We start from the raw sequence: 1,153,433 nt of genomic DNA, 5'->3' as shown, positions 1-1,153,433 counted from the left end.
ACTGGAAATCCATATGCAGTAAAATGAAATTAAACCTCTATCTCTCACCCTGCACAAAACTCAACTCAAAATGGATCAAGGACATAGGAATTAGATCAGAGATCCTGCACCCAATAGAAGACAAAGGAGGCCTGAATCTTCATCATGTTGGCTTAGGATCAGACTTCCTCAACAAGACTCCCAAAGCACAAGAAATCAAAGCAAGAATTACTAAATGGGATGAATTCAAACTAAAAAGCTGTTTCTCAGCGAAGGACACAATCAATAATGTGAAAAGAGAGCCTACAGAGTGGGAGAAAATCTTTTCCACGTTCACTTCAGATAGAGCATCAATCTCCAAAATTCATAAAATACTTACAAAAATTTACACCAAAAATATGAAGAACCCAATCAATATATGGGCCATGGAACTGGACAGACACTGTACAGAAGATATACAGGCAATTAATAAATATATGATAAAGTGCTCAACATCTCTAGTAGTTAGAGAAATGCAAATTAAAACAACTCTAAGATTTCATCTTACTTTAATTAGAATGACTATTATCAAGAACACAAACAATAATAGATGTTGGAGTGAATGTGGGGAAAAAGGCACACTTGCACATTGCTGGTGAAGTTGCAAATTGGTACAGCCACTTTGGAAAGCAGTGTGGAGATTCCCCAGAAAACCTGGAATTGACCCACCTTTTGACCCAGTTATCCCACTCCTCAGATTATACCCAAAGGACTTAAAATTAGAATACTAGAGTAATGCAGCCACATCAGTGTTTACAGCAGCTCAATTTGCAATAGCTAGATTGTGGAATCAACCTAGATACCCTTCAATAGGTGAATGGATAATGAAACTATGGTATATATACACAACAAAATATTATTCAGTCATAAAGAAGAATAATATTATGGCATTTGCAGATAAATGGATGGAATTGGCGACTATCATGTTAAGTGAAATAAATCAATCCCAAAAAACCAAATGTGGAATGTTTTCCCTGATAAGTGGATGATGATATATAATGGGGTTGGGGGCTTGGGGAGTGGGAGATGAATGGGAGAACTTTAGATTACATAGAGGGAAATGAGAGGGGGTATGAAAACTGGTGGAATGAGACAGACATCATTACCCTATGTACATGTATGATCACACAAATGGTATGAACGTACATCATGTGCACAACCATAGAAATGAAAAGATATACCCCATTTGTGTGCAATGGTCAAAATACAGTCTGTAAAAATAAAAAAAATAATTTAAAAAATTAAAAAAATTCAAAAAAAAAAAAAAACCATGAAAATGCCCTCCTGAGATCAATAAATAAAAGTTCTCATTTAGTACACTTGCCTTTGTGTCTCCACCAGTCTTTGAACTCCTGATTCTAGGCATCAAACTAAAGCAAAATGTGCTTAAACCTGAAACAAAACTACCAATGCTAGCTTATCATCTAAGCACTTATTATCATTCCTGGTCTCTTATTTTGATGCTAAATTTGAATCACACTGGTTCTTGGTACAATTACATGAATTCATTGAGTATACATAGTTTTTTTAACTTCTTTTTTTTTTTGAGGGGGGTACTTGGGGTTGAACCAGGGTGCTCAACCACTAAGCCACATCCCCAGCACTTTTTAAATATTTTATCAGGGACAGGGTCTCACTGAGTTGCTAAGTGCCTTGCTAAGTTGCTGAGACTGGCTTTAAACTTGGGATCCTCCTACCTTGGCCTCCCTAGCCTCTGAGATATAGGCATGTACACTGCACCTGGCTAGTTTTCTAATATTTTACTAAAATAAATTTGTTAATGTTGCTTAAAAAAGTCTGTTATCTTAAAAGCATTTATAGGCAAATGGATGGAGTTGGAGAATATCTTGCTAAGTGCAACAAGCCAATCCCCAAAATACCAAAGGCCAAATGTTTTCTCTGATATGTGGATGCTGATCCATAGTGGGAATGGCACGGAGGGAAGACTGGAAGAACATTGGGTTGGGCAGAGGGGAGTGAGCAGAGGGAAGGGGGCAGAGGAGTGGGAAAGATGGTGGTTTGAGATTGGCATCATTACCCTAGGTTCTTTTATGATGTCATGAAGGTGTGACTCTGCATCATGTACAACCAGAGAAATGATTAGTTGTGCTCTATTTGTGTTCAATGAATGGAAGTGTATTCTGCTGCCATGTGTAACTAATTAAAGGAATAAAAATTTTAAAAATTAAAAATTTCTCTTATCTTGGTTAAATATTTTGAAGCTTACTATGTGGTTCATAGACATTAAGAACTGGTATTTTCCTTGTTGAGTTGATCCTTTTATTATTAAGATGCCTCTCTATATCTACAGCAGTATTTCCTGTCTTAAAGTCTGTTTTGTGTTAGGGGCTATGTTAGTACCATGCTTTTCCGTTTTTCCTTCCATTTCATCTCAAATCATCCAAGCCTTATTAATTAATGGTGTATCCTAAAAGCATCGTAGTGTTGGGTTTTATATTTTATCCAGTCTAATATTCTTTTCATTTGATGAAGTATCTCAGGTGCACAGTATGTAATTGCTAATACACAGATTATATAACTATACTCTTATAGCTTTTTATTTGCTCCATTAATTATTTCCCCTTTTCTCTCTTTTCAGTCTGGTTTTCAACCAATAAAGTATTTTAACTAATCCATTCCATCCTCTATTCACAAATTATTTATAATTCTCTATTATTTTTTCATGTTTACCCCAGAAATTACATCATAGCTGCTTAAGAGGAGACTGAAGCCCCATTCTTTTAGCACTTCCCAGATGATATGGAGATGTTAAACAATTTTTGCTTCATTGAACATTGTCATTTCTCCTCAGTTCATTTTAGATATTCTGTCTCTCAATCACATTCTTTTCTTGGTGAAACTTCATAGTCATATTTTAGATAATACTGTCTTTAGCTTTTTAATTCATAAGAGATCTATCTAAGGACTTTGGAAACTAAGTCTGCTATCTGAGCTCCCTCTGGAGCAGTTTCTAGTGGCTGCTTGTTTAGTTAATTTTCAGAGTTCTAAGAAACTTGGTTTTGACAACATCGTCACATATGCAGTTGCCTTGATAAAGGAACAGATTTACAGAGGTTTTCACTTAGGGTTGCGGAAATTACCCTAGGCCTCATAACATTTATATGTGATCTGGATTACATCACATTTGGGACATTTTGCAAATGTGAAGCAAATTTTTGCATATCTAAAGATGTTTCCAGGAACAAATGTGCCAAGAACTATCATTTTAGTAGTCACTTAGTTTTAGGAAGAAAACTGGAATTGAAGAATGTATCCATCTATCCTTTTTTGAGGAACTTACAGGAACTGTTGTAAATCTCAGGGTCAGTCCTATCATCTATAATCACCAGGTTTGAAGGTCTGTTCCCTCACTTCTAATCCATAGTTGCTTTGTTCATATTAGGAATAAAGATTGGATCACCATTCTACTGATTTAATAAAAAGAAAGAAAAAACCTGAAGATTTTGACCCAAGAGCTATCAGAATAATTTCATGGGCTTTTCTGAAATTAAACTATCTGATAAAATGTCAGACTGAATTTGGCTTGCACTATGCAGAACAAAGGACCATTGTGAGCCCAGGTTAAAGCCCAAATACTCTCTGGGTCAGAAACCAGGACTGGTCATTTCAGACATGACTCAGATATATTCCCTTGCAACAAGCTCACCTAGTGTCAAATTCAAACAGGATTTGACATGCATAAAATCTTCCATCCAGTGTAATTTTGCATCCTTGAGTAAATATGCTTCCAAGTGCCACCTTTATTTAGCATGGTCCTTTGTAAGCATTTCAGTCATATCTTCTGGAGACTACAGATTGAATAATCTAACACTTGTATAACACTTATAATAATGTGGATTCAGTAGAGCACATTTTGCCAAACTTTAAAATAAGAAAAATTTGGGGAGTGAAATTCAGAGGTAGATTTAGCATGCAGGACACCCTGGATTCAATCCCTAGCACCTTCAAAAATAGATAAGGAAAAAAAAAAAAAAGGGAAAAATAAAACCCCTAGCTATCATCAAGTAGACAGACATAAAAAGTTTCATTCTTCAATAAAGTTATTCCATGTAAGTTTCTTCATATCGAAGAAGCCAGGATATTATCTAAAAAATGTGATATGCATCTTTTTAAAGGAAGAAATTTTCACAAGTAGTCTATTGTAATAGATCATAGCTTGAGTGATCAAGGATGTCTTATAGCAAACTTGACATAGATGAACTTATGAAAGGTATCATTTATCTATTTCCTTGTGTCAGTATCCATAAAGATCCAGAAAGAAAGTCTCTATATAGCAAAAGTAAAATGAATAAATAAATAAAACAAAAGAAGCAATAGCAGACTTACTCTATTTCAAACATTTTGCATTTTTTCCTTGAAGGGAAAATAAAATTGATGTATGATTATAAATTAAAAATAAGTTATATATTTGTTTCTTGTGTAGCAATGCATAAAGAGCAGTACAAACAGATCTACTGGCATCTCTAAGCTTACCTGGCATGACCTTCACCCAGGCCATTAAAGAGTTTTGTCACTGCTTTTCTATCACTAATATTCCCAGCTGGTTTGACTCCCTGAAGTTAGAGTCCACATCTGGCATGGTGCTTATTTCGTCCATCAGGATAGGGGGCAAATGAAGCCTGAGTGAACCATACACACCCAGAGGGTCCTGTTCTCAGTTCTGGATTCAGAATAAAGCACCACGTCTGGTTTCCACAGTACATATGCAGAGAGGCAGAGAGACCAGTGACACAGCCTGAAAATGCAGGAAAATAACCCTGTGGACAACTCCTGATGAGAGGCAGGAGAGGGCTAGTAAGAACATTTTTACACTTCTTTCTAGGAGAGTCTTAGGTGTTTCAGACAACCTATTCTGAGTCATTCATTGTGTGGGACCGAGTCAGTCACTGTGACTTTCTGTAAAATAGCATAGTGCCCACTTTAAATCTTCATTCCTAAATGCCGGGATAATATACTCTACCACTTTCCTTCTCAATCACCCCCACAGGCATACACACACACACACACACACACACACACACACACACACACACACACACGTGTACTGTTAATGTGTGAATTTTAATTCCAAATGTGTTTTCTATAGGACCCTGGCTAAAACAGACCTTAAATCCAGTGTGTCACCCACTGGTTTGTGATCCATAGTATTTTCATTTCTTGACCCAATTTTGATTTCAACCCCAACTGTGGAAGATAGTTTCATGCATATTAAAAGACTTCCATTTCAAATGTCTCTCCTTTTCCAATCTCAGGGCAATTTCCCTAAAACTAGGGAATTGGCATAATTTTGCAAAGCCCTGAAGTACAGAGGAGTTAATCCTCCCCCCAGCACCACCCCACCAATGGGCAACTCTGAACAAGTAGAAGCTCCATTGTTTATTGGATATCCTTCAAATACTGGGAAGCATTTTCTATGCTTCTCACAAGTACCAGGAATATTGAGCCCCTGTTGCCCTCAGCAGCTCCTGACCACTATCCCTTGATTTATATTGTCTTCTTCATTTTCTCCCTCACCTGTTTCATAATTTCCTTCACATATTCTCTTCTTTCAAGCTTTACAGTTGGGGATGTCTAAACAAAGACAGTTGCCTCAGAAGTTATCCTGGAAAATACATAGGCTTTTAGAATAGGATTCTAGGACTGATCACTCACTATTCAGATACCAGAACTTGCTGGCATTAAACAGGGTGGTGAAAAACTCTGATGTGTGATGCAACATTTATCATCACTGAGAGTCTGACCAGTCAGGGATTGAAATAAGGCACAATTAGAAGACACATTGATTTAAGGTACTTTAATGATTTGGGACAATGGTAATAAAAATTAACAGGAATCTGACTTTTGTAAAATTTCTTAAAAGACTTGAAGAAGGAGAATGATAGACACAGGTCTCCCAACTAGCCAGGTATGATGTGAAATCTAAAAGATCTTCTTGTCATAATTAGACCCTTCAATATAGTCAGTGTTGTACTAAAAATTAGGTTCAGAGTTTAATTGTTAGCAGAACAACAAAAGAAAGAATGCCCAACCTCAAGTAGCCCAGGGTGAATTCAAGACTCTTATATGGGGTCCTCAGTTTCATGATTAGAGTAGAAAGGTCTGAGTAGATTCCTGGGAACCCTATAGTTTGACAGAAGCACACCAGCCCCCTGACTCAATGGTTACTGTCCTCTCTAGGGCAGTTCTGGCAACCAGAGAGCTGCCTTTCAACTGGATTCCCTGGTGTCCACAGAAATGGGAGAGGTCAGTTGGTGGAATTTAGCCATCTGTGGTGAGGTAGACAACATTTTATTCAATGGAGAGCTAGAGTAGAGCAACAACTAGGCTGATTTTCCATGGCAGAGGTCTGTAGTAATGGTACTAAACCATGGGATACTTGGGCAAGACAGAAAAGCAGCTGATGAGGGCAATGCTGAACTTGTATAAACCAAAACAATGATAGCGGTTGAGAAGGTCAAGGTCAGCAGTCTTCATGGAAAGGTATTATTTCCTTTTCCAGTTTTCAGATATAGGTTCCCTTCATTGAATGGGAGGCTAATTGCTCTTTGAGTAGGGAACCTCACATGCCACTGAAAGTCAAACCATAAACATCTTGCAAATCCTTCTCCAAATGGACCAGCAGCTGTACATCGGATCAGTTATAAGAGGTCCTGGATGTGGGTCTGAGCTGGCACTGTTGCTATGGGACTCAAAATAACCCTCATGGACCTCTGCTTAATTGGGGGTTTACAGAGCACAGGTGATAAGTGCAGTCATGGTGGACTTAATTTCACAGTGGGTGCAAAGGGCCCTCAGGTTCAACCAATGGTTATTTCTCTTACTCTTCGTTACAAAACTAGAATGGAATAAATGTTTCTCATCAGATGTTTTACACCCTTATATTGTTCTTTTAGTGGATGTCCCAGACATGTACATATATTTTTTTATCATTGTCTACCCTGTATTTGTATATTTATCACTTCTGGGACAATGCAAGAAACTTAAAAATTTAACTCAATTTAACTCTTCTAGACTTTATGTTTTGGCCATCACATGATTTCCTTCTACATATGCTACCTAAGACTTGGTTATTGTTGCTATATACGTTAGTATCCATTCACCCTTATCCATTTTTTTACCCTATCTACAATCCAGAATTCCTTCATGTGGTTCAAAGCTTCATTCTGAAGTCATTTTCTTTCAGCCTGGAATTCTTCCTTTATGATTTCGTGCATTTTGTGTGGGGTCTATCTTCTGGTAATAAATTTTCTCATTTTTTCTTTGTCTGAAAAAGTCTGCATTTTGCTTCCACAGTTGAAGAATATTTTTACAGATTATATAGTTTAAGAGTAGAATCCCTTTTTTTCTTATCTCCCAAGGCTTTAAAAAATGGCATTTTATTGTTTTCTGGATCCATAGTTCTTTTGAGAAGTTAGACATCAGTTCTATTGTTTCTTTGATGATAATGAATGTTTCTCTAGCTCTTTAAGATCTTTTCCCTTTAACTTTGATGTTCAGAAATTTAGCTATCATGTGTCTCCATGTGATTTTCTTTGTATTTCTCCTGTTTGGGTTTCACTGATCTTTTGGAGTGGACGGGCTGAAATATTTTATCAGTTTTGGTATGTTCATCATTACCTCTTTAAATATTGCTTCTCCAACTTCCCTCTCTCCTCTCATTACGGGATTTCAATGACAAAGGTTAGCACATGTCTCACATGTCCTTCACACTCTGCTCTGTTATTTCCATTTTACCCCAGCTTAGATGTCTTTCAGTTGACCTGCCACACTAATTCTGTCTTCAACTGAGTCCAGACTCTTTTTATATCCAATATTTTTAAAGATTTTGTTTCTTTGTCTTATGTTCTAAAAATGTTTTTTTAAAAACAAATTTTATGAAGACAGATTCTCTGATGGAATCCAACATGTTTCCTTCCATTGTGATAGCTCTATGTTAACGAATTTGTGATCATTATTTAAAAATCCCCATTCAACTTTAACATCTGAATTAGTTATTGTTGAACTGCTTTTATCTTTTTTGTTTGTTTCCAAACAACTGATCTAAAAAAAAAAAGGAACGAAAAAAGAATCTCAGTTCAGAAACTCTGAGTAAATGACAGGTACATAGAAAATCTATAGAAATCCTTGAAAGTTGACTGCTTCTTTCCTGTTTACTAAGGCTGCCCCTTTTTCTTTGGATTTCATTCCCATACTGTGTTGAATTAGGGAATGCTCTTAGAGGGAAAGTCAAGTAAAGATGAAATATAACTAGTATATCTCTTCTTCTGCAAGAATGTGTTCCTTCAATTTCGTCCTGCTTTGATTCTTCTCCATTGTCTTCAGAGAGTTTTTAGCATGGTTGTCCAGCATAGGTGGGGATGTAATTGGAACTGGTTTCCTTAGCAGCTGCCAGAATTAATAGTATGTCAGATAAAGCTAAGTATAATTACCTAAAATCCTAAAATATATCCTGAAAAAGAGAGAAATCCAAAGCACCATAGCACCCTATAATTCATTACAGATATTAATACCATTATCAAAATTGAAATGTATGTTTGCAAAAAATCAGAGGATTATTTTGGATGACTAGTGATGACTATAAACTTAACTAAGTAATACCCATAATCATTATTGTTTTGATAGATAAAGCTTCTTTCCAGAATAAGTCAGCATAACCTCTATAACTTAGCATACAGCTAATAACTTAGTATCTAGCAAATGCATTCTTTTCAAACCCTGTCATAAGAGGTTACTACTACAGTTTGCTTTTATGTGAGAAAGATAACAACATACACCCATGGTCTCAACACAGGGTTAAGTTAATGCTCTGCTCTTTATCTCAGTCATAACATAGCCCACCAGAATGTTAAGTCATTGTCACATGCATCAGAACCCTATGTATGAATCACGATTGGTAATCCTACAATTGATTGTCATCTTAAGAAGCAGCAACCTACCAAATGGTGGATATGATGTGTGCAGAATCACTCTTGAAGAGGTCTAGGTAGCAAAGTTCAGTTTCATGAACTCATAGAAAACCACACAGCTTACCTACATTATACCAGAAGTCATAGTTCTGGCTTACATAGGATTCTCCACCATGGGATGAATGAGAAGAACAAATCTCAGGCCTGCTGTGTGTGTTGCTCTGTTCAGGTCATTCTCCTACTCTGCCCTGTGTTTCAGGAGTGGCCCTAAAAGATATGACAAAGAAGATCTGCTCTATGGGTTGCTTCCAGAAGTATGCTTATTGGTCCACTTGGGCAAAAAGAGAATAGATGTGAAACAGGAATAAATATGAACTTGTAAAATTTGCAAGCTTTACTGACTGGACTGTGGACTAGGACACAATATAGAAAATTCCAGCACAAGGAGCTTTGGGGTAGATGAACATGTAGGAATTTAATTTATGGGCCATATTTGTGGGTGTTTTTGTATCATATCAACAAACACCAGAGAGGAGCCATTCAGTGGCTGTTTGCTAGTGACTGTACTCTGCCGCTCCAGTGCTTGTACAATAAGCTCACAAAAAGTGTGTTGCATGAAGTCTATGTGTGGTCCCAACAGCAAGGGCTCCTTCTAAGTGAGCTGATCCAATTATGAAACTACTGGACATGCCAATAGCACTACCTAACTCTGGTACCTCTAGATAGCGAGATCCTTGGAGACTTGCTCGTCACTTACTGCCACGTTGAACACATGGGCTCCTTTCACTCTGGAAGGGGCAGTTATGAATCCTTATTAGACTTGACACCTGCTCCAGATATGAGTTTCCCTTCTCTTCTCAAAAGATATCTTATAGCAGCACTGTCACAGTATTTATGGTGTGCCTAACGGCATGGAATAATGCATAACATCACCTCAGACCCGTTGGCTATATTTGAAGTGAAAGAAGAATAGCAATCATTGCATTATCATGTTACTTGCTGATCTTACACTCTACTGCATCACACAGAGTTGGTTAGTTTAACAGAGCATTAGAGTGGTCTATTAAAGGCTCCACTGAGGTTCAAGAAAAGCATCCTGCAGGCTCGATTCCTGTCCTGAGAATGCAGAATATACAATCACCTAAAAGCCAATATATGGCACAAAGTCTGCAAAAGCTCAAATATACAGGTCTGCAGATCAAGTGGAAGAAAAATCGATTTCCCACCCATCACATCTAGTGAGTTATTGCAGAATGTGTGGCTCCTCCTCATCTTTTAGATTAGTGGCTTCAGGTCTCGGGTATATGTAGCAGTGTGTGCTCCCACCAAAGGATACCACACAATTTCCTTCGAACCTGAAGTTGCAAACATTTGAACTTTTTGCACTCGCATTTTTCAATCAAAAACTTCACAAGAGCAAGGATGACTGCTACATAAAGGGAAGTGGGAGTGGAGACAGGATGGTGCATCTCTGGAACTGAAGGGATTCACTGGGGACATTTCTGAGTTATTTGCGTCTGCAACTCCAGCCTACCAAAGGCTCAGATCCCTCAGAAATGAGGGCTGAATCACCTTAGCAGGTGGATATTGTAGCAAAGCTGAAGAACTGGCAAAAGGCGCAGGAATGTAGAATTGGAGGTAGAAGGGACAAAGCTGATTCAACGTGTCCTCAGCACCACTTACAGTAGTAGGTTCTGCGGCAAGTTCCACTAACCCCTCCTGATGATTGTATCTGACCCCACTTTCAATAATTGGTAAGTACCATGGTTTAGATGTGGTGTCCCCAAAAATCTTACATGTGAGACAATGCAAGAAGGTTTGAAGGAGAAATGATTGGATTGTGACAGTCTTAACTCAATTAGTGAGTTAACCCTCTGGTAGGGATTAACTGAACGGTAACTGAAGTGGTAGAGCTTGACTGGAGGAGGTAGGAATCCGGTCGTGGCTTTGGGATATATATATATAAAATATCTGGAGAATGGAGTCTCTCTTTCTCTGCTTCCTGATGATGCAAGCTGCTTCCCTCTGCCACGCTCTTCCACCATAATGTCCTGCCTCACCTGGAGCCCCAAGGAATGGAGCCGGCCTGCTATGGACTAAGACCTCTGAAATCTGTGAGCCTTCCTCAAAGTCACAAAATCCCACTCATTCCAAGTAAAAATAAAATGCAGACCTGAGAGCTCATATTCTCAGAAGCCATCCTCAAGTAGCAGGGGCCACAAACCAGGAGACAATTTTTGCAGTCTTTCCCCATGCATCTTGAAGATTCTGAAAGAATAGAACCCTTATTTTCTATAACAGCAGCCATAATGACACTTCTTTATATGGGTTTTTCTTCCAATTCTGTCTCAATTTCCCCTCCCTTTCACTCTGTCTTCTTGGCATGACTTCTTAAATAAACTGTCTGCAAATATGTCCTTGTCTCAGACTTCTCTTTCCACAGGAAACCAATCTAAGAAAATCTATTATTTGAGAACTGAGCCCACTAAATTCAAAATCAGCGATTTACAATCTTAGGTATGTAGTAAGCATTTTACTCAGTTCCACAGAAACAAGGTTATTTAAATCTCAAGCCTCCATCTACTAGGATTGGGTAAATGGGGGTTGACAGGAAAATTGAATAAGAGTCTTTTCAGAGTACTTTTGGAGTTTCGAGTGTCTAGGAGGCATACACAGAGCTAAGGCATTGAAAAATGTGAATTTTTATATTTCTAGTCCTTGGTCTGCACAGGTTGACAGTGTTTCGCTGTCTGTACCAGTCTTCGTGGCCCCTGAAGGTCGATCAGCTCTCTCTAATGCTTGCCAACACACGTTTAATGGCTTATCTCTAATGCTACTGGGTCACACCAGGGACCAAGGAATCTCCTGAAGTCTTTTTGTGGTCCTGTCTCCCTTATTTTACTGGTGAAGCTTTTCAGGGGCTTTGTGCATGAGACATCAGCATCTTTCTTTGCATTACTTTTCTTTGCTTCACTGGCTAAGGGAACATATTTTTTTGTCTAAGATAGAAGACTTCTTCATACTCTTTCCAAGTTCAGAAGGCTATTTCTTCAGGGTTTATAGGCTTTTAGAAACCAAAGCCAGAAGCACTGTACACATTTTCTACACTCTATCTCTCCTTTGGAGCAATAAATACAAAATAATAACTGGGAGTGGGGAGAAACAGGGAGAATAATATATACAAACATGGGTTAAAATCTAAGGGAACATAGATGAAATATTCATGAGTTCTTTGATGTGTTTTCACTGGAATCCAACCATAGGGAAAACAAAGATGTAATTAGTTGCTGTTTTCAAACTTTTTAGTCATTACTCAAACACAAATTATATTCCAGTGGAAAAAGGCTGTGTGCTTGTGTGTGTGTGTGTGTGTGCGCGCATGCAAGTGTAATGCTATGATGGCCTTAGGAGGAAAGCGAGGCATGGCTTTTTTGCATATAATCTACTCAGGCTCAGTTTACATAATCCCGCAGCAACCTGTTAATTCAGAAAAGTAATCACACAATTCTGTGTTTGGCCCAATATATGATCCATAATACTCAATTTCCTTGATCTTCACTTTTCAAACTTCTTTTAGAGAAGTTTTTTATGGAGACAGATCATCTTTTCATCTTCTATATAGCTTTTATTTTCCTCTCTGCCAAAGTTTCTTTGCACCTGACAAATCAATTTTCATCACAGTATGGAAGAATCCTGGAAGACATCTGGAAAAGAAATTCCAGTGTCTGTGCAGAATTCCAGGATACCCTGTGGTTCTCCTTTCTGGAACTGTAATGTGTAGGGAAGATTTCTCCCTACTTCACATTCATCTGTGTCTTTCAGGAACCCAGCACTTATTCAATTAAGTTGGGGCACAGCATCATCAACATTATCAATAGGAAGTAATTTCTTGATGCTTTCATGGGAAATAAGCAATGCAAATCTTAAAACTTATCTGAAGAGAAAAAAAAAATCCAAGAGGATATTCACAGTCCTGTTAGTCCTATACTTCTAAACTGCAGGCCCAATTATGAGTGCAAAAAAAGATGAAAAGAAACAATACCCAATAAATGTTAACACAAATATTTCATTACCCAGAGATCCTTAACAGTCAGAACTGCAAAAGAATATGAGAAAGACCTAGGAAATTGGTAATAAATCTAAAGTATTTAAAACATTGACTGCATCCTGAGAAACATGGACAAAATGACAGGAAAAACAACAGTGATATGATGTCACAATCAACACCTGTTTCTAACTTGCTCTGTATGAAGTTATTCCCTTTTTCTTTCTGAATGAAGGCAAAGAGTTTGCTGCACAAGAGAGAATGGCCCCAATTTGAATTGCAAATATCTGCTGCAGCCATTTGTTTCCCTCTGATATTTTCTAGGATGGCTTGAAATTTGGACTGTTTCTAGCACTTCCAGTTGAAATACATTGCCCTTAGTCACAAGCACCTTGAAACACAGTGAAGAAGTGCTTCATAATCCCTTCCCTATGGTATGTAGTAACCAATGTTGCAGGGGGAGATAAAAAATTGTGGCTAGATTTCATTACTGAATGATCTTTTGCCACCATCTACCTTTCCTTCCCTTAATATCTGTTCATTTAAATGCAGAATAAATCTAACAAGTTATCCTTCTGCTTTTACCACCAAGTTTGAATCTTTGAAGTGTAACTGAATCTGGTTTCTACTATAAGCCTGGCATTTTCCAGAATGAGTTTTGCGAAAGGTACTGCATTCTTTCTGCAAAATGAAAAAAAAAAAAAAAAAAAAAGAAAAAGGAAGAGGGTTACTTTGATGTAATAATGTATTTACTATATTATCCAACTAAATGTTTGGCCACCAGAAAGAGTAATGCCTTCTTTTGCCTAAAATAATGAAACAGAAATAAAATGAGATGTAATTGAAGTATGATGAAAGGTTAACGAGTACTTGCATCTCCTCATGCTGAGGTTCATCAGTGTTCTGAAGTGTCCCATAAAATCTCAGAATTCCTTTAACTTATTAGAACCTACGTCATATGCTGGGGAAAGTGGCAGTTTAAGTGAAGAACAAGATGCCTTTTAATTACATGCTAATTTAATAAAACTCCCAGGTATACTCTTGGTAAGTACATTGTAATATTATATCCCTCCTGTCAGAAATTGCCTGGTCCCCAGCTTCATCCCATACTCTATGCTAACTGGACAGCATGGGACATATTGAACAAACTGTCAAAGGAAGTGTTTTATATACACATCAGTTGGGGACATCTATTGGCTTCTATAATAATATAATATACAAAGCCAAAAAAATGTGTTTATGGAATTTTCCTTATGTCCACTCTAGTGGTTAAAAGAAGAGTTTTCTCCTTGTTTCTGTTTGGTCCTGGGCGGTAGGCGAAAAAGGGCACTGGAAGTTTTTGGAAAGTGATCTGGATTCTAGAATCACCTCCCAGGAGTCTGTGATGTTCCATTTTTAATAACAATGATATCTTTCACTTACTGATTTCTTTTCATCTGGGGATCTCAAAACACTTCTCAGATGTTTTCTCATATTTTTGCAGCTTCCCTGTCAGGTGCAGGGAACCAGGTAGAATCTGCCATCTGTGCTCTCTTTATAAGACTTGTTAACTGGGGTAGGACATAATAGGCCAGTCCCTGACAGGGATGATGCCTTTTCACCACTATTGAATCAAACTGAGTAGGCAGAATTTTTCTTTCAGTGGTTATATTGGGATAACATTTCAGCAATCTCATCCAAGTCCCTGAAAACAGAATAATAAAGCAACCTTCCAAATTTATGTGGGATTTTATTTGTGTGAGAGTCACAAAGTTCTTGGGTATAGCCAGTGTACTCAAACCTCTTGAGACACGTTGAAGTATTTTTGGAAAAGCGCTTGTCAAGCTTTTAAAAAAATAAAATATAAATAAAAAATCAGTTTTATACCACCATGACCAAAAAAGTAGTTGCTAGTAGGCTTCTAAAAAGTTTGAATCACAAAGTGAAGCAGAAAGAAAATGAAACAAAACTTCCAGGGATAGTGGTAAGATTTTAAAATAATTTGTTACTCTCTTCAACATGAACTATGTTAATTTTATAACCAAACATATCCCATGTCTACACTAGATAGAATAATATGTATTTGACATTTCAAAGTAATAGATACAAAAACATTATTACAGCCAATCTAAAGAAATTATATTCTCCAATCCACTTCTAGGACATCATCATGCAAGAGAAGCCACATCAGAAATTAGAAGCCGTTTCTCACATTGCTTTGCTGCAGAGACTGCTACCTCTGTGTGCAAATTAAGCAAAGCAGATTAATACTCATTATAAAACCGTGTGAAAACCATCAAGAGCTTGGATGTGAAGAGTCATAAAAGTAATATCAAAGACACTAGGGTCACCTAAAGGGCACACAATTCATTCATTCATTCATTAAAAAATGTGGTTCCTACTGTCATGGTTCATTGGTCATTGGCTCTATTATATTGTATCAAGTAAAGTGCTGGTTTGCTTTTCTATTTTGCAGTACACTACTAATAGACTTCCTACTGTTTCCAATAAGAACACACACTCTGTAGGCACCAGCGTGATCAATGAGATAGTATAGCAAATTTATGAGGACTCTGCTCACTGCTGGACCTAAATCTTTCATCATTATCTACTTACTTGTTCCATTACATCTTCATTCTAATTATCTCATTCTAATTCATACTTTCTTCTCTCAGATTAACACTTTTATTTATCTATGCAGGTCAATCCTCAACAACCATTTTTAAGATCCTTAATTCTTTAATATTTAAAATATAGACCCAATCACAGAAAGTAGGAAATTGCAGAATCTTTTAACATGCACAAATAGGAAAATTTTTGTTAGGACTTAGAGACCTTTGGCTATGCACAACATAACTGAAGTAATTGGACTTTCTAATTAGATGAATATCACTGAGTCATTAAACTTGGGGTAAAAGTAGTTGGTTAAAGTTTGAAGTGGTGTTCAGCAGACTTCAGATTACACATTGGCCATGTGGGTTATGTGTGCCCTTCTCAATGGCATTTTGTCCATCCGCCTTGGATACTAAGGCATCAATTTGGATAAATGCTGCCTAAAAATTAGGAGGAGACAGTGAAGCACAGGGACACATTTCCAAGGACTCAGAATCTACCAGAGTCTTAAGTGATCTACAAATATGAGACAAATACAGTTCTCCCACTCCCACTCTTTCCCAGACCATGAAGACTGTCAATAAAGAGGTTAGTTACAATACATGTCAGTGGTCATTATAATGATTGATTGATGGTTCAATGGTTAGATAACAATATTGTGTGTATCTGTCCAAGGACAGAGAGAGAAAAATCTAGGAAACTAAGCAAAGTATACTGTAGACTTTAGAAAATAAAAAAGAATGAAGATACAGTACTTTAAAGGATCTGGGACAAGAGGAGATATGGAAAAATCACTCAGAGTCCAAGAGATTCAATATGATGCATATCTATTTCTCAGAGCTCTGTGAAGGCTGACAAAGACGTAGTCATCATTTAATGTAATTCATAAGTAAAAGGTAAAAAGGACATATCATTAAAGAAAACATGGATGCTAAGTGAAGCAGGTAAATATAACTGACTAAACTGCACAAAAAGAACCCTATTCCTGATATAATCCCTCCCGTGAGATCCTGCATTCTGGAGGGCTTACTGATCAGCCATGTTTATCCTGGTCTCATCTAAATGGGAAAAAAGCAGAGTACCAGAGAACGCAAATGACCATCCAAAGCGCTTCAAATCAAATGCCTAAGCCTGCACTTGACACAGCCAAGGGACTTATGGCCATTATTTTTACTCTGCTCCTGTGGTTTTTCCTGCTCAGGTGCCACAGGGCCCGCCCAGCCTCTCCCTCTTCACTGACCCAGGCAAAGCCAAGGCTCCTCACCTGAGTAGCAAAGACAGCTGCATGGACACTCCGTGTCTGTTGATGACAGCAACTTTCAAACTAAACTTGTTGCTTGTCAGCCACCAAAACAGGTCTGAGTGTGGTGAAATATGATGTCATCTCACCTTCCGAAAAGGGAGCAATCATTAACAGTATTTTGTCACCATCAGTCAAATCCAAATAGACAGTATTGTCTGTGCTTTCCAATGCAGCCGTCTCGGTTGCTGGGAAGCGAATTGTATGATACTTGAGGACAAGTTGTACTTAGGCATCTAAGTCACGTGAGAACATAGACAGTTCTTAAAACTTTAAGAACGTATAAAGCAATCTGAAGTGTGTTCTTTATACTCATAAAATCTCTATGAGTTAAATAGGGCAGGAACAATTGTTATACTTCAAAATCCAAGTTCTCATCATTATACAAACTATGTGTAAACAGATCTCATCTTGCAAAATAGAGGCTCTCTCCCTCAGCCAAACTGTAGGCATCAGGAAAACAACAATTATCCTCTTCTTTTAGTTTTACCTCAATATCATCCCATTAAACAGCTGTCCAAATAATAATTCTGGCTGATTTCTGGAGATATATATATATGTGTGTGTGTGTGTGTGTGTGTGTGTGTGTGTGTGTGTATATATATGTGTGTGTGTATGTATACATATATAGTTGTTTATTATATATGTACATATATATTTAAATCAAGTTACTTTCCGCCTTGTTCTAGATGTCTTTCCCTCAGATCCACTCAGAATCTTAATCTCCCTCCTTCCACACCAGCTTTTTCCCATCTAACAGTGCTGTCATGTCACTTTCTCTGTCTTTTGCAAAATCACAAATATCTAGAGACCAGGGCATGAACTTTTGAGTTCCAAAGTCTAGGCAATAACTGACAGATGGTAGATGCTCAATAAATATGAGTGAATCAAATTCATGCCACTCCATCATTTTTCAAAAATGGAGTCATACCAAGGAAGGAATCATGATGCCTTTGAGGTCAAATATGACTATTGTTTATTATTTAGCAGGATAACAGTGTAATGCTTTGCCAATAGGTAGAATCATTACATTTATTAATTACATAACTACAAGTGTGCTGTGAATTGTCATGAACTTCAATTCTGTATGACATGAGCATCTGTTCAGTTTTTAAAAATGATATTCATATTATGTGCTGAAGAAGAGCAACAAGGCTGTTCTCCCTAAGAAGAAGAGTTGCAAGGCAGTTTTGTAAAATGTCCTTTCTCATTGTCTGCCTGGGGAGAGCACAAGAAAGGGCATGTTGATAAAAGCTACCTTGACGGCTCATCCTTAAAAACACAGTGCATTGATCACTGTATCTGCTTAGTTACTTATGTGCACCCCCCACTCATTGGAATCATTTGAGCAGTAGCCAGTTTAGATAAAACCAGGCAGCCATGAGTGGTAATTAGAGGTTTCTATAAAAGCTTTTTAATTTCTTACTCCACAGTTAATTTACATTGTATGCTATTTGTCACAGAAATTGCGGCTTTTCTGATGCAGGGGCTAGAGAACAAACATTCACGTCATGATATGTGTTATACAATGTACTTTTTCATCTTCACTAAGGTTGCTATAGAAAACAAGAAGCCAGAGACTTTATAGTCACAGTGCATAATTTAGAAGTATGTGCAGCTGCTCTGGGGCTGTGTGGGTTGCCTATGTGTGTTTTAGACAGTTGGCAAGAGGTTCAGTGTTAGAACTCGGTGACTAATTGAAGCAATTCTATACGTTCTGGGTGAACATGAAAAGCTGCAGGAATTTAACTGAGAAAAAGAAAATTCTGCTGCTTTTCCCTTTCTTTCTCCAAACCCTAATGAGAGGATAATTATTTTTTATATTCTTAAGATCCCATTTTTCTTAGGGGACCACCCATGTTCCAACAACCACAGTGGGAAAATAGAACTTACAAACAAAAGAAAAAATTACTTTCAGGTATCTTTGTATATCTTGGGATTTTTTTTTTCTTAATAGTGGATATACGGATTAATGGGTGCTTTTATCATACAAACCTGTGGACTGTGAATTTTAAAGCCCAAAACCTTTTTTTTTCTCAGGGCTTAAGGAAGACGGCTTTCATCCTCCAATTTTCAGATTCTAAAATATCTGTCTTTTTATAAATCCTTCATCGCGTATGTAACAATGGTGTGTCCTAACTCACTTGATCACAAGCTTGCTTGGAGTCCTTTTCATTACAGTCTAATGATGCCAGTGTTTCCTTGATTACGTGCATTGTCTCATAAATCATTATTTTTAAATTAAAATCTAAGCAGCTTCTGAAGATGGGACTCAATTTCATGGTATTCATGAAATTCTTATTCCAATTCCACTGAAACACTGTCTTGCCCATTCATCTTCAAAGCTGCATGCTGGTTTCTGCATGTTTAATATTTGTGTACTTCTTAACATTGCAAATAATCACTTGATTTTCAGATTTTTACTTTTCCAATCTATAATAATCACACAAAACTGATACTTCAGAAATAGACGCATTCTGGACAGTTACAGTTAAATCCAAGATGTGATTAGAACAATACATAAACTATTAAAAGTTGCAATTGTACCCCATACTCCACTACTTTGACTTCAAGCATATTTATTTACCTCAAAGAAGCTTCTAAAAATTTTCAGCAAGTTTGGAGAAAAAAAATTCTCCTTTTCTAACAGATTGACTCGAAAATTGCCCAATTTGTATCTTAACTTCTTAATTTTCCAGAAGATAGCAAACTCGTCATTCAAGTATCATTTTATCTCCTTTCTCCATAGTACTAAAAATTGGGGTTCAGATATTGGAAATCTGTGGGCTATTCCCTCTTGCTATGTAAATAACATGTTTTCATAGACTTAATCAACATTCTTGCATTTTAAGCTAAATCTAAACCCTTCAATAAAATCACAAATGGTTTTTATTAAATTTTTAAACACAAACTTGATACCGTGACTGAGTTTCATAACTTGATACCCTGACTGAGTTCCATAAGTGATGGATCTAGTAAACTTTGCACTGAAGATATTTTTTTTTTTCTAAAAAAGATCCTCTGAGTAAAGATTCTTCAATAGTTGAAGGCAGCAAATGGCAACAAGGCCTGCAGGCCAAATATGGCCCTCCACCTGTTTCTGTAAAGTTTTATTGGATCACAGCCGTACCCATTTGTTTGCATATTATCTATGGGTTCTCTTATCCTATAACGGCAGAGCTGCAGAGCTGTAGCAAAACCATATGGCCATGGGCAACCTAAAATATTTACTCTCTGGCTCATTCCAGGAAACGATTGCCAACTCCTGGCTTAAGTGATTTCATGCAAAGTAGAAGCACCTGCCTCCAAAAGTGCCATTTTCTTTCCAGAATCTATAAATGCTTTTAAAGTCTCCAGCTGAGCTGAGATCTCCTCTTCTCATCATCTCATACTTCTTGGTGCGCAGAAGGGAAGAGCAAGGGATTTCTGTGAGAGAAAAAGTAGCAGTCAGAGGAGAGAAAAACGGTCTTTCTTCTGCTGCCTGAAAGTAGACCTGTTTTTCTTTTTCTTTTGATCACTGTAGCTTAATAATTATGTGCATCTTCAGAGGGACCTTTACACCAACTGCAGGAAATCATTTCCCTCCACAACTACTTTAATTAAATTTTCTGGGAATCCTGATTTCACTAGTACTTATATTGTGTCCCTGACCTCAAATTTTTCAGACTGAGGCACATGGTCTCTGTCCAGCTTCACTTTCCTACTTTCCCCTTTGGACTTGTCAGTGTCTAAGACAGACATGATCTTTGCCCAAATATATTCTTCATTCAAATATATGATTCCAGGTGTACCAAAAGTGTTTTCTTTCTTCTCAAAATATTAGTTTTATGAAACTCCCACTTTTGTAATGCTTTCATTTCCACCCCAGGTCCAAAATTGTGTTCAGAGTGAAATTTTAAAGACTAGTTCACTCTCTTGAATAATGATACAAAATATACTTCATTTACAAATACAGTTATAACATGGTTTCTTACATAAGGATGAATCAACTTCTACACTTAAAAAAAAAGTATTAAAGATCTGGATGTGATGGCTCACACCTGTATTCTCAGTATCTGAGGAGGCTAAGGCAGAAGGATTGCAAGATCAAGGCCAACCTCAGCATCTTAGCAAGACCCTAAGCACTTACTGAGTCTTTGTCTCAAATTTAAAAAAAAAAAAAAAGGTTGCCATTGTGAAAAAATAAAGGGTGGGGGTTTTAGCGTAGTGGTAAAGTGCCCCTGGGTTCAATCCCCAGTACCAAGAAAAATAAATAAACAAACTACAAAAACAAACAAACAGAATAGTAAATGGGCTTGTGATAAAGATATTTTCTCTCTGGATTGTGCATAAACTCACTCAGTCATGTAATTTTTGACCATACCCTTTAAGAGGGTTGTCAATAGGCTTGATGCTGTATCTATGGAGTTGTCATCTATTCATAAATGAAAATTATAGCCATTAATATAGTGGTTTTAAAATGAAAAGAATTCACAGAAGAGGGACATCATATGTCAAAACATCCATAAGTCTCAACATTTGTTCTTTGATTTGTATCAAGAAGATACATTAGACGCTTTTAGAGTATAATTACAATAACATTATATTCTACTCATGGACCCAGCATAAAACATTCAACATGCACTGCAGTAAAAATTAAGAATCTAGAAGCCTCCTTGTTAGAAGCTCCATGAAAATGAGTCCAAAACTAAGGAGATAAAAGAGGTTGCTCCAGAGAGAAAGCTCCATTAATAGTCTACTCCTACTGCTGTGCTTCACCAGTTTATACTCCAGTCAACACCAGTAGCTCCCTACTCACCAAGATTTGGAGCTTCTTTGAATATGTGGTTCATATCTCAATTTTCCTTTGAATGGAAGAAAGACAAAATATTTCTTTTTAAACAATGCTGGGTGCAATGTCTTCCCTCTCTGAAACTCGAAAGCTCACCATTACTTTCACATGAAGATAACATGATAGTACACAATAGCAAACAATAATGACACCATACCATAACATAATGAAGTATGCAATACCATGCAATATTCCAATCTAACATACAGTATTACAGCATGGTACATTACACCATACTAATCACCTGATTACATTTGATGTCATCTAATACTCCATATCCTGATATACCACACAAGGTGTACTATATGTTTTATATGTAATTGCATGTTGCATTTTTGTATGCCACTTTGTTATTGAGTGTTATGGTTTGTTGTGGTATGTTGTGTTATGGCATCACACTGCCCATTACAACATAATATTGTAGTGTGTTGTGACATGTTGTATGTTATTGTGTTCCACCTACATATCCAGTTATGGCATGTTGTATGTCGTGTTATGTTGTCAAATGTTATAGCATGCTATACGTTGTAGGATAATATATCACATAACATGGTTTGTTATATGGCTTAATGTGTTATTTCATGTCATTTAATGGCATGTTATGACATTTTTCATGTTTTCACATATTGTTCTATGTTATGATATGTTATAAGATATGACAATACTCATAATTCTTTTATTTTCTATTATCTTTTAGTAAGTTGTTAAGTGGTATGCAATAATAAGGTATGTGATGAAATGATAGTGTATGTTATGTGGAGTTACAATGAGGATAACATATATGTAATTGCATGTATACAGTCATTTTAATGTTACATATGCTAGTGCATGCCATAACATGTAGTGGGCTATGATATGTTCTAGAATGTTGCCTGTTGTTTTATGTTATAGTGTGTCACATATTTATAGCATTATGTGTGTGATGTTGTTTAGGGTTGGAGATATGTTGCTGTTTGATATGGATATTATGGAATCGCAATGGTATGCCATCATATATTATAGCACATTATAATATTTGATGTAATTATATGTTATCCTGTGCTACAGGTTGATCATGATTTTGTACCCTAAATTATGTCAGGACATTGCAAACTATATTTTGGCCTATCATGGTATGTCATGGCATATTGTGTGTGATATGTTTTATTATGTCTTCTGGTATGATATGGAATATGTTATCATATATTATTGTGTGTTACATTATGTGTGGCAGGTCTGCTTTGTCCTTGTGTGTTATCATATATTCTGGCTTGAAACATAATTACCTGAAAATTATATAATTATGAGGAATGTAACTGCACATTGCACATTACCATGTAAAACAGTGTGGAGTATCATGGTGCATCACTGTATGTCTGTTGTGGTGAGTATAATCATGTGTAATCATTCACTATGGCATATTTCATATTCTGCTAAGTCATCAGATGTTATTTCATGTATAGTATTTTTATGTTAGCATGTCATGAGATGTTCCTTTGTTACCACAAAACATTTATTGCATATTATAGCATATTATGACATGATCTAGTGTGATTTTATTGCATGTAGTGAAATGTAAAGTCATTTTGGGTGTTCATGGTGTATTATGAAATATTGTAATATAATTTTGTTGGTCTTCATTTTATGTTGTGACATGTTATGATAAAGCATGCAATTTTGGGGTCACATCATGGTACATTATGTGATTATGAGATAAACATTGTATGATGTATTATCACATGATATGGCATTACATGTTATGATGTATTGTATTATGCTATGGTAAATCAAAATGCCACATATTGTAACATAAAGTCTGTCATAACATGAATGAATACATACACTGTTTTGTAATGCATATTGTGTTGGGTGCTCTGTTATTGCATATCAGGATGCACTATATTTCATTGTATGTTGAGTGTTACATATATGGCATGTGTGCTGATTATAATTTCTCATATCATTTAATGATTGACTTTGGTAGGTTATTGAATAACTGTTTTATGTTTTATTTTATGACATAGCATGGTGTTAGTCTATGATACTATGCAGAGTCAAATGTTATTTTGTGTTTTAGCATAATCATATGCTATATGTTTGCTAATTTATCTTGAGTTTGTTATGTTATGTAGATTGCCTTTATATTACAGTTTGTTACAGTATGGCGTGTTATGATTTACATCTCAATAGCACACAACAACTTGTTATGACACACAATAAGGAAAATACTAATAACATACGATGACTTACAATAACATGTGTGTGACATGACATGCATCTATGCATGTTAACATATTTTGCTGTGACATATAGAAGCACTACACACCATAACTTTAAACTCAGGATACATATCATGCCACAAAATAATGTTGCCTGGCTTTGTATGTTATTACATTTTATAGAGTGTTACATCTCACAACTATCATAACAAAACACATTATATCATGCCATGACACATCAAAACATAGCATATCATACCTTGTAATAACATATCATATCACACCAAATTACAAATAACATGCCACAGCATAGGCCAATATACCATAACAAAACATTGAATAACATATGCCAGCATGCAGTTACATGTCATAAACATATGTTAGCATGCACAATGTCATGGCATACCATGCCTTAACATGCCATAATATCCAATTCTAGTACATGCTACAGGACAGCAGGTCACAAAATGACATTGTGCTTGGTGACATAACATGATAAATCATACAGCAATACAACCTGACGTGCCATAATATAGTACATCACACAACATAGCACATTATAACATATAAAATAACATTCCATAACACACAAAACACATCATAACAAACAATACCATAACAAATTTTCCATATTATACAATAACATGATATTTTATACCAAAACATTCCATAAATATGATGGAATATATCACATAATAACATGGCACAGCATATCATAATGCACCATAATATAGCCTGCATTAACCTGGCAAAGTGTCAAAATTCCTTATCTTATGAAAACAGGCTATAATATGCCTTATAATGGCATACTGTATGATACAATGACATACCATAACATCCCATACTAGATCATTGGATACCATGACCGATCATAATACAACATATCTGATATATTAATATACTGTGTGCCACATGATAGCACTTCATACTGTGTGACATAGCACACAGCACAACATACCACATGTCATGACATATGATAGCACCCCCCCATCATCACAATATCATGTTGCATGATTACATTTATTGTATGACATAAAAATATCACATGATAAGACCACATACTATCGTGTGTCAAAACCTGGCAAATTTCAACAGAATAACATGCCATAACACTCTATGGCATAGAATAATATGCCATAGCATTATGCTCAAAGACACATGACACATGATACCATACCATGCCATAAAACAACACAAGGTAACATAATGTATGATAATACGTTGTACCATATGATAACATGTAGTAACAGCATAACATGCCTTGCCTCACCACACCATAAAATACGAAATCTGCCATAAATACTGTAACCTAATATACAATGACATGTTTTGCATCTCTGTGACAGAAATACCTGACAAGAGTAATATACCGGAGGAAAGGTTTGTTTTGGCTCACAGTTTCAGACGTTCAGTTCATGGTCAGCTGACTCTGTAGATCTGGGCCCAAGATAAGAGAACATGATGGCAGAAGGGTATGACAGAGGAAAGCAGCTCAGAACATAACAGCAGGAATCGGAGAGATTGCTGAGCTCACCAAGGACAAAGTATATACCTGAAAGGCATGCCCCCAGAGACCTAATTGCATACAGTTACCACCCAATTAATCCATATCAGCATATTTAGTTTAAGGCTCTCATAATCTAATCATTTCATCTCTGAATGTCATTTTGTCTCTCATTCATGAGATTTTAGAGGACACCGTATATTCAAATCATAACACGTATCATTACATAGCATGATATATTGAAACTTTTAAGTAGCATAACTAATCAAAACATACATAAAGTATAACTTACCATAACATACCATAATATATCACAAGATACCACAACAAAATTATTCTCTTAGTATAGTTTGTTAAGGTATGTTTTGGTGTGGCCCAGTTTCTTCTCTCTGAGAGTATTTCATTGTATCCCGTCCTAGACACCAATGTCATGGTCATATTTCCAGAAGACAGAGAAGAGTTCAAGACCAGCAGAAATTGGGAGGACAGGGATAGTGATCCCAGCTCATTCTGATTCAGTCTCAATGCGAGGTAGAAATGGATTTCAGGACTTTGTATAACTTCTATGGTCCTTAAAGTCTTCAGTAACTCAGATACATGGGCAATAAAGACAGTGAATTCCAGAACAAAATGGAATTTAGATAAGCACCTAGAATTCCTGCTACACTGAACAAAAGTGTCAGGTTTCTGAGAGTGAAAATTCATATGCCACAGTCACAGGTCCTGGTAAGGGTTTGAATTCATAGCATATCCTTTGAAGGAGGAAATTAAACTAGAAAAGCTCAGAATGCCTTTTCAGGACTCCCCAGTGAGGACTCAGCAAGGATGAAAAAATCATTGATGTTAAATTCAGTCCTTCTTTTATTCTTCAAATACTTATCAAGTATACTATGGCTTGAATGTGCTTTGTCTCTCAAAGGTAGTGCAGTGTGGTGCTGTCCCCAGCTCATGGAACCTATAAGAGGTGGGGCCTGGCGGGAGATAATTAAGCCATTGGAGCTACACTCTCATGAACGAATGATGTTTCCTGTAGAGGGAGTTCTAGCTCTGCTGGGACTGGATTAGTACTATGCCAACAGGTTTTTATATGCAAACAGGCATCTCCTCTGAATCTCTATTAACGAAATATATATATTTTTTGTACAGTACTCAGTGTAGGAGTATATTTTATAGCAACACAAGGAATTTAAGACAAATTCCTATCTCTATGACCTTTGCCCTGGGCAACCAGTTAAACAATGAACAAGAGAAAGGGGGTCTTTGCTTTCCTCCCAGCAAAAAAAAAAAAAAGACACCTAGAGCAAATAATTAAATATGTATCAATATATATCAGATAATTTTAGATAGAATTTTTCAGAAGATAATAAAACCATGTGCTGGGGGCGGTGAATGGGGAAGGAATTTCAGAAAACACAGGTAGAGTGGCCAGGCCTTTTCTCCTTCTTGAAGGAAGTAATATTTGAGATGAAATCTATCTCCTGAGAAGCCAGAGGGAAGGGGTGCCTAGCCCACAAAGGGGAGTCACGGAAGACATGTGCCTGGAGAGCTACATCTCAGAGAGCAGGGTGGGGTGAGCAATGAGGCAGAGCTCACTGTGCTTCAAAGGTGAGGATTGGGAAATTTCTTCTAAGAGTGACAGGAATCCAGTAAGGGTCACAAAGGGAAATGACACAAAATTTTCACTTACAAAACAGTTCTCGGTTCCTGCACAGAATTCTGAGTTAGGAGTCAAGAAAAAAGTGACCCGTTGAGAGGTCAGGGCTGTAAATCAGGCAAGAACTGATGGCAAGGTGTAGCCATGACAGGGAGGTGAAGAAGTGTAAGCCAATGAAGGGCTTATGTGAGGAGTGGAATTGATGGGGCTCTCTGAGAAAGGGAAGAAGAGAAGGTAGACAGCAGCTAAGCGACCACCTAGATTTTGAAGCGAACACAGGAGTAGAATTAGGATTCATTTGCTAGGTGGGGAAGAGTAGAGAGTAACAGGTTTCAGTGGGAAGATGAGGGAACAAGCCAAATGGGAGACAATTGGGACATATGGTGCTCAGTACTGTAGTCTTCATTTTGATGCCCTTGCCTCTGTTTAAAATCTGAGAGCATCAGAACACAGATAGTATCTCAATCCCTGGATTACACTCTGTTTATGTAAGCTCTATCAAAATATATGAATGCATTCTACTGTCATGTACAACTAATTAGAACATATAAAATTAAAATATACAAAAATAAACTAAATGAGTGCATAGAGATAAAAATGCACCTAAACAAGAGGATGCAAATTTCTAGAGTCCACAGAGAAGATAGAGAAGGAACAGCGGTGGACAGGAGACTGAGAATAAGTGAGCATGATCTCCCACAATCCAAGAGGGGTCCATGAGACAAACAGAGGGACAACAGACAGACGGAGAAAGTGGAGAATGAGAACATATTAAACAATGCTACTGTGATGTAAAAATGAATAACAAGAAATGACCATTGCATTCAAGCAGCTGAGTTGGAGGTTGGAGACAAGGGAGTAAACTAAAGAGAGGTGGAGAAATGCAGAAGATGGAACAGAAAGAGTGGGAATTTGTTAGAAGGTGTCTATTCTTTGCAGGATATTTTCAGACTCTAAAGATGGATTTATGATCTTACTCCACCCAGAGAAGAGACAAGCAAGCAACCATAAATGTTGGGGTAGATTGTTTAAATCTGAAGGGTGTCTGGATGCTGTCTGGAGTCACTAAAGCTCTTTGGCTGGTGAATAGTATGTTAGAAGAGCAGACTTTATAGGATAATGTGAGATGTTTTCTTGGATGGATGCAAGATCTCATTGATATCTCATCTAAAGCCCTTGTCACTGTCATTCATAAGTAATTTATAACCGTGTATAGTCAATGGCAAATAAATGACAAAGTCCTTCATGCTAAATTCAACAGAAACACTATGGAGAGAAAAATTAAATCTTCAATTATAATTTTTTTTTCCAAATGAACAATACAGGAGGCATAAGTGAGGATGGTAAGTTTCGAAATTACCTACCTAATTATTTTCCATATTTCTGGAAACACAATATAGAACCCAACTCCAGAAAATCTCTGCAATCAAACTTTTAGTTTTGCAGAAGCTTTACCTTTATAAAACAAAACCCTCTTTCCTGATGCATAGTGATCCACCTAGACCAGAATCACAGAACCTATGAACTTGAGGGTCAAATTAAGGCAGTTTGACAAGACATTAACTGACAGGTTTAGATACCACAGACAAGTACTGAAAGATAAAAGGAGTTCCGACAATGACTATAATGTGCAATAATGTATTTTACTCTGCTAGATTCTGCAAGGGAGATTCACGCATGAAACCAACAACGGGCACTGCAATTTGAGCAGAGCAGTTAAGCAGATTATCACTAAATCTGAATTTTGGAGAGAAGAATAAATTCATTTACCTAAGAATTACCTGGGTTACCAAAAAATGTAAGAAAAAAATCCTAGAATTTATGAACTTTTTAAAAATGGAAAAATATTTTTTATACAGAAGACACAATTAAAAGATTTTAAAATTCACAAATACTCCTTAGCAATTTATTTTTATTATTTCCTGGAACTTTTATGGAGGGTAAAGCTTCTTTTTGCCTGTTAATGAATTAAAAGTAACACATCTTCCCTTCTCACAAATCATCAGAAAAACCGTTGTACATGTATAATCCCTGATTTGGTATTATGGATTATGAGGCTGATTGGATCCTTGTGGATCACAGAAAAATCTTAGTGGTGAGTCTTTCTTTGCAGTCAATAGAAGGGACAGAGATGTGATTTCCCTGGTGTTCAATGAACACATTTTAAGGACTTTTTTTTTAATACCTTTACTGCTTTTATTGATCTGACTAGTAGAGCTGTTGATGAAGATTATGATGATGGTATTGAACTGTTCTTCTTCTGAAAAAGGAAAAGATTAATTCAAGATTTATTTAGAATAATGTGTTCTTGCAAAAAACTCTTGTCTGTGGCTTGAATTCTTTTGCACTCAACTTTTACTGTATTGCTACATTTTTTTTTTTTCCAGATAATCTTTTGACAGAACTTCTTACAGGGAAATCAACAAATGTATCTGGAGAAATGTTCCTAACATACTCAAATTCATAGTGGTGAATAGCATGGTAACAGGGAACAATATAGATCATTTACTCTGTTCTACTCTGCCCAGACATAAACATTGAATCTTTACAAATACTTTATGAAATGTGTGCTTTTCTTATCCTCAGTTTACAGTTGAGTGCCTTGAGGTTTAAATAGAGTGAACAATCGATCCAAGGACATGCAACTAGCGTGTAGCAGACCCTAATTTGGGGTTACTTTTTAGTACTCTCTAACTGACCAGTATACTGTAGTATATCCAGGTTAGGGTCTTCAGATTCTGGATAAAGAGTATGTGGTTTTAAATTCCACCTTGACTTCTTACTAGTTCAATGACTGTGGGCAAAAGAGCTAATTTTCCCATCATGTTTGTTATTTTATTGATAGAGGTTAATAAAAAGGAAAACTTTCCTATGAGCTCCACAGAACTGTGATGATGACTGAAACAATATACACAAAATGCCTAAAATTATTCACGTAATTTGTAAATATTTAATGCACACTCATTTTATCCACCACAATAATACCAGTAATAATACTGTTGCAAAAATGTGAGAATAAGCCCCAAACATTGAAAAAAATGGATGTTCATTGGCAGATAGCATTACAAAAAGACATTTAAAATTTTGAGATTGTCAATAATATGAATTATAATGCTTTAATTAAACATTTTTAATGAATCTTCTCTCTACTAAATTAATTCTAAAGGAACAGATGGGTTTTCCAAATTCATTGTTTTTCCTTGGGGTTTTTCTAGCTCATCAGTGGTTTCAGCTGAAACATTTTTGAAAGGATCACCCTTGTCAGATGAAAAACACAGGGAATGGCAATGGTTCATTCTCTGAAGACATTTTGAAGTGGACAAACTTGGAATTCCATGTTAGCGAAAAACTTTCTTAGCCCTAATCCAAATTAGTCAGTTTGTTTGACCATGAAACCATATGAAATCCCAACACATTTATTCTTCACTCTATGATCCTTAAAAATTTACACTGTTAGCAAACCTTGAATGGATGAAGACACCTTGAGCTTGCCTTCTCCTTTCTTGCTCCCATCCAAACTTTGAAGGTGTCAGCCACCTGTCAAGTTGATTTTGACTCACAGAACAAATTCACACTGTGAGCCATCCAGCAGTGGCAAGAGATGACAAATTCTCCACATATACCATATCAAGCCACTGCTCACCTGGAAGAGGAGAGGAGGGATAAAGGAGGTGGTCAACTTCACAGGTTGGATTGCCTTGTCAGAAAGTTTTAAAAAAAATTCTTAAAGGGTCACACGAGAAAAAAATAGCGATCATTCTACAAAAGTTCCTAATAGCAATTAATTATCTGCTGTTTAGTGATGAATGGTTGTACTATTAGGTTAATCAATTGCAGTGAATGAATTTTAAAGTTAAAAATCTAGACTTTGCCTTCACAAAGCATGAAATAAAACAAAATATAATTGTCCACATTTTAAAATCTTCACCCAAAGAATGCTTAAAGGAAAACCATTAACATTTAAAAAGGAGCTTTATAGGCACAAGTTGAAACTCTGCTTATTACAGATCCCTCTTAGAGATTCATAATGCACATTAGCAAATAAAGTGTTCCTGATGGGTTTGAAATTAAAAGAATCCATTTAAACTTTTCTAAATACAGTCATTTCAAAATTTAGTTACTATGAAATCTTTTCTTTCTTTCTTTCTTTTTTTTTTTTTTTTCTGTCTCTACCTGCCCTGGATTAATATTCTATGGAACTAAAACTTTGTGAAATATGTTTTGGGAAATGAAATTAATCAAGAAAAACACTGAGGCAAGCTGACAAGCACCCAAATAACAGCTCTGTGGCATGCATTTATTGCCACAAGAAAATGTGAAAAGGCATGGAAAAGGCCATTGAAGTACCTGTACAGTTTTGATAGGACAAAGTGACAGGCTGAGAGAAAAGTTTTTCTTTCCAGATGAGAAGAATAGCACACAACATCAAGAACAAGACATGAGAGAAAGAAGTATGCTATCAAGTTTCCACTTTATTTTGCATGAAGAATATCTGTTCATGGATACTTAATTGTTAGACTAGAGAAATAGTTCAGCAGAGGATTGGATATAAAATGGAATAGGCCTGCAATGCTAACCAAAGGACTTACTTGAAGCTAAATTACAAAATACAATACTGACATCAAAAATATTACTACTCTGTTTATCAAAATGAAATTTGTTCACAAGAGTTTTGAAAACTAAAACATACCATGGCCTAGAATAATTTATGGACTTATCGCTCAAGGATAACTATTATGATGATTTAAAACCCTGTTATTTTTTCTTTCAAAATTATACATTATAAAAAAGTAGGAGAAAATGTAGAGAATTGTAAAATGACTTGTAATCTTCATTCAGATATACATTATTCATTCATTCACATGTTCCACAAAAATTTTGAACACTTTTAAGTACTGGGTACTATTGGGATATTAGTGACTTTGAGAAATTTCCTAGTCTTCATGGAATTTATGTACTGTTGGGAGAGATAACAAAACCATTCATATAAATATATAATGATATAATGTGAGGTAGAAACAGAAACAATAAAAATATACATATTCGTGGGATTCTAGAGATAAACTAGTAGGAGACAAACCAATAATACAATATAGAATAAAACAGTAATAAGAACTACTAGAAGGAATAAAATAGGATAAGGAGAAAAGGGTGATGTTGGATTGAGGGAGCAGAGAAATCCTTTTTAATATGGTTCTCAACAAAGGCCTTTCCGAACAGGTTACTTTAGAGCCGGAATATGAATGAAAGAGGGAAGCAATCCATTCACTCCTCTGTTAGTAAAACGTAAGTTAAACATAAGCCAAAACAAGCAAAAAGATAAAGCAATTACCTGTTTTCTTCCTATGAGTACATAATGAATAGTTTATTTAGGGTATATAGTGAGAAACAGAATCACAAGGCTGCTCATCTTCAAGTTTACAGAAAACTATATTGCACACTATCCCTCAAGGTAATTGTACAAATGTACATCTACCTAGGAGCGTATAAACTTTGTGGAAAGAGAATCTACCACTTTGATTAGAAGATCTGCATTCTGAAGAGGGTGGGGAAATCTGTATTTTCTCCTTCTCTGTTCTCTCACTGGCCAGGAGCCTGGAAGTTTGGTGATTGCACCTGAGACGGCTCACGGTGTTGGCACAGGCATGGGAAGTGGATGGCAAAGTTTCAGGTTTGTGATCAAAGGATAGAAAATGTAAGCACCAGGGAGCTAAAAAGAGTTACCAAGGAGCTTCAGGACCCCAAGCCCACCCACACTCCACAAAGACTCATGGCCCCCACCCCACCCAGACTCAGAGCATGGGTGCGATGCCTCCCCATCTACCAAAACTTTTGGAAACCTGTGCAGTCATCTTGGATTATTCCAGAATACAAGGCCGCCGTCTTTAGATGGGGCAGCTCCCATTGTGAGATACCTGCTGAGACTAAGAGCTCATTGTCAAGTTCCTGTCATGCACTGGACTACTAAAGATTCAGAGGTTTGAATGATCTTTGACAGTTATATTGTAGATTTTTTTCTTTCTAATTTTAATTTTTAATTTTAATTTTTATTCACTTTATTTTCTCTTATTTACCTGTTTCCTCAGTGTCTCTTTCTCCCTTTTCTCATGCTAACAACCAAGTTCTTTTGATTCCTCTTTCACTCTTTCTATGATCTAGTACCTGTATATACTCTTTTCTTATCCTATTAACAGATACATCCTATATCCCTTCCCATTCTCTTTGTCCACCATTAGAAATTTTAGACCTCATTGGAAACATATTGATTATATGGCAGAAAATAATTGGATGCATTTTCTCTGTTGATTAAAGTAACTGTTAACATCTTCATAGGGGCTATTTTGTTTAAGGATGCATATTATTTGTATTGGTTGCTACTAATATTGTTCTCCCTCTAAAAGGTGAAGTATTGGAAACCTGCAAAGACACTATAAACCTATTGGGGGGGGAGGACTGCAATACCTCAGTCTGCACTGCTAGAGTGGAAGATACATGAACAACATGGAAAAACAAGGAAAGAAAGTGTCCCAAACAAATCAGGATGCCCTATTAATAGGTTAAATGACAGCATGGTAGAAGAAATATCACAAAAGGAATTCAGAATGTACATAATTAAAATGACCCCCAAAGTAAAGGATGAGATAAGAGAGCAGATGCAGACAATGAATGATTACTCCAATAAACAGCTAAAAAAGCAAATGCAGGAAGCAAAAGATCATTTCAATAAAGAGATGGAGATCCTGGGGAAAAAAAAACAAATCATGGAAATGGAGGAAACAATAATCCAAATTAAAAACTCAATAGAAAGAATCATCAACAGACAAGATTACTTGGAAGACAGAACATCAGACAATGAAGTCAAAATATTTACTCTTGAAAATAAAGTTGACCAAGATGGTAAGAAATCATCAACAGAACCTCTTAGAATTATGGGATAACATGAAAAGACCAAATTTAAGAATTACTGGGATTTAGAAAGCACAGAAATACAAACAAAAGGAATGAACAATCTATTCAATAAAATAATGTCAGAAAATTTCCCAAACCTGAAGAATGAAATGGAAAACCAAAGAGACTTACAAAACACCAAATGTGCAAAATTACAACAGATCCACACCAAGGCACATTATAATGAAAATACCTAACATGCAAAATAAAGATAGAATTTTAAAGGCCATAAGAGAAAACTATCAGATTATGTATAAGGGGAAACCGACATGGATATCAGCAGATTTCTCAGCCCAGACACTAAAAGCTAGGAGGGTCTGGAACAACATATTTCAAGTTCTGACAGAAAATGGATGCCAACCAAGAATTTTATATACAGCAAAACTAACCTTCATATTTGATAATAAAATAATATCCTACCATGATAGAAGTTAAAAGAATTTACAAATACAAAGCCTGCACTAGAGAACATTGTCAGCAAAATATTCCTTGAGGAGGAGATGAAAAACAACAGTGAAAGTCAGCAAAGGGAGGAACTACCCTACAGGAAAAGCAAATCAAAGGAGAAACCAAGTAAAGTTAAACACCAGAACTAAGCCAAAATGATCAGGAATACAAATAGTACCTCAATAATAACCCTGAAAGTTAATGGCATAAACTCATCAATAAAAAGACACAGACTAGCAGATTTGGATTTTAAAAGAAGACCCACAATATGCTGCCTTCAAGAGATTCATCTCATAGGAAAAGACATACACAGACTAAAGGTGAAAGAATGGGAAAAACATTATATGTGCATGGACTCAGTAAAAAAAGCAGGGGTTTGAATCCTCATGTCAGATAATGTGGACTTCAAGTTAAAGTTACTCAGGAAGGATAAGACGGACATTTCATTCTGCTTAACAACACTAACCACTGTAAATATTTATGCCCCAAACGGTGCATCCATGTACGTCAAGCAAATCCTTCTCAATTACAGGAACAAAATAGACCACAACACAATAATACTTGGAGACTTTAACACACCTCTCTCACCACTGAATAGATGTGCCAAACAAAAACCTGAACAAAGAAATCATAGAACTCAATAATACAATCTATTGATTTAGGCTTTACAGACATATATACAATATTCCATCCATCAATGAGCAAATACACTTTCTTCTCAGCAGCACATGGATCATTCTCTAAAATAGCCATTAGTAAATACAAAAAAATAGAGATACTACTCTGTATTCCATGAGCTCATAATGGAATGAAATTAGAAATCAATGATAAAATAAAAAAACAGACACTATTCCAATACCTGGAGACTAATACACTATTGAATGATGCATGGATATCAGAAGGCATCAGGGAGGGGATAAAAAAAAATCTATGAGGTAAACAAGAATAATTATACAACATATCAAAATCTCTGGGACACTATGAAAGCAGTAATAAGAGGAAAATTCATTGCATGGAGTGCATTCAATCAAAGAATGAAAAGTCAAAAACTAAATGACCTAACATTTCATCTCAAAGCCCTAGAAAAAGAACAGATCAACACCAAATGTAGTACAAGTCAGGAAATAGTTAAAATCAGAGCTGAAATCAATGAAATTGAAACAAAAGAAACAATTCAAAAAATTGACAAAACTAAAAGTTGTTTCTTTGAAAAAGTAAATAAAATTGATAAGCCCTTAACCACACTAATTAAGAGAAGGAGAGAACAAACTCTAATTACAAAATTTCATGATGAAAAGAGAAATATCACAACAGACACGATTGAAATACAAAGCATAATAAGAAGCTATTTTGGAAATCTATACTACAACAAAACAGAAAATCTCAAAGACATCAACAGGTTTCTAGAGACATGATCCTACCAAACTGAACCGATAGGAAATACTCAATTTAAACAGATCAATTTCAAGCAATGAAAAACAAGAAGCCATCAAAAGCCTACCAACCAAGAAAAGCCCAGACTAGATGGATTCTCCTCAGAGTTCTATAAGACTTTCAAAGAAGAACTAACAGCAATACTCCTCAAAGTATTCCATGAAATAGAAAAGGAGGAAACCCTTCCAAACTCATCTATGAAGCCAATATACACTGATACCAAAACAAAACTGAGATACACCAAGGAAAGAAAATGTCAGACCAATATTCCTGATGAACATAGATGCAAAAATCCTTAACAAAACTCCAGCAAACCACATACAAAAACATATTAAAAATATATCGCACCATGATCAAGTGGGGTTCATCCCAGGGATGCAAGGTTGGTACAATATCCAGAAATCAATAAATGTAATTCATCACATCAACACCCTTACAGTTAAGAATCATATGATTATTTCAATAGATGCAGAAAAAACATTTGATAAAATACAGCACCACTTTATGCTCTAAACACTAGAAAAAAATAGGGATAGTAGGAACATACCTCAACATTGTAAAGGCTATCTATGCTAAGTCTGTGGCCAACATCATTCTAAATGTACAAAAACTGAAAGCATTCCCTCTAAAAACTGGGACAAGACAGGGATGCCCTCTTTCACCACTTCAATTCAACATCATCTTTGAAACACTAGCCAGAGCAATTAGACAGACTAAAGAAATTAAAGGGATATGAATAGGAAAAGAAGAACTCAAACTGTCACTATTTGCTGATGATATGATTCAATATTTAGAAGTCTAAAAAACTCCATCAGAAAATTTCTAGAACTAATAAATGAATTCAGCAAAGTAACAGGATATAAAATCAATATGCATAAACCTAATGCATTTCTATTCATAAGTGATGAATCCTCTGAAAGAGAAATTAGGAAAACTACTCCACTAACAATAACCTAAAAAAAGAGAAATACTTGGGAATTGATCTAACAAAGGAGGTGAAAGATCTCTACAATAAAAACTACAAAATAGCAATGAAAGAAATTAAAGAAAACCTTAGAGGATGGAAAGATCTCCCATGTTCTTGGATAGGCAGAATTAATAACGTCAAAATGGCAGTATGACCAGAAGTGCTATACAAATTCAACAAAATTCCAATTAAAATCCCAATGACATACCTCATAGAAATAGAGAAAGCTATCATGAAATTCATTTGGATGAATAAGAGACCCAGAATAGCTAAAGAAATCCTTAGCAGGAAAAGCAAAGCAGGTAGTATCACAATACCAGACCTTCAACTATACTATAGAACAATAGTAACAAAAACAGAATGGTATTGGCACCAAAATAGACAGGTAGACCAATGGTACAGAGTAGAGGACTCAGCCACAAACCCAAATAAATACAATTTTCTCATACTGGACAAAGGTGCTACAAACATACAATGAAGAAAAGATATCCTCTTCAACAAATGGTGCTGGGAAAACTGGAAATCCATATGCAATAAAATGAAATTAAACCCCCATCTCTTATCCTGCACAAAACTCAACTCAAAATGAATCAAGGACCTAGGAATCAGACCAGAGACTCTCCACCAAAAATAGGCCTGAATCTTTATCATGTTGGCTTAGGACCAGACTTCCTTAACAAGACCCCGGAAGCACAAGAAATGAAAGCAAAGAATCAATAAATAGGATGGAATCAAGCTAAAATGCATTTTCTCAGCAAAGGAAACAATCAATAATGTGAAAAGAGAGCCTACAGAGTGGGAAAATATCATTTCCACATGTACTTCAGATAGAGCACTAATCTCCAAAATTTATAAAATTCTTAAAAACTTTACACCAAAAATACGAAGAATCCAATCAATAAATAGGCTAAGGAATTGAGCAGACACTTCACAGAAGTTACACAAGTGATCAACAAATATATAAAATAGTGTTCCACATCTCTAGTAATTAGAGAAATGCAAATAAAAACCACCCCAAGATTTCATCTCACTCCAATTAGAATGGCAATTTTCAAGAATACAAGCAATGATAGGTATTGGCGAGGATGTGGGGGAAAAGGTACACTCAAACATTGCTGATGGAGTTGCAAATTGGTTCAACCCCTGTGGGAAGCAGTATGGAGATTCCTCAGAAAACTTAGAATGAACCCACCTTTGACCCAGCTATTGTACTCCTTAGTTTGTACCCAAAGGACTTAAAATCATCATCCTACAGTAAAGCAGTGACATCAATGTTCGTAGTAGCTCAATTCACAATAGCTGCATTGTTGAACCAACCTAGATGCCCTTTAATAGATGAATGGATAAATAAATTGTGATATATAGACACAATGGAATATTACTCAGCCATAAAGAAGAATAAAATCATAGTATTTGCAGGTAATGGATGGAGTTGGAGAAGATCATGCTAAGTGAAATAATCCAATCCCTCCCCCAAAAAACAAAAACCGAATGATTTCTCTGATAAGTGGATGCTCATACATGAGGGGTGGGGAGTAAGGGAAGGATGGAGGAGCATTGGATTGTGTAGAGGGGAATGAAATGAGGGGAGGGGGAAGAGGGAATGAAAGATAGTGGAAGGGCGGAGACAAACATCATTACCCTGTGTTCATGTATGAGTACACAAATGGTGTGAATCTATAGCAAGTACAACCATAGAAGTGATAAGTTTTACCCCATTTGTGTACAATGAATCAAAATGCATTCGATAAAAATAAAAAGAAATAAATAAATACAAAGAGCTGACAAGGGTTTTGGATGAGAAGAGATCAGAAACACAACCCGTGAAGCCATCTGTAAACCACTGAGCCCTAAAATGATCTAATGTACTCACAGATGAGTTTTTAAAATGAACTCACTCAGCTATATGCTATCTACAAGAAACTCATGCTAAATGTGAAGATAGATTTGGATTAAAGTTAAGAGAAAATTATTTCCTATCCAAGCACTAGTCAAAGGAAGTGGAAATAGCTATATTAACATTAGACAAAACGCACTGCACAGGAACGAAAATTAGAAATGGAGACATTATATAAAGGCAAAAGGGTAGCTCTCGAAAGAAGCCACAACAATCCAAAGTGCATATGAACATAGCAATAATACTTCACAATATGAAGCAAAACCTGAAAGAACTGAATGAAGAAGTACAAAAATCCACAATTACAGCTGCGAATTTTCTTATCAGTCGTACAACTAGTAGACAGGAATTTAAAAATATATAATACACCATCAAAAAATGAATTTTAATTGATATTTACAAAGTTCTTCAAACAGCAAAGTATTCATTATTTTTAAGTCTACATACAACATTCTTTAAGAGTCATATACTGATTTATTAAAAAAATCTTATTAACATAAAAGAATACAAAATAAATTACATGCTTTCTAAGCATAATTGAATTATAAATGAGTACCAGAAAGATAACAGGTAAATCTCCAAATTATTGGAATGTAAATAACATACTTCTAAGTAGTCCATCAGAAATTTTTGAATAGTCCATGAGACTTTCAAAGAGAAATTAGGAAATATTTTCAATATGATGAAAGAAATAATACAGCATAGTAAAAATGTATGGGACAAAGCAATCATTCCTGGGAAATTCATAGGACCAAAAGTTTATTTTAGAAATATTAAAAAAAGTCTCAATTAAAATGGTACAGCCATTTTGGAAAAGAGTTTGTCAGTTTCCTATGTGAAGATAGACAAGTGTTATGCTCCTCAGAGATTATACAGTAGTTATTTATCTCATAGAAATGGATCCTGTCTATCCATCTTGCAAATGTACACATAGGCTATACAATAAATTCATCCATAAATTTGTGACTGTATAATCTAATTATGCCATATCCATATAATGAACTAATAATTAGCCATTTTTAAAAGCAGATTTCTGATACATGAAACAATATGGATAAATCTCAAGAATTATGCAAATTAAAGTCCTGGGAGTAGATATCCTTGTCTATATCCCAGACGCAGGCACAGTGTTCAGTTTTTATATAACCATGAGGAAGCATGCTATCTGATGCCTTTGTATTGAAACTCACTCAGATTGAGAAAGTTTCAAGTACTTCTATTTCAAATATGTTGAGAATGTTTGTCGCGTGTTTTTTTTTTATTGTAAACAAATGGGATAAATGTTGTTTCTCTGTACATGGCATTAAGGCATACCATTTGTGTAATCATAAATTTACATAGGGTAATGTTGTTTGATTCATTCTGTTATTTTTTCTCTTCCCCCCACCCCTCCTACACCTCCCACACCTCATTTCCCTCTATACAGTCCTTCCTTCCTCCATTCTTCCTGGCCTCCCTAACCCTAACTCTAACCCTACCACTAACCCCTCCCACCCCCATTATGTGTCATCATCCACTTATTAGAATATCATTCTTCCTTTGGCTTTTTGAGATTGACTTATCTCACTTAGCATGATATTCTCCAATTTCATCCATTTGCCTGCAAATGCCATAATTTTATCATTCTTTATGGCTGAGTAATATTCCATTGTATAAATATACCACAGTTTCTTTATCCATTCATCAATTGAAGGACAATTGATTGGTTCCACATGCAAATTAAAGTCCTGGGAGTAGATATCCTTGTCTATATCCCAGAATTGTTGGTTCCACAATCTGGCTATGGTGAATTGAGCAGCTATGAACATTGATGTGGCTGTATCTCTGTAGTATGCTGATTTTAAGTCCCTTGGGTATTGGCCAAGGAGTGGGATAGCTGGGTCAAATGGAGGGTCCATTCCAAGTTTTCTAAGGAATCTCCACACTGCTTTCCAGAGTGGCTGCACTAATTTCCAGCCCCACCAGCAATGTATGAGTGTACCTTTCTCCCCACATCCTCCCCAACATCTGTTGTTGCACCTATTCTTGATAATCACCATTCTAATTGGGATGAGATGGAATGTTAGGGTGGTTTTGATTTGCATTTCTCTTATTACTAGAGATGTTGAACATTTTTCCATATGTTTGTTGATTGCTTGTAGATCTTCTGTGAAGTGTCTATTCATTTCCTTAGCCCATTTGTTGATTGGATTATTTGAATTCTTGGTGTAGAGTTTTTTGAGTTCTTTATAGATTCTGGAGATTAGTGCTCTATCTGAAGTATAAGTGGCAAAGATTTTCTCCCACTATGCTATGTAGGCTCTTTCTTTACATTGCTGATAGTTTCCTTTGCTGAGAGAAAGCTTTTTAGTTTGAATCTATCCCAGTTATTGATTCTTGCTTTTATTTCTTGTGCTATGGGAGTCCTGTTGAGGAAGTCTGGTCCTAAGCCGACATGTTGAAGATCTGGACCTACTTTTTCTTCTAAAATCTGCAGGGTCTCTGGTCTGATTCCGAGGTCCTTAATCCATTTTGAGTTTAGTTTTGTGCGTGGTGAGAGATATGGGTTTAGTTTCATTCTGTTGCATATGGGTTTCCAGTTTTCCCAGCACCATTTGTTGAAGAGGCTCTTTTCTCCATTGCATATTTTTGGCCCCTTTGTCTAGTATGAGAAAATTGTATTTATTTGGGTTTGTGTCCGTGTCCTCTATTCTGTACCATTGATCTACATTTCCATTTTGGTACCAATACCATGCCATTTTTGTTACTATTGCTTTGTAGTAGAGTTGAAAATCTGGTATTGCAATACCCCCTGTTTCACTCTTCCTACTAAGGATTGCTTTAGCTATTCTGGGTTTCTTATTCTTCCAGATGAATTTCATAATTGCTTGCTCTATTTCTGTAAGGTACGTCATTGGGATTTTAATTGGAATTGCATTGAATCTGTATAGCACTTTTGGTAGTATGGCCATTTTGACTATATTAATTCTTCCTATCCAAGTACATGGGAGATCTTTCCATCTTCTAAGGTTTTCTTTAATTTCTTTCTTTAGTGTTCTGTAGTTCTCATTGTAGAGGTCTTTCACCTCTTTTGTGAGATTGATTCCCAAGTATTTTATTTTTTTCGAGGCTATTGTGAATGGGGTAGATTTCCTAATTTCTCTTTCTGAAGATTCATCACTTATGTATAAATATGCATTAGATTTATGTGCATTGATCTTGTAACCTGCTACTTTACTGAATTCACTTATGAGTTCTAAAACTTTTCTGGTGGAATTTCCAGGTTTCTCTAAGTATATAATCATATCATCAGGAAATAGGGATAGTTTGAGTTCTTCTTTCCCTATTCATATCCCTTTAATTTCTTTGGTCTGTCTAATTGCTCTGGCTAGAGTTTCAAGGGCGATATTGAATAGAAGTGGTGAAAGAGGGCATCCCTGCCTTGCTCCAGTTTTTAGGGGGAATGCTTTCAGTTTTTCACCATTTAGAATGATATTAGCCATGGGCTTAGCATAGATGGCCTTTACAATGTTAAGGAATGTTCCCACTATCCCTATTTTTTCTAGAGTTTTGAGCATGAAGGGGTGCTGTATTTTATCAAATGCTTTTTTTGCGTCTATTGAAATAATCATGTGATTCTTGACTTTAAGTCTATTGATATGGTGAATGACATTTATTGATTTCCTGATGTTGAACCAACCTTGCATCCCTGCATGAAGCCCACTTGATCATGGTGCACTATCTTTTTAATATGTTTTTGTATGCGATTTGCTAAAATTTTGTTGAGAATTTTTGCGTTGATGTTCATTAAGGATATTGGTCTGAAATTTTCTTTCCTCGATGTGTCTCTGTCTGGTTTAGGTATCAGGGTGATATTGGCTTCATAGAATGAGTGTGGGAGGGTTCCCTCCTCTTCTATTTTATGGAATACTTTGAGAAGTATTGGAATGAGCTCTTCTTTAAAGGTTTTGTAGAACTTGGCTGAGAACCCATCTAGTCCCAGACTTTTCGTCTATGTCTTTTGATTGATGAATTCAGGCCATTAACATTCAGGGTTATTATTGAGATATTGAGATATGATTTGTATTCCCGGTCATTTGGTTCATTTTTTTTAACTTTATTTATTGATTTATTTATTTGACATGACTTGGTTCCTCCTTTATTTGACAATTCGTTTGGGATAATTCCTCACTTTGCTGATTTGCTTCTTTGTTTTTCATCTCTTCCTCATGGAATATTTTGCTGAGAATGTTCTGTAATGCTGGCTTTCTTTTTGTAAATTCTTTTAGCTTTTGTTTATCATGGAAGGATTTTATTTCATTGTCAAATTTGAAGGTAGTTGTGCTGGGTATAAGATTCTTGGTTGACATCCATTTTCTTTCAGGGCTTGAAAAAAGTTGTTTCAGGCCCTTCTAGCTTTTAGGGTCTGGATTGAAAAATCTGCTGATATCCGTATTGGTTTCCCCCTGAATGTAATTTAGTTCTATTCTCTCACAGCCTTTAAAATTCTGTCTTTATTTTGTATATTAGGTATTTTCATTATAATGTGCCTTGGTGTGGGTCAGTTGTAATTTTGTGTATTTGGATTCTATAAACCTCTTGAACTTGATTTTCCATTTCATTCTTCAGATTTGGGAAATTTTCTGATATTATTTCATTGAATAGATTGTTCATTCCTTTGGTTTGTTTCTTAAGCCTTCTTCAATCCCAATAATTCTTAAATTTGGCCTTTTCATGATATCCCATAGTTCTTGTAGATTATGTTCATGATTTCTTACCATCTTCTCTGTTTGTTCAACTTTGTTTTCAAGGTTAAATATTTTGTCTTCAATGTCTGAGGTTCTGTCTTCCAGGTGTTCTATCCTACTGGATATGCTTTCTATGGAGTTCTTAATTTGGTTTATTGTTTCCTTCATGTCAAGGATTTCTGTTTGGTTTTTTTTCAATATCTCTAACTCTTTATTGAAATGATCTTTTGCTTCCTGTATTTGCTCTTTTTACTGTCGATTGGTGCGATCATTCAATGCCTGCATTTGCTCTTTCATCTCATCATTCAGTGCGTGCATTTGCTCTTTCATCTCATCGTTTGCTTCCCTGATCATTTTAATTATGTACATTCTGAATTCCTTTTCTGTCATTTCTTCTGCCATGCTGTCATTGGGTTTTACCGATGTAACATCTAGATTTGTTTGGGGCATTTTCTTCCCTTGTTTTCTCATATTGTTCAGGTATCAGTGGACTACTGAGATATTGCAGATTTCCTCTATTGACTTATAATGTCAGTGAAGATTTCTAGTATATCCCCTCTTAGCCTTCAGTAGGCTGAAGTCTTGAAGGAAGTTGATAGTGTGGTGCTCAACAAGGAAGCTGCCTCTCTAGGGGTGGTGGCCTTCAGGTTGGGTATCTTCCCTGCTCGTGGACAGAGGTGTCTCCACTTGTTGACCAATGGTCATCCAAAGGGGAACTAGGCTGCAGGCTGAGGCAAGGCCTGTTTGGGCCTGTGTCTCTGGTTTTACCGTCCTAGTGGGAAAACCTCACCAGGCAGGGAAGACTCACCCAGTGGGGAGGTCTCGCTCATCAGTTCCCCTCCTAGCATTTCCCCTCAATCTACAACTAATGCCTGGGCTGGGCTGCCTTCCTCTGCAACGTTTCCAGGGGTCCGGCCCTACCTCCTGGGCCTGGGAGCCTCACCCTTCGCAGACCAGTCTCCTTAGGCTGCCTCTCCTCAGAGAATCTGCCCACAGTCCTGGAACCTCGCTCCGCCCCTAAGTGTGTCTCTGTGCGGCTCTTCCACCAAAAGGACTCCTAGGTCCTGGGACCCTGCTCTGCACCTAATTGCCTGGCTATGCGGCCTCTCCTCTGAGCAGCCACCTGGAGCCCTGTACAATCACTCCGAGTCCCTGCGACCCGCCGCACGCCTCCTCCTCCGGACAGCTGCCGGTGTTCCATTGCGGTCACTAGGAGTCCAAGCAACTCACTGCATGCCTCCTCCTCCCACCACCTGCCCATAGCCCTGGGTAGTCACTTCGAGTCCAAGTGACCCGCCCCGTTCCTACTTCTCCTCAGGGCTGCCCCCCAGGGTTCAGGAGCGGTCGCTCTGAGTCCAAACAGCTCTCCGCGCAGCTTCTCCTCTGGGCAGCTGCCTGGAGCCCCAGTGGTTGCTCCGAGTCCAAGTGCTGTGCTGAGCGGCCTCCTCTACGATGCTCCCAGTTGTCTGAGTTCACTGCTCCAGCGAGGGGAGGGGTGTCTCGCCGGGCAGCTCTACTTCACAAAGTTCCCTGCGTTCCGGGACTACCGCCCCATCCGGGATGCCTCCCCAACGGGAGAGACTCACCCAGCTGCTTTGAGTTGGTCCCAAGTCTCTCAATATCTTCTCTTTTGAATCCTGAATCCTGGAGCAACATGAAATGTAGCCACCCTCTAGTCCGCCATCTTGAAAACCCCCCTGTCGCATGTTTTAAAATTCTATTAAATGCATTTTCTTTATCCATTGAGAAAATCATTTTTTATTAATAAAATAGTTTCAACATTAAACTAGGTTCTCACAGGGGATAAAACTCACTTGTCATGAAATGCATTATAAGATCAATTGACTGATTGAATATTTTACAAGATTCAATTTGCCATTATATTGTTAAGTATTTTGGGTTTACACTCATGAGACAATTTCATCTTAATATGTATTTAGGTAGTTCTGTGCTGAATCCTAGTAGCCTAACCAAATGAGAACAAGAGTTTCCTCTTTATTCTCTGAAAACACTTTTTCTGCCTTAAATATTTGGTTGAATTTATCTTGGAGCCATTTCAACCTTGAGTATTTTCATTTTATTTGGGTGAGATGATATTCAAGTATGGACTCATTAATGTTTAACAGCTACAGAGGTACTCTTTTTCAAATGCTCTTCTTTCATCACTTGGTTAGCTTTGCTTTGCAAAATGAAATGGCAGCTTCTTTACAATCGTTCAATGTAGGGAGTGGTTTGTGAGACCTCTTGCAGTTTGGCTTCTGAGTTTCAGACCTGGAGTGCCACAGTTCATCTTCCACACTCTTCAACATTAAGCATCTTCTCTTTGAAAGAATCAAAGCAACAGGCAGGAAAGCCACATCTGTACTTGGCTCTGCTGCAGGTTTGGATCAGCATGAGGGTCCACAGACAGCAAGGAGGGCTGAATGTGCTCTTCTTTTCTTCACCAGACAGCTTCACACTTTGGCAAATGCCCACAGTGGGAAAGTGGTGTGTCTTTCTTACCTAGGAAGGTTTGGTACCTGTTTGAAATCTGATTCCTTCGAATCTCTTACTTTCTAATATGTTAACAAAATCCTAATGCCTGTGTCTCCATGTCTATTAGTATTTTCTAACCAATGAAATAGGACTCCATAGTAAAGTAGCCAATTCTCACATTAGAGTAGAAAATATACAAGATGCACTGGGGAATTATATACTGACAAAAATTAAAGAAGTACTAAAAAAAAGTCTCACGTTGATGGGCATACATCAATGTGATACAGAAACAACTGAAACAGCTCCCGAAGGGCAAAGCTATAGCAATTTGAATAAAATTGCTTAAATAGTATTGGGTTATAATCCAAAGTATGAAATAAATACACAAGTGCATATGGTATAAATACAAAATTTTTAGAAGTATTTATTTTGTGAAAGAGAAAAGCTTCCTATGCAGAATAATTCTAAAAAAAAACCCATGCAGTTCTCATTGGGGTAAGATGGAATCTTAGTGTAGTTTTGATTTGCATTTCTCTTATTACTAAAGATGTTGAACATTTTTTCATATATCTGTTGATTGCTTATACATCTTCTTCTGTGAAGTGTCTGTTCATTTCCTTAGCCCATTTGTTGATTGGGTTATTTGTATTCTTGGTGTAGAGTTTTTTGAGTTCTTTATAGATTCTGGAGATTAGTGCTCTATCTGAAGTATGAGTGGCAAAGATTCTCCCATTCTGTAGGCTCTCTCTTCACATTACTGATAGTTTCCTTTGCTGAGAGAAAGCTTTTTAGTTTGAATCTATCCCAGTTATTGATTCTTGCTTTTATTTCTTGTGCTATGGGAGTCCTGTTAAGGAAGTCTGATCCTAAGTCAACAAGTTGAGGGTTTGGACCTACTTTTTCTTCAATAATCTGCAGGGTCTCTGGTCTGATTTCAAGGTCCTTGATCCATTGTGAGTTGAGTTTTGTGCAGGGTGGGAGATATGGGTTTTGTTTCATTCAGTTGCATACGGATTTCCAGTTTTCCCAGCACCATTTGTTGAAGAGGGTATCTTTTCTCCATTGCATATTTTTGGCACCTTTGTCTAGTATTAGAAAATTGTATTTATTTGGGTTTGTGTCCATGTCCTCTCTTCTGTACCATTGCTCTACCTGTCTATTTTGGTGCCAATACCATGCTGTTTTTGTTACTATTGCTTTGTAGTATAGTTGAAGTTCTGGTATTGCGATACCCCCTGTTTCATTCTGCTGCTAAGGATTGCTTTAGCTATTCTGGGTTTCTTATTCTTCCAGATGAATTTCATAATTGCTTGCTCTATTTCTGTGAGGTACATCATTGGGATTTTAATTGGAATTGCATTCAATCTGTATAGCACTTTTGGTAGTGTGGTCATTTTGACAATATTAATTCTGCCTATCCAAGAACATGGGAGATCTTCCATCTTCTAAGGTCTTCCTTAATTTCTTTCTTCAGTGTTTTGTAGTTTTCATTGTAGAGATCTTTTACCTCTTTTGTGAGATTGATACCCAAGTATTTTATTTTTTTTGAGGCTATTGCAAATGGAGTTGTTTTCCTCATTTCCCTTTCAGCTGTTTCGTCGCTTGCATATAAAAATGCTTTAGATTTATGCGTGTTGATTTTATAGCCTGCTATTTTGCTGAATTCATTGGTGAGGTCTAGAAGTTTTCTGGAGGAGGTTTTTGGATCCTCTAAATATAGAATCATGTCATCCGCAAATAGTGACAGCTTAAGTTCCTCTTTTCCTATTCATATCCCTTTAATTTTTTTTAGTCTGCCTAATTGCTCTGTCTAGAGTTTCGAGGACAATGTTGAATGGAAGTGGTGAAAAGACATCTCTGTCTTGTTCCTGTTTTTAAAGGGAATGGTTTCAGTTTTTCTCCATTAAGAATGATGTTGGCCATGGGCTTAGCATAAATAGCCTTTACAATGTTCAGGTATGTTCCTACTATCCCTATTTTTTCTAGTGTTTTGAGCATGAAGGGGTGTTGTATTTTGTCAAATGCTTTTTCCGCGTCAATTGAAATAACCATATGATTCTTATCCTTAAGTCTATTGATATGATGGATTATGTTTCTTGATTTACAAATGTTGAACCATCCTTGCATTCCAAGAATGAACTCCACTTGATCATGGTGCACAATTTTCTTAATATGTTTTTGGATACGGTTTGCCAAGGCAATTATCAAGAATACAAGCATCAATAGGTGTTGCAGAGGATGTGGGAAAAAAGGTACATTCATACATTGCTGGTGGGACTGCAAATTAGTGCAGCCACTCTGGAAAGCAGTGTGGACGCGAAGAAAGAGCCTACAGAGTGGGAGAATATCTTTGCCAATCATACTTCAGATAGAGCACTAATCTCCAGAATATATAAAGAACTCAAAAAACTCTACTCCAAGAATTCAAATAGTCCAGTCAACAAATGGGCTAAGGAAATGAATAGACACTTCACAGAAGAAGATCTACAAGCAATCAACAAACATATGGAAAAATGTTCAACATCTCTAGTAATAAGAGAAATGCAAATCAAAACCACCCTAAGATTCCATCTCACCCCAATTAGAATGGCGATTATCAAGAATACGAGCAACAACAGGTGTTGGCGAGGATGTGGGGAGAAAGGTACACTCATACACTGCTGGTGGGGCTGCAAATTAGTGCAGCCGCTATGGAAAGCAGTGTGGAGATTCCTTAGAAAACTTGGAATGGAACCACCATTTGACCCAGCTATCCCACTCCTTGGCCTATACCCAAAGGACTTAAAATCTGCATACTACAGAGATACAGCCACATCAATGTTCATAGCTGCTCAATTCACAATAGCCAGACTGTGGAACCAACCTAGATGCCCTTCAATTGATGAGTGGATAAAGAAACTGTGGTATATATATACAATGGAATATTACTCAGCCATAAAGAATGATAAAATTATGACATTTGCAGGGAAATGGATGAAATTGGAGAATATCATGCTAAGTGAGATAGGCCGATCTCAAAAAGCCAAAGGACGAATGATATCGCTGATAAGTGGAGGATGACACATAATGGGGGGGAGGGAAGGGTTAGAGTTAGGGTTAGGGAGGGGGGCAAGTATGGAGGAAGGAAGGACTGTATAGAGGGTAAAGAGGGGTGGGAGGGGTGGGGGGAAGGGAAAAAATAACAGAATGTATCAAACAACATTACTCTATGTAAATTCATGATTACACAAATGGTATGCCTTTACGCCATGTACAGAGAAACATGTATCCCATTTGTTTACAATAAAAAAAAAAAAAAGAAAACTTGGAATGGAACCACCATTTGACCCAGCTATCCCACTCCTCGGCCTATACCCAAAGGACTTAAAATCAGCACACTACAGAGATACAGCCACATCAATGTTCATAGCGGCTCAATTCACAATAGCCAGACTATGGAACCAACCTAGATGCCCTTTAATTGATGAATGGATAAAGAAACTGTGGTATATATATACAATGGAATATTACTCAGCTATAAAGAATAATAAATTATGGCATTTGCAGGCAAATGGATGAAATTGGAGAATATCATGTTAAATGACATAAGCCAATCCCAAAAATCCAAAAAAGGAATGATTTAACTGATAAGTGGATGATGACACTTAATGGAGCGTGGGAGGGGGACAAGAATGGAGGAAGGAGGGACTGTATAGAGGGAAAAGAGAGGTGGAAAGCGTGGGGGGGGGAGGAAAAAATAACAGAATGAATCAAACATCATTACTCTATTTAAATATATGAATATGAAAATGGTATGCTGTTACTCCATCTACAAACTGAAACAACATGTATCCCACTTGTTTACAATAAAAATAAATTTTAAAAAAACATGCAGGTATCCTACCCCCAAAGAAAGATTGATAAATCCCCCCTCCTAAGCAGGGGCTGTCATAGTGACATTCTCTAAAAGACACGACAGTATAGAAAGTAACCTACGGTGGAAAACTTGACAAGGCCTCATCCAGGTGATCGAGATCAGCATTAAAATGGTTTCACTAGAAAACAAATTATAATCCTAATCTAATCCTGAGAAGAGAAGCATCTTACAAATTCTGATGTGGGTACATATTTCAAAATATTAGTACTACTGGAAACCGTCAAGGGAATTGACAACATGGGAGTCTGGGAAGCTGCCTCTGGCAAGAGGCCGCTAAAGAGCCCTGAGGACTAAATTCAATGTGGTATCCTTATTAGAACCCTGCATACAAAAATGGACTTTTAGCTAATAATGAAGGAAATCTGAATAAAGTATACTGTAGGGGCTAATGATGTACAATCACTGCTTCTTCAATTCTAACAAAGGTACTAAAGTGAGTTGTTAATAACAGGAAACTGAGTGCGTAGTTAGATATGGAAACTGTCTGTGTTAGATCCTCAGATTGTCTATAAACACAAAACAGAGATTGACATCATTATCCTAAGTACTTACATGATTGCATGAATGGTAAGACACTACATCATGTAAAACCAGAGAAATGAATAGGTGTCCTCCATTCGTGTACAATGAATAGAAATGCATTCTGCTGTCATGTGTTACAAATTAGAACAAATAAGAAAAGAAAAAAGAAATAATTTTACATTTAGTTTTGCTTCAAATATGGTGGTGGGGGGGGCAAATTGTTAGAGGAGGTTATTAAGGAATCTGTCCTTAGCCATTGTTTGTTTGTTTGTTTTCTTGTTATATCTAAGCTTTATTTTTTTCTCTAAAAAATGAAATAATTTTACACAAACACACACACACAAACATGTAATTTTCAGAAATTAAATATAAGTCCTTCATCTACATAAATCACTGGGAGAAAAAACAAATTCCTAGGTAAAATGATATATTTGGATAACATGTCAGCTTAAAATCCCATTGGTTGATATAATCATAGTCATAAATGATTTGCTGAAGTTAATATTTAATTTCTACAAATTATAACTAATCTTTAATTTCTGAAAATTATGACCTAATGTTTGTTTTTAATATTTAGCCAGTTCTCTTGATATCATTCTCTGAATAATCCATACTTTAATGATCTTTCTATATTCTTTGTACTATATGTATTAGTCAGGGTTCTCTAGAGGAACAGAATCAACAGGAAATATGGCTATATAGAGAGGATTTATTAGATTGGCTGGATAGTCCACAACGGTCATCTGCAGCTGGAGAGCTGGAAGAACGAGCAGCTGTGCAGTCCAAGACACAGAAACCCCAGAAAAAGAAAGATCAACAGTGCTACCCTAGTCCTAGACTTCTGGAAACTACCTGGAGAATTACCAGTAGAGTCCACCTTGGAAGAGTGAAGACACCAGAGTCCAATATCCTCAGATGATTGAAGCGCAGAAATCAGTTCAAGAAGAGCCGAACATGCATCTGCATCTACTTCCTTGTTCTTCAAGCTTTTATTCCATCCTATTGGGCGGTGCTGCCCATGCTTAGGGAAGTGCTCCACTTCAGTTCCTATTCCACATTCCAATCTTTCCTAGACAGGCCCTCATTGACACAACGAGAAGCCACTTAATCATCCGCATCTCTTAATTCAATCAAGTTGACAATTCAAATTAACCATTACACTATATTGAAACCTCATATAATTAACTCAAGCAGGACTTGTAGCTATTCTTAAAAACCTCTTTTTCTATCCACCTTGGGAGTTTTGTTGACCCTTTAACTTATCATTTCAAGATGCTTTGTAAGATAGATAATATATATTCAATATGTACTAAATATTTAAAACATAAATTATTTAAAAATTGTATTATTATTACTTTATAATTTATAGCAATATATGTTCATATATTTGCATTTGTCAATAAAAAGAGGCCCTAATGATTCCAATTCCACTATCGCTAAACCAAAATCCCTTTAAACTTCCTCATTGCAGAAATAGTTTTTCCAAAACTCACTGGTTCACAGAACATTTTGTTTTCCTTTAAAACCATTTTTTTAGGTTTGCTCTTTCACAGAACAACTCTTTATAAGTCACTGATATGAAGTTAATTAAAACCCAAGTACATATATGTCTTCTGTTCAGCTAATAATCACTAATCTCTTTCATCTTTATCTGCATACTCACCAATAACTTGTAAAATTTTGGAAAGAAAAACACAAGGAGTGCACTAAATTATACAACTGAAAATGATATCTTTAAAGTATAATTTCCAAGAAAAGGCTACAGATGCAAGTGAGAACAATCTGTACATAAATCTTCAGATATTATTTGCCATGTATTGATATAATACTTGTAGAAAATGTTACCTTCTTTGGATAGAAGACTTACTGAAAAGCTCTTGCAACTATATATCGATTCCTTAATGCATTTGTTTCCTTTAAATCTACTCACTTGTCTTGATCTGGCCTTTTACAGTAACAATTTAGTCACAGTTGTTCACTGGTTGGCCACTTTGTGGTCCTTTAAAATTTCAAGGACTTCTGGTTACCATCCAAGATTAAATAAAGTAACAACTCATCTTGTAATCTACATAGGCAACTTTTTAAAATTGGAGATTATTATGTTCTGCGGAGCTAGTTATTTTTTTCTAGGGCTGCTAAGTAACACTGATCTATAAAGATACAGATGGTTTCCAACCTAAAATGGTTTGACTTATGATATTTTGAGTACAAGATGGTGTGAAAAGTGACATGCATTCAATAGAAACCATATGCTTAATTTTAACTATTCAGTTACATTAATTGTACGAATGAATGGGTTTCACTGTGTGGCATGGTTTGGATATGTGGTGTCCCCCAAAATCTCATGTGTGACACAATACAAGAATATTCACAGGGAAAATGATTAGACTGTCAAAGTTTAACTTAATCCGAGGATTGATCCATTGATATAAATTAATGGATGATAACTCTAGGCAGGTTGGGTGTGGCTGGAGGAGGTAGGTCCCTGGGGGCATGCCTTTGGAATTTACATTTTGTCCATGGTGAGCAGAAAGAGCACTTTCTGCTACCTGGTTGCCATGTCCAGAGCTGCTTTCCTCAGCCACACCCTTCCACCATGATGTTCTGCTTCACCTCAGACCCAGGGCTATGGAGTCAACAGATCTTGGACTGAACCTCTGAAATCCTAAGCCAAAATGCCTTCTCTAATTGTTCTTTTCAGGTCTTTTGGTCACAGTAATAAAAAGGCTGACTGAAACACTGAAAATTCCATAGGTTCATATATCTTGCTTTGATTGTACCTAACTTCCCTATTGATCTCCCTTGCCCCCCTCCTCCCTCCTCCCACCCATACCATTCTTATTCCCAAGTAGTACATCTTCTATGGAAACGATCCTTTGAATTTTGAGTTTTGATCTTTCTCCTGCCAGATGATATTCCTCCTCCACTAGTAATGATGGGCAGCCACAGTAAGTCAGAGCTCCCAGTCAGCCATGTAATCAGGAGGGTGAACACCTGGTCCACAGAGCACTGTGCTGCTCAACTTTCATGTTCTGTTGCTTAGGTGGATAGAATACATTATTTCCTTAATGATACTTTCATTTGCTACTAACCCATCATAAGTCAAGGACCGACTGCACATTCCTTCTAATATATGTTACACACACATGCACGCACGCACTTGCACATACAAAGGTTAGAGGAAATTTGAGCTGAATAAAAAATAATTTGTACTGCTGTGACTCAGGTTTCAAGTGCCAAAGGAAAGTCTTTCATAAACTGGACTAGACTTTCTTGCAAACTTTTGCATTTATTTTGTGTTTTGAGGAAGCTTGGTTTAAATGTGGAAGTTAAATAGAAGCAGCTTGAGAACCTGCTTTGTCTGGTAGTCTTCTCACCTAAGATTTGTGTCTTGTATTATGATATGAAGGAAGGCCATATTCACACGTACCTGCACTAGGACATGGATAATGATCAGGGAGTAGTCCAGACATGTAGGGAGAATTTTCCCACACGAATGCTAATGGAGATATCTCTGGCTGCTAGCCTAGCAGGTGAATTCTGGGTAGGAGAAAGATGGCTAGTCCTGTCCTTAGTCAGAGAAGAATATTGTACTTTGCTTACCACCTTACTGAAGGAAGAGGCAGAAAGGTAAAATGTGGGTGGGCTTTCTTTGGTTTTACAACTAGAACAAACAGAAAATGTGAATGACAGAGGGAAGTGCTAATTGTTTTAACTGCGTGAGACAAAGAAATGAAGTAGGTTAATCCACTTACGTGACTCATCTCATGTCCTCCACTCACCAATGACCATGTCCCAGTTAGTGTTCTCAATTCCATCTAATTAACAAGGATTTATCCTTCTTAAGGGAAGAGAAAAGAAGGGCTGGGAATTAAAGTACATTACTGAAAATTCTTAACCTGGAGCTCAGTACTATTTTTACACCATTTCCCCTTCCTGTTTGACACGTAAATTATTCCAGTTGAAGTGCAGTGAGCACTGAACATGGATCTATGATTCTCGGGACTCCGTTTTCTCCATCTGCAAAACAAGAAGTCTGAACAGGTTCCTGAAGTGCCTTCTAGTTTCCTGGTTCTCACATTACCTGGATGCAGACACTAGTGAGCCCAGGCATGTCCTCTGTAGGAATAGGCCAGGTGAGTGTTCTCATCTTGCTCAGAAGAGTTGGTGCTGACCCAGCCTGGAGCAGGCTTCAGACTGTGTCTGGGCTAGCAAAGACTCACCTGTGGATTGCCTCCTATCCCCCTTACTAGCCTTAGCAACCAAAGTCAAAGGTGCAGTAACTGCAAGTGGACCCAGCTCAGCAAGTGTACTTGCCTACAGGTTTTCCCTCCTGCTGCACTGCTGCCCTCTATTCTCAGAAGTCCCATCAGTGCTCACACTGGAGCACTGGAGCTCTGCTGCCTACTGACTACAGCCTGGAGGTGGCCAGCCCACACCTGCAATCCCTCATATTTGTGCATCTTGGAAGAAAGCTCTTATGTCATTGTGCATGCAGTCTGGTCAGAGATGTGTTAGGCAGCCAGAAGGAGAAAGAGAGTGCCCCGCCTATGGGATGTGTGGAAGCCTGAATCCTGGCACAGCATACTTGTGCTAGCTTCTCGTCTCTGTGACAAAATACCCGAGATAATCAACATGTAAGATGAAAGATTTATTTTGGCTCACAGGTTTGGAAGTGTCAGTCTATGGTCAGTTGCTCTGTTGCTTCTGGCTCTGTCATAAAGCAGCACATTATAAAGTAAATATTTGGTGGTAGCGTTTTGCCGTCCCCATGGCAGCAAAGAGAGAGCAGAGAGAGAGAGAGAGAGAGAGAGAGAGGGAAGAGAGAGAGAGAAGAGAGAAAAAGAGAGAGAAGAGAGAGAGAGGAGAGAGAGAGAGGGAGAGAGAGAGAGGTGAGAGAGAGAGAGAAAAAGGAAAGACCCCTTCACAGGCACACCCCCAGTGACCTAACTTTTTTCCATAACCTTCCAATAGCACCAGAGGCTGGGGACCAAAACTTTAATACATGGGTCTTTGAAGGACATTCAAGATCCAAACTGTAGTACAAACAAGTAGTAATAACTTCTGTTTTCATTGCAGACATTATGACTACCCTTGAGTAATTTCAAGATTAAAATTCAAGACTTTAAATGTGTATAACAACAGTTGATTATAATATAACAATATCTTCTTTTTAAATCAGAATTATTTTTAACCTGCAAGTGGGGGAAGAATACCTCACACTGAATTTCTTTATTTCTTAACGTTTCTATTTGTTCTAATTTGTTGTACATGACAGTAGAATGCATTTATGCATTTTGATAAATCATACATAAATGGAGTGTAATCGCTTATTTTTCTGATTGTACATATTGTAGGATCACATCAGTCATGCAGTCATATATGTACATGAGGTAATAATGTCTGTTTTACTCTACTATCCTTCCTACCCCTCTACCCTTCCCCTCCCTTCACTCCCCTTTTCCAAATATAAAGTAACTATTATTTCTTATCCCCCCTACCCCACTTATTGTGAATTAGCATCCACATACCAGAGAAAACATTTGGCTTTTGGTTCTTTGAGTTTGGCTTATTTCACTTAGCATGATATTCTCTAACTCCGTCAATTTTTCATCAAATGCCAGAATTTCATTGTTCTTTAAAGCTGAGTAATATTCCATCATATATATTATGTTTTCTTTATCAATTCATCTATTTCTCATATTTGTAAGCTCTCTCTTCACATTATTTATTGCTTCTTTTGCTGAAAAGAAGTTTTTTAGTTTGAGTCCATCCCATTTATTGATTCTTGATTTAGTTTCTTGTTCTTTAGGGGTCATGATAAGAAGTCAGATCCTAGGTGAACTTGGTGAAGCTTTGGGCCTACTTTTTCTTCTGGTAGGCAATAGGTCTCTGTTCTAGTGCCTAAGTCTTTGATCTGCTCTCAGTTGAGTTTCATGCAAGGTGAGAGACAAAGGTTTAATTTCATTTTGTTAATGTGACTTTCCATTTTTCCCACCAGCATTTGTTCAATAGGCTATTTTCTCTCTAATGATGTTTTTGGTGCATTTTTCTAATATAAGATACCTGTATTTACGTGGGTTTTTCTCTGTCTCTTCTATTCTCTGCCATTGGTCTACGTCTGTCTTGATGTCAATACCATGATGTTGTTATTACTATAGTTCTGTAGTATAGTTTGAGGTTTGATATTGTGATGCCCCCTCTTTAACCCTTCTTGCTAAAGATTGCTTTGGCTATTCTGAGACTCTTATTCTTCCAAATGAATTTCATGTTTGCTTTTTCTAGTTCTATGAAGAACATCACTGGGATTTTTAATAGGAATTGCATTAAATTTGTATAACACTTTTGGTACTATGACCATTTTGACAATATTAATTCTGCCTATCCAGGAGCATAGGAGGTCTTTCTATCTTCTAAGGTCTTCTTCAATTTATTTTTAAGTGTTCTGTAGTTTTCATTGTAGAAGTCTTTCACCTCTTTTGTTTGATTGATTCCCAAGTTTTTTTTTTTTTTGAGGTGATTGCAAATGGAGTAGTGTTCTTTATTTCTCTTTCAGTGGATTCATTTCTGATGTATAGAAATGTGTTTGATTTATGGGTATTGATTTTATATCCTGCTACTTTGCTGAATTCACTTATTAGTTCTAGAAGATTTTTGGTGGAATCTTTTGGATCTTCTAAATATAGAATCATGTCATCAGCAAATCTTCATAATTTGAGTTCTTCTTTACCTATTTGTATACCTTTAATTTCTTTCTTCTAATTACTCTGGCTAGAGTTCAATAAAAGTGATGAAAGAGGCCATCCTTATCTTGTTCCAGTTTTTAGAAGGAATGCTTTCAACTTTTCTCCATTTAGAATTATATTTATTTGGAATCAGAATGTATGACTTTTATGATGTTGAGTTATGTTTCTAGTAACCCTAGTTTTTCTATGGTTTTGAACATGAAAGGGTGCCATATTTTGTCAAATGTCTTTTCTGCATCTATTGAGATGATCATTCTTGTTTTTAATCCTATTCATGTGATGAATTATGTTTATTGATTTCCAACTGTTGAACCAAACCTGCATCCCTGGGATAACCCCACTTGATCATGATGCATTATCTTTTTATATTTTTGTGTGTGGTTTGCCAGAATTTTATTGAGAATTTTTGCATTTATGTTCATCAGGGACATTGGTCTTAAGTTTTCTTTCTTTGATGTGTCTTTGTCTGGTTTTGCTATCAGGGTGATATTAGCCTCATGGAATGAGTTTGGAAGGGTTCCTTTTCTGTTTCATGGAATAATTTGAGGAGTATTGGTGTTAATTCTTCTTTGAAGGTCTTGTATGAGAGGAGAATCGATCTGGTCCTGGGCTTTTCTTAATTGGTAAGCTTTTGATGGTGTTTTCTATTTCATTACTTGAAATAGTTCTGTTTAAATCATGTGTCACCTCCTGATTCAGTTTAGGTAGGTCATATGTCTTAGAAGTTTGTCAGTGTCTTCAATATATTATATTTTATTGGAGTATAAATTTTCAAAGTAGTTTCTAAATATCTTCTATATGTCAGTTTTGTCCATTGTGAATCTCTTTTTTCATTATGTATTTTAGTAATTTGGATTTTTTTCTTTTTTTCTGCTAGTGTGGTTAGGGGTTTATCAATTTTATTTTTTTCAAAGAATCAATTTTTATTCGGACAATTTTTTCAATTTTTAATTTTGTTTCAATTTCATTGATTTGCTTTGATTTTAATTATTCCTGTCTTCTGTTTATGTTGAACTGTTCTTTTTCTAGGGCTTTGAGATGTAATGTTAGGTCATTTTTTTGTTGACTTTTTATTTTTTTAATAAATGAGCTCAATGCAATGAACTTTCTTCTTAGTACTGCTTTCATAGTGTCCCAGAGATTTTGGTATGTTGTATTGGTGTTCTCCTTTACCTCCAAGGATTTTTTCATTTCATCCTTGATTTTTTCTACTATCCATTCATCATTCAACACTGTGTTATTAGTTTCAATGTGTTAGAGTAGCTTCTATTTTTTATATTGTCATTGATTTGTAATTTGAGTTCATTATGATCTGATAGAATGGAGGGTATTATCTCCATTTTTTTGTATTTACTAAGAGTTGTTTTGTGGCATTAGATATGATCTATTTTAGAAAAAGATCCATGTGCTGCTGAGAAAAAAAAAATTATTTGCTCATCAATGGATGACACATTCTATATATGTCTATTAAGTCTAAATTGTTGATTGTATTATTTAGTTCTATAGGTTCTTTAGTTTTTGTTTAGAAGATCTGTTCAGTCAGAGAGAGGTTTGTTAAAGTAACCCAGTATTAATGGGTTGTGGTCTATTTGATTCTTGAAATTGGGAAAGGTTTGTTTGATGTATATAGATGCTCCACTGTTTGGGGTATAAATATTTACAACCATCATGTCTTGTTGCTGTGTAATTCCTTTCAGTAGAATGACATGACCTTCTTTGTCCCTTCTGATTAACTTTGGCTTGAAGTTCATTTTATCTGATATTATGATGGAAACCCCTGCTTGTTTATGCAATCCATGTGAGTGATATGTTTTTTTCCATTCTTTTTGTTCAGTCTGTGGATGTCTTTGCCTCTTGGAGACAGCATATTTTTGAGTCTTGTTTTTTAATTCAATCTGCAAGTTTATGTCTCTTGATTGATGAGTTTAGACCATTAACATTTAAGGTTATTATTGAGATATGATTTATATTCCCAATCATTTTTGTTTATTACTAACTTTTAATTTAATTTAGTTTCTCCTTTTACTATTGCTTTAGTGTAGTTCCTTCCTTTTTTTTTTTCCACTTCATTCTCGTGGAATATATTGTTGACAATGTTCTGTAGTGCAGGCTTTCTAGTTGTGAATTCTTTTAACTTTTATTTATCATAGAAGGCTTTTATTTCATCTTCAAATCTGAAACTTAATTTTGCTAGATATAAAATTCTTGGTTGGCATTCATTTTATTCTTATTGTGGATTTTAAATGTTTTTCTTCTTTGCCTGAGGTTCTGTCTTCCAAATGGTCTAGTCTGTTGGTGATGCTTTCCATTGAATTTATAATTTGAATCAGTTAGTCCTTCTTTTTGAGGATTTCTGCTTCTTCTTCTTTTTTTTTTTTTACAATCTCTAACTCTTTATTGAAGTGATCTTTCACTTCCTCTATTTTCTCTTTGATTTCACTCTTTATACCATCCTTTACTTCACAGATCAGATTACCTATGTACATTCCAAATTCTTTCTCAGATATTTCTTCTACTGTGTTGTCCGTGGCTTTTGTTGTTGGGGCACCTTGGTGTGTTTGGAGCACTTTCTTCCCTTGTTTTCCTCAGGTTGCTTGTGTGTACTCAAATCTAGTTGTATGGACCTGAAGCAGTACAGATTCTACCCTGTAGACCTATATTGTCCCACCTTTAAGAGAGAGACCAATATCATGATGAGCCTTTTGCTCAAACTAGAATTCTATAAGCAAAGAAAATTGTTTTTGAAGGTTACCAAGTTGAGTTTTTTTCACATAATATCAAATGTGGCATTTAAAGGTCAGCCATATTATCTTTTCATTTTATTTTTAATTTCGGTACACTAAACATGACAAAATTTACTATCCTAACCATCTTAGGTGTACAATTCAGTAATGTTAATACACATGGGGGTGCCAACAGTCTCCAGTACTCTTCCATCTTGCAAAACTGAACCCCGATGCCCATTAGCAATCACTCCCCTCCTGTCCTCCTTGGGACCCTGGTAACCACCATTCTGCTTCATGTTGCTTTGATTTTACCAATCTTGGCATCTCAAATAAATGAAATAATAAAGTTCTTGTGTTTTGTGACTGGTTTATTTCATATAACATAATGTTCTGAAAGTTAATCTGTGTGGTAGCATGTGTCAGAATTTCCTTCCCATCCCTAAACAGCTGAATAAAATTTCATTGTATGTTTATGCTGTATTTTGTTCATATCTTCATGTGTCCATAGAAGTTTGTGTTGCTTCACATTTTAGCTATAGTAGACCAACCCTTTAATTGCAATTTCACTGTTCTAAGTCTCAATTACTCGCGGTCAATCACAGTCCAAAAACATTTAATGGAAAATTCCAGAAATAAATAATTCATGGGTTTTGTCTAACTTTAATTACAAACATTTTTTGTATTTGTTCTAGTTGATTATTAATTATAGTTGTTAATCTCTTATGCCTTATGTAGAAGTTGAACTTTATTATAGGTATGTATGTGTAGGCAAAGCATGTGTGTGTATATATATATGTGTGTATATATTTATATATATAAAATCTGTGTATATATGTATGTGCATGTGTTCAGTACTACATGGGTTTCAAGCAGCCTAAGGGGCCTTGGAACATACTCCCTGTGGATAAGGAGGGTGGTAGTATATTGCAAATAATGCTGTTATGATGATGAGCACTCAAATATCTTTTTAAAATTGTTTTAAATTTTTTTAGTTATATATCCAAACACAGAATTGCTGGATCATATAGTAATCTTGCATTTAATTTTGTGAAAAATCATCCAATGTCAGTGCTGTGATCAGAAAATAAATTTCCTCTCAGAATTCATATGCTGAAAACCTACCATCAGGAGGTGGGGACTTCAGGTGGTGATAATGGCAGGAGAGCTGAGCTGTGATGATTGTTCTTACTTGCACTTATAAAAGAGGCTCCTGGGATGTTTTTTGCCACTTCTGCCAGTGAGTTTATAGCTCTAGAATAGCTGTCTATGAGAAAACAGGCCTTTATCAGACATCGAGTCTGCTAGTGCTTATAGCTTGGATGATGAGAAATGAAGTTTTATTTGTAAACCACCCAGTCTCTGGTATTTAGTTACAGCAGTCAAAAGAGGTGAATATAGTGTACATATATTGTTATATACAAAATGATGAGCTTTATGGGTTTGGTTCTGCATTACCTAGGGTAAAGGTCCTTTTACATTCTGCAAACTACTCAAGAAATAAGATGAATTAACTATAACAGAACAATTGGGGACAGTTATAGTTCCATGGAGACTATTAATGTTGTATGAGGGCTAACCCAGTGCAGGACAGACCACTGAATTATGGTAATAAGACTGATCATGATTGACATAATTTCCTTCAAGGAACTGAATGTAAAAGAGACTGTACAGGCAGGGGCTTCTTCTGGAACCCAGGAAAGTAGAAATGGAGACAACTTGAATATCCAACGATAGATTTTTGAGAGATTATGAAGCCACAGTTCTTCCAGGGCAGATCCACATTTAAGAGCCAAACAATAATCCCAGGTACCAGGTGGGGACTCTGCTGCTAAATGGTTGAATGAGAAGGGAAACATTACACGAATAATTTATTAAAAGTTCTAATATAGTGTTAGTGTTAGGGTTAGGGTTAGGGTTAGGGTTAGGGTTAGGGAGGGGGGCAAGAATGGAGGAAGGAAGGACTGTATAGAGGGAAAAGAGGGGTGGGGGGAAGGGAAAAATAACAGAATGAATCAAACATTACCCTATGTAAATTTATGATTACACAAATGGTATGCCTTTACTCCATGTACAGGGAAACAACATGTATCCCATTTGTTTACAATAAAAAAACTTCTAATAAAATATCCTTAGTTGTACACCCTAGTTACATATATACATATACACCTACAAATATCTACATATTATATATGAGTACATGTAGTTTTTAGGAAAAAGTCTTTCAAAACACAATCAAGCAGGAAGGTAATGTTCTAACTATGAGCTCTATCTGCATCGAGCAGACTATGTTGAAAATGATCACACAAAAAATCAAAGACCAATGTACCATACACCTAGTTCATTTTAATTTTTTAAAATTTGTTCTAATTAGTTGTATATGACAGAATGTATTTATACATTTTGATAGATCATACATAGAGTGTAATCTCTCATTTTTCTGATTATACATATTGCAGGATTCAGTCCACCATGCAGTCATATATGTACATGAGGTAATAAAGTCTGTTTCACTCTACTATCATTCCTTATAAATTATCTGCTAGATAGAAGTCATCAAAAACAATTTCAACATAGATGACTTTGAACTTTCCTGTCATGATATACAGAAAGAAACAGAGATAGCTTTAGTTCCAAGAAGAATAACTTAAAAGAAACAATTCTCTCAATGATTCTAGAAATCTGATTTGGTCTAATAGTGCTTCTAATATTCAAAAAAAACTGCTAGTGTCTTGATTACATTTCTTACAGAACTATGTCCTCCTCCCAGGATATCAGAATCCAAAGAGCCTATAATTCCAATTGCCATATTATTATATTTTCCTAGTTGCCATAATCTATTCAAATAGATCATGCATACAAGATTGGCTCTAGTCGTACTTGGAAAGATATTCTTCTGGTTCCTCACTGCGTGCAAAGCAACATGGTGGAAGGACAATGCTAAGGAAAACTACTCAGTTCATGGCATTGGGATGCAGACAGAAAGAAGATAGGGACAAAATATGTTCCACAAGGAGACAGATTCAGTGATCTACTTCCTCCATGTGTGTCCCTCTCCCACCTACAGTTTTTACCACCTCCCAAGAATGCTACCGAATCATGAAACCACTGATGAGATCAAATCGTCTGACTTCTCCCAATACCCCACTTTTGTACATTTCTGCATTGAGGACCAGGCCTTCAACACACGAGTCTTTGGGGAACATTCCAGATCCAAACCCAAACACCTATTGGTGCTATTTTCTGTAGGAGCACTATAACACTGCCCTGGGATATTATATAATAAATCTTACTTTACTGTTATTATATCTGTCTTGATTCTGTTCCTATTCCTTCAGGAGTGTTTCTTGCCAAGAGTGATCCTCATGATTTTGTTTATTATATTGTATATCATCATTCAGACTCAGGAGCTATGAGAAAGCAAATGAGATGGCACTTGTTTTACTCATGGCAATATTAGCTAACCTGCCGTTTTCCTGAGCTTTGGTCCTTTGCGTTAAGCATGGGGATTTGGAGCTGAGTTTGGCCAATCCATGACTTCCACATGCAAAAGGAGGAATGATGGTTTTAGAGAGATCATTCAGATAATAAAGTATTAGCTTCAATCTATGCAGTACTTTCCTGATAGCATACCTAAGAAAGTTAGTTTTCTGTTAATAATTTTATCCACAAAGGGATGTCATGCTTTTCCTATCCAAAATTTAATGACTTCTATATCCACCTCAATGATAATAATGTGGGGGTGGGATGCTTGTGCCTTCTAAAAGAAGATTTCACAGATTTTGATGGGCTACGAATGAACAGTTCCACAAGGCTGTAGAGAAAACACCAGAGTCACTGGCACAACCTCTATGATATGTTTCTTTTTAAGTTATTCTTCTTAGCACATATGATATGGCAGAGGCCCAGGTGAAAGAAGAGAAGTCACTTAAGATTCTATTTGCTGATTTTGCCATTGAGTTGACTCTTGATCATTTTGTCTATATTTCTGGACTGATCAGGTTATGAAGACTTTAATATACATTTAGGAAAATTTGACAAATATTTCAGTACTAGGATATATAGTACTAGGTTCCAAGGCAAAATACAGGTCTCTGAGGAAGTTCACAGCTTTTAGCAGAGTACAATCGTGCGTTGGTTTGATAAGAGACAGAGTAGGCCTCAAGGTAAAAGGCAAAATGTTGAATTAGTTTCTAAAAGGGGGAAATGGATGTAAATGAATATCAATCAAGTCTATAAACTTAGAGCAGAAAATATATGAGAGAGCCCAAATTTCAGATTAGACAGGGCACAAGCTGCCTTCGGGGTCCTCTGTCATTATTTATTCTTAAAACTAGGACTAGGGATCAGAAACCCACAGTATACTCTGCCGACTTCACTCTGTTTCCTGTCTCCCATGGAGTCATACAGAAAAGCTTAGGGATACCTGTGATGGTGGGGCTTGAGACCTGTCATTCTCTGAAAATAAACATCTCATGAATTCCCTGAGTAGTGGGATCTATGACCATGAGTTATGACAGCAACCTCAGGCTCCAACAGCATCCACGTTGGACGTAAAAAGCTGGACGTGTGAAGGAAAACTTACCATAGCACGTCCAGAAATCACATGGTATCCTCAGAATATGCAAATACATAGTAATAGATGAGTAAGCATATTAATTCTCTAAACTTGTACATACTAGTAATGAAACCTGATCGCATATGCAACAGGACTCAAGAAGAGGCTCATGTGCTCAAAGATAAAATTCAACCTAGAAAGAAATTCTTAGGGTTTTATTCCCTCCCTCAAAGAAACTCCCCAAATACTGTAACCTCTTCAAAGATTTTGACTCTTACACTTTTATGAAAGAACAAAATAAAACCAATTTTCTTTTTATGCAAAATACCATCCTGGACAAAAACCATGACCCTTTGAGGCGTGTGTTATCAGTACCATTTTTCAAATGGCTAATTTCTAACAATAAAATCTAATTTCCCCTACACAGATGAATGCCATGCTTTCTTACCCACTCAAAGTCAAGAGGTCTCTCTGATTTGCCGAGTGCAAGGCAATTCTTGGATAAGGTGTAAGCCTAGAGTTGCACGTGCTTTCTCTAACATAATTCTGTCATTGTCAAAGTAGTGGTTTTTGAATTATGAACCTGTAACTTTTTTATACAACATGATCTCCTGACTCCCCATAGATGCTAAAATTTATGTAATAGGATGTGTTTATTCAATCTAAGTTCCCATATGAATAGCACAGGGACACTATCTTTAAATTACATCCTGAATTGTTGGCCTTAGTCTTGGTGAAGTTGGCACTGTGGGTTAAATATTTTCAGAACATTTTCCAATAAGTACAGGAAGAGTCTTGGTACTTGGGTTGATCAAATTAAACAGGTGCTTGCAGTGACTTCTGCAATGAGACAGTTGTTAAGCTTAAAGGCTGTAGTGATTCACTTTTATTTAAATTAACCCCTGATGATATTCAACAAAACTCTAGTGAACATAACTAATTAAAATTTTAAAATATGAAGAAAAAGTTATTCTTTAGGACCTTGGAAATTCCAAAGAAGTCCACAAATAATTTGTACATAGCATTGCTCAAATATGGCATGGAGATTGGACTTTGGATATTTGGAAACCATTATAGTACAAACAATGGTAGCCAATGACCTTCATTCAGTGTTGTTCTTTAGTAAGAAACAATGACTAGCTCTCTCCGATATTATTGAAAAGCTCTATAATCTTCACCCTTTGATAATGTGAGTAGCATCAAATAAGTATTCTTGCAAGGCATCTTGCGTTGTCTTACCCAGGTTGATTGAACTTTGCCTTTTATATAAAGATGTCTCCTCTTTAGTTTGTAATGACAGTAGTTAAAGAATACACACACACACACACACACACACACACACACACACACACACAGATGTTAAGAGGTTTCTTTGATTTGCAGATTACAAGACAAATGTATATATGTATATAAATATGTGTGTATGTATATAATATATATATATAAAGAGAGATGAATGGATGGATGAATGGGTGAATGGGTGAATTGAAATCAAATAAATACATTAATAAAACAAACAAATAAATAACCAAGCAAAGAGAAAGCAGATATAATACATAATTGGGTGGAGAGTTTATTTATGATAGAGAGATGAGAAAAAGTGTCTCTGAAGTGGTAGCATGGGTGAATGAGTGAAGTAAGGTCTAACCAAAGGATCTGAGGAGGTGAGTCATATGGATTCCTGGAGGAAGACATTTGTTTTTTTCTTCAGCAGAGAAAGGAGAAAGAATAAAGATGGAGAAGCAGAAACAAGCCCAACAGGATTGAAGAAGAGATCAATATTAGGGGAGAAGAATGAATGAATGGGAGAGAAATAGAATAGGGATCCTAATTCTAGGGAAGCCAGCATGGACGACTTTAATAGGTCATTGTGAAGGTCTTGGTATTTAGACTCAATATCTAATACATTTTTACTTAAAAATCATAATAGGAGAGGGCTGAGGATATAGCTCCGTTGGTAGGGTGTTTGCCTAACATGCACAAGGTCCTGGGTTCAATCCCCAGCACCACCCCCCCAAAAAAAATTAATAGGATATGAGATTAAAATTTAGCCGTTCATGAACATTCATTATTATTTTAACATATTATTTTTCCAGTAGTGGTTGAGTGAACTATTCACTAGTTCTCACTTTATCCTCTTTATTTTCAATAGTCTTGCTTGTTGAGAATAGAGGTATATAACTATGGAATAAAATAAATTAATTGTAATTTTTGCTGGTTTAGTGCCAAGCCCTTATATCCCTCAGCAACTCACTCATTCAATGCATATCTCTAAGCAATTTCCATTTGACCATCTCTGTGTTAGGAACTAAACTGAACTCAGAGCACTGGAACATGACAGTTTCAGACTGCTCTTTCCAGGATAGGCACAGCTGCTGGTGTAAGTAGCCAATCAATAATATGTGCTGAATAAACAAATGAAGAACTGGGGATGCAACCGTGAAAAGCATATAATTGTTGCCTAATTTTATGGAATTTACAGTCAAGTAGAAGAGATATTTTTAAAATAAGCAATTGTAGTATTTAGTCATAAGTGTGATGATTGTAGGGTCATTTCATAGTGACAGTGATTAATCATTGCAGAAATTACTAACAAGATAACTGCTGTCTAATAACACAAAATAAACTGAAGTCAGTAAAACAGTGTTCCCAGAGAAAACTGGAAAGAACCAACCAGAATTTACAGGTATTTATTGCTTCTTTAGAGCATAGTCCAAATGGTGAAATGCACCTAAGAAAATTGAGTTTACAAAGTGTGCCAGATGCTTATTGGATTTCTGTGGAAATATCTCAAAAAAAAAAACTATGACTATGCCAGTTTACTACAAAGCTAATGCTATGAATATATCCACAAGACAAATCTATTGCCTCAGCATCTTCACTCAGAACAAGAGTAAGCACAAAAATTCAAGGGTGATTTCAAAGCAGATGTTGATTTCTCCCATATTCCTCTCATAGATAATTCATTAAAGGTTTGCAAATGTCAATTTGCAAATCAAAGACACATTTGTATCTTCAGGTTCTTACATTTATAAGGAGAGATGCAACCTTGTTTGGGTAGGATATGCCATTTTGATTTATAATTACCTGTCAGCTTTCAGGAAAAATGAATATTCAAAGACATAGAAAGACTCATCCATACAGCCAAACAAAAACACCATTGATTGTTCTGGAAGGTATTGAATAAGTTGTCTATTTACAAACCCTAGCATGAATCAAAAATTACCTAATGCTTTTCTTGTCAAACACTTAGAAAGAAGTAGACTAACCCACAGAATATTGATTATCAGAAGCAATGTTTATAGTTTTTAGAGCAGAAGTATGTTAGAGCATAAAGGGTCAATCTATAAATATTTCAAGCTGTGTGAGCCAAATGTTCTATTTCATAGCTACTCAACTCTACCCTTGTGGTTGATAGTAGCCTGCCCAAACCAATAGGTATATCTTTAAAAACTTTACTTACAGACAGACAGCAGACCCGATTTGTCTATTGGGTCATAAGTTACAGAATCCTCATCTAGAGGATTTTCAGATTAGAGAAATTCTGAGTGTGCTTATTATTTATCTAACACAATCAGATACATTTCAAACTCTTGAATCCTACATTATCCCAGGCAAACAATTCCTATTTATAGAAATCAATTAGATACCCAAATGAAAAACCACACTTGAACTTGCCTGCAGCAGTTGGTTCATTTGGGGAGCTGTTGCATTGATGGTCTGCTTGTGCCAGGGAAGTAGGGTAGGTCGCAGAAAGGAGAAAGAAAATGCCTGGGAAGTGTGATTTGTTGTAGAAAGCTCACAAGAGATCAGCACTTGCTCCAGTAGGAGTTCAGTGGTGACAGGCTGGATAGATAGCATTGGTGCCCCTTGAGTTGCTTTGCCAAGCAGTGCCTTCTGGCCATCTTGTAATTTGTCCAGTGGCAGCCAGTTAGACAAGTGGCACATAATCTTCCCCCAGTGCCCTCAGTTCCAGTCACCTCTGAGAGAGGGGTTTTATATGTTAGACTGTAGAAGAAGTGATAGCATCATCAGCATGCTGAGTTGGGTTAGATGACAAGCATCCCAAGGAGCAACTGTCCTGGTATCCATGCAAGAAAGTGACTTTCTATAGATAATACTAACTTGCCATGGTTCCCAGAACACATAAAAGAAAGCCAGTGTCCTGCAAGATAATTTTTATATGGACTTTTTGACCCAGGCTTACTCTCATTTCCTTAAATTGGCTAGGACTTTGGAAATGGCAAGAGAGCATTTCTTTTCTTTAGAGATGACACGAGACATAATAAGTAATTTTTTTTTTTCAAATGACAAAATTGACATGTAAAAAAAATGTTTATCTAAAAGGGATGCATGAATGAAATGCTTTAAATCTTTTCCAGGGGAAAATTCATAGAAGCAGAAGATAGAATAAAGTAGATATTAAGATGTCTTGACTCTTCCAGGATTTGCTACTAAAAACTCCTGACCTCAACATTTCAATTCCCCTAACTCCTAAAAAAGGGAAAAAGTATGTAAACTTGGTGAACTATGAAATTTTTTCAAACTAGAACATTTTATTTCATTAATGAAGTGGACTTGGATGATAGCATCAATATTAGGAAATCACTGCAGGTGGAGCCAATGGAAACTGGGAAGATGGGAGCTCCAGCAGCAGGCCTGCTGTGAGCACTGAGAGTCTCCGTTGCCAGGGATTTTTTAATTACAATTCCAGCAAGATGGTGGAATGTCATATCGAGTGAGTGTCATACAACTCAGGCCATCTTTTGGAACCCAGATAACCAACAGTCAAATGCACAGGGAAGAAAATGTAAAGGGAGTCCAACTGCCAATAAATCAAAACACTGTGCTTTTGAAGCATTCAAAGGCTGGCAAAGCAGAAGCCAATGTTGTTCCTCTGAGAGCATATGGGGCCTAGCTTCCTGTACCCGTGTGTGTTGGTGTTCTTGCATTTTATTTTTTTAAAATGTCAACCTGCAACTTGTAATATTTGATTATTAATGGGTAAGTTGCTTTATTTAACTGTGAATCTTGTACAACCTCAATCCAAGTGATTCTCAAAGAGTATAATTTCCAACTCCCAGAAGCTCAGTCTGTCAAGTTTCAGCAGAGAGGAAGTATTTATGGAGCACTGTTTGAAGGACCACACTGGAATCTTTCAATCTACCTTTCCATTAAGTCAAATCAGCAGAGAAATACGCATCTACAATGCAAAATATTGTTCAACCCTCCCTCCCACCTGCTCACTACAGAATTAATTTTACTGAATTGCACTTGGCTGTGATACTACAACATAAATTTGGGGCCCTTACATACATACAGAGCCATATGCTCTGCTGTTTCTGGGACAATATGAGATTTTTGCTTATGGTTCCATTACAAAAATTAATAATGCTTTTTTGGGAATTGCTTTTTTAAAAATTATCTCTAAATGAAGGGAATTTAACTAATTTAACCATTTTCTTTCTTTCTTTTATTAATCACAGGAATAAAGGAGGCAGAGGGGTAAAGCCAAACTTTACGGTTCCTTCTTACTTTCCTTAAAATGAATGGAAGAAAGACAAGGATCCTCTACCAACAGATGTTCCCTATTCTAGAAGATACATGTCAAGTATTATCATAGAAGAGGAAAAGCGATCATTTTTTTGCTTCTTTGGTCAGCAAGTGAAACTGATCTTGGCTTGCTCAGGCACAGGAGGCACAGGGCTCTGACAGCAGTGGGATAGTACAGGTAGGTGCCAATTTGTTGCCTCAGGTTGTCCAAGAAAGGTGGTCCTAGGTTTTTCACTTTTGAGGACCAATTTTTACTGCAAGCAGCCAAGCATTTAAGACCTAGAATGTCTACGTAAAAATAACTCATCAATTCTTTCCAGATGCATTACTTTTCTTTAAAGCATAGGTACTTGCACCTGAATTCAAATAGTTATGTGATATTCAAGTTGTATCAGTTGCTGTGCATATAAGGTACACACATTGCAACTAGCTGAGGAGACCCAAGAGGACAGCTTTTGTTTGAGGGGAAGCAGCTACCTCAAGTATTATTGTCTAAGTCTCTTCATTTACTTCCTTATTGTACATTTATTATAGCTTAATATCTATGTTTTATGTCATTTTACATCATTATTGGAACAAGGCAGACTATGAGTAAAAGAATATAAACATATGAATTATATAATGAGATGGCATGATATTTCTTAGGCCTCCTCAAACCATGGAGAGACTTTCCAAGAGAGACTGGTATTTTCTCATTGAGCATTAAATAGTAGCACTGCATACTGTATTAGGAAAGACAACACTCTGTCACCCTGGATAATGGATAAAAATAGTGCCTAGTAAATCAATTTATGTTGAGAATCAAATTTGGATGTGGAAGCTCATGGCCCCGTGTATGGCACTTAGGAAATATTTAACAATGGTCATGTTACTAAATAGGAAGCATGGTGATCATCAAACTGCATCCTACCCTTCCACTTCTTTCCTGCCATGGGCCACTCCTCTACACCATAATGCCTACCGCCTTATACAAGCATATTCGGAAAACAGAATGGATTTGAGAATACTGCATTTCAATGAAGGGGGTCAACCTGGAGGATCCCACTGACACTAGGGTATGTGCAGATATACCACTCAACATCTGCCTGTAGTTCTGCCTTTGTCTCTCAGGCCCAGTGGATTCCTTGCAGCCCTAGGACTCATCTGTATCTGTTGGTGATGATGGTGAGACAGAGGTGAGAATTGTGTCAGCATTTAGAGACAATAAGGTGGAACCAAAGAGAAATTCTAGATCAAGAGATTTATTCAATTGATGGGGGGCAATGAAGCAACATGCCTGACCCAAGTCTAGACTTATAAAGATCCTTAGGTCCTGTCTCCATTTCTTCCCTTACTGCACATCCCACACCCTCTCACTTCCCCAGAACTTTAATTTATGTCAACCAGAAGATTGTAGAAAAGAAAATCACCGCAGAGAAGCAGTGGTGAAAGCCTGTAATTCCAGTAACTAGGGAGGCTGGGACAGGAGGATTGCAAGTTCAAGACCAGCTTCGGCAACTTAGCAAGGCCCTAAGTAATATAGTGAGACCCTGTTTCAAAAAAAAAAAAAAAAAAAAAAAAAAAAAAGAAAAGAAAAAAAAAGAAAAATGAAAATTGCTGAGGATATAGCTCAGTGGTAAAGCTTCCCTGGGTTCAATCTCTACGAACCCCCTCCAAAAAAAAAGAATCAATAACCAGGAGTCCCTTTTCAGTGAAAGGGGATAATTCTGTATCCTTCATTGGTTAAATGAGACAAATTCCAATATAGCATATTTACTTTTCTTTCTGTCGACCCTTGGAGGAAAATTGGAAGAAGATAAACTAAAACTATTAGCAAATCAAATGTTAAGCAACCCAATATTCTGTCTTTAAAAGACTATTTTTCTATTTCAAATAAGAAAATGATTATGAGTGCTGTAAGTGAGAATTGAGTTTTTCTTTGGTATTTCAATTTTCAAATGAGCTATCCTATGTTATTTTTCTAGCTGTACTAATTTCAATCCATCCAGCTCATGCAGAAAGAGGTGTCAAGAGCTCTTCATAGTTTGGGGAAGAATTGATCTCATGAGAAAAGGCTTTTTTGTTTGTTTGGTTTGGTTTGGTTTTCTTTTTTTTCACACTGCTGAATCCCCAGAAGCTTTTGTGGGTAATCAAGTTGAGGAGAGGTATCTTTTATTCCTTTGAAAAATATGTGTTAAGTCTTTTGCCAAGCACCAGATCGGCTACCAAGGACATAAAACTGTTGAAACTTATTTTCCAGGAGCATGCAGCCAGTAGATACACAGACATGTTAACTAATTATTGAAGAAAATGTTGTGCTATGGAAATCCTCCGTGTTTGCCATTAGTCTTCGAAAGCAGTTCTTAAATCACAATAGGGCTTAAAAGATATCCTTAAGGAACTGACGTTTGACAAGCAAATTGATTGGGAAGGAAATTCTTTGAATTAAAAAATAACAGAGGTCTAAAACACTTTGATTTTTAAGTTAGCAGGTAACTGGCAAGATCCAGTATGCCTCACTTTCCATTGAACAACTTACTGAAATAATGAAAATGATTACACTCTGGGCATAAGTACTAAAAACCCTTAGGATTCTATTGGGAGTTTTCATTAAACCAAGTCTAGATGTGGCCCTATGACCACATATACAGAATATTTACTGTATATTCTGGGAGAAAGTTGATTATTCCTTATAGCAGTTCCTGCTCATCTTCCAGTTCCAAGATTGCTATCTGTGAGAGACAGGCAGGGAAATTGGGGATACTAGTGGCTCTGCCGTGGAGCTCTCCAATAATACTGACTCTCATTCTGGTTTCTGCTCAGAGTGCAAGCTCCTAATTAGACAATTAACCAGCCTCTGCTTACTAAGAGTTCACCTTTCCTTATTATGGGTTTGTTAAAATAGTAATCTAACTAACTGACATTTAAACAATGAGAAGTTATTTTTTAATGCAAAGACACTTACTAAACTAGAGAGATAATCAATAATGGCAAAGATAAGGTTGGAGCGCTGATAGATTTCACGAAACACCCCCACCTTGTTATTGCCTCACATTCTCAGAAGTTTCTGGAGCTTCATCTTTGGGTTCAGTTAAGAAAAGGATTCAGGGGGTAGAACTTTCAATGGGAACTGATATGTGGAAGGTTGGGTGTTGACTGCCAAAACTACAACCCATTCCTGGATGTAGGTCAGCTTAACAGCCTCATGCAGTTGTTCAACAGTTATTTCTTGAATGCCCACTTGATGCTGTGTACTTTCCATAAGTGAGAACATTTCAGTAAGTGAGACAGCTAGGGTTGCCTGAACACTGATTGTTTCTGTAGAACCGGGAAACTGTCCATCATCATGGCACCAGAGCACTTGCTTGTCCGTCCAATTGCTTGTCAGTTCTATTGTTCCTGAAAAGTATTAGTGAACTCAACTCTTGTTTAGCCTTCAGGAAATAGAAAAAGTTTAGAACCGGTCATTTCTAGTGTAGCAAGCAGATGAGAGGGAGAAAGCTAAAACAACCAGAAGTTGTAGAATTTAAATTTGGGTCTGGAAACAGTCACTGTACTACTTAATTACAACCTCATTTCATATATACATACACACACACACACACGCACACACACACACACACACACACATATACATATATGTATATATATATATATTTTATATGTCATACATCCAATAAGAGTGAAGATCTTTAGTTTTTGTTCATTGATGATTAGTGCCTGATTTTTTAATTATTTTAAAATTTCATTTTCTTGCTGCAAATGAATATAAACCCCCAGTGGTTATGATACCCAGTTGATACAGACTTCTCCAGATTTAAAGTACAACTTTAAATATAATTAATTCCATATTCTTTAAAAAGAAAAGACAAATGGCAAGATACTCCCAGGCATAAAGAGCACTTTCTGAGAAAAGGTAGAAATCCTGTCACTGTGGCAGTGCAGTAGAGGGTGCTAGCAATGGTGAGTTGTCCAAATGATGTGGTGGTTCTGAAATCTTGACTTTACACAGTACGAAAACTAGAAAAGAGATCCCCCCTGCACACACATAGACACATACCAGCCCTAATTTAGTACTAAGGAAAGTAGAAAATAACTCTCATCTGCAATTTTTCCAGACCAGGATGCAAAAATGAAAACAAAATATCCCCCCATGGAAAACAGAATGGTATCCAAATTTATATCATACATACACTGTGCATTAATTGTGTGATGAGAACTTCTTTTTGCAATAAGCCCAAGTTTATTAAGCTTTTCGACCTCTTGGCAAAAATAATACTCCAGATTCCATGAATTATACAGAAATTACTAAAGCTCAGTGTAAGCAAAACTCCTAACAGGCAGATAATTCCTGCCAAGGATAACCGTAAACCAACCAAACGGCCGCAGCCGCAGACATCCAGAGGGGTTTTCTCCAGGTGCCCATGGCTGCCCATGTGCCTCCTCAGACGCCACCGCTGCAGACGCCCTCCCCCTGGCCCGAGGTCTTCTCTGGGGGGTGGGCTGCAGCTGCCCCTGAGGTCACTGCCGCGTGTTCCTGGGGGTCTTTTTCCCAGACGCTGCTGCTGTCGTTGACGCTGTCAGTGGCCCGGGGGGTCTGCTGCTCTCGACGCTGCCTTGGATGCCAGCTGCCATCTACACTGCTGCTGATACTGCTGACACTGCTGCCACCAAAACCACTGTCACTCCCTGGAGGGCACCTAGAGGTCTGCCCTCTGGGTACTGCTGCAGCTGCGGCCACAGTCGCTGCCGCCAAGACGGCTGTCATGTCCCCCCCCACCTGATGGCGACGCCGCCAACGTCTGCAGCTGTTGCTGACCCCCTGCCGGCTGCCACTGACTTCTGCTACTACCACTTCCACCACTGCCCAGAGGTCCAATGCCAGGGAGACTCCAGGTCTGGCTGCAGGAAACCACATCCATGTTGAGATGCCGGCCAGAGCCTGGGGTTTGTTTCGGGTGCCGGCGGGTTTGATGCCACTGCTGTCTTAGGGCACAGTCGCCAGGGTCTGGGGCCACCGACCAGGACATGGAGGTGCAGTGTAGGGATGCCTATAGGCTTGGCTGCAACTAGGGTCTTCCTCCTAGGAGTGCAGGTTACCACCATCTACTTACTGTCCCTCAGGCTTGCCCATCCCTGGTGGCTCTCTCCAAATTCCAGGAGCATTGAGATCTTGGGATTGCAAGGTGGCTGAACCCAGGACTTCTGAGACCCAGATTGGTAAAATAGTGACTGGGTCTGCCAGGGCCTGTCTGGGCCAGGTAGTGTTGTGGGAAGTCAGACACAGGACTGAGAAGCTTTTGGACTCTGGCAGAGACAGTTGTTCAATTTTCCACTGAGATTTATTTTATTTTATTTTTCTTCTCTGGCATCTCTTTCCACCACATTTGGACCAGGTGTTTTTTGTGCATCAGTTTGTTGAAGATAGTGATATAGGCATTGTGTTTTTCAGTTCTGCTGTATATTCTGTATATTCTTATATTTTAGATTTTTTTCTCTTAATATGTATTTTTTCCCTCACTCGTCTGTCTTCCTAGATTCCCTTTCTACCTTTTCTCCACCTAACAGTCAATCTGTGTTGGCTCCTTTTCAACTCTTCCTGTGGATTTTTGCTGCTGCTGGCTTCTCTCTTTCTCTTTCATGAACACCATGTCCTGCACCGTTTCTGATCTTTTTGTCCACTATTTAGGATAGTAAATCCATTTGGCAAATTTTCTGTTTTTATTGTGGACAGAAATTGAACTCGTCGTTGCTATTTATAGAGAGAGGCCAGTGGGTATCTTGCTGGGAGTTATTAGATTTGAGGCTGTATATTGTTGGCACTGGGTGTTGTTGATATTGGTCTCCCACTTAAAGGCAGGACACTGGACACTGGAAATGTTCAGGGACAATACAGGTCTACAGGGTAGAATCTGTATTGCCTCCAATGCACACAACAAGATGGGAATACACAAAAGTGACACGAAAAAAACAAGGGAACAAAATGCCACATATAAACCAAGATGCCCCAATAAGAGAAGGCACTGAAAGCATGGTAGAAGAAATATCTAAGAAGGAGATTAGAATGCACATGGATAAACTGATCTGAGAAGTAAAGGATGGTATAAGGAGTGGAATCAAAGATAAAATATAGGAAGTAAAAGACCACTTCCATAAAGAGTTAGAGATTGTGGAAAAAAAAAAAAAAAAAAAAACAAGCAGAAAATCTCAAAATGAAGGAATCAATAAACCAAATTATAAATTCAATGGAAAGCATCACCAACAGACTAGACCATTTAGAAGACAGAACCTCATTCAAAGAAGACAAAATATTTAATATTGAAAATGAAGTTGACCATGCAGAGAAGATGGTAAGAATCCATGAACAGAACTTCTGAGGGTTATGGGACAACATGACAAAAACACATTTAAGAGTTATTGGGATAGAAGAAGGAGCAGAGATACAAATCAAAGAAATGCACAATTTATTCAATGACATAATATAAGAAAATTTCCCAAACTTAAGGGGTAAAAAGGAAAATCAAATGCAGGAAGCTTATAGGACCCGAAATGTGCAAAGCAACAGCAAACCCAAACCAAGACACATTATGATGAGAATGACTAAAACACAGAGTCAGGATAAAAATCTTAAAGACCACGAGAGGGAAAAAAAGCAAATTACATATAGGGAAAACCAATATGACTCTCAACTAATTTTTCAACCCAAACCCTCAAAACTAGGTTATGGAACAACATATTTCAAGCTCTGAAAGAAAATGGATGCCAACCAAGAATTTTATAGCTAGCAAAATTAAATTTCAGATTTGAAGATGAAATAAAAACCTTTCATAACAAACAAAAGTTAAAAGAATTCACAACTATAAAGCCTGCACTACAGAAAATTCTCAACAAAATATTCCATGAGGATGAAGTGGAAAAAAAAAAAAGTGAAAACACAAAGGGAGATACTACAATAAAGGAATAGTCAAAAAAGAAATTAAATCATATTAAAAGCAGAAATAAACAAAAATGACTGGGAATACGAGTCATATCTCAGTAATAACCTTAAATATTAATGGCCTAAACACATCAAACAAAAGACAGAGACTTGCAGATTGGATGAAAAAACAAGACCCAAAAATATGCTGTCTCCAAGAGACTCACCTCATAGGAAAAGACATCCACCACAGACTGAAGATGAAAGGATAGGAAAAAAAAAAAAATCACTCACATGGATTGCGTAAAGAAGCGGGGGTTTTCATCATCATATCAGATAAAGTGGACCTCAAGCCAAAGTTAATCAGAAGGGACAAAGAAGTTCATGTCATTCTACTGAAAGGAATTACACAGCAGCAAAGCATAATGATTGTAAATATGCCCCAAACAATGGAACATCTACTTACGTCAAACAAATTCATCTCAGTTTCAAGAATCAAATAGACCATAACACAATAATACCAAGATACTTTAACACTCTTACTGCTGGACAAATTTTCTAAACAAAACTAAATAAAGAACTTATAGAACTATATAATACAATCAGCAATTTAGACTTAATAGGCATATATAGAATATTTTATCCATTGATGAGCAAATAAAATTTTTTTTCTCAGTAGTACAAGGAGCCTTCTCTAAAATAGACCATATCTTAGGTCACAAAGAAGCTCTTAGTAAATACAAAAAATATGGAGATAATATCCTCCATTCTATCAGATCATAATGGACTAAAATTACAAATCAACACTAAAATAAAAAAATAGAACTTACTATAATGCATGGAGACTAAATAATACACTATTGAATGATGAATGGATGATAGAAGAAGTCAAGAATGAAATGAAAAAATACTTAGAGGTAAATGAGAATACCAGTACAACATACCAAAATATCTGGGATACTATGAAATCAGTAATAAGAGAAAAGTTCACTGCACTGAGTTCATTTATTAAAAGAATAAAAGATGAACAAATAAATGACCTAACATTACAGCTCAAAGCCCTAGAAAATGAACAACAAATCAACACCAAACACAGTACAAGGCAGGAAATAATTAAAATCAGAGCTGAAATCAATGGATTGAAATAAAAGAAACAATTCAAAAAATTGACAAAACAAAAAGTTGATCCTGTGAAAAAATCACAGAGAAAAAGAGAAAAACCAGATCAATAAAATAGGTAATGAAAAAGGAAATATTAAAAAGGACACAACTGAAATACAGAAGATATTTAGAAGCTATTATGAAAATTTATATTCCAATAAAATAGAAAATATTGAAGACATTGACAAATTTCTAGAGACATAAGACCTACCTAAACTGAATCAGGAGGTCATACGCAATTTAAACAGAATAATTTCAAGTAATGAAATAGAAAACACCATTAAAAGCCTATCAGTTAAGAAAATTCCAGGACCAGATGGATTCTCCTCTGAGTCCTACAAGAACTTTAAAGGAGAATTAACACCAATACTTCTTGTTATGGTTTTGATGTAAGAAGTCCCCCAAAAGCTCACATGTGAGACAATGCAGGAAGGTTCAGAGGAGAAATGATTGGGTTGTAAGAGTCTCAACCCAATCAGTAAATTAATCCCTGATGGGATTAATTGATGTGGTAGGTGAGGCTGCAGTGAATGGAATTGGGGCATAGCTTTAGGTCTATATTTTGTATCTGGAGAGTGGATAGACCTCTCTCTCTGCCTTCCTAATGTCACGAGCAGCTTCCCTCTGCGACACTCTTCTGCCATGATATTCAGCCTCACCTGGAATCCTGAGAAATGGAGTCGAACTTCTATGACTAATACCTCTGAAACTGAGAGCCCTCAAACAGACCTTTCCTTCTCTATAATTGTGCTGGTCAGATCACTTAGTCATAGCAGCAAAATGACTGACCAGAATACTTGTCAACTTATTCCATGAAATAGAAATAGGAGGGAATCCTTCAAACTCATTCTGATAGCAAAACCAGACAAAGAATACATCATGCAAAGAAAACTCCAATATCCCTGAAGAAAATAGATGCAAAATTCTCAATAAAATTATGGCAACTAGCATACAAAACATATTAAAAAGAGAAAGATAGTGCACCATGATCAAGTGCAAGTTCATCCCAGGGATGCAGGGTTGGTTTCAACAGACAGAAATCAAGAAACAATTCAGTCAAATCAATAGACCTTAAAACCAAGAATCAAGTGATCATCTCAATAGATGCAGAAAAAGCATTTGATAATGCACAGTACTCCTTCACATTCAAATCACTAGAAACACTAGGGATAGTAGGAACATACCTCAACATCATAAAAGCCATATATGCTAATCCCAAGAACAACATGATTCTAAATGGAGAAAAACTGCAATCATTCCCTCTCAAAACTGGGGGGAAAAAGGATACCCTCTTTCATTGCTTTTATTCGACATTGTCCTGTCAACTCTAGCCAGAGAAAATTAGACAGAATAAGGAAATTAAAAGGTATAAAATAGGTAAAGAAGAACTCAAACTATCACTACCTGTTGAGGATATGATTCTATAGTTAGATGATCCAAAAAATGCCACCAAAAATCTAGAATAAATGACTTCAGCAAAGTAGCAGGATAAAAAAATCAATAGCCATAAATCAAATGCATTCCTATACATCAATAATGAAAGGACTGAGATAGCAATAAAGAACACTACACCATTCACAGTCACCTCAAAACAATAGAATACTTGGGAATCAATCTAATATAAGAGGTGAAGGACCTCTACAATGAAAACTACAGAACCCTAAAAAAGAAATTGAAGAAGACCTTAGAAGATGGAAAGCCCTCCCATTGTCCTGGACAGGCAGAATTTATATTGTCAAAATGACCATACTACCAAAAGTGTTACACAAATTTAATGCAATTACTATTAAAATTTCAATGATGTTCTTCATAGAACTAAAAATAAGCAAACATGAAATTCATTTGGAAGAACAAAAGACCCAGAATAATCAAAGCAATCCTTAGCAAGAAAAGTGAAGCAGAAGGCATCACAATACCAGACCTCAAACTATACTACAGAACTATAGTAATAAAAACATCATGGTATTGGCACTAAAACAGACATGGCACCAATGGTGCAGAATAGAAGACATAGAGACAAACCCATATAAATACAGGTATCTCTTATTAGGCAAGGCACCAAAAACATTTATCGGAGAAAAGATAGCCTATTGAACAAATGGTGCTGGGAAAAATAAAAAGCTACATGTAACAAAATGAGAGCAAACCCTTGTCTCTCACTTTGCACAAAACTGAACTCACTGCAGATCAAAGACTTAGACACCAAAATAGAGACCCTACAACTACTAGAAGGAAAGGTAGATCCAAATCTTCACCATGTCAGCCTAGGACCTGACTTCCTTAACAGGACCCCTAATCACAAGAAGTTAAATCAAGAATCAATAAATAGGATGGAACTCAAAATAAAAATCTTCATTGAGCAAAAGAGACAATCAATAATATGAAGAGAGAGCTACAAATTGGGGAGAAAAATCTTTACTACATGCACTTCAGATAAGCATTAATCCTAGCACATATAAAGAACTCAAAATACCTACCACCAAGAAAAGAATAACCCAATCAATAAATGGGCTAAGGAACTGAACAGTCACTTACAGAAGAAGAAATACAATCAATCAATTATATGAAAAAATGTGTCAGTATCTCTAGCAATTAGACAGATGTAAATCAAAACCACCCTAATATTTCATCTCACTCCAATAAGAATGGTAAATTATGAAGAATACAACAATAATAAATCTTGATGAGGATATTGGGGAAAAGGTAAACTCATACATTTCTGGTGGGAATGCAAATGGTGCAATCATTATGGAAAGCAATATGAAGATTCCTCAGAAAACTTGGAATGGAACCACCATTTGAACCCATTATGGCAACTCCTCAGTTTATACCCAAAGGGCTTAAAATCAACATAGTACAGTGACACAACCATATTAATGTTATAGCAGTTCAATTTACAATAGCTAAACTATGGAACCAACCTAGATGCTCTTCAACAGATGAATGGATAAAGAAAGTGTGGTATATATACATGTGATGGAATATTACTCAGCTTTGAAGGAAGAACGGAATTCCTGGCAATATTCTGGTAAATGGATTTAGAGAATTTAGTAGAATATCATACTAAGGGAAATAAGCCAAACCCAAAAACCAAAGGCCTGAATGTTTTCTCTGATATGTGGAAGATAACTCACAATTGAGGTGGGGATAGGGGAAACATCGAGTTACTTTATATTAGGTAGCAGAGCAGTGAAGGGTTGGGAAGGGGTATGGGGGAAGGAATGAGAGGTAGAGGTGAAACAGACTTTATTACCTCAAGTACATGTATAACTACATGACTGGTGTATCTTGCAATATGTATAACAGAAAAATGAGATATTACACTGCATTTATGTGTGATCTATCAAAATGTACAAATGCATTCTACTGCCAGGTACAACTAATTGACAAAATAAAATAAAAATAACATATAATAAAACCAAGAAACACATTGGGAAATTGTCCCCTGTACTAATGGAGAGTCTATTGACACCTATAAAAGAATCTTATAGAAGTTGATATAATGGAACAAACTGAAATAGTCCTCCAAAATAAGGATGTTAACATGAGGTAAAAAGAAGGATCAAAGATAAAATAGGCCATAGGAAAAATAAATAATAGAGATGTTATAATGATAAAATTTCTGTAAATTAAGACTAGACCATTGATATTTATAAACTTAGAAAATGATAAATGCGAATCCAACCACAGCTGAAGTAGAGACTCAATGAAGGATAAATTTGAAGGTATTTTCCTAATATCAGAAGAAAAATATAAAACTAGTGAATCTTAAAAATGCAGTTCTTACATCAGACTCTCAGAATCCCCTGAAGACTTGTGGAAGAGGAATTTTTAAAAATTATTTATTCATTTATTTATTTATTACAGACTGCATTTTGATTCATTGTACACAAATAGGTTACATCATTTGTTTTCTATGGCCGTACATGATGTAGATTCACACCATTCCTGTACTCATACATGTACATAGGGTAATGATGTCTGTCTCATTCCACCATTTTTCATATCCTTCCTCCCTCTCATTTTCTTCCACATAATCAAAAGTTCCTCCATTCTTCTCTCACTCTGCACCCCCCCTACCACCATTATATATCATCATTCACTTATCAGGGAAAACATTCAGTCTTTGGTTTTATGGAATTGGCATATTTCACTTAGCATGATATTCTCCAATTCCATTGATTTATTTGCAAATGCCATAATATTATTCTTCTTTCCTGGCTGATAATTATCCATTACGTATATATCCACAGTTTTCTTTATCCATTAATCTGTTGAAGGGCATTTAGTTTTGTTCCACAATGTAGCTATGGTGAAATGAGCTGCTATAAACATTGTTATGACTGCATTACTGTAATTTGCTGATTTTAAGTATTTGAGTATAAACCAAGGAGTGGGATAACTGGGTCAAAAGGTGGGTCCAATCCAAGTTTTCTGAGGATTCTCCACCAGATTTCCAGAGTGGCTGCACCAATTTGCAACTCCACCAGCACTGTAAAAGTGTGCCTTTTCCCCCACATCCACACCAACATCTATTATTATTTGTGTTCTTGATAATAGTCACTCTAATTAGAGTAAGATGAAATCTTAGAGTTGTTTTAATTTGCATTTCTCTAATCACTAGAGATATTGAACACTTTTTCATATATTTATTAGTTGCCTGTATGTCTTCTTCTGTAAAGTGTCCAGTTCCTTGACCCATTTATTGATTGGGGTCATTGTATTTTTGGAGTAAAGTTTGTAAGTTCTTTATAATTTTGGAGATAAATGCTCTATCTGAAGTGCATATGGAAAAGATCTTCCCCCACTCTGTAAGCTCTCTTTTCATATTGTTGATTGTATCCTTTTCTGAAAAAATTCTTTTTAGTTTAGCTCCATAACATTGATTCTTGCTTTAATTTCTTGTGCTTTGGGAGTCTTGTTAAGAAAGTCTTCTATTTGGTGCAGGGTCTCTGGTCTAATTCCTAAGTCTTTGATCCATTTTGAGTTGAGTTTTGTGCAGGGTGAGAGATAAAGGTTTAATTTCATTTTACTACATATGAATTTCCAGTTTTCCCAACACCATTTGTTGAACAGGCTATCTTTTCTCCATTGTACGTTTTTGGTTCCTTTGTCTAGTATGAGGTGACTGTATTTATGTGGGTTCATCTCTGTCTTCTATTCTGTACCATTGATCTACTTATTTTGATGCCAATACCATGTAGTTTTTGTTACTATTACTCTATAGTATGGTTAAAGGTCTGGTATATGAGGAAATCATCGGGATTTTAATTGGAATTGCATTTAATCTGTATAGTGCCTTTGGTAGAATGGCCTTTTGACAATATTAATTCTACCTATCCAGGAACATGGGAGATCTTTCTGTCTTCTAAGGTTTTCTTAAATTTCTTTCTTTAGTGTTCTGTAGTTTTCATTGGAGAGGTCGTTCACCTCTTCCGTTAGATTAATTCCCAAGGGTTTTTTTTTTTTTTTTTTTTTTTTTTTTTTTTTTTTTTTTTTTTTTTTTGGTGAGTTTACTGTGAATGGAGTGGTTTTCCCAATTTATCTTTCCGAGGAATCATCACTTATAAATGGAAATGTATTAGATTTATGCATATTGATTTTGTATCCTGCTACTTTGCTGAATTCATTTATGAGTTCTAGAAGTTTTCTGGTGGAGTTTTTTGGATCCTCTAAATATAGAATCATGTCATCCACAAAGAGTGACAGCTTGAGTTCTTTTTTTCCTATTCGTATCCCTTTAATTTCTTTGGTCTGTCTAATTGCTCTGGCTAGTGTTTCAAAGATGATGTTGAATCGAAGTGGTAAAAGAGGGCATCCCTGTCTTATTCCAGTTTTTAGAGGGAATGCTTTCAGTTTTTGTCCATTAAGAATGATGTTGGCTATGGGCTTAGCATGGATAGCCTTTACAATGTTGAGGTATGTTCCTACTATCTCTATTTTTTCTAGTGTTTTAAACTTTAAGGGGTGCTGTATTTTATCAAATACTTTCTCAAAATCTATTGAAAGAATCTGGTAATTCTTAACTTTAAGTCTATTGATGTGGTGAATTACATTTATTGATTTCCAGATGTTGATCCAACCTTGCACCCCTAGGATAAACCCCACTTGATCATGGTGCACTATCATTTTAATATGTTTTTGTATTCAATTTGCCAGTATTTTGTTAAGTATTTTTGCATCTATGTTCATCAGGCACATTGATCTAAAGTTTGAGTCTTTTTCTGGTTTTGGTATCAGAGTAATACTAGCTTCATAGAATGAGTTTGGAAGGGTTTCCTCCTTTCCTATTTCCTAGAATAGTTTCAGGAGTACTGGTAGTAATTCTTCTTTAAAGGTCTTGTGGAATTTGGCTGAGAACCTATCTGGTCCTGGGTTTTTCTTGGTTGGTAGGCTTTTGATAACTTCATCTATTTCAGTGCTTGAAATTGATCTGCTTAAATTGGGCACGTCTTCCAGATTCAGTTTGGGAGGATCATATGTCTCTAAATATCTGTCCATGTCTTCGATATTTTCTATTTTGTTGGCATGTAGATATTCAAAGTAGCTTCTAATTATGCTATGTATTTCAATGGTGTCTATCGTGATCTTTCCTTTTTCATCACAAATTCTAGTAATTTGAGTTTTCTCTCTCTCTTTGTTAGTGTGGCTAAGGGTTTATCAATTTTGTTTACGTTTTCAAAGAAGCAACTTTTTGTTTGGTCACTTTTTTGAATTGTCTCTCTGGTTTCAATTTCATTGATTTCAGCTCTGATTTTAATTATTTCGTATCTTCTACTATTTTTGGTGTTGATCTGTTCTTCTTTTCTAGGGCTTTGAGATTTAATGTTAGGTCATTTATTTGTTGTTGTTTTTTTTATTTTTTTAATGTATGAGCTCAGTGCAATGAACTTTCCTCTTAGTACTGCCTGCAGTGTCCCAGAGATTTTGATATCTTGTGTTATTGTTTCCATTTACCTCTAATAATTTCTTTATTTCTTCTCTAATGTCTTCTGTTATCATTGCATCATTCAATAGCATATTATTTAGTCTCCAGGTGTATGAGTACTTTTTGTTTGTTATTTTATTGTGGATTTCTAATTGTTGATTTCTAATTGAAAACTTGTGGAAGATGAAAATTTTTAACCTTAGCCCTGTTTATGGATGCAGAGAATCAGAGATGTGAAAGTGCAACCTATCTTTTCATAAACCCTCCAGGTGATCCTGACACCTGCTAAAATTGAGATAACTAAATTTCATAGCATGAAAGACATGCTATGAGATTTAGAGACACAGAGCTGTCTCTGACAAAAAGTAACATACTTCAAATATCCCTGAACTGATGAATAGGGTAAATTTTAGAAAAACAAATATTGAAAACTAATGATCAGTAAGTCACCAAACTGAAGAAAGAAGAGTGCTTTCAGATTAAGAAAGTGTCATGAACAAGATAAATGAAAATAAGTCCGAATATATATCCAATTATGAAACTGCAGAGTAATAAAGATAAGGAGCTGGACAAGGTGGTGTGCACCTGTTATCCCAGCAGCTCCAGAGGCTGAGAACAGATGATTCCAAGTTCAAAGCCAGCCTCAACAAAAGTTAGATGTTAACTAGTGAGTCCCTGTCTCTAAATAACATACAAAATAGGGCTGAGGATGTGGTTCAGTGGTGGAGTGCCTCAGAATTCAATCCCCAGTATCCAAAAATAAAAAGACAAGGATATTATGTTAACTGCAACCAGAATGGTTGACCATTGAGATGTGGTGTGAGAAGCATGGTGGACTCTCTTTCTCCCCCAGTCAAAAGCAAATTCTAACTGATGAAAAATTTTAAAAATGAGCCATTTGAATTCTTTGGAAATTATCTTAAGGTTATAAACAAAACACACAACCATTTATTCAAAAATATCTCTAAATATAGGTAATCAAGCAAAAGTACATGGCATTTGAACCATGACTCACAACGGCCCTCATCATGGGAGGAGCAGGTGTGATGACAGTCTACTGCTGTCATTTGAAGCCAAACGATGGAACTGCCTCCACGTCCAGCTCTCAGTCCAGGGCGAGAGTTCCATCCCAGGAAAGGCACATCTCCCATCTCCTTCCAGCTCTGACTTATAGAAGCTCTACTCTAAGAAGTAATGGACAAGAAGATTCGTCTCCTTTTCCTCCTCCAGACTCCACCCAATGGAGAAACTATTTCAAGCACAACAAACAACTCTTCCAAGTTTGCTTTCAGGGTAGAAATTCAATGTCAAAAAGGGTAATTGTCCAGTGGCTGCTTCCCTGCCCCATGTCCTACTTGTTTAGCAGGGATGTCACACTACGAAAAGTGGGCTGCTTTCTCCACTCTCAGCCCAGATGCTGTGAGACACGTTCTGTCCTAGGAAGGAGGCAAAGCATCTGAATGAAAAGTTCATAGCTCTGGTGTAGCTTATTTAATTTTGAATATACAGTAGGTAATTTCATGCACAAGGGTATTGTTTGACCACAATAGAGATTACCAAATGAACATTTGAAAGAAAACTTGTAGCTCTCTGACACTAATAACCAAAAGCAAACCTGTGAATGGAAAAAAAAAAAAAAAAAAGTTTTATAGTGAGAGGAAAGAGATTTAGAAAAGAAGGAGCCTTCATAGGGCCAGACATCCATCCTCAAAGATGGTAAATAAGATTCTGACCCTTACATGGGACCTTACTTTAATTGGATAACACTGTGCAACACTTTATTCCTCAAAAAAAAAAAAAAAAAAAAAAAAGGAACAACAATATTGCGATGAGCAGATGCTAACAGCTGGCACGAGATCAACAGAAGGAGACTTTTCCAGGTGCTCAGTGAGACCCTACGGGCCCAAGGATGAACCTTTTGAGAAGTAATATTAGAAGTTACACACTGCTGGGGAAACAGGGTTTCATGAAGCAGTCAAGGCAAGTCATCAGACAAATGAATGTGGAAATGAGAAGATGTTCCAAAGGGAGAAAAGGATGAGATATGCTACAATATATTATACAATGTCCATTTTTAATAAAAAAAATGCATGAGGCATGTGCAAAATCTAAAGGAATAGAAAAGTGTGACTTATACATAAGAATAAAAGCAGGCAGAAAAATCTGCCTGTGAGAGAGGTCAGAAGTAAGACTTAAAGGAAAAGAAAAGAGATCAAGGTATTCATATAACTATATTCAAACAACTAAAGGGAAAGATGATTAAATATACAAAAATAAGCAATGATGACAATGTCTTATAAAACAGAGAAGGCCATAAACAGATAGAAATTATATTTAACAGCCAAGTGTAGTGGAACATACCTATAAACCCCACTACTGGGAAGGCTGAAGCAAGAGAATTGCAAGTTTGAGATCAGCCTGGGCAATTTAGTGAGATTCTGTCTCCAAATAAATTCAGAGGACTGGGAATATGACTTGGTGGGTAGTATGCTTGCCTAGAATGCTCAAGGCCCTGGGTTCAATTCCTGGTGCTAAAAACAAAGAAACAAATGAACAAATAAAAAAGATATATTTAAGAGAACCAAATGGAAATTTTGGAGTGAAAACCTCAACCACCAAAATTCAAAATTCACTGGAGAGTTTAGACCACGTACAGATGCTCCTTGACTTGTGATAGGGTTGAGGACTGATAAACTCGTACTAAACGGAAAAGATTGTAAGTTGAAAATGCACGTGGTACACCTAAACTACCACACCTAGCTTCACACACAGCACACTGTGCAGTCTTGGCTGTTGACTCTCATGACCATATGGCTGCCTGTAGCTGCATCTCACTGACTCTGAACAATATAACAAGAGGGTATTAAGTCACATACTGGAGTTGGGGAAAAGATGAAAATTCAAAATTAAAAGATGCATTTCTCAGTCTTTCATCAAAGAACACTTGATAGAAACAAGGTAAAGAAGGAAAAGTTTACTTTGACTCAAGGTTTCAGAGGTTTCAGTCCATGGTAGGCTGGTTCCATTGCTCTAGATCTGAGATGAGGCAGAGCATCACACTAGGACATGACAGAGGAAAGTCGCATAACTCATGGAAGCCAGGAAGCAGAGAGGAAGAGAGAGAGAAAGGGAAATGTGTCAGGAAGAAGACAAAGCCTTCCAGGGCACGTTCCCAGGGTCCTGATTTTTCCAACTAGGTCCCACCTCTCAGCAGACCATTTACCATCAGTGGATTAATCCACTGATGAGGTCAGAACCCCCCTTATCCAATCACTTCCCCAAATTCCCACCTCTGAACACATGAGATTTTGACCCAAACCATAATAAAAGAATAGTTTCTACAGAATATGTATTGCTTTCACAGCATTATAACATTTTTTAAAAAAAAACCCTAAGCCAAGAACTATATTTGAATTGATAGAAGATAGAATCAGCAAACTTGAAGATAGATATTATGCCAACAAGGAATTGTATATTCAGCAAGCCTATCTGTCAAAACTGAAAGTGAAATAAATTCTCATATAACAAGAAATGTTAGAATTTCTTGCTACCAGAACCATCTCTCTAAAAATACTAAAATAGTTTCTTCAGGCTAAAATCATGAAATCCCAGACCTTATTTCCAGTTCATAGAAACACTAGTAAAAGTAACTATGTAATTGAAAAAGGCCATATGAATGTATACTAATTTCCTTTTTCTCCTCTTGATTGGAAAAGTAATTGTATAACAAAATATGTATACAACTGTAATATTTCTATTGTGTACATGAGACACAGAAATCTATATGTTTTGTCAATAATGGCACAAAGTAGGCAGTTGAAGATAAAACTCTACTGACATATGCAAATGACATCAGTTGTAATTTTGATTCCAAGAAACAAAAGAAAACCAGAAATAAAAACTAAAAAGGCTAACAAACTATAAATATAAACTTGAACTCCTTTCTTTTTCTTAGTTTCTTTAATGAAAATAAATTTTTTAAAAATAATATTTTTATTACAACCTATTTGGGGATTTGTAAATGTATACATATAAATATAAATAAAATATGTACAACAATAATTGGGCCAAAAGGGAGAAGAGGGAGTTAAGTTATATGGGAGTATATTTTCTATACATTACTGTCATTGTTAGTGTTAACATGTAATCGATTCTTATAACACATGCATGACAAGCACTCAATCAATGATGGAGAAAGTAACTTTTAAAAAGTAAAAAAAAATAATAATAATTAAAATGTTATAGTAGAAAACCTTACCTTAATGAAAAGAAGATATAAAAAAGGAAAGCAGGGGGAAATCTATATAATATATATAGAACACAAACAGCAAAAGGGCAGAATTGGAACTCCTCTATGGATAACAAGATTAAATGTGAATGGTTTAAAAAATCTGATCAAAAGATGCACATTGTTAGGCTGGTGACACCTTTAAAAAATAGAATGCAACGATGTACTGTTTTTGATATAGAAATGTATTTTGTATCATTATATTTAAAGATAGAAAAAGTTAAATATAAGAGGATGGAGAAAAATATATCAGGAAAACAACAACTCTAAAAGAGTTGATAGACTATACTCACAAAAGGTAAACTAGATTTTAAAACAAAAGTTTCACTAGAAGGGTAGCTTATAATAAGAATAATGTTGACTGATGCAGAAGATATAAAAATTACAAATGAATATATACCTAATAAAAGGGTCCAAAAATTCATAGAGCAAAAATAATTTTAAAAAGAAAGGAATAATTCAATCATAATTATTTGATACTTTGATACCTCTTTTTCCATAATAGATAGAATAACTAGCCAGAATAACAGATATAGAAGACGTCAACATTATGCTGTGATTTGAGTTCTTGTGTCCCTTCCAAAATTCGGAATTGGAAACCTAATCCCAATGTAATGTGTTGGAAAGTGGAACCTTGGGAAGTAATTGGGACACGAGAGCTGATCCTTAGGAATGGATCAATGAAACAATAAGAATAGGTCCCAGAAGTGGTTCGCTCTCTCTCTGCCCTTCCACTTCCCACTGCATGATGATAAGGTCCTTGACAAATCCTGAAACCTTGACCTTGGGTCTCGCAGCCTCTAAAACTGTGAGTTATTTGGGTGCTTTATAAATTACCCAGCCTCAGGTGTTCGATTATAGCAGCAGAGCATAGATGAAGATAAACACTAAACCAACTGGACTAACAGATACCCATGCAGCACTCCAACTAGCCTAAGTACATACATTCTTCTGGTGCAAAAATAATATTTTTTTTTACAATACAACATTTGCTAGTCTGTAAAACAAGCATCGATAAATTTGTGGATATTAAATAATATAATCTTAAATCACCAAAACATCAAGTGATAAATCATAAAATTAAAATAGAAATGTCTGATTTAAAGGGAAAAAAATACACAAAATACTAAAACTTTTGAGATGGGATTAAGATAGTACCAACAGGGAAAGTTATAGTTTTAAACATCTATACTTAAAAAGAAGAAAGTTATGAAATCAATAATTTACTACCTTAAGACGTTGGGAAAAAAAAAAACTAAAGCCAAAAAAAAGCATAAGAAAATGATTAAAATAAAGCTATAAATAAATAATACAAACAATAGAGGAAATCAACAAAATCAAACATTCTTTTGTTCTTTGACAGTATCACCCAGTTGACAATACTTCAGACTGATCAAGAACAAAAAGTAGTTTCTTCAGATTGTATGGAATATATTTAAGTATTGAACTTAAAAAACGACTGAACATCTAATGGTCATTCAGTTGACACGCCATTGACACTTGGTTGAGAAGTGATGCAAGACTGTCTTTAATAAAAACTTATTTTCAAATCCCCGATTGGAGCAGCATCCCCAGAAAGAGTAATATCCATAAGAGGTTATTCAATATTCACATTTGTACAGCAGGAACAAATGAGGGAACATCACTACCAACCTCATGGAATTAGAAAGGATTCCAAGGAAATATTATATGGATGGTACAAAAAAAATTGAATAACTTGGATCAACTGAGCAAACTCTTAGAAAACTGTAGCCAATCAAAATGATTCAAGAAGACATAGAAAATACCAGAAGAACCATAAAAAAAAATAGAAAAGTAAAGAACAATTAATAATCCCACTAAATCTTTTTAAAGAGAGAAAATGGTCCCAAATTCTTATTAGGAGGCCATATCGTCTTGATTCTAAATTCAGACAAAGATATTACAAGAAGATTCCAGGTCAATACCTCTTATGAATACAGACACGTAGGCATTCAACAAAATAATAGCCAGTTAAATCCAACAACATAAACACAACATGACTAAATGGAATTTACTCTAGATTGTATGGTTGGTTTCATATCCAAAAATCAACTAATATAAAAAACCATGTTAATACTGTAAAGTAAAAAACAAGCCAGGCACGGTGGTACACACATATAATCCCAGCAGCTCAGGAGGACGAGGCAGGAGAATCACGAAAATCACGAGTTCAATGCCAGCCTTAGCAAAAGCAAGGTGCCAAGCAAATAAGTGAGACCCTGTCTCTAAATAAAATACAAAATAGGGCTGGTTAGGTGGTTCACAGGTTGAGTGCCTCTGAGTTCAATCCCTGATATCTCCAAAACAAAACCAAACAAAAAACAACTGCACCATCCTCTCAACTGAAGCAGAAAGAGTGTTTGACAAAAATCCAAGAACATTTCATGATTAAAAACAATAACAACATCAAATACTCAGTAAGATAGAAATAAAAGGGAATTTACTCAATCTCATGGAGAATATCTATGAACATCCACATGTAACATCACATCTAATATCAAAAGACTGCATGCTTTACCCTAAAATCAAGATTAAGAAAATCAACCAAAATGTTTGCAAATAGAAACAAAGACAAGATCGTCTCTAGAAATGTAAGAAAATGAATGTTAAAACTCTTACAACAGTGTCGTAAAGTATGAGAATATAAAATATCTTTAAAAATCATTATTAGCTTTTTAATATTCTCAAATTATTAATTCATCATATTCTTAAAATATGCAAAAACTAAATTGAGAATCTAGAAGATGTTAAAGAAGTTCAAATACATGGAAATTTTGTGTTGGCTGTAACATTCATCTAATGAGACGAAACAAATATTTAATCTAACTCTTCAAATACTATATATATTTATCTAAATCCTGATAGCATTTGTGTGTGTGTGGTGCTGGGGATTGAACCCAGGGCCTTGTGAGTGCGAAGCAAGCGCTCTACCAACTCTATCTGCCCCTGATGGCATTTTTGACAGTGTTATTCTACAACAGTTTACTTTTTAAAAATTGGCCTGTGAACTTCCAAAGACTTTCTAGAAACCAATACTGAGGGCACATTTGCCTTAACAGTCATAAATAATACTGCAAAGTTTCCACATCTTACCCTCTTAGAAAGATGTTAGACACATCTTCTCAGATGTGGTAGAGCCAAACACTTCAGAGTAAAGACAGATTGAAAAAAAACACCTTGAATTCAGGGCCATATTCCTTGAGTGGTAATTACAATGCACTAGCTCTGACTGTCCAGGAAAGAATATACAATGCTTATGCATTAGGATAAAGAGGTGCAGCCTGGGTATGGATGGTTCATTGCTGGTAGCAGGCTTGGTGCTAAAATCTGGTACAGCCCCAACAAGAAGACCCAAGAATGACCATGCCATTATGTTTGGGACACTATGTCACTAAGAACTAATGCATTTATTGAACTTTCATTTAAAGAAAGCTGGTCTTTATGACTGGGATCCTTAGCAGCTGCTGGGGGTCAAATCCATTTTAGCATCCCAGGCCGAGCTCAGTTCATCCATGGACAGGATATGCAAAGGTTGTTTTCATCTCAGTCATGATTCAGGACAGAATGATCCTGGATATATGCATTCCAAATACTCAGACAATATGGCCCCCTTTGAATAAATAAGAGAAAGAGATTATAATCTTGGGATTAATGCTTTTTTGCACCCTAGGTTATTACTATAAAGGTGAAGGACTTTAAAACTTGTACCCTCTCATTACCTGCCTATAAGAAGATGTCTTATGAGTGAATTTCCCACAAAAGATGAGAAACTAATATTAATATGACACATGTTTAATCCATGTGATTTCATTTAATCTTATGCAGTTCTATATTACCAACCTGAGCTTTAACTCTCTCTTCTAGACAAATCAGTCCTTTTGAGTCCTCTCAAATTATTTTACTGCTCACACACACACACACACACACACACACGAGCACACACACACAAACTTCTCATTTTAGAGAAAACTTATTTTCAAATAAATCCAAGTCAATAACTCCATCTTACAATTCAGAAATTCTGAGAATTGTAGTGAGTTCCCTTGCTTTCATGTTTCCTATATCAAATATGCTCCTCAAATACTCCAGAAATTCCCTCTTCATTTCCTAAGTCTCAAAGAAATAGGATGAACATTCACAAATGGTGGAAAAGGAAATTATTTCTCCCAGAGTCTTTGTATCCATAACCACTTTATTGAGTTCAACCTGGAACATCTCTAGGGTGGAGATGAGTTCTCTGCTTGAACACTTTCATTAACCAGGTTCTGATTAGAAATTCCACCCTTGGACTTTTCTCATGGGTAGAAAGTTTTTCTTTGTGATGTGCTGAAATTAACCTCCTGGTTACTTTTCCACATGGTTTTGAATGTACCCTCTGGGGTGATATAGCATAAACCGACATAGCTTCCTGTGTCTGAATTCTTGTAACAGAAGTCATACATCCGAAGACTGAGTATGTGTTTTACATTCTGACACTTTGAACCTCTTCCTGCAGTGTTTCTCCCATAGGTCCTTACATTTGGCCAGACTTCTGCACCTTATCTGTGGCAATAGGTAATATGGTTGTAAGCTATGAAAAAAGGGATGCTTTGGGGAAAGGGTTGTAAACATACCATCAAGTAATAGACATGAGCAATAACCAGTTAAAGCAGGTTTCCACTTCTTTCCTTCCCTGCCTGTTCGTGACCACCGTACCCTGGTACATTCGTGACTCCTTACTCAGAGCCAGGCATCACATGATTTCCTGAAAAAACAGGTGGGCTCAGAGAAGCAGCTTTGTGCCAAAAAAGTTTGTGAGGACTTTTCTCCCAGTCATTTCACACCCCCCTGAGTTATTGTTCTGATTTACTAATCCTTTCTCTGTTTGTCTCTATGCTTCAGTGTAAGTTACTATGAGTCTGGGTTTCTGCAAGGTAGCGATATGTTCTCAATTGCTAGTTATTTTCCAGGAATGTCTTTTCTTGTCATGTATTCAATTAGTCATTTTTAAAAAACACATTTATCGTTATAAAGCAAAGCTAGGATTAATGCTGACCTATTTCCTTTTCCCAGATTAGTGCATTTTTCCTCCTATTTGTGCCTCAGCACACAAATTCTATATTCTGTTATTAAGGAGAAAAGAAAAACATTTACATTACAAAATACTTCCCTGTATTTTGCTAACTGCTGTTTATTTCAAAGATTCTGTGTTCTCTCACTTTTTCATATCTGAAGTGCTCATCACATTAATTATAAGACATTTCTCATACCCTTTGGGATACCTTTGATCTAAACACCATCCTATATTTTTTAAATGTTTCATCTTATAAATTTAGTTGGTATTAGGATTCAGGTTGAGGAATGAAATTTGAAAATTATTGTTGATGGCACAGAAATTAAGTTTCTTCCTAAATTGTTTCAGGGCTTTGAGATGACAGAAAGCTGGGGACATGCTATATTTAGGGTAGACTATCATGTTCTCTGTGGTAGCAACTTGTTTCTTTCCTCTTGCGAAAGATGAAATTGAACATTCTCAAAGATGAGAGAAGGGCCCATGTGTGGTGTGATTCTGTTCTGAAATAAAAACTACTTGAGATATTGTTAAAGGGAACAATATCTTATTCCCTTTAACCTTATGTGCAATGACTGAGAGATAACAGCTGTTTCAGTGAACATCAAATCTTGCCCAGAGGAACACATGCACTGTTCCTCCTGTATATATAGAAACTTCTCTTGGCATTCCTACCCGTGCACATCTGCTGGGGTGTCATGGCTCACAGAGGTAGCAACAGCTCTGAGCACCAAGGGGAAGCAGAATTGGCTTTGGGACTGTTTTGTACAGAAAGTCTTGCTCTGGATTAAAAAAATAAAAATAAAAAAATCTTCACAAGAGACTCCTGGCAAAGAAAACCAGATGTTAATAACAACACTGGTATTTGAGTAACCCTGTACAGCTGTGGTGAGGACATTCACCAAACATGTTTCATTTTCCTTTACCGCACTTATGTGTATAAAGTAGTAGAGGGTTTGGGTCTACTCCTACCCAGGTGTTACCCTTCCCAATAGCTACAATTTGGATTGGGTAAAATATGGAGGTGCAAGGGATATGCTTGCTTTACTGACTCCAGAGAAAAATCTATGACTAAATAGTAGTCAATTGAATTATTTAATTTCCTTGCACAGCACTTGTAAGATATAACCAAGGTCAAGTTGAACAGCTTCCACAATTTCAGGAAAGCTTTGGAGCAGAAACGGGAGAGGCCTTCCAGTGCACTTTGGGAAATGTATCACTGAAGGCACTGCAGTGCTGAACAAGAAGTAGGTTAGTGGGGTGGACATAAAGCCAGGTCGCACGCATGAGAGACAGAGAGGTGGAAGTCATATGTTACAGGAGGCAGATCAGAAATTATTACCACTTTTATATCACTCTCATCCAGAGGTTAAAACTTATCTTCAAAGTCAAGGAACTAATGAGCATGGTTGTGAAACAACAGTACTGGTGTTATTGAGCATTGACTACAAACAGGACTGCACTGAGTTCTCTCTACGTGTTACCACATTTAATCATTAAATGGTCTCTTGAAATACTTGTTGGAATATCTAATATACAAAAGGCAACTTGGGTAGAGAAAGCTGTGTAAAGTTCTTCAAGCCATATGTTGACCATGTCAGAGGAAACTCCTAAGCACAGGCTTCCTGACCTCAGCACCCAGGAAACACTACTACCTCCTACCCAGCAACAACCAAGTAAGGGAGGAAGGAAGCAGTCACTGACATGAGGGGGACACTCTCATTATTGAAAGAAGTGTTTCTGTGACTTTTCTTGATGAATTTATAGTACCACTTAATTTAAAAATAAAGATGTTCTAACATTTCAAAGATTCAATTTTATTCTTTGTAAGATGAAAGAGACTACATTACCTTCAAGGGCCCTAATAATTCACAGATTATGTAGTGATTGACTCAAGTATTTCAAATGTGAAGGTAAGTGAATTTCAAAATGTTTTCCACAGGTAAGTGCATCTAGGAATAGATTTTTATTTTTATTTTTTTTTAACTTTCATATTTTTGTTACTGGGCTTGAACCCAGAGGCAATTAACTCCTGAACCATATCCCCAGCACAATTTATTTTTTAAATTTTAAAACAGTGTCATTCTTTTTGTTAATTATTTAAATTTTTTACAGATTACATTTTGATTCATTGCACAAAAATGGGATACATCATTTTGTTTCTATGGTTGTACACGATGTAGAAACATATCATTCTTATAATCATACATGTATATAGGGTAATGACATCTGTCTCATTCCACCATTTTCATATCCCCCCTCCCTCTCATTTCCTTCTACATAATCTAAAGTTCCTCCATTCTTCTCTCAGTCCCCACCCCTACCCCCTTATATATCATCATCCACTTATCAGGGAAAACATTCAACCTTTGGATTTTTTGTGGTTTATTTCACTCAGCATGATATTCTCCAATTCCATCCATTTATTTGCAAATGCCATAATATTATTTTTCTTTATGGCTGAATAATACTCCATTGTGTATATATACCAGAGTTTCTTTATCCATTCATCTGTTGAAGGGCATCTAGGTTGTTTCCACAATCTAGCTATTGTGAATTGAGCTGCTACAAACATCAATGTGGCTTCCTTCCTGTAGTATGCTAATTTTAAGTCCTTTGGCTATAAACCAAGGAATGGGATAGCTGGGTCAAAAGGTGGATTTCCAAAGCACAGGAAATTAAAGCAAGAATCAATAAATGGGATGGACTCATACTAAAAAGCTTTTTCTCAGCAAAGGATACAATCAATAATGTGAAAAGAGAGCCTACAGAGTGGGAGAAAATTTTTTCCACACACACTTCAGATAGAGCACTTATCTCCAAAATTTATAAAGAACTTACAAAACTTTACACCAAAAATACAAAGAACCCAATCAATAAATGGGCCAAGGAACTGGACAGACACTTTACAGAAGAAGATATATAGGTGATTAATAAATATATGACAAAGAGTTCAACATCTCTAGTAATTAGAGAAACTCAAATTAAAACAACTCTAAGATTTCATCTTACTCCAATTAGAATGGCTAATTATCAAGAACACAAACTATAATAGATGTGGGTGTGGATGTGGGGAAACGACAGTGACTTTCTAAGTTGCTTATGACCTCTCTAAGTTGCTGAGGCTGGTTTTGAACTTGCAATCATTTGCCTCATCCTCCGGAGTGTCTGGAATTACAGGCATACACCACCATGCCAGATGGGGAATAGATTTTTGCATTTTTAAATTTGTTCTTTTTAGACATACATGAGAGTCGAGTATATTTTGACATATTATACATAAATGAAGTATGACTATTCTAGTGGGAACCCCATTCTTGTGGTTGTGTGTGATGTGGAATTTCACAGTGGTGTGTTCATATATGAACATAGGGAAGTTGTGTCTGATTCATTCCACGGTCCTTCCCATTCCTATCTCTCTCCCTTCCCTTCGTTCCTCTTTGTCTACTCCACTGAACTTCTACTCAAATATTTAAATAAGTAAAATTGAAATGTGTATTTGGAACTTTCTAGGACCTCAGAGAAAAAGGAGGGTTGTGGGTGGAACAATTAGATGTAAATACAGATTAATAGCACTCAGTCTTTCAAGGATCTTTACAGAGTCTATGCTTTAGGTCAGGTGCTGTGTGGCCATTAAGATATGAGTCTTCCAAAGCAAATGGGGCAAAGAGATGGCCAGGTGTTGTGGGCAACAGATTGCCTGCCTTCCCTGCAGCTCTGTGTGGGAGATAGAACCTGGGGACTCATGCATACTGGACATGCCATCTACCACTGAGCTATACCCCAGTCATGTGACACGTTTTTCCTTGGGTGTTATTAAGATGATCTAGACTTGGATCAGGAGAGAAAAAACAAATGACTTAATTCTAATTTTCATCTCAGTTTTTGTCAAACCTTAAAACTATTTAAAGACTTTTGAGGAGGTCAAATTTTTGCAAAAGTCTTTACATGTAGGCATGCATACACAAATCTACATATGTGTATATATATCTATCTCCTGATTTGGGTACATACTCAAACAGAGAAACACAATAATAAATAGTTAACTCTTTATTGAGCTATTTTACAAATTGTTTAATATTTGGAGTTTGAGAAACTGTCTCCTTGAAAAATAAAATTTCTATAGCCTAAATTACAAAGTGAATTGAATTTTTAAAGTTATTAAATGTCACAAATTACTGCACATAATTAATGACCACTGACAAGATTTTTTAAAAAAAATCTAATGAGTGATTTTCCCTAGGATCCAAAATTAATTTAAAAAGTGTTGGTACTCAAACTAAATTCATTTACATGTAGAGACTGTTTTTCTCCTTCAGCAGATTTCTCCTTTGCTTTAATCAAATAAACATTTACAAGTAAAGACTCAGAAAGCTTATTTTTCTGGGCTATCAAACATTAACTGTTATACTTTTAAATTGCTGACTCCAAAGACTGAAGCCCAATTTTTGGAAAACCACATATACTGCAGCAGAATCATCCACAAATCATTTTACCTTAAACTCTGTTCATCCAATTATTATCATCAGAATTCAAAGAGTTGTACAGAATAAAATTTGTACAAGAAATGGATATAAAGTATCTATTTTTTTCTTTTAATGGTAAGGATATCCAGCTATAGATATGCAATCTGTGTGTAAGTCTCCATGTATTATGTTCCATTGCTTTTGTTGTGTTATTATTGCTTGCTATATTTGTATTAAAATCTAACTCTTTAATATGCCTATGTTTTTTCTCCACAGTAAGTTCGTAAAATCCTTGGCGAGAAGGGGCTGCCTCTTACACTGTTCCCTTTGTAGCCCCTGAAGTCATGTAGTACATATCCATTATGCAGAGCAGAAATCAGGTATATAATACACTTAGGCTGATTATTTAGTCCATCTGTATATACATCTCCAGTCCCTCATGCTGATTTGTTCCTCTTCTCTAACTCCTGTTCTCCAATTTGACCTCTCCATCATAGTCTCTGTTTTATCAAATTCTCTCCTCATTTTAAATCAAATCAAGTCCTTCTGTTTACTTTCTACTTATATTATCACCTGAAAATGTCCATCAGGTACATTTTTTTTTTACCTAGATTATTTATGCTGGGGCTGTAATGCATTTCACAATACCATACATATCAAAGATGCTTTCTCGTGCAAAATTCTTCCACTTTTATTGCATCTTACTCAATTTTGCAAGTCTATAACTCCTCCCAGTTGTCATTTCCACAGTAAAACCAGGAAGGATGATGGTTGTGGGAAAATTTTACTGACTGCCTTTCTGTCTAATACAGTTTTTAGTTGATCAGTGCAATTCACATAATAACTTTTCAGTCCCTGATAATCATCACCCATTCCAAATACTCGTCTCGGTTTGGAATTTCTCTAGGCTCCTCCTTCTTTAATTTAAATTCAGTTCATTTCTAGACTTGAGCTTTACCTTGTGGACATTTTAATCAGCTACTCCATGTGCCAAGAAAATGTTTTGAAACATAAGCAGGCTGCATCATCCACATTAATAGAAGATGGAATTTGGAGCTGTTTTATCTATACCTAAGTAAAGGCATAGGTTGTAATAGTGGACTGGGACTAATCTGTTACTGCATACTCACCTCTCATAGTGAGAACCAGTGACCGTGTCACTTTCCTATAATGTGCGTAAGGCTAGACTATCTCCAACATTCTTATTTGCATGCACTATTCAAACAGTATCTGCTTTGTCAGCTGCATGATAGTTTTCTCTACTGAAAAACTGTTTATTTCCTAATTATTTAATGGAAGAAAAGGCTACAAAATTCTGACTGGAAGAACCAAAATGAAGAGCCCTGGGACTATTGTTGGTAGTTGTTCATTCTGATTTTTGATAGTTCAATTTCCAAGGAAATATCTCAAGCAAAAGATATACCTCTTCCCCAAGACAGCTGTAAAAGAGGTAGTGAAAGCCGGTGGCCAAGACTGGTTCCTAAGGTCCAGCTGCTAGAGCCCATCCTTGCATTCTCCTCTGAACTTAACAGCATACGCGGTTGAGTAGTAAATCAAGATTGTCTTCAATATAAACTATTTCCAAATCCAAAAGTTGAAACAATGTCTAGAAATTGGAATATCCAGATAAGGTTATCAGAATAGACTATTTAAATCACTTTTATGCAGGACAACTTGGCAGTCATGGTCAGTGTTGTCACTGTGCCGGAGTCCCTTCCTTTCCAGAATCTCCATCCTCCAGGATGTGAATGTGAATTTCTTAAGAAGTGATCCTGAACAGAGAAGACTCAGGAATAATCATATTTGACGGGGACAATCTGTTTTGCTGTTCATACCTCTGAACAAAATAGCCCTAAATTGACTGAACCAGAATTAAGGACTTTACACATTTGCAATGTAAACAGTGATACCTTGTTAGTGATCTATGTGACACATTTAACCACGCTAGTTTTCTGAGCTGAATTTATGAGTTCACGTGGCTGTTTGGGAAGGCTTTTAACAATGGAGGCTGGTTGGGGAAGATTTTTTTTATTTTGAAGCATCATTATTAAAAAGGCTTGAATTTAGACATATCTAGAGAGTGCCACCTAGTGGTAAGCAGCCATAAAGGTAGGTGAAGAAAAATGGGTATTTTACATGTAAATCCTTACTCTTCTGACTGACTGCTATCTTTATACTAACTCCACCTGACAATCCAAATATTTCTTCAATCACACAGAGAGATCATGACATAAAAGAAAGTGGTGCAAATTGACTTAAAGGTTACAGAGAAACCAATTTTTTTTCTGCTTCAATGTCCTTACACAAGGAAAAAATGTGTTACACTGTCTTACACACACACACACACACACACACACACACACACACACACACACACAGATTGTCTTGGTTTTGTTTATAAAAAAAATTCATCAAATATTCTTTAAGATGTAAATACAAAGTTTACCTTGTACCTTCACCTTTGGTATGCAGCCCATTCTCAATCCCACATGGTTATTAATTCTCAGATGTATAGATTCCAAAATTCAGCATAAAAACTGTTTTCTTGATATTGCAGAAAAATGTGGTTATGGAAAAAAAAATACAGTGCTGCAGTAGTTCTCTGTGAATGGCACCTGTCAGTCAAGGCACAGAGTTTACATCTGGCAGCTCTATAACTGCATTGGAATACATCTTGAATCTGGGGATACCTGGTTTGATTCAGGTATTTGTGATCTGAAAGCCATGTACTGTCTTTAATTCTAAAATGATAATCTGAGAAAAAATCAATTAAATACAAATCCGCTTGAATAAAATTGAATATAATGCCTGTATCTATAGATACTTGCTAGTTGTCCATTTGGGTCTATAAATTTAACTCTTAATGTATGACTGCTTGGAACTCTTTGGCAGAAAGGAGATTTAGATACAAGGACTTTTAGTAATTAATATAAATCAATCAATCCCATTCTGGTTTATGAACTATTTTATGGATGCTGATTAAACTGATAATGAATAAGCAATCTGAAATTTAGTCCTAAGACCAAATGAAAATACCTATAGGTGTATAAGGATGAATTGCACCATAAGACTTCCACCTTAGTTCTTTGTCATAGAAATGTGTGCACTCATGTCCTCCCCAGCCATGTAACCTGACTCAGAGTCATTGTACATTAATGTTTCCATGTGTCCTAAAATGTCCAGAGGTACACGCCACATGGAAAAGTCAGAGCAGGTGGCAGTTGGGACACACTTTCCAGTGCCCTTGCTCTTTCTCCTTTCTTCCTGCCCATCTCTTCTATAAAGTCATCCTTCACTTCCTCACCCTCATCAATCTCCCTCCCCTTAAATCTCCTATAAATTTTCACCACACAATTAAATCCTTAATGATAGAATGTAATCCTTGCCCTTTGATGGTTTTACAAATGTTAGAGTTGTTTCTCAACTATATGGTGAGCAACTTAAGAATGGAATTTGTATATGTTAGTTTTGCTAAGTCCCACCTAACTCCCATCAGAGGACATCACACAGCCAGTGTTCCATGAATATTTCAAAATAGAAGAAATATGGCAGGGCTTGTCCTTGTCTTGGCAGATATTTGGGCAAATGACTTAGAAGACCCCAAAGAAATGTCTTCTGAGTTTGCAGAGATCCTTGGGTCAAGAATGACAACTTATAGTCTAGTAGGAAAGACAAATATGCATTCAGTTTAATTACATGTGTTGTTCAATGTCACAGATAAGAAAACACACTGTCACAAATTTAGGTGGAGCAAATAACTGCCTGGAGAAGTCAATAAATACTGAGAGACAACATTTGAACTGGAGAGAAGAGGACTCTGATCAGAAGTGGCCTGTGCAAAGCAGTAGAATAGAGAATGATCAGTAATTATCTCAAGAATTTTGCCCTCAGTGTGGCAGAAAGATATGTGGGTAGCTGAGCTTTGTGATGTGTATTGCCACGAGGCTGTAGAGAGCCTTATTCATGTTGCAAAATGGCTGGGGTTTAATGACACGGAGTTTTGTCTATCTCTGTCTTCTTCTCCTTTTTATTTCTAAAGCTACCACTCTACAATCCCCGTGTCTTGAATGAAATATTAGAATCACTGTCTCCTTTCTCCTTCCCAGAGTCTTTCTACCTGAATCTGACCTCCAAACAGTTGACAAACATCAAGTCACTTTACATGAAACCACTTATGGCTTTCCAGTTTCTACCAAATTAAGACTAATCTCTCTGGAAGTAAGTGTCTTCAGAAATAGGTCTGTGACCTAAACACCCTGCCTCATTTGTTCCTCATGCGATAGCTAAATACAGTTTCTGCTGGCTCCCAAAGATATTCTTGTCTTTAGAAGTTATTGATGCTTCCCAATTATTAATGCTTTGTATATTACTTGAAATACCCTGCTGTGTACCAAATAAACCTCCTTTCATTTCCATCATGAGTGATAAATTCTTCCTGGATCATCCCCCGAAATCCATTAAACCATGTCATTCCTTCCTCTTTTGAATTGCCCATATCTTTGTTTATACCTATGACAACTGACATACATCTTCAATTCTATAACTATATAATGGTTACTTGTGTGTTCTTGTCTCCACATGATCACTTTAACTGTCTCACCTTGTTCTCTCCTTGAGAGAAAAGATGTGGATTATAGTCATCTTTAAAGACCTCAAAGCAGTTGGTATAGGACCTTGCTCATGCCAATTTTTAGTATAGTACAAATCTTGTTTGTTTTTTCTTTGGTCATGATGTGACAGGCTGACACTGACTGTATTGCAGAGCCCATATTTAGAGGAAAAGAGAATTTAGTCTGCATGGAACCACCATATGACCCATTCATCAAACTCCTTGTATTTATCCAAAAGAAATAAAATCAGCATATGGCCATGGCACATGCATACCAATGTTTATAACAGCACAATTCACAATAGCCCATTCATGGAACCAGCCTGAGTGTCCATCAACAGATGAATGGATAAAGAAAATGTGGTATGTATACACTCTGGAGTTTAACTCAATCATAAAGAATGAATTTATGTCATTTGCTGCTAAATGGATGGAGCTAGATAACATCATGCTAAGTGAAAGGAGCCAGATGCAGAAAGTCAAGGACTGAGTGTTTTCTCTCATATGTGGAAACTAGAGAAAAATAAAGAAAGCCAAAAGGAATAAAATGGGGATATCATAAAAATTGAAAGGAGACCAACAGAGTATAAGAAGTAAATCAAGAAAGTGGCAGGAAAGGAGAATAAGGGGCAGTTTTGGGGGGTCTACCAAATTGTACTATGTTCATGTATGAATCCTGTTTTATAAATGATTACAATGTACTAATTAAAACAACAACAATAATAATAATAATTATTATTAATAATAATAACAACAACAACAACAACAATAATAATAGAAGGGGGATCTTTAGAGCAAGTGGATCAGGGGAAGGAAGGAGTGGAGGGAAAGGGTAATGAGATTAATCAAATTATCTTATGTGTATTTAGAAATATGGTTTGATGAATACCACTCACATGTATAATTATAAGGCACCAATAAAAATTAAAATTAAAAAAAAGCAATGTAAAAATGAATTGGGGAGACTAATGGAATTGCTAAGTGTGAGCGCAATATGGAAATAGCAAGATTACACCACCCAAATTTAAATACTATGGTCTGGCACAGACTTTGAACCTTATTTCAGAAGGCCTGTCAGTGAACTTAGAATTATTTCCTGGGCAATCACATATATATAGAAGAATCTATTTACTAGAAAGGAATGAGCGACTCCTAGCAGAGATAGCTGGGTCTAGTGGCATTGCTTACCAAGATCCATAGAAAAGATAAAAGGGCCAACGATGCCCTCTTTAAGAGAAGCACAGTTATTGATTCTGTTTGTAAAGAAGCATGTATTTATTGTAGAAAATTTAAGATAGAAAATTATCAATACAGAATTTTAAAAATATTAATGACCATGTTATGTGAGATTATATTACATGTGATTTGAATCCTGACTTTTCTTTTTCCATCAAGCAATACATTAACAAGATTTCCCCAGGTCATCAGATTTTTAAAAGTAATGACTGCTTCAACCCTATATACATCATAACTTGTTAAACTAATTGAGAGGGACCACATTTAAATACTTCTGTATTTGCAGCAAGGAGTAAACCATCATTTGTGCTTTCTGCACTGGATTAAATTGAAAGTAGTTGGGGGAAAAACCACAGTCCATATCCTCAGCCCCATCACAAATGTGCCTCGAGGTCTTTTAATGTTAATGAGTAATATTTTGCTCTTTCCTTCCCTTGTGTTCTGGAACATCACCAAACAAAACACCTAATGGGAACATGGGTTGATGAGGTGTGTGCACGTCTGCAGGAAGACTACTTTGTTAATTCAATTATCTTCCAGAGCAAGTAGCTGAGGACATTGACTTCCCTGAGAAGAAACAGCACCTGGTTTCTGTATTAGTCACTAGCTGCTTTACTGAGGTGAACCACAGACAGGAAAGCAAACAAGAAATTCCCAGGTAAATCAACAGAAAAGGGTAAGTTTGTTCTTGATGACTTTCACCTCCTTCCTCTGAGCTCTCTTCTCTGTAAGAAAGCTTTCCTAGGAGGAATAGGGTGGGCTGTGGGTCACCCAACCCTGAGGTCTACTCCACAATCAGATTCAAAATCTCTTATCTCCATTTCATTTATAAAATGCATTTGATGTTCACTTTGAAAAATTAAGGTAGATTTTGTAAATTAATAATAACACCATCTCCAGCAATTTACCCTTAAAATTATGGAGAAATAATAGCATACTTGACCAGAAACAGATAAGAGCAGACTAAAATGTCAATCCTGTCTACATGTGGATGCCAAGAAAGCATATTTATAGAGGGACGTTATCCAATAAAAGTCTACAGATAGACACAACTCAAACTTATTCTTACAATGAATTTTATTATTCTCTTAAAGTCTGAAGATATAATCCTGTATATGTCAAATAAAAATATAGAGAGATGTAGATGTATCAATATGGATGTACACATAAACATAAGTTGAGTACTTAGTCACAAACCAAAAAAAAAAAAAAGTACTAAATGCTTTATGTACACAATGTTATTTAATTTAGTAAACCAAAGAAGCTTATCTTACCCTTTATTCTCTCAGCCACTCTAAAACTAAAGACCTTTCTTCACCACAGGTCACTGTTCTGCTGCTACTACTAGTAATAGCACTGATGCTGGTTATTCTCTATCACTGTATGTTATCATCTGTAGCATAATTAGCATACATTTAGTGTGCATTTACTTTGTGTAAGCTAAGCAATTGATATACATACACTGTCTTCTTGGAATTCCATGGTGCCCTTTGACTCAGGTATAGCGATATCTCTTGGTTTTTTAGTGTTGTTTACTTGATTGTTCTTCTTTTCAATGGGAAAATTTCCCTATTTCATACAGTTCTGGTGGGACTGCCAATCAGAAGAACATGCACAGGGAGAAGGAACATCGTTGGAGAAAAATCATCTATCCTACGGTTCTCACTCTTCCCAACAATGCTCAGTTGCTTAGTTCTTCAACACTGTGATGTTCAGTAAAAGGGTTTTTCATTGCATTCTTTAAATAAGACTATTCTTAAATATCAGTTAACCACTTTGATTCATGTTGCCTGCATTTGAATTACTACCCCCCAATTTGCAGATGAGGCTTCTGAGACTCAGAGATAAAATCATAAAAGCAAGATTTGGAGAGGACGACTAGTAAGCAGAATTTAAACACAGCTCAGGATGACCCCCAAGCCTGTGTTCCATTGTGCAACTTTGACTCCTACGTTCCTAAGTGTCACCAGTCTTGTCCCTCAGAGGCTTCTCATGGAATCTAAGATTCCACAAGTTAGGGGAGATTGGAGAATGCTATAAAGATGAGCCCTGCTTTTTCCGGCAGCAGGAGTAACATTCATATTTAATGCTTTCTCAGTTGTTCACAACTGCTGTCACCTACAGTGCTGGAAGAGAAGTCAAGAGGAGTATCCATGGGACCAGATGCAAACTTGAATCCTGGAAAATCTGTGGATGCCAGAATGGAGCCAATGGTGCCAGGACAGCTGTGGGGAAATTAAGGGACTCAAGAAACAGCTATTTACCAACCAGTATGGAGACATTTCTGTTTTCTTTCATTATAAACCATGGGTGTGGTCATTCCAGGACATAAAAACTAAACAGCAGACCTGTATAGAAGGTTATCTTTGAAGGGATTGTTGTGAACAGAATCTGAGTGAATCATGCCAGGCAGGGGAAAAAAGAAAAATAGCAAACTTTGGACCCACATGTAGCTTTCAGTGTCCATAGGTAGAGCTGGAGATTTCCCGACATTACCTTCAAGGACTGGCAGGGCCAGTTGAGAGGCAACCTGGTGGATATCTACCAGTGTTCCAAACAGCATGTTTTCACTTTCCTCTGCATTGGGATTGGAATGGTGAAGATAATTTATAATGGAAAGTGTTCAGAGTGCATGCAATGGAGGAAAAAAAGAAGATCCACAGATTGATAGTGACTAATTAGAAAATGACCACCCCACTGGCTGACATGTCTATGCCCCTGCTTCCTTACAGCCAAGGTCTGTTCAGTCCAAGAGGTAGGAACAAGAGAAGCTTACTGTCCCCAGACCTCATGGGCCTGGAGAGCTTTCCCTGAAACTTCTGACTCTTGGCTGAACTTAGAGTATGAAAGAAACTGTTCAGAATGTGCAGCTCAAGCTTTCCCACCTAAAGGGGATATTTTCCCCAAAGGTTTGCCTTGCAAAGAAACATTTTACTTCCTGTCTGAAATCATATTTCCATAAGAATACACTACCCTTTGTGCTGCTCTGATTCCTGGCAAAAATAAATCTTGTATCTATGTTTCCATCCTCTGCACATCTCCTTAAACAAAACAAGGTACCTTCTGATGTCAATGAGGCATGTGCAGAAGCTCTGGGTGCCTAATGAGGAAGCCTAATTTAAAAGACTTGAAACAGAAGTGGCAAGCTTCAGCCCTCTCTCTTTTCCTCACCCATTTCTCTTTTATAAATAGAAAATAGCTTATTCCTCCATAAGGCTCTGCATGAGCTCCCACTATTCCATGTGAATTCCTTCCACAAAACTGTTAACTTGAGTCAGAAACATAAGCAGATGAATTGGACCTGAGGGGATAGTGTACAAGGCATCGTGCTCCAAGACAACTTCATTACTTTAATTACCTAAGAAATATAAATAGTTGGCAGGGTAAGAATCTCATTCCTCAGCCTCAACAATAATAGTGGCTGGGTGAGATTTTCCAAAACCTGCCACTCATAGATTACCCTACTTTTTTTTTTTTTTTTTCCTGGAAGCAGATCCATTGACCTTTTTGTGTACAGTATGGTGCCTTTGAAAGTGGCTGAAGGGTGACCTTCAGGTGGCCCAGAGAGTTGGGAATTAATATTCACTATTGGCACATTATGTCCATTTTCTATTTGATGAGCAGTTATTATATACCTAAACTGTGTTGGGTGATGTTCTAAAGCCAGAGGGCAAGGTCCTTGCCCTCAGGAAGTTAATAAGCTAACTGGAGTAGAAGGAATAAGGGGAAAATCATGCAAATCAAATACATGGATGCACTAATTCTAGATGTTGAAAAGGAAAATACTAAGATCTGAAGGCAGAGCTATCAAAGAAATAAAAGAAAATATAAAAATGCTCTGGAGTGAGAACCAGTTTGGCACATTCAAGGATGGAAAATAAGGTTGGGCTGAAGAGATGTATCTAAACTCATATGTGACAGCTCAGCTTTGCCAATGTGTAGCTTCCACCTACTACTTGGAAGAGTACATGTGTCCAAAGAAAATGAGTTTGTTATCTGGAAGAGATACCTTTACATTTGTTACATTATTATTAACAATGTTCAAGTATGGAAATGGCGTACCGGTGCGCACACACACACACACACACACACACACACACACACACACATATGAATATTTCAGCCTTGAAAATGAAGAAAACAATCTTGGCATTTGCGGCAACAGGGATGAAACTGGAGAGTATTATGATAGTGTGATCTAAGCCAGACTCAGAAAGATAAAGACCGCATGAGCTTGCTTACAGGCGAAATCTTGAAAAAGTTGACAGAGAGTCCAAAGGTATTTATTTGGGGATTGAAGACCAGAGATATGAGAAACCTTCAGTTTCAAGATCATTATATGTGGCTAATGACACTTCTATTACAGGGTTTGTGGGGTTGTTTTACAGAATGTATGTGCACTGCTTAACAAAGATCAGAATAAATGATATTAGTTGCTTTTGATATTGTTGTCATTAATATTCAAGATTTTCCTTTGTCTTCCACAATGTATAATGCTCCAAAGTGAATCACTGTTCTATCAATGTCCCTGTCCTGAACTCCGTGCCTGAAGCACTCTTCTTCACCACCCTCACCATCCATTCCATCAGCTTGCTCTGAAGTTCCATATCTTAATGACTCTGCAAAGACTCTCTCTTCAAATGCTACTTAATTAGATAATATATTGCTGGTCCCCGATCAAGTCTATATTGTCTTCACCAGTATTCAGATACCTCAAAGTAGACCTCAAGATTCTGTAGCACCTGTGCTCCTGAGGTCTTTTGACATGGGACTATGCCAGCAAAGTAAAGATTAGTACAGGTAGTTAGCAAGATTCTAAAATAGAAAACTCGTTATGAAAATAAGTACCAAACAGTACTTATGGAGAGGCAACTCCAAAACTAGCAAAAGCAGAAAGTTGCTATCACCCTTGTGCCATAGAAGTAGAGGGAGAAAATGGAATTTTCCAGAATTCTTGAGACTGACTACTTTGGTGGGGCAGAAATGGTAGGGGGTGGAGTCAAGTGTCCAGCAAGGGGACATGCTTATCCCAGACACACCCAGAACCTCACAACCTAGCCTCTTCTATGACATTTGTGCAGCACCTACAGGAGACCCTGGGTGAGCAGAAGACTAGGATGCAATTCATCTTTGAACAAGAGTTAGCGATTCCTATTTTCTTGAGCAAAAGGACAATTTTTGATGACTGCATGTTGCCAGTCCCTTGGCCTCACTTTCCAGCCTGAGCTGACTGCAAAAAACCAGCCTGAGTCTTCAGAAGGGCAATCTGCAAACCAAACCTAAAAGAGACAATTAAATTACTAAAGTACAAGAGTCCTGAGCAGTGCTGCCTTGAGTCATGAATAATAGAGTATGATACACAATGAGATGATCACCATAATAGCAGAAATTAAAATGATTTGGGGGCATAATAAGCACCATTCACTCTTACAGTAATAGAAGTTAATGGTATCCATAGTTACCTTAAGGCCCCAGCCCTTCCCTGGTAGATACCCCAATGCAAATGTCCTCCAGCTGTACCAGCAGCAACTACAGAAGCACATGGAGTTTTATGAGGTCCCACCTGTAATGTCCACTTCATGAGACCTGAACATTCGATCACTACACTGTACTGGATGAAGGAGAGAGACGAAGGTTGGAATATTACGGTAGCTGATAGTTTTGTTCATGAACCCATGAGAATAGGTATCCTTGCTATATAAATATGTGCTCTATATTATTCTCCCTTATGAAATATGAGACCCTGAGGGTTCTAATTCACACACCAAAATCATAAATGCAAATTCATATCCCAATTTCAGAAATGTTAATAGAAAAATGTATCTCAGCATAAATAAAACATAAGAATACCTGCGATCACATAAGATTCTAACAAATAACTATTGGACACTTACTTCATTACAGGCACTGTACCAAATACTTTTGGTATTCATTAATTTTTACAATAAGCACAGGTAAGGCAGGGTTGGTATTTAATTTCCATTTTGCAAATGATGAGATGGAAGTTAAGGAACTTGCCCAGGGTTACAAAATGATTGAGTGATGTATAATCAGGAGTCAAATGTCAAATTCATGTTCATACCCATCTGTTTGTACTGTTTCCTTGTGAGATAATTGAGAGCTTCCAAAACTTGTTAAGGTTGGGAAAACTTTAACAATACACACATGCATACATATATAACAATGTTAAGTAGGAGATGAGGCTACTTAGGATTTTTGTTTCATTCTTGTGAATCAATAATTACATCTTTGGTCACACAAACTCTCTCTCTCTCTCTGAAAGGTAGATATATATATATGAAACAGTGATGTGATCTAAGGAAAGCTTGGATACAAGATTATATGTGGGTGTGTAATCATTATGAAGTATCTTTGGTTGGTGGACCCAAACTATTGCATCTCTCATTACTGTATACCCCATGAAACTTTTTCTAGTACTCAGACTTGAACACTCAAGAAATGTTTTCTCAGTGAGCAACCAAATTAACAAATTAAGCTGTTTTGTGTATGCAAGGATCATGGAAACAGTGATGCTGGGTACGGAGGGTCTGGAAGACCATGCCTTATTCTGTCAGAACCTCAGTCACCAGTGTGATACAGGTGTAAGCAGAAGGACATGCCAATTAGAGGGTTAGCACTTTTAAAATGATATTGGTGCATTTTCAAAAAGGGGGTGGTCTCATACATTTTTCACTAGCTAAAATGGTAAATTATTTATTTAGAACTCACAATTAATCCTTATGAGCGGACTAGGATTTTAATTATTCAGTCGTCTCTCTCAGTGGTCTTGTTTGTGCCATCCCTGTGTCTAGCAGAAACTGCTGTCTGAAAAGATGGAGACCATTTTTACCCAAGTGCATCAGCTCAGATTCCTATAATTGCACATCATGGTAAATATTAACTCACTCTAAGTGCTTAGCCTCATTCCCAAAGCACCCTCTGAAGAGAAAACACAGGCCATTTTCTCCTTCCATGCTTAACTTGAAATCTGTTTTCTTTTGTCTGTTCATTGGATGCTTTCTTGTTTTGACTTCTAATTAGCTCTGCACTCCTTGAGTTACAAACTACAGTGCAGCTTTGAGGACTGAGATGTAAACTGACATGTGGAGAGTCTCAGTGGGCTGCACATGGGACAAATAGACACCAGAAGACGTGCTCAGCTATTACTTGCTTTGAGAAACGGCTGCTCCCTACAAGGTCCAATTTTTCTTGGTTCAAACCTGTTGGGATCCTCGAACACCCTTTCAAATTCAGTAAATAATTTGCACATGTCTAAGTCCTACTTTTCTATAAATTCCAGCACTTAAGATTAAAATTGAACCTGTAGAATTCACAAAGTAATAGAGGCAATATCTTAGTCAACAAAAATATTTCTTATTTTACTGGGAAAGAGGCGAGTTATAAGACCCTTCTCTTCCTACTGGCTCAAGGATTCCTGTGATCTGGTATGTGTTCTGCTTCCAAAGTAAACAGATTCTGGTTCAGGCCATGTGCTCTGAGGATATAACACAGATGCTGTTCTTTTCTTTTGTTTTTATATTCTGCATTTTACTTGGCAGACTCATCTGGGATACATAAGGAAGAGCACATATCATAATTTAATCTTCCATGTCTATAATTCCTACCCAAGTGTGGCAATTACATAGATAGAGTCATGGAGGGAAGGAGAGGTATCAATGTAAAATGAGGTCTCCAGATACAGGAGGCATTCTAGATCAAGCAGATAGGAGTCTCTGGCTCTGTCCCTAAACTTGTCTAAACATCTGTGGTTTTGTCGCTTCTTTTCCCTAATTATATGTTTTGCTACCATTCCTTGGTTCCTCACACCCATTCTGACAACAAAACTTCAATTTCAAGTGAAAAGCTGAGAGATCAGCTAAGATGGGAACAAATCAAGTCCCTTATCCTCTAGGAAGTTTAGAATTGGGTTGGGGCTCAACTTCAATGAATATATACTCTAGTAAGCTGAAGTCTTCATTCATAATTCTTCCTTTGTCCTGATCCATGAAATTTACCTGAGAGTCTGATTTTGGGGAACCTTCTTTTCTTATAAAGTATGTATTAAATTTTCCATTTTTCTATAAGTTGCCTCAAATCTATTGTGAGAAAAAGAAAGTTTCTACAATTATGTTCTTTACAGTCATTTCCTTAGTTAAGCTATGGTTTCAAACATTTAGGAAAAATCACATGATAAAAGATAAAGTTGCAGAGAGAGTCATTATGTGTATTAACTTACTGGATAACGTATCAACACATTTAAACAAACATTCAGTATACTTCATGTTTAAAATATTAAAGAACTTGTACCCTTTATGATACAGGAAAGGCTTATCATGACTCTACTACTCATATCAAAATTGAGGAGGAATGGCATTAACTTGCGCAACAGAAAGGAAGGGGAGAGACTCTGTTAGACATACACACAGGTACAAAGCTAGATGCTATATACACTGGATGAGTAAGCCCACCAAAATTCACATAAGGAAACCTAATTTCCAGTTTGATGGTATTTTGAGGTGGGGCTTCTGGCAGATTACTAGGCCATAAGGACAATGCTTTCATAGATGGGATTAGTACCCTAATACGAGGCTCAAAGAAATGCTTCATCCCAGCTGCGATGAGAGAACCCAATAAGAAGACAATTACCTACACAGCAGTATGTGAGGCTCACCAGACACCAAATCTGCCAGTGCCTTTACCCTCAACTTTCAACCTCCAGAGTTGTGAGGAATAAATTTCCGTTGTTTATAAGCCACCCACACCCAGCCTATGGTATTCTGTTACAGCAGACTAAACGTACTGAGATACTAGAACTTTAACTTGGCCTTATACTATTTCCCTTATCTAGCTCTTCCCAAATTGTGATCCGTTAGAGAAAACATTCTATTATTTATTATGTTCCATAGTAGATCTTTCTCTTAGAGAAGTCATACAAGAAGTAATCTTGCTTACTATGATGTAACCTGAGTTCTTCATGAACTATTCTCCTCCTATCCGCTTACCATACACTTCTTCCCCCAAGAACACCCAGTAGCATCTTGCAGAAATATTAGTGTCTTAGGAATACAGTTGGAGAAAGCCACATTGAACAGGATCTGAGCACTATGACCTATAGGGTGGGAGTTGTGGTCCTGAAAGTCTTCTGGAGAACTGACCTGCCTGCTACTCCTGAATTCCAAAGTCTTGTTTCTGTTATATACAAGTTTGGTCAAGTCAATCTGGTATGCTACTTAAACTCTGAAAAAAATCTGTTGTTTCTTCCTCAGTAAAATCAGTACACTAACAATAATTTAAAAAAAAAAAAAAAAAAAAAAAAAAAAAAAAAAAAAAAAACCTTAAAGGGTCTTTTTAAAATGAAATGATATATGTAAAATTCCAAAAGAGAATAATAACTCAGTTGGTAATTGATATTGCCTCAACCATCATTATTTCCCTCTGCTGCTGGATCCTGTCATAATGACATACTTATATAGGTATTGTTGACCTCTTTGGCAATTATTTGAGCCTGTTTTGCCACCTACTACAAATGAAGGTCATTGATCTTTTCACAAAACCTACCATCTTCTTGTCAGCCCTTCACCTAGCACCGACCTTCTCAGCAGTTGATGTGTTGACCTTGCAAATGGTAAGAGGTGGATAATTAGCCATGCTCTTAACTCATCCAGATCATCATACCAGTCACTTTAATGTGGGGTGATAAAACTTGTAATTTTTATGACGCTTACCCTGCAGATCCAAACTATAAAATATGCGTGGAGAGAGAATGAATAGCTGGAGGAAGTGCTACCTGAGGTTTATAATATATGACCCTAACAAATGCAGTTTAATCCCATCACCAGTCTTCAGAATCAAAGAGAACGGGCAACTGCAATCCAAGTTAGCACAGAAAGCATCTCCTGTCCCCTCCTCTCTTCTTCCCCTTGTTTATATTTTAAGAGTTTAATAATCTCACATAAGTAATTGCAAATATCATCTAGGTGTATTGGGTAAAATGAACACATTTAATATCATAATTCCTGAATCCATTACCTCCCATAAATAATGGATACAGTCAATATCAGCCCAAACCAGATTTTAAGAGTTTAGTCTAAAGCAGAGGCCTAAAATAACTAAACCCCTGTACTTGGATTTTCTGATGTTTTCATGCTTAACATCATGGACTTCCTACCCATCCCTTACCAAGTAGAGATTTTTCATTTGTCTACTCACATTAAATTGTCAACAATCACCAGATTAATTTGTACTATTTGCTATCTCCATATCACCTGAAGATTCAAACTTGTCTTATTGATTCTCTATCATGCAAATCTTTTCGATAAGTTAATCTATTCATTCAGATCACATTAGTAGCTATTAGTAAGGAAGACACATTGACAAAGTTAAACTAAATACTTCAGATGAGTTAGGAGAAACAAAACAAGATTGATGTTCTTATCCCAATTCTGCCTTGTTAATGAAAAAAAAAAAATTCCCTTATTGTTTTCCCTGATGACAGCCATGTAGGGACCTAAGAGTTAAATGAGAGATTCAAATGCTGGCAATTTAAAACACAGGATGACTTGGAGTCCAGTAATGGAAGAGTTTCATGTTTATAGATTCCTTTTGAATACACAGAACCAAATAAACACATAAATAAATTTAAGTTGATTTCTTAACTATTAATTGCCTCTGACAGTAAGTTCTCTTTTCTGTGAACTCACACAAACTAGCCAAAACAGTTCCTAGAAACTGAAAGTTACAAGATAAAGAACAACCCAACCAATCTGATTACCCACCTTCTTTGTAAGACTTTCTTTCCACAAGAAGGCTGCTCCACTTGCTCTTGAGTTGGGTTTTAACCTTTGAGTCCTGATTGCATAAGATAATGATTCACAGAAAGCCTACACACTGAGAACACCTGCTATTCCTCCAATTAATTCAATCAGGATCTAGTCTAAATCTGTATTCAAAGTCCGGACCACGAGCTAAGAGCATTGGTATCACCTGAGAGCTTATTAGAGATTCAAAATTTCAAGTTCCACCCAAGGCTACTATAAAAGAACCTGTATTTTTAAAAATGATTTATTTTGATTCATTGTAAAAAATGGGGTAAGACTTATTTCTCTGGTTGCACATGAAGTAGAGTAACACCATTTGTGTAATCATACATGTACATAGGGTAATGATGTTTGTCTCAATCTGTTATTTCTCCTTCTACCCACCACTCCCACCACCCTTTTTCCTCTATACAATTCATCCTTCCTCCATTCTTGCCTCCCTCCCACCCGCCATTGTGTATCATCATCCGCTTATCAGAGAGATCATTTGGCCTTTAGTTTTCTGGGATTGGTTTATCTCATATAGCATGATATTCTCCAACTTCATTCATTTGCCTGCAAATACCATAATTTTATTATTCTTTATGGCTGAGTAATATTCCATGTGTATTCATACCACAGTCTTTATCCATTCATCAATTGAAGGGCATCTAGATTGGTTCCACAGTCTAGCTATTGCGAATTGAGCAGTTATGAACATTGATGTGGCTGCATCGCTGTAGTATGCTGATTTTAAGGCCTTTGAATATAGGTCAAGGAGTGGGATAGCTGAGTCAAATGGTGGTTCCATTCCAAGTTTTCTAAGGAATCTCCACACTGCTTTCCAGAGTGGCTGCACTAATTTGCAACACTGCCAGCAATATATGAGTGTACCTTTTTCCCCACATCCTCGCCAACACCTATTGTTGCTTGTATTCTTGATAATTGCCATTCTAATTGGGGTGAGATGAAATCTTAGGGTAGTTTTGATTTGCATTTCGCTTATTACTAGAGATGTTGAACATTTTTTCATATATCTGTTGATTGCTTGTAGATCTTCTGTGAAGTGTCTGCTCATTTCCTTAGCCCATTTGGTGATTGGGTTATTTGTAGTCTTGGTGTAAAGTTTTTTGAGTTCTTTATAGATTCTGGAGATTAATGCTGTATCTGAAGTATGAGTGGCAAAGATTTTCTCCCACTCTGTAGGCTCTCTCTTTGCATTGCTGATAGTTTTCTTTGCTGAGAAAAAGCTTTTTAGTTTGAATTTATCCCAATTATTGATTCCTGCTTTTATTTCTTATGCTTTGGGTGTCATGTTAAGGATGTCTGATCCTAAGCCGACGTAATGAAGATTTGGACCTACTTTTTCTTCTGTAAGATGCATGGTCTCTGGTCTGATTTCAAGGTTGTCGATCTATTTTGAGTTGATTTTTGTGCAGGGTGAGAGATAGGGATTTAGTTTCGTTCTGCTGCATACGGATTTCCAGTTTTCCCATCACCATTTGTTGAACAGGCTATCCTTTCTCCGTTGTATGTTTTTTGGCACCTTTGTCTAGTATGATAAAACTTTATTTATTTGGGTTTGTCTCTGTGTCCTATATTCTGTACCATTGATCTACCTGTCTATTTTGGTGCCAATACCATGCCATTTTTGTTACTATTGCTCTGTAATATAGTTGAAGTTCTGGTATTGTGATACCCCCTGCTTCACTCTTACTGCTAAGGATTGCTTTAGCTATTCTGGTTCTCTTATTTTTCCAAATGAATTTCATGATTGATTGCTCTATTTCTATGAGGTATGTCATTGGGATTTTAATTGGAATTGCATTGAATTTTTATAGCACTTTTGATATTATGGCCATTTTGACAATATTAATTCTGCCTTTCCAAGAATATGGAGAACATTCTATCTTCTAAGATTTACTTTAATTTCTTTCTTTAGTATTCTATAGTTATCATTGTAGAGGTCTTTCACCCCTTTTGTTAGACTGATTCCCAAGTATTTTTTTTTTTTTTTTGAGGCTATTGCGAATGGGGTAGTTTTCCTAAATTCTCTTTCAGAGGATTCATCACTTATGAATAAAAATGCATTAGATTTTTGCATATTGATTTTATATCCTGCTACTTTACTGAATTCATTTGAGTTCTAGAAGTTTTCTGGTGGAATTTTTCGGTTCCTCTAAATATAGATCATGTCATCGCCAAATAGGGATAGTTTGGATTATTTTCCTATTCATATCCCTTTAATTTATTTGGTCTGTCTAATTGCTCTGGCTAGAGTTTCAAAGACAATGTTGAATAGAAGTGGTGAAAGAGGACATCCCTTCCTTGTTCCAGTTTTTAGGGGGAATGCTTTCAGTTTTTCTCCATTTAGAATGATATTTGCCATGGGCTTAGCATATATAGCTTTTACAATGTTGAGGAATGTTCCTACTATCCCTATTTTTTCTAGTGTTTTGAGCATGAAAGGATGCTGTATTTTATCAAATGCTTTTTCTAAATTTATTGAAATAATCATGTGATTCTTAACTTTAAGTCTGTTGATATGGTGAAGGACATTATTGATTTCTGGATGTTGAACCTACCTTGCGTCCCTGGGATAAAACCCACTTGATTGTGGTGCACTATCTTTTTAATATGTTTTGTATGTGATTTGCTAAAATTTTGTTAAGAATTGTTGTATCGAAATTGAAACAAAGGAAACAATTGAAAAAATTGACAAAATAAAAAGTTGGTTCTTTGAAAAAATAAACGAAATTGATAAACCCTTAGCCACACTAATAAAGAGAAGGAGAGAGAAAATTCAAATTACTAAAATTTGGAATGAAAAAGGAAATATCATGACAGACACTATTAAAATACAAAACATAATTAGAAGCTATTTTAAAAATCTAAGCTCCAACAAAATAGAAAATCTCAAAGACATCAACAGGTTTCTAGAAACATGTGATCCACCCAAACTGAATCAGGAGGACATACACAATTTAAATAGATAAATTTCAAGCAATGAAATAGAAGAAGTCATTAGAAACCTTCCAACAAAGAAAAGTCCAGGACCGGATGGATTCTCAGCCAAGTTCTAAAAAACCTTCAAAGAAGAGCTCATTCTGATACTCCTCAAAATATTCCATGAAATATAAGAGGAGGGAACCCTTCCAAACTCATTCTATGAAGCTAACACCACCCTGATACCAAAACCAGACAGAGACACGTCAAGGAAAGAAAATATCAGACCAATATCCCTAATGAACATAGATGCAGAACCTGTATTTTAATACACTCTCTATGTGGATTGGATGGACATTTAAAAATACATATGATTATGTTCATCTTCAGAAGTTCTTAATTGTTTTGAGATGAGGCTTGGATATTGGTTCTCAAAGTCTAGTCCTTGGATGATCATCACCATTATCACCTGTTGGAATGATGAAATGCAAATTTTATATGTGGTATATGCCAATTAGTTCAATTTATCTATTTTACAGTGTATGTCTCTGTGTGTTTGCAGATAATATATGTATACATATATACATATTTCAAAGCATTATATCATATGCAGTTGTGTTAGCTTTTCAGCACTGTGACAAAATACCTGAGAAAAATCAAATCAAGGGAGGAAAAACGTGTTTGGGCTCAGAGTTTTGAAAGTTAAGTCATGGTCACTTTGGGCTTTGGGGAAGGCAGAACATAATGGCAGGGAATTCATGGCAGAGCAGAGCTGCTTATCTCATGGCACCAGGGAAGCTGAGAGAGATAAAAAAAAAATGACAGGGAAGAGATATACTCTTCAATGACACACCCCCAGTGACCTACTTCCTCCAACAGGGCCCTACCTCCTAAAGTTTCCACCCCTTCTCAATAGCACCATCAGCTGGGAAACAAGCCTTCAGCAAACATTCTATATCCAAATTATAATAACTATTGTAAAATATATATATAACAAGAAAAATAAACAAATTTTTACCCCAGACTTACTGAATCAGAAATCCAGGGGGTGGAACCCAGTCATCATTAATGTGTCATGTAGGGGTTTCTGATGATACCAAAGGTTGAAAATTCTTGCTCAGGGGTATTTGCCAAATCTGTCAATACAGTCACAACCTATTTCCTACGTGTTGTGGATCAGAGATGGGCTTATAACCCAGAACTACATCACTAGAACAATCAGGAAGAGGTAAGACACCAAATGTAGCATGATTTATTGAAACAAACATTTCCCTTATCTATATGTGAATGAAGAAGGATGTATCTCAGGAACCATGTCAACTTTCAGTAAAGGTGAGTGAAGCCAGGCTAAGAAATCAAACTTTATTCCTGGGGGCAGGGGGTGATGAACCTCTGGGTCTTACCTATTTGTAAGGCAAGACTTATCTCCTGACTTCCATTTTCATCAGTTAATGAGCAGCCTTATAAATTTAGCTGGTTCAAGTAGGCTCATCTTTCCTTTGAAAGATAAAATTCTGGAGTTAAGTCATTTCACACATTCAATAGAAATCTTAGAAGAGGACAGTACTTTTGATGAGAAGTTGCACAACCTGTTTTCAAACTTCCAGAGATTAGAAATTCACCAACTTCAATGACAAGCCATTCTAACTTATGATTATTAGAATTTGCCTCCTATATCAAACTGCACCCAGAAAAAGTAGTAATACTTTACAATCACTAAAATGCCTAGTTTCCTCCACTAGATAATAACCGCTTAAACAGTGAATGTACAATTGAGGCCCCCTCAACCTTTTCCTTAAGTAAACATCCAGATTTCCATTGTAAAGTGATTTTGAACACCCTCTCCATTCTGTTTGTCCCTGTATGGATGGTATTTTATCAGTTTCTCTTAATTAGTGCCTTGCAAATGAATGCTGCATTACTGGTGTGATTTGATGCATACAGAGAACACACCAAACATTTTCTTTCTTGGAATATAAGATTGAAGCAGGTATGATAGATGTGCATCCTCCACATTGCCACCAACAAATATTTGTGAAACAGTAATTCTTCATTGGATAGGAGAGAGGTTACCAAAATCCAGTAGGGAAGGTTTTGTTTCTCTTCTCTCCAATTCATACAGTTATCCCACCTCTGACTATTACTGTACAATCAGTGACCATCAAGGAAGTTTCATTCTGTTATATGTAACCTAGACCTGACACTATCACTCTGGTCAAATTATTTCATTGACTATCCACTTCTGGTTATTTGTAAATTCTTAGCCTGGTAAAACAAACTTCCCTTCTCTACTTATTTGTAACTTATCTACTTCTCTAAATTTTATTTTCTGCATTTATAATACATGGATAACTCTACATGTATTATGTGGGATAATATAAATGGAATTAAATGGGATATGTATTAATGGATCAGTTTTAATGCCTAGCATATATTCAGTGCTCAGTAAGTCTTGGTCTAAAAATAATGACAGTGTTTTTATGAGCTGACTTCCATGCACTTTCCCTTCCTTATGATATTTCAGCTCTTGTATCATGAATTCTTATGTCATTCTTAATTAACATTTTTTAGCATATAGATTTGTTCTTTGATGGCTTAGTTTACAGTCAAGAAATGAAGACTTTTCACATGTATCTCCATCCTGTGACATGCCCCTATTACGCACTTGTGCTGTAGCCTCTGTGGACAAAAATATAGTACTTTACAATTAATGTATTTTAATTTTTACCTCATCAAAGTCCAAGATTCCAGCATTTTAAAATATTTTTATTCTAACTCTGTTGTGTGTGTGTGTGTGTGTGTGTGTGTGTGTGTGTGTGTGTGTATGTAATTCTTTAAGCCTGATGGGGTAAGTTTTCTGATTAGTTAAGAAGTCTATACTTCAAGTAAAATAGACACAATTCACAATTAAATCCAATAACATTGGCAAAACAACATACTAGCAAGTTAGAACATATACGTGATATAATAAATATATTACAATGATTGAATATGTATGTACTAAATGTAAATCTAGGTAAAGGAATTCTCAGAGTATGAAAATCTTGAATGGTAACTTGGAAAACCCTGGTTTTGAGTTGGAACATAATCTCAGTGAACAGCAGTGGAGAAGAGATTTTTATATGGAAGTGTATTGTGAATGGTCAGAGGCAGGGATCAGCAAGGTGTATATCATGAGCTTCCTTACTGCCTTCAAAACTTTATTTTCCTAAGCAAAGTAAATATTTCCATTTTGGTTCCCTACCTGTGTCTATTACCAGGGGTTTTGAAAACTTACCTCAAACTCATAGGTGAACCTTCAGCATATGCTAATGATTTGAGAGATCAGGCCTGAAATGACCATGTGACTGGTTCACATTAGGAATTTACATTCTAAAAAAATATTACAACTATGGGAAAATATTTTATCAAAATCTTTAGAGGTGGAGAAAGGAAAGATTTAAAAATTATGATTAAAAAGACACTAACGTGTTTTCCTCTTGATTAATCTTCTCTGTATTGTATGAATACCCACAATATGCAGGGTACCATCTGGTAAATCAAACATAGGAAAGCTGGAGGGCTAATGTTTTATAAATCTCCAGATTCCAATATTCTTTGGTCTCCAAAGTATTATAAAATAGTCACAGAACTAGCAAACTTGCCTTTTCTTTTCCAACTTTCTGACTCATAATAACCAGTTTCTGTTATGAAACCTGAACTGAATCTTCAATTCCCCCAAACATCCAGATTGAAATATTTGTAAGGAGTTACTTTCACATGGTATAAAAATGATAGAAAATCTTTTCACATTCAATGCTTTTCCTCATAAAAATATATTGAGTTAATAATTTGTGAAAATTCTGCTAAGTCCTACTGGGAATTTCCAATTACCAATAGGGTATTAAAGCAAGTACACCATTATCAATAATACATAGCAGTATTAGGTAAAAGATAGGGGATTCAGATTCCAAGCACTGTCGTTAAGGAAATCATTGGGAAAGCAGTGGAATTTGAACTAGATCTAGGCAGAAAAATAGTAGGTATGACTAACAGTGGGGAGGAATTGCCAGTCAGTGTAAACGTTAGAAGTACGTGGACACATTATTAACCACAAATTTTTTTGTGTGAAATTCTAGCAAAACTAATTCACATTAAGTGTTGTAGTACAACCAGTCAAGATGCTAACTAACCAGGTATAGTGGTGCATGTCTGTAATACCAGTGGCTTTGGGGGACTGAGGCAGAAAGATAGCGAGTTTGAGGCCACCCTCCTTGATTTAGCAAGACTCTAAGCAACTTAGGGAGACCCTGTCTTAAAATTTAGAAACTTAAAAGGGCTGGGTATGTGGCTCAATGGTAAAGCACCCCTAGGTTCAATCCCCAGTACAAAAAAAATTGTACTAATTATAGACCTGTTATCTTTTGATTTTTCACTTAAAGGATGTAATAGTTAATCTTATCTGTTAATTTGACTGGGTTACATGGTGCCCAGTTAGCTGGTAAACATTTTTTTCTAGGTGTGTCTGTGAGAATATTTCTAAAAGGGATTAGCTTTTAAATGAATAGACTGAGAAGATTCACTGTCAAGCAACATGTGTGGGGATCGCCTCATCCATTGAGGGCCCAGATAGAACTCCCCACCCTTTGAGCAGGGACATACATTTTCTCAACACCTGAGAGACTGAAGCTTCTCCTGGGTCCCTGGGTCTTTGGATTCCAGGGCTTACAGGCGTGCCCCTCCCTTGGTTCTCAGACCTTCAAGTCAGCCTGGGAGCTGTATCATTAGCATTTCTGGTTTTCAGAACAACAGACTCTGGTTGAATTATACCACTGTCCCTGAATCTCCATATATTATATCTCTTATATATTATAATTATTGAGAGATATTTATAAAGGGGATTATTATTAGATATTTATATATCATATAAAGATATTTATATTTATGTATTGATTTTGTTTCTCTGAAGATCCCTAATACTGAGGATAAGTTTTATTTGGCTGGGCACTTTGTTTTGATTACATTCATTTCTCTTTTTTTTTTTTTTTTTTGTTATTTTGAAAGGTTTTCATTTTTTTTTTTTTCTTCAATTCTAGACTGGTGCTTCTCTTTTTTTTATCCTCAGCTTTACTTAAGTATAATTGTCGAACAAAAAATGGTATGTATTTAAGGTATACAATGTAATTTATGATATATAAACATTGTGAAACGCTTACTCCAATTAGGGTAATTAACATATTCATCCCCTCACATAGTTACCTTTATTAATTATTTACTTTTTATGGTGAGGATACTTATGATCTACTCTCTGCAAATTTCATGTATGCGATATAATTAGCTATAGTTACCGTATTATATGTTAGGTCTCTAAAACTTCCTCTTATAAATGGAAGTTTTTACCTTTTGACTAATATCTCATTTCTCTGTCCTTCAACACCCAGTAAACACCCTTCAACTCTCCAAGTTCAATTATCAAGCTTTCATATGTAATTGAGGTCATGCAGTCTGATCCTTCTGTGCCTAGCTTACTTCACCCTAGCTATAATGTCCTCCAGCTTCAGCCCTGTTTTCACAAATGTAAGGAGGTTTTTACAATTTTAAGATTAAATATATATATATATACATAATAAAAAATATATAATATATTATATATACTATATATATATATATACATATACATATACATATATAGTTATTAATATGTAAGAGCCATTTCATACCTTGATCTTAGGAGGCTGAGGCAGGAGGATCACACATTCCAAGATAGTCTCAGCAATTTAGCACGACCCCATTTCAACCTAAAAATTAAAAAAGTTTGGGAGTGTACTTCACTGGTAGAGAAGAACCACACACAAACACACACACACACTCAAAGTACCTCCTAAAATGCTGGCATTATAGGCATGGAGATCCACAAGTCAAATAATGTGTTGTAAGTTGGTCTTTCTTACTCCTTATTTGTTCTTTGAAATAAATCAATTATCATATATCTTTCTCTAAGTAACTATCATGAATATCTTCCCTTCTTCTTCATTCCTAACATATCAAAATAATTAACATTAATTGTTTAGTACTCATCTACTCATATTGTTTTCTGTGTACATATAAATGCACAGAGGAAACTTTAAAAACTTTTTTATTTTTTCTATTTTTGATAAAATATCATAATATAACATATTCCCTACATTTTCTCCTGATTGACAAAACTTAGACAATTTCATTGGATCAATACATGTCATAACAATTTTTATTACCTGTATACTAACTCATAAAATGAATGACTATATCCCTTTCAACATTGCCCCTACAATTGACATTTATGTTATTCTTAAGTATTAGCTGTCATAGTACAGTAATAAATATCTGCAAGTATAGTCTTAGGTTTTAGTACTTCTATTTCATTATGACAAGTAACTAGTTAGGGGATTTTGAAGTGAAACAAAAACATATTGTGATTTTAAGATTATAGATTGTAATATGGCATGGTGGTAATAGGCATAGTGGTGCACACCTGTGATCCCAGAATCTCCGGAGACTGAGGCAGGAGGATCAGAAGCTCCAGGACAGCCTCAGCAACTTAGTGAGACTCTGTCTGAAAATAAAAGTAAAAATCTAAAATCGACTAGTGTAGCTCAGTGGTAGAGCATCACTAGGATAAATCTCCAGCATTACCATTAAAAAAAAAAAAAAAAAAAAAAAAAAAAAAAAAAAAAAAAAAGGTGGATAGTCAGTCATTGTACTATCCAGGAAGAATAGTGGTTGCAGGAATACACATATTCACACCAGTAATCTTTGAGGTTCTTCTCTTCTACACATTTTTCAAGCACTAAATAAGTTATTTCCATTTGCCAATGGGAAAAAACTGGCAGGTTATTGTTTTAATTTTCAATTATCCATCTGTTAATGAAGTTGAATTTTTATAGACTTATTTGACATTTACATTTAATTTTGTGAATTTTCTACTCAGGTTTATTAGACATTTTTCTTCTGTTGGATAGTTCAGTTTTTTTAAAAAAAAAAAAAACTCTGTAGGACTTTATATATTCAGTAAGTTAACATTTTATTTACTTTGCGTCCATATTTTCTTTTACTTTTTTCTCTCAACCCCTTTTGATAAATTTTAATACATAAAAATTTTAACTACAATATCACCTAATTTTTCAGATTTGGGTTTATTTTGCAATTTTTTGCTTTTTTTTTCCATTTCTCTCTACTAAGTTACTCAAATATTTCCTTCAAAATTTTTAGCATTTTATACCTTATATTTTAATATATAATTAATCTGGTATGTGTTTATGCATAGCCTGTGATATATGAGGTATATTTCACTTTCTTATAATTAAATAACTATTAATCAAGATTCAAGGATGAAAAAGATCAATGGGGGCAAAAAATTGTTTCATAAGGGCTCTATAAAGGTAAGGGCAAGGTTGAGGGAAACCAGTAAATTTTGTGAAGCACATTTCCTTCCTTAGACTTGGAGGGGTAGGGGGTGAAAGAGGAGAGAGAAGTTACGAGAACCTTGTTGGAGATGTAGGAGATGGCTACATAACTGAAATTACTGCTTCCAAAAGCATGAAGAAACCAGCTGGCAGTCTCATAGAGTGTTATAGGGGGCAATAAACAGCCTCACTCTACTCTTACACACTCTAAGTTCATCTCTTTGGTGTTCCTTTTTGACTGAATTCAACAAGAAACCAGATAACAAAGGAGCTTATCATGCAGCCTATAGAACATATCTCACCAAAAGGTGAAGGATGGATAAAGGAACCAATATAGCAGCCATTGGTTACATGTGACTACTGAGTGTTTGAAATGTGTCTACTCTAAATTAAGGTGCTGTGTGTTAAATAGATGTTAGATTCCAAAAAATTAGTAGGACAAGCAAAATGAACATGAAATATCTTACTAACAATTATTTTCTTTGCCATATATACTGGTAATGCATTGGGTTAAATGAAAAGATAATAAAATTAATTTATCTTTTTAGTTTTTATATGTGGCTACTGGTTTGAAATTACAAATGGAAATATAGAAATGAAAAGGAGAGAAAAATGGGAAGTCTTTACTTGTTTAAGTAATTTAAAAATTTTAACTGATACCTAAAATATTTTTAAAAGGGTACATAAATATGGAGTATAATATGATACTTTGATTCATGCTTATATTGCATAATTTTTAAACCAGTTTAAATATATCTGTCTTCTCAAACAGTTATCATATTCTATGGCAAACCATTCAAAACCATTTATTCTAGTGTTTGAAAATATAAATTGCATTTTCATTATGTATAGTCAACTTCTTGTGCAATAGCATAGCTGAACTTCTTATTCCTATAGTTGACTTATTTTTAAATGATCGATTAATCTATTTTCCACTAAATTCGATTGCCATTGTACATGTACATTAAATTCCTCTGTAAAGTGAAATTTTCTTCTAAACTATTTCTTCGGTTTATCTCTTTGCTTAACCCTATCCTAATAACTTACCATTAATAGTATAGGAACTTTTCAGAATATTCTAATGTGATATAGATACAAATGTTTTATTACTATTAGTCACCTTTTTGTCCTTTTTCTTAATAATTCTCATAGTTATTCTGTTTTGTGAAACTGAAAATTGGTCTAGTATTTTCTTCTACCCCTCAAAAAATGTCATTTGGTAATCTGATTCAAAAAATGTTAACATATAAATATTAAATATTTTTAAAAATCTGATATTAAATTACATATGTATATGTGGACAGAAATGCAATTTTATGTCATTAATTCAACTAAGTAGTGAAAAGGACTATTGCTACATTCATCAATAACTTGTTTTATGCTCTTCTATAACATTTTGTGTATTTCCTCATATTAGGTATTATATATTTCTTATTAAATTCATTTCTAGCTATTTTATAGTTTTTTGGGTTATTGTGATAAATTATTCTTTTCTAATTCCATCTTTGACTGGTTTGAATGTAAAAACCTATTGGGATTTATAGATATATTTTATAATAGAACTTTAAACAAATTTATTAATTCCTATCTACTAGGTTCTCATGGCATTTTTTAAATGCAGGCAAATTTTCCCATATCATGATCTATTTAAAATTATATTACTTTAATTAGATAAAAAATCTACCAAATATTCATTGATATTGATGTTATCAATCATGTCACTTATCCAGATTTTAATGAAATTGGTTTCAACACTTCACATTTTAAAATGTTTGAAATTAGTTTGGGGTAAGTAAATAAAATTATGTGTAGGTTGTTACCTATTATTACTATTTTCCTTTCCCTGATTTTGGGAAAAAAAATTGTGCTCCCTTAACTTTTTGATATATTCCTTATTTAAGGTATTATAGGTGCTATTGTTTTATTACATTGAAAATATTATTCATATTTGGATAGATTAATTAACACTGAAGAATTTTTAAATTCTTCAAATAATTTCAAGTTGCTCAAGTTAACCTATTCTGACTTATGATTTATTGACATTTTATTTTGTATTTTCACAACAGTACTGGACATTTTTTCTATAGCTTTGCACAATATTTTTCAGGCTTAAATCAATTTATGCTGATGTATAACTTTTTAAAAAATTACTAATATGTACTACTTGTACTTATTAATGGTGATCATTGTGATCTTCTGTATATGCATACAATTTGTACTGATCAAATCCCAGCCCACACACTCTTCCCAGTCCCTGGCAATCACTATTCTACCTTCAGGTCACTTCAGTGTTAATGTGTGGGAGAGAGCATGTAGTACTTGTCTTTCTATGTCTGGCTTATTTTATTTAGCACAATGTCCTCCAGTTCCATTCACTTTGTTGCCAATGACAGGATTTCATTTATTAAATTTTTATTTATTTATTGACCTTTTTTATTGACTCTTTTTAGTTAAGTATAGCATTAGGATTCATTTTGGCAAAATTAGAAAAGCAGGATTTCATTCTTCTTATGATTGAATAACAGTCTATTATACATATATACATGTGTGTGTGTGTTTTTCTTTAACCATTCATCTGTCCGTGGGTGCCTAGGTTAATTGCATATCTTAGCTATTGTAAAGTGCCCCAAGAAATATGGGCATGCAGGTGTCTTTTAGTGTGCAGATTTCATTTTTCTTGGAAACATATGCCCTAAAGTGGGAAACTGGATCATATGGTAGTTTGATTTGATTTTGGGGGGAAACTTCATACTATTCTCCATTATAGATGCAATAATTTACATTCTCACCAACACTGCAGAAGAGTTCACTTTTCTCCACATAATCACCCACATTTCTTATTTGTTTGTTTGTTTACTTATTTATTTATGATAACAGCCATTCTAACTAGGTAAGGTAATATCTCATTGTAGTTTTGATTTTCATTTCCCTGATGGCTAATGATATTGAGCATTTTTTCTTATATTTGCTAGCCATTTGCATTTCTTCTTTTGACAAGTGTCAGACTATTTGCCTATTATTAATTGGATTACTTGTTTTTCTATTAAGCTTTTATTTTTTTAAATATATTATGGATATTAGCTCTGTCAGATGAATGGTTGGCAAACATTTTCTCCCATTTTTCTGACTGTATCTTCGCTCTGTTGACTGTTTTCTTTGTCATGCAGAAGCTCATTAGTTTTAAGTAATCCCATTTGTCAGTTTTTGCTTTTGTTTCCTGTGCTTTTGGATTTCTATCCAGAAAATTGTAAGTGCCACGGTCTGGAAGCATTTCCCCTATTTTCTTCTAATACTATCAGAGTTTCAGGTCTTGGATTTAGGTTTTTGTTTCATTGAATATTTCTTTACTGGGTGACGTATAGGCATTAAGTTTCAATTTTCTGCATGTGCATACCATTGCACCGTTACTGAAGAGATTATTCTTTCTCCACTTTGTTTTTGGCACCTTTGTCAAAAATCAGTTAGCTGGCTAGTCATGGTAGCACATACCTATTATCTCTGTGACTTGGGAGGCTGAGGCAGGGGGATTGTGAGGTAGAGGCCAGCTTCAACAACTTAGTGAACCCCTGAGCAAATTAGCAAGAATCTGCCTCTAAATAAAAAATAAAAAGGGCTGGGGATGTAGCTCAGTGGATTGATCCCCTGGGATCAATCCCTGATATCAAAAAAAAAAAAAAAAATCAGTTGGCTGTACATGCCTGGATTTGTTTATTTGAATCTCTATTCTGTTCCGCTGGTCTAGGTATCTCTCTGTACTCCGAAGTCTCTATACATTTGTGTTGAAATCAATTATCATGATATGTTCAGCTTTGTTCATCTTGTTCAACATTGCTTTGGCTGTTTAGGATCATTTGTTCTTCAATTTGAAGTTTAGGATTTTTTCCCCCTAGTTCTACAAAGAATATTATTAGTATTTTGATGTGGATTGCACTGCATCATTTAGAGCTCTTTGGATAGAAAATATATTTTAACAATATTAATTCTTCTTATCCATGAATAGGAGTTTTGTCCATATGTTTCAGTTGGAAAAACTACAAGAAACTGATGAATTATTGGACACAAATGACCAACCAAAATTGAACCATTAGGACACAAAGACCCTGAACAGACCACTGAAAAGTAATGAGGTTGAATCAGAAGTATAAAGTCTTCCAAACAAGAAAAACCCAGGCCCAGATGGCTTCATTGCCTGAATATCACAAAATAATAATAATAATAATAGTAATAATAATAATAATAATAATAATAATGCCAGTTCTCAGACTGTTTCATAGAATTGAAAGTTAGGGAACTCTTCCAAACTAACTCTATGAGACCAGCTCTACCTTGTTGCCAAAAGTAAACAGGGAACAACAACAACCAAAATAAAATTAGGAACCAATACCCCTGAACCTAGAAGCAAAAATTCTCAAAATAAAATACTAGCAAATCAAATGAAGGAGCCCATCAGAAAGATCACTCACTATGAGGAAGTTGGTTTCATTCCAAGAGCAAAAGGATGATTCAATAAATGCAAATAAATCAATGTAATACATCCCATTAACAATGAAGAAGAAAAAATAATATGGTCATTTCAATAGAGATAGAAAAAGAATTTGATAAAATCCAGCATCCATTCACAGTAAAAGCATGAACTACTTAGGTATAGAAGAATTATGCCTTAACACAATAAAGTCTATATGTGACAAACCTACATCCACTATTATACTGAATGGGGAGAAGCCCAAATATTTCCTCTGAGGTCAAAACAGGATGTCTACTCCCACCATTCTTATTCAATAAAGTACAACAGGTTATAACCAAAGCAGCTGGAAAAGAAAGAAGAGGCATACAAACAGGGAGAGGAAGACAAATCCCACCCATTTAATATAAACCCTAAGGATTCCACCAAAGGATGATTAGAATGATAAATGAATTCAGTAAAGTAACAGGATACAAAATCAGCATGCGAAAATCGGTAGCTTTTCTACAAGTCAATACAGGATTTTCTGAGAAAGAAAGCATGAAAGCAATCATATTCACAATAGCTGTAATGATAATGAAAATAAAATACCAGGAATAAGCTTCACCAAGGGAGTGAAAGACCTCAATAATGAAAATTACAAAACATAGATGAAAGAATTCAAGAAGACACACTAAAATGAAAGAGCTAATATACTAATTGGAGAAATTTCCAGATTTTTTTTTGTGTGTTGATTACCTAAGAATTACAAATAAACCTCAAATTCAATTCTTAAGTGATTCTTTTTTTTTATTGTAAACAAATGGGATACATGTTGTTTCTCTGTTTGTATATGGCGTAAAGGCATACCATTTGTGTAATCATAAATTTACATAGGGTAATATTTTTTGATTCATTCTGTTATTTTTTCCCTTTCCCCCACCCCTCCCACCCCTTTTCCCTTTGTACAGTCCTTCCTTCCTCCATTCTTGCCCCCCTCCCTAACCCTAACTCTAACCCTAACACTAACCCCTCCCTCCCCCCATTATGTGTCCTCATCCACTTATTAGCGATATCATTCGACCTTTGGTTTTTTGAGATTGACTTATCTCACTTAGCATGATACTCTCCAATTTCATCCATTTGCCTGCAAATGCCATAATTTTAATCAGCAATGCGAAGAAAGAGCCTACAGAGTAGGAGAAAATCTTTGCCAATCATATTTCAGATAGAGCACTAATCTCCAGAATCTATAAAGAACTCAAAAAACTCTACACGAAGAATACAAATAACCCAATCAACAATGGGCTAAGGAAATGAACAGACACTTCACAGAAGAAGATGTACAAGCAATCAACAAACATATGAAAAAATGTTCAACATCTCTAGTAATAAGAGAAATGCAAATCAAAACTACACTAAGATTCCATCTCACCCCAATTAGAATGGCGATTATCAAGAACACAAGCAACAATAGGTGTTGGAGAGGATATGGGGAGAAAGGTACACTCATACATTGCTGGTGGGGCTGCAAATTAGTGCAGCCACTCTGGAAAGCAGTGTGGAGATTCCTTAAGTAATTCTTGAGGAAACTATCATTCCTAAACACTTCTGAGTTTGCAACTTTTAAATTGTAGCTTTTTAACAAACTTCAAATTTTCCTATGATTATTTTTTCTGTTGGAGCTTTATAACTCTCAAAGTAATAGTTATATCATTATAAATCATATATTTCCCACAGTTTGAATATATTCTCAGAATTATACAAAAATAATATTATAACTTTCTATAATTTTTATTTCAATCAGGTTTAAAATTTTGTCTTAATTTTGTATTGTCTTTCTCTATTTCTTTAATTAAACTAACCATTATTTTTAAGAATAGCTTCTAATTGGAATTGGATTTAATCTTACTTTCTTATTTCATTAATTTCTATTTTTTCTCTTTATTAAAATGTTTTGTTCAATTTCAGAGAGCATTATTTGGTTTTGTATTACCACGTTCTAAAAAGGAATAATTCACAAATTTGATTTTCTTTTCAATTTCAAAACAGAGATACAAATATTTCTCTGGATTTGGCTTTAGTTTAAACTCTTACCGTACTACAATTTTTTATTTGGGTTCATATGTAGATGATTTATAATTCTGGATTAAGATATCCTAGTTTGGATTAATAAAATTTTTATAATGAGCTTTAATTCTTATTCTCTTTTATTGGTATTTTGAGGTTGGGTGTTTATTTCATGCTTATGGTCATATAGTCTGACTGAACTATGATCAAAGACTTGGTCTTATAAGCTACTTTAATATTCAGAAGTTTAGATTTTCTTTGTTGCAGATGATATTTATTTTGGATATTTCTGTAAATATATCAACCTAAGCAAAAAATAGGTATATATGTAATCTCTATGAAAATAACTGTATTATTCAAGATTATGTTTGGCTTTTAGGTTTATCAAATTCTACAAAAGAGATATAAATATGCATTTTGCTGCTATATGTTTGGTTCAAGAAAATAATGACTAGTATATTGCTCTAGAGTATTATTTTTGTATAGAAAGATAGTTTTCTTTAAATTAATGCAGTTAATTAACATTTAATGACATCACTATTGATAAAGTTCAATTATTTTGCATTTATATTTTGTACATAAAACAAAATACATATTATAAGTATATGTATATATATTTACATTTCCTTTTATTTTAAGTACATTTTCAATCAAAGCATAACATTCTGAAAGGCCAAAAATCATAAATGCACAGTTTTCCAAAGCATTATGAAATCACCATTTTGCTATAATCACTAATGAGATTAAGAAATACAATGTTTTCATTACATATATATGTTTTCTTTATATATCCTGGAGATAGGGCATCTATCTCCAGGATATAGAAAGAACTCAAAAAACTTAACACCAAAAAAACAAATAACCCAATCAATAAATGGGCTAAGGAACTGAACAGACAATTCACAGGAGAAGTAATACAATCCATCAAAAAATTATGAAAAAAATGTTCAATATCTCTAGCAATTATAGAAATGAAAATCAAAACTATGAGATTCCATCTCATTCCAGTCAGATGGTAATCATCAAGAATATCAGCAACAGTAAATGTTGTGGAGGATGTGGGGAAAAAGGTACATTCGTACAATGCTGGTCAGACTGCAAATTGGTGCAGCCATTCTGGAAAGCTGTATGGAGATTCCTCAGAAAACTTGGAATGGAACCAACTTTTGACCCAGTCATCCCACTCCTAGATTTATACCCAAAGGATTTAAAATCAGCATACTACAGTGATGCAGCCTTATTAATGTTTATATCAGCTCAATTTGTGATAGCTAAACTATGGAACCAATGTAGGTGCCCTTCCACAGATGAATGAATAAAGAAACTGTGGAATATTATATACAATGGAATATTACTCAGCCTTTAAGAAGAATGAAATGATAGCATTTGCAGGTAAATGGATGGAACTGGAGAATATTATGCTAAGCGAAATAAACCAATCTCAAAGAAGCAAAGGTTAAATGCTTTCTCTGATAGGAGGATGTTAATTCACAATACATGGGGGGGGGTGTAGAGGTATTTTGGACTAGACAGAGAAAAATGAAAGGAGGGGAGGGGGCATGTGGATAAGAATGATAGTAGAATGAATCAGACATTGCACATATATGATTACATGACCTGTGTAACTCTATATCATGTACAACCAGAAGAATGAGAAATTGTACTCCATTTGTGTATGATGTGTCAAAATGCATTCTACTGTCATGTATAACTAATTAGAACAAATAAAAATATATATGTATAATTTTTTAAAAAATAAATACAATATTTTCAGTATCAGAATAAACTCCTTTGTGCCCATTCCAACAACTCCTCCAATAAACCTTTGTATATACACCTGGCAGGCAGATTTAAGGCATTCTGGGGGACCTGTCTACGAACTCTGACTTCTTGTGTTTGGCTATTGTGTAACCCAAGATTACTGATGACTTGTAGGACTTGTGAATTTTTCCTACCAAAATAACACAGTAAAGGTGATGTCACCTTTGGATCTGATTTCGTCTTGATAGCTGACTCACTCTAGAGAATCTTACTGTTGTTTTGATGAAGTGACCACGTCGAGGTAATCCACCTGGCAAGGAATCCGGGGCAACTTCTAGAAACTGCAGGAAGACCCTGCGGACTTCCCTACAGGCTGAGAGCAGCTTCCGGTTTGCAGCCAGCAAGAAGCCTGGGTTTTCATTCCTACAACGGGAATGGCAGTAGATTCTGCCAACAACTTGATTGCTTTTGGAAGCAGATTCTCAGACAAGGCTCCAGATGATAATGCAACTGAGCAAATACCTTGATTGCTATTTTGTGAGTCCCTAAGCAGAGGCCCCAGCTAAAGCATATCTGACCTCCTAACCCTTAGAAAATATGAAATAATAAATGTGCAGTTTTAAGCCACTAAATCTGTGATGGCTTGTCATGATGCCTGTATCACTAACTCATCCCTATCCTGAATCCGAACACCATATGTTTGCCTGTTTAGAACTTTATATAAATAGCATCATTAAGTGTATGGTCATTTGCATTTGGCTTCTTTGACTCAACTGCATGTTGCTCCTTCAGCTCTTTGATGCCTTCATATATATAAATTTTAAATTTCATCTGTTTTTGCCCCGTATGTTTTTATGAGTGTCTTGGCCTGTATCTCTGGCTCTCTACTAGGCAACTGAAGCAAATCCAAGTTATTTTAGGAGCTAGAGTGCCAAGTAGAAGCCTGAAAATAGGTGTAGATAAGAAGACCCTATTTAATCATGCATCTTCCTTGGTTCCCTCTATTTTATTTTATTACTTAATTATACCAAATAACAAATTATACCTTCTTTATTTCTGGGTTTTTATTTAAGCTTGAAATTATGCAGACCAGTTTATCTTTAATTCAATTCACAATTTTAATATTTTCCCAAGTTATTTTGGGCAAATGCTACTTATAAAATCCTGGATATAAAAAGTTTTATTTTGCCACTAGCTAATATGGAGTGTTCTCATAGAGCTGTAAATGAGCTCAATATTCATTATGCAAATGATTATAACCAGACAAAATTAAATGGGTTCAGCTTGGTAGCATCATTTCAGGGATCTAATTTGGGGGTTTCAGACCTGTAGGCTGAGAGAGCAATGGAAGCCACATTAAGAGGCTCTTGATAAATAATGAAACACTTCAAATAGAAACTGTGTGGAGAGGGGTGTGACCTGTAGTAGTCCAGAGGAAGGACCTTAGGGAGAGGATAGTGGAAACTGATGTTAACCCCACCATATACTGCTTTATGCCTGAAGGCTGCTTTAGCATTTCATTCCCATCATCTAAGGTCTGTGATCAACTCCCAATCTTCCCTTTTAAAGGATCAATCATCTACTGTTACCAGCTTTTTGACGTTGTTGTTGATAAGCTAGGAGATCTATAATCTCACCTATTCAACATATCAAAAGATGGGCATACCAAATATTATTAAAAAAAAAAAAAAGATGGGCAGAGTCAAAAAAGGAAGTAAATTTTCCTAAGGTGCCGAGCACTAAACTGAACCTGAAAACCGTACCATCTTGACCACCCAAAGGAAAGCAGTAATCTTGGGCAGGTAACTTCAACTCCTGGGTCTCTGTTTCATTCATCATTAAAAAATAATAAGAAGAGGGTAAGAAGGATGGATCAGATGATCTGATAGAAATACCTAGAATCTTAGATACTAAACTGGAAAGGACATTAAAGACAACGTAAGTTATTCATCCCAGCTGCTATATGAACTCTGTCTCCTTGTGTTCATACTTTTGCATAACCCACTCTATTAAGGAGGGATAGGACTTGTGACTTTCTTCTAGGAAAAGAACAGTAAAGGGAATGAGATGTCACTCAGGCTGAACAGATGCCAAGTAAGGAAAAGTAACTTATGAGTTACTTAACACCTAGTTATGGTAAGTCCCAGTAACTTTTAACTCAACTTCTAGTTTTCTTTTACTATGACACTCTAACTTCTAAGTGCATTTATTTAAGCTTCAAATGATATATACATAATTCAACATTCTTGTCTAGACAGCATGAGAATGTCTAAAGGGACTTGGAAGATAATAGGCAGTTCTGTTTTCTAATATAGTTGGCACTCTTGGAGAATAAAATAATTTAATAAAAACATTTTCTGGTCTATGGATGATATGTAGAGAATTCTATCTATTCTCTCTTTTTTAAGAGACATTAAGTCCCACTTCAAATAAAAATGGAGGTATAAGTTGTAACGATATGACCCTAGATAGCATCTAATGGAACGGAATTTTCACAATGAGGAAGGACCCTGGGCCAACTTTAGAAAAAGAAATAAACTTGCAATTTTTATCACTATTTTCCTCATTTAAGAAACAAGTCAAATGATAAGGATAAAATAGACTATTCTGTAGTTAAGAAAATGCTTATATATGTAATATTAAAGGATTGTGATCTGATTAACCCATGAGCATTAGAAATTGTTATTACTGCCTGATATAACAATCCTGCATTTCTCAGGTGGAAATTTTGCCTAAAATTTTGTAGTATCACCATAAAAAATAGGGTAGCCTCTATAATTATCTCAGAACATCTAAATAAGTCCATCTCTTATAAAGAGCTATAATTACTTTGATGAAGTTGTCTAAATACCCAGTCCTCCTGTCTTTGTAGAATTTGAAACAGAAGAGGCAGTTACTTCTCTAAAGCTTTCTGCTAATCTCAAGGAAGTGTTTTCAAATGGGAAGAAAAAGGAAAGGTCATAATAATTTTTCTCACAAGCTTTTATTAAACCACTATTATCAAAATAATTGTAATTTCAAACTAATCAAAGACATATTTAGCAGAATTGGCAAATATTCAAGGCCAGCATTCCATTGGGGGGCTCAATTTTGTATACAGATCACACTTTCTATCACTAGTCTTATTGACCATTCCTCGAAATCCACCCAGAAAAATATTCTACCTTTTCCTGACAAGCATTGAGACTCAGAGATAAAGCCAAATAAAGTCAACTGCTGACTTAAGCCCCTGGCATGTCACTGAGGGAGACCTTTATCTGTCAGGCAAAGCCCAGTTGCTCTTCCCTTAGATCTTGGTCCTTGTATAATTCTAGCAAAGAGTCATATCTTCTCTGCTGTGTCCTCACAGCCCCTTCAGGAGTGCTCATGTGTACTTGAACTTGCATGTCACAGTCAGAAGGCAGCAATGACATTGTAATGAGACATTCTCCACATGCCTTAACGGCTATTTTCAAGCATTTTACACAAGAATCCTCGGCAGTTGTTTTGAAGAGAAAACCAGAGAAAATAAAGTTGCCACCAGCCAGAGCAGGTGCTGATGGGCCACTAGAAAGAATATCTTACTTCCCTGGGATAAGGAATAGAAAATAGTGACAGATGAAGAATGCCCATCTTCAAGAATAAAATTCTGTTTCACAAATACAACACCTAGATTCAGAATTTTAAGACTTATTAGATAAATAGTGAGTTCTATGTCACATGCCTGTAATCCCAGCAATTTGAGAGGCTATGGCAGAAGGACCCCAATTTCCATGCCAGTCTGGGCGAGTTAGCAAGACCCTGTCTCAAGATAAAAAGGGCTGGGGGTGAATGAAGCTCAGTGATAGAGCACCCCGAGCAAAATTCCCAGTCCCACAGAAAATAAATAAATAAATGAAACCTTTGTTGAATAAAGTTTTAAAGGAATTAACTATTGCCCTTTGTTTTGTAGTATAGGAGTCTCAATTCAAAAATAAGAAAGAAAACATTGATTGGTTCAAGGTCACATAGAAAACTTGGAGAAATACTTCCATTAAAAAAAAAAAAAATCCTAGAGCAGAACAGGTAACTCAGCTCCTCTTCTTTCATATTTTGTCATGGACACAGCCTGACCAGCTGATGTAGCAAGATCCCATGCTGGCAGCAATCCCTTCCTGGATCCTCTACTGACCCAGCATCTCATTAACCTATCAACTTGGTTTCTTACCTTCACTGATTAGGTGTTTTGTTTTGTTTTTTCCCCCCTTTTACCCTAAAGATATTTGCACTTCTTATGAAAAGGCTTTTGCTTAAACACCAGCTTGGCATATGTGAAGTGTATATATTTTTGAACCTGAGAGTTAATCATCACCCAATTATCATCTTAGACTTGAGAACTTTGTTTTTCTTGCTTTCTGTGCACCTGATATATCATGAGGATCAAGTTATGTAGGGTAATCAAATTTATTTATCATATATTTATCAGAATAATCAAAAGCAGTACTCAAATGGAATTAAGGAATGGATACAAACAGGTAGACAATACATAGATTCAGAAAACAAACTTGAATCTTTGGACCTCTCCAGGCAACGAGTGGAAGGATGGGGAGAGACTCTGAAGGTCATTCTGCTATATCATCCCTGGCCACTCAATCACTCTATTTATGCTTAAAAATGTGAATGGAACTTGGCATTGACCAAGGCACTCATTCCATTTTGAAATGTTTCTGACTTTGATGGTATTTTTGTTATGTTTTGCTTCATTTATTGTGCGACCTTCACTCAGCTGAAATCTTTCTCCCTGAAACTTATACGTACTGGCCTCAGTCCTCTCACTTGGAGCCCCGAAGAAAGGTAAAAGAACCCTTCCTCAGCACTGCAGGTGTTTAGAGAGAGAGCTCTCCAGCCTTTGCCATTCTACTGTTCTCTCAGAATATACCTCTATGATTGAACTTAAAACCATAAAAGACAGGTAATAAGAGCTCATTAGCAGTTGAGTGAACTAAAATATAAATCAGCTTGTAAGGTAGAGACCAAACTCCATCTGGCTTTCACAGACAAAGCTAAGTAGCCCCATGATTGCCTCAGGCAGTAGAACCCAGACAACTTTCTGTCAGACCCAGGTGGTGTCAGTGAAGGTCCTGTACCTGTAGAATTGTTGGGATTGACATTTTCTTCTAGGAAGATTCCACAGAAGAAAAATTGTTGGAGAGAATCCATAGACTTGGACACATTCTAGCATAAACTCAATGTGATCTGCAGAAACCATTTACCTCTTTTTAATTCATCAGTTCAGCCATAAATAAATAATTTGTAGTGCTGTATAAAATATAAAAGTCCCCTTTGTCTCTAATCTTTAAATGATGCTGTGATTCAGATTAACCTAAAAAAAAATTTCTCCTCACCTCTCAAATGATGCCTGAACATGTGTAAATAAGGCTGTGCATTGATAGTTTTAGTAATAATTATTTTCATCTATTAAATATCTAGCATGTGCTTTGAAGGCATTTGCGTAATTATTTATCACAAGGACCTTGAGAGTTAGTTTTCATTATCACCATTTTACATATCAGAAGCAGCAACTCAAAGGGGTTAAGTAACTTGCCTAATGTGACCCAACTAGTAAGTGATGATCCTGAACTCATCAGTCTGAAACTAAAATAATAAAATTTTATTCATTAAATTATCAGAATAAACAGTAGGTATCTCAATATCTATTCCCACAAAACCAGAAACCAGAGCTAAATCTTATTTTGTTGCTTCTCTATGATGTATTGTAATCCCAAGGTACAGGAGTAAGGGGCAAGGAGATAAGAGAGACATGAGAGGGACAACTAATTGCTCTGTCTCATGGATCATCCTACAAGAAGCCTATAATTATATCTCATTGTATACACCTCATTATTTCCAGCTTATATCCAGCTCTTATGGTACAATATAAAATTGATATTTTGGTCTTTCTTCTTTTTTAAATTCTGGGAATTAAACCTAGGGCTTTTTGCATGCTAAACAAGCACTCCACCACTGAGTCACACTCCCAGCCCCTGAAACTTCCATTTGTAATAAACATAGTGTGAGGTTGAGGCTCAGATTCTGAAAAACAAATTCAGGATCCCAGCAGGTGCAAAAAGATGTGAGGCACATGTGGGATTGTAGATGTGCTCTATTCGAAGGTGGCAGCAGTCCTTAGCAGGTCCCCAGCTTTCAATCCCTTTAGTCCCTGAGTCTTTCCATAGACTTTTTTTTTTTTCTTAACATGTAAGCCAAATAAAGAAAGCACATTGTAAACAGGTTACATAAGTGAGCACATGCTCACAAGCAAATGTTTATGATCTTGGGTAGTGTGCTAAATCAGGGTGTTGATGGTTTGTTTTAATACTAAAAGCATAGGCAACAGGAAGCTGTGGTGAGGGACCCTAACTATAGCCAACTTGGGCCTGCCCTACACACAGCATAGCTTCTTTTTTTTCTTTATCTTTGAAAGGGAAAGTAGATCTAACCTATCATAGAGTCCCATTCAAGGTAGAAAACAGACATAGTATCTTAGGCCAAGAGGGATGTGAAGAAGTTATCATTACATGGCTACAGCTTGTCCCAAGAACTTATCTAATATTCATGATTAATTTTCTATCATCTTTTCTAGATTTCCTGCTGTCTTGGTCAGCACTTCAGCTGACCTGGAAGAGTTACTTAGTGGGGTGACCAGAGCACTTATCCCTCATATATCCATGCCCTTAATTGTGTTACTCTTTTAAAGTCAAGGTTCTGAAGTGTTTATTCACACTTATTGTGGGTAAAGAAGCATGAGGTGCCACAGGGAACCCTATGTTCCTGCCAGTGCTCACTGTGTAAAACCATACTCATCATGTTGCTGGGGGTCTTCTGCTCCCATCAGCATAGTGATTCATTTCTATGTGTATTCCACTGACTTAAGAACACAAAACAACCACAAAGAAGTAAGAGCTTAAAGTTCAAGGTAACTATGAGTGACTCTAACAGAAGCATTTTTCTTCCACTATCTGTGACCACTAACTTGGCAAAGCCTAAAATCAGGGGGAACAGAAAGTATGAATTCTACTACTCAATCACTGAGAGGAAGGTAAGAAGAGCCAGCTCTGTTTCTACTGCTCAGTTCCCACAGACATAAATACTAGCTCCCAAGAATACCGTAGGCCCAGCAAACAGACTGTGCTCTGGTGTTCAGTGCCCCCATCCCTGAGAATATTATGTCCACACTGCCTCCTCAGCTGACCCTTTAACAATGCACTCCTCTATTCTGCATAGATGGCATATTTTATAATACCAATGTATCTGTTACCATGCAACCATTGTTATATGGCTATTTTGCTGTGAAAGAATCTCTTTTAATAAAACAATGGTCTGTGGACTGCCATGACAATGGCCAGGCATTGTGAAAGTCTTTAATCAGTTATGATGGAATCACCAAAGGTAGGGAAGGAAAACAATTTCTGTGGTAGGTGTTGATTTCTGTAAGAAGCAATTTTTGCCCTTTGTGAGAGAAATGGATTCAGTTTAACTGACCTGGTACCATGTAGCTAGTTAATCTTCTGGAGGAATGATGCCATATGGAGGGGTCATCTTTATAACAGGGCTGATTTTCAGTGCAGCCTGTGTTGTGGCTTCAAATGATGAGTTTCTTTAACAGCTGTCCCGGGGCTCTTTGGCTGTCTAATGTGTTTTGAGTTAGCAGTTGATTACCCTAAATTTATCATGTTCTCATTTTCAAATTTCCCAATCAAGAACTTTAAAATGTATATATATATATATATATATATATATATGTGTGTGTGTGTGTGTGTGTGTGTGTGTGTGTATGTGTATATATATATATTTCTTATAATTATCATTTACTCTATACCATTCAAACCGTCAGCCACTGTATACCCATCATCTCAGATTCCACATGTATCTCATTGCTATTGTTGACAATTGAAAGCTTTGGTGCTTACAACCACTCTGGTTTTCACTAGCAATGAGGTCCTTATACTCATTGGATCAAAGAATAATCCAGTTCTGAATTCCCATATCCTATATAGAACTACCCCCCTGATGCCAGCTCTTTCAACATGCCTTGCCTCAAAAAGCAGTCTAAAACAAAAATATATAAGCTGCAGCTGTATTCAGCAGTGGTTCCCAGGGAGCAAGATTGAGGGGAAAAACGTGAGGGAGGAGGTAGACCTCAAAGATATGGTCACAAAGCCCAGTCCATGGCATCCAACTGTCCCTGGCAACACAAAATGCTGCAGGTGGGAGGCAAGTACACACACTGCGTGACACGGTCCTACTTGTCAAGCCTGTGTGATGTCATTCAGTATCCATATAGAATACAGCTCCACAGTCTCTGCTGAAATAAGACTCAGATGAGGCCAAGAAGCTTTGGGATTGAGGTGCAACTCAGTTCTAGAGCACATGCTAGGCTTGAGTGAGGCCCTCAGATCAGTCCTCAGCACTGAAAAAATCAATGTAATTATGAAATGGCAAATAAATAGTGCCCAATGCAATGAATAAGGATTGAGAACAAATAAATGTATTTATGACATTAGGGTCTCCCTGACACCTTGAAATCTTTTGTCTTAGGCACCTTGAAATCTTTTGTCTTAGGTAGTTGCCTAACCTATTTTATTACTCCCTCTAAACAAAGGATTGGATCTGTCCCAAATTTTGTGATGAATGAGAGAGGCCACAAGGGCAGTTCAAAGTTAAAAAGTCCTCAAGAAGTAGGCAAGACTTCTCTAATCTGATTTAGATATATAGGCATCTCTCCTGTTTATTGTTTGGATAAAAGTGCAAACACAGCAGAGAAAAATAACAAATATCTTATTTTGATTGTCCAAGCTCAGAGTAATGAAAAAGGCAAACTAATAGAAATTAGGAAATGTAAATCCAATTTGCAAAATTCTTCCAGGGCTAATAAAACAAGGTATAACATTACTTGCACAAACAAAGACTGCTATTTTATTGTCCTTTTTACTGCATATGATTTTGACCCTGACAACATTCTTTTTATATGCTAGTTATATGAATATTCTATTCAATGTTTAAATTTAAAATGCTGCAGAAACAAAGAGCACAGCTCTCATTGACCAGAAACTGAGTCACTAAAGTACATTATAAAGTTTCCATATACAATGATGTTATAAAGCAAAGAATTTTAAAGTCCACTGAATTACATGATACTGCAGCTCAGACATCCTTCTTTCAGACTTGACTATGCCTTCTATCTGCATCTGGCAACTGATGCATACCCCTGGACAAAGGTACAAAACATAGTACTAAGAAATTCAGATCTGCTGGGAACACCCAAGTACATGATAAACACAGACTGAGGGCCCACTCACAGAGAGAAAGTGTGTGTCTGTGTTGGTGGTGGGGGTGTTCCTAGGTATTAAATCATGCAGCCAGGACTCTAATCCTATCATCTACTACTTTTCTAGAAAGTTTTTCTTTTTATACTTCCATATACAACATGGTTAATGTAGGCACAGTCAGTTTTATATAACATAATTCTGCCCCTTGATTATGGTTGTATGATTCATTGTGGAGCTCTTGACCCAAAATGCATCAATTGACACTTCTTCAAAGTCTTTCTTTCACTTCAACCATTCTTCTGGGTGTAGGTTAATACAGAAAGAATAAGTGGTCTCTAGTGAGAAAAAAATATATAGTAGACGTTCAGAATGAAACAAAAATAAGTAATGGCTGTTTAAGAACTCTGCTTTTCCTACAAAGACCTGAGCCCTAATTCCAAACTGTGCCTTAAGTCCACTTACTATGAATAATAAGTATGTCCATAAATCATTTTTATTGATTAATCTAAGTTTAATGAGACTCTAATCCTTACAAGGAAAACAACAACAACAACAAAAAAAAAAAACAGGCCCTAAGCATCTTTTCACCACTCATGGCTAAAGGTTGTCTACCAGAAAACTCAAGACTTTGATCCTTGATATATTTGAAATGATTATGCACCTTTAATGTGAGTTTGTTTCCATGGTAGTACAGTGAGAGACAAATTTCAATGTAGCTTCTTGATTCCTGTCTTCGATCACTCATACTTTTGTGAAATCTCCTCACCCTAAGTAGGAGTGGGACCTGGGACTCCATCTAAACAATGGAGTGTGTCCAAGGTCACAATGAGTGCACAAGATTCCATTACCCTTCTTGGTAGACTCTCTTCCTCTTGTTTACTGGATTTGAAATACACCGTAGTTAAGAGGTCCTATGGAGAGGACCTGGTGGCAAAGAATTGCAGTTGACATCAAGGAATTGAAAGCAAGAAGCTGGGCATGCATACTTCAGAGACAAAGAAATGAATTCTGCCAACAAGTAGATTAGAATGCAGGTTCTTCCCCAAGTCAGCCTGCAGAGAATGCAGCTTCGATGCACCTCAACTGCATCCTCATGAGACTCTGAGCACAGAACCTGGCCTCGCTTTGCCAGTGCTGAGTCCTAAGCTGCAGAACTGAGTAATGAATGTATGTTATGTGAAGCTCCGATGTGTTTGATGAGATGTTGTCTTAGGGTTCTCCAGAGGAACAGAATCAACAGGAAGTGTGATTATAAAGAGGATTTATTAGATCAGCTTACAAGACCAGAAGCTGGATTGTCCACGATTGCCGTCTACAGGCTAGAGAACTGGAAGAACCAGTAGCTGTGCAGTCCAAGAGGCAGAAGCCCCAGAACAAGAAAGATTAACAGTGCTACCTTAGTCTGAGACCAAGGCTTCTGGAAACTTCCTGGAGAATCACTGGCAGAGTCCACTTCAGAAGAGTGAAGAAGCAAGAGTCTGATATCCTCAGATGATTGAAGCTGTGATCAAGAACCCGTTCAAGAAGAGTTGAGCTTGCATCTGCTTCTGCTTCCTTGTTCTTCCAATTTTTAATCCATCCAAGGTTACCATCCTATTGGACCATGCTACCCATGCTTAGGGAGGGTCTCCATTTCACTGAAAGCTCCAATCATTCCTAGACATGCCCTCATTGGCACACCCAGAAGCCACTTATTCATTGGCATCTCTTCATTCAATCAAGTTGACAATACAAATTATCTATTAAAGATGTTATCAGCAATAGAAAACCAATACACATAAGAATAGTGAAACCATTCAAGCTGTAGCATCAGAATATGACTGAGAGGAGGACTTTACAGAGGCGTTTCATTAAAAAGTGTCTTATCATGTTTCTTTGAGCCACTCTTAATGGATAAGGCCCACATCATGTTTTAAGGTGGAGAATTGGCACTACAATGAAGTGCTTAAGGAGATATCTGTTCATCAAAATCCGGATGCTTTTCTCCTGGAAACTTGCCTGAACAAGTGTGAATTTAAAATTTCTTTAAATTTGAAAAACTTTTCCTTTCTAGAGTGTGGATCAATAAGTAATTTGAAAACTAAATCACTAGGCCTATTTAGATGGTGTATAAATAACAGCAATGACAAAGTGACAACAGAAACAAACTATCCAGCAAAGTGTCCACTTATTCCATTGATTCCTTTGGTCTTACTTTTGATTTATCAGAAGTGGAAGTATTCCAGAACATATACTTCAAACCTTCATAACCTCTTAAACTGAGGACAATGAAAATAGCAACTAACTTTTCCAGGGAACATCTTTGTATCAGAAGATGAAATTGCACAATAGTTACCTTCCTGTGCTTCTTATTAGAAGTGGTAATGGAGTTCCATTGATGGACTCCAATTCCAGCTGAGTCTGTTACTAGCTATGGGAAACTGAGTTAGCCATATAGTTTCTTTAAGTACCTAATACAACTAGTGTGTTGGTAGCAATTCTTAAATGACGACTTTGTGACAAAACTTGAAAGTGAGGATATATATTGCTAGGATCAGGATTTTTGACATCAGACCATCCTATGTTTGATTGAAAGCTCCAGTACTAGTGAGCTGTATCTCCAGAGTGACCACATTAATCCCACAAGGCACATGGCACTCTAATACCTATACCTTTCAAATGATATGAAGATCGACTAACTCAATACACAAAAAGTCTCAGTCCAGGGCCTGATGTCTAGTAAATGTGCAATAAATATAATTTATTACTACCACCCAAACATTCCCAGTAAGTCATATTTGATGTCTGGTTCCTTTCTCCATATACTTTTGTCACCCTTCCCTGTGTCTTGTTCCTACACTAGTTCAGAGATAATATCCAGAAATTCTGGGATTTCAAAGCTGTAAGAAATTCCATAAAAAAAGATATTCAATCAAACATTCTCTGAAAATGTTATTATATTAAAATCTAAAAGAAAAATGTGTTCAAAATTTCTAGGTGTTTGGGAAAATGGATTATAGTATTTTCTTTTGAGACCTTGTCTAGATGATATAAATAGCTGTATTTCAATACATAAAAGTGGACTATTATGTATATGCCACACTTCAAAATACCACATGGAAATTGAAAAGGTGTGAGCTGTTTCTTTCTATCATATTATTTGCTATTAAGAAGATATTTAATTTTTACCACAATGTAATTAATACGTGCATAATAAAATAATAGATGAATAGAATAAAGATTCTATTTGGGATTTAGTCCACTTGTTTGCCTTAAAAGTTCAGAACTCTAGAAAGAAAATCCTCTATAAACATCAATAGGTGTGGATCTCCTACTTGTTTTTTTTTTTTTTTAACAAGTTTGAGTTATATGGAGGATATGAAACAGAAACTGACATGCTATTAATGGAGAAATTTAAAAATTGCAATAGATTTTTAAAGATTGATAATAGGGATAATGGGAATGGGCTTTGTTATACTGAGTGAGAACAGAAAAACATGCCAATATTCCATATAGACAAGCTAGTGAGTTGTGAACACTTGATGAACAAGTATATTACCATCAACCTCCCACTTTTTGTTGACAGGAAAATGTGAATCAAATAGCAAAGGCAAATTTTTAATGCCACATAGGACATCTCTGACTAAACATCCTCATGTTCTTACTCAAGATGTAAGGTCTAATACTTTACTCTTAAAGAAACAATTTTGCATAGAAAATCTCAAAGTGCTTTCTATACTTATGAAATTGTGGCATTTTAAAAGAAAGTAATAAATTATCATCATTACTCAAATGTTAGAGAAGGAAGAAAATGAAGGGAAGAAAGAGGTGTGTGAACAATCCAGCAAGTTGTGAGGTACTTGGTTGGCTTTATCAGATCATGGTAAAAGATTCTTTTGTTTTATTTTTCCTAGCACATTTCCCTGCCTCCATTCTTGAGTACCTCATAAAGTACTTCTGATCAGATGAATTAGCAGTTGAGCCAGTTTGTGGAATCATAGTCCCCAGGAACCATATGGGGTAGTCCTTTGAATTAGAAAAAAACATGCTGAGTTTATCCTTTAGACTGATATATGAAATCCAAGCTAAAGAACATCCCCACAGACTGGAGCTGCCAGTGGTCCTCCATCCCATCTTGTCAGAAGATGTTTCTCTAGAGAAAGGAAAGGTGATCAACCCATGGAGAAGACTTTGAATCAATAATACCTTTTATTAAATCAGTATTTTTTAATACAAAAAAATACATTTATGACCCCTACAAAGGTATATTTAATATGCATTCCAGTAAGATTTCTGTATTATTTCCAACAACAACAACAAAAAAAAGTCATCAGAAATTTGGAGAACATTTCTGAAAAATATCTAAATGTTTCGTGTGCATCTCAACTTTACACTATCAGACCGTTCCTCAGAACATGTTTTCCATTTTTTAATCAAGAGAGTAGAGACTTTTATACAATCATATTTAGAATTTTGGAATAATTATTCACAAGGCTAAGAATAAGAAGGAATTAACTTTGTTAAAATAGTTAATATGTTTCAGAAAATGTACCTCTTCTACTCAGGGGAGAAGTCCCTCAACTAGCAAACTACATCGTAAGGTAAATGACAAAGATTGCCCTAATTCCAGGATTCCTGTGGCTCTGTAATTGAATTGTATGGAGCTACACCAATGGGAGAGAACATAAGAGAAGAAACTTGCAGGAGAGAGACCCATGCATGATACAATAGGAAAGCTGTCATAGCCAGCATTCTATCAGGTCACCAATAGGCGGTGCTGCAGACATATACCAAAAACCAGGTTGGTATGGACATTCTTCCATGGCTACAATTTTGCCAAGTTGCATTTATCTCTCCCACCTCTTGCTCCCTCTAGCTTATAGGTAGTAGCAGCTTCCCTGGAATATCTCACCATCTTCTATTGACTCATATTAATTTGCAAGTATTCCTTAATTAAACTCTCAAATCACCCTTTTACGTGTACAATCTCTTTCCTGCTGGATCCTTGCATGCTTAGAAGAGTGTCCATCACACGGTATATATTCAACAAATGTTACCTACTAGAGAAATTGCAGAGGTAGAAGTGGTGTCTTTTCTGATAAGCACGATAATCACTTTAAGAACAAATAAACATAAACTCCCCTGGAACAAAATTATAATTCAAAGATTTAAGAGGGCTCAACTACTACTTCTTTCTAGAAACTGTGCCCAGGAGACTGCAGGTTGTAAAAAGTAAGACAAGAAATAGCTATTAAGACATGCAGTGAATGAGAACATCTAAGTAAAAAAGAATAAGTACCCCACTACACTTAAAAGTTGTTACATTTTTCTTCAAATAAAATGTGGAGTACACAAGGAACAAATATAGACTGTGTGGCACTGAGAATTGTTTTAAAATTTATGCTAAATTATTTGGAAAACAGGCAGAGTAGAGTAGGGTTAGTTCTTTTAGTTTAATTTTTAAATACCCTAACAAATGTCACCATGTAGACTGCTATACAAATTTCAGCTTTCTTAAGGGAAATACACAAATATCAAGCAGGTTTGAAATCCAGGCTCAGCACCTGGTGAAAATATGCCAACTAACTTGGAGAATTTACCAAGAGAAAAGATAAAGAAAAGAAATCAGTGGTTGCTGAGCTTTTCATCTTTCTTGTTTAAGAAATGGAGAGAAGCTAAGCACAATGAATACTAAAATTGTTATTTGTGGGGGGAAAAGCAAATGGTAATGAAAAAATACTTAAAATATGGATGTCTGCTCTATCGTGTACCCCATGCATTTAAAGGAGTAAACCATGGCATGGGATTGTATAAATATGAGGATTTTTCTTTATTAGGATTTTTTCTATCCTTATAAACAAAGAAGAGTCATGTCCTTTAAAAGTCTTGACATCTATATTAATAAGCTGTACTGAGTGTTATCAGCAACTTACTCTAGAGAGAATTTCTACAAGTAGAAATAAATGCCAGCCCAAATGTTGTTTCTTGTTGTTTTTTCTATAAGTTGCCTAAAGAATTACATATTTACAAGTAAAATTTATTCTATTATTAGTTCTTAGTATTACTGAAAAACAGCAATAATTTTCTATTTAGTAGAAGAAAAGAAACTCAAACTCTCCTATTCCCAGAGAATTGTTTAAGCTGAAAAGGAAAGAGAGGGGTTTGGGAGAGAAGTGTTATGCACTTCTAAGCAGAAATCATCATGAGGAAGAAAACGAAATACATATCATCTCTCAGTCTATTACAATTTTGATGTGTTTTCCCTTTCTCACTTCTTTTTCCAGCTGAATATTGTTCACTAACTCTTCTGAACTGATCAGATGTCCTTGTTATTATTTCTCCTGCTAAAGGGGAGGGATATTTCTAGCCTATTTACCTCTGCTATTTATGTGTTGGGTATAGAAAACACCAGTGGCTATGTTTAATGAAATCAAGTTTAAAGTAAAATAGGGACAAGGTTCCACATGCACAGTCAATGAGGAGAAGCCAAATGGGATAGATTGAAGGTTGCATTTAAACTTACAGAGATTGGTTTTTATTAGGGCAGTTCAATGAACTGGCAAGCCATTTGGAGCTAAAAATTCTGTAAATGAAGATAGCCTTTTCCTCTTTTGCACAGTTGGGGTAAAATAACTATATATTCAATGCTAACTATATAATAAAACCTCATAGAATCTTCTGCTAAGTCCTGTATTTATGTGTTAGATGCTGATGGAAAAAAAAAAGGATCTAGAACTATTCTAAGTTGTCAAGCTACTTTAATAATAGCAGGAGGAAGAAGCTATTAGGAGGCTATTAGTTGTGAAACTATGTTTGTTCAAAGGGTTCTGGCTAACCCTTGTCTATGACAAATCTCTAATCCATTAGATTCAGGTCATTCTTTTTGCATTTGATAGGGAAACTGAGCTCAGGCTCAGGGTAATGACCTAAAGGAAGATATGAACTTCAAGTCTTACTCTGTGAAAGCTGGATAATATTTCCTATGTATACACTTGCAATAAAAAATGACAAGTAACATCATGCTGGCATTAATCAGCAGGCTTCAGTTTGAACAACTTGCAGGAACAGACGGAGATAAAGGTTTGATAATAGATTCGGGTATTTTAAAACAGAGAAACCAGTGATTAGAAATTCTATTTGGTTTTAAGCACATTACTTCCCTGTCTTGTCAGCATATGAAGTAGTATAGTTTCTGTGAGGCATTCCAGCCCTGGTTTAGTTAAATCTAAGACTGAATTTTAATGTCGTTGGGCTATGCAACCTTTACTAGATTTGTGACCATCACATCTCCACATTTTATCCCTCTTACACTTCCAGGTAGAAGGTATTCTATTTTGCTTAAGGTTTGGTGCACTGGGAACCTTCTAGTTTAGCCCTGTTAACTAAACACCAACATAGGAAGTCTAATTTCAAAGGAAATACACCTTCCCTATAAGAGGATTATCTTAATTTAAAGAAAGCTTTTGATTAATTGAAATGAATATCTAAAAACATGAAACCTGGGAAATGAGTTATGAGATAGGTAATGGGTGGAAAAAGGAATGAAGAATAGGCATCTGAAAGAAGAGATATATTCATGCATTTAATATTTACACACATACTAAGCAGTTCATATGTCAGGCACTGCTAGACATTGAAATGGAGAACACACTCAGTGAGATGGACAGAACCTTCAGTGCATGGAGCCTTCCTTCTAGTGAGAAGAAATACACAAATAGAAATAGTAAAAAAGCAATAAGTACTGATAAAAAAATGTAAGATTATGGTGGAAAGTATTCAGGGTAGGGGATGAGTAAGATGTATCAGTTGGAATAGTCAAAATTATTTTCTCTGATGGGAGTCATTTAACTAAGATTTGAATTAAGAGGAGTCAACCTCATAAACTGTCTGGGAAAGAAACTCAAGTGTAAGGTCGTTGATGACTAATTTTCCCCCAACAAAGACACAAATGTTGATGTGGATGTGGCAGGCACAGAGACTTGGAGATCAGTTTGAACAACCTGTCCAGACCTCATAGAGGATTTCAGAGGTTGTGTTAAAAAGGTGTGCACAAAATCTAACCTTTTTAACACACTAGATACTCAGAAGATCTGAAGCAGAACGATCACATTTTCAAGCCATCTTGGGCAATTTAACCAAACCTTGTCTCAAAATGAAATAAAATGGCCTTGGGGTGTGTCTCAGTGATGGCCTAGCATGTGTAGGCTCTGAATTCAATCCCCAGTAACAGAAAGAGAAAAATAAAAGATTATTGAATTTTATTCTGAACTAAATAGGAGTAATTTAAAATCTTTAAGTCTATAGGACTGCCGTAACAGAATACCAAAGACTGGGTTGCTGAAACAAGAGGAATTCATCTTGTTAACAGTTACGGAGGTTGGAGGTCAAGGTCAAGGTGCCAGAAGGGCTGGTTTCTGTGGAGGCCTCTCTCCCAGCCTTGCTGTGTCCTCACGGGGCCTTTTATCTGAGCATGCTCACTCCTGGTATCTCTTCCTCTTCTGATAAGGAACACCACTGGCTGGGGTCCCGTGCTGGTGACATTTAACCAAAACTGTTTCTCTAAAGGCCTATCTTCAGAGGTGGAAATGCTATGATTTAGGTCTTGAAAATATGAATTTGCAAGTCATAACTCAGTCTATCACGCATTGATTATGTGATATGATCTTATATTTGTAAAATACCCCTCCGGCTGCCATGGACACCTTGGATTTGGTTGGAGGGAGAAGGGCCATAGTGAAGTAGGAAGAGTCAGAGTCAATATTCACTTACTGTACTTCATGCTAAAGTCTTTCTAAAATCCCCACTGATGTTAGATGCATGTAAAAGACATAAGAAAGGATAGCTTATTAGGATAGCTTATTAGCTGTCTGTCTTAGATCTAAAGGTCAATCCAAAACAAAGAGCCCTGGAGGTACTCAAACCAAACACACACACACACACACACACACACACACACACACACACAAATTCTGTGGTGGTTTCTTTCTCTTCTCTTTTAAGGATTACAAGTCATGGGTTTTCTTCCTACAATGTCCAAGAAAAGCACTGTTGGATCATCAAGAAGTTTTACAGATCATGGGGTCCTGCCACCCACCTGAGGCAGCACATCGCTGCTGTTTTATTAGCTGGAAGTGATTTGTTGACTGAGCCTTTTCAGAGTCTAGAATACTGAAGCAGGGAATTCCTTTTCCCCACCCTGACTCAATTGGAGCAGAAAGTGAGAGGAAGGTGATATTAAAAATAGCTCTGACTTTGAGCTTGTAATTAATGCCAGTTGAGTACTTTAAAACAGTATCTCCTTAAACACAAAATAATCCTATGAAGAAGACATTATTAACTCAACATCAGAAATGAAGAAAATGAGGCTCATAGGGATGAAAATACTTGCCTGTAGTCACATAACGACTAAGCCTGAAACTTGAAAGACCTCAAAAACCTTGATTATAAGCTCCATGCAATGGAACACATATCTGCACACCACTGGGGAAAACATCTGCAAAGTTCTAGAATTGCAGCAATTAAAGCTGAATTCTCGGGGAGATCCAAGATGGCGGACTAGAGGGAGGCTGCGTTCCTTGTTGCTCCGTAACTCCAGTTTCAAGCAGAGGATATCTGCTTCTTGGTGAGGCAGTTTTTGCTGCTTATCGATCCCTTGCTGTTTACCCCATTTGTCTGCTGTGACCACGGGCAATCTGCCAGCATATTGACACCTTTTTTGAGTTCAGATTGCTCACTTGCAGGCGCCTATCATCCAACATTTGCCTGCCTCTCGCCTGTCCATCACCTGCCTTACACCTATCCATCACCCAACGCACAAGGTTCACCTCCCAATTGTCCGACAACATTCAGCAAACTGATCGCCGACCACCAGTGGAGCACTAGCTGCCTGCTGTTGCCTGGAAGTTCTCTGTCACAGTACCTGCAGGTCTGACTACACATGGCTGCAGCCATTTTGAGACAACAGCCAGGCCCTATAGGACCCCTGGACGGACTGACTGAACCCCGTCTCTGGGATCCCTCAGCCTGACCAATCACTCCCTGCCTCTGGGACCCTCGCATCGACTGTCTGCTCCCTGCCGCCAGGACCCCCAGACCACCTGACTGCGCCCTATCATGGGACCCCAGATGGACTGCACCCGGCCTCCAGGATCCCGCAACCACACCAAACACACCCGAACTCCAGTACCCCTGCCTGACCAACCACACCCCACCTCCAGGGCCTCCAGCTGACCATGTCCACACCCTGAGCTGCAGGTCCCCATTTGCCAACACATTTGGAAGCCAGAGTGGCCATCTTGGATAATCCTGGAAGCCAGAGCTCTGATCTTTAGGTGGGGCAAATCCCATTCTGAGATGCCTACTGGAGACTTGAAGCTCAATGTCAGGTACCTCTCATGCATCAGGCTACTGAATGCTGGGAGGATTCTTTACTATATGACTGTTACACTGTAGGTTTTCTTTTTTCTCCTTATTGAAAAATTTAAAATTTTTATTTCTTTACTTTTCTTGCTCTCTTTTCCTTTTGTTTACCTGTTCCCTCAGAATCTCTTTCTCCCTTTTTTGCATGCTAACATCCAATTTCTTTTGATTACACTCTCACCCTTTCTATTATCTAGAACTTCTGTATATTCTTTTCTTATCCCATTAACAGCCACATTATACATTCCTCTGCATCCTCTTTGTCGTCCATTAGAAACTGCAGACCTTATTGCAAATCTGTTTGTTTTACTGAAGATAATATTTGAACTCATTCTGTTTATTATGACAATTTTGTTATTGTCCTCATAGGGGCTATTTGGTCTAGGATTGCATAGTGTCTGAATTGGGCACTGCTAATATTGATCTCCCCTTAAAGAAAAGGTTTTGGAAACCTATAGGGCCACTATAAGCCTATAGGGGGAAATCTGCAATACCCCAGATCTGCAGCGCTAGAGGGGAAGATACGTGAACAACATGAAAAAACAAGGGAAGAAAATGATCCAAACAAATCTACATTCTATATTAATAGAATCCAATGACAGTATGTTAGAAGAAATGTCAGAAAAGGACTTCAGATTATACATGATTAAGATGATTCGCGAAGCAAAGGATGAGATAAGAGAGCAAATGCGGGCAATGAATGATAATACCAATAAGCTGACAGAACAACTGCAGGAAGTAAAAGATCATTTCAACAAAGAGATAGACATTCTCAAAAAACACCAAACAGAAATCCTTGAAATGAGGGAAACAATAAACCAAATAAAAAACTCAATGGAAAGCATCACCAAAAGACTAGACCACTTGGAAGACAAAACCTCAGACAATGAAGACAAAACATTTAATCTTGAAAATAAAGTTGCCCAAACAGAAAAGATGGTAAGAAATCATGAAGAGAGTCTCCAAGAACTATGGACATCATGAAAAGACCACATTTAAGAATTATTATTTTTTTATTGTAAACAAATGGGATACATGTTGTTTCTCTATTTGTACATGGCGTAAAGGCATACCATTTGTGTAATCATAAATTTACATAGGGTAATGTTGTTTGATTCATTCTGTTTTTTTTCCCCTTACCCCACCCCTCCCACCCCTCTTTTCCCTCTATACAGTCCTTCCTTCCTTCATTCTTGCTGCCCTCCATAACCCTAACTCTAACCCTAACACTAACCCCTCCCTCCCCCCATTATGTGTTGTCAGCATCCACTTATTAGCGATATCATTCGTCCTTTGGTTTTTTGAGATTGGCTTATCTCACTTAGCATGATATTCTCCAATTTCATCCATTTGCCTGCAAATGCCATAATTTTATCATTCTTTATGGCTGAATGAGGAAGGCACAGATATACAAACCAAAGAAATGAACAACCTATTCAATGAAATAATATCAGAAAATTTCCCAAACCTGAAAAATGAAATGGAAAATCAAATACAAGAGGCTTACAGAACACCAAATGCACAAAATTGCAACAGATCCACACCAAGGCACATTATAATGAAAATGCCTAACTTTCAAAATGAAGATAGGATTTTGAAGGCTGCGAGAGAAAAGCATCAGATTACATATAGGGGGAGACCAATATGGATAGCAGCTGACTTCTCAACCCAGACTGTAAAAGCTAGAAGGCCTGGAACAACATATTTCAAGCTCTGAAAGAACATGGATGTCAACCAAGAATCCTATACCCAGCAAAACTAACCTTCAGATTTGAAGATGAAATGAAATCCTTCCATGATAAACAAAAGTTAAAAGAATTTACAAATAGAAAGCCTGCACTACAGAATGTTCTCAACAAAATGTTCCATGAGGAGGAAATGAAAAACAACAATGGAGGTCAGCCAAGGGAGGAACTACCTTAGAGAAAAAACACTCAAAGGAGAAACCAAGCCAACGTAAAAACCATAAATAAGCCCAAATGACTGGGAATACGAATCATATTTTTATAATAACCCTGAACGTTAATGGCCTAAACTCATCAATCAAAAGACATAGATTGGAAGAATGGATTAAAAAGAAAGACCCAACAGTATGCTGCCTGCAAGAGACTCATCTCACAGAAAAAGACATCCACAGACTAAAGGTGAAAGAATGGGAGAAAACCTACCACGCACATGGACTCAGTAAAAAAGCGGGGCTTTCCATCCTTATATCAGATAAAGTGGATTTCAAGCCAAAGTTAGTCAGAAGGGTTAAAGAAGGATATTTCACACTGCTTAAGGAAATTATAAATCAGGAAGACATAACAATAGTAAATATTTATGCCCCAAACAATGGTGCATCCCTGTACATCAAACAAATCCTTCTCAAATTCAGGAATAACATAGACCACAACACAATAATTCTGGGTGACTTTAATGCACTGCTGTCACCACTAGATAGATCTTCCAAACAAAATCCAGCCAAAGAAACCATAGAACTCAATAACACAATCATTAACCTAGACTTAATAGACATATATAGAATATTCCATCCATCAACAAGTGGATTCACTTTCTTCTCAGCAGCACATGGAACCTTTCAAAAATAGACCATATGTTATGCCACAAAGCAGCCCTTAGGAAATGTAAAAAAATAGAGATATTGCCTTGTGTTCTATCAGATCATAATGGACTGAGAGTAGAAATCAATGACAAAATAAAAAAAGGAAATTACTCCAACACCTGGAGACTAAATAACATGCTATTGAATGAAACATGGATAACAGAAAACATCAGGGAGGAGATAAAAAAAATTCCTAGAGGTCAATGAGAATGATGATACAACATATCAAAATCTCTGGGACACTATGAAAACAGTAGTAAGAGGAAAATTCATTGCATGGAGCACATTCCAGAAAAAAAAATGAAAAGTCAACAACTAAATGACCTAACATTACAGCTCAAAGCCCTAGAAACAGAAGAACACAATAACAGCAAAAATAGTAGAAAACAGGAAACAATTAAAATCAGAGTGGAAATCAATGAAATTGAGACAAAAGAAACAATTCAAAAAATTGACAAAACAAAAAGTTGGTTCTTTGGAAAAGTAAACAAAATAGACAAACCCTTAGCCACACTAACAAAGAGAAGAAGAGAGAAAACTCAAATTACTAAAATTCGTGATGAAAAAGGAAATATCACGACAGACACCACTGAGATACAGAACATAATGAGAAGCTACTTTGAAAATCTGTATTCCAACAAAATAGAAACTACCGAAGACATTGACAAATTTCTAGAGACATATGCTCCTCCCAAACTGAACCAGGAGGACATACACAATTTAAACAGATCAATATCAAGCAATGAAATAGAAGAAGCTATTAAAAACCTACCATCCTAGAAAAGCCCAGGACCAGGAGGATTCTCAGCCGATTTCTACAAGACCTTCAAAGAAGAACTCATTACTTCTCCAAGTATTCCAGGAAATAGAAAAGGAGGGTACCCTACCAAACTCATTCTGTGAAGCTAATATCACCCTCATACCCAAACCAGGAAAAGACACATCAAGGAAAGAAAATTTTAGACCAATATCCTTCATGAATATAGATGCAAAGATCCTTAAAAAAATATTGGCAAACCATATCCAAAAACATATTAAGAAAATTGTGTACCATGATCAAGTGGGGTTCATCCCTGGAATGCAAGGATGGTTTAAAATCCATGAATCAATAAACGTAATCCATCATATCAATAGACTTAAGGATAAGAATCATATGGCTATATCAATTGACGCAGAAAAAGCGTTCCACAAAATACAACACCCCTTCATGCTCAAAAGACTAGAAAAAATAGGAATAGTATGAACATTGTAAAGGCTATTTATGCTAAGCCCATGGCCAACATCATTCTTAATGGAGAAGAACTGAAACCATTCCCTTTAAAAACGGAAACAAGACAGGGATGTCCTCTTTCACCACTTCTCTTCAACATTGTCCTTGAAACTCTAGCCAGAGCAATTAGGCAGACTAAAGAAATTAAAGGGATACGAATAGGAAAAGAGTAACTTAAGCTGTCACCATTTGCTGATGACATGATTCTATATTTAGAGGATCCAGAAAACTCCTCCAGAAAACTTCTAGACCTCATCAATGAATTCAGCAAAATAACAGGCAATAAAATCAACACGCATAAATCAAAAGCATTTTTATATGCAAGCAAAGAAACTTCTGAAAGGGAAATAAGGAAAACAACTCCATTTGCAATAGCCTCAAAAAAAAAAAAAAAAAATACTTGGGAATCAATCTAACCAAAGAGGTAAAAGATCTCTACAATGAAAACTACAAAACATTGAAGAAAGAAATTGAGGAAGACCTTAGAAGATGGAAAGATCTCCCATGTTCTTGGATAGGCAGAATTAATATTGTCAAAATGGCCATCCTACCAAAAGTGCTATACAGATTCAATGCAATTCCAATTAAAATCCCAATGATGTACCTTACAGAAATAGAGAAAGCAATCATGAAATTCATCTGGAAGAATAAGAAACCCAGAATAGCTTAAGCAATCCTTAGCAGGAAGAATGAAACAGGGGGTATTGCAATACCAGAACTTCAACTATACTACAAAGTAGTAGTAACAAAAACGGCATGGTATTAGCACCAAAATAGATGGGTAGATCAATGGTACAGAATAGAGGACACAGTCACAAACCCAAATAAATACAATTTTCTCATGCTAGACAAAGATGCCAAAGATATGCAATGGAGAAAAGATAGCCTCTTCAACAAATGGTGCTGGGAAAACTAGAAATCCATATGCAACAGAATGAAACTAAATCCCTATCCCTCACCCTGCGCAAAAATCAACCCACAATGGATCAACGACCTTGAAATCAGACCAGAGACCCTGCATCTTATAGAAGAAAAAGTAGGTCCAAATCTTCAACTTGTTGGCTTGAGATCAGACTTCCTTATCAGGACTCCCATAGCACAAGAAATAAAAGCAGGAATCAATAACTGGGACAGATTCCAACTAAATAGCTTTCTCTCAGCAAAGGAAACTATCAGCAATGTGAAGAGAGAGCCTACAGAGTGGGAGAATATCTTTGCCACTCATACTTCAGATAGAGCACTATTACAGAACATATAAAGAACTCAAAAAACTCTACAGGAAGAATATAAATAATCCAATCAACAAATAGGCTAAGGATATGCTCAGATGCTTCACAGCAGAAGATCTACAAGCAATCAACAAACATATGAAAAAATGTTCAACATCTTTAGTAATAAGAGAAATGCAAATCAAAACTACCATAAGATTCCATCTCACCCCAATTAGAATGGCGATTATCAAGAACACAAGCAACAATAGGTGTTGGAGAGGATGTGGGGAGAAAGGTACACTCATACATTGCTGGTGGGGCTGCAAATTAGTGCAGCCACTCTGGAAAGCAGTGTGGAGTTTCCTTAGAAAATTTGGAATGGACCCACCATTTGACCCAGCTATCCCACTCCTTGGCCTATACCCAAAGGACTTAAAATCAGCATACTACAGAGATACATCCACATCAATGTTCATAGCTGCTCAATTCACCATAGCCAGATTGTGAAACCAACCAAGATGACCCTCAATTGATGAATGGATAAAGAAACTGTGATATATATATATATATATATATATATATATATATGCGCAATGGAATATTACTCAGCTATAAAGAATAATAAAATTATGGCATTTGCAGGCAAATGGATGAAATTGGAGGATATCATGCTAAGTGAGATAAGCCAATCTCAAAAAACCAAAGGATGAATGATCTTGCTGATAAGTGGATGATGACACATAATGGGGTGTGGGAGGGGGTCAAGAATGGAGGAAGGAGGGACTGTATAGAAGGAACAGAGGGGTGGGAAGTGTGGGATGGAAGGAAAAAATAACAGAATGGATCAAACACCATTACCCTATGTAAATGTATGAATATGCAAATGGTATGCCGTTATTCCATGTACAAACAGAAACAACATGTATCCCATTTGTTTACAATAAAAATAAATTTAAAAAAAAAAAGCTGAATTATCAGTAGCTGGTTTTGAGGAGACATTTCTCCTGCCAGGGCCTGACCAAGCAGAGTGATGGGCAGCAGTCTGCCAAGACTATCTCAGGTGCCTAGGATATATGTGACAATAGGGCTAACACTGGCAAGCAAACTGAAGCAAGATTAGGGCCTTGAAAGTCCTGGATGTGGCCACCACATCTGACTCCACTTGGAGGATTTCTCTGAGAGACAAGCTGCTTGTTAAAGATGAGTATCACTTGAGGGTGGAGAATTTTAGTTTGAAACTCAAGCACCATATGCACACAGCAAAGTAAAATTCTGAAATATGGTCTAACACCCCAACATCACAGAGACAGGGAAAGCATGTCAAGATTTATTGAGAGACCATTCAATTGGTGGTACTGGACAAGCTCCATGAGAATGATGTTTGGGGATTAAACTCTATTTGCTGATCCTTTGTATTTTTGATGATCCACTGACTATCAAAGCTGCAGAGCATCATCAAAGATAGCAGAACAAGGAATAATAAAGTGGATGACTATATCAAGCATTGTGTAAGATGGTAACAGGAGAGATTGCAGACCCGTGGACTGTGCGTTCTCATTTGCCTCTATCTTCAAGCAGCATGAGGCAGCCCTCCTCCCTGTTCTCACGCTCCCTCTCAGTCCCACAGGATTATCTCAGTCCTGCGTCCATGTTGTCCTGAAGAAGACCATCCATCCTACTGACTGCCTGCTATTTGGAAAATGAAATATAAATACAGCAGAAAAATAAATGTGTTTTCAACTCTAGAGAGTTGTCTGTTTTCCATGAGATGTTTACTTTCAAAAAACTACTGTCTCGGCTGATGAAAGTCCTGAGAAGTTGTAATGAGCCTGGCATTGAGACTAGCTCTTGCTTCCCCTTTCCCAACAAATGATGTCCTACAAAAGTGATGTGGTGTTGTGTTCAGTATAACTCACAAATTAGCAATAAGAAACTCACTACAAACTGTGGTTGGAAGCACATTCTCTTAGCTTTTTCCACAAATATTGGCCCTGCCTAGATGTGAATCTTCCCAGAATGCACAGTAATTCACAGCAGATCTTACTGAAATGCAAGTTTTATTTAATGTAACTATATGTCGGGACTTTGAACAAATTAATGCTTTAAAAAACTGCATCCAGATTTGCAGGTTGTTAAACAAGTTCTCATCTACTCTGATAAAAGATAGAGCAATCCTACATGCGTGCATATTGCTTCCTCAGCAAAGATAGTCCCCTTTTTATACCTGCTAATTTCTGAGTCTGTGCGCAAAAATAAAGCAATAGAGAATGTAGGCTAAGGAATAAGATAGTATTATTTAAATTTAAGTTTCTGTGGCCTAATGAGGTTTTTATTTTTTTTATTTTTTATTTTTTTGTTTTTTTGATGCTTGTTCATTTGTTTGATCTTGAGTCCTACTAACTGGTAGGAATTGAGTGGAAGACATAGGGAGAGAAATCTAATTGTTTTCCTATTTTACTTGGATTTACCCTTGATCATTCTAATCTACACACACTATGTAAAGTTGAATTAAGTGTATGCCATGCCTCATATCCTGTAATACATGCAAATGTTTCCATGTTAGCACACAATAAAAATGGGGTAAGTGCTGTGCTTATCCTCATTTCCTCTGTTCTTACTGAGCAGTACTAATGGATCCACTATTTGTTTCCTCTGAAGCAGGTGGGTCTCTGAGGTCTTTGCTTCCTGGGGTACTTGTACACTCTTCAGAAACCTCTACTGCTAAGAAGCTCTTACCTACAGTTCTGTCGAATCACAGAACTGACTCCACTGGTGAGCACTTTCAGACTTCCTTTGCATTTTGGTAGTTGGGCTCCCCACTTTCAGCTGGGGAGCCCTGGCTCTTCCACATGGCTCATGCACATGGTTCCCAGTTGTTTAAATGAAAACTTGTACTTTTGGTCTGCCATCTATATGAATGGGATTGCTTCCAACACATGACCCTTTCCTTTTAAAAAAATAATTTCTGCCTATGAGTTGTTGTGAGCACTATAAAGGGACTTGGCACAGATTAAATCCTGGTTTAATGTGAGTGTTATTACTGTAAGCGTTAGTAGTGTAATTTATGCATTCAGCAAATATTTATTGAGCACTTTCTCAATGCACTGTAATTTTCTGCAGATATAATAGTAAAAAAGAAAAACCTGGCTGGGGTTGTGGCTCAGTGATAGAGCGCTTGCCTGGCATGTGTGAGGCACTGGGTTCAATTCTCAGCACCACATATAAATAAATGAATAAAATAAAGATCTATCAACATCTAAAAAAAAATTAAAAAAAAAAAAAAAAAGAAAAACCTACTCACTGCCGAAATATCTGTTAAAGGAGACTAAGGAAAGTTAAATAAACAGGTGAATTAATAAAAATGTTATATACTGCAGTTAGTGATAAGAAAGAAAAAAAAAAAAAAAACCTTAGGGAAATGAGAGAGAATGAAAGAATTGGGTGGTCATCTTAGGTGTACCTTAGGTGGCCATGTAAGACCTCTCTTCTGGGGTAGATTTAGAAAGAGACCCAAAAGATAAGAAGACCTAGGGACAAAATTCTAGGTAGAAACATCACCCATAGAAGACAAAAGAGCATGTCTTAAGGCAGGAGGGAATTTCGTATGTTGAAGAATGAAAGGAAGACCAGAGTTACTGTTAATAAAGAGCTTGAGAAACTCTTGTACAAAATAATGGTGAAAGATAGAGCCTCCAAGTGCACATTCTTGCAAGCTGTGATCTGGTTTGATTTCATTCCAAATCCAGTTATGGTTTTTCTTAGCAAGTTATACAATATACATCAAGAGAAAGTAGGAGTGATCCACTCAAAAAAATTTTTTGCCTTAACACCATAAAGATTCGTGTTGCTGTCTTTTAACATCAGTCCTATGAAGATAAAGGCAGTGACCGTATTGTGTCTCTAGCACTTAGAAACTGATCTGACACAAACGTGTTTAAATAAATGCTGTCTGTCTGTCTGAATGAATGCATGAATGATTGCATCCCGTCAATGGTACATAGTGGCTAAATTCTTGCCCACGGGAATTCAACAATCTTGTGTTTGGATCCTCACTGTCTAAGGGTACTGGTTGTGTGGCCTTGCATACGTACATTAAAGCCCGGAGTAGTCAAGGCTAACAATGAGTGCAGATACTCTCAGGGTTGGCCTTCCGGAGGAAAAGTCGGTCTTCTACAGAGGAAAGCCAGGTGAGAATTGAAAATGGTGCCATGGGACTGGCACTCCTGGCAGCTTCAGACCATCAACCTGAGTTTCCTGAGATGGTGGATCCTAATGGAGCTATGACAGCATACCGAACAGTGGAAGGACTTGAGCTTCCCCTCTAGAATGATGGAGAGGGGCAGGGAAACTGTGACCACAAACCAGCAATTGGCATGGCCTCTTGCTCCTATTTATACCAGAGAGCCCGATGCCACAACCCCCAAGTTGGAAGCACAGGCTGGAGGCCATCGGTGCACTGCAGTGTCACAAGCAGCCTGGGGACATCCCTGCTTCCTATAACCCAAGGCTAAAAAGCCCTACAACCCAGGGTCACAGCTCCTTTCTACCTACCATCTACCCCTCCTGGGTTCCTGTTCACTGCTCAGATCACAATGGTGATGTCTGTGTCTCTCTCTAAGCTCGTCCAACCAACTTGCTTCCAAACCTGGGGCAGGACTGCTTTCAGGACTTTTATTTTCTTTTTGCCCTTCAGTGTGCTAAGCCTCAGGTTCCTTATCTGTAAAATATGTATCACGATAACACCAGCTTTACAAGGTTGTTTGAGTATTCAACCAGAGTATGTAAGCAGAGTTTAGTGCCTTAGCCACAGAACCTGTCTTTGTTTAATATCTTATTATTTTTCATCCTTAATTTTTTCTGCATTAATTTTGATTTTTTAAAATATTTATCTAAGGTATTATCTGGACCACTGCTTGGCTCTTTCTTAAATTTTGCTTCTGAAATGCATACTTCACTTGGATGCATACTTCACTTGGTTCACTCTAGTCTAGTTCTGGCTTACCTGATATATATATATATATATATATATATATATATATTTCTCTTTTTTAATTATTTTTTAATTATTTGTTCTTTCTTGATACATGTGACAGTAGAGTGTATTTTTCTATTTTTAATTTGTTCTAATTTGTTGTACATAACAGGATGCAATTATGCATTTTGATGTATCATACATAAATGGAAGGTAATCTCTCATTTTTCTGATTATACATATTATAGGTCATGCACTTTTGACATATTATACATACAGAGAATAAATATAACTTGTTTCAATTCGGATCCCATTATTGTTGTTGTACATGATGTGGAGTTACATTGGTCATGTATTCAAATATAAGGATAGGAGAGATATGACCAATTCATTCTAGTGTCTTTTCCATTCCTTCCTCCCTTCCCTTCATTTGTCTAGTTCAACAGACTTCTTTTTTTTTTTTTATTGTAAACAAATGGGAAACATGTTGTTTCTCTGTTTGTACATGGCGTAAAGGCATACCATTTGTGTAATCATAAATTTACATAGAGTAATGTTGTTTGATTCATTCTGTTATTTTTCCCTTCCCCCCACCCCTCCCACCCCTCTTTACCCTCTATACAGTACTTCCTTCCTCCATACTTGCCCCCCTCCCTAACCCTAACTATAACCCTAACACTGACCCTTCCCTCCCCCCCATTATGTGTCATCCTCCACTTATTAGCGATACCATTTGTCCTTTGGCTTTTTGAGATTGGCTTATCTCACTTATCATGATATTCTCCAATTTCATCCATTTGCCTGCAAATGCCATAATTTTATCATTCTTTATGGCTGAGTAATATTCCATTGTATATATATGCCACAGTTTCTTTATCCACTCATCAATTGAAGGGCATCTAGGTTGGTTCCACAGTCTGGCTATTGTGAATTGAGCAGCTATGAACATTGATGTGGATGTATCTCTGTAGTATGCTGCTTTTAAGTCCTTTGGTTATAGGCCAAGGAGTGGGATAGATAGGTCAAATGGAGGGTTCATTCCAAGTTTTCTAAGGAATCTCCACATTGCTTTCCAGAGTGGCTGCACTAATTTGCAGCCCCACCAGCAATGTAGGAGTGTACCTTTCTCCCCACATCCATGCCAACACCTGTTGTTGCTCGTATTCTTGATAATCGCCATTCTAATTGGGGTGAGATGGAATCTTACGGTGGTTTTGATTTGCATTTCTCTTATTACTAGAGATGTTGAACATTTTTCCATATGTTTGTTGATTGCTTGTAGATCTTCTTCTGTGAAGTGTCTATTCATTTCCTTAGCCCATTTGTCGACTGGATTATTTGAATTCTTGGAGTAGAGTTTTTTGAATTCTTTATAGATTCTGGAGATTAGTGTTCTATCTGAAGTATGATTGGCAAAGATATTCTCCCACTCTGTAGGCTCTTTCTTCGCATTGCTGATAGTTTCCTTTGCTGAGAGAAAGCTTTTTAGTTTGAATCTATCCCAGTGGTTGATTCTCGCTTTTATTTCTTGTGCTATGGGAGACCTGTTAAGGAAGTCTGGTCCTAAGCCGACATGTTGAAGATCTGGACCTACTTCTTCTTCTATAATCTGCAGGGTCTCTGGTCTGATTCCGAGGTCCTTAATCCATTTTGAGTTTAGTTTCCTGCATGGTGAGAGATATGGGTTTAGTATCATTCTGTTGCATATGGATTTCCAATTGTCCCAGCACCATTTGTTGAAGAGGCTATCTTTTCTCCATTGCATATTTTTGGCCCCTTTGTCTAGTATGAGAAAATTGTATTTATTTGGATTTGTGTCCGTGTCCTCTATTCTGTACCATTGATCTACCTTTCTATTTTGGTACCAATACCATGCCGTCTTTGTTACTCTTGCTTTGTAGTAGAGTTGAAGATCTGGTATCGCAATACCCCGTTTCACTCTTCCTGCTAAGGATTGCTTTAGCTATTCTGGGTTTCTTATTCTTCCAGATGAATTTCATAATTGCTTGCTCTATTTCTGTAAGGTACGTCATTGGGATTTTAATTGGAATTGCATTGAATTTGTATAGCACTTGAGGTAGTATGGCCATTTTGACAATGTTAATTCTTCCTATCCGAGAACATGGAAGATCTTTCCATCTTCTAAGGTTTTTTTTAATTTCTTTCTTTAGTGTTGTATAGTACTCATTGTAGAGGTCTTTCACCTCTTTTGTGAGATTGATTCCCAAGTATTTTATTTTTTTCGAGGCTATTGAGAATGGGGTAGTTTTCCTAATTTCTCTTTCTGAAGATTCATCACTTATGTATAAAAATGCGTTGGATTTATGGGCATTGATCTTGTAACCTGCTACTTTACTGAAATCACTTATGAGTTCTAAGAGTTTTCTGGTGGAATTTCCAGGTTCCTCTAAATATATAATCATGTCATCAGCGAACAGGGATAGTTTGAGTTCTTCTTTTCCAATTCGTATCCCTTTAATTTCTTTGGTTTGTCTAATTGCTCTGGCCAGAGTCTCAAGAACGATGTTCAATAGAAGTGGTGAAAGAGGGCATCCCTGCCTTGTTCCACTTTTTAGGGGGAATGCTTTCAGTTTCTCACCATTTAGAATGATATTAGCCATGGGCTTAGCATAAATGGCCTTTAAAATGTTAAGGAATGTTCCCATTATCCCTATTTTTTCTAGTGTTTTGAGCATGAAGGGGTGCTGTATTTTATCAAATGCTTTTTCTGCATCTATTGAAATAATCATGTGATTCTTGACTTTAAGTCTATTAATATGGCGAATTACGTTTATTGATTTCCTGATGTTGAACCAACCTTGCATCCCTGGGATGAAACCCACTTGATCATGGTGCACTATCTTTTTAATATGTTTTTGTATGCGATTTGCTAAAATTTTGTTGAGAATTTTTGCGTCGATGTTCATTAAGGATATTGGTCTGAAATTTTCTTTCCTTGATGAGTCTCTGTCTGGTTTGGGTATCAGTGTGATATTGGCTTCACAGAATGAGTTTGGGAGGGTTCCCTCCTCTTCTATTTTATGGAATACTTTGAGAAGTATTGGAATGAGCTCTTCCTTAAAGGTTTTGTAGAACTCGGCTGAGAACCCATCTGGTCCCGGACTTTTCTTTGTTGGTAGGCTTTTGATGACTTCTTCTATTTCAGTACTTGAAATTGGTCTATTTAAATTGTGTATGTCCTCCTCATTCAGTTTAGGCAATTCATATGTCTCTAGAAACCTGTTGATGTCTTCGAAATTTTCTATTTTGTTGGAGTATAGATTTTCAAAATAGCTTCTAATTATGTTTTGTATTTCAATCCTGTCTGTTGTGATATTTCCTTGTTCATTCCGAATTTTAGTGATTTGGGTTTTCTCTCATCTTCTCTTTGTTAATGTGGCTAAAGGTTTATCCATTTTGTTTATTTTTTCGAAGAACCAACTATTTATTTTGTCAATTTTTTGTATTGTTTCTTTTGTTTCAATTTCATTGATTTCAGCTCTGAGTTTAACTATTTCCTGTCATTTACTACTTTTGGTGCTGTTCTGTTCTTCTTTTTCTAGGGCTTTGAGCTGTAGTGTTAGGTCGTTTATTTGTTGAGTTTTACTTCTTTTATTAAATGCGCTCCATGAAATAAATTTCCCTCTAAGTACTGCTTTCATAGTGTCCCAGAGATTTTGATATGATGTTTCTTTGTTCTCATTTACCTCTAAGAATTTTTTAATTTCCTTCCTAATATCTTCTGTTATCCATTCATCATATAATAGCATATTGTTTAATCTCCAGATGTTGGAATAGTTTCTGTGTTTTACTCTTTCATTTATTTCTAACTTCAATCCATTATGATCTGATAGAATACATGGTAGTGTCTCTACCTTCTTGTATTTGCTAACATTAGCTTTGTGGCATAATATATGGTCTATTTTAGAGAAGGATCCATGTGCTGCTGAGAAGAAAGTGTATTCGCTCTTGGTTGGATGGTATATTCTATAAATGTCCGTTAAGTCTAAATTATTGATTGTGTTATTGAGATCTATGGTTTCTTTGTTCAATTTTTGTCTGGAAGATCTGTCCAATGGTGAGAGAGGCGTGTTAAAATCACCTAGTATTATTGTGTTGTGGTCTATTTGGTTTCTGAAATTGAGAAGGATTTGTTTGACATACATGGATGAGCCACTGTTTGGGGCATAGATGTTTGTGATTGTTATATCTTGCTGATTTATGCTTCCCTTAAGCAGTATGAAATGACCTTTTTTATCCCTTCTGACTAACTTTGGCTTGAAGTCCACATCATCGGAAATGAGGATGGATACTCCAGCTGTTTTGCTGAGTCCATGTGCATGGTATGTTTTTCCCCATCCTTTCACCTTTAGTCTATGGGTATCTTTTTCTATGAGGTGAGTCTCTTGCAGGCAACATATTGTTGGATCTTTCTTTTTAATCCAATCTGCCAGTCTATGTCTTTTGATTGATGAATTCAGACCATTAACATTCAGGGTTATTATAGAGATATGATTTGATTTCCCGGTCATTTGGCTCATTTTTTAAATTTTATTTATTTATTTGTTTGACACAACTTGTTTCCTCCTTTATTTGACAATTTTTTAGGATAATTCCTCCCTTTGCTGATTTGCTACGTTGTTTTTCATCTCTTCCTCATGGAATATTTTGCTGAGAATGTTCTGTAATGCTGGCTTTCTTTTTGTAAATTCTTTTAGCTTTTGTGTATCATGGAAGGATTTTATTTCATCATCAAATTTGAAGGTAAGTTTTGCTGGGTATAAGATTCTTGGTTGGCATCCATTTTCTTTCAGGGCTTGAAAAATGTTGTTCCAGGCCCTTCTAGCTTTTAGGGTCTGGATTGAAAAATCTGCTGATATCCGTATTGGTTTCCCCCTGAATGTAATTTGGTTCTTTTCTCTCACAGCCTTTAAAATTCTGTCTTTATTTTGTATGTTAGGTATTTTCATTATAATGTGCCTTGGTGTGGGTCTGTTGTAATTTTGTGTATTTGGAGTCCTATAAGCCTCTTGATCTTGATTTTCCATTTCATTCTTCAGATTTGGGAAATTTTCTCATATTATTTCATTGAATAAATTGTTCATTCCTTTGGCTTGTTTCTCTGGGCCTTCCTCAATCCCAATAATTCTTAAATTTGGCCTTTTCATGATATCCCATAGTTCTTGTAGATTCTGTTCATGATTTCTTACCATCTTCTCTGTTTGTTCCACTTTGTTTTCAAGGTTAAATATTTTGTCTTCAATGTCTGAGGTTCTGTCTTCCAGGTGTTCTATCCTATTGGATATGCTTTCTATGGAGTTCTTAATTTGGTTTATTGTTTCCTTCATGTCAAGGATTTCTGTTTGTTTTTTTTTCAATATCTCTAACTCTTTATTGAAATGATCTTTTGCTTCCTGTATTTGCTCTTTTAACTGTCGATTGGTGCGATCAATCAATGCTTGCATTTGCTCTTTCATCTCATCGTTTGCTTCTCTGATCATTTTAATTATGTACATTCTGAATTCCTTTTCTATCATTTCTTCTGCCATGCTGTCTTTGGGTTTTATTGATGTAACATCTAGATTTGCTTGCAGCATTTTCTTTCCTTGTTTTCTCATATTGTTCAGGTATCAGTGGACCGCTGAGATATTGCAGATTTCCTCTATTGACTTACAATGTTCCTGAAGATTTCTATATATATCCCCCCTTAGCCTTCAGTAGGCTGAAATCTTGGAGGAAGTTGATAATGCGGTGCTCCACAAGGAAGCTGCCTCTCTAGGAGTGGTGGCCTTCAGGTGGGGTGTAATCCCTGCTAGTGGGCAGAGGTGCCTCCACTTGTTGACCAATGGTCATCCAAAGGGGACCTAGGCTGCGGGCTGAGGCACGGCCTGTTTGGGCCTGAGTCTCTGGTTTTACCGTCCTTGTGGGGAAACCTCACCCGGCAGGGAAGACTCACCCAGTGGGGAGGTCTCGCTGGTCAGTTCCCTCCTAGAGGTTCCCCTCAATTTACAGCTACCGCCTAGGCTGGGCTGCCTTCCTCTGCAAAGTTCCCAGGGGCCCAGCCCTACCTCCTGGGCCTGGGAGCCTCACCCTTCGCAGATGAATCTCCTTAGGCTGCCCCTCCTCAGAGAATCTGCCCACAGGCCTGGAACCTTCGCTCCGCCCTAAGCCTGTCTCTGTGCGGCTCTTCCACCAAGAAGCCTCCTAGATCCTGGGACCCTGCTCTGCACCTAATCGCCTGGCTATGCGGCCCCTCCTCTGAGCAGCCACCTGGGGCCTCGTACAATCGCTCTGAGTCCCAGAGACCCGCCACACGCCTCTTCCTCCAGACAGCCACCCAGTATTCCGGTGCGGTCACTAGGATTCCAAGAAACTCACTTCGTGCCTCCTCCTCCCACCAACCACCCGTAGCCCGGGGCAATCAATCACTCCGAGTCGAAGTGACCCTCCCCGTTCCTCCTCCTTCTCCAGATAACCCCCCGGGTGTTCAGGAGCGGTAGCTCTGAGTGGCTCTGAATCCACGTGACCCGCTGCACGGGTCCTCTGGGCAATCGCCCGGAGCTCTGGTGCGGCCACTCAAGACCAAGCGTCCCACCACGCTTCTCCTCCAGGCAGCCCCCCTGTGTTCAGGAGCTGTCACTTTAAGTCCAAACAACTCACCACTCGCCTTCTCCTCTGAGCAGCCGCCTGGAGCGCTAGTGCAGTCACTGCGAGTCCAAACGACCCGCCGCGCTCCTCCTCCTCCTCCTCCTCCTCCTTCGGGCAGGCCCCCGTGTTCAGAAGTGGTCTGAGTCCAAACAGCTCGCCACGCAGCCCCTTCTCTGGCAACCGCCTGTAGCTCTGGTGTAGTCACCCTGAATCCAAGCGGCCGCGCTCCTCTTCCTCCTCCTCGTCCTCAGGGCAGGCCCTGGTGTTCAGAAGTGGTCTGAGTCCAAACAGCTCGCCGCGGAGCTTCTCCTCTGGCAACCGCCTGTAGCTCTGGTGCAGTCACTCTGAATTCAAGCGGCCACACTCCTCCTCCTCCTCCTCAGGGCAGGCCCCGGTGTTCTGAGTCCACACAGCTCTCCTCGCCACTCCTCCCCTGGGCAGCCGCTGGAGCCCCAGTGCTTGCTCTGAGTCCCAGCGCTGTGCCGAGCAGCCTCCTTTACGGTGCTCCCAGTTGTCCGAGTTCACTGCTCCAGCAGGGGGATGGGCATCTCGCCAGCAGCTCTACTTCACAAAGTTCCCTGCGTTCCGGGACCACCGTCCCATCCGGGACGCCTTCCCAACGGGTGAGAGTCACTGGGCTGCTTTGAGTTGGTCCCAAGTGTCTCAATATCTCCTCTTTTGAATCCTGAGTCCTGGAGCAACATGAAATGCAGCCACCCTCTAGGCCGCCATCTTGAAACCTCTCAACAGACTTCTAATCTTTGCCTTCCTAGTTGTGGATTAGCATCCACATATCAGAGAGAACATTCTGCCTTTGAGTTTTTGGGACTGACTACTTTCACCTAGCATGATAGTCTCCAGTTCCATCTATTTAACAGCAAATGCCATAATTTCATTCTTCTTGGCTAATATTCCATTGTGTATATACACCACATTTTCTTTATCCATTCATCTGTCAAAGGACACCTTGGTTGGTTCCATAGCTTGGCAATTATGAATTAAGGTGCTATAAACCTTTAAGTGGCTATGTCACTGTAGTATGCTGATGTTTAAGTTCCTTGAGTATAAACTGAGGACTAGGTAACTGGATCAAATGTTGACTCCATTCTGCGTTTTCTAAGGACTCTCCATATTGCTTTCCAGAGTGATTGTACCAATTAGCAATCCTATCAGCATGTAGATCTTTTCCCCCACATCCTCACCAACATTTATTGTTATTTGTAATCTTGATAATTGCCATTCTGACTGGGGTGAGATGACATCTCAATATAGTTTTGATTTGCATCTCTCTAATTGCTAGAGATGTTCACCATTGTTTTACATATTTATGACCATTCATATTTCTTCTACGAGGTGCCTGTTCAGTTCTTTAGACAATTTATTGGTGGTATTGTTGTTGTTCTTGTTGTTGTTAAATTTTTTGGGTTCTTTGTATGTCCTGGAGAGTAATGCTCCATTTGAGGTGCTGGTGGTAAAGATTTTCTCCCATTCTGTAGGCACTCTGTTCACATGCTTGTTTCTTTTGCTGTGAAGGAGATTTTTAGTTTGATACCATCCCATTCTTGATTCTTGATTCTGATTCTTGATTTTACTTCTTGCCCTTTAGGAGTCTTATTGAGGAAATTGGTTCCGAAGACAATGCAGTGGAGGGTTAGGCCTGCTTTTTCTTCCACTAGGCACAGAGTCTCTAGTCTAAGGCCTAGGTCCTTGATCCACTTTGAGTTGAGTTTTGTGCAGGGTGAGAGCCAGAGGTTCAATTTCATTCTACTACATGTGAATTTACACCTCTACAACAAAAAACTACAAAACACTAAAGAAAGAAATTGAAGTTTTTTATTAGCAAGAAAATAATAAATAACATGTAACTTTGGGGTCAGGGAGAGAGATGCAAACTCTGAGTGGGAAATGGAAAGATTCCCCATGTTCTTAGATAGGTAGAATTAACATTGTCAAAATGACCATCCTATCAAAAATACTATATAGATTTAATACAATTCATATCAAAATTCCAATGATGTTCTTGACAGAAATAAAGAAAGCAATCATAAAATTCATTTGGAAAAATAAGAGGCCCAGAATAGCCAAAGCAAACCTCAGTGAGAAAAGTGAAGCAGGAGGCATCACGATGCCAGATTTTAAATTATGTTACAGAACTACAGTAACAAAAATGGCATGGTAAAGTCACAAAAACAGACATGAAGCCCTATGGAACAGAATAGAAGACACAGAGTCATACCCCCACAAATACAGTTATCTCATACTAGACAAAGGTGCCATAAACACACATTGGAAAACAAATAGCCTTTTACTTGACATATATTAAACATTCATTAAATATTACACAAGTTTTTTTTATTGTGACTTTAGTTAATTTTATTATGTTATTAGGTTTTACCTCTCTCCTGACTTATCTCTCCTTCCCCTCTTTCATGCATACCTATCTGTACACACACACACAAATCAATAGGTACTAGTTTGTATTAGTACTGCATATTTATTGATATGTAGTTGTTTTCTGAAAATAAAAAACAATAGAGAGAGAGAGCATTTATCTTTTATTAACTTTTCTTTGTACCAGGGTTTGAATCCAGAACTCTTAATCACTGAACCACATCCCCAATCATCCCCAGCCATATCTTATTTATTTTTTATTTTGAGAAATGGTCTCACTAAGTTGCTGAGGCTCTTACTAAATTGCTAAATTGCTCCTGCCTTGAACTTGGAATCCTCCTGTCTCATCCTCCCAGTTCTCTGGGATTATAGGCATGTGTCAACGTGCCTGGCTTACATAAGCTTTAGTTTTCATTACTCCCTATTGTAATAGACAGCACACCTTGCTTGATAAAGAGTTCAAAGCTGGAACTCCTGTGTGAAGAGGGCTTTATCTGTCTGGAACATGTGCTGCTGTTCTAAGAGGGAGTTCCATCTAATCTGATCAATACATCTAGGATTGTACCTCAGGAAACAGTCACAGACTTAGAGCTCTTCTTTTAATACCGAGCATGAGAAAATAGCCAAGCAGAGGTCTGACCCCAATGGCAGGCCTGAAGTAGGACAGTGATCTGATTAGAAGGGTACACTTCAGGGAAGGAGCTGCTAACCGCCACCTTATGAAATAAAAAAAATGTACACTTTTGCAAATGGCTAGTTACTTATTATCATGCAATTTTATTACTTTTTCCTGTGTTCAAATGTACAATGTAAATTACAGCCTTGTGTCATTCCATCAGTTGGGAAGTGTAGTCTTCGTTCACCTTACAGTTCCTTCCTTCTCTTTCCAATATGTGCCATACCTAATTTTTGGCAAAATGGTAATTGGAAACACAACAAAGGAAACTGGGGAAGAATGCGGAGAAGGGAAAAGAAGACAAAAGGGAGGAAAAAGAGGGGAATGTAGAGGCAGATGTAGGTGCTTATAAATATCAGAGCACTGGAGTGGAAATTCAAAGTTCTAAACATCGGTTGGGTTCTTTACAGGGAACAAAAGCTTGTCCTGAAATGAATCTGAGAGCATTATAGTCGGAAGTATAAGCAAAGTAAAATGTGAAATCCATACTCTAAAGTCAAGTGATCTTGCCTAGGTTTCCAGACTTCTTGCACAAAAAGTTATTCAATGATTTATTGCAGAATTTGAATAGTGGCTGAGATCTGATAAAAAAAAAATGTTTGGGAAGCATTAGGATTAAAGGAAGCAAAAGACATGGGATCACTTTCAGCCAAACGACTTCTAACAAGCAAGAAGCAGGGACTGCCCACATGCTGGTAACACATCCCAATCATCTTGAAGTAGGTGCTATCTTGAGAGTGGACAGAATTTACGAGGTCCCTTGCTGGATGCTTTAAAAATATATCTTTTTATTATCAAGTTCTATAGAATTGGAGAACACCAGAGGGGAGAGCATCTTTCATGAATGATTAAATAATCAAAGGAAATAAAATGAAGAGGAGCTGCAAGCAAACCCAGGAGGGTCATATTATGGGCATAATAAAAGTGACTTGATATAAAATCCCGGGGAGTATTTGCATTTGGGTTTACAGATAAGCAGGAGGAAGAATTAATGCGATTCTTCTGGAAACTGTATTTTTTCTTTCCCTGGACTTTGCATATGGGCAATCTCTCCCAGGACCATTCTCTCTTTGTGTGTATGGAGTCTATTGAGAATGAAACCATCTTTGTTCAGGTTACTTTAAGTCTCTCTAAAATGAATGAGACCTCAGATTTCTCTAGCGAAGGCAATATTTCCACCTTCATTTTAGGGAAAGCTGATTTTGAAAAAAATAGGAGGAGGTTCAAAGTGTATTTTGTAGGCCTTAAGGATTGATTTTCACTTTGTACCCAGAATTTGCATCTATCTCCCTGACCCCAAAGTTACATGTTATTTACTATTTTCTTGCTAAAAAAATAACAGGTATCCTTCATTCTAGCAGACTTCTAATAAAAAGTAATAGTTCACAAATTTAATAAAGCAAGCATTACACACACATTTTAATGGAAAATTAATTGTTAACAGTTTGGATAACCTTAACATACCATTTTAGATTGGATGTTGTAGTAAAAAAAAAAAACAAAAAAAAAACTGCTAAGGCTAAAATAATTTTTCTTTCAAAAAATGTTGATACATACAGTATTTTACAGTAAAGTGTCTTTATGTATTTTTCATTCTGGCCACATTTTATGTTTCAAATGCTTGTGAGTCTTAGAAAAATCTCCAGATCTACAGGCGAATCAACCTTCCCAAATATATAAGCATACCTCACCTCTCAGTTATTGTTTAAAGTACAATAGAAAGAAAGTCGTTACTGGTTCTTATTTAGGCTTCCCATAAAATATATCTAATAAAATAGTCACCAAGTCTCGTGCCCCGCATGCAGTTAGACAGTAAGAGGCTGCTTCCATGTTTTCCATGTAAGTGAGAAAGAACAATCACTATTTTTGTGTTAGATTTTTGTTTTTGTTTGGTTTTGATTGAACTCACCATTTTATAAAGCACTGTACTAAAAGGCAAAAATTGACTTTTTAATAGTTAAAGTAAATAAACAATAAAACCAAAATCAAAGCAAGGATAATATAGACTTTCAAACTAGGAGAATGCTGGATGAAGTCCTGGTACCAGGAGATGTGACTACCCCACCACCTGAAAAGCAACCAATTCCGAGACCCATTGAGAACAGCATTATGACCCTGCTTGCAGAGATAGATGCTTTCCATAGCAGCCTTTTTCACTATCTGCATCCATACACCTTTTCTTGGAGAGCAAAGAAAAATTGTATCCCTTTTAAAGGTATCCAAGTCCCATGGGCATTTGGGCAGCATTGTGATGGAATAATTTCAGAAAGACACAAAAATAAGGAGTTATCCTTTTTTGTCTCCCACTCTTTTTGGAGACCCATACCTGGCAGTGAAACAGAGTAGGTCAAACAGATCCATTCCTGGAACCATCTGCTTAGATCTACAGAGAGGTTCTCTAGATCCAAAGAGAAAGAGAGAGAGATTGTATTTTACCAGGACAGGTTATGGGTAAAGGAGAAAGCAAAATGCCAGAAGTTCAATACTATTTCTTCCCACTTCTCCAAGAGGTGGGGCCTGAGGGTCTCTGCATTGTGGATTCAGTTTTCAGAGAGCAGTGCAGCAGTGGAGGAAGCAATGCTCATCAAAGCCCACTCCTCTGCAGAGCCAAGTGTCAGGGCTTAACAAAGGAGAATGGGAACAGAGAAGCCCGAAGCTCTACAAGAATATCTGGGCTACGGATATAGCTCAGTTGGTAGAGTGCTTGCCTTACAAGCACTAAGGCCCTGGGTTCAATCCCCAGCACCACAAAAAAAAAAAAAAAAAAAAAAAAAAAAATCCTATCTGAGGACACTGGTCTCATTCTTAGGAGATATGCAGGAAAACTCATTCAAGCAAACAGCAACTCATGAATCAGGCATCTCCAAACGAGAAGTGGTCCAGGAGCTATGTTGGGGAGAACCCAAGGGAGAGGCTTTTATAAGATGAACATGGAAGTAAAGCAAAGAGAACATGTGACTATGTGACTAGGTTAAGTCACTTATGTGCCTTATTTGGTCTATCCTTTTGGAAAATCCCTAGTTGCACATTTGTTACCTCTGATCAGTGGAACTTCCATTGTATTATATTTTCTTTAATATAAACACTTAGAAGGAATAGCCCAGGTTAGTTTTCAGGTAAATTTGCAAATCAAGCAAGATTAAGGTAACTTATGAGACTTAACTGGCTTTGTCCCCTCAGGGATTCTTCAGCTCTGGTCTTCATTGTAATTTACTTTAACAAGAACGAGAATTAACAAGAGTAACCTAAAAAAATCCAATGTGGAAAATGAACCAAGCACTACAATTAAAACTTCCTTTCCCCAAACCTAACCCAAGGTCTATCAGTAATACAAATCAAACACTTCAGTCCATCTGCAAGGGTGGAATGTTCAACTTTCCAAAGTTTGAGTCCATGTACATCACTGCATTGCTCAGAAGCCTTTCAGATTGAATCCTCTGCCATTTGACTATTCATTCAAAATACTTGGCCTGACACTCAAATCCCTGACGAAGTTTCCAACCTACCTGTTCACTCTTAGTTTTCTTTCTCTACTACTTTAATATGCATTAGGCTTACTGTTCTTTCTATTATTTCTTTATTCATATTACATCTTGGCCTATAACATCCAATTCTGTCCTTCCCCATCATATGCCCTAATCTGACCCAATTTAAATGCTAACTCCCCCATTAAACGCCTCAAGATTTCCTCCCAACATGAAGCACTTTTTCCTTCCTTGATCTTTCTCTATTCTTTTACATTCTAGAAGAGACTACAAAATGGTGAAAGGGAACCACAGTCTATGGGGCTAGAATGAACTGGGCAGGGGTGGACTCCCCAGGTCCTAAGTGTGTAATCTGGAACATTTTAATCCTATTGTGTACCAATGTCCTCAAATCTGCAATGGAACGAGAGCCTGCAGCACAGTTTCTGTGAGGACTGAGCATAGCGACATGGGACAGGTGCTAACCTAGTGATTCCCCAGCATTCATCTACCTCCCTTCCTTTGTGAAGCCCTTTTCAGAACCAGCCTATAAAGCTTCCCCCCTGTGAATTCATTTCCTCTTTGTGCTAAATCTGCCTCCATCCCTTGCTCCCCCAACTCTCTGTCCAGTGAAGGCAAAAACTTGATTTTGTTGTTGTTGTTGGGTGCACTCAGAGCAAGCACAGTGCCTAGTGCATTTCATGTACTTGAAAATATTTTTAAATAAATAATGGAGAAGGAAGAACTATCCATCCTTAGATATTTGGTGTTCTTTCTATTATATTATGCCTTTAGACTTCTCAGCAGCTCTTTCTAATAGATACAGATATGGATGGATATAGATCTCTCTATACAGATACAGATATATAAAAACATATATGCATTGGGCTTCCTTGGAAAGATGAGGGCAGGGTTGACACCTTTCAGTCATGCAGTCTATTCTGCCTGAGGACCTTCTTGCAATACCAGCATTCTCTGACACGCTCACTTTTTTACTGGTCATACCTCAGTGGGTTTAATTAACTTTTTAAAATAACATTAAAATTTGCCTCCACAGGCCAGACCACTCTGGTGGTCCACTGAAAAATCAATGTCTGTGCCCAGATCTTTTACAAAATATATAGCCCCTAACTTCGTCTTTTAGTGATGCAAATGACTTCCTTTGGGCCTTTAATCATCTCAGACATGGCATCTCTTAATCTAGCCATTGCTGAGTTCGGTAGAGCTCTGCTAACCAAAGAAACTGGCTGTACTAAGAATCTTTTTTTCTCATGGGGAAGAGAAAATATTCTTTATATCAGAAATACAAAATACAGTAGATGCATAGAGATAGCATATCAATTATATAGTGTGTCCTACATACTGAACACTTTGTTCACACAAATTTTAAACTTATTACAAAAATAGGTTACTTTAAGTACACCTATTCTCCCAGACAAGGTGAGAAACCCTCAAAAGTGATTCCTAGCCATTTTCAGGTTCACAACAGGATGCCTCTGATGTGCTAAAATACCTTTCTGTCAGCGACAGTCACTACAAGAAATCTGCCCTGTCTTCCCTTCTTCAAAATTCTAATTGCTTAAATAGCTGCTTGGAGAGGTCTCACAGCTGGTTTTGCTAATCATGAGAAAACCAGTGTCTCTGCCAAGAGTGCTATATTTTTATGTCCCCAGAGTTTTCAATCCTACTGTCTCTAGATCAATACTGGGTTTCATGTAGATGATGAAAAAATTGCCTCGTTATGCACGAGTGTAATCAACCTCATACTCAAGAAAGCTACGGTTCCTAGTTCTGGTATTAACTTTAAATGTGATTGAGCCAGGACCCAGATGGGAAAAGAAATTTTTTCGAGTCACACGGGGAACAATAAGTTAGAATACAGAGAGTACCCCACATGACTGATATTTTGCAAATGATTTCATTCAAGTAGTATTACTGGGTTAAAATCATCTTAAAATGTGTCCTATATTCCTGATGATGTGTCATGTTTGAATCTAGCATCACCACCTCAGTTCTGGAAACTAAACTCTGGGGTGTCACATTGATCTGCTCGAAACACTACCAGTGGTTCTGTAGAAGGATGATGGCCTCTGATTTGAACTCTTTATATCTGTATGCAGAGTTGCATGTGTTTTTCTCATGTCAGTACCCCATTCATATCCAGACACAGCTGCAAGGGGGTCTGGGAAATGTGATTTCAAGTTTCTGCCTTCTTCAAAGAGAAAATAGGTAGAAAGAAGGCTGAGAGAGCAAATACAAAGCATATACCACACTTGGTGAGTAGGTTCAACACATAGGGCATAATGTGGAAATTGTCCATGATAACAATTACCTGAGAGTGTAAAATCCTTCCAAAAAGCAATCTTATATTACCCCTCCCCAAACTCAGTGCAGCCAGTTTTACTGCTGGTATTGGTGCAGATTGTTCTATTTTGCTTTTGCTCTTAGTTTATATTTAGAGACAAGAATTTTCTTATCTTCAGAGTAGAACCATGGTCAGGAAACCGGAATGCTGAAGCACAAAGAGGACAGAGAGCAAAGGAATCCCAAAACCCAACAGGTGAAAGGTCAGGGTAAAAACTCAAGTGTATGATTTTTGGAAAAAAAAAAAAAAAATTTTTTTTCCCCAGCCTGAGTTGTTGCATTTGCATATACTAAATGCTCATATAGTACAACTCTGGTGAGCTCACAAAGTGTGTCTTATGTGTATTTGGCACTGTGCTCAGTGCTGTGACCTTTATCAGTGGGCAGTAAAGATGGATAGCCACTTCAGGGTGCTAGCATGTGACCTGGAGAACAAACATATACTCTGCACATGTGCAAGCTAGAGAGAGCAAAGGAAAAGAGACACTCAGATCAGCACTAAGTGCTTACAGATCAGGGAGGAGGTCCCTTTTGACTAACATCTGAGATAAACAAATGGGATGACATGGGGCTAAGCAGAGAGAGATTTTGCCTCTGTCACTTCTTCTGTAACTATAACAAAGTAGCCTTGACCTTGTTTTAAGAATATGCTTTCTCCCTATCATTGGGTCACAGGTTTATAACCTGCCTAGCAGCAGATATAATTTTTGAGGTATTTGTCAAGGGTATTTTCCTCCTTTCCTAATGTCTGTCACTCCCCCACACCAGAGAGGTCTGGGTTTTTTCTTCTTTAAAGATCGTTACACAAGTAAAATGAAAACTTGAAAGCTGAACATTTTTTCCCATCTTCAGTAAAAGTTTAAATTCAGGAAAGACACCTCCAAAGAATTAGTATTTGCTCTTTCACTTTACAAGAAGGAAAATGGGAATAGTTTCCCTGACTGCATAGGAGTTACAGGTCTCTGACACTTGAAGACTGTAGCAATCCATTCCCCATTTCTAGATGTCACTCAAGTGTATTAGGGAAACATCTAGATGATGAAACTTGGCAATCTTTGGGAGTTCAGCCTTGGCTCCTAATTGCTGACTTTCCCTGCCCTGGTAAAGAATCGCAAGTAGAGCCAACCATCTCCCAGGAAGAGTGAGAACTTGAATTATAGGCAGAGACAGTCTTGACAGCCAGAGGCTAGAACTTGCTGGATTTTTCCAGACGTACATAGAACTCCTATGGATGAGGTAGACTTTACCACTGATGTTCTTCTGCACATCTGAGTTTGCAGACTAAGTCACTTTCACCACATGCATTTCTCTAACCAAAACAAATATCGATTTGCAGTTCTGTGAAAGAGAACACAGTACCTGTGAAGGGAGTTATGTGGAATTAGAGACAAGGAACGTAAAATTCTTCTGCAAGATTTATCTCTAGTTGCTGCAGAGCAGTATACAATGAACCTGGCCACTTCAGGAAGCAGGAGCTTCTCATCCCATTTTATCTCTGACCAGTTGTCAGACATCATTTCATTTCTACCAATGGGTAGACTTTTATCTGTAGCTGTAAAGTTTCCCTGAAGCCATTCGGCTTTAATTAGACCCATAGAATAGAGAGAAAGGTCACAAGAAGATTGGGATCTATATCGTCCAGCCAGCCCAAAGCACACAGGCACAATTTCAAGGAACAATCCCACTTTGAAAGTGTGTACACAGTTTCAAATCATTGTCAGGAGAAGTTTTTAAAAGTCTGTTGGGTTTTTAGCATTATTCTCCAGAGGAAAAACCTGCCAGAATCATTATATTTGCCCTATTTACCATTCTGCTAAAAAGTCACTTTTTTTACCCCATATTACCAGGTGGCATCTTAATTCCTTCTGTACATTAAAAGATCATTAGAAGATTAAACCTTAGTTTGAAAATAACACAAACAATAGTAGTTCTGATGAATAAAATGTGACAGAAAACCTTTTAAAAAGACAAAAACATTAAGATAACTAATCATCCTTTACCACTGTATTAATATTACTTAATAAACTATAAAGAAGTTGAATACAACTTTAAATAAATATAATAAGTGGTTCAATCATTCAAATTTTTCCATTTTAAGGTGAATTTTTAAAAAGAAGAAAATGTTATTGATAATTTACAATTTAGAACCATGTCTCAGGATAAAAATTTTAGACACAGCCTCATAGATTGATCCAAAAATACCACACATCAAATAATTTAAAGAAAAACAAAAGTAAAATGCTCTAGATGACCACGTTATATAACAAAAATGTGAAAATATTGATAATGGCAGTATTCATGGCAACGATGATTCAAAGAATTCAATAATGTTTAATGACATAGATGAAAAAATGTATTTTTATCGTAAACCCACATTGGTAACCAAATCAGTTAATTAGTAGACACCTATTATAAGAGTTAAATATTCAAGTTTGTAAACAAGAGGAACACGTGTTGAAGAACCATTTTTACTGGGAGTTATCTTATATTTGATATGATTTTATATACACAAATAAATATATATGAATTATATATGCTAATTATTTAAATTTAAGAAACCACAAAAACAGATTTATACAGTAAATGCTATGACATTCTTATAGAATATAACATAGCAGAATAATAATAGTGGTGATTATCATTGGTATTCTTTCCTTTTTTTTTAACATTTCCCTTTTGAAAAAACGTTAGGTTAAAAAAATCTGCAAAAGTAGTACAGCATTCCCTGGCACTCTTCATTCAGCTTCCCGGAGGATGATGACACATAATGGGGGGTGGGAGGGGTTAGTGTTAGGGTTTGGGATAAGGAGGGTGGTAAGAATGGAAGAAGGAAGGACTGTATAGAGGGAAAAGAGGGGTGGGAGGGGTGGGGGAAAGGAAAAAAATAACAAAATGAATCAAACAACATTGCCCTATGTAAATTTATGATTACACAAATGGTATGCCTTTACTCCATGTACAAACAGAGAAACAACATGTATCCCATTTGTTTACAATAAAAAAAAAGAAAAAAAACTAACACCATCATATGAAAGTTATAAAAAGCAATAAATTATTATTTCTGAAAAATTGTTAAGTAATCTGGAGATCTTCATTTAAAAACCATTACTTTTTCCATGTGATTTTTCTGGTCTAGGACCTGGGTTCCTACATTGCATTTAGTTGTCAAGTCACCTTAGTCCCCTCCAACCTATTAGAATTGCTCTATTTTGGTGTGTCTTATTAGGACATACATTCATATAGCTTGTCATATAGCCCATTTCAATCTTTGGTGTGTTACTATGACAGAGTACCCAATGGTCAGTAACATAAAAAGAAAAGATGTCTATTTGGCTCACCTTTCTGGTGGCCAAACAGCTTACCCTTGGCATCTGGTGAGCAGAGCACACAGAAGACAGAGGTCATGCCATGTAAAAAGGAGCAAGAGACTAGGGACAAATCCAGTTCGATATTTTATTATCATCCGCTCTCCTGGGAGCTGATTCATTCCTTTGAGATTTAACCCACTTAGAGTCCAGTATTAGGTAATCTCTTGATGAGGAAGTGATGTTCTAATCACCATCTACTAGTCCCTTCCTCTTGAAAGTCACACTGCCTTTCAATAGTAGAATCAAGCTTCCAGCCCACGGACCTTTGGGAGACAATCTGCATACAATCCATAGCACCGACATTAACCTGGATAACTTAGGTAAGGTAGTGTTTCTCCACTGTAAAGCTGCATTTTTTGTCATGTAATTAATAAGCATATTGTGGGGAGACATTTTGAGACAATATGTGTTTGCTGTTTATTATTGTGTTTTCCAGTGGTAATTTAAGTATTCATCATAGTTTATGCCTAAAGTAATTAGCACTGTGATGCATGTCAGATGGTGATTTTTGTTATTCTATTCAATGATATTGCTTTTCTTTTTCATGGATTCTGCTAATGCTATTATGACTATTATTATTTTTGCTTGTTTTCTATTTTTATTACATTTTTGTTGAACATTATATAGCACTTTATCTTACTTGCTTTCTCTTGGGATTCTCTGATTTTCTCCAAAACCCCATGTTAAAATTTCATTTTAATCTTTTCTTCTTTGGGCATCTTGCAATTTATCTTTTATTTGGGAGATAATTTTGTTTACTTTTTCTAGTTCTTTCTTGAGTCCAGTCAAATCTGTTGTTTCATATCTTCCTATTTTATATCTATTTTGAACTTTAGTTTTTGCATTTCTCTTTCAAGGTGGTTTTTCATATCATCAAATGTTTGAGTCTATCTACTTCTGTTTGGAGAGATAGTTTAGTTTTCTTGTGTTTCCTGTTTTGTTTTGCTTGAGGATTTTCTGCAGTGGATGTATTTGGAGTTTTGTTTTCTAAATTTTTACAATGTTTCTGTATGCATTTGTTGATCTTACTTTTGCGAATTTTAGTGGATGGGGGTATTCTATAGAATTCTCACTGCTCTGTCTGCACATGTCGTTTAACAGATTGTGTTTATTTCCTGTAAATCCTTTGATGCTGTAGCCTACAAACCCTTAACGTTCCCAATGTAGCCGAAACTTTCCTTATTTTTCTTCTTCCTTTCCCCTTCTTCATGATAGGAAGGTGATGGTTTCCTCCTTGAACTCCCCTTTTCTCCTTCAGAAACAACGCGTATCCAAACTGCCCCACCAAAGACACATGCTTTCAAGTCTCCTCTTGGTTCAGTGTTTGATGTACCTGGACACTTTTTCAGTGTCTTCATAATAGTGGTGGCGGCTTTGTATTAAGCTGAGCCCTCTACACCCTCTCTCTTCTCCACAATTATTTTCCATCTGTCTTTGCCACAGAGCTTTGCAGAGTCAGGAATGGAGGTGAGGCTCAAGAAATCGCAGCTGGGACCTGGTAATTCTCATCTTCTCATTTAAGTTATTTTGAAATCTGGGCATTTCTTCAGCTTTAAATTGTGCAGAGAGCCTAAAATATATTCTGCTTGTTGCTCTGTGTTATTTTGGGTAGGTATATAAATGCCTTCATTTCATTTACCTGCCCAGTTTTTTCGAGTACTGTTTTTCTGGTCCTTTCTCTTCTTTTTAATCTTCTATCATAATACAGGGTGTATTATGTGACTAAAAGATAAACTTTGATATTTATGATCGATGCATTTATGCCTGAATGATTCTTTTCAAATAAACAAACAAAAACAATGCTATGAAAAAGAATATAGCAGCCACCTGGTCTTCATCTTATGTCCTGTAGTCAGAAAAGAGTAGAATCAGCCTAATTTATGATTTGACATTTTTTTTAACGAGGAAAGAATGTCCTGGCATTAATTCTTATATCTTATGTGTGTATGATGTTTAATTGTGTTCTATGCAACATAAACACAAAATAAGCAGATACTTTGTATTTTCCACATATTTTCACTTGTTTACATCATTTGCATAATATTGCCAAAATATGAAACTCTTTAACGGAATTATTTTCTCACCTCACTTTAATGTGTGGAATCTCTCTTACAGTATTTATAGATCTCTTAAACTTTCCACAAATCTCTGGCAGAAAACAAAGGGAAATTAATGTTTATACTCTTTGCAAGTGATGAGACTTGATTTTTCAGCCTTCCTTCCATTACTTAGTGTCACGCTCACAAACAGTGGCTTTTCTCTGGTTCACTGTCCTTTAACTTTTCTCTCCCATGTTGATCTGACACATCAATTGTCAAAATCACGATGTGGTCAGGAGGTCTCGTAAGCTGCTGCAGTCAATAGGGTGACATTAGCAGGGAGGCACAGGAGAGTGCAAGGAGCAACTTCAGCAGACCAGGCTCAGGAGTCCCAGTGATAACCCAAGAAGGAAGCCATCAGCCACTAACACAGGTCAGAGGGAGAGTGAGGGGCAGGGTGCACCAGACCCTAGAGGGATGGTGGCAACAGGCAGGACTCCCCTAAGGGATCTGGACGCCACCTGGATGTATAGTCCAGCTAAGAGCTTCTTTCATCGTTTCCTATTACAGCAGGCATTTATTTTCAGACATGGGAGGTAACCAGATTTCACCTTTCCTGCTAACTTTAATCAACAGGCTGTGAACTTTGAACACTAGACAAACAATAGATTCCATTTGCTGAGAATATCACCATTTCGTACATTTTTGTTCAAGTGCATTTATTAATAGCTCTCACTTTGAATCACAGAGAGTTCCTGGTTTCAACAAATTAGAATGTGATAATATTCCATGCTTGTAAAATTATATCAAAATTGATTCTACTGCCATGTATAACTAAAATAACTAATCAAAAAAATCAATAGTACTGTCACTTCACCTATGAGAAAGATCTTGAGTCTTCTTAAACTTTCACAAGAATATTTTTATTGATTGGCAATGTCTCCCCATGAAGTAGTTCAAAATCTGAAAGAGAGAGAGAAAGAGAGGTGTATAGTTCATCATGTCCACATTAGTGTATGAGCTGGATGTAAAAACTTGTTTAATTAGAAGGTGAAGTGAAGCAGACAAACAGGCATGTGCAACTTGAAAAAAAATATTCAATATTGGCACACAGTAATAATATTAAAAAGAGTGGTGATGTTATGTTAATGTACTAGGGTACGTGCCTAATTAAAGTTTAATATCATTGTCTCATTTCATTGATTATAAGATGTACATTTTTATATTTAATCATTTCTGACATCATGATATATCTTGCAATTGATATACTTTAATTAACAGTTTATTCCTTCTTAGTGTTACCTGAAATAGTGATGCACTGTAGATGTCTTGATTTATTTTCTTTCTCATTAGTCACCAGCCTAAGGAGGTCTGTCCTTAGGATACCAGAGCTCAAGTGTCAAAGACCTTTGACTGGTCCCTGGAGCAACCTTAAGAAATAACTCTGAAGTGAATTTACATATACCACAGAGATGTCCTGCAGGACTTTTTCTGAGATCAGATCTTTGTTTGGCTTCCATTCTGGGACAGACAGAGTGACAGAGTTCCATATCCTAATCCCCAGAACCTGTGAATAAGTATGTCACATGGAAAAGGGAAGTTAAGAATATAGGTGGGAGGGCTGTTAAATTGTTAGTAACTTTAGATAGCAAGAGCATCCTGAAATGCTCAGATGGGCCCACTTTAATCATAAGTATTCTTATAAGTGGAAGAAGGAGGCAGAAGAGGAAGACAGAGTGATCAGAGGGAAGGACTCCACTCGTAGACGTCGAAGTAGGAGACAGAAACCCAGAAATGCAGGAAGCTTAGAAGCCTGAAAACACAAGAAAAGAGACACTTTTTCCAGAGCATCCATAAAAGAACACAGTCCTACAAACACCTTGATGTAACTGAGTAAAATCTGTATTTGACTTTTTTTTAAAAATTTATTTATTTTTATTTTTACAGAATGCATTTTGATTCATTGTACACAAATGGGGTACAACTTTTCGTTTCTATGATTGTGCATGATGTAGATTCACATCATTTGTGTAATCACACATGTACATAGAGTAGTGATGTCTGTCTCATTCCACCATCTTTCATACCCCTGCCCCCTCCTTCACTCATTTCCCTCTATGTAATCTAAAGTTCCTCCATTCTTCTCTCACCCCTCACTATCCCCTTCCCCATTATGCGTCACCATCCACTTATCAGGGTAAACATTCAGTCTTTGATTTTTGGGATTTTCTTGTTTCACTCAGCATGATATTCTCCAACTCCATCCATTTACCTGCAAATGCCATAATTTTATTACATTTATGGCTGAATAATATTCCTTTGTGTATATGTACCACAGTTTCTTTATCCATTCATCTGTTGAAGAGCACCTAGTTTGGTTCCATAGTTTAGCTATTGTGAGTTGAGCTCCTGTAAACATTGATATGGTTGTGTCACTTTAGTATGCTGATTTTAAGTCCTTTTGGTATAAACCTAGGAGTTTGATGACTGGGTCAAATGGTGGTTCCATTCCAAGTTTTCTGGGGAATCTCCTTACTGCTTTCTAGAGTGGCTTCACTAATTTGCAACTCCACCAGCAATGTACGAGCATGTCTTTTCCCCACATCCGTGATAACACCTATTATTGTTTTTGTTCTTGATAATGGCCATTCTAATTGGAGTGAGAATCTTAGGGTGGTTTTGATTTGATTACCCTGAATTACTAGAGATGTTGAAAACTTTGTCAAATATTTTTGGATTGCCTATATATCTTCTGTGGAGTGTCTGTCCAGTTCCTTAACCCAATTATTGATTGGGTTCTTTGTATTTTTGGTGTAAAGTTTTTTATTGTTATTTGTAAGATTGACTTTTGATCTGTGTTATTTTAACCCCTAAGTTTGTGATATTTTCTCAATCTATAGAAAACTAATACTCTCCATTCCTGAACTGCCTAGCATATTAACTGTTTGAAAAATATATGTGGAATAAAGGACAAGTTCTATGAGGCAGACACATTCCAGAAACTTGAGGATGGAAGGTTAGAACTTGACCAAGATCACACACATGGCAAGGGACAGATTCAAATTAAGGTATTTTCGGTGTCAAAGTTTGAACACTTTACATAAAGCACTCTCGTACATTGCCTCTTATGGACTTTGAAAATTTAACTTCTGGGTGCACTATATATATATAATCTAGGGTAGCACTAAATATATAGGAGATGTTGAATATGTAAGTAGAGAATACACCAAAAAATGATAGTTGAGTACAAATAGAGGAAATGTAAGAATGAATTGGACAGCAAGCATTATCTTGGGTAAAAGGCCTACCGCCCTCATCAGAGATGCCAGGATTTTAATCCAGAGGAAGCAAGTGTTGATTCAACTTATGATGGCTTCTCTGATTTCAAGATGCTTTGTAACAGAAACGATAGCATCAATAATATGTTGACCTGACTCTGCCGGCCTCACTGCCCTACTGTGATTTTATTTAAATGCTGTTGGGAAAGTTAATTTCCCTACATTATTCAAGTTCAACTCCAGTCTCTGGATACAAAGTTATCCTACCTAACCGCTAATAAATTGGCTGAATGTTAAATAGCACTTTAATTTTGTTTCATTAATGTTCATTAAACTACTAAAAAAGGAAGGAAGTTGATTATGTCAAGCTCACAATTTTTAATTAAAATGGAAAGAGGCAGGAGCTCCTAATTTGCAAACACAGAGCTGGAGACAGCAAACAGATAAAGTTTACTGTGCACACCACAGGAAGAAAAAAATTTTAGCAGTTAATTAAAACTTTAGTAGTTTAAAATGTCTCTACTTGGGACATAAATTGCTACTTTGCATTTCACTATAAACTTTCAAACTCTACGGAAAGTATCATCTAAAGAATTGTAAATATTGATGATGCCTTTGTTATTGTATCTTGAATCTTATTCACTGGACTATGAAGACATTTCAGAGTGAAAAGAGGACAGAGTAGGAGTCAGAAAATGTGGTTCTAGTTCTGATTTCATTTTTGTCTGGTTAGTGGTATGATTTGGAATATGTCACTAAATCTTTATGTGTTTCAGTTTCCTCCACAAAAATAAAATGACTTGCTCTAGAAAAAGTTGTACATTTTTATCATTTGATTGCCCTTTATTTTGTCATTGGTAAATTCTGGGGATAGGTGTTTGCAGTTGCATTAGGCCTGGGTCGTCACTCAAACCAATTCAATATTAGGAAGGAATATCAATAGTCAGTCTGCCTCTTGGAGAATCTCATCCATATTCAAGGTGGTCACATGTCAACTTTAAAATTATTTCATTTTGTTATTAGTATGTAAAGAGACAAAGAAAATATAAAAAGTTTCATTCCTGTTTCTTTCAGCCTATGAAAGGGGGACACATGAGCCTCTGCAAAGTAACTACTCTGCAGACTACAACAGCTGAAACTCCCCTTATGTAATAGATGTGTCCATGGCAGACAAGTGGATAATTTGAATCCTATTTCAAACCATTTGGAAAATATATAAATTAAGAAACTCTGTTGGCAAAGAACACATACACAGTTGATTTTACTTTAAAATATTATTTGTTCATTTAGATAACATAGACACATAGAGTTATTCATGACTATTCCAATATTCATTTCTACAATGCCCCTCTTTTATTTAATTGTAATATTTTCCCCTTCATTTCTCTTCTTTACTGGTCATGTTAGTGTTTTTGATGTGCATCTTTCCAATTTCCCTTCTGTGTACTTATTTAGATATATGTGCACCCTTTAAAAATATATAGTGTTGTTTAGCATGTGGTTTTAATTTGCATAAATGGTACTATAAATCTTATTCTTGCTTCATTTTCTTATTTAACAACATGCTTGTGGAATGTAGCCTAATTGAAATATATAAATCTGGCTCTTTGCTTCTGACTCTGCCTCATATTTTATGTTATACACACACCACACACCATATTATATTTAGCCATCCCCCTGAGAATGGATACACAGGTTGCTTCCAACTATTTATTTCAATCACCTAAAGAAAATGTTATCCACACTTTTCTACAAGTTGCTTTATGAAATTATGAAGGATTTCTGTGGCATAAATCTTGGAAAGAGATTTTTGAGTCTTAATGGAATGATATAAATGTATATGCTAGGCACTGTCAGTCTATTTCCCACAATGAATGAACAAGTTATTCACACTCCAGCAATGAGTAAGCATTGATATTCCTGTAAGTACAGTGATATTTGAAAACTGGGTAATTTTGTTGGTTTTTAAAATTCAGGGAATTATCTTTTATTCGGAATTACCTGATCTTATCACAAATTCATGTAGAACATTACTGTATTTCTTCATATTTTGAGACATTTACATTCATTTCTGCTGTACCACCCATTAACATCTCTGTTATATTCACAATGTTAAAGCATGATTGCATTCACAGACTAAACCCATTGGTTATGACATATTATTTTTAACACACTATTAATAGCTTCAGTTAAATTTGCTTAGAATTGTTGCACCTCTATTTTTAAGTAAAATTGGCCTATGATTTCTCTCCTTTTATTTGTTTGGGTATCAAGACTATATTTAAATTTGTAAAAAACAGTTGAATAGCAATAAAAAATTATACAGATCTCTTTAAGAATAAATGAAGGATTTTACTTTCATGTTTATTAAAAATTGCTCATAACATTTTAATTTAAAAATCTATAATACATAATTTTTTTAAAACCAGAAGAAAATGCAAGTATAGTAAAGAATAATAAAAAATGTATATTCAATGTATATTCCATATCTATTGACAACAAAGTTCTATCTGGAACATGTTTTTCAAATCTCCTACGTGTTTTCTTCAAATTTTACTTTCAGAAAAGAAAATTTAAAATTATTAACTTTTTTCTCATATAATTGTGCCAGCTATTATTAATGGACTTAAAATAATTCAGTATACATATGCTAAAAATCATTTTTATCATTCTGATATATTTTCCCTTTCATCTTCTCTTCTATTGAATTTGGCTTGATGTTACAATTACTAATCTGTATTCCTTGAGATTAAGCATTTTTCCAAATAAATAGGAAAAGTGTGTCACTGCAAATTTTATATAAAAAGAACACAAGATAATTTTTTTTATTGTTATGCAATCTGACAGTCTATCATTTGATTGATCGGTGAGTATTGCCTATGTACATTCATTGTCATGATGTGGTTAGATTTATTTCTGAATCTCTATTTGTATTTTCCTCTTGTCATACTTTCCATTTGTATCTTTCTGTCCCTGACTCTTTCCTGTCTTTAAAAAATAAATCTAGATTTTTTTTTGGCTGTATATTTAAAAGTTACTCTTTTTATTCTTCAAGTGGTTCCTCTTATATAAGGATGATAGTAAAAATATTCTGCAATACCTTCCTAAACCTAAGAGTATTTCTGCCTCCAAATGGCAACCGTAAACAAAGAGCCCAATATCCCTAATGTCTTCACACCACAACACCCTGAACGTATACTTTTGAGTTGAATAATGTCCCCCAAAAAGCCTCAGTTCCGCTAATTATTAAGAATGTAACTTTGGAAAAGACATGAAATGCTCCCCAATTGAGTGTGCTCATTTGTAAAATGGAATGCTTTGCTAACACACCTGCATCACAAAGGGTTGGTGGTGAACAGGTCACTAAATGAGGAAGAGTGATTTGTGGGCAGTGATGGACATTAAGCATTAAGGGTTAATGCACAGAGTCTCATGGTAGCTGGTAATAATGGAATTATGGAATAAGGCTGGTGAGTTTCTAAAAGAGAGCAGACACTGATAAAGATCTATTTTAGAATCATACTTATTACTTTAAGCTAAGGGCACTGCTTAAAAAGGGAAAAATTGGTGCAGCCTATTGCCGTTGTATTAACTTTGTGTTTAGGGCAGCACCAATAAAACTTCATTAAGTGCAAATTTTTCCCTGTAGTCAGTACACTAGTTTTTCATTGTATTTTAAACAGGCCATTACAACAAAAAAAATACGTATTATCTGAGACCTCTTACCTTTGCAGACTTACTATGCTTTCATATCAGAAATTTCAACAAGATTGTCCCTGATGTCTGAGGATCTAGAAACATAGGAACAAAAGTATAAGTGCGATTCCCATCCTCTCTCCACCCTCCTGCCCTGTCACTCCCAGTCCTCACTGGATGACCACCTGGACATCCTGGCTTCATCTCCACCCACAGAGGGTCAGCAGTAATGCTCACTAAAGGGGCAGACTGCCCTCAACAGGATGAACTTGGGGAAGTACTCCTCCTAGATCTTGAAACAGTCTCGAAAATGGTTGATCAGGGCAATTTCTGAGTCTTCAATACCTGGGACACAATCTGGAGAGGAATATGAATGAATACACCATTTGTCAGCATATCCCATTAACTCTATGGACTCCTTGTCCCATAGAAGGGGTAGGGCAGAGCCTGGGAAAGACACCTGTGAAGCCAGTTTCCCTTGTCTATAAGAACATTACTCAGACTGGGTCTCTCTATTCTCAGGTTAGTGACTCTGAAGGGCATCTTCTCCAAAACCATATCGCATTCATTCCAAGACTTTGAGGTATGTACTTACAGAGCCTCCTAAGTGTAATGTAACAGAATTGCCTTAGCCTTTTGGTTTAACTGCTTATTTTGGTTTTAGTTATCATGTCTAGAAATTTTGATTCATTGATTTCATAGTAGAGCTGGTAATGTGTATGTTTAAAATTTCCATACGTCCTCCTTTTAAATGTGAGGTCATTAGCTAATAAGTTCTGACTAAAGGACATGATAAAGTCTCTGTTTTTAAATCACATGACTGCTTAAAGGCTAATTCAGATGTCAACAACTTTGAAAATGTTGATAGGTAATCAGAATTTCTGGAAACTTTTAGAGTTCCTATCAGAATATAACATTTGATGTTGTGCAATGTGAAGAAATTTATAGTGTTATATATGTTTTTAAAAAGCTGCTAGGTTAAGCTAGCAGGGAGATATACTAAAAAAGAATACTGAACCAAGGACCAGAAGAGTCAAATTCCTAAATTGCAATCCTAAAACCAACACTCAATTCATTCATTCACTTTCTGACTTAAATTCCCTTTGTGAAATTATGGGTTTCAATTATGTAATAATTAGGTCTTCTTTTTATCCTACAATTCCACTAATATCGAAGTTTATGCAATGAATGGTGGATGAACAATAGAAATGTAGTTTTGAGTATTCTTCCTTAAGATATCCTTCCAATTACAGAGCCTTGGTACAGATTATGGCAAAAAAAAAAAAAAAAAAAAAAAATTAGTCTTCAGTTTAGTTTACCTGATGGGATTGAAAAGGAGGATTATTGCTTAATGGTTGTCAACAAATGAGTCTCCAAAGTGGGATTCTGCCAGGGAAAAAGTTGAATTATATTTTAATTGGCCTGTCAACCAATTCAATTAGATGTGTTTGAAGTCAATAGATACCAAGAGGCACAGATGTAAGAATTTTAGCATGTTCTACCTCTCCAGAGTCATCTAGTTAGAACTTCCTTAGAAGTTTGAAGTTCAGATTTTACTACAGGCAATTGAGGGAATGGTTTGAAGGAGGAATAAGGTAACCCACAAGGAAAGACAGAGCAGTAAAAGGAACACCAGAGAATCGGGAGGCTTAACTTCCATGATAGTTTTCACTACTTGGTGGAAAGAGGAGGTTATTTGCTTTGTCTAGGCTTTTGGGTCCTCATTTGTCAAAAGGGTTAAGGTCATCATAGTATTTGTTAGAGAAATATTGAAGAAGATCTAATGAGAAAAAAATGTAAAGACTTTTGCATTCTTTAAAAGAGTTGTCTATATTTCCATACTAATGATGACATTCTTAAACCCTCAGAGAGCAGAACTTTAACCCATCCTGTGCTGTATGGGCTAAGACAGGCTTGCATATGTACAGAAGGGAGTGAAAAGAGGCAATAAAATGGTACCCCTAATGGCCCATCAGGCTGATGGTATCTGGAGTCACTGGTAAGAGTAGGGGAACCAGATTAGGGAACAGGCTGTTTTATTTTTTCTAATACATTCCTATTTTGTTTTTTACCCCTTTTAATCATTAGATATAATTCTTGCTGTCCTATAATTTCTATTATACAATACTAGATAATATTAAGCCATGTTGCGATATGTGTATATATACATATACAAGTCATTATACCTATACATATATATATATATACATATATATATATAATTGGAATCAATATTAAATCTGGGTCATATCAAAGTGAGATTCTGACACCAAAGATAATTATAGGTATAGAGTAGACGTGTTTGCAAATATAACTTGGTGATGTCAGGGACAGGAGAAAAAAGCACTTCTAATTAAGCATTACTATTTGACAATCATTATCATACTAGACATGTTTTATATGTTATCTCGTTATCTCCTCCCAACAAATATTTATAAATGATGAGGATGTGATATGCCAAGAGCCCCAGAACTACTCTAGCAAATGATGTTATTACTCAGAGGTAAACCTAGGTTCCTCAGAGATTGAGGGCTAGACTTTCTGGGTCCTGCTGTGTTGAGTTCCAAGAAGCATGCCAGTTGTCTTCAGTTGCCTGTATCCACACAACCTCACTCTGCCTTTTCTTCAACTATCTCCAAGAAGAAGGACACGGGTCAAGAGGGAGGGTACTGTCTATGTCAGTTAACTTCCCTCACACACAGTTTGGTCCTTACCCTTTAATTCACCATGATGTTTATCACCACAGACAAGTGATTCACCCCTATTTCTGCTTCTTGTCATACAGAGCAGAAAACTTTTATGACAATTAGGACATTTAGCCACTGAACTCCCATCCCCTGTGAATCACGAATTAATTAGTGCCAGACTGGATACAGATTGTCAAAATACCCTCATGAATTGCATAGATACCAAGGCTAATCAACACCTTATTTTACTTTCAGTCTGTTGAACAATGAGGTTAACTACATTCCATCAAAACTTGCTAGAATGAGAAATGTACTAATTGAATGCAGCTATTGAACCTGCCATCTTGTGCTCCAAAGAATGGTGTTTTTACCTTTTCACTGTTTTCAAAAACATTTATGCTTCAATGAAACTAGCAATAGGGACACTCCCTCTGCTCCTTCCATATCAGACATAATTCATGTGAATGTCTTTTAGTTTTCTGGGTACTTTACTGAAGGACTTCTCTGTTCTTACAATTATTAGCTTATAGACAGAATGCTCTGTTTCTATTATATATCAGGACTATTAGGTGAATAAATTGCTCCTGAAGTTAAAAGAACAGGGAAAAATATACTTTGCTAAGCTATAAAATGACACTTTTAACATAAGTACAACCTCGGAACATGTTATTCTTTCCCTTTCAATAACTAATGCAAATCAAATAATAGATTTATCATGTAAGTACATATAGTTCACCCCCAAAATCAAATTCTTGTGAAGTAAGTGAAAATTCAAGGAAATATCATGAACGATTATGAGATTTTCCACAAAATAAAGTCTACAAGTGAGGGATACGTATTGGAAATGGGCAAATGGAATTTTATTTGGAAGCAATGAAATGGGATTGACTTGAATTAGGAAGGATGGCCATAATGCAGATTTAGACAAAAAAATTCCTCTATCCCACCTGTCAAAACAGAATGGCAATCAGGGACAGCCACTTCACACTTTTTCACATTTGGGGTGACAGCTGATGTCAAGTACAGATGGTGGCGCTTCTTTTCATGTAGAAAGTCAGCAGACATTTGAGCTAGAAGGAAGGCACCTGCCATCTCTTCTGCTAACATCTAATGCTAACTTCTCCATATGTTGCGGAAGAGAATTCACAGACAATCCTCATGTGACCCAATGTCTCTCATGCCAGATGAAGGGAGGGAAGTTAAGCATCTAAAGTTGTCCCACCACAAAGTTGATGGCATCACAAGGAATACCAGAAATGGAGGAAAGAGAGCACAGTGGAATCATTACCAGCCTAAAGAGAGAGGAGTCATCTTGCAAGCGCATAATCGACATTAGTCAAATTCATTTCATGAATAATAGTTCAACTAAAAAAGGGTTCCATAAATAGAGAGCTTTGGGAAACACCCAAAATTTAAATTTAAATTTAAACTTATGGCACACTAAAGTACTAAAAGTTCTGAGAAATCCTTAGTTAAAAAAAAAAATCTATTTTTTAAATCCTGTAGAATAATTTCTTAAAGCAAAGATGTCTTAAGAAATACTGTTCTACAAAACTCAAGTATTATGACTTATTTCTAGATATACATCTCAAGTCACTCATCTCAGGTCACTCATCCAAATTATATAAAAATAACATCTTGATTCAGATAAGCTCCATAAAAATGGGAGATTTTTGATTTACATCAGAGAGACCTAGAGGAGTCTTCAACATTAGTTAGGTTCCTTATAGATGCTTACTGAGTAAGTTATAAGCTTTTTTTATTGGCCTTGTTTCCTAATCTCTTCTCATCCCTTTTTCTTCTCCATCAATGTTTATAGTGTCCTTTGATTATATTGATTTGCCTGATGCTTAGTTCTTCTGACTAAGGTTGATTTGGGTGTCTTGATTGACATAAGTCATCTAACTAAATTCTGGCCCACTGCTTGCCATGACTTTATTCTGAGTTGACCTTACCTGACTCATGTCTTCTTCTGACCTGCGTGATCTCTTTGTACTGTTTCTTGTTTTATAGTTTTCATTTTCGTCCTGAAACCCCAATCACCTGTGAATACATAGGAAACCTTGAGATTCAGCCCCAGAATAAAATTCATCCAGGAAAAACAGGCCATGTGAACATGAAGACACATCTAGAAGTTCAGAGAACCGGTTTTCTGAACAACATGGAATCTGGAAGCACCAAGAAAGTCATATTAGAGAGTGAGTTGACGACTGGAAGTTAGCTGGTGCCAATGTGTAGACTAGGCAAGGTGGAAATAGGAAAAATAAAAATGGGAAATCAGAACATCCAGAGAAACTAACTGATTCCAATTCATACAAGTTTTATCTTTTACCAATAATGCACAGAATTATCCACAGAACAAACACACCTAAAAGACAGACTCTGATAGGGAAATAACTTAGACTTACTATTAGGTTTAAAAGTGTCTTAAATGCTTGCTCCTTTCCAGAACAAGAACAATCTCTTATCCAGCAAGTTTGCTGGCCTTGAGGTATACATGGAACACCTTCACACAATTAATTAGAGGAAACTGACAGTTATGCCTTTATGTTCCTTTAATTTGCCAATTTTTTTTGGCAATAAGAAACCCACGTAACAGAAATCCAAAGAGGCAGAGCAGTTTACTGCTCCCACACCCACAGAGAGCCTCAGTGTGAGACATAGCCAATGACTACCCCAGACAATAGCCAGTGCACAGGAGAACTCTGAGCAGCTGCTAAGGGAGGGATGGGCTGGCAGGATGGATCAGAGCCTTGAAAGCTTTTCTGTCCTTCTATAATTCAGGCAAACTAGATGTTGAAACGTAATTAAGGTTCAGCCTCATTTCTGTTCCCTTACAGAATCAAGCAACAATGAGAGACATAGAAGCAAGAATAGAAAGGATGATTGGTGCCCTGAGGTGGCATGAATATAATGAATTAATTTCCCCACAGCATTCTTATGATGAAATGTGCTGTGCTGAACGTGTTGAGTCTGTGAACAAGTGCCAGTCATTGCATGAACACCCCAGCTCTTTCACTCTGTATTAAATAAAGCAACATCCATGTACTCTCAGACAGGTGTATAGGATGTTTATTTCTTCATCTGCTTCAGTATCAAATGAGCATGAACAACCTAAATGTATACCAATAGGAGATTGGATCAATATACAGTGGTACATATGTGAAATGCTTGACAATATTAAAAAGAGTTGACTAGAGTTAAATGTGAAATGCTGTTATGGGGGGCAGGAAGCATATCAGAGAATCTGCAAGTATTTGTGCTTATTTATTGTGTGCGTGTGTAATAAACACTTATGCATACATAGTGATCTCCTGAGATACAAAAAGAGGAGTAATAATTATAACTTCAGGGAAAACTTTCACTATTATATTTTGCACTATTATTAATTTTTACTGTGTGTTTTTTTTTTTAAATCAAACCCTACTTAAACACAAATCTTATATTTCCTCTCTGAACAAAGAAGAAGAGGTAGAAGGAATCACATATGTTTTTAGAATATCTAATGTATGCTATCTTTACAACTATTCCATTTTATCCACATAATAGAGGTTCTCAGACTGAGGTCTAGGGCTAGAGAGGATTCATAAAAATTGAATGAAAAAATTTGAGTATACCTACTTATATTCATTTTTCTCAAGAGAGAGTTCATAGTTTTCATTACATTCTCAAAAATATTTAAGAACTGAAAGGTGCTGAGAAATACTGTTCTGCTTAGGCAGACTTTATAGAAAGCTTTTACTAAATTTTGTCAATTCTTTAGATTATATATGATATTATTTGATAAAAGAGCCATGTGACATGTTTGCTTGGCAAGGCAATAAATATTCATCTTTTTTAGTGAAGACTGTGCTTTGTAATCTGATCTCATAGTTGTGTGATACGAATTTATACCAGTGATACTTTACTCTCAGCTTTTCAAATGAGAAAACATAGATCTCTATGCTACTTTCCAGCTGGCTAGAGATTCCTTGAGGCACAAAACCAATATTAGACACCTTTTGGCAGCATCCGTTTTATAAGGAATTTTAAAACCTTATTTTGTAATAGAATCAAGTTAGACTGATAATATAATATTTAAACTTTTTTTTGAGATAACACCTGAGATCAGAAACATTTTGTGCTTCAACGAAGAGGTACAATTCTTGGTTATAGCTTCAATACTCCTGGAATTTGCATTTTCTCAATGCAATACTTTGGCAGAAAGATTTGAAAATCCTTCCCTAACATATATTAAGGCTTTACATTTCACAATGCATTTGTACCCTTGCCTTCATTTCTTTCTTCAACACTTGAGGTAGTAGGTGCCAAACATAAATATACTAAATTCTAGTCCTCTTGGGATCAATGTTTTAATACAGATACCTTATTTCCTTAGGATGGCTATAAAAAACATATTAATATAAGCCTTCGGTTAAATAACTTACCAATTGGAATGTTAACTTAAAAACAATCAAGGCAAAGTGGGGTCAATTTTTACCGATTCATATGTAGCTTAATAAGGCATGAGACCGACAATTTCGTGTGTGCGTTAGACTTCATATTTTCTTAACTTGTATATTTTTGGTTGTCTATATGCTTATCCATAAAATAAAAATTACTTGATATTAAAAAAGTGAAGTAGGCTTCTAGGCTGGCAGGTAAAGAAGTTAAAAATCTCTCCTTACAAGTGAAAAGCTGAAGAAAATGAAGCATTGACTCTTCTCAGATGGAGGGTAAAGCATCACCTCGAAACTAGGGAGACAGACAGGCAAACTTTGAGAATCTCAACTTAGCACAGTTGAAACCCACAGCAGAAAGCTCTGTGCTGGTTATGAAAGTCTGAACTACTTGGACATCTCTGAGAGTGAGATAGTCCTTGAGTATCCAGTTATAAATGGGCTACACTTATCCTGAGATTCTTCAGGAGCTAAGTGAGGTCCTCAGTGAACAACAGAGAAAAATCTCATGCATCTGCAAGAGGTAGGGAAAAGTAACCATACTGAAATAGGTCAAAGTTTTCTGTTTCTCCTAATAAGGCCTGCTCCAAAGAGAAACTGTTTTACCAGACACTGAAGAAAGGAAGAACAGGGGAGAATGAAGACGTGAAGGCAAAATATGAACCGTTTTCGTTTTATTCTTAGTTGATCTAACTTATAAAAATTTGTTCAAAAGTATTAACAATGCATTTTATTAAGTATATGCTTCCGAATATTTTATATAAATGAAATGAATGGGAACAAGGTATAGGAAAGAAAAAATGGAAATATTTTGTTATTGCAAAGTACTAACACTACTGGTGAAGTGATATAGTGTTATTCAAAAGTGGAACTGAATTAGTTGTAAATGTATACTGAAAATTCTAGAACAAGTGTTTAAAAAGTAAAAATGAAAAGGAATACACTTGATATGCTAAGAAAGCAGAAGCATATAAAATAATCAATTAAAAATCACAAAAGCAAAAAAAAATGGGAAGACAAATTTAGAAAAAAGAACAAGAACAATAAACAGTAATAAATATGATTAATATTAATCCAACTATATCAACAAACGCTTTAAATATCTGTAGTCTAACTATACAAATTACAAAACAGAGGTTGTCAATGTATCAAAATACAAGACTCAACTGTATGTCATCTACAAGGAACCAAGTTTAAATATAAAGATTTATGTAGATTAAAATAAGGGAATGTAGAAAGTTATACCATGCTAACATGAATCAAAATTATGCAGTAGTATCTACATGAATTTCAAACACAACTAACTCCAGAGCAAGGAAAGTTATCAGAGAAAGATGGCAGTATTACATGAGATAAAAGGGTCAGGCACCCAGGAAGACAAGAAAGCTTATGTGGATGTTCTAACAACAGAGCATCAAAATATGTGAAGCAAAAGAAATATAACTGCAAGAAGAGATAAATGAATCAACAATTCAACACTCTGACATCCCTCTATCAGAAATGGGTGCTTCAGGTAGAACCATAGTAAGGATATATTTGAAATTCAACACTATCTTCTATCAATTATCATATTACTGACATTTGTAGACAGAGACTGCTTCATCCAACCTCAGCAAATTGAACATTTATCTCAAGCTCATACTAAATTCATCAAGATAGAACACATGGTGGGCCATAAAATACACATTATCAAATGTGAAATAATAGAAATTTTCCTACATCTGTTCTTCAACAAGAATGAAATTAAACCTAGAAATAACAGAGAAGAGCTGGAAAATCCCCAATTTCTTAGAAGTTAAATGATAAACTCTTAAATAATACATGTCAAATAAACAAATCTGAAGAAAAATTTAAAAATATTTTTCACAAAACAAAGGCAAAAATACAACTTATCACAATTTTCAGGATGCAGTTAAAGCAAGGCTTAGAGGGAAATTTATACCATTGAATGCATATATTAGAAAAGAAGAGACATCTTAACTCAGTAAGCTAAGATTTAACCTTAAGAATCTATCAAAGAAGAACATATTTAAATTCAAAGTAATCAGAAGAAAAGAAATAATAAAAACCAGAACAGAAATCAGCAGAGAAAATCAACTAAATCATAGCTGGTTCTTTGAAAGGATCAATAAAATTGATACGCTCCTAGTCAAGTCAAGTAAAAAGGGGGAAGCTAAAATTACCAGTACCAGTAATGAAAGAGGTAACATCACTAATGGTCTCATGGATATTAAAATTATAATAAGAAATATTATACACTCTATGCTAACATATTTGATAACCTAAATAAAATGGACTGATTTCTTGAAAGGCATAATCTGTCAAAAGTCGCACATGAAAAGAGAGTTGGGATGAGCTTTTTATCTATTGAATTCAGTCAATAATCAATAATCTTTCCAAAAAGAGAGTACCTGGCCCAGATGAGTTCCCTGATGAATTCTAACAAGGAAATTCTAAAAAGGAAAATATTATACTATACTAAATCTTTACTATTTCTTCCAGAAGGGAGACTCAGAGAGCATATACCTAATTTATTCTATGAGGTTACTATTATCCTAATACTGAAACCAGACAAAGACATAATAATAAGAAACACTACAAGCCAATTTTTCTCACAAACATAGAGGCAAGAATCTTTAACCAAATTTTAGAAAACCAAATACAGTCATCCTTAAAAAAAATTGTGGATCATGGTAAAGTGAGACATGTTCTAGGTATAGAAGACAGGTTGGGCATTCAAAAATGAATCAGCACAATCTATCACATTTACATGCTACATAAGATAAATGCAATAATTCTATCAATACATACAGTAAAAGCATTTGAAAAAATCCAATAGATGTTCATGGAAAAAAAAAAAAAAAATCCCAGCCAGTTAGGAACAGAAAAGAGCTTCTTAAATTTGATAAAGAACATCTACCAAAAAACTAATACTAACAGAATATTTAAAGGCTGAAAAACTAGAAAACTTCCTGCTAAGGTCAATAATAAGGCAAGAATGTCCTCTCTCACGACTGCTTTCACACATCATACTTTAAGTTTTAGATAATGCAATAAGACAAGAAAGGTAAATAAAAGGTGAACATATTGGGCAAGAAAAAATGAAATAGTCTTTATTCATAGATGACATGATTATTTATATAAAAATTCAAAAGAATGCACAGAAATCTTCTGGAGCTAATGAATAGTTATAGCAAGTTTGTAGGATATAAGTTCACATAAAAATAAGGCAATTGTTTTTCTATATACCGGCAATGTAATATTAGAAGTAGCATTTGAAGTTAAAAACTCATTACAATTTATATCAGTACTCTCAAAAATGAAAGACTTAGGTATAAGTTCTTAAACAATATGTGACTTATATGAAAAATCTACAAAACTCTGATGAAAGATACCAATGGAGAATAAATAAATGAAGAGACATTAAATGACCCTTTATAGGATCATGGAATATGTCTATATTAGTTCTTCTGAGTTTGAGCTATAGAGTCAATACAACCCCAATCAAAATTCCAGCAAGTGATTTTGTGGTTACTAGTAAAGTGATGCTAAAGTTTATATGGAGAGGCAACAGACCTAAAATAGCCAACTAAATACTAAAGGAAAAGAACAAAGTCAGGCTGACACTGTCTGACTTCAAGACTTACTATAAAGTTGCAATAACAAAACAGTGTAGTACTGTGAAAAGATAGACAAATAGGTGAATGAAACAGAATAAATAGCCCATCTCTAGGCCAACACATTCAACTGATCTACCACAAAGGGACAATTAAATGGAGCAAAGTTATTTTTTTCAACAAAATATGCTGGAATGCGTAAACACTCACATGCGCAAAATAAATCCTACATCAATAAATATAGACACAGACTTTATACCCTTCACAAAAATTAACTAAAAAAAGTTCATAGACCTAAATGTAAAATGAAAAGCTGTTCAATTTCTGGAAGATAATATGAGAAAACCTAGATGATCTTGGATACTGATACAACATAAAGACCATGGTCCCTGGAAAAATAATTGATAAGCTAGGCTTCATTAAAATTTAAAACTTTGGGTCTGCATGAGACACTGTCAGGAGAATGGGAAAACAAATAACAGACTGGAAGAAAGTCTTTACAAAAAAACATATCTGATACAGGAATGTTATCTAAAACATGCCAAGAATGCTTAAAACTCAAAAGTTAAGACAGCATACAACCCAATTAAATATATGGATTAATGACCTGGATACTTCATTAAAGAAGACAGACAGGTATCAACTATGAAAGACAGGTATCAACTATGAAAGACTATGAAAAGATGTTCAACATTGTTATGTCATTAGGGAATTGAAAATTAAAATAATGAGATACTACTGCTCGCCTATTAGAATGGCCAAAATCTGAAAAGTTGACACCTCCAAATGCTGACAAGGATGTGGAGCAACAGGAAATCTCATTCATTGCAAAATGGCACAACTAGTTTGAAAGATGCTTTGACAGTTTGTTATAAAACTAAGCACACTTTTCTATGACCCATCAATCCTACTCCTTGGTATTTTCATAATGAATTGAAAACTTAGGTATATGCAAAACCTGCACATAAATATTTGTAACAATTTTACTCATAATTACCAAAACTTGGAAGCAACTAAATAATCCTTCTGTTGATGAGTACACAAATAAATTGTGGTATAGTCAGACAATGGAGTATTATTCAGTGTTAAAACTTATGAGCTATCAAATCAAGAAAAGTCATGGCAGAAACTCAAATGTATATTTCTAAGTGAAAGAAGTCAATCTTAAAAAAACTACATATTGTATGACTCTAACTATATGACAAATACACAGTGGAGATGTAAGAATAATAATGGTTGCCAGAGCTTAGTGGGGAAGGGATGAAGAGACAGAGCACTGGGGATTTTTTGGGTAATGCAACTATTATTTATGGTACTATAATAATGAATATGTGTCATAATTTTGTTCAAACTCATTGAATATGCATCTTTAAGAGTGAACTGTAATATAAACCACAGACTTGGGGTGATGCTGATGTTTCCATGTACATTTGTCTATTAAACAGAAGTGCCACTCTTTTATGGGATGCTGATAGTAGGGATGTTGTGCTTGTTGAGGACATGTGTATATAGGAAATCTCCATGCTCAAATCTTGCTGTGAACCTAAAAGTTCTCTTAAAAGAAAGTTGATTGATTTATAGAAAAAGGTAATATGAACATTGTTCTCAACCAAAACTCTAAATAAATTTTACATGGGTATTTCCACTTTTTAATTGACAGGTAGGAACATTAGTCCTTCCCATCAAGGAGTTTCTGGTGGTACAAAAGCATTTGGCTAACTATATAGAACTTGGTGGAAGTACACCTATTGGTACAAAGTTTTTACAGCTTGCTATAAAGAGAGAATCTAGTTAATTATATGCAAATAAGCCTCAGTAACAAACACCTAAATAACTCAGGCTTGTCTTCATTAAGCTCCAAAATATAGCACATTTCTCAGGGAATTAGACAAGGAGTATTAATCAAAGATGCTTGTAAGTCCTAATGAGTTTATTGATTGTTGACCTCCATGCTACCACAAGTGGCAGAAGCCCAAATGACAAGAGTTACTTGAGTAAGGGACCCCTGATATTCAGAATTCAGAATAAAGTGGGCTGTTCATTTTTTAAATATTCTGTCCAAAACTTTTCATTATGAAAATGCTCTTTGTGGAGAGAAAACCTATATTGAATGCTATCTCTCCCTGTCTGCTGTGCACCGAGAATCATGAGCAATTTCTATTTTGCAGCAATCTGTAGAGCATTTGAGACTGCAAGAGCCTGAAGTTACTCTGTGAACTAAGGGCAGAGAAAAAGGGACAGGTGATAAATAAAAAAAAAAGTAAAAGGCTGAAAAGCAAAACTGAATTTTTTCATTCCTAGCAGTTAGCCTCCAAGCTGATTTCTCTCTTTACTCCCATGTTCTCAGATTTCAATAGCTTCTTTTCATTTCCCCCTGGCTAAAGTGGCTGCAGAGTACATTCAGTTGCTAATTGGGCTTAATGTCACCTAAGTGCTTTTGACACCATCAGTAACTCCTGAAACATGGCTGTCTTTCTGTACAGTAGTTGCTTGGTTACTTTTCTCTAACAAAACACTCTGTTCTCTTCTGGCTGATGACTGGGTCAAAAGTTTTAAAGTGTAATTTAGCCCGTTATTTTCCGTTTTAAGCCTCTCAGAGTAGGGCATTTATCTCGTTCCTTGATGCCATTGATTTATTTCAATTAAGATTCCCCATGTTCGAGCATCACAATTAGCTACTGTCACTATTGATTCCCATTCCCGGAGATTTGTACATGGTTTCAAAGGTGACGAGTGACAGTTTACCATTAGTCCATTGAGGCTAAGTGAAAAGCGATGGCACCAAGAATCTTCTAGGAAAGATTGTCCTCATAATTTCCTCATAAGGCACAGTAAATATAGATTTCAGGCTATACATTTACATGGAGTAGATTTTATTCTATGAACTTTACACTTATATATATATCTTTGTATTAACTAATCATTTTCACAGGAGAACATCAACAAAGTGGTACTCTTATAACTCCATTTTCCAGATGAGGAAACCGAAAAATAGGGCTAATTCACCCCATTCATTCAGAGAGTAAGTGGTTCAGCCAGGATTCCAACCAAAGTAAGATGGGTCAGAACCTATGTCCTTCACCAGCACAATCTAAACTTCCTACGATTGATTGTACGAAGTGACAAGGCCCACGTTAATAGAAGCTTCCTGTTCTGATTAAAGAAAAACCTCCCTGGTACGTCTTTTCAATTCCACATTTTTATGGTTATTGACTTAGTCTAACCTTTGAAATTGAGCTAGCTAATCATGATCATTTATCAAGCATGTGGAAAAATCAGAATCAGAATGCAGCTTTCCTTGGTCCTTTATCCAATGTTCTTTCTACCATATCATTCTTGGCTGGGGACAGAGACATTAAATTATTATGAAATGCATCATGTCATTCTCCATGACAGTGAAGTTCTTGTGGCTCAACCTAATGCATGAGCACATCAGTTGATCCTTCCTGCCCTTAAAGCAGTGACATTCTCTGCTGATAACGTGAGCAATAAGCAATGGAAGATGAGCATTCCTTTGACTGAAGAGTTTACAACTTTGGCAAAGCAGCACTGCTCGTCACCAATATTGTCACAGGACACACTGCATGCAGTATGCATGTAGCACGCTGGGACTTTTATCTCTGTGTCTTCCCCTGCATTCCAAACCTGAAGCACACCTCTTGGAGACAGAGACTTCTTGCCTAAAGTCCTGTGTTTTTAAATTATTTCTTTTTTAACCAGTATACCTACTGGGTGACTGATCACCAAGCATGCAATTCACTCATAATTGCCAACACATTGACACAGGTATGCATGTGTACCTGTGCCCCAGTTCTTGGGTACATTGAGGATGCAACTTAATTCAGGAAGCACTCATCTTCTCGAGTCACCAACCCCTACTCTGATTTCCCTTAGTTTCATTTTTACCACCCTTCCATTCAACATTTTCCAGATTTTCTATTCTACCTATACAGTTTTCTGTTACTTCTGTCCTGGGTTCTGGCAGTAGCCTTCTAAAGAGCTTTCTGAATGCACCATCTTTTCAATGCATCCATCACACTGTTGCCATGGAGAGTTTCTTAAGTGTTCTGCTCATATTATTTTTCTATTAAAAAAAAAAAAAACAGTAATAATGCTTCACTACTTACTAATGAAAATGCTCTGCCTGGCATTCAAGGCCATCGATTCTACAGTCACGACACACTTCCCTATATTATTTTCCCTTGTCTCCTACATGGAGCAAACAACTCTTGTATCCCTGATGTACCTGTGCTTCCTCAAGTCCATAATTTTGCTTCGGCTCTTATCTTAACTTCTCAATATTACAGTAACCTTTTGAGGCTTCGCTCAAATGCCACGTGCTATCCGTGAAGCTGAACTTGACCTTGTACTTAGTAATGATGTCCACCTACTCTGAAATCCACACATTCTTCCCCCTTTCTTGAGCATTTCCTATGTGTTTTACAACCTTGACATGTCTGCAAGTGTCTTAAAAGGGGTGACATTAATCTTTGAATCCCTAGATGCATTGAAAAGTTACATGCACTTAGAAACAATAAGTTGTAGTAGAAGGAGTGCATGAATACATCCAGCTCAATGGATTATCAATTTAAGAATTTCTGTGGTGCTGGCCTGGTGGCACATGCCTGTGATCCCAGTGGCTCAGGAAGCTCAGACAGGAGGATTGTGACTTCAAAGTCAGCCTCAGCAAAAGCCATGTGCTTAGCAACTCAGTGAGACCCTGTCTCTAAATAAAATACAAAATAGGGTGGAGGATGTGGCTCAATGGCCAAATGCCCCTAAGTTCAATCCAGTACCCCACCACCCCAACAAGAAGAAAGAAAGAAACAAACAAAGAAAGAAACAAACAAACAAAGAAACAAAGAAAGAAAGAAAAAAAGAAAGAATTTCTGTGCTATGGAAGTTTTTTTCAGAATCTCCCAAGTTCTTTTAATGGCTAATGTAATAGCCATTACATTATGTTCCATATATTGCAATTCAAAGTAGAGATTAGTGTACCTTTTTCTCCTCATCAACACCTATTGTTGCTTGTGTTCTTGATAATCCTCATTCTAATTGGGGTGAGATAAAATCTTAGAGTAGTTTTGATTTGCATTTCTCTTGTTACTGAAGATAGTGAACATTTTTTCATTTATCTGTTGATCACTTATATATCTTGTTCTGTGAAGTGTCTGCTCAGTTCCTTAGCCCATTTATTGATTGGGTTATTTGTATTTCTGGTGTAAATTTTTTTGCATTTTTTATACATTCTGGGGATTAGTGCTTTATCTGAAGTGCATGTGGTAAAGATTTTCTCCCACTCTATAGGCTCTCTCTTCACATTGTTGATAGTTTCCTTTTTTGAGAAAAAGCTTTTTAGTTTAAATCCATTCCATTTATTGATTCCTGCTTTTATTTCTTGTGCTTTGGGAGTGTTGTTAAGGAAGTTTGATTCTAAGCTAACATAATGAGGATTTGAACCTACTTTTTCTTCTACTTGGTGAGGGTCTCTGGTCTAATTCTTAAGTCCTTGATCCATTGTGAGTTGAGTTAAGTTGTACCCCATTTGTGTATTATGAATAAAACAATTAAATTTAAAAAAAAACTTGAGATTAGGCTTAAAAATAGAGATTAGGCTCTAAGCACTGAAGTCCTGCTTCAGGCTTCTGCTCTATAATCATTGGCCATCATATATTTTACATACTATCTGTCATTCTCTGAACATACTCTTTCTGAACTCTTTGCCTACAAGCATTTACCACTTATTCCTAGAATTTTTTTTTTTTCTCTACTGGCCCTCAGAGTAGAGGTAAAAACCAACCTCCAAACTTTGCTCTATGAACTCCATATTCTGAGAAGGACCAGCTTGTGTTTGCATTATTACTTTACTCTCCATGATCACTCTTATTCTATGGAATTATAATTTAATTATTTTATTACCTTTGTTTCCCACTATACTCTGATCATTTTGGAGTAAGAGGTACCTTTGTTTGATATCTCCATCCCTAATTCATTGGTTCAGTATCAAGTGTATCCAAGAAGACCTTTCCTACGTACTAAATAAAATACTCATAAATACCAAAGTGAACACTCAAATTCAAGGTGGAGAATGAATAAAAGACAGACTAGTCTTGTCCTTAGAACAAGCCTCTGAGCCAAGAAAAGGAAGAGCTATGTTCTGAATAAAACACATATTTTTTGCTTGAATTAGATTGAACTGGGTTTTTCATAACCAATGAGACCCAAATATTGTAAGAAAGATTCCACAGAATGTGACTAAGAGGAATTAGGAAACTAAAATTGTTTCATGTTTATAACTAAGCTCAAATCTTTCCCCAAACTGACAATATTATGACACTGTTATCAAAATGTTATCAAAAATGTTCAAAATTGTATACTCAATTTCTGAGAATTATTAACATCTTAGTTTATTAAAGTGTGCAACGCAAGCTGAAACAGCTAACAGCAAGTGTGAGCATCTTTCTCACAAACCACAATACTTTTATGTCTTTCCTGATTCATACTCTAACTTACTAAAGAGAGTTAAAAGTCTAGGCTGTTACTAATGATTTACAAATCACTTAGCAGAAACATTACAAGGTAGATTTTGTAAAAGGTGTTTTGAAAGTACAAGTTCATTGTGTGTGTGTGTGTGTGTGTGTGTGTGTGTGTGTATTTCAGCTCTGCATAATACAATGTTCCAAATAACTCTACAAACCTTTAGGTGGGTCTTGTGTTTGCAATTTGAGTGGTTAATATTCAGAAGGTAAAAGATGCAGGGGTGCTTAAGACTACTTTGTACAAAGACATTTTTAGAGATATACCTGTGTTCTGCAAGTATTTATTTATTTTGTTATTCTAGTTTCACAGTCCATAAACAAAAAATCATTTAAATTCAGGCCAAAGGCTATTGATAAGTGCCAGGCGGAGAGTGTATAGAGACAGCCGAATGCTGGTTCTTCAGAAGAGTGAATAACGAATTGCCTTAATATTCCTTTTGCCAGGTCATCATCCATCACACATAATATATACAGCTAAGGGACCATAGGTTCAAATTTGCAAGTTGTGATCTTTTAATAATAAGGTTCAAGATATGTCTATTACTCTTAAAACAAAAATGCTTAGATGTTCAAAAAAGAAATTCAGAAATTTATACTTCTTTGAACTTGGTTATAATTTTTATGAATTCCATAAATTCTACAGGGATCAGCTAAGGAGTCAAATACTTTGAGGTTAATAATCAGGATTGTCGTATCTGTCTTGGTGAAGTGTACATCACAGTGGCTAGGAGGACAGACTCCAGGGTCAGATTAAGTCTGACTTCTGGTCCTGGTCATTAGATCTAATTATCTGAGAATCTGAAAAAAATTAACTGAATTTCCTATGCTTGGTTTTCTCAGGTTAAAAAAATGAGGATAACAATAGTATCTAGATTCTGGGAAGAGAGCATGAGGATTAAATTAAATTACTTTCATAAAGGATTTAGCATAGTCCCAGCACAAAATAAATTATCAACAGATGCCCAACAACTGTTCTGTTATTTTTCTTTCACTAGGTATGAACATATCCATCAAGCCAGATAATGGTATTCACATTATTTCTAAAATCATCAAAGGAAGGAAAGAACTTCTATCATATCTCTCTTCCATTCTAGTGAGTCAATTTATTCAGCTTCATCTCTAAGTTTGCCTTAGAGTTTTGCACCAGTTATGTGATAAATGAAAGCTTAAAGAATCTCACTCAAAACATCATAGATTTCCTGTGACTATTATCAGTTTGGGGTGACCCAGGAAGTCAGGTCTCACGCCAGATTGAGAGAACCATTGTTTATAGAAAAGCAGCTATCTTATGAAGAAATTCCATTGCTTGGGATGCTGCTATGCAATTATTCAGGTAAAGTATACAGAAAAGCCTAAAGAGGGATTTCTGAACCAATGTTGCAGTATAGTGCTTTCTGCAAGTAGCAAATTACAAGGCTGGCTGTCAGCCTTCCTGTAATAGAGTGATGCAAAAACCTCTGCCTGTTATTGGGGACCAGTAGTTCTGATGCAGATAGGCAGGGGGAAACTGCAAGCAGATGTTGCTGGTGTGGGACTGACTCCATCTGTGTTCATGGAGGTTGTTTCTGTTAGAAGGTTTCAGGGTTTAAGGTGGTAAGGCCTCCTAGTGCTATGACTCTACTATTGTGTGTGTGGGAGGGTAAAATAAATTTCATCTGAAGAAATTCCTTCCATGAGTACAGAAGATTCTCACCTTGGATGACAAAGACTTAGGGGCCTGGATTATTTGAACCTGGTCTCCTTTCTGCTAGAGAACTCTGAGCAGGTCCTGATGTGGGTGAATTCCAGCACTCTGCTGGGAAATAAGATGTTACATTCCCTCATGGAGATGGTGGACAAGCTGAGAAAGAGGGAGTTCTGGACAATGTCAGACTTTTGCAACCATTTGGTAGCATATTGGGTGGAGGATACAGTGTATTGGGGAGTCTGACTAAAGCCTTATTGTCTCAAAGGAGCTCTTCCTACACTTCTGATTTTATCTCTGACAGATGAGGTTAGTACAGAGACATTAGAAATATATAAAAAGGTCATTTTTAGGTGGAAATTAGATTAAACTAAATGGAATATTTAAACCAGCAGTGTATTAAAATACAATTTGTGTGAGTGTGTGTGTGCGTGCGTGTGTGTGTGTGTGTGTGTGTGTGTGTGTGTGTGTTTGTGTATGCTGGGGATTAAGCCCAGCACCAAAATATAGCCATAAATAAAATATTTTTAGAGCCAGTTGTGCAACTCTTTTCTTATTTGTAGTGAGAGATTTGGAAAATGGAAGGAGACACAGTGAAGCACACCTGTAATCCCAGCAACCTGGGAGGCTGAGGCAGGAGCATTACAAGTGTAAGGCCAGCCTCAGCAACTAAGTGAGACCCTGTCTTGATCTAAGAAAACAAATAAAATAAAGGGTTGAGGCTGTAACTCAGTGGTTGGGTGTCCCTGGTTTTAATCCCCAGTACAGAAAAAAAAAAAAAAAAAAAAAGGTAAAATAAAAATGGAAGTTTCACTCCATGGTTTCCCTTAATCCCAAGTGGCCCTGATTATAAGATCAACAGATATTCATTGGAAACTTCGTTCAGTTATGTTTGTATTTCCTGCTAATATTTTCTCAGCAGTTAATAAAATTCTTTCAAAATGCGAGTGCCTCCTCAGTTTTTCTAAAGAGAAATGACTTAGGCTAGCAGACAGATATCTTAATAGTTAGAAGCAGAGCTGCAGACCCAAGGGCAGGCAATGGTTGGGGAGTGTGTGCCAGCCTTGGGGGCAAGCGTGGGCACACTTCTATTAGTGCTTTTTCCTATTCAAGTGTAGGTGACTCTGCCTTTCAGTTTTCATGTGGAAGACTGCCACTGTATAGCAGGCTTTATGCTCTGAGGATTCTGCTCCAATGAGAGCAAATCCAGCCTTTTCATTTGGCAAAGATGTTATGGTCTGTAAGCCCTCTCTGCTTCTGAGTGATCACAGGGTGCTCCAACCAGTATTGCTCCCTGTTCTGTCTTTCTGCCTGCCTTGCAATTAGCTCATATATGAATCTTCTCCTCACCCAACTTGAAAGCAAGCAGGAGAAGCAGCTATTTTCTATTTTTTCTTCTTTTAGCCCATAACAGAACCATGACACCGGGAAAGATCAAATCTGCATAAAAGGACAGATATAATTTTCATCTTGCAAAGAAAATTTGGAATGATCAGTGGCGTCCACTTCTAATTCTATTGCAACAGTCCTTCTTTTAGAGAACTATTAAAAGTCACGTGGTAATTGAAATCTGGAGGACGGGGACTGGGTGTCAGTCAGCAGATGCACTCTGCTTTGGGGAAGCATTTGCCACAGACAGCACCACTGGAAACAAAGCTTACATACTGATCACAGAACAAGCCAAGCAAGGAGGAGCCCTATCTCCATGCACACACCAAGGACTAGCTTTCCACCACGAAGCACAGAGCTCCTGCTGCTGCAGGATAAAGCAGAACAGATACTAATGCTTCTTGTCTGTGTATGAAGACTCTGAACATATTTCCACAGAAGGGAGACAGCTTTCAGCTCAAAGAAATCTAGCTTTATCTTCTCGGCTACAGAGTGTCTTTAAATGAGTGCCCCTGTGGAAGGTAGAGAGGAGGGAGGGTAAGGAAAGGCAGTGAAGGGGACACAGACCAGTGAATAAAATTAGCTTCCTGACTCAGTGCAAAGCATCTGCCTCCTGATGGAGGGCTGGCAATGCAACTCAGTAGTTGAGGGTTTGCCTAGCATTTGAAAGTCCCTGGGTTAAATCATGAGTACCACAAAAAACAACCAACCAACAACAACAAAGGAGGTAAAGGGCAGGTAGACATCTTCCTCCTAGGTTCATTGCCTTACAAAGGAAGACACATGGATATCTTAGTTTAATATATCCTCCAAAAAGAGTGGCCACTAAAACACCCTCAAGACTATATTCAAAGGGATGCAAAGTAAACTCTAATGTTTGTTGAGAGGCTGTGGGAGTGACTCAAGTTGCTTATCTTTCAAATTTGTGCCTCCAACTGAATACCTCTACCAGAATCATCTGAATGGCAGATCAGCTCCACTGAATTGTAGCCTCTGGTTCAAAGCTCATAGCACCCATACCTCCACCCCATCTGGCCTCATGTAGCCCCCTAGCCCCAGGTGGATATTAGACACTTTCATGCTTGAGAGTCATGCCTAGAATCTCCAGGAGGAATCTGTCACTAAAATCCAGTCTAGATCATCCCTCCTCTGCCCTGCATCTTTCCCCAGTTCTTCATCCTCTGACATGTCTCACACAATATCTGTATTTAAGAATGCTTGTTTGGGTATGTGCTTCTCTCCTGATATGTTTGCCACCTGTTATTGCAGTTGTGCTCTCTAGCTCTGAAATTGGCTCACATCTCCCCTTTCATTGTGCAAGACTTCTTCAGGAGCTTTTCACGGGAGCCTCTTAACAGCCTGCCCTGACCACGTACTTCTCTCCCTTAAATCTTCAAAGACTTCTCCAGTATTGGGGAGTAATTCCACTCCACTAGAAAGACATCGTTACTGCTGAGTCACTTAACAATATTAGACAAAAATTTTCACTGTATTTTTTTACCTAGTAAATAAATAGGGATACAGAAAAAAACAGGGGGAAAAAAATAACAGCTAGATATCCATCCTGAGGCTATCCACCTTATAGTAGTAAAAATTTGGAAGTCATATAAATGACTGTTCAATAAATTTAACACTCTACATAAGTAAAGTTATTAACGGTATTTAAATGCCCTTTCCACATAATATGAAGGACAATTTTTAGAACAGTGTTAAATTTGATTATTCCATTTGGGCTCAACATCTTTGGTTCCCCAGGGCTATCTGTGTCATTCAAAAATGAGAGTAAGAGAAACCAAAGTAAAGAAGGAAAGAAAAGGAGAAATCAGAAAGGAAGAGAGGAAGAAAGAAGAAAGAAGGAAAAAAAGAAAATATTAAAATTTCAAGTTTGCTGTAGGAGAAAGAAAAGAGAACAGGAAGTAAAGATAAATAGAATTATGAAAGGACAATAGAGAATAGATGCCAAAGAGTTTCTCAAGCCAGCTGAAACCCAGCCTCTTCCAGCTGCCCTGAGGTGTTCTCATCCAGGAGGAACTCAGTGAAGTCACTGGCTTAGCTCCTGGCCCTGGCAATATCTCTAAAACTGCGTGGATGTTGCCAAAGACAGTGGAGCTTTGGAAAAGAAATTCCCCCCGAAGAAGCAAAAGGATAAATGAAAAAATGCATTCTTTTGGCCCTTTTCTGATGAAAAGCAGCCTTTTCCCTTCCCAGATACACTAGTAGGATCCTGGACCTAGAGGAAGAATTAGACAAATAACAGTAGAAAAATCAACTGACATGAGAATGAATCTTGGGTCATAAGCTGAGGGATGAAGCAAACAGAAAGTTCTTTAATTGTCTATGCTAAAACTGAATTTCAATTTCAAGGCAAGGTATTGGAATAGTCAATCTATTTCAATTTGTCTTCCCTTCGCAGCTTTTTCTCTTTATATTGACGCTCAATATCAAAGCATGGGAACTCATCATGCTGTGAGTTCAGCTCCTCATTGTGGAGACATCCTTTGTGCCCATCCACAAAGCACCATTTGTTAACCAGACCTTTCTACTATCTCTGTGCCAAAAAAATTCCCCTGATGAGAGGAGAGGTGAGTTTACTCAAAGAAATACAGAACTTCTGAATGCTCACTTAAAATTTACAGTTTAATGAGCATCTGTTCCTAGCAGTAAAGTTGTGCAATATCGCTAAACCTTAGGACTGGTGTCAGAGAGCTCCCACAGAAGCCAGAACAGAATAGGGAGGGAGGAGCATTTAAGATGAGTTGGAGTTTAGTGAGATTGTCAAGAGATGGGGCAGGTGAAGGTGGCTAAAATCACATGAAACAAGATTACAGCAATGAGCCATGGAACCTAAGCTGGGAAAGAAGGAAAACGAGTATATAGGCCAGGAGCAAATGGAAAAATGGTAGAAAAAGTAGATTGTAAGTTCAAGGGTAGTTAAGCTGTTGTCATGGATGGAAGAGAGGAAATGAGCATGATATAGAGGAGGTGATGGGGAAAGTGATTTGAAATTGAGATTTTGGAGAAATGGCACAGTCATTGCTGATTATATTGAGTAAGCAGTGGACATAGGCTTGAGGGACAGAGGTACTGTGTAAAAAGCACAGGAGTCCAGGGTTTATAATGAATTATTTCCTTGGCTATTCAAGTCAACAAGAAAGATTCCAAAGTAGGGCTCGAAAGGAAAGGAGACCTCCAAACTCAAATTGGAAACTTGGTTGACAGCAGCAAATGAGAAAGGGGGGCAGAGGGTGGTGTCAGGGCCTTCAGAAGAAAAGGGGGTTTTGAGGGAGGAAGTTTTAGGAACGGCAATCACAATTAAGAAGGGATCTTCTTTCTGAGACTTTGGGTATAAGCAAAATGGAGATTGAAAAGCAAAATAATTCACTCCAAGGAAGCAGTGTGTTCTGTAGCAGGGAGGTAGCCTGTTCATGGCAGGAAGAAGAGACCAAACCTGGTGAAAAAGACAGAAGGTTTTGATGATAACAAAGTCTCAGATCTTAAGGATTTTGTGGGGTTGGAGGATAATGAAAAGTATGAAATTGAATAAAATTGGAGCTATAAACACATATTCATATGGAAGAATATCAGTTTTGGTGTAGAAACTGAGAATGCTAGACTTCTAACAGCTATTGAGACAAACAAAAATATGTAGAATGATGTCATGATTTTACAAACTATATACCAGAGAAGGATAAGTGAGTTATAATAATATCCCCTCCTTGAGATCGCTTTCAGAGGTGAGTCACAGTCCCTATGGCATAGTTGAGTGATTTAACAAGAAGAAGAATTAGGAATACCCCTGGTTTCCTGCTCCAGGTTATGTAATACTTAAGTGGATGTGGGTACTACAGCCTGTGCTTAATCATAAAATCTATTTGTTTTTAATAGAGTATCAACTATTGGTCCTTCAAAAGTAAGCCTGTGGCAACTATATCTACAAAACTGCCTTGGATTTTGTAAACAAAACAAAACAAAAACCCAAAAAAAAAAAAAAAAAAAAAAAAAAAAACAAGACAAAAAAAAAAAAAAAAAAACCCTCTCATGTCTTGATGATTGTGATCAGCATAATTAATATGGAGATTCCTCAGAAAACTTGGAATGGGACCACCATTTGACCTAGCTATCCAGGTCCTCAGTTTATACCCAAAAGACTTAAAATCAGGATTCTACAGTGACACAGCCACATCAATGTTCACAGCAACTTAATTCACAATAGTTAAACTATGGAACTCACCTCGGTGTACCTCAACAGATGAATGGATAAATAAAATGTTATACATATATACACAATGGAATATTAATCAGTCTTAAAGAAGAATGAAATTATGGCATTTGCCAGTAAATGGGTGGAACTGGAGAGTATCATGCTAAGGTAAATAAGCTAGTTCCCCCAAATCAAAGGCTGAATGTTTTCTCTGATATGTGGATGCTAACTCACTATAAGGGGACGGGGAGTTAGGGAAGAATAGAGGTACTTTGGATTAAGTGGAGGGAAGTGAAGGGAGGGGAGGTGGTTTGGGGTTAGAGAGGACTGTAGAATGAGTCAGACGTTATTGCCCTATGCAGATATATAACTCTGTGACCAGTGGGAATATTTATCAGGTGTAAACAGAAGAATGAGAAGTTATACTCTCTTTATGCATGATGTATCAGAATGCATTCTATTATCATGTATAAGTAGTTAGAACAAGTAAAAAAATAAGCATACTTCCTAAAAAAAAAAAAAAAAAAAAAAAAAAAAGAAGTATAAGAATAATTGGGAAAAGAGCAATGAAGTGAAGGGAGAGGTGGGGAGAAAAAAAGAGATCAGCATACTTGAAAATGACTGAGCTTCCCTTTTTCTTCATTTTTTACAAGTCTAGTCCCTTGCTTTTGGGTAATGCAAAGGGAACAAACCAGAAAACAAGAGGCCATTTCAGTAAAATATCTCTGATGCACTTAGTGCCGTCTATGAAATTTGAAGAGGATACTTTACATCTCCTCCCTGTCTCCTACCTAACACATTCATTTTCAAATGCCAATGTTAATACTTTCCCACCTCAACTTGCTAAAATGGTGCATAAGGATTATAACCTTATCAATAAATTCAGAATGAAAAAAAAGTGCACTGCAAGATTTAATTTTCAGATCCCATGAATTTCTATTGATTTGGGAGTACACAGGCACTAGTCGTGAGGAAGCAATCTGAAATTTGTATCAAGGATGCCTATTTCAAATGCCTTTGTTACAAAGCAGTTACACTGCAGAGAAATAGGTAACACTGTGAATGAGGGAACTCATGAGAGTCTGCCTAGAAATTGTATTTTCCTAAATTCAGTTTTAAATGTGAGAATAAAAGATAGTGATAACCTAGTAAAGCTGTGAACTTATATACTTTCAAAAAATCAAAAGTGAAGCTATGAAGAGGTAAAAAGGATCATATTCAAAATGATCTTACAAGAAAACTTACATAAGAGGAAGTTCTTCTTAGAATTTTATCTTAGAATTTACCCTGTAGGCTTCCAATTTTCAATTATTGGAGTTAAAGAAGAAAAACTAAAAGAACTCCTGAAAAAAAATAGTTTTGCCCACAGGTACATCATTGAATATTTCCGTGTGTGTCTGATTTTTTTTTTAAGTTAAACTAGAATTCAAGTAGAAGAGCAAACTTTGATAATCAAAGAAGGAAAGATTATATAAATAATTGCTTCAAACATGGTATTTATTCGCTTTCCTCTATAATATCTAATTCAGCACTATGACTTGTAGATCAAGGGCCAAATGGAATGAAAAGCAGATGCAAATGAGGAGTGATACTATCTTACTCATCAAATAGAGAACTCACAGGCAGTAAAAGATAGTTCATGAAGGTAGAGAAATTACCCTGCACTTGCAAGGAGAAGAAATATAAAATGGTGCATACAGAAACCTACCCATGTCTCCTGAGTTTTCTTGTAGTTCAACATTGTCCATGCTAAACTGGAGAAGGCCATGGTCCAGAGGGAAGTTGCCTTAAATAAGAGATGGGACATGGTCCTGATGTATTTCTGAATGTAAGACTTTGGAGACCCAGACATAGTGCAAACTTCAAAACCACAGGGCATATCACTGTTTCTGTTGAAGAAATAAATTTGCCTTAAATTATTATATATTGCTGGATGCCTAAATTTGAAAAAAAAATGGAAATACTTTCTCATTGATTTATTTTGTTGCTTTCGAAAGGCATTTTTTCCCTTTCAGTTGACAAAATGTCCTTAGAAATCAAATTTTGCAGTAGTCTTTTATAGAAAAGCATAATAATGTCTCTGAGTAGTTTGTTCTTTCAGTTTATAGAATCCTCTGAACAGTAAAATGCAAAAACACACACATGCAAAATTAAATTTGCATTAAGTTCTGAATAATTGTACATTTTTGGTATCATTCCCAAGAATGAGGATTCCCATGTATTAGGATAAATGTTCTGATCTTGATATTCCATAGTGCCCATTTTCTATTAAAATAAGTAATATTGATTAATCACAGTGACATGCAGATTTATCTTCCTGGTGACTAATGTGTTAAGTTTTATGACAGATTTACACTAATTAATGTATTGTCTTTCCCTCTAGTATTTTTTATTTTTTTTAATTGGGGAATATAAAACAAAAATTGAATATACAAATTTCCATCTATCCATCACCCAGCTTCAACAATTCTGAATTCATGAGGAATCATACTGAATCTGTGCCCCATTCACTATTCCTCTTCCATATTATATGATTTACTCTACTCTCCAAATCCCTGTGGAAGGAAAAAATGCAAAACATCATAGAAGATTAGCTGTGATTGGTGATAACCCTTCTCATATAGGAAGATTAGCACTTTTAAAAGTAACTCCCACCAAGAAGGAGAACAAAATGCCAGTTTAAACCCCAGACTGGTGCCTCTCAGGGTTGTAGTTAGAATACTCTTTGGATTTATTATATTTTATATTTCATGTAGAATTAGTCTGCAGAGATCCCTGTTATCACTTCTGAGGCCCCTATATGAGTATTTTACCTTAATGCCCTTTCCAAAGTTCTAGAAAATTTGCCAAGGCCGTCAGGCAGAAAGTCTAAATTTCATACTTCTATTGCCAGTACCACACACCCACTCACCAAACATTTTGGCTCAAAGATGTTCTAGGAATGTAAAGATCCACTGCTATGAATCACCTTATGCCCTATGGCAGACAGTCAGGGGATCATTTCATCTTCACTGTGTTTAAAGTTTGTTCAGGAAACATCAGGGGCTTAATCTGTTTGCTTAATCAACTGCTTTCTTCAATATTTTCTTGATTTTTAATTTTTTTTGGTCCTGGAGATTTTTAATTTTTTTTTTTTTTAATTTTATTTGGTCCTGGAGATTGAACCCAGTGGTGCTTAAGTACTGAGCCAAGTCTCCAACACATTTTATGTTTTATTTTGAGACAGGATCTTGCACAGTTGCTTAGAGTCTCTCTAAGTGGCTGAGTCTGGTTTTGAACTTGTGATCCTCCTGCCTCAGTCTACTAAGTCGCTGAGATTACAGGTGTGAGCTACCACACATGACTTGATTCTTTATTTTCTTTTCAACATTCACTAGAATGCCATCAGTGCTGGAGACAGATGGATATTTGTATACCCAGGCAGGAGTCCTTGGATGCTTTTCAGTAGCCAGTTAAGTAGCCTTTTATATGTTTTCCAAGAAGGTTGACTGAGTCCAGGACCTTTTAGAACTAGGGTCACACATGAGTGCATTCCGAATCATGCTGCTTCTGCCAATGATGTTCCCCTTGACATTGTCCTTGTTTTTTTGTGTGTGAAATGAGGAGTGTCAAGTATAAATGCTTAGTAAATGATAACCTCCAAGTTCAGGTCTGTGTTAGTCAGTTCTTCACCCCTGTGGTCAAAATGCCTGACAAGAACAACTTAAGAAGGAGAAGTTTATTTTTGGCTCACAGTTTCTGAGGTTCTGTCCAAGGTTGGCCAACTCCATTGCTCTGGGCGTAAGGCAGAACATCATGGCAGATGGACACGGTGGAGAACAACTATTCAATTCATGACAACCAGGAAACAGAAAAAGAACTAGAGGGACCAGGCTCAGATATTGTACAAGCACACATGCCAAGTGATCAACCGATCTACTTCAGTTACACCCCAACTGCACAGAGTTACCACCCTGGAGTCCAAACAGTTACCAATAGATTAATCCACTGATGAGATCAGAACTCTAATCAGTACCTACAAGTCCCAACTCTGAACCTTGTCATATTGGGGAACATATTTCCAACATATGAGCTTTTTAAGAAAAAAAAGCAACTAATTTTATTTTTTATTATTTATTGTCAGCGTCATTATGATTTGCAAGTAACATTTATTTTGATTCTTAACCCAATTTCAAATTTATTTCTGAGGAAAATTTTCTTAGATGACATTTTCATTAAATTTTCTTGAAGTCCAGATGTATTACATTTTCTTTATGACATTTACAGATAAATGGATGGAATTGGAGAATATCATGCTAAGTGAAATAATCCAATCCAAAAAAACCCAAAGGCCAAACGTTTTCCCTGATAGGTGGATGATGATATATAATGGGGGAGGTGTGGTGGGGATGAGAGAAGAATGGAGGAACTTTAGATTACATAGAGGGAAATGGGGGGGGGGGGATGAAAAATGGTGGAATGAGACAGACATCATTACCCTGTGTACATATATGATTACATGAAAGGTATGAATCTACATCGTACACAACCATAGAAACGAAATGATGTACCTGATTTGTGTACAATGAATCAAAATGTAGTCTGTAGAAAACAAAAAAGAATAGTTGATTCTGTTTTTATGGAACCAGATGACTAAAGAAAATGTAATACATGAGCTTTTTGTGGGCTAGTTCTAGATACAAACCATAAAATAATAAAAAAAAAAAACTTTCCAAATTAAAACATTTCTACTTCCAAAATCTTTTATATGGAACACTTAGAAGTACACTAACAAGGAGTCAACGTTAATGGGCACACTTATGAACAGAGTTCCCAGAGGTGCCCTATACAATGCCCATCACTTGGTAGTTATTCAATCCTTACCCATTCAGGGAAAATATAAATGAAAAATTTAACCTGTTTGCTTTTTTTAAAATACAGATGGTCCTCAACTTATGATGGTTCAACTTAGGAATATTTGGCTTCACAATGGTGCTGAAAGCAACTGGCATCCAGTGGAAACTATTCTTTGAATTTTGATGCTTTTCTAGACCAGCAATATCCCCATATGACACTGTCTTGCTCTCTCATGATGCTAGAAAATGGCAACATTTCCAGTATTTATTGGATGTTTTACTTCAAGTGTTTATGTACTAGTGTGTCTCCTGCTGTGTAGTTAATGGATGAGTACCAAAGCAACTATTCTGTTTTTCATTTTCAGTACAATATTCAATAAATTACATGAGAAATTCAATATTTTTAATATAAGCTTTATGTTAGATAATTTTGCCTCTCTGTAGTCTAATGTAAGTGTTCTGAGCATGTTTAAAGTATGCTAGGCTAAGTTAAAATGTTTAGTAGGTTAGGGGTATTAAATGGATTACTCACTTGGTCATATTTTCAATTTCTGATGAGTTTATTGGTATGTAACCACATAGTAAATTGAGCAGCATCTGTATACTTTATTGAAAAATGTATAATACAGAGCATATGTGGTCCTGTATTAAAATTGCACAGAGGAAATTTCCTTTATTAACCTCTCCACAATAGTTACCCCACAATCCAGACATTTTAATTTTCAGTTTTCAGGGATTATTGATATTCCTGAACCTTTTATGCCTTTGCGAATTCTATCCTCTTTGAAAAACTCCTGACACGCTCCATTTCTTACCTATTTCTTAATGAACCCAGTTCAACAAACATTAATTGAATGTGCACAGGCATGATGAAGCACAGATGAAAAACGTTTACACCCCTGAAGAGAACTGAAGCTAAGCCAGGGAGACAGACATAAAAACAAAACCTGTAATATGTTTGATGAATAAGATGAACCTTAATCTAAATGTTGTACAATGGTGGAATGAAGGAAAAACTTTCAGCTTGTGAAGTTATTTTTTTTTTTTTTAAGAAAGGACTAAGTATCAGCCAAGCAGATCAATGTTGGAGAAAGGGCATCACAGACATGAGGTACAGCATGTGCAAAGCCATAGAGGCCAGAAATAGCATGGCGCATTCGAGATTACCATTGGTTTACTATGGTGGAAGCACTAAGTGATGTTGTTTGTTTTTAAAGAACATGAACATTGGTACAGGCCAGATCTGGAATTCCTTCTGTATTGTACTGACGACTCTGGAATTCGTCCTGCATATGAGAGATCAATGAAGGTTTTTAAAGTTGGAGTATGACAATGCTAGACTTAGTTTTCAGAAAGATCATTTAGTGACTATATGGATAATGTACTAGATGTGGGTTAGACAGAAGTTTTGAGAAATTCTTTGGAAAACTATATATGAGATAATTAGTTCAAGGTGACTTTGTCCAAAAGCTTTTTCTCTTCTAGTCTGAATTGTGTAAGATAGTCATAAAAGTTCTAAACCCAATCAGGAGTTTTCCCAGGGTGAAATTGGGTGCCAACAATAATTACCATAAAACAACATAAATAAACCAGGCAAACTGGAACATGGATGCTCTTAAATTTAGGTTCTTTCAAGAGCCCCAATAAATCTTTTCACTTAATGTTCATATGCTTGTATTATGGAATTGCTGTTTTTCTTGACTACCTCTCTTACAAACTGAGTCGTCATCAAAGCAGAGATGTCTGTAGCTTCATATCTCTGATCGTACCAGCTAACAGAAGGTTCTTGATAGGCATTTTATGATTGAATATGACTGACAGGGAATGAATAAAAATCAAATACAAATACAAATTTGGAGAAATGGTTTTGGATTGTATGAGACTAAAAGATAATTCATCACGGGGGATATTTACCTTGTTGCCTTGGACTACAAAATCCATTCAATAAATGGTCTTAACTTCTCCCAGACTTCAGTTTTCTATCTTTGAAATGGTAGTAGGTATTGCACACTTTCCATATAATGCAGAACATCAAGTGAGATAATAAGTGGGAAAGGAGTGTGATGAAGATACTTGGGTCCATTCTTATTTTCCATCCATTGTATTTCTGTAACTTTGATTCTTTGTTTTATTCTCCACAGACATTGGTAAAATATGTAGCTCTAAATAAGAAAAATCTGAAAAGTCTTTGGGAATATTTTTGTCCTTCACTCCCCTACCAATTTTGGACTTGGTTAACCTGGCCAGAATGCCATTGATGTTCTCACAACTTTGGAAAATATTAATTCTAAAAATTTCAGTAGCTTAGTTTTCTTTTCATTGACATCTATTCAACCAAAAGTACAAACTAATGGGATTACTACTGTTGTCTCACCAGAATTCTGCATAGTGTTTTGCTTTACAAATAAAGCATTTGACTTGCAAGGATGACTACATATGCTGATCCCTGCTGTGCTTGCAGACTTTGAGAAACAAAGGTCCCTTATCGTGCCAATTAGTTATTACTGCTTTTGGAGAACATTTTTGTAATGTTAATTTTGAACTGGATAATTAGATTTATTAAAACCCTGATGTGGCTTGAATTTGATGGGCTTGATGAGGTTATTTTTTAAATGTTAAAGCTATTTCACACAGGAATAGAAAAAATGTGCATTTGTTTAAAGAAAATCACTAATAGGGAGATGAGAAATACCTTTAAAACTACCCTCATTTGATGTTTTATCATGACCTAGGATCACTTTAGCTGATAGTTTACCCTACCCAATTAAACAACCTTCAATTTTAGATCTGTTACAGATACACTTTGTCACATTGAAATTTTAAGGACTTCATTTGAGCATTTGGTGATTTGGCCAACAGTACATTGCAACAGGTTCTACACATATTTGGGACAGGGAGACTGAGAGTAAACTTTCCCGAGGTGCTTGTGAAAGTAAGACAAAGAAAATAAATTGGCCTTGCTAAAATGGAAAGTTGGTAATTAAAAGAGTTGGCAATTCTTACTGGGTAAGTTTTGATTCATTGTTTATACTGGGCTCCAAGTTTGCTTAAGTAGGAACCCAAGGTGCCAGAGCCATTTCAAACTAATGGCCTCAAGTTTGATTTTTCAAAAACAGATTCTTTGCTTATTTTGTTGATTAAATTTGTTGAGAGGATTATCTATGCCCCCACATCTTATGACCCAACTAATGATTTCACAGAAACTATAAGGGAATAACAACATAACAAAATATGCCTTATATGCTGTTACTTCGTTGTTTACTTCAATAATAATTTTTCCCATTTTCTTAAACTTTGACATTTCTTCACACTTAGGAACTAACCTTCTTCCTATCTTGCTTGGTTAGCTGAAAATGAGACTCCCCAATTCTCTCTTTCCAATGATCATTCCTGTGTGATGAGGATAATTATCAGGCACTCTCTGAAACTAGGGAAGAACTGAGTACAACAGAATTACTGTTTACTAGGACAGAGGCCAGGTTGGAGATCCTGCTCAGTTTTAGAAAATAACAAAATTGTCCTGAGATTATTGCCAAGCAGGTAACTAACTCTAAGCCTCTAAAAACTTTGCTGTCCTGCCAATCTATTATTAAAGACAAAATGTTCTGGCTCAAAGAATTCTCCTAAACCTCAAAGACAAGCCTGATCTTTGCTGACTGATTCTGTGGCATTAGAGAAGAGGATTAGGTCCTCAAACTCTTCCTCCTCTTCAGAGAACTAAAGATGTGTAAAAGCCTCAAATCCTCTGTGACAGTTCACAGCACTGGCCAGGAGAGAAAAAGAAGAAAGAGAGGAACAATTTCAAAAGCACCCTTAAAAAGTAGATGTATGCTGAAGCACTTGGATATTTATCCCCAATTTCTTTCACATTATCTCTGGGCAGAGAGGTGTGGTAGAGGGTGGTAGATACATGAATCGATGCTCTTCCTACTAACTAGCAATGACTGTGCACTTACATTGAAGAATACCTTGCATCACCTGGGAAAAATCACACAAAATCAAAGACTCAGTCTCTGACCTCGTAAAACTTATGATCATATGCACATATACGCAGTTCAGACTTTTTAAACCTCCACTAAACGTGAAAATTAATTTATGGTCAAACTGTCTCATATTTAAATGATTTGTTTTAAATTGATGTGTAAATAGGGAAAATCATAACTTTACCCAATAGAGTTACTAGGAAAGAGAACAAGTTTGGAACCTCTGAAATCTCGATTCTAGTCTTGACTCAGTTGCAAAGTAACTGCATGGACCTTGTGCCAATGGACTTCTTCCTTGCCTTCAAATTGTCATGAATAGGGGATAGATTGCAGTTTTGCTTTCTTTCAATTCTAAATATGTGTGATTCGTGGTGCCAGAGGAAATCAATGAATATCCAGGTTACCATTTTTCATTAAGTTCTTTTAATACCATTGAGAACTACATACTAAAATAGAACTAATTATGGGAGGTAGACTATTCCTTCACAGACGCATTTGTGTTCCACAAAATTCCAGGTTTCTTAAATTTTAATTGGTGTCAATGTTGAAAATTCCTGACCTCAAAATAACTGGACAAATATATCAGAATGTAGTCCTCATTCTGTTTTTTAGAGAAAACAGAAACAAGAAATCCCAAGGGAGAGCTGACCTTCAGTTTCATCTATGTTTATGCAACATTTTAATATTTTAAGTAGATCCAAAATGCAAGCAGAGAGAATATTTTCATCTTCTATTACCATGTGTGAAACCAGACACCTCCTTAAATAGAAAACAGCTTTGGAATCCTGTTTGCCGGCTGTAGACGCTGATTAGCTCTTGGTGGAAGAATTTTTGTTTCAAGTATAAGAAAAAATGCTTATCGTCACTAATGAGAACTCCCATGTGGAAATGATAAAGATTCCTGTTACATTCAGTCCACAGGCTGCCCAGAGCCCAGGCTGTGTCCTCTGAAGTCTGTGTTTGATATTCGGGGCTGAAGCTTGTAGTAATTTAAACAAAATGTTGGGAATGATCTCATCCATGCTAACACAAATGAGTTTAATTGAAACATTTGGTTATAGGGCAAAAGCAAATCAAATATTGTGAGACGTTTCAATTTATAGTCATTGGTTCTCTTGAAAGAAAGGTTTCACATGCAATAATTTCATTCTGTGTTTCATTTGCTTCTCAGAGCTCTTAGAAAAGCCAATTCATGTCAGTTTTCTTTGCCATTGTAAGCAGGTGATTAAATGTTACTGTGGTGTAAAAGGGATGCATCATTTCACCATAGTAAATGATGAACTGAGTTTTGCATGGGGGCTGTGGTCCAATTTTTTTTTACTCTAGAGGTGGTCCACAACCACAAATTGATGTTTCAGTCAATGATGGATCACAAAAACCATGGTCTTATAAGATAAATATGAGGCTGAAAAATCCATATCACCTACTATATTTCCTGTACCTTTTCTATATCATATAACCTAGGTGTCCAACAGGGTATTGTATCTAATTTTTTGTAAGCACTGTCTTAGGATGTTCACACAATGATGAAATCAACTAAGGGTGCGTGTCTCAAAACTTTGCCATCATGAAGTGATTCATGACTGTAATTTTATTTATTTATTTATTTATCTAAAAATGATGGCAAAACTTTTTAATATCCAAGATGCTTCTATGTCTACTGGTGTGATTATGATTACATAGCCAATCAGAGACATCCCAGTTAGAGAATATGACTTAAAAATCAAAGAGATCAATAACCGAAGTTGTACAAGATGACTAAGTTCTAAAGTTCTGTCATACAACAAACTGCCTATAGTTAATACTATTATGCTGTGCATTTAGAAAGTTTGTTGTTCCTGCAACAGCAGTAGCAACAACTAATTACAACAGTAATGAGTATAATAGGCAGTCTAATGGGAGTACTGAAGAAGATAACAATGTGTCAGTGAAGCATATGGACAATAGGCCCCAGGAACGGAACTTGCCTTACTGTCCCCTACCTGCCCTCCTGCCTTGCCCTAAATTAACCCCACCATCAAAACACCTCCCTTGACCTGGCCCTGCCCCCAAAAGGCATACCAAAAGTAGCTAACTCCTCCTATGACCTCACCCTGCTAAAACCCTATAAACACCAGACCTGCATGGTGGCCTGCCACCATGTTCCTCCTGAAGATGTGTCCCACCCATGCTGAATAACTTATTGCTGGTTCATGAGGTCTGTCTCCATTTTCTTTTTTCTTTTTGTATTCTCCTTCATGTGCTTTCAGTCATCATGAAGGAAATAAACAATAGACTAAAAGAAAACCACATGTATACTGACTACAGGTAAGATTTTAAAATTTCAAATATTTTCCTAATCAAAATGGTTGTTCACGTTATTTTAAAATACACACATTGTAAATTATGTTTGCATGCAATTTTAACAATTAAAATGTTTTAATATGTGAAAATATTTTCAATAAAGTCAAGTGTAAAGTATGGTGTTTAATCTGGATATCTTCAATAAGAATATCTTAAATTGCAAAGTCCTTATATATTTCAACCTTCTGCAATTTGATACATTTATGTGTATGTAGGTAGGACGGTAGAGGCGGGACACCTGAGGAATTTTCAGGAAGCAGGTTTATTGATCGCACAGTCTAGAGGGGCTATTGCATAAAAAAATTTCTCCCCTGGACCATGACTTTAGAAATTCTTTGTACTTTATTCCCAGTGGGAAGATGGGTTTGAAGGTCTACATGACAAGTGCTTTTTGTCTTATATTTTTTTAGACTAGACAGAGGTTTTGCAGGGTTTTTTTTTTTTTTCCCTGCAAACCTGGCATTTATAAAAAAAAAGGAAGCTACACACCACAATGCCCTCTGCAGAAGTTTCTGCCAAATGGAGAAAGAGGAAGTAGAAAGTTTTAACCACACTGAGCTCTTTTGCTTTAATCTTTGCTGGCATTTTGTTTATGAGAACAATTATGTTAAGGGTCTTCTGGGTGGGGTTCTTGGACCTGCTTTATTTATGCACTTAAAACAACTGATAGAAAATATTAGTTTTGTTAAGCCTCACAGAATATATTTCTGGCTTAAAAAATTCATAGATAGCCACTATGAGTTAAAGAAAATTCTCACAATAAGCACTAAGTAGACAATAAGTAAATGATAAAAGTTGTTTCTTAGTGTCTTTCAACAGCTAGTGTGTAAAATTAGACTGATAGAAATTAGTATATTACTTTTAAGAATATTAAACATAATTATTAAAATATGTTTCTCTAAAGGTGTTCTGTTGAGATAGAATTTGAACATGGATATTTAGAAATATGTTAATTGTTTTACAAATCTGTTGTTAAAACTGATTTGATACAGATAAAATTCTTCTCCTGTATATTTTTAAAAGTAGAAAACTAACCCAATTAAAAATTTGCAAATCAGATTCAATGAACTTAGGTCAATTTCTTTAAAAAATCAATTTATTAGCTTACACGAATTAATACATAACAGAGAAGGCAGGAATTTACTAAATAAATTCTGGTGGGACTAAATATGGGAACTGTCTCTCTGCTAACATGTGGTTCAAAACCTGCAGCTTTCTTGTTCACAGATATGTCTTTTCAGGACCTTGGACAGGTCTTCAGTCAGTGTTTCTCAATAAATATGTGTTAAATGAATATACACAAGGTTGGCCGAATAAATACAGGACACCCACTTAAAGTTGAATTCCATATAAGCACCAAGGTTTCTCTTCCTTTAGTGTATTTCATGTTCAATATTTGGGAAATACCTAAATATTAAAATATTATTTGCTGTTTTTCTGAAATTGAGGCTTATTTATATCTCATGTGCTAACTCTGATAATGCTGTAACAGAAAGTTTTGACATTGCATAAGGTGTTTAAAATAACCTAGTGTGGTGCTTCTCAAGCTCTGGCCTTGAATTATGGTAATTGGTTAACATGACCAAAGTGTTTTAAAGTAAAATGTTAAGGTTCTAGCTTGTCAGAAATTTTTACTTGGCTTCAGATGGAACCAAGCATGTATAGTATACTGTACATTAGTGATTCTAATGTGTAGCTGAGGATGTGAGAACCTATTTATTTCAACTTTGTATTCTGACAAAGAAGGAAACTCAAAATAGGTGACAGACAGCTCAGAATGCACAGAGCTAGAAACATTTATGTTTCCATTCTTCCTTTTTGGAAATTTACTTACAAAAAGTAAATATATATTTATGCATCAGAGAAAAGGTTTCTAAACTAGCACATAGATCTGTGTGCATCCAAGAGAAAGGACCTGGGTCTTGTTTAAGAGAGTGCACCCGTTTTTGAGAGAAAAAAAAAAAAAACAAGTAAAATAGGGCATGAAATTAAGCAGCCTGTCAAAGGGAGAGACTCCTAATGCCATCAATTGTCCTGTAGTTCTTACAAGATATTCTGGATTTTAAGGGTCCCTTTCAGAAATGTATCCTTGATAGTTCCTCAGTTTTTGAATGCTACATCAGAATGAAATTCGACCTTCAATTTTGAAAGGTGCTTCTCTTTGAAAAATATCCAGAATCGCCTCTTGATATGTTAATGAGAAAGCTCGAATGAGCAGAGATATCACAAGTAGAGGTGCCAGTTAATTTAAAAAGCACACTTAGAAGGAAAAAAATCTCTGTTGTGATTGTACAAAAATTTTCTCTCTTGTTAGAAAGAAAAAAGGAAGGGAGGAAGAGAAAGAAGGAAGAGAATGACTAAGGGAGAGGAGAGGGGGAAAGAACCAACACTCTTCCTATATAGTCAATTCAATTTTTTTTTTTAATTTCAAGGCTTGGATCTAGAAATATGATTCTCACCTTCCCTCTGAAATCATAGGACACTTATAAAAGCATATAAAATTTTATAAGACATCTATAATATTGTTCAATTTAAGTTTTTATAAGTATTTTATATATGGGATGTTGGAATATAATGGGCTAAATTCCTAAATTTGTGGTTACCTACAATTTTGAATAAATACAAATATTTATTTCAGAAAGTTTTTCAAGCTAATTCAATTTGTATGTAAGCTGTAAGTTAGTTCCATTTGCATAACTCCTGAATGCTTACAGTTTTCAACTCAATCTTGCTAGGCCTCCAACCCCTAAATTCCTAAGGATCTGTCACTCTTTTTATTTCTTATTTATTTCCAATCATAAAAAATGGCAATGACTATTATAAAAGGAGAAGAGAAGTTAATTGCCATCTATAAATTAGGTAGACAATTTGGAGGATACTACAATGCTTTGAGAAATTAGACAAAATATCAAGCATATGAAAACATCAAATAAAGGTATAAATAACAATGCTTCATATCCAAATGGGATGAAATTTTAATTTCCTAAACATAAAACTTGGCACACAGTTGAATATTAATAATTAGAGTTGTTACCTTAAGGATAAGTGATAAATCTTTCATATTATGATTTATGTGTATTTTATATATACACCTATGTATAATATATAACACACACACACATATATATATATATTCCCCAAACCACAAGTTGAATGATCAATGAATAACTTAACTGATCCTTAGGCCAAGGACTAGGATTCTTCCAAAATAAACTCACTTCTTTTAGAGTTGGATATGAAATCTCAAAAAAAAAAAAAAAAAAAAAAAGAAAGAAAGAAAGAAAAAGGAAATTGACTTTATTCCTAACATTTAATGTTAAATTTCCCGTGAAGCCAACTTCAATGCGTCTTATGCAAGGTATCTGAACTGAAAACAACCCGTATCATTCTCATTTGTTGGCAATCGTATATGCATGACCTTATATAGTTTGTCTTCTGTCATTTAACCTTAAGTATCTGTATTTCCTTTCTGCAATTGTGCTGTGAAGGGTATAAGTTTTGAGTTGGTCTTCCAAGAGAATTTTCTGTAGCAAAGGTTCTGTTTTAAATCTGCACTGTCCTGTATGGTAGCTGTTGGTAATAGGCGGCTATTGAACATTTGAAACATGATTAGAGCAACTGAACAATTTGATTTTGATTTTCATTTTACTCTAAATAACTTTAAATAAACTCAATGCCTAATAGTTATCATATTGGACAATCCAACCCTAGAACACCTGACATGATCTCCCGAACACATCTGGTATTCATTTTTCCTCAAAGACAAGAAAAGACTCACTCAGTTATTTCCCAAGTTTCAGTGGCTCCTATTTGAAAGTTCGATATCACTTGTTAGTGAATTCCTTCCTGCACTTGAAAGCTTCTTGGCTTCCAATTCACTGAACAATTTAGGAAAACATCTCACTTTTTAAAGGACATTCTACAATATTCAACTCTAATTTTTTCACTAGATAAGATGATCTGGAGGGAATGTTTCATTTCAAACACTCTTTTCACTCTTAATTCTTACTTTTACTTTATTTATTAAACTTGCAAAGACATTTTAATGTCTACCTCACTAGAAATGCCTACTTGGAAATAAAAATATGGAGTACCAACACATGTTGACCACATTTACATGCAGAGCATATATTTTATGAGCATATGACTGAATTCAGAATACCTGGATCTTCTTAGGGATACAAATGACATCTCCACTAATATTTCCACATCAAAGGAGTCTTATCAAAACAAGTTCACAGTGAAATTAGAGGGAGGAGGGAAAGTACCACAAGCAAGAGAGGCTAAATAGCAGTTAATATTTATTATTTTAATTTTCCAAAAGCCAAGTGCATACATGCACGCGCATGAGCACACACACACGCATGCACACACACACACAGAGTTTGGATATATACATGGGAAGGATAACAGTTATACTTATCTAGATAGTAGCACTATCTAAAAAATAAAAAGTAATAAAATAAAATAAAATAATGAATGCACGTACATATTTCAAATGACATTTAGATCATCCATATGTCACTTTTTATTTATGCTCTGATTCTCAACGTGAACATCTTGGACACCTAAAGAAAGTTCACACAGATGTTCATTACACACTTGGAGTCAGCCTTTGGATTTGATTACAATGCTAAAGTAGAAATGTCTGTCACGACTTGTTGCAATGTTATAGATTCACTAGATTAGAACCTGGGGCAAAAGGGTCTAGCAAGTCTGTGAATCTCAAATTTGTTCTGGTCATTTATCTTTAAACACAATCTTCTTTTCCTTGTGCCTTTGATTTCATCAGTTAGATCAATATTGTAAACTGGTCATCTTCTGTCCATTTCACACTCATGACTGTTTCCTTCATGACCAGGGAGGGTGGAAAGAGAACCACAACCCAAGTGAAATGTGGAATAGTGAGCTGAAACATAAAAATTCAAGGACTCAGGCATTCTGTGTACTGGTAACAGCTATGGCATTAACACATTCATTCGTTATTGTATTCACTTAGTGTTTACAGAGGACCTATTACGTACCTGACATATGCTAGGTGTCTGTGTTATGTTAGTTCAGAAAAAATTAGAACATAAATATTTTTATTATGTTTTCTGGTATTCCCAGCCATTACTAAACCAAGTTTTTTTTTTTTTTTTTCTAAAGTGTACTACTTGGTGTCTAGCTAAGAAATTGGGCAGTGATGTCTGGAAATGAGACCCCTGACTTTACATTACTTCTAAACTGCCCAATCTTCTATTCCAGAGTACAAAGTTATATACCTTCACTCTTACACAGGTGTCCAAATCTGTGTGTGTCTTTTGTTCACACATGTAGACAGGACTTTCCACTTTTATTGTCCAGAATATCTGAGTGATTGAAAGTATGGTTTCCACACAGGTAACCAAGTGAGTTTCTCCTCCCTAAGAATATCATTCACAGGTGAGTTTACCCATATTGCAGTGTTAAGAGTTCATGGTCATAAACACATGTCTCAGGGAATTGAGCTAATGGTCTGAGATGTTAGGATGTTAAGCAAAGTAAGGAATGAGGGACTAGTGCAAGAGCAAGAAAGAAAATGTCACACATTCTGGTAATCTGGTATTCCCATTTAGAAAGAACTATGAGCACACATTCATGAGATTTACAAGAAAATGCACCAAAGAAGGTCTTTGGTTCATCCATAGTTAATTTATGCTATTTTTATTTAACACTGAAATAATCAAGGGACCTACGCTCTCTAAAGAACAGGATAAATAAAATCTGGTATGCAAACCAGAGGACTTAGTAACAGAGTTATGCCTCACAAGATGGCTGTTTCATAATGGACTTGACTTTGGGGAGGTACCTGCATAAAGAGGACTTTCAGGACAGTTTGCTCTGTGCTGGGTGGTGTAATTTCCTTAGATGCATGTCCCTTAAGCAAATCTTCAGTACAGATGTACATAATTTTTTCAAAGTTTTCAGAGTTGTTTTGTGGTTCTTTGTTTGTATGCCTGTGCTGAGACCAGGCCATTTCTATGAGGAGAGAAAAACAAGCTGGTTTTACTCAGATTATCCATTAATGTTGGTGAAGTGGAACAATGAAGTAGGAGTTTGCAGTACTAACTTTTAAGTTTAATATGCAAAACTTACAAAATATCTTTCCTATTGCCCTCAGAACAGTAATGATTTCTGATCTGAAATTATATGCAACCAGTTCAGAAAACAGATTTTATTATTACCATCTGTTCATGGGGTGTATTGGAGACTGCTTCTGTGCCCCAAATTGAATGATTTTGAATCATTCCAGACCATGTTACATATTTCCCTTTACTTCGGAGGATAGAGGGTCAAGGCATTTTAATTAATTATATTATTATTAATTTTTAATAGCATAAAGTTAAGTAACATGAAAGGATATCTGGGTACCAATTAAGAACAATTTAATTTCAAAGGAAAATATATTTTCTGCATTTCAATTTGGATAAACATTGGAGGTTACAGAACTTGTTTAGAGAATCCCAAACACACTTAACCACTTTGCCATTTTGGACTTTTCTTCTCAATTAAGTACACTGATACTTTTGGGAGCCCTTTAGTTGGCTCAATAAAAATAAATCTTTGCTTATTTTTGGAAGTGATTTTCATAGTCAAGACTCGCTATGCTGCTCTTTTCACCAAAGGTCATAACTATGAGGCAACTTCTAACAAACTCTCCTTCAAAACTTTTGCCTTAGGAAACCCTGGCACAGTAGGATGATCATATAAAGTTTTGGCTCTGTCACAGACATGAATTCAAACTCTGTTTTAAAATATCTGTCTGATTCTTTATCTTAAGTATATCCCTTAACTTCTATTTTTCTTTATATCAATGAAACATAGTATTTTAACTTTGAAGATTAAGTGTCCGTATGGTTTCTTGAGATCTTGTGTATATGTAATTTTGAGATTAATGTAGATATGTGTGTGTGTATATCTTAAGAAAGTATATGTTTCAAGAAACTTCATTTTTGTTTTGTTATGTTTTGTTTTGCTTTTTGTGATATGGGAGATTGAACCCAGGGATGCTCTACCACTGAACTAAAGCTCTAGCCTTTTCAAAGTTTGTTTAAAATTTTGAGACAGGGCCTCTCTACATTGCTGAGGGTGGACTTGAACTTGTGACCCCCCCAGCTTTTGAGTCATTGAGATTACAGTGTGTACAACTGTACCCGGTTTGTGTATAGGTTTTTTTTTTCTTTTTTTTTTTACTTCTAAGATCAAAGTTTTGAAACTACATCTCATAATGTTTACAGAAAATAAAATGCCAGTTTATTCTTTATTATAGAGTAGTATGACTCAAAATTGTTCCTCTTTATAATCTGGAGAGTATTCATCTTTCAATTAAGAAGAACTGGGAAGACAGGTATAGTGGTAGATTCCTGCAATCCCAGCTACTCAGGAGGCTGATGAAGGCACATCAAAAACTCAAGGACTGCCTCAACAACTTATTGAGGCCTTTCTCAAAATAAAAAAGAAAAGGGTTATGAATGTAGCTCAGTGGTAAAGATACCCTAGGTTCAATCCCCAGTACCAGAGAGATAGAGGGAGAGAGAGAGAAAGGGAAAGAAAAAGAATAATCATTTAGGATTGTTGTGGTTTGGTGAAAACTGTTCTACTCCCATGAAGAGATTACACAGACATCTGAAGATCCTACAGTTTACATTAGTCCATATTGATATTGATAGTATGTCACCCTCTATTTTTATTCCAACTAGAGTTGGAGTTTCCTTTCTACAGTTTTGTGGAACCACTCTTCATTACAAAACAAAGTATGTATCCATTACTGTCGCTGGCTCTTTGCGGTACAAAATCCATGGATATTTGTCACCGCCTGCAGCAACAACTTGCACGGGTCTTATGGGTGGTGGAGTGGAAACTGAGGCACTTCTATCTTTCTCTTTGGTGCACTGCTTTCTTGCTTGTTTATAGAGGATAGAGGAAATGAGGTTTACTTGCTTTGAGAGGAGAGAGAGAGAGACTTTGCTTAAGAGAGACTTTGAAAGAAGGACAGGCTTTGCTTAGAGTTTAGAGGAAGAGACTTGCTACGCCTTAAAGTCCTACATCCTGTGAACTAAGGGTTCGTCTACCTAAGGTGCCCTAGTGTTGTGTCTCAGTTCTCCGTTCTGCCATCTGCCTTCCGCCGCTGCCCCTACTAGCTATTGCCGCGAGTTTTTCCCTCTGGCTGCTGCCGCGCGTCTAGCTGCTTTTTTGCTAATGGCTGCTGTGGCGTGTCTAGCTGCTTCGGTGCATGAGTCTTCTTCTACTGCTTTTCTGCTAATGGCTGCTGTCTCTGTCTCACTCCACCTACACTTATATCACCTCCAGGAGGCGGAGAGCAGGGCCACGCCTCTTACGCAAAGATTTGGCGAGACGCTCGGAGCAGGCAATTAGTGCTCGAGAACACATGCGCCTACATTGTGTGCGTGGACGAGAAAATCACCTGAGTGTGCTTATGTCAATTAACCTCCTCGCTGCCGATGTGATCAGGCGCCATCTCGGCTCCGCCAACATGGCACAGCCCCCAACAATTACTTGCATGAATATGAGACTATAGGCATGATTTTGACCTACTCTTCTTGTGAAGCATTTTGTAGTTCTGTTAGTTCAATGATCCACAGCCAAAATATCTTGGTCTAAAAATGAAATGAAATTAAAATGTCTACTCCCCTATTAAGTTGTGGGGTTATGAGTTTGCAATAGTATGAATCTGGGTATCAAATTGTCCAACTTAGAAAGGATGGGGGAAGGGGCCCAGAGGTGGAGCCATGAGGGTAAGAAAGTGAAGATAACTAATGATGTGGTGCAAGGTAAGGGGCAGACAGCTAGAAATCAAGGGCTGGAAGAAGCAGAGAACTAGAAAACATACTGAGAAAAACACTCAAATATTCATGGCAGATTTCACTTCATTAATGTCTATTATCTTTTACTCAGTCTAAGAAGTTGAAAGAACCTACATTAAACAGACTGCTGGAACTTTGCAAAGGGGCTTTACCTAGTTCTTCATGCTGTTGCTCTAAGCAAACATTAACACAGTTCACTTAATGTGCACGGCCACAGATCCCTCCTCTTTGTCAAGTCAGACCCAATAACGTAAACATAGATGTGTATTTATTCCACTAATGTATGAAGGGAAACTACTGATGCTTTGCTGGCATTATTATACTTGAGCTTGTAAGATCAATGGAAACAAGGAAGACAGGATGTGCTTTGGGATTCTGACAACTGGGTTTTAAACTATATCCCTCTGTTCCATCCATTGCCAGCTAACTAGTTACTATATCCTGGGTACAATACTCAAAACTTCTTTATTGTTCTCCAGTGAAGTGAATATAACAATTCCTGCCTTTAAAAAAATGTATTCATCCATGGAATAACAAATGTGACATTGTATATCTAGAAACTTGTCTGACGCACATTAGTTGTTCAATAATGTATTCTCTAACATTGTCCCTTAAGTAATTTTATTAACTAAAATATTAAGAACTGGGGATGTAGCTCAGTGGTAAAGCATTTTCTTTGTATGCATGAGGCCCTAGGTTCAATCCCTAGAACAAAAAACAGAATGAAACAAAACAAAAAGCTAAACTGAAAATGCCTCATTTGATTTTTAAAGAAATCCATTTGAATAAAAGACATTAATGTATGAAGATATTGAGATAAACTTTATGTGACAAAAGCAATGATAGCTGTATTGTTGTTGATTGTTTTAAGATTCCAGGAAAAAGAAAAAAAATTAAAAACCTTCTTTGAGTCTTAGGCTAAGAACAATACATTTTAGAAATGTTCTATTTGTGTAAGTTTTGGAGAGAAAGAGAACACTATGACAACTAGGAAAATTGCAATAGAAATTAGAAAAAAGAAGAAAGAGAAATGGAAACTCAACAACTTAATTTTCAAAAAGGGGGTGAGAAGAAGAAACACAGAAAAAGAAGAAATGGTGTAGCTTAAAAATCGAGTTTTTATCAAACTTAATAAATGACCTGTGAATTACAATAACAACTATTCATCTAAATTTCTAGGATCTTTTCCAAGCTAGTCTAAAATTAAGAACTTGCAGAATTTTGCTCATTACACTTTCTTTACAAGTCACTGATAATGAAAAAATAACATGTTGTTTTTAATCTCAAAATGAATCTTTTAAAATTTGTTCTCCAAAAATAGGTTCTGTGGTCTCACATTCAACAAGCCACTGACATGATTTGGAGAACCTAAATATGTCCTGGTATTAACCGTTTTGTTACAGGAAAAATATTTAAATTTAGGACATAAAATAATTAGACCTTTTGTGGGGAGAAACGAGGTGTCTTTCAGTGTAAAAAAAAAAAAAAAAAATCTGTGAAATTGCAGAAAAGAACCACCCGGTGTTAGTTCATAAGGGATTTGGGGTCCCTGTGTATTACAGATGAGATCACTGGGGGTCCAAATTGTCCTCCTGTATAAGTGATCAGAAAAGAAGGGAAAAGAAAACAGCAGAGAAAAACAAAGGTCAGTAATCATGGTAAGGAAAACAAATCGGAATCAAAGTTGAGAATAGAAAGAAACTTTGTCAGAACATCAGCACAATCAGCCTTCAGAAAAGTGAGAACTGTATGAAAATGTATGTCTGAGTATGAGAGGTGGGCATTATAGATCAAGTGGAAGCATTAGCTTCTCTTCATGGCCCTGAGCAGAATTAAAAGAAACAGATTTTTCTCCATAAATGTGGGAAATGTTTGACTAATCTCTGCTATTTTGCCCCCATGGTCTTGCCTATTATTAGTTTTCCTGGCAAATCATATTCTTTCATTTGCAGTGGCTATAATCATATGAATTATAGGTTTCATTTAGGCTCATCTCACCTCTCCCAGTAGGAAGTATCTTTCTATCATTTTCAGCAGATAAAAATAACATTTGCCGATATGAATGAGGAATCAAGAGTGTTCAAACACATAGCTGAACTCTATCTTTCGTGGACATCTGAGGACCTGTACTGTGTCCAAAGTTGTGTCTTCATGACAAATTCACCATGCACATTAGATTTCTTGACTGTCCTTCTGGATAATCTGCAGGCTGACAGTTATCACCTGTTGTTATCTGCATTCTGTTTGTTATCAGAAACTACACCTTTGCCTCAAAAGGCTATTACTCTTCATGAGACCTTAGAATGTTGGATCAGTATTTGAATTTGAAAACAGACTATGGGCTTTATAGGAAGTTTCATTTCCAGTTGACATTGGCATTTCCATTTCAATCCTGTATTCTAAATCAAATGTCTACAGGAGAAGATGAAGGAAAGCACTTTTAGAATGTTACCAAAAGTGAACATGGAGACCTCACACCTGTAAAGGTATGGGCCATTATCCTTCAGTTGTTGGGAGGATTCATGGGGTAGGAGAGAAGAAAATGAGCACTGATCTACACATTATGTGAAGAACTTGATCCTACAAATTAGGATGCAGCCCATGCATCTTTGCTTCTAAAACTTCCCCAAATTCCTTCCAAGCTGCCAACTAAGTTATGTGCTTCTATTATTAGTTTTTTCTCAACAATAATAAGAACAGTGGTAATAATTATAATGGCTAAAAAAAGATTTAGTGTTTCAGTATTTTATGATGATTTCTGTAATAAAAACATTTCATCTATCCTCTTATCTATTACTAAGAAAATTTTATGAAAGTGGTGTCATCTTTATCAATTTACAGATGAGGAAACTGAAGTGCTCGAAGGTAATGTCCCCTAGATTATAGTGTAAGGCCCCCAAAAAGGAAACCCCAACTCTGTCCCATGGATGGACGGCAACCCCAATCAACTGCAGGAGGCGTCACTTGATGCAAACCGCAAGAGGTGTTTATTCCAGCGCGCTGGGACCCAACTCGAGGAGTCCAGTCCCTAGCAGAAAATCTTGTAGGTTTATAAAGGCAGAAACCACACATCGGGAGGGGTCGCACATGAAAGGGGGAAAAGGGGGAACAAAGCTGCCAGGAAATTCCAAAGGGGGTCTGGGTTTGCTGACAACATGTTTCACAATGTTTTACAACAGGGCGTAGATTCTGGTCAATAGTTTCTGGTAATCCTACTGTTTGAGCACTATCTGGCTATCTGGCTCAATTTACTCTTTTACTCTCTGTTTGGGGCTGATTCCTGGAACAGCTTTAAGGGCTTTGTTCCCATTACTGGGAGGGAAACCTTAGGGAGTTGAGATAAAACAGACAGCTTAAAAAAATGTCCATTCTTTCAACAGCACTAGGAACTTGCTGAATTTGGGATACAAACTTAAATAATTATAGTCCAGAGCAAGTCTTTTTTTTTTTTCTTAAAAAATATTTGTCTTTTCAGATCACTAGGTTATACATTCTTTAAAGGCAGAACACTCCTGTTTACTTTTGTCTGTATCAGAGTCTACAAAATGACTAGCTCAGCTCATGTACTTAATACATGTCTGTTCAAAGAATAAACAGAGGTATGATTAGAGCAACCTGAACTGCTAATCAGGTTTGTAAAACCAGCATTTTTCACACTGCACATCCCCTGAAATATATTTAAAAATAGACTTTCAAAAGCATAAGTCAGCTGAACATGGTGGTGTTGTGGAGGTACACATCAGTAATCCCAGCTACTCAGGAGTCTGAGGAAAGAAGTTCTGAAGTTTGAGGTTAGCCTGGGAAATAGCAAGATCCTATTTCAAAATAAAACAATAAAAAAAAAGGTAGGGATGTCGCTTAGCGGTACAAGACCTGGGTTCCTTCCCTGTACTGGAAAAAAAAAAAAAAAATGCTACTCAAGTATAAGGTATTTGTAAAAAAAAGAAAAAAAAAATCAAAAAGTTAGAACCTTCAGGTGAAGGATTGCTCCTGAGTTTGGCTATATTTGAATCTTTTCCTTTTAATAATAAATTAGGGGTACTTAAGGAAGTTGAATCCTCATCTGTTCTTTAAAAACAGAAATAATATGCAGATGACTATTCTAATGCCAGAGGGCAAACAAAAAAGAAAATGAAAGATGTAGAGAAAAGTTTTGATGGAAGAGAAAGTATGGTAAAAAAAATAATAATACAAATGAAGTGTTTTTTCTTCTACAATCTTCTGCTTATTTTATTAAACATGTATGTTCTACAATGTGAATTAACCGCAAAGTCTTTACATAGCCCAAGGATTTAAACATTTAATGGTACGGAATTGTTAACATAAGACATAATCTAAAACCAAAGAGCAGGGCTTCCTTAGCTTTGAAGAATTCGGAAGCAGTCAGAGCTGAACCCTATGGGAAAGTAATGAGGATCACATTTTATGCCTGTGTTTTTATAGCTACCCTTCAGGCATGAAAATGTATCCTTTCACCAGAGACGACAATTAATATTTCAAGGCCAAATTAGATCTGTGCCCCTTAGGTGGAACAGAAAACCCCAAGGAAAACCTTGTCAAGAGAAGGGTGTACAAAAAGTCAAGATGCTACCTGAACGTGAACCTTTAAAATTGCAGAACACTTCAGCTGGAAGGGAAACCACTACTGACTTTTCCCTAAAACATGCTAAAGAAATTCCTGCCTGGTCTCTCCTACATGAATATTTAAAATCTAGATATAGTATATTCTTTTGGAGATGGACTAACAAACTACTTGAGAGACTTTGAATATAAAATACTAAACTTAGAAAAACCCAAGTATAATTTAAGCCAAAGTCTTCCCCTATAGCCCAAGTTATTCTTCTCAGATCTCCAACTGAACTACTTCACCAAAAACAATCAGATATCTAAATATTGATTAACAAAAAGAAAATTGATTTCCTTCCACTCTACCCTGTAAATAGTAGATTCCAGAACATAGTTCTAATATTTAAGAACCATTTCAGAAACAGTTTTGTTGGAACATAGTCATTCTCATTCATATATATTGTAGGTGGCTGCTTTTACCCCATAATAAACCAATCTAAGTGGTTACAATGAAGAGGAGAGGGCCCATTCACTATGCCTAAAATATTTACTTCTGGTCCTTTACAGAAAAAAATTGTGGATCTCAGATTATAAAGATTCTGATATCGATGACAATCATCTTCTGTTGTAAATATATGTATCCTAAGTATTTGTAAAACTTATTTTCTAACTATGCCTATCCATCTGAATAGTATAAAATGACTTGACTTTCAAAATAATCAAGCCCATGGCATGAAATAACACTTGGAAAGGAATTTATTCTTATTCTGTTTTTTTTCTTTTCTCTCAATCATAGCCTAGTGAAGAGTCTAAATTTTAACCCATGTTTATTTGACATCAAATGACCAGAGTGTCACTCATAGTAAAACACTCTCAAGGACACCATGTGATTGAGTTCTCAGTATAACCACACACATATTATGTGCTGTGCTGAAGAAATTATTGAGATTTTCTCAAGTGCATGGAGCCTTGTAGACTCACAGAATGATACACAGTTTCTTCCCTCAAAAAAAAAAAAAAAAAAAAAAAAATCTAACATCTAGAACATCACCTAAAGTCAAAAGCAGAATTATGGTGCGTGATTGCTAAGTAAACTCATTTTGTGGTTTCTACACCATTATGGAATTCATTCACACATTCCTGGTTAAAAAGAGAAGAAGTACAGAATTATTAGTGTTTTATAAAGACAAATTGGTTCATTTTAAAAACAATTATTTTCTCCAAATGTGTAAGCTTTCCATTTTTAATAAAATGATATCATAATCATAGCAGATGGCATTTTCGTAGGTGTTGATTTACTTATTAATCTTATTTACTAATGGAATGCGCAAAACCCTACATTAAAATCATAATAATGTGTATGAAATCACTGTATATAAACTATGGTCTGGTTGACAAGATTAAGTAGTAGATTATTGGTTGGAAAAATTCAAAGGGGAGGTTGGCATATTCAAATTACCCAAAATCATGATTGCCAAATGGAAGAATTTAACTTTAATTTATGAGTCAAAGGGGAGCCATTAAAAGTTTTTGAGTTAGACAATGACATAATTAGAGCTGTGCTTTAGGAAGATTAATTTGGCAGTAGAAAGGATTGGCTAAGAAAGGACTGGAAGATCATTTATGGGAAGATAGTTATTGCCCAAATGAGATGTAATGAAATCCTAAAATGGGCGCATCCATGGGAATTGAAAGAAATGAACAGATGGGAGACACTTACGAAGTCAGACTTGGTGGGACACGGTGACCACTGGAAAGAAAAGGTAAGAGTTCAGAAAAAGTCAAAGAAGATTCCATGATTTAGTGCTAGGTAACTGGACATATTTTGGTGTCTTCAACAGAAAAGGGAACAAATTTGAGGGTGCCTTCAACATGCAATATTAATTTTCAACATTTCCATAGGAGTATACATTCAGGCTGTGTTGCACATTTAAGTAAGCAGATACAGAGGGGGTTATTTCTCTTTCACCAATAAAAAACCAAAGTGGAAACCTGGATCAGAAAAGTTTAATACTTAATAAGTCTTAATTAGTAATACTTAAGTACAATAATAGCTATCCAAAATATCACAAGAAACCTGTTTTTTTTTTTTTTTTTTTTTTTTTTGTACAATTGTTAGGATCCATCTTCTACTCACTTGGCTCAGGGAGACAGTCAGCATGTTGCCTTGTGAAATTATCATTCCAACTACCTTAGTTACCAGCACCAAGGACCATGGATCATAAATAATTCTAACAATTCTAAGCTTCAAGAATGTAATGAATTATGAGCTTTTCATCAGAAGACATGAGGATCAATAGAAGCAGAGGGTTTCTAGATAAGCACATTCCATAATTACTGCTTAGGACTGAATAAATCAATTTAATATCACACTTCAGAAAAGTTTTCAAAATGTATTTTCCCCCAGATTTATTAGAGTAATGGTGTGTTGGTTCATGGTTCCATCCCATCTCCTTTTTAATATAACCTTTTAAGGAAATTTAATTTCAACCTCAAAAGGAGTTATATAAAACATCAATTCTCTATAACTGGATTTGACACATTTATGTTTTATTTTTTCCCCCTGGAGGAGATGAATCAATCATTCAGTTACTTCTCAATTTATCATATATTTTCAGTAAGTTGGCAACTTAAATTTTTCAGGGTTCTTTAGCAATTAGATAATAAATAGGTACTTAAATATTCTTTATTTGCAATCTAATAGTCTAGGTAATGAGGCAGAAATAGAGCACATGATGCATGTTAAGCTGGCCACTTCTTCAGATTTAATAAACTTTTTCAGAATAATTAAAAGCACATAATGCTGCTCATCTAAACAGTCTAGAAAACTGTGAATAATTGAACACATCAATGCTTGATGTCACTAACATTAAAAAAATCATTTGGGTTATTATTTCTATTGTAATAAGCAAATCAAAGATGAACATGGGTCATAACAAAAATGCATTTATTTATTTTAGGGTGTGTGTGTGTGTGCGTGTGTGTGTGTGTAGACATTTGTATGATTAAAAATCACTGTTCTTAGCCACATGTGGTGGTGCACACACTTGTAATCATAGCAACTTGGGAGGCTGAGGCAAGAGGATCACAAGATTGAAGCCAGCCTCAGCAACTTAGCAAGGCCCTAAGTATCTTAGCAAGACCCTGTTTCAAAATAAAAATATAAAGGACTGGCAATGTGGTGCAGTAGTAGAGCACCCCTAGGTTTGATCCCCAGTACCAAATAATAAATAAAATAAAATAAAAAGTCACTGTTCTTCTAAAGAAGAATTGTTTGCAGCACAAATAAGAGGAACGTTTAACAAACAACCATTGAAATTTCTGCAAAGATTAAATAACTGATAATGTTTTTGAAAGTGAATAAAGAATCTTCATAAAACTAATGTCTAGCTTTTCAAGGCTCTCTAGTGTTCTTGTCAACTGAGTATTATATTCTTGAATTTTCAAGCATGTATAAGTTTCATTACATATTCTATAAGAAAATAAAATGAGAGTGTCTGAACACACATAAAAAAAATCAGCTTACATATTAAAAAGTTCTCACAAAAGAAAGGATATTCATGTTAAAGCAAATTACTCTCAATGCTCATGGGACTTCTCCTGTCAAATTATAAATTAAAAATCTATTCACCAAAGAAGGTTAAAAACAAAAAACAAAAACTCAGAGTGGAAAGGAAATTAGCAGATCCTGCTGGACATGCAAACTTATTACCCAAAGACTTGAGAAGATGGCAAGCTAAGTCTCCTGCCTTCCTTTCTGGAAGTGCCCCACAGAGGCATGACCACCTAACCCCAGGGCCCTGAGGCCACCATATTATATCTGAATGATGCCCAAAATCAAGATATTTGGAAGTGAATGAAGAAGTTTTCTGAGGGAAGAGGAATCACTAATCATTATATAAATAACCTTTTTAGAATTTACTTTCAATAAGGCAAGGATTTTTAAAAATAAGATGTTGAAAGAAACATTTGGACAGATTATCACACTCCTCTGTATCAGGTAGTTCTTCATCCTTGCTACTTTACGAATCCATTTCTCAGTCTTAATTTCTGAATTAAAAAAAAAATCTATCAAGAAATTTGCAGAAAGGAATGATTTTATTTAATTTAATCATTGAGGTGTTAAAAATATCTTTCCTGCTGTTCTTAATCATTTAATCATAAACCTAATATGAAAGAAGCCTGAAAATGAAATGGGGATTGTTCATCTTTGGTGGAGTATTTCTAATAAGTTAGGGATTTGGTATCAAGAATAAATTTCCATAATCCTTGGCAAAAGCAAAGTTACAGGAAGAGAATTCAATCCAACATGGGACATACTAGCCAACATAATGAGAAACACATCCAACATTGGAAATACTAGCCAATATTCCAGATTTTGGCCTAATGATAAAAGACAAGCTGATCTCCAAAAGCTGTGTAACTTGACTTCAGAAATTTAAAACTCACATCATGTTATTATTAACTCATAGAAGTTCTAGCTCCAAGGTAGTATATTCACATATATCCCATTATTCATTGCCACCCTTTAATGTTGTATGTTGGATGCAATATTGCATTATTTCTAACAAAGATTCCAACTAAAGCAATTTAGGTCAAGCAATAGAAAGATGACTATGAATTATCAATGTCCCAGTAATTTATGTTGCAACTGGAGTTAACCAATACCTACCCTGAAACACTTGCTGAAATTATTTTCTTATCATGAAAATTCTTCTAAGCATGACTTATAACTGGAAGTATGCTTTTAAGGTACCCAGTTGGAAAATTGAGTTTTCCCTTTGTCTGTGCCCTTCCACAATAACATAGTTATTTCAGGGTGACTTTTCTGCCAATGTTACAAGTGCAACTAATCTTACCAAAGGGAAGATTTGTGTTAAACCTTTTCATTAAATCGAGTTTCAGTATTCCTCTTAGCCACAGTAAACAGTCTTCCCAGAGAGAGGGAAGCAGAGAGAAAAAGAAAGAAAACGTTCTTAGTGATGTTCCTGACTCCAAACACACAGATGCCTTCCTGCATGGCTGCTTTTGACTGTGCATTTTTAAGCCCTCTGGAGAAGACAGGATGAGGCAGGCATCTAGCTCAGTACACAACTCAGCCAGCTCAGTGAATGAAGAACTTGAAAACAGCAAACGGGAGAAGATTTATAAACAGTAAACAGAGAAAAAGACCAGCAGGAGAACTGCAAATGCGCGATTTCAGACCCCAGGAAGAATTTACCACTAGTTGATCAGGAGGGGAATCAAACCACTTTGGAACACAGACAGTTATCAAGATGATCCCTGATTTCTGGTTATATGATCTTAAGGAAGCAATTTGGCATTTCAAAGGTCTTTTAATAAATAAATAAAAATAAATAAATAAAACCAGAATGACCATCATTTGAATGCTATATCTACAATAGCCTTGGTTATTTAAAAAAAAAAGAAAGAAGAACATGAAAGGAACACAGAAAACCAGTCATGAAGAAAACAAGATGGAGAAAGATAAAAATAAAAATATAGTGGATCCTGGAAAAAGTGGTACTGGTCAAAAGTGCAAAGGAGATTTGTGATTAGCACACAGGATGCCCTTTCCAGTTGACTTTAGGACACACGCTCAATGAAGAATTCCCACTTGGTCATTATGAAGCTCCAATGAGAGTATCTTGTGTTCAATATGTGATTGAATCTTAGTCTCTAAAAAAAAAAAAAAAAAAAAAAAAAGACAACAAACATAAACCCCCCAAGCGTTAGATGAGTCTAAATTACTCTAATTATTTAATGGAAATAGTGGGAAATAGTGTGAGTTTTAGGATCTTTTCTCACCCATGATATCAAATACATAGTACTTTTCTATGTGGTTTCTACATAGTTTTCTGTGTGTTTCTTCCAATAATTTCTTGAGGAAAGAAAATGTAAGGCAGTAATTTAAACTATTGCCTTGAAAATCAGAAAGGCTTCAATCTGAACCTGGAATCAATTATTTCTAGCTATGTAATCTCAGGGAGATAATTTAGGCTTTTTATGTCTTGGTTTCTCATCTGTAAAATGATGATTTAAAACATCTATCTAAAAGGAATTTGTTGAGTATTAAAAGAGTAATATAAGTAGCTCCTGGAATATACATGTTCAATATTTATCGTTATTATTAAGGTGGTATTAATAATGGGATTGTTATCATTGTTACTGATAATTATTTATTGTTCCCCAAATAAGTTGCTTTGCTGCCTGGGGTGGTTTATTGGACATGTAAGTGGAACACAGATATCCTTCTCTTCAGGCTCAAGCATCATGACTACCTTAATAGTCTCCCTTCCATCTTGCTTAGAAAAGAACATATTCATGTTTGGGGAAAGAATTTTTGTACTATGATTGCTTGTCCTTGTCTGCATCAAAATACTTTTTAATTATTTCTTGCAGTGAAAAAAAAAGAATAAAATGAGGAATACACAGATCAAATTCATGGGGACCAGAATTAGTGAAAAAACAATCTAAATGGCATAGACTACAACATAGGGGTGGTAGCAACTTGACCTTCCTAGGAAGAGAACATTTTGAAGAAGAAAAAACTTTCAAAATATTGTTGTGAGATCTTGATAAGTACTCTTTTTTACAAAGTTAAAGCATTACCAGTATTCCAAAGAATATTTTATCCACAATACAAAAGTGCCATGAAAATAAAAAAATATTTGAGTTTGAGAAGATCTTTGTCCAAATATCAAAGGACAATAAGAATAAACCAATGCCTGTTTTTGCTATTTTATCTAAATTGACATTTTAAATGCCTCTTCATGCCCCGCCCTATTTGTTAATGTTATCCTTGCTCTGGAAGGAGAATTCATGAGTCAAAAAGCTGTACCTGACAGGGAGACAGATATCTCCAGTGGTTACTTGCAGCAGAGCTAGTGCAAAATAAATCTGGAAGCAATCTATTTGTGGAAAAGATGTGGAGAAACATCTAAAGATTTAGTGTTTGCATGTGCAGGTTCAGATCATTTCTGTTTCCCAACTTGTCCCTGATTGGCAGAGTGGCCACCTCTAAACATGTTAATCTCAGCAAAGGACAAGTCAGCATTAAAAAAATCCATCAAGGCAGCAGTTACTTTTAATGCTGCAGAACTGGAGACCTGATGCAGGTTCAAACTGTAAATCCTGTGTTGGGGAAGAGATCCAGTTCAGACAGTCAAGTCCATGCTACAACAGCAAGAGAATCTATGGCCCTTCACAGATTTTGGGACCTTTAATTTCTCACCAACCTCATGTGGAAGATTTGGTAGAGAGCTGGACCACAAAGGAGTTCTTGGTGATATAAAGAAAGAGTAATTGAAATATACTCATTAGGTCATCCATTCAAGTATCTGACGTTTATTAAAGTCCTATGACTTGTGTGGCTCCCATGGAGTTTATAATCTACCAGAAGACAGACATATACACATCTGATTATAATGTAAAAATGATTTTTATAAGTCTGGTTATTAATTGATCCCTAGGGCTATGCTTATGGCTTCTAATAACAAAGAAGATTGCATTCACATTGAGTTTTTTAAAAATAAGATCAAAGTACCCTGGAAAAACCTAACAAAAATGCACAAACCTTTACAGAGAAAATTGTAGACTATTAATGATGGACATAAAAAGCCTCTAATATAATGTATTCAGCAATAGAGTAAAGGTATGGTGTAATCAAGGATACAAATATGAAATAAAGTTCTTAGTGTTTTACTAATTAAAATATTAAATTAAACCAATGAATAATATTAAAATCCCCATAAGGTTTTTCATGGACCATGTTGAGCATATATCTGTCCATCAACTAACTATGAAGCTATCTGTGTATCAGTCTATGCCTCTGTTTATCCAAGACCAAGATTAGTAAAGAAAATTTTGAAGAATAAGGGTGGAAGGAGAAAATTTACCCTACAATATATCCTACTAACACTATTATACAATCAAAACATAACATGACTCAAATAATAGTATGGCATTGGCACAGAGACAAATTGACCAGTAATCAGACTAATAATAGTAAAAAAATACTCATAAATGTATTAAATCTTGCTAATATACCAGAAGCAAAATTATTTAATAATGTTCAATTAATTGGTAATATATATATGGATGTGTATACTAAAATAATTTGAAGTTATAAAAAACATCAGATGAAAAAGCAGATTTTTAAAGTATTTTTCTAAATATTTATAAATAATAAAGTATTTTCTAAAGAAAATGTAGGAACATATTTAATGGTCAGGACATTGAGAAAGAATTAGAAAGGCAGAAAACATATAAGCTATAAGGGCAAAAACTGATGTGTTAGAAATGATTATATAGAGATAAAACTTTTATATAATAATAAATAGATAATATTTATTTTAAAAGTGATATTAAAGGCAATTGTAATAACAGTGTATGAAATTGACTATGTTTTGTTTTAGTATGTATAAATCTATCTCTTTTTCCTCCCTATCCTACAAATTAATGAGAAATAAGTGCAATAAATGAAAAAGTGAATAGACAACTTAAATAAATAAGATAAAACATAAATAGCCAAAGAAGAAAACTGAACACATGATCAATTGAAAAAACTAAGAAATTAAAATATAAACAATACTATATTACATCATACCCAGAAGTCTTTCCTCTTTTTAAGCTTTAGAATGTCATTCATGAAAAAAAAATTATAAAATCAGAATTTTCATAAGCTACTGGGGAAGTGTAAATTGGTATAACTATGATTAAAGAGTATTTTGTAATATCATGTAAAGCAGCAAATATATAACTTCTTTCCACCAAGCAATTCTTTTTTTAATTATGCATTCCTAAAACACTAGGAGGAGTAAGCAAAGAGACATACAGACATATAAAGGAATATTTTTCACATCATGATTTACAAAGGTAAAAAAAACTAGAAATACCCCATTATACATCATAAGTAAATGGTCATTACTTATTGACTTGGATAAATCTCAAAAAGTAATGTTAAATAAAGGAAATTGCAGATTAAAAATGTAGTAGCATTATTTATTCATACAAAATGTATTCATATGGAGAATATTATATTGTAGTATTATATATTGTATGTAATATATATTTATATAAAGTTTGTTTTTAATAGGTATATACTATTACAAAATGTTAAAAATGATTTATGAGAAAGTGAACAAATCCAAAATAGTAATTTCCTTTGGAGTGAAAATGAGAAAGAAATTAGGGAGACATAAAAGACAGAACTAACTATAGCTATAAAAGGAGAACAAAAATAAGAACAGCCAAGTGTAGTGGATCACATCTGTAATCTCAGTAACAGGAGGCTGAAGCAAGAGGATCTTAAATTAAAGGCCCAACCAGGAAACTTGCCAAGACCCTGTCTCAAAATTTTAAAAAATAAAAAGGGTTGGGGATATAGCACAGTGGTAGAGTGTCCATGGATTTAAACCCCAGCACTGAAAAAAAAAAAAAAAAGAAAGAAAGAAATGGAGCCAAATTTAAGATGGCAAAATATAAGATTTACTAAAATTCTATGCTGTTAGTAGTGTTCTCCATATTTTCATTATATTTAAGTAGTTTACTAAAATTATTTAAATGGTTGACTCAAAATTATTAAGACTTTCTATGCCAAAATGTTTGACTTTGAACTACCTAACAGGGAACGCTTGAAAGAATTTAAATCATGAAGTAGCAAAATACAGACCTTGCTTTCTTCATCTTATCAGCAAGGAGGCTTCATTTGCTGCTAGTAAATGATCAGTCCTCACCTATTTCTCAAATTCATATATAAAGCACTCTCCACATCTCCACCTGGATGTTCACTCTGGATGTCTCATATAGGGTTCCTGAAATATGCTTTCCCTGCAATCTTCCCCTTCTGGATAGTAACTCCATCTTTCCAGCTGCTTCATGAACCTTGGTCAGTCATGGCATTTTTACTTACTTGGCACACTCCGTTTTCTCTAAATCTTACTGAGTCTACATCAAAATGCACCCAGGTTCCTATCATTTCTCCTCACCTCTGTTACTGCTATCTTCATCAAGACCACCATCTCTCCTGCCTTGCTTATACAAATGGCCCCTCAGAAGGTCCTTCTATATTTATTCTTGATACTCTACATATGTACACAGAGCCAGAAGGATACTTAGGAGATGAAAAGATAATTTCAACATTTTGCTTGACAATCCCGTGTCTCCTCCTAATGAATGCTATGGGGTGTTATTCAGTTATAGTGACTACAAGGACACTCTCTTCCCACTCATGCACTCACTGTAGGGGGTGGTGACTGCTAAGCACTTACAGCAGGGTTCCTTTTCAGTGCCTTCCCTTGGCCAAAGGAAGTTGCCCCACCCTTGGTTGTCCTAACTTCTGTTACAATTAGATCTCAGTTGAACCACTAACACTCCTGAGCAGGTAGGATTTGGCACCCACCTGAGCAAATCGAAGGAAATTTTAAGTAGTCACAGATTTCTAACTTGCCATTCAGGTATGCTTTTTTCTTTTCTTTTCTTTTTTTTAATAAAAAAGAATCCTCTCTTGCTTCCCCCAGGGTCCTTGGGGAAGGACTGATTTGAAACAGAGCTAGATTATAGCCATAAGGATAAGGACTGAAGCAAAGAATGGCAGAAACTCCAAGTCTGTCAAAATGCAATGAAAGTAGACTCAGTCTTTGAACAAGCACCTCCTTATTAATGTATTATTTATTGGCCACAAGGTCATCAAAGTCTACATTGCCTCCGCAGCACTAATTTATACATTCTTTGTGAGAAAAAGTGCTATCCCAGAGTCTCTTTGATGAGAAAATATTAATATTTTGAATTTTGAATACATTAATGCATGTTCAAGCTGATTTTATATCCATTATCTCAAGCTATCTTCATCTCAAAAAGCAACTGGTGAAATGAATAGGACCAGCATTATTCCTATATGCATAAGGGACATTCAAACTCATCCTTTGTTAAATACCTCAGATCTCACTCAATTTATCAAGGACTTCAAATCTTTCTACTGAATATATCACCCTTATTGCTTCCTACAAGAAGCTTCAATGGATACTTATGAAATCTGAGATCAAAAGATTACAATTAGATCTCAGTTAAACAAGTTTGTGTTAGAAAACATCTGTTAAGAAAATACCAACTGTAAGGGGCTGGAGTTGTGCTCAGTGGTAGAGAACTTGACTGGCTTGTGTGAGGCCCTGGGTTTGATCCTCAACACAGCCTATAAATAAAATAAAAGATCCATTAACAACTGAAATTGTTTTTAATTAAATAAAAAAGAAAACACAAACTGTAAAGACATGAAAGCACACAGGATTTAAAAAAAAACACAATCTCATAGTTGGAAGAAAAATAAATCCTTCTTGAAAGGAGATGATTTAGCTCAAGTAAAATCATAGATTCTTGAACATCGAAATGCATATTTTCTTTGTTTCCTTTTTAAATTACAGGTGACATCAATCAGGAGAAAGATACACTTTTGAATATTGCAAGTCTTCTAAGTTCAATAAAACCCTTCATTGGCTTGATTCAGGGTACCCTCCTCTCAGATGTCTTAAAAATCTTATTTTACTATAATCAAAATTTAATCAATATGCAGTTCTGATTACTTGGACCTATAAACTAGTTATTAACACTCTGTATACAGAATGCCCTAAGTACCAGTTGATTAAGAGGGAAAAAGGCAAACTCACAGTTCTGCAGAGAAGAAATAACAGAGAAATGACTCAGAACTTCATTTCCAATGATTGTATAGATAGAGTTTAAGCCATTTCTCAATTATGTTCACTTATCCTTAAGATATGGAAAGCTATCATTTCTTTGCCACAAATGCATTCCACCACATGACTTTCGGGTTTCAAAATATTCTACATAAGAGCCAGATCAACAGGAAAAGCTATACCCTGATACTTCACCAAGTAGTCCATGCTTATTATCATTGTCCTTATGATTATATGTGATATGTAGGACAAACTCTTCTTAAATTTTTGACAAAGTAAAAAAAAAATTAAATGTAAGAAATATTGCTTGCTTTCTATCCTTGGTAGATACAGATATCCTTTATAAAGATGAATGCTGTACAGAGAAAAAGCCCTGCAGTGGTCAAGAAAAATGACATCAGATGTTCTTGTCCTTTTAAGTATAAACCACCACCTCCTTGTCCATATGCAAATGGTCACTTGATCTCAATCTCTAGTTTAGACCAGCATTTCTTTTTTATTTTCCTTAATTCTTCCACAGACAGGTGTTTTTGTAAAGTCCAATAAATATGGATTACTAGAAAACTGAACTAAAAGACCAAGTATATATAAAATACAAACCTCTTTCTACTATTAAATGCAATGGGCTTAACATTTGTCTGACCAATTCCTATAGAATTTCATTAAAGTTTATTCTCAATTTCAGAATTTACCTCAGTATGGAGTAGTAAGTTTGCAGACTGACATCCTTCTGAGGAACACAGGTGGGTTGCCACTGATATGTTGTTAATAGATCAAAATTAACATGCTAAAGGCTCGGTATATAGCTCAGTGGGTAGAGTGCCTGCCTTGCAAGCACAAGGCCCTAGGTTCAATCCCAGCACCACAAAGAAGAAAAAAATTAACATGCTTACATTAAAGGTCCTTGTTAAGGGTTATTGCTTATAATCTGTGAGGTACTGAGATAAATTATTCATATTAACATTTCTCCTTCACAATATTTCTGTGAATCCTTCATAGCTGTTGGCCCCATTTTACAAATAAAGATACTGAAGTTCTGAAAAGTAATCCAAAAATTTTCAAAAGTTTTTAATGTTAGCTTCTACTTTCTTTTTTAGGTTCCTTGGTAACCAATTTTAACTGTGCATCTTTACTTGGGCATACCAAGTGAATATTAGGTAAATTTCACTGCACCCATAATTGAATATGATCTGTTTTCCATGTATATTTCTCGTTTTGTTTTGGGTAGTTGAACCTGGCATATTAGCTACTGCATGGAACATTGAAGACAAGGAAGGATTCAAGCAGACATGATAAATAGAGGGAGAAGCTCAAATTCTTGCATTCAGGTATTGACAAAGCTGAGACTACTCCAGGACATCTGGAGTACCAGTCAGGAGATTACCGTATTTTATGCAGGCTAGCTCAAATCTGGTTTCTTTGTCTTGCATTTGAAGAACTACAGTAAGGTTAAATTGCAAATCTTCAGACTCTAAGTATATTCTAGAAGCTGGGTTGGAGACCCACAAAGACTAACAGTCTGCATAAAGTCCAAGATTCAAAAGTCATGAAGGCCATTGACTTCCTAGAGTTTGCCTGTGGGGTCTGATTAGTTAAGGGCATGGAGCCCTCAGTTGACTGAAACCTCCTACAAACTGCTGCTCTGTACTCTTCCACTGTGGCATCATCTGCCTCCCTTCTCTCTGACTCTATTCTGATTGATTTTGAAACAAAGAAGGACTTACATCAATTATTTCTTAAACTTCCAAAAATATAGAAACTAATCCAAATGCATTTCACATTTATGTAATTTTGACCAACATGTAACAAATAAGAGTAGTATAATATTTTTCACTTTGTAAAACTATGACAGTTACTCTGGGATACAGGCTCTTGATGAAATTGTTTTAATAAATCTGAGACCATATCATTGGAATAAAGCAAGAATTTTCCAGAACTCCAATTGAAAACTGGTAGATTCTTGAAATTGTCAAACCAAAATCATAGAAAGCAATAATTAAATTACATGAGGATGAATATGCTTATGAGGAAATACCATGATTTTTCATGGCTTTTGGGGAAGAATATTGCTGGTTCCTTACTGTTTTATTTTCTGGATATAAGGAACCTCCTTCTCTTTCCTCTTAAGCTGTCTATAATTGGCAGCAATTGGTAGATTATACTTCAGTACATGGAAATAAAGCACTTAGTTTTTCTTTTTGCTGATGCCTCCAGAATTCATGAATTCTTATTTTGTGTTCAAATTTTCATGAAAATATATTTATGTGCATAATTTCAGTATCACTCTGTCCTCTTTATAAGAAAACATAATTAGAAAAAATGGTTATATAACCAAGAATTTGATTACAATGTCATATTTGAGAATGATAATTCATAGGATCAGATATGACCAGGCAGTTTTATAGAACTAAGGTTGATTTTTGAATCCAGTGCTTACAAAGCACTGCTGAGAAAACCAGCCTCATACTTCACATAGAGAGCTCCCAGTCTAGTGAGTAAGTAAACAAGGTCACTTCCTAGTAGGCTCAGGAAACTTAGGACATCTGGGGATTTCAAGAAGAGGATTTGGGGGCGATTTCATTCAAACATATAAACACTATAGGTGAAGTCTTCCTCCCTAGTTTTTAGAGACTTTTAAAAGTCTACATAGAGAACCCTTAAGAAAAATTACAGCAAAATCAATTTTTAAAAGCTCTACATATTAAATTACCATTCTTCTGGCACTTCTCTAAATATTCAGGTCAAGTCTAATAAGATCACATTTATTTTGTAAATGAAAATAACATTACTTGGTTATTCTTACTCAAAAAGAATTGTAACAGTAGGGAGAAAGAGCCACATTTCAACAGAAAACTGTAGTACAACATTATAGTCAACTAGATTTAGTCCTGTCCATTGTCTCTGACCTATTTTTTTACTCCTTGCTAAACTACATTTTACTTTCACTTTTTAATCTACCATAAACTGGACCACATCCTGCTGTCTTGTATATTTTGTCAGTTCTTACTAAATTCTCAATTCTTCTACTTACCTTCAGTATTAGGCTACGGCATTCCAAATTAACATTTCCATTTTTTTCTCTTGCCATAGTGTCACTGAGAGTTGAAACCTGACTATCCAGGTGTTTATTTGGGACCCAGTGTTGTCTTGTTGCTGACTTTACCTCCAAGAGCTGAAGAAGGCTTTGAGACTGAAGCTGGTGGAATTCTTGTAAACACCTTGGAACTCAACAGCATATTGGGTGGTACAGACTTGGTGCCTGGGACTGTGGAGGCTGCTCTGGATGGAGGCTGCTCTGGATAGAGTGTGGAGGTTGCCTCTTTCATACTTACTCTAGGAACTAATGACTGCTGTGTCATCCACATGTATGACATCAGCAAAGACATCCAAAATTCAAACCAGAAAATCTGTCTGATTGTCACTGCTATTCTCACTCTCCTACTTAAAGATGCTTCAAATCTAATGTCTATAAGTTTTTTTTTTTTTATTTACTTTATTACTATTATTATTGTTGTTATTATTATTTTAGTTTCTGGAGATGGAATCCAGGGTTGTTCTATCTCTACCTCTGAGCTAAATCCCTAGCTTGTTTTATTTTAGTTTTGAAACTAGATCTCTCCAAGTTGCCAAGGCTGACCTCCCACTTGCCATCCTCCTGACTCAGCCTCATGAGTTGCTGGGATTATAGCTGTGGGTCACCCTGCCCAATCCAGAAATTTTCTCAACAGGCTTCCCTCTAGGTTCAGAAATGGGTCTTAGAGTCTGTATTCTAATCAGTAATCTTTGTTTCCCTTTTTTTCATACAAATTTCTCCCATTAAATGTCTGAGATCTTGTACCATCTGGCAAATGTCCTCTACTGGCAAGTGTTAACAGATGGTCCAGTTGTCCCCTACTGAACAAAAGTCAGCCAAATGAGAAGTGGACTTGCATTGTCCAGAGGAAAGGAAAACACCTCTCTAACATGAGGAAAGACAGACCAGCATCCTCCTCAGTCAAACTTGTGAGCTGCTGAGCAGTCTCCTGGCCCTACTCTGTCTTCTGCCTTAATAGCCTATTTTACTTAGAAACTACTAAGTCAGTTAATAAAAAATCCCCCCACCTTGGGTAATCTGCTCATCTCACACTTCTGATGTCTCAGTCCTTGGTTGATCTTTAGCAAGAAACTAGTTAGGTCAGGTTGTCAGAAATCCTCCTGCTCTGAATGTCTCCTCTTAGTAAGTTCCATCCATGAACTCCCTCACTCTCCTCCTTAGCTGTAAATCCCCAGCCAACTTCCTTGCATTCATGGTTGGCCCCAGTCTCTGTCCTCTACTGCAATAACCTCTATTACAACAGTATTGAAAAAAATCTCCCTGCCATTTAAACAAGAATCAGAATAAAATTTTTTGTAACAAAGGCAAGCCCTCCTAAACAAGAAAAGTTGACAAATGGCCTGAGAGGAAGTTAAAAAAAATAATAAAAAAAAGTAGACTGTGTGCTTTAAGTAAACCACAAGAGACAGCTAATATCCCACACAATTGCTTCTGAGTGTTTTAAGAAGCTATATATTGTGCTGGTTAAAGCCTAAGTTTTGAACACAAACTGTCTTTGAGTCCTGGCTCTGTCACTCATTAAATGTAAGAGTCAAATCATCATCTTTAAAGTAGGTGTATTATACTTAACTCACTATGATGTATTTAGTTCATTTACAAAATTCCCTGGCCCAGAGGAAATATTGAAAAGGTGTTTGTTATTTTTATTCTTGTCATACCCCTACACCATTTTTTTTTACTTTAGATATCCAATATGACATTTGACACATTATTTTTTTTTTCTATTTAAAATACTTCTCAACCAATCCCAAGTGAATTGAGTTAACAATTGGGTTAGCTCCATTGAATTGAGTTAGGAAATGAAATGGATTATTTTGTTTTTCTTTAGTTTTTGGAGGAGAACTCTAGCACCCTGTGACTGATATAGTCTAAGAAATTCTCATGGTAACCCAATGGTGTGGTTACTACCATAAACACCCCAAGAAGTAGCTGAAGATAATTCCTCCCACTTATCATCTATTAGTGTTCTTGTTGAATTTCCAAGAATCACCAATAACTCTTTATTCGTCTATTAGAATAATTACTTCAGGGCTTATCTAAGGAACATGCATTTTTGACCAGCTCTTGATTTTAACTAGTAGCAACACAATTTCCCTTTTTTCATAAAGAAAAACTAAGTTTCAGAAGAGATTGTTTAGAACTAGTCATTTTATTAAGGTAATGGTTCTTTAAAATGCTTCGGAGACCATTTTAGCTTTTGGTAACTTTGCTTGATTTTCTGACTAGATAGCCAGTTTGCAAATTTTGAAATGCCTGTTAATTATGGGTGAGAAGAAAATTTGCCACATAATTACCACTGACCAAGAAATTACTTAACTCACACAAATAAGCATCTTTTATTTATTTCCGCTGCCTCCACCTGGTCATTACATAGTCCTGTGAGTATGAACTTCTGAAGGTCAAGAAGAAAATTATCTCTACCCTTAAGTCACCCAGGACATCAACTGAGGTTCTAAAATAGCTTTTGCATACCTCGTGAGGGAAGTAGGGTGGCAGGAGGGTGAAGTTTCTGTGGCTACTGAATTCTGTTGCTTCAGAAGCCCGGGGCATGCCCAAATATGCAGAGAGGTACTTGAACGGCCCATGGTATCTTTTTTGAGCAGGTAATGAAGCTCTAATTTCCAAAGGACCTGCTTATACTTTACTTAAGGGACTTTTGACAAAGGAAAGAAATTTGTTTCCATTTTTTTTAAAGTTCTTGATGTGACCAGCCTTACAAGTTTGTATAGGAGGCACCGCATTTTATGACTCACAATATAGAGGTGCCTATGTGCTCCTCTGTTGAAGCACTGATTAAGTCAGATGTTATTTAAGAATTATCTATATCTTTACTACTTTCCAACATGATATTAATATCTTGGATGGCAGAATCACTTTTCCTTTATCTTTTCATTATTCACACTGTTCAAGACTTGAAGCATTGTGACCAGAGGCATTCAACAAATTGTGTGCGTCCCTGTGTGTGCGCGTGCGCGCGTGTGTGTGTAATTGAGTTGATTATTGTTCATCTTTAAGACCCAGAAATTGTTTACTTAGTGGGAAAGAAGCTTTAATGACAACATCTCTAGATAAAAAAGTAAGCCATTCCACCATCCTAATCACCATGGATCTGAGAATAGAGTTTCACAGAGATGACTTTAACATAATTAAGTACAGGAAATAATTGTTTCCTTAGTCCAAAATGCCAACATTCTGCAAATTATGTCACAAAACTCAACATAGAAACATGCTTTTTTACTGAGAGCAATTTAAAGGAGGAAGAATACCGTTCGGTTTCTATAATGAAAGTGGGTAGAATTTGTCCTTAAAAGTCATGCTGAAATTGTTGTTAAGGTTTGCATGACTGTAATTACCCTGGGGCTGAATGTAGTAAATGCAGTCTATAAAAAAAAAATAGGAAATAAAATTAGCTTCACTCTTTAAATGATTATGCCTTCTGACTATGGGGGAACACATTATTTTTAAAAATTACATTTCTCTTTGGATTGCTGAACAGAATAATTCATTGGAAGGACTTCTGAAAAAAAGAAATATGGAAATATTGTCTATTAAATAAAAGAGAAGTATCAAGAATAGCTGGATGTGATGGCACACACTGTAATTCCAGCAACTTGGATACTGAGGCAGGAGGATTGTAAGTTCAAGGCCCGACACAGTAACTTAGTGAAACCTGTCTCAAAATAAAATTTAAAAAGCACTGTGGATGGAGCTTCATGATAGAGTGCCCCTGTGTTCAATCCCCAGTGCTACACACACACACACACACACACACACACAGAGTATTGAAAATAAATAATTCAGTGAATTTTTAAGTATTAATCAGAGAAGAATTGATACATATTTTCTAATATGTTCTCTGAAATACTTAAGATTTAACCCATACTCAATTTATATTCTTTGACTAAGGTTTCATGCACCATAAATTATGGGGAATAAAGCTTGCTCTTATGCTACGAACACTGTGAAAGGAAACACAGGTTCTTCTGTGCTAGCCACAAAGCTTTCCAGCTCCCAGTCTCCATATTCACTAGGCTGATCATCTCCAAATTGGGCAGGCTACTTGTGAGCATGTGCTATTGCAGAACAAAAATGGACTGTCACAGATAGTTATACAAATAAGAAAGACTCTATCCTGGGAAGTACAGAGGTGGGAAATACAGAAGCCATAATATGAGCAATGGATTAGGCTGAACCAGTTCTATCTAACCCAAAGATCTTGGGAAAATCTGCACCTGTTGATGAAATGGCAGAATTATTGGTGCAAAAATGAAAGAGTGAGAGGAATACACATATGTTGACACCAGAGATTGAACCCAAGAACTCTTAACCATTGAGTAACATCCCAAGCCCTTTTTCTTTATAAGTTGTACTGGGCCTTTCTAAGGTGCTCAGGCTGTTCGAATTTATGACCCTCTGCTTCAGCCTCCCTAGTTACTGGGATTACAGGCATGCACCACCATGCCTGGTTCATGATCTAATTTCTGATGATTTGTCCACATTATCACTGGGTTTATCCACTAGATTTTGAGACTATGCATTTAAAATTAGTTATTGTGTTTCTACCATGAAACAGACATTTTGTTAGGCCTTAAGAATGCAGTTATGAATCAGAGACATACTAAATGCTAGTGGGGCAGAAAATAAGTAAATTAATTAATAACCCAATTGAATTATGACATATAGTAGGTGAAATAAATAAAGCATGTGAGATAATACAATAATAAAGTAGGAGTCAGTCCAGGGGAGGATAGGGATTACTGATGTAGTGACATTTCAGCGGAGATCTGAATTTTAAGAACCAACTTGTCTTGCCCAAAGACTAGAAAGATTTTTCTAGGTTTAGGGAACCATTAATGCAAAGGTCATGGGATAAAAGTAGTTTATTATACTCAGTAACAGAATACTATCAAGTCAGGAAGGAGGGAGGAGTTCAATGACACGGAACTTTGTAAGCCCTGTTAAGAATCTGGGTTTTATTCAAGGGTGCAATAAAATCCATTGTGCTCTCTTTTTCACCTCAAGCTCTTGCACATAAAATCTCCTCTGCTTGATTCATTCTTATTTCTTCTTCCCTTCCCCAATTGTTCATAACTAATATAGAAACCTAGTCTGAATTCATTTTTGCAACTTCAGGACTGGCCTATATCAGGTGTTAGATGACTTTTGAAAAATTACAGAAATGTGGAGACCATCCTTTGGCTCAGTAAAAGTTTTCATATGTTGTGGAATACTATCTCCTCCTTTTCAGTGAAAATAGCAAATAGAAATAAAATCTGATTGAGTATAACTAACCTTCTCAGGTTCAAGAAGTCTTCCTGCCTCCATTGAAGAATGTGTAAAATGTACTATACCTAAGTTTTTACATTCTGCACTATGAATATTAGCATTCACACTTTAGTCTTGATTTATCCCATTCCTCACAAAATTATATATATATATATATAATACATATATAAACATATAAACAATTATACACATAAAATTTTAGGAATAAATATCTATATTCAGTTTGAAATATATATTCAATTTCAAAAGGTTTTATATGATTATATGTATATATATGTATATATTCAGACATGTGTGTGTGATATATATATACATATATACATAATATATATATACATGATATATATATACAATGAATAATATATATATATATATACAATTTCATAATATGGAAAAAATGAACCATTTTTCAAGGATCACCAAGGAGATTGAAAAAACACTGAGAAAAGTACCGACCTAGGGAACACTCAGAATCTTTCTTTTTTCTCAAGACAGCTGTCTTTTAGATTTTAATGGAGTCATTGATATATAGAGTGCAGTCTATTGGCTTCACTATGCCAGAGTTTTTAATGATGTCATAATACTTTCTGGTAATGGTAATGTGTCTGTCTCTGCTGTCATTGTTAAGGATATGCTTAACGCATTCCCCAAAGAGTTTCTCAGTTAAAAGGTGAGTCTTTTCACAGAGCAAGTTTCCAGTAGCAGTTTGGAGAGTGGAAGTATCTTCTCAATGCAAACTACTCCGGTTGTGCAAATGAACAAAAGAATTGGTTGCCATGAGTAACGACTAATTTGGGAAATTTTGACAAGGATATAATTTCAACTGGTGATTCTCAGCACTGAGATAATTTCATGCTTTGTGAGAACCAGTTGGTGAAAAGTTAATTCAAACCTAAACTCTATTTTTGTAGGAATTCACTCAAATTGAACTGACATTGGCTAATGGTTTTTTAACAAACCAATCAAGATTGGAAGCCCTTAGGGAAAAATTTTAAAGTCCCAATCATTTGCTATGTGATATTTAGTCTTTAACAGTTACCAATATATAGAGATAAATATATAATCCAATCATATTTAGGTAGATGTGAAAGAGAGACATTTATGTACTCACTTGATAATAATAATATCATTTAGATGCCTAGGATGCCTTCTGATTGTCTCACAGTTTCACATGCAGAACACTTACTTGACTTAATTTATTGATTTTACTAATGTTTTAACATTTAGATTTGCCATATTGAAGAAATTCTTCTTGAAATTCTTGTTTTGTGATGGATGGATCGCTTTATAGAATTTGACATTAAAAAATAACACTGAATTTCATACAAATTCTCTACTTTAAAAGAATTCTCAGTTCACAATAGCTAAAATATGGAAACAAGCTAGGTGCCCTTCAACAGAAAAATGGACTTAAAAAAGTGGTATATATACCACTTTTATAATGGAATATTACTCAGCCTTAAAGAAGAATGAAATTATGGCATTTGCCAGTGAATGGATGGAACTGGAGAATATCATGCTAAGCAAAATAAGTCAATCCCAAAAAACCAAGAGCTGAATATTTTCTCTGATATGTAGATGCTAATTCACAATGGGGAGGGGGTTAGGAAAGAATTGAGTTACTTTAGATTAGGTAGAGGGGATTGAAAGGAGGAGAGGGATTATGCGGATAGGAAGGATAGTAGAATGAATCAGACATTGTTACACTGTGTACATATGTAACTATAAGACTATGGATTTCGACATCATGTATAATAAAAGAATAAGAAATTATACTACATTATATAAGATGTATCAGAATGTGTTCTCCTGTCACGTGTAACTAATTAAAACAAATAAAAATTAAAAAAAAAAAAAAGAATTCTCAGGGTCTCCCATATGCTAAGCAAATGGTCTCCCACCAAGCCACACCTCAGTCCTAAAAATTGATCTAGTTAATGAATTGCTTCTTTTATTTGTAGTTATTATTTCTCAGTAGTAAACATATATTTTTAAATTCAATGATGATTTTGATGAATATGAAAAAATGTGTAAGCCCACAATGCAATTCATTTTCTCTATTGTACAAAAAAATTAAAAACTGTTCTAACTAACTAAGTGAATATTGGAAGATCAGTCTCTTTGTGAAAAGACAAAAACTGGCAAACTATTTCTACAATGGACCAGGAAGAATTTCCATATCTATGAGTCATACATTCTTCATTACAACTACTCACATTGCTTTTACCATTCAAAAGCAGTCACAGATAATATGCAAAGAAGAGGAACCGTGTCTGTCTTCTAATAAGACTTCATTCTAAAAAGAATGCCATGAGCTGAATTTGGTCCAGGGTTCATAGTTTTCCAACTTCTTAGAGGAAGAAGAGTCAGTTGAGGTTAAACATGTTTTAAGATAATTATTTTATCAGCCTATATTAAAACCATATGTTTTTATTCAAGCTTCAAGTGGACCATAAGTAATTACATAATTATATATGTTGTATGTGTATATGTGTATATATATATGTGTGTGAATATATATACATAATTACATAACTATCTGTGGACCTTTAAGAGCTTGAATTGGCATGTAACTATTTATATAAGATATATATTATATAAATATTTAAATTGTTAGAACTAAATAATTACATATGCATTATATATGTGTGTATATTTGCATAAATACACATATGAAAGCAGGTGTTAAATAAATTAGTACTACTTTATAAGCATTTGTGTTAACTGTCGGTAAAAGCATTGCTTTAAGACTGGTACAGACTTGATAATTTGATAATTTAGATTGTTCTTTATCCATAATGACCAATATTGATAGGCAAGCCCCAAACATTCCTCTTCCTGTCTTTCAACTTTGTTCATTCCTCTCAACCCCACAGCTGGTCAGGTTGCCAGACGCCAACTTTCTCAACCACTGCCATTTTTTCCTGCCTTGTGCCCTGAAGTCAAGTCTCCATTGTTTCCTGCAAACATTCCTCCCAAGCTCCTTTCCACTTCCAGAAGACCTTGGATGAGTGGAAGTGTACACATGGGTTTTGTTCTATTTTTTTAATAGCTTCTGAAACTTCTGGCTGTATTTATCATAAAGTCTAAAGTTAAGGTTGCTTGCCAGTTCTTGGTTTGCTCTTGGCTATACACTTTGGCACAATGTCCTCTTCCTTCCAGTCCATCATGTATTTTTGGCTTAAGGACATTTGCAGGTACAATTCACTTTGCCATTCACTTAGCCTGGAATTCATTGATTAATCATTGTCTCATCAGTTTCCATGAGGGATGGTAACATATATTTTAGCACCTAACCCAGGTTTATCACGTGCAGTCGTTTCTAACATTATGGTTTTCATAAGTATATAGCAGGAAGGAAAGAAGGAAGAAATGAAGGAGCGAACAAATGATTTATAGCCTATAAGCTATTTTTAGATACTTGATGGAAGTACATCATACCCCAGTGATGAACATGTAGCAAAACCATTCATATGACTCTGATTAATGGTTAACTGTTTGTATGTCTGCTTTCTACTCTAACTTCTAAGGGCATTTCCTCTCCCCTTGCCCATGGAGTGTTTCAGTCAGCTTTCATTAAATCCAGTTGATCACTTTTTCTTTTGTCAAATCAGTAGTACTAATTATCAAGTAGGAGCTTTCATTCCCCTTAAAGCGTTCCTAATATGAGACCCCAGGAAGGATTTCAGAATAATGGAGAGTTGGAAACATTCTCAGGTCTTAGATTCAACCTGCTGACAGCTTATGGTTATAAACTATTCAGGGGAGCAAAGCTGTTAGATCAATTTGTCTTGTGGAAGTTCTAAGACAGTTTGCTCAGACACACTTTCTTTCTGATATGTTCAGCAGTCTAGAGTGCTTTTGCTGAGCTGTTGGAAGACTTGACTTTCCAGCTGTTAAAACAGCTGTCATGTTCAACCCTGAGGGATCACAGCAATTGCTAAAGTTTCTTTCTTTTTATTTTTTATTTTTTTTGCCTTCCTTATAGAATTTTCAAAATGTTTGAAACTTTGTTCTGTGAAAGCAATCTTCATCATTCATTATTGCTGCATAGCACCCTATTTGTAATTGAGCTATGTGGGTACTCCACAGGGGTACTGTGGAGTGAATGTAGAACAGTCATAAATGAACTTGAAATAGACTTTGTAGTGAAGAACATTATTTCTAGACTTAGTGGGCTCAAGAGTATCTTTATTCAAAAATTCAACTAAGTGACCCAGAATTTCAGAAGGCCCCTCAGTAAGAAATTTGAAAGTATTAGAAAGATATTAATATGTATCAGAAGCTGAATACATCTCCAAATCTTGATGAAGTCTCAGTATAGATAGTCATATTATAAATTCAATATTCTTGATTAGGAAGCAAAATCCACTCAATAATTTTAATGGCTTTTTATGGTATTGTGATGGAAAAAGGAAATTAATTCAAACGTATATGTGTGTAATATCATGCATTCACAAGACTTTTTGAAAGAAATAGATTATTTCATCAAATACATTATTTTGCATTTAAGAAAACATAAAAAAAATCAAATGTTGCTGGGGATGTGGCTTAATAGCATGTGCAAGGCCCTGAGTTTGATCCCAAGCACCTCCCAATAATAATAGGAAAATGCAAAGTAACTGCCTGATATTACAGAAATAGTTAACAGCAGAGTTTAAAACATCATTTACATATCTTGAATGGTATTTGAAAACACTTTCCATTACATCACACAGATAGCTGTATGTTAAAAAAATAAAACCTCAGTTTTATCTGTCACTCTGCAAAAAATATTCTTAGTTTAATTAAGATATATGATGAATTATTTTCTAGTGAAGCTTTAAAATTTGCAACTCTAAATTTCATGCAAATAAGACTTTTCCCCTCTTGTCTTAAGATACTGAATAAGATTCACCCATCAACTTATACTAATTAGATGCATTTGACAGCCAAAGGAATAGAAGTTTTCAAGAAATAAAACACACACACACACAAGAAAAGGAATTCTACGTATTTCAACAATATCCTTGCATTCTTTTCAGAAGGAAGAATTTTTATGCTAAACTCAAAAGTGAATGAATTGCAAAATCAAAGCCTTGGCACTATCTTCCCACTAATATTTTATCTTCAAATATAGTTTTAGCCATCTTTCTTTTCTACTTTCCCCAATTTAGAGCAGGTTACGTACGGTAAACCCCAGAGTAGCTCCTAAAGTCTCAAATCCCTTTAATCACATGTTAAAAGCTAACATATATTTTCCCCTTTAGATATTTTTTTGCAAGGACATAATGACATCAATGTATGACAATAAGTTTCATCTCCATGTCTGGATAAAAAATTAATATAAAGTGAAGTGATTGACAGAATCCTCAGAGTAGCTACAATTTTTCCATTTTTGCTATTATCAGAAAGAAGCCATAAGATGCTTATTTATCATATAGCACATGTCCAATGAAGCAACTGAAGAGGTTCATTGACCTGAGATGAAACATTTTAAATTTTCTCATGCAATTCTGCAGTTGTGTATTGATGGAAATCCTGAGTCAAAGGAAGTCATCTAAAGACAGGACATTAGCTTATAAGATCTCTTGGAACCAGAATTCAGTACCAAAAAGCATTCAGAATTGCAGAGGGTGCAATTACCAAACCCAGGGCAAGCTCCACCTTAGTGTATGTGAAGGCAAGATTACATCAGTGCATGATCAGAACTGGAATGTGAGAACAGCTGCGTAAAACTAGTGTTAAGAATGGCTATAGAACTAGACTGGGTTGCACAGAGGCAAAGAAACGGGGAGTAATGAGAATGACACACTGTTTAGAGTTACTTTGGGATAAATTTTCATTTCTTCTTAAGAAACCATTGAAGATATATCAGGGTGGGTTTCTGACTTCGTTGAATATGCTCAGAATCGGCCCCATCCCTTAGTCCATCTCTGTCAGCTGCCCACCCCCCGAAAAAAGAGCCTAACTATAGAAGTGGCTACAAGTCAGTCACGGGATGTTTTCTCAAATGTCATAGAAGCTGCTTCATATATTTCGGCAGAGGAAATAGTGTCACACTGTCAGCTTTGTGTCCCTTAACCTTATTCAGTGAACATGTTAATCACTTTGGCATAACAGAGACAAATGAATTTCTCTTAATAAATTGCTAATATCCAAAGCTCACCATCTTGAAGGATGCCATACTTTCAAAATGTCTGAATCACTAAAGCATATTTTAAATGATAAGGAAAGGCTTAAGAAAGATTTAAGAAAACTCAAATGCTTAAATATTGACAGTATCTCAGGATTTACTTGTAAATGACTGCTGTACCATTTTTCTATTCTTTTAATATCGTTGGACAAGGCTGAAAACAACAATGAAGTATGGTTAATACGACACTCAGTGCCCATAGTTTATGTCACTGAGAAAAGCAGGATCATGCCACACTGTAGCGTAAGGTGCATCCAAAGGGAAGAGCAACACACACTGATTACAGGGATGGAGATAATACCATATCTGCTTTCATATCACCTTGAAAAAGTGAGAATGGATGGGAAGAGATGGAGGAAAATAAAGAAATCCATAAATCTGGATAGACACAGGAAGAGGATTCAAATGTAAATTCTAAGGGAGAAAAGACAGATCAGACCTAATTAAGGGATTTAACATTGTGAAAGGCATATACTGCAGTGATGTGTGTTCTCTCTCTCTCTCTCTCTCTCTCTCTCTCTCTCTCTCTCTCTCTCTCTCCACAATTATACAAAAATGTGAAAACATGAAACTAAAATTACTTTCTTTAAGACCCAACATTCAGGAAGATGAACTAGAGTTTCTGGAAGCAATGCGTGTTTCAGATTTGGTATTGGAAGTGACCTTGGAGACACAGTAGATATTCAGCAAGTGTTTCCTGATTTGTAACAATTTTAGAACCTGAGGGGACTTTAGATAGCTATCAATTATTGAGTACATTTGAAGAGCCAGGAATTTTATTTAGATTATCTCATTTTATCCTCACATCAACCCTAAAGTAGGGACTCCTCTTATCATTATTTCAAAGATAGAATAAATGAGGGTTGGGGGGACCAAGAGACTTGCCCAAGGAAAGGTTTTTCACGACTGTTGGAGTAGAACTCATGTTTAGGCTTAGAAGTTTGTACTTTTAGCCTTTGCCTCTGGATGTCATTTTTTTTAATCCCCGTTCTTTTCAGAAGAGAAAACAAACAAACAAACAAACAAAAATACACCTGAGCTTTTGAGATATTGAGTATCCAGACTAAGGTCGTGCAACACATCCTCGAGCCAAGTGGACCAGGAAGTGGTCTGAGAGCTATGTCGAGAGTCTCTCCATATCCACCATCTCACTTCATATGGTTTCATTTACCCACAGTCTTAAAAAAATTGAATGGAAAGTTCCAGAAATAAATGATTCATAAGTTTTAAGTTGCATACCTTTCTGAGTAGCATGAAGAAAACTTCCCTGAGATGGGATCACACTGCTGTCTGGCACGGCTGTGCTCTATATGTGACATGCCTGTGAGTCACTTGACAGCCTTCTCAGTTACTGGATCAGTAGTCGGATCAACCATCCTGGCTCTGGTGCTTATATTCCAGGAACCTTCTTTTAGTAGCCCGTCATGACTTCACACAGCCTGCATCATTCACCTCACTTCACCTCATCACATGGGCCTTGTAGCATTTCACATTGTCACAAGAAGGGTGAATAAATATACTTAGACATTTTGAGAGAGACCACATTCACATGACTTTTATCACAGTATATTGTATAATTTTTTATGTTATTGTTCATTCTTTTTAATCTCTTAATGTGCCCAACTTATCAGTTAAATCTTATTTTGTGAATGCATAGGGAAAAAAACATAGTATATATAAGATTCAATATTATCCACTGTTTCAGGCATCCACTGGGGGTCTTGGGAACATATCCATATGGATAAGGGGGACAGATTACTAATAGTTCTGAGCACTGTCCTTCCTGACATTTTATGTAGCTTTGTCGCTTTTGCTTTGTTTCATTTGTGGTATTGGGGATTGAACCCATGAGCTCTTTACCACTGTGTTACACCCCCAATTATTTTTTTAATTTTCACACAGGGTTTCCTGAAGGTGCTCAGCCTGGCCTCACATTTGCAGTCCTCCTGTCTCTGCCTACTGAGTTGGTGAGATTACAAACCCGTACCACCACACCCAGCTTTTATGTTGTTTCATTTTCTGTAGTTCTTCATTAAGTGTCATGCTGACCTGAAAGTCATGTGATACAAGTTAATGATCTTGGGCTAGACAGTTCATCTTCTGGTTTCCATTCTTCTTTGTGTTTAATATTAAGACATTAGACTCAAGCAAGATGCTATTCATAAAATGTGACAATAATATATTTCTGTGCCCAATGATATTACTGTCAATTTATATAGCAAATGCCTAAATGACTTTGAGCAGGCCTGAGAGTACAGCATGATTTCCAGAACTAAAGTCATGCCCTTAAAAGTCAAAAAACATAGATTCAAAACTCAGTACCATTTTTAAGTTGAAAGACTTTGCAAAAATTAACCTAGTAGCTCTGGATCTCAGATTCCTTACCTGTAAAGTGAAATTAAAAATGGTTCTGTTATGGTTTAGATGTGAGGTGTCCCCTAAAAGCTTGTGAGTGAGAAAAAGCAAGAAAGTTGAGAAGTGAAATGATTGGTTATGTGAATCTTAACATAATCAGTGCATCAGTCCCTTGATAGGGATTATCTGGGTGGTAAATGTAGGAAGGTAGGATGTGACTAGAGGAGGTAGGTCATTGGGGGTATGACTTTGGGCTTTATATCTGTGGTGGTGAGGAGAGTCTCTCTCTCTCTCTCTCTCTCTCTCTCTCTCTCTCTCTCTCTCTCTCTCTCTCTCTCTCTCTATCTCTTTCTGTCTCACTCTTTCTCTCTTCTTCTCTTCTTCTCCTGAAGCAATGCCCTGGGGAGCTTTCTTCCATCATGCCCTTCCACCATGATGTTCTGCCTCACGTCAGGCCCAGAGCAATGGAGTCAGTTGCCTATGGACTGACACCTCTGAAACTATTAGTCCCAAAATAAATGTTTCCTCCTCTAAAATTATTCTTGACATGTCTGTTGATTATGGAAACAAAAAAGCTTGACTAAAACGGGTTCCTACCTTAGAGAGCGGTGAGCATCCAATCTGAAGAACTGGCAGGACCAGCACTTTACAGTTGCCAGATAATGATGAGGATGATAACTACAATAATGGTGGGACAGGAACGTGTTCTATTGCGGTGGCGCCTGGCTCTCCTTGCAGTGCTTGACAGAGTTCCACTGAAGGATGATTGCAAAGACTCATCCTAAAAGGATTGCATGCCAGATGTATGCCTCCCTAGCTTGGATGTTGTTCTGTGGAGTTTTCCTAATAATATATTACTCACTTCAGTCTGGGGATCTTGCTAGAGGTGATGGGAATAATTCTACAAATTTCCAGAAAAACATCATGGAGACAAAACACATGTTGAAACCCTGTGATGTTAACCTCACAACAGCAGAATGTTTTTATTATGTTAAAAATCAAACACTACATTTACTGGCACAGCCAGAACCTGTTGGGGCACAGAAACTTATAGATAACAATGTTTCCCCAAGTTCTAAGCACAAAGCACCTCCCACAGTAGCTAGTAGATATGGACCAGCTTATTTTATCAATGGCAAGCCCTGGTACCCCCCTAAAGGAAAGCCTCTGGAGAAAATAGTTATAGATCTGCCTTTGTCTCCAACAGGCTGGTTAAATTCTAACGATGGTTTTGTTTATGCGTGGTGGTAAGGTAAGAGAATAAGGTTTCACAACATTCCTTCCTTCCTACGAAGAATATGTCACGTTGGTACACAATAACCATTGGGACCGCTGCCCTCCTGTAGCCCTTAACTCAGCAATTTAGATATTAACCAGATGGACCTAGTAGAAATGGTCACGTGAGATTATTTGTCTATCGTTTTAACTGCGAGAATAATAAGAATAGTCTTAGGTCACATAGAGTTTAGATATTAAGAAAATAAACATTGTATTAGCTCATTGATATAGTTAGATATGTTTAAAACAATTGTGATTAGGTTAGGATGCTCTGTAAGGTTACTGTTTTCTCATAATCTTTTGGTTCCTTGTTAAGAACAATTCCTGCCTATGCTTTGGAAACTTCTTTGATTTTATTGATCACAAGCCTGTCATCAAAGCCTGAAAAAAAAATGTATATAAACCCAGCCTTCCCCAGAATAAAGTGGGATTGATTGCACCAGAACTAGAGTCTGTGTCTTTCATTCTCCATCCATCGCCGACGCTGTCTCCCCACGCCCTGTTTACCAGTGTGGAACCCATGGACTCCTGCTAGGGCTGGACCCCGGCATCCTGTTATGCTTATAAACTGGCTTCTGTGCTAGTAAGTACAACACAGACTTGTTCCTCAGGTGGATGTAACCTTTGAAAATTGTGTGCCATGAAGACTGAAACAAACAAAATATCTTATGGAAGATGAATGATTTCTCTGAGTGCAGTTCCACTTAGGACTGATAAGCCAGCATGTGCCTGGAGCCTCCCTCAATGCTCCTCCTTCCTTCTCCATCTTCTCCCTCTCCCTTTCCTCTTCTACCTCTTCCTCTTCTTTTTTTCTCTCTCCTAATGAATCTGAGGTCAATGGATGCTTTTCCTAGCAAGACAACAAGAATGGATTTATCGACATGCAAAATTGAATGTAGGATATTTCAATTTGGTAGAAAATATATGAAAATGTGCAAATCACATAAGTATACATACATTTAGGCACATGAATACATATGTATGTTTTCTAGGTAAGTTTCCAAGATATTAAAATGCTCGTATGATGAATTATTAGTGATTTTTACTTTTTTCTTTAAAACTTTCTTGTAAATAAGTGTGCATTGCTTCTAGTGTGAGGGGAGAGACATTGTTGAAGTCAAGAAAATTGAAGCAAAGGATTATAAGGAAACTCAATCCATCAGAATCTTAATAATGATTATTTCTAGATGGTAGGATTAAAGGCAGTGTTACTTTAACTCTTTATCAACTACTCTTTTCTAAATTTTCTACTTGATCCTGCTCTACTGGTGTAATGTATTTAGGGATTATATAAAACAACTTGTGATTACTAAAAGAATATAGTAGAGAGTTTTCTGCCTACTGGTTAGTTATTTTATTTGTGGACCTAAGCAACTCCTTCTGAGAAACAGTTACAACCTCACACTTCAGAAGTTCATAGGTTGCTTGACATTGAGCAATTCATTTAATTTAAGCATCACTTTCCCCTTCTGAACGACAAAAGACAAGTATTTCCTTTGCAGGGACATCTTAAAGATTAAATGAGAAAATATGCATGAAGTGCCTATCAAAAAGCCTTACCCTCAATCAACTCCAAAACACCAATTCCACATTTTCTTTTATGTCTGCTAACATCTGCAGGATGAAGAAGATAGAAACCTCTTGGACAAAAACCTTGCAGATGAATTCTAGTTTCTTTTGAGTTGCAAGCACCTCTCTGCATTCCCATCTTATTGTAATCTGTTAGGAATTCTGCAAACGATCATAACCATTAGGAAGGTACTACATCGTCAAACGATCACTGCTAATTTAACAAACCTGACAAGAATGTCTTCAGAAAGAAAAATAGCAAGTTGAATTATGTTCCTGAAGCAAAGGATTGTTTACCGGAGGGTTCGTTTGCAAGCTTCAATGCCGAACCATTTGTCCATGCCCAGTGGTCTCAATGCATCGTTGTTCTCATCTAGTCCCGTTGCCCTTCTCAAATGATGTAGCTTTGAACAGAACATCTTGGGATAAAATAATGTTCCTTCAATTCACTCTGCATTTCAATCTCATGCTGCTCACCAGTCCCTGCCATGGCAACTCTACATCTCCATGTTTACTGACAGGTTCAAGGAGCAAGATAACCTTACAGGAAACATTTGAATGTGGCTCCTGAATTTGAGGAAATTCTGGGATTTGGTGATTGCTTATTGCCTTATATTACATGCAAGTGTCTGTCTGATCTGAGAAGATGCAAGATGGATCACAAATTCTTGCTCAGAAGGACAATGTTACTGAATCAGAAACTGCATTAATTATTTTGCTGGGCCACAGGTAAGCAAGCATTTCTCACATGAATATTCATTATGGGCTGTATCAGACATATTGTAAGGATTTGTTGAGTGCTTGTTGGAATAAATGGGTAAATAAACAAACAAATTCGCTTATGTGGATTTTAGTTTCCTGAATAGTGTTTATGCTTTAGTAACCGACCAGCTTTATTGAATGCCTGAACCTAATGTCTTTAAGGCCACAGTTTCCATTATGTACCAGTGAGAACTGCATATTTGGGCACTGCAGAGAAGTGGTAAAAGGAATATAGGTCAGTGAACAAAATTCAAAATTAAATAATCATCTCAGAAAAATCCATATCTACAATTTACTGTTTGTTATAGATTAGGTATTTCAGCACCTAATTTATTATGATGTGAGTCTGTCTCCCAAAACAACTACACTGTATTTAATAATATTCCATTTTGCAGGTGGGGTAATAGTTTTATTACAATTAAACAAACTACCCTGAAATATGAGGCCTTAAAACTCCACTCATTGCATTATTTGTTTTAGACCTTACCGTTTATAAGGGTGACTTTTCTTAGCTCCACAGTGTCTGGTATTGCTTTGGGGAAGGTTTGAGGTCTGGACTAAGTCAGTTTGGAGTTTGGAGAATGGAACCAATAAGGTTTCTTCACACTCCTGTCAGGCCCCAAGGCAAGAAAACTTAACAATCTAGATTGTCAAGTGGCTGGGCTTCTTCACAGCATGCACACCTCAGGGTTGTCCAAAGTCTTACCTGGTGGCTCAGGGGCCCATGTGCAAGTGTTCCTGAAACCCAGGAAGAACCTGTATCATCTTTTATGATCATGGCTACTCTGCTGTACACTACATTTCCCCTAGCTTTTCAAGGACCAATTAACAAATACAATTGTGTATTCAAGGTGCACAACATGATTTGATATACATAAGTCTTGTAATTATTGCCACAATGAAATCAATCAACATCACCCATTTTAAAAAAGGAAGTTTGCCATTTGTAACAATGTAGATGAATCTGGAAAACACAATATGAAATGAAATCCACGATATTCTACTGACTAGACTCACATGATACCCAGGTTGATAGGAAACTACATAGTCCCCACCACTTGATGGGAATGGGGGTCAAACAATTTGAAGGCTATATACTTCTAAATTCCAGATTATGAATTACAGAGCTGAAATTGGGAACAAGTTCTTTTGAGTCCAAAACACAGGTCATCAAACCTCCATTCAATTCAGATAGCAAACTAAGATTTTCATATGAGAATTTCTTTGGGATCTGTAGTCAGCAACTTCAGTTATATTTTAAGAGGTTTCAGTTTCTAAGGTAAATATGTTTCTATAATTTTTATAACTATGTATCTCTTCAATAAATCATTTAAGGAAAAAAGCAATGATGGTGTATTTCAATCCAATCTGTCAGAATCATAATAGATTTCAAGTTAATGAAGTCTGCATTAATCAAGATGACTGCAATAATAGTTGTGTGGTCCCAGTATAAAACACAGGAGGTTTATTTGAACTCCATTTTGCTTCAGAAGAAGAGACTGTAGCTTTTGAATACTTGCTAATTTTCTGTGCATGTGCGTACACAAGCCCTTTATCCCAGTCTTGTCAGGGATACACATGTATCATATTAAAGATCTTCCAGTCCAAATCTCAGAAAACTATTTCTACAAGAACCAAAGAGTAAATATTTTTGGCTTTGTGGATCATTCAGTCTCTGTTACAACTCCACAGCTCTGCTGTGGTAGCTGAAAAATGGCCACAGACAATACATAAATAACTTGGTATGACTGTATTTAATAAAAACCTTCATCACAAAGATTGACAAAACTCCAGGTTTAGCTCTTGGTATATTGTTTTCTGATCCCTGTCCAGACCTTTCACTTTACTGAGGCCAAGAGAAAATAACATATTTTGCTTTTACATGTGAACTTAAAAGCAATGATTGGAACTGTCCAGATCTAGAAAAAAAAATATCCAATATTAAAAACACATATTAAAACATGAGTTTTAAACCATTTTCTGATCCTCAGCAGCAGCAGCAATAGCCATGAATATTTATGGTTTACCTTCCTGAGTCCTAAGTTCTGTACACTATATTTGGCTTGCAAAATGTCCCTTCAGCTGATTTACATTGATTACACTGCACACTATTCAAAACCCCTCTGGTCTCATAAACTTTCAATATGCAAGTCTGAATGTGCTAAAAATTCTTTTATCGACACTTCTAATATTCTTTGCATCTTTTCATCTATACTTCTCTACCAGTAAACCCAGACAACTAATGATAGTGGACTGTCAATGAGGCTATAACTCTTAGCTAATGATAGCTAAAATTTTTTCTACAAGAATCAAAACAGCAGACATCTCTGTACAAGCACCCACCAGGTAGAGATGATTGGACTGTCCAAAGAGCAGCCACCATTTCCCCTGCTGCTTCCTAACACTGCTCCCCTTAGAATCTCTCAGGTGACTGGGGAGTTCCTTTCAGATGAGCCTAACATGATAAGGGATGAAGTGCAGATTCACTGTTTCAAATAACAAGGCAAAACTTCTATTCCATTTAATTTGTGAGGGAAAACGAATATACAAAAGATATGGCGGCTTAGAATACATAGTTCGACTATTTCATCTTAGGGGTATTGTACCTCTCAAAAGCAATTTCAGATCTATAGAGTGAGATTTCATTTGTTCTTAGGACATAAGTGAATAAGTAGCTGAATCATATTATGAAAACTTGGTGTGTAAAGAAGCCCTGCATGTCTTTTTTCAGTTGGTTAACTGCTGATGCATCTGGCCACCTGTTCATGCCCCAAACATTGAACAAAACACATAACTAAATTACAACATTCAAGGTACTAATACCCTTAATTCATTCTTTCTTTTCAGCCTTGTTGTCTAGAACATTCCTTTATCCATTCAATACTTATCATAAAGTTTTCACAGTTTCTGCATGCTTCACACTTCAGTGTATGGTTTCTCTTTCCTAGAGGTCTCTTCCTTCTCTCCAAATATCCCTTAATCTCCTACCTCATCCTGGAGGACCATCCCAAAAGCATATTTCCTCATGGAACTTTCTTGATCATGCCTCCAGGGAATTTCACATGCAACTCAAAAATTATACCATAGTAACCTTTTTTATGAGACTGAGAATACACTCTTTTGTAGTATGATTATTTATACATATCTTCCTTCCTCTTTGAAATCATTTCCTCACTCACTTATCTTATTAAAACACAAACAGATTTTCTCTCCCAATTAATTGTTTAAAGATGAAAGTATAATTGGATGGATGCCTTTCAAATTTTGTCTCAATGATTCAAATTTTCATCGTTAAACTTCATAAAGACATTGAAAACTCTAAATGTAGCCTATATGGCATAGTAACATGCAGGAAAGATAGGTAAAGTTTAATTAATATGTATTTTAAAATAGCTGAACATGCTGCTATCACTTCAGGACATAAGGAGACCACCTGTCTCAGAAAAGAGCTATGTCCTGAAGCACATAACAGAGAGAAAGAGTGTAAACAAATACCAAAGCAATCTAACTTAATACTAGGATGTATTTTATATTCTCTAAAAGCATGCTCAGTCATGCTTAAAGAGTAAAAACAATGGTAGAAATTATACTCTAATGAATTTTATTTCCTTAGTTGGTATATACTATACCATCTAATTTATTCATTTTCCTTTTATACATAGCCCATATTAAGTATTCTAAAATTCCTCAAGAAATTGTTTAATAAATAGTAATAAAGAACATAATTTCTCTCAATTTTACAACACTGTAAAGAGGATGCTTCAAAATTTGCTCTCATGGAACAAAAGCATTTGGTGAACTATTATCTGGAATGACTGAGTTTCAATTTGAGATAGATGACTATGTCACCACATGACATTTCCTTTCTGCCCTTGATTAAGGCTAAGTCCTTGTCCTCTTCAGGTAAGTTGCTATCCCTAAAATGTCAGAAGAAACTTTAATTGTAATACCTACAACCTTTAGGTATTCTTTTTCATTGGTATTAAGAAAGTTTAGAACAAGAGTTTTGTTATTTTTTGTGTGTTCAACAATTTATTCAATAATTAAGAGAAAGTTAATTCAGAATGTCAAAGAATAAACATCACAGATTTTTTAATAGTAATTGGAAAAGTTTTTAATAGTAATTGGAAAAGTTTTTAACAGTAATTTGAAAAGTTCAAAGACAAGTAGTGGAGGATACAAATACAAGGAGCATTAGATACAAAATTTTTCTCAGGAAGTTTCAGTTCTAGGTGTGGTTAGAATGATATGTGGGGTTTTAGCTAGCTGTTAGACATAAAATGGAGAACCTTCTGCTAATAATTAATGCGACTTAAATAATTCTCAGATGGCTTGCCAAAGTCAGAGCCCCTTTTCTGTGTAGAACTGCCTCACTCCTGTTTGTTCCTTGCTTGTTGTTAGCGAAACCCTCAGCAGATCCTTTGTCTCTGCCCCTTCCCCGAGGATGATGGGGTTCCAGGACATCGGTTCCCAAAAGTAAATATTCAGATTGCACAGATATAGTTGAGGTGCTATAATTGGGGAAAAATAAAAATCATGGCCTGGGCCAAATAGATTCTCAGGAATTCAAACTCAAAAAATAAGAGACAACAACAACAAAGAAAACCCAGAAAATTAGACAATTACCAGAAGGAAGGATGAACAAAGAATGCCATGAAACATAGTTTGATCCATGACAGGTTCATGATATGCCCAAGTTAAAAGTAAACCAAAGCTATAAGAAAGAAGAAGCATCAAGGGAAGGAAGGGCCAACAGTAGGAAAAAGGAAAAGTAACAGAAGAGAAGAGAGCTGGACACTGCAGTGGACCTTCATCCTGTTGTTCTGGCTTTTCAATTGTGTCTTATTTGACTCAGAATGTGTCAACTGAGTACATGAGACAAAACGGAATTACTTCCCTTGAAAATCCTCCAGGAGAATGACACTACACATATGGAAATATCATTTTTTTTTTCTTCTAGCTTGGAACTAATTTATGTTTCTTTCATTGAGTACTAGATGAAGTGGCTGCCTTTCTTTTGAAGGAAGTTTTGCATGAAAAATACACTTCTTTAAACATTCATATCCCCGGGACTTTATGTAATGTTTTTGCTAAAAGAGTGAGACCAAGGAAACAGCAAATTCCCACCTTCTAGCTCATGGTTACTCCTGGGCATGGGCTGAATGGAAGACTCACATTTAAATGTTCCACTCCTCTCCTTTATCAAAAAAGTCAATAAATAAAATTTGCAAAAATTAAATGTGCCCATCTCACAGTGTGTCTGGGTTCTTGTACATGTGTGTGCTCTTAAATAATCAAGGATGCTTTAAGTAGAATTAGAAAGCTTTAGTCTCTTGCAAATAGAATGGGAAAAATCATGTGTTCCATCACTTCAACCACTTGCAGAGAAATAGACAATCAGAAAGATCTAAAATTAGCCCTGTTCAAAAATCATCAAGGAGAATTGTAGAGTGTGCGGACTACAAAACTGTTATATTTCAGAGCTGAAAAAAAAAAAAAAAAAAAGAACAACAGTGGGGTAGCTCATAGTTTTATTAAAAAGAGTCACTCTTTCCAATATGGTTTTGCCATATTGACCTGTCTATAGTAAACACACCATATGCTGCTTGCCCTTCACCAACCTCTTGAGGGACCTTGTATTTAACCATTTTTGAAGCCATTAATTTCACACAGGTGTAACCACACAGAATCTCTCCAGCATCAACACTGCTATGCATTCTGTCCTAGTGTACCTCTGGCTTTGCAATGGTAGTGTCATTAGACAGCTGCTGGAAACTTCTCAGAAGTAATGTGTGAACTAGAGTGAGAGGAGGTTACTCTCCTCAAGAATGATCCTTGATCAGTGGGGTAGGGTGGAGGGATGTATCCATGAATACATTCCTCTTTTCTCTGTTCCTCTAGTGGATATTCCTGAGGCACATTCGATATATTCCTCTGACCACTGGTGAACACTGCAAAAACTGACTTCAGAGCACATCTAAACTTAAGTTTTCCCTCTGCCCCTGATTTCCTCTCTCTGGCCTCCTACTCCTATTCCCTGGGATCATTTTCAAAAATAAACTTCTTGCATGCAAATTATTGAGTGCAGTTTTGTTATACAAGGCTCAAATTAGCCAAAAGGTTCTCAAGTTAAGACATACCCCAAATTATGAGAAAGAATTCTGAAAGCAACTAATATTCATTGATTATAGATTACATATCCATGTTCAGCATGCTCACCTCCCTTAATATTAGTCCTAGTCTTTTATGTTAGCTGTTGTGATCCCTTTCACATTAGATATTGGAGTTTCTTAAAGATGGAATTTACAGAGGCCATGTAGCTAATAAGAGATCAAATAAAACTTCAGCTCTTCATTCTCAGCTTCCAACTTCCCTTCTTTCCACCTTGCCACAGAGCTTCCTTATTACATAAAAGAGCTTCTCTACATTTGCCCCTCTGTTGTTCATTTCTTCACAAGGGCTGAATTCTCTTAGCTCAAAAAGTCTCTGGTGCCAAACTTTCATTTTTACACCCTAATTGTTTTAAACATAGCCATATAAACAGATTTTTAGCCATTTCAGGTCTGCTGGGTTTGCATACCCTGTGACATTGTGTTCAACATCTTCTAGATGTAAATGAGCCCTGCACTGTAAACACCAAAGCCACCTCTGCCTTTTGCAACTCTGAGCCAGCCACCCCACTGTGCTGTTGAATAGGAATACCTGCTCCCTTTCAAGTCCTCCGGTCTCCCAGGAGTTCCTTGACCTTCTCCCCTTCCAGGTGGCACTTCTCTCTCCTCCTCTAGAGTGTGAAAAGTCTCTTACTGAGATGCATGCAAACTTGTCTTAGGGTCACCCAAATAAAGCTTGTATATTCTACTGCCACCTGGTGGTCACATTTTTATTTTGCTGTGCCTCAAAATCCTAGAACATCCTGTACTCCGACTCTACCTCAATTACTCTTCTAGTCTGTTTGGCTAATATAATAAAAATTGCACTTGAAGAAAGTGAGAATAAAATTGGGGACTGATAAACACAAGACCTGTTTAGAAAAACAAGGAATAAATCCATCAATGCATGACCACAAAAGATGGTTGAGGATAAAGTTACACCTTGAGGCTAAAAAATTCATCAAAATTAAAGATGACTAGACTATATCAACTGCTTAGAGTATAATGATCACATGACCTTAGTCTTTGGGGCTACATTCAAAGATGTTAACAAGTTGAAATGAGCAGTGGGAACGTCCAGTGGGTGTTCATTTAAATGAGAGCAACGCTTTCTCCATAGCCCTTCCTTTAGTGTTACTGCAGCTGAAAAGCCCATGAGGCAGAGCTGGGTGGATGACTAGAGTAATTTGGAATCAATTTTGAAGTATAAATTTGAAGGAGGGACTTCCCATATTTGAAGTATAGACTCGATTCTGTCTAATGTACTTTGTTAATTTTCATAAAGCTCCTCTGCTACCCAAGATAAGACACATTTCATTCAAGGCCATGAGTTGGACACAGTTAAGCTCTGCACTTAACTAATTTTCAACATTGCTATTACTATCAAGAAAAAATTCCTAAAACATTCTAAAATGTTCTTAAATGTTATAACCTGGCATGTCACAATAATCCTCAAATTATATATTACAAAGTAGAACAATTAATGTGTGGCTTTAGAATAGGGAGGACTAAGAAAAATTGAAATATGTTTTGCATTGTCATAGTGAATGTAGATATGATGGGAAATTAGTGGTTTGGTGCCAGGGACCAAAAATACCCTACAATGAATGAGAGAGGTTTATCCAACAAAGGATTTTCCCATGCCCTGCATGACTTCTGAATACTCTCTGCTTGCAAAGACTTCATACTTCCTCATTTATCCACTTCTAGATTTTATAGTTTTTACCAATATATATCCTTTATGTCACAAAAGCATTATATTCATTCTCGTCTCATATTCAAATAAGTCTAGTTAGCCAATAATTAATCTGACATTAGATTTTTATTCTAACGTATTATTATATAAGTACACTTAATTTTCTGAGTGTCTTGTATAGAAAGACTCATGATCTTTTTACATATAAATGTACTTAACATAAGTAGGTGATATTATTGGTATTAGCATTGTAACCTAATTTCATCACGCCTGAGTTTTTATACAAACACATAATATTTTGTTATTTTTTCTTCTTTCTCCTTCCTTTTATTTTTCCTCCGTATTACTTGAAAATTTTTATATTTATTTTTGTTATGTGTTTATATAGGTTGCATTATTTGTGAGTAACATTTTGTGATATTACATGGATATAAACTTTTGTAACGAAGTGGACTGTTGGGCCCAAAAAGTCTGAAATCACTTTCTAGACTCTATTAGAACAGGGCCTACTTACCCCTTACTGACTGTCTGGCCTCTGAAAATTAGGTTTTGTCCCTTAACCTCAGATTTCTCATGTGTAAAAAGGAATCAAAATATTTGCCTCACCTCAATAGGTTGAGGCCAAAATGGGAAGACACCTGCCATAATGTTCAGCCCAGCTAAATTGTCCTCCCCACCCTTATCTATAGCTTCAAGTTGTGCATTAAGACGGACCGTAAGAACACAAACAAAATTTTTAGATGGACAAAGAATCTAAACAGACATTTTTATCAAAGAAGAAACAGAGATTGGAAATAAGCATACAAGTATATGCTCAGAACTTGTTATTAGGGAAATACAAATTAAACCAATGAGATCAATGACATTTCATATACAGATTTTTTTGTGGTGCTGGGAATTGAACCCAGGACCTTATCTATACTAGTCAAGAGCTGAACCACTGAGCCACATCACCAGCTCATTATAGACTTTTTTAAATGGCTCAAATCAACTTCGAGTGAGAATACAAAGCAACAGGGGCTCTCCTTCATGGCTGGTAAGAACACAAAGTGGCACATCCACTTTGTAAGATAGTTTTTTGGCTTCTTCAAAGCTAAGTATAGTCATTTCTAAGGATTAACCAACTAATTTGAAAATTCATAGCCACACAAAAACCTGCACGTGAATGTTATCATAGTTTAATTCCAATCCATGAAAACTGGAAGCAACTAAGATGTTATTTAATAGGGGAATGGATAAACAAACAATAGGAGTTCCCATCAGCAGAACAGGATTCAGTGATAATAAGAAATCAACTATTGAACCACTGAAGATACGGATGAATCATACATGCCTATCACTAAATGTTAAAAAGCTACTCTGAAAAGCTACCAGATAAATCTATTTAGATGAGGTTCTGAGAAGGGCAAAAATATAGAGCTAGCAGGGGTTGAAAGAGTTTGAGTGTATGAAAGTTCAAAGAGGAGAGATGCAAGGTATTTTTTTAAGTCAGTGAAAAGCATCTGTGAGATATTACAGTGATGGACAACAGACAGTAGGCATTCCGGAAGACTCAGAGAACTGCACAGCAAAATGAATTAATCTTTGGTTTATTTTATTTATTTATTTACTTATTTATTTATTTTGGTACTGGGGATTGAACCCAGGTGTGCTTAGCCACTGAGCTACATCTCCAGCCTTTCCTATTTTGTATTTTGAGACAAAGTCTCACTAAGTTGCTTAGTGCCTGGCTAAGTTGCTTAAGCTGGCTTTGAACTTCTTTGGCTTTCCAAGCCACTGGAATTATAAGCATGTGCCATCACACCTGACTTGAATTAATTTTAACCAATACGAAGTCTTAAAAAGTCATTTAAAAAGATTGGGGAATGCAAGGATGGAATGAAGTCTGTAATCTAAGAATCTAACCATATTAAAAATGCATAAAACCACCTCAGAGATGGGGATGCAGGGGAGGTGCTGACTTAATTATCTATGGAAATGAGTAGTCTGTAAAACTAAAGCCAAAAGAAACTATCCATTAAGAACCTTGGGCTGGGGATATAGCTCAGTTGGTAAAGTGCTTGCCTTACAAGCACATAGGCCCTGTGTTCAATCCCCAGCACAGTGAAAAAAAAAAAAAAAAAAAAGAACCCTAACTCTACCCTAAAATGTCCATAACCATTATGTGTCAACTAAAACTTTTAAAAACCTATACTTGTGCAAGATGTTTGCTATGAGAGTATGGGTTAACAATTTGAAACCACTCGCGTATTCTTCTGGGTTGAACTGTGCCCTCAAACAAAAAGACATCTTGAAATACTATTTGCCAGCATTGGTGGAAATAGAGTCTTTGTGGATATAATCAAGTTAACATAAGGTCATTAGGGTGGTCTCTAATACAGTGGAAGTGAAGACACAGAGATAGAGACAAAGGAAGAGAAGACAGACCGTCCTGTGAAGACAGAGACAGGAGATGAGAGCTCTTCTGTCACAAAGTCAAGAAATACCTGGGTTTACTAGTAGTTGGGAGAAGTAAGAAGGATCCCCTCCTAAGGCTTTGTGACCTTGCAAAACTTGGATTTCAGATTTGAGTTTTCTGGAACTGGGGGACAATACATTTTTGTTCTTTCAAGCAGCCCATTTGTGATACCGGAAAACACACACTTGTATACTGGATTTGAGCCATTAAGTTAGTAGACAGCAGTGGGTGAGCTAGCCTTCTCAACCTAGGATGGAGACAAATACAGGAAAAAGGTTAGAATGAACCTTGTAATGTGGTTGTGGATTAGAGAAAATAGGAACTCATATTTGGCTTAATATTGATACAGATATAAAACCGTACGAAGAGACAGCTCTATACATATGTAGAATATAGGGATCTATTTTTAGACAAGGATTTGTTTAGTAATTAATTATACACGTGTCTTTATTCTGCCCTTAATGACACACCAGTAGCAACAAAAACACCTGTGACTCAGACCTTTGTTTCTAATAAAATGGTGTCTTCGAAGACCCAGTGCTCCTTGGAAAAATGACTGATTCTAGAACTTGTGCAAAATATTTATGAAATTAGCTTGGAGTATTTGTGGTACCAGGAGTTAAGGAAGAATTAAAACAAAGAAAAAAACCAACGATGATGAAGCAAGGTCAAAAAATACAGAGACCAACAGGCCAAGGCTAGAATTATTTGAGCAACAAAATAAAGAATATAACATTTGACTATAATCCAAAGAATAAACTAAATATCTGAGTCATTAAATGTTATTTATTTATTTTCATAAATAAATAATCAATAAACAAGGGAAGCAAATGGGACAGAGGAGCCAACGTCCTGTGCCAAAAGATTCTAAAGAATTTACCTAGATACTCCATTCCTAGGGATAATAGAGCAAACGATTCCTTCTCCTTAGTTATGGAATGTGCATAGTGATATGTTCCTGTACATTCCTTAATGGTGACAATGCATTGTTGGGAATCCGGAAATACATATTCATACATAGGAATCTGGGTATAGAGTATATGAGGAATCTTCATTATAATTTTGATGAAAATATGGAACTATTGCAAAATTAAAATTCACTTTAAAAAGTCACATTTGGGCTTGTGTTCGAACTTTGTTCTTGCCAGTTTTTTCAGGACTTAAGCAAGAATTTCTCACATTTAAAATAGGGATGATCTCTTGTGTAGAAAACAGTTGGGATGATTAAGTGAAGTAGCACATATGAAGGTCTTCTTGTGAGATTCTAACATAATACTCTGGAGGAATTCTAGAAATTATTAAACATGACTTTTTCTTTTGTCTTCATGAATGCATTTTTCAGATCTTCAGAAGTTGTTTCTTATATAAAGGATGTTTTGATTTGGATCTTAAATGTTCCCCAAAGGCCACAAGTTGAAGACTTTGTTCCCAGCCTCTGATGCTATTGGGGGTGCCAGAATCTTTAGGAGTTACAACCTAGTGGAAGAAGTTGGATCATTGGGGGTGTGCCTGTGAAGGGGATATTGAGACCCCTGCCCCTTCCTCCGTCTCTCCCCTCCCCTCCCCTCCCCTCTCCTCTCCTCTCCTCTCCTCTCCTCTCCTCTCCTCTCCTCTCCTCTCCTCTCTTTTCTTCTCTCTTCTTTTCTTTTCTTCTCTCTCTCTGTCTCTCTCTCTCTCTCTCTCTCTCTCTCTCTCTCTCTCTCTCTCTCTCTCTCTCTCTCTCTCCCTCCCTCTCTCCCTCTCTCTCCCTCCCTCTCCTTCCTGCTCACCATCAGGTGAGTAGCTTCATCTGCCGGATACACCCACCACAGGCAGCAAAACAACAAAACCAAGTAACCATGACTGAAATCATGGGCCAAAACAAATATTTACTTAACTTTAAGTTGATTAACGTGGGGATTTTTTCACAATGACAAAAAGCTAACTAACACAAGAGGGTAATATAAAAAAATAATTAAGATTTAAAAGCCAGGTTTCTCAAATTGTGTTTGCACTTGTCATGGATTTGGCCAGATATGAGTTGCCTGTTGTTTAAGGTGGGAGGTACTTTGGAAGTTGAGCTCTTCTTTGACAAAGCTCCAGGTCAAGCAGTCTCCCACACATGTGCTGTTGGCTGCCTCTCCTCAATACATGTGGCTTAAAAGTGAGGATAGTATGAGGCCTACATTTCATAAACTGTAAGTCTCTAGGCTCAATGTGTAAATGTCTCATCCCAGTTCTAGCATGAGGCGGTTCTCCAAGGAACTCTGGCTCCTTCAGTGGAAAATTGCTTTGTAGGGATGCTTGTTGGTACTGATGTGTCATTGCTTCTAGTCCCTCCAGGCTGACAGTGCAAGGAAATCCTTGCGTTCCCTAGATCAGACCCTTACTGAGTGATAGTCAGTTCTCAGATTCCAGTTCTCACTAGTTACAAAAGCTGTCCTACTTCCACTACATTAAATATCCATTGTTGACTCAGGTTGTAATTTGTCTGCTGGATTCAATTCCCAGCTCCTTCACTACCCGTTTCGTTGATCCAAACATCTGGCCCTGGGCTAAATTGTCCAACATCTCATTGTATCTCATTTCTCATCTGTAAAGTGAAGATGATAATAACAACACACACTTGATAGGAATCATTGTAAGGAATAAACCACAGTCTGTGCATGGAAACACATTACATAGGTTTGCACATAATAAGCACTCATTGAAGGTTAAATAAAACTTGATTTTCCTTTGATTCACTTTTCAGTAACTATATGTTGCGCTATTTTGCAAAACATTTAAAGAAATAAGATGGTTAAGTTAAATAAGTATATGTTTTGTCACTAATTATCATGTATTGGGACAATTAACCCTGGGACATGTATTTAGGACACTTCAACAAGTTACCAAGAGATAGCTTTTTTCTGCTCATGCTTGACAACCCAGATGACTCATTGTGTATTCAATGAATATGAAACCTAAAACATCTTAGTTTCCAAGGGCCATAATTTCCAGGGACATTTCTTAATTTAAATAAAGTGCCTTGTGAGTCTCCTTACTATTGAGAAATGATGATTCACCATGAAAATGAATTCTTGTCTATGATGCTCAGTCCTGTCCCACGTATGCTGGTCATTGACATCAAAAGAAAATCAGCCCAAACACAGCTCTCACAGATGGTTTGCTCAGACAGAAAGGATACTTCATGAGCTGAAAAAGAAATTTAGCCAGTAGGGAAAACACACATTAAAATGATCTCTCATAATTCAGATCTTCTGTTTTGTTATTGCTATGAACTTTGTAAGAGCAGCTGAACCACATTCTGCACCCAGTCACTGATATTTTTCCCTAACCATATTGAGAAGTTTCCCCCCTCATGATCTGCTTTTGCATCTTAATGCTTTTGGGAACCAGTGGACTAAAAACAATATTATTTATGTTAATTATACTGTGAACTGCATAAATAAAATGGCTTAAACATGTTTGTGATATTATGCATTTAAATTCTGTCTATATGTTCACCCTTCGGTGACAACAGCATTTGCACAAATGGTGAATGATTGAAAATAAATTCATATTTTGTGACAAGCTCGAAAATATGAAAGCAAATATTAATGGCAAGGCATGAACAAATGGAAAGCACTGAATTTTGCAAAAAGAATTTCAAGAACCACTGCTCCCAAGAACAAGGTTTCAAAGTAAAATAGGTTACCCATCCACATGAATTCCTGTAACTTAGACCTGGGGTAATAAATCTGCTGCTGATAAAATGAAGGGCCACATTGTGGGGGTTTAATAAAGATATTAACAACCATCTCCTCTTAACTCAAACATAGAAAATCAATAACCATGACTAGAGAATCAGTTCACTTTGGATGTATAATTAATAGTGGGCCACGGAGAATGGAGAACTCATCAGCACTGTATTATACATCCACTTGAATAGCTAGCATTCTACAGTTGGCATTTGCTTCCATGTATAATATATGAAAGATCTGAACAAATATAAACCTAATTGTTGAATTAAAGTGACCTCAATTTCATGCTACCATAATCCTTTATGTAAGAAGGACAAATGCTATCCCCCTAAAGATGAGCACAAATTTAAAGCCGGGAAGTTGTTGTTTGCCCATGGTAAGTGATGACAATTCTTCTGTAATCATATAATTTAATCACACAATTGACTTTTTGAGAATAAACTCTTTCAGAGAAATGTATATATATGCCTAAACTGAGTTTCCCAGGTTGAATTCACTCCCCCATGACTGTCCAGTAACATTTTAAATATTGCATGGTGAGACTCTCTGATTTACACAGAACAATTTTGGCATCCTCATTGTGTTAGTTATCTATTGCTGCATAACAATACCACCACATTTTAATAGGTCAATACACACATTCATTACCTCAGTGTCTGTGACTCAGGAATCTGAACATGGTTAAGCTGGATCCTCTGATTAGAATGTTAAAGTCTATAATAAAGGGTGGTGTGTGTGGCTTGCTGTCTTCTAGGAGGCTCAGGCGGGAGAAGGTTCTGCTTTCTGAACTTGCTCACATAACTGGCAGAATTTGATGTCTCGCAGTTTTAGTAACAAGGCTTCAGTTTCTTGCTGACAATTGCTGGGAGCCAACTCTCAGTTCTCAGAGGTCACCCACAGTTCTTTGCAATGTGGTGTGCCCCAACATGGTTCCTTGTTCCCTGAAATAGAGCAAGGGTAAGAGAGGCTACAGCAAGAAAAGCATGCCAACTTATTTAACTTAATCATGTAATCATATATGGTCATGCACACTATGACATTTCACTCAACGATGGACCCCATATATGATGGGGAAGGTCCATTAGGTTACAATGGAGCTGAACATTTCTTACCACCTAGTGATATCATAGCCATCATAACTTCACAGGTTATGAAAGAAGCATGTGTTTCTGGTGATGCTGGCATAAACAAACCTACTGCTCCTCCAGTCATAAAAAAGTAGAACACAATTATGTACAGTACATAATACTTAATAACAGTGATAAATGACCATGGTACTGGTTTATGTATTTATGATGTAATACGTTTGATTATATTTTAGGGTGTACCCCCACCTTATAAAAATTTTTACTGCAAAAGAGTCTGACATGTGATGCCACCAACAGCCTCCTATATGTCGTGTTCACCAAGTCTGCTCATTGCATCAGGAGGCCACGTAATTGACATAGGCTATCAAGTTTTGTGTAAGTATGCTCTTCACCGTTTGCACAGTGAGGAAATGGCCTAAGGACACATTTCGCAGAATGTATCCCCAGCATTAAGGGAGATGAGATTGTATAAGTAGTCATGCACACCCTGTCACTCTTGTCACATCCTCTCAGTTAGAAGAAAGTCGCAGGTGTCACCAACACTCACAGTAGTGGATTACATGGCCATTTGTACACCAGGAAGAAGAGATTATTAGAGCTACTATGACAGACCGTTTGCCATAATCACCATCAAACTATGCAATCATGTTAATAATTCATTGTATTTTGCCCTTTGTAATGCAAAGGTAAAAAAAAATTTTAAAGGACTCATGTTACAGGTAACACTGAATAGGTTCACCAATTTAATGCAAAAATAGAAATTGTTATGTAAATATTTAGTGTCTGATGTTATAATTTAAACTGAAGTGAAGTGTAGAGAAAATGTAAAAGTATATAAATGTATGTTGATAAAAAGAGTACCTAAAATAAACTGAAATTTGTGACTTGTTTCTGCTCTCCTGGAACATCTTGTATAAAGTGTAAGGCTCCATTTCAATTTTGCATGCTTGTGGGCCAAATAACAATGTGTACTTTTAACAAGTGCACAATCATGCACTGAGAAAAGTCCGTAAGGTAAGAGACACCCTCTTCAACAAGTTACCTACATTCCAATGCATGGACATGCATCCAGTGGGTATGGATGTAAGCACAGCTTCTTGTTAATAACTGGCCAAGAACTCAAAAGCAGATTCTGTAATACCTATTAGAGTTTTTACTTCAAGTGTTACCATTAAAGCGAGACCAAATTACGGCAAGGTCTGCTTACAATCTTTCAATGCATTTCATTTCACATAAAATAAAATCCTAAATCCCATGAGGCAGTGTGCTGAGAGGGCACTTCTGTTTTCTTCTCCTTCAACCCATACTCTGGCTGGCTGCATTATTTCTGTGCCTGTGGTGAGGCAGCGTGTCATGGCAGAAGTGTGTGGCAGAACAAAGCTGCTGACCTGATGGCAGCAAGAAAAACAGAGAGTAAGGAAGAGGTTGGGGATGCGGTATAGTCCCCAAGAGCACGCCCTCAAGGATCTGCTCCCTTCAAGTAAGTCCCACCTCCCACAGTTTCCAACACCTCCCAGTAGCCTATTCAGCTAATAAGTCATCAATCAGTTGACCCACTGATCAGAGCCCTCCTCACAGAATCACTTCCTGAAACCCCACCTCTGAACATGGCCACTTTAAGGACCAAGCCTTCAACACATGAGTCTTTGGAGGATGTTCCAGTTCCAAATCATAATAGCAATAACATATGATTTTATTTTCCTAAGAAATTAGAGAAATTTCCTGTTTCCTAAATCTCAGAAACAATCTTCATGGAAATTAGATAAAGAAAGAAAAATCCATTCTTTCATTAAAGGAAAATTAAAAGCTAAAGAAAACAAAATTTTGTATCACAGTCTCAAATTTAATCAGCAATTACATTCAAAATCACGAAGAACAATCACAGTGCCTCCGACACAGATCTGCATGATGTTTACCCACTATTATTTTATTTCAGTCTCAACATGGAGTTAATCTGGAAGTCTGTTGGAATTAATAAATTCTGATCATAGGCAGATCTCGAGTGCTCTCTTTCCCTCTCCGACTTCAGCCAAGAGTTTCCCATTTGCTCAGCTCTACAAGTGAACTCCAGGGGCTCTGCTATCACATGCTGTTTTTTGTCCAGATTTAACCAAATGGGTGTTAAAAGCAAATGAGGACATCACATGGATATCCCCTTTAACTTCTAAAGAAATTTTGTAGAGAATGGTTGGTTAAACTATTTCCATTATCCCCAGGGCAGATGTTGCCGTCAATCAACATCAAAGAAAAAAAAAAAAAATTGCATGTTCTAATTCAAGGAGGCAGTGGTATTTGGCAATCACCCTTTCTCTTGCTTCTTCCACCCGGCAAACTAGAGCGAGACATTCTCCCTGCCTGCCCCCCTGAAGCATCAATGGTGCACTTAACCTAAAGATAGAAGACTCTTAAAACTTCAAGTCGAATTGATAACATTATTTCCTTTACACAAAGCTACTCTGCTAAGTTTTCCCTATTGTGACAAGCCATTTGAGTCCTCAAACCATTACTCGTGTAATTGTTCAGATCTTAGATTATCTGTGCTATTTGAAGTGAATGCCTGCATTTTAACAGGAGGTGTTACAATTATGGCTAAGGTTTATAATCCCTTTTTAAGTAGGTTGAGCTTTGGAGCAATCAAACATTCTCATGAGGAGACATAGGCTTTATTTTCAGGGGCATCAAGAGGGCAAAGATTTCAAGCTGCCTCTAGTTATGTGACAGAAAGCATATGAAGGCCGTTCATTTATCCAGGGTACTCATTCCAGGCAGGGTCGACTAAGCCCCAAGCACCTGTTTTCTTTATTAGCGCATGCACTGCCTGAATTACCCTGATTATTGTTTCAACTCTTTCCTTTACTTTGCCTGTGGGGATACTCTGCCAGCATTCAGGGCTTCAACCAAGAATGACAGGAACCCACAGGAGGTTGCCTTTGGTTCTTGACAGCCAGGGGAAGAACTGGAGCAGAAATATGAGCCAGTCACTCGACTTTCCTACTTGATTTCCATCTCTATCTGTCCTTCTAAAAATACCAGGGCAAATTTCTCATACGTGTATTATAGATCAAGCACATCATTCACTTCAACTGCCCCCTAAGGCTGCTGTATTTTTAATGGCATCCAAACTTCCAAGCAAATGAGGATTTGCTGAATCAAAGATCCCAAGTCTATCAATAATGTGATGTCAGTTACAGGATGGAAGAACTCATTTGAACCTTAAAGAGACATTTATCATGTGATTCTTTTTGCTAGAGTTTCAAAAAAAGTAAATTTGTTTTCTTCCTGAGGAATATGGGGACTGAAAATCCAGCAGTTCAACAGCATCACTTTCATCTACACGGATAAGAGCCCATCCAAACCACTGTTGGATTTGTGTGCAGGATATAAAGATATAAATTATTTTAACTCTGCCCCTCTCTTCATCCCTCCAATCCCGGAGAACATAACTTCCTTTTTTTTTTTTTTTTTTTTTCCCAACTATGGAATGAACTCAGGGGCTCTTTACCACTGTGCTGCATCCCAGTTATTTTATTATTATTTTTTTTTATTTTGACACAGAGACTCACTAAGTTGCTGAGGCTGGCCTCTAACTTATAGTACTCCTGCTTCAACTTCCCAAGTTACTGGGATTACAGATGAGTCCCACCATGACTAGAGGTCAGGAGAATATAACTTAATCAGGAAAGAAACAGGTCATATATAATTACTAAGTAAGGCATTAAGTATGAAACAAAACCTTAAAAGGAGACCATGAAAAGCGACTTATGTGTCCAATGAGGAAAAGAAATTATTTGCTGGGTCAAGAAACAAAATCAAAATCAGGCAAATGTCCAGAGGAATAAGAACACAATTTAAGAGCAGATTGGAAAAGAAATTGAGTAAGTCAGGAGTGAGGTCTTCAAAATTTGGAAATCTTCAAATATTGAGAGTATCCTTGTTTGGTATATTAAATCAAACATATAAGGTGTGTTTAGAGCTTTATGCAAACACTTCGGGGAATTTGACATTCCCAAGGACAGCTGATGTCAACAAAACAAGTGTCTATGCACAGCAGTAAAGTGGATAGCAGACCACCAAGGCTGGGGCAGACTACCTGCCAGGAGACAAACAAGAAAGAACAAAGACAGACCTCCAAGAACTGATGAATCAGTTTTCTAATGTTGAGCAACAAGTTACGCAAATGATATGCTGCTGCTAAAGCCCCATGTGATGTACAGAGAGGTGGAGCCACAGGGCAGTGACTGGGTTTAGATTAGATCAGCAGGTGGGCTCTCACCATGAGATTCATACACATAAAACAGGATGAAGACCAGGGACATCTGTATACAGAAAGCAGAGATCCCTGTTTGGGGCAGATAATTTCATTCCTGTTTGTGGTTAACTGTGTTCCCTCTCGGAGAAACTGTCTACAAAACTTGGAATTCAAAATATTATCTCATCAATAAAAGCAAGCACAAGGAACACATTCACAATCATTCAGCAAACAGAAAAAGTTCCCGAATGGGTCCTTGTAGCATAAGATACCTAGAATTCCTAAATATTTTAAACTACATATTTTTTAAAGGGAGCCTAAAGATGTGTGGGAATCTGGATTCATTCTCATACAGTGCAAGAAAGGGAAAATAAAATGTTGAGTGTCAAACTCAGAAGGGACACTGGGGAAAAGAAAAACAGTTGCTCACAAAGAGAGAGTCATTGAAAATATTGTTCAGAAGATGAAAAAAAAGAGAGAAAGGAGAGAAATCTTTGGCTTGAGGTAAGTGCCAAGCACCAGCATACTCTGTGACTAGAAGAGTATGAGAGAATCAGGTATGAACACTACCCCTCTGAGGCTGCCCTGCCTGTTTACAATATGGCTTTGGAGAAGGTTTTGGAACTCAATTGCTTTCTTCCAAGTTTCCATTTTCCGACTTCATGGCCATTCCAGATAAACATCTGTGCTTCATATCGTGTGTTGGGCACATTGCTACTGAACTGATATCAAATGCTGTTCCTCCATCTGTCGCCTGCTGAGGTAACACTTGATTAAAACTTTTTAAAAAGCAGTTCAGTCAAATCTCAACTTTCACTGTGTTTGATCCTTTAAAGGAGAAAAATCTGGGCAAGAACTCATTTAACATTAATAGCAAATGAATTTGCCTAGATGGGACTTTCTCTGAGTTATTATGATTTAAGTATACAGAGAGGATAGACCATAACTGGTCACACGCTTCCCTTTATATACATGCACAGTAACACCTGAAACCTCAGGCATGAAAATATATTTAATATAAGGCCACAAAAGTATGGATGTGTATAGACTATGAATGTTACAAAGCATGTATCAGTCTTCTTGGCCTCGAAGCTTTCTTTCTAAGAACCATGTGATCAGGCTGGGTCACACCTAAAATGCAGTGTGTTCCAGAACAGAGTCTAATGAGGTTGAACTTACTGTTTATTCCCATCAACACTTTCTTAATGACCAACTCTGTTCCCCAAACAGATTCTAAATCAGAATAAAAAATGACAGTAATTTCTCTCACAAGCACCATGTTTTGAAGATTGTGTCAATCCCTAGGTGGCATTTGTTAAGTAAGCCCGAAGATGACTATTGTGTATTAAAAAGGCATATGTCTCCAATTAGAATGGCTTTCATCAAGAACAAAAAACAATAATAGATGTTGGCCTGGATGTTGGGGAAAAGGCACACTTTTACATTGCTGGTGGAGTTGCAAATTGGCGCAGCCACTCTGGAAAGCAGTGTGGAGAATCCTCAGAAAACTTGAAAGGGAACCCCCTTTTGACCCAGTTATCTCACTCCTCGGTTTATACCCAAAGGACTTAAAATCAGCATACTACAGTAACACAGCCACATCAATATTTATAGTGGCTCAGTTTACAATAGTTAGATTGTGGAACCAACCTAGATGCCCTTCAACAGATGAATGGATAAAGAAACTGTATATAATATATATATATATATATAGGAATATTATTCAGCCATAAAGAAGAATAATATTATGGCATTTGCAAATAAATGGATGGAATTGAAGAATATCATGCTAAGTGAATTAAGCCAATCCCAAAAAACCAAAGGCCAAATGTTTTCCCTGATAAGTGGAGAATGATATATAATGGGGGTGGGGGGGTGGGGAGTGAGAGAAGAATGGGGTAACTTTATGTAGAAGGAAATGGGGGCAGGGATCTGAAAAATGGTGGAATGAGACAGACATTACCCTATGTACATGTATGATTACACAAATGGTATGAATTTATATCATGTACAGCCATGGAAGTGAAATGATGTACCCCATTTGTGTACAATGAATCAAAATGTAGTCTGTAAAAAATTTAAAAATAAGTAAATTATTAAATTTTTAAAAAAAGACATATGTGATTTCCAGTCAACATGGTTCATTCACAAGGACACATCACTGGTTACTGGAGTGAGCTGACTCAAGGAAAAGCAAGGAGAGAAAGAAAGAATTGGTCTTTCAGCAATCTGTACCATGATTTTGAAATACAGGATGAGTACCCTAATCTGAAAATCCAAAATATGAAGTGCCCCCAAATTCAAAACTTTGTGTGGTGACCAGATGGCACAGATAGAAAATTCTAGATCTGATTTTGGGGCATGTTGTGGTCAAACACAGGTGGACAAAAGCATGATATTATATATAGCCTATGAGCTATGTGTATGAAGAGTAAATGAAAGATGGAGATAAATTTCATATTTATTCTTCAGTATTATTGTCAAGACATCTCATATGACTATTCTAATACAGTATTTGAAAATCAAAGAAAAAAAAAAAAAAAACCCTTGAAATCCAAAACATTTCTGGTTCAAAGCATTTAAGATGAGAGATATTCAAGAGTCCATCAACTGTAATTGACGTTGAACCAAAGAGTAGGAGAAACTTATCCTTGTTGAACTGAGGTTTGCATCAGATCCCTAAGTAGTAAAATGTGGAGTGAATTTGTGTTAAACCAAGTATATTCATTTTATTGTCTTTTACTCTGAGATTATATTCTTCCCACTTTTCTTAATGTCTTTTTCTGATAATGTGTCTAGTAAATTTTTTTTTATTTTAGTGATTAATGCTTTTACTTGAGTAAACAAAAACATACAGCCCTAATGGATTTCCAAAATTTCTTTTGAAATTCTAATAGTCTGTGAAATTCAAAAATCTGAGGAAGTAGGCTATATCATTAAGAAATGCATTAATGGGTTGGCGGTATAGCTCCATGGTACAGCACTTGTCTAACATGCACAAGTCCCTGACTTTGATCCCCAACACCACACACACATATACGCAAAGTGCTTTTATATGCAGTATGAAGAGAATGCGTGGGATATTTCCCTAGAAAAAATGCTCTTAACATGTCAAATCATCAAGTTATTTTAGGTGCTTTCTGCTACCAATAGTGAATAGTCCTATCTGGCAGTTTTACTTGAAATCTAAAGCAAGTAAAAAGAAATGAAAAGCAAAGCAAAACAAAGCAAACTTCCCATAAAGATAATAAAGGAAGGCCAAATGAAATAAGTTTTCTGATCTTTTGATTATTCCTCCTCCTAAGTTTTCATTTCAGCATTTGAAAAGTATCCCAAATTCTGTAAGTGTGTGTTTGCTAATTATACAAGTTTACTTTCATTAATCCAACAAATTTCTGTGGAGCACCTGCTATGAAATAGATATTGTATTAAGTCACCAGAAATAAAATGGTCAGCCTAACAGACAAATCTCATGGTATTTGCATTCTCATGGGATATAATTTCTTCTCAAATTGGTTTTTGGCAAAAGAATTGTTGCTTAACAAGATTCTTTGTTTGCAATTAGAGGAGTCCAGTTAAAAAGAGGTTTATTGAAAGGGTTCAAATTCATCTGTATATTTCCACTTCAAGAACAGAATATCAGAAAAATCATCCTTTCGGATTTCTCTGGGACTGTACAGACTGCAGTTTCTGCTCTTCTCTGTTGCACAAGGTGTTTTTACAATCCTTTCTCTGTTGTGAGGTTATTTTTGTTCTACTTTAATAATAATATTTTGTGGCTTCGCTTTTCTTATAGTGTTGCTTCTTGTATATGTTTGTGTGTGTGTGTGTGTTTCCCAAATATAAATATATGCACATATATATTTCCTATATATTTCCATGTATATATGTGTGTGTACATATATATAGATACATATATACATATTTCCTAAAGTTTATATATATGCATTAGTGCATTAATAAGAATCATGTATGTACATATGTGTGTATATATTTTACTTTCACTGCTATTTTATTCTCTATTCTTTATGCTTTCCACAAATTCTCAATATATGTTAATTAATAAGCCTAACAAATGCCAATCTTGAGCTTTCTACCCATATTCCAATGAAAGTAGCCACTGACAAGAGGATCCTGTGTTACAAACACATCTGCTGTATGCAATTGTCTTTCAAAACAAGTTGAAAACCACACATGTGTAGAAAACAAATATATATAGATATAATGACATATTTGTAAACAGATAAAAGCGATGACCTGAAACCATAACTTAAATTACACTTCAGAGGACACCAGCAATGTGAGGTATACTGGTGGCAATCCTTGGCTAGGAAATGTGCTCTGTGGGTGGAACCACCCCCTAATTGCACACAGCAAACCAGGCTTTGGGTAGAATACTGCTTTGACAGACAGGGTCCCACCCCACCCCTCCACAGAGAGAAGAAGCCTGTGTCTCTTTCATCCTGGTTTCAGAGGTATTTTGTAGTTCAAAGAAACAAAATGTAATGAGCATGTGATGTCTCGTTGCAGCTGCAGATGCTGCTCTTGCCATGTTGATCTTCAGAATTCCAACAATTCTCATTTCTCATGGTTAGGTGTGAAGAAGTGTGTGTGGTAATGCAAGTGGCAGGTGAAATGAAGCAAATGAAGGGACAAAGGGACAGTGATTGTTGTCTAGGCATTTGGGATGCAGTACTTTGCATAAGTGGAAATAGTGTTGTGTCCACCTATAGTGAGAGAAATGACCAGTCCTACATACAGAAGTAATTAATACAATATTATAAAGGTGAATAGAAAATGATAAGTGAATTGCCTGGTACATAGATTACACTGTGTTCACAATGTGGAATAATAGCCCCAAAGGAAAAATTGGTTCTTACAGGTGAAAAAAAAAATGTTGAAATCATAATGCGTTGTGGCCCTCCAAAGGGTCAGGTGATATAATCAAATATGCAGTCTATTTATTGTAATAAATAGTGTGTTATGAATGTTGATTGGAAAAAGCATCTAAAAATGTTCCTTACCAGGGCCATTAATGAAAAAAAGATTATTGAAAACTGAATTATGTCCAAGATGGTAATCATTGTGGAGTGATGATCATGTTGGTAGCAATGGCTCAAGTGAAAGCAACCAGTGAACAGCTCAACGAGTTGGCAAGAGTGTGGCAAGCATAGGCTCAAAGTCAATGTCATATGCTAAATATGACTGTATTTGTGGACACATTGGGGCAGTATGTTGGAGACATGGCATGCATAATATGAAACAAATTTAAAAACAGATAATATTTCCTTTAGAAAGTAAAGGCTACATGGACATTTCAGCATAGACCACTACATGACTATCCCCCTCTGTAAGCAACTTCGAAGAAACCAAAGAATTTCTTCACATGGCATTGGAACAAGATCAAAGGAAGATGTTCAGAACGCTTTCCGAGTAGTCTTTCTGGAAAGTTCCCTAGAGTTGGTAAGATATATGGAAGATGAAGAGACAAATGCCCATGGATATTCTGGATGGAGGGGAGAAGGTAGGAGGGAAACCCTGGGTGAGATGGGGAGCTGAATGCAGAATTCCACTTCCTGTGACTGTTCAACTGCATACAAACATCATCAATGTAATGATGGAAAGGATGGAGGCCACGCCAAGGAAAAAACCAGCATGTGGCAGGATGTGTCCCCATCACGCAGCAATCTCATCTGAAACACCTGTGAAAGAGCCGGTCAGAATCTTATGATGTGCAAATTAAAGGCATCAGATATGTTAAGTTCACCAAATTCGGTTTGTTGAAATTTCTAGTTTTGAGTTCTTGTTAATTCCTGTGTCTGCTTCATCTCCAAACCCCCTAGGCATCTAGATCATTGAGTTGACAGAAAAACTTCCATGAACTCTCCATATATAGCCAACACATGAATGGGGACAATAGTGGAAACCAAGGAGAATGTAAAAATGAGTTAATGCATATTAAAGTCCTCATGTGCCTCTATTCAAACAGCTATGACTAATAGACAAGAACAAAGCTCCACCTACACCTCATATTGAACTGCAAGTTGACTGTGAAATAACCAATCTGTTAACTGTAAACATAACATGGCATTTTCCAGAACTAACTTCAACAGTATTTCCCATTACATATGGTGGCAATTTTTCTTACCAAGAATTGGGATCTATCAAGCATACAGCCTCATTGCAGGTAAATAGGGTGGTGGTTCAATTTTCTTCTGTCTCGTTGATGTCTTTTCTGTGGAAGTGGGACACCAAATTACACCACTTCATTGTCCCTGAAAGAGAATGGAAGTTGAGCTTCCTGACAGCATCCAGAGATGCCTGCAAGGTAGGAATCACAGGCCTGACCCACAATGCTATGTCACTTCAGGGTAGAGGCCGAAGCTGAGTTCCCTGGAGGTCTTCAGTTCCATGCTGGTGCTCACAGTACTGGATGAAGAGATGGAACAAGTGAAGTGGCAGCTATACTGCCTCCTCCCATCTCCTTCACTTAGTGATGTCAGATAGAACTGGGGTCTAAAATCCCCACCACGTCCTACTCACAAAGTTATTCAAGGACACAGAGCCAACTAATCCCACTTTATTCTGCCTTGTTCATTTTCATTATGTAGGGAAGATAGGGAGGTTCTGCTTCCCTCTGAGTCCCACAGAGAACAGGAATGAAAATAAGTAAAATATTGAAAAGCCTCAATTAATATATCCTTGTTCAGCCTCGTTGATGGGGGGCAGGTGGAGGATCAGTTCCCTCTGACATCAGGAGGGCAGGAGTGTAGTAGTTTCTAGAGGACACGAGCCCAATATTGCACATTCTTAGTAAGTTCCACTGCCTGGTAGCAGTGGTTGAGGTTTCTGCTAGATGTCACCAACACTATTGGTAAGGGGATTGGATCATCAGAGGGAGAGAGAGAGAGAGAGAGAGAGAGAGAGAGAGAAATGAGAAACTGCACGTGTCCAGAGAAATGAGAAATGATAAATGCATTCCACTTTCCCAAAGCTGTGAATGGAAGATCATTTCCCTGCTCAGTTCCACTAACACCAAGGAGGTGTGTGTGTGGTTTTCCTACTGGTGTTTGGGATACGACAATAGCTCTTATCAAAATGGCATTCTGTTTATAGCCCACCCTTTGATTATTTCTTTGTCTAGGGGATTTTATTAAACCCTTTTGTACTTGTTGGCAGTTCTGGGCTGGAGGCGTCTGAAGTGATTTGTTAGGAAGCTGGGGAAGGCTGAAAAGAAATCCAAAACTCACTATCACATCATTCCTCAAGTCCTCAGTTCTTGGGGTTTTCCATAGTTCCTTACCATATGAGATTACTCCGAATTGCAATTTACTTCCTCACAGCCAGAGAGAGAAGGAGAGAGAAAGGGAGATTTCAGTAGGAAGAACATGGCCTTCACATGAGACATAATCATATAATCACACAGTTGTGTGTATCCCATCCCCTTTGCCATATTTTATTGATTAGAAGCAAGTTATAGGTTCTCCCTGTGCTCAAGGGAAAAGAATCACACAAGGCCAGAAGAACAGCAGGTAAAGTTCATGGGGGCACCTAATGTATGTCTGCCACATACAGACAGATTAAATATTTGTTGAATAAATTGACTTAGAGATTCCCCAAAGAATTCTGACATTAACCAATTCATCTCAAAATAGAAAAGTAAAATGGGATAATTTTCCTACTCATGACACACAAAGTCTGGGGGAAAAGGGAGAAACATTAAATAAAACATATTAGATATTTGATTTTATTTATAAAAATTGTGTTTCCTTATATGTTTATCTGCATCGCTTACAGCATTTAATCTGAAGAGAAACTATAGGAAATGAAAGATTAAAATACCGAGGTAGTATTTAAAGGCTCCTGAAGATCTGCTGAAGTCTCATTATCTCTGGGCACATCTCTCAAGGTTCTTGATTTCTTTTAGATGAGGTAGAAAGACCTCTGACATTTCGAATGCACCATTCTAATCAAATCTCCTTTCTTTGGAATGATTTCAGAGAATATATTATAGGCCTAAGGAAAGTCATGAATGTCTAACATTCTAAGCACAATAGAATAACTTGTTGGTGGAGGGAGGGAGGCAGACAAGAGTCCAGGGCTTTTAGATCAGGTGCCTTTTAAGTTCCTTGTGACAGAGGTGGGGATTAGTTCACATATGCTTGGGAGAAAATGAAAGCATGAATCTACTTAGGCATTTAGCATCAACGTTGAGTGATGCATTTTCATTTTTGCATGTTTGAATGCCAAACTCCAAATTATCTTGAGCAAGAGGGAAACTGTACATATAAAACCACTCATTGGCTAAGAGAAGTGTCTTCAGGATTTCATAGACTCCAAATTGTCATTTCCAGGTAACTTGACAGCAAGCACTCAGTCTGAGGCCTTCAAGCTCATTAATGTATGATTTCAAAAGACATATCTTAACTCCTTTAGACCCCAATTTCACTTGGTGTGAAACGAGAACACAGTCACATGTCCATCATTTCCACAGAGGTCTGGGAACCCGGGAATTTGCATCAAGCTTCTTTAGAGACATCGGGAAACGTGTATAAAAACTTATTCCCCGATTCCTGTCTTTGGAAACTTTAATACAATAGATTTGACTGATCTCTAAAATTGAAATTTTTAAAAACTAAGAAATTTCCCCCAAAAGATTGTAAAATAGGTTTAGAAACTGCTGATCATTAAGTCTACTTTACAAGCAACACTCTACACTTCACCTATAAGCAGAGCTCCTGATCTTACAAGTATTCGGGAGAAATGCTCATCATGAGACCTAAGCCTCATTCCTAAAGGGAATGGCCAGAGGACTTCTGGCTGAGACAGCTGTGTCTCATCTGCTGACCCTGTCACTGACAGTACTCCTCTCTCTTTTCCTATTGAACACACTTTAGTCAGTTGTCACCCTTATGTTTATGGATGAATGTTTCACGTTGTTTTCTCCTTTATCCACTGCTACATGTTCCTTGTGACTTAGACTGAAGATCTTTGTTCCCTTGATAGCCTAGCCTTGGTTTATCTTCAACCCTGCTTTATAGAGCAACAGGGGATAACAAACTCCCATTAGAAAATATGGCATTTTAAGTGGTAGTATAGGTGTTGAACAGTGGTCCAGGTACAGAAGGAATGTGTATATGATGCAAAGATGTAATAACCAATGGAGAAGTAAAGTTAAACTTGAAAGCTACTGAAATAATGGAGATATTTTCTTGTGTGGTGATGATGATCAAGATGATGATGATGATGATCTGAGTTGCTTTTATGAAACTATATCCCCGTTAAGACTGCTCTTTCCCTTCCCTAGAGATGAAAGTACAATCCATTTACACAGTTATTTGAGGCACTACCCAGTTAGCTCAACCATCCATGGTAGGCAGAATAATAGCAGCCCCCCAAAGATATCTGTGTCATAATTCCAGGACCTATAAATATTTTACTTCATATGGCAAAATAGACTTTGATTATGTAATTAAGATAACAAACTTAAGATAGAAATATTTTTTATATTTATATTTTTATTTTATTTTATTTATTGGTTCTTTTTAGTTATCCATGACAGCAGAATCCATTTTGATATAATTATATAAGCATGGAATATATCTTATTTAGTTATACATTCTTATGGATGTACATGGTGGTGGGATTCACTGCTGTTTTCATATATGTACATGAGAAAATCATGTAAGATTCATTCCAGTGTCTTTCCTTTGCTTATCCCCCTCCCTTTCCTTAATTCCCCATTGTCTAATCTGCTGCACTGCTTTTTTTTACTTGAATTTATATTTAATCAATGTGTTAGTACTTTAACACTGCAACTAATCAGATGTCTCCTGCAACAAACACATTTATGAAGATTAATCCCACTTATTCCTACTGCACTTCTATTCTTCCCCTCCTGCTTCCCCTTAGCTTCCACTAAACAGAAAAAACATTTGACCTTTGGGTTTTTGGGACTGGTTCACTTAACATGATAGTCTCTAGATCTACCCATTTGTTGACAAATTTCACAAAGTCCTTCTTTATGATTGACTAATATCTCATTGTGTATATATACCACATTTTCTTTATCCATTCATCTGTTGAAGGACACCTAGGTTGGTTTCATAGCTTAGTTATTGTGAATTGAGCTGCTATAAATGTTGACATGACTATGTCACTGCAGTATCCTGATTTTAAGTCCTTTAGTTATATACCCAGGAGTTGGATAACTGGGTCAAAATGGTGATTCTATTCCAAGTGTTCTGAGGAATCTCCATACTGCTTTCCAGAGTGGTTATTAGCATATTTTAATATGCACAACAATGGGTTTCATTAAAGCACATTTATACCAGCATATGACATACTTTGGTCATATCCATCCCCCATCACCCTCCATTACCCTCTCTTCTCCCCTCCCCTGAAACCCTTTCTCTTCTCTGTCTGCTTCTACTTCCATGTCATCTTTGACTCCCCCTAGATTCCACAGGAAAATAGGGCCAGAGATGGTAGCTTGTAAAACAATGAACCCACTATTGCTAAAGTGGGTACCCACTCCTGCTAACGGCGGAAGATCATAAGTCAAGGAATGCAATTGACCTCTAGAAGCTGCAAAAGAGAAGGAAACAGTTCTCCCTTCAAGTCCCAAGGAGAGACACAGAACTGCCAACAGCGTGATTCAGCCCCATGAGGACGTCCAACATACATAATGTGAGAACAAGAATCTGTGCTGTTTTGAGTCATTACGTTTGTGAATTTATTTCTTCATTTTTGTGGTGATGGGGGTTAAACCCTGGGCCTCATAGGCTAGGCAAGTGCTCTATCACTGCACTATGTTCACAGTCCTCAAATGTTCACATTTTTCCCTAAAACTTTTTTTTCCCAATTGAACTAGATCACATAATATGTCTTCTTTCTTCAAATATTTTTGCTTTCTTGAGTTTTGTGTTTTTATTCACAGTTATACCAATGGTTTCTTGACCATTCTTTCTTTGCATCTGATTCTCTATTTTCTTTAAAATACAGGCAAAATCCTACCTTCCCAAGAAAGCTTCCTCTTGACATGTCAAAAGTTGTGCATATATTATTCAAACTCTTCTAACAATGTGCTCACCATTCATTTGCTTATTATTTATGAGCTTATATGATTAGTATTTTTCAGTGTTTAATTTTTTAAAAGACACATTGTTCAAAGGCAAATATTATTTTATCACAATTTAAAATCCCAGTTAGTCCCAGAAGAGGTAAAGTAGCTCTATCTTTAAATAATACATGCATTACTATAAAGCCCATTCACGTAAGGGGAGAAATCTAATGAAGAACTATTTAAAGATAAAATGCACAATGGAATATTATTCAGCCATAAAGAAGATAATATTATGGCATTTGCAGATAAATAGATGGATTTGGAGAATATCACGCTAAGTGAAATAAGCCAATCCCAAAAAATCCAAAGGCCGAATGTTTTCCCTGATAAGTGGATGATGATATATAATGGGGGTGGGAGGTTTGGGGGTGAGAGAAGAATGAGGAACTTTACATTATGTAGAAGGAAATGAGAGGGAGGGGGTAAGAAAAATCATGGAATGAGACAGATGTCATTACCCTATGTACATGTATGATCACATGAATGGTATAGATCTACATTGTGTACAACCATAGAAATGAAATTTGTATACAATGAATCAAAATGCAGTCTGTAAAAATAAAAAAAAAAATTAATGAAAAGGGGAAAGTATTTTAGGCCAGCAGCTTGACCATAAGGGGGAAATGATGATAAATTATTACCATATGTCATACTCCAATCAGAAAAGGGAAGAATTATGGTTTGAAGACTTGGGGAAGGCAATGGCAGGATTTTGACTGGATTTTGACTGGAAGTCCTGTCTCCTGGAAAAAGAAGGAACCAAGAAAGACCATGGTTCTCAACCAGGGAGGTTTTTCTGCTAATGGGACATTTGACAAGGTCTGGGGACATGGTCACAACTAGGGGAAAGCAGTGCTGGCATCTAGAAGGTGAAACCCTTGGAGGCTGTCTGATATCCTACAGGGCACAGGACAGTGCCCCACTCTAGGATTTATCTTGCCCCGGATTCAATAGTGCTGAGGTTGAGAATGCTGCTTTAGGGAAAATAGGCTTCTAGTCTAAATGGGATATTGATTGGTAAAATACAAGATATTTTTAAATGGGTTTAGGAATGGCAGTTAATTGTGGTTAAAATTAATTTTACCTATCAGTCACAGGGCTGATTAAGCAATTATTTGAACTTCAATAAATTGTAGCAGTGGCCTAGTCTATAAGGATGTCAAGACTGTCAAGTAATTAGCAAGAATTTGTAGGTAGGAAAATTTTGTAAATATTCAAGTCACAGGAGGGATTTCATGGCAGAGCACAACAGAAGGAAGATGGCTTGAAAAAGACTGTAAGGTCACAAGAAAAATGCACTTTGACCATGAAATTGTGAAGTACCTCAATGCGATAGAAAAGAAAACCAGGTGACCACATAAAACAATTTTGGATGAGCTCAAGTGAGTGATGAAATATAGGGAGGATGATCATTCCTATAGGAGAACTATAGCAGCTTTGTAAAATGTGTAAGAGAATGAGAGTTCCATAAAGTCAACTATTTTAATGCAGGTTGTTAGTAAGTATTAATCTGAACTATTCGAGGCATAAGTTTTGAACCTTTCTAGATGAAGAAAATGATATGCAACTAACTGTGGTAACAAGTCACGGAGGTTGTAAAATTTGGGGCTTAGTTTTAGGAGGAATGCATCCTGGCATGCTGAGAGAAATAAGTGAGTTTTATAAGATATGTCCAGGTTCTTGGAAGAATCAGATAAAAAGAGGATAATACAAAGAAATTGGACATGGGCAAATAAATGTCTTTCCTAGCCTCAAAATGAAGAAGGCAGATTTCATAAATTTCTCCCTGGCGAGCTTTATGTAATTTCTAGGAAGGTTTCTAGCATAATGTTATAACAGAGCAATTGGGGGGTATTAGGAGACAGAAATGGGTTTGTTAAAAGATGAGTAATTGAAAATGAGCAAAATCAAACTAATCGCCTTTCATTCTGTTTTTGTAGAGTTGATGGCTAAGTCAGGCAGTGAGGTACATATACTGTAGTTGAATTGCAGGAAAGCATTTGAAAATCCTTTCTCAGTACCTGCACAGAGAGTAGAAAAATAAGTCTGAACACTAATAAAATTTAGTGTATTCATAGCTAATAGAAGGACCATAACCAAAGAGTAACAAACTGATGATTTGATTCCCTGTAGGGCTTGGTCTCCAGTCATCTTGATCAATATTTTTATCAATAATTTTAATGAAAGTATTCCAGAACATACTTATAAAATTTGCAGTGAATAAACATGAGAATGTTGTAAATAAAATGAGAAGGAAAATAAAAAGTCACAGGACTAATTATTTAAGCAATTATTTAAACTTCAATAAATTATAGCACAAGCAAATAGAATAGAAATAGGAACAAACAAAACAAATAATCGAAAATCAAAAAGACCCAAAGTCATCTTATTCTGATGTAGTAAAGTTTCAGGGGTTAACAATAACAAGGTAACCACTTCAATTTTTACCCCTTACTTTCAATATATTTAAAAAGTATAATATTGCTGTTTATGGACACTAAAAAGGAAAATCACTTTTTTTTTTTGCTATTTTGGCTATATATCCTAAAAATTACTCACATAGGACTGACTACACAAATACGGAATGTCTTTTAAAGATAGAACTAGGAAGACATTTTAAAAATTTGGTGTTTATAATAATTATTATAGAAATTAAAGTACTTGGCAATTCTGAGTTCCTGGGTAAGTAGGTAACTTATGCACTAGCATAGAAGTTGCCATTATGGTATTCTAAAGTCAAATTAGATGCAAGTGTTAACTTATTTGTATCAAAGTGTGTCGGACTTTTGAAACTGTGAAATGTCCTATGATGTCATCATAAGGAAAAGAGGAAGAATGGGTTACAGACTACCTGAATGAAAATGATTGACACTTTGTGACTATTCCAGAGAATCTCAAAACAAAGCAACCTCAATCTGAGAATCTGTGATGTCTGAGAAAATAAAGTCCTTCACAGTACTAAGATAAAAGGCACAAGGGTAATTATATCTGCTGATATATTTAAATACTTACTGTCATTGCATGGACATCAGACTTGAAGAATTTCTTTAAACCATTCATTTGTTTCTTTCTGTCTTCAATGAACAAATTTTACTGACTGTCTCTCACAGGTCAAGAGATACAAAGTAAGTGAAATTCTACCCTCACACCCAAGTATTTACAGGTTTTAGGGGACACATAAATTTCTACTAACATTTTGCAATGAAACATAATCTATGCTATGAGAATCAATTCCATTAGCTAGACACCAATCTGACAGAGGGAGGGGATTAAACAGACTAATGAAGGAAAGGGTTTACTAAGTAATAAGGCATACAAATCAAGCAATTTATAATCTCAGTACTTGTTCTGAGGTTTCTAGAAATCTCTGCTTAGAACAAAAAAGATCAGCAATGTCACTTTTCCTGGTATGGAATACTAATTATTAATCAGCAACTTAGTTTCTATTAGGTGAAACCTTCACCAGAAAATCTAGAAATACCTAAGTACTATTCCAGAATACTTCACCACCCCAAATTTTCTTAAGACAGCTGAATAAACAGCAAACAATGCTATTAAGAACCACAAATTTCAACTGTCACTAAAACCTGAGTCTTCTCTTTTGAACAGAAACAGGAGTCTCAGATACCACTGCATGAAAGCTGAACACTTGGATAAATAATCACTGCAGGGACTAGATCCTCTTCACGTGTAGGTCACTTAGAAACAGAACCGAGAAAGCCAGCTGCATCTGTGCCTAATAATCACAATCATGCAAGAACCAGACAAGTTCATAGTAACCACCTCTTGTATGATCTGAGTGTGAATGAGGACAAGTGAGAAACTAGAGGAGATGTTCTTGGAACCTGCTTCCTTAAGGGGAACAGAATCAACAGGACACCCTACTGAAGTTGTCAATGGAAAGTACAAAGTACATTCCACTTACCCTCTGTCCTGCAATGTACTTGCAAACTTCAGTCCACAGACTGGAAATATAAAGACTTGCCCACTTGTTTCTGGTCATTAAGAACAGTACTTTGTCAAACAGCAATTCCTAATATTTTGACATTCATAAGAAAAGACTTTAAAAAAAAATTTTAAGACAAGATAAAGTTGTCAGGTTTTAAAAAATGTTCTCAAGTTATGGCATTGAGAAAACAAATCACGACAGCACCAATAACAATCCCTACCCAGTACCATCATGATATTTCACAAAAGAAGCAAACATTTCAAAACCCCAAAAGGCAGGAATAGGAAATATTAAAGAATAGCTTTTAAAAATAAATAATAATAGCAGTAAGTAGACAATATTCTCACTTTGCTACCAACCAAAGAAAGCAGCACTACAGATTTGCACTGGTCCAAGGATGGGTATCTGATGAAGTCTGCACTATAAACCCCATACTCACTAGTCATCATACCTACAGCAAGCATCCTAAGAACTTTGGAAATTGTCATATCCCAACTTAGGCTTAAGCGATATTGGCACATAATCCTTTTTTTTCTCAGAATAATAAATCTCAATTTTAAAGTAGGAAAAAGAAGTTCTCTATATTATAGAAAGTTATCAGAAGTTATTATTGATTTTACATCACCAATAACTTCTTAGCATCGTTTGAATATGATTTGATCACATCCCCTAAAGAGTCATGTGCCTGAAGCTTGGTCTCCAATGTGTTGAGGTGGTAGAACCTTTAAGAGGTGGGTCTAGTGAGAGATGGATGGGCATAACTATGCTCACGAAGAAATTAATTCTCATTTCTCCAAGTGTGTTAGGTCTCAGAGTTCCCAAGGGAGATAGTTGTTATAAAAAAGAGCCACCATGGCTGTTCCCCAATCTCTTGGCTCCTTGCTCACACACAAAAGAAGCACACATTTCAAAAGCCCAAAAGGCAGGACTAGGAAATATTAAAGAATAGCTTTTAAAAATAAATAATAATAGCAGTAGTAGACAATATTCTCACTTTGCTACAGATCAAAGAAAGCAGCACCACAGACCTGCATTGGCCCAAGGATGGGTATTTAATGAACTCCTTCTGCATGTGGCAGGTCCCCTTTCCACTTCTCACTATACTGTCCATACTATAACACACCCATGGGGACACTAGTCAATAAGTTGATACCATGTTGTTTGAACCTTCTCGCCACTATAATTGTGAGTCATAGAAAATGTTTTATAAATTACCTAGCCTCGAGTATTCTTTTACAGTAACACAAATATATTAAGACATTTCTGAACAACACAGAAAAGGAAAATGTTGCTCTAAGAAATTTTTTAATTTTTTTTTTAATTTTTACAGACTGCATTTTGATTCCCTGTACACAAATGGAGTACAATTTTTTGTTTCTATGGTTTACACCATGTAGATTCACACCTTTCATGTAATCACACATATACACAGGATATAATAGCAAATTGCATACTTAAAATTAAGGTTCACAAGATCTGTTGTTCCCAAAGTATTTTCTGATCACCTTTCTAGTCAGAGTACCATTGGGAATTTATTTTATTACTGTGACTTAGTGGATAATTGAAACAAGGTAGATTATGAACAACCACTTGAATAAAAGTTCTATTGACCCTGTGCAAGTTTAAAGATCTCTATCATAAAAACGTTGCCTATCCCCATCCAAACTTGCCATTGTAAAACTGGCTTTTATGTAGAGTTATGTGGAAAAGTAGGTGAAATTTATAAATATTCCTCTCCTAAACATATGAGTCTCCCTAGAGAAGTGCTTGTCACACATTATTCTCTTCAACTAATTCTAAATATATTTGCTATCTTCAAAAAGCCACTAACTGAATTTTAGCCACTGAGCACAACATGGCCTTAGTAGTCATACACCACTGACTTTAAAAAAAAAAAAAAAAGTCAACCAAACCTCATTTATATTTCAAATTGCTGTCTATCATGTGAAATTAAATAAGGCTTGATTGAGTTATACATTACATTCACATCCTTCATGCTCAGGGTGTTTATTAATTAACCATCTTTCTGTAGGACAGAACTTCTGTATCCTTTGCCACACTTTTCAATATAATGGTGGATTTTACACTCTAAAGGTCTAAATCAAAAGCTCTAAAATTAAGATCTAAATATCTACCTTGTATAACTAGAAATTGCTATTCCAACTTTGCATTTATAGGATACCTTTAATCTTCCACAAAAATCACATTTACTACTTTATTTTAACTTGCTAGAGTCATCAACTAGTATACATTAACCCAATACCTTATACTCCAATCCCTCAAACAACTTGTCCTTACAACTATAAAGAAAATTTCTTAGAACCTCTGACCCACGGATAAATAGGCCATACTTCTCTTCTGAAAGCAAGGATTTAACAAGGTTGTATGGTCTCTGTAACAAATATTGCATATCCTATGTTTCTTGATAGAATTAGCTGATATTCGTGCACAGTTCCATCCACCTTGTCTTAGGGACATTGCTTTGATTTCCTTGAATCTCTTCTATGGTTAACACCATATTTGGCTTAAGAGGATAAATAACAACATCAATTCTGCTAGGAAATATTTATTTAGTTCTACTTTACCAGTACCTAACTTCTGAAAAACAACAAAATAGGGATTCCATTTTTAGTTATGTGCCAAACATGGAGTGACTCTCCCCTTGAAAGGGTTCACAAGACACTTCAGCAAAGGCTTTGGCAATATCTCCTCAGGTGGTCACTGACAAGCCAATGGCTTTCACTGGGCTCCCACTGCATGATCCTCTTCCTTTGTCTGTTCTTGGCATCAAGGAATCCAGCTCTTGGTTGTTTTTTTTTTTTTTTTTTAATGTTATTTTTCAGGCTTGACAATAGGCAATTACCTTCTTCATACCAGACTCTATGAACAGCTAATGAATTGCAGTCTCTGAAGTGAGTTTCAATCCAGCAGCCAGGCCCCTCTGGCAAGTCATGTTCTTGCATCCGTCCATATTCCAAGTCCTAGCACCATTCCTAGGTTATTTTCTGAGACCACAGGTAGAAGCCTTTATCATGTATCTCTGCCAAGACCTCCTTATCAAGGAAGGAAAGGAAAACCTTGACACACTCTCACTCGATATCCTCTTCTTTTTCACTGGTAGATCTTAACCTTAGCTACTCTTTCCCTTTACTTCCCACTTTCTGTTCAGGCTTCCTCAACAGGAAGAAAGCCTCATCTCTGTGCTCCTCTACCTAACTCTTGGCCAGCATACTGTTCCACAGAGAAAAACGGAAGAGACAAATTAATGCTTCCTCTGACTTTAGTCTCCTGCCTTTTTCATTGTCGTAAGTGAGAAAAGGCTTACTTTTACATTTTTTGGCTAGTTGCTTTAATTGCCTGTTCGAAGACCAGGCAGTTCAGCTATCACTCTCACTGCTCATCTGAGTTATCAATACCATTTTGCTGCTAGTATTTCTAGAAGCTTCACTATTCTTTGGTTATCCCCATAACCCTGTCCCACCTCTACAAACAATGACCTCATCAATTTTCTTCTGTTGTTCATTTTTGGGCTTTTCATGTGTTTTGACAGTCTGACAGAGATGCTTCCTAAATATTCTAATATGCAAGCAGTGTTGAACTGCACTGATATAAATCTTATATGACATCAGAAGGAGTCAGCACTTCACACTTGTGTTAGTTTTCTAAGGCTACTATAACAAAATGCCACAAATGTGGTGAAATAAGTAACAAAAATTGATTGTTCTTACAGTCGTGGAGGCAAAAAGTCCAAACTTAAAGGTGTCAATTAGGGCCATGTTCCTTCTGAAAGTACTAGAGAAGGACCTCATCCAGTCCACTCTCCCAGGTTCTGGTAGCCTATTGCATCCTAACCCCCAAATTCACGTGATGTCCTCCATGTGTATATCTGTGTCCAAAGTTCCCCTTCTTATGAGGGTAATAGTCATAATGGTTTAGATGACCTACCTATTCCAGAAAGGTCTCATCTTAAATAATTTATATCAGTCATAATGCTATTTTCAAATAAAGTCATAATCTGAATTACTGGGGATTAGGACTTCCACATAAAAATTTGGAGAAAATACATGTCAACCCATGGAATCATTGTAAAAGAATTTCCTAATAAAGTCCTACACCTTTTATGTTGTTGTTTTTGTTGTTGCTATTTTATCTCTTTCTTCAAAGAAAAATGGTCAAACGATCTTCTCATTCCCATTTTACATTCAATAAATGTAGTCCAGGTGGTTCTCATAGGACTCACTGACTCCAGGCAAAAAATGTGACCCATTCAATTGGCAGAAGTTAATTTAGTTAGTTCAGGATGGGTAAGTAGCCCGATAGAAGTCAATGAGAATAATTCTTCTTGTTTATACTAAGGCTCTTGTGATAAAGGTCCATGAGAATTGTGTAAGCCTAGAGCTTCTAGTCTCCTCCCTCTTTAAATATGAAGAACATGCCTAACTGGGTAAGAACCCTGAGGGAAACAGACCAAAGAACTGGAGAAAATCAATGCCATGATAATATTATTTAAGCTGTAGTGTCGTGAACTCTCCCTTTTGACTTTCCAGTTATGAACACTAATAAAAATCCTCTGGGTTTACACTGAGTTGAATTCCTGACAGTTATGATGTGGATGTTTAGTGTCTCCCCAAAGTTCATGTGTTAGGCAATGCAGGAGTGTCCAGAGGTGAAATGATCATATTATAGCTCTGCAACCTGATCAGTGGATTAATCCATTTGATGAATTAATAATTTGAATGGACTACTGAAGTGGCTCCTGCTAGTGGTCCATAAACCGCACCTTGCGAACTACCACTTGAGAGAGATTGTTTAAATGGAAGTTTCATGGGTGAAACCATTCTAGCAAGCAAAACTGAGAATTATTTTACCCTCCTGTGTTTATCAGTTTCTAAAATTGCAACTGATCCAATGGAAATGTCATTCTGTCTCTAGCGTCTTATAAGTATTTCTGTGTTTCAGTGAAGTCCAAAACAAAACCAGAACCCAGGCTCCAGGGCTTCTTTTAATTTCCATGTAAATAACTAAATCCTTGGGTTGTTTTCTTAATATCAGAAATCATTTACATATCTCTTTTCGAGTAGTACTTCATTGCTACTAGACTGATAAAATGTCCCATGGCAGAACTTAATCTTCAACAAAATCCCTTGAATCAAAGGAATTTATTATTACCTATCATCAATAACTAAATAATCACGTGTTGCCCATTCATGTATAATGGATTGATTTTGACATCGGGCACTCACCTATGACCTCCCTAGTAGGAAATCATTTCCACAGGGATATGAATCTGGAAGGAAATCTTTCTTGAACCTTAATAAGGTCAAGGTGTTCAGTAAGAGAGTGAATGCATTTCTGAATTCAAAATAGACAAGCTGTCAAGAGTGACAGGGAAGAGAATATAAATGCAAAACTCTGGATTCTCATAGCATCCCACTTGTGACCATGGTATAAAAGGTCTAAGGTCAAGGGGTACAATCCACGGTCAAGGGAATCAAGAGATCCAAGCTCTAGTCCTGGCTTTGGCAACACTGGTATGAATATTTGTAAAGTTGCTTAACTTCTCTGAGCTTACCTGAAAAAAACAGTGTCTGAAACTACTTTAACTCTATATTTTATTTCAGCTTCCTGTCTTCTGTCCATGTATAGTTGTGATTCCGTACGGGAAAGGTGACATTCCAGCAGGGAATTCCACTAGATTAAAGGAAAACAGGGTGAGAGAGTTCAGAGAAACCAAAACAGCTTTTGGATCAGACACTGGCTCTGTATCCTGGCTCTGCCACACGGTAGGTGTGGGACTCTGGGTAGACTTAACTAAATCACTCAAATTCCTCATCAGTAAAATTGAAGTAAAAATGCTTACTTTGAGAGTTCTTATAAAGATTAGAGATAATATATGCAAAGCATCATACGTGGATTCTCAATCAAGGGTGGTATAAATTGCTTGATGTTTAAAGTATTTTTAAAAGTAGAAACTTTCTAATGTGGAACAGTTCTAAATAACTAGTAAAACTAAAAAGTCTGAAGCATCAGGCCCAGCCCAACAGAATTCTATCTCAGTACAATTCCTTGGCTCCCAAGGAAATATCAGATATACCCAAGATTTTGACTCACATTGGCCTTCTAGCCTCTGCTTTTCTATTGCCCTGAATTCATGATCCTCTTCAGCTCTGGCTTTTCTTGGCTTTGTTCCCATTTCCCCTGTTATGGCATCTGCCTGTCCTCCTGACTTGACTCTACCCCCTTAGCTTAGTCTCCATCAAGTGAGTATTTTGATGCTCAGTCTGGCTTATAGCATGGTTGCTCTATCCCTGAATTCTGTGTTCTGCCTTAATGCTAGCATTTTTCTACCATCAGGGTTTATATAATCAGTGTTTCCTATAAAAAGTGCACAAAAATGAAATATTGTGTTTGTACTTATTCATTCTTTGGTACCCGTATAAATGTGAAAGAGCGAAAGTCTGTTAAGAGAGCAGCGGCAAATAATACAAATGATCAGAAAGCTCAAAGCAAGACGGAAAGGGAATTTTAAAAGCAAAGTCACTGGTACCAACGTGGGATAGCATTTTGAGCAACTCTCCATTCCTAAACTTAATGTGAGAGACAGACACAGATTCTCAGGGGAAAGAGGAATATCAACTGTACATAAATTGTAAGACACTGACATTCTCCACACCCTGGTAACCAAGTCAAGGATATATTCTGCAAAATAACTCTAAAGCTGCTAATGACTGTGAACATCTGAATAAAGCAGTCCTCTGGAGATCACCAACCTAATGTTGCATTCCCCCGGATCGCTATAACAAATTAGATTTATTCAGCAGGGCAGTCCAATGTCTGAGGCACTCCTAAATTGTCCTAGAGGTAGGAGGATGATCTTAATGATGTATGACAAGACTTGCCTTACAAAATACATTTCAATTACTGGATGTGTTAAACAATGCCACTGTTGCAGCTGTTAGAAGCAAAAATTATAAACAAATAGAACATGTAAAAGTACATTGAAGGCAAAGAGGCTTAACTTTCTCATTCCAATTCTAATTTCACCGTAACCTGTAGAAACCAGCTGGGGAATGGATTCAGGGAAGAGGACAAAATGCTCCCAGGGAAATTGGGATGCAATAAAGCAAAGACAGCCTTCTTGTAAATGAGAGGATATTTCTTTATTAGAGTGTCATAGTGGACCCAAAGAAGATGCTTTATTATGTATGGTATTTCAAAGTTCCTCAAAATCCTTACTCAACTTAAAAATCTTTCTATACAGGCAACTAAAAGATTACTTTCAAGATCCCTCCAGAAAATCCCCAGCCGGTTCCAAAGTCTGGCATTGGAGGCTTTTTATGAACTGGCCCCTCTGGCACTTTCAAAAGCACATGCTTTTTAGTAAGATGTGTGTGTTTCACTTTTCACTACATGACCCAAAAACTGGGTAATTTGGGCAAGTTACATAACTGTGCAAAATCCCAATATTTTTGGACCATAAATTGGAAATAAGGCCTTAATTGGAAATAATGTCTCCTAACATAATGTTTTAAGATTTTCCAAAACCACATTCTTTTTTTTTTTATTGTAAACAAACGGGATACATGTTGTTTCTCTATTTGTACATGGAGTCAAGGCATACCATTTGTGTAATCATAAATTTCCATAGGGTAATGTTGTTTGATTCATTCTGTTATTTTTTCCCTTCCCCCCACCCCTCCCACCCCTCTTTTCCCTCTATTCAGTCCTTCCTTCCTCCATTCTTACCACCCTCCTTATCCCAAACCCTAAACCAAACCCAAACCCTAATGCTAACCCCTCCCACCCCCCATTATATGTCCTCATCTGCTTATCAGCGAGATCATTCGTCCTTTGGTTTTGTGAGATTGGCTTATCTCACTTAGCATGATATTCTCCAATTTCATCCATTTGCCTGCAAATGCCATAATTTTATCATTCTTCATGGTGGAGTAATATTCCATTGTATATATATGCCACAGTTTCTTTATCCATTCATCAACTGAAGGGCATCTAGGTTGGTTCCACAATCTGGCTATGGTGAATTGAGCAGCAATGAACATTGATGTGACTGTATCTCTGTAGTATGCTGATTTTAAGTCCTTTGGGTATAAACCAAGGAGTGGGATAGCTGGGTCAAATGGTGGTTCCATTCCAAGCTTTCTGAGGAATCTCCACACTGCTTTCCAGAGTGGCTACACTAATTTGCAACCCCACCAGCAATGTATGAGTGTACCTTTTCCCCCACATCCTTGCCAACAACTATTGTTGCTTGTGTTCTTGAAAATCGCTATTCTAATTGGGGTGAGATGGAATCTTAGGGTAGTTTTGATTTGCATTTCTCTTATTACTAGAGATGTTGAACATTTTTTCATATATCTGTTGATTGCTTGTACATCTTCCTCTGTGAAGTGTCTGTTCATTTCCTTAGCCCATTTGTTGATTGGATTATTTGTATTCTTGGTGTAGAGTTTTTTAAGTTCTTTATAGATTCTGGAAATTAGCACTGTATCTGAAGTATGAGTGGCAAAGATATTCTCCCACTCTGTAGGCTCTCTCTTCATAAAACCACATTCTTAAACTCACTACCTTTGTACATTATAAGAAGAGCTTGTGTCAGTTAGTAACACCCTCTGTACTAATCACATTATTTTTCAAAGGTACAAAGATTTTACTCTTTGCCTCTTATCAAAAACAGTTTCTTAAGTCATCTCCAACAACATGTACCCACCTATCTTTAAAGGTCTAATTCAGGTCTTCAGCATTCCACATACTCACACCCCCAAATCTGTCATCTACCCCTTTGCCCAACTATCGAATTGAATGGTACTTCTCATTTTGACAACTATATGAAACCTCACATAAATACTCCTATTTTGTCAGTCAGAAACGGGAGTTTGGAATGACAAGACCTTGATTTTAAGCATCTTTGTAATTCACTTCAAGACCAATGCTACAATCTCCACAAAGTAATGTGCAAAGATATTTCCTGATAATATACCCATAATGAATAGCTTTTTATGTTTGGTGCTCTCAGAAATGTAGTGTGGCATGGCCCCCCTCCCATAAGAACACACAAAAATACCACTCAGAAATCAATACAAGTCAGCATAACTCATGGCATCACAATGACCAAGACAGTAAATCTGTTTCCCTTGAATCCAATTCACAAGGCAAGACAAGAACCATGTATATGTGTGTGTATGTGTGTGTGTGTGTGTGTGTGTGTTTGTGTGTGTGTTTGCACACGCGCATGAGCACTTATAAGTAAGGAAACAGGTAACTGGAAACTAAGTTGAAAGTTTCATGATAAACACTTTAAAGCTAAATAATTTAAAAATTACTCTAAATGGAAATTTATTGGCTCCCATACTTTAAAGACCAGGATTGGGGCCAGTTTGATACCATAACCTGTAGAGACATGTTTAAGTAGCCCTAAGATGGCGGCTGGCATTGGGCCAAGAGGTGGCACATAATCAGTGTTAACACGGTGTGATCTCTTATGTTCTTTTGCCTGATTAGTTAATGTCTCCTCTGCGCAAGTGGTCAACAGATGTTCCTCATTCTTTCTTGATTGGTACCGTGGCACATGCTCCAATCGTGCTACTTAATCCTAAGCTGATTGGCTGCTTGAGTGTATATAAGACATTCTCTTTACCTAGAGGAGGATCGCAGGATGGAGGACTAAAGCCACACCTCTAGGTCGCAGGTTACAGATCGCAGGATGGAGGACTGAGGACGCACCTCTAAGAAGAAGCAGCAGAACTCTAAGAAATAGCTCCTCTGAAAGCATAGCCTCTCTGAAAGTGTAGCACCTCTAAAATTAAGCAAAGCCTCTCTTCCTCTAAGCAAAGTCTCCCTTCCTCTAAGCAAAGTCTCTCTTCCTCTAAGCAAAGCCTCTCTTCCTCTAAGCAAAGCCTCTCTTCCTCTTTAAACTAGCGAACAAGCAAGCAAGTAAGAAAACAGCCCACTAAAGAGAAAGATAGTAGAAGTAGTTCATTCCCAGTCCACCTCCGATTCCTTCCCGCGGGATTGTTGCTGTGGGCGGCAACAAATGGTGGCCCGTACGGGGAAAGGGAAATCGGCACAGCGGGTAAACTGAGGAGCCTCGCAGAAATAGGGCGAGGGAAAGTAGGAACCTCGCAGGAGTCTCTGGCCAGAGCCGTTTAAGGGTGAGGGATAGTAGGAAGAAAGGGTCTATCAAAGACCCAAATGACTAAAGGTCAAAAAAGACAAGACAGTGAAGGAAATCACTGCAGGATCATATATTCAAACTCTAGCAGAAATAAGCCCAGGGTTCATAGAGGAAAGGCTGCTCAAGGTGCCACAATGGGAAAGAGAACAAAGTGACTTAGAAAACAACTCAGAACTTAAGAAAACTTAGAAACTTAGAACTTAGAACTTAGAACAACTCAGAACTTAGAAAACAACTCAGAAAACTTAAGAACAAGGGAAAAAGGCAGGGGAGAGCTACATCTAATACAAAGAATCCCAAAATTCATGGAACCTGCCCGTATTTGAGGACCAAACTAGAGATACCATCAACCACTAGAAAAACAAATGAGGCAGTTAAGACTGATTGGAAACAGCTATGCCGAGCAGTGTTATTTGGAGGACAATATCTGAATTGGAGAACTCAGTGGCAGGAAATAGCTGTTGAAACTGCTTGCAGAAACGCAGTAGCAAGGTTTCCTGGTAGAAATGTTGATATGCTAATAGGAGAAGGCCAATACGCTTCAATAGATACACAAAATCAATATGATCCTGGAGTCTATGCACAGATATATACAGCGGCAAAGAGACAATGCCATAACAAAAGACAAGAGATGACTACAGTAAAATCTGTTACACCTTATGCCCCAGGTCTTTGCCCAAAGTGCAGAAAAAGAGAACACTGGGCTAATGAGTGCAGATTAGTTACTGATGTTGAGGGAAAGATGTTACAAAATCATTTAAAACATGGAGCACAGGGCCCATAAATGTACAGAACTTCAGAGGGGAATAATGTCAAATCACGAATTCAGATGGTTCCTCGTCATAATCCTTTCTACCTGTAAAAAACAACCTATTCCTAGGGCCCTGAATGTTTCTTCTAATGGTACTCCTGCAGTAGTTACTCACCAAGATACAATCATTCAGATTACATCTCCAAAATTGGCTCAATTGGTGGAAATGGAAGCAGCTGTGATAGCCCTTGTAGAGTTTAAGGAGCAACAGATCTTTTTGCTGATAGTGATTGCATCGCTTGGGCAATTCCCAGATTGGAGTAGGCTGGACCTGTGGCCCCTCATACTCCAGCATTCAAATTGTTTTTGCAGGTGCAGGGGCTTTTGTGGGAGCGTGGAGAGCCCTTGTTTGTTGGACATATTAGAGCTCACACCAACTTACCTGGTCCTTTACATGAGGGTAATCATGGGGCTGATTTGGCCACTCAGACGGTTTTCATCTTTTCCTCCGTAAAGCAAGCTGCTTGTTTTCATGCTGTGTAACTCACTCTCCAGTCCCTTATGTTGGTATCAGTCCTAAAAGGCTTTTTGCCTAGTCACTTATGACAAATGGATGTTACACATGACCCCAGTTTCGGGAAACTTAGATTTATTCATGTGTCTGTTTGTGTTAGCATTTTACTGCTCATGTAAGATGCACCTATGCCAACAAAGGGATAAGATCCTTGTAAAAAGTGCACTTGCTGCCTTAGAAGCCAGAACTGCTTGGTTGTCTCAAATGGACGGCTGGTAGTCAGAGACGGGAAAGTTTCATGTGGCTGACCTATCAACCTAAGACAGGAGCCACGACAATAATATCAAGCTTCTTGGTTATCTGATGACGGGTAAGAAGGTCAATAGGACATGTGGACGCCTAAGACAGGCACAGTCCATCCAGATGTAGTGATAGCTATCACACATCCATTAAAGTTTTCTTCACCTTTTTAAACTAAAAAGGGGGAGATGTAGAGAGTTTAAGTAGCCCTAAGATGGCGGCAGGCATTGGACCAAGAGCTGGCGCATAATTAGTGTTAACATGGCGTGATCTCTTATGACCTTTTGCCTGATTAGTTAATGTCTACACTGTGCTAGTGGTCAACAGATGTTCCTCATTCTTTCTCTTTTTTTTCCATTTTTTTTTATTAAAAATCATAAATTTACATAGGGCAATGTTGTTTGATTCATTCTCTTATTTTTTCCCTTCCCCCCACCCGTCCCATCCCTCTTTTCCCTCTATACAGTCCTTCCTTCCTCCATTCTTACCACCCTCCTTATCCCTAACCCTAAACCTAACACTAACCCTAACGCTAACCCCTACTACACCCCATTATATGTCCTCATCCGCTTTTCAGCAAGATCATTCGTCCTTTAATTTTTTGAGATTGACTTATCTCACTTAGCATGATATCCTCCAATTTCATCCATTTGCCTGCAAATGCCATAATTTTATCATTCTTCATGGTGGAGTAATATTCCATTGTATATATATGCCACAGTTTCTTTATCCATTCATCAACTGAAGGGCATCCAGGTTGGTTCCACAATCTGGCTATGGTGAATTGAGCACTATGAACACTGATGTGACTGTATCTCTGTAGTATGCTGATTTTAAGTCTTTTGGGTATAGGCCAAGGAGTGGGATAGCTGGGTCAAATGGTGGTTCCATTCCAAGCTTTCTGAGGAATCTCCATACTGCTTTCCAGAGTGGCTGCACTAATTTGCAGCCCCATCAGCAATGTATGAGTGTACCTTTTCCCCCACATCCTCACCAACACCTATTGTTGCTTGTGTTCTTGATAATCGCCATTCTAATTGGGGTGAGATGGAATCTTAGGGTAGTTTTGATTTGCATTTCTCTTATTTCTAGAGATGTTCAACATTTTTTCATATATCTGTTGATTGCTTGTACATCTTCTTCTGTGAAGTGTCTGTTCATTTCCTTAGCCCATTTGTTGATTGGATTATTTGTATTCTTGGTGTAGAGTTTTTTGAATTCTTTATAGATTCTGGAGATTAGCGCTCTATCTGAAGTATGAGTGGCAAAGATATTCTCCCACTCTGTAGGCTCTCTCTTGACATTACTGATAGTTTCCTTTGCTGAGAGAAAGCTTTTTAGTTTGAATCTATTCCAGTTGTTGTTGATTCTTGCTTTTATTTCTTGGGCTATGGGAGTCCTGTTAAGGAAGTCTGATCCTAAGCCAACAAGTTGAAGGTTTGGACCTACTTTTTCTTCTATAAGATGCAGGGTCTCTGGTATGATTCTGAGGTCCTTGATCCATTTAGAGTTGAGTTTTGTGCAGGGTGAGAGATAGGGGTTTAATTTCATTCTTTTGTATATGGTTTTCCAGTTTTCCCAGCACCATTTGTTGAAGAGGCTATCGTTTCTCCATTGCATATTTTTGGCACCTTTGTCTAGTGTAAGAAAACTGTATTTATTTGGGTTTGTGTCCATGTCCTCTATTCTGTACCAATGATCTACCTGTCTATTTTGGTACCAATACTATGCCGTTTTTGTTACTATTGCTTTGTAATAGAGTTGAAGTTCTGGTATTGCGATACCCCCTGCTTCGCTCTTTCTACTGAGGATTGCTTTAGCTATTCTGGGTTTCTTATTCTTCCAGATGAATTTCATAATTGCTTGCTCTATTTCTGTAAGGTACATCATTGGGATTTTAATTGGAATTGCATTGAATCTGTATAGCACTTTTGGTAGTATGGCCATTTTGACTATATTAATTCTTCCTATCCATGAACATGGGAGATCTTTCCATCTTCTAAGGTTTTCTTTAATTTCTTTCTTTAGTGTTCTGTAGTTCTCATTGTAGAGGTCTTTCACCTCATTTGTGAGATTGATTCCCACGTATTTTATTTTTTTCGATGCTATTGTGAATGGGGTAGTTTTCCTAATTTTTCTTTCTGAAGATTCATCACTTATGTATAAAAATGCATTGGATTTATGAGCATTGATCTTGTAACCTGCTACTTTACTGAATTCACTTATGAGTTCTAAGAGCTTTCTGGTGGAATTTCCAGGTTCCTCTCAATATATAAACATGTCATCAGCCAACAGGGATAGTTTGAGTTCTTCTTTTCCAATTCATATCCCTTTAATTTCTTTGGTTTGTCTAATTGCTCTAGCTAGAGTCTCTAGCACGATGTTGAATAGAAGTGGTGAAAGAGGGCATCCCTGCCTTGTTCCAGTTTTTTGGGGGAATGCTTTCAGTTTTTCACCATTTAGAATGATATTGGCCATGGGGTTAGCATAGATGGCCTTTACAATGTTAAGGAATCTTCCCACTACCCCGATTTTTTCTAGTGTTTTGAGCATGAAGGGATGCTGTATTTTATTGAATGCTTTTTCTGCATCTAATGAAATAATCATGTGATTCTTAACTTTTAGTCTGTTGATATGGTGAATGACATTTATTGATTTCCTGATGTTGAACCAACCTTGCATCCCTGGGATAAAACCCACTTGATCGTGGTGCACTATCTTTTTAATATATTTTTGTATGCGATTTGCTAAAATTTTGTTGAGAATTTTTGCGTCGATGTTCATTAAGGATATTGGTCTGAAATTTTCTTTCCTCGACGTGTCTCTGTCTGGTTTAGGTATCAGTGTGATATTGGCTTCATAGAATGAGTTTGGGAGGGTTCCCTCCTCTTCTATTTTATGGAATACTTTGAGAAGTATTGGAATGAGCTCTTCTTTAAAGGTTTTGTAGAACTCAGCTGAGAACCCATCTGGTCCCGGACTTTTCTTTGTTGGTAGGCTTTTGATGACCTCTTCTATTTCATTGCTTGAAATTGATTTATTTAAGTTGTGTATGTCCTCCTCGTTCAGTTTAGGTAATTCATATGTCTCTAGAAACTTGTTGATGTCTTCGAGGTTTTCTGTTTTGTTGGAGTATAGATTTTCAAAATAGCTTCTAATTATGTTTTGTATTTCACGTGTGTCTGTTGTGATATTTCCTTGTTCATTCCGAATTTTAGTAATTTGAGTTTTCTCCCTCTTTCTCTTTGTTAGTGTGGCTAAGGGTTTATCAATTTTGTTTATTTTTTCAAAGAACCAACTATTTATTTTGTTAATTTTTCCGATTGTTTCTTTTGTTTCAATTTCGTTGATTTCGGCTCTGATTTTAACTATTTCCTGTCTTCTACTACTTTTGGTGTTGGTCTGCTGTTCTTTTTCTAGGGCTTTGAGCTGTAGTGTTAAGTCATTTATTTGTTGATTTCTACTTCTTTTGTTGAATGCGCCCCATGAAATAAATCTTCCTCTAAGTACTGCTTTCATAGTGTCCCAGAGATTTTGATATGATGTGTCTTTGTTCTCATTTACTTCTAAGAATTTTTTTATTTCCCTCCTGATGTCTTCTGTTATCCATTCATCGTATAATAGTGTATTATTTAATCTCCAGGTATTGGAGAAGTTTCTGTTTTTTATTCTGTCATTTATTTCTAATTTCAATCCATTATGATCTGATAGGGTTCAAGGTAGTATCTCTATTTTCTTGTATTTGCTAACAGTAGCTTTGTGGCATAAAACATGGTCTATTTTAGAGAAGGATCCATGTGCTGCTGAGAAGAAAGTGTATTCGTTCTTTGTTGGATGGTATATTCTATATAAGTCGGTTATGTCTAAATTGTTGATTGTGTTATTGAGATCTATGGTTTCTTTATTCAATGTTTGTTTGGAAGATCTATCCAGTGGTGAGAGGGGTGTGTTATAATCGCCTAGTATTATTGTGTTGTGGTCTATTTGATTTCTGGAATTGAGAAGGATTTGTTTTACGTACATGATGAGCCAATGTTCAGGGCATAGATATTTATGATTGTTATGTCTTTCTGATTTATGCTTCCCTTAAGCAGTATGTAATGTCCTTCTTTATCCCTTCTGACTAGTTTTGGATTGAAGTCCACATTATCTGAAATGAGGATGGATACTCCAGCTCTTTTGCTGTGTCCGTGTGTATGGTATATTTTGTCCCATCCTTTCACCTTTAGTCTATGGGTATCTCTTTCTATGAGATGAGTCTCTTGCAGGCAGCAAATTGTTGGATTTTTCTTTTTAATCCAATCTGCCAGTCTATGTCTTTTGATTGATGAGTTCAGGTCATTAATATTCAGGGTTATTATTGTGAAATGATTTGTATTCCCAGTCATTTGACTCATTTTTGTTTTTTGCATGATTTGGTTTCTCCTTTATTTGGCTATTCCTTTAGGCTAGTTCCTCTCGTTGCTGATTTGCATCGTTGTTTTTCATCTCTTCCTCTTGGAATATTTTGCTGAGAATGTTCTGTAATGCTGGCTTTCTTTTTGTAAATTCCTTTAGCTTTTGTTTATCATGGAAGGATCTTATCTCATTGTCAAATCTGAAAGTAAGTTTTGCTGGGTATAAGATTCTTGGTTGGCATCCATTTTCTTTCAGGGCTTGGTAAATGTTGTTCCAGGCCCTTCTAGCTTTTAGGGTCTGGATTGAAAAATCTGCTGATATTCTTATTGGTTTCCCCCTGAATGTAATCTGATTCTTTTCTCTCACGGCCTTTAAAATTCTGTCTTTATTTTGTATGTTAGGTATTTTCATAATAATGTGCCTTGGTGTGGGTCTGTTGTAATTTCGTATATTTGGAGTCCTATAAGCCTCTTGTACTTGGTTTTCCATTTCATTCTTCAGATTTGGGAAATTTTCTGATATTATTTCATTGAATAGATTGTTCATTCCTTTGGTTTGTTTCTCTAAGCCTTCCTCAATCCCAATAATTCTTAAATTTGGCCTCTTCATGATATCCCATAATTCTTGTAGATTCTGTTCATGATTTCTTACCATCTTTTCTATTTGGTCAACCTTGTTTTCAAGATTAAATATTTTGTCTTCAATATCTGAGGTTCTGTCTTCCAGGTGTTCTATCCTATTGGTTATGCTTTCTATGGAGTTTTTAACTTGGTTTATTGTTTCCTTCATTTCAAGGATTTCTGTTTGTTTGTTTGGTTTTTTTTTTTCAGTATCTCTAACTATTGAAATGTTCTTTTGCTTCCCGTATTTGCTCTTTTAACTGTTGATTGGTGCGATCATTTAATGCCTGCATTTGCTCTTTCATCTCCTCGTTTGCTTCCCTGATTGTTTTAATTATGTACATTCTGAACTCCCTTTCTGACATTTCTTCTGCTGTGCTGTCATTGGGTTTTATTTTTATAGTATCTAGGTTTGTTTGGGACATTTTCTTCCCTTGTTTTCTCATATTGGTCAGATGTCAGTGGGACTCTGTGATATTGCAGATTTCCTCTATTGGCTTATAGTGTTCCTGAAGATTTCCAGTGTGTCATCTACCAGCCTTCAGTAGCCTGAAGTCTTGAGTAACTTGATAATGCAGTGCTTCCGAAGAACTCTGCCCCTAGCCCGCTACTGGTTCCAGGGAGAGAGACCTGTAGAGGTCTCTGGCTGCCCTACCCTGGTCCCAGAGACAGCTTGCAGGTCAGAGGTCTCCGCTGGCTTGGGGACTTGTGGCTGGCTCTGCGTAGAAAGGCTCTCACTGGGCGGTCTGCTCCGAGAAGCTAGCCTAGAAAGGCGCTTCCCGCCGGAGGGAGCCCGGCTGCTTGGGGAAGTCCCTGTCTGCCCTGTGCTGGTCTCTGAAGCAACCTGCAGGCGGGCCAGAGCTGGCCCAGCACTGATTCTGTGCAGAAAGGCTCTCACTGGGGGGCCTGCTCCACAAAGCTGGAGAATCTGGCCCTGTGGGAGGAGCCCACCACCAGAGTGCTCAGAGCTGCCTGTGGGAGACTCTTTCTGCCCTGTCCTACTCTAATATGCCGCCCGAATCCGGACAGCATATTTAAATCCATATTTAAATATTTAAATCCATAGATATGTAAATCATCTTGCTGTCTCACACATTGTCTTAAACTCCTAAAGGATATATCCACGGAGAAAATGTATAAAGAAATAACAATTCTTTGGAGAACCACAGTTTACTGTCCTGAGTTCTCATTATGTGACTTTTTGTCTTTCATAGATAATTCAGTTGTATGATTGGGAATTCCCAAAGTCCATCTTCCTAAGCTACCACTAGGGACAGGCATGACATAATTAAACAAAGTGTAGGTCTAGTTTCAATCTTCCCCCCAAAAATGTTCATGGGTAATGAAGAGTAAAGATTATTTGCCAATATAATTATTTCCTATAAAATGTAAAAACAGAATCTTGAGACCTACAATCATTATGGACTCTTATTTCCACCCATTTTCTCTAAAGCAGATTTATTCCACTCTGGTTAATTACATGTTGCCTCAAAAAATTTCAGTTTAGGGTTCTGTTTGCTCCTTACTTTATTTTCAATTGCACTTTTGCATTGTGTCTTAATTACTATAATTCAAATGAAATTAGATGTTGTAGGTCTTTTATTTCGTTAGAAAACAAAATAACATAAACAAATCCATGCCCTACATCATGTCGATGGTGATATGAAAAACAGCAATAGAAAATATTTATTAAGCGTATATGGACAAGACAGAAACTGTTTAAGTCTCAAGAGATAGTGCTCTGCAGGTGGTGGCAATGGGACAGCAAGAGAAAGGGACACGGTGGTCAGGGGAGACTTCTTTCAGAGGACAATCATAAGGTTGAAATCTGAGGGGCTAGAAAGGTAGCCACACAAAGATAAAGATGAAGGGTAATGCAAAGACCCTGTGTGGACTGGATATTTGTGTCCCCTACAAAATTCACATATTGAAACCCTAGTTCCCAATGTGCCAGTTGGTGGATGTGGGACCTTTGGGAGGTAATTGGTTTAGGTAAGGTCATTAGGGTGGAATCCCATGATGGAATCAATGCCCTTGTAAGAATAAACCAGAAAAAGTCTCCTCCTCCGCCCCTGCCATGTGAAGACACAGCAAGAAGGTGGTTGTCTGACAACCAGAAAGAGGGCCCTAAGCAACAGCACCTTGCCTGTGAATACCCAAGACTCAAGACTCCAGAACTGGGAGAAGGAATGGTTGCTGTTTCAACCACCTGGTCTATAGCATTTTGTTACAGAAGCCCAAACTGAGACCCTGAAGTGTGTGAGCAAGGCGTGCTGAGAACAGAAGGAAACCTCTGTGTGTGTGTGTGTGTGTGTGTGTGTGTGTGTATAGTTTTATTCTTTTGTTTTTCTTGATTGCAATAATAGTAGGAAAGCGTTGTATATATAAAATTAATTTAGAGAACTGGTCAGAGGCCTGGTCACATAGAACTTTGTAAAATCAGAGTGAGGGATTACATGAAAATCGAGATTCACTGGAGAGCTTTTCTTTCTGACAGGCGGAGTCAAGTTATCTCTTTCACTTTTTAAAAACCATTGAACATAGATGATATGTAGATGAAGGGTTATATTGAAAAAATAAGAGTCATGTATTGTTAAAGAAATTCAAGTGAGATAGGATGGTGTGAGGTTAATAAGAACAATAGAGAAAGAAGTGTGTGCATATTTGACTCATTTTAGTAACAGTTAAATAATCTGGTAGTAGATATTTTATGGTAAAGGGAAGGAAGGATAGAATCTAACTAGATGGCAAGGGAGTAGAAGATAATATAGGGAAAGCTGAGTGAGAATGAGCAGCCGTTAAGAATTCTAGTTTGGATTTCCTAAGTTTGCAATGGACTTAGAAATTTAAGCACTGGAGTTAGGAGGTAACCATGTATACTGTTGTAGCTACGGGTGGTCACACTGTGAGGAGTGAATTCGAGAATGGAGGATATATACATTCTATGTATAAGCAGGACACTGAGTGAGTTTACCTAAGAAGATGAGTACTTAGGGAAGAGGAGAAGGTTTATGACTGAGCTGTGAGACAATGCAATGTTTAGAAGCTCAACGAAGAGGAACAATTAGAAAAGTAGGTCAAGGGTAAGAAGCCCCCGAAGTGGGAGGAAAGTCAGGAGAGGACTGTCATAGAAGTCAAGAATAGAAGTCAGGAGTTTTCCAACGGTCAGGGAAGAGTCAGCCACTGTGTTTAAGAAGAGAACAGAGAAGTGATCATTGTGTTAGCTACATAAATAACATTGACATCTCTGACACAGAAATGGCCCCAGTGGAGTGGCAGGGACAGAAGCACAATTATAGTGGGTTGATAAGAACATGCAAGATGATCAAATAGAAACAGCAATCAGGCTACACTTTAAAGAATCTTCTAGAAGTGAAGCATATAGAAATAGAGTCTTGGCAGGAGGAAGTCCAGTAGAGTCAACGAAATGTGTTTTAAGACTGGAAATATTTGGACATGCTTTTATACTGGAGAGACTGGTGGTTCTAGAGAGAGTATGCAGCAGGTGTGAGGTCCTAGAACAGGAACAGATTCAGAGCTCAAATGGAAGGATTGGCCTTGTGTAGGAGCAAGAATGCATCCAGCCATCGTACAATAAAGACAACCAGAATATCAATATAAATGCAGGAGGGGCTCAAGACAGGATGTTGGAAGGTGAGGAAGTACCCATCAATTGTTCCTATTAACCCAATAAACTCGGAAAGAAGGTGTAGCTGAGAGTAAAGGGTTGAAAGTTATTTTCATCAGCATTGTCACTTATGTGACAGAAAGATCTGACAAAAACCATTTTAGAGAAGGAAAATTGATTTTGGCTTATGGTTTCAGAGGTCTCAGTCCATAAATAGCTGACTCTGTAGCTCTGGGCCGGAGATGAGGCAGAACATCATGGCAGAAGGGTGTGGAGGAGAGAACAGCAAGTGGCAAACAGGAAGCAGAGAAGGTTCTGCACAGCAGGAGCAGAATGTAAACCCCAAAGTCACACCCCTATTGACCCATCTCCTCCAGTCACACCTTACCTGCTTACAGTTACCACCCAGTCAATCCCTGTCTATGGATTAATGCACGGATTAGGTTAAGGTTCTTGAAACCCAATCATTTCACCTCTGAACCTTCTAGCATCATCTCACATGAGTTTGTGTGGGACACCTCATGTATAAAACATAACAAGGAGACTTGAATGGGGACAGGAAGGCTGTATATAGTCATTTGGAGAGTAGGAAACTCTACTTAATTGACCTGTGTAGTACGATTGCTAGAGAATATCACGAATACATTTGAAATAGGGAATCAACATAAACAAAATCACTATGCTTGACTATTCTCCATCAGTACTTGACATTTTCATGGAAGTAGTTGAAAGGCAATATTTTGAGGGAAGATGGTTATTTCTGTAACAGCGATATGAGCTCTGAGCAACCAAGAAATATCTGCTCAATAATGGATGCACAAGGTAGAAACTCTCTGCAGTGACAATGCTACTAATAAGGGCACATCAAATACTCAGAGCAGAGAGAAAGACAGCAGCTGGACTGTTCACACAGAGCCTAACCTTCCTCAATAAGTAAGTAGCAACACAGAGAAGGAATACAAATATACTGGAGGGCAGCAAGGCCTCCCTGCAGTTCTGCTGACAGATGGTCTTTAAACCAGAATCACCCAACCTCTGCAGCATCTGCCTCACCTCCACCTTCTCTCTGAAGACAACTTCCCTCCATGCTTAACCCAATATTTCTGCTCTTTTCATAAGTTCTGAAACCTGACTGTCCTAATAGTCCTCTACCTTGGCCATAGCTGACCCATAAAAAGACAGGTCTCTCGTCCACCTTGCTCAAACCCATTTTGTTTTGGTGATTTGAATGAGGATTAATTAATGTTAGTCAGTCTCTACTTATCATTCTATCTAGATTTCTAAGCTCAGGAGCTAATGAATGAAAGAGAAATGCCAAGAAAAATAGCAATGAAATTACAAATCCTGAAAAGAAGACCCTTCTTTAGACCTACTTTGTTTCTTGAGAGTTTTATAGTCCCAGGTTTCAAACTTCCCTGAGACTTGATCCGATGCCTCAATCTCAATTTCTAGGAAAAAACTTATCATTTATTATCTTTATAATAAGACTTGTTCTGTGGCCTAAGCATTTTGTAATTGGCAAAGAGATTCTCAAGGCTCACAGTGAACTTTGATAAGTATGATAGCAACAGCAAGAATCTTCTGAAAAATCATAAGATCATAGGAAGTAATAGCTCAGTGTACTCAGCTATGTGCTTTGTCATCAGGAATGAGGGGAAAGTAGGTAGAAATTGAGATTCTATAAAAACAGAGGCTCTTTCCTCAGCTGTCTTCAGCTAAGTGATTTCACCAGCTCCTAATAAGAAAGAAAAATGAGGAGCAGCATCCCTCTCTATGATATCGAGAGTTATCATAAGTAAATTGTGTAGCAGAGCTTGTATACGTATTCCATGCTGCAGGTCCATTGGCTTTCAATATTTCTGCTCTTTTCATAAGTTTCCAAACATAAGTTCCCCTCCAGATATTAGTAAAGAAAATAATTCAATCAAACTGACCCCAACCCAGGTATTTTAGACAGGATTCTTATGCTTAATGTGGGGAAAACAAGGTAAACAACATACCCGAAAAAAAATACTGATTTAACCATAGTTATATAAATCTTGGTGCTTCGCATTATAATTAAATATTATTATAGTCCTTGGCCCTCTGAAAGAGTGGAGGCCAAAAAAGGAAAAAAGACTTAAAGTCATTGTCATTGTTACCAAGATCCACTGTTACCCGAAACTTGCTCTTTCGATTTTAGCATGATGTCTTGAGAAGAGCATGTGCATCCATAGTGCTTCTGTTCCCAGTCCACCCACCGTCAAGCATGTCCCAAGCAAGAACAAAAGACAAGACAGAATCTTGGGAAAACTCTAGAATATGTATCAGGGAAACACACCCTTCTTTTAATATTGCCATTTCTTCTTCATTTTAGATTTTTCTTAAGTCTGTGAGAATGTTGGAAATTCATTAGTTTTCTTAGCCTCCATTTATTCATCTCCAGAAGGATTTAACCAGTTTGACTCTCATATTTATTTGTGCTTTTACAGTTTGTGATATTGAAATCAATGCAGATTTTAAATTTTCTTAGCTTAAATTTGGGAATAAAAACAGTTACCTACTATCTACCTCAAAGAGTGACTTCAAGCGTTATCACAGTGAGTTTTCCAAGAAAGAGTTGACATTAAACTGAAAGCAGAGATTAAACTTATATTTCCATTTTAACTATTTTTATGTTTTATATGAGCCTGCGAAGATGACCTGTTTAATCTTTTAGTCAATTTAAAAATCTATGCAAGCAAATGAGTAATAAATGTGAAGGGCACTGTATTGATTCAATTTAATTCGACAACATTTATTGAGCAATTACTGTGTGCTGATCCTTGCAAGAGGTACTGACTGTGACATAGTCCAAAATCTTGAGATCCAACGAGAGAGAGAGAGAGAGAAAGAGAGAGAGAGAGAGAGAGAAAGAGAGAGAGAGAGAGATTATTTTAAAAATCATACTAAGAAAATATAAGTATTTTAAGTAATAAATTAGTGTATGGATATGTGTGTGTTATCATGTATGGGGTATGTGTGTGTGTGTGTGTGTGTATACAGATACACACACATAATTTCAAGTGAAAATAAAGTTCAAATGATGATAAAGAATGGTTTAAAAAGTAGCAGATAATGGGTGGACATTGTAGGTAGGTTCATCATGTAAAGATTTTCTGAGGAAGCACCATTTTAAAAATATGAAATAAAGAGAGGGCACTGAGCCATCAGAAGATGTAGAGGTGTTCCAGGCAGAGAGCTAACATGCAGCTGGTTGAAAATGAACTTGGTGTGCCCAGTAGGCTTTGGGAAGGTCAGAGTGACTAAAGCAATATGACTGAGGAAAATGCAAAATGACCCCTGTCCAATCAGAAAGAGCCTTGTTTAGTCATGGTGAGGGTTCATTCTGAGGGTGATGGGAATTCCTTGAACAGTTCTGAGCAGATAAGTGCCATGATTTCATTTTAGTTTTAAAATGTCATCCTGGCGGCTCTCTGGAGAATTGACATGGTAAGAACCAGGGTAGAAAGAGACTGGTTTCAGAGATCAGCAGAACCAGCCAGAACATCAGCTTGATTAGGGGTGGTAACTGTAAGAAGTGGTCAGATTGGAGATTTGAAAATAAAGCTTTATATGCTCACCAATTAGATAGAGGTATGAAGGAGAGGGAAGGATGGACAATGACTTACTATTTATTTATTTATTTGAATAATTCTTTGAAAAGTGGTATTCACATTTTTTACAGAAAGGAATATTTTGTAAAAAAAAAAAAAAAAAGAAAAAAAAAAAACCCAGACAAACAAAAACAAACAAACAAACAAACAAATACCACAGAGGAGTCTTTGAGGGGGCTATACAAGAAGTTTTACTTGAGACTTGTAATTATCAAATGCCTGGTAGATAGTCAATAGAAGATATTAAGAATGCAAACAGGTTTTCATGTATAGAGCTCAAAAGAGAGAGAAAGTAGGGAAGTTATCACCAAATACATGATACTTAAATCAATGACACAGACACCTAAGGAGTGAGTGGAGAAAGAATAAAGAATGATGATTAAACAAGTTTAAATCACATCCTATTTGTAAAGCAGTCACAGATGACTTTAGGAATCTTGTCCTAGATAAAATTATCATCTATGTGGCTTAATAATATTAGAGATGATGGAAGATGTACACTCATGTGAAAATACATACAAATGCAAACACCAAAAATTTTCCCTAACCTCACCAGTAAAAGTAGTCCTCCCTTTCTCTAGTGTCCTTGGCTATATTTTTCACATGCCTTTATCATTATATTGCAGAACTATAATGCCAAACACAGCTTTATGTTACTCAAATACATATATATATATATATGTTTATGATATAAACATGTGATAAGCAACTGCAAATATGACCTATACAGAATAGGGGACACAGAGAAAGAATCACCCTAGAGTACAATTTCCATGTGATAGAAGAAACCCCAAAGAAGGACATTATAAATATTTGCTGAATGAAGTGATGAATGAACAGATTTGTTTTTATATCTAGTCTCCAAGCCATAAATTGTATTTATGGATCACTAATGAGAAAAAAATTTGAATTGCCCCTATACTTTGTGTTATGGTTAGGGTATAAGTTGTCCCCACAAAGCCCCATGTTAATGCAACAGGAACGTTCAGAGGTGACATTATTGGATTGTGAGAGCTGTACTGTCATCAGTTCAGTCTAGACTGGGCGGTAACTGTAGGCAGGTGGGGGCATGGCTGAAAGAGGTGGATCATTGGGGGTGTGCTCTGCCTGGAAGCGTTTTTCTTCCCTGCAGACACTTCCCCCTTCCTCTCTCTGCTTCCTGGCTTCCAGGAATGGAGAACACTCCTCCATCCTACCCTTCTGCCATGATGTGCCACTTCACCTTGGCCCCAGAGCAACGGACCTGATCTGCCTTGGACTAAACCTCTGAAACTCTCAGCTGAAATAAACTTTGCCCCCTCTAAATTGTTCTTGTCAGGTGTCTTGGTCACAGTGACACAAATATGACTATCATATTAATTCAAGTTTCTTAGTATTCCTGGGATGGTACATCTTCTTTCCTTGGGCAAATGAACTAGGGATGTCACACAAATGCAAGAAGAGCCTACATTGACTAACAGGTTTCCTGTGACTCAGTTCATTTAAATGAAAGCATAGCATTATAATAGGAATTCTCCAATCTTTGGTTGTTTGAAACTGAATATTTATATTTAGTTGCAGTATTAGCTAGTCTTAAACAATCAGAATGTGCTTTCTTTGTTGCTATTTTCAAAAAGATCATTCTGCAAGAAGAATATTAAACTAGAAGGATTTAGGAGGCAAGAATGTGGGCTTACAAATCAGTGTTAATGGTAGTAGCCCTGCTGACAAAATCTCATTTTATTCATCAGCTGATTCCATTTCTTCTTATTTCTGTGAAAGAGTATAGCTACACTGCATAGAGCCAAACAGAAATTCCTTTTACTTATAATGACATATGCTACCTGCCATTTAACAAGCATCTACAATATGTTACACTTTTGTTAGGATTGATTGATACTGGCATCACAGTTGATACACATGGCAATTCTATAATGTAGGCAAATTATTATCACGTGCATGTTCATGTAAACTTGGACATGCATACACACCAGGACATAAGAGGTATTGATGAAAGAACTGAAACTTGAACAAGAGTCTTTGTACGCTTGTTTTTGTTGTTTGATTTGGGTACTAGGGAATGAACCCAGGGGTGCTCTATCCCTAAGCAACATCCCCAGTCTCCCCTGCTATTTTTTAGTTTATATTTTGAGACAGAGGCTTGCTAAGTTGATGGGGTTGACCTCAAATTTGTGATCCTTCTACCTCAGCCTCCAGAGTTACTGAGATTTCAGGCATGTAACACCACATCCAGCCAAAGTTGCTATCTTAAACACTATGCTAGCACAAAAGCCCCTAGAGATTTTGGGCAGTATCTATTATCAGAGAAGGTGATAAAGTATAATGTGGATGGGTTTCCAAGACAAATAATTCTTCATTTAAATATCAAATAATAAATTTCTCCAAGTTTCTTGTGCTCATGTGTAAATGTTCAAATAATAATTCATTTTTTCAGGACTTTTATGAGGACTGAAAACTTTATTGCTAATTCATAGAGTAATTTGTCTACTATTACGGAATTCCAATCTAGCTGAAAATCTATATATTTTGTTTCATATGTTAAGCTCTTGGCACTATATTCTGGAGAAACGCTAAATATGTATAAGGTTGGAAGGATAGCACCTAGTAGGACAATCCTAACAAAATATGGCCTTGTTTGCCTAGGAATTCAGCAAAACAGAATCAATGGGTTCTCTTTTTACCCTAAAAAAAAGACCACAAGAAAGAAGGATAACAGATGTTATTGATTTAATTCTAACATCTCCTAAGTTAGATATTTTGCTTTGTACCTAGCTCACATGGGTACTTATCCCAGAAGACCCTAGCTTCCAAGAGTTGTGGGGACCAGTCCATTTTGTCTGAAGCCACTTCCAGGCAGCAGAATTAACATAACTTGGCCCATAGCCCACCTAAGACTGCTTACGGTAAAGTCTGTAAGTCCACTTTTATTAAGAGTAAATTAAATGGGGCCTCTCCTGGAGCATGTTTTAGACAGGAGAGTTCCTGAGGTATGGAAATACTTAAGAAGTCCATGGCGCTGCCACTGACTGATGTCATCCCTCTTTGATAACACCTAATTTCGTCATGAAACCTAGAGTAGAAAGACCATTTAGGTGTACACGGGTGGAGGGGGCACACGTGCACAACACACGTAAGAGAGGCACAAACCCAAAGGAATGAGAATCAACTCTTAACTGCCCTTCCCAATTTGGTGGAACCTCACTTCTGATACTAACCTCCAACAAGTAGTAAATGATAGCAATACTCACTGAGCATAACCAAATGAGTGATTGTGGTAGCTTTCCTCATTGTGATTGAAATACCCAACAAGAACAACTTAGAGGAGGGAAAGTTCATTTCAGCTCACAGTTTCAGGAGGTTTTAGTCCATGGTGGACCAAGTCCATCACTCTGGGGCCACAGTGAGGCAGCACATCATGGCGGAAGGGCATGATGGAGCAGTGCTGCTTTATTCATGGCAGCCAGGAAGCAGAGGAGGGGAGAAGGGGGAAAGGCTGCAGGGAAGAGGAATGCTTCCAGGCCGGGCACGCCCCCAGTGACCCACCTCCTCCAGGTACACCCACCTGCCCTAGTCTGCCCATCAAACCAGGATGGACAGATTAAGTTCCCACAAACCAATCATTTCACCTGTGAACATTCCTACTTTAACACAAGAACTTTTGGAGGACCCCTCTATCCAAACCATGACAGCAATGAATCAGAACCATAAGGAACATAACAACAGGGACTTGCCAAAAAACATGCATTGGCACAAGTGCTACACACACAGGCAGTAACACAAAAAGCCAAACCACAGTAGGTCCAGCAGAGGCTAACACCTTCAGCACAATCTTAGTAATTAAAGCTGTGGGAATCAGACAGGTCTAGGTTTGAGTCCAGCTCTGACATTAGCTAGCTGACTGACCTTGGACAAGTAATTTCTACTCAGAACTTGAATTTCCTCATCAATAAAGGGGAACAATAACAGACCCTAGTTTACAAAATTATTAGGGAGCTTAAAGTAAGAATATAAGACCAATGCCTGGCCCTTACTAAAAACCTAATAAATGTTGATGAAGGTGGTGTTAGTAATCAGTGATCAATAAAAGTTAGTTATTATGGTTTAAGAACTGGACTAAATGCATTGAATCCCCACAATAATCCTCTGAGATACGTGCAATTATATTCCTCCTACAAAAAATGAAGAATGCGCATAGAAAATGTGAATTAACTATGAACATACAGGTGGCATGTGGTGGAGTGAGAAACAGAAGCTGAGGGCAATGGATCCCATATGTGGGCTGTTACCCACGATGGCAATGGAAATTCTGATCCTAGCAGCAAAATCGTGTAAGGATGGTCATATTGGAAAATGAAAAAATGTCATCTTTCTTAATGAAGAATTCAATGTTTCATGTATTTATTCATAAAATGTGAAACAAGCATTTGCTTCTTGCTCAGTAAGAGATTTAGAAATCAGCAAGTAGGTTTAGAAAGCCTGAGGAAATGCGTACAGCAATCTCTGAAGTTTGAAATGCAGCCCCACTAGTGCTGTGTGTCCGGAGGAATGTTACTTAACTCCTCTGGCTTCATTATTTCCTTTGGTGAAACTTCATAGGATTATTACAAACATCAAATTTAAAAGATAAATATATATATATATATACACACACACACACACACACACACACACACACCACAGTTTCTTTATCTATTCATCTGTTGAAGGTATGAAAAATGGTGGAATGAGATAGACATCATTACCTTATGTACATGTATGATTACACGAATGGTATGAATCTACATCATGTACAGCCATGGAAGTGAAATGATGGGCCCCATTTGTGTACAATGAATCAAAATGCAGTCTGTAAAAAAAAAAATATATAAATAAATAATTTTAAAAACGGTAATTCTATAACTAGAGCACCATGGAGTATTTGATAAAATGTTAAACCTGATGTCTTCTCTCTTCCCAGCAAACTAGTTGATTAGATTCTTATTTACACATAAAAAGCCAAACAAAAGAACAAAAACAAACCATAACATAACATTCTCTGATAGAAGCTGGAGAAGGCATACCAAGAGATCTTCCCATCTTGCTTCTTGGCTTCTACAGAGATCCCTTTACACTTTGGGGAATTAAATATAAGACAAAGAAAAAAAAAATGATCCCTTAAGAAAATAGGGAAGGTTTTTAAATTTAGCTGGGAACAGCCTGAGAAAATATTCAAATCCAGTAGATCCTCCATATTCATGGATTCATCCAATCCCATCCAACCAATTACAGATCAAAAATATTCAGAAAGTAATCTGTGCCTGTACTGAACAAGTACAGACATTTTTGCCTCAATAATTTGGTATGACAACTATTTACAGAGCATGCACATTGTACTAGGTTTTAAAAGTAACCTACAGATTATTTAAAGCATATGGAAGAGTTGCATAGGTTATATATAAATACCATGCCTGTTCACATAAGAGAATTGTTTGTCTAAAAATTTTGGTATCTGTAGGGGATACTGAATGAAACCCCACTGATAACTGTATGAATCTAAGTAAACCTATGCACAATGGAAATTGAGTGAACATTCTGAGCAAAAAGCAACATAACAGAAGTTATATGAGGGAAAATAACCGGAATTAGATTAACTGAAGGTTGCCTGCAAGGTTGATTAAATGCATAGAACTATAGACTAGTAATTGCACTTCAAAGATTCTTTTGCAGAAACAAGATGGTCTGAGGTTTCAATAAAGATCTAACCACAAATTTGCATAAAGTTCTAAGTTTTCCCTTCAGAAGAGGTAGCAAATGGAGCCCTCTACCTTCTGTCAACTTAAAAAATCGTGAGCAACACACTTTGTATACGAAATCAAACACGTGAAATTATTCTCCCTAATAATTCTCTCATGTATATGACAAAGTGAACCCATATCTGTAATTTTTGTCTCTACTTATATCAGATTTCCAAACTAGCAAACATACACTCAGCAAAGTAGTGTTCCATTGATTCAAAACATCTTATGTTGCTTATGTTACTGAGCAACTCATTGAAAGAATACCCCAAATAAAACTCCTGAGAGTTTCCCCCAGTTTCTTCCTTGTATTCTCTGTGAACCATGTGAACCAGGCAGCTCCTTCTTCCAGAAGGAACACAACCCTGCCTGCACCTTGTCGGCAGCCCAGTGAACCCCACCTTGGTCTTCTGTCCTGCAGAACTAGCTATGTTGTATTAAGCCACAAGACTTGTAGTCAGTTGCTACTGCAGTAGCAGGAAACTAATTGAGAACAATCCCAACAACTTCAAAGACGGCATTCTGAAGTTCCAAGAAGCTCTGCCCACCATTCACTTAATTCTTGGAACATCTGTCTTTGGGCACCTGTTTTCTATAAAATTTTTCCGTCACACTCTACGTCCTCAAGCTCTCAAGTCATCTTGAACACACTGAGTGAGACACTAGGCAGTTTCATATTCATGGAAAGTTAATAATCCTCTTCAGTTCTTGGTTTCAATTTCTATACAATTGGACCAAAAAAGAAATGCTTATTGAACAGTTTTTTTTTTTTTAAATGGAGGGAAGAGAAAGGCTTAAACAAGAATTTTTCTGCTTAATATGTTTACTCATTCAAACAACTGTTTCTAGAAAACAAAAATGTATTTTATGTCTGTACTGGATGTTTTATTAAACTCTCAAATAATATAGACATGGTCTCCACTTTTAACCCATGTTCTCTCATTCTCCCTACTGTGGAACTCTTATAAAAGCTTAAATATAGTCTGTGATATATAATTATATTATATGATGTATAATAGGTACATAGTACACATATATACTTATATGACATGCAATTATAATATTAATTGATATAATTATATATATATAAGTGCTAGATTGTGATTGCTAACCTACTTTGATGTACCTGTGTCAATTTCATTGAAATATTTACAGACTTGAAAACTTGGGACTTGATGGTTTAATTAGGTTACAGTCTCACCCGCTGGAGGTACTCAGGATATATGAGTCTGGGGTGCTGGCACCCAGGACGCTTTCAGTAAGGATGATGTCAGTTCCTATGGTCTTGGCATACAGTGAATGTCAGTAAATATTGACCAGTGCTATGTTAAAGATATGCTTAGCTAGCCAAGTCTTGGTAGGGCATTTAACACATTTCAAAAACAGTAGTATGGGGGGGTGGTAGGAGGGGTTAGTGTTAGGGTTAGGGTTAGGTTTAGGGTTAGGGATAAGGAGGGTGGTAAGAATGGAGGAAGAAAGGAATGTATAGAGGGAAAAGAGGGGTGGGAGGGGAGGGGGGAAGGGAAAAAAATAACAGAATGAATCAAACAACATTGCCCTATGTAAATTTATGATTTTTAATTAAAAAATAAAATAAAAAGTACTTAATGAGCAAAAAAAAAAAAAAGAAAAAACAGTAGTATGATGTTTACTTCAAAAGAGGGTATGTGACTATATACATATTTTGTCCATAGTGACAGTTAACTCATCTAACTAGTCATTTGAACTTTGCTACAACATGGCCTGTGTCATGTGTGAGCTGATTGTAAATCCTGGCATGACAGTAAGTCTCTGCTTAAATTCCTTTGGAAGAACCCCTGTCTACAGGTAGGGTGCTATTAATTGTCTTTTCTGGTCCCTGATAATACAGAGAAGCATGAATGCATTACAGATGCACTAAAGTTCAAGCTAATGATCTGTGGCCACTTGTCCTATATGTCATATGGACATCGACATTTAGCAAATGCAAGGAAGTTTTCAAGCAAAGAATAGATTCCTTGCTTTGCTTATCTCTGATTTTCTTTGATGTCCGGGTCTCCCAGCCACAGCAACATGTATTCTTTAGAAGCTGTCAAATGAAAACAGGAATACAAATAGAGTGGTACACCATTGCTTAAGTAAATCACACCAGCCTTGAAGCCTGGGTAAGGTGGCAGGGCAACTTGGACTTTCTTGAAGACAAGATTAAAGTGCAGTTCAGGGAAAAGTCACTGAAATGAATACTTCATATTCGAAGGCAACATATATTTACAGAAAATGAAATCTTGGTTAAAACATTTTTGAATCATGTCTAAGTGTTCCCTATAAAGTAGAAAGATTTTGCTTGATTTACTTGGTTCAATTTCTAGGCTTTTTCCCCCCTCTGTGCTAATGGCAAACTATCAATCATTAAAGCTGTAATCAGATTTTGCAGAAGGCCACCGGCATCATTTTCAATCATTTAAACTTTGCCAGCCTGCCTCCTTTCTTTATGAATCACAGAGATTAATGTGAAAAGATTTTTAAATGCATCTCAGAAAAATTAGCAAGCCATGATTGTTTCTTCTTTAATTCTCAGCTCATCATTATATGGAGCATTTTGCCTCATGTCTATTGTGGCTGCTAATGGTTTTATTGCTCTGAGCTATGAAAAACAGTTAAGGCATCCAATACTTAACACTGAGATGGCTCTTTGGACAGAGAATGCATCTGTTCAAAATAGAAATCTTTAGAGAGACATACCATTGTGGACACATATTCCACCTTCCCACCTACTTATTTTCCTGGACAAGTAGTTCCCAAATTAGGCTTTGCCTGAAACAGTAACATGAAAAAAAAAATGATATGACAAAATTTTGTTTACAGGTTGGCCGACTTTCCAAATTCTTCACAGCCTTTACAGGCTCCGAGTTTTGTTTCAATCCAGCAAGAAAGTTTTGAATTTTCAAACATAAAAATTTCTATCTTTTTAATAATTGGTCCACTCATTGAAATCAGTTTTACTGTTTTTCCCTGATGATGTAAATATTGTATGATCCTTTATCATACCAAATGCAAGAATGAAGTGTAAAAAGAAATTTAAAATAAACTAAAATACCACCAGCCTAAGATAGCATGCATTAATTTCAAGGTAATTCTTACATATATGTGGATTTGCTTTAATATGTTCATTATTCCTCTCCATTTCTTCTCTTTCTCTAGTTCTTTCTTTTGCTTATTTCTCCCCTCCAATTTCCTCATACTCTAATACTTTTTATCTTTTTGTTCTCTCCAAAATCAAAGTCAACAACTTGGTATATTTCTTCGTATTTTACACATAAATAATCATGAAAAATGCACACACATACTCACATGCATTCAAAATGAAGTCAGCACCTGTATGCTCCAAGTTTGTATTGAATACTGCATTTATCTACAAAGCAGAAAAGACTGAATGAGTTAGCCTCAATAAGATATAAAATAATCCTTTCAGAGAGCACAAACTCAGAGAAGGATGATCTCAGAACGGCTAATCAGATTCCACACTGACTTGTTCATCTGCTAGTCTCAGTGTGTAGACCTACCTACTCAAGATCACAAAATGTCACTATGATGCCAAAGGGCACACATATGAACCACAGAAACCAGCAGGACAATCTGTCTTGTGTCTGCCTCTCTCTCTCTCTCTCTCTCTCTCTCTCTCTCTCTCTCTCTCTCTCTCTCTCTCTCTCTCTCTCTCTCCCTCTCTCTCTCTCCATCCTCCCACCCCTCTCCATGCTTCTCTATTTCTCAATTCAGTGCAAATGTCTTCCCAGGAAGCCCAAGGAGGCTTCCCTTTTTATTCTTAACTTAAACTGATTGCAGTTTATTCTCTGGATTGAAAAGAAAGCTATCATTTCTGTTTTCATGAGCACTCAGAAGTGGGTGAAAATTCCAACAAAGTCAAAGTTGTTTTAGAAATGTGTGTTGTGTGTGTGTGGTGTGGTGTGTGTGTGAATCGTTTCCACTTACAACTCTGAAAGTTTCTATTGTCCAGTCATCCCTTCATACCCCTGAGTTCTGAATCCACAGAGTTCAATCATCCACAATAAACTAACAAACGAAAAAAAGGAAACCCAAGTCTGTGCTGAACATGTACATTTTTTTCCTTGTCAGTATTCCCCAAACAATATAGAATAACAACTACCTACATGCAATTTACATGTAGTGAGTATTATAAGTAACTTTGAGGTGATTTAAAGTATACAGGAGGATGTATGTAGATTATATGCAAATACTGTACTATTATGTATAAGGGACTTAAACACCCTGGGATTTTGGTACCTACTGGGGATCCTAAAACCAATCCCCTGTGGCTTTCAAGAGTGGACTGTATTTGCTATTGCTCATTTCCCAGAATTGAACTGTACTACATTCCAGTGCTTTACTGTGTGTTTTTAAATTATGACTACATCACAGACTTCAATTAAGTCTTACAGTATTCAATCAAGAATGCACACTGTTGTGAAAACGTGTTCTGGTTATGTGACTGCAAACTAAGTTATGGGCTGCAGTAACTCAAGGAAACATAGAAACATAACAGCCACCAAGATAACTGCTGCTTCCAAGGACATGCCCCCTCCTTCCTGAGGATCCTCTATCAGAATGTCAGAAACCCAAACAAATACCTTTAAGAGGAAATCAAGTAAGATTAAGAAGGCACCTGAAAGACTTAACATCATCAGTAAACTTTTTCTGCCTCCCTAAAATAACAAGACCCATGTGTACTGCAGGTAGAGAGATATACCCATCTTGCTGCCTCCAAAGACTGCATTGTATCTAAGAACCAATTGTTTGACTACCTACCATCCTGGAGTGATCTTTCTCTTTCTTTATTTTTTTTTTTTTTTTTTTTTTTGAGCATTATTAGGAATCAAACTCAGGAACCCAGGGACACTCTAACACCACTAAGCTATATCTCCAGGCCTTTTAATTCTTTATTTTGAAACAGGCTCTCACTAAGTTGCTAAGAGTAGCCCAGAACTTGCCATTCTCCTGCTTCAGACTCCAGAATCACTGGGATTATAGACATGCAACATTATGCCCAATGGTCACTTATACTTTCAAAAAATGGCAAAAAAAAACCAACATTCAGAAATAATCTCAAATGGAAAAACATTCCCAAACATTAAGCCCATTTAATCTGAATTTCTTGTCTTCCAGATATCAAGCCAGCAAATTATCAGTGCGTTTACTAACTCTTTTGTGCATTCAGATATTCATTTATTTTTAATATTATATTTAACTTTTATACTTGACCTAGAGAGAAAGTTAGTCGAAGCAAAATAATTCTCAGGAAGCAAAATCCTTTGGTGACTCTCTATTCATTCCTTGTCCATTTTTATATTGGCTTATTTGCCTTTTAAAATATATTATAGGAGTTTTTTTGCATATTATCATTTTAACAAATTAGCAACCATAACTGTACCTTGTACTCACAAATTAAATGAGCTTTTCTCTTCTGATTTTGTTTTTAACAAAAAAATATTTCATGATTTGCTACACAAGGCCCTTGGGATGTGAACTTACTCATCACAGTCCCCAATCTGATAGGACTTAATATCTTGGGAGAGTGTATTACTCAGGGTTCTCTAGAGGAACAGAACCAACAGGATATACATGTGTATGATTACAAGAAAAGATTTATTGGATTGTCCTTAGAGGAACAGCAGCTGGATAGGCTAAAATGGCCATCTACAGGCTGGCAAACCGGAGGAAGGTGTGGCTTCTCAGTCAAGAAGCTGGAGTCTCAGGAGAAGAACAAGTGATGCAACCCAGTCCAGGACTGAAGTTCTGGAAACTCCCTGAGGAAGGAACCAGGATCCCATGTCTTCAGGTGATTGCCACAGCAAATACATCCTCTGCTCAAGAAAAGTGAAGTGTGCATCTGTGTGGGGGATTCCTGCTTCTTCAATCTTTTGTTCATCTGGACCCTTAGCCTATTGGATAGTGCCACCCACATGCAGGGTGAATCTGCCCCCTCCATTTGCTGCCCCAGATGCTAATCTTTTCTGGAAAAACCCTCATCAATACACCTTGAGATATTTTAATCCAATCAAGTTGATAATCCAGATTAACTATCACAGATAGATAATAGAAACACTTCCCTAAATATTTAAAATAGAATTACTATGTAGAAAATATGTATGACAGATAGTGGGAAATCTCAAGCCGTCCGAGCAATCGGCGAAAGTTCCAAAGAAGTAATTTGAAGAGGAAATGGAAACGGAAATAGAAGTTATTTTGGGAAAGGAAGAGGAAGACTGTATATGAAAAGACTTTGAATAACAAGGAGTGGGATTATTTGCAGAATTGAAAGAAATTCATAGTTGAAGTTCTGTGCGCCAGGAAATGAACCTGGAGGGACACATATGAAGGAGATGATTTGGATTCTTAAAGGCCATGCATGTTATTTATGTTATATGGGAGAATTTGATGATAGATACATAGATTAAAGATAGATAAAAGCACAGAGTTAAGACAGCCCATGACACCAAGCAAAGCATCTGTTACTGTCTTCATTTTATGAATTTAAGCCTTCTTATTATTGTTGAAATTAAGACCTTTTAAGACAATGGTATGTTCACAATCCTATTTCTCCTCTCCCAGCTTGTCCTTCTCAGTTTGAGCATGTGCCACCTGCTTCAAAAATTTGTGCATGTGTGTGTTCTGGGGATTGAAACAAGGGGCTTGAACTTGCTAAGCCTGTCTGATACTCCTAATCCCTTCCAGAGTACATCTATATCCACTGTGTGTGTAGGTACCTATGCACATATATGTATATATGTACACAGAGTATGTATGTATTTGTACATACACACAGAATGCATATAGATAGATATAGAAAGATACATAGATAGATATAGATAGATGAGTGAATGCTATATCATCTATCAACAAGACTCATACATGGTAGAAATGACAGATATTAAACAAAATTTATTTGAAAAATTGAATCATTATCATGTATGTTAAGAAGGAGAAATAAGACTATATTGATGACTACAACTTGAAAAGCAATTCTAGTCTTCCCCAGGGACTGGGATATGAGAGTATGTATGGAACAAATTAGGCAACAGAATCCTATCTTTAGCAAGTCTGGAGAGTGAGACAATTCTAATTGCTGGAATTAAATTTTCCAAGCACATGGCAACTGTTCAGTGATCACAGTTTTTGTGAATGCCACAAAGTAAATAGGTTCAATTCTCATTCCAGATTCACATCCCAGAAGTTCCCTAGTATAAGTAACCTGCTGAAAAAAATGTAGTTGTTTGCCCAGCATACCTAATAAAATCTCTGTTCTACTCAGCTTTATCATCACTGTGACTAAAAGACCCAACCAGAACCACTGTAGAGTAGGGAAAGTGTATTTGAGGGCTCACAGTTTCAGAGATCTTAGTCCATAAAAGGCCCACTCCATTCCTTGAAGTTCAAGGAGAGGCAGAACATCATGGTTGAAGAATGTGGCAGAGGGAAGCAGCTCACATGATGATCAGAAAGCAGAGAGACTCCACTTGGCAGATACAAATATATATCCCAAAGCATGTCCCTAATTTCCGCCTCCTTTAGCCACATCCTACCACTTCAGTTACCACTAAATTAATCCCTATTAGGAGATTAATTCACTGACTGGATTAAGATTCTCCCAACCAAATCATTTCTCCTCTGAACCTTCTTGCATTGTCTCACAGGTAAGCTCACATCCAAACTATAACATATTCCCCAAATTAGATAGTCTCTCCTCTTGAACTTTATAACATATTAACATTTTCAACACTTGCATAGAAATAGAATATTCAAGTTAGTTGTAGTTTCCCATCGTCACTGATCAAGTTTTCTGCTCTGATGAGCAGAGAATTTAACTTTTTTCACAATCCATCAGGATTTTATTCTCTTTTTTTCTTAATTTTAAAATTGTACGTTGTTCTTTCAAGTCACAGAGGAACTCCAAGCCTAACTAAATTCTCTTTTCACTTAGCATCATGACATGATAACTCTGGGTGTGGATGACACTGTAGAAATAGGAAAGTCATTCATTGCCAATGACCTCGTTGACCCATGCTTTCAATACATTCTACCATCCCTAAGCTTCTAGGACATGGAATACTTTTCCTCAGACAATACCTACTCTAAAACTATTTTTATAAGAAGAGGAAAATGCATAAACCTTATTCGTATTTTAGCCTGCTAGTTCCCTTTCCACACCTGACTCCTCATGAATTATATCCTCCCTAGAATTGTGGAGCTGTCTTCTGAAAAACTATTTCTTGAGGGCCATAACTTTTCCTTGTTAGCAAAATTTCTGCAGAGCACCAAGAGAAACCTCATGTACTTGAGGGTCTTTGATTTATTATTTTTTTCAGTTTCAAGAGGCTTCTGAAAGAGCATTTTAAATTCCATATTAGGATGAAGTGTGTCTTTGAAAAAATTAACGTTCACACACAGATGAATCATTTGTTCTGTTCTGAGCAATATTATATAAGCATAAAATAATCTTCATTGAATTCTATTAGGTCATATAACATTCTGGACAACTAAAAAGATTTTCCCGGAATTTGATGTGGAACACTACAAAACATTCCTGGCTCTGGGTGCAGGGTACCTTATATGCCTGGGCCAGTGCTTTTGGCTTCAGAAAGGCATGACCTAAGGGAAGACCTGTGTCAATGGGGGTTCAGAAAGTTGCTTAAACATTTCAGAGAAGAAATAAATTGCAGGCAAAATGCAATACAAAGGCTGGTATGAAGAAGATCATCCAAGACATTAATAGTCTCCAATGCTCATTTGTTTTAAAGATAAATCTAATGTATTACAAATAGAAATCCATGCTTTGGCAGAGCAGCTGCTGACAATCTAAAACTAAGTGGAGCAAACCACCTCCAATAAATTCATCAGTCAATGATCATTATTCTCTCATTTTATCATCATATTCCCAGAAATGCAGATGAATTTCATTCATGGAACAGCAGGAATCTGCTGTGATCAGAATAAGAACAGCAAGAAACCTAATATTAGAGGGGGTATTATTCACCATAATAAAATGATGAAATATTCCAACTTTGAATTAGACCTCAAAACTAGCCAATTGACAAAATTAAAAAAATAAGTAACTATCTATTCATTTGAATTTTGACTATTTTGTATTTGGGATGTAATATGAAAAGTAAAAAGGAAAAAATATTGACAAAGAATTTAAAAACACAGTTTCAAGTCAAGGCTTGATTTGGCAAGTATATTTTGAAAACTTGAATCCATTTGATTGAAACTTTGGAATCATGCAAACTCCTTACCTTCTTCTTAGTATGAAAATATTTCTCTTAAAAGTGACCTTTTCCATTCAAATATGGTTGAACTAGAAGGATTTTTCTATTGTTCACCATGATCACTTTGTCAAATTGCCATATTATCTTCTTATTAGAGATAAGGTAGTAATCCTGGATGGGTTCAGTTCCCTTTTATACTTCAACATCCCCTCCCCAAATTAATTTTAGTCTATCTCCAAATCATAATTGTTTAAAAATATAAGTTCATCAGAAGATCCATGTGTCTGCCATGGAATCAGCCTCACAATAAGCAAGGATAAGAGAAAGTCCTCAGCAACACTCTACAAACCCACTGTTTTGTTCCTGAAGAGACTGAAGCCCACAGGCCTCTGCAAAGTCACCATACTAGTGGTCAAATTGAATGGAACTCTTCCCCAATCCCAGTACATGTACTGTCTATATCAAGCTAAGCCAAGATGAAAAACTCCAGGCTAAGCCCCCCACTCCACACTGTTCAGCCTCAAGCCTAATCTGTTCCTGAGAAAGTGTGCTGAATACATTTTCATCAAAAAACAAAGCTAGAAACAGACCAAGTTCATCTTAGTGTCACATGTGACATTTCTCCTAAAACTTGATCTTCATATTTATTTAACTATTAGACTAAATAAGGCTGAGACATAATTATTAGAAGTTACTTGTTTGAAGACGCTCTGAGTTCAATCAATAAATTGAAATTCTGAGGACTCAGGGAAATAGACATTTCAGAATAGTTTCATCACTCACAGCATCATTTATTTAAATGACTTCCAAATACATTGGGAAAAAGAGTCAAAAGGAATATTCCAATATACCAAAGAATAGCTAAACACTTTTCATGACATTAGCATAAGTTATGGATATAAATGATAGTCACATATATGATGACATTGGAAACCTACAGACCTACGAAATACTATTGAAAAACACAATACCCCATCCATTTTTATATAATGTTTAATTCTATTGGCACCAAAAGAAATACAAAGTAAGTACAGGGCATAAACTATGTATTATTCTTCAGAAAATGAAATTTATGGAAGGTTTTTAAGAAGAATGAAATGACATGAGTATCTGCTCTGTAAAAGCAAAAGAACCATTCTATGACCTCTCATGCAAATTTTACCAGAGCCTTCCGAGATTAAAATGGAATGATTTATTCTTTTCCTAGACCTTAAGTAAAGACTCTTGTCTAAATATTGCATCCAAGGATAACATTTAGAAGTATGCAGATGTGCCTTCATTTTAAGTTAAAAGAAGAAATTTAATTCAAAACCAGGTATCTCAAATGACTGCAATTCATTCTTCAATATTAAAGAACAGACATATACTCACTAGTATATTTAGTTCTGCTTTCCGAGGGCTGATTAATTCAGATGTGTATGAAGTCCTTGCCATTCCCAAGGTTTTTCCCACATTCAAGTGGGAAAAGACAAAAATAATGAAACAAATAGATCATAAGTCAGGGATTGGTACATGAGAAGAAGAAAAACAAGGGAAAGGAATATGAAGAGTGAAGCATTTCCTGGGTGCTATTTCATGTAAAGTCAGGGGAAATAGCCCTCTAACAAGGGGATGTGTGAACAGAGATTGGAAGGAACTGAGGGAATGAGTCAGGTATATGCTCAGGTAAGAACCCTTCAGGAAAGCAAAGGGAAGGTGCAAAGACCCTGAAGCAGGACCATCATTGGAGTACTGAAGGAAACACAGAGGAAGTCAGGGTAAGCAATGAGGTAGGAGAGGGTAGAGGTCAGATCATGTAGGGTATTGGTTTATACTCCAAGTGAGATAGAAAATCTTTAGAGGATTTTGAACAGAATGTTAACAAATATCAACTATTGTACAGAGAACGGACTGTAAAGTGATAATAGTACAAACAGAGGAAGAGGTTCCAGTTTGTAACAACCCACATGAAAGACATGGTGACTTGGACCAGCTGGTGGCTGAGGAACATGTGGTCAGTTCTAGCTCAGACTTAGTCTAGCTGTAAGGGGTAAAATCATCCTTTTCTTTTTCTTTTTCTTTTTTTTTTAACAGATGATAAATTTGAAAACCTGAGACCAGGCCTTGTTTTTCACAGACTAAAGAAAAGCAGAGAAGTCTGGTTATTAAGCTGATTGTCTTGCTAAGCAAATCAAGTACCTACATTTTTCCTACAAAATTCAGGTAGTTAGGCCTTTGAGATGTATTTTAAACTACAAGGGAACATTTCAAAGATATAAGACAATACAATTTAAGATTAAAATACTTAAGTGTGTCATTTGCTAAATATTGTTCCTGTAATCGCCATCATAGATTCTGAAAATTAAATCTGCGAATAAAATGACAAATTGTTCAATAAATGGTGTGTATTAGTTTCCTACTGCTTCCATAACAAATTACCACTCACTTCATGGCTTAACCCTAAACACAACTTTATGAACACAAATTTATGCTCTTATAGTCTGGAGATCAGAGGTCTCCAATCAATCCTGGTAGTCTAAAATCAAAAGTCTGTAGGGCAGTATTCCTTCTGGAGTCACAAGGAATCCATGTCCTCACAATTCCAGCGTCTAGAAGTTGCCTTCATTTTTTGGACAATGACCTGTTTCTCCATCTTCAAAGTATAAGACTTCACCTTATACTTCTGTCATACTATACTCTCTGATTTTCCCTCTTATATCCCAATTATAAGGACACTTGTGATCACATTAGGCCCACTTAAATAATCCAGGGTTACACACACACACACACACACACACACACACACACACACATATGCCCTATTGGATGTTAAAAATTTACCATGGCAATTGTGTATCAACAATTGAATAACTTAAAGTGGATAAATTTCTAGAAATACATAAACTACTAAAATTGATGATAACAAATTTTTAAAATTCTGAGCAGATATATGAAACAAGAGATTGAATTAGTAATTAGTTTCCTTTAACCATAAGGAAAAGTCCAGTGTCAACTTAACTGGTGGGTTCTAACAGATATCTAAATAAGCATTAACCCAAATCCTACGTAAAATCTGTCAAAAACTAGACAAGGAAGGAGAAAATACTTTCTATCTCATGTTATGAGACCACTATTCTTCTGAAAAAAGCACCAAAGATTTCAAAGAATAAAAAAATAGGTATAGACCAATATTCTTCAAGAATTTTGAGATAAAACTTACAACAAAATAAATCCAATGACATATATAAAAATATATCATGCCTATGTCAGAGTTACCTCAGCAATTCAAGGTAGATTCAGCATATGAAAATCAATCAAGATAATACACCATTTTAGTTAAAGAACAAAATCCACATTATTAATAGGAAAAAAGAATGATCACACCTCAGTAGACACAGAAAAATTACTTGCCAAACTCTAATACACCTTCATGAGAAAAGCACTCAATATACGAGGGAGGAAAGAAAACTACCTGAACATGATAAAGTCATCTACAAATTCATGAAGGTATGTTAGATTTTGTCAAGAGAGTTTTTTGCAACTATAGAGATTTGTTTTCATCACTTATACACTGATTGTGAGAATGCAAATTAGTACAGCCTCTATGGAAATCAGCATGAAGATTCCCAAAAAAACTAAAAATGGTGCTACCATATTATCCAACTTAATACTCCTCAGTATAAAGCCAAAAGAATTAAAAACAGCATACACCAAAGATACACATATTCTCATGTTTATAGCAGCACAAATTTATAGTAACCAAGTTATAGAATCATTCTCTGTGCCCACTGACAAATTAATGGATAAAGAAAGTGGTACATAAACACAATGGAATTTTATTCGGCCATAAAGAATAAAATTATGTCATTTGAAAGAATATAGGTGGAATTGGAAAGCATCATGTTAGGGGAAATAAGCAGACTCAGAATTACCAGTGGCATTGTATATTTTCTGTTATATGTAGAAGCTAGAGTAAAAGAGGAAAATAAAGACAATCTCATATAAATAGAAGAGCAACTATTAAAAAAGAGGAAGAAGATCAGAGCAAGGGAGGAAGATAGGGTTAGAGAGAGAGAAATTAATCAAATTATGTTGTGTGTGTTTGAATGTGCCACAATGAAACTCATTATTCTACATAGTTAATAAGTGTTGGGAGAAATACTAGCTCTTGACTGGCAGCAGTGAACATCTCAAGTGTGTAAGGAAAACTTGTGGGGAGGAGTGTTCCGCTCAGCTACCTAGGAAAGTATACAACTCCCCCAAATTGACTTAGTGTTACCAAGGGAATCTGTATAGGAGCCTGGTGGTCTGATCCCCCGTGGCACATTGTGATGGGCAAGAAACGTATAAAATGTATAGCTGTTCCCACAATAAAGTAGTTTGCAGGCTGCTCACGGCAAGCCTGCTTCCACCTAACTCCCGGAGTCTGGGTCTTGACTCCACGCTCTTACCCTGCATATGCGCTAGCCTGGCACAAGAGAAACTACATCTGGCACCCAACATGCTTCGAATACTCACGCACCTTGGGATTGGCAAGTCCCCCCTGATTCGGTAAGGGCCCCTTTGTGTTTGGTGTGCTGACGGTCCTGTGAGAGTGAGCACAGGACCTCTCTCCCCCCTTTCTCCCTTATATCGTCCTGGTCCCCAAGAATAGGCACACACCACCGCTCACTTGCATTAGGCACCTTCCCGCCAGTGGCTCCATTTTTACTTTTGGTTCTCCCGGCGAATTCATATAAGGGATTGATCCTGAAGCCAGAATTAAGGACAGGTAGTTAGTGTAGAAATAGGGAATTGGGTCAATTCGAGGAACTGAAGCCATGAAGCCATCTGCCTCTGGAAGTTGGAGACTGCCCCTGGAAGAATGGAATGTCAAGGATCTTCAGATCCCATTGATTACCAAATTTACCTGCCTTTATCAAGGACTGCAAGCCTTGCAAAGACTGGAGCTGCTAATTAATGCCCCCTGGGCCCTTATCTGCCTGAATCACCCTGGCCCTCCCCCTGCCCATGGTTTCTCACTTAATGCAAAACCAGGCCTAGCCACTAGGCAGGAAGGAGAGATAAGGTGGGAGAGAACTGGAGAACAAAAGAGAATTTGACCTATAAAAGATGTAGGGTGCGCTCACTTCTTGGGACTTTAGAACATCAGCCATGGCCCCCTTCTTCCTGCCGGGAGAAGTCTGTATTATTACCTTTAAATAAAACCTGCTTAATATGCTTGCCTTGGCGTGCTTCTCTAGTGTTCAATCTTCAACATTAGAAGGAGCAGAACTCGTCACCGATAAACGGCGGTATCAATCCCCCGAATTCAGAACCACATCTCCCTCTGTGGAGATTTCTACCAGAGGCACCATGTGGGTATATGGCCTTGTGAACTGATGACTCACGGAAGTCCCCTGCTAAGCACGGGGACATGGGATCCTAAACACCTCTTTGTTGGAAGATAGGCTCCCTTTGTCCTCCTGCTGGTCCCCTATCTTAGGCTTAGGGATACTCATTGCAAGTTACCTTACAGACCTTCTCTTTGTCCTTGAGAGATTTGTTTACTCCAATCCACAACTCAACACCACCCTCATGTAACCCCACTCCATAACAATGGGAAATCTGCCCCCCACGCAGCAAGCTCGGCAACTCAGGGCCTTAAAGGCACTTCTCTCCCAGAGCAGGCTTAAAGTGAAACCAAAAGATCTCAACTGTTTTGGGGATGAATCAGTAATCATTGCACCATGGATCAGTCCTGAAAACACTTGGGACCCCCAAATTTTGATGAGGGTTCTTTACTAACAAGAAAATGACCCTTCAGGCCTCTGCTTCAAGCGTTGTAACTTCTGAGGATGAGGAGGAAGAAACCGAGAATAACAACGGTCTCCCGCCATCTGACCCTCCCCCTCTATACCCTTGGAATGAATTGCCCTCTCCAACTCCCTCCGAAGTTCCTTCCATGAAACCGGGAAGCTTTAAAAGGGACTTCTTTCTCTCCCAAGAATCCATTTGCAGCATACCTGGGAAGAGCAAAAGAAATGTGTGACAACTTGTGTGATGTGTAAAAACATAACTTGTAAAAACAACTTGAGCGCTGTGATGATGTAATGATGTAATGTTTACCCCAAGTAAGATAACCGTATGTGACTGACTCCTGCCAAGACTGGCTGGCAGAGTTGGATAAGAAAGGATTTATCAAGACTGATGACCGGAACTCGCTCAGTCTCCAATTGACACCAATGATGCCAGTACTGCACCGAGCCAGGAGGAGACTCACTGACTTGCTCGCATTGGCCTGGACATCCATCACATGGTCACGTGGGGGTGACCATGGAGCTGCCTTGACCTCGTCTTCCATGACAATGTTGCTGCCCTGTGTGTATCCAGTGTCACCTGCACAGCCAGAGACATCTCTGCCCAGCATGCAGGCTGTGACCTCATTGTCCTCCTTTGCCACCCAACTGTCCTCGCTGAACGGGACTCCCACTGAAGGGAGTTCCCCAGCAAGATCTCCTGGGCTCTCCTCCTGACTGATCACTGGGAGTCGCTGCCCTTCGACTAAAGACACTTCCCACAGGAGTGGACCTTAGGAACCGGTCTTAACAAGGAGTGAGGCTTGCTTACTTGGGGCTTATAGTATTCTAATTTGCTGATTAAGTAATGTGTGAAGAGTTGAGATAATTATAATACTTGTGTGATTAGCATTAAATAGCCAATTGATTTGGACCAAATTATTCTCATTGACTCCTCTTTGCCGCTCCTGAAAATACCCTGTCATTTTGGGCCCTGATGGGTGTAAGGTATAAAGCTACCCGTCTCTCCAGTTACAGGAATTTTCCACCTCCCCACCACCTGTCAGCTCCGCCCACCTCTTCCATTACAGGAATTTCTGGTCTCCCCATCACCTTTCAGTCTGCGTTCTGCCCACCTCTTACGTCATAGAAATTTCCAGCTTATGCTGCTGTCATCTTCCTGCCTCCCACGTTACGTTCTAACATGTTATTGGTCCATCAGTCAGTCTGCAAGAATTCTCCTCCACGATTGGTTCCTCCCAGCCCACGAAATTCCAATATCTGGGAGAAGCCATATGCCATTTCTTCTTCTTTCTTTTCTTTTTCCACCCCAAGTGGATCTTATCCGTCCCCATAAATAAAGTCTTTTGAGTGAAATCTTGTGTCTGCAGAGCGTTTTCCTGGGAGCTATCGGTGAGCCACAACTGAGCCAGTGACTCCTAACATCTGGTGCCGAAACCCGGGATAGGTTTTTCCGCTGACTAAGCAAGCAGATTCCCATCGATAGCCCCAGTGCCTGCAGATAGAGACTCACCTTCCATTTACCAGGACGCCCAGTTTTCTGCATGCAACACCGGACTCCAAATTGGTGAGTTCCCCTTAGGCACGTCCCCTAGACCACTTAAACACATCTCAGCTGATCTGAGAAGTGGCCATTAAATTCGGTGCTCTCAAGACTGTCCAGGTGTGGGGGTGCCTCTGTGGTCCCTATAGCTGGTCCTACTTGCTGGGTGGATTCCTGATTTTGTGGTGCTGAGATTCTTTCTCAGGGTTTGAGGCTTTTTTATATTTTTTCATCTCACTCGAAATTCTGGCCAGGTCTTCAAACTCTCTCGGCTAATGCCTGGTTAGACACTGGTATTGGTGATGACCAAACCTCTCTACTAACCTTCTCGTTGCCTGGCATGTGGTTTTTTGGGATGCCATTAATCACTAGCCAGGTGGATCTCAGTTCACCATGGGATCCAGGACATCCAGCCCAGCAAACTCGCCCCTGAGATGTTTATTAAACCATGTCAAATACCTTCACCTGTTCCCTGAATTAGAGCTAAACTGTCCTTTAGATAGTAAGTCAGAATGGTCTATTTATGACATTTTAAATTCTAGCTTTATACTAGATATAATTATATGCCTAATTGTACTAGTTATAATTAAGTACATATGTGGGTGACCTGGTGAATGGACAGAGACTTTTCTCTTTCGTGTTTTTCCTTTCTTTCAGGCTAAACCTAATCTCTGCTCTCCTCAAAAACCTGAACACATTCTCTTGGCTTCTCCCCCACCTTTTAACCCTTCTTTCTCTTCCGAGTTTGATCCAGCTGATAAGTCATCTCCTTACAGGCCTCCTACTGCAGAAGCCCCTGTCCATTCCTCTTCTTTGACTCATTCTGTTTCTCCTTCTGCTCCTCCATTCAGCCCACTACGTCCCTCCACCATGCAGTCCCGTGCAATGTCTTAGCCCCTTTACGGGAGGTAGCTGGCATGGAGGGAGTAATCAGAGTCCATGTCCCCTTTTCACTGTCCGATCTGTCTCAAATAGAGAAGCCGCTAGGTTCCTTCACCTCCAAACCTGCAACCTTCATTAAGGAATTTCAGTACCTTACCCAGTCTTATAACCTTACCTGGCATGACATTTACATGATCATGTCCAAAACCCTAACCCCTGAGGAGCACAGGAGAGTCTGAGAACAGGTATGCAATTATGCAGATGAGATTCATCAATCGACCCCAACCCACCCCATTGGGGCTGAAGTGGTACTGGATAAGGAGCCCCTATGGAACTATAATACTGAGGCTGGGTGTCTACAGCGGGATAGGTTTCAAACCTGCATCCTTGCAGGTCTATGAAAGGCTACTATTAAACCCATTAACTATGATAAACTTCATGAAGTAATACAGGACAGAGATGAAACCTCATCAGCATTTCTAAGCCGCCTTACAGAGGCCATGCTCAGGTACACTAACCAGGATCCCGAAACCCCAGAGTGACGGCAGCTACTTATGACTTATTACTTTTCCCAAAGTTACCTTGACATAAAGGTTAAATTGAGGCAGTTGGATAGGGGGCCCCATACCCCACAGCCATAGGTTCTAGCAGTGGCATTCAAGGTTTATAATGGAAGGGAAGAGATAACACAAAAATTAAAATACCAAATGCTGGCCAAAGCCTTTCAGCCAGCTAGACCTGCCCAACTGTCCACTGCTAGGGGTGCCCAAGTGCCCAGAAGACCTCCAAGCTCATGCCTCAAGTGCAGGCAAGAGGGCCACTGGGCACGAGACTGCCCCAACCCCTGGCAGCCCCCAAGTCCTTGTCCAAGATGCCACCAACTGGGACATTAGGCAATGGATTGCCCTGGTGCTCAGAGAAGTGCCAGACCATCCTTGGCCCCTCCCTCCGGGGACTTGCTGGGATTGGCAATGGATGAAGGGGCCCGGGACTTCTGCACCCAACAACCATCACTACTTAGGAGCCCCGGGTGACCCTTATGGTGGCAGGCAGACAGATCCCTTTCCTTATAGACACTGGAGCCACCTTCTCAGTGCTGCAGGGAATTTTGGGGACCCACTTCCCCTGCCAAATCCTCTATTGTCAGGGTAGAGGGAAAACCATATAACCCCTTAGAAACTCCTCCAATAAGCTGCCATATAGGACAAATTGGCTTTACTCATTCCTTTTTAATAATTCTTTCATGTCCCATTCCCCTTCTGGGAAGGGATATCCTAACCAAACTGGGTGCCTCTATTTCCTTCTCACCCACCATGCGCCTTAGCCAAGACTCCTCCGCTACTCCTCTCCTTATGACTCTACAGGAATATACAGCTCAAACAGAGTCCTCATATCCCCTTCCTCCCTCCCTGGTTGACCCCAAGGTCTGGGACACTCATATACCCTCTGTAGCTAAATGCTCACCTGTACTCATTCATCTAAAGGACCCAACATCCTACCCAGCCCAGGCCTAATATCCCCTTCCCCAAAGGAACCTTATAGGACTTCAACCAATCATCCAGAATTTAAGGCAGAAGGGCTTCCTGTACCCTGCCAACTCACCTTATAACACTCCCATCCTGGCTGTTAGGAAACCTAATGGATCTTACTGTCTAGTGCAAGACCTCCACATCATTAACTCAGCAGTGGTCCCCATCTTTCCCATTGTGTCTAATCCTTACACCCTGCTTTCCTCTATCCCTTCTTCCACCACATACTTTTCGGTGCTAAATCTCTTTGCTTTTATTTGCATTGACCCTTTCACTTGAGTTTCTTATTCTGAGACAGCCCTCATCTCTGGTCAAATGCTAACCCTTCTCCAGCTCCTAATCCACAGGCTTCTTCCAACTGATACTTGGCCACTCCTGTGGGACCCCTTCATCTCAGACTGAAGATCATGGAGCCCTCCACCCTTTCTCCCATTCCAGAAATTGGGAGCCAGACGATTGAAATACCAGAAACCATGCCCAGCCATTAGGACTGAATTCCTGTTTGTAATTTTCCTAACCACTGAATTTTTTCTTCCAATAGAATGCCAGCTGAAAAAGGGAGCCCCTGTCTTTTACTTCCATGTCAACTAATCAGCTTGTATTGCAGAAAATATCTGGATCTCACAAAAAATTGGAGCCTGGCTGCAGATGTGCCTCCAGAGAAACTATCAAGTCCCCAACTCTTCCTGCCACAATGATACCAGCTCTACGACCACACTTAGCAGGAAGTAATTACAGAAGACTGACCTTCATCCATATACCCAAAAAGGAAAAAAGGAAATGGGGGAATGTAAGGTATAAAGCCACCTGTCTCTCCTGTTACAGGAATTTTCTGCCTCCCCACCACCTGTCAATCTGCGCTCCACCCACCTCTTCCATTACAGGAATTTCTGGTCTCCCCATCAATTGTCAGTCTGCGCTCTGCCCGCCTCTTACATTACAGGAATTTCCGACTTATGCTGCCGCCATCTTGCTCCCTCTCACTTTACGTCCTAACATGCTATTGGTTTGCAAGAATTCTCCTCCGCAACTGGTTCCTCCCAGGCCGTGAAATTCCAATATCTGGGAGAAGCCATATGCCATCTTTTCTCTTTTTTCTTTTTTCCACCCCGAGCGAACCTTATCCTTCCGCATAAATAGTCTTTTGCGTGAGATCTCGTGTCTGCGGAGCGTTTTTTCTGGGAGCTACTGGCGAGCCACAACTGAGCCAGCAACCCCTAACAACGGGGGTGAAGGCCTTGGCTCCCCACCCCACTCCCAGACCTGGCCTCCTTGGGAAGGCATCACAGGATTCTGGTCCAGACTCCCCTTACTTTCAAGAAGTACTTAGCCAATGGTCTGCTAATCTGCAAACTCCCTTCAATTGGTTTACTCTTCTCAAAGTCTGTTTAATTCACCCACAATTTTTGCAATGGAATACCTCCTATCAGGAGGAAGCAGAACAAAGTGCACATAATAATTTGGCATACAATATCCCTTTAATGTTGGGCATGCTTACAGGGTGTAATGCTTATGTTAGCCTACAAGCTCAATCGTAAATTGGTAACATTATGTTTTTTGACCAAGTCAAAGATTTGCTTATGAAGGGGAAATATCCAAAGGCCATTACAGAGTTTCTAAGCTTCTTAGCTGATAAGAATTATAAGATCTCAAAGAATAAAGCTTAATTATGCCAACAGGTTCAATACTTAGGATTGCAACTGTCTCAAGGAACCCACAAACTAGGACAGGAAAATAACCACCATGGGACAATATCCTCTGCCCCAGGAATATAAAAAATGGGTCTTACTTCAAGCTCCTGTCCTCAGCTTACCTATGAAGCAAGATTTAAACTGTTTATCACTGAGAGGAAAATAAATCCTGGATAGGCAGCCATGGGCAGCTCAATAGCCAATGGCATATTTCAGTGAAGAGCTTAGAATAGTAACTTCATTCTCAAAAGCAATGGAAAATAAAGTCTCATAATCTTTGACATTCAAACCTGTCCTGAGAGAAATGGTTAAAATGCCCTAGGCATCAATTTCTGCTAGAGCCTGTTATCTCAGCTCCTTTCAGATCTCAGTCAAGGATTATATTGAAATGTAAATAGAGGAAACCAAAGGGCCTAGTGGGAGACCAGTCTCAAAACCAAAAAAAAAAAAAAAAACCAAACAAACAAAAAAAAACAAACAAACAAAAAAAAAAAGCAAACAGTCTTACCTGAACTCCAGCAAAAGTAAATTATAGGGTGCTTTACTATAATAATTAATGGCCATGTTATTTTTCCAGGACTCTTGTATTTTTCTCCTTGAATTCTATATTTTTTTGAGCTCATGACTTTTTTGATCAGTTTTATTATTTTTTTTATCCAACTCTAGAGTTATTTTTGAACATCTGTTACATTGCAATGGAGATAAGTATTACAAGACCTTCGCTTTTGTGTTGTGGGTGATGGTGTTGTCTAATGCCATGCTGTCCATATACCTGATAACAAAATTGACATGAATAAGAGGCACCTAAAAAATAAAAATTTAAAGAAACTTACCTGATAACAAAATTGACATGAATAACAGGCACCTAAAAAATAAAAATTTAAAAAATGGATCCAAATATTTTTAATTGACATGATCTAAAAAGGTTCAATTTAAATTGGGTACACTAATAAAAGTAAATGTCTTTAAAATTAACTCATAAGTCTCTAGGCAGTCAAATGAATAAAATGTTGATATTTATAAAATGTCTAATATCAATTATTTCTAGGACTTCTTAAACAGGAAAAAGCTGGCAGATACTGCTCAATACACTTGTCTGATATCTTGGTTTTACAGTAAAATAAATAAATTAGACTTAACGTATATAAGATTGTGTGTGTTAGACACATCTAATTAATTTGCAAAGTTAAAATGCTAATTATTAAATAACATTGAGTACTCTTAACTACTTAAATTCAGGGGGTAACATACTTAAATGTTATTTGTGCTTCCACAGATTGGTGAATAAAAAGGGTTCAAAATTGCTGTCATCACTAAAAGCAAGGTAACTGAGAGTTAAGTCCTAACAGGTACAATTCTGTATACAAAGGGCTCTAAAAGTTTTGACTGTGTTTCAATTAGAATACTATAAAAAACAAAATATTTAATCTTGTTAAAATGGAATAATTTATCTAAATTCAGAAATTTCATAAGAGTTGTTTCAAGATGAAACCAAAAAGGGGTCAACAGATAGGAAAGGGAAAATAAAAGGTTCTAAATATGGAAATATATTTAGTGAAAAACAAAATATTTCTGGGTAAGAAAATGCTTATGTGGTAAACATGAGGGTCTAAGTAAGTTCTAAGACAGTCTGTGTGTAAGTAAAAGGCAAATTTCAACAAGTTTGTGTGTAACTAAGTTGATACATGTATGGGAGACAATCAGTTAAAGCCATTTAAGGATTTTTTCTAAAGTCAAATACTAATGTACTGATATAAACCAAAGTTTAATCTATATGTTAAAATGACAAGGATTTCTTAGAAACACTAATTTACACTTAGCATTATGTCTGTTTTCTTCTTTAGAACAATTAGTCTTAAAAATTGGGGTTTATACAATTATGGTTAAACAACAACTGTTAGAGTATTGTACTACATTATAGAATCTAAAGTTTTCTTTAAAAACTAAATTTGGTTAATATAAAGGTATTAAGGTAATTGGAATGGTCATTATTTTTATATTAAATTTATTCATTTCTTCCAGGTTTATAAGTCTTTAAAGCAGGAAATTTATCAAGCTGCTATTCTCCAAATTAAACTTGTCTATAATGGTAATTTTAAACTTATAAAGAGTACATTTTATTGGGGATTTGTTTCTATCATTTAATGTTCTATTACAGGACCTGTTATCAGTAGGCTACATGTAAAATTTGTTACTTTTTACACTGAGATAAAAAATTTTAAATGTAAATGTATTTCTAAAAGTTAGTGAAAGTCTGATTTGTCTAAAGGTTAATATAAAGGTTAATGTTAGGTTGGGAAAAGAGGCGTGCAGTTATGGTTCGTCGCTAGCTCCCAGAAACGCTCCACAGATACAGGTCTCATACAAGGAACCATTTATTTGCGCAGACGAATTCATGTCTGCACGGGGGAAGGGGGAAAAGTAAAGAGGGAAGATGGCGGACGGCTCGTCTCAGACATAGGAATTTCGCGGGCTGAGAGGAACCAATCGCGGAGGAGAATTCTTACAGACTGACTGATGGGCCAATGACATAGTGGGATGTAATGCTGGAGGCAGGAAGCAACATAAGCCGGAAATTCCTGTAACATGAGAGGCGGGAAAACGCAGATTGACAGGTGGTGGGGGAAGCCAGGAATTCCTTACAGTTAATATTGTGAAACATAAAAAACGTTTGCCACTTTGTCACAGAAAAGGAAACTTAAGAGCTCTCTCAGCCTTTCTTTGATTCGTGTTTTGGATATAATGTTAAATTGTGTTGACTAATGTTCATATAGACTCAGAAAAAAACATAGGTAAACTTAAAATGATATTTAAGGAAGTCAAAGATCAGCATCAGAATTAGAACACTTAAGATTTGTGAGGAGCCATGTCTTACCTCAGATAAACCTCTGCCTCCCACCTTAGTGCATGTTAGAGTGGCTCCAAAATAAGCCAGACTTCAGCTTATTTAAAGTTATACTCAAAGGATTGGTTCTTGTTGTGGAATTACTGTGATCTCAAACAGGGGATATAATATAAAGCAAAATGCCCAGCCAAAATTCAAGATAGCTACTATACAACCTGAATATATTTTTACTCTTGCTAATTTCATTTTGTAAAACTGTTACCTGTTAGTTTTGCAGAGGCACTGCTTCAAGAACATGCAACCTAGGTAACTTGTGATAATAAGTCATCTCCTACAGAACAGATAGTATATAGTGGTAACTTCTAGTACTAATACAGACTCAACTTAGAAAAGGGTAAATAACTGTAAAGTCATAGACATTGAAGTTAAAGTCCAGCACTCTTACTTTATGACTAGAGAGACTGGCTCACTGGATGGTTAAGATCAAACTTAGAGATTAAAATTAAATACAGAGGACAAGAATAAACAGTATTTGGCTCTTGCCCCCAGAGTATCCAGGGAAAAAGAGAACTTCCCTAAGGAGCTTTGCAACTCTGGGTCACACGACCTCCCGATCAGGGAGATTGATAAGACCACTGGAGGATGAAAAGCCAATCAGTGTACCTGTTGCAGAGGAGGGTCATTGGAAAAGGGAGACATCTCTGATGCTTCCAAGGGAAGTCTTCTCATCAAGGAGACCCTACCTAGCAAATGGCACTAAAGGAACTAAGAAGCTGCTCTCAAGTTCCCCATGAGTGACCCCTGTGGGATCTCATCTGACTCTTAACAAGACAGGAACAAGTCAATTTGACCAGCTTGATCTTAAACATCTAGAAAAACAGTTAAAACCAAAACATAACCATTCTTGGGTATTTAAAGGAAACAATAGTTAAATGTAACTTAAAATATACCCTTGTGTTAGCCCACTAGAATAAAGACTGGAAGCTATAAAAGAGAGATTCTTAGGCAAATGTGCCTGATAACTATCAAGAGAAACTGCCAGAGTCAGAAGTTTTTAGTCAGTTTAAGGCCTACAGACCTTTCTAAGCTACACAGGTAGGCTTAATTTATGTTTACTAGTATGATTATCTAACCCTAAGTAACAGAAATATAGAAATCTCTGCTAAACACAGGTTATACCAATAAAAGGATATTTTACAAAATCAGATGACATTAAGTAGCTTAGCTATATTTTCTGGGGACATCAATGACATTAAGAGTTAAATGTGGTATTTACATTCCTTATAATTTGGACAATGTTAAGGTTCCTACCTAAAGGCCTTGTCCTCTCCAGCCTTTGTTAGGCCTTGTTATGGGAGCAACTTCTCAGTTCTTCCACCACCTGGTGATAGAGTATTGATTTCTGTCATCTTCATGATATACATTGACATGTTCCAGATGCTCCAACATTTATATTATATTAATCTCATTTCAATACATCTTTTTGTTTCTCTCTCATAGAAGCACCCACCCCCAGATGGCTTTTCAACCTGCTCTTCCCCAACTAGACTTCTACCATGGACTCCTCAATTGACCTAAAGGGGAACTCCAAACTGCTTACCCCACACTGCCCTCAGCCAGCTTGAAGCAGCTTGGCTTTTCTTTTCATTGCCCCCTTTCCTAACAGCAGTTCCTAAAGCAAAAGGGAGGAATGAAGCCAGAATTGGTGACAGGCAGTTATTGTAGAAAGAGGGGATCAGGTCAAATGGAGGAAATGGAGGCCATGGAAGTCATCTGCCTCTGGAAGTTGGAGACTGCCTCTGGGAGAATGGAATGTCAAAGATCTCCTGAGCCCATTGATTACCAGATTTGTCTGCCCTTATCAAGGACTGCAGATAAAGAGCTGCTAATTAATGCCCCCTGCCTGAATCCCTTTGGCCCTTCCCCTGTCCATTCAATTCTCACTTTATAAAACCAGGCCTAGTCACATAGGCAGGAAAGAGAGATAAGGTGGGAGAGAACTGAAGAACAAAAGAGACCTTAACCTATAAAGGATGTAGGGTGCCTTCACTTCTTGAGACTTTAGAACTTTAGACTTTAGACTTTAGACTTTTCTACCTCCCTGGAGAGGTCTGTGTTATTACCTTTTAATAGAACTTCCTTAATATGCTAAATCCTACTATAATGTTAGGATTAGCCTGTATACTCTTCCTTATAATACTTGCAGTTCTTAAATGTTTCTGGTCCATTTTCAACAAAAGAAGCACAAGGGTTCAGGTCAATCAAGTCCTCCTGAAGGAATCCCTTGTCCAAATTAATAAAAATGGGGGAAATGTTGGGAGAAATCCTAGTTCTTGGCTGGCAGCAGTGAACATCGTAAGTGTGTAAGGAAAACTTGCAGGGAGGAGCATTCTGCTTTGGCTACCTAGGAAAGTACACATCTCCCCCAAATTGACTCAGTGTTACCAAGGGAACCCATATAGGAACCTGGTTTTCTGATCTCCCGTGGCACATTGTGATTGGGCAAGAAACCTATAAAATGTATAGCTGTTCCCACAAAAAACGAGTTTGCAGGCTGCTCACCACAAGGCTGCTTCCACCCAACTCCCGGAGTCTGGGTCTTGACTCCATGCCCCTATCCCACATATGAGCTAACCTGGCACAAGAGAAACTACAAATATGTACCAATAAAAAATTTAAAACCCACATCTAATATCATACTAAATGGTGATAGACTAACAACTCCCCAAGACTGGGAAAAATGTAGGGATGTTCATTATTACCACTTGTATTCATCACTGTAGTACAGGTCCTACTCAGCAAACTGGGGGAAAAAAAAAAAAAAAGACACACAGATTAGAAAAAGAAAAGAAAATGACACGAACTTGTATGAAAAACTCATCAAAATTATTTAAAGTTATTAAACTAGTTTATCAGGTTATAGGACACAAGGTGCATATACCCAACTTTGTTGTGTTTCTAGTCAGTAGCAATGAATATCCTGAGGACTGAATTAAGAAGACAAGTCCATCTATAATAATATTAGAGAGAATAAAATTCTTTAAAATGGATTTATCAAGAAAAGTGCAGGGCTGGGGAGATAGCTCAGCTGGTAGAGTGCTCACCTCGCAAGCACAAGGCCCTGAGTTCAATCCCCAGTACCGCAAAAAAAAAAAAAAAAAAAAAAGTGCAGAGAGACTGAGACAGGAAAATCTCAAGTTCAAGACCAGCCCAAGCACCTTGGCAAGATTCTGTCTCAAAATAAAATATATAAAGGGTTGGAGGTGTAGCTCAATGGTACAGTCCTTGCCTAGCATGCATGAGTCCCTGAGCTCAATCCCCAGTACTGAAAAAACACTGCAGGGCAATGAAAACAAAAATACATTGTTGAAAGTAATGCAGACCTAAGTAAGTGGGTGAACATCTGTCTTCATGAAGACTTAATTTTGGTAAGGAAGACTTGATGTTGGTAAGAAGATAGTACTCCCCACATCGATCTACAGATTTAATGAAATCCCTAACAAAATTCCAATTGCCTTATTTGCACAACTGACTTTTATTACTTCTAATAGGTATACCAATCTTCAAAAACAACAAAATTGATATTTGTTTTATTTTCCCAGTTTTCAAAAACTTTTTATAAAGCTACAGTGATATATATGTAGCAATTTCACTGGCATACACAGATATGTATGGATTATCTAGAGAATGAATATGAGTTTATTTTATATATAAATATACATACACACAGATGTGCACTATATAGATCTTCAAACACTTATTCTCTAAGACACACCCCACTTACATTTATGTGCTACTAATGTATATCAGAGTCAATTTTAAAAATATATATTACTATTTTAAAATCAGAATTAGTCTATGACTGAGAAGAAATAGCTACCTGGTAGATGTATACTTATATTCAATATCACTTGTTTTATGTCATAGGACTCAGTCCTACTAGAGGATATACGTGCTTCTATGTAGTTGTTAGAAAGCAACCTAGATGCTGGCTCAAATACTATTATTTGTGAAATCACATTCTTTCTTTCTGTTTGGAAGTCATGTAACAATTTTAAATGTACTTAACAACTTTTCTACTATAATTTCACAGATGAATGTAGAAAACAGAATTAGTGGATGCTAATAAATATATAAAGAGAAATTAGTTGAACTGGATTGTAATAGTGGCAAAACAAGCAGAAAAATATGATTGAACAGAGAAAGCAATGGATTCATGTCTTTCAAATGTAATGCAGACGTTCTTCACCAACCAAGGGGCTTAATTGAATTCTGCATATGTGGGCTGCAACCTTCCTTCCAGCCTCTGATTGGAATTATATTATATCATTGTCCTACTTGAAAGATTGAGAGACCTGCCTTGAGCTCTAACAACTGAACACTGAATAACAAAGTGAATATATTATCAATCCCCAGAAGCCCAGCTTCTGTAATGAAATCCTTTGTTACTTTTCAAAAGCGATCCTTGGGAAACGCAGAATGGGAAACAATACTTTCATTGATGGAAATGAAGATTACCCTCTCTTCCCCATGATGAAAATTTATGAGAATAAATAACAAAATGTAATAGCATAACGTCAATGTGTTAGAGTAAGAACAGGTAAGAACCTAACAGAAAAGTTGAATTTTTCCCAAAGTTTGGCTTCTAGTAGGAATGAGTGAAAGTTCTTCCTTTTACTACTCTTTTCTGTTAAGTCAAAAGATCATGATGTTTTTGCAGATTTAAATTGCCATTTCTTAATTACCTGGTTCAGATAAGCAAATGCCAGGTAGGATAATTTGTTAGTTTAAAAGCCCCAGGAGGTACCTGCATGTATTAATTTTCTATTGATGCATAATAAATTACCATAAATTTAATGGCTTCAAAAATAGCACATTACTTTTCTCAGTTTGTGGAAGTCAGAAATGTAGGAATGGTTAATTCAGTCATTCCTTTTGGATCTCATAAGGTTGAAGTCATTTGGGATATATTCTCATCTGAAGGCTTAATTGAGGAAGAATCAACTTCCAAGGTCAATCGAGTTTTTGGCAAATTCACCTTGCTTATATGATTGATGGGGACAAGCTTTTTTCTGTCAGCTGAAGACCACCCTCAATTCCTGGGGGCTACGCACAGTACCTACAGTCCCCTGCCAAGTAATGACAACATGGGCTTCTCCAACATAGCCACCTAATTCTTGAAACTCACTAAGAGTCTATCTGCTAAGAGGGAATCTTTGTCATGTAACAAAATTATAGAAAGGGACATTTTATCACTTTTGTCATATTCTATTGATTTTGCTTAGAAGAAAACCTTGAGTTCTGCCTTTACTCAAGGACAGGAAAATGGAACAGGGTCATGTGTATCACAAAGCAGGAAACTGGGAGTAACTAGGGTATGCCTGTCACAATGGCCTTTGGATACTTTCACATTCAATACCTATAGGTATAAATACCTATTTTCAAACTAAGGGAGATATTTTATGGGATTCATTTCATGTTGCAATAACTAACAGGCATTGCTTCCTTCAAGAATCCCTGCAGTAACAGCCAGGTAATTGGTGCTGAGATGCTACAATTCTGCAAGCAAATTCCTCACCAACACTCCACTGGTTATATAAAACACCCCAAGCCCCTGCAATAGAAATACACATACAACCTCTGGACAGAGGCTAATTTAAGAGAGCAACCACAAACTCCCATGGAAAGAGGTTGAGAGTACCTTTGTGTCTTTGTATTCTGGGCATAATTTTCCTTTGCTTCTAATACTAGTAGGCTCCTCCTTTGGTGCCTTGAGGACCCAATTAATTGAAGGCCAAAATAGAACATTTCTCTGCCTTTCTTTTTTTCCAACTGCAATTATTTGAAGCTGAAAATTCATGCACCTGTGATACCTAGGGATGAGCATGACTGTCACCTGTGCATTTCCATAGGGAGGACAAAGTCCAGAAATTCCTTCAAGTGCTTGGCTCTCTTAAAAAGTAGATGTTTTCTTAGCTCTCTTTCCTTTTGAAATAATAAATGATGCTTCAAAAACTCAAGTCTCAAATTGATACATAATGATTCCAAAGCAAATATTTGTTGCTGCTTTTGACTCCCACTGAAACACTTCCAAAGCCAACATTCATTTCTAACAAAAGTGATAAATTCTTAGCAAAGAAAACATGAAGGTCTCAGGGGGAATGGAAATAATTGTGGATGCAGGTGGCAAGACATCCTGGGTTGCCAGGATACTAGCCAAACAATCTGTAAGTTTTCATTTTCCTTTTTAATTCATGAAACTACCTTCTGTGGTGACCTATTTGAGACATATGCAAAGACTTAATCCTAAGCCTTATTTGAGCCCAAGCAATTAGTTATCTTGTTAACTATGTTAGTCAATGTTTTCATCATTGTGACCAAAGTATCTGAGAAGAACAACTTAGAGAAGGAAAGATTTCTTTTGGCTCATGTTTTCAGAGGATTGAGTCCCTGGTCAGCCAGCTCTACTGCTCTAGGCCTGAGTTGAAAGAGAACATCATGGTGGAAGGACATGGCATAGGAAAGCTGTTCAGCTCATGGCAGCCAGGAAGCAGAGAGGTAGAGGGAGGGGGAGACAGGAGAAGATGAATCCTTCCAGGAACACATCCCCAGTCATCCTCCCACTAGGTTCCACCTCCCAATCATCCATTAGCTATCAATGGGTCAATCCATTTGATAAATCAATCCACTGATGAGCTCAGCATCCTCGTGATCCAATCATTGCCTATAAGCCTCTCTGCACCTTGCTTCATTGGGGGTCATTCTTTCAACACATGGATTTTGGGGGATATTCCAGAACAAATCATGATAGTAACATAAAGCAGATTTTTATAAAAAATGTGAAGTTCCTTTACTCATTGAGAAGATCAATAGGATGGTAGACTTCAGGTTCCAAAATCTCATAACCCACTCCCTGACACCCTGCTGGCAGCCTTCAGAGATGACTCTCTCCAATAGGCATTTCATAAAACACAGATTCTTAGAAATTAAGTGGGAAGAAAATCACACCAACATAAAAGCAAGTATCTTCTGGCCTGGGTGGCAGATGGAGTATAATAAGAGAAGGCAAAAAAAAAAAAAAGAAAGAAAGAAAAAGCATTGGAACAGACATCAATTACAGGCCTGAGTGATGTGTTTCCAGGGTTTAGCAAGGATTAATTTAGAGGTGAATGTCTTCACAGTGGTTCTCAATCCTGGCAGGCCATGAGAGTTGTTTTGGGGGCCCTGATCTAGACTAATTACATCAGCATCTCTAGAAGTAAGGGTTGATTTAAAAGGATCCTGACTGGTTGTAATGTGCAGCTATAGTTGAAAATCTCTGCTTAAAGCTAAAAAGTAGCAATTTTAAATAAATAGAAACAACCTGCTCAGCATGAACCCTTTTGGGCTACGCCTTGGAATTGTGGAATTCTTCCACAAACCTGCCTCAAGCCCTGTGGGGAACTGTCCTGAATGATTTTTTAAGCTCTCAAAATAATTATGATATAGACTGAACTAGAGTCCATAGACTTAGAAACCATTACTCGAGGTAATATTGCTTTTTCTCTTGTTATCCACTAATCATTGGGGAATCAGGTTACAATGTCATTTCTTGGAAAAATTGTCCATTGTTTACTAGACTCACAAACATTTATATTGCATCTACTTGGGGCTTACATATACAAAGATATACAACATTTTGTCCTTGTCCGCCTACTGCCAGCAGTCTGGCAAACCACACATTTATTAGTATGAGTTACTGCTTGAGAAATTCATAAAAAGAAGAAATCATAGGGAGACCATGACAACAGAGAAAACCATGGAGTCTGTAGCCATAAAGGGTAGCCAGGAAATTACAAAAGGAGTGAGTGTGGAGGGCAATATTTCTAGAACTGATATAAACAGAGGAATAAAAGGTTAGGGCATGTTTGAGAAATAGTAAGCATGGTTTATGCTAAGGGATAGTGTGAGATGCTAGCGAAAATGGACATAAAGAGAGCACTGAATGCCAGCATTTAGTGTGGTATCCTAGATGCAATAGACTGTGGCATTAGGGAAAAAATTTATGAAGACATTTCCGTGTTCATTAAGGTGAACAAGAACCACCTTAAACACATTTTGTTATCAATTACTGATAGAAGTACTAGCTAAAGGTTACATGAATACTGATACATTCAGTGTAAGTATTCTGGGTATTTTTCAGAACCAGGCTTTGTCTATTTATTAGCACTTGCTCTGACATACTTTTATAAAGCAAACATGCACTCATGAATATAAACACATATGCAAAAATACACATACTTATTTTGAAGTGAAACTTTACTTTTCCTTCTTCTGCAAGCTACTTATTCTGTAAAGGGGATCATGCTACGAGTCTGTGATAAAAAACATTTAGGAGACATTAAGACTTGGAGGAAAGATGATGGAGAGTTTAGGTTCTTTCTGCTATTGATTAACATTGTGACTATGTGGGACTTGCTTCCAACCCAAAGAGCAAATTTCTTCAGAAATAGAGAGGTCAAGAGAGAATGAGAGGCATCTAGGTTGGTTCCACAATCTAGCTATTTTGAATTGATCTGCTATAAACATTGATGTGGCTGTGTTACTGTAGAATGCTAATTTTAAGTCCTTTGGGTATAAACCAAGGAGTGGGATAACTGGGTCAAAAGATGGATCCATTCCAAATTTTCTGGGGATTCTCCACACTGCTTTCCAGAGTGGCTACACCAATTTGCAACTCCACCAGCAATAGATGAATGGATAAAGAAACTGTGGTATATATAGACAATGGAATATTATTCAGCCACAAAGAAGAAAAATATTATGGCATTTGCAGATAAATGAATGGAATTGGAGAATATCATGCTAAGTAAAATAAGCCAAACCCAAAAAACCAAAGGCCGAATGTTTTCCCTGATAAGTGAATGACGATATATAATGGGGGTGGGGGGGTGAGGAGTGAGAGGAAAAATGGAGAACTTTAGATTTTGTAAAAGGAAATGAGAGGGAGGAGGGATAAAAAGAAAGAGAGAGAAAGAATGAAGGACAAGAGAGAATTAAGTCCCTAACATTTCCAGAATTATATAGCACACAGCATGATTTTTCTATATTCGTAAACATATCTGGGCAATTTTCAATGAATAAACCTTACCTTCTCCCAACATTAAAGTAGTAAAACATCTATTTTTCAAGTGATTTATTAGCATACATCTTTTGATCTGGGTGATGTCATGATTATTTTGTATTTTGCCAAAAATGCAGTATTTATATTCTAACAGTGGTCATATTCTAACACTGCAGATTACCTATAAGTACAACAAAAAGGGAAATAAAATATAAATATCAACTACTCATAACTGATAATAGCTCATTCCCCTGCAACAAATTATACTTACTGCCGAATTAAGATCAAATCATTTTCACAACATTATAGCATTCTATAGATTTACCTTGAGTTTAAGTAACAGTTACTACTGTCTTCTGACAATTGTATAAAACAGTTTAAAGATGATTGCATAGCACAGTGAAAATTGTCAAAGAAAAGAATTTTTATTCAGCCTACGGACAGATCTGTACATAAACATATGTAAGCATCAATGAATAGAGAGAAGAAGTTAAAAGAAAGAAAAATGGATTGATGTCTGGTTTTATTTCTTAAGAAATAACTCAGGGGTCATTGGTAAAGCAAACACTCTTATTACATACATTTAAATTGAGTCATTCAATGGTCTGTGAATTGGTTAGCAGATCAGTGCAGTGGATGAGTTTGAGACCAACACATTTCCAATGAAACAGTTCAAAAATAGTGAAATCAAACATTTTCCATAGACTAACCTTCTCTTTGCCCTCAGAAATCATCCTAAATGTGAGCAATGCATTACTTTCTAGACATCTAATACCATTTAGGACATAAACTCCCTTAACATTGGAAAGACTTAAGAAGAAAACCCAAAACATATTTGTGCCACATTCCCTACAGTGTATGACAGTGACTTTTTAGTAATAACTGCTGGTTTTTCTTTCATTGTCTTCCACATGTATGTTTTGCAAACTTAAAAATGCTTAAAATATATACAGAAATAAAGAAAATACTGGAATAAACTCCCAATACCTGTAATCTACCTTCAATATTATTAACACATGGCCAATCTGTTTTATATAAATTCCCAGTTTCCATCCTCCTTCCCAACTGGATTATTTTCAAGCAAATCCTATGTATCATATAATATCCTCTCCCTAATGCAATCTATAACTCTAAAAAAAAGATTTTGCTTTTCACTAACAAAACCTTAATATTATCAAAACCTAAAATGATTCTAAATAATCCATAACATCATCAAATATCTAGTTCATGCCAGGACCATTGACACAAACCTATAATCCCAACTATTGGGAGGCTGAGGCAGGAGAATTGCAATATCAAGACCACTCTCTACAAACTTAGCAAGACTGCCTCAACTTACTTATTTATTTGATTGTTTGTCTATTTTTTTGCTCAGTGTAGAAAGACCCTGGGATCAATCCTTAATAACAAATAAATAAATAGTGCCTGTTGGACTTTGTCTTTCTCACTCCCCCTTTTAATTATAAACTGGGATTAGTAATACATGCCTGTAATTCTAGCAATTTTGAAGGCTATGGCAGAAATATCTCAAGTCTAAGGCTCAGTAATCCAGCCAGACCATGTCCAAATAAAAAGAACTACAGGTGTACCTCAGTGGTAAAGCACCCCTGGGTTTAATCCTCAGTACCAAAAATAAAAATTTAATAGTTGACTTCTTTAAATCACAATCCAAAGATGTGCTACATATTTAGTTTAAATATTGCCTTTAAAAAAACTTTTTAAAAATAAACTTTATTTCGAACAGTATTAGTTGTGCAGAAAAATAGTAAAAATCATACAAAAGTTCCTATATATGCCATTTCTAGTTTCCCCTATTATAAACAGTTTACATTACTAAGTTACATTAGTTAATATTAATATACCATTATTGATGTATCATTATTAGCTAGAGTCCATGTTTATTCAAAATTTTTTTAGATCTTCCCGAACATTTTTTATCTTTCTCAGGACCCCATCCAAAATATCCTTTTACATTTAGTCATCCTGTCTGCTTATGTTCCTCTTGGCCGTGGCAGTTTTATGGATTTTCTTTGTTATCAATGACCTTCACTGACTTTTTGTTTTTAATTAATACATTTGTTTTGGCACTGGGTAGAGAACCGGGGGGCATTTTACCACTGCCCAGCACTTTATATTTATTTATTCATTTTTTTTTAAATTTGAGATAGAGTTTTGCTAAATTACTGAGACTGGGCTTCAATCTTATGATCATCCTGCCTCAGCCCTCCTCCCCAAGTTGCTGGGATACCAGGCATATGCCACCACACACAGGCTCCCTAATTTTCATGACTACTAGTCAAGTATTTTGTATAATATCCCTCTGGGGGAACTGTATGATTTTTTGTTCAGTGAATAGACTGGTTTGTAGAGGTAAAGTGGTGAAAAGAGTCATTTTTGTCACATGTCAAAGGTACACACAATCTACATGGTTTGTCACTTTATATCTTGACTTTAATACCCTGGCTGAGTTTGTGTTTGTCTGCTTTCTCCATTGTGAAGTTAATCTCACTTCCTCTCTTTTCCATATTGTTCTTTTTGGAAGGAGATCACTGTGGGCTGTCCAAACTTAAGAGCGTGAAATACTTAAGAAAAAAAAAATTGATACTAAGGACACTCAGTGAATTACAAGGTAATTCAAATAGGCAATTCAATGAAATCAGGAAAACCACTCCTGATCTAAATGGGAAATTCAACAGAGTTAAATATCGGAAAAAACAGCCAAGAAATCTTGGAGCTGAAGAATTCAATTAATGTACCAAAAAATACAATGGAGAGCTATAACAAACAGATAAGATCAAGTAGAACTAACCTGTGAATTTGAGGTCTTTTGAAATGACAGAGTCAGAGGGAAAAAAATAATGAAGACAAACTTTGAGATTTATGGGACACAGTAAGTTCACAAATATTTGTATTATGAGAAAAGGAACAGAAAACTAATTTAATAGAATTGTTGCTGAAAACGTCACAAGACCTGATCCATGAAGCTCAACATTTCCCAATAAGAGTCAACCCAAAAAGATTCCTTCCCAAGTCACATTATAATCAAACTGTCAAAGGTAAGTACAATGGATTAAAAAAGTAAGGAGCAAGAAAAACACATCAAGTCACATGCAGGAGAGTCTTTATTAGACTATAAGTTGATCTTTCAGAAGAGACCTTACAAGCCAGGAGAGAATGGAATTATCAATCTACTCCATCTTCTTGAGGGTATAGTATCTATCAAATTTATTTGTAATTGTTTTACATAGAAAATTTATTACTTCTTCCCCACTTATAGATTCATTCAGTTATTTACAAATATTAGCCTGGATTTAGAAATATTAAATTATGCATTGGGATATAGTCCAATATACTGTTTTACATTTATAATCCAAAATTATTTTGTTGTTACTCAAGATATTCTAACGATAGTCCTTGAAAGCTCTTTTTATAGGTTTCTATGTTCCTTTCACATGACCTCATCATTATGTTTTGTTTGGATTTTTGAGCACATCCTTACTTTCTCACAGTACAAGATTCTCCATTCTCATTTTGAATATTTCTTGTCACAGTCCTAGAATGGGTCATTTCTCTAAGTATTCCTTGTTCCTTTATTGGAAAGTCATATTGGAAACCAAGATCTGGGCACAAGGTAGAATCACTACTCCTAGAGGTGCTATCTATTTCAGGTCCACATAACCAAAAGAGTAAAGAAACTTATGAGTATTTATGAAACCATGTACATTCATGTGTTTATCAATTTTTTATGTGTAGCCATCTGTAGCAATATTGGGCTACATACTGATGTCTCTAATTTTAACTTATGGCCACATGAATCACTCTAACCACTACCTTTTGCTTATCTGTAAACTCACTATAGCTGTGAGAAATCTATCTCACACCAGCTGTCACCCACTTATTTAATTGTTCAATTACAGTGTATATACATAGTACAGTATTAGATTTGTTAACTTATATCCCTAAGGGAATTGACTTTATCAACTGTAACATAATACTTATGCATGGTTGCTGTTGTTTTATTTTTACATACTCCCCTCATTTCCAAATTTACTTATGTCAGCATCTTTTCCCTAAAAAACCCTTCTGCTAGCTGTTTCATATATTTTAAATGCAGTTATACTTTTTGTCACAAACTGTATTTCACAGTGGAATTCTCCCAACTTCCTAAGTGATTTTTTTAAAAAAATTTGCATGCATTAAGGTTCACTTTTTGTGCTGTAAAGTTTAATGGGTTTTGAAAAAGGCACACTGTCATTAATTCACAATAATAGTATACAGAATAGTTTACCCTAAAAAAATTCTGTTTCCCTTATTCAATCCCTCCCATCCCTAGAAACTCCTGATCCTTTGACTCTCTGCAAAATTTTGCCTATTCCAAGATATTTTATAGCTGGAGTTATAAAGTAGTTAACCTTTCTACTGCCTTTTTTAGCTTAGGAATATTTAAGACTCAACCAAGTAGTTTCATGGCTTTATTATTCATTTATTTTTATTAACTGAACAATATTCCATTGTATGGATAATTACAGTTTCTTTTTGCATTTGTCTATTTAAGAAATTTCAGGGTGCTTTTTAGTTTGGGGCAAATATTACAAGCAGGTGTATGTGTGAACACAAATTTTCAATACAGAAAGTTGTACCCCATTTGTGTACAATGAATCAAAATGCAGTCTGTAAAAATAAAAATATATAAATAAATAAATAAAAACCAGTTGGGTAAGCACTAGGAGCACAATTAGTGCATTGTGTGCTAAGATGACATTTAGCTTTGCAAGAAAATGACAAACTTTTCCAAAATGGATGTAACAGTTTGAATTCTTCCATCTCTGTTAAGTGAAATGATCAGGCATGGGACAGATACTATACAATCTCATATACAGACTAAAAGAGATGAACTCAGGGAATTATAGAGTATAGTGATGGTTATGAGAGGCCAAGGTGGAATGGGGATACTGGCCCAAGAACATGAAATTTCAAACAGTCAGGTAGAATAAATTCAAGATAGTCATTATACAACTATATATGTCAGGTGGAATAAATTCAAGATAGTCATTATATATGGTGAATATAGTAAATAATGTATTGTGATATTGCAAATTGCTAACAATAGATTGTCAGTATTTCTCCACACAAGAAAATTGATAATTATGTAAGGTAATGAGTATATTCATTAGCTTGATACACCCATTCCCCATCATATAAATATTTCAAACACATTTTGAAACATTATATTTTGTATGCAAAAATAAATAACATTTTCTTTGCTTATTGGAAGGAAAGATGGAAGGGCAATAGGTTGGTTAGTTCCTGTTCCTTTACATTCTCACAAGCAAAGGGCATGTTCCTTTTTTTTTCTTTATTCTTTTTTTTGTAATGTTCCTCTTTTCTTTTCTTGCATCAATATGTGAAAGAAACTGTATCTTTGTTCTCTAGAGTTTTCTGTTTTCCAGATTTCTCTTATTCATCTCCTTGGGTTTTAGGTGTGATTTTTTTGCATGTAGCACCTATTGATAGGAGTTGTCATTATAAGGATTGTCTCTCACCGTTAGCCAGTGCCCCAATGAAAACTACTCTGTCCATTGTATTTCTTTACCTCTTCTTAAAATTTCTCTAGTTATTTGTGGTATTACAAAGCAATCACTTTGCTGATGAGTACTACTTTTTGCTTATCAATTTTTGTTTTTAAACAACAAGCCCTCCATAGACTCAAATGACTTCATCAATATTCTCCATTTTCACAAAATAATTCAATTCCTTCCTGACTTCACTTATTCTATATCTTTAAAATAATTATATTGGTTTATGCCCTTGCTTTATCTCTTCTTGCCCACTTTTATGCCTGTAGAACCCTGTAAACACTCTGTCTCATTTCATGAATCAGCACTAGAGGCTCTTCAATTATCTCCTCTTTTTTAAACTGTCTCTGATTTTTTCTTTGTCTTCTCTTGTGCCAAAGCAATATATTATCCAAAACTATATAGCAAATGGACACTGAGAATTAATATCTATCCCCAAAGGTTGTTGTAAAGATTAAAGTTTAATTATTTTAATGTTTGTAAAGTCCTATCATATTTTCAGTACATGATATATACTTAAAAATTATATATTCATAACTCCCCCAGTTTCATGTCCTATCCTAAGGAAACCTTGTTGGTATAACATTTCTATTTTTCCAGGCAGTTGATTGATGATGACTTGCATTTTCATTACAGAAAATTTGGTAACATCATATAAAAAGAATATAAAGATTACTTTCAATTCTAACATATAATAATGATTATTATAATCATATCATCCTCTTTCACCTTTTTCTGCACATTTTGTACGTAGTTGAAAATACGCTATATATATTTTGCATTTTTCTTTTTCGCTTAGTGTATTCTGCAATTCTATAATGTCTTTTAACTACTTCATCAACTGCATGCTGAATGCTAGATGTTACATGCAATACTTTTGAGACAATTCATTTTCAATATCAGCTCTTCAGGTTTACTATCCTATTTCATGTTTGCCCTACCCCAAATCCCTAACCCCACCAATATAACTCAAACCCTTTCAAACTGAAATTCTCTTTCCTCTCTTTTGTCTAAAATAATCCCCAAATAAGAACATTCTCTAGGCAACCTCTCTAAGGATCAAATATGTACTAAAATTGGGGAGTATCTTTATAAAATATTTTTTAAAAAAATAAACAGGAGAAAACAGAACAGTAGATTGTGTTTTAGACCAAAATGTACCATCTATAGCTAAATTAGTATCCACTCTGTCTTAATTTTAGCTACTACAATACTTTGCTTTCAAATTCTATCACTGTCCTACTTCTCCTTTAAAAAAAAATGGCAAGGAAAAAATTTCCATCATGTGATAGTCTCATTGGCATGCACTAATGGTGATGTTGTTTCATTCTTCTAAACTGATAAAAGTTTCTTGCAACAAAATTGTCTCTTTGAGACCTCAAATGAGTTATTAAAATTTAGCTTCACTTTAAACCCAAATGGATCAGAATAGCCTACTCTTCCCCAAACTAGACACTTTGCTGTTGATATTTTACTGTTTTGAGACCTTAAGTAGTTTCAAACCACAAGGCGCTACTCATTTTCCAGAAAATTTGAATGGATATAAATTTCACTAGAGACCATAACATATAATAAAGTAAAAACATATTACAATCACTTCTTTTCCATAGACTATTAATTTGGTAATCCTATCAAAAAGCTATTAAATCCCATCTGTCACAATTTTTTTCTTATAAACCAATTCTATTTATTGTTCATGATTTCGTTACCTTTGAGAGGTTTTTACAGGTTTTCCTTTTTAATAGTTGTCCCATTACTAAAGGATTTAAGTTACATTCACTGAACCATAATTGCCATGATAACAGTTCTTTTTATCCTGAAATATTGATACAATGTTGGCATTCAATCCTGTCGTTTCCCAGTTCTCAGTAAATTTTCGTAAATAACTATCAGTAGTGGTTCAGTAAGTTTTTCAACAAAATCCATTAACACCTTAGATGGTAGATCATTCAAACCTCGCATGCTTATTTTGCCCCAGTGTATACTTACCTGTTTTTAATCAACAGTTATTTTTGAAAGTATTATGTTAAATTGAAAACCTAGAGTGAAAATAATGATTTTGTGTAAAGCAATTTCTTTGTGTGAAATACAATACTTATAGTCACATTATACAATGAGAATGGCAATATTCCGAGGAGGTAACCTATGGAGGAGTAACGCCGTGTGAGATGTATGTGGAGAGTAGCTCCTCTCTGCTGTGAGGGCTCCAACTTTCATCTTTCCTCTTGGATGTATGGGAGACATCTCATTGATTCCTAGGCATGTTCTACAGCTTCTGAATGTGTAGATGAATCACATGAACCTGAATATAGGAGACCTTATAGTAGGTAGAAAAGTGACCCCTCTCCAAATAATAATAATAACATGACAATGTTCACAAAACAGTGAAGGTGATCTTGTTTGGAAAAAGAATCTTTTTAGGAGTCAGGAAGTTAAGGATCTTGAGATGAAATCATCACGATGCAGGTGTCCTTATGAGAAAGACAGAGCTGAGACTTGGAATACAGAGACACACAGAGTGGAAGAACTCATGAAGATGGAGACAGATCATGGGGTTTTACTGCTACAAGCCAAAGAAAGCCAAGAACTGCAGACCTCCCGAGGTGAGGAGAGACAGAACTGATGCTCTCTTAGGGACTCTGGAAGGATTGGGTTGGCTTCCACCTTGATCCTGGACTTCAGACTTTCAAAGCTGTGAGAGAATACAGTTCTGTTGTTTCTAAACTACTCAATCTGTGATAATTTGTTGCAATAGCCATAGGAGACTATTATGGACACTGAGAGGAAATGGAAAAGTGTGGTCAATAATATTGAAATACACAATTCCTCTGTTTTGCATCCTTCTGTTTTAAGTAAAAGTGCAAAAGTTTCTTTTAACTACAATCTACACAAAGTTTTGATGTTTGCGATGGTAGCTCTCAATTTCTTTCAGAGTCATAGGCTTATCTAAGATGTAGTAGATTTACTTAGAAAGTGAGTTTTGGGAACAAACGGCTCTTTCCCTAATATTAGGTAACATTTTTGGTGCTCAGAGTTCATTAATTTTAAAAAAGATTATTGAGGCATTTATACATTTAGTTATTTGCTCCCCTCTCTGGACAATGGCATAAATTCTGATTTCCAGACCAGAGATTTAACAGAGGTGGACTATAAATGAAGAAAATCCTTGTAATACTTTATAAGTGATGTGATGGGGACAAAACAAAGGCTTGAGTTGAACATAATTGTACTATGAAGAAACAATAATTTTCGTAGGTCAAGAGTTGCCCAGGTTTTACTGCAAAGTCATAAAGCAACTCATCCAAAACGATACTTCTAGGTCTTTAAAACATGGCGGATACAATCCCTTCTAAGATCTGCTCTTGATTTATCACAGTTTATTTGGAGCACTATGGCAGGTAAAGTCATCTAACTGGCTTCAAAGTCAAGGTACTTTCTTGGCAAAAACTCTTTCTACTCTTCTTGATGGGTGACAGATCTTAGAAATCATGCTCAAACTAATGTAGGATATCAAGTCAAACTGAGTGGTAATACTGAGTGTTGTCAAGGGCACAAGGAAACAGGCAACCCCAAACAGCACATAGGAGACACCAGGGAGATGGCCACAGAATATGCTCTACATGAACTGCGGTGAGAATCAAACCGCTGTGGGCAAGATCTGATGCCCCCAGTGACAAAACAGCTGAGTGAAGGAAATAGGAGATCTACACAGATCCCCAATTAAAGTTACAACCACATTCACTGACTTAGCAATGAGTGATGCTGATTCTCATATCATATCAATATACTAAACATGAAGATGTAGAAAAATATTGCACAATACTATAGTTGAAATTAGACTTGTGTAGGAAACAGAAAACCTAAAATAATAGTGCTTTAAAAAAAAGTGCTTTAAACACGATAAACACCTATCAGATATATAGATACACAGATATAGATACAGAATTATGCTGCCTAATTTCCAAGTATTGTCTGATGTTCCTAATTTTTTAATATTGATTTCTAGATTAATTCCATTACTGTCAGAAAACATTTTGTATGATTTCAGAACTGATTACATTCTTTTATATATGTTGAGTTTTTTATGGTCCAGTTTTTTTATGGTTTATCTGGGTGAATGTTTCATGTGCTTTTGGAAAGAATGTGGGTTTTACTGCTGGTTGGAAGGTTCTACAGGTGTCAATTAAAACCAGTTGGTGGATGCTGTTGCTCAGCTCTTTCACCTGCTTGCTGATTATTTTATCCGTTGATAGTCCTATTTATTATTGGGATGGAAGTACTTAAAGCTCCAATTCTAATTATGAGTTTCTCTGTTTCTATCTTTGGTCCATTCTGTTTCTGTGAAGTAGGCAAACAACATTCAGGCATGACTCCAAATGCATGTTACACTGACTTAAGTACTGATAAATTACTTAAAAATATTGATAATAGTGAGAGGACAGGAAGAAACTGGAGTTTTCGCATGTTACTGTGGGAATTAAACCTTTAGGAAGACAGCTTTCAAGTTTCCTACAGATTTATGCATTTACACTGTGGCCCCTGCAGTCACCACCCCAGGTATTTAACTTTCAGAAATACAAAAAAACTTATGTTCACATGAAGACCTCTGCATAAACATTTATAGCAGTTCAAATCATAATTGTTCAAGACTGGAAACTGGAAATAAACCAAACTACCTGTAGTGGGTGAATCCATAAACAAACCATGATGTATCCTTACACTGGAATTCTACTCAGGAGTACAAAGGAGTGAACTGCTGATACATGCAGCAGCTTAGCTAAATCTCCAAGTGTTATGCTCTGTGGAAGAAGACAGAAGGTTACATTTGCAGGATTCCCCTTAGATGAACTTCTTGAGTGTTAAAAGCTACGGTGAGGATGATTAGATCAGTAGTTGCCAATGATTGGGGTTTAAAAGTGAGATGACAAAGGGACCACATGGGTGGATTATTTGAACTGAAGTTTAATCCCTATGTATTTAGATCCTTCCATTCTTCCTGGTTGTGGTAGTGTTTACTACAGCAAACCATGTGCATACTAAAATTCATTAGACCGTACACTGATGCAAACTAAATTTTGTTCTGTATTAACTTCAGTATAAGTAAGCAGGACACAGTGGTGCACACCTGTAATCCCTCTCGAGAGGCTGAGGCAGGAGGATCATGAGTTCAAAACCAGCCTCAGCAACCCAGTGGGGCCCTAAGCAACTCAGTGAGACCCTGTCTCTAAATAAAATACAAAAACGGGCTGAGGATGTGACTCAGTGGTTATGTGTCCCTGGTTTCTATTCCCAGTACCAAAAAAAAAAAAAAAAAGAAAAAAGAAAAAAGAAAAGATAAATAAATAGTTTAACAGAACAAAGAAAACACATATACAAGTAAACTTTCTGGAAAGGTACATAAATACGTTAACTCATTAAACCAGGTTTCTTTGAATGGTTTCATTTTTCATTATATGTACTTTAAAAGTATCTGCATATTTTAGCATAGATTTATGATTATTCTGATAATAAATGAAAATGGTTTGGAATTGGGTTAAAAGAGAAAATAAGAATTTAAAAATTTGGCAGGAATTCGCCAATGAATGATTGGTTCTCTATTTGAGACTGCTTCCCAGTCTCCAACCTCCAGTCCAGACTCAAGTTCTTATCACCCAAGAAAGGCAAGAGAAAAGATTCAGCCTGAGCGAAATGCATATGATCACTGACAAATGGAAAATCATTGCCCTTGGTTGGATAAGGTCAAGTTAAGAGCTTGGGAAGTATTTGTGAAACAAGAAAATCAATAGTTCTGTGTATTTAGTGTCTCCTCTGCAAGCAAAGTCAGAGAAGAGAAACAATGCCTCTCTGTATGTAGTGTTCCACAGCCAAGAAATAAATCCTTTCAGATGATCTGAGTTAGAGGTATCCGTTATCTGAGAATTGGCAATTTAGCACTCGATGATAAATCACTTCATTTGACCCAAAATCTGTGCGAAGATGTGATAAAATCGCACCGTGTATACATTCTCTTGACATGTGTATTTTGTATGGATGACTGATGAGTTTTTTCACTCATGCTCTGTAACATAAATTTAATGTACTACTTCAGACATGGGAATCAGATGTCTGTTATTCACAATTCAACCATGTTGGAAATTTGAAATGTCAACCAGTTGTTTTATTTATTTATCTATTTTTTTTTTCTTTCTTTTCCCCCACTACAGTAACAACAATGCAATTCCAATGAGGTTGTCCCATATCCAAGTAAAATGTCCATGCACATTCACTCCAAAACATGCTTTTTAACATGAAAGTATATGTCTAAACTATTTCTGCATGTAGAATATACAAACTCTTACATAGTATTCCTTTACAACGTAACTCACATTCATTACATCCTTTACTTCCCACCCTCACTGTTGCCTTCATTCAGGTCCAGGTAATTGCCCTATTTTAAAAGCAGTCCTTAAAGGATCTTTATGGCCTATCATTCCCCAATTCCAATGTAACAAATTTTCTTTCATTTCTTTCTTTTTTTTTTTTTTTTTTTTACTTTTTGTTGGCACTGGGGATTCAACCCAGGGGCACTTAACCACGAAGACACATCTCCAGCCCTTTAATTTTTTTTTTTTTTTTTTTTGAGACAAAGTCTCACTAAGTTGCTTAAGGCCTTTCTAAGTTGCTGAAGCTGGCTTTGAACTTGCTCTCCATCCTGAGTCACTTGGATCACAGTCATGCATCATGGCACCTGGCTGTATTTTCTTTCTTCAAACACTGTTCACAATATTCCTTCTTCAAAAGTTGTTAATCGCTCCTTATTATTTTTAAATCAATCACAAACATCAAAGTATGAGAATATTCAAACTCTCTGTAATCTTGCTCAAACCTGTCTTATGCATACCTGCACCTTTATCTGGCCATGGTGGACTCAACCACTTCCTAAAAGCAGTTGATTCATTTGGGCATGTTGCTACCATACTATAAAGTTCTCCACCTTCTAATTTAATTCCTATACATTTAGATCCTTCCATTTCTTAAGGCACATTTCAAATTCATCTTATTCCATGAAGCCATTGACCATTTCACAGGCAAAAGTGTCATTCAAGTATTAGAATTTCCATAAATCCTATCAATGAAGTTCTTTGGTAACCACTGGCCAGATCCTGCACAGGATCTAATTCTTGCTTATTTTCTATCCCCATTAACAGTCCTTCTACCAGTTATTCATTAACAATTACAAGGTGCATAGTCTCCTTTCTAGAGTCTGTGTTGTTCTTAGTCCATAGCTTGTACACAGAATGACAGAATATGAAATCAGATTTATACTGTATATTATTTCATTCTTAATATCTGAAAAATCTAACACTGATTTGTGGACAAAGACCGATTATGTCTTTGTTTTAATGATTCGTCTCTCATACACTCACAAATACTTAACATACAGACATTTAAGGGAGGGACAATGGATTAAGTTTCTTATATTTTGCATTTATCAGGCTCCCTGTTTTTGACAAAAAACAGATATTCCCCTAATAGGAAAACCTTCAGGGGACTGTGAACAGGGTTTGGTTTGAGATAAAGTGGAGGGCAGGCTCTAGGACAAATGTATCTCAATTTCAGGACTAAATGGTCATAAAAGGAGAAAGGGAAGGGATGTGATCCCTGAAGAAAGGTCATGGAGAGGTATGTGTGACTTCCAAGGATGGTCCACATGAAGAAAATAGCTGTTGAGCCCTTCAAGAAAAAGTTCTTCCTGAAAGATATTAAAGAAATGGAAATTTAAAGAGAATTCATGTTTATTAGGTTCAAACGATATGCTTATATCCATTATCTTATTTGATGCTCATTTTGAACATGGAAGGTTGATGTTATTGTTCTCTCTCTACAGAGACAATGATATTGACATACTTTTATAAGAATGTGCTTTTAAAAATGATGTGTCTAGAACTTGAATCCAGTTCTGTCTTCTGTTAATCCTGTTTCTCTTTCAGCACACTATATTTCTCTAGGACAGGTCATTTTCCAGGATAGTTAACTTAAGCAATGGCCAGATATGGGCACATTATTGTTCCCCTTTCCTAGTCCTAAACTCGGCACATGATCACAGCTCTTCAAGCCCATGTTCTGCATCAAAATCTCTTTCATCATAGTGATCTTGCCACTAGAAATCAGAGTTCTTCATCAGAGTTGAAACTTATACAAATTCCGACTACCAGTGACTTTTCCAGCAACAACAAAATCTGCAGTGTTATCTTTGAGATCCTTCCTGGTGTAAAAAATATATGAAGAGTAACAACAGAGGCTGGAGTTGAGCTTTTTGGCAGAGCACAGACATAGCATGTTCAATTTCTAGGACCAAAACCCAAAAGAAGTCATAAGAACCAGCTAAGTAAACAAGCATTCCCACTCATTCATTCCTAAATAACCTTTTTTTGTTTGTTTGATTGTTTTCCTGGAGGAACATCTAGAGAAAAATATTACAGAGGCAAAGTTTTTTTTTTTTTTTAATTTTATATACAGACTAACTTCAAAACCCCATGACTACTAAATCCATTGAGAACTCATAATAATAGTCACTATCAATTATTCCACACATGCTAAATACTGAGAACTGTATAAATTTCTTAAAATAAAATATATCATCCCTAATAAAATCAAGTAAGTCTAATTGCAGTACTTGCCACTCCCGGATTCCTACATCATCAACGTGCATTTGACAGACTGTTTTGACTATGAAAGTGTTTCATCTCTCCCTAATTTGTCTTGTGTGTGTCTTTCTAAATCTTCATATTTGCTTGAAGAGATCTTTCCTAAGTAGAGAATAGTTCTCTGGTCAAAACAACATGTAATTCACCAGACTTCCATATAGGTTCAATTTCATTTGTACAATAGCAAAGCAAAACCCCATGGGAATCGGTGCAGGTACTTGGATCAACTGCGTTGCCATCCCAGAATAAATAGATATTTGGCAAACAGAGAATACATGGTGATTAAAAACCGCTTCTTTGGCTTTTTTTTTTTTTTTTTTTTTTTTTTTTTTTTGGTACCAGGGATTGAACCCAAAGGCACTTAACCACTGAGCCACATCCTCAGCCTTTTTTGTTTTTTATTTTGAGACAGGGTCTCACTGGTTACTTACTGCCTAAATTGCCAAGACTGGCCTTGAACCTGTGATCCTCCTGCCTCTGAGCCCCTGGGATTATAGGCACGGGCCGCCATGCCTGGAAATTATTTGACTAATCTGTTTCCCCTTGAATTTTTCTTTCCTTGGAATGTTAATCAAATCTGGCAAACAACATTGCTTGAACTATTCTGCTGACTTCCTAGTTCTCTCAGAATATCTAAAATGCAAAATGTTTTCCTGCTCTAGTGTCGGCCTATTTTTTCCACTTTACTCTGACCTTACTTTCACCTTCTCCCTGTGCACACTGGCCTCAGTCAGTTGTTTAATCCCCATTGTTGTTGCTCAGCTGGGACTCTTCACTTCTTCCCTCCACCTGGTATGCTGTGTCTACACTGCTCTTCAGGAGTGATTTATTCTTTTACCCTAGGTCTCAGCTTAAATGATACCAGTCCTACTTACCAGTTATTCTCTACTTTGCCTTATTACTTTTAGAAAGGTTATCACAACTCATATCTTGGATTTTAAATTTGCTTATTGGATTTCTCTCACAATACTAACTTTTTGTGTTTTTTTTTTTTTTTTCTTACAGTGGAATTAGTTCTCTGTCATTACATGATTAAATATTTATTGAGCACCTATTACATATCATTTTTCTGAGCACTAAATATACAGAAGTGAACACAAATTCCTGGCTCTCGTACATTTACGTTCAATGGTGGTGGGAGGGATAAAAAATAGCAAAAAAACAAAAAATTCTCTTTGTGGTAATTATGTTTTCAAAAAACTCACAAAAAACACTGCATTGGTGAGTTCTGAACAACTACTCCTAAAGCAAATATAGATCAGTTTCTATTGTCTGATCCCGTTTTCATCAAGCACTCAATTAATAACCTCCCCATTTTAAGGCACTTTATCTCATTTAGATTATTGATTTATTAATATTGAACTCCTACCCAATAGCACTTTAACTGTGGCTTGGCTAAACTTATCTAACATACACATTTTCTCTGTAAGGCTTTTCATCACCTTCTTGAACTTAGGAAATCTAGACAGTTCTTAAGAATCACACTTGAGAGTCCTTTTAAATAGATGAATCACCAATGAAAAGCACAAAATGAAAAACTAATGCCACGAAATAGATTGCAAAAAAGACATTTTGTAATGTAAGAGCTGAAGTAACACAGAGTGGCCCTGTTAGTTCTCAGTTGGGAACGTGCAGTTTAAGCCACTCAAACTGTCCCTGCTCTGCACTAGTCTAAGTGACTGTGAAAGTGCCACACATCATGATTTTGGAGTTACAAATAAATTTGAGCAAATAAGATAATTTACAAATGTTAAATTCTTGAATATGGAGTGTAATGACACATGATCAAATGTATGAGAAATACTAAGAAGAAAGATTTAAAAGCAAAGCAAGGAAGTCAAAAACATTATTTTGGTTGGCTTGGCCAGGGAAGGCCACTCTGAAAAGGTAAAATTATATAGAGAGTTAAACAAAATAGAAAATTGGTAAGGCAGGAATTTTTGAGAAGAGCCTACCAAGCAAAGTGAAGATCAAATCCAAAATCTTGGGAAAATTGTGCTTTCAGTGGAAAGAGGTGGATAGAAAAGTAGGAGATGGTGCAATAGAGTGGGGGTAGGGTGGGCAGACCATGTAGCACCTTGAGGCTCATTCTTGGAACTTTTATTTTTACGTAGAGCCAGATGGAATATCATTGGAGACTTTCGGGTGAAAGAGTTTCAAAACCTAACATTGAGAATAAGTTCTTTCTAAGCCGCTTCATGAAAGCAGAATATAAAGATCAGCATTGGAAACTAAGAGACAAGTGGGGGAAGATTACATACTCCAGATGAGAAAACTTTGTGGATTAGAGTTGAATAACCTAGAGAAAGTATTTAGAAGTCATAGAATTGGGAAGAGATTTCAGGCTTACCATTAACAGAATTTGTTGTAGGTGGGATATGGCTAAGTACATAAGATAGATGATAGAGAAATAGATAGATAGAAGACAGCAGACAGGGTACAGAGAGCGATTACAGGTGACTAATTTTTAAGCCAATTTGCCAGAAAAATGAATTTAGCATTTGTGAACTGGAGAAGGGAAGAGAAATAACAGGTTGCCAGAGTCATAAGTGAAGAAGGAAGAACAAAAGTTTCATTTGGGACAGCTCATCTTGGGGGCCACATAATCATCCCAGTGAAAATATCAGAAATCAGATATATGAGTCTGAACTTCAAGGGACAGGTCCAGGCTAAAGTAATTTGGGAGTTAACAGTTTATCATTGATATTAAACCCTGAGACTGATATTATTGACTAGGGAGTAACTAAAAGGGGAGATGTGAAGAGATTTGAAAACAATGAAATGGAAGTTTCAAGAAGGAAGGAATCTTGTCTGTCATGTTGATCCTTGGAAATCTTGTATCATCTTTGGTGTATGAACAATAAAATCCTCAGTAAACAATGTTGAATTCATTTTGAGAACATATTAAAATTTTTATACTGATAAAAGATGTACCCACAGATTTTCTTACTGTTTTATCAATTAATTTTTAAATATGTTTCCATGTGTCTAAGGAATCAAAAAGAATATTTTTAATAGGTAAATACTCCAGATTAGATTTGACTTTTTTTTTTTTCATACTTCAATTTCTTTAAACAGAAACTGCACCTTCTTGGAACTTGCTTATGAATTTTCAGATTTCTGTACATCTAAGATAATGATTAGGGTAAAAATGAATTGGTCCCAAAATGTCAATCAAGTAGAGGAAGTTTATTCTTAGGTTTGACTTCCCACGCCCACTCTGAGCCTGGCAGCTTTCTGGAATAACAATGGTAATTACTGTTGTTGTTGCTGATGCTGTGAGCTGGGACAGAAGCAATTTTTAAATGTTAATTCCTGTGTCGGCTCATCAGCATTTCATCTTTCTCTTTCAAAGGTTACCATATCCTCCTAATTGAGCAGCCTTCTCAGGAGAACAAGCCCATCCCATTCATCATTAGACTACAGTCTCAGAGACATCAAAAGGAAAAATAAAAGAGACAAGGCAGAACAAGGCCCTGTTGTAGGTTTTTTTCCCCATTGTATTGTACATATCACAGATCTAAATTCTCAAAAAAATAAAAGTAGGTATTGTTTTGAAGATTTTAAACCCAAACCGAAATGATGGATCTCCCTGTTTTGGTCTCTAATTTGAGCATCTGGGAACTTTAATCCAGATTTTCATTTAATAGCCATATTTCCAATTCAGGTATCCTGAAGTCGGTAAATTATTTCTCTAGGCCAGCTCCATTTGAAAAAAAGATTCTCGTTTGGTACTGCAAAGTTGGTCCAAAAATTTATCAGTCTCCATGTAGATGTAGAAGTGCAGACTCTATTTTTTTTTTAAATCATGTGCTTTTTGCTATGTGATATGAATTTTGTAAGTTTATAAAAGGTCTTCCAGAGCATTCCCCGAAACATTAGTCAAATGCAAGTACCTTCAAACCACATGTAGGTTGAGCCTCTCGTATCAGAAATGCCTAGAACCAGAAGTGTTTTATTTTTATTTATTTTTAAATGTTTATTTGTTCTTTTAGTTATACATGACTGTACAATCCTTTTTGATATATTTATGCAAGTTTGGGATATATTTTATTCTAATTAGGGTCCCAGTCTTATGGATGTATGTGATGGTGAGATTCAGTGTGGTGTATTCATATATATACATAGGAAAGTTATGTCAGATGCATTCCACACTTTCCCATTCCTAACTTCCCTTCTTTCCCCATTGTCTAATACACTGAACTCTACAGTGTTATCCATTTCAGGGTTTTTGTAATGTTTTAACATTTGCAGAGACTTTATGAGTCAATCATCCCTAATCCAAGAATCCCAAATCAGAGAGACTGAGATTTGTGATGGGAATAAAAAAAATCAAAGAGGGAAGCCCTATTCCTGTCTAATTAACTTACAAAAAATTCATTTTCTTTATTCTCACTCTAGATATACTCAATCAAAATCCAGGAGAAGAGAATCCAGAAATAATTTTTTAAGGTGTGCCAAGAAAATATTGAGGTCACTAAAAGTTGATCCTTCTGCCCAAAGGGAAGTTAAAAACTCAAGTGTCACCTTGATAATTATCCCTTTCTACCTAGAGTCTCATTACAGAGCCTCATCTGCAAGCACTCTAGATTCAATGTTTCTTTACTAAAATAGATTTATTATTCTCTTATGAGATTTGCCAATTTCATTATATTTTAATTTCATTATATTCCTTAAGTATTGGGAGGTCAATCTAACATTTAGAGAAGTAATCTGTACAACTTGTTACCAAGTCAACGTCCACTCATCTTTTAATAGTCAACTCGAGCAACTTTTCATAGAATTTTTCCCTTATCCTCCAGCCTTCTCCAATCCAAATTAGGTGTCCATCCTTGATGTTTCTAGAACGCTCTGTAATTAGTACTGAGATATTACTATAGAATCATTTATTTACAAGTGTGTTTCTTAAAGCAAAGTTCCTTCAAAATTCAGATTCTGCATTATTTGTCATTCATATTTTCCAGCCTATCCACTAGCATGTAGAATATGATAACCTCTCAATAAAAATTAATTGAAAACAAACATTCATTTAGCCAAATATGGTGACACATACCTGTAATTCCAGCAACTCAGGAGGCTAAGGCAGAAGCATCACAATTAGAAGGCCAGCCTCAGCAACTTAGTGAACTAAGGAACTTAGCAAGACTCTGTCTCAAAATAAAAAATAAAAAGGGCTGGGAATGTGTTTCAGTGGTTAAGCACCCTGTTTCCAATCCCCAGTACCGAAAAAAAAAATTATGAATAAATGCATGAAAATATGGTTACAGAAAGCATTGAATCAAGCAATCCTTGGACTACAACTTTAGGGACTAGACTTTCATTCTTGAACTGACACTTAAGGACACAGACCAACTAACCTGGGAAATAATTCAGATTACCTGAATTGTAGAACCTTGAGAAAATGAAAAGATAATTATCTTGCCACCACATCTGTTTCTCAAAGCAACTAAAGGAAACAGCTAAACCTATTTTTCTTTGCTTTGGTTCCACAGTGTCTAATGTCGTCAGCATTTTACAAGTAGCAGCAACTGACAGATTTTCTTTGACTAAATGGGTCTCCTATTTGCCATGTAATATATACACTAAAAATACAGTAAGCCAACTTAAAAATTATAGAGTGATGAAAGGAAAAAAAAGTGGAGGAATAAGCTATTTTTCTTCATCTAGAATTATTAACACCCCATAGACCCCTTGTGTTCTTGGATTATGATGTCTTCCTAAGATGGGCAGATATTTTCCCACCACAGTGAAATAAATGTCACAGTCTTCATAGACACGTGTATAGTATACATAACTACACACAGAAAAGAACATTTAAGGGAAGCTAAGTATTGGTCCTAGATTTTTAATTTGCTTTCACATGGCCTGAGGTTGGATTGTGCTGTGAGAACAAGTTGGTGATGGACCACAAGTTCCTCAGCTCCTTTCCAGTGATTGAACTTTGAGTCACCAGCTCAGTTACTGATGAGCTCTAGTTTAGCTTCTTTTCCAGAAATCATTAATTAAACATAGGCTTTTATTGGTCTAGGTAAAGAAGAAGAAAACAAAACAGGTTTCCCAGCACTTGTATGCTGCAAGTCAGTTGGACATAGATTGGCTCACACTGTCCCCTTGAACAAACCTATAAAGAAAGGATGTTTGTGAAGGATTAAGATGAGAAGAATGGCTGAACTTAGTCACCTCACTAGAAATTGAGCTGTCAAGACTCCACTTCTTATGCCCCATGTTAGTGCAAACAGGAATGTTCAGAGGTAAAATCACTGGACGGCAAAAGCTGTACCCTAATCAGTCCACCCTAGTTTGAATGGACAGACTGGGTGGTAACTGTAGGCAGGTGGAGCATGGCTGGTGGAGGTGGGCCACCGGGGATGTGCCCTTCCTGGAAGGGTTCCTCTTTTCCTACAGCTCCTTCTCCCTTCTCCTACTCTCTGCTTCGTGGCTGCCAAAAGTACAGTAGTGCTTCTCCATCATGCCCTTCTATCATGATGCTCTGCCTTACCTTGGTCCAGAGCAATGAGTTTAGCTGACCCTGGATTGAACCTCTGAAACCGTGAGCCAAAATAAACTTTTCCTCCTTCAACTTGCTCGTCAGATATTTTTTATCCCATTGACTAAAACTAACAAACACCCTAATCTGTTTTCAGATTCACATATTCTCCCTGTGCACCTATCTCTCCATTCAAATTTCCTCTTTTTATAAAGAAATCAGCCATATTGGATTTATTTGATTTGATATTTGATTACCTCTGAAATGACCCTATTTCTAAATAAGGCCATTGTCTCAAGTGTCATATTCCAAGCTGGTCAGGACTGCAACATACTTTTTTGAGGAAACAGTTCAACCCACAGCAGTGAATTACCACATGTAGTTCTTACTATGGTTAAGATCACCCATACCTCAAAATAAATAAATGACTAATTACTGAATCTGAGAGGTAAGGCAGCAAAACCAAGGTCACACAGCTGGCACATGGTCGGACTTGGATTTATACCCAGAGCATCTGAATCCACAGTCCCGTGTTCATGGAGCCTCTTCATCATTTCAGAGTCACCTCTGGTTTTATTGTTAGCAGAATCAAGTGTCCAGTCTGCAGTGGCTCAAATATTGGTGTTCAGAAGACAAGTGTTTTAGCAAAGAGCCAGAATTATTCAAGGAAGCCCTGAAGAAGACAGAGCTCTATCTCCTAGGTCTTGGGACACCAAGGGTTTTAATGTGTAAGTAGAGGCAGGGAGGATGTAGCCTAGGCAGGATCTTCATCCTTGAAGATTTGTGTCTTATCAGAACGAACAAGGACCTTTTGGGACTTGTTACTAAAGAAGGATGTTCCAAAGGTCATCTGAGTTTTGTGACTCCAAAGAAAGGTTTCAGGTGAGGTTTGTCCTCAGAATTTATTGATTTATTTTGCTGTAGTAAGGATTGAACCCAGAGACACTCTACCCATGAGTTACATCCGCAACCCTTTTTTTGTGAGACAGGATCGAGATAAATTGCAAAAACTGACCTTGAACTTGCAATCCTCCTGCCTCAGCCTACTGAGTCAATGCTATTAAGGCAATAGCCTGGTCTAGCTTCTCCTCAGAACTTAGATTATTTGGTGTGGTCTCTCCTTAAAGTTTAGGATGCCAGGTAAAGGGGAGGAGCTATCAAAGGATCAGGAAGGAAAAGTGAAAGTAAAAGTGACTGCTAAGGTCAACTTCCAGAAGGGCTGTACTGTTACATTATTGCATCCTGAATGCACTTTCTGAGGCTTCTCACAGCACTAAAGCTAGGCCTGGTACCCTTCCCCAGGGCCTGAGCTAAGCACCAATCTCAGGCATATTAACTAGTGTGCAAATAGTATTCAATCACATGCAACTGGAGGGAAGGGTCCATGTGTAGACCTGAGTTAGGTGTTCTGTTCCTGGCGAGAAGTCAGCACTCAATAAAAGCTCTAAAAACTGTACTGAACTTAAGTTCCTATTGGCCCTATCATCTCTGAAGATATGAGAATGAATTCATGAGGCTGGAGGTATAACTCAGTGGTAGAGCACCTGTCTTTGGTTCAAACCAGCACTACCAGAAAAAAAAAAAAAAAAAAGGAGTCTGATCAACAAAATGGGAAGTGACTTGACTCTAGTTTAGCACAAGCAAATTTGACAACAGGGATAAATGAGGGGATACTTTATGCCAGCTAATTTCAAACTTCACTGTGCATAAAATTTAGATTCCTTGTGTAGTAGTCCTAGGTGGACAAAGAAATCTGTCATTTTAATAGACATCCAGAATGATTCTTAAGAACACTCAAACCTGAGAATTGCGGCAGGTCTTACAATAGAATCAATAAAATAATAAAGTAACAAAACTGATGACTGTTTTCTTTTTCCCACTCCTTTTCAATACATAATGTTATAATTTAAAACAAGAGCAGGTTCATTTCTCAGTCTATCTACATGGCTGTCTTCCTGTTAGACATCTTCACTTCTCTTTGATTGCACCCTGGTGAAGTCATTCTCTCACATCTAATTCAACACACGGCCCTCCTGGAAAATCTGAGTCTCATTTCTTAATCACATGTCACAGGACTGTGACTGAGAAACTCATGTAAGTTCACTTCTGTAAGTCTTCGTAAAATAAAGCAAGCCATTGTCAACACAAACTCCATGATACATGAGTGAAAATTCAGAATATGAATGCCAGCTTATACCTCCCATTTCTAAACAGTTATATAAAAGTATCTTTCTCGAAGGTGATTGTAGTTAAGAATTTAAATAAAATAATAAACCATCCTCAGTCTCAATACCAAAGAACCAGAGAATGCGTAAGAGTATTCCTTCAGAGAGTACCATGTCAAAAAAGGAAACTGGACCTTGTCTTGGTCAAACTGCCTGTTCCCATCTCTTAAATGCCCTCCACGTTCTCTATCTTCAAAGGAAAATCAAATTAATTCCATGGGTGAAAGACAGAGTGATGGAATGAAAAAAGTGCTGCAAAGAATCTCAGCTTCCAGAGGGCATCCCTGTCTCCCGGGGTTTGCTAGTTTTAACATGTTCACAAATCATCTAGTACTTATTCTGGGTCATGGATATCACCTAAGGAATTTCACATCCAGAGAATTTAAGAGAATTAGAAACTATCACCATGCCTCTGGCTCTACATCCAAAATAAAATGAGTTATCTTTTAGGAACTAGAAATGTCCTCTGAAATGAACAGAACCCTGATGTAAGATTCAGGTCTGTCAAAGAACGCATTGGCTTGGTACCCACAGGCTTCACAGCTGCTTCAGGAACTTCTGTCAAACTCTGGTGCAGCAAGCAGCTCTTCTCGCCCACTCCAGGCAGCCTACTCTGTCCTGATATGGAATGCTGAAGAGCTCTCCACAGGGTATCTGTGGGCTTCTTCCCACTTAAGTCTGAAATGTCATCAAGATTGTTAAGAAGCACGCCTTGATGATGCGAGTGGTTCTAAAGAATGTGACCTATGAACGACGAAAATCAAAGAGATAAAAACGTGAGTTAGCCGGGTGGAGCCAAGGGATTTCACAGCAGAGAACTCAATCAATGCAGCCACTTTCTGATGCTGAGCGTGTGCCGTGTACCAGGCACTGTCCTTTGTACTAACTTTCTTAACCCTAAGAGAAACCCCAGAAGTTGGACATCTTCGCCTGTCTTCTTTTGCTCCCAGGCTCAAAGGATGGAGCAACCTGCCCAATGTCGTACTCCCAGTAGCAGAATTGGAACTCAGCCTGATGCTGAAGCCTGAACTGGTAACCACCACGTATACTGCCTCTGGCTACCTCGGTGGGCGCCTCCCTCTCCCCACCTCTTTTGAAGTAAAAGCATGATGCAAAGTCAGGCTTGCTGATGATGAAATCAGTTTTTGACAGAAGTTGCAAACTGTGTCCATCCTATTCACAAAAGATCCTAAAGAGGCTCTACCGAGGACTGGGGAGGAAAAAAACGGTCTTCCTCCAAAGTCACTGTGAGCTGTTTTGAGCTTTGAACTCATTTTCACTCTTGAAGTTCCTCCTTGCCTCCTGTTGTCAGAGTGACATCTACAGTTCTGAGTTTTGACAGAAGCTCTATGAGCCAAAATCCTGTTGGAGCAGCTGTTCTTAAGGCATTTCTAGGCTAACTGGAACCATGAGGCACTGAATGTAACCTGTTCCTATTCGTAAACACCGAAAATGAAACTGTTGTTTAAAAATTTACCAGGGTTAACACATGGATGGTTTATTTCTAGGTTCTCTGAGTCTGTGTCCTTGAATTAAAATTTCCTAGAACCTCTACAAATACTAATAGCAGCCAAGCAATTCTAAAATACAATAGATAAAAAAAGAAATATTTGTTACCATCACCGTGTGATCCAAAGAATGCTAAAAACCTCTCCATTTTAGACCTTAATGAGGAATGGATTCATTAAATTATAACTATCTCTTTCAAAGATCTGGTATGAGGACTGTAACTATGGAATTAAAAGATTGCTTGTTTTGGGTTACTTTGGGGTTTTTATCTGGCCATCCTGTTAGTGAGTAAATGAAATCCAAAGCTTGCTGATATAGATCAAATTACAATCTTAGTTCACCTTTAATATTTATTTTACTTCATCGTTATTTGAATGAATTTAATTTACTTATCCATTATAGTCTTTGTGAATTCTTCGCTCATTAAGGCACTATTAAATTCACGCTTAGCCTCCCATTTTCACTAAATGTATCTTTCTTTATTTTAGAATTAAAAGCTGCAGCGCTACAGTTTATTTCAAAAGACATCTGGGGGGAGATTCCAGATGAAAGACGAAGGGCTTGCTCTCTACCGTGCATTTTGGTGGAGTAGATCAGAATTTTAAAACTGAAAGAAACATAAAAGTACAACTTGTTCAAAAGTTATTAAAGCATGTTCAGTAGAAACCATGTTGTTTTGGGAGTAGCCTCAAGTACAAAGCTCACTTGCTGAGGAATGCAGAACCAAAGAACAGAAAGGACCTGCCTGAGTTGTTCATGATGTCATGGAGCCTACTCCCCATCTCTGAATTTTGTCTTCATTTTCAGTTGCTTCTTCTGAGACCCCCATCAAAACCATCTTCATCCATATGACCATTAAACCTGCTTCATTGTCCAATGAAGTATTCACATTCACTGAATGTGAACAAAGCAAAGGCAAAGACCTAAATTTCCCTAGGTAAAGAGAGCTCCACTTCTTCCTGAAGTGTGGTAGGCTGACACACACTTGGACACACACACAGAAGATGAATTCAATTTCTTTATTCCACTCCTTTGCCAAGGAATCAACCCAAGTTTTAAAGGGGGTTCATCTGAGTTCTGTACCTCAATATAAAGCTCAGCAACTTTAAAAATAAAATTGAAGGAATTATAAAGTTTTCTCCATTCCTCATACAAGGACAGTCTCTTAGTGCTTGTGGCTTGCACCTGATGCCAAAATATAACATGTTGTTTTTCCCTTCTTTGCTCTAGATGGATAATATGTGGATGCAGTTCTGGAGTTTCTAACACAAATCTGACAGAATCTGGCGTTTTCCATATGTATTCTCTATTGATGTGTGTCTAAGGATACCTGTTGACCCCTCTGTGAAATCCTGTAAGTTTATCAAGAGTCTAGTTCTTTTATAAATAAATTTAACCAGCAATTATCTCAAATCATCTTGTTCAGCTTGCATCAAGATTGCACATCATTTTGTGACAATTTCTAATTTGCACTACTTGTTCAGGTGAAAGCAATCTCAGAAGGATTAATAATAGGTGCATGGATGTGCCAAACTACATCTTTTTATAATAAAGCATATGGGAAACCCATGCTAAGATCCCTGGTATCTGGGTCTGGAAACAGTTCCACGAGTCAGGCATGGTTGATGTACCTGTAATTCTAGCTACTCAGCAGGCTGCAACAAGCAGATGACACATTTGAGACCAGCAATAAGCAACTTAAATAGATCCTGTCTCAAAATATAATAAAATGGGTTGAGGATGTAGCTCCATGGTACAGTGCTTGCCTAACACACCCTGGGTTCAATCCAAAAAAGAAAGAAAGAAAGAAAAAAAATCATGACGTTTAGGAAGCTCATTACTTACTGTTTTCAGTTTTGCACACTCATTCAACTTTGACCGCTTTGCTGATATCTGTATGTATGAAACCTGCTTTGAGGCAGAGGCCGTATTCAGTGTTTGGTTCAATTCCTGACATATGGTTTAAATAATAGCAGTTAATGTTCCTCTCATACTTTAGTCTTCAGAGAATTGTTTTGTACACTTCCTCATTTACGCATTGTGCCTGAGAGGCTAAGTATGTCATCAAAAAGTGACAGAACTGTTTTTCTTTGCTTTTAGTTCTCCGAAAATACAAAATATTCTCTGGACCACTACTGAAATGAGCCCCATGACTTAGACATTCATATTTACTTTTTATCTTAGCAACTCCCTAAGTATACCTTATTGTGATTTTGAAGAGACTAGGAAAGTAGATGATCGGCTGATACATTCTGACTGAGTAACAAAAATTCAGCTCATAATTGTCCTTATGACTAAGAAACATAACTCTAAAGGTAAGCCATCTCTAAAGAGGTTTATTCATCATCTTAAAACCATCAAGGTCACATGGTATTAGTAAAGGTTCTCCAGAGAAACGGAAACAATAAGCGACGTTTATAGAAGCACAGAAAAAATTATTATGAGAGGCTGGCTCATGTGACTGTGGAGACTGAGAAATCCCATGGTCTGCCTTCTGCAAATTGGAGGCCCAGGAAAGCCAGTGACAGGAGCCCCAGTCTAGTCCACAGGCAGGAGAACCAGGAGTTCCATTGTTCAAAGCTAGGAGAAACTGGAGGTTGCAGCTCAGGCAGAGAGGGTGCAAATTGACCCTTCCTCTGTCTTTTTTATTTTTTTCATTGATCACATTGGTTGGGAGTCTCTACTAGTATACAGATTTCAAGTACTAATTCCTTCCAGAAACACCCTTCCAGCCATACTTTGAAATAGTGTTTTACCAGCTACCTAGTGACATGTTAGTTCTGTCAAACTGACACACAAAAGTAAGCATCATATGCCAGTAACATCTTTCTTTCCTTTTTATCTTTTTCAGATTGCCGATTCTGCCCTAGTGATCATAAAATGGTTTCTATGATCTTAGATATAATTTTCAGAAGTAAAAATTTCCAATAGAAGAAGAGGGACAACTTCTTTCGTATGTCTCTTATTGTAACTAGGGTATACTTCCCTGGAAGTCTCCCCAGATTTTCTTGTACCTGCCTTTAGCCAGAATTATATCATACTTATGTTCCCAAATCAGTCACAGGGAGAAGGGGCTGTGATTCTGGGCTTGTGTTAATGAGACATATAACCATTCTTAGGAGAGTGGATCACCGAAATATGAATATCATTTTTTTAGAATCTACCGGGGATGTAGTCAGCCATATCCGCATGCCTATTGCATTTGGGGAAGTGAAGTTGGGCATTGTGTTTTCACTGAGCAGTGTAAAGTTCAGGTTTTATTGCAAACTCTAGTGAAACAAAGAAAATAAATGAACCAACAACAAAACTCCAGCAGCAACAAATAGAGATACTGACTTTTTAAATCTCACAACATAAATGCTTCTGTTTTAATTAGCAGAAGATCAAGGCAGGCTAAGAAGGGTGAGAGAAAGTATTAATTATAGACCTGGCAGGATTACAGTCAATATTCTCTTAATGCTACTATGAATGAAATCTAGATAACCAAGTGGCCAAGTGCCCAGAATTGATCTAAGGAAGAGGCAACAGGCAGTAGTTTCCCTCATGATCTAAGGGAGAGGGCACATCTCCCTCACAGTGAGCACTGTTCCTAAATTATTGACCATTAGGGATCAAGAGATCTAATAAAATGAAAATATGATATTTGCAAATGTTAGTGGCATCAGATTGAGAAAAGAGCCTCACTCTTTATTTTGTGTCTGCCTAACATTTTCATGTCCTCTGCTCCTAAATTTTTAATAAATTTTCAACATAGCTTTTAATACAATACTAAAGGACAAGGGGAAAATATGTTTTTTATAATGTTATTGAACTATTTAAAGTGCCTTTGCAGTATGAGGGTTTATTAGTTCTTTGACAGTGCAATATTTTTAGGAAAATGGAAAATTAAAACAAAGTACAAATCCGACTACCATCTTGTGGCGGTATCTACCAACTTCATACCTACCTGTTGCAAAGATAGTGATGTTCCTAGCTTTTCGGCATCTGCCATAAGGTTTTGAAAAAATAAAGCATTGTAAAAATACACCTCTACTGTAATTTTCCTTCTGTAGAAAAGAGAGATGGGCAATAACTTAATAATCTGTGACACAAAGAAACACTTGCACAGCCTTCAGCTCCTTTCAATTTGTCTTCTGACTTATCAGAAATAGAACATCTTAAAAGGTTGTGGGAGTTAATTGAGCAATTGTGAGAGGTCCAAATCCTTTGGGAGTTGGGAGTATGAGAAATACAACATTTTGTTTTTATTATTATCTAGGTGATCTGAGTGGGCTATAAGCAAGAACTGATTCAAAATGGACAAAACCCTCTGGAGTTCATGCTTAATTCATTTACTCAAATGGGTCTAATACAGATGCTAAGGGACATAGTGTGACCTAGACAACAACAATCCTCAATTTCTGCTATTTATCATTCTCATGGTAAATCTCAGACTGGCTTATGACAGCTCATCTTTTTTTTAGTTTCAAATTTCATTAATATCCTAAGTGTTATTGATTTTCCTCCTATTTGCTAAACCAGATCTTTCATGTTTCCCTAATTGGCTTTAAGGACAGGGCAGATTCTGAGGTTCTAGGTTCAGTTCCTAAACTTAAAAACCTATTCCTAAATCTCCCTACAATTGAATTTTCAGCTAAACTTCTTCAGCATTGGGTCTCATAACTGTTGTAATCATATTACTTAGCTACTGTAGGAGCCACTTTTGTTTAGAAAAAAGAGAGCACCAACATTTACCCCATGAGATATTACTTAATGCTGTGGATATACAGTGACTGCACACACTGTAAGGTAGTAGGGGTCTAATATTGTTGTTCACACAAGAGGTCCAAGCCATAATGCAACCATTTACTTATACATTACTGTTTACTATTTCCATCCTTAGCGGCATCAATGGGGGAAACTTGGAAAAATTCCTTTACCCTTGCAGGCTGGTTTTCTAACCTCTGCATGAAGAAAGCTACATTAAGTAACCTCAATGTCTCATTTGCCTCTAAATTGTCATTACCTTCTAACTAAATGACCAATGACATTTTTACCTACTAACCAAATGAATCAAAACATGCATTTACAATAATGACAGAAATAATTTAGACTAGTGAGGATATAGGAAATAAGAGAATATACCCTCAGGAAAGTCTCTATAGTTGACTTCCTCTTAGACTCCAGAGACAATCGTCATTTAAACACATGCACTACAAGCAGAAAGAGCAATAACTCCTAGAATTTTTTTTTTTTTTGTGGTGCTGGGGATTAAACCCAGAGCCTTGTGTATGTGAAGCAAGCACTCTACCAACTGAGCTATATCCTCAGGCCTAACTCCCAGATTTTTAAAAAAATTTTTACCAAGTCCTTTTTTGTCTATTATGCATATCAATAAGAAGCCTGGAGGTAGATGATTGTTATTCTCACTTGACAGATGAGTAAACTAGGCTAAAATAAATAATTGACTCAAAGGCAGAAGTTGGTTCCATGAAACCAGGACTTAGGATTTTGCCATTCTAGGACATTCGTCAGATCAGGTTTTCCCTTAACCTCCTTAAGATGTTGGAGTCTGCTCAGCTCTTTCCCTGGAGATGTTTGGTGGTTTGCTTTTTGGTACTGGAGTAACTTGGGATCCTCCTAGCTCAGCCTCCTGAGCTGCTGGGATTTCAGGGATGTGCATAATGCCAGCCTCCCTGGAGGAGTTCTCACGTTTCTGTGAACCCTGCTTTTTGTTAAATCATTATGCAATTTGAGGGATCTGACACTTACTATGGCATCTCACCATCAAATACTGCAGCCTCTGTTTCCTTTTTTTCATCATTTTCTTGTCCTTCAGAATTTTTTTTTAATTTTTCTCCATCTAGATACAACATGTCAGTTGATTATTAACATTTTATAAAATGTTATGGGTCTCTCCATTATATTTTCTAACAGTACAAATATGTGGAAAACTCATGTTTTTACTTATTCATTTATAGTTGGTAATTTTGGTGAAATATCTTTTGTTCTTATCTGTTTAATTTATCTCATTATGGTTAATATTTTAAAAATTAATTGGCTTTATTTTTCAACTGATATGTAATAAAACAAATTTTGTGTTATGAATAAATATGTGCTATTGTTGTAGGAGAAATATGCTAAAATAAGATAAAATGAAAGGACATTTAAATCCCACCATTCAGATAGTATGTCATGAAATAAATTCATCTACTTTTTAGAATGGGTAGTATATGGGATGTTTATTTTCATTGTTTTTCTTTATCTCTTTATGTAAAATTGGGACTTGTGTGGCATATACAAGTATACCTTCCTATAGTTATTTAACATTTTAGGGGGTCATTTTCTAATGTCACTTAAATGTGATTTTGCTGGTTGCATATTACAACATATGGATATGTCAAAACATAATACGCATGCAGGTGTTCCCCAGTGTTTAGTAGGGTTACATCATGATAAACCTATCATAAGTTGGAAACACGTTAATTTAGCTAGTCTACAAACCATCAAAGGTTAGCAACACAGTATACCACAGAGTATCAGTATACTGGGAGCTGTGGCTTGCTGCCACTGCCCAGCATTACAAGAGAGTGTCACACCACATATCACCAGCCCAAAGAATATGGAACCAACTTAGATTCCATTCGACAGATGAATGGATAAAGAAACTGTGGTAGGTATATGATGGAATATTACTCAGTTTTAAAGAAGAATGAAATTATGGCATTTGTTGGTAAATGGATAGAGTTAGAGAATATCATGCTAAATGAAATAAGCCAAACCCAAAAAGTTAAAGGCTGAGTGTTTTCTCTGATATGCTGATGCTAATTTACAATAAGGGGGTTGGGGATATGGAAGAATAGAGTTAGTTTATATTAGGTAGAGGGGAGTGAAGGGCAGGGAAGGGTTATGGGAGTTGGAATGATAGTAGAGTGAAACAGACATTATTACCTCGTATATATACATGACTGCATGACTGATGTGATCCTACAATATGAATAATCAGGAAAATGAGAAATTATATTCCATTTATGTCTGATCTATAAAGTATATAATACATTCTATTGTCATGTACAACAAATTAGAACAAATTAAAAAAGGCAAAAAGTCATGAAAAAGAAAAGATCAAAATTGGAAATTCAAAGTATAGTTTCTATTGAAATCATAAGGTTTTACTACCATCATGAATTTGAAAAATCTCGCACTTGAACTATCATGTAAGGAACCATCCATAGTAGGTTGAACAGTAGCCCTCAAAATTTTAAGTCCAAATCTGAATCTTTGAAACCTATGAATGCTACTTTATGAGTAGGGGGCCTTTAAATATGAAATTCAGTTAAAGATTTTGAGAAAACAAGATTATTCTGGGCCCTAATCCAAAGATAAGTGTCTTGTAAGAGGCATAAAGAGGAGACAACCCAGCAGGGGACCAGGCAATAAGATGAGAAAGACAGAAATTGGAATAATTCAATCACAGGTTACAGGATACTGAAAGCCACCAGAAGCTGGGAAAGCAAAGAGCAGAGTCTCCTCAGAGTCTCTAGAGAGGAGGAGACACTGTCAATATTGATAGAAGAATTCTGTCCTCCAAGTGTGAGAGAATAAATTTCTCTTCTTTCAAGCCACAAATTTTGTGGCAATTTGTTACAACAGCCCTTGAAAACTTATACAAGAGCCAATCTAATATTATATATAGTGCCCTTTCTCTGTAGCCTTGCTCATAATATATATGGCTTAATATAATTTTATATGCTTAATTGGAAACAAACACTATGACATTTGAATTTGGACCATTTGAATTAGTGGCAGGCTGTATATATATTCATAAGCTTATCAAATGATTATATTTTTCCTTTGAAATCATATTTAAATTTAACATGTTGTATTTGAGTTATTTATGCAAGAGCTCTATATTAATGTATTAGTGTATATAGGTCCCTAAAATGTCTGCAAATTTGATTTTTCTGGTATTTCATCTGCCTTTCATTTTTTCATATTTTATAATGCAAACTTCTTTTTTTAAATGTTATCAAATAATATTTTCCCTCATTTTATGTAGATATAGATGTTAAGTTCACATTTTATAATTGCATTTTGCTATCATAAGTATCTTATTATCAAAAAATGAGATTAAACCATAGGAAAAGAGGTTAATGGGCTGAAAATCATCCTTTTGCATAGCAAGCTTTGACTGGGCTGAAGAAAAAAGGGGAGGACATTTAGGCTACTTGGGAGAGGTATGACTGAACAGTGGATAGTTTGCTACATCTAGACACCTGAATCTCTGAGCCCTATGAAGCACTGCAAGTGACAGCTGAAAGCTTCATTTACAAGCAGGTCTTGTCATGAGATGTACCAGCCCAGGGGAAATTGCCCACAGAGAACAGAACTCTTCCCTTGCTGCATGCATTCTTGCAGCCTCTGGCACCTGAAGAGTCAGCATCTCAGGACCACAAAGAGACAGTTCTCTAGATAGATATGCTAACATTCTCAGCAGATTGTGGAAAGAGTGGCATTACTATCACACTCTGGCAAGTTCCTGGGGAGAACAGACATCATTTGTGAGGACATAGGGGAGGAAGATCAGAGGACATTCCATGGCGTCTGCAACTGAACAGTGGGTTTGCACATACTCAGACTGGTGATTCTCAAAGATGGACAGGGGAGGTTTCATAGGAGCTGTTTTAGTCAAATTTTTCACTGCTGTGACTAAAAGATCTGAGCAGGTCAGACACGGTGGTACATGCCTGTAATTCCAGTGACTTGGGAGGTTGAGGCAGGAGGATCATGAGATCAAAGCCAGCCTCAGCAAAAGTGAGGTGGTAAGCAATTCAGTGAGAACCTGTCTCTAAATAAAATACAAAATAGGGCTGGGGATGTAGCTCAGTGGTTGAGTGCCTCTGAGTTCTATCCCCAGTACCAAAAAAAAAAAAAAAAAAAAAAAAAAAAAAAAAAAAAAAACCTGACCAGAGCAACTACCATAGAGGAGGACAAGGAAAAGTTTATTTGGGGGCTAATGGATTCAGAGGTCTCAGTCCACAGACAGCTGGCTATATTCCTCCAGACTAGAGGTGAGGCTGAACATTATGGTGGAAGAATGTGGTAGAGAAGCAACTCATGATGATGTGGCAGATTCCAGTTGCCAGACACAAAATATATTGGCCAAAGCCATGCCCCCAATGACCCATCTCCTCCAGCCACACCCTAGCTGCCTTCAGTTTCCTCTTAATCAATTCCATTGTGGGAATAATTCACTGATTGTATTAAGGTTTTCGTACCCAATCATTTCTCCTCTAAACCTTCTTGCACCCTCTCATATGTGAGCTTTTGGGAGATGCCTCACATCCAAACTATAACAGGAGTTCTATCTCTCCTGTGGGGACAGTGTGGGACAAGGGGCTTCAAGGTTTGAATAAGCATATTCCCATCTGAAGCTATGAGTGCTGAGCTCTAGGAAGACTCAGCCAATCAGTCCTATCTGGTGTGCCCTTTCAAACCCCACCCATGTGAGAAGAATAAGAAATCCTCCTGTATTGGCTGATGCTCTTCAGTGCTGATGGAAGAAAACACTTATTCAACTGTTAAGGTCTCTAACTCTTCTGATCAAAAAATAAAAGAAGGAACATGAAAGATTCAAATGTAGGAAATTAAGGTCCCAACACAAAATTTACACACATAAATCAGGGTTATGTCAACTTGCAGAATCTTTTGGGGTGTGAAGAGAGATTAATGCCAGTTATTTTCATCAAAATAAATACAAATATATAGTTAATATATAGTAGGTATTACATAATATATGCATATACCTCCATATATGCATGTACATATATAAACATATACACACACATACACATGCATATGATGTATATTAAAATTAGGCACAAATAGGGGCTGGAGATATAGCTCAGTTGGTAGAATGCTTGCATTGCATGCGTAAGGCCCTGGGTTCAATCCACAGCACTGTAGGAAAAAAACAAATTAGGCACAAATAAAATAAAAGCTGGATAAGTGCATCCTTAGTGTTCAGTAGCCACAGTTCCCTTACTTTAATTTTTGTTCTGGAGTCAATAAATCAAAATGCATATTTCGTTCAGGGTAGAATAAGTGGTTCTTTGGAGTTTTTTACAACTTGGGAGGGAGTTGTGTGCTTTCTCAGTAGTCAGGAGTAAGCAGATTAAGAATCGACTTTTTTACACAACAGAAATATTTGACAAACATGAGCCTGTGACACACTGTGCATACACTGCTGCATTTTGAAGCGTTATTTCCAGGGAAAGGATCACTATCTCTCTCTGGCGGCTGAAAAATGCTTTTCAGGAAACCTCTATGAGGGGGAGGGAGCTTCCTAAAACTCCAAGGAAAAGGAAACTAATTTCCACCTCCTCAGAATTTCCTGGATTATCTAGATATTTTCGAAGCCAAGAGACAATTGTGCATAAGGACCTCTTGTTAGTGGATGACATTTAGGCTTTAGTTTTTTTGTTGTTGTTGTTGTTTTTTTTTTTTTTTTTTTTTTTAACAGATAAAGAACACAGTTGAAAATAAAGGATTTTAGGGTTTCTACAATATGCAGATCATAAAGCACATGAGTTTTTTTAAATCTATTCAAAGAAATTGGTTTCTGATCATCCTTCTAATGTTGAGGACATGAATAAATTAATTTTTTAGCAGCGTAAATAAATCATTGTTGATCACTTCTGTCTAAAAATTCCTCTTCATTTTGGTGACACTGAAATTTCCTCATGCCCCTTCTATGATTTTTGTTACTCTTTCTTCATTTCCTTCACTAGGCAATATTCTTGCTTTTATTTGCAAGATACGGATATTATTAAAAGTTTATTTTTTAATCTCTCTTTCTCCCTCCATATATCAGTCCAAATTTCCCTTATTGGTCTTTTCTGCCTCCAAACTTCGATTTTCATCTTTTTTCAGATAGCTGCCAAATCTGTATCACCAGCCCAGATCATCCTATTCCCAACTGCCTGATGGACAACTCCTCTTAGAAACCTTCCAGATGAACTTTAACCTTCTGCTCATGCATTTTATTTTCTATTTCAGTTCACAGAACTACCTTCTCCTAATCACTGATGCTTAAAATAACAACTATCCCTCACCCCTCTCTCCTCCCTTAATTTCCATTCTAGTTACTCAGAGGCCAACGTCTTTTGGACTTGAATTCCATGGACTTTCATTTCTGTCCTCTCCTAACTGTATTTACTTGGAAAAAGAAAGTTTAAATCATATTGAAAGATCACAGACTATTGCCATAAAACGAATTTGTAGTTTCTAAAATTTCTACCAAAAATCATGGGCTGCTGATAAGCTGATAAGCAATCACTTATCCTAAGATGTAATTCTGACATCATGACTACTCCCTACAAAAGGTAGTTTCCTGTCACCTATATCCTGGTATATAAAGCTTTCCAATTTCAAACTCCAATTTATCTGTCCAGGCTTATTTTATTCAAATAGGAACAATTTCCTTATGTACACCTGTGGTTGGCAAAGTGATAAAGACCTCACTCCACCCCAGAGATTCTTGTACCCTTATTATTCAATCAAACACTAATCTAGGTACTGCCATGAAAGACTTTGCAGATGGAATTAAAATTACTAATCAGATGGCTTTAAAATAGGAAGATTATCTTGGATTATCTAGTGGGTACAGTGTAATCAAATGAACTCTTAAAAGGAGAAAGTGAAGTCAAAGGAGGTCATGAGAGAAAGATGGTGGAAAAAGAAGGAAAATTTCAAATCTTAAGACAGATTCAATGCACCAGCTCACGCTTACTGGAGGAAGGTCAAATCAAAGTCCTGAGAAGAATGTAAGCGACCATCAGGAACAAAAATCAGCTTCAGCTGACAGCCAGCAAGGGAAGACGTACCCATAATACAACTGCCAGGAACTCAATCTGACCGATAACCTGAGTAAGCCTGGAAGTATACACATGCTCAGCCCCTCCAGAAGAGCACAGCCTTGCCAATGCCTTCCTGTGGGCTTTTTATGACTCTAACCAAGGTATTTGATTAATTGATAGTGTACCTGGCCTTCTGACATACACAACTGTGAAATGATAAATGGGTATTGTTTAAAACACAAAATTTGTGATAATTTGCTCTTCATTACATTTCTAGTGTGCTCCACTTTCTAAAATGGGGATACCTCTCCATCTTCTCTCCACCTCTCCATCTTCTCTCCACCTCTCCATAATCTACTTAAACCCTACCTTTCCCTTCAAGGCACTACCATTGCCACCTGATTCATGGTGTCTTTATGAAACTCATACTTCTGATCTGTGTCCCTTGCTCTCCAGAATACTTTATACTTCTCTTAAAATACTTATCCTATTTGCTGAGTAGTATAGTTCTTCAAGCACAAACTATTGTCTTTCCTCCAGATTAAAATGTATAGAAAACACCCTTACTTTCTTTATCAGGAAGCGTTTGCTATACGGCCTGAAACTCCAATACGTTTGTAGCTTATAACAGTAAGCATTTATTCTCCTGCTTCTGATCTGCGGGTTAAGCACATTTTAGCTTATCTGGCTGGAAGGTTCTAGGCAGGCAGCCATAGGTGGTGAATTCAGCTGAGCTTTGGATGTAGTCTAAGGGTTGGGCTCAGACTACTCCAAAAGTGTTCCTCCTTGGGTCTGGGAAGAAGGTGAGGTATGTAGGAAACCTGCTCTACAGGACAGATCAGAAGAAACAGGAGAGTGAATGAAACCACACATGCACTTTCTGAGTTTCTGCTCCTATCCAGTCCATTAGCAAGTCATTGCCAAAGAAAGTCACAGGGTTAAGATCAAAGTGAAGAGAGGGTCTATCACCATAGGTCATGACAGAAGTGCAGATGTGTAATTCTTTAACAAGAAAGTGAAAAATTTGAAGCCTTAATTTGATTTACCTAGGTGTCCCTGGCAACAAGTCCTTATCCTCCTGCTGTCCAATATAAACAAGAGTTTTGCACATTTCCATCTCTATTTTGGGTGGTTAAGGATGGAATTGAATTACTCTCTCCCCTCGACCACATTTGGTTCCTCCAGATCAACTGATCATTTTCTTATCATCTCAAACACTCATTTCCTTTATCACCCACCTATGTGCACTTTCTTCAGATACTCAATATAGTGCTTTATTCATTTATGGTTTTTCAAATTTATTCCTATCACATTTGCTTTACCTCCCTGAAGAAGTCATGAAGTCATTCTTTTTTATCTACTTTTTCTAGGGCTCCTTCAGGGTGTTTAGTTAAGGGCTGAATAAAGGAAATTCTCAACACATACTGAATGACTGTGATTTCCCATTAAAAAATGATGGGTCTTCTCTGGAAATTTTCAGAAAGTGTTGCCTGTCTTACTATATAGAAAATATCAATGGTGCTCATCTCATTACAATGCTGAGTGCCAGCACTAGCTGTACTTTATTTAAAGGTGAATAATGATCCATAAAAGCTCTCACAGAGCCTTGAGAAGTTGATGTGTGACATTTCCTGTCAATATGGGCTTGTTCTGTCAAGGTAACTGACAACGTTCTTGAAATGCCTACTGGTAGAGTGCACTCCTGTGCCATTGACAGAATTAAAGGAATCCTTCCTCACTTGCACCAAGTTATTCACACTAATCTAATGCTCCTGTCGGGTTGGTTACTGGACACTGAAACCAACTTGTTAAGGGAATACAAGGCAGCAAGAAGACGGGGTTAGGAGGGGTGCTTTGGCTGCATTCAATTACATTCTATAAGATAAAATTGAGGGCAAGGAAAGCTCTCCAATACACTCTTTTAGCAGCAAGCTAATACTGTCTCTTTGACTTCATTATTATTCATAGATATGCCTCTGACAGGTTAATAAACCATTGCAAAAGGCTTTGGCATTGTACTTCATGTTATTAAGAAGAACCATGATTTTAGAAATTAGGTTGAACAGGTTTCTTAAGGATCTCCTGCTGGCTTTATCCCACAGCAGTTAAAAATGACTGGGGCTTCATCAATGACTCTGGCTTTATCACAAGATCAGTTGAGGCCAGAGCCATGGACAAAATAATCACCTTGGCATATATACAAAAACAAGTGGCTCTCCATAAACCAAAGTAGTAGACTCACATGGGTCCAATGCTCTCCACCGTGCATCAAGGTCTTGTGCTCAAACCGACTTAAGTAGATGGTAACACAATAACATTATTATATAGTCCCGCTACTATGGAAACAGAGAGAGAGAGAGAGAGAGAGAGAGAGAGAGAGAGAGAGAGAGAAAGAGACCTTTAATGAATGCCTGCCTGTCTGCCAGCTTCATGACTTCAACAAGATTGAAACTCTGTAAGCATCTTTTGTTTAGAGAGATTCTAGAAATCATGGTAGAAAGTATTCAGGACTTTATACCACAAACATTGCCTTTCAGTCATGAAGATAGAGTGATTTGGGCAAGTCAACCTCTCTGACCTCTGATATTTCCCCAAAAATGTAAGATCATTTTACCTGCCTTCTCTGCCTTCTCAGATTGCATGACACAACCTTTTGAAAAAGTCCTATAAATTTAGAATAAATATCCAGAAATTGATGGATAGTATTTTTATTTTATATAACAGGCAATGAGGGTTTAGAGAACCTACCTGACTTTACCAAATCAAAGATTTTGTAATTGTTATCTGTGAGTACTTATAGGATAATGGTATTATTAATAGCCATTAAAATAACTAACCATTAGTGGGAATTTACTAAGTGATCATTTTCAAGTATTCTATGACGCTATATATATAATCCTTTCAGAAACAAACTATGAAGTAGCTACTCTTATACACATTTTGCAAGTGAATAATCTCAAATAGAGATTTTAGGCCATATGTCTGAGATTATAAAATTAGCAAATGTTGAAGACAGTATTTGAACCAAGAAGTCAAAATTCTGGGTTTTATACTTCAGAACAAATTACAGTGAGACTGTGTTTTGCAGATACGCAGGATCTGCTCTCAATCACTTTTCAAGAGTGTATTGAGTCTCCATTATGAATGTTAGGAATATCTTCCACTTTCTAGAAACCCCATAAGCAAAGTGACCAGTTTCTGACCCTGGCCTAGTTCTTCCTAGTCCCATAGGTCTTGGCATGGAAATTTGTTGATGGTGGTATGCTTTATTTTGTTTTGTTATTTTATTTTGTTTTGTTTTATCTAAACTGGCTCCATTCACCAGTTTATGCTTTCTCATGCATAACACGTGATCACGTCAAGCAATTTTCTAACAGTCTTGGTGTTTTATTAAAAGAATTGGGTTTAGTTCTGCCAACCAAACTCTAAATTAGTTATCAAACATTAAAAGTATATCATGCTTCTTGTTGAAAGGAAAGCACCCATAAAGCCAGGCATTGTGGTATATACCTATAATCCCAGAGATTCAGAAGGCTAATGTGGGAGAATTCCAATTTCAGGGCTTGTCTTTGCAACTTAGTGAGAACCTCAGCAACTTAGTGAGATCCTATCACAAAATAAATATTAAAAAAGGCTGAGTATGCTCGGGATGTAGTTCAGTGGTAAAGCACCCTTGTCTTCTATCCCCAGTATCAAAAACCAAACCAAACCAAAACAAAACAAAAACAAACAAACAAACAAAAACACAAAAAAACAACTTATCCAATTTACTGAGCAATACAGTTTTTTAAAAAATGATAGTATGTTGCCAAAAAGAACTAATTCTGCACAGTCACTTATAAAATTAAAAATTTTCAGGGAATCATTGTAGGATTTCATATCTGTTTTATGCAAATACAAGCACATTACAGAGTAACCTGCATGGTAATTACTGCCCCTGCTACTGTATCAGGCCATTCTTCTCAGTTATATGTTACATAACCATATAGAGAGAATTACATTATATAAACATGATTGCTAATGTGTTATTTCTTTTTGACAAAGAATGAAGATGCATATATCAAAGTGACACCAACTGGCTGCTTTTCAGATTACCTATGAGAATCCTAAGCAAAGAACCTCACTTGTATGAATACTCAAATCTGCAATTCTCTCATAGATGTTTGGTATTTGTAGAAAATTGACATGTGCAAAACTTTCTAGGTAAGTATTATACCTGTCGTAAATTTATGTGCCCCAAATATTCCCCTGTTCTTTGTAGAACAGGATCACAGCTTTTGTTTGAGGAATTGTCCCTCCCCAATCGTATGTGTTGGTGCAATTTCTTGAGTGCCTTGTATGCCTTTTGGTGACTCAGATCAGGCCAGGATGACTCTCTGACCCTGAAATTTGTCTTTAAGAGCAATAATACAGTGAAGCAAATGTATACAGCTGATCAGTACCAACTGTGAAGATCTAAATGGACTTTCCATTATGCTTCTTTATCTCTATCTAGGCTTGTTCCCTTTCTAGATGCATTTGGTCTTTTAACTATGTTATGTCCCTTGTCTGCTCCATATTTTCTTTTGACTATAACATTGTTTATGTCAAATGAAATATAAATCCAGGCTTAGCAAGGAAAAACTTTATCCAAAAGGATTAATTCAATGGGCAAAGAAGGGAGAGAAAGGGCTAATGCAAGCAAAGGGGGGTCTATATCCATAAGGAGACAGCTCTGACCATGAGATCTGCAAGTGGGCTCTAAGGTTAGGCAAAAAAGCTGTTTATTCAGAGGAGTAAACAAAGTCAGAAAGACCAAGATGTGGGGAAATGCAGTAAAAAGCTTGCTTAATGCATTGTAGATCAGAAAATGTTTTGCCCTGAGGTCAACCTATTCACCAAGGGCTATTAGGAGAAGTCCTTTGCTACCTCAGGCTGAGGATGGATCAATTGGTGGGCCTAGGGAAAGGAGAGAAACTTACACAAAATTTGGTTAACAAGAGTTTTGTTCAGGTTGACCAGTGGGATCAACTAATCATGTTTGAGGAAAAAAACCAGGTGTGATTTCTGGGGTCTGTATCTGTGGGAGTAATGGGTAAATAAGGGAGATCTGTGAATTGTATCTAAGTCATATGGGGAAGGGTGGCTCTCTACAGCAAGTTGTTTCCCAGAACATAAATGTGGTGGAGAATTTCTTAAAACCTCCGTTTTTATGATTCCATGGCCTGAGTGAAGTTCAACACTCAGTTTCTATTGCTTGCAACAAAAGGATAAGAGAGAGTGTACTACCACAATACCCAGCCGATCCAATCTGTAGATATCTGATAAATGATGCAAAAAGAAACGAGAGGAGAAAGGGAAGAAGAAAGAAAGTAGAAAGAGAAACCTGCAAAATTCGCACTCACAACCGTGGAAACTGGAGAGAATACAAGTTCATCCTGGGTGACTGTAAGAAAAGAGACTACTGCTCATAATCTAAAAAGAGCAAAGGTCATCAGGGGCTCATATGGCTGCACTCTGTGTCTTACTCTGCCTATGGAACCTTCAGGGATATTTGACTATCTCTCTACTGCATCACAGAATAAGCCACTAGAAGTTTGGTGTTGGCATTCAGTCTATGTATGACCTGGGTACATATTCAGGATATAATGCATTATCCCAAATGCCTCATCCAACAGCAAAAAAAGAAGGAACATGAAGTAGGGACACATGCACAATATAATGAGCTGTTCTCTTGACTTCATTTCCTAGTCTTTGCTGCCAAACCTGGCACAAGGATTATTACAAATTTCCCAGTATCATTTCAAATACAAGTGAATGCCAACTAACCTCAAAGAACACCTGCATGCACTTCACTCTAGGAACAAAATAAAGAACTCTTAACACATTCCCTTCTTTGAAACAGAATGAATCACAGTAAAGCATCTTCATTGAAAACAATCTCATCCTTAGCACTTTGACCAACACTGTGGATGTCCTTATTAAGGCAACTGGTCAGCGAAAAGGAAACTTGGTAAGAGTACTCAAAGAAACAACAGAAAGTCAGTTGTTTTTAAAATAAAGAATAATAATCATATTTGACTTGAATTCCTATAAATTCCTCATTAAGATCTCAAGAATACATTATAAATTCCCATTTGTCTCCTAAGACATGACTCAATTGTTTCAGGATTGTAATTGATCATCACTTCTTTATGTCTGTTTTATAGAGTCCCCTCATGAACAGCAATCTGCTTCTCTTAATAGCACCTCCTTTATAGAGCACATCATTCCCATTTACCTGCTCTTGGACTGTGTTAAATCCAGCTAAATCAATTTTAACAAGCCCCTTCTTCAACTATGAAGAGGCAATTAGCACCCAGTGATGTCACCCAAATTCCCGTAATTGTGAAGCAAATGTCTTCCATCTTCCCCCAAAGGTTTTAAAATTCTGACAAGTTGGCATTGTTATGGATTCATTTGCAAATGGAATTGAATCTGTCTTTTTAAAAAGTCCTATTTTCTCTAAGTTGTCTGAGTTATATAAGAAAAGAAGATATTCTGCCACTCCAGAGATGTATCTGTGACATAGCCAAGCATTTGCGAGGCTCCTCACTTCTATCAAAGATGGGGCTTTATTCCAAGAGAGTATGGTGTCTGCTTTGTTATAGAGTGAGATCTGTCCGTGGAGCCAAAGCAACTGTGGGGTCTGTGATCAAAGGTTCTTGCAAACTTGCATGGAGTATTTCAAGGGAGTCACACCTAGTAGCAGTCATGATTTTATTAGATGGGACAGGAAAAGGAAAAAAGGGAACACTCTCAAGGAAAAAAAGGAGAGAGTGTGTCCTCTCAGAGAGGAGAGGGACAGGGCACCCTTTCTCCCCTCCTGTTTTATGGAGGCTCCCAGAGAAGTTTCCAGAGAGTCCTGCTCAGGTCTGCCTCTTGGCTTTTGACTGATAGCAGAATTGCATCCGACTTTCAAGTCCCTCTGCTTATGGTCTTACACCAAGAAGGGAAGATTTTACTTCTATAATGACAAGCTAAAGATTAAAGGCAGCTCTGGTCACCTTGGCCCATGTTGACCTGTACTAATTGGAACTTATTCTTCCAGATTTTATGATTAGAAGCAAATTCTGCTTCTGATTATCATGAATCCCTGAGTCCTGGAATCTGGCCTGGTAAAGGTCACTAGAGTGCACAGTTCAGGGTAACTAGTATTCTTTTTATCAGCAGGGAGCTGCCTTTTGGCCAGCATTTCTCCTGTAGATAACAGGTTGTTTGCTGAGGAATGAATCATATTCTATTGACTTAAGCCACAGGGGTCTAAAGTGGTCTCAGGTAAATTGCTTTTTAAAAGAAAGCAGGTGGGGGATCAGCACTATAGGCCCAATCTATAGAATTATCCCCTTAACCCCAAGTTTCCACTGCTAGTGTCTGCTGTCCATCATAACTGTCATATTCTACCATGATATCTCTGCCTCAGTTTACTAGTTTCTTTTGGGTTTCCTGGTTCCTTAATTCTGGGGTCATTACATTATGTTAATCCTCCTCGTGCTAAATTTGTTGCTTACCACACCACATGCTGAATGCTAAGATTTCCTCTGGGTTTCAGAGTTGTGGTCTTTTTATCTCTCTCTTTGCTGAATCCTTCTAGATTAGTTCAGGACGTAGAGCTTCTCAATGACTAGAAATCTCCTTTCCCCTCCCAGCCTCTTCTATGTCAAATGCCAGTATAATAACGGGGACCTCACTGGAATTCTAATGTCCTTGATTATTCAAGAGACCTGTTCACAAACTTCTCTTATTTTTGAAGAGGAGACAAAGTTGTTTTCAATTGGGGAATGGATTTCAAGTTGTCTCAATACTCCATCCAGGGAAGATGTGTTATAAAAGCAGATCCCTGTGTTTGTAGAAACTTTCATTGAAAGCTCCTCTTTCTCCAATTATATTTAAAGAATAATATATCACAGCATCCTACTTTTTGGAGAAAAACAAGCTGTTGTCTTTTCTTTGAAAAATAATAATAAAAAAATTTAAATGCCTTGGTCCTTAAGAAGTAAATAGAGAAAATCCATTATACATTTAAAGATTTTTGAATATTGAGCACTTACTTCCAGGTAGAGATGGCAAGATATAAGGTAGTGTAAAAGAATACAAAGATGACTGTCTTGCCTTCAATGGCAGTAATAATCCATCAGACAGACAGAAAAAAAAAAAATAGGAAAGAAAAATTAAGAGCATAGAATTCTCAGAATACCTTAAAAATTTTAGACACTTCATGAGTGAAATAGTGAAAGGCAACAGAAGTTAGCCTGTGAATAGTCTCCAAAAAGGTCCGTCTCTTTAAGAGACCACCAAACCTTACAGTATCTTCCTTTCTTATTTCCTGAATTTGTTCACTTATCTTCAAAGCATTTGGAATTATATTAATTAAATATACTCTAGATTATATAAAATGTTTTTCAGAAAATGGAAGTGCCTTTGGGAATGTTCTCATTCTATCAGTAACTGTGATTTTTTTGTGAATTAGTTTACATTTCTTTTTACAACAAATATGTAAGACCAGAGGTACCAAGAATGGGCAGGAAAGAAAGATAGATTCTGAGACATGAAGAACTGGGGTGGAAGGTAGGCACCCATGGGGACATCACAGTGGGAATTTTAGGGAGGTAGAAGCCTTGGGGGAGGAGTTGACAGTAGAAGGTGGGAAGGATACAGAACCAAGGGGGTGTGTAAGTCAGCTTTCATTGCTGTGATCCAAACACCTGGCAAGACTAACTTAGAAGAAGAAAGACTGATTTTGGCTCTTGGTTTCAGAGGTTTCAGTTTTCGACACCTGGCTTCATTGCTTTGGGGCTGAGGTAAAGCAGAACATCATTGTAGAAGGGCCTGTGGAGGAAAGCTGCTCAGCTCATGGTACCTAGGAAGCTGAGAGAGAGCAAGGGAGGACCAGGAACACAGCCTTGGTGACCTACTTCTTCTAACCGCACCCCGACTACCTCGTTTCCACCACCATCTAAGTAGTCCATTGGCTGTCAACTGATGAATCCACTGATGAGGTCAGAATCCTCAAGATCCAGTCCCTTCCCCAAAACCCCAAACTGGACATCACTGAGAACCAAGCACATACGAGCTTTGGAGGTGGGTGGGGACACTTCTTATCTAAACCACAGTAGAGGCTTCCAGGATAAATCTTACTCAACATTTGCCTAGAGTCATCCCATCGTTTCTGCAATGGGGAAGACATCGTTCCTCTTTCTTTTAATAGCTTCTCCCTTCCTGTTTTCTGTCCTTTTCTTCACCTTCCTCTCCTCCATTTTCACTTCAACTTTTCCTCTGACTCTTCCACGCCTTTCCCTCTCTTGATTCTTGGATTCAAAGATGCAACTCTGAAACCAATCAATCCTTCCTATATTCAGTTACAGTACAACTGAAGTCAGTTTGGGGTCTTGGCCTGACAAAAGAACTGTCATTCTCAGAACAGTGTATGAAGAATTTGCAAAGACCAAGTTATATATTTTTGCAACAAAGAGATTGAGTAAATTGGGTCCAGAATCCATCAGCACTCTAAGGCATAGAGTGCACATCTGGCTGTACTGATCCTCACTGAGTGATTCCGAGGGTGTGGGCCTGCTTCAAGCCTCAGGTCCATGACAAACGCCGGGAAATGACAGAATACAGAAGACAACGCACATTTTTTTCTTCCCAGCATTAACACAGCTTTGACTGGGCTTCTGTTGATTACACCCATTCAGAAGTAATCATGCGAATATCACTGTATCATAAATGTTTCCTTGTTTTCGTTTTATTGAATTTGCTGGGAATGCATTCAAAATGCCTTCTATTTTTGATAACTTCATTAAAATCACAAAAGAACATGTTCAGCCTTTAAATGTGCTGTTCTGGGATTTCGTACATGAATATTATGGGCTCACTGTCTGGCCACAGGTAGTATAAATAGCATTTTTGCTTTCAGAAGCTAAATTAAGTGGAATGAAATTTGTCCTTTTAGGAGAGGATGTTTGTGTACCTAATGGATGTGTGATCTTATTTTGTTTGTGTGTATTGGGTAGTATCAGGGGCACTTTACCCCTGAACCACATGCTCAGTTCTTTTTTTTTTTTTTTTAATTTTGAGGCCTGGTCGTGCTAAGTGGCCGAAGGTCTTCCTAATCTGCTGAAACTGGCCTCAAATTTGTGATCTTCCTGCCTCAGCCTTTTGAGTTTCTGATCCTACAGGTGTGTGCCTGTAGATGTAAACAAGGCATCTAGGGTGGTTCCACATCTGGCTATTGTGAATTGAACTGCTATAAACATTGATGTGGCTGAGTCACTGTAGTATGCTAATTTTAAGTCCTTTGAGTATAAACCTAGGAGTGGGAAAACTGTGTCAAAAGGTGGGTCCATTCCAAGTTTTCTGAGGATTCTCCACACTGCTTTCCAGTGTGGCTGCACCAATTTGCAACTCCACCAGCAATGTATGAGTGTACCTTTTTCCCCACATCCACGTCAATATCTACTATTGTTTGTGTCCTTGATAATAGCCATTCTAATTGGAGTAAGATAAAATTTTAGAGTTGTTTTAATTGGCATTTCTCTCATTACTAGAGATGTTGAATACTTTTTCATATATTTATTAATCACCTATATATCTTCTTCTGTAAAGTGTCCAGTTTCTTGGCCCACTTATTGATTGGGTTCTTTAATCTTATGGTAACATCACACAGCATTTAAAAAAATCATTACCTCAAATAATAACTAACATTTATTGAACTTTTACTATGAAACCAGTATCCCTTCAAGCATTTAATGTGGATTTAATCCTTTTATCTTTGCAGTAACTATGGGGTAAGATACTCTGTATGTTTTTAAAAAGAGGAAACTGAGTCACAAGGCAGTCAGAAAAATGGCAGACTCGCATTTCAATCTAAACAGTCTAACATCAGACACTAAGTTCCTAGCTACATTATTTTTATCATTATTATTATTACTATTATTTGTAGTAATGGGCATTGAACTCAGGACCTCATGCATGCTAGGCAAGTGCTACACCCCCATCAATTTTAAAATTTATTCTGAGACAAGGACTCACTAAGTCGCTCAGCCTAGTCTCAAACCTGTGATCCTCCTTCCTCAGCCTCCTGAGCATCCAGGATTACAGGTGTGTACCATCATCACACCTGGACCAGCTACAGTATTTTAGTACAATTTAAGTGGTTTTGATTGGGTTGAATATGTCAGCTTCATCACAAGATACTTTAGAAGAATAGCACTTCAAGGAAAACTAAGATTCAAATAAAAAGTTTCTGTGAAATTACTTAATTAGCAATTTAATCTCCTGAAACATAAATTGGATTATAATAGATTTCAATGGGAGCTCTTGGTTTCATGAATCAGGGATAAGAATCACAATCTGTGGTATGACACCTATACATGCATAGATTTATAAAGATTACTGGTGTGAGATGAAGATGCTATCTAGTTTTGGAGATATGGATTTAATCTTGACTCTAAAGATACCTATGTGACCTTTAAAAATCCACATTTCTAAGCCTTTATTTCTTCTTGGGAAAATCTGGGAAACAACATTTGGCTGAATGCCCACTATATCTCTGGCTGATGTTGTATGTGCATTACTTCATTAATTGTCAGATCTTTCAGGTATTTAGTATTATCTCCAATACGCAGGTTGGAAATATGAATTTCAAAGAACTTAAGTATTCTGACCAGGGACAACATTTTTTTCAATGACACAATTGGAATTTTGTAGAGTTTTTTGGTACTGTGGATTGAACCTAAGGCTGCTTTGCCACTGAGCTACATACCCATTTCTTTTATTTTTTTTTTTCAAATTGTTTGCTCTATTTAGTTATACATGACAGCAGAATGCATTTTGATTCATTGTACACAAATGGAGTACAACTTTTCATTTCTCTGGTTGTACATGATGCAGAGTCACACCATTCGTGTAATCATACATGTACATAGGGTAATGATGTTTGTGTCATCTTTCCTTCCCTCCACCCTCTCCCCTCCCCTCATTTCCCTCTACACAATCCAATGTTCCTTCATTCTTTCCTTACCTCCCCAGCCCATTATGTATCAGCATCCACTTATCAGAGAAAACATTCAATTTTTCATTTTTTGGAATTAACTATTTCACTAAGCATGATATTCTCTAAGTCCATCCATCATTTACCTGCAAATACCATAACTTATTCTTCTTCATAAGTGAGTAATATTCCACCATATATATATATATATATATATATATATATTACATAAATAAAGCTATCTCACACTAGACAAAGGTGCCAAAAACATACAATGGAGAAAAGACAGCCTCTTCAACAAATCGTGCTGGGAAAACTAGAAATCCATATGCAGAAAAATGAAATTAAACCCCTATCTCTCACCCTGCCCAAAACTCAACTCAAAATGGATCAAGGACCTAGGAATTAGACCAGATACCCCTGCACCAAATAGGAGAAAAAGTAGGCACAAATATTCATCATGTCAGCTTAGGATCAGACTTTCTTTCCCAAGCACAAGAAATAAAAACAAGAATCAATAAATGGGATGAATTCAAACTAAAAAGCTTTTTCTCAGCAAAGGAAAAAGTCAATAAGAAGAGAGAGCCTACTGAGTGGGAGGAAATTATTACCACATGCTCTTCAGATAGAGCACTAATCTCCAGAATTTATAAAGAACTCAAAAAACTTAACACCAAAAATACAAAGAACCCAATCAATAAATGGGCTAAGGAACTGAGCAGACACTTCACAGAAAATTAACAAATACATGAAAAAATGTTCAACATCTCTAGCAATTAGAGAAATACAAATCAAAATTACCCTAAGATTTCATCTCACGCCAATTATAATGGCAATTATCAAGAATACAAGCAACAATAGGTGTTGGCGAGGATGTGGGGGAAAAGGTAAAACTTATACCTTGGTGGGATTGCAAATTGATGCAGACACTGTGGAAAGTGATAAGGAGATTCCTCAGAAAACTTGGAATGGACCCACCATTTAACCCAGCTATCCCACTCCTGGGTTTATACCCAAAGGACTTAAAATCAGCATACCACAGTAACACAGTCACATCAGTGCTTAGGGTCTCACTAAATTGCTGAATCTGACCTGGAACTTGCAATCCTCCTGCCTCAGCCTCCTGAGACTCTAGGGTTAAGGCCTCTGCCATGATGCCAGGCATAGTTGGAATTTGAATCTAGCTCCGCCTGACTTTAAAATCTCTATGATTTCAGCTGGGCCACACTGGCTTAGGGAGATAGTTCTGCCTCACTGAATTCTGAGTTTTGAATGTAGAAATGTATTTTAAAAATTAACTAGTTTTATAATCTGTACCTGGTGAGCATTCAACTTGCCTTTACAAATGTTCTCCAAATTTTATTTATTGATTCTTAAAAGCAGATATTTGATATCATAATCTATTAAAAATTATATACTAGTGACATAATTAGTTTATAGGAGATCTCAACATCCCAACTATGGAGAGTCTGTTCTAATTGAGGGAAGCTGAGCCTGTGGCACAGCTTATGCTAATGAAGTCTCATGTCCACCTCCACAGGGGACACATCAGACCCTACACATAACTACTCACCCTTACGCTTCAGGCTAGAATTTCAGCTACCAGGTATGAATACCTTTGCCATGTGTCTTTCCCTCTGGCCTCCACAGCCTCTCTGCCACTATGCCCTGCAGCCTAGGGTCAGGGAATTTATGTCCCTCAAGATCACTGGTCCCCAGTAATGACAGTACATAAATAGACTGATTTCATCCCCTGTTGGTTGGATAGCTCAGGTGCCGCTCTGTTCTTTCCCAGGGTTCACCAGAGGAAAAAAGCTTCAACTGGCCACCCTGGAAAGTCCCCCGTGAACTCACCTTTATCCGTCTTCTTTTTTCTTCCTTCCTTTCTCTACTAAACTATCTGTATTCAAATCTTTGTCTCAGGGTCTCAGATACTATAAAATAAGACAGGCCCTTTTAGCCAATCACATGGGTTGAATTTGAACTGCATCTGTCCTTTTTCCCTGACAGAGTCCTGAATCCGTTAGACAGTGTTTAAAGGAGTAAACCAGTAGGGACCAGAAATATCTTTCTGATAAGTTTGATAGGTATCTGTGGGTAAGAGGCCCTCCAACAATAACTTTTAAAACTGTAAATTTATTCATTCCGTCTCAGGTAACCCTGGACATGGCATCTTCTGTTTTTCTCAGGTGAGTGCCGAGTCATGTAGGAAAAATAACAGAGAGAGAAGAAAGGAAAACAGGTGTCCCTAGAGCATCGCCTTGATAGAAGAGAAAGGGACTGTGCTAACACACCAGGTTTTCCTTCAACCTCATCAATCAGATGTCTCTCCGTCTCCCTAGGACAGAAGTAAAGAGGCAAAGAGAATTCAGAGGAATCGTACTAGTTAATATTGATCCACGTGGAAGGAAATATTAAGAGTAGAGAATAAAAGCATTCCTAGCCCATGTGTTCAAAAACTGTAGAACCCATTAACATGTTAAAGCAATGCTCTGAAATTAATATGTTTCAAAATGTCTTAAGATGTTGAACTCATAGTTAAGTATAGTGGATTGGAAGACATTCCTATTAATTATATTTAAAAATCTCTGTTTTTAATAGATGTTCTCTGAAAAGAAAATGACCAATGTTAATTAATTTTAATTTTACATGCATTTAATCTCAGGAGTTAACTATGATCAAAGTCGCACTAAAAGGCACACAGCACAGTTTGAAGTTCCCTACACTTGATTTTCTATTAGAGACCGTACAGGACCTCTTGTGCATCCCCTAACCTATGTTTGTTCACTGATAAACTTTCAGGTGCTTGAAATACTCAGGACTCAGTTGCCCACTGAACCAAACACAGCCAAGAGTGTCCATTGTGACACTCTTTATCATAACCTTCTACTAAATTTTCAGGTTTCTGATGACATATACTGTGTATTATGCCTCACCTGTCCCAATCACTTTGAGTAAAGCCAGATAAGTGGTAGGCAATCAGTAAACCTTCTCCTTGATTACATCAGCTAGAGACATCTACGCAGTCAGAGCAGCTAGTTTGAAGCCCCTACTGTTAATATTGTCACCCAAAACTGTCTTACCTATATTAAATACCAAGAAATTCTGGGAATTCCAGCTAAATATTTACCCAGGAAATTTTAAACATATTCCTTTTACTCTTTTTTTTTTTTTTTAACTTTTTCAATCAAGATGGATATGTGAATAGAGTATGCATACATGAACATGTGGATATCTAAAGCAAGTAGACCTCCTTCTACTCAAAACTGAAGGACACTAATCAGGTAAGACTATCACAAATTCCCTGTGCTACTTTTCCTGCCAAACCTTTAACCTACAGCCCCAAAAATACACCATCCAATTTTTAGGTCTTCTATTTTCCTATGGAGTTATGATTTAATATTTTAAGATAATCAGTCTATTTTCTAAATACTAGTCCTGTATCTTTGGAGAGATAAAGGTAAGAACATTTTCAACTATAGAAATTTCTATGGAAATTAATATAATAGTAAATCCAGGAATACAAGTCATTATTAATTGGAAATATCACTAACTCAGAATTTATAACACCTAGGATCAGATTTGGTTTACTTCTACAAATCATGTATAATCATACTTACACACATACACAATACCCACACTAGTATAAGTGATGTCAAAATTATAATTTACAGTAGACAAGAATAACACAAACCAAATAAATCCCTTTTGACTTTTTAAGAACCTAATTTTTTTCTAACTATATAAATAAAACATACCTGTGTTAGAAAATTAGGAATTGAGTTGGTTGCAGTGACACACACCTGCAACACCAGTGCCTCAGGAGACTGAGGAAGAGTATTGCAAGTTCAAGGCCAGCCTCAGCAATTTAGAATTTAGAAAGTAAAAAAGGGGGCTAGGGAGATAACTCAGCTGGTAGAGTGCTTGCCTTGCAAGCACAAGGCCCTGAGTTCGATCCCCAGTACCACAAAAAAAAAAAAAAAAAAAAAGAAAGAAAAGAAAAAGAGAGTAAAAAGGGCTGGGGATGTAGCTCAGTGGTAAAGCACCCTTGGGTTTGACCCCCAGTACCAAATAAAGGAAGTAAAAAAAAATGCTGAGACCTTTTCAGTCCTTTCAACTTTGTCATCTATTTTCTTCCTTTTTATTTCTTAAGCTTCACTTCTTTCAATGTGACAGCTAGTCACCAAGCAATCACATAATAGTTGTGAAAAACTAGAGAATATGAGGTAAGATATGGCATTTCAACATGGTTGAATGGGCATGATGTTAAAAACACACATAAAACGCTATCATTAGCCAGAAAGGATAGTAACACAGATAATAAGCAGATAATGATCTATAAAGAGTAGGGTGCCTTCCTGAAGGAAATGACCTGGAGCTGATCTTACTGATTTATTGTTGAAAATAGAAAGTAAAAGCCACCTGTGAAGTCTTCTCCAAGAAGAAGGAGAACTAAAAGATAAATAATAACAATAAATAAACCCCGGGCTCACTGAAGGAAAAAGAGACAGTTAGAGTTCCCTGGTTTGAATATATGTGAAATAATCTTTGAGACACGAACAATTACTGAGGATCTAGTGTGTGGTCACTGTTGGAATTTATACAAAACTTATTTTTCCAGGGCTTTTTTTCCTGTTTTTATTGCTCTTGAATTTCCGTGGGAGAGAAAGATGTCTGAGGATACGGTAATGCTGATTATAATCTTGTGACAATGTAATAAATGCCGTGGTCTCAGCACATTTGAGCACTACAGATATTCCAGGTGGTAAAGGTTCCATTTTGAAAAAAAAGAGGCTTTGTTCACTCAGAAGTGGAAAAGAACAACCCAGGGGTAATAAATTCCAGAGGCTGGTAGATTTTGGAAATTATTATGTGTGCTTGTCATCCACATAGCCATATACCAATAACTACACCCTGATTTTCTAACCATGAATTTCATCTTCTGCTTTCCTCCCATGTTTTGACAAATGACTGTGCCTGACCAATTGGATGCATTCCATGCAATCCAGGTAGAGTAACTGATTCAGAGACAGCATTACGGCCTTTCGGCCCAGGTTATGAAACAAAGGTGTTGGAATTACTGTTTGTTCCGGCAATAAGGTTAAAAATCTGGAGCTGTACAGACCATCCAAGGTGGGAAACTGCTTAAGAATACAACCAAAAAAGGGGACAGAATTGATACATGCAATAAATCAAGTTCTAGTGATCTGACTTGAGGTCCTGACGGAGCTGTGAATAAAGCAAGCTGTGATACTGGACTTACTCGTGACATGACTTTGAGAAGGGGAAGTGGCCAGGAGGCTTCCTCTAGCTGGAGCCCTTTCCGTTAGGTCGCATTCTGTTGAAGAGTAGAAAATTCTGAGTGCTACAAGGAGTTAAGGATGAGCATCCTAATCTCATTGAAGAGTAAAACACAAGGAGATAATGTCAGCTCCAGTCAACAAAGAATACATTCTTCTAAGAGAGAATTTATGTGTCTAAAATCCTGTCACCACCAACGCCTGCATGTGGCAGACTATTCTGCTTTCATAACACACCTATCAAGACAAGACCCTCTTCGTTCCTACTTCTAAGTCATTGTCACTAAGCAGATACTGTTTATGCTGATGAAGACCCTCTTCGGGACCCTGTATGCTTTGTTGTTTTGTTTTCCACACAAGATTGTTTTTTCCCCTGCAATCTCTCCTGTCTTCATTGTCATGCCGGCAGCCGTAGAGATGGATTGGTGTGATTCCATTGACTTACCTTCTGAAACGAGAGCTGCCACATGATAGTTACTGGTGAGAACTTCCCTGGTTTTGGGCTCACTCCTTGCAGCAAAATAGCGATGGCATTATTTAATCTCCCTCTTCAGCAGGTGATTTTTTTTTTTTTTCCATCATAGAATCTGGAAGCTTCTTCTTCCTTTTTTTTTTTTAAAGGACCAAGACAAATGCACAGCTAAGTAAAGACTTGCATGTTTGAGTGATAATAAATATGGAAATTGCTACAGACCTGGAAACCTACCAGAAACAATATCAGTTAAAAAAAAAAAAAAAGAAAGAAAGAAACTGAGTGAAGATAACAGAAGGTATTTGTTACTATCAAATAAAATAGTTTCCCTTAGCCTGATAATAAATCCTCCTTGAGAAGTATAAAAGTGTCATTAGCTATCAGCACAAATCTGGTTAATCCAAGTAAATAAATAATTTTTTTTTTTTTTTTTTTTACTTTTAGAATAATGAGATCAACAGTCACTGTTAAAATGAAGCTAATACAAGTCAGGGTTTAGTACATTGTGGGCAGAAGAATTTCAATATTCTTTCCAAGGCCAGAGAATGTAGCAGAATTGAGTATAAAAAAAAAAAAAAAAAAAGATACCAGTCTCAGCTTCATTTCCATAATTCAGAGATGTGCTCATTGTAACTAAGGCTACAAAATAAATTACAGCCTAAAATTTCTAAGTAACAATAACAGTTGAGTGTCTTCTAACAACTGGTTACTAACAAATGTAAAATTGATTATATAGGAATTTATATTGTGGTTTTTGCTTGGATTTCATGAGGGAATCTTTGGGGGAAGGCTGTGGTGCCATAAGCACAGAACAATGGAGGGTTTAGTTTAATTACCATAAATATAGTGATCACAATAAGCAGCAGCATCCTGTAACGAATTTAACCACACTCTCTTGTTACCTGCTATGACATTTTCTAGGCTAGCCACATAAGTACCACAAAGCTTAGCAGAACTGCAGCTTCCCCTCAAAAAAAAAATATCACTGAAACAATATCAGGGGATGATGTATGTACGGGACTGAACCCACAGTTTTGCTTCTCCCCTGCCCTCCCCTTGATGGCCCTTGTAGTGTTTCAGTCCACGTTTGTGACTAAATGACCCAACCAGCACAACTGTCGAGGAGGAAAGGTTTATTTAGGGGCTCACAGTTTCAGAGGTCTCAATCCATAGACAGCAGTCTCCATTTTCCCAGTCTTCAACTGAGGCTGAACATCATGGCGGAAGAGTGTGGCGGAGGGAACCAGCTCACATGATGATCAGGAAGCAGAGAGAGATTCCACTGGCCAGGCACAAATACATACCCCCAAGTCTCACCCCCAATTTCCACTTCCTCCAACCACATGCTATCACTTCATTTACCACTTGGTTGTAATTAATCTCTATCAGGGGATTAATTCTCTGATTGGGTTAAGACTCTTACAGCCCAATCATTTCTCCTCTGAATCTTTTTGCATTTTCTCACATGTGAGCTTTTGGGGACACAAAATGCTGTGGCATTCCTCCTGGGACAGGGCTTGCCAAGCAGGCACTGTCTTGTCATGATGCTTCCTAGAAGTTAATCCCCAGAAACCATCTAGGAAACAGAAGTGTGGTGTCCACTAGTGGGTTGCATAGCTAGTGTGTCAGTGCAGCAAAGATGTCCCCTTCACCTGTTCAACTCCAACCAATCCCTCCTTTCATTCCTGATCATCACTGCATGAGCATGTCTTCTTTGTCCAAACGTCCTTAGCATATGATTTAATGCTCGAATTCAAAGCCTTCCTCACTCTGGACAAAGAAGAGTCATGTCTCCTGCCATCTTCCCTGACATGTTTAATAGAGCCATGTTCCTCAGGCCACTCAAGTTTTTAAAAATGTGGTGGCCTTTGATTCAGATTTCTTTTATTCATTTCTTTATATGTGGTGCTGAGAATCGAACCCAGTGCCTCACAAATGCTAGGCAAAGCACTCTACAACTGAGCCGCAACCTCAGCCCTGATTTAGATTTCTTTTCATCTAATTATTTGCTAAGCATGATCAATTCTACTATTGCAGTGTCTTTCATATGTATTTCCATTATTCACAATCTTATGTCCCACTCCATGAGTTAAGAGCTTCCTAACTCATCTATTTCCTTTTAGTCTCTCTACCATAATATAGTATGTATCATACACTTTTAAAATATAATAGTTCCAATACTCATCTCCAAAAATTTTCCTGTTTAACAGTTGACCCATCTATCCCCAAATTATGCCCAGCTCCTTCAATGTTCTCTTATAATGTTCTTAATGTTCATAATGTTCATAATGTTCTTTCATAATGTTCCTTATGAAACCTGGTCCACACAAAGTGTTGGACTATGTCAAGAATGAGTTCACTATTCCTTAAGAACAAGTAAAGGGAGCTCAATGGGCTTTCATACACATTTTCTTTATCTTGCTATATCATGATTGATTATTTCTTCAAATACTTTGTGTACATTCTCCTTGAGTAAGGAAAAAAATTTATCCAATGTATCAACCATGAAATGAAAAAATAGGAAAAATCAACTAGCTTACTAAAAAACATAGAACTTAATCAAGATATGTTGAGTCAATCTCCAAACGATGACAAGTTGAAATAAACCTTACCCTCTGCATAGAGTTTGAATAAATTACTGGTTTGATGGAATGAATTAAGCTTTGTGGACAATTAAATATATCCTTCATCACTTCCTTGTGGGACCAAATCTTGAGTCAACAAGAAAGGAAAAGTTTGTTTCTGCACAGAAATTTGCTCATGATGTTCATAGTTACCCAATTTCTGGAAATACAGGTTCCCATTTGGTTTTGGTTCTCTCTCAAATTTTCATATGCCTGCAAAACAGCTCTACTCTGAATATATCCAACTGACCATAGTCACCCTGAATCCATCACAAATCTACCACATCTCCTCCTTGAGACTTCCCAAGTTTGGGCAATATACCACTATTTAAAAATATTGAGTCCAAACTTCTTCCTTGGTTTCTGTCCCATTCAATCACTCAGGTATTCTTTATAGCTTCCAATTTATCATTTGCTCTTGAATCTGTGTCCTTCTTACTTCTGCTTTCATTATCATAGTTCGTTATGATCCTCAGAGCTCCACGGCTGGAAAGTTGAACTGAAACTCAGGTCCCCTACCTCTTTTTCCTGAACATGTTGAACACACCATTCTACTGTCACACTTCTAGATGCTTGGGTCCTGCCTGTAGACAAAGCTTCAGGTAGCTCCACTTGCAGAGGTATTAGGTCTAGGTTAGATAGTCTGTGGATGTCAAACAATGAAGTGGTATGACCTCAACAGAATTGTCATTACCTTTGACTTATTTCCAAGTGTTGTCATGTTTCTTAAAATCAATAGAATATAAGATTCATAGATGTTGATAACCCAGTTATAGAGTCATATTTAACTAGACAGAGCAAAAGTTATAGTAATAAAAATAAGAAAAGGACTCCCATCTCTCAGCACATCCCATGCTTCCCCTTTTCCACACCTTTTCTCCATACTCTTCCTGTCACCTTTCCCAGATCTGAAAAATGAAATTATACGGTATGTTATCCATTTTTGTTACTAATTTTTTTCTGAAGATTTTACTTCCCTATATTTGATCTATTTTCCATATTTGCTCTTAAAATGAGGTGATTTATGAATATGCTTTTCTCCTTTGTGGTGAAAATTTATTGAAGAAAAGTATGAGCCATTTTCTCTGTTTTCAGAGAAGAAGGAAAAATGTTGATGAACGTAGAATGATTAGGAAGTACCTGATACATGGTAAATGCTAAATAAATGTGAAGTATTATTAGCCAGGGAACCATTATATTTTCATGAGGAAACCAGCACCACCCAGATTCTTTGACTTGATATCCTTATCTCATTATCTCATTTTAGAAGTGAAGAAGCTGCATCTCAGATATTCCCATAATTTTGTACAGCAGTTAGTGGTTTTGTAAGAACTGTTTTAAACCCAGTTCTTTTAGCTGTAAGGCTCAACTGTTCTTTAGTATGTTCTGCTGTCAATACAGTGGTGTTCATTTTATAAATTAATTTTTGGATTTCGAGACTAAAATCAGGATAAATGAATTGTTAAGTCAAACCCTTAATGTCAATCCGAGTCTTGTTTGGCATCTCTGGTTATCAATAAAGTTTTATTAGGACACAGTACACCTGTTTGTTTGCATATTGGCCGTGGTTGCTTTCATGACAGACTTGTGTAGTTGTGACAGAGACCCATACAGTCTAAGATATTTCCCTTCCAGTCCCTTAGTAGAAAAAAAATGACTTTGGTCTATGTGAGTAATTCTCAACTCTGATTGGCATCAGAATCACCTACCATGAGGGTTCCACCTCTTGAGATGCTTACTAAATTGACATGAGTTGAGGATTTGAGCATTTGTTGTTTATAAAAATCCTTCAGGTGATTCTTACGTGCATTCAGGTTTAAGACTCACTGTCTAGGAAAGGCCTTTACAGACCGATGGCATTGAAGCCACTGGATGCACAATTAGAAAATATGGCCAAGTCACAATTCAGAATTCTATAATCTGCCTGGTTAGTAAAGATACTGGCATGAATTGCTCAGTGATTGCATGAGGCTTGCAATGTACAAGCACTAATTTTCTGGCTCTGCTAACAAAGCCTTTGGAAAGAGCAAAGATAGACTTGCTGGTAAGGACTGGGGATGATTCTAACACCTACTTCATTTTCCTAAACAAAACTACGTTTTATTTCAGAGGATCAGACAAAAGCAGATAATTAGAAGATCATTCGTGCCTTGATTAGAAGCCTCACTTGCTAAATAAAAGATACAGAATGCCACTTATATTAAACACAATTGAAACAAGTGGAACGCAACTTTAGTACACTCATGTTGTCAATTACCCACCTAATCGGCTTATAATTGTAGCCGCCATGGCCATGTTTCTCATAATAAAGAGATAAATTCATGAAAGGCCCTTGCACCCAATCCTTCCTCTAGGGGTCGGTGAGCTCCTAGGAAGGTTGACTACCAGGAAGAATATCCAGAGTATGGAACATGCAGGGTTTTAAGTTCACTATCTGGTGTCATTGGGTTGGGGTGTGGTAGCCAGGAAGGAGTCATGCTAAAACGACCTTCCTACTCCTCTCCCTCACCATGAAAAATCTTGCAAAGGATCATTAAGCCTATGCCCTAAGATAGTCACCGAGAATTGGATCCTGTGCCACTGAAGAGAGAGCAGAGGCCACAGTGATAATGTAGAAAATAATGTCAATTAAAAAAAAAAATGGCTTTTCCCCAATCCCTGCCAATCTACAGAAGGAACCTCTGTCTGTCTCTCATAGATAATGTAGAGAAAGAATCAAACCCCTTCTGGCCTCTTTTGGTAGTATCTTCTCCCCATTGGAAGAGGCATTATTATATGATTGGTGATATTACCAAAGTACAGCAGATTGTCCTTATTTCTCCCTTGGATAGACTTGTAAGTTATGTAGTCATTGAGCCATTTGAATCTTGGATTCTTGGTCTTTCTGAATGGATAAGGTATGAGGTTGGTCACTGTCTTCTTATAGCTGACTGGGTAACTGTATATTCTATAGATTCAGTCTCCCTCCCTTGAATTTCAGACTTGGAAAGGAAAGATGTGATAGAAATCCCATTCTAAGATCTCATGCCTGCTATGGTCTTTAATCAAAGCAAGCAAAATTGAAATCTTCTCCACTGAGTCAGACTCTGGAGAACAGATGCATGTTATTTATTAGGAACTTCAAGTCCCCATAATGGTTTCTGCATATTCACCATTTTTCATGTTATTCAAAGGCTAGGTCCTTCATAGTAACCATGTGAGGTCACTGAAATAGGTAAGTGTTTCAGATCTCTTTCCAAAGCCTCTGGTGCTCACTTTCCATTGAATTCATATGACTGTAAAATAATCTACCACAATTTATTTATCCTTCTGCCCGTTCATCTTTCACACCACCAACAAGTTCATCCCTTTTAGGCAACACACATGATTTCCCCAAAGTTTGCCCCAAGAAGTTATCTAAGTATCACTGCTGAAAATTTTTAGTTCCTTAACCAAACACAAGGAGTCACAAACCTTCTGAACTGACACACCTAGAAGTAGAGGAAGAGAATGGGATTGCCAGTCTTAGTCTCTGAATAAAAACTTATTGGTCCATTGAATGCTAGACACTGGTGACACAATAGCACATCAATGGTTTTCAACTTCAGAGAGTTTACAGTCCAATGGCCAAAGTGTAGTTGTACATTACCTTGAACAACCACTAAAGATTGTGGAAGCCCCACTTCAGTGTTTTTTACTGGTATTTGGTACTGCTCCCAGCCACACATGGAGTACCACAGAGGAAACATATGCTCATAAACTACAGCTACAGAGAAGATATACAAACACAGTGAACCACTGTTGGAGGGTCTATTTCTCATTCCTATTGTTCTCTGCTTTATTTTTTTTAAAGGAAATGAAAGGGATTTTTGTGAAACCTGATCCTCCTCTTCCCCAAATCACAGAACCAGAACACTACCCATCCTGTATAACAAAGCTGTTCATTGTTTCCCATGACAACTAAAGATAAAAACAGAATTTATAACTTCAGGTGAGAATGGAGTACTAGGAAAAGATAAAACTTTTCAAAGCAAAGGTTGTATTTCCATTCAACTGCCTTATAGAAGAATTTAAAAACAAAAAGATACCATGTTAAGTGAGATATCATGTTAAAGTGAAATAAGCCAATCTCAAAAATCCAAAAGAGGAATGATCTCACTGATAAGCGGATGATGACAATGAGGGGTGGGAGGGGGACAAGAATGGAGGAAGAAGGGACTGTATAGAGGGAAAAGAGAGGTGGGAGGGGTGGGGGGGAAGGAATAAAATAAAGGAATGAATCAAACATCATTACTCTATGTAAATATATGAATATGCAAATGGTATGCTGTTACTCCATGTACAAACTGAAACAACATGTATCCCATTTGTTTACAATAAAAATAAATTAAAAAAAAAAGATGGAGTACATAAACAAGAGTGTCTGGAGAAATTAGGCAGAATTGTTTCCAAATATTATGGAATATTGTTTTTAGAAATGGCCTTGAAGCATCAAGGGTTGCTTAAGATGCAGCCAATAAATAAAATTTGCACAACACTCTGTATTATTATTATTTCAGTAATGAGGAACATTTTTCAGAGATTGGTTCTACATAACATACTAGAAGGCAGATGGTCATCATCATTTTAAGATTATGAGTTAATCTTGGACTCGGGTTGCTTCAGACATCACAAAGTACGTATCCTTAAAATCTGCCAGTTTGAGTGCAAATTGTATCTTTTTATGTTCTTTTTTTTTTTTTAAGAGTTCCAAATTTTCCTTCTTGAAATAATTCATCAATCTCTCATGCTTTGCAGAGATAGAAGGAAATCTGGAAGAAGTTTGCTCAGTTTGGGTATTAAAGAATAGCAATGAATATTGCGATCTTTACCAACTTAGTCATCAGTCCTGATCTGATTTTTGAAATGAGCTAAAAGGTGACTGTCCAATTATATATGTCCATAGGATATTGATATATTCACAGGGTATGTGTGTAGTTTTTACATATTTGGTAGTTGTTTCTTGTATATAATGCTTATTATGATCTTGTTATACTTTGTAAATATCAAGTTCTGAAATTACTAAGGTTCCATCTCAAAGAGCATACAAAAGAAAAAGAATCAGTTGTAAAATCATAACCCTGCAATTTCTTAGAATGTTCTTGGAAAAGCTATTTAACCTCTCTGAAAATTTCCTATCTTCAAAATATATGTAAAAGTACCTACCTAAATGTTTAGCATAATGGAATGAAGCATTTTACAATATTTGTTTTTAACTCTCCAAACAACACACAGAAACCTAAATCTAGCACTGATTCTTGTATTTACTTATTTTCCAACCACTCTTTTCTGATGAGGATTAGTCTTTATATAAAGAAAACTTCAGGATAATAGGTAAAAAAAAAAAAATGCTAGAAACAAATTATCCATGGTTCTTCCACTGAGTTCAGGTTTTGGACTTGAGATGTGAGATTCAGCTCTGGTGTGGGAATATGAAATAACTGCCACAGAACTGCTGCTAACCTCCAAATATATTACCATTTGCCTATGTGAATTATCTCCTCATGTTTGTGGAGAGAACAGTGCTTACCTGAAATGCTGCAGTATCATAAAATCATTCTTCAATAATACATTCTGGTTGAAGCAGGGATATATCAGCCAGACAAGATTCTCAGGCTGTAGGGTTCAGTAATCAAGCCAAGTAATCAATAGGTTTTATAGCCCATAATGGATGAATTCATCTTTCACTTAAATAATCTAAGTAGCTAAAAGCTTTTGATAATTTTCTCATTATCAAATTCAGTTGTTTAAAGATAAACTGTTTTCTAACATGGCCCAAGTAAATGCTTATAAATCAAAGTTCTGAAACCTTGCTATTATAATCCCATATGAACACCTTCATTTCTGAAGTAGATTTTGGACTCATAGAATATTCATTTGTGTGCCTGGACACTCCATCATATAAAAAAAATTCTGCTTGATTAAACAGAATATATTATTATGCCTCCTTCTTTGCATAATAAATCAGACCTACACTGTGGGTCATTGAGTGCAAGTTACAGCATCTTAACAAGTTGTGCCTTCAACCTTGCTCTCAATTTTCAAATTAAAAGAATTTTAAGGAGATACAGGGTTTTCACATTGACAAACTGAAAATGATCTTCAGAACTACGTGGCCTCTTTGGTATGAATATTGCAGCTATATGATGCCAAAGTAAATAGTTTTCGCAATTATAGAGCTTGGGGTTTGATCTACCACACGATAACTCACATACTTATTTTTGAGATTGAATATATTAGGGTACTATAGATAAAAGCTTTTATCACAATTCAAACTCAAGTCCAACAATGGTATGTTTCTCTGTTCTTCACATTTTCTGTTTTGATGAGAAGATATTCATTACATTAACTTTAATGAAGGTATGTAGCAAGATTACCAGACTCAAGTGCTAGAAATCAATCACCATATTGTTTAATTATTAAAATACTAAAATCAAAAGTTGATGCCCATTCTTTTAATAATTAACCATTAAATGCATTACATTTGAAAAGTACTACCCAGGGCTTCTGTGACAATAATATCATTGAAATTTACATATAGATATTTTTGCATGATAACAAAAATTTAGTGGTAATAAAATACACTAATAACAGGGCATCTGTATGTTTAAGTGAGTGCTCCCAAACTGGAAACTAAACTATTTCTCCCAAGGTTGCTTTGTCCAGTCATGTCTAAAGATGGGTGAGCCAGTTTCTCCAGAAACGTATTTATAGAATAGATCCAGCAGCTTCCAAGAAATAACCCTTCTCAAGACTGAAGAGTTGAGGAATAGCAATGTGGTCCAAGAACAATAGTATGGTCATAAAAGAAGAAGATTAGTCTTAAATAGGGAAGGACATTGACCATTCACATCTGGATTGTTCAGTTGCTCTGAATTTTGGTCTGACTCTTGGTAGATTTGTTAGATTTTCTTAAAAATTTCTAAAAATAAAAAAGCTGCCTTGCTGAACATTTTTAAATCTTTGAAGAAATGAGGTAGTTCCACTGTGTAACCTGAGTAACAGAATCAATCAAAAGTGGAAGAGTGAAATAGCTTTCCTAGCATCCGGGATTAGAAAATGCCAAATAAGGAAGTAAATGTGAGCAAATATATGGACCAGAGAAAGAAGGAGCATTATTTTCTGGTCTCAGCAGAAAACAATGGAACAGAGGAGATATAAAAACAGAACAAATAAAAATAAGCAAAAGTTCGTGAATATATAAGATGCCCCCTGGAGATTCCGTTCAGTTACTATTTGGATTGAAATACATTATTGTAACTTTTTTCTCTGATCTTATAAGTAATGCAAGGACAGTGTAGAGAGAGAGAGAAAAAAAATAAAAAAACAACAAACTAAGCAAACATAATTAACTTGTGACCTCATCAAAATAAAGACGAATTAGAGGAAAATGGAGTTGTTATTGAACACAGCAAACACTAACCACAGTGAATGCTATTATTTTTGTAATGGTGATCTTGATACCACTGCTGACCTTAAAGAGTCCTGCTTCCTCAGGTGTTGAAGTATAATGTCAGAGAGGCAAGTGTAGAGTAGAATGTAAGAAGCTTTATTAAAGAAAAGTAAAAGCAGACTTCTCCCTGATAGAAGAAGGGAACCCAAAGGTGGAATCCATAGGATGAGTATAGTGTGTCCTTTTTATAGGTTTTGTATTCCTGATCCTTCCCCCTTATCTCTTTCCTTCCTGCCTTGTGACTAGGCCCAGTTTTGCAGGTAAGATGCAAAAAGTGAGAAGCAGATGGGCAAGGGGAGGACCAAAATGATTCAGGCAGGTAAGGGCCCAGGGGACATTAATTAGCAGCTCTCTGCCTGTAGTCTTCCATAGGGACAGGGACAGGTAGATTTGGTAATCAAAGGGCTCTGGAGGTCTTTGACATTCCATTCTCCCAGGGGCAGTCTCCAACTTCCAGATGCAGATGGCTTTCATGGCCTCCATTTCCTCCATTTGACCGGATTCCCTATTCCTACACGAACTGCCTGTCCCCAATTGTGGCTTTAATCTCATGTTTCCCCCTGGTTAGGATAGTCTTAATTCATTTCACATGATCTCACTAACATACTATAGATACCCTGTCTTATGACTCCTTCCCTAAATAAGCCATTTCCCTCTAATTACTAGAAATCAGCCTTCCCTGCCATTTCTATATTTGCAAATTCAAGCAACAACATCTCTGGAAGCACAAAGTCATCCAGGACAATCTCATGTATTTGTTCTTCTCCTAGTAGAGTGTTAGTGGCTCTAGGCTTACATTTTATTTCCTTGAATTATTTTAATAAATACTATAGCAGTCTACCTTCACCAGAAGAAATCAACATGGTGATTAATCTTTGGGATAAAATTTCATGTCATCAGCTGCAGCAGTAAAATGCTCCTCCATTCAGCCCAATTTTTGCAGCATTTAATGAATCGTTACAACTGAAATTTTATAATTTTCTCAGAAAATTAAGTGTTCTAGAATGACAATGGCTCCATTTACTGTTGATTTAACCAAAATCCATGTCTCTAATGCATCCAATAGAACCCAAAATGATATACCATCAGAATATAACACAACCAAGTAAAGCTTGGTGCTGTGATATTAAAGGCATCATCGATTCCAAGAAATTACAAACAGAAGTGTGTTTTATTCAAAATTTTAGAGGTAAAATTAGGTAGGGATTTTGAAGCAGTGTTGCAGTTTAAATCCTTAATCAATTTCTGAACATTTGAATCCCAGTAAGTTGCATACACCCCAACACTTGATAGATATTCAAGAAATGCATATCAAATAAATCAGTGAATGATTCCTTCAGTTTTGAGAGCTCATTAAAGTTGCAAATATATACTTCTGTCAGACAGCCTAGCCTTTGTAGGGTGGCCCATGGATGATAAAGTCAGATTGCTGGAAGCTATTATGTCACTGATCTGTTGCTGATCCCAGTCACATGGAATCTGTCCAGATAGTCTTCCTGCTCTCTCTGCACCTTTCTGTCAATACACATGCTCAGTCATTGTCTCCATTTTCACTCCTCTATCCAAAGCTCTTAACCTTTTTTGCAAAACCTGTGGATTTTAATTTCTTATTCTGACTTTCAAGGACTTCTATAATCTGCGCCTACTGAACCTCTTTCCCTTTTATTCTTTGTCCTATACCTATATCCTTTCCTTGTCAAGTTCTCATGCATTCCTGATCTATGAACATTCAATAATCATTCCCAGCTCAGTGATTGGCATCATTAAGTTATCATGCTATAAACATTCTTTACTCCCCTCTGCCTTTTTAAATCTCCGTCTTTAATTCCTAAGACTCAAGTATTCTGGGAATCCTTTCAAACTATTGATATGTCATTGATCACTTGTTCATTTACTGTTAACATACTCTGTGCTGAGATGCAGTCACCAGCAGCCAGAAATGTAAATATTAGGTTGCATGGGTGTAGGATTTAAAAGTCTAATATGCTAGAGGTAAAAAACATGCAAATAAAGAATGTCAATAAGGAGAATTAAACACAAAGCTAAATGAATATAGATTGCTACAGGAGTAACTCTTACTGCTTTATCACACAATTGAGAATGTAATTGAGAATACTTTGCATATTTATTGTTGTTATTGTTTTATGGTTCTGTGTGTATATTCAGATTGATTTTAAGATTGAAGATAAGCATCTTGAGGACAAGAATGTCTCACTCTAGCATTTATATTTTCTTATCACTGTGCCTAGCATAGCAATTGCTATTAACTGATTTTCCTGTGGATGTCTAGATTTCTAGGAGAATAAAGAAAAAGAAAATTATTATATAATATTATATAATTTTGGAAATCATTCTTCAAGTCTTCTTTTTTTTTTTTTTTTTTCTGTGGTGGTGATCAATCCCAGGACCCCATGTACTTGCACATGCTATGTAAGCACTCTACCACTGAACTACATCGCTAGTCCTTCTTCTTGTCTTTCTTAAAATAATCCCTTAACTCACAAAGGGAATCATCATATCATTCATGCAAGGTAGATACAAGTGGAAAGTACAAGAATGGAAAGTTTTTCAATCTCACTAATCGTCAGAATGGTATCAAATAAACAACTTGCCATTTTATAAAAATTTTATAGATTTAGAGTATGTTGGGTTGTATATTATATAAATTACAATGTTTTTGTCAATAAATAGCAACCCTGGGTAAAATCCATTTAAATAATAAAGGCTTAATCATCTCATTTTATAAGATGGTCTATATTGTAATTCAAAAATGTCCTCAGAGTCCTTCATTCATTTGTACCACTGGGAACTTAGCATTGAATAAAATAGTCATTATTCTCTTAAAATTTTATTACAAGTGTGTTTGGATTTGAGGGTAAGAGAAATATGAAAAAATAAATCTATGGGTATAGATATGTGTATCTACTCATAAGTATAGATTTTATATCTGCATATAAATATATCTATGTATATATATATACACATATATATAAAAGTATGTAAATAGACATACATACATATAAACATACATATGTATTCTTAACAGACGGTGATAACTTTTATGAAGAACAATATAGTAAGGTAGTATGAAGTTGGGAGAAAGGGAAAAAATCTTCACAGTTTTTCCTTCTCCTCTGATATATTGGTTTGTAATATCTCTATTCATATTCTCAAGTTGGCTGGAACAATATCATCAGTTCACATGGTAGCCTCCAGACAGAAAAGGCAAGAATGAATGGTGAAAATGATTTCCGTCCTGACACTTTCTATTTTCATTGGATTTAAAATATTCACCAGCACTCACCCAGTAACTTAGTCCATTTTTCCCTTGCCACTAACACAGTGCCACAGATGGGGTGAATTTTAAAAGTTCATTTTGACTCATGGTTCTGAAGGTTCAAGGTGGAGGAACCACATCTAGCAATGGCACCCTTGCTGGTTGAGTCCCAAGGGCACCACAAGACAAGAGACAGTGAGCATGAATGTTGTAATCATTGAAGTTCCACTCTATTGACTCAGTCCAATCCCAGTCACATCCCGAAGGCTCATCTCCAAATAACCATGGCTGGATTAAGTTCCTCATAAGTGGAATTAAATCTCTAACCAGGAATCCTTGCAGACACACTTAGCCAATATCAGAACCAATGCCCTCCTCATTTTTGTTGGACAATAATAGGTCACATGTGCTCCCCTAAAGCAATGATGGACAATGGAGAGTGTGATTGTCATGACGGTCCTTAATTAAAACAGTTAGTCCTCTGGAGTCGAAGTTGGAGTTTACCTTCCTCCCAGCACATGCCTAGCTTTGTACCTAAAGCAAAGGAGTCTTTTGTCAGCTGGAAAAAGAGAAGGACAGAGACTTTAGATAACCAACAGGATCTATTACATGGTTATTCTAGGAAATTGAAATTGATTGCCCAATGTCACAAGGCTGTTAGTTGACAGAGCACTGACTAGCACCCAAGTCTTTTGACTCGACTCCCAGGGTTTTTTCACTACTGAGTAGATTGTAAGCTCTACAGTGGTTTTTGTTTGTTTAGCAGCATAAACGCTAGCATAGAGTTGCAGAGTGAAAGAGTGGAAGGGAATGGAGGAATTGATAGAGTAGACACACTAAAACATTTTTGTAAAGTGTTATCATTTGTTTCCTTTTAAGACCTTCAAGTTTTTCAATCCCATCCTAAATGTATATGCAGAACTGAAAACACTATTACATTTCAGTTCTTCTATCATAAAATGAAAGAGTAAGCCTTGTAATTTTAAAGGCTTCTGAGTCTTACATGTATCCCAAGTACAGATAATGTTGTCACTTTATGCAATAAACAAATTCCTGACCCTAATCCATAGACCTCCAAGGGCTTTATTTATTTATTTTTACTGGGGTTTGAATCCAGGGGTGTTCTACCCACTGAGTCACATTGTCTTAGTCCTTTTTGTTTTTTATTTTGAAGCAGAGACTCGCTAAGTTGTTGAGGGTCTCACTAAGTTGCTGAGGCTGATCTGGAACTTGGAATCCTCCTGCCTCGATCTCCTGAGTCGGTGGGATTATAGGTGTGGGACATCATGCCTGGCTCTCCAAGAAATCCAACATTTATGAAAAATGCACCATTACAGCATCAGGATAAGCAAATTTCTAAATAATTTAGTTTTCAAAGGATTGCAGCATTATTAGAACTTGCCATCCAGACAGACACATTGATATAAAGAGAGAATACACTTCTCCTCCATGGAACTTTTCCTGGCTAATTTCACTCCATGGTGCAACCCCTTGTTTATGGGTTGACTTTATCTGTGTGAAGGAGACAGTCTAGAAGAGTGGACAGACCACAATCTCAGATTGGTCCCAGTCTTACCTCTGCCTCAAACTTGACCAGTGGCCTTGACAAGCCACGTAATCACTCATGATTCCAATTTTTTCCCTCCAGAAAAAAAAAAAAAGATTAACTGTATCTACCTTGTTAAACCGGGGTAAAGAAAATACAAGAGTTTTATTTGCATAATAAATGCACATAGCAATCATTTATTAATTGTTAACTATGGCTTTTAATAATACATTATACTTCCTTTATCTGTATTTGCTCTGTCCTCCAGCAGCTTAATTTTACTTTTTAACTATGTATAATGAATATCTTTAAGAGATCAGAGAAAAACAACAACAAAAAGAGCAACTTATTTCTTTATCTTTTTTACCCCATAAATTTCTGGGTGCACAATAATTAATACCTAATATATGCTAAATTAATAAATAAAAGCTAAAATATTAAAACCTTACAAATCTATGGGTCTTAAAACCACGGATTCTGAATTAATGTAACCTAACAAATAGAAATTCCTAAGGAAATAACTATTGTTTTCTATTAATGTTTGAATAGAAATAAATAAGCCAAATTATTATTTGAAAGACTACTCAATCTGTAATGACCCTGGGTTTCTTGATGTGAGAATCGAAGCAGTTAATCAGTGTAAACTGTCATTAAAGGTGAGGTAGAAAACTATGGCATTGAACCAAGAGATGTTAGATTGTTTGGTGTGGAAAAAAAAAAAAAAAAGGAAGTACCTTAATGTGGATAAGTCTAATGCCTTTTATGCTAGGAGAATAAAGCATGTTTTTATTGAAATGACTGCTTGCAGTCTACTGATGTTGATGTCAGCTCAACTGCCCTCCCCAAACAGAAGTTTGTTGCAGGGGCTCAGGGATTTGTAACTCCAATTCAATTTTCTCTAAGGAAGATATACGAAGTACACATTTGCATGAGTCTATCATGCCAGACTAAGGGAAAGAAACTGAAGGCCATCTGAGTGGGACAAGGGCCTCATTTCATGCTTTGTTCTGGTGGGCTGTCGGCTGTATTCAATCACCAAAGAACACTATCTAATTTTCTATTCTAGTCCCCAGGGCACACTTGGTATTAAATGAAAATAGTAAACTGCATATAGAAAGCATTCAATAAACCATAGGTAAGGTCTCATCTAACCTTTGGATGGGTCCTATCGAGGTAGGCATTATTGTTCTCGTTTTGCAGATAATGAAATGAAGACTCGTACACGTTAACTGAATTTGGTATCAAACGGACCTGGATTAGACTCATGGCTTCCCTGCTTCTCAACACTTGATCCCTGTTTAAACTCTTCTTTCCACTGCTTGATACGTCCATCCTTCCCTCTGAGAGTGAGTGTCAGTGGAATTCATTTTTCATGGACCTTCTTCATCTGTGATCTGATCTTGACTCTCAGACTGGGCGGTCTGCACGCTGATCAGTTCATTCCTGTCATGCTGTGAGACACTCTTGGATTAGTGTACGGGGAATTTAGCACATTGTTTTGCCTAGGCACCGCTTAAACTCATGAGCCAGGGACGTGATCCAACTTTTCATAAATGATTTGTCCTTTTGATAAAATTTCACCTGATACTTCAGGAAAAATTGAATGGGAGCTCTCCCCACAGGGCACCTTGGGTAGATCAGAGCCCAATATCACAGAAACTCTTCCTCAGTCTTTTCAGATCATCACGCTAAATAATGAATCTGAAGTCTCCTGATGTGATGTCTTTCCAGTCTCCTGATGTGATGTCTTTCCTGCCATGAAGTTTAAATTAGATGTGGCATCCTTTGGGTACCATTCAAAACAGTTCTAATGACAGTGTAAAAATATTGAAAGAAGCTAAACGAGATTCTTTTACTTAAATATACATAACTATATATATAGATATATATATGAACTTCACTTCATTGAAATGAAAAGCAAAAGAGCTAGTTTCAATGCTAAAATCATTCTCTCACTGCTTGACTTTATATATAAATGCCAATAATTCTGAGGTTTTGTAAGATGGATATTTATAATTACTGCAGATTTCATTAGCTAAAAAGCCAGTATTAGAAGGTAAAAATTAGATTTTAATGAACAATTCTTTGGAAGGATGTCATGAATTGGTATCTGGAGGATATAATCATGACTTAAAAATCAAGTAGATTAAATGAGTCTAGGAAGAGACTAGATAGAATAAAGATTAAAATAACTTCAAAGACAGGCCCCTCTTGAACCACTCTTTCTATCCCCTGGGGGAAAATGAGGTGGGGAAAAAAAAGAATTAAGAAAGAATAATAAATGTGTGCTTTAAAAATGTAATTTGTATTTTAATGCTTTATAGTTGATGGGAAAATTTGGTTTGACAATTTTTACAGTTGTGATTTAACATGGTAAATTAAAGGCTTTGGCAGCACATAAATAGATTTGCAGTGATTGGTGATGAAATTCAATGGCCTTCCACGGGTTATTGTCCAAACTCTGCCTTGTCAGACTTCATGAATCCAGCACCATCTCAAGAGAGGTTAATGACCAGGATAAATTGAGGATATGGGTTTCCAATGCAGCTGGGGAGGAGATCTGTGGCTGCTGCTGACAGAAATGATATCAAGTAATATTGCTATCATAGGTAAATGAATGAAGCACTTTTCCTTGCCCTGCACTCTGCTAAACATTCTATACACATAAAACATATTTACTTGAGAGATGAATTAGCAAGGAGACTTCAGAGTCAACACTAAGGAGAACCTCATCTCAGTCCTGGTTTCTTTCTGGTAGATACTGCACATTGTGTACAAGTAGTTCATATTAGTTCATTTTGAAACTGTATTTATATTTTTAAAACAGCAATTAATAGCTTTTAAAAAAGGAAGAGGACAACCTCCATCTACTTAGTGGTAATCATTAAGTATGAATATTTGATTTCCAAAGCTAGCATTCGTAAATTTGCAATTGCTTTAATAACTAAATAGTATTGTGCTTGCTACAGATGACAAAGATCTTGTGTTCCTCTTGTAGAGAAGCAAGAATTATAATTCAGTCTGGGTAGTAGTCTAGTAATTCTCCACTCACAATGATGGTCATCCATAATCTCCTCCCCTTCTACTAAAATTTATCTTCCTTTCTATAGTCTCAGTCTGAAATATCTCTATCTCCTATGACTTTTATTTTATAAATGAAACAAGGAAAGAGCATTTTTATGGTTCTGTCTTTGATTGTTCACAGTTCTGTTATGGGGGCACCAAGAGTAAATCATTTCAAAAACCAATCCTACTGAATTGTTTGAAATACTTTGACCCTTCTGTAAACTCAATGCTTGTTTGGTGTTAAGGTATTTGTGAGAGTAAATGTTTGTGTGTGTGTGTATTTCTGTGTATGTGTGTGCATGTGCATATGCACATAGAGTTAGGGATTTCATATACTTACAACAGGGAACAACAGAGAAGTAGACACATCATATCCCCCAGTTAACTTTCCATCTTCCTCTTTCTCTATCCTCTACAAACCCTAATTAAAGTGTTCTCTCTCCCACCACAAGGAATCTGCTTAGTGCCTTTAGTGCCTTCATTTCTGTCTGATGAAATCTGAAATATTTTTAGAATTTAGCTCAGATACCACTACATTTGTGAAGACATCTATTAACATGCTAATTAAAGCTCCCCCTCTAATACCAGAATCCTTAGAGACATCCCATGGAGCTCCGTTACATATTGTGAAGCTTTCCAAATCACACCTTTCCTCTTGAAAAATAAGGCCCTTGACTTTGATATCTTTATCACTGCTTCTTGAGGACTCTGTATTTTGAACATATTTGATAAATGCTATTAAATGATTTTTGCCTCAAATACAGTTTAAATCCTATATAGAATTTTCATTCTTCAAGATCCCTTTTTAAAAATGCTTCCCATAAACATTATAAAAAGAAAAAAGTTTCCTGTGACTAAGAGAAATTCATTACTTGAGTCTGTACACCCTAGAGTTAATTGCAAACACTTTCCAGTCAGATGACCTGGGTTCAAATCTTTGTTCTACTAAAAAACTGAGATCTTGGGAAAGTTATTTCACTTCCCTTTTCCTCAATTTCTTTATCTTTAAAGTTGATTTGATCAGAATAATACTGATAATCAGTACCTATCTTCTAGGGTCATTAAGAGGCTTAAATTTATTTATATGTGAACAAACTCGATACCCAGGGATCAAGTGGTGGATGTTATGTATCAGTTGTACTTCACTAGACAGATGAAAGATTTTCAACTGGCTTTCACAGGCTGAACCTGTTCCGCAGTGGTGCTGTGTCCCTGCCTAACACTCAGTGTGCACAACACTTTTGAATCTGTTGTAAACATTTAAAGGAATATTTTTCATTAAATTCAGAATTTTAGACTCTGATAGAAAAAAATTAAAAGGAATGGTTAACACCAAGACTTCTGTATTCTAAAGGGGGAAAAAAAATAGTTGAAAGCTAGTAACACTCGCCCCACAAAGAGGAAATACATCCTTCAGAATTCTAGAATCCACAGTTGCTTGCTACCTCCCTGATCAAAGCCTTAATGCCAAATGCTATTGCTCACATCGTTCCTCATCTGATACACTCATCCAAGCTATCTCCCCCACACATCTAAGCACTGGATTTAGAAGACTCTGAAATTAAAAAGAAAATAATTCATGAATATATGACTGATCACTTACCTGCAGCAAAATGATATCACCTGAATATTAATGATACAATTACAATGACTCTGACCCTGGCCACTCCTACCAACCAGCATTTACTGAGTATGTATTATTTACCAGGCACCATAGTAGACACATTAATTATCTCTACTACTAATGAGAAACTTGCAATGTAAATATTATCAATGTACTTATTTTACAAGTGAGGAAACAAAGATTCAGTGAAACAGAACTACTTGCCCAAGGTCAGAGATGGTGTCAGCAACAAACCCCAGTAGAATCAGGGTTCAAACCAAAGGCTTTCCCACCATACTGACTTTGTCAACCTTTCTGGCTTCTATCTACATACAAAAAGCGAATGCTTTTAACTGTATTTTATATATAAATAATTAAGCCACAGGTCCATTCCCAAAACAGAAAATGAGAGAGGTAAATAAATGCTATGATTTGGATCTAGAATATCTGTCAACAGCTCAACTGTTGAAGGCTTGGCCCCCAATGCAGCAATGTTGAGACCAGCGTCTTTTGGAAAATGATTGGGTCAGGAGGTTTCTAATGTCATCATTGGATTAATCCACTTGTTGGATTTACTAATTTGAATGGACTATTGGGAGGTGGTGAAAGACGTAGGAGGTGGGACCTAGTTAGAGGAAATAGGTCACCAAGGGTGTGCCCTGGAAGGGTATTTCTTGTGCCAAGACCCTGGACCTTTTCTTCCTGGCTGCCAGGAGGAGGGCAACTTTCCTCTGCCATGTTCTTCCGCCATAATGTCTTGCTTAACCTTAGGGCCAGAGCAATGGAGCTGGCCAACCAAGGACTGGGAACTCTGAAACTCTGAGCCAAGGTCAACCTTTCCTCCCTGAAGCTGTTATTGTCAGGTAATTTCATCACAGTGATGAAAAGATGACAAAGGCAGTAAGCATACAGCTGGAATGAATGCATTGTTCCACTATTAGAAATATTATGAAACAATAATTCAGAAAAAAAATTTTGTCACCATCAGTACTAGAACCACTCTGAAGTGAGAAAAAAGCCTTTAAAGATATAATTTTCTAATTGCTGATGTTCACTCTATTTCAGAAAATAGGAAAACTTACATTTTGAAAGCATAACAACCCCTATCTAATGAGGCAGAGAATCAGTGGGTTTCCATTAACATTACAAAAGTAAGGGAAAACTCACTATATATGTACAGTAAATTAAGTATCTGTTACTCATTCTCATTAGGAGATTCAGCACACATCTTCATAATTCTAAGAATAATTTTGCAGTTGCTTATTAATTTTGTTTATCATTTTATTGAGTTCCTTAGATCTCAAACTACTGTTGTTTTGCTGAATCATTTATAATAGTAGTAGGAATTATATTTTCTGATGTCTGTTAGAAATGGAGGATCCATTTTGCAAATGCTAAATATCTTTTCTGATTTCAAAGAAGCATTCAATCTCACACTTCAGTTTCAGAATAAATTAATTTGAATTCCCTAAAATTCTGTCTTTTATCTCTCTTTCTCTGGAAAAAATAGGAAATCAAGACATATATTTCCATAGTAATTGTCAGACCACTTATCAAATTATACTCCTTACTAATTAATAATATTCTAAGAGAACTATTAAATATGTATAATTTGCACAATGTTTAGGTGAAAAAAATTTAAAACATTGAAATATTGAAGAGAAATCTCTTAAAGACCAATTCTCTCAAGACCCACAACTAAATCCAAAGAGGTTATGAGCTCTTAAATGCTCATGGAAATCCCACTACAGTAGTTACTATAGAGGTTTACCAAAATTATTTATAAGAAAATGAGCTGCTGCCACAGAAAAAGGGCCAAAATATATCTCAAAACGTTTGAATTTGTTCTGATTTGCAACATTACTAAACTCCAAGTAAGAAAGTAGAAAGGAGTGGTAGAATTATTTTTTTTAAAATTTTTACAGACTGCATTTTGATTCATTCATTGTACACAAATGGAGTACAATTTTTCATTTCTATGGTTGTATAGGATATAGATTCACACCATTTATGTAATCATACGTGTACATAGGGTAATGATGTCTGTCTCATTCCACCATCTTTCCTTCCCCCCGCCCCACCCCCGTTTCCCTCTACACAATCCAAATCTAATAAATAACATGTAGGGGAAGGATTTTTTGATCTCCACTGAAATTACACTGAACTTTGAAAACCATTAGCGAGATAAACACATAAGCAAGATCTGGGCTCTATTGGATTTCACCTTAACCATATTCAGATTTACTGACACCTTCTACAGTAATTGAAGATATCACAGACACTGCTTGCTTTACTATATCGTGAGATTAGCAATTACTGTAAGTAAAGAATAATCAAGCTCAACTATTTTAACAGTGAACTGCCACTAGGTTGTTTAAAACCTATATGTACAAAACAATTTCTCGTTTATATAGCACCAACTCCCTTAAATATGTCAACACATCAATCAGGCTTTCCATCTTCTACAAGATCTCAATCATCTTTACATGAGCAAAGAGCCACTTTCTAAAGGAAGCAAACACCCTAATATATTCATGCTATTATTGTTCTTTGGAAAAGATCCAGGGCCTCAATAAGGCAGTGATTGGAAATGCACAAAGTATTTTAATATCCTAATTATTTTGATTTAACTTCCTCTAATAGTTTAAATTGATACTGAATTTATTTAGAACCCATTAGAGGGTTTTTTTTTCCCCCACCAGATCATAAACACAGGCTGAACTTAATCTCAGACAAAATTAATTATTCATGTTTCAAATTGCTGATACACTTTTCCAAAAACCTGCCACCTCCTTCCACATCCAGCCTTTTACTTTAATTCCCTCTCCATTTTAGGAAAGTAATTACCAGCAATGTATATGTCATTCTGGAGAGCAGTGAGGCATCTACCCACTGATCTGAGCACAAAACAGACCCGCAGAGCTACAGGGAGAGAAGCTGGTCGGTATTATCCCCCCGGTGGCAGGATCACAGGCTACATGGACGCCGAGCTGTACAGTGGAAAGGACGCGAAGTCACAAGAACCATCTGTCCTGTCCTGCATTAACAGCAGGAGATCGACGTGTTACCTTGTCTCAGGCACGCCAGAAAACCCCAGGCTCTGTCTCAGAGAACACAGTGCGCTTCTTCTTCGTAAATTAACCCTCATCTTTAGCCACTTTGCTGAGCTTAAATGCTTGTCTTCCAAAAGAGGAGGTTTTTATCTAAATGGGAACACTGCCTATTCAAACTTACTAGTAACCCTGCTGCTGCGGCAAAACAAAACCTTCTGTGCTCTTAGGTTTCCGGACCTGAGTAGGTGTAGACAGTGCTACAGTGAATCCAAAACCACCCCTGGACGGGTGGCACTGAGCATTTTGTGTATGTCAAGCCATTGTAAGTCACAGAGACTCTTGTAAGGCAAGTTCTACAAAATAAAAAGCAAAATGAAGAACGAAAAAGGTAAAGAAACTTGCCCCATACCCAACAAGTAGTCAATAACACCAAGACATATGTTTACCTTCATGTGAATTACCCAATAATAATTAGTGTCCTTCATGCTGCCTCTTGTTCCAGCAGCATATATGCATTCAGTTATCCATTCAACACAGAGAGCAAGGCACATTTTCATAGACCCTGGTGTGGGCTGGTGGCTGTAAAATATCAACACGATGAAGACACAGTCCTCAGGTTTAAGTTCCTAATGTAGGAAGCAGAAATACTTAACACATCTGTATCTTTTACATAATGAAAGTAACAATTTTGATGAAATTTCTTTTTTCTTCAAATAGGAAACACCTAGGAATTAAATGAAAATAAAATACCAAGGTATGTCCCATTTAGGTGGACCCCACGAAATCTAGAATACATGAAGCCATGAGGTTCTGTCACTAACCTCACTCTTACCCTGTCAAAATCTTTGCCTCTATTGTTTCACTTCCCCATCTGCAAAGAGGATAGACTACATCAAAGACAAAAAATAAAATATACCAAAGCCACATAGAAAAGTAAGATATTCTTATTTTATATGTATTTCTTATATAATATTAATAGGGAAATATTCTTAATATCATTAAATTAATTCAGATATTATCTTTAATTTCTCTTTGCTTCTCATTTCATCTCTGTCCTCTGTACAGTATAAGAATTACTTTTCAGTAAAGCTGATCTGTTTTGTTTTGTGTCTTGAAGAAGAGCATCTTCCTTTGTTTCCCCTCCCAAGGCAAGTTCTTCTTAGACTCAAAGGTGCTTGGTACCTAACAAGTGAGAGGAGCAGTATCAACTAGGGTTGCCCTGTTAACACTGGAGCCTTAATAAACTCCTTCTCAACATAGAAGTTTTAAATCTTTGTCTATGTCCCTCATTTCCTTATTGGCATAAGTGATTTTAATTTTTGAAGCTCCTCTTTGGAGATTTCCACGTATGGATTTCTAATTCAGTTTCTGTGAGTGTTGTTATCCAGCGCCTAGGGCAGAGGAGAGGATGAAATAAATGTTTTAGCTGTAGTGACAGATGAAGAGCAGCCCCATAATTCTTCTGCCCCAATATGAGATGTAATTGATTTCTCTGCTTCTAGGTCACTGGGTGCCAAACACCTGCTGAACTCTTCTAGAGCACAACAGGTGTGTGCCAACAATGGGTCTCCATAGACAAGATCTGGCATGAAAGTACCAGCTTCCTCTCCCCTGGAGCACGGCCATGTCCCCTTATGCCCACCAGTGATGGGCCCTTCTCTGTCATCCTCATCTTCCCAAATTGCAAATGATCCATGGTCCGCTGACATACCTTTGATTGTGGACCTTCTCCGGTGGATGTTTGGCTTTCTAATTAAAATTATAGTAATGAACTTCTGGCTTCCAATTTGTCACAGCTATGTGAGTTTGAACTAGTTATTCAAAACTGACCAAAATTTAGCCCACTGTGAGAATTTAAATAAACAATTCTTGGCACATAATAAATGAACAACAACAAAAAAATCAACCAGCACTGTGTGATACCCAGACTCTTAATAAATTCATTCTCTATGTAGACATTTTAAATGTTTGTCTGCATCCCATATTTGCCTATTGGCATAAATGTTTTCTCTTTTTGACAGTTCCTTTTTTGGAATTGTTTTCATATACGGTTTTCTAATTCAATTTTGGAGATAAGAATGCAGGAGTGATTTACTTTTGCCTTTCCCAGCACACCTATCAAGATGCATTTATACAATGGGTGCTCATTAATATTTGTCGTGTGAACAAATAAACAAATGGATGAGTTACTTGGCTTCTGGAGAATGGCCTCTTTATTGTATGTCCTCTGAATACCTCACTTGTTTGTTCTCCTGTTCCCACAAGAATCTGATATTTGCATCATCTTGCAGCCTGGCCTGCAGACAGCTCCTTCTCTTTTCAAGTTCTGCTTCATGAACTAGCCAGCCTGCATTCAACTCTCCACACCACCATGGCCCGTTAAGAAAGGGCAAAACTCACACCAGCAATGCTGAAGGCAGATAGACTCCATGATGCACAAGCCGACCAGGAGTCTGTACATCTAGTTGATCCACAAGAGAAACATTAAAACTTTAAGACCAGTTTGGGACCACATATGCAAAAATGTACTAACCAAACATTTAAAACATTCTTTCTGGAAAGAACAAAATAACATCTTTGAATACAGACATCATCCCTGCTATACAGGAAAGAGGAATGGCGCAGGAAGGTTCTGGCTGAGGAACGAAAGCAGAAAGTATCAGACGCCTATCAGTAACTCTGTCATTCTGGGTAAACAGCTTCTCCATGCATCTGTTTCCTTCATGCAAAGGGGAAGGATTTATCTCAAATATACAGTTATGTTAATAAAGACTGTATAACACATAGAATAATACATGGCATAATTAAACAGACCAGCATGAAAAGCAGTAAATTTTTTTGATACTGGGGATTGAACTCAGTGGCACTCAATCTCTGAGTCACATCCCCAGTCCTATTTTGTATTTTATTTAGAGATAGAGTCTCAGTGAGTTGCTTAGGGCCTCACTCTTGCTGTGTCTGGCTTTGTATGTGATCCTCCTGCCTCAGCTTCCTGAGCCACAGGGATTACAAGCATGTGCCACTTCTGTTCGGCATTTTCCCTTTTTATTTACTAGGGAGCAAAATATCTCCCAATTTATATATGTTTAGTTAGTCTCCTGAAAGACTGTGTCTATCTTGCCTCTAAATGCTGAGGAATTTTATTTTTATCTAGGCTTTTCTGTTCACCTGACTGACTTTCCAGTGGGGAATTAGTTCTTTAATATCAAACTTGAGATACTGAAGGGAAAATATCTGGATCAGACAACAATATGGAAAATGTCAATAAAATCGGGATATAATTATCATCACCAGCTACAACATATTTGTACTTTTTGAGCTTATTATCAGTATTCATTCTGTGAAAGTAATAATGAAAAAGTGTTAAAGTACAAACTGAACAACCAATAAAATTTTAGTTAAATAAAGGAAAAAAAGTAGGAGAAGCATTTTGAAGTCTGCGTCAGTAAAAGAAAACCCCCCTTTTAATAAAGCCATCTCGTACAATTTGACATGATTTGACATCATCAAAGATGACCACATGATTTGGGGTCAGAACATGAACATAGAGGAGCAGCATTTAGTCCCTCAGAGCCCGTTTCAGAGCAGTGCTGGACATGAGCAAAAAAAAACTAAGGTAAGCATCTTGGGATTTTTTTTAAAAAAAGAATCTGCCTTAAAGCACATGATGCTATTAAAGTACCCACTTTGTTTTCATTTTTAAGGAGTTTGACCATGTGAGAGAAACTCCATGTTCTTACAGTTTATGCACACAGACGATATTTTTTCCTTTTCTTCTGTTGAAGGGGATGTGAATTATAAGTACAGGGAGTCTGAATTTAATGAATTCCTTTAGCCAAAGTCTGGCAACTTGAAGTCTTTCCTACGAAATGTGTTAGAAACAATCTAGAAATTCCCTATCATCATGTCTGACCTCAGTCCAGTGGGGCCAGGACAGTGGAGTAGGTTGTAGACAGACCAAAAAAAGTGCCTGGAGACAGCACGGGAGACATGATTTACTGAGAAAAGTTTACAAGGGATCAGTGAAGACAGGCTGACAGCACCTCTGTGCTTGGTCAAGCAGGGTCTCCTGTCCCTCATGGTGTTCCATCCAGCGGCAGCTGGCTGGATGAGTCACATATCCCTCCCACAGTGCCCTCAGTTCTGTGCCTGACCCCACTCAGAGGTTTTGTATGTTAGGCTGCAGAGGCAGTGACATCATCAGCATTAGCTTACTTAGCTGGTAAGCCAGCATCCCAGGAAGGAACTATCCTGGTGTACACGCAAGAAAACAGCTTTCTACTTGTAAAGTCAACTTGCCCTAGCTCCCAATGCACATAGTACAAAGCCAGTGCCCTCCAAGGTAATATGTGCCTGGATTCTCTGGTCCAGGATTGTTTTCTTAATTTAGATAGATTTTGGGAAACTGAAAGGAGACATCCAGGGACATCGTGTTTTACTGTCCCTCTTTTCTTTAGCGACCATAAACACTGGCACACGCACACATACACACACATACCACACACACTATACACACATACATAGTTGGAGGAGCAGCTATAGAGGAGAGGGGAGGAGAAGGGAAGGAGACAGAGGAAGCTGTGTGCCATTTGTAACTATTTCCCAACAACCTACAAATGTTCCAAGTTACTTGGCAGTGTGCTGCACATAAAATTAAATCTGAAGTGCTAATTTGGCACAATTTTTTATTCATAACATCAATTCTCAACATTAATCTTGACGTGTTCATTTTTTTTTTTTTTTTTTTTTAAGATTTCCAACTGGAACTGAAAAATTACTTGGCAAAGTAATGTTGGGTGAGAAGTGTGCTAGAGTCCCTGCTTCTGGCTAAAGAAAGCAGTGTTCCCTCCTGCCCCCCTGGGTAGATGGGAGATGTTTCCTTGCTAGGCCTGGAGGCCAGCCGTTACCTCTGTGCCATTGGCCCTGGAGAGTTGATAAATGGCACTTATTTCCTACTCGTGACCTAGCTGGTAAGCTCATAAATCACAACAAACTTCCTAAAATCTATTTGAGCTTCCTCTTGATAAACCATGGAGCATGGTACCTTCCAGAGGTCAGAGGATTGGCTCAGAGATCTGGGTTTCCCTCCTAATCCATTAGATACTCTGTTATCTACTCTTTTAGGTTCACAGTCATTTCAGTCATTAAAACATAGGCCAGAGGCACAGAGGCATGTTTACTAATGGAAGGGGTGTGTGTGTGTGTGTGTGTGTGTGTGTACCTAAGCCTGTAGCTATGATCAGAAACCAGGTTTATTTGTCCTTGTAGCAGGGAAAGAGGAAAGAATGTACAGAAGACAAGCTAGGAAACATAACTCTGAAAAACAGGGAATCTAAGATAATAAAACCAACATGTATCTTAAGGTTGTATCCTCCTTCCACAAAAGTCAGACATCTCTGTATCACCTTTAGTGTATCTACACATCTGTTTGCTGCATATAATATTAATTAAAATGTCTACTTATATCACTTTGTTTTCAACAAAATAGTCATCTTGAGCCTTGTCCTAAAATGTATCAGCTGTGAAATTACAGAATTTATTATAGAATTTATGTTCCACTAATATATTTTATAATGCACACTATAACAGAATTACTAAAAGTTTTTTTTACGTATGTGTGGCAGTTGAAATAGTGAATTTGTCATCAGCAAATTGCATAACACACCTTGCAAAACTAAGATTCACCATAAGTGTCATTAAAGGTCAGTGAATTACTGCATTAAAACCAAGTTCTTGCTGACAATGTTCTTGTCTAATGTTCTTCTCAGATTGAACCAAGCACTGTTGGGAGGTGTTGCAAACTCAGACTTGTGAAGGACCTCTGAGAACTTCAAGTTCAGTTGGGAAACAACTTTAATATATAGGAGACCGATAGAATACATTTGTTAATTAAAAAAAAAAAAAAAGAGCAGCTTTTCGACTGAAAAGGAAATAACCAACACTGAACAATGTTATCAGTTAATTGTTTTAGGCTACTGCAAGAACTGAACTTCACCAAAGAACTTTTCTCTTGAGAATGAGAGAGACCAAAAGTTATCAAGAATATTGCAAACAGATCTTGGAACAAAATGAGGTTGTAAAGGACTTTCTAGTAAATCACGCTCTAATAAATTTGTTTAATTAATGTTAAGACTTATCACTTTGGCCTGCAGATACAGAACTTTCTCAGAATTAAATGTACAGCATAAAGGATCAGGTCAGACCTTATACTTGGTTATCCAATATGCGTATCCATAGAGGACTGTGTCTCTCATGGTCTGTAGCAGCTCCTCTGCTCTGGTGACTTACTCTGCTAATCGTACTGTGCTTGGAGGAAGATCAAAGTCCTGAGCAACCAGCTTCCTCAGGCTCCACCAGTTAGTCCTGGTCTGTATTTTTCTGTCTGTATAGACTAAAATTGTCTTTTAAAAATTTCTCTGCCAATGGAATCATATACGATGTACTCTTCTGTGTCTGGTTTCTTACAGTCAACATAATATTTTTGAGATTCATCCAAGGTATTATTTTTTTTTTGAAAACCTAAGTTATTTATTTTTAAAATGTTATTTGTTCTAATTAGTTGTACATGACAGTAGAAGGCATTAATACATTCTGATAGATCACACATAAATGGAGTGTAATTTCTCATTTTTCTGATTGTAGGATCACATCAGTCATGCAGTCATATATGGACGTGAGGTAATCGTGTCTGTTTCACTATACTATTCTTCCCACCATGATACCCCTTCCCCTCCATGGTGTTATTAATTGATTCTGCTATAGTATTGTGTAGATATTTCCTGAATGCATGCATTCCATTTTGTTTCTTCATTCACCTACTGGTGGACATTTAGTTTGCTTCCAGTTTGAGGGTTATTTTGTACCACATTCACATACAAGTTGTCATGTGAAGTTGTGTATTCATTTTCTTTGGTGCAAAACCTAAAAATGGAATTCTTGAATTACCTGGTTACGTGTTGTGCCATTTTATACTCTAACCAGTCATGTGTGAGTTTGGAATGCACTTCATCATTGCTAGCACCTAAATTTTGTCAGTTTTTTAAGTTGTCCACTCTAATGGATGGCTGTTTCACTGTGATTTAAATTTGCATTTGTTTGAGGACAAATAGGCATTTTGTCATGTGTTTGCCTTCCTTCCCTGTGTCTTCTGTTACATAATATGTCTTAAATCTCTTGCGGGTTGGGGTTAATTTAATTATTAACTGAAGTTTGAGAGTTCTTTACATAGTTTGGAATGAGCCCTTACCAGTTTAGGAGTACTAAAATCTTTATCAATAATGGTGGATTTTCTATTTGTCAGTTTGCTTTTCCGATATTTTGCTTCATGTATCAGAAACTCCATAATTAAACATGTAAACTTTTAGGATTCTCACCTAGCAATCAAATTTTATCATTGTTTTAGTCAGCTTTTTCACTACTGTGACTAAGGGCCACAACCAGAACAACTTCCAAGAGGAAAAGTTGAATTGAGGGTTCATGATTTCAGAGGTCTCAGCCCATTGATGACTGGCTCCATTCTTCAGGGTTGGAGGTGAGGCTGAACTTCATGGTGGAAGAGTGTGGCATTGGGAAGCAGCTCACATGATGATCAGAGAACAGAACGAGCTCTCCACTTGCCACATACAAATATGTATCCCAAAGCCACACCCCAATTTCTACCTCCTCCAGGCACATCCTACCACTTCACTTACCACTACTCAGTTGATCCCTATCAGGGAATCAATTCACTGATTGGGGTTGGGACTCTTACAACCCAATCTCCTCTGAACCTTCTTACAATGTCTCACGTGAGCTTTTGGGGGACACCTCACATCCAAATCATAACAATCATTATAAAATATTTCCTTGATCCTTGGAAATGATCACTTGTTCTAAAGGTCACTTCATTTGTATTAATAAAGTTGCTCTGGTTTTTTAACACTTTGTGTTTTCATGGTGTATATTTTTCCCCACATTTCATCTTTATTTCTGTGTATTTATATTTTATGTGGTTATGTATAGAAAGTATATAGATACTGCCTTCTTATACAGTCTGAAAATTTTAGTCTTTAAATTGTGGTGTCTCCATGATTATTCAAAATTTAAAAATAGGAATAAACTTAAATCTACAACCTGTTATTCCTTTCCTATCATGACTATGTAAGCTCTCCCTGCTTTTCCTTGCCTCTTGTTGAATTAACTTGTTCCACTTCATCTTATCTTATCTATTAGTCAGTGGTTGCTTTAGGGTTCCCAACATGCATCCAAAGTACAAAAACTAATAAGGCTTGCACTATTCTTTCATTTTATTCTTTGTGCTATTCATATGTTCGTATCACACTTTTTTCTACATATAGTTTAAACCCCTGCAAAGTTTTTATTATTGCCTTTAGCCATTTATTTTCTTTTAACGACACTTAAAACTTAGAAACCCATGCCTTTTATATTTCACATTCGTGGTAGTCTTCACTTACTCTTGTAAATCCAAGTGTTCTCTTGTCACTTCCTTCCACTTGAAGAGCTTTAAAAAATATTCCCTATAGTAAAAATTTGCTGGCATGAATTTTTTTCAGCATTTGTTGTCTGAAAAACTTCCATTTCACCTTAATGTTTGAAGGATTTTTTTTCTGGGTATAGAATTCTAGATTGTCAAAATTCCACCCCCCGCCATGCACTTAAAAATGTTTGTTCCATTATCTTCTGGCTTGCATAGTTTATGATAAGACTTCTTTTAAGAAAAGTTTTTCTTGTTCCTCTGACCTGGTATATGCTTCTTTTCTGTGGTAATTCTTACCTTTGTTCCTTAGCGTTTGATGTGCCTTTAATCTCCTGGTGCTTCTACAACATTTCTTCTTTGCCACTGATTCTCATACATTTGATAATGATGTGCCTTTATGTGGTTTTCTATTAATTCTGTGTTCAGAGTTTTCATTACATTAAAAAAAAATATGGTCATTATTTCTTTAAATGTTATTTTGCCTCTCCCCACCCTGCTTTTTCTGGAATAAATTATATGTGTGTTAGACCAGACTTTATTGTTCCAGAAGTCATTGAGTCAATGCTATGCTTCCTTTAGTCTCTTTCTTTTGTTTTCTTTCTTCCTTCCTTCCTTCCTTCCTTCCTTCCTTCCTTCCTTCCTTCCTTCCTTCTTCCTTCCTTCCTTCCTTCTTCCTTCCTTTCTTCCTTCCTTCTTTCCTTTCTTCCTTCCTTCTTTTCTTTCTTTCCTTTTCTTTCTTTCTTTCTTTAAATTTCTCTTTTAATAAATTTCATTCTGTGTTCAAGTTGCATTGTATGTTCAACATGATTTCTAACCTTCTATTAATTTTACACTGGATTTTTAAAATCAGATGTTTTAGATCTTTATTTTACTATTTCGATGCTCCCTTGGTTATTTTATCTTTCTTTCCTTTGTGTTTAAGAATGTTTATGTACCTAAAAGCTGATTTAACATCCTCCCTTGCTGGCTTTATTATCTGTGTCATTTCTGGTTCAGGTGTGAGTGGTTGGTCTTTTTCCTGTTTGAGTAATACAGTTGCTTGCCTCTTACTCTGTCTGGCCAAAGCATAATATTATGAATATAACATTGTTGAGTATCTAGATTTTGTTGTCTTCCTTTCAAAACCACTGGGCTTTGTTCTGTCAGGCAGATCAGTTACTAGTGGATCAGTATGATCTTTTTGTGGTGGGATTTAAAGCTTAGGTGGGTCTAAAGGTAGAGTAACTTTCATTTGGATTTAGTTGGGGCTCACTTCTGAAGTGTGCAGTTTCTGGAGCACTCACTAATTGTTCTAGGGAGTCATGGAGGACTCTCTCTGCGCCTGGCTAAAGATCGAACATCTCTGTAAGCTCTCTATCTCGTTCAGCTTTTCACTTTGTGGTCTGTATTTTGTTTATCCTAGAGTTTCACCCTATGGACAGACTTCTAGAGCTTTTTTTCTATATTGCAGTCTCTTTTCTGGAGTTCTGACCCACATTTTCTGATGTCTCTGTCTCCTTGGATTTGATCTCTGTCTCCTTCATTCTGCATGATCACCAGGCTCTGGATTGTTTTGTTTTCCTTTCCCTTTAGCCACCTTCCAAAAACTGCCCCTGAGCAAAGAGCCCTGGAAACTATATTACTCGCCTCGTTTATTTTCCTTCTCTCAGGCATCATATTTTAGCACTTCCTAGTGTTCAAGGTCTGAATACAGTCAGTTAATATATTTTCCCCAGTTTTACAGTTATTTATAATGGTTCCTTATACTCCATTATGGCCAAGAGTAAAAGGAAGTCTCTCATCTCCCATTTGTATTTTAAATTTTGATAAAGTATACTATGGCTCAGTATATTCCTAAGAAAGCTTGAATTTTCAACTTTCTGAATCTCATGTGAAGCACTGAATTTTGCATTTATGCTATGCCAAATAGCTAATAAACCATAGTCCTTTTCTTGTGCAAATCTAGAGAGAAATTTCATTGTTAAGGGAATAAGAGGATGTGTAAGTTAATTCTTGCATGATGTCTGAGTGACCTTCTGCAAAATTCAATTGTTTTATTAGTCACTTATATTGTAATACCTGCAATGGTGGATAGCTCAGTCCTTTCCAAGGATTCTCATCTCATGATACAAAGTACTTTTTTAAATTGACCTAATTTTTTTCTTCTTGTGCCTGGAATCATTGAGAATTTATTTATTTTGAATAATGCATATCCTACTTACTTCCAAATCAGATTTGAAGCAGTTTATACAGAAATGTGCAGAGCAGACACTTGATGTATGCATACAGCTCTCAAGTCCCCAAGGCATAAGCATTCCTGGTCTCTCAATTATTTCTTGTACAACTTGACTTGATGTATTGTAGACATTTCTGCTCTTCCTCTTTTGCTGTTTTTTTTTTTTTTTTTTTTTTTTGTAATGTACCTTGTGGAAGTTGCTAATATCTTCATTTATTTAAATACTATGCATATTAATTACAGTCCACAAATGTTCCTGTAGCCAACCTTCATCAAACCAATGGCATGTCTTTCCATATATGTAAATCAGGGTATGATTTGCCTTTATCCTGGACCAGGAGGTATGTGGGTCCCATTCCAGTTAGTGACACAAAATTATGTCCATCGGCTGTACCACCTCCATGTTTCTAAGACTCTTGGGTCTTTGAACATTAAAAAAGGGTAAGGGAGATTATTCCCATTACTTTAATTCAGCAAAGATCTAGCATATTTAGGGCCACAAATGGAAATTACTGGGTGACAAATAGTTGACATAGCAGTTAAGGTGTATGAGTGGTCTTCACTGGATCACAGCAAATGATGGAAGTCAACAGAAGCAGCATGGCTGCACCAAGCTGTGGTGGGTCCTGTGAGTAGAGCTTAGCAGTCTTGGTGGTTGACTTTGCTCAGCTCTGTGTGTCCCTCCAGGTCCAACCTCCAAGTAAGTCTTGAGTCCCACTGGAATGGTTTGTCCCCTTTGTATCTCCATTTTTTCTAACCCAAAAAGCATCTATGTGCACAGTCCTAAAGCTTTTATTTTATTTATCATATATTCTATATAATTAAAAAATCTTGTTTATACTAAGTCCTTCCTATTCCTTTGAAGACTTTTTTTTCATTTTTAAGTCTGCTCTGTCATCCCTCAATGGAACAGAAGACTGACTTAGGACCAGCTTTAGGAGAAGGGCTGAAGAGGAGAACAAAAACGTAATGCCTGGTTCACCACTTCTGGACCACAGCCTCCCAGAGACCACAGACTACACGTGAGTTGTGGCTCCCCATCTATCAACTTGTTTGGAAACCGGTGCAGCCATCTTGGTTTATCCCTGAAGGAGAGACTGACACCTTTGGGTAGGGCAACTCCCGTCCTGAGACACCTGCTGGAGACTGGAGGCTCCTTGTCATGTACTTCTCCTGCAACAGGATGCCGAGGACTGAGAAGTTTGAATGGTAAATGACTGTTATATCATTTAGGTTTTCTTTTTTAGATTTTTGATTTTTTGTTTCTTTATTTTTTCTCACTCTATTTTCCCTTTATTTAACTGTTTTCTCAGAGTATCTTTTTCCCTTTTGTCATGCTAACAACCAACTTCTTTTGATCTCGCTCTCACTCTTCCCATGTTCTTTTACCTCTATATACGCTCTTTGTACTCCATTAATAGTTACATCCTACATTCCTCCCCATCCTCTTTGTCCACCATTAGAAATTGTAGATCTCATTGCAAGACTATTGGCTAAACTGTAGATAATAATCAAACTCATCCTACCTGTCTATTACAATACTGTTAATGTCTTCATAGGGGTTATCTGGTTAGGGCTGCATATTGTTTGTATTGGGTGCTATTAATATTAATTTCTCCTTTAAAGAAAAGGTATTGGAAACCTTCAGAATCACAATAAGCCTACAGGGGGGAAACTGTAATACCTTAGATCCTCATGCAAGAGGGGAAGGTATAGGAACAACATGAAAAAACAGGGGAAGAAAGTGTCCCAAACAAACCAAGAAGCTATTTTAATAGAATCCAATGTCAGCATGGCAGTGGAAATATCAGAAAAGGATTTAGAATATACATAATTAAAATGACCCATGAAGCAAAGGATGAGATAAAAGAGCAAAGGCAGACAATGTATGATCACTCCAATAAACAGTTAAAAGAGCAAAAGCAGGAAGAAAAAGAGCATTTCAATAAAAAGACAGAGATTCTGAAAAAGCAAATGAACAGAGATATTTGAAATGAAGGAAAAAAATAAATCAAATTAAAAACTCAATAGAAAGGATCACCAACAGACTAGATCACTTGGAAGACAGAATCTCAGACAATGAAGACAAAATATTTAACCTTGAAAACAAAGTTTGACCAAACTGAGAAGATGGTAAGAAATCATGAAGGGAACCTACAATAATTAAGGGATATCATAAAAAAACAAACTTGAGAAATACTGAATTGAGGAAAGCACAGAAATACAAACCAAAGAATCGAACAAATTGTTCAATGAAATAATATCAGAATATTTCCCAAGCCTGAAGAATGAAATGGAAAAGAGGCTTACAGACCACCAAAAGCACAAAATTACAGCAGATTCACACCAAGGCACATTATAATGAAAATGACTAACATACAAAAGAAAGACAGGATTTTAAAGGCTGTGAGAGAAAAGCATCTGATTATGTATAAGGGGAAACCATTACGGATACTAGCAGATATCTCAGCCCAGACCTAAAAGCTAGAAGGGTCTGGAACAACATATTTCAAGCTCTGAAAGATCATGAATGCCAACCAAGAATCCTACCCAGCAAAAATAACCTTCAGATTTGATGATGAAATAAAATCCTTCCATGATAAACGAAAGTTAAAATAGTTTACAAATAGAAAGTATGCACTGCAGAATATTCTCAGCAGGATATTCCAGGAGGAGGAAGTGAAACACAACAATGAAAGTCAGCAAAGGGAGGAACTATCCCAAAGGAAAAACCAATCAAAGGAGAAACCAAGTCAAGGTAAAAACCAAAAATAAGCAAAAATGACCAGGAATACAAATAATATCTCAATAATAACTCTGAATGTTAATGGCCTAAACTCATTAATCAAAAGACAAATACTCAAAGATTGGATTGAAAAGAAAGACCCAACAATTTGCTGCCTCCAAGAGACTCATCTCATAGAAAAACACATCCACAGACTAAAGGTGAAAGATTGGGAAAAAAACCTACCACATGCATAGACTTAGTAAAAAAGCAGGGGTCTCCATCCTCATATCAAATAAAGTGGTCAAACCTAAGTCAGTCAGAAGGGATAAAGAAAGACATTTCATACTGTTTCAGGAAAACATAAACCAGCAAGACATAATGATTGTAAATATTTATGCCCCCCAAAATGGAGCATCTATGTACATCACATAAACCCTTCGCAATTTCAAGAATCAAATAGGCCACAACAAATTATACTGGGTGACTTTAAGACACCAATCTCACCACTGGATAGATCCTCCAAACAAAAACTGAACAAAGAAACTATAGAATTAAATGATACAATGATTTAGACTTAATGGACATATATAGAGTATTGCATCCATCATCAAGAGAATACACTTTCTTCTCAGTATTAGAAATTAGAAAACAATTATAAAATAAAAAACAGAAACTACTCCAACTCCTGGAGACTAAATAATATGCTATTAAATGATACAATGATAACAGAAGACATCTGGGAGGAGATAAAAAAATTCTTAGAGGTAAATGAGAACAATGATACAACATATTGAAATCTCTGGGTCACTATGAAAGCAATACTAAGAGGAAAGTTCATTGCATTGAGCTCATACATTAAAAGAATAAAATGTCAACAACTAAATGACCTACAGTTACATTTCAAAATCCTAGAAAAAGAAGGCCAGATCAACACCAAATGTAGTAGAAGACAGAAATAATTAAAATCAGAGTTGAAATCAATGAGATTGAAACAAAAGAAACAATTAAAAAACTGACAAAACATAAAGTTGGTTCTTTGAAAAAGTAAACAAAATTGATAAATCCTTAGCCACACTAAGGAAGAAGGAGAAGGAGAGAAAACACTCAAATTACTAGAATTCATGATTAAAAAGGAAATATCATGACAGACACCATTGAAATACATAGAATAGTTAGAAACTACTTTGAAAATCTATACTCCCAACAAAATAGAAAATATTGAAGACATTGACAAATTTTTAGAGACATATGATCCTACCAAGCTAAATCAGGAGGACATACACAATTTCAACAGATCAATTTCAAGTACTTAAGAGGCCATCAAAAACCTACCAACCAAGAAAAGCCCAGGACCATATGGATTCTCAGCCAAGTTCTACAAGACCTTCAAAAAAGAACTAAAACCAACACTCCTCAAAATAGCCCATGAAATAGAAAAGGAGGGAACCTTTCCAAACTCATTCAATGAAATTAGTATCACTCTGATACCAAAAGCAAAGATGCAACTAGGAACGAAAACTAGACCAATATCTCAGACAAACATAGACACAAAAATCTTAACAAAATTCTGGCAAACTGCATACAAAAAAATATTCAAAAAATAGTGCACCATGATCAAGTGGGGTTTATCCCAGGGATGCAAGATTGGTTCAAAATCTGGAAATCAAAAACAAAATTAACCACATCAACAACTTTAATGTTAAGAACCATCTGATTATTTCAATAAATGCTAAGAAAGCATTTGATAAAATACAGCATTCCTTCATGCTCAAAACAATAGGGATAGTAGGAACCTATCTCAAAATTGTAAAGGGTATCTATGCTAAGCCCATGACCAACATCATTATAAATGGAGAAAAAATGAAAGTATTCCTCCTAAAAACTGGAACAAGCCAGGGATGCCCTCTTTTACCACTTCTATTCAACATCATCCTTAAAACACTAGCCAGAGTAATCAGACAGAGCAAAGAAATTAAATGGATATGAATAGGAAAAGAAGAACTCAAGCTGTCACTATTTGCTGATGACATGATTCTATATTTAGAGGATCCACAATCTCCACCAGAAAACTTCTAGAACTAATAAGTGGATTTAGTAAAGTAGCAGGGTATAATATCATTTCTATTCAAAAGTGATGAATCCTCTGAAAGAGAAATTAGGAAACCACTCCATTCACAATAACCTCAAAATAACTAAAATACTTGGGAATCAATCTAACAAAAGAGGCGAAAGATCTCTACAATGAAAACTACAGAACACTAAAGAAAGCAATTAATGAAAACCTTCAAAGATGGAAAGATCTCCCATGTTCTTGGATAGGCAGAATTAATATTGTCAAAATGGCCATACTATCAAAGGCACTATGCAGATTCAGTGCAATTCCAACTAAAATTTCAATGATGTACCTCATAGAAATAGAGAAAGCAAAGATGAAATTCATCAGAAGAGTAAAAGACCTCAAATCGCCAATGTGATCCTGAGCAGGAAGAGTGAAGCAGGAGATATTGATCTTGAACTATACTAAGAGCAATAGTAACAAAAATGGCTTAGAATAGGCATCAAAATAGACAGATAGACCAATGGCACAGAATAGAAGACACAGAGAAAACCACACAAATACAGTTGCCTCGTACTAGAGAAAGTTGCCAAAAACATACAAGAAGAAAAGATAATGTCTTCAACAAAGGGTACTGGGGAAACTAGAAATTCATATGCAGTAAAATGAAATTAAACCTCTATCCCTCACCCTGCACAAAACTCAACTCAAAATTGGCCATGGACCTAAGAATTAGACCAGAGACCCTGCACCAAATAGAAGAAAAAGTAGGCCTGAATCATGTTGACTTAATACAAAACTTCCTTAACAATACTCCTAAAGCACAAGAAATGAAAGCAAGGATCAATAAATGGGATGGATTCAAACTAAAATCCTTTTTCTCAGCAAAGGAAATAATCAATAATGTGAAAAGAGAGCCTACAGTGGGGAGAAAATCTTTTCCACACATATTTCAAATAGAGCACTGATCTTCAGAATTTATAAAGAACTCACAAAACTTTACACTAAAAATACAAAGAAGCCAATCAATAAATGGCCTAAGGAACTGGGCACAGACACTTTACAGAAGAAGATATACAGACGATTAACAAACATATGCAGAAGTGTTCAACATCTCTAGTAATCAGAGAAATGCAAATCAAAACCACCCTAAGATTTTACTTCACACTAATTAGGATGGTTATTATTAAGAACACAAACAATAATAGGTGTTGGTGTGAATGTGGGGGAAAAAGGCATACTTGTACATTTCTGGTGGTGTTGCAAATTGGTGCAGCCACTTTACAAAGCAGTATGGAGAATCCTCAGAAAATTTGGAATGGACCCACCTTTTGCCCCACTACCCACTGTCGCACTCCTTGGTTTATACTCAAAGCATACTATAGTGATGTAGCCACATCAATGCTTATAACAGCTCAATTCACAATAGCAAAATTGTGGAACCAACCTAGATGCCACTCAAGAGATGAATGGATAAAGAAACTGTAGTATATATACACAATGGAATATTATTCAGCCATAAAGAAGAATAAAATTATGATGTTTGCAAGTAAATATATGGAATTGGAGAATATCATACTAAGTGAAATAAGCCAATCCCAAAAAACCAAAGGTCAAATGTTTTCTCCGATAAGTGGATGATGATATATAATGGGGGTGGGGGTGGGGGTAAAGTAGAATGGAGGAACTTTGTATTATGTTGAGGGAAATGAGAGGGGTAGGGGTAGGAAAGATGGTAGAATGAGACAGACATCATTACCCTATGTAAATATATGATTACACAAATGGTGCGAATCTTCATCATGTGCAACCACAGAAAAGTTGTACTCCATTTGTGTATAATGAATCAAAATGCAGTCTGTAAAAATTTTAAAAATTAAAAAAATGTAATTCCAAAATAAAAAATGTGATGGAGCAAAATGAAAAATGGGTGTGGTTCAGTGGTGGAGCACATGCTTGACCTGTGTGAGGCTCCAGGTTCAAGTTCCATCACCACATACCCAAAAACAAGTACATACACACAGACACACACAAGAGGAAGAGAGGGAAAGAGCAAGAAAGATACTATCCTCCCAATAATAATCTAAAAATCTTCGGAACATCTACAATCAGGAGGTAAAGACAAATAAAAACATCCATTCATTAGGATGACATCTATCAAAAATGCAGGAAATGAGTGTCCACGAGGACGTGGAAAAATTGAGATTATAATTCCACACTTGAGTGCTTTGGTGGGAATGCAAAATGGTGCAGCTTCTGTGAAAAACTTTATGGAGCTTTCTCAATAGAAATTAAAAAACCAGAATTGTGTAATCTAGCAATCTTACTTTTGGTTCTATACACAAAAGAATTGAAAAGATCTCAACAAGATACCTATATAGGTATATACCCATTTCACATTTTGAAACCCTAGTCCTCAATGTGATATTATTTGTTTATTATAGGGTCTTTAGGAGGTAATTAGGTTTTGATGAGGTCACAGGTGAGACTCCCATGATGGAATTAGTGTTCTTATAGGAAAATAACAGGTTTGTCTCTCACACCCTATCTCACTCTCTTATTCTGTGTGTGTGTGTGTGTGTGTTGTGTGTTGTGTGCATGTACCTTACTCTCCCTCTCTCTGTATGTGAGGATATCCAAGGAGAAAGCCATCCAAAGGGGAAAGAGAGCATTGTCAGGACATAGTGATACTAATACCCTGATCCTGGATTCCAACACCTTGAACTGTGAGAAAATTGTTTCAGCCACTTGATCACGGTGTTTTGTTATATCTGCACAAGCTCACTAATACATCCATATTTGTTGTAGCATCATTACTAATGGGTAGAGGTGGAAGCAATCTAAATATAAATGAATAGAGAAATAAAATACGATCTATAGATACAATGAAATATTCAGTTTTCTTATGGGTGAAAGTTTAGGAAACAATTGCTAAGTGAAATACAATCACTAAAAGATAAATACTATCTGATTGCACTTATATGAGGAATCTAAAGTTGTCAAACTCTTAGAAACAGAGTAGAATGGTGATTTTCAGGATAGGGAAGAGGGAAAGGGAAGTTGTTCAATGAAGATATCTTGACTTTTGCAAGATAAAGTCTTGGAACTTATACAATGATGTGAATATGTATAATACTATACTGTCCACTTCCATTCAAGTTGTATGTTTTCTTATTGAAATATGAAAACATACAATGGATATATTAATAAAGATAGTAAAATAGTGAGCAAAAATGTAGGACATTTAAGAATCATGAGGAACTTTTCGTTCTGTTGATACAATTGCTGGATCTTTCTACCAATAAATATGTCTTGAACCTAATTTTTTTCCAGAACTCTGCTGGGTGAAAGATGGCCAGGGACAGGTCAGGGAGTGAAGACATGGCAGGGTTCTAGAAATGATAGGATAACTTAGCCATCAGGCTGAGGCAGCTGGGTCTGCAGACTCAAACACAGAAACTCTTTTTTTGCCACAATAGTGGCCATGGATTTAGACATTGTTACAGTGGCTTAAAATCAACACTTTGACTTGTACTTGGATGCTGACCAAGAGCTAGTGTAAATTAAAAAGGTAATGTCCTGGGCTGGAAGTCAGTCAACTGGTTCTAGAAGAAGCTATACACTAGATTCAACCAAAGTATGTTTCCATGTTGTCCGTAAAGTGAGTCATACCTTGTGAGGCTGATGTTGCTCTCCCAAGCCAAAAATGTCACTGAATATGACCACATATGACCACCATGTTTCCATAGCTATGTGAGAGGATGCTGTTGATTTTACTCATACAGAATCCTTTCTCCCTCACGTCTTTAAAAGTGTCTGATTTTCATTTGGGGGAATTACCAGTCCTGGGCCATCTGTTAGGGGTAGTACTAACCCACCCTTATACTTGTCTGGGCCCTATAATTCAGGTAATTTCTTCCTCTGGGCCTCAGACTTGGATTTAGGGATTATGCACAATCTAAGCCTGACTTACTGGACTCACGTATTCTGTAATTACTAAGAAACATACAATCTTTCAGTAGTTACTGAACTGAAAGAAGAAGAGTTTCTAGAAGCCACTCTAGACAATCGAGAGTCAGTTTCCAGTTGGCACTTTTTGAACCCCTGGATGTGGATGTGCCAATACATCCTCTTTGTGCCTAAGTAGGTTTGAATTGGTATTCTTTAACTTACAACAGAAAAAGATATAAAACAAGATTATACCAAGTAAAATAATTCCATGCATCATACCTCTCAGGCTGTAAGTCTACATCTCATGTCCCCACCTGATTTGTAAATTCCCTGAGGGTGCTTTATTTACTTCCTCATGTAAATTAAATTCTCAGTGTGAGTTTTTTAAAAGATTAAGTTCTTCTCTTGTATTAAAACCAATGCTCAACCCAAAACACATTCACACATACAATTCTTTAGACATCTCCATAGCTTTACATACTCTCATTTTTAAAAACATTTTTAGTTGTAGATGGACACAATATCTTCATTAATATTTTTATGCGGTGCTGAGACTTGAACCCAGGGCCCCACACATGTAAGGCAAGTGCTTCTATCACTGGGCTAGAGCCCCCGCCCCCTATGTACTCTCTTTCTGCCAAAAACCCTCCTTGACTGTCTTCTATGTCATGGATTCAGGAAATCTTAGCATGATATTATGGTATAGATCTACAATGTCCCCTCAAAAACTCTTGTGTTAAAAGCATAATCCCCAATGCAGCAAGGTTCAAAGGTGGAATTTTAGGCTATGATTAGGGCAATGACTTCATCAGTGGATTAACCCATTTGCTGGATTAATCCACTGATATGTGAATAGGCTTGTAACTATAGGAAGACGGGGTGGGGATATAGGAAGTAGGTCACTGGGTTACTGGAGGCATGGTCTTAAGCAATCTATCTGTCCCTGAACCTCTCCTCCCTCTCCCCCACCCTCTCTCTCTTTCACCTTCCTGGCTGCCATGCAGATTTTCTCTGTCATGACCTCCACTATGATGTTTCTTCCTTGGAGTCGGCCAGCCAAGAACTGAGTTCTCTGAAAGCATGAGACAAAATAAATCTTTCCTACCCTAAGTTGTTCTTGTCAGGTATTTTGGTCACTGAAATGAAAAGTTGACTAATAAAAACGAATATGCACTCTTTAAATGTTGTGGATGTTTCCATTAAGAGCTTTAAATGGTTAAGATTAGCATAATCTGTTTTCTTGCACATCTGGGAATAAATTGGAAGTGATAGGTTGATATTTTAAGATCCAAAGGAAAGAAGGCCATAATCAGGTAGATTGTTTAGCCCACACATGAGTTTCCCTATGACTCCAATAGGTTTTATTCACATATTCTATGTAGGACAAAAGACGTGAAAATTGTTTTAGATAATAAAGTGACTTAATCAACATCTCTGGGAGTGGGAATGGGTGTGGAAACATGTCTTGTTCTATCTTAGTCCAGTGCTGTGAGAGTGTTTAATTGCAAACAACTGTGGTTTGAATCACCACTTATTAGCTGTATGATATTGAGTAGAGATGTCACCTCCCTGTAACTTGGCTTTCTCATATGTAAAACAGATTCATAACTGACTTCACTGGGTAATTGTGTGGATGAAATAATCCAATACATATTAAGCATTTAAAATGTCACATGGAGTAAATTCTAAGAAATACCAGCCTTATACTATGGAGAAACAGAAAGCTGAGTGAAGACTGTTTTCATTGGGAAAGAAAATCTCCCTAAATGATAGATTGATAAAACAAATAAAATAAAACAACAACCAAAGTTATGCTCAGTTCCTCCAAAATGTTCTTCCCCCTTCTCTCTCTCACAGGCTGTTGAAAACCAAGGAAATTCTGAAAACAAACGAGCAAGAGAAATATCTCTGTAGCCTTTTCATACATCTTACCTAGCTTAAGGATTCCAATGTTGATGCTCCAGATAGGGAACATCTTTTCACGTCTGTTTGGAATGCCACGCTTATTTTTCTCTGCTGATAAAAGACTGGCAGAGCCATTATTGATAGAAACCGCACATTTTATTCTCTTTGCTCTGGTAACAAAATTCTATGTATCAGGGGCTTAAGAAAATCACATACTCTTTCCTTTCCATTTAAGTATTAGTGACCGGAGGGCAGATAGGAAAATGGACAGTCCATTTGGAGAGGATGGCTCCTCCACCAGGGTCAACTCCATGGTTGCCAACACAGTAGGAAAGAGCCTGTGCCACCCTGGACCCTTACCTGGCTCAGTCCTGGGCACTGACGGGTACTTGATTGATGTGGATTTTGGCTCATCCCCTGACAACTCGCCACAAAGGAATCAATCTTTGCCCTTTCCCAAGTTGATCCCATCAGCAGTCCTGCCTCTTTTCTTTTGCCCTCAAACTTGACCTTTCTTCTTACTACTTATTTTCAGAGCCAGCAAATGCATTTCCATTTCTCTGCTGCTCCCTTTTACTGATTTGATGGAGAGAAACCATTTGAACAATTAAGATAGAAGGTAAGATTTCTTTAGGAGAAAACACAAGTAGCTCGCAAACTTTAATTATAAATGAATCACTTATTTTATAAAAGTTGACAAAATGTCTGCCAAGTATTTGAGAAAACATATTGTATCCGAATATAAGAAAGACATTGATTGCCAGTCAAGAGTTAGAGACTTGGGATGTTTTGGTTTGAACCTGGAATATCACTGCAAAGGCTCATGTGCTGAAGGCTTGGTCCCCAGTATAGCAATGATCAGAGGAGAGACTTGATTGGATCATGATGATTCTGACCTCATCAGTGGATTAATCCATTGAGATATTCATGACAGAATGGATTTTTTGTAGGAAGTAGAACCCTAGTGGGAGGGAGTGTGTCATTGAGAATATACCTGTGAGGTTGTATCATGTGCCCAAACTCTGTCCCCGCTTTGCTGTATGACTGCCATAAGCTTACAATCTTTCCTCCATCACCCTCTTCTGCCATGGTATTTCTACCTTTACACAGTCCTAAAAACAGTGGAGCCTGCTGATCATAAACTGAAATCACTGAAACTCTGATTCAAAATAAACCTGTTTCCTTTAGGTTAATTTTATCAGGTAGTTTGTCACAGAGATGGAAAACTTACTACTACACAGATGTTATCTAGTTCAAATCCCAGCTCTGTTCATTGATTGACGTGGAGACTTGCAAGATGGATGTAGTTTCCTTCATCTTCAAACTTCTGATTTATAAAATAAGGATTGATAAGGACCATCTGAGATGATTGTTTTTGCTGATCCAAGTGTTAACATGTGAAGGACCTTTGATTTGCTAGGCCAGTGGTGATTTTCCTTTCCTCCCTGCCCCACCTATGTTCTCATTAGTAAAACAGATACTAATTTACCTGAGAATAAATTGAACTCTCCTTCCATTTGCATTCCATCCTAGGACTCTCTTAAACTCCTAAATGAATTATTTTAAAATTTGCACACATCGTTTCACATGTTCTGCCATAAAGTTCAATGGGTTTTTAAAAATGTGTAATGTTATAAATCCACAATTACAGTATCACAGAATAGCTTCGCTGCCCTGTTCAACCTTCCTTCTCCTTCCTCAGAAGCTCTGCAGCCAATTTTTCATGAAAATGAAATAAGTTACTTAAAAGCATTTTTTTGTGCAGATTCTAACTCATAATTAAAATACTAAAGAGCATGCTTGTTTAACATATAATAAGACTATGTCAAACTTCATAGAAAATTGAAAACACTGTCTTCTAAATGGCAGCGTGACCTAGTGGACCCTCTAGGAATTAGATGGTTCTATAGGTGTTTGAGTCTTTGATTGACATTGGCTATGTAGCAGACAGACTCTAAAATACAACCAATTGTTCACACCTCTGCATACATGCTTGCATATAGTTTCCTTCCCTTGAATGTTATCGAGATCTGTGACTTGCTTCTTGCCAATAGAAAATAAGAGATTTAGAGTATGTCATGATTACTTAATGGTACATGTGTCTCTGCCTTGTTTCAGAGGCTTTCTTTGCGAACTTGATGAAGTGGCCATATTATCAAAACCCACAGGGCAAGGAACTGTAGCCAGTCGACAGGAACTGCAGATGACTGGTAGGAACTGAGGACAGTCTCTAGCTGACTACCAGTAAGAAGCCAAGGTCCCTAGTTCTACACTTGAAGAAAGAGAACTCTGCCAACAATCTGAACTGAGGGGTGAATTCTTCCACAGTCTCAACCTAACCCTGGCCATTACTTTAATTACAGCCTGATGAGAGACTAAGCAGAGGATTCAATTAAACCATATCCAGATTCCTGGCCCATGGAAACTATAAGTATACTTTTCATTATAATGGGTCCTTGTACCTTATTAGTTCACTCATTAATTAATGAGTTAAATAAAATATTTGGCATTTGTTAATTTGATATTGTATTCACACAGATTTTCCAATGAAACAGAGCCAGTAGGACATGTATAGTAGACTTATTATGTGGAATCAGTTGACACACGGATGGAGATTGTAGAGTTCAAAATCTGCCATCTGAGCCAGTAGTTGGAGACCTAGGAGACCTAATGTTGCAATTCCTGTCTGAAGACAGTCTGCTGAGAACTCCTTCCTGCTTTTTCTTTCTGAGAATTCTATTTTTCTTCTTTTTAGACTGCAACTGATGGGATTATGCCTGCCCACATTATGGAGGACCATGCACTAACTTTAGGTTCACTGATCCAGTGTCAATTACATCTAAAAATATTCTTCAGGTTGACACATAAAATAAAACATGATGGATGTTTATTTGAGACTCCGGAATTTTAAGTAAATGATCTCTTAACAAGAGAGATAAGAAATGCTAGCAGCTACAAAGTGTTGTAAGTTCAAAGGACTTTGCTGAAATAGAAGGGTCTTACCTGTGGAAAAGTAGGAGAACATGCAAAGAAGAGACACTGGTGGTTACAGAGGCCTGGTTTAGAAGTGTGTTTCTCTAAGAAACAAGGTGGACGCTAGTATGTATGGCACAGGGAGGATACAGGAGGTAGGACAGGAGCTGAGGTCAAAGCCAGAATTGGGAGTCCAATCACAGACCAGGGAGAGGATGTCGGAATTTCACTTGAGTGAAATGGCAAACCATTTCATGATACAAACAGAAATTACATGAATTAACTTTGCAGTGTCTCTTCATTGCTATTCCTTCAATTAAAAGAGGCCTAAATGGTAAAAATGTAGCCTTGATTTCAGACATGTTCCAGAGGCTATCTGAACTATATTCGATGCACTTACGTGAATTGTCCAAGGTCAAAAAATTCACAAACAAAGGAGCCAGATGTAATTCTGTTTTCCCTGACACATATGCTAATATCCAGGGAGCTGTGTCCCTTCCATGGTCTATCGCATCTCCAGGTCTTTATTTGCTGATTTAGAACTATGATTATGAGCACCATGATTTTGAATTCTCAGCAAGATGAATGAAATTAGTCTATGAAGGAAAGGATCTGACTCTTGTATTTTGCGAGCTCTGGACGAGGATTTGTAGGCAGGGAGGAATCTACTTCTACCTTCTACTAATGCTCTTTTACTTAAAAATGCCAGCTTGTTCATTCTCCCAGATTTCAAACTCCTCAGTAATATAAAGAAGCTTTTTTTCTTCTGTTCTTCCAGTCAGAAGAGTTAAGAAATATTTCCCCAGATGATGCTATTACAATATTCAACAGCAGCTCCCTGGAGAGAAAGGATAATTCAAAATCTTAAATAAGATATTCAATTTGAGATTAGTTAAGTGGTTATTTGGCTGAAAGGGATTTGACAAATAAGAAACACTTCTGTATCGTCAGGTAAAGGAAATATTCAGTTGGATTTAATTAGCAGTGGGATTTTTCTAGCACTTGTCCATTACGAACTTTCAAGCATTCGAAGGATAATTAAAATTTCTGCAGGTTAATAATCACAATAAAGTTTCATTTTTAGAAAAATGAAGATTCTAAGCTGAAATGCAAAAATATCAGTGTATGATTCCCGAGTGTATTTCCTTAGAGATCATAGTTAATATACTGTCTGTAGTCATGCATTTTATTAACAGTTGTGGTCTTGATCAATTTGCTTTAAAAATCACACAGCTTTCAAGTCTGGTAATTTTAGGCTTCGAAGAACATACATCATGAATAAATGTTGGCACTGAATTTCTTCAAAACTCCCAAGTAAGCACATTATACTCTGGCACAGAAAAGACTTACAGGTAAAGAGTCTTGTCTTTGAACATCTTTATAGGAACAATTATCTTCATTGTCTTTGTGGGAGATGGTGGCTCAGCACCAAGGATAGCAATGACCCAAAATCAAAATGATAAGGAGATAGGCCAGTGTTCCAACAGGGTGAGGAACTGGTTACTCATTTTTTTTTTAACTCTAAAATTTCACTCTATATATTATAAATGTGGAAAGTTTGATTCTCTTCCACATTTGTTTTTGCATTCTGGTTTTGGTCCCTCATGTGGAAGAAGGATTTAATCAAGACATATCAAAATTCTGCTGAGACATGGTAGATATTGACAGGTAAGAGTCTTGCTTATTTTTGAGATATTCCATCCATGACGAAGGTGAGAGTTCAATAGAAAAGATTCATGCTGCAAAAATGTGTGTGAGGTGAAGTCTTTCCTTAGGGGAAGGATGATGGAAAGGAAGAGGGAGGGAAACTAAGGGAAAAGTGAACTCCAGGTAGTCATGTGAACTCACCATGGCAGTGAAGCAGAAAAAACAGAAAACAGAAAAATATTTCCCCCTGTCCTCTGGATACGATGAGGGTACCTAGAAGTTTCCACACTTACACAGAGAGCATAGGTGTAAATTAATGTTTATTTCCCAAGGTTCCAAAAGAGAGCCTTACATTATATATGTACATATGATTTTAGAATTTTATATGTGTGTGTGTGTGTGTGTGTGTGTGTGTGTGTGTGTGTTTAGAATGTTATGTGGCAGTTATTAAATTTTGGTACCCTAAAATTGGCCATGGCATTACAGTCTCCACTCACTCCCACCCCCACCTAGCCACATGGAGATACAGTTGTTAACTCTTTGCAGCACACCATTTATCTACTCCCTGCTTAACTCCAAACCATGTGGTTTTCCTCACTCCCTGTCCACTTCTTGTCACCCAGACAGCATGATTTCCCAATTACACTCTTCCCACATAGTCCGCACCCTTCTTGACTTCTCATAGCATTGACTCTGATTTGACCCTGATTTTCTACATTACTATTACTCCTTGGTCCCTTTACAACTCTTAACTGTCTCCTTCATCTCTTTCCTTCCCTGAAATGTAGCTATTTCTCAAGACTCTGAACAAAACCTTCATTCTTTCTCCTTTGGGCATTCATTCATTGCCTGGTTTGCATTGTTGCTCAATTCCTGCTTTCCAGACTCAATTCAGTTCTTGGGTAGTATTTCAACAGCCTGGTAGGTGCTTGCACATGACATCACAAGCTCAATCCTTCCTAAAACAAACAAAATGTCTTTCTATCTCTCATTGGCAAATCCTCAGACTTCTTCATTGTGTCTCTGACATCATCATCTGCCAATCTAACCACATCTGATGATTACAAATAATTTATACACAACAAAATTGTGACTAATTCTTAACATCTAATTTACTTAATGTCTTGCTAATCTCTACCTTCATAATATATTTCATGCATGTTGCCTCTAACATCCTTTCTGTCACCATACCTCCTTAGGTGAGGTCTACCTGTTTGGTCTTCTTGACCATGGCAATAGACTTATAATTTGTTTTCCTATCCCAAATATCTGCTGGAATTGGATGCATATGTAAGATAGAACATCCATAGAATATTCCAATGCTAAGCCATCTGTGTTGGTTTTAATTCAGGTTCTTAATTTCTTTGCTATCTTTCCTTTCAATAGGTGGACTGCAATAACTGACCCCTGTCCCTTGAGTGTGGCTGAACTTAGGACCCACTTTTAATAATAGACTGGAGCAAAAGTGAAACGGGTAGCTTCAGAAACTAGGTCATTAAAAGACCAAATGTCTTTCTTATCCACTTTCTCTGGGAATGCTCTTGGAGAAGCTGGTCTCTAATTACCTGAAGATGTTTAAGCAACCTATAGTCCCATGTGGTGAAAAGCTAAGGATTCCTGTGAAAGACACAATACTGAGCTATCCTGGTACCTTCTCATAGGGCTATATTAATAGCCAACATCTTGACTGCAACCTCTGACTCACTCTTGAATTCTTACCTCTTCAGAAGTGTATGAGTCAAAGTTGATTTTAGGTTGCAAAATGTGGGGGCAATGTCTTATGCAGCAATAGGCCACTCATCCTATACCCTACTCTAAAGTAAACTTCAAAAACAGAGCCTGAGCATGCTTCCTCAATGCCAATATTTTTTCAAGGACTTGGAATTGAACTTTCTGCTTAATAAAGTCCTACAATCTTAGTCAGTTATCCAAGGTCCTCTACAATATATCACCACCCATCTCTTTTAGTTTTATATAACAGAATACTCTCTATTGCAGTTGATATTTCAACCAATCTGGAGGATTCTCTATCCTTTGTATGCTATGCTCTGTGATTTCCATCTTATTTCTGTTCCTTAAGTAGAAGATACTAATATTTTTGTGGTGACTACAGAGACTTTTACCTTCAAACTAATTTCAAACCATCTTCCTTAAGGAAATGCAGACATAAATTATTTTTTTAAGTATAGCAGGACACACACATGCACACACATGCACTCCTTTAGAATGCAGGTAGAGGTAAGAACAGGCTTCATATCATCTGGTATTCTATTAATGAGACACTGGAATAACTATTGGGGTTGGTCAGGGTATTACTGTCTTTTTCTTCTGTTGACTTGTTGACTTTGGACATTGTTCTTTCAAAGTTGCTGCTTTCAGAAGTGCCCTGTTGACATGCCTCCTGCCCTGACCTGTAGGTGGTCAGGATGCTTTGTTTTATTACTCTCAACTTCCCTGATATTAAAAAATACATCTGCTGCATTTTATGTATCACTTGCCTAGAAAATTTTCTCTTTAATAATTTTCTTCCTTTTTCCCCCCTTGTTCTTGTTTTTAGGTTTTAAATCTTTATCCTCCACCTTTCTTCTGTCTGTGCATATGTGCTCTTCTTTATGCTTTTACTCTTAGGTTAGTGTATCTTAGTCAATTTTATGTTGCTATAACACAATATATAAGACCAGGTGATTTATAAAGAGAAAAGGTTTATTGAGCTTATGATTCTGGAGGCTGGGAAGTCCAAGAGCATGGTGCCAACCTCTGAGAGGGACTTCTTGCTTCACCATAACATGGTAAAGCCACTTATGCTGTCATCAGGGGCCTACTTTTATGACCTTATTCAATGTAATTACCTTCCAAATATTCCAATTCCAAATTCCATTAATGTACACATTTGGGGATAAAGTTTCCAAGAAATTAACTTTTGGGGAACATTCAGTCTACAGCAGTGTTATTGTGCAAAAACTGTTAATATTTTTAATTTTAGTGAAAAAAAATCATAGTATTTCTGTCGTATGTATTAGCTGCTGTAACACATGCAGAATTTTGGTTTCTGCCTGGAGTTCTTGGGTTAATGATGGGGCATCTCAAGTACTATTACATAATGTTCATTTAAACCATGTGAATTTATCCAATGAATAAATTAGAGCTTATTCTTACTTAATACCCCCAGGGGAAGAGAATCATCAGGTATAAGTGAACCTCAGGGACATTACAGGTTCCCCGTGTCCCAGACCATGAATTTTGTGGCTGTTATTCTCCTCACCCTTTTCTGTTCACTCCAAGCCTTCTTGGCAGTGATCTGCATAAACAGAAATAGAGGACAGCATCACAGAGAAAAGAACTAAGACTTGCAATATGGTATGGTAAAGAGGATTAAACCTGGCTTCGTGTCATTTCTCTATTATCCATTTGTTATGTGTCCATTAGAAAACAGCAAAACCTTCTTCAAATGAAGTGATTGACCAAGTTGATGCTTAAATATGATGCATGATACATAAACAATGCTCAAGGTATACCTAGAGGATTGTTTCTAATTTCCCTTCAAGCTCTAGAATTACAGAATTTGAGTAAAGCAATTTTGTCAAGCTTGATTCCTAATAGAGATAACGCTCTGAGCTCTGAAAATTTATAGTCATGCTGAGTTACTTCCTGCCTCCTCTTCCCAGGAGGGCATCGCAGTTCCACTCTGAAATTTTGCAGAGTGGGTCACTGTAAATATGCTTAATAAACCACCTTGGCATGACTTTTGCTTTGTTCCTAGAAACTGCCAAGTACCTATTCTACCAGAGAACTCACATCCACAGATGCACAGAACAAATGAACCTGCTGGTTTCCTAGAACATTTTGTTGGCCAAGGAGTTTAAGGTGAGTTGGTTACATGTTCACCCACTGTATTTGTTGTTCCCTAAAACTACAGAGAGCTAGGAGCCAAGTCAGTGTTGGGAAAAGGAATAGTATGAAGAGTGTGGAGGGAAAGAAAATCCAGATAAATTGGACCCGATAATAAATGGACGGTGACTCTAGTTATGTGGCTGCTTCTTTATGTCATTTTCTGAAGCTCTGAAATTGATCAGCAGATAATTGATCCCCAGAGGGTTTGAAGAAAATGAAGTCAATGGTGTTCCAGATCATCCTTCAGCCAAGGATGGAGGGGCTGTTAGGAGTTCCTGGCTCCCTCCTTCAATCTGACAGAAATTGAGGTGCTTTCAATGGTAGTTGTGATATATCTGGGATCAGATCTGGGCTCTTGTTTTCCGAATCCCAGCTATTCTCTTGTCTTTGCCTCAAGATTGAACTGTGAACACTGTCCTTCGCCTCAGTTTTTGCTTAGACTCCAGATCTCTTATATTCTGATGCAACCCACCTGAATCCTTATACCCTGATTTATTTGCACCATTCCCTTTTCTGTAGGATCGGCCCTTATGCCTTTCCACACGAGGTCTCTGCCAAGTCTTATAACAGATTCCCATTATTGTTGACTCACAGGGATCACTAAGAATTGGACCACCAGCTTGACTTCTGGCATGATTTCTGATTGAAGTATTGAGCTAACTTACCTTTGGTTTCAGGACTGGCACAATTTAAGTTTTCTACACCACTTTGGATACTGGATTAAATTCAAGAAACAGCCTTCCATTCAGGTCCATCCTGCCTCAGCACCTTTTCCTCTATTCTTTCCCATTTAAGTCCCGGGGTGTTTTCATAACCAGTAGAACACCCCAAACTAGTTTTTCCTATTTGCAGTGATATGGTGAGTTCTCATGAGTTAAACAAACAAAAACCCAACCAACCAAACAAGCAAAAAACACTTCTTCAAATATATTCATTTGTAGTAGAGCCACAAGGCCTCATTCTGAGGCTTTGCAAGAAAATTGATACTCTATGGGAAGAAGTGCAGAAGGAAGATCTTGCCCTGCAATGAAGTCACTGAAGAGAAGCCTCATGCATGGGCATGAGAATTTCATGGAGGGATCAGATCTGTAATAGGTTAAGCTATGTCTAAATGTGTATGGAGTTATATACATTCATATCTGAATATGTATATTATACATGTATCTAATATACATATATATTACTTATATAATATGCGTATTACATATTTATATATCATATAGATATACATATATATAGATAGGTAAGTTGATAGAGAGCTTACATAAGCTGTATAAGCTGCTAGGTCTCAGATTACTTAGTGTCAGTATTTGAAAAACATTCCAGCTCCACTTATTTACTGAAGTTGGCAAATATCATTCCTTTCCTTTGGGAGAGCTTAGATGCTCCACCTACCAAGTATATCATGTCAAGTAAGGTCAAAGAGAGTACATCTTTATTTGTGTAACTCAGCAGCAAGGCTGAGATAGGATTCGCTGTATGCCTTCAGAAGAATGATACTGTTTTCCTTGTGTAAACTCTGGAAACTACATTTGGAACAGAACTGCATGAACATGCGATTCCCTCTCTTGAATCATCTCTTATTTGTGGCTGACCCATAGGAGGACTGGAAAGGAGGGTGGGAGAATGGAAAGAGAAGTGGCCACATCCATGAGTTGAAATTCTGATATTGCTACTTTACTTCTTATGTGAACTTGGAGGAGGGAATTAATCTTTCTAGACTAATATTTCCACATTATTAAATGAACATACTCATCTTAAAATATTTGAATATTTTAAATAATTTATTCCCTCATTCCTGAAAACATAGACAAGTACCACACAGCACAACCTTTAACTCTCCTTCTTTATAGCTCATTGCCCCTGACTTATATAAAACGCTTCACATCCTCCTGTCCCATAGTCCCTACACTCTTTGGGTAATGTTTGCATAAATTCAGGAGGCAAAAGGGAAGAAATTATATTTATGGCACATTTGTAAATTCATTTAGGAATTATGAAAGATACACTTGACAAACCAAATAGCTTTCTGATTGTCTTCCATATTAAAAATAAAAAACAAATACTACCTTCCCTTTTGTATTTCCTGGAAGTATTGTCTGAATATTTATATGGGGAAATTCCATCTCATACTAATTATTCTTTTGTGCTTTACTTGTTTCATACACACACACGCAGTGAGTGAAAGAGAGAAATTTTATCAACTTATGCTGACCCTCCTTCTCTGGATGCCCAGAGGTTTTGATTCCAAAACTCCCCAGGGATATCTATTAAATCTCAACCAGAAGAGAAGCTCTGAAGAGCAACAGGGAAGAATTGAATCTTTTCTGGGCATTCTTCCAGACAGAAATTTGGCCATGCATGTCACTGAGGACAACTGTGTCTGCCTTTGAGCCATCTAAAATGTAGCACACTGAAGACTTTGGAAAACAGTCCACGGCTCTCTCTCTCATTTAATCCAGCACACAACTGAGCTTTGATAAGGAACAAATCCAGTGGGGTTTCTGAGTTTTGTGACTGTGATCACCAGTGAGTCTTTTCAGTTCTCTGAGCTCTACCTTCATCGAATGTAAAAGAAGGGAAACTTTCCTTCCTAGGGAACTTGTGCGGATTAAGTAAGGTAATGAGTGAACAGAGACACATGATATTAAAATAATTGTAGCTGCTCTCCTATGGCCATTATCATGAATGTTTTCCATGCATGACTTCCTCATTCTTCACTACACTTTTAGTTTATTTATATACTTTATGTTCATGTAAGTCTTAACTCTTAGCTTGGGAATTACAATCTTGGTAGCCTTAGGTCCTTCAGACCTGGTGGTCATAGATACTCACCTGTGTTTGGATGGCCTTTCCACTGTTAATTCAGTTGACTTACATCTTGACTGTCAGCATTGCCTCCTGGCTGTGGCCAATGAGAACTTCCTGTCCTCAGTACTTCAGCAAACACTTAGCTACACCAGTCCCAGCCCTTGTGTGTGTGTGTGGTGTGTGTGTGTTTGTGTGTGTGTTTGTGTGTGTGTGTGTGTGTGTGTGTGTGTGTGAGCAAGTGGGAGAGTTAATGTGTGTTGGTGTTATTACTAAACCAGGTTATCATCCTTCTTGTGGCTGATAGGTGGTAAGGGAAGTGATGAGCTCCTGATGAGGTAGTTAAAAAGATGGTACAGTAGTTCAAGTGGAGAGGGTCCATTCTCCAGCAGCTTCCATACCTTCTCTCCTGGGAAGCACTTTTCTGTATACATCTCCCCTCCCACCTCAGTCCATTGCAGACCAAAGAAAAACAAAATCTTCCAATAGTTAACATACAGTCTATGCAATTGGTCTAGAACCTTTAATAGCACATCTTTTGTATGTTTATGGTGCATAATTAACTACTGTTACTTATTTGTTTAAATCTAAATTTACTTCTGTGTGCATGTGCATATATCTAAAGCATGTACAAATATGCATATATATATATTAACCTTATTTTTTTCTAGCATGTACATTTTATAGTCCTCTTTAAAGAATCACGTGTAGAGGATGAATGGGAAAGGAGTTGTTGGTTCAAGTAACTTATTTTTAAATTACTTTTTTATTTTTACAGACTGCATTTTGATTCATTGTACACAAATGGGGTAAATCATTTTGTTTCTATGGTTGTGCATGATGTAGATTCACACCATTTGTGTCATCATACACGTGCATAGGGTAATGATGTCTGTCTCTTTCCACCATTACTTTTATGCTGAAAAATTGTATTACTCATATACACATATGTATCTCTGTGTGAATATATACATGTAAATAATTAATATACCCATGGATAGCAAACTTACAGTTTAAAAATGTTAAACATTTGAAAATTCATGAATTAAGTTGCAGGTGCCGCAAGAGCAAAATAATATTTTCATCTCAATATGAATTTAAATTGACAAAAATGAGATAAAATTATCTTTTTATCTAGAAATCTGTTTTGATTTTTTAAAGGAATTTAAGTATCTGCTGTTGGCAATATTGAATTTTTGTATAAACTTCATTTTTGTTTATAAATATACAATTTAAAGAGAAAATATAACCTTATAATAACTTCAAAATATATTTCTTGTAAATTTTATTTAGCAGTTTTTTCCAAGCATACAATGATGTTCTTTTTAGAAAATCTTAGAAAGTATACCAAAAAATAATGAAAAGAATTAAAACATTCCATTTATAAGTTAGAAATAACCAGTGTTACTAATATTTAATCTATCAGTCCTTATATGTCCATACATATACATTTTATTTTCAGTGCTGGGGATGGAACCCAGGACCTTGCACATTCTAGGCAAGTCCTCTGCCACTGAGCTGTACCTTAGTTCTATATTTTTTTGAAAAAATTTACCTTACTATATAAGACTTTAAATTTGGTTCTTAACATCAAATATTTGTCCTATGCCATTAAATATTCCTTAGAAAAGAACTTTAATAGAAACTTTGTTATGGGTATATATGCATATATATGTGTATATGTATATCATATATATATGCATTTCTAGTTACCTACTTAGTTTGTGCATACTACTTATTGAATTTTTATGCATCCACAAATTGTTATTAATACGGGAGCAAGATTTTATGATCATACATACATATGCATATATTGAATTGGTAGAATAATGTTCATATGATTCATGTAGTGATTTTATCATCATCTAGAAACTTATGCTTAACTTTAAACATTTCACAGTTGCCTTCTGTTTTTCTTTTCTTTTTTTGTTTTTGGTTTTTTGTTTTCTGCTACTGGGGATTGAACCCAGGGCTACTTTACCAGTGAGGTACATCCTCAGACCTTTTCATTTTTTACTTTGAGACAAGGTCTCTAAGTTGATGAGGCTATCCTCCAACTTACTATCCTCCTGTTGCAGCCTCCTGAGTCCCTGGGATTACAGGTTTTCATAACCATCCTGGCTGTTTATTTCTTATTGAACACCATATAAATTTGTTTTTCACACAATCTTCTTCATTAAATAGGAGTTCTGACTACAGTTTGACATTCTATGGAACCAGAATAAAGTTCCCCAATATGAGCTGCTGGGGAGGTAGGAACTGTGCACTCGCTCCCAGGTCTGTAGAGGTAGATAGGGCTGCTGGTCCCACACCAAAGACCTCAGGTGGAGGCCAAGAGGAATACAATAGGGATGGCATGATTTCTTCTCTTTTCCCTCTGCTGTCAAGCAGGAATTCTTCCTTCTGTAGTATATCCAAATTACTTTTCAACTATACTCTGTGTTAGTTTGCTCTGCTATGAAGTATTTTTTGAATATGTAAATTTGTTCTAACATAACTGATGTATTAGAGAAGAGTTTGAAGATAATTCAAGTGTTGTGTGTGCTTGTGAATTACGGCATGGCTGAGAAATACCAGGTGAATGCAGAACCGTACCCGGATGAAAGCGGCTGCTATGGTTTGGATTATGAGGTGTCCCCCAACAGCTCATGTGCAAGACAATGCAAGAAGGGTTACAGGCGAAATGATTGGATTATGAGAGCCTTAACCCAATCAGTGAATTAATCCCCTGATAGGGATTAACTGAGTGGTGATTGTAGGCTGGTAGGGTGTGGCTGGAGGAGGTGGGTCCCTGGGTGCTTGCCTTTGGGGTAGATATTGGGTGAGCTGAGTTTAGTCTCTCCTCTCTCTCTGCTTCGTGATCATCATGTTCTGAGTTAATTTCCTCCACCACGCCCTTCTGCCATGATGTTCAGACTCATCCCAGACCCTGAGGAATGGAGTCAGTCATCTATGGACTGAGACCTCTTAAGTCCCAAAATAAACATCCTCCTCTAGTTGTCTGATCTTTAGGTCACCACAGTAAAAAAGCTGATGAAAATATTAGTTATGTAAAAATACATATAATACACACACCCTACAATTTTGACCATACGCTCTTTTTCCCACACTGACCACATTTAGTGTTACAAACTCTTGTCTAATTTCAGGTAACTTTCTGTGCATCATTCCACAACAACTCATAAGCTGCAAGCATTCGAATGACCACTCTCACAAGCAAACTGCACATCTTCTTCAAGTGTTTCCTGCATGTTTATTTCTTAACCATTTCATGTATGTAAAACAGCTACCATTTTAATTAGGCTTATACCTCTTTTCAATGTGTCCAGGGACACATTACCCTGATATATGAAAGAGGTTTTGTGTTCCTAGGCTTTGCAATGTTTCACTTGTGCCCTTTTTGCATAGCGAGGTGATTTTTCCAGAACACCATGTCACCTCATATCATAGGACAACTGATTATCTATTACAATCCTCTGGGGGAAACCCTCTGCATATGTAATGTGAGAAGAGAATTTTCCCTCAACTCACAAGCATTTCTGATTTTGTTCAGATTCAAAATTGTTTTTTCTGGGTCAGGTGGCTTTAAGGTTGACTTTAAACACACTGGGACTATGCACAGCTCTCCAGATTGCTGGTCTTGTTCCTTGTTTAGATGGGAGACAGGTTGGCCCTTAACATGGAGACATTTGTGCTTCTGAGGTCCAAATCTCCCGCACGGCCATACTGGACCCCAATCGCTCTGCTGCTTATCATGTTTTGTATATCATGAAATTATATGTATGAGCATGTTGTGTATGCTATATCAAATCACATCATTTGTTCATGGTTTCTGTTAAAGTACATGCTTCCCGAAGGCAGATATTTTATCTGCTTTGTTGGAAGTTGTGTCATCTCCACCTCTAGCAGTGTCCGCCACATACAGATCAATAAATATCTGTATCCTGTAAACCACAGAATCCTTTTCATGTATTTAACACTAACTGTATAATAGCCATTTCCTTGCAGGTGTTCATCTGGAATTATTTTGGGATTTCCCCCACCATGCAAGCATCAGCCAAACATGCATTCTCAAAATCCTATTAACTCCTCTGGAACTAGGTAAACAAATTATATAACAATCTAGAAATCAAACTTGGACCTTTGATTTTTATTCCACTTTCTAGCCAATTTCCCCCCTCGTTTCTAAAGTGCAATTATTTCACTTAAATTAATGTCTAAGAATAGCTCACTGAATCCTACAGCTTGCATGGTAACAGAGAGGAAGGGCAGGAGGTGTTGGTTCTTGACAAACAGCAATTGGACATGTAATTAGAGGTGCAAGCTGGGTTAGGTTTGACCCGCGATGCCACCTCCAAGATTGTGGCTAAATAAAATGGACTCGCTCACAGTGCTAAGCTGAAAATTAAGGGTTGAGTTTCATCAAACATTTAGCTAGTGCCCCCTAATGGCAATGTCCAGAGCTGAATTCTGAAGGAATGAAATTAAAAAAAAAAAAAAAGAAAGAAAAATGATCCTTTTCTGAATTAGCATAAAATTTAAAAAGAAAGCAATAACATGCTACCCATCAACATAATGCCAAGTTCTAAATAAGTGGGGAAAAAACACAGAACAAGGAACTCCTCCCTGTGAAAACTGCCTTTGGGCTGGGAGAGAGTTGTAGACTCCACGCAGGCTGGATTTGAACGGAGTCTGCCAGTCACTGGCCAGTGTTCTCACCAATCCACTTCCCACCCCCACTTGCTCTGCTAGTTCAGTAAATGACATTTCCCAGGCCCCATTGCCTGTTGGCTTTTGGCCAGGTTTGGGCAGTGAAGTGGATGGCCCAAGAAGGAGAGGATCAGAGTGAAAAGCTGCTTTTTACCCTCTCCACTCCTTGACCAGCCATGGCTGCCCTGCCCCAGCTCCTGCCAGACACGTCCTCTGTGACTTTGGCTTCCATCTGTCAGTACTGGCTCCAGGGAGCTCATCATGCCTGGTATTTCCAGACCAGGGAAATTAAAGACTTCCTCATTAGGTTAATCTCATCATGGCCTTCTCTGCTTCTAACTGCCATCTCAGCTCTTCCATTTTTCAAATAACAAATTCCCTGTTTTAAACCCCCTCTATGTGAAATATCTAGGCAGGCTCTCTGCCTCGCTAACCCCTGACTGACACAGGAGATAGACTGCTTTTGGTGGGGCACAGAGTGGTCTGAAGAGCCATGCAGGGTGAGAGGAGTTAGTCTGTGGGAAAGGAAAACAAAACTAAACTAAACTAAAGGCAACATTAAAAAAATTTTAAAAATAAGGAAATTCCCATGCATGCTGAGACGGCACTAAAGACACAACAACATTCTGACTCTGGTAGAATTCGGGGAATGTTGAGGAAGGTTTTGTGTCTGCACAAATGTTTTGACCTAATGTAAGGAACAAATGGTGCCCAAAGAGAGCACATGCGGTCCACCTTCTTTATTTTCCACTAACTTTGAATCATCTGTTTGGAATTCTTGGGAATGACTCACCCAGTCAAAACACCAGAAATTTAAGGGGTCTTCTTCCTCCAAATTATACACATGGAGGCAGTGAATCTTCTGTGTGTTAAAGTGATTTGCTCAAGGTCACACAGCTGGTAGAGACAGAAGGGAACTCCTGTCTTCTATTCCAAGTCCAAAGCTATTTTCTTTCTACCATCTGAGCCTCTAGCAATTCTTCCAAGTCTCAGTTCATTACATGTAGTTTGGTCCTTCAGTAACTACAAGGTTACGAACAAATTTGAATGAGTTTACTCCCTGTTAATTTGTAATTTTGAACTGATAACAATGATCATGTTATTCATTTCAAAGTAACCAGTGAAAGGAAATAATGCAATTTAATAAAGTGACAGGTGTTATACAATCAACTGAAATGCAGGCACAATTCAGGTTGGAAGATGTATTCTACTTTGTTAATAACAAAACAAGAAAACCTTGAGCCTGTGGTGTTAACAGTATTGTCTTCTAATTAGCCTTTATGAAATCTTGGAAATGCATCACTTTTTGACTAAATACCGAGTTTGGGGATAAAAATAAATATCTGAGACAAAGGCTTTAGAGACATTATCTGTTTAATAAATATGATTGTAAAAGCAATAAACAAGAGCAATTATACATTACACTACATAGTATTTAACAAAAAATACATCAAAAAAGTCATTTTAAAATTAGAAGTAGTTCCAATACTATAAGAAAACTTTCATTTTTTTTTTTTTTAAATTGGCTTCCTATAAAAATAAGTTGGCAAATGAGGGATTTCAATGCTCAGTTGGAATCCTGGAAAACACAGAACAGCTGCCAAGCACCCCATTGCTCTCAAAGTTGCTGTTTGGAACTTCTGAAAAACAAGCAAAGCGAACCTCTGCATTTTGGACAGTGGATCCAATTAGGAATAAGGCAAGGGAGAAAATGTTGGTTGGGTAGTTCAGGGTACAGCTTGCACAGTTTGCCTTCTGGGGTTTTAGAAAATGTTGCAGTGTTCTATTTTTAGCTTGCCCTGAATCTCACCTTCCACACACATCCCTCCCCATACTCCTCTGGCCTTAAGCCCACCAAACTCCTCATTGTGTTTGCATCTGCTATTAGCGAGTAGGTAGGCACTTGGGTCCCTCCCATTTGTAGGCTGACATCACTGCCTTGTCTTTGGGCTTGAGCTGGAATGGCCTGTATTGGCGGTTCTCAAACTTGAGCATCATCATGATCACCGGGATGGCTTGTCAAAACTGATTGCTGGGACCACTCCCCTTCAGAAATAGAGAGCAACACTGTTCATCCCCTAGAGTTTCTGACTCAGTAGCTCAGGGGTACAGACCCAGAATTGGCATTTCTAACAAGTCAGGGTGATGCTGATACTGACAGCCAGAGTCCCACACTTTGAGAACCACTAGCCACGGTCACAGGAACAATGAGTAGTACCTTGCCTCACTAATCACCTACAGGTGGGAGGGAGCTTTGAGGAGAGGCACATGAGGACGCTGGAGATGCTGAATCTATAGCTGGCCACCTCTGGTCACTCTCCAAAATGTCAGGCATCTCATGTCTGCCTCTATTGTAAATTGGGACTGACAGCCCCTTCTTCCCTATGTCTCTACACTCATTTATTTCACTGACAAATAATTTTCACAATACTACTCTAGGCAAGGCACTGTGCTACATTAAGAGTATTATACCCTTTTTCACAATTTTCTAATTAAAATGAATTGAACTGCAACTCTGAGGACTCCCTGTGCTGGTGTGTGTGAGCCTCTTTTGGTTTCTAAACACTTTGTCTTCCAGATGAAATTTGGGAGGCTCCAACTGAAGAGAATCAATGAGGATGTTTTCTATGAGTTAGGAAGCCTGGCCGGTTGGGAATCAATTGAGTTTTACAAGAAGGTGGTCACCACAGGCCCAACCCATTGCCCAGATTCACACGGGGACTCTTCAAACATAAAACCTTCTGCATGGTTAATTTCTGGCAGCAGCTTTGCTATTCTTCCCCTGTCTGAGCAACATTAGGGCAGGGAGCATCAGGATCTTTAGGATATCTTCATTATCACCAGGTCCCCTATGATACCCTGTTGTTGGCTTGGGGACACAGGCAAGAAGGAGACTAGGTTCTCTGGGTGGTTTATCAGAATTGATTTCTCCTGCCCTTCAAGTGGGCTTTGTCCAGTCCAAATACTGAAGGGACTCCAGTAGTGGATGAACTTTTGTTCCCTTCTTTCTCTGGTCCTTCTATCATGATCCCCCTTGGACAAATGGGAATTTCTTCATGGTTTGAGGATCTAAGGATTGTGAGGATTTCTTTTGCTTTGCTGGAGTGGGGTAACTCCTCCCCTACATACTGACTTATCTTTCCATTACTGATACGGTGATACTCAGAGATCAGAGAGCACATGTGAAATCACCAGGATCACCCTAAATAATCAAAATCTCATCCTAATGTAAGATAAGACCTATTTTCTCAGACATTTTGACATTCTCAAACATTAAGTCCATTAACCTGTTTCTCCTTCTGGTTAAAATCAGTTTTTATTTCACAAATATTTTGTATTCTCCTGTGAGAAAGGAAGTATATGGTAACAGCAACTATCACAGGAAGACATTACCCTGCAATACAGTCACATGTTCTACACATTTCTCACAAGAATCTTCCAGAATCTGACCACACGAGATGTCTGTTAATGTGCGACAACACCACTATTCAGCTGTGAACTTTCTTTTCCAAAGAATATGGCCAGGTTTGACTGCTTTGCATATATCAACTCTTTCACATTACATGTTTCCAGGTGGGAAAAGGCAAGGATATTTGAAAAAGACAGATTCTGGAGGAAGAGACAAAGGGTACATGAAACTGAACCCTGCTGGGCAGGATGCAGCCTGAGCAGTGTGCACAGAAGCTGGCATGCTTGGGAGCATACAAAACAGACAGAGAGCCAAGACTCGCAAGTGGTGGGGTCAGGGTTGGCAGAGCCTAGGCTAGTATATAGGAGACATCAGGGGTCATGTCCAAAATCTTGCAACATGTTTGGGAAGAAAAGTAGGAACAGTTGAAAGATTACTTGGGGATTGAAAGGAAGAGATTCAAAGACATCGACAGATCATGGGCACACATGAATGGCGGACAAATGGGAAGGCAAGACAAAGGGTAACAACTAGAAAAAATCCCATCTTCTACATCAGTTGGGGCAGGAGTAGGGAAAGCTGCAAGGAGAAAAGTTGAACAAGAAACAAAGGTCCGTCTCTGACATGCTTTGCGTCCCTGCCTCCCTTCCTTTCCTATTGTACCTGCACGCACGATCTTCAGCTTGCATCTTTGTCCCTGTGGCCACAGAGAATGGAGAGAAAGCAGCCTTTGTGACCACTGCTGACCAACAGAGCTACCAATGCTAACTTAGAAGGGGAAAGGACAGTAAGGACAGTGGAACAGAGAAACAGCTCAGGGTTTCAAACTCCTGTGCATGTCTTTGTGTCTTATGAAAAGGCCTGGGATGGCTAATCCACCCCTCAGCCAGGAGTGCTAAAATAGCTGTTAAATCTAGAGCCAAGAATGTTTCCAAAAATACATGCAGATTTCCTTGGCCTATATATGTTATGAATTTTCTACAAACACGACCGATCAGAAAAAAGAGAAGAAGAAAAGGGGAGGGGAGTGTTTTCCATTAAAATAGAGCACCTGTACACTGCCCCTCCAAACATGTCCTCAAGGTATTGTCCACATGCACAGGCTTAAAGCTAAAAACCCTTGTTGTCTGTGTCAGAAGAATTAAAAGTCCCGGTGCAGTGAGTGTTTTGTTTTTATTTGTTTGGATTTTGACTGTTTTTATTTTATTTTTTGTTTTGATTTTTGTTTGTTTTTTTGTTTTTTGTTTTTTGTTTTTTTTACTGGCGTCCTCCATTCAAACATTTACATAGGTAGGGATTTCTTTTGTGCTTTGATTCTCAGCAACTATGGAAATACTTCCTGGCAAAATAGGAAACAGAACAACAGAGGAAAGAAAAGAAACACAAAGTTAGTGGTCATGAAGGATGATGCGCTGGACAAGAGCGAAATTCTTTCCTGATCAGCAGGTCGCCTGTAGCCTTTGGGGGTTTTCCTTAAATTGCAAATTGTGACCCAGCAGATCCCCGCTTTGGCGTTGAAGGTGGAGTGGCGTGTCTTGCTCTTTGCAATCGGAGAGATGAGTCACCAGGTTGAGTAGAAGGGGAGGGAGGGGAGGGTAAAGCTACTCTCCTAAGAGAAAACGTGTAACACTTACTCATTTAATGAAACTGGAAATGGAAAGGTGTCAGAGAATTTGCAATGTGTTGTGAGATGTTCCTGGAGAAGGAGGAATTGCTACTGTCATACAGTAAGCAGCCACTGTGCTCTACATTCTGTGCAAATGGGACTGAGAACCAAATAACCCCAAAAGGCAGTGTCTTAGAAGCTTTGCAAAGGAACAGACAGAGGGTGGGGTTGGGGGGTTGAGGGGATGCTTTTCTGGACTTGCAGACAGAAAAGCCTTTTCCCTTCTTAACCCAACGCCATGTGAATTTATTACCGTATCTCCCCGCACCCCGTAAAAGAAAATGCACAGTGAAAACTGGACACCACATGTGGCTGCAGTTGTCACTATTACCTATAATATGGGCCAGTCATTGCACTTAAGTTTCCCCTGAATGTCTCCACAGACCTGCCCCATGTAGTGAGGGTTCTGTTTCTGCTTACATGTTCATTTTTTCCCCCAAATAACAGATTAAAATTTTTATGTTAAGGCCTTCTGGGTAGTTTGGCATTATGACATTAGAGTGAAGTGTGAAAAGTTGTGTAATAATTTATCCTTCAAGGTCAGCAATGCAGGATCTAGATGTGAACATTTACAGCTTCAACTCCTGAAGCCAACTGACAGGAGGAGCCAAGGAGAGAAATGGATCAGCAATGGTGGCTCCATGGATTTGTCTAACTTCCTGGGAAAGTTCTTCTGCAATAAATAGTAGGACTTAGCAACTGAGACCTACCTATTGGTCTCCCATGCTTACTTCACAGGCAGAGAGAGGTTATTGAAATATGAAATATGAAGTCCATTTTAAGGACTATATGATAAGGGACAGTTGAAAAAAAAAAAAAAGAGGCATTTGCTGATCTGCTCTGCAATAGTCTAATCCTGCAGTTGGACTCTCTCAGGATCCTCACTCCCAAACTTTGTGCTTCTTGTTCTCAAGTTCTCAGAAACCATGTTTCCTGGGGGACAGTTTCTAGATAACTGCTAGATTAAAAACAAATCTCTGATGTTCAGACTGGCCACTCTCAGTATGTCCCTTCTCTAGTAGTGCTCTGGAGCCCTTTGCCTCCACAGGGTTGTCCAGAGTTGAGCTGCCATGTTTGGTTCTGGTCTTACACATCCTGTCCTCCAAACCCTTCCCAGCCCTCCAGTTCACCATCCCCAGCCTCTGGGGCCTCCCATTCTTGTCTATTGTTAGGGCCAACATCTGTTCTTTGCTCATAAACATATGAAGCCCAGCGTTTTAGGGAGGGTTTTTGCAAAAGGGGAAATTAATTAATGAGGGGGGGTACTAAATAGAAGCAAGAAAGAGGCATCTTAGCTGTTTTTCTCAGGGATGTTAGAACAGAAGGAAGTGATTATATGAAGCCAGAAAGCAGTTAGAGGGAGAGTCAGCTATTGGTTACTCAGGCTGAACAACTGACGGCTACTGGGAATCATTTACCTACGAGCTGTGATTCCACCTTCTCATCTCTAAGCAGGCCAGGCCTCCTTAGTTCAGTCTGAGGGATATTGGGCCTGCTCTCAGTGTGACTGACTGGACTGATCATCTCTTGTTCTTTTTCATTCTGCATCTGGGCATAAACATTAATCCCCGGGATCTTCCTAAAACATTAACAGAAACCATCACTGCTGTGCAAGGGAGAAGCATCACACTGCCACGTGTGCTTCTGAACCTGTCAGAGGGAAGAGGCAGGGGAGACGTGGGTGGAGGGACACGCACCTTTTAAACTTGTAGATGACGAACACGGCCAGCCCCACAAACACCACCGACAGCAGCATCAACATGGCGGAACCACTGTGGGTTGGAGTAAGGTCCACCAGTGGGGCTGGGGGAGGAAACAAGGCATGGTCATGAGCAGAAACTCAGGCAGGTGGGACTCCATGAGAGCCTCACACAGTTCACACACAGGCTTGGTGAGTCCCAGAAAGCCACACGGATGAACATATAAGGTGCACATCGTAAGGCTGATAGGTGTGTGCATCTGAGCCTGTCCCGGACCCCTGAATGCTCCAGTTGGGGTGTCCAAGTACTGCAGTGGCACAAGGAAGAGCAAATACCCTGGAGCCAAACAGCTGGGATTCCAGCCTTCCTCTCCCACCTGCTGCTGTACTATCCTGGGCAAGTTAGTCCACCTTAATGTGCCTCTGTGGTTAGAGACTGATGGTCCATACCTTTGTGGTCACAAAGATTAAATGAGTTAATGTACCTAATTATTAAGAACCTCTAAGTTTTGCTTTTATTTCTAAGGCTGCTACTCTTATTATTATTATTACTAATCAATACATATGTTCCTCGAGTTACTAATGTCGGGGTAATATCCTGATGAACTCATTGTAACTTGAAAATATCATAAGTCAAAATGCATTGAAACTACCAAACATCACAGCTTAGCCCAGCCTACCTTAAACTTGCTCAGAACACTTACATTAGCTTACAGTAGGGAAAAAAAGAAATCATCAAACAAAAGCCTATCTCATGTAACTTACTGAATACTGTACTGAAAGTAAAAAACTGAATGGTTGTTTGGGTAAACCTCCTAAGTCCAACCATTGTAAGTCAGGGACCATCCATATTTATAGTAATAGAATGCTAATTGTTATTAAATTTTTCCATACTCTACATGCAAGCTTTTCCCACTAAGCATAGCAGATAACCAGTAAAACCACCAGTGTGAATATTTTTGTGAATTATCCAATCTATTTTGCTCCTCTCCCATTAGTTGTAAGGAAAGAACTGGAAAAGTGACAACACGTGTTATATTTTTTGCGCACTACAGGGAGTTGATGGCTAAGTGAATATTTCACAAGGGCAGTCACTGTAATGCTGGGGAAGAAGTATGCCATCCAGATGGCTCCACAACTTCCTGAAGTCCTAACAGCAAGTTCCTGCCCTTCAAATGCAGTGATTTCTCCTCCCAGATAAAACAAAGCTTCTGCATGCACCAGTCTCCCCGAGTTCCCCCTTAGAGTACAGTGCTGGAAAACATCTCTCCCGAACTCAAAATCTTCTTGCACCTCAGGGTCAAACCTGTTGTACTTGTAATGACTTTGTTTGCAATTAATTTCTACCCTCTCAAGAACTGACAGTTTGCAAATCTGGCCCAGCTCCAGCCTAAGCAACGATCCACGCAAACCCCGTGGAAGCCAGGATGCTGACCTTTACCTTCCATCAATTTAAGCAGAGTCTGATGCCCAGAAATGCAGGTGACCTTTAAGCACCATTTTCTGTGGCTTGTCTCTGTTGAGAGCCGAGAGGGCTACATTCTGGTCATCAAGGTAGAAACGTTCAAGAATAAGTGACTGCAATATTAATGGTCTCAGACCAGACCCTCAGCTGTTTCTACTCTGTTTGGTTTTCATAAGATTACATCCCTGCCACTCAGTGGCCACCACTAGAAAGCATATTTCATGTAACCACACAGTTCACTGTAAAATGAAAGCCAAGCCTTCTTCTTTCTCAGAAAATAGGATTAGTAAGTTTAGTAGAATTGGCTCACTGAATATAAGGAAGCCCTCTGCTCTTTTCTCTCCCTGTGGGTCAAATAGGTGTGTAAGTCAAGCAGCTGTGTCAGTGTATGTGAGAAGACGGGTGCAGCCCCACTGTCATGGAACACCCGAGGAAAATTTGCTTTCCATTTGTAATAAGATAATAAAGTCTCAGTGCTATCAGCCAAGTCCAGGAACACTTCGGAATGAGCACTGCAGTTGGTGGGATATCAGCAGGGAAGAAAACACCTTCCATTTATTATGGACATTATCCCTACTTATTTTCACAAATGAAATGGGGACCGTGATCCGCATTATCAGTGAAGTTCTCCTTGGTTACTGTCACTCCAAAGACTTGGAACGAGTAAGTGGAGAACAAAGATGAATCACGGACCCATGTACACACACTTGCTATATATTCACCCTGGTGGAAGATAATTAGAAATTTTAAAAGATATTCCTGAATGTGGGCCTTAGGATTAAGACCGTATAGCACAGGAAGAAATAGCAAGCGACAAGCTAAAATATTGTTTTTAAAGGAGCAGTTAGAATCCTAGATCGTATACTTTGAAACTTCGATGGCATGTAAATGTACAGATTAATGTGTGGTGTGTGTGTGTGTGTGTGCGTGTGTGTGTGTGTGTGTGTGTTTGTGTGTATGTGAAGAGAGAGAGAGAGAAAGAGAGAATAGAGAAATTAATCCTCATGTACTCTTCATTTAAGTCTCAACAGCCATCAGTTGACCGCCAATCTTATTTTCTTTCCATTCCCATCTAATCCCACAGTCCCACCACCGGACTATTTTGAAGAAGCTCTCAGATATCATACAATATCATCATCTGCCACACTAAAAGATAAAATCTCTCTCTTTTCATTATCACAATACTATCATCACATTTTTTAAAAAGATATTTGTAAGGTAATTTCCTAATGCAAACCCTTCATCTGTCAGGGAGTAAATGAAGGCCTAGAGATGGTTAGGGTCAGGAGTAGTTTAATTTCTCAGCCTGGAAGTGAGCTGTCGGCATAGCTTCTTGGTGCAACCAAGAAGACACAGCTTGCTTGAAGAGATGGCATGGAAATAAATGGAAAACTGAGAGAGGAAATTCCTTGGCTATGTTCTCACTAACACAAGAGCAAACACACATAAGTAGCTACACACATGCACGCGCGCACGCACGTGCACACACACACACACACACACACACACACACACACACACACACGAGCTTCATTGCCTATCTTTAGCTTCCTCCTCCCATCCCTCTTCCCATCACAAGGTTAAATCTTTTAATCCTAAACCATTCACACCCAAATTGTTCTTAAAGCAGCAGTGTTAACACTGTTAGGTAATTAGCACATCTGTGTGGAAAAATAAGCTTTCCTCTCCCCAGTTCCCAAACTCATGCTCTTCACTCCCTCTCCATCACTTCATCACTTCTCGACGCAGTGGACAGCAGCGGAGAGAGACTGAGTGAGTGCCACTGCTCTCTGTGTCCCCTGGGTGGCTTCTGCTTGCTGATCTGTGCCTGAATATAAACGGGTTTGACTGCTCCCACAACAGCGGCTGCGTATCTTAGTTTGCCCAATACTTAGGTGCATTTCTGTGTGTTTTGCTGAGGAATGGACAGTACTGATAAATGGGCTTTGGCTTGTTGTGGGGAATTAGCATAAATTAATCCCTCTTCAATTGCAGCCTAAACAAGGTAGATGGGTGGGAGAAAAGTGCTGTGCAGTTTTTTGCCATTATGAGTAAACAGAGCAAAACAGGGATATAAGCAGCGCTCCAAGTGACTCAACATTTCTAAGCCTAGATGCTGGCACCCACCATTTGAAAAATCCTCTGAGGATCTTAGCAATGCTTTGAATTATTGTATTCTCTTTATAAGGATCCGGGTTGATTATCATAATAGGAAAGCTTACAGTAATAAACATACCTTTTTGTGAAAAAAGATTGACATATATGGTCACAGCTGTACATCTGAGAGTAAACTCAGAAATATGTGTTTGGAGTTAAGTTACTGATAGGGTCCCATTTTGGAATCCGATCCTGGTTCTACCACTTGTAGACTAAGGGACTTAAACTTACACTCAGTTTCCTCATTTGCAACATGGAGATAAAAATCATGTTTGGTGTAGTAAGTTGTGAGAATGAAAGGAGATGGAATTTATAAAACACTGTCACAGTCTCTGGCACATGGAATATGCCCAAAATTTTTACCCTGTTATTATTACTATCATATTTCTGAAAGTATATTCTGTAGAAAAACAGTCCTGAAAGAATTCCAGAGTGAAGTAATTTTGGGAAATGGCATACCCCTTCTGAAGATTCATGATGCACATCAGGATATTAAAGGTTTGCAGTCCTACAGAAGAGGAACTCACTTACCATTACTACAGTTTTCCATAAACTCCTCCGACCAGTGTGCCACAGAGCACTTGCTAGGGAATGCCTCACCCTGAGAACCACTGTCCCCCACACTGCAGCTGCCCTACGCTTGGTTGATTTTCAAGTTTTGAAAACAAGGGCATGGTAGCATAAACCAGCGAAGCCAGGCAAAACACATGGTGGCTATCTTGTGTTCACTCTCGTTCTATTCAAGGCACCACCTTGGAGAACTTCCACCTGCACTATGACCCTGAAACTCTCAGCTTTACTACATTTCTAATCCAAGAGCTGATGCTGTCAAGAAGTTACAAAAACAAGTTAATTCACCTTAGCTTGATTTTCTTTTTTTCCAAAGCGTGCTCAAGTCCAACTTGAATTATCAGTCTCTGGTATGAAAATCCTTGTGGTCTGGAACCTATTTTAGATAATTAAGATGGTGTGGAAATAGCACAGTGCTATTGTGCAAAATGGGCATAAAGACTCATGCTCACTTGGTCAATGAACTTCCTACATTTGTCTTGAATGGTATGACTGGGTTATGGTTTGACTGTGCCCCACAGAGATATATGTTTTAAATTTAATCCCCATTGTGAGGCATTAAGAGGGTGGGAACTTAAAATGGTGGTTAGAGGTGAGGCCTTTAATTGGTGATTAGCAGTAGATAAGATTATTAGAATGAAGCTCCTGTAAGTGAATACTAATGGATTTATAAGAAGAGAGAGGGATCAAAGAATATAAATATACACATGTGCTCTCTGTTCACTCCCATGCTGTACCAGGAAGAAAGCTATAACCAGATGTGTGTCTTGAACCTCCAGAACTGTGAGCTTAATAAACTTCTTGAGTATATAGTCATCCATTCTCAGGTATCTCATTACGGTTATGCAAAATGGACTAATATGGTCTTTGTGAGTCTCTAATATCCATATATCTATGTATACATATACATATGTGTATATATATGACTATTTTGCATAATAGATTGAGTCTCATCATTCATGAAATTATCTAGCCTAGGGCATGCCTGACTTTTATATTTTCTGGGTCACTAAAATAAAACAAAACAAAAACCAAAGTGTCTTCTTGTTGCTATTAGTAGCTGTATATGATTATGGCTCTCAGATAGAGTTTTCTAAATTATCTAAAAACATTTCAGGTCTGCACTAAGTGAGTTGTCACCCTCATGGGCACTGACTACATTGCTGGTGCTATTCTCTACCACTCTCTGTGTCCAGGTCTTGTACAATGAGTTTGCGGCTTTTCCCACCAAGAGGTGAGATCTGCTTCTTTCACCCTGCGAGTCTGGACTACCATTACAACATGCATTTGGCAACAGGAGACAACAGCAGTGATGGTGTGCTCATCATGTGTTTGAAAAGCTGTGTCCTTCTGCTCTCTGCCCCTCTGGGAACACTGCTGTGGCATACAAACTCAGAACAGTTTCCTGAAGGATGAGAGGCTGCATAGAGAACAGTTGAGTCATGTTAATCAATGCCAATCTAGATCAGTCGGTATCCAGCCACCCTGCCATATGTGGGGCAGTAGTGGCCAAGATCATAAGCACTCCCTAAATGTTGACAGACAAGACCAAAAGAACCACCCAGCTGATCTGCAAACTCAGAAGCAACAATAAAAGCTTGGTGTTAAGATGCTGAACTTCTAGGTGATTTGTTACATAGCAACAGCCTACCTCCTCTCCTTACCATTCTCTCTTTCAATCACTTAAAATCCAACTAGTGAGTCTCACCTTTGGTTCTACATTATCCAATTCTTGGAAAGGACTTGGTAAGGGTAAAAATAAGCCTATCTTAAAGGGTTTCCTAAAAGAGAACACTTTAAAAGAATGCGCTACTAAAGCTTATACTGACAAATAGGTATAATCCAGGACAGTCCTGATCACTTGAGGTGTAAGAAACATGGTAGTGTCTAAAGGGTAGCTGGACCTAGGTTCTGAATTCTTCTCTATATTTTATGTGTTTTCTCATTTTTTTTTTCCCAGACCAATAATTTCCAGGTGCCTCTTCAGACCTGGTCTATTTAGGCCAGTTACCCTTGAGGCTATTTCAGTCCTTTTATGAGCTCAGATAATTATAAAGAAGGGAAAAAAAAAAAAAGCTGATAAAGAATCTATTAGAAGCTGAGGAATAGCTTCATTGCCTATCTTGATAGATTTAGGAAAGCATCACATTCATTTCATCACCTTGGGGTAAGGAATCTATTTAGATCTCTCAGCTCCTATGAGTACTCATCGTAACACCACAATGAGTAAATAATTGTCAAAAGTCAGTTTCTGTGTATCTGTGAAACTACTTAATTATTTGAAGAGGAAAAAATTAATTTTAGGAAAAACAAAATGAAGGACAAATACTATCACTCTTAATTTACTCACAAGAGACCTATAAGTGATAACTGTGTAGATAATAAGGCAACCAGAGACTAAAGAGACCAGAGAAATTTATTGGCTGTGGAAGTTTCACTAGTACTAATTCTATTCCTAAATGGAAAAATGTTATGGCAACAATTTGCTTCACTTTACATTTCAGAACTCCACCACAACCATTTGACATGTGCATCTGTAACGATGTGGCTTAGGTTATAATGTAGTGTCCAAAGCTTCTTGACTAATGTTGGGCTGTGTCTTTCTCATTATGAAGCCAGAGGGCAGAATTCATGAGTTTCATAGCCTAGGTTGAAATTTGGAGCTGCACACTTGCAACCCTTACTCATAACATGTCTGGTGGTAGCAACTGAAGCCTGGAAATATTAATTCTCTAATATCTCTGTGATAATATCTTTTTATTACACCCACAAAAGAAATTAAACCAGTCAGCAAAACCATGGAAGCCAAGATAACACAAGATAATGGTTTTATTACAAAACCCACATATACCCTTGACAAAGGACAGTTATCCTAAATGTAGCTGCTTAAATGAGGTAACTGATAGACAGGAGGCATGGGGGTGACGTTTTTTAATATAAAATTTTATTTAACCTGAGATTTGAGGCTCTTCCTTTGAGAAATATTAACTTTCCATCCTCTTTTTTTTTAATCTTGGTGAAGAGTGACCCATCTGGAAAGGTAAGGGTAGAACAGCATCCGGATTCTGAGGTGTGTGCATGGATACAGTGAGATGTGGATGTATCATTTTCTGCTCATGCTAGCACATGAATAGCATCTAGATAATATAATTTATTTAACTCTCATAAAGCTCACGGCTATTCAATTATATCTGCCACTAAGATTCTCGCTCACACTTTAATCATTTTTCAACAGCTTTACAGTCACAGCACTTGGCTGGCCTTTGCCATTTCTCTAGATTATGGATAGAGCATATCCCAGATTTGGAGGCATGCTTCATTTTTCTTCCCGTCATCTACCTATTCTGCCAATTACATTGTCTCCAACGACACCAGGAAATTAGATTTTAATGTGTATTAATAATTTCCTCCTATACTTAATATTACCGGCCCTTCTTATTTCTGAGTGGATATTCTACTTACAAATCAGATTTATTTCTGGAGATGGTCCTACACCTTCCCTTGTTTGGCAGATGGGGTTTTGTCTGTGGAATGCTTGCCAACATGGGTTGTTCAGGCTGGTAAAAGGGATGGCTGTATAAGCATCATTTGGGAAACTTGCTTAAAAAAATGCAGATTCCTGGATAGCATCCCTTGGGACTCCCTGGGATTTTTTACTGTGTGCAGTGAGGTCTGAAAATTCTCTTATTTTCACAAAGCTTCTTAAGTTTACTGAAATGTGCTCTGCTTTGAGAATAAATGATTTACAACAGAGATTGCCTACCCTGGGTTAGAAACAGCTTTTCCAACCATAGAAGAGGATTTCACTTATTCTAAGTGGTTAGAAGAAATCAGTTAGCCGTGTCCCTTCTTGTCCCTCTGTGCAGGGGTATCACCACCCAGATTTTTAGTACATTTGCCCAATAAACAATCCTTGTGATATGCCAATAATCCCTGAAAAGGTACTGTTTGCAGTTTAGTATGGATTAATCGAGTTAGACTTTTGCATACTCAGATAAAATCAGTGTGACCCCCTCTCTTGCTGTCTCTTTATTCTCATGCAGACCTCTTATCTGTTCTACCATAGAAGAATCAACACATTTTTATGCCACTTCCCAATGTCCCTGACCCTAGTCAAATATAAGGACTAAATTATGCACGAACATGACTGCCCATAAGAACAAAGATTACAGTTTGACGATGCTTGAAAGATTTGTACTAGCAAATGAGGGCTTTAATTTACCACCTGTCAGCAGATTCCCCTCACCTGAGAATCTGGTAGGTGGTGGAAAATTTAAAGTCATAGTTGAATGTATATTCAGGTCCTGGTCTTCTCACCTGTTTTCAAGCTCTTATTTCCAGCTTCTTGAAGGGGTATTTCACTTATGTGCTTTATGACATCAAACCTAACATAAACCACCAAAGTTATCTTCTTTGACAACCAAGAAAGAGGCTTCTCCTTCTAGATCCTCAATGCCATCAAATAAATTACCATCTTGGGGTTGAAAACATCTATGTTATAAAGAGAAAGGATTCTGGACTATTACTCAAACTAATTATTTTTAGAAAATCATTTTTTCTACTTCTTTTCTTTTTCCCATGTTTATCATATTTTAATATCTCAAACCTACACTAATGAGATCTTCCTCACTAGTACATATGGATGAGGGTCAATGAAGTTTATGAAATGCTGGCATATTTGTTTACCTTGAATTCTTATAATTTTCCCCTTGATCATAATTTACTTACAGTAAACATACCAACTATTAATATTTGCTAGTACATGCTTAGATGCCCTGAAACACATCAAACAATGCATAATTTGACACATGAACCAGTTGTTGCTGCAATTTTGTTCAAATAGCCTTTCCTTTTGGTGAACTTCCATTCAACCTAGAGGCTCAACCCTACTAAACCTTCTGTATGTAATATTTTTATTGTTTTTATTTACAATTAGTAAATGCTCATGGATTAGCATTGGTGCTTCAGGTCTAGCCAGTATGGAGTGGAATGAGGGTCCTAATTCATCTCATGACAGCTGAGAAATCATAGGTTTAAAGTAATAATGGCAAAATAGGTAACAATTGCCTAGAGTCATATGAAGAATATGATGATAAATCTGAAGTTACCGGAAGCAATGAAACAACTTTTGGCATTTCACGGGCTATTTTCTAAATGGCTTGGGTTTGCTCTTCCACAAATACCTACAGAAATCAAATGGTTTGAATCAGACTCTTCCAGAATCACTGGAAAAACTCTCCTTAAAATGACTTCATTGCTCTTAAAACATATGATTCAAGTACTGTGCAGACCTGTAATCCCAGTAGCCTGAGGCAGGAAGATCATGAGTTCAAAGCCAGCCTCAGCAATTTAGCAAGGCCTTGAGTAACTCAGTGAGGCCCTGTTTTTAAATAAAATCCTAAAAAATATCTGGGGATGTGGGTCAATGGTTGAGTGGTCCTGGGTTCAATACCCAGTACCAAAACACACACGTACACACACACATAAATATGATTAAGAAGGACAGGGTAAATGCATACATGAGAGAGAGGGAAGGTAAGGGAGATATTGTAAAAAAGAGGAAAAGGTCTGGTTGGTAAGGTGAGGATGGAATCATCACAGGTGTGACCTGGAGTGGAGCTCCTTCATGAAGTGACACTGATTTCTGACATTGGAAACACTCCTGTAGGGGAGCACAGCAGTAGAATGAGGATCAATAAGTTCCACTTCTGATTAAGTCTCTTTCAATAACAGCCTCCTGCTGGTCCTTCTTAGAGTCCCTCTTGTACCTCTTGTTCTGGGGCACAAAATTCTAGGGAGTATGGGTTCAATTTTCCTTCAACCTGCCCATCCCATGCTTGCCACATATAAATAGTTTAATAAATGTACTATGGAAAAAATGAGCTGGGTTTCCCCTGGATGCTTATTGGATATTTACGCAAGGCTCCACAAACCAGTTGTTTGGTTACAAGGAATATGATTCCCAACTGATAAGTTGGATCTAAGGATTAACTGAGAAGAATGAGATTTTGAATATATTGCCAAGGCTATACATTACACACATTACCAGGTTATATGTTATACACATCTAATTACAGCAAAAGTCATATTTGTTGTTGAGAACCTGATGGGTACAAGTTCTCTGCTAGGTACAATGATGGGGACAATATAAAGATACAAGGAACTGTACCCACAGGATTTACATAGGAATGACGAAGAGAATGGAAACAATTGGTCGTGACCGTTATCATCGGATAGATATAGATTTAAAAATATATGTCTGGTCAGACCTGGGGAAGATGTTATTTAGGCAAAGCTCTCTGGAAAGAGGCTATGCAAATATTGGCATTGAGCTGAGTATTAAAATACAAGTAGAACAAGGAGATATAAAGAAAGGTGAAGAAGTGGGGAGAAATATTCCAGTCAGGAATAGCATAAGTAAAGATGCATTTTAGTCAAAACACTGGTGCCTACAGTCCAATTACCAGATGATGATTTTTACTCCCTTCATAACTCTCCTGGTTATTCTGCAATGCCATAGTATTTGTCTGCTAAACATGGACACAGGCAGCCATGAAGTCAGAAATGCCCAAGGGAGCCACTCGGGCCATGCACCTCGAACTTACTGATAACATGTTTCTCATCATCTCCCTGTTCTTATGCAATTTCCAAACTCTTTTGCAAAGAGAATTTCTGAAACACAGCTGTCAGGAGGAGTTAGGCCTTCAAGAGGAATTACACAGTAACCAAGGAGCACAGGATGACTAAAAACGAAATAAGGACTGCATTCAAGTTTAGATAAGTTTATATACCAAAGTTAATAGATTCTGAAATATAATATATAGGAGGAAATCAGCAAAACCAATCTCCAGTGACCTCCAGGTATCTGCAAATGCTTACCTTGTATTCTCATGAAAGAAAACAGGGAACTGAATTTGAAAACTAAAATAAGGCTAGTGAATTCCTGAAAGGAGACAGTTCTTTTTCCTTGGAGATAAACCAAATTATGCATTGCTGTTCTCACCAGGAACATACTCTGGCTTGAACATTTTTAAAACAGGACTGCAGAACATCTGCTGAGCAATTAATGGAATGCAGCAGCATGGTATAATGGTCCCTGGGAAGGTATTAGCAATCCTGCTTATGAGACATGAAATGTTGCAAAGGGTGGTCCTTTTTTTAAAACAAAACAAAACAAAACAAAACAAAAAAAGTCATTTCCCCTCCCTTCAGGGGAGATGAGAAGGGAAAGGAAGTTGAGGTGATGATTCTTTCCTTACTCTTCCTCCTTTTCTTCAGACTTCCTCCTGCTTCTCTTACTAGCCACCCAAATATTAATATGTTCATTTCAACTTAAAAGAAATTGTGGCAATTATCTCATCCCACAGATCCTTCATTCAAAGTGTCAGGCTTTCCATGTGTGAAAGGAGAACTGTCTCTAATGCCTTTGGTAGACAGAGTCTAACACCTGTTTAAACAGTTTTTGTACTGCTTTTCTAAATCAGATAACTAGGGCTAACTTAGGATCAATCTCAAACAAGAAGCTGATCCCTCTTAAATTTTGCTTCCTCATCATAATTGTTGAAAAGTACCCATCTTGACACAAATCTTATTTTTTTTTCTATATGAAAGTCCAGTCTATAGAGAGTCTACACCTGGGGATACTACTGATTCTAATACTGCTACAAAAACCATGGTCAAACTCAATATAGCAAAAATTTCCATGACTCAGTCATTTTGTCTGCTTTGGACATTTTCTTCCTATAATCTTTAAACTGGAGCTAATTACCTGCATATAAGTTTACATCTAGAGCAGTTGCCTGTCAGTCATGACAGAAAGCTTAGTGATGCCAGGTTTGGAATTTGCTCAAAGACCCTACTAGCAAATCTCACAGGAAAGAACCCCCAGTAGCCATATAGTTGGAACTCAAAGAATTTTCCTACTCTCCAAATTGGACCACTGTAAGATTGCATTTTTTCCAGAAGCTGCATTTTTCTTTCCTTCATCTTTGTAAATTTACATCCTACGCATCTCTGCTGCAGAGGGCTTTCATTCAAATCTCAGTATGGCTTTCTGGATTCACAGTAACATATGTCTCTTCTGCCAGCCATCTTTTCCAGGAGCCTAAATTCCGCTCTTCAAATCCCACCTGTGAATGAACTATGGACATGAATTAGAGAAATTTTTCTGGTGTATTATTTCCTGCCACATGGAGTTCATACCAGTGGGATGAATCCCTCGTGATTTTCAGGAATGAACTGTCCACATGGAGATATGGATACACAGATGCTTTGGGACATCCTTCTCGGATCAATTCCACAGCCAAGCCACTGGCCAACAGTCTCAGTTAATTTTCAACTTTTTTAATCCCTATTTTTCAACTTGTTCCCAGGAGCCTTTATAAACTAGCATTTGATATAAGATATTAAATTCCCTAAAATAATATGAGCCATATTTAGCATATAATAAAACAGTAAGTTAAATGAAAGACAAATAGAGAAAATAAATTATGGAAGATAACTTTGGGAGAAAGAAGAAGGATGAAATGTTGGTGGACTCCAGAGTTGAAGAATTGGAGAAATGGGACTAGCTGCCTATCCAGCTGGACATAAGATGATCCCTTTTTTAGGAGAAGGTTCTAGTAAATGGTAAAAGGAAGGTTTACTTATAAATCAAGCCAGTGCACAGCACAATAGACAGACTGAGAACAGCATTCTGAAACTGAGTATGCCCATAAAACAAATTTTAGACCACAAATGATGGACTAGTTGGTACATCGCTTCAAACAGAGTTCCATATGAAACAATAGGCTCAGTTGTTTTTCAGTCTCTAAACTCAAAGGGAGGAAGTAGCTCCACTTACCATAGGAGAAGATTATGAGGTCCAGCCCACCTTCTTAACAGGATAGATAATTTAATTAAATAGCTTCACACCTCTTTTCAAAAGTCTGGATGGCTTCTCAGAGCCCACTCAGGTAAGTACAGGCACTCCCCCTGACATGGGCCCACCCCTCCTCCATATCACATATCTATGAACAATGACTTCTAAATATTTATTTCCTTAAGGCAAAGAAACTTTTAAAACACAATTTTCCTTGAAATTCTAAAAAAATGAAAAAGACAAAATCCAAGGGGAAGAAGGTCAATAGCCAACCTGCTTGGCCTTTCTCTAGACCTAGAGTGACTTCTAAGAATTTTGCCCTCACTAATTCCACACTCTCAATGCAATGCCCTTGTGGCTTTCTTTCCATAGTACTTTGGTGTTTGGAACGATCTCTTGAATTCAGTCCTATTCATCCTTTGAGATCCTTCCCAAAGACCACTTCTTCTATAAAATATCCTACATCATTTTGACCATATATGATCTCTATTTTCAATTTCCCACATAACTTTGGTTTGGTTATTAACAACCAAAAACCAGAAAGCATTACCCAAATTAACCCAATCCTCACACAATCCCATTGATATACCGTGGTTACCAATTCTGATGCACACAGAATTTTAGTTTTATTTTCTCAGTCTGCAAAGTGAGTACTAGAACAAAATTGAAACAATGACCTGGCTGCAAAAATATAAAATAAAATAGAACTTAAGTGCTTAAATATGTTCTCTCACTTCTTTATATAAATATTTATGCACTTTAGTCAATTAAGGTACCTCCATGACCCATTCTCTTTGTCCCATTGCATCACCCTACTGCTACCACCAAACTTTCCCATGCCATAACCAGATTATAAGTTCTGTAAATATACATATCATTTTCCACTAGTATTTATAGTCCATGAAAGAGCAGCCCTGTACTCTGTAAAAAAAAAAAAAGTAATTGATAAAAATTGTTCTTTTATTTCTTATTAATATGCACAATAATATTTATTTATAAAGTTCTTGGGACTATTTGTTTAATCACTGAAATTTTTCCATAGCCTTAAAAGGATTACCCCAATTTTTACAGAAGAGACAGAAGCTCAATGACATTAAGTATGTTGCAAAACCATGACCAACTTGAGTTTTCCTTCTTGACTGTGGCCCTATGTGACTTCTAAGTCCCCGAAATTCACCTGCCACACATTAAAGAAAGCAAATTCTTTTAAAGGTGAATGATTTTTAAATAGGGTTTTTTAGAAAGAAGAGAAAAACAAGGTTATTTCTAAGAATAATGTTATTTTCGAGAGTTCCATTGAGATGAAGCATGTAATCGTGTGAGGAAACGTGTCTAAGTGATTCACTGACAGTTTTTGGTGAAAGACTTATACCTGTTGCCTGATTCCTATTGAGGCAGAACCATCAAGAAAGTAAACTTCCAAGAATTGGTGCCCAGTTTAAGAACAGCAGTAACATCATGTAGCCTTGGTATGATGGAAACACAAAATGGACTTTCCCATTAACCAGGCCACTAGCCAGAATCTTGGGACATAGAAACTGACCTGCTGTTAGGTGAGCAGCATGGACCAGAACTTGGACCCCAGGCTTCAGCTCAAAGTGCACTGAGTTTTGGTTGAGCTTATGGATCAATACTTCTGAGATCTGGAAGAAGAAGCATTATCGTTAGTTCTACCAAAATTGTTACACTAACCATGAATAAAAATGCTGCAAAATATTACTGTTTTTATTGAGATATCCCAATATATATGCCTGTAAATTGTATAAGGAAGCCTTATATGATTTTGAGTTTATTCTGGAATATGTGGATATAACATTTTTAAGTATGATCAGACTTTACATCCTAATTACTACAAAACAAGACAAACTATTAGTAAATAAGAACATTTCTACTCTTAAAGCTATCCTATATTACCTTAAAGAAGTCACCCTCAGTTTTCTCAGAAAGTATTTGTTATGTATAAGGACTTAAAAGAAGTAGATACATGTAATTCACACATTCTGGTAAGATTCATATGATTTCCCCAAAACATACTCTAAAGAAGAGGTACTTTGTGAGTACTACTGAATGGTAAATATTATTCTGCTGAAATAATAAACTGTATAGTTGAAACAAAGTGCATTCACAAGACATAGCCATAGGGCAGCTGATCCTAACTGCTTCTCTGGCTGGCATGTGAACAGAACAGAACCATGAATTCTGGGCCATGGAATACTGAACCTGACCATGGGGCACAGAACTTAGTTTTGGTAAACAGTAAGAGGTAAGGTTTATAGATATAGTAAAATCCTGCTCATTGTTTAGACATTTACTTGTTTTTTGTTGTTTTGTTTTGTTTTTGGATACCAGGGATTGAACTCAGGGGCACTCGACCACTGAGCTAGATCACCAGTCCTATTTTCTATTTTATTTACAGACAGTGTCTCACTGAGTTGCTTAGCATCTTGCTTTTTGATGAGGCTGGCTTTGAACTCATGAACCTCCTGCCTTGGCTTCCCAAGAGGCTGGGATTACAGGCGTGCACCACTGTGCCCAGCCATTTACTCAGTTTTGCTTATACTTTTGAAGAATTTCTGCAAAGCTAAGAGGGATAATCACCCCCCTATTATTTTTATCTGGTATCCTTGCCTATTTTTTAATATTCGGTTTTAATTATGAAATTCATATTTTATTTGATACACTACTTAAATCTAATTAGATGCTTTCTGAGCATTATTCTCCTGGTAAAATTAACCATCTCCCTCTTTTTTTCTATTTATTGAGCTTCATTTTCTCCACTAAGTTGCCAAAATCACACCTTTGATTCTTTTAATAATTAAGCAGGGCCTGATGGCTTAGTTTGGCAGACGAGATCCTTAAAGAAGCCCCTGGTTGGCAATAGAACTAAACTGCCCTGCATATGAACTTCTTTTCTGAACAACAGGAGCCTGGGATGACTCTCCATGCACTGTGGATGAACACCTGGGATCCTGAGTAATCCCAGCTTCTCAAATGCTGTCATTTGGCAAACCATAGAGAAAAATGAGACCTTAAAACTATGTCAAAAACAACTTTTTTCCTCTCTATTAAGATACTCCTTTTCTTGAATACTGGCAATCTTCCAAAATGGCTTAAGTTTATACAGGGAATGGGTTTCTAACCAAGAGTCCAACAAATGAGTTACCTCTGTGTTCCTTTCCAATCTTATTGTTATCATTCAGTTGGTAGGGTCTGGATAGGAATCTCACAATGGATTTTTAATATAAGTTTTGTCTATGAAATACATGCACATACAATATTTAATATACACATGTATATACACACATGTACAATCACAGAAAAATATTTTAGCTCTAATATGAAGGACTTGTCATAAGTAATTTAAAAATTGACCTGATTTGTAGAAATTATCGAAGATAAAAGGGAACAATGTACTAGCGAGAGAAAGGCTTCCCTCTTTCAACAGGGTGAAGTGATACTCATTTCTTATCCCTATAAGTGTTTTTCCTCAAGTGAGAGATATAAATAAGCAAACCAGAAAATAGATTTCGTCAGAACAGCGTGCTTCTCATTTATAATCTTCAGGAAACTCCCTTCTGAAAATGATTAACTTCCAAGATGTGTTTGGTTCCTAGCATTGCTTCATTGGCTTTTTCTGTATCATTTACAAAACTAAGCAGGCTGTGCAAAATAATCGGGTAGCAGAAAGTATGTTTCATGTATTTAACTTGCATTAAAGGACATTCAATAAAGAACACATAGTCTGCAGGAAAGAAATTGTGCATAAGAAACAAAACTAAATGAAATTTACATTTCATACAAGAACAACCTCAATTAGAAACATATACTTTTCTACTCAAATAAATTACTGTGAGGCTGTTGACAGATTTTGACAATATTTTAAATGGTTACTATTTCACTTGCAGAAATGCATATCCTGTATTGTAAGCATCAGATCATGAGCTGGTTGCATATATTTTTTTAAGTCTATTTTATGGGCATTGGGCACTTTATTTTGGTAAAATTACTGTTATCTCTAACACTATGTGCCTGGTATCTCCTGGACATAACTATTTATCTCGTTCATATTTGAAGAGTTGAGACTTTACTTCAGCTTTGTTGGACCCCTAATCTAGAGAATTTTCATTAAAAATGTGTTCTGTGAACCAGATGACAAAGACAGCAGAAGACATTTAAAAAAAGAGAGAGAGAAAGAGTTCTGACTAAGTGGGCTTAGAAGATAAAGAAAGCATCATTTTAAAAATTTTGCTGCCATCTCTGATTCATCTCTGAAGCACGCAAGTTAAAACATCCCCAATGTCAGCTGACTCATGTGGACCACAGGAATAGGCAATTCCTAACACTAACCTCAGGACTGTCACATTACTTTCACTAGTATGTACAATTTGTAATATTTGGGAGTGTCTGGGATTTGAAAAGAGTACAATAAAGGGCAGTCCACAGAGAGGCAGAGCAAGACCTAAAGGAGAAGATCAAAAACACTGGCCTGATAAAGATCCAAGTGAAACAATATGTAATGTTTGGGAGACTGAACCTGCCAAAACAGGTAGAATTTACTTCTGTTGCTTTTTCTGTCCAGTCAAGTTGTGTTCCTGTAATGAACTGATAAAAAACATGGAAAACAAAACAAAAATTCTTAGCAACTACATCCTAATAGTTAAAAACATAACATGAACTTGATTAAAGGTTTTGGTGTCTGTAACCTTAAAAAAGGAGTTTTGTTTTTTGAGTTTTTTTCCCAGCAAATTTCATTTATCCATTTCTCCTCTGCCTGCCACCCTCCTGCTGCTGCCCTCCCACATGGTTCATTTCCTATTGTTCTAGGACTAAACAACCATGGCCAAAGAAAGAGCAATTTATTCCTGGCGTCTACCTATTAGGAAGATTATGCACATGATTCAAATGCAGCCCACACTTCATTTATATTACCAGTCAGAGGACAGTGGGGACACAATACAAATAGGATTAAAAAGCTACCATCCAAGGGATGTCGTGGGAGGAACCTGAGATAGGAAAAACACCAATTTTCTTCTTGCCTTCTTCACAAAAGATGAAGATGGAGTGTAGCAGTCAGAATCAACTAGGTGGGGCTGAAGCAGCACGGTAACTTCTGGGGGCTTGAATCAACAAAGGCACACTTCTTGCTTACACAAGGTATCCACTGCATATGGACAGCTCTTAATGGTCACACAGGGAACCAGGCTAGTACAGCAGCCATCTCAAAGATTTCCATTTGCTATGCCTTGGGAGAGGGAGAAAACTCTCAAAGTTTTATGGGTATTTGAACTTGTCAGTCTGGACGTGACACATAATCACTTCAAATCCCAGCTCATTGACCTGCCTAAGTCGTGGGTCTCTGCCCATCCAGAAGAGATGCATAGGTAGGGTCCTACACAGTAACACAAAAGCAGTGGACTGGAAACATTTAGTCAACAACTGTGATGATTACCACACTAAGAACACAGTCAACATCTAAACCACTTTTAGTTAAATTCATTAGGGATAAACAGTCTTGGATTTTCAGAAAAAAAAATGTCAATCGTTGAAACCTGAAGAAAAGAGAAGTTTAAGAACGACAGGGCAATTGGCACATTTATGAAAAAGGTAATGCAAAGAAGTGGCATAAGGTGAAGATAAAGATTCAAAATGGGTTTCGACACATTTATCAATGACAAGGCTAACCTTGGCTAAAGTACAGTGCTTATCCATGAATTTTGTATGAGGAACACAAACGCTGGTGAACATAAAGAGAACTGTAGCAAGATGTTGAGACAGAGCCTGACCTTGGAGCTGACCCACATGGTCAAACCTAATGCTGTCACATTTTAAGGTCCCTTCAAATAGCACTTGAGGAATCTTCCTCTTGTATTGAGTGGAGGAAGATTTTCCCAAAATTACATAACACAGTATCTGGATTAAAGCAAGGAGAAGCAATGTAGCCAAATGCTACCTTAGAGTTAACACAGTTCACTCAATTCAATTCTTTCTTATCAGAAAAAATTCAGCTTAATCAAAGTGCTGAAGGATTTTTCTGGATGATATACAAGATAAAACAAATTGGCCACCAATAATTCTTTCCCCATTGCCAGTTTTAAACTTCTCTGACTTCTGCATCCCAAAAGGGTCCATCTCTGACTTACTCTACTTTTAGTGATAGTTTCCTATTTCAGTGACCTTCCTTGTGAACTTCAGAGTATCTTCATAATCCAAATCTTTGCATTAAAAATTCAGGACAAACAAGGTAGACCAGGTGGGTGTAGAATACAACCTGAAAGTATGAGCTACATTTCATAAGTGAAGTTTTAGGTTTTTTTTTTTTTTTTAATGCTGCCAAGAGACTATTCCATGTTTATATCTGCCTTTGCTTTCTCCTTTTGATTTTGTATTCTGCCATCTGTCAAATGTGAAAATTAATACAAACAGACAAGGAAATGTACTGTGATTGACATATTTACACGGACTTTTTTTGTTCCTTTTAAACATCCCCATAGCCTTTAAGGATTCTGAAAGACAACACCAATGGGCTCCCTATCTCCCCAGAACAGCCTCACAAACAATCGCCCTGAGCATCATGGCCTTTCCTCCCCCAAGGAGGAGAGATGGATCCAGATGTGTCACCCCTGAGGACTCAGGGGGAAGCAGGGAAGTGCAGCGCCTGGAAGGCAGAGCCTGTTCCATGCTCCAGCATTTAGCCTCAGCATAGCAAGATGTGCTACCCCTGAGGAGGCCGCTGAGGGCAACAGAGCCTTTTCTCACTTGCTAGAGACCGGAAAGAAAGACTGGTGGAAACCTCCCAGACAAGGGTCACTTGATTAACCCAGTCTGTGTCATCCCAATAACAGCATCAAGTACTCTCAGAGTGAAGAATTTTCAATTTACTTCACAGACAAGACAGCTCCATCCGAGCCAGCATCTCTGCTCCCCTGAGAAAGCTCTCCAAGGAAGCTCAGGCAGCAAAGCCCGAGCCTTTGCTGGGTCTTTGCCCTTCCACTCTTCAGGACCCACTGGCCAGGATCCTGGTTCTTCCCTGCTGGGCTTCTGCACACTTGTTTTTATAAGAAAGAGGCCAAAGTATGAAGAGAGGGGATGAGGTCAGCCTTTCCCAAATTGCCACTAAGATTCCGAATAGTCTTCAAGGGAGGGGTTCATTTTTGTTGTTCGGCTTTGCTTTGCATTTGTTTTAAATTTGTGTGTGTTTTATTGTGATGAAAGTCAGTTGTGTTTGCCTGTCCCATGGTCCTTCTCTCTCCCTTCCTCTTTCTGGGAGGAACCAAGTACCCTACTCTTAGTTCATTTGGTTCATGAAGGGCCGTCCTAACCCCCTGAGGCACAGAGCACATAAAACACTGGCGCAGTCACGGATAGCGCCTGTCCAGGCCTGCAGGGATTGGCTGGGAGGTCCCACTTCACCCAGGCTGGACTGGTGAGAACTGCTGTGTTGGGGATGGAGTTGACGAAAGGGCTAAACAGCAGTTGGTGCTGGCCGTGGTCATCCTTGTTTTCCTATGTGCTAGTTTCATTCCAAAATAGGCTTCCCATGTGGTAGCAAGGAAAGCAGATGAAGAGAGAGAGGGGAGCAATTTGTAGACACTTCTTTTTTTTTTTTTTTTAATTGTAAATAAATGGGATACATGTTGTTTCTCTGTACATGGCGTAAAGGCATACCATTTGTGGAATCATAAATTTACATAGGGTAATGTTGTTTGGTTCATTCTGTTTTTTTTCCCCTTCCCCCAACCCCTCCCACCCCTCTTTTCCCTCTATACAGTCCACTTCTGAGTGGCTGCATCCATCCACACCCGAACTGCACGTCTGGACTTCTAAATTGAAGGAGTTCATGAGCGCACTTATTTTCCCCAGGAAGGTGTTTGGGAGACTGAGTCAGAGAAGAGGCTCAGAAGATCCCACCTAGATTAAAAACTAGGGGTCTCCAGTAGGCAGCCATTTCACAGGCTCTTGAGAGGTGTCTTGTTTTAAAAGTTGATTTACTGCACTTTTCTCTCAGGGTAATAATGTTAGGAACAACCAAGGCACCGATTCCTCAGGGGCTTTGTGTAGTCACTGTGTTTACTTTGGTTTGAGTCCTGATAACTTCCTTAATCAGAGTCACAATTTCTAGCTCAGTATCCTATTTTCTTTTAAAATGACAGAAGTCATTCTATCTCCTATCACATTACAGTATCCAAAATAATTTGTAGAATATAATGGGAAGCTGAGCATGGTGGGGGCAAGGTCAGATGCAAATCCAGTGGGTTACCTGCTGCCTGCTCTCCAATTGCTCCTGGTTAGGGAATGATTTCAGAAGGGACTTCGGGACAGCTATGCTCTTCATGACTTAGGCACGGAGAGAATCAGGTGTGTTTTCAGACAGGTGAGAAAGTGGCAGCTGAAAGCTGGATGTGTGCTCAGAGGTAGGCTGAGCTGCCATTTGGGGTTGTTGTTAACAAGCGTGTTGTGGTTCTGAGGCCACGCTGGAAGACTAGAGATCATGGGACTGGATGATGGGTTCATTCAAAGTAAATGAAAAAGCTCCAAGTTCTGGAGGGGTCAAATCCAGTACTCATTTAGTGGTTGAGAGGAATCCCGGTTTTAAATCTATGTTCCTGGAAGACTTAAGAAACTCAAATCCTTAGGTTTTTATGAGAACAACAGACCAAGACTAATCATTTTAGTTGAATGGATGAAGAATATAAATATATTCCTCAATACAGAAGTGGGAGAGACTTTTGAAGTTAAAAGGAAAAGAAGAAAAAAATGACCATGGGCAGGACACTCATACACACACAGACATACACACAGACACACACAGACATACACACAGAGACACACACACATACACACACAGACATACACACAGACACACACAGACATACACACAGAGACACACACACATACACACACAGACATACACACAGACACACACAGACATACACACAGAGACACACACACATACACACAGACACACACAGACATACACACAGAGACACACACACATACACACAGACACACACACAGACACACACAGACATACACACAGAGACACACACACATACACACACACACACAGACACACACAGACCATACACACACACACACACACACACACACACACACACACACACACACGAAGGCTCCAGAAGTGAAAGCAATGAAGAGAAGGTGAACCTACACATAGCCGGCAGAGGTGCTCTGGAGCCAAGACTACACAATCATTATAAACACAAATCAGATCATCTTAGCACAGTGATAATAAAAGGATAAATGTTTGAATCAAAGCTGTAGCTTTTATAAATCATATGTATCATGTCATTGTATCATGTCATTGTCATTGGACTCTCACGACACTCATGATGAAAGAAGTCAAGCAAACTCTAAGTGGGTTCTCGTCCATGTGTGATCAGCTACTTGCTTTTTTCTTTTAATACCTTGGGCATGTTTTCATACCTATACATGTAGATTTCTCTAATTAATCATAAATCACGTAGATTTCTCTAATTAATCATAAATGCTGCAGAGTATTTCTCAGTATGAATAATTCAGTCATTTCCTACAATAAGCACTCCAGTACGTGTTGATTTGGTGAAACTACAGGTAAGGCCACCAGTGTGTGACTGAGAAATGGGAAACCAGAAAGCTGAAGACTCCCCAAAGATGTGGTGCTCCCAGATGAGGTGCCCCAGGATCCGTCAGAGCTGCTGTGGTGTTTAAACTAGCCATGGGGGTGGCTCAGTGCAGAAAGAAGCTGGACCTGGCTGCTAGGGGACTCACCTGCTCCAGATCCTCCAGTGACCTTTTGTTTTCTCCTGTTGGATCCTGATAAGGCAAGACAAAGAGCTCAGCAGCGGTGGGTAAGCCAGGCAGTACTGCCACCAGGATGTGCTGGCTTGGAATTCCTGTGGCCTAAGAAAGAGAGACTCAGATGAGTCCTGCAGGATATGAGGAGAAGGGACCAGGTATTCGGCTGGGGCCTGGATTGAGAAAATGCAATCACATTCCCCTGTCCAAAATGCTTGTGCTCATTCCCATTGCTACAGAGATGAAGTACAGATTCAAGATCTTCTGCAATATGGTCACACTTCCTTTCCAAACTAATAACCCAAACTCACACAGGCCTTTTATACCCCAGCCAAATGGCAGGACGGCCAATTTCCGAATATTCCAGCATTTCCCTACCAGTGTTTCTGGGAGTGCCTGCCACCTCCCTTAGGATGTCTTTTCTCTCTGCTGATAGAACTCTACTTATCTTTCATGAGTCATTTTAAAATCCATGTACACTGTTCATAATTTCTCAATTAGGTGACTGTTTCTGAACTACCTTTTTGTGAACTAGTTACAAATTCCATGCACTTGGTTCCTTACCATGTGCCTGGAATTTTGCTAAGTAACCTAATGATATTCTTTCATGCAATAAATAAATAAATAAATAAATAAATAAATAAATAAATAAATAAAGCAAGTATGATTCCGCCTCACTTGGGATGGTGAACAACACATCACAGGTTGGTGCCTCAGGAAGTTCACTCTGAGTTTAGTGTTCGGGGTACATAGTAAGAAGAGCTCTTGGGAACAACACCTATGGGTTAGGGAAGGTTAGCAGGCCGGCACAGGGGAGGAATTGAGATGTTGTGTAGGTCCAGTAACAGCCTCAAAGGATCTGTGGAGAGACAGGCTGGCCTCTAGAGTTGTTGTAGGTTAGGGAGACGGCCAGGACTTTATGTGTACAACTATACCTGTCCATCACTCAACTTGAGCCACCCTGTGAAATGACATGATTCAGGACAAGGCAGCTAAGCCTCTGTCCACAGCTCCCTAGCAGCTAAGACAAGTCTCTTCTGAACCGGGATCTAGGAAAGATGGATGCTGAGGGCAGGTAAAACAGTGGCTCAAGGCCATTTAGGAAGAGGCTGTGATGCTTCTGAAGCTGGGGTTCATGGTGAAGCCCATAAAGGCATCCTGAACTCCAGGCCTCCTTTTCCTGACACACAGCAGCTCCCCTTACAGCTGACCACATGCTGTGGTCGTAGGGATTTAATATCCCTATTAGATTGTAAACTCAGAGATTAAACTAAATCATTCTCATTATACACAAAAATACTTCCTGAATGACATTTAATTAAAGATTTCATCATGATATGTCAATAGCAAAAGCCAATTTGATTAGGAATGAACAACAAATTTTATACCAAATTCTGTCACATAATGAATAGGAAGAAAACTGCCAATAAGCCAACTTTAAGTTTTACATTGTATAGGGATTGTTAGGGTACACTTGGCAACGTGTCTCTTAAGACTTAGAGTATGGCCAAGTGTAATTGCTGATCTCAAAGACAGGGATGCAGGGGACCAGGGACTGGATCAGCTACCTCTTGGGATGTGGTAACTGCAGAGTCTTGGGAATTATTAACACCCCCACCCCACCACTCTGTCCTGAGGGATGTTGATCAATACTTTTATTCTGTGCTCAGCGGATTATAATATGCAGTAGCCTTAGAAATACTGATGGGCAGTGTTTTCTAGCCTACTGGACAGCTGGTGGGAAGGAGGCAGCCCAGGGCATCTGACCCCTAGACAGCATGAAGAAAAATCAGCCCAGAAGGCTGGTCACTGCTGAGCTGGTGCCTGGTGGACAAATCATCTGGTGGATTTGGATCGCTGCCTGGGATACCTCGGTTCCTAGGGAGGCCCATGTCCCTAGAAGGTTGCAGAGTGAAGGAGGCAGGCTGTGGGTTCATGAAAAGGTCTAAGTCTTCTAGCTTGTATAGCAGGGGAAAGAATCCAATTGTCACTCCAGGATCAGATGGTTCTAAAGGCCAACAGTTCTTAGTCTGGTAGCTGCTCTTTCTGGTGGCCATAATGCTTAACCATCAGTCATGTCAGGCATGGTGACGCCATGAAGACAGAGGTGGATGGCAATTATTCAGAGACACGTGGAGATCCCCCTTCTCCACCCCAATGTTGCTTCCAACTCCGTTTCTCCTCGTAGAAAGGCAAAAGACAGCAATAGGGTGGAATAGCGACGAAACCACAAAATGCAGATTCTAGCCTTGAAGGTCTGACCCCAGAACTGGATGTTTTAACAGCATGACCTTGGACACGTTCCCTGATGACTCTTATACCCGGAAATGAGTATAAGCTTCATATGGATGTCATAGGCTCATCCTTGGCATTAGACGTTACACAGTACTAAGCACTGACTGGAAGGTTCAGAATATTTTAAGTGCTAAATAAAAGTCAGTAAAGGTGATGGTGTGAGGCTTGGGATGCTGAGAGGCTGACGCGGACCTCTTTTCTGAGCAGAGTTCTCTGCATGTCTTATTTCAGCACCTTTTTATATCAAGTGGCACCAAGTGTGGGAAGCAGCATAAACAGAAACCTAAACTGATTTTCCTTAAGAACCCCAGGACAAAGCAGCTTGTGCCTAATTTCCTGGATGTGTGTGCTAGGTCCAAGCAGACCCAGGAGCTCACGGTGCTCACCCATGCAAGTGGAGTAGGTTGGGGCAGATGGGACCCCCCAAGATGTGTCTTATCCACTCTTTGGGATCATCTGCTCAGAGAAGGGTAAATTGGATCATCTTGGCATGTTCCTAGAAACCTCAGGAGATCATGTTGCATCACAAAACCTCGAACATTGGACTCAGGCCTTTCCTTTCAATTCTGAAGCTTTGTCACCTGTTGGCTGTGAGAGTTTAGGAAAGTGACTTAACTTCTCTGAACCTCAGTTGCCTCATCTATGAATAATAATAATAATAATAATGACTTTCTCTTGAGACTGGTATAAGAGGAAAATGTCTGTAAAAGAAGCAGGACAAGACAATGTGACCAACCATCATGTACGAGTCCTGACTGCACTGTTACGCACACAGTGGTGGAGCTGGAACCCAGGCTGCTCTTACTAATTACACCTGCCCTCGAGGACACTCAGCACCGTGGCCCTCCACTATTATGCACCGTGACTCAGCTTACACCAAAGGCCTAATTGTGAACTCTAAGTAGAATCAGCTTCAGGAGGAACAAGGACCTCGTGACTCTCCTGGGTGTTCTTTCCCCAGTGCCTGCCACATGCCTGCATGTGGGGCTCCCACTGATGACACCCCTCTACTGAACTAGCTTCCTGTGGCTCCAGCTCTTTCCTGTCCCCTTCTTTGATGTTCTTCCCAACAGTTCTCCAAGGACAGAGAGAAAATGTGTCCAAACAAGAGAAGGAACACTGTGCACTCACTTCCACCAGGGATTTTTTGATGACTCTGCTGATGTCCCTCCTCCACTCGGGAATGTCCGGGTTGTAATCATCCAGGTTTGGAGAAAAGGACAAGCGAAGAGAACGGAATTCCTCTGGGGATACAACAGGAGGTGGATTACTGTAAGTTTGGTAGACTCAACTTTGTATTTCATGCAAAGCCCTCATGGAAGGTCCTCTCCCTTCATACTTATCAGAGGGATCCTTCTAGAAGGCAAACTATTCTTGTCCCTGGTATCTCATTAGCTTTTCACTTTCTAAACCAAATCTCTGGACTCTGACCCACACCTAGTTGTATAATCTGACCATTATCTCCAGTTCCAGACTTTGCTCTCCTGGACACTAACTGACCCTATGGCCTGAATACTTGACAGGTTTATGACCCCAGGGACTTTGCACATCCTCTTTTGCACATGTCCATTCACTCCACTGTCTATCCACAAAACTTTCAAGCTCTAGTTCAAACTTTCCCTAACTAACCATTTTTCCCCAACCCAAACATTTTAAATATGTAATGAAACTACTACATTTTTCACATGTTTTTATTATGAATGTATAATAATAGTTATATAATTATATGCTTTTATCTATTACAGTTAATTTACCTTTTGTCTGCAAGAAGTTTCATTGAAAGGAATTTTAAGCTCCTTAAGTTGGGGATTGTGTTAGTTTTTTGGGTAACCCCTGAATTAGGCCTGGGTTGGTCTAGATCCTCCGGGAAATAGGTCGGCAATTAAACAAGCAAAGATTTTATGAGCAGAATCATCTTTGGGAGAAAATGAGGAGAGAGCCAGGGGAGGCATGGAGAGCCATTGGGTAGGTCACAGGCATGCAGGAAAGAGAGGAAGATGACTGGTGACTGCCTTGCAGCGTGCTGAAGGCTGAGCAAGACTCTTAGGAGACCTCGAGCCAAAACTGGTTGGCCAAGGAGTCCCCTGCATCCCAGGAATGGGCCAGTCTTAGTACCCTGAACAGACCATCACAGACTGGGACCCGACCTTAGAAGCAGCAGCCAAGGTCCACCACAGCAAGGAGTTTCAGAGCACAATATCCAGGGGCTTGTCAGCTTTGCTCCCCATGGTTGGAAGTTTCTAGGGTGCATTTTTGTGGCTTCCATACCCTTAACCCAGCAGAGTGTTTGCCAAAGGGCATGCTCAGGTAAGATGTCCCTACACCTGTGAGTGACCCCCACATTGCACTTCAAATGAAGTTCACATGCCTACCAGGCCTTCCTGTCCCGCACACCCTGGTGCAGGCTCACTCTCCTACCCCGTGTCGGGCTAGGCCTCCCTGCAGACCTGTGCTGCAGGACCCTGCTTCCTCTGCTCCTCCCTCCCACCATCCTCCCTCCATAGCAGCTCACCTCCGCCTCCCTAGATCACAGCCTCTGTAGCCCTTGTCATTATTTGTCTGCTTCCCCAGACTTTCTGACCACCCAGTCTCAGGCAGCCTCCTGTTCACCAGACCCAGGCACACTTCATCTCCTATATTCTCCATATTCTTCTCTGTATTTAATATTATTTAAATTTGTCTTCACTGTATATCTCCCAACCCGGAATATAAGCTCAATGAGAACATAGACTGCATTCCTGGCTGTGAGAGAGCTCTAAAACATGGTAGGTTTTCAGTTATTATCTCTTGGACATTTAATTAGTAATCAGTAATGAGTAAATGTTTATTGGATAAATAAATGATTAAATCGTAGTGAAGGCTCTCTGTTATTTCTGCATTTACTACTTCAGTACACAGTTCTCGTCTTAAGCATGTCCTTGGATTTCAGTGGGGGCTCAGTGACGTCATTGGTGTCAATTATACATTCAGGAAACATAAAAGCCCACTTGTGCACTTCCTAATGATGTTGATGAGTTCTCAAACACATGCTTTGAGGACTCTTACATTAGAAGATGGGAATTTATGGCAGTTACCCTATTCCAAAGACATATTTTTCCAAGCTTGACTATTTTATGAGTCACTGGTCACCTAGGAGAATCTCACTGATTCGGTTCTGATGGAGAATAATGAAACACATATTAATTAGCAGTGTGGTAAATGGCAGTTCTGAAGATGCACCAACCGAGTCCTAGCTTTGCTGCTCTGAAGGTATAAATTTAGGTCACTCTCACTTTTTCTTCACCTCTCACCAAGCTCTAGAGAGTTCATCTACAAGGGACAGTGTTCATCTTAGTGAAAGGACATGAATGATACACCTACCTCCGTGATGATGGTGATGTCCAAGAAAGGCCACCTTTGTGGCTAAATTTATTCACCAAATAGGGGCTGCATGTGGAAGGACTGCAGGCAAACCCCAGAGATAGAGCTCTTTTGCAGGTGCCGAAAGAGCATTTGCATTTTTTATTTAAAGGCAAATCTGTGCCCTGGAGCAAATTAATGGAAATAATGCAAACCAGATTTTCTTTCTTCTAGTCAATTGGGTGGCTCTGGGTAGCCGAGCCTTCCTCTGTCAAATTTTGTTTCCTTGTGTATATGTGGTCCTGGGGATTGAACCCAGGGCCTCCTGTATGCTATGTGTGTTGTTCAAGTATCTACTATTGGGCTACATCTCCAGCCCCTCCATCTACTTCTCTGGAGGATGCCTCCTTCCTCTGACCATAATGGTATCCTCTTCCCTCTCTATGACTAAGCTTTGGACAGGTGACTAATGGGAGGCCTCTGACCCCCCACCTTTTCTTAAGCATTTACTCTAAAAATCTGCTACTATAATTTCTTCTCTGCCCCACTGAGATGCTACACATTCTAATCTGCTACAACTCAGGAAGGGGTTCGTAATCATCAAGAAAGAAAGATCCCCTGTCTCTCCTTGGCTCTGTGGGAGGATGGGAAACTAACTTCCCCAAAAGGGTCGTTAATGAAGGCAGTGGTCTAATCACTCTGATAACTCCACGTACTCCTTAATATTCTCCAATACTTTCCTATTAGCTAATCTCAGCATTTAGGAATCTTCTGCCTTTTGTTTCGGTTGAGTTCAATCCTGCCTGTTTAATTCTGTCTGATGTGATTCTTCTTTAATAAGTCAAACTTGTCACTAAAAATTCCAAATCCTATGTATATGACACCCTGGATAACTCGACTGAAGATGAGTTAAGGATGGTTGTTAGCTCAGGAATTTGGTTAGAGGGGGGAGAGACCACTTCCCTGCTAAAAACTTTAAAGAAGAGGCAGGAGATAATGCATTTTATGTAGGGTGAGTCACCCTTGGGTGACACCTTCAAGGAGACTGCAGAAAAAGGAAGAAGGAAGAACAGCAGTGGGGTAGAAGGTGCAGAGAAACTCCCCTCTGCGTTCACAATTCTTAGGCTATGAGCTCATTATACTTATCTCATGTTTGCTTATCTGTAAAACAGAGATAATTATAGATTTTTTTTCTTGTCTGTTCAAAGGATTCAATAAAACAGATCATATATATAAAGTGCTTAGAACAGGTATCTGTGGGGATTAAGGGCTCCATCAAAGTTAGTTATTATCACCTTTGCCATTATCATCACTGGGTCTGTCATTAAGTAGCAGAAATGACTTTAAACCAGCAATTATCCATGTTTGAGTCTCAAGTTCCTATCTGTAAAACGACACCTGATAAGAAAAGTCCAAAGACCCTCCAGATTTAAAGTTTTCTTTCTGATTCTAATGAGGAGGCCACCCATACACTTAACCAAGAGGACATCTGTCAGGCTAATGGGTGAGTGCCCATTAGTGCAGCCTGTGACATCCAGTAGGGGTAGAGAGAGGACAAAGAGCATCTGACAGAAAAGAAATCAAAGTCAGCCCATTTCAGACCATGGTCTGGGTGAGAAGCTCAACTCTACCTCTTACTAACCAAGGCAAGCTATTTATCTCCAGGATAAAATGATTAACAATATCACCTGCCTTGTACTATGAAGATTAAGTGCATGCCCAGACCAAAGAAAAAGAGGTGGGGAAAGAAAGAAAAGCAGAAGTTCTCCCCATTTGCACATAGCCACTGCATGACCACCTGGCAGAGAGGCCACCTGCCTGATGGGGCCTGGTTAGAAAGCGCGTAGCCCTCATTTACTTCCACTTACTACCTGGACTGAGAAGAGGACGGGGGAGACAAGAAATCATGAAATCTCATTCTTGGCCAGCCATGCATGGAACAGTGTCCTCAGATTCACTCAAAGGGGGCTACGCATGATTTTCAGGTTTTGAACATCAAATTGGCAAGATGAGAACTGACTCCCCACAGAAAAACGAAGTCTTAAATGATCTGTCGGAATTGATTAATTATGGAACTGGGGTCTTGCTGCCCTCTCTCACCCTCTCTTTCTCCTTCCCACCTTCTTGTTCTCTCTTTCTATCCAGCACACACTCTCCTCATATCATTTTAAATTCTTTTTTTCAAATATTTCATGAAACATATGTACCACTTCCATATTAATAATAAATGTTTGCCTTTACTCTCTACTGATAATACCTAGTTCATATCCACCTGAACAGCTTTCTATGCAGAAAAAATACCAAAAATGGGATCAATCTGGACATATTGTTTTTATCTCCCATTTCCCAGCAATGATCCCACCTTTCAATTTCAGCATATTATCATTCCATCCAGTGCTCTGACCACATTCAATTACCCCCATTGGTCACAAAATTGTTTCGTACAGCAGATGGTTCCATATCCAGTCTATGGCTACAAGTGACATTCACTTATTATGACCCTTCCTTTGCTTGGTTTTTAATCTAGTAGAGGGTTGTTGTTTCTTTTGTTTGGGGTTTTATATGTTTAAAATACAGACTTTTGGAAGAGATTTTAAAAGTATTTAGATAATGGAAGATTTCTCTTCCATTTAAAAAAAAAATGCCTAAGCAATAGCCGTTTTCTTTTAGAACTAGTTTTAGCTATTCAAATGCCACCAGCATCCCAAGTTGAATGAGTCAGTCTTACTCAAAATGAAACCCAGCCTGCTCTACCTAAGGTAAGTGAGAAAACAGTTTCTCTAAGTGCTCCAGACCAACTTCAAAGAGTACAAAACCAACTCTTTCTAGGTCCTGTGACCACAGTTTTGTTGGTGAATCACATTTCTCTAAAGAAGGAGACCAGAAACACCTCAGCTCTTTCTCCATTCCTGCCCTCTATTGTCGAGGTGAACGTCTAAGCCAGGAGAGCCCCACTGCCAGGGTACCAGACATCCTCATCTGTGCGTGGGGGCAGGGACAGATCAGAAAAGACAGTCACTCACCATATACTGCTATGGTCTTTGTGTCCTGCAGGATGGCATTTCCAGCAGATACCTGCACTGTGATGGTATTCATTCCTTCTGAAGTAAATTTGAATGATATGCTTCCCTCCAAGGTGATCAAGGGCTATAATAAATGGGACATAGAGTAAGCAGAAAAATGCTTAGTTAAAGTTGAAAGAGCAGCTAGCTCTGAGCCATCAGCCGGCTGGTCAATAACTCTGCAGAGGCTCTTCCTGGTACACTAGTGTTGAAATTTCTATGCCTCCCTATCACCTGAAATGCGGGCCAGAGAGGAGGGTGGATATTACATAAATGGTCCCAGGCAATTCCATCCATTCCTTGAGGATTGGACACCTCTCTTTTAGTATCATCCTGACTCAGAGCTGGAAAATCAACAGGTCTTACTTGCTGATGGGATACATGACTCTCTTTTTGCACAATCTGTTCTAATCAAGCACATCTTTTAATCCAAGGATACTTTCAAATCAAACAATAAAGGGGTTCGTTTATTAATCCGAATTTAATAGCAGCCATGGAAAATCTATAAGTTGCCAAACATTCATCTCTAGGATCTTCTATTAATATGAAATTCCAATGGAACACAGCAACTGTGGACACCTAAATTGGACAGTAGTAGGGGTGGGTGGTGTGCCAGCTTCCTGTGAGAAGCACCATCAACAGTTTCCTGAAAGTAGCTTCCATGAAAACCTAGTGATTGGATTGTGGTTTGAGGACTAAAAAAGAAAAAAAAAAAAAAGTGTTGGAGGAGTGCTACCTATCATATAAGCAGATGCTGGGTTTCTAGAATAAAAAAATATTAATCTGCTGACCTCCCATGACAACTCCTCACAAACATTTCTTTCCCATCTTTTCTTAATTAGCTTTAAAATCAAAATTCATTTAATTCCCTGCATGGTGGAGGGCAGACTAAAGTCTAGCATAAGAATTATTCTTAATAAGATCAGTTGAGAATTTTGTGTTATATTAAAATTAAAAACAAACAAAAAAAGGAGACAGAGAAGGAAGTTGTTCAGTGTTTTCATGGTCTCTACCAGCTTTGGGGCAATTAGCATTGAATTCTCCTTTCCCACTGTCGACAGTGGACCTCAGCAGGCTATATCTGCACAGAATAAAGGGCTTCTTCGGTACTCTTGTGTCAGCAGTGGGTGTGAGAGCTTCTCTCCCTATCAGGCTTGCAGCAGGTCCTGGTGTAGGAGAGCTCTCCTTCCCACACGTGCACAGCTAGGTCTCCAGTTAGGGCCAAAACTCAGTTCCAGAAAAGAAACACATTTTTACCAAAATGAGGTGCATTACGTTGGAAAAGCAAAGCCACCAAGGGAAGGCACCTCTGGGAAGAAGGTGCAGCTGCCCTGTCCAGGGCAGTTCATCTGGGTGCCCTATGGGGAGGGATGCTTTGGGTCTCATCCCTACTGCCTCACTGTCATTTGGAAGTGGTTTATCTTCTGAGAATGGAATGAGCTCAAAACTGGCACAGACCATGCAGCCTGGAGTGCAGGAAAGAAAAAGGACTCAAGGGATGAGAAGGCCTTGGATTTTGCCTCTCTGGGGCCTCTCTGGGAAGCAGGTAGAGGAGACTGGAGGAAGCTACTTCCCCTGTGGCATCCTCTCTAGTCTCATCTGCAAAAGGAAGCACTAGAAGTAAATGAGGATTAGGGTCTCCACTGGCTTTAAATTATTAGATAATTATTAAATAAATAATTAAATAATGAATTATTAAAATTATTTCTGACTCTTGAGCACAAGGAATATTTAGGGAAAATATAAAAGATGAGGCTGACCGAAAGAAAGGGCCATGTCTGATTTAGGGTGAAGCCACTCTGTGTGTGTGTGTGCGTGCGCGCGTGCGCGCACATGCGCGCATGTGTGTTTATGTGGCCGTGGGGAGGGGACTGTCATGGATGTGGGTTGCTTTTCCTGGATGCAGGTTGCCTCTCTGTAACGAGATACTTAACACAGACTGCCTGCTGGCCTGAAGCTGGGTGTCCCCCCCGAACTCTTGTGTTCATAAGCCAGATTCCCCTCTCCTTGGCTGAGCTTCTGTGGCCACCCCTATTCAGAAGGCAGACTCACCTCCGTGTTGTTTCCGTACCACCACACGTAAGTGAGGGTGCCCACTTGGCTGGGCCACAGCACCGCAGTCGCATTGACCTCTTTGTTCTTTGTGGTGACAAAGGGAAGAGACAGGTGTACATGCTCCAGGGGACCTGAGACACAAGAGAAAGAAGGGCCATGGAGAGGGAAGAGCTTCCGCTGCTCCGCCTTCCCTGCTGTGAAAGAACAGAACACATATTTCCTCAGAAGCCTCCAAAACATCACAGCCACCTTCACTAAAAGAAGTGCCTGGTGCTTTTGCTACTTTGGGGAAAAGAAATATATTGCAAACAATTTCATCTTGTCATTTTGTATTTACAGATCTCATTGCTGGGTCTAAAACGTGAGTTATGGATGTGTGAAAGTTAAAAAATTTACAAGTAGTTTATGAAGTCCTTAAAATGAACAGACATAAGATTTCACAGGGAGATGCAAGCTCTCTCCAAGAGATTATATCCCTGGTGATAAACCAGAATCATGGGAACCTTCCTAGAATCATATTGGGGAGAGGAGTACACAAATCCCCAAGTCATTCCACAAGTCATTTTTCTTCATTATTTCTGCATTTCAAAGGTCTGTGTAGGGATGTGTGTGTGTCTGTGTTTATGTGTGCATGTGTGTGCACATGAGTGTGAAGCTGCCCTGGAAGCAAGGAACATACTATATTTGGGGTTCGGTTAGGCTTGCCCAGGTAAGAGACACTCATGAGGGGTCTGCCAATGTGCTCCAGGCTTTAGAACATGCCCTTTGTTCTTGCTCTCATTGATTATGCAAATCTTGCTCTTGGTAGTCACTCTTTTCCCCAGCAGGCATGCCTTCCCCCTCTGCCCGCTGGTGCTTATACACCTTTCTCATGGCCTCATCAGCCTTCAAGTTTCACTTCCAGAATTCATTCCCTTTTCTGCAGTTCAAAGGTCTGTGTAGGGATGTGTGTGTGTGTGTGTGTGTGTCTGTGTTTGTGTGTGCATGTGTGTGCACATGAGTGTGAAACTGCCCTGGAAGCAAGGAACACACTATATTTGGGGCTCAGTTAGGCTTGCCCAGGTAAGAGATGCTCCCCTTGACTCATCTGACCTGAGCAAAAAGAATCAGAAGATGGGGACTGGTTCAGCTGTGCTAGAAATCCATTGATATTTTTTTTTTAAGTCAGAGAAAATCAGAGTAAGACCAATGTCTGTGTGCCATTGTGTCAATGATAAATATGGCACCTTGTTAGGGAGTCATGGCCATTCAATCAATAGTTCTTGAGTACTTGTCATGGTTAAGATATGGGGTATCCCCCAAAAGCTCATGTGTGAGACAAAGCAAGAATTGTTCAGATGTGGAATGGCAGAATGGAGAGATACAATCTAATCAGTGTAGTCATCCACTGATATAGAACTGGAAACTCTGGGCAGGTAGGGTAAGGTTGGAGGAGCTAGGGGTGAGCGTTTGGGATTTATATTTTGTGCCTGGGGAGTCAAGATCTTTCTGCATTCTTGTTGCCAGATCCTGAGCTGCTTTCCTCTGCCATGCCCTTCTGTCATGATGTCCTGGCTAATCTTGGGTGCAGAGCTATGAAACCAGCAGTCTATGGACTGAGACCTCTGAAACCATGAGCTCCAAATAAACTTCCTCTCCTCATCATTGTTCTTGCCAGGTCCTTTGGTCACAGTGATGAAAAAGCTGACTAAAGAGTACAGGTAGGTATTGAATACTATCTTCCGTCCCAGAGATAATTGGTGCTTTACAAGCTTAGGTATTTTTAAGGGAAGAAGGCATTTGAAACATAAGCAGGGAGAGGAGATGAAGGGCTAATTTTGGTGGAGTGGTAAAAGAAGGCTTCTCAGAAGAAATGACATTGAAACTGTGGCCTGGATAGAGTGAAAGATTAAACCAAGTGTCTATTTGTGATGCTCCAGTGTAAAGACCTCGAGGAGATGTACTTTCCATGTTGACCAAAGAATAAGGAAGCCAGAACAGTCACAGTGAGAAATGGAAGGAAACATGCAGCCAAGCATGTCTAAGAGGGTTCAAGGACACACAGCACAGTGGCCGTGTAGGCCCTCAGTACATTTATATGGGCTTGTATAAATTTATGCTTGCAGTTATATATATTATACCTGCATATAACTGTGACATTTTTCAGATTTCCGTGGCCTCTTGTATTCATCTACTTTTCATGGGTATGAACTACTTGGTTTTTGCTGTCCAGAACCCTACCCATTAAGCATCTCTGTTCTGCACAGAGGATGAGCCTGCCCTAAAGGAGCCACAGAGTAAAATTCCACCCTGTGTAAGTCCCTGGTTGGTTGGCTGCGTTCAATAAAGTTGAGCAAATTGGTAGATGCTGCTCTATCATACAGGTGCCTGCGATGCACAAAAGGGACAGCAGGTGGAGCTGTATCACTCCATATGAATATTCCTGGCAAGATGGTTGAGAGAATTCAAAATGACTCGGGTGAATTGGGTTTCCCTATTTTCTTGTATAGCTTTCCCGTGCTGCAGGAAACAGCTTACATCTGTGAGACTGAACATTGTGTGTGTGTGTGTGTGTGTGTGTGTGTGTGTGTGTGTGCTGACTGCTCTGATCTGCCTCAAGCATTTACGTCCTGAAGACTTCTGGCCACTTAATTAAATATTGCAAATACGTCATTCTTACTTGTCTGAATTGATTTTTTTAAAAAGTCATCAGAAGAAGTAAAAGGGATTTGAACTATAAAGATGATATACAAAAACAGACTTTCTCAAACTTCAGTGGATATAAGAAGCAAACAAATCTGTTCAAAGCATGGTGTGAAAGCACATTTCCAATTATCATTCAACCACACTTTACAAAACCGTGCTCTGATTCGCTGGTCAATGTAATGGATATTTGTAAAGCAACATATTTTTTCAAGCCATAGGGATCATTTTACCCTAAGGTGGGACCAGAGAGACCTCTGAAACTTGTTCCTATGTAAGGGAGCAGTTAAGGAGATGCTTGGAGGAAGAACTAGAACATCCACCTCATCTTTTTTCACCTCCCATCCTGCAAGTTTGCAATCTTCAATTTTTTTTTTTTTTTTTCAAGATGGCTGTTGATAGGGCAGTTTTCTGAGCAGAAATCTGCATGCCCTTTCTGCCCCATCCAGCTGAAGCCAATGCTGGCTGCATCACGTGTCTCATTAGTTTGCAAAATAGCAGAGCACAGTGAATACTATCCCCCAAGGAATTTCCAACTGTCAGCCTTCAACAGATTACCCAGCACTCTGTGAGAGTGGCTGGCCCACTCCTGCACGCATTAAAGCAGGAACATGAGCTCCATTTGTTTCTGATGACCTTTGCAAACCCATATTGAAAAACCTCTGATTTGGAATAAAATCACCTTTCTGTACTGGAGAGCGGAGAGAATGTGTATGTAAGACAAGAAATGGGTTTTCTGGGGTTGCTTGACAGGGAGTCAGTGGGGCAGGGGCCGAGGGGAGGCTTAGCAAGCTAAGAATTGTGGCTAGTTCTGTAGCTCAGAAACTACCAAGTCCAAAGGCACATGCTACTTTAAGATGATGGAAAACCAAATTTTATTAGTTGACAGGGTGCTGCATATTTTGCTTGATGGATCCTTTGAGAACAAGATGTGCTTCCATTTGACAGAGGAGAAAATCTAGGTTCGGTGAGAGAGAGGAATATACCTAGGATTTGGACTTAATCAGCATGCCATCCTGTTCTCTCACAAAGCCAGCTCTGTCCCCACTTGGCACTTAGGCACCAAAAGTCACTCACTACATCTCCCAGGCATTAGAAGCTTGAGAGCATGACTCAATGCTACTCTTACTGTGATTTCCTTTTATTGTAAAATGGTGCCCAAATTATACAGCTTCTCCAATTCTTGTTTTCTCTATCTGAAAGGAGGGGACTAAGTCATCTATTATAGTACAGTTGTGAAGACAGACAAAGTAAGTTTAAGGGCATAGTAAAACACACCGGGCCCTTCAGGAGAGGTGCGGAGCTAACATGTCAGAACCCGTGGACATTGCTGTGGTGTGGACATTAGGTGAAGGTGAGCTGCAAAGAGCTTTAAATGTGATCCTGCTTTAACACAATCAGTACAAAAGAGTGAATTCTCATCCCTAAGACCAGGCTCAGAAAAGGGTTCCATTAATATGAAGAGGCAGGCTTACCCAACCACTTCACCCAAGAGGAAGGAGTCTGAAAGATTAAAATCAGAACGCAAACATTCAATCACAAATCATCTCCTGCTGTTTTATCTGATCAACCAGGTTGATGGAATGAAAAATAAAAAATTGCAGAGGAACAAAGACACTCATTTCTCTTAGAAGCCACAGGCTCCAGCAGTCCTTAATCTTGAGCAGAGGCAAACTGTCTGCTGTTTACCTTCCCAGAATTTAGGAAACTGGGGAGGGTCCTTGCAGAGAAGCAGTGGATCCCATGAGGGATCCGATCAGGTATAGGAATGAGAAACAGTGCACAGGGTGACAGGGAGGTTGAGCCATGGAGGGCTCAATGGGAGGGCCCGAGAAGCTAAGATCAGAGCCACTCCTGAATTCTAAACCCAGAACTGCGCATGGCTGGGGAGAGGTAGGTGCATAATAAATATGTGAGATGTGAACTGCAGCTACAGTTCCCCAGGAGGGTAGCTGGGTCAGAGAAATCCCCTCACAGAACAAGTCGTGGGAAAGGAGAAGCTGCTAGAGAGGCCACCATTCTCAGCAAATGCACTGTTATATGTGTTGCAAGTCATTTTTGTCACTAATAATTAACATGTGCTTGTGGTGTACCTTAAAGATTTTTAGATTGTTCTCATGCTATCTTCCTTGTACTCCCCTCAGCACTGATGGATGGGGTGTTGTGTCTTAAACTACGTGGGAAGGTGGGGAACCTATGCTATGTGTCTTGAACCTAAGTAGCTGTCTAGCAAGCACACTGCTTCCAACCTAATGCTCGGTTTCTTCAGGATGTCTGCAGAGGTGCGGAGAGAGAGAATCCGCGGACGGAGACAATTCCTGCAGCCTCTAGCCACCTTTCACAGGGACCCTAACTTTAAAGATTAAGAGCTGCAATTCCCGAGACAGGTAGGCCTGAGTCTGGAGCCTGGCTCTGCTGGGTAGTAAGTCTGCTACCTCAGACAAGTCACTTTAGCAATCTGGTCCTTTGTAAAGCAGGGTTTCTCACGGCTCCTACTTCATAGGACTATTTTGAGAAATGTGATAATACCCACGAAGAGCTTTTAGTGCAAAGCTTGGCTGGCATACAGGGCAAGAGCTTAATAAAGGGTAGCCAAATTGGAGGAGATAGTGTTAGTCAAATGGGAACCATGTCTAACTCGGTTTAGACCCAAAGAAGGGAGCGTGTGCCTCCTCAGAGCACCTCAGCCACGAGTTTTCAATAGATACAGATCAAAAAGGACTAATATATTTGGAGTCCTCAGCAACCACAGAACCTCTTGGGTATCCCTCAATAGTCTTGTCCTTTCATGTAGCTTTATTATTAATATTATTATTATTACTACTTATTATTATTATTTAAAGAAAGGAACCTAGTTGGTACTTTCTTTACTCAATTTTGTTCCTTGGGTAAGGTGCAAGGGAGAGATAGAGTGTCCTGTGTTATTACTACTCTTGCTCTGGAACTCGAAATTTGAACTAAGCCACTCATATAAAGAAATTAATTTAAATTAAACTATTTTTCTAGTTACCAGAATGAGTTCGAGGACAGTAGTGGACACCTTCACACATATGATATTTATGACACACAACTTATCCAACATAATTTAGTTGTTATCTCTTCCTATCCACTCATGACTTCAGATTCCTCAATGGAAGAAAGCTTCAGCATGTCTTGGAACTCTTTCCTAGAGCAGCTTCCTTGACACTGAACACACTCTTTCCCCCTAGATCACCTTCTCTCGAATACAAGGCCATCCTTAGAAGCCCAGGAATCACATTAAAAAGAAAGAAAAAAAAAAAAAACCCAATCCCCCCAAAATAAAACAAGAGTGAAAATTTTAAAAGGTAAGACATAACTTGGAAAACAAAAACAGTGGGTAGGAATCCTTTTGCTTGTGCTAATTGAATTGAACTGTGCATTGGCAGTGATTCCAACCGTTTGTAACCAAAGAGCTGGTGGTGGGGGCAACTCATGCCATGTTTCCACCGAGAAGTTCTGCAAATTGCTCAGGTCCAGGCCCAGATGCAGGCGCTGTATCTCTGGGGTACCTGGAAGATATAATCTCACTGCAGTAACAATCGGAAGCAATTCAGAGTCCAAGACTGCTCAGATTCCCCTTGTGGATTTTCTTCTTACTCTCTCTCTGCTTTGCTCTCTTCCTTTCTTATTTCCTTTTCCCCCTCAGCTAAAATGCAACTCCTGTGTTTCTTCTGGATAAGAAAGGCGGGATTAAATTTTAAAAGGACACAAATTTAAGCTATGTCAAAGCCAACAACAGTAATAACATACAAGTTACATGTAAGTACAGGACGGCGCTGTCAGACCCCAGACTGTTGTCCACCTGCACGGTCACTCGGAAAATGCCCACGTTCTGATAGACGTGTTTGATCCCATCTTCCATGGAGCTGAGGTTGACGTAAGACACTGCAATGCCATCGCCAAAGTCCACTTGGATAAGTGTCCGCTGGACATCACCCTGCAAAAGAGCCCAGTGTCAGCAGGAAGGGAGTCAGAGCTTGGCTGCTTTTGTCTAGGGCTCCGGGGTTTCTTTGGTCCTGACTCCCTCCAACAACCGGGAACGTCCGTCTGTTTTGATAGAATCCCTCTGACATTCCCTGGCAGGCAGAAATTTGCTAAGATGGATACTCTCCAAATATGAAGGGCACCAACTACTAAAATTTCGAAGTTTTAGAGATAAACAGTGTTTGATTATCAGGTTCAATTTTTTTTTCATGTGTTTTTTTTTTATTGTAAACAAATGGGATACATGTTGTTTCTCTGTTTGCACATGGCGTAAAGGCATACCATTTGTGTAAACATAAATTTACATAGAGTACTGTTGTTTGATTCATTCTGTTATTTTTCCCTTCCCCCCACCCCTCCCACCCCTCTTTACCCTCTATACAGTACTTCCTTCCTCCATACTTGCCCCCCTCCCTAACCCTAACTCTAACCCTAACACTAACCCTTCCCTCCCCCCCCATTATGTGTCATCCTCCACTTATTAGCGATATCATTCGTCCTTTGGCTTTTTGAGATTGGCTTATCTCACTTAGCATGATATTCTCCAATTTCATCAATTTGATATCTAATTACTCAGAAGGCTTTGTTAACAGTCTTATCACACACATCAATAAAAATGGCCCACAGGCAGCTTCAAAAATTCAACCTACCTGTTGTGGTCACCAAGTACCTCCTGCATGTCCTGGGTCACCCTCTTTATTTCTGGTTCCCTAACCAGGCTGGAGAAAGGGTAGAGGACAACCTGCCTGAGAGAACACTACACTATTACTTAAAATCATAACAGTGAATTCTCTTAGAATGCAGGATTTTGTACTATGAAATGGTCTCATTTTACTCTTCACAGAATCTGAGTCTGGACAAAAGAACAGGCGAATTTCAAACACATTATAGATGAAGAATCTGAAGTCTATAGAGGTTTCCTAATTCACTCAAGGTTAACACAACTAGTAACTGGTTGTCCTGGGATTCTGACCTGGTCCTCTGGACTTTGGTTCACCCATTCAATAGACCACCATGAGTTAACCATTGAAGACCCCCCAAGGCTTGACTCCTAGTGTGCTATTAACAAGCTGGATGACCTCAAACACATCATTCAGCCTGCTTTGGTTTCAGTTACCAAATCTATGAAATGGACACAATAATACCTTACCATCTTAACTCAAAAGATTCTTAAAAATATGTAGGTAATTAGTAATCTATAAAATGCTACACAAAAATAAATGACTATAAAAATAACACAGCTATAAAAGACCTACAATATTTCTACAAAGCTTGACCAGAATTATATGATTCTAAATCTCCCATGAGCAGCCAGGAGAAGGTAAAGTCTCTATTCCAAAATTCCAGAGCTGTTTAGTTTTTCAAGGAGCAAAGTTGTTAGACCCAACTGGCAAAAATAAAACAACAACAACAACAACAACACATTTCCTTCACACAGTTCATCCTAATGAATCTTTTTTTTTTTTTTTGATAGTCTTTCCCATTTTCAGGTAAAAAATAAAAGAGGAAAAGAAATACCTTTAAACTGGAAATGTATTTTTGATTAAGTACGGTTTATATGGTATCCTATTTTTTGAAAAGGCCAAGTTTAAAATGCTGACATTTAAAGAATTAATTCACAGGAAAAGCAAAAGCAGTTCAGATGCTATGAATCGGTGTGACCTACTCCTCTGATCTATGCCCAGCCGAGCACTGTCCAGGGGCTTGGTGAGCAGCTAACACTCAGTGAGAACCTTGCCCAGCTCTCAGCAGACTCACAGGCCAAAGTCCTCCTCTGGGGTAGGAAAAGAAACTCGACTCCACATGAGAAGGCAGACATCCACAAGCTCGGGCATTGTGCAATTACTTGAATTCCCTCTACTCATAAATATAAATGTCAACTCTTCCCGCTAACTTGTCCTTCACTTGGGCAACCAGAGTGGACTGATGAATCTGTCATTCTGTTTCTGGTGAGTTTCCATTTCCAGGTTGTCTGCTTTTTCTAACAGAGTGGCTGGGAAGCCATCCCTCAGTGTGCACCTGGGGGAAGAGATCACCTTTGGGAACAAGGGTCTGGGGTAAATATCAGGGGTAGATGGAGTTCTCTGGGGACTGAGACAAGCGGTAGAGTGGGACAGGGGAGAGAAGGCTTTGTGGGGACATAGAGAGCATCAGGCAGGGTCATCATTGACGAGAGAGCAGAGGGGAGATTCCCACCTGTAGGCAACACTGCTTCATTCTCCCAGTGGGGCGGGGGTGGCAGGTGAGAGCAGCTACCCACAGAACTGGCAAGAGGAAAATGTTAGCCGCTATCACTTTAGTCTACCTTGCCTTGAACTTCCAGTTGGGTATTCATTATTTTCCTTTAGTTGACCTTGATTTAGACCTCCTGTCAGCTACATAAAATCCCTCCCAGTTATGTCTGAATTTCATGTGGTTCTTTGGCTTGATACTATTCGGACATCTCGACTCACAATGAAGTTCTCTATACATACAATAGATGAAAGAAGGGAGTTACTCAGTGTTTACATGAGTGTATCAGTAAGCCTCTCTAATGGAAATTTTTAAAATATTTTGCAATGTTGAGGCTCAAATACCACCCAAGACCACTGCAGTCAGGTTTTTAGAAGATCCATTTATCTATCTAGACGTATGGTACATACGTCTAGATAGATATATATCTTACCTTAATATACATCATATCACCTAAACACACACACACACACACACACACACACACACACACACACACGTTTTTCAGGGAGGTAAATAATAACCAAATTAACAACGCCAACATCTTCTGGGATTTCATGAGCTTACACATCATTAGTGAGATAGATGCACTTTAAATAATCACACCAGTAAGAAAATGGCATGGGGGGGTGTCCCAGGGCATGGTCAGCATGTGCGGTCAGGAGAGTTGGGAAGCTGACCTACTGGGAACTTCAAGAAAGTCTAAGAAAATGAACTAAGAAAACCTGAAGGCAGAAAATAAATTAGCCAAAGGAAGAAAGTGAGTGAGGTGGGAGGTGAGGGAGTCCAGGCAATGGGAACAGAGAGAAACTGACGTGCAAGGGCCCCGTGGCACCTGGGAGATGGTCCTATGGAAACAGGTGAGGGAGACAGAAGAAGAAAAAGAGACGACAAGATCATGTTGTAAAATGAGGCAGACAAAGGCCTGTGGGAACCTGTGGGCCCAATTTCTGAATCTGATCTTTCTTTTAAGAGCAAAGGGGAGCCGTTAAAGTGTGCCAAGTAGGAGTTTGGGGTAAGATGACATGATGGTACGTGATCTCTCTGGCTACCAGTGAGAGAGGTCCAGGTATGCTGGGAAGCTCATGAGTGGGTCATTCAGTGTAGATGATGGCAGACTGAAAGAAAGAGCTGCCTCATGAAGTTTTACGCATCTCTCTGAAAATTAACTCCAATACAGCTTATTGGTATTGTAATCAGTTATTCTAAGCATTTGACAGCAGCATCTCTTATAGATAGACATGATAGATGTTGCTCTGGATGTTGACACCCAACTACTACCCAAGAACCACCTGTTTCAGGGCATCTGGGAGATGCTCGGTCCTGTTGCAGACCTAGAAGGTCCCCAGTTGATGTGGGCTGCACTCAGGGTTGAGATCCTCTGGTTCAGACTGATGAATGGCAGGCTTTCTTGTGATTGAATTCATCCAAAGATGAATATGAGACAGCACAAATAGATGCTATTCTTATTACATTTTAATGTGATTGATAAAATTTCATCAGGTGTTTTAGGATTCTAAGTGCTAAAGGTGCATTAATAAAGCCAGGAATGGAAGGACTGAACTCACTGTTGATGGACAACAGCGCAGGCACTTATAGAAGTTCCAAGATATGTACAGTCAAGATTTGCTGCCTTCTCTAGGACAATGAGTTGCTGGCTGATACCATAGTCATTTGTGAACTCCTCAGAGCTGGATGTGTTCTGTTAATGGCTGGATTCTAGGTCCCTAACAAAATGCCTGCAGATAATTCTTTTTTGTTGAATGTAGTTTGAATACTGTGCATTTATAATGTGTTTATCAAAAAATTTTTAACATATTATCTCATTTAGCTGTTAGGATAACTGAGATTGAAAGGACAGATGCAATTTCTATTTGATATGCTAGGAAAACTGGGCAAGGATATGTTAAGTAAAATTCCTAGAGTCACACAGCTATTAAGAGGCTTACCAAGGGGCTTTAGATTGTCCATTTAGCACAGTCCTCACTGAGTTTCTTCAGATGAAAGTTGCTAATAATACCTTTCAGGTGAGAGAAAGGTGGTATCAAAGATGAGGCTCCATTTTTTCTCTTGCTTGACTCTATTTCTGACTTTGACTCTGTTTTCCCCTCTGTCAACATTTTTATTTGAACACTTCTAACTAAAGAATGGCTAGCATGAACTCCATACTCTGTACCTTCTGTCAGCCCTCCGGTGAAGCAGTATCATGCTCAAGCCATAGAGAAGATAGAGAATGCAAGAAAGAATCGGTATCCATAATCCATGGTTGAAGAAGTCTCGTGGGTAATTGCGAGTTACTTGAATCTAATGAGTTAAAGCCAATGTTTCTGCACCTGAACCCGGGTCAGCAAACACCTGGGCTATCATAGAAAATTCTTTACATCCATTGCCCCTTAGTCACATGCCCTAATACAGATTCAGAACTGAGAAGACTGGCTCAAATAAGTACCTGACAAAAACAAAAAAGCTACGGGAAATCCAGATGGGGATTCTCCAGGGGCATTGCTGACTTCTGTAATAGAAAAACAAATGTATCAAAAGGCCACAAGGAAGGCGAGACTAACCGGAGCAGTGAAAGGTGGACGAACCTATCAGATCCTGTGACACGGACTCAGAGAAGATCGGGAAAATAAATGCCACGGTAACTCAGCACGGAGGCCTCAATCCAGAAGTGAGACACAAAGAAGTGTCAGAGACCCGCTGCATGGAAATCAGGCTCATGCTGGTCTGCACAGAGCAAGGCAGTGGGCCTGACTCATGCTTCAGTGACATTCTGTCTCAGAAGAGCTTAAATAAAGATCATCCAACAAAAACTGCCTTGTAGAGACATGGCTAGCATAACCCATTTTTATTAAAAATAACCCAAAAATGTCACAGTTTATATACCACAAGTCTGAGCGTGTGGGTATGGGACCAGAGAAGGTGCTGACAATGTGACCCATACTGATTACTCTGGTCTGGGTGGCATGAAGGGGGGAGTAAGAAGACACCAAGAGCTCTGAAGGACAGAAGGGAGACATGAAGGAAAACGACTATCCCATCAGATTCCAAAGGGGATAGAAGCATTGCATATCACAACATTGTATCTCCACTATTACTGTAAATATTGAAATATTGATTAAATACATTGAACCTAAGCAGAAGGTGACACAGATATTATATTTGATGATGAGATACAGTCGTCTTTGATTTGGGTATCTGTTGTTATTGTAGTACTCTTTTGGCCACAAATTAAGACCAAAATAAAAATCCTTAAGCAGCATTGAGCATCCTAAAGAGAAATCATAAATGTCAGCCCTTTACCTTTAGGGCTAAGAAGATCTAAGAAGGGAAAAGTCACTCAGCACCACCCAGCATGCTATTCCAGGTTGGCAGACACAGGTTAGCAAGACCTGGACAAGTAGGAAAGGAGAAAACTATGGAGCAATGTGCCCTGGACTTCAAGTGAGTGCGTCATCCGTCAGTTGAAGGAGCACATGGGGAGAAGCACTATTCACATTGCACTTATTCAATAGGATTGAACCCATGTGACTCACACACAATGGTAGGCGGGCAGTTAAGATTACTCTAGAAAACTAGAGTGGTCACTAGGAAGCAGAGAGAGGTTTCTTGAAAGTTTATTGTGTGAGAAATAATAGGAACTGCTTTCCATGTATTATCTTATTTAATCTTCAACCCCGGAAGACTCAGGCCTATTTAAATTTCCCTAGAATCATTAGACTAGGCCTTCTGAATTCCAAGTCCCACACGCCCGCTCATTCACAAGACACTCAGACTACTCTGCTGTGCTCATGCCTGGTTGGGTGCCGACATGGGCATTCATTCACTGTGAAATCAGAGGGCTAACTGCTCTGGTTTGAAGGTGCCCTCCAAGGGTCATGAGCTGGAAACTTCATCCCCAGCATAACCGTGCTGAGAGGTGGGACCTTCCTGATAAAAACATGAGTGCAGGCCCCTTCTCTTTCCTGAGCACAGATGCTCTCTTGCCCACCTACCTTCCACCATGGGATGAAGCGTGAGACAACTCTTACCAGATGCGAGTACCTTGACTGTGAACTTCCCAGCTTCTGGAACTGTAACTAATAAGTCTCTGTTCTTTAAATATTACTCAGCCTCAGTCTATTAGAGCAGCACAAAACAGACTAAGACACTAATTAAATCCTTTAGGGGCATGACAACATGGAAAAAATTCTTCTGAAAATACTGATGTAAGAGGATCCCAGTGCAATGTGCCAGGCTCTATAAAACACCGTGGAAGCTGCAAAACTATAATTGTGAGGACCCCCTGGTGGTGTCATTATTTGACAAAGGATGAGAAACTGTAATCTGGAAGTAACTGTACCGTGTTGGTCCTTCCCATGGGACATTTTATAATGGTGAGCTGGGGATTTCATAGGCAGGACGAAATAGTCTACCATAAAAGGCAGTTATGCCTTGTCTCCAGGCATGTTCCTGGTCCTCTTGTGCTCCTTTCAAGAGGTGTTGCCAATGCTGAAAGCTGAGTCTGCCATGGCAGACTGGCTGAGAGAAAGAGTCTCCCTAGCATGTCTGGTTTGAATCAGGCCCTATGGGCTTTTCTTCAGTTTCAAATCTGAGCTCTGGACAACACTAAGAGGTATAGATACCTGCATAACTGCAGAACAAAGGCAGCCTCCTCCCCTTGTCTGTTCAGAGATGGTTTTCTAAAGCACAGGGTCTCCCCAGGTGCACAGGTCTCCTGAGCCTCTGTAAGCAAAGGCAACAGTGAACTTGTATGGTCTGACCTGGAGGAGGAAGGGCCAACCCGCTGAAGAGGATGATGCATAAGGTTTCAAGGCACAAGTCAGGCCTGTCAAGGCCAGGGATGCCAGAGAGGCCACAGTATTGACTGACACATGATTGGACTGGATGCATGATATTTTACCATTTCTTAATCAGATGGCAACTAGCTGGGTTTTTAAGCCTTTCGCTGAAGACTCTGATTCTTGGAATTTGCCTAACTAAATTTCCAAGTATTTCTAGATGTAATATCCAGATCAAGAACTGCCAATAGGAACCTCACAAAATGATTCAGTCCTTCACTCGCAAATGGACATAACACCATATGTTTGAAGGAAACACAGTCTTTCAAATTTTCTTTTTGTGTCTTTTGTACTTGGTGTCTGGCTTAGGGTAGAACAGCACATAGAGAGAAAGAGGGGCACTGGGTTTGTGTAAGTAGAGACATGACTATAAATAGGGTCTCTCTACTGCATGTAGATATTTTTGGATGATTAAAGATTTTCTCTACATCACCATCACATGGTGGCTTAAGGAATTAGCTCAGTTAGGATTTGGCAGGAAAACTATGGGGTTACCAAAGGACATAAATCTTATAAATGTTTTTGAGTGACTTTTAAATCACTCATAAAGTAAAACATTCAACTATGTAATAAGAACAGAACTACATTTTTTAAATGAGTAGTAGGAAGGTTTCCTTAGGAATCAACCTGTGCAACAAGTTTTTCCTAGTAGTAAAAGATGTAATAGAAATATGTAAGTTTTATGATAAGAAAGAAAAAAAGAGAGAAAAGGCACAGTAGAGTCATTGGGAAAATGTGGAGAGTGATGGAAAAGAAAACTAAAATTGCACACAGTGAATCCATTGGTGAATATCATCTTAAACAAGGAGAATTCAGGGACACATACACACAACCAAGACCACCATGACACAGTGGGAATCACTGTTTTAAGTCTTGCTGTGAATGTTTTCAAATAGCTTGCATTTCACTGCCTGCCATCACTTGGTGGACTAAACCAAGTCATACAAGCCCTTCTATGAAATGGATCTACCATTTCTTACCCAGGAAGATGCTTCATCCTCTTTCCAAATTATTAGGCTGTGTGAAATTGAAGTGAGTTTACAGAGGCCTATGGGGGCTCTACATGTGGAAGAGGTGCCCTGCAAAGGTTAGTTAAAAGTGACTATTACATGTCCTTTGAAACACTTTAAGCATTTGGATCTCAATTTCTTCCCCTGTAGATTAAAGATAGGCAGATCCCATCAAGAAGAATAAAATAATAGCATTTGCTGGTAAATGGATGGAGTTGGAGAGTATCATGCTAAGTGAAATAAGCCAATTCCCAAATACCAAAGGTTGAATGTTTGCCCTGATATGTGGATGATGATATATAAAGGGGGTGGAGGGTAGGGGTGAGAGAAGAAGGGAGGAACTTTAGATGACATAGAGGGAAATGAGAGGGGGGAAGGGGCAGGGGTATGAAAGATGGTGGAATGAGACAGACATCATTACCCTATGTCCATGTATGATTACACAAATGGTGTGACTCTACATCGTGCACAACCATAGAAATGAAAAGTTGTGCCCCTTTCATGTACAATGAATCAAAATGCAGTATGTAAAAACAAAAAACTTTTAAAAAGATAGAGAAAAAAATGATAGAGGAGTCTCATTGCTACTTCTAGTTCAGATAGCTCTGACTTTTATAATTCCCTTAGGCTTGTCATTGATAGTACTGACACCCACACAGTCATATCCTAATACATCTTTGGGCTGCTGTAATCATCTCAACTCGGAGGTGAAGGTACAGGACTTGGTGCTACTGGGACATGGTAGAAATTTCACACTGCACCTCTGTCCTGGATCTGGTTGAAGACTGAGCTGCTGAAGCCGAGGCATGGAATAATGACTGGTAAACCGCGAAGCCAGAGCTGGAGGAAGTTATCCACCATCAAGGAATGGCTGGTGTTGGTGTGGTAAAGCTCTTGTTCAAGAGTGCCTGCCACCACGTGGATGACAGTAGAGCCGTGTGGCCTCAAGCAAGCAGGCTGGCAGGATGAAATTTCAAACTACAGATTATTTCAGGACTCCAGGCCCTGGGGTGTTCACTGAGCTGAAATCCTCAGTAATAAGTCAGGTACTTCTCTTTGCTGGTCAAGGCAGAGGAAAGCTCTTAGCAAACATCTCTCCTCTGAGACCCCAAGGGACAGCAGTATCCCAATTCATGTGTACTGCTTTTGAGAGGAGAGAAAAATAGAGCCCAACCAATGCAACTTGAACTTCAGACAGGAGGCCGCTGGCTAAAGACAACCCATACTGCCTGTCCCATTTCCTTTTGTCCTTTGTTACCTCAGGCAACAAGGGAGAAGAGATGAAGTGGCTCAAGTGCCTCATTAGCGTCAAAGAGAGGAAAGCTGAATGGGTAAGCAATAACACATGAGAGAGTCTCAAATCTCATGGCTCATCGAAATCAGTTCCCGCTTCTTGGTGTGGAAGGAGAAAACAACTGAGGCCTCTATGTCAGGACTGAGCTGGCCTTGAGTCTGATATCTGCCCCAACTTAACACTGTCTGCCAATCCTTTGTGCTACTTCTAAAGGCTCCAAATAGGCTTTCCTCTAGATGAAAAAGTAGGTCGATTTCTGTCATGAATTCAAACAAAGGAGTGTCTCACAGCACGTTTTATTAAGGCCATCTTCTCTGCCACCTGATGGCAGCCAGCGCCCTGCAATATTTATGAAGTGTTATTACATTGTGGGCACTTTCCTGCCCCCATCAGTCTTTGAATGTATATGAAATTACGGCTCATAGGAATCCATCTAATGAGGACACAGCCCTCATGTTTCACGGTTAAATCTCACTAAAGTTATAACCATGAATTTTCCTTCTTAAGTTTCCCTGTTTGTATGTAAATTGAGGTATTGAAACAATGAGATACAGATCAAAGTTTTAATTTTAGTCCCTTGCCTCAGATTTAATTTTAAAGTCTTAAAATATGCAGAGAATTGCATCCCTTTATTCTTACAGCTGTGTAAAACAGACATAATTTATCTTCTGTAACATGCAGACACTACTTCCAAATTGGGTGTGTTGAGTTCTAGAAACTGATTAGGTCCTTCACCTGTGCCTGCAGGTTCTTGCACTGGATTTCTCTGTGAAGTTATCCTGCTGAAAGTCTGTAGGCTCATTCGGTGCTGGTTAGTGGCCCAGAGGTCATCCATCTTGAGTCAGCCTCCAAATGCCAAGATGTCACTTCTCACTGCATGATTGGGTCTCAGTGCAAAAACACCTTTGATGGACTTGGTAAGACTCAGGCATAGTTGAAAAGGTTTGGTTTCTTAGACACCTCATGGAGTCTTCCACTCCCTTTGTGGTGGTTCCTGGATCAATTGTTCTTTGTTCTTAGAGAAAATGATGCATAAATACAATGTATGTGCATGTGTGTGTGTGTGTGTGTGTGTGTGTGTGTGTGTGTGTGTGTACATGCCTGTGTATGTGCATGGGTATATTCTCAGTTCTGCTACAATGAGTCTGAAATGGGAGCAAGACTGCTCCTTTGTCTTTCCAGTCCTAATGAAGGCCCCCTGCTTAGCATACACCAGCAAGAACTCTAAAAGCAGCAGGGATAGATGCTGACAATGGAAGTTTTCATCACCTTCAACACTTAGATTGCTCTCTGAGTAAGACTTCAGGTAAGGCAGGCAGCGGGTTGTTAGAGAAATGATGTTACGGAGTCACCTGCGTCACCTAGATTTTGAGGGTGACTTCCTATGCTATTTGTAGGAAGGAATTTAATATCTTACACATGTGAAATCTGCAGTATTCTGGCTCAGGCACATACTGTCACGTGAAATGACAAGTTAGCCTCCGTACACCTTGCCTTTGACTTTCTACTGTCAATAAGAAGTTCTCTGCTTTGCTCTGGTTTTAGCCATGTTATCAAGTTTTATCAAGGTCATATTCTGTACCATTGGTGGTCCTCCCACCCCCTCCTTCTTCTTTCTCTCCCTCCTTCTCTCTCTCTTTGTACTAGGGAGTGAATGCAGGGCCTCACACATGCTAGGCCAGTGTCCTACACCTGAGCTACCTCCCCGCCCTTTTGACTTTTATTTTGAGATGGAGTCTTGCCAAATTGCCCAGGCTGATCTTAAACTTGTGACCCTCCTGCCTCAGCCTCCTGAGTAGTAAGAATTACAGGCATGGGCCACCATGCTTGGCTTCATGATATTCCTGTGTTACAATTAGAACATGTACTAGTAGAGGATAAAGGAAGAGATTTAAATGTCAGATGGAGATTTTAACATGTTTTGTTGGGTATTCAAATTTTAAGAGTCTTTTCAAGTCTGGGCTTTACTCTTCCTGGGGAAGCTTATTCAAGTCCACATACATTTATTGAGTTACTTTTTCTCTATCAGTATGCTAGACATGTTGAACAGAGATGCTGAAATTGCCACCAGAAGTGACATGATTCCTACATTAATGATATTCATAGTTCATTGGAGAATGTCAAAAATATTACTATGATATGTTGCAATAAATCTGTTTTTGGTTCTCTACTTTTTAGTACTTTATGCTTCATATGGATGGATTTTCACATAGTGCACAGTACAGCAAAGGTCTGAGTTAACTCAAAACATGCATTCCCACTTACATCTAAAGTAAGTCTGCTCATGAATAAAAAGTACATGACTTAAAACCAGTGCTTGGCAAAATATTTGTTGAAGATCATATAAAGAGGCACACATCAGACTATGGATTCCTTAGCCTTTCAGTGCTTTAGTTGATATGCACAGGAGACAGAAACTATGTGGAGGGATTTGGATGCAAGCAACTGAGAACAAAGAAGCGGGCTTCATCAGCCCACAGGGCCTCCAACTCCCACACAGGGACTCCAAGACCACAGGAGAAAGTTGAACCACCTCACAGAGACAAATTTCAGTGCATGAATGAAAAAAATGTCCCTCTTGGGGAGGGGAATCTTTTTTCCATTTCTGCATTAATCACAACCATGGTGTCATGTCAGAAGGTAGCAGGGACCTCTGGGTCCCTCTGGCACCTGAATGACTTGCTATTTTTCAGGCATCAGAGAAATGACATTAAGTATTCCTGTTGTTATAACACCTGGCACCAGATACAGGGCATGAGTGAGACACTATTTCCAAAATAAATTAGGTGCATCAAATCTAAGTGAGAAGTGAACTCTCAGAGATTTTTGAGAAGGATGTAGAGGCACCATGTATTGCCAGTGGTGGGCGAATTTTTAAATTCATTTTAGCTTTGGATTTCATTTTTGTTAAAAATATTATATCTTAATTCATATCTAAGCCTCAGGAGAAATTTGATTTACCATACATGGTTTCTAAACTCCTTGGGTACTGCATTCATAGCTTATGTTTTTCAATACTCTTCAGAATAAATTAAACAATGTAAGATACAAGTAGGCATTCATGAAAGGCATGGTTTTACGAAGACGGGGAAACTCAAGAGAGGATTTAGTTATTTCTCTTTGCTCAAATGTTTTTCAACAAACTGATCTGCAAGCATAAACAGTCTCAGAAATAAAGGAAAATATTGGTCGATTTGCTGACTAGCGTCTGAGAACACAGGAAAAGTTGTAGGCCAAATTGGCTCAGACAGAGATGGTGCTGGCTTTTCTTTGTACCTCTTCGTCTTTGTTACCCTCTGCCCCCAGTCAAGGGTTTCTACAGAAGCATACAAACTACAGGAAGTTCTTGCCCAGAGAATGTTTCTTTCCACAGAGAAGCAACAGAAAGACAAGATGCCACCAACCTTGAACCTGACTCCTGGCTCTACTACTTAGTAGGCGTGTGATCTTGGGTGAGTTACTCTGCCTTTTTGTGCTTCAGCTACGTCATCTAGAAATGACAGTGATGAAACACGTACGCAGAGTGCTGTAAGATCTAAGTGAGATCATCCAAGCAATGCACTTGCAAACTAGAACAGAGAGTGCTTAATAAATGTTGTACTTCCAGATCATTGTTTCATTGTGCAAATTTCAATGCTCCCTGGCTACACAGAGACATTTATTCTTCAGGGTTTGTTGCATGCATCACACACACCTATGTATATAATCAAAAGAGCAACAGAGACAATGAGGTTGTTCCTGCAAGAGTCTGTAAGCATTGGCACAGAATCTCACATTCAAATGTGTGTCTCCAGGGTGGGTTGTCTTGGCTTCCATCTCTGCACAGGAGACAAGAACCTCAAGAAGCCACGTCTGAAACAGAAGGCAGCAGACTTCACCCCATCACTGTATCTTTGTCCTCTCAAGTGGAATGAACTGACTTGATACTTCTTCCTTTCCTGAGTGCAGAAGGCATGAATTCACACATCTTAGTACCAGACTGCCCAGTCTGTTCCCACATCATGCAGCCCAGTGAGAAATGCCTGATGATCTTTGTTACATGGAAAGCCAAGTGGAACTGAGACAAGGCCTTGTCCCTCAAGTGTTCTTTTGTGCAAAGGCATGAGCTGACCAGAAGCCAAAGGTCTTGCTTCAGAGAGTGCTCTAGTATGTTCTTAGAAATGAAACAACAATCTCAATTCTTCAACAGAATAAACTTCTACTACTTCAAAAGAGATACCCTTTGGGGTATCCTAATCAGGTTGCTGGTGTCTCTGGGAATATACCATGCAGGTAAACAGGGTAGAGGGTTGGTCTAGGAAATGAATCCTTCCCTAAGAATCCAAGAAAGGTTGTTTTTGTTTTTTGCTTCCCCCGCCCACAAAGATCTAAATACAAAGTACTATATTATATATGGTTTTATATGGTATTTGTTAATTAAGCTCTTTGTTGAATATAATATACATTTAAAATATACAGTTATACTTCATTTTTACAAAGGAAATACATCCATTAATCACCCAGATTAACTAATTGAAAATTGCCAGTACTACCCCAAATTTCTCTGTCACTCCCCTCCAAAGGTATAATTAGTCTCAATTCTTTCACCAAAAATTGTCTATTTTAAAAATTTAATTAAATAGACTCAAACAATAGGCATTTTTTTTCAGTCTGACTTCGTTAGCTCTATATTGGAGATAAGATTCACCCTTGAGTCTTTTTTGCATTTAGCTTCAATTTGTTCTTTTTTATTGCTATATGATATTCTACCCTTAAATACACTGTAAATTGTTATGGTTTAAGGCACTTATAAAAACTTCTGTCATGCACAATATTTTATATATATTCTGGTATATATATGTATGCATTTATAATGAGCAGTCTCCCCTTTATGTGGGGGATACATTCCAAGACTCTCATAGTGTGCCTGAAACCACAGAGAGAAACAAATCACATACAAACTGTTTGTCTACACATATATAAATATGGCGAAGTTAAATTTATATACCAGGTACAGTAAGAGATTATGTACAATATCTACTAATAAAAAAGAGCAACTATACAATGTATTGTAGTAAAAGGTATTTAAAACTGAGAATTTCTCATCATGTCAGCCTAGGATCTGAATCCCTTAACAAGACTCCTAAAGTGCAAGAAGTAAAATCAAGAATCAACAAATTGGATGGATTCAAACTAAAAAACTTCTCAGAAAAAGAAACAATCAATAATGTGAAAGAGAAAGTCTACAGAGTGGGAGAAAATCTTTACCACATGCACTTCAGAAAGAACAGTAAACTCCAGGATATATAAAGAACTAAAAAAACTTAACACCAAAACAAAACAAAACAAAACAAATAACCCAATCAATAAATGGGCTAAGGAACTGAACAGACACTTCATAGAAAAAGAAATACAATTAATCAACAATTACATGAAAAAATGTTCATCATCCCTAGCAATTAGATAAATGAAAATCAAACTACTCTAAGATTTCATCTCACTCCAGTCAGAATGGCAATTATCAAGAATACAAGCAACAATAAATGTTGGTGAGGATGTCGGGAAAAGGTACACCCATACATTGCTGGTGGAACTGCAAATTGGTGCAACCATTATGGAAAGCAGTATGGAGATTCCTCAGAAAACTTGGAATGGAACCACCCCACCATTTGGCCTAGCTATCCCACTCATCCTTTTATACCCAGAGGACTTAAAAATCAGCATACTACAGTGACACAGCCACACTGATATTTATAGCAGCTCAACTTACAATAGCTAAATTATGGACCCAACCTAGGTATACTCAACAGATGAATGGATAAAGAAAATGTGGTGTATATACACAGTGGAATATTACTCAGCCTTAAAGAAGAATGAAATTGCGGCATTTGCCAGTAAATGGATGGAGCTGGAGAATAACATGCTAAGTGAAATAAGCCAATCCCAAAAAACCAAAGGAGGAATATTTTCTCTGATATGCAGATGCTAATTCACAATAAGGGATGTAGGGAAGAATAGAGTTATTTTGGCTTGGGTAGAGGGGAGTGAAGGAAGGAGAGAGGTACAGGGGTAGGAAGGATAGCAGAATGAATTGCAGTATTGCCCTATGTACATATATGACTACATGACCAGTGTGATTCTATATCCTGTACAACCAGAAGAATGAGAAATTACACTCCATTAATGTATGATGTGTCAAAGTTCATTATACTGTTATGTATAACTAATTAGAACAAATAAAAAAAAGAAAAAATAAACTAACACTTTCCTGTTTTACAAAAAAAAAAAAAAAAGTAAATTTAACCGTAAAACAAACAAACAAAAAGCCCCTGAGAATTTCTTTCTGAAATTTCATTTAATATTTTCCGAGTGTGATTGATGGTGGGTAAATGAAACCATAGAAAGTCAAATACTACTGTATGCACTTGGGAGTGGAGAATGTTGAGTCACAGGTTGTACAAATGTTCAGCTACAATACTTACCACCAGGCAGGTCTCCAAAGTGGGCAATTCCAGCCTACGCCCCAAACAGCACTGTGTAAGGTAAGTGGTTCCACATTCTCAGCAACACTTGATCTGATTAGTCTTTTAAATACAAATCTTCTGATCATATACAATGTTTTTTTATAGTTTTAACTTGCATTCCCTTGATATGTAGCAGAGAATTCTATCATATTCCCATTGCTCATTTGTTTACTCTCTCTGAAAATTCCTTACTTTTTCATTTGTGAATATTCCATTGTGTTGCCAGTACTTTTCTTCTTCATGTGTAGGGTATATTTATACTTTCCTGCTAACAAATCATTCATGTAATAAAAATACCCTTTACCCTCCAAAGCTTTCCTTTTTAGTTTCTAAATGGTGTCTCTTGAAGAACAAACATTCTTAACTTTAATATATTGTCATTCATGATTTCCTTTATACCCAGTGGGTTTTGTTTCATTAAAAAAAAAAGAAAAACACTGTCAAACTCAAGGTCATGAAGACACTCTTCTCTATTTTCTTTTAGAAACTTTAGTTTTATCTTTCAGGGTTAGATTGACAATCCAGTGAGAATTATTTTGTGTATTATATGAGGACATATGGATATTCAATCACCTCAATATTCTATATAGATATTCAATGTTGCAGCACCATTTATTAAAAAGACTATAATTTGTTTATTGATATATATTTATGTATTTGTTACTGAAATATATATATTCATTCTCTATAAGTATATGTATGCATATATATTCATTTCACTAGAGAATACATAAATATATGTTTATATATACCTATCTGTGTTTCCTGACTCTATTCCCTTTCGTGGTCAGCTTGAATATAATGGATATATAAACAATAAATCTGGTAATGTAAGTCATCCAACTTTTGAGTTATCTTCAAGATTATCTTTGCTATTTTTGAACTCTTGCATTTTGATTTAAGCTTTATGATCTTATAAATCTTAACAGAGAGAGTGCTGGGGATTCCTTTGGGGACCTCCCTGAATTGGAATCTAGGTGGAAAAAATTGATGTCTTTTCACAATATTGAGTCTATCAATTCATCATCAGGGTATACTACTTCATTCACTTAGGTTTTTGTCTTTTTTTTTTCCCCTAATGTGATGTATTTTTCAGGGTAGAGCTATTAAAAGTAACTTGTTAAATTTGCCTATAAAATTTTAATGCTATTATAAATTACACATAATTGTATTTATGACTGTCTAAATATATAGAATATATACATACATCCATGTGTATATTCACATACACATGCACACTCTCCCCTTTGTGCTAATTATTCTTTACGTTACATTGTGGTGTGTGTATTTGTGCTTTTTCTGGGGTCATTTTGTTTGTGTCTGAATTATGTTTAGTGTTTCTTTTTTACAGAAATTTGTTTATGTAAGTCATATCTCAGTTTTTTCCTGAAAATATTTTTATTTTAATTTCTTTTACTTGGATTTCATATTTGTGTTTTCCATGGCACTTCAGAAATATCATTTCATTTTTTTCTGAGTTGCTTTTAAAATTTCTGTTTTTAGATTTCAGCTGCCTGAATATGGCAGCTAAGTCTGTTTTTCTTTTGCATATATTGTCCTTTGATTTGATGATTTTCCTGAACCTATATACTTATATGCTGGTATCTTTTATGAGTTTTAGGAAATTCTTAGCCATTGGGCAAGGGGTATATAGCTCAGAGTCGGAGTGTTTACTTAGCTAGCACAAGGCCCTGGATTCAATCCTCAGTACCACCAAAAAATAAAAAATAAAAAAATAAAAAATCTAAAAAAAAATAAAAAAAAGAAAGAAAGAAAGAAAAAAGAAAAAGAAAAGAAAATTCTTAGCCACTGTCTCTTCAGAAGTGACTTTGGCTCAGTATGTCCCCTTCTCTAGGACTATAATTCCATCTATGTTAGATATCCCATTATTTAATCACTTTCCATTATCTCTAATTTCATTTCCTTTATTTTTTTTTTTTCCTGAATCCGACACTTTCTGACTGGCCTTATTCTAGGATTCTAAAATCCGAAAATATTATATAGTTTAACATATGAATTGGAAAAGTTCTTGAAGAGAAATATAAGATAAAATATTGGACTCGTCCCAACTAATTCCTCATCTCTCAAGAAGAGTTTAGCTTCCCAGTCTTCTCGATAGCTCCCTCTTCCTGCCATATATATTTGGTTTGCTGCAAGCTAATCTGTCATAGCCTCAGGCAAAAGTGCCCACAGAGTTTTTTTATGTGAAATATGAGCAATTCCAATTGACCTAAATTAACTTGTTTGATTCTAGTTCCAACTACAGAAGTTTGGGGAAATCTCAGTATTTAGAATATTGGTCTTGAAAGACACTCATTTAGGAGTATTAAGAAAAGAGTATTAGATTAAAGCACTGGTTTTTAAGTAGCCCTTGCACCAGAAGGAAAAGCTTCTTCTAAGCCAATTTCAAACTCAATATTCGTTTAGCCCATAGGAACAAAAATACAAATAATTTTGATCTAACATGAGAAAGCAATCCTAATTACTTCATCTTTTTCTTTCAAGTCATGCTCCAGAGCCTCTGACTCAGCTCTCTCCCTATCACTGACCTTGTTTTTCTCCAAGTGCAAGGTATAACCCGTGAACTTGCTCCAAAAGAAGTTCTTAGGCTCCACGCCAACCCTCTGAATGAAAATCTTTGGGGATATGACTAAAACACAGCGTTTAAACATGCTCTCCAGGGGAATTTATGCATGTCAAAGACCTGAAGCCAAGGACGGTCAGAAGAAACTGGAAGTTGATGTTCTATGTTTAATCCTGGTATTAATATTGACTTTCTAAATCCCTTTTCATTCACAGGTCCCAGTACTGTGCTAGGCACATTTTAGCTTCCCCCAAGATACAGTTGAAGGTAGGACTGCCTGGTGCAATAACTGAGATAATGTAATGGAAGTACACATCCTTTGGAGGCCTTCTTCTTCATCTATAAGATGCCAAGAATCCTGTGTACATTCTAAACCACACAGGAGAAATTCCATCTTATCTGCCATCTATGTAGTCAGAAATTTCAGACATCCATAGTTTGGCAAACAATAATTGATGCTCATAATGATGTGTGTGTGTGTGTGTGTGTGTGTGTGTGTGTGTGTTAAATTACTCTGGGAATACCATTAATGTATCCTGAGAAAAATATTTTGCTGAAAGTGCCAATAAGGCAAAGTTAAAAAACAAAAACATAATTATAAATAAAATGAGGTTTAAAAAGATATATAAACAAAACCAGACTTTGTTAGAAAAAGATCACCAGCTCTAGAAGGTAGGAGGGAGGCAGGAGTCAGCCTACCTCTTCCAGCTGCACCATGAGAGTGACATTGTGCCCTTGCTCTGCAGTCAGCTTCCCATCCGCAGTGACGATCCGGAGCCCACGAGGGGCCTTCCCAGGACACTTCTGGGGTTTGGCAGTGTACTGTTCCCGTACTCCATCAGTGCAGTTATTGGAAACCACCTTTCTATATCTAAAAGGAGAAAAGCTCACGTTGTAAACTAGCTCATTACCATGCAGATTATTTCCACATTTTACTACACCTAGCTGCTTGGCTCTGAGGACCATCAGTAACCATCCACCTTTCCTGTTACTCTGAGCTTTAAGGCTGATTCCTCTACAGCACCCAACAGAGAGGTAAATAACTGGACCAGCAATTGGTACCTATTATTCGCTTCTTAATCGACTTCTTTTATTCATCTAATTAATAGATGAATCACTTCTTCCATTTGGGAGCTGTAGGAAATGCACACAGTGGCGGACACTGTCTCTACACTCAGTAAGTTTAAAATCTAGTTGAAGAGACATAAATCAATAATCTATGGGATAAATTTAAGGAACATATAATTAAGGATTAGAATGAATAATACAGTAGTTCTCTCTTACCACTTACGTTCTAAGACCCTAGTGGATGCCGGAACATGAATAGTAAGAAACCCTATAAATACAAGCTTTTCCTTATATACACGTGTGTATTAAAAAGTTTATAAAGTTTAATTCATAAATTATATACAAAAAGAAATTAACAAAAATAACTAACAATAAAATAGAACAATTACAATAGTAGACTATAATAACATTAGTGTGACTATGGTATCTCTCTCTCTCTCTCTCTCCCAATATCTTATTGAACTCCCAGCATCTTCTTTGATGGTGTGAGATGAACAATGGCTGTGTGATGAGATGAAGTGAGGTGAATGATATAGGCATCGTGATGTAGAGTCAGGCAAGGTTCCTCTCGCTACTCAGAATGAGACACAATTGAAAACTTATGAATCATTTATTTCTGCAATTTTTCCACTTAATATTTTCAGGCTGCAGTTGACCATGGGTCCCTGAAACCTTGGTATGAGAAACCGTGGATAAAAGGGGATACTGCATAGATTGCAAGGGCATTTGCAACTCAGAGAAAGGATGCTCCAGAAATGGCCTCGTATAGAAAAAGCTGTCTAAATTTGGTAATTTCTAGTCATTTCTTGATTAAACTACTGAAACCTTACATCGAGGAGGCTTCAGTTTTGGCATTCTGAGTAAATTCTTCTAACTTTTGCTTATTTCTGGTTTTAGCTTTAAAGAACCAATAAATGAATTACCCTACAAATGTATGCTTTTCGATTTATTAGATATTTATCAGCTTCAGAGTAAATTAGAATCTGTTTTCAGAATGAACAACCTTTACGAAATTTGAGGTTCAATATTACCAGATCATTTTTTTTCTTGAGGGTCTCAGTGACCCCCATATTTATATTTGATTTCTCAATTCCACTTGCCGGGAATTAGTGGTAGAACACAAATTGGAAGAAATCAAAGTATACTAGTCCAGAGGTTGGCCACCTCTTAAGGGGTCAGCTAATAAACATTTAGCCTTGCAGGCTATGTGATCTCTGTCACAACTACTCAGCTTGGTGACTGTACCATTAAAGGGGCACACAGTACCTGAAAGAATGGGTAAAGCTAGGTTCCAGGAGAACTTCCTTTACAACACTGGCAATAGACTGGATCTGAGCTGCAGACAGTTTTCCAATTCATTTACATCTAGCCAATGTCCTTCCTTCTGTTCCTGAGTCTCAGGATTGATGAGCAAAAAGCAGGCTTAAGAAATCAATGAGAAACTTGCAAAAGCACTTTGGACACTATGGATCAGCACAAGGTCAGCCATTAATACTTAACTCACGTCATGGGGTAGGTGCATGGATTCCATGAATTAATGTACACAGATTGCTGCAAACTGTCCTATCACTTAGCAAGTACTCAGGAAATGTTTTCAACTATTTTCAGTTAATATGATTATTTCTCTTCCCTGTTCACAAGTTTCATGGCTTCCAAATGCCCTACAGATAAGTTGTGAATCCTGTAATTCTTTACAGAAAGCTCTCTGCAAGTTGATTTTATTCTGTTTTTCTGAACTCTTTCTTCCAAGCAAGCTTACTCTGCTCCATCTGAATCTCTCTCTAATTTCCTTGAAAACTACATCTTTTCTTCTGCTCCTCCTGCTTCTGCATCCTCTTGTATTCCCAATCTGGGTTATTTGTCCCTATAACACATCTTGTCTTTACTACTACCCAGAACTCCCTCTTTAAAGGAGTAAGATTGACCCACCTCTATACTCTTAAAGAAGTTTTCATGATTCACTTGATAGAAATTCTTTGAATTGCCTGATTTTCTTCCTGAGAAATGTATAAGTTTAAGTTCCTTGAGGGCCTCCTTGTGCTCAGATATACAAAGCTGTGAATCTACAAAACCACTGATACATGACTGTACCAGCTTACAGGTTGACATACCTGCATAGCACTGCTTGTGACTACTGCCTCAAATACTCCAAGCCCCTCACCCACCAAATTAGCAGTGTTGATCTCTATCCTGGGAGTCATTGCTTCTCCTCACAATCCAGCAACTAAGGAGTTAACACCTAGCTGACTAGCCTCCAAAGCTCAGCTCTGGCAATTAGATCTCTGCCCATTCTAACTGGTCATTGTCATGTTTGAGCAATTTGAACATTGGCCTAGAAAAAAAAATAATTCTTTTTTTGACGTTTATGACTGTACCTTGATTAAAAGAGAATAAGGACAGGTGGGAAAGAGACAAGGGGAAGAAAAAAAATCCCAAGGTGCAGACATTGGAGAATGACAGTATTTTTGGTAACAGCCATGGTAGCAAGAAAATAACCAGCAAAACCTTCTGGAATAATTATGACATCTCAGTGTGTTTAACTGTGCATTAGAAATTGCCTGCTGGTTTCAGAGGTGTGGCACTGTGCACACTAAAGGCAGGTTATGATTTTTAATTGCTTAGCATCAAGCACACCTGTGGCTCCATCTTGGCAGCGCTGGCCACCATTGCCACTGGTATCATCAGCTACCAAGCACTCCTTTTGTTTGTCCCTGTTCTGACCAATCAACACCTCAGGCTTTCCTGAATCCTGCAGCAACAGGAGCTCTGCTTAAACCCAAAGCACGAATCTAACCCCCTGGGATTCTGCCACAGAGAAGACGGTTGGTGATTTTTTTTTTTTTTTAAATGCTCATTAAAAACCATTCAGAAACCATTTTATTTCTTGGATGAAAATGGCATCACATTAGCCCTTCCAGACCTGTCCCTGAAATTTAGAAGAAAATTGTGCAGAAATACTGAGTTAATTTACTCAAGTAAGCACACACCTGCTTTTTGCATTACAGAATGGTTCTATTTTCATCCCAGCAGCTGTCCCTGGGTCTGAGTTACATAAATGAATAATGCATTTAATATGTTATTAAATGGGGCTGCTACCTCCGAAATAACAAGGCAACTTATGATTATGTTGGACCTGAGCTCTGGATATTACCGAGATGCATTTAGTTGGTAAAGCATTCTTCAATCTGCCAAGAAGAAAAGTGCTTTGTAATGGCAAGGGAGTCTTTGTACAATTACTGAAAAGGAAACATTCTGCAAATGTGCCTTTGATATTACCTACGGCTCATCAGTGGAAACTGCCTTATTACTCCAACACCCCCAGTTTCAGCCATTCTCTTCATTCCTCTCTTGATATGACTCTGTCACCTCTTCCTTTTTACCCATACCTTCTTTGATTTTGCTTCTGTGCTGCCTGCAAGTTTTAAAAAAGATGAAGGACATATTTTCTCCTTTGTGATACTGAACTTGGAAAGAAGCAATTTGAATGTCCATACTTCAGATTTTTCTATTTAGCCTTTTCTTTTTAACTTTGTGAATTTGAGGTGTTGGTGTCAGATGACATGTATTTATGACTATTCACTTATTCTTTATACATTAAGGTGACAGTATTGCCTATGCTCAGTAGATCTCAAAACTGTCTTTTATTTTTTAAAAACAACATTATTTTAATTCACAAATATTAACGGCATATTTATGGGGTACAATGTGATATTTTGATGTATGTAGACATTACAGAAAGATTTAATCAAGGTCACTAACATATACATCCACTTATTTTTTGTGGTAAGAACATTAAAAATGTATCTTTTTGGAAAATTTTATATAGATGCTATGTTGCTATTAACTGTGGTCCCTGTACAGTGTGACAGATCACTAAAACTCATTCCTCCAGTCTATCTACAACTTGTACGCTTCAATCGACATCTCCATCTTCACTATCATCTGCCTGCTGTGGTAAACACACTTCTATTCTGGTTCTATGAGAGTAACTTTTCAAGATTCCACATGTAAGTGTTATCGTGTGGTGTTTGTCTTCCTGTGCCTGGATTATTTCACTTGGCAGCATGTCTGCTAGTTCCACCCATGTTGTTGCACATGACAGAGCGTCATTCTGTTTAAAGACTTCACAGTATTCCACTGTGAACATACACCACATTTCCCTGATTCCTTAATCTACTTACAGACACCTAGTTGGCATTCATATTGTGGACCCTGGAATAATGTTGCAATGAATATGAGAGTCCACCTATCCTCTTTGACATTCCATAGGTTGTAGCAATCTCACTTCTACCTACCTTGTGAGCCACTAGAGGCACTTTATAAATATATGATGCCTAGGCCATGCCCCTAGGAATTCAAATTTAATTGGGAACTTTGGATATCAGTTTGTTTTTATTTTCACTTTAAGTCCCCTTGTGACTCTAGCTTGCAGCCAGGATTAAATACCACTACCCTGGAGGTTAAAACTAGGGTTGTGGAACCAAATTGTCAATTGTTCTTCATTCTCTGTGGGATGCTCTTTCCTCCTGTTACACTTTGACTCACACTTTAAAAAATGAGCTTAGAAATCATGCTTTGCTTTGAAGTTGCTTCTTCCTTTTTTTTTTTCCCACAGTAATTATATCATATAATGACCAAGGTAAACTGGAATGCCAGGTCTTGCTGTATCCAAGTGGGTATTATTGCCACTGAGCCATGGTTTTCCATATTAGCACTCACAATGAGAAAAAAAATAGTTTAATTTTGTGGATTGCACTATGTGCTTTGGTTTCAAGGGAAAACCCTGCTTTGTTCTAATGATACTGGACTTAATGAAGTAGGAAATGGAGCAAGCCTTAAGGACAGAGAAGGGGTTGGGTCTGGGGACAGTGTTTGGCTAAGATTTAAAATATTCCTAGACCCACCACCCTTAACAATGCATGTAATGGGAAAACAGCAATATCTGTATGTACACGTGTATAATTGAAAGAGTTATATACCTATAGATCTCTGATATCAGCTGTACAGCTTAACTATGGAATAGAGGTAGGTTCTTCTACCCCTTCACTTAGAGAAACTGCCCCCCAGGAAAGCTGTGGGAGGATCCCAGGTCTCCTCATCTTCAGTGAACAGGGACTGTGGCAGACATCCAGACTGACAGGCCTTACTGGGGCAGGATGTGCATTTATTCTTTAATTAGAATCCAGGTGATAAGTTATGCTTAAGAATGATAACGTGCCCATAAATCAACAATCATCCTAAGCAGCAGCCATAACTTCAACATTCAGAAAAGAACAGAGCTCCTGGCTAGGCAGGTCTTCCAAGTTCTTCACCTTAAAACAATAGCTCTCTGGACTTTTCCTTAAAACCAAGTAGGCAGACCTAGGGGTTAGGGGGCTGGGATGAGACAGAAGACCAGGTGGATGGAATAAAGTTTCTCTGGATTAAGCAAGAAGAAAACACAAGTCATTTAATTTGAATAGTAAATGGAATATGATTTCATTTTGAACACAAGCTTGATAAAATGGGACATATGGCCACACTGGACTAAATGACTTCATATAAAGAATCATGAGAATGACTCATAGGATTCACAATCTGAGTCAATTCATTGTGAAACTAAATGATAGAACTGTGTTTCCTTTTCTTTAGCACCTGCAGTCCAAGGAATCCTACTACCAATTCATTTCAGTTGATCAAGGAAATTTTAGAGTGTAAAGGCAGCTCAGAGATCACCCAATCCCCTTTGGCACATCAGAAAAAAGAGACAATTTAGAAGGTTGCATAAGGTCATACATGATCAGCAGTCCAGGGCCTCTGGTCTGATTTGGTGTTCTCATGCCACTTTGCTAGAGAACCAAAGTGAGAAATGTTGGCATCAGATCTGCTATTTTCTCCCTCCCCCACATCATTTTACAACCCAGATTGTCAGTCTGTGAACATCCCAGCCAGCCATTGGTCCACTCATCAGCCTGCGAACATTCTCGGCAGTCATTGGTCCAGATTGCCAGCCTGCAAACATCCTAGCTAGTCATTGGTCCACTCATCGACCTGTGAACATTCTCATCCATTATTGGTCTGTGATTAGCCTGTGAACTACTTAAGAATAGCTCCCCCGCCATTCTTTCTCTCTCTTCCCTTTCATGCTCTCTCCTTCTGGCTTTCACTCTCTCTCTTGTGTGCACATGCTTTCTCTCTCTCTCTCTCTCTCTCTCTCTCTCTCTCTCTCTCTCTCTCTCTCTCTCTCTCTCTCTCTCTCTTCCTCTCATTTTCCCTCTCTCTCCCTGCAGGAAGACACTCTGCCTGTTTTCTTAATAAAATCTCTTAAATGAGTTTTCGCATCTGAAGTGGTTTCTGGGTGCTTTCATTGGTGCCGTGACTCAGATGGGCTCTTCTACTGCCACTCAGGTGAGTGGAATTCCATCTGTTGCCTCAGACTCCCCTCCCCCACTCCAGATGCTAGTCTCACCTCCCATTCCCCCACTTTCCTCCACATCCACCACTGGCTTCAGATTGGTGAGTTTTCCCCTAGGTCAGCTTAACTGACCCCCAGCCTAGATGATCAATCCAAAATGGCCACATAATGGCACACAACTTTTGTGAGTGAGTGGGCAGATGGAAAGGGATTCAGGGAGACACTCTGCCTGTTTGCTTAATAAAATCTCTTGTGTGAGTTTTCGCATCTGAAGTGGTTTCTGGGTGCTTTCAAGAAACACTGACACCAATGCTATTGATATGGGTAGAAACAGCCATAAGAGGAAGTGGGTCTCCATGACAGTAATATGCATCTTCTTCATTTCACAGTCCCTATGACTTTCTATGAAAAGGTGGGAAACCTCGTCTAAGAAGCATACTCTAAGGAGTCAACTTCATATGGACAAACAATTATTGTGCATCCTCATTGAGAGTTCTTGGCTAGAAAACAGCTACACAGGCCCCTGCAGCGATGAGTCTGTAAATAATGCAAGTGATTTCCTTTCTGTGGACTTTAAACACATGCACCACTTTTAGGGCCAATTATTCTCCTTGATGCACACTGACAAATTCCACTGAACAGAGATCAGACAGAACATCAAAATCCCCACAGGGCACCTGGGATAGAGTCACATGGGAAGAGATCACAGCTCATGATGTCCCTGAAAATAGAAAATCCAAGGGAACAGTACATTAGATAGGGATTCAGTGTTTCCATGGCTGATGTAGAGAGGAATATGTTTATAAAAGCCTGTTTTAAAATATTCAAAATGTATGTTAATAGTATGGAAATTGTTATTTTTCATAGAATTTAAGTGTGTAATTTTTTTTTCTTCAACTCACTAAACATTTTATATAGCTACAGAAATTAAACTATCTGTTTGAAATTGTGCTTCTTGAGTAAATATCCCCATCATATATTGATAAACTAACACTGAGGAATAGTAAGAGCTGTCTTTGAACATTCTTCCATGAGGAATTAATGGCTCCTATAAAGAAATTCCACAGACAGAAATTTCTACACATACTTTTAAAAAATATATATCTAGAAATAACTGCAACTTAATAGCAAGAAGAAATCTGTCCCTTGAGAAGATTATCTTGTTTTCTTAGAGCAAACCAACCCAGTGCCACTTTATTTGATATTTACAGAATCTTTTACTATTGGCATGAAACAAGCAATGTCCTAGTTAATTTAGCAACTTAAATTTGCAGTATGTTTCTTGGTTCCAACAAACTATAAACAAAATTTCACCATATGTATGAATAACTAAGTGAGTCTATGCTTGTGTATTTGCAAATTGAGGTAATTATAGATACTGTTGGAGCAAAAAGGGGAAAGAATTTGGGGTTATTTCAGTATTAACATGAAACAATATGAAATTAATAGGGTTTTCATTTTGTTTGAGCAAAAGGAACTTGTTTAGCAGTCAGGTAAGTGAGTTTTCTATTTCAAAATGGCATGGAGGCCACAGACATGTGTTTTGATGTACCATGGTTCTATCACTTTCTAATTATGTGACTTTAGGTCCCTATTGAGGTTCTTTTTGTTTTATAGACAGGAAAGCAGAGGCTTAGATGAAAAATGTCCCAAATATCAGCACTACAGTGACAATCAGGTATCAAATACATGTCTGGGCTATAGATTCACAATAAAAGAAAGTTCTCCACCCCTCTTTCTTTCCTCTACCAGAGAGAGACCCCTAGATGGTAACTACTGATGGTATTTGTAATTTGTAATAATCACGCACTCAGCATTATGCTTTATGATTTCTAGGTTGTATCACAATTATTCCCACCTTGAAGGCAAATATGAAAACTTTGTAGATTAAGAAACCAAGACTCAAAGAAAATAAGCCCCTCACTAAAGATAACAGTCAATGGCAGCTTTGGATGGAAAACCCTTGATCATTTCATTTCAAAATCTCTCTCTTTTACACCATACAAAATATCCTTAATTATATTTCACTTTCCATCCAAGTTGGAAAATTCCTTTGCTTTTCATCTGGATGTGAAATGGTTTGTAGAAGTTTTGAGGAGCCAAAGGCAAACAGGCAGGGAGCTGACCGTGGAAAACACAGCAGGGCTTTGCGGATGCACTGCTCCAGGTGTGGACATTAGGAACTCTGGGACCAGTGGACCAAGGAGTCAGGATGAAGGCCTCCTGGAGGCACAGTCTGCCCTTACTCACTTTGTATTTGAACCACGTTTCTAATTTTTAGCCAAGAACTGACACAGAAATTGTCCAAGCATTCACTTCTGTATAGTGACACCAATAAACATTTTGGCATCTCCTCAAAAACAACCTTTCTATTGGGCATAATAGTAACACATGCAGGAATTTTTCCATCTTGGGGAAATGATGGACCTGAGAACAGTGCTTTATACACACAGTGGTAAGCCGATTGTGAAATCGACCACATCCATTTATACATTGAGTCATTCAAAACTAAACAAAAAAACTACAGTAGGAAGGTCTTCCTGCCTGCTTCCAACTAAACTCTCAGAAAGGTGGTGCCGGGAGGTTTGCTCACTGCCCTGGACTAACAAGGATGATCTCTGGTTTAGTAGACCCACTCAGTTCAGGTTCTGACTGCATTTCTGCTCCAGAAGTTATGCTGTGAGGGACAGGACAAGGCAAGCAAGACAACTCAGGAGTAACCTGTAGGCAGACAGTCACACCAGCCCAAGTCACACTTGGGATTCTTCTGCACTTTATCCACTTTATTCTACACTGACTGAGTACAAGCTTCTCAGGGACAGGTTAAAACTGGCTTCCAGTTTTAACACAGTGGCTCCTTACTGCTATAGCTTCCAGGCACTGGCGTCAGAGCCTGTCCTCCAAAAGATGACCAGTGGGGCCCTGTCACCAGTCATCTCTTATTATGCCAGAAGTGACCTTGTTACCTGATTAATCTAGGAAAGACTTACTTGAGCTTCCCCTCATCTTATCCTTACTGAATCCACTGGCATTTCCATTTTAAAGAAGGTGGCAAATGGTATGCCTTTACTCCATGTACAGAGAAACAACAAGAAGGTGGCAGTGAATTCCAACTCCTCCCTTGTGGGACTCACAGGCAACAGGTAGGCAGAAGGCTCCTGTTTTAAACCTTGTGAGGGAACCATTTGGCAATGCCTGATACTCAGGTCTACTTGGCTGAGTGGAATTTGCTTTATAAGCTTTCAGGAACACCTTCATTGCCGAGACTGAATTAGCCTTGTGTGTTTTTAATAACCAGTAGTATGGTATGAGGATGTTAATTGTAGCCTCGTTTATAGTGGCAGAAAAAAGCAAATAACCCAAATGTTCATGAAAGGGGACAACTAAATAATTCTATAATACTTAATACCTTGGAATAAAAAGAAATGAGATGGAAAGTAGCTCTTTATATTCTGATTTGGAAAGATGTTTAAGATATGTTTTTAAATTAAAAAGGCAAATAGAAGAACAAAATATCTAGTCGGGAAATCACACAAAAACAGCCTTCCAAATTAATTTTATATACTTTCTCTTGGCACAGTTATTACCTGGAAAATGCTAAGAAAAGTGTTTGGAAGCATGACTACCAAATATATAGTGGGAAAAGGGCTAAGGTGGGGTAATGATCCAAGCAGACTTTCTAAACATATAAAACATATTCATATAATTCTTTTGTAATTAAATCTTTTAAATGAAAAGGTAGCAGCCTTGTAGGGACTACAACATTAAATGCTGACCCTGTGCCTTTGAAATATTGCTGAATCAACACGTAGCCAAGGGACATCTGAGGTGATGTGCTGGAGTGACATTAAGAAAGAGAGTTGGTTTTCAGTTTCACCCACATTTTACCTCTTGCCAACTCTAGAGCTGGTCACAAACACTGACCATGGGAATTCGATGTTGTGAGGTCTTCTTAGAAGATGATTCAGGTCCTTGTCATAACTGAAGGTCTTCCAGTTCCTCTTGCAAAATGTGCAATTCACACAATATACTGATCCGTGCAATTACGACTGACACTTGTCCCTTTGACTGCCACCTGTAGGACCCTAATCCAGTGCTTATTCCTACACCTATAAATACCATTCTTAGAAGTGCAGGTCATACCTACTGATGTCTAGAACTTATCACATGTTCTTTTTCACATAAGTTCTTATGCTGATACTGATGCTTTTGTGCAAAATGTTTGAATGGCATATACAAAACCAGAGGATGGCAATCTAAAAAAATCATCTGGGGTCAGAAGCTACCATTAACACTCACTGATATGAACACAACCCTGAGGGTACAGGTTGAGCCCTGGGAGGTAGTGTTCTGATTTTGACTATTGGACATAAAAAATTGCATTGACTAATATTTATGTACCTGGACACTTATCACCAAACCATTTTCAACTGAGATTGTAATTTTAATTTTAAGGCCATAGGTGATACATGCTTCTGAATAGGAAGCTCTACTTTAATCATTTGGCATTTCATTTTCTATAAGTCAGTATATTTAGGACTTATACAATCTCAATAAACTCCAAAATGAGGGGTCATTCAATCTTATTCCTGTGATTGCATTGCATCTGGAACAATTGTGACCTATTGTGCTTCAGTCTCCTCTCATCAATACCAGTGTGAGAATAATACAATGTCTCAGACTGATTGAGATGGTGGTTAAAAAAAAAAATAGCAATTCTTAAATTACCTTTAGGACTGATTGAGATGGTGGTGGGAAAAAAAAAAAAAAAAAAAAAAAAAAAGCAATTCTTAAATTACCTTTAGGGCTTTCCAGTGCCCTTTACCATGTTCAAACATGCTGGTACCTACAAATAACAAAACCTTTGTCTTTGGCCTTCCTTCTCCAATAAGTTAATTTATCAACCCTTTATATTTTGTTCTCCAAGATCGTAGATGCTAGAGACCTCCCTGACTCATTGCATTTTTCTCATGTTTTGTGCTCTTCTTTAAATGCATCATAGTTTATTCCTTCATCCAAAGGAATCCCTACATCAGACATAGAAATAATTGAAGTCCATTTCTGCACCTTTTATTTCCTTTAAAATATTGGATTATAAAATTGGTTTATATTATTTAAAATAATTAATATTTTTTGAATTAAAAAATATTTTAAAATTTTTAATAAAAAAGTACATAAATGAAAAGTACACTTCCTGCAGTGATTCTGTGTCCTGCGGCTGGCATGAGAAATGAAAAGAAACTTCGTCAAATAGACCTGCAGTACTGTTAAGATCTTAACTCCCATTTTTTCCCTTTTCTTTCTGTTCCCTTCCCTTCCCTTCCCTTCCCTTTTCTTCCTATCATTTTAACCTTTTAATATGAGAATTTGGAAATATGCACAAATGAGAGAAAACAGTACAATAATCCATACTCATTAAATCATCTTTTAAAATTATGAATTCTTTTATTTCTTTAACATCTAAGAACAAAACTCAGACATTAGGCATCTTTAAAAGAAAAGACTTATTTTCCTTATCCTAACCAAAATGCCTTTAACATAGCTAAATTTATAATTTCTTAAAATTAGTTGTGATAGTTAATTTTATGTGTCAACTTGACTGGTCTACAGGTGCCCAGATATTTAATTCAACATTATTCTGGGTGTTTCTGTGAGGATGTCTTTAGATGAGATTAATATTTATACAGGGAGACAAGCAGACTGTTCTCCCTGATGTGAGTAGCTAGACCTAAACCAATCATCTGAAGGCCTGACTAGAACAGAAAGTCTAACAGCCCCCCAGGTAAGAAAGAATTCCTATGACTGATGGCATTCAATGTGGGACACTTCCTGGTCTATGGACTCCAACCTAAACATTGCTTTTTTTCTGGGCCTCAAGCTTCTCCGTCTTTGGATAGGAACTATACCACTAGTTAAGCATCTATTTGGCCTTCCTCATGTAGATGCAGTGAGGGTAAAAGGTAACCTCACATGATTAAAGAGCTGATAAAGAATCAAAGAGTGAAGAACTTTCTGTCAATATCATCATCTTCTTCATCCAAGGAAACTTTTTTTCATTTGTTTATTTGCAATTGGAGTCTTAGTCCCAGAAACAATGTACACTATCAATGTTGAGATGTGTTGCCTTATTAAAATGAATAAATGCACATGCATTACACAGTCTTGGATCAGAAGTAATTCTGTCAGTTTAACACATGCTCAAAAGTTGACCCCCCTCAGAGTCACTGCCTCGGATACTCACCCAGTACTATTGAGGTAACTCTGCCCCACACTGCAGTCCTTTGACAGAGAAGATGGATTGAACCAAAAAGCTGGCAGGCACTGCCCATTGCTGTGTCGCTCATAGCCATAGTCACTGTTGGGGGAGAAGCCAAAACAAACCTTTCAGTAGGTAGTAAATTACTCGGAACAATTCCATGTTAGTCCACAGCCAACTTCTACTCCAATCAGTCAAAGGCATGTATTCCCTGAATCAATGACTTAAAAATGGAGCCTGCCTTTCATAGACTATCAATTATCCACGGAAACATCCTGCAGAATCAATAATTCCATTTAAACACCTTTAAGCTAAAACACTGGATTGTGTTTTCTTTTGAAGGATATAGGATATGGACTATAAAGAGGCAGTGGTGGAAGATGGAGCCATAGAGACAAATCCTCCATAGAGTTTAACACAGCAACATGTGGCACAGGCCTCCTTTACTGGTGGTGTCTTTGGGATGCTCTTCCAAGACAGCTGGATCTACCAACTAGAGCTGAGCCAGGTTTTCCCGTGCACAAACCATATGTTTGAAAGTCACAGCCAAAAAAAAAAAAATGTCCTTCAGGAGCGTCTAGAGCATCCCCTAAGGAAAAGTTTCATCCTAGGAGTTAGCACTAATGGTTGACACTAACTGCTCTACATCTCCCTGGTTTGGAAACTGTCTTCTCTCTCAATCCCCTTTCATTTTTGCTTTCAGGAGCCTCTGAGTAGCCTTGTATTCTTGGCTTCTGGGAGATGAAACCCAGCACAGAGGATGACAACAAATTGTACCCCTAAATGCACAGACAAATTGCAGGCAGCAATCAGCAAGCATTAGTAGGAATTGGCCCATCTGTGTAATGGAGGTGAGATGCTGGCACACCAGGGGTGGGAAGGAAGACATCAGCTCAGCTCAGGGGCCTGTCTCCAGGCAGCTGGTACTTAGAATTCTGCACATACCAGCTGGATTTGGTGCTGGTTCAACACAGCGTGGGTAGGAAGACTTCAGAATCCCTGCCTCCAGGACACTCAGTGCACACTTCAGGGAATTACGTTACAAATGCTGGAGCATGCCTGGCAAGGTCACCTGGGGGAATGTCCAGGGAGCCAAGCTAAAAGGGAACATCCAGTGACAGCACTTTTCATTACACTGCAGTCAGGTAGAATCTCTGAAACCCCAGTCACTGGTAAAAGCCCAACAAGGTCATGGTAAGCCTTCCAAAATATTTTCAGAAATCATACAGACCCCAAATCCCATCTGATCAGAAAAACCTTACAATGGCCTTGTTTATGATTCATTTTCCACTTGTCTGAATGCAATTCAGCTGGTGAGATGAGTGACAAATCCCTATCACAAATGAATGCCAGGATCGGGCCAAGAGTCCTCAGGGACAGGGAAGGAGAGAAGCCTGATTGCTTTCCTTATCCTGGGTTCCCTCCACTCTGGAGTAGCTTCCAATGGAAAATGAAGAACGGGAACAACAAGATGGTTTATTTTGGAACCTTGCAGAAAATAACCCTAAAGAAGTGTTTCCAAAAGAAACCAGGGAATTGAGGCACCTCTTCTCACTTATTCTCCTAAATTTTCTAACAGAGAATAAGTTTGCTGTCTGTAAACAAATGACTGTTTCATAAGGCCAAAGCTAAACTGGTAGTGTAACAGGCTAACTTCCTCTGCAAACCCTCCTTGAGTAAAGTGCACAATGGAGAAAGAGGGCTGTGAGGAGTGACTTAGAACCTCATGGTAAGCTTTCCTATGAGTGTATTTCAGGGTGTCGGTGCCAATGAGCAAGACAGGGATAAAATATTTTTGTCACTGTGTTAGAGTAATGTTGCACTGACTCCAACAGAAGTCCTCGCTGGGGAGGCCCCTGCAGAACTCCTTGTGAGCTCATGTAACTGTAGCTCTGTTGCCCTTGGCGGAGCCCAACGAGGTACAGCACTGGCTCTTGAGTTGCCTTATCCACCAATAAGAGGGGGACAGCTCTGGGTTGTTGGTCAGACCACTGGAGCGCAGTTTTGCCAGACTTTTCCAGTACTACTCATTCAGAAAACATCTCCAGTGGCCTACTGTAAGAGAAGGCAAATCCTTCTAAAATATGAGGTGCACATATACACAATCTCTCAGCTCAATTACTGATATTTTGATGATCAGGTGTTTGACCTGTGATGGTTACGTGGCTAAAAATAAATAGTTAAAAAATGACTAGCTCTTATCCAGGCCACATTTCAGTTATTCCACATCTATGTACCTATTTAGTGATTGTTTTCTCTAAACTAAAAAGTACACACACACACACACAAATATATATACCGCACAAATATAAAAGAAGAGGAAAGTAAATAGCAAAAATGTGATAGAAATAATTATTAATGGAGTAATTATTGATTATTAATAATTTGTCAACCTTCCTGATTGCTAAACACTGACTAAAAATAAGGTGAGGACATTTTTGGCCCCAAAAGCTAGGTTTCTGCTTAGCAAATGTACCATCAAGAATTCTATAGCACTCTGAGTTTAGTTTAAACCTCTCAAAGTTTCAGTACTTCTCCAATTTAACGAGCTCCTTTACCACTAGGTTCAGAGTCAAAGATACATAATGCCATTGAATCCATCCTTACCTTGAGTTCACAAATGTCTTCCACATCTGTAGCAGCTGTGCTTGGCTGATCATTGATTGACAATTTTCAGGGACAGAGAATTAACTGCCTTATAAGGTCATCATTTCCTACTGAGAACTTGGATTCCAGAAAGGTCTTATCTGGTGTGCAAATGTGTTTGTGCCCTGCAAAGTCCACTTATTGTTTTCAGCATTCCTATCTGAAGTAACACAGGATAGACCTGGCTTTTTTTTTTTTTTTTTTTTTTTTTTTTTTGACCAATGTATCTATCAGTTTTATGAAGGTAATTACCAACCATCTTCTCAATCCTCTTTAAATCTAAAGAAAAACCTGGTTTTGTCATGACATAGGCATATAGCTAGTAAACCATGATGTCCCCAAGAGATAATCTTGTAAGAATCTAGGCTTCCAATTAGCCCTATGCATGTCACTACTGTTTCCAATCTAAACTTTTTTCAAGGGCCATATGGATTTGATACAATGAATGACTCCATGGAATAAGGGTGCCAGCTCACCAGTCAAAATCAGCCTCTGTGCAAACGCAGGGTTCAGATTCCATAGCTCCTGCGTATTTTCCTTGCATACACTTCCGCTCTGATTTTCGCTTCTTGTATATCCTCTTGGCTCCCATGATGCATGCTTCCCCCTGTGAGCAGACAAGCATCACACACAGCTGGGCACGTAGCTTGGATGTCCCCTGCTCCGCCTTAGGGCAGGATAGGGAGTTATTCACAAATCTTAGTGTAATATGGATTCTGGTGTTGTACTTTTTGCTAACAGCATTTTTATGTCTATCATAATATGTGACCATAAAGGTAATCCTAAGAAGTACTGAGAATTTGTCTAATAAATCCTTAACTCTTGATGTATTTAACAAACTGGTACAGGGGAGGGTTAAGTGTTAGTGCTAAGAAGAACACAAGTAAGATAGACTATAACTAGTTGGCAAACCTGTAGTAATTAAATTCAATTCTCCTCTAACAAAAGATTTATACAGTTGGTCATTTATAAGCAAATGAAATAAAAGTGTAGTTAAGAAGTGTAAAGAACCATTTTGTCCCTATTTATTATGCTTCTGCCCACACATCTTTATAGCACTGATTTTTTATGTTCATCTACCAGACAAACAAGAGAGCTAAATTCAGTGTTTTCCATGAAATAAATAAAAGCTTTGAATATCACAATGCTTATGCATCCCAAAGGGGAAAATAGCAGCAATGTAAGAGAGCGATAATTTTACTGTTGAGCCTCTGAATAGGATGGGTGTTTGTAGCTAATGCAGCGCCTACTGTCAAACATAGCTCCTTTTGTGTTTCTGAAAGACAAGAACAGAAGTGTGTTTAATCTGTTCTAGGCTGTCTTTCCTGAGGAAACTCAGTTTAACTGGCTTCATTACACATCATCATGCAAATATATTACTTAGTCCAGATTTGGAGTCTACCATGTTTCCCTGCCTGAACAACGCGATGGCTTTGCAGCAAGAGTTTCCACCAAATCCTCTGAGAGGCCAGCTGAATGGCCTTGCCTTAGGAAATTAATGGGACATTTTCACCCAAGCCTTTTGATGTGAGCTGAATAACTAAGGGGCCAGGATGTAGGAAAGTTTCCTATTCATAATTCTGCGTACTTGTACTTTGAGTACCTTAGAAAGAGGCAAGCAGCACTATATATTCCTAGGGAATTGAGGCAATGGGCAAGAAGGATTTTTCTGGAACCACTTGGGGAGCATTACTTTGTTATTTTATGCTTCGCCTCTGTCTGAATTGGTAGATAAAATGGAAGATCTTTTCCTCACCCTGCCCTCACCATGTCAGAGTATGACATGCTCAGATAAATTATGTTTGGATCTCAATGCTGAGTTGGTATTTCATTTTGAGTTGTAAGTCTAAGCCAAGCGCATTTGAATTTTATTTCATTATATTCTAGCATAATAAAACAGAAATAACTTCACCACAAGATATAAATGTTGAGCTTGTTCAATGCTGTGTAATGCAAAATATGTAAGGAAGAACGAAAGGAAAAAGTGGCATTTTGGCCTAGAGAGCTCCAGTTTCTAAGCCTGAAGGATTAGCTTTCCTTCAGCACCTCCCACGCCCCTGCCCAGGGCTCAGTCTCAGCTCTCTTCCCCTTACCTGGCTGTGTAGCTGCCAGGGCCTGTAGTCCTCCTCAGCACACCGTCTGTCAAAAATGGACTTGTAGTCTACTTTAACCAGCTGCCATTCAGAACGGTGGCTAAAGTGTCCAAACACTCTACAGGATCATGATGATAAAAATGACAATCACGACAGTATTCACAACAGCTTGCATATGTTAACTCTGAACATGGTGCTCACAGGAATGATGTGTTATGCTGAGCACATCAAATGGCTCAAAACTTTTAATCCTCCAGATATGTTTATGAAGAGGATACTATTATGGGCTCTGCATTGCAAGATGGATGACTTGAGGCTCAAAGAGGTTTGTCAACACCAAAGTCAAGCCACTAGCAACTGGTACAGCTGGATCCCGGAGTATCTGACTTAACAGCCCACTTGTATATGTTGTACCACAACAATAATTGACAAAAATGACTGAGAAAAAAAATTACAAGTGGTGCATTATAGGTGGTCTGAGATTATACTTGTAGATTCTTGAGTTAACATGCCTGTTTCTTATGGTTTCCATGCTATTTGGTGTTCCCACCAGTCCCTAGGGAAGTAGGCAGCAGTCAAATGGTAATGATTTGCTCCTACGTTGAACATTCTCCTCTCCCTACCCAGAAACCTAGGTATTTAATGCAGTGTTTGAATCAATAATAATAGGTGTAGATAAAAGCCACAAAGTGGATTTTTAGATCAGCTTTTTAAAATTTATGCTTTGTAAATATAAAAATTAAGTAAAGTAAAATTAGGGAATAAATTACTAATCTAGCTATGTTTCTAGGCATATTAAATTTTTCTTGATGTTTTCTATCATTGAAAAAAGTGCAATATGGGGTTAGAAAATATACCAATTATTGACTTTGATTTAAAAATTTTCAATGATGACAGGATCAACTACTTTGAAACCTTTCTTTTCTGTTTTTCCATGGCCAATTTTATAGGGGAAGCAAATAGCTCAGTTTCATATTTCAAATTCAAAGCTCATATTTTGAAACTCATAGGCATCCGAGTCATTAATCAAGTCCTTCACAAATTAATGATCATCACTTTTCAGACAAGAATGAGTGTAAATGCAATTTCACAAGAACAGATTGTTCTCATGGTTTTCCTAATATGCCTTACAATTGGGTTAGGTAAAGAGCCAGGGAAAAATAAAATCCCTTGTGGGGTTTTGATCAAATGCTGTGTTCTGACTGAAAGAGAAATTATTCTTATACGCCTGAGATTTTCTGCATATACACTCTGCTTATATTAAAACTTTTAAGCTCATAGCTTTATTTGCTCTTGAAATAATTGCTTCTAATTTCCCTAAACACATTGAGTATAGAAAGAAGAGAGCTTTGCCCTTCTGCTATCACCCCCTAGTCTGAGTCTCCTCAAACTCATCAGAGCCAAAAAATGGTTGCCCACATTTTCTTTCCTTTTAGCTAGGTACTCCTAGAGTAGCATGGACTGACTGTGCTAACAACTTTAAGCCTAACAGCCACAAATCAAAGAGGGCTCAGCTATAAAACATCTTTCTGTTTACTCTCTTAAATTAAGGCTAGACCACACCATAGCTTTCCACTTACGTCATGATTAGAGTTTCTTCTCCAGGTTCACCCAGAACCCCATCCACAAAAAGTGGAATAGATGTGAAACTGTATTTGCTCCAAGATCTCCCTTCATCGAAACTCAACCTAGCAACAGAACAAAATAACAGTCAAGATCTCAGGAGAAAATATAAAAAATCCTTTCTAAGAAAATATACTCTCCACCAGTAGAGGATGCATTTTAAAGGCAGCTGGAATATTGTCAAAATAAGTCCTCCTTCCATCTGATTAGATAGTTTTCATTCTACCAATGGGTAGAAATACAGGTAGCCAATCCAGTGGGACCCAGTGTTAAGATCACAATAAGGGATAACTGTGCAAAAATGGGAATAAGAGTCTCCAATGGAAATTTTTTCTTAACTTGGATATTTTATTACTCTTTAAGACCTCAATGTGAGCCTCTCCAAATCCTCACTGGTATCTAGCAGCATATGATCCTAAAAAGCAATGACTGGGTGACCTGGATTTCAACAGACCCACCTGTAAATGACAAATTCCATACTGTGTCCAGTTATATATTGTTATAAATCATAGCTCACTTCATTGAATTAATGGATGGGTACAGAAGGACGGGTCCTTGAGAATAAAAGTGGAGGAGGGCCCCATTCTGATGGCTACCAGTATGGTCTGAATGTTTGTGCTGTCTCAAAATTCATGGGTTGGTGGCATTAGGAGGTGAATCCTTTAGGAGGCAATCAGATGATAAGTGTAGCAATTGTGTTGCACCTTTCACCAGGGGACAACACAGCAAGAAGATGCCATTTGAGAACCAGAAAGCAGGGTCCCCACCAGGCACCGAATCTGTCAGTGCCTCCTTGATCTTGAACTTTCAATTTCCAGAACTGTGAGCAATAAATTTCTGTTCTTCATGAGCCACCCATTTTCTGGTGTTTTGTTACAGGAGCTTTTCTTTTGCTTTCTGACTCTGTGGATGGCGCTCCCCACGCTAAGACTTGGTGTCTCTTCTGCAGCCTTCTCTTTGGTCATCAAAGTAAACTCAGTGGTGGGAAAACCAGGTTTTTGGTTTTGAACAAACTCACATGTGACACAGTCTCTTTCAAACACAGGAAGAAGCCTATTGAAAACTCCCGAGGAAGTTAGACCTTACACATTCATCCAGGGAAGACATATAGGCAGAGTGGCGGAATGCCACCTCCAAAAAGGAAGCTGAGGAAGCTTCATGAGAGAAACAAGGTATGAGTATGACTGTCAAAAACTGCTAATCTCTGTGCAGAATGCACATAATACACCTCCCAAACTTGAGGAGATGTTATTTGGGATATAACTGCAAGTAGTTTAACTACTTAGAGACTGAGTGCTAGTGAACATCCTTCTACCTGTGATAGAGCTGAGAGAAAAAGATACTGGTACCGTCACATTTGAAAACCATAATGCAGTTCTATTGGGGACAGAAATTACCACCCCACCTCTGTTTTTTTTTTTTTTTTTAAACTTCTAACTTGTTTATTCTTTTTTCTTTTTATTTTTTTTGCAAAATTGCAGGCAACAACAATCTTCTTTTCGTGGAGCAAAGGTGTTAATTACACTCAAGCTAATCTTGACACTTTACTAAGCACAGTCACAATGTGATAGCCTGATTCCCAGGTCTGTCCTGTAGTGCACCTGTCCCCAGGTGGCAGGTACTCTTACCAAAGATGTCGAATTGGAAGAGAAGTGTGTTTCATGGCAACCAGGACTCCACCTTGATCTAGGTACAAAACACTGTGCTCCTCTTCAAAGATCTAGAGGAGAAAAAAAGTACACACATGGACATACATCCACACACACTCATGGTACAGAGAATCGGTTTTCAAATGAGAACAAAAATCATTCCAGGACCAAAATGGATTTCCCTAAAAATTTGGGGGAAGAGAGCTAAAAAATGCTTCCCAACAGGGGCTACATGTTATATAACATTATGTTTAGGTAGGAAGAAAATAAACTTAAAAACATATAGCACATGTTTGTGTTAATATTCTATTATCATTATTGTAATATCCATTTATTTTCATTTCTGATAATGTCAGAACATCAGGAAACTGTCATATATATCCCTGGATGGAAGGAAACTTAGAGACAGGTTGCTCCAATAGTTTCACTTTTACAGATTAGAAAACTAAAGTTTAGACAGATGTAGTGACTTGCCAAAGGCCATGCAAACAGTGACTGTTGGATTTGGGACTTGCTTCATTATGGTACCCTTTTTGATCTAATTATTTCAAATTTCCAACTGCTATCAAAGAAAGGTACTCCTGTTTAATTCACAAAAGTTCTACCAAGTCGCAAATAGTTCTGATCAAAATGAAATTGTCACCTTGGGTGCATGTGCTGTTGGATCTTTCTCCAAATGTGAAACGAATAATTTGAAGTCAAATGGAAACATGAAACGACGTCTCTAAATCCTCTCTACAAGATGTGTGCTATTCTTGTAGTCAAATTGCTACTAAAGCCTTTTTCTGATGTTACACAGAACATTCTTTTTTCCACTGAGTTTCTTTCTTATACCCAAAACACACACCAGGACTGTAAAAGTAGAGATTTTCCGTGGCTTATTTAGGGTGTTGGAAGAAAGAAAATGGAATGCTGGATCTCTCTTTTCCAGAGGAAGTTTCCTTAAAGGGTTTATCTTTCTACATGGCTTTAAGATCTGTTACTCTGGGGTTTCTTAAGCAATTTTTCTTAAAATATGAGAATCCTACAGACACTCTTCAAACATCTGAAGATAGGAAGGCAACTGGACCATCATGTGGATGTTTGTAAAATTTAAGAGACTGCTCTCATTGCCAAGTGTGATTACCTGTGCATTAGATTTCAATTTATAGTGCTAGTTATTGTATAATAATTAAACGTCAGTGGGTTATTAAAACATATTTATTGAAGTCTAACAACCATGCATTAGGCTCATATCTTGTTATGATTCCTAAACCTCATTAAATGCCTGGTTTATAAGCCATGGATATCTAATTTTCATTCAGAAGAAAGGCATGAAGCATTTAAGCTAAACACATTGGTTTAAAGTGATTCCATTTCTACTTTATCTAACATATGCATCCTGATGGTTATTACTCTGTCTTTTGCACATGAGATTTAAGCATCTCAAACACCACCTGGGTAATGGCTATTTCCATATCATTGCGTTCTTCTCTGTTCTGGCTTCAAGGCAAAGAGAATTTATGTTGGCAACCTGGAATTAGATATGCAATCTACCCTTCAAGTTCCAGTTTCCTATTTGATAAACCCACAGGGATTCTGTTTTTACTTTTATGGGAAATATTCTGTCAGACCTAATATAAAACATATTTTTTTCACTTATGTATGTTCTTACATAAAGACCCTAATTAAGAATTATCTTTATTAAATAACAAAAGAAATTAGTGTATAAAAATTTGCTAAACTCAATGATTTGTTCCAGATTTCATTAAAAAAAAGAAAAGCCATATAATATGCTTTAGGATTTATTCGTAGCATGTACCACTGCTGAGTAAGTTCCTAGACTTGAACCAAGTTGGACAATTTTTATGCTGTTTAAACTTTGGCCATACAACCCAGGGTCTTTTCTTACCTGCCTCCAAGTGTTCCCTGCATCTGAAGAGACAAACATGCTGATGTCACTGTCTGACAGTTCGGAACCTATATTACCTAGAAAGAGTACATCACCATTAGAGGAGAAAAAAAAAAAAAAAAAAAAAAAAAAAAACTTTCTGCAAAAACTAACAATGGCCTAGATCAGCAGTCTGCCTGGCCTGAGAAGGATTTTGACTGTAAGCATTTTGTCTGAGCAGGAGTTTTCAGCGCACTTGCTTTAGGGTCAATGGTTTAGGTGCCTTTCAAAATATTTTTAGCCTGCTCATTATTCCAAGCACAGATATCTAAAGTCTGCACCATCTACAGCAGCAAGTAAAGGAGACGAGCTTCTTACCTGAAGCAACAATGATGCTTGGAGCTGTGTCTCTGCTGGCAATGATCCCTGATGTGTAGGGATTCTCAGATACCTTCAGGTGAAGGTGGAGTGAGCAATAGGGCTACAATGAGGAGAAATGAGAGTCATAATAGCACAAAAGCTAAGGGTCACTTAAAGCCCAGATTCAGAGCATTCATGCATCCGTCTGTCCATCCCACCAGCCCATTTATCCTTCCATCTCTGCTATCCTTCTACCACCCATTCATCCACCCAACCACCATTTTGCATTCCACAAATGTCTAGTGTCTACTAAGTGCAAGACAATTGCCAAGTTTGAAAAATAGAAAGCTCCTTTATTTTAGGTGTAATTTACTGACATAAGTGCCATTGGGTAATTTGATGAGTATTTAAGTACCATGTATATATAAACTAGATGAAGTTTATGACAGGGTTGCAAAGACTAAAGTTGGGTCTCTGTCATTGGAGAGTTTACAATTCAAGTAGAGAACAGGAGATCTTTCTATTTATTGCCATAAAGAGAGACTATTTTAACAGTCATAAGATAGATATAGACAAAACATCATATGAGATTCTAGAAGGTGAGGAGATACAGTCGAACTTTGGATTAGAGGTGAGTTCTCAGGAGAAAATAGTGGATGGGTAGGGTCTGAACTGTGGGTAAGATGTTCAATCATGGGTAACATCAATAACAAAGAAGCAAAAGAGTTGCAGTGTGTAACCAGGTAAAATTAAGAGGAGAAATGGGATTTGAAAGCAGGAAAGTTTGAGTCAGGCCAGGAGAACTTTGAAGAAGTCAGCTGGCATTTCTTAGTCATTCTTCTCTTGAGACCCCAATCTTAGTATAGAAAAGACTATATGACATGTACCACTGTCCTAACATCCTCCAAACAACAGACATAGTGTCTCTACTACCAATCCAAAGTTGGATTGCACCTCCTCACCTTTAGAATCCATTTGATTCAATATAGAAGTCATACTTTTAGACAAAATGCACTAGTAATAAACATTTAAATGAAATTTTAAGGGGCTTGTTTATCTATATCTAAAAACCTTGATCAAATTCCCTGATTAAGCTATCAACAGCTTTTAAGAAAAAAGAAAAAGGAGGATAATAAATCTTGTACAAATTTTGTTTAAAATACTCCTGTACTAAGTTGTCAAAAATACAAGTTTGTGTTTGAACCCATGGTTTTTTTCCATCTCTCAGGAAGATTACTTTCTAATCTTATCGAGCTGAGTCTTTGGAATCACCAATGTATCTCTGTTATTACTTTTATTCTGCTTTGTAAGTCTCAGTCAACAGATATTCAGAGAACTACAGATTCTCTACAGAGATACACAATGATTAAATGTATATAGGATGGAGTAAATGATGAACTAAAAATGAAACTCAGAAATAAAAGTAGCCAAAACACTGGCAAAATAAAACTGCAGATCGTGAGAGACTGTTTTCCTTACTGTCAACACAGAAAGTAAAACTCTTGAGGAACAATCGTTTCTGTATGAAAACTGCATGTAAAACTTTCAAACAACATTTCACTTTATAATGCTCTGTAAGAGTAAGAAAGATAGCCCCTCTAAAAAGAAACACCAGAGTCACATATCTGGCTTCCTTTTGTCCAAGAGAAAGACTAGAACAGCACTTATTATTTATTGCTAAATGCGGTGGTGGGTCCCAGGACAGTATCGCCCAACACTCAGCCAAGTTAAGACAGGATAAAGTGGGGGCATCAATCATTTTCACCACGAATATTTTCCTGACGGCTGCAGCCTATCACAGCCTCCCCTTCTCTGACAAACCACAATTTGTTCTATGATGCACAATCCTGAATTACCTATTTCAGGAACAGGACAGTTTTATACCCTCAAGAGGCACACTCTACAAATGAAAAGAGCACATCAACTGCTTCTTTGCATCTTCTGTGGAATTGTGCATAGAATCCAATAAAAAAGATGAAATCAATAAAAGGATGTAATATCAAGTACTGCATTTTTTATTGGGGCATGAAAGACCTTAATTCACTATTCTACTCAAAACAATGCCAAAAGTACATGGAATTGATTATAAATCACATAATCTGAATAATGTAACCATCACCGTAGTATCCCAAGAACTGCACCAGAGTTGGGGATCAAGCCTAGACATCTAGGATTAATGCAGGGTCTTCTGCACCGTCTAAGAGAGTAGAACATTCCTGCACCAGGGAATACTCAGCTTGCAATCCTGAGTCAGCTGCTGCCACAGCTGGAAGACTGTGAAGCTCAGTTGCCACTTTGGACAAGGATTATTTGGTACGGGAAACGCTATTACAAAGGAAAGAGGACGCTTTCAATTGGCTGGCTGTTCCCTGCTCTGTTGCTATGGCTTTCAGTGAACCAAGACGTATTGATTGGAGAAGAAAGACACCGGTTTGCACAGTAGCAGCAACATTAGAAACGATCTTTTTGGTACATATTTTCTCCACTCTCACATTTGTAGTACTGGATTGCCCCCAGCTGGTACATGGAGAATATTCTGCGGGGTTTTTTCCCCCTTTCTTTCATATTTTTTTTTCAAAGCACTTACACAGTCTAGTCAAATGTGAGAAGAAAAATGATGTTAGGTGATTCATCATCAGGGTTTTTTAAAATATTTTTTAGTTGTAGATGGTCTTTTATTTATTTATTTTATGAGGATCGAACCCAGTGCTTCACACATGCTAGGCAAGTGCTCTACCACTGAGCTACAGCCACAGTCCCTCATTGTCGCTTTTTAATTTAAACTTCTGTACCTGCTTTGGACATCTGTCAGAAAGTTAAAGTCACCAAAGTTAAGTCACCAAAAACTAAAAGATTTGTGATAAAGGCTATCAAGCGACTCCAGGTTCCTGCAGGACACAAGGCCAGGCTCTGGGATTCTTATGTACATTTTGCACAGGCAGGAGCAATTTTTTTCTTTTTTCCAGTCCTGGGGATTAAACCTAGGGTTTCACAGATGATAGACAAGGTCGCTGCCACCCAACTACATCCCCAACCATTTTTAAATTTTATTTTGAGACAAGAGTCTCACTAAAATGCCCAGGATGGTCTTGAATTTGCAAACCTCTTGCCTCAGGCTGGGGAGTAGATGGGATTACATGTGCATGTCACCATGTCCTGCTCCTTCTTTTTCTTTATCAATGGTAAACAGACCTTGCAACCTACCTACCCTATACAAATGATCACAGGGGTTGCTTCTATGTTTCCGGGGTTGTCTCCAACCCAATAGAGTCAAAGCACAGCTTATTCCATGAGTGGTCCTCTATTTCTCTTCTATTTCCACATTAAAAAAAAATATAATGGAAGGGAGATCAATAGAGCAGAAGAAAGGAATGGGAGAGAGGGGAGAGTAGGAGGGAAAACCAGAAATACTGGGGAATGAGATTGGCCAAACTATGTTGTCCTATTTTGTGCATGTACAAAGAGTAAGGACAAATTCCATCATTATGTACAACTATAATGCACCAAGAGAAAATATGGGAAGCCACCCTTATCTAGCAGAATCAGATAACGTCGAGCTTCATGACACAGAGGTCTGACTTCTCAGAACTAGAAGATACGGAGGTCTGTCCCAGATTGCTGAGGGATATGTGGCACTGTGGGAGTGGTTCCCTGTCTGGTTCTGTGATAGTTTCCCTGAGCAAATTGGTTCCCTAACTCCACCCCATCCTGTTCATCACAGAAGAAGCCCATCCCATTCTGGGCCCCTTTACCTGTGTGACTAAATAAAAAGGTTTGAACTACTCCATGTTGTTAGAGGCCAGAACTGGTATGGCCAGACCCATCACGCCCCCTCTCATTTAAAAGCAGTATCAGCTCTTGTGCTTTTATTGAGTAGATAAATTTATGGGTAATTGATTATAGCTAACATTGTCCTCTGGCAGTTAACCCTTTTCTCATCCATGCAGGATATGGCTGAGAGTCAACCCCTCCACAATAAAATATGAAAAAAGACAAAAATATGCAAAAACTTTGAAGAAGAAAATACGGGAATGTACATGGAAGCCACCAATGACTTAGAAAGGATGCAGGGACCAGCACATAAATTCCAAAGCCTTACTTGCACAAACTCAGAGACCAGGTCACATCATCAATTGGTCAATTCTAGAAACAATTGGATCCTTAGTCTTTAACCTTTTCAGGTACAATGTTTGAGACTCTGATGCAAATTAAGGATCATGAAAAAGCTCACAAGGACAAGCACACAGTTTGCATTCAATTTCGGGGAATTCACAAACCCTGAATGCCCATTAGTGAACTCCTAGGTTCTAACCACCTTTCTTTTGTCTTCATGTTCTATTTTACCTGACAAAACACTTTGGATGTTGCAAGTATTCCATAAATGTCTGCTGGATTTAATGGAACCCCTACTATTTTCCACCTTAAATACTGATCATTGACTCTTCCTGTCTAATGGAAGCATTGTGCCCTTTGATAGACACCCCCCATCTCACCCACCATCTGCCCTCTGCTCCTAGGAGTCTGATTGTTTCAGCTTCCACAAATAAGTGAAAACATGTGGTACTTGTCTTTCTGTGCCTGGCTTATTTCACTTAGCGTAATGTTCTCCAGGTGATCCATTAATTATCCTTCCTATTTCAGGCACTGTGGATGGCCAGTGGGGAATTCCCAAATGATAAAAGAAGACATTTCTCCACTATGATATAAACAGAGGTAACAAATGTTCAGAGAGTATCTGAGAGTCAACCAGCTTAAAATTGTTTTTCCTCCCAACCTCTGTAATAGCCTCTAGATCCTATCCTCACAGTACCTTTTCCCCAAGACTACTAATCTGAATATTGTACTAAAAAATGACAGATCAGAATTTCATAAATGATGAGGGAGCAAGCAAGTTCCTAAATACCTGCAACCCCCTTTCCCAAAGACATGCACTTGTGTGCAGTTTCTGACTCTGAATTGCAGCTAGGTCTCCATTAGTTCTTCAGTAAAGATTTAGTAGCAAAGGAGAAGGAGGCCCTCAGAAAACTGGCTGGGTTTTGGGTATTCAGCTCTTTTCCAAACCAGCACAACATGTAGTGTCACACACACAGTGTAGTGAGGTGGGAAGCACAGTCCTGAATCTCCTGGGGCAACTGCCTGCTCAGCTCCAGTAAAAAACTGCCAAACAAATCCATTCAGAAGTCAGAGCCCCTCTCCATGAAACACTGTGCCTTCCCCAGGGGACCAAGCACTTGTCACAGGTTCAGTTCAGCTCACATCTTGCCTCTTGGGAGCTCGATCCCGGGGCTTCGGAGGCAGGTGGACCATGACCTGTAATACCCTATCTAATTGTACAATGCAGTCTTCAGAGGGAAGAAATCCCAGCTGAGCCCTCCAGGCAATCAGTCTGAAAGTCCTAAAAATACAGCCCCAAATTACCCTGGATGTCTTACTTCCATAGAATATATTTTCCCAGGAACATTCCATTTGGGGCTGTGATTCTGAACTTGTTCCACATTTGTAACAGCCCTGCTGGAAAAATCTCTTTTCTAATCACAAGGCTCTGCTTTCGGTGACACTGTCACTTTCCAAGTACTCACAATCTAAAATCGCTTTTTATCTCCTCTCTGCCAACCAGTTCCGGAGCCTAGAGAAGGTTTTTAACAGTCTGGGTCTCCTGTAGCTCAAAGATTTTCTTTCCTATTTTGTGCCGTTGGCAGATTTTTAAAAAGTGATTTCGTTCTCTCCTCCCCAACCCCTTTGTCATTTCGCCCTCCTCCACCGGTTGCCTGTTTTTAAAGCGCCTATGTTAAAACTGAAGTAAGAGACAGGGTTAATGAGGGAGGAAGGACCAAAGACTCCTGGGTCCCATACATCCTCATCACAATAATTCATCTCTCCTCAGTCTTAAGGAGTCTCCGGATTTTGTGAACTTTGAAGCCGACTAGAGCCCATGAGCTCTAGGTGGACGTTAGAACAAATCCCTCATAATCATTCAAGGGAACACGTGGCTTCCACTGGAGTCCAGATGTGGAACTCAAACAACACCTTTCAAGCACACTCCAAGCACAACTCCAAAATACAAGGTGGATGTTGAGCACGCAGGTAAGATTCTTGGAGCTGATCTTTGGAAAGCCAGAAAGACAGCCACAGTCCCGGTTCAAGGAACTCCCATTTAACAGGGGGAGGTGGATGAGGTGGATGAGAAAGTTGATGGATATATGTGCTGATTTCAGAGAGCAGTAGAGGTCATGAAGAGAAAGGAATAAGGACAAATATAACTTTACTGGATTCTCAAGAAAGATGTTTGAGAAGGAAGAACCTGAACACAAAGAAAAAGCTTGATTAGTGGAAGGGCATTTAGCAGAAATAATAAGAAATTCAAATATTCTAAGATGAATACATAAGTTCATGCCCCAGCACCACTAGGGTTTCTGTGTAAGGAGGATGGAGGGAGAGGATAGAGATCAGGGAGAAGTAGACAGGGACCAGATCACATGGGACCTGCCAGTCATGATGAAGTATTTGAACCAGAAAACCATTTGAATGCTGAAGTGAAGGAGAGATATGATGTGGTTTTTCAAAAGTTTAAGTTGATAGTATTTTATGAAATTTGAGAAAAGAGAAATCTATTTTAATAGAAAGGAAAAACAGTGAGTTTTCTAGGGTCAAGAGTGTGGTTCTAAATGCAAAGGAGCACTGATGAGTTTTTAGGGTGCTGGGAATACGTCCATCTTGACTGTGGTAGTAGGTATATACATTTGTCAAACTTCATCAAAGTATTCCCTTAAATGGTCATGGGGTGGGGGGTACTGGGAATTTAACTCAGGGGCACTCGACCACTGAACCACATCCCCAACCCTATTTTGTATTTTATTTAGACAGGAACTCACTGAGTTGCTTAGTACCTTGCTTTTGCTGAGGCTGACTTTGAACTCACAATCCTCCTGCCTCAGCCTCCTGAGTCATCAGGATTATAGGTGGCAAAGTGGTTTCTTTTTATATATATAAAACCAAAAGTTTGCTTTGGCTATTGTGTGGAGAATGGATTGCCAGATAGAAAATGGGGATAGTAAGGTTGGATCCAACACTGGGGGTCAGGGTCAGGTGGGACAGGCTAGTGGCTTGGATTAGGATGGTCCCAGCAGGGATGGGGAAGGAACTAATAGCGTATGTTTATTTTGGGGGCACAGCAATATGACTTTGTGACTCTAGGTTGGGGTGAAGCAGGGAACACTTTGCTATGTTTTGAGTCACTTTTATTATTTTTATTATTACTAATATTATTTATTTTGTAGTGCTGGAGATCAAACCCAGGGGTATATCGTGCATACCAGGAAAGTGTTCTACTACTGAGTTTTATCGCCAAACCTAAGAGCCATTTTAATGACCCATTTATGAAGCCAAAAAGGCTAGGCAAGCCTGTTTGTGTCACATGGTTTATTCTCTCTCATAGGTTCTCTCTCTCCTCTCCAAAGTACATGAAGGGAATGGAAAGCCCTGTTAAGGTACTGGCACATGCAATGCATCTGTGACTACATATCACAATGCTCCAACTTAGAACAGCTTAGCTAGGAAGGTAGCCTTATTTATTTTTTTCCCTTTTTCTTTTTTTTTTTTTTAATGCCACGTAACTGTGCCTATTATAGGCATTCAATAAGTAGCTATTATATTTACTAGGCTGTCACTGGCTTTGTGCACTCACTATAACAAACGGCTGTTTTTCTCCCAGTTGTCAGTAATAAGGATGGAAGCTGAGTGGGAAGCTGCATTTTAGACCACTTCCCTGATGCACAGTGACAACTGTGATATCCTCTGCCACTAATAAGGTCAAGCTGTAGCTGCTGGCATCTTCTCGAGCAGGAGGGTGACCCACCTACCACTGTGCAGGATGAACCTGCTAAGTGACCGTCCAGACTTCATGGAATGGAAGAAGCAAGCTGAGTGAGGATAACATCAAAGTCAGGGTCGTGTGAAGAATGTGCACAATGACAGATGGGAAGAAAGATGACAGGTTGGCTACACCCACACCATGCACCAAGCCCTTCTTGCTAAAACTAAGTGGCCTTCTCTCTAGGTCTATATCCTGGCCTCTCCTTTGTCTTCACTTAAACCCAACTTCTGAACTATTTTACAGAAACTAATCATATTAATTTAATAAAACTTTACTTTGCAATTAATCTCTTTCTCCTCTCCTTCATTCACTGAGTGTAGCAAGTATAACACAGGTCTCAGGGCTACTAAGAACAATAAGATGTGACCCTACATACAGTCTTTTATTTATGAATTTCGCCTCCCTGAAATAGAGAAGTAGATTGAAGTCTCCTTGAAGGCAGGATTCAGCTTTGATCCTTCTCTTGGATACTGTCATATCATTAACTAAATAAAAAAATTTACCCTGACATATGTATTGCCCAAATGTAAGATAATGAAAGGAAGACCATAATGAAAGCAGTGGTCAGCAACCGTTTTTCAATGGGCCATAAAAGAAATGTCTTAGGGTTTTATTGACCATAGTCTGTCAGCACAACTTGATTCTGCTTTTGTAGAGTGAAAACAGCTATAGACAATATATAAACAAATAAGCATGACTCTGTTTCAATGAAATACTATTTAAAAAAACACAATGGGTCACATTTTTCCCCAGGCCATAGGTTTTCCAAGCCCAAGCGTTATAGACTAAGACAAATAAATGGAACATAATATAAAGAAAATAAACGTGTTTAAGTCAGGCATGAACTTCTCTCAAAATGCAATCAAACATTACCACAGGAAAATATACCACACAATCCTGCATTCAGTTTACCAGTTTTGCAGCTAAATGTAATACTCATTGTGATTTTTCACAAGAAAGTAAGAGTGTTTAGGGGACACCCTCAGGATAGATGAATACTACCATATTCTGCCAAAACTATCATTGGAGGTGCTTTGTCAGGATGTGGGTTGTAGGGCAGGAAATGTACATCAGAGGATAAGTACATGTTTAGCATGCATGAGAACCTAGGTTTAATTCCAAAACGAACAAACAAATAAACAAACTTGAGAGAAATAATGATACTGGACATGAGCACAGGACTGACCATGTGCTCTTATCTCCTTGGCCCAGCACAAAAGGCAGCCCTGTGATTCTTTTTTTTTTTTTTTGGTAGGGATTGTACTGGGGATCGAACTCAGGAGCACTTGGCCACTGAGCCACATCCCAAGTCTTATTTTGTACTTTATTTTATTTAGAGACAGGATCTCACTGAGTTGCTTAGTGCCTCACTTTTGCTGAGGCTGGCTTTGAACTCGAGATCCTCCTGTCTCAGGCTTCTGAGTTCCTGGGATTACAGATATGCACCACCATGCCCAGCAACCTTGTGATTCTTTTCTGCAAATTCGGCCTTCACACCCTTTCCTGCCCACTTTGTTCATCAACTGAGCAAAAACCCCAGAATGAGCTTCATCCTCTTCTTGAATGGCACTTCCATCCCTCCACTGTGTGGGGTGCTCAACTCTACTAAGAAGACTCACCAGCAAGCAGTGCACAGGGTCCCCTCTGAGATCTGTGTCCGGAGCCTGCAGCAAACGCCAGTCTCTGCCTTTGTTGTATGTGATGAAGGTCTTCACTTGGTTGTCAATCTTCTTGTTAGCCAAGAACATTCCCTTTATCCCTGCTACCTGGGAAAAATTGACATGGCTGAAAAATACATCAATTTGAGAAGAAGGGACATCTTGGTTTACATTTTATTTTTTAAAGCAGGCTGTCAAATTCAGCTAAGAGCACACATCTTGGAGGAAACACAGGGTGAGAATGGAGGTGAGCAGAAGGTGCTGAGGTATGACTCTCCAGCCTATTGGACAGAAAGCAGCAGATCACCCCTTTGACTTTGGGGGTCATAATACAAGTTTGTTAGAGACTTATTATTACCTTCAGGTAGGTAGGCAGCAGCCTTCAGTTGCCAAGAGATAAACTCTGGGGTTGTCAGTTCTGTTACATGACAAGTAAGCAGTAAATAAGGGCTGCTTTTATTGTATGCTAGACTAGTACCCAGAGTCTTAAATATCTTATCTCATTTAATCCTTTTAACAGTCCTCCTAAAGAAAAATCACTCCATTCCACACATGAGATCTCAAGTTCATCCAGGTAATGAGGCTTTCCCAAGATCACACTGTCTAAGGACACACAGTATGTGCTAGACCTAGGATTTTAACCCAGAACTCGATGGCTTCAAAATTTGTGCTCTTAATGAGAAAATCATTGAGCTATCTGCAGACTTGGACGACCGAGAAAAGTCAAAGATTCTGACATAAATAATTACTGTTGCTTTTATGTTTCTGTACAAGATCTCTCTGTTAATTCACCAAATTCAGTGAACATTTTGAGAAAAACCCTAAAACTGAAGGAAATACAGTTTTTTTCTACATCACGAAATAATCCCTACCCCATTCTTATAATGCCCTTTTTTCTCACCATAAGCAGTTCTTATCAATTATTTAACTCTGAGAAGACAATTGTTTCCTTTCTTCCATATGTAAGAAAGAGATAATAATTGAACAATTGTCAAAACTGTGCAGTAACAAGTCATCCACAGTGCAGTGAATTTTCAGGTGGTCTAGGGTTTATCAGACATATATTTTACACTGTATAAAATAATCCCAACCCAGGGAAATGGGAAGATAGTGAGAAAAAGGACTGTAATGTGTTGAGTTGTGTGATCCATCTCTTCACAGGCAGCAGCTCACTTTATGCTCTCAATAACCAAGAGATATATGTCTCATGAGTCACATTTGGAGGATGAGAAAGTGGAGATTTAGATTAAAAGCTACCCAAAGCTGCTTAGGGCATAAGTGGATAAGCTAGTAAGCATCTCTGAACCCACTTAACTGGAGCCCATAATATTACAATGTGAATATTTTGAACCATCAGCGTGAAACAATAGCAACCATCTTTCTGTCCATGCTGAATACCAAGCACTATCCCTGGTCCTTCATATACAAATTTAAACACTTGCTATAAACCTGTATAACAACTTTTATCCCAATGTTATTGATGAGGAAACTGAGGTGTAGACGGAATTAATTTTTTATGATGACAGAGTATTGGTTTCCTACTTTAATCTGTATGATTCTCAATATTCTTTCAATAACTACAGCTCCGAATGTGTCAAATCAAAGAGGTTGGGCTTCAATCAATAGAAGACACATGTTTTGCCTTTGCTTTGGAGGCAGTCAGACTTCATTAGTTTGTACCTGCTGATTTGGCACCTGGAATAATTTAGAGTTGGGCTAAATTAGTACTCTTTTGGAACTACAAGTTTGTTAAACAAATAAATGGTTTAAACGAGTTGCTGAGAGGAATACTTTGAACTACTTAGGAAAACGAGCTACATTCTGGGCAAGACAGCATCCAGGACAATTTCTTGTGCATTGTCAATGCTCAAAAAAAAAAAACACAGAGGTAAGCATGAGCGATTGGGGTGCTCTGCCTCCCAATGACACTATGTTAGTTGTAAATTATATCTAATTATTCGCTATACACGCTCCATAAGGGCTGCTCACCAGGAAACTCCATATTACTTTTGCATATGTTCAAGCGGCTGTTAGAAACTTAAATGTGACAAAACTGCCTGTTCTTTAAAAATTAAATTTCATAAATCAGAATTTTCAACTAAGTCATGCTGGTGTTCGCTCTATACCATGCCCAGAAATGAGAAACGGCTCTCTTAGTCATTCAGTACTCTAGAGGGTCGCAATAAGTGCCAAAGAAATAAAAATGTGACCTATTCCAATAGTTTCATTGCCCAGTTTTCTTCCTGTCCTCTCCCTCTTTTGGCAAGAGCATCAGAACAGGGTTATGCATGTGTAGACCTGGTTCATCTGATTTGCAGAAGTGGTGACTTTATTGGGCCCCAACTGCTTGGCATTACCAAAAGACACTTGAGCAGAGAGCTGTGCTTTGTAATTCATCTCTGGCAGCTTGGCCTTCAGGTTTATCTTGAGGAATAAAAACTTGGCAAAGTAGAGGGGACATGTATCAACAGGGGTTAGAGTCGGAGAGAGTCTGTTTATTTCCCTCTTACAGCCAAGGCACATTATCCATTTGAGGTGTCTTTTATTGTCTTGCTGCTCTAGTTTGGTCTGCAAAGATGATCAGCCCTGCTCCTAGGTTTTCTGCCACTCACTCTTGCTCTCCCTTTGAGCTTGATAAATCTCACAACAACCTTATGCATGAGGCACTTTCCTCCAATGCCTTCTGTGTACCCTCTCATTGCAGGCCTTCCAATATCAAAAGGGCCCCAAATGTGGAATTGTGTGGGTGTGCATGTGTCCTTGTGGGTATAAGAAAGGAGTGGGGTCCCACTGAGGATGAGAGAACATGTTTATTCTGCCAGATGACCTCTTTCTGTACCAAGACTACATGCATGTTTAAGGAGTGGAATTGAGGGATGGCCCTGGTGAGAAAATATAATATTCCCAGCAGAAACTCTGCCTTCACATGGACATGGCCTTTCCAGCAAAGACACTTCCATGAAAAGGGTACAGCATGCGGATTGGGGCTCATCTTTCTTCGGCAAAGACCTGTTAACTTTTATGCCACTAAATTCTGCAGAAAGACTTTTGAGAGGGCTGAGTGCCCTGGGAAGCTACTTTTTTCTCTTGACTTCTCACATGGAAGAATTGGATAGGAGAAATCTCCAAGACAATTAATAATTATTTCTTATTTTTTAATAGTATAGGGACCAAGCTATCATTGTGATTAGGTTTTAAATATGAATATACAATAGCTCAAACCTCATCCTAGCACAGAGCACTTCAAAACTTTTACTATGCCTGAGCGTGAGTGTCTCAGAGTGCTACCGTTCTTATCTTGCTGTCCCCATGCTTATAGGCCACTCCCAAATTCCTCAGACAATTTCTTGATGCGTCTCTACCTCTACCTCAAGATCTAGCCAATAAGCCTGTCCCAGAAATCAGCCCTCTTTTCATTCTGATTGCCATCAACACTTTTCTGTTCTTCAACCTGTTTTTTGTATACACAGATATATCTTGGTCGCAGCAACTGTGCAATCTTCTTAAGGATGGCAATCTTCCCAAAAACTTTTCTTGTATTCTTTACACTCCTTATCACAAGTTAATTCACCTTTGTCTTCTTTTGTGTACGCTCACATTATAGTCTCCAACCTTAAGATAACCTTCAGATTGCTGTTTACTCCACCATAACTGCTGCTTTAAAATGATTAAAGGTAAAGTCGCTTTGTACAAGGAGGCTCAATTTTGTTTTTAATAAAGTAGGTAGTAAGAGTTCTGCATTAGAAGATATAATTACCACAACACTAACATAAATTTACTGAGTGCTTATGACATAAGACACTCCGTGGAAGGCTCCAGAAAACATGAGCACCAGGGTCTCTCCATGCACTCTGAGTGGTAGAGTCCCTAACGCTCATTGTGCAGATGTATGAACCAAGCCTCAGATGTGGACAATTGCTCGCCTAATGTCATTCAGCTAAAGAAACTTTGATCTGGTCAGTCTAACTCCAGAATTCCTAACACTGTGGCTGTATTATTTTTTCAAACTTTTGTCTTACCAGAGTATCTGCAGAGAAATATCATATTAGTATATAATGATTATAGGAACTGCCATTAATTCATGTTTCAGTAATGTGCTCAATCGTCATTAAGTATTTTTTGAGCATCTACTATGTATCATGTGCTCTTCTAAATACTGAGGATAAAACACATGGAGTGTCTAAGCAACTATATCTTTATTCAACAGATGTTTTTTGAGAATTAGAATGTTCTAGATGCTGGAATTTCTTTGATTATTTAAAGGAAGAACCTCACATACCTCCCTTAATTTTTTGACTCACTGTCTAGATGGATGTCCCCAGCACCAGTGCTGCAGCCTTGGTCAGCCTTGAGCAGGACTTTTCTTTATGTCTATTCTGATGGTGACTGAGAGATGATTATTCCCACTCTCAATTTAAACCACAAACCCTAAGTGCCAAAATTTGAGGAGAATAAAAAAAGACGAAACAAGTATGGCAAGAAAGAGAAGATTTTCATGAGTCATTTCTTTGTAATGGAATATTTTTATCTTTTAAAGAGAAGATCTCAGCTAGGAGAGACACATACTCAGAAGCAGCCAGGGGTACCTCTTCCACCAGGGAACCCACTTGTTAAAAAAAAAGGTCTAAATATTCTTTCTCTCCCTATTCCCCTGATCAAAAAGAACTCTCCTCCTAGAGAGACAGGAGCCTGTTCTACATCCTGTAATAAGGCTGTCTTGAGTTGGAGAGCATTCTTTCTTGTCTTGTAAGAGGCAGTTTTTCTCCAAGAAATCACATCCGTAGTATTGGGACTGTTGAGTTTTCTCTTTTAAAGGTAGGGCACACATAATGTGCTAGAGATGCCATGGAAGGAACCCTGCTTGCTGGTTACGGCTTTCCTGATGTATGCCACGGCTTACTGGTCAATCCACATTCTTGTGCAGTCTGAGTTTGTCAGCCAGGTGGCTTCACTCCCCACACGACCTTTCCTACTCAGCTTGGGCGAACTGTCATTGTCCATTAAGCCAAAGGGCTCTTCATCATCATTAATTAATATTCCCTTCCCAAAGGAGGGAGGATATTGTCCAAAGCTGTCAGATTTCCTTTCATCATCCACACCACACAAATACACTGAAATCACATGTCTCAGATACACTCATCACATCTCTTTGGCTCTGGCCACCATGAAGCTTGCTGTCTTGTTATTCAATTCACACAACACTACTGGAACTTTTGTGCTATTCAGGAATAGCAATGTTTTAGGACAACTTGCTTCCAGGCTTTTCTTACATACATGCATCCACTGTGCAAAAATGTGGAACCATGTGTAAGTACTGCCTTTTAAGTCAGGACTCACTTCAGAAGGTGGTGTATAGGTCCGGAGTGCTGATTCTCTTTACAGTAACTGTTTGCTCAGATAGTTTTCTTATTCCTGTATAATTTCTTCCATTGCTCAGTAAAGTCTAACACTATTTTCCTGCCCAGCAATGTTTTTAATCTTGAGGTCATTGCTCTTCTGTAATCCGATAAAAGTGCAGATACTAATCTTTCAGGGCAAACTATGAAACACTATGAAACAGTGCTTCATAGTGAAGAGTTTGCATACTCTCAGATTCAGGTTGTAATTCTGTCACAAACTAGCTTTGCAACCTTGCAAAAGTAACTCTATTACCTCAAACTCTACTTAATGAGAGGGAAGTGATTATAGTCCCTTTATATCCCAAAGTTTATATATGGATTGACTGATATGGTTATGAAAGATTATTTCCACAGTCCTTTGCACAAAATGACACCCCAAAATATTAGCTATTATTATTATATCCCATCAACAACAACAAAACAGAAACATTTCTAGTATGTTTTCTCTGTAGCCCAATTTCCTGACTCACACTTCTTAACCATCTTAAACAGAGGACATGTTCAATGGCTAATTCACACTCAGAGAAAATTCTGGAATTTTAATAATGAAACCACAGGAGATTGTCCCCAACACTTCATCCTCAACATTTTCCCATCTCATTCCCTACATACATGTAGTGCTAGAGTAAAGAATGGAATACTTTTAGCCAGGTTCCAACGTGTGTGAAACAAAATGGTTTTAATGAGATTGCTTCTTTCTGCATTTCCCATAAGGACCCACCAACAGTGTAGATTCTTGAGATATGGACCCATTCAATGCTCATAGCTGATACAGTTCACCTCTGTTAAAATAGCTTCAAGAGCATGGAGGTACAGGAACAGCAGGTGACTGGCATGCAGAAGCATATAAAGAATGAATAGCATCCTCCTTAGTAACCCCCAAAAGTGAACAGGCATACACTCCATGTATTCCATCCCTGTCTCCCCCATCTCATATGTTGCTCATCTCTGCTCCTTATTAACTCATGTATGGATTTTCTTACTTTTCATTTATCTCTAAGCTCTCATGATTCATTGCAACTCTACTGGGAAATTCATGCTGGATGGCTTTCAGCTTCCTGCTAGCCAGAACAATCAGATTTAAGGGAACATTTGTGCCAGGCTCCGTGTCCGCCAATATTCTTTGTATCTAGGTAATCAGCAGATACGGCACTGCCGTTCTGATCACATCAATTTCAATTCAAGTTGCTGCGAACTGTCAGGCTAATAAAACAAAGATGCTTCGCTCTCTCGGCCCCAGGATGCAGAACACCTTTACATAATGCAGTCACACCACTGCTCAAAGTGATGATAATCAGATCCAGCAGTTTCCCTACCGAGAGTCAACTGCAAGAGAGACACAAAAGGGAACCGCAGGATTAACAAAGAAATGTTTGCCATGGCCAGAGGTCACCCTGCTTCCTATTCTAATTCCATACCCATGTCAACATTTGAATTCAGAAAACAATCCCTGAAAACAGTTGCAAATAATAAGACATTGCAAAGTCATTCCTGTTCAGATCTGTCATCTTTCCCATTATCAAGGGACCAATTAAAATGGTCTTTATTTCTGGCAAAAAACAAAATTTATAAGGAAAATCTATTTTGAATTGACTTGACAAAAGAGAAGGGAATAAACAGGAAGTGAAAAGGTACCTAAAATCAGAAAATGTACTTGAGAGACCAAAGACAGAACTCGACCCAAGAAGCCCAATTAGGCTGGGGCGTGATGTCACACCAGCTGGACACTTGAAGACACTTGCATTGTAAGTGCTAGATCAAGAGAAGAGAAATGCATGGCATTTCAACAAGACACTCTTGAAAGTTTAAATGTCCATAGGGCATTTACAAAGGAGGAAAGCAATGGGCCAATATCCACTTGTTATAAGAAGACAACTAGTTGGTGTTTAAAAAAAAAAAAACAAAAAACAAATACGGTCGTGCTAATTGCAATATGAGAAGAAGTAGAAACCCAAAATAATGGAAATGTGTTGAACATTTAAACAATGTGGGTAGATTTTAAGACTATAAGAGCAGAAGATTATATTGGTATTTAAGCACATTAGAACATATTAACTGTGCCATCTATAAGTTGTTGAGCATTACTGTACTTCCGGAACTGTGCTCAACACGTACAAGAATTAATTCATTTCATCCTCAGAGAGATTCCATGCTGGAGGTCCCAGGCTTATCCATATTTTAAACAAGAACAAGGCAGCTAAGAGAGTATAGATTTGGCTTAAAAATACAAACAAATGGCATAGCAAGGGTTTTCACCCAGGGAAACGGAATCTAAAATCTATACTCTAAATATAATTTCATCCAAAAGGAATTCAAAACTAAATCACCAGAATATGTAAGTGTTTTCCAGAATACATGCTCAGTTTGAGGCTGAGATGTGAGATACTATATTTATCTGAAACATGGACAGGAGAGGAAGTGGGAAAACCTTGTGAAAGTATACAAAAGTTTGTAGTACATTTTTCTAAATACATACACAGAAACTATGGTCCTTGCTAGTCTGTCATAATTCTATCATAAATACTTGGGCTGAGAATTGGGCAGACCATTTATTAACAAGTCTTTATACATAGAGAGGTCTAGTTTCTAGAAGATATACGTATCTGAAGGGGAAGGGAGATGGAAAATGCCAAGAGGAATTACAATGATGGGCTTGGATTTTGTAAGTGAAATTGATTTCTTTCATCCTGGATATAACTCCCTTGCTTCTTATTATACAAACAACCACTTGAAAGCCTGAACTTACTCTCCATCAAATGATCGTGACATCATGACAGTACATATTTAAATCCCTTTTAGATTTTTTTCTTAGATAGAATATAGTTATGATTTTATTTCCCGAATCCTGCATGATTTTAAATGGCTCATTGTAACCCATTATACATTCTTCATAGTATATGATATGACTTACAAATGGCTAAAATCCAACCCCAAATATTAGCTTTCTTTCTTCTTAACTGTGCCTTAAAAAGCAATTAAAGCATTGGTGTTTGTCATGAAAAGCGGCTGATCCAACATGGATGAATGTATTTTGAATTTTTGTTATTTTGAGAAACAAATAGACTTAGTTCCCTCAGAAAGTCTAGTAAGCTCAGGTTTTGTTGCAGTTTGTTAAATTACTTTTTCCAGATTTTAGAGAAAAAGACCTCTTAATCTTATCTCACACTTGGCTCAGGAAGAGGAAGATCATTAACATGGGGAGGTCACTTGAGTTAGAAAGTATGCTCTGATGTCATGCCACGATGTCCCTGTCCCCTTCACTCCTCAGAGAGAAATAGAGGAGCCCTGCCCACTGGTTCTTCATGTAGCACCCTGTCAGCCTTGCAAAACTATTTTCAAATGTCATATGCAGATCACACCTGTGCAAACACTTTCACTGTCTGACTATCGCCCCAGACACTCTCCAAGTTCTCTGGACCTTCATATTCTGCAGACTTGGTCAAAAAAGAATTCCTCCCAGAGAGTTTTGTGGATTGCAAATTAACTAACAAAAACGTTTTGTAAATCCCTTCATCTCCCAAGTGGAATGAGACTGCACATGGAAGCAGTAATAAAACGATCAAACAGCTAGCGCTGGCTCTTCCTTAGCTGGTCCAGCCACTGCTGTGGTCTAGGACCACATGTAGCTGGCGACATACCTCATAGAGGTCGATCATGACGTTACCCTCAGGGCCTCTGCTGCTCTGGACATTCTCCAAGGCCAAGGTGAAATAGACCCCACGGGTGTCTGAGATGTAGAGGTTGTAGGTGTCGTTCTGGTTCCATTCTTGTACTGCTGCAAACACTTGGTTCTCATCTGTGCTAATGACATGCATATCCTGTAGGAAGACACAGGAAGTGAAGAGGGAAGAAGAGTTTTATATGTTAACTGTCATGCATCCAAAAAAGCATGGAATCTACTGAGGTGTATCAGAATAGGTACTGTAATGGAAGACAGAAAGCTTCCATTTGCATATATAAGAAATAATAATTAGTTTTAAGTGTTGATCATATGTTTCCTTTGTCACATATGAGGTTGGGCAGTAAGGTTGAAGCCAGAATTGGGGACAGGCAGTTAGTGTAGAAATAGGGGATCAGGTCAAATCCAGGAAATGAAGGCCATGAAAACCATCTGCCTCTGGAAGTTGGAGGCTACCCCTGGGAGAATGGAATGTCAAGGATCTCTGGAGCCCATTGATTACCAAATGTACCTGCTCTTGTCAAGGACTACAGGCAAGGGGCTGCAACTTAAGGGCCCCTGGGCCCTTGACTGGCTGAATCACTTTGGTCCTCCCCCTGCCCATTCGCTTCTCATTTTATGCATCTCACCTGCAAAACCAGACCTAGTCACATAGGCAGGAAGGAGAGATAAGCGGGGAAAGAACTGGAGAACAAAAGAGACCTTAACCTATAAAAGATGTAGGGTGCACTCACTTCTTGGAACTTTAGAACATCAGTCACGGCCCCCTTCTCCCTCCCAGGAGAAGTCTGTATTATTACCTTTAAATAAAACCTGCTTAATATGCTTGCCTTGGCGTGCTTCTCTAGTGTTCAAACTTCAACATTAGAGGGAGCAGAACTTGTCACCGGTAAACAGCGGTATCAAGGTCATGAGAAAATAAGAGAGATGCTTAGTAGCTCAGTTATAATTCAATTTCCTCATTAGATAATTTGAAGAATACTTTATTAAATACATCTGACTATGGAGAACCAATCATTCTGATATATTTGTCAAGTTTAAATATGATACTTACTCATAAGGCTTATATGAGGAAAGTCTGCGGGAATGGAGAGAAAACAGAAAACCCTTCGTCTCTTACCATGGTCCACAAACCAAAGGCAGGGGTGCCATCTGAAAGCTTATGAGGCACACAGAACTTCAGGCCCCATTCATGAAATCAAAATATGCATTTTAAGAAGATATTTTAATAGTAAGGCAGTGGGCAGATGCATCTGGGTGGGAATTCCAAACCCTTTCCCCTTGTTCAGGACTCTAGCGAGGTGGAGCCTAACACAGACTAGAGCTTGCTGTCCCTGACCAAAGGGCTCCTGTCTCTTTTAGGTGATGCCTGTTCACATGCTCTCAGTTGCTTTTTATTCCAAATCAGTAGACACAATATAATTTCCAAAAATTCAAAATAAAATCAAAGAAAAAACAAGTTCCCAAATATGAAGCTGTACCTATCAAAAGGGTAAAAGAACAATGTGGAAAGACTCTTGGCCTTTGTGTAGCTTCTCACTTAAATCTTCACAAATGGACCTTGCTCTGTCCTCAGAAACTTCAGGAGATCTGGCTATCGTTCCTTGGTAACAATTCTAGTGTTAGAAAATTCTCCTTAACTTCTATCTTAATTTTTTCAATGAAGCCCGAATTGGTTTTCTTTTCTTTCCTGTAGTGCTGGGTTCCCTGGGCCTCAGGCATGCTAGGCAAGTGCTATGCCTCTGAGCTTTTGTAACTTGAATTCAAATCTTGGCTCTTTAATTTAGCCATGCAGGTGAAACTCTGTGCACAGAATTTTACCTACGAAATAGAGATAAAAATACCAACTGTTCCCACTGCATGGTGAAGGTAAAAGTAGTTATTAACTGTTAATACACTTATAATAGTGTCCAGTACTTAGCATATATGCTCGAAAATGCTAGCTATTTTCAGTTAAGGGACCACTTATATCCCCCTGGTCCATCAGGCAAGTTGATTTGGCTTTTCTGTTTTGAAAATGTTAGAGTCCTCACTTAACAAGAGGTGGTTTCCTTTCTAATGGAATTAGCTGCGCAAATAAGCCCCAGGGCTGCCCTTCCTTTCTCCACAGAGGGACAAACCTCCAAGGCTTCCCTTTCATTGCAAGGCTATGACCAAAGTCCTTGCCCTGGCATTTAGAATTGTCAGATGACTACTCTCTCTTCATGTTTCCTTCCTTCAACAGAATGCAATGTAATCCCTGAATTCAAATTAAACTATTTCAACAGTAAGCTGGTCCTAGTATAGTTATACCTCTGTGCCTTTGGAGTGAATATTTGCACAGGATGACTTCTGTGAGCCTCACAATAGGTATTTCACTAAAGAATCCTTGGTTGGGGAACTAAAGTAGATCATCTATGCAATCCCACCTTGCAGAGATGTTTGTTTTGTAGATTTGAAAATGAAACACAGATGCATCAAGTGCTGTGTTCCAGGTCACTTAAGAGAATCAGTCACATGATGATAGTAGATTAAAATAGCCATCTCTAGACAGGCTGAGAACATCTCTCTTTTTCTGCATACACTCTAATTACATTGAACAGCCTTTTAAAAAATTATGTTGATCTTAAATATTTCAATTCAAAAATCAAATATTTAAATGTCACTTTTCTTTTTCTAGTTTGCCCAAATCTTCCTTTTCTTCAGGAAAATGTGTTCTTTCTTTTTCACTGAGTCACAGACTAACAAGGGATCTTATAGCTTTTCTATTGAAGCAGTTTTAAAAACTGATCTGTAGGACAACAGCATAGTTGGTTTTTAATAAGATGTAAAAGGGGGAGCAAGGGTTCTTTGATAAAATTTCAAATTAATGCTGAATTAAACAGCTTTCTTCCTGATGGTGCATTCAAGGATCTTCAACATACCAGTGAACTCCTGTTAGTCTCTAGGGAAAGAACATATAGTGGAGTCTATTCCTTTAAATTTATTTGACCGTAGGTCCAAATTTTTGCATAACATCATTGAGGACATTTTATTCTGGGTAACACATTTGAGAAAATACTATTTAAAATCTAAGCTCCTTATTTAAAAAAAAAAATAGGAAAAGAAAAATTGACAAATCAGCCATCCAAGGTTTCAAAGCAAATTAGTGACAGATCCAGGTCCACATCTGGGTCTCCTCTTGCGAATCAAGTAGCCTCCGCCCTACCTGCACCCTGGTACACATCGATCTTCCACCATGGAGACAACCAGATCCATACTAATAATAATATTACCTTGCTTTTATAGAGTATCTGTCCTCCAAAATGCTCCAAGCACTTTCCTATGTATTGCCTCATTTATCTCACTTCAGTAGCTCAGAATGAGCCCCCAGTAAGTCAAGCGAAGGAAGACTGTCACTATGTCTCTCTGTCTAGAGAACCACATGCTCTTAATGGTAATGGCAACATTAAAATTCACCCATCTCCCTCCCTGGTAATTCTTGACCATTTTATATATATATATATATATATATATATATATATATATATATATATAATATTATATTATATAATATAATATATATAATATTATATATAATATATATTATATATATATATATATAATTTTTTTTTTTTTAAACAAAGCTCTGGGTAACTCTGGTTTACAAGAGTTGATACTATGGCAATAGTTGATTAAAGAAGATTTGAGCATGAAAGTGCTGATTTGTCTCAATTCCTTGGTCAGCAAGGAGCTTTGTTCCTTTAAAACCACATCAGCCTTGGACCTGATGAAGGTCACAAAATATATGCACCTTTGCCACAGATCACTCCTCCTTCTCTTCGAAGGTGTAATGGGATTTCAATGAAGCATCTCATTGCTTTATATAATAAAACCCACGTGGACCAAATAATCCATTCATTTGTGTTCCAGCTCCCATTTTCTGTGGGGACAGGCTAAATTAGTCACTTCATTCCACCCTTAGTGCTCAAAGGAGGCTGAACCATGAACACACTCATCTGGAAGAGCAGAGGGAGGGGGTAGATGGACGATTTACGTTCAGTGTAAAACTTTTCCTTCCAAATTGGCTGCAAACCACTGGGGCAACTGTCAGCAGTGATCTGTGTGATGGATGTGGCCAAGCAATGCAAAGTTTCTGTCCTCCAAATCTCCAGCAATGGGTCCATCCAGTTTCTTTGATTTTAAACTACCATGTTGAGGGTTCCTGAGGTCAGTGGCTTTTCCCCTCCATGCTCCTGATAATATATCAGATATGAGGGGAGGACAGTAATGCTATGTTTTAACAAGAGAAGTTATTCATTTATCTTAAGGAAATAAAATGTGTATTATATAAAAAAAAAAACACTAGCTTAGGTGTCCACAGACTGGAGTTCTAGCCTCAATTCTGTGGCAAATAGCATTTGATTTTGGCTCAGATTTATTTTACTCAAGGACTACACTCACCCCAGGATGAGCATGAGGGAGTAACTCAAAGCTGCAGTTTCTTGATCTGGTCTCAATTCCACAAGCTTCTTGAACAAGAGCAGCTCTCTGCATTGAGTATAATTCTTATTTTTAAAGATACACATCTTGCAAGTCAGCTGCTTCAGGTGTGGTTTGTTTGTTTGTTTGTTTGTTTGTTTGTTTTGTCAAGGAAATCACAATTTATTTCAGTGCTAGGAGGGCAACTATTGTTTTAGCTACTGAGGTAATATGTTCATCTCTTTCAGGAACCTTCCTTATTGAGTGTAATTTTAAGAACACTCTGTCTTCCCGTTACAAACAAACTTCATCCAATTTTCTTCTAAGGCAAAACTTCAATGTTGTAAGTTCTTACCTCATTAAAGAAAAAAAAGTTAAGTGAAATCAAGAACAAGATGCACTTAAATGTGTATTCTAACACAGACATATAGGCCTGGGCAATTACCACTCATTGATCTCTTAGCAGCTGAAAATAATAATAGCTACTAACATGGAGGTAGTTCCTTGGAGTTAATAGTGTAACTCAATGTGCATTATCACCTCTAATGGCTGAGACTTTCAGCCCACCTTTCACGGTTCGGGTAAGGGGTAAATTGGGTGCTGCCTAAGAGGTTCTGCCTAGAGAAGTCAGAGCAACATTTTATCATTCCTTCCCTGGGAGAGAAGACCTGCTATGCCCTTGTGCTAGGTCTTTCACATAATTTCCTGTCCAGATATCTGTATTGGCTAAAGGTGGCATACTACAAAATCATGGATGAAAATATAAAAGAAAGAGACGGTGTTGAACATTCAATCAGAAAAAAAGAAAAAAAAAAGTTCATTAGGTTCTTTTTTTCAACCCCAAATCTCAAAGTCAAGCTATCGTTCTATTTAAACCTTCAAAATCCCTTTGTTAAACATTTTACACGTGCATCTCTTTGTTCTAAGATCAAGCCCCAAAACACTAACAAATCAGGCACTTAAAACACATCGCATTGGCAGGGCTCCCTCAAACTGGCAGCTCTGAGTGCCTGCATCAGTTTGACCTCCACTAGGTGGCGCTCCGCACCAACGTAGTATTTTAGTGTTTTCTGGAAAGACAGCCTGGGGTTGCCAGAGGTTGAGGGTCTTTAACTTCTCTTTGCCACTATGTTCAAAAGGGAATGTTTGGGGAAGTCTAAAAAGTTAGTTGGGCCTCAGAACTCTCAAGGCAATCCGTCTCTGAAGTCCCATTGAGCAAGAAAGCCATTATGTGGCTGCAACACCTCTCAATAAACAATTTGTAACAATATAATGGGATAAGATGAATGAATCCCACTTGTTGAACTGATAGGCCATTAATCCAAATAAATTGTTTATGACTTTATAGAAAACCAATGCCTACTGTTTGAAATCTTTACTATTGAAAAAAAAAAAAAAAAAAACAAATGCAAACCATTATATGATTTGGATGTTCCCCAAACAAGAATCCCAGAAAGAGATGAAGAAAGCAAAGGAGGGTGGCATGGGGACCGAGAGAGAAACAAAGGCAGCAAGACTGGCAAACAAGAAAGGAGGGCAGACTCACCCTGAGAAACGGAGATCGGGTGATAAGAAGGACTTGACTGTGAGAGGCTGAGAGGGTCTTTGAGAATGGGGTGGAGGCAGGACAACAGCGGGAATCAGGGAGCACAGAAATGGAAAAGGCCATTCCGGCATACCTTGGGCAAAGCGTATTTCGGAAGCTTCATCTGGGCAAATGCATTCCTTCGGTAAGACACGTAGTAATGTGGTCTTCCTCCTGATGTCAGCTGGATCACAAAAACAAGGTGGTGAGAGGAGCTGCCATAAAAGTCTCAGATCACAGAAAGCTCCCTCAATGGAAGGAGGTGGCTGCCCACTCAGCAGCCCGGATGCCCATGTGGGCAACTGTAAAGAATTGGTGTTTGGTTCGGAAACAGTTAAGGCATGGTATGTGTAAGCCCACTGGACAAAAATATAATTCTTTAATTTGTGCTGTGGCTGAGAAAATATTCTCTAGCTTTTATTTGTTTGTTTGTTTCCAAATGATACAAGCCTTAGAGTGTACTGGCTTCAGCCTGACTCTCCAGCCCTACAATAGGTTGCCCTTGCCAACCAGGGCCAGGAAATGGCTCAGTTTGAATAGTGGAAGGGAAGCCTTACATCTCTGGGCACCAGGGTCTCTTTTGATGAAGTCACACTGATGACTGAGGGCATGTCCTACTGTCAGGAACGTAGCATGTTAGATGAAAGGCAAGCCAGGATCAGGGTCCAAATCCATTTTAGATCTCTATCTTTCAAAAGAAAATTGTGAAAATTTGAATCCTGGTGGGTGGGAGGAAGAGAAAGAAGTTTTATGGTCTCCACCCAGACACAGGCACCAGACTGGCCACAGCCCCTGCCAGTATCTCTCTCCTTGATTGCCACTCTTAATCTCCGTGAATACCTGGACATGGAAAGTCAGCAAGAGTTTGCATATTTAGAATGTCAACAAATGCTCGGGGTGATGTTCATCAGATGCTCAGGAGTATGGCAGGGAAGTTGCCATCTGCTTGGTCATTATGTGAAGATTGCCCTAGTCCTAGTGGTGGGTTATAGAGTCGTGTTCATAGTGGCATGGATAGAAAACGTGAAATTCTAAATGCTGAATTGATTTTGATTTGTTAAGCACAAATGTGGTTTAGAAACTGTTACTAGAGATCAGAAAAGGTTCCTGGGAGAAGCACTGATAAAGAAATGAATTAGGCAGACCAATGTACATAACTGTTTGAATGTCACTTGAAATTATGGGAATGTTCATTACTCATTTCCCTGAAGAAGAAGGAAGTGGTCTCTGTGCGTGCGTGTGTGTGTGTGTGTGTGTGTGTGTGTGTGTGATCATTTATGAAACACTTAAAATTACAAAGACTGATATTGAACACCTAAATATTTTGCTTCTTCAAAGCATGGGATTAAATCTTCTGAATCAGAATTTCTTGTCCATGTGTATGTGTGCAGATACATAGTACCTATCAACTATTTAGCAATTATACCTTTGTCATTAATGGAAAGCAATAACTGAATATTGAAATGCGTTGTTCATACAAACCCAACATTTTCCTTAACTGCTCCAGAGAAGCAAAGCACACTAACTCCCAGTCCGTTCTATCCACTCAGGGAACTGTTTCCCTCTTTTCACTCTCTTAGGAGGTGCAAAGCCTGACTGAGCACATCTTATCCAAAGTCTCTTCCTCCTAATTGCAGTCAGTCTTGACAATAACAGTTGATCCCTCTTACTCTGGCTTCTGCTGCCCACTACCTCCAGGCAGCTCAGCACCCCAGGAAGGGGACTGACTAGCTTAGCTTTCCTCTGATAGAAGAGACAGGCATATCTACGCAGCCGTGCAGTGACTGGGAGCTGCTCTTGGAAATTAGACAAGGGGACAAATGGAACTGTGCATCACTCTGGAGGCAACCTTCCTACTCCAAGCAGTTCCTGTGTGACCTGCGGATGTGGTTCTCCAGACAGCGCCTGCAGATTGGCACGTACAGAAGCTTCCCACTCGTAATGTTCCTTCCTTCCTTCCTTCCTTCCTTCCTTCCTTCCACCCTCCCTCCCTTCCATTTTTACTCATGAGCTGTGTTAGCAGGCGGAAACGCTGCAATACAGACAGAAATAAGGGTGAGAAATGCCTTTGGGACAATCAGTACAAGTGGATCTTTCTTACCTGAACAAACACATAATCATCCTGGACAATCAAAGAGTCTGGGTCAATGTAGCCTGGGAAAGGTTTATTTTTGTTGGTTTCTGTGCAGTTCTGCATGCGGCAAGTAAGGTATTGTGAATCTGAAAAAAAAAAAAAATTGGGGAGGGGGTATACAGGTAGCACTTTAGAGTCGTAGGAGTGGATGGTGTGTATTTCCCTTGCCATCTCCAATCTTTAAATGAACTCCCAATCTTCACATTTGAAATTGTTGTCATTATTGTTATGATTACTATCATTATTCTTTGACTCCCTTACTATTACCAACATCACCCTCTCCCTGTGGTCTCACCAACCCTTGCCATCTCAGAACACTAAATACCTGTTCTTTAATTTTTCTCTCCTCACACCAAATGAAAATATTTTCTCAGGCTGAGATTAAATAATGCCTGTGATTTCATAGACACATTTTTCTCTTTAGCAGGCTTCACCTCCATACTCTGATCTTTGACAGAGTTAGGGAAACATGCAATCATTAACCATCTCAGGGGGCAGTGCTGCTGTTACAAATAATGATTCTTTAACAATATAAACATGTTTCTTCTACGAATTAGAATCAAACAGAAGAGAGGGATTCCTGAGTCAAAAAACATTGTTCTCACTTTTACAGATGAGTAAACTGAGCCCTGGATCTCACCGGAAACTAAACCAGCTGATAAACACCATCTCCATATTGATAAATCATTCTTACATCAATTCTATCTCCACTGCTGGAAGGAGGTTGTATTGGGGAAGCTATTTTTGTTTCTCCATCCTCACTATTCTGGCCCCTGTGTAATCAGATAGTTTCAGCTCTTACTTAAAATGGTTTTTACCATATTGCACCTAGAATAAATTATAAACCTGCGCTGCCCACCACTCCAACTTCCTTCTTCCTCCCACACTAATCTCTTTGTCTCTTGCTGTGATTCTTCTAATTCAGCCTACTTTATGTTCTGGCACTTGGCCAAACTTTCCACCGCATCAGAGATATTTTATTTGTCTCTGCCTACAGTGCTTCTCTCCCCAGGCTACCACCAAAGAAGGTTCTAGATTCCAGGTCACAGTTACTTGCAAGGGTCTTCCCTGACTGCTCTGTATTACATGCCATCATGTTAATTCACTCCATGGAATGTCTCACAATATCAAATGTTAATTGTTTGTTTCTGTATCCTTTCCCACAAGTTACCTGCCATCGTCATGAAGGCAGGTAACTTTTTTTTTTCCTTTACCCAAGTCCTATGTTCCTGGCACATAATAGGCAATAAATGATTATTTGTTGGAGCACACCTCTTTATTGGGATGTATATTTTTAATTAAAAAAATGAGTGGGTGAATTTGATTTTAAGCCCATCATAGACATGTGCAGGAATCTGTTCTAAATGAAAATATCTGACGGCCATGACTTAGATGCAAAGGGGATGGGAAGTACTTTATTGAAGAGGACATGAGTATTAACTGGAGAATTTTAAGGACATCAGCCAGGCTGAGTTTTTCAGGGCCACTTTCACACTGGGTATTCCATGCTCAACAAGAAGAGCCACTAGGTGGCGTCATGCACATTTGCCCCATCTGACCAAAGAGGATTTGGTTGCTGATAAACTCACAGGAGCCTGATCAAATAGGGTTTTCTCACCATCTTTCTCAGCCTACTGCCTTCCGTGGGGTGGGGTGGCTCCCAAGTACCCCGTCTTCTCCTGGTGAGACCACTTCGTCAGCTGAACTAAAAAAAAGGACCTCTGCTCATTCCCATCTTCTTTTTCAGAGCTTCCTGTGGTTCTATTTTAGAGCATAACTCAAGACGTTTTTTCCTTAAAAACAATGTCTGAGGCTCATCTCTTCTCCAAATGGTCCTCCCTGTAGCATAGAACGTCTGCACCTCACAATTTCACATTCCAGTAGACCTTTTTGCTGCCTTTAAGTGACTTCATTTACTCAAAAGGTAGCTTGAGGTCAGAGATGCTGAAAATTTGTGACTTTGAGATCTGGGCTTGAGTTCTGGTGTGGCCATTTACAAGCTGCTTAATTCAAAGGAAATCACTTCACCTTCCTGAATCTTGCTTCTTTCATCCATTAAACAGAGATGACAATATAAATTATTGAGTAGATTGACTTCTAGACAGAACCAATTATGAAATTATGTATTATAAATGTTTTGAAATTCAAACTTGTTCAATTCCAGTTATATCAAGAATGAGAGTACTCTTGCTTTCCCTTTTGCTGTCACAATGATGAGATCAACCTGGGGCACATAACAGATTCTTAACAAAACTGGCTACACTGAATTTGAATACTATAGCTATATTTCTGTCTCAGGTACTGTTATGACCTTCTCAAAGCCCATTCTTCTCCATTTGCTGGAAGAAACAATACTGGACATGCTGGTTCATCTTTCCTCCCAATGACTCATAAGATCCCACATGTGGGATGAATCCCATTGGGTTAATAAGCACACTCCAGCTCTTCCTAGTCCTCTTGGTGTTGGTGTGTTTAGAAGAGGGCACTTAAACCCAGTAAAGGAGAAGTGAGGGAAGGTACCAGGTGATACAGCAGAAGGCCCTCCTCTGCCTCTGGGCTACGCTGAGTCTCAACGTGGTGCTTCCAACTGCTCTACTCTCCTTGTTATCTGAAGCAGCCAGGTTTAGCATCAAGCTTACATGAAGAGTAAGGAAAACAGATGGGAAGGACTTGGATGTTATCATCCAGCTACTGACTGTACTGAGTCCAGAACGGTCCTACTGCTACGATACACCTTCTGATGAGACACTGAATAAAAACTATGGTTAGAGTTAACTGAATCACAGGTTCTTGATCAGGAGTTCTTGTGCCTCCAGTTACAAATGCAAGTTCCATTGTAACTTGAGAGCTGATGCATAACAAGGACTTCTGATAGATACACGGTCCTTGTCTTTTTTGTGGTACTGTCCAGTAGTGTCTTTCTTAAGAGCTCATTCTTGTCTTCATAGAGCCCCAAACAAACATAAGATGAAAAACACAAACAAGTACTTATCACATTCATAACTCATCTATATGGAAATTCTAAATCTGAGGGACTGGGGGAGAAAACAGAGGGATGTGGAGAGTAACATTTGTTGAGTAACTCTGCCAGACTTTCTGAAGGATGTTCACATTTACTGGGTTCACTTAATCATCACGACACTACAGACTATGATATATCAACTGATTTTTTCAGAGACAGAGAGTAAAACTCAAAAAGCCAGTGATTTGTAGAAATGGCAGTGTGTATTTTGACTTGGTTGGCTTTACTCCAGCTTTGGTTTATTTCTACCACAATCTGCGACATGAAAAACCTCACTGAGTTTGGGGCCAAATTTTTGTGATATATATTTTGGCTTCTATCATAGTATCAAGGGATATACCTAAATCCCAAGTGAAAACACCCATAAATTCTTATTTTATGAGATAATTGGTGATAGGGATCAAGATACTTAAAAGTCTTATCCCTTTATCTTAGGTTCATCTCTGAGAATTCTAAGGGAATAATGATCTATACAAGGAGGTGGCCTCTTGGTAGTTTAATATATGAATTTTTCATCAGTGAAAGCAAAATGACCAAAAAATGTGGGACATGCATAGTTGGCCATGAACATTCTGCTTCTATGACGGAATGCATATTGAATTTTATGTTATAAAAGGAGGTTACCCATTAATAACATTGCACCAAAGTGAATTTCTTAGTTTTGAAAAGTACACCTTGTTTGAAGGGAAGCTGGGTAGAGAGTACATGTACTCTAAACAATCTCAGTAACTTTTCTCTTTGAAATTATTCCAAAATAAAAGTTTTTAAAAAGTAGGTTACCAGAAGGAGTGCATTATGGGCCCAGTTTTGATTTTTTTGTTTGTTTTTATTTTTTTGCAAGTTGTATATATAGCTATCAGTAGATGCATGCCTGCTCAGGAGAAATGAATAAAACATATATCTCAGATGTCAGCAATAGTGAAAAGTAGCCATGGGAGGAAGTCGGACAACCCACGTACCCATCTCTGGCCCTGCACCTCTCAGCTGGATAGGTGGGGGAGAGTCTTATGGGCTTCTGAGACTAGCATGCTCTGGGTTCCTCCACCCCTAATGCTGCATTCTGCAGCTGAGTTGTACCGTGAACCCGTCTTTGGGCTTAGAATAAAAAAGTATACCTTTCAGTGAAACCCGAAACGTCTCAGGAAGGAGTCTTCAAACCAATTCTTTCTCAGAATGGCTCAAAGTGAAATTTACAAGCTGAAGGGTAAATGATCCATTCTGAGCTGCCTGCCTGGTAAAGTGTTCCCTGGTTTGTTCCCTTTCTCCTTCTAATGGAAATAGAAAGAAATTGGCTGCAGTTCATAATGAGGGACCAATCACTCTGACTCCCCCAGGGCTTGCTGTAATAGCATTAAGTATGATGAACTCTTTCCATATTTGATTCTGGTGAGCGTATGATGCGATTCCATAGGAAGTGTCTTGTAATTTGGCATTAATTAATGTCAATTAATGTATGCAACTGCTCAACGTTAGAATTAATTTCATTACTTTTCTTACACAGGTGTTTTCCTTGCCACAGGTAATTAGGACGCTGTGCTTCTCTTTCTGAGCATTCGCACTATCTGCAACAGCTGCTGCTTGAAATAATGCAGTCCCTATCCACCCCAAACCTGTGCTGATCCAGGGAAGTGGAGCTGCCTTTACAAGGCCAGGTTCTGAGTAGAGGAACAGGGGTTTAGTGCAGGCCCGAGGGCAGCTACCTTGGTGACTAAGCAAATCACTCATCCTCTCTAAACTCGGAGTCATAAAATGGGGAATAAAAGATATCCATGTTGCCAGTGGTTACGACAATAGAAGACATTAGTCCCGGAATGCGTTTAGCCTAGTGCCTGGTTAGACTGTGCTCAAATAGAGGTAGCTGTAATTATTAAAGTCCTCTGCAGAGCATCAGAATGCAGAGCAGTCGCCCAGGGATGCAGGGCTCACAGTGACGTGCTGTGAAGATGTCTTTCTCTTGGACCCTCTGCTGCCCCATGGGCAGTGTGTATCCCTGTACCCATCTGAGGTCCCTCAGCAGGGTTGCTCCGCGGCTTGGCTTAGTGGGCTGGAACTGATCACCTTCACTGGCCTGAAGAACATGAGTCGGGGGAGCCAAGACCCAACTCCTCTGAAGCTTCCCCAACCCCTGCCAGCTACACAGCCCCTGTTCCTGTATCTGACCACCCAGGTCCCAGTGGTAGCCAAAGCTGTTCTGGAAACACTGACCCATCTCTCCCAGAGACTCCAGACACCCATTGTCCATAGCCCCTCTGAGGGCAGAGTGGGCTGCCCACTTCACCAGGCAGGTTCTGTTGACAATAAAACTATGTCGGGTTGCAAGGGAAAAAAAAAAAAGTCCTCTTTATTGTTCACTGTGTAATATTTTATAAGTGTTTACAAGTAAACACTTGTAAAATATTACAGACAGTTCTGAGATAGCGTCTTTATTTGTATTCAATGTTTGGTTTGGGTCAATTTTTCCCCCTTCCTATGGAATCATAAAAGACCTCTTACACTCAAAGAAATCTTTTGAAAAAGAACAAAGGTGGAGGCGTCACACTACATGACTTCCAAATCTATTACAAAGCTGTAATAATCAAAACAGCATAGTACTTGGATAAAAAAAGCAGACACCTTGGCCATTGGAGCTGGATAAAAAGCCCAGAAATAAATCCAGACACTATGTGGAACTCATTTTCCACAAAGGCACCACAATACACAGTGAGGTGAGACAACTCAGTGGTAGGGTGGTTGGCCAGCAAGTGAAAGGCCCTGGATTCTGTCCCCAGTGCTATGTAACAAAACAATAAGAACAAAAACCCACAATGGGGAAGAGACAGCATTTTCTATAAATAATGGGAAAACTGGATATTCACAAGCAGAAGCGTCTATTAGACGTTTATCTCACATCATAAGTGAATATCAACCCCAAATGATTAAAGATTTAAATAGGAGTCCTGGAAATGTAATGTTACCAGGCAGAAATGCTGCTTAGCATTGGTTTGGGCAAAGATTTCTTGAATATGACCCCAAAGCAGAGGCAACCAAAGCACAAGTAAACAAATGAGACTGTGTCAAAATAAAAAGCTTAGGCACAGCACAGAAAACAGTCGAGTGAAGAGACAACACACAGACTGAGAGAAAATATTTGCAAACCATACAACTGATCAAGAGCCAACAACAAAATATATAAAGAACCCAAGTCAATAGTAAGTAAACAATCCAATTAAACTATGATCAAAGGACCAAAGTAGATCTCCAAAGAAGAATACAAGTGGCCAAAAGATATATAGTTAAATGCTCACCATTACTAATCACCAAGGAAATGCAAATTAAAACCACAATGAGATATCACCTAATACCCCTTAGTTTCTTTTGTCAAAAAGACAAAAGGTAACGGTCAGCAGCAAGCCAGTGGAGAAAAGGGAACCTTTGTGCACTGTTGGTAGAAATGTAAATTAGTACAATTATTATGGAAAAGAGTATAAGGGTTCCTCAGAAAAATAGAATCCATATGATTCAGCAAAACCACTTCTGGGTATATATCCAAAGGAATTAAAATCAGTTTGAAGAGATAATCTGTACTCTTATGTTCAGTATGGTATTTTTCACAATAGCCCAGATAGGCAATCGACTTGTCCATCAACAAAATGAATGGATAAATCAAATGCAGGATATGTACACAACGGAATACTATTCAGCATTTAAAAAGGGGAAATCCTGTTATTTGTGTCAACAGGAATGAGCTTGGAGGACATGATGACAAATGAAATAAAGCAACAGAGACAGAGAAAAGTCCTGTAGGATCTTATATCTGAACTCAAAAAAGTTGAACCCACAGATATGGAGAGCAGAATGGTAGTTACCAGAGGTCCTGGGAAGAGGATGGATGGGGGAAGGGGAGGCATTGATCACAGGGTACAAGATTTCAGTTAGACAGGAGGAATAAGATTTAGCGACCTATTTCACAGAATGGTGAGAGCAATAAATACAATAAATAATAATGCATTGCATATTTCAAAATGTGAAGAGTAGGTCTAAAAGTTTCCACCACACATAAAATGAAGAGTGTGTGAGGTGTTGGATTTATTAATTAACTTGATTTAATCATTCCCAGATTGCCAACATAAAATCAGAGCATCACGTTATACCCCACAAGTATTCACAATTACTATTTGCCAATTAAAAATAAAATGTAAAAATAATTTCATCCATTATGAAAAATATGCTCCTTGTGTAATTGCTAAATAACAAACATCCTGTGTAGACAGTGTGAAATAGTGGTCAACAGGCAGAACCAGAAAACAAGGAGGGGAATGAGAAGCCACCTTTGCACCCAGCACCAGGGGCGGCTGGCCTGGAGCCTCTTTGCTTTGCAGGAGAGCCCTCCCCCTGATAAAGCCATCTCTTAGGTCCCAGCTCCATCTGCAACATGCTCCGCACCTCTGAGGCTTTTTACTGAGGTAGGCTGAAGACTCTCTCTAATGAGAGTCGTTAGAATTTTAGAACCAAAGAGGTTGTTAAAAAGCAGACTATTACTTTAAGATCTGGCAGGTCTTTATCATGTTTTACCCACAGAAACCTGTTTCCTTCCCAGTCCTGCCAAAATAAAACAAAACTGTGCGATGTTGCTGGCAAGTTCATGTCTGGAGGGCTTCTGCTATTTCTAAATGGTGCTCTTACTCCTGGCTCACGCCCTGTGTTCATTCAGAGAGCTCTGCTGACTTGAACTGCCTTTACTTTTCCTGTTACTCAGGCCAAACTCTTCCCAGGCCTTCTGTAGAGTTTTTCCTGAGGTGCAGGCAGACTTCTCCCTTCTCAGAATGTCTCCATTGATGGAAGCAGCAGCATTAACCTCCAAAATAACCAGAGCAACCACTCCTCTGGGTTAGGAACTGTGCTAAGTGGATCACATGTTTTTTTTTGTTTTGTTTTTTTTTTTTATCTTTTAAACTTTGTTTAAAAAAAAAAAATCAGAGAGAAGTACGTTTTACAATTGAAGAAATCCCAACTTAGGTAAGAGATTTGTGCAAGTTCATATGCTAGTAAATGACAGAGCAAAAAAATATCTATCACAGACCTCTGGAACTGTCTATTCATTTTATGATTCAAGAACTATTTATTTTGCAACAAATAACTTAATATTCCTTAGTACTGCAGACATTTAATTGTAAACAAAACTGAACGATGCACATGAAAAAGCACTTTAAAATGTTTTCCCACCCCCATTAATTTCAACTTTGAAACAGAACAATCTCTAAGACCCATACATGGGTATATAAGTTTTTTTGTTTGTTCTTTCTATGGCTCCATTATTTTTAGATTACCAGTAAGTGGCCCCAGTGCCCACCCTGCACACACACACACCACATTTGGGATGTGTGCATCAGACAGCTGCTCATGTGCACTTTCTTCCTATCAGCATCCTAGAGTCATCGGTGGCATGCACCATGTACAAATTGAAATCTTCAAAATTAAGACTCATCCCTCTGCCCCTGAATGTTCACATAGAAGACAAGCCAGTCCGGTGAAAATGATAAACTTCCAAACACTCCTCTGTGGCGCGGTGAGCCTTTACTTCACCTTGCTTTCTTATATAAAATGTCTTGATTAAAGAGTCTAAACATTGTTTTTTATTATTGGCCTTTGGGCTTTTGGGAGTCCTTGACTGCAATAAGGAACATTCTGGGATTATAAACTTTTTGCCAAGCATAAGATTAGGAATTGTGGATATGAGAGGAACCACGATCATAACTGGTGGAAATACAGAGAAGTCACTGGTCAGTTTCAATGCAGGGTGGTGAGTGTGTCCCATGAGATGGCAGGTGCCATGATTCCACAGGTGAGAGACTTCCTACCTTCACACCTCTGCACAGATGATCTGTGCTGCACCAGGAGGTTCTACTGAGATATAGCGTTTATTCGTTTTGCATCACAGAATGTTGTGGACTTATGTCCCCCAGGACCTAGAGTGCTATTGAGGATAAAGGAAATTTACTGTTTCCTTTGTCAGGGGTGGGGCATCAAGGAAGACTGCTTGGCATGGGGACAATGATAAGTCATCATCCCAGAAAGAAGGAACACTGGGCAAGAGCCCGAGGGCATGAGATGTGTTTGGGAAATGCCACCTTGTGCTTTGCAAGCAAGACACAGCAGAAATCCACAGCACAAACTCCTTGAGCTGAGCAAAGACATAAAGTTATCCACAAGGTCACCCCAGCCATGAAAAACAAAGAAGCACATGGCTCATTTAACTTTCCAAATTAAGCTTACAGAGAAAATGGGGGAGGGGTGCCAGAAAGCCCCAGAGACAGAGTGGGAAGGACAAAGGGTAGGGAAGAGCAGGAGGGAAAGTAGAAGGGAGAGAGCGAAGGAAGGGAGAAGGAAATGCAAACAGTGCAGTGCATGGGAAAGGAAACACAGCTTCCTCTCCAAGCTTTTTAGAGGTGGGGAGAGGTGTGCGGTATTTACTTAACAAGTATCTACATATTATAAGATTGATTCCAGCGCAGAGGGACAGCTTAAGGGACTGCCTCTGTGTCATGTGGGTACATTCTATCAACTATTTCTCACTTATTAACTTACTATTTCTATCACACTCCACTCTGAGTATTGTACTTTGAACACCTTAGATGCTCAACAAGAAGCGAGGTGGTATAATTCCTGTCTTCCATCATGGAATACACCAGAATAAGGGACATGACTGCCTGTCCCTTGATATTCCAGCCACCTGCCCATCATGTCAAGCCTCTGCCTGCCAAGCCTGCTTGTACTCCATATCCTTAGCACATGCTGTTCCATCTGTTTGGAATGCTTGTCCACCAGAGACACGACTCTCTCCTTTACTTCCATGATGATGTGGCTCAGCTATCAAATGTCACTTCATCAGAGATTTTTTCCTCCTCCACCTCCTTCCCCAGTCCCGCTCTATTCTGCCTGCTCTGCTTTGTTTTGCGTGTACATTGGCACACAATTTCCTCACATAAATGCGTTACCCATTTGCTTCTCCTCTGTTTTCCCCAACTAGAAGGCAACCTCTCCAAGAGCAGCCTTCCTTCCATTCCTCATTCATGCCTAGGAGAGCTCTTGCCACAGTACAGGAGTCCAACAGTATTTGTCCAATGAATGAATAATGCATCTGGAGGGAAACAGACCTGGTTTTAAATCCTAGCTCTGAGACAATGGGGAAAACACTTAATCATCGTCAGCCTTGTTTCCCACCATTACTAAAATGAGGAAAGTAACCACAGCACCTACCTCTAAGGGTGGTCTTAAGTACTGCCGCTGAAAATTACCCAGGGCAGCGGCACCAAGCCAGTAGTGGAAATACAATGCACAATACTAATGCCACTGTTGCCTAAGGACGTACAGTGCAGAAACGGGAGATGTATGACTAGGCATCAATGTCTCTGTGGTCCTAGTTTTGTAACAGCAAGACCCAGAAACATTCTTAGAAAGTGTCACACAATATGCTATAGACTGTTGCGGTGGCATCCTGTGGGATTCTGAGTGCTCACCAGAAAGCCAGACCTCTGTCCTGGAGTTAAGACCTGGGGGTACCACATTTCAGTAGGGCACCTCTGTCCTCATCCTCAGGGTGCAGGTGAGGCCCAGGTCTCTTACAGATGGGAGGCCCGTGGGAGGCAGAGCGGGTAGTGCACACCGGCTACAGAGTCAGACTTGGGAACTGCCAGGTGAGTCTGGTAGGGCATGACCATCAGGTTCTTCATTGCTCTGTTAGCTCAAATTCCTCCTTTTCTGATTGGTTTTCAGGCCCGTCTTTAGCCTACTAAGTCAGAGAGACCACACTGAAACCACAAGTAGTTGAAATCGAAAGAGACCTTGGCGATGGGAAAAATGGGGTCAGAATGCCATCACTCGGAAGAGCAGAGCACTCTGTGCCTCGGGACCATGCCAACCTCGCTGCTTGCTGTGAGGGTGGAAGGGGCTGGGAGGATGCACCTGTTCAGCGAATCGGGAAGTCCTACGAATCAACCACAAGTGGACCGACCAGAACACAGATGCAAACTGCTCACCTCTTCCTCGGCTCCGCCCTAGGAGCTATTCCTCAGTTGACTGCAAGACAAGGGACCAGAAGTGTGTGGAGAGGTCGGGATGGAATAATGGCAACTGCTTTGCTGGAATTGGCTGGGGCCAGGTGGCAAGATTTTGTCTAAAAATACCAAAGTGTGGAACCTTCTCTAAAATATTAGAAAAATTGGATTCTTTTGAGGTTCACTGAAGAAGACATCAAAATAGCCAAGTTGTAAATGAAAACTTTTAATGCTTGCTCCTTAATTAAACACAGATAGGCCACGTTTACTGCTCATCCGATGGGTTAAAGACTCAATCATGACATCCTTCGTGGCTGAGGGCTGGCTCACAACACAGGCTTCCTCATGCTGCAGGACTATGTGTTGCTGTAACTATTCCAGAAGGCAATGTGACAAGGTCTAGGAAGATTTAAAATGCATAAATTCTGACCCAGGGATTTCCCTTCAGCAATTTCTCTTTCAGTAACATGTGCTGTTTGCACAGGCATGAATGCTTGCTAACCAAACAAATAATGTGTGTGTATCACCATTAGATAAAAGTTTATGTATCTTTTAATGAGATCGTGATTATTAAATTGGAGTCCACTGTACAGTGGGTTTCTACATAGTGGCCAGCCATGAAACTGCTACATTTCAGTGTGCTGATATTACAGAAAGATTTTTAGCTTGCTGTTGTGTTCACCAATGCTAAGTTTAGCACAACAGTTTACACATGAACACTGCATGAGTGTGTGTGTGTGTGTGTGTGTGTGTGTGTGTGCACGCACCTATATATTCACTACATATCCATCCTTATACCCTGTTCTCAAAGAACTGGTGGGAGGAAAAGTCAAGATCAAAGGATACCCTAGTGCCATGTAAAATTTCAAACTGAATTGAAAGCAGAAAGAAAAATCGTGGATGAAAGCAAATAAAATAGGAAGTCGATTTAGACTGGGAGTGTAAGAAAGTCTTCCCTTAGAAATCAGGTTCTTAGCCTGGGGTCTCAACCAGCCAAGGTGACTAATCACATTGGATCAGTCAAGACGGGAGGAAGAGAGAAGGGTGTCCCAGGCAGGGGAAGCAGCCAGGATTATATACCATATGTACACAATACCGCCTCCTGGGAACGGGAGTGAAGATCAGGAAGTGGATCTCAGGTGTGGGTTGACCTGTTTACACATTGCTTACCCTTTCTCTTATTTTAAGTTGCTATTCTGGGGTGAAAGCAAATGATGCTCATCATGAAACCTCTGGAGCACTCCAGGGCTCAGCCATCCACCATCCAAGACTCTAGGAACTGCCTTCCCTGTTACCTCCCGGGCTTATTTCAGCAGTGCTGGGCTTCTCTACATCTTGACACGCACCGGGTTCGGTGTGGAAAGCAGATGGGGAGGCAGGAGGACAGCCAGTAGGAAAGGGAGTTCCAGTTGCCACTATAGACAGAATTAGTGGCGTAAACGGTGACATCAAGTGGGGAGTTTCATTTTATTTTATTTCAGCTGGCAGAGTGCTAGTTTGAGGTTCATTTCACAGAGTTTGGGGGCAGTCATTTTCACAGTTGGATAAAGGGCCAAGGTTTATTTTTCCTGAGAGAGAGAGATTAGTCCTTGGGCTAGTAGTTACAAGGTGACTTACTCATGCAACTAGATACTGAGACCAGTAATTGTCCCTTGTCCCCTGTCCCTGCTGCCATGGATCACCACCAGTACAGAAACACTCAGGTCACTGGCTGGACCTTTCATTTCAGAAGTCAAAGGGAGATGCAGTCATGGCCAAGCCTGGTGCTACACGTGACCCATGCTCATGCAGAGCGAGGCTCATGCAGAGCGAGGTGCACCTGTTTCACACGCTGGTAAGAGGCATGCTCTTTCTCCTCCCAAACCACAGACACAGGAAACGCGACACCCAGTCGCAGGGAGCCAGTAAGTGTCTTGGGCTCACCGTGAGTCTTACGGGACTCCCCAGACCTGAGTTAAAGAGCCTGCCTTTCTTTTTATTGGTTCTTTTCAGTTGTACATGACAATAGAATTCATTCCGACATAAGTATAAAAGCATGGAATACGATGTGTTCTAATTCAGTCTCCAGCACTTCCCCTTCCCTCCCCTTCCTCTAACCCCCTATTCCCTTCCCTCTACTGATCTTTCTGCTCTACACACAGTTTATTTTTTAATTAGTGGCTTGTGGATATACATGATGGTGAGATTCACTGTGGGATATTCATATATGAACACAGGAAAGTTAGGTCATTTCCCTGCCACCATCTTTCCCTATCCCATCCCTCCTCCCTTTTCTTCATCCCCCTTTGTCTACTCCACTGATCTTTCTTCTTCTTCTTTTTTTTTTACTCCCTCTTCCTTACTTTGGATTAGCTTCTGCATGTCAGAGAAAATATTTGACCTTTGACTTTTTGAGACTAGCTTGTTTCACTTAGCATGATAGTGGAGCGCCCCATCCATTTACTGACTAATGTCATAAAGTCATTATTTTTTTATGGCTGACTAATACTCCATTTTATATATATACAACATTTTCTTTATCCATTCATCCATTGAAGGGCACCTAGGTTTGCTCCGTAACTTAGCTACTGTGAATTGTGGTGCTATGAACAGTGATGCGGCTACTTCACTGTAGTATTTGATTTTATATCCTTTGGATAGATATCAAGGAAGTGGGATAGCTGGGTTAAATGGTGGTTCCATTCCTAGATTTTTGAGGAATCTCCATATTGCTTTCCAGCATGTTTGCACCAATTTGCAGTCTCACCAACAATGTATGAGTGTACCCTTTTTTCCATACCCTTGCCAACACTTGTTACTTGTATTCTTGATATTTGCTATTCTGACTACAGTGAGACGAAATCTCAGTGTAATTTTCATTTGCATAAAGAAGACATGTATACACAGTGATATGCAAATATTTTCACGAATTCAATAAATCTTAAATGTTTTAGGTGCTGAGCTTTGTTTTAGATGTCAAACAAAGATTAAATAAGATACATCTTTTTATAAAGTTTGCAGTTCAACAGTTCAGTCAACATTTTCTAACAACATATATTACACGTTATACACAAATACAGCTACGTGGATAAGTCAAGAGAATGCAGGTCTTCTTTTTAAGTGTTTGTACTGGGTATAAATGATATGCACAACCTCTTGCCCATACCCACATCCACACAGAAATATTAAAATTCAAAAGGACCTTGGCGTTCTGAATGAGGACCTGTCAATTTGTCCACAGTTGAAAGTGGGGGCCAATAAAAAAAGTCCCATCTGATAAATATATTCAAAGTTTTCCTATAATACTTCCTCTGATTGATTGTAATTGAACTTGCTCTTTTCAGCTCACCTCCCAAGTCTGTGAGTAACACAAGAAAGAGTAACATCCTTGTCACAGATGTAAAGTACAAGACAGCCACAGTTCAGAGCATCCTTGGTAAGAAACGTGTGTGACAGTCATAGAACAAAAGCTTTCCAGAGCTCATCTCTTTTCAAACACAGGGACTCTGGCAAATTGATTATCAGTTTTAATACAGGGATATATGAAGTGAGACCAAGACTAAACTTTGAATAACAAACCCAGGTAAGGATTTTCCGCCCATCTTATAGAGATGAGCTGAACTGGCAAATGAGGCTTCAAAATTTCTGAACACATTAAAATTTAAAAATTCCATGTTAAAAGTAATATACACCCATACATACATAGGATTTGGGAACAATTATAAAAGGTGTCCTATAATATAAACAATGGGTTCCATACACTTAAACTTTGTACAAAATAACAAAGGAATAAAAAACAAACAAACAAGGGATTGTTTGAATCAGGAAACAGGAAGAAAGAACAGAGCCACAGGGCTTCTTAGAGCAACTGATCAGACTGGAGCTGGTTTTGATAACTCCCTCTCAGATTCTGCCAGCAATGTCTGCTGCTCTGCCCTCAATGTGTTCTGTCTTCTCTCCTGTTTCTTTTACCCTGAGCCCTGGTAATGACAGTCCCAGAGATAGAGAGTGGGGGAGGGAGAAGGAGAGAGATTCCAAAAGAGGGAAAAGAGATTATGATACTAAGACAAACTCATTTTTTTTTTTTCACGCTGAGACAGGTCAGGTATTATGCTTAAATCCTTTATTTCAATTGGTAGGTAATTTTTTCTTTCTGTTTTGTTTTGACAGGGATAACTTTTCAAATTAAATCCCTTTATTGAATTTTCACCCTTGGACAGTTTCAGAAGATGCTGCCTTTGCACAAATACCAAAAAAAAAAAAAAAAAAAAAAAAAGTAAAATAAAATTATTACTGATATATTTCATGACTTGGGAAGGCTGAGACTGAGATGGCATTTTGGTGTGATCAACCGCCATGCCCTCAGGGAGCAGAGGAATAATGTTAGGTCTGAGAAAATGTGCAGATCAGGGAGAGCAGAGGACTTGGCTTTGGATGTGGAGTTTCGTGCATTCAGTGCCAGAAGCCAGAACACAGCATTATCCCCTAAAGCCTGAAAATAAAAGCAATCGGGGATGCTACCAATTCCATCTAGAGACTTCTAAACAAGGGTGCATTCATGGGAGACAAACCCTAAAGCTCTTTCATTAGTTTCTTGTTGTGGAACTTCACTCCTCAAAGCAGGTTCCACAGACCAGCAGCATGGGATCATCCGGGAGCTTGTTAGGAATGCAGAATCTTGGGCCCCTACTGAATCAGAACTCACATCCTAATGAGATCCCTAGATGGGTTGTATGCATGGTAAAGTTTGAGAGGCAGAGCTCCAAAATGTTCAGGCTACCTGAATTAGCTAGGAGGTAAAACTGACTACTGGTCAACTATTCAGCCATTCATTCAGCATGAGTTTGGTGAGCTCCTTCTACATGTAGACATTGTGGTATGAGCTGCAGAAAAAACTGAACAAAGATATATGCTCTCTGCTTTCATGGAACTCAAAAACCAGTGGGGAGCAAAAGTTGGGACCAAATCATTACATACATGGAATATACTATTTCAAACTGAGATAAAGCCAAAATAGAAAACATATTGGACAAAAGCAAACAAAAGAAGGAACTGGTTTAGGATGGGAGTTTAAGAACGTCTTTGCTAATAAACAGGTGCTTAACCTGAGGGTTAAACTATCTACAGTGATCAACTGCATTTACTTGGAAGAGCAGGGGTAATGGAGGAAGGTTTCCAGACAGAGGAAATGGCAAGAATAAGAGTCTTGTGGCAAAGCACAGAACCCCATGTACTTCAAGAACTGAAGTCAAGCCCAAAGTCCTTCAGGCAGGGAGGGAGGAAAGGCAGAGTGGAGAATAGGCTGGGGAAAGGGGCAGGCACCAGGTTAGTTAGGACTTGGCTCTTTATCATCAGAGCAACGGGAATTCAACTAGAGCTTTAAACTGGTGATGCGTTTACTTTCACATCAGAAAAATATTGATCTTTATCTTGTGTTTACATCTGGACCTGGAATCCAAGATAGCATCATCTGCTCCAGGGAAATGGAGGGGCCAATACCTGCGAGAGCCCACCGCAGAGATGGGAAGATGCTCTGAACTGCTGAGCTCATTAGAAGGAACAGCCTGCCTGGGTGTATAGGAAGAAGGTCATGGTCAGCCTCAGACCCTGTTCTGCACTCACACAAACTGCCAAAAACACATATCCCTGCCCCCAAAGGGGAAACTAAGCTTCTAGAAATTATAACCATGAGAAATCTCAAGGGGGGCTTGGAGGATGTGTGGCTCCTGGGGAGTCAAGTTGCATGGGTGACTTATTTTTTTGCTTTTTTTTTTTTTTTTCTTTGGCTCAAAGCTGGAGAAGTATAGGTATCCTCTGCCTCTGTGTTCAGGAGAGGTGAAGACAAGTACACAGAAGTAAGGAGGTAACCAGAAGGAATGAGCATTCTTGAGAATTGTGAGGAATAGTTTAGAAACAGGGACTGTCTTGAAATGCCATCATTGCTCCGATTCAGGGCTGCGCTCCTTGCTCTGTGGCAATTTAGGTTAGTCATGCTCTTTCTCTCCTCTTGAAACTTCTTTCTTCCCACCTCTTTTCTCCCCTTGACCCTCTTCTTTTATACCCTTTCTCCTTCTTTCCTTTTCTCCCTTTCATCTGTAATGCACTACCTCATGTGTGGTGGTACCCCAGCAACTTCTTAGCTCTTCTGAGCTTCCTCAGGACCAAAGAAGGGATAGGAAACTTATGTGTTTATTGTTCAGATGTTTGTCAGATGCAGCCCTTCATATGCTTTGGTTTCTGTAATTCTTGCCTGAAAGGGCTTGTGACAGAGACCCTGTTTTCCTCTGTGCATTTACCAAATGCCTTAGATAAATCATTACTTAGTTTCCTAGGCTTCAGTTTCTCCATCTGTAAAATGGGAATAGCAACCTACAAAGTTGTCTTGATGAAGAATATGATGTGCTTAGTACAATTCCTGGTACAGGGCAATTTCTAAATCAATGTTAGCTACTAAAAGAATCATTATTATCAGTGTATTTGTTTCACAGCAAAGAAACAGGTATAAAGGTTTAAGTGGATTTTCCAAGGTGACAAGATCAGTGTGATCTTAGAGACATTCACACATGGGTGTGAATTGTGGATCTGCAACCCACCTCCCCCAATATCATGTACCTAAAGCCATAGCCTCCACAAAGAGTGGTCCTTTATTGTGGCACGAATACCCAGGGTTGAGAAGACGAACCAAAGTGTGAGCAATGAACTCAGATGACTTCCCCCTTGCTGCCCATGATGGGGACACACAGGATGATTCTTTCTTTCTACGCTTTTAGTCCTTTTGTGAAGCTCTAAGCAAGATAGGGAGGCATTGCCTAGATGCCATTTTTACAAATATAGAGCCTAAAAAAATAAAACAGCAGCAGCAACAACCACTAAACACTTTAGAAATCAGCTGGAATCCTCTCTTTACCTTGAAAGATAGCTTGAGTGGATGAGATTATTGTGATTATGCAAATATAATTAAATAAATATAATTAAATCTGGAATAATATGTATTTATACATACACATGTATTAATATGTCTATATATTTTAACCATGTATGTTAATATATGAATTTATGAAAACGATTAAGTCAATCCTGGATTACTGAGGATAGGAACAGTCCTCAACTCCAAATGGCTTGGATTATTGCCACAGTGATTACACAGATGCGGTTCATGACAGATTGATAGAACTAATATGACTATGAACACTGGGGCAAAGTTGATTTACTTACGACCATCCACAGTTCTGGCCTCGAGATGCACAAGGTCTGGTTCCTTGTTCGACCCCATCACAGACCTAAAACATGGAGATGCATAAAAAGAAACATCTGGATTAATAACTTCCAATATGCCTCGGTACATCCCATTAGACTATCAATATCCACACACTTCCCAATTCTCGGATGCCCCTCCTCTATTTATGTATATAGTCTGACAGCAAAACTTCCGCTTCAAATAAAAATGATGATAAAATCTTTTTTTGATGATGCCAGGCTGAACTCGGGCAAGGATATTGGGTGTTGTTAGTTTGGACTTGAAAATAAGTCACACAAATGGCCCTTGCATACTCCCATGATAACCCCTCTGGAAGTGTATTAAACTTTCAAGACTTATCAGGCAGGTGACAGGCATGTTGCTTTAGCTGGGTGACTTGAACATTGATTTACATAACAAACTGATCTAATTAATTTTTTTATTTGAAATTTGCAGATGTACGTACTACTGCCATATGAACCGTGTACAAATCACATGACCCAACCAAAGAAGTGGCAGCTATGGCAGAGTGACCATTCCCTGCACTGTAGAACCAGTGTGACCGAAAAGTGCAGATGCATTTCACTCTTGGATATGTACCAGAAGTCACATGTGTAAATAAAACAAACGCCTATTCAAAATGCCTTGGAGGCACATATTATTTTGTACAATTTTGCAGTGAGCCAGTCTAAACAGAAAATAATTATTTCATTACATAAATAATATAGGCAGTCATACTTTATCTCTAGAACTTTCATAACAGCAAGATTAATTAAAGTTGGGGCTATGTGTACTTTTTAAAAAATAATCAGGATTGGCAGAACTTTAGTTCATTCCTTTTCTACATGAAAAACTGTCAGAGGCCTTCACAGGGTCCCTCTGCCTGCCCTAAGCCAATCAGCACAGCCATTCAATTCACACTACAAAAGGCAGATTTCAAAAATACATATCACCTTCAGGATTTTGTGTGATACCTAAATGATAGGCCCCGTCTCACTTTTGCTGCCTCATCTGCCACACTCAAAGAATGTGCCATTCCCTGAGAGTGCTACATTCCTTTCCCACCCCTCAGGAGCCTCTGTGAGCTCTGTCTCTAGCTTGAAATGCTCTTTTCCAGCTTCTTTAGAACCTCTTGGACCCCTGGACATGACTGGAAAGTCACTTCTGTTAAATAGGTCCCAGGTACAACAGGAAAAACCTTTCCTCCTATGAACACATGTTTATTTTAATATAAATCCTATAAGATATTTATCACAGTTTATTTTAAATAATTGTTTTTGTGTTTTTCCAAATGTTAAAGCAATTGCTTATGCAGATGAATAGAAACACACACACAAACACACAGACACACCCCAAACAGAGCTACCAGGGAGGGAGCTTTGTTGTAAATATTTTATATTCATAGTTGTGGCATATAATAGTCAAATGTGGAATGACAGAAGGAAGGAGCCTAGGAAAGATTAAATAAATGAAGGAATAAAGGAAGGAAAAGAGGGAAGTAAGGAGAAAAAGGAAAAGGAGAGGGAGAGAGGAATGGTAAAAGTCTTGTTAATTCTTTGAAATAAGAAGTAATCAATGTACTAGGGGAATTCCCAGAACTCTTCTTTGGAATGCATTTTCTCAGTCCCTCTTCATCTTCAGAAAAAAAGTCTCCTTAAGGACCTATTATCCCTGTCAGTGAGTTTTCTCTGATTGACACCTAGCCTGAAATTCAGAGTCTACTCTTCAAACAATAAATCCAGTTTTCTTCTTCTCCCATGAAGCAAATATTTCCTAAAATGACTTAATAATTCCTCCCAAAGAGACATGTGTCATGTGCTTGGACATTTCATGCCACTGGGATTTGCCTGAATGAAGAAAAGATGGCCCTTTTGCCACAATTTCAGTTAAACGCTGCAGCAACTGCTAGTCCATAGGCAGGAGCCCTCCTAATCCCCAGACTCCAAACCCTGGCCCAGATTTATGGAGGATATTTTCTCACAAGGTCACAAGCCAGGAGAATTGAAAAGAAAGCTGACTGCTACCAACCCTCAAACTCTAAAGCTCAGCTGTTGACTGTTTCTTCAAAATATTAATGGGTAGTTTCATGTTGCTCATCCGTCCCTCTTGCTTGCTGCTCTGAGTGTCTTCCTCGGAAGGTCTCCCACATTTTAATCCCAGGAGAAATCTGGCATCCCACAAGCACAACACTGAAAACTCGCAAGCCGGTCTGCTTGGCTCATGGTCAGTGTCAACAGGTGGCAAAACAGTTTCCCTGGATCTAGGTGCATCTTTCCACGTGTTCCTGTCTCCAGACCAAGAGTTACAAGAGTTTATCAAGATTTCTGCATTATCTCTAAGGGCAGGAGCTATTGTTTCAGATAACAATCCCATCTACCCTTCAACTAAAGGAAAAGATACAAGAGCAGAATAGAGTCCTTTGTTTTCCAAAATTTAATGTAGCTAACCAAACTCTTACCATAAGTTTTTTTCCCCATCTTTAAACAATTATAAAATTAAAGTTTAAATACTTAAAAGGCAATGTTTACAAGAATTTTTTTTTTTTTTTTTTTTTATGTAAGGTGTTCAAGTAGTACCTTCAACAGTCACAGATGACAGGATAATCGCTGCTTTTACTGTGTGGAACTGGTGAATTCCAGAGAATTAAAGCCAAACAACGTGAAATCTGCAAGCAGGTGGCTGGTTTTGATGATCCTTAAAGCATCACGTCACTGCAGTTCATCAACTGATACGATAACCACAGACCACATACATGGCTACATTTCAGTTTTGACTACGGACGTTGGTAGTTGTGTGTTTTAAGATTATTGTGTTTCTTCTTCATGGTTGTTTTCATCAAAGGAAAATGGCGTGAGCATGGGATTTAATCCAAAATGAACCCTTGATGGTCTTACTTACAGATATTTCAAGGCTGCCTTAGAGCATCTCTATCCAAACTATTCCAATATTTAGCACAAGTGTTTGGGCACCTTGCTTTTTGCTTTGATATCACCCTGGACTTATCACTCTCATGGTTCATCATGGTTTGCTACATACTTTGCACAGAGGACTCTCTTCCTACCCTGAACTCTCAAGGGGAGTGACTTTTATGATGGGATTCTCTGTGCTTAGCAAAGCATAAAAAAAGTATGTTTCTTCAATAAATACATGGACAACATTTTTACACTGGTCAGTATTTACTATTATATCCAATACACCAGGTTATTCAATTCTGGAACTTGGAAGGACTATCTTTCTATAACAAATAAGATGAAAAATTTGGTTCAGGATCCTTTTATTATAGAAAAAGGCTATAGGGAGCTGTATCTTGTATCCCTTTATCACTAATCATATATTGCCTTTATGTGCAACTGGGAAGACGAATTCTCTTCTTGAACTGGATTTCATGGAATGGAAGGGGACTCTGCTCACGCTGGTATTTCTACCTGGAATTCCTTCTTCCACTTGTATAGCTTTTATCACTGGGGCTCATCTGTTGATGACTGAAGTTGAAAGTAGGCATCCCAGTGGGGGTGCCACTTAAGCTACATTGGGTCTCCCTTCTGAGGCTTCTAGAATCACACATATGCTTTTGCACAGCTAAAAAGGGCTAAAATCAGTTTTCCTAGAATACACATTTAAAGTACCTATATGACTTCTGGTGCATTCCAAAGACTGAGAAAAAGCAGCTGATTTCCTTCTTTTCTTCCACTCCTTTCCTTATTTCAAGAAATACATAGGGAATATTAATACTCACCTAAGGAATTAGAGTTAATATTTGTGTTAAACACTTCTTGGTATGGGTATCCCACTAACAGAAATGATTCATCCAAATGATTTATTATCTTAAGTCAATAGACAAAAAGACAGGAGTCAATATGAGTCAATGGCCCAAATATCAACTATCAAATAAAATTAACTTGTTGACACATTCATTTTCTTATTCAGTGCAATATCCCAAGCCCCACACATAATAGTGAGATAAGAGCAAGGGGGGCTATAGAGACCCTGACTTTAAGGGTTGAGAACTACAGAAGACAGAGTAATCCAATGACACAAGTATTATAATACTTATTTGAAGTGTGTAGATAGAGACCTGGAGGAGAAGAAAGGTCCAGGAGGCCTTTACAGCAAATGGATTGAATCTTCCAGAATATACAGCAATATGATCAATGGCCAGTAAGGGTAGAACATTCTGTTTAAATATGAATGGCAGGTGTTAAGGCCCAAAGACCTAAATCTAAAAGGGTCTTACACAAAAGCATCTGCTAGTTAGTCAGTGAGCTAGATCTGGTGTTTTCAAAGCAGAGAAGTAGAAAATAAAACAAAAAAATTAGACACTCAATAATGAGACACCTCTTGCATAATGCTTAGGTTTTATATTGATCCCAAAAGCCATGAAATGGTTTTACAAATGTTAAGTATGTTACTTTTTGAATAGCTAAAATGGAAAACCTCAGTCCCAGTCTATGTGTGTGTGTGTCACTCCTGGGGGAAATGAAGAGACAGTCCACAGGTTATGCCAGATCAGCTCCAGTGATGAAGACTAGACAGAGACAAATAATAGTGTGATAAGAACAAGGTGTGATAAGAAGACTAGACAAAGCTTACTGGAGCCTCCCACCTCTGTGTTTCCAGTATCTTAAGTTCTTGTTCACATTTAGAAGTCAGTTTGCAATAAAACCTAGAGATTACGAGCCAAGAGTATGAATGTAGCAAAACCCACACTGAGTTAGTACACTGGTGATTTTAGCAATGCAACATCAGCCTTCTGAAATACAATCAGCCCGATGCAGCCTTTGTAGACATTTTCTAGTGAGAAACTCAGAAATGTCACTAGTTTATCATTCTCCTGGCATTTTGTCTGAGTTTATACCAGTTTAATATAGTGCTCAATAAATGCTGCAGAGCCACAAAATATCCCAATGTAGATAACTGCAGAACAAGTATTAAAAAAATAAATACCATGACTGGATAGCTCCTATTTATTCAGATTTGGAAATGCACTTAATGACATATGGGGGATGGGGAGAGATCTGCAGGAAGAGGGCTGGGAGGGTGGAGACCCCTGCCTCCTGCTTTGTTTCAGATGGAGCATGCATGTGCCCAGGAGCCTCTGCATGAACAATGCCAGTGAAGCAAGCAGTCTTGTCTGCAAAAGAGAAGAGACAAACTGCCTGGCAAGTATTCGCAGCAGGATGCCTTGATTTCCTCTTGTACATATGGCCAAAGGCTTCCTTCTCATCGGCCACCATAGACAGGCTCTCAAACATCCTCATGGAAACCCTTTCTAAAGCCAAAACTTCAACCCTTGAACAAGCAGCTTAGCCTGAGGTCTCATCTGCTGCCCGCCTAAGGCAAGTGGGCTAGAGAAATAAAAAAAGCACACTCAAGGCATCATTTTCACATTTCTTTTTAGCTTAAAAAGCATGCTTGCTTTTTGCTTCTTTTATTCTGGTTCCCAGCTTGCCACATGGGTGCCACCAAAGGTACCTACTGTGAGTAACAAATAAGTAGATGAATAAATAGAAATGATACTTAGTTTCCTGCCTGCAGAATGGCTACAGACTTAAGCCCACCAAGTTCGAGTTCTGCATTTTGTCATCTCTGAGTCAGAGTCTAACTATTTAATGCTGTGAAAGAGAGTTGTGGCCTCAAAATAATGCTAAGTGCCACCAGGAGAGTGTATCTGTGACGATGTTAAGTTCAGGGTAAGAGGAGGGAGGCTGGAGGTCCTGCTGGAACAGGAAGGCCATATTAACACAAGACAAGGAGAAGAGAGAATCTTCACCTCTCCTTTCTTCCTATTTCTAACAAGGACCAAGAACTTCAGACTAAAGGGTAGAGCAAATATACATTTAAACAAATGGAAACCTGAGCATTTTGCTCCTGGAGATAATATGACCCATGGAAATTCTATCTCATCAGAGAATTCCAGGGATAGCTATTTCCATTTTTTTTTTCAAACATTAATGTTTGCTTAATAGCAAAGGGAAAAAATGAATACTCTCTCAATACGTGATAGTTTGTTAGTTGTAAGTTGTAGAAGTCACTAGAGTATTTATATATTAACTTTGGAAAATATGCACAAAACAGAAACTAAAAATAGGAGCAAAATGTAATCAGATATTCTAATATCTTTTGTGCATCCCTGAGGCAATGGTGCAGGTAACACACACCATGGAGACTCTTTCTCTAAACTGAGGATGCCTGGGCTCCTCTGGCACCTAACACCAGGCAGAATACCTGTTTGATCCTAAATTATTATTGCAATGGGTTAATGAATAAATTGAAAGACCTTAATGAAGACCTATAACCTGTGAGGTAGAGTCGTAAGCATATGGGGTTTAACGTAGAATAATACAGGAAAGCCTCTGCACCTCATGAAGCTTACATTTCAAAAGGGATGTCAGGAAAATGTAGAAGATACATAAATGTGTAATATTGCAGGTGGTGATAAACACATTCCCAGAAAGCTGTGTGGGAGATAAAATATATGAGCTATAAGGGATTTAACTACACACACACACACACAAATAAAGTATTGTCATAGGGTATTGATGAAGGACTGGTGTCCATCTATTAATTCTGAGATCGATGTTAGGTAGGGCTGTGTGGATGTACCCTTCTCAGCGTCCCCTTCATCATTTGTCAACAACTTGGATAAGAATACGTACTGTAGACAATTCACACGTGACACCAAATCAGAAACAATAATGACAGAAGAGAAAGGCAGTATTCCTTCTGAAAGCAATTTACTTGCCTGAGGGCACACAGCTCATAAATGATGCAATCAGACTGGAACCTAGGCTTTCTAAATTTCCTGCAGCTACCACGTGGGAAAAGGATAATGATAATAGTAAAAGCAATTAATAATAAGATTGTGTAAAGAGTAAACGAGTACGTCCAGCTAACCAGCTATTCTCTGGTTAATGGTATGAATTAAGGGATCCTTTGAAGACAGAAAGGATGTTAGCAATAAACTAGCGCACTGGCCTCCCCGAAGTTACAAGTAAGGAAGCCAGTCTTTCTAGAGGAAACACCTTGTCCAGAGTCATAACACTAAGGGTCGAGATCAGACCTTTTCACCCAGGCCCTTCATTCCTTCCAGAGATGAGGCGGAGATGATGAGGAAGAAGAGGAGGAAGACGAAGGAGACAAAATCATCACCTTTTCTTTTTATTCCTTAGTGTCTCAGGTTAACTGGGAAGGGGATGTGTTTATCTTACACTCAGAAGGTAAGGAGAAATAATGGGAAAAGCTCAGACATTTTGATATCCCCTAAGAGTTATATGTATTAAAGTTTAGGGAGCGCAATCCCAGGCATACCAGGAGAAGCTTCCATGTCTTAGTTGGAACCAGACTGGATGCTAATCTGTAGGACAGACGTTCAAATGCAAGGTTTCAAAGTTTGATGGTGGCCTATTCTGTAGTCATGAGCAAAATGGTTAATAAATTCTGATCCTTGTCAGAATAGTGTCAGTTTTCACCTGAACTGCCAGGAATCTGGTCCTCAGATTAGGCTGGTTTAAGGACCCTAGTAAGTTGATTCTCCATATTTTACAAGCCTCTTATGACACAAAAACAGTCTCTGGCTTTATTTCTGGGTATCAGTACTTCTGGTTACTGCCCATCAGCACTTCAGATGGGAAGAGAAATAAACCCATTCTTGTAAGGCTCAGAGGGCAGGGCAGGCTAGGGTTAGACATAGGAGGAAATTAGATTTATCTTCAGGGCAAGGATAGATATTTCTGTGGTGTCAAGTGGCAGCTATTCTTCTTGGTCCTTTCTTTATTTACAAAGAATTCCTGGAGTCTGAACATGAGGTGTGAAGGAATTTGGCACAGGGCAAAGGTGGGGATGCGCTTCTGTAAAAAGGCCCTGCCAATTTGGTTTCAAACTCCTACTAACTTCTTGCCAAAGAAACCAGTGTGCTGCTGGAAAGTGAAAAACATACCTTTTAATTTCTCTCTCTCTCTCTCTCTTTCTCTCTCTTTTGCTTGTTTTTTAATGACTATTCTGTTAGAGACATGAATTTCTAAAGATGTGATTCCACAGCTCAGTGTGACAGAAAGAAAAGAGAGGGAAGGGGAGAAGAGAGTGAAAACTGATGTGGGGAAGAGAGGACAAGTGAATCTGAGGGGCAGATGCAGGCGATGGAGATAGGATGAAGCTGACAGGAGGAGGAGAGACCTACTTTCCATGGCTATTCCACCTGGGTCACAATGATCTCCTGGGGTTTGTCTCTCATTGATTCCACAAGACATCCCCCATTTGGAAGCAAGATTGACTGTTACATTATGATTGTGGTTGGTAGTATTTATCTAAAGAGCACTGCTTTGAAAACTGTACTTGTAAAATAATATGTGTCTATTTAAACCTAATGAAAGGGATAGCAAAAGAGTAAATGGAAAATAAGACATTTATGCAACAAACCATCTAGAAATAACCGTCTTTAATATTTCGTTCAGCATTTATTTCTATACAGCTTTCACATCACATCATTAACATAACGTGATATAACATACTATGAGGGTGCACAGTTTACCAGCTGTACCATATTCCATAATTCACATCACTAATTTGCTGACTGCAGGATATTGGCAGTAACTAACTTTTAACTTAAATAGATGATACTTCACTATCTTCACAGGTAAATATTTGCATGTCTCTCATCTCCCTGATTTTTCAAGGAGAAGTATTACACAAAGGAACACTGGCCCATAAAGAAAGGGCATTTGAAACCGGGCGTGGTGGCACATGCCTGTAATCCCAGCGGCATGGGAGGGTGAGGCAGGAGGATCTTGAGTTTGAAGCCTGTCTCAGCAAGATCAAAATGCTAGGCAACTCAGTGAGACCCTGTCTCTAAATAAATTACAAAATAGGACTGGGAATGTGGCTTAGTGGTTGAGTGCCCCTGAATTTAATCCCTGGTATCAAAAAAAAAGAAAGAAAAAAAGAAAGAAAGAAAGAAAGAAAGAAAGAAAGAAAGAAAGAAAGAAAGAAAGAAAGAAAGAAAGAAAGGAAGAAAGAAAGAAAAAGAAAGAAAGAAAGAAAGAAAGAAGAAAGAAAGAAAGAAAGAGAAAAAGAATGGGCATTTGCTTAAGACTCTTGGTTTCAACAACTGCTTTCCAGAAAGGCCGTACACAATGCTTTCCTAGAAAGCCAGGTGGGTGGTATACACCTGTAATCTCAGCTACTTGGGAGGCTGAGGCAAGAGTGTTACTTGGGCCCTAGAGTTCAAGACAAATCTGGGTTCCATTACAAGATCCTGTCTCAACCCCCAGCCCTGCCCCATTCTCAAAATAAGGCCAAATAGTCTCTTCTTAAAAATTCTATTTATTTGATAGATTAATAAATGGCATGTACTTTTTGTTTCAATTTTTATTTTCTGTTCATGAGAGTAAACATTTTATGTTGTCATTTTTTTAAATAAATTGCTCATGATTTTGGTTGTTACAGAGATAATTTTACTCAAGACTTTCATTTGTGAGAATACATAAAACATTTAGGATATTTACCTAGCTCCTATAATGTATTTTGACATGTTTTCCAGTTGGTCAATTTGGAAGGTATATTCTTTGGGGAATTAAAATGACTGCTAAACAATAGAGGTCATTGTCCTTCATGGATGTTTGGTTTTGTTCCAGGGGAGCAGTTAGCCTTGTTTTTATCCTTGACTAGGACGGAGGAGAAGAGGGAAAAGAAAGGTGTGTGTGTGTGTGTGTGTGTGTGTGTGTGTGTGTGTGTTTCGGTGAAGGTATGTGAGATGCCCAGCACAACAAAGACAGGAGAGTCTAGAACTACTAGTGAATTTCACAACTCAACAATCACACAAGCAAATCAGTCACAGGGAAAGACATTCTCCTCTGAGGTCTCCACTTCAGGGCAGACCCAAAATTGTTCTAAATAGCGAAAAAGAAACAAACAAACAAACCAAAAAGAAATAAAAACAATTTTATTGATTCTTTTCCATAAATAGCAGTCAACACATTAATACTACATTAAAGCCTAATAGGGATCATTTGGCCATCGGCTCAGAAGCAGAGTAAAGAGATACCTAAAATGAGAAAGGACCACTAATAAAGGAATGACAGAATGTAATCCAGGATTGGGATTGCTCCCCATCTTTTCTGACCACTGCATTGGTTGAGCAACTAAACCATTGTTATGGATGTGAGTCCCCCAAAAAGTTTACAATGTAATTGAGCTATGACAGCCTTAACCCAATCAGTGAATTAATCCCCTGATGGGATTAACTGGGTGTTAACTGAAAGTGGGTAGGGTGTGGCTAGAGGAGGCGGGTCCATAGGGGCGTGATTTGGGGGTATATATTTTGTATTTGGGGAATGGAGTCTCTCTCTCTGTTTCCTGATCATTGTGTAAGCTGCTTCCCTCTGCCACACTCTTCGACCATGATGGTCTGCCTCACCTGGAGCCCCAAGGCATGGAGCTGGCTGTCTTGAGACCTCCGAAGCCATGAGCCATCAAATAAACTTTCCCTTCCCTAAAATCGTTCTTGTCAGTCTTTTAGTCATTGCAAAAAAAAAAAAAAAAAAAAAAAAGCTGACTAAATCACCATGATATAAATAAATATATGGTCAAGAAAGAACAATTTTTCCTTCCAGAAGAAATCCAATTAGTATCCAATTAGTATATGTAAAAGAAATGATCAAAATAAAATCTTCTGAAGAACAGACAGGAATAATTTGTGCAGGTCAGAAAAATAATGAATACTAAAATTAGTGGATAAAATGCACAACTTCAAAGTATCTCTTCCAAAATATTTATTAATCTTTATAGTTACTTTAATATATATTCACACAGTTTTTATCACTCCTCCTGCCAGGAGCTGGAGTTTAATTCCTTTTGCTTTGTGCGTGGGCTAGTGACTTTCTTCTAACCAACAGAGAAGGGAACAAGAAAAACAGTAACTTCACAATGGAGAAGTCTGTCAGACACCACCTTAACCAAGGGTTCAAGGTCACCAACGTCGTAATAATACATATCGATACCCTGTTCTCCTTGACATGATGTGATGAGAAGGGCATATTGTTTCTGTGGGGTCATTTCCAGCCATCTATACTCTGTAATCATGAGAAAATATCAGGCTAACCCAATTTGAGGGACATTCTATAAAATACCTGACTGGTGTTCTTCAAAATTGCCCAGGTGGTAAGAGATAAGGAAAGACGGAGGAACTGCCATAGAACCGAGAAGGTTAAAACATCATGACAAATAAATGCTATATGAGATTCTGATTTAGTTCCTGGATCAGGAAAAGCAATATTAGTAAAAAGTCTGGAGGAATTCAAAACACCTAGTTGACAGTATTCTACCAATGTGAATTTCTTAGTTGTGAACACTTGACCATGTTTATGCAAGACGGTCAAGTCAGTGAGGCTGAGCAAAGAGAATAATGGGGATCTCCTACTATCTCCATAATTGTTCTTTAATTCTAGAACTATTTAAAAATTTAAAAAATAGTTAGAGGAGGAGAAACTATATCCAAATCTCCTAAGAATAACCTGAATGAGAACTACTATAAATAAGGAAGCAATCTATGTTTTACAAAATCAAAGTCATCACCTGTAGTGGATTGGTCACATTGCCCTTTTGCCACAGAAAGCACATAAACAACTGTATTATTTTGGATTTTGTAAATTTATAAATCATAGACATCAACAATTGCAAAAATGAAGTTACAAAATTTTTCAATAAAGTGATAAAATTAGGATAGTGTCTTGATTACTGGGATATACTTACTCTGAATTTGTTCAGAAGTAGGAAACTATTTGGCAGCTATAGTTCTTTTATACTGAGGATTCCCTGGTTAATATGGGAAGAGCCCCATTTCAGGGGACAACAGGACCAGGAGTTGTTGCAATAGGGGTCAGATGTGAGATCTGAACCTTGATGTTTCTGTACGCCATATCTGTTTTACATTCTTCTCCCTCAGGTCTCTTGTTTTCTTTGGCCACTGAACTGCTGAGAGAGGATAACTGTTCATAGGAAGCGTATGGAAGAGTTGCTTTGTTCTCTTGGAGGGTGATGCAGAAACTGTCCCAGGCACATAAATATTCTAACAAGTTTCATCTTGTCACAATGGAGTCATAAAGTTGCTCTGTTCAGCACATGATAATGGCTTTGTAATTCAATTATTGGTAGTATTTGTCTTCTGGGATTTATCTGCCTTAAACTTCAGGCACTCATGTAAAACCCTTTACCATAAATCTCATAAATGCAGGTTCTGTCCCCACCCCGGGGCATATCTTGCCATGCCTGTGAAAACCTTGACAGCTTTCTCTAAATTATGGAATTGTTCTATTTAGAGGTGTTGATGTTTTAAGTGCCAGAGCCCACAATAAAGAACATTGGGACAGGTCCATTTCCTCTCGAGATTCTCTTTAGAGGAAGATAGATCCTGATGGACAGACAGACAAAGTTCCATTCTCTCCAAAAGGTTCTTTTCATACATTTATCTGGCACTTTTTCAAAGAGATTCCTTCAGGTCATAGGAGGTCTGACGGAATGACTTTTAAGTTCTCTTTGAGTCCTGATATTCTGATGCATGAGCACACCAGGACTGGTCATCTATATGGATTCACTAGTCCTGTTTGTTTTAGGATTTTCTTCTATCCACTCTGCATTTCTTTCCTACCCAGTCAACAAGGCAACCCCTCCGTTTGGGGATCTGCTCTACCCTCCTATATTGAATTTACTATTCTGCATCTTAGTCATTATCTACTAAGACAAGCCTATCTAACCTTTGCTTGGAAAAATATCTAGGAATACCTCATCCCCAACATCCATTAATCATTTCTCATTCATTAACCACATATTTATTGGATGCCTATTTCATCCCTTCCAAAAGACTCTTTTTTCATTTCAACATCTCTTTAAATCAGTAGGTATCTTATGATCATCATGGGAGTTTAATTAGCATATTTTTTTACTGATAAAATAATGTGCCTCTTCATCTAATTAAGTGTTAGATTTGATGATATGTGGCATGTGCTAGGCACTCTTCTAGGTGCTGTTTAATTTCTTCTCATGTGTGAGCGCATGTGTGTGCATGCACACGTGTGCACAAGCACATACGTGTGTGAGTTTTCCCTTTCTTTGTCCTCTCACCCATTCCTCTACATGTAAGGATTAGCTATATAGATAACCATACATTTAACATTTAGCTATGTTAACATTGGCTAACCCTACATTTTAGTGTTTTGTTACAAGATATGGACAGGGGGAGTATGATTCAAACAGAAGTGGAATATACAAAAACAGATACTGTGACACATGCAAATTTTCTCATATTTTGGGGGAGATACTTATTATGCTTTAAGATGTGGTGGGAAAAAAAATCTCATCACATTAAATTGCAGCATAATTTTGTTTTTGTTTTCATTTGGAAGTTACATGCAATGATTAATTTGAATAGATTAAGAGGATTAAGAGGTAATGATGATGAAGAGACTTCTAGGTGTGTCATTGAGGGTGTGTCTAGGAAGGACTAGAATGTGGGACAGTGAACTGAAGTGGAGACCCTCCCTAAGCATGGGCAGCACTGCCCCATAGTATAGTGGCTTGCATGGAATAAAAGTTGGAAGAACAAGGAAGCAGATGCAGATGCAAGCTCTACTCTTCTTGAACATGTTCTTCATCACTGCTTCAATCTTCTGAGGACATCAGACTCTTGCTTCTTCACTCTTCCAAAGAGGACTCTGCCAATGATTCTCCAGGTAGTTTCCAGAACCTTGGTCTCAGATTAGAGTAGCACTGTCAATCCCTCTCGTTTTGGGGTTTCCATCTCTTGGACTACACAGCTACTGGTTCTTCCAGCTCTCCAGCCTACAGACAGCCATTGTGGACTCTCCAGCTTCTGGTCATGTAAGTCAATTTAATAAATCCCCTTTTTATAATCATATTTCCTCTTGATTCTCTTCCTCTAGAGAACCTCGACTAATACATTACATGTTTTAAAATGATGTGCATAGTTGACATGTTTTCATGGGCTTATTGTGGTGATTTTGGATTGGGATCAATTTGGCTAAGTTAGAATGCTATTTCCCAGAGTCTCTGCTTGGTTTCATGTTAGAATTAACCAAAAGGAAATAACAGTATACGCAGGGTTTGAAAAGAAAAAAAAAGAGCAGTTATTTCCTGAGGAAGGCTGGTTTGGCTAGACATGATCAGAGGCAGATGCAGAGGAGTGGCAGGTTCTACTTTATCTTTGCTCTTCTATCCCCAATTCCATGCCTGGCTTTTCTTCCAGACAGTCTGGTGACCTCAGGCTCCAAATCTGCTTGGCTACAAACTCACTGGGCTGTAGTGTGTCCTCTTTAGTGGGCGCTCCCCCTGCAGTTCTACCTAAACAAGGCAAGCCCCCTTGAGGGCAAGGACTAGACTTCCTGAGCCATTGTGGCCAGGATTTAGCTTTTAAAATAACTCAGTTGATGTTAATTAAGTGAATTGGGTAATAGATATAAATAAAACTGGCAGCTCAATTTCCATGCATTGTTCTTGATTTTGGGGCAACGAAGAAGTAAACTATATGTACACATTATAAATTCCCTTTGAAAATGGAATTTATTATGTTGAATCAAAATGAGATTGTCACATTTCAGAAAGACACTAGTACTTAACTCCTACCTGTGTCTCTTTTCAATAGTTACCATTTATTCATCATATACGACATGTGTTTAACTTAGTCATCATATATGACATGTGTTTAACCTAAATTATCTGATTTTAATTCTAACAACAAATAGATCAGAAGAATACTCTTTTGTGATGACCATTTTACTGATGAAGACTGTGAGGCTTAAAGAAGTGAATAGCTCCATGTTATGCTCCTTAAAAACAGGTTCCAGCAAAGGCATTCTGACTTGTTCTTGTTCTTAAACACTAATTGCTGTTCGTATGGACTAAAAGACAATATTCAAAAGGTAGCCCATTAAATGAGCAAAGGTAACCATAAACAAAAACATAGTCAAAAACAGAATCCCTTAAAAATGAAGGCTGAGGTGTGATCATTAGTACCAAGCCAATTTCTTTTCACATAATTACAAATGAGGAAGCCTTAGTTAGGATTTCCCTCCACCAGTCTTTTGTTCTCATTCATAGCAATGTTTTACACTCTACCATCACAGGAATCTTAGTCAAACCTAGAGAAGTGACTGCATCTTTGTTGCTCAAAGACAGAGGAGCTGCAGCCCAAGGGGACAGGAAATCATCAAGATAAGAGAGACAGGAATCAATGACTGCCTTTGGTGAATGAAGGATGCAGAAGAAGAGATGCATTCAACACCTCAGCAGGGGACATTTAGCTTAATTTGTAGGGAAAACTTGCTAATCATAGGAAAAGATTAAGAAGTGGAAGCAGGTGCAAGAGGGTTGGGAAACAGCACTCATTGGTGAGATCATTACCAGGTCTTTCAAGGATAATGAAAATGATCTTCTCTGTCACTCATGGTGCAGACAATAGGGATGCCCCTCCCCCAGCACTGCCCTTGGGGTGTGATCTCTAGGTTTCCTGTCACTGTTCCCTGTTCCTTACCCAAACCCCACAGGATCCAGCTCAGAGGGCAGGGTCTCCCACCCAAAAGAGACCTTTTGGGAGGATAAGGGAGAGTAGAAGAATGAAGTCCACAATCCAAAGAAAAGAAGGATCTGAGTGCTTCTCCAGAATCCCATATTCTGAAACATGCAAAGGATCTGTTAATATCAGCAGTCTAGGGCAGACTCCCAGAGAGAACAGTCTAGGACACAGTCATTATGTCTTTCCTTGAATTCCTCTTCTGACATGCATACTCCTTAGGACAGACAGCCTGTTGAGTTAATAAATAGCCCAGTGTGTAGAAAAGTGTGCCTTCTACTGCTCTAGAATTCTCCTCCCTTCAATTTATACTTTGATTTTGGATTCTAACCTCTATAAGAAAGAAGAAAAGACAGAGGTCACCAATTATGGCTGCCTATTTTAACAAATGAAGCCTATTCAAGATGTGTTTCAATTTGCATGTATTCATGGGTTTACATATATGCATACATATGAATATGTGAGTTTGATTAATGTAACCCATATGTGTGTGCACAAATGTATGCACATGTTTCTGCTGCTCTGGTTGCTGTAGTGTATGAGATAGACAGAAACATGCAAAACACAGAGTCTTGGCCCTTATGGAACTTATCTTTTAACAGGAAAGGGAAAGGAAAAAATAAAAATGATGTATTTGAAGAACATACTGAATCCTAAGTTACATACTATACTGATAATAATGATACCATTCCATAAGACTTTGTAGAAGGAAATTGAAGCTCAGTTAAGTGAAATATTTTCTTAGAATCACCCAGTTAGAAATTAGTGAAGCTGAGATTTGAATCTACTCTAGATCTGTGGTCTTCCTACCAATCACACATGTATATGTGTAATACAGTGCATGTTATGTCAAATTACATTTCATTCATGACAAAAGCGATGATTAAATTCAGAGGAGAAAGACATTCTTCTTTCCCAGAAAATTGGAATGAAACAGAAAAGTTCCACATTAGAGGTAGGCTTTGAAATAAGGTCAATAAGGCCCCCCATGATGAACAGGATCTCCACACGTCATCCTTGTACACAAGGACCAATGCTGTCTGGATGTACATTGATTAATCACTGCTGATATGAATAAGAACAGTTTATACCCAGGTGAGAACATACACAAAACCATACATTTAAGAAATACAGACTGGCCTATAGACTTATTATTACATAGATTCACTCTTCTGGTGTTTGAAACTTTGCATATGCAATTGAAGTGAGCAGAAGGTCTCCAAGAGAAGGTGCAAGCCCAGGTGCCCAAGAATCAAGCAAGGTTCTTCCTCTTTCCAGTTTTGCATTGTTAGCAATGAGGAAGGAGGCAAACACTCCAGTAGGGAAACGCATGTTTCCTGAGGCAGTAGGATGACTCGGGGAGAAGCAGGGCCTCTGCCTTTCACTACTTCCAGCGGGAGGCAGGGTGTTGAGCCAGTGAAATGGGAAGGAGAAAGGAAGAGGAAGTGGCAAACATGATATCAACAAGTAGAACCTGTGGGACTTAGAAATCCAGAGGTTCAAGAGGATGTAAGATTCTGAAGTGTTAAGGCTGGGATGCAGGGCATATAGGAATATGGAAGCCTTTGAAGGAAGGAAAGAGAGAAAGCAAGCAAGCAAGACAGCTAGCTGATTCTGAATGGTGACAAACTCCATGGCCACCTCAACATAAAATTGAAAGTGAGTGATGGATTCATTCAGAAATGCTTCGCTAAGACCTGACAGCTTTGGGAAAAGGATGAGGCAGAGCACTCAAAAAGAAAAGAAAACAAGCAAGCAAACAAACAAAACCCCAGCCACCCTCCCTTCCAGATGTATTACAAACATATCTGGTTATTTGATAGAGTCTGCTTGCCTGCCTTTCTTTCCTGCTTGCTGCCTTCCTGCCTGCTTTCCTTCCTTCCTCCTCTTGGGGACATCATCAGACTCCATTTCAATTCCAGTTTACAGGATGTGGGGAAAGATGCAAAGCTCAGTTTCTTGTTACTGAATACACTAAATCCATCTGAGGAAAGGGGAAGAGTTACAGCCATCTCGTGTCAGGTCCTCTAAGTCCTGTTGAGGTTTTAGAGGACATGGCATGTGGGTGGCTTACAAAAGTTACTACTTCCATGTGGAATGGTCAGTACATTTCAATGAAGAGGAGGGGCATGATAACCTTGTGTGTGTGTGTGTGTGTGTGTGCGCTGAATGGATTCAGCAGCAATATTCAACAAGAACTCATGCAATACAAGTCAAAATCAGAAAGAGAAACTATTATATATCATCATCCACTTATCAGGGAAAAGGGGTTGGGGGGTGGGGTTGAGAGAAGAATGGAGGAACTTTAGAATACGTACAGGGAAATGAGAGGAAGCGGGTATGAAAAACGGTGGAATGAGACAGACATTACCCTATGTGCATGTATGATTAGACGAATGGTATGAATCTACAATGTGCACAAACAGAAATGAGACGATGTACCCCATTTATTTACAGTGAATCCAAATGCTGTAAAAAGTAGAAAGTCTGTAAAAAGTAGAAATAAATAAATAAATAAAAGAGAAAGTATTTCATATTCCATAGAGAGATGTGTGACTACAGTCTTTTTTTTTTTTTTGCAGACCTGATATCTGAGGCTAGAGGAAAGAGTCCTGGATAGGCACACTAGGCCAAGTGTGTGGAATATCTTCCTACATAATAGTTCTGAGTAAGGAGAGAACTGGAAATGAGCTGTATGGGCCCACAGCATGTTGGGGTCATGAAGTTAGACTGGAGATGGAATCATATGATAGGCATGAAGAGCACAGGCTCCTCAGATACACTCTAGGTTTAAATTCTATCACCACGACCTGCTAATATGTAGCACTGAGCAAAATGTTTAAGCTTAATGGGACCTGATTTATCTATTTACCTTCTTATTTTTGATCTGCACTGAGAATTAAAATATCTATGAATAATATGATCTCTTGTGGTGTTTTTCCATTACTCTCTCCCCTTTCTTGGGTAGAAGCAGCTCAGTATTTCCTAGGGTTTTACCATTCTTTACTCCCTGTCCCTGTGGCTTACCAAGGTTGATTCTACCCCCAGGTATGTCTACAAGCATGTTACCTAATCAGGTCCATAAAATTTAATTTCAGAAGTTTTTCTGAAACAATTCCTAAGAAGGTATTTTCTTTTCCTGTGAAGATGCAAGCTGCCAGAGGCTATTACAAAGAGAAAGTCTGCCTGAGAGTGAAGCTAATGCAGAGGAGAATGGAGCTGAGAGAGGGGAGAGATCAGGATCCGAGCCATTTCATAAGCCTCTGGATCTAGTGGAGTCTTGATAAAGTTAGACCTTCTGATGTTTCAGACCAATAAGCCAATATCGTTAATAGTTTTTAAAGACAGATTGTGTTTCTCTATCACATGTCTTGATAGTCTTGATCAAGAAACTATTTCCCATCATTGATTTTAAGGACTGATTTAAATAATACAAGCAAAATACTTGGCACCAGCCTTGACCCACCAGAAACGCTCAACAAACAGAACTTGCAAAGATATAGAATGGGCAATCTTTCCCATCCACCAGCCTTGATCAATGGGAAACAATGCGGGCATCATACATGCTCAAACACATTTGCATATGGAGTTCCAGGCCTTTCTTTCTCTCTCTGATAAACAACACGGCTATCGTATGATGCCTGGAAAATATTGAAACAAGGCTGGCTTTCCAAAATAACAAAGTTCACTGTTGAGCAAACTCTTACTTTTCTATGCCTGAATTAGTCACAGAAATATGTAATCACCATTTAGCTGTCCTTGATATCAGTCAGCTCCATGTATATCAGACCAACGTGATCAATATTATAAGTCTGAACTATTTTTAACAATTCAGAGTCCCTTGTTTTTTGCATATTTACTATTTTCCTATATTCCTGAAGAGTTTATAATGAGAACAATTTTCTATTGTTTTATCCTAAACTCAGATTCCAACAAACCACATTTTTCAACCTCTAACAGAGAATTTAGCTTTTGCAGAAGCTTCACTTATTTGAGATATCTGTGTACCAATGACCCTTCAATTCCATGTTCTTCAATGTCAAATGCAACACCTCAACTTTTACGTACAGAACTATTAAACTGAAGAATACATGGTTTTAGAATTTGAGCGGAGTCTTTTTTTTTCCTCCATTTTTCTCTGGGGGATGCCAATGGGAAATAAATCTTGAATGTTGGGTTGATATGAACAATTACCAGCAAGGGACAGAGACTAAATTTGCAAACCTGTCTCTTATGTATTATGCATGCTGTGTTGGATAAACTACATCACTTTTCTGATTCGTTAAAAAGGAAAAAATAACCACTACTTCACAAAGGAGCTCTGAAGACAGAATCCAAGAATCAATAAGTACCTTGTCCATTATAGTTACTCAAAACACAAACCCCTGAAGGAGCCTTATCTCGCCAACACTCAGATCTCCCTCCTGTATTTTTTTCCCCTGATGGGAATCTATGCTCCCTTCTTAAAATAACAGTATTTTAAAAAACATTTTCCTTTTCTTCTTTAGAAGTCATATTTTCTCCCATCCAAGTCACGCAGTGACTCAGCCTCCAGGGTAGACCTGGGTCTGGCCTCCATGGATAACGAGTCCTTGATCCAGGCCAGGACACTCAGATTCAATTCCTGGAAATTCAGGCAGAGAGGCAACTGCTAGGTTGTTAGCCTAAAGCTGGTAGTGTCCACCACTTGCATAAAATGGGGAAGGACATCCTGAGAATGGACACAAAGCAGGGGAAAAGAACCAACAGAAAGAGGTAAAATCGGTCATTATCAAAAGGTTATTACTGACAGTCATGGGCCCTCAGCACAAGTCTTAGACATTGCGCATGGAACCAATTCATAAGAAGGATCTCATTTAATGAAGTAGGTATTAATTATCCTACAGAGGAGAAAACTGAGGCACACAGAAGTGACTTAACTTCCTCTAACTACCTACTTAGCAGACCTCAGAGTCCCTGAGGCCTTACTTTCCAGGCTACACCATCTCCCAGAACTTCTCACATGGGAAAGAGCAAGGACCACTACTGCTGTCAGTTAAATAAAAAGGACATCTATTCCAATAATGGTAATATTGTGTGAAAATGTGTTTTATATGATGCCCTATATCAGTTCTGGAAGCCATATGAACTCCTTGGAAGACAGTTCATATTTATGGTAGTTACGATGGTATTAACAGCAATTCCTGTGATAAGGTGAGAATAAGCTGTTTTAACCCATAATTATTTTACAATTGCCATTTATTGCTTCCAGGGGTGGCATGGCTATTGTCACCCCCAAATAGAAGTAATTCTGAAGTGTGTTGGGTGATTTGGAAAAGATAAGATCTCATCTTCATTTTTTTCTGTATGGCAAGTGTTATGTTATTACCCATGATCACTTAATGATTCAATTTAGCACCAGAGAAATCCCTCTTAGGCCCGTCTGCACCTCCAGAGCCAAGATCCTAGCAGAAACGCTTCAAGCAAGTTTCTTTTAATTAAACTTGTTGAATCATCCTAAATAGCCTCATAGTTTCTATGTACTTTGAAGCAGCTTGGATTCCAGGAATGGGTCTACTAGATATGGCTTTGATTGACAACTTTTCTGCTGGCATCAGGAAGTAGCTCAGAGTCAGAAAACAGGCCAGGTTGGGCAGAGACCATGAGATTTTCATCAATAGGCAATGTACACTTCACAAGGGCTCATCCCTTCTCTGGAAAACACAACCAAGCTTACAGAACTCGAGAGGTCTTTTGCCAAGCTCAGTTGGAGAGATACACAGGCAGCACTGTGGCCGAGCTTTGAGTATCTGCCACTCATCTGCCTGAGTAGACTTGATGTCCAGGCTCAACCCTCAACCCAGAAAACAAGGCCAACAGGCAGAGGCAATAGTGTCCACTGATTTAATAGAGCATGGTCTTTGGAGACAAACAGCCTGCATTTAAATCCTGGCTTTTGCTCTTTCTAGCTGTGTGACCTTGACCAAACTACTTAATCTTTCTGTGCCATAGATTTCCCATCTGTTGATGATAATGAATGGCTTCCTTCAGAAAGCTGTTATGAGGATTAAATAGCTTCAGTTTGAATAGTGCTTAGCACACTACTAGGACTTGAATGGGAAAGATGTGTCTTTTTGCTCCCAAAGGAAAAGAGAGGAAGTTTTATTTATTTTACTTAACAAACAGATTAATTAGGATTCATACACAGTAATGGGAAATGCTTTTATAAAGATAATAATTTTAAGACATTTGGATGCCATGGCTTTGCTAATAAAGCTTCCAAACAGAAGACCCCTCTTTAAGGAATAGATAAGAAAGGACGTGGTCTGTTCATCTTATAATAATGCCATGAGCAAATAAGACCTCCAGTGAGCTAGAAAACATTGGGTATCATGTGCAACTTACAGGGCAATATTCTTGTCTCTGTTCTTTTTCCTTCTCTATCATAGTAGTCTATGCCTTTTGTTTTTACTGGCAGGAACGAACTCTGTCCAGCCCTCTGAGTGGGTACTGTCTCCTCTCTACTTCTGTGTTCCACGTGCAGATTTGGAGTCCCTTGGAAGCCTGCCATAAGTAAAAACCGGTCCGTCTTAACTCTTCCATTAGCAAAGCATTAACTCCACTTCTAGGAGGAACATGGAGGAGCACATTCATTTATTTGTTTTCTGAGGTCTATATACATACAGCACCAAGAAAAGAACAGAATGATTAAAAAAAAAAAAGACATGGACTCTCCTTTTAAAAAAAATAATTGACATTATAATTTTAAGGCAAAATTACACAGAGACGAAATGGTTTCGTGAATCAGTGAGTGGGGAATGCTAACCAGAGAAGGGAAACTGCACGAGAGACAGAGCTGAATTTCTGGACCTGTGAGAGGTCAATTTGGACTAGGAAAGCAAGTCTCAGGTGGGCCCTCTCAAGAGAAGCAGCAGGAGAGAGGTGAATGAACTTCTATGCAGCAAAAATTTCTTTATGTAGAAAAGTCTCATTATGACAGGTATTATGATTTAGATGTGAGGTGTCCCCAAACCAAAAACTCATGAGAGACAATGCAACAAAGTTTAAAGGTAATTCAGCTTCCTCTTATCAGTGAAAACATTTGACCTTTGATTTGGGGGGATTGTCTTATTTCACGCAGCATGATAGTTTTCAGATCTAGTCATTTCCTGACCAATGTCATAAAGTCATTCTTTATGGCTGAGTAATATTTCATTAAGATAAGTGTGTTATAGAGAGCCTTAACCTAAATAGTGCATTAATTCTCTGATAGGGATTAACTAAGTGATGCAAGTGGTAACTTTAGGCAGGTAGGGTGGCCTAGAGGAGGTGGGTCATTAGGTGCATGCTTTTGGGGTATATATTTTTGTCTGGGGTGAGGGGAGTATGTCTCTCTCTGCTTTCTGTTGCTGTGTCCTGAACCATGTTCCTTCACCATACTCTTTCACCATGACGTTCTGCCTCACCTGGGGCCCCAAAGAATGGAGTGGGCCATCTATGGATGGCAACTTCCGAAAGAGTGAGCCCTGAAGTCAACGTTTCCCCTCTAATTGTTCTCCGCAGGTCTTTTGGTCGTAGCAACTAAAACCCTGACTGAAGCAGCGGGGGAGGAAATGGCTTCCGTCCATATAGAAGTCCCTCCGTGTTTTCTTTGAGGCAGTTTATTTTCAAACAGCTTGTCTTTCACTTTTTCGGGCAGTTTCATTTGCTTTTTAAGAGATTTCTTTAATGCAGTTCTCTGGCTTTTGACTCCCACAGGGATTTTAGGGCAGTGTTTGAAAATGAGAAAGATAAAAATGCATTCCTCTTAGAAGTTCATCTAGCAGGGGGAGAGGTGGAGTGGAGGAGGGAGCCGTTATGCTCCTTGCGTGGGGAGCCAGTCCGTGTGTTGAGTGCTCAGGCTGCCGAGAGGCAGAGGGGTCCCAGGAGGGGCAGACGGATACTTTCACCGCCTGGTTGCAGGGAGCTCATTTTCCTTAAAGGTCAGTCAGATGACTCTGGACAATGTGAGTAAGGGGGACAAGGGACTTTTAACTTGGCTGAGCATGTCCCTTTTAGCGCTGTTTTCAGCAGCAGAAGCCTGGAAACACCGCCGGTGATTTTTCCATAGTCAGATGAGATGAGCTGGGGCACAGCAAAGCCCCGTATTTTGGCAGAGATGAGGCTGGGCATTCGAAAGGTCTTGATAAGAAATACTAAGATTACCAGAAAATGTTCCAAAATTTGTTTTTATTCTGCTGCTAGGATCTAGGCCCTTGGAAACACAAAAGCTAAAATTAGCCTCTGTTATTTGCCTTCTTTTCAAGTTCAGCCATTCCCACAGACAGAGGTCACCACTAATTTAACCAGGGAGTGTTAAAAAAAAAAAAAAAAGAACCACCTTCTTTGCTTCCTTTTATCTCTTGCTGTTCCCTCCCTGCTCCTGCTCCTGTATTTCCATATATACATCCCACTAACATATATAGCTTATTTTTTTTTCATGGTATGAGGTTTGAACCTAATGGCTCTGTACCACTGAGCTACATCCCCAGCCCTTTTTACTTCATATTTTCAGTTAGCCTCACTAAATTGCCCAGCTGGCCTCAAACTTCTGATCATCCTGCCTCAGCCTCCCAAGTCACTGGGATTATAGGCAATGTCAATAGACATTATGATTTACCTCCCATCTATATTCTTAGAGTAAAATGATATGTAGATAGATAATAACACACTCTCAAAATCAAACAAGGCACAGATCAGTGTGAATAACTAGCATTTACATGAATGCAAATGCCTGTGTATTTGTGTAGGCTATGGGCTGAATATTTATATACCCCCAAATTCACATGCTAAAGCCCTCACCTCTAATGTTGTGGTGGTATTTGGAGGTGGGGCATTTGATGATAATTAGAGTTAGATAAGGAGATGTAAGGGAGATCTCCTTAGGTACACAGCAAGAGTGAGCGGAGCTCTCTCTCTTTATACCATGTGAGGAAACAGACAAAAGGCAGCCATTTGTGAGCCAGGAAGAGGGTCCTGCCAGGAATCAAATCTGTAAGCACCTTGATCTTGAGCTTCCCAGGTTCCAGGATTCTGTTTAAGTCTCCAGTCTGCAGCATTTTGTTACAGCAGCCTGAGCAAAGTAAGACCATCTATGTAAATGTGCTTGGTAATTCATAGAGTATTTCCGAAAGGCTAAGCAAGAAACTAGGACAACTGATTGTGTCCCACACTACAAGAAGTTCCAGAAGACCCGAAATGAGGAATGAGGGGAAGAGCTGCATTCAGAGTAAGTAAGCCCTATTTATTGGAATATGCCACTATGTGTATAAATAATGCCTTTAGTCATAGAAATCACTGTGTCTTTAAAAATATCTTCCTCACAGATTCATTGGAACATATCAAAGCAATATATACAAAGTCCCTGCTGTCCTCTAATCTCAACGATCCATTTTGGGCTTATACAGAAATTCGTGACATGACTTTTTACATTCCCTTACAATATTCACTACCCCAGTGTCACACCCTGCCGTATGAAGGTGCAGATTCCAAGGCTCATTTACAAAACAATATCTTCATATGCCAGAGGATATGGCGAGACTTACCAGTAGAATCTATTTGGTACCACCCCTTCTTGGATAAGCTGCCATCTTCTCCCAAACTCAGCCGAGCTGTATAACTGTAGAGAGAAGGAGATAATCAGCCCTATGGTACATCAAATGCACAAGCATCAGTTTTTGTTTTTGTTTTTTTTGTCAAAATTTGAAGTTTTACATGTCAAAGGATGCCACAAAATGGGAAAGAAAACTTACAAATTGTATATTGATGGGAAATAACTCTCAGAATAAAGAACTTTTTTTTATAATTTAGTAATAAAAGTAGAAATGAGAAAAATAGAAATGACAATTTAAAAATGGCCAAATTATCTGAAAATGTATTTCTCCCAGGAATGTGTACCAGTGACCTATCAATACCTGATAAGAAGCTCGACATTCAGTTCAATGCAAAAAAAAAAAAAAAATATATATATATATATAATTTAACAGGTCACACTCACTAGGATGTCTGCTATTAGAAAGAGACAATAACAAATATCAGTGAGGATGTGGAATCCTTGGATTGGAATCTTGGGTTGCTGGTGGGGAAATAAAATGGTACATCTATGATGAAAAACCATTTTCTATTACATTAAAAAGTTAAACAAAGTTACTATATAGTCCAACAATTCCCTACAAGTATAGCCAAGAGAATTGAACACACACACACACACACACACACACACACACACACACACACACACAATAAGGATCCTGCTTCCCTGAAGTTTCTGCTTGGTGGAAAAGATAGGAAACACATCCTTAAAGCATGTCCTGTGTACCCCAGGTAGTTTTTTGTTTTTTAAGTCACTAATAATAATTCCTACCATTTATCGGGCACCCGCTCCATGCCAAGTTCAGCATACCTCATCTCTACTCTTCACATAAATTCTACCAGACAGATATTAAGACCTCTCTTTTAGAGTTGAGGAAACTGAGGCTCAGAAGGGTTAATTGACTTCTTAGAAATCACATGCCAAAACACTGGAATCCACACGGTGCTCTGCTTGGAGACAGTCTCTGGTCCCACTTGACTTGGCATCAAGAGAACATTGTGGAGACTGGAGAGTGGAACATTTAGACGTGGCTCTGCAGGGCCACTCAGTGTAACTTGCACCTGACAACAATGAGAGAAAGGCAGGGGCCCCCAGGATGAAGGAAGGGTCAGGTGTCAGCAAGGGGTGCTTCACAGACATTGTGGAGAACTAGTTGGGACGTGAGTGAATGGCAGAATTCAAACCCAGGAAAACGGCATTACTCACAAAGGAAGCAGCCTGGGTCAAAGTGGTGATTCAGACAGGGACCCTCTATGAATAAGCCTGGCTCACGTAAATAAGTGTGAATGAGCATGCGAACAGCAACATGGAAGAAGCTTTGAATGTCAAGTTAGGGAGACCAGAACTGATCCTGCAGGAATGAGGAGCCAATGCTGGTCTTTAGGAGTCACCAAAGGAACCTCAGGTTATAAAACAGCACTCCACACTGACTAAGCTCTTACCAGAACCAAGGGCCTTGCATGCATTATCACATAATGCATCCCTGTGAGAAATGAAATTATTTTGACTATTTTACAGCTGGCCATATAGCTGGTGAGATTTAAAGTCCACTTGCTACCCTGCTTCTGTACCCTCCAAGGGCATGGAGTCCCTACTCATGTGATGGGGATTGACCCTCACATATTTCATCCCTTAAAACATCTTTTTCTTTTCATACAGCTTATTCTACATTGCTCCTTGACATTCCTGCCCCGGTAGTCCTCATGTCATACTGGAACTTCTTCTGCCTTGAACAGCATCCTCTGACGGCAGCCCAGAGCATCCTGCTGCTTTAGGTACCCGAATTTCCATGGACAGTTTGTTATTGATTTGGAAAAGGTCAGTTAGAGCATCTCTTTCCTGCTATGTCCCTGGTCTGAAATGCACCTGCCCCTCAATGAACACCACGGCCTCTGCCAGCTCCCACACAGAGTGGAGGGTGAGTCACACTGCACTGAGGACCACAACGGCCCAGTCTGCCCATCTCTGCTCAGCCACCACTCTCCATAGAGGGTCAAATGACTCACCAAGTGACTCACAATGACTGGATGCACCGGGCATGACCGAGGAACAATGCATCCCAAGAGAATATTTACTGACACTTTAAGGAACCTCTTATGGCATTGTTTCCACTTGATCAAAACATACCCTGACCCCACAAAAGATGCTACTAAGACAAGTAGCTGGATCAGTTAGTCATAGAGTATTTGAGCATCCAGCCAAGGAGAATCTGTGGCTTTTTTTTTTTTTTTTGACATCTTTTTTTTTTTTTTTTTCCTTGGCTCGTTGTTAGATTTTGGATCTTGAATGTCTCACAACGTCCCATGTAATAGGTCTGGTCCCAGATGGGCCCTGTTGAGAAGTGTTGAAACTCATGAGAGGTGAGGTCTCGTGGGAATTCCTTAGGACACTGGAAGTACCCCCTTGTTTTAGTCAGTCTTTTCACTGTTGTGACCAAAAGACCTCACAAAAACCATTTAGAGGATGAAAAGTTTATTTTGGGGCTCATTGTTTCAGAGGTCTCAGTTCACAGATGGCCAGGTCCACTTCTCTGGGAAGGAGGAAAGGAAGAACATCATGGCGGAAGTGTATGGCTGAGGAATGCAGCTCAGGACATGGAATCAGGGAGCAGAGAGAGGCAGCTTCACACTCCAGGGACAAAATATATACCCCAAAGGTACACCGCACCCCAATGACCCGCCTCCTCCAGTGACATCCTACCTGCCTACAGCTACTACCCAGTTAATCCCTATCAGGAGATTAATTCACTGATTGGGTTGAGATTCTCATAACCCAATTTCACCTCTATGCTTTCTTGAATTGTCTCATATATGAGCTTTTGGATGATACCTCATATCTAAAACATAACATCCCTGAAGAAGGTGGGACCCCAGCCCCTTCCTCTTCCTCTTTTAAGTTTTTGGTCCAAAAGTGAGCAATTTTGCTCTGCCACACTCTCCCACCATGATGTGCTGCCTCACCACAGGCCCAAAGCAACAGAGTCAATTGATCTTGGACTGGAACCTCCAAAGCTGTGATTCAAATAACCCTTTTCTCTTTATATGTTGATATCTCAGGTATTTTGTTATAGTGATAGGAAGCTGAAGAGCACACCCAAGATTCCTGGAAGGCAAAGGTTTCTTGGAAACAATTCATGTTTGATACATTTTAAGAATGCCAAGATGGGAGGTAGCTCTCCTTACAGAGATAAGAAAGATGGGGCAACTCACACCTTGAGTCAGAACTCAAGCAGCCAGAGGATGCTCCTCATGGTTCTTATTCCCCTGCATGACCTGGCCACCTTGTTAACTGGCATCAAGGTGGACAGTCTTGAAGGAACCTGCCCCAGGGTGGGTAGAGTGTGGCAGAGCAGTTAGTTAACACTAACTCCTGTAAGACAGCAGCAAGATCCCCATTTCCCACTTTACCTGTTCTATTTGTGCAGAGCTGCACTTTTTTATATGATCTTAGGGTGAAGAGAGTTCAGACCACTGTCGTGTGCCTATGTCTACCTGCAAATGCACGTTAATATCTATATTTACATAAGATATTATGTAAATTTATAACATTTGCATATTTACAAAAGTCAATACAAGTGTAACAGAATCAAAATGGTTCAAAATAATAATTCTGCATATGAAGGTTAGACTCACGTTAATCCTGCAAGAATCATATAGAAACTCTAAGGGCTCATATGGTTACTCCAAGGAATTGCTATCCCTGTTCCCATAGATAATTCATCTCTGTGATGAATCGTTGGGTATCAGCATCTGTGTTTTTTTATTTTTTCCCTGTCTTTGTAAATTTATCACCTAGGCTTGGATTCAGAGCCTGTGGACCAGTCAGGTATGTCCCATGATATTTGTTCATATCTTCAAAAGGCTGCTTTGTTATTTGTGAGCATCAAGAGGTCCTGGATCAGTGGGTACACAAAACAATAAACCAAGCCTCTCTCCTTCAGCCCAGTGACATCCATCCCAATTTCATCTCTAGAAAGGGACCCTTTGGTCTTGGTGGATGGGCCCTCTCATCCTCCCACTCCCATCTAGACACATCCCCCTCCTGCACCCTTACCCAGGCTACCCACCCTGGGGCAGGTTCCTTCAAGACTGTCCACCTTGATGCCAGTTTCCTTTCATGCCACATCAAAGGCTGCCTTCTCTGCACACCTTCGCCTACCCATGAAGAGTCCCACTGGCCTCATCTCCACAGACCTGTGATACAATAGCAGATACTGCTGAACTTCAGGCCACATACTTAATATTTATTTTTTAACAGTCTTTAAAGGGAGTCTTCCACTAATGCAAAGTAGACTTTTCTTCCTATATAAAATCACTCTAAAATATCTGAGAATATTCCCTGCTTTTTTAATGATTGCAAATTGTTTAGATGTCACGAATCCCATTTTTCTATATCTATAGATGCCCAGAGTATAGTAGATAATTGAGGGGAAAGGGGTTGATTTTGCACCAAGTTAAGCTCCCTGTCATAAATCTACATAGTCAGGAACTCAGGTTTTTCAACAGATGGATAATGGAATTAGAGGAATATGCTTTGCTTCCAAGGATACATAGCTATAGTCTAATATCTTAAAATCAAGTCTATAAATATCAGTACATTTGAAACTTCTAAAAATTTGCAAGTAGAGTCTTGCACATTCACCCTAAGACAAAGTGGCTCTGTATACCCCACCTACGACTTCAAGCATTTTCTCCCTAAGAAGTTAATTGTCCAGCCTGGTGTTATACCAAGAAAGGGAAAAAAACAACAACGCACAGCCATTCAAGTTAATGTGTTAATTAAGCCTACCGAGTCTAACAGCAAAGTTCTCCTCCGCAAAGAAGGGAAAGGTATCAAAGCACTTTCCCCACTGATTCCATCTCAGCTGCCAGTGGAAGGTTTTCGTGTAGAACAAGTCAATGTCCTTTAATAAAATTCATACTGTTGGCAGGACCTAAATAAGATTTATTTCCCTCCCTGTCCGTCTCCAGCTCCAAGGTTTCTTTTGACTGTCAGAACACAGAACGGAGAACTATCATTGCTATCTGTCACATCAGAGAAAGCAGCAGCAGCTTTCTCCAGCAATGCCAAGACGAGAGAAACAGAGAGAAAGAGATTAGTGAGAGAAAGAAGGAACACTCCAGCAAGTTTTAAGAGGCAATGTGCATCTACTAATCCTTTGTCATGTACCCAAAAATGCCATTTGCAGAGGGTATTTGTCTTTATTCTGCTAACACTGGTACAAAATATGGGAAAAGAATGGAAGGAGCAGAAATTTTGAAAGGGAGTAGGGAAGGATTCTGGTTAACCAAGAATACAAGGTAGAAAATCCTTCTAGTCTAAAATCATTCTATGATAGCTGAGACCACTTTCCTGTCTTTGAAAACACCACTTAATGAGCACAAACCCAACATTCAAGATCTCGTAGCAGCCCCAGGGCCTAACCCTCCACACTGACATTATGCTGGGCTGAGGCTGCCAACACTTCTCTTTTCTGCCACGTTTCTCTCCTGAGGTTTTCTTTTTCTTAAAAAATCTCACATTGACTTGTTTTCTCACCATCTGCCTTTGTCTGCTATAAGAAGAGTATAGATAAAAATAGACTTAATTGTAAAGGATGCGATTTTAAGGGTTAGTTTTGATGTGAGTTTATAACCAACTCTCAGACATCTGTGGCACCCTCTTCGGGTGGCCTGTTAAGCTACAAGTTGGATGTGGGGCGCCCTGAGGAGATAATCAAGAAGAGTGTCAAAAAGGGACTGAATAACTTGGGTATGAGAAAGAACTAGACGCAGTGGTTTTACTCACAATTCCTAATCTATAGCAGATTAAGATGGGGTGAGAGAAGCAGGTTTGAAAGCAGTTTCCTGTCTTTGCCCCCCATCTTAACATTCACACATTGGTTCAAACCCTAAAAGAATGGCATCTTTTTCCTAGTAGAAGGCAAACTCAACATTCTGTGTTGATGCAAATGTTTGTAATTGTCACTGTCCCTGGAAAGTCTTTTCAATACTCCTCCAAATTGAATCAGTGTATCTTCAGATCTTTCAGAGAGTTAGATATACAGTATGAATTTTCTGTTGCAGCTACAAAATTGGTGCAAGGACGCCAATGCCATGGGAATTGGTATAAGACAAATTGCACTAAAGCTAAGAGTCTTGGTAATATGTTTGAAGTCTCTGGTTGCCATGACAGGATACTGTTCACCACAAAGCTTCCTGGGGCAACTTCCCTGTCAGGGGGTAGTTTCCTGGGACTCTTTCACACAACTCCTGGAGAGACTTCCTTTGGCGAAACCCTTCCTGCTATTGGCTCTTTTCAAGGTTGCTTGCTCACTCCTCTTTTCTACTTTGCCCTTAACATTTGGGAGGCAGGGGGCCTTCAAATTGCATTTCTTGAAAAGGCTCACAGAAAACCCTGCCAGTTCTATTTATTTGCCTCATCCTAATACTGCCCCAGGGATGGCTGCAGAACGAAGCACTCATCCACCTCATGACTCTCTGGTTCTCTCTGCTGTTCCTGCCTTCCTTTTAGCAAGAAAGAGATGGTACCTTCAGGACTTCAAATAAATTCCTAATGCTAGGCCTGAGGCATTGCAAATACCCAGCTCTTTATTTCCTCCAGACTCAATAGGAAGGAAAAAGAGTCAGTCCAGAGAAACACAAAGTCTTCTGAAGTATGTTCTGATGGTTCTAGTTCCACAGCACAAGTGAGAACCAGAACTCATGGTAAGGGGAAACCAAATTCAGCAGCACCTGCAGTGGTTCCACGGCACTTCTCTGTAAGCTGAGGAGTCTTTATCATGGCTGGTTGGTATGGGTTATCGACAGTGAGACAACATGATGGTAATCCCAGATTCCACCTACCCCTCGGAAGCCAGAATAAAAGACAGGCAGTTAGTGTAGATAGATGATCAGGTCAGATAGAGAAAATGGAGGCTGATTTGGATCCAGGAAGCTGGGAGACTGGAATGTTAATGTCTCCAGAGCCCTTTGATAACAGGATTACCTGCCTATACTACCCCTCCCAAAAGGCTGCAGACAGGGAGTTGTTAATTAATGCCTCCTGGGCTGTTTCCTGTCTGGATCACTCCATTTGGCCCTTCCCCCTGCCCATCTGCTTCTCACCTTTTCGCCATCCCACTGGCAACTCCTAGTCACAAATGCAGGAAAGAGAGAGATAAGCAGGGAGAGAGCAAGAGAATAAAGAAAAAGTAAAAGTCTATAAAAGGGACAGGGTGCTCTTATTTCTTGGGATACCAGAATACCAGCTATGGTCCCCGTTCCCTCCAGGGAGAAGTCTGTGCTACTACTTGTATTAGTCAGGATTCTCTAGAGGAAAAGAATCAATAGGTATGATTATAAAAAGAGAATATATTAGATTGACTTACACAACCAGAAGCTGGATAGTCCACCATGGCTGTCCATAGGCTGGAGAGCTAGAAGAATCAGCAACTGTGCAATCCAAGAGGCAGAAGCCTCAAAACAAGAGAGATCAACAGCGCTACCCTAGTCTGAGACCAAGGCTTATGGAAACTCCCTGGAGAATCACTAGCAGAGTTCGCTTTGGAAGAGTGAAGAAGCACAAGTTCAATATCCTCAGAAGACCAAAGTGGCAATCAAGAACCCTTTTAAGAAGAGTTGAGTTTGCATCTGCTTCTGCTTCCTTGTTCTTCCAACTTTTATTCCACCAAGCCACCATCCTATTGATGGTGCTGCCCACACTTAGGGAGGGTCTCCATTTCAGTTCACTATCCCACATTCCAATCCTTCCTAGACAGGCCCTCATTGACACACCCAGAAGCCTCTTAATCATCTGCATCTCTTAATCCAATCAAGCTGACAATTCATATTAACCATTACGCTCCTTTTAAATAAAACCTGCTTTATATGCTTGCCTTGGAGTGCTTTTCTAGTGTTCAGACTTCAACATTTGAGGAAACAGAACACGTCACCAATAAACCAGTGGTATCACTTCCAACCCAATAGATGCTTCTCCAAGAAAAAAGCTAGCTTATCAAGGATATCATAGAAAATGCGTAGTAATGGATACACTTTTTCGGAGTGCTTCCGTGGGAATTTGCAAAAGCTTTCAAGGCAAGCACTGAAGGAGAATGAGAAGTCCTAAGAAAAGAGATGTAGAGAAAAGTGTTCCAGAGGAATGGATCAGCTTAAGCAAATGGAACAGCAAAACTCAGAATGGTGTTTTGGTTTTTTTTTTTTTTTTTTTTGACCAAGATAAGAGACTCAGTGTGGTTGTAATGCATAAAGAAAAGTAAAGTGGGAATTGAAGCTGTAAATGGAGCCCAGGACCAGGTTGGGTAGGTACAATCTTGCCAAATCTTGCAGGGAGCTACTATAGACTGGATACAAATATCCAGTCAGCAAGGTCAAAAGATGAGGCTCTGCTGATGAAGGGTGAGAGGGAACGGTGACCTGCTGCCGGCTCCATCAATCCCTCCTGTGACTGGATTTGTCAGATCTGACACTGGCCATTCCTCAGCTGTCACTGAAGGCTGTCACATCCCCTGTGGTTGGGCTTGGCACTCTGAGATTGGGGAAGCAGACATATGGAACTGGAGCTAACTGAGAAGAAAAAGTCAATATGTGATGTTGGGCCACTTTATTTGGAGACACTTCCTGTGTACCCAGGTCCAGGGGTATACAGCAAAAGAAGATTCTTAGAGACAAGTGTTGATGACAGAAAAGATAAAGAACCAGCTGAAAAGTTGCACATGCAAACATATACCTCTATTTTAGAGCCTATGTAGGCCTGAGATAAACTAATTCTGTCTGTTCTAACCTCTTTCTAATCACTTGTTTTAACACATGCATTGCTCCTTGTTCTAGTACCCTATTTCTCTCAAATCATTAGGACCACATAGATCAAACTGCTCCAAATAGTAACTGAAAAATAATGATACAACCTGTTTAAACATGGCATCTCAGTTGAATGTAGGCCTTTCCTGTTTGCATATGATGACTTTTCAGCTTGGGAATTTGTTTTATAAACAAGGATTGGGGTTGACATTTAGCAAGCTCCCTGGTTTCCACTCTAATTGCCAGTTTTGTACTTGGATACTTAAATTATTTACATATTCATGAGTTTAGAAATCTGCCCTGACATTGGGAAACTTCAAGCACATGGAAATCTTGCCAAACCAGCATGGTATATAATGCTCAACATATTTCATATGAATAACTGAGTGCCTTTTTACTTAATGCAGTGCCTTGGGGAAACATGATCATATAAGATAGATATTAATTTCTTAAGTGTTTATGCTTGTGTAGAAATCATTTGAATATCCCCAGGGGTTGAAATTCAAGGATCCATTTGTCTTTTATCTCCATCTTACCCTTTTGACAGTAAAAGGTCACTAGGTCTATTCAAAAACAAACAGAATCACTATGAAGATAAATACTTTCATATTTAATGGCTTGATATTATTATAATCAATTATATTATCCATACGCTATATATACCAGTTCTTCTTTGTTCCATTTATCTGGTTCCATGGTAGCTTTTAGTGATTATCTAAAAGGGCATTCAACATTGAATTAAAGTGCTATATCTCCCATGGTGGAAAGGCACTGGACAAGGCAGGCTTTGGCTAAGGCAGGCTGTGGCTATTTGTTGTCTGAGCTTCCTACGTCTGCCATCTCTCAGGTATTGAAATAGTACATTGGCTAGCATCCATGTAATGTTTGCTCTGTACCAAGCTCTGGGTTAAGTGTTTTACGTACATTCTCTCAGGGTCTCCAAACAATCCTGTGAAGCAGGTATTGTTACTATTCCTTCCATGTTACAGGTGGAGAAAATACAAAGTTAAGTGAGCTATTGACTATCATACAGTCAGGGCAGAGTAGAGAGGTGACAATCTTATCAGCTTGCTCTATTGCCTCTCAGTGCTGACATCTCATCTGCTGCTGTATTAAGTAGGCAGCATGTCTCAGGGAATGTTCAGCATTCAAAGCTACCATGAGAAGTGTTTTCCCTGCATTCGAGCCCAGTAAGGAAAAGGAAGGATCAAATAAAAAGGGATAAAGGGACATTTTACTTTTAAAAAGTAGGTAAGAAATCGCTTAAATAAAAATCTGAGGAACTGTACAATCGGGGCGGGGGGAGAGAAAGAGAGAGAGAGAGGAGCTAAAAGTAGCTTTTTAAAATTTACTTCTGTGCAAGTATCTAAAATTCTACCATTGGCCACCAAACACATTGGCAGTACATTTTTCCTTTTCTACCAATATATAATTTTAATTCAAAGTCAGCTTCCATCTATACAGAGAATGCCAACTGTTCATATTTAAGGTTTTCATTATTTGTGAATGGAATCTCCTTTATCAAAACTTGTTTCCTCCCTTCAAAATCATGTTTTCACTTTGCATGTATTGACACATATTTATCAAAATGTTGAAGTTGAGGCCTGAAAGAATTACAATTTTGTATTTCTTTCATACACTGTGATTCCTTGGAATTTATGAGAGATCAAGGGAAAAACAGGTTTCCTACATAGAATTACTTGGAATTCTGTCTGGTTGAGCTTCAAAATAAATGACACAATATAAATTTGTGAATATTGTAGAACTGCCACCAGAGAAAGACTGGCCCAACAAGCTGTCCTAAAGGCTTTGTGCTCCCTCCACAGAACTGGTCATTCAATTTAAATGAATTTTTTTTTTTTTTTCTTAAGCACAAAACAATAGGGAGAAAAACAAATATAATGTGAAAGATAAGGAGACAAAGTGAATTGGGGACCCATATGAAGCCATCAATAAGGTTTCTCTGACTTCCGCACTGTTCATGTTCAAGTTTTTGAATTAGTTGTAAATGCTTAAAACCAAGAAAATATCTCCTTGTGAACAGAGCGGGATTGCTTCTCTCTAATAAATCTGGACATTGGAGCTGCCATGCTCCACTTAGAGCAGCAGGCTGGGGCCTGGTGCTACCCTCCCCCTTCTGCATGAACACTGGCTTTCCTGTGGTCTCCATCCAGCCTGAGTTCAGGCCTGTCTGTGCAGAAACTGATTTCATGGCTGAGATGGTCTTGGGCATCCACGAGGGTGGGGAGAAGCAGGGTGCAGTTCAGGACCCTCGGTTGGTGGTCAGGGCAGCAGAGCCGTAGGGAAAGGAGGCCTGGCCAGCCTGGATGAGGAGACCAGGGGCCTCTCCTCCAGAGCCTGCCGCAGCCCGAGTCCTGGCAGCCCTCGTGTTGGCTTCACAGCTTCACACTTTCTCTTTACAAATGGCTCCTACAGTGGAAACCCTGACAGAGATGCCAGCAGCCCCGTACCCGGCATGCTCCACAAAGCTGAGGTATATGCATATTCTTATATTTTTTCCTGTTTTTTTTTTTCCCCCCTTACAGTCACATCTGCTCTTTGTTTTCTCTCATTTCAAATGTTTCCCAACACATCATGTTTAGTGAGGTGTTTAAGACAGACTGAGAGATGCCGTTGGAGGCAATGTTTTATAGCACAGTTTGTACACTAGTTTATTGCCAAATTAAAATAAAGATGTAATCTGGCAGACTCAGCCTGCTGCTAAGCCTTCCTTGGGTGGTTTCCTGTATTGAGGCAAGAAAGTCAGAGAAAACTAGCAATGAACTAAAAGCCTGTATCTCCTTTTTCCTGTCTGCTCTGTTTCCAAATACAAAGAAACAAAACAACAACAACAAGAGCAGAATGTTCAGTTTGCCTACTGCTTAAATTACATTTAAAAAGAAACAACCAATAAATAAAAGAACAAGATCCTTGTGCTTCTATGATAAATGCCATGGATTTCTTCCTGTGGTTCACAGGGATTCACTGTGAATCTGAGGGGTATGATTTCCAAAGGCACATCCTCACATAGATCCTCAGGAGGTCAGAGTCTTATTCCTGTTTCCACACTGGTAAGTCCTAGGGCAGGGTATTCTAGCAGCAAGGATATTTCTTTAATAACTTAAATGTGAAAAAGAATTGATACTTTCCCCTTCGGTCCTTCTTGGAGAATCTATTAAAGAGAGCATTTAACTCTATGCAACAACCCCAGTGGTTGATTTTATATGTCAGTCTGAGTGGGCTGAGAAATGCCAGATAGCTGGTAAACATCATAGCTGGGTGTGTCTTTGAAGGTGCCTGCACTTTACAGTAGCATCTGAATCAGTTGAGAAATCCCACCTCCCCATGTGGGTGGACATCATCCAGTTATTTCAGCTTCCAAAGGGGGATTTGCTCTCTCTTTCTGAGCCAAGGCATCCATCTCCTCTGCCCTCAGACAACCACATTCCTAGTTCTTAGGTCTCTCAACTTGGGCCTGAACTTACATTATTGGCACTTCTCCCATCCACCCCCATCACCACCCAATTCCCATGCCTGTGGACTTGGGCTGAATCTCACCACTGGTTTTCTTCATTTCCTCCCAGATAGCAAATGGCAGATCTTGGGCCCTCTCAGTCTCCATAATTTCATAAGCCAATTTTCATAATTGTTCTCTAATTGGTTCTATTTCTTGGAAGAACCCTGGCTAATGAAACCACCTAGATATTGAATATCACCAATAGATTTTTTTTCCCCAAGGAAAACAACTAAAGCATCAAAATGTCCTAATTTTGAGAAGTCTGAGGATATCATACCACACAAATTTATCCTCGATTAAAAACCACTTAAGGCAGCTGGAGGCGGGGCTTGGTGATCCCATGTGTGATTCAGCCCCATGGGGGAAAGAGGAGGTGGGTTTGAGCATGGCAGAAGGGGATACCTTGGTGTCAGTGGATTAAGACATTTCGGGGAAGGTGCAAGGGGTGTTTTTCTGCAAGTACACTCAAGCTGAGGGTCAAAAGCTAGGATTGGTAGGCTGGGTCCAGAACACTGATGTGGCACACTACAAGGACAACTGCAAGGTCCCATCTCCATGGTACCTCAGATGCAAGAATGAGGCTTGAGATAAGAGGAAGTCCCAAAGTGCACAGTGACAGAGCAAATTTCAACCAGGAGAAAGTCATCTTGAAGTTGGATTACTCTGATTTACAAATTGAGAAATAATGGCCTGAATTTAAATTTTCCAAGAAAAACTCAGTTTGGGTTTTTATTATTAATATAGAACTATTCTGTGTTCAATATTGGAATTATTTATTTTTGTATGAGCTACTTGTTATTACATATTACATGTGTGATGGAACATAACTTTACACAATTCTAATCATAAAACCATCAGAAAAAAAAAAAAAAAAAAAAACCAGCCAGCCTCCCATGGAACTGATGAGCAGTGAAACTCTAACTTGGGTCAGTAAAGATAATCTGCTCAACAAAACTCTTAGAGACCCTTATAATGCTCACATCAAAAAGCCTCCAATGAGTGTTCAAGGCATCCAAGATGAAACAGCAGGAGCAGGGCTATGGAACTCATAAGGGCTCTCTTCAGGCTAGAGATCCAAGTTCTGTCCTCAGGGTCTTAAAGAGTCTCACTTATGGAAGTACAGAAAAGACAATGTCAGGAGGTACAAAACAAATAAATATGACTATGTGTTTAAAGGGGGAGAAAGAAAGAAAAGAAAATGAAAGGAAAGGAAAGGTAAAAGAAAAGAAAGAAAAGAAAAAAAAAAAGAAAACAGCAAAGAAGGGAAGCCAGGAGAGACTGTTCTCAGGATAGTTCTGGGAGAGATGCTCCCCAAGGAGGCGGTTAGCTGGTGGTGATGTCAGCAGCATTTCCCTCTAGCTGATGCTCCCAGCTTCATTCTGTGGCTCAAACTTTGCAAGACTGAATCTTGGGCCCCCTTTGTATATTAGCAGATTACCCAGTTTGTCCCCCGAGGATGACTTATCCTTCATTCTCTCTTGCAGAAACAGAGAGGTTGGCAGAAAACTGGCTTCTACCCATCTGTACACCTCAAATATCACCCTTGAAAAAGAGAACCTATTGGATTTCATGGAATCGTCTTTGCATTCATGGGCCATCCACATATGATACCAATTGCTCGTTTTCCTTTTGAAGAAAAGTATGAACTTCTCAGATTTTTGAATCCCTATCATCATATAGAACATAGATGGATGAGGCTTCTTTTCAGTTCTAAAGGGTCTGTGGTGACAAAGATATCTTCTCTTCCAGACTTTCAACATGTGAAGCCAGGACTACCCATCTCCCTAACCTTAGCTTGACCTCAGTTCATCCTTACATGAGCATTTTAGCCCTTGTCATCCACAGCTCTGAACATATCATCACCCTGACCAAAATTCCCAAAGTCTGCTAATTAGGAAAAAAATAATTATTTATGCCTGCACAATCAGTCAAAAAGTGAAAACTAATCAAGATTAGGTTCTAGAAGAGTGTGTGTGTGTGTGTGTGTGTGTGTGTGTGTGCGCGCGCACACACACACACAGGCATTTTAATTAGCTTTACCAAACTTCAGTTTTAGCCAAATACCCAATCCTGTAAACATGGTTTTTGAAACTTTATATGATTATTTCTGACATTCCTCATATAACAGGAATCTGATATATTCATTAAGGTCCAGGTGAAGTCATTTCATAGGACTTCAAATTTAACATCTCACTAAATCTCCATCTCCTCAACTCTGGGTACTAATTTCATAAATTTCATCCAGTCACTCTGATTGTGCATCCATTATGCAAAAGCGAGGTTACTGACTTTTTGACCTCTCTCAGACATGTGAAATTATATGTATTAATTAAGTTCTTTGATATGGTTATTGCATACTGACATTACAACCACACAGAGTACCTAAAACATGTGGAGTCTAGTATTTGTGGTTTTATCAAACACATTGAAGGAGCATCTGTGATTATAATTACCCATGCAAACATATATTAAGGCAAAGGAAATCAACACTAAAACTATTCACCACTAATGGCTGAGTTGGGATCACAGGCCACGTGCCCTCCCTCCTGCAGGGTAATACACTCTGCCACAGGGAGTCAGGAAGCAGTGCTTGAAGTAACAGGACGTGAAGGGTTACATTTCTCCTCCAGCATAATTGCAAAGATGCATAGTTTTTATTTAGCCAGGTAAATCTGGCCTTCGCTGTGCCTCTGGCATCAGGGGAAAAAATTAACCAACTGTCGAATAAAATTCAATAACCCAGTGGATTAAATGACTAATACTCTGTGTCCTGGGCTGCTCAGCCCTCACCTGTTAACTGAACCATCCTGGACCAGATGCACTGTGGCTTGACTCCAGGAACAAAATTGTACATTCTGCTCAAAGGGTACCCAGGCTGCTCAAGAGGGAAAAAAACTCCAAAAACTACTAATTGTAAATCTTTTCTATTTTTAGGCATAATGTGCATTTTATTTGGCAGTAAGGACACCATGAATAAAACTCAAAGCCTAAGATGTTAATTTGCTTCCTCCAAAATGCTCACGTCAATAGAGACCTTGGGAAATTGCTTACACCATTCCTCTGCCTTCAGAGAAAACCCCAAACACTGATGCATGCTCAGACAGATGAAACTCTGGAATCTCCTCCCAACTCAGGCAGGCAAGTATTTCTTTCAATATAAATAATTTCTAAGACATGACTGCTCTAAAGTGACTCCTCAGAATGACTTCACTGATTAATAATACTTATCCTGTTTTCCCTTCAGTTTCATGGCTACAGACTCTCCTATGTATGTTGGTTTTTTTTGTTGTGTTAATTTAATTTAATTATATCTGCCATTGCCAGCCTTATATTCCAGCTGAGAATATAAGCTCCTTAAAACAGGTATTATTTCCTTTTTGTAGTGCATAGGTAGTAGAGAGTACCTAAGATACCATATGACATTTATGGGGCACACACATGTAATAAATAGCATAATCACATCTCATGCTTTCTAAGAAGAGGACTCCACTAATCTTCCCATTTAGTGAAGACAAGTCCTGAGGTAACTGGATTCTGAATAATGCTACCTGTGCACATTATTGTTCTCTAGTCATTTCTCTCACTATTTTAGCAAACCCTTAGCGTTCTTAATCTTTTTGGAATTTATGCTTCCCTTTAAGATTCTGAGCAAAGCTATGAATCCTTTACCAAGAAAATTGATCACTACCCATATACATAAAATAGTCTTAGATTCCGTGGAGGTCAGTGGCTCCTGACAGCCTTAGAGATCTGCTGAAGTTTGGATGTAAAATGTTGCCTAAAGGTCTGCGTGCATCCTGAAGGGCTACTGGGAAGTGTTGTGGATATTTAGGAGGTGGGGTCTACTAGGAGGTCCTTAGGTCAATGTAAGGATGCTCTGTGGGGGCCCTGGCCACATCTCACGCTTTCTCCCCTTCGTCTCCTTGCTGATGAGGTAAGTGATTTTGTTCTGCCATACCCGCTTCCATAAAGTTGCCTTGCTGGAGGTCCAAAGCATGGGGACACTCAACTAGGACCTCCAAAGTCGAATTTCCAAAACTGTAAGTCAAAATAAATCTTGTTTCTAAGTTGATTATCACAGTTATCTGTTGCAGTGCCAGAATATTCACTCACACAGCATCTAAATTAAGAACTGCTTCTCCACAGTGTCTTGCCGAGAATCTAACCTGCATTCTGCATGCTGTTCAAGATGTTCATCTGGGTTAAGCGAGAAACGTGAGGTCCTCTTTGCTTCCCCATATCCCACTGGCACAGAGTGCAGGCTAGCGCACAGAACCGAAGCAGCACTGAGATGAAATGCAGAGGTGATTATCTAGCTCTCTTTTCCCTGGAGATTGGGCACCAGTGTCTCAACCAGGTCATCGTGCTCACCTTTTGGTCTTGACTGTACGCCAGAATCCAGTCTTCTTGCTTCGGGTGGAAAAGCAAGCTCTGGATGTAAAAGTTCAGTCGGTACTTTTGATAAGTTGCCCCTTCATCCGAGCTGATCAATAAACTGCTCTCAATCTCCGGGTCTGTGAGTAACATGATCTGCAGGAAGAATGGTTCGGGAAGAAAACAACCGAGAGGTTACAAACTTACAAAACTCAAAAATGAGCCAAAATTTTGACAAGGGAGGGGAAAGGGGCAGGCAGAGAATTCTTGGCCAAAGACCTTCACTCTGCTGTTTCCTCTGCTCTCCGGGCCCAACACCACACAATGATGGGAAGTGAAAGGGGCAGGGGAATTTGTAAGGATGGAAAGGGAAGGGAGGACTGAGTTTCTTCCACAGGACTCTCACTTTTTACATTTATTTTTTTCTTTTCCTCTAAGTTCTTTCTTCGCCTGTGACATTTCCTTCGACTTCCTTAACGACAGCGCTCCTTTGTCCAGTAACTTATCGGCTCCATTTGGGACAGTACCTGAGCAAGACTGGTAACTGCTTTGTGGGAATGGAGGACACAGAAAGAGGGAGGACTCCACTCTGCCTCCTCTTTTCCTTCCCTCTCTCATACCCCTTCATTTTGCATCAATAGAGTCCCTTGTCATTCTACCCTCAACCGGATTTTCTGAGCCTTGAGTCAAAGCCTGGACTTTTGAAAGCTTTCTCTAAGAACACTACCTGGGTTATGTTATCCAACATATTTATCGCCTTCTAACCTCCTATGCAAGTTACTTGTGATTTCATTGTTTATCTATATACCTTCTGCTAGAACACAAGATCCATGAGAATAGGGATATTTGTCTGTTTTGATCTATGGGCAAATGTAGGAGTGGAATTTCCATGGAAAGCCCACTTGTATTTGGTTGCCCTTCAAAATTTTCAGCCCAGGGGCTATAAATACACAAAAATTCACAGCTTCAGATGCTTTGCACTCACTGGGATGCCTAATCTGGGCTGGAGCATTGCGAATAGTCCACAGTGGGAGCGAGATGGACGAGGTGGCCTGGAAACTGCTTTCTATCCTCTCCTTTTATGCCTCCAGGAATGTATGATAAAGTGCCTCACTCACCACCCTCTGTGGGTCTCCTTTCACTCGGTAGAAGTGCACACCTAATATCTCCAGACATGGGGCCTAATGCTACCCATTGACTTCTTCCCCATCAGCTTATTAATTGGCACTCTCTGAGTTTGGTTCAGAGAAGCAAGAAAGATGTGCTTAATGTGTAGCTGTATGAAGAGAAATCACTGCAGCCCAGGATTTAAAAAGATTACCAGCCAAGGATGCAGCAGTTTCAGGAAGAGGGAGAGAGGAGAGAGAGTGAGAACAGAGCCATGACATAAGGCAGCAGACTGCCCAGCAGACACATAGAGGTTTCTCAAGGATTCAGAGGCAATCATATAAAAACCTAAGAAGAGTTGGTGTGATCTTTGAAAGGGGTTGTGTTTCTCACTACAAATAGCGTGGAGTTTGTGTTCCAGACACATTGTGCCTGAACTCTGTGCTATCCAGGATTAGCTTAGAGTTTCTTGCTATTCTTCCAACCTCTTCTTGAAGAAGACAAAAGGGGTGAGGAGAATGTGGTGACTGTCATCCGTACTCCAGATGAGATAGGAAGCACACAAAACTGGAGACTAATCCCCTCTCATAACTTTTCAGCGAAGCCGCTGCCTGCCAATCATAAATTCTCACACAGTTATAGGTTTATGTGTCTCACATTCACCAAGTAGACAGCTTCCCTCACTCGATGGTTGACAAGAGTCATCAGGTAATCTTCTAAGTACAAACTCACATGGCTTCATTAAACACCAGTGCATGCATTAAGCAAAGCTGTTTAGATGGCTCCTAAATTCACAGAAACATTTCCAGGTGATTTCATATTTATTGGCACATAAAAGCTGTCATTCTTCAAATAACAAATAAGTCATCAAATGATCATATTGCTTTGTGTGTCTAACCACAATTAACACTAATTTATAACAACCTTTCGCACTACTGCCAAAAAGTAATTTCCATGATAATATGAGGAGGCTCAATTTAACAGAGCATCTATTGTCTCAGGCAAGGTGATGATTTTCCCCCTCCATTTTCCTAGTTATCTGTTGACCGGAATATGTTTTCTTCTCTTTTTATTTCACCACCTGCTTCACCTGACAATTTCATAAAAATAAAATAAAATAATTAAAACTAGGCCTACAGTATATACCCAATCAAGCTGATTTTTATTTATCCTTTATTTTAAATATTTTATGTTCATCTAGACTCTAAAGCCATCAGACTGTGTAAAATATTTTGTGTCTAGATAATTGTGGGAAGATAGTGGTGGAATAATGCAAATATTTTCCAATATATGGATACTTAATATAGCATAATTAAAATTAGTGGTTTTTTTTATTTTTATTTATTTTTTCTGAATGCTGAAAACAGACAGACCAAAATCCCACCCTGTCTATACAGCACTCACACAAAACCTTCCATTTAAGACTCAGACATTTGAGAAATGATGGAAGAGGATAGGAAATTTCTGTGAGCTTTACAGATATATCAGTACAATTCAAACTTTCTAGTAGTCCTTCTTCCAAGTTTCTGCTCAAATCTACTCAAAACAACCTGGTCAATATGGGCCCATTTTTATGTGGTCATTTTTTATTACACAAACAACTTGATTGAGACCTCAGTAGAATCCAAAACAAAAGAAAAATAAATGGTATATGAGCCTATCCAGTTAAACTGCATATGTTTCCTTCCTCTTCTTTAATCACATCTATATATCATATCACAGAGATCTTTATTCTTATTTTTTTCATTGAATATCATGACCTATATTCATTTGCAACTGAATCATAAGTGCACACAAGTGTGCACACATGGGCATGCCTCCTGTCTACAAGGTATTCGAATTTCTTCATCTCAACCTTTAACAAACTAGGCTATTATTGGTACAGTGGTTGAAATGTAGTAAATACTTAATTTCCCAATGATCCCTATTTTTGCTGGTTCAGGATGGCTCTCATTATGGTTTGGATACAGAAAATCTTCTCAAAAGCCCCTGTTGATGCAGAAATATTCAGGGGTGAGATGATTAGATTGTGAGAGCTATAACCTAACCAGTCCATCCTAATGGACTGAACTGGGCAGTGACTGTAGGCAGGTGGGGCATGACTGGAGGAGGTGGGTAACTGAGGGCATGCCTGGAAGGTTGCATCTTTCCTGGGGCCCCTTCCCCTCATCTCTCTGTCTCTACTTCCTGGTCTGCCACAAGCTAAGCAGCTTTTCTCTGCTGGGCCCTTCCCTGATGATGTGCTGTGTCACCTTGAGCCCAGACCTATGGAGTCAATCATCGATGGACAGAGACCTCTGATGGACAGGAGCCCTAAATAAACTTTCTCTTCTCTAAGTTTTTCTTGTGTATTTTAGTCAGAGCAATGAAAAGCTAACTATAACAGTTTTCTACCCTCCCTTGGCTCTTCATTGACTTTGAATAAATGATGTTTGATTGCATTTTAATCCTCTGTATTCTGGAGTATGATGTAACAGAATTTTAGAAGAACATTGGAAAAGGCATGAATCTAAGTTTTACAATTCCCTAAGGGAGCTCCCTAAAAGGAGGGGTCTCTGTTTGCCTGGAACAAATCTTGTTCCATAGTAGGTCCATATATTGTTGTAAATGAATAAAAGGATGAACAGGTGAATGAGTTAATCCTTTCATGCCTGTCTTCTCCTGAAGGAACCTGTAACGCCAGGACCCAGTAACACTGGGAGTCCAAGTCCTCCTGAACAAGTCTCCACTGTTCGATGTGGAAACAAGGTAGGTGAAGACAAGAGAAAGAGACTGCTTTTAACAGCAGTAATTATTCTCTGTCCAAATGAGCCCACGAGTGGTAAGAACCAGTTCACCTATGCCTTGCAGGGTGTGCAGACACTGCGCAGACTGCATCTGCAGATGGATTGTTTTCCAATAAAGGCGACACAGCTCCCGCCACCCAACTCTAAGCAATCATCCATCATCCACTTCAGAAGGAGGAAGAAGCTTTATTTGCTTTTCCTCGAGGTGACAAATGAACATGAAATGCAATTTATAGATTTCAAATACGTCACTCCTCTCTTTCTTGGTAGTATTCCTTTTGACAGCTCAGTGTCGTCAAGAATTAAATGCGTCCTCACTCTCTCCAATTTGCTCTAGTTTCAACAGATGGCCACATGATGTAATTCTACAAATGGTTGGCAAGCAACTCTCTGATCCTTCCAGTGTGTCTACTGTGGACCTTTTTCCCAGAGGAATCATTTAGCTTTCCAGATTCCTTTTCTAGGAGAATGTTCCAGAATTCCACCATTTACCTCTTTAGGTAAGGTGGAATTAACACAGAGCACTTCATCACCTCTCTGTCTATATGTTTCCCACCATTTCTTTGGTCCTAATGCATTTTATGCATTGTTATGCATTGTTATTATTTTATGCATTGTTCATTGGCTCATTTCTCTACTCTTTGTCACTCATGGGCTGGAATCAAAGCAAAAGTAATGTCCTGCTGCTGCAGATTTCTCCCTCCTCTCTCTCTCTCTCTCCTTTGCTTAAGGCTTAACTCAGCTCCATTTGTCCACATCACAGGTGCATAGTAAATGCTTTTCATAATGGTAATGACAATGACAAAGAGAAACTGCAACAGCAGCAGTTATCTGCCTGCTTTATTCAAAAAGAAATAGTTCTATCTATAAACAGAATAAGAGGCTATTTGCAAGCCTTCGGCCTCAAAATTAAAAGCAAATTAGGCAAAATGTAATCAGAGCAAGGAAATAATTTGCTGACCAATGTGGGAAGAAAAGTGCCTATTCCCAATGTGGGCCAAGTGTTCATCCTTCCCAGACGAGTGGACAGTGAGAGCAGTAAGAGCTTATCAATTGCCAATTGTTTGAAGGGAAGCTATAAAGGATTCCAGAATGGGCCATGGGAAGGGAATCACTGAAGTACAAAAAAAAAAAAAAAAAAAATAGTGAAAGCAGGAGAGGAAGGTGATTAAAAGGAAAAAAGTGTCCATCAAGCACACATTGATTGAAATGAGTCTGTGGAAAGATGGACACAATGTAACCACTTGTCCTAAATCCCTTCTTACCAAACTCAGCGAAGCTCACCTAATGCACCATTTTAGTTCATTAACACAAAATAGTGTCATTCAATACTAAGAGACCAAACATTTGGGCAATAGACCATCGACTTGTGACCTGATAAGTAATTCAGCAAAATTGCTGAAAAACTTTGGCATTATAGTCTAAAGAGTTCATTCGTTGAGTTTATTTTTAAACGGTTCTTTCCTTTATAATGAGGGCCCAAAGAATTCAACATTTAGGGAAAAAAATTTTTCAAGGAGCATACAGTACAATTTGAGTCCCTCACATGAATAGGAGACCCTACCTATTCATTATTTGCAACAATAATGAGAATTCAATTACTCCACACTTCTTTGTCCAGTCCTATGGCATTGCTAAGAGACAAGTCAGTACACCAGAAATGAAATATATAGGGTACACTCCTTGGAAGATAATCCAAGAAAAAAATGTGTAGGGCATCTCATCTCTTGGAACTACTGAACACTGTCCTCTCCTTTGAGACATTTTAGAAAATCTCAAACTTAACAACAGTATGTTACTGTGAGAGTGCTTCTGTTGGTGCAGGCAGCACTGAGCCTGCATGGAGACACTTGCTCCTGCGTGGGCAGATTGATGTGCAGACCAAGTGTGGGTGCACCAGAGACTTGCATTCTGACTGCAGTAGGTGTCTTCACCAATGTGTGCACTTGATCACTATTGAGAAAGGAAGAGAATGTGCTCAGCGAACGCCATTCAAACCACAGGCAGAAGGAAAAACAAACTTTAAGTCTGTTCTAGGAACTAGCGTTGGGGCTTGAGTCCAAAGACCTGGACTTGAGCTGCTTCTCTGCCACATCATGTGTCACTTTGAATGCCTAATAGCTCACCTGATCTTTGTCTGAAACCCAGTTTCCTCCATGAAGGCTGTGATACCATGTACTGAGCATATACTCTGTACCAGATTCTACTAAACCTTGGAAACATAATTATCACATTCAATTGTTTTACAAAACTACTTCAGTTGGCTGTTATTATGTCCATTTGAGAGATAAGGAAATGAGGTTTAGAGAAATGAGGCTCAAGGCTATACAGCTAGTCAGGGATAAACCTGTCCATGTCATACACTATGTAGGTCTGTATGAAGGTCAAACAGGATTGTCTCTATGAAAGCAGGGTTTGGTTTTTGCAAAAGTGACTATTATTGCCTCACAAAGGATGGCACATTTGGTACTATATGTTCTTCTAAAATATGATAGTCCAGTTTTAGGAAAGAGAGGGGAATGAGAAACTTTGTATTGCAAATATCTCATAAAAATATTGCCAAGCTAGGAAACAGAGTGGGCAATAAAGAACTGTGTACAAGATAAGGGAGACTTTCAGTAACAAGATGCTACTAAGATATTCTTAGAGAAAAAGTTGTTTTTTGTTTTTTTTTTTTTGTTTTTTTTTTTTTTTTTGCTTTAGAGTCAAAATACCCAGACACAGTTTATGCCAAATTTTTCACACTGGCCTTTGCTTCCTCTTTCTTGTCCTTCACAAGACTTCACTACTCTCCTTAAGACTGATTTTGTTTTATCATAACATAGATAAGACAGTGATGATACAAATGTGTAAAAGCTCTGATCTAATGATAGCATAGGTGGTTATATCCACATTTCCCCACATGCTAGTTCTCAAAGAAGTTTATGTTAAAACCAATAAGAATCATTACAAGTAACTGTTCTCCTAATAAATGCAGCCTATGTCTAATTGGCCTCTGATAATATAGACTCATTTTGTTGGACAAATAGCTACCATTATACTAGAAAGATAGTAGAGAATATGGAATATTGATTAATTCTTAGCATTGAATCACTGGTTTAAAAACCCAAACATGGTATTTTAGAGGAAAAGAATGATATACAAATTCCGGGGATATTTTCATTATTTTAGTCACTATGGAAACCAATTAAATATCTTGAGAATATTTGATAAGCCTTAAAAATCCCAGTATTACCCACTGCCTCTCCTCAAATGCAATCAGAACACACTTCCATGGTCATTACCAGTCCCACAGTAACTTCTCTCCTAAATCCCCAAAGATCTATAAATGCCAAAAGGTTACATCATTTTAAAATGTTCACTGCTATCAGAGGAAGCCATGATGCTGTGAGAAATGGGCATTCATCTTCTCTGCTCACGAGAAACTTTACAAGAAATGATGTTCATTTAATGATAAGAAATCTCTTTATTCCACCCGAAAAGATAAAGGAAAGCAGGTGGGGAGGAAGGGAGGGCAAGAAATAGAAGCTACTGGTGCATTTCAACACAGTTTCAGGGGAGGGCAACTTCTCTTAAGTAATGCACTTGATTTTAGAGTTCTAGTTTGAGTAAGTGTCGAGCTAAAAGTCAGAAATGCAAGGAAAAGCCCACAGGAATACATGTTTTCTAAAAATTAGAGAATAGAATGTACCCACATTCTTCATCCTATGCTCTATTTGTATCATCTTCCTGACAAGTATGTTTTAGTTTTACTTACTGATATTAATGCTTTGCGGTAAACTGGCAAACATGTGAGACTATATTGGGGAAGATTAATGAAGCCTCAACCACATGAGACCTTGCTAATGTGCTTGGCTATTAAAGCTCTTATAAAAGGACTGTGGGAGACCACCAGGGGTTTTTTCAGAGAGAATTTGCAGATCGGTGAAGTGAGAATCCTTCTGTGCTCCACTACGATGCTCTCAGGAAGATGGGGCTAGCGTGGGTCCTACAAGAACAGCCCTTGTTAACAGACTTAGCTCATATAAATTTTCCTTCTTTCTCCAGTGATTTAATTGAAGACATTGATCATCTCAAGTTGTTTCTGAGAGTTAAAGAAGGATGAATGTGCATATGGACATGCCCCTGAGCGTAATGACATTATCTGTCACTTTTCCTCTTTCTTCCTTTCCTTTGTTCAGAGAGGTCATATTGGAGCACCATATTTTTTAGGATGATTTTGTTTCCATCATTCCATTCTTAGGCAGTTCAGTATCTGGGGCTAGTTCTATCTTTAAATACATATCTCAGAATGAGGAGAACCGACATTCTTTTCTTAAAGAGAAAAAAATCTCTATTACACTTATATATTGTTTAACAAAACGACCTTAGAAAAATGGCTCAAAGCAAGCATTTTGTTTTGTTCATGATTTTGCAGCTCGGATCTGGGAAGCACTCAACTGGTCCCATATCTATATTTCAACTATGGTGGCTAGCACTGGATGCCACACTTGCAAGCTGGCTTCCTTATCATATTTGACCTTGTCCTCGTTCTTCATCCCTGTGTGCACCTCAGACACCAGGACCCTTCCATGTGGCTTGAATGTCACATTTTATGGCAATTTCATGGGTGGCCAAACTTTTTAAATGGTGCCTGGTTTCCTTCTGCATGATTGTTCCAGGATGAAACAATTAAGGGGCTTCAGAAATCTCAGGAGACCAGTGTTGCCACATTCTTTCAGTCAAATAAGTCACTGGTTCTAGGCCAGTTTTAACATGAAGGAGTAAAGTAGATTCTTTCAAGGAGAAAGAGTGTGTGTACTCACACTCACACACACATATGCACAGAGGGAGGGCATATTGGAAGTATGTGACCACAACAATTTTCTGTACAACTTGTCACTTAATTTTTTTTAAAGACAAAAGAGTTATATGACAAAAGAGTTGTCATCATAGTCAGAATGAATAACAAGATGATCAGAATCACAACATACCTGGAACACAAATCTTGAGACTGTCAGAATTTCCTCTGGGTTCAACTATGAAAAGCATGGTTACCCTAAAATTCTGAAGGCTGTAAAATTCTAAACTGGTAAAAATTCAAGGTGAGTATATCTATTGAAGACAAGGTGAGTATATCTATTGAAGAATGTTACTTATAGTTTCGAAGACATCTGAAGACCCCCAATTAGGAAATTCTTCTCTGTGGGTTTTTCCAGGTACATGAATTACCCAGACTTAGAGGGCTAGATTTGTTAAATGTTCATTAAAGTGTGCCTAAGAGATTTCAATAAAAGGGTCTATATGTAGACATTATAATTTCATCTTTTAACTAAAGTTTCAATACCATAAAAATGCTTTTCTTTATAGCAAATTATTCTCATTTCTCTGTGTTCACAACAAAAGCACCAATAAAACAGACAGCATATCTTAGCAACTGGAAACAGAATCCTTAGTGCATTCTTCAGTGGCTCATCAAATAAAGTTACTGACTTTTAATTAGTGTTTCACCAAAAACAATGAGAAAAGGCTATTTGGTTGGAAGGTGAATAGTAAATGTACCCCAGAAACACATACTGAGTTCGAATTCTATCAGGTTCAAGTCCATGCAAAGGTACTTTATTTTATTTGCATTTTGCCATGCTGCTCAATCCTAGTGGTACTATGCCAAACCTATAAAACACTTATCTGCTCCAAGTTATCACCAACCAGGAATCCACACTTTAAGAAGATACCACAAAATCAGCTCTCTTGACTTTTGTGGTATTTCTCAGCACACTTATGAAAGTAGTTTATGTTCAAGAGTAACAAAAATGTTGTCTTCTTCAAACTATTGCAAAGAACATGATCTTTCAAATACCTGGGCTAATATGGTTCATGTACCTATTCACCGTTTTGCAAAGGATAGGATCCTTAATAATCAGAGTAATTCCTGACCAAGGTACAGTCATACAATTCAATTAGAAAAGTGCTGATCTATTCTGTGACAGTACAAATGCATTTGCAGACCAAGGTTAATATTTATGATGGGTTGAATAGGCCTATAAAGATACTATCATTTAAAAAGTTGGCCAATCTTGATTCAGACGTTACCTTGGACATAGGAAAGAAGGTTCACAGTTTGGCTCTCCTTGAACACTTCCTAGACAAGGTAAACATATGTCACATGTTGCTCTGGGAAGTTCTGGCTTATTCTTATTACGCTCTCCTAAATATCATTACTGGCACTCAGATATTTATGGTTTGGATGGTAAATTATTTGAATATCCTAATAATAGATTATTTCATCTGGCACTCTCAGAAAACTGCTCCCAAATGTGAACTTCCTAAATAGCAGAGCAACTAAAAAAATAGTAACTATGTTTCATTAATGAACAATTCCTCAAACTCATGCATGAATCCATGGTATTTCTTAACAGATTAGATTACTAGATATCTTTCACCTTTCTCTAAAACTCAAGATTACATAAAAGGACATCTCAATTAATTCCTTTCACTACAATATAGCACTGCCTTCTGGAGCTACTGAATTGATCCCCTGAATGTGAAATAGTTTTATTCAGCTTGAATAGTTTCCCTGTGCCATGCCCCACCCACCCCTCTTATCCTTTCCCTGTCACACAGGCTCCCATAAACGTAACAGAAACCTCTTTTCCACATATATGCTAAATTCTTATGCTGATATACTGTGTTTAAATTAAGACAAAATTTCAAGGCAATCTTAACACCAATTTATGTTTTTCTAAAAAAACTTAAATATCTTCATCATCAAAATGGATCCATATCTGCAAAAAACACATTGGGTGGCTATTTCCCTGTTCTTAGACATGCCTGATTTTCACATGTATGGAGCACCCCACATGACTGATAGGTTCCTTCCATAGCCCCAACCAATTACACACTATTCTGATGGCCCCACTTCCATTGTATCAGCCTGGAGCTTAGTCTTGCTACTGGTGAGTTCCTCAAATCTGACCTCTCCACAATCCATAAACTACTGGTACTGGACCTAATTCCTTCAATTCTGAATTGAAGGAAAAAGATAGACAAGGGGTGTTCCTGCTGATAAAAGACAGTTGTTTAAGTTACCTGTCATGTGTCTAGCTTTTGGTAAATGTGGATGCCTGTTGTCAAAAGATACAACAATTTTGTTTCTTTTAATTTATTAATCTTATTAGCTTTAAAGTTTAGGAATTACATTCTAATATGAGCAAGAAGAAATATCTGTTCAATTACTGACATTTTTGAGGAATGTCTTCCAAAATGTTTATAGGTAAAAGAAAAGATAAATCACAAATGTCACTAAGACAAGACAATTTTCACTAATATTTTAATGTTGGTTTCTCTAACATTTGTTCCTACACAGACATACACGCATGTACTTTAACATTTGCATGTGAGGTAAGAAAGAGAAGACCAAGCGAGAGATAAACACAGCAAAAGTATCACATGACATTTTCTGCTTTCTTCCTCTGCTTTCCCTGTTTTAAAATAACATTGCAAACAATTTTCAGATCATTAAATATTCTTCTGTGTTATCATTTTTCATCAATGACATAGAATTTGATTACATGGATATACCACTATGTAATTAACTTTGTATTAGAAGTTTCTAGTTTTCACTAATATAATCTTATAAGTTAACATAGATTAATAGTTCTCTGCAGCAATTATTATTTCTTCAAGTACTTTCCTAGAGGTAAAATTTATGTATCAAATAGGAGTAATTCTGTAACTGCTTTCTATATAGGCTACCAAATGTCTTTTCAAATAAGAATGTACTAATTTACAGTTCTATAAGTGAAACTTTAAAGTACCGATCCTAGGTTTTATCCTTTTATAATGATATTTTCCAAGATGACTGGGAAAAACTATGCATTTGTGCCAATACACATTGATTTCATTTCTAATATTAATTTTTTTTTGGTTCCTTTTCCTCTCCCTTTCATCCTTTTAAAAAAAATGTGTGTATAGTCTCTTGAATATCCTTATTTGATAGATCACTGGATCATATTATTTCTCCATTTTAAAACATAGTTATTCTTCTTTTTCATTTGTAATATGGTTTAGGCACATTTTCTATTTTCATGTAGATTTCTGGAAGAAGGAGATAAAGTAGTGTCCTGCATGTATCACACACACACACACACACACACACACACACACACACACACACACGTAACCCCAGATGAGATTTTCAAGCTTGAAGACAATGAAGAGATTAGGAACACTTACCTCCAGATATTAGTAACTGTTCTGTGAATAAAAAAGCTGCACAAAAACATGATTTTTTCAGTTTTTACTGTCATCAATTCATAGTCAAACCTTTCTTGTCACTCATTTATCATACATTGTAAAATGCTACAGCGTAGCTCTTTGCAGGAGAAACTCAAATTTGTTAAACTGCTGTTTAAGAAGATTTTCTACTCACATGACATTTTTCATTTAAGCATTACACAGCACTTTGTAAATGTTAATTAGGGTATTCCAACTGGAAATTGAAGCAAACCTCTAGAGAATGAAATTAGGCATGGAGGGGAGCAATCAGTTCTTCAAGATAATTCCAGAGCATCATTGGCATTTCTGTAGTTCACACCCAAGAACCTCAAGCACACATCCCAGTCACTAGATCACATAACACAAGGGTTTCCCACCCAGTGAGCATGGGTTTAGAGTGGTTATCAACCAAACTTTTAAATCTATCTAAAACACCAGGGAAAAAGCAAAAAAAAAAAATCTCATCGACATATTTACATTCATTTTATAAAGGAGGCACTAAATGAAATCTTAAAATTTGCTTTATCTATAAGATATTTCAACAAAAATATAGAAATACCTTCAAAAGACAACAACAAAAACATATTTGAATACTTTCTCAGGCAAAAGAAAGAAAGAAAGAAAGAAAGAAAGAAAGAAAGAAAGAAAGAAAGAAAGAAAGAAAGAAAGAGGAGAAACTTTGAAACACAGACGGTTTTCTGAGAGACTTTTCATTCCTGTGGGATTGCCAGATGTTCATCATGCACCCACTCATTTCTTCTTTTTCCTTCTAATTAACTTCAGCAGTTCTTAGCATCAAGTCCCTGTGCTAAAGACTGGGGATTAAACTGTGAAGAAGAAGCTCAATAACTACAACAGGTACTGACAAAGAAAGAAGAACATTCATTGGAAGAAACACAGCGTGGAGCTATTGGAATGTACAAAGTTTCATGGCGACAGAGAAAAGCACTTTCATTTCATCCCTGTTGTTAGATTGAGGGATGGAATGACAGAGTATCTGACATAAAATGGAATTTGGAGGATGTGTGTATATCTTTGATAGGAGATTTCCACTGTTGTGAAAGAAGTATCTGAGAAAAACAACTTAAAGGAGGAAAGGTTATTTTATCTTACAGTTTCAGAGGATTCAGTCCATGGTCACCTGGCTCCCTTGCTTTTAGGCTTTTGGTGAGGCAGAAACATGGCAGAAGCATGTGGTGCAGGCAAGCTGCTCACCTCATGGTAGCCAGGAAGCAGAGAGCCAGAAAGGAGGCTGGGGACAAGATTTACCATTCTAGGGCATGTCCCCAGTGGCCCACTTCCTCCAACTATACCTTACCCCCTCAACTTTCCACCAGTTCCCAACAGAGCCACCAGCTGGGGACCAACCTTTTAATACATAAGTATCTGTGGGTATTTAAGACCTAAACCATAAGAGATGAGAAGGATTTCATGGCAGAGAATCTATAATGGGAAGGACAGAGAAGGGTAAGCCTACTTTGCATATCCGGGTAATAGCAAGTTCCTCATTACAGCAGAATAATCATGCAAAAAGGAGTGTGGCACAAATAGCACCTATTCAATCTCCAACAAATTCTCAAGCCCCAGACTGTGCAATTGCCACAAAGGATACTGTTAGACTGAAAAGAATGAGTGCAGAGAGAGAACATTTTCCTTGGCAAAAGCACAGTGAACCTTAGGTGCTAAAGTGCCATGGTCCACAGGGTGACTGACCAGCACCCAAGTTCTGTCTCATGTAAAGAATGTTGGCTTAAAGAACCCTGTTGACCAGACATTTTCCAATCATATCCAGATAGAGTAGGCATGACTCCCATATGGCCATAATCCACAAGAGCTCTAGAGCTGCTCCAGAAGAGTCCTATGCCTTCCTCTTTACAAATCCACATCATCCTCTGTTACCTCCCCACACTAAAAGTAGGAGTTGGTTGGCATTTGTCATTCATACAAGGAAGAGAATCATAAATTCCAAGATAAAGTAATGTAAGTAATATATTCTTGTTGATGCTCAGAATGAGATAGCAAACAGTAGATTAGGAGGGAAGAAAGCACATTAAACACTGCTGATCTCTCTCACCTCCTACAATTCACAGGCTCTCTCTCATTTTATTTTTTCCTTGGCATAAATAAGCTGTGCCCAAAGAATCCCTAGTGAATTCACTCATCTGCAATTTCATCTTTAAACCAAGAGGTATTTGAGTTGAGATGCCTGTAGGAACCAGGATCACAGACATCAAATCCCAGTTATGCCCAGGTATGTGACCTTGGGAAATCACTTATTTCATGATGTAAAAATGGAATGGGGCTAATGATGTCCCATTCATAGAGTAAGGGATCACTATGATTAAATGGTGCCAAACGAAGAAGCATAGCATTTTCCAAGTGAAATGCATTGTCATAACACCTTAAATGTTCAATATTATATAAATTTGAGGAATACCAGAATATTTTTATGAAGGTTCTTCCCCGACCCCAAGTCTCCAAAGAGTGCATCCTAAAGCAAAGAGAGGAAGATACATTTGTCAAAGGTGTTTAGAGGCATGACCTATCTCTGTCCATGAAGCTTCCAGGAAGCTAAGGTACTGAGGAACACACTTCGGGGGCTAAGAGTCAACAATATACATTTCTGATTCAGCAAATACTTAACACCTGTTAAGTTACTCTTAGCACTGAATCTAAAATTTCTGTGCTTTTTAGATCAAAATCAATAAAGTGGTATTTTCAAATTTATCTGTGGGAACTTGATACAAAATAATAGGAATGGGAGGGACTGTGGTTGTGGCTCAGTGATAGAGGGCTTGCCTAGCACGTGGGAGGCACTGGGTTCAATCCTCAGCACCACATGTAAGTAAAATAAAGATATTGTGCCCATCTACAACTAAAAATATATGTAAAAAAAATAAGAATGGGAATAGTGAGGAACAGACCAGTTGATGGTCCTGGCCCCAAGTGTGTTAAGGATGCTTTGCACTAATGATCTTACTTCTATGGCAAGATTACCAAATCCATATCATTCAGAGAGTCTAGGATTTTCCTGTTATCTTTGATCTTTATGGAGACCAAAGTGACTGTGTCATATATATATATATATACACATATACATATATACACACATGCTAAAGTTATACAACAAGACTAAATTAAGAAAATTTACTATGAATACATGATTAAGAAAAAAATTCCATGTTCCCAATAGGGATATTCTGTAAACATGGATCAACCAACCAAGAGGCAATGGTGTAAACAGTGGGCAATGATGGGGAGAAGGGTTCACTTCTGCCACTATCTAGTTCTAGGGCATTGGGAAAGCCACTTAATCTCTGTAAGCCCAAATGTTGTTGTCTTAAAATGTTGGGTTGAAAGAGAAAGACGGTTTCTAGTGTCCCCACATTATTTTTTCTGGGGTGAAAGATAATATTTTAGTGAGGTTATGGTAAAATGAAACTAGAGTGAATCATATCCTATATACCTGAAAAAATGCACAAGGGTTGCTTGCTAATTAAAAGAGGGTTGTGTTGGTTCTCTGTGGAAAACAAAGAATTTCTTCATTTATATGTTGACCGTTCAGATTTTCTGAAATCAAGGTAAACCAATGATAAAAAGAATTTAGCAGCTAGCAAGTGTGTGCTAAATGGAAGCTTCTAGTTGCAGAAACTTCAGCATGTTTCTAAATCTAAGTTTGCAAATTTTCAAGAAGATGTAGATCTTCTTGACATACAGCATTTCTCACCCGTCTCTTTATCAAATTTGTTTTCTCCCTGAAGGTAAACTCTTTTAGTGCTGCATTATACTCATAAACCCCGACCTGCCAAGGCTCCATTGGCAATGACACCTAAAAGATTATATTTACTTCTTTGAGCTAAAATGTAAAGGTCACTTTGTTTATTAAAGCTAAGCCTTGGGGTTAAATATCTTTTTTTCACTGTTCCTATCCGGGGTAGGAGACAGGATGGGAGAAAAGGAGATGAGAAAGGAGAGGAGAAAGAAAACCTAGAGAAACAGAAACTTTTATGGATTAATTAATCTGAAATTTTGTTCCCTGGATCCTAACCAAATTTAACTTGGCTCTTCCATAGTTAACTAGAGATTCCACTTCCAACCAAGAATAAATCATACCTAGAAGAGGCAGTGACTTTCTTATCTAGGATAACACTTTTCTCACTGATACATCATCTTCAAAAGAGTTTCAGTAAGATTTTCTACCAGGAAAAAACATTGCCACTTTGCTCTGGCTCTTCTTATCTGCATATAGAGCTTCAAACACTTCCAAGTATTTTGGAATTTATAGGCAATGGGATCAAACCCAAATGTTCACTATTCAAATATGTCATTTGACTAAAGGATACATTCGATACATTTTTCTCAAGACTGAATATTAACCTCCACGATGCTCTTAGGAATCTCAACCTCAGAAATGCCCCTCTTTGTAGTTCAGAGTCTGTATGGATGTGATTTCATGGAAACAACACATATTTTATTCTAAACTCCAAATACAACCATTTTCCAATTTAGACTCTTGCTGAGGAGGTTTTTGGCTGTACTAGAGTATGTGAAACACAGAGGGTAGGAACAAAGAACCAGGTGCATCCATGAATTTTTAAAACAGGTCTGCTGAAAAACATTCAAAACAAAGCCCCTCCAACCACCCTTGGGGTAAAACATCAATCTGAATGTTATCCAGCATCATCTCTGTTATGTGTCTACACTAGCTCCAGACAGATGGCCAATTTGCTTCTACCACCTTCCGTCCCGCAGCCAGCTGCTCCCGGGTGATGGTTTTCACAGGCTGGAGCTGTGATTGTGCAGGTACCCAGGGAGCAGCACATCCCCAGAGTGGCCCAGGATGCAGAAGACAAAGCCAACTCCCACAATCCTCCAAAATAAAATTTTAAGAAAGAACTGTAGGCACACATGGGCTAAGACGTAGAGCTAACTTCACTTGACTTTTCTTAAAAATATGAGGTTCTGTGTCTTAACGGTCCTACAAGGGGAATTGTTTTCTGTCACCTTATTCTTCCATTTCCTACAAGAGATCCTGGGATGCTTAGTTTCACGAGTGGATCTATGTGATGAAAAGCAGACCGGTTACATGCATTTTCATAATAGAACATTTGGGAACAGGATCAAGCAGGTCCTTACTGGGGGAATCAGAATTGCCCACCTGCCTTATTTTGCTTCAATGTGAACAGACCATGCTTGTAATTTTGATACCCCAATACAATTAGGTATATTGTCTCACTGTAATTTACCTTTTTGGTCCATGGTATCTTCTCATACTTTAGCTCTAAGCTATGGTTCCAATCTCTCAAACAACAAATAATAATGTTCTATTAATAAATAATTAAATGCAACATTAGCACACTACATAGCAAGTAATCAATCACTTGCAAGCAGCGTTTTGAAAAAATTAAAAAGTATTCTCTAAGTAGCACTTATATAAAACCAACATGTGAATATAGACTTAAGTCAGTACCTCTGTTCTGTAGAATATTTCTAGGAGTGCACACAAAACCATTCACGAGGGTTGCTGTGTTTATGTTTCATGGTTCACCAAAAGATATCAACATGATATCTTGCAGACTGAGGGGCCAGAAGTAGGTTTGAACTAGATTAATCTTGAGAAGAAACCTGAAGTCTTTCATGCCTTCACTGGCCTGGGTGAGGAGATCCTCCTCTGTCCTTCAGAAGTACCATGGGTGTTATGCTAACCACAAACCAATTACTTTAGGTCATTATTTCTTCTTTACTTGCATATCTCCTGTACCAGACTGGAGTCTTCATACCAGAGGCTAAATTACTCTCTTAGGGCCTTCTACAATAGGTAAGGTGTTAATCAATGCTTGTTCATTGAATGGATGATAACAGAATACTTTTAAAATTTTATGACAATTTATTCATAAATTAACTCACTAAACATTTATAAGAACACTAAATATTCACATATTATCACATTACATAAAACATGCTGTTGTTCATAATTTTAAGGAGAGCAGGAGGGACGGGAAAGGGAAAGGGAAAAAGAAAGATACTAGAAAAAAAGGAAAGAGAAAGAGGGAGAAAATCTCTAAATACCATTGTTTGCAGTACTAAATAAAATCCCTATATGTGTTTAATTTATTAAACAAAATTAATCAATGCTTTTTATTATTAATTCATAGTAATAGCAAACACTTAACCCTTACCCTATGCTAGGTTCTATTTTAAGGACTTGACATATATTAACTCATATACACCAATAAACTATTGGGGCGATACTATTTGTATTGCCATTGCACAGATTAATACACTGAGGCACAGAAATGTTGCATGACTAGCCCAAGATCTCACAGAGAACAGTTGGCCAAACAACTATTTTATGTAGGCAGTTCAGCTCCAGTGTCAATGTTCTCACCAATGATACTGTATCTCATCTTGAATTTGTAAGCATTTATTGAGCACATTCATTTACAAATTTCAAGTCACTAAGTGAGGCATATGAGGCATCTGCTTGTCTTCACAATTGCCTTATGTTGTCAGTTCCTTTACTGAGGACATGCTCTCTCTTCTAGAGCAGAAAGCAAGCACCTTGAGGTATAGAGCCCAAAAAGGACATGCATACTGTAAAAGTGCAGAGTCAGAAGAAATGTTTGAAGATAGTCCAGCCCCAGAAGCTACTATGGGGGAGACAAGGTGCACTTGAGCTTGACTTCAGGAAGATCTGAATGTAGAGTAAAATATGTGTGATGAAATGAATGCTCTGCAAAATTTTATTTCATAAATAATTATTTTAAAAACGGTACTATATGTTGGCTTGATGAACGTGATAACAGGAAGGAAGGATGTATGTTTCACACAGGAATGATCTTATCCCTTCTGATTAGGAGGACTGGCCACTTCTCTTTCCACCTGATCACAGTCTACCTACAGTAAAGACCATTGGCCCAACCCTCTCTGCTTACCAAAGCAGAATCAGATTGCAAGAAAAATACCATGGTTTAATAATGAGCTTTTCTTTCTTTTTTTCTTTTTAGTACTGGAGACTGAACCCAGCGTCTCACACAGGGTAGGTAAGTGTTCCACCACTGAACCCCAACACTTTCTTTTCTTTCCTTTTCCTTTGATTTTTGGAGATAGGACCTTGCTAAGTCACCAGTGCTGGCCTTGAACTTGTGATCCTCCTGTCTCAGCCTCCTGAGTAGCATGAGTAAAGGTGTAAACCACCTCTCCTAGTATGAAGGTAGTGTTCTTGGTGAAAAAGATTGATGATGACACAATTTCTCTGCTAAAATTACAAGCCTTTACAAAGAAGTAAATTTTACATTATAAAAGGATCAGATAAATGTTTGGAAAATGAGAAATCATGTGGAAATATGCAAATTAGGGACATGTAATCACATTTATTAGTGTATTTACTGAAAGAAGCTATTTTTTTTAACCAAAATTTGGTCACCCACCCACCCTCCCCACACACACACACACACATACACACAGAAACACACAAAATCTTCTTCTTGTTAGAAGCCAGTTGTTCTGGGTACTGGTAATGCTCAGTGTCTGCTCTCCCCACATCTATCAGCTCTTTAGGCCTCGTTATCTCAATGACACATCTTGGCCTCTCTCCAACTTGTATATTGTTTATTGATTGATGTGAATAATGTAGGGAGAGTAGAACATTCTCTGAAAGTTATGAACAACTGATAAAAGAGGTTCTGAATGTACTGGCAGCCAGGATCGTAACAGGCAAGGGATGGAAGGAGATAGATTACTGTGCATCTGCTCCCTGGCTCCCATTCTGGGCCTGCAGCAGAGAATTGCTGGAGAAAGTTTCCTATTACAGCTGATTTCTACAAGGATATTTTTCATATCAAAATCTCCAAACATCATACTGGACAGATGAATCCTGTTGGTGAAACTGACATGCAACCATTGAAAAATCAGTCTGTCTTACAGGTTAAATTTGAGAAGGATATGGGGTCAGTTTGTAGGGAGAGCAGGAAAAAAAAAAGGCATTCCAAAACCTGAGTGTTTTATTAGAAAGAGGAAGTCAGTTGGGCCAGGCGGAGATGATTTAAACAAGTGGATAAAGAAACAAGAGTGAAAAACTATGTGTCATAATCGCTGCATTGAAGAAAATCTCCTCTTATTCAAAATAGAGGACACTGTGCTTGGGGACAAATTTGGCTCCTTGCCATATCAGATGCAGTTTGGAAATATAATTAACAACCGTGTATGGAAATAATTAATCTCTTGCTCTTGGGGAAAATTTATAGTGAAATGTTGTTTTTCAGAATAGACAATGGGGAATTGTGTTCTGGAATTCAGACATCTGTACATGCTATGTGAGAAGGAGAAATCTGCAGGTAGTGATATCATGGGTCCAGTCCCATGTTTCTTGGGTACCTTCTGGAATAAAAAATGGAAGATACTCCTTTTTGCATCCTGCATAGCCTCCACACTTGACCATCTCTGATTCTCTGAAACAAACTTTTGATCCCGCCCATTTTCTGCTTAAAATTTCCAATGCATCATTGCTCCTTTCAACATAATATTCAAACCTCTCAGCATGTTATACAAAACCTAGTAAGATCAGATCTCCCTGAGCCTGGAGCTCCTCTTTCCCACTACTGTTTCCTATCATCCCACTCTAAGAAGAGGCGATTTTTCTTTATTTTTCTAATTTTGTTTCTCTGTAATGCCTTTCCCAATTCTCTGCTTACTGTAAAACTGGGCCAGTACTCTTCTCATGGGCTCTTAAGAAATGCTACTTCTATCATATGTATTCTCCACTAGTTTGAAAACTATAAAGAAGATGTAACCTGTTCATCCTATCCCATCTTTAGAATATTGCCTCATATATAGTGCTGATTGAATCAAAGTCAGAGGCTTTGTTGGAGACAGAACTGGGGGCCATTTGGCCATAAAACCTTGACAAACACTGTTCAATGGCCTGAATGCAATTTGAAAATCTTTGGTAGGATTTGAACCCCCTCTTCAGATACCTTTATTGACCTTTCAAGTTTCATCACCAATACCCCAGAGTGGAAACTAAACAAAGCCACCTATTGATTAATACAGGGGAAGGGAAAGGCTATGATTTGGGGTCCTGTTCCTTCTTCAACTGGAGCCTCTTGCCCTAACAAGAAAGGCACACCAGGAGAAGTAAGGTTCATCTCTGTGGGGCTGTTATCTACTTTGGAGGTAAAAGGAGGCATGAAAGTAGGCAATGGAAGATGTTTCTTATCTCATTTTTTTTTTTTTTTTCAGAAATGAGAAGGCACTCATTTTTTTTTTCTCTGCTTCGTGTACACTGGATGAATCTGAAGATTTAATATGGAACTTCGAACACAGATAACAAACACTCTGACAAAGCTGCATGCTAGGAATTTGGTAGAATCAAGCTGGAATTTCACCAATGAGACAAGAGGAGATGAAAGAAGTCCAATATCCAAAAGTGTTACTGGACAGGAATCAAGAGTCAGGCAGGGAAAACATATGACATTTAATAAGAATGGAACTCTTCAGAGAGATGCTGCTGGTTAGTATGCAGGGTACTAGTTTAGAGATCCACAGAAGTGTTTCATTTTAATCAGAGACCAACTCAAAATCATTTCACATTAAGTCTTTATATAATGTCATTGGTTTCTAATTTCAGATTTAAAAATTCTTTATTCGAAGTAGCAAAATAAAATCCTTTATAATCTGACTACAGGAAAGTAGCTGGCCAAATAGAAATTCTTCCAGAAGATGAAAAGAAGCAAACAAAGAAAAATAGGTGTCCCACCACCATAACAACAAAATTAAAGATCAATCAATGAAGAAAATATATAAATATATAGCATTTATATGCCACAACCTTTCCAAAAAAATAATATAATTTAGAATTCCTATAATGAAAGAAATGCCAAGTATAGAATACTTTAGTAAGTAAAGAATATAATTTGAAATATTTTAAAATAAAGCTATGCTTCAGTTATTTAGAAAATGTACTTAGAGCACAGAAATCCATTAGTATGTTGAACCCACAAGCAATACTGAAATATATGGATCTCTTAATGAATGAGCATTCTAGCAACCTCCGGCACTGAAGTGTTTTCAGAATTAAAGAAGGTGCTGTGGGAAAGAATGACATCGTTTCCAAAGATAGATAACCCATTATGTAGGATGTAACTGCACTAAGAAAAGGGTATTCATTTATATTTACTTCTGCAATCTAGCTCCTGGATATTCAGTTATTTCCAGAATAGCCTTTCATTGATGCCCTAACATTATATGCAAACTAACCATAAGAGAAATTGAATTTCAAAACTATTTGTATCAACATCAGGATCCAATTGTCTTAACCTTTTAAGCCTTCCAAATACTACAGATATATCACTCCCCAAGCTTTCCAAAGGACATCAAAAGATACTTTATCTCAATACACAACATTTAAGTTCATTCACTATAATCACTTCCTAATAGACATCACAGCTGCAAATTAAACTAAAACGGTGTTTAGAGATAACAAATCAATTGGTTAGATTAAAGGATATTTTCAAACAAGTATCAGAAAGCCTGATGAGGATGATAAGGAACTAACTAGGGAGATTTGAAGAGATTAACTTACTCCTTGAAAAGGTATCTTGGATCTTGTAAAGCTTGGAATCTATTACCTTCAAGGCTCACATGCAGCAAGCCAGCATCTGCAAATTACTACTTAGTTTTACACAGTAAAGGTCAGGTAAAGAGAGCAGATTGCAGTAGGCATCAAAGGAACTAGAATATGTTAAGCAGAAAGGACCTGGTGGCATTTATATGAGATCTTAAGGTTACTCTCCATTTAACTCATTTAAATAAAGATCCTATGATGCTAAGTATTTTATTCCCACATGCCAGGAAGATTAGAAATGTTGCCCAAGGGCGCTCAGCCTGTTGACTGGCTTGCCATTCATAGTTCCCAATCCTGAACTCATGCCAACAAGGAACAGATTTATACACCCACGTGGCATCTGGTATGGCACTTATTATTTTTTCTGAATAGACACATGCACATGCACACGCACACACACATGCATCCAATAATAATGATCTAAAAAAGAAAAAAAGAAAGGGTACTCCATAGAGCAACATCTATCCCCATTCAGAATAATGCTATTCAGAATAATATAAAGCTACAAAATAGACAGAAACCTAAGTTCTGTGGGACTGGAGCCCATTTGATTAGAGAGAAAGCCTTTTAAATAAAGGGGAAATGCTACCTTCTCTATTACCCATGACAAATGCATAATTGCTTGGTTCTTTCCAATATTCTGTCCCACTCACTCACTACTGTGCTGTAAGCGAAGCTGAGACTGTATTTTAATTCCCATAGTCCTGAACAGAATATCAATAAAGGCATGGGAGAAAAGCACATATGTTCACCATCTGACTTCTCTTCACAATTTAGCACAATGAGATTAATGCAGGGGAAACCCAACTAGTTTTATCTTTCTTTCCCATCATTCTCTTTAGGTAACTTCTATAGCTACTTAGCTTGTACTGCAATGTAGGTCAATGACACTATCAAAAGGTTTTCTGCTAACACAACAGTCTGCTCTGAAGAAAGGAGGCAGGAAGGAAAGAAGCAGGGAGAGGAATTCCATCAGTTGGGGGTTGCGGAGATGGCAGATAAAGAATTTTCTCCTCCTAATGTTTGTGTCTGGATAGATACCAAACAGCAGCCCTCTATGCCAGGCTGCCTCTGTTGAACATATAAACTTCTGTTTAAATGGCACTTAGATGCAAAAACAGTTTCATTGACTAAGCATTGGGACTCTGGATTACATCTCTCCTCCAAGAGCCCCAAGGTCCTATTGCTTGCCCCTCCTGTTTGAGCGTGGATGTTGAGTTTGCAGATACATATAAGAAAAGTGGATTCTCTTGGCTGGTGATAACTGGCTGGAGTTTTGCAGGCTTTTCACTGAGACATAAAACAGAGGTCCTGACCACTCAGGGTCATTAAGGCTCCCTGGAAACTTTCTGCAAAGATAGTGATATTAACAGCAATTGCCCTGGCCCGATTCCATCCCAAGTAATTGCATTCTATCAGGCAGTTTGCAACCAAGCCTCTTCCCATCCAGTCTTCTCCAGTTTCTCTGCCAGTAATCTACTGGAGGCTGAACTCCAACTACTTCTGGGTCACATCAGGGTTTCTACAGTGAAGTCAATTGGAGAATACATGCAGTGGGTCACAATCACCACAGCCTACTTTGTCATCTGCAGACTCCCCCCTTGATTTGCCATGTCCAAACATTCTTTAAGTCTTCTTAGTTTTCAAGGTCCAGCTCCAACCTCTGCTTTTACACAAAGTTCTCCAAAAGCCTGACCTGTTGGAATCAATCACATCCTTCCTAAGTTTCCTCTACACATAGTATAATTTAAGTGCACATCCTTTTGTTTTTGTGATTTCCTGGTCCCCACTCCTATGCAGTGAGCTAACAGGATGTGTGTTACTATCTGTATTCATGGCTAAAGGAAGAAAGGCACTCAAAGCTATATGATTTTGTGTGCATAAGAGAAGAATGTAGTTAAGACAAAGTGATCAGATGTCTTTTGTTAGCTTGGGTGGTAATTAAAACCAGAATTCTACTGCCTTTATCCCACTGAGAGGTCTTTGCTCTCCTTTTGAAATTCTCTCTGCTGTAGAGATAGCAATTTTCTTGCACACGTTTGGGGAAACCAAGTCAAAACAATGAGTGCATCGTATAAGTCTCAAGGAATCTGATCAATGCATTTTTTCCTCCATCTATCTGTTTCTTCATCACTTAAGTAAGGTCTCTTCCACACAAAAACATATCCTTTTTCCCCATGGTAACATTTTCCTAAAGAGTTGTTTTAGAAATAACTATAATTAAGTTGATCCTGTGCATAGGAACCTTATTTTACAGATAGCATAATGTCTTTTCATATATGATTGCATTTTACTCTTAATAATCATGAGAGGCAGAACTAGTAGTTTCTCATTTTACAGATGGAAAAAGGAGTTCAAGATTTCACTATCGATTCTGAAATGAATGAGGAAACTGGGGAAAAAAGGTTCAAATCCCTCTCAGTTCATTTTTTCTAAAACTGGACTCAGTAGTATGAACCCACCAGACTATATATACTACCCTAAGATGAGATCACCTATTCCTTGCAGAAAAAGATGGTCAAAATAGCAGGTGTCAACTATCTTCCATGGAAAAACACTGGAAAAGATGTTTACTGTGCTTCTAATTGTATTTTGAGTTTTCTTCCAAAGACAAATTGGGATAAAATATCTTATGGATTCTGAGTTTAGAAAAGGCAAATCCTTTTGCTAGATAAAAATCTCAGCATCTAGTGTTGCAGGGTTAGTACTCAAGGGTGTTAGCCATGTACTTTGGGTATGTTCTTTCATTTAGCATTGACCACACCTCTCTTCCAGGCTATGGTCCCCACTGCATAGTGACATAGATCCTAGGACCACTCATGCGCTGGTGTCACTGAAGCTAGAATTTGAGAGGAGGTTGGTGCCTCCAGGGCTACACTCGACCAATCTTCAGCACTGAGTCAGGATAAACAGGAGGAAGCTTCCATCTCCCCCAGCTCATTCCACCCATTCCCCTTGCCTCATAACAGTGTGCATGCTGATGCTTCTTGTTTCCCTACAAAATGTTAAAGTTAAATCAGAAGAGGAAAAGGAAATAAAAAGGATATTGAACTTGTTCAGAGAAAAGCTGAGAGTGTCTCATAGCAGTTGTCCATTTTATTGCAGGTTGTAAAGAAAACAAGATGTGGGATTCAAGCCAAGTCGTCAGACTTAGATTCAGTCTTTGCATAATCTTTTTTGTCCTAGTCAAGGCATCTTCTCTTTCTCTTGTCTATTGGGGGATTCTTGGGGAAATTATAGAGATATATAATTCAAAAATTAAAACTATGCCCCAACTAAAAGTCTCTTCCCTGTCCTTAAACATTGGACACGAAGTTGACCTTGGGTGTGACATAAGGACCGAAGGTGCCAGGGATGAAGGAACTCACTCCATTTCTTTTGGCTAAGATGCTCTGCAGCTAGGCTGCCCTTTTGAGAAGACAGCATGATCTGATCTGCACTGGTCTCCTAGGAAGGCCCTCACATCTTGCCAGGATCCCCCTGCTAGCCCTGTTTAATTCCACTTGTCACTGCAGGAACTTGAAAGATGTGACAGCCAAATTGCAAAACAGAGATGAGTGACAGTACATTTTGGCAGCTTTGAAACAGAGCATGGCTGAGCTGCACAGTACCATGGAAGAAGCTGCAAAAGGCAGCATCTGTTGGTACTGGGCCATCCATTCTTCCACTGATTCTGTATCTTCACAGACATCTGCAGTCTACCTGGTAGGCTGGCATGAGCACCTCACTCCCTTCTGAAAGCAGAGAACCCTCTCCTGTTCATTCACGTCTGTTTCTTCTTGAATAAGAGTCTTTTTTTCTTCTTTTGTGTTTTATTTTTTCACTATTTGTGTGCAGTGGAGGGGGGTATTGTGGTCATGGATTAAAAAGTGTCTATGTTTACACCACGTTTCTCTTTTTATTGAGGGTTCAAGTTCAGGATAGGCAACAGCTCATACATCCAAGCTGCCTTAAAGTGACACTTTCTGGGGCTGGGGATGTACTTCAGTGGTAGAGCACTTCCCTCACATGCAGAAGGTCCTAGGCTCTATCCCCCAGCAAAAATCAAAAACAAACACAAAAACGGAGAACTAACTTCAATAATCCCAACTCAAAGCAATAAAAACCACCCTTTACTCATCTTGCAGATAATGACACATGTTAGAACTCCTTCCCAAATCTTTTTTTAAATGCCTGCATTTTGTTTTGTTTTGTTCATTTTCCTCTCTCAAGGATTCTTTGAATAGCAGTTTGTATCTAATAGGCCTGTGTGGGATGCCTGTGTTTCATACCAAGACAGAGCTACTTGCTGTGCAAAGGAATGAAGTAAGAACCGTGGAATAATGGAGTGGAACTCTCAAAAACAAAATTCCAAGAAGCTCCCTCCCTGAGCTTAACAAATGTCTTTGAAAACAACTATAATAGTAGCCTCCCAGGGCTCTGTGCAGTTCAATTGCCACCAGGCATCTCTGCCACGAAGTGACTAAGAATTGTTAATTCCAGCCCCAACTTCCTCCAGTCTTAGGTGGAAAAGCAAAGGGGTACCCCAAGTTTTTCTAATCCACTCCTGAAGTCTGCAACTTCGCAATCACTTAAATCTCAAAGATGACTTGAGCACATCTAACATGCCCTCTGACATCACCTCCTACCCAGAGGACAAATGTAAAACACAGTTGTCTTTCTGGGAGAGAAATAATGAACCCTGAATTTTATGTCAAAGGAACAAATGGAGAGAAATCCTCTAATTTCAAATCAGATCCTAACGCTGTCCAGTAGAGGGCAGCTGGTTCCAAACACAGAACAATATTGTATACGTGCATCACCAAAGCCAAAAGTCTGTTTTATTCTTATTTAAAAAATGCAACCAAGAGTTTCACTGAAAAGACGATGCCTCCTTGGTAGAGCAATTCCCTGCTCAGCAAAGTATAGAATGCAGGTTCACAGAGTTTCTAGACCAGAGTTATAAGAAACAGTCCCTCAGAGCCTACGTGGTAACATGCTTCCTAGGTGATTTTTATGTATGCTGAGGTTTCAAAGCCTCAATAGCAACTTGGTCTCTCTATTCCCTAATTCTTGAAAGGCACCTGGACATCCACGTATACTGGATTTTCATGAATATTGGGAAAAGCCAAAAATATCAAAACTCTCCAGCTACAGCTATACATGGCTAAAAACAATTACCATTACTGCTTGTTTCACAGAGCTGATGCTATTATCTCCCATACACCCTTGGGGGAATAATGGTGGCCTTAGGGAGATTGTACCCTGCAGTCTGGGGAATGTGAATGTTAACTAATAAGCTCAGAGAAATCTCACCATGCCAAGTCCTTATGCAGTTACCAGCTACATAACCTGGACAATCCCTCTCCAAACCTCAGGTTTCCCCAACTTAAAAGAGACGTTTATAGTACTTATCCTGCTGATTTCAGAGTTTATAGTACTGACCTTGTAGGTTTCAGAATTTTGTTGTGTTTTGTTTCTGCATGAATTATCTTCATGCCTGAGAGGTTCTCAGTACATTTCATGTGTATCTATCTTTTATTATAATCACTGATTTGAGAAGCAGGAAGTCTCACTATTTTATTCCTTCTTTAAGAAGTGTGAGTCTGGGTTACTTTATATATCACTTGGTTCAAGAAACAAACATTTCTATTTCCATTTGAGGTCTAATTGTAAACAACTTCCTTTCTCAAACCTCCTTTACATCTCTTCCTCCCCAAATTTTAATAATTTCCTTTATATATTTTATAAAGAATAAAAGAAGAAAAAGAGAGGGTTAGAATTTTTTTCACTAGAACTCATGTGTTCATATGTTTTCTCTCCATGAAAATGACTTGGAAGAGGAGGATCTCTTTTCCAGGGAATCATGAGGCTATATTAGCACCTACATAAAAAGTAGGTGGCTACAAATTCAGAGATGATATAACTTACTGATTAAAAGTAATGGTGGATGCCCAAGGTCTATCAGAGACCAGGAACAAAGCTATACGAGGGAAAGAGTAAGTTCTGACCACCATGTATGTGCAATGTTGAAAGAGCCATTTCTGAGCTTTGATTCCCTTTTAGGAGCATCATTTAAAACAATGGAATCTATCTTTAAGCAGATCCTTGCCCTCTGGGCCAGCCATATTGCTCTCCATGTCTTTGAACACAGGTGTGATGCATAGGACAGGTACATTTCTGATAAACATTCCTTTAAGTGGAAAAAAACACACATATTACACATCTGTATATTGTGAGTTAACAGAGTCAGCCATCTAGGACAGCAGGAAAGCTCAAAGCTGGAACAAGAAATAGTGTCCAGTTATACTAACAGCATGTCAGAGATGAAAAAGAATTATGGGAGTCTTTTGGTCCTTCTTCCTGCCAGTGCAAATCTATACTTATTATTTTTTGGCAATTTTAATCTTAAGAGATACCAAGGAAAAAGTATTCACAAACTTGATTTTATTGATTGATTCATTTATTAGCAAGTATTTGTAGAATTTTTCCTGGAAACCCATTCTGGGACCTAGGGTTAAGATGAGGTTTCTTGGGATCCTCTATATGGAGTTCTTTTCAGATTCTAGAAGCATCTGGCTGATCCCATAAAGCTGTCAAGGCTGTTATCATGAAGTGATAAGCAGGAGGCTGAATGATTTTATACAAGCAGACTTAAAATGTGACATATGGTCTGCCTTTACATTTTCTCTGCGCATTGCATTTTATCTGAGATTGTATAATTCATATTTTAAACATGAAATGTATTACAGGTCTATAGAGGAATTAATATTTAGCCTCAAGAACACTAGCAAAATATAACCCTCTCTGACAAGAGAATTGGAGCAGTATTTGGAAAAATGTAAACCAAGATAGACAGAAATGCAAAGACTTAGGTTCCAGTTGAAGAACGCCAACCATCAACTAGGATTTAGGGATAAAACAGCAAGAACATAATCTCTTCTATCCACAGAATTTTTGCAAGGATAAGATGATTATACTTAGGCACTCTTGCAATCATTTTGAAAACCTGGTATGTTGTAAATGTATAAGGTGGTCTTGTTATTCCCTCTTTCACACAAATGACTCTAAGGAAGGAAGGAAGAAAGGAAGGAAGGAACGAAGGAAGGAAGGAAGGAGAGTAGTAGAGAGGGAGGAAAAAATGAAAAGTAACCAACAACGCATTTGTAGATAGGCAACATTCGATTTTAACACAGCTCTCTCCCACATATTTATTTCAGAGTTCTCAGTAATTCCCCTGAGTTGGGTTTGTATGGGAGGAACATAATGAACCATGGGAAAAACTATGGATTTGTAATAAATGGAGCAGAATGGACTGGGCTTGATAATCTTCTGGGCTTAATCATAGGTGCGTCCCCAGTTTCCATTGGTCACTGGGTAATGGAATCCTGTCTGGGTCCCCAGGGCACCAAGCTTCTCACTCACGCGAAATAGTTATATTCCTACCACTGAGGTCTGCAGGGTGGGGAAAGTGAATGTTGAGCCTCTTGGGAAATTTTAAGTCCTCATACAAATATAATCTTCACAAGTCTATAAAATTTCAAATAGTAAAGAGGGTGGATAATGTAAGAGCAGGAACCATTCCCCGTGCAGATCAAAGACTTACTTTCTCTTCTCAGTTGGGCCGTAGCACTGAGTGCTGAGAGAAGGTAGAGGAAGAGGCTCTTTCCTCATGGAGAGGAACTGTCAAGCTTAACTTGCTTAGATCTAGAATTTTTAACCTAACAGGGAAAAGGAAATTTCGAGCTCCATTTATTTTCAGCAAATCAGGACTTCTGGTCTCAATCTGACTACAGTCAGACTTGTTCTTGGGTCGCGCTGTGTTTATCCTATGGCTGCTTCTACCAAAATAACTTGGTTGGTAGAATCTGGCTTCAAACCCCATTAAAATGTCAGTAGCATCATACCCCTTGGAAGAGAAGGTGGGGGAAATCAAGCTAAAGATTGCACAGAGGAGGTTAAGTCTTTTTTAAAATACATTTCCATGCTCATGTCCCTAAATTAGCACATTTTAAGACGACTGGTTAGTCAGAAACATCAGTCACCTACGTTGAACATTTGTGATCTCAAACTATTTCAAACTCTAAATGCCATAAGACCAAATTCGATTATATAAACTTACATGCATTCAAAAGGCTATCATTGTGATATGTGTCAGTAGCACATATAGTTTGACAGGTAGAGAGCTCTGTGCCTGGCTCCCCACAATCTGGGACTTTGGTCTTTGTTAGCTTGTCACAGAGCAGGCTCAGCTATGCTTAGGGGAGACTGGCCCTGCGGTTAGCAACACATCCTCACAAAGTAATCGGAGAATTGTGATGATCTGTGTGTATCCAGAATAAACCTGCAGGCAACGTGACAATTTTTTCCTAATTATTTTATTTATTTAGGCTCTTCATTTATGTTGACACAGAGGTCATCTAACTGAAAACCATCGTCCACTATGGTGGTCGGCCCCTTCTCCTTCCAGAAAAAGCACACATTTTCATTTGTAGGTCACTCACTCTCTTCTCCTTGGGCAAGAAAAATAAGAAGAAGGCTAAGAAGAATGTATCCCACCAGTTACACTAGGCGTTGGGCCAGAATCACAGCTAGCACTGCAGGGGCGAGAGGCAATAGATTGTAATTGGTGCCTGGGGGTAAAGGTCAATTCTCTTGGAACAATGGGCATCTACGGTCATAATTGACTGAGTCCTCTGTGGGAGTTTGTAAATGTCAGTAATGTACTTTCGAATGAAAGCACGAAGGCTTTCGTCCCGAGGAACAAAGTCAGCATTAGGCAGTGGAGGAAATACAGAAATCTGTTAGTTAAATAATGCACTACAGAGCCATAAGGAATAGGACACACACAAAAACTCATCACAGGACATATATTCCAAAGAGAGTAGACAGCATCCCACATCAGGTAAGTGTCTTCCGAAGATCCACCATCACTTTCCCCAGCACAAATCTGCTCATTTTGCTTGATAGTCTCTCAAATTAAAACACTATAATTCCCAAGTATTTTATTTTTTTTTTGAGGCTATTGTGAATGGGGTAGTTTTCCTAATTTCTCTTTCTGAAGATTCATCACTTAGGTATAAAAATGCGTTGGATTTATGAGCATTGATCTTGTAACCTGCTACTTTACTGAATTCACTTATGAGTTCTAAGAGTTTTCTGGTGGAATTTCCAGGTCAATTATCAAGAATACAAGCAACAACAGGTGTTGGCGAGAATGTGGGGAGAAAGGTACACTCATACATTGCTGGTGGGGTTGCAAATTAGTGCAGCCACTCTGGAAAGCAGTGTGGAGATTCCTTAGAAAACTTGGAATGGAACCACCATTTGACCCAGCTATCCCACTCCTTGGCCTATACCCAAAGGACTTAAAATCAGCATACTACACAGATACAGCCACATCAATGTTCATAGCTGCTCAATTCACAATAGCCAGACTGTGGAACCAACCTAGATGTCCTTCAGTTGATGAGTGGATAAAGAAACTGTGGTATATATATACAATGGAATATTACTCAGCCATAAAGAATGATAAAATTATGGCATTTGCAGGTAAATGGATGAAATTGGAGAATATCATGCTAAGTGAGATAAGCAATCTCAAAAAGCCAAAGGACGAATGATATCGCTAATAAGTGGAGGATGACACATAATGGGGGGGAGGGAAGGGTTAGTGTTAGGGTTAGAGTTAGGGTTAGGGAGGGTGGCAAGTATGGAGGAAGGAAGTACTGTATAGAGGGAAAAGAGGGGTGGGGGGAAGGGAAAAAATAACAGAATGAATCAAACAACATTACTCTATGTAAATTTATGATTACACAAATGGTATGCCTTTACGCCATGTACAAACAGAGAAACAACATGTATCCCATTTGTTTACAATAAAAAAAATATGTTTAAAAAAAAAATACACTATAATGATTTGAGTCAAGTTGGATGGGTTTGGTTCCTAGGAAAATCTACGTCCATCCCAGTGAATTTCGGGTTTGCTGGTAGGGAAATATCTGCATTTGTGAAGTTGCAGCTGTCATCTCCTTCAAGAGAATCAGGACTCTTTTTAGAAACTAGTGGAGAAAATGATTACGAACAAGTCAACACACGCCACACCTACCACCCATTCACGTCCCCACACAAACCCTTGGCTGCTTCCCTTCACAGCAGGAATCCCTCCATTCTCTTTTCCCCACCTTCCCCAGTGTCTGCCTATTACCTGGATCCAGGACTGGGAGGCCTCCTCGGCATTGCATAAGCTAACAGGGACTATATTTTCTAAATCAGTAATTAGGATGGGGCTAGGGCCGTAGTTCAGTGGTAGAGTGCATGCACAAGGCTCAGGGTTCAACTCCCAGCACTGCAAGGGAATAAATGAAAAAAAAAAAAAAAAAAAAAAAAAAAAAAAAAAACTAGGATAAATGATCTGTCAGAGTCGTGTTTTAGAGTGTTTTATAAGCTTTGGGGTGCAAAAGATGAAGATGTACAATATATAACCATACAGTACAAATTATTAAGATTCTAGGAAATGGAAAGCATGGTATCTATGCCAATGTAACACCCCCCCCCCCTCATTTCTGCCTACATCCCTTCAGTCTGTGAACTCCATGCTGACAGGGTCCTTTGTTATGCATATGAGCATCTCTACTGCCTAGTGCAGTTAATAAATGTTGGTTCCATTGAATTATATTTTCCTGTTGTGAATATCATGACCCTGTGTCACACCAGTCTCCTTCACTGGTCAAGCAAAGCCTTTTCACATTGCTCTCCTGACCATTTCTGATACTACTGTTCTCTCCAAATTCCTGGAGCCTTTAAAATTTTCCAAGAGTCATCTGCATCATGCATCCCATCACCCTGTGTGATTTAATTGCATCCCTGCAATGGGATGGCAAACACCATAATGCAAGGTTTACGCACCTTTTAGATTTATATTCATTTCTATCGTGCTTGCAAAGAACCAGGTTAGAGTCAGGCATTCGATTACACACATGGCAATTGATTTCTTAATACAACACCTCCAAATCTCATCAATAATTATGGCTCACCAATTACTGAAGATAAAGGCTGACTATGTCAAATCTATAATTAGGTACATTTTAATTCTATTAATTCAATATTAATAATGTCACCTCTGCCCATTTAGTGATTTTATATGTAAAACAGAGAAAGAACACTTATAACAATTGAAAATGAATTTCATTATTACATTGGAATTACAATTCAAATGGGTTACGGAGACATTCAGGGAGTCTAAATCGTCATTATAGTCAGATAGTAATGGAAAATAATGTGTTTAAGAGTCAAATGACACACATTCATTTAAAACTGCAAATTACTCCAAGCTTATACACTATGCTCTGTGAACACAGTCCTTCCTAACATATACACCAAAAGACGGTTTTCATCTTCCTTTTCCCTTCTCCTTTGACAAATATTTGCCCTTCTGTGAAAGCTTCCTGGAGTCCCCAAAGATAAAGTTCTATGTACATAGCTATTATGATACATAAGTTCTGTACAGTAATTGATTGTTTATACATTCAAATCCTCTACCAGGCTGCACAGTTCTTGAGAGCAAGAACAATGTCTGATATTTCTATTCTACTTCCTAGTTTAAAAAAATACCTGGTACAAGATAGATATTTTGAAACTTTTGGTTAAGTTGACAAATGACAGCATAAGGCATGGCCATACAATTTGAAAGAGATAATAATCAAAACAAGGAGACTAACATTTCCTAAATGCTCACCACGTGGAGGTACCGCTGTTGGCGGGTTTTGATTTTACTTCTCATAACCACCTTATGATGTTGACACCATCATTATATTTCCTTTAGAGAGGGAAAAAAAAAAAAAAAAAACTACATCATGGTAAGTCTTACGACACACCAGCCAACAAACAGAAACTCCTCTACAGGCACACAACTTGGATGTGGCTTAGGTGGAATGTACAGCCAGGCACCCTGACTGCAGGGTCCATTATGCCAAAATAAAAGACTCTGCTGAGCAAAACTTACAATGACACCTTCAAATAACAAAGGGTGACTCCACAGTGACAGAAAATAGTTGTTCAATGGTATAAAGGACAAGAGCAGAAAACAGGTGTGCACAAAGCTAAGAGGCTATTCCACCCATGGGTGGAAGTGCATCTAAGAGGTGGCATACAAAGGACATTTGCTCATTAAAAGCAGGCAGCAGTATTGGTATTTAAACATGCAACTGGGGATCTGGGGAGTCAAGATCTGTGCCTACCACACCCCCACACTTGAGTCATAATTGTGTTTTTCTGGCTGGCAAAACCAATTTCGGCCACAGCCATCAACATCGTTTGCCCATTTGAAACCACTCAGGGAGAACAGAGAGATAAAGGTAAATTGTACGCTCTCTGAAAGTCTTAATAAGTTCCTGGTAAATTAGCCCTCCTCTCTCTCTCTCTGAGAGAGCTCAAGAAATTCTTAAACTTCCACTGCCAGAAATATTTATGATTGTATTATTTCATTTTCTTCTACCCACTTTCTTTGTGTGTTCTTTGCATGAGCTTTCTCCCGTCACCGCTGCGTTACATTAAACCCTTGGCAGTAATCTCTGCCATCTTCCCTCTTTGGCCTCACATTTGTGGCTTCCCTCCTATGTCTCTTCTTCTCTTTCTTATCTGGGAGAGCTTGTGTATTCAGGATGTTTTCCTTCCCCTATTCTTTATTTTTTTGATTAGCCCACATGGTCTTTTTCTAACTCTAGGCATGCTCATTTCCTGGTGGCAGATGCTGTCAATCATGACAATACTTAGCATTCTAGTCCCCAAACACAGCCCTCGTGCAGTCCAAGAAGAAATCTCTCTCTCTCAGTCCTTGAAGTGAAGATTCCACACTGTGGACCTCTCTACCCGTGAGTATCTAAACCCACCAGGCTACCCGTGAGCTAGTTTTTTCATTCTGTAAATCTTATTAAAGTGATTGACTTGAATGGTTGAGAAATGAGATGCATATTAGAGATGAGAGACCCAGTAAATGAGGGAATTGGAGACCTGGAGGAACAAAGGGACAAAACCTCAAAAGAAGACTTCTTAAGGGAAAGGAAGGGTCAACAGAAGGGATATCTGAAGGGAAAGGATTTCAGCCCTAAGGCTTCCCTTAATTTCCCCAGGGAAGAAAAAAGTGGTTTTATTAGAGGTTCATCCACAGTGACTTTGTTTTTCTGACAGCACCAAGAGGAAGCTTGAGGCAGATCTGATTTATTGTAGTGAAACAACCCACCCTAGTAAAAATGGCAAACTTCCTGTAGCCGCCAGCATTCACCTCCATCCATCACCAGAGCAGTATGGGCTAGCCACTAGAAACAAATGTTCTAGATACAGTATGTCAAACACTGGGTGATGGAAGTCTGTGAGAAACCACAGGGAGTGCACTGGAAGCAAACGGACCAGAATGTTGAAAAGACCTCTGACCATTTTCCACAGCAGAGCATCACTTGGAACCAACCTGAAATAAGGCATTTGACCTTCATGAAAGGGTAATAGATGGGCATCTAACACCAGGCCAGCCAGACTTCAGAGATCATGAGCTCTAGAAAGGACAGCTGATGAGGCAAAAATAAATACATAAATAGGTAGAAAAGTAACTTTTTTTAAAAAAAAGTCTGCTTCTCAAAAGTTAAGCGTTAGTCTATTACATATATTTGAAGAATGGTCAGCTTCTGAGAGGTATCCTTTCATATTTGAGAATTTCTGATCACCTGATCATAGGGGCTACCTACCTTCCTGGAACCAGTCCACCACATAAAAATTACACAACTTTCATCAATCTTCACAATATTTGGAGACTAATTTAGGCAATCACTATCTTAATTAACTTGTTTAAGGTAAATAGAAAACATACAATTATATGTGTGGGTATGTGTTTTTTATATAAAGATTACTTGAAAAGATTACTCTGGACTTATCTACCAACTTTCTATTTGTCTAGCTAGTTACTTGCATATTTTTCTTTAAAACATAAATTTGGCTACAAAATTTCTATATTATGACCTTAATAACCTGTAAACTTCATCCTTATAAAGTTACAACTTAGGATTTTTAAGCCACTCATCATGTTTAATATTTACTATATTAAATTGCATGTGATAGACACAGTGTATTATTACCAGTGATGTGTGATGTTGATTAGGCAAGGAACTTGCTTCCACCAAAAATTACTAAGTACTACTTAATGTTGTGTAATGTAAAACAATAAAATACTAGTTAATGTTATCGATTGTGAGAACTCAGAAAAATTAGGTGATTTGGGGAATTAATAGAAATGAAGGGAAGGAAAAAATAAGTTTTTAGAAGCCATGTAATGACCACAAGTCATTGCCTAATTCTGACATTATTTAAATATTTAAAAAAATTTGACTACCTAAGTTTTAGAGACACACAGGCAATATCCAATGAACATCAAAGAGGTACTTATTATATGTAATGTAACATATTGTGCTAAAATTGATATGGCTATGGTTTTGTCAGCATTTCTTTATGAATCTTATATCATAGTTCTTTGATTTATAAAAAATAGTATGGTGTACTTGGCTGCTTTGGGTGGGTGTGGAGTACAGTGTCCTAGACCAGTGCCTTTTGGTTTTATTTCCACTGTTTTGTCAAGCCCTGGAGTTCCAGAAGGTTCTCCAGGGACACCTTGAGGCACCAAGGGAGGTATCTAGGAGCACTGCTCCTGGGCTATACTCTTGCTTCAGAGGGCACCTGTCTATGTTATTCTACAGTTCATTTGAAACAGAGACTGAAATAACTATTGGAAAAATCACCCAGAGAAAAAATATAAGTGTGGCATGCTTTTTTGGATTTTTTATTTATAATGCTCAGGAAGAGAACTGAACAATGCTCAATGGACCTGAACAGTATGAACACTCAGAAGTACCCAAAAAGAATCAGAAGAAATGATCTTTCCCTTTAGCTATGGTTTCTCAGGCTAAGTGTAGAGTAGTAAACACTTATTCACTAAAAAAGGGCATGTCCATTGAAGTTTGGGAAATGCCACTACCACTATGTCTCTGAGTTCTCACATGACACTTCTTTATGAATGAAACATACATTCTCTTTAAAAGATTAGAGGCGAACGGATGATCTTGTGTACAGAGGGACAGATAAAAGAGCTAGGGGAGAATGAGCAAGTGTCAAGTGCCCGCCAAGGGAAATGTCATCGACCCCTTTGATGTATTATACAATACTCTAGTTCCCCTTGGCCTTGCCAGACAATGCCGGGTGAGTGCTATGCAAAGTCCTGGCATTTTAAATATTAATCATGCTCTCCTTAGTTAGGAAAGACACAATTATACATTATGGCCTAGAAATGACTAAAACCTACGGGATTCTTTACTGTCCTTGTTTATTGACTTGAAGTAATTAATTATAATTTAATACTTAACTTACAATTAAATTATAATTGGACTCAGAGAAATTAGTGAGTCAAAGTTGGTTTTATAGGACACCTCCTTCCCAAGTTCCAGCCTGGGTGTCCGAAACCCACCCTACATTCAATTCAAATACTCCCCATGTGCTGAACACCAACTGTATACCAAGGTCCAATGCTCAGCATGACAAAGTTTACAAAACTGATCAAGGCACTTAATCCCACTTAGGATCTTGTGTTCTAAAGGGGAGTTAGACATCATCAAAAACATAGTGCCTTATGATCTGGTAGAAGAAGTGGCATTTAAGGTTTACTTTTGAGACTTCACCATTTTAGCTTTTCTTTTACCAGTTGCATGTAACCTCAGGCAAGTCACAAAACTCTCTGGGTTTCAGTTTCCATCTCTGTTAAAAAAAAAAAAAATGAGTAGAGTCTGAAAATCCCCACTTATTTTTAGGGTCTAATTCCATGATTCTTCCTGAGAAAAAATTGTCTGACCTATCATACATGCCTCTTTCCTGTCCCAGGAAAATGACAAGAGGAATTAAGCATGCCCAGGGCAAAAAGAGACAGCGAGTCAATAATCAAACACTTATTTAGAAAGTGTCACATACAGTATGGTAATTAAAACCTAAACATCTGGAGAAAATGCAAACAGTGTTTAATGCCGGCAGGTACCAAGAGACCTGCAAGAATGATCAATGTGTTCTGTGGAGCGAGGGTCCTATTTATAGGATGAAAGCCTTAGAAGACGCTCAGCAGGAATGATATTAATTAAGAAGTGATAACACAGATATGAGAAGGAACAGGGGAGCAAAAGGGGCCCAGGAAACATAAAGAACAAATACCATCTAGATTTTTTTCTTTGCGGGGAATGTAGTGTGCAGAGACCGTGAGGATATGATAACTAAATGAAATGGCTGTTCTCAGTTTTGTTTATTTTTTTCCCTCTCTCTCCCCATGAATTCCACGTGGGGTTTTGTATTCTTTAATCCTTGAAGATGCTATACAACACCTTGTGAAGCGAGAGCAGGTAAGGTCAGTTGTAAAATATTGGAAAGGCATCACCGATAGACACACAGGGTAAAAAAGAAATTTTCTTTTTAGGCAGAATACAAATAAACTGGAAGAGAATTTAAGAGCGAGACTGAGATTTCAACATTGATTCTTTTTTTTTCCTTTGCTCTATTTGTATTAGTTCTCCCATCCCCCCGCCCCTGCATAACAGCTGTTGCTTTCAGGTACAGGTTAAATCATCTTTTCTCAGAGCAGACTATACGTATGTAGCCAATAAACCTCTGGTGACACCAACAAGCCATGGAATTTATCATGAAGTGGAAGTAGAGGAAATATTCTCCTTCCAAGGCATGGTGACAGATAGTTAGCCCGTCTGTCCTCTGGCACTAGGACCCACTTGGTCTTTTTCTTTTGGGCCTACCTTGTATATCAGAGGCCAGGGAATGGGTGCCTACTGCAAGAAGGTAGGAGTGAGCCAGAATAACACCTAGGATCAGACTCTAGATCTTCTAGTCAAGATTTCCTAGACTGACACTGGATGAGAAGACAGTTTCTAGTGTCAACTATGCAAGGAAAGATGCTGTAATTTACAGCAGAGAAACGGACAATTGATGATCATCAATTGAAACAATAAATTAGAACCTGTTTTATTCTGGACTCTGATCCCAGTAATGCACTTAACAAGCTGCCTGCAAAGCCAGGACACGGTGCCTGCTGTCTGAGGTACGATGATTGAAGAAGAGTTGTTCTTGCCTTTGCAAACACCTAAAAATAGCAATAAGGACGGGAAGACAAACAGGCTTCTGGGAACGCAGGCAGTTACGAGGATGTTGTCAGTTTTATTTTAGTGGCTCCCACCAGTGTGAAAGCAGGGAAAACTCTCTGGTACAAAAGATGTTAACTTGTAAGATAGCACCCTAGAGATCTGAAAGAATTAATGTAGCCCTTTAAGGAGCCTGCCCTTTTCACTGGAGGATAGCGGGAGTCCTAGGAGAATCGAAGCAAACTTCAATGCCTTTGTCCTCTATAATTAATAGAGCCTGATAATTCTTTCTTCTTCCTCCTCCTCCTTCTCTTTAAACATAAATTCATATTGATTGGAGCAAATATATTCACACTTTAAAATGCTGTGCAGGTGCTATCTCTTTGGTTCAAATATGTCCCTTTGCGGGGGTGGGGAGGATACATATTTCATGGTGATAAATTCACCTCATAAGTAGAAAAACTGTACACAAATATACTGCTATGTCAACTTTATTGATTTTCACACCATTGTAAAGACCTTCATCGTCCTCCAATATATCTTAAATCTATCAGCATCTCAGAAAGTGACCCTGAAGGCCTCGTTTATCTGTAGAGGAAAAGATCCCTTGGTTTAGGTTCACTCATAAACATTGTGATTTAAACAGCATGGGCCACTCCTGCTTCTGGAGAGCAACAGGCCCAGAGAAAGCTATTCTCTCATAGCTTTTCTCTCATAGTCATGCACAAGGACTTCTCCCTTTCTGGAACTAGGTTCTACCAAGTCAATTCAGATCAGTTAAATACCCCTGGCTAAATGCCCTTTTTAAAGTCCTCCAAATGACTACCCATCACGCATGCAGTCTGATTAGTGTCCATGTGTCTAACTGAGTGGATTCCACGGCAGGGCTCTTTGCCCTACCATCTCTGAGTTCCTTCTAGTCTCAGGAGCTACATCAGGGCCTGAGAGTGTCACTCTTCAAATCCAACTCCTGTGAACATCCTTAGTCTCAGCTACAAACAAGCCTATAATTTCATTCAATATTTGGCATCTTCATTTTTAAAATTCATGTTCCTTTCAAATAGCATCAATAAACCAGACTATTCACCAGATTAGAACAATTATTAAGACTCTTCCATATGTAATTCTTTTTGTCTTGCCTATATCATTGTACAAGGGTAAATGACTCACCCAAAGTTACCTGCTAGTTGGACACAGATTCAAGGCAGGGAGGTAGAGTTCTGTATCTTAGTTCAGGGAATGTTCGATCATAAAATATCATACTGCATTCACTACTAAGATACAGGATTTTGGAGGTGGGATTGTGGTTCGTTTTTCTATTTGTCCTGTGGTGCAAAGCACACTGTGTAGCATAGAGTTTGTTGATTGCTAAATTAAATTTACTAAAAATGTGAACTAGAGGAAAAATCAATAGAGATTATGAGGATTAATTCGAAGCCAACAAACAACTAAATCTCATTACAGAAATAAAGGATAAAGGTTTAGTTCCTCAGTTTGAGTTTGTATACAGCAGATCAAAATTGTTTAGGTTTAATTATTGATGATGGGCCAATAAGTAGGCAGTAAGGACAAGAGAGGAGTGTTTATGATAGAGCTTTAATTGTGAGCTTGACATTATTGAGCTGTCTTGTCTGGTACTGTGGCCATCACTTACATTCAGTTATATAAATTTCAGTTAATTAAAATTAAATGAAATTCAAAATTCTTTCACTTAGTTATACTAGTCATATTTCACATATTCAACAGTCACAAGTTGTTAATGTCAAGATTATTGGACAGTTTGGAGGGACATTTCTATCACTGTAGAAAGTTCTACTGGATACTGCTATTTATAGGGGATAATCACTGCTATTGCTTCCAATAATTATATGAAGCAGGAGGAACAAGATGATAAGAAAGGAGAATAAAGTGAAGAGAAAACACTGATTAAGCCTTTACTGTCCTGTACTAAGCACTTGCAATGTCTAATTTCAGATAATTCTTATAACCTCCCTTGTGGGGTAGGTACTATAATTATCCCCATTTTAAATTTGAGGACACTGTTCTTGCAAAGATTAAGTAAATCACCATACTTACACATTTGGTAATTGGTTTAGCTGGAGTTTTACCCAAGCCATCTAAATTCAGAGTCTATGCTCAACTTTTAAGTTATGTTGCATTTACTGAAGCATTAGAAATGTTTAGAGCCAGAGGGAACATTAAACTTCACATCAATGGTCCCTAATCCTAGATATATATCAAAAATATGTGATAGTCACCTGAGTCCTAATCCAGAGCATCTGAGATGGAACCAGGGCTGGCAGATTTGGGACCACTTATTGTAGTCAGAATTGAGAATGTTGCTTAAGAGATGATAGCATTTGCCTTCCACAGTCCAAATGGCAAACAGTAGAAACTACCCAAGGTCATGATAAGTATCTATGACAAATTGGAGATGAAACCCTAGCAATCACAGAATATGGTTTAGGACATATTAATGAGGAGCACTATTCTCTCTCCTCATGGATACTATTAGTTCATGTAATTTCTGTGACAATGTCAGAGTTCAGAATTTGAGAGCTGGGCATATGCCATAAGTCTATAGTTCTAGCTAATTAGAAGGCTGGAGCAAGTTCAACACCATCCTGGGCAGCATAGCAACCTCCCCCCTCCCCATATTCAGAATTTGATAATACCAATTTATAAAAATGCCACTCTTCTTTTGAGACAAATGTCTTTTTTCACTTAAAATTAGACATTTTCTTTCTGAGAAAATAAAAACTCTGAAGAATAAATGGTCCCTCAGGGAAAGATATAATAAAGTGGAAAAATTATGATGCCCAGGGAAGAAACCTGGAATCTAGTCCTGATTGCACATAGAGCTTTGAAACATGTGCAAACCACTTTCTTTCTCTGAATGTGAATTTCTCATCTGTAAAATAAGGGCACAGAGGATTATGATCTCCAAGGTTCCTTGCAGCCAAGACCCAGATCAGAAGGGACTAATCTCATCATTCTTTCCAGGCTACAGTCTTCTACCAGATGCAGTACCTCCTTCCTGATGTTTCTATGTAGCCTGAACAAATTTTAGAAATGAACCCCCCTGCCTGTTGTAGGACTATGTGTTCACTGAAATTCTAGTTAATAGATTTACCCCATGTCAAGGAAAAACAGGGCATCAGATGAAAATCCATCTTTCCTCTGTCTTGTCTATGCATATTCTAATTCTTGTGACTGGTCAGTGCTTTTACAAGACACTCAGCAGCATACATTCAATAAGACTCATTCCATGTAGCTGCCTTTCCGAAATGGAAATGATACACCTACCCCTTGCCTTCCTACATTCACAGTTGCTGATTCGAAAACCACAATGTGCCAGGCAATTCTATACCTTAACACCCATCAACTCATCTTTACGTCTCTAATCGCAGTTTAACTGCAAAGGATTTTTAGCTAGCTAGAGAGGTCAGCCAATCTAGACAGAAGTCACACCATGAATCAGTAGCATGCTTAATATACATTTCTTACCTTACGCTTGTTGGTAGGACACACGTAGAGATAGCTCAAGATTGTCTTCAAACCCACTTTATCATTCAGCTTCTCATAGGTTGTCCCATAATCAGTTGACCTGTAATTCATAGGAGGCTTTAATGAGGACAGAAGTACACGTCATTCAGCTACTTGTCAGCATAATGCATGTTTTACATAGTAGAATGGCTCTCAGGAGGTTTCTAAATGATTCATGTAGTATATAATGATGCTTAATTATGTACACAGTAGCATCATGTGAGTGGTTAGCATTTGCATTTAAATTGAATTGGTAAAAATTAAAACTCCATCTCTCTACTGCTCCTTAATGTATGCACTTTGCATAAAGGATGTGATTAATTTAAGAAGATTAAGAGATGAGGGTGTTCCTCCAATTGACCAAAGTAATAGACAGTTTTTCAGCTAGATATGACATTTCTAAACTTTTGCTTTCTCTCTGGCACAGTGGAAAGCAGGTTCTACTGATTTATCTACGAACTGTGTTTTCTTTCATGAGTCATAAGATATACGGTGGGTTAGTCCCTTCAAAGGTCATTCAGTCTTTTTCTATTATTTAAGAGCAAGGAAATGTCTTAATAATAAGTGAAATTTCACAACCTTCCCAAATGGCCTTTTCCAGTGTTAAGCAATCCAGAGTGAGCAGAATGTTACCTCTTGGCACTGAAACCATCTTTCTTGTAGATTCTCTTCTCTTTATTTAGCCACTGATCAATAACTTATGACTTCAGATTGAATACATGGGTTTTAATCATCATCTTTATGAAATTCTACATTGTATTTTGAAAATTTAATTCTGGTTGATCATCATGAAACCATGTACAGTAGGGAATGATAATCTGTGTTTGAAGAAAGCAACTGGAAACTATAGGTAACTATTCAACAGTGACAGTTGAGGGACAGGAATCTGGGATTTATATCCTAAGTCCTAGGTTGTTTTCATTTTATCTCAACTTTTTTTCTTTCTTTCTTTTTATTTTTAATTTTTTTTTCATTTAAAGAATAGTTATAAAATTTCCTCTTGGTCTTGTGTCACAAAGCCAATTTCCTATGAAATTTATTCAATCATCCACATCTGTGAACTTCCTCAAACATACCAAATACTGTGCTAACTGCCAGGATGTAACACACAGGCCCTCAAGTATCAAATAGTTAATTTCAACAGGCCAAAAAATAAAGAAATAGTTATAAAGTGCTAGACACAATGACAGAGAAGTTAATAATACTTAGAAGACAAAGTTGGTTTAATCGAAAAAGAACAAAAATGGGGTCATTTTAATTCACTTCTGATCGTGATAAAAACTACGAATTCCTACAGGTCAAAATGACAAACAGAGAAAGTTTCTTTTAACAATCTCAGTTCCATCCACAAACAGCACCACTCAGTACCAGACACTAGAGCAAGAAAGCTGGATAAATGTATTGCTGGAATTAAGGATTGATTCTGCCTTGGAATTCAAGACATTTCATCCTAAAATTTATACCCGGATGGCAAATGAAAAGTCAATATTTTGAAGGACTTGGATAACATTCCATATCATTGAGGATTGGAGTATTATGTAAAACTTCTTGCAAGAACTATGAAGCTTGACAATGGACAGGAATCTAAAACCAGGAAGCAGGGTGAGAGTCATAGACAAGAAGTCACCTGGCACAAGGAAGATACCTAACAGGCTTCTTCAGGACCAGTCCCCCACACTACTACAGTCATGTGAACATTAGCTCGAAGGCCAAGAACATTTGAATAGCATCCCAGATCTCGTTCACAGATCTTACTTGTGAACCACATTGAGACTTCTTAAAATCCTCTTCCCACATCCACTTTTCTTTTCTCAAATTTGCAGCAAATGTGAGGAGATTTCCTGCAACTTTCTAAAAAAATATCTGAGATTTCTTTCCTCCCTCAGTCCACTCTTGGTGTTGGGCTTATTTCTCATCCTTGCCTTTCTGGCCAACATGTTCTTTCTACTAAGACTTGCTTGTCTCCTAAATGTTGTTGACTTTTTCTAGTTTTTTTTTTTTTTTATTGTATAGTTTTTCTTCTATTCAATATCTGAATAATATTTACAAATTCAAGAACAAATAAACATGCAATCTCTACTTGAGAGTTGGTGGGAGGCAGATGAAATGTATTCATGCTTCTGCAATAATACATTTTGCTTACTGAGGTGGAAATAAGACAACTTTGTTGGATATGAGGGAATGGATCAAATTTTCTAGGAAAATAATGGAAAAGGAGGCTAGAGAAGTAGAAACAGTCTATAGAGACTGTAACAATGAGTTTCTTACTATTTCTATTAATAAAAAATACTATATGCTACAAAGGCAAAGGAGGATTACTCTTTAAGTATTCTGTAGAAAATCATCCTCATTATGTGTGTGTACATGTTCACACACCCATGCACATGTGTGTATTTAACTCTAATTCCAATGTGAGGAGATGATAATGGAATGAGTGGCACAGATTTGCATTAGATTATTTTTTCAGAATTGACCCTGTGTTATATTGCATGCTCTAATTATAGCATAACTTCTCCACCAATCCAGTTTCTTCTAGATATCTGTCACTATTTTTTGTATTCTCTCTTGCATCTTGATTTTACAAAGTTCAAAGATCGAACCAATATTGTTAATTCTCCACTCCAGCAGACCTGAAGGTCTAACTATCATGACTTTTATAATAAGCAATTGACAGAAGAAGAAAAAATAATTCATCTTCACACAACCAAATGGTATAGATTGGCAGTCATCCAAGGGTGTTTCACAGTTAGAATGAGAGTGTTGGTGGGTGTTATGGGTAGAACTAACAATCAGTCGGCACACATTGATTGACACAATGGTACAGGAGTGAAAATATTAAATACTTGCAAACCAGCTGGTAAATAGTTACAGCAAAAAGCTTTCTGAGCAGCTGCTCCTATATCCTCACCATCATGGACTATCAGGTACCTTGTGGGTCTCTTCACAGTCCAGCAAGCAAAAGATTGAGGACTGGCACAGTAGAAGTCCTCAAGAAACTTTTCAGACACCAAGACCAGCATCAGTGCTGTTTGGTCCATGTCCATGACAATTAGCCTGCATCCAGGTTGGGGAGACAGTGATCTTGGTGTGGTCTTGCATCCTGAAAGGAAATTACTAGGGCCCAATAGCATCTCCAATTCACAGTTATCAGATGCCTCCAGTTATCTTCCTGTGGTCAACTACGGAAGCCAGAGTCTCCTAAAAACAAGGGCTCTGAACCAGCAGAGGAGAAAGACAGGTTGAACAGCAGGTTGACCAGTAAGCTTGTATACTGTTTGTTAAATATTTGAAGAATCACCCCTAGGCATAGGGGAAGGAATATTTTCCAAAATCAAAATATCTGGAAATGCTTGATTAGGCAAAATTTAATGTTCCTTTACTTCACAAATTTTCACAAATTGTATTATTCTAATTGGCACTGAACCTCTTACATGCATATTTCATGTAGCATTTTCCAAACACATTTGATTATAGGATCCATTACTGAATGATATCAAACGAGATTAGTGTTCTGAGCAACACTATTTGGGGAAAGGAATACCAAATACAAAAATGCAAAAGAAATAAATGAATCTTGGCTTCATGAGGAAAAGAATAAAAAATATTTAAAATAAATAAAATTTGCAAATGAAAACACCAGTCTGTGCTTACCATAAAGTGACTACTATTGCAAAGGAAAAATCAGAAACAAAAAATACAAAAAAAAGGAAGTGTTCTTAAAATATGAATCATGCACAGACACATTTAAGATGCAATTACAAAGTCTTGAATTCTCAACTTGTATCATTTTTTGAAACATTCCAAAGCAAGCATTTTTATCTTCAGGCTTTGTAGGTTGGCTTATCTATAGATTAAAAACAAAATTTCTTTCAACACCTAGACTAGGCTAGAAAAAGTTGAAAGTTAAAAAAAAGCAGCACTCCAGGAAAATAAATATGTAAGTGATTAAATCAAAGCTGCCTCCTTTTGCTTTTGATCTTTAATCTTTATTCTGCTCTTCTTATAAACTTCTTAAATAGCGACTTTCAGAATATTTGAAAGCATGTCTTTAAGTATTTACTAAATACACACAACAGAGACAAGTTGCTCTGAAGGGTGGAGAAACCACATCAGAGGCATCCCACCTGCCTTCCAAGATCCTATGATCTTTCTGAGATGGCAAAATTCCCCAATACACTTGCAGAAGGGATCAATACAGGATATGCCCAGTTTCCACAAGAAGTTGCAGAAATGAAATATACGATTGGGTCTCTTGTAGTCTGTATGCAATCAAATGAGATACTAAAATCAACAGCATTTTTTTTGTAAACTCAATCTATAAAAATCTTTAGCACACAATGAATCAAAATGCAGTCTGTAAAAATAAAAAAATTTTAAAAAGAGCAAAGTGAAAAAGAAATCCTTAGCACATTGAGTAGCACACAATAAATAACCTACCAGTGATGCTTTTCATTATTTGTTTTATATATTTTTTCTTATTTCTTTGTGTTTTTAAAATTTTTTTTCTCAACATTTACTTTAGTGGGTTTTAACCCATAATGTGAGCCCACAAGGAAAATTTCAATCACTGAGCTTTATTTTGATTTAGTTTGCCAAGCAGAAAAGGCATTGATAGAACTTTTACAATATCTTTAAATGCAGCTGAATTTAGTCCATCACATTTTGAAGGAAATGGGCTAGTAGTTTTGTGTAGGACTTAAATCAGAGAGTTAATGATAAGAACTGGAATATGAGCGTTGAAGATTTTATGTTTTGCTTCTACAATAATTTTGTCAGAATTCCATTGCTGTATAGGGTATCATGCTTAAGAAATCTAACAGATAAAATAATAAAAAGGAGCCTTCATTGGGTGCTTACAATGGGATCCAACTTATCACATGCAGAATTTTGTGAGATAAATACTGATAGTAATCGCATATTACAAATAAGGAAGACCTTTTAAAAAAAGCAAAACCAGTCATGTATTCATATATGAACATAGGAAAGTTATGTCCTACTCAGTCATATATAAAGAAAAAAGAACAACAAAAAAAGCAAAACCAGTGGGCAAGTGGCACATGACTATAATCCCAGTTGCTCAGAGGCTGAGGAAGGGGGATCACAAGTTCAAAGCCAGCCTCAGCACTTAGTGAAGCCCTAAGCAACCTAGTGAGACCCTTGTCCCAAATAAAAAAAAAGGATGGGCCAGGGATGTGGCTCAGTGGTGAAGTGCCCTGAGTTCAATTCCCAGTACAAAAATAAAATAATAATAATAAAAGGAAAACCAACACTTCTAAGGCCAAAGTACCTGGAAAGTACAGTTAAGGTTCTCATAACTCAACACCGCTTCCTGCAGAAATTTCTGCTTGTAAGCTTCTCCCCTGAGAAACTCTGATTTGGGGGCATCTGACTGACGGTCACTCCAATTTGGGGAGCAGCATTTGCCTTGAGACCTTATTCTCCAAAGGGTATCAGGAGAGGATGTCAGTAAACTTTCCATTTTGCCCAGCTTTTTACTTGTTATTAGGAAGGCATGGGGACTCTAAGCTCCCTACATGCCAAACTAGAAACCAGGAGTTCACCCCTCTGCTTCTCACCAAGAAACATCTGCTTGATACCCATATCCTGACCACTCTACATGCTATGAGGACAGTGAACACAGTGTTCCCCGGTCTCCAGGACAGTGCTGGCAGATAGCAGGTGCCTTCTCCATGTGAAGGGTGAAGCTGTGCAGGCAATCTAAATGACACACTGAACCAGGAAGCACTGAGCTGCTCCTTCAATAAGACTTTAGAATGTATCCAAATGTTTTGAACCTCTTCATCCCAGAGCCCCAGGGAAGGAAGATGCCCTATTCCAGACACATAGAGACATCCTGCCAAGGTCACAAAGCAAAGACTTGGGCTATAGAGGGAGGCATGGGGCCAGGAAGCATCAGGGTATTACTCAGATCGTTGCCAATGAGATGCCCTGAAAGCAGAACAGTGTTTGCCTCTAAATCATGCAGCCATGGCATCTGTGTTTTGTTTCTTTCCTAAAATCATTAAGAACAGCCACTTTCATTGCTCCTCCTGCATTTGGTGGCATAAAAATAGCTTCCCAAGCTAAAGGCACATGGGCTGCCTCACAGACTCTGCTCCTTAATAACTTAGGACGCATGAGGTTACAGCAGTGAGAATAATTTAGGGTTTGGAAAATGTTTGCGAGTGAGTCGACATTTAAATAACTTCATTATCATTCATTGACAGATTTTTTTAACCTGTCAGTGCAATTGATATTTCTATTACCATGTTATAACAAACCCCTGCACATTTTAAATACAGTCACCAGATTCCATTAGTCTACCCACTGTCAAGAAAATATCTCCAAATCCATTTTTCATAATACCTCAAGAATATAATAGGCAATCTACATCAAACGATGACGTGGGGCTGAAGGAAATTGTCTGCTGCTTTCTAAGGATTGTGCCCTGAAATATGTTTGCTGTCAGCCTAAACATATAATTTAAATGTTCTGCTCAGACATTATGGTACAGCCTGAGCTGAAGGATCATCTCTCTGTTGCCTGGACAATCTGAGCTTTCCAGGTTAACTTGCAGAATTAGCTCAGGGGGTTCAATCTTGCATTTAAGGGAAGTCACATAAATTTGATATAAAGATATTTTTATTCTGCCATACTATATGAAATTTGTAATGAAACACAAAAAGTTTATTTTTTTAAAAAAGAAAGGAACAGGTATGTGTTGTTAATAATCATTAAAAGTTCTGATCTTTCTGTGCCATTATACTCCCCACCCAAGGTTTCTCTTTATGCTGTATTCTTGATGTTTCTAGTCATAAAAGACAGTTGAGATAAGGAACTTTTATAATGTATTTGATTAGAGTTTGTGCATATTGTTCCAAGGAAACAGTGGCAATATAGTATTATCCAATGCATTGCGGCAGCAATTTTTCTGCTATAGGTAATTTTTCCCATGATACAGAGAACATTAAAGCTCACAGGTATACTTATCTCTGACATGTCTGAGAGACATGTCTATTTTTAAGTATAAAAAACATCCAACATCACTGCAGATATATGGATCTTTGACTATTTTGTTTAAAAAGAGGGAAGGCAAGTAATTTATGTAGAGATCACCTATTTGGCTTTTTAGGAACAGGTAAGAAGTAGACATATTATCCTAAATTAGGTAGATGTTCATGACTTCATTCTTGCACACACACACACACACGCACACACACGCACACACACACGTTTGCCTATCTCCATTCTCTGTTTTATGCACTCTCCACTCCAGTTCTGTTTTCATGCCCTAGGACACACACTACTGTTTCTATTTGGCTAGAACTTTTGCAGCCTTATAGATAAATTTACTACTAACTCCTTCTCATAGATGCAGCCTCTCTCATCTCTCCATGTCTTTGTGACCACAGCATCCGCTGCTAAGCAAACAAGTTGGGTAGCTTGGGGGAGGACAGAGAACATGTATGGCTTCTCACCTTTTAAAACTCTCCTTCAAAGTTATTTTCCTTGAGATGCCTTTCCTGACCATGCCAATCAACTAGTGGTCTTTGTTCTTCTGACACTCCAGACCCTTGGAGAGTGTACTGTCATTGTTGATGTTTACAGGGTTTTTTTTTGTTTGTTTGTTTTTTGTTTTTTTTTTTTTTTTTGTGTGTGTGTGTGTGTGTGTGCACTAATAGACTCCAGTCTCTAAAAGCAGGACTAGTTCATATTTAGCCTTTCACCCTTCTTCCTATTGCAATTTATTTATATACTTCAAAGTTGGACTCAAATATACCTTCCTGCAATCAACTTCCTCACATACCTCTGCTCAACAGATTGACACTCTGCTTTGTACCCCCAGGTAACTCATTTAAACTTCTCCTTCTTGATTTTCATATTCTGTCATGTCTCACAAATGCATGGGTCTGATCTCCCTCCAAGTGGCCGACTACCAGGAAGCAAGTGCACTTGTGATTAGTTTTCTGCATCTTACAAACCACATAGAGCTCAATGTGGCTGAATGGAATTGAACACAGTACCCTGAAAAGTTCTCTGCTATCATTGAAAGTCTTAGTTGCAAAAGTTTATATTAGATTGTTATAGTACTTTTGGGAGTGTGGGGGAGCAAGAAAACATCAGGACTCCTTGCTGAGTTTGTGTCAGGCAAAGATAATTATGAGACATAAATATTAGAGAAATTAGGGATTCATTAAGGAAGAACATATACAAAAGTGTATGTGAAGTGTATTATATATTGAATTAATTTATTAAACATTATGCAGAAATATAGCTATGGAAAACATAGATTTATCAGCTACACAGGGCAAGATAAATTTGGGAGGGGAGGGTGCATATCTGTTAGGCTTCATAAAATGTTTTGTCTTTTGATACATGCCTAATCTGCAGGCATTTCTGATCCAACTGGTACACCATTCATCACCATAATGAGGTCAATTTTCATAGGCTACAGCACCCTATACCCATAACTTACTATGCTAAATAGTTTGTGAATTATAGTAGTGAACATCCAAGGAATGCTTAATACATACCACATTCTGGGCTGAGCACTTTACCAGGATGACCTCATTTCCCTCTCACAAACACCCTCTGAGTTAGGTAGGATCCAGATTTTACATTTGAGGAGACTAAGACTTCAGGATCAGTGACATGCTCATTGACACACAGCAATAATGAATCTGGCCTGGATTTAAACCAAGCAAGCATGCTCAAAATAGCATGCTTGATCCATTCAGGTGCCAGAAGATTGACAGGAAAACAGAATAGAGTATCTGAGAAAAATGGAATTTCCAATATGGTACTCCCCAAATTTAGATGATGTATACTTCCAACAGTGAACAACTATGGTTTATAATACCTATTGGTTATCATCCTAAAGTCAATTTTGTATTACAGGGAGGACCCCTTGCCAAACATCTAATAAATTAAGACTTCAAATACATTGATGACAACAGGAACTATTGCAGATTTTCCCTCCAGCCTTGAAGAACGCACTGCTGCAGACAGGAGATGGTGGAGGTCTACATATTCCTTATCTTAGGACCCACATTAGAAAATGAAGTTGAGCTGCAACTGCTATTGTCGTGTTCTATTTCTGCCAGAGGGCTTCACTCTCCTCTCCTCTCCTATGACGTTCAGTTGGCTTAAGGAACCACGTGATTGCCCTGTTCTTGGAATATGCAACATAAATACACTATTTATCAAATGAAGCCAAAAGTTACTTGGCCCTCCTAGCCCTTCCATCAAAGCTTACATAGGAAACTTATGAAAAATGTATTCTGAAAGGACAGCAGCTGAACACTTAGCAGGGACAATGGAATTTACTTGCTCCCCTGATATTAAAATGACTCAAATACCCTCAGTTGTGTAAGCTGATCCCTGAGGGTCATGCTCTATGCTCTAAGGTCAATTGGATAGGTGTTTTTTTTTTTCCCCATAGACGATGGAATCCTTGGTCTCCTATGATGGGTGCTTACCTGAGCTTTTGCTACCTTTATTTTTCTAAAGATTAAATGAAGTAGATAATGAGTGAATTACTCCCTCATCTGTGAAGCCTGGACCTGCTGGTGTCAAGTACTGACCATGACATTCTAGAATTCCAGTTTGGGGAGTTTTAGGAACTCAATATCAACAGTAAACTCTACAAGGCCCTTCTGAGGAGCCCTGCTTATAGAAAAATACCATCTCAAGGTCACTGGAGACCACACCAGTTGTAGTGTGAAGGCAGGGTACACTGTCTATTGCATCCCATATGTTTTCTGCAAAGGTAAAGTTATTACATCAGACAACAAAGTTGGTTTGTTATGCACATCTTTACACTGCTTGAGAACAACACCATTTTCCCCCTATTACTTTGAGGAAAGCTAAAACTGCTAGAGAGAAATTCAAAGTTGTTTTAGAAATGAATTTATCTCTGTTCAATGTTTTCATTTTTTTCCTAAATAAGTTTAAGCCCAAGTCTAATTTTATATTAGAAATGGAGTTATCCTTATAGAAACACTTATTCTCCTCCACCCCAACCTATGCACTAGTTTACCTCTCTTTTAGTGATTCTTTAACTCCTTCATACAACTTTGAGGATCAATAAAATACAGTTTCCCATATAAGAATAAGTTCACCTCTTTGATGCTTCAGGGGAAGTAGCTGAGACCTGAGTAAGTTGAGCATTTTGTTAAGATCAAAGTCATGAAGAGAACACAGGTTTTCTGATTTTCATGCTGAGATATTTGTCCAAATTTTATGAGGGTGTCCAGAAACACCCTCATCTCATCAAGGAAAAAATCTTATAAAGTCTAACTATCTCAGAGTTCATTAATACATTAAAAAAAAAATGTTGATACTATATGTGAAAACTCCCCCCTCCAAGGGGGGCACCGCTGGTTTTATACAAATTGATTCTCACTCACAGTTAAAAGGATTTACAAAAATGAGTCTCCACCATCATAATTAAACAAGCAATAAAACAACTAAAATAGACAATGCAATCAGTTTACAGAAGTAGGGGCAGTGAGGTTGCTAATTATTTGCGAAGGAACAGGAAGAACAGCTTGGTGCCCAGGAAGCTGGTCACCCACCAAGCCCACAGTCTAGAGATACAGCTGGGACCATTAAATAAATCTTGTACCATCTAATTAAAAAAAAAAAAAAAGAAAAAAAAAAAAACTCCCCCCTCCAAATTAAAAAGAGGCCTAGATATATTAAAAAAAAAAAAAACTTAGTCTTGTACACATAAGAATTACACCATACTGATAACTGATCATTCATGAGAAGACAGAATGGACATCAAAAAATATTAAAAACCACAAATAAGTATAATGCTCAGAGAATACTCCATTGTATTTCTGGAGAAGTAAAAATTTTTAAAGCCCAGAAACGAGTCACAGATCTCCATCCACTCCCATCTGCATATAGAGTCACCCAGTCAACCCACAGACAAAATCCATTTCAAAACCTGGGGGGTCTGGCTGACAGGGATGTAGCTGTACCACACACCATCACTGTGGGCCACACTGGCAACTGTCCACAAGTACCCAGGAGAACTACTGGGTACCACTTGCTCCCAGATATTCCAATTTTTGAATGGAAAAGCTTCCAGCCCTACAGACAAACTTACCATAGTCATTTCCCTAGATTCTCAAATGCTTCAAGATGGACACACTATAAACAGAAGCACTGGATTCTTCTTGGTTTTGTTCTCTCCATGGCACAAGAAGAATCTTGACCATTAGTAACTGATGCTTGTAAAATATTCACCAAAAGCCCAAAACTTTGATTCTTTACAGTCAAACATATGTGCAGCCTGTTTAGAGTTAATGCGATTATTAGATATTTGTTGTGGCAAAGTAGTGTGATGACCCCTTTGGGCACTCACTCAGCAACTACTTACAGTGAGTCTCCCATGTGTCAGGCCTTGCTCTGGCACTGATGATAAAATAAGGAGAGAAAAGAAAACATACACAGTTGGTATTCTTATGAGCTTAAGTTCTAGTGGGAAGAGAAAGACTATCAGCACTTCATCAAACATAAATAATTTTTCCAGAATGATAAGGACAATGAAAGACAGAAAGACAAGGTATAGCGCTTTAGGTAGCACAAAGAAGTTCTCCCTAAGGATGCTTTTCAGAATAAATATGAATGATGCACCTGGTCCAGGTAGAGGGAAAATCAAGGGCACATGATAGGTCCGAGCAGAGGGCATGTGACATGTGACAAGGAAGTGAGCGTGTTGGAGCAAAGTCACCAAGAAAGGTAGAACTGTCATAAAGAGGGTCACATGCCAAGAGAAGAGTGCTGAGACCACGGGGAACCACTCAGGTCATGTGAAGTCACCGGAGCTTCCAAGAAGGGAAGAATGTGATCTTACTAAGGTTGGGGTAGAGTGAAGGTTCTGGAGTTGCACTTGGGAGCATGGTTCCTTGTCTGCAGAATGGGGAATCATCATGGTCTCTGCGCCACAGGATTGCTGGAAGGACTAGACAGGGCAACTCACCAGGGAATTCTAGGCAGGCAGCAGACAAGCACCAGCACGGCTCTCCGTGGTGGTCCAGCTGCTCCATTCACAACCATGTGCCTCCAGGGAGCAGAGTCGGGAGACATCCTTTGAAGGTCCAAGGAACAAAATTACACAGGACATGAATAAATCATTGACTTGGGCCTGCTTTGCTATCTTAAATTCCCAAAGGAGAAACGATAAATAGATAATGTGTACATGTACCATTACACAAATGGAATGAATCTACATCACAAATGGAATGAATCTACATCGTGCACAACCAGAGAAACAAAAAGATGTATACAATTTATATACAATGAATCAAAATGCAGTCTGTAAAAATTTTTAAAAAGTTAAAAAAAAAAAAAAGAAAATCAATGGAAAGTGAAGATGCACTGTGATTGCTTAACATTAAAATAAGTTCCCTAGATGTATATTCCTAAGGGATATTGAGCAGGACATGTGGATAACAGTGAGAACTATATTATTTTAATATTAGAGTTTGAAGTTGAAAATATTACATACTTGAAAACCAGATTCCATAAAGTATCGACACCACTGGATGGAGTTGAATTGGAAACGTATCATTGTGGAGAGCATGGAGTTTCTGATACCATGATCTACCTAAATTCTTCCTATAATATTTTGGCTCTATAACGTCATATTTTTAGCCCCCTCCCACCCCAGAAGTCACCTACATTAATTTTCTACATGCATTCCTGCTTTTTACATTCCTATTTTTTTTTAAATTATAGTTCTCTCATTCTCTCCAAAAATAATACATCCTCCAATTCATCTCTCCTTTGAATAGCATTTTCGATTTTCAAAGCTGGCTGCAAGTCTTAATAGCACCAATAACTCCTTCAACTCAACACCTTTGTATTTCTCTCACTGCAGAACATTTAGTGTTTATATGCCTACCATATAAGAAAAGTGATTAAGGGTCACCCTTCCAAGAAGAGCCAGTGCCAGGGCTTGTCACAATAATGGGCTCTGAAGTCGCCAATGCAGACTTTGCCAATGACCTGCTGAGTGACCTTGGGCAAGGTGCCCAACCTCTCTGAGATACATTTAATAATGCTGATTGACCTCACAAGGTTGCTGGAAGGAATCACTGATCAACACTGATTGTCAAACACTTAATCCATACATAGCACTTTCTAAATATTTACTGATATACAATGAGCTCATAGCATCTGAGGGCCAAAGAGATCTGCATAATCACAGGAAACCTTGAACCCCATAAAACTGTTTACTGTGCCTGAAGTGGTTATTTTTTCTTAAATATCACCAGCATTCTAGGATGGTTTGGTTTTCATATTCTAACTGAGGAAAATGAATCAGATCAAAGAATCTTTAGGGGCACCTACTAGATAAAAGAAAGATTCTAGTCCATTACAATGGCAAAATTATGAAGTGCATAAACCACTGAACTTATCACTCAATGAATCAGATGAGAAGAGTATAGCACAAGACGGAGGCTAATCTGGGCACTGTGGATAATATAAAATAAGCAAGGATCCTATTCTCAAGGAGCTTGTATTTTAGCCTAAGAAAAAAATGGGTCTCACCAATATAACAATTGCTTTTTCTTATTTACATAAGTATTCAGATGAATAAACAGTGTTGCATTAAAAAGACAGTGGGGTAGCTACTTTGAATCATATGGCTTTGGAAGATGGATCTGAACAAATGACATTAATGGAGAGGGAACTGGCTATGCACTGGAAGCATAGGCGACCATAGTGCAGGGGACTCTAGCTATGCAGGAGAAACCACAAGAGTCCCGTGCTTATAGCACAGAGGGTGAGGAATACCAAGAGGCAGGCAGGGGCTGGCTTTGGGGGGAAGGAATTTGGGTGTAACAGTGTAGGATGGGAAGGCACAGGCGTGAATGACAGTAAGCAAGGAACTGAGAACATCTTTAAAGGATCATTTTGGTTGCTGTGTGGAGAGTAAACTAGAGTTGACAGAATTAAAAAGAAAGTAGGGAGATCAGTTAAGTAAGTGATAATGATGTCTTAGACTAGGGAGGAGTGCCAGCAATCATCCCTGCCTTCTTTTTTTTTTTTTTTTCTTTTTGGTTAGGAGTTATCATTTGCACAAAAATGGAGTCATATGAAATTGTTTCTATTTATAAATCCTATTTCTAGTCATTATTTACATTAATTTTTAGCCATAAACTTATAACGATTTCTTCACTTTAAGCTCTTCGGTAGCATAATTCTGATTTAATGCCTGATTTTTCTGTTGCATTTAGAAGTAGGCAATTCCTGAGACATTCTGGTGAAAGATACACTGTAAGGGATGTGGCTTCTCTGACATTGAGGGTGCGGTTTTTATAATCAACATGAATAATTCAGCAGTGTATTAGTTGTGCTTTATTATAATCATTTACTTCAACTTGAACTATAGTTTGAGAGTTATGGACTCTTTTTTTTTTTTTTTTTTAATCAGCAGAAGCTCATCCATCACTGTGCATCCCTGAGATCTACCAGGATATAAAACTTGCTATTTATGGCAACAATTGTGATATGAAATGAGAATCAGTATTTTGTTCCCCTGGCATCTAACCTTAGGTCAAGCACAGGATCTAGAGATGGATTTGTACAGGAAGTGAAATGAAAGCCCATAGCTAGAGATTAATGCCGGTCAGGGTGCTCCAAGGGAATGCCCTTTTTCTGGCTGCTTCCCAGAAGAAAAATGGTCAGTAATGTGGAGTATGTGTCAAAGCAAAACCGAGGGGTAGCAGAGGGATGACAGACAGGATGCCCAAGTGTGTCAGCATCACAGTGCATAAGCCTAATTTTCTCAAAATGAGTTATGATCTCCCAAGTCCTGTTCAGAGATTGCCTTGGGAAAAGAGTCTCCAAGACTCATTACTTAATTCACTCAATCTTCAGCTGTTTATTGAATATTATTTCTGTGGTTAGATCTGCTCTAAACTTCTCTCCCATTACAGTGTAACTTTATATGTCTCTTGCAAATACCACCACCATGAACATGGATGTAATCAGTCTTTGTAGTCTGGGATGGGTAGCTGTGGGTATTTTCATGTCGTGAGCAGGTTTCCTGGAGCAAGCTTCCTGAGGACAGACTTCTTGGGCAGCTACCTTTGCACAGAGCCTCCCATAAGGCGTAAGTGTTTAGGTATTGACTTAATGTTTCTGATAAAGATGAGCCTAAGGAAAATCACTATAGAAATGAAGGCATTTCTACTATTGTTTGCTATAAAACATGTTTGGAAATGCTAAGAGAGACCCTTTTCTTTGCCATACCAGCATTTTTGTACAAATTTTGAATGAGAACCAATCTTTCCCTAAAATTCAGGGAAAAGCATCTCAGGCTTCTTAATGGCATTTAGGGGAAAAGATTCAAGCATCAGTCCACTTTTGAAGAAGTTGAACTCTCCCTATTCAAAAAGTGGGTATCACCCCATGTGAAAAACATGAACAATGTTTGGTGTGTAGAGGCAAATGCATGGATTTGATTTACACAACATGATGGCTTTCTAGGACACAAGGTGCTAGAATTCTAAAGTAGGATTTGGAAATATTCAGGTCCTGAAAGAGGCAGTCCCCCAGAGAAGCTTGTGAGCGACTCCCCTCCATAGGTGAATAGTCTTCAAAGTGTGAAGAGCTTCTCTCATGCTATAGTGTGGAAAAAAGGAGCAATGAGAGAAAGCAGTTTGAAAAAAGTAATGTTATTTTTTTTCCTGTAATTCCTTGCAAAGTACACTTATTGACATAATTTCTTTTACTGATGGTGAAAATAACGCTCAATGAACTGAAGGAGATTTCAAGGTCAGTTTGACTACACAGTCCTGACTCATCACCTCTATTTATCCTACCTCCCTAGCCTAGTAACCAGGGATGAACGTAAGATGGCCAATTTCTGCAACTCACTTCCAGACTATGACTCTTCCCATTGTATAAGTGACCAAGTCATATGTGATTGGGATTTTGTTTTCGGTATGTTATTAAAGTTTTTTGAGCAGACACGGTTTCCTTTAAAGATCCAGATATAGCCAAATATTTCCAATTTGAAAAATCCCCTCACCCTGACAATGTTTCTCAGCTGGGTTACTACCATCTTCTAGGGATCTCTTTGTAAAATTGTGGGTGTTTTAAAACTATCATAATCATTGGAGTTATATAACATCTGGGGCCTTGGGATTAGCTATGTTCTGAATGTTTGTGTCTTTCCAAAATTCAAAGGTTGGAACCTAATCACTAATATGATATATTAGGAGGTACGGTTTGAGAGGTGATTAGGTCACAAGACTGGAATCTTCATGAATGGAATTAGTGCCTTTATAAAAAAGACCCCAGAAAGCTGCCTTGTCCCTTCTTCAAAGGGAAGAGCCACAGAGAAGGTGGCATCTGCGAATGAGAAAAGGGGCTCTTACCAGACAATGAAGCTGCCAGTGCCTGAGTCTTGGTGTCCTACCCTCCAAGATTATGAGAAATATTTTTTTTTATTTATAAGCCACCTACCTCATGGCATTTTGTTATAGCAGCCCAAACAGACTAAGAAAAGAAGGCAGATATCACCTGTGACTTTCAGATTTGCCAAGGCTCTCAGGTGACTAGGAAAAAAATATCTCTAGAATCAAATTTGAATTTGCATATAAACACACTTTTTTTCATTTTAAACATATACTGTATTTCATGGGATATGTCTCCTGTGTAATCTAAAAGATGACTGTACTCTTTTTAAAAATTTTACTGATAATTTTATCAAGAATGAGCAAAGGTGAGTGTGCCATTTCTGCATATCACACACTTCGCGGCTCCCACAATCTCATGGAACTGGAGTCACCATCCCTGCCCACTAATCAGTCTGTATCACAGCTCTTCTGACAACTCAGTTATTTCTAATAGCATAATGTCTACACATATGTTTGAACACATTCAGAAGTTATTATACATCTTCCTCTTTTTACCTGTCTAATACAGGTGCTGTGGTCAGCAGAAATTTTCTTCCTCCTCCTTAAAAGATATGATTCTCTAATGAATATTTTGATTTAAAGATGGCAAAGCAAACTTTGCATTAATAACCACAGATGCATCTGTGGTTATTAATCAGATGTCCTTAAAGTCAGAAAATTATCCCAGATTATCTGGTTAGACTCAATGTAATTTCATGTGCTCTTACAGGTAGAAGAGGAATGCAGAAGAGGACATTAGAGGGACTCAAAAGTGTGAATTTTCTTTACACCTTGAACAAACTTGCAATTGCTGGGTTAAAGTGAGAGAGCTAGATGAGAAGGGATTGGGTGGTTTGTAGGAGCAGAGAAGCTTTGGCAAGCCCTAAGCAGCAAAGAGCGTTCCCCTGGATTTCTTATCTGCAGAACTAGATGGTTCTGTAGGGATGCTCTTTTAAGATGCTGAATGTGTGGTAATGTTTGGTAGCAAGAGAAAACAAAGTTTCAAAAGGTATTAGTTCCTAGAAGGCTGATAACAGCAGCACTGGGCAGTTGATTGCTAAGGTGACTATGTAAAGTTTGCAAGTGTCCTTCTTTGGAACCTGGGTCAGATACCTATTAGGCTTCAGTGGAAGTCCAAGTGTAGTCCTATGCACTACAGTCCCATTTTACTTGTTATAAAACTGTGTTCTGCTCTTCCTGACATACTGTGAGAGGAGTTAGCACACCTTGGCCATCTTACATTTAAAAATGTTAAATAGTAAACACTAGCTTGGGAGTTAAGAACTATAAAATAGGGCTGGGGTTGTGACTCTGTGGTAGAGTGCTTGCCTGGCACATGTGAGGCACTGGGTTTGATTCCCAGCACTGCAAAAATAAATAAATAAATAAATAAATAAATAAATAAATAAATAAATAAATAAATGAATGAATAAAATAAAGGTATTGTGTCCATCTACAACTAAAAATGTATTGTTTTAAAGAGAACTATAAAATAATTTTTTCGTGGTTAAAAGTAACAACAAAAATTCCTGGGAAAACACTTCTCGGTTGATGAGTTTCTAAATATGTCATCATTACAGTGCCAATTCTTCAAAGGCTGGTCTGCTGACATTGGGGTGGTGGGGGGACGGGTGGTTAAAATTCAGATTCTTGATTCCTTTCCCCAGAGCTTTTCATCCAGTGGACACTGAAAGTGTTCAGAAACCTACAAATTAATAAGCTTTCTACAATTAGGTCAATATATTTTGGGAAAAGGTTTAGGTAAGAGACTTATGTGAAGGGTGTTTGAAACTCGACAGGATGAACAAGACACAGGCGCAAAACAAACAACAAAGCAGAAGAGAGAAAACAAAATCAAAGTGTCAGACTCTGTGCAAGTGTGCATAATCACCGTTCCCCTAAGAACCAAGGAGTGACCCCAATTTTAAAGGCGGAATAAATCCCCTCAAACGACAAGACAAAAAGGACCAATTACTTTCAAAAAGAAAGGTTACTTGGCCCAATAAAAACACCTTGTGCTTTGGAGACAAGTAGATCTTCGTTGGCATCCTGGTGATTCACAAGGTGACCTCAGGTGACTTCTCCATCTTCGCAAAGTTTTAGTGCATCTCTCTTCAAACTGGGAAGAACAGTCTCTAACTCACAAAGAGGGCTTGAAGATTCCAAGGACTGTCATGACTTGGGTACACTGTAACTATTTAACAAATATCTGTTCTGTCTGTTCTCAGATAGAAACAAAAGCTTCGAGGATGATAAATATATTCCGAGTTGACTAATCCTACCCCTGGTCTTTAACCTTTTCAGAGAGAAGAGCTTACATCCCATTATTTTTTAAAGGCTAGAAAAGGAAATTCATTAACATCTCTTAGTCATTTGTTCCAGTAAAATCATTTATACCAGAAATGCCTTCTTCAAATCCCACCTAATAAAACTCAAACCTATTATCTATATACAACATGTACTCAAGAAGGGAAGAAATTAAAATAAAACAGCAAAAGTAGTTATAGACCTGTGAGCTTAACAGCAAAAGTCAGAAGATTAAAATTTGACGCCACCCTTCTTAGCCACCATCATCAGAATAAATTACATAACTTGGTATCTTATCTACCTCCAGTGGATTAGTAATAATTACGATAATAATCCTCTTTTGATATTTCTATAACTATTCAAGCAACATGTACCAAAACATCATATTATATGCAACAGGCCCCATAAATACAGTGGACCCAAAAATGAGTACGAATTGATGGACTGCCCTCTGGAATCTGTGAGTTCAAGCTCTCCTAAAGTGAGATCTAAGTTACTACCTCTTTCAGATATGCTCAGTGTAGGCAGTTATACCCAAATCCTCTGCCTCCACATTTGCTTCATTTGCTTCTGGGTTGCTTCCATAAGACACCTACATGATGGCTTGCAATTCATTATGTCCTACCAACTATTGGGAAGATCGTGTAGACCAGCATTTGGCAAATGGTTTTCTGTAAAGTGCCAGACACTAAATATGCTTGGTTTTGTGGGCCAAAGAGTTTCTTTTCCAATTCTGCAACTCTGTTATTGAAGCACAAAAGAAGTCATAGATAAGACATAAACAGGTAAGCACAGCAGTGTTACAATAAAACTTTATTATTTAAAAAAAAATGGCATTGCAGGACTTGGTCATCTTTTGCTGATTCTGGTCTAGATTCTTCAGACTAGAGTTCCTCATTACTGCCCCTTAGCTTTTGATCCTGAGGTTATACACACAGAAACACACACACACACACACACACACACACACACAAACAGTGGTTGTCTTGTAAGAGAGTTACCCTAGAGACTTTCGTTAAGAATAGGATAAACAACCAATTGCATGCGTGGAGATGTAGCCCGTGGATGGACTTGGTGCTCTATACTAAACAACCTCCTGATGATTGTGGAGGTAGAAATTTGAATGTCTCAATGGAAAAACAATCTGGTAAAATCTTCATAGAATCAAGCCCTTTTCTGACTGTACTGAAGGACTGTCACCGCATACATTTTAGAACTGATATCACTCCTCCCTCAAAAGCCAAAAGCCATGTGATATCCAGAGATTATTGCTGAAAGACCCAGGAGAGGTTCAACAGAAAGTGTCCCAAGCATCCTTGCAAGATATTCACCCAGCCTGCTCTCCTTACCATTTGTAGACAGCCATTGACATTTCAGAGTAAGAAGATGCCTTTCAATTTGATTTGATTTTAGAAGAGCCACTTACAGCCAAACTCAGATACGTATCTGATCTGCATAAGCATGTTATAATCCTTAAAAGTGCCTCTGAATGAGGGATGAGGTTCATAAGTTTGGAATACATTATCAGCAATATTAATAACACCTTCTCATATTTTTCTTTTACCTTTTGAAAGGGTTTTCATGTCTCTTTCATCTTGCAGATTCTATGCCATGATCAAAGATGGAATGGGAGACATAGGGGCTAATGTGCAAAATCATAAAACAAAAATTAGCAAATCTATCAACCAATGGTCCCAGTAGTAGCTCTGCTGCCAGCTCTCCTCATTTCTTTGACTTAAGCTTCTCCAATTCACCAGGGTAAAGAAAATAATGATGTTTCTGACCTTGCACAGGTAAGTTGGCCTTTCATACAGTGTCACAGCAGGGAAAACCTGGCTCATTCACTATTTTTAATATGTTGGCATCTGTAATCAAGACACTGAGACTTGTTTAAACTTCATAACACATCGTAGCTGGAATTCAGAACCCACAGATCATTATTTTCCTTGCTGAGAACATCAGTCATTTCTCAGGTCACAATATGACTCCATAACACTGATGCATCTCCCTAATTACATGAACTATTTTATACTTGAAGAAGTTGTCAACACATATTCTTTCCTCCCTTATTCCTTCCCTCCATTCTTTCTCTCATTCCAAATTTATTTACTATTAAATGTGCTAGGACCAGGGGCATTGGATTTCAATGTTATGAAAAAAAAAATCACACATTCAACCCTTTATAGAACATTTTCAACAGTCCACCCCCAGACTACTATGGAGGGAATTCTTTCAGAGTTCTGATGCAATACAAGATTGTTTCAGCCACATCCATCTTTCTCTGGAATTATCAAAGATCGCTCTTGTCTTCTGCTCTGGAAAACCTTTCCCATGCTGCAGATGAGGCACCTTAACCTTCACATTTTTTTTTTCCTTTCAAATTTATGGACACCATTTAGGAATATTTCAATTCCCATTAATAATATGTGCAAATGATCTACATTTAAGAGAATTTAATCATGTCTTGGTGACAAATTTAGCTTAAAGCAGAGCTTCACTTAGGACTTCCAAGTAAATTTCTGTTGAAAAGGTCAATTTCTAACACTTGTCAGCTGGAGCCCATACCAGACAAATTAAAACTTCCTCTACTTTTGTGAGGCATAAACACTTCCAAAAATGAATATCACTGGAAGTGGTTGTCAATTAGGAGAACAACCCAAAACAAAATAAGAAAGATTTTTTTTTTCTAAATACCTGAATATTTATTTATTCAAGAGTTAGGATCTGTTTTTCCTACTAAAAACTACTTCATGATGCACTGGAAAACAAACCAAATATCTTAGTGGATAATTAAGAATCAGATCAATACTACAAATAGTTGGACATCTATTATTAAGGAAAAGAGTTGGAGGTTTCAGTTCTCTACTGAAGCTTATGATCCTAAGTAAAAATATAACATTATAGGAAAAATTAGAAATTAACATGTAGTACTCAAGGACAACGTCTGATAGAATCTTGGCTCTGTATTGTGCATTTTGGAAAAAATAATATCTATGTGATTTTGGATTTCTGGAGAAAGCCTCATGGAATAAGAAGGATATTGTAAACAATCATCTTAGACAGATAAACCTTTGGGTAGAGACATAACCATGCAATAGTAATCGTATTATTTATTTTTCCTTTTGTTTATGTTTTATAATTTTCTACATCATGTAAATTATTTTAGTAAAAAGATAACAAGGTTTTGGGAGGCAGAAAAAATGAGGAAGAAAGAGGGTGCTTTGGAAAAATGGGGAAAAGATTATTTTCAATTTCTTCTAGTCTGCCTTAGCTCAAAGAGAACCAGATGTCCTGGTTTCTTTCTGTTTTGTCCTCAATTATTAAATGTCCACAATTTACTCTAAAGAAAAGGATTCATGGCCAAACATCTAAAAATGATTTTTGCCTATGAGGTCAGCAGCAAAGGACAGAGATTTGGCAGGTGTTCACTGAACACTTTTATTGTTTTAGCAAGTGGAACGACTGATAGGACTATGTCTGAGTACCACTGAGGCAAAGTGAAGGAATAGAGAGCCTCGGAGTAGGGGAAGCAAAGATGCTCACCATGTCACCTCCACGCGTACCTTCCCGGAAGATAAGGTTGCGATAGCCATGAGAGACATTTTTTTTTTTTTTCCTTAGAAATCCTTAGAATCAAATATCTCACACACACACACACACACACACACACACACACATACTCATACACACTTCTCATCTTGGGGTGTGTGGCAATGCTAACCAAGCTGTCCCAAGATTATTGAGAAGCCTGTCGTTTCCAACCAACCTCTGATTACTATTGATCTGTTTGGCTCATTGCAACTCAACCTTACCAGGCAGGTCATGAAAGAAGGATGGATGTTATTAAAGATCCTGAGTAGCTGCTCTGCAGGTATCAGTCATCAGAAGTCAACTAAATGTACCTACTTTTGGGCATATAGAAAGATTATGCAGCAGATCCCATTCCCTGCCCAGAGCCTAGAACCTCTAACATCATAAGGTTTAGACAGTTTTAAGTGAAGCACCTACTGCCAAAGTGTAAATTGGAGGCTCAAGTTTATCAGGCATTACAAGTAGCTGAACAAAGCAAGCACTGGAATAGTTGGATTCAATAACTACCAGTTATTTATGAAGATATCATGTGTCCGGGACTGTGCCAGGCATGAAACAGAATGCTTAGAAAAAGATAAGGGGCACAGAGTTCTAAAACCTTGAAAATAAAGATGTCTTCACATGTGAGAGCCAATGGCTTATTTAGGAAAGTATAAACATCCATGTTAAGAGGTCTTATACTAGATTCCTAAACACCAGTGGAGAAACAAAAGACACACATGGGTCACATAGGAGAGTATCGGTACATTAATACTAATTATTAAAAATTAATGCTGATTCACAATTGGCCACAACTGTAGTATTTCAATATTCTATACCATTCAAAAAATTGTTAAAACTGTGCAAACATTGGTAAGTTAAGATGAAAATGAAATTAGAAATGTGTTAACTGACACTATTTTGAAATAACATCACTATTTGAACTCTTCCTTAATTTATGTTATCATCCTTATAACATTTGGGGATAAAAACTAGAAGCCAAAGGGCAGAATCATACCTGACATTCAGTAGACTAGAAGGTTACTGGAAAATGAAAAATGTTATTAACCTGGCACAGAATCATGAGATAATAAATCTAAATATAACTTCTCAACAAGGAAGCAGATATAAAGTGCTCAGCACATAGTAGGGTTCCAATAAGTTGTAATTATTAGGACACATCATTAACTTACAACATAATTGCCCATTTGACAGTTACACAGTGACTCTAAATAAAGAAACAAGATCTGGTGTTGACCACATTAGATATTATCTTTTTTAAGTCACATTCTCTGTTTACATCACTATAACTTTCATATAGATAGCCACTTTCTATCCAGTGAGAGAGCAGCTAGGAAGGAAAAGCTGCCAGCTGCCTGTTTAACCTGGGGCTTGACTCCTCCCTTCACTAACCTATCCTCCACTCCTCAAGCCTTTATCACCTATAAATGCAGACAGTGGTGACCCCTCTCTTCCTCACACAGAGTCTCAAGGATAAATGAAAGAGAATCTAAGAATGTACTTTGGACTTTTTGGAGAAAAACCGGTAGCACCCAAACTACTTTGCTGCTTTTCTGAAGCAGGTTTTAGGTACCATATATATTATAGAATGGATGGAAGGGAAAGAATAAAATAATAGTGGTCTGAGAAAGAGGGCAAGTCTCTGGCTTTCCAACTTCGCAGCTTTCTTGTAAGATGGAGCTTACCAGGCCTGCTTGATACCTGCTAGGCATCTGGGGCCAGTGCCTGTTCATTAAGGACGTGAGAGCCTTTTTTAATCTTTGTCATGGTACAAATAGCACAAAACGAAAAGGCAAAAGATCAAGACCACAGCAACACAAGGGAAGGAACCAAGACTGCCCTATTGACCACATGGGTGAAGGGTGAGCCGCCGTTTCACTGAGTATCTGGAGACGGTAGGTGACCAATGAATAGTTCTTGAATGGAAGTCTTCAATCCCGGTTTTACAGTGAGGAAATCAATTAGCCTTGGTTACGTTACATAAAATGAGAGAAGTAATATTTTGTCTTGTTGGCCTTGCAGGTTTTTATCCCATGACTAATTCAAGTGTCACTTCAATGACCATCTCAAATAGAAATAACCTACTCTTCATTGGACTGAATATCCTATTTGCATATTAAAAGAAAAAAAATATAGCCAACAGTACAAAGCATGAAATGATACCTTATCTTCTCAAATAGATTGTCAGCTCTTAAGGGTAGAAACATCCACGTCTTAGACCTTGCTCCAAGCAACATGCCAGCCACTGCAGTTGTGGACTAGAGCTTGTGTTAGATAAATTAATCAACCACAGATGGAAAAGCATCTGGAAACTAATATTTAAATCTGCAAGGTGCTCTTTGTAGGGAGGCTTATGTGCCATAAGAACTATGGGAGAATAATTATTACAAAAACACCAAGGTCATTTCAATAAACTCTTTTCATCCCCCTTCCCCTTAATCAGAAGTTAAAAGAAAAAAAAAAAAGAATTCCTTTTTTTGTGTGTGTTAAGTATTCCAAGATTAGATGTAGTTTTCCATAGCTGCAGGGAACAATGGGGGAAGGCAGGTTGCATTCTGAGACAGTACGTGAGGAATCCTGCTCTCTGGTTCCTTGGGCAGCCAGACATTGGCAGGAATCCCAACCTCCTTGCCTCAAGACATTTAGTAGCTGTAAATGGACAGACAAGCTGGCCACACTCCCTGCCAGCTCTATTTTCAGCATAACACATGGGAACCAAGGGCAAAGCAGACCCTGACTCCAGGGCCTTGTCACCCCAATGCTTCCCACTGGCCAGCAGCAACAGCATCACCTGGGAGCTTGTTAGGGGCACAGAATCCCATGCCACAGAAGATCCAGATGTGAGAAGAACCAGGTGGTTTGTGTGCTCATGAAAGCAAAAGAGCACTACCCTAAGTCTAGCTTGACATTGGGACACACATAATTCTGATGTTACTCAAAGTGTAATAGCAATGAACTAACTACCTTCTACTGTGACTCACAGGAGACTTTGTAAACATACAGATTTATGGGCTATACCACATACCTACTAAAGTTACTAAAGGAGAAACAAAATCTGTATTTCTAAGTGATCATTTTTAAATGATACACAGTTAATTCTGGGGATCACTGTGTTATTCTTTCATAGCAGTATACATCGAAGACCAGGGACTATAGTCTCCTCCCGTCTCCTTCTCTCATTTGGAATTCTGACATTTCAGGTTATTTTTCTTTTCCTCACTATTTACACGATTGGGTCATTTTTTTTTTTCTTTCTATCTCTGAATCATCTGGGGATTGTTTTCCTCTAATAAAATGGCTACACTGTTGATTAAGGAATGTGATAAACCTTCTGTCAATTACCTTAATTGATCTGACAACCTGATTAGACCCAGAAAGGGGATGATTTCCTCAGCAGAACCTTATTAAAAAGAAGAAAACAAAACAAAGGCCCATGTAATTAAAATGTGATCGCTGGCGATGAGTATTTAAAATCAGCCCCTGCAAGGCCAACTTTTCTAAATGACATCTTAGAAGACCAACGAATGCAAGATGGTCAGATAAATCCGTAGAATATTAGGGGAGAATGCAACCTAGAAACACAAGGGACGTTTCTAATTCTTAATTCACTGGTAGTTTTGAAATTAACAAAACCCATTTTTGGCTTAGGGTAGGGACAGCCCAATTACTGGACACATTTAGCATTATGAACACAAATAGAAGCTCAGTTAGTCACACCACTTGTGGTTAGGAGGGTTTTGTTTTGTTTTGATTTGTCCTGTTTTTTTATTTTGTTTTGTTTTGTTTTGTTTTTCCTAGGCAAACATGCTGACAGCAGAATCTTGGGTCCATACCTCAAGAGAAATTGAGTAACTCATCCTAATGGAGCAGAGTTTACAGCATCAATACCACCTCATAGAATCCATGAGAACACTACCAAAAATACCAACACTCACCGTGTATTCCTGATTCAAGGATGGATCCTTTGGTGTTATTTCTGACACCTTTTCTCCTCTGACTCACCGCCAGTGAAACACTCCTTCTGAATTTACTGTACGCTTGGGTAGCCCCCGGGCCTTCAGGAGTAGGAAAGCAATATGGCAACTCTGTTACTTTACACAACAAAAATATCTAGGTCCCCAGGGTGCTGTGAAATAGAACATTATTAGCTAATTAGGATGAACTGTCACACTGGAGTGTTTGATTAAATTAATTAATCAAGCCAATGATTGGTCTGGAGGGGGTAGGAAGCTGTTTTTACAGTGCACCTGGTAAATTGTGCTTTTTAACAAATGGCCCCTTAGAAATTTAAAGAAAAAGTATTTTTAGATGAAAGATAAACAACTTAGAACAAATTTGATGGAGCGATCAGAATGAGCAATTATACCTTGTATGATAGGTGCCAGAACACGTTGGAGTAGACAGATTTAAGTTTCTTGTTCTCTTGACCAATATCTTTACAATAAAGTAATCAGAAGTTTCAATTGGAATCTTTTGAAAATTGAGCATAATGATACTCTTGGACAATTACATGGAATAACAGATTAAAATAGACCAAAAGGAATAAACATCAAAGACTTCTGTCTTAATTTAAGGCTTCAGATAAACCATTCCATCCATTCTTTTTTAAAGGCAGAAAGGAGAATTTAAAGACTCGGAGCTTCATTTGACAATCTACTCCCATACCTAACCCATTTGAGATGTACTGTGCTCTCATTTCTTTCTGGGCAGGAGACAAACCATTCCTTCCACTAAGGCCTTCCTAATATGACTATCAACTCTGCCTTCATTGTGACCAATTCACTCCAGACATAATGTTCTATACCAGACTGTTCGCATGTGACCCTGAATATGCTGCACACAAAACCTTGACCTTGAAGGGTTCCTGACCACTCATATCCTGTATGAGTTTGCTACTAGGCTTTCCTGCAGATGTGAAATTGTAAGAAATGGTCCCAGATTCTTCCTATAGCTAAACCACCTGGGTGACCCACACTCCTTATGATACTAGAATTAAGCAATAGTTCGAATAGGATTATAATTGCATCCCATTTCTCTGATTCGTAAACAATCTTTTATTCTAAGTCACCTAGAGTTTGACTTGGTTTAAACAGATGTAACTGTTAACTCATTTCAAATGGTCCCTGAACAGCATTTCAATCACAGCATAATATTAACAGGAAAGCTCAGGGAATGCTGTCCTTATGCTCTATAAAATACCTAGCACATTTCACAAGTCTGGGCAAGCACTCCAAGTGTCTTCACCGCTCAAAGTCTTTACATTTGAATAATAAAGGTTGTAGATGCATGTATGGGGGTCTATCAAGGTTCATGGCTCATTTTTTCATTTATTCATTCACATATATTTGTTCTAATTATCTCACAGTTTTTCCTGGAGTCTCCTTTAAGCAAAGGAATAAATAAAAACAAGGAAGTTCTACCCTCTTGGATTCCATACTGTGTAGTGCAACATTCTAGTGCTCTCTAGGTATATTAAACACTGTTTAATAAAACAAATTCTTCAATAATGCTATGTTTCAAATGAAAAATAAATGTATTTTTAAAGTTTCCAAAACTCAAATAAAATCATAGGAAGAAAAAACAACATTTGAAAACTTTGATCAACTGCCATTCTACCCTTACCCAAGAACAGATATTTACTATGGATGTCAGCTTTGGTCACCTTCAATAAACACTTTAAAAACTGTAATGGATGAAGTCAATAAAATGAGTGAGAAAAACTCTTTTTGATATAAATTACGTAGTCCAGCTCAGATCTTATGATGACACATACATTTAAAGCTTCTTAATAATTTGTTTTGTTTCTTCCCTATTAGCCTAGGAGAAGCTCCAGGAGGGCAGGGGTTGTATGTATGTTTGATCATTAATATCCTATCTGTACCTATTACAACTGTGTGTCACATAATGCTCTCAGTAATAATGTATACAATAAATAAAATAGGTTAATGATAAAATAAGGTAAGGTAGTGTCATCTTACAAAATTATGAACCTGCCTAAATTATCTTCAAATTAAAAGAAGTTACTTCAGATGATGCATCTAGACTAATGAAAAAGAGTAAAAGATTACTGCACATAATTTCAGAGAGCCAGGAAAGGTGATATTTTTCTTCTCTTCCCCAGAAGATTTATAGGGAAAAAAAAAAAAAAACTGTAAGTAGATTTAAAAAAGAAAAAAAATAGGATAAGAGTGAAGTTAGAGTTCAGTCCAAGAGAAAAACTAAAGATTTTTATTCAACAATTCACAGTCTTCAAAAATGGGTAATTATCCTGCCAGCTCTTCAGGCCAGCAGCATGAGGTTGAATACATCATCAGTTCTGATATAAAACATGAGTTCGCAAGTAAACAGGAAGTTTATCCTATAAAACCAAGCTTTCTATTTGCGTAGAACTGGTTCATTAATAACAGGGATGGACTTTCAACAACTTACTACAGCTGTGGCCCTCTCCCTGACATATGGAGCTTCTTAGAAGAAAAAAACAAATACAAATCAGGGGGATTTTTCAGCAAATTCGATTCCTTTTATCTCCCAGACAGTGGATGGAAGCAGCAGGTGGCAAATTCATTTTTATCTAATAACATTTGGTCATGTGACATTTTATTTCCACAGTTAATGTAACTTAATGAACAGCAGAAGTGGGAAAAATCACTGCCATTTGGGAATTTAGTGGGGCATATGTGTGTGTGTGTGTGTGTGTGTAGGGAGAACAGGAAGACTCTTGTGTCAGAGGCAAGGCAAGAAGAAGAATGCCATTATATGTTCTATGTAGGAAGATTTATATCTTTCCCATATTTCACTGTTGGGTTATAAGTATGCATCAACAGCAGGATTCATTGTTACATATTCATACATGTAAATGATAAAATAATGCAATTTGGTTGATATCATTCCCCAGTACTTCCCCTTTCCCTCTCTTATCCTCTCCCCCTGGTCTCTCTCCTCTACCTTATTGGTTTTCCTTCCATTTTCATGACACATCCCCACCTTGACCTTTTTTTCTCCTTTTTCTTCCCTAATTTCCACATAGGAGAGAAAATATATGACCCCTGACTTTCATAGTTTGGTTTATTTTGTTTAACATAATGCTGTCAAGGGGAACATTTTGTTTTTAAAGTCACTGGTTCCAGTCTCTGTTGAGAATAGTTCAGAGCAATTGTAAGAGCTGGAGAGACCATTCATTAAATGAGATGCAGTGACCTCAGGCCAAGGCCTCAAAGAAATTGATTTACAAAAATAAACCCCAAGATCAATAGCAGTGGAACTGGAGACCACCAAAGTGGGGGCTAAAAGTACAGCATGGAATAGACCTACATGACCTATGAAGGTGAGCAGGAATATTAAGGGTACCATCAATCTGAACATTTCCACCAAAGGCAGTTTCTTGTGAGTTTCAAAGTTGTACCTTGTTTTAAATCTATGCCATGCCAGCAAAACAAACCTTTCTAAGCAGATAAAATCAGAAGGGACCTGTTCTTTTATCACATGATGGCCATAATCAAAGATCCAAAACTCAAGAAGAAAGCCAAGAGCTCTGGCTAGATCTAGAAATATTTGTGGTTAAGGATTTGCCACAAATCTCAGCCTTCTCACCCTATGAGTGATCATGAGAGCACATCCTCTGTATAAGGTGGGAGGATTCTTAGCCTGTTTTTGGAAGTACTAAAAATATTTGTTTTTCACATGATAGATAAAATCCAAATGTCAGTTGGGAGGATTTCTAGTGTCTTCACTAGTCAATCTAGTTAGTCAATCTTTTAGACTGTACTTGGGTTATTTCATTTGTCAGTCCAGTGTAGACCCCCAAAGATAGAGGTTTTCCTCATCACCTTTCTCACGTTCCTCTCATGTTTCCTCTGTTTCATTCCTTTGCAGTGGTGGTGTTAAAATATCTGGAACTACTAGGAAATTACATGAATCGGCTATTCCAGGACTCCCCACCTACCCGAATATTCACTTCACTAATTCTTCTGTGACTTTTAGGCAGAATATGTTTTGTTTAAAAGCAAAAATGTAGTTGGAGAGAATATAGAAAATGGAAACAACTGCACACTGTTGGTGAGATTGTAAAGTGGCACAACTGTTTGGAAAACAGTATGAAGGTTCCTCAAAAAGATAAAAATAAAATTTGATCTAGTAATCCCACTTCTGGGTAAATCGTCAAGGAATTTGAAAGCAGGGTCTCAAAGAGATGTGTGCACATCAGTGTACTTAGCAGCAATATTCATGTTAGCCAAGAAGTTGAAGTAACCCAAATGTCCACTGATAGATGAATGGATTAAAAATGTGACCCTATACACATATACATATGCATATATACAATTGATCCTCAATTTATGATTTTCCATCCCCCCAAACCCAACATGTTGAAAATATCATACATCGAAAAATATATTTAGTACATCTAAGCTACTGAAAGTCATAGCTTAGCCTCAAATATACTTAACCATGCTCAAAACACCTTAGCCTACAGTTGAGCATCATGAAAAAGTAATGGACAGATCCATCAAGGGAATAGATCAAAATTCAAAATTTGAAATATGCACATCAATTTCACATCATTGTAAAGTTAAAGGGCAATAACTAAGTCCAATTATCATACATTGGGAATTATTTATCTATTTGCCTATCTACCTGTTAATCTATTATTCAGTCTTAAAAAGGAATTGCTACAATATAATGAACCTTAAGGAGATTATATTAAAATAAATAAGACATTAACAAAAAAATAAACACTATGAACACTGTACAATTCCACTTATGTGAAGTATTTACAATCAATTTCATAGAAACACAAAGCAGCATGGTGGTTCCCAGGGATTGGGGAGTAATGGAGAAGAGTAGTTGTTAATGGATATAGTTTCAGATTTGCAAGATACACAATTTCAAGAGATCTGCTTCACAACTTGACTGTACTTAACACTACTGAACTGCACAGCTGGAAATGGATAAGGTAGTAAATTTTATGTTATGTGTTTTTTTACCACACTAAAAAGAAGATTAAAATGAACTTTGAAGACATACTTCATCTACCTTCCCTGGAAACTTTCTCCAACTGAAGCACCAACCATAACAAATTGAGCATATTTTATATATTATAGCTGGACCTCAGATTCCCTGTGGTTCATGGAGAGAGGTGAAAACGACTCAAGGTCACGGATTCAGATGTTCTTACACACTGTCCACTCTATTTCCATGGCTCATGCCTCAAATACTGTCGTATTTATATGCCCAGACCCAGAAATGACAGAGGTTTGAAGGATAGATAGTTGTTCATGATCCACCTGCTGTTGCCTTCCCTGACCCTTTTCAATCTTTCATTTTGTCCCTAAAGTGCATCCTGCAGAAAAAGAGATGCATCTCTCCTATTCACTCTCCCTTGGCTAGAAACCTTAATATTTCATAATTGCATCATAAAACATTAACTTTTGTGTTTTTTTTTTTTTTTTTAACAACTTCCATACTGGAAATTTGCCTGTGTATGTGTGTGTGTGTCAGAGACTCAAAATCAATTCTTCTTTTCCAAAATCCAAATTACTTTTCTGGAAACTACCTCCTTCTTCAGAGACAAGGGTCTTGAATGAGGTGATTAAAATAGATCTCTGCTTCTCTCTGTGGAATTCAAAGGGGCCAGAATAATTCTCCTTTCCCTCTCCTAGCCACAGGTTGCATCTGTAAGCACACCATAGCCAATGGGCCATGTTAGCCAGGGATTTCAAATTGAAGTAGGAAATATAAGACTGCAACAAACAGAATGTGGGCATTTGCTAGCAGCATCCTTTCCCAAAGGCTGTTGAGCTTATTGTTTTCCAGTCCCCTAGGGCTGTGTTAGTCATTGGTCATTTCTAAGCTGGGACTTCACCCATGTTGATTCTGTAAACAATATTAATCCTACAAAAATTCTCCTCTTCTGAGTTGGTTGTTATTGCTTACAATTAGAAAACATTCCTAACAGTGTTTATTCATATATCTTCTTCAAAAGAGCAAGGGTTGGTGATAATCAATAAGCTCCAGAAGTAATGGGAGTACCTCTTTCCCAGTGGTTGTCCCTGGAAAGGTTTTGAGACTGTCTCCATGCTCCTACCTCTGGTCTTGTCATTTTGCTCTTCATATGTCTTTAAATTCATGCTCATTAGCTGTTTTTCTGCCTAACAATGTCCCAAACACTATTAAAATAATCCCACCTACAGCACTGAGCCTGCTAATCATCCTCCCACCTAATTAGATGTCTGACAGACAACTTCTTCTGCAGGATTGATGTCCTTCTGTTGGGTTTTCCACGCAGACATTTTACAGGTAGGTTAGGAACAAGTTGAACACCCACACGCATAACTGTCCTCTGTTTACCCTGAAAGGACACTTACTCCACATATTCCAAAAGTATCAAGACAGAGGAAGACCAAATTCCCAGCATCAAGCAAATGACCACTGTCACTGATCGAAGATGAATGTGGAGGGGGTCTGTAAGGGTGTAAATGTAGGTAACTCTGCTCAGATGTAGGTGGTGTGGCTGCAAGTCAGAGCCAGATTTGTGGGGGCATGGAAGACACATGCAGCTGCCAGCCTGATTACATCATTCTTTTTCTATCTTGGTCTTTCCTTATTTTTCCCAAAGAAATAGCTCCTGATTTCATTTATCAATTCTGGTGGTTCTTTATCTGTTCTAAGTCGTTCATTACTGCCTTTATCCTTATTATGTCATTTTCCCACATACCATCAGGCCCAATTATTCAATTATTTATACTTTGTCCCCAGCTCATAAGTACAGGGACCTGCTGCTGACTAGCCTGACTCTTGTCAGAGTAGTGCTATTTTTCTTTATTTTTTTCCCCCTGATTTTATGTATTATAAAAAAATTTTTCCCCCCTGATTTTATATATTATATATATTTATTACTTATTACTTTTAGGAAAATATGGCCCTTATTGGTTTATCAGGCAGGTTCTTACTCCATGTGTCACTCATTACTCAAAAGAATCTTTCAGGAAGGCAAGGAACCCATCCTAGTAGGACTGATAAGGGCTGTTGAGATGGGAACCTGAAACCAACTCACACTTTTCTATAACTTTCTCAAAGTTATAAACCACTCTTATTCTAAACCATCTTCTCTTCCTACAAGTCTATTCATGAACCCAAGTGTCACCCATGAAGCTCCCTGTCTGCATTTCCCAACTAAGCCCTGGGGATTTAATAATATGTGTAGGGCAAGAAAGGGAAAAAATATGTTCTTAACACTGAGAACTCAAGTAGGTACCAACAGGGAGGGAAGGAATGGTGACTAAGGAAAGGTAAGCAAGCAACACCTATCCTTATTTCATCCCCCAAACTTTCCAACTCCGCACCCAGCACTCACACAGATGAGCAACATGGCTATGCAGCCACCTCGTCTGAAACCGTGATAACTCTTTCTTATTCATCCTACTTTCAGACCTCGATTGCTTACCTCACATCCCCGGATTTCATCTCTTGACTATTACTTAAATCCCTTCTGCCTCAAGAGCTTAGTACTTTTTTTGCCAGAATTTTTACAATAGCCTCTGAAATGTTCTCCCTACTTCCAGAATCACATTTCTATGAAGGGTCTTCCAAATAACACTCAAAGTGCCCTCCACATAAAATCCTTCAATGGGTCCCCAAGTCTTTTAAGGGGGATTCAAAATGCCTCAACATCCTCTGCAAAGGCATCTATGATCCATGACGTGGTGCACCATGGCTCTCTAGACTCAAAATTACCGCTTAACCAAACAAACCCTTCCTCCCAGGTATAAGGAAGTATGTGTAAATCACCGCATAAGTCATATTACTTCACTATTCTGACCTTTGCTGTTCTCTATTTTTTTTTTTTTTCCTTCCTCAGATGCTCATCCTATCTTCTGTGAAAAGTTATCATATCTCCAAAGGAAGCTCCAGGACTGTTCTCCTGGAAACATTGCCCCCTAAGCCACACAGTAGACAGGCACGACTTCCCCTTATGAATTTTCATGGTTTCTCCTTCTGTGAATTTTAATTGCACTTTGGTTTTGCATTTGAAATAGCATGCACTTATCATGCTGTTTGTTGATTCACTCCTCCTTAAAAACAAAATTGTGAACAACCTTGAGCTTAGAGGTCACATCTAAATCATCAGATCTTCAGTGTCTTTCAGAGAGTCTGACAACAATGCTTGTTGAACAGAAACTGAAATAAAAAGTTATATTGCTTGTTTTGGGGACTGGGCATGACAAAATCATAACAACCTGTAGATATGAATTTTTTTCAGGAATTTTTTTAGTCTCTGTGGGATTGGAACTGTGTAGTAACATTGACTATTCTCTACCCATATTTCCTGGGCCTCACCCCATAGTGTATATTAGTAGTTTCCCTTAGGCAGAGCATGCCAGAGAACTAATTCCCTCCCCTCTGGAGCAACCCTCAATCAATGACCAACAGGTGGCATATAAATAATCTCATTCTCTCATCTCTCACATAGATAACTCAGAGATGAATAACTCTGACCCCTAGACTTCCCCATTGAGATTAGGCTCCGATCACTTGATCACGTTCATTATCCACTCAGTGGCTGACCTCCCACCCCTGCATAATTTCCTCACTCTCTAAACCACATTTCTGGCCATCACATCCCTAGTAATAGTTGCATTCACATCCTACTCTCAGAATTTGTTTCTAGGTGAACTCAACCAAGACAGTACCCAACACTGGGTTTTTAAGTTTAAAAATAGTTATGTAACTCTATGAAGTGGAAACTAATATTATCCCTGTCATATAGAAGAGGAAACTGAGGTGCAGAGATGTTAAACTGCAGTTCAGAGCACATCACTGAAAGTGCAATCTACCAGAAACAGGACTGAATGTTTTATTTCCCCATCAGCTTAGTTCTTCCAGTCTCTTTAAGCATCTTGATTGTAAAACTTCATATTCCAGTTGTTGATGGTTGTGGAAAGCCGCTGCTGTTTGCGGATGGGCTGCTTCAAGCGGCTTGTGCCGCTCTTATGAAAGACCCCGGCTTCTTTGCCCAGCGGCTCCAAGTGGCTCCGCTTATGGAAAGCCGCTTCTGGCACTTTCGGCCTGACCAGCGGGACAAAAGACACGTACTCTTTAGAAGTTCATGAAGCAGCTTCCCCTTTATTCCAATAACACCCTCAATATATAAGCAGTCTCATGCATAAGCAATTGTAACCAGATATGTCCATCCAATCCTGTTAAAGGTCAAGCAGACACTCGCTGGAGCATACATGTAAAGTATATCTGTCCACGTGCTAGGCAGCTGAACGGATTATCATACAGCCAATTGTAAACGTGTTCTGCCTTTCTCCATGCATATTCAGAACGCCTTTGCTCTCTGCCAGTCGCCATCTTTGGATGCACGTGGCATAACCCTGGGCCCCAGGTCCTGCCAGCCACAGATGGTGCCCCTGATTCAAAAGGCAGACCTTTAGGGAAGGGTAACAGTAAGCATCTTAAATAGCTGAACCTGGCAGACCAGCATGGATTGCAAGTTAAGCCTCTTCTAAGAGAAGAACAGATCACTCAAACAGTGGCAAGAACAGTGGTACCCTCGTGGTGCCCACCAGATCAGAAGGGTATATTCACAGAAATCAGAAAGCGGTCCGGCACAATGCATAAAGAAAAACTGCAGTTCTGTAGATAACTTTTACAGAGGCCAGAGAAGGTTAAGTACGACGCAAAGCACAGAAATTTCTCTACAACGTGAAAGATGGAGATGAGAACATATTAAATACTCAACTTTATAAACAAAGACATACAAGTTCTAAAAATGAAATTTTACCAATTTAACATAATACTGTTCAAGATTAAAATACAATAATGTGCAATGCATGTGTGACTCTAGTAAAACAGGCATGAGAGTATAAGATGTATAGGAGTATGAATTGGTGGAATCTATTTGAACATTCATTTGGCAGTTTCTAATAGATGCCTCAATATAGACCTTAAACTTTAATCCAGTAATTTTTAAATAGTTTCTACTAATCTTTAAGTCCATTATTTTTCCTATATGGATTTAGCTCAAGGATATAGCTCATACCCACATATGTGTCAGTAAAACCAAAGTGTTCTGAAAAAAAAAATAACATTATTTTTAATAGTCCATTAAAAAGAAATCACCTCAATTTCCACCAAGACAAGAAAAATAAATTATTATTCAAACATCATTTAGCTAAAATAATAAGTTTGAAGTTTTGAAAGCTACAAAGTGGCATGAAAAAGTAACATAAAGCCTTAGAAATGTAGGGGTTGTAATTTTATGTATGGCATGAACTTATTTTTTTAATGTTAATAGGTCTACAAAAAGATAGGAAGAAAAACAGAGTGAATTATTAATAGCTATTGAAGATACCTTATGAGTGACATATTTTATTATTCACATTTCTAAAATTTCCAAACTCCTTGCAATACACATGCATAATTTTGATGTTTATGTGCAATTGCTTTAAAATATGGGTTAGCTAAGCCTAGGACGAGATCCTACAGGTGTTTGTTCTTGCATAAATAGATATGAGGCATTAAATCAAGAATAAATAACTCACAGGTGAAGTAAGAAAATGATATGTGTAGTGTTCTTTGGCCTAATTGTTCCTTCAAATCTGGATGGTCCATACCTTCACTCCCCTTTCATTTCAACGTTTGCAGCCATAACATCCTCCATTGGAGAGTGTTTTGGTTGATGGGTAGGTGCTAAATCTAAGAGCTCATAGACCTATGAGAAGGCATTTGTTTTTGTGGTTTCAATTAGGGTAGCAATTGACAAGCAAACAAAGCACTAAAGCCAAGGCCATACATCTGGTAATGAACTGCTTTCCTGAATTGAGAAAAATGAGCTGCACTGTGAATGCCAGCAGCTTCTTGCTATCCCTGAGAACTGCAGCAGAAAAACTGTAACAAAATATAAAACCACAATCCAAGAGAATCTTGTTGTGACTGGCTCTGCATCAACACCCTGCACCATCAACTTACACATTTTGCCTGAAATTTTTAAATTAATGAATATTGTTGGTTTTTTGGAAGATCAAACTGACTCAGCAAGACTTTGTCAAAGAGAAGAAATGGTACAGATTTTGATAGAAAGTAATAATGAAACCCAGTGTATTTTTAAATTAATTTAAATTACATTAATAACAAAATTCTCAGTGGGACAAAGGGATCAAATCCTACTTAATATGAGATTTCACATTAGGTGAGGAAAAGTTTCCTTTCTTCTTTTGTTGGGTTTTGTCTTAAGGACTGGACCCTGGACCACAGTCGTTTGCAAATTTAATATTTTATACCCGTGTTTTTATGCGAGGGACCAGATAGTTTGCCTGTTTATTATTGCCTCCCTCAAACAAATGACAGTTACATTCTTACCACTGCGAGCCTTACAATGATTTAGATGGGTCACCCATCTTGCCTCAGCCCTAGAAATCTAGCCCCCAGAGTCTAGAAATATGAATCCTCAGCTCTAGGAAAACACAGCTTCTTTGTGCTTATGGATTTAGCAGAGAGAGGTTAATTGACATGGCCCAAATTCACAGAGTTGCTGTTGGAATCACAGATACAATTCAGCTTTAAATTTCTCCCTAGATATTTTTAAATTTTCACCAAGGAAATCCTTCATGCGGTAAAGATAAAGCTTTGCATACTCCCAGCTGTGTCCTAAGCAGCCATGGAATTTGCCAAATCATACAGATTTACAAGTTTAAAGTTTCGATTTGGTCTCAACATTTATTCAACAAAACTTTCTTTATTTAGTGTTCACTCCTAGAACGGTAAGGTGCTCAGTTCTAGATCAAGACATATGAGAAACTAGAATGGTTTTCCAGAAATGAACTTCTAATGGTGAAGAGAAGATCCTTAAATCAATGGCTCCAGCCCAGGAAGAGGAAAAACAAATTGTGCCAGAGAGTAATATGTCTAAGTACTTCAGGAGTTTGGCACCCCTGGGCTTGTCCTCACAAGACAAAGGCAGAGACAACTGGTGGGCCTAATTTGAAATAGACCATTAACTCTTATGATAGAAGTTCAGGGTTTTGATAGCACTGGGATCTTCCACCTGCCCTCCCCTAGATAAACCCATAAAGTCACAGGAAGATGCACAATCCCAGAGCTGAGATTTTAGCTAAACTATGCCAGTAAGATTCAGCTAAATTAGGCCAAGTTTGGAAAAATTCTACTTAATTATCCCACAACAGGAGCCCAACTGATAAGCCCCTGTTGGCCAACTTCTATCAGGATATCTGCTCCATAGTAAGGGGAAGAGTTGGGACCCAGAACTTCTCTACTGCGCCGTATTATTCACTAACAGCAAGAAGTAAAATCAGGTAATAACTTTTTAATAAAACAATGTCATACTAAGAATTCAAAATCACTCTCAAAAAAGAAGTATTAAGCAAAAACTACAATTAAGATGGTGACCTAAATTAAAACAATTATAGACTAATTCAAAAATAATGAAAATGCAAACACTATCATCAAATCATGAAATATGCCACACTCCACTGTGCAGATACAAACTTTTAACTTCAAATGCTTTCATAATTAAAATGAAAGTAAAATAATCATTACATTTTAAAATGGAGAAAAATAACAATCTAACAAAATCAGGAGGAAGGAGGTAAGAAAAACAAAGGCAGAAAATGTTGAGGTAGAGAAGAAATAAAAACATTAAAATTATTCTTAGGTAGACATACATATTCATATGTTAATATTAAGTATTAATATATGAATGAGGAATTTATTAATAGGAAAAATAAAATTGGAGAAGAAAATTACAAATGCACCATATGGAAAAAATAAATTACTTTCTATAACTTGATATTAATAAGCTTGAACATCTAGGTGCAATAAATGCATTTCTAATAAAATAGATATTATTAAAATCCAAAAAAAAGTTTTCTTTACATTTAAAAATAGAAAGTTTAAAACTTTCTAGAATTGTGAAGCAAGATTATTAAAAGTTAGCAAACTATTTTTCCCTCCTTCATACCGCTACTTCCTCAAGAAAAGGCTATATCTTATGGATATTTTGAGCATGGCATATATAAATAAAATAAATATATACATATATATAATTTTCATTCCAATTAATTTTATAATTGAAGTGGTCAGCTATTCTGGAAAGGGAGAATATGCGCAAGCAGCCAAGAGTGATGATTAGTACTGTTATCTTTCCAATAATGCACTCTTGGACTTTAGTCAAATCTCTCCACTCCTTCAAGTCTTCTTTTCTTCCTCTGTAACACAATCCTTGGGTGCTGTATACATATGCGTGTGCTTCAGCAGGAATCATGTAGAATGTCTGCTGACTCTACTGCCAACCACTGAAACATGGAATTTTAGAGCTAAGAGGATCTACAATGCTTTAAAACAATCTCACAAGGTATTAACAGTCCCTCCTACAATCTATGGCAAACTCTTTGTACCATCTCTGAGGTTCTGAGTAACTCAGTTTCTACCTTCATCTAACTGTAATCTAATCTGTATCATGTCAAAACCCTTATCTCCTTTGGGGAAACATTTAGGTTCAACAACTGTAAGTTTTCACAACATGTGAATTTAGTTTAAAATCCAAGCCTGAGAGTCCAGAGTGAAAAACGCAATGTGCTGCTTAGATCCCAAGCATCTTTAATCAATAGAGTATGGAATATTTGTTCTTCAGTACACTCGAGGAAGGGGCTCAGTATGTGGCTGATGCATGGGCCAAGTGACTAACTTGTCATATTATAAAATAATAAGCCTCCAGACACTCTAAAAATCATAAGAACCCCCAAAACATCTTTCACCATGTCTTTTCCCCAAGTTATGTTATTGATAAGAATGAAAAAGTATGATAATACATATTGCTGCCCAGAGTTTGAGGAAACGGGCACTCAATTTGCTGGAAGGTATGTATTTAGGACAATTATTCTGGACAGCAACCCTGCATATAATTTTGCTTGAATCTTTGCAAGATTCTCTCATTATTTTCTAGTCATGACCTTTCTTAGTCAAAGGATTTTATCCCAGTGTTATATAAAATAGTAAGACATTGGAAATAACCCAATGTCCAATAATGAAGGCATTGGTGCATATTTTTGGACATATGTATTAAATGAAGATTTCCACCTATTAAAATAATGATGGAGACAGACTGATGCAAGTATAATTAGTAAAAGCTGATAGAGAAATGTAAATGCTATTGTTCAAATTTCATTAAACTAGGCATCTATTTGTCCACATATATAGAAAAATAAGCATATATAACTAAATATGAATAGTTATTATCTTAGGGTACTTGGATTACAGTGAATTTTATATGCATTCATTTCCAAATATTTTAAAATAAATATTATACTGATAATCAGCAAAGTAATATAAGTATTCTCATTTTTATAATGAAAATGAGTATGCATGAATTAGGTAAAAAAACACACACTAAAAAAAACCTCTGCTGTTGGTGAAAGTAGAGACTTAATTCCAAATTTCTTTGGAAAGCCTTATGAACAGTCCCAGGCCATTGTCTTTCCTTTGAAATCTGAAATCTTCATTTGTCTCTCATTAATCGTTGCCTTGAATTCTTATCAATCATTTCCTCTGGGTAGAGTTCTCCCTGTACAGTTCAGGAGTATGTGTCATCATTTCATATGGCTAAGTTTATATGTCTGTATGTGTATTATTCACCTGGCTCTCCTCCCCTGCACCAACACTGGAGCATATGTATTGTTATACCTATGCACATATGCCAGCTCCTCGTGTTCCATATTCCCAGCACTCTGGCAAATGTCTTCAATATGAGATATCTGTTTTTATAACTGAGTTGTATTAAGAAATTTCATGAACACACAACTGTGTAGAATATACATATCAAACCTGTCACTAATGTAACTTGCCAACACTAAGGTCTTTCAGAGCCCTTAGCTGGATCCTGTTTCATCCTAGTGACCATTTGCGTCCTTCCTTTGGGTCAGTGTGGACAACTTTGGGGATGCTTTACTGCCTCAACTGCGTATGAGCTGAGGAAGTTCACAGTGTGGATGAAGACTTTCCTCCAAAGCCCACGCTGGCTGCATCTGCAATGGGCTGCACTGTCCATTCTGATCATTCATGCCGAGGGCCCACCAGTCCTTACACAGGACCAACAAGGAAAAAGAGAAGAATGATTCTCTTACAGAATTGCTTTTTGAGGCAATGAAAACCATCCTGAGCAGACAACACTGCTCTGCCTTTTTCAGATAGTTCCCGAACAGTTCTTTTGTAACTTCGAAAACCACCCCAGACTGCATCTGTGGACCATTAAGTCTGTCCAAGAATATGCAGGTTCCACTGCCCCATTTCTGTCCCTTCCATCATCTTCGACATTCCATTTACTCCACCTTTTGATCTCATGGTGCCAGGGCCCTCCCTGACTTCCTTGCTCTTTCAGATGCTTTGGAAGAAATGTCTGTGTATGTTGGGGATCAGTCTTCCCCTGAGATGCATAATACATCAGCTAACCTCACAAGAGTCACCAGGCAAGCAGCACCTGTCCTCCACACAGCTCTCCTTCCCTGGATGCCATACTCCAGCCTCTTGCTGTTTGAGAAGGACACTCTGATGTAATTCTCTGGAAATCCATAGAACACAGGGTCCTTGAGAACTGCATTCAATTTTATGAAGCTGCCTGACTGCCTTGCTTGCCCTCCATTCACCTCTCTTTCATTCTGAGGACCCTCGCTGATTTCACCAGGGTGAAAAGAAAATATTTCCTTTTGTCAGAAGTCACCGTCTTTTCTTTGCAAAGAGGCTATAGGTAAGAGACTAGAAATGATATTAAGTTAGGGACAGAGATGGTATTCTCAGGAATAGAAACACACACACATACCGTACCACAACATATCAACAGTACATACACGTTCACACACACACACAGACCCAAGAATACTGGCATGTAAAATGTATTTGCAGGCCTTACTGTTCATATGAATGTGGATGTAAGAGTAAGGTCAAGTCTCCAGAGCTTGGCACAGTTGGGAGGAATCCATGTTGTCAATCACTGCAGGAAAAAATGACTTTAAATGTCTTCCGGTGCACTCCCACCTACTCATTGGTATTTTTATTATAGCCACACCTATCTGCTTTATCAAAGCAAAACAACTTCTTTAATCATATAATGCAGAAAAGTTCTGTTCCCTGTGCCTCCCCTCCACATAAACATATTTAAAACTACTCCTCTTTGCACAGGCAAACTGTTTTTTTGTTTGTTTTTTTTTTTAAGCAATCAATTCTCCTTTTATTAAAGTAGAAACTAAACCTCAACACATTCTCTTTTTCTTAATTTTTTTTATTTTTTACAGACTGCATTTTGATTCATTGTACACAAATGGGGCACATCTTTTCATTTCTGTGACTGTGCACGATGTAGATTCACACCATTCGTGTAATCATACACAGGGTAATGATGTCTGTCTCATTCCACCATTTTTCATACCCCCTCCCTCTTATTTCCCTCTACATAATATGAAGTTCCTTCATTCTTCTCTCACCCCTCACCTCCCCACCTTCATTATATATCATTATCCACTTAACAGGGAACACATTTGGCCTTTGGCTTTTTTTGGAATTGGCTTATTTCACTTAGCATGCTATTCTCCAATAATAGATGTTGGTGTGAATGTGGGGGAAAAGGCACACTTTTACATTGCTGGTGGAGTTGCAAATTGGTGCAGCCACTCTGGAAAGCAGTGTGGAGAATCCTCAGAAACTTGGAATGGACCCACCTTTTGACTCAGTTATCCCACTCTTCAGTTTATGCACAAAGGACTTAAAATTAGCATACTACAATAACGCAGACACATCAATGTTTATAGCAGTTCAGTTCACAATAGCTAAATTTTGGAACCAACCTAGATGCCCTTCAACAAATGAACGGATAAAGAAACTGTGGTATATATACACACAATGGAATATTATTCAACCATAAAGAAGAAGAATATTATGACATTTGCAAATTGTTTTTAAAATGGTTGAGTGGAGGAAAGTTATTAAGAATTGGGCTCTGGATACAGAGAGACTGGTTTTTCTCATAATGTAAAATTTGGGATAACTCCTGAACAGTTCTGTCTCTCTCTCATATGTAATGACAGTAGCAAATAATGGGTTGCATGAGGGCTTAAATAAGATGACACATCCTAAATCTGGTACAGAGGAAGTTGTCTTAAGTGTCCACCTTAGACAGAAGGGTCACACACAGGTCTCATCCCCTCAATAGCTGAAGAAGTGTGTGGTATACAGAAATATTCCCATCGATAATCAGTGAAGAGAACTGTCTCTTGTGGAAGGCCAAAGCAACTCTGGTATTTTGTGAGTTGCTTTTAAACAGCACAGATTTTCTCCACCTCTACTTAACATATCAAATTATTGTGATATTATTATAATATCACAATAATTTGATATTACTATAATATAGTAATATCAATTGATATTACTATAATATCAAATTATAATATCAAATATTACTGATTATAATATCAAAATATTATCCAACTATGGTCCTTCGTGGGTTACCATCAGGATTCTGTGTGATCCTAGACCAAAGCATGTGCACTTATTCACTTTTAATTTTCTTCTTTAACTATTTTTCTTTGCCTTGTCCTAAGATAGTAATAATAACAACATTGATCGAATGGGCTGTTAATTGTTACTAAATGTGCATAAAATCAGTAGTAATAACTAACATTTTAAACCTGTCTATCCCTGCCTGTTTCCACTGTTATAATTACCAGGATTTGGAAGCAGAATCATAAGACTTGAATTACTACTGTAGGTTTCATATATTATCGATGTCTGTCCCTGGATAAATCACTTAAACTCTCTAAGCCCCAAGTGCCTCATTTGGTCTGGCTCACAAATTTCTTGAAAACATCAAGGGAGAAAATGTGGAGGTATATGTAAACTGTAAAGCACTGTAGACTTGCGTGATGTTCATTTTTAGGAGAGGTTCAAGAGATCTCGGTTGCTGCTGCTAATTTTGTAGATGAGCTTCAACAGTCAAGAAGCTAGCTCTTCCAAGGAAAGTGAACTTCCCACATCCACATTCTCCTGGGGGAAGTGCCACTCAGGATTCTACAAGCGTGCACACCTGCAGCTAGTAACACACTGGGCCTCCCTACTGTAGTGGTAACAGGGTCATGAACTGTATGGAAAACACCCACTGAGTGTTCAAGGATGAGAACAAAATCTATAAATATCCTTCCCTCCCCCACCCTTCCATTTTTCCCAGTCACAGAGCCTCAACCCTATCGTCTACACAGATTCACTTCCTGTCATTGGTACTGAGATCCTGAACTCAGTTTTGGCAGTGTGCACAGTCACAACACCTGACCCCACTCTGCTCTGTCAGCACCTGGAGCCATAGCACAGCATGTCACATTTCTCGTCCAGTCTGAGAACTCCTGTGGCTTCACATATTGTTTTTACCAGTGTTTTTCAATACTGGTTGCACATTAGACTCACATGGGGAAATTGTAAAAAACAACCATCTGGCCTCATCCCAATCCAACTTAATTAGGATCTCTTGGTGGAGGGGGAGGTCTAAGCACCAGGTGATAGTAAAACCTCCTCAACACTGAAGGCTGCTTGGGAATCTGTGTAATCCTTTTGGAAATACTGTAAATCCTTTTGGGGTTCTCTACCAGTCAGAGATAAGGCTGCACCTGGGCTCAGTAGAGCACAAAAAGAAGTAGAAATGAAATACAATTCATAGGCTTAATTTGGGGCAAATCCATAAATCAAAATAACTGGGCAAGAAAGCAAAATCTGCACTACTCTTTCTCATGAGATTGTCCTTTTCTTTCTTGCATAGTTCAAGTGTAGAATCCTGAACCTTAACCCCAACTTACAGAAATCAGAGCCCCTATTGACTAGATAATTTGCATTTCAACAGGCTTCCCAGATTATGTAAGTACACAAAAGTTTAGAACCATGTTTTTTTTTTTTTTTTTTTAAAGGGATTGCATTGATTAGAAACCTGCACAATCCATTTACTGTGGTTCAGCTCTTCTGAGGTTCTCCACCTGCTTGGACAACAAAAAGAAATATAGAGATTCCTGAGTTTGACCCCGGGCATTCAGGACTGGTACCTGCGTGGCTGAATTTTTAAAGTTTCAAATAGGATTCTGAAGACAATCCCACTGTAAACCTGTGCTATGTCACCGGACTGTTAAAAAAAAAAAAGAAAATGAGGGAGTATATTGCCAAAGTATCTTTTTTATGGCCAAATGCCATTTCCAAACAAACTTCTCCATGTCAATTCTCCTCAAAATAGTAAAAAGAAAGTCTCTTTCCTGTCAATTTGCCTTTCGCTCACGGAAGGGAACACAAATTTAGAAAGTACTTAAAGCAGTGGGCACTCTGAATGTTCATTATTCAATGCCGGAACCAAAAGCTCCCCAGGCATTATTAAACAAATTGATGAATACTGCAACTGGATTTAAAGGGAAGAAAAATGCTGCTAGAGCTGCAATAAACTGATTCTTCATCCACATGTCTTGTAAGTAAAGACCCAGGAACCGACTTCATGGATTTTCATGTGGAGGCAATGGTATTTACATCTCAAAAGCCCACTCTACATCCTTCTCAGTGAGGCCTGCTATTGAGGATTCTAGAATGAACACAGGACGAAATGCAGCTTAATTCTGCCTGTTAAAGGGAGAGAGGTTTCACAGCTCACCCCCCTGGGTGCTGTGCATGTTGAGACAGTTATTATGGCCTGCACAAATGCAAACTCAAGCCAATTACTGCTTCGACCACCTGGTTTGCTTTTCAGTGGAAGTTTGAGGCAAGCAAGATAGAGTACTCTTTCTGTCTGAGTACATGACTTAACACAGAAGGATCATTTTTTGTCGTTGTTGTTTCTATAAGCATTAAAGGCAGGTTGAAGCTTCCAGAGCAGTCCATGCTAATCCTACTCAGTAGGAGGCTGCTGGAATTGGGCATTTGTGAGGGAAGACTAAGCAATGTCCCCTATCACCATATTATTTTAGATGACAAAGTGGTGGGGGAGAACAACCTGCCACTCACAGGGAAAAGGAAATGCAGGGTGCATCTCTGCTTTCTAAGTCCACTCCAAACCTTTACCAACTCAGTGGGAGGAAGGTGCTGGAGTGGCCTTCTGTCCCGAGTTTGTGATTGGCTTCAAAACACTATCATCCATCATCCTAATAAGCACTTAAAAAGTAAATCAAAGACTATTAAAACACTTTTGACATTGAGCCTGCCTCCTCAAGCAAACCACAAACGGCCAGAATTTACAACATTTGTTAAGGGGAGGGAGGAGGATGCTGGGTTTAAAAACAAATTTATTAGCTTGTTTCTTACGCTATATTTCCCCCCGCTTCCTCCCCTTGGGAAGTGATAAACTAAAACTGCTGGATGCCGTGAGGAACAGCCAGATTCGTAGTTAAGGTTCATATCATTATCCTAGCTATTCTGGATTTCAGTTGGTGATTTATAAGAATGTGCTAGCAAAAAACCAGGAAACATTTACTCCTTTAACTAAGGAGCCTGGGGCTATTTGACCAACATCCACACTTAAAGTGCCAGGTGGTGAAATAATACTGTCTCTCCCTTCACAGTTAACATTCCAGAGGACAGAGCCAAGTAGGACAGTGAAATAAACTGAGATAGATGGAAGCCACGCTGTCATGAATGTTCAGGGTGACCTTGGGCAAGTCATTTACCTCTCTAGGCATGAGTTCCAACTGTAAAAGGTAGGAGTTGATGTTGATAACATTAATGGTCCCTTTCCGGACTACAATCCTGCCATCCAGAGTCCTTAGCCAGCACAGTATCCATCAGCTAATTCAGGGTGTCTATGAATGTCTAATTTAAGACCTTGATTCTCTCTTCTCTCCAGATTTTGTGGGGTCCAAGTGTTCCCCCTTTCATGCTGACCAACTTGATTTCAAACTGTTTTCTTCTTCCCTTTAACACATGCTCAGCACAGATCTCAGATTTGTACTCTTTTTTTGGGTCCTTGCTTAGTTTGGGATTTTTGGTCTCATCAGTTGACGGGGGAGGCTATACCCATTTTCAAACACACAGATTAACAGATGGGACTGTGATAGCTTCCACTGAGGGAAAACTATCTGCTTTTAATCCACAGTGGTTGCTTATCTTTGGTTTATATCTCTTCTCTTCATTCCAGATCTGCACTTGATAACTACTGTTAGATGTTGCAAACTGACCTTAAAATCAACCTTCCTAAAACTGAGTTCATGATTTTCTCCAAAATGTGTCCTGTTTCAGTGTCTTTTCTCTCAGTGAATGGTACTGCTAACCTCCTAGGCATGCAGGGAACCTGGTCTCTATCTCTGACATACCTTCCCTTTAACTGGTTCACCCCCAAGCCCTGTCTTTCACCCTCTGAGAATTTCTTGACTTTGAACAAACCCATGCATTCCCACCAAACCCACCTCTATGCCTACATTATCCAGCTCTTGTTTTCCTTTATGATTTCTCTGCATGGTTTGGCAACATGCAAAAGTCCTCTGGGACTTTCCAAGTGCACATTTGCCCACTCTTGTACCTTCCCAGCCTGCTAATCTCCCATCCCGCCCCCTCCCTCCTACAACTCCCCACCTCCGTGGTCTCATCTCATGACCGTCTCTTTCCAATCTCCATTCTAGTTACATTGGGGTCATTTCAGTTCATCTTGCCTGCCATGCTTCTTGGTGCTACATGTCTACAGTTTGTCTAGGAGACTTCTATTTTCTTTTCCAAATATAGACAGGAGTTTATTAGAAGAGTAAGAAATGAGAGTAACAGTGTAGGCACTGCACAGACCACCTCTGGAGAGAAGAAACCGGCTCTTACAGAATCAGGGGTTTTGAAGAGTTGGGGTTCCTTTGTCTTGGCTTGTTTTACCTTCCCCTGTAAGTGACTTAGTGCCCCTTGTATAGCACTCAGCAATTTCTTTTCTAAGGTCCCTGATGACTTAGTCACAAAGGCAGGGTCCTGAGGACCTGTCAAAAGGGTGAATGGGGCAAGATCTTAACCACTAGTTCCCTTAGGGGGTTATAATAAACCATGCTGGAGGAAGTTTGGCATACTGGTTTCCACTTTCCAGATGTTGTTGGCTTCCATGAGGCGCCCTGTGATTCATGGCCTCTCGGATGCATGTCTGATTTCTTCCCTGTAAGTCATGGCCTTCACTCTCTCTAAGTCTTTACACCTGATTTGTTATCATTTTGCTGCAAAAGCCTCCCTTGTCACTGTAGCCTAGATAGAATCCTCTACCACAGGACTGCATAAAGAAAAAGATCTGTCTTACCTGGCAGTTAATTTTGTGAATATTCAATTTTTTTTTTGTGGACTCTTTCCCATTAAAATCAAAACATCTTGGGAGCTGAAAGCTTTTCTGACTTTGCTCATTAATACATTCCCAAGGTCTAGTACATCAAAGGCTCTCAGAGATACTTATGGAGTCAATGAAGTGGACAGTTGCTGATGGAAATAAATTTTGTTATTCCTATCATCCCATCCATCATTCCAGGTCTAATTCCTTCCTTCTAATTATAGGATTTTCCCCTCCTGGTGAGATCTCTCACATAAAATTGCTTGCATCAATCCTTTTATAGTGAAGAGGATTTACTTTTTCCAATGTTTTTAGTTTTTCTTTCACTTCTCAATTGGCCAGCAACTTCTCAACTTCAATATCATGTTCTCAAAGAACTTACCCATTGAACCCAATCTAAATGAAAGTTCTTGCATTATTCTCTTTAAGATCAATTCTGACTTTCCTTTCCAAATAGGATTATTTCAAAATACAGTGAATTTTTTTTTCCTAGAATAATATTTTTCACTTAATGGCACTGACTTAAATTTTCTTCTAATTTTTTTAAAATTTATTTTTATTGCAAACAAATGGGATACATGTTGTTTCTGTTTGTACACAGAGTAACAGCATACCATTTGCGTAATCATACATTTACATAGGGTAATGATGTTTGATTCATTCTGTTATTTTTTCCTTCCCCCCACCCCTCCCACCCCTTGTTTCCCTCTATACAGTCCTTTCTTCCTCCATTCTTGCCCCTCCCACCCCCATTATGTGTCATCATCCGCTTATCAGCAAGATCATTCGTACTTTGGTTTTTTGAGATTGGTTTATCTCACTTAGCATGACATTCTCCAATTTCATCCATTTGCCTGCAAATGCCATAATTTTATTATTCTTTATAGCTGAGTAATATTCCATTATATATATATATATGTATATATATATATATATATATATATATATATATATATATATATATAATAGTTTCTTTATCCATTCATCAATTGAAGGACATCTAGGTTGGTTCCACAATTTGGCTATTGTGAATTGAACAGCTATGAACATTGATGTGGCTGTATCTCTGCAGTATGCAGATTTTAAGTCCTTTGGGTATAGGCCAAGGAGTGGGATAGCTGGGTCAAATGGTTGGTCCATTCCAAGTTTTCTAAGGAATCTCCACACTGCTTTCCAGAGTGGCTGCACCAATTTGCAGCCCCACCAGCAATGTATGAGTGTACCTTTTTCCCCACATCCTCGCCAACACCTATTGTTGCTTGTATTCTTGATAATCACCATTCTAATTGGGGTGAGATGGAATCTTAGGGTAGTTTTGATTTGCATTTCTCTTATTACTAAAGATGTTGAACATTTTTTCATATGTTTGTTGATTGCTTGTAGATCTTCTTCTGTGAAGCGTCTGTTCATATCCTTAGCCCATTTGTTGTTGATTGGGTTATTTGTATTTTTCGTGTAGAGTTTTTTGAGTTCTATATATATTCTGGAAATTAGTGCTCTATCTGAAGTATGAGTGGCAAAGATATTCTCCCACTCTGTAGGCTCTCTCTTCACATTGCTGATAGTTTCCTTTGCTGAGAGAAAGCTATTTAGTTTGAATCTGTCCCAGTTATTAATTCTTGCTTTTATTCCTTGTGCTATGGGAGTCCTGTTAAGGAAGTCTGATTCTAAGCCAACAAGGTGAAGATTTGGACCTACTTTTTCTTCTATAAGATGCAGGGTCTCTGGTCTGATTTCAAGGTCCTTGATCCATTGTGAGTTGATTTTTGTACAGGGTGAAAGATAGGGGTTTAGTTTCATTCTGTTGCATATGGATTTCCAGTTTTCCTAGCACCATTTGTTGAAGAGGCTATCTTTTCTCCATTGCATATTTTTGGCACCTTTGTGTAGTATGAGAAAATTGTATTTATTTGGGTTTGTATCTGTGTCCTCTATTCTGTACCATTGATCTACCTTTCTATATTGGTACCAATACCATGCCATTTTTGTTACTATTGCTTTGTAGTATAGTTGAAGTTCTGGTATGGTGATACCCCCTGTTTCATTCTTCCTCCTAAGGATTGCTTTAGCTATTCTGGGTTTCTTATTCTTCCAGATGAATTTCATGATTGCTTGCTCTATTTCTGTAAGGTGCATCATTGGGATTTTAATTGGAATTGCATTGAATCTGTATAGCACTTTAGGTAGTATGGCCATTTTGACAATATTAATTTTGCCTATCCAAGAACATGGGAGATCTTTCCATCTTCTAAGGTCTTCCTCAATTTCTTTCTTCAATGTTTTGTAGTTTTCATTGTAGAGATCTTTCACTTCTTTGGTTACATTGATTCCCAAGTATTTTATTTTTTTTAAGGCTATTGCAAATGGAGTTGTTTTCCTCACTTCCCTTTCAGATGTTTCGTCGCTTGCATATAAAAATGCTTTAGAATTATGCGTGTTGATTTTATAGCCTGCTATTTTTCTGAATTCATTGATGAGGTCTAGAAGTTTTCTGGAGGAGTTTTTGGATCTCTAAATATAGAATCATGTCATCAGCAAATAGTGACAGCTTAAGTTCCTCTTTTCCTATTCGTATCCCTTTAATGTCTTTAGTCTGCCTAATTGCTCTGGCTAGAGTTTCAAGGACAACGTTGAATAGAAGTGGTGCAAGAGGACATCCCGGTCTTGTTCCCATTTTTAAAGGGAATGGCTTCAGTTTTTCTCCATTAAGAATGATGTTGGCCATGGGCTTAGCATAAATAGCCTTTACAATGTTCAGGTATGTTCCTACTATCCCTATTTTTTCTAGTGTTGAGCATGAAGGGGTGTTGTATTTTGTCAAATGCTTTTTCTGCATCAATTGAAATAACCATATGATTCTTATCCTTAAGTCTATTGACAGATGGATTACGTTTATTGATTTACAGATGTTAAACAATCCTTGCATTCCAGGGATGAACCCTACTTGATCGTGATGCACGATTTTCTTAATAAGTTTTTGGATACGGTTTGCCAATATTTTGTTAAGGATCTTTGAATGTATATTCATTAAGGATGTTGGTCTAAACTGTTCTTTCCTTGATATGTCTTTTCCTGGTTTGGGTATGAGTGTGATATTAGGTTCATAAAATGAGTTTGTTAGGGTACCCTTCTTTTCTATTTCCTGGAATACTTTGAGAAGTATTGGAATGAGTTCTTCTTTGAAGGTCTTGTAGAATTAGGCTGAGAATCTGTCTGGTCCTGGACTTTTCTTGGATAGTAGGTTTTTAATGGCTTCTTCTATTTCATTGCTTGATATTGATCTGTTTAAATTGTGTATGTCCTCCTGGTTCAGTTGGGGAGGAGCATATGTCCCTAGAAATTTGTCAGTGTCTTCAGTAGTTTCTATTTTGTTGGAATACAGATTTTCAAAGTAGCTTCTCATTATGTTCTGTATCTCAGTGGTGTCTGTCATGATATTTCCTTTTGCATCATGAATTTTAGTAATTTGAGTTTTCTCTCTCCTTCTCTTTGTTAGTGTGGCTAAGGGTTTGTCTATTTGAGCTGTAATGTTAGGTCATTTAGTTGTTGACTTTTCATTCTTTTCTGGAATGTGCTCCATGCAATGAATTTTCCTCTTAGTACCACTTTCATAGTGTCCCAGAGATTTTGATATGCTTTATTGTCATTCTCATTGACCTCTAAGAATTTTTTATTTCCTCCCTGATGTTTTCTGTAATCCATGTTTCATTCAATAGCATATTATTTAGTCTCCAGGTATTGGAGTAATTTCTGTTTTTTATTTTGTCATTGATTTCTACTCTCAGTCCATTATGATCTGATAGAACACAAGGCAGATCAGATCATAATACAGTGAATTTTGTCGGGCATTTACCTTTCTAGTACATGTTTTCCTCAGGAAATTTTATGTTTCTTGAAGACAGGTACCATCTATTTTGTCACAATTCTAACTAAGCCAAGTTACCATGCCAAGTAACTTGAGCATGGCTACAGATAGTCAGTGCTCAGTACATTCTTGAGGAATTAATTAAACTAATGGCCATATGGTTCTGATCACCACATCAAGGTTCTACATCTGCTGAGGATAGGGAACATATTCCTTGTTTGTTTTGTACATTGCATGGTGCTAAGCCCACAATTAAATTAGGTTATGGCTTCTCAAATCTGGAGGGTTGACTATTTTTTTTTTTTTTTCTTCATGCATGGCTTGCCCTGTGTACAAGTTTAGCAGTATCCCCAGCCTCCATCCACTAGATGGCATTCATATCCCCTGTCCCCAGTTGTGACAACAAAAAGTGTCTCAGGACATTGTCAAATATTCTCCACAGAGCAAATCTTCCACCCCCACCCCTCAACACTCTGCTGAGAACCACTAGGTTCTGTGCCTAAGCCATGGGTAATGAACTGCAAGCAGGCTTGGCCATCTCTGGGTTCTAAAACATCCCTCAAACTCTAGGAGGAATTGTCCCATTATGGCCAATACACAGAGCAAACATCTAAGAGTACCTGACGGCTCCTATGAGCAGTGCTCTCTTCAGGTGCTAGAAACGGCAGCCAAATTGGCCAGGAGCCCATGCTAACTCCTTCCTTAGTAATTGTTTTCTCAATAGCTGCAGCTCATTTTGAACATCCTTGGAACACTTGGTGAATTTATATCTTGTTTACTATTCCCTGAACTCACCAATTATCTTTTCATCATTGCAACTTTTTTTTTTTCTATTCTTCCTGTCCGCTACATCCTCCTGAGGGTTAAGAATCTGCACCTGTTTTATTGCAGTGTCTTCTGCCAAGCAGATGAACACCTGAGCAAGGCAGTGTCTTAATAATGAACATCCTGGTTGAAGGCGGACATTTGCTATGCACTCTCACATCCACTGTCTCATCATACTCTGTGTGTGTGTGTGTGTGTACTACAGGAAGGCAGAGAGGGAGAGAGTATTCAGTAGTCAAAGATGTGAACAATAAGCAATTACCTCTCCACCAGAAGTTCCAGTATCTAGAGATGGAGAACAATAGGCAAAGCTGAAAAAGTTTCATGCTTCACTTTAGCTATAAATGAAAGAACAACAGCTTTCATAATGACTGCTTTGAAAAATTGTGTAATAGAGGATACATTTTGATATTCTCTACAATACTGACCACTTGAACACTTCTTTATGAAAAAGTAGTGGTATGATAGTGAAGTCCTTTTGAAGGGAGGAAGGTAAAATATTTCTTAATCTCACAGAGGAAGTATGTATGTGTGAAGCACTTAATCTCAACTCTTCTGATTTTAAATTCTACCACCCCACTGACTGTTAAAAGGAACCCCTGATACTACTGATCACCCTCTCCTGTCTTTCTTCTTGGTCACTTTTCCTCTTACTGTTGAATATGATCTGCTGCATCTCTGTCCATTAACTTGGAAGGGTTACTTGGAAGATGTGCATCGCTTCATAATCAGGTAGCTCAAATTAGAGGCTGGGTCTGGTTTCCATAAGGTATGTGTGAAATCCACAATACCCTCCAGCTCCAACTGAATAACCCACGAATTTCCTGAGTTGCTTGGTTCAGGGGTTGCTTAATGATGTTACATAGTAAATGTCATGAAGCTTCCCAAAAGCAGGATGTGATTTTAGCTCTCACTCCTCACAGACAACAACTCTTTCTCCATAGATTAGGAACAGCAGGCTGTGGATGCGGTGATGATACACGTGCTGGTTTACTCAGAACAATCTTAACTTATTCCTGTAATCTCAATACAGTTATTCACAGTACCCACTCTCAAAGGCAGTCTAGTTTGAAAGATAAATTATACAGTCGTGCCAAATGTGGCTTGAGTTTCACAGTGCACATGATTGGCTTAATGTATTGCCAGGTTTCAGGTTTAATCACATTTAAATGTTTATAAATTTCCTCCCCATACATTGTTCATCATATTAGAACAGTGTTAGAGAGTGGGTGGCAAATTTCACCTTTCTCTTCCAAAGCAACATTATTACTTTCTAAATGGGAGCCTTACACTCCCACCAGTTACCCCCTATCACCACTCTGTGGCAAAGAACAATGACCCCTGCAAACAGAAAAGCAGACAGGGAGCCACAGCCCATTCACACCTGTACCATAACCACTGTGTTAGACAAATATGACTAGTGACTTAGACACAGTCTTTGTTTCTGTCTTCCTTTAAATTTTATTATTTGAGAACAATCTTCCCTAGCTCCTGGGCATAATCTCAGGCAGGTCCCTGAGTTTTCTGTTCATTCTTATGTAACTGTTCCAAAGTCACTCCAATTAATTTAATTATTTATTCATTGAATTAAATAAGCACTTATTTAATCCAGTGAATAAAATGTCCAGTTGAGGATACTAATCAACAACATGTGTTTGACTCTATTCAATCCATTCCCTTCTCCCTCCTTCCTGGCCTCTCCCTACCTTGTCCTTGAACTCCTTAAGCCCATTCAGAAGGACACCTGCTTTGTACAAAGGGTGTGTGGTCTTCCCCCTAAGTAGTCTAATGGGGCTTCTTGACTTTCAACTTGCTGCCTTGACCCAGGGAGGCAGGAGAAGGAGGAGGGTAAGGAGTGAAAGCTGATCTCACATGGCTGAGTGGTTTTCAGTACTCTGCCTGGAAGATAGTGAAGGTGACTCTCTTTTTAGGTTCTAGAGATGGGTCTGCTGAATAGGACCAGAGAGGACACCAGCAACACTGTCCAGCATGGTCCTGGGAATGGTCCCATTCCCCAACTCCAACACCCCAAAGCAGCAACAGCCTCCTTGACTGGCTACCTAGCAGGAGGTCAGCTCTTGCTTCTCCCTCTGGATTTCCAAGGCAAGAATCAAACTCCAATCCACAAGCCACTTTGATTATCCCAGTCAAGAGTCAGGTTCCAATCTTTGAAGCCCCAAAGTCAGGGGAGGAAATAGCCCAGAAATCTAACAACTCTCATGAAATCCTCTTCACATGCCTGTGTGCCTCACCTTTATCAGTCTGGACTGACAATCATGCACTGTCCTCCTGAAGTAGGCAAGATAGAGAGCAACTTCCTCTGCAGATAACAGTCTTACAATATTCTCTCACCCTTCCCTCCCCCATGCTTCTTTACATCTTTGCCTAACTCCTCTATTTGATTGAAGGTAGTAATTGTCCCAGAACAAGTTCCAAGAGGCATTTGTGTAATAGATAAATACCAGGGGGGCAGGGATCGAACTGGGGTAAAATGTTCACCTCACACTTACTTTGGAATTCTGACTTCTGTTCCATTTGGAGCTTCAGTAGAACTACAAGGACTTCAAGGAGATTATAAACCCTCTTGTGAATATTAATGTTAAGGGCCTGGTGTCCAAAAAGGCAAACCAGGCAAGTAAGATGACATTCCTCCTCCACCCATTAAATTCAACCCAAACAATTCTTATTTCTTTCCTGCATTGCCCATGTTTCCAGAAAAGTTCTCTCTAGGGTCCTACTACATCCAATTCAAGCACCTTACTCCCACAAGGGAAATCTAAGAAATTGCTTTCCTGTGTGCTATGTCTTATACCAAGTTGAGAAATCCCCTCTGATCCGCTGAACTTTTGAAGTCCCAGAAGTAGAAAACACTAAGAAATATATAAAAAGGTCAAGAATCTGAAAATGCCACTTGTAAATGGATGGTCTTATTGGGCAGACAGGTCTCCTCAGGTAGTGAACAAAGCTTACATTAGGGCTTAGAAAAGAATGAAGGAGATAAGTTTCTTTGGGTACTTTAATTTTGAGCCAAGGACAAAGTTATGATTTCCTCTGGGCAGATACCACACGCCATGTACTAAACATACAACCACCACTGAGCACAAATACAGAACCTCAGTGGAGTATGAAATTATAGGGCTGCCTCACTAACAGAGATAAGACTACTTAGTTTTGCTCAACGTGAAGACCACAGCAGGCTCTGTAACCTGCATAGTCCTCGGTCAACTTCTGAAGGTCTTACAACGCACAGACAAAACAAAACATAACAAAACAGCCCTGGATCAGGAGGTCAAAACACAGAGACAATTCAGTGGAATTATTCAAAGTCCTGCTGCCCCCTCCACCTAGAACAGCTTTTGGCTCACAGCAAAGCTAAGAAGTAGAGTTCCCATTCTGTCGCCTACTCATAGCCTCCCCATCTACCCTGAGCAGAATTTCTTTTTCTTTTATTGAAACTATGGTTGCACCAACATTGGTATTTTGTTATTCTCAAATCTATAGTTTATATTCCAGTTCATTCTTTGTGGTGCACATTCTACAGGTTCAAGCAAATGCATGATGGCATGTGTCCATCACTGGTGGAGAAACCCTCTGGTCAGATGCTCCCTCCCACCTGTGATGGCCACTGTCTTCTCACTGTCTCCATGGTTCTGCCTTTCCAGAACATCATGGAGTTGAAATCAGATATGATACAGTCTTTTCAGACTGGCTTCTTTAGCTTAGTGATATGCATTTCATTTTCCTCCATGTCTGCTCATGACTTGAGAACTCATTGTGGTTTTTGTTGTTTCTTTTACATTTTTGTGGTCCTGGGGAGGGAACCCAGGGCCTCACATGCTAGGCAAACACTCTGTCACTGAGATAAACCTCCAACTCTTTTCATATTTTATTTTGAGACAGGGTCTTGCTAAATTTCCCAGGCTGACCTCATACTTGTCATCCTCCTGCCTCAGCCTCCCGAAGAGCTGGGACTACAGGCATGCCCTGCACGCACTGCTCATCGTTTCGTAGCTGAATGATATCCCATCAGATGGATGTACTTACATTCGTTTCTGCATTCATCTACTGAAGGACATCTTAGTTGCATCCAATTTTAGGCAATTATAAATGAAGGTGCTGTATACCTCCGTGTGCAGGTTTCTGTAGACATTGGTTTTCAATTCATTTGGATAAATACCAGGCAGCATGATGGGTAGATCATCCAGTGAGATCACATTTAGTTTTGTCAGTAACCGCCAAACTGTTTTTCTTAGTGGTTGTACCATTCTGCATGATAAGCAGTAAGGAATGAGAGCTACTGGTGGCTCCTCGTCTTCACTAGCATTTTGTGTCATCGATGTCTTGGATTCTAGTCGTTCTAATAATTGTGCATGGATTGTTTTGTTTCAGTTTACAATGTCCTCATGATAAATTGTCCTGAACATCTTTTCATATACTTATTTGTCATATGGATTTTTTTTTTGGGTGAATTAGCTATTCATATAGTTTGCCTATTCTTTTCTCCAAAAGAGAATTGCTTTATTGTTGAGTTTTATGAGTAATTTGATACTTTCTTTGATTAACAATCCTTTATCAGATGTCTTTTGCAAACATTTTATTCCATTATATTTCTTGTCTTCTCATTCTCATGAGAAAGGCTTTTAAAAATCATCTGTTGTCGTAATTAATCAACAATTTGCCCTAGTGAGAAATGCATGAAGAAAGAAAGAGTCTGAAGAATTGCTCAGTGTTTCAGATATATTTGATCTTATTGGATCTGATAACACTGTACAATATGGTAAAAATGAAAGCACAACAAAATCAAAACAAAAACTTGCCATTTGTTCATATTTTTAAAACCACACTATATATCTAACTCTGCCCATCTATTTTCTCTATTTATCTATCCATCCATCCATTCATCTAAATTATATTAGGCAGGAGCCATTTCAAAAGATACCAAGGTAAAAGAGGAATGTGAAAAGAAAAAAAAAAAAAGTAAAAATAAGTGGATGAGTGATATGAAAAGACCTGGTCAAAATCATTGCCCACTATCCTGTCTTTCTATTTTAGAGATGGCAGGGATACAGTCTGTTATCTCCTGAGAAACACATGATCTGGAATCTTCTAGTCTTTTTTCTTTTGGCTCTTAATTTTTGCATTTAATCACATGGATTTCTTTTCTTTTGCATTTTAAGGTAACGTGAGTGTTGTGTAAATATATAATCATTTTCTACAAGAATATAAAAGCAAAAGGTATAACTTGTGTAACTTAAATACTTATCAAGATTTTCATATGTTTTTTGTTCTGTTTACAATAAGCTTCAGCTATTTTGATCTATACAAGATGAAAATCCTTTTACTCAAAAATATGTTCATACTAAAGAAACAAACTTTCTAAAACATTTACTTCAAAATTATTTTAAATTATAATTTTATATGCTGTATTATATACCATATCTTAAATAAAATATCATTTTGCACTCATTGAGTCCATGCAAATTAAAATATCGAATTTGGCAGTATTGCTAATTTGAAACAGGCAAGGACTCACAATCCTGGATAAATGATTGTCTTCTGTAGTTTTTTGGAAAGCACAAAGAGCCCATCCCTATCCCGTTCCCTATGCTGCAGTCTAGGGCTGCCTCTGATTTCTCCCCAGATCCCATGGTGGGCTATCATTCATGCTGCCCTCTCTGTTTGATTAGTGTTCCACAAGGCAGAGCACTCCCTCCATGCTTTTGGATTCCTGGATGAGACCAACACCACACTTAACTGTATCCCTACAGTAGCAATTTAACACCAAAATTACACTGGATCCCTGCTTAGGATGCATTAGCAAGAAATACAGAAGCTAATAAGCATCCCTCTTGATGGTCTCTAGCTTGCTTACTGATATTACAATCCCTTTAGGCCCCAGGATAGTCAACTCTGTGTCTCTCCAACCCCAAATGGGAAATTCCCTCCTTTTTGTTCCATTTAACAATTTATTGAGAAGTGAAAATTTGCAGTTCAGGCAATTAGCTTTTTCTTTTATATTTACATAACCTGAATTTTTTTCATGCAGTATTTTACATATAATGGTTTCAAATTGATTTCTGTGATTTTATGAAGGAAAGTATCCCTTTCAAGCAAAGCAATGCAATAGAAAATTGCTCTGCATGTTTGGGGGGAGCGGGTAATACTAGAGCCCAAGGGCAGGCACATTCTGTGTAGAAGTGAGTCCAATGTTTTTTAAAAAGATTTTCTTGATGGTGGGAAGGAGCTGCAGGTTTATTAGGTTCTCTGAAATAGTTGTATGCCTGGAAAATTCTGCATAAACAGCATATTAAAAAATATGTGATGTTTTATATAAATACATCATCAGTGATCTGCTATTTAAATGGTTCTAAAATAAAAACACTTTGAAATAAAACATGTCATCAAAAAGGTAATAATTTCCTATTTGGTAAATCACAAGGCTCTTATTGAATATCATCTATCGATGCAGAACACAAGAGTTGATCTAAATGCAGCACATATAGTCACTCTGAGCTAAATTACAGTTATTTGTATCTTGAGAGTTATGTTCATCACAGCATTCTTCATGATAATGGAAACATGGAAATAACCTAAAAAGTAGATGATTGATATACATTAAGATAAAAATTAAATGTCCATATAATACATTCATTAAAATATGTGATTTTTAAATAATTTGTGTCTTAAATAAAAAGACTCCATAGTCACAGAGAATTGAGTTTTAATATTAGCTTTCCTCCTTACCTGCTTACTAGTTCATTTAATACTAAGCTAGCCCCTTAAGTTTTCTGAATCATAACTGTCTTATCTGAAAAGTGGGGATTTTAAAAAATAAAAAAGTAACTAACTTCCTGGGGAGGTTGTTATGAGAATTAAATGAGATGAAGTAGGTGAAGTGTTTACTCTATGATAAAAGTTACTTTCTGAGTATTTCCTATTATTATTAAATCAAACCACATGGAATTGATTTTTTTTTTTTTTTTTTAGTTTGAAAATGGTCAATGTTTGGAAATCTCACTTGGTACAAATAAATACAAAGATATATTAAGAAAGAAGACAATATAAAATTTCATTTACAGATATAAATAGGTACAAATATAACTGCTACTCTGAAGTAAGAATTATTAATGAATTTTTGTAGTATTAAAACAATATTAGATTGAAGGTCTCAAGTCATAGCCATTTGTTCTCCAAAATTTCTCAAGGGTAGACACACACATACATGCACACACACATGCACACACATACCCGAGACAATGACAAATACCTGGGGTAGTCCTAACAGTTATCTATCCAGCAACTAGTGGTGGAACACAGGAAAAAAAATAACAAATGGCTCAAGGCTATGACCAGGTTCTCCTAATTAAGTACTTAGGGGAGAGAAGGTAGGGGAGAGGAGTGTGGTGATCCTGTGCTGACCAGGACTGACCCCTCAGCTATTCAGACCCTGTGCAATGAAGTCCATTAATCATCCTCTTACTCCAGAATTAACAAGTTATATTTGGGCCTATCTATACCTCTGGATAAGATTTTATAGTATAGTTTATGTTCTATCTTCTGTGTAATTACACAAATATACATATATGTAATCTACAATTTAATAGAGGAAAGCAAAATGTTTAATTATGGTTCCATCCAGTTAAAGCATTCAAGGAATGTATACTGACAGAGAGACACAATGAAGCATCTGTGAGAAAGGCACAGGCTCTCAGAGGTAAATCAATGGCTCCTCCTTGGTCTCTTTGTCCCCATGAATATGCCTCAGTGGTTAAGAACTGCTTCATGTCCAAGGGTAGCTTAGCCCTAGAGGAGGAACTTAGAGGGGGATTATACTCGGAGATCAGAAGAGAATGGATTTTTCCGGGACAAATGATTTCTAAAATCCTTAGAAATTGTGCATTACTCTTCCCTTTTCCATCTCCTTTCCACTATACATTATATGTAGGTATCCCTGTAGCAGATAATAGAAAAATTCAAATTGCAAAAAGAAAGAAACTACCTGGGGTATTAGGATATAAAAAGATGTGAATTGGCCATTAAAGAAAACTGAGATCCACAGAGATATGGCTTATTTACTTTCCCTATTAAAAATGATCCTTTATTGAAAAAAAAAAAAAAAAGACATCATCTCATTTATTTCTTTACAATGAAGCCACATTGAGACAGATTAGAGTCCTAATCAGCTTCTGGAAAAGCAGATCACCCCAAAAAAGGCTACACTGCAGGCTTTCTGGTTCATTTTCCTTCCCTTGCTTTAGTGTCCTGAGTAGATGGAAAATCAAACTTTGTCACTTAAGCTGCTGTTCTTGGCTGAATTTTGGAAGAGTCAGCAAGGTCCCTATAACAAACAAATGACCACACAAAATTGCCAGGGTGGATCCATGCATTGTGTGTGTGTGTGTGTGTGTGTGTGTGTGTGTGTGTGTGTGTGTATTTGCACATGCACACTGTAAATCAGGGCATTCAGTTGCTGAGATACCAGCAAGAGAGATTAAAATAAATGGAGTATGGTCATTAAAATTCCTGAAGTAATAATTTTGAGTATGGTGGGAAATGAATGATTGCTAAGGGAGAAGGGGTGGCAGGACCCCTTTTGCTTAAGGAAATCAATTAATTAAAGGGTTAAGACTGATTGGTTAGAAAATCACCAGGAAAGGTCACTCCTAACAGAGTCATTATATTTAGAGTAAACAGTCATCAGCTTACCCTGCAAAATAAGTGACAGGGCTGCTGAGTATCTGAATACAAATTATTTGCAGCACATGCTGCTATCCATGCCTCATTCTGCGACTATAGATACGCAGAAGCTGATATGTGCACGCTTATATGTGTGCATGTGTGTATGTGCACTTGTGATCTCATTATTAACCTAACCCACCAGCTCACTTGCATAGCACCTACAGAGCAGAGGCCCATGGCTCACATGTTTGGATCAGATGCACCATTTTCTCATCTTGGTATGTTTTTTATTTAGTAGAAATTGAGAAGGCAATTGTGTTTTTAGGAATCAAGACCAGTTTTGATATTATACTGCTCATCAAGTAAACCTTCTAAGTGAAATTTCTATCAAAGTCTAGGAAGCCTTGTGTCCTCACACTTTCCCGCTAACTCTTCCTATGTCCACATCAGCTGGAAAGTTTCCTTAAACAAGGACAAGAAGTGAGGGATTGCCTTTCAGAAATAAGAAAATAACAATGGCCTCAATGGAGTTCTACAGTAGAACTTCAGTAGACCAGCTTCAGTACTGGGCCTGATATATATTAATGTAGATAGATACCAGGATCTCATGATCCCCACAAATTAATAGCTATATGATTCTGGAACAACCACACGTTGAATTTAATCCTAGGAAATATATACTAGTTGTCTACTTCTTTCTTAATTTTGAGAAGACTCTGAAATTCTTGTCTTATTTTACTTTCCTAGTAGACTCTCAGGGATCAATAATACTTCAGAAGCAGTTTCACTTGGATCCCACCTAGACAATTTTAGAGATATTCTTTATTCACTCATTGATTGCTTCATTCATTTAATTAATTTTAATGAGCCTACTTAATGTGCCCAGCACTCCAGGAGGCTAGGGATACACAAAGAAACTGTTCTGCCATCAAGGGCTTGACAGTAAAGGCAATACAGAAAAGAGATGAAATACATTCAATATGATGGAGCTCAAAGCAACTAGAAGAGCAGGGTCTCAGATTCACGGAGGAAAGTAGAAAAGGGTATGGGGAAATCACTGGGTAATAAGGGCAGGAAACTGTTTCACCATGCTGGACTGCAGTGTAAAGTTCTTTCTCTGAAAGTTGGCAATCTCCCCAAGTGCACAAATACAGATGTTTGCTTGTTTCTAACTCCTGAACCGGAGAGCCACTAGCTCAGGGGCATCATCACGGGACAGCATTCTGCAGTTTTCATGGATGGTGCCTTATGAATAATGGAAACTTTCAAGAATGATTTTGGTTGGAGAACAGGGATAAGTCCTTCTTGTGGGGCTGTGTATGTCAGCACTCTGTCCTGGTAAATTATCTGCAGACAGCATAGTCTATCACAGTGAGCACATCACTGCTCATTTTTTTTTTCTGCCTGCCATGCTTTTTATTAACTACCATCCATTATTTTTAAAACATTTCTGAAATCAAAGGTAGGAGCAAAAAGAGAAACAAAAGGGTGATAGGAGATAAATGCACTACAAAGCCTGGTCCCATGTGCCAATAAGATGGGGGGAAAGTCTGGTGGGGAAAAATAACAGCAAATTCTTCCAAAACAACAGGCTTGGGTGCTTCCAGGAGGCTCAGGAAAGCACAGATCTTGGAGACACTGAGTTATACACTGGGGGTGCTCACATTGGGAAATGATATGTCAAGCAGAACATAGGCATTTGGTCCATTTACTGAGTAGTGATATTAAGTGAATTTTCATCAAACTCCACCTTTACTGGTACGAGCATACCATGGGAAAAATATATTCTACAAGTATATTATTATTTTTGAGAATTCCATGATATTCTTTGAAATATCTGGAGATACCCTAAGATTTAAAAGAAAACAGTAAAAATTACTGCCTTGAGTAAAAACAACTTCCAATCTGGTTGCTGATAGCTCCCAGGATGCCATTCATTTGGCATCCAATCCACCTTCATTGAAGAATCTTACAGCACTGCTTTGCCCCAGGTTTTTACTGGAGTCTTCAGTTGTTACTTTGCACATGACAAAGCAAAGATATATACTGTTGCATAGAGGGATAGTGGTCTTTCTCCCCAATTCCCACCATACAGGTGTATGCCTGTCTACAGTACAACTTATGATTGCTTCTTGGAAAAAAGGACAACTTAATGGACTTGGGAACTAAAGAAGATGGAAACATTAACCAGCTAAGGAAAACAAAACAACATAATTCCAAGGAGTTCAGACAAGTTCTGCTCTAAGGGCACCAATGACAAACACATGAAATGAGCCACTCTGCTGTGCTCTCCAGAGAATTGAAGTCCCATTCCTCTCATTGAAATGGGCCTTTTTAGCAGGTTTGTGACCTGATAAACCAAACACATAAGTAGAGATTAGACTCCAATTCAAATCATCTTATAGGCACTGACTCCTTATTCCATGAAGTTACACACTAATTGTTAACACCTGTGAATCAGAAACCATAGACCCTAGCTCCTGAAATGTAAAGTCTATCAGTTATCTTTGTCAACATTAAGTTCACCAGTCCTGATTTAAATTTTCTTTTTTACACTACAAAGGGATCTAAGTTTATGATTTACATGAGCAGCACGACTACATTTCAGGACAAGATGCAAAAGAGATTACACTCATTGCAGATGATAAATTTGCATCCTTGTGAATGCAGAATATTTTAGTCATGACAAATGGCAAAAGGGGAGAACATGGTCACTCAAACTTGGATGCCAGAAGTAATCAGCAACATTAGCTGAGCGGCTTCAGTCAAGCAAACCCCAGGAAAATCATAGGTCAAGAGTTCACTGATTCTATTCGTCTTTTGCATATTAAAATACCTGAGTATCTTGTAAACGACCTGTGTCCTGGACTCATCCCAGAGATTCTGATTCAGTTAGTCTTGGGTGGGATCACACACATATAATATTTTTAAACACTCCCAAGGTGACTTGAATGTGTCCAGGACCAAAAGCCACTGGTTATAAAATGTTGCCAGGCACATTATCAATAGAACAGCAGTTACAATAAAATCAGTGATTTATTAGTGCATTGATTGATTAAAGAGATAATTATAGAATGCTCTCTGTGATTGGCAACGTCCCTTGCTCTGGTGCTGAATGCAAAGAAGTTGCAAACTCAACCCTCTGAAGGAGTCCAATATCCAGTGAATTACAAAGATATTTAAACAGACGATCATATCCAGGGTACCACACCAGGGCTCTGGTAGAGGAAAGCACAAAGGCAAATTTTCCCTGCTCTGACGCCCCACAAAGATGCCGATCCACAGAGCACCTTATAACTTAGAGCATATTGGCTTTCATAAGCTTACCAGATATCATAACAATTCTAACTAAGGGAAGACTTTTTGAAATACCTGTTTTTCAAATGTAGAAACTAAACTTCACAGTTGCTTTTTAGTAAATCGCTTTCTCCTCCTTATAATCAGAATATCTGAATTTCAACTATGTTTCTACCTCATATAACTTACAATGCTTCTGGCAAGTTCTTAAAATATTTTATTTACTCTTTGCTTTGATGGAATAATTATTAACCCCAAATATGATACAGAATTCAAGATTTTAAGAGTTGGTCAAAGTAAATCCCGAAGTATTTATTAGATACTGGTTCTCTAATTTAGTGACCCTAAAATACCAGGTTTCCTATCTGCAAAGTCACAGTGAGTTTATCTGTGTCTGTCCACCTTTAATTAGCAATTAGCGAGCTATGTGAACACAATTAAAGAACTCGAAAATCCTAGAAGAAATAGGGTTACCAGTGTTTTCTCATTAACACTGCAAAATATATGAGGACATCTATCATAAGCAAGACAAAGATTTGGGGTAACAACTATTAGAAATTTGGAATGTAAGTGCTAGGTTGAAAATCAGTTTGTATAGTTACAAATTTTTCTTCTTAAAAATGAGGAGTCCAAGATCCCACCATTAGAGACACAGCTGAGACTGGAAACAGCACATGTTCACATCTATTCTCCACATACACAGGATATAATTTTTGTTTTCCAGATGACTCACAAAGAAGTGATCTCTCCACTAGATTTACTTTTTGTTGTATTTATAAAAATTTAAGGAAATTTTAACTAGGTGAAGCAATTTTCATTTCCATTCAGAATTTCTGACATTTCTAGAAAGTACTTTGAAACTTAACAATTAAACTGAAGAATTGGCAGCCTACAAACTCAATTCTTCTGAATAAACAAAACCTATTACATCTGACTGGTGCGAGTCTGATTGTTAACTATTCTGTCTCCTAAAAAGCTGCAAAAGTGATCTCTAAAGTAAGATGCAGGAAGCTAACTATTCCTAAACATTGATTCATTGTTGAAAATCATGCTTCCCCTCTTCTCTAATTTTTGGTGTGGCTTCAAGCCAATACTTGTGCTTTGCCTTTGGCACACGGCCATTTGCAGAACCTGTGCTCCCTGTCTCTACTTGGCTCCTGATTGGTATCATAAAGGCACTGAGTTGCATGGTTTTCTTAGGCAAAACAACTGCATGGCTGCTAACTTCCTTCCTCAGAATACATATCCAGTAAACAGCACAAAACTGAGATGAAGTGCCATGAAGAGCCATGGGAGACCAAGACGTGTTTGGAGTTGGTAAGAAAATCTCAGAGCAGGTTTCTTCTTAATCCCAGTACATATTTCAATAGATTGACACCAATACTTTCAGGCATCAAGAAAATAACTTTTGGAACATGCTATTAATGTAGAGAGTTCAGATTTATTGAAATCCTACTATTCACCTGGAGTTTCAAATCTGTTTTCCCATATAACAAATCTATATGAGATATATTTGTGTTGGACTAGGTTTTCATGAACAATAAGAAGCAAGAAGCAGAGCTTTTGTTTAAGGCTTTTCTGAACTCTGATTCCCTCTAGAGATCAGATATGGTCTCCACCATGAGAGCTTAGGCATAAGTTTTCCCAGAGGGAAGGCTGTATCTTCATTCCCTAAAGACTGAGCATCAAAAGCAAAAGATAGTTCTTGAATACCATATCATGAAGGATTCTAAGAGCGTCGTGGAATACTAAAATGTGGACTTCCCAAAGGAGCTACAAAATGATTCTTCACAAACAAAATCACTGTTTCTGATAACTTTATCTCCTAGTTAAATTCAACAGAAACTCAATCTAATCTCCATTCTGAAGTACTGAAGTATTAAAGGCCCATTTTTCAATGTGAAAAATGAAACTCAGAGAAGCAACATTAACAGAGGCTTCCGGAGATCAACTGTCTCATGGGTCCTTCTTCAGAAGGACAAAGAATCCATAAGGAAAGAAAGGGAATCCTTATTTCCAGTGGGTTTAAGGACTGGGGGGGAATGAATGGACTGTCAAATCACTAAAGAAACTGGGACCACATTCCTAAATCCACATCCTCTACCTGCCGTCGTCTACCAAGGACTGTTTCTGGGGCTTAGCCCACCAGTTTTTTGCTGGCCATTATAAATCAGCTTGGAAACTGCATCTTGATCTTTGCCCTACCACAATGGGCTGAATAAGACAAAATACCTAATTTTCAGTATGAATATATCCTGCAGACTTATGTTAGGAGAAGATGAAGATCATGGACAAATAATTCTCTAACAACAGAAAATCTTGGTCCCCTTGCTGACTCATAAAGCTAAGCAAATCAGGACTGTCACAGAAGAAGCTGTATCAGTGATTCTCTGCTGCCTGGAGTTCAGACAGTAGCTGACTTCACTGCCCCACTCCCGAGTCCCACAAGCTTCCAGGTGATGTGACTGAAGGAGCAATTCTACCGAGTGTTTGGGCCACTGAATGAATAAGTAAGCAGGGACAATTTTAAGCAAGAGTTTTTCAGTTCTGCAGATACCATAAACCTGACCCAAACAAACAAACAAGAAGTAGTGTCTATAAGCAAGAGTGCACAGGTACATATGTCATGTCAGCCTGTGGTCTCTGGAGAGTTTCAAAGAAAGGGGACTTCAGGGGTCAGACCTGAGGGAAGCAGCACTAACTAGAGTCCCTTGGTGTCAGAAAACTCTGATTGCAAGGTTACAATAGGCCAGAACCCACAGAGGCCTGCCAGACAGTGGAGTCTCCATGCTATAACATCAATTTGTCAGGTTTTGAAGAGATGGGGTTGAATTGCTTTCTGCTACCCTGAAGAAGAAATGTCCCATGCAATGCAGAAGCAAGGGCATCGTTTAAATCCTAACACTTCTTTGAGGTCAGGAGTGATTAGATTCTCAGTGGGGGATGGGCAATAACTAATTGAGGAAAAATGATCCTGGCAGTTGGGAAATCATGGCCAAATAGATAAGAAAACCAATATCACAATAAATACCAATCTAGTTTCCAGGGTCTTCACACAAAATTTCCCTTGCCCCACCAAAGACAGCTTGGTAACAACCTGGAAACTTTGCTGATCCATGCCTGCAATTATTTCAAAAGGTATGTGCACACTGCAATGAGCATAAATTTCCCCACTAATATGATTTAGGGTTGGGGGTGGGAAAGACAGATTTTTTTTGTGATGTCATCTTATTTCTTTCAAACTCAGAGAGTTAAAGCTGAGCTCACATTGGCCTGATTCAATGTTCTCATTTGAAAGGTGCGATGAAGCAGGACATTCAAAGATAAATTCCTTTCAAAAAGCTCTTTTAAGTCTTGGTCCCCAGAAATGCTGGCAGAAATAAATATACATTTTTTAAAGAGGAAAAAAAAAGAGAAAACCACCCTGTGCCTTTCATGAATTGATTGCATCTCCTGCTTCTGCAACCTAAGAAGTCATAATCCTCTGCAATCACAGATTGTTTGAAGCCAATAAACCAAAGGTGACGACCTTGCTAATACATCCCAGCAGGCAAGAGAAATAAAGCCATGCTGAGGAATAACTCTTCAGCACCCTGATTCCCTTTGGAAAGAGGAGAACAGAGCCAAAAGTGCCCCAGCTTGATTTATAGTTGAACAGCATTTCAGAAACTTCACCTGAAATAAGAAAAAAGGTTTCTCTAAAGCTCTCCAGTAGAGCTTCTCTCATCTCCCTTGTCCTAGGAGACACAGAGCAAAGCCCTCTTCTGCTGGATGCCAGGTCTATGACAGTGTTCCATGTCCCCTTTCCTAAAGTTAATTCTTGGTCGACAGCATAAGTTGCAGTGCTCAGGATTAGGATTTCAATGGACCAAAAAGACTTACATTTCTACTTGAATAACCCCCTAATGCTAACTGAACGGAAGGAAACACCAAAAGGAGCAAAGTTACCTCTACTTTGCCGTATGAAATTCCAGCAGGTATGAAAACATCACTGTAGACATGCGGCATAACAGTGTCAATCTACATTCTCCAATTAAATTAATATGTGTCATCTTCTTCATGTGCAATGACAATAAATTAGAGCAAGCCCTGACATTTGAGTAAACTACATTCTGTTAACCTTTGATTACCTCTGATGAATAGTATGGGAAAGTTTTATATCAATTAATTAAATCTACAGATGACAAAGATAAACTTTTTAATAATCTTCTTTCCCCAATAAATTTATCCTGGTGCTGAATATCTACTACAGGCCATGAATATACTTGGTTTTGGGAATACAAAGATGAATAAGAAATGTGACCCTCAAAACACTCTGTAATGGTGATAAGTGTACAGAGAATAATACATTCCAAAAGAAAAAAACATATGTGCAACAGAAAGGTTAGCCCATGACCAGCAATTCATACTGTCCGTGGAAGATGGTGGTTTGGAAGGTGGTTTGACAAGAGATCTTTCCTGTGGGAATCAAGGCCTGGGCTCTGGAACTTGACTGACTGGATGTAGATCTCTTCTTTATTGCTTTTATAGTTTATATATGATGTATCCTCCAAAAGCTCATGTATGAGATAATGCAAGAATTGTCAGAGGTGAAATTGTTAGATTATGAGAACCTTAACTGGGTAGTAACTATAGGCAGGTAGGGTGTTGTTGAAAAAGTCACTGGGGATGTGACTTTGGGTTTTATATTTTGTCCCAGTTGAGCAGAGCTCACTCTGGTTCCTGGTTGTCATGTCCTGGGCTGCTTTCCTCTGCCATGCACTTCCACAATGCTGTTCTGCCTCCTCTGGGACCCAGATCTATGGCATCAGCTGTCTATGGATTGAACCTCTGAAAGCCAAAATAAACTTTTCCTCCTCTACATTATTCTTGTCAGGTGTTTTGGTCACAATAATGCAAAAGTTGACTAAAACAACTGCTTAGCGTCCACAGGAGCCTGGGTAGGTTACTTCCTGTGCCTCAGCTTTCCTCATAGTGATAACAACAATCTCAGAGAGCTATTTTGGGAATCAGTTTAGTGAATACACATCCGGCACATAGTAAACAGTCAGGTAAGGCTATCATCATTATTTATTAGACAAATCAAATACAAGGGAAAAGACATTTCAAACAAAGGCTGCTGAAGTACAAGATCCAAAGGTTTTGTTTGTTTGCTTATTTTGAATTATTTATTATGTGTTCATTAGGAGGTACACATTTAATATATATTGTCACCAAAATCATATGAGGCAAAAACATGTTTTCAGGTGAGAAAATGAAGCAGAGATTTTAAAAAGCTCCCCACTGTCTCAGAACTAGTAAGTGGACAGAGCTTGGATTCATGCCCAGACAGTCCAACACCAGAGCCCAAGTGCTGACCCCTTACGTGAATGGCCTTCTAAGAGCATATGTTGTTTTGGCAGAACCTACAAATAGTTCACCAGGAATGGAACACATAATACTTTTCTGTTATGGAGAATGTCAGTAAGTGGGGTGATGTCAAGGAATGTGGGCACCCAACAGAAGGGCCGTAGAAGTCAAAGCAAGGTCAACCGAAACTCCAGAAAATTAAACTCTACAAAATACATTTTTATATTTTAAAGGGAGCAACTGTTTAGTACAGGCTCCAGAGCAAGTTGTGAATGGAGAAAATGGTGACCAGAAAGGAAATTGATATCACTTCTACAGAACATCTGGACGCCTCTTTGGACCATCAGTTGTGGTTAATGGACACATGAGATCTTGGAGTAAGAGCTGTCTGAAGAAAAACTACTCTAACCAGAACAGGGAAGGTTGCTTAGTGTTCCTAGAAGATGTGAAGGTGGCCTGTCACTCACTAATACCTCACGGAATGAGGGGGGACCTGACAAGCAGATCAGTGCTTCCACATATATGCAGAAAAATAGCAGCTCCTCCTACAGTGTGGAGTGTGTTTCTCTGACACTAGCATTAACAGGAGACTTCTGTGATGAACTCCACCAATTCTGACCATCCCTTTCTCAGAGAAGACAAGTTCTAAGTTTTATATCATAAAAAGTCATCTCCTCTGGATGGTATCCCTTAAGCATTCTTTAGGCTTATTAACATGCTTGGATTTGGGGGACTACTATTTCATGGTTTGCCCTCCTACCCCTGGTTTCACTTCCTTCACCATTTAGTCCAGAATCCCCTAACTACAACCAAAATCCCTAAAGCCCTCATGCCCTCTTGTCCTTTCTCAACACCTCCTGGAACTGCAGAACCAACCACCTTCTTGTGTATCCCACATGGCTTCTTGGAGCAAAAACACAGCCATGCCAACGCTGGAGATGGGGAATCTGAGGATCATGTTGCAGGGAAGTTCCTCTCCAGGTGTCCCTAGTTGCTCTTCCAAATTGCCAAATGTCTTTTCAGGTCCATCTTCCACTCAATACATACACAAATGACCAGATGATAATCAACATGCCCCCATTTCTCAGTGACGCAGATCTATGGGTAACTCTGCTCTGGCCTCCCTGATTGGTAAAAGAGATCCCCCACCCAATTCTGTCACCTTCCACTGTTCTGCGATCTACCATGGCTGGATAATTGCCCCATCTAAGCTCCAGTTGCACACCCTTGCCATTACCGCATTCTGTACTCTCTCCTAAATTTTCCTACACCTTCAATCTTTTTTCACTGATTCCTTCCCTGAAAATGTGAACATGGTTAGGTAGATCCTCACTTAAATGATGGAAAATGTTCCTTTAGTACATGATCTCCTCTAGGCAAAATCATGCTCTTCCTTTTGTTTCTCTTCATGGCTACTTCCTTCAAAGGGTCTTCTCCATATCCTTTTCCCATTTCCTTCTTATTCACTAGTCATTAGTACAGCAGATAAAAGCATGCTCTCCGCCGACTCCAATCCTCTAGCACCTCTGCTGCCAGTGTCTTCTGCACTGACAAATCTGTTGGTCACTTGACAAATATATTTTTACTTGTTTATTCTGTGGTATTTAATGTTCCCCTCACTTGTACCTAAGCCTACCTTGAATTTCTTCTAACTCTTCGGTGGCAACTTCTCCAGTCCTCTTCCAATCCACCTGTTTGGCCAAGCATTGCTGATCTCTTCAGTTCTCCTCTTACACTTTTCTTCTGCATTGTTTCTCTAGGCTTCTATAAGCCCAGCTCCTGCTGCTTACGTGGTTGCCTTCCAAAACCCACATTTGCACCAGTTTTGCCTGGACTCCAAGGCTGTGCCTGCATAATTCACTGAAAGTGTCCATTGGAATTGTTTAAATCCACCCAACCTCAACATGTTAGGAAAGAAACTCACGGTCACTTCACCTCATCCATCTCCCATCCCTAACTCCTTCCCTTCCTGATTTTTCTCCCCTTAATAAGTAATTGCACCAACCACTGGACCACCCAAGACAAGTGGGAAAGTCATTGCTGATATATCTCTCCTTTCCCCCTCTTGCTCATTCAAAAGGCTGTGCCCATTTTTACTTTATAAGATCTATTGAAATCACTCTCTGCTCCCATACTTCATTCCTCCATGCCCAGAAAGGTCAGCTCCTTCTCACTCACTGACTACCATTCTCATGGTCACCAGATGTGTGTGTGTATTGTCAGTTAATCCTCAATATGACACCAAGATATTTTTTTCCTGAAATTTGCATTTCATTCATTCTTTCCCTGTATTTTCTTTGGGCTTTTAGTATACTTAACACAGAGGAATCTGAACTTACTCATTCCACAGAGAGACTGTGTTGTGATCTAGTGTCTTTTCCTCACTTTACTAGCCTACCAACACCTAAAGGTGCCTGGAATATAGTATACACTCAATAAATTAAAAATCAGTCTCCTCTTATAGTCTAATTCCTGCTCCTTCAAGATCCCACTTAGGTCTCCTCTCGTCCAGGAAGCTTTCCCTTCCCTGTCTCACAGTGCCAAAATCACCTATGTGATGGCACTGATCTAATGCCTCATTTATTTATCTGTCTCACCCACTAACTATGAAGTCCTTAAGGATGACAATTGGATCTTATTTATATCTGGATTCATGCCATTTAGCACAAGCCTAGGTGCATATTTATTTACACATTCAACTAATTTGCCAAATCTCAATTAACTGCCTATATGTCAGGCACTGTCCCAGGAACTAAATAAAAAAGACAAAGTGGGTCTCTCTCCCTTAGGGAATTCATATTTCTGTGGTGTCGTCAGCAGTAAATAAAATTACAGATCATAACACATGCAGAAAATGAAATAAACAAAGAGCTGTGGCAAAAAGAAGCAAGGGCCCAATTTTAATAGGGCAGATATAAATGGTCTTTAAAACAGTAGTCAGTATTCATGTTAAGGCTGTAAAAATGAGGAGGAGCTAATTGTTCTTCATGAATAAGAAGACTATGTTCCTGGAGGGTATGAAATCATGTCCTGAGACGCTTTCGACTTTGTATGTGTATGCCTGTGTGTGCTCAGATCTCAAAGAGCATCTAATCCCCACTGTTTGATTACCTATTAATAAAAAGCTCAAGTTTTGACCTAAAAGGACAAACCAAAGCATGAAGTGAGCAGGAAAGCCCTCTGAGGGGCTATGAGGATGTGGGAGCATTTGTTTATCAATGAACCCGATGGTGGTAATCTATATCTTAAGGGATGCCATGGATGTAAGATTTCACCATGCAGAGTTCAAAGGCAGCGTAAGAAAAGGGGAATTAGCATTCTAAATACCTCCTCAATCTATAGCCAGGTTTGATATCAGAATGCCAGTTGCTTTGCTTTTCTCTAGCAAAATTTTCTGCACTTGCTTTCTTGGTTCATATTGATAAAGTTATTAGACCAGCAGGATAATGCTTGCTTTACTGTGCATTTCATCCATTATTTGCTAAACGGAGAACAGAGAACTCAGCAGAGTGCCAATCACTGAGGCAGACAAGAAATGCAAGGACACAAGCTGAGGCCAGACTCTCATAGTCTCACAGATCTTCAGGAAGGTCTGTAGCATCTTTGGGCAGAACGCAGCGAGATCCCTGTAGCAACAGCCTTCATGTGGTGTGCAGTAAGATCCTGTTAAAATCAAGGAGGCTGACAAGTATGCCCAGGGCTCTATGAACATAACCAGATTCACTCACTAGACTTTCCCTGCTTGGCATTGGTCACGTTCTTCCTCTGGGAGTGCAGTGAGACTGCATTTCTCAAGACAGTATAGCACATTATTCAAAACTGAACTCCTACATGTAAAGTGGTACATTAAAAGTTCAGAACATAAACAAGTATAATACCCAAACCTGGATTTCAGCAACCTTAAACAATTTCTTAATATCTTTCTTCAAAGCAAAAAGAATGTAATGATTCTTAACATGAGCTAGATTCTATTTTGGGTTAGAACACATGAAAACAAAGGGTATGAAAACATAACAAAACATCTCCTAAGACACGGCCACAGTCTGCTCTTGTAGGCTGATATAGAAACAGAGAAATGTGTCCATAACTCTCACATGACTTTTTTTCTTTTTGTACCAAGGATTGACCTTAGGGGCACTTAATCACTAAGCCACATCCCCAATCATATTTTGTATTTGTATTTAGAGACAGGGTCTCACTGAGTTGCATAGCACCTCGCTTTTGCTGAGGCTGACTCTGAACTCAAAATCCTCTTGCCTCAGCCTCCCAAGCCGCAGGGATCACAGGCATGCTTCACACATGACTTTCACACTGCATACCACACTCCCATAATTAAGCACTGAGTGTCTGCCCTTCACTAGATTTTGAACTTCTGTAGGGAAGGAACAGTTTCTTACACACAAGTTTACATCTACTGACTACCTGTACATGGCACACAGAAGGGTCCAGTAGATGTTTGTTGAATTGCACTAAATAAATCTACATCTGACAACCATTAGAAGACAAAGATACATAATGCACTGCAGGATGAAGGAGAAAGAAGTAATTACCTTTGCCTACAGGGTGGGATGAGGGCAGAAGGGGGGTACACAGGGCACAGGTCAATACCATGAGAGATGCTCCCTCTTACTAGTGATCACGGACATATCCATTAAAACATACAAGATCAAGACATGTTTTCTGCCCAAAATACTGGTAAAAACAAGTATTGAAATTACTCAGTCCGGGTGAAAGTCTGGGGCCTTCTGAAACATGGGTATGTTGTTAGAACCTCCCTGTAACGTAACCTGTAACCTCAAGAATTTATTTACATTATATACGCACATATTCTGATACAGTAACATTATCTTTAGAATTCTATAGTATTTTACAGAGAGAGTTACCAAAATTGAGGGACATGTTTAAAAATATGTCATTGATTAAGTACTGTGGATATTAGCAAAGGTCGAGGAAAGGTACTAAAGACACATAACAAAGGTAAGCAAGAGGCACTGCAGCCAGGCATGAAGAGAAAGGAACTCAGGAGTCAGTTCTGCTGTTTACCTGACTGCATGACCACTGAGCATGTTGCCTAATAGTTCTAAGCCTTATTCATCTCATCTGGAAACTAGAACTACTAATTTTATAGGGTCGTTAGAATAAAATTAAAAACAAAAATCTTAGAATACTTTCTAGCACATCGGAAGCATTGCATAAGGTTAATTAGGCATGCAGTGGTTTAATTCAACATGCAATCCCACACTCTGAGGCCCTTATCACCCTGGCCCAGTTTTTAAAAATATACTCACCTGGACAAATAACCAGGACTCACTTGTAAGTGATATAAAGCAGGTTGTCAGACACCAGTGAGTAGTATATTTCTATTTTCTTAAATAAACACATACACAAAACTCAGTGCCAACATATGTATATATCTGTTGGCATTTTTTTTTATTTTATCTCTAAAGATAGGTACAGAATCACCTATAACTATTAATACCGTTGACCTCAGGAAAACTGGATCTGGGTGGGAAGTAAGAAACTCCTAACATTGTTTTTCTTCTTCTTGGCATTTTTAAAAAATCATTATAATGAGTATACATTATTTGTGTGATTAATAAAAAGCAATAAGGTTTAATAAAATAAATCTGTAAGTCCAGAAACCAAAATCATGTTACACACATAAGAAAGGGATGGGAGTGGGAGTTACAAAATTCAGCTGAATCCAGAATGCAAAGGAACAAAAAGCAGAGTGGCTCCTGACCTTGTGTGGGAACTTGGCTGTCTCCTGCCCACCTGGGGGAGGTGCCAAATGTTTGCAATCTCAGGTATGCACAGTGGCATTGGGTTCCTGTTCCATGAAGAGTACTCTTGCTGGGAAATTATCACACACATCATTTTCAGGGTGTGTATTTCTGTCCAACAACCTTGTGTTTATGGCTGAATGAAAACTGAATTTTGAGAAGAACATTCTTCACTGCTGGCATGAACCATCTGACCCAGGCTGCCCATGGCTCTGTCCTGAAACATGGAGTAGGAAGAGAAAAGAGGCTTCCAGAAGAGACTTCCAGGTAGCAGGAATCAGGCTGGGAAAGCTCACAAGCTTCAGATCAGCCGGCTTCAGCCTGAGCCCCAGGAGCTCCCCAGACAATGCAGACTGCCCTGCTGCCTAGGGCATCCTGTGGCATGTGGCATTGTCTCCTCACACACCACTAGGGAACTTCTGTTGATAATCACTCTATGTCTCCTGGGAAAATGGAAAACAGGGCAGGCAACCTGTACAGAATCACTGAAAAAGTTTAACCCATTCACATATTCATAAGCATATGTGCCTTCATGTCCCCCAAAGCAGATTTTGCTGCTTGAGATGCACTTAGCTTTGGAGATCCAGTGGGAAGCTTGCTTGTATCTTGTGTGGATCTGAGAATGGGACACTGAATTTGACAAGTCAGTCATGGTAGTCAATCTCTAATATAGATTTGTGGGTGTGTGCCGCTTTAAGAGAGTGAGCTTTTTAGCTCCCCCAGACCCCCTAGGGCTTTCTCACCACTTAAACCTTTCTCAGCAGAGTTGACTACCCCAGTACAAAAGGGAGAAAAGATGAGTATATTTCTGAGAAGTATATCTCAGAGACACTGTATCTAGATTTTGACATTTTATTTATCTCAACCTTTAAGCTTAATCTTGCTTCAAAATGGTGCCACCACAGTGCTCCACAAATCTCAAAGCTTAATCCACCCTAAGGCGGAGTTGGTTTTAAAGTGCAGTTAATTGTGCTGAATGGGACCTTGCCTTCCCTCCCACCTTGACTCCCTGAGTGAACAACAACACAATGCAAAACAAAGTCCACAACTTGCTCCAGGATTGAGGTGTGATCAAAGACAAGACCAACTGGGAGCAAAAGCTCATTAACTTGGTGCAGAGTCTGAGCCTGGCAGCCCTGTAGCCTCTTGATCCAGAGAAGCTTAAAGTCCCTGGTCAAGAGAACAAGGTCAAATGCCTCTTGACCTCTGGCCTACTCTAACACCCCAAGGGCATTTGCCACTTGCTTGCTTCTGAATATTCAACTGGCAAAATTTTCAAAGAATAAGACTTCAAAAAAAAAAAAAAAAAAAAGTGCTTATATCTATTTTTTAGACAAGAAGCAATTTCTCTGTTGCCCAGTAATATTTAGGAGTAGAGAAAATTCTGATCAGAATACTACATTCTGTATAGTATTGTGTAGTATTCTGTGTAGTATGTGTGTGTTTATATATACTTTTTATGGGGGGGTGGGAAGAAAGATCCAACAAAGACAAAGCCTGTGGAAGACAGAGAAGCAATAAATGTATACAATTTCCTAACATGTCTGCAGGTCTGTTGGCTGTGACTTGCTAATTACATGACCTTGGGCACACCATAAAAATTAATTAAGAAGTTGTAATAACACATGTCTAGCACTAAGCACAATGCCTGAAACATTGTGAGCAATCAATAAATTTTCTTTATTATTGTTGTCACTATTACCATTATCATCAGCATCATCATCACTTTCATTAAACAAGCAAGGTGCTGGGTTAAGGACCTGAAGACTGTTGAAAGGAGAAAATATGCACACAAGCCAAGAGAAAAAGTGACACTTAGCTTCTCTCTCTATTCCAGCACTCATGGTTGTGTGACAACTTGTCTATTTGCATTAGAATGATCTTATTTGGGGATCTGGCACTTCCGGGTGGTGCTTAAGTCCCTTATTCAATGAATAGAGTTACATAACACAGGTTACATGCAAGTGTATTTCTCTCTCACCTTAACTGTCTACAGATTTCTGTCCCCTCCAGAAATGAACTTTAGAAGCCAGAGCCCCTGTGCTGTTAATCCATGGACACACCCACCTCCCCCTTCTCCAACCAAAATAATCCAATGCAATAAAGGAATAAATGGATGAAAAAGAAAATTATATATTGATGATTATCTGGTAGAGACAAAATTGTGTTCACCAGTCTGCTCAAAAAGAAACTGAGCATCATCTCTATGCTAGGTGCTCTGCTCAGTGTCATGGGTGCTATGAGGATGTGCAAAATCTGCTCTGGGGGTGGGGACATGGTTTCAAAACTTTTGCATAGGCTAGATTTCTACATAGAAAGGAAGAGTTGCTGAAGAAGAAAATGAGTCCACATTTGGTCATCTAGTTTCCCTCAGGCCCAGAAATGTGGGCTCTCTCTTCCTGATCTTCATCCTCCATCCACCCAGCACGGCCTCACTTTTCTGCTGAATTAACACCTCCTTCCAGGTTCCCTAATCACCGACAGGGGCATCCTGAGCTGCTCAGAACTGTGAGTCCTTCCAAAGCCCAGGTGAAGTGTCAGAAGCACGTTCCCTTTTATGCTCTCCTTTCTTTTCTAAACAATCTCTTCAGTGTGTTCTCTTCCTATTAACGTAACAAAATGACCAGATTCTAAGAGTGCCGAGCATCCACAGTAGCTGTTTCCAATATATGACATGCATCGCCAATGACAATTATGGGTATAGAAAAGCGTATTAAATGTTTTCGGGTATAATATATATTTAGACATACTGAAAAGCCAGTAGGCCTTTCTTGCCACCGTTCCCAAGCTTCAGCCCACCCAGTTTGCTCCCTCAGAAAGGGAGGCTTACTAGAAATGGAATGTGGTGTGATTTTTATTTCCTCAACCCACTCTCCGAAGATTGGAAGAAACATTCTTCTTGTGCCTCATCAGAGAGAAAGAAGAATACTGAACCCGAGCTCTGTGGTCTAGGACAACCTGCTCCTCGACCCCTCAGCATGGCCCTTCCACTGCTTGGCTAGAGTTATGGCTGCTAAAACTTCTTCCCTAATGAATCAAAACTGCCTATCTTTTCATTTTCTAATACGCGGACTACATGGTAGATGGCAGATGTGCTCTGAAAAAAGATGGCTTTCATTCTTATATATGTACATACATTAGAGAAACCTATCAAGGAAGCACAAGCTTTCCTGAGTCATAAAGAGTCTGATCAAGAGTTACTCGATATGAAGAATACAGTGCTGGGCACTCAATACACTGAAGAATTACACTTGGCTCAAGGATTATCAAGTCTTCCAGGACTAACCAATAAGAAGCAGCATTCTCCTGGTCTGGGTTAAGGTATAGGCAGGAAGAGCCAATCGGGAGTGAGAAGAGCTTAGTTTATTGTAAACAAATAGAATATGTGTGTTTCTGAGGCATTTTCGGTTCCTAGTTTCAGACCCTCAATAGCTCTAGTACAAAATTGTCTTTGTATACAACAAGTTACTGGGTTAATCTGCCCCTAAAGCATTTGTGCCCATTCATTTGAAACAGTAGTGTTTACACCACATATATGTGAAAGGCAATAGACTGTGAGTCCCAGATGTAAGGATGTGTGTGAGTGTGCACCTGCATGCTGCTAGTGAGCTGCAGTGCAGGACTGTGGAAAGCAAGCAGTGGAAGCAACACGGGGAGTCTGGCTTATGCACACACAGAGGTTGTGCTGCTCCTTTTTACAAAGGCACCTCGCTCTGCCCTAGTTCTCATCAAGATTAGTGAGAACTATGGGAGCCAAGTGCATAAACATGACCTAATGAACAGCATAGCAAAAATATATACTGGACCAAGAGAGGAGGTCTGTAGACAAGTTAATTCTCTGGCCTGCCCAGAGACAAAGCCAGACCCACTGTTAAGGAAAACAAAAGGAACACAGGAAGCAGGGATGTATATAACCAGGAACCTTCTCACCAGGGAACAGGAGTGAATGAGAGGCAGCCATAGCCGGCATCATGCTTAAATAAGAGTAATTATTGACTCAATTCATCTACATACCTCCAAAGTGAGCTCTCTGTGATGCTCCCCAGGTTATAGTCATAGAGCTTTGTCAAAATGAGAATCACCTGAAGGCAAAAGAAGAAATCATGGTTAGTCTCAAACAATTACAATCTCTTAGAACTGAAATGGCCCAAGGGAGGGCTTAGGATTCCTTTAATGGGTGCTTAACAAAATTGAATGAATTGTTACAGCATTTGCTGCACCAACTAGGGAAAGGTTAGCTTGCCTTCCACTCTTCCAAGATTTTAGGCCAGATCCACTCCCCGTCTTTCTCCCTGTTACCCTGCAACAAGGGTTACCTGCCACTCCAAGTATTACTTGCATTTGTTGCCCTGGTGGGTTTAACATTTTCTTTTGGGAAGCTGGTGAAACTGTCAAAAACGCATCCCACAAGGTAACCCCTGAGCAGATGGTTGGAAGAGAGGAAGATCCCCTGTGTTAGCAGGTCCCAGACTTCTGAGCTGGACTACCTAGGCATGTTGCTTTCTGAACCAGGATATCCCTACCTATTAACCCAGGTGGAAGGTAATGATATCTCCCAGAAAAGGTTCCTGTGAGAAGTTAAATTAGGTAATAAATGCAAATTACATGTAAATTTGCATGGAGCTCTTAAATGTTAGGTCTTTTCCTTTCTCCTTATGAATTTGGTTTTGTTTCTTCTCATTTCCCAATTTTGGAGAAAACCACTGAATACCAGCAACTAAATACCAAAGAAGGGACATTCAACAGCATTTTAACAGGAGCAAATCTAGATTTTATGTGATCATAAGACTTACAGTATTTGTAGGTGAGAGCCTCCATGAGAAAAAATAAAATAAAATAAAAAATTAGCGACAAGTCCTGGGGAGGAAGTTGAGAAACTGAGGGATGCTGGAATCTAAGCTTCATCAGCTTTGACACAGATACTCATCTGATTTTTTAATCCATCTGTATTTTTAACCTCACTCAGATGAAATGAAACTATTTAGTCTATCCCTCCAAAATTGAAGAAATAGCTATTGAGTCCAGGATTTTTCCTGATACCAGAGAAATACAGTGAGGCCTGAGAGTGTGTGACCCAATTAGGACATGACATGCTCATACGGGAATAGGGAACTTAGGGGACAGTTCACCAACCCTTCTCAGTACCAAAGAAATCATGGCCATGATCATGGCAGCTGAGAAGATGGCTTCTTTGGTGACCGCAGCAATGACCATGGTGGACCTGATTAAAAACAGGAGGCCCAGGCAACGTGGGGAGATTGAACACAGCAGCCAGCTCCTGATCACTGATTGGCCCAACCTACTTACTCTTACGCAAGGGGGAACATGCTGATCTGCTTGGTTTTCCTTGAGGTTCCTATTTCCCTCTAGGAACTCATAACCTAGAACTTTTGGCCCCGTCCTACTGTTCCCAACTCAGCAGAAAAATGTTGACATCGATTTCCCAATTTTCTCTAAAGGCCAAGAGATCAGTTCTAGCTACCATGAGCACAGAATATTCTAACCTTGAATTCTGAGGCAGCAAGCGGCCAAGAGTGCTGAATCCTTGCAAGTTCCACTTTGCTGCCACAGCGCTTGATTTACAGAAGGCAGGAGAATCAGTGAGCAGATTCTTAACACACTTTTTCACAGCAAGCAAACTGGGACTCCGTGACCTTAGATTCATTGTGAGCTCAAGGAAATGAAGAACTCTGGTAATTTAAAAAGGACAGAGATCCCTGCAGACCTATCCTCTAGGACCACCCCATGCCTAACCCCCAGCACAGGCTTCCTTCTAGGAACTTGCTTCTTTAGCAAAATGTGAGCATGTGTGAGGTTCGGGGCACCCTATGGGCACATCAGATGGTATGCCTGTGGGAGGGGGTTGGGGGGCATATGCTTAACAGATCCATGTGCCAATTAAGTCGCTCTAAGTGCTAAATTTCAATCACCACCATCCCAGGAACACTGATCAGAGGCAGCAGGGTGGCTGTTTGTTTGAAGACTCAGAAGGATGTTGCTGCTTCACTTTAGTCCTATTTTGCCAAATGCACCTATAAATTTCCCACCAAGAAAATGGGGTGTGGGCATAAAGCATTTCTAGGTAGTTGCTCTCTTGATACAGTATGGCAGTAAACTCTATAATGAAGTTCAGCTGGTCACAGGCCATGTCTCCCATTCATTTGACAAGGGAATGCATAGGCACCCCAGAGAAGGAATCCTTTCACCCAGCATGGAACGGTGTGAGCTGCATGGGCACACTCACAGAAATTGTTTAAGTAGTTCCCGGGGTGGATGAATGGGAAGGTGGAAATCTGTTCTCTGCCTTTTCTTGCTGGGCTAGAAATACTAAAATGCCAGTGATACACTCAGGCAGTTTATCAATACTGCACCAGAAGAGGTGTCCTCCATGGCATTTCAAAGCCTATCAGCCCAAATCAATCTGTTTAATCTTTCTGTTTTCAGAACCATAGTAAGAATGGAGGCGGAACTGCTAACCTTTAGTTATGTTTTCAATCGATTATTTGAGGTCTCTCTTCCCTCCTGTGCCCCTTTACTGCCTCGGTGCGTTCTTTTACCTCCTCACTCCTGGAAGTTAGTGATGCACAGTTATACGAGACCCGCTTTGCTGTCTGTTAGCTAGTTTTTCCCTTGCATTCATTAGCTGTACTATTTAACAGAATCAGCACCTATGAAGGCGGCCATGGCCGAAATCACAATCCTCAAGTAGGAGGAGTGAAAGTTGCACTTTCTGCCTTTTCTGGTCCAAATGTGGATGGTTTTGCATATTTTTCAAACTGAAAACAAACAAATAAAAAACTCACAACTATTTCACCAAGTGAAATGTGATCTATACTTAAATAATAATTTATTTTCATTCATTCTACTGACAATTCTCAGTTTTATGAGTCCAAGTGTATAAGATTTAATTTTAAATTCAATGAGAGCAAGCCTCTTTTGATGAACACACATACATTCGCCAAAAATGGAGTATCCATCAGCTTCCCGTTCATCTTTCCAATCTTGTCTCCATTTTTGTAGTATCAAAATACCCCCAGTTCAAAACAATAAGCAGTGACCATACAATAACAGCTTTTTCAGGTTCTTCTCCACATCTTAGGATATTATCTTTAAATAGCTTGAGTCCAAATATCTATGACTTGATAACCTCTACCTACATTTTATCAGGACTTCAGCATCCAGTTATTTCTGGAACTTTCCACAATGACCTGTCTCAAGTACCTGCCCTGACACACATCAGTCTCAGCACTGCTGTCACCACAAGAAATCTTCCCTGGTCCTGTGGCATCATGGTTGGAGAATCTCCTGGGAGGAACTTCACTTGGTCCATTCTTATAGAGAACCCACCAAGCCACCATTTTCCAATCATCCATTCCTTGGCAGGTGGGAGAGGACCAGACACAGGGCCAGGTTGTGTACAGAAACCTATGGTCAGGTCTCCAAAGAACTGAGCAAAGCTTTCCTCCCAGTGCCGACTAGAGTTTCATAACCTGGGTTCCTGAACTATCACCTTTCTTCCCAGTCTTCCACAATCCATCTGAATAATTCCATCACCTCTGGCCCCTGGCCTTCTGTACATATATGGGGGTGAGAAACCCTCACAAAGGACTCTGTGAGAGGAAATGCCAACTCACTCCTCCCTTCCTCTAGCCCCAACCTCTTTCTGCACTGACTTACAAACAAAAGCATTCCTGGAGATAAACAGAGACACTAGTATGTAGATGACGAAACAGAGTGTTCCACTATAAATTTGCCAAAGTCAGTGAAAAACGTTCTGTTTTACCAAAATGGAAGGGCAAGCCTTCTTTCTTGGTATGTGCTAAAATGAATCAATTTGGCAGCTGTGTAAATTAATAGACTGGCAGAGTCAATCATGTCAATTATTAGCCATGTAGCAACTTGGAGTATGAGAGTATTTTTAATTATTCATTTAAAAGATAATTTAGAAATGAAACAGATATTTAAGGAGCCCCCTAGAACACTCTTCTAGGAACTTAATTCTATACATCACATTTTCTGAAAAATTCTGTTGCAGGTACTAAGTGTAGCTTCCACCCAACCTCTCACTAACTGAAAGAATTCACTCCATAGGATAAAGAAAGGGAATATGTCTATATATTTTATCTGGACACTGTCCTTCACTTCACCTCATCTCCATATCGGAAATCTTAGAAAACGGGAACACGTCATTTTTCAGTCATTAATGATTTGCATTTTCCCCTCTTACTGTTCCCAACCATGAAAACAAACCTCCAGGGAAACAAAGTGTGCCTGAGGCTCCTTAACGCTGGCCAATTCAGGCTACAAGGTCTTAAAGTCTCTTTCACTCTGATGGTCAGTAGCTCCAAACCCTGAATAATATTGATGTTGACAGGATCCTACTCTATGAAACAGTCTGATCCCTTTAGTATTTCCTCTCAGTCCTTAGGGTGTTTTTGTAATTGTGACACAGGGAGAGACCCCCACAGAACTCAACTGTGCTAATGTTCACAATTCCTCTCTCCTGGGGTGAGTCACAATCTGGCTCCTCTGAGCAAGCAGAGTCCATGTTGACGATCAGCAGAATGGTGCAGGGGCTGAAGCTGGCTACCTCCATCCCTCCCCAGCCAGCTTCCAGCAGGTCGAGAAGTTTCTTCATTGTCCCAACTCAAAAGATGGCCTTTCTGTTTATTACAGCAGCTTGCAAGGGAACATTTGGTAGGATTCATTTACATAAGTGAATGGAAGAAAACACAGGGACAGAGAATTATATGGGACTTGAAGAGACTTGTAATAATCTGGCCTGAGGATCGAAGAGTATGATAAAAATGTGTTCAATAGTCAGAAATTTGTTTTTACTTGTTTCTGTGCACTCTAATTTTAGAGAAAAGATGAAAATTCACAACTGATTTTCCTTAAAATATGCATGCTCCAGATTGTATCTTTGGCTGAGTATTTATCCAACTTTCCAATTTAAACTGAGGTTTTCATTATTTTGGGGAGCTTTGAATCTTTTAAGAATCTGATCTGATAAAAATCTATGAACAGGAAACAATGAATATAACTGTAATGATACCATTGATCTTCTCAATCCTAGAGAGGTCATCACATCAACAATAAGAACCTCTATAATTCTCAGAAAATAAGAGCTATTTCAGAAGAAAGAACTTTCAGCTTTAAAATTCTCCACATTTAATTCAATAAACATGTAGTAAGCCCTGATAAAAGGGAGGAATAAAAACAAATGTGCGTGCTGTGAAGGTAAAAAAGGGGAATGAGACTTGGTACCAATCACTAAAAGCTCACAGTCTGGTGGAGAAGCAAATGTGTACACAGATCTTTACAAGCCAAGGAAGAAAAGGTTCGAAGGAGAAAACTGTTTCTAACTTTCAGAGATGAAGAAAGAAAGGCATCATGAAGTATAGATGCACAGAAGAGGAGGCATTCTCGGAAGACATGTGCGATGTTCATGGGGACTGGGGGTGCAGAGATGGCATGCTAATGGAGAGGTCCAGAGATATGAAAGAAAATAATGAGCCCTCTGGTTTCCCTGAAGCTTAGAGTCTGAGCAGGGAGGCATACAATACCAGAGTAGAGAGAGGGGCCTTGGCTCTGTGGTGAAGGGCCTATATATCAGGCTGGCTGTGCTCTGCTGGAAAGGAAGGGGCTTTGGAATCAAAGATCAGATTTTGAGTTCCAGCTAGTCATAGACTCATTAGAATGTCTGTAGCAAGAAGAAACAGATACCTGGAAGTAACACAAATGGTAAGGTGCTTATTATCTGTACAGTGGGAAGCCCAGAGTTTATGTAGTTCCAGGATTCACTTGGATTAACAGTATCATTAAAGATCCAAGTGATACCCACATGTCTTCTCTGACCGTATCAACACTCAGTGCTGCCTCCCTTCATGTTCGCATAACGTGGCTTTCCTTCACACAGAAACAGCTACATGTGGAGAAAAGAAGGGCCTCTCTTGCCCTTATGTGTTTTATTTTGTTGTTTTATGATGATAATTATTTAGTTGGGGACTGTCTTAGCTTTCTATCCCTGTGACAAAATACCTGAGATAAACAACTAAATGAAGAGAAGATTTATTTTGGTTTATTGTTTCAAAGATTTCAGTCCATGGTAAGTTGGCTCCATTGTTTTTGGATTCATAGCAAGGCAGAAGGTCATGGTGGGGAGCATGTGGGGGAGCAGAGCTACTCACATTATGGTAACCAGGAAGCAGAGAGAGAGAGGAGGGTCACAAACCCCACCCCCGCAAGGGCCCCGCCTCAATGGCCTAACTTCTATCCACTAGGCCTCAATTTCTAAAGGTTCCATACTATACACTAATGCCACAGGTTGGTAACCAACCCTTTAGGGTTGGACCTTAAAGGACCTTCAGGGCCATTTAAGATCAAAACCATAACAGGGAAGAAACTCTCCCAAGATTCCTCCCAACAAATTCCCTTGGCCCTCACTGACCAAGATAAAGTCGTACATGTACCAGTGCCCTAGCTGCAATGAAGACTGGAAATGATTCCCTACGGTGAGAGGTTGACTGTTGCTCAAAGGGACTGCTAGGTAACAACTAGTGTGTGATCTCCAATGAGTCACTTGAGTACTAAACTGATGCCTCTTATTAATAATATCTAGCATTTATTGGATGTCTACTCTGTGTGCCAGACAAATTGCATTATCAAGATCAGTTCAAATAATCATTTTTCAAAATATTTTTTAGTTGCTAATGGACCTTTATTTTCTTTATTTTTACGTGGTGCTGAGAATTGGACCCAGTGTCTCACACAAGCTAAGCAAGCGCCCTGCCTCTGAGCTACAACCCCAGTTCATCAAAAAATCATTTTTAATGAGGAAATTGAAACCAGAGAACTAACTTAAATGTCTAAGCTAGCAAATGATGGATGAGTCCAACTCACATTCCATCCAGAATCCTAATGACCCTGCTCATCTGTCCTCTGTGCTATGTTGTCCAAATGAGTGCGGTTGTTAGCAGAGTCAAGGCAGAACCACTGAAGTGCCCTCACTTTCTTCTCACTTCAAAAGCATTTACTGAAAACCCTTTAGGTCAGCCAGGCGCCATGGGGCATGCCTGTAATCCCAGCGGCTCAGGAGTCCAAGGCAGGAAGATCTGGAGTTCAAAGCCAGCCTCAGCAAAAGGGAAGCACTAAGTAACTCAGTGAGACCCTATCTCTAAATAAAAAACAAAACAGGGCTGGGGATGTGGCTCAGTGGTTGAGTGCTCCAATCCCTGGCACACACCCCCCTCAAAAAAAAAAAATTATGTCCACACAATGCTAATCTCACTCTGCCTTTTTCCAGAGAGTCCTGGGAAATGAGTTTCAACTCTTAATTGGCATCAAGTCAATGACATTTTAAAATTTTATTTTAAAGTTTCTGAACCCTGGAGAAGACCTTTTAGTGTTCAATCTCTCCAATGAACTCACTACCAAACCTGGCTGTCCTAGAATGGGGGGTTCCTCATGGTGAATGTGCTCACACCTATCTGTAGATTTAAGCAGACTGTATCACCTGAGATTTAAGTGAACATGTAATTGCATAACTCTTGGATCATCAAAAGGGAGTGAAATCAATAACTGCTAAACTACATTAAGGTGCCCCAGAGGGGATTTGAATGGTTGTTATGATTGCATACACACACACATGCACACGCACACACACATATGTATACTTGAAATCATCAGACAGAAGTCATCTAACACACCCAAGCACAGCAGGAGAAATGAAAAGCCAGTAGAAAGAGAGGGTTGAGTTTGGGCTGTGTAGCCACCCAGACATCAGTTAGTCGATTTTTACCTCTGGAAAGTATTTAATCCACAATGACCTTCATGTTTTGTAGCAGCCCACAGATAACTTAATGTAATGTTTATCTATGTAATATCCTCTGCATGACCCTGAAATTGAGTGAGTTACACAGCTACTGCACCTCCTCCAGGGAGCCTAAAAGACAAGACAACCAATAGTGATGCAGACAGAGATAGAGACACACCGATAACAGAATCAACCCCAGACATAGCAAACTGGAGCATGTACATAGTGGAACACATTTTACAAAATATTTCCCTCCTATGCATCTGTCCCCCTTGCAGAGCCAGAGGATATATATATATATATATATATATATATATATATATGGTCTTAGTATTTAAGACCACAGTCTACACAGAAGCTATGAAGTCCTGTACCTGAGTTACCACATGAGAAAAATCACAGTTCCCATTCAAGGAAACTCATGTCTCTTCATCCTTTGACTGCTGAAAATTGTGCATGCTTATTAGTAACAAAGAATGCTGGTAATAACAGTCCATTCGACTCTAGCCCTAGAGCCAGATCTTTACGTGTAGCAAACAAATCCAAGTTCATCAAATCCACTACACAGAACTTGCTTTTGATGAAAATCTTGAAAATACCACCTTTGATCTTTGACAGGCTCTTCTATTCCCTAAGTGGAAGGATACTTTTGACTCAAAAAAAGTCCTCCCTCCAAAATCTACTAATCTCACAATGCCAGACAAGACAAACTGATTATATACTTCTGTCCTATGTTTCCTCCTCTACCACTTCCTCCTTTCTTCTATCCAATAATAAAATAATGATCTTCCCTAAACACACATCCATATATAGTGAGTAATGTTGGTCATTTAATATTCTTCTTCCTCCTGCGAAATCGCTTTGCCCTAAGTGATGCTCTGTATGTCCTCCACATTAATCAGGGGAAGAGATGAGCTATATTAAATTAAATTATTATTTTTCTAGGGGAAAAAAGTCAATGTTATCCCAAAGGAGTACCGAGATGAAATAATTATACAAAAATATGAGGAAAATTTATTATCAAGACAAGATCTCTCTACCTGTGGATAATAAAATACAAAAGTTAAATAAACCATGAGATCCAAAGCTTCAAGACACGAAAGCAACTGGGGCTGGGAAGTTGGGAGAGAGAAGCACAACTCAGGGTGGTGTTTGGAGAACCACAGATCAAGAAAACTGTGCAGGATATCCTGTCCAAGCTCACACACTGTACATCCTGTTTAGTTACCCTCCATAGTGCTCAGAAGGGGAGGGGCATTATATCCAAGCCATCCACCTTCAAGTTAGTCCCCATTCAAATTAGGTCTCCTGGTACATGGCTGCAGAATTCTCTGCATTTTAAAACAACAGAAAATATTTATTGCATTATCTTCTCTCTGGAATAAAAGAGACAGATGCACCAGACACTTAAGCAAGAAGGGAACAGCCTGGGTTTGGTAGAAGATAGATGGAAGGGATGTGAGGAATGGAGATATTCCCTTCCAACTTCCCAATGCGATGATCTGAGAAAGACAGATCTCCACATACTGAAATCACTCTCTGTCTAAATCATAGACACTCTCTAAATATTAAGACTCTCCCTGTGTGAGAACCCACACAAAATGACACACCATTAAGCAGCAAACAGCGTGTTAACGATGAGGACCTTTCTGTTCACTTGCTTCTTTCTACTTAGCTTCGATACAAAGAAATGAAGCACGTTTCCATCTCAGATTCTATGCTGTTATTCATGACTCCAAAGGGGTCATCAGCTCAATTCCAAAAGATGCTATTTTTCAAGGTTAACGCAAGATATTGCAGGAAACTAATAAATAAAAATGTGTATATTACAGTGATGCCAGTGTCCAAATACTAACCCCAGCATGATACTGGATAAAAATTGAAAAGAATATGAGGTTATATATTTTTTATTTCCTCTCATTTTCTATATAGCACAACTAAGAAAAGCACGAGAATAAAACAAGACAGTCAATAAGCTAAGATCACAACTTTTCCTTTCTTATGGGCTAAGGAAGGAAAAAAGACATTTTGCTCTTTTAAAAATAGTAACAAGCAATAACAATTGACTCTCGTCCATTAGCAGGATTTTGTTTTCCTTGTTCTATAAAAGTGATCCAAAGCTTTAAGAATCTGGCATGAAACAAAAATTTAAATAATATATTAAAACCCCAAGTAAAATGAATTAATAAATATCAAAGGCTTCTGTTGGAGGAAAAAAATCCCCATAGAGGTTAAATGATCCTTACATATATTCCTTGTCTCTTAGTCACAGAACCAAAATAGTTTTATAAGACTCTAATTCTAAGTCTTTGCAATGCCATGCTAGTGGATAGGGTTTTTTTGTTTTGTTTTGTTTCATGACCATTTTACCATTCTTTTAAAGGGAATTTAAAATTGGAAAGATAGGAAAGAACATCTAGCAACCTATTTGATGAATAATGTAGGTTAGGGTTTTAGAAAAACTAGTTCTTGAATAAAGAATATTTGAGAGTAAAGAATAATTTTAACTCTTATTTGTTTATTTTGGTACTGAGGATTAAACCCCGGGGCATTTTATCCCTGAACTCCATTCCCAGTCTTTTAATTTTTTTATTTTGAGACAGGCTCTCACCAAATTGCTGAGGCTGGCAATCCTTCTGTCTCAGCCTCCCAAGTTGCTGGGATTACAGGCACATTCCACTGCACCCACCTCATAATTTCGATTTTTTATATACTGATTTCGTGTGTGAAGCAGAAGCTCACCCCTATGTACAGACAGAAGAACAGAACTGGGCTAGATCTATGCTAGAAATTTGTAAGAGGTAGAACTAGTACTCTAGCAGGCAGAATCAAGTATAATCCCAGGTTTTGTGTGGATGAAAGTTATACAGTTTGGGGTCTCTTTTTAAGAAACGTAATACAAAATTAAGAATAAAGTGGAGTTCAGAAGTGAATATTTATTAGACTGTGAAATTAGATCACAAGAAATTACCAGTCCCTTAAAGATTCATGTTCTTTTCTTCTGGGAAACCTTCAGGTACTTTAGCAGAAGTGAGTAAATTGAGAGACTTTCTGATTGTAGCCTGGCTCCCCCTCCTCATCTGAAGTTGTCTACAGCTCCCCCAAACTCCCAGCACTGAGAAAAGCCTATCCCCACAAAGGCTCTGAATCTTAAATTTCATTAGCTTCACTATAAATTCGCCTTTCGACAGGATTCCCCATTGGATGCTCATTAAGCCTTTTCAATTGTAGCAGCCCTAGGCTAGGGATCAGGAAATAAGGACTTGAGCACAGACTCCCGTAGCACACTGGGGCACAGAGAGAGTCAATATACCTCTTCCAGTTCTTAGGGTTTCCTCCCTGGCTTCTCTCTGTGCTTGCTGGGTTCTCCTCCATGATATGCAATGCTGAATACCTCCAACTGCTTCCTTCAGGGCCACTAGCCTTCAAAATGCTATTCATGGTGCTCAAGCTAAGAGCTCTGAGTCTTCCTTGACTCTATCATCCCTTTCTTCCTTGAAAACACAGATAGTCATCGAGCTTTTTACTGAGATCTAACCTCCCTCAGTCCGGTCTGGGTGATATCACCTCTCACTTAGAAGACTGCTCTGCTTCTTACACTGCCCAACTGCACATCTCCTAAGTCGCCCTATACTCTGCTGCCACCATAGTACTTTTAAAAAGGTAATCTTATCTCCATACTCTTTAAAACATGTGTGTGGCTGCCCACTGATGTTAACATAAAGTTTACAGGGCATGTGACCTAGGTGGACAAGCGTCACCTGGCTCCTGCCTTCACGTTCAAGTCATGCAAGTGCCCCTTTTACTCTCCCAATTGTATGTGAGCGCTCACATAACACTTTCCCACCCACCTAAAGAGTTTCAGGTTTTGCTGATGGTCCCATTGACTGGCTGTGGTTTTCCTGGGGACAGACTTTTCCAGTTACATGAGCAATTACTGCAGCTGGCCAACAGAGTTGAGTTGGATCACAAAAGCCAGAGCAACTATAAGCAAAGGGCATTGCCATTTCATCAAATTCCAATTTTAGGAATGATAATCCAAATACCTTGGATTTCCTCAGAAAGGATTAAATGCCACAGATAATTCAATGTCATGTACCTCTTTTATGAGGGCTGAGTGACTATAAAACACATCTGTGACCCAATCCAAAGGTTTATGGATTTTTCTGTCCTTTCATTCAAGAGTGTTAACATTCACATACAAGTCTGCAGGATTCCTGAAGGTGGGCCAAAAGATACTGCAGACATGCACTTCCTACTCTGTGAGTTTCTCCTATCTAGGAAAGGACTGTCCTGGATAGGGACAAACATACCACGCATAGATTTATAATCAAAGTCTGAGTTCCAGGTTTTTCATCTATTTCCTATGAAACTCTCAAAATGTCCTACTCTGCATAATGGGGGAAGTATTTTGCCCAGTATTGTGGCAAAGTGGGGGCCTAGAGTTAGTAGTTGAGAGGGTTGGATTTTGGTTACAAAGTCCATTTTAATGCTTTAATTAATGACTGTTATGGTTTGAATCTGAGACATTCCCCAGAAGCTCCTGTATTAATGCAGCAACAATCAGAGGTGAAATGATTAGATTACTAGCTATAAACTAATTGGCCCATCCTGGTTTGAATAGACTGACTGGGAGTAACTCTAGGCAAGTGGGCATGACTGGAAGAGGTGGGTTAATGGGAGCATCCCCTGGGGGCATACCCTGCAGCCCCTTCTCTCTCTCGCTCCCCACACCCACCCCCAAGATCCCATAATAGCTGGGCATTTTTCCTCTGTTGGCTTCTTCCCCCATGATGTTTTATCTTGGGCTCAGAACAATGCATTCAGTCATCCATGGACTGAGACCTCTGAAACTGTGAGCCCCAAATAAACTTTTCCTCCTCTAAGTTATTCTTCTCAGGTATTTTGGCCACAGCAACACAAAAGTTGACGAAATAATGACTTTATTAATTAATTTACCCTCTTTTCTTTATTAAATGGGATTGATGAAATTAGAATTCTCTTTTCCAATTGGATAATAATCATTAATTTACTTTATTATTTTCGTATGTATCACTCTGCTTAATATTTTGAATCACATCATCTATAGGCTTTCTCATCTATGATGAGATGAGAAATTCTCTTCCTTCTTTCTTCTTGGGCAAAAATTAGAGAGTCTTACTGACTTGACGAAGATTAGTTGGTACAGATGTGGGACACCTGGGATCTGAGCCTGAACAAAATGAGTCCAGAGCTCAAGTGCTTAACCTTGTGGCTATTCTGGAGAAGGAAAGGCAAGAGCTTGACTGAATGAGTTTCAAATTATATTTATTGCTTTCAAGAAGCCCAATGCCAAGCTCTCTTTGTCTGTATGTTCCATCTATCATCTCCCTATCATCCATCCATCTATCTATCTATCTATCTATCTATCTATCTATCTATCCATCCAACCATTCATCCATCATCATAGTCACTGCATATTATTTTTTCTGCTAAGTGTTGTCAGGGATACTAAGAAGATACCTCCTCTCATTGCACTATAGCTAGGGTGAGAATCAGAGTTGAATTTAAATTGAGTATTTTAAAAATGGAAGAGTATAAGAATAAACAGAAACCAGCAATCCCTAGCTAAATGCAGACAGGAACCTGTTCAAGATCTTATGGCAAGCTAGGAGCTTTTACAAACAGCATGTCATTCAATCCACTTCACAAACTGTGGAGATGGATTTGAATGAGCTGGACTTAGTATATAATTAAACCTAGATTTTCTTGGCTTCTAGCTGGAGGTGGAGACTTGAGAGATTGGCTGTGTTAGCCCTTCTACAGTCCTGGCTCAGGGATCATCTTTGTACCACACTTACTGAGACCTCTGTGGATTCCACAGGCAGAGAGCAGACACCTCTGCTTCCTAACTTAAGGTATAGAGGGGTCATGTTCAGGAAGGAAGAGTGAAGGCCCCCAGCAATCTAAAACATGACCATATATCTCCTCCTCTGCTAACAGAAGATTTCATGAAATGAATATCACTCCAATGTCACCAATTGAAACACAGGGAATGAGGCTTCCAGTGACGAGGTTAAGTAACGGTAGAGACAAAGTATATGTCTATCCCACACGGAAGTTCAGTTGCAAAAATGGATAAATATGTCACTGCTGCTTCTCCCACTTTGTAATCCTTTAATTCTAAATCAAGACACAAGTGAAATTTAGAATTCCAACACCCTGTCTGCTCCAGGAAATGTAAATCTCTCAGGAAAGAACCCACTTACTTCCTGGCCTTATGACAGGGACTGGGCCATTGTGAATGACTGTAGAAAAAAGAAATCCAACTGTTTAGGACCTGGAACAGGCATGCAAGAAGGTCCTTGCACCCAGCCAGAGGGCCAGAGGGTTCACAAAGTGGGGGCAGAGGAAGCAAGTAAGTTGGTTAGAACTCTCTGCTGCTGCAAGAGGCTGGAAGAAAAAAAAATCCATTTTCTTCAAAACTGAACCTCTTCTTTAGGTGTCCTGGGCTTTTTTTTTTTTTTTTTTTTTTTCCTTGTTGTTGTTGTTTTCCTTTAAACTGTCCAAGATTAATGTGGCAAAAAATAAAATGCCCCACAGGCTGCTTATTTTGACGCTTACTACAGCACATAAAAGTGAAGAATTAGCATGGAATGAATAATTTATTTAGCGCTTTACTGTTGTTTTAAACAAATCACTTCCATGAAAGCAATGTGTATTCAAGCAATAAATCACTGTTTAGCACTCTGTCACAAGGAAAAGATACCACTTGGCAGAATTATTGAATGGCAGTGCCTGGCAGGGAGGCAGACACAATAAAGATAAAGACGATGTCCTTGCATAAAATGGGTTTTGCCTAGATCTGTCGGATAGCCTGGAGTGCAAGATCCTTTCCTTTATTTGCAGGGTTTAATGAGCACCTACTTTGGCAACTGTATCTGATGTTATGACTAATATGGAATAGCTTGTTATGACATCAGAGTCACTATTATTTATTTTGTGATTGTAATTACTGTGGAACAAACACAGAGTCTAAGTGCCAGCAATATTCCATTGAAACTAAATGAGTTCTATACTCTTGGTCACTGTCTTTGGAGGCTTATGATAGAAATGTATGGAAATTGGTGTGAGGACTACAAGGAGGTGGGAACCTGTACTGGTTTCATTGTATACCGGCCGTGGTTCAGTCAAGGAATTGGAAAATGGCTAGGAAAACATTCTTTACAAAAGTTTTCTTGGGAACAGAGGAATGCCAGTGTGAAGTCCCTGTGATGTGTGGGTGCAGAGTGAAAATGCTGATGGGTGGAGAAGGAAGTTAGAGAAGAATGGCAGAAGAAGACATTTCAAGGGAACCAGCAGGGATGTAGGATGACTTCCACAGGCCCCAGGACACATGCTTGCAAAAGTCAGCTCCAGGGGCCAGAAACCAAAAGCAGAGTCAGACTCCAAGACTGAGTTGTCAATGCTATTAAGTACCAGCCTTGTTAACTACCAAATCTATCTGCATCAGAATCTTAGTAGGGGAAACTCGTTCAGGTCAGAAAGAAAGTAATAATCAAGTCAGATACAAAACTGCTAAGTTGTCCCAGATATGCAAAGTTTTCAAGGTGAAAATAACACCCTAGATTTTGTTGAGGAAGGAAATGAAACAATTAACATAGCTCTGAAGGACCTTTGACTACAAATTTCCAAATGTCTCTTCTTTTTTAAGAGCCAATACTGCAACATAACCTGAGGTCTGACATTTGCAGCAGCAATGCCCAGAGCCCTCTATCACCCCTGTCAATGTCTGATAATTAGTACAGGATGATAATGCCTGGTGCTTACAACAAAAAAAGCCAAAGACTTGGTTTTTACACATCTGGAGAAGCAAAATCCTTCTATTTTAGCAGCAACATCAAGAAGGTTTCTGAATGACCGCATTTCCCTCTGGTTGAAATAATCATAGCACCAACAGGTGATCCACAAGGACTTTAGAGAACTGGTTATTTCCCAACACTAATTTAAATGGTTTGGGTGGGAATAAACTATAAGTCTCTTCTAGGTGGTTTCAAATTTCCCTAAAACTTGCTGAAATATGAAGGCATTTATGGCTACAAGAGTAAAGGTGACAGAGCCGAAAATGGGAGAAGAGTGGAGCGACCGAGTGGCTTGGGGAACTCCTCTCCTCTCTCCTCACCTCGCTCTCACACCCGCCACCGGCTTGCCGCCCAGAACACCTTCCACTATGGTCACCTCAGCAAGTTCCCACTTGAACAAAGGCATCAAGCAGGTGTATATGTCCCTGCCACAGGATGAGAAAGTCCAGGCTATGTATCTCTGGATTGATGGTAGTGGAGAAGGACTTCTCTGTAAGACCGGCATCCTGGACTCTGAGCCCAAGAGTATAGACGAGTTGCCTGAGTGGAATTTTGGTGGCTCTAGTAATTTTCAGTCTGAAGTCTCCAATAGTGACATGTATCTTGTACCTTCTGCCATGTTTCAAGACCCCTTCCGCAAGGATCCCAACAAGCTGGGGTTCTGTGAAGTTTTCAAGTATAACCAAAAGCCTGCAGTGACCAATTTAAGGCATACCTGAAAATAGATAATGGACATGGTGAGCAACCAGCACCCCTGGTTTGGAATGGAGCGGGAATACACTCTTATGGGCACAGATGGTCACCCCTTTGGTTGGCCTTCCAATGGCTTTTCTGGTCCCCAAGGTCCATATTACTGTGGTGTGGAAGCAGACAAAGCCTATGGCAGGGATATCGTGGAGGCTCATTACCAGGCCTGCTTATATGCTGGAGTCAAGATCACAGGGATAAATGCTGAGGTCATGCCTGCCCAGTGGGAATTCCAGATATGACCTTGTGAAGGAATCCACATGGGAGATCATCTCTGGGTGGCCTGTTTCCTCTTGCATTGTGTCTGTGAAGACTTTGGAGTGGTAACTACCTTCGACCGCAAGCCTATTCCTGGGAACTGGAATAGTGCTGGGTGCCACACCAACTTTAGTACCAAGGCCTTGAAGGAGAAGAATGGTCTGAAGTACACTGAGGAGGCCATTGAGAAATTAAGCAAGCAGCACCAGTACCACATCCGGGCCTATGATCCCAAGGGGACCTGGACAATGCCTGGCACCTGACTGGGTTCCATGAAACCTCCAACATGAACAACTTTTCTTCTGGGGTGCCCAACCATAGCACCAGCCCGCATTACCCGAACTGTTGGCCAGGAGAGGAAGGGTTACTTTGAAGACGGCTGCCCTTCTACCAACTGGGACCCAGAAGCCCTCATCCACACGTGTCTACTCAATGAAACCGGTGATGAGCCCTGAAAGTACAAAAACCAAGTGGACCAGACCTCAGCCATCAAATCAAGTCCCTCCTGGTTCTGCATCCCAGTCCAGCTCTTCACCCTCTCTGTTGTCCTGCTTGTCCCGATTGTAACTCAAAGGGTGAATATCAAGGTCTTTTTTTTATTCCTCGAGCCCAGTTAATCTTGCTTTCTTCGGCCAGGATAGAGGTGTTAAGTTCCTAACCTCTGTAACCCTTTTGCCCATCACTGGAGCTTTCTGATGCGTAGTGCAAGGGTGGGAAGCAGGGCCATGCTCCTTCTCGGGCATGACTGGGATGCAGCATGTTTGGGGGGACTGGGGAGTACATGTTCTTCAAGGCCTGGTGAGGTTAGGTTAGAATTTCCCCTCGTGGTGGAAAGCTCCATTTCTTAAGGTATAACCAACTTTCTGTAGAGAAGCAGGGGTCGCGCTCAGTGAGGGAAATGCCCAGGTCTCCCGCTGCCGCACTTCCCATGCTGGGGGCTGCATCCCCTCCCGTGGACACAAAGCCCAGTAAACTGATAGATGACCCTGGCTTAAAAGAAAAAGTTCTTAGTGCTTGCACTTTCATTTATAACACAGAGCAGAGTAGTATCTTTATATTTAAATATAAAAACAAAAAAATTATGGGTGTGTGGGCATGTGTTTTTCTAAGGAAGGAAACCATCCTGGTCACTGGGTGCTAAATTTGAGGCAAATACTTTGGTTTAGAAATAAAGGAGATCCTTTGGAGCAAGGGTGGGGAGTGTGGTACCAGTAACGTTGGTGACTAGGGGCTCTCGGTCTTCATTGCCACTTAAGGGTTGCCCTGCCCTGTCTACCCTTCCTCTGGAGGTGGACCCTGGACAGCGGCCAGGTGGATGCATGTGACTGGTGTTCACCTGAGCCCAGGGGTGAGGTTTAAGATCTGTGTGGTTGTCCATGGGTTTCAGGGAGCAAGTTGGCTGGACCACGTGAGCATGTTCCTGACAAGAGGCATTGGATTATTTTCTGGTGAAACTAGCATGTCACTAAAGCAGGCCTTTTGATACATTAAGTTTTTTAAAAGCAAAACAGAGGTTTAGATTTTAACCAAATTTGTAGGGTTTCTAAGTCTAATTTTTCAAAATTGGCTGCTTCAGCTATGTCCTTCCACTCTTCTCCTGGAGGAGCTAGGACAGGGCTGGAGTAAAGATCCTTGTAATATTGTATCCTCGTGTCTTTTGTCCCAGTGCAGAATATCCCCTTCTTTGTTAAGATTCCTAAGGAGTTACCCTTTTTTCTTTTATAATAAACAAACCCCACCTCCAGAAAAAAAAATAAAAAGAGTAAAGGGGACAGGCTCTGAGAAATGTCATGAATTTGCTGCTTCAAATCACTTTAATGATATTTGCTAGTCTTTTTTTTTTTTTTTTTTTTTTTCTGTATTGGTGTCAGCATTTTATCAGGCTCAAAGAAAGCTCAAAATGTTGTTGGCTACCAGCCAGGCAGAAATGTATCACCCTCAGGAAGAGATTAATCAATGAACAACTATCTATTGAATGTTTACTATGTTCAAGGCAGAGCTGGAAATCTCTGTGGGAGAAAACCAGACGAATGAAATGTAATTTCTGCCCATTTGGAATTTACAATCTAGGTAGAATCTGATTGTCGCTCCCCTGTTCAGAAACACAACAGTCCCTTGAATCTGTAGAATTAATTTACTATTCAATAGGACATCAAAGGTCTTTCCTATATAACACATAACTCTTTTATAGTTTTATCTGCTGGCACTTCTTGCAATCCTAAAATTCTACAATTCTGACTTCCTCACATTCTTTGAACTGTCATGAATTTTTAAAAGTCTGGGTCTTTCTCAAATTCTAATACCTAGCTCAAATGTCACCTCCTCCATGAAACCTTCCCAAACTCTCTGGACTGAGTTTATTTTTTTAATTTGTGATTCTTTATTATTATATGTGTTCCTTATGGTCAAAGTACAATATTTTTGTTTACCTGTGCCTTAATTAGATTATAAATTTGTTGCTGCTGATTTGTTAAAAAATAACTTATGTAATATATCAGAGTCTAACATAAAGGAATCATCAGCATACTGTCAACAAGTAATTATACAACATACAGACATCCCTGTTTTAAAATAGTAGTCAGTATGGGACAGACGAGATTATGTGCGCAAGCCTACTAGAAACATTGATACACAGTAGGTATTCAATAATAGTTTGATCACAATCATAAATTCCCACTGAATATCATACTTCAAAGAATGATGGGTCATAAGTTACATTGTGGAATGGTGGCATATTCTTAAAGGGACAGAGATAGAGTGAGTATGGTAGGTTTGTGATTCATTAGTTAAAGCAGCCTGGAGACCACAATGAAACTAAAAAAATGTGGCTACACAAACAGTGAAGGGTCATCCATAGAAGATCTCTAAAGCCAGGATGAGAAATCTCTAGAAGACTTTTCATGTGTGCATGGCAAAGTGTAGAAAGCAAATAATAAAATTGAGCATACATATAATACATGCAATACTGGAGATACAAAATTAAATCTGATAGCTATGAAAGAAATGGATTAGCAAGTATTAAACCTTTTCTTACAAGATCAAGCAGGAAATATATTAGGTATGTGGGTCAAGAAATATTTATTATTTCTACTTCAGTTCTGCAGTTGTATCATAAAAACAGCATATAGACAATATGTCAACAAATTGTCATGTCTCTGTTTGAATAAAACTTTATTGACAAAAAAAAATACAGGCCTCACACTGCAGTTTGCCAACTCTTGGATAGAGTAATTAGGCTACTGAAAGAAGATATTCAAGAATTTAGTCAGATATACTAGTATAAAATGGTAGAGGCTTTAGCCAGAGTGATAGAAGTAGAAATTGAAAGAAAAGACAAAAAGGAAAGAAAATTGGATACTGTAGGGAAAATTATATGATGACCTTTTTTTAAAAAGACTGTTTACATTGCAGATCATTAAGCAGATGATCTGACCAGAAAACCATAGTAGCTCCAAATCATGCTTTGTTTTTCCTACACAATACTGGTCTTCAATGTGTTTCCAAAACAAAGCAGATCAATTACCATCATTTCAAAATATCAAGCTGATATTTTTGCCTCTCTTAAAAAATATATTGGAAATCTGGCAGTATCAGTTTATATTACCACCATGCCCCATCTGCTAAAGGAGTAGAGCAAGCTACCTCCTGCTTGCAGACAAGAACTCTCCAACTCTCACTTGGGCAAACTTAATGGCGTTAGATGTACAGTTCTCACAGACCCTGTAAACCCTGATTTCAGTGTCTGGGATTTGCAGTCAGGGTGCCAGGCTGGTGTTCTAACTCAGCCACCTTCTGTGGGAGATAACCTCCTTGAGTTTCAGCTTCTTCACAAGAAGGTGGAAAATGCTATCTGCTCCTATTTCATAGGATTATTTTGAGGATCGACTGAAATACTATTATATAAATCTCTGTCACATGGTAGTCCCTCAAATATTAGATATTGTGATTATTATAATTATGGGAAACTGAAGCCCAGAGAAATTAAATGAATTGCCCAAGTCCACTTGGTCAATTGGAGCAGATCAGTAACGGACATTTTATGACTCCAGAACTGTTTCCAATACCCTGAGTATGTTCCATCACAGACACTATTGAAATATTTGGAAAACCAAAGAAAGCCATGCCTTGGAACCAGGAAGAAAAAGCAAAAAGAACAAGACAGTGATGATGGGCCAGCATGTCAAATCATTTCTATGGATTATGCCCAAATGCAGCACACTGGAGTAATGTAAGAATTGTATGTCATTGACCTAGTTTTTACCAATGCAATGTGGAGAAATTCTAAAGATCTGTGACAGAGAGTAAAATCCAAGCTACATCTCAAACCAAGGTTTGGAGACTTTTAGCTACCTTTTACCCTTGGAGAACAGTTGTTGGCAGAAATACTAGCAAAAATACATCAGAGCTTACCTGTCCTGTGTATGAATTCTCAATCCCTGACTATTTCAAAAGTGGAGAAGAAAAAGTGCTAAGTCAACCACCTTCAGCTAATTAGTTCTTTCTACTTGGTGACTGTAAATCAATGACGAGCAAATTTCTAATACTTCTACCTTGGCTGAGGAGCTTTCTGCCACTCACCATCTATCAGCCCTGTCTGTGAGTGGCCTTGTTGAACTCTGTCTAAATGATATCCAGTGTCCTGGTTATATGCATTCCCTCTTTTCTGCAGCATTCAAGGAAATATGCTGGTGCAGTTGTTTGTAATAAGCTGAATGGCTGTGTGAGACCAATTGTAACACAAAGGTCATATATTCTAAACTGTTTATAGATTGCAATTTGTAAGGTTATAGTGTCACAAGCTGTCAATAATTGAAGGTAGAGAATTACAACTATTAATAGGTCATCAATTCTTCATTCTTCTCCTTCATCACTCATTCCCCTAAGATTTTTAATTTATTTCATTTAGACTTGATTCCTTGAACTATGAACTAAAGATTTCATTTGATTATAAGGAAGAAAAAGGATGGTATAATATAAGTAATTCCTTAACAAATTTCAGGGGATCTGAACCAATCTTAAGATTGGAATCTTAGATAGGATACTACATAAAGTCTATTTTCCAGGAATCCAGCATTCTAGGAAATGTGTTTATGTTGTTGGTGTTCAAGAGGCCTAACATCCACAGCCCCCCAAAATATGTAAGTGAATAAGGTGTGGGAAAACGTTGCTGAAAAGTCTTGAATATGGAAAACTGAAGATTTGACCTATTTGTAATGATTCATTAATGATAATTGTATTCTACTAGCAGTCTGCCCAAATTCTTCAGTAGAATCATTAATTCTGAATTCTAGTACAATTTTGGCGACTGAATTTGTTGCACTTGGTTCTTTTGGGAGGTTATAAACTTCTTCCAGTATTTCAAGACAGCTATGGATGCAATATATACTATCTTTAATGGACAGAAACTATAAGTAAAATTCTAGGTTGATATTACAAAGCTTGCTCATTTAACTCTAGGTAAAGAACTTTGGATCTAGGGATGCAGATGACCTTTCTCATACAATGTGCTTTCAGGACAAAGGCAGATGATGCAATTACTCCCCTCAGGTATTCATGATCTCAGAGAATTCTAAAGAATAATTGATTTTCCCCCTTTGAGAATTCTTTCCCTGTCTCCAAGATTAGACTGAGGAAAGTAAAAATGGCAGCACTCAGAAAAACAACCAATTATCTACAAGAAGATTGTTTGGAGCTCCTCATCAGAGTATCAGAGCGCATGTAACAGGTGATTTGAGTCATTGTTTGTTCAGTCTTCCTGTCCCTCCATGTTTGTAAATTCCCTCCCAACTACTCAATTCTGCACTCGGTAGGCTGAAGCTCTCTTGCATCTCCGGAGAAGTGCAAGAAATGTGTTAAATACCAAATATCCATTGATGTTTCCTGTGTTACAGACCCAAGACTCATTCAATTCTATTGGCTTCCATTGTTTTTGTGAAGTTCCAAGTCCTAGGTCACTAAGGATCAGATATCAATATGTTAGCTGGTGCCCAGTAATTGTTTCAGTAAGGATTCAGCTACCTGTGAGTGGTAGGGTATAATTAAAGAGTTAGAACATGTTGTGTGTATGTTGTGTGTAAGAGGTTGAATTGAATTCTTCAACCATAGAAAAGGCCATTACTGAAATGTACTCAAGAAAAAACACAATCTTTAGATTCTATCACAGCTTAATGTCCATGATTCTCACTGTGCTGACTTATAGGAATAATATTAATATGCATATTCATGCATATATACATACATATAAATAGAGTTAAATAAATATTGATAGAGAGGAATCACTAACAGAATTATGCTTCTGCCTTCCAAGGTAAGTATCATACTTTTTCAGCACACTGTATATTCATTAGCAAAGACAGCTTAGGTTGAGATTTCACAGTAGCTTAGTCCGTGGAATGTGGAAATGTAAACAGAGAACTGTGCCCAGTTTTAAGGATGAGCAAGCAAGCTTAGATTTCAAGGGAGGGAAGGAGACACATGTCTTTCATCAAACTATTACCATTTCCAGAATCCATCTGAACTCAATACTTGAGAAAAAATATCTTCCCAAAGCATTCAACTGTTAAGACCAACTGTCTTTTGACTTCTGTGTCTTATGGATCTGACTTTGCTCTCATTTCCTTAAGGAGATCAATATCGCAGGTAGAAGATACAGACAGGATGGTTAAATATCCTAGAAAAGAGAAGGCTCTAGCTTGCTGGCTATGGTTTGTTAGAACTGTATTTCAATATTGAAACTTTATTAGGGTTTGGTTAAAATTCACCCATTAATATACTATTCCCTAGAGCTAGTTTCCAAAGACAAAAAATAACCAAATGGAGAACATTTGATGAGTTCTGAAGACAGTCTATTGACAGCTCTTTGATATCAGAGACCTTACACTATTCACATTATGTCATTATACCTAGCTTCCTAGAACAGGGGTATAATAATTGTTGGTCAAATGAATGAAAGACCAAAGGTGTTAAAGGACATTCAAACCATGCTGATTTTTAAATATCTATATTGAAAACAGTACACAGTTTATTAAACCTTCTTATCTCAGCATGAGTAGATACACAGTTATACTCTGGTATTATTTTCTTACATACTCTAACCTAATAGTGGAAAACCTAATGAATAGAATTCCAAAAATCAAAGACAGTGCTTCTTTAGTTTCCAAAGAACAATAGGGACACCACCAAAAACAGCATTACCTTTTGTTCTGTGATGCAAGAATTACACGCAGTGGGCCATCCAAGTAAGAAGTGCTTCTGGATTCCCAAAGATTTATTTGCCTTTTCATCAGAATGAGAGCTCCCATAAGCAACGACGCCCACAGCCTTTGAGAGCAGACTGTGCCCATATTAGGAGCCATGTTATGCACAGCTTCCCCTGGTAAACATTTATTTAAGTTCATACAGTGCATTAGCATCTCTGTCTTTGATTTTACTACAAAAAAATTGAAGAAATCAGTACAAAACAGCAGCAGTAGCAAAACAGAAGCTTTAGTCACCCAGATGGCAGCAGTTGTGAGGAACTGTCCAGCAGGGTGACTGAATGGTGTAACTCTTGCTTCTCTTAAGTTGTCCAGGGTAATATTGGCAATTTGCAAAAATCTCATCTAACTTGGTGTACATAGTAGAGTGATAATTATTCAGAAAGTTGTTGAAATAAATTTAAATCCAGTGATTAAGAAATTGTAAATGAGGGAGCTAAAATTGATTTTTACCAGTTCCTGGGTTAGTGGGAATTAGCAATGCACATAATGCAATAGGGAATCCGGACCCCATGTTTTAGTAATTTCCTCCAATTAGAAAGGAGAAGCATGAAGACAAGAACTCTCACTGAAGCATTACTTCAATAACCAAAATATGAGATTTCAGGAGGGTAGGATGACAATTGATAGATGAGAGTAATTAAATAAGTAAGTTTATCCTTTTAGCCATTTTCAAATGTTTCCAGTGACAAGCTTATTTACTAGCTAAAAAGGAAACTGCCTAACCAATGTCTCAAGTATTTCTGAGATTGTCCTCCAAAACTTTAGGGAGGGAGAGCTGAAAAAACAATTTCTCAAGAATTAAATATCCATCACCATTCTTCACCCTAAAAGTCACCATCCTCTCCATTGTTCATGCAGTAAAGGCATGGAAGCAAATTTTGTCCTTACAAGACACATATTTATAGCTTCTTTCACAAATGCTTTCGATCCTGAAATTCTGTAGACATCTAAATGTGATAAAAAAAATATTATGAAGTATAAACTACCTTTTTGTTCAGCTGCTTATTATGGTAAGAAAATATATTTTCAATGATATATGCTTCCTATGCATGTCCCCCAAAGCCTTGCAAGTGAACAGTGTTATATGAAATACTTAAAAATCCAAATTGAAATTACCAGAGGCCTTTGACTTAAAATTAGAAACTAGATTTTTCTTTCTCATAACATACACTTTTATGTCATATGTTACATAGAATAGAGTCACTGACATTCAGAGGCACTCCAAATGCCTGGGACAGAAGAACATGGACATGTACAGAACCCTGTCTCTGTGTTGAACCTTACATTAGATATGTTCATGTACTGTATCTCCTTGAACCTTCCCAACAGTCCATGTCCCAGGGTAAACCGTATTTTTTCACAGATCTAGCATGTACATCTAGCATGTGCCTTTCTTATCTTTGTGTTGTGCTGGTGAACATGACATAGTGATTAAAAGATTTTTAAGAATTGACTTCATATTAGAGAAGAGTCATTTCCAAAATAAATTTATCACTTTGACTATGAGATGGTTACATGTTGTTTACTTTATATTTATCCTATATGTACTTTTCTGAGTTTCTTAAATGTTTCACTTATTTAAAAGTCAAATTTGGAATTTTGAGTATACTTATTTGTGTATGTATATGTGTGTATGTGTATATTATACATGACGTGCACTTAGTGTACACAATTAAAAATAAATTGGTACCCCATCACCCCATCTCTCTCTCCTCTCACCCCCTCTTTCTGATATTTTATGTATAGATTGTAAATCACCTGATAGACCTTACATGTCACTTATTTATTTTTTGAAAGTTATAATTCCTTTCTGTTCTTCACATTGGATAATTTCTAATCAATCTTCAAGTTACTGATCTTTCCTTACACAGTATCCAATATGATCTTGTTTTCGTTTAGATAGCATGTTTTCATATCTAAAAGTTCTGTTTTGTTCTTTCTTGATAGTCACCATTTGTCTTCTGAGATAACCATTTGTTCTCTCATGGTTTCCTTTAAGTCCTTGAACATAGTTACAGCAGTTATTCTTATATTTTTGTAGTTAGCTCTAATGTCTGGACATAAACAATTCCTAACATGTGTCCATTCTGTGTTTTAATGGAAGGTTCGTGTATTTACTAAGTTCTTCTTAGTTTGCAGAATTCATATTCCAAACTTTCTCTTGCAGTAATGAGCAACTGACATCCTTTTTCAACCCTTTCAATCCCAAAGCTGTTTCTGTCTCCTAGGTGGTCAGAATTCAGGGATCAACAAAGGATTTGATACAGACTTCTGAATTTCCAACTTCTGTGTCTTCCCCATTTCTAAGAGTTCTCCACAATCTCAAGCCATGTTGGAAGTCCCAATTTCCCTACACTGGCACCATGTTTACAATATTTCTTTCCTTGGATTTCAGTCACCATAAATCTTATGAATCAGTCTTGCCCTCTTCAGGACAAAGAGGGAAACTCCCTACCGAAGGGAGAAACCCAGTGGAGTCTTTCGTGACTTAAATCTCCTTTGGTTTCTGCCTGGTTTTGATTCCTCTCCAGTGCATCCAACATTCTTTGTTTGTTTGTTTTTTCTCAGAACTTACAATTTTTATCTACAGAAAGACTAGTCTAATACAAGTGACTCTGCTATCATCCAAGTACTCCTTCTTAAAACCATAATGAGCATAACTCTGTCTTCTACAAGGGCTATATTCTTTTTAATCCTATTCTAAAAAAACATTTAGAAGAAGATGATGATTATCATTACTATTCTATGAAAAATCATGTGCTTACTTAAGTTCTGGAATTTCTTTATTTCTTCTCTGATTTTATCCAAGGTGACTTCCTTCAGAATCAACTTTTAACAGAAAAGTGATAAAAAGAAAAATAGACTGGTACTGTTAGAGAAAAGGCCATTTCACCAGATTCCTCCTCCTCTCCCTTCACTATATTGCAGAAGAATATGGGAAGCTATAAATCTGCTATTTCTTTCCATGTTCAATGATTTTCTTATTTCGTGTTCAATTAAGCCATCAGAAATGGTAATGTGGAAGGCTGAAGTGGATTTCTATCTCACCTGTCAATGCTGGAATCGCCTTTATTTTGTCAAACCAGAGTTCTCCTATACTACTTTATTAAGGGAAAAGGAATCTATCCAACTACTCCTAAGATCTAAAAGGGTGGTGGATATATATATATATATATATATATATATATATATATATATATATATTTTTTTTTTTTTTTTCCCCAACAGGTACAAGAAGGATAACATCTGTATCTCAGCTGAAAGGAGGAGGAGGCTGGGAGTATAGCTCAATGGTATAGCACTTGCCTAGCATATGTAAGGTCCTAGGTTTGATCCCCAGCACCAACAAAAAAAATTTTTAAAAAGTCAGTGGGAGAAAAATATGTTCTCTCTGAACCCCGTGCACCAAGGTAAAATTGCTTAGTTTAACTTGAAAGTAGAGGATTGAGAGCTCAACTGCTTGGCATCCAAGACAATCTGTCACTTCTGGAGAGGATCCCTTTTATAGGGTGTCACTAGATTGAAAAGTAGGTACATAATTATTTTATAAGTTTTGGAATTTTTTGCAAGGGGGTAGTCTTTTTAAAGGTAAAGTAGGGCAGCTGCTAGGCAGCTTTTGACTGTGGTAATTAAACACTCACATGATGTCTGGGTATTGGTAGAGTAGGAAAAATGCATTAATATTTAACACATATAGAGCTATAAATGGTTGCAATGCTCTACAATAAATAAAATCAGGTCAAAATGTGCCTTTTTAACACAATTGTAACATAGAAATATCTTTAGAATTTGTAATAATCTCCCAGGGGGAAAAGCCCAAAGTCCCATCACTTAAAACTACAGTATACTAAGCAACGTGGTTCAGAGGATTCTGTAAAACACCATCTTGTACTGATGAGACAAGGATTAAATGTCCCCAGGAGGGGCTTTTTACTCTAGTGGAAATAATGTTAGAATATCACAAGTGCCTTCCCTCACACTCCCCCTGAGGCTGTCTGTCTTCCCTGCCAGTACCCTCATTCTGTCACGTTCACTAATAGTAAGCAGTAACCTTGATGTACGGGAAGCTAACTTGTGCTCACTTCTTTCCTCTGCCACCCATCTTGAAGCATGGCCTATCCCTTGTTTCCTTTCAGCAGAACATTCCAGCACTTTAATGGAAGTGCTTCTTCCCATTGTCCACTATTGCCATCTTGTATCCCTTACTGCATCAGGCTTCCAAGCTGGAGCAACCGGTGCCGGGTATCCCTTCTTTTACACAATCCATTCTATAGTAGGATTTCTCTGCATGTGCCTATATGTTCTTACTCTCTGGTCTCATTTCTTTACTGTTCATGTTAAAGGTCATTTGCTGAGCAGGTGCAAAAGAGGTGGCTTTGTAAAAAAAAAAAAAAAAAAAAAAAAAACAAAATCTCTTGCAATGAAGAAAGCTGTGAAATAGTCTCAATCTCCATTTTTCAGAATACCCTTTAGGAAACAAGTAGCAGGAAGAGATCATCTCGTTCTGTCCCTTCAAACCTAATGTATATCATCACTCCAGGTCTGACAGAAGCAGATGATCGCCCTATTCTGAAAGCAAAGTTTTCTTGCAGCCCACACAGCTTTGGAAGTCCACCGCAGGTTTCAGATTTTCCTCTCTTCAGAAAGAATGCTGCTACTTTTATCATGATGTGTGACAGAACAAATCACAAGGGCGTATGGGAACCAAAGGATAGTAATTCAGAATGACGGAATTTAAGAAGATTGGAGAGACCAGAGCCTTTCTCCACCCTGCCCTTTCTACCTTTTCATACTATTCCTGCTACAAGCATGCATGCAGATGCAGCAGAAGGTCCATTTCTAAAAAGTTGTGAGTAACCCGATATTCAAAACTAAACAGATGAACCAAAACAACCCATTCAAAATGAGAGGACTATCATTTCATTAAAAGATTTTATAATTTAAAGACACTTACACAGAGAATGTAATATTAAGGACTTTGAGGCATGTTGTTGGAATACTCCCAGGGGGAAATATCTAGAAGTCCCAGCACTTAAAACCATAATATACCAAGCAAAGTGGTGCAAAGGATCCTATAAAATACCACAGATTGACCCACTGCAAAATGAAAAATGATCTCTTGTTTTGAGTATTGCAAACTTATAGCTGTTGCTAGAACAAGATTTCTGAAAGGGAACGTCATCTATAGCCCCTGACTGCTGCAATTCAGCTCTTCCACCCCTGGTTGAAGAGAAGCCTGCCACTCTCTCACCTATTCAGTATTCCAAGAGACTCATCTGACTTATGCTTATGCTCAGCCATTTGTCAAATACCAGGAACAGCACAGAACTTCATGTTCCATTGCATTTGAGTTACATTTTATATTTGACATGTAAGACCCTCAGGACACAAGAGAGCTTTCCACCCAAACCAATGCCTATTCAGTGTGTGTTCTGGAAGCCAGAGTGTGATTTTAGCTTTCATGTTACCTGGTTGCAGAAGTCAAATGGCTCAATAATTCTTCCCACAGTGACCTGTGTGACAAGCTCAATAGGGAGATGACACTCACATTCTGGCCCTTCCTTCCGTTCCTCAAATATACCAAAGTAAAACTTGAATTAGTGAGAAAACTTTTATTTGGATTTAACTGGTGAGCTGGCTGAGATGTTTGAAAGTACACAGATCTTAATTGTGATGGGCAATTCTTGCTTAAAAATTGATTTTCTCTGAACAGATCCTCTCTATGTGAGTCCTCAATGCGTGCCTGCCAGCTTCACTGACAAAAGTAGTTATGGTCTTTGGAACAGGTTCAACAGAATCAAGGAAGGGTGAATCCATGACTTCCAGCCCTGAACATCACTAATAATTATCTGTCTTTGATTAAAAAATCATTACCTCTGGAGTAGAGCTGGATTTTAACTCCCAAATGTTACAGAGAACAGTACAGGGGAAAAAGGGAAAAGCATAAAGAGAAACAGCAGAGAAAGGAAAAAAGAGGAAGAGCAGAGAAAAGAAGAGGAAGAGCAGAGAAAAGAAGAGGAAGAGGAGGAAGAGAGCAGGAGGCTGAGGTTGTATAAAGTCGCTTTTGCATTTCCTTTTTGCAACTTCATTTTGAAACTATGCAAATTTCTCATTAATGTCCATGTTTAGAATCTGATTCTGAGGGTAAAAGTAAGTTACTCTTTTGGGTTGTCTTACCTCTACTTCTACCTGTGACAGATCTGAAATGGATGAAATATTTTATGCAACTAAACATAGTATGTTATAATAAGACTCATTGTGAATACTGTCTCCATAACTCAGGGTAAAGAGAGACACAGGGAATAAAAGGTGAGGACTGAGCTGTCAACATAGGATCACAATGGACAGGTTGCTGGACGCTTGTGTATCATCTGTTTCTTGGTACATCTCTCAAGAACCAGAGTCTGCATGGGCTTAAAACGATAAGCACTGGCATGGAAGCCCCTGGCTTCTGTATGTGCTTGCCCAACATTCACAATGCTCAAACTTCCTCTGCTAGTCAGGACAGTGAGGAAATGGAGTGGTCCTTTGTATAGGCTCAAGCTAGGAAAATAGAGGCCTGTTTTAGACTTAATACCAATGGACTACAAATGCTCTAATTTTATTCTCCTTTAAGACTGAGTAATATTCCATTGTGTATATATGCCACAGTTTATTGATCCATTCATCTATGGAAGGGCATCTAGGTTGGTTCCATAGCTTAGCTATTGTGAATTGAGCTGCTATTAACATTGATGTGGCTGCATCACTGTAGTATGCTGATTTTAAGTCTTTTGGCATATATGCACAATGCACTATTACTCAGTCTTAAAGGAGAATAAAATTATGGCATTTGCAGGTACATGGATGGAGTTGAGGAATATCATGTTAAGTGAAATAGGTCAATCCCAAAAAAACCAAAGGCCAAATATTTTCTCTGATATGTGAATGCTGATCCATAAGGTGGGGGCGAGGGGTGGGCAGGGATGAATGAGGAACTTTGGAATGGGCAGAGGAGAGTGAGTAGAGGAAAGGGGACAGGGGTGGGAAAGATGGTGGAATGAGATTGACATCATTAACCTAAGTATCTGTGTGATCCTAGAAATGGTATGGACTCTACATCATGTACAACCAGAGAAATGAATAGTCGTACTCCATTCATGTACAATGAATCGAAACACATTCTGCTGTCATGTATAATGAACTAGAACAAATAAAAATTAATAAAAGTAAAAAATTAAAAAAAGAACACCAATGGACTACAACACAGTGAAAAAGAGCCTGCATTTACCATAGCTTTCTCCAAGAGAGGAAACTAGAAAGTAGTCTAATGATCTGTAATGCAGACACTCTTGTTGAACTTGTTTGCCAACTCTAAAATCTAGCTAATTTCTTTTTTCTTTTTTTGTGGGGAGGGTACTGGGGATTGAACTCAGGGGCACTCGGCCACTGTAGCTAATTTCTGACAAGTTTAGATTCTGCAGCCTGTGCCCAAGGCTCTCCACACCTCTTCCGATCCCCAGGTGGGGCTGGACGCCCCCTCCATGTATTGCTTTTGGGGAGGTCTTCATGTGTGGGCTCTGACCATAGATGTCTCAGATTTCAATTTGGGATGGCAGCTTTGCAGGAAGCACCACTGGTGGTATATTTTAGTGCAAATCACACTCACACTTTAATATAAGTTCCTAAGCATTCCTACTACTACTGACCATTCTAATTTTACACATGAGAATAGTGAGCCTCAAACAGAAAAATCATCAGGGTCATAAGAAGGAATCATAGAGGCTCAACTTGGAGAATTTCTGACTTCAAGATGACTAGAGAAATCCTATTTTAAAGAAATATTATTTTTTCAATCCTAAAACCGTGTTAGTATTTTTTTGTTCATTCTGTAACAAACATTAGCTCAAATGTGGCATGGTGTCATACCCCAGTGTTCACAGTTGGGACTATGAGCACTTTATTTGAATATATTTATGAGAGGAAAAATACTCTTTTGAAAGTCAAAGATTAATCACATAAAATTTATTTTTTCAAAGATATGATATAAAAAAGAGAACATCTACTAGAAGAAAAAACAAGAAACAGACATACTCGTTATTCATAGTCTTGACAAGAAAATAAACCCATTCTGCTATTAACATAAGCCCTTAAAATGCTAATTAAAGCTAGTCCCAAGAGGTTTCAGGAAAGTAGCAAGATATTGAAATTCTCTTACTTACAGAATTGATTTTTTCTTTCTTTTTTTTTTTTTTTTTGTGGTCAGTTCTTTATGTTTAATGACCACAGCATGACAGAAATGCTTTGGGAATATGCTAAATGTCTTAAAAATTAGGAGTCAGAGAAAAATAATATAATCAGGTATTGTTTCTCTGTCAGTATGTTACTATTCAGTATGTAACTTGGTTATAAGTAATCACAAGATTAAAAAATAGGATTAGACCATATAAGAAGCAAACGAACATTGCCCAGACACAATTACAGCAATTGACTCATATTTAAAACATCAGTTTGGGGAAAGATTCTGAAATCATTTTTTTCTTGAAAATGCTATCCATTGAAATGGTGATTTTGATTTTAGCAGCCGATTAAAACTATTTCAGTCAGAAGTAGATGCCACTGAGTTGTTTTTGCCCTGAAGTAAAAGTAATGGTTCAGATTCAATTTAAGTCTTGCTGGCAAACGTACTATTTAGCATTATTTCAATGTGAAAATACTGGTGAAGGTTTAACAACTCAGGACATAACATTCTGAAATGGTGCTGAATGTTTTGGAAGAGAAGGGGAAGATGAAGAGGTAATAACTCATTGATAGCAATCTGGCTAAAAGTTGACAGATCTCCTCCAGACAGGCACCAAAGTGCATTTTGCCTTCTCATCCACCCTGAGCACAGACAGCAGAGTGAATAACCAGTCTGTCTCATAAAAATTAAGTGGAAAAGGAGAGATTGATAAAATAGAGGAAATGGATCAGGGGATGGGAAGAGTGGAGGGAGGGGGAAATGCTAGGGTGTAATATGGTCAAATTTTATTGTTATATTGTGTGCATGTATTAATTGAAAACAACAAATCCCAACATTATGGACAAATGCAATTCACCAATAAAAAAATGTGCCGAAAAAAATGAACTGAAAAGATCACCACTAGAGTGGCTATCAGTATATCTGAAAGGAGAAAAATAAAATGCATGCAGAAGAGTAAATATAAGTCAAAAATTAGATCAAAGTAACAGAGAAGAGCAGAATAGTCAGGAAATTTAATGTGCTGCATTTACTAGAAATACTTTTTTCTTTATCTTTTCAACAGTGGAATATTACATAGCCATAAAGAAGAGTGACTTTATGACATTTGCCTGTAAATGGATGGATGGATCTGGAGGCCACCCTACTAAGTGAAATCAGCCAATTCCAGAAAATCAAAAGTCAAATGTTTTTGTTGATATGTAGAAGCTTAACCACAATAAAGTGGGGGAGGGGAAGAAGAAGAGATGTTCAGTAGATGAGACAAAGGGGAATGAAAGGCAGGGAGGTGGGTAGGAATAGGAAAGACAGTAGAATGCATCTAATATAATTTTCCTAATATATGTATGAAAGTACCTAACTGAATCCCACCATCATGTATATTCACAAGAATGGGATCCTATTTAGAATAAGATATAATGTATGCATGTATAATTTTATCAAAACTGATTCTCTTATCATGTATAACTAAAAAGAATCAATAAAATAAATAAATAAGGAAAAGTAAATAAAAAAGAAATACTTTTTTCCTGTTATGTTCTCCGGTAAGGTACCAAGGTGAAGGGAATAATAGGTTATCATGCAAGATGGCAAGGGGCAGGGGAAAGGCTCTGTGGCTATGAAACTTCACTTTTGCTTCACCAGCTGAGGTATATTAATCCAAGCTATCTGAAGTCTTGTTCTTCTGGTGCATCAAGTTGTTCTTTTCTTCTAAGTTGGGCATTGACGTTGCCCCCAAAATATATCATGGTAGAAGTAGAAAGCAATTACAGCGTTAGCGGGAGTCCCAACTGCAACAACCCTAACACAATGCTATAGGGTAATTTCCAAGCAAAGCTAAAATTATGACTCTCCTACAAGCATCAAAGGTTGTGGGTTAAAGATTTCATCTTATAACAAAGGAATCTGGCAGGTGTTATAATCAAAGGAGTGGCCCCCAAGGCATCACGTTATGTAGATTAAGAGAAAGTTGAAATGCCTGCAGAAAGGCAGGCAGAAATACCTCCAGGCAGTGAAGGGGGTCATGAGGCAGAAGGTGTCTGCAGAAAAAAAAATTGTTTTGCAAGGCCATCATTGACCTACAATGTGAAGAATTAGAAAATACCTCTCGAGATCAGAATCATATAGAAGGTGAGCTGTATACCATATAAGGTTTTCTGTTCAGGTACCATACTTCTTCCTTTCACTAGTGGATTACTTGAGCTTGATCTGGAACCCTAGGATTCACAAAAATCATTTTGAATTTCATATCAAAATCACAGGGTAACTTGTCTCAGGCATTACCTTGACCACTACTTGCTGGTTTTCTTTGTATGAAGAAACCAAAGGCATGTTTTTTTCAGAGCTACAGTTTTCCCATTTGCAAATAAGTCATCCCAATGATATAGTAGCAGGCAGGCTATGTAGTGCTCATCTGGATGATTTGACCCTTGTGGGTTACCAACATAATGAGATTGGTGCAGAAACTCTCTAGGGACATGATAAAGCCCAAAGTGAAAGGGAGTTAAACTCAATGGTTCTAATGCTCAAGGAAGCTTGCCTAGGGCCTATATGGCAGTTACAAAAGAATATCCATAATGTTTTCTAAAAATGAAAGGAAATATGTTTAAAATCACAAGAGAAGCATATGGGACTTGGTTCCCATTGCTATTTTTTCTGGAATTTTCTTCTCATTTAGGCAAAAAGAAAGAGGTAGGAGGAATGCATAATCTTCTTTTTACATCTTTTGTTTATTTTTTGTTTGTTTGTTTTGTTTTGTTTTTAATAAAACTGCACCAGAGCAGCCTACATCCTTTAAGCTGTTGGGTATAGTGCTACAACCACTGGAATTGCCATCTGATATCCTTTCTTCCAGTCACGTTAACTTCCCTAACAGAAAAGCCTATGCATTATGTACATTCTTACTGAACACTGTGTCCGGCACGTGGTGGGCATACTGTAAAAGGTTGGTGAACGCTGGGCCAAGATACTCGCCGTGAGCCTGCCTTCACCTGTTTCCCAGCTCTGCTCCTTCATGTCCACTTCACCCCATTTTCCCAGGCCTGAAACTTTGATATGCTCATAAAGCTTCAAAGCTGGTGCAAATTCCCTGATTTTGAACCACTGCTTTTCTCGTGGACAGCATCTGGACTGCCATATGAGGTACTGCTGCCACGAACAATCCCCCAACTCAATCCCCAGGAGGACAGCTGTCCCAATTCATCTCTAAGCATCCTACACGTATGCAAATAAGACCCAAGTTCCAAGTCATCAGAAGAAAAACTGCAACCATGAAAGCTTCCCTTATTTAAGGAAACCTCCCAAGGGGGCATCAAAAGTGAGAGAAGTATGTGCTACTCTGCCAATGGCTTTCCCTAAATGTCTACATATAGACTCTGGCTTAAGGTGGAAGAGTATAATTTGGCTGTTTTGCAGAAAAAAGGGAAGAGTAAGTAAATTTAAAACATTGCTTCTGTTTAGAGAACTCTGTCTCCAATGAAGCCCGAGCTCCTTCTCCTGTCCCTCCCACGATCCCTCTTTCTTGCTGTCCACTTGTGCCATTCACAGTTGTGTGGCTGGAGAGAAGAGGAAGCAAGGACTAAGCATTGGAAATCATTTATTCTGGATGCTTCTAAGAGATTCTGCAGATCCTTTCACTGTCTGCTTTTAATTAAGGAGAAGATCTCAATTGAGAGAAACAGATGGACAGCCTTGCAGATAGAACAGAACTTAATGTACAAAACCTCCTTGTATGGATGATGTCAGTCCTCCTAACTTGATGAGCACATTCTTGCACACACATTCACACACGCTTATATCCATTGCTTTTACACAATTTGTTAGTCTTTTATTAATATGTACCTGAGCCAATGGTTGTACAGAACTATCTATGAAATAATGGTTTGGAGAAATAAACTCAGCTTCTGAAAATCTATGTGCTGGTAGTGTCAACACACAGCGCTAATAAAGTTGGCACAGTCACCTGAACTACCAGGGTCATCTGCCTTGGCCTTTTTTGTCATCTGGATTCCCAACCTCTGGTTTCTTTCATGTTTTTAATGTTCATTTAAGAAACACATTTTTGTTTTTGCAAGGAGACCTGGGTAGGGGTGGGGACTAGGAACAATTGAGCACAATTTCATTTCAGATCTCTTTTATTTTTAAAAGTGCATTTGAATCTGACAGCCGGTCTTAAACTACTTTTAAAGGCTGATGATTTGACCTGGAATAAAACTCAGCTGTATTAGATACTTTTAGATCTACTGTTAAAGCGCAACGGCCATTATCTTTTTTACATTAACAGAAGGGCAGAATGCCATCCCCTTTCATTTCTCCAGTAAATCAAATTGAATTATTCATTAGCATTAAATGTTTCCAAACCATCCCCCTTCCCCCCACACACCATTACCTCATTTTAAGCAACCAGTGGTTTTATCTCTTCTAAAAATAACCTCCCTGATACTTGAGCTCCTAAACTTTTGGACTTTGCAACAATTAATTTCTATGGTTAGTAAAGCTAACGGTCTCTAGAGTAGAATCATTCTGTAAAGACAATAAAGCAATTAAAAAGCATCCCCTTGTATTACTTTTCAGTACTCCCACTTGTCAGCGACTGTAGATCTTTGGTGCTGGATAATTCCTGGGATCTCCAGTTAAGGAAGGCCATCTCTGAATAAAATCTTCACAAGAAAATCTAAGTAAAAAAAAACTAAACTGCTTAAATGTTTAAAGGTCCTTAAATGCTCTGTCAACGACCTGTGTCAAAACATAGCTTTAGATTTACATAAATCCAGTCTAATGGAAATGCACAGGAAATGCACCGAACCTTCATCCCACTACATATACACACATGCGAACGTGCACATCATCAAACAAGCACATACAATGACAAACGCATGTGCCTGTGTATGCATGCATGTGCGTGCACTCACACACACAAACACACAAATAGACAAACATCACTTTTCTTCTCCAAGATCAGATCCCTGGGCATTATGTGCATGTCGGAAACAAATCCATCTCCCATCCTCTACTCTGACCATCTTGCATCCGCTGTGGCCCATTTCATTAACAGGAGCTCATCAGAGTCCCATCAAAAAGTGAAGATACATGGTTCCTATTACCATTTATAGCGCCATTTGTTTTATTAAGAAAATGTACTTAGTCTGTGGCCTTAAATTACATACGAGGAGCAGGATTCTGGAGTTCAGGGTACATGTTTATTCCCCATCTCTTTATTTTGTCAGAAGAGAAATCACATATGGTTGCCTCACAAGACAGTTCCTATTTGCCCCGGCAGACACTCAACTCTGAAACAATAACTCAGCTTCAGGGACTTCAGAGCCATTGCCATTTCCAAATCAGGCTGTAGCCTCGAGATTACGACATCTTAATTTCGGCCTTGGAATACAACCATGAGCTGAGCTCATATTTACTTCCACATGACGAAAATGGAACTTCTCAAGTGTAACAAGATAGTGAAATTTTTATTCTCTTAACAACCGACACCACAGTTTCTCTTAAGAGAAGAACTGATTTCAGTGCAAAATGCTGCTGGATCATGGAGCTGTGTATGTTAGGAAACGATTCAGACTCCATAGTCCAGGTCAGACTTCACAGGAAAGTGTGGAGTTCCTGAGGCAACCTGGGCAGAAGCACGGGAGGAGGAGGGAAGGAGAGGAGAAAGTGAATCCACCGTGGGACAGCAAACTGTGTCCCCCATGACACCCTGGCTCTGTGGCCCTGGGCAAATTCCAATTAAGACCACAAAACTAACCAAGATTTTAAATAAGTGGGTTGGTTTGTTTTTAAACTGTTTCTCTAAAAAACATTTTAAAAGACTATATTTCATTGTGTGGGCTACTTGGTCATTGAATCTGGGGTGTGATCCCTGGTCTGTGAGACTCTGTGTACCTCCCAAACTGAGAGAAAACTTGGGAAGCACTGTAACCACAGTGACCAATTTTACCTGAAGCTGGAGTTCCTGTAAGTCTCAAGCTAATACTCAGGTTACCCAAAATAAATGTTTAAACAGGCAAAATTGAAGAAATAGAGTTAATAAATGATACTTGTCATAACAGGATGCTTCCCAGTATTGTGCTTTAGAGGATGCAGGCAATGAGTGACCCAGTGTTCTGTCTTCAAGGAGTTTACAATCTGGAGGGGCAGAGAAGATACAAATTATAGGTCAAGACAGAGTATGAAATATGGGAGCAAGGATGAGAGGACAGGGCTCAGCCAGTGTGGGGAAGAGAAGGAAAGGGAGAGGTCAGTGATTATTTAGAGAGGATGCTAGAAGAGGGATGCTATTTTAAGAGGTAAAAATACTGGAAGGAGGGACAGCACTCGTTTTATTAGAGCCACCTGTCTGATCTCAACATCTCCTATATTAGACTGAAGGACAGTAAGAATGTCTCCCTAATTTCTGCTTGTCCAGCCTCCAGAGAACTGGCCCCATGTCTCAGGCACAGTAGTTCCTTAAAATTAATGCTTAATAGAATCCCAGGATAACACTTAGCATGAGGCAGAAAAGGGCAGAATGAAGACCAAACGTTCCAATCAGGCCAGCTGGCCTGGAATTTAAAATGTGCAGGGAAAACTCACAAGGAAAATGTGATTATGCTGGGATGGGGCCAGAGGTGGAGGAGTCTAAAATGAAATTTTGTCACCTTCTTTAGGCAATGGGGTGAGTGGTGGAGGATCCTTGGCAGGGGGACATAAGACGAGGCACAGTTCAGACCAATGACTCCAACAATGTGTGCAAGACAGGGTGGGGGCAAGATTGCTAGTGGGGAAGCCCAACAGAATCCATTTTAGCACCTCCTTGTAAGCAAAGCCATGGAGGTTCAACCTGGGGTAGGGAAAAAATGGAAGTGGGTCATTTTAAGAGAGAGAAACAAGCTGCTTCTAAGCAAGGGCTTGCCGCAAGTCAATTTAATAGCTACTTACTGAGCATCTTCCGTACGTGGGCTGTGGAAGTTAAACCTGACTCTAAAAGGATTCATGCCAAACTGTTATTATTGGTTATATTCAAGATTAGAGTTGAAAGAGAAGGAATTTATTAACTTTTTTCTTCATATACTTTCTTTTCCTTTGGCTTCTCATCGTGGCGATGTGTCACTTTTATGATGCCAAAGAGAATTAAAAAATCCAAGAATATATAAATTTTTAAAAGCGTGTTACAGGGCCGATGAACACAGCGAGGACCACTGGATTTGTATGCCAAGCTGAAGAATGGCTCTGAGTGAATTAAGAATCCTCCTTATCTCATCATTAAAGCAGGCCCAGGAGCATCACCACAAAAGGTGTTAAGCTATTAGCTTCTGGTCTTGAATACAGCCCCAAGTAATAAAGCCATGTTTCAATTTAAAATGTTACATTTTTCATGCTTCTCATTAAGGCAAACTAATATCACTCTCAATAATTCTGAGTTAGTAAGGTCAGATTATATTGGAACTAAAAATAATTATGGAGGGAGTGAATCCTCCCCATTTCCTTTAATTACTGTCAGAGAAGGAACCTCCTACCTGAGACTAATTTAAGAAGCTTTGAGAAAGTTGCTTTTTGGGCCATTAGACGCATGGTTTCTCTCACTGTGTGCAGCTGCCTGCAGCCCACGTAGCACATAGTGAAGCCCAGACGAGAGCTAATGAGTCCTCATTCCTATAGCTGTGAAAACCTGGGAGAATTTAAGAAAACACAGCATAACTTCCCTGAATATGCCATATTACATGAATTGTGTAGATGCTAGAATTGCCTACTCATGAGCTAAAATAATTATGTCTAGCAAATCTAGGCTGCTTTCTGTCCAGAGAATCTCATCTGTCTCTATCAAGAATTTAACCCAGCAGGACGCGCTATTGTCTCTTCATCATAGCACAAGTCCGCTTTTTAAGTCCTGAAGGAAACAGCAGGGGCTATTTTTAAACAAGAGGTACCACATGTCTTCTGTCCCAGAATTTGCTGACCTGTCTCATTCAGCTGTACGGGGTTGTTACCAAGATTGCATTAGGGGACTGACATTTTGACAGAAATCGGCTTTGGGTTATATATGGCCCACTCATTACAATAAAAATGTTGTTCCACAAAAGGTGCTTTGATGCATACATAAAATATTCACACCTTGGATTAATAAGTTCTTCCAATGGCATAATAAGACCATATGGTTTTGCTTATGAACAGCTAAAATGTGTGTGTGTATAATAAAGAGGTTCACTTCCCCCTTGACCTGTATCATAAAACAAGGATATTAATTGTTTAAATAAATACCTAAGGGAGAATATTGGAGGCAATGTGTTCTCAGTGTCTCCTCCAGATCTAAAAGTGAAAATGTGCCAACACTCCACACAGTAGTCCTTGAGTAATGTCATCATGTGTAGCATCTGAGTGGCTCCGGATGGGGTAAAGCCTTCTTGGATGGGGGCTGGTCACAGAGAAGGCCCTACCTCTGGCTTAGGACCATTGTACCTCTTGGTTTAAAACTGCATGGCCCTGAAGAGCTGGAAGGAAGGGAGGGAGGGGAAACAGTTCAGAGGGATCCACAGCAAACCCCCTTTTAAAGCAGAGACTATGGTAGTCATTGTGTGTGGTAACTCCCAACATTCAAGGGCATGTCTTTAAACAGACCTCCAGAGTCATTCTTCTTTGGTTAATTTCTGATCATACTCCATGATTCAGGGGACATGTCCACTCCTCTGCCCACCTGAGAATCTTCTATAAGCCTGTACTTTAGGTTGCAGGTAGGGTGTCTGCACAAAGGTGAAACATGTCATCCTGATGTAGCGGAGGCATTTATAAAGGACGGAATGCGTTCCCATAAGTTTGCCAGTGTGTGTATGTATCTTTATGTGAATGTGAGTTTCTAAAGATAGCCAAAGCTGTGACCTAACAGAACATAACAAAACAGCAGGTCATCCAGCCCTGAAGAAACTTTTTCCAGTTGCCTACCAATAAAATAATTACTGAACAGATGCTTTAATACAAACCTCTTGAAAAAAATATGCCTGTACATAGTAAGAGCCCTGAATGTTCATGGCTGTTAGAACAAATATCCCAGATGTAGCAATCAATGCTGAGGAAATAAATGAGATATGGTCAAAGATCTGTGCATAAGGGAAGCTATCTCAACATTGTTTATAGTAGAAAATTAAAAGTTGAACACCATGAAAACTTTCAAAACATAGATGTTGATCTAAATACAGAAAATTTGTATGATGGAATAATGTAGATATCAGACATTATGATTTTATGACACTATTTGATGAATAAAGACTGAAGAAAGAATTTAAATTGAAAAATGCAGGGAATTTAAGAACTGCAAAAGCTGAATAATCCCTCCACTGTATTTCTCCTGTTTTTTTCATAAGAATATATATATATATATATTATATGCATAATAATCTGTCGGGGAGAATAATAATCCATTGGGAAGATTCAAGGTGATTTTATTTTATTTTTCTTTCTGCATTGCTCTGCACCTTACATATTTTCTACAACAAGAATATCTGATTTTTGTCATCAAGAAGAAATTCAATTTAATGAGAACACTGAAATAAATGGCAAAAATAGGACTATGACCTCCAGATCCCAGCTGACAATAACAATAAATGAAACTACAGGTCTCTTTTTTACCCAGGTCTATTGACAGCCATAAAGATGAGGACCTAGAATTGGTGTAAACCAAGAAATTTTTTTTTTAGTTTTTTTACTATCATGATCTAAAATTATATCAATTCTCTATTTTTGATTTCACGGTAATTTGGTTTTGGATGAGATATATAATGTTAGGTCCGTCTTTGACCTGCCTCCCCTTTATTATAATACATACCACGGCAAGTTTTGTTTACTTACTTATCTCTCCTATTCAACTTTCAGTTTATTGAAGACTGTGAGCTTTCATTCATGCTTTCAAAACATGCCACGAACCCTGTTCCAGGTCCTTGTGATAGGAGAGTAGGAGGAAAAAGACGAGAGAGTCTTATCTAATGTCCTCTGTCTCTGTATCCTGATAGCCTTGAGCTGAGAACCTAGTAGGTACTAAATAAGCATTTGCTAAAAAGGAAAGAAGAAAGGGAAGCAGGGAGGAAGAGAGGTAGGAGGAGGACTAAATCAGAAAAACAGTAGGTGCTGTAGGGACACACTATGAAGTCTAACACAGAAATGGAAGAAACCCAGGAGGGTGTCAGCCAGGAACTCAGAGGTATATCTTTGCAGCAAGAAAAAACAACGCTACATGAAGTATCACCACTATTTGAAATGTCACCTTTTCTGACGATTCTGCTTAGATAGTGCAATGGACATTGTTCACTAATTTACAGACATCTAGAATTATTTGGGCAGTAAGTCCTGGATTATTTTTATTTTTGAACTAAAATCTTCAGCTCTTCTGATTAATGCAAGATGGAATCAGGAGTGTTTAAATTGGAAGTATGAGGATTTAACTTTAGAGAAGGAATCACTACATCTTTTTGTTTGTTTCCCCCTAAAATAGAATATACTTACAAGATTTCTAGGAATATTAATATCCTTAGTAAACAGAATAAGCACATCACAGGGCATGAAGTTGTTGAGATTACAACTATGGATAAAGTAACTGAAATGACAGGCACAATTGAAGTGTGAACTCGATATATAAAGCAGATCAACACACCTGTGTTGGAAAGTTCAGTGAGTTGCTCTGATAGGCACCAAAAGATAGATTTTTTTAAAAAAAATATGATTGAAAATGTCACAATCTCATAATATACACAAAAGTACTTTCTAACAAGAAAAATTGCAACGTATGAAGGAACCTGTTGTTTTTTAACTTCCTTCAAATTGAGGTTTACTATATTAAGAGATGCAAATAATTCGTAAGGCAAGGTAGTGATTCATTTTGGGAAGAAGACTGGTAGAAACACTGAAGTACATCTTGAGACTGTGATTCAATTTTTTGAAAAGTTTACAACGTGCAATTACTTAACTATGTGAACTGGTATCGTCTCAGTTCCGATCACAGGATCAAACACATTTCTAACATCAGTTATAGTCATCCATCACATCTGTTTTCAAATTTTTGTTCATCAAAATAACCTCAATATTTGAAGCTCTAGAATTTGGAAGTACACGTAAATCTGAATTTGGAAATTTGTTAAATGCTGTTTTAAAATATTTTTTGAAGGGTGGAGTAGAGGAGATTTCACAAAAGGCTTCACTTATAAAATTGGTTCCCTGCTAAATAAGTTCGAAAACCTAGTCAGTCAGAAAATGTTTCAGATAGTTGCTCTGCAGAACACCCCGCCACACTTGATCATGCTCCACTGGGCTGAGACCTCCTCACTTGCTCACAGACAGAACAGGTTTTCTCCTCCAGATTCTCTGAAAGACTCTTGAAAAGAAAACACCATTCAGTTAAAACATCCTGCTTTGGTGAACATTCCTCACTCTCTCCTCATTGCTGCGGGTGTGTTCAGTCCTAGTTCTGTGATGGCCAGGACGGTGGCCTCTACTGCTCTCATCCGCAAACCACACAGCTTGCAAAACCAGCCCCCTGCTCAACAAAGTTGAGTGGGAGTGGATAGTATACCAGCATCAACCTCAGGACAGTGGTCCTGAGGGAGGCCCTCAAATCTCTGAATAAGTTGGCGGTCCCTTCCTTGTGCAAAGGCAGAGCTCACAGGAGCTTCAGATGGAGATAACAGGCTATGGCAGCATCTATTGGCAGAACTGTCCTGTGGTTTTTTTTTTTTCCACTGTATTGAACCCGTCTTGCAGATAATTTTAGCTTCTCTCACATTGGAGCTTTCAAATCAGATATCCCCAACAGAGACAGGAACACAATGATTTTTCACACGCCCCACCAGAAAATGTGTAAGTCAACTGAACCATATGGAGCTGAGCCTCGCTATTCTTCAACACGCTGCAAGATCTGCCTGGACTGACAAGGGCAGTGACCCCATGCTGAGCTGAGTAAAGGGACAGGAACCTTAGGGGGAAAGAAAAAATAATAATTCTACCCTGATCACCAAATAATGACAGATGCCCAATGAACAGCAGCTCCTTTTATTTGTCCTCTTGACTTTTTTGTCTGTGAACAAAATGAAGTCCTCCTTTTAGGTCTGTTTTAGTCCCCCTGTCACTTCACAGCACATCACCCGCAGTGGGGAAAAGCCTGCCAGTTAATAAATTCAAACTTTTCACTCCTCATTCCAAAGCTGCCTCCCCTAGGAAAAAGGCTCCCAGGGAATAAAAAGATCAAACTGAGGAGAACAGATTACCAGAAACAGTCTTTCCTCATGAAAGTGTAAAACGCATGTTTTTGTCTCCTTAATACAAATCCTTACAGTCTCCAAACTTCTTTTCCCTCTCTCATAAATGCTGTGTCCCTGTTTCTGTCCTGCAAGTTGCCTGATGATACATCCCTTAGATGCTTTCTAGACTCAGACAACCTTTGTACCCATAAAGATTGCCTTGCAAACACCCCACAAAGCCTTGACAAATTCTAATCTCCAGAGACCTTGATAAGTCCCCTGCCTCTTGCCACCCTGGCCCGAAGAGGTGCTTAGAGATTTGTCAGATAAAATACAAGAGAAGACAGCAAAGAACATGACAAAATGTTCCACCTTCCACTTACATAATTCTTATTTAGCTTTTTTTTTTTTTACTCCCCACATACCAAAAGTTATTGACTTCTCTCTCCCTTGCTTCTTTTAGCATATGTCACAGATGTCTAGGGTAATGAACCAGCTAATTTCCCACACCTGGAGTATCTGGGACTAGAAAACACTGGGTTGAAGGATTGAATCTGTTCAAACATTGAGATACCACTATTTTGTATTTACACAGACCAGAGGGAGGAGAATTTTATTTCTAAAGCAGAAAAAAAAAAAAAACCCCAAACCTGTAAATATGTATACTGTTTCATCCTTGTTTTGATAATTTTTAACATCAGAAGCAATTTCCTGTGGATGGCTTGCATGCCACGTGGATTTAGCCAAGTAACTGAGAGACCTGTGATTCCAAAAGGCTTGATTTCATACGTTCTTGAAAGACTTTGTCTAAGACTGAAATGGGGACATTTGGTTGGCTGCAATTCTATAACAGCCTTCTACCTTCCAAGCCACAGTTTGGCCTGCAGGAACATCTCTGAGTGTCGGTCTAGTCTTATCTTCCACACCTCCTTTCCTACTTTTTCACTAGGCATTTGAGGTACATCAGAAGCTGGTGGAACTGCAGCACAGCATAATGATTAGGAGCCAGAGTCCCAGTCCTGGGCAGATTTGGGGGAAAATCCAGACAGGTACATTTACAGCTTATGGGGTTGTTGGAAGGATTCATGAAAATGATGCATATTAAGTATTTAATAAGAAATAAATATCCTAGTCAATATTTATTTGGCTCTTCCTACTGAAGCACTTTTCTTATATTACATTATTTGGTTTTCACAATAACTATGAGGAAGAGTGATCATCCCCATTTTACAGATAAAGATGGAAACACAGAGAGATTAAGCAACCTGTACAGAAAAGTTCAGTTGTTTGCCCAAAGTCCCAGAACTAGTTCATGGAAAAACTGGAACCCAGGTGACCTGCCTCCTGTACCTACACACAGCACCACTACCAAACACACAGAACAGCTGCTACCTCCATCACGTTCTTAACAGTTTCACACAGATACCATGTCATTTGCTATCTTTATGGTTTTTGCATAACATCTGGTTTGGGTTAGCTTCTCTCCCCATTCCCCTAACTCCTAAATATTTAGGATGCATCTCAAGTTATATAACACCTCCATCAAGAAGTCTGCCCCTGCCCTTTACAAGCAGAGTTGCTGGTATCTCTTCTCTACTCCAGTATAGTACTCAGTATCTGTCACTGTGGCTAATTTCCTCCTTGGTTGAGCTCCCTTAGGAAGAGGAAACCACATTCTCAGTTTCATATCCGCAAAGGCTTGCAGATAATCTGGTGTACAGTAAGTCGCTTATGAATGTTGAATGAATGAACAAATAGAAGTCTAGGTCCTGACCCCTAGCCACTGGGAGGCTCCCTTCAGAAAATCAAAGTGCTCCTGCCCCCAAATGTTTGGAATCCAGTCCCTAGGAATAAATGGGTAGTGTGGGTCACACTTAACCCAGAGCCCAGGCTTCCTTGAAATTCAACAAGAATGCTTATGGAAGTTAAAGTAAATGGCATAGAAATGTTTCAAATCTCACCTAGAACTCCTCAGAGCCCTAGGAAAGAACCTGGCACCAAGCAGAAGGTAATTAGATCTGAGGTAACCTTGAATCACAGGTAGCCAGCAGGAGATTCGCTTTTACTTCAGACAGGCTAATAAGAGGCCATTCCCCATCCATATTTTATTTCACTGCTGTTCTCTCCCTTCCTGAATTAGCGGTAGGATTAACATCAATAACGGGGTTGTCTTCCTATTTACACACGGTAATTAAACTTAGGTAAAACTCTAAGAGCTCTTTAGGGATATTCATTAGCATGCAGAACCACCTCAGCTTGCAGGCTACCTTTGACCAGTGGGTTGAAGACAGAATTAAATAAAACATGGACTGTGAGATGATACCACAAATTCCCTCCAGACCACCAGCAAGACTGACCTCCCCACCACGCTACAAAGATGTAGGCCCAGATTGCTGAAGATTTTGTTTCTAACAAGCTCATCAGGGATGAAAGGTCGGTAAAACTGGGTGACCTGTGTGACTTGTGACTCTAGTTCCTGCTCATGGAGAATCTCTCAAGTCCTACAAAGGATCACCTGGTAATTTGGGGCTATCCTTGGAGGTGGCTCAAAAATAAAAGAGAGAAAGGAGAAAATTTAAGAAAGAGAAAAGGGAGGGGCGAGAATACAATTTTGTGCTTTCTCTACCTTAACTTCCTGCTGAAGGCACTGGTCCTCCTACGTACGGTGTCACCGTCCGTTTCTATGAATGAGTCAGAGCGGTAAACATGCTTCCAAGTATCCACATTTGCAAAGTCTTCTGTGATGGAGACTGGAGAGTGCCAAAATGCTCTCTCCCTCCTTAACTCCACACCCAAAGGTCTACAGAAGCTGAACTCCCTTGGTTTCTGAAATCTTTATCGCCGGGGTCCTGAAAGTGTGGCCCATAGGCAGTAGCGTGGACAAAACCTAAGAACTTGTTGGAAACACAAACGATCTTGCCCTAAGCAAAAAATAGCAAAACAGTGAGGACGGAGCCCAACAGTCTGTGTTTAAAGACGTACTTCAAATGATTCTAATACACATTCACATTTAAGAACCACTATTTTACAGAATTTGAACCGAAAAAAAAAAAAGATTCTTTTTTTTTTGTTTTAACTGCATATGTAATCATTATGTACAACTTGATAAGTCTGGATAAGTATGTATTTTTAATCTGCATTTTTTACCTTCAGTGTAGGATGTTCATAAGGAGTGTTCACAGAAAGAATACCCAGTGTCAAAATCCTACTCTGCAACCAGGAAGGCAATAATTGCTGGCTTATGACACCTGCTTTAGGATCAGATCTTCATGCACACACTTAGATTGGCTTATCGAGGGCGTCCATGCCTTTCACCAGAATATCTTCATATCTCTACATCACACACAGAGATGGATGAAACGAATCCTATCATTCATGAAGGAACTCTTTCAGTTACTAAATCCATTCTGCAAATGTTTATTCAGCACCTACTACATTTAAGGTATTGCTCTTCCCTTGGGATATAGTGGGTAATGAAGCTAACACTTTCGCTGCTGGGAAGAGACAGAAAATAAACGAACCCTGATCAGTGAGTATAATATCTGATGCATCAGAAAGTGACTCATTTATTCCTATCACATGCTTAGAAAGGGCCAGGTGAAATGGCTTGAAGTTACCTCCTTAGATTCATCAAGAAGATGATATCTGCACAAAAGTGAGGGTGTCAGGCACACAAAGAATGGGAGGAAAAGCATTTGAGGCACAGGGCACCAGGGCAAAGATTCAAAAGTAGAAGAACCCATTTAGGAAAGGGTAACTCTAAAATCAAACTACAGCTAATTGTTGTGTAATAGCTGCAAACAATATCTAGACTCACAAGTAATTTTGAAATAGCAACTAAAAATAATACACTAACAGTATAAGGTGGCTTCTTGGCTCTCTGAACGAATTATAAGGATGAATGTTTTATAAGGAATATCTCCCATTATCTCCTTGGGAACATCTTCATGAGTTAAGAGTGACAGTTTCATTTCTAACACTTTGACTCAAGGTGAAAAATTTGTAAAGGTCTTAGGAAAGCAACTTTTTGTGTGCATGTATGTAGCTCTGGTGGTTGAACACAGGGCCTCACACATCCTAGACAAGTGTTCTGCCACGGAGCCACACTCCCAGCCCAAAGAAATAATTGTGAACTAGGAAATAGTCAAGTCAAAAATAGACTACTATCAGTCCATTATAAATTGATAAGGAAACATAATTGATCAAAGAGATCCAAGAGTACCATAAATAAGAATAAAATCAAAAACATATAAAACCACACATGAAATGTTTGCTTTGTAAGTTTACAATAATAATGACAGCATAGGGTAGACAGATGAATATGAAGGAGCAGAGAATTCAGAAAAAGACTCACAAGATATAGATGTGTGATTTATGATGAAGGTTACACTGCAGAATAGTGGAGAAAACACGGCCTTTTCAATAAATAGTGTTGGGTCAACTGGGTATATCCATATGGAAAAGCATGAATCCTGACCCTGAACTTGCACTATACACAAAAATCAATTGTAGATAGATGGTAGGTCTAAATGTGAAAAGCAACACAATAACATTTCTAGAACATAATATAAGAACATCTTTGTGACCTTGGGTTATGCAAGAACACTTTAAAGAAGACACATAAAGCACTAATAATAAAGACAAAGGATGGTAAATTGACTTTTAAAATGAGAAACCTCTATTCATCAAAAGAAACCATTATCAGGGTGAAAAGAGAAGGCATGAGTCAGGAGAAAGCATTGGTAATACATGCATCTATCTGATAAAAGATTTATACCCAGAAAACAAAGAACTCGTCAATCAAATGAGAAGACAGCCTATCAGAAAAAGAGGAAGGACATCGACAAGAAAGTCATAGAAAGGAGAGCTGGAGGTCTGATTATCATTTGAAAAAGTTAACTTCATTTCTCTTTAGGACAATGAAAAATAAACCATAACACTATTCCTATACCTGTCTATTAGAATCGCCCCAAATAGAAAATATATGTAAATACTGGGTTGGTGAAAAGTGGAGACACTGGAACTCTCCAACACAGCTGGTGGAATATGAGTTGGCTTTACTACACTGGAAAACAGGCAGAGAGACATCACTATCCTATGTACACGTATGATGACACAAATGGTGTGAATCTACATTGTGCACAACCGTAAAGACGTATCCCAATCTGTGTCCAATAAATCAAAATGCAGTTTGTAAAAATAAAAAAAAATAATTAAAAAAATTAAAAAAAATTTTTTTTTTTTTTAAAAGTGCTTACAACTCAGAAATTCCACTTGGAGATACAACCAGCACATAACTGGCCAAAAAAAAAAAAAAAGAGAGACACCTGCAAGAATGGAATCAGCATTATTTGCTGTAACCAAAAGTTAGAAACAACCCCCACATCCATAAACAATGAAACTGATAAATCAACTGTATAATATTTCTACAAAATAACATTATAAAGCAATGAGCAAACTACTGGCACATGAAACAACCAACATGAAAAGAACCTCGGAATCACAACTCTGAGCAAAGAAACAGACACAAAAGGACATGGAGCATATAGTTCTATTGAGAGAAAGAGCAAAGGCAAAGTATTGAACTGAAGTTAGGAAGGGCAGCTGGCGCTGAAGGGCGAGGCAGTGATGGGCTCGACACGCGCCACCCCGGCACATGGCAGCTCTGCCTCTGAGGAGAGAGCAGAGGTAGGATGGTCACCTCTGACCTTCTGAGGTCCTACCTTTCTGTGAAAGGCCTTAAAAGTTTTCTGAGTTTTCTCTAAAGTAGGCCATGAATCCCTCACGTGAAACATGCTGACCATAACTCCAGAAATGAATTTCTGGGACACAAAGAAGAATCTGAACACAGAGGCTTTGCTTAGCACCCCACCCCCTGTTTGATACCATTAGACAGGGCCCTCCTTCCCTCAATCATTCTCCATGAACAGCTGCTCTTCCTTAAACCTGAGCATAAGACAGGGGGCTACCCATTTCTTTGGATCTTCCTTGATACCTTATGAAACCCATCTTAAATAAATTTGTGTTCTTATTTGCTAATTTATCTTTTGTGATAGGTGCCTCAGCCACGAAAGGATCCCAGCCCATCTCACAGGGTGGCTATAAATACTGAATAAGGTAACAGTGAACTTTATAAACTCCTAACTGTCTTGTAAACACATGATGCAGCCTAATGAGTAAATTACAGATGTGGATTATAGACCTAGACTGTAGACATCATAGAAGGCCGACACTTTTTCTTAAATAAACACTTCTTTTTAATTTTTTTTATTTAAATTTTTATTTTTACAGACTACATTTTCATTCATTGTACACACATGGGGTACAACTTTTCATTTCTATGGTTGTGCACAATGTAGATTCACACCATTCATGTAATCATACATATATATAGGGTAATACTATCTGTCTCATTCTACTCTTTCTTTCCCCCACCCCCTCCCACCCCATCTTCCTCTACACCATCCAAAGTTCCTTCATTCTTCTCTTCCTCCCAATTCCCCTCATTATGTACTGTCATCCACATCCACTTATCAGGGAAAACATTCAGGCTTTGGTTTTTTGGGCTCGGCCTACTTCACTTAGCATGATATTCTCCAATCCATTCATTTACCAGCAAATGCAATAATTTTATTCTTCTTTATGGCTGAGTAATATTCCATTATGTATATATACCACAGTTTCTTTATCCATTCATCAATTGAAGGCATCTTGGTTGGTTCCACAATCTAGTTATTGTGCATTGAGCAGCTATGAACATTGATATGGCTGCATCAGTGTAGTATGCTGATTTTATGTCCTTTGGGTATAAATAGAGGAGTGGGATAGCTGGGTCAAATGGTGGGTCCATTCCAAGTTTTTAGAGGAATCTCCATATTGCTTTCCAGAGTGGCTGCACCAATTTTCAACTCCACTAGCAATGTATGAGTGTGCCTTTTTCCCCACATCCATGCCAACACTGATTATTGCTTGTGTTCTTGATAACAGCCGTTCTAATTGGAGTTAGATGAAATATTAGGGTGGTTTCAATGTGCATTTCTCTAATTGCTAGAGATGATGAGCACTTTTTCATGTATTTGTTGATCACCTGCATATCTTCTTCTATGAAGTGTCTGCCCAGTTCCTTAGCCCATTTATTAACTGGGTTCTTTGTATTTTTGGTGCAAAGGTTTTTAAGTTCTTTATAAATTTTAGAGATTAGTGCTTTGTCTGAAGTGTGGGTGGAAAAACTAAGAACACTTGTCATTACACACACTGGTTTTCAGACAATTATTATTTATGTTTTCATGTTTGAAAATATTGTGATGTTTGGCTTAAATTCCTGAGGGCAACAAGAGACTGAGGCTGAGAAGTAGCTATTCCTTTTTCAAGGGACCATGTATTTGGTTCACTACTATCCCAACCATTCAGTTTTATTGCCAGAATCATTAAGAAAGGAATATGAGTTTGGAATCCATGAAAGATTTTTTTTAAACTGGTCTAAATCAGAAGAAGGCAATTAGATTGCAGGGTCTAGGATGGAACCTTCATTTCAGAATCTGCTGAGAGAGAGAGAGAGACTACTCACTACCATTGCTATCCTGTTCTACTCAGCTCAGTTTCTACCAGCTCCTTCTGGAAGGCACCCCTTTGAAAACTCTAGTAGCTCATACCTATGTGCCAACCAATGGAAGTGCATCACTGGAACTTTGAGAAATGCTGAAAGCAGGTGCAGAGAGGCTGTGCTTCAGTTCCAACAGCAGGTATCTGAGATACGCACTGAGTGTGCTCTGCAGTACTGAGCCTGCTGGGCAGCACCATCTCTGCTCCTTTGGAACTTACAATCTACTTAAGGATGCAGCTCCAGCCCAGGCGTCTGATGGACAGAACAGGAAAGTAAATGCCAGAAAAAGAGCAGCAGACAGAATGAGTGCTCTGGGCTTCCAAGAGAGGAAGCATCACTCTGATCTACAGAAAATCCAAGAAGGCTTTTTAAAAGTAATAAAGTCATTGAAGAGATTGATGTGAAATTCAATGAGTCAAAGTCATCCTGTTCCTAGGAAGAACGTCCTCTGTACCCTATGGTGATGACCACTGAGTTGAAGTCAAGTCAGGACAAGTGCTTTTTTACCTCAAATTATCCAAGTCACTTTGCCCAGACAAGAAAGACAAAAATAAGATGAATAGGACAAAAGCCTTTTTACCTTTTATGCTAACTAAATGCACAGCCTCTAATCTCAGGAGCTCACTAATGGGCTCTGAAAAAAAAAAAAAAGAAAAGAAAAGAAAACATTTCCTTTCTTTAGAATTGCATGTAGTAAATGGACAGCAGTATAGAATCAGAACAATCTCAAAATAAGTTGGCCTGCAGAATTCTGTTCAAACTAGTACTCAAAAATGTTCACTGCAATATCTGTCCTTTGCCACGCTTTCAGGAGAAGCAAAGAGAAATATCAGGAGTGCACAGATTTGGGGAATTTAACTTTTGTTTTTATAGAGGTTTCCACATGGAAATTACAGTAGGGACCTTCATTGAGGAAATGTATTCAATCTCACATTTCTCAATGTGTTTGTGATTAACATAATCTATAAACATTGATCAAACCAAATGTTCTTTACAAGGAGTTTTAAAGAAATCGTTTCAGGATTTAGTTTTTGAATCTAAATCCTCAGACAGCATGGGGAAAAAATGCACTGAAAGTGTGTCATGTTTCTCTTTCCATTAGATCTTCCCCCACCCACCAAGACAAAGACGCTTCTGAAGGATTTGGGAAGCTATGGAAAAAGTCACACTTTGGGTTGGGTGGTTGATTCACAGAACACAATTGTAGGAATTCTGCATATGAGAACATAGCAATCCCTAAATTTTCCAGGTCCGAGTGTTTTTTGTTTTGCTTTGTTTTTTTCTGAACTAAATTTTTTTTCTTAGTTAAATTCTCAACTAAATCTACCTCACCTTTCTTAATTTAACCCTCTCTCCACATATACCACACACACACACACACACACACACCCCACACTCATAAAACACAGAGTTTTCACTTGGGTAACAATTTCTCTTCTCTCTTAAAACATGTTTTTTGAAAAAAGTTTAAGAAAAGAAAGCCTTATGACTAGTTATTGAAATCCCATGGTGTGCCAGATATTTTGCATAGAAAATCTCAATTAAGCTTCACAACAATTAAGGAAAGTAGAGATAGGAAAGGAGACACAGAAGGTATGCTAAAAGGCACTAGGATTTGGATTTAGATCAAAGCATCCACGGTGTGTGTGAATCAAAGCTTCCCTGGTCTATTTGTTTGTGTGCGTGTGTGTGTGTATGTGTGCACATGCACATGGGTGCACATGTGAAAGAACCAGGTTTAAGTGTATACAAAAACACAGCACATGAACCAACTCTTTGGGTGTGTCTCTACAATAGCCCCACCCTGTGAAGAAGACTATAGGAAAATTCTTTGGAATTTAAGAATAAAGATATTTACCCCATCCTTCCTCCCCAAGGCTACGCATTTGTAGTAACACATATTCATTTGTGACCTTCTTGATCTAAAAACTAAGAGCAAAGATATTAAGAGTCAGGTAGGTTTAATAGTCTTGGCAGCTAATTTTTCCGGCTCATCCTTCTGATAACTGATCTCTCTCACCTAAGAGTTAAAACCTTCAGAGATGGAATTTACAAACTTAAGTTAGCCCAATCAAGTGACTTACATGGCTTCCTGAAGTTCCATGTTGACCACCTTTTGCATTGGTTTAAGCAAAAACCATCCTCTATTTTACATGACTGGGGAACTATTTTTTATGATGTTTCACATGGAGAGGTTTTCATAAGATGTAGTATTTTAGCAACCATTAAAGAATGCATTTTCATGAACATGGAAAGAGTTCAGCTCTGCCAACCCCCACTTGCAGAAACAGTCCTGATCGCTAATATTTTTGCAGTTATATTTGAGTTCTCCTTATTGGAGAAAAATATGGATGAGATTTTAATGGTTCTTTCCCATGCTATCTTGATGGAGGAGAATTAAAGAATCCAAAGGGAAAGAATAAAGAGGTTTCAGAACCCCAAACAAGTGGTTCTTGGCATTCCCTCTGCCATATGCAACCTTTGGGCTTCTTTTCTCCTTTCTTTCTGGGCATTCACACTTCCTTATGCAGAAGAGCTTGGGCAAAGGCAAGGTTCACTAATGTCTATCATCATGAGTACAACACAGTCCAGACCAACCAGTTATCAAGACTTTGAACTGTGACTGAGGTCAAGTGACAGCTGTGAAGGACAAGTGAGAGACAATTTACTAGGATTATAAATCTCAGCTTTAGAAAGAAACTATAACACTCACTGAGGACCCTAGGTTAGGTCTAGCCTCTGGCACAAGGAGATCCCTAAGGCAGCCTCCAGGCACTCAAGCAGTTCCCAACCTACTGAGCTCCCAGATTGCCTACAACAATGGGTGTGTCTCATGCCTTCAGGGTCAAAGGAGAGCAGAGGGTGCAAGTGACAAATACCAAACAAGTGACCTACTTAACTCACCTGGAGTAGAGAAGGTTAGACCTTGGTGATTCAATAGTTCAATCTCACCTTCATTTTGCTTATGGGATAACTGAGTCCTGTAGAAATGCATGCTAAATCAACCAGTCAGAACACCATCATAGCCATAGACATGAAGGTGAAACCTCTACCTGAATAATGTATTAAAAAGCAGATTGGGTCCCACCCCTGAGGTTCTCATTCAGAGTATGGGGAGGGAGGAGTGGAGATAACCAGGAGGTCCTTCTCACATTTAGCAGATCACACTCGAGATACTTTTCAGGAGGACAAAGAACCTAGTAATGAAGGGTTCGGGCTCCAGTGTGGGAAGTCTAGGTCTAAACCCCATGTGATGTATGGTTAGGGAGGCTAAATGCCACCTCCAAGTTCATGATGAGGTATGCATTCTATAGAAAAAGGGTAATAACTATTTAATGTGGTATCCTGAGAGTTTTACCAGATAATACATGTGAATTATGGAGCCCAGGGCCTGCCATGCAATTCTAGATACCATCTATTAAACTGTCATCAGCTACAGGACATACTGTTCATTACTGTGGAGGGAGGACCCAGTCCCTAGATCTCCTGATTCTCCCGTATTTTTTTACCCTCCCATAATGGTTTCCAGCTAATGTGACTCTCCTACATCAAATGAACAATCAAGTGCTCTCTCTCACACAAGCAAGAATTTTTCCTTCATTTTCTGCTATCTTCTATCCCCAGACAACCTCTCTAGGATTTTATATTGGTTGTATTCCATTTTAGCATTTCAGAATTTAGGCCATTCTGCTTTTGTTGTTGTTGATGTTGTTGTTATATGTGTGTGTGTGTGTGTGTGTGTGTGTGTGTGTGTGTGTGTGTGTGGTGTGAGTCAAATCTAATCCTGTAAACATGTTCTACCATGTATAAGGATACATAAAACATGAGACATAGCTTTGTGGCCTGAGAACTTTTTATAATCTCAGAAAGATAATGACACACAAATTTAAACTAACCTTTCAACATATTATATGGCTGTATATCAATATATAGTAGGGATCAAAAAGTCTGGAAATGCTTAAAACAAGAGAAGATAAACTTGTTCAGAAATGGGGAGAAAGACCCTTGAGGAAGTCACACAACCTGAGTTTTGCAAGGAAAGATGGAAGGAATCTATTGCCTTATGATTTCAGAAATATCTACAAATGAAGAAAGATTATTTCACTCACTCACTTCTCAAAGCTTTCAAAACTGTTGCCAGAGGATCAGTCACATCAAGGTCACCCAGCAATTTGTAGGAATGCAGAATTCCATGCCTAACTCCACATTCTTCTGTTCAACGTCTGCATGTTAGCAAGATCTGTGAGTGTTGGGTGTTATGAAGAGATACTGGTATAATAAACACCGAAGCGCTTGCTACCCAGTTTCAACAATTACTGACATACAGTCAATCTTGTTTTATTTGTACCACTGCCCATTTTCTCCTGCTTGCGTTATCTTAAAGGAAATCCCACAGATCTCTCCTGTAAATGGTAACTGTTTCATGAAATGCATTTTTAAAAGACACACTCTCTTTAAAATAAATGCAAGACATTTATCACATCCAAAAATATAACAATTCTTGAGTACTATTCAATATTCTGGAAGGATGTGCATAAGTAAGGAAGGACTCTCTGTTTTGGAAGAATCAACAGAGATTTAACTAGCCAGCTTGAAGCTCAGGGTTAGTGTCTTCACACCAGAGAATTCTGAGGCTGAACAATCACCCACAATATCATCTGACACAGCACACAGGGTGTTACCAATGCCATCATGTCAAATTAATTTTGTCAGGTATTGTATTCGGGAACATAAAACCAAAATGGAAAAAAGTAAGAGGTGTGATCTCATAAATGACTTGCTAAAGGAGTAAAATGCTAATATTTTTAAAATATCAGTATTAAAAATATTTAAATATTAAAAAGTACTGAAAATACTAGTTTTTTTTTTAAAGTCTGTTAATAATTAAGCTGCAAAGAAAAACACATTCATAGTACTCCAGCTGAAAATTCTAGACTAAACAGAGATTCAGAATTATCCGCATGGCAAAGTCTGTCTAAAAGGAGAGATCAAAGTCAAGAAACAACAACTTGTGTATAGTTTATTGAAGGATCAAGGAGAACCCGGTAAGACCTGTAAACTCAGGGACCTCAGGGATAGTGACAGATCTGTACCCTCAGGGACCTCTCTTGAATCAGTTGGCTGAAATTGCAGTGCAAGCCTAACCATGAGGAAGCTCTCAGAAGACATGAAGACATGAGAGGGTGCGGGTTAGATGAGAGAGTGGTGTGGTGACATTTAGTTGTATAATGTTTATACATTGAATACAGAGAAAAGGGACACAATCAGATACACTGGACACACAATCCAAATCAAAATCAACTGAGTATGGAGAATAACCAAATGGTCCATGTCTGCATCTCAAGGGCACTCCAAGGGCAAGCTAAGAGCTGGGGCACGTTTCAGGAAGATATCGCCAGGTGCTCAGGCAGAGGTTAATTTCTAGAGGACCTCAGATGTCAAACTGCAGAGCTGGAACTTAATTCCACAGGCTAGAAATCCACAGGACTCTTTGATGGGATAAAAATGGCCCTTCAGGAAGGTGCGTGTGACAACAGCAATGAGGAAGAGTGATAGACTACAAGTGGGAGTCCCAAAGAAGGGATTGTTGCAATGATCCTGCAGGAAGAGATAAGCCCCGATGGCTGCAAAAGGTCAACTGAATGTCAGCTGTGAGAGTTCATCTGCCTTGCTCCACAAGCTCTTCTCTCCCCCACCAAGGCCCCTAAGTTTGTCAACCTGAAAATACATCATCCAATCCAGGAATGAGACCCCTACCCCTGACACACACACACACACACACACACACAGGAATGAGATTCTCCGTGAAAGGAAATCTCAGGCCTCAGGCATCGTGGTAAGAGGAAGTATCTCCAAATCTCTGAACTGCCCAACGAGTATGTATTAAACTCCCTTCACACAGTGGAATGTTTCAGAAAGTTTAAGAAGATGGTTTGAAAAAATGTGATTCACCTGAAATTCTTAAGTGATTTGAACAAAAACTTTATTGTGAAGAGTGACTGATTTATATAGAAGGGATATCTTAAGGAAGCTTGTAATCGAAGCTATCCCTAAAGAGAGGTTTTGGCTTTTTTTTTTTTTTTTTTTTTCTTTCAGAGAGAGACAGAGACATAAAGAGAAAAGGGAGAGAGGAGGGGTGCAGGGGTGGGGAAGAGAAGAGTAAAAGAGAAGGCAAGAAAAGAACCAGGAAAAAAGAGCATGATGTGAACTTGCCCTGATCCCTCACATCAGCAGTAAAGTTACCAAAGTTACAAGATAATTGATAGGGGTCGACTTGTAAGTCTCTGGGTATACAATAATTAAAGAGCTGACTGTCGGCAACCTGAAATCTAGCTTGTATGTGCAATTAAATTTCTATAAGTCAAATGTTAAGCGATTTCTTAAAGGAACTCTCTATAATGAGTCCTTTAACAATATGAATTAATCATGTCCCTATATATCTAGCTGGTAATGACGGCACTTGACTATCAGGTCTTCTTACACTCGGATGATCCTGTAACTCCTCTCTGAAGACATGACAAACAAGAGGAAGCCCAGTGACATGGCTGGTAAAATATTCACTGTTTAAATTGTGCCAGGGGAGGGGGTGGGGGAGGAAGCTCTGGATGCCTTCCAGGGTCTGGCTGAGTGATATGCACCCTCTCACCTGGATAATGATGCTGTGAGGCGATGACTGAGGGGTGAGCGAGGTGATGGTGGCTCTCCATTCTTCACTAACGTCCCCATCCCAGCATCCATCTTCTCATTTACGATCTCCTTGACACCGACTCTATTTACATGGCATCGGGATTAATCAGCCCGGAGTGTTTTAGCTACAGGAATCAGGCAATCCATGTAACTCAGCGTGGCAGCGTGACATTATCACCAGCTAAGCAATATTCGTTCTGTATGATCACCATCTCCAGGGAACCTGCTGTGTGATAGGACTTCAGGTGCTGAAGTCATAAACCATTACCCTCATCCCTAAGCAGCTCCGTGACACTTTTTCTCAAGGACAGGCATGGAAAGCCACACAGTGGATCCAGCCTGATTTATGAGCAGGATCTGCAAGGGCAGAGCAGAAGTTTCCATCACCAGGGCTGCAGGGAAATGTACCTACCTTCAGCAACTCGAGTACAGAATTACCTCAGGCCTCAATCACAACCCACTGGCCCAATGGCAAATGGGTTCCTGTCAAGGTGCCCACATCACTGCATCACAATTGTTATTGGTACGCCTGCTGTCCCTCCGTGAAAATGCCAACACGTCAACAGAAAGAGACCTGTTCATTTGTATCCCTGGTTCTCCACCTGCCCTTTGGTGCAAGAGACATTCTTAAAATATGTTTGATGAGTGAATAACTGACTCAACAAATAAATCTGGTGAATGTGACCATGTCTTTTTACCAGAGAAGACAGAATGTTTTTGAACAAAGAGGTCAAATTTGCATTTTTTGTTTTTTATCTTATCCCCCACAAAAGAACTAATTAAGATTTTAGTGGAAAGTGGATGCTTTCTGGATAAACTGACTCTCGCCAGGTGGAATGTGGTTGCTGTATCTTTTTCTGGTAAAACCACTCACATAGTTCAAATGGAATCCCAGGGCTTATGCTAACACATATCAGGAGAAAGCACTAGCAGTTTCTCAGCTGCCAGCTCTCAGTACTAAACTCCACATACTTTCCCTCATAGCAGAGAAGGAACAGAAAGACTTTCATATTCAGACACACCTGGGTTAGACTTCCAACTGTATCACTTTCTACTTCTGAGACCCTGGAGCCTTTCAGTTTCTAGAGAGGTAGTTTCTTTGCCTATAATAGAGACCACATACCAGAGTAGTCACTAACACACACCTTAAGTGAAATACTGAATGTAAGGCTTCTGACATCTGCCTGGGGCTTAGCAGGTGCTCATTGATTCATATTCTTGAGAGAAATTAGCAAGATTTGTTTGTGTGAGTGGTTGGCTGTATCGGTTAAATCCTCAGGAAGACCTCTATGACTATTCTAAGCACTATTGCAAAATACCAACAAACCAAACAGGAAACCAGGGGGAATCGGATTTGGATCACATGCTACATATGCTAATGTTCCTCAGGTTTCCATCTCTGAGAATTCTCTGTCTCTCTCTCTTTCTCTCACCTTTTTACTGGAAGGGTAGAATGCTTATTTCTAAAGAAAGAGATATGTGACCTTTGCAAGTCACCTAGGCTCTGTTGGCTCTCTTTGCTTATATTTGAAATGATTCAGTTGAACTAGGCCATCTCTAAGGTCTTGATGATCTCTGATTCTCATGAAATAAAGTTCATAGTTCTAAGATATCAAATCATAAAATCAACCCAGTTACAGACATTAAACCAAATGAAGTTCAATGATTTTCTTAACTTTCCTCTAATGGGAAGAAGATTAATATCTATTCATTAAGATTAATATCTATTCAACACATAGGATACACAGATACTGTGCTAGATGCTGTCATGTGATTTCAACCAACAGTTGTACCCCATTAAAGCAAATCACCTAACACAGTCCTGACTTTGTGTTTGGTCATTCACTGGCAAATTGGTATATTTTTGTAATGCTAGGAGGGTACCATAAAGAAATTTGCTTTATGATCAATATTCCTTTGGAAAGTCAGGGCAACAGGTTTACCAGTTGGGAGTACATTAGTCAGAAAAAATCTGATTAAATCTAGATAGGTAACGGGGCTCACAGCCTCCCCAGTACAGGCTGTTCATTCAAGCAGGTAATGGCAAAAGTCAGCCATGGTGTTTCTCTTCCTTCAATTCCCCAAAACCACAGTTACACAGTAAACATTCAATAAATGTTAGCTTAGTCAGTTCTAGCAAAATCCCAAGCGTGGAAGGAGATCCTCCCCTTTTGAAGTCCACTATGTAAAGTCTCAATGAGCCATTCAATTCACTTGCTAAATTTGCATGGAAACTTTTCTTTGTTTTGGTCCATAATTAGACTCTCTGGGTATGGGAGGAGTTAAAGAAATTAGGTCATTGACCTTCCAGACGTCACAATTAAGATTGGGGAACAGATGATACTCACACAGACACCCCAACACACACACACAGAGTTAAATGTACACGTATACATAGAATTCCTCCTGCCTGGATCCTACCCTTATCTAAGTCCTGGGTTAGTCGCCATTTCTTCAGTGTCTCTGAGGCAGAAAGGAATAAGTGGCCATGAAAGAGCTGATGGAAAATGAGTCTGAAGTGCAGTAGGTAGAAAATAGAGGTGTCTCAGGGGAGCCCTAAACGATCCAGGGGAAGTGCCAAGACCTCAAGAGATTTTAAAACATCTCAACCATTCTGACCCTAAAAAACCTAAAGACATCACGAGTGGTCTACTCTATGTCACTTCTTTCACTCCTAAGGAAACCTCTTTTGTTGGTGAAATCGCAGTCCCCACATTCAACACTGACATGTAACTTCTGACATGGATAACAACACCATTATTGGAAATAATGGCTACCACTTACGAAGGATGCTTAAAGACCTGGGCTGAGTGCCGTACCTGCATCACATAGTGCTTGCTCTTGTATATGCTCTGAAGTAGACATTATTTAATCATGTAGATGATAAAACCTAGGGTTAAGTATCCTTCTTGAAGTCATACAACTGTTACTAGCTAAGTGAATCACATCTTGACCCCAAAGCCCAAAGCTGCTCAGTTCAAAAGCCCTTATGTTTACACCCATTCTCCTTTCCTTTGTCTCAATTCTCTATTCTAATACCTCTGCTGTCTGGGCAAAGGAAAATCACAAACAGGTATAGATATATATGTAAGAAGTTTTAAAATTCATGCAATCCGTGAAGGCAACTTTAACTATTCGGTGATTGTATGTTTTTTTTTTTTTTTTTTTTTTTTTTGGAGGGACATTGAAAGGTTGAATTAAAAGCATAGTACTATCAACACTCCCTCAATTTGAACAGGATCCAAACTTTGCTCCATCAACTTAGTCATTGTTTGAAAGGTAGACCTCATTTTGACAGGATGCTGACTTTAAAACCGACAAGATTTAAAAAAAAGGAAAGGGAAGCAGAAAGAAAGGGGAAAGATAATGCAGAGTAGATTGGATGGCAGGGAGCTAATGAAAAAGACAACATCACTGTGACAGAAGAGAACAGTGATATGGCAGTGGGATGAGTGAGAAGTGTCACCTCTTTGAGGACATGGGATGCTGAATCTTCCGAGTCCACCTGAATCTCAGAATCCCTGTCCTTGGTCACTGCCCTTAGAGAAACAATAGAGGGACAACTGCTGCTAACATCCCCAAACTGCTCTTTTCTCAGAAACTGATTTGTTTTCCAAGGGGACAGTTTATATTTCGTGGGAGGTATTATCTCCCAGGCTATAGCAGAGGTCTAACCTGATGAAATCACACAAGACTCAGAAGTTTCCCATCTCTGTTTAAAAGCACATATAACAAACTGTGCTTTACTCAACCATCTCAGTAACTATTATGTGTTAGTAGTTTCTTCTTCCATTCATGGCTAAGCTGCTTCATTTGGTTTCATCGAGAAGTAACTTTCAAGTGATCCTTTCTAAGCCCTGCCACATCTTTTTATTCCCCATTTCTAATGCATTTTTTCGAGCCATGGCCCATAATATTCATCAAATTAGCAATCTGAAAGCAATTGATCATGTCCGTAACCATTTTCAGAATCAATGCCTAGGGCTTGAAGACACAGAGGAATATCATTTGGCAAACTGCCTTGAATGACTCTTCTTACATTCTTATTGAAAATGACTGACTTTTCTGGAAGTTTTCTGTGATGTTGATAGGAAAGAAAAACAATACATTAACAGCCTCAGAAAACGAATGACACCCAGTCAGTATCTCTAGTCCTGGTTTTTGGGTCATTATTTTTAACTGTTTAGACGTCATCCTTTCTGGGCTAAAAACTATTTGTGCTCCATACTGAACTCAGCATCTGCTCTGCTTCCCTTGGTTCCCTTTCCCAACTTTTCTTCACCTGTGTATCTGCTTTACATAGTCAGGAATATGAACTACCTCTGATATGTTATTCTCCCCCATAACCTATTCTGTTGATTTTAGAATTTCAGATATATGTACCACCCAGTGGTGCCTTTGGAGAAGAAGGAGAGCCCACAGAAATCAGTGGTCATGTTCGATACCTTCAATCGAGCCACTCACAGAACGCCTCACTGTTTCTCTGTGGATGGGGACATCAAGGAATCACTTTTTGAATCATATCTATTGCCCAGATACAATGCCAGGCACACAGATAAACATCAGACACATAGACATACCTGTCTATTGGTAAGGACTCTGGTTGTGATAATTAACAAGAATCAACTGGGATTAGTTTGAGTAAGAAAAGGGACACACAGGGGTGTTAGAGGCTTATAAAAGCACATTGGGCTGAAACCAGGATGAAAAATCATCAGGATCCCACCAATGTTCTTAATCAGGTCTGTTCTTGATTTCCCTTTGTTGATCTGCTTTGTTTTCTCCTACTCTTCTCCTCAGTCCACATACTGGTGGTCAGTGGCCTCTCTAGAACTCCTAATAATAGACATGGCTGCTGCCCTTCTATTCCAATTCCAATTTTTCTGCAGTGGGAAATCCAACTGAATTCAACCAGCAATGAGCAAAGAGAAATGAAGCACTTACTATGAAAAAAGCCTGCTAGAACCCTCAGCTGGTTTCCCACAGGTATATGGAGATGTTTCCAAAATGGCAAGCTCTTATGAGCTGGGCATGAACATAACAATGAAGGGAAAGAACAAGTGAGGTATGGCAGGAAACCATTCACTGTTGGAGGCTGACAAAGCTAACGTGAAGGCTCCTTGGCCCCTCCTCCCTCAGCACAGCTCAGACCACATGACATTTTCACACTCACTGCTGCGTCATCCCTTCAGAAGTGAAGAAGAGACGAGTGAGTAATCCCTGCCAGGATCACCACCAACCCTGTCCGCCCTGAAGTCCACCAAGCCCTGAAGTCCAACAAGTGCACTATCTTCCCCTTTAAAGGGAGGTGCATTTCCAAGAACCACTGTAACACGCATACTTCCCAGTTCTTGCTTCCCATGGACCCTAGTCATCACAGCTACAAAAGTCTGTGGTCGGATCCTCCGCAGGGGCACAAAGGCTCTGGTCTCTTGGGCAAACAGGTCCAATAATGAAGGTCTGGAACAAAAGCAGTAAATCTTCTAAAGGTAAACACCAATATCTACACATCAAGAATGATGCTAAGCTCGTCTTTCAACTGAATGAGCAAATGATCATACAACAGTTCAGGGAGATAAGGATTCCTTCATTTTACAGTAAGAAAAACTACAGATGAGAGATTAAACACTCCCATTAACAGTCTGAAGAAAGTTTTGGGGAGCTGAATTAATTACTTGGTTACTTTTCTCTCCTTGAGTTATAGGAAAGTTCTGCAGGTTTTCTTAAGTCCTCATCCCCATTCCCTTAGTTTCAAAGTTATCTTGTCCACAAGTGGATTTCTGCCTGCAGGAGAGCCTTCTAGCCATGTGGAGGAAGGGAGCCTTAGCCAGTGAAGCTCCTGATAATGAAATACAGAGTTAAGCAAAGCAGCTGCCTGTGGCACATTAATCACCCCTGATGCTCTGGGAGAAGTGAGATACAATTATAAATCAGTTAATCCCCTCATTCATTGGGAGTGGGGTGAGGAAACTGTTAATCAACATCATAAACACATTTGGAAAGAGATTTCCAAAGGACAGCTTGGAGGGAACAGACATAGGCAGATCAATTCAGCAGGAAAATCTCTTATTTGTCACATCTGGAAGCACCCTGGTTAAGTCCTAAATAGACTGTCAGTAAAGAAGATCTCATGAACAGAAGGAGTGGGGTAGGGGAGGGAGGCTATTGAATCAACACCTTTGGCCATGCTCCAAGTATCAGAAAAGAGCTGGGAGCAGGGAGCTCAGAGGCTGCTTGATCAAGGAAATGTGGGTAAGAGGAAAAGTGAGCTTGCCACCTTTCCTTCTTTCACATTCAATTAAAAAACAACAGGAATGTGGATGGATGCTTCTCAACTTATGATGGGGTTATATGTCCCAATAGGCCCAATGAAAGCTGAAAATATCCTAAGTGAAAAATGTACTTGGTACACTTAAGCTCCCAAACACCATAATTTAGCAACATAGCACACTATAGATTACTGGTCCTTTATCCCCATAATCATGTGGTTGACTGGGAACGACAGTTTTCTCTCACAGTCCTCTGCCACTGTCTACTACTAATAGAAAGTTTCCTACTGTAAACCACTGGTGGGAAAAAGATCAGAATTTGAAACTGGAAGTATGGTTTTGACAGAATGGATATCGCTTTCACACATCATAAGGTTGAAATTCTAAGCAGAACCATGGTAATTCTAGAAGAAACTGAGCTATTCTGTAGCTCCACCCAATACCGGAAGGGGACTCAGTCACTGACTCCAAACCTCTTTCTATCAGAATTTCATAATTTTTCCCCCTAAAGGCCATGTTTTAATTTTTAATTCCAATATAAAATAATTTAATCTATGTACTCATTTTGTTAATCTATAAAAATGCTAATCTCTGGATTGTTATGATATCAATGTAATCATCAAGTTGAAGGAATATAAGGCAAAACCCAAATTATTTAGATATTCTGTACAATCAAGAACACAAACGCATGTAAGATTTCATTTAGGCATTACTTATACCAACGCTTAGGATATGTATTACTGCATTTAATACCAACCAATCTCTAGATTGGTTGACTCAAGATCTTCAGGCTTCCAACATCTTTTTAGATGTGGAGACTCGAATTCTGTTCCATTGTAACCTAAGGCATCCTAGAGCACCATGAATCAACAAATTAAAAGACAAAGAGGCAAAAACTTCACATTTCACATTATGCAGGGGGCCTCTGGTAAAAAGCACCTGAATTGGGTACTTTGCTTCCTACCAAGAATGTCACTTCTCACTGATGAAATAAAAGCACCTTCAATCTGAACCCAGCAGTTGAGACCCTGTCCATGGAGCCAATACCAGCTGGACTCTGCTTCGACAGAAGAATAGAGTTGAACTTCATACTCACCACTATTCACAGGTTAAAAGTTGATCAGGGCACCATGTATAGTATTAAAACATTTAGAACTCCAGGGTCAAGGAGTTTTTCTATAGAAAAGGCATGATTGGTACTCATTAATTGACTCCAACAGTCACCAAGAATTTGGGTGTTTCCTCCTCTAACACATTTTCCCTCAATAGCAATTGCACACTTGAGGATCATTAAATCTCTAATAGACTAATAGGTAAAGGGATAAAACTTCCAGAATATTGATCTTCTGTATGCCTTATCTGGAGGGTCTTATTTAATCCTTCTCAATATTCTATGAAATCAACATTACAAGTACATTCCCTATTTTATATCTCAGAGTCAAGTATACCATTTATAAGTGGCAGAACCATGATTCAAATCCAAATAGTGAGTGTCTTCAGTTAACACATCTATACTAGGCCACGTTACACCTGCTAGAGATACAGTGACATTAAAAGCCCACCCTAGATGTAGGTTTTTATTTAATGTAGCCTGTAGGAAAGGAAAATTACTTCACATTTCTGCATAAGAAATGCTGGGTTATTGAATTGCTTCATTTTAGACACCTAGTGGAGGGGCATTTGTGAGAAGCAATGAGGAATCTTGGCCCAGTGACAATGTTCATCATGTTCACCCACTTACACACATGTCATATGTTGAGGAGGGAGTCACTGATATTGACAGAAGTGAACTTTAATTCTTTGCTCATCAAGTCTGGTGGTGACCTCATCAAGCTATTTTTTGCAACTTGGCCCAGAGATTCACTATTCTTCCCAGAGCTGGTTCCACATGACTTGTTCTCAATGGTGATTTCAACACAAGTGAGAAACACAGCTGTTAGATCCAGCTGGTGCTTTAAGTTCTAGGCATTAGGGAATGCCTCCAGTTTCTTCCTCTTTTTGCATCCCCTCAAGGACCTCTGTTAAAATATCTTGACTCATACCACCTAGGTCTCATTTGGGCAAAGGAAATCTCCTGGTTAAGAAAATTTCCAGTCATGAAACATTTTACTGGGTGCTAAACTCACAGCTCCTCTGTATCATTAAGGGTTCCATTTATAAGGCTTATTGGTTTTCTATTTGGTCATTTATGCTTTAAATTAAAATATGAAGATATGAAGCTGGTTGTAATGACTGTAATATGCTTCCACATTGCTCAAGTTATCTAGCTGTAAAGTGCATCAGAGTGTGCTAGTACTCACGATCCTAGAGGGAAGGGATAGGCCCACATGCTCATTTCCGAGCTGCATCAGGCCTGCTGGTTAGGTCTATAAGAACTAAACAACCATAATCTGTTCGCATTTCTATCTGGCTCCCGAACTCACAAAAGCTTGAATAAATATTGGCATATATTATAAATGAGCTGCAGGAGTGGGAAACCCAGTATCTTTCTCAGATAAAATCAGTTCCAGGCAAAATCATGGGGAAACCTGCAATTCTCCAAATATTGAACATTATATTGTTTTTTCTACAAATGACTCATCCAATTCTTTTAACATCCCTTTGAGGTAAACACCCGAAAAGGATCATTAGTCCCAATTGCGTCAGCTAGAAAGGCTAATTAGGAGAAACCTGCTTAAGTCCCAAACAAAATTTTAGAAAGTAAACAAACTTTAAACATTAAAAAAAAAAAAAAAAAGAAACAAACTTTCTATGTGCTTTGCTTTGAGGACACTTTGTTTGCTAATTCCTATATTTAATTATTTATGCCAGGTATCATCAAACAAAGCTTCAGAGGGGAAAAGGAGACTCATCAAAGAGCATAAACTTGAAACTTCATAAGCTTCTCTAGATGGCAAGACAAATCAGATAAAGAAAAACAAATTTCTCCTAAATCTATGGAAAATGGGTAGGAAGGGGAGGGAGGAAAAGCATGGACTTCACAACACAATATACGTGGTTCCTGCAAAAGACTGAAGTGTGTCTTAACTGAAGTGTCCACTAAATAACTCTGTGGTCTCAGGCAAACTGCTTAACTTCTCTTTATCTGGTTGGAACAATAAAGATCAGAATGGAAGAGGCTCCCTGTGGCGTGGGGGTGAGGACAAAATGAGACAATGCACACTTAACGTTGTTCTGTGCATGACACACATTTTGGTGCAATAAGGACTATTAATTTTAGGGCTGTTAGAAATGAACATACACTTGCTTGACATTGACTTAAGATGTTCTCACTAAACATGCATCGTGTACAGGAGGACAGTTGGCATCCCACTAGATAGATCAGCTAAGACATATGTAATATTCAATATTATGCTCCATCTTAACACAATACAACAATTACATTAACAGACCTACAACCATTGGTTCCGTTTTTATGACAGTAGAAAAGATACCACAGTTAAAAAGCATGGTAGGCTTTCAATCTAGAATGTTCCGATAAATACTAAGGAAATGCCTTTAATACTTTACACAAAGTAAAGAGGAGTCATTTATAAAAGTGAAATACAAATCTACTATAAAACCCAGAAAAGCAAAGCAATAGGAATGTGAGGTAAAATGTGTGAGATTAAAAAGATGCTGAATTTCAGAAAGTACATGGAGCCAACTGAGAATCCTGGTTCTATATGATGCTGTTCTCTCATTTATTCCACAGAAACCTCAAAAATTTAAATGAGCCAAAACTTTATAGTCTCTAATATGAGCAAAACCAACTTTATCTGGTTTGATTGTTTCCTTCTTCTCAGAATAACTGAGCCTAGCCCATTTCTGGAAGAGTCAAAAGCAATCTTTACTCTCTGACTCTCCCCTGGTTTCAGCTGGAAGGCATGGGATGCTTTTATCTTTCTCTCAGTAGCTACCAATTAACCACCTCCTAAGAGATCAGCAATGGATCTATGTTACAAAAAGACCAGAGAATCTTCCACCACTGCCATCTATGTTACATAGAGCCAAACATATGATCAGAAGAACTGGAGGTTAAACAAACACATTTCCTTAGAGGATTAGTAAAATAAGGCTACTTATACTAGATGAACTTAGAAAGCCAGTGACAAAGTGGTAGTGTTGACATCCATGAAGAATTTCCAAGTCCCTGGTATCACATTAACCATGTTACACAAGAGTCAATGATTCCACTGAGAACCACACCACCTATATGAAATGTGCCCAATGCTTCAACAAATGGCCCCGATTCTTAGGTTTCTCTTTGCCACGTTGATTTTCTCTGGGTGCTCATGATCAGATAAGTAAGAAATTCAGCAGCAACTTTTTCTTATTGGCTTTGAATTTCACTCCACATTTAATTATGCCAGATAAAAACTGCAGAAATACTACATGGAATCCAAGTCACATAACAAGAACACAGGGACAGAACATTTCTGAATCACATTTGGCCCAAGATTCAGGAACACTTTTGTTTTTCCATGAGCAGCTGTGATGGTCCAAGAATTAGGCTCTCTTGCTTTCACATGGAAAGCCCATGTTTAGTGAGGACAGGACATATACCTTCTAGATATGGTCATATGACTGGCACTCTGGAAGCCTCAATGCCCTGCTTTGTAAAACACTCATGGTAATATGCACACCTCAAAGGGAACCTCATTAGGTTGTTGTAGGATTACATGAGATGGCGTATGTAGAACACTTCACATGGCATCTGACAAAGAGTGAGTGTTCAGTAAGAATTTATTAGCAGTGGCACTGTAAATTGAAAACTAATGAGACTAGTAAACCCTGTGGAAGGTAAGTTATAGTTTGGATGTGATGTCCCCCAGAAATTCATTTGTGAGACAATTCAATAATTCTCAGAGGTGGAGTGTTTGAATTATGATCCAACCTAATTGGTTGGTTATCTACTGACATGGATTAACTGAGTAGTAACTGTAGGCAGGCAGGGAGTAGCTGGAGAAGGTAGGTCACTGGGGATATGTCTTTGGGGTTTATATTTTGGCTCTGGTGAGCCTGTCTCTTGCTTGTTCCTGGTTGTCATGTTCTGAGCTGCTTTCCTCTGTCATACTCTTCTGCCATGATGTTCTGCCTCACCCAGGGCTCAGAGGTATAGAGTCGGGAGGCTACAGACTGAGACCTCTGAAACTGTGAGACTAATAAACTTTTCCTCCTCTTATTGTTCTTCTTGGGTTTTTGGTCACAACAATAAAAAAGCTGATTCAAATACTTATCAAAGTCAGAAAAGCCTATAGTTTTTAACCTGTAGATCTGATATCTATTCTAGAAATAATCTCTTAACACACCAAGAGGTATGTAAAAGACTATTAATAAGATGTATTGTTTGGCATCACACACACATAGATATCAGCTTAAAAAACCATTATTGGTAAAACTGTCAAATAATCAAAATGATATTTGTACAATGTAATACTATTCAATAGCTGAAAAAGAATAAGGTAGATCTACATGTACCAATGCACACAAAATATCTATAAAATCTATTGTTAAGTGGAAAGCAAAATACAAATTCAGAACAAACGGGCAACATGATATACCCTGTATTAAGTGAAAAAAAAAAACTAAATAAGATATATTCACTCCATATATTCTTACATAGTTTTTCATGTAGAATAGCACAGAGTCTTACATAATGCAGTGAGGGTCAGTCCCAGAACTTTGGTTGATGCCATTGGAAAAAAGGGTCTCTTCTTCTGCTGGGGGTAATCAACCGGCAATTTTTGGCTATCTTTGCTACCTTTCTGACACATCCTACCCCAAAATGAATTATAGTTAGCAAAATACTAAGAATAAAGTTGGGAAGAAAGACTTCTGAGACATAAGCCCCAAAATGAAATGAAGCCAGAAGTTAGGTCTATCCTGGACTTCCCCCATCTCCTCTTCCAGTGATGAGGATGGAACCCAGGGCCTCAGGAATGTCGGGTGGGCCCTCTATCATTGAACAATACCCCAACCCTATTCTGTGATATTTCAGTTAGAGCAACGAACCTTCTCTGTTAAGGAGTCAATTTGTCTTTTATGATTGTTACTTGCAAATAAAATACACTTAAACTCCGATTTCAGTATATTAATCCATCTATTCAGTGAAAAGTAAGGAGGGTGAGATCACATTTCAAACCCATAGTTCATCAGCAGATCTAGGGCAATACAACTTAAATAGGGCTTTTGGAGTATGAATCTGTGTTTCACTTAACAAACCAAATAGCTTTCAGCACCACAATTCCTTTATCAGAAATGGACATGAGTATCTTCCCTTTCTATCTTGTAGGCTTTGATAAAATGGAAAAGAATAGCTCTTAAGTCATTTTGGGAAAAGATAAAGCTTTCTTAAATTAAAGTTACTTGTACCAGTTTCAAATCTGAGTCCGTAATACAGACTCATTAACCTTAAGACAAAGCATTTCAAGCAAAGAAATTGTAGTCTTCAAAACTTCCCAATGCCATCAACCCTACAGTTCAGCAAACTCTTAAGCACACCTTCTGTAATTATACTTGAAACAACCACAGTAAATAAAAGGTGCTGACAAACCAGGCAGCCACAGATCTCCTGTTGTGGTTGAGAGCTTGTGCCTATGAATTTCACTCTTTGAGTCTGCTGTAATCATTTCTGGCATTGTACTGGGAAAAATTATCTAGCAACTCCACCAAAACAGGAACCATGAGTGACAACAATAATATGGAATAGCTGTACTGTGACAGGACAGGGTCCTAAAGTTTACCAATTTCTAAAATAAAAGCCTCAAGAAGACTCACTTCACCCAGAAGTACCCCCCCCCCCCAAAAAAAAAAAAAAAAAACCTCAAGACATCCAGAGTCAGACCAGTAAACAAGATTTCTCTCTTCTGCTAACTGGGATCATTTTTGAGGTCATTCTAGTTCCACGTGTGTGTTGTGACAGATCAGCAATGGCACAGAAGGCAGAGCAGTCTTTCTCTTGCTGTGTATAGGAAGACCCTGAACTAGCTCAGGTTTTCATTGCAGCAGGGAGGCAGAGACACTGAATTAGCAGTGGTGGTCAAGAACCCCATCTCTGTGTTAGAGAGCCTGTCCAAATTCTGAGATAAATGTATTTCTTAAAATGTCTCAACTAGATTTTTCAACTTCTTCCTAAGATCCCAGATTTCACAACTGGTTCTCTTCCTCTTCTGCCACCTTCAAATATAGAATTAAATCAGGAAAGCAAGGTCTGTCAAGATAAAAAATAACAATAATCCTTCCATACAAGTCAATTTGATAGCAAGAAAATATTTTCAGGGATATATTAAGACCTCTCAATACTCCATCTTTAAAATCTAGGCTAGGAAAGAGCTAGAAAATATTCAAGGTCAAGGAATGTCCTTTTCTTTTTTTATGTTCTCAGAGAGAAAGGTGTAGGGATGGGTATTTCAACAGGTCTTCTCTGCTCCAGGTTTTCATTCAATCTGCAGGTTATGTGTTGGAAGGTAAGTCTTATGGTGTTGATTTTGTCCTTTGGATGGTTCTTGCTCCCCCTGGCCAAATGCAAAGATCACCTTTCCATGAAGATACAATGGAATGGCAAAGATGTCATTGAAGTTATTAGAACAACCGCACAGTGTACAAGCAATAAAGTACTTCTGATTTTCTTTAAAAGCATTTGCCAAGCTTACAATTCTTTCCTAGCAGTCATTGTGGTGAGATTCATTCCCTGTTTTCAGGGCCCATGACTTTGGTAACACTTTGTTTTCTCCATGTTCATCAACTGTACTGTCCTACATTATCACGGTCCTCAGGTCACCCTCCTATATACAACCTATCTGGCCACCATCACCATCAGCCCCTTTGACCCTGGACCTTCCACAGAGACTGCCTATAATGCTGACAACAGTTTACAGTTTTGTGTTTAATCCTGAAATCTGAGGTTCAATGTCTATCTACCCCAGTAGAGTAAAACTCCCCATGAAGACCAAAAATTTGTCTTTGTTTGGGTCAATAAATATTTGTTGAATTAAACTAAACTGCCTCTCTAGAAGCCCCGTACTTTTTGCCTCTGGGTCTTTGGTAATGTTGACTACTTTGACTGTGAGTTCCAACCCTGTGGAGATGCCACAGCTGGTCGATTTTTATATCTTTCTCACTGTGCATGAATGTCTTTTACATGTCAGTTTTCCAACTCTTAAAGTAACAGGTCCACTAAAATGGTCAATAAATCCTTTCTAATCTTTCTCTTTCCCATGTTACTGGGGGAAGAAAAGGAATATCTATTATGGAGAACTGGGCATAATGAAATCAGGAGATCTTTCCTATTTCACCACTTGTTTAATGTTTTTTCTGGTGTTTTTCGCCATGTTTCTTAATGTCAGTCTTACCTAACCCAGTACAAGCCTAGTCATCTCATTGAAAAAGAAAAGGAGAGGAGAAAAATGGAATCAAGGTAACCTGGACAATTGACATTGACTTTAAAGATGGAACATATAAATAAATAAACATAGACATACACTCCAATGTTTTATATATATACACATATATACATTTATATATGGTCACTCTAATTTGTAAGGGAAAAGTTATAATCAGTAATATACCACTGTTGATAGAACAGACATATAGAAAAGGCATAAAGAACGAATAAAGAAAGAATACCTGATTTTACATGGTCAGGTCAACACAAGCCTCAGAGAAGGAACAGCATTTGATATGAGGGCATCCTGGCTTTAGGAGAAGGATGAGCATGTAACTCCAGCTCCTTCCTCAGGGCTGGAGAAGAGATGTGAGGTTTTAAGCAATATAGGATCACATCATGAAGGACTGACAATTCCCCATCAAAGAGTTGGACTTTATCCTGCAATAGAGAGCCACTAGAGGGAAGTAACACAACCAGATCTTTGTTTAAGGACAGGGGCAACAAACTTAAGTGTGCATACGATTGACATGCCTCTAACACTGAGATTCTGATTCAACCTGCCCAATTTCATTTTAAGGGTCCTAGGAAACTGAATTTTAACTAATTCTGGTGGTCGTTATGTAACTATTCTGAGGTCCTCACTTTTCCTAAATCTGCTTCAAATAGTAAATTGTAGCTGCCACTACTAACCAGGATGAAAAGGTCAGGAAAATGAACCTGACCTTTCCTGGTGTTCCCGCTGCATGACTGGAAGGTATTTTCAAAGTGTGCAGTGTCTGCCTTGAAGTCCACATCTGTAGAGTCTTACAGGGCTTGGACAACTCTGGGCCTAGTCATGCATTCCGGTTTTCCAGCCAGTTTATCATCCACTCTCCATGGAGAGGGACACAGTCTACACAGTGCCTGAGACTCACAATGCTCTGAGGGGCTCATGCCAATGTTTTGATTTAAGATCAGAAGAAAAAAATTACTTTTAGCTTGAAGAAAAATGCTTAAGTAAATAACATTAATATATTTGTTTCCATAGCAATGATTTATAAAATATATTTTTATGGAAAAAGAAGTTCCAAGGGCAAAAGTGCCTGGGATTTACAGAAGTCAACTTGCAGTCCAAAAAGGGTGGGTTAAACACACACACACACACACACACACACACACACACACACACACACAGACTAAAAACCTTTTACATGGGACACTGATGTGTTTTATGTATGTCAGTGTGTGAGAGGAGACACGATTTTAATACAAGCAGGAAGAAAAGAATCTGAAAAAGGCAAGGGCTTTGAATTCAGGAAAGCAGTTACTTGGCTTTCTGAATTCTTCTAATTTCTGGGATTTAAAATCCTTCTAGAAAATACCATTATTAATTAGGATCAGTCTCCCTCAAGGACCCACAACACACAGTTCTATCATTGACAGAGTGCAAGAAAACAGCATAAAGAAAAGAAGAGCTGGTATCTCTTAAACAATGCCCAAATCACACTGGTGGTTACAGCTCTGGGTTTTATAAGGTTTCTGGGAAAAGGCCATCTGGCATTATTTTAGGTAGAATCCAGAAGTCAGCAGAACAAGTAATTAAAAACGAAACTACTGTAGGTGATGTCAATAAATTTACATAACACTGTAAACTCCTTCTACTGGAAGGTTGTCTATACATTCCTGATGTTTCTCTTACTGTGGATCTGATTAACTGGCTTCTCGGTCTGACATTTTATTATTAGAAACTGTACTTTACATAATGAAAATGTATTATTCTGATAATCAGAAAAAATGTTTCAAAGACCTATTTTGAAGTTGCTCTTTCATTCACATTTGTCACTTTGGCAGTTGAAGTTCTTCAACCCTTGGCTACAAGCTAACTTTACATTCTGCTGTCTCAATGATATCCTGCTCCATCACTGCACTTAAGCCAAAATAGGCCATTTGTTACCTCAGTGCATTGCCAATACTTTCTCGGCATTGTGCCCTTGATCAGGTTGTTCCCTGAGAATGAAGCACCATCTTCACCTGGGCCTATCTCCCATATCCTCATTCTGAGAAGCCTTTTCTGTCCCGCTATCTGCGTGGGGCCTTTCCCTCTTTGTAAGCCCTTTGATACTATTCTGTATCTCTCTTATTGGTACAGAATCATTTCAATGCTGTTTTTTAATTAATTTCTAGTATGCATTCCCTATCGTTCTTCCTAACAACACAAATAACCTTAGCAGATCCTCTCCCCCCCTTTTTTTTTATTGAAACTCTTATAATTCTTCATGTCATTTAATACTGCCTAAGACAATGTACCCTACATTTGTTGTGAATTTGTCTTTCTATCGGGGTGTTGGCTCTGTGAAAATAGGAGTGTGCTCTTTCGTTCAGTACTGTCTTCCCAGGGCATAGATCCTTTCCTGGGGGTGTAATATTTGCAAAATGAATATTTTCAATGAATTCATAACTGCTAAGTACTTACTAATCAACATTTTATAGTCCAGGTGAAGTTGGAAAATATATCTTGACCTTCAGAGTTGAGGCATTGCCTCTATGTAAGCTTAGTGAAGTGTGACTTTTCACGACCACTCACAATGGAGGTGAAGACACGTTTGGATGGGGTATTAAAGTACTCTTTTATAGGTCCAAAGGGAAAGCCAAGGAAGGGACACAACTAGCTATCAGAAGACCAGCTTTTATGCAGGAGTTATTGTGACACAAACATGATATAAAGGCCACGTTTAATGATAATAGCAGAGACTTTGTGTGTGAGAAACTTACATGGACTGTCAGAAAGAGGGGTAAAGCCATGAAATGTTACTGTCTTATTAGTAGATCACACTTTAGATCCTTTAGAAATCTGGGAATATAAAGTCATAGAGCTTCTTACACAAATTGACAAAGAGAAAACAGGTGGAATTATAAAGCAGGCCAAGTTCTAGATTTTGATAAGAAAAGGACACTGAGAGCTTGAGGATCCATGAAACCAGGAAGCCTTAAAGGGATTCTTTTCAATTACCTGGACAAATACTATAAGTAAGCTTTTTGTCCCCATGTCCAAAATACCTGGCATAAACAACTTAAAGAAGGAAAGTTTCAAAGTTCTTTGAAAGTTTGCAGTTTCAGAGATTTCAGTCCACAGTCCCTGGTTCCAAGGGGACTGGACAGAATGTCATGATGGAAAGATGTGGTAGAGGAAAACTGCTCAGCTCATGGCATCAGAGAAGTGGAAGAAAAGAGAGAGAGAGAGGAAGGGGCCAGGGACAACATAAACCCTTCGAGGACAGGCCACCAGTGACCTCCAACCTCCAACTATATCCCACCTCTAAACAATGCATTAGAATTTTTAATCCATCAAATGGTTTAATCCACTGATAAATTCAGAGCCCTCAGGATCAAATCATTTCCTAAAAACCTTAGCTCTGGACATTGGTTCATTGGGGACCAAGACTTCAATATATGAGCCATTGGGGAACATTCCAGATCCAAGTCACAACAAATAACCTACTGAGTGTCCACTGGTGTCAGGGACTCTGTTCGGCATTGCATGCACAAGAGAGAATTAAATGCATACAGTTCATATGGAATTTATAATCCAGATTCTTACTAAATAGTTGTCTCCTTTGGAGCAGGGGATAAGCACCACAGGGCAGGGAGTAAGCTGCTGGTAGAACCCCAAAATCACAGCCTTCTAAGATAATATTCTACCTACTGCAGATCTTTGGGCCTGGGGAAAGTGAAAACCTCACTTGTTTTTACATGTCTACCACTAGGAAACTCCATATTCTATAACCCAACAAAACTTTTCTCTTTGTTTTTCGCTAAGCATTGAAGTTTATCTTTAATGTATTATTCAGGTTGGGATCTGATTAATTAATCAGAACCCTTTTGTACTGGGAGAATAGAACTAGGCTCTCAGCTAAATAACACCAGATGCTCCAAGTTAGAGTCTGTCAAGAGGATGACAGTGTCAAACATTATTGTTAATTATGCAGTAAAAATTACAAGAGTCTAGAAGAGAGGAATGTGGATTTTTAGGAATGGAAAGTTTTCCATTACCATGGGCATATATATGATGATGCTAAAATTCCAATTGTGGTTTATGTCTTGTGGGGAGAGGGAATAATCAATAAACAAATGCAGTAACACAATATGCATCGGCTTAGAGTTTTGGCTTCAGGCTCATTTAATAAGGAATATCAGTGTATAAAATTCCTGTCGATCCACAAGTACAAATGTATATCCCAAGCATTTCAAAGAAACTGGCCCACCCAAACTGTAATTTAAAAAACCATCTAAGGGAGGGGTTTAATCAAAACAAATATATTTGTTAGTTTCTGTCTCCGAATCATAGATATTGGTAGATTTGACTTAATAGCTTGATGCTTACATATGAGGGTCAGATTTATTCCCTCCTTCCCTCCTTTTCTTTCTTCTTTTTTGTTCTCTAATTCTACAATTTTCTATCAAGGTTTGACTAGCTTTTAAAGAAAATGGTCACTTTTAAACACTTGACAGAAAAAAAAATCTCATGTGTGAAATGAATCAATCAAACAAGAACAGAAGTTAGGCATTAGCCATAAGGAAAATTCCTTTTCTACAATCAGAAGAGGCTTGTTCCTGGGAGAAGAATCTTTGACTGTGCTTTCTGATTCTGAAGGACGTATTTTGATTATAGAGCAGTTCATCAGAAACCCCAGTGATAAGAATGCCACTCCATTATGACTTTATTCCTAGAACCTTCTAGTCCTGCTAAAAGTAGGCACAAATGGCTTAAATGGAACCTCTCCTCAAAACTGAATTCTGGATAGAATTTCATATGCCAAGAGTTCATCATATCCACAGTTGAACCAAAATTGCATATATTCAAGAAATGATCAATGGACAGCCCAGCCATTCTTATGCTACAAGGGAAACATAACTGGGTATTTTCTTTTTTGGAATCAATAGCACCATAAAGAACTACTCATCAAATACCCGAGGTTAAACAATTTGCAGGGCAGAGAATGAAGCTCTACTGTAAATATCCCTATTGCTCAGGCATCTTCCTTCCCTCCACATCTTTAGAACAACTGAGATGAGTCTTTTATTATGCATCCATGCATCCTTTCAAAACTTCATTCATCAAATCATTTACTATACAACTACGTGAAATTAGGTTCTATGTGAAATAGGATTCCTAATTTCCCTCATTCTTCCTTCCTTTCTTCTCCCCATCTTCCCTCTCCCCTCCTCCTTCTTTCCTTCTTTCCACAAGTAACAAGCGAGTACCCACTATGTATGGATCAAGCAGTTTTAGGATTAGACACATAGCAGGGAGCAAGAAAATCTAGAACACAGTTCTCCAGGAGCTTATAATTGAGTGGACACCACCAGCACACCAACAGAAATAACAAACAAGAAACTTTCAAACTTCAGGAAGTCTTGTGTTATGAGGATAACAAAAACAGCCTCAGTGATCAAGTGAGCCTGAAGTTAATATAATATTTGGGACCTTTCCAAGGAGCTTAAATTTTACCAGTGATGAAAATATCTGGCAGATAAGACGCTATCTCTACCCTGAGCTCAGAGGCATCTTGGCATGTCAAGGGTACAGCAAGTTCAGGGTGTGCCTAGAGGAATGGAAAGGAACATGCAAGCAGCTAAGTCCAGTACAGAGGTTCTCAATGTGTTTCTGGGTGTCAATGCCAGTGATGTGACAAAAGCTATAGACACTTTCTCCAGAAGAGATACCAAGCCATGCTCCTAGGCACACACCAGGTATTTTGTACAGTATCTCAGAGGACTCAAGGGTTCCTTAAAATCCATCTGCATATTCCCTGGAGATCCATGACCTCTTGGTAAAATAGAAGACAGGAGGTGTTTTGGCATGTAATGCTGTTCATAAAATCTGACTGAACCAATTGGTACTGAGTGGCACATATTTGCCAAGCATTTTCAGATACATTACTAATTCAGTATTTGTAAGAGGGAACTGAAAATTCCTGAGATGCAATAAATGTCTCAAGACAGGGTTGTGAAAGCAACCGGCGTTTTTGATGCTCAACCTTTGTAACCACTATCCTCTTCCTGACTTAGAAGCTAAGGGAATTGTTGCCACAGGGTTGCTAGTGACATACATCATCTCTTTGCTCTGCCCCATTTTAGTCTCATGGGCTATTGATGTTGCATAGCATTGCTTTACAAAGCCACCCTAAATTAACTTATGTCCTGGTCCCTGCCTGGGCTTAGATTCTTTGTTATTCATGCTTCAGTTGATTCTTCCCACACCTAAGAATTTAGAATTTTGTGTCATCTGCAGGTTTCATTAGCAAGCTGCTTATCACAGCTCTTCCAGATCATTAATGGAGCTGTTAAATATGTCTGGTTGTGGACCTCCCTGTGGAGGCCTGCTGGTTACTGGGGAGAGACTCATTTATCATTTCTCAGCAGTAGGAATCAATGGACAGGTTCTGACATGGGAAGGACAATCCAGTCCAAATCAGGATCATTTTCAGATTTCAAGATCTTTCCAATTAGTTGGAGCTCAAGAAATTGAGTTTTGAAAGGCAAAACTCATTGTGTCTAAGGAAAGTACCCATATAAATTACCAGACTACCAGGACATTTTTGCAAGTGAAAGGGACACTAGTAATAACCACCCAGGATAAGAAATGCAAACAGAAATCCTGCAGGACAAAGCAGTTAGTTCTCTGCATCTTCAGATTTAAGCATTGTTTACTGAGCACCACCCTTGGCAGCCATGCTAGTATGCACTATCCTCTAGAGGAGAATGCTAAGACATGAGTTAGAATCCAGCCTCCCAGGGCACAAGCACTTTAGAACAAGATCTTACAGAAAACTCAAATCCACTCCTACCTTTCCAAAAATTTGTCATCTTCTTCCTTGTCCCTATAAATTCTAGTTCTACTATCTGTCAGCTTCTGGAATGGAAATTACTTTCTTTTGAGTTTCTGGATTATATTCTAGTAAAATAGGATCTTATTAGAACATGAAAGATAGGGAAAGCACAAAATTAATAACTGTAAAAAAGGATTTTTTTTCTTTCCCACTGAATTGTACAGAAAACTTATAGCAAACAATAAAATTCTCCCCTATCCCCTGTCAGAATTTTTGCTGATAACCATGTGGTTCACAATTATTTTAAGGACAAACCTTTGTGAGGCAAATATCACCTACTCTCTGGGTGTGGCCAAACCAGAAGTTGGGAGTACATTTTCTATGTGTAATTTGAAAGCGTAAAGGCAAAACCATTGCTTTTCCCTCACTTAAATCCACTCAATCAATCACTCAACCACTTAAGAAACCTTGTCCAAAGCCAAATTCTCCTATTTAAACTCTAAGTGGCAGAGTACTGATGCATTAGCCTCTCCAAATATGTAACCCCCCATGTAAAAATGTTAAAAAGCCTACTTGCAGGGAAATCCACTTTACACATTTATGATTTATTATATTGAAATAAGAACAGCTTTTAGCAGGCTTTTTGCTATTACTAGAAGCCTTTAAAATCTTTCTTTCTGAAAAAAGAAATCCAGGTCACATTTTGCAACAGGTAAATGAAGTTTGTCAGGCAAAGGTTAGGTAGTAGTTGGATGAGTCAAATACAAATATTTATTTCTTACAAATTGTGTACTTTTCTTGAATCAGAAAAACATTTTTAGTAGATTGAAAATGTGACTCCACCTGGATAAGAAATTTGAGTTGTCACTGAACAGACACAGTATTTGAATCACACACGGACAGCAATTCCAATTCCTCACACCAAGTTACACTGAAAATGCTTGCAAAAACGGCCTAGGGGAAATGAAGAGGTAAACCAAATGATTCAGATGTCAAATAGGTGTCACTAAAAAACAGGAGTAAGCAGAAACCCTGGAACCTCAAAACATTTTTGTTTCTTACCTTCTCTGCTAGGGGTATACAAGACTCCTGCAATCATATAAGTTCACCTCCTGCTGCACATACCTTTCTGAAATGCACACACCTGTATGGCAAAGAGCATTTCTATAGAGTTCCTATGGAGTACACTCACCATTCATATAAGTCAGTAGTTCTCAATTTTTGATGGACAGTGGAATCCCCTAAAAAATACAAAAAATATTGATACCTGGGACTTACCCCAAACAGGATCAGATTTAATTGACCCAAAGTAAGACCCAGCTGTTAGAATTTTTAAAAGTTCCCTAAGTGAGTCTAATATGGGCCAAGCATTGAAGGCTCCTGATTTTGATGAAATTTCTTCTGAATTGCATCAACAACAAATGGTTGAAGGATATGCAGTATGATTCAAGAGCAGATGCAGAAAGTAGATACCATCATAACAGTTAGAACACAGGTGAGGTGACCAACAACCTAACTATTTTACCTTTAATATTCTCACTGTGATAGGCAGTCAGGACACTGATGAGCGAATCTAGCAGCAGAGCTTGGAACAATTTAGAATCCTAACTCTAATAACTTATATTTTTTTTTAAAAAAGGTGGACAGTGCTGTACAGTGTGTAATGGTTTTATTTTTGGGAGGGGGAATATTCCAACGAAGATTCTGCTGAGATCTGAAGGATGAGAAGAAATGAAGCAGGTGAAGAGGGAAGAATCCAAGGCAGAGAACTCAGCATGTAGACATTACCTGTGTGACAGAAAAAAAGTTAGGCATTTTCAGTGGTCAGAAAGAAGGAACATCTAGCTGGAACTGAGTGAAAATGGAGAGATTTTTAACTGGGAGTTGAAGGCAAATGGGGAAATGTCACGCTCAGCACAGCTAAAAGTCTAACTTGACAGCTGGGAGCAAAAAGTGAAATGGGTCAGCTAAATGCTGAGAACCCTGCTCCCTGGGACATTTATTAATCAACAGCCAACCAGCAACTACAGGGCACAAGATACACTAGGCACTGACCAGAGTGGGCTCAGAGTTGTCAAGTTCAGGACCAGCACTTGTTTCCTCTTTGACTGAGTCAATTATTTACAATCTCTTTACTGTATTGATAAAATGCAATCAATAGTTACCTCTTCAACTACAGCTCTCTAGGTAAAGATAAGATACCATGATGTGACTAAGAAAAGTCAACCACATTTATTAGGACCCAAAAGGGTAAAAAATCAGACACTCAGACATGACACAGGTACCACCAATCCAACATAGAATGCACAATGGAGCAGAGGGTGCTGAAATAAATGCTGGAAGAGCAGTTACGTTTAGTTATGAGGTGTCTCCCCAGAGCTCCTGTCCAGAGGTGAAATGATGAGATTATGAGAGCTGTAATATAATCACTTGATTAAATCAATTTGATGGATTAATAATTTGAAAGGAGAACAGTAGTGGGTGGTAACTGTAGACATGTGGGATGTGACTGGGGAATCAGGTCTCTGGGGGCAAGCCCTGGGGAGTTATATCTTATCTTCTTGGTTTCTCTCCCACCCCACCCCAGCCTGGATTCCGGCTGCCTAAACTGAGCAGCTTTCTTCTGCCACATCACGATGATATTCTGCCTCACCTCAGGCCCAAAGCAATGGAGTCAGTCAACCAAGGACTGAACTTCTGAAACTGTGAACCAAAATAAACCTTTCCTTCTCCAAGTTGTCCTTATCAGGTATTTTGGTCACAACCATGAAAAGCTGTCTCACGCAAGCACAGAGTAAAAGGTGATTAATTTTGAATCAGAGGACCAGCAAAGACAGGATGGAGGCTGAGAGAAGGCTTGAAGAGCCACCGGACTCGCTTCCCTATTTTTTCTGATTTATTTTGCTTTTACCACCAACTCTTCATCCCTGTAATGTTCTCTGTACTAAACAGCACAAAAGCCTCTCATGTTAGGACACAATTCAAAAAAGAAGCAGGGATCTGGTCCAGGGGAAAGAGACATTATTGATATAAAGGAGTAGTTAGTGAGTTCAAGTAATAGAGGCAGGAGTTTATACAGATGAGTGCTTACCACCAAAGACTTCCTATATTACTTGCAACAAAGATGATTTTGGTACATTTTAGTAACTTAACGAATAATTATTTTAAAAAAGCATTTTTAAGACAATGTCATTATACATTTTTATGCCTCACCAAAGGGCAGGAAATATTGCTCAGAGCCTAGTAGTGCTGTCATGACTGTGCTCGGCAGGATCTGAGCAGGTGACATAATTTATTCATTAATACACAGAGTTCTGTGATTTCTACCTACCAGGCAGCAGCAATGGCAGTCTCTTTCAAAGGAAAGAGGGACCCATCAGGGTGATAAAAAACTAGAAAAATAATACAGCTGGACATTTCTAATTAACACCCTGGGGTTGCCTTGTGGTTTGCTTCAAAATAGAGATGCTGTCAGGACGTGCCAGGCTCCGGTGTGCAGGGAGCACAACCTTCCTCAGCATGGGCCATGCTGGCACAGAAAAAAACCGTAAGTTCTGTTCAAGGGACTTACTTTCTGTTCAGAGCCTTCTCTTCTGAAGTCTGAATTCATCCAAGAGGGATTGGTTAGAGAGGTCACACTTTTTTAAACACTACCTGTCAACAATCTGTGCTCCAGTCATGCAGAAACGAGACCATTTAATTTCAGGACCCAGTAGTACCCTTATGATATTTGGTAGAAAAGAATGTAAGGAATGTAAGTTGTAGAATGAGCTCCGTCTAGAGGGTAGTTATCGAATATAGGTGCCTGGGCTGGGGGTTAATCATGATAAGCATCCTACTCATCATTACAAAAATGTGCTCAGGAATGAGAAAGGACCTCCTCACAGAGGAACTCAGATGAAGGGATGTTCTTGTATGGCCAAGACCAGAGATCCCAAACCACCGTCAAGTCCTGAAAGAGCAAGTCAATTACTACACTCTACTCTCTTGCCTTATTGGGGAGCATGGGGTATGACCATTATCCCACCTTGCAGGGTGACTCAGAAGGAGGGGCCATCAGTCTGCAAAACAGATATAAGACCCTTCTCTGCCACCAAGTTTTTCTTTTCCATCAATTATAATTGTTCTCTGCTTATTTCTGAGAAAGAGAATAATAGGTCATATACTCCAGTGGCACAAAAATTTGCATTGCAGAAAGATGAGGCTCATGATGCTAGGGAGAAATTATCTTTTATTATAAAATCAGCAAATAACCTTTGATAGGTAATTCAGATATTTAGAGGAAGCAAATTAGTGTCTTCTCTCCTTTTTTTCAACAAATGTATAAGCAACAAAAGACAATAAATGGGGAAATAAATGAATCCAATTTGCTTAAGCATTGGTTAAATGCACTCTCTGCTGACTAGAACTTCCTCCAGAGAAGAGAAAGCTGGAGTTTTGTCTATAATTTTGCTATAGTTTTACAGTAAATATTCCTAGCCCATTAACGTGGGAGTAGTTCATATCACTAAGAAGTCGTGGTTAATTGATCATTTTAAATTGAGTTATTTTAAATCGAGTTCATTTCTTGTTTCCATTTATGCCTTCCTGTCTGTCCTCTTTCCCCATGCTGGGTGGAGTTTGTCACCATGTGCAAGAAGACCTTGTCAGATCTAGCATCCAGCCTCCCCTTCTCAGATCCTTAACTGCATGATCTCTGATCTTTCCCTTTTCTACTTATCATCACATAAAGCTCAAAGAATATGACTGAGACACAACAAAAAATTGAATGGCATACCACAAGAGTACAAGGGACAAGGGAAAGATGAATCAGCATTGCTCATTCTTAATCAGCATATTTCCATCTATGAAAGAGATGCATTCCCAGAAAACAATTACCAATAATGTGAGTTCCTTATATACAAATATTAATTTCAGGCAATCATCATTAATAAAGTTAGCAAATATATCCTTTCTTTTACACACACAAATGCACAACTCAATAAACAGGTTTAGCTCCTAAAGACACTGATAAAAGATCAAGGCCTTACCTTTGTAGATCTGGCATTATAAAGTCATAAGTCTCTGCTTTGGGGAGTCAGAGCCCCAAATCAGGACTTATGTTTCCCAATTTGTTATCCAATAAGGGCCCATCTGCACTCAACTCCTAAATCTGAGCAAGAAATTATATCTCATATTGAACTACAGATAGATGCAGAGGGACTACTCATGAGTTGTCTCAGGGATCTTACAATATCTAATAGAACAGAGCTGCAGAATATTATTTTACCAATAGATTCCACCATTTAACCAAGAGCAATAAAAAATAATGAATTTCAATCAAGAAATGTTTTCAATATGGGAATTCCAAACCTTATGTAATCAGTTTATTTTGAAATGAAACATAAAATGATATAGAAATGATACCTGGAAATAGAAGTATATTAACAATTAACCCATTAGGACTAATTCAGGAATGGAATATGGAATAAGAAACTATATCAAAAGGAAATAACATTATATAACTTGATCTCAAATTAATTTATGTACTATACTGAACTTCCCTAGTTCCTTCCTAATTATCTCTTCAGTAGATTCACTTCAACAATTTCCCATCACTCAGAGCCTCCAAGTCCAGGGTGATCCACAGGTTTCACTACGCCTTTTATAAACAAAAACCCATTTGGCTCATGGAACATTTTTGTTACTGTTGGCGGAAAAAGAGCACATATATCCAATGTGCTCTCATAATGGAGCTATCCTAGGACAGGAATAAAAACCTTCCTACAGTGGAAATGTGTCCCTTGGTCCTGTTTTACAGATATATGTGAGAACTCAAGTCAACTTTTATTCAACATGACACGGAAATGGGGATTTGTGGTAATAAATGTGTGTTCTGGATAATAGAGAATTTTTATTTAAGTAGTTAATGTGGATTGTCTTTCAGAAAAAAGTGCATTGTGTCAGGGCATTATTAACAATGAAATTACCTAATTTTCTTTGATGATTCAAAAGGCACTACAGGTTGTTGTACTGTCTCAAAAGTAAGAATTCTCACTTTAAAAAGTCTGAGTTTGAACCCCAGCTGTCACTCATCTATGTGATCCTCAGCATGTTGCTCACCACTACTGATCTTCAGTTTCCTGAAGGACTTACTTCATAGTGTGATGAATTCATATGGATAGAACAGTGTTCCCGGCACATAGGAAACCGAAAATAAATTTTAGCAATCATAAATATTGCAAATATTAAATATCATCATACTAAGGTTCTGCTTGATACAGTTTTAGCTTATAGTTATAGTTGTCCAGGATTTAAACAATTTAAACTTAACATATTGCAAATCATATGTACTAAGGTAAAGATAATTTTGCAACATTTCAGAGAAAACTAGGAAAATCACCAACTATGAAAGTGCATTGCTAATAGCAGTGCCACAGGCTTTTATCACATGCTGAAACTCTTCCCTGTAATGCTTCTTGCTATGGAAAACCAATAAACCATTTTTATTTTCCATTGATCTCTGAATTTGTTTTCGATGATCAGTGTCTGTATAAAAAAAATGCCTTAGCATAATCTAAATCATCTCTAACACAGAATATGAAACTGTGTTTGTTGTTTTCTGGATGGAACATAGGGTTATAGTCAGGCCAGCCAATAAGCTCAAAACAAGGGACTTCACTCTCAAAGAGCTAGCTCCTACAATGAGGCCACAAGCAAATCCCACGCACACATTATAAAGACACTCTTTCAGCAAAAGTGACAAATGCAAGCAGTTTAGTTTCACTGAAATTATGATATGATATGGCTATGGTTTCCTGAATGATCTTATTTTTCAATGTTTTATATTCCAAGATAATGACCTTAAAACAAAAGCAATTCTTCGCAATGTTTCACACAGTTTAAAAGCATTTCTCTCTGGTTGAAACAAAGGTTCTATGCCACCTGGTAACTGCTCAAGAAGAAGAGATATACAAAATCACAGGAAAACAAGAAGCCCAGATTTTCTGTGAAGTCATCACTAGCAATGAAGGAAAAAGTCACTAAAACGCTGTGCATGTCAGATTCAAGGACCTGAGTTCTGTTGCGGTGAAGAATCCAGGGGATCGTGTATAAAGGAAGGGCCTGTTTAGTGCTTTGACTGTGAGCTTTATTATGAAAGGAACTTTGGAGCAATAGGACATGAGACCATAATGAGTTCTGTAAAATGAAAGGGACCTCAGAATCCCATCTGGCGCATCCTTTCACCATCAAGCCGGTTTAAGTTCCACAATCTAGATAATGGAGACCTTATTCTATTTAGTGTTTTGGAAATGTCAAAAAAATAAAAAAGTAGATTTTTAAAAACTCAGTAATCTACTCATAGACTCAAGAGTTAATGTTCAATCCAAAAAAATAAAACTCAATTATGAGGTACAACAGAATGCCAGAGATTTGATTACTATGAGGGTCAGAGAATGCTTCTGACAGACACAGTGTCATTAAACCATTTGTCTTTAGACATCCTTATGGGTGACATCACACGGCTCTCATGTAGCCATCCAATGACCTGCAGAATTCACCACACACACACACACACACACACACACACACAATAATCACTGGAATACTGAAATACAGAGAGGATTTAAAGTCTGCATTCTGTCTTCTGTACATTTTATCTATCTTACTTTCAATATTTTACAACCTATCCAATTATCTCCTCTTTGCTCATCTGTAAAAGTGGGATTAACGGTAATGAAGAGGTTTCTTGTGAAGTTAAAATTGATTAATAGATCGGAAAGGCTTTGAAGATAGCAAATGACAGTGATGGAAGTTGCTTTGGTGTGAGGTCTAATGCTGTGTACTCACAAGGTCTCAAATGTAGCAGACCTAAAAATGGAGGCTGCCAGGCCTCTGCCAAGGGCCGCTTGTCTTCCAACTTGCCCTGGAAAAACTCCTTTTTTGTCAAAGCCGTACTCTTATGCTCAGAAAAGGGAGCTGCCCAATCAGTATCTTTTCTAACGCCTTTCCTTTATTTTCTGGTACTTGTGGTCAGGAGTCTGTAGCTCAAATTTTCTTCTCTCTTTTAATACTTTCAATTCTGCTTATTTTTAGCAATTTTTTTACACTATAGGAAAAAAGCATTTAATGTAACATTTTAGAAGTTCCTTTTTTACTTTATCACATTTTTTTCATCACATTTTTCAGGCAATTAAAAAAAATTAAACAAGTTAATTTTATAGAACTGTCAGCATCTAAACCAATGTCATTCTCACATTTCAACTATCCCTTTTCTTTCCATGTTAAATCAAGAAAATTTAGGTTTGGCTCCAGTCTGATAAATCTATGAGTAAAAAATAACTGTAATCTTGCTTGACAAGAAGAGTTATTCTAGTGATCTATTCCATCAAGAAAAAGGAAAGACAACTCTAAAGAAAATTAGACATAAAAATGAGCAAGGTCAAACTTTCTGCAAAGGAATCAGAGTATTTAACAAGAATTTTTACCACTTATTACAATCTATCTCAGGGAAGAATGCATTCAAATAAATACAGGATAAGAGAAAAAGTAATTTGTTCAAAAACATCCATAACAGATGCTCTACCATGAAAAATAAAATGAATCAATTCCCATGTTAACATCCGTAAAGTATCATAACAAAATAGTACATATCTCATCAAAATGCTCACTTTCAGCTTATGAGAAGCAAAGAAAAGAACATGGTTATGTTACAGTAAAATTTAAAAATTTAAAGCATTGTTTTTAGGAAAGTTGATAAAGTACACCATCAATTAAGTTTCTTAACACCTCTATGTAAAGGCAATATGTCCTATTTAGATAGCAGCACAAAAAATACATGTTTAAAAAGCCATCCTTCTTCCCTTTGTAAGGCAGTAAAAGCTCCATAATTCATTGTTTTCCTTTTTGCTTTTTTTATGGACAGTTCAGAGCAAATTACAAGTCTCAAATAAAATAGCTTTTCTTAATCTAGGTTCTAATAAATTTATTCATTCATCCTTTTAATTATTTGCTTGCTTATTTTATTCACGTAACTGTTTTCATACTGTCTCTATGGTATGATATGAACTGTCTTTAAATTATTTTGGAAAATAAGTAAGGCATAATAAATACATGAGTGAATCATTAAAACTGCAAATACACTGATTACATTGCAGTAGAGAAATATATTAATAGAATAAGGTTAACTGAATAATAAATGTGAAACAAATATCAGAAGTTAAACTGAAAGGATAATATTAGTAGCTAACATTTACTGAGATTTTTACCTCGTACCAGACATAGTAAAATGTACTTCACATTTTATCACATGGCTAAATCCTCACAGAAAACTTACAATGTACCAGCACCTTCAGTTTCTCATCTTTAGAAGAGGAATCTGAGACACAGAGAAGATACTTTTGTCCATGTTCATGTAACTAGCAACCTCCAGGCATATCATTGCAATACTCAGAGTTGCTTACCTAACTTGTACTTATAGCATTAATATTTATTTTTCAAAGGAATAAACAATTTAATTCTTAATTTATTTTTGTTTTTATATTTTAGTACGAGGGATTGAACCCAGGGGCACTTTACCACTAAGCTACATCCCCACTTCCTTTAATTTTTTATTTTGAGACAGAATCTCGCTAAGTTGCTGAGAATCTTGCTAAATTGCTAAGTCTGGCCTCAAACTCCCCAACTGCTGAAATTATAGGTGGTTTCAGTCTTAAACTTAGTTTCTTCTAAGTCCATGAAAAAGTTATAGCCATCACTTTAATCTTCAGCATGTTAACATCAATGTTTTAAAATGTCTCAATAAATCTATTGTATTGTTTTCTGTTATTTCAACTGCAACTTTGAGGATAAGTGAGGCAGATGAAGTTGGTTTGGAAGGGAGGCACATTTAGGTTGTAAATAAGGCTACCTTTTAAGTAAAGTATGAAAACTGAAGCGGATGATATGCTAAAACACTATACGAAGGTAAAACTATTAATAACCCAGCAGGCATAGCTCAGGATAATTAATACAGCTTTCCTGGGACATGAAGTCAGAATTTGAGAGACAAGAAAATAGAAGTTCTTCATTCAAACACTGTAGATTCTTCATTACAACACAGGGTGCAACCACTCCACTATACACTGATCTGCAAAGCTCCTGAATAGCTGCCATGCCCTTACACTTCCTTTTTCTCCCTAATCTCTTTTTTCTCATTAAGTCAGGAAGGTCAGGGATATTGCATCTTGACACCTGCAGTCAGTGGTGAAGATGTATATAGACACCAATGTTCTACAGTGGTTCAGTCTAGGGTTTTTCATTTCATGTTATTTATTCTCAAAAAAAAAAAAAAAAAAAAAAAAAGGAACACTGGTCAAGGGGCACTCTACCAATGAGCCAATGAGCAACATCCCCAGCCCTTTTTAATTTTATTTTTAAATGTTGAGACAGGATCTCCAGGCTGGCCTCAAGCTTCCAATCCTCCTGCCTCAGCCTCCCCAGTTGCTGGAATTATAGGTATGCACTACTGCGACCTGCTTTGTTTTCTATTCTGATTTCTATTTTCTCACACAGTAATTTATGACAAGGAAACAAATCCATACTGTCTGTTTCAAATTACCCAGGAATATATATGCTTCCATAAAGTCAGACAATCAGACAGTAGAAGTGGATGACCTTTCCTTGGCTCATAAAATCTTACAAGATGAATGACTTGTGGATGCTGAAGAGTTAGCTAGGAGAGGAGTGTGCACATTTCTGTATGGTTATATTCCCAAACATGTTTATACCCGTGTTACCAATATACCAACAACTACAAAAGTAAATATGAGTATGTAAGAAATGTATCCTCATAGGAGTTACTTCTGATTTGTGGAAATAAGAGTTATTTTCTTTTTTATTTAATTCTCTGTTTTCATGTTTTCTAAAATGGATAGGTAGCAGTTTTTTAATAAAGCATAATTAAGCTATTTTAGAAACACTTTTGGAGGAAGTCAGGATTCTTGAATACCTTTTAATATTATCATTTCTATGAGAGGACCGCTTTCCAAACTTGTAGTTAACTGACAAAGTTCTATAGAATAAATCATTCAAAACCACTTAAAAGCTATTGACTTTTTCAATTCTGGTTAATAAAAAGTAGCCATGTATACCATATCCAGAAAATCAATTCTCAAACACAAGCTGTGTGACACTAAAAGATGTTTAGCATGATTTAATATCCTTTTGATAATTTGAAAGGTAATTCAAAACCTCATGGTTCCTTATGGTCATAATAATAAACATAAATTCTCATTGACCATGAGTCTAAAGTGAGCCTGGTTTTCATTTTTGCATTCTCTATGAAAGGGACTTAGCTTTTTATGTTTACCTATTCATAGAAGCACATGTGGGTGTAAATGGCTAAGCTTTTGATATGGGTCTTTAACTTTCTCAAACCAAAGTTAAGTTGCTCAATGAATTTTTAACTTCTTCCTCATTCTTCACATTCCCAATTAAAAATGGAAATTCACTGGGGTCATACTGAAGTAAATCTGAAGGTGAAGAGTAAGTGAATTTTAGAATACTGGAAATGAATGTAGAATGGCAAGGACAATAAGGATATAAGACTTAAAATATTTAGTAGAATTCAACATTTGCAAAAACCTCACTGAGTTGAAAGCCATAATACAGTGTGACTTCATTATTGAGACTCTTACCCTATTCCTAACCCCCTCACTAGGAATTTTTGTTCACAAAGGTTTTAAAATTCTTTAGATAGATAGAAAACTGTGGCTTTAAATTCCCATTTCCCAAGGAGTTGAAGTCATTTCTATTTTAACATTTAAACAATTATCTTGGCTAAGAATAGAAAAGATTGACTATGGTATCAGCAGCTGGATCTTTCCATTTTAGAATCCTAAACTGCACACTGGAGGGGACATTAGACAACATTTAGCCCTGTCCTACCCATGTCTCCCCTAACCCCCATAATCAATTAACCATTCTAAGTCTTCAACAGCCTGTCACTCAAAGACATATTTCTCCTATCTGAAGGAAAGGAGGAAGAGAAGCAAATACATTCTGGTTCATAGTTCCAGCTGTTCCCAAGGAAACAGAGCTTGGGGACAAAAGGTGATACTCACTGACTGCTATTTGAGCCTTCCTTCCAGCCTGCCTTCCACCAAACTCCAATTTCTAGGAGCAGCATTGGGTATTGGCCTGCATTTTATATGCTGAAATTTGATTCATACTTAATCCTCACAATATGTGTTTATTGAAAATCTACCCAGAAGTGGGATCTACTTTCCTGGTGCCGCTCACCCTTAAGTAGACAAATTATTTCTCTTGTGGATGGCAGCCTGTTTGACATTGTGCTGTGTTATAGTGTTGTGTGATTATACCATCTCTGTAAGCTCTGTCTACAAAACTTTGTTATACACACCCAGTGGTGTTAACGATTAAAGGACATAGAGTTTTAAAGTGCTATTTCTGTAGATAGCTTCCATCCCAATGAGCTCCATCCATCTTCAAGATAACCCTGAAGGGTCAGTAACTGTGATTCCCATTTTACGGAGGAAGAGACTAAATCTCAGCGTTCTTGCCTAAAGACAGCACCTGAAGAGTGGAAAAGCAAAATCCATAATCCAAATGAAGGCAGCATTAGTTTTTTTTTTTTTTTTTAATATGAGAAATGTCTGCAATTTGAAAGAGCACTCTTTCCCTTGTACACTATGTTTCCAAAGAGAGCTCTGCACAACTTTGGCATTTCTAAGTAATATGTTTTGACTTAGCCATGATAACAACAATAGAAAGGGCAATTGTTAACAGTTAGTGAGTACTTGAAAGCTCCTAATCCTATGCCAAATAGTTAAATACATAATCTCATTTAATCCTGTTAGAAATGCTAAGGATGAATACTGTTATTCCCCTCATTTTGTAGATGAGAGAACTAAGGCTTAAGTTCCCATGCTTATTAGTAAGAGACAGGATTCAAATCCAGCATGTTTGATTCCAGGATCCATAACTTAATACCACCTCTATATTCTAATTAAAACATGTATCTTAATTTTATGGAAAGAAGTTCTCAGTTCCTAAGAAGACCAAATCTTTAAAGAGAAGTAGTAACATTAATAGTCATTAATAGTTTTGTGGCTTTTTTTCAAGTCTTGAGGTTGTAACTAGCCCATCTAGATGACTCCTTTTCTCATTGAGTCTGGAATGGAGAGGGCACTATGGCTCTGAATTCACCCCTGGTGTTCCAAGCATCAGGAGAATTTTCCATTGCCTTTAGGCCAGGGAACATCTTCCACAATGCTCTCTGGGGTTGGTGCTGTTGCTGTGATTCAAGAGCCTGAAATTCCCTCAGGCAGAAAACTACCCTGTAAGTTGCTACCATGTTCATTATCCTTCCATCACTTTACCTAATAAAAAATGTTTTTGAGTGCAATGAGAATGTGTTATGCAAACCGAAAGGAAATCCGGAAATATTACTTAGCATCTTTAGCCTTTCTTTACAAAGATAATATCTTTCTGAAAGTGAAAAGTCAGCCATCTGCTAGAAGTCTCCACAGATGAATTTGTTGCACTAGACACTGGAAACCTAGGCTAGAAAGGAAGAGCCATGATCAATAGTCATTTAGTTAATTCTGATTAAGACTTGACTCTTACATCATAAGATTCAAATGCCTACTTTATTGTAATAATGTACTCATTTCTATTATTATTTTTGAACACTGTTCAAATCCCTCCAGGGAAGATATTCAAAGTAGGACTGGATCCTCTAAAAAAAGACTAAGAGATATAAAAGGAGGGTGAATAAATAGTGTGCTCTCAATCATATAAGAGGAGAGAAAGGAGAGCTGACAGCTGCTAATTTGTCCCCATTGGGACATGGAAAATCTTCCTCCTGGCAGTAACTGGGCCCTCCATGATGTTGTTGCTTTTCCTAATTCGCTAACCCTACCACTAGAAATGAGTCTAACACAGAAGAGTTCTAGCACTTACTGTATTACAGCTATTTGCTATCGAGAAACTCAGAGAATAAAAAATTGGGGGATGTGGATGGGGTGTGGTAAAATATGAAGAATTGAGATGGCAGTACTGGCTGATTCTCAAACTTATTCTTAAGACAGAGCTGCCCCCAAGATTTAAGTGGTGGAATATGGAATTCAATCTTCCTGGGTTTCCGCCATTCACGGACCCACTTGCTCTCTAAATATGCTCCGCCTTTTCTGCTGCTACTCACTGACAGTTTCCCAGAATCCAAATCCAAATTCTGGGAGGAAAATTGGCCAGGAAATAGGTTGCTGGTTCATTGCTTGATACAGACCTAGATAACCATATTCTGACCCTTGACTGGTGGTCTGGGTGAAGACCACCTTGGTCTCCTGGACGTCTTTTCTGCAAGACTGCTGGTAGCAACAATTCTTTTGGAATGGGGAATGAATTAGTCCAGCACTCAAAAACATCTTAGTATAATTTTTGTATGCACGTAACCACATCTATTAAATTCATAAAACGTCATGCATTTTGGGAGGAAAGCAGGAATGAAATTCAGTCCCAAAATACAAATGTTGGAAACTTTTACTTTCAGTATATTCTGAAACAAGATTTAATTCTTCACTAAGGGAGGTACATAAGAGTAACTAGAATCAGACTGGGTTCAAATTCCTGTTCTCTCAAGAGATGGCTATATCACCTTGATGATTCTACCCCTCATATTCTCACTGTTTCCTCATTAGTAAAATGAACATAGTAAAAAGTATCTACATCACCTAAGCTGTTGTGAGGATTTAAGTGATATGTGCACAGTGCTTTGAAAATGGCACATTCAGGACACTATTTTAAGTGTTATTCCTGATGATGATGATGATGATAATGATATTTCAAAGTCCCTATCTCAGAAAGCTGTTTAAAGGTAAAATAAGGAAAAGAAGAAAGATGAGCTCTCTGATGCTTCCATGTCAAGCTTCTGCCAGGACAATCTTGCTGATCCTTCTAGGCCTTCTCTCATGGACTCTGCAGGTCTTGCTTGCCGCTATGTAGGAGCAAGGTGCTTTGCTTTTGGCAACATACCCTCTTTCCCTGCCTTATATTCTCTATAGGAATTTTTTCTAATCTACTTTTTACCACAAACCTTGATCCCACTCTGGGTTTGGGCTTTCAGAAAAAAGAATGTGGAAGATTTGGTAACAACATCCATTGTTTTTTTTAACTAATATCCACACTAAGGCAACTGAACACAAAGAGAACTACCTGGTTGAATTTCACTGAGCAGTGGAGGGTAACAAGGACGAAGAACAGATTAGTTCCTGAAGATATCCACACATGCATTCTACCAAATAAGCCTTGTGATTAGCCACAAGAAACACAGGTACCAAAATGAATAGTACTTTTGTGAAGGTGAACTGACTAGTTTTTGAATAAGCATTACTTCTGACTTAAGTCTGTCTGACTCTACACCTTGAGGGTTACTTCCACCTTAAAAAGCTCCCTATGATCTCTGGGCAGAAAAGCATCATCCAAATACAAGAAGCAATTATATATGAAACCTAGCTGGGGAGGGAGCTAGACAGATTCCCAATAGTTCCTAAGGCCCACACCTGTATTTTGTTGTTGTAATTGGTTATTTCACCTGTCTTTCTGACTATAAACTGAGTTTCCCATCCAAAAGTGTCTTGAATTTAGTTTGACATTGTGGGTATAGCTATTGATTGAATAAGCATTTCCAGAGGAGCTTAGCATTCTCCAGCTAATGCGATCCTCCAACATGTGCATGAAAGAGATCTATGTCCTGGGGAAGGGGATGTGGTCACAAAATCATGCCACATTTAGGCTGAACAAATGTGCATTTCTATCAGAATCCAAACAATGTCAAATGTAATGATTTTGTCCTTCAACACAAAGGACTAATTTTTATCAACTATTTTAAAAAATGACAAAATGAAATACAATTCACATACCCTAAAATGTACTATTTTAAAGTATGTAATTCAGTGCTCTTTATTATATACAGAGTTGTGCGATCATCCTCACTGTCCAATTCTAGAACATTTTAATCTCTGCAGAAGAAACCCTCATGCCTTTTCAGAGTCACTCTGCATTGCCCCAGTTCTGGAAACCACTAATCTATGTTCTATCTGTGCTGTCTTTGGAATTGCCTATCCTGGATATTTCCTATAAATGGAATCACGTATTCCGTGGCCTTCTGTAGCCAGCTTCCTTTCCACCATGATGCTTTCAAGGTCCATCTCCTAGCATGTGCTCAGAACATCATTCCTTTTTCTGGCTGAATCGCATTCCATGGTATGAACAGACACCACATTCTGTTTACCCAGTGATTTTTACTCAGATTCTTTCCTCATTTTTACACTTTCACTTAACTACCCTTTCCATGACTGGGAAAAAAAAAGTAATACAGAAAAAGATAAACCCACATGGTTTATGATTGTATGTGGCTTGTAGAAGAATTCTTAAAACATAAGTTGTCACTAATACTCATTTAATAAGCATGTGCATACTTTAGAGAACTGAATTCATATATATGTTCACATAGACACATGTGTGTGCATGCACACATACACACACAAAACTAATCCAATGAATATACATGCTATGTAAGGAGAATGTTGTAAATTTCCCTAATAAAAGGTAAAATGAAGGCCAAATGTTTTCCCTGATAAGTGGATGATGGCATATAATGGGGGTGGGGGTCAGAGAAGAATGGAGGAACTTTAGATTATGTAGAGGGAAATGAGAGGGAGGCGTGGGCAGGGGTATAAAAAATGGTGGAATGAGACAGACACCATTACCCTATGTACACTAATGGTATGAAGGTACATCATGAATGTACATCATGCACAACCATAGAAATGAAAAGATGTACCCCATTTGTGTACAATGAATCAAAATGCAGGTTGTAAAAATAAAAAATATAAAAAAGGTAAAATGTATAAAAAAAAAAGTTCCATAATTGTGAGCTGCTATTGACCTGAGTTCAGGGATGTAGAGGTTGTTCACTTGGCATCTACTAGGTGCTTAACACTGAACAATGCAAAGATACAAAATGCAAACATTGGTTTTGACTCTATCTAGGTGAGGCTGGGCTCACTGGAAGTTGCAACAAGCATTGGCATCACAGCCCATGCTTCAGAACGCTGTTGCCACAGAGGGAGCAAGACCTTGGCAGGGAAGGTGGTTGTACTCCCTGATATCAGCCTCAACAGCAAGAAAAGTATCAATACATTTTAAAAATTGCTATTTTTATTTATTGTTGACTTTCCAGATAATTCTCAGACTTTTTCTTCAATCTGTCTATACTTCCTTTCCAAGTAACCCCCACTATATATATGTTCCCTTTTATGGGTCAGGGCTCCTCCAACCTATGAATCTCTTAAACGACACCTCCCTGCACTACAGTGAGTCATTTCACCCCTGTAGCACTTGCTATGTGAAAAAGAATGTCTTCCTACACATTTATGGGATGATAAATGCCATCATTTTTTTTGTTTGTTTGTTTAAGTATAATTGAGGGCATGATACCCCTGGAAAAATCAGCTTTCCAAATTAATTCTCTCTGGGAAAGCCATCTTTATCTAGCAGAATCAGATTTGGTTGAGCCATCAGATACAGGGGTACGGACTCCTAGGAATTGACAGCCATGACAGACTGTTCTAGATAGCCAGGGAAGCAGGTAGCCTTGTGTAGGAATGGCTTATTCTCTGATAGATATGATAGTTCCCTAAACAAATGGCTTCCCTAATTCCACCCCATCCTGTTCATCACAGAAGCCCTTCCTGATCTTGGGCCCATTTACTGTGTGACCATAAAATAAAGGAGAGATGGGCTACTCCATCTTGTTCAAGGGCAGATCTGGTATGGCTCGATCCATCACGCCCCCTCCCATTTGAAAAGAGTACTAGCTCTTGTGTGTTATTGACAAGACAGTTTATTGGGAATTAATTGATTTATTGCCGGCACACTGTTCTCTGGCAGTTAACCCTTCCTTCATCCATGCATGATGTGGCTGAAACTCCACTCTCTTCCTTGGATCTAAGATCTGTACTTAGCAAACTACTACAAAAAATATCAGTGTGCCAACTAGCAATCATCATGGCATTATTAATTAAGACTGGTGGTTCTCAGACACATACCATTCAATCCAGTTAGCAGACAGAAATCACATCACCTACTTGAGAGAATTTAAATGGAAGAAATATTAACTGTATTACAATAGTTAAATAGACAATTACAAGGATTGTGACAAATGCTGAAAGGAGCTACCCCAGGGATGAAGGGAAAACAGGAAGAAGTTGGAAATAACCAAAAACAGAAACTTAGAGGAGGGACTCATGAAATAGAAACTCAGACTTCTGAAAAGGGGGTTGTATTAGTCAGCTTTTTGTTACTATTAAAAAAAAATTGAGAAAAACAACTTAGAAATGATTTATCGTGGCTCAAGATTTCAAAGGTTTTGGTCCAAGGTCTGCTGGCTCCAATGCAGAAACATCATGGCAGAAGGGCATGGTGAGGGAAAGCTAACAGCTCATGGCAACTATAAAGCAGAGGGGGAGAGAGGGGAAGGACTATGAACAGGATAGAGTTCCCAAGTTCATTATCCTAAGGATCCACTCCTTCAACTAGGTTTTACCTCCTATAGTTTCCATAACCTCCCAATAGTCCATTCAGACTACAAATTCATAAATGGACTATGTTCCTCAGAAATGTCTTGGAATGTTCAATAACACTGACACATGCTCTGGGCCCTTGCTATGTAACAAAATGTATGTATGTTGATTTAGTTCATTTAATCTATAGTATTTCCTTTAACATTCATAACATGAATCTTCCATACATACATAAACAGTTACATATGAATACATATACCTATATTTACACACATGTATGTACACAGACATCTATACATGTAAACAAATATATGTAGAGAGAAAAAGAAAATGAGAGCACATGCCTTGTTTGGGCCAACTCTAGAGATCTAGAATAATATTTATTTGTGGGAAAGTTTGAATTATTATCCCATACCCACATGCAGGTCTGACTCTAAATCCTGGGCTCTCCACTGTTCTAGGGCTATGACTATCTAAAGACAGAAATAACACACCAAATCTGTTTAAAAGGCCAGTGGCCAATAGGGTGCTCACAAATGCTCATGGATGACACTGACAAAGATCCCTGTGTTTTCATCATTGAAGATTTTCTCTCACTAATTTGCATTTACATTTCCCCATGTCTTTTCATGATTGACAGGTCATTTCTTATGTGTTGAATAATATTCCATTGCTTGGATGTACCATAATTTATTTTTCCATTCACATTCCAAATAACACCTTGGACCTTGATCACTTCTGAATTCTAGCAATTCTGAATAAAGCTGTTATAAATTCCATGAGCAAGTTTTTGCGTGGATGTGAGTTTTTCAAGGAGCACAATTAAGAATAAATCTAGTTTCATAAGAAACCACCAGTTTGTTAAAGTGGCTATACCATGTTTGTATTTCCACCTGCAATGATCTGCAATGAGTGAGTGAGTGTATTGCTCCACATCCTGGCTAGAATTTGGTATTGCCAGTGTTCTGGATTGTGATCATTCTAATATATGTAATTAATGTTCTGATTTTAATTTGCACTGCCCCAATCACATATGATCTTTTTATGCACTTTTTATGCACTGACCTACCATCTGTACATTTTCGTTGGAGAAATATTTGCTAAGGTCTTTGGTCTGACTTTTAATTCTGTTGTTTCATTATTGTTAAATAAATTGTTCTTATTGTTTTGGGTATTCTTGGTATATGTCTTTTAAATAAAATATATTCTATCACAGTTTGCATTGATGTGGTTAAATTATCTTTACAGAGTATCTACTGTTTGTGAGCCAATAAATATTCAAGGCAAAATCTAGGAATGAAATAGAGGGGGGAAAAAAGTGGGAATGTTCTACATGTATGCAAATCTGCCTTGCTAGGAAACCCTTGAAATAATCATTGAGGATTCTGTAAACTGGGAAGTCCAGTTTTATATCTACTCAGAATATATCGAATTCTGCATGCTAAAACAGAGAACTTGAAGTTGATACTACAAGCCAGCAATGTGACACCACTATTCATCCTAGCTTAGATAGCCATTAATTTATTATAAAGCAGCATGGTGGAGAGGAGAGAATTTGGAAGTAGCCAGGTTTTGCTGTGAATTTCTGGTCTTGTGTTATTAGTTACCAAGTGCCTTAAGTTTTCTGGACCTGTTTCCTCTTCCATAAAGTGAATGCCAAAGCTTCCTTTAAAATAATTGTTCCAGGCATATAAGATAGCAAAGAGTACTCAATAAATAACCCCACAGAAGCAGGATTGTTAATACTCTCACAGGAAAAATGAGGAAGACTGTCAGGAATCCCCAAATTCACCAAATACAGGGATGCTTCATTGGGATGCTAAATTTCCCCATTCATCTGCCTTTAAAGTCACAATGTTTCCATGCAGAGCATTACAGAGGAAGTATCTGTCTTTATCTACCTTTGTACCTTTCAGTAAAGTTCTTTTTTTTTTTTTTTTTTTTTTGGTATGGAGAGCTACTTTTGCACTAAATGGAGAATTCAGTGAAATCTATTCTTGAATCATTCTTTCCTGTTTCCACACAAATCACATGGTGGGTGTGTTCCTATCAAGAAAAGCTGCAGCTGAATTCAATTTTCTCCTCTCTACAGTCTCTTTTCTGGCTAAGATTTTCTTAGGGAGCTTTACGTTCAGTTTCTTATTGTCACCAGCCATCTCAGCTGATTTTCTTCTGTTTGCTTACTTTAAGGAAAAAACAAAGCTTTATTACTTCAAAAGACAACACTACCAGGAAGAAAAATTGAGAATGTGAGGAGGAGCTGGACTCACTAATAAACTAAGTGACCTTCTTCATAGTGTCCTGAAATTTAAACTCTAACTCTGACAGACTTACAAATTATCTCAGATCATGTGCTTCTGAGGGCTGCCCGCAATCAGTGACACCAAGAATACCAGTCTCTTGTTAAGTTTTTGGCATCATGTTTGGTAGAACATGGGGACTGTGAGATACTCTCTAAATATTTATGCTGTAGCAAGAAAAACAAAAAGTTAGCAATATAACCTTCATGTTGATTCACAGAGAATACTAGCATACTAGAGTCTACAAAGTCCTACAGTCAAGAAATCTACTTAATATTGCATGAATCAGTATAACGCCTTTTTAACATTTTTGTTAATGCCTTTTAACATCCTGTAGCAGTGGTATTCCTCATAGCAATCTCTTCCGAACAGTAAGCACAGTAAACACAGGAGCACAAAAGGCTACACCAGCAAAACTATGTAACTTTTGAACAAATTGTAATTTGCTCATCCAGCAAACATAACAATTAATAATACATAAAGGCAGGTTGTTTGTTCACATGGCTTAGTCTACATATAATTCATTCTCCTGTCCTCAAAGTCCATACTTAATGCACCCGGTGTTAGAGACTTTGGGAGAACAACATAGTTCTTCGTGAGTAAATTAAGGTAAACCTCGTATTTTAGCTCTCATTAAGAGGACCATCACAATGAGGTGACTCTATAGATGTTCCCTGGAATTTCTTTTTGTGATGATTTAGTTGACAACTATTATTCCACCCACATCCCTAAAGTCACTTCTCACAATTGTACTGATGTCTAGAATACTGGAATGAACGTTTTCATCGTGAGACCAGCAAGTACATTGATTCAATATAGTGAGCACCTTTGTGAAAATTCTTACGTGAAGGTGCTCACATCTGATCCGCATACTCTACCTGTTATGCACTTTCAGGATGAAAGCAGCTGGAGATGATAATTTGCATCTGTCATTTCTAATGACACTAACTCAGATTTGTTCTACTTATTTTCACAATCATTCTCCTTCATAGGCTCCATCTCCCCTGACTTCAGACATTTTACATGTTCTTATTTTATTTCTGCCTCCAATGTTTTGTTAGTTTTTATCTTATGGTCCCTCCTCAGATTTGGTTTGTGCTTTAGTCATTTTTTCCAGTTTTTGAAACATTTCTGCATATAAAACTCTCAATATTATACACTGCTTGTATAAACATTTGTAATTTAATTAGGTGACATATTAAGCTTACCTGTTGTGTAAATTCTAAATTCAGTCTCAAAAGTGATTAAGAAATACTATAAAATACTGTTCTTATAAACGGTTATAAGACCAGCGCTGCAATGGTCAAAGTTGTAAGTTAAGGCATGATTTTACTAGAATTTCCTGGATGTGAAGGATGAAACTCAAGAAAACATACATAGATCCCTATTTTATAAGGTCCAATATTGCTCACTGGTGATGTTCATCTGACATTTGTTATATTGCAACCATTATATAAAGCATTTCACATACCAGAAATCATTTGACCCTCATGAGAATTTCTTGCATAAGTACTCCTAATGAGAATTTCTTGCATAAGTACTATTACTATAACCATTCCATAACCAAGAGAATTGAACAACAAAAGAGCTGAGCAACTGGACCAAGGTCATGCTGCTGGGAAACACAGAGCCAGGTCCTAACACTGGATATGAGTCAGAGCTCTTCCTTTTAACCACTTTGCTTTGCTGTCTCCAGAAATTAACACTATCTGTGCTACATATAGCAAAGGAAAAATAAAATATTTAGATGAGAATATGTTAATTAGGAAAAAAGCAAATATGGAGGAAGAAAATTAGGTAAATGTTTAGGAAAAAGAATTAGGGGTCAAAACAGATAAATAAGGAAAATCTTTTTCACTCACTGCAGTTCCAAGCCATCATTTAGTGTCTAGAAAACTCATGATTCTAATCTGTTAAATGGGAATACTCTTCCTTAATTGCTTATAATAAATATCAAGTGTTATATGAGTAAAGAGAAATTAGCAAATTTTTCAAGGACATCTAATATTAATTTCAAAATGTCTTTTCTATGTAATGTACAGCATTAAATACTATTACAAAATATTTTGGGACAGTGGTTCTATTTTTATTCATTCTCCTGAAAAATCTTCCATTATTAACTATTTTACCTCTATTTTACCTTTCCAGAGAAGAAGCTTGTGGTGTTTAACAACTTACAGTTAGAAAACGGGGATACCACCCTGGGATAATAGAAGTGTTTGGAATTATACAAAAAAAAAAAAAAAAAAAAAAAAAAACCAACACTGCCAACCAAAAACAAAAAACCAAAAACAAAAAACAAAAAAAACAAAAAACACCACACCTCATTTTATTCAGCTAGTTCTAGCTCAGCTTGCAGAAAATTCAAAACAAGATTAGGGGAGAGAAGGCAATTCATCATCGAGGAAGAGCAGCCTGTTTTTGACATTGAATTATGGGATAGGAACTTTGCATGTGAACTCTTTCTGCATAGCAGTCTCAGTTTCCAGACTGAAGTGTTCTCTGGTGACGAAAACTCCAAAAATAATGAATGTCTCTGGTCTGGACACACCTCTCCCATTCAACCCAGTTCCTTAACATTCCCTTAGCATCAGTTTTTCTATGCACAAACTGCTTTCTTCATTTTTCTCCCCCATCTGTGCCTAGAAGCTAGTCACATTTCGAATTTCTTAAACTTTTGTACCTGATGGTTCTTCCAGGACCATCGTTGAGTTTTAGTAACTGACAACCCTCTCTACTGAGCTTTCCAACCCATCTCATAATTCAGCATTTAAAAACAAGTAATAGTAAGGCCATTGACTGCTTCACTGTGGTTGTATTTGTGTACTTTCAGCAGCTAGCCTGAAATCCACCAAGGTCAGCCACCACATTTTAGCTTACTGTCCCACTCACAAATTACATAAGGTACTTAAGAAGTGAATGAATTAAAAATTACAGTAAGATCATAGGGAAGACTCTGAAGGATATACCTCTCACTAAGTAGAGAACAGTCACCATTTTTTTTTTTTTTTTTTGGAAATCTTCCTTGCGTGTTCCAACACAGATTTTATCTGGAATTGAAACATTGGTGTAAGCAACTAAGAACTGGAAATCTTTTAAATAGTCACATTCTATAGGGTCGATTACAGTGGAGGGGTGGCCATGATACTGATCTTAGTACTTATTCTTGAAAGAGATAGCAAGGAAGTGAATAATTACCACTTGCTCTGGTCACCACCCTTGCCAAATGTTACTAGTTCCATCTTGCCAACCTAATGTATGGAGCCAGGACAGAGAAAGACTGGTAGATGCTGGAATATCTGCTAATTAACCCTGTGAGGAAACTTTGCCCTCCACTTTTAGAAAACAGAAAATAAAATTTGAGGAAAGAGATTCTCCAGAAATGAACAGGATGATGCTAACTCCCTCTGGCTAAAACCCATCATGAAGGACAACTCTGTGGAACTCAGTACAGATGCCACATAAACATCACCAAAGAGAAATCTCCAAGCACACACAGGATCCTGGATTTGCCCGCCAATAATGAAGGCATCTTGGACAGACCCCAGCTCCTGCCTTTGGCGGCCTTACAGCTTTTCTCATGAGTTGCTCCTATCTAAAAGATTAATAAAATAAAATGTATGATAAAAAACAAAGAGATTTATCTCTCGCATTGTAACACAATTATGTTCATGCAATCTAAATAATTCTCACCAGTCTGAAATCCCTCAGAGATCCAACTGAATATATTACAAACACTGTGGTCATAAAGCCCATGTTTCCTGGCAATAAAATTGCTGCAATAAACATTTGGATTCTTTTCCATTTTTAGAACCATTTTGAAACAACCTGCTTCTAATGTATTTTATTAGCTCGCTCAAAGTCTCCCAATGAATGACAAAACCCCCAGTGCTTTGTCTGAGTGGCTGACATTAAATATAATGTTTTTCAGTGTGAAGTCTTGCCACTGCCAAGTAGAGCTTTCTATTAGGTTCCCCTGCACTAAATCTCTTCTGGAAATATCTTCCTCAATCTACGGACAACTAGTAAAATGAGATTATTTCTCTTGACTCCAAGTCATTCCAGAAGTATCCAGAGGGATTTTGAATGCCAAGAATACCTCTAATTTGAAGACCACTTGCTTCCTTACATCAAAAAATTAAGTAATCTTTGAACAAACACCCACAAATCCTTCCTGAAGTTCCAGGGTGGTCTGTTAACAACAAACTTATTGATAAGTTTGTCAGCTTGGTGATCAAACGGTCCCTAATTTTATGAAGAGCTTTGCATGTCACAGGCTGCATCAATTCTGTAATAAAAATATTAAGAGAGTCTTGCACGTTCTTCAGAAATGTTTTGTGTCCAGGAGGGAGTAAAAGTTGGTCCATTGCTATGATGTTTAGAAAAGCAAATTTTAACAAGTTCTGCTCTGTATGCAAGCTTAAAGCTTTGTTATTAAAGCAACAGAAATAATATACAAGCTCCTAAATCAATTTTAACCTGAACATGTTGACTGATTTCAATGACTTTTAAAAGTTGCATTTCAAGTAAAATCTTACAGAAAACTCAAAAGGCACTTTTGTCCCCGCAGGGTATCAGATTGAAGCTTCTATCTATGTTCTATAACCTTCCCTTCAAGATGATCACTAATTTACTCCTTAAGAATGTGTTGAAGCATGTTACATTTATCATGTCATTCAGCCACACAACCATATAAAGAAGTATCACTGGCATTTCCAATATTTAATTAATCAACAGAGGTTCACAAAAGTCCATCAAGTTAGTCACAAAGCTAGTAAGTACCAGAGTTACAGTTCAGTTTCAGGTCTGTCTCTAAAACCTACTCCTCTAAATCCTCCACCAAACCATCTCTTTAATTTTTTCCTATCTTTCCTGTATGAATCTAATCCCATCATAACTTTTTTACTTGGTGGATCATATCTTGGGTCACCAAGTCATAGGCTAAACCCAAATACAATTATTTAAGAGGAATTCATTATGGGTCTCTTCACATGAATTTTTCACTGAAATAAAATTGGTTTGGTCATTTTTTTAATGATATGAATATAGATGTAGATGTGTAGGGTATGGGAGGGGGTGTGGCTTTTCATGTAACAAAGCGAACACCCTCGCCACCATAGTTAACCACTATAACATTGACCCATTTGGAGAGCTGTTCTCAAAGACCTCCACTCTGAGTCTGCCTCCTGTGGGTGAAAGACTGAAGTACTCAGACCCTTCAGTGCTGTTTTCTCTTTGTATCAATTGATTCTTGCCTTATTCAGAAAAAGTTAATCATATTTCATGTATTGAGTGATTGTGGCTATCATTTAGTCTATTTGTGGATTTTTACAACCAGTAAATATACAAAAACACAAAGGAAAAGAGAACTAAAATGAAGGTATGCAGAGAAGGAAATTAGAAGAAAAAGAAACTACATGAATCATGTCAACAACTAAAGAAGGAAGAGTAGCTCAAAGATCATTGGCCCTTCCTGTGCGTGTCCAGGTCATGGGTTGTTAACAATAGCCAGGACACCCCAAAGTCAAACACTGCCATGAGCTACGTGGACCAGCAGAAAAGTGTTGGAAAAATCCTCTCGTTTTTCAACTCACAGCAAAGATCACAAACAAAATACTGTAGTTCTATGTTTGTGAAGAAAGAAAATCACATTAAAGCTGATGAAAGAGATCCCCAAAAGAGACAGCAGCACTTTTCCATTTGGCATGTTTGAAGACACAGTGCCACATTTCTAAATTGTCCAATTTGTGGTGGAATCGCACCGTTTTCCTTCATTTTAATTTCAGGGTTTGTTTGTTTTTTAATCACACCTGCACTACAGAGCTCTCAGAGCAAAGATTTGCCTGTTGTCAAAGCACAGTTTCCCAGCTGTCAGAATGGGGCCTCCTGTGCCCTCGGGGCTACAAGGTGGAAATGAGAGGGCCTCAAAGGTGTGGAACTTGACTTTCACTACAAGATGAGCCTTTCTTTTTCCTTTACTTTTTGAACACTTTTCTTCCGGGTTACTTTTTAACTATCATTTTCATTTTAGACAAGGTTCTGTTCAAAGTGGAAGAGCTGTTTTTGTTGTTGTTTTACTATGGAGAGAGTTTGGCTCATTTGTTTCCTTGCCATTTTGAGACAACAGCCAGGACCTGTTTTCAAATAAGATTCTTGAGGTCTCAAGTCCAGGAGCAGGCATCCTGATGTGAGCAGGGATCCACAGGAGTCAGATGCTGAATATTTGAAAGGCTTCCTATCACTGAAGCCCAGGTAACCACGTGGAAGCAAAGACTGCTTGCTTTGGCAGCACACATGCTAAAATTGAAGGTGGAGGTTTTCTCTTCTGGCTTGTTCCCTTCATCACTGAGGGGAACTAGGAACTGGCGAGAAGATTTGAAGAGAATACTTAGGTCTGAGGCAACAGCCTTTGAGGTAAAATCCCGGCAGGCTGTCCATCTTATCTACTTCAAATTACATTTGCTTTGGTTTTGTATCTACTTTTTTCCATTAGATTTTTTAAATGATTTTATTTTGATTTTTTCCCCTCATTTTATTGCTCTGATTCCATTTTACTAAATATGCTTTTTAAATAACATCATTCATTGTCAAGACAGAACCACTGTACAAGAGGGTCAGGGGTCATACTTTTTGTTTTTTCCCCTCTTATCCTTGTCTTCAGAAGGCTAAAATGTGCTCATAAAAATTATGTGGACTCACATAACCCATCAAATAAATTCTAAGAAATGGGACCCTGCTGCAGAAGGGGCTTAGCCTACCCCTCTCCTCAGATGAATCAGAGCTATTCTAAGTGAAAGCCTTTCTTCTTCAAAAGACCTCTACATATTTAAAAGGAAGAGGGTAGAGAAATTAGGGTAGCATATGGGTACTCCAGGAGGAAACGGAGGGACTAGGTGGTTCTTGCATTCCTCTCAGAGTCTGATGGGAAAGGGGTCATGTCAAGAGTTTGGACAAGGCACTGAAGCTCTAAGATGTGGCCCCTTGCCCCATGATAATGTAAGGAAAGACACTGGGCACTCACCCAAAATTGGATCACTGTGGTATGTCCTCTCATATTCTACCTAAGAGAATTTTATAAAGCATACACATCTAACTCTACAAAAGAGTTACCTAAACCTAATGTGAATGTCTACAGTAGGGAGTGGAGTGCTCTAAAATGAAGAACAATCCTGTTTCTTGGCATCAGAAACCAAATCTTCATGTAAGCCACAGTCTGTATAGCGGTCACTATTATAGTTTGGATCTGAGATGTCCCCCAAAAGCTTATAGTGAGACAATGCAAGAAGATACAGAGGAGAAATGATTGGGTTTTGAGAGCCTTAACCCTGATCAGTGAACTAGAACCCTGCTGGGATTAACTGAATGGTAATTGAAGGTGGGTAGTGTGTGGCTGGAGGAAGTGGGCATTTGGGGTTGTGCCTTTGGAGTATATATTTTATACCTGGCAAGTGGAGTCTCTTTCTGCTTTCTGATCATCATGTGGGCTGTTTCCCTCTGCTGCACTCTTCTGCCATGTTGTTCTGCCTCACCTGGAGCCCCAAGAGGTGGAGCTGGCTGTCCATGGACTGAGACCTCTAAAGCCATGAGCCCCCAAATAAAGTTTTCCTCCTCTAAAATTGTTCTTGCCAGGTGTTTTAGTCACAGCAGTGCAAAAGTTGACTAGAACAGTCAAGAATATTAGTGTGTGTATAGATGGACATGTATGGAGAGAGAAGGGAAGAAAGAGAACATTGCATTTTCTGTTGAAAAACATGGGACTTAGAAAACTGAAATAAAATTTTATTAATAGTCTACAATAATTACAAACGTAAACTAATCAAATTTTCTCTTTGGTCTCTTCATCTGAAAGATAAATAGAAGTACAGTAATGCATTCTTTGATGTACTTCTTAACACACTTCCTGCTCATAATGAGACTAAGTAAATGCTATAAAACCATAAATACAAATTATTCAAAAGACATTTTGTTTACCTAAAAAGGAATAAAGCTTCCAGAATTATTTTAGGCTCTAATCTATTTCACTTCAAGAAACACTGGAATCAATGGTTCCTGAGACCTTGATCACAAGCTTATTAAAACACTGATGATCCACCAGCTATAAGCCAATCCCAAAAAAACAAAGGTCAAATGTCTTCTCTGATAAGTGGATGATGATACATAATGGGAGTGGGGGGTGGAGGGTAAGAGAAGAATAGAGAACTTTAGATTATGTAAAGGGAAATGAGAGGGGGGAGGGGGAGGGGGAGGGAAAATGGTGGAATGAGACAGACATCATTACCCTATGTACATGTTTGATTACAAGAATGGTGTGAATCTACATTGTGTACAACTATGGAAACAAAAAGTTGTATCCCACTTGTGTACAATGAATCAAAATGCAGTCTGTAAAAGTAAAAAGTAAAAATAAAAAAATAAATGCCAGGGTCTGCAAAATTTTGAAAGTTCAAGCTTCTGGAATCAACACTTTGGGTCTGGATGAGAGTTTGGAGTGGTTTGAAGCCCTTAGACCTTTTAATTTACTGAACAGTTCACAGATTCATAAAATCATGCAGGCACAAGAGTCAAACCCCTTAGTTTATTCACATTTGAAGACACAGAGAGACAGAGACTGAGACAGAAGTATAGGCGTAAAGATAAGGGCAGAGAGAAATGTCACTCAAGGTTCCCTCTGTTTCCAGGTTTCAAGATGATGAGATCTTAGAGAACTCTAGAAACTACATGGCTGGTTTTAGGAAAGCCTATCTTAGGCTTAGGCAACCTATCTAAGTATAACAATGAAAGCTAGTTAGAGAATTAACACATAATATCAGGACTGAGTGAACACAGTTCCTTGGATTGAGGTGACTCATGAAAGCTGAAAAGGTTAGTCTTCTGCAAATACAAGTTAAGATTTATTTCCAAAACACATGCCCATGATTAAAGCTCATATTGTAATTTGTCCTTTATGGACAACTCATGCGGTGCTTTATTTTATTAAACCCTTAAATAATTTATTTACTATAAAATAGCATTCTCATTAGAGGCTACAATAAGGGAGACACAATGTGACTACAGGGAAATGTGGGAGGGAAAAAATGCCAGGGGCTCTTTTGAAGAGAAATAGGACAAGAAAAACAAGCTCCCGAGAGCATTTACTCTATTTCCCAGCTCAGAAAATATGGAAGTTTGGTGATACCCAAGAGTATGTCACACAATTAAGATGGATCTTTAAAGATCCTACTTGGCTGAACAGTGTCGAAGTATAAGCAGAATCCTTTTTAACAGCTATACAATGTTTTTCTCAAGAGGAGCTGACAATGAGCATTTTGTATTATGCTTAGGCAACTGCATTACAGACACTGGCTCTACATTTTACAATCACTCACAAAGCAATTGGAATTTGACAATAAAACAAACCAGGGCCTTTTCCCTATTACCAAACAAATTTCTGAGCCGTATTGTTCAAAAGAAGAATGTGGCTGAATAAAGAAGTCCAAAGCCTGGAAGTGACTCAGGGTTTAAAGCACTTCCACAGATGCTGTCAAAATAAGGATTTCCAAAGCCTGTTTTTGCAGGGAAGAAAATTCAGGCATGGGAGAAGCATCTGCATAATCTCATCTAAGCACAATACCTGGAGGGCTCATCGCTTGCCAGAGACAGAGTCATTTAATAGTTTCACAATTCACAGAGAAGTCCTAATCCACTGCCGACTACAGTAAAGCCCAGCCAAGTCTACAAAAAAGTCCAAGATGTGAACATACAGATGCAAAATTAATCCACTTCTCAAACCTCCAGTGTGAGCAGATGATGCACTCGTTGCTGCAGATGGATTATTTTGTGGGGTAGCATTGGGGTATCTAAACTCATTAAGAGATCAGTTTTTAATAACCGAGAGAAGTTTACTATGGAGCAGCTTGAAACGTTAGAATGTTTAGGAATTTTTATCCTAGTTTTTTTTTTTTTAACCTCTTCCAATAATAAATTTATTATAATAAAGTGAAAAGACCATTGAATGAGAGTTCAGTAGGTCTAGAATCAACCTTTTCGACATTCTGATTTGGCCACTGATAACTGGGTGACTTTGGGCAAACCTAATCCATCTCTTGGATTCCTTGTTTCTCATTTTTTAAAAAGCAATTAGACGAGCATAGCCATCATAGTCATCTAGTAGAGGAAGTGACCTATCAGCATGGTTTGAGAAGGACAGGACTATCACACTATTTAAATTCATGAAGAATATACTATCAGATATAGAAAGAGTACTACATTTTGAGTTACAAAATTTAGATTTTACTTTTATTCTTCAGTGACTTCCTCTATTTTCCCTTCAGTCAGTCTTTGTCTTAGCCTTGATAGAGACAAATAACTGTCTCCAAAAAATGGAGACAACCATTACATTTAACCTGCCACATGAGGGAAGCTTAGCATGGATTAGGACGTGGAGGCTTAGAATGGATTTAGGACAGTCCATCATTTTTCTGGAAAACATAGCATCCCATAGAGACATGAGCCAGTCTGGTCTTACTAGGTAGCTTTATCCTTAAGTGCCATTTCCCTGGAGAGAGATGCTTTCATTTCATGAATAAAGGGCAATGTAGTATAATGGAAAGATCCTGGTAGATCTATGTAAATTGGTTCTATTACTTTCTAGCTGTAATATTAGGCAAAGTGTTAACCTTCCCCAATAGCCACTTAATACTAATCTCTTGAGTTGTTGTAAAGGCTGAATAAGAAAATATGTATAGTACACCAAGCCCAATTCCCAGTCCTGATAGATAATTAAAGATGATAAATAACAATGGTTAACTGGAAGACTGCTAGAAACTTATATAGGAAGAGTCATCAAGGAGTCTACTATTTCAGGAATAAAGACATTTATGGTGAAGATGTAGCAAAATAGTATGAATAGCAGAGTAGGGAAAATTAATAGCTAAAGCCCTCTAACTGTCTATAGAAACTTCCTATAGCCTCTGTTATTTCCCTTTGGTTGATAGAGTTTCTCAGTTGCCATGGGTTGGGTAATTGCCTCATTGAATTTCTTATCTTTTAAAAGGCTTTGATTTCCCTTGTTGTTCTCCACCCTTTCTCCCAAACACTCTGTACAGGCTGCTGTGCTGGTGGTAGTGAAGTTCACCATTTTATCAGAACTGTGAGACATGACTAAGGTAAACATGAGGGAGGCAAGCTCCATGCCTAGCACGCAGCCCCCACTGCATCTGCACTGCATCTGAATGCAGCCTCTGGGTGGTAGTGTGGGTTTTCCCTGGTTAGCGAAGGGATGACAAGCATTCTGGTTGTCTGCATGCTGTCTGACTCGTACTTTACTAGAGTATCTCTGATGCACAGGAGAAATAGTATATATGGACATGACAGGGCCAAAGGTGTAATGCAGAGACGTGTTGTCACTTGCTGGAACCACCTTGTCTCAGAAGGTCAGCTGTCAGAGCTACAACTGGGTGATCAGTTGATCATCAGGTTTTGCCTCTCCTCCTCTGGGCATAGATCATAGACAGTTGGGAGAACTAATCTCTCCTATTCTTCTATAATTTGGAAGCAGAATTTGGGTTACCTCAATGGTATAGCCTTAGGATAAAATTTCATGAACAACTTCCATTGCAGATTCCAGAGATGCCATGTTCCTTTTTTCCTGGAATCTTCCTGTTCAGCTCTTCCCTAGGATTTTAGGAATGCACGTTCTTTCCAATAGTGTTCCCTCTATGAAGCTAGTATGAGCAAACTTCTACTACTTATTACTATTACTTGCTAATATTAGTGGTTACATTATATTCTTCAAATTGCAATTAGAATCTGACTTAGAATCTTGTTAGCCACAAAAGTCACCCTGGAAAATAGACTGGAACAACCAATGCATAAACTCTAGAACACCAGTAGACATCCATGATCAAATTCTTCCTGTATTTTTCATTTAAGTATATGATAAACTTTGTCATTTTTTAAAACGGATTTACTTGCTAATTTTGTCTTGTTGGCAACTTTACTAAAGCAAAATAACTAAAGCCAACATTTCATACTATTTTAGCAAATAGTAAAGCTGACATTACTTGATATAAACTATCGGCAAAGTCTATTGGGGTAAACAAAAAGCAGCATAGATATCTTGGTTTTTATGTGATTTCTACCCAAGTCACATTAGTAGTGCACACAGTCTACTTCTCTGAAAAAGAGAAAAACTAATTTAGGAAAAACTAATTTATCCCAGACATGCGAAAATCTCTCATCTTCAAAATTTTTCAGAAAAATAAAACATCTTCCATTGCTTTAACATCATCTAACATGTCACCCACCTATGTCAGAGGAGTCATAAAATGACTGTCCCTCTCACTGTTGTGTCCCCATTATTTAGCACAGAGACGAACCTTAAGCAGGGGTTCAAATTAATTCTCATATATAATAAAAAATGAATGAAAGAATAAATGAGTGAAACAGATGAAATAATCCAAAAGAAAGACACCAGAAATTCGAGAGAGTCTGAAGCTACGGGGAGAAGGCAAAGCAGCCTCCCAAATATAAAATATAAACCTGATAGCACGATTGTTGTCACCTATCTTCCCAAGCCCCATCTCTATCCACCTAAAGCACTGAACTCAAGAAAAATGGCACAAAACCAGATTTGAGTTACTGTAAGTTATTACAGTCTTAAAATAAACCCACCAAAGTCTAACAATCCTTATTCCATCTATCTTTACAATTTTTAAAAGGGCTTTAAGATGGCTGAAGCTCTTTTCAGACTTGAAATCCTGAAGAGGAAACTAGGAAAAAAGAATTATCCATAGACCCACCAAATCCCTTAAGTCTGTGTTTATTTCACTTCATAACTCAGCTGAGGATGACACAGAGGCATTATGGAGTAAAAGGAGGAGGACAGCCCAGATGGTTCCACACAGAGGGCCTCAGGCCACTCTCTGCGATTTAAAAAAAAAAAAAAAAAAAGGCTCCTTGATCTCCTCTTGGGTCCTTGTAAGGAGAGCTGGAGCAAAAGTAGCCCATCCCAATCATCCCTCCCTAGAGGGAGCCCTCCAGCAGCACAAGGCTAAAGCCCCAGTGAGAAAGGAAGTAGAGGAGGAGTGGGAGGTGTCAGCCTCCAGTCACCACATTAAGTTGGAGAGAAACAGAATGTTTCCCTGGTGTGACCAATCTTTTTACTATTGTCCCCATAGGAAGCAAGCACAGAGTGGTTTGGATTTGTAATTTGGGCTGGATCACTGCTTTGCTGACCTTCCCTTTCTCATGCGTGAAATAATGGTGGTACTAATGAGGATAATGATAACTGAGAACAATAATAACCATTTCTATCTTCCAATACTTTCAGAGGCACTAAATGAGAGAGAGTAATTATTTTATAAAATGTAAAGCTGTGGATAGAGATTGGTTATTATTTTTCGACTGTGTGGAACTTTCCAATATTGAGCCCGGATGCTTAGCTGGGGTTAGGAGACTCCCAGGCATGGAAGAGATGGTAAAATGATTACCAGTAATAGCCTCATTGACTACACACTAATGTGAACCAAAGCCATTTTTTTTTTTTTTTTTTTTTTTTTTTCATTGAAAGGGTTCTGGAAAGGTTAGCCAAAAGACACTGGGCTGGATACAGTGCACAAGTCAGTTAGACATGCAAACCAGGCTGTTTACTCTGCACTCCCCTGCCCTCCTCTGCCTCACTTCTCACAGCTGAAGTGGAAGGAGAGAGACACTATCAGGAGACATGGTGGATCCTTGATTGATGGGCCAAAGCTATGTGGCCCAAGTACACACGCACATCCAGTGAGGAAAATGAAAGCAGAGAGAGATATTGTTCTAGAAGAGAGTGATCACATAGAAAATAATCCTATTCTCCATGCAGTTTCTGGAGGGAAAAGTAAAGAAGACCCAAGTCCTCTGTAATGGCGCAATGTGGGAAAACCCCAACAAAAATGGGCAATGAACACACCCTTCCCCACATGTTGTCACAAACTTGGTCCTGTGGCTGCTGCGGCCACACTACTCTCTTCCTGCCTGTGCAATGGAGCTGGTGAATGGCTCCGTCTGAGCCTTCCCTGATAAATTCCACAATCCTCACCATCTGCTTCTGAGCCCTGGCATCGAGGATGACTGACGCCTTAGGATTCTAGTGAACGTTGCTCTACTCTCTCCCTTTTTATGGAATCAGTCTTCCGAGGATGAAAAGCTATTGTTTCATCATTTAATGGGGTCATATAAATAGAAGGGGGATGACTGAGGTTAAGAGGGGACATTGATTTCCATTTCCTGGAGAATAGTTCTCCTGATGTTTCTAAACCTACATTTTCAGCCTTCTGACAGTCCCATAAACTCAGGACGATGAATGGAGTGTCTGTTTTAAAGTCATTTCTGACAGTTCATGCACAGGCATGGACTTGAAATTCTAGAGATGTATTGAGTTCATTTGCTGCTACATTAAGAGACCCAGGTGGAGAATAAGGGACTGAGATCCATTCCCCTTCTGCAATAATGCTTATCCAAGAGCCCTTTCTTTAAAAGCTTTTGAGTGATGAAGATGTAGTAACCACCAGAGACTCCCCACCCTTATTAAACAGATGGACTTTGCTTCCTCAAAGCTCAAATGGTCCATACGACATTTTATTTTCTTCAATTAATCTCCCTTTTTTTTTTTTTTTGGATGGTGAAATGGAAAAAGTTTAATATCCCTCCATTGCCAAGTATCTGCCATGCAGTTTCATGACCCATCACTCACTGTCTGATGATCCTGTCTTTGTGTGTGAATGAATCCCTATGCTATGCCAGCAAAGTACACTGCACTCTGCTCATCACTACATACTGGAGCACCTGCAGGACCAAAAGATGCCAGTAAATCTAAGAGTATTCCGAGAAGAGCTGCAAATGTGATTTAGGAATATTGAAAGCTGATTTATGAAGGAAGAGGGAAAGATCTTTTGCTTAAGCCAACTATGGAAATGTGGTAAAGAGAGCATATGCATACTTCTGAAATTCACATACACTCACATAGGATTGAAAGTCGCACTAAAAGCAACTGGAAACATTTGAGTTTAGAAAACAGTAACCAGATAACTATGAGGTGTGTCCTCTCTTAGATGGTCAAGATGCCAGGAACATTTCAAAATGCTTCAAAATGTGAGGTTACCCAAGACTGATGTGAGTTATCTCTGTAGTGAGAAATAGGATAACAGAAAAAAAAAAAAAAAAAAAAAAAAAAAAAAAAAACAACTTCAGGAGATGGTGGCTTATGCCTGTGCTGGGTGGTGGTAAGTATCACTTACCTGGAAAATAGGTACAATGTATACACAGAATGAGAGACAATATCATAGCTCGGGCTTGGCACACCCTAAGCTCTGAACGCGTGATGGGCTATTAGTTCTACTGTCAATGGTGTCACTCTTGGAGCCTTGGACATGAAAAGGTTGCAGTCCTATATTCCTGCCAGCCAAGCGCAAAGACCCTTCATTCTGCTGAGCTCCCATTCAAAAACCACACATGTACTAAGCATAAGCCAAGAACTGGCTTAATAACCAAGCAACTTGAGATGAGAGCGCTATCACAACTCCACGGTTACACTCTCTTTTCTCAATAACCATAAGCTGCTAAAAATCTCCTTTTGTGGCTTTTGACTTGAGAACCAAGTGCAGGACTCAAGAAACAGAAAGCTGAATATGTTACTCTGAAGCACCTCAGTCAGACCAATCCTGAAAGCACTTTCAGTTTTTTTGGAAAATACTCTCAGATTCATGAGCTAAAATAAGACCATGAACGAACAAACAAACAAACAAAAAAGGCCCTAAAGGCTTCATGATTCCTACTTTCTTATCTCAAGTTCAATAATAAAAAGTAATCATGATAATAATAAGGCCAGGTAATAATTTGAGCTTTATGAGTTAAACACTTGTCAGTCTTTCTCATTTAATCCTTACAAAAGTCTCATGTGGCTTTTGTGTTTGTGGAATGCTCCAATATGCCGTAGCTACTGTGCTTGAAGCACAACTTGAACCCAAGCAGCCTGACCTCTAGAGGCATGTTTTCATAACCATGGTAGAGTAGTGGCTCCCAAAATTTCTGAGGGATTCCCTCATATACATCCAGAATACGCCCACCTCCCCCGGTGCACCGTGTAGTATCCCTTCACTGACCACCTCTACCACTTGCTTCGATTTCTGAAAGACCCTCCAGAATGGCATTTGTCCATTCTCCTCTTTCCCTTTGTCTGTTCTGAACTTAGAACAATTCTGTTAAAACTGAGTTTTACATGTCAATCCATTTAAAACTCTCCCATTTCCATCCCCTGTGGCCTCTAAGGCCTTACACAACCTGCCTAGCACTATGTCTTCCACCATCTCCCATCTGGCCTCCTCCCTTTCTATCCTGCCTCTCACTTAATCATCTTTTTGATGATTCAAAAAGATGCTATGCTCTGTTCTGAACATAGTGGGGTCTTCCCAGCTCAGATACTTTAAAGTTGCTGTTCCTTCTGCCCGGATCACACAGAGGTACGCATGGCTTACTCTTTCACCTCCTTGACATTTTCAACTACCATACATCTGCATAAAACTGAAAAAGAACCTGCTTCTCTGACACTTTCATGCTTACCATATATCTTCTCCACATTATTGATAGTCATACAATGCCCTACATATTTTGCAGATACACACACACACACACACACACACACATTTCTTCCCTAGAATATAAGCTCTATGAGGGCAGGCATTTTTGTTTCTTTTATTACCAGCTAAATCCCCCACACCTCAAACAGTGGTGGTACATGATAAATATTTACTGTACTAATGCATAATATATATTCTGAATTTTCTAAGGAATATTTTTCAAACATATAGAATCTGAACTCTCTAGGAACTCCTTTCCATTAAGTATTCTTTCAAATTGACATTAATCAACTCCAATCTAGTACTGCACTTGATAATATTTTAAAATATTACACAAATCATATTCACACACAGTATTTTTTTTTCCCTTAAGCAGTTCATTCTCTTTATGAATAGGCCACAGGGTGGGACATATAGCAAGTGGGGAAGAATACAGGATCAGTTGCCAATCAAAGGAAAGAGTTGCATTTGAAATGGTAGGGAGAACCCTTAGAACTGGAGAAGTAACATGGTTAGATATTAGTATGGTCCCTGACACAGTCGTCCCTGCCCTCTAACCTCTAAGTTTCCACTCTAACCTTCAGTTAGGGAAGAAACAGAAGCCTTTTAGAAGGCGTCATGATCTGTGAGCAAGAAGGACTCATTACCTGACTTCCTGCTGGAACACGAGGGAAGTCTTTCACCATCTCACACCCACATGAGGCAGCCACCTGGGGTGCCAAGAAGATGCGAAAATTTTCCCTGGCTTAATGTAAGACACGGATGTTGCAGGAAGACACTAGCTGGCCATTAACACCAAGGTGAAGTGACTATGGAAAAGAAGAAGTTAGGATAAATGGTCCAAGCTAGGGATTAAATGCTGGGTAAAATCCATCTTAGGAAAAAATATAGTACCAGCAAGTATATGAAGGGGGCTTAGATAAGAACTGCATAACAGAGACAAGGGAACAGAGGAAAATTTAAATCCTCCACAGTTGCTCCAGTGACCGTCAATATGAAGGACCAACTGGGCGATGTTCTTTACTGCAATGCAACAACCAGACAATGCACACAGACCTGATGCCTGTTCCCGGTACAACTTGCTAATTTCTCCCTAAACCCAGGAGAAATGGAAGAGATGAGGGGAAAACTCTGAAAGATTGTCTGCTCTAGAGAGTTGAATTTAGTCAAAATGCAATGAATTTTATCTGGAAGACAGAAAGATAAATTCAAGTGGCATATGAGTATTCCTCCTTTAAGCAGAAATGTGTGCTGGTGAGCAAGCAGTATTTAGTTATAGAGGAATAAAGTTATATTTCTACTTACTTAAGTCACAGAGTATAAATTTTAAATCTACTTTACATGTAAAGGCCAGTGATTTATCAGTGCTGAGTTTTACAGTAAAATAAAAATTTTAAAAGTTACCAAATGGCTAAGTATAGAGCAGAAACCACAAGGAATATATATATATATATATATATATATATATATATATATATATATATATATGTATATTTTAAAAGGTTAACCTTTCATCCAAGGAGAAGCATGGTAAAAGTGATTCAGCTAAAATAATATAAAGCCAAATATGAAAATACTATGTACCATGCTTATAATATAACACCAACATAGTTATTTCCGAATGGCGTGTGGGATTCAATTTGCATAAAACCCAAGAATAAAGACACACTTTACAACTTACCCAGGAATTTTCCTCTTGTATTTATGAAACCCTCACTATCTATTTCCCATTTCCACCCAACTAGAAATAACCACATCCATGATAAAATATACTGAGTTGACACAGTTAACTCATGCTTTTCTAATGGGTGAATGACATCTGATCCAGTGTTTGCAGTCCCCTTAAATGCAGACAGTACATTTTTAAGTTACTGTTATACTGCAGAAGCAAGAAATAGATAAATTTATGCTTTACTTGCATTTACAGATGAGGAATAAGATCTTGAAGGTTTTGTGTTTTGCCTTAACAAGTGTTAAAAGGTAGAAGAGACTAGATCTGTCTGGGGTAATCCATATGACCAGGTTCAAAAGCCTGTCTTACCACAAACTATTGATCTGACATTCAACTTTCATTTCTCACATGGAAAAGATAAGTACTTAGTGGAACACAGAGATCATCATGAAAAGACTGAGCTTTAACAAAATAGCCCACTATATCCTATGCACTCAGTAAACCTTTGTGGAAAACTATCAATATTTTAAAAGCCAAATTCTGAAAATAACCAACCGTAAACTCACTTTTAACCCAAGGTTTTCACTAATTCACATTCAGATATCCCATCTCATTTTCAACATTCACTTTTCTATGCTATCATAACACTAATTTTCCCCAATCCCCCTCTCCCCTAGCCAGGCCTCAATTTCCCTATTGGTAAAATAAAAGCATAAAACTGGCAAGACCGTTTCCACTTGCCCCTCCAGATCCATTCCTCCTATCCCAGACCATACTTTGTACCTTAGGATGCAGATGCTGAGGCTGCAAAAACAGCCCCCAAGGCCACTGGTTAGGCCTGCAGGAGAAACTGGCCAGAGTTCTGAGCTAGGAAAGAGAGAAACTAAAGCTTTTACACCTCATTCTCCACCCTTCCAGCTCTGGCCCCTCTACCAGGCCACTGACTGGCACTGTTTCTTTACCCACAGCTCTCCTAATCTCTGAACCAAAAAACTAGAGGTTCATATAACAAATCCATAAAAATACATTAAATGATACAGCTGGAAATGGCCTAAATTCATTCCTACATTTGTTTTGAATGTATTTAACACATGTAACAAGTGCCTACTAGGTGTCAAGCATTGTACTTTGAGTAGGACTCAAATGAACCAGACATGATTTCCAACCTCATTCGTAAAATGTAGATGGACTACAAACAACAGGACATGTAATTTCAATAGAACACAATTAACTAAATACATTTACCTCTAATTTTGTTGCAATCACAGTGATGTGTCTCTTATATGTGCATATGCAAAGAAGAGCAGATGTGTTTCCATCCCCTGAGCAGTTGCCATCTTTCTGAGTCATATAACGCTAAGGAAAGGACATTTTTCTTCCAGAAATTTCTGTAGTTTTTTGAGGTGTTTTTACTTCTATAGATTAAAATATGAGCTTTTCAAACATGAGCATGTTTTAGAAATTGTGATGATAGTAAGCAAATAGTGTCTTAGGCAGGCTTTATGATAGACTCAAAATTATCATGACTCTAGGGCTGGGAATAGCTCAGTTGGTAGAGTGCTTGCCTTGCAAGCACAAGGCCCTAGGTTCAATCCCCAGCACTGAAAAAAAAAAAAAAAAATTATCATGACTCTAAAGACAGAAAAGTGCATTTAGTGAGGATCTCAACGAAAGCTTGAGAATCCACCTTTGGTTGGGTTGGTTTAAGTTATCCTTTTTGGTAAGGACAATTCTTTAGCTATTCAAGCTGAAACATTCCTCAGAGGAGTCAGCAGCAGTTCTAACCCAGGACTTTGGTGGTTAGTGGGCTGTATCCTGATTACTCTCTCCTGACATTATTTTAAGATCTAACTCCTACAGAGAATTCAGAAGAAAGAACAAGAAAATGTTCACATAAGAACAAAAGTTTATTTGCCAAGATTCTTAATGTTACTTCCAAATTCTCTCTTCAGAAAAACACTAATTCTTTCTACTGAGAAACAATGGATATATATTCTTTTTTTTTTTCTTGTGATAGCAGGGAGTGAACCAGGGGTACTTTAGTACTAAGATATGCCCCCAATCCCTTTTGTTTTTTTTTTTTTTTTTTTTTTTTTTTTTTGAGACAGGACCTCTCTCAGACCTCAAACATGCACTTCTCCTGCCTCAGACTTTTGAGTCCCTGGAATTATGGATGTGCACCACTAAACCCAGTGGAATATATTCTTGAATACAAATCAGTATCTCAAATTTAAAAATGTTAAGAAAAATTGTTTCTAGAAATACATCCTCCAAGGACTCAATGTACACATGTTCATGTGTGTGTGTGGGTGTGTGTAAGTGTGTAAGCATGTGCTCTGTCATCATCATGGAGGACAGTGGCCCTGACTGGGGTAAATTAATATGTGCTCTCTAGACAAACATAGAAATCCAGGAGTCTTGCCCACCCCTGTATGTTTGGAGAAAGTTGACTCAATTATTCTTTGAAATTAAAATTAGTGGACTGTCTTCATTAGGTTATTTTTCAGTGACCCACAATTGTCATCATGCCCTATCAACCCTCAGCTGGCCCAGCTTCCATACATGTCACCTACCTTGCCCCGTGAGCCTTTTGAGTTTGCAATTTCTGATCTATAGTGATTAAACCTATTACCTGTATTTGTAAATATAAAATATTCAGGGTGCTTTCAACATGGATTAGATAAAAGAGAACAGGAGCTTTCCAGCCCTTAAAAGAGTCCCTCTCCCTTGGCCATTATTTTTCTTTAATGACAAGCATAGTGCAATACATTATTTATTTGTTGTCTCTATATGTGAAGAAAGAATGAATGTGTGGCTAATGACACCCATTGCATTTTCATTTTTGGCCCTTGTCCTTATTGAGCCTTCACAATTTTACTTTGTTATTCATCCAGACACTATGGAGCTGGTACTTGAGCAAAAGGGTTTAGAGTACTAAAAGGAAAACTTGTGTCTCTTCTCATGCAAAACAAGCTGCATGCTTTGCCTTCCTAGAGCTGGATTTGAGGGGAACTCTGAATACAGGAAAGTCAAGGACAATGGTAAGGTGCAGGGGATCTGGGTCAGGACAGAGGGGATAAGCAAGTTTATCCATTGAAGATTGTTCTCCGGCAGCCATATATTAGATCCTCGGTGGTTGATGCTTTTAATGGCTTCACCTCTTTGAGTTACACATAAAAAGGGAATCTAGCTGGGGTTTGTTAAAGGTGTCTTATTTTGCTTCCTATGCTCAGTGGGTATTTCATTAGGGTTTTACTTCACCACTAAAAAGAAAAAAAGAAGAAAGGAAAAGCCCCCAAAGCCAGCAGAGTCTAAGCATCTACCTACAAGATGCAAAGCTCTGAATTGTGATTCCTTAGTCTAACTCAGCCTTTTCACTCTGACAACTGAATCAACCACAAATGTGCACACAATTTGAGGGCAAGTGTAATATCAAGTGTGTGCATGCATGTGTGTGTGTGTGTAAAACCCCACATTTTTGTGGACACAAAATGTCCTGTAACCACTGAGCTAAAATATTTTATTAGCATTATGCTCACCATTCTGAGGTATCATGAAAATGCAGAAATATTGCTTCCGAAGGCTTGCTGTCAATCTTCCTTCTTCCTTCTTCCTCAAAATAGCATCAAAATAATGCAGACGTACTCTTGGCCTATCCTATTCTTTCTAGCCCCATATCTGTTCCCTTTCCACACTCTTTTTTTTTTGTATACAATAGGATACATGTTGTTTCTCTGTTTGTACATGGTGTAAAGGCATACCATTTGTGTAATCATAAATTTACATAGAGCAATGTTGTTTGATTCATTCTGTTATTTTTTCCCTTCCCCCCACCCCTCCCTTTCCACACTCTTAACCAGGCAGTCGTCCGCCATAACAGTGAGCTCAGGAGAATGTGAGCAGAAAGCATTGTGTAATTTTTTATAATTTTTATCATTCTTTACCTTACACCTTAGCATAGCTTCACAATTTAGACATGGGCATTTTGATTTAAAATGATCACAAGCAGAGAGGGAATTGGGTCTGCTCTGCCACAACTCAACTCTACACATTACATTTTCCACAAAAAAATATGAAAAACAAAGGAACAGAGTCATCCTAACTCAGTCCTTGATGTGCAAATAATTGGTCTGGCTGGCTTTTGTCATCATGGAGGACAGGGGCCCTGACTAGGGTTTATTAATACATGCTCTCTAGACGAACAGAGAACTTCAGGAGTCTCACCTACCCCTAAGTCCTGAAATTCACAGGGCATACCTTGGCTTTCCTTGCTCATTCCTTTTTACCACCTCTTCCTCTGCATAAGGACCCTCTATACAAAAATCCTGATTCTAATCTCCCTCCTTTTAAATACCATGGAGCGCCTAAGGCTTGAAAACTACATGTTTCTTTGCTCTTGGTTCAATATGCTCAGTGGGAGAAATTTGTCATCAGAGTTGTTGCTGTTGGAGAAATACAGAGATCTCCTTTCCCCTCAGCCCCTGAAGCATCTGTTGCCTGGACTTCTGTTTGTATTAATGAAATATGCCATCTGCAGGCTTTTGCATTTCACAGAAAAGGAAATCCCCAAGAGGAATCCATTAGCCACTATGATGTCCCACTGTGCTCCATCATGCATGACTCCTGACCACCTGTGGCCACTTCCAGGGGCCCCATGTCAGAAGAGGGCAAACTCAAAACATAAGAGACCATCATTTTGACTCAACTCAAAAAGATCACACTTCTATTTGGACTAATGACTACAGACATGGTTTTTCTTCTGTCTTAATTGATGATGGAATAGTCAGAAGCCTTTCAGACACAAATGATACAAACCCAACTCAATCAAGGTCAGACAACAAGGATCCATCAAAGTGAGTTCAAGGGAATCCACAGGTGTGACCGACTCAAGGTACTAAGTGATGCTGTTAGGAGTCAATCTCTCCCTACCTCTTAGCTTGGCTTTCGTTGCTGTTGGGTTATACATGAGCAAATTCTCATCAATATGTAATCTTTCTGCACTGGGTATACATCTCATCTGCTTAGCAGCCCTAACTTGAAACAAGTCCTAGTTATCTCCTAGTTCCTGCAAAAGTCTGGAAATTCAAAGGTCTGGCTTTCCTGCCACAATGCTTCTGGTCAGGGTGGATGTTATACCTTCATTAACAGACCAGAGTTACTCCAGATCTGGAGTGTGAGTACCACACCACTGAGACACAGGGCTGAGGTGGGGAAGGGTGAAGGAATATAAGTGTAACATTCCCAGAGGAAAGGCATATCTAACAATAGAAAACCAGGGATATCCACTCTAGAGACAGAAGGCAGAAAGGTCTTCCAGGATTTGGCATTTTGGAAAAACACTTGGTTTCATGTGATTCTAGTATGACAGAGTTGCTTCCTTTGCTGAGCTCTTTTTCAAATTTTTTTGAATGCAGAGATGTTGCATCTGTATCCTCCGGTATTCCTTCATCTTTTTACAAGACACATCAGGATCTAGGTTATAGGTAAAGGCAGGTGAGAAATCTGTGGCTAGAGCTAAGACAGAAGGAGCTACCAAGTGTGATACAACTTGAGTCATGCGGAAGATGGGATCTGAAAGAGCAGAACCAGAAGAGTCAAGAATGACCTGAACACCAGTGGTGTTATCCAGAACAATTAACCAAGAAAAGAAACACTGGCCAAAATATCCAATTTTATTTCTCAGTAATCAACACGTATTTCAAAAGTATAAAAATACTCATAATCACATTAAATGAGTTAACATTCATTCAGTGAGTTCTATGTGTTGATAACTATGCTTAATATATCTAGCCTAAAGGAGGAACTGGGTCCTGGGTTTGAATATAGGAATAAATTCAATTTTAAGGGTCTGGAAAGCATTGGGACAAAAGGTGATAATCAGTTAAGATACAAAAGTCATTTAAAGGTCAGGAGTATAGAAGAAGGTTGATCTAGAAATAGAATAGAGAATATACAAAGATCCTGTGGTAGAACTACAAATACAGTGATCAGGAAAGAAAGAGGAATTCTTAATAGTTAAAGCGCCACACAAGAAGGTTGGAAAGAGGTGAGATAAGAGTAGGAAAAATACAGGTTAGAAAAGCTAATAAAAACAAAGTAAAAATCTGTACTTGAGGTGGACGCCCGTGGTGATCAAAACAGTGGCATTGCTATTGGGTGCAGGCAATGAAAAGTTAGGATTAGGATCTTTTCATGAAGTATCCTCTCCCGTTGCTGTACACATTTGGATAAAATAAACGGGAGTTCATTTTAAGATGATATTATGCCACATGAACTTGACCACATTCCACAACTGATAAGAACAAGATGCTTTTCCCCAATAGTAATCAAGCAGTCAGTCGATTCAGCTACACATTGAATACTTAATTTCGACATTTCCCAAACCTAGCACAATGCCCAGCATATCACAAGCTCAATAAATCTCTGTTGAATGAAAGTTATGGACAGATGGGTACTAAATGCCTTTTATTCTAAATCAAATCAGATCCGAAAACTACCTATTTATTCTGCATCTATTTATTTCCTGAAGAAGTGCCTTTTTTCCCCAAACCATTCATCTAAATATGGAATGGCATGATAATAGAAGAAGTTACAGTAACTGCTGAATATATGGAATGGCTCATGCAGAGACAAAAAAAAAAAAAAAAAACTTTACTTAGCTCTCAGCATCAGGAATAAATTCTCTTCCAACACATTTTTAAACAAATGAAAATTATCAATCTTGTACATACATGTGTGGTACAGAATGAATGAGTTTCTCAAAAATTCGTATGTTGCAACCTTACCCACAATGTCATGGCATTTGGGTAGTGAAAACGACATAAGGGCGAAGTCTCTGAGAATGGAATTAGTGCCCCAATAAAAGAGAGCCAGGGAGCTCCCTCACCCCTCTGCCCTATGAGACCACAGCAAGAAGACAGCCATCTATGTACCAGGAAGAGGGCCCTCCCCTCACCAGAGACTGAATAAATTTCTGTTATTTATAAGCCACCTGGGTTATAGTATTTTGTTGTAGTATCCCAAACTGAGACAATCTGAGTTTTTTTTTTTTCTTATTGTTGTTTTGCGTTTTGTTGGTTGTTTTTTTTAGTTTTGTTTCATTTACTTATTTATTTGTTTTACTTTAACTGCTAGAAAATTTGTAGTGAATTTGGGGAGCAATTCATCAATTGAGAAGAACCGTATCTGTGCAAACACCAATGAAAAATTTATCTTTGGGCTTTATTCAAATTTTCTTCCACTGACTTTCCTAATATTCATCAACATCCTTGATTTAAAAATGTCCCCTTTCTTACTCCATAATTTTGTGAAGAGCTTTACAAAATCATTTTGCAAACGGCTCAACAAATGGTTATATAAATGAATTGATAGCTAGTGAAGTTTGTTTTCTCCCTTATTAACATCTACTTTGAGTCCTGGAGAATCAGCATTTTGGTCGTTACTTCTATTTCTGAACTCCATAAAGGTCATGTGACCATATTTGGAAATGGGCAAGGAAGAGATAGGACATATACAGCTTCCAGGTCAGATCACTCAATAATGTGAGATCCTCCAAGTCAGCTTCTCCAGCCTCAAGATCCAGCAGAGTTACAAAGGTAGACACTTCAGTTTTTGGCTACCTGAGTGATAATGACGCACAGCAGAGCCCCCACATGACCTACACTGGCCATACAGTGTAAGTTATGCATAAATCTTTGATGTGTTAAGCCTCTGATAATTTAGGGTTGTTTGCCACTGCAGCATCAGCTAATTTATCCCGAAAGCTATGTGCCATAATGAAATGGTAGCACAGAGCTACTGAAGTGGAATCACTAGACTAGTTTACAAAGTATCTGAACCGGCAATATAGGAAGTGAAAAGAAAGGGAAAATATCAAAATTTGATTACAGGTTTTGAAGTATGCTTTTAAAACCGTGCAGAAGAATTTGGAAAGGTTTAGAGACGAATGGCAGAAGTGATTAGGATAGACAGCGATAACACAAGGAAGTATTAGAGGTGCATTTATCGTTTTGCATTTATCATTTTACCTACATAATCTCAGTGCTTGGTACATTTCATGAACTTGGCCCAAGTATGCAAGAAACAAAACTGTTTTTAAGGTTTGTGTTTCAAGGGCTTCTTGCAGTAATCCAATGTAACCCTTCAAGGGAATAATAAAAATTCCAGGTTTGGAATCAGAAATATCTGTCTCAGCCTTATAAAGTTACTTTGGCTTGTTTGGTCTTGATTTTTATTAGTCAAACAGAGTTTTGCACCTGCCCTATGGCACTATGGAAGCAATCAAATCAACTAGAGGTAAAACTAGTGGCCTGTGTCTCAGAGCTGGTCACCAGAGCTAAAGAAAAAATCTTCTGAATATCCATAGGAACTGGTTATTTTCCAGATATCTTGAAAATCAAAGAAGCAGATCTGCAATATATTAAGTCAAAATAATTTTCAGACGGAGGTACATCATTGGGATTTTAATTGGAATTGCATTGAATCTGTATAGCACTTTTGGTAGAATGGCCATTTTGACAATATCAATTCTGCCTATTCAAGAACATGGGAGATCTTTCCATCTTCTAAGGTTTTCTTTCATTTCTTTCTTTGGTGTTCTGTAATTCTCATTGTAGAGGTCTTTCACCTCTTTTGTTGGATTGATTCCCAAGTATTTTATTTATATATATATATTTTTTTGAGGCTACTGTGAATGGGGTAATTTTCCTAATTTCTCTTTCAGAGGATTCATCACTTGTGAATAAAATGCATTAGATTTATGAGTGCTGATTTTATATCCCACTATATTACTGAATTCATTTGAGTTCTAGAAGTTTTCTGGTGGAATTTTTTGGATCCTCTAAATATAGAATCATGTTGTTGGCAAATAGTGATAGTTTAAGTTCATCTTTTCCTATTCATATCTCTTTAATTTCTTTGGTTTGTCTAATTACTCTTGCTAGAGTTTCAAGGACACTGTTGAATAGAAGTGGTGAAAGAGGGCATCCCTACCTTAATCCAGTTTTTAGGGGGAATGCTTTCAGTTTTTCTCCATTTAGAATGCTGTTGGCCATGAACTTAGCATAGATAGCCTTTACAATGTTGAGGAATGTTCCTACTATCCCTATATTTTCTAGTGTTTTGAGCATGAAGGGGTGCTGTATTTTATCAAACGCTTTTTCTTCGTCTATTGAAATAATCATATTATTCTTAACTTTAAGTCTGTTGATGTGATGAATTACATTTATTGATTTCCAGATGTTGAACCAACCTTGCATCCCTGGGATGAAACCCACTTGATCATAGTGCATTATCTTTTTATATGTTTTTGTATGCTATTTGCTAAAATTTTGTTAAGAATTTTTGCATCTATGTTCATTAGAGACATTGGTCTAAAATTTTCTTTCCTCAATGTGTCTGTCTGGTTTGGGTATCAGGGTGATATTAGCTTCCTAGAATGAGTTTTGAAGGGTTCTCTCCTTTTCTATTTCATGGAATACTTTGAGGAGTATTGGAATGAGTCCCTCTTTGATGGTCTTGTAGAACTCGGATGAGAATCCATCTGGTCCCAGACTTTTCAGAGACCCAGAATAGTTAAAGCAATTCTTAGCAGGAAGAGCAAAGCAGGTGGTGTTACACTACCAGACCTTCAACTATACCTCAGAGTAACAGTGACAAAAATGACATGGTATTGGATCCAAAATAGGCAGGTATATCAATGATACAGAATAGAGGACACAGAGACAAACCCACATAAATAGTTATCACATACTACACATAAGTGACAAAAATGTACAATAGAGAAAAGATAGCTTCTTCAACAAATGGTGCTGGGAAAGCAGGAAATTCATATGCAGCAAAATAAAACTAACTGCTATCTCTCAGCCTGCACAAAACTCAACTCAAAATGGATCAAGGACCTCAGAATTAGACCAGAGACCCTGCACCTAATAGAAGAAAAAGTAGACCCAAATATTCATCATGTCAGTTTAGGACCTGGCTTCCTTACCATGATTCCCAAAGCACAAGAAATAAAAGCAGGAATCAATAATTGGGATGGATTCAAACTAAAAAGCTTTTTCTCAGCAAAGGAAACTATCAGCAATGTGGAGAGTGAGCCTACAGAGTGGGAGAAAATCTTTGCCACTCATACTTCAGATAGATCACTAATATCCAGAATCTATAAAGAACTCAAAAAACTTTACAAGAATACAAATAACCAAGAATACAAATAACCCAATCTTTAAATGGGCTAAGGAAATGAACAGACACTTCACAGAAGAAGATCTACAAGTAATCAACAGATATATGAAAAAATGTTCAACATCTCTAGCAATAAAAGAAATGCAAATCAAAACTACCCTATGATTTCATCTCACCCTAATTATATGGTCTATTATCAAGAATAAAAGCAACAATAGGTGTTGGTGAGGATGTGGGGAAAAAGGTATACTCATACATTGCTGGTGGGGTTGCAAATTAAGGAAGCCATTCTGGAAAGCAGTATGGAAATTCCTCAGAAAACTTGGAATGGAACTACCATTTGACCCAGCTGTCCCACTCCTTGGCCTATACCCAAAGGACTTAAAATCAGCATACTACAGTAATGCAGCTACATCAATGCTTATATCAGCTCAATTCACAACAGCTAGATTGTGGAACCAACCTAGATGCCCTTCAACAGATGAATGGATAAAGAAACTGGTATATATACACAATGGAATATTATTCAGCCATAAAGAATAATAATATTATGGCATTTGCAGGTAAATGGATGGAGCTGGAGAATATCATGCTAAGTGAAATAAGCCAATCCCAAAAAACCAAAGGTCAAATGATTTCTTTTATAAGTGGATGATGATACATAACAGTGGTGTCGGGGGAGGTGGTAAGGGAAGAATAGAGAAAGGATGGATTGTGCAGAGGAAAATGAGAGGTGAGAGGGAGTGGGAGGGAAGGAAAGATGACAGAACGAAGCAAACATCATTACCCTATGTATATATATGATTACACAAACCATGTGACTCTACTTTTGTAGAACCAGAGAAACGAATGTTGTACCCCATTTGCATACAATGAATCAAAAATTTTAAAAAATTCAGATGGATAAAAGAAGGAATGTATTGACTATCCAGAAAATGCAGTGGTAGAAAATACAGGAGGGTAGCGAGTCTACCTTTGTGGAGTTATCCACTTAGAGCCAAGACAGATCACAGTGAACTGAAATCTACCCTTGCTTAGCAAAGCCTTTCCTTACTTCTTCTTCATTCTGTTATCTGTCTTCTCAGAGCATAAAGCACAGGCCCAGGGTGATTACCAAGACTCCCATCTTAGATTGCCTTTAATATCATCTCCTGTTTTATTATCATCCTTCTTGCTAATGCAACTCCAAATTGGCATCACCTTTGCAAGTGAACCCCTCTAACATCAGAAATAATTAGAAGTCAAGTTTTTGAGGGTAGGTATTAAAAGTTAACTCCCAGAGCATTATCATACCTCATGCACTGATACGGCACAAAGTATCTCTTATAGCACTATACACGTAGCAGGCAGTAACTCGTGTCAGTTGACTCAATAAATAAATACATGAATAAAAACCAAAATAATAAAAAAATTCAGCTTCTGTAGATAAGTACCTGAAAGAAATGGCTGTGTAGCACTATACAATTCTATTCTCTGGTGGTAAGAACCTGATTTAGGTTAGTCAATTTGAAATACCTAAGAGGACCTGCAGACAAAGAAAATCAGAGTAGTGATACTTATTAGATTATAGAAAGAGATCAAAGACTTAGAGCATGGGTCACTTAAAATAGGGATCAAGCAAGGGCCCAGCAAATGCACAGCAGTAAGCAATCTCACAATGCTCAGTGTAACCGAATAGACCCTTCCCACCTGTTATTCCTCTAAAGCAGGATTCTTTGCGTGAAACCAGAGACCACTGAATGAGTGGCAAAGTGTGATTGCTTAACCCAGCCACGCATCACTGGCCCCAAATTGCTACAACTGAAAATGCTGAAAGCCAGCTAACCACAGTCAAGTGAATCAATCTGATTTCCATAGAACATCTCATCTTAAAACATGCTCCTTGTAAGGGAAACCGCAGTAAGAAAATCCAGAGGTTCCACATTTCAGGTCTCAAGTGCAAAAAGCAGGAAGCCCCAATCTGTGTGGAGGAGCAGGGGAAGACGGGGACATGATGGTTTGCACAGGGTCTATAGGTCAAAACAAAGAGGACAAAGAAAAATAAGCAGTTCTTTCAAAATGAAGTTCAAATTAGAAGGTAACAAGGCACAGTGGAAATCATACATGTCTTTGATTTCAGAGTACTTAAATTTATAAGGCACCACTGACTTCCTGCAGTCTCTGAGCATCAATTTCTCTTATAAACAGGATAGCATCTCCTGTTTCTCAGTCATCACCATGGGATGACATAAGACCATTCAGGGGTATGTGTGTGGTATACAGTAGGAGCTCAATAAAATACAAGCCTTTCCTCTTTATCCTAACAGACATTTTTTAATAGAACAAAAATGTGTAGAATATTGGAAAGATCCACAAAATTCACAATAAGGACAAAGCAGGAGCTCAGAGCTAATAAGGATGGAAGCAGCTCCCTGCTTTCAACTAAGGTCTTGGGTTTTCAAGTGCAAAATTCATACGAACGTGGATTTGAGCCCATCTCATCTTTCTTTTAAGTTGTTTAAAGCAAAGTGCAACAGAGAAATTTGGATGGTGAGTGATACCACCTTGTGAAGACTGGAGAGAAATAGATTAAAAGTAGATGGCTAACTGTAATTTAACCAGATTATAAAACCCCATTCTACGGTGAAAGCCACAGGGTATTTTCTAAGTAATATCATGGCTACTCCTAAGGAAAAATCACTGAGAGAAAAGACTAAACTCTATCATAGTATGTACAGTTTGAAAACAGTCATGAAAAAAAGAAAAACAAGAATATTTTATACACACACACACACACACACATATATATAAATAACAGAAAAAAATGCAGAGTGGTTTCCACTGACACAGAGACAATGTTTGGGGCACAGGGAGAGAGAATATGAGGAGAAAATAATATTGTATATTTACCTATTGAACACACAAGCAGGCGTTCATATATTAATTGCATAATGAGAGAGAAAGAGAAGAAATGAAGGTAAGCACGTCTACATCCAGAAATTGGCTGGCAGATAGGGTATGCCCCAGGGGGACGGGGTCAGCTCCTGGATGGCTCTGTGAACGTCACTGTGCCTGTCTGTACTGCGTGCCAGGCCTGAGAAATGCTATGGAGCCTGATTCTGGCCTCCTCTATTCCAGAGGGCACACAGAGGTCACCTCATAAGGGAAAATATCCTTTCAAATGACATCCTTATTTCCATCTCTCTGTTCTCAACCTTGGACCTAACATAAACAAGCGCCTGCCTTCCCTGACCCTGGTCAACTCTGGTATTTTTTTGATGTATTTTTTTCCCAAGTGAAATCATCAAAAGTCTGTTTTTCATTTCCTTTTTTTTGTTTTTTTTTTTTGTTTTTTCTTCCATTCAGAAAGAGAACTACTGAGCAGAAAGTAGCAGTTCTGTCCCAACATCAGAGTTCTGCTGTTCTTGCTCCTCTGATGGCTAAACCAGGAAGGTGTGGAAAAAGCTACTCAAATTAATTATGAAGAAAAATTGTGCAGTATTTGAAAGGGAGAAGTGGAGAAAGAGAAAAAGAGACGTGTGAGAGCCTGCATCTGAAGAAGAACATAAGACCCTGATCTTAAATGATGCATAATGAATAGCTTGTAGTATTTTGTTACTTTTATGGATGAACTAGCTCTATCCATTCATGGTATTAGTGGCACAATAGCATGACATTCCTTCTGTGTTATTATATAATATCTATCATCTAAAAGCAAAAACATGGGGGAAAAAATCTGGTTTCACGGTCAATTTAGCACTTTTCCTATAGTCTGAATCTGAAACTGGAGATAAGCCATGCACTGGGCACAAAGAGAGATAGGAAAGGAAACTCAAGTTGGAGTAGTGTATGGTTAATTTGAATTGTCAACTTGATTGGATTAAGAGATACCAATGATTAGGAGACCTCTGGGTGTGTCCCTGAGGGCGTGTCTAGGGATGATCGGAATGTGGGTTAGCCAACTGAAGTGGAGCCCCTCCCTATGTGTGGACAGCACTGCCCAATAGGATGGAATAAAAACTGGAAGAACAAGAAAGCAGGTGCAGATGCAAGTTTGGCTCTTCTTGAACATGTTCTTCATCACTGCTTTGATCATCTGAGGATATTGGACTCTCGCTTCTTCACTCTTCCAAAGTGGACTCTGCCAGTGATTCTCCAGGTAGATTCCAGAAGCCTTGGTCTCAGACTAGTGTAGCACCATTGATCTTTCTTGTTCTGGGGCTTCTGCATCATGGATGCGCAGCTGCTGGTTCTTCCAGCTCTGCAGCCCCAGCCAGCCATTGTGGACTATCCAGCTTCTGGTGATAGAAGCCAATCTAATAAATCCCCTTATATTATCATACTTCCTGCTGATTCTGTTCCTCCAGAGAACTGTAATCCATGTAGTAACAGAACCCTAATACAAGTAGTAACAAGTGAATACCCAGTGTTGCTGATATCATGCTAGACATTGCCAGAGAGGCACAGACAATATCAGTCATTTTGACAAGCCATTCTGTTCACTGTTACTGCTTTCCTAGTGACAAAAAACATGTCCCCCACAATTTCCTATTTCTCTTTCATCTAACATATAAAAATCATGGGGCAGAGAAACAAAGGGAAAAAATAAATAAAGGGAGGAAAAACAAAGAAGCAAACAAAACCGAATAAAGGCCAAATCAGGTACATGGTAAAACCGCTTAATGAAGTTGCATCTCCCCACTCAATAATGACATATTTCAAGACTCTATTCAGTTTTGCCTACAACGTACATTGAATACTTAGATTAGATGAACCAAAGTGCATAGATAATGAAACACCCTAGCAGAAAACTATACTGTCCAATAAACAAAAACTAAAACAGACTGGATTAATTCTTGAAAGTAAGTTCAAGTAGAGAATGTTGAAGTAGATATGTGAAGAGTCACAAGGTAGGACAGTCAGAGCAGAGATTACGTCAACAATACATTTTATAACCCCAGCAACTATGATCTATCTAACACAAGAGATATAAATAGAATGTAGCTTAATGTTGAGATTATAAACAAGAATCTGACCTGCTTTGAATTTGAAGATGATAGTCAATGATATTATTGAATAATTTTTAGAATGCTTAATTTGACTCAAAATGTGAACATTTTCCTTTACCTATATGCTATAGTTTAGCCCTTAAATATGTGAGCCCTGGAAACAGGGAACAAGGGTTTAAATCTATGCTTTGTCATTTACTAGCTAGGTGACTTGAATACATTACCCAACCTGAGCTTCCATTTCCTCATTTGAAAAATGGAGACGACACAACTTATGGAGGTCAGAGTGAGAATTAAATAACATATGAAAACTACTTTGCACCATGCTGCAGTGTTAGTGTGCCTACAAAATATGGGTTGTTCCTGTTCTTGTTGAGCACAGCGGCCTCAGGAAGACAGCAGGGTTGTGCAACTGGCCTTAATATGCTTGGCATGTTCCAAAACTAGTTCCCAATTCTGACCAATCTCTGCAGTGGAGACAAGTCTCCCTGGAATGTGCTTAAGTCTTGTTTCCTCTCCAACTCTAGTTTCAGCATCAATATTGAGTATGGAATGGGAAAACTGTCAGACAGTTGACATACAACAGAATTGGAACTGCTCATTTTTAAAAATTTGTTTTTCTCCCAAATTAGTGACTACTGTCCTTTGCTCCAAAATACATATAACTGAGCACAGAATACTGAAAGGGAAAATGAACCATTGATAGTATCAACATCTCCCTATCTACTTTTTCTTAGGAACTAGTCATCAGTTTAATGTGAACACAGATCAAGCTAGATTTCCTCTAAAATTTACATCTTGCCTTAGGACACACAGATGCACACAATGACAGGAGTTTCAATACAAAAAAATCCACTGATGTCTAATATGTACATGAGAGGATTTTTGCATAGTTGTTTGTTTTGATCTTTCCTGGCATCTTTTGACCAATTTTACACAATTGTGTAGCACAGTTCTTAGAAGAAGCCTTAGAAATCATCTATGATTTCCACTTGATACATAGAGAAACACACACACAAGAAACTTTTCATGAGGTTTCAGCATTTTGCCCACCCCTGAATGTTATGAAAGTGGGTCCTCAATTTCAACTTTCTTTAGAGGAGTTTTTCTCCCTTTCTCCACAAATACTGCCAATGTATGCCTTATGTTCAAAAAGACAGAAGATACATGAGTTGTTGGTTTCTTAGACACTGCTAGAAATCAATACACTAATATCCCCCGCTCCACATAATACAGGCAGCTGCATTTACTTCCCTGGTCCCAGGAGGCAGGATCTCAAACCTGGCCATGTGCTCCCATCTATCTGAACACAAAGCAAGAAAGACAGCAGGGAAATGCACCTCAAGTCACTGTCCCCCATCTCCAGAGCCATGGCTACATCATCTTTGCACACAGAAGAAACTAAAGCATTTGGACATGGGCTAAATCTCTGAAACTGTGGCGACTGGGGCTGAGTCATAAGGCGGGAGCTAATAATAAAGGTGAATAAAGGGTACAACAGGCTTTTGGCCAACTTGAAAATCTCTAGGTCATAACAGAAAAACTAATTCAGTGCCACAGACACCTGGTCATTTGTGTCTTAATTTAATCACTTGGGTCTCCCCCACCCCCACTACTAATAACTGTAGTTTAATGGGATTTTAACATTTCCAGCAAGGTGGCACACATCCCCAGCTCTCAGAAGAGGTAATTGACCAAGATTGTATTAAACCATCATTATGGGAAAGGTTTCAGGTCCCAGAGAAAGGCTACCGATGCTTCTAAATTGGAATGTTCTTCCTGCCTTTGTCCCTAAGGTGATTTGCCAATAAACTAACATGTTGGGCAAATGTCTGTAACACGTGATTAAACATAATTCAATCTTATTAAATACCTATTTAAAGTCACATTTATCTCTGTTCGACTTCATTACCTCCTTTGACCTACTTGTCCCTGTGTATGTCTTTGCTTTGGAAAAGGCCCCCAAGAACCAATATTCCTTTTCATTTTAAGCTTGCCTTAAACCTGACCTCCTCCAAGGAAACCAACAATCATTCTGCCCTGTCTAAAACAAACGCACACAGAATACCACCAAAATACCCTTCAGTGTCTGCTCCCAAGTTTCAAACTGACAATTAAATTAATTAACTATTTTAGATCAAGAAGCCTAACATATCTAACTTCTTAACGCTTCGAGGACACATGGTCAGCATCTTTGAAAATCTCCATGCATCACCTAGGATACTGTGGTTCAGAGACAAGAAAAAAAAATTGTTTTTTTTAGACAGACAGATATCTACTTTATTAAAATTCTTGGATTCTAGATAATAATCAATTTTTCATCAGAAATATAATCATCCTTTTGTTGACCTTTGTTTTCATCCTTTGTTGATCCTGGGAGAGTTTGTCTTCCAGTAATTTGATCTAAACCACTTTCAGGCTCTGGGATGAAGTCAGAAATCTTCCTTAGGAACCTTTCCCTGCAAGTCTGAGGACAGCCTGTCTCCATGTCTCTAGCCCATTAGGAAACGCCAAGGAGAGGGGACATGACAGTCCTGCACATTGTCAAGATACTTCCTCTGATGAATGTGGATTTTATCTCCTCTAATTGTGGGCATTTCCCTGCATCCCAGTTATGAGGGAGGATCTGTGACCTCAATATAATTGTATTAATGAATCACTTGTAAGCAAAAGAGACACAGTCTGTCCATGACAGAAACAAGAGCCTAAAAGATTTGTTAGGAACTAATGAGCAAACTGGGAGAACACTTGTAAGCACACTGCTCACCATAAATAGCAACAGCAAGGGAGCAGAGGAAAACAGCACCAGCCATAGGCAAGTAAAGTAGCCTTTCCTCCCCCGCCTGCACATTTGAGCCTTGTGGTGGTTAACATGATTTACAGATCTTTAGTGGCTTCGGGCAGCAAGTGAGATGAGGACCTGCTTGTGACAGGCTGATTATTCAGAGAAGATACGTAAAAACTGCCCTTGGTACATTGGCTTTTCAAGGAAGCTGGATGATAATGAGCCAGATCTTGCATTAGGTGAGAGATTCTGGAGTGAAATTAACTCGTTTAGGATTCTATGTTGCTCTGGAGGGTGTTTCTTACATGGCTCCAACCAATGAATGCACTTTCACTTAAATACAACTTCTTCCTTTCAGTACTGGCTTGAAATTCTCATTGTGCAGGCTATATCTCTTTGGCCTAGATTAGGACTCCACCCTTATTTTGATTTCCTTAGAAGCTGAGTTGTTTGAAAAGGTCTCTGTCATCAACGTGTCCTTCAGCTCATTTTTCTTCAGCGTCTTTGAGTTTTGTGCATCTCTCCCATATGGTATAAACATGCCAGCTATCTGGTTAATTCTAAAAGGTAGCAGGAGAATGGGATGATTTTTCTGAAGACAGCAGTGACCTTAAGCAACAGAACTGGCTCTAGACAGGTCCTCTGTGTGCACCTCTTGCCTGTCTGCCTGGGCCTCACCCCCTGCTTTCTTCCTGTGTGGACAGCTTACCCCTTCTGATCTCATGCTCAAATTCTACCTTCCCACATGGCTGTGTTCAAAGCCACACAGCCCTCTCTGATTTTCTCCAACTGGTAGGTAAGACCTACTTCCACTTCTGAATTTGATGGCACAAGGCTTTTAGAATAGGGAGTTGAGTAAATATGATAATGAAAACGGTTTTGGAGGCAGGCAGGCCTAAGTATAAATCTTGCCTCTCTTATTTAGTAGCTGCGTGACCTTAGGCCAATAATGTATTATCTTGGAACCTCAGATTCCTCATTGTAAATGAGGACATAAGAGTGACTTTAGCTACTTCATGGATTCAATTTAAAGTATTTCTATAAAATAGCTATGAAAGTGACTGGAACTCAGGAGTTTCTCACCACAGGACTACTTTCCATCCAATGTTTCTACTAGATTGTAAGCTCTTCACTGTAAGCGTAAGTTCTCGCGAATATTCATAGGCACGAGAAATTTCACACCACTTGTATTTCTGTTCAGGAGTGTTAATCCGTTTTTGCAGATAAATATACACTAAGCCTAAATGTTGCTTTACATGAGAAAAGTTATGCACAGAAGAAATGGAAGAGTAAAATATCTTCTGGGAGACTAGGAATTGGGGCTGACAGTATGCTCTACTCTCTACTCTCCTTTCACAGTTACAGGATCCTGCAAACTTTTCCTGGCATTGAACAAGGAAGAAAAGCAAATTGGCAGTGCAGGGCAGTTATGATTTTGGAATCATCAGGCCTATTAGTGTTTGACTCCATCTCCCAGCTGTTTGGTTTTGGAAAAGTTTTCGAACCTTATTGAGCCTCAGTTTTCTCATATGTAAAATGAGGAACAAAGAGGAGCACTTTATGAGGATTAAATCTACTGAAGAAATTCATATAATGTGCTTAGCAAAAACTAACAAAAACCTTAACCACAGTGTAGGGAATTACTGAGTGACACTAACACCCATCACACCTTTTCCTAGCTGGGACTTCAAGAATTCTATTATCCACTTCACTTGGAGATGGAGCCTCTTCTCTCCTCTGTCCTTGCTTCATAATGCTGATACAATGCAGCAGATTAATATTAGATTTTTGGGCATTTCTCTTCACTGCCCTTGGCTATCAACCCAGGATCCAGTAAGGTCCCTGTATTTTATTCTTAGGGGCTACCAATATTTCTAGTGACAAGGCTCTGAGAAGGAACACATTTCAATTCTGCAAACTTGTTAGTAAGATAGTTTCCTAAACACATATAATACAAACTTAAAACCTCCTTTCAACCAATTCATTATTTGCAAATAAGGATGCTCTTTCTCTGGGCATGAACTTATACAAATATCAATGCAATATCAAAAGTTTTGGTCAGATTCAAGATGCCAAGCACAAGTCCTGCTGGAGCAAGTTCCTTCAGCTGGTTGCTACTGACAGCAGACTGGCTGAAATTGTTCTGAAGTACCACATGCATGATAATAGCTGTCTAGATACAGCAAATAGATATAAGCAAATGAATGGTTTTGGAACTGTCTGCTGTCATTCATTCAAAAGAGTATCTCTTGGAGTCTGACTACCTTTGTTCAAAAATAAATTTAACTAGAATTTAGTTGCCGTGGGACGAAAGAACATGGAATAAATCAGTCAGGCTCAAGCAAGAGCTGCCAGTTCTTTCAGTGTTAAGAGAAATACAATGATTGGGCTCAATTGCTCACTGGCATAAAAAGAAGGGAGGAAAAAGGATGTACAAATAACTCTGTTGTTATCAAAGGCTCCACATGAGCCTGAACAATAAGGACTGCTTTTGTTCATCAGGAAGAAACCAGGTGGAGATGGTTTAACTTATTAATTAGGAAAATGATTCACATGAGCACAATTTGAGTTTTCATGTTTTACTCACTCTTCCCAACTTGCCATTTAATTTGCAAATGGGAGTGTGTTCTTGTCATCTTACATTCCAGAGGCTTCTCTGAACAAAACCCTTCAAAGGAAGATTTTAAAGACCCTTTCAATGGCTCTTCTAATTCTTTCTCACCGCTCCTAATAACCTCGTTGATGCCTTGGCTGAAATCTCTTTTTCTTTATTGATTTTAGTTTCCCCATCACTCACACTATTGCTATTGTTGAGTTCTATGTGAGAGACCATTGATCATTTTCTTAACTTTGCAAAAGCTTTGCCTTGTGTAGTGGGAGCTTCTGTGCATGTCAAGGTAAGTTTGTGGGCTGGAGGTGGAACTATGCTGTTCTGCACTACAGAGGAGGTTCCGTCCCCTATAAGCAAAGCAGACTCAGTAGGGTCTTCAGCTATGTCTGAGTGTTCTCTATATTCGAGAGGGGAAATAAACTCAAATTCACAGGGAAGGAGAACTGAGTTTCACATAAAATTAGAACTGTCAAACTGGCAGTTATTGCCAGTTAACAATTATAATACTGAGACTTCACTGTGAATTAAAAGAACCAAATAGCCTCAATAAAAACAAAAGTAGTGAGAAAATCTGAAAAACCTAGCTAGCTCCTCAAGAGCCCTCAGTTCATCATCTTAGTTATGCTTTTAGTTGCAGAAGGAATGTGCTAATTCTTTTAGACAGTTACAGATAGCACAGCATCAAATAATCTGCATTTCTGCAAATCCAGTTTGATATATATACATATTAAAATAGAAAACAAAATGTTCTCAAAGTAGTGACTGATGCTAAATGATTTTGAGACTTAAAGCATATATTAAGTGATTGAACAAAAACTTTACAAAATCTGTCCAGCAGAGCAAAAGATAGGAGCAATTTAGCTGCACAAGAATAATTCACCCCCATAATGTGACAAGGTACGGCTGGCTGAGAAGACCTGAACAACTCACAGACAATGACAGAAGCACACAAATCAATAAATCTTTAGGTGTAGCTGATATCAACCTCACTCTACCACTGAGCTACATCCCCAGCACCAACTTTCATACCTTCTCTCAGCTCTTACCATACCTCAGGGTAGACAGATTTCCCTAGGGATGCTCAGCCCCAAAGCTCCCTCTTGGCAAAGAGTTATTTTATCAGGAAAGTCTAGCTCTTTCTTTTTATAGTAGTAAAATACACATACATAAAATACACATACAATTTACCATCCTAATCACTTTGAAGCATATAATCAATTGCAATAAGCACATTCACAATGCTGTTCACCACGTCTGGAACTTTCTCATCATCCCAAACAGAATCTCTGGAGTCATTAAATAATAACTCCCTATTCTTCCCCACCCCAACTCCTGGTAACCCACATTCTACTTTTTGTCTCTGTGAATTTGCCTACCCTACGTTCCTCACTGAAGTGAAAAGTCTAGAATTTGAACTCTTCAACTTCCTGGTTGCAAACAGCACCTATCTCTGTGGAGTCCCTTTGTACTCTCTCTAGAAGCTTACCCTACATTTCTGTTTTAGTCAGCTTTTCTTGCTATTGTGACTAAAAGACCTGACCAGCACAACTGTAGAAGAGGAAGAGTTTATGTAAGGGCTCACAGTTTCAGAGGTCTCTATCCATAAACAGCCATCTCCATTCCTCAGGGTTCCAGGTAAGGCTGAACATCAAGGCAGAAGAGTTGTGCCAGAGGGAAGTAGTTCACGTGATGATCAGGAAGCAGAGAAAGGGAGACTCCATGCTCTAGATACAAAATATAGGCCCCATAGCCACACCCCCAATGAGTCACTCCCTCCAGCCACACCCCACCTGCCTCCAGCTACCACTCATCTAATCCCATCAGGGATTAATCCAGTGTTTAGGCGAAGGCTCCTCCAAACCCTCTTGCATTGTTTCACACATGAGCTTTTGGGGGACACTTCACACTGAAACCTTAAGACTATCCTTAGTTATGAGCTTATCATCTTGCATTTATGTTCTTTGTTCCCCAAATGTCTGTGCCCTGCTGTTGGTCTAGGCAATGTTAATAAAATGAGCTCTTTCTGGGTCTCCTCTGGAGCTTTCATATCATATTCCTACCTTATCTGCTAGTTCAGCTTCCACTCCCCCAAGACTGGCTCTCCTCTCCTACAACTGATCTACTGACTGCACAGTCACCTGCAAAAATGGCAGTTCCCATGGTCTGGCTGTAAGTCTGTTCTTGGATACTGGGGCATCCTGGAGAAAAGACTCACTATTTTATCCTTTGGAATAATTCTAGGCAAGAGTCCATGCTACAAAAGGATGCTATCACAAGCATTCTTTGTGATTGAGTTACCTCCCATCCATTTGATAGACCGGGTTGCTGAGGAACATCACAGGTGAGGAAATCATTTATCCTCCTTGTCCACTCCCTGTCCACCATTCCAACCTCCTTCCAATGTAAGCCACTGCTCTTAACCAAAATGCAGAAAGTTTGGTTTCCATCAGAGATTTTTCCTTAAGAACAAAGTAGTAAGATACAACCCACAAATTAAATCTCAGTCTCAATTGAGGTAGAATTCATGATAACTCTCTTTTGCTTTCCATTTAAAAGCTTCCAATTCTGGTCAGTCTCCCTTCCCTTTCCTCCCTCTCTTCAACTCATCTCCTCTCTCTCTTCTCTTCTCTCTCATCATCCCCACCTCTCATCCCAAACTCCTGGCCAGAGTCACATCTCTAGAAGCCCCAGACAATCCCCCTGTTCATCCCTAAACCCACACTTTAACCACTGATGAAAAACTTCATATTTTTCCTCTCCAAATCTTGCATCCTTAAACATTCAGTGAGTACCTGCTTTGTTCTTAGAAGTTCTGTGCCACACTTCCTCTCCATTCCTGTCCTGTGTGTTCATTTAAATAACATAGCACTTAATTTTTAAATGAGTCAACACAGTCTCCTTGAAAACTGGAGTTATTATATGCCATGTACATTATGTGTCCAGCACAGTGCCTGGCAATCTGTAGCACACAGACGGTAGACAAGAAATACTTGTTGCTTGATTGATAATTCAGCTGCAGCTGGGCTGGAACTTATCTCCTTACTGTCAATGAAATAAAGGGCTAGCTAAGCAAATTAATACTGTAAACACAGAGAGTTTGGCCTCCTGTAATGTAAAAATCAACACACTATTTTAAGTAGCATTTCTGAGCCCGCTTCCATTCAAAGAATCAATGTGCTGATTGAGAGTATTGTCTGTCTGTTAAAGCATTAACAAGATCCACTAAGATTACCATGCTCCACAGCTCCGCTGTTATCCTGTGTGCAATCACATTTCTGCCTTTCTCATATATTCTAAGAATAAAATTAGGAAAAATGAGTCCTTGCACATCTCACACACAAGGTTTTATCATGTTTTGAAATAACAATCACACTTTTGGAAGGGGGTTGGACAGTTTGGGTAAGAACCTGCCAACTTGACCCTACCTTCCTTATCCTGAAGTGTAGGTTCTGGTACACGGGAATAACTTTTGGAATCCTCTTAGAATCACAACTCGTGAAATGTGCAAACCCAAAAAGAATAAGAGTCACATCCTTGGAAGGAATGTCAGTCTTAAGTGGATCCCCAGCTTTCCATTTCAGTTAAATAATTTTCTTCAACTGTCTATTTCTCTTTCTCCAGCAAATATAAATAGGTGACTCAGCAATTCTTTTTGCTAAGCATCAAGGGACTGCTAAAAGAAAAGTATTCACAACTATAAATCCCTCAACCTTTGCCACAAATCGCCAACTTTTCTGCGTGAGTCATTGAGATCGCCCTCCCTACAGGTGCAGCTGCTACTGCTATTACCAATACTACTACTAATAAAAAAATTCAGAGGGTTTCATTGGCTCTGGTCAAAGTGACTGACATACTATCCCTTTCACAGGAGGGAGGGTGGGAGTGAGAAAGAAAAAAGAGAAATTCTGTGAGTGCAACTGATTGCAGAAAAAAATAACTCTTTATTACAAATATATTACAACTTCTAAACTGTATGCACTTAACTCCTACTGGCCAGCCATCCCGCCTTCCACCTCCAAATGGAACAGGACACTTAAGATTTACATTCCATCGCTCCAGGGCAGCTAAATGTAGTTGGACCACAATGCAGGTGGTGCGGGGCAGAGAGGAAGATGGAAAGGTCAGCAGAGGACAGATCATTATTTTTCCCAGATATGCAATGGGAAGCCCTGCAGGACTTTAAAGGGAGTGACCAATCAAATTTATCTTGAAAAACTGAGCTCCTGCTGTTCAAGTGTATGACTCAAGCCATTAGTTGAATTATTGTAGCTCTGCAGATGAAAAGGAGCACAGGTAGACATCTGGAAGGGAGGAGGTATTTTAGAAATCAACTCAAGCTTTTCCACATGTAAATATGTGCAAATATGTCTTTCCTCCAAACCCCACCTGGGTGTAGGTCCCGTCCTGCTTACCACTGTGAACCTGTGCTGAGCACAGGGCCTGATACATACTACACATTCCCGAAATACTTGTGAATTGAATCCAAATACCTGAAAACAGGGCTATGAGAAGAGCCATACCACAAAAAGTAAGTCTTCGCTATGATAAATTTATTCTGAAGAAAGCAAGCTCCTCACCTTCCTTTCCTCATTGCACATCTCTCCTCGGACTTACCAAGATTGATAATTCATACACGTGCCTCTCTCCTCTACTGGAATGTGAATTCCAAGGGCTGCAGGTATTTTTACTCACCCCACAGGGCACGGAGCACAGTGCTTTGCACACAGTAGGCGCACAACTGAATGCACTGAAATATAACAACAGTGTGAGTCCTCTTCTAAGTAAGCAGCAGGAAGGTAACAGTATCATACACACAGGACAGATTCCCTTCCACAAAAGGACAGAGGTGCTCAATCATGCCACCAAATATAAGTAATCCTATGAAATTAACTCAAGTTGCTGAAAAAAATCATGAAAAAAATCATGAAAGAGCGAAGATCAGACGACATCTGCCCATTTAGGATGAACTTACAGAAATTATGCCACAGAACATGCATTAGGGTTTCCTAGTGCCTCCAGCCACCTACCAGTATGTCAGGTTAACACTATAATGTCCAGAAGGCAATAATAACTGAGCAACATGCTCTGCAGCAGTAGAAAGAAAACAGGATGATGAAATGACATATATTAAGCACCAAGCAAAGTCCTTAACAGGTAGGATCCACAACCCTCGATGCCCATTGTTGCATTTATGCTTCTTTTTCAAGTATTGTCAAAATCACGCGTCCTTTCGTAAAATGATCCCAGGTGATTTTTACAATCAGGAACCAGAAGGTAAATTAGAGAAGCTACTAAAAGGAAAGAGGAAAAAACTACAGATATTATATATGGTTGTTATAGCAACCAAAACCATACCCCGATTCCACTCTCATTCTTTCCCACCTCTTGCCATGATCCCGGTTTCGAATTAATAACCTCTGATAATCCTTTTAAGTTGCTCATCAAGATGAAAGGAAAAGGTGGCCCTTGTTTTGTAGTGAAAATTCTGCAGTCATATGAGAATATGTTCAAAAAATGGGATGAAAAGAAAAGATGGCTTGAAATCAAGGAGGTGACATCCAAAAATCGGTTTATGCAAAACTCGTGGGAGCATTTTTCATCAAAGATTTTTCACAGGAGTGACTTTCAAACATTTATGCAAGGGATAGGGTGAAGAATCCTGACTTTTCTTCACACCAGTGATCTGCTGAAATCTTAAAAACCAAAGGGAATGAGAGAACAGTAAGCAAACAATAAATCTTTATTTTTCTGAGCCAAACTAGGTTCCTCACAGCCCAGGATGAGAATGAAATGCCGCATGTTCAGGCCGCATGTTCAGACCGCATGCTATCAAGGCCTGAAAGTGGTGGGTTTTCCTAGGAAAACTTGGGGCCATAATCGTGAACATTGGGAGCAGACAAAACCTACCTTCCGGAGGAAATGGAGGCTCACAGAGGACAAGTGACTTCTCTATAGTCCCAGATGGAAAGTTACGAGGCCCAATTAATAATATGCAACATCTCCAAGATTCTGAGATATAGCAGAGGCGGTTTTCATGCAGCGTATAAGTCATGTCATCTTCTCAGCCACGTGATTATTATGCCCAGGTTAAATATGAGGAGATGGAGCCAAAGTGAGGTTAAACATCATGCCTGCAATCATTCAGCTGGCAAGAAGGAAGGTGAGATTTCCAGCCCAGGCTATCTGACTTCAGGGTTCATAATCTCTACTCACTGGGTCCACACTGAAAACCCCCCAGTACTCTATCACACTCCACCCCTCCCCTGCTTGCACACACAAAATGAATTTGAGAGGAATTGGCCCACCTGACTCTATTTGGGAACAGATCCTCTGCATCTAACTCTACTTTAGACAAGTCTAAAGGCAAGGTCTACTCCCTCCCCTTGTGAAAACACATGCCTATTGTTCCATTTTGGAAAGGAAGCATTTTACCACCAGAAGAATTTTGGACTTTGTGGTCACGTGACTCCCCACAGACTCTCACATCTGTAGGTTCCCTCAAAGGAATCCCTGCATTCCACATACCAGCCTGGAGCATCAACCATCATTCCTGCAGCCTGGGACCAGGCAACAAGAGGAGCAAGGATGGAGTAGAAGGATGGAGTAGACATTGAATTTTATGCAGGCAGACAATGATCAGGTCCGGAGGTATTCAGAGGGCCTTTGAACTGATCCTTCTCAGTCCCAGCCATTCTTGCTCTAGAGGAGCACCTGAACCCAGCCTGCTCCTGCACTGGAGGTCAGCATATCCTTCTGACCCAAATGTATCCTCCTAACTCTAATTTCACCTCTTCAAAAATTAGTTTTTGCCCTTCCATGCTGGGTTAAACCCCCTCGATATGTACTTTCACATGTCACACTAAAATAATCACAGCTATAATCATTCTTCTTTGGTCTTTATTTCTGCATGTGTAAATTTTTCCAAGGAAACATTCAATTTGCTTTGTTAAACTGCTGAATCCACTGTTCTTGACCTGGTACCTGGGACATAGTAGGTGTTCTATTAATTTTTTTAAAATAAAAATCATTATCGCAAATGATCTTTCCTCCCGTCAAATGCTTTCTTAAACTTCATATCTGATCATTCTGATCATTCTTATTTTCATGACTTTTCTTAGTTCACTCTTAGAATAATTACTAGCTCCTTAATGCCCATGAGAAAGAAAAAATTTGGTGCCCAGATCCAAGCCACCTTTGCATATTTATTCATTTACTATTTTTAAGAGGCTCTATCTGTCCAAAGAGAATGTTTTCTTCCTATGTCCTTTTCACATGTTTTCTTCCTCTTTCTGATTTTCCCTGATTTTCCCAATGCTCATTAATCTGATCTTCCCATAAACTCTTCCCACTGTTGATCTACACTTCTCATTAATATTCTCACGTTCCTCGAGACTTGTGCATGCTAGGCAAGCACCTAACACTGAGAAATATCCTCAATCATTTGTATTTTTTATTTTGAAACAGGATCTAGCTAAGTTTCACAGGTCAGTCTGGAACTTGTGATCCTCCTGCCTCAACCTCTCTAGTAGCTGGAATTGCAGGCCTGAGCCAGGGTACCCAGTTTACCAGTCCTATTTTCAGACAATCTGAGACATCAGTTCATATTTACATTTCATTTTTCATTCAGGTTATGAACATTTTGTGGACAACTTATCTCCTAAGGTTAGAAATTACTTTTAATTCTCAGGGCAATTTTGCTGGTTGTTCATGAGTACAAGTTAACATACACACAGCACATCTTAAAATTTTAAGAGACTCTCCATTTAAGCTGAACAATATATTTTCAGCAAGAAGTATGTGCCAGGCTCCCAGGAATGGAGGCTCAAGAGCCTCGTTTTTTTTTCACACCCTTTCTGTCCTTCACTCAAGGCTGACTCCCACAGACTGTAACAAGTGCTCACTGCTGCAAGACTTTGTCCTCAGGACAAAAATGCTCCTTTCCTAGACTTTCCACTTCTTTCTTCTCCTGTCCTCACACAAGATGGAAATCTGCATGAAAGAGAAATTCCTCTGGTGCCAAACACATGAGGGTAAACAACATCCATCTCCCCTGGCAAAGTTTCTCCAATCTAATTTGTGTAATTACCTATCTCCCTAATGATGTGCTTGTTTACAGATTAAAGCCAAGAATCTAAGCACAGAAATAACATTAAATCTGATGAATTAAATTCCTATTTGCTTAAATCATCTGGATATCCTTTCTTTCTTTAGAAAGGTATTATAGGTATAATGGAGCATATTTAAGTCATGGGTTTTGGAAAGACATATCACAATTTTTAAAATTAGAAATAAAGCTGGTAACTGGTGAGGTACGCCCTTAGTTTTAGCCTTAATGAGGGGAAGCCCTGCTTATTTGGAAAATCTCAAGAAATTTACCAAAAGAAAATGCAATTTCCATTACTATTTATCTTTCTAAAATCTCTCCAAATGAAATAAGGATACTGCCACCTAGACCCTGTGGTCAGGTCCTGCAATCAGTTGGTGACTTAGCTGTGAGCTCCTGGCAAGGCCTGGAGGGTGCCAAGGAGATTGGAAAGAGAGAGGGGTAGACAAATAGAAATGGTGAGTGGATTCTGTCAGGTACAGTCAGGCCCTTGGACACACCAAATTCAGAGCTGAGAGAAGCCTGCAGGGTGAGGCGGTCCTATCACAGGTTACTAGAATGATCAATCAAAGCCCTCAGGACAAAGCATAACCAAGCCATATCATCTGCTCTTCTGGTAAGATCCTCTTGAACTATGTAGAGTAATCGGACAATCCTTTCTAAGAAAACCAGAGTCTCTGACACAGAGTCATAATAATCCAAACATAAACTTACAATAGTAACTGACCAGTACTCAGTTCCTCTGGGCACCTGGGCAAGCACCAAGGGCTTTGTGTGTAATCTCAGACTTGTCTACTGCAACACTTCTGTGGAATCACTATTATCAGCTCCACTTTGCCTCAGATGAAAGTGAGGTCTAGAATATTATGTCACTTGTTCAAGGTCACCTGGTTAGCAGAAAGTAGAGGGATCCTCAAACCCAGCTCTATGGGTTTCTAGTGGTTAAGAAAATCTATATATTCCACTCCTTTATATGAGCAAAGCCAACACTGAAGGACCATTCAACTTAAATCCAGCAATTAAATAATCTCATCTTGATCTCATGGTCATTCACATTTTTTTTTCTGCCATTCAAGAGAAAGTAAGTATATGTCAATGTTTATCAGAACACACAATAAGTACCTCAACTTGGGCTACCCAAGTTTCCTTGCAAAATCTGTGAAGTTAGCTCTGCTGTCAACATGATAATTATTTCATACAGAGCAATTCCAGCAATACTGGGTACCAAGGAACATTTTAAAAAGTGCACTATGTTAAAAGTTGTTGAAAATTCAAACTTTTAATTTCATGACATATGCAGTTTTATTGTCAGCAATAGTTTCACACAACCATTTTTTGTACTTTGCTTCTTTGCTGTTGACTTGAAAGTGTAGAGTTTTCAAATAAATGAGCAAACATTTGTTCTTATTGGACTGTGTTGTCACAGACTGAGCTAAAGCTCTGAATGTTCTCAGCGAATGCTTAGAATGTTGTTTTTAGGTGAAATGCTTTTTGCAAGCTGCCTTCAGTAGGAAATCTTTATGTTACAAAGGCCAAATGTCTTAACAACATTTGTGATAAGAAATATATACAGATGTAACATATATATTGTACCTATATGCATATTACTGTGAAAAAAAACTGTTTTCAGGACATTAAAAAATACATCTTCCCATTAGGTCATTCAATATCCCAACCTCTGATACACAGTACTTAATTTGGGTTGGGCATTAGACAAGTGCTTTACACACAAGCTCACTTGTAAATCTCAGGTGAACCTCGCTAGATGGATATGACACGAGTTTCATTTTATGGAAGAAGAATCTATGATGGAGAAATGAAAGGACCTGTCCAATATTTTTTTTTCAATTAGTAAATAGAAAAACCAGGGACTCGAACCCACTATATTACACTGCCAGTGTTTTGAGCCCTTCATGGAAAACCAGGGCATCCATACTCTGGAGACCTTCCTAGCATATTTAGTTCAGCCTCTGCGGTCCTTGGATTTCTCATCTGTAAAATGAGGCCACTGGAGGAAATGATCTCAGATATTTTTCTGCTTTGTAAGGGACACAACAGAAACCAACATGCAATTACCAAAATCAGACTGGTGGAAAGCAAAGAAAGAAATTGTCCAGCAAAATCCCAAGTGCATTCCAACTGAGTCTATAAGAACCTGAAGTGAACATCCCCTTGGGCAAAGTTTCATCTTAGCCACTTTTCCAGAGATGGACACCATGGAGAGGAGGTGCACATACACATGAGTTAGTTTCACAAATTAAAATTATTACTCTCTCCTCCAGGTAAAAATATGAACTAACTTCAACATTTCTCCAGAGGTAACTGGGAACACTGTGAGTACTCTCCAAACTGAGAAAGTATGCAGTGTGCCCAAAAGGGATTATTAGACTATATTTCAAGAAGGTGGGAGTTATATAACACAGACTTGCTTTGGGGCAGTACTCAGCACATTGATTAAAAATTATCCCTGGCTTGTTATCATGTAATAAAAAGAAGTTATTATTATTACCATTACTTAGCTGTGTCCCCAGCAATGTGGAGTGGTGACAGGCATGGGGTGGAGGTACCCCTTGGGTTCCTAGTTAAGGGCCTAATTGGGTCTGTTTTAAAGGCTGGTTGCAGCAAAGAGGAGTTTTCACCTTTGATCACGACTCCCCAGATACCTGGCTTCATGCTGAACTCAGAAGCTTCTCCAGCACAGTCCCACTGAGGGAACGATGCTGAGGCAGCAGGGTCATTTCCTGTCTGCAGCTCATCCCTAAGCATCCCTGACAATTGACAATCAGAGGCACCAGGATTGACCTTCTTTAAAACAGCCCCATTCCTCTGACGCCCATGTGTAAAACTAGAGGAAAGCAGTTCTTGACAACTCAAAACACTTGAAACATCCTCATTCTCAGGACTGGAGGTAAATGGCTGGGAAGGAAAAGATCAGGACACTTTGTATCATCCTCTGCAACCAATGTCATCCTTTCACCTCCCCTGGCTGTCTTCCCTACTCAATTCCAAGAAAATGGCTCCTGTTTTAGTCCTCTGGTTTGAGCTTCCCAGGACCACTCTACATTTCCTTGTGTTTCCAACTGAAGTCCTTGAGAGAGGTTGGGAAGGAGGAAAGATATTAAAACATGAGCCAGAGAGTTGCAGTTTCCAGCCAAATTCCTACTGTGAACACTGGATTCGGGTGGGAGCTTGGTTTTTGTTGCACAGAGAACCTGAGTTGCAAGAAGAAGTTGAAACAGAAAGTGCTGCTCTTGTGTCCATGCTCAACTGCCCTCAAAAGACATTTAAATCATATTCATTAACTGACTCGCCTCAAGCACCAGTATGGGAAGGTTCTATGTCAGGCATGGCGACTAGAAGAAAACAGACATCATCTGTCCCTTAAAGCTTCTTAACATTCACTTAGAACATTTATTAAATGCCACATGTATGCTCGGCAAATTTGTCCACAGTCTTTATGCATATAATCTATTTGTGCACTGGTCTAGATTAACATTTTTAGTGTACTGCAAATCCATCCTTTCTATACACAAAAAGTCACCTCAATCATTAGTACTTCAGTCTAGCATCCAGTTTCACCTGTAGCTCTTCTCCCAGCTCTTCTTAAATGCCGTTTCAAACCCTCTCATCACCAAATTATAAGTAAGAAGGCATTTAAAGGTCTACAGAATGGATATCAACTTTAGCTATGGCATTTTCATTTTGAAGTGAAGGAAGGAGGCCCAGGGAAGGAAAGTGACCACTGCTAGGAACACAGGAAATTTGTGGTGGTACTGGGGCCAAGACACAGATGCCCTGACCATTAGCGTAGGCCTCCTTTTATAAGGCTTCTGGCATGGCTGAGGTTACACGTGTTTGTTTCCAAGAGCAAAGGACGAGGTACAGAACATACCCAAGATAACACTAGCATGATGCACACTTGGTGACCTACCGCACATTGGGCCGCCCTCCTACCTTGAAATGGGGTGTATACCCATCATGTGGCACTGTCACCCCAAGGCACCCATGGTCAGGCCTCAGCTGCTCACCCCATCTCACAAATGGGCTCAGTAGATGAATGAATTTTACAGCTTTCTGATGGTCTTTTTCTAACTACTAATTCATTGTTGCCATGTTTTCCCTGTCAAACTAATGAGGTCACTCCCTAAGACCTTCAGAATGACATCCAAACTCAGGTCCAGTTTGCAATGTCCTTCACAGTGTGAGGCCAGTCCTCCTCCCCAGCTTCCTCTCCTTCCCCACCTTCCATCCTGTGCTGTGTTGTGTCATGGTCTGTCACATGTGCAGGTCCTTTCACCCATAGCATGTTTTCCTTCCATTCCCATCAAAAAATCCTATTGTCCTTCATATTTCCCAGAAACCTCATGCAAGTCTTTGCTGATACCATCGCCTTCCCCACTCACTCTGGCTGGAGATCCTCCTTGTAAATACCTGTATATTGCATGTACCAAATTACATTATAACTATTTATTTCCTCCCTTAGACTGTGAGCCAGTTGAGAAAAGGACTAATTTGTATTTTCAGTCCTAACAGAAAGTTAGGGATCTGACAGGCTTTATACCAATAAAACAAAAAGTGCAGAATCAGTAAACAAAACTCAAGTCTATAAAGCTTTGCTGACCATAGATGAGTACCACAAGGGTCAGCCATGGCAGTAAGCACATGATCTCACCATACAGAAGGCACAGCCACAGAAACCTCGCCTGGGATTAAAGACAGAACATGATCCTGCAGCTAAGGGTCTCTGCCAAACAATCAAGATCCCTTGGCCATGCCTTAGTTAGTACTCAGCAGTGAGCATCTGAGCCCCAACTGGGGAGCCAGGATCAGCACTGTCTAATAGGGAACAGCTCCACCTGCTGAATTCCTTGGCATTCTTCTATCGCTTCAGCACAGCTTTCTTGTAACCTAAGAGAAGCAGTTACAATTTTTAAGAAATGACAGGATCACAGTGAGGACAGAGAGGCATTTTGTATTCATTCACTTGCCTGCAATTTGTACAGGATTATAAGGATATATGCACGACAAATATCCACACCATCTATTAAGAAGGAAGAAAAAAAGAATGGTTATGTCAATATTCCAAGGCTTTCTGCAGTTTCTCCTTTAAAGAATTAAGTCATCAGGATGCGTGGTACTGTTTAATCTATCTCCCTCTTCAGCAAGGTGGCAATGATCTCAGTCCTCCTGGAAGAAGGGTGAGGTGTGAAAGCGTTCAGATCTCTCTGCTCATATCCATCAGTGGGATAAATAACAATGTAAGCGTAGGTGGTGATGAGATGGAGTGAAAAACAATGGAACGGATTGTCTGGAAGTCACATCTTGGGCAAACATATAGAGCATTTCTTTGTGGTACAAGTTAGTTGAACTACCAGGAATACTAGGGAAAGCAAATTGCTGAATTGAATTGCCTAAAAAAAGAAAATGAGGAGTCTGGAGATGGGCCAGAGACCAGCAACTTCTGGGAAGGAAAGATTTCACCAGTCTTCCTAGACTGGCAGATTATAGAAATAGGTCTTGTCTAAAGGATTAAAAAGTCATTTATTATCCTGGTTTTCTGTCTTGATAGTGGTCCAAATACTGCATTTTCAGAAACTCTGTCCTACACTTAATCACTATGCAGAAAAATTTACCTGCATGCACCAAGTGTTTTAATGAAGAAAGAGAATAGGTCTTAATTATAAACCCATGATTTTGTAAGCAATCTACCATAAGTAAAATTTAAGTAGGCCTAAAAATAAGAAAGTCCATTAAAATACAAACAAGTTGGCTATAGGGTAGTTTAAATAATAAATCAAGGTCAAACAATTGGAGTTTATTCTGACTGAATTAAAGCAAATTAATTCTTACGGTGAAATACAGCAGGTTGCACACATTCAATCTAACCTAAACAGTCTCTAATTTGGAAAAAGAAATCAAGGACTCCTATTTAAATTGAAAGGAGCATTTTCCAAGGGAAAGAAGGAGTTTTTGTAGGAAGGAATGATCCCGAAGTCTTCATTAAACTATTATTTTAGCTCTATTTTTAAGTTAGTGCTTTAGATACTTCTGGATTTTAAACTGTTCTATCATTTTACTCATAAACACACAAAATGTTTGTTTAAGAATACAATGGGGGCAAGCATTCTGTTTTCACAGAAAAGCATCCCTACTTCATCAGTATACACTTTTTAACAGAATTTGTCTCAAAATCTGATTACACAGCAAAGACACTGAATGAGATTATCCAGCTATAAACACAACTGACAATATACATGTAGAGGATGGAACAGACGTGCGTGTATAAATGTCCTTCATGCACACCCACCCTCTCAAATACTAATTTATTAATATCCATGGTGAAGAGTAGCTAACCACTTACATCACTTGATAAAGATTTCTATGAATGCATTTAAATTTTTTTTTTGTTTTAGTTGTCAATGGACATTTATTTTACTTAGTTATATGTGGTGCTGGAAATCCACCCCAGTGTCTCACATATGCTAGGCAAGTGCTCTACCACTGAGCTACAACCTCAGCCTTTGTGAATGCATTTTGACACTATTTTAATCATTACAACTTGCATTCTGTTGCCTAAAAATGTTCCTCTTATTGTAAAAGGAATTTTCCTCATTTTTGTCAATTAGCTCCTAAAAAACCAGTAACTCTGTGGAATTCAGAGAAGTAGATCTTCCAAAGGAGTCTGGGATCATAACCTCTGAAATCCTACCAAATGTCAGCGGACAGGCCACCATGCACTAAGTCCACGAAGGGTCAGGGCTACTCCTGATTTTCACTATGAATAAAGCCCCAATGCTTGGCTGTGTCTGTTCCATATTAGGTGCTCAAATAATAATCATTGAATATAGGAAAGACTTGAGATTATTTGAAGATAATATGTCATAAAGTTCTAAAAAATGTAGAATATAATGGTTAAGAGCTAAGTAAGTCTTTTTAAATTTTTTTATTTGTTCTAATTATTTGTGCCTGACAATAGAATGCATTTATTTTGATAAATCATACATAAGTAAGTCTTTCGACCCCAACTGCCCCCAAATTCCCAGCTCTTCATTCTACCATCTGCTATATACATGAGCTTGGGTAAGTTACTTAAGTACCTAACTGAGAAGGTCGAGGGAATAATGACTACACACACTTCCTATTGTACTAAGAATAGTACAGTTCATAGTTTACCTTTCTAGGGAATAAGAACAGTACCTAGTTCCTATCATTGCCAATCTGTATATCACTGCAAATAGTGTTTGGCCCGTAATAAACAACCAGTAAGTGTTGGTTATCATTAATTATTGCTCAAGCCCTCAACAAATAGCAGTGTTTCCCTGCCTTTAATTGAAATCCTGTTACTCCCAAACCCAGTCAGGAAACTCACCGATTCTCAATTCACCCCTTCAGAGACATGTGCCTGAAAGGAAATAGAGATTTCACCCAAAACCCTTTTCTCAATGTCATCCTGCCTTCAATTCAGTCCATTATCACATCTGTAATTTTCTCTCTCACACCATGTAATATGTCCTCATGGTTTCTCAAATATTCTGGTCCTGCCTGACTCTGTATCATGGGGGCTGGTTCTCAATTTAGCTCCTTAAGTTAGGAACATGTAGTTATTTTCTCCCTCAGGCCTGAGGCAACGCTGGCCCCTACCCGCCAGCTGGAGCATCAGGCTTCATCAAATCACATCCTGACCCCTATGCTACACAAAAGCTGCGGCCTCCAATGCAATTTGAATTATTTGGTCTGAATCTAGGTTTCTCTCTCTCTCTCTCTCTCTCTCTCTCTCTCTCTCTCTCTCCCCCTCTCTCCCCCTCCCTCTCTCCCTCCCTCCTCCTGTCTATCTAATTTTGGGCCACTTTTCCAGAACAATTTGTATGAGGCAACCCAGATAGTTTACAGTTTATGAATCAGGATAGTGAAAAATATCCAGGTAGCCTATCTTTATGGTGTATCCATGCTGACCATTAATCTTCTATACAAAAAGAGGTAAATACAATAATCCTGAACTGCTTTAGTATTCTGAAAAAAAAATATGCCTATTAAGCATCTCCTATGTGCCATAGCCAAGTATATAAAAATACTTTATTATATGAATGAAATGAAGCTCTGTCCTCAAGGAACTCATGCAAAACAGATGCTATGTAGTGCTTGGAGGGTGGCCTAGGAAGAGGGACCCAGTACAGAAGATTAAATCACTTTTCATAAAATTCAGGTACTTCTTCTTCTTGGGAGTATGAAGAAATTACCAGAAAGAAAGTAATATCCAAATGAGGACTTAAAGAACTTGCAATGGTTGTCAGCAAGTCTGCCTTTTAGGCAAGAAAACCAAGTCAAAGGACCACTTCCAAGTTGACCTGCCAATGACAATTACGGGATCTTTATGTTCCTCACTTACATTCTTCCCAACTCCGTAAATCAGGGATTGCCCCACTTTTCCTGAAAAGGGTGAGAGAATGGATAGTTTAGGTTGATGGGCTATAGAGTCAACTTTACTGCTGAGCAATCACAGACAACATGTAAATGAGTGAGCATTGTTGTGTCCAGAAGTACTCTACATGCAAACATTTCCATGGGTTGCAAAATATTCTTCTTTTGATTTTTTTTTTCTAGCCACTGAAAAATGTAGAGACTTTTCTTAGCTTGTGAGTCATATAAAAACATGTGGTGGGCCAGATGCAGTGGCACACACCTGTAATCCCAGCAGCTCGGGAGGCTGAGGCAGGAGCATTGAGAGTTCAAAGCCAGCCTCAGCAACAGTGAGGTGCTAAGCAACTCAGTGAGACCCTGTCCTAAATAAAACACAAAAAAGGGCTGGGGATGTGACTCAGTGACTGAGTGCCCCTGGGTTCAATACCAAGTACCCATCCCCTGAAAAAAAAAAAGAAAAAAGAAAAGAAAACAGGTGGTGGGACTCAGATTTGGTCCATGGGTTGTTAATTTACAGAACACCATCCTAAACCACCTTGAATCCTACCTGCAACAGCAACATAAATGTCTCTTCAAAATATTTTTTTTTTTTAGTTTTTCATTCAGTCAGCAAATATTTATTGAGCATGCACCACATGACAGGCACTTGATAATGGCAACACAAAAGTAAATGGAATGCTTTCTGTGCCTGCCATGATTTCATAGTCTAATAAAGAGAACTAACATTTACACTTATAACACAATGCAACAAATACAGGTAGAGTTGGTGCAGGTCCCTATGGAAACAGAAGAATATCTAGCAAGTATTCCCTGAGAGGACTAGGGATCTCTTCACACAAAGAGTAATATTTGAATGAAACACTGAAAGATGAATGGAAATTAGCCAGACAGAAAGGGTGAAAGGGCCTTGCTGGGAGTACAAATAGCAGATACATAGTCAAGAAGGCATATAATGCATGTCATATTTGAAGATTCATTTGTCATATAGAGTAGACAGAGATGCATTATATGTCTTCAAAATATGTCTTACAGATATTTTCAAGACCTACATATAGGTTAAGTTGTACTAACCTGCTTGTAAACTTGGTGAGCTTTTAAAGCAAACAGAATTTTCTTCTCCTTTCCCAAAGGTTTTAATCTAAACCAAATGGCATCAAGAGAGCCTCATACGAGAAATTGAACCAGGGCTTAGATAACTGGAAAGAAGCCCACTCCAAGATTTGGGGACAGTCATTTATATATCTCAGGACATATCTAGCATCATCCAAAAAGCTTATTGTCAAGTTATTTTTGTCTTCAAATGACAGAAGTCCTGAGCCAATTCTTTACTATAGTAGCACAAAATGTTCAGCAAAAATTCCTAAGTCACAATACTCCAAAGCCAGGAGTGGACCTTGTGACAACATTTCAAACAGCATTCTGTCTCAGTTTCAGGGGCAAGGAAAGTGTAGAGGTCAAAGGCCAAAGTGGCATCTCTTCAACTTCTCGTGGGCCAGTGAGCCAGTCCTGAGAGCAGGAGCTCCCTCTGTCCCTGGCTGTACCTCTCCTCACCAGCTCCCTGCTATCTTTTATTTTTCTTATATTGAGAAGGTATACAAGGAGGGAAAAGAGGTGAACCAATAAAGCTAAGTTTATTTTCTGGGAATTTTCTATGTATTTAATTTACATATGCTATCTCCTATTGGCAAGACAAAACTAATAAAGTATGGATAACACTGCTGTGGAATATTCTATTGTTTTGTCTGCCTGTCTTAAAAACATCACACACCAATAATAAATGTTGACCATTATTAGTAAGTGTGAGCCAATTTGTCCTAATGCACATCAATCCCCATACTGAATTAGGAAGCATACTCAAGAAAATGTCAAAAACACCCAACTTTAGCTCTTTCAAAGCAGAAACATACAGAATATCCTGGAAGAAATCCCACCATTGATTTAGTTAACCAAATGTTACTGTGATAAGACAAAACAGCAACACTTTATAACTTGTGTGTGTGTATGTGTGCACGTGTGCGCACGCACGTGCACGTGTGTGCAAGCATGAGTGTGTGCATGTGTGTAAGATTTGGGGAATGATTTCATGGCTTTGGGAAACTCAGATTCCTTTGTCTAATTTGCGGCTAACAACTTTATAGGACCTTCTAAACCGAAGAGTCCAAACTGATATTTTAAAATACTGTTGGCCTCAGTTCCAAAGGGACACTGAGATGATGAAAAAATAGAGGGCCATCACAATGACAGCCTGTGAACTCTGCTAATAACTTCAAATGAACCTGAGAACCAAAATATAGGTAGGTAGAAGCAGCTTTTGTGGCTGCCTTCTAAGCCAATTTTGTCAGCAAAATTCCTAATCTTGTATAACTTTACCTTAAATATCACTTCCCTTTAAAACTCTGCTCCTGCTTTCAGGCAAAATTAGTTGTCTCCCACTCCTCTTTGCTCCCATAGAACTCGGCACAAAACCATATTATAGTTATTATGCACTTATCACACTAAGTTGCAATTTATGTTTTTATATGTCTGTCTGGGTGCACAAGGATATGCACCCTCAAGGATAAGGATCAAGCCTTATTCAACTTTGCATTGCCAGCACTTAGCACAGCTCTGACACAATTGCCACTGAAAGCATGTTTTAGTATTTTTATTAAAAAATGCATGCCCATGTTAAAAATTAAAAACAGCATAGACTGGTATAAAATGAAAGATGAAAAGTTGTCTTTTCACCATCCAGATGATCAGTCCCACGTCCCCAAAATAAAACACCCTTGAGGAATTCTTAACACACACTGCTTCCTCTCCATACCCTGCTAACTTACACTCGTGGCTCTCAAGGCCACTGCACATGGGAGAACGGATGTCCATGCTAGTCACTGGACGTGGCTGGATGCAAAATCCCTCAGAGCATCAGGGCAGAGAAACTCTGTGCACTTGGAAAGATACAATCTGCTTAGGACCCAGACGGACGCTGCATGCTCTTTTTTTTTTTTTTTTTTTTTTGAGGGTTGGGGAATCTCACTAGGCATGTGACCCCTCGCCCGCTCTTACTATGCCCTTTTTATGACTTGATTATGTTACAAGTTATCTCCACTCAGTGGCATTTTCCCTCTCTTCTTCACATCTCTTACTCTTTTGTGATTTTCTCCATGATTCCCATTGCAACTCTGGCTTCATCTTTCAACATACCCTTCTCTGTCTGTGGTCTTTCCATCATTCTCTTTCTGTCTTCTCCCCTTCCATCTCCCTCTTCCCTCTCTCTCTGTCTTTCTCCTCATACATCCCTCTGTGTTTCTGTTGCCTCCCTCCCCCTCTCCCTTTCCCTTTCTTTCTTTTTCTCTCTCCTTGTTGGCGATCTCCTTCCACCCAGCACTCACAGTCCTTAGACATCCACACCATGGCTTTCCGAGACTGTCCAATATTTCACTTTTTAGAGTAGAGGTTTCAATGTTGCACATCTGTGCCTGGGTTGCTATAAATGCATACAAATACACAGGCTGCACATCATTATCATGTATGTTTTATATGCATAGACATGATGGAAAGATGGAAATCAAGATCAAGACAGAGGCTGAGATCTAAGTGGAAAGACAGGAGATTTTATTAGGGAAGTGGAGGTCATTAGAATTCCTGGAATGTGAGGTCAGGTTGGTGAAATTATCTCCAGAATTCTTTCTCCAGGCAACAATCAACAAAAGGCTTGGTGACACGTGCTGCTGTGTACACCCCGGGAGAGGTATGGTGATTTGCTTCTGCAAAAGCCCTGGGCACAGGACTCTCTCCCAAGAAAGTGATGGGAAGCAGAATGGGCAAGGTGAATATGAGCTCTTTGTCTGGTTAGTTGCCAGGAATGTTTAGTTCTCATGAGATCAAGTTCACAAACTTGTTTGCTTTCTTTTTCACCTCTTTTCACTTTTAATATAACTCCATCAATGCATGTTTGTTGAAAAACAACCAAAAATAAAATAGTACATACAATCCCAACATTCATCATAATCACCAGCAAACATTCTGAGTCACAAACTTCTTGCATTTTTTATAAGAACTAATTATTTTATATTACATAATAACTGGAAAAAAATGTTGAGCCCCTAATAGGCTTAGGTATATTTTTAAGGACTAGGAAACAACATAGACAGAAAATTTCTGACTTCATGGGCCTTGGTTTGTCCTATTTTGTAATCTTTTTTCTTTTCTTTTTTACTTTTCTTTCTGGTATTTTGTGATGGCTTTCCAATTCAAAATAGATATTTAGGTAATCAATCTTTTAATGGTCTCACTAATCTATCACACTTGCAACAAGGTCCTCAGTTGTTTGTACGTGAAAAGCTGGTTTCTCCCAAAGTAATACCAAATAAAACAGCAAATATTTATTAAGCAAGTATTATGTGTAAAAGCTAGAGATGTTGAGAGGGATGCCAAAAGCATTAGGAGAGTGTCCTAGCTCTCATTATAAGATAACAGCATTGAGTGAAAGAGGATAAATGAAGAAGCAGAAGCAATATCATGAGCAAAGTATTATAAACATCTTTAGTAGGCCACAATTTAGCACAATGGATATTGGGATTAATAGTAACAAAATCATGATGATAATAACAAGAAGCCTACCCGTTATCGGCTGTTTACTATGTGCCAGATGCTACCTTAAGCATTTTTATATATAGTATCTCTTTTAACCATCAAGTGGCACAGGGAAGTGGCATTATTATAGTCATTTTACAGAGGAGGAAACTAAGGTGTAGAGATACAAAGTTCATTGCCCAAGTTCACTCTCTCATAGGCAGAGAAGCAGTATTTTACACAAATCACTCAGCGTTATGGTAAATTTTGAATGAAGCACTTTTTGCACTAAATCACATACTCTCTCTGCACCTTGGTTACGGGGACATCCAGGAAAGACAATTTCCTAGGATACGCTGAATGACAGAAATATTGCCTGGAGTCCCTGTGTTATCCCACGTGATCTACAGAAAGTTGTACCAGGTCCTCAACTCCGGGAGTCAGATTTCCACTGAAGAGCTGATAGCAGCTACAGACCTCAGCTCTACATGGGAGAAAATAAAGCATAATAGCACAAATTGAAATTGTACAGATAATGGAAGAGGTTCATGAACTCTTGAACTCATCTGCAAATCTTAACGAAACGATTCTTAAACTCGAGTGATTCTAAGAATTTCCTAGGGAGTTGACAAAACATAAAGATTCTGGGGGCCCTGTTTCCTGTCAGGGGATACAAAAGCAAGTGTCATCAGGATAGTCCTCTGGGAAATGCTCACCGTTACCTATGAGAGAGTCCATGGCTGAGCAGTTAAAAGTCTCTGCATCTTTTCAGTAAAATAAAAGTCAGGGCAAGCAGGGCTCTAGTTGTGTTTCTAAACTAGGTTGTTGAATGTGCCTAAAATAGCCTTTTTCCCTTTAACAATGTTGATCAAGATTGCACGGTGGGAATTGTTGCAATGAAGGGAGAACCTTTCACTTTTAACACCACTTCGCACACCCCTGCACAGGCCCTGGAGCAAGAGGACAGATTGTCCATGACTGTGTGTCTCAATACCCCTGCACTCTGATTAGGGAAGATGACTAGAGGCATCAATCCATTGGCTCCAGGGCACAACATGATTAGCTGGTTGTCTGATAACATGATTCTTATTAGCACTTTCTTTATAAAGAATCCAAGTTGTCCACACTGTCACTCTAGGGTCATTAACCATCAGGGAGAAACCAAACAGCACATCCCACACACCCTCCAGAGGTAACAAGATGACACATGTAACTAAGCCCCGGCGAGCTACTCATAGGGATGGGCGGAGGTTAGGGCTTTGATCCAGCTGCATGGTGGAACAGCTCATTTCCAAGTAAAGTGTCATTGTTCAGTGACCTGAGAATGGGGTGTGCGAAAGGGAGAGCCCCACATTGTATCCCTCATGCCAAGGGTTTCCTTACCACCCCTCTGCACTGACTTGCGAACTTATGACTGAGACAGTTAAAAATTAACCTATACAAAGAGGAAGCATGATCCAGTAGAAAGAGTTCTGGAGCCAGAAAGGGTCAAATCCTGGCTCAGCCACTTCACCAGGCAACCCTGAGCAAGTTCTTTAAGCCTGGACTTCCATCACTGCAGAATGAAGATAATGATACCTAGTTTATAAAGGCATTGTGAGGACTGAGTGAAATAATTTGGTGTTCCAGAACATACTCCCAGCAAAGCTGTTCACTAGATTGTGGTTATTTACGTTATTAAGACAGACTTCTGTAAGCATTGATGTGTCTTAACTAGATACAGGGAACTGTTTCTAGTATTCAGCAAATTCTCCTTTGTTTATTTCCCCCCAAAAGGCAAGAGTGAAAAAAGCAATAGCTGGTGATTCAGTGTCATTTTTGAGCAAGTAAAATCCATTAGTATCAGCTGGTACTCCTCCAGTTTGACTAATGCTGCTCCCAATGTGACACTCTAGGTTCCTTGACTGAGGTCATGTTTCATCCTATTTTTAACTAGATTTTACCTGCTAAGAAAATTAAAGAGAGGGATAGGTGGCCATGTTCCTTTTCTCTCCCAGTCCCCTATTGCAATAAACCCAGCCATAAGTAATCTCATCTCTGAAATCCATTAGCAATAGAATGTGTATGGTAGGGAGATTGACAAAAACCTCACTTCCAGAAAGTCCCATGGTCTCTTTGAAGATCACTTTTTAAAGGCTTAAACAACACCAAGAGCATGACTTTTGGTGAAGCCACTTGCTCTGCAGCCTAGTAAACATATCTTGAAAAGCTAAGCCTGGAACTAGGACCTTCACAACTAATCCACACTTCTTCCCACGATGACAAACTTATGGACACAGGTGCACTGGCTTTACCCAACCCTGAGGCTGGGATGCAGTTCTTCTTACACCTGCCAGTGGTGGACCAAGCCAAATGGTTCTGACCTTCTTCCACAGACTGACCTGCTTAATAGCAACAGCCTGGTTTTGGTATGTGGAGAGTATTTGTCTCTCTGATCTTAGAGAATTGAAGTGAGAATAAAACTTGAAGTAATGGAAGTAATGTTCCAATCTTTGAAAACGGAAGCAGTTTGCAAAGAGAAAAAACGGGCTATATCTGATCTAAAGTGGTATAACAACATTCAGGAGTGCTATAGAAACAAGACACAATGTCTTTTATATACATGTAAAATTTCGCATAGAATTTTCTGCAAAGAATTCATGAACCCCCCTCCACCACCTATAGATTAGGATACATTCTGTTCTTTCATTATAAACCTTACTAGATTCCACCTTTGCATTTTGCTAGCTGTTTGACTAGCCCATCAACCCAACTGGAGCACAGTATGAGCTCCCCAAGAATAGCCTTATACTTCCATGCAACCCAGCCACACCTGGTCCTGACCACAGCTCTTCTCCGCCATCCCCTTTGGCTCTGTAGAGACACCATGTGGCTACTTTCCCTTCCACAGGTGCATTCTCTATCCTCTCCAGTCAGTTACAGAACAGGAACTGAGACACCCACATAGGACAAATATTTTACGTACATTTAGTGACTTAACATAAGCTGGCAGGGAGCCAAATTAATTTATTCTCCAGGTAGCCTGGCCTATGGTGCTTCTGACCAAAAACCTAAAACAACAGAAAATTCTTTTGTGAAAACTATGAGTGGAAAATGTCACGGTAAAAATGAAACAATGGTGAACCCAGCTGAGTCTTCAAGTGCAAATGAGAGCAGTCATGTCTTTCAGTGACCACACAGGTATTTATGTTCTAATTGGCCTTGGAATGTACCCAAACTTACTACAAGATTGGTGTGCCTATTTTTTTTTGCTCAAAAATAATTTTAAAACTGTTTCTAAAATTAAAAACATTAGTTAAACATAGTTTTTAATTAAAGTAGATTAATCTCCTGGATTTAGATAGTAATGTATGTCTCTTCTCTTGACCTTTATTCATGCCATCCATTCAGCTCAAAATGTCCTTGTCATCATCTCCAACTGTTTCTCAAAATTTTCTCTGTATTTCAAATTCGGCTGAAGTGCCCACTCCGCAAGAAAGCTTGGAGACCATGCCTGCCAGGAGATTCCCAGCCGCTCTCGGAACTCCTCCAGCATATCTCCTTCAGGGGACACACATCCACTACGGTCTCTTAGGAGAAGCCTTTGGGTTCAAGACCAAAAGCCCTTTGAGGGCAGGATGACTTCATTGTGGTGCCCAACTCCCCAAATAGCCCTATGCCAGTACCGACCCATGGAAGGAATTCAGTAAGCATTTGTGGAACTAAAAGTAAATAAAATCCGTGCTTAGCATGCATTCACTCCTTGCATATGCCCAATTATTCTCATTAGAAAATTGGATTATTCCACCTGTGTGTACAGCCTAGTTTACAAAAAGAGTTTCTAAGCCTCCTCTTTAAAAGGATGTGGATAGTGCCCCTAGTTGATATTCATGTCAATTTATTCTAGAAAAATCCCACTGAAGAAGAGATGTTAACTTTCCAATTCACTTGATCTTTTTCTCCCCTTTGATTCAGAGATAGCAGGCTCCTTAACGTGAAAATTGATGAGATAAACCTAATAAACTGTGTTTTGCTGAAAATTCATGTGCCCAGATCTAAACAAATACCTGCTTGGATCCAAAAGTTCTTGATTTCCCACAAACAGATATGTATATGAACGGTGAGAAAAGAAAAATCATGTGAAATAAAAGGTTTGCTCACTTATAGGTCAAAAATGTGGGTCATTGTGTCATTTCTCCATCCTCAACACTCCCAAGGCACTTCACTGAAATGCGATTGTGTACACAAAATCTTAGGTTGAATGAAGTATTAATTAATTTTGAAATCTAAGGGAGTTTAGTGATGTTCTAGTCTCTTAGCATCATTTCACAGAAGGTGAAACTGCTGACACAAAATTTCAACATGCTTTAACTATATATGCATTTTTTTTATACAGCCAGAACTATAACCCAAGGTTTTTTAATTCCCAGTGAAGAAATTTCTTCGCCTAAAAAAAAGATACCGTTTACTGAGCACTTACTATATACTATGCACTACATATACCATACTGATGTCAAAGTTTTAGGAAAAAGCCTGTTGAAGACAAATTGTATTTCAGATGAGAAGACTGAGGCTCAAAGAATTTAAGTGTCACGCATATGGCAATATTTTAGTAAACAGGAGAGTAAAGGTTTGAACCCAAATCTGTTTTTTTCCCATGCTATTATCTCCGGTGTCTCCTCACATTAGCATTTGTCAAAAACATAAACTATCACTCAGAAAAGGAATTATGTGGGCTTGATAGAGAAAGCTAAAATCTTTTATCATTTGCTTAAAAAAAAAAAACTGGGGTCAAAATAAAAAGCATTCCAAAATACATAGTTAAATCAAATGTTTGATTCCAACCTCTTTTATAAGATCAGATCTGTCATTAAATAAGAAAAGGAATTCATTCCTGAAGAAAAACAGATCTGAAAGCTGAATGATCACAGGTTACCCTCATCAAATCACCAGAGGTAGACTGCATGTCTCATAAAGATGAAGAGGTGGGCAGAAGAGAGAAAAACAGATCACTACCTAAGGTAAAGAGGGCCATGTGGTAGGCACACTTCGAAGTCCTTGCTTTTCTACAAGAAGACAAAGCTTCCAGCCAAGAGCAAATCCTCTCCACCATCAGAAATCAACTCTAAAGATGACTGAGGGGCTATGGTTGTAGCTCAGTGGTAGATGGCTTGCCTAGCACGTGTAAGACACTGGGTTCAATCCTCAGCCCCACGTATAAATAAATAAATAAAATAAAGGTATTGTGTCCATCTACAACCAAAATATATTTTCAATATATTTTCAAAAAGGAGATGACTGAGCACACGGATTCTAAAAGGTCTGAGTTTTTCTGTCCTGCCTAAATGTCCACAGGACAAGTCATCCTATGGGGTTTCAGAGTTGGATAAACCTGAGTGGCCAGACCCTGCTCTGCCCTGAACTCCTGTTTCCTCTTAGCAACTTTTTTTTAGCAAGAATACCTACTCGTGACATTTTCGTGAAAATTAAGTGAGGTATAAATGTAAGGTAACTACCTGGCCCTACTTGGTAGTTTATTAAAGGTGGATGGTAAATGTCAAGTTCCAGAACAACTAAAGGCAAAGAGATCCATGAACACCAGTCGGACCATCATGTCCTTTGATAAATGCAGCATTAAAGATAATCATAATGCCAAAATATAAGTCAAGTAAAAGCCTCTGCTAACAAATCTTTTAACACTATTGCTAGTGAGAAAGAGGGGGAGTTGTGAATTGAAACATTCGAATTAACTCCAGTATTAAAATATAAAAAGGAAATATTAATGCTCATCATCTACTTACTACCTAACAAGAATTTTATAAAAATTAGTGAATGTAGCACTTTGAAATTCCTGGGAAATAAAGAATAAACACACACACCATCATGCACACATATATAGACAAACATATTTTTTAACACTCTAAGGATTACTATATAAATTTAGATCAGGGCACAGCATGCCTGGGATGAGTAGGGTAGGAACAATATGTTCTTCCTTACGCACCAAGCTCATGACAAATGATTCATACCCAGCACCTTTCATGCCAGAAGATCCCCCCAGGTGTTCCACCAACTCTAGCAACGATTTCCATCAAGCAAGAAGACTGCAGTATAGAGGAATCACATCACACCCACGGATGAGGCAAAACAGTCATGTCTTTACACAACTGCACAAGTCCAACAGCTGAGGGGGCAGAAGAGAAAAGGGAAGGAGGTGAGTGAACAATCCAGAATCTCTCACCAGTTTGACAGGCAGCCTATAATTACCATACATTTGCACCTTGAACACAGGTGTTATTGTAATCAGAGGCTCTTCTTAGCCTTGGTTTTTTAGTTAAAGGTGAGACAGTTTTAGAGGCAGGCTTGCCTGTGTCCCTGAATGGATTTATGAAAAGATGGGAACCCCCAGTCCTGCCCTTGGGTTTAGGTTATTGGACTTTCATCCTGGAGGAATGTGAGAGAATTCCAAATAGGAGTACAGGGTTTCACAGTCATAGTGCCCTCTCAGGTATATCCTAGCACTTAATTCTTGGTAATTAATCTGACAGCCACTGCCCCCACTTTAGAGATGAGGAAATCCATGCCCAGAGCATGATCGACTTGTAATGGTCAATCCACAAATGCACAGAACTACAACTCCAGTCTCCACTCTTTATTTTTTTCCAAAGTTGACAAAAAAAGTTTTTCTGCCTTCATTCCCTCTAAAAATATTTTAAGCTTTGTCTCTCCTATAAGTTTGGTGCAGAAATGTAGGACTGGCTTCATTTTGGAGACTTTGAATAAAAACTATTTTTCCTTCTCCAATATCTGTATGCATACATTAAAAATAAAAAATAACAACTGTGTGTGATGAGTAGGGCAGGGACAGGAGAGGGATGGGTGATATGGATACAGAATAAGAGCCTTCAGAGGGTAGAAATCTCATCTCATTAGTTAACACGATTGGAGTACTCAGACCTTAAACACTCACCACCTTGATTATTTTCCACATTACCTCAGAATTGCCTGCATAATTTAAGCCTTGACCCTAATAAGCCATACTGGACTTATAAGCATCATTTATTTAAAAAAAATAATAAAGGCTGGCAGTGCTTGCTGCCATTTCTTAAGTGGAGGTTAAAATTTGCCAAAGATATACTCTTCTTTTCTCACTCTTTCCAAGATCTTTCAAGACAGAAACTAGTAGAGAGGTCTAGTGGGTAAGTGATTTTTTACAGCTCGAATTACATTAAAAGCCAGAAATATTTTGAGCCCAAAGGTTTTAACTTCTTAATACAACATGATCTAACATGTTTGATATATTTAAAATCCCACCCCCAACACCAGAGCTATGCATTCATCACTTAAAGAGGGTGAAAGTTTTTCAGTCTAAGAAGATTCAAGTTCAAATTGCAGGATTAATTTTACTGGCTATGATATGAAAGACATGATAGTTAAGGTAAAGGATGAGGGCAAGGGTGGTCAGGATTTGAATGGAAAGAATTTCGTCTTCAATTATTTGATTAAACCACTCCTGAGAACCACATAAAACTACAGCCTCTGTCAGGAAGCCTGCAGTGTAGGGAACTCTCAGTGCTGGTACTCTCAGGACAGAGACATAAATTCAAAATACTACGTATCCTGCCTCAGGACAAGGAATCCGTGATGACGGATGATATTTTAAAATGCTCACAACTCTAATTAAAAAGCTGACAGTGAGCACAATTCACAAATGTGACAGTCCTCTGGGGAGGTCTCTGACTTTTATACCACGACCAAAAACATTTCCAAAGGTAGAAGGCTACAACCTTACAACCTCAATGACCTGATTGAAGTTGAAACTTGGATTTTTTTCTTTTTCATTTTATAAATCTTTGATTTTTAGGATCTTCTTGTCTATTAATGGCAGCTTAAAGAACTTTCCATACTTTTAAGTTGTTTTGGTCAAAGCCAGTTCTTTACTATTTCAGCTCATTGAAGTTTCTGGGTGCAGTTGAAACTGGAATAGCTCCCTGAGATTACAGACATGCAGGCTTTTCAAAAAATCTAAAACCTTCTCTCTCATGACCATGGACTTGCACCCTGAGTCCTCTGGAATCCCCTCCTGGAATCCAGCAATCCTTTTCCTGCCTTCATAAAAGGAGTGGCAAGCCTTTATTTGTGCTCCTCACTAGAGGAGGTCAGGCACTGGGGGAGAACAGGGAGCTGTTGTCGTCACTGGCATATATCTGATCTTCCTGAGACTGATCATGCCAGAGAACAACCACTCTTTCATGGGCTGGAAAGCCCCAGCTCTCAAAATACGCTTGCTAGTGCTGTTAGAAGATGCTGGAGAGTTACTGCCCTGAAACTTGCTTGCATCCACTCGGTCCCCCAAACATAAGATCCCATAAAGGGCACCTTATATTGCCCTGCAATTCTCCCTGTGAAGAAGGGGTTAGGCACTCCACATAAAAATAAAATTAAAAAAATAAAGCCAGATATGAGTCTTCTTGATCAGACTTGAGTCTAGCAAGTAAAAGGAAAGTCACAGTCACTTGAGGCACTGTCCATTTGCCTGGAAATTTAACCCTTTCATGCCTACACTAAGAGTACTTTAACCCTCCCGCTCGCCCCCCCTCCCGCCGAATCTTCAGTTCCACACACCTATACTACTAAACACACACACACACACACACACACACACACACACACACATACACACAAATAAATAGGGATTTGCTGCTCCATTGGAAGCTTTCTTTGGGCTCTGGAGAGGGCTCTGATGATTTTGGTAGGAGAGGGAGGTGCAGGTTGGCCTCTTTGTAGGTTATATTAACTCCTGAGGGAGGAGGGCAGAGAAGACTTCAGTTTTTCAGGATTTCCCAAGACCAGAAACCCCATTTCCCCGAATTCTCCATCAGATCACACAGTGGACTTTAACCCTTTCCATCTTTCACTCCTTTGCCCCCAGTCCCATCTACTCACACTGCTGTTGTGGCCGGACCAGTGGACCATAGCTTGGTTGTGTGCGGAGTCGCCTGTCAGCGCAAACGTGGTGCTGGTCAGTCTCAGCTCCTCCATCCGGAAGCGGGTGGCTTTGTCCGGGTCCCGCTCCCGAGTCCCAAGCTCCGGCTGCCCTCCATCCCTCAGTACTCCCCGGGGGCTCCTACTGGAGCCCTCTACCCTTTCTGCCTTCTCCTGAACCGCTCCGCTCCGTCTCCTTCGGCTGGAGCGTGTAGCAACCGACACCGAAGCCCGGGTGCCCCGGGCCCGCTCCAGGGACAGCGCTCGGTCCCCGGGGGCCACTGCAAACAGGGGGCGCACAAGGAGCGGCAGGGGCGTGGCAGGAGCCCTGCCTGGCGGCCCCTGGTGGAAAAAACCCCCTGGGGTCGTGGTCCAGCGTGGGGCCGAGGTGGGGTGCGGTGGAGGGCAGCAAGAGCCGCTGCTGCAGGCGCCCGGGGCGCAGAGGACCAAAAGCCCCGCGCCGGCGAGAAGCGCGCTCAGCCGGGCTGGGGAGCCGCCGCCGGCGCCAACTTTTCCCATCGCGGGAGCGGAGAGGAGCGGAGAAGGGTCCCAGACCGAAGGCGGCGGCGCAGGGCTCTCCGCTGGCGGCGGCGGGGGCAGGTGCTCAAGACCCCAACTCCATCCAAGTTGGGCCGCGGTGGGGCGGGCGGAGGAGGCGCCGGGCAGGTGGCGGCCGCTCGCCGGGGCTGGGTTTGTGCGGAGCGCGGGTTCGGACCGAGCGAGCCGCCGCCACGCGGGGGTGGAGCTGCACTGAAGTCACAGGCGGAGCGGGCGCTGGCGCGCTGGCGGGCGACGCGGGAGGGAGGGCTGGCGCTGCCGGGGCTCCGGGCTCCGCGTCCCGCCGCCGAGCTGCGCTGCGCACCCGGGCTGCGGGCACTGGATGCACCGCCGCGACCCTCCTCTCGGCCTCGCAGGCGCCGCCGCCGCCGGCTCTGCGCCCCCGCAGTCGCGGGTCCCCGCGATGAGCCCGCGCACCCTTCCCGTGGGGGCGGCCGGCCCAAGGCTCCCAGGGCTGTCGCTGTGTGGAGTGTTTGTTTATTTATTTATTTATTTTCCTGCTTTACCGTTTCTATCAGTCTCTGCTGCTTTCCCCTGTTTCCCCTTTTCTGGTGTTCTCCGGTTCAGGAGGTAAATGGGTGGGCTCTTCCTCTTTGCCTTTCTTATTCTCCGTGGTTTGGCATCTCCACCTTACTCTGAGGAGCCTGGGTCCCAGCAGCCTTGGGGGGAGATCCCGGAAAGGCAGCAGCAGAGAATGATGTAATTAAATGGTCTCGAGGACGTGTGTGTGTGTGTGTGTGTGTGTGTGTGTGAGAGAGAGAGAGAGAGAGAGAGAGAGAGAGAGAGAGAGAGAGAGAGAGAGAGAGAGAGAGAGAGAGAGAGAATTTTCCATCGTTATTGCGCTTTGATTTCTTTTCCTGACCTCCTAAATCACTCGCTGTATTTGAACCCAGTCTTTCGGCCTGCAAACATATTTGAGAATACTTTCCTAAACCCAAGGTCCCACTTGGAGTTTTGTAGTCATAATACATTTTGACTTCCCGAAGGGACTGCAAACTCTCTGAAGACAGGAACACCAAATTGTGAACAACTTGGAAGAAATGACCTGTTCAGTTTGTCATTTTATCCTCAATGCTTGGCACAGTGCCCTACTTGGTAGGAAACCTGTCAGTCATCAATTCAATAAATACGAATTGTAAGTCTATAATGTATCTGTATATGAAGTAAATACAGGAAAGGGGGCGTAGTGCGCTGTTTACCCTCTGTCATGTGGTGCCTAGCTCAGTGCTATCAACACAAGACTTGAGATCCCCATTAGCAAGTCTGTGCTGGACACTATCACTCCTTTGCTGTGAGATCTCAGAGAGGTCACAATCTCTGAGTTTGCTCACTTTAAAATAAAATAGTTGCATTAGATGACCTTTAAAATCCCTTCCGCTCCTAAAATTCTGCAATTCTGTGATTATAATATCAACCCAACTCAACTCTCCTACTACTGTTTAAAAGTTTAGATGAAGATTTATAGTAGGTGAATGGGCTTTGAAAATTGCAAAGAATTTCTGCAAATCCAAACCTTTTTCATACAGTTTGCTTCCAACAGTTGAAATGCCTTCACATTTCTTTGCTGTCTTCATATACTTAATAATATTCTCTTATGATGCTTATTAGGCTACTTAGTGAATATTTGATGATTGAATAAAAGAATGACACAACAGAATTGTCCTAATTCTGGTTTCTAATTCCATTTTTGTTGTTGTTGTTCATTTTCACACTTGGAGTGACAAACTCACTGAAGATTTTGAGTTCTGGGTTTGTGGTGAGACCAACCTGAAAGTAGTGTAGAGTGGTACTGATTCTTGGATTGATGAAACCCTTTCTAATGCTGCCCAAGAGAAACTTCTAGGATATCAAGCTGATCCAGAGGTTTTATAAAAAAACTGAGTTAAGTCACTGTTCTTATGACCAATGCAAGAAAAGTGTGAATGCACAAAGGAAGTCTCTTTGCCATTAAGTTAGAGTACACGATGGGACAGAAGCATTTACTATTGTCATTAAAGGACCTAAATGGGTTGTTCTTCCAAAAACACCTTTCACTACAGAGGTCTGGATCTTCCCAAAACGGAAACATCATTTGGCAGACTGTGACCTCTGGCTGGAAGAGAACGGATCCAGAAGTCCTCTTTCCTCTCCAAATTGCAAGTACTCTTTCTCAAAACCCAGGGTGCTCATTTTCCTCCCCTCAAGAAGGTTTTCAGAGCTTTGCAGGATCATTTGCTTAATGTCTTCTTTCTATGCCCTGCTAACCTCCTTTCTAGTCTGGATAAGTGTGTGGGAATCCCTCCAAGAAAGGAAAAACAGATTAAAGAATCAGAACCAAAAAAAAAAAAAAAAAAAAAAAAACCTTCCATCCAAATACAAGACTAGGAAAAGCAAACAACAAGGAAAAGAATAAATGAGTGGACTTGTGTTTTCTGGCTTTTGTTTCTTCTTCCCATACTAAAATCTGTATTATTTCAGTTTTAAAATGAAAATTCTTCTGAAGGAAATTGGTACAAGTAGAGTGGATTTCTCCTTCCCGGAGAATGGAACTATCATCTTTCCAAATACAGCCATTAAAATGATCCCTTTGCAGTCCATTTGCTGGGAACTCATAGAGAGTCAGTATTTTTAATTCCTGATTTTAATTATCTATATGAGAAAAAAAGTTACAAAACTGTAAATTAAATTGGCTTCAAGAAATATTGTGGGTGCTTATGTGTCAATTTTATTTCTTGTAGCTCTGCTCCCCATTTGACTTATGTTAACAAGTAGAAAGGGCAATTACCAGTAATTTCCTAAACTATTCCCATTTTTCCAAAGATCCCATGTATTAGGCTAGTCATGGTGGAAAGTCTATTTCAATGTGTTTTTAATGCAACAACATACTAAACAACTTAAGAGGCTTTATTAGTACAATACAATAAGAATGGATCATTTATTAGGAATATAATTGATATAAAGACCAGTAGAGTTCATACGCTGATAATTTCCAAAAGTCTTTATATTATGCCTGTGAAAAATCTGCCATTACTTAGTCTGTTTTCGTCATTTCACATCTGGACTAGCTAGACCAACAGCCCCCTTTACTGCCCACCCACCTCCATAATAGCTCTGTTCCATCCTTTTTCTCCTGTAGTTATCTCCAAAGCACCACAAATTGACCTATTTATTTGCAGAAAGAAAAGAATACGACTTTGTGATATAGTTAATTTTAATGAAAAAATTAAAATTTAGCCTCCCTAATCATCATTTACTGCATAATGAAAAGTGTAGACACCTTACCCTATAGTGAAGCAAATGTAATCTTTCAAAATTATAAAAATATGATTTCTCATCACTGCTTCATACCCTTACCAATTTAATATTGAAAACAGAATACTATTCACACCCCTTAACATGACCCTTAGCTTCCTTTTTCTAAATACCCTTTAGCAGTTCTCTCTCACTCCCCCATATGCTCCACTCATCCAGGACTGAACTTTCCTCTAATGTTCCGAGTGTTTTCTAACTCATGACTTTGCACATGTTGTTCCACCTGTCAGGAATTCCCCCCCACTACCTTCACCTCACCTAGTTGACTCTTTAAGATTTTCACTTTAAATATGTATCCAGGGAGACTTTCCCTGACCCCCTACCCAAAGAAGGCATTCCTTTCCCATTTTCTGCATCAGTCTCTTACTAGATCTTTCTTAGTATATATTACAGTGTTCCATGATTTTATTTAGACTATTTTCCCCTAATAATCACTGAAAACATTACATGTGAATAATGACCAAATCTTCCTTATAAATCAACTCTTTCCCTAATGTCTCCCTTGTGACCTGGTTCATTCATAAATAAATAATGGCCAGCTGGCACTTGTGTAATAAGACTACCTGTATAACTCTTAGTAGCTAACACTTTGTAAATCAGATATGTACACTGTGAGAAACTGTGCTAAGGATTTAAAGTACCAACTAAAGTGGTTTCTTTTTCTCCCAAAGTTTATCTCAGATAAATATTATCATTTTCCCACTTTACGGATGATGACCCAGGGTCACACTGGAATTTAGTGCAAAGTCAAGGCTTCCACGTGGGTATCCTTATTTCTGATAGGCAGGTAACTTGATGTAGTGCTCTTCTCACTTCAACTCCAGCTAATGACACATAACACTTATTGGAGACGTACTGTGTGCCAGACACTCTAGTGCTTTTAATCCTTTTTAGTAATGATAAGCAAGCAATACTGGAACCAAGTGATCAAGTTTGCTTGAAAGGAGAAAACGTGTATACTGCATTTCCATTTGCTTTTGTTTGGTATATGTGGTGGAGTCATTTTAAAGAGAGAAGAATAGTTACTACTCTCTTAATAGTACTGCAGGAGCCACAGGTTAATTCTTTTATCAGATTTCCTTCTTCCCCTTTTCCTACATTTCTCCGTTTCTTATGGATACCTTGGCTGCAGTTGCACTAAATCACATTATATGCCTCATCATTAGAACAATGTCTTTTAATAGCTTTCATAATACTTGGCTCTCCTTGGATACCATTGAGACAAGATGTCTTGCATTTCAGATCATTTTCATGAAGAACCGCACAAAGACAACTAGGGAGAATAATATGCAGGTTATTCTCAACACCAGCCAAAGGAATCTGGAATTTTTTTAAACTGCCCCTTAAAATACTTTCAAGTAACAACAAATACTGACATAGGTCTGAATCCAGTCATTGTACCTTTCTCATATACCCAAATTAAGTGGCTTTAGCAGAAAGATTTAAATCTTCTTACCTGTAAAAATAAGGCTAAAAATAACCACCTGACTCATATGGATATAATGAAAGTTAATTCAGTGTTGCATGCCTTGCAAATAACAGTACTGCCTTGTATTTATGAATATTCTATCTCATTAGACCTTTAAACTGTTTTTGTTTTTTCTTCTAGTTTAATAAATCTTGCAGCAGCTCTGAAAGGTAGGTAGGGGGCAGTTTTTGCCTGCATCTTACAGAATAAAAAGACATTTATCCAAGGTCATAGAGTTAGAGTCAAAACTTAGAACAGAATTTTGTTATCCTTTTCCCCTCATTTAGTCTGTTCTGTCTTCAATTTGTATATACATATGAATTAAAATCCCACATTATTTATATTTGGCTATTACATTCTGTTCACACAGACATTTCAGGTTTCAAAGATGTTTATAACTAAGTAGGAAAAGAAAAGCATGAAATATCAGTGTCATTTTATGAACTCATATATGCAGATATATTTTCCCATTTAAATATTCATACTTAATGTAAAATAGATAAAATGTACACTGTAAGTAAGTCAGTTTGTTTAGAGATGACATTAATAGGCTTTTTAAAATAAACCTTTACCCAAAAGTCTAAGAATTCATTAATGTAACTTCTTTATAGTCTTAAAATGCTTAAAATGATCCAAAAACTGTAAAAAGCGACTTCTATAATTACTTTCTCCTGACTTTCTCAACCTGCAAGTCCAACATGAAAAGGCTTTGATGGAGTAAATCACAAAAGCAGCTCTAACATTTTTTCCAGCCCAACTTCACTAAAATTACAAATAGGAATAAATAAACTCATATACCCAAAGTTGGGGCTACATTTCCTTTGGTTTCTTCAGGAAAACTGACCGGAGGAGCAGAGGCAGAAGAAACAAGAAGCTACTTCCAAAGTTCTTTAGGGGCCAACAATAGGATAACCCAAAGCTTCCATCTCACAAGAAGTCTTAGTTATCTTTGTCTCTTTTACAAAGTCCTAATCCACAGAGGAATAAAGTTAATACTGCTGCCAAACACAGGGTTCTGAGGCATAATAATCCAGTAGGAGAGTGCTCTATAAACTGCCCAGTAGCTATTGAAGAACAAGATTTGGGGGAGGTCTCACTCCCTGCACAAGAGTATCTTGCAAAGAAAAGGAAGAAATAAATCAAAATAAGCAGCACAGTTGGGTAGACATGAACTTATGTGTGGTGTTTCCCATTTCTAAGTTGGATCTGGACCAAAAGCAGATGTTCTCCAGCCCTCCAGTCTAGATATCCCCATCTCTGGCAGTGTCACAGAGGTTCACCAAAGAAGGGAAAGGTGATTGAAGGCATGGAGTTTACTGTGTTTGTCTGCCTCTGGTGCTAGGAGTCAGCAAGTGTGAGTTTACAATTTTAAAATTTGAAATGAAAATTATACCTTTAAAGCCCATGGATGCCACTCACTAGTTGTACATTATCATCTGACTTTCAGAATGCCTGTTGCCTAATCTGTAAAATGCAAGTTGTATCAGTTCCTTGTGTCAGGCAGGGTGCTTCATGTGCAACAGAGAAAACAGTCACTGCTGCTAGTCATTGTTAAAATCACTTCACACTTTAAACACCAACTCCAATTTCATATTCAACATACTTCTCTGAATAGAAGACCAGGAGATAAAATCCATTTAAATTTTCTAAAAATCAATTTATTTTCTGCTAGGAAGAAAACCATATGTAAAAACCACCATACTCCTGAAGATACCATGAGCAGAGAAGGGTGTTGAAACTCAGTTTCGTTTTCAGAAATAAATTGAAAAGATGGGTTAAGCTACTGCATACTTTTTCTCATCATACCAGTCTTCCATGTGAGCCGAAGTACAGTAAATCTGTATCTTATAAACTTTTAGGCAGTCAACAGTAGATTGACTAAGCTTTAAGTATGCAGTTGAACTGTTATGTACAGCTTGAAAAATTATAGAAAAAGTCAAGGGGAATCCTAAATAGATCATGCAGTAAACATTCAATGTATTATGTGGGGATATTATGGAGTCTGAAGTCATGAATGAGTTCAGACAAATTCATGGATGTGGATCCATGTTTGTTTTGCCTCAGAAAACTTGTCCTAATGTGCTCAGCTACATTAAATGGCTCAGTCACTTTTATCAGGAATGCCTATATGAGTCATATTGTTAGGTGAGGTCTGTTAATTTTCTCTAGATTTTGGCCCCCTTACTTATTTAGACTTAAACCTATTTTTACTTCTTTAATATCTTCTGAATATGGATTTAACCCTGGTTCACAGTCTCCCAGAACCTCCAGCCCCTCCTCGTACGTTAATTCTTGGTCCTGATCTACCATGTCCTGTTACATCATCCCCTAGATCCTGGCATGACATGAAGGAACACCAGGAATTTATTCATGGAATTTTGAATTTTATAGTGCTTAGTAGATAAATATATCTCTTTTCTATATTCTCTTGGCTCTCAGTGACTGTTCTGACATTGCTCTTCTATGATTCTAATCATCTGTCTCACTCACACAGCTCTTCTGTTAGCTAACTTCTGTAGGTATCTATGGTATCTATGGCTTAGCCTCAGTTCATAACCAATGCAAGCACAGAGAAGACATTCTGTAGGTGTTTGTTGAATGAGTGAATGACAAAGCTAATGTTCTCACATATTTGATAGCCTTTCTTAATATGGTCAGATATTCAGCACTAGGATGAATCATAGCCGCCCACCACAGATGTCACATAAAGCTAAATTTAAACCTAAGGGAAAAGTTGAATCAATGAATAAAGCAACTTAAGGCAAACCCTCATTAACTGAAAATGCTCCAACTTATTGCTTATAGCTGAAGATCCTTGAGAGAACACAGCCCAATAACATGGACAGTGCTTGTTAGTGTTTAAAAAATTTTTTTAATTGCATTGAAATTAAATCTACAACCGTGAAAGTGTCAAGATCCTAATGACATATTTGCTCAGTGATTTTATTTTTACACACATGTACATGCATGTCCATACATATGGATATGTTAATTTACTTAACTTCAATAACCATTTAACTATGTATATCAAAGCACCATGTTGTATACTTAAATATATATAGTAAAAGACAAAAGAAAAAGAAGTTTTGATATGTGCATATTCAATTTTTCAATTACTTCTAACCTTTGCTTTATGGCGGCTAATGCTTATTATTTTCAGTTTTAAGAAATCTTTTCCTATACCTTGTTCATGAATGTATCTTTTTTCTGGAAGTGGTATTCTTATACTTATGTCCACAATTCGTCTGGAATTGCTTCCTTCCTTATACATGGAAGGAAGTTGAAGAAACATCTTTTATCAAATGGATACCAGCTAACCCAGGCCTATTAATTAAAAACCACTCTTTTCCCTCTATATGACCATAGCATGTTTATTGTGAATCAGATGACTCTGTGTACCTGTTTCTGAATTTTCTCTTCTTATTAACTGATCAGCTCAACAAATACTTCTTAATAAGTAGCATTACAATAAATCTTTAAATCTGATGCGAAGTGCCCTACTTAGTTTTTCCAGCCTGTTTTGAATCATTCCATCAATTTCTAAAAATGCTGAACTTTTTAAATGGAATTGTACTATATCTCTAGACCAATTAGAAAGATACTAACATGAAAAATCGTATCTTTCCATCTATGAATGTATTATTCCTCTGCCTTTATTTGTATCTTTAAGTTCTATCAGCAATATTATTAGTTTTCAATGTACAAATCCTGTATATATGTCAATAAATTAACTCCTCGGTGTTTGAGGTGTTTCGTGGCATTGTGATCATTATCTCTTTATCTTAATTTTTGATTATTTTTTTTCTAATAACTGAAAGCAACATTAATTTTTGATTTGGTATCTAGTCACTTTAGTTGGACTTATTAATTCTAATAACCTCTCAATTCTTTTAGAATTTCTATTTACCCAATGATATCCTGTGGAAATTAAACTTCTGTTTCTTTTTGAACACATATACCATTGATTGATTATTATTTGTCTAGGAAGGAAATATATGATGTATTTTGAATGGAAATACTGACGATGTACAATCTGATATAATGTCAGTGGGATCACAAAATCAGGGAAAATGTCTCATTATTTCACTATGAAGTATGTTGCTCACTGGGAGTTTTTTAAAAAAATGATCATAATATGAACTATTTTTCTTTTATTTTTAATTTGCTATTTTGAAAAACATGAAGCAGTTCTGAATTTAATTTTATACTTTTTCTTAGTATAGTCACTTTTGAGATAGTCGCTTTTTTCTTTATTCTAGTATCACAGATTGAATATTAAGATAATCTTGCATTCCTAAAACAAATTTCACTTTTAATAAGTCTATAATTCTATTACATTGATGAATTTGATCTGCTTATATTTTGTTTGAGTCTTTGCAAGTATAATCATGAGATAGCTTGTCTTTAATTTTCTTTTACGTAGTATCTTTGCCAGATTCTGAAATCAAGGTTTTGTGGCTTTCTAAAACAATTTTTTAACTTTCTGAATTCTGAAGGAGATTGTATAACATTGGTATTATTTCTTCTTTCTCTAGAGAAAGTAATCATCAAAGTATACTAGTCCGGATTTTACTTTATGAAAAATTTTATTACATATACAATTTTAAAAATATGTACCAATGTATTTAAATTTTCCATTTCTTTTTTGGTTTTGATAATGTGTTTTTCAAATAATTGATCCATTACATCTGATGTATTATCTGATATTATTGTGGCCAATTCTAGATTTCTTTTCATTTATGATTATATATTATTTTTCAATGTTTTACTTTCAACATTTCTATGCCATTTTATTTCTTAGTTTCTTTCTTATAGAGATTATATATACATCATGGCATTTTTCCCCCTCAAGAAATCTTCGTTTGTAGTTGTCATATTTAGATTATTTATTCTCATTATAATTATTAATGCATTAAGGATTAAGTCTGGCATACAATGTTTTGTTTTCTACTTGTAGTTGCGATTTTTTCATTCATCTCTTTTCCTTTCCTTTGTTGGTTATTTAAACACATTTTAAGGTTTCTTCCACTTTTCTATTATAGTATTTGGTGTATTTCTTTGTGTATCATTTTAGTGGTCCCTTAGGTATTGCGTTATCTATGCATATGTTATTATAGTCTACTGCTATTATCTGGCACAAGCCACATTGACTGAATGTTAGAAATCATAATTTCTTTAATATCTCTTTATCATCCCCAATTTACAATGTGATTCTTCTAAATATGTCTCTACATACATTTATATCTCATTAGACGGTGAAAACTATTTCTTCCATTCCATAATTTAAAATGCGAATGGAGAAGGAAAGTCCATTGGGTTTAATAATTTTGGGGAGGATTCTAGTTTCCAAATGAGAAATTTGTTGTAATTTTCTCTTATTAATTAGGCATATTTTCTCTCCCACCACTTTCAACAATTTTTCCCACTCTAAAAATAAACTAACAATAAAGAAAATTAAGAAAATAGTCCCATTTGCAATGACATAAAAATACTTAGGAATAAACTTAATTAAGGAGGTAAAAGACTTGTATATTTTATAGAAAATTGTTGAAAGAAATTAAAAGACATAAATAAATGGAGGGAAAAAATCCCATGTTTATGAACTGAAAGAGTTAATGTTGTTAAAATGTCCATGCTACCTAAAGTAATCTAGAGATTCAATGCGATCTTTATCAAAATTTCCAAAGCATTTTTATTTTTTCAGAAAGGGAAAAATTCTAAAATTTATAAGGAAATACAATGAACCCTGAATAGTCAGAACATTCTTGAGAAAGAACAAAGTTGAACAAGTTAATTGTCTGATTTTAAAATATATTACAAATATGCAACAAGTAAAATAGAACGACCCTGGCATAAAGCCAGACATATACATCAGTGGAACTGAATAGAGATCCCGGAAATCAACCACGCATATATGGTTCACTGATTTTCCACAAAGAAAAAAAACCATTGTAATCAAAAATAGTCTCTGAATAAATGGGACAGGGAAAACTGGTTGGCCATATACAAAAGAATTATAGCAGACCTTTGTCTTACACTACACACTATAACCAATTTAAAATGGATTAAAGACTTAAACATAGGACTTTAAACTGTAAAATTCCTAAAAGAAAACAGACAAAAAGCTTTGACATTGATCTAATTTCTTATATATGATACCAAATGCTCAGAAAACAAAAGCCAAGATAGGTGAGTGAGAACTGAGCAGCTTCGGCAGAGCAAAGGACGTAATTAACACAGAGAAAAGACCACTCACAAAATTGGAGAAAGTATTCTCAAATCACATATGTGATAAGGGGTTAATGCTCAAAATATGTCACTCCTAAACTCAATAGCAAAATAAAATAAAGTAACTTGACTCAAAAATGGGTAAAAGATTTGAATAAACATGCCTTTGAAGAAAAGATATACATAGTCACCAGGTATTTGAAAGAATTCTCAACATCACTAATCATCAGGGAAATCAAAATCAAAAAAGTAAGTTAACAACTCCTACCTGTTGGGATGACTGCTATTTAAAAACAAACATAAACGGTGTTGGAAATAAAGTGGAAATTTTGGAATATAAAATGTTGTAGCCACTATGGGAAACAATATGGAGGTTCCCCCAAAACTTAAAACTAGAACTATCATATGACCCAGCAATCCCACTTATGGGTATTTATCCAGAAGAATTGGAATCAGGATCCGGAAGAGATATTTACATTCTCATGCTTACTTTAGCGTTTTTCTCAATCACTAAGACATGGAGACAACCTAAATGCCCACTGAGGGGTGAATGGATAAATAAAATGTAATTCATACATATAATTAACTATTCTTCAGCCTTGAAAAAGAAGGAAATTCTGTGTTATGTGACAATGTGGGTGAGCCTTCAAAACAGTGTTCTAAGTGAAATAAGCCAGTTAGAGATATACTGCATTCGCTCTCATGTGTGTGATACTTAGAACAGTCAAACCCAGAAAAGCAGAAAGTATGATTGTGGTTCCTGTGGACCAGGGAAAGGGGATTATTCTTCAGTGAGTGCAAAACTTCAATTGTACAAGATGAATATATTCTGGAGACCTGCTGTACATTGTGCCTATTGCTAACAATAATATAATATACTCTTAAAATTTACTTCAGGATCCCATGAAGAAACAGCAGAATTTTTATAAAAGATTTTTGAGTATATTTAGGTTTTTAGAAGTTTGACTATAAGGGATTTATTTTCATTTATTCTTTTTAGATTTTCTCCATCCTTGGACCTGTAGTTTTCAACCATGATTTCTTTGTACTTTTCAGTCCTTCTTTGTTTCTCCTCATGTTCTGTAATCCTGATACTACAAAGGGTCAACTATTATAGATCCCCAGCTTCCTGAAACTGTATTCAATTTATCTGGATCCTTTACCCTCTTGTTCAGATTGAGTCATTTCAGCAGCTTCTCTTAAGGGTTTCTGCTTTTTCCTTCTGTCCTCTCTGTTCTCTTGAATTCATCCACTGAGTTGTATTTTAGTTATTGTGATTTTTAGTTCTAAAATTTTCATGTGATTGTTATTGTTATCTTCTTTTAAAAATGTTTTTAGGAGTGCATTATAGATAGATGTCACATTGAGGTTCATTTTGACATAATCACACATGTAGGAATAAAATTCGTCTCATTTTGGTCCCCAGTGCTTCCTTTTTCTCCCTTCCTTCCTCCCCCTGTGTCGCTGGCTCTTTGCGGTACAAAAATCCGTGGATATTTGTCACTGCTTGCAGCAACAACTTGCACAGGTCTTATGGGTGGTGGAGTGGAAACTGAGGCACTTCTATCTTTCTCTTTAGTGCACTGCTTTCTTGCTTGTTTGTTTATGGAAGATAGAGGAAATGAGGTTTACTTGCTTTGAGAGGAGAGAGAGAGAGACTTTGCTTATCAGAGAGAAAGAGACTTTGCTTAAGAGAGAAACTTTGAGAGAAAGACAGGCTTTGCTTAGAGCTTAGAGGAAGAGACTTGCTACACCTTAAAGTCCTGCATCCTGTGAACTAAGGGTACGTCCACCCAAGGTGCCCTAGTGATGCGTCTCAGTTCTCCGTTCTGCCATCTGCCTTCCGCCGCTGCCCCTACTCGCTGCTGTGCCGCTTTTCCCTACTAGCTGCTGTTGCGCGTTTCCTAACTGCTTTTCCCTGCGTGTTGTCTTCTTCTACTGCTTTTCTGCTAATGGCTGCTGTGTGTCCCTACTAGCTGCTTCTGCGCATGTCTTCTGCTGCTGTTTTTCTGCTAATGGCTGCTGTGTCTCCGTCTCACTCCGCCTACGCTTATATCACCTCCAGGAGGCGGAGAGCAGGGCCACGCCTCTTACGCAAAGATTAGGCGAGTTGCTCGGAGCAGGCAATTAGTGCTCAAGAACACATGCAAATACATTGTGTGCGTGGACGAGAAAATCACCTGAGTGTGCTTATGTCAATCAACCTCCTCCCTGTCGATGTGATCAGGCGCCATCCCGGCGCCGCCAACATGGCACAGCCCCCAACACCCCTGTTCCCCTTCTTCTGTTCTATTGAGCTTTCTTCTACTTATTTATCGCTTTTTTTTGAATCAATGCTTTATAGATATTCATAAAAGGTGGAGTTCACTGTGGTATATTCATGTATGTACATAGCATAATTTTATCAACTGAGTCCACAGTTCCTCCCCTTTTCTTGTTCCTCCTCCCTCCCCCTCAATCCCTTTTCTCCATTCCACTGATCTCCCTTCTATTTCCATTGGCTCTCCCCTGCCATTTCCACCCCCCACTCCTTATTTTGCTCTAGCTTCCCCATATAACAGGAAAACAGTCTGCCCCTGATGTTCTAAGTCTGCTTATTTCATTTAGCACAATGTTCTCAGTTCCATCAATTTACCAACAAATGTCATATCTCATTCTTCTTAGGGCTGAGTAAGACTCCGTTGTGCATATATGTCCTATTTTTACATCTATTCATCTGTTGGGCACCTGGGCTGATTTAATGACATAGCCATTGTGAATTGTGCTGCTATGAACATTGATGTGCCTAAATCACTACAACATGCTGATTTTAGTTGGTTTGGCTAAATACCTAGGACTGAGACAGCTATGTCAAATGGTGTTTCTATTGCTAGTCTTTTGAGGAATCTCCACACTGCTTTCCAAAGTGACTGTACTAATTTGCAGTCCCAACAACAATGTTTGACCGTGTACAGTTCCCACCACATTCTCATTGGCATTGACTATTTGAATATTTAATAATTGCCATTCTAACTGGAGTGAAATGAAATCTCAATGTTCTTTTGAATTGTATTTCCCTTATTGATAGGGATGTTGATTTTTTTTTTTTTTCGTATATTTGCTGGCCACTTCTTATTCTTCTTCTTCTCCCCCCACCCCTGGGAAATAAAATCAAGCTTTATTTTAAAAAAGAGGGCTGCTCTTTGGCATCTTCAATATGACTCCAAAAAGCTCATGGCTAAGCATTTTCTAAATGAAGAGCAGCAGAATCAAAAAGATTGCAACAGACACAAGGCAGAGAAAGCAAAGAGTGAAATGGGATGCTGGGAAGAAAAATGAAGTGATCTGCTTCATTCAGTTTGCCATTGTTTAGTGTCCCATTTTTATACAGCAAAGGATACAGAGACTATTATTTTAAAAGTAAGCAATAAAGCAAGCACTAGGCATGTGTGGCCTGGAGTCTTCCAGGGCTAGCTGACAGGGACAGACACACTGATCCATCAACTGTTGCCATTTCTTCTTTTGAGTAATGTCTATTTAGTTCTTTGGTCCATTTATTGATTGGGTTGTTTTGGTTTGGGTGTTAAGTTTTTTTGAGTTCTTTATATATTCTGGATATTAATCCCCATCAGAGGAGCACCTGGCAAAGTTTTTCTGTGATTCTTTGGGCTCTCTTTTCATTCTGTTGTTTGTTGTGCAAAAGCTTTTTAATTTGATGCTGTCCCACTTATTGATTCTTGGTTTTATATTTTGAGCTTTAAGGATCTTGTTAAGGAAGTCAGTGCCTGTACCAATATTTGAGGGTTTGATCCTGTTTTCTTCTAGCAGTTGTAAATTTGCCGGTCTAATTCCTGGGTCTTTGATACATTTTGAATTGACTTTTGTGTAAGTTGAGAGATAAGGACCCAGTTTCATTTTTCCATATATGGATATCCAGTTTTCCCAGCTCCATTTATTAAAAGACTACCTTTTCTCAATTGCATGTATGTTTTTACCACCTTTATCATGTATCAGAAGAGTATATCTCGGTGATTTGTCTCTGTGTCTTCTATTATATTCTGTTCCATTGATCTTCATGTCTGTTTTGATGCCAATAAAATCCTGATCTTGCTACCATGCCTCTGGAGTATATTTTAAGATCAGATGTTGATATGCCTCCAGTGTCATTCTTCTTGATCAATATTGTTATGGCTCTTCTGGGTATTTTATTTCTTCTAGATGAATTTTAGTTTTCCAATATTCCAATAACAAATCTTCTAAGAAACAAAATCAGTAACATTATCCCATTCACAATAACCCCCCAAAATAAAATACTCAGCAATAAATCTAACCAAGGAGGTAAAAGCCTTCCACAAAGAAAATTATACAGTGCTGAAGAAAGAAATTGAGGAAGAGTTTAGAAGATGGAAAGACCTCCCATGTTCTTGGATAGGTAGAATTAATATTGCCAAAATTGTCATATTACCAAAAGCGTGATACAGACTCAATCTCCATTGAAATATCAATGATATTCTTCACAGAACTAGAAAAATGAGTCCTAAAATTTTTAAGTCCTAAAATTTGTTTGTATCTTCTGTTTCACGGCTGTTCTTGTGTCTTCTAATTGTCAAGACTTTCTCTTATTACATTTGTTTGCAGGTGTGCTCTTAATTGTTCATTGAGGTGCTTTTTTTTTTTTTTTTTTTTTTTTTTTTTTTAGTTTTACAGACTGCATTTTGAATCATTGAACACAAATGAGGCACATCACTTTGTTTCTATGGTTGTGCACGATGTAGATTCATACCATTTGTGTAATCATACATATACATAGGGCAATGATGTTTGTCTCATTGTTGTACTTTTTTTAAATTAAAAATCATAAATTTACATAGGGCAATGTTGTTTGATTCATTCTGTTATTTTTTTCCCTTCCCCTCCATTCCTCCCACCCCTCTTTTCCCTCTATACAGTCCTTCCTTCCTCCACTCTTACCACCCTCCTTATCCCTAAACCTAACCCTAACCCTAATGCTAACCCCTCCTACCCCCCATTATATGTCCTCATCTGCTTATCAGCGAGATCATCCGTCCTTTATTTTTTTGAGATTGGCTTATCTCACTTAGCATGATATTCTCCAATTTCATCCATTTACCTACAAATGCCATAATTTTATCATTCTTCATGGCAGAGTAATATTCCATTGTATATATATGCCACAGTTTCTTTATCCATTCATCAACTGAAGGGCATCTAGGTTGATTCCACAATCTGGCTATGGTGAATTGAGCAGCTATGAACATTGATGTGGCTGTATCTCTGTAGTATGCTGATTTTAAGTCCTTTGGGTATAGGCCAAGGAGTGAGATAGCTAGGTCAAATGATGGTTCCATTCCAAGTTTCCAAAGGAATCTCCACACTGCTTTCCAGAGTGGCTGCACTAATTTGCAGCCCCACCAGCAATGTCTGAGTGTACCTTTCTCCTCACATCCTCGCCAACACCTGTTGTTGCTTGTATTCTTGATAATCGCCATTCTAATTGGGGTGAGATGAATCTTAGGGTGGTTTTGATTTGCATTTCTCTTATTACTAGAGATGTTGAACATTTTTCCATATGTTTGTTGATTGCTTGTAGATCTTCTGTGAAGTGTCTATTCATTTCCTTAGCCCATTTGTCTAATGGATTATTTGCATTCTTGGTGTAGAGTTTTTTGAGTTCTTTATAGATTCTGGAGATTAGTGCTCTATCTGAAGTACAATTGGCAAAGATTTTCTCCCACTCTGTAGGCTCTTTCTTTGCATTGCTGATAGTTTCCTTTGCTGAGAGAAAACTTTTTAGTTTGAATCTATCCCAGTTATTGATTCTTGCTTTTATTTCTTGTGCTAAGGGAGTCCTGTTGAGGAAGTCTGGTCCTAAGCCGACATGTTGAAGTTCTGGACCTACTTTTTCTTTTATAATCTGCAGGGTCTGTGGTCTGATTTCGAGGTCCTTGATCCATTTTGAGTTGAGTTTTGTGCAGGGTGAGAGATAGGGGTTTAGTTTCATTCTGTTGCATATGGATTTCCAGTTTTCCCAGCACCATTTGTTGAAGAGGCTATCTTTTCTCCATTGCATATTTTTGGCCCCTTTGTCTAGTATGAGAAAATTGTATTTATTTGGGTTTGTGTCCATGTCCTCTATTCTGTACCATTGATCTACCTGTCTATTTGGTACCAATACCATGCCGTTTTTGATACTATTGCTTTGTAATAGAGTTGAAGATCTGGTATTGCGATACCTCCTGCTTCGCTCTTTCTACTGAGGATTGCTTTAACTATTCTGGGTTTCTTATTCTTCCAGATGAATTTCATAATTGCTTGCTCTATTTCTGTAAGGTACATCATTGGAATTTTAATTGGAATTGCATTGAATCTGTATAGCACTTTAGGTAGTATGGCCATTTTGACAATATTAATTCTGCCTATCCAAGAACATGGAAGATCTTTCCATCTTCTAAGATGTTCTTTAATTTCTTTCTTTAGTGTTCTGTAGTTCTCATTGTAGAGGTCTTTCACCTCTTTTGTTAAATTGATTCCCAAGTATTTTATTTTTTTTGATGCTATTGTGAATGGAGTAGTTTTCCTAATTTCTCTTTCTGAAGATTCATCACTTATGTATAAAAATGCATTGGACTTATGAGCATTGATCTTGTAACCTGCTACTTTACTGAATTCACTTATGAGTTCTAAGAGTTTTCTGGTGGAATTTCCAGGTTCCTCTGAATATATAATCATGTCATCAGCGAACAGGTATAGTTTGAGTTCCTCTTTTCCAATTCGTATCCCTTTAATTTCTTTGGTTTGTCTAATTGCTCTGGCTAGAGTCTCAAGAACAATGTTGAATAGAAGTTGTGAAAGAGTGGATCCCTGCCTTGTTCCAGTTTTTAGGGGGAATGCTTTCAGTTTTTCACCATTTAGAATGATATTGGCCATGGGCTTAGTGTAGATGGCCTTCACAATGTTAAGGAATGTTCCCACAATCCCTATTTTTTCTAGTGTTTTGAGCATGAAGGGGTGCTGTATTTTATCGAATGCTTTTTCTGCATCTATTGAAATAATCATGTGATTCTTAACTTTTAGTCTGTTGATATGGTGAGTGACATTTATTGATTTCTGGATGTTGAACCAACCTTGCATCCCTGGAATAAAACCCACTTGATCGTGGTGCACTATCTTTTTAATATATTTTTGTATGTGATTTGCTAAAATTTTGTTGAGAATTTTTGCGTCGATGTTCATTAAGGATATTGGTCTGAAATTTTCTTTCCTTGATGAGTCTCTGTCTGGTTTAGGTATCAGTGTGATATTGGCTTCATAGAATGAGTTTGGGAGGGTTCCCTCCTCTTCTATTTCATGGAATACTTTGAGGAGTATTGGAATGAGCTCTTCTTTAAAGGTTTTGTAGAACTCGGCTGAAAACCCTTCTGGTCCCGGACTTTTCTTTGTTGGTAGGCTTTTGATGACATCTTCTATTTCATTGCTTGAACTTGATTTATTTAAGTTGTGTATGTCCTCCTTGTTCAGTTTCGGTAATTCATATGTCTCTAGAAACTTGTTGATGTCTTCGAGGTTTTCTGTTTTGTTGGAGTATAGATTTTCAAAATAGCTTCTAATTATGTGTTGTATTTCAATCGTGTCTGTTGTGATATTTCCTTGTTCATTCTGAATTGTAGTAATTTGAGTTTTCTCCCTCTTTCTCTTTGTTAGTGTGGCTAAGGGTTTATCAATTTTGTTTATTTTTTCAAAGAATCAACTATTTATTTTGTTAATTTTTCCGATTGTTTCTTTTGTTTCAATTTCGTTGATTTCGGCTCTGATTTTAACTATTTCCTGTCTTCTACTACTTTTGGTGTTGGTCTGTTCTTCTTTTTCTAGGTCTTTGAGCTGTAGTGTTAAGTCGTTTATTTGTTGATTTCTACTTCTTTTGTTGAATGCGCCCCATGAAATAAATCTTCCTCTAAGTACTGCTTTCATAGTGTCCCAGAGATGTTGATATAATGTGTCGTTTACTTCTAAGAATTTTTTTATTTCCCTCTTGATGTATTCTGTTATCCATTCATCATATAATATTGTATTATTTAATCTCCAGGTATTGGAGAAGTTTCTGTTTCTTATTCTGTCACTTATTTCTAATTTCAATCCATTATGATCTGATAGAGTACAAGATAGTATCTCTATCTTCTTGTATTTTCTAACAATAGCTTTGTGGCATAAAACATGGTCTATTTTAGAGAAGGATCCATGTGCTGCTGAGAAGAAAGTGTATTCATTCTTTGTTGGATGGTATATTCTATGTAAGTTAGTTAAGTCTAAATTGTTGATTGTGTTATTGAGATCTATGGTTTCTTTATTCAACTTTTGTTTGGATGATCTATCCAGTGGTGAGAGAGATGTGTTAAAATCGCCTAGTATTATTGTGTTGTGGTCTATTTGATTTCTGGAATTGAGAAGGATTTGTTTGACGTACATGGATGAGTCAACGTTCAGGGCATAGATATTTATGATTGTTATGTCTTGCCGATTTATACTTCCCTTACGCAGTATGTAATGTCCTTCTTTATCCCTTCTGACTAGTTTTGGCTTGAAGTCCACATTATCTGAAATGAGGAGGGATACTCCAGCTTTTTTGCTTTATCCGTGTGCATGGTATGTTTTTTCCCATCCTTTCACCTTTAGTCTATGGGTATCTCTTTCTATGAGATGGGTCTCTTGCAGGCAGCATATTGTTGGATTTTTCTTTTTAATCCAATCTGCCAGTCTATGTGTTTTGATTGATGAGTTCAGGCCATTAACATTCAGGGTTATTATTGTGATATGATTTGTATTCCCAGTCATTTGACTCATTTTTGTTTTTTGACATGATTTGGTTTCTCCTTTATTTGGCTATTCCTTTAGGTTAGTTCCTCCTGTTGCTGATTTGCATCATTGTTTTTCATCTCTTCCTCATGGAATATTTTGCTGAGAATGTTCTGTAATGACGGCTTTCTTTTTGTAAATTCCTTTATCTTTTGTTTATCATGGAAGGATCTTATTTCACTGTCAAATCTGAAAGTAAGTTTTGCTGGGTATAAGATTCTTGGTTGGCATCCATTTTCTTTCAGGGCTTAGTAAATGTTGTTCCAGGCCCTTCTAGCTTTTAGGGTCTGGATTGAAAAATTTGCTGATATTCTCGTTGGTTTCCTCCTGAATGTAACTTGATTCTTTTCTCTCACGGCCTTTAAAATTCTGTCTTTATTTTGTATGTTAGGTATTTTCATAATAATGTGCTTTGGTGTGGGTCTGTTGTAATTTTGTGTATTTGGAGTCCTATAAGCCTCTTGTGCTTGGTTTTCCATTTCATTCTTCAGATTTGGGAAATTTTCTGATATTATTTCATTGAATAGATTGTTCATTCCTTTAATATTTTTCTCTAAGCCTTCCTCAATCCCAATAATTCTTAAATTTGGCCTTTTCATGATATCCCATAATTCTTGTAGATTCTCTTCATGATTTCTTACCATCTTCTCTGTTTGGTCAACTTTGTTTTCAAGATTAAATATTTTATCTTCAGTGTCTGAGGTTCTCTCTTCCAGGTGTTCTATCCTATTGGTTATGCTTTCTATGGAGTTTTTAACTTGGTTTATTGTTTCCTTCATTTCAAGGATTTCTGTTTGTTTTTTTTTTTTTCAGTATCTCTAACTCTTTATTGAAATGATCTCTTGCTTCCCGTATTTGCTCCTTTAACTGTTGATTGGTGCGATCGTTTAATGCCTGCATTTGCTCTTTCATCTCCTCGTTTGCTTTCCTGATTGTTTTAATTATGTACATTCTGAACTCCCTTTCTGACATTTCTTCTGCTGTGCTGTCATTGGGTTTTATTGATATAGTATCTAGGTTTGTTTGGGACATTTTCTTCCCTTGTTTTCTCATATTGGGCATATGTCAGTGGGACTCTGAGATATTGCAGATTTCCTCTATCGGCTTATAGTGTCCCTATAGATTTCCAGTGTATCACCTCCCAGCCTTCAGTAGCCTGAAGTCTTGGAGTAACTTGATAATGCAGTGCTTCCAAAGAAAGCTGCCCCTAGCCCGCTACTGGTTCCAGTGCTTGGAGCTGGCTCTGTGTGGAAAGGCTCTCACTGGGGGGCCTGCTCTGAGAAGCTGGCCATGTGGGAGGAGCCCACCACCGGAGTGCGCCCCTGCCTGGGGAAGACTCTAGCTGCCCTGTCCTACTCTAATAAGCCGTCCGAATCCGGGCCTGCTGCCCAGGCCGAGGTTCACCAGGTTTGGGAGACTCACCCCATGGCTCTATTTTAGTCTGAGTCTCTCAATGCCTCACCTTCTTGAATCCTGGTTTCTGGAGTGACTGGAGATGCAGTCACCCTCTAGTCCGCCATCTTAGATCGCCCCCTGATGTACTTTTTGATGACTGCTTTAAACTTTCATATATTTCTAAAATTTAAATCACCTTGATGTGAGACTCTATTGCTTGTCTTTTATTTTTCATTGAAATTGAGATCTTTCTGGTTCTTGGAATGAGGATAGATTTTTGACTGAAACCTGGGAATATGGCACAGGATCTTATGAGACTCTGAGTCATATTTAAACCTTCTATTTTAGCTTTTTCTTCCTAACAGGAGAAAGAGGGCACTACCTCATTACTGCCAGATGAGGGGAGAATTCTAGGTGCCTCTTTGACACCCAGATGTGTGTCCCCTCTGATCCTGCTGGGTGATATGGGATCTCCACTAAGCCTGTACTAAATGCTTCCCTGGTTGGGAGAAGAGTATTGGTCCCTGCACAGCTTTTGGTAACTCCTGCGTGAGAGTGGCCTTGTTACCACCAGGCAGTGGAGAAAGCCCCAACTCCACTGAATTCCTCTTGTCCAGAAGACCTTTGTGGTCTCCACTCTAGTGGAAGAGTTTCTCCTTACTGTCCAATAGGGATGAAAATCCTTCTCCCTCCACTCTCTTCTCTAACACTGTGAACTGGCTTCCTTAGACTCTCTCCTCTGGCGGGGGCTCTGCACACCACGGTCCAGCCTGGCAAGGGTACAAGTTTAGGCTCCCCTGTTACACTTTGCTGGCTTCAGTGGAAGCAAGGCCTCTATTGTGGCCTGAGAAATGAAATTAGTAATAAAAGATTTGTGCTTTTTTTGGAGTTGAGAAATTCCTTTATTTTTTAATTTGTTCTAATTAGTTATACATGATCGTAAAGTGCATTTTGACACATCATATACAAATGCAGAATTAATTTCTCATTCTTCTGGTTGTATGTGATGTAGAGTTACACAGGTTATGTATGCAATGTAGGGTAATAATATACAATTTATTCTACTATCATTCCTAACCCCTACCTCTTCCCTTCCCTTCACTCCCCTCTGTCTAATCCAAAGTACCTCTCTTCTTCCCTACCCTGCCTCCATTGTGAAATACCATCCACATATCAGAGAAAATATTCACCCATTGGTCTTTTGGGATTGACTTTTTTCAATTAGCATGATATTCTCCAACTTCATCTTCATCCATTTACTGGCAAATGCCATCATTACATTCTTCTTGAAGGCTGAGTAATATTCCATTGTGTATATATAACACAATTTCTTTATCCATCCATCTGTTGAAGGGCACCTAGGTTGGTTTCATAGTTTAGCTATTGTGAATTGAGTTGCTGTAAACCTTGGTGTGGCTGTGTAACTAAAGGACTACTTTTAAGTCCTTTGAGTATAAATCTGGGAATGAGTAATTGGGTCAAATGATGGATCCGTTGCAAATTTTCTAAGGAATCTCCATATTGCTTTCCATAGAAGTTGCAGCAATTTTCATTCCCATCAGCAATGTATGAATGAACCTTTTCTCCCACATCCTCACCACCATTTATTGTTGCTTATATTCTTTTTAATTGCCATTCCACTGGATTGAGATGGAATCTCAGTATAGTTTTGATTTGGTTTTCTCTACTTGCTAGAAATGTTGAACATTTTTTCATATATTTGTTGATTGATTGTATTCCTTCTGCTGTAAATTGTCTGTTAAGTTCCTTAGCCCATTTTTGTTTGGGTTATTATTTTTTTTATTTTTTTTTTTTTTAGTGTTTAGTTTTTTGAGTTCTTTATATATCCTGGAGATTACTGCTCTATCTGAGGTGCATGTGATAAAGATTTTCTCTGCATCTTTCCTACTACTTTGATAAAGAGTCCTGGCTTTTGTTAGGACTGTGCGCGCGCATGCACGCGCGCACGTGTGTGTGTGTCATTTCTGGGCTGCCATTTTTTTAAACTCCAAATTTGTAACACATGAGGTCAAAAGAAAACCAGGGAGCTCACCACCACATCAACTCCCTAGGCTCCATGGTCTCCAGTTGTTCTGCTTTCTAGTTTTTGCCTTAAAATTTCATTTTATGTTTATCTGATATATAATGCACAGGGTTTTTAAGTACACTACTTGCTATCATAAATACAAAAGAGTATTTCTTTGTAAAAATTTTTAAAACTTGTTCTAGTTGTTTATACATGACAGTGAACCACATTTTGAAACTTGTACACATATTGAACATAAGTTCTCATTCCTCAGGCTGTATATGTGCTGACTCACACCAGTAATGTAACCATACGTGTAGATAGGTAATAATGTCTGCCTCATTCTACTGTCTGTCTCGTTCCCACTACCCCACCCCTCCACTCACTGCCCTCTGCAGAATCCAAAGTTCCTTCATTTCTTCCAATCCCCAGCCCCACTATGGATCAGCATCTGCTTATCACAGAAAACATTTGGCCTTTGTCTTTTGGGACTGGCTTATTTTGCTTAGCATGATAATCTCCAGCACCACCCATTTATTGGCAAATACCATCATTTCATTCTTCTTCAAGGCTGAGTAGTATTCCATTGTGTATATGTTCCACATTTTCTTTATCAATCCATCTGTTGAAGGGTATCTAGGTTGGTTCCACAGTTTAGCTATTGTGAATTGAGCTGCTATGAACATTGATGTGGCCATAACACTGTAGTATGCTGATTTTAAGTCCTTTGGGTATGAACTAAGGAGTGGGATAATTGGGTCAAATGGTGATTCCATTCCAAGTTTTGTGAGTAATCTCCATACTAATTTCCATAGGGGTTGCACCAATTTGCATTCCCACCAGGATTATATGAGTGTACCTTTCTCCCCACATCCTCCCCAACACTTATCATTGTTTGTATTCTTGATAATTGCCATTCCGACTGGAGTGAGATGAATCTCATACTAGACAAAGGTGCCAAAAACATACACTGGAGAAAAGATAGCCTATTCAACAAATGGTGCTGGGAAAACTAGGAAATCCATACATGGAAAAATGAAATTAAACCTTTATCTCTCACAAGCACAAAAATCAACTCAAAGTAGATCAAAGACTTAGGCATTAGAATAGAGAGCCTATGTCTAATAGACGGAAAAATAGGCCCTAATCTTCAGCATGTTGGCTTAGGACCTGACTTCCTTAACAAGACTCATAAAGTGCAAAAAGTAAAATCAAGAATCAATAAATGGGATGGATTCAAACTAAAAAACTTCTTCTCATCAAAGGAAGCAATAGAGAATATGAAGAGAGAGCCTACAGAAGGAGAGAAAATCTTTTCCACATGTATCACAGACACAGCACTAATCTCCAGGATATATAAAGAACTCAAAAAACTTAACACCAAAAAAACAAATAACCCAATCAATACATGGGCTAAGGAACTGAACAGACACTTCACAGAAGAAGAAATACAATCGATCAACAAACATGAAAAATGTTCATCATCTCTAGCAATTAGGGAAATGCAAATCAAAACTACTCTAAGATTTCACCTCATTCCAGTCAAATAATATTTATAGTTCATCTTCCCACAAACCAAAGTTTGTCTTTGAATTGGAAAATTCAGTATTTAGTATTTTATATGATTTGCCATTATTGTGTAGTGCTATGTAAGAAATCCCTCAAATCATCAGCTTAAAGCAAATATCATAAGCAACAACAGTCCTTTATTCTTGGTCATTCATTAGTAAGTTACCTGGGGATTGACTGATTTTTATTGAGTCTACATGGCCTGGCTAATAGAGGCAGATTGTTTACACCAATGATCTACATGTCTGTCATCCCTCTTGGGTCCTCAAGCTATCCGCAGGATGTTCTTCTCATGGTGATGGCTAAAGAATCAGAGAGCAAGTCCAGCTGTGAGATTATATTTAAAGTCTGTGTCTTAGATGCTCCCATCTAACTGACCCAAGCAAGTTGCAGGACTGAGCTCAAATTCAAGCATGTAAGAAGCTCATTCTATCCTCCACAATATCACTTCAAGTCGCAGAAGTAGCGTAAGGAACGGTACCAGACTAGAATTTCATGATTACAAGATCTTAATTTGTTCTTTATACTTTATTTCACCATTTTACCAGTTTATAAAATCATTAGCCAATATTTCTAAAAATATTGCTCCCCAGACATTTTATCTTTTCTCTTTCTGGACTACTACTAGAAGTGTGTTACCACTGCTATTCTCTTTTCTATATTTTCATACTTTTTCTCTGTGAGCATTAATTTGGTGACATCATCCTAACATAATATCCAGCTAAACAATACTTATTTCTTCTGTTATACCTTTTTATTGAATTACGAAGATCAGAATTATATTTTTGCAGTTGGAGAATTTACGATTTTCTATTTATTATGGCCTAGAGGATTCTTCAGATTTTATTCATGTTATATTAATTATATTAATAATTTTAGAGTGCTAGTCCATGTGAATTTTAAATGATTTGTGTGTCTGCTTGTTTCTTCCCACCCGCTATCTGTTAGATTTAATTTCTTGCATGCTTTCTACTTTTGTTTTCACCCAAAATGCACAAACTTAGAGTCTTTGGGTGATGCTGTGTTTATCATAATTGCACACACCTCTCCTCTGGATGTTCTGGTGGCTGATAGAAGACAAGGACTTCATCTGAGTAAAATTTGCCTTTGTTAGTGCTGTTCTGTCAGTTTTGCCCTTACTACTAGAATATGTAGTTCCACGGTCTCAACCATGAAAAGGACCCGCCACCTCCATGGGCCATGAACTCCAACTATTTCTTTCCCCATAACTGTATGGTACTTGGAATCACCATGTAGCGCAGCTCTTTCATCTCAGCAGCTGCTGCTTCCTGTTGCTTTTCTTGAAGTTTTACCCTACACTGTGCAAATCTTGAATTGCAAACAACTCAAGGAAAAAAATATGAATATTTTTACTTTGTGCGTTTCCTTCATTATTTTCAATATCTGCCCTTAAAGTCTTAGATGCTTTTTCATTTAATCAACTCGAGCTCCTGTCTCTTTGGCCCAATGTGTCTGCTACTTTTTATTAGGAAAATATTCCCCCAAACAGGAATTGACAAAAGGACTTGGGAATAAAATCCTGGGAATATGAAACTCAATTCATTGTGTGAATTGTAGCCCCTGGAGTCCTCTATGCATAGTTTATTTCCAAAGCCTTTTAAACAGTTATTTTATGTTATTGCCTAAGTTTTATAGTTTTTCTCAACAGGGGATTAGTCTGATTCAAGCTATTACATCTTGGCTATTACTAGAAGTCCGAAATAGTGCAATGCTCTTTTGTTTTTATGTGTCCACTGACCCTTTTAAGCACCTCACTGGATTTTAGTCATTGCCAACAGGAGTATGACATTTTCATGTGGGGGATTTATTTTCATTGACAAGATGTTAGAAATTCTTGTCCATCACTGTCACCTGTAGCCCTGAGCTCTATCTTGAAAGAACTAATTGGAGTAAAAAGGATCATAAGGAAAATAAGATTTCAAATATATATTTGGACTTTATTTGTAGTATTTTTTTGTCATTAAAAAAGATATATTTTGTGTTGTTGAATGATCACACTTTTCCTTCAAATGGCAAATAACAAAATGATTCAGATGGAGATTTTAATTTTAAAGAAAGATATTATTACTTCTATGCTTGAAAACTAGAAAGAACGAACCAAAAAGTGTAACTCAGAAAAAGGATATAGAAGTTCTTATTGTAATTTGTCAGAAACCACTGGAAAATTGTTACTGATGTAAATTCTTTCGACCCTCCCAGTACTTTCCATATTTTAAACGCTAGCTGTAGAGCCCAGAGTCTGTGTTTTACAAGTCTTGTATTTGATTCTGATGTTGGCAAAAGATTGAAAATCTTTTTGCTTATGTTGTTGTTCCAGAGATGGAACTTTGAAAAACACTATCCCAGAGAAACGATACCTGACATACAGTAAGTGATTAATAGATGCTTATTGAGCAGGTGAAAAAATGGATGGGATTAATGAATGAAATTTTCTCATTCTGCTGTTTATAATTGCGTGCTATTTGGTATTAGTCTCTCTCTATAGCAGTTTTTCAAAGATGATGGGAGGGTAGGTCATATTTATTGAGTCTCTTGTGGTAATGTCACAGTTAATAATGTTCTATAGTTTCTAAATGTTAAACAACTCCAAAATGCTACTAGAGGATTCCCCTGTATCCTGTCATCCTATAGTGATGGGTCTCAATGTGTGGTCCCCAAAGAAGCAGCAGCAGTAGCAGCACCTGCCTGCTTGTTAGAAATTCACACCATAGCCAAGTGTGGTGACACACGCCTGTAATCCCAGTGGCTCAGGAAGGCAAGGCAGGAGAATTTTGAGTTCAAAGCTAGCCTCAAAAGCTTAGCAAGGCTCTAAGCAACTTACCGAGATCCTTTCTCAAAAAAAAAAAAAAAAAAAAAAAAACATATATTATGTGTGTGTGTGTAAAGGGACTAGAGGTGTGGCTTAATGGTTAAAAGCCCTGGGTTCAATCCCTGGTACCAAGAAAAGAAAAGAAAAGAAAAGAAAAGAAAAGAAAAGAAATGCATACAATCATACAATATACCCACCTAAACCCACTGAATCAAAAAGTTTACAGACTTTCCAGGGATTCTGATGCACACAAAAGTATTATAATCTCTGTTCTAAAATATGTAATTTAATAAACAGTGAATCATAAGAAAATTAAAGGTGATATACCACTGTCTACAAAGTTTCAAGTGACTGAAATTTCAGATGTCCAAAGGAAAGTCTTTAAACTAGTTCTACATACCTTGGAACACCAATTTTTACATAAGACTTCCTATGACAAAGCAGGTACCTTAATATATGAATTTTGTGATTAAAGTTCACAGTCTAAATCCTACCAATGAGATCATGATCATTCTAGATGGGTGGCTTTGTAGTTATCTTGCAATAAAACTGCATTACAAAAATTGGTTAGTGAAGAAGACCAGAGATGAGTCATGTGGGAGAATAATATTCAACCTCGAGTCATTTTGGGTATAGTCTAGTTGTGTCATGAAGATATAAGAGGGACAAGAATTTCAGGGTCTAGCAACAGAAATTAAGATCCAATACCAGGTATGTAGGGATTGCTGAAGTCAGGGCAAGCCACTACCCATGACAGGATTATCCAGGGTATGGGATCTTTAGACAGAGAAGCCCAGAAAGAAAAGCCAGAGTCTCTCACAATATCCAAAGAAAATAGATCAGTTTTCCATAGTTGCCAAGCTCAGAGGATGGAAAACTGTCTTTTGAAACTACCCTTCAAATAAAAGAAGACAAGGCTGAGATGTATGTAGCTCAGTGGTAGAATCCTTGTCTAGCATGGACCAAGGCCCTGGCTTTCATGCCCAGCACTGCAAATGTAAACAAGACTACACTTTCATTTTCCACTCTACCCTCACTTTTGTTCAACTACGAAGTTAGAAAGTACCTGGTAAGGCAGGATGGGAGAAGTGAAGGCACATAGTAATGCAATAGAAGTCTACCACGTCCCTCGTTTACACCACAGGTTTTCAAGAAAGGAGTCTTCTACAGACTGGGGGAGATAAGAGCACTTTAACCCTCAATCACAGTCATTTGCACTAATGTCTTGAACTGGACATTCTCACTTCTGAATGGGGACTCCTTTGTTACCTAAAGTGACTCCAGGATATTTTATTACCAAAGAAAGTAAGGAAAGTTATCAGGGACCTGAAGTTTTTCCTTTAGGGTTAGAAAAACTTTGTCAGAACTGAACACATTTGAAAAAGATGGTGAGAGACAAAATTAAACTTGTGTTTTATGTCAGGAGTCGTGCTTGCTCAACATAATGGTTACACACTTATTAAGCCTCCAACAATTTGGTTCAAGTCCAAAAGTCCTAAAGACCAGAGCTTAGCCAGCTCTGTGCATGTGAAGCCGATTATACTGTAAGTCCACAGGGGGACACAAACCCAGATGCCCAGAGAAACATGAAGGCTGAATGCTATATTTAAAATAATTTGTAAAGGCATGGGAAATTTTTTCACAGGCAACGTTCTGTTATAAATATAAAGGTTCCCATCTTTTGTTTATGCTCCCTTCTTGAAGTATTAGTTCTGTCACCCACTGGAATGTGATCTAGAGTAAGACACACTTCTAAGGCCTCAATTTCCTTCTCTACATCATGAAGGACTGGGCTGCTAATTTGAAATGTCGGTAGTGATGATTCTGTAACATCATTATAAAAAGATTCTGTAACATCATTATAAAAAGTGTGATATTTAGCGAGTTTGCTGATTTTCTTTGTTGCAGGTGCTTCACCCATAATGCCTGTCTGGCATTTCTGCAGGGTGACTGCATAGCTTGAAGAGGTAGTCTTAATGATAGCCTGATGGTTCCCAAATTTGTCCATGTTCTAATTCCTAGAAGTTGTGAACCTATTCCCTTTCACGGGAAAGAGGACCTTGCACATGTGATTAAATTGATGACCTAGAGAGGAGTAGATAGTCCTGGCTATCCAGGTGACCCTACTCTGACCACACCATTCCTTAAAATAAGGTGACTATTCCCAGGTTGATGAGAGGGAGCCTATAGAATAAGATAAAGAAGTAAAGTTTCTGGTTTTAAAGGAGAAAAGGAGCCACAGTCAAGGAATGGGGATGCTTTCCAGGGTAGTGTTTCCTAGAGCACCTAGACAGGAGCACAGTTCTGTTGTTGCTTTGAAGCAAAAGTTTTTAAAGCTTCAATTTTTAAAGCCTGCCTTTTATGAAGCATGGCTAAGACCTAATCAGACTTTGACCTCTACATAATAAATTTGTACTGTTTTTAAATCACAAAATGTGTGGTAATTTATTATGTTAGCCACAGGAAATTAATAAAGGTATTCACATTATAAAAAGTTCAAAACCCTGTACAAATGAAGGCACTTTGGGTGGTAAAGTTAGTTATTCTAAAATGATATGAAAAGAACATTGATTCTTAAGAAATATTCCAGAATATGACTAAGAATGGAAAAGTACTCAATATTATCCAGACAGCCAGCTCCTTCCTCTTCTTATCCAGATGATACATTCTTGTGTTAAATATCCATGCACAGAAATTTGCTGAATTGGTCACCAGCTCCAGAATACCACAATTTTTATTATAGAAAAATTCATTACATTTTAATTAAGACAGATTTTTTTATAAAAAGTGCATAATTACTTTATTCTTAGTAGTGCTACCACGAAGAAAAACATTCTCTACACATTATGGGCAACTATTCCCACATTAAATAAATTGTGAGTTTATAGTCCCAATGAATATTGCTTTATCTTTATTTTTAGGTGACACCTGCACTTTTTTTTTTTTTTTTTTTTTTGTATATTGGGACTATTTGGATCATTTAATTTGTGGAAACTGTCTAAGCATTGTCCCTTTTTTTCAGTACCTGCTCTTCTCACTCAGTTATAGTTAGGAGTAAGAAGTTCTTACTTACTAAACTACAGTTAGATAGGAGTAAGATTTCTGGTGTGCTATTGCACAGTAGGGTGACTATAGATAACAGTAGGGTCCTGTACATTTCAAAAGAGCTGGAAGAAAGGACTTTGAATATTCTCACCATAAAAAAAAATAAACAAATGTTGGAGGAGATAGATATGCTTAAACAGGTTGAAGCATTATATAACATATGAATGTACTGAAAGATCACCTGGGGCCCCATCAATATGTATAACTTTTATATTTTTACATATCAGTTAAAATAGATTTAATTTAAATTTAAAAGTAGTCAAAATAAAAAAAGAAAGAAAGAAAAAGAAAAAACAAAACAAAACACCCTTCTGTACTCTGCTCTGTGTTCCTGAGTTTGAAGCTATGCAAATTTCACTTCTCCTTTGCTGGTCAGCTTGCTGGTGGTTTCAATCAACAAAGATGGTAGGGCATGAGAATAATGAACAAGCGTGCGGCTTACTGTTTGCATCAGCACAGTGTCTGTTCTTCCTCCTGCCCATGCGGCTATCTTCTGTACCACTGGGGAATTCCAGTTTCCTGATCTGAATGCTACAGAACTAATCCCTGTGTGCCCCTCGCAGATATCAGCCACTCTTCCTTGGAGGTTTGAGCTCCACTACGTTGAGACAGAGACATCAGCCCTGGGCAGCCCACCTCAGAGGACTGCGTCTTCTCTGAGGGGTTCATTTCTTCATTCTTTTGTTCTCTCAGCGCTTGGGTTGCAGCTGCCTGTGAGGTTACTGCCTCACTGATACCACTTTCTTTTACTCATCTCATAATAATATCAGTCTAACAGCTGGATAAACATGGTACATTTAAATTTGCTTTGTTAAAATTTTGATAACTTGTTCCAAAATGGAACTGGAATTCAAATGATACAGGAACTGGCAACAAGAATTCTTCCAGGAAACAAACCCTCAAAGATAGGGATTTGGAATTGATTTCTCTATGTCTTTGGGCTCACAGTGCTGGGCTTCTTGATATAGGACTGAAATGCTAAATCCACAGCAGTTAGCGACATGATAATTAATTAAACCATATCCCATGTTTGTGATTAAGTGATCTCTGAAGCAAGGCCTTTGGGATATGAAATGCTTGTTGCATTTGACTATGATGGCAGGAAAGCTGATAACACAGAACTTTGGTGTGAAATAACTGCTTCTGAGTGTTGTAAAGTGCCTAAAGAAATAAATCACAAACTGAGATCACAGTTAAGGAAGCAAAGGACATCAAATATGGCCCTAAAAAGAATGTCTTATTCTTATAGCTACAGAATTAAACTCAGTTAATCCAGACATGGACATTAATTGTGAAAATTGCAGACCTGCAATTTACATTTGATTCACAGTTTTGCAAGTATCTCAGGTGAAAGTTACAACATTTATTGAAAAGTTTTGAGGCCCTATAGTTGAGTGGATTCAGATGAGACTGAGAACCATGAACTCCCATCATTTTGGAGGTCCTTCCCTAGGGAAAACAATCTACCTGGGGGTTTGAGGAGGCTAGATATCTCTTATCTTGAAAACTTCATATTAAAAAAAAAAAGATCTTATAATAACTTCATTTGGAAAGTTGTCTTACAGACTGATGCTTGTTGTTCTTATGTCCCTGTGTACCTGCCCTTATATCCATAGGATCATAGCTTAGAATCCCAGGGGTACAACTTAGAATCCTCTGGGATGAAAAGCACAAATTCTGACCCAGAAGAAAATAGCTAATAGTCTAAACAATTTTTAAGATTTAGCTAACTGACACCTCCAGAAACCCAGGTAAAGAGAATGAGTTTTAATAGCTTCTGTGGTAACCCCTTAAAGCAAAAGGATGGCAGAATATACTACGGATTGAATATTTGTGTGCCTTCCATTCACATGCTGAAATTCTAATCTTATGTGATAGTATTTGGAGATGGGGCATTTGGGAGATAATTAGGTCATGTCAGTGGAGACCTTGTGATTGCTTAGTGCCTTAACAGGAACAGACAGAGAGAGCTGGCTTCCTCTCCCTCTCTAGACCATGATCTAGAATGAGATCACCGAACATCTGATTTGGGGCTTAAGAGAGAAATGGCTATCAGGAGCAGGGTTGTGGCTCAGTGGCAGAGCACTTGCCTAGCATGTGTGAGGCATTGGGATCAATTCTCAGCACCACATATAAATAAATAAATAAAATGAAGGCCTATCAACATCTAAAAAAAATTTTTTTTTAAAGAGAGAAATACCTATCTTTTTAAGCTACTCAATCTATAGCATTTTTGTTATAGTAATCCAAACAGATTAAAAGAGAATGTAATCTTTGGTTAGGCTAAATGTTTTGATTTGGGTGGATTGACAGAAATACTGGATTTCACCTTCACTAATCTAGAAGAGTGATAGCAGTTTTGTACTAGTTTCCTTCATTAAAGCCAGAGATGCTGAACTTACCTGGAATAATGTAAAGGACAGAAAAAAAAAAAAAAAAAAAAAAAAAAAAGCCAAAGTTTCTAGAAGATGGAAATATGGGACAAAACTGGTATTCAATGTGTTATATTCATCTTTCCCCCAATTTACCCCCTAGGAGTGCATCAGAGGACAATCATCTCACTAAGGTGCTGAGACCTGTGTTGGTAATGTCAGCAGTAGCATCCTTGCTGAGCTTGTGGTAGGTTTTCTTTCTAGGCTGGATGTAAAGATGGAAGATAATTCCCTGATGTCAGAAGGGATGACAGGATCCCAGAGGAACAAAAGACTATTGGCCATACATAGCTGCCCTGCACGAGGAAAGAATGTTTACCATAATTATAAGTAAAGATATACTGGAATTTATATCATTTCTAGGGGAACTTTTGAGCTTGCTTATTGATTATGATGCTTCTAAGAATAAAAGACATGATTGGTCTAAAAAACACTACCTGATTCACATAAAACAAATTGTTATCATAGAGAATCACAGAAAAACTAGTTTTCATATTATAGTCAGTTCACAGAATTTTAGATAGTTCTTTAATGGGCAAGTCTCTTTTGTTTAAAGGTGACCATGCCATATTGCCACAAGTATAGATGAAAACATTTATCCAAGACTTCCCCCAAAAGCATAGAGCACTTATTTATTTATTTATTTATTTATTTATTTTTACTGGAAACAAATGGGATATATGTTGTTTCTCTATTTGTACATGGAGTCAAGGCATACCATTTGTGTAATCATAAATTTTCATAGGGTAATGTTGTTCGATTCATTCTGTTATTTTTTTCCCTTTCCCCCACCCCTCCCACCCCTCTTTTCCCTTTATACAGCCCTTCCTTCCTCCATTCTTACCACCCTCCTTAACCCTAATCCTAAACCTAACCCTAACCCTAACGCTAACCCCTCCCACCCCCCATTATATGTCCTCATCTGCTTATCAGCGAGATCATTTGTCCTTTAGTTTTTTGAGATTGGCTTATCTTACTTAGCATGATATTCTCCAATTTCATCCATTTGCCTACAAATGCCATAATTTTATCATTCTTCATGGCGGAGTAATATCCCATTGTATATATATACCACAGTTTCTTTATCCATTCATCAACTGAAGGGCATCTAGGTTGGTTCCACAATCTGGCTATGGTGAATTGAGCAGCAATGAACATTGATGTGGCTGTATCTCTGTAGTATGCTGATTTTAAGTCCTTTGGGTATAGGCCAAGGAGTGGGATAGCTGGGTCAAATGGTGGTTCCATTCCAAGCTTTAGAGCACTTTTAATAAGGGAAAATCAATTTCCCTTAAATTAGAGGGGGGGAAGAAATAAGAACAAAGGACAGGCAGCTAGTGTAGATGGATGATCAGGCGGGTTGGGAAGATGGGGGCTGGTTTCAAAAGGAAAAGAAATAAAATGCTAATACCTCCACAACCCTCCCCCTCTTCCATCTTGTTGCCAAGGTTACAGGGAGGGGTTTCTCCTCCCTGCCAGGAGTTGTAGGTGTTGCAAATGAATGCTCCCTGGGCCACTTCCCTCCTGCCTAAACCCCTGGGCTTCATCTAGCCCTTGGATCACATCATCTTTTGGTCACTCCACCTCTTGGGTCACATAGGCAAGAAAAGAAAGGGAGGAGACATGAGAAAAGAAACCTAAAATATATAAAAGGGGCAGAACACCCCCACTTTGTCAGGCACCAACTTCCAACTTAGATCCCTCCTCTGCCTCTGTGGAGGAGTCTCTCTCCTCTCTCTCTCTCTTTCTCTCTCTCTCTGTTCTATCTTTTAAATAAAACTTTTTGCTCTTACCAAAAATAAATAAAGAAATAAGGGAAAATCAAAGTACTTAGATGGCATTTATCAAGGTCTGTTATCAGATTGTATTTGATCTGACAATAATTTCCGGGGATCCACAATGTGACACTGTTCTATAAATTACTTACAGCCCAATGGAGTTAAAATAATAAAAGAATGGGATATTGGCTGAAGTTTGAAATACAGTATGCCCAGTAGTTTTATCAATACACTCTCTATATTTCCGCAGTTCTCAAGGAGTACTTGTAATAGACAAATCTGAAAAAATCACAACCTGCATGTGGTCTCTTGAACCCATAGATACTATTTTCAAAGGACAGGTCAAGTGGAAGCCCTCAGAACTTTCATTCAGTTAAAATAATAAGGAAAAAAACCATGCAACATTCCTACGACAATTGCAAAGTTTAGTTCACACTGAGAACTTGAAATATTTTTTAGTACTGACACTTACCATACCCTAATAGTACTAAATGTTTTACTATTTAGCCTCTGAGAAAAGGACATGGATTTTCAAGAACAGCTGTGATTTCCATAAACACAATTAGGTGGCAACTCTAATTGTAGTTGCTGTTCCAGATGTGATAAGGTAAGTTTAGAAGCCAATCAACGTATCTCCAGGCACCTACGACCCAGTTCCTTAGTTGGAAAATGTCATTTGTTCCCCCATTCAAGTTCAAGTTTGCAAGATTCCTCTGAGGCAGGTTGATACCACCCTTCAACTCATCTTCCCAAACTTGCCTCATGGTAACATCGAAACTTTTGCCATCACTCAAAATAGAGTCTGAAGAAATCATGAATATTTTGATTAGAGTCCACTCTGTGCTGCTCACATTGCACCTTTGGGATCATAGGATAGGACTGAAAAACAGTAGTTATTTCAGTTGTTTTAGTTAGACCCCTCGAAGCCAGATGGTGGGAGAGGAACTTGATAAAAATTCAGTGCAGTGCCATCCTTGTGAAACTTTAAGGTTTAGTAGTCTGAAGTACATTGACATATCCCTTCCAAAGGGAAGGATAAGTTGCTTTGTCATGCATTAATACTATTAAATGGGAGGCACAGTGCTTAGTGGGCCTTTTGGGTAGATTATTGGCAGTTTTTACTCATTTTAGTGTGTTACTCCGACACTTTTACTGAGAAACCCATGAGGCTAGAGAAACATCAGCTGAGCACTATTCTTACCACTTGAATTTCAGCTCCACAGTACTTGGCCTCCTTGCTCCTTAGCTACCGCCACTCTTTAGCAGCAAATTCTTATCTGTGGTCTCAGGGTTGGCTCTGCAAAAGTTTCTCTGAAGAGGCACTGATGAGCCATGCAACAGGTCCCTCTCAGAAACCTGAGTTCCATTTCCCTGCTGCCACTTCTCCAAACCAGTGCATTCAGTGATTCCTTCTTTGTGTTCAATCCACCCTAGGGATAGTAACTGTCCTGTCTGTTATTTTCTTTGTGACTCTCTTCAAATTCATCATTTTGTTTTTGTTTTCCATTCTCTGATACCTGATTAACAATGCATCCTATTAAATAATTTTTCCTTTAAAATGGTGTTCTGTCCTCTGATTGGAACCTGATTGACACTTAAATGGAAATTTGTTTGCAAAGGATTTCATAGCCTTTTCCTACTTTACAAATTGAAGTAGAGAAGTATTTCCAAAGATCAAGGTGGGATGATAGGCTACTTACCATGTTAAAAGAAACAAAGACCTTATAATGATATTATAGTTATAAAATTCTCTTAACATCTTAGATTATATATACATAAACAATTTTCATGAATAAAAAATGGCTTAGTGAATTCATTTACATTTTATGTGACCCTATGTTTTACTATAAAATCTCCTATATTCCTAAATTCGAAAATCTGAAGTATTCTCCCATATTTTGACACAACAGGGTCTCCTTTCTCCCCTTGTATCTGTGAGCTTCAAAAACTTTTAGCCAAAAAACAAGTAATTTTATCATCAATTTTACTCCTATAATTTCCAGGCTAAAACAATAAAATGTAACAGCAAATGCTTCTGTTTTTCTGCCTTAGACTTTCTTTCAGCTGGTCTTTGGTTTTATTTAGTCTCAGAATTTTCTGATTTGAGGGATTGATGATGGTGACTGGAAGTTGTTAATTAAAAAAAAAAAATTAGTTCTGGGGGTTTTTGGATATTTCTGTGGTATGATGTTAGAATTATGTTTGTTCAGTGCTCTCAATGTTTCGATTTATAAAATCTGTGAATATTCCTGGTTTCTTAGTTTTCATCTTTCCTTGTTTGTTCCAAGTTATTTTTTCCTGATGTGTTAACTTTTCATTGCTGTGACCAAAATACCTGACACAAACAACTTAAAAGGATGAACGATCTACTTTGGCTCATGGACTCAGAGGTTTCAGTCCATGGGTGGCTGGCTCCACTGCTTTGGGCCCAGGGTGAGTCAGAACACCACAGTAGAAGGGCCTGGCAGAGGAAAGCTGCTCAGTTCATGGCAATCAGGAAGCAGAGAGCCAGGGAAGAAAGGAGGTAGGACAAGAAATACCTTTCTAGGGCATGCCCCCAATGACCTACTTTCTTCACCCAGTTTCTACCTTCTACATTTTCCACTGCCTCCCAGTGAAGGGAAGAGTAATCCATTGATAGCTGAATAGTAATCCACCCAGCAATGGATTAATTCACTGATGATGTCAGAGCCCTTATGATTCAATCTCTTCCTGTAAGCTCCACCCCTGAACATTGTCGCCCTGGGGACCAAGCCTTCAGAGCATGACTCTTTGGGGGATTCTTTATGTCCAAATGATAACATTTGCTTCTCATGGAAAGAAGATACTGCTGATCACTAAAAAGTATAAAATTGACAGAAAGGTATTTATTTCTCTTGCAGACTTGAGCCTCTGTGCTAAGAAGATAGTTGTGCAAACTTCTTTTTTCCTCTAGTATGGAAAGTTTGGGCAGTAATTCCTGGGACAGCTGCCAAAGCATTCAGGGAATGTGAATTAACACACAGGGAACCACGGCTTCATGGAGTCACCATTTTAATGAGGAATATATGTAATGAGATACACGGTTTCCAAAAACAAACAAACAAACAAACAAAACCGAAGCAAGTCTCAAACATTCAGAAATGCTTCCCCTTCTACCAGATTTGTCTTATAGGACAATATGTATAATAAAGCATATGAATCTTAATTTTGTTTTCTTAAAGAGGGAGAGTTACAGAGGAATGTAGGCAGAGACAAATAAGTAGTCGAGAAGAATCATTTTATGTACTGTTCACACAGTTTATGTTTTCATTTGATTTCTTGGAAGTCTGTCAATGACTGAGAAACTCTTATTATTTTAACACAGTAAAGAAGGGGAAAGAAGCTGAAGTTGAGTTGGAGTTATTTAATAAGGGGGCTGTGCACCTTCTTTGACAGAAGGCACAGTACACAGAGTGAGCAATGGCAAAAAATGTTCTCCATGTCACACTATTTAGGAAAACATAGTCTGGTGGTTCAGTGATCAACTTTTGAGTCACACAGACCAAGATCAGAATTTCAGCACAAATTATTGATAAGTTGTCCCTGCTTACCATTTTTTTCTAGGACATAGTTTGTTCTGATGACTGTTAAGGCCCTGATAACAATATTAGAGCAATCCCTGAATACCCTCAAACTAGTCACCTCTCCTTATGTGAAAACCTGCTTTTATTCCAAGACCAACAACAATAATATGTTCTGCACTGACAAAAATGGTCAACTCAACCTTCTGCTCTAGAGACTTAAAAAAAAAAAAAATCTCTCTTATACTTCTGTTTTATTTATCTGATAAGTAGAGATTATGGTAGCATCCATAAGATTTATATGAGAATTAATGGGGATTATTCTTTTAATTCATGATGAACAATGTGTATCATGTCTGACTCATAGTGACAACCCAGTAGATATTAGCTATCACTATTACTATTTTTAGGGGAAAATAGGCCCCTTTGGGGGCCTTGCTGGCTGGGGGAAAACTGCTCTTCCTTGGTCTAGTTAATTTCTGGAATCGGAAAATTACTTGTTGGTGAGCCCATTTTTCATACGCAAACCCATCAATATTGAGTCCTCATCCCATTTCTTTTGTCTAATCTCATATAGGAAGTCAGTTATTTCCCCTTCCCTGATTCAAACCCATGACCAGGTTTCAGATTACTAGGGGCAGACCCTATGTCCTAAGACCTACTGGAGTTATTCAAACTAGCCAGTCACCTCTATGAACCAGAATCCAGTGGGTATAGTTTGAGACACCCACCTATGTCACCCAGAGTTTCTAGGCTCTATTTACTCAGGGTTGGATATGTGTCCTACTTTGGGCTTGGGGCCATCAGCAAGCAAGGTTTGACAAGGACACATTGCACTTTTCCTGTTATGTTGCTCCAGACCAGCATGATGAATGGAAGCTGGTCTATTCTGCCGGACAATGAGAGGCTTTGTGGAACAGAACTGAGGCATCCTTGCCACCAGGGAACACAGTGATGGACAGGGGAATGAGGTCGTTTTAGACCTCACCATCTTTCAAGCCCTACCTGACTGCAGTTGCCTATGTGAGAGCCCCACTGAGGTCAGCAGAAGTACTGCCCAGTCAAACCACAGAATGGGAAACGACATTAAATAATTAAAGAAGTAAATCATTGCTATTTTAGATAACAAAGTTATTGGATGGTTTGTTGTACACTGGAGAGCAACTGAAGTCGGGCAGAAAGCGAAAGGATTCTGGAGGGAATAGACCTTTGTGTGTGTAGGGGGTGGAAAGGGAACGACAAGGGATCATATTTGTGTATATATATATTGACATCATTTATACAATGCGGCGTGAATTAGGGGACATAAAATTCAAGCTTAAAATCCAACCATAGTGACTTGAAGAACTAGAGACTGGAAGGAACTAAGGGGAGATAGTATGACATGCTCACTAGTGCTCCTACCATGAGGGCACTAATCCCTGGAACCTGCGAGTATGACTTACTTGACAAAGAAGAGACTTTGCAGCTGTTAAGGATCTTGAGTTGTAGAGATTATTCTAGGTTATCAGGGTGAACCTTAAATTATAAGTAAATGTATCTGTATAAGACAAAAATAGAAAGATATTTGACATTGACACAGAGGAAAAGGTGATATGAAGGCAGAACAGAGAAAGACTTAAAAATGGTGAACTTGAAGACTAGGTTGATGCAGCCACAAGCCCAGGACTTCTGGCTGACACCAGAAACTGGAAGAGGCAAGAAATGCCCTCAGTAACATCACCCTGCCAACCTTTTGCCCTCATTCCCATTAAACTGAGTTTGGATTTTTAAGTTCCAGAATTGTGGAAGAATCATTCTGTTGTTTAAAGACACTGTGATGTGGTAGGTTGTCACAGCACCCACAAGAAAGAAACAAATACAGGGTTTGTTTACCAAAAATGAAACCAAAAATCTAGCAAAGAAGAGAGGCATACGTTTGCTGGTAAATGGATGGAACTGGAGAATATCATGCTAAGTGAAATAAGCCAATCCCCCAAAACCAAAGGCTGAATATTTTCTCTAATATCGAGATGCTAATTCACAATAAGGAAGGTGGTGACTAAGGAAGAATAGAGGTACTTCGGATTTGGCAGAGGGGAGGGAAAGGAGGGGAGCGGGTTTCTGGGCAGGAAGGAGAGTAGAATGAATCAGACATTATTACTCTATGTGCATATATGACTACGTGACCAGTGTGATTCTACATCATGTACAAGCAGAAGAATGAGAATTATACTCCATTTATGTATGATGTGGCAAAATGCAATCTATTGTCATGTCTAATTAATTGGAAAAAAAATACCCTAAATAAAAAAAAATGTATCGCACCTGAAAAATACATGAGTTCATACAGATGTTAATGAGTCCAATTTAGCGACTCTACAATTTATACATATTTTAAAAAAAATCGTGTGTGCCATAAATGTGTAAAATTTTTATTTGTCAATTAGAAAATAAAAATATTTCACTTAAAAAAAGAAGAAGACAGCCACAAATAGGGAAACCTCAGAAATCTATGAAGTTTTCTGAAGTTCTGAGCTAATCCCTGAGTTAATCATGGGAAAAACTTCACAGCATATAGCAAAAAGTGTCAATTTAAAATTACTAAGCAGTGAAAAATTTGCTACCTTCTAGAGGGTAGACAGAAAAAATATTCACAGCAAAGTAATAGATGCACATTCTCTAAAATAATTCATTAGGAATGCAAAGAAACAGGATAAGTGTAATAGAAAACAATCCCACGATCACTAGTACCTTGTCAATAGCAGAAAAGAATCTCAAAAAAGCAACAAACATAAATTTATTTACAGACTTAAAAAATATGATAATGATAAATAAATACATGGAGATTAGCATCAGATGACTGAAAACTATTAAAAAGAACCAAATGAAAACTGGGTTGCACATCCTGTAATATCAGCTACTTGGGGAGCTGAGGCAGGAAGATAACAAGGTCAAGATCAACCTGGAAAATTTAGTGATATACTGTTTCAAAAAAAATGTCTGGGGATAAAGCAGAGTTGGTAGAGTGTCCCTGGGCTCAATCTTCATTTAAAAAAAAAAATCAAAGATAGTTCATTTGTTATCCAAAAGAATAAAGTCATAAAAGTATGCAACGAAACTAATGGAACAATATTAAGAACCAAAAAATAAATAAATAAATAAATAAACAAACACCCTCCCCCCACAATTTATATTTGCCAAAAGTTTCTGCAAAAATTAACATGGGGCAAAGATCATTTGCATAAGATACTTAAAGCATAATCACATAAGAGAAAAGTAATTATACATTGGACATCATTAAAAGGCACCATTAAGAAAACCATTAGGTAATTCAGAGGCTGCAAATTACTTGTATTGAAAATATTTAAGAAATTTCTACAGATCCACAATAAAAAGGCAAACAACCCAAATAAAACAGACAGTTAATAGATATTTCACAAAAATAGATGTCCCTATTAGACATCTTAGACTGCCATTACAAAATACCACAGACTGGGTGGCTTCAAAAGAGAAATTTATTTTGTTGTCAGTCTGAAAACTGAGAGTTTGAGATCAAGGTGACAATAGGGTTGGTGTCTATGGATTGCAGACTGCCACCTTCTCCCTGTGAACTCACATGACCTATTTTTGGTATGTGTGTATAGAGAGAGTGAGTACTTTGATATCTCCTTACATAAAGACACTAATTCTGTCAGATCAGAGCCTGACCTGTATGACCTCATACAACTTCCCTTCTTCCCTTAGAGGCCCTGTATCCAAATCCAGCTACACAGGGTGTTAGCATTTCAACATGTGTCCGGGCAACTTGAACGTTCAGTCCAACTGGCCCCATCATGCCATGAAATAATACCGAACATCAGTTTTGTGGGGAAATACAAACTAAATTCACAAAAAACATACCATGTCAACCCACTAGGATGGCTAAAACAAAAGCCAGTCTGAGAATACCAAATATTAACCTTGATGTGGTACAACTGTTATCCTCCTCATTCATTAGTGGTAGGAGAGAAAAAAGAACTACTTTGAAGGTTTTCTGTGAAGGCAAACATGAATATACTCCTTGGTAGTTGATGAAGATAAATGAAAATTGACGTTTATAAGAAGTTTATACAAAATGTTTACAACAGTCTTACCCATAAGTCAACAATTAAAAACACAGGGACAACCCAAATGTATAAAAATAGAAGACTATTTTAGGAACAAATTGCCATGCATTCAAATAATGTAATGCTAGTCTGAAATAAAAATGTGTAGATTATTGTATTAACAGCATCAGGATAAATCTTGAAACAGTGTCTTAAGTGAAAGAAGCAAGATACAAGAAAACACACAGTATTAGTTGAGTTACGTGTTATTCTAAAACAGGCTTAAACATGAAGAAAGTGTTAGGAAGGGGACATGATTGAATGAAAAGGGGCACTGGGAATTTTCCACAGTAATAAAAAAGTAGCCATTTATCCACATCATGTACAACCACAAGAATGGGAAGTTCTAGTCTATGTGTGCATGGTATGTCAAAATACATTCTACTGTCATGTATATCTAAAAAGAACACATAATTTTTTAAAACAGTTTTTTTTTAAAGTTCTTGGATTTCACATTTAAGATTTGTGAATTCAATATTGTGTATGTTTTATCAAAAACGGGGGAATGAACTGCGAATATGGAATTCAGTGAGTGGTAGATGAGTCTAGAATTCCAGAGGTGTTCGCTCTGTGACTTTGCTGCCTCAGCCTGTGATGACTGTTCTGCAGCTCCCCAGAAGTGAAGCTGAACCGCATGTGGCCCTGCCTGCAAACAGTGGTCACAGCACTGCAGGCCCCGGATGGCCTCTCACTCAGGCCAGCTCTCTAAAGAATGACCTATTGCTTGACCAGTCACTCCAGACCAGCTGCAGGTTGGCTAAATTGGTGATCTTGCTTGCTCCCTGGGGAGCTGAGCCACATTTCCTAGATCTGAACTCCACCCAAGTTGTGCTTCTTTGGGTACCACATGAAGTTTCCAGATATCTTAGAGCTGCTCTGTCCTCCTACTTAATAATTCTTTCTATTAAACCTCTTCTGCTTGCTCCGCTGTTTTCTGTCTCAAGTGAGAACAAACATGCGCTGGAGAAAGAGGTGAAGATAAACACATGTCCACAGAGCAAGAAGCACACGGGACAATGTTAAAAATGGAAGAATCTGCTTAAATATCATATATGTCTGTAGTATATAAAATAAAAACAAGAATAAAACAGTCAGCCTAGGGTCTGGTGGCAGTGAGGATGGCAACATGACCCACTGCCTGCCCTGGACAGTATCCTCTGCACTGGCCTCTGCATGGTCATCTCCTCACTAGCCACAGGGCATGGCCCTGCTCCTGCCTTTCCTGACCCCCTATATCTTTCTCCCTTCCTGTCCCTGCTCTGAAGTCCTCCTTCCCACTGATGGCCCAATCCTTATTTTCAAAGCTACCCCCAAGTCCATATCATTGACGTCTGTCAAGGGGCCTTCCCCAGTCCCACCCCTAATATATTTGTTAACATTCTCTCTTTCATGTCCTGAAATAATAGTTCTAAAATATACTATAAGTAATTTTGTCTCCTTTACTCTGGAAGATCTGTTGTCTGTGATGTCATGTAACAGAATCCTCAGATGTGCGTGATTTCCTGGCTCAGCTTTATAATTCACTGTCTTTATGGCCATCTGGAAGTTGCCTGGCCTATCTGAACCTTGGTTTGTTCTACAAAAACGCGAGTAATGATTGACTTGTACTCAAAGGGACGTTAGAATATTGAAAAGTGTGAGTTGCTAGACGACATACATAAAGGGTTTAGAACAGGGTCCTTCACATAGTGAGTGCTGTGGAAATTACCGCATTTTAAAAAGTCATCACAGGGCCTGGTACAGGAAGGAGATGTCCATTATATCCTTGCTCATGGGTGGATTAATTTAAGGTTAATCCATGTTCATTATGCCCTTGTCAATTGATTGAGGAAGACAATTTTTATTTTTCGCCATATTATGAAGTGTGGAAGCCCGCATCACAACCCCCTCAGATTAGCTCTTCGTTACAACTATCTTACAAGAGAGTTAAAGATTTTCTTAAGCATATAATGAAATGAACTAAACAATAGACAACCAACAAAAGTAAGCCCTTCTCCTTTCATAGTAGGGCTCTCTCGAAACAAAAACACAGCTGGAAAAGAAAAAAAGAAAGGAAGAAAAAAATGAAAAAAGAAATCCCTCATACACAGTAACTGACATTCATTGTACTTTTGGCTATTTTCACATATTTTAACACGTGGAATTGAAATCCTTTTCAGTTAAAAGTTTCCCTCAGTGAAGAGGCTTGAGTTCAGGTTTAGAATCAGCACCATGGCAAGGAGACCAAGAAGTGTGTTTTCAAGTCAAGGCAATGCGGGGGGATCCTGCCTCAAATGTGAAGATCTTGTGAAGTTTGTCAAACTCATATGAGGCATTGAGGACATGCTGCACCAAGTACTTGTGCAGGCCAAATCTCTGCCTTTGTGTAACTTCACACCTAACAGGTGTGGGTGAAGGTCACAGGGGACAATGTGTGACATCATTCATAAGAGAGACACAGGGGATGTGAGGATTCAGAGGAGACAGACCTCAGAGCCAGTTGAGGAGCAGTATTCAGCATTGACTCAGCCGATGTGGCACGGAGAGAAGCGTGACCTTGAAGTTTGGGTGGAATTTTAACTGAAGAAAAGGGCGAGGAAAAACTAATGAACTGTTTGGATTCATGAATATGTTAGAGCTGGCAAACAATGAGACCCCATTCTCAGGAGACAGTCTGTTCAGTTTAATTAGGAAGACAGAAATTAAGAGTAATAGGCTCAAATATTTAATTAGAAAGCCTTGGGTACATAGAGAGTACTCATAACTAAATAAAAATCCAAACATCCATCTCATAAACTCTGAAAAGGTAATTAAAATCACAAGTAGGTAAGATCCTTATTTATCAATGGTATAACAAATAGTTCTGTCCCATGAACTAGACGTTTAGAACGGTACCAAGTATCTTTGGCAATATTGCCCCAGATAGTGAGCAAATGGGCCATTCTTCCTTTGCAAAAGTAATGCTATTGTATTCTGCTCAACAAATCACATGCTCTGAGATTCTGCAGGGGTGGTGGCCTTCAGCCAGCTGTCCTCTTATGACAATGACCCACATTCAATAATGGTCATCATGGAGTCTGGAGTACAGAAACAATGTGAAGCTAGTCTAGCCCATGAGGCCACCAAGCTGCCTACCAGATGGCCTCTAAGCTCCAAGTCTCCAGCTGCAGCTGAATCAAACAACTAATGACCACTGATGTGAGCAGCAAGCATCTTCTCAAATAACTACCAACAATGATGACTTTTTCTTCATTATTTTTTTCTTTATTATTTTTTTCTGAAGAAATGATAACCCTGAAGATCAAAAGGCCAGTACAAGAGGTTGATCTTGCAAGAACAAATGTAGAATGGACTTGAAATGAGCTCTCCTTTTAGGATCAGATATATGACAGTTTATCATGATTGTTGGCACATAGAGAAAAATAAATGAGACTGTATTAATATTATTAATATCCTCTATTAATATTTCCTTCTTCTGACCCTGTAGAGTGTGTGTGTGTGTGTGTGTGTGTGTGTGTGTAATGGAATACTATGTGGCCATAAAAAATGATGAAATCTTATCATTTGTGAACTTGAGTGGAACTAGAGAATATTATGTTAAGTGAAATGAAATACATAGAAAGACAATTACTATATGTTCTCACTTAGTTGTTGAAGCTAAAAATGTTGACCCCATAGAAGTAGAGAGTAGAATAGAAGTCACTAGAGGTTAGGAAGGGAAAGGGAGAGAGAGAGCAGTGAGAAGATGAATAATGGGTTCCAAAACATGGTATAGCTAATGCCACATAGCACAATGAGACAACTGTAGTCTGCAGTCATTAATTATAGATTTCGAAATAATGAGAGGAAAAAATTTGAAGGTTCTCAACACATAGAAGTGATAATATTTCTCTAACAAAAATTTGAAAAAGTAAATGATAGTATTTGAGGAGATGAAAATGTGAATTACTTTATCATGCCTTCTACAATGCATATAAATGCCATATTGTATCTCATAAATAAATATATATGTAAACATGTCAATCAAGAAAAGGCACAGGAGGAGGAGAAGGTGGAAGAAAGGAAGAAAGAAAACCACTTGCACATTGGCTTTGACCTCCAGGACATTCATTTTAAAATCTAAACCATTCATGTCCCACTGCTTTTCTTGTATGACCTATTTTGACTCATGTTTTTATTTTCTGGTGTGATTTTTGTGTTTATTTTCATAATGTTCCGTCTTCCCAGAGACTACACAGTAATTCATGTAGCTAGAACTACTTTTGATACACCAAAAGAGAATTTATTTTATTTTATTTTTTGGTACCAGGGATTGAACCCGGGGACACTTAACTACCAAGCCACATCCCCAGTCTTTTAAAAAAATATTTTACTAGACATAGGATCTCACTGAGTTGCTCAGGGCCTCCCTTATTTGTTGAGGCTCGGTTCAAACTCTCAATCCTCCTGCCTCAGCCTCCTGAGTTGCTGGGATTATAGGCATGCACTTCATGGTGCCCAATTGATACACCAAATCAGCAGTGAAGGGTCATTTATACCTCTGGGAAGATCAGATTAAGAAAAATAATGTTATATTTCTTCAAAATAATTAAATATATGGAATAACTATCTAGTAAAGGACAGTTGATCATCTAGTCTGTATAGAAATGATACAATCAAAATACCAAATGTTCTGAAAGAAAATTTTATAGGCTAGGATTATTTATGTCATTTTGGAAGTATCTGGAAAGCAGCATGTTTTCCAATGAAAAATAAAAATTTTCAAATAAAAAAACTAAGTTTTAAGGAAAGGTTTGTTTTCACTAACATGCTTGAAAGCATCAATTTGAGTGTTTGTATCCATAATTTACTCAACAGTGGAACAAATATGCTATATGACATCTGCCTGAGGCATTGAACTGTAAACAATTCACAGCTTCATAAATGCACCATGATTAAGTATATTTTAGTAGTCAACTGAATAAGGTTTTACTGCATCAAAATGAAAAAGTTTCTTATTTTGGCTTTATCTGGGTGCTTTGAAAATGCATCATAAGTTCATTTTATTTCTTATATATCAGTTTCAAAACAAAAGTTATTTTAGTGATACCAAAGAGACAGGGCAAAGTGTCTCAAATCCTAATTCATAACATCCTCCTTTTCAAGAAGAAAAAATTATGATTTTTTTTCCTATGTAAAAGTTATGATTATACATCTTCATCTAGGGCATAACATTTTATTTTTTGATACTTGAGGCATAGAGAATAATAGCCCACAAGGGGACCCACATCCTAATCCCTAGACCTGTGAAAGTATGTTACTTACATGGTTAGAGAGTTTGCACATTGATTCAGTTAAGGATTTTGTAACTGGAGGTGAGGATGGAAACCTGGATCCTAATCAGAGAGGGTTTGGAAGATGGTATGCTGCTGGCTAGAAATGGAGGAAGGGTAGGGGCTTCCTGGGTGTAGCTCCAGGGTACAGTGCTTGCCTACTCTGTATAAGACCTTGAGTTCCATCAACACCTCCCACTCACCTCCCATCTCCACCACTCTCCCCCCCCCCAAAAGAAAAGAAAACTACAACAGTAAAAAAGGCCACATGATAATCAATACCAGTAAGTTCTACAAGCTGGGAAGGGCAATGAATGAATGAATGGGATTCACTGGAGACTTCAGGAAATCCATCACCCTGATAATACCTTGATTTTAGTTGAATGAAACCCATTTCATACCTTGGACCTCCAGAACTTATATATGTTATTAAGTATTTTTTATGCTACTAGTTTTGTGACAATTAGTGGCAGCATTAATAATAAACTAATAGAGTATCACATGACATATATTTGGAACTCTGTTTTAATTAAACACATTAATAATGAGTGAAAGAATTTTAATGCAAAAGCAACCTCAAACATCAATCAACCAAACATAAAACTCTACAAAGGTTTCCAAGCACTTACTATCTTATAGCGTTTTCAGTAGTTAAATGCACATATTTAATCAGTATATTGCTTGGTATTCTGGGAACTTGGAAATACAGATGAGCAGAACTCTCAGTTCTTCATAATGGGAATTCACGTGCATAACCGGGCTGAGAAAGGAATGGAACCTGAAGAGGTCAGAGAGTCCCTCGGGGCTTCCGGGCTTTCAGGATTCACTACTGAGACGAAGTAGAAGACCCTGGTAAAGAAGGCTGTGGGCTAGGCTGAATGTGACCCACGTCTCACCCTTGGGTGCGCTTGGTCTATCATGGAGTGGAAACAGTGGTGCAGGCCATTCCCAGAAATGGGGCTCACAGTACCCTCTCACACCTGTTCCCACAGGCTTGTCCCCTTGCTTTGGCTGGATGAGTTCTACAAAACCCAGGGTGACCTAACACCACCAGTGTTGAAGAGGGCAAAGCCTTCATCTCAGCTGTGTTCAAGAAGGACCTGGAGACTTGCATTTGGTGGACATTGGGCAGACCATGACGCAGGAAATAAAGTATCAGTTACCCCTTCCAACCAGGGCCTCCTTTTGTCCTCTGATACACAAGAGATCTGTGGTCATTGAGGTCTGGACTTAAATAATTTCTAGTGTGAGTCCTGAAACACATACTTTCACATTTCTGTAACTGTGAGCATAACGGCTCATGATTAGGTCATGGAGCCTAAAATGTTCATAATCCTATACATTGATATAGACCAGCTCTGTTTATTCCATTATAAAACTGGGATAATGATAATATACTTTTCATTTTTCCCACATTATGAATGGCTCAATGGTATGGTCAGGTTTTTCTACAAGTATAAAAGATTGCTGAAAGAAACCTGTAAATTTTGGAGGGCTTTTAGAAATTATTTTTTCAGTGTTATTTGACACATCAGAAGAACAAAAACAAAAACAAAAACAAAAACAGAATAGAACCAAACAGAACCAAAAAGCCTCTGAAGCCCAGAGATTTAAGTGACTTGTTCGAAGTTCACCTGAATCTTAAGACTGGGTCACCTCCTCCAGACCTCTTGATTTTAGACCTAGACATTTTTGATTAATATGCCCTGAGCCCATATTCCGAGTCTTAATTTCAACCTTTGCTCTTTCTCCTCTTACTAGGAAACAACTAACAGTAAAAACTCTACCTTGGAGTCATTCAGAGAGTCACTCAGTTCAGATTTATCTCCTAGCCTGGCTGCTTTATGACTTCCGTATTCCATTCTCTAGGCACTGAAGGGAAGCCAGTCCTTTCCAGTCCCTGTGGTTAGAATCACTGAGCACTCTTATTCGTATTCCTATCAATGTCACTTTGAACACATTACAGCCTACATTTAGGATAATAACCAGTCTGGAAGTTTATGAAACAAAAGATTGATACCAGCTTCATAAAACTCGGGTGAAAGCAATACCTTTTCTATATCTTGCTATGCCTTTAATGCTAGGAGACCTCATGCTCAGTGGCTATTGAAAAATTGTAATTAGTCATGGTAAAGGCAAAAATAAAAATAACAACCGGAAATATTCTCCAAGGGCCATCCTTTCTGTTAATGATCTTAGTTTCTTTACTGATTTAATGACAAGAAAGGATTACTTACAACTTTCTCTAGGTCACAAGGATATTTTCTCTTTTTAAAAGAAAGGAAACACTTCCGACTACGTGGCTTAAATGTCAACATGCTGTTTAAAAATCACCTGGCTTGTCTGTTCCTTGGACCCTTGGACAGCTGAAATGCCTGGCCACGGCTAACTCATTCCTCAAAACCAGGGGTTATGAGAAAGATGTAATTTTTATGAAATATGATCTTCTGGAAAGTAAGTCAGTCCCAAAACTTACTAAGAGTCTGTCCTACTTCATCTATTTATTTTCGCTCAGGAAACATGGCGATTCGGTATTTGAAGGCAAACCCCCTCTCCCCATGATTTAGTACCACTCAGATTTGGCTTCTCTAATTAACAAACATGATATGTTAATCAAGATGAACAGATCCTCAATTTCCACAACTCACTTCCTCTTTTCTTTAAGAAAGAAATATCGAGAACCTATTATATGTTAAGCCCAAGTTCAGGCTTTAGAACTAGGAAAAGACACGATTTCATTTACCTTGGTTAAATGACAGCCACATCAACAAAAAGGTTATTGATGGTCTAGTGTGACCCAGGCCACATGATCCAGGCCATGTGACAATGAAGGAGTGTATAATTGCTGGCCTGTGCCTTTGAAGAGTTCACATACAGCCTGGTTAAGGATTTGCAAGGTAAATGTTATGATGGACATAAGCAAAGATGGGTAATAAGATAGACTAGCAAGAGGTGATTTCCTGGAGGAAATAATCATTAACTGGCTCTTAAAAAATGGCAGGATTAAAACACCGATGGATATAAATACACACACACACACACACACGGAGGAAGATAGGGAGAATATGAATGGAGATGGAGACTTGGAACAGCTTGAACAAGTGGAGAACAGAGTTCAGTGCTGCGTGGTGAAGGGAAAACTTCGCTCACAGACTTCTCTTCTCCCAAGTGTTTTCAGCCTTCAATCCCGATTTCCCCATGTGCTTCTTCCTCACCCTCCAATGTTTTTTAAGTACCTGATAAAAATACCACTTGCTCCAAGAAACATTTCCTGATGTCCAAAGTAAAAACTTAGTAATCTGTTATGAATTAAATGTCTCTGACTAGACTGGAGTGACTTTGAGGTGTCCCACATCCATGTCTAATGTTTCTATTCTATTTAATAATTTGCACATCTGCATCAAATCTTTCAACATTAATTTAATTTCATTCATTCACATTCTGATTCTTCTTATTTTGTACCTAGAAAACCTAGAGCTGACAATGAGCTTTAAAAGCATCTATGTCATTAATTCTCAGCCTTATTTGTATGTTTAAGTATGGAATGAGCCACTGAAATGCAGTGAGAAAACAATAGCCTTTTATATAAATAAGTGCTGCTTTGATTAGATGCTCATGTCATAAAAGGAAGGAACTCTGACCTTTTCCTCAAACCATATACCCGAGTTTGACATATGATAAGACCCAAATATGAAAGATAAACTTAAAAAACATCTGGAAGAAAACACATAACAATAATAGTGAAGTAGGCAAAATTTCTTAAATACAACACAAAAAGCACCAACCATAAAGGATTAATGGTTTAAGCATTGGGTTGGACATAAAGATGTGACACCTACAACCCCTTCAAGGAAGGATTTGTTACCTCAGCTGCTGAGAGGCTACAGCAAACAGTGTTCAGTCATCCTCTGGTTTTAGGGATGGCCTTGGGTGAAGAGCCACTTTGCTCAAAGCCCTTCTCTTCTGGGGACTGCTACAACCAGTACCTGGTAACATGCTGCCATTTTGGTCCAGTGTAGGGCAACTGTAGGAGGATACATATGATCTAGAGCTTTCCATGGTTGTCTGAGACTAGGCCTGCATTATTACCTGACTTTTCTCCTAATTCCCTTTCTTTCCTTGGGTGTTAATCCAAAGAGTAATCTCTGCAAACATCAGGTACAATAACCTCTCACAGAACCTGCTTCTAACTGTGTTAGAAGCCATTCAAATTTAAAACTTGTTCATTAATATATTAAGATTTGAAAGAGCAAACTACTGCCTCAGAGAAGATATTTGCTACACATATGCCTGGATACTGTCTTACATCTAGAATAGAAAAAGAAAGTCTGCAAATCTGTAAGAAGATGACAACTGTATTAAAAACGGAGAGACGACATGCAGTAATTCATAGACAGGAGAGTCATGTGCACATAGGCATGATAAAGGTGCCTAAATCTCCAGTTAACAACATTCCAAAATAAGTAAATAACAGCAAAGCCAACACAGTACCACTATCCATTTGCTAGAAGGTCTAAGAAACTGTGGTTGATAATAATAAATGTTGGTAAAGATGTTGAGCAACTGGATAATTCATACATTGATGGAGGGAAGGAAATTTATTCAACTACTTTGAAATATGTCTTGTTACTATCTACTAAGGGTGAATATACAGTTTACCCTATGTGCAACAATCTTACTATTAGTTATATGCCCAAAAGAAGACTGTGTTTATCTTCCATATGATCTGTGCAAGAATAATTACAGTAGTACTATTTTAATAATGAAAATTTTGGAAACAAACCCAATACATATCATCCATAAGAGGAATTTTTTAAACGTGGTATCTTCAGGTGAAGAAATAATGTGCATCAATTATAAATGAATGAGCTACACAAAATATTATTGTTAAATTGTACATGCTTAATATTGAGTGAAGTAAGACAGACACAGAAGATTTCGAGTTCGATTGTAGTTATGTTAAATTAAATAACAAGCATGGTACTGGAGACCATCATGTGGTTATTTCGGTGGAGGAAGTGTTAATGGGAGAGAACCTGAGGGTATCTTTGGGAGCTGTGGAATCATTTCACTATATTCTCCTCCAGGAGGTATTTACATATATGTTTACATGGTAAAAATTCTTTGAACTGTACAATTAATATTTGATCACTTCATGGCATGAATGCAATATATTCCAAACAACAAAAATCACTTGGGGATTCTATTCAAAATATACAGAGATATATGGTATATGTAAGATGCACACACACGAGTGATAAAAAAGATGTTTGTGTATATGCGCACATATGAGATATATAAGAAATGTATACATAAACATATTTCTTCATGCTCCGTCCTATAGAGAGTAGTTTCACTGGTCTGCCTTGGAACTTGATGTTATCCTACTTTGGAAAGTACCCATGGTGATTCCAGTGTTAGGGACCACACTGGAAACTGGCTGTAGTGGCCCTACCTGTAATCCCAGTTTCTTGGGAGGCTGAGACAGAAGGATTACAAGTTTGAAATCAGTGTCAGAAACTTAGAAAACCTATTTCTGAAGCAAAACTAAAAAGGGTTGGAGATGTAGCTCAGTGGTAGAAGTGGTGGAGTAACCCTGGGTGGTTCAATCCTCAATGCTGAGAATTAAACAACAACAACAACAACTACAGATAGTGTTTTGTTTTGTTTCTCACATTATCTACTGTAAGTGCAAGAAAGTCAGCCCTGAGAGTAGAATGACTTACTCAAGGGGCAGCAATAAACACGATTAGTGCCAAGACTGGTTTTGTAATCACACATTTATACTGCACATTTAACCATGACTCTGTGGTACTGCCTCTTTCCTCATATTACCAAATAAAGACGTCATCATTCATTGATTTCTAGACATTTCTCAAATCCCCACTTCACATGAAAGCAAAGTACACCTTCCTGAGCCCCCTGTCTTGGTTTCCACCAAGTCTACCCTGATGTGCTTAGGTTTGTTGAGGGACAGAATTTGTTTTTAAGCAGAATTGAACTACATTTCACAACAGAAATGCTTTCATTTGTCCAGATTCCATAATCAGCTGGCTGCAATCCCAGAAACATCCACACTGGAAAATCTCCTTACAAGGACAGATCCCTGTTGAATTGTCTCCCTGTTGGGGCTTTGTGAGGAAGAAAGAAAGTAAAACATAAAGCTTTTAGCACAGTGTGTGTTCAATGAATATTAAGAATCATGATAAGAACAATTATAATACAAACATGATTTTAACATGACCGCAATACAGTTATCAAGTTCAGTAAACTTCATGTTAGTGCCATATATTTTATCCAATACTGTTTGTATTCCACTTCTGTCAGTTAATCCAAAGAGTAAACTGTAGATCATTTCCCCCTCCAGTCACATATTGCTGTTAGTTGTCAAGACTTCTTAGCATCTTCTCATCTGGAACATTCCACAGCCAGTGTTGGTGGTTGTTTATAACATTACTGCTTTAAAGAAATAGAGGTGACTTCTCCCCTCGTTAATCAATTGTTACTCATTTTGTTTTTCTAATGCAGGCCCATCATTCAATTAGGATGTGCATTCTGTGCCAGAATACTATGTAGGCAAAGTTATGCTTCTCTCAAGAGATCACATCTAAAGGGTTATGATGTCTATATTATTTTTACTGATAATACAACTTTTTATTACTGAGTTTCAAAACAGTCTTATATTTGTACTGTATAATTGTTATTTTCCCTCTATTGCAAGTAATAAACACTGGTAGGAGTCCCTTAAAGATGATGTGGATATCCTAGTTCTCATCAACATTCCCTCCTGGGTTTAGCATCCACTGATGACTCTTGCCTAGTTTAAACTTTACTAGGAGGGTTGCAAAATGAAGGCTTCCCAACTCAAATACTGCTTCTACACTTAGTCCTTGGCATTTGGCATTTGTAAGCAAGAGCTTTCCTTTCTCCTCCAACTATTAACCTAATTATTACCCATCCTAACACACAAGCTCCTATTCCCCTAGTACTTTATAATTCATCCATATACTTATTTTAGTGATCACATTTCAAACTGTCACCTCGTTCATGGTTATAGCCTCATATATTTTTTTCTTAGTACTGTCTTACAGTGCTATCCTTTCCCAATTCCAGAATCAAGCATTGCTTTGAGGAGTTCTTGGACATTTTAGAGGACACCATTTAGAGGTATCATTGATCTTGTGACGTCAATAACCACAAGGGCCAAGAATAAGGGTCATCCAGAAAAATGAATATTTTTGTGGCACTTGCCAGATGTGTCTGAAGTTCACAGTATGACCCCTCTGTGTGAATCATGTTGTTCCCTTGGCATTTCACACGTATTCAGTCTGATCCTGCCTCTCTGCATTGATCATGCTGTTCTCACCACCTGTGATACCCTCTTGATAGAGGAAGAAATCGTAGCTAAGTAGTCCTTGCTTCTTTATGCCCTAAGGACTACCAAACTCTCTCTTTCCTTGTGAAACCATACCTGAGTGTTGCAGAAGGCTGTGGAGACATCTTTCACTGACTACTTATTCTGAACCATACTGTTTAGCACTGTTTTCTCTATATTTTTTTGAGTAAAACTCTCAGATACTTAAGCTAGCTTAGCAAATGGGGGTGACTACTGGAAGATCCTAAGGATATTTCCTGGAACATAAGGATTTATCTTTCATCTGGACCTGAGGAACGGTCTTAGCTGGAATCTGGAAGCCTCCAGAAGCAGATCTACTATTCTATTCATCTTATTTCCCCTCCTCTCCATTTTCCTGAGTATACTTCCTTTGTTCCCTATTTACAGACAGGTCTTTTGAGCATGTGTCCCAATCAGGACCCTCTTATTTCTTACATGTTCATCGCATTCAAGGACTTAAGGGAAACATTTGGAAATTAGTTTTGAGAGAGATTCTTATTGGCTCAGTTTCATTCAGGTATCTATTCTTTACCCAAAGTGACCCAAATGTGGTATTGGACCACAAATACCCAAATGTGGTATTTGTGGGTGGTATTGCAGATATTTTCGGCCTTGGAGGTGGGATGGTGTGGGTAGCATGGGCTGTTTCCTTTAAACTAGCCTATTTTAGAATTGGATAGAATACTGCTTGAATTTGAATTTTGTCAAGTACAGTAAGTAATGTTGACTTTACAGTGAAATTCTAAACTCTACCATGAAAGGAATGTTCTCTTTTATTTCTGTTATTCTTTTCACAATAGTCAAATTCCTAAGGTTGACTAAGTTTTGTACACATGAGATGCAGGATCAGGGAAAATGTTAACTTGAGACACTCTTTCATCTTAGTAAATGAAAGTGTACATGGCTGAGTCTGCAAACTTTCCCTACATGGAGACACTGCAAAAGGGAAAAGCTTCCTGTGAAGAGAGTGATCCTCTTGTCCAGTTCAACATGGTACCCAGTGAACAGGAAGTGGACTAAATTGTTCACCTTGACTGATAGGGGGCAACCTCAGTAAATGTCATGTCAACTTTGAAGTCAATAGTAAAATATAAATAAAGTTTTCAAAATGCTACTCATGTCAGAGTGAATCAGCTAGTAATGTGCATAACAGTACCTCCACAAAGCTTCATCAAGGGGGACTGAGTTGGTAAAATGAGACCTTCACCAAAAGACTTCTTTCTAGGGAAGCTTCTATTTTCCCAGTGAAGACTTACTCCTTCTCACAGGAGAATATTGCCACCCTGGGAGAGATGTCTGAATGTCAGGTACATGTTAATATTTATGAGGAGCACCAGAGTGCTGGATCCAGACGTATTTGTCTTTTAAAATTTGTTCGTATATCAGAAGCCCTTATTTCATTTAGAGCTGAAATTCATTTAATAGACCCTAGTTTCTACAGCTGAAGAACTAGTTGTACAAGGTCAGGCTCAGGGCTTAATTTTAAGATAACTCTAGGGGGAGTCAAATTTTCAGCCTCTACAAGCTGTAATTTCAAAGAGAATCCTAATAAGGATGGGTCTGACATTGAATTTTGTGATAGAGACATAAGGGTACATGCAATTGAAAATCTTGTATGGCTATATTTCATTGAATGCTATTAATCTGCAGAATGGACCAACTCCTTTGTCTTGGTCAATTTTGTTGCCAAAGTGAATACTACAGACCAGCCAATTTACAGATATTAAAGGTTTATTTAGCTTAAGTTCAAGTTCAAGCTGCCACATCTAGTTAGGGACTTCTTGCTAGTGGGAACTCTAATCAAAGTCCTGAAACAATACAAGACATCACATGGAGACAGAAGCACATCAAAGGGCCAGCGCAAACTCAGCTTTTACAACAGACCCACTATAAAGATAACCCATTGATCCATGAAGGATTTAATCCACTCATGAATTCAGATCTCTCATGACCTAATCATCTCTTAAAGATGCCACCTCATTCCACATAATTTCTCACAAGGGAGGTTGAACTTTGACATGTGTTTTTGTGGAGACATTCAAAATAGCATCCATCCTGGTAGAAGAGAGTGGCCTCATCATTTTTTGGAAAGATACTATGAAAAACAGTGCTTGATTTCTTCAATATCTATTCCCAATTTCCCTACAGACCAGGTCACTTTACCAAGGCTGATTAGCACTGTTACTGATAGAAAGCCAGCCTGTCTGCCTCAAAGGTAGACCCTAAGCACTGGGTACCAGGCTCTCTTACAAGGATATCAAGCAACTAAGAGAAGCCTGGCTCATTATGTGAGTCCACTTTCACCTTAGAAAGTGCATCAGTTTATTCTGAACAGAATTCACATATTCTTGGTTGTATTTCATGATATCATGCAAAATGTTCATGTGTTGTTTGAATCCATAATAATATTATGTATTGGATATCATAACTTCAAACCATGTGGTCACCTTTTGACACAGAAAGTTTGTCTGTAGGCACTGGCTAGGGGGTCCACTTCTACCATACACAGAAATATGACTTATGTTCACTACATATTTGCTATGGATGTTGCAACAGTGCTCACTTTATTTTTTAATTTTTTTTTATACAGAGAATAAACAGCATTTTCATTTTACTTCACCTTCATAAATTGTAACTGAAACTCAGTATCAAATTTATGGCATCCTTTCTTCCAGTATTTTTCTTTAGAAAAAGTAAATAATGTACCGGTTGTAGTACTATCTTTCTTCATCCCCATTATACTCTGCATTAGAAGTATGTCTACATCTTAACTGTAAAATTGTGTTCAAACTGATATTTTAAACTTGAAAACTAATTTAATTATATCCTGATGAAAATAAGAATTTCAATTTAATTATCAATTATGATTCACATAGGTGTCTTTGTAATTCATGCTATCTGCATAAAATATTCAAATAAGCACATTGCAATGCATATATCAGTGCATAGAAAAAATCCTTCCAGTTAAATCAGTCTGTTGATATTGCCTAGATTGGTAATGTTTATGTATAACACTGGAAAATACACACATTCAATTTAAATGAGCACTGGCACAAAAACACAAAATAAAATAAAAACTATTTCAAATCTTAAAGTGAAATATAACCAGCCCTAAACAATGGGATTGTGTTCATCCACAACAAAAATAAGTAAAATTGTTTTTGTTTTAGTTTTTAAATTTAATTTTTTAAGTTAACTCCAATTTGAAATTCTGCCCATTGATCACACTTTTGGAGTCCTCAGCCACTGACACGTGTATGAAATCCCAGTTCTCTTTCCTTGAAATTGTAAATTTATATTCCAGTGTGTCCATGGATCAAGATGATGCTGTAATGTTGGATTTTTTTTTATTTCAAATAATTACAATTTTTCCTGACTTTCACCTCTTCCCTGTCTTGGTATTATTTACCCACTCTTGTCCTGATTTCTCCTGAGATTATATTCTTAACAAATTACATGTACCCAAATCTTCATCTCAGGAATTGTTTCAGGAACTCAGTGTAAGACACATACAAAAAAAGATGCACAATATCGTCTTTCAATTTTTTTCATTTACCTCTTTAATCAATGCTATCAGGGTGATGTTTATGTCATGTGCTTTAAAGACTCAATTTAGTGTAACAAAAATCTTAAAGATAGTTCATCCTTTTCAGTACTCATTTTGAATGGACCACACTAGGGACCTAGTGCAGAAAGACTGGTATTAATTTATCTCTTTCCAAAAAAATGTCAGGTCAAAATTGTGTGTTCGTGTGTGTGTGTGTGTGTGTATGTGTGTGTGTGTGTGTGTGTGTTTGTGTGTGTACATACATACAGAAAGAAGGAGGGGGCAAAAAAGGAAGAGAGAGAATGACAGAGCATAAACCAGAAAGGAACACATTTACTACATCTATTATTTTCATGTCTGTTGACACATATTTGTAGCCCCTCAACATGTGTTGGGGGAAATGATAAATGAGTCACTCTGTACATTCTGAAAGGTTATGATCTAAAGGAGAACACACAGAAAAAATCTTTGGTAATGCTAATCCAGGATACTCTCTCAAAAGTGCTCCAATGAAGGAGAAAGTTCCATCACGCCTGTGATAAGGGAGAAATGGTGGTCAGTGAGGGCTCTCTGGGGATCCCTGGAAATGTGGAATTTAATATGGACCTTGAATCTCAAGACATGCTTAGTTTTTAACCAAAACAGCTGCAAAAGTCCTCCAAAGCTATGGTTTCACACTTGCTCACATGTCACATAATAATTTGTATTGGATTCTAATATTTAGTAGTAGCTGGTGTAGAGTTTTATCAATTTTTGAGTCATTTTCCAAGTTTGTAATGTGACTATGAAATGACATTGACTTATTTAAAAATATAGGCCACAATTTATGTAAAAATGGATATTTCCTGTACTTAAAAATTCCTAATCCCTGGTATCCTTCAAGACTCCTCTGTAAAATGGGGGCTATAATACCTATCTTGCAAATAGTAGAGCTTTGCCTCACTCGAAGTCTCTAGCTCAATCTCTGCATTAAAAAGATACTCAGTAAATTTTTATTGTGGTTTCATTATTATGTGCATCATTTCCAAGGTTAATGAAGTTAGTTATATTTTAAGGAATTATTATCTACAAAAAAGAAATACTGTACATCAGTATTGTGCCAAGTCATATTAGATTCTGAGGCAGAAGAAGCCAGTGATACTGCTCCTGTCTTTATTTAAAATTTTGATATGTTGTTCATCATAGATTGTTTTTACAGTAATGTTGACTTAAAAATGGATTAAGACATTACTTTTCTCTTGAGACAAATGTCCCCTAACCTCATGTTAGTTCCAGGGCTGAACACATTTGTGATTTCTTCCTATGTTGAATGCTGACCTGGCTGCCTACAGCCTTCTGGTTCAGGCCTGGAACAATCATTCCTGCAGAGGCTGAGAGATACCAGCAGTTTGTTCCTCCAAGATCTCCCTTGACTAACAGTATCTGTTGTGTCCAGATCATAGTGTCTTTTCCAGCTATACCCACAATGCAGTGATTGGTAGTTGTGAGATAAAAAAGTTCAGCCTCCTTTCTCTAATTTGGGAAGATTCCTAAGGGTCACTTGAGTTCCCTGGATGACTGTCCAAGCCCTTTGTTATATCTTCTTCACGCCTGACTTCTCTCCCTTCTCAGGTTTACCTCCCTCACTTTCCCTTAGGAGTTGATTCCAAGAACATTCCCCAATTCATATCCTCCACATAATTTCCATTTAAGAAACTGACTTCCAGAGACAAAAACTCATGACTGTTATGTTCAAGAGTGGTTTGAGGGCAAAACTTATGATGTGGTTTTGGAGCTGAAGCATGCACTGGCTTACTGACGATGAGGACTCCGTTGCTGGTTGTTATGTGAAGAATGGAGTTAACAATATAGCTTTAACACTTTTGCTGGTGTTGAATTAAGATGGTATGCCCCTGAAAGGAAGTACACTAGTAGGCACAATATATGAAGTATTTGAGAAATACTGGGGAAGAGGAATTGAAAGAGCACCACTATTGGAAGCCATAGATACTTTGAAAATGACAAAAAAAAAAAAAAAAAAAAAAAAATCTAGGGACCTTTTATTATTCTTCAATTAAAATCTGGGGGTGGAAGCCAGGGATCTGCTTGTTAGAATTTATAGAGATTCAATTCTTCTGCAGGTAGAGAGCAAGAAAAGATGACAAATCCTAAGTCTTACTCATGAGATGAAGAATTTCAAAGACGGTAGGATTCTCAGACTTGTTAGTCAGCTAAGCCAAAGGCAGGATTCTATTTGGGAAGAAATAGGATTCTCACATTTGGAATTAGATTAAAGAACAACAACCAAAGAAAGTTGATTCCTTAGATTCCCTTAAACTCTCTCTTGCCTAAGAAGCATAAACCTTCACCTTGACACTCCATATGCTATCCCCTATTTGAAGATTATGCAGAAACATAAACAGCACCTCCATATTTTCACTAGATCTGTAACTAGGGATAATTCACAACATGACCTACCCTCGAAACTGTTAGGGAAAGTTGTGAAATTGTTAGGGAAGAAAGCAACTGTGCTATACATGAGATGCAAGACCTAGCAAACACAGGAGTAGTTGAAAGAATACATATGGAAGTAGATTATCAGGGTTCAGAATACAGAGTTGAGTTTGGGAGAGTTTACCGAAATAGGGATATTCTTTCAGGAGTTAGAGAAAGCAATGAGTCCTGGTTGAGTGAATAAGAATGCCAGAATTTTTGTGGGGGAATGTATACGAAGAAATGAAGATTGAGAGAAGTGGGTTTATTAGAGTTGTATACTATGTAAAAATCCGTCAGTCAGTATTTTTCTATGGGAAGACTTGAAAGACCATCCATCAATCAAAGTGATAAGAAATGAGATGGTGAACAGGAAACCTGCCTCACAGAGAGGCTCAGAGGTCACTGCCCTTTTCTGCCCTGTGTAATTATACAGTCTGAACAGACCCAGACTTCTGGACATTGCACAGAGCACTGTAGTCATGAATTTGTTGATGACATCATGGTAATAAAACCAGATAAGAAAGAAGTGACAAGTTCACTAGATGACTTTGTAAAAGAAATACACTTCAGAGACTGAGAGATAAAATGCATGAATATTCAGGAACTTACTACATCAGTGAATTATTTAGAAATCCAATGAGGCATGCAGGGTATCAACTCCAATGTAAAGGACTCTATTGCTTCCTACCATGTCTATCATGAAGAAGGAAGCACAATGCCTGTTGAGAACTTTCTGGCATGTTCTACCTTTGGGAATATTGCACTGACATACATATTGGGCTCATGAAAAGTGTTATTAAAGGTAGCTGAAGTAGAATCAGGCTTTGATGTAAACAGTTTTGTATTTTAGCGGTGATTTTAGTAGGAAAAAATGCAGGAGGAATTGCTAGTAGACCAAACAAAGAGATTCACAGCATAGCAATGTAAGGTGCTGGAGAAAATCTATGTAATCTGCAGTAATGTATTAACATTTTCAAAATAACCTTAGGGAGACTACTACTACTATCCTCAGAGATGGAGGGCCTAATGGCGGAACATTAAAGTCATGCAGCCTGGAGTATTCGTCTCAAGCGGGATTCAGTTGGATCTTCCCAGTCATGAAGGCAGGAAGACCCAGTAATAATCCATTCTAAGATGGACCCAGTGCACACAGGATTGGGCATAAGCAGGGTTGAAGTGTGCAAGTAAGCTGTAAGAGCAGGTGATGGAGATTCCCATGTGATCTGCTATTTCCCAAGTGCCTCTGACCAGTCCTCACCTGTGGCTTCTTGAAGTTCCACCATAATTAGCAAATAACAGAAGCCTGAAGCTCAAGCTTGGTTCTTAGATAGGTTGGTATGTGGTATGGTTGCAAACCGAAAATCAATTATAGCTTCATTACAACTTAATGAAAGAGGCTGCCAGAATCCTTCAAGCACGCTTAGGAAGCAAATGAAAATGAGGGACTCATGGGGAAAACTGTTGGATGCTGTATGGCTCACTGTGGCCATCCCACGGCAGGACCAAAGCCCTCACTGCTCTAGCTCCTGATGGTTTTGAAAACAGAGTTTGTTGCTGAGTACTCTCCAGGTATTTCCATTTTCTAAATAGAAACATCTTGCCCCAAGTGACACCCTCCTTCCTGGGGGTACATGTGGTGATATAAAGGTCCAGTGCACCCTCATCTCAATTTAGAACAATTCTGTAGGTTCATTCCAGTCTCAGAGTTCCCCATAAAATCAGCTGAGTCCTTGGCTGTGACTGCACCGGAACCGAGTTTTCCCCTGGCATTTCTACTTCCTTTCCTTCTTCCATAGGTGTTGCTTCTTAGTTCCCTCTTTCAAAAATAGTACTGCAGAGTCTACTTCCTGGGTGCCCTTGTGAGTCGCGCTACTGTATTCACAGCTCTCCTCTCCAAACCACACAATCACCATCTTCAAATTCACTCTATGACTTCCCTCGTACTTGAATACACAGAAATCTCTCAAACTGCCTAAGCACTCATCTTACCTCAGATTACCCATGTAGATTGAATTACCTGAAATTCCTGATTTTATCATACCCTCTATATCCCCACCGTATGTTTTCTGTTTGTGGTGCTGGTCCTGCATTCTCAGTTGAGTATACTTGCCCTCTGCGATTTATTCCAAGGTTGCAGTCCCTGTTGTCCACGTAAAAACATGGTATATATTATTTGCCTATTCCAATAATGTCAGCCCTCTTGTACCTGATGAGTTTGATGGATTCTAAATTGAGAAGCATCCGAGTGAAGAAGACCTGAGCCTGGTAATGTATGGTCACTACTGAGACATCATCTCCAAAGACTGAGGACACATAGATAGCTTACTGCCTGAGTGGGATGAACATGAAGAGGCATCTTGGAATTGCCTTTTAAGCATTGATAAATAAATAAGCTCGGTTCAGCCTATGTGGGGAAAATTCAGAAAAAAGAGGCAAAGCATAGACTCAAGTCCTCACTGACGAGGGTCACTCCCAGAATATTCCATGTAAAACTTTGCAAATATTAAAAAATGAGTATTAATGCTCTGCAGCATAGTCTATTACTGTCACCTAGGGCAGGACTACCAGTCATTGTGGCTGACATCTTTTCTCTTATACTATTTAGCAAAATTAAAGTGTCAGTCTTCATTTCTCCTGATGGCTTCAGTACAGTACCCTTTTCTAACTAAGATATTTTTTTCTCTTTCATTAATTTTAAAGAAGGGCTTGCTGGATTCAAAGCCCTATTTTCAGATTGACATCTTGAGATGAGACCCAGGATACTGAAGGCAAAGACATCAGGACAAATGAAACTTGGCAGCTTTAAAGGAAGAAGAAAGCATTTTTCCTCTTTACTGACTTGAAATTTTCTAAGCAGAAAGCTTGGGAGAGTTCCAAGGCCCAGAGATGGCCTCATTGTTGTTGAAGTGGTATGCAGATTCTTAGTGGGGACAGACTTGTGAACTGTGCCTCACGACAGTTTCAAACACACTAGGGATGGGGAGGAATCTTCCTACCAAAGAAGCAGGGCTGATGGTAATATTAGTATTCACTTATTCAGGTGATTGCCTGCAAGCTGCTCCACCAGGGCTGGATCCACCTGCACTTCTTCTTTCAGTTGCCTGAGCTAGAACAGCATGTGCTTCACAAATTCAGGTCCTGACACAGCCCTCTAATCCAAATATAACTAGAAAGAGTAGAAACCTTTCAAACTACCTAAGCTCTCATCTCACCTCAGATTACCCATGTAGTTTCATTAAATCACCTAATGGGTGACTTAATCCAAATTTGCTATGGAAGATTTTCTGTTTCATTTCTTGGTTTTCTCTTACCCCCAGTTTTATCATTTACACAGACTCCCAAGATACTCAACCTGCTTTCAGAAACCTAGCCAAGACCCACAATCTGTTCTTCTACTAATATTGTGATTCTTAATCATATTCCTTCAATTCCCTAACAGCCAAATTTATATTCCCTATGTTCAGAAAGTGCTGTAGCTATCAGTCAGTTACACTTCCATAGAAACCAGTTTACTTAGCTATGAGTTAGAGAAAAAGTAATACAAAGAGATTCAACTGGAGGAAGGAGTGAACTTTCATCACTTATGGAATATTAACTTTTTAAAAGAAAGTAACTACTAATCCAAGACCAAGCTCCCTAGAGACATATCTGTGTTTGATTTGTAGTTGTGCATCCCTTGGAATTTACCACAGGCCTTGCATAAGTGGTGAGTTCAAAACATGTTGCATTAGCTCCAATCAAATGAGATTAAAGTTACTGAATGGCTCTCTAAGGAACATACTTCATGTAGCTGATTAGCTTTGCGGTTTAAATCACAAGCTTTTGGGTGAAAAAGACTCAGTCTCTGGTTTTGACCATTACATAATTCCAGGAGTGTGTGTTTTTGCAAGTTGTATAAAATTGTTAAACTTTTAATTTCTTTATTAAATGGACATAATAAAAATATCTTGAAGACAGTGTTGAACCCCTTACCTGTATTTTATGCAATCCCCCTGTTAATCCTATGTATTAATAAAAATAAGAAGAATAGCACTAAAACAAATAATCATTTTCTATCTCCTGTGACATTGAACTTAGGGTTACTTTAGTGTATTAGTCCTTAAATATTTTTTTCATTCCTTTGAACTGCAAGAAAAATAGAATTTCTAATATTTAAACTCCTCTTATCATTATAATTCTATCAATATTATGAGGGAATGAGATCATTGTGCCTGAAGGTTATTAGAATAGGGCAGGAGTTGGAAAACTTTTTTCAGTAGAGAACTGTACAGTAACTATTTTGGTTTTGATGACAGCAGATGACCTGTGTCATAACTATTAACTCTGTCAATGAGTCATAATTGAATGGGCATCACTCTATTCCAATGTTCGTTTAAAAAACAGGACGTGAACCAAAGGTGTTAAAACCAGGGGAAAGCACCCAGTTAAGTTAGTGAAAATCACCACTGAGTTCATTTGCATGGCTTTCAAAGATTTATCTTCTAACCAGCATCCACAATATGCCACCCTATCCTTATAATAAACCATACACATATGCTTAATGAAAAAACAGCACACATACCCACACACACAGAGGTGGTTGATTAAATTTGTTCCTTGGGCTATTTTGCCTATAGTGTGGCCACCATGAAATAGGTGAATTAACATAGTTTCACTATTCCATGAAGAATTGACAGACGGAACTCTAGAGAAGTCTGTTCTTATCCCAGACAGTGGTGACCTAGTTATATCAAGAAATACATACTTGGCATGGAGACTAATAAGTTGGAAATTGCTAAAACATCTTAGGACATGTAGCCAAGGCAAACAGATTCAATAACTAACTTCGGCTTGCCAATCTAGTTTCAGGTTGTTTCTTTGTCAAGAACATGGTTGGTTAGAAAATCAGTTACTGTGGCACTTTCCCAGTTTCAGTCCATTGGATCTTAAATGGAAATGAGAGAAGGAACTTGTTCTTTTCTCTACATACAAATGAGTGATAAGTCAGGGAGAGAAATGTTAAGTATTCATTTTCTGATTTGAGCTTTGGTGCAGCCAGAGTGTCTTCCCTCCTTGGGTTATTGACAAAATGTGTCCACAGCTGACTTCCTTACAACAATCATCCAGTTATGGGGAGGGGCTCACTCCATTCACAACAGAAGAGTGGAAAACATGGACTCCAATCAATGGAAGTACTAACTTGAGACTTGGGAGATTTCTGGCTGTGCCACCAAACTCCCTCTCTTTTCCCTCCAGTCAGTCTTTCTATCTAAGTAAAAGCAACGCAGCTTCAAAACAAGTCTGGTACTCCACCTTTAAAAACATCTATGGCAGAAACTGTCATCAATGGAAAATATTAAAATGGCTATGTCAACCAGATTGGAACCATAAACAATGCACAAAATTCTATAATCTCTGATCAACCTTAGAAAAATAACAAAGAACCAAGCTGTTAAACAAATTGCTTCTCAAGGGTTATTTACACATAAATTTACATTAGTTCACTGAATGTGATGATGCTAATAGATTGACTATAATTATCAATTGCCTAACTTTTATTACCCTAGCCCTAGCTCATATATAACCATATGACAAGATGTAGATTGGTTCTATGTTTAAAATTCAAGGTTGTAGTTGGGAACACAAATTGCCAGGCAAAGCTAAATTGCAGACTCTAGTCTATCACAGCTTTCAGAAAAATCATATAGGACATTAAACTTGAATGAACATTACAAGAGCTAAAATCCAGTTTGAATTGATGCACTTTCATTTCAATTGTATTTGATTATTCTTGTTATGTCATTACTGTATTCATAACTATTGCAATTTGTTAGTGCAGGGTGATTTCTCCCTAAGACTAACATGGCTTAAAAAATCAAGAATTCCACCAATGGTTTGCTCCAAGCATTCATTTCAGAGGCAATTCATCGGATAATATTTCATTCAGGAAGTTCAAAGCAGTTAACTTTGAACATTGCCAGGACTTTGCACATGGTCTCACCTCTATTGAAAATGCCTTCCTTGCCTCCCAGGTCTTCCTGGCTTATTCTTCCTCTTCTTTTAACTTTCACCTTTAATTTGCATCCTCTTTGATTCTCCTATGTAATGTCCTTTGTACAAAAATACATAAATGATAATAATTTATTAGATTTATTGTTTTCATGCATGTAAAATTGTTTGGTGTTATTAGGGTTCCTCTAATATATAGTATTTTAATTTTATGTTTATGGACTTACCTTCCAATGAAAGAATATAAAATTTTTAAGGGGGAAAATATTCTTGCTTAATTTTGTATTTGCAGTATTCAGAACAGTGATGACACAAAACAGAAGCAATGTATATTAATTAAGTTTCTGCCTCTGTAGAATGAGGATAATGGTATCTGTGCTTTCTGCCTTTTAGAAAGAAAGCATGAGTATTGTCAGGATCAAATTTAAAAATTTGGTGTCAGTTAAAGTGTACTCTACACATATTAAAAGTTATGATGATCTCCCATGGAGATCCCTCATGGAGAAGTGTAATCTATATGGGAAATCCTGAAGATGCCCATCAATACAATTGAGATAAGGTGTGGCAAGGACTCAGGCTCTTTCTAAGATTCTCAACTAGAATAGAAAACCTAACTTAGCCTGCATTAAAAGGAGGAGGGAGTTGCATGTGTGGGATTTACAAGGAAGATATAAACTGTGGAAAGATGGTGACATGTATTGAATACAGTTCCTATTAGTTCCTAATAAATACCTATTAGGTATTTATTTACAGATTTTTTTCTGTAATGTACACTTTGCTGAACTTGCTTGCCTCTGCAATGCAGTATTCTTCCTCTTCTGAAGGAGTCATTCAAAGAGAGAAAGGTTATGTGGTTCTTGCTCCTTCTCCATGATGCATGAGAAAGTGCATCACCTGAAATATTTACTTACAATATATAAAAAATAAATGTATCAGGCTTTATGGCAATTAAAATCAACTATTGCTAATACTATAATTTGAGTGGATCACACAGTTACAATATTAAACAAATAAACCAGGGACTTCAAAGGAAACATGCTTTTAGATGATTGAACATTAAGTGAAGTTAAAGAATAGGCCTAAGTAAAATGCACTGATGAAAGTCAGAATATTGTTTGACTGTGGGTGCATTTTTGAGTGAGAAAGGTAAAGAGAGAGCCCTAAGGGTACTGGATATAATCTATACAGATTTTAAAAATCATTGAGCTGCCCACTTAAGATTTGCACACCTTCCTTGATGTTTTTGATCATTCAATAAAAAGTGTTTAAAAAAAGAGGGAAGTAAAACTATTGTGAATTGAGATTTGTGGAGACAGTGTGTGAGAAGTAGACACACAGACTCACTCTCCTCTCCTCCTAGATTAGACAAGATGCCCCTAAAAAGAAAAGATGAAGACTAGATAACTTAATCCTATATCTCTGTCAATATGGAGATTCTTTCATTAAACAGCATATTTGAATGCTTTCAAGTAGTGCTATTATGAATAAAGCTGTTGCAAACAGTATTTACCTGTCTTTTCATGGTCAATTGTACCTGCATTTCTTGGGTATGTACTTAGCAGCCAAAAATCATGTGGAACATAATAGGTTAATAATAAGACAACAGGTTATTAAATTAGTTTAATAAATGAAAAACTGGGTGAAAAAATGCTCTTAAAATGGTCCATGCAGAGAGGAAAAAACTTGAATTTGAAAAAAATAATTTTAAATGAACACAGTAATTTACATATTTATGTGGTACAGTGTGATACTCCAATTCATGAAATGTATAATGCAATGTATAATGATCAGATTAGGGTAACTAACATTCCATCTCATTTCTTTATGTTTGGAAACTTGATCTCCTCTCTTCTGGTTCTACATAAAATATACAACAGGCTTTTGTAAACTGATATCAGTGACTATGCTGTAGAACACCAGAACTAATTCCTCTTATCTAACTGTAGTTGGTACCCATTATCTTGACTCTTTTCAGAGGGAGAGTGTTGCAAGGGGGTGGAAACTGAATAGAAGACAGTAGAATTGGCTTGTAAAGGAGGACTCAGCACCCGCTTTCATCCCAGAAGAATATCTGGAGAATCTTTCTTTTTTTTTTTTTTTTTTTTTGTGGTGCTGGAGATTGAATGGAGAATCTTTCTTTAAATAAGATCCAGATGTGAGCAAGTAGGATCAGGCAGTCTGCTATATGGATCTGCCCAGTCCCTTTACCCTAGAATAAGTCTGTGTGTGGGTATGTGCAGGGTTACTGGAGGAAGAAAAAGAAGATTCAACTGTAGTAAATTCCTTGCAATACCAACTTTCATTTTTCAAAGTGATGCAAATTGCTTATTTGAATTTATAGCACATGTATATGTTTTTATAATGTCAAATGTCCCCTAAGGTCATCATCATATATTCCTTGGTTGTTGCTGAACTCTGATGTCTGATGATTTTCAAAGAAGACAAATTGCTCAAGTTGAAGCAGACCAATACTCCTTTCTTACCAAAACAAACACCAGAAACCAAACAGAGTAGAAATTACTTCTCTTCTAATACATGATATTCTAGCCTGAAAATTTTTCTTTAATTCATAATTTATGGGCTAGTAAACTTAAATCTACTTCACCATCATATCTTTGAGTTCAATAAGTTTCTTTATTGATTAAATTCATTCTTTTACAGTTATCATACGTCTCAAAATCTGTGATCAATTCAGCAGCCATCATCCAATTAAAAGTTTCTCCAGTTTTTAAAAAATAATGCCATGAACATTCATTAGTGTTTATAACAGTCCAATTGCTTACTGACAATAAGCCATTGAAATATTTCCTTTTGAATTTTTATTTATTATTTTCAATTTTCATGTTTTCTCCTCTCAGTAATTACATTTATAATTGCAAGACTTGCTCCAGCAGTGGTAAACAACTGTGTTTTCCATTTAAGAAGAATGTTGTGTTTTTGAGGATTAATAGATGATGACAAGTGTCAGAATTATGTACAAAATAATATATTGTAGTTCTAAAGTTGCTGGAGATGCTTTGCCAACTTTATTCCTCCTGTTGTCTCATACTCAGCAAAAGCCTTCAAGAGGTAAAAGAAAAATTCTCCTGAGGTTTCAGCCCTTGGGAGAACATTTCATAATAAGAATAAAGAAATTACAGACCCCTTAGCTCAGGAGGCTATCTCCACCCCTGCAGACAGGAAGGGAGGAGCCCCAGTTTCAAGGAGGTGAATCTGCACATACTAATTAGTAATAAGGACACAACCCTCAGTGTGAAGGACCAACTCAAGGGCACATCTCTCAGACATCACAGGTGACAGCTGCATGCTACAGAAAGTAATTTTTTGGCTTCAGAATGACATATAATCAGTATGTTGTCTTTTGAGAGAAACAATGCCACATGAGAAATGGGAATTAATCTGAAGGGGAAAAATGTATCCTTGATTTTTGCAGAGTTTTAAAATTTATATTTACAATTGACAGTATATGACAAAATCATACATTTTGAAAAAAATCCCTAAAGCCAGTTTGTTTCTCATGAAGCAGTAATCCACATTCAAGGATCATTGCTGACCCAGTACTTCCAACTACAAGGATAGATTCTCCATTTTTGAATTAGTATGATATACTGTTTGTTTGAGCTGAAGGAAATTAAGTGAAAATATGACATAAGTATCAATTATCCCTGACTAAAACATTAGAACACCATATCGAAAAATGAACGGAGGGAGCCCCGTGAGAACTTCTTGGCTATATTGCTTTTGCAGAGATAAATACTTTAATTTCATTTATGGATTTGCATTAGAAATTAATTTTTCATAGTACATAAATTTGAAGATTATTTGCAATATGGAAGTTGTTTGTTTCTAACAATAGCCAGGATCTTAAATAAACACATGCATATGCATTATACATGAGATATACATAAAACATGAGTCTATGTGTGTATATGTATCTTTGTGTATCTTTATCTATACTTAAATGTTACCAGTGAGCAAATATCATAAGTAAGGAAGAAATGTTCAGTATTATCTGATAAAGTTTTTGATGGTGACTAATAAAAGGGAGTGGAAGAGAGAGGAGAGTGGTAAGTGGGGATGAGCAAAAGAAACAACAGATCACTTGTTTTTGAATCAGTAAATGTAGTATCACCATGTGCAGGTAGACATACTCAAAAGGTGTGCATACAACACATGGACATATGTTATGTGAGATAAAATGTGTATGATATAATATCAGAGTATTATACACTTTCCAATAATAACAAGTATGATATACTGACATTTAGCATATGCACATAGTTATTTATAGTCAATATACATATATAGGCATACATATGTATGTGTGTATGTATATCTATATATATGTATATAAAAATGCAGGAGAATTATCTAGGTGATCTTGTGATCATCCATTTATTGTTTGCAATTCACAAGAATGGTTATAGAATATGTTGGGAATATGTATTCTGAGATAAGGAGGAACTGGTTAAAATAGCCTGGGCTCTGTTCCTGTTGGCTCTAGAAACAGGAAGTTGTGGATGATTTAACCTACAGGCCATATGAGCTTGGAGTGTAAAACTCAGTGTGGGCTGATTGTCAGGGGCCCTTAGCTAGGCTGCAAGTAGGGCACATGCAGATGTGATTTTTTTTACCCCAGTAGCTTTCCTGAGCTTTGGGGAACTGGCCTGTGATTAATCCAAGGCTTCTATTATCTTTGCTGCCCGTTTGTAATTAATAAGCTTTATGTAACATGTGATTGTCATGGTGTAATGTATCACCAGAACTGGACAAGCTGTAATCAGCGTATAGTGAGGCGATCATTCAGGAAAGTTTGTGTGCCTCCGAAGCATACTGCTTAGAATCCCAGATCAAAGCTCAGATCGTTACTCACATTGCATAATCTAAGGTAAACCTTATTCATGTTTTGTTTTGTTTTTGTTTTTATTTTCTTATTAGAGATTTATTGTCACACATTGTAGTGGGTTCATCCCCACAAATTCAAACGTGCATGAATTTGATGTCAGTTCACAACCCCCTGCTTTTCCCTGCCCCCTCCCTCCTGTACTTCCTCCCCTCCCCCATTCCCTTTCCTCTACTCTGCCTCTTTGCTAAATTCATTTATCAGTTTTGGGAGTCTTTCAGTGAAAATTTTGGGTCTACTAGGTATAGGATCATGTCATCAGCAAACACTGATAGTTTGACCTCCTATTTTGCAATTTGTATCTCTTTAATTTCCTTCTCTTTCCTGATTGCCCTGGCTAGAGTTTTGAGAATTATATTGAATAGAAGTGGCAAGACATGATCTCCTTGTTCTGTTCCTGATATTTGAGGAAAAGCTTTCAGTTTTTCTCCATTCAGTAAGATGTTGGCTATGGGTTTGCTGCATATAAGCTTTAAAATGTTGAGGCAAGTTCCTTATATCCCTAGTCTCTCCAATTTTTTAAAAATTTATTTATTTATTTATTTTTGTTCTTTTTACAGACTGCATTTTGATTCATTGTACACAAATGGGATACATCATTTCATTTCTATGGTTGTACATGATATAGATTCATACCATCCGTGTAATCATACATGCACATAGGTACTGATGTCTGTCTCATTCCACCATTTTTCATAGCCCCCTCTCATTTCCTTCTACATAATCTAAAGTTCCTCCATTCTTCTCTCACTCCCCCCACCCCTCACCCCCATTATATATCATTCTCCACCTATCAGGGAAAATATTTGGTCTTTGGTTTTTTTGGAATTGGCTTATTTCACTTAGCATGATATTCTCCAATTCCATCCTTTTATTTGCAAATGTCATAATATTATTCTTCTTTATGGCTGAATAATATTTTAACATGAATGACTTGCTATATTTTATCAAAGGCCTTTTCTGCATTTATTGAGATGACCATTGGTTCTTGTTCTTAATTCTATTGAAGTGATGAATTACATTTATTGATTTGCATATGTTGAACCAGTCTTGCATCCCTGGGATGAAGCCCACTTGCTCATGGTATATTATCTTCTTTATATATTTTAATGTGGTTAAACAATATTTTATTAAGGATTTTTGCATTTATGTTCATCAGGAATATTGGTCTGTAGATTTTTTTCCTAGGTGAGTCTTTTTCTGGATTTGGCATCAGGAATATAGTAGTTTCATAGAATGTATTTGGGATTGTACCTTCACTTTCAAGTTAATGGAATAATTTGAAAATGACAAGTGTAATTCTTCTTTAACAGTCTGGTAGAATTTTGCTGATAATACACCTGGTCCTGGGCATTTTATGTGACGGTAGGTTTTTAATTGCTGTTTGAATTTCAGTACTTGATATTAATCTGTTTAGGTTTTCCATATCTTCCTGATTTACTTTGGGCAAGTCGTATGTGTACAGAAATCTGTCAATGTCTTCTAGATATTTTAGTTTATTGGCGTATAAATTTTCAAAATAGTTTCTAAAGTTCATCTGGATATCAGAAGTGTCCATGGTAATATCTATTTTTTCATCTCTAATCCTATTGACTTAGTTCTTCTCACTTTTTTTGGTTAGTTTGGCTAAATGTTTATCAATATTATTTTTCTTTTTGAAGAACCAACTTTTTGTTGTGTTGATCCTGTGTATTTTTAGTCTCAATTTCATTAATTTTGACTCTGATTCTTATTATTTCTTGTCTTTTACTGACTTTGGAGTGTTCTTTTTAAAATAAGACTTTGAGGTGGAACATAAGCTTATTTATTTGTGATCCATTTTTTTAATGTAGGCACTCAATACAATGAAATTTCCTCTTAGTGCTGCTTTTGTACTGCCCAATGATTTTGACATGTTGTTAGCCTTCTTTTCATTTGTTTCTAAGAATTTCTTGATTTCTTCTATCATTTCTTTTTTGACCTATTCTTCACTTAAAAGAGTATTGTTTTCATTTTGCTTTTGCCATAATTTCAACCCCTAATGCCACTGTTTGAATATGAGGTAGTGATAATTTATATTAATCCTAGGAAGGAAAGGTAGTATTAGCCAATTCAGGATTTTTCAGAGCAGAACATTAAAATATTCAACATGAAGATGATTATTTAAGGAAATAAAGATACCTGGGCCTAATCCATAGCAGGTGAGATCAACAAAGGAAAAACTACCTATTAAACAGAAGGATTAGAAAGGATGAATGGTCTAACATGCCTTGGTCTCCACTTTGCTGTGCTTTCTAAGGTGGAAGCTTTATTTCTGTTCCTCTGCTAATACAGTTATGATGCACATAACAGCATTTCCGTCAACAACAAAGTGCATACAAAATAATGGTCCCATAATATTATAATGCACCTGCTGATGTTGTAACATCATAGCACCATATATTATCTAAATGTGTATATCGATGCTGTTTAAACATACCTACTGTGCTTCCAATCATATAAAAATGTAGTATGCATGATTATGTACAGTATATAATGCTTGATAATGATAATAAATGATCATGTTACTGAAAAAAGAGTATTATTTAATCTCCAAGTGTTTATATGGTTTCTATTATTTTTCTTGCTATTAGTTTCTAGTTTATTCCATTATGGTCCAATAGAATGCATGGATCATATCAATCTTTTTTACTTGATAAGACTTATATCCTAAAATATGGCCTATTTTGGAAAATTTTCCATGAACTGATGAGAAGGTGAATTCAGCTGTTTTGGGGTGAAATATTTTTTGGATGTCTATTAGGTTCATTTGACTTATAGTATTATTTAGGTTTGATATATTTTATTGGTTGTATGCTTTGATGAGGTTGTGTTGAAATCATCAAGTATTATTATTATTTATCTGGGATTTAATGTCAAGAAGTATTTTTTTTAAATTTAGTTGCAGATGAAATGATGTCTTTATTTTATTTATTTATGTGATGCTGAGGATTGAACCCAGTGCCCCACACATGTGAGGCAAGCGCTCTACCACTGAGCCACAACTCCAGTCTACAGAGTATTTTTTACATGCAACTAGGTGTGTTAACATTTGGGACATATGTATAGACTATCATTTTATCTTCTTGATGGATTGTTTCCTTTGCCAGGATGTAATGGCCTTATTTGTCTCTTCTGATTCATTTTTGCCTGAAATCAGCTTTGTCAGATAAGCTACTTCAGCTTGTTTTCAAACTCCTTTTACATGGAATACTTTTTTTTCCCTCTTTTTACCTCCAACCTGTACATGTCTTAGCCTATGAGTCCCTTTATAATAGTGTCTGGCTGGATCTTGTTTTTTTAATCCATTCTGGTAGTCTATGTCTTTTAATTGTAGTGTTGAGACCATTTATATTCAGAGTGATTATGGATATGTGTTCGTGGTATGCTGCCATTTTTATTTTTTCTTATACTTAATTCTGTCTTGATTCTAATTTAGCTGATTAGTCCTCTATTGATCTTCTTTTGTTTGATAGTTCCAGATTTTGTTTCTGAACTCCACTGTGTGCAATTTATCTTTGATGATTCTTTGTAGTGCTGCCTTGGTTGTCATGAATTCTTTTAGTTTACCTTTGTCATGGAAAATTTTTATTTCCCCATCAAATATGAAAGAGAGTTTTGTTGGGTATAGCAATCTTGGCTGGCAGTTGTTTTCATTAGACCTTGGAATATCTCATTTCAAGCTCTCCTTGATTTTAGAGTCTGTTTTGATAAGTTATAATTGAGCCTTCTTGGCTTGCCTCTAAATGTGACCTGATGTTTCTCTCTTGCAACTTTTAAAATTCTTTCCTAATTTGTTGTTAGGCATTTTGATTATGATGTATCATGGAAAACTTCTCTTTTGGTCAGGTCTATTTGGGATCCTGAATGCTTCTTGTATGTGTATGTCTTTTTCATTTCAAAATTGGGAAAAGTTTTCTGTGACCATCTCGTTGAAAGTGTTCTTAATGCTTTTAGCTTGCATCTCCATTTTTTTCTTCTATACCCATGATTCACAGGTTTGGTCCCATGATGCTGTCCCATATTTCTTGTGTGTTCTGATCATGTTCTATTCTTTTTTCCCCTTTATTGTATTCTGTGTACTCAAATTCATGTATCTGGTCTTCAAGGTCTGAGTTTCTGTCTTCAAGGACTGGTGTTCTCTTTTCGATGCAATCTAATCTGTTGGTGTTGCTTTCAAGTGGATTATTGATTTGATTCATTTCTAGGAGTTTTGATTGGCTTCTTTTCAATATTTGTTTCTTCATTGTCTTCCATCTCCTGTATTCCTTGATCTTCTTTTAGTTCATTGAATGTAATAGTAAGTTTTTCATAATCTTTCTTGGAAATTTCATCCACTCCTATTTCCATAGGATCCTTTGTTGGAAAGTTCTGAGTTTTGGGGGCAGATATTTATTTGCTTCATGTTTTCATAGGTCCTGGACTTGTGCATCAACTAAAGTGGATTTCCCTTCTTTTTTTATTTCCCTTTCTACACACATGTCCTTACATAAATAGTTTTTTTAATTCTAGAATTTCGATATGTGGGTAGATATAAAGGGGTGGGAGGACATGAAGTTTTCTTCTGGTTGTTCTTCCTTGAAGCCTGGCTTTTGTTTGGGGGACTTTGTCTTCCTACATCTATGAACTGAAGTTTTGTTTAGGTTCAGGTAGCGTTATATCTTGTGGGGGGTGAGATTCACTGTTGTTTTGTCAGGTTGTAAGACAATGTCAGCAGCAGGGTATCTACCGTAATCTTGAATTGTCCCAATCTAGCCCCTCTTAGAGGAAGGAGGGAGCTAGGAGTAGCACCAATGCCAGTAAGTGATGTATAAAGATAAATGTCTGGAGTCTACTTTGACATCTGTAACATAAATTGTCACTTATATAGGATTGGTGGGGTCAAAGATTAGCATCAGTACCAGCAATGCAAAACTGAACTTGATCTGCCATTTGACATCATTTACTATGTCCTCACTGTATTAATAATCACCCTGACATAAATGAGGTATGAATCACATTAACTATATAATTCAATTATTAAGTATGATTACAGTTGTGTAAGTTCAATGAAAATAGGTTGGAAAGATGGGATAAAGTTTGAAATTTTTTAGAAAAGTGATCAGAGGAGAGGCAGGAGGTAGGTAGCAAATGTCAACTGTAAAGAAGGAATAAAAGAGTAAATGAAAGTGATAAAATAAAGAGAGGAAGTGGGAACAGGAGAATTTGGCTATTAGAAGGGAAAGAGAGTGAAGAAGGAGTGATAAGAGGCCAAAACCAAGGTAAGAGCAAACTGGCAACTGTGAAGATCTAATCGACTCAAACCCATGCATATTTGAACCCCACCTAAGACAAATCAAAGCTAAATAATAAACAAGTGCAGAAGGAAGCAATTAATGTGAAGGTAAAACTATAAGAATCTACATATATTTTTAAAACATCCACACAGTGAACACACACACACACACACACACACAAATACACACAAACACCCCTACATACATGTACCAAAATCATGCATAATAGAAAACATATTTAAATAATACAATGAAATGATGCTTGGAAAAATTATCAAAAGAGTTAAAATTTTAAAAAGAAGAAAAAATGGAATAAAATGGGAGTATGGATAAAAGAATAAAAACAGAAGTGAGATAAAAGAAGAAAGAAAAAAGCAAAGAGAGAAAAGAAAACAATCTTATGGGATGAATTCAAACTAAAAAGCTTTTTCTCAGCAAAGGATATGATCAATAATGTGAAAAGAGAGCCTATAGAGTGGGAGAAAATCTTTTCCACACACACTTTAGATAGAGTGCTTATCTCCAAAGTTTATAAAGAACTTAAAAACTTTACACCCAAAATACAAAGAACCCAATCAATAAATGGGCCAAGGAACTGGACACTTTACACAAAAAAATATACAGGCAATTAATAAATATATGAAAAAGTGTTCAACATCTCTAGTAATTAGAGAAATGCAAATTAAAACAACTCTAAGATTTCATCTTACTCCAATTAGAATGGCTACTATTAAGAAAACCAATGATAATAGATGTTGGCATGGATGTGGGGGAAAAGGCACACTTTTATATTGCTGGGGAGTTCCAAATTGGTGCAGCCACTCTGGAAAGCAGTGTGGAAAATCCTCAGAAAACTTGGAATGGACCCACATTTTGACCCAGTCCTCAGTTTATACTCAAAGGGCTTAGACTTAAAATCAGCATACTACAGTAATACAGCCACATCAATGTTTATAACAGCTCAACTCGCAATAGCTAGATCGTGGAACCAACCTAGATGCCCTTCATGAATGGATAAAGAAAATGTGCTAAGTATACACAACGGAATATTACTTAGTCATAAAGAAGAATAATATTATGGCATTTGCAGATAAATGGATGGAATTGGAGACTATCATGCCAAGTGAAATAAGACAATCCCAAAAAACCAAAGGCCAAATGTTTTCCCTGATAAATGGAGAATGATATATAATGGGGGTGGGGGTTGGGGAGTGAGAGAAGAATGGAGGAACTTTAGATTATATAGAGGGAAAAGAGAGGGGGTTATGAAAAATGGTGGAATGAGAGAGACATCATTACCCTACGTACATGTATGGTTACACGAATGGTATGAATCTACATCGTGCACAACCATAGAAACAAAAAGATGTACCCCATTTGTGTACAATGAATCAAAATGCAGTCTGTAAAAATAAGAAAAAAATCTAAAAAATCTTGCTGAGAAATAAGGAACTTGTTTCTGCCGAGGTGGTCAAGACGGTTGACAGGGATGGGATTTTAATATTCACAGTTGTTTTTGGCTCTGCCTTTGGTTACCAACTGCCTTTGTGGTTAGGAAGCACAGCTGACTGACAGAACTCAGCTCCAGTCTCCTGGTGTAAGGTGGAGTATTACAATTTGAGTGCTGACAAATTTTGCGTTTCTGTGATGAGATGAGAGTGCTGAAGGGTTCAAATTAAGAGATTCTAATAATTGGGGTTTAGTTTCAACTGAGCTTTGGAACTCTGGGATTGGGAGGTTAAGATTGGTCCACATTCCCTTTTACTGGGGGAATGCCAGTCACCTCAGGATGTCTGTATTTCTAGGGTCTCTGGTAAAAATCCATTTTTAGGGTATAAGGACAAAACCTCCATAGGTTCCAGCCCCACCCGTATCCATATGAAGTACCCGGTAGCTATCTGCCTTGGAGTACAAATGCTACTGTATGTCCCCTACAGGGCAGGCAATGATGGTACCTTTCTCCCTTGGGAACCAGATCCTAAATGGTCCAGGTACAGTTCTCTGTGTGCCTATTTCAGTCCCTGGGGCTCAGGTGTCTTCAGGGAGTTTCCTTGGCTTGTTTTTCAATTGACTGCGTGTTTCCAATTTCCTGTCACTGCTAGCAGTTGCCCTGGGCGTGGTCACAGGGTCCCCTGCCGGGCAGGCGGGTAACAGCAGAGCCTGTTTTTTTTTTTTTTTTTTTTTTTTTTTTCTCCCTGTTTCCTGTGGTGCACGGACCCTGGCACTGGCAGCGATGGCAGCAGCAGGGACAGTGGGGCTGCCTTTTCTCACTGAACACTTGCGCACGGTGGGGACTTTTCCCGTGGCCTAGCACGTGGACCGGGTGGTGGTGCCGGTGCAGCCGTGGATTTCCCTGTGGGGGGCACCTGGGGCGCGGGGGCTGGTATTTCCTCGCCGGGTGCGCAGCGGACAGATCCCAGCTACAGCCATGGAGGCCTTTCGCAGGACGCTTAGAGCTGCTTCTCTGTTCCTTGCTTAGTCATGTTTTCCACACCAGGAGCGTTTTCCAATTAGGGAAGAACTAATTGTGCATTTGCTTACCTTAAGCTGCTTCCCCTATTGACTGTGTCCATTGTAACCTCACACAGGACGGGGGCTGTAGCTCAGTGGCAGAGGGCTTGCCTAGCATGTGTGAGGCACTGGGTTTGAATCTTAGCACCACATAAAAATAAACAAGTAAGATATAGGCATTCTTTCTATCTACAATCACACACACACACACACAAAACAGAAACAAAAACAAAACCCTAACACACTGGTTTCCCCCAAGCCAATTTTTCTTGGTTTTTGTCTGCCAGCCGCAGTCTTGTCTGTCCGCAACACCCTTCCTTCCTTGGTGTGCACAAGAAGGAGGCTTCTTTAACTTACTCTTTCTTACAATCAAGTTTCTGATCTTGTGCGTCTCTATAATTACACTGATTTTTATTTTTATTTCTTTACTATTCAGTATTAAGTTTCAGTGCCATCCCTTTGGTTACCTACCTTGTGAACGAGCCATCCTCATGCTTTGAGAGTCCGCGATGGAGGCCCGGCTGTGGGACCTTGCTTCTCCCTGATGGGCCATCTTCCTCTCTCCAGGCCTCTCTATTGTCTGCAGTCTCTGCTCTGCTCAGTTGGCCGCCAGAGCTGGTGGGTCTCTGAGGTATTGTTTCTTATGTTCAAATTACCAAATTTTTGTAGCTCTATGAGTTTTTTTTGTTTGTTTTTAAAAATCTCAGTATTGGGCTGGGGAGATAGCTCAGCTGGTGGAGTTCTTGCCTCGCAAGCACAAGGCCCTGAGTTCGATCCCCAGTACCGGGGGAAGAAAAAAACAAAAGCTCAGTATTGTGTTTTAGTGAGGTTCTTGTTACCTTATTAAGGAGCAGTCTTCCCGCTTTATGAGTCTGGTACTGACCTACCTACCACTGGTCTGTTCTTCCTTTCTCTATTCCACCCTCTTGTCCTGCCTAACCCTTATTCTTTCTTCCATGAACACAGATTGTTTGCCTTGTTTGGAACTTATATGGATGAATTATAGAGGATCTACTCTCTTGTAACTATCATTTTCCCCTCAACATTATGTTTATGGAATGCAACCACACTCCTGCATGAAGTTGTAGTTTAATTGTATATAATATCCATTTTGTAAATATACCAAAATGCCTTTTTCTGTGATTGATTGGCATTTGAGTAGTTTACTCACATTCATTTTAAATAGTGTCTGAATGAACTTTTTATGCCATTGAAATGCATATTTTGTGAGATACAGAAAACAATATGTCAAACCGTAATTGGAGGGAAAGAACTAATATGTGTCAAAGAAAAATTGCACCAGACAGAATTAAACAAACAACAAAGACTTCAATTAGAATTATTGCAGTAAGCAAAGGAGATGGGATTCAACTCCACTGAAGCAAAAGGCAGGTGACATTTTAAGCCCTTGAATGAGCTCATGGAAAAGTACTAGAAGACATCAAGGGGAGGCTGGTTTATGTGATGAGGCCATCACATAATGGCTAATAGCTTTTATTGAAGTTAGACTCCACCTTTCCCATAGAGTCAGGGATATAGAGACCTTATCTTCCTATTTTTCTTACTGGTTATATTACAAAGATAAAGTTCTGAGCTCCTTAACAAACATTCTGACTACAAAGCTGGCAAGAGTCTAGGAGAAGATATGCATCTCAAAAGGGCAGAGAAAGAACTTATCATTGCAAACTTTCTAGGTAATTTAGTGAGCTCTCTAGGAAAAGAGAAGGCACAGACCTAAAGTCTGAAAGAAACCTGTGTAACATTTAGGGAAGGTGAAGGGAACATTGAGCTCACCTTGGTCATAGGAATCACTGAAATACAACCTGATAACATTATTGCTGATTGATTTTTTTTTCCCCATTGTCTTTATTATATTCTCTGGTTATAGTCTATTCTTGAAATCTTCCTATCTATAGATGTTAGCAAATAAATTTGAATGTTTTTAAAGCGTCGTATAGGCCTAACAAAATTACCTGCCGACCAGACTCAACCCACAAGCTGCCAATTTACAACCTTTGAATAACATGCATCTGCCACTTTGTGATATCTTTTTTATAACACACTATTATGGTGACATTTAAATCATGCACTTTATTATGTAATCTTTTATGTGCATAAATAAAACAATATTAATTAATTCTTTTATTGAGCACTGCTTATCAGGCAATGTGTTGAGCTCTCAAATACATAATATTTCATATAACCTTTACTCTCAGAAACTATACATGGTTATCAAAAATTTTCAGACCACCAAATGGAAGCTTTAAAATAGGTAAATAAACATGCCCAAGACTGAAAAAATTAGCAAGTGGAAGAGGTAGGTTTAAGGGTGTGCTCAATGTTTAGCAGAATGTTGAACCAATAATGCTAGTATAACAACCCCTCTCTTCTATGAGTTGGGGTATGCAAAATGCATGCCTAATATCTTTGCTTTACAAAGCTAGAATATGAACTTATTGATGACAGGCACTATGCTGCATATATTTTTCCTAAATAACTTTAAAATTTTCTTGGACAAATTATATGTTAGCAAATGTTGATTCAGTTTTTGAGGATTGAGTATGGATTTCTTTTTTCTTCCTTTACTCTAAGAAAGAATACATAAATCTGAGCATATTATTGGCTTTCCATAACTACAATCAACTCTATTTGAAAGTAATATATAGTGGTGGGTAATGCACTGGTTTTCCTGTCAATACTCTGGAATTTGATGTAATTTTATCACTAACTAACTGCTATAGATTGTAGTCCTTTCATTTCTAAATTAAACACACTGGATTCAAAACACCTAATTCACAGTTCCTCCATGATTGATTTATATTGACTGGAGATGAAGCCTGAAAACTAGCTTTTGGTTCAAGTTCTCATGGCTCTTCATCACTTAATATGTTTTCTGTTGCAAAGATTCCAGTGTGAATTCTGGTCTGGTGACCCAGTTCTGATAACTTAGCACTCAACCTTGGAGTTTGGACTAGGGCACGATCATTCCAAACTGCTCTTGAACCAAATTTGAACTGCTCTTTCTTCCTATTTTGCTAGCTTTTTCTTTCTTATGTGAACATAAATTGCACAGTCCTGTGGTCTGGTATGTCAAGTAGCCTGAGGGCTGAAAGTTAAAACCTCAGAACATTTGGATAGTTACACCTCCCTCTCCCTCTCCCTTGCTCCCTCCCTCTCCCTCTCCCTCTCCCTCTTTCAAGAAGTTACTGCCTCAGTGGAGGTAGTAAGGTCTTTCCCAGAGCTGGATGCTTAAAACATGGTTCTCTCTTGCAGATTTACCTATCTGACTTTCATCAATAGTATTTGCATCATTCCCATGTTCTCTTCAGATTGATTTATTTTTACAAATAACTGACAAGCTCTCCTGAAGAAAAATGCATCCTTAGCTTCATGATAATGTAAATTAGGATTTTTGACTTCAAGCATCAGAGGTTGGACTTATTCTCCAGCAGTAAAGCATGTCAAAGCAATATAAAATATCTATCAAATAAACAATCTGACCTTAAAACCACACCCAGATACATGATGACATCTTCCAGGAAATAGGAACTCAAGCCAAGGCCCATGCTTAAAGGTCAGAAATTCTGAAATGTTCTTGATTTCAAGGAACTACATTGTTAAGCTTTTAGTGCCATAGTAGGTGTTGTCTATGTGAAAAGTTAAATGTATTTGTATCTGAAACCCCACCCAGGTTTGGACCTGGCATTTTGACTTGTGGTTTCTCTGATGTTTCTATACAGAGATCTACAGAGACCTATTCTCTTCATTATGTCCACTAGGAAGACTTTTTTTTTTTTTTTTTTTGTACCTGGGATTTAACCCAGGGGCACTTAACTGCTGAGCCACATCCCGGGCCCTTTTTGTATTTTATTTAGAGACAGGGTCTTGCTGAGTTGTTTAGGGCCTCACTAAGTTGTTGAGGCTGGCTTTGAACTCAAGATCCTCCTGCCTCAGCCTCCCCAGCCACTGGGATTACAGGTGTGTACCACCACACCAGACTTAGGAAGACTTTTAGATATATAATAATGAATGATAGATAACATGAAATCATACCTATCATACCTATGTTATGGCAGACACTGCTCCAGTTTCTCATAGTAAATGATTTCACTATAGTTATGTGAGTTGAGTTGCATCCCAATTCACTTCCAAATGTAAAAATCCTGACACATGGAGAAGTTAAGTCATTGGTTTTGATTTTACATGCCTACCAAGTTGAAAAGTCAGGATTAGAACTGGGGATGTTTCATTAAGGAAAGTCTTACATGTTAACCTATCCAGAAATCTAATTTTCACTTGTATAATCAGTGTCTGAGATTTAGAACTTTATTCATTGTGGGGTTCCTTGGACAAATTCCAGGACACACTAGGAACATGTTAAAGAATGGTTGAGTGAAAAACTTGGGAGGTGGTTGGTGTGAATACTTTTGGTTAGGGAAGAATGTTTGAGCCTCCTACTATTTTAACTCAAACCCAAATCTGACAGCTCATGGATCAACTAAGTCTGTTATCATCAAGGAACGATAAGTATCCATATTCCTCTGGCAACTTGAGAATATCAGATCATTTGCTTTTATTTGTGCTCAGAACAAGAGGATAATAAATGACTTTCCAAACTGTACCACTGTTTATTTCTTTTCTATTTCATCTAAGGACTCTTATTTGACCTCATTGCTCAATTTGTGCTTAAAAGAAAATGTGTAGTTTTGAATACTTTTGTTACACAATAAGAACCACCTAAAAATCAACTTGGACATTCAAGTGTAAAAGTGGAAAGAAAGGAACAAATTAAACTTACAATAATCAACAAGATGTTATCAGTACAATATGAAAATCCAAGAAATAGGAAAAGGTAATAGAGAAAATTCAATGATATCAATATTTGGGTATTTGAAAAATATATTAGTAATCTTGTAACTAGAATGATGAAGTGAAAAGAAAGGATACACAAATTACCAATATCAAAATGAAAAGGCAGTATTACTAAAGGTCCTCTAGTCATTAATAGGTAACTAATAGGTCATTAATAGGATTATACATAAAGTCATTAATAGGATAAGTAATAGGATAATTAATAGTGGAATTGTTCCACTTCTATAATAATTATGTGAGGGGAACTATGGGCCTTCTCCCCACTGAAAGAAGCAAAATGTGTGATATAAATATAATCATGAAACTGCAATCATGGTTAAAATTCTCTGCAAATTAACCTATGGTCATACCACAAATAAAGAAACATTTACTCGTGAAAATCTACTACATCTTAGAGCAGCAAATGTGTGACACTAGATTTATAATCTGTTCCATCCCTCTGCCTTCCCTGGTCCAGCATGGTGCACCCCTCTGGATGGAGATGCTAAGGAAGCCAACACTACCTTTTCCCTTTCTCCTCAAAGGATATGGTGTTCCAAATGGTTGGGCATTCCTGCAGAACTTTGTACCATTCCTCCACTGCAAATGTCAGCACTCAGTGCCTGGAAAGTATGAGCAAGAGGTCAGGGTAACCCTTCCTTCACGTAAGTGCCAACTGTAAGTTCAAGGTTCTACCTTAGGTGCAAGAGGTTGAGAATGCGGGGACTTTTGTTAATTTTGCACCAGGTTGCTTGAAAATTGGAGGTTGAAGAAAAGATCAAGAAGATCAAAAGCTCCTAGTCTTGCACAGTGCCCTGCTTTTAAAGCAGGGGTATTATTTGAAAGAAGCAGACCACTGTCATTATCAGGCTTTAGAGATGTGACTCAGAAATTTTTTTTCCCAAGGAGAGAAGTAATATGTAAGAATGGAGAAATCTAAAACTCTCTCAAAGTAACTGACTTCATTTGAAAGTGTGGGGAAGTTGAAGCCTAAGGTACTCTTGAAGATAATGGAAATTTTATCCAAAGAAATCATATATGAAAAATGTCCAATTTTTGGTAAAGAATTAATCTAAACTGATAAGCTCAATGAGTTCCAGGTAAGATGAATACAGCGGTCCATACCAAGGTTCTTCATCATGGTAAAAATGTTGAAAGCAAAAGAGGAAGAGAAAAATCCTGAAAGCAGCAAGAACAAAAATAAGTGATCTCACGCAGCAAATCTGTATAACATTAATAGCTGACTTCTCCTCAGAATCAATGGGAGCCAGAAGACAATGGGATGACATGTTCGAAATGCATAAAGAACAATGTCACAAAAGAATCTTAGGTAACAAGAAAATTAACATTTAAAAACAAAGGTAAGAAAAAGTCATTCCAGATAAACAATAACTGAGAGAATAAATTGCTAACATCCTTTCTTTACAAGAAATAAGAAAGAAGTTCTTCACATTGAAATGAAAGGACACACTAGAAAGTAAATCAAATCTACATGGAAAACAAACATAAATTAGAAAATAATAATGAAAAAAGAGTACCAGTGAGGTAGCAATGTTGTTATAAAAGACAGTATAAATACATGTTTACACTCTAATTGATTTAAAAATCATTTATGTAAGGAAATGTTTTGTTGGGCCAACAGCAGGTTGAAATATAATGTATTTGACAATATTAGCACAAAGAAATTAAGGGGAATTAAACCATACTGAAGTAAGAAAATGATACCAAATAGTAACTTAAATCAAAATATTAAAAGGAGAATAAAAACTGTAAATACAAAGGTTGATGTAACAAACTCTATAAACATGATTGCTCTTCTTCCTTTCCTTAGTTTATTTAGTTGACATAAAATTATAGGAAGTTTTGGGTTTGTTAACCTTTATAATGTAATTTATATAACAAAAATAACGCACAAGTGGGAAAAAAGCAGTAGAGTTATCCAGGTGTAATATTTCTGTGTATCTTTGCAGTTAATTATCAATCTGAAATAGTTTTTGATAAGTTAAGATGTACATGGTAAGCCCTGGAGCAAATACTAAGAAAACAATTAAAAATTTTTAAAAAAGTACTAACTTGATCAGAATCCTAGCTGACTTCAAGAGACTTAGAAAAGCGAATGAAATCCTGTTGAAGAAGAAAAAGTATGGAGAACACATTTGAATTTCAGATCTTACTACAAAGCTGCAATAACCAAGACGATTTGGTTCTCACATGAGAATTGACATGTCGATTGAGGTAATACAATCGACAGTTCAGAAATAACCTGTATCTGTGATCATACTTGTATGGTCAATGAAGTCTTCAGCCAGAATGCCAAAACCATTCAACAGGAAAAAGAATTGTCTCTCCAATAAGTGGTACAGAAATACGAGGACTTTCTTTTGCAAATGGATGAATTTGGACCTCTATTGTATAGAAAATTAACTCATACTGAATTGAAGACCCAAAGTTAAGACTTAATTCCCAAGATGTGTTAGAATAAAACATAAACATACATCTTTATGACTTGGATCAGGCAATGATTTCTCAGTTGTGTCAACAAAAGTATAAGCAACAGCTACAAAAATAGACAAATTTGACTTCATCGGAGTTAATATCTTCTGTGCTTCATAGGATATCAACAAAAAAATGTTAGCAGACAATCCACCTAATGGGATAAAGTATTTGAAAATTATATATTTGTTAAAGGACAATTATATATATTAGGAACCATCATGAATAAAAAGTAAAAAGATATATAATTCAACAAAAATGGGCAAGGTATCTGAATATGCAAGACCACAAGAAAAACACATAATTGTCCAAGAAGCAAACTAAAGTTTTCACAAGATCATTAATGATAATGAGTTATCACTTTATACCCATTATACGTTTTATTTTATAAATATAAAATTAAATATCTTTTGTCGATTGTATTACCTCAATCTACATGTCAATTCTCATGTGAGAACCAAATCGTCTTGGTTATTGCAGCTTTGTAGTAAGATCTGAAATTAAATATCTTTAATTTTATTAAAGATAAATTATGTGGACAATTATGTGTTTTTCTTGTGGTCTTGTGTGGAGAGTCCTCCGAAAGCTTGGAATGGATCCACCATTTGACCCAGCTATCCCACTCCTCGGCCTATACCCAAAGGACTTAAAAGCAGAATACTACAAAAATGCAGCCACATCAATGTTCATAGCTGCTCAATTCACAATAGCCAGATTGTGGAACCAACCTAGATGCCTTTCAATTGATGAATGGATAAAGAAACTGTAGTATATTTACACAATGGAATATTACTCAGCCATAAAGAATAATAAAATTATGGCATTTGCAGGCAAATGGATGAAATTGGAGAATATCATGTTAAGTGAGATAAGCCAATCTCAAAAATCCAAAGGAAGAATGATCTCGCTGATAAGTGGATGATGACACATAATGGGGGGGGCAAGAATGGAGGAAGGAGGGACTGTATAGAGGGAAAAGAGGGGTGAGAGGGTTGGGAGGGGTGGGAGGGTAGGGGGAAAAAATAACAGAATGAATCAAACATGACCCTATGTAAATATGATTACACAAATGGTATGCCTTTACTCCATGTACAGAGAATCAACATGTATCCCATTTGTTTACAATAAAAATAAATATATAAAAATAAAAAAAATAAAGATAAAATGTGTAAAGATGTGGAGGAATTGGAACCGTCATTCACGGCTGGTAGAAATTAACAATGATGCAGTCACTTTGTAAAAACTGTTTCTCCAAAGATTAAACACTGGGTTAAAATATGATTCAGAAATTCCATTCCCAGGTTTATATTCAAGAAAATTCAAAATATATGTCAATAAAAAAAATGTGCTCAAGATTGTTCATGGTATCATTATTCATAATAGCCAAAGTGTATCCAGCCCAAATGTCAATCAACTGAACACTGGATAAGTAAAAGTGGTATATTTATAGACTGAAATATGGTTCAACAGTTTAAAAAAAAAAAGTTCTTATACATGGTATAACACAGATAAATCTTGAAAACATTATTCCAAGTAAAAGAAGAAAATCATAAGAGACCATATATTGCATGACTTCATTTTGTGAAATGTTCAGTGTAGGGAAACACACAGATGGAAAATACATTACTGGTTGCCTGGAGTATGGGTTGACAGGGAGAAAGGAGGAAGAACTCATAATGCGTATTGTTTTGAAATGGGGAGAAGCTGATGAAAAATATCCTAAAACTTAATATGAACCTGAATGAAAAGATCTGAGTAGAATTTTTTAAAAGCAAATCTTGAATTATGCATTACATAGGGATGAATTATATGGCATATGAGGTGTACCTCAGTAAAATTTTAATTTAAATGAAGAATCTGTGAATGTTGTTAAAAAAAAACAACAAGCCAATAGATTCCACAGATTGATTTAAATATAGCAGTTCCATAAAGACACAAGTGACCAAAACTAGGACAAGAAGAAAACAAAATCCAAATACCACAAAATTCAGTAAATGCACTGAATTAATAATTTATTCATTTAAAAAAAAACTATAGATAAAGATAGCTTTACGGGTCAATCCCTGTCAAAAATAGAAGGGAAAAATATGAATTCTACACTAACTCATTCAGAACACAGAATCTCAACCACATTTTATGAAGTCAAATTTATCCAGAAAGCAAACTAACTTTAAGGAACAAAAGTTACCACTATTTTCCTCATGAATATAGACAAAACTCCTTCAAGATAGTATTAGAAAATTGAATCTGAAATATGCAAAATGTATAATGGCATGACTGATTGGGACTTATACCAAGAATGTGAGGTGGTTTCAAACATTTGAGCAATAATCAATTTTATTTGTCACACAAAGAAAATGAGAAAACCTGCTTATTTAAATAAATGCTGAAATAGCATTTGACAAAAATCAACATACATTCATTGTACAAACTAAACAAACAAGGAAAAGAACTTCCTCAAATTGATTTTTATGACCCTTTTTAAAAAAAAACCCACAGCTAAAATAATATTTTAAAATGACATAATGAATACTGTCTGCCTAAGATAGGATAATACAAGGCTAAGTACTCTCAACTCTTTTATCTGCTATTGTGCTAGAGTTCCTAGTCTTTTAATGGTGGAAGAATACATTGAAGGCATACAGATTAAAAAGAAGAAAGAAAAATGCCTTAATTCACAGATGATATGCAAAGGAATTTTTAAAACTACTGGAATAAGAAGTTAATGAAGCAAGATCACATGATATGAATTTTGTAATATCCAACCAATTTTATATCAATGTATGAATAATAAGAAATTACAAATAAAATTACAAAAGCAAGAGCAGTTATAATAACATTCAAGCATAAAAACTTAGAAGTAGAGCATATAGAGCAAGATATTGCATGGTCTTTAATAACTAAAACTAAAATTTCTGTGGGACATTTAGAAAGACTTAAGTAAATGGAGATATATGCCATAGACTTGAATTAGAAGACTTAATATTACTAAAATGTCAGACTGTCAAATTGTATCTATTGATTCAACACAATCCTTGTCAACCATCTGAGCAGCATTAAAAAAATGGATACCATCTGATAGTAACATTTATAAAAGTACAAAAGATGTAAGATATATGAAATAATTTCAAAAAGAGCAAGTTGAAGGAACAGCACTACCTGATTTCCATATTGCTCAAACTATACAATAGTAAACGTGATATCATATTTGCATTTAAATAGATATATAAAGCAATTGAATAGAACAACAAGGCCAGAGATATGTGGGTGTGTGCATGTGTGATTTTTAGTAGATATGTCAAGGTAATTAAATGTGTAAAAAAAATAATCTTTTCACAAAACAGGGATGAAACAATTGAACATCCATTTGGGGAAAAAACAAACTTTGATATTTACACTATGTGCAAATAGTCACCCAAAATGATACTTGCAGTTTGAAGAAAGAATAGGGACAAATCTTTACTGTAGGGAATCACGTGTTTGGTAGATTAGGCATAAGAATCTTAAAAGATAAAAAGATACTTGAATTTATGAAACTTAAGAACATTATGTTTTATAAAATATAAAATATAAAAATAAATAAAATAAAATATAAAAGTCAGCATAGACCATCCTCGTGGAAAGAGGGTAGTAGATACAGTTGAAGGGTGTTGTGACTGATTCTATTGCTCCTGTGGTTCTATGATGTTTCAAGAAAGGGAAACACATTTTGGTCCCCCTTGTCTAATTCTTTATAATGTTTCTATGGTAATGACACATTTAAACATTAAATGTCCATTTATTTTACTGCATTTAGAAGGGATGGATGTTTTGAACTCAATGTTTTCATAGTCCTGTTTATGAGGGTTGATTGGTCCAGGGGAACAGAGAGACCTTCAAACATTCCTCCTAATCTTTGTAAATATGGATATTATTTTCAATTTATATAACTACAATTCATATCATTTCGATTCATATAATTGTCATTATGGTTGTGTTCAAACCCAAGAAGGGCATCCAGTTATGTTGAAAATCTAATAGACACTGTGCAAGGTAATTTATACATATAATTTTTATAGAACTTATGGAAAACCTCTAAGGTAGGTAATATGATCCCCAGCACTGCAAAAAAAAAAAAAAAAAGCAGTTTTCTAAGGTAGGTAATAGACTTTATTTAAAAATATTGAAACTGAAGTTTTTAAGTATGGCCACTTACATTATATTTGATCCAATGTTGCCCTTTTCAATACTCTTTTCATTATATCACAATTGTGAAATTAACTGACTAAATTTACTCAACATCATTCATCAATCAATAATTAAAATCTGACCCACAAGAGGTCATTTGACAAAAGTAGTACAATGAACCAGAACTATCTCATTCTTAGAAAGTTTCAAGGTTAGATAAGAGATCTTTCTCTTTGAAACTTCTCAGGCAAATTAAAATCCCAGAAATATCTTTGATCATAGAATCATAAAATTAGTTAGCTGGAAGGGAAATTGAAAATATTTTAATTCAATTCCTCCCTGCTAGAGATGAGGGACCTGATGTTCTGAAGAGTAAGATGCCCGGAGTCATTTTGGAAGACTAGAGAATTATGTTTCCAAGTTCCAAATCCTGTCCTCTTGCAGTTATCTCAAATGTCCCCAATAATACGCTCTATACAAAATTCAGGGAGGATGGAAATGCACAGTGATTCCAAGGAAAGCAGGCAATCCTGGTGGCTTTCCTCACCATGTACCACGAACAATAGGAAAAAGGGAGCAGCAGGTTGACAGCAGGACTGCAGGAGCCTGCAAGGAAGAGGAGGTGGGAAAACCAGAAGGCAAATGTCATTAGCATCAGATGTTAGATGGACGGCTTATTGATTTTCTTTTAACTTTAGCCGTGAGGAACGTGGGTAAATAGCAGATCATGTCAGGGGAGCCAAGACGGAACTTGGCAACATCAGGAAGAAGCAAAGCCTTAAAAGGGAGGTTGACTCTCGGGGCAGACATCTCACATCACTAGGTCCCTTGTGGAGTTGTTCAGGTGAGAGAAGGTAACTTATTCTGGGATTCTGCCAAATACTGCAAATACTGTAGTTTCCTGCTTATAGTTGCACAGTTCTTCCTAATAGTCACAGTTGGATTAGAGGAGTAGGGAAGCTTGATTTTTTTTTTTTTTTTTTTCTTTTCTGAATAGGAAGGAGCCTGGAGATTATGTTGCAGATGGAGATACAAGACACTTCCAGTCTCTACCATGACCTCAGCCCCACAAAGCCCAGTGCCTGCTGAGAGAAACCAATTTTCTGCATGCTCTAAGTTCAGAGGTCTTGACTTCTGGGCAGTAACAGTGCTACTGAATTGCCAACTCTGATTTTCACCCCAATATTTCAAGCACCTAAAGCCACCCGGCAAGGAAAGGTGTCTCACAGGCTCTGATCACTGGGAGGAGTTAGGCTCCTGTAATAAATGGGACAGGAAAGCATATTTTTGGCTCGTAAATGATCCACATGGGAATCTCCTGAACAAGTTGGTCACAAATGAAGAAACCCAGCAATCTCATCCAGAGAAAGGCCTGGTAACTAGGAATGAGGGTTTGTGTGATCATTCCCACCCTTGGAAATTCACCTGTAACCTAGGAGACCCTAGGATGGAGACCATAGAAAATAAGTGGCAGATAAAGATGATGATCACAATCAATTTAGGCTAAAAATCAACTGCAGTCCTCAGGACTCCAATAATACCATAAATCTCCTTACAATATTTTATCCAGGGTGGAAAATAAGAAAAGCTCAGCTTCTCTCAGAACTCAAGTGCCCAAGCAATAGATTCCAAGAGACACCGTGGTGTACTGCCCAGATCTAACCCTCTTTGGGACTGAGACACTCTCTCAGCTGCTGTTAGAAACGGCTGCCAATAATTCAACAACCCAAAACTTGGTTTCCCTTGCTGCATTTGCACTGGCTGGAAAGACCCATCTGGTCCCAAACCTCACCCTCTTCTTGGCAGGCCTCATCTAGTGACTGAAAGACATGTTACTGTCAGCCAGCCCGATTTCTTCCCGTGGCTTATCCTGCCTCCTTTACTCCCAAATCGTGTGGATTCTGAAAGCACACCCAATGTTCTTCCTGTCCAATTGCGAAGAAAGCTCACCCAACATCCTTATATTTCCCTTTCCTGGGCCCTTTGTTCTCTGCTACAGTTCCATATTGTGGGATGATTGTTCCTTAGCCTTTAGTATATATTTGAGGAAAATATGTGGGCGATACACCTTCTCGATTAGTTAATGCATCAATGCCTATAAATTGTTGTAAACTATGGGACACATTCTCCCTGGGATTGAATTTTAGGATGACATATTGCCAACCCCTAAACCTGAGCACTTCAAATACATTATTCAATTGGCTTCAGTTTTTAATCATTCACATGATTAAATCAGCCATTATTAATGCTTTCTGGAAAGTAGTACATCCCACCCACAGTTTCCACCTCTGGTCATTTATAAATGATCATTTTCTTTGATTTTTAATTGTCTGCATATGTTGTGTCTAGATGGAGTTATTTTTCCTCCTTGGAGTTTTTAGAGCTTATTGAATCTTGTCAGTCAAAAAAATGGATAGTTTTTCTTATATTGTTTTTCTCCTGAGATGTCTGAATCTATGTTTTGTGGTATCCTTTTAACATATTTCATGTGTTTCTCATAGGGTTCTTTTTCTCTATCCAATACTTAATTTTAATGATTAATTTTTCACCTCTAAAATTCTATGTTTGTTACATTTTCATATATTAAAACTTTGCTTAAAATTTCCCTCTTTTCCTCTACTTTCATGAATGTATGCATTATGATTATTTTGAAGTTCTGTCTGGAAAATCTAATTTATTTTAGTGTCTTCATCTTTGTTTTGATCATCGATATGATGTTACTTTGTTATCAATTTTGCCATGTATCACACTCTATTGATTGGAAGCTGGATTTTTGAATGGAAAGAAGAATCAGGAATCATGATGATGTTTTCCTCCTGCAGAGATGCTTACATTTTCTTGTCAGGCAGGTATTGTTGCAGCAAATAAGCTTTATCCTTTCAAGATTGGTTTTAGGCTCCGTTGATCTATTTCATTTTTGTGTTTAGTCCTTGGGAATGGTTCTTACACGTAGGGCCAGACCCTTCTGAGGTAACAACAGAAATCCCCAGGTGCTTTATTAAGGCCCCTCTTGGCAATATTTGAACTCCAACTACCATCTCACAAGCACTGAGCAACTGCTGATAGTGCTTCCTTGGGTTATTCACTTACTAGTTGGCTTCCAGGCAGATTTCCCAGTGTATAAAGAATTTGGTTATTATTCAATGACTTGAGAATTTGCTATGTAGGTTTTTAGACTTGCTTATCTGTGATTCTCTCTCCTCCAAGAATTTTTCTCTAATATTCTCCTCTCTGGTGGTCCTGGTCTTTGTTTGGTCTCTGGCTGTTAAGATTTTAAGTCCACCCAAACTGGCACTTCCTGCATAGGGATGTATTCCTTGCACTGCAAGATTGAAAAATGCACCCCCCACAAAAAGGGGGGCAGGACTAATGTGTCACTCACCTTGTGTATTTTCATTAGTCCATGTATTATGGCCCCTCAGGTATTCTTTGGGTTGCTCTTAAATGCAAACATATAAACACGTAGCTCCCAGATGGATGTATGTGCATGTGTGTGTTTATTTATAATTACTTTGTATGCAAGAGTTAATCTAGTTCACATGTTTGTAACTGGATCTCTGCCTCTCCTGCTAGCTCTTTTCTTTTATCTTCTACTTCAATGCTGCCTACATTTCAGTGTCCTGAAATATTTATTATTCTCTAACACTGCTCTTTCTTATGCCCCCGCTTTTACATATGGTATTCTCTCATTTCTTATTCCTTTCCTGCCTCTTTCACTTCATAAAGGTCTTCTTGTCCTTCAGATTAGTACTCAGTCATCTTTACCTGTCTCCCGCCCCCCACCAGGATAAATTGATTTTCTAATAGAATACCTCAAAAGTCTGTCCTTAATTACCTCCATTACATTTTCATATGCTATTATAATTAAATGTTTGTCTTCCTTTCTAAATTGTGTTTTTACCTTTTAATTAGGAGGATCCCTGTTTTGTACAATCCAGTAACCTCAGAGACTACTAGTGGGGTGCCCGGCACACAGCATGAGCTAGGTCTTTTCTTGGTACACTTATCAATGAATGTTTTTGATCCATCATTATAGACATCATCCTCGGTGAGACCGGAAGTGAACTTCGAGCCCTTTCATTCATGAAGAGAAAGACTTGATGAGATTGGCACTATCAGTTCAGCCAATCTCCCATGAGATTGCAGCAGGCACTAAGCCCAGGTCTTCATATTGCTTTGTTTACTTGGAGACACAAATTATTATTAGATTACTTGATCCTATTACCACTTGCCTTCTTTAATTCCCATTTCTATCCCCTTCCCTTGTCACTGCACAACCTCATAAAAAGCAACACACTCATTTCACCTCCTAAAAAGCAACACACTCATTTCACCTTGACTAACGCAAGTTAACTTTCCATGTTGCTTTCCCTGTACTTCAGCAAATTCAAAGAGTCCTTTGAGGCTCTGGCTATCCCTTCACCATATCACGAAACACCCCCATCCACTTCATGCCTCATCATTTGCTCGTGCCCCAGAATATATCATCTAGTTTTCTCAGATTCACACTCTCTTGGGTTTTGCCAATTTTCTTTCATGTGTTTTATCTTTTCCTCACTACAGATGTGTTTTGAGGGCAGGTAGTTGGCACTTTATCTTTTTCATGTTTTGCCAAGAATAAAAAAAAAAAAAAAAAAAAAACCAGCACATTAGTGAGCTTACAAGGGAATCATGAAAAATATTGTTCAATTAAAAGTTTAGTGATCTGTATTTCTTGGTTGGGAATGTTGCAATTATATTGCTTACTAAAGAATTTTCCTTGCTTTAAGCAATTTTATCATAAGAGCTTGATTTTTTTTTACCTTATCCAACTTGCCATTTCTTTACTACTTATTTCATTTACTTGTTGCTATTTCTTTAATTGACATTAAATTCTTTCATCTATCTACCCACCTATCAACTATCCATCATCTAACATCTCTTTTATCTGCCTGTCTACACTTAGCCTCAGTTTAAACATGAAGTCATCAGTGAAACATATAACTTAAGCTTATTTGTCCTTGAAAAAGGCTTTGTTTATACCCATGAAAGTAATAATTTTAATGAATCTCTCTTTCCATATCACCCAACTTTTCCTGCATGGCACCAGAGCTGTACTGTCTGAGCAGATAGAAACAGTCTCACCTCCATTCCAGTCTGTCTTCTTAAGTCCTACAGATACCTGTTCACTCTAATTAGACACCATCACTGGTGCCAGTCAGCTTGAGGAACTTATCCAGCTACTTAGATTTTGCCCCAACCTCAGCTCTTACCAGTTTGGGATAATTTTTATATTATTAGCTCTGCATCTGGATTCTCCTTCTTTGTCCAAAACTGTTACACTGATAACTCAGCATTGCTATCTGCCTGGCCTTTTAATTGGACTCCTCCCATTTTGTCCATGAGTCTCCATCCACTTTCCAATAGCCCAGTCCTTATGAATCCCAGCAGTGGAAATCAGGTGGGATGGAATAGATACGGATAACTCAAAGAAGTCAACAGCAGTGAAAGCCAGTCACACATCCTAACTCTTCCCAGCAGCAGTAGAAAAATACTTGATTATGAATCAAACCCAGCTCTCTGTGCATCTGTTCCTGAGATACATAATTTATTTAAAGTTCAATGTTCTGAAACAAAAAAAAAAAGGAGAGAATGTTAATGTTGAATGTTGGGGTTTATGAGATGACTAAGTGAAAATATGAATTAAATGTTTTTGTGACCCTTATCAATGAATATGTGCAATAAACATGTGAAATTATTTTATTCTTTTTATTTTAATGCTAATATCATACTTATTTCTATTACTGTAGTACTATTCACAGTAGATCCAAGCAACTGGAGCAACTCCCAAAACTTCATTTCTTGGCAACATCAGAGAATCTAAGGAGTGCTGTCTGAAGTTTCATTCTACCTTCAGCCTCTGGGCGTCAGCTCTGTGGCCTCTCTGCAGGGACAGCTTTCTCCTATGAAGGCAAGTCTTTTCTCAGAGAACCATGAGATCATGGAACCAAGAGACAAAAATTGAGAGAAGAAGTTATTTTTTAAAATTTTTTGAGTAAATATTTTCTAAGAATCAGAAGGCAGGAGGCAATAATACAGGGATTATTACATGGAAATAGATATAAATTCTATATTTAGGACGCAGATGCTATGCAGGCAGATGATGATGGTGGAACTCTTCCTGTTGGGAAGAAAAGAGGATTGAATGTGGAAGAGTACATCCTTGAAGGGCAACTGAGTGGAGTTCTGGTTAATAGGTGCATTTTCTTCCTGAGCACATCTTCATGATTTTTACAATAGTCATTACAAAGTTGTCATCCTTTAGACCAGACTTGAGGTTTTGATGGTTGTTTCTGATTGGTAAAAGAAGCATTTGGCTGTAGGAGACAGCAAGCTCTTCCTCTGAACAGTAGGACAATAAACACTGTTTGGTCGTTTTGTTAATTTTAACCAACAGTAAGTTTTTGCTATCCCCAGATGCTGCTTTCACTGAGTCCGTGGAAAGGTCTTTAACTGGCCTGGGCTGGCTGCTGGAGGCTGAGTTGTAAGGAAGCCAGGGAACACAGAGTCCTGCAAAGAGATCATAGTGATGAACTAGGTACAGAGTTTATTTCTTCATCCCAGGGCCATTAAACCCAAAGTAATTTCCCTGAGAGTTTTCTTGTGCTTGAAAATAGCCTGAAAGTAGACAAGAAGCCATTGTGTCTGAGGTAGTGATTAAAACATGGTTATTTTGCATGGTTATCTGGACAGGTATCTTAGTTCATCTAGGGTGGCTCCTCAAGAATAGAAATGCACTTCTTACAATTCTGGAGACTGGGAAGTCCAAAGTCAAGGTTCTTGCAGATTTGGTGCCTGGAGAGAATCTACCTCCTGATTCCCAGATATTCTGGTAGTGTTCTCACATGGCGGAATAGAAGTAAATTCTCTTGGGGTCCCTTTTATAAAAGCAATAATTTCATTCAAAAGGGCTCTAGTCTCATGACCTAATTACCTCCCAAAGGCCCCCTCTCCAAATATCACCACATTGCGGATTGGGTTTTAATGTGTGAATTGGAGGGTGGGTATGAATGATCATTCAGTCATATGTACCTTAGGCATATGTACAATACTAGGGTGAGAAGCACTGGGCACTTAGCAAACAAACTCATTGGAATTTTCTGCAACCTGAAGTCTTAAAAAGACTTGAAAAAGCCTGATGATATAACAGGAAGAATGCATGACTCTGAGTCTCATCTATTTTGGAGTTCTCGCTCTTTCTCTTATGAGCTGAGGAACATCAACAAATTATTCCCTCTTTTTGAGCTTCAGATAAAACGGACAATCAAAAGCTCCGAAAGGGGAAATAATTTTTCAAATAAGAATAAGAATAATATCAATCTCCATAGTTAATAATGATACTAATAATAATATCAATCTCATGAAGCTGTTTCGAGGATCAAATGGAGGGACATGTGAAAAAACTGTTAGTTTAACAAGGCTGCTGTAAATACCACAAAAGTGTTGACTTAACACATAATAAATTTTTTATCTACAATGTTGTCAGGTGGACATCTGACTCGTGTCAATAAGTTGAAATCCTGAAGTTGGAGTGGCAGCCTCCTCTCTGAAGCTCTGGGGGGGTCTCTGTCTTGCCCTTTCCGGCTCCTAGAGGCCCTCTTCATTCCTTGGGTCACGGCCCCTCCTTCTTTCTTCAAAACTAAATAATTGGCTCAAGCCTTCTTCATACACTGTGTCCCTCCTCTTCTGTTTCTTTTTTCTACTTTTAAGAACCCTTGTGATTACATTAGGCCTACCTCAGTAATTCAGGAGAAACTCCCATCTTCGGGTCCTGGACTTAATCACATTTGCTGAGACCCTTTCACCATATAAGGAGGTTCAAGAATTAGAATGTGGGCATTTTTAGGAGACTATTGTTCCATCACGGGGTCCTGTCAGATCAGAGGTACGGACATGTTGCAGTTGCAATATTGGAACAGGTTTACTTTTAATTGAAAAACTGAAGAATTGTGAAGGCTGTGCCTATCTGACTTTCACCTTTGTCATGGAAGGCCACTTGGCATTTCCTTGGGCCTAGAAGACTAAGTGATAGGGCAGTTGATTTATCTCAATGTGAGGTGTCCATTCAAAATTCTGTGGGTTAAAAACGTTTTCTAGAACATTATGCAAAGTGTTTGTCAAGTTGCCACCTGTGGGGATAGTGAGACAAACTGAAAGTCAGCAGTCAAGCCTGGGTCCTTACTGAGACAAGCAAGAAGGAAAAGAAAAAGCTGCTCACTTTCCTCAGACGGCAGAAGGTAGGATGAGAGGATATGCTGTGTAGGTGAGGGCACCATCGTAGTGCTGAGGAGCCCTGAAGAAAAGGCTTCCACCTCTGTGTAGACCCGGGGAGTGGGGAAGAAAGGAATGGAAAGTAGGCTGTCTTATTTTTAAGTGACAAATAATGATTTATATGTTTATGGTATACAATGTGGTGGTTCGATGTGGAGTGATCAAATCAGACTAACATTTCCATCACATTAAATCTTATATCATTGTGCTAAAAACAATTGAAATCTATTCTTTTAGCTATTTTTAATAATTGTTGTGACTGTTAAAATTATTTTAATAATTTGTACACTTTGCTTAATATTCCCTCCTGCCTGTCCAGACTTCATGCCTGCTCCAGCCTCTGGTAACCACCATCTACTCTCTACTTCTATAAGTATGACTTTTAAAACTCCCACATGTAGAATAAGATGATGTGGTATTTTTCTCTGTGCCTTGTTTATTTTGGTTAGTCAAATATCCTATCGATTTGTCCATGTTGTTGAAAATGACAGAAGTTCTTGCTTCCTGACAGCAGAATAGTATTCCGTTGTGTATATTCCACATTTATAAAAGCTCATTTCATCATTGATGGGTACCTTAGTTCATTCCGTGTCTTGAATATAGTAAGTAACGCTGCATTGAATATGGAGGTGCAGTTATCTTTTCCACTTTTCCACATGCTGATTTTGATATCTTTAATTTCTGAATCAAGTGATCATTTCATCTTTAGTTTTTTAGGAACCTCTGTATTATTTTTTTCAAAAGGACTAGTTTACAATGCTACGAAAGTGTCCAGGGGTTTCTTTTTCTCCAAAAGAAATGGGAAACTATCAAGTCAGAGTGAAGAAAAGTGCCTCAGTAAAGCCCTGGCTCAAGAGGTCTTCACAGAGGCACCTGGGAAGTTCTTAGAGTGGAGTAGCCCTGGCCAGAGTTCCCGCTGCGTGAAGGGTGCAGACTGCGCCAAGTACATCTTGGGGAGGACAGCTTTTCCCCTGAAGCTGGTCAGGGCAAGCCTTGAAATTACCTGTGGTCAGGCCTGAAAGATCATATGTAGGATTTTGGCCTGGAGTCAGATTCCTATGCTGGAATGTATTTAAAAACAAACAATGCAATATATATATATATATATATATATATATGGACCTCAGAGGAGTTGCTATACTATTTTTGCAGTCAGAAAATAGGTGCTTTCTTGTGGGAAGAAAAACATTAGTCATTTGTAGATAGAGATGACTCTTGTGCCCAGTGAGAGCCTTTCTACACAAAGCCAGCCACAAGTCCCCAAGCCAGCGGAGACCTGCGACCTGCAAGCAGCCTCTGGGACCAGGGCAGGGCAGCCAGAGACCTCTCCCGGTGGCCCTGCCCCCTCCCCCCCTCCGGCTGCAGGCTTTTTCCACAGGGCGATCCAAGATGGCGGACTAGAGGGCGACTGCATCTCCAGTCCCTCCAGAACCCAGGATTCAAGAAGGGGAGGCACTGAGAGACTCAGACTAAAATAGAGCCACGGGGTGAGTCTCCCCCACCTGGTGAAGGTCGGCCGGCGGCAGGCCCGGATTCAGGCGGCTTATTAGAGTAGGGCAGGGCAGCTAGAGTCCACCCCAGGCAGCTCTGAGCACTCAGGCAGTGGGCTCCTCCCACAGGGCCAGCTTCTCCAGCTTCTCAGAGCAGGCCCCCCAGTGAGAGCCTTTCTGCACAGAACCAGCTCCAAGTCCCTGAGCCAGCGCTACGAGCTCCGGCCCGCCCACAGGTTGCTTCAGAGACCAGCACAGGGCATCCAGGGACTTCCTCAAGCAGCCCTGCCCCCTCCGGTGGGAAGCACCCTTCCAGGCTAGCTTCTCGGAGCAAACTGCTCAGTGAGAGCCTTTCTACACAGAGCCTGCCACAAGTTCTCAAGCCAGCGGAGACCTCTGACCCGCAAGCAGCCTCTGGGACCAGGGCAGGGCAGCCAGAGACCTCTCCAGGTCTCTCTCCCTGGAACCAGTAGCGGGCTAGGGGCAGCTTTCTTCAGAAGTACTGCATTATCAAGTTACTCCAAGACTTCAGGCTACTGAAGGCTGGGAGGTGATACACTGGAAATCTACAGGGACACTATAAGCAAATAGAGGAAATCTGCAATATCACAGAGTCCCACTGACATCTGACTTAAAATCCGCATACTACAGAGAATCAGCCACAACAATGTTCATAGATGCTCAATTCACCATAGCCAGATTGTGGAACCAACCTAGATGCCCTTCAGTTGATGAATGGATAAAGAAACTGTGGTGTACATATATATATGTATATATATATATATATATATATATATAATGGAATATTACTCTGCCATGAAGAATGATAAAATTATGGCATTTGCAGGCAAATGGATGAAATTGGAGAATATCATGCTAAGTGAGATAAGCCAATCTCAAAAATCTAAAGGATGAATGATCTCGCTGATAAGCGGATGAGGACATATAATGGGGGGTAGGAGGGATTAGCGTTAGGGTTAGGGTTAGTTTAGGGTTAGGGATAAGGAGGGTGATAAGAATGGAGGAAGGAAGGACTGTATAGAGGGAAAAGAGGGGTAGGAGGGGTGGGGGGAAGGGAAAAAATAACAGAATGAATCAAACAAAAAAAATGACTCTTGGAATTACAAGAAGTGGTGTATCAGGAAAAGACATTTGTCATGAAATATTACATGCTGACCTCTTCCCATGTAATTTGACTGGGATTGCTGTAGGATCAGGAACAGGCCTGGAAATAGGACTTGGGTCTTAGAATCCAGCTACAGATTTTTGCCTGCGAGTCTAGGCTGATTCTTTATAATTGAAAAAGGAATCATTTTTTTTTTTTTTTCTGTGATGCAGCTGATTTGAGCAGAAACTACATATTTTGACCTAGAGACAGATTGAGCTGAGGATAGGAAATACGTCTTTTTCGTTTATTTTCTTTATTCCCACTGGGCTCAAACTGTTGCATTTCTGGTAGCACATTCTCCATGACTTTGTCCAGTTGGGTTTTAACTAATTCAGATAATTGCCCTCCTACTACTTCTCCTGGGATCCCAGTTCACCTATAATGGAGCTGACTGTTAAGGAGTTTGGATACTAGATTAATGTGTTCAATTCTGGGCAAATTTCCTTTACTCAGTTTTATGTCAATAAAGAGATCAATAAGACTTTTTTTTTTTTTTTTTTTTTCCTTAAAGCAAGAAAAGAAAATGAAATGGACTGGAGAAAGTGGGATTTTATTTGTTTGTTTGTTTTTTTTTGTTTTGTTTTGCTTTGTTTCATTTTGGCCGGAGGGGAGAACAGAAAGGAAGCAGATAGTGCCAGGAACACTAAAAGAAAGGACGAGTTGAGGAAAGAAAAACCAAGCCCGTCTCTCACAAAGTACCTTAGAAGACAGTAGTAGTCAAGAATCAATAGCAAATTTCCTGTCTAATTTCTAGTACTCTCTGTGTGAAATGAACCTCAAGGTGTTCATTTCAGTAATTTCTATGGATTTGGTCAAGTTTCAGGTTGTTAACTTCAAATTGATATTTAACCATTTAAAAATCCATTTCTATCTAGGTTAACCTGCGTGACGAAAGTTGAACATTAGTGCTGGAAGGATTGAGGAATCTGGGTGAGGGAGATATGTAGTTTCAATCTCTTCCAAAATGTAAAATTATAATATATTAATGGGTTTTCCCACTGATAACCACTTCACTCCTCATCCCCACCCCAGAAGACACCCCCATATCCATCAGTTTTGGAGATCTGAGTTCTCCAAACACTGACAAGAGGCTGGCAGGTAGCACTCTAGAAGGTTCTATCACCCACAGAGATAATAAAACACCAGATTAGTGTCTACCCTTGTCAGGGCAGGTGAGAGCAGAGTTTCCAGATTGGTACCACACTGATAAAATTATCTGAGTGATTCTTAGAGATTAAAAAAAAATTACCTAGGAATAGGAATGATAGTCAAAAAAAAACATTTCTTTCTTTCTTTTTTTTTTTTTTTTGGTACTAGAGATTTAACCCAGGGGCACTTTTCCATGGAGACACATCCCCATCCCTTTTTTTGTTTCATAATTTGAGACAGGGTCTCACTAAATTGCTCAGGCCTGTGCTCGGTTACTGAGGCTAGCCTTGAACTTGTGGTCCTCCTGTCTCAGCCTCCCAAGCCACTGCGATTACAGGTATGTTCCACTGTACCTGGCAGAAATATATTTTATAAGACCAAAAAGCAGGAAATTTTAAGTGGAATCAAGACCTGCTCCCTCTCATACACATTCAGTGCCATCATTCCGATTCTCTCAAAATTCATCTCCAGTGAAATCTCCCTTCCAGCCCCAGCCCAATGACTACTTTAGTTCTTGGAATAAAATTCAAATCCCTGAACACAATCTTCTCTGCACCCTGTCCACACTGGCCGTCATGAGGGGCCAAGGTGCTCTTCATGCTATAGAGTCCTCCACACAGGATTGCCTTGGCTTTTACCGTACTGTCCAATCCCAGCCTCTTTCCTATGTACACCCCAGTCACTTTTTGTATTATTGCTTAATTACCACATCTTCGGATAAAAGGTCTCTCCTCACCTTACTCCCAGACCAGGCCGGCTTTCCTGTCATGAGCGCTCACAGTGGCCTGCACGTTCCCTCCAAAGTGCAGAACTGTGTAGGTGTGCATGCAGAGGCATCTCTTCCCTCTTGAGGGTAGGCTACCTGAGGGCAGGACCTTGTCCATTTGCCTTTATTGTATCACGGTTCCTTACCTCAGTGCAGGTGCAGACTATGTGGCAAGTAGCTTTCAACAAATAAAGAACTATGTTACACACTTATATGAAAACAAAGAGTGAATAACCTTCCCACATCAGGGACTTGTGAGTGACTGTTTAAAATAAATGACCTGAATTAACAAAGCATTTTCCTGTGGAAACAAGTTTGTTGTCTTTTTAGGTCATTGAAGAAATATTGCAAGTGTGTTGCACTAGATTCATTGTTCGGCAATGTGTTAATACATGCAATCTCCATTCCGGACTCAGTAATTATCTGCTATAGATTCTTTTTTTAAAAAAAATTTATATTGCCTTTAATGAATTGTAAAGCAAATCTTTTAAACAATCAATAATAGTAAGGAACTAACTTTATTCCTATTATCAGATTTGCACAAAAGATTATTATCTTTTGTTCTCTTTGTAGAAAATTATTTGGCAATATTATTCTATTATGAAGAAGCAATCAAAGAATATATAGTTACAAAATGTAAAAAAATGTGTCAGGTAATTAACTAAAACATTTTGTGGTATTTTTATGGATTTCGTGGTATAGTTTGGCTTTTTAAAATTGACAATTTGTCATGGTTTTGTCTCCTGTTCTGAATAACTACGTGCTTCTGTACTTCAATTTTGTATTTATAACTATGTATCTTTTTTTAAAAAGAGGGTCTCCCATATTATAGATCCTTCATTTGAGTTTTGTTGACTCTGCAGATTCAAGGACTTTGATTTGCAAATGGGGATATTTCCACCACCATTTCTTCCTAGGGAATAAAGTGGAGTACTGGGGAACACGAGTCTAGGTTATAGGCCTAGATCTGCTATAGATTCTTAAACTTTCCCCTATGCTTCTGTACCTACACATGTGTGCTTATATATATGTATACTTTTTTCTGATTCAATCTATGGTTCAACTAAAAAAATGGTATCTTTATTTTTTTATAGCAGAAAGTGTTAAACTATAGCTGTTCAGTGGTGGGCCAGCACCTGCTTCTTCTGATGTGTGAGAGCAGACTGTGCACTTTTACCAATTCTTTTTTTAACTATGGTGAATATGTAGGGCCAGGTCAGACCTTGTGGGAGTATTTTTACCAAGGAAATTGGCAAATGTAGGAAATTAGGGTTGCTTAAATATTTCCCAAAATATTTCCCAAAACAGCAAAAAACTGTTTAAAATACTAGGTAAGGGTAACAATAATTGCCTATATTTTGACAAAGATGAAGAGGTTTGCAGAGTAGTCTACAGCATCAGAAGTCATTAACTATGATACAATGGATAAATTCCTGTGGAAGTACAGACTGGATTAGAAAAGGAAGAACACTTCCTATGAGAGACAGGTCAAGTTCCTCAACTCTCAGAAGCTGTGTCTTTCAAAGATACAAAAACAAATGAGGCTTGGAAAATTTTAAAATTCAGTGTTTGCAGGTGTCAATGTACAAAAGGAATGATGTAAATAATTTTGAGAAAACTATTCCAGAGTTATTGCTGGGGTGAAAGGACATGAATATTTGTAAAACTATGAGGGAATAAATAGTATTTGATGCTTTTTTTTTTTTTTAAGTAAGACTTCAAAGTTTGAAATTGTGTCAACAGAAACATAAAAGTAGTCATTGTACTGTCTGGCTTGGTAAGATCATTCCACATACACTGGTGCAGCTGGCTGAAAATACGATCGGAGAAATGAGGTCTCACGGCCACAATTTTTGGAAAACTTTGGACTTGACATTAAGATTTTAGAAAAGCATGATATACAACAAATGCAACTGGACAGTCCAGATCAGGACCCAATGAGCTAATGAAAGATGGTGACCGAAGAGGAAGTGCAGAGCCCAGCTTGCCTCTGTGGGGCCTGGGCGAAGGGACACCACCCTGCTGCCTGTGTGAAAACCTCCTTAGCTCTTAAATAGGTCTTTTTATATTTCATTATTATTATTACTATTTATTTTTGGTGTAGTTTTATCTAAAACATTCATAGAAAGTTAACCATAGAAACCTATGACTTCATTTTCAGACACTAGATTGGAAGAGATGCAGACTAGAGTCTCATATCAGGATCACCTCATCTTCTTAGGTGTCTGTTTCTTCATCTGTAGAATGAATAACTCTAAGATTTCTTCTGCTTCTAATGGTCTTTGAAGACATAGCGCAGAAGCCAGGAAACCCTGGAGAGAGAGAAAACTGCTGTAGTTCAGTAAACACTTGGTCAAGATAGAAGCAACCATCAAAACATACTAAGTGTCAAGAGGTAATGTCTTTATTTTCTCCTACAAAGGTCTATTGTCCATAGCATATCCATGTAATTTTACTGCGACAAGGCAAGATCAGAGAAAATAGCAAGGGAGATAAAAGCAAATCTTACTATTTGTCAGACAAAGGACAGAGCACTCTGCACCTGTCATCTTGTTATAATACAACAGTTATGTCTGATAGGCATTATTATCTGTACCATGTACGTAACTGTTCTTGAGGTTAACTGGCTTAACGTCAGATCATGGGTAAAAATTGTGTATATTGCATTCCAACCAAAATTTTCCTGAAGTTATTAACACTCCCAGCTTAAGAGGGGAGAAGATTTAGTGCCATCCCAGATTTTTTTTCTCAAATGATTGGATTTAATATCTGGAATCTGGATGCATTCTGGGAAACTCCATAGTCGAACTGTGGAGGCTATACAAATCTGGAACCAGTCGCAGTGGTATACACCTGTAACTCCAGCAACTTGGGAGGCTGAGGCGGGAATTCAAAGCCAGCCTCAGCAACTTAGTAAGGCCCTAAGCAATTTAGTGAGACCCTGTCTCAAAATAAAACAAAGACAACTGGGATGTGGCTCAGTGGTTAAGTGCCCCTGGGTTCATTTCTTGATTAAAAAAAAAAAAAAAGAAATCTGGAGCTTGCATATTGTTGTCAGTAGTGTAGCTCTGACCAAATAAGAGAGAGAGAGAGGAAAAAAACCAAAAAAACAAAACTTGTTTTATTAGACTGCTGCTTGCCCCTTTGCAGGTGGTACCGACTCTATCATGCCCACCAGTAGTTGCTCCCAGGACATGACTCTCCACCTTGTCATCCAGTTGAATGGTCCTGTGCCCATAGATAAAAGCCATTTCACCCCAAGCAGTACTGTCCTCATGGCCATTTCCATTGTCAAAGATTTCCATCTATAAAGCCAACTTGTTTTACTCCTTTTATTTTATTGCTATTTTTTTCATATGTACATTTTAAAAGGCCAAAATTAAGGAGTTAAAGTGCTTTCTCTGGGGCCAGAAAGAAGATACTTAATGGCTACTTTGAAAATCTTTATACTCCACCAGGAGAGTATAGACACACTGAGTTGTTTGTGAAACATTGGAGTATTCTGAGCTATCTACTGATTTTGGGGGGATCTCCACTGACCTTGGCAGTACTTGCTAATGTGATGAAGACATAAATCTGCCATGAAGGTCAGATCTCCCAAGAAGACCTATTCTAGAGCTTCTAAGCTTAACATGACCTGAGGGACATTCTAGCTATTTCTGACCAGGGGTGGGGTGTATCCAGTGGTGATCTAATATAGGATTTTGATCTCAGTAGCATCCTTCTACAGTCATTGGTAAAATTTAATTTAAAATTTCATGAAAAACTCTTGAACTAAGTTAAGAATAAAATTAAAATATATTTGAAGGATAAGGGGATTCTCCAAGAATCAGAAGCCAGTTTACAAGTCTCGGGAAGGAAAAAAAGGGAAAGTATTAGGAATCTAGAAGCCCCCTGCACCTCTCACATTTCTGCAGTGTTTCTTCACCTTCATTATTCTTTTTCTGTACATTAAGTCTTCTCCTATACCTATACTCAATTATAGGAAAGAACTGTTAGAGCAAGAGTAGCTATTCAATGTCAATGAAAGTTTTTTTTTTTTTTTAAATTGGTCCTCTATGTGTTGGATGTTGTGACAGATTAAATTAATGGTTCTAATTTGTTACTTCCCTGAAGAAGAAAAGTAACATTTACACTCTTATATGGTTTGGGGGTGGGTGTATACTTTTTGGGCTTTAGTAACAGTTTAAACTGCCAGTCATGGTGGCACATGCCTATAATCCCAGCAACTTGGGAGAATCTCAAATTTGAGACCAGCCTTAGCTACTTACCAAGGCCTTAGGCAACTTATTAAGAACCTGTCTCAAAAAAAAAAAAAAATTAAATGGCTGGGGATTTAGTTCAGTGGTAAAGTGCCCCTGGGTTCAATCTCCAGTACAAAAAAAAAAAAAAAAAAAAAAAAAAAGAAAGAAAGAAACAAGTTTGTTCTTTTATGTGCCAGTGATCTGCCATTAAAAGATCCTGCCCACAGGTAGATCCTTTAGCTTGACCTTGGTGTAAATATATGTGAACCAAACCTGTAGCCTGGAGCTGAACCATTGAGATAACCCAAACTTCAGCTAACATGCAATATAAGAATAAGTCCGTATTAGAAACTGGAAATTTTGAGATACTGCATCATATGATGCTATTCTACAATAACAGAATGATAGAAAAATGGGTACTAAAATGAGAGTACTACCATAGGAGATGTCTAAAATCTTGTCCTTGGGACTGAGGACAGTCAGTAAGGAAGCACTTAGAGGAAGCAGGAAAAGTGGCAACTCATATTATGTAGTGGCCAAATATTTGCTAAGTCTGCCTCTTATCTGGGTTAATGTGTAAGACAGAAAATATTCTTTCTTTTTTTCCAAATTATTATTTTTTTTAATTTTTTTTTATTGTAAACAAATGGGATACATGTTGTTTCTCTGTTTGTACATGGCGTAAAGGCATACCATTTGTGTAATCATAAATTTATATAGAGTAATGTTGTTTGATTCATTCCGTTATTTTTTCCCTTCCCCCCCAATCCCTCTTTTCCCTCTATACAGTGCTTCCTTCCTCCATACTTGCCCCCCTCCCTAACCCTAACTCTAACCCTACCACTAACCCTTCCCTCCCCCCATTAGGTGTCATCATCCACTTATTAGCGATATCATTCGTCCTTTGGCTTTTTGAGATTGGCTTCTCTCACTTAGCATAATATTCTCCAATTTCATCCATTTCCCTGCAAATGCCATTATTTTATCATTCTTTATGGCTGAGTAATATTCCATTGTATATATATACCACAGTTTCTTTATCCACTCATCAATAGAAGGGCATCTAGGTTGGTTCCACAGTCTGGCTATTGTGAATTGAGCAGCTATGAACATTGATGTGGCTGTATCTCTGTAGTATGCTTATTTTAAGTCCTTTGGGTATAGGCCAAGGAGTGGGATAGCTGGGTCAAATGGAGGGTCCATTCCAAGTTTTCGAAGGAATCTCCACACTGCTTTCCAGAGTGGTTGCACTAATTTACAGCCCCACCAGCAATGTATGAGTGCACCTTTCTCCCCACATCCTCGCCAACACCTGTTGTTGCTCGTATTCTTGATAATCGCCATTCTAATTGGGGTGAAATGGAATCTTAGGGTGGTTTTGATTTGCATTTCTCTTATTACTAGAGATGTTGAACATTTTTCCATAGGTTTGTTGATCGCTTGTAGATCTTCTTCTGTGAAGTGTCTATTCATTTCCTTAGCCCATTTGTCAACTGGATTATTTGAATTCTTGGAGTAGAGTTTTTTGAGTTCTTTATAGATTCTGGAGATTAGTGCTCTATCTGAAGTATGATTGGCAAAGATATTCTCCCACTCTGTAGGCTCTTTCTTCCCATTGCTGATAGTTTCCTTTGCTGAGAGAAAGCTTTTTAGTTTGAATCTATCCCAGTGGTTGATTCTAGCTTTTATTTCTTGTGCTATGGGAGTCCTGTTAAGGAAGTCTGATCCTAGACCAACAAGGTGAAGATTTGGACCTACTTTTTCCTCTATAATCTGCAGGGTTTCTGGTCTGATTCCGAGGTCCTTAATCCATTTTGGATTAGTTTCGTGCATGGTGAGAGATATGGGTTTAGTTTCATTCTGTTGCATATGGATTTCCAATTCTCCCAGCACCATTTGTTGAAGAGGCTATCTTTTCTCCATTGCATATTTTGGGCACCTTTGTCTAGTATGAGAAAATTGTATTTATTTGGGTTTGTGTCCGTGTCCTCTATTCTGTACCATTGATCTACCTTTCTATTTTGGTACCAATACCATGCCGTTTTTGTTACTATTGCTTTGTAGTAGAGTTGAAGATCTGGTATTGCAATACCCCCTGTTTCACTCTTCCTGTTAAGGATTGCTTTAGCTATTCTGGGTTTCTTATTCTTCCAGATGAATTTCATAATTGCTTGCTCTATTTCTGTAAGGTACGTCATTGGGATTTTAATTGGAATTGCATTGAATTTGTATAGCACTTTAGGTAGTATGGCCATTTTGACAATATTAATTCTTCCTATCCAAGAACATGGAAGATGTTTCCATCTTCTAAGGTGTTCTTTAATTTCTTTCTTTAGTGTTGTATAGTTCTCATTGTAGAGGTCTTTCACCTCTTTTGTGAGATTGATTCCCAAGTATTTTATTTTTTTCGATACTATTGTGAACGGGGTAGTTTTCCTAATTTCTCTTTCTGAAGATTCATCACTTATGTATAAAAACTGCATTGGATTTATGGGCATTGATCTTGTAACCTGCTACTTTACTAAATTCACTTATGAGTTCTAAGAGTTTTCTGGTGGAATTTCCAGGTTCCTCTAAATATATAATCATGTCATCAGTGAACAGGGATAGTTTGAGTTCTTCTTTTCCAATTCGTATTCCTTTAATTTCTTTGGTTTGTCTAATTGCTCTGGCTAGGGTCTCAAGAACGATATTGAATAGAAGTGGTGAAAGAGGGCATCCCTGCCTTGTTCCAGTTTTTAGGGGGAATGCTTTCAGTTTTTCACCATTTAGAATGATATTAGCTATGGGCTTAGCATAAATGGCCTTTACAATGTTAAGGAATGTTCCCACTATCCCTATTTTTTCTAGTGTTTTGAGCATGAAGGGATGCTGTATTTTATCAAATGCTTTTTCTGCATCTATTGAAATAATCATGTGATTCTTGAGTTTAAGTCTATTGATATGGTGAATGACATTTATTGATTTCCTGATGTTGAACCAACCTTGCATCCCTGGGATGAAACCCACTTGATCATATTGCACTATCTTTTTAATATGTTTTTGTATGCGATTTGCTAAAATTTTGTTGAGAATTTTTGTGTTGATGTTCATTAAGGATATTGGTCTGAAATTTTCTTTCCTTGATGAGTCTCTGTCTGGTTTAGGTATCAGTGTGATATTGGCTTCACAGAATGAGTTTGGGAGGGTTCCCTCCTCTTCTATTTTATGGAATACTTTGAGAAGTATTGGAATGAGCTCTTCTTTAAAGGTTTTGTAGAACTCTGCTGAGAACCCATCTGGTCCCGGACTTTTCTTTGTTGGTAGGCTTTTGATGACTTCTTCAATTTCAGTACTTGAAATTGGTCTATTTAAATTGTGTATGTCCTCCTTGTTCAGTTTAGGCAATTAATATGTCTCTAGAAACCTGTTGATGTCCTCGAAATTTTCTATTTTGTTGGAGTATAGATTTTCAAAATAGCTTCTAATTATGTTTTGTATTTCAATCATGTCTGTTGTGATATTTCCTTGTTCATTCCGAATTTTAGTGATTTGGGTTTTCTCTCGTCTTCTCCTTGTTAGTGTGGCTAAAGGTTTATCAATTTTGTTTATTTTTTCGAAGAACCAACTATTTATTTTGTCAACTTTTTGTATTGTTTCTTTTGTTTCAATTTCATTGATTTCAGCTCTGAGTTTAACTATTTCCTGTCTTCTACTACTTTTGGTGCTGGTCTGTTCTTCTTTTTCTAGGGCTTTGAACTGTAGTGTTAGGTCGTTTATTTGTTGAGTTTTACTTCTTTTATTAAATGCGCTCCATGAAATAAATTTCCCTCTAAGTACTGCTTTCATAGTGTCCCAGAGATTTTGATATGATGTTTCTTTGTTCTCATTTACCTCTAAGAATTTTTTAATTTCCTTCCTAATATCTTCTGTTATCCATTCAGCATATAATAGCATATTGTTTAATCTCCAGATGTTGTAATAGTTTCTGTGTTTTATTCTTTCATTTCTTTCTAATTTCAATCCATTATGATCTGATAGAATACATGCTAGTGTCTCTATCTTCTTGTATTTGCTAGCATTAGCTTTGTGGCATAATATATGGTCTAGTTTAGAGAAGGATCCATGTGTTGCTGAGAAGAAAGTGTATTCGCTCTTGGTTGGATGGTATTTTCTATAAATGTCCGTTAAGTCTAAATTATTGATTGTGTTATTGAGATCTATGGTTTCTTTGTTCAATTTTTGTCTGGAAGATCTGTCCAGTGGTGAGAGAGGCGTGTTAAAATCACCTAGTATTATTGTGTTATGGTCTATTTGGTTTCTGAAATTGAGAAGGATTTGTTTGACATACATGGATGAGCCACTGTTTTGGCATAGATGTTTATGATTGTTATATCTTGCTGATTTATGCTTCCCTTAAGCAGTATGAAATGACCTTCTTTATCCCTTCTGACTAACTTTGGCTTGAAGTCCACATTATCAGAAATGAGGAGGGATACTCCAGCTTTTATGCTGAGTCCATGTGCATGGTATGTTTTTCCCCATCCTTTCACCTTTAGTCTATGGGTATCTTTTTCTATGAGGTGAGTCTCTTGTAGGCAACATATTGTTGGATCTTTCTTTTTAATCCAATCTGCCAGTCTATGTCTTTTGATTGATGAATTCAGGCCATTAACGTTCAGGGTTATTATTGAGATATGATTTGGTTTCCCGGTCATTTGGTTCATTTTTTAAATTTTATTTATTTATTTGTTTGACACAACTTGTTTCCTCCTTTATTTGACAATTCCTTTAGGATAATTCCTCCCTTTGCTGATTTGCTTCTTTGTTTTTCATCTCTTCCTCATGGAATATTTTGCTGAGAATGTTCTGTAATGCTGGCTTTCTTTTTGTAAATTCTTTTAGCTTTTGTTTATCATGGAAGGATTTTATTTCATCGTCAAATTTGAAGGTAAGTTTTGCTGGGTATAAGATTCTTGGTTGGCATCCATTTTCTTTCAGGGCTTAAAAAATGTTGTTCTAGGCCCTTCTGGCTTTTAGGGTCTGGATTGAAAAATCTGCTGATATCCGTATTGGTTTCCCCCTGAATGTAATTTGGTTCTTTTCTCTCACAGCCTTTAAAATTCTGTCTTTATTTTGTATGTTAGGTATTTTCATTATAATGTGCCTTGGTGTGGGTCTGTTGTAATTTTGTGTATTTGCAGTCCTATAAGCCTCTTGAACTTGATTTTCCATTTCATTCTTCAGATTTGGGAAATTTTCTGATATTCTTTCATTGAATAGATTGTTCATTCCTTTGGTTTGTTTCTCTAAGCCTTCCTCAATCCCAATAATTCTTAAATTTGGCCTTTTCATGATATCCCATAGTTCTTGTAGATTCTGTTCATGATTTCTTACCATCTTCTCTGTTTGTTCAACTTTGTTTTCAAGTTTAAATATTTTGTCTTCAATGTCTGAGGTTCTGTCTTCCAGGTGTTCTATCCTATTGGATATGCTTTCTAAGGAGTTCTTAATTTGGTTTATTGTTTCCTTCATGTCAAGGATTTCTGTTTGGTTTTTTTTCATTGTCTCTAACTCTTCATTGAAATGATCTTTTGCTTCCTGTATTTGCTCTTTTAACCGTCGATTGGTGCGATCATTCAATGCTTGCATTTGCTCTTTCATCTCATCGTTTGCTTCCCTGATCATTTTAATTATGTACATTCTGAACTCCTTTTCTGTCATTTCTTCTGCCATGCTGTCATTGGGTTTTATTGATGTAACATCTAGATTTGTTTGCAGCATTTTCTTTCCTTGTTTTCTCATATTGTTCAGGTATCAGTGGACCGCTGAGATATTGCAGATTTCCTCTGTTGATTTACAATGTCCCTGAAGATTTCTATATATATCCCCTCTTAGCCTTCAGTAGGCTGAAGTCTTGGAGGAAGCTGATAATGTGGTGCTCCACAAGGAAGCTGCCTCTCTAGGAGTGGTGGCCTTCAGGTGGGGTATATTCCCTGCTAGTGGGCAGAGGTGCCTCCACTTGTTGACCAATGGTCATCTAAAGGGGAACTAGGCTGCGGGCTGAGGCAAGGCCTGTTTGGGCCTGTGTCTCTGGTTTTACCATCCTTGTGGGGAATCCTCACCCGGCAGGGAAGACTCACCCGGTGGGGAGGTCTCGTTGGTCAGTTCCCTCCTAGAGGTTCCCCTCAATTTACATCTACTGCCTGGGCTGGGCTGCCTTCCTCTGCAAAGTTCCCAGGGGCCCGGCCCTACCTCCTGGGCCTGGGAGCCTCACCCTTCGTAGATGAATCTCCTTAGGCTGCCCCTCCTCAGAGAATCTGCCCGCAGTCCTGGAACCTTCGCTCCGCCCCTAAGTGTGTCTCTGTGGGGCTCTTCCACCAAGAAGCCTCCTAGATCCTGGGACCCTGCTCTGCACCTAATCGCCTGGCTATGCGGCCCCTCCTCTGAGCAGCCACCTGGGGCCCCGTACAATCGCTCTGAGTCCCACAGACCCACCACACACCTCTTCCTCCAGACAGCCACCCAGTATTCCGGTGTGGTCACTAGGAGTCCAAGAAACTCACTGCGTGCCTCCACCTCCCACCAACCACCCGTAGTCCTGGGCAATCAATCACTCCGAGTGGAAATGACCCTCCCCGTTCCTCCTCCTCCTCCTGGTAACCCCCCGGGTGCTCAGGAGCGGTCACTCTGAGTGGCTCTGAATCCACGTGACCCGCTGCACGCGTCCTCTGGGCAAGCGCCCAGAGCTCTGGTGCGGCCACTCAAGACCAAGCGACCCACCGCGCTTCTCCTCCAGGCAGCCCCCCTGTGTTCAGGAGTGGTCACTTTAAGTGCAAACAACTCACCAGTCGCCTCCTCCTCTGAGCAGCCGCCTGGAGCTCTAATGCAGTCACTGTGAGTCCAAACGACCAGCCGTGCTCCTCCTCCTCCTCCTCCTCCTCCTCCTCCTCCTCCGGGCAGGCCCCGGTGTTCAGAAGTGGTCTGAGTCCAAACAGCTTGCCACACAGCTCCTCCTCTGGTAACCGCCTGCAGCTCCGGTATAGTCACTCCGAATCCAAGCGACCACGCTCTTCCTCCTCCTCCTCCTCAGGGCAGGCCCCGGTGCTCTATGTCCACACAGCTCTCCTCGCCGCTTCCCCCGCCCGGGCACCCACCGGAGCCCCAGTGGTTGCTCCGAGTCCCAGCGCTGCGCCCAGCGGCCTTCTCTACAATGCTCCCAGTTGTCTGAGCTCACTGCTCTAGCGGGGGGAGGGGCGTCTCGCCGGCAGCTCTACTTCACAAATTCCCTGCGTTCCAGGACCACCGTCCCATCTGGGACGCCTCCCCAATGGGAGAGACTCACCCGGCTGCTTTGAGTTGGTCCCAAGTGTCTCAATATCTCCTCTTTTGAATCCTGAGTCCTGGAGCAACATGAAATGCAGCCACCCTCTAGGCCGCCATCTTGAAACCTCCAGAAAATATTCTTAATAAACTTGAACCTTCAGCTGAGTGGTGTTGGATTAAAGTAGAAAATGTGAACTTACAGCTATTAGATGAATTATTATTATTGGGAAAAAAATGAGCTCAGGGAAAAAATTGCAAATCTATAGGGAGAATATAGAGCCAATACATTTCCAATATTTACAAAGTTAAAAAATAAATCTTTTTAATCATTTAAACATTTAGTCACTAAAGCAAAGTTTTTGAATGAAGCTCAAATTCTAAACATGGCCAGTAAGATGTAACTTAAGGGCAAAGGAAGTCCATGATATGCTTGTCAGAGCCTTTGTTAATAACCTCTGGAAAGATTAAGGTGATGCAACTCTATCTTTTAGTCTGAACAAAAGATCTTCAGAAGTATTAAGTATGTATTTATAGCCTTACCACCCTGAATATACCCAGTTTCCTCTGATCTCAGAAACTGAGTGGAGTTGGGTCTGGTTAGTACTTGGAAGAGGTATTAAGGGCATGACTCCATAAACCCCTGATGATTCTAATGTTTCTTTAATTGAGTCTAGACTCTAGAGGAGAGCAGGAAGTGTCAGAAAAGGATTGTGGTGTGGTTTTAACACTCCATATACTCTGGAACTCAGTTGTGCATGTTTAAGTCATGGTAGATTTTGAATTTTTGCTATATAGATAGAAAATGAGCATCTCAAAATTACAATGGGCCAAAGGAATTCCGGGTGACTTCTATTTTTCTATCTGCCACTTTTCCATCAAGTTTATTCCGGGTTTGTCTAACCCAGAAACCTGGCAGATAGAGCCAGAATTTTTATCCCAGGTAACTCTGCCCTGTTAAAATGTATGTCTTGAATGATGTGCCTTCCTCTTAGGCCTGAAGAGATGATAATACAGTGAGGCGAGAATAGCTGAGATGAGTCATCCACCAAGCTTCCAGAAACATGGCTCCAAGACAGAGAAGAAAAAATGCCTTCATATTTTACTGAGTTTATGAACACACCTAGAGAGACCTTTCAACAGTAATTAATTCTGGAAGACAGAATGCAAAACAAAGGAAATCTTTCTTTTCCTTCTTTCATTAAGTTCAAAATATATGGCATCGTGGAGAAAGGTCTCACCAACACTTTATGTTTCCAAGTCAATTTACCACTTGATAAAGGGCTCTTGGGGACTACAGGGAAATTGGGCGTAAAGAACAGGCAACAGGGGTGCTCCCATATCTTTACACCTAGCTAAGGCGTGACTTGCAGCTCAGACACTCTGGGGCACCTGCTGGCACTGAACACAGACTCCTAGAAGATGCTGTCACTTGGATCTTAATGAAGAAATGGACATTTCCTGTATTTTCAAGGGGAGGGAAAAAGCGATTAGGGAGGCCAGTCAGAGTGAGTTGACCCATTTACTGGCTGCTGTACTTGGAGTCAAAGTCCTTTGCCCTAAGATGAATGTGAACTATTCTCTGCAACATATGCATGTTCTTAGGTTTTTGGTTTATTTCTCCCTGGGCAAGATGGAGAATAATGAGAAGTAAAACAAAATGCTTCTGCATGAAGTTAACACAAGGATGGATCTCTCTTCATTTCTGTGCTGCCTCCCTGCAGTGGTTCTGACTGGGAAGCTGAAGTCAGGTGTATGTTTTGCCTGCATCTATTGATATTGACTCTATGGATGCAAAGCAAGCCATTTCCTCCAGTTTTCCTCAGTATATTAGTGTGTAAAGTTTCCTATACTGAAGTCTGCTGGGGGCAGTGAAGGTGGATCCAGAGATTATATGGTTTTCAACAGAACAATCTGAAACCAATTTATTAAATTTATATTATTGCTGGGTGTGTTGGCACATGCCTGTAATCCCAGTGGCTCTGGAGGGAACATAGCATAGCTTTAAGCAATTTAGTGAGACCCCATCTCAAAATAAAAAATTTTTATAAAAGGATGTTAGGGATGTGACTCAGTGTTTAAGTGCCCCCAGGTTTAATCCCTGGTCCCAAAAATAAAGTATATTCTTCTGAAGTTGGAGATAATTTTGACCACTCTGCCACCAATGGAAACTCTAGAATTGTCTGCTGTGCCGTTTATTCTTTCTCCGTTCCATCCCTCTCAACCGTACATTTTCTTCTTTGACCTTACAAATGGTCTGATGATTATGTGTGCTCACTTCAGATTTTACTTGGTCTATCTCCACCTGACCAAGCATACCCTAAGAAATTTTTTAGTGACTACATGTTCCTCATTGCTTTACATTAAAGTCCCCCTTCTAAGAAGTTCCATCAAGAAGACCCATGTTTGAAGACTGTGCTGAATCCACATCAAAACAAAACCTCCAGATTTCTTATCCTAATAAATAATGACTTTTGTATCTATATATTATTGGTACATTGGGATTATTTTTCTTCAAAGAATTCACGAAATTTTACCAGCCCAGGCTTCAAAACAACCAAATTCAACTCTGCTCTCCTGTAGATAACATTTCCTCTAAGCCTAACAAGAAATGTGAAAATACCATCCCCTTGCTTTTACTCGCTGCTGCCAAACTGCCTGAACTTCCCTGAAGATGAGATGGGCAACATCACAGGAAAAGGAAACCCTCAGGGATAACTACCAAGGCTCAGCATCCCAGAGTCTCACCACTGGATTGTGGCTTTGCCCATTGTATGAGAGATGATTAGAGGTGCAGAAGATAGAAAGATACAAGATAGAATTGCAGGCAAAGGTGATTATTTTAGAACTAGTAGGAAATAAAATAGAAACATTAGACCTTATATATATGCCAGGAGTTGGTAAAAGTACTTAATGGAAAAAGATTAAAATCCATAGAAAACCAATGACTTACTATGTAGGGGTACTGTGTAGAGCCACTATGAATATTTTAAATGGTCATTAAAGCAGAACATATTGTACAATATGAGGCCACCAGCTCTGTCCTCGGTCAGACGCCATGGAACAGAGTCACAAGTGAAGGCCCAGCCCCTCTCTTCAATGAGCGTTTCCAATTCATGCTGAGACTGAGAGACCCACTCTGTTTACAGGACAAGGCAAACACTGCAGGCTTCCTCTGCCACATTGAACAGTTTCAGACTTCTTTGTAAACACAATGAAGTATATGTTCTTAGTTGGATTTGGGGCAAAAAAGCCAAATTAATTAGAAAAGGTTGTCTTGCATCAGTGTGGAGTGAGGGAGATGTTCACAAAGTTCTGGCCAATTTCTTTCACTTACATGTCTGGGTTCCAACGATGACACATTGGTAACTGGCTCCCCCTTTGGCAGGAGCCACATTCTTGTCCCCAACACTAGCAACTCTTGTGCCCTAAATTCTGTTCCCAACTCTGAACCAATTGCTGGCAAACGCCAGTCACTGCCTAAATTCCTGGATAGGGGATGAGCTGCTTGAAACTGCTTCCTTCATTACTTTTCTAAGATCACAGCAAAACTCGCACGCATCCATCAGCTGACAGTTATAAAGTATGCAAGTTCTACCCTGGACGCTGACCTGTTTGCAGAAGTTCCATTCCTCAAGAGATTATATGTTTCTGCTTCCTGTTAGAATCACATGGAAATTTGTTAAAATACAGATTTCTGGGCTCTATATAGGAACTACTGAGTGAGGCATGAATAGCAGGGGAACCAGGAATCTGCATTATCTTTTTAAAAAATTTTTAGATTTTTTGTTTATTAATTTTTACTGACTACATTTTGATTCATTATACACAAAAGGGGTACGACTTTTCATTTCTATGGTTGTTCACAATCTAGATTCACATTTTCATGTAATCATACACATACATAGAGTAATGATGTCTGTCTCTGTCCACTATCTTTCCTTCCCCCACTGCCTCCTGCCCCATTTCCATCCACATCATTCAAAATTCCTCCATTCTTCTTTTACTCACCCTGCCACCCTCCTGTTATGTATCATCATCCACTTATCAGAGAAAACATTTGGCCTTTGGTTTTATGGGATTGGCTTATTTCACTCAGCATAATATTCTCCAATTCCATCCATTTACCTGCAAATGCCATACTTTTATTCTTCTTTACGACTAAGTAATATTCCATTGTGTATATATGCCACAGTTTCTTTATTCATTCGTCAGTCGAAGGGCATCTAGGTTGGTTTCACAATCTAGCTATTGTGAATTGAGCTACTATAAACATTGATGTGACTGCATCACTGTAGTATGCTGATTTTAAGTCCTTTGGGTATAAACCGAGGAGTGGGATGACTGGGTCAAATGGTGGGTCCATTCCAAGTTTTCTGAGGAATCTCCATACTGCTTCCCAGAGTGGTTGCACCAATTTGTAACTTCACCAGCAATGTATGAGTGTGTCTTTTCCCCCACATCCATGCCAACACTTATTATTGCTTGTGTTCTTGATAATAGTTATTCTAATTGGAGTTAGATGAAATTTTAGTGTGGTTTTGATTTGTATTTCTCTAATTATTAGAGATGATGGGCACTTTTTCACATATTTGTTGACTGCCTGCATATCTTCTTCTGTGAAGTGTCTGCCCAGTTCCTTGGCCCTTTTATTGATTGGGTCCTTTGTATTTTTGGTGTAAAGAAAGGTTCTTTATAAATTTTGGAGATTAGTGCTCTTTCTGAGGTGTGTGAGGAATCTGCATTTTCAACAAGCAACATAGATTATTCTGCCTTGCAAGGGCTTTTTTTGCAACATCCCAGCCCTGCACTGGAAAGTTGTGTTGTCTGAGGAAAAGATATTTGCTTTTTCTCAGCCTCAATTTCACAGAACTGAAGGAATGGAGCAATAATCACTCTCTTGAAGGGGCGTGTTGATTGCTCAGATGATACAGGACCTGACCCAGAGACAACACTCATTAAATATTATTTATTCTATTAGTGGACACAGCTGAATTCATGTCAAGGATTTGATGGAATCCAGGGGAAAGAGCCTACTTTCACTTGTAGAAAAGGTCTTGTCTTTTAAACATAGTCTCAGTGTTCTTTCCCACGTTTCCCATGTTCCCTTCTTTTCAGAATCTAAACTCTGCAAACCTCTTCTCTTCCTGAGACTCATTAAGGATTCAACTTTGGGGACTTCCAAAGACTCTCTCTGAATAGAGTGAAAAGAATTGTCTCCAGGAACGATGAGCAAAATCCTCTGTTTGCAAAGTGATCCAAAAGGAGTCATTTCATTGGGGGAAAATGAATGAGTCTTATCTTGCAAACATTTCACCTGAGGAAAAAACAGCATGCATGAATTGAAAAGCAGGTTTCTGGGATAAAAAAAATCAGTTCCTGGCTACGATTGGAGGCTAAGAAGCCCCACCAGAGAGGTGGCAGCTCACACCATCAGAGTCTCAAGAAAAAATAACCTCACTGAGCAGGGAGTAGAGTAAGGTCACGTGGGATTTGTGATCTTCTCATGGAGCAAAGAGCAGTTCTCAGTGTCTTTTAGTAACTTCCTTAGGCTGCTGATAGCTAGAACGTTCCTGCAGACTTGCATTGCGGCCTGGTCTGCTAGTTTGAGTTTGTTATGTATGTTGAGGGGTCTGCACTGAGTAGGGCGAGGGAAAACTTTCCTTATGGCCAGAGGACACTGATGAGTGAGTCCTGAACCCAATGAAACACACGGTACCTGTGCTGTCTGGGGATGCCATGTCCCAAGATGAGGATAAGCCAGAGATGCCACCTCAGCACCTGCACAGTGCCTGGTGGGTGCTGGAACCCCCTGCGGTCACCCAGGCCCTCATCCTTGCCCTGGGCACTGTACTCTGTCCCGGATAACAAGTCGAGTGTTCAAGTCACTAGAATACAAAGCAGAAGGAACTAGGATATCAAAAGCCAGGCACAAAATGCCATGGGCACAACCAGGCACCTCAGGCCCAGCACTCCTCGTCGCCACAGGGAAGCAGCCACACTGAGACTCTGAGAAAGCCATGGACGTGCAGGGTGAAGGACGGAGTTTGTCACAGAAACTGGCCAGGAAGGGGGCGGGAATCCCTGGATGCATTTGGAGGGGCGTGTGGCACTGTTTGGAGAGGGCACAAGCTACTGCAGGAAGGAGCTGGCAACCCTGCTGCACGGGTGGTAAAGTCGGGAGTATCACAGGTACAGCATGACAGGCGAGAGGGAGGCCCTGGGAGATTTCTCCTTCAGACATGATAAAGGAGGCTGGGAATTCCCATGATCCTCCTCTGTTAGCTGGAGGTCCAAGGAAGCAGGTGATGTCCTGGCAGTCCAAAGAGAAAGGCAAGGCCAGGGTTATAAGCTCAACCCTAGTGCGCAAATGCGGTGATGCCCTCCCCACCCTGCAAGTGTGAACTCAGAACTTCCATTTCTTACGTGGCCTTCGGCGGTGGAATTCAGTTAAATGAACTTTTATGATCTTTTCTGAGTTATTGTGTTTCTTATTTATCATTATCTTCATAACGGTATAAGAGTTTTTCATGCATTTTTGGGTTGACTTACTAACAGATGATTATTTTAGCAAAAAAGATGTTAAATGTTAGATACTGTGAGAGGTGCAGAGCTGATTAGGACCCAGTCAAGACTGTCATAGAAGATCTAGGTGAAGGAATATAATGCAAGAGAAAAAATATTCATAATTTTGTCAAGTTATTTATTTCTACTGAAGCTGCTTACGGTGCCCAAGTTTGCACACACCAATCTGAGAACCTGAGAAAAGTAAATACAGCATCTTCACCATCTTTGTAATCTCCCTTATCAAGTAGTGCTCCTCAGAGGGTGGTTTTTGGAACTTTAAGGGAGCCAATTCTACGTCCACGCCTGAGATGCTGGTATCAGGGTGGTGCTGGCAAGATAAAATGAATTTGGAAGTGTTCCCTGAACGTCTATTATTTGGAAGACTTTTAAAAGAAAATGATACTAATTCTTCCTTAAGTGTTTGGTAGAATTCAGCTGTGAAGCCATATGGTCCTGGGCTTTTCTTCTTTGAGAGGTTTTTTTAAATTACCACTTTAATCTCTTTATTTTTATTGGTCTGTCCAGGATTTCTATTTCTTATTGATCCAGTCTTGGAGAGTATGTGTTTCTAGCAATTTATCCATTTCTTCCAGAATATTCGGTTTTTGGCATGCTGTTCAAATTATCCTTTTTATTTATGAGGCGTCCATTGTACTGTCTCCTTTCATTTCCGATTTCATCATCTGAGTCTTCACCCTTTTTTATTTTGTTAATTTAGCTAAGGCTTTATTGATATCATTTGTTTTTTCAAATAACCAAATCTTAGTTTGGTTCTTTTCTGTAGGTTTTCTATTTGACGTAATTTCTGCTCTTGTCTTCATTACCTCCTTCCTTCTGTTAACTCTGGGTTAGGTGTTTTTTTTTTTTCCCCCCCTTATTTTTCTAACTTCTAGAGATAAAAATTTGGGTTGTTTATTTCAGAGACTTTCTTCTTTTAATCTAGATGTTTATTGCTATAAACTTTCCTTCTGTTACTGCTTTTTCTGTTTCTCATAAGGTTTTGAATATTAATTTTTGCTTTTCTCTAGTTGATTTTCTAAAAATTCCCTTTTGGTTTCCTCTTTGACCTGGAAGTTGGTCAAAAGTGTGTTGTTCAACTTTTACATACTTAGAAATTTTCCCATGTTCTTGCTGATACCTTGCTTAGTTTCACTGATTAAAGACCTTAACATTAGCTATGAAACTAAAACTTCCAGAGGAAAGCATAAAGGAAAGTTTCCCTCATTCCCTTGGTATCAAAATTTTTAGATATAAACAAACAAACAAACAAAACCCCTGAGCGTTAAAAGTAAAAATGAACCTGTGAGACTACATCAAACTGAAAAAGCTCTTGCACAGCAAAGGAAATAACCAACAAAATGAAAAAGAAAGCCTTGTTATGGAAGTAAATATTTGCAAGCCCATGCAGGGTTAATATCCAACCCATATAAGCAATTTCTAAAACTCAATAGTAAAAAGGAAAACAAAAACAAGTAAACTTAATTTAAAAAATGGGCAGAGAACCCAGACAGAATTTCCTAAAAAGGAACTACAAAGGGCCAAGAGGTATATGAAAAGGTGCTCAATATCATTAAACATAAGGGAAATGAAAATGAAAAGCACAATGTCACCTTATACCTGTTTAAGAGGGTGATTTTGAAAAAGATAAGAGATGAGCATTGGTCAGGTTATAGAGAAAAGGGAATATTTGAGCAGCTGATGTGGAAAATAATTTGGAGGTTCTTCGAAAAATTAAAAATGGAACACCAGATGACCTGCAACTTCTCTCTTGAGCATATGCTACCCTCTATGGGTCTTGGGTTCCTTATCTCCATTCAGCAAAGAATCGAAGAACAGGACGCAGGTGTATTGCAAACGTGACGGACGGTAACAGGCTTCTCAGAAGAAAAGGGGCCTTGGAGTCCGGAGTACAGTGGGGAAGTTTTGGCTTGTTCTTTTTCTGGTTCCTTTCTTATCTTCTCCTCTCTCCATGCTCTCCTCACTATTGTTCATTGGTGTCCCCAGTGTCCACTTGTCTATTTTAATTTTTCTATTGGCTCTCCTGCTTAGGAATACTAGGTCTGAGGTGTCTGTCTAATTAGGTCCCCAACTTGTGTCCACAAACACTTTCATTAATCTGGAAGTTGACCTCATTGGAAGACCCTCTCCATTCTCCTTTGGTCTGGACCTGCCCTTGAACTTCCTCACTCACCATCTTGCCCTGGCTGTCTACATCCTTGTACATCTCCTTTATGTATACATCCAAAGAAAGTGAGATCAGCTTTCTGTGGTGATATCGGCATTCCCAATTTCACTGTAGCATTATTCTCAATATATGGACACATCCTAAGTTTTCATCAATGGAAGAATGGATAACAAATTGTGGTATAAACATACATGCAATAGAATATAATTTAGCCCTAACAAAAGAAGATACTACCATTTGAAACAGCCTGGATAAACCATGAGGACATTAGCTAAGTGATATAAGCCAGACCAAAAAAAAAGAAAAATTTTCTATTATCTTTCTTATATATGCATTTAAAAAAATAAAAATCCAATAAATACAAACAGAGAGTAGATCAGTGGTTACTTGGAGCAGAAAGAGGAAGGAAATAGTGAGAAATAGATCAAAGAGTACAAATTTGCATTAAGACAGAATGAATAATTCCAGATATTTAATGGGCAGTATGAGGACAATAGTTAATAATATTGCACTGTTTACTGAAAATTTACTAAGGGAGTAGATTTTAGGTATTCTTACCATAAGTAAAAGGGTAACTAGAAAAGTTAATAAATATGTTTATTTGTTTGACCATCCTTATAGTTTTACCATGTAAATATATAGTAAAACATCATGTTGTATTTCTTAATATACATAATAAAAATACATTTTGAAAAGATGCATAAGTCAGTCATTTAATTCATTGGAGGTGGTGAGATGACTCATAATACAGAACAATGAAAGACTTTTAAATAAATAAGTCTTTAAAAATACTGCTGACTAATAGCCTTGAAGGAAATGATGTCTGTTAATCTGCATAGCATTACCAGTGTTTTTATGCAAATACTTGTCAATCATATCAAACATGGAAGAAGCAAAGTTCAAAGAGAAAGGTAAGACTTCTATTTACACTGAAGGGTTAGTGGACTGTGGAGTAGAGCCTCAATTTACAGATTTTTAAATTTTAATTTTAATGATGCTGCAGGCTTTTTTTTTTAATAAACAGAGCTACATGCATTTTACCATCTTTGTTGATATGAAGGCATATAAAAATAATATGTGAGTCACAGGCATTTTCCTTAACACTTGTTTTCCCTGATGTATTTGCTTTGTTGAATAAGAATGGGAAAAGCACCAAAATGTTACAGTGTTCTAAGAGACAGCACAAAACCAACTCATAAAATCTCCGGGGCTGTGTTAAAAGATGGCTGATATAAAAAGCAAAGAAATGGAGTCATTATTGCCACAATATCTTCACATGTGTATATTATGGACCTTTTGAAGCAGGATTCTAAAAACTATAAAAGATAATGTGGCTTTCAAAAAAATGCGCTTTCCAGTTTCAAACTAAAGTAGCACTTCTTTTTCCTTTCCCATGATGCCACCTGGTGCTGTGGAACCCTTATCAACTCTTCCCAGAAGCAATGGAGCCGTTCTCATTATTTCTTGATAAGAGGCTGGCCTCTCCTAGGGTTAGTCTCCAGCCTCAGTGTCTGGATTCTCTGTATGTTGGGTAGCACTTTGATTCCAACCATGGTTGATTCCACTGATCTGTGCATGCCCTTGATATGTCCAATCCTCTATGCTCTTGGACTTTGAGTCAGTGAATGATTCAGAGTTCAAGAAAGTGGGAACTAATTTATACTTCTGGGCTCTCATGATCTTTTTTTGTGCACAACTTACAATACTTCTATGCCCTCTCATAGGAGCAAAGTCTTGACTATGTTTTACAGTTTTCTGAATCACAGATCCCTGTTGCCTCCTCTTCTCTCAGTTCATGATCTTCTCTTAATTTGGAAAGCCCTGGCACACTGACCTTCCTTCAGCTTCTCACAGGTTAAGCATCAAGTCTTATGACAGTTCCCTTTACTGAACATGGAACTAGCACAAACTCTCTTCTTACTCTTGTCTTCCTCATTTTCTATTTACCCTTGGGTTGTCAGCTTTAAGTAGACCTAGAAGCAGATGTAGAAAATATCCAGTAGTTCATACTCTTGAAAAAAAATGATAAGTTTTTATCTGAACTCTTAATAGAGGGTTGACCTTAAAAAAACTGCCTAATCCCTAAAGCCTGATCTTTTCTTCCAAAAAATGAGAATGAATATGTGAAGTAGCTAGAATAGTGAAAAATAATAAATAAGATACCCCAAGGAATTTCTCAAAAATGGTAACAATAGTATACTTTGAAAATCTTTCTCATGCCCTATGAATTAAATTGTCTACACAGCAAGCAAGACACAAACAATATCATTACATTGGGAAAAGTTTGTATTAACACTATTTAATATTCTTAAAGCATGGACCACAAAATACAGGAATGTGAGGACAAGTTGTCAGTAGCCACAATACCAATGGCATTATGAAATCTGCAGGGTGATGTGACGGTGATGACGAGGTATCTAATGGTCAGGATAATTCCTTAAACAAAACGAAGGGATACCTGCTCACTGGAAATCTCAGAGAGCCAATTTAAAAGTGCATGCTGAAACTGAAGAGATCCTGCAAACTCTAAAAGTGAGTGAATGCAGAGATGGTACAAGTCCTAAAGGGAATGAGAAGTTTGAGACACATAATGAGGGCTCCAAAGTGTTCTTTCAGGAAGATCTTCACAGTGAGGAGCAGTGCATTACAGACAAGACAAAAAAGAAATCCCAGATGAAAGGGAAGGAGAGAAACAGGAGTTTTCAGAAAGTAAGAAAACATATTTTGAATATCACACTGAAACAACAGAAGTGGGTATTCTAGAAATAAAAAAGAAGAAGAAACAACAAACAAAATCTCCCGATTTCTTATATAATGCATAAAAGGAATATTAAGATAAAAATTTACATGACCTTATAAGAAAAATATGAGAGAATAGAACTTCTACATCAATGGAAACATACCAGAAAAAAGATGACCACAAAGAGATGAGAACTGTAACATATTGAGAAGAAAGAGAAACCACATAAAGATAATGATGCAAGACATTAAATATGACAAATCGTAATTGGACATGTGTTGGATCATAATATAGCATTATGAGTAAAATTTAAAAATCATTTCAGAAATTAAAATTAAGTATGAAGAAACAGAAGAGTGAATAAAACAGGCAAAAAAAGAGATAAAAAACATAAAAATGATTTGGGAGGAAGTTATAAATTTAAAGATATGCAAGGAGATTTAGCATGATATACTAAGTGTCTCAGAAGAATAAAAATATAGAAATACAGTGAATAGTAAAAATAATTCTAAGTATTTTTCCTAAAGAAAAGAGATTAAAATTACATGTTTTAAAATAGTTCATTACATACTTAAGAAAAACTGTCCCACAAGGACCAACATTTAGACATATTTAATAAAATTTCTAGACTTCAAAGAACAAAGAAACAACCAAACAGTTACCATACTGTACAGTTACCATACTGTTCTTAAGTGAGGGAAAAAAAAAAACAGTTTATCATCAGTATTTTCTGTATTGAAAACAAAAATGTGGTGATACTTTCTATATTCCCTAGAAAATAAAATAGAATCCAAGGGTTTTATATTCATCCAAATTGAACTTCCAAGTGTACAGATGGAAAATATATTGGTATTTATAACTCATAACTAAGGGCATTTTGTTCCCATGAGTTCATCTACAGACTTCTAGAAATAAGCTTCAGATCATCAAAAACAAATATATAAAGATACATTAGCATAAAGACCTGGATAGAGAAAAAATAATTTTGTTTATTCTTATAAAAAATGGTTCACTGTGTGTGTGTGTGTGTGTGTGATTATGTTTGATTCTTGATGGGGAGGTGGGGAGAACTTTTAGGGACTCCCTTAGTGTGACTATACAAAAGCCAAAGATCAATTGTAGGAGACACTGGAGGAGAGTCTGTGGTTACTAGGGATGCACCAAATTTGAAAGGAAAATAACAGACAATGAGAGTAGCCAGAACAGCCATGAAGAACCATATTTTTGAGTATTAGGAGAAGACAGGGTGCCATCAGGTCAATTAGAGATGTCTTATAGGAGACCTCAGAGGCCTCCTTTCCCCAGTTGGGTGCCCTCTCAATCATTGGTTGAGTTCCCAGGGGCTAACTGGAGTGGAGAATCCAAAATATCAGCAGGACGTCAAACGGATAATGAAACAAAGACTATGCAGCAGAGTTTAAGAAACTGAGCAAACCAGAAGAGATCTGGTAAGAGTTTCTTAAGTAGATTTGGAGGATTCTTGATTCCCCTTTCCTTTGTATAAGTATACACAGTCTGCAGAATATCAAGCTGCTTTCAAGTCTCAGAATTAGCTCCAAAATTCTGGATCGATTGGCGTCTAAAAAGAGGTGAAGGCATCTGTATTGGCGCAGGGTTCTTTAGAGAATTATAACCAATAGGTTGTGTATATATGGAGGGAGGTTTATTTTAAAGAATTGGCTCATGCATTTGTGGAGGCTGGCCAGTTCTAAATCTGCAGAGCAGGCCATCAGCCTGGAGACCCAGAGGAAAGCTGCCATCTGGGTCTGAAGGCAGTCAGCTGGCAATGCACACTCCTGCCAAGGGAGGTCCTGTCTTTTTCGGTTAAGACTTTTAAGTGATTGGATGAGGCCGCTCTACATTATAGAGTGTGATCTGCTTTTTTTTGAAGTCCACTGATTTAAATGTTAATCTCAACCTTCCCTAGCTCCTTCCTAATCTACTCTCCTGCTACTTTTCCTTATTGTTCACTGTGGGTGGGTCCTTGGAGCATACCACACTTTTACCTGGGACTTAGGATAGCTTTTCTTTTATCAGGAGGATTCTCCTTCTAGACTTTCAGTTAGTACTTAGACAATAACAAATATAAATCATCACACCAACTTCAAACTTCCATCCTCAAATAACTGATCAAATGATGTCAGGAAGAAACAAATGGCAATGCCATAGGAGAGTGGCAGATGGTTCTTTGAGCACCTGAGTAGGGAGACTTGACCTGGTTTGAGGCAGCGGGGAAGATATCTGGAAGGGCTTTGAGGCCTGAGCTGAGATGTCAAACTGAGCTGAGTCAACCATGAGAAGAGCAGCAGAAGAGTTTAAATGGAACATATGTACTGATAAGGTGGGGGTGTGAGTAAAGAATGTCACAGTTAGTAAATCAAAAGTCAGGGACCTGAGTTCTGCAAAGGGATTGGTGAGAAACCCATTACTGGCTGCTCCCTGTGTGCTCAGGAGCCTCCCACCCCAGGCCAGGGGAGTGCTGAGGCCAGGGAGGAGGCTGCATCTTCCCTGCAGAGCTGGAGTCTGTTGCAGCTGTGCACTTGTGGGGTCTGGCCTCAAAGCACCAGGCATCTCTCCCCATTCCCGCCTTGATGACCTGTTGGCGATGTTGGACTGTCTGAGCCAGGACCCTGCCAGCTGCTGAGTTGCCAGAGCCCACCCTCTCCTGAGGGGCAAGTCCCCAACAGCTGCTGAGGATGTGGCAACTTTGTGCAGCTGCAGGCATTATGTGGCATGGGATGGTGAGAAGCATTGGTGCCCAAAGTCACAGAGGCCATTAGGACTTTGAGGGCCTGCGGGGGCAGGTGGACTCCGGAAAACTCAGGCACTGTGTGAGACAATGGAGCCCTGCAGATTCGCAGCTCTGGGTCCTGGGGTGTCTGCTCGGTACTCGTTGGGTGAGACCTCACCTAGTCAGGACAATAAGGAACAGAGGCCTTAAGGGGTCTGGAAGGTGAGCAAAACCCTGTTGACAATGGGTGGATGGTTTGTGGCCTTTGGGCTGGTGGTCTTGATTCCATGAAGGAGAGAAAAGAGTAATGTCTGCCACATTTGGCCAGTTGGAGATGACCACCACCCCACGGGAGGCACTTACCTGCTGTTTGTAGAAGGCCTGTGTTCTGAGTGAGCCATTTAGAAAGATCAAATATGTTTGTGTCTTTCCACACTATCAGAATTTATTGAATAACAGTTAGTTCACAAGCTTCACTACTTTTAAGGGGTTACAATTCACTGAATACTTGTGGGTTACTGGGCAATCTTAAATCCTTTTGTTCCATTCCAATCATAATTTCTGACATCCGTAACACTCAAATCACACAGCATACTTCACAGTATGTATATATAGGTCACAGAAAGACTAAGAAAGGGTTAAGGCAGTCACAGAGTTATAGGATGCTGTACCAAAAGCACAGGCAGAGAGCAGATATGAACGCAAAGACACTGTAGGTGGTCAGATAAGGGTTTCAATGAACCAGTTCTCCTGAGTTGTCAAGACAGAGGATCTGGACTGAAGGGAGTTTCAGAGGTCCAGCTTGTAGGGTCAGCTTGACGTATTGATGTGGAGTGGGTCATGAATCCTCCTCACAGGTAGGAGAAGCCTGGTTATGCTGAAATCTGGAGGGACAGAACCAAAGGATCATGGCTGAGGCATTTTTTCCTGGGCAAGACTCATGAGGAGTAACCAGGGAACAGGGCCAGGGTGCCCTCGTGTCCAGTCTTGGAGGGGGATTCCTTCTTTTATGAGTCTCAGGTGAGTGAGTTGCATTCAGTGAGGTTGATAAGCTCCTGGGTTTGATGTCCCTGGTATGATTTGGGATGTCCATGTGTGGTATCCAGTGCTCCTGATTTAGTTTGATAAATTGGCATGAGTGAGTTGTTCATCAGTTGTACCTTGGGGTTGTGCAGGGCAAATGGTGGTTGTTGACTTGAACAAACAAGGTATGGAGTCACCTTCTTTGGCACTTGGATTCTAAGTGGAGTAACTCATGGCGAACTACTGATTTCACAGACATGGAGTAATTCAGGGGTAGGCACAGCCTGAAGACTGTACATCATGGGGTAATTCAGAGCTCAGCCTGCCATAGCCTATGTATATAACATGAAAAGCTGTTTTCAACTTTATGCCCAAACTTTTAAAACTTCCTGCATGGGGACATAGTAGGTGTAAAGAAGTTGCCTACATATGATTGAAGTGACATCAGCAGTGACACTGGACCACATTTGCTGACTGGATAAGGGTACATGGAGCAGAAGCCCATGAGAAGGCTGAGAAGAGGGTCCTATGCCAAACTGGTCATACCCAAAAGGTATTTTTTCATATTAAATCCATTGTTCTGTGTGTGCATCTTATTCCTCATTAGCGCATTTGCAGTTGATAATGCTGAGTACTCTTTTTGCAATACCAAGTCTTTCTAGATGCTCTGGAGTGCCTGATATTCACGTTGAAAGTAGAAGTAGTACATACATAACACATGTTATAAATTTCCTCTTGTTGAAATTCATAGGAAATGTGGTGTTGAGGATGAGTACACATTGTGTCTGTGCACTCTTTCTCTGAAGAGGAGGAAATGCAGAGGGCTATGCCAGCGTATTTATGAGGAAAGAGTAACTTGTTTCTAACGTCTGTGCATTTTGTTTCATTTTGCTGTGTACATAATGTACGTAAGGGACAACTGAGTCCTAATCTACACTATTGACTTTTCCTAGATGTTAAAGAGATGGTTGCCCGTGTATGGCAAGAGATAGTTAACTAGTAAATTTTTACATTTTGTATTAAAGTCCCTAGGAAAGATTGTCTTCTGAAAATGTGAGCAAGAAAACCTGCTGGATTGGTGAAGGGCGGGGATGCTCATCCTTAGACCCTTTCAAATTACAAGTATTGTTACATGTGTGTAGTTTATTCAAGATTGTTGTGTGCACAGTGTATTTTAAACTGTACATCATGGGGTAACTCAGAGTTCTGCTTGCCATAGCCTATGTATATAACATGAAAAGCTGTTTTCAACTTTATGCCCAAACTTTTAAAACTTCCTGCATGGGGACATAGTAGGTGTAAAGAGGTTGATATTAAATGTGGAGGTAGTAAAATATTACTTCGTAAATATCTTTTTGCTAAAAATCACATGAAATATTGTCTTTGGCGAATGAAATTATTAAACCAGCCTTGCGAGCAGTATTGTACCATCTGTACTTGTTCAGTGCTTTGAAGGAGGTTGGAGGGAAGCAATCGCAAAAGGTCCTATGCTGGTGTGTTCATTTTCAGACCCATTTTTCTATTTGTTTTGTGCATTATGTTTTGTTGTGCATATAGCGTATATAATGGACAAATGGGTCCCAAATTTGCAACATGTAGTCTTTAGATACTAAAGAGGTTGCTAGTATGTGTAAAGTAGTAAAATTAAAACATTTTTTACATTTCTTGTTGAAATTCGTAGGAAAGCTTTTCCTCTGTAGATGACTTTTGGATATGAATTTGTTCAACCACCTCTAAGCATCACAGAGGTCCACTGGACTGGAGGCAGAGAGAAAGAGGTGAGGAGGGAATTGTTCAAGGTCAATATGTTCAGATTAGAAGATAACCCAGATGGTAACCATTACCATGTGTGCTGTATGCGTAGAAGACAAGTTTTTATGTGAAATAGCAGTCCTTCTAGATATTTAGAAGTGCTTGATATATTTAGAAGTAGAAGTGGTATAATAAAAAAATTATATAAATAATTTTAAAAGCCAACAAGAAGTTGGGTATGGTGGTGCACACTGGTTATCCCGGAGGCTCTGGAGGCTAAGGTAGGAGGATTGCAAGTTCAAAGCCACCCTCAGCAAAAACGAGATGCTAAGCAACTCAGCGAGACCCTGTCTCTAAATAAAATACAAAATAGGGCTGAGGAATGTGTCTCAGTGCTCAAATATTCCTGAGTTCAATCCTCTGTAAACTCCCCCCCAATATAAACAAACTGATGGGAAATACTGTTTGAAATGGAGTCACCAGATTCCCCTCTGTAAAAGAGTATACTGTCTGTGCTTGTTCATTGGGGGTCACCTCTCACTTTAGCCTCTAGAGAGTGCTTACAAGAGAGAATGAAGGCAAAATGTCTCCCAATTGCTCCTACTGGCCAAAATCTTTCTCCTCTCTGGAGGGCAAGGAACTCACTGGTCAGACCTGCAGGTCAGGAGGCAGAAGCTCCAGAGCTGCCTTGGTGTGGTCAGGAGAAGCAGCAGGTGTTCAGACCAGTGTGTCAGGGAATGGCTGCAGAGCCATGCTGTCCACAAACTACGGGATACGGGAAATAGCAGTTGCTTACAGTTGCAGAGTGTTTGAAAATAAAAGTGATGGTAGATTTGACCCAAGTTAAGCAGACTGCAATATTATGATTCTAGATTTCTACTTCCTCTAACTTTTGGGATCTGTCACAGTCAGTTTTTTTGATACTGCAACTGAAAGACCCAACCAGAGGAAAAGTTTGAAGACTCACTTTTTCAGAAGTCTCAGTGTAAGGACAGCAAGCTCTATTCCTTGGGGCTCAAGGTGAGGTTGAACATCATGACAGAAGGGCATGGCAGAGGGAAGCAGTTCACATGATGATCAGGAAGCCACTTGCCATATACAAAATATATACCCCAAAGTCACGCCCCCAATGACCCACCTCCTCTACCCACACCCAACTTGCTTCCAGTTACCATTCAGTTAATCCCATCAGGGGACTAATCCACTGATTGGATTAAGACTTCACAACCCAATCATTTCTCCTCTGAACCCTCTCTCATTGTTTCACACGTGAGCTTTTAGGGGACACCTCATCTCCAAACCATAACAGGTTCTTTGATTGCAAGTACCACATTTTCAATTTTCTTCAATCCCTCCTGTCCTTCATCTTGCTCTTCTGTTTCCTCCAGTCTGCCTCCTGACTTTTCCCCATATTCTGAAAAGAAAAGGGATAGGTATTTGATGCTCACTGTGCATTTTATAGTCCCTGGATAGACCATTGACACGATGTTCTCAAATTTTTTAAAAAATTCATTCTTTTTCTTCTTTCATGAGTTTATTTTGTTTATTTTGGTATGTGATGCTAAGGATTCAACCCAGTGTCTCACATGTGCTAGGCAAGCACTCTACCACTGAGCCACAACCCCAGCCCACATTTCCAAATCTTATAGACTATCATTGTCCACAGCTCTAAGGTTACTCATATGTTCAGAAATGGCTAGGAGCTTATTTCCTTCTCTAATTCCTAGGAAATATAAACCTCCTTCCCTTCATATAATCACCTCGAACACTTTTCCAAAACTGTGCTCCTTTGGGCTTTAGGATCATTGGTGCAATGACAAAACTCATAAGTGTACCCTGAAAGCCAATGGCAGAGATAAACCATCCCATGCTCTTGGTACAGACCCTCTAGTTCAGCTGGATGGGCTGGAAGGAGGCCAAAGGCTCACTTTAATGGGTAGGATGTATCTTCTGGTGATTGATCACCTCCTCTGTAAATTAAGATGACCAATGTCTTATTAAGAAGTTTTTCAAGCAGTAAATCCTCTTTCACCATTCTCTGTGCAGTAATGGCATTTTTTAAGTCACAGAGAAATACAGTTGAGGTTATACATTCCTAAGAAGCAAAACTTTACTTGCAAAAGTCACAATTGGGAGATTTTGTTCAATGTCAGCAACCTCAATCAACAGCCACAGCTTCCTCAGTTCTCATTTAGCAGGGAATCTTGTGGGACCTAGAAAGGAATCCAGACTAAGCCTGTTTGGAAAGTCAAACTATGAAGAGATGACTCCTTAAGACACCCCATTATAAAAATTGAAATGTGCAAGGTTTGTCTTGTTAGGTTTTTATTTGTGTAGGAGAATATTTGATTGTTATCAATACAGGAGGGAAAGAGAAAGTAAAGAGGGGCAGACAGAAGTGAAGTATGCATACCTTGTCCAGTTGTTCTGTCCAATTTCAGACCCTGAGGGGACAGGACTTTGAGGAGCTATTTTAGTGGGGATTTTGTGAGACTGGGGCAGAGGAGTGCCATTTTACAGCCCTGAAGACAAATTGCTCTGTGGAACTGGGAAAGGACCATTTTCCCAGTGATTCAGGAAACTTCCTGTCTCCCCAGTGGACTTTGGTACCTTTGATATTCTTACAAGAACAAAGTGGACAGGAAAGAGAGAATGGAGTAGGAGAGAAAGATTGAATAGACATATGGCTAATAATGGGGCCATCCCACAAACTCCTAGGGATGCTTGGGAGAGCTCTGATGAAATATTTTGTCTACTTTATTCTCCTACAATTAAGCCATATTGAAACCTTGGGTGATATTAATTAGAATTTGGGGCCCTTGAGTAGAAAAAGCATTGGCCAAGAGACCAAAATTCTGATTTCAGGTCCTGCTTTTACCATTAACAAAATGTGAACTTTTTGAATAAATATTTCTTTTGGCAGACTTAAATTTTTTTATCCTAAATTTTAAAAAAAATGGGGGCAGGAGCTTAAAGATTTATTTGCCCTTTTCAGCTCTTGGTTTATATCTTTCTGCCTTCTTAGCCAAAGGATTTTGTGAAAATATGAAGAACATTCAGATCAAGTTATACCCATGCTGTAAACTGTTTGCTCCTTCCTGTTGCATATGAAATGGAACCCAGGCTTGGCTCGGGGTCTCAAGGTTATCCTGACCTAGATTTTACCTCCTTCTCTGCTTCTACCATCTCTCCTGGGGCTTTTCCTGCTCCAGCTGTGCTGTCCTTCCATCTGCTCATTTAACACTGCAAGTTCATTCTCACCCCAAAGCCTTTGACCTTGCTCCCTGCTCCATCTAGAAGAATCTTTGCAGAAAGTGTCACAAAACTGAATTCTTCTTACCATTTAAAATAGTTCAGATTTTCATCAAAGGGACTCAGAAATAAAATCATCACCCCCTCCCAACATTGTATCACATTTTCCTGTTTCATTTTATTCACAGCACTCTTGATATCCTGCAATTATCTTGCTTGTTCTCTTGTTTATTCTAACTCTTCATCATTAGAATTTAAATCTTTTGAGAACAGGAAGCTTGGTTGCCTTACTCAGCACTTAGAATAGTGGTTAACTCATAATAAGTATCAAAAATCCTTTACTTCATGCATCAAATAAATGAATAATAAATAACTCAGCATCCTGATTATTGACTGGGCACAAGAGTGTCTCACCAGTGGTAGAGTCTGTAAAGGCTTGAAAAGACATCCTTTTGAATGGCAGCTCAGACTGGGGGATGTTGTTACCTTTTTCCATGTTTTGGGACTGATGTGCACAAGAAGTTATTTATTCATCAGTTTTTAGCCACAGTGAAGTTTGAGAACAATAGGGAAGGTTTGAAATCCCACAAATAAAAGTACCACTTCAGATGTCTTATTCTGATCCCAGTTCTGTGTAAAGCACATCATTAATGCCACCTCCTTTAATTATCACAGCACACTTATCATATATTTATTTTCATCCCCACTTTTGAGGTGAGGAAACTGGAACTCAGAAGCAGTAAGTCACCTGTCTAAGCCTCCTGGCTAGTAATTAGCAGGCTGGGAAACCCTCTCTGTTCCTCTCTACCAGATGGCCTCCCACACACTCTATAATGTTACAGCTACCCCCGAAACAAATTAGTTTTGTGACATTTTAGGTCCAAGTAATTGCTGAACCTAAATCTTGAGGAACCTGATTTCCTTCTACTTCTGGCAGACAACTAGGAGAAAGGAGGTATTGTCATTTAGAGGACATATAAAATCAAGGACTTTGCCACTAATAGTCAATAAAATCTTCACGATGCATTTTCCATAGCTGTTCTGGATAAATTCCAGTTGGAGCAATTAGCTTTAATGCCTTCAAATGTCCCCAACACTTTAAGTTGCTTCATGTACTCCAAGTGTCCACCTAATTTGTAGGACATTACTGACCATGAACTGTGAATATCAACTTTCCCCAAACTTGAGAACACAGACTAAAGAGAAAGAACTAATGTAGTCAATATACAGATTAAGCAGGAAGGACAGAAACTCAAGGGTGAGGATGGAAAGGAAGGAAGAAGAGAGGAAGGAAATGTAACACAATGGTAGAACTAAAGAAAGAATAAAATATAACCACAGTAAATATAACCACAACCATAGTAACAAACATTAATTAAATTTTTAATGCTTAATAGGTTCTAGGCCCTATTCTATGAACTTTCAAGTATTATTTTTTTTCATTTCTCAAAGCAATCCTATCATATTGATGATAATATCTGCATTTTTCAGATGCGAAACTGAAGCATAGAAAATTTAAGTAACTTGCCCAAAGTCACTGACTTATTAGATGTGTAAACAAGAATCAGAAGTCACATGCACTGGATTAAGAATCTGCATTTTTAAAATGACACAAAACGATCATGGGAAAAAACAATAGGTACCATTGTGGTAGAGACACTGGGAGATGATTGTGTACTTGTGTCTATGATGCCTTAAAGAAGTCCCCTAGCCTCAAATATATTTTGTACTGGGCAATCAATGATGAATTAAATATCTTAAGAGAGATATTTCATTTTGATATATAAGGTATAACATGCTATTTCAATGCAATCATCATATAGATTTCTGACCATATCAAGTAGTTCTGAGTATATCCTGGGTTAAAAAAAATCAATGCAAAATAGGGAGAGGCATCATTAATATTATATCTGAAATGTAGAACCTCGCTCAGACAAGAAGCCTGAGGAGGGATTTTATTTTTGAGATGAGATCTCACTATGTTGCTCAGACTGGCCTCAAATTACTGGGCTCAAGCAATTCTCCTGTCTCAGCTTCCTGAGAAATGGGACCACAGGAATGAGCTGCTATGCCTGGTTTTTCAGAGAAAGACTTTCTATTTCTTTTCCTACTGAAATGTACAACATTCTGACTTAATGGAAAGATGAGAATATGGGAGATGGTGAACTTGTTGAAGCAAGTCTATCCTGGTCCACTCACTGAATGGGAGACCCAGCCAAAGAATATTTGAAGTCTTGCTTCTCCATTATAGGCAATGAATGAATGGCCAAGAAACCTGGCTTAACAAGCCACATCAGGCATTCCTCTTGTAGGAAAGAGTGAAGAGTGGAGTCATGGAGGATGGGAGGCACAACTTCAATACCTTTTTCTCATTGGCAGAATAAAAAGTTGGACCATGAAATCAAATAGTGCTTTTCATCTAACACCATCAAAGAGACGAGAGCAATGAATGCACAAATAACTAGAAGTTAGAAGAATATGCTGGTGTGGGGAGGAGGAGCTAGAGATATTCTGCATGTGGAAAAGGACTGGTCTGAAGCATGGATCCTCTTGAATGTCCAGAGAACAGCATGAAGGCTGGACTTCAGATCTGTTGATGGTGATGTTTCAGAAAGTGATGGCACATAGAGGCAGAAAGTTTGAAAGGAGGAACTTTGCTCCTTCTTAATGTTATTGGTGGTGTCAGAATTCAGTATAAAAAATTGAAAATTTCAAATTATATAATTAAGAACAGTAATTTCAGTTGGCAGGATTTTGTATGTTTAATCTGATCATTAATAGTCCTCAAGGTATTCAGTGTAATACTGTTAACATACTGGCTATTTGGGGTGATAGAGTACCCATGTTATTACATGTCATTCCCTAGTATTCCATTGCCAGATTGTAATCATTAGTTGCAACTGAATACAAAACTTAAAATGAAATATTCCAAAGTTGTTTACAATACTGCCAATGAAAACAAAATATCCTGCTAGTGTAGAAGCCAAAGGATATTATTTAGATAAAAAATGTGTCAATGTAAGAGGTTCAATTTACTTTGTTGATAATGTATTGAGTTTTCTATTTCAGATAAAATTTTTAGTTTGAATATATGTGTTTCTTCAAAATTCATGTGTTGAAAATCAAACTTCAAGGTCATAGTTTGAAAGGTGGGGTTTTGGAAGCAGTTATGGCTTAGATATGAGGTGGCCCTTCAAAGTTTACATGTGAAACAATGCAGGAATGTTCAGGTGAAATGATTCAATTATGAAAGTTGTAAGCTAATCAGTGGATTAATCCATTTGAAGGGTTTATAATTTGGGTGGATTAATGGGTGGTAACTAAAGACTGGAGGAAGTAGGTAGGTCACTAGGGGTGTGCCCTTGGGGATTATTTTACCCCTGATGCCTTGCATTTATGTTCCTTCTGGTTCCTGGCTATCATGAACTGAGCTGCTCTCCTCCACCACACCCTTTTACCATGATGTTCTACCTTGCCTTGCCTTGGGCCCAGAGATATGAGGTTCACTGATCATGCACTGAACCTCTGAAACTATGAGACAAAAAACCTTTTTCTCCTCTGAATTGTTCTTGTTAGATCTTTGGGTCACAGCAATGAAAATCTGAATAAAGAGGAAATTGGTAATGATAAGTGGAACTGTTGCTGTGACTAGCCTGACAGGTGGTTTGAAAGTATCTGGAACCAGTTTTCAGGAGTTTAGAAAAGTTTAGAGATGCAGGCTGGAGAAGGCTTAGAATGTTGTAAGCAGAGTTTAATAGGCAATTCTGGTGGGAGCTCAGAAGACCAGAATGCTGATAGGAATGTGGACAATAAAGATAGGGCTCAAAAGGCTTTGGAGGGGAAGGAGAACTCTTGGAAACTGGACAAGAGGCTATTCATCTTACATTCTGGAAAAAAAAGTTTCTATAGTTTTCCCATGTCCTCATATTTTCTATGAGGCTGAGTTAAAATGTGATGGACTAATTAATCCGGTGGGAGAAATTTCAAGATAGTACAGTATTCAGGCAGTGGCATGAATATTGCTGGCAACCTTTAGCCAAGTTCACTGTGGTAATCAGGAGGAGAAAGGAGAGTATGAGAATTTGAAAAACTCATGATTGATCCATAAAAGAGCTTGCAAAACTGGGACTAAGGAAGAGGTGGTTGTTGAGATTACAGTAACTAAGGAGAGAATCAGATCATGAGGTCTCTGTCTTCTTGGGTGGGATTAGTGCCCTCATCAAAGGGCTTTAGGGAGAGAGTTTGTTTATTTTACCCTTCCATTCCTTCAACGCTGTGAGGGCACAGCCTTCCTCCTCTCTGGAGGATGTAGCAATGAGGTACCATCTTGGAAGCAGAGAATGAGTGTTTGACCATACATGGAATGTGTTTGCATCTTAATCTTATCCTTCTGAGCCTTGAGAAATGTAAGACATAAATTTCCTATCACTTGTATTTACCCAGTCTGTAGTATTTTGGTATAGCTGTAGGAATAGAATGAACTAGAATAATTTTGCGATCTTAGTTGGTAAATGACTTCACTAAAGACTTTTAACTCTCTAGTATTAATCAGATTTTTTTTTGTCTTTATAAATTTTCAGTTGTAGTTGGATACAATACCTTTATTTATTTATTTTTATGTGGTGTTGAGGAGCAAACCTAGTGCCTCACACATGCAAGGCAAGTACACTACCACTTAGCTACAACCCCTTAGAAATTTTCTTTTAGAAATTTATATACTTTTATTATTTTTGAATTATTCATTTGATTAAGGCTGCTTGTACTTTTTCATATTGAAATTGTTGTACAGTTCCTCAAAAAATTAATACATACATCTTGGTGAGCTCTTTCGACAGTAAAAATAATTCCAGATGATAATGTATGGATGGACTTCTGTAGTCACTCCACAAACATGGTAGTGTATTATGGTGTGTATAAGCTAACAAATATTGACAGATACCTGTTAGCTTTTCATTGTATTTTCCTTGGTTTTTGTGGGCAACATGAAGTAATCTACACTTGAGTATGTGTGCTCTAGACAATGATTTAAATAGAGAAGATGGAATGGAACTTTTTTGTTTATTTGATATGTAACTTCTAAATGTTCATGTCATAAGAAAGCAATGGAATAATTAAAATAATTTTATTTTTATACTTTTTTATTAGTTATTTTCTTCTCCTTCTCCTCTTCCTCCTCCTCCTCCTCCTTCTTTTCCTGATTTATGACTTCTGACGAGAGAAATTAGAGGGTTGGTAGACAAACTGAGGCACAGAAGGTCATATTATTTAGAAAAATTTGAGACCAGGTGTTTTCATGCTGCAAAACACTCTGAGTGTCTGAAGATCATATAGTAAGTTAGAGGCAGAGTAGAAACTAGAACTCAGTTGCTCAGAATTCCAAGATATCTCTATTATATTGTCCTTTTGGATTCATTTACCAAATGAAAAGTAGGTGAACATGCCTCATTTATGTGACTAACTCTGTCATGTGATAGGATCTGTGCTATGGCACTGGGATACAGTCGTGAACATCATAGACACAGCCCTGACTTGGTAGGAAGAAGTAAGACATTGTAATTATTATTATAAATGCACTGAGATCTGAAGCAAAGTAGTGACTAGTCAGAGTTCTCTACTAATAGACTCCTGCTACCTTCAGTGTTCATAATGGAATGGATGGAGCAAAGTATAGTTGGAGAGTGTAAGAAAAGTTGAATCAGAGTTTTGCCCTTTTTTTATACACTAAAGATCGAACCCTATGGTGCTTTACCACCGAGTTACATCCCAACCCCATCTTGTTAAAAACAAAAAATTAATTTTCAGACAGGATATCACTAAGTTGCTTAGGGTCTTGCTGTATTGCTGAGACTAGCCTCGAACTTGTGATCCTCCTGCCTTAGTCTCCCAAGTTTCTAGGATTATAGGCATGCCAGCCATTACACCCAGTTGAACCTGAGTTTTGCCATTGAAGATGGAAAAATGCTTGAAAAATTTAGGACTATGAAATCCTAATCTGATATGTACTTGGGAATGGGGAATGAATAAAGAGAGAAGTCAAAGGTGGCTTTTTGTTTTCTGAATTGGACAGCTTTGTTGATGTTGATTTTCACTTTGGGGAAAAGTATATATCCAGAATTGGTGATGTACTCAGAGACAGCCCCCAGAGGGATGTTAAAACTTTGTCCTAAGTGGTAGATTCACTGGATTGTGGTAGTTAATGGAGTCCTAATAGTGGGAATGGTCCCCAGTGGGTGAAGTACGGACTGCAGAGCAAAGGAAAGGAGCAAGGCACGACTCTCAGAGCACAAATAAGGGATGTGAAAAGGAGGATAAAAGGGAGAAAATACTATGAGGAGCCTAGGTGCAGGTTAGGAAGAAAGAGGGAAAATCTAAAGGAGTAGTTTACAAAAGCAGTAACAGAACTGTATCCCATTTGTTTACAATAAAAAAAAAAAATTACAAAAAAAAAAAAAAAAGAGGTAACAGTCAACAGTGTGAAATAATGCCAGAGGGTAAGAAAGATAAAACCTGAAAAGGGTTCACTCAGGGTTAGCAAAAAAAGTTACTTTTGACCAAGGAGCAAGAAGCGTCTGTGATATTATGGGGAACGGAGCTAGATTACAAAGGGTGAAGAATCCATGCATAAACTAATGCTTTAGAACTTCCCTTTTGAAGGGTAGTGGGGAAATAGGAGTTCAGAAGGAGTTAGATTAAAATTCCAGGAAGGCATTTTTAATTACCTTAAACATATTTAGAGGAGTAGGTAAAGATAAAGAGTGAAGGGATAAACAAGAAACTTAAGTCTCAGAAAGGGAAGGTGGGGTCGACTTTAAAAGCATAGGTGGAAGAATTAGTTTTGGAGGAAGAATGAGGAAGAAAGAAATGAGGAAGAGGAGATGCGTGCTGACGGTGGCCATGTACTTAGTAACTTCTTGTGCTCTTCACTTAAACTTTCTGATTCAGAGTTCTTATCAATAAGATGAAAACAATATATGCAGTACAGAGATATAGTGAATATCAAATTAGAAAACAAATGGAAAATTTTAGTAGGCATATTTCAGTTGTAAGAAAATAAGCCTGAGACTGACTACCTTAAACAAGAAAGAGAAATTACAACGAGTAGGTGGGACTGTCTCATGGACTTCAGGGACAAGAAATTCACTAGGTTTTAGGAACAGCTAGAACTAGGGACTTCAACACCACTAGAATTCTCCCCATGTTCTTTGACTCTGATGACCTTTCCATGGACACCACATTCTTTTCCCCCTTTTCATGCAAAAAATTTCCTTCTATTTCTGTGGTCCGTGGACAGAAAAAAATGGTAACTAATGTATACAGATTTTTATTATATCTTCCCTGGACATTGGAGCCCTAAAAAATGGGAGCAGAAAAATCTGGATGACTTTTGGGCTAACCTGTGTCAACCAACTCTGAGGAGGGGTCAGAACAATGCTGCCAACGTGTTTTTCTCTTTGGTTGGCATAAGGGTGACCAGTGGTGGGAGTAAGGGGCTGGGGACTGTTTCTCCATAAAGCACAGATTTGAGCAAATGAAACAAGATATCAACACACAGACAAGGATGGATCATATCAATGCATGATTTTGATGTGATCATAATGAAAACAATTGCTTGTTACAATAAGATAATCATTGTCCTGAACTTTTCTAGGTTGTTTTCTTTTTGGTCTCAAATTTAATGAACCTCCCCAAAGTCTTTTTTTTTTTTTTTTTTTTTTTACTATTTTATAGTTTATTATGGAGTTTATTAAAACACACATCCCCTGCTATTGAATTGACTGCTTCCACAGTCTCCAAATACACAGACACACACCCAGACACTTTTCTGTATTCTCTTCTGATTAAAAGGCTCCTTTTCACATCTGTCCACCACTGGCTGGAGCTCCCTGCTAATAAATGACAAATGACCTGTAAGGGTGAAAATATTATGCTACCACACTGGCCAGCAGGAGATTCTAAGAATTTTGTCACTTGCTTCCTTAATTAAAAATTTAAATGTATTCCACTGTCATGTACAACTAATTAGAACAAATAAAAAATTAAATAAATTGTAGATGTTAAGTATGATTCTAGAGAAATAAGAATAGGTTATAAAGGACTTTTGTATACATGGTCTTAATTAAACCTATCATGTCTTAAGTATACTAAACTCATTCCCTCCTGTGAGCCCTTGGAATTTGTGTGGATTTCAACTGGCATGTTCTCTCCTAAAGTTGGGCACAGCTCCCTCCCTCAGGATCTCAGGTCTCTGCTCCACACTTTTTAAATTTTTTAAAAATGTTTTTTATTTGTTGATGGACATTACTTATTTATTTATATGCCATCCTGAGAACTGAACCCAGTGTCTCATACATGCTAGGCAAGTGCTCTACCACTGAGCCACACCCCAGCCCTCTCTGTTCCACTCTTACCCCTCAGAGACATTCTTGGTTAAGGAGGACTTCTTGGCATTGCCTGGCCCATTAATTTTCCTTTATTAGACTTCCCCAGTAGAATTTAAGTCCTATCAGGGCCATATTGTCTGTTTAATCATTGTATTCCCAGCACTTAGAACAAGTCCAGACACATAGGAACACTCAAAATATTTTTTGAAGAAATGTAAAAATAGATGAATAAATAAATTTGAGCTTTTCAGAAACAATGTAAAGAAACCCTAATTATAAAAATCCTGACAAATGACTTGATCTCAAACAGGTTTTGTGATAGATGTCACAACATGTTTAAGGACTGAAATAGAGTAACCACTGACAATGCACCATTTTTCCTTTTACACAGCAGGCACAGTAAAAGCTAGCTCAATGGAGCCTCATTGGGGCTCTCAAGTAAGTGTGCATAAAGAACTGTGTTGGTACGTGGGCCTTTGAGTCACAGAAACCTGTGTCCCATTCTGAGTCCCCATCAGGAGTAGGACCATGACCAGTTATCTAACATATGTGTTATTCTCCTCCTGAAATTGGAGTAATAATATCTACATCAGAGATGAGTTGCAAGTCCTAAATAAACTGAAGGATGTAAAGTGGTTAACCCAGAAAATTGTCTAAGGAAGGACTTCAACAATATAAACTGTTTCTTGTCCCGGGGATGGACAAGGGACCTAAGACTGCTTTCTCAATGAAGTTCAAAGATGGATCTGATAGGCCTCAGAAAAAGCATTGGAAAAGTCGCTCATATCTTGTGCTTGGCACGAAAACAGGAGAGGATAAGAAAAGTTTCTTCCAACCTAACCATGACCAGGAAAGTACAATGGGATAAAACATTTGTCTGGTTGTCTCTAAGACCAAGATGAACATGGCTTCCATACTGGATAGTCTAACAGTTTACCTATACAAGGACTTTGTGCAAAGTAGAAAAGGTCACCTTCTCTAGGAAAGTGGTTAGAAAATGCTGTCCCTACAGTGTGAACACCTTAAGGAACAGGGAACGAAAGCTCATAGCTTGCAAGAAGAGTGTGCTTGGTCTAAACTTCAGCCTTGTAACTGTGCCCAAGGATGCCTTGTGAAATGTGCTAATCCCAGAGCAGTGCTCAGAGCTGGCATCTCTCCATGGGCCTAGCCTACAAGCTATAGTGCCATAATACAGGAAACCGTCCACTTCAGTGCTTCTGAAGGATTTGAGTATGGCAGGGAAATACACAAACAGAAATTGTGAGGTTATTCCTCTGCCAACCAGGTCTTCACCAGTTTCCTCCTGGATGGAGGCTCCAAACTATGTTATGGAGAGAAGCTGCACTTTGTTTCAACAAATAGTTCCTTTCCAAAACCTGCAGAGAACAAAGCCATTCTTTGCTCTTGGATTATGCAGACCTGTATGTATCCTGCACCATTTCTTCTTCCATACAAGACGGAAGGCTTTGGTTGTGATATGATTTTTGTCCTCTGGATGCTTTTTGATTTTCCTATAATCATTTCTACCTCCCCTGGGTCTGCACCTGTAGTTTAAGGGATTGATTTGGGAGCACAGAAAACAAGAGTTTCACTTTACCTATTCAACCAGGAAATTGTGAATAAGTTGGGATAAGATGAGCTTCTGCTTCTGCATATCTACTACGATTTTTTGATGTTTTTGGGGAATTTGGCAAAGAGCTTGTCTAATTTTCTGCAACTTAGATTTGGCATGATGTGTAATGTTTCTGCTTCTGCTCAGCAAACTTTGAGGATATAGTTGTCAACTATACCCAGCATATACTATCTGGCTGAATGTCTACGTTCTTCTTTTTTATTTATTTTTCCTACCCAATCCACCACTTTTTTCTGTCTTCTTCAGGAAACTCTTTTCTAGGCAACCTAATCCCTTCATTACCAGACTTCTTTGGCAAATTATATCATTTCTTCTTCTTCTTTTTTTTTTTAAATATAGCAAATAGTATGTAAATGCTTGCTGTGGACAAGAGCTAAAATATTAGAGGGCCTGTGTGGTTGAGACAGGCTGGTTGGTAACCAAGCCAATTTTGTCTTCATAGCTCACTGCCTCGTATCTAATTCAGTCTACATAAAGCATGTTCCAGGAAATGGCATCAAATGGAGGGTCTTTCCTTCATTTCTTTTTTCTTCTCTGATTTGCCAGCTGTAGGATGACAAGGTCATTTCCAAGTCATGTGGTGAATATGGTGGAATCACAACCATGCTTAGCCTTGACCTCTGAGCCTCCAATCCTTTGAGAAGAGCTGCTGAAGAGAGATACATCATCAGGGCCGACAATGTTAGATGTTTTGTGTAGGAGGCAGGAAAAATTAACTTTTTTGAAAAATTAGGATTCAGATTTGGGGACCATGGTTACAAAAATAGCCTATTTTACATATTTCAAGTTATTTCAAGGTCGAGAAGGTGAAGTGACGCTATATCTTATCTTAGGCTTTTATCTTTAATTAACAGAAAAAAGTAACAGAAAAATGACCCATAGAATTGATTAATCATATCAGTAAAAGGAGAGTAGTATAGAATAATGCAGGTGCTCTCAAACTCATCTGAACGTTAGGATTTCACGGGTAACTTCAAAAAATAAAGACACCTGGATCCCTGCGCAGAGCCATTAAATTAGATTTACTGATTAAGATTTGGGATACAGGACCTATATGTAAGCATTAAAAAAATAAAATTCCTAAATGAGTCTGCCACGGATCTGGAATTTCCCACTGCATTTGATAGTCTTCAAAATCAAGTGGCCCATAACAGAAACAGATGCCCCTGGAGTGAAGCAGGTGCCACAGTGGACTTTTGCTTCTTACCCCTTACCTACCACACCGGTGTTCCTATGTCAATAACATTCCAAGGAGTTTCACTAATGCTCCCTATTGAGAGAGAAACATGCTTAATATTTACAAGTTTCACCTTTTTTTGACTAAGAGAATTGCAAGCTGGTGACAAAGAGAACAAACCAGTGGCCTCTGATGAAGTTCGAGACTTCAGGGGTGACACACTGGAATGTGGAACTGATGTAATTTCCAGGGGCACCTGCTGTCAAGGTGACCCCAGGGAGAAGAAGGAAGAAAGAAAAAAAGGAAGGAAGAAATCATGAAAGTAAGAACAATCAGACTGAAAAGGAAAATATGTCCCAAGGGAGAGAGGGAAATTATTCACAATTTCTTCATTCCTTATTCCTCCATAAAAATATTTTAATTTTCCAATGATTCAGGTGGCTAAGGTGGGAGGATCACAAGTTTGAGTCTAACAACTTAAAATGAAAAGTAAAAAATAAAAAGAACTCAGGATGTTATTCATCAGTAAATGTCCCTGGGTTCAATTCCCAGAACAACAACAGAGAAAATCAATAAAACAAGAACTGAAAGACAAAAGAAAAAGACAGAGAGGGAGATGAAAAGGACATTGCAGATCTGGGTGGTAAATTCAATACAAGACCAAAAATAACAAGTGAGTGGAAACAATAAAGGACCAAATCTACACACTGAATGACCAACAGAGAGGAAAGATTTAAGCTCATTAGGAAAGAAGCATGCATAAAAGAAAACATAGATTAACAAATAGACTCCAGTGTAGGGAAAATTGAAGCATTTGAATAATTACAAAAATATTTGTTCAAATATATAAAATATCCTAGAATTTAAAAATCTTTTATAAAAATATTGAAAGATTTTTAAAAATCCATGAAATTTTGATATTCAACATTAAAACTATCTATACTCCTCAAATTATTCCATGAAATAGAAAGGGATGGAACTCTTCCAAATTCATGCTATGAAACCAGTGTCACCTCATACCAAAATCAGATAAGGATATATCAAGGAAATAAAACTACACACCAACAACCCTTATGAACCTCAGTGCAAAAATATTTAACAAAATATTAGCAAATTGTGTTCAACAACATATCATGAAGATTGTGCACCATGACCAAGTTGGTTTTATTCCAGAGATATGAGGATAGTTTAGTATATTCAAAACAATAAATGTAATTCATCACAAAAATAGAGTTAAGGACAAAAATCATTTAGTCATTTCAATAGATACAGAGAAGACCTTTGACAAAATTCAGCACCCATGATAAAAACGCAGAAGAAACTAAAGATGGAAAGTATCTACTTCAAAATCATATGGGGTATACATAAAAAATCCCAAACCAACCTTCCTGGTAAATCAAAAACTGAAGCACTTCCTTTAAAATCTGGGACAAGACAAGGATGTCCACTCATACAACTTCTGTTTACTATTGTGCCAGAAATTCTAGCCAGAGTAATTAGACAAGAGAAGAAAATAAAAGGGATAAAACCAGGAAAGAACTCAAATACACTGTTTGCAGATGATATGATCCTATACCTAGAAGATCCAAAGAAGTCCACCAAAAGACTACTAGGACTAATAAACAAATTTTGCATAGTCACAGGTTACAAAATCAACATGCAAAAAGTCAGTAGCTTTCCAATATACCAACAATGAATCTGCTGAGAAAGAAGTCAGGAAAACAATTCCATTCACAATAACCTCAAAAAAAAAAAAAAAAAAAAAAAAAAGTGGAAAGTAAAAAGAAAAGAAAAGTATTAGGAATGAGTCTAACCAAGAAGGTGAAAGACCTGCAAATGAAAATTTTAGAACATTGTAGAAAGAAGTTGAAGTTGGATTCAGGAAACCAACCTAGTATGACCAGTTTAACAATATTAATTCTGCCTGTCAATGAACATGGCAGATCTTCTCATCTTCTGAGGTCTTAGATGCCCTTTAATAAATGAGTGGATAAAGAAAATGTGGTATATATACACACTGGAATATTATTCAGCCATTTGCAGGTAACATTTGCAGGTAAATGGATGGATTTGGAGAATATCATGCTAAGTGAAGTAAATCAATCCCCAAAACCAAAGGCTGAATGTTTTCTCAGATAAGTAGATGATGATACATAATGGGGGTGGGGACATGGGGGGTGAGAGAAGAATGGAGGAACTTTGAATTATATACAAGGAAAGGAGAGTGGGGAGGAGTGGAGGTAGAAAAGATGGTGGAATGAAACAGATATCATTACCCTATGTACATGTATGATTACATGAATGGTGTGAATCTACATCATGTACAACCATAGAAATGAAAAGTTGTACCCCATTTGTGTACAATGAATCAAAATGCAGTCTGTAAAAATTAAAAAAAAAAAAAAATGACCACACTACCAAAAGCCCAACATACAAATTCAGTGCAATCCTTATCACATTCCAATGACATTCTTCACAAAACCATACACAAAAATAGCCTAACATCCATTTGGAAGAATAGTCAAAGCAATTCTAAGCCAAAACCCAATGCTGGAGGCATCACAAAACCTGACTTCAAATTGTACTACAGAATTATGGTAACAGAAACTTCATGGTACTGACATAAAAAGAGACACACAGACCAATGGTGAAGAATAGAAGACAGAGACAAACCCATATATCTACAGTCATCTGTTCCTTGACAAAAGTGTCAAAAACATGTTGGAGAAAAGACATTCTGTTTCAAAAGTCATGCTGAGACAACCAGGTATCCATATGTAGAAGAATTAAACTAGGTCCTTATCTCTCACCCTGCGAAATATCAATTCAAAATGCACCAAAGACCTAGGTATTAGACCAGAAACTATGCAACTCCCATAAGAAAACACACAGTCAACATTTCAGCATTTAGATACAGGTAACTGCTTTCTCAATGGGGCCCTAAATTTCAGGAAACAATGCCAAGAGTTATTAAATGGATAGCATCGAATTTATAAGCTTCTGCACAGCAAAGGAAACAATTAGGAATGTGAAGAGGGAACCTACAGAATAGGAGAAAATCTTTGTGAGCTACTCTTCTGACAGAGGATTGATATTTAGAATATATAAAGAACTCAAAAAGACTTCACACTGAAAAATCAAATAACCCAGTAATTAAATGGGCAAATGAATTAAACATACCTCTCAAAGTAAGAAATACAATGGCCAACAAATACATGAAATAATATTGAACATCATTAGCAATTAGGGAAATTAAATCTACACTGAAATTTTATCTCATACCAATCAGAATGGCAGTCATCAAGAATACAAATGATAAATGCTGGACAGAATGTGGAGAAAAAGGAATGCTTTTACACTGTTCGTAAATTAGTACAAACACGATGGAAATCAGTATGCATGTTCTTCAAAAGCCTAGGCATGAAACCACCACATGACCCAGCCATATACCACTTCTCACTGAAGAATTAAAGTCATCATACTACAGTGATACATGCATACCCATGTTTACAGCAGCACAATTCACAATAGACAAACTCTGAAACCAGCCTCAATGTCTATCAGTGGGTGAATGGAGAAGGTAAATATGGTATATATACCCAATGGAGTTTTATTCAGTCATAAAGAAAAATGAAATTATGTCATTTGCAGGAAAATAAATGTAACTAGAGACCATTATGTTCAGTGAAATAAGTCAAACTTGGAAGGTTAAGAATCATGTTTTCTTTCATTTGCAGAAGCTATAAAGGAGAAAGGAAGAGAAAGATGGGGGGATCTTGTGAAAATCAAAGGGAGATCTTAAGATGAAAGGGATGGAGATGGGAGGGAGGAGAAATGCTGGGGAATGATATTGGCCAAAATATGTTTTTATATTGTGTTTTGTGTGCATGTACATATATATAACAACAAACCCATCAGTATAATGCACCAATAAAAAACGTGGGGGGAAAAATCCTATCCATTTGGTCACTTAGCTTCAAGAGAAAAGAAGACATTTCAGGTATCCAAAAAATAAAATAAAAAATTTAAAAAGCAATTACAAGATGAAAAAAAAATCAGATAGTCCTCAGATTTTTTTTTTTTTTAATAGAAAACTGTACTGGAGACAAAAATGTGTGATACAAGGAGATTATAACCACTGAAGGTATCCAAAAATAAAGGTAACAGGCAGGCAGTCAAAAACATAACCGTTACAGGAAATATTGCATCTATGAATCTTAGCTATTAATGAAATCTTGTGATAAAAGTGACTAAGAAAAAATTTAGAAATGGATCACTCAAGAACTGGTACACTATGCAAAAAGGATGGACAGGGAAGTTAATAAACTTACATATATGACTACATTAAAATTTGGTTGTAGTACAGACTATTAAAAGAAGTTGATGTTGTGAAATAATAGTTCAGCCTAAAGCCTCAGAAGGTGAAGGGTGCAGAGGAGGGACAAAAGCATGTCCACAGTGACCCTCCTCCTCCAACCACACTTCACCTGCCTATAGTTATCACCTGGTTAATCTGTTCAAGTGGATTAATCACTGACTAGGTGAAGGCTCTCATAACCTGATCATTTCACCTCTGAACTTTCTTTTATTTTTTCTCACATGACCTCATATTTAAACCATGACACTCATTTTTACAAATAACATTAAAATCAAAACACAATGGTTAATGGTGGTTAATGAATTAGCTATATGGATGCTTAGTTTTTTTTTTTTTTTTCCTGTTTCTGTATATTTAATTCTCCTTTTCTCCCTGTCTCTCCTCACCCCAAAATTCCTTTGATGACATTTAAAATCTTATTCTCACCTGTGATCACTAGTTCGTCGTATTTTCTCTAAGACACTTTCTCTATAAGTGTTCTAACATACTTACAAAGGGAGTTTCATTTTCGTCTGCGTTTCTGTAATTTTTTCATACTGCATATTTTGTTCCTCCGTTTTCTGTTTTAAATTGCTAAGCTATAAATATCTTCACATGGAAATGAAAGATATACCTTATTCTTTTAGCTGGAAACTATTTCATAATATAGATACATCAAAATATATTTAGCAATTCATCCATTTCTTTCATTTAATTTATTTCTAAATCTTTGCAATTTGAATAAATGTTAGACTAAGCATCATTGTGAATGTTGTCAAAAGTGTGTCTCTCTCTCTGTTAGATGCTGAATAGTAAAAATGATAAATATTAGGGACGTAGTTTTTCTTTGCTTTTTTCTCTTCTTCAATTGGCTATACAAAGTTTCTTTACAAATTTATATTCTCTTTAGAGAGTGTATATTTCTAAGTAAGTGTTTCCATTTTTCAATGCTAGCCCACATACTTCAACTTGTGTCTAACAAATCTGATATTAAGAGTGAACTGATGATTCAGTAAATGGATATTAAGAGTTAACTTCTCTCTCTCTCTTTCTTCCCACCCACCCCATCTTTGTCTGTGTGTCTCATGGTGTCACAGGGGATAGAGAAATATTAATAAAAATTGAGCCATTGTGTGAGGAATGTTTTATGGATAAGCAGAAAGGGAAAAAAAATAGGGAATAAGCAACTCAAATTTTACAGTGTGTCAAAAATGATGTTTGAGTCATTGTAAAAGGTAAGAAATTGTACACTGAGTGCAGTAGGAAGATGGACCTTCCTGGAAAATATATCACAAAATATTTTAAAAACCAGTGTTTATGATCCCAAAATCTTCTTAGAGATCAGGCAGGTAAGCAGGTTAAGTTTTCAAGGGTAAGAAAAATAGCATAAGAGAGAAGAGAGTGTTCTGGCCTTATTAGGTAGATAATAGGGAAAATGGAGTGGTGGAAACCCACGGGGCTCAGGCCCCATCCATCTGAGTCCATATTGACAGCTCGGAAGTTTTGAAAAGCTATTGTTGCTAGGCATGATATTTGTAAGAGAAATTTAAATTCTGAATAACTATGTATTATTTCCAAATTTTTGATTGTGGAATTTTGATTACAAAATATATTTTTAAATGTATAATTCAAGGAAAAATTCAAGTGTGACAAACTCCTCATGATTTGCCTGGAACTACCTGGGTTTTAAGATGAAAAGTCATGTCTCCCTGGAAAACTGAAAATTGTGGGTCACCGTAATTAAGAAAATCCTTCTGTGGCCCATATCCAACTTAGGGGCTGCCACTGTATAACTCCAGAAGAATAAGCTCCATGTTTTAAGGAAGGGTAAAAGATACCATCTCCATTAAGAAGTGTTGGGAGAAAGAATTGCAGATTGGGGTTGGAGACCCTGATAGACCTAGTATCATTTGTATCTGTAATTTGACACTTAAAGAAACTAGAACAGTGCTTATGAAGACTTAGCCAGCCTGGAATTTTATTGCAACTTTAAACCTTCTTTGTATCTTCCAGAAGTCAAAATCCACCACCTAGCTAATTGGTTCATTGCTGAAATAAGGTCAAGAGGTGCATTCTCTGGAGTCCCAGCCAATTACTAATCCTTTGTATGGTCTTATTTTCCAGTTATTAAGGGCTGCTACCTTGGAATCCTCTATACTTCTAGTTCTCCTATTGTTGAGGATTCCAGCACATGTTCAGATTCTCAAGTACCCTTGACAGCCAGCACTTAGGTTTCTTCACACCCCACAAGTTGCAGCAGGAACAATGAGTATTAACTTTGACAAGAACAAAATTCAGCACTCCTATCTAAGGATTTGAATTGCACTGATCACCATAGTAACTAGATGAAAATATAATTTATACAATATATTTAAAAATGATGTGGTAAAAAGGCCATGCCTGGGAGGAATAAAGGAAAGAGGAGGGAGCGGAAAAACATAAAATTTCAGTATTTTTGTGGAATAATGCAAATAATTGAATTCTAGGATACCAGTGTTGAATCTCTGAGTTCATTTTGGTGTAGAAGAAATGAGATACAGAGAGGTTATGTCATTCTTCCAAAGTCACTCATTAGCTATAACTGGGGATTTAGACCCTGTCTTTTTAATTCTATACTTTTAAAATTAAATGTGTGGAGGCTGAGGAAGGAGGATTGCAAGTTTGAGGCCAGCACCAGCAATTTAGTAAGTCCCTAAGCAACTAAGCAAGATGGAGACCTTGTCTCAGAATAAAAATTAAAAGGGCTGAGAATGTAGCTCAGTGGTGAAGCCTCTTGGGATTCAATCCCCAGAACCCACAAGAAATAAAATAAATAAATAAATAAGTAAGATGTTTGCTGGATAAGAGAATCTAATTTAATGACACATAGCCTTCACTCATTCTCAAAAATATAAAGATCAGTGTGGCATATTGTGCTGTTTAGTACTCTGCATATTCTGTGCTCTGGGTCTTTCCTCCAAAAGCCAATTTTTACACAGCAATTTTATTTGGAGATGACTCTAAGACATGCTGCAGTGAAGTGGTGAAAGGTATAGGTGAGGATGTATTGTCAAGCAATGTCACACTGAGTGCTCCCAGCTCAATCCTTCTAGAGAACTTTAAGCACTTTGCTTTTAATTGGTGCATTATAATTATATGCAGTAGTGGGATCATTCTGCCAAGCCTTCTGGAAAGCTCTTGAAGTCTGCCTAATACAAGTGTCCCCAAATTATTTCATGTGAGGAATGTGGAAACATGCATTTTGTGTGTTCCTTCTCATTATTTCTTGGTTGGAAGTTGCTCTTGGGTGGTATTAACCCTTTCTAAGGATGCCCAGCATACTTAACATGTAAGTGGAGGAAGTACAAGTGACCAGAGAACACTTCAGGCAAAGTGAGCCACGCACTAACAGTTGGAAGACTTTACCATGCTTCTCAGTGCTGAGTTAAATTTACCTCGTCTTATCATTGGTGGGCAGAGGGAAGGAAGAGCCGCTGTAGTGGTTGGTGAGACATGGACTGCCCTATAAGATCTCCCTCCTCTATCAGCCCTGGCGAAACCATTTCCACCTTTACAGTGCTAGTCTAAACTGATAAGCTCAAGACAAAAGCCAGGTCTATGTTCCTATGGGGTGTGAGCTACTCATTATGTTCTCGTAATGACCCATTCCTGGTTATTAGTGAGAAATTCAAATAAATTACAATCATACCTCTTTCATCCCATTTTGTAGCAGCAACCATGATAATTGGGTGGATGACCACTCTCAGAATAGCGACTCCTTTCTTTGTCTGCTTTTATAACAACGTAAGAGACAAATAACCAATGCCATCTATATTCTATATTTAACGAAACTTTTATTGTCTCACCTTGGAGAAATGGACTTATAATATAGCAGAGAGCTGCTGTGTGAGTCCCCAGATGCATCACTGCAAGTGACGGGTAGATTGATTCCTAATTCTACTTTCTGTTCTTACCTACATGTTTTGTTGAGTAGGGAAATTGTATAATAGCTGTTGTCTCAAGCTATGGACCAAATTTTAAATGAAACCACCTTAACCTTTCAGAGGGTCATCAAGATATGGTGCCTTAGATATATTTTTTGAGATCATTTCAGCAATTTACTAACTGATAATGTCCAAGAAATATGATATATGGAAGGATGAGTGGATTCCACGGTCATTTGTATTTTTTGTACTCCTTCATGGGAAATGAATGTCCTGATACTAGGCAGATTCATTCATGAATTCACTTGATATGCTGTGGTTAGGTGTTTAATATATACAGGATGAGGTAGCATAGAAGATGCTGTTTCATTCACTCAGTCCATTCATTTGTACATACCTACTTCCTTTATTCACTCATTTGATTAAGTGTAACTTGCACAGCAAACTAATCTTATGTACACAGCTTCATATGTGTTCATTTGGGTAAACAACAAATCACTAAGATACTGCTTCCAGAACTCCAGAAAATTCCCCTTGTTCATTTAATGTCTATATATTCACAGAGGTAATAATATTCTTGAGTTAAATATAGCTTATTTTAACCTGTTTCTGAGAATCATATAGGCAAAATGATGTGTGGTTATGTATGCTTGTTTCTGATTTCTTTTGCTAAATATAAAATTTTGTGAATTTTGTTCATGTTGTTCTGTGTATCATTACTTTGTTATTTTTTATGAATATATAAAAATTAGCATTACAACGTGGAGGAACATTTGTAATGATTTTTGTTTTGTGACCATTATGCATAAAATTATATTTTTTGATTTATTTTCTCATTTCTCTTGGGCATGTCTGTAGGAGTGAAAATGTTGGACTCTGGCATCAGTCTATATTTTACCTTTAGTAGATTCTACACAATATTTGCACAATGGGTGAAGTAATTTACACTCCCAGCAATACTTGAAGGTTCCAGTTTGCCCATGTCTGGCAGCACTGGCATTTTAAGTCTCTCTCTGATTCACCTGTTGTTTGCTATTATACTAACATGGACATTTCTAGGCTAAGTAGTGATGAGCAATTATTAAATACTCATTAGCTATTTGGTTACCCTCATTGTGAAAAGATCGTCAAAATCCTTCCCAAGTTTTAGTGAGGTCATTTTGGGGGTTTTATTACTAGTGCTTGGATTATTTATATATTCCAAATATAGGTATTATCAAGATATGTTGTGTGGTCAAACATTCTGTGAATCTATGATAGGCATTTTCACTTTGTTAAAGATGTACTTTGGTAAACATGTTCTTAACAGATTTTATTTAATTTAAGAATGATTACTTATCAGAAAACATTCTTAAGATGGAAAAGGTAAACCATAGACACTGTAGACTATTCGAATGCTTTATTTCTCCATTTCTTTGCCACTTTTCTATGAATTAGTCTTTCCTGACCCTTTCTCCTCTCTTTCCCTCCTTTCGTATTTCTTCTTGATAAAGATTTTATTGGGGTGTATTATTGCCTTAGTCATTTCAAAAAATACACTTGATTTTGTTGATTTACCTATGGAAACTTTTTTCAAAGGTAGGGGATAGGGCATCCCATTGTGCCTTTAATTTGTAGCTTCCAAATGACTAATGACTGCTACCACATTTTAATGTGCTTATTGACCATTTTGTATCTTATTTTGTGAAGTGTTTGTTCAGTTATTTTTGCCACATAATATTTATTTCTTTTAGGATTGATTTTAATGTAATATTGGGTTATTCTTATTTTAAGGATATTTAAATCACATACATATCTTGGACATGTGTCGTTGTCATATTTTCTTTGCAAATATTTTTCCCAAGTAGGGTTTGCTATACATTTTCTTCAGAGTGTATTTTAATGAAAAAATATTTTAACTGCTTATTATTTGATTTTACTTTTATAATTATTTATTTTCTCTGTCTAAAAATACCTGTGTTGAACCCCAGACCATAAATATGTCCTTTGGTTGTTGATTGTATTTAAAATGTTCTGAGATGTTACACGGTTAAGACTATTGATTTTTTAAAGTATGATGTGAAGCAGGGTTTGAGTTTCATGTTTTTCCCTGGTAAATGTATCGCACCATTTCTGAAAAGGCTGTCCTTTCTACTTCAACTTAGCATATTTGTAAAATATCAAGGTACTCTGTTAAGTTTATGTCCATTTCTAAACAATATTCTGTTCTGTTCATTTACTATCAGTTTCTACTTTAGTGTCAGCATCTCTCATATATGGTAGCTCTTTATTCAGTACTGAAACCCATTTACTTTAACATATCTTTGAGATTGCTCTACCTATTCTGGACCCAATGTGTTTCCTTATACATTTTTTAGTAAGTTGTTCCAATTCTACAAAAAATTCTGTTGAGATTTTGATTGGGATTTTGTTATTTATAGATCAGTTTAGGGATAATTAAACCCTAAGCTAATGAGTCTTGAGCTGGGGTAGAGGAGTCATCTTGTACTTATGTATATAAGACCATGTGTTTTATTGTCAGGATCACCGCTCCCCTCTGCCCCCACAAAAAATAATGAATCTTTCAACCCATGAGCACAGTCTATATCTCCATTTATTTCGACTTTTTAAGTTTTCAGTCAGTAGTGTTTTATAGTTTTATTTCTAGAATTCTAGTTAAATTTTGTTAAAATTACTCATTAGCAGGTCACAGTGGTAAACACCTATAATCCCAAGTGTTTAAGGGGTTGAGGGAAGAAGACTGCAAGTTCAAACCCAGTCTGGACAACTTGGCAAAGACCCTGCCTCAAAGTAAACAACAATGACAAAAATACACACACACACATATATATACACACAAATATATGTATAGATATTAAAAATATATGGATATAGGTATAGACATAGATAGGATATAGCTGAGTGGTAGAGAGTTTACCCAGCATTTGCAAGGCCTTGGATTCAGTCCTGAGGAAAACACACACACACACACACACACACACACACACACACACACACACAAATTTAATTTTGTTTTTGAAGTTTCATTTTCAATTACTTTGGGTTAAAATTCAACTTGTAAATCATTAGTAGATTTTTTATATTTATTAGTATTTTATTTATATAAACAATCATGTTATCTATAGGTAAAGGTTTATTTTTTTTCTTCTATTCAAATTATTATGCTTTTATTCCCATTTCTTGCCTTATTCTAAGATCTCTAGGACAACACTGAATAGAAGTAATGGGAGAGGGCACCCTTGCCGTAATCATGATTTTATCAAGAAAATATTCAGTCTTGTAGTTTGAAGTAGCAAGTGAGTTCTAAGGTTTTGTTAACATTTTTATAACTTTATATAAATGTAATTATAAATGAGGTACTCTTTTTTTGTCATCTTTTCTCCCAGAGTATCATAACTTTGAGATTTATCTATGCTGTTTTGTGTATGGTTAGTTAATTTCTTTATATTTCTCAATATATTTAATGTATTGCTCAATTCATTTTATGGCTTGGTAGATTGTACACATATACTGGATTTTTTAATTCATCCATCTTTTGATGGAAATGTGGTTTATTTGTCTTCTACAAAAAAAAAAAAAAAATGACTGTAATGGGTATACTAGTCTCCTTGCAGGCATTAGATCATCTTAGGTAAATATACACAGGAAGAATAACTGGGTCATGTGATAGATCCATACTTAAGTTTTTAATAATCTTCCAAACTTTTCCACATTTTTTATAACACTTTATACTTCCTCTAGAAATGTAGGAGGGTTTCAGATATTTTGTTTCATTGACAAGGCTTGATATCTGACAGATAAAATTATATATATATATGTGTGTGTGTGTGTGTATTTATCATATGCAACATGGTGTTTTGAAGTACACATGCATTGTGGAATGGTTACATATAGTTAATTAACAAATGCATTATTACCTTATCTAGTTATCATGTTTGCCCTGAGAACACTTAATATCAATCCTTTTGCATTTCAAGAATATGATATATTGTCATTAACTATAATCCATGCTAGATCATAGTTCTCTTGAATTTATTCCCAGCATCTAATTGGAATTATCTATGCTTTGACCAACATCTCCCCAGAATTCTCTTCCTCCTAATCACTCCAGCCTCTGGAAGCCATTAGTCTACTCTCAATCTCTTTGAGACAAACTTTTAAAAATTCCATATGTAAGTGGGATCATGTGATTTTTTTTTTTTTGGTCATTCTTTGTCTGCCTTACTTCAGATGGCATCATGTCTTCCAGTTTCACCTACATTGTCATTAAAGATCAGGATTTTCTTCTTTATCATGGCTGAACACTGTGTGTGTTTATTTTCTTGGTCCATCATCACTTGATGGGCATTTAGGTTGATTCCAGGTGTTGAATATTGAGATTAATGCTGCAGTAAACATGGGAGTGAAGATATCTCTTTGACACACTATTTTTATCTCCTTTAGCTTTCATAGTAAGTATTAGATTACATTATGATTTTAACTTGCATTTCATTAATGAGTAACAAAGTTTTGGATTGTTTTCTTGTACTTATTTGCTGTCTATATAGCATATTTGGTGAAGGATCTTTTCAATTTTTATACTTTGCATTTGGTTCTCTTATTGAGCTCTTATCTTCCAATTGCAAGTAATTTATTTTATTTAAAAGTATATATTATGTGTTCACACACCTTTCGAATATTTTCTCACAGCCTGTGGGTATGTTTTCTTAATAGCATCTTTTGTAGAGTTTGCATTTTTAAGTCACGTATATGTGTATATATACACACACACACACACATATATATAGAGAGAGAATATTATTATGTACATTCAAATTTATAATCATGTCATCTTATAAAATCGTCTTTTTCCTCATAAATCTTCATTTTCTTTGTATTATCCTATACACTTTAAAAACATATAATTTGCCTGATATTAATATAATCATACCATATTTCTTATTATGGTTCTTTATTGGCATATTAAATTTCCTATCCTTTTTAACTTCAATCTGCACTTTTAAATTTTAAGTGTTTAATTTGTGCAAAGATAGATGTACCCTCCAGTCTGATAATCTTGCTTTTTATTTATAATCCTTATTTAATTCATATTTAAGGTAAGTATTGACATGTCTGGTATTATGCATTCCATCTTGCAATTTCAAAACATTAATTTATCATTCATCACTTTCTTTTACTTGATCACCTACCTTAAGATTTTATTTAAGTGCTGGTCATGTTGCATATTACCTGAAAATATTAATATTCACCTTTCACATATATAGTCTACTTTTGGTTAGTACTTCTATCATATCTCAAAGAATTTGAAAATCAAAGTTAGAAATACTTTAAACTCTCTTGTACTTTTTCTGGGATTATAGTATATATTTTATTCTTGATTATATTATAAAGCTGTCAAGATTTTGCAGTTTTCATTGATGTAGATATTCAATACTTTTATATTTATATTTTATTTCCTATTATGTTTATTCTTTATTGCTTTTCCATTCTTCCAGATGAAGAAAAAGGGAATACTACTACAAATTGTGCAGAAATAAAAGAAAAAGAGAACTTTTTTTTTCATGAAAAAGTATGCCGATGTATTTAACATGTTGTTTGAGGCAAAGAAAATAATCAAAAAATAAAAACTATACAAATCTTACAGCAAATGAATAGAACATAGAAGATTCTTGTATTTGTTAATGAAATTGAGGGTGTTATTAAAAAAAAGTACTTCCACAAAAGAAATTCCAGACCCACATAAATTTACTGGTGACATTTTCTCCCAAATATGCAAGAAAAGAATATCATTAATCTTAAATAAGTATTTCCATAGCATTAAAAAAGAAAGGCAAGTCCCTGTTTTTATCTTAGGCCAGCATAATTATGATTCCAAAATCTGACAAGGACGTTGCAGAAAAGGAAATTGCAAACTGGACTGGCTGTCCTAACCCGCGTCCTAAGACAAACAAATGAAGGAGAAGGCATATCATTGGAATAGAGGAAATAAAACTGTCATTATTCTCAAATGAGCTGACTTTCACGCCAAGAAAATCTAAAAACAAATCTAAAAAAAGATTAAATGTCATAAGTGAATTAAATGAGAACTCTGGATTCAATGTCACTATAGAAACCTACAACTTCTCTTATTCTATAGCCTACACATAAGCAAAAACGAGAAAAAAAGAAAAAAAGACTAAAATGCATTTTTACATAATTTTTTATTTTATAAGTTTTAGATTTACAAAAATAGTAAAAAATAGATCATATACCCCTATACGATTTCCCTCTGGTATTATTAAAAGTTGCCATTGGTGTGATACGTTTGTAACAATCAATGAGTCAAATTGAAACTATTACATTAACCAAAGTCCACCTCTACTCAGATTTCCTTACCTTTTTAAAGCTCCTTCAATTTTTTTCATTTTAGAGTTCCATCCAGTGTAACATTATTTTACATATATTTGTCATTTCTCCTTAGGTTTCCCTGGGCTGTGAAAGTGTTCTGGACTTTTTTTGACAATTTCAAAATTCTTGGTCAGCTATTTGTATAACATCTATTGATCTGGGTATGTGTGATGTTTTTATCATGATTAGATTGAGGTTATTAGTTTTGAGAAAGGCAAAGAACACAGAGATGAAGTGGTATTCTCCTCATGTTATATGTAAGAGGAATACTATGACGTGATTTTGATGTTGATCTGTGATCATGAGGCTGAGGTAGTGCTGGTTAGGTTTCCAATTGTAAAGTTCCCCACCCTTTCCACTCCCATCTTCCCATACTACACTCTTTGTAAGAAGGTCACTATGTGCAATTTGCATTTGAAGAGTCAGGAGTTCTGTTCAACCTCTTTGAAGACAGTGTATATATGTAAAGTATTTGGATTTTTTTCTGCATACAAGCTTTCTCTCTTCTCTCCCATTTACTTATCCATTCATTTTTCTGTCTCCATATTGACCCTTGGCTATTTATTTTATCCTTTGGGTTAGTCTCCAATGGTATTTTATTTTATTGCTCATTTTGTTCTAACTTTGATCAAGGGATCCTTTTTCAATTGGCTTCTGTTTTCTGTTTTCATATTTCACATTACCATCACAGTGTTTGAGCTATTTTTGCTTGTAGCTTGGAATACTACAAGGTGCTCTAGGTTTATCTTTATGTTTCTATTTCCTGATCTATCCTATAATAAGTCATTTATCTCTGGAGCTCTGGTTCTGTTTATGGACATAGTATCAAAAACTGAGTTCTGGATAATTGCCAGGCTTGTTGCTCAGGAATGCTGATGATAAGACCTGTAAGCTGATAAAGCAAAGAAATATTGTGAACACACCTATATCTGTGAATATTTCTACATGCAACCATCTGTAACAATGTTATTCTAAACATGAGTTCATAACAATGTCTCTAGCTCCAGTAGATTACCACCTAAGTAATTCTACCTTCTTCACTTCCTGGTTATCTGGAAATCCCCACTTCAGTAGTAAGAAATATGGTTCCTTACATTCCATGGTCCTGTTCTTTAATTTTTTAATTCCAGTAAACATCTACAGTGGTTTTCAGTGTGACTGACCTACATCCAGGTACAGTGGTGCACACTTGTAATCTTAGGAGTGGGGTTACTGAGGCAGAATTGCAAGTTCAAGGCCAACTTCACCAATTTAGTGAAAGCCTTTGTCAAAATTAAATATATATATATATATAGGTGGATGTAGCTCAGTGGTACAGCACCCTTGGGTTCAATCCCCAGTATTAAAACCAAACCAAACTAAACCAAACCAAACCAAACAAAACAAAAAAGACCCACCAGTTACCAGCACCCTGGTAAGGAACAACTGTGTTAGTTAGAGTGTGGTGCCCATGTATGGTTTCTTTTGTCTTTACTACCACAGACAACCTCAATTCAAAAGCTACTTAGGTTTTCATCTTTCCTCACTCTCTTTGATGGAGTAGTTTCACACGGAGTAATTTATAATAGAGTTAGATTGTTTTATTCATTCCATTTTAGGAACTCCAACCTCATTAAGTGATTTTTAAAAATCCTATAGAAACATGAAGCTGTATGTTTGTGTGGCAAAATTGTATGAGTTTCACAAAATACAATGTAGTGTCACATATCCAGCATTACAAGGTTATAAAAAGAGTTTTACGCTTGCCAAAGTCCCCCTTGACATACATTTTTAACCCTTCCCTGGGCTCCCCTTCTCCCAATACAGAGGCTTACCTTTATCATAACAATTATTTTGCCTTTTACAAAACATTATATACTTGTTACATTATGTAGACTTTAATAGTTAACTTTTTTCTCCTAGCAATATACATATAGCATTCATCTTCATCTCTGGGTGTATGGCTGGTTAATTTCATTGTTTGAGCATCATGGAACAAATGATTGTGCATCATGTCTTGTAATCACTGAACCTCATTCCACCATAGGAGTGCACCCCAGCTTGTTTATTTTCCTGTTGGAGGATTTTGGGTTTCATCGTAGACTGAACTTCATTTTTGTACTAAAAATCAAATCACTTAGGAACAACTCTACTCAATCATACACAAGATCTCTATCTGTGCTAAAAACTATGAACCTAAGTGAGAGAAATTAAAGAAGACCTAAAAATGAAGGATAGGTCTTGTTTATAGATTGGCAGACTCAATCTGGTAAAAATGCTAATTCTTCAAAAATTAATTCACAAACACAATACAATTCAAATTAAAATCCTAGTAGTCTTCTCAGAAATCGATCTACTCTTTAGAAAACTTTCATTGAAATGTAAAGGGTGAAGTTTAACAGGATAACCTTGAAGACAAACAAAGTTGATGGATTTACACTCTGAATATGAAGACTTGAAAATCTATAGTAAATAATACAGCATAATTTTGGCACAAATATGAAAAAATACAAACAATGGAACAGAGTAGAGTTTCTGGAAATGGATCCACAGTTAATTGTAACCTGATTTATAACAAAACTGGGAAAGGATGGTCTTTTACATAATGAGAGTTATGCAAATTAGATATCCATGATGGAGAAAAATGAATTTCTGGATTCCTACCTCAAACCATATATAAAAATAACTGCCAGGATTTTTGAAGGCCTAAATTAAGAAGGACAAATGAAATCTCTGAGGGAAAATATAAGGAAGAAAGGTGTATTACCTTGGGGTTAACTAGATTTTCCTCAACAATGACAAAGCATTCATCAAAAAAGAAGAGAGCAATACATTGTGATATATTAAAATTGAGAAATTTGATCAATTAGAAGAAACAAATTTCACATGGAAATTCAGGGAATAAGAAGATATTTGTGGTCTGTGGTACAGTGGAATAACATTTATCATTAATTCCTAAAATTCAGTAAGAAAATCACAGCCATAGTTCAGAAAAATGGACTGAAAGAGGATTAGACTCTTCACAAAGAAGGATATACTAGTGGCCAGTGACACTAAAGAAAATGCTCAATCTTATTTATCAATAATAAGATTCACATCAAATCTATGATAAATATCGCTATAAAACCATTGGAATCACTAAGATATTAAAATGAGAAATACCAATTTTTTTTATCAGAATACTGATCAAATTTCTCATCACTCTCACAGTGGGAGAGTAATGTGGTACAACAACTTTGAAAACTGGTGCATCTATTCCAGCTGGACATATTTGCAGTGTTTTTACTAACAGTGACACTCTTAGTTTTATACGTAAGCAAAATGTGTTCGGAAGTTACAGAGAAAGACAGTGATACTATTTTTAATAGACAAAAACTAAACTAATCAGGAGCTGAATGGATTAAAAAAAAAAAAGCTAGGTTCTCTTCACAAAACGGCACATTTTACTGCAATGAGAATGAACTATCCTGGATTGATGCTACTGTGATAGGGACACATTGCATCATATGAACATGAGTGGATCTTATGAACAAGGAGCCAGACACAAAAGCTTAGCCTTGGGAAGACAGCCTGAGCAGAGCTTCCAGGTACTGTGGTGCTCCTTACCTTGGCTGGTTGGGTTTTAGTTTATAAAAACTTTGCTAAACTATATGCTTATGTATTTTGCAGTGTTCCAATCATACTACCTGTCCAAAGTTTAAAAACACATGTTTACAAAACTCCCATATTTGTTTGTCCTGACCTCCCAGTTGTGCACTTCCCTTCTCTGAGACCTTTGGTTTCCTACCATATCAGGTGTCCATCAACTGAACCCTCTCTAGTACCACAGGTTGTCCTCTCTGGGTGCTGGTGCTGCACCACTGGATTTCAGAGTTTTCTTTCTTGCCTTTCATGTACCTCCTCTCCTTCTTAGTTTGCAAATCTTGAATGATATGCATTCTTTGTAGCCCCCTTATTTTGTGTCCTCTCCACTCATCACCCAGATATCATCTTCTTTGTGCTGTTCTTCTCTACAGGAGCCACAGAATTTTGCACATTAGATATCCAGACATGCCCTAAATAAAGCCAGGATGTTCACAACAAAGTCCTGAGCCATAGAAATTGCTGCAGAGACAGAGAATTTATAGATTCCCCACAGGATTTTTGGGACAGGACTCCCTCCAAGGACCAAGAGGGAAGTAGATGTTGGAATCACCTGGTTTTACTCAGTATCTGCAGTTTGGTGTAGGCATCCTTCTTCATGAAGTCAGAGTCTATTTGAATTTGGGGATGGGTGCAATTCTAGCTCACTTTCTTCAGGTCTTCTGAGTCATTTCTAATACTTGTCCCCTAAGATCCATGTGGTGACAGATGAAGAACGTCCCACATGCTCCCCCAGGAAGCCATTTCTTCAGACTATAAAATATACATCTAACTGGTATTGCCTCTACTAACACAATTCATCTTACCCACACCATTTATTAATAATACAATATGTAATCCCCAAAAGCTTCAGATGACACTGTTCTGACTGAAAGTTATTTAAAAGCATTCTTTAGGAAAAAAAAATGCCTCTTGGTTATTTTAATTTTCTTTTATTGCATCTTGGCAATGCACACAAACATTCATTGAAAAAAAATGAGACATTATACAGCATGGATTAATTACTACCATATTAAGAGATCCTGTGGCAGAGCTTTGGGAGTTAACAATGTCAAACTCAGGCAAATTTTGAAAAGAATATTCCCCCCCTTTTTATTCTCCAAAGCAAAAACAGAAACTATAAACATGTTGCAAAGATTTTTATTTCTTTTCTTTTTCATGCATTTTCTTCAGTTCTTTTAAAGAGAACAACTCTTGTCTTTGACAATAGAAAAAATAGGAACTGATGACCTCCTGCTGTTGGATCATGTTATTCTAGAACAGAGAAGCTGTTCAAAGGGCCACTGCACCAAGTGTCACTTACACATGTGATTTATTTTTTGGTGATGCTCTTTTATTCTTTGGCAGCAAAAGAGAAGCACTGAATGTCTTTTTTAGTGCACCTTTGACCTGTTTTTTTTTTTTTTTTTAATCTGCATAGTCCTCCTTCAAATGTCATCTTTACTTGTCCTGCATTCTCCTCTGAAGTGTGTGAGCCTTGATCTGGCCAGATGTAGAAACAGACTGAAATGTACCAGCACTGTGGTTAGTTACTTACTTGCGTTCTGGAATAAAATTTATTTTAAATTATAGTTTTTCTGTCTTCTAACTGCATGACCACTGATGTTAGTCTTTCCCTCTGAACTTTAATTTTGCACTTTTTAAGAGTGATAGGTACAGAGTCGGTATTCTATATTGTTGTTATGGGTGGCATATATACATATAAGTATGTGTATGTATATAACATATACATGTTATATGTAAATATTAATATAACATGGGTATATGTAAATATATATGTATATGACACATAAATATGTGTACAGATATATATCCAAAATCTATTAGTGATAATTATCTTATTACCCGTTAATGATACTGCATATTGGACCTCCCTCAATTTAAAAAGAAGTCTCCATTCACATATGTGTTTGCCTACACATCCCTAAGAAAATCATTTTTGCTGAGTGATGAACAATGCTGCTCATTGATCATGATTCTCCAGAGATACAGAGCCAAGAGGACAGAAAGAGGTAGAGATAGAGGTGGAGATATGTGAAACAGAATTTATTAGGTGAATTGTCTTACATGATTTGGAGACTGAGAAGCTTTATAATAGGCTATCTGGAAGCCACAGAACCAGTGGCCTAGCTGAGTCCATGTCTAAGGTCTAAGAACTAGGGTTGCTGATAGTGAACTATCAGTTTAAGGCCAAAGACCTGAGAGACTGTGGGGCTTCTGGTTCAAGTCCCAGAGTGTGAAGGTTAGAAAATCTGGATTTCTGATATCCAAGGGCAAGAAAAGAGGATGTCCCAGCTATAGGAGGGATGGAGGGAAGAAGGGAGGAAGGGAGAGAGGGAGAAAGAGAGGGAGAGAGAAAGGGAGGGAGAGAGGGAGGGAGAGTTAGAGGGAGGGAGGGAGGAAGAGAGACAGCATGAATCCACTTTTCCTCTTTCTTTATGTTCTGAGCTTTCAAATAATTAGTGCGTGTGCTCACATTGGGTGAGGACGGATCTTCCTTATCCAGTTCACTGATTCAAATGCCAGTCTCCTCTGGAACACCCTCAGAAGCATAATCCAGAAATAGTGCTTTATCAGAGACCTGGGCGTCCCTTAATCCAGTCAGGTTAACACCTCAACTTAACCATCACATTTTTATTTCTTTTAGTACAGGAAATAAAAGCAAGAATCAATAAATGGGATAGATTCAAACTAAAAAGTTTTCTCTCAGCAAAGGAAACAACCAATAATGTGAAAAGAGAGCCTACACAGTGAGAGAAAATCTTTTCCACACATACCTCAGACAGAGCAGTAATCTCCAAAGTTTATAAAGAACTTAAAAAACTTTACACCCAAAATACAAAGAACCCAATCAATAAATGAGCTGAGGAACTGGGCAGATACTTCACAGAAGAAGATATACAGGTGATCAACAAATATATAAAAAAGTGCTCATCATCCCTAGTAATTAGAGAAATGTAAATTAAAACCACCCTAAAATTTCATCTAACTCCAATTAGAATGGCTTTTATCGAGAACACAAGCAATAATAAGTGTTGGCATAGATGTGGAGAAAAAGGCACACTCATACATTGCTGGTGGAGTTGTAAATTGGTACAGCCACTCCGGAAAGCAGTATGGAGATTCCTCAGAAAACTTGGAATGGACCCACCATTTGACCCAGCTATCCCACTTTTTGGTTTATAGCCAAAGGACTTGAAATCAGCACACTACAGTGATGCAGCCACATCAATGTTCATAGCAGCTCAATTCACAATAGCTAGATTGTGGAACCAACCTAGATGTCCTTCAACTGATGAATGGATAAAAAAAACTGTGGTATATATACACAATGGAATATTATTCAGCCATAAAGAAGAATAAAATTATGGCATTTGCTGGTAAATGGATGAAGTTGGAAAATATCATGCTAAGTGAAATAGGCCAAATATCAAAGGCCAAATATTTTCTCTGATAAGTGGATGATGATACATATTGGGGGGGTGTGGCAGTGGGGAAGAGAAGAATGAAGGAACTTTGGATGGTGTAGAGGAAAATGGGATGGGAGGGGGTGGGGACAGAAAGATAGTAGAATAAAAGAGATAATATTACCCTATGTATTTGTATGATTACATGAATGGTGTGAATCCACGTTGTGTACAACCAAATAAATGAAAAGTTGTGCCGCATTTGGGTACAATGAATCAAAATGAAGTTGATAAAACTAAAAAATATTAACAAAAAAGAAAAAAGTATATTATTAAATAGGTAATACATTTATTTTGCATTTTTAGAATTAAATTTAGTTTTTTAACTGATACGTACCAAAAAACTGTGCATGTTAAAGGGAACACAATGCATCTGTAATGTATAAAATTATCTCTCTCACACATTACACATTTCTTTTTGGTGAATACACTAGGTTTTTTTTTTTTTTTTTTTTTTTTTTTTTTAATGCATACAGCAAATAGTTGTTACTTATAGTCCCCAAAACACCAGAGTTTTGCTGCTTTTCTGTGTGCACCCTCTCCCTAGCAACTGCCAACTTGGATGAAAGTCAGGGTTTTTATTTGGACTCTGGTAACCTTTCATGGAGGATTTTTGGAGTTCCAGTGGGGACCCTACAGGGATGACAGTGTGTCTTACCCGACTTTCTACATCTTTCTGGTTCTCCCTTCCTTCACTCATCAATTTTCTTTCTTTCCACTTTGTTCTGGATTATTTCCAAGATATCAAAATCTGCTCTGTCTTTAATGCAATTGATACTTGATCTGATCTCTTGACATTTTGACTGCCCTCTCTTCCACCACAATTATCTCAGCATTTCCTAACATGTAAAATACAGTTTTTGCCCTGAAAGAATTTCAAGCTAACATGATAATTCAATTTTTCCTTTTGCAAACCTATATCAAGTTCCCCATGAAACCTATCTCCCATAGATAGAAATATAACCTGGAAAAATGAAGATTCTGATTTTGTTTTGCTTAGCACTGTCAAATTTTTCAAAATTTTAGTTCTTACTAAATAATTGCCAACTTCTGTGTGATTCCAAAGGGAATATCAACAAGGTTTTTATGAAGTGAGGGAGTTGACTTTAAGTCTCTGTGTAAAATAAACACAGAAAAATAGTTAGAAAAATACCCAAAAAGGAAGAGCTAAGAAAGATAATTAGCTCTCAGATATTAAATTGTATTTTAAAGCTTCTCTGTGAAAACACCACAGCTCTCATAAGTGAATAAGCAGAATGGTGAAGTAAAATGGAAGAGAAAAAACAACTATCTAAAAAAAAGAACAACTACCTATGAATTCTATGATGTAATAAATGTAATAGTTCAAATTAATGAATCAAAAAGGACTTCAATGTAAATAATGGCATAGCTAGTTCAAAGTATATAATATTGTACTCTGCAGATCATATGCAAACATATATATTAAACAATTCTCAAGGAAACTCCATTTCCTTTCATTTAGGAAAAAGCTGTCTAAATAATTCAAAATATAGATTCAATACAAAATTGCTAAAGTTGACTATACAAAAAGAAAAGTAAATTTTTCATGGCAAAAGCTATATAAGCAAAAATTAAAGATAAATGAAAATGTAGAAAAACATATTTGTAATGTGTCAAAGACAGAGGCTAAAATCATTAATATAAAAAAGAACTTCGCATCTGAAAAAATGACCAAAAGATCTTATCAAAACTTTGGCAATAATTTTAAAAAGTAGACAATCAATGTGAACCGGAAATTTACCATAAAGATATTAAAATGGACTTTAAATTTATGAGGTGCTCAAACAAAAATGAAAACTAAATTGAGATATCGTTTCTCACCCACCACATTGACAGGAATTTAGAAGTTAGTGTAGCTTTAGGAAGGACATTTGGCAACGTCTAACAATACTACATATGAATTTTCACTCTTTCAGAAACGACTCTTCTAGGAATTCATTCTGAAGTTATTTTCCCAACAACACAGAACTTTGATGCAGACATTCCAACATTGTTTTTGACTGTCAAATACTGAATTTCTATTTATGCAGACAAAAGAGGAAAAAAAAGTAGAATGAATTATGTGGCATTCAATGAGGAAATAATGAAGATTAAGGAGAATTAAAGACTAAAATAATGTGATTTCCAGTATGAAGAAATCCATATACTGAAAAGTATTATGTGTAGTGCTTAGGAAACTAATAAGAACATTATGTAGATATCTATATCTGTATTGTGTGTGTGTGTGAATAAAAGGAAAGAATGGCAGGTACAACAAAAGTTTTGAAAAATGGGTGGAAGAACTAAGGAAAGAATCATTATTATATAATAAAAAATGAGTTTGTTTATCTAAAGGGATACCATAAATATTTCTTTGACTTAATGGAGTATGTTAATGTTCTAAATTAACAACAGCAACACACAAACATGCTAGTATACAAATTCCATAGAGAAGAGATAACTAAAACTGAATATTTATAAATATTCAAACAGGATATTTATAAATACACTTTTGTCTACTGAGATAGGTTATAATCTGATACATGGAGAGTTCACAATATTTTAATGGAGCTGTGTCAGTTTTGACTAAGGCGTACAAAGACAGTTCAAGAGCAAAGGTGAACTCTGAATATCCAGTCTACTGTGAGGGAGAATTTCACTTAGCTCTAAACACCAGCCATGTCTTATGAAAAAGAGAAAAGATTGTAGAGTCCAGAGAAAAGCCACACAAGACCACTGTGTGTTTGTGTGTGTGTGTGTGTGTGTGTGTGTGTGTGTGTGTGTGTTTGCACATACCTGCCCATTTGGGAAATAGGGAAAATAACTCGTATGTTGAGAGGCTTGGTAGGCTGAGGCAGGAGGATCTTGAGTTCAAAGCCAGCCTCAGGAACTTAGTGAGGCCCTATCTCTAAATAAAACATAAAATATGATTTAAGGATGTGGCTGAGTGGTTAAGAGCTCCTGGGTGCAATCCCCAGTACCAAACCAGACCAAACCAAACCAAACCAAACCAAACCAAATTCTCCTATGCCTTTGTTCTGAGGTTTTGTCTCTGTGTTGCCGTTCCCTGCCACAATGAGGTTCTCCCTAGTGTCATGGAAAGTGAAAGAAACAGCCACTGTGGCTGTGTCAGTAAAATCCATACTGTTTGGTGCTTCAGTTTTAAAATTCTGCCAGTAATTATTGCTGAACAGTTCCAACAGAATCCAAAAAATTATTTTAAATTCCTATAAATTTATAAAAGCAAAAATCATTAAATTTTCTTTTTAAAAACTCTTTTGGAGATATGTTGTTTAACTCTGCAGTTATATTACTCAGAACTTCGGAATACTTTTCCCATTAAGTTAAAAAAGTGGAAATAAAAACTGAGTTGAAAAAACCTTTAGGCCTTTCAGTCTGTGAACTTGGGATGTATTAACATTTTATACCTTTTAAAATTTCTTCAAGAATGTTTTGTGATTATTATTGTATAAGACTTTCACCTCCTTGGTTAATTTCTAAGTGTTATGTTCTTGTTGATGTTATTGTAAGTGGAATTATTTTTGTGATTTCTTTTTCAGATGATTCATTGTAAGCTTATAGAAATGAAAATTCTTTTTGCATTGACTTTGTATTCTGCTACTTTACTGAATCCATTTATTAGTTCCAACAGTTTTGCTGGTAGATCTTTAGGATTTTCTACATAAAAGATCAAATCGCCTGTGAACAGAGAGAATTTTATTTCTTATTTATCAATTCAGATGTCTTATTTCTTTTTCTTTCCTAATTCTCTGCCTAGAACATCCAGTACTGTCTTGAACAAAAGTGGTAAAAGTGGGCCTCCTTGTCCTCTTCCTGATCTTAAAGGAAAAGTGTTCAGTTTTTCACCATCAAGCATGATATTTGCTGTAGTTTTTCAAATACATGACTTTCATTAATTGAGATAGTTTCCATCTATTCCTAAATGGTTTGGGGATTTTGTCAAGACAAGAGCATGGAATTTTGTCAAATGTTTTTCTGCATCAATTGAGATGACCTCAGATCTTTTCATTTCCTCTGTTAATTTCAACCAAGTTGTACAAAATGTGAAAAAATATTTTCAAGTGAAATATTGATATGGAATTAATAGAGAGCTCAGTAAATACAGATGTCCTCAAACTTATGAATAACAACAACTAAACAGATTATAAATGGACAAAGTTTAATTACTACTTTTCCAAAGAAGGCACATAAATGTCTATTAAGCATATTTTACACACACACATACACACACACACAGTATTGGTAAGTATGTGGAGTAATGGGAACTCTTGTGTACTATAAAATTGTAACTTGCTGTGGAAAAGAGTGTGACTGTTTCATTAAAAGAGAGAGAGGAGAGAGAAAGAGAGAGAGAGAGAGAAATACAATTCCTCCTTGGAGTATGCATTACTCAAATTGAAATTGGGGTCTCAAAAACATATCTGTATATCTGTGTATTCATAGCATTATTGGTAATAACTAAAATGTGGAAGAAGCCATAGTCTTATTGACCAAAGAATGGATAAATAAGACATATACACATAATGGAATATCATTTAGTCTGAAAAAAGAAGCATATTCTCATCCATTCCATAAAAAAGATGAACCTTCAGGAAAGTCTCTTTATTTTATCCCTCCTTAGAGTTTTTTCCCTCAAATATTTAATAGTTTGAACTATACACTTTTTAAGTATTTGAAATGTATTTTCTTAATAATTTTGCTCATATTATCTTATTTAGTCCATAAAAATTTATAATTAGACACTATTAAGTCACATGTACAGTTATCAGGGCAGCATATAACATGGGCCAGGTTGTCATTCCTAAGCTTCCGCATCATGGAAGTCCCTCCTTGATTTTAGTGCAGCTAAACCATACTACCAGATCTTCATCTGATAGTGGATTACACAATGGCAGAGAGAGAGAGAGAGAGAGAGAGAGAGAGAGACAGAGAGTGAGAGAGAAAGAGAGCGAGTGAGAGTCACTCAGTTTACCAAGCCATACTGGTTGGGATTTTGGGTGATTGCAATGATTATATAGTCTATGAGATTACCTCCTTTTCTCCTTCCTTCCTTCCTTCCTTCCTTCCTTCCTTCCTTCCTTCCTTCCTTCCTTCCTTCCTTCCTTTTTCTATTTCCTTATTTTTTTCTCTCTTTCTTCTTTGTGTGTGTGTGTGTGTGTGTGTGTGTGTGTGTGTGTGTGTGTGTACCTTTAAGAAGACTCTTTAGGAAGAGAAAATAAAATACACATTGATTTGAAGTATGTGAATATCTCTGTGCTATGATTGCTAATTTTCAGTTTAATCAGTAAATATTGGGTTGAAAGAGAACCTAATATTCATTACAGTGTTTCCTGAGCCCTCAATTTACCCTCCTCAATTCCTTTCCCAAAGTTCTCAAAACTGTTTGTTACTTTGTACCCCTTTCACCTGATCCCAGTCTCTGATTTCCTATTACAATTTACTTTTCACTTTCTGATTCCAAAATGAACACTCACATCTGTCCACTACCATCTTCGTTTTCCATCAAATCACACTGTACATGTAGGATAGACACTGAATTATACCACCACACAATTCTGTTCTCATCTATGGGGAGAGGAGGCAGGTGACCTGGATCTGTAAGTTATAAAAGGCAGCCTTATCAAGTTGGGCAAAGGTGGAAACAGCAATGCTTTTTTATGGTTTGATTCATGACAATGAATCTGTAGAAGACAGATAAGATCTCTTATGAATGCTGCCACCAATGTAGAGAAAATTAAGCTTTTACCATTCAACAGTATATAAAATATAGATGGTCCCCAACTTCTGATGATTTAAATTAATTTTTTTTTTACTATATGATGATGCCAAAGTTTACCCATGCAACCATTTTGTTTTATACCTTCACTATAGTATACAGTAAATCACATGTGATATTCAAAATATCACAAAACAGGTTTTGCATTAGACGTTTTTTGCCCAGCTGTGGGCAGAAGTGTTCTGAGCATGTTCACGGCAGGCTAGGGTAAGCTGTGACATTTGGTAGAGTAGGCATATTGAATGCACTTTGATGCATGATATTTTCAGTGTATGATGGTCATTTTAGGAGAGAACCCCTTCATAGGTCAAGCAGCATTTGTAATGAAGCTATAGGATGTCTTTTGGGATAATTTCCAAGTGACTCAGCAGTTTTATTTTATAATCATAGCAGCTACTTTAAGGGCTGTATTAAAATTACTTTCAAGTTATATTCTTAGCTACTAGAAACATCTTCAAACTTTCTGGATTTCTTTAAATGTATAAATTATCACAGATTGATATTGAGAGGTTTTAAGGATAAGAGGCCCAGTTATCTTTTCTTAGGATAATATGTATTTTAATATCCCATCTTCAATAATGTGTTCTATCATAAAACTCATGATATTCCTGTGAGTGAATTAGCAAATTAAAGGTTCTTATAATCAATCAGACTTCTTTTCCAGGAATACTCAATGATTTCTTTACATATCAAAGATTGCAGCCAAATAAGTTTGAACACCACCCCATAAAATAACACGTTTTACATAAAAACATTGCCCAAAAATGTTTTCTCATTCTTTCATGGAGTATTTTCTAGAAGCTCTCACATTGGATTGATCCTTATTGAACTGGGTCATATAGACTCCACTAGCTTCAACCAAGGAGGATAGAATATCTGTATGTTTTGTTTTTTCAGCCTCTGTAAACATCTAGCACAAGAGAAATAAAATTTACAGAGTAGGATATTTGATTTAAAAATTATCAGGCATGAAAAGAGGCAATAAAAAGATTTATAATGAGAAGAAAAATTGATAAAAGTACACCCAGAAATGAAAAAAAATCATATACTTGGTACAAAATGACATTACAACAGTTTTTATGAATATTACTGCTATTATAAGAACATTCCTACTTTCAAGAAACTGGGGCAAAGGTTGCATGTGTCAACTAGAGGCATGGAAGAGATTAAAAAAAAAAAGGATACAAACATAATTTCTAGAGAGGGAACCTACAATATCTGAGATGGAAAATTATACTGGAGGTTATTAATGGTATACTATGGTAAATTGAAAGGTATAGAAATAGAAACTATCTGAAATAAAACAGAAAAAAAAAAAAAAGGTCTGGTCACTTGTGGGCTGTAAGACAATTTCAGGCCGTCTAACGCACATGTAATTGAAGTCCCTAAAAAACAGAAACGAACAACAGATGGAACAAATTTTTTTCAAATTTGGTGAAAACAATAGTTCTGCATCCCACACTAATCTCAATAGAACAAAATTCATGTAGAAAACTACACAAAGTTACCTCATAATTAAATTGCTCAAAACCAATAATCAAGAGAAAACCTTGAGATAGAAACACAAATTTCTCTCTCTATACATGTATATATGTGTATATATTCCAATACAAATCCAAAAAAGCAAGTGTTGCTAGAAATTATATGTAAATATAATGCATATATTTATATATATATATTAAAGTTTGAGTTATATAGTAAAGTCTGTGTTTTATTTAAGTATATACTTTTATACATATGTATACCTGTATATACACACACACACACACACACATACACACACATACATATGTATGTATTATACACACACACACACACACACACAGGAGTTAAGGTAAGAGAAGAAAACTTCTGTTTGGAAACAATGCATTCCAGAAAATAGTGGAGCAACATTTTTAGAACACTGAAAAATATTTCTCCAAATTGGATTCTATGCAATAGAAATAGTTCAGTTAATAAGGGGAAATTTTTTTCATATGTCCAAAGCTGATAGAATTCACCACCAGTTAAACACAAAACATGTTACAGGATATCCATAAGACAGAAGAAAATTCTACCAGATGGAAATCTGGATTAATAAAAAATATACAAAGTAGCAAAACTTAATTCAATAACATACTCATTATTATGATTAGTCCGATACCTATTAAAATTTACTATTTAGTTTTAAAAATTTCCTGAAAAGAAATTCTGGGAACATATGGCTTCACTGGTGAGTACTACTAAATGTTTAGGGAAGAATAATATCAATTTAATGGAAAAAAAAAAAAACCACAACCAGATTAAAAAAAAAAGAGAAAATTTTTCATACTCCAAAAATCATTAAATGAGGCAAGCACTTAGCATTATTCTGATACTAAATTGACAGTATATTAGAAAATAAAACTGGAATTTTCCTCAAGGGCACAAATGAAATATCTCTTAGCAAGATATTAACAAATGTAATTCGATAACATTTTAAAAACGAGCTAACATCATTACCATACATAGTCATTATCTAAGGCTGGATTAGCATTAAAATAATACAGGGAATTTACTATTTTAAAAATCAATAGAGCCAAAAAATATTTGACAAAATCAAATGTTTGAATCTAATCCTGATGAAAACTCTGATTCAAGTAGGAATAGAAAGAAAGTGGTGAGCATCTTTGACCACCTTAAGCTCTCAGTGTATTTAAGGTGAAACTTAATACTCTCTTTACTTTTATTACTGGAGGTCTGAGCTAGTATCATAAAGCCATGAAATGAAAGAGAGAAATCTGAATTGGAAACTAAGAATTTATACTGACTTTATTAACAGAACATATGAATTCCTATGTCAAAACATTTTTTAAATCTAAAGAAGACTACTGATCTAAAAGATAAACTTAGTAAGACTTCTGAATATGAAATCAATATGCAAAATACCCAATTGTGTTTCATATAATAGAATGAAAAAGTTTGAAATTCAAAATCCTATATGCAATGAGTGAAAGTATGAAATATTTAAACTCTGATAAAAGAAGTGCAAAATCTATACAATGAAAACCATAAAACATACATGATTGAAATTATAATAGATAATAAATGAATAGCTGTACCACATAAATGAATTGGTATAGTGATATTGTTAAGATATTAAGTCTCCCTGAATTTATCTATCTGTTCAACACAATTCCAATAAAAATCCAAGAAAGCAAGTGTTGCTAGAAATTTAAAAGCTTTTCTGAAATACAGGAAAAAAAAAATGCAAAGGGTCTAGAATAGCCTATATACTTTGAAAAGGGGAGAATAAATTTGGTGACTTCCTATCACCTGATAAGAAGACATTGTAAACACTGTTATATAATCAAGGTGTTGGTCAGCTTTTGTCTCTGACAAAGTACCTTAAAACAACAAATGAAAGGGTGTAAGATTAATTTTGGATCATAGGTGCAGAAATTTTTAGTCTGCATTTGGCAGGCTCCATTGCTCTAGGCCTGTGAGGAGATAGAGAGCTATGGTACAGAGGGCATGGTGGAGTAGAGCTGCCTACCTCATGGCTACCAGAAGACAGAGAAAGAGAGGAAGGAGACAGGGACAAGATGTAGTCTCCAAGTTCGCACTCCCGAGGATCCACACTCTCCAGCTAGGTTCCACCTCCTACAGTTCCCATTATCTCTCAATTGTCATTCAGCCATGCATTCCTAGATGCATTAACCAGTTGGTAGAGTCAGAGTACTCATAATCCAGTTACTTCCCCCAAATCCACTGAACATTACTATACTGGGGACCAAGAATGTAAAACTTGAGGCTTTGGGGGACGTTCTCCATACAAACCATAACAATTAAGATAACACAGTGAGAGAATAGTATATCAACAAATGGTTACAGACTAATTGAATGTTCATGTTTAAAAAAGAAAATGATAGCCCATACCTCATACAATCTGAAAAGTAAATCTAGATGGAAAAATCGGTATATATTGGAAACTTAAAAATCATACAAGTACTAGATGAAAACATAGAAATAAATGTATGGGTCAGGCAAAGATACTTAGATAAAACATCAAAAGTAAGACTCATAATAAATAAATAAATCATAGAAGAAGACAAGGGAGGATACGGTTAAATAAAGATCTAATATTTGAATAATTATTAAAACTGATAAAAAATATAAACTTAGAAATTCAAGGAACTTGACAAAGGTAAACACTGACAGGACACATATAAACACATTTTGGCATATCAGGCAAGCACTACTGAAGATCATAGACAAAAATAATAGTAAAAACAATCCAACATGAATAATGGGTGAATTATCTTCAAATGAACTGTATTAAAATGGACTAAATTATTCAATACATAGGATTAGCTACAGAAAATAACCTAATAAAGTAGTGAAAGAAAAGTATTTTTAACTGAGAAGCAGATAGTCATTAAAATTCTAAAAGAAAGTAAATACTGTTGCTTCCAAACTTATAAAAAAAATGATAGGGATCTATTTTCATTCAGGTATGTAACATGAGAAAATAATAACTTTTTAAAGTACTGGGAAGTTAACTACTGGGTTACAGACCAGTCTTTTTTATTTTTTATTTTGAGACAGGGTCTTGCTAAGTTACTAAGGATCTTGTTAGGTTGCTGAGACTGAACTTGAACTTGGCAATCGTCCTGTCTCCTGAGTTGTTGGGATTATAGGATTGCATCACTGTGCCTGGCAAAACTTTCTATAAATTGTAGAATTTTCCTTAAGGCAAAGGAAAAAACAATACAGAGAAACAGAAGCATAGAAGAGAGAGAAAGGCAGAAGAATGAGTAGACTTTCAACTAATGTTAAAGTCCCCCCCCAAATAATTATAATGTTTTGTGGAGTTCAAATTACATGTAAAAGTAACATGCATGACACCAAAAGCACAAATAGCAGTGGGAGACAAATGGTGTTTATAAACCCTAAGTTTCTATAGAAAAAGTAATGGTGAAATGATGATTTCCTTATTCAAGGAAGGATGCATACTATTATTTCTAATTCATCCAATAAATGTATACAAATTTAACTACTAAGAATAGATTAATTAAAATTGAATAAAAATAATAGAAAATGCAAGTCAAATAGAATTTTTAAATGGGAAAATGTAGTATACCCAATAAATGGTTTTGGAGAACAAATGAATATTCATATACAAAAGAATGAAAATAGATCCTTATCATACACTACTCACAAAAACTTAGCTGAACCTGGATTAAAGGCTTATAAATAGAACCCAAAACTATCAAACTCCTTAAAGAATCAAGGATAAAACACCTGAAGATTGGTCTTGGCAATAATTTTTTTTTTTGGATATGATAACAAAAGCCCAAGAAACAAAAGTCAAATTAAAAATAAGATGATCTCATACATGTCAAAAGAGAATAGTGCTTACCAGAGGTAGTGGAAAGCACTGGGGAAAGGGATGGGGAAATATTGACCAATGGGTACAAAGTTACAGTTACAAGGGAGGAAGGACTTTTGGTGTAGTACTGCACAAAAATGGTGCAATAACAATAATGCAGTGTACATTTCAAAAATCTATGAGAATGGATTTTAAAAATTTTTATCATAAATAATGAATGAAACTAATAAGATTCACAACCATGAAATCAGCTCTACAAAATATACTCAATGAAATATTTCATGCAGAAGAAATGAAAAATAAAAATCAGAACCATTATATGAATGAATTTCACTAGACTTGTCAATTAAAGAGGAATTAAACACTAGAAATAAATCAAAATGGTAGGAAATAAATGTCATCTTTCAATTAAAACAATGAACATAAATGATCTAACCTCTACAATGAAACGACAAATTGGCAGAGTAAAAAGTAAGACTCAACCAAATGTTGTTTGTAAGAGATTCACCTTATAGGCAAAGAAATCCACTGGCTGAAGTTTCAAGGAATGAGAAAAATAAACCATGCAAAGGGTGCCTAAACCAAGCAGGAGTAGCTACTCTTATATGAGAAAATTAATCAGAAGAGACAAAGAAGATCACTTCATATTTATTAAGGTTATTACCTGACAACAAGATATAATGATTGTACCTATTTATGCCCCAAGCATTGGTACACATACATATATAAAATGAAGCTTACTCAATATAAAGAATCAAATAGAACCCAACACAAAGATACTAGAAGATTTCAACTCACCTCTCTCTCATAGGTAATCCAGGCATAGCTAAGCAAAGACTCTTTAGAATTAAAAGTACTGTTAACTGAATGGTTATCAACAGCTTGATTCACTTTCTTCTGAACTGCCCACGGAAACTTTTCTAAAATAAACGAAACAAATGCAAATAGCAGGAATAATTCCTTGTATCCGATCAGATCCTAAGAGAATTAAATCAATAATAAGATTAAAAACAAATCATTTTAACAGAAGGATATTAAATAATATACTTTTGAATAAGTAATGGGTCATAGAAGAAATCAGGGGAGAAATTTTTGAAAAATCTTAGAAACAAATGTAAACAATGAAACAAATCAAAATCTCTGGGACAGTATGAAGGCAGTTCTAAGAGGAAAGCTTATGGCATTGAATGACTATATAAGAAAACCAACCAAAAAATAAAAAAACAACAAAACAACAGCAAACTCCCCCAGAAAGTCCAAAATAAATAATCTAATATTATACTTTGAGGGCCTAGATAAGGAAGAACAAACTAATTCCAAAATCAGTAGAAGACAAGATATAATTAAGTTCAGAACTGAAATAAATAAATTTGAGTAAAAAACCAGGAAGGATCAATGCAATGAAGAGTTTGTTCTTTGAAAAAATAATACAGGATTGATAAATGCCTAGCCAAATTAATCAAAATAATGTGAGAGAAGACCCAAATCAAGAAAATTGGAGATGGCAAAGGAAATATCACCATAGATCTTTCTGAAATGCTGAAGGTCATTAGAAACTATTTTGAAAATCTCTAATCCAATAGACAGGAAAATTTAGAAGATGTAGACAAATTTCTAGACATATACCACCTACCCATATTTGAACCATGAAGATATAGGAAATCTAAACAGACCAATATCAAACAGTGAAATTGAAGCAGCAATAAAAACCTTATAACAAAGAAAAGCCCAGGGCCAGGTAATTCTCAACTGACTTCTACCAGACCTTTAGAGAAGAACTAACATCAATCCGCCTCAAATTATTTTATAAATAAAAAGGGGAGGAACACTCCTAAATTCATTCTATGAAGCCACTATCACCCTCATACGAAAATGAGACAAAGACACATCAAGGTAAGAAAAGTCCAGACCATTATCCTTGATGAACATAGATGTAAAAATCCTTGATAAAACATTAGCAAACCATAATCAATTGCCTATATTTCTTTCTTGCTTGCTTTTTAAAAGACTTCTTAGCATGACTGCATTTGGTACTTTATTCATTAGTGCTCTTTTAAATTATTTCTGAGGAATTAGCTCTTCTATGTGTTTTCCAATCTGATTTATTATGATTACTGAAACTATACATATAAGGTGTTTTTTACAAAATATACAATACAAATATAGTGAACCATGATTAAATGGATTTCTTTTTGGGATGCAAGGTTTTTTTGACATAGACAAATCAATAAATGTAATTCACTACATAAACAAAATTAAGGACAAGAATCACATGATAATCTAAATAGATGCAGAAAAACCTTTCTATAAATTGTAGCATCCATTATGTTAAAAACACTGGAGAAACTGAGGGTAGAAGGATCTTATCTCAATTTTGTAAAAAACTGTATATGAAAAACCCAAAGCCAACATCATACTGAATAGAGAAAAATTGAGCAAGGATGTTCACCTTCACCACTGTTATTTAATATAGTTCTTGAAATATTTTTAATATAGTTCTTAAAACTTTAGCCAGAGCAATCATGCAAGAGAAAGAAATTAAAGGGATACAAATAGGAAAAGAAGTCAAATTATCTCTGTTTGCTGATGACATCTTATACCGAAGACCCAAAAAACTCCACCAGAAAACTTATAGAGCTAAGAAAGAAATTCAAGAAAGTAGCAAAACACAAGATCAACATAGAAAAATCAATTATCTTTCCTTTACACAATAAAAATCAGAAAACCTATTCCATCCACAATAACCACAAAAAACAAAAATACTTGGAAATAAATCTAAACAAGGAGGTAATATACCTGATAAGTTTAGAAAAAATGATAAGTTTAGAACACTGAAGAAATAAATTGAAGAAGAGCTTACAAGATGGAAAGCTCTCCCAAGTTCTTGGATAGGTAGAATTAATTCTATCAAGATAGCCATAGTTCCCAAATCACAATACAGATTCAATACAATACCCATCAAAGTACTAATGACATTCTTCATAGAACTAGAAACATCTGCCCTAAAATTCATTTGGAAAAATAAGGCAACTCTGGTAAGAAGAGGGTCACTGGAATCATCCCAGCACCTGATCTCAAATTATACGATAGAGCTATAGTAACAAAATCAGCATGGTGTTGGCATCAAAACAGACGTAAAGACCACAAAAGTTAACTCAGAATGGATCAAAACAAAGGAATTAGACTAGAAACTATAAAACTGCTAGAAGAAAATATAGGGTCAACACTACAACATATTGGTGCTGGCACTAACTTCTTAATAAGACAATGCTCAAGAATCAACACATGAAATATCATTGAATTAAAAATCTTATGCACAGGACAGGAAATAATTTAAAAAAGCAAAAAGGATGAGCCTATAGAGTGGGAGAAAATCTTTGCCAACTACTCCCCCAACAGGGTTTTAATATACAGAATATATAAAGATTCATAAAACAACACCAAAAGAATACAATCAATAAATTGGCAAAAGAACTAAACAGACATTTCTTAAAAGAGGAAATACAATAACCTAACAAATAAACGAAAAACAATGTTAAACTACCCTAGCAGTAAGGGAAATGCAAATCAAAACTACATTGAGATTCCCTTTTACTCCAGTCAGAAGGGCAATTTTTAAGAATAAAAATAATAATAAATGCTGGTGTAAAAACATACACACATACGTTGCTGGGGGGATTGTGAATTAGTGCAACCACTCTGGAAAGTGTTATGGAGATTCCTTAAAAGACTAGGAATGAAACCACCATATAACCCAGTCATCCCACTCCTTTGTATTTATCCAAAATAACTGAAATCATACTACAGTGTTAAAGATACTTCAATATTTATAGCTGCACAATTCACAATAGCCAAATTGTGAAATCTACCCAAGGGTCCACCAACAGATGAATGGATAAAGAAAATGTGATACAATGGAGTTTTATTTAGAATAAAATTATGGCATTTGCTGGTACATGAATGGACCTGGAGAATATAATGCTACGTGAAACAAGGCAGGCTCAGAAAGTCAAGGATCAAATGTTTTCCATCGTATCTGAAAAGTAAGGTAACGAAAAGCAAAGTAAGGGAAAAAGATATGTGGAGAGTCCTTGAAAATAGCAGGGAGATCAGTGGAGTAGGGGAAGGGGACTGAGGAAGGGAAGAGAGACAGGAAAAGGGAGGAACTACAGGATGAAATTGATCAAATTATGCCATGTACATCTATGAATAGGCCACAGTGAATCACTTTAATAGCATTAATTGTAACTGGGTAAATTATTCCAAGTGAAAGTTTAAGATATTTGGAATATATAAAAGCAAAAGTCAAGTGTAAAATGCTTATAAAATACAACAAAATTGTACTGCAAGAGTTTAGAGATGAAAAATGTCTACTTCACCCCATATATGATAATAAATATACCATACAGAAAAAACAAAGGATAAAGTAAAATGTACAATACAAATTGAATATACTTTTGTTTATCTAAAGCAATAGCTGATATACTAAGCTTTAGTTAATTTTCTTTCAATATTTATTTATTTCTTTCAGTATTTATTTATTTGGATATATTTCCATGCTCCTTTTAAGAATTTAGATTATCTCATCAGGAAAATCTAGGTGACAGGCCAAGTAGGCTTAACCTCTCCCTCATATATTTCTCCAATCTGTTAATATTTCCTTCATGAATATGATTTTCTTTTTTGTCTTATTATCAAATATAACAAGGGAAATAACTTGAATTTCATACTGAATTTATACTAGCAGCTCATATGTCATATTACGGAAAACCGGGGCTTCTTAGCCCGGCTGCTCCAAGCGGCTCCGCAGCCGCTTCTCGCTCTTACAGCCCGACCAGCGGGAGGAAAGACAGTACACTTCAGAGGTTCATGAAGCAGCTTCCCCTTTATTCAAATAACACCCTCAATATATAAGCAGTCTCATGCATAAGCAATTGTAACCAGATATGTCCATCCAATCCTGTTAAAGGTCAAGCGATCACTCTCTCAAGCATACATGTAAAGTATATCTGTCCACGCGCTAGGTGGCTGAACTGATTATCATGCAGCCAATTGTAAACGCTTCCTGCCATTCTCCAGGCATAATCAGGACGCTGTTTGCTCTCTGCCAGTCGCCATCTTTAGATGCACGTGGCGTAACCCTGGGCCCCGGGTTTCGCTGGCCACATCATATGGAACTCAGAAACCCAGTTATCCTATTCAAGTGGCCAATCACAGAGCAGCTTTCAAGAAAAGAAACTTGCACCTTTCTGCCACTATCCCCAGACCAGACATTGCCTTTTTTTCTTAAATTTTTTATGCATTCTGATTAATTATACATGTCAGTAGAACACATTTATGCATTTTGATAAATCCATAAATGGAGTATAATTTCTCATTTTTCTGAATGCACATGTTGTACAATCACATTGGCCATGCAGCCATATATGTATGTAAGGTAATAATGTCTGTTTCACTCTATTATCCTTCCTACTCTCATACCAGTGCCCCCCCATTCTCCTCTACCTAATTTAAAGTAACTATTCTTCCCTGTGTGCTCCCCTTATTTTTGAATTAGCATCCACATATCATAAAAAACATTTGACCCTTGGTTTTTTGGGATGGTTTATTTCACTTAGCATGATATTCTCCAAATCCATCCATTTACCATCAGACATTGTCTTACTAATAAAGGACTCAGCAGGAGGAATTAAATCTTGTCACATAGATAGAAGTGGATTGACTCTTCTCAAGCTTATCCATGCAACTGTTATAAATGAAAATATTTTTTAAAAATCTCTGAAATCCTAATTTCAGCAATATGGAAAAATTAGATGCTTTTTCAAACATGTTTTTCTTACTAATGCTCTAACAGTTTTTAAAATTATACTGACAAAAAAAATTGCAATAGCTTTTAAACTAATGACAAAATCCCATGGATAATTTCCTCTAAATAGCTCAGAGATGTGAATGAATGAATCATGTATCATTGCAGAAGCAATTTCCTTCAATGAATTCTACCTGCTGGAATCTCAATTCATTATAGATTGAGTAAAGGCTTTCATTTGAACTAAGACTCTCAAACAAGCTCTGGAACAAAACCTACACCCTGAGACGGCTGTGGATATATTTAAAATTCTCCACTTTCCAGGAGCTCTTGTGATCCAAATGTTTCTCTTTTGGGCACAGAAACTTGATGTACTATTCCAATGACATAGGAATTTCCCACAAATCTGCTTAGGTTTCATTCTCCTTAATGTGATTGGCTTCTTCCTGACAGGTTGCCAGGTGCAAATGCCTTAGCGACACTCCCTTCTGTTTTGTATCTGTCTGCTATTCAGTATGGCACAGGTGTACTAGTGTGTCTCAGTTAAACAAGAAACCTTAACAAAACAAACGTCAACCTCAGGGGACTTGCAAAGGAAAGTTAAATAGAACTTTTTATGGTTTGGATGTGAGTTCCCCCAAAAGCTCATGCGTGAGATGATGCAAGAAGGTTTAGAGGACAAATGATTGGGTTATGAGAATCTTAATCCAATCAGGGCATTAATCACCTGGTAGATTAACTGAAGGCAGGTAAGATGTGGCTGGAGGAGGTGGTGCAATGGGAGGTGCCTTTGGAGTATATATTTGTATCTGGTGAGCAGAGTCTCTGCTTTCTGATCATCTTGTAAACTTCTTCCCTCTGCCACACGCTTCTGCCATGATGTTCAATTCAGCCTCACCTTGAGCCCCAAGGAGTGGATCTGGGTGTTGATGGACTGAGACCTCTGAAACCGTGAGCCCCCAATAAACTTTTCCTCTTTAAAATTGTTCTTATCAGGTCTTTTAGTCATAGCAGTGAAAAAGCTGACTGAAACACAACCCAATTCCAGAGAGCCTTTCAAATCTTTGGATTGGGTTTTTCTTTTATTTTTTGAAACATTTCTTAAACAAAATCATATGGAGAAATTGGCATTCATACTGACATTTGAAAGAATCATATTAACCTCTCTTCTCAAGTTAAAACAAAACTTAAATAGGTAATACTGTTCAGTTTTGTTGACTGACTACTCCCTCTGTTTGATTTAGTGTTTACTCTGAAGGATGAATGAAATATCTCTCATGAAGAAATTATGATTTAGGGAGAAAAAAAGATTAATACAAAGTTAAAAACCTAGAACCCATGGATTCAAGATCCTAAAACACGCTCCTAATATTCCTTCTTTACACAAAGTTCATACTTGCAATCAACTTTATGTCATGAGTGTTGCTCTTGAATTTCCACATAGAACATATGTTAGTTCCCAAGGACTATCATAATAAAGTACCACAAATGTAACAGGTATTTATCATCTGACAATTCTGGAGGCTAACAGCCAGAAATCAGGGTGTTGGCAGAGCTGTGAGTACTCCAAAGTCTGAGGTTAAGACTCCCTCTGCACCTCATCTGGCCCTCTGGAGGCCTTCAATTCTAGTTTTCCTTGGCCTGTAGACGCATCTATGTTCTGTCTTCATGTGGAATTCTCCTGTGGTCAGACTTTACACAGCTGTAGTTTTATAAGGACCTCAGTCATATTGGATTAAGACCCACCTGATAACCTCATTTTAATTTGATCATAATGCAAAGACCCTGTTTTTGATTAAAGTCATAGTCACAGGTATTAGAATTTAGGTCTTCAGTACATTTTTTTGAGGACATAACTCAACTCGTAATGGGCATAAGCCCTTTATAGGGGAAAAATGCTTGTTTCTTCTTTGGAGACACGTGTCTTCTTGCATATTGTTGATCACATGAATTTTCAATGCTTGGTGCTTGATAGTATATTAACTTTGTTGAAAATTGACATGACAGGAAAAAGTATCATAGATTAGGAGGCTTCTTTGGACAGGTGAATAATAAGTTTAGGGGATGTTCAAGTATATAATAAGACTCACTGACTGATGAGAAAATCAGAATCTTGGACAAGGAGTCAGACGATCTGGGCTTTGTTCCCATCTGTGGAAATTAACTAATTCAAAGAACTTATAACAATGTTTCTTCATTAATTATAAGAGATAATGACTTTTCTGCATACCTAACTTGGATATTGTGAATAGTAAAGGCATAATGAATGTGAAAATTGTTTGATGGCATGCAAATTCCAGTTTTCAGAACTAATATGATCCTCTAGTGCTCTCTGGAGTCTTGGGAAATCTGTGGAGGAAGAGTAGATGGTTGATGCTCCTCCCAGATTCACTTGGATCCCCTTTACTGATCTTCTCCAGTCATACATTAGCTTCTGTGATTCTTACTCTTAATGGCTTCCATCCATAATTTTCTTCATTGTATACCCTTTGGAACTAGATGCGCTTTTCTTTTATGAAGATCCTGAAATTATTTTGAGTCATACCACTGATTCTGTCCCAAGGCAGTTCACCATCAATAGATACTTGATAGGGGAATATAAAATTTCATATTTCTTTTATCAATGTGAGGCTAGCTCTCAGGAGCTTAGACCTTGGAAAGTTTCATGTGATTAGATTGATGAAAGGGCTTCGGGAAAAAGTGAGTCCTAGTTTGTCTTCTTCCTTTCCATTAATGTGCTGTATGCTCCTCACTTACTAATTTCACCAGAGACCATTTCCTAATGAATAACTTAAACATGTCATTTAACTCTGGAGGGTCCTTTAGAAAATGTGACTCAAGACACTCAGTACATCTAAGAGTCGAATTATGGAGTTGGACCACTGACAGCTGGTAATGAAGACCACACCGCGTTGGCGATTGGAGTGCTGATAGCCACTGGCAGGCTGTAGACTTACTATTGCTGAGGCTATTTCTGTTGAAGTGGGGTGAGATAATGATGGAAGAGGTTGTGTAGTTTCTCTGGAACGTATGAGGTACAGGGAAAATACCAATTATAAGGGCAATGGAGTAAAGGGATTACTACTGAGCACCACTAAAGCACTAAAGAGAGAAAATGACAATATGATCAGTTTCTAACTTAAAGCAATATATCAAATCCTGCTGGTTTACGTGGAGGCATTTAAAGTGTTCTCCATCAGCAGCCAGAGAGCAAGGCATAGTGACCATAGGACAGGACTTGCTTGTAGAAGTAGCAGAAAATGAGAGAAGGCTGAATTTGCAGACTTGGTAAATTCTTAAAACCAATTTCAGGGCCATGATAGGAAATAAGTGGAACACTTAGATTTGGGATGGGGATATTTGGTTAGATGTCCTTGTGAACATTCATCTTTTAGATTCTCCTGAAGCCTATAGACGTGGAGAAGAATTGTGGTTCCATTAATTTATTCTTTATCCCTTTTATTATATGTGTAATGTATATGGAATTCCTTCTCAGCAACCCAGCTGCCTATGTATATTGAACCTAAGAATAACTACATGCTGTGTCAGCCACACCAATAAAGATCACAATACCTGGGGCTTGGATTTTGGCTCAGTGGTGGAGTGCTTGCCTAGCATGTGTGAGGCACTGGATTCAATCTTCAGCACCACATAGAAGTAAATGAATAAAATAATGGCCTACCAACATCTAAAAAATATTTTTAAAAAAATCACAATACCTTGCCTAGAATACAGATCTAAGGTAAATATCAGACATAGAACACACCATTTTAAAGAGAGGCAAAGTCAAAAAGATAAAAAGCAAATGATACAGCAAATGCAACAGAAGTTATCCTCTCTATAAAGGGATATCCCTTAAATTACCCAATTGTCTTTCAAGAGTACTAGATGTAGTGCTTGGCTACACAAATAAAAATGGAAATGAAATGGCCTAAGGCTCAATGATGGTCAATGTTATGTGTCAACTTCGCTGGGACATTACCCAGATCTGTGATCTAACATTTTTCTGGATGTTTCTATGAGGATGTGTTTGGATGAGAGTAATACTTAAATTAAAAGACTGAATGAAGCACAATGCTCTCCATAATGCATATAGGCTTCATCCAGGCAGGTGAAGACCTGAATTTAATGAAAGAATTACCTTCCTGGAGCAAGAAGCTATCTTCCAGAGATGCTTTCAGACTTGAACAGCATCATCTCTTCCTGGGGCACCAGCCTGGGTCTGAGTCTGTTGGCTCACCCTGCAGATTTGGATATCCTATTGATTCTGTTTCTGTAGAGAACCTGTCTGATACAGGCTCCTTTTAATCTAGCAAAGCAAATGGGGTTCAAGTGTTAATAGAGTCTATGCCTTGGCTCCATCTTTGCCATTTCACTGGTTCACAAATGTTGACTTGCAATGCTGGGAAATCGATGCCATTATTACAGTACAGTTATTATTACAGTTAGGTTGTTACCCAAACTCAGATGTTGGAAAAACTATAGTCCCATTAGAGATTCCTGATAAAGAGCACATGGAAGTCAAGTAATTAATGTATTTCTGGCTCAGATTCTAACATAATAGATACTTCTCTGTTTACTAAATACATAATCGTAATGGACATAATTAAAAATTGGCAGAAACCTCACACTGGTTCTTTGACATGTTGAGGTAAGAGCTATTGTTATAGGAAAGATGAAATCTAGTGAAAATACCTGTTTTAGCTATCAAATGACAGAGATTAATGTCATTTGACATTAAAGGTATAGGGATGATGGTCCCCATTATTTCCCTTTTTAAATTCATTTATATAACTGCCCAAAAACCGAAACCAAGTTATAGTTAGTACTAGTGGACAACTGCAAACTTAACTAATTAATAGCTTCAAATGTAACTGCTGAACTAGATATGACTTTTTTATAAGAACTGATCAGCTATTGATTTGCTTAATGTATTATGTACGATAGTCATCATAGAGTATTGTAAGAAGAGGTTCCATTCATCTGGGATATAAAATGGTAAACATTCACTCTATGAGCTACATTACTCCTCCTCTCTGTTACAGTATAGCCCAGAAGGGCCTGAATCACCTGACTTTTCCAAAGACCTTCATGGTGATCAACTCTACTGAAAGCCTTAGACCTACTGAACATCAAGGATCAAGTTCCCTAGAGGCCCTAGTAAGACACATGTACTCCAAATAAAGTCATTTAAGGTTTGTTATATTATAGGTTTTAGGGCTCAAGTCATTTGGAACATGAAGAACATCTCTTCAAAGTAAGCAACAAGTTATTGCACTTGGCATCTCATGACTAAAAAGGAATACAGAACTTTTAAACTAATTGGAGTTGCAAATTCTACATTTAGGAATACTACTGTTTTATTTACAAGGTGATACTGATAGCTTCCAGTTTGCTAAGGGCTAGGGAAGAAAGCTCTGCTTTAGGTACAGGCTGTAATAGAATCAGCCTTACCTCTCAAATAATATGACCTAATAGATATCAGAGTAGTTGAGTTATATTGGGTAGATAAAGACAGTGTGCAGGAATGCAGACCCCAGGAAGGCAGACCCTTAGGGTCCTGGAGAAAAGTCATTTCTTCGTTTCAGAGAATCAGTCACCATTTAATACCAGCTTCTGAGGGCTACTGGAGTATGATAGAAATCAATTAACTGACATGGTAGATTAATTGACATGCAACCAGGGGACTGAGAGCTTTCATACTCTAAATCTTAACATCAGGCAGGACCAGTAACAACCTATTATAGAATATACATGGTAGGTTGTAAACTGACCCTGAGAAAAACAAAAGGGCATAAGGAAGCTACCCAAATAGGGGTCCGATCACCCATGTGACCCACTATTGTTACTATGGTTTTCCCTCACACCCACAGCTCCTGGGATATTCTGTATGGCAGACGATCTGACAGAGGAGGAAAAATAAACCCAATTCTTACTCACAAATGGGCTAGCTCTAAGTTGTTCTAAGGTGACAATAGATTAACAGTGCCCAGCATCCTACCCATGGATGGCCTTGAAATATAGTAAGAGGAGAATGTCTCTCCGTGGGTAAAGCCCAAGGCAATGCACTTTGTGAGTGGAAAAGAGCTAGGTAGCCCAAGGAAATCTGGAGAGTGGCAAATGACTCACTTATTTGCTGAGAGGAATGAAAGTACTATGATAATCAATAATAAAAAGATTCTGTAAAAGAGGTATATGGGTGGGTATAGAGAAAGGACACAATGCATAAGCTCATGTCCCATCTTACTTTCCACCAGAAGGAATATGTTTTGGAGAAGAGAGCCAGGAATGTGGGTGGATTTGTCAACTTGTACACCCATAGCACAGCTGTGTTTCCTGCAAAGGCTCAGAAGAGGGGTCCTTCACTAAGAAGTTGATAAACATTTTGGTAGACAGAATATATTCAGTCTCAAAACTGTATGCTTATGGGCCAGGTATGAACATGGAAAATTCTTCCCAGTCAATGGACATTCTCATTAGACTGGCATGGTTGGTATCCTGAAATGGCAGAAGGGTAGCAGCAAATAAATACCTCAGACAAGGCAGACACATATTACTAAAGGAAAGGTGCAAAGAAGTATCATGTATCAGGATGGTTTGGGACCTCAGAGATGTATGGCTGTGGCAATTTGATCACAGTTTCCCTGGGAATTATATAGATGGATGCCTGCTGGAATATGATTTTAAATCTACACAGTGGAAATATACCTTGTTGGTTGGTCAAAGCCTGACTTAAATTGCCACAGTAGTCATAACCTCTATCTTCATTCCCAGACTTAACCAAGTTCACTGATCTGAGAGCCTTTGTTAGTATTGCTACAACTACATACTTTATATTTCAAAATGTATTACTGATATTATTTTTGATTGACAAATCATAATTGTATGTATTTATGAAATACAGTGTGATATTTTGACACATATAAACAATGTGGAATGGCTAAATCAAGTAATTAACATATCTGTCATCTTGCTTGCCTATCATTTATTAGGGTGAGACATTTCTAATTTACTTTGAGTTATTTTGAAATTTACAACAAATTTTTGTTGACTGTATTCTCCCTGCTGTGTAACTGATCTCAAAGCCTACACTCCCAGTAGTATTGCTGGATCATGTAGTAGTTCTGTGTTTAGTTTTTAAGGAGGTGCCATGCTGTTTTCCCTAATGATTCTACTAATTTACATTCCCTAAAACAGCATATGAGAGTTCCCTTTTCTCTGCATCCTTGCCAGCATGATTTTTTTTTTTTTTTGTCTTTTTGATAATAGACATTCTGTGAGGTGAGGTGATATCTCATTTTGGTTTTGATTTGTGTTTCTCTGATGGTTAGTGATGTGAAGCATTTTTTAAGTATCTGTTGGCCACTTGAATATCTTCTTTTAAAAAAGAAGCAGGTCTTTAGGTAACTATTTAACTGGGATGATGATGATGATGATTGCTATTGAGTTGTTTGTGTTCCTTACAAATTCTGGCTACTAACTAACCTCTTGTCAGATATATAGTTTGCAAATATTTTCTCCCATTTTGTAGATTGTGTCTTGGCTGTGTTAATTGTTTCCTTTTGCTGATCAGAACCTTTGTGATGCATTCCTATTTGTCAATTTTTGATTTGTTGCCTGTGCTTTTCAGTCAACATTTGAAATATCTTTGCCCAGGTAAAAGTCCTGAAGTATTTTCCTTAGGCTGTCTTATAGTAATTTCATAATTTGCAGTCACATGTTTAAGTTTTTAATTAATTTTGAGTTGATTGTTGTAACTGGTAAAAGATAAGGATATGGTTTCATTTTTCTGCAGATGGATATTCAGTTTTTCTAGCACCATTTATTAAAGATACTGCCCCTTCCTCATTGTCTGTTCTTAGCTCCTTGGCAAAAATCTGTTGGTTGTAAATGCTGGTGCTATTTCTGGGCTGCTTTGTTTCATTGATCTGTGTGTCTGTTTTTATTACCATGCCATACTGTTTTAGTTACTATAGCCTTGTAGTATATTTTAAAGTTAGGTATTGTCTTGTTTACAGCTTTGTTCTTTTTTCTCAAGACTATTTTGGGTCATTGGGTTCCTTTGTGGTTCTGTTCAAATTTAAAGATTTTTTTTTCTATTTTTGTAAAAAATGACATTGGGATTTTTATAGAGATTGCCTTCAATCCACAGATTACTTTGGGTAGTATGAATGTCACAGTATTAATTCTTTCATTCCATGAACACAGATAACATTCTATTTTTTTGTATTTTCTTTCATCAGTGTTCTAAAGTTTTCTGTATAATGGTCTTTTAGCTCCTCACTTAAATTGGCACCCAAGTGTTTAAATATTTTTTTCCAATTGTAAATGGAGATTTCTTTTCTGAATTTTCTGGTTGCATAGTTCTTTATTGGTGGTAGTACACATTTTGTATGTTCCTTTTATATCTTATACTTTACTGAATTTAATTTTCTGTTCCAATGGAATTTTTGGTAGGGTCTTCAGGGTTTCTATAGATAAAATCATGTCATCTGCAAACCGAGACACTTTCTCACAGTACATACTTTCAATCTTCTTCAAGCCTTTCCCAAAGGGAACCATTGCACATTATCCTGGTGACTGTGCACTGCACAAAGGGGAATACTCAGTTATTTTGACTAGCTCTAAATCTACATTAATTTCTCATGACTCAAAATTAGAACTGTGGTGATCTTAGTTCACATTCCATTTATAGTTGACCAAACTGAATTAAAGACCAATACTGTGGCTATTTTCCTGAATGTATAATTGAAGTAGATGTACTTGACAACTGATGGAATTCCCACATGTACTCTCTGATGTAAGGAATGAGAGCCATTATAAGAGGAAGTACTAAGCAGGAGCCCTCAGAGTTTCCCCTTCATTACAATATAGTGAAAAAGAAACAACGATGTATCCCTTGGGCAATTAGAGATAGGAACCACCACTAAAGATCTGAGAGCTATAGGGTTAGTGATATTTATCACTCTTCCTTTAACTTGCTATTTCCCCAGTGAATAAATCAGAGATGCATCTTGGGTAATGACTACAGACTATATTGACTCTAAATTTAGGTGGAATCTCCAGATTTAAATTTACTTTAGTAAATCACACTTGGTAAAAAGTTATTGATCTGGCTAATGCTTCTTACATCATACACATTTGCAAGAAACAACAAGAATCAGTCTAATTTTACTTTGTTAGATGGGTTGAATTCAAATGTGTTATATCCTGCTTTCAAAATCTACAAATGCTCACTAAGTAGAGTGCTTCTGCTATCTGGTATGATGTGAGGTGCAACACCTGTTTTCACTTCTGGGATACTTTGGATACCACTTAATCTCTCTGTCACCATGTCTGATCATTGGCAGCTTACTGCATATTCATAATCAAACATTTTGCCTGGAGACACTAAGCAGGGAAATCAGTCTAAAGGAACAGATAGGACTAGTGGACATGAAACCTAGAACAAGCTGGGTATTTCTAAATCTATTCATTACCCTTTTTAATTGTCATAAAGTCCCTAGAGACATTGGTACTTCATTCCCACCTTTCACACTTTATGCAGGTTCCTTTATTGGTCATTACTAAATCAGAAAAATGCAGAAAAGGTGACTCTGAGTAAGGTAGTTCTCAACCTTGGTCACGTTGTCGTAGTATAATGCAGTACGTGGATTTTCTTTTCTTGGCTTGTTCAATTATCTCTTGAGAGAGGTTTGTTAAAGTTGCACACTATAATTATGGATTTTTCATTTTTCCTTTTAGTTCTGTCAATTATTGCTTAATTTATGCCAAAACTATGTCATTGAGTGGATGAGAATTTTATATCTTTATGTTGGATTCTGCACTTATCATGATGAAATTGCCCTCTTATTTCAGTAATCATTCTTTTAAAATTTTTTGGTACTGGTGATTGAACTCAGTGATGCCCTACTGCTGAGCTACATCCCCAACCCTTTTATTTTAATTCGAGAGTCTAAGTTACCCAGACTGGCCTCAAACTTGAAGTCCTACTGTCGCAACCTCCAGAAAAATTGGGATTGTAGGCAGGTGCCACCATGTCTAGCTAAGCAATCATTCTTTTATAATCTTTATCAGATGTTCCTTTGCTTGCTTTTAAAAAAGTGGCCTCAGGCCTCCAACAGATGGTTGGAAGTGGATCCACAGAGATATCAACACTTTACAGATATAGAACTCCTGATAGACCTGTTGATGAACTCCATTTGTGGTTCCAGGTCAGTGGGTGGAAATACTTGGCTTTTAAAACATTTCCAGGTAAATTCCATCTTTATCACCTATATTAGTACTTCAGACAGACTAATGGGTGATTATTTCTCTGATGTTATAAAATTCCCTCTAACACATAATGTTTATGTCCATATAATGTTTTTCAACTTATCCCACCATATTCCTTTAAACCCATCATATGATTCTATTACTATGACCAAAACTCAACTAATAAAATCAGTACAGACATTAAATTTGTAAAAGCAGTAAGTTTGACCTAATTTGTATGTGTATGTATGTGTATGTGTGTGCGACAATGTATTATACTAAGCCCTACTGCACAATGACACACTTCACATGTTATGATCATCTTAACAGATGGAGCTGAAATTTTTTGGCCAAATGTAGCATGTGTTAATCATAAAACTCTCAGCTAACTAGGAATAGAAGATAATTTCCTTATATTGTAAGACATCTATAAAAAGATCAGTATCAAACATCATGCATAGTAATAAAATAATGAAAATTTTGTTCCTATGATTGAGAACAAAGAAGAAGATAGTCAACGTTGATGCTATTCAATATTTTACTGAAGTTTCAACAAATGCAAAAAGACAAGGAAGACAAAATGAGAAAAATGGAGAAATGAGAAATAAGGTAATTGTTCCATATAAGATAAATAATTGTATAGTTCCTATATCCAAAAAATCAATAGACAAATTTAATATTAATAAGTGACTTTTAGCAAGATGCTAGAAGAGAAGGCCATTACACAAAAAACAATTTTACTTTTATGATTTTCCAAGAAACATAAAATAAAAAGTATACATTTAAAATATCACAAAAACAAAATAATGGAATGAATCTAAAAATAGAAAAAAGTCATGTGCAAATTTCTATTCTGAGAGTTGCAAATCTTCATTGAGCGTAATTAAAACATTTCAATAATTAGGTGTAACCCTGTTTGTGAACTGAAAGTCTCACTATGGCACAAATGTCAGTTCTCCCAATTCAATCTCATTCTGAAATATACAAGCATTATTTTTTACATCATACTGATTGTTACAGGTGGCCAAGAGTTAACCAGGATGATCTTGACAAAGAGAGCCAGAGAACATATACTACCAAATAGAAAGGCCATTACAAGGTGAGGGTGCAGGCAATGCCATTCTACTGACACAAGGACAGATAGCTGGATAGGGAGCAGGACACAACCCACAAATCGTTCTGCACAAAATAGTGAAATTCTCTGCAACAAGTAAAACTACAGCAAGCAAAGAATTTTCTTAAACTAATAACATGTACTGTTTCAATGAACATGCACCTGGAAGAACATTTCTCGCCTATCTATTATGTATATATAAATCATTAGATGAGCACTAGAATGTTCATGCCAGCATTACTGGTGATAGCCAAGAACTGGAAACTACCTAAATGGTAATCAACAGTTAATGCACAACGCTGAACTACATCAGAGCAAGGAGAATGAGCAATCTGTATTTATACACAACAATGCTGGTGACTTGCATGCACAAAATGTTAAACAACAGAATCCAAGCACTAAAGAGCACATACTGTATACACTCTCCCAAGGTTCAAAAGCTATCCAAACAGATCCAGAGCAGGGGGAGTGTTGCCAGCAGTGAGGGTGTAGCATCAGGGCCTGATGGCTGGAAGAGAATGCCTGGAGAGGACATCAGTGTCTAGTGACAATCTGTTTCTTAATTTAAGTGCTAATTGCATGGGCACAATTCAGTTCATGAAAATCCACAGCTTTGCACATATTTGTGCCCACGGTTTCTATATCTGCATTTTGTGTCTAATTTATATGCCATAGAGTATGTACACTTGGGAAAAAAGAAGTCAACAAGCTTGCTTAAAAGGTAGAATTAATCTTTTGTGAGATAAATCCAATGTGTGCTGCATCTTCTCACCTGGTGTTTCTTGAATGTAAAACTGCAATGTGACAGGGCAGCTGCAATCAGTTATTGTGAAGCTGATGGAGTGAGTGTGGTTCTTCCTCTTAGGGTGTGAACCTTCACAATGACATCAAGTCTGCCTAGAGATGAATGCTCAAATGGCCCAGCAGCAGCACTCTTCGATCTTTCTTTCCCCTTTAGTAAAATATCAGAATAACAAAATATACCTCAGTATTTTCCTCCACTGTATATTACCAGGAGGAGCTAAATCTTCCATCTGCAGTTCTTTTGTTCCAAGCTAGATCATCTTCATATTTCTTCAGATTAATGCTCTTATTTATGCTTTGCAACACAGACAACATTTATAGATGAGAAAGGAAGGACTATTATTCCCCTAGAAAGCAGGGTAGAGCAAACTTTATATGGAAATATTTCTTGAACAGGGATTTGTGTC

General features: G+C 37.9%; 1 protein-coding gene, 1 long non-coding RNA gene and 2 pseudogenes across 11 annotated transcripts; 2 read left to right on the top strand and 2 right to left on the bottom strand.

Moving 5' to 3' along the window:
* Positions 1–287,756: 287,756 nt before the first annotated feature.
* Positions 287,757–406,278, bottom strand: LOC306659411. Its single transcript, XR_013763290.1, has 3 exons — positions 406,203–406,278; positions 298,587–298,713; positions 287,757–288,042 (listed from the first exon to the last, which is right to left on the bottom strand). It is a non-coding gene; the product is annotated as an uncharacterized lncRNA (long non-coding RNA).
* Positions 406,279–485,421: 79,143 nt separating this feature from the next.
* SORCS1 (sortilin related VPS10 domain containing receptor 1) lies at positions 485,422–955,365 on the bottom strand. 8 transcript variants are annotated; one of them, XM_079136902.1, is made up of 27 exons: positions 954,123–955,364; positions 784,357–784,424; positions 703,882–703,981; positions 660,452–660,610; positions 643,719–643,792; positions 618,557–618,621; positions 600,275–600,393; positions 598,268–598,357; positions 592,108–592,287; positions 583,032–583,178; positions 573,558–573,660; positions 573,201–573,277; positions 571,289–571,380; positions 569,618–569,725; positions 568,038–568,155; positions 566,421–566,551; positions 563,284–563,397; positions 550,280–550,451; positions 530,883–531,069; positions 524,427–524,560; positions 522,336–522,459; positions 517,105–517,217; positions 513,652–513,783; positions 505,427–505,526; positions 490,830–490,935; positions 490,551–490,711; positions 485,422–485,697 (listed from the first exon to the last, which is right to left on the bottom strand). In XM_079136902.1, exons 1-27 carry the CDS (start codon positions 954,678–954,680, stop codon positions 485,618–485,620), a joined length of 3,612 nt encoding a protein of 1,203 aa, XP_078993028.1. In that variant the 5' UTR covers positions 954,681–955,364; the 3' UTR covers positions 485,422–485,617. The 8 variants fall into 8 exon arrangements, with proteins under 8 accessions (XP_078993028.1, XP_078993034.1, XP_078993027.1 ...); XM_079136901.1 differs by lacking the exon at positions 485,422–485,697 and adding an exon at positions 488,665–489,805; XM_079136904.1 differs by lacking the exon at positions 485,422–485,697 and adding an exon at positions 488,665–489,162.
* Positions 656,466–656,924, top strand: LOC306659319 (acylphosphatase-1-like; annotated as a pseudogene). The gene has a single exon. The product of its transcript is annotated as an acylphosphatase-1-like (transcript).
* On the top strand, positions 800,337–801,608 carry LOC306659409 (glutamine synthetase-like; annotated as a pseudogene). Its single transcript has one exon. The product of its transcript is annotated as a glutamine synthetase-like (transcript).
* Positions 955,366–1,153,433: the final 198,068 nt, after the last annotated feature.

Source organism: Sciurus vulgaris (assembly GCF_902686455.1).
Source record: "Sciurus vulgaris genome assembly, chromosome: 4".
In the NCBI taxonomy this organism is placed as follows: domain Eukaryota; kingdom Metazoa; phylum Chordata; class Mammalia; order Rodentia; family Sciuridae; genus Sciurus; species Sciurus vulgaris.
The sequence above is the reverse complement of the archived record's forward strand: the minus strand, read 5'-3'. Positions and strand labels throughout refer to the sequence as shown.

What these genes read in the sequence shown, in the direction of transcription:
- SORCS1 (XM_079136901.1), bottom strand. Translation starts at nt 954,680, where the DNA reads ATGGGAAAAGTTGGCGCCGGCGGCGGCTCCCCAGCCCGGCTGAGCGCG. An exon ending in ATGATTATGTGTTTGTTCAG is followed by an intron (nt 598,358 to 600,274) that starts GTAAGAAAGATC and finishes TTTGTGATCCAG; the next exon opens with CTGACATCAGGAGGAAGACC. An exon ending in AGTTACCTCAATAGTACTGG is followed by an intron (nt 550,452 to 563,283) that starts GTGAGTATCCGA and finishes TTCTCCTTTTAG; the next exon opens with ATATAGAAAGGTGGTTTCCA.